A 1153433-nucleotide genomic window follows, 5' to 3' on the forward strand; every position below is an offset into this window, starting at 1 on the left:
GGGTGCAGGGAAGAGAGAGTTTTGATAATTTGACACGCAACACAACCTGGGGTTGGGTAAACTGAAATGGTGCTGCATGAAGAGGGTGGCAGAGAATGCCTCTTCTGGATTATCCCTGGGTACGATCACCCAAATACCAGAAGATCCATGCATTCCAAGGCCATGGTGCATGAATGTTTTGTTAAGAGGTGAAAGGCTGAAGAATATTTCAATTAGATCAGACAGCGATAGAATGTTACAATGCAATTTTTCTTTTCAGTTTCTAGACATTCAATTATAGGTATTATAAGTACATAGAGGGCGATTCTCCCAAGAAAATTCTGTGTCGAATTTGCATAAAAACTGGAGTAAATTCCGTTGTCTTTTTTTCAATGGGAGTTCCAAAAATAAGCTGGGGACAGGGCCTATTTGTGCTAGAGAGGCTGGCAGCAGAGCGCTGAATGGCCACTGCACATATGTCGACCTGTTAATGCCGAGATCAGTGCACGCGCAGTGGCTCCGCACTGCTGGCCTCCCAATTGCTGGCCAGCTCAATTGCTGGCCAGATCCATGAGCCTCGAATCGCTGGCCTCCCACATCCCAATTGTTGGCCCCCAAATATGCCTGGGCCAGCCTCAATACCCCCTGCCCCCAGCCCACCTCGATGTTCCCCTCTTCCCCTGCAGCTCTAAACTCCAGACCCCTCCACCCTGCAGTCTTAATTAATGGCCTCCCACCCTCTGTCATCAGCCCAAATGCAGGGTGGTAGAAGGATTCCTCATCTCCAACCCCACTGATTGCACCCCCCCCCCCCACCCCCGAAGAAGCTTGTCCCATTAGACCCCGCTCCCTGGGAATGCCCAATGCCTGGTGGACATTGCCAAGGTGCTTCTTGTTTTAAGTTTAAGTTTTAAGTTTTATTTATTAGTTCACAAGTCAGCTTAGATTAACACTGCAATGAAGTTACTGTGAAAATCCCCAGTCGCCACACTCCACGCCTGTTCGGGTACACTGAGAAGGAATTTAGCATGGCTAACGCACCTAACCAGCACATCTTTCAGACTGTGGGAGGAAACCAGAGCGCCCGGAGGAAATCCATGCAGATACAGGGAGAATGTGCAAACTCTGCACAGATACTGACCCAAACCAGCAATTGAACTTGGGCCCTGGCACGGTGAGGTAGCAGTGCTAACCACTATGTCACTTAGCCCTTTGGCAATACCAGGGGGCCCAGGCTGACACTGCCAAGCTGGCAACACCCAGGGGGCACTCTCTCACCCCGACTCTCTGGGTGGCCTCAATTACCTCCCTTCATTCCAGCGGGATCGGGCCATCAGCTCTGTGCAAATGGGGAGGTATACAAAATCCTGCTGGTGTGAACGACCCCATACGGAGGGGGGGGTGGTGGTGGCAGGAGGGGCTATCAGGCTCGGAAAATGCATCTCCGTGCCACTTTCTGGCGTGGGAATTGACGGTGCTGGAATTCCAGCGCTGGGAGAATCATGGAGGCCGTGGCACCCAGAGGGGAGCCCACAAAACGGCTTCTGCGATTCTCCCAGCCCACTGCACTACAAAAACAGTGCAGCAGGATGGGAGAATCACCCCCATACTTTTGAGGTTTCAAAATACTCATGAACGAGTTAAGATTGTTTGATAATGTGTCAGAAATTTTGATTTCACTTTCATTCTGGGCCAGGGTGATAACCCTTGTCGAGTAGAAAAGCACAGTCACCATCTGCAAAGTGCCTTCTATAGGTGTTTAATTGGTGTAAAGGGCTCCACGCCACTTGCACGATTAGTTATCATGCACCCAATCCTTCCTGAACTCAGAGGCGGAACCGAGGTGGCCAGTAATGGGATATTGCAGGTCTGCCCACCTCTGGCGCTGTCTCCTCAGGCAAATGAAAATGCCACCTGGGAAATCTCCAGGTTCAATGTGTTACTGAAAGCATAGCGCTTTTCTACTTGGACAGAAATTTTCCTCCCAGACGCTTATGTTTTACAATAGCATTGGCTCCAGTCCATTTGTAAACTTAGATATCATTGTTACGCATCTGTAATTCTTCAGTCGATACCTTAGTGATGCATCTTGAAGTAAAACTGGTTCTTATAACACATGTGTAATGGGGTCAATTTAACATCGGTAATATTGAAGGATACTGCTATTTTTGACATATTTCAGCAGAAGAGAAGTAAGTGGTGGCTATGTCAACATCTTGTTGATGCTTTTTTTAATGCATCAATGATTAGTTTAAGTAATTTTAACAGTGAATTTTTCAAGCAGTTTTAAGCTCAGAAGCTTATTTAACACTCAATATATTTATCATTGTTCCACTTACGTCAGCTTATTTCTAACATTTATTTATTGAAAAATTCCTAACGTATACGTACTGGGGAATTCAGTACAAGTCCAGAAGAATTGCCAGACATGTTGATGGGATCCAGTGAATAAAATTGAAGGCCTCAGAATTAAGTAATGGAGGCAGCAATGCAGCAGAGAAGGTTTCCCAACCAGCTGTTGAAGAGGACATGGACTCTATGCCAAATCCAGAGGTCAGGGTCATTTTCATCTATGGTGTGGGCAGATTGTATCTATACACATGTAACAAAGTTGGCCACCACATGTCCACAGTTAAAACTCATTGTGGTATCCTGTCTCTCCAGCAGGATGAACCAGAGGACCTTATCAAGCTGAAGGGCTCAACAAAGATTATTCAAGTTTCCCTAAAGAGAATTTGATTTGATTTGAGTTATTATTGTCACATGTATTAGTTTACAGTGAAAAGTATTGTTTCTTACACGCTATACAGACAAAGCATACCGTATATAGAGATGGAAAGGAGAGGGTGCAGAATGAAGTGTGACACTCATAGGTAGGGTATAGATAAAGTTCAACTTAATGTGAGTTAGTTCCATTCAAATGTCTCATTGCAGCAGGGAAGAATCTGTTCTTGTCTTAGAAGGTACATGACCTCAGACTTCTGAATCTTTTTCCCAATGGAAGAAAGTGGAAGAGACAATGTCTGAGGAAATGATGTCCCAAAGCATGGTATGTTGGGGAGACCATGCAGACGCTACGACAACGGATGAATGAACATCACTTGACAATCACCTGGCAAGACTGTTCCCTTCCTGTTGGCGAACACTTCAATGGTCATGGGCATTCGGCCTCTGATCTTTGGATAAGCGTTCTCCAAGGCGACCTTCACGACACGTGATGGCACAAAGTCACTGAGCAGACACTGATAGCCAAGTTCCGCACACATGAGGATGGCCTCAACCAGGATTTTGTGTTCATGTTGTACTATCTGTAACCCCCATGACTTGCCTGAACTTGCAACATTTCACTTACTGTCCTGACTGGAGACAATACACATCTCTTAACCTATGCTTAATGCTATCTCCACTCACATTGTCTGCATCTTTAAGACTTGAATAGCAGGTTAGCTGTAAAGACTTGCATTCTACAGGTGATCTATATACAGCCTTGAATGCAAAATTCAGGAATTTACAATTACTCGTCGGAATTTATACTGCCCCACCCACCACAAGGACCGGAGCAGGTAAAGGGTGGACAATGGGAAGGTCTTGATCTTGGATGGGATTTTCAGTTTTGGCTCGAGTGAGGTCATAAAATCCCCCCATTAATTTTGATGATCAAGGGGTAGATTTTCCTCTTTACTACATAAACATTAAGCATCACTTGAGGGGAGTTCATAAAGGAAGATTTGGTGGGGAAATTTGCATGCCTTTGAGAATCCAGCCAATTTTCCTTCCATTCACTTTGAGCTAAGAAAAATCCAACTGATTCTGTTCGAGTTGTGTGAAATAGAGTTCCCTTGCTCCATTTCACTCAGGCAATTCTTAATAGCCCAGTGGTAAGGACAAAATTCTGCCCCAAGTTCCTAAATCTGGAAGCTCCCCAGAGAAAATAAAGATATATTTCTCTTTTACATTTATGGTGTTCAGTGTGGCATATATTGTCCATCCCTAGTTGCATTTTAAGGCAGCTCTGTAATTTTTTTTTCAAGAGGAGTATATTTCAGGCAACAAAGAAGTGGGTTGGACATTACATTTTTATGTAACAAATGTGGTTTAGAAAGTGATGGGTTATTTTCCTACTCAGACACATTTATTTGCCTTGTCACAAATCTCTCAGTGTTGCAACGTATGCATCCTTCCCTTGCTTCTCATTGAATGTTCCTCATTCAAAAAACAGTCCAATTTTAGTAACATTTGACATTCTTAAACATGCTTTGTTGCATACCAAGTTTGTTCCTATCATGAGGAAATAGACAAAAAACAAGTACCAGAAAAGAGCTTTTTATATCAAGTAATAATGATCCCGTCCTTTCTGAAATACTCTTGCGTCTGCGATTTTCTCTCATTCTCTGTCATGTGCATCTGCTTTTACTTTTAGCTCTGACTTTGTTTCTGTCTCTTCCACATGAATGCTTTTCCTCTGGTATCTTGCATACCGCTTTTCTTTTGAAACAGCTCTGTCAGATATTATAGCCTTCTTTCCCCACATTTTTCAAACCTCTGTGTCAGCTTGCCTCAGGCATTTCTCTCTCACTGATTTGCCATCCTCAAGGCGATTCTTTTGTGGGTCTCATAAATTCTACAGCTTCTTTTCTTCTTCATGTCTGCAAACACTGCAGTAGCTCAACCATTACTGAACTCAAGGCATAAAATAAGCATGCGGGGAGAACACAAAGATTCACATCAGAATCAACATGCAAATGCCCAAAAGTTATACTTCGTTATTGTGCTTTTCCTACTCATAAGTTTAACTCACAACTTCAGTTTCAATAATCTATTCAGTCTAGGGTGGCCATTTCCAAATTTCCAAAAAGGAGGGTGTTGCATACGTGATCATAGGATCACAACATTGCCCAACAAAGATGGCAGCCACGCGTGCACACTGCTGCATATCACATCCAATTAAGATGGCAGCCGTTAATGCAGAGCGGAACATTGAAGCTGTGGCCTGGCTTGGTACAAGCATGGCATCAGGAAACTCCTTTTCGGGGTTCAGGCTTGTACAACATGCTTATAAAGCCTTCCTTATCGCCCTCCAGATTCATCACTCCCTGATCTCCGCCATTTTTCCCTTACCATTTATTAATACGAGAGATAAACCCTGACCTGCCTCTCCATGACTCACATGGTTAAATGCATGCTTAAATCAACACGCAACTCCGCCTTCCCTCATTCAGTCCGATTGACCGTCCCACTCCTCTTCCTATTGGCCCAGTGCTGCTGTCAATCAGTACCCGGGCATGGTGACCCAAAAAAGGAGGACAAATTAATGTCCAGCTCGAGGTGGCACCGGACAGAGGACAGATTGCTCAAAAGCCGGAGCGACCGGCCTAAAGCTGGATGTATGGCCTCCCTAATTCAGTCCAAGTTGGCTGGATCACTAAAAGGAAATCTAGTTGGAAGAAATCGCACACATGTGCTGTGATTTCTGCTTCATCATTGAGTGATAAGAATCATAGAATAATACAAAACATGAGGCACCCAGTCAGTGCACGGTACTCTTAAGATCTATCCAATTAACCTCACATCTCTATTCTTTCCCCATAGACTTGTAAATTTTCCCCATCAATTGCAGCACGGTTGCACAGTGGTTAACACTGCTGCCTCACAACACCAGGTTCGATTCCCAGCTTGGCTCACTGTCTGTGCAAAGTCTGCATGTTCTCCCGTGTTTGTGTGCATTTCCTCTGGATGCTGTGGTTTCCTCCCACAGTTAGAAAGATGTGCTGGTTAGGTGCATTGGCCATGCTAAATTCTCCGTCAGTGTACCCGAACAGGTGCCAGAGTGTGGCAACTCGGGGACTTTCACAGTAACTTCATTGCAGTGTTAATGTAAGCCTACTTGTGACACTATTAAATAAATATTCAATTCTCTTTTAAAAGTTATCATTGAAGGGTTTTTAACCACCTTTACAGGCAATTTATTTCACATCACGAAAATGAGCGACATAAAAAATTTCTGTTCATCTTACCTCTGATTCTTCCGTCTGTGTCCTCTGCTTACCAAATCTTCTGTCATTGGAAGCAGTTTCCCATTGTTTACTCTAACAAAACCCATCATGATGTTAAACACCTTTCCCATAATGTGTGCTTACCAATCTGGACGGCAGACATATGCCATGGAATGTGCATTTACACTGCTCTACAATTATTTGAGGGGCCAGATTTTGCTCTTTGTGTGAAGCATTCTGATGGGATGGGACCTCTGCATATTGTTCCAACACTGCCCTGGATCCAGAATCTTTTTGTTTACACTGCAGGCCAGGTAGGGCAAATGAGGACATTCCTGGCAATGCTGCATCAAAAGACATAGCCCCAGTGAGAAGATGACAAACTGATTTATTTGGGCTTTGACTGAGACTCTGGTACTTACATGCAGTGGACAAGGGAAAACCAGCCAGTGATGATCTGGATGGCTATAAGGAGGATTAAGGTTCCAAGAATGAGGCCTCAGTTATCCATTTTCTCTCATTTCACCTGTAATCCCATCCAATTTCAGCTAGGATCAGTAAGGAAAATGGAAAGAATTGAATGTGACCAGGTTTTCTGCTGTATTTCCACTTTGAAGGTAGGCTTTCCTGAGGTAATGCCTATGCAAGAGTTGCAAAGAACGAACTGTAAAGTTGTGTGGGGCCTTGGCATAGTGTGGCATACATGTGAAACTACCAATACTTTGTCTCAGTTCAACTTTGGGTTGCCTGCTCACTGACTATGCCGATTTCATTTAATTACGCAGTCTTTTTCTCCATCTGTTCCCAGATCCAAAAGGATAGACTTTTAAGTCAGATTAATAAAAATAGTGCACTGCTATTCTCCAGCAAAGATGTTCTGAAGTACAAACTTGAGCAGCCTTTCTCATGCTGCATGTACAACAGGGTATGGTCTATTTTGTGGCTCTCCATTATGTTCTTTTCTTAATGTTTGCTATTTCAACTCACACTACTAACCTTGGCTAAGGCTGACAAATATCTAAAATTAATTTTGAAGCATGATAGTAAGGTGGAAGTAAATTTCCCATATGCCATGACTGACCTCTAAGTATGCAGGCATCTGCTGGACAGAGTTTCCGATCATTTCTTTGGGTCTGTGCCTTACTCAAAGCTTAAGTTGTCTTGCTAGCCATGTACAATGTTAAATACAGTACTAAGAAGGGTGTTCAAAAGCTTGGTCAAAAAGTTGAACGTAAGGAGGGTCTAATGAAGGAATGGATGGTGAAGGGATGGACTTCCAACACATAGGGCTGAGATAGCTGAAGGATACTAATGGTAGGATGAAGTCAGAGGTGGGTGCACAAGATGAGTAAAAGTCTGGAAGTTTATTTCCAAATTTGCACTAGTTCGTACTTATTTTGTATTCTGAGTGTAGTACCCACCTGTACAAACAATTTCTGCAAGACATCCCTTTAATTTCATGACATAAGAACTTAAGAACTAGGAGCAGGATGGGCCATCTGGCCCCTTGAGCCTACCCTGCCATTCAATAAAGTCACAGCTGATCTTTTTGTGGACTCAGCTCCACTTATCCACCCCAGTCGTCATCGCTGTTAATTCCTTTACTGTTCAAAAATATTTCTATCCTTGCCTTAAAAACATTCAATGAAGTAGCCTCAACTGTTTCTCTAGGCAGAGAATTCCACAGATTCACAACCCTTGGGGCAAAGAAGTTCCTCCTCAACTCAGTCCTTAATCTGCTCCCCTTATTTTGAGGCCATGCCCCTAGTTCTAGTTTCACCTGCCAGTGATTCACATGTAATCCGCAGAAGTTGGTCACTGTTGAGTCCTAATTGGAAATTCATATTGAATAGCAGCTTTCTTCTTTGTCTAAGTTGGTTTTTTTTGTATACAAGAAAATGCATAATAAACAAAAAATAAGAACCAGCCCAGTTAAAATAGAAACAGCCACTGACTTTGATAACAACCTGCTTAAAAATCTGTCAGATGTCCCTGAAGCACTTACTAATCTAGATATGATGTGCTCATAACAAGCATCATCTTGAAGCAAAAAAGATTCAGAGTAAAGATGAAGGTAGTTCCACAGATTTTCAATTTAACAGGACTGGCTTTTAGCAAAAAAGAGAGATTATGAAGACATGAATCTGCACTGTTGAAATGGCTTAGCTGATTATGTGAAGGAGTGAAGAAAATGGGGATTTTGTAACCATAAAACGGATGGTATTGCCTCATGATATTAACCAAAAAATGGATAGATGCCATCATTTAACAGCAGACTATCTAGACATCAAATTCGAATGATTGTCTAAATTAGGGTCAAATAACATTGTGCCAACTGACTGACAAAGGCATAACAATAACTCTGAGCAGAAAAAGAAAATGCTAGAAAATCTCAACAGGTCTGACAGCATTAGTGGAAAGAGAAGCAGAGTTAATGTTTTGAATCTGTATGACTCTTCATCAGAATAATTTGCAGGAGTTTTTTTTTAAGTTAAAATTGAATCTCTTCCTCAAAATGTGCACTTTGCTGACAGTGAGTCAGAGAAACCATCAGACTGACTGTTCCATATTTCTAGGAGTCAGTCTTTCGGGTCAGTTTTACTGAGTTACTGCACTTTTGCTTTTGACTATCGGATGAGGTTTGTAACCAGACTCCAACAATGGGCGTTATCATTTTATCTGGATCTTCCTGTGATTGTTTTGTGAACCGACTCATGAATCTTGAAGGAGGAAAAAATATCATGCATTACTAAGGGGGAGGGTTCAGCTGGGGGCGGTGAGTGGGTTGGGAAACAAGGTGTTTGGAAAGAGGAGAAGCACCTTGACCTATAACATCTCTCCCTGGCTCTGCCCTCACCATTCCTCTTCCTGGCAACTGTGTGAGCCTGAACCAGGCTGGTCATAAACTTGATGTTACATGTAACCCCAAGATGAGCTTCCTCAAACATATCTGCATCTTTACTAAGAGTGAGAATTTCTACCTCCATATCATCACCTGATTTCAACCTTGCCTCAGCACATCACCTGCTGTAATCTTCAGCCATGCCTTTGATATCTTTCCACTTAAGTATTCCAATGCACTGCTGGTCAGTCTCCCATAATTTTGCAATTAGTTTCATTCACACAATTCTGATGAAGAGTCATTGACCTGAAACATTTAGGCTATTTTGTGCCTGTGTCAGTGAGAGTGGTGCGGCAGGCAACAAATCCTGCGAGAATTGGGAATTGCAATTCTTGATGGTGAAATTATGGGCCTGATTTTACCATTTTGATTCTAAATGCTGAATCTGGGCTCAATTCAGTTCCAACTTGGAAAACTGCTCTCAGGTGCTCCCATATGCACTTAGCCAGAAAAAAAAAACGAGTCTGACTTGCGCTGTGGGCGGGGCTTATCGCGCCCAAAACGCTGCAGCTTTGAACTGTGCAGGCGCAGTGAAACAAAAAATTTGAAAAATGCACTCTTGTCACATCGGTCCCGAGCTACAAAAAGTGGGAGACTCTCTGCTCCCACCTCCACCCACCCCACTCTCCCCCTCAACCCAGAGAACAATCGGGCCTCCCTCCTCTCTCCCCTCCACCATTAGAGAATGATCAGGCCACCCTCCTTCCTGCCCCTCATCAAAGAATGATCGGGTCTCCCTCCTCCCCTCGTCCCTCACCAGAGAATGATCTGGCCTGCCTCCCCCTCCCCCACCACCCCCACCTATCTAAGTCAGAGAGCCATCGGAAGCTCTGAACTTACTCCTTCCGAAGCTGAAGCGCCTAAAACAGATCTTTGCCGAGCGTGTCTGTTTCCCGCCAAATGTGGAAGCACGCATGTGGTGGTAAAGGGGAAAATGCTGGTAAAGTTGGGCGGGCAGCCCATTAATTCAATTTAAATGCACGCGAATGCATTTAAATCACCATTGCACCTGTTTCGGGCTCGGTTCGGTTCGCAGCCATTTTCGGGCCTTAGTAAAGTGGGCATCTGCGCGGATGTGGGCGTGAATCACACTAATCACCTCACGCCCGGCTTTACCAACTTTTAATGCCTGTTTTCAGGTGCAACACAATGGTAAAATCGAGCCCCGTGTTTCCCGATTTTCCACGCCCCTCACCGATGACAGATTAAGGTTTCCATGCACAAGGGGTGAAAACTTCATTATATTTGAATACATTTTAATATAATTAATTACCCCCACCACACAATCCCCTTCACTTAATATTCATACTTCTCTAACATGATATCACATTGGCAAAGTTTACAACTGGTATATAAAGCCACGAATCAGTCAAGGGGATTCCCCCGGGGACACAAAGGTAAGTATAGACCCCAGGGAGAGAATGACATGCCCGGGCAGTGCCCTGACACTGCCCCCTGGCACAGATAGGCACTGCCCCAGATTGGCAGTATAGTTTGTGTTAGCCTGTGACATGGAGCTGTGCTAGGGCAGGCACTCTGGCACTTTAATAATGGGCGGCACAGTAGCACGGTAGTTGGCACTGCTGCTTCACAGCTCCAGGGACCTGGGTTCAATTCCTGGTTCGGGTCACTGTCTGTGTGGAGTTTGCACATTCTACTCGTGTCTGCGTGGGTTTCCTCCAGGTGGTCCGGTTTCCTCCCACAGTCCAAAGATGTGCAGGTTAGGTTGTCCTGAGATGTGCAGATTAGAGGGATTAGCGGGTAAAGTATGTAGGGATATGGGGGTAGGGCCTGGGTGGGATTGTGGTCGGTGCAGACTCGATGGGCCGAAGTGCCTCTTTCAGCACTGTAGGGTTTCTATGATTCTATGATTCTAATTGTGGTGCGGGGTAGAGTGCCAAGGCTTTTGAAGGGCAGTTGGCATTGAGGGGGAGCGTGATGAAGGGGAGAGGGTGAGTTGACAGTGAAGGGGGCATCTGACATTGAAGGGAGAAGTGCCTGTGATGCTGCCACAGTGGTTTTGCTCACGGGGCCCCCGATGATTGTGCCTTGGGGGTGGGAAGAAGTATCCCTGATGACTGCGTGTGGGTGGCGGGGAATGGATTGCTCCTAGGTAGAAGAAGGATTGGAATGAGGCACTCACTGAATGTTAAAATGGGCGGCGTGGGCTTGTAGGGCCAAAGGGCCTGTTTGCTGTGCTGTGTTGTTCTTTGTTCTTTGTTCTAATGATTGTACCATTTTGGGGAGGAGTCCTCAATGATGGTGTGCTGGTGGGGGAGCGTGGAGAGCCCCTTATATCCCTGATGATTGTCCCACTGTGGGCAGTTGGAAAGTCCTTGATGACTGCGCTGTTGGGGTGAGATTCCCCAATGATTGTGCTGTGGTAGTGAGGAAGGGTGCAGGGTGGAGACCCGCTGATGATTGTGCGGTGGTGGTGTTGGCTGTTGTTGGAGATCCCCTGATAATTGTGCCATTTTGGGGATGGAGAGACAATCCCTGATATTTTTGTGGTGTGGTGGGTACAAGGGGAAGTTTTAAATTTCCACTGATCGGAGCACCACAATTTCTGTGGAGCCAGACTTGCTGGCTCTTTCGGGCCCCACGCCACCAGAGCGATGGCATAAACCATACCCCCAGATTTTTTTTATCAGTGTGCCAGAAAATCTCATCTGAAACTCAGCTGTGTATCGGGAGAGACACATGCCGTTTTTCAGTCAGAGCCTGACAAAGTTTCAGAAAATTCCACCCAATAACTCTATTTCTTTCTCCGCAGTTTCTGCCAGACTTGCTGAATGTGTCCAGCGTGAACTGTTTACATTTCAGATTATCAGCCTTGTCGTACATTGTTTTGGTATTAAAATTCCATTTAGGGTTGACACCAACTGAGTGAGACCCACCAGTGGGAGACCAGTCGCTATAGCCTGCTGCTAAACCCAATATAAAAGAGGATTAAAATTTAATAAAGCTTAAGTTTTACTTCAGGAAAGGCTTCAGTCTCTATTTACTATCCGTGATGAATCCTAACAACTCAGCCAGATATAAGCAGTGATTGATTTAACAGCAGTTATGACGTGCCAAGATTTGGAGTCATTATTCACCATTTATATTGAAAACTTTGAATTAAGGTGTGAATGATTTTTATTGACTAAATTAACAGTGACATGGAAATTAAAATTTGCATGCAATAGAACTGGAGACATGTACAAACCTGTCAATTGCTACTTTCATTAGTATTGGAGGGAATCCAACTGATCGGATTGTTTTTGGGGCAACACTAATGCCTTCAGTGCATCATGAACTGTCTTATAGGCAATCTCACTCCATGTGATTGGTGTTAAACTTCTGTCAACAGCAAATATATGCCATTGGTGTTGATGGATGCTGCTGCTTGGTTCTGCTCTGTGTTGACTATACTATTGATCTATTTGTACAAACTGGCATTGATTATGCAGTCGTGTCACGCTCAGTACAAATGTGAGAGTAATGAGTATTTTGGACTGATTTCGTATGGGTGGCGGGATTGCATGTGGGTGCCTTACAAAAGGTTGCTGCGGAAGGTTAGGGTGCACGGAGTTGGGGGTCAGGTGTTAGCATGGATTGAGGATTGGTTGTCTAACAGGAAGCAGAGTGTTGGAATCAATGGGTGCTTTTCTGGTTGGCAGTTGGTGACTAGTGGAGTGCCGCAGGGATCGATGCTGGACCTCAACTGTTTACCATTTACATAGACGATCTGGAGGAGGGGGCTGAGTGTAAGATGATGAAATTTGCTGATGACGCGAAGATGAGTGGAAAAGCGAATTGCGTGGAGGGTATGGAAAGTCTGCAGAGAGATCTGGATAGGCTGAGTGAGTGGGCGAGGACCTGGCAGTTGGAGTATAACGTTAGCAAATGTGAGGTTATCCACTTTGGTAGAAATAATAATAGGAGGGATTATTATTTAAAGGGTGAAAAACTGCAGCATGCTACGGTGCAGAGGGACCTGGGGGTCCTTGTGCACGAATTGCAAAAACTCAGTCTGCAGGTGCAGCAGGTGATCAAGAAGATGAATGGAATGTTGACCTTTATAGCGAGGGGGATAGAATATAAAAGCAAGGAGGGCTTACTGCAACTGTACAGGGCACTAGTGAGGCCGCAATTGGAGTACTGTGTGCAGTTTTGGTCCCTGTATTTGCGAAAGGATATATTGGCCTTGGGGGAGTACAGAGAAGGTTCACCAGGCTGATACCGGAGATGAAGGGGTTAGCTTATGAACAGAGATTGAATAGACAGGGTCTGTACTCATTAGAGTTTAGAAGGCTGAGGGGGGACCTTATAGAGACTTACAAGATAATGAAGGAGCTAGATAGAGTAGAGGTAGAGAGATTCTTCCTGCTTAGAAAGGATAGCAGAACTAGAGGGCACAGCCTCAAAATAAGGCGGGGGGGCAGTTAAGAACAGAGTTGAGGAGGAACTTCTTCACTCAAAGGGTGGTGAATCTCTGGAATTCTCTGCCCATTGAAGTGGTGGAGGCTACATCGTTGAATATATTTAAGTTACGGGTAGATAGATTTCAGATAGACAAGGGGATTAAGGGTTATGGGGAGAAAGCGGGAAAGTGGAACGCTCGAAGGGCTAGATGGCCTACTCCTGCTCCTATTTCTTATGTTCTTAGGGACTGTAAGCTTATACTTTGTGAAAGTGGCCACAAATACTGTTAATAAAAGCAAAATACTGTGGGTGCTGGAGATCTGAAATAAAAATAGAAAGTGCTAAAAAAAACCCAGCAGTTCCGTCAGCGTCTGTGGAGAGAAATAGTTAACGTTTGGAGTCCAAGATGACTTGTGTTTGGAAGTCATGTTAGACTTGGGATGTTAAACCTGCTTCTCTGCAAACTCTGTGAAGATGGCTGCAACTTAACAAGTGATTACGAACATTTGAACTATGGACAGGATTTGATTCTGTGGCCAATATTTAGATATAAATGGACATGAATAAGATGACTTTGCAGCCACCCATGATGCTTAAACATGTCATTGTGTGAGGATGAACCAGCATTTGAGGAATTTGGGATCTGGAGATTTCTGGGCTCGGGATGTCATATTGAATAAAGGAGATTATTGTGTGTTTGTGCATGTGTGCATGTGCTCACGTGTGTGCGCGTGCCTGCGTGTGTGTGTGTGCATGTGTGTGTGTGCATATATGTGTGTGTGATTTGATTTGATTTATTATTTTCACATGTATTAATATACCTGAAGAGTATTGTTTCTTGCACGCTATGCAGACCAAACATACTGTTCATAGAGAAGCAGACAAGAGAGAGTGGAGAATGTAGTGTTACAGTCGTAGCTAGGGTGTAGAGAAAGATCAAATTAATGCAAGGTAAGTCCATTCAAAAGTCTGACAGCAGCCGGAAGGAAGCTGTACGTGAGTTAGTTGGCACGTGACCTCAGACATCTGTATCTTTTTCCCAATGGAAGAAGGTGGAAGAGAAAATGTCTAGGTGTGTGGGGTCCTTAATTATGTTGGCTGCTTTACCGAGGCAGCGGGAAGTGTAGACAGAGCCAATGGATGGGAGGCTGGTTTGCGTGATGGATTTGGCTACATTCATGATCTTTTGTAGTTCCTTGCAGTCTTGGGCAAAGCAGGAGCCATATCAAGCAGTGATATAACCAGAAAGAATGCTTTCTATCATGCATCTGTAAAAGTTTTGTGTGTGTATACACAGCTGAACCATCATAGCTGGAATTTTTCCAATGCTGCCAAACTCCAGTTCCAGCTTCCAAGTCTGCCTGAGAAACAAGCTCCTGGCAATTCAGCTACAAGAGCCTTTGCAGCTTCATAAGAATCCCTTTGTACCTAAAAAAACCCTTCACTCCAACTAAAGTATCAATTCAATCAAGAAGACATCAAGCCAACATCATCATAGAGTCTGAGTTTTAAATTACACTTCTTTAATTATGGCTTTAACATTATCTGTATCTAATTTCTACGCATGTGATGACATTGTGAGTACTTATGTAAGACAAGTGATTGAGACATTCAAACATACAGGGCAAGTGTATGATTATAAATAACCTTCTCTTATTTTTAAAAATCACCAGAAAGCCTGATACCAGATTCAATTTTAAATTAAAAATATCACTCTCGAGTTTAGGAAATAACGAACCGTTGTACACACAAACATCCTGATTACAGACTGGAAGGTACCACACAAATTCTGTCTGTCACAAGTGAAAAAATGGCGTCGGCCATTCATTAGAGGCCTGATTCTCCCACTGCGACCTGCAACTTTCTGGCAGGTGTGGTTGGGAGAATCACGTGTGGCCATTTTGCAGGATTTGTGCTTGTGCTGGGAATGCATGCTCGTTTCCCAGAACTGGAGAACAGTCGCAGTCGAGACTGAGCTGGAAACTGGAGGGAAGAGAGTTAAGTCATTTGAATCTTTTTTAAATGTATCTTAAATATGTTTTGCGTGTGATTATTGGGCCCAGCAGGGAACTTGCCGGGCTCGATAGCATCCCCACCCAACCAGGAGTGCTTAATTCTGGCGGGGTTTAGAGTAACTCCCCACATTTGGGAAACTAGCGGGAGACCCTGCTGGAATGAAGGGGACAATCTCCAGGAGGTCAGACGGTGGGTGGGTTGTGCCCCCTGAGCATGGGCATCCTGGTAGTGCCAGCCTGTGTCCCCTGGCACTGCCCAAGGGGCAAAGTACCCGTGTTCAGTAGGGAGGAGCAGATTTGCTGGGGTAAGGGGGATGAGTGGATTGCCACTGCTAGTGGGGGGAGGTGGGATGTGCTGTACATCGGGGCACTCTGGGGTGGGGTGTCAGGGCTGGCCCGGGAATTGTTGCGGGTGCTGCAATTGGGCAGTGGGGGTGGCTTGGAGGGGCAGCACTGTGGGGGTTCTGGGTTGGCCAGTGATTGAGCTGACCAGAAAAGGGGGATACTGACAGATTGGAGCCACTGCACATACTCAAGAGTCCTGGAGCTGTCAGTCTCTTGTGAATAGGCCCAGCCCCCTAGGGTTTTTAATAATATTCATGATGGTGACCTCTCATTACACAAAGTGCAGAGATTCGAGTATGGAGCTGTACTGAAAGAACAGTCACGATCTAGAACAATTTTCTCACCAATTCAGCACTTTTGGGAGAAACACCTCCTAAATTTCTACTTTCCTGTAGACTTTCCTGGTTCCTCATCTTCCCCTAGATTTCCTCATTCAATGCTACTTGTCTTCCTCATCTGAACACAGTCTTCTCTGCAATGCGATGTTGTAAGTTATGTAGAAACAGAGAGGCCATTCCTATCTCTCTCTCCATAAAGCTCACGGCTGTTTCTTGGCCTTAATTGTGTCTATATCATTTGGATATAATGGGGTTGCACAAGGATGTCACCAGCTAGTTCTGTGTCAAGTATCTTTTGTTGTTGGACAGCCATTCTGCCATGTTCTTTACAGGAGTTTTCTACACCCCATTCAGTGGTCTCTCTCCTCCTCCCTCCTCCTGCTCCACCACGAGGCTGCACCCATAGGGGATGCCATACCTGCTCCTGAGAAGATCTGTGTTGTTATAATTCTGGTCAGAAACTACGAAGTGTTTTATGAAGTCTGCCTGGATCATAAGTTTTGCAATTTGAATTTGAGGTAACTCAATGATTTATCCCAACACCTAATAATTTAATTTGAGGAATGTTAAAATTTAGAGTCATCTGGATTTGGTTCATTACTCTGAGTTATAACCACTAACATCCTTCTTCTGCTTTCTTCCCCTGTCAAAATACTTTTAAAGCATGACACTAGTATTCTTGTCAAATAATTCACCTCGCTCAATTTCCTTTCAATTTGATAAGGTCCACTAAACTTTGCTCTTACACCTATCACTAGTAGCTATACTAAGACTTCATCCCCACAATCAAAACTATAAATTTTTGATTTCTTATCCACTTCCTGTTTCATCACATGCAGTACCACTTATAAAAGTTGTCTAGCCAATTTGCGTGCTCTATTCAACCTTCCCCTAAAATTTGGCAAATAGTCCAATAATGTAGTCTCCGAATGCTGACTCACCAATTTCTCCTGAATCAATTTAAGCGGTTCCCTTGCATCGTGACTAAGAATCAAATCAAATGGACTGAATGGTTGACTCATGAGGTGCATTCCTAATTGCAAAAAAGTTCATGAAGTACTTTATCCCAATCCTCTGGGTAATCTTGGCAATAAGCCCTCAACATTTTCTTGAAAGCCACTGTTCTGTTGCCCCCTGCGATTCTGGATGGTACACAACTATAAAAAAGGATAGCAAGAGTTTTTATAAATATATAAAAAGGAAGAGGCTGGCTAGGGTGAACGTTGGACCCTTAGAGGATGAGAGGGGGGACTTAGTGGTAGGGGATGGGGAAATGGCTGAGGTCTTGAATAACTTTTTTGTTTCGGTCTTCACGGAGGAGGACATGAATAATTTGCCGGGTGTTAGAGATGGAAAGGTGGTAGGACTGGAGGGTCTCAATGACATTATTGTTACTAGAGAGGCAGTGCTCGACAGACTGGAGGGACTGATTGTGGATGAGTCCCCAGGACCGGATGGAATGCATCCGAGGGTTCTGAAAGAAATGGCGGAGGTGATAGTGGATGCCTTGGTGGTTATTTTTCAAACGTCACTGGATTCCGGGGAAGTGCCGAAAGATTGGAAAGCGGCTAATGTTACGCCGTTGTGTAACAAGGGTGCCAGGCAAAAGGCAGGGAATTATAGGCCGGTTAGTTTAACATCTGTTGTAGGTAAAATGTTAGAATCCGTCATCAAGGGGGAAATAGCGAGGCATCTTGAGGGGAATTGCTTGATAGAGAAGACGCAGCACGGTTTCGTTAAGGGGAAGTCGTGTCTGACGAATTTATTGGAGTTCTATGAGGATGTGTCTAGGGCGGTAGATAGAGGAGAGCTAGTGGATGTGGTCTTTCTTGATTTTCAGAAGGTGTTTGATAAGGTACCTCACAAGAGGTTATTGCAGAAGGTAAGGGGGCATGGAGTTGGGGGTAGGGTGTTAGCGTGGATAGAGGATTGGTTGTCAGATAGGAGGCAGAGAGTGGGGGTTAATGGGTGCTATTCGGATTGGCGGTTGGTGACTAGTGGAGTGCCCCAGGGGTCAGTGCTGGGGCCTCAGCTATTTACCATTTATATAGATGATCTGGAGGAGGGAACCGAGTGTATGGTGTCGAAATTTGCTGATCACACCAAGATTGGTGGAACAGCAAATTGCGCGGAGGGTGTGGAGAGTCTACAGAAGGATCTAGATAGGCTGGGTGAATGGGCCAGGAAATGGCAAATGGAATTTAATGTTGGCAAGTGCGAGGTGGTCCACTTTGGTAGGAATAATGGTAGGAAGGACTATTACTTATGTGGCGAAAAACTGCAGCATGCGACGGTGCAGAGGGACCTCGGGGTCCTTGTGCATGAGTCGCAAAAACCCAGCTTGCAGGTGCAGCAGGTGGTCAGGAAGGTGAATGGGATGCTGGCCTTCATAGTGAGGGGGATTGAATATAAAAGTAGGCAGGTCTTGCTGCGGCTGTATAGGGCATTGGTGAGGCCGCAGCTGGAGTACTGTGTGCAGTTCTGGTCACCGCACTTACGCAAGGATATTTTGGCCTTGGAGGGAGTGCAGAGGAGGTTTACTAGGCTGATACCGGAGTTGAGGGGGTTGAGCTATGAGGAGAGGCTGAATAAACTAGGCTTGTACTCGTTACAGTTTAGAAGAATGAGGGGAGATCTCACTGAGACGTATAAGATGATGAATGGGATGGATAGGATAGAGGTGGAGAGACTCTTCCCGCTCAGAAAGGACAGTAGGACTAGGGGGCACAGCCTCAAGATAAAGGGGGGGCGGTTGAGAACGGAGTTGAGGAGGAACTTCTTCACTCAAAGGGTGGTGAATCTCTGCCCGTTGAGGTGGTGGAGGCTGCCTCGCTAAATATTTTTAAGACGCGGGTTGATGGGTTTTTGATAAGAGAGGGGATTAAGGGTTATGGGGACAGGGCGGGAATGTGGAACTGAGCCTGAGACAGATCAGCCATGATCTTATTGAATGGCGGGGCAGGCTCGAAGGGCTAGATAGCCTACTCCTGCTCCTATTTCTTATGTTCTTATGTTCTTAAATTGTTTTACTCCAAAACTATCCATAACCTCCTTGAATAACTTTGATGTAAAATTTGATTCTTGATCTGATTTTATTTCTGTGGGTAGTCTATACCCAGTAAAATTGAAGGAACTCCTCTACAATTCTTTTAGCTGTAATATTGCATAATGGAATGGCTTCTGAAAATCTAGTAGACACATCCATTTTAATCAATAGATATTGATTCTCACTTTTCACTTTTAGGAGGGCTACTACATAATGAAGTAAGACCCATGTAAAAGGTTCTTTAAATACTGAGATGGATATGAAGGGCACTGTTTTTATCACCATTTGAGGTTTCCCTATTACCTACATGTGTGACATCACCAGCAAAATTTAATCATAGGTTTATGCAGTACAGGCCAATAAACATGTTTTTGTACTTTAGATTGAGTTTTCCTTACACTCAAATGACCTAGTACTGGTACCTCATGTGCTACCCGCAATACCTCCTTTCTATACCCCACCAGCAATATCACTTGATGAACTTCTGCCTACTTTTCATCTACCTGAATATGTAGAGATCTCCATTTCCTCATTAAGACATCATGTTTAAGATAATAACATTCCAGTGTACACTCAGATTCCCCTTCCATGTATGCTTTCTGATACTTTTGTATTTCTATTTACTTCAGTTGTAACTCTCTAACTTCCCTAAACAAAAAATATCCACCTCATCCTCCACCTGTTCTCCTACCATCTGATCAAAAATCATTTCTTTTGCTTGCTTTTCCTCCCTTTCTCTGGCTTTTTCTGCTCTCTCTCTTAACTTTGTTTCCACTACTCTCTCTCTTCCTTTTATTTTAAATTCAATTTTAGTTTTTTCATGTTTAAGCTGTTCCATTTGTAATTGAGTTCTAGCCACTTCCAATGATTCTGACAGTGTTTCTGACAATTTTAAATGCTGAGCTATCACCACAATTATCTCCCCCTTCCTTACACGGTCAGGTAATGTCAACTGCAATGTTTTTGCCAATTCCTAAAGCTTTGTTTCAGTCACCTTTTGTCAACCGTCCTCCATGACTGTCTTCATAACCTCTCTTCATTTAATTGTAATCGATAATATCTTACTTTTTAATTGGAAGGCACAGTAAGAAGTCTCACTACACCAGGTTAAAGTCCAACAGGTTTATTTGGTAGCAAGAGCTTTCAGGCTGCTGCCCCTTCATCAGGTGAGGTACATTGGAAGATGCACAATGGTGACTTTAGCAGACTATGCTGAAATGTGCACATTTTAACTGAAGACGAAAGTTATTTCTTACCAATCTTGCATCATTGAGTGTCCTGGGAGGTTACATGAAGGACAGTGAGTAATATATGCATGTAATGACATTACCTTTGAGTGGGACACTTTGGAAGTAAGGAATTGGGTTTGGAAGAATCCATTTTTTGGGAACGAGGGGCCTGAATTTCTGCTTTTGAGAGCAGAATTAGGAAAGTTCTCGACTCCACAAAGCCAACTCAGAAGAAAGTTCCTCGGATGGTCCGATTTCTGTTCCAGGCAGGAGAGTGGGGGTTAACTGGAGTCGAACCTACCATCCCCAGTAACATTGCAGAATGTTAGGGGCGGTCAAGTGCAGAGATGGGTTGCCTGAAAGGCCTGGCATGGCACACCAGAACTTTATGGCAGCTGTAAGAAGAACAAGAAAACAAATAAGCCCTCACACCTCATTCACCACACACTTTCCATGCTCCATTCATGCCAGCCCATGCCACCTCATGTTGCCCGCCAAGCCCAATGATCCACATACAATCTATGCCAACTTAAGCTCCTTACCTACACTCATTGTATCTCATACCCACGTGCCACCTCATACCCCCATGCCAACCCATGCTTTTGTACCTATCCCCATGACTCTTTATAGGCCCTATGTCAACTTACTACTAAGTCATGACAGCCGATGCTCCCATCACTCTTTGTCATTACACTTTCCATGCCACCTCATACAGTGTATGTCATGGGCAGACCACAGGACAATACTGAGATTGAGTAAAACAAAATTGTAAATTATCTATTGATGACTTCACCAATATACACTGTTGAACAAAGGAGAATATTTGAGCTCAGGTTGGGACAAATATAAGAATGAATGACTTTTATAAACTGCTAGTGTATTGTGGTGGTCTGGTTGCCAGGATTTATAACCCTGCAATCATATGACTGAAACTAACTTACAGGGACTGCATTTTGAAATATTCTGAACAAACAAAACCAGAAGAGAAACACTTGAATCACCAAGAAACATCTGAACCAGATGAACCGTCATATATGAAAGCCTTCTAATAAAATCAAAGTATTGCAATTGTTCCAGATTACAGGTCAATCTGAGAACCAATCTCCAAACTATTCATCTGCCAGATGCATTGCAGCTTCATTAGAATCCTTTGAATCGAAAAGACCTTCACTCCAACTAAAGCATCAACTCAACTGAGAATATATAAAACATGGACATGGAGATTGAGGTATAAATTCCATTTTTATAATTGTGGGAGTGATTCTCGCAAAAGTGCTGCATTGGTGGGAAAACTGATCTAGATCATGACTATTTATTCAGCGCAACTTCCAACCTGAATCTCCCCAAGCTGTGCAATGCAGAGAAACCAAATGTGAATATCATTACAAACCCAGGGGGGCGGTGCCTATTCCTGCCGGAGTCTGACAGTTCTGGAACTCTGCGCATGCAGAATGGCCTCATCTGCCCGTCTCCCCATTTGCTGGACAGCACAAAGCTGGCCAGCCTGCGACCAATGCAGAGTTGCCCCTCCTGCAACCCCCAACCCCCATGGCCTAATCGGGGCCCCCACAGCAATTCCCAGGTCAGTCTTAACCTCCCCGTGTTCCAGGGTGCCCCAATGTTCAGCCCCCTCCCCCCCAGCAGCAACGATCCTCCCATTCACCCTCATCCCAGCAGACCCCTCCCGCTGACCCCCCCCCCCCGGGGTCAAACCCCACCCCTCCCCTGGCAAACCACCACCCCCCACAAGCCACCCCAATCACTGGCCTCTCTCCAGCCTAGACCGATCACAACACAGAGTGGCAGCGGGACCACCCCCACCCCCACCCCCACCAAGTGCCCCTAGACCCCACGCACAATAGGCCCTGCTCCCTTGGCACTGCCCCATGCCCGGTTCCAAGGTGCCCCCTCAACATGGACACTTTGCCCCTTGGGCAGTGCCAGGGGCACAGGCTGGCACTGCCAGGGTGTCCATTCCCAGGGATACCCCCCCCGTTGCCCAACCCCCTGGGGGGTCCCGATTGTCCCCCTTCATTCCGGCGGGTCTCCTGCTAGTACCCTGAACGGAGCTACACTAAACCCTGTTGGAATCAAATACTCCTGGCGGGGTGGGAGATGCTATTGGGCCCGGCAATTCCATGCTGGGCCCAATAATCACATTTAAACTACATTTAAATTATATTAAAAACAGATGCAAATCATAAATAGATGCATAATAAATAGATATGAAGTTTTCCTGAGTGGATCAACTTATGGTTCTGTTATCTGCCTATTTGAATGACATTATTGTTACTAGAAAGGCAGTGCTAGACAGACTGGAGGGACTGATTGTGGACAAGTCCCCAGGACTGGATGGAATGCATCCAAGGGTTCTGAAAGAAATGGCGGAGATGATAGTGGATGCCTTGATGATTATTTTCCAAACCTCGCTGGATTCCGGGGAAGTGCCGGAAGATTGGAAAACGGCTAATGTTACGTTGTTGTTTAAGAAGGGTGGCAGGCAAAAGGCAGGGAATTATAGGCCGGTTAGTTTAACGTCTGTTGTAGGTAAAATGTTAGAATCCGTGATCAAGGAGAAAATAGCGAGGCATCTTGAGGAGAATTGTTTGATAGAACAGACGCAGCACGGTTTCGTTAAGGGGAAGTCGTGTCTGACGAATTTATTGGAGTTCAGTGAGGATGTGTCTAGGGCGGTGGATAGAGAGCTGGTGGATGTGGTCTTTCTTGATTTTCAGAAGGCGTTTGATAAGGTACCTCACAAGAGGTTATTGCAGAAGGTTAGGGTGCATGGAGTTGGGGGTAGGGTGTTAGCGTGGATAGGGGATTGGCTGTCAAATAGGAGGCAGAGAGTGGGGGTCAATGGGTGCTATTCGGATTGGTGGTTGGTGACTAGTGGAGTGCCCCAGGGGTCGGTGCTGGGGCCTCAGCTATTTACCATGTATATAGATGATCTAGAGGAGGGAACCGAGTGTATGGTGTCGAAATTTGCTGATGATACCAAGATTGGTGGAACGGCAAATTGTGCGGAGGGTGTGGAGAGTCTGCAGAAGGATCTAGATAGGCTGGGCGAATGGGCCAGGAAATGGCAAATGGAATTTAATGTTGGCAAGTGTGAAGTTGTCCACTTTGGTAGGAATAATGGTAGGAAGGACTATTACTTACATGGCGAAAAACTGCAGCAGGCGACGGTGCAGAGGGACCTCGGGGTCCTTGTGCATGAGTCACAAAAACCCAGCCTGCAGGTGCAGCAAGTGGTCAGGAAGGCGAATGGGATGCTGGCCTTCATAGCGAGGGGGATTGAACATAAAAGTAGGGAGGTCTTGCTGCAACTGTACAGGGCACTGGTGAGGCCACAGCTGGAGTACTGTGTGCAGTTTTGGTCGCCGCACTTACGCAAGGATATTTTGGCCTTGGAGGGAGTGCAGAGGAGGTTTACTAGGCTGATTCTGGAGTTGAGGGGGTTGAACTATGAGGAGAGGCTGAATAAACTAGGCTTGTACTCGTTAGAGTTTAGAAGAATGAGGGGAGATCTCATTGAGACATATAAGATGATGAATGGGATGGATAGGATAGAGGTGGAGAGATTCTTCCCGCTCAGAAAGGACAGTAGGACTAGAGGGCACAGCCTCAAGATACAGGGGGGGCGGTTTAGAACGGAGTTGAGGAGGAACTTCTTCACTCAAAGGGTGGTGAATCTCTGGAATTCTCTGCCCGTTGAAGTGGTGGAGGCTGCCTTGCTAAATATATTTAAGTCGCGGGTTGATAAGTTTTTGATAGGCAAGGGGATTAAGGGTTATGGGGAGAGGGCGGGAAGGTGGAACTGAGACACGACAGATCAGCCATGATCTTATTGAATGGTGGGGCAGGCTCAAGGGGCTAGATGGCCTACTCCTGCTCCTATTTCTTATGTTCTTATGTTCTACCTCTAGGTGTTGAAAATCCTAATTTTGCTGCTTATAGGTTCTTGTATTCTTGTCGCACAATGGGAAGCATTCCTATCTCTGAACTGGGACTTCCAGGCTCAAGTCCCACCCAAGGACTTGGCCATGGAAGTTCATAATGCAGTCAAACAGGTAGAGAGTGTCAGCCTGCAAATCCTTCCAACATGCCAATGGCTGCTGGTAAGAATGGAGAGACTCCTGGCCAGCCACGCTTGATGTAGAGTGGCTCCTGAGAAGTTACAAGTCACTGGCGAAAGATTAGTGACCTGTTCCGGGACCTACTGCCTATGGAAACAGATGAAAGTCTGCCTTAGTGCACCACTAGGTGCGGGAAGAGAATTGGAATTGGACAGACTTCACATGTCACTAACTCTGGCAAAATATTTGTGATCATTTATGTGTCATCTATCTGTTCCAACTCTCGTGCTTCCATGCCCCTCCTAGTGGCTGGGCCCTTATGTTGGCCACTGATCTGTGACAAAGGTTGCTTTCACCTATTCCACCTGGCAGTAATGGAGTGGGCTCAGGCCTAATTGTGTACCTCACTGAAATGAATAGAACATAATATGGGGCAGTCAGATCTGAACCTGCACCAAACCTGCTGGGCAGAGTAGGTTCAAATTACCTACAGGGTATCAGAATCCCCCATTCACATGAGGTGAACTTGCTCTGCATTGTAGTTGAATAAACATGTTGCCATCTCGGCTGTAATGATGGAGGAAGGACTTCCACACAAACACATATAAAATGTAAATCGAAATCACAAATAAAGCTCAAAGTCTGTTTCCAGGTTTATGAAAGCTGTTTATTTTCCTGTCATGGAGTATGGACCTCAACATCTTGATATAATTAGTGGAATCATCTCTTATAGATGCTCCAATGGTGCTCACCATCTGTGTTTCTGAGGAGTCCCCTGCTGTTGCTATTGATGCTGCGTGCTGCTGAATGGGAGAAGAACCCACAAGTAAAGTGATTACAGATAGCACCATCTATAAGGATCCAAGTGCTGATGCATCTAGTCATGTTTGTCAAATATCGTCCATTTCACAAATGAAAACTTATGATGCTGGAAACATGGGCAGGTCAGGCAACATCTGTGAAGAGAGACAATGCATTAACATTTAAGCTCCTTCAGCGTTCATGAGAACTGAAAGACGTGAAAAATGAACAACTTTGAAACAAATGCAGTGTGCATCCATTCAACAGCAGTAACTCACTCTTCAGCCTCTGGCACGCTGACACTTCCTTTCTTTGTAAAATTCGCTGAAACCCTTGGGTGTGTATATCCACATTGGAGTCTGCCAATAATCAAGAAAATCCTAAGTGCTGAGCTGAGATTTGCTAATGAAAGAAGCCAGCTTGCTGTTGGAAAGAGAAAAAGAACATGGTCAATACATGCGCAAAGTTATTGCTGTAGCAGTAAAGTTAAAGCTCATTTATTAGTGTTAATGACTTACATTAACACTGCAATGAAGTAACTGTGAAAATCCCCAAGTCGCCACACTCCACTATTGTTTGGGTTCACTGAGGAAGAATTTAGCATGGCCAATGGACCTAACTAGTGTTTCTTTTAGACTGTGGGAGGAAACCAGAGCACCCTGAGGAAACCCACACAGACATGGGCAAAATGTGCAGACTCTGCACAGTCAGTGACCCAAGCTGGGAACCGAACCCAGGTCCCTGGTGCTCTGAGGCAGCAGTGCTAGCCACTGTGGCACCATACCAACCACTGCGCCACTGTGCTGCTAGATGGGCGCAGGTGTAGATCGGGCACATGCTTCCAACAGTAAGACATGTAATTGAGGCGATTCAAACCTCTATTGACCTGAATTTCATTTTGCCCATGCAACTTTGGACTCATTGCATGGGCAACATGGGCAGGCAGGCCAATCAAATTTAATTTTTTTTACATTCAGTTGTGGGATCAAATGTCCCTGCTGCATATTTTGGCTGATGAGTTAGCTGTTTGTATGGCTGAAGTGAGTTGGTTCTGGAGTGTTGATGTAATGGGCACATCAGAGGTTGGAGATCAAATGACATTTCTGTTATCTGGCACTGGAGGTTTGGGTCCATTTGTGCATGGATGAGTCACATTAGCCAATGTTTTCTAAAGTTGTACCAAAACCTCCCTGCTCCTATATTCTATGCCCCAGTTATTGAAGGCAAGCATTGTATGCCTTCTTCATTACCCTATCAGCCACTTTCACGATCTATTGACTTGTACAACAAGGTCCCTTTCTTCCTCATTACTCCCTGGGAACCTGACATTCATTGTGTATATCCTACCTTTATTATCCCTCTCAAAACGTACCACATCACACTTTATATTACTTTTCTTATTCTTCATTTCACACTTTTCTACATTAAATTTCATTTGCCACTTATTTTCACAGTCCACCAGCCTGCCTATGCACTCTTGAAATTGCTCACTATCCTGTTCACAATTTGCAATATTTCCAAGTTTTGTGTCACCTACAAGCTTTGAAATTGTGTCCTGCACACCAAAGCCTATGATATTAATATACAGCAAAAGAAGCAGTGGTCCTGTACCAAGCCCATGGGAATCCCAATGAGTTATGCCTTCCATTTTCATTTAGAATCATAGAATCATACAGTGCAGAAGGGGGCCATTCAGCATTTTGAGTCTGCACCAACCACAATCCCACCCAGGCCCCATCCCCACAACCTCATGCTTTTACCCTCGCTAGTCCCCCTGATACTAAGGGGAAATCCACCTAACCTGGATGTCTTTGGACAATGGGAGGAAACTGCAGCACCTGGAGGAAACCCACACAGACACAGGGAGAATGTGCAGACTCTGCACAAACAGTGACCCAAGCCAGGAATCGAACCCAGCTCCCGAACACTGTGAGGCAGTAGTGCTAACCACTGTGCCACCATGCCGCCCATTTGATGCATCACACATTTGATTTTGCCAATTTTGGTGAAAAGCAGCCTTCTTTACAAGGAGAAAAATGAGCGTATATTAAATTCTATACACAGCAAGACAGTCTATCCCTTTGTGGAGCAGAAGCTGTGACGGGTTTTAATAAAGGGAACAAATATTCAAAAAGGAAAATTTACACGATGGTGAAGAAAGGCAAAGTGAATGGGAACTTAGTGGCACAGTTGTAATGGAGAGAACTGGCTCCTGCTGCGAGATTTATCATTCTAGCATTCACTGAGGTAAACCTCCATCTCTATATTTATTCACCATTAACATTTTTCTTCCCTTTTTCATTTCAGCCCAGACAGCTTTTTGTGGTTAGAGACATGTTTGTGAATCTGTGTCTAACCACAAAGACTACACCTGTGTTTGGCGTGTGACCTTGAATTCACATCTGCTGTCTCATCTGCTTTTAGAAAGTGCATAGTCCCCCCACTTAGAGGTACATTTGGCATATCCTCACACCTCTGCCATTAGCAACAGATCCTTATCTTGCACTCTCCCATCACTTTCATTAGTCATTGCACAGAAACTACTGGATCCATTCAGCATGCACTAGTTTTGCCAATTAAATGGCTAGTTAACGTAGTTCAACAGCATAGTTTCAGGTGCTTTATGCTTGACCATTCAGTTGTGCATTCCTTTTAGCACATTGCAACAAACTCAATTATGCAGATATGTGAGACAGGAACTTCAGTAAACAGGCATTTGGCATGCTGAAACAATATGGCATACCATACAATAAGGTTTGGACGAATTTGACAGAATGATAGTGAGTTGGAGTGGAACTCCTTGCATGTAAGAAGAGACTCATTAAATCCACACATTTTGGAGCAGAGATCAAAGTGATTGAACCAAATCCTGATGCACAGCTGGATCTGGCAGAGGGTTTGGAAAAAGCAAGAGGAAAAAAATATCATTTAACCATCCAGCCAGAAAAATTACCAAGGGAGGGCCACAGCATCTACAAACTCTCGCACAGACAGAAAAATCTGTGAACCATCTGTTTGGCTTGCATATTCTAGAAAGGTGAAAAAAGCTACCAGTGAGCCTGGTTTGTGTCTTTCTTTGTCTGTGAAGTGAACTTTAGGGGGTGCATTTCCAACTGTGTGTCATTCATGCCTACATGTGTGGCAATGAATGAGCCTACCATCAATCTAGGATAATCCAATAATTTCTTGGATATACAATACTTTGACTAATGGCTAAGTTATCTCCAACCCCACTCCAATCAAGTGACTGGAATAAGACAGTGTGAAAATATTCCAACAATATTGTGCCACCGACAGAGAGAATTTCAGTAACAAAAGTTAGCCAGCAATAACTTGACCTCTGCTGGTGGGGACAGAGTGTTCAGCAGGGGATGCCCCGCAGTGAGCAGGGTCTAGCATTCAACCCCACTCCCAAGTCGAAGTTGCGATGCCAAGGTTCTGCCACTTCTTCCACCACACTACCTCATAGCATTTTGGATTTACCCGCATCACATTGACTGTTACTTAGGGATAGCGCATTAATAGAACATAGAACATAGAACATTACAGCGCAGAACAGGCCCTTCAGCCCACGATGTTGCGCCGACCAATTAAAAAAGCAATGACCCTCTAACCTAAACCAACCCCTTTCCATCCATAAACCTATCCACGGATCTCTTAAACGCCCCCAATCTAGGCGCATCTACAACTGCAGCAGGCAGGGCATTCCAATCCCTCACCACCCTCTGGGTAAAGAACCTACCTCTGACATCCGTCCTATATCTACCACCCCTTAATTTAAAGCTGTGCCCCCTCATGCTAGCTTTCTCCATCTGAGGAAAAAGGCTATCACTGTCCACCCTATCTAAACCTCTAATCATCTTATATGTTTCAATAAAGTCCCCTCTTAGCTGCCTTCTTTCTAACGAAAACAACCCCAAATCCCTCAGTCTCTCCTCATAGGATCTTCCCTCCATACCAGGCAACATCCTGGTAAACCTCCTCTGCACCCTCTCCAATGCCTCCACATCCTTCCTATAATGTGGGGACCAGAACTGCACACAATACACCAAGTGCGGACGCACCAGAGTTTTGTACAGTTGCAACATGACATTGCGGCTCCTAAATTCAATCCCCCTACCAAAAAACGCCAAGACACCATATGCCTTCCTAACTATCTTATCTACTTGATTCCCAACTTTCAGGGATCTATGTACACATACACCTAGATCTCTCTGTTCATCAACACTATTCAGAGTCCTACCGTTAGCCCTATACTCTACACATCTGTTATTCCTGCCAAAGTGAATTACCTCACACTTTTCTGCATTAAACTCCATCTGCCACCTCTCGGCCCAGCTCTGCAACTTGTCCAAGTCTCTCTGTAAACTATGACACCCCTCTTCACTATCTACCACTCCTCCGACTTTGGTGTCATCAGCAAATTTACTGATCCACCCAACTATACCCTCATCCAGATCATTTATAAAAATTACAAACAGCAGTGGCCCCAAAACAGATCCATGAGGCACACCACCTTCTCAAGGGCAATTAGGGATGAACACAGTGGATAGCACCCCTACCTCCAAGCCAGAATCTCCAGGGTTGGGTCCCACCCCGGGAATTGATGGCCCAGAAATATGTGTTTATAATATGCTCAAACAGGTTGAATATGTCAACACTCAGCTGGGTTGCGGGATGTTGAAGATGGGTCACCGGGTAAATTCTCACTGCCTTGTTAACTGATCCTGTTCAAAAAAACATGGGATTTTCTGAGATTCTGTTTTAAAAACGGGATTTTCTGCGATCCTATTTAAAAGCGGGGTTCTCTTTGACCCTGTTCAAAAGAAAGATGGGATGTTCTGTTTATAGCGGTCATTTTGTAAGAGGAAGGTATGACAATGTGAGCTTCTCAGATGATGACATAGCCAGCATGAGAACGTTTGATGTGGAGAAACAGCTTAGTATTGCCTGATACAATTCCAAGTTACGCGCCCGTGCAAGGAAAAGGTAAGAATTAAGAGAGAGGTGCATTTTTAGATTTACAATAAATCATGTTTAGATCGCCACTGCAGCAGCAGTACTGTTTGCTTCGACAGTGGACTTTGCCTGGGTCTCGAATTTCTCGCAGGGAAGGCAGGCTATAACTTCAGAGTTTGACAAGTATCGTCATTATCTCACAATCCAACTCATTATTTTTCCCGTGTTCATAAAAATATTTTGTTGTTGAATCAATTTCAAAATGAGATAACAGCTGAAAAACAGGAAAACCATTGAGGTGTTTGATTTATGTTTAAAAGTACGGCTGTATATGAGAAAGGATAATCAACACATTAACCACGGACTTCAAGGGGTGCAGCAAAATGTGATGTATCCCTCCCACCAGGGAGGTTTATTGATGGGATAGTAATGGGTCGAAATAATTGGCGACTGTCCTATTAAGTTTCCACCTAAAAGCAGAACGTTGATCTGGTGAGCTCTGCATTCTAAATGTGCGTCTTAAATGAGAAATCTGTCACAAATAAACAGCAGTCAATTTTCTGTGGGTGGCTGATGTACAGAAAATGAATATATTGTCTGATTTTGGACATTTATTTTGAATGCATATGTTGATGAGAGGAGCTTGCAAAATACCAACACCAATTTCCTTTGTGCCAGACTATTGGCCGAATAAATTGGAAACTGATTCTGAAACTGACCCCTCGACATTTAATATATTGCATAATGTCATTACAAAGTGGAAAGATCGTATTTTATCACACGTTCCACATGATGTGGGTCATGAGGGATGGTCATTTGGTAAAAGTGGGTGGCCTCAAAAAAGTTTGAATGGCACTGAGAGTAACGCACATATTTTATTTAACGCACAAAGATTACACTTTTGCGTTGTCTCCATTTATGAAAGTATTAGTTGTTATTTGTAGTGAAGGAATAATAATTATGCCTATAAAACATGCCTGTAATTACACCTTTTGTGCCAATATAAATGCGCCTTTAAAACAATTGAATCAAAATATTTGATAAAAACTATTAACCATTTGCCATTTATTCATGTACAATTTATACACGTGTAGTAGATTTGTAGCCTATCTTTGTAACTTTTTGCCATATAATATGGTAGAGATTAATAATCCTTTCTAGGTTTAAAATGTGGTGCCTATCAATAGCATTGACCATAATAATTCAAGTAGGGGAAGTTTAACTTGAGTTGCAAGGAAATTGAGATTCTGTGCATGATATGCCAACTCATAGTTCAGGATGAGTAACATTTACTTGTTATAATGTGAACCCAGTGCAACAGAATAATCATAGTGCACCTGCCAGAATAAAATAGATTTTACTCTCAAGTCAAACTTCTGTCATATATATGGCCTAAAATGGAATAAGCCAATCGTATGTTAATATTTTGTAATTATTCAAGTTAAAGCGATGAGGACTATATATTCAGAGCTGCTTTGCAAATATTTCTATGATCTGCTCTTCAGGCAGACAGCAAAATATTTTACATCTTACAAAAGGAAAGCTTGTAAATATCCATAAATAAACTTTTAAAAAAATGTCTAATAACTACATTATTTGTTATACTTAGTCTAGTTCTGTTGTTGTGTTGATGAGCATAGGCCATTCATTGCCAATCAATTTCAGCATCTCTTTTCTGCTGCACTATAAGTTATTGTGATTCTTTCAGATTTGGCATTCTTGTTTTTCTCCTGGTTAGTGCAGGACAAAAAGTCCTGCAAAACATTTTTTTCAGCAATATTCAAGGTCTGCACTCCTAAGCAACTATAAGCACTACTGACTAAACATTGGAGATTGTCAAAATTAATATAAACTCAGTTCATCTTTTTACTTTCAAATTCTACCCAAGAGTTTCATTATACATTATGAGATTCACTTCTCCTTTTGGAATTCAAGCAGTCCCCACCTTGGAAATCACTTTAATTTCCCCTTTGTGCTAGCTGTTCTCTGAGGTATGAAATGGGAGCTGTTACACAGGCTTTTGGTGAAAAAATCCTCCAACTTTTCTTCAAATCTCATGACTGTGGACTTTTCAACTCATGCTTACGCTTCACATTGTTTGTGCTTAATGGAATACCTCTATGTTCCTGCACGGTTCTTAGTCCTACAGTTGCTTATTCAGTTTTTGTCAGATTTCTCTCTCTTTTGCCTTCTCCAAGCTAACTGCTTGTTTTCTGTAAGGGTTACTGTAGATTTATTCCTCTAACTCCAAGCAAGGCAAATCTTCCAGGCTTGTTTCCCCTTACATCAAATTGAGTTCAAGCTCCCACCTGCATTTCATGTATGATAAAAGTAATATCTTTTTTGCTTCACCTAGCTAACATTTATCTCTGTTGCTCCTTAGACTCAGAGAGCTGCAAAATGTCATATGTTCCCAAACCTAACTGCTGACTTTTTGATTCTATGAGCACACATACAGATAACTTAACAATGGAACCTTCCTAACACGCACAGCCTATCTTCATGGTAATGTGGGATAATTGGGGTGTTCCAAGCAGAAATGTAAACAAATATTTTATCTTTAAAACAATCCTCTGATTCTGTGACCCACATAGCTAATCTACATCTGTAATAGAATTACTGGCCCTCTTCTGCGAATGGGATGCTGGCCTTCATAGCGAGGGGGATTGAATATAAAAGTAGGGAGGTCTTGCTGCGGCTGTATAGGGCATTGGTGAGGCTGCAGCTGGAGTACTCTGTGCAGTTTTGGGCGCCGTACTTACGCAAGGATATTTTGGCCTTGGAGGGAGGGCAGAGGAGGTTTACTAGGCTGATGCCGGAGTTGAGGGGGTTGAGCTATGAGGAGAGGCTGAATAAATTAGGCTTGTACTCGTTAGAGTTTAGAAGAATGAGGGGAGATCTCATTGAGACGTATAAGATGATGAATGGGATGGATAGGATAGAGGTGGAGAGACTCTTCCCGCTCAGCAAGGATAGTAGGACTAGGGGGCACAGCCTCAAGATAAAGGGGGGGCGGTTTAGAACGGAGTTGAGGAGGAACTTCTTCACTCAAAGGGTGGTGAATCTCTGGAATTCTCTGCCCGTTGAAGTGGTGGAGGCTACCTCACTAAATATTTTTAAGACGTGGGTTGATGGGTTTTTGATAAGAGAGGGGATTAAGGGTTATAGGGAGAGGGCGGGAATGTGGAACTGAGCCACGACAGATCAGCTATGATCTTATTGAATGGCGGGGCAGGCTCGAAGGGCTGGATGGCCTACTCCTGCTCCTATTTCTTATGTTCTTATGTTCTAAATACTCACTGGTTCCACCAAGGAAATGTATTGTTCCCAAAGGTGCTTTTAGCTTCTTTGATCTAGAAATTACATAACTAATTTAAAATCCTTACTGAAATAACTGTAGACATCCTGTTCTTACCAAAATCTCAAAAATGGGTCCTCTATTGTTTAAGTTTTCTTCTTCCTAACTCAAAACCTATTAAATAAGTACAGATTACCTTTTGAAAATGCAATTACCTCAGGTCTATTTGAATTACATTTATTTCAGGATTATTTATCAGTTTCTGAATTGAGTCTTTCAATTTATCTTAAGTTTAACATTCCCATTCCTAAAACTCAAAGTTATACCTTTAAAACATGTGAATTGTGGAATCAGATATTCACAATACATGGGTAAAGACTGGACAGCTTGCACAGATGGAAGCAGTGTTAGGTCTGCATCTCTTGAAGAAGAACAATTTAATTCATGGAAATGAACTTGTTATGACAGCAAGGTTTTAGAAATTGGCTATGCTTTAAACTGTCTCTTTTAATTGAAAACAAAATGGAGTGATGGGGTGATGGAGAGGGCCATATGAGCTCATACTGGCAATCGGTTTGTGTGTCATAGAAACAGGAGGTCCAGAGCAAGTCCTATTAAGGTTCAAGTGCCAGATTCCATACCTAGACACAAAGAAAGAAGCAGTTGGCTTTGTTGTTTGCAGACTTGCCTCAGAGACCCTATGAAGAGAAAAAAAAGTCCAGGAGAGAGAGTGAAGCATTGTTGCTAGGAAAAGCTGTTCTGTTTGCCACCAGGCAGGATGCTTGTAGGAACTCCACAATTTCCAATTTTACTTCCCTCATTGTCATTAGATATATCCCATGCAGTTTATTGGCTTATTGAGTTTGAGTACAGATAGACTTTCTATTATCGGCTTTATTAATTTTTTGGCCATTTAGATTCGCAACCAACTTTTCTTCCACTGTGACTTTGGCACCATCTTCTTCCTTAGTAAAGATATGAAGTTTCTATTCAATATCTCAGCCATGCTTTCTGGTTCCACACGTAGAGCTCCATTTCCGATTCCAATTGAGTTAACCCTTCCTCTTATTAGTGTTTTACTATTTATATGCCTATAGAAGACTTTTGCATTGACTTTTATGTTAGCTGCCAGAATTTTCTCATACTCCTCATTACAATTTTTTACTCCCCCGCTGAACTTTCTGTGTTCAGCTCAGTTCTACCTTGTATTAACAAACTGACAACTGACAACTGTCACCTTAATAGAACATAGAACATAGAACATAGAACATTACAGCGCAGAACAGGCCCTTCGGCCCACGATGTTGCGCCGACCAGTTACAAAAACAATGACCCACTAGCCTATACCAATCCCTTTTCGTCCATAAACCTATCCAGAGATCTCTTAAACGCCCCCAAACTAGACGCATTTACAACTGCAGCAGGCAGGGCATTCCAATCCCTCACCACCCGCTGGGTAAAGAACCTACCCCTGACATCCGTCCTGTAGCTACCCCCCCTTAATTTAAAGCCATGCCCCCTCGTGCTAGCTTTCTCCATCCGAGGAAAAAGGCTATCACTATCCACCCTATCTAAACCTCTAATCATCTTATATGTTTCAATAAGATCCCCTCTTAGCCGCCTTCTTTCCAACGAAAACAACGCTAGATCCCTCAGTCTCTCCTCATAGGACCTCCCCACCATACCAGGCAACATCCTAGTAAACCTCCTCTGCACCCTCTCCAACGCCTCCACATCCTTCTTGTAATGCGGGGACCAGAACTGCACACAGTACTCCAAGTGCGGCCGCACTAGAGTAGTGTACAGTTGCAACATTACACTGCGACTCCTAAATTCAATCCCCCTACCAATAAACGCCAAGACACCGTACGCCTTCTTGACAACCTTATCTACTTGATTCCCAACTTTCAGGGATCTATGTACACACACACCTAGATCCCTCTGTTCATCCACACTATTCAAAGTCCTCCCGTTAGCCCTATACTCGACACATCTGTTGCTCCTACCAAAGTGAATTACCTCACACTTCTCCGCATTAAATTCCATCCGCCACCTCTCGGCCCAGCTCTGCAACCTATCTAAGTCTCCCTGCAGACTATGACACCCTTCCTCACAATCTACCACACCTCCAACTTTGGTGTCATCAGCAAATTTACTAATCCACCCAACTATACCCTCATCCAGATCATTAATAAAAATTACAAACAACAGTGGCCCCAAAACAGATCCCTGAGGCACACCACTCGTAACTGCACTCCATGATGAATATTTACCATCCACCACCACCCTCTGTCTCCTATCTGATAGCCAATTCCTGATCCAACTTCCTAGATTACCCACAATCCCATACATCTGCATTTTCTGCAGAAGCCTACCATGGTGAACCTTATCGAACGCCTTACTAAAATCCATGTATACCACGTCAACTGCCTTACCCCCATCCACCTCTTTGGTCACTTTCTCAAAAAACTCAATAAGGTTAGTAAGGCACGACCTACCTAATGGAGGAAAGAAAGCTAAAGAGGTGGACCAGTTTAGGGTGAACAGGACTTGGCGTGAGTTAGAACATAGAACATAGCACATAGAACAGTACAGCTCAGTACAGGCCCTTCGGCTCCTCGATATTATGCCGAGCTTTGTCCAAAATCAAGATCAAGCTATCCCACTCCCTATCATTCTGGTGTTCTCCATGTACCTATCCAATAACTGCTTGAAAGTTCCTAAAGTGTCCGACTCCACTATCACAGCAGGCAGGCCATTCCACACGCCAACCATTCTCTAAGTAAAGAACCTACCTTGGACATCTCTCCTATATCTCCCACCGTGAACCTTATAGTTATGCCCCCTAGAACGGCTACATCCACCCGAGGAAATATACTTACTGGAATTTAGAAGAGTGAGAGGGGATCTCATAGAAATGTATAAAATTCTAACAGGGTAAATTCAGAAAGAATGTTCCCAATGGTGGGGGAGTCCGGAACTAGAGGTCATAGTTTGAGGATAAGGGGTAAACTTTTTAGAACTGAGGTGAGAAGAGATTTAAGACCATAAGACATAGGAGCAGAATTAGGCCGCTTGGCCCATCGAGTCTGCTCCACCATTCAATCATGGCAATCATCTACGAACATCCCATTCTCCTGCCTTTTCCCATAACCTGTGATCCCCTTATTAATCAAAACTATCAATCTCTGTCTTAAAGACACTCAATGACCTGGCCTTTACAGCCTTCTGCAGCAAAGAGTTCCACAGATTCACCACTCGCTGGCAGAAGAAATTCCTCCTCATTTCTGTTTTAAAGAATCTTCCCTTTAGCCTGAGGTTGTGCCCCCGGTTCTAGTTTTTCCTACTAGTGGAAATATCCTCTCCATGTCCGCTCTATGCAGGCCACACAGTATCTTGTAAATTTCAATAAGATCCTCCCATCCTTCTAAATTCCAATGAGTACAGATCCAAAGTCTTCAACCATTCCTCATACAACAAGCTCTTCATTCCAGGGATCATTTTTGTGAACTTCCTCTGGGCCCTTTCCAAGGCCAGTACATCCTTCCTTAGATACGGGGCTCAAAATTGCTCACAATACTCCAAATGGGGTCTGGCCAGAGGCATTTACAGCCTCAGAAATACATCCCTGCTGTTGTATTCTAGCTCTCTTGACATGAATGCTAACAGTGAGTTTGCTCTCCAACTGCCAACTGAACTTGCATGTTAACCTTAAGAGAATCTTGAATGAGGACTCCCAAGTCCTTTTGTGTTTCTGATTTTCTAAGCATTTCCCCATTTAGAAAATAGTTTATACCTCCATTCCTCCTTCTAAAGTGCATAACCTCACACTTTTCCACATTGTTTTCCATCTGCCATTTCTTTATCCACTCTCTTAACCTGTCTTAGGCCTTCTGTAGCCCCCTGTCTTCCTCAATACTCCTTGTCCCTCTCCATATCTTTGTACCATCTGCAAACTTAGCAATAGTGCCTTCAGTTCCTTCTTCCAAATCGTTAATGTATATTGTGAAAAGTTGTTGTCCCAGCACTGACCCCCTGAGGTACACCGGCTGCCATCCTGAAAAGACCCCTTTATCCCCATTCTCTGCCTTCTGTCACTCAGCCAATCTTCTATCCATGCCAGGATCTTACCATTAACACCACAGACTCTTATTTAAGAGTCTCCTATGTGGCACCTTGTAAAGGCCTTTTGGAAATTAAATAAATCACATCCATTGGTTCTCCTTTATCTAACTTCCTGTTACCGCCTCAAAGAACAGATTTGTCAGACATGACCTCTCCTTGATGAAGTCATGCTGACTCAGTTCTATTTTATCATGCACTTCCTAGTACTCTGCAATCTCATCTTTAATAAAGGACTCTAAAATCTTGCCAGTGTCCAAAGTCAGGCTAACTGGCCTATAATTTTCTGTCTGCTGCCTCCCTCTCTTCTTAAACAGTGGAGTTACATTAGCTACTATCCAGTCCTCTGGAACTGTCCCTGCCTCCAGTGATTCCTGAAAGATCACCACCAATGCCTCCACAATTTCATCAGCTATCTCTTTTAGAACCCTGGGGTGTAGTCCATCCGGTCCAGGTGACTTATCCACCTTCAAACCTATCAGTTTCCCCAGAACCTTCTCCTTAGTGATGGCCACTATACTCATCTGTGCCCCCTGATTCTTCTGGAGCTTTGACATCCCACTGGTGTGTCCTACTGTGAAGACTGATGCAATGTAACTATTCAGATCCTCTGCCATTTCTTTGTTTCCTATTATTATTTCTCCAACCTCATTTTCCAGTGGTCCAATGTCTATTTTGCCCCTCTCTTATCTTTTATATATTGAAAAAGACTCTTCCTATTTTCTTTTATATTACTAGCCAGCTTACACTCATATTTCATCTTCTTACCCCTTCTTGCTTTTTTAGTTGTCCTCTGCTTGCTTTCAAAGGCTCCCCAGTCCTTTGGCTTCCTACTAATCCTCTCCGCTTTGTGTGCTTTCTCTTTTGCTTTTATGCTGTCCTTGACTTCTCTTGTCAGCCATGGATGCCTCATCCTCCCCTTAGTATGTTTCCTCCTCCTTGGGATGAATTTCTGTTGAGCCTCTCAAATAACCACCAAGAACTGCTGCCATTGTTGTTCCACAGTCTTCCCTGCTAGACTCCTTTTCCAATCAATTCTGGCCAGCTCCTCCCTCATATCTTTGTAGCTACCTTTATGTAATTGTAATACCATTACATCTGATTCCAGCTTCTCCCTCTCAAACTGCAGGGTAAATTTAATCATATTTCTTCACCCAGAGAGTGGTGAATGTGTGGAATTCACTATCACAGAAAGTACCTGAAGCCAAAACATTGCCTGATATCAAGAATAAATTAATTATAGCTTTTGGGGCTAAAGGAAACACAGGATATGAGGGGAAGGGGGGATCAGGATATTGAATTCAATGATCTGCCATGATCAAAATGAATAGCGGAGCAGTGCAAAGGGCCAAATGGCCTACTCCTGCTTCTAGTTTCTAGTTTTCTATGTTTTTAACTTGGGTATGTGTAATAAATGCTGGTCTAGCCAGTGATATCCACATTCTGTAAATGAATTTTAAAAGTATATGAATGTTATGCACTGATACGGGCTGCTTGATTCAAATAAGGAATGCTATGTTGTAATTTCAATGAATCACTGTATAAAACCATAATTACATTTATATATTGTTACAAAAGTATAGATAGAAAAAGCCAAAATGATTTTGTCACATAGGAAATTGACCTACAAAGTTGCAAAATGCAAGTGAATCTGAGATCGATCAAAAATTGGCTGATCTACAGAAACAAAAGATGGTGTATATCAAGCTGAATCAGTACGGCAGAAGGGAACTAATGGGGTGCCTTAATGATCAGTGCTCGGTTGTTGTCATTGTAGAAATTACATGGCGGTGGAAACAGAAACAAAGCCCTCCCAACTAAAGGGAAAATGCCATCCTGATTGAGATTTCACTTGACTGGAAACATTCTGATCAGAAACAGAACATGCCAGATAGGTTGGGAGTTGTGACAAATATACATTACGATCAAGTGCAAAGTCATGTACTGGGTGCTGTTAATAAACTGGCAATGTGCGCTATTATTTTACAGGATATAATACAAAAACAGTCATTTTAGGTACTTCTGAAAAGATTGTTGAAGCCATTGCACAGTGCATATACAGAGCATTCAGAACATTTGGCAGTATGTCTGAAAGAATAGAACCCAAATATAGGAAGTAATAAGTGAAGGTTCAATCTGATCATGGAGTCATTGAGTGTCTTTAAGACAGAGACAGATAGATTCTTGATTATTAAGGGGATCAGGAGTTATGGGGAAAAGGCAGGAGAATGGGGATGAGAAAAATATCAGCCATGGCTGAATGGTGGAGCAGACCCAATGGGCCGAGTGGCCTAATTCTGCTCCTATGTCTTATGGTCTTATGGTCTTCTGAAGAAGACTTCCAAGGACAGGAGGAAGTGCAGCAAGAGATAACTAAACTTATAGCTGAGATTGAGCACTTAAATTGTGAGACAACTCCAGACTTTGTGGTGGCTTGCAATTGAGATGAGAAAGCACAAGAGTAGTCATAGTGTCCCTACAGTTCAGAAAGAGGCCATTCAGTCCATCGTGCCTGCACTGACAATAATCCAACCCTATCCCCATAAACCCACATATTTAGCCTGCTAATCCCCTGAAATTAGGGCCAATTTAGCACGGCCAATCAACTTAACCTGCACATTTTTGGAGTGTGAGGGGAAACCAGAGCATCCAGAGGAAACCCTTGCAGGCAACGTGCAATCTCCACACAGACAGTGTGGAGTTCCCCAGCCTGGAATCGAACCTGGGTCCCTGGTGCTATGAGGCAGCAGTGCTAACCACTCTGCCACCGTGCTGCCCCTTACTAAAATTTTCAAAGCTTTAAAAGATGTAGATACATTAAACAGAAAATTGGTGGGCTCCACTCTGGGTATGCAATCCTTGCCAATGTTCCTCCTGGAATTATTTACGTTTATGCACGAAAGGGGAAAACTTGTTCCAATTTATTCACCAAAGTCACAGATTGTCACAGGAAATCACTGTGTGATTTCAAACCTAAAGCAGGGAGGGTAAAATATGGATTATTTATATCTACTGCACACAGAGTGTTAGTATGTAATGGACTTCTTTGCAAGACAAGTTTCCCAAGATCTCATTCAAATTATGTCTTCTTTAATTCTTCTTGAGTAATGTCACCAGCTTCTTCATTCTTGACTTTTATTTTACTTTCTAACACTTTATGTCTTCCATGCAATTTATAAATCATATCATTCCGTGGCGATAGTACCTTAAAGGCAGTGCAACATAGAAGTATCACCTGGCTTGAGGGGCCAATTGGGACTGAGTCTGGGTAATCACCCTAGGGGGTAGAGTCCTATCTTAGACAGAAGACATCTAGAAGGCATGTAGAAGATATGGAGGGAATGAAGGCAGCCAGTGGGTTGCTCTAGGGCAGCTGAGGGACTGCTAGCCTCTGTATAGTTTTTCCTGATGAATAAATACTCTTTGTGTTCCTGACAAAGCCTGAAGCATACATCATTACACATTCCAATTCCTTTGGGGTTTAATGTAGTTTTTTTTGTGAACTGTCCTCTTGCCTGGATTCCTGCTGCTGTATCCTATGTCGCAACAGTGGCAACCGCACCTGGTTTGGTATCAGATTTCATTAACTCTTTACTGTCACTTCCAGGTCTCAGGTTTACTCATTGGAAATGTTATCTTGAAATTCTGTAGAACAAGTTTGACAACTTCACATGCACATTTCTTTTATTTTGAATATTTCCTCCATGGTTGCTAATTACTTCTTTGACTTGTTCAATTTATTCAATAGATTCTCAATCTTTATTTCTAAGGTTTCCTTCTCTTGCTTTTCATCAGCAATAAACTTCTCAAGTTTGGCCATAATTATTTTGGGGAGATGGCAAGTTCAGCATGATAAAGCTACACTTACATCACAATCATCATCATGTTAAATCATTACCAGATACAAAATCTATTTCTTCCATAGGTTAACTAGAAATATTTCCCACAGTAACAATCTCATCCACTATGTCACTTCATAAATTAACATTGTACAAGAGAATATCTTAAAGTCCCATGATTAACATCTATTAATACCTCCTCTTTCATAAAACCATCTGAAGCACAAATTGTATCATCAGACACCATGAACTCAAAATATTGGTTTATTTACTCATTTTGTTGATTATTTAATGGAACACCAATGGAACCGTTTGACATAAAGCCTCAATAACCTCCAATAACCTGACTCAGTAATACTTAATCAGTATTCAAGAAAAAAAAAACCCCTTTAGAGTCTGCTAGGTTCTAGTAGACTCTAAAGATGTCAAGGGGTGTGGGGAGACTGTGGGAGTATGGTATTGAGATGGACAGAGGATCAGTTAGGATCATAATGACTGGTGGAGCAGACTCGTAGGAACAATGGTCTACTCCTTCTCCTATTTTCTAAGTTTCTAAGAGAATTACAGAATTAAGAGAATTAAGAGAGTCACAGGAAGGATGTAAATAAGGTTGAAAGAGTGCAGAGAAGGTTCACAAGGGTGTTGCTGGGACTTGAGAAGCTGAGTTACAGAGAGAGATTGAATAGGTTAGGGCTTTATTCCCTGGAGTAGAAGAATGAGGGGAGATTTGATAGAGGTGTATAAGATTTTGATGGGTATAGATAGAGTGAATGATTTTTCCACTGAGGCAAGAGGAGAAAAAAACCAGAGGGCATGGGTTAAGGGTGAAAGGAGAAAAGTTTAAAGGGAATATTAGGGGGGCATTCTTCATGCAGAGTGGTGGGAGTGTGGAATGAACTGCTGGATAAAGTGGTAAATGCAGGCTCACTTTTAACATTTAAGAAAAACTTGGATGGGTTCATGGATGAGAGGGGTGTGGAGGGATATGGTTCAAGTGCAGGTCAGTGGGACTAGGCAAAAAATGGTTCGGCACAGACAAGAAGGGCCAAAAGGCCTGTTTCTGAGCTGTAATTTTCTATGGTTCTATGGTTCTAATTACAATTGTTCTATTGCTACGCTTTTACTGTTTTATGTGTTTTCTTTGTAGATAGTCTTTTCCAAAGACTTATTAAAAATACTTTCTACTGAATTTTCAGTGGTTTTTACATACCCCATCTTACAGCAATGAAAATATTTGTGTTTCTTTATACTAACTTTATCCTCTGCGCCATCATTATTATTGACTGAAATTTCTTCTCTTGAAATCTAGGCTCTGTTCTATTTTTCCAACTTCCCCATGGGTTTACAACTCTACTGTCCCCTAGCTGCCGACATGACATATCAGACCTGTCTGCCAGAACTGCCATTTACCTCATTTTAGAAAAGGTGTTTTCTTCCTGGCAAGGTGGGGCCAGAAAATCCTGACATCTGTCTTCCTCATGAGTGATTCAACTGCTCTCTTTCAAAGAGATCACCTGATCCCCAGCTCTCAGTAGCTCTACGCTACCCAAGTTCCATTTGTCCAATCTTAACCCTAAAGACAAACTATTCCAGATTTCTCTCAAACTTGTTCAAGGGTCCAGCCTTCTTTATCTTCTTGCCCAGCTGAGTTAACATACTATTGAGATTGCATCCACCCTCCCTGCCCAGCTGTGCTCCAGTATCTAAACATAAGCAAGGTCCCAGCTTCTCAGCAATGCTGCTGCCAACAACAGCTTCTGGGGTCCTCTGAACCTCACTCTCAGAAACAATGGATCCCAAGGCTTCTCTGAGCCCTTGCCTCCTCGGCATCATGAAGCTGACTTTCTTCTCCATCTGTGCCCTTGGGGCACTTATTCACTCTGCCCCTTGGACTCATCTGTGTCACCTGTTAATAACTCCCAACAGGTTTCTACTCCTGCTGCCAGGCAGAATCTATACCTTAAGTGTTAGAATCTCCAGTCAACTAAAAGTTGCTTCCCAAAGCTGTGAAATTACTGTGGCTCTAAAAGTCACAGAGACAAAAATTCTAAAAAAAAAGCTTTCATTGTAATATTCCTTTCATAATAAACTGATACTAATGTTGGTTTCATGCTTCTGGGGAGTTTTATCTTATTCTATAGCCAATTAGCTCATGACTTTTCCAAATATAAGTTGGATCTCAGGAGCTTGAGCTTCACACATGATGCTTTGAAAGAATGCTGTTGTACGCTGCAGTTAGATCTTTATATATCAAAAGCTTAGTCTGATGAGAGATGTATATTTTTATATTTTTGTGATTATTTTTTCTGTGTAGTTAAAGGAAACTGTGCCTCTGAGGTCTAAGAGGTGAAAGGTTAAAGGTGTTGGGTTTATTCATTGTAATAAGAGGTCATGATAAGTTTATAAGTAAGTAAGTTGGATCTGAAATTTGCATTGCAAGATAAGCAGGGATGTTGGTTTTTTGCTGTTAAATTCCAAAAAGGAGTTCAGAAGTGATAAGGAATATTTGCATCTTATAGGGGTTCCATGAGTAAATAGGGGAAGTTGTATTAAATTTTATTGACACAAATCTAGAGACAAAATAGAGAACATGAAAGATGTTTATTTTGAGAATTTGAGCTCAAAGCATGTTTCAGGACAATGGAAACTGAGATAAAAGGAAAACCAATATTTAAGAAAAGAGATGCTTAACTGAGTAGAATTGCTGTCAGGGAAAGCCCTGAAGATTAGTTCCTTTGTGTGGGATGCTGAGAAGCTGTGAAAGTGTTGAGCCCGAAGAGTCTTTGTTTTAGGAAGCACTTTGTTTCTGAACCATCTTTTGGAATTTCACATCAGAGTGAAAGTGTCTGAGAAGTCATGGGCTGTGGCTTTATTAAAGTGATAATTCCTTGACTTAGGTAATATTTATTGGATTTTTTTTCATTAAGAATCTATAAAGGGATTGTTACCGAAAAGGTAGCTTTACTGTGCACTTTTGAATAAGCATGTTTTTGGAGGATCGTTCTGTAAGACTGTTTTAACAGGGTTACTTTTATCTTGCATACTCAAGTTGTTTTTCTTTTTCATTTTTTTAATATTTAACATTCGAAAGGTGTTACTGGGGTTCTATGCTTTTGGGGTCAGTAGCTCTTCCTTCTCATTGTTCAGAATTTAAAAACGGGTGAATGATCAGCAAGATAGACTTTGTTTGGGGATCTGGCTTGTTTAGCTGTGATTGTAACAATAGCAAGCTGTCACAGTGGTGAAGCACATCGCCACAGCTCTGAACATTTGTGCTGCTGGCTCATTCCTGGGAGCTACTGAAGATTTCAGCCAATGAGCCAATTCACTTTCCATATGAGGATAATGCCCATTTTGATTTAACATCTGCAGTTATATAGTTCACCAATAGTCCCAGGAAAGTGGATGAGAGGATGATCAACTACAGTCAGGGAATTCTCCAAGGGTTCAAGGGGCAAGCCTGATCTGCCATGTACTTATCTGGCAATGCACATCCCAAATCAAAATCCAAAATAACATAATTTCCTGAGCATAGTGTTAATGTGTGATCATTTGTTCAGATTCCAGTGTATTACTGTGAATTATGTTTGGAGCTATCATGATACTTTGTATACTCAAGAAGTACAGTGTCCATGCTGTTTTTCAACAGTAAGTCCTGAGACATGTTGCCCCAACCTTGCTCCCCACAATATCAGGAGGATAAGTTCAACAGGTAAGCTACTGGAGAAGGTTTACTCCAACTCAAGCGTATTCTTATTCAATAACCTACTCAACCCACTAACCGTACACCTTCCTCATGCTGCCCCACATGGTTAAATCTATTGCACTGAGGGGTAAGAACTAATAATCAATGGCAGGAGGATTGGCAGGAGAAAATATCCAGCAGAAATCACACCATCATTGTAGGCCTAACTGTTTTAAAATTTGGGACCAGACTTATAGGGCAGCAATGAGGAGATTTCTTTTCTCTCTCTGTGACTTTTTAACTCTCTGTCTCAAGAGGCAGGATCACTGAATATGTTTAAGGCAGAGGCAACTAGATTCTTGTTAGGCAAGGAAATCAAAGATTATTAGGAAGAGATGGGAATGTGGAACTCAACACAGACAGATCAGCCATGATCTTATTGACTGGCAGAGCAGACTCAACGAACTGAGTGGCCTATTTCTCCTCCTAAACCATATGTTTGTATATTTGTAACTCTCATCCACCTGGCATTCCTCTACCATTGTGATAGTGGGCCCCGTTTGCCAAGGCCTCTGTGCTTTACTCAACATCAGTGAAGTTACCACGCCCATCCAGGCTGCAGCTTTTTTAAAGTTTAACGTTTATTTATTAGCGTCACAAATAGGCCTATATTAACACCGCAATGAAGTTGCTGTGAAAATTCCCTAGTCGCCACACTCAGGCGCCTGTTCAGGTATACTGAGGGAGAAGTTAGCATGGCCAAAGCATCTAACCAGACATCTCTTGGAATGTGGAAGAAAACCGAAGCACCCAGAAGAAACCCACACGGACACAGGGAGAAAATATATACTCTGCACAAACAGTGATCCAAGCCAGCAATCAAGCCCAGGTCCCTGGCACTATGACTGCAGTCCAAGCAATGGCTTATGTTGCTGGGAAGTTTCCACTGACTAAACTTAAGAGTAGGCTTAAAGGACTTCATCCAGCTACTGACAAGGCTATTACATAGCTCTGTGACTATGCATATGCTAAATTAATAACTAGTGCAAAAGGTTGGGTAAATGATGAACTGGGTAAATCATTGCTAAATGGCAGAGATTAAGGGGTTTGGTGTTCGTAGATTCATTGTAGTATTTTGCTTCCTGGCTTATAGTTTTGGGAACTTGTGGAAAGAAAGCACCATTACAGAGATTGCAATTGGTCTGCAGACATAGCAAGCCTTCCTCATCAGCAGTTTTGATATTTTCTGTATAACATGTGCTAGCTGTCAGTGGGTTGCAGAAACAGAAACATATTAGTTCAGATATGCAGATTAACTGTGGTCTTACTGCCTCCCACTTCTACATCCTGATCTGAAAGGGCAAAGTTTATGCCAATAATGCCACAGACTCTTCCTTATGAAGCTTGTATGTCTGGAGTCCTCCCCATTGTAGCCTTTGACTCCCTGGGATTCTATGCAGGAAAAATCATTGTGCAGATTGACTGCAAGAGTCTCAGATCTTGTTCTACCATTCAGCTCGCATTCAAAGAATGATTGCTTCCAGATTGCCTTTGGAGAAATTGCAGCTCTTGAATTTTGATCCTTTAACAAGTTTCATATCTCCCTCCTTTCAATGCAGTTAAATCCTTTGAAAGGAAAAAATTGCCTTGCTTTGCCCCAGTGGGTTTTCCAGCTGCTCCCCCCCCACCTCTCCTCTCCCACCCCTTCCTACAACCCCACCAATTCCACCAACCCTTGTTGCCAGTAGGACATATGCTCTTGTCCTGCTTAGCATTAGGCATGATAACTAGCCACAGGATTTCAGATGGGTTCAGGATTTATGTTTGTTGACATGTGGAGATTCCTGTCTGCCACCCTGCCAACCAGGAACTCTGGGATTTTTCGTCCATTTGCTCTAAATTTTCAGGGTGAAAATACAGCTCAAAGATCTCTGTGCTACTTTTGTACATTGTTCAGGTTCCAATAGATGAAATGTAGTCAAATATACCACATTCTGAAACCATGTGACAGATGCCACCCAAAACAACTTCTATGGATTTCTCATCAAAACCGCCCAGATGCTTGTTACACAGTGAGGCAATTTATTTCACTGTAACTCTGGCTTCCACATGAAGGTTTCCAATCTTCACTTAAAAAAACAGAATTTGAAATCTTCTCCCAAACAATGCTTTGTCTTAGATGCCTTCACCAAGGATCTCCTTTCAGTATTCATCTGCCCTGGATCATCACACGCATTCAAGCTTCCACATAATCTCTTACATACCCCACCACATCATTGCTTCACAGGGGTATTAAGGTGTCGCCAACCTTAGGATCACCACAGTGGCTTCTAACATGTCAACTTCTGGATCTGGATCTTACAGCCCGGTCTTTAACTGGGGGCCTTTCTCTTTGCTCCTGAGTTCACTGAACAGAACTCTTTTTCCAGATTTTGTTCTTTGTTCCTTTAAATTCCTGGAACTCTCATTCTCTGGTTTCTTGGACTCTCTGTTCTTTAGCATCTGAGAGGGAATGATCACAAGTTGGGGTTGTGGCAGCGAGTGATGAGGCCAGCGTTGTTTGTGTGGGGTGGTTGTGCGGGTCAGCAATGAGGCCAGTGATGTGTGTTGGGGGGCTGTTGTGGGGGCCCGCGATGTCTGTGGGTGGGTTGTGGGAGCCAGCAATGAGGCCAGCGATATCTGCAGGGGTTGGATGGTAGTGATCTGGATGCTGGGAGGTCTTTTCAGCGATGTCCCAAAGATGTACGCATGTGCGGGTTCCCACACATCCCGCTGATTTGCAGCTGTTTGGTGTGAAAAGGCCCTGCCTTCTGAGTTTTTAATGATATTCATGACTGGGACCTCTGCATTGCAGAGTGGGGAGATTCGAGTCTGAAGTTGCACTGAGAAAACAATTGTGATCTAAACCAGTTTGCCCACCAATTCAACACTTTTAGAGAATTGCCCCCCCCACCTTATTTCTAAAGTAAACAAACAAAAAAAGTACTTTAACTGTTTCTATTTCCTAATTCCTTAATAATCATGACTTCAAACGAGCATTTTACTCACCAATTCTAATCTCTCATTTCCTGATCTTGAAGTCTTGGGATGTTCATATTTTAGAGGTAGTGAATGCAAGTTTTTGCTACTTCACAGTTGGGTGTCCCACCAATTGAAATACTTGATGATTAGGACAGTCTTTTTTACCCGAGAAATGTTTGGAAAATATAATCATAGACTAGCTACACAAAAGTGTCAGAAGTCAAGGAAATCCTAGTAAAAGTCATGAAAAGCTGGATACAAACATGCAGGAACCAATTTATTCTACTTTGCTGTTTTTTCCTTGAAAATGTCAATCCCTTTCTTCCTGAATACAGTTTGATGAGGTGGAAACTAGCCACATTCTGAAACCTTAAGCAAGTGCAGTGGTGTAACATTTGCCTGAGAGGTTTTGCAGGCAAGCCTATTGTTGTCTTCACCCAATGTTCATACATTATCATTTCAAGTCAATGAATAGTAATCAGAAGCACAAATCTGTGCCAATATTTATTCTCTATTTACACTTTTTAGTGCCTCAATTATCAGTCTGCCTGAGTTCGGCATAGATGAGATTGACGCTGGGGTCTCTTTAGGTTAATCACGCACTCAATCAACAGTTGATCCTCAAAGGAAGCCCTATTTTGCTCAAATTTTGGCCACATCGAATTGTTCTTCCTTGTATTGTTGTCCTGCGGACAGGCTTGTGGCTATTCAGCAAAGTCTATTTTTAGCATTGCTGACATGTATGAAAGCAGTATCCTAGTTTATGCCTTTCAGAGAAATACACTCATTTGATGGTACTATATTGGGCTGAACAGAAGTACTTGGGGAAGAGGCTAAGTTGCTGTAGGGTGTTAAGAGGGAGGAAGGCTTCAGGAATTGGTGTTGACATAAGAACATAAGAAATAGGAGCAGGAGTAGGCCATCTAGCCCTTCGAGCCTGTTCCGCCATTCAATAAGATCATGGCTGATCTGAAGTGGATCAGTTCCACCTTCCCGCTTTCTCCCCATAACCCTTAATTCCCTTGTCTGTCAAAAACCTATCTATCCGTGACTTAAATATATTCAGCGAGGTAGCCTCCACCACTTCAACGGGCACAGAATTCCAGAGATTCACCACCCTTTGAGTGAAGAAGTTTCTTCTCAACTCCAATCTAAACTGACCTCCCCTTATCTTGAGGCTGTGCCCTCTAGTACTGCTGTCCTTTCTGAGCAGGAAAAATCTCTCTACCTCTACCCTATCCATCTCTTTCATTATCTTATACGTCTCTATAAGATCCCCCCTCATCCTTCTAAACTCCAACAAGTACAGACCCAGTCTATTTAGTCTCTCTTCATAGTCCAATCCCCTCATCTCCTGTATCAGCCTAGTGAACCTCCTCTGCACTCCTTCCAAGGCCAAAATATCCTTGCGCAAGTGCGGCAACTAAAACTGCACACAGTACTCCAGCTGTGGCCTCACCAGTACCCTGTACAGTTGCAGCAAGACCTCCCTGCTTTTATATTCTATCCCCCTCACTATAAAGGCCAGCATTCCATTCGCCCTCTTGATCACCTGCTGCACCTGCAGACTGGGTTTTTGTGACTCATGCACAAGGACCCCCAGGTCCCTCTGCGCCGTAGCATGCTGCAGCTTTTCACCCTTTAAATAGTAATCCCTCCTACTATTATTTTTGCCAAAGTGGATAACCTCGCACTTGCTAACATTATACTCCGTCTGCCAGGTCCTCGCCCACTCGCTCAGCCTATCCAGATCCCTCTGCAGACTTTCCACATCCTCCACGCAATTTGCTTTACCACTCATCTTCTTGTCATCAGCAAATTTCGTCACCCTACACTCAACCTCCTCCTCCAGATCATCTATATAAATGGTAAATAGCTGGGGCCCCAGCACCAATCCCTGTGGCACTCCACTAGTCACCAACTGCCAATCAGAATAGCACCCATTGATACTAACTCTCTGCCTCCTGTTAGACAACCAATCCTCTATCCACACTAACACCTTACCCCCAACTCCATGCACCCTAACCTTCTGTAGCATCGTTCTATGAGGCACCTTATCAAATGCCTTTTGAAAATCGAGAAACACCACATCCACCGGTTCCCCTCTGTCTACCGCACTAGTCACATCCTCATAGAAATCCGATAAATTTGTCAAACACGACTTCCCCTTGGAACACGACATGTTCCAACATTAGATGGCAACCTGAATCATTGCCTCTGTGGTTCTATTCTAGCCTGCTGATCAGCTATTTTTCAATCTTAAATTTGCCAGTTGCATTTTATATGTTGAACTTTTTCATCTTGGGTCAGCCTTGTCCTAGTGGTAACAGTCTTCTCTCAGTGGAAGGCAATGTGCACAGTGGGCTCCAATGCAATCACCCCATTGATTAGCTGAGTGTTATTAACGAGCTGATGCTTTCCAGTCTGATAATGAACAATGATATTCTGCTGCTGGTTCAACATTTACAATCTTCAGGATGTGGCCATGTAATTGCTCAAGGGCCTGCTTTTTCACATATGCATACAGTCTCTTTATGTATTAAGAATGGAAAAAATTAAAAAGTAATCTGTAGTCCCTGAATTTAAAGTACACTTCGTTGAAAATCTATGGGAGGGATTTTCCAGCCGCACTCACCCAGAAACGGAAAATCCTGCCAGAGGTCAGCAGACCTTTCCATGGTCTACCCTTTGCCCACCACGATTCCCACAGTGGGCGGAGTGGGAAAATTCACCCCTATGCCACTAAACCTAGAACGTTCACATGGTAATGGTGGTAAGTTTAAGCCAAATCCTGGAGAAAGAATACAAATGGAAGAGATCACCATTGGACAATTCCGCTTCTTTTCGCAGCTACTACAGGCAGCACGATGGCACAGTGGTTAATACTGCTGCCTCACAGTACCAGGGACCTGGGTTCAATTCCAGCCTTAGGTGACTGTGTGAAGTTTGCACCTTCTCCCCATGTCTGTGTGGATTTCAGCTGGGTGCTCCAGTTTCCTCCCACAGTCCAACGATGAGTAGGCTGGATAGATTGGCTCCGGTAATTGTTCTTTAGTGTCCAAAGATGTGTAGATTAGTGGGATTAATTATCGTATATGTATTGGGTTACAGGAATTGGGTAGGGGAGAGGCCCTATCAGAGGGTCGGTGCAAACCTGATGGGCCAAATGGTCTCCTTTGCATTTCAGGATTCAAATACTGCATTTTAGCAATATTTTTGCTGATAAATTCAAAATGTAGATTGGGGACAGATGTTTGAGGGCACATCAACATCTAGCATGTGGGATGCTTTCAAATGTAAGTTGATAGGAATCCTGTAAGGATGAAGGATAAGTATAGCAAGTTTCAGGAACTTTGGATAACAAGAAATATTCTGAGCCTAGCCAAAAAGAAAAAGGAAGCATTTGTCAAGGCTAGGAGGCTTGGAAAATATGAAGCAAATGTGGAATACAAGGAAAGTAGAAAGAAACATAAGCACAGAGTCAGGAGAGACAAAAGGGGTCACAGAAAGTCATTGGCCAGTAGGATTAAGGAAAATCCCAAGGCTTTTTATACATATTATAAAGAGCAAGAGGGTATCCAGAGAGAGGGTTGGCCCACTGATGGACGGAGGAGAGAATCTATGTGTGGAGGCAGAGGAAATGGGCGAGTATTAAATGAATACTTTGCATCAGTATTCATCAAAGAGAATGACTTGGTGGATGATGCGTCCGGGGAAGGATGCGGAGATAGTTTGGGTAATGTTGTGATCGAAAAGGAGATTTGGAGGTCTTGCAAAATGTTAAGGTAGACAAGTCCCCAGAGCCTGATGGGATATACCCCAGAATGCTGAGAGAGGCAAGGGAGGAAATTACTGGGGCCTCGAGAGAAATCTTTGTATCCACACTGGCTATAGTGGAGGTCATGATGTGGAGATGCCGGTGTTGGACTGGGATAAGCACAGTAAGAGGTCTCACAATACCAGGTTAAAGTCCAACAGGTTTATTTGGTAACAAAAGCCACTAGCTTTCAGAGCACTGCTCCTTCATCGGGTAAGCGGGAGTTCTTTTCACAAACATTTGTGAACAGAACTCCCACTTACCTGATGAAGGAGCAGCACTCAGAAAGCTATTGGCTTTTGCTGTCAAATAAACCTGTTTGATTTTAATCTGGTGTTGTGAGACTTCTTACAAAGGAGGTCCCAGAGGATTGGACAATAGCCAATGTTGTTCCTTTGTTTAAAAAGGGAAGCAAGGATAATCCAGGCCAGTGAGCCTTATGTCAGAGGAAGGGAAATTATTGGAGAGAATTCTTCGAGAGAAGGTTTTACTCCCACTTGGAAATAAGAGAACGTATTAGTGAGAGGCAACATGGTTTTGTAAAGGGGAAGTCGTGTCTCACTAATTTGATCGAGATTTTTGCCAAAGTGATGAAGATTGTTAATGAGGGTAGGGCAGTTTCTACATGGACTTTAGTAAGGCCTTTGACAAGGTTCCTTGTGGCAGACTGGAACAGAAAGTGAAGTCGCACGGGATCAGCGTTGAACTGGCAAGATGGATACGGAACTGGCTTAGTCATAGAAGACAAAGGGTAGCAGTGGAAAGGTGCATTTCTGAATGGAGGGCTGTGACTAGTGGCATTCCTCAGGGATCAGTGCTGGGACCTTTGCTGTCTGTATTATATATACATGATTTGGAGGAAAAGGTAACTCTAATTAGTAAGTTTGTGGATGACACAAAAGCTGTTGGAATTGCGGATAGTGATGCCTGTCAGAGGATACAGCAGAATATAGATCAGTTGGAGACTTGGGCGGATAGATGGAAGATAGAGTTTAATCCAGACAAATGTGAAGTAATGCATTATGGAAGGTCTAGTACTAATGGGAAATATACAGTAAATGGTAGAATCTTTAAGAGTATTGATAGACAGAGGGATCTGGTTGTACAGGTACACAGGTCACTGAAAGTGACAACGCTGGTGGAGAAGGGAGTCAAGAAGGCATAAAGCATGCTTGCCTTCATTGGCTGAGACACTGAAGTTTAAAAATTGGCAAGTCATGTGGCAGCTTTATAGAACCTTAGTTAGGCCACACTTGGAATATAGTATTCAATTCTGGTCACCACACTACCCAAAGGACGTAGAGGCTTTGGAGAGGGTACAGAAAAGATTTACCAGGATGTTGCCTGGCTTTGGAGAGCGTTAGTTATGAGGAGAGATTGGAGAAAATTGGTTTGTTCTCACTGGAATGATGGAGGTTGAAAGTCGATCTGATAGACGTCTACAAGATGATGAGAGGCAAGGACAGAGTGGATAGTCAGAAGCTTTTTCCCAGGGTAGAAGAGTCAATTACTAGGAGGCATAGGTTTAAGGTGCAAGGTTTACAGGAAACATACGAGGCAAGTTTTTTTACACAAAGGGTGGTGGATATCTGGAACTTGCTGCCAAGGGAAGTGGTGGAAGCAGATATGATAGTGACTTTTAAGGGGCATCTGAACAAATACATGAATAGGATGGGAATAGAGGAATATGGACCCTGGAAGGGTAGGGGCTTTTAGATCAGAGGGGCAACATGGTCAGTGCAGACTTGGAGGGCTGAAGGACTTGTTCCTGTGATGTAATTTTCTTTTCTCTTTGTTCTTTTTTTCTTATAATATTATGGTGTACATTAATGTTTTCTATTCTAGAAATGTCAGTGTAAGTAGATATTAAGAGACCAAGGAATTGTGAGAATGATTAGCCACTCAGTTATTGGCTGTTGCTAGGAGCACCAGCATCCCTTAATATTTCCAGCCTAGGCTGAGCAATCGCTTAAATGTAGTTTCAAATTATACATCACAGCTGTTATTTGTTGCATGTGCAGTGGAATTGCAGACATTCATAATTTTCATGCAGAATTGTCAATATGAATGTCTGTAACATCCTGTGGCCCCAGGGGTTCCCAATGAACTAATGAGAGCACTCTTTCACAACAAGTCTATACTTGCCAAGCAAATGTACCTCTGTCTGGTAGTACTGTCTACTGAGGTTAACAGAAAACACAAATATAGTTCCTTAAACAACTAGAATTTCCTATACTGAAAGGGAAGGATGTGTCAATATACCCTTAAAAGCTATCATTTCTAAAAGCAGTTTTATTTTCTTTATATGTAATCCATTTTAACACAATCAACTCTGTACAAGAATTCAATTTATTGGAACAGTCACTGTGTAAGGTATTGAATATACTGTATGTACATGACTAATAACCATAACTACAATGTGGGCAACTGTTAGTTTCAATATTTTATTTTAAGATCGTAGGAAGATAGGATTTCTGCAGGGGTCCCGGCATTAACTTTGACAGAAAATCGATGCAAGTCCCAGAGAAATAACCTGCACAGCTTCTGTCCCCAATGTTAATAGATGGGGAACGGTGGAAAGTATGGTATGTGTGAGCCCAAAATGGATGGCTAACCTGGGGACCACATTTCATATATTGATGTTAACTTCTTCCTCTGAACAGGCCGGAGAGACACCAGACAGCAAGGAATCAGAGTTTTGTTCATGATGCCGATCAGGGACCATTGATGTAATGTTAGTTGGCGGTCTGAGAAGTAGAGTAATGGCTTCACTGCCTGGCCATTCCTACTGGTAGGTGGACCTTTGGCCTGCAGAGGCCAGATACTTTTAACTTTTGATTTTCTTGTGGACTAGGCATACCGATGATACAAGCTACAATGGGGGACTGTACAGCTCTTCTCCAGGCATAGTTGAAGCGGGGGGAGAATAAAGCAGTTGACCAGCCTTCTGCCTTTCTACCCAGCCCTAAACTGTCCCCCATATTACAAGGTGCAGGTAGATATCAAGCAGTCTGTCTACATTTAGGCCAATAGAGTCTCTTATGTTACCAATTAAAAGCCACTAACGAACCTCATTCCATCTCTGTCACAACGGTATGTTGAGTGGGAGAAGGCAAAAGAATGGTGGCCAGCCCAGAACCTTTAACAACACAGGTTGAAAGATGGGAAGGAAGGAGGGGTACCTCCTTTGGATGATGGTCTCCTGCACCCACCTGGGGCAGCCCCGTCCAAGATGGTGTCCCACCATAGTGGCCCCCATCTGCCCTCAGTCTCTAAAACATGAACCCCCCCTCCACATCTGACTCTCCTCGCCCACTCTTACTAGTGTCCTCAAACCTTCTCTGACCTCGGATTTAGCTTGAAATCTGGCAAGCATCTTCCTTCTTGGGATTCCTAGTAGATCTAGAATTGTGGTGATGCTGTGACTATTCTCAGCTACTAGCTAATCAAATTGGCTGCCAGTTGTTGGGGCCAGGACCTCCTGTGTCTGAGGAGCGGATGTTTTCACTCCAATAATGTTCAGGCTGCCCCCAGCATCATATTGCAGCTGGGAAGCCTGTTATAAAGTTGGCGAGGTGCCAACTGATTTCTGAACCAGGGTGGGTCCCCTTCTTCCCCGTATGGTGGCCGATTTGGAAAAACATCACAGGCACATTTGTTCAATTACTAACTTCAGATTCCACTCATCAGGGTGGCAAGGAATTTTAAACTACTCCACATTATAAGTACAGTGATTAACTCTCTCAAAACTTTCAGTACATCAGTCAAGCATGCTCTCTTCCCCCCTACCAAGCTGTTAATTAAAGAGGGCTCCAACCATGCAAAGGTCTTGCTCCCTTTTGAAATGACTTAGGAATTGCTGTGAAGCCAAGCCACTGTTTTTGAGTTGTGAGCAGCCACAAATGAACCATGCCTTCCAACAGCAAACTCTTAACCAAGTCCAGCAGATGGTACGCTACAGTGACTTACATTTTTAAAGCACCTCTAATATAGACAGCAGTCCCAAGCTGCTTCGCAGGAGTGATTATCAATAGCTCGGTCAGGTTCCAAGGAGGAGAGAGGTGGAGATGTTTAGGGAGAGAATAGAACTGAGGACCTTTGGCAGCCTTAGCACAGTTGCCAAAGAGGAAATGCAGAAAATTAAGGATTCCAAAAAAAAACAGAGTTCGAGGAGTGCAGAGATCTAGAAGGGTTTTAGGGCTGGAGAGTACATATAGGAATGAGTGAGGCCACAAAAGGATTTGAAAACAAGACCGTTCTAGTTAATTTACCCATAGAGCTTCCCATTTTTTTTATTCATCTGTACATATTAGAACTTTCGGAGTTGGATGCTGGGAATGGACTGATAGGTTCCCCTTGAAAAATACTACAGCTGGTATTGATTTAATCCCTTACATGTTGATTCTAGCCGTGTAGCAGCACAAAAAATCCACTTTGCAGTACACCTCCATCCAGTTCATTTTCATCCTGCTATTCTACAGTGCATAAACTTACATTTATTCAAACCCCATCTGCCATTCCTTGGCCCAAACACTTAATTAGATTTCTTTGTATGTTATCAATCTGCCTCCGATTCATTACCTGGCAAAATAGCTTGTTGTCGTGATGAAACCTTGCAATATTACAAAGCTGAATAGTGTGAACAGAAGGGGTCCCCACACAGGTCCCCGTGGAATTCAACTGCTCACTACCCCTCCCGGCTCTAAGCTTTTTTTTGCCCCATTCATCATCACCTTCTGCTTCTGCTGCTAAGCCAGTTTTGAATCCAGTAAGCTAATGTGCCAACTGTTATTGTCAGTTCATTTCAGCCAACTATCACTTTTTGCAGTTACTATGTCCATGAGTAATTCCCGTCATTTTCTCTACACGTCTGCCTCGTAATTTGGCAAGAGGTATACTGTTTTGAAACCATTTTGTTCGCTGTTAATTCATGAAATTTCAATTGTACTCAATAGTAAGCTGAAAAACTTGCTTTGTGAGCCTTCTGTTTTACATATGTCATCTAGACGATACCAACAACAGATTGAACACAATGCAACTGAACTGAGTGGATCTCAGTTTACATTTTCCTCCGTAACATATCCTTATGCAAGAATGCATATCTTTGTTAAACCAGCTCTCCTGCAGCGTAACCAGTCAAATGCATCTTAACTAGTTTAACAACTCTTGTAATTTAAACACAGAAATTAAAACATGCACAAAGTGAATGCCATAGCCATATTCATACAGGTCTTTCAATGATTTTGCTGTGGTGACTAACATTAAATGTTCTACAGGGCATAATTAAACTGCTTTTCATGTCACAACGCAGATATAACAAATTATCTTGAAGATAAAGTCACTTTTTCTTAGAATAAAATGTATTGTTTTCGGACCCCTACTGTTCCTAATGTAATTTATTAACCGCATTAGTTTGGAAACTCAATGAAAGTTGATCAAATTTGCAAATGATCCCAAGCTTGGGATTGGGTGCAGAGGTGTGGAGAGGAGGTAGTACTGGTGTGGGGGCAGGGGAGAAATCTTGAAGAGACAGCAGGAATCTTCCAAATGACTTAGATAAAATACTTGCAACAGGAACAGCAGCGGGTATAGTTTAATATGGATGAATATGAAGTATTGACAGAATGAACTGAAATACTTCATGAGTGGTGTAGGAATTATTAAGAAACTCCACCTAGCATATCCAATCAACTGAGAAATTACTGTACTTGTCAGCATATAAATCAACCTTTGAAACCCACAAAAATCCTTTGGTGGCCAACTTTTACGCTCAGAATAAAAATGAACTGCAGGGTGTTTGCAATTTTGAACTGTCATCTGGTTCCGACGCAAACAATGAGCATGTCTTAAACTTGTGTGCACCTTCACAGCACAGCCCATATCATCTGCCTGATCCCTCACAACCAGTTATAAGGTACCAGTAAATGAAACATGCATTTATGAGGAGAAAAATTGAGGCTGAATACTAACGTGAGTATAGCATGTCATGACTGAAAAGGGGGTCGGTCGACTTATATGCCGAGTATATACAAAAACATGTTTGGAGGTGGGGTGGGCAGAAAAGTGGGGTTGTTTTCTATGCCGGGTTTATTTATGATGTGAAGTTGCTGGCTTTGGACTGGAGTAGGGACAATAAGTAGTCTCACAACAGCAGATTAAAATCCAACAGGTTTATTTGGTAGGACGAGCTTTCGGAGCACTGCCCCTTCACCAGGTGAGTGGGTTCATTTATATGCTGTAATTTACAGTAGTATGTTGAACCATAAAACCAAAGTAATGGATTACCAGTCTGAGTACATTATTTTTGAGATGTGCTGGTCAGACCACGTCTTCGGTGTTATGCTCAGTTTTGGCGAGCAAGACAGAGAAAAGACAACTAAGTTTCAGAAGATGCAGATTAAATGGACTGAGTTATCGATCAAAAACGTCCAGCCTCATTCATGATTGGGATCCACCGCTGCCACTGACAGTGAATGGAGTTTAGAGTGGAATAACAAATTCTCTATTCTTACTTGCAGCAAGCTGGGCATGGACAAGATCAGAGAATCCTGCCCACCAAAATTGATTAACGAAATGTGGCCTGCCAAATTTGGTTTTTGGAAGTTTTTTGGTTCTATGGTTATGGTTCGACTCTATGCGAAGCAAATGCACTCTTCTGGTACAAAATACGTAGCTATTTAGATATGGATATTAATGCATGTGCAGGGATTATCTGCCAAAAGTATGTAGAGTCAAAGGATCATGACATATAATGCTGATTTAACAGCAATTATGTCATTTTAAAACTCAGCACTCCAACAAATGCCATCTCTTAAACATATATTTAGCAGCAAGACCACCGGAGCTCTTTACTGGGGTCATCAACTCCTGGGAAATCACCACTCAGAGTCAGACTTAAAGGTTCAAGATTTATTGAACAAAGGTTTGGGAGAAACGTTTGGCACTCTGCAGTGCTCGCAGTCACCTTCTCAATTTTAAAATGGCAGCTGAGCTTCTTCTATTCATTTCAAAGAATCAACAAGTACAGACATTAGCAGTTATTACATCATCAGTGTTGGTAGCCAATGATGCCCTCCTAGCAACAATTGACCTCCAATCACATTCCTTCAAAAACAACCGTTAACAAAACTTATTGTTACCGTCCCGCTTTTTCTTAAGCTAAGCTGACCACTTATTGTTTTGGTTTGGGTTTTTTATACAATAACAGGATGCAGCTTAAGGTTAGTAGTTTGTTGTGCAATGTTTATGCCTAAGTCAGCATACTTTAATGTCTTTCCACAGAGTCCATTTTGTACCAGGCAACCATTCTTGTATCTTGTAATTTCGGGATTCCATCTGGTGGCGTCTCACTCTTACTCCAACACAGGTTAGGCACAAAGTGATTTTCACTGGCAAATGCAATGATTGTAAAACTGCTTGATGATATGTGGAGTTCATTAAAACTGCTGAAGTCTACAGGAGTGATCGATCACATTATGCATTACTCAAATTTTCTGCATAATCCACTTGCTCCTATTGTTATGTGAGGTGGTTCATGTTCCCTCGGACTGTAGCATGATAGGGTGAATGAGCAGGAGCAACACAGAAAAAAAAGAACAAAGAAAAGTACAGCACATGAATAGGCTCTTCGATTTTCCAAGCATGTGCTGATCATTATACCCTAACTAAACTAAAAAAAACTTACTCGGTCAATATCCCTCAATTCCCTCCCTATTCATGTACCCATCCAGGTGCCTCTTAAATGTTGCTAATGTGCCTACTTCCACCACCACTTCTGGCAGTGTGTTCCAGGCTGTCTGTGTGAAAAACTTACCCCACACACCTCCCTTAAACTTTCCCCCTTCCATGTTGAACCTGTGCCCCTTATAATTAACACTTACACCCTTAGAAAAAGCCTCTGATTATCCACCCTGACTATGCCACTCATAATTTGTATACCTCTATCAGGTCACCCCTCAGCCTCTGTCTTTCCAGTGAGAACAACCCTAGTTTATTGAACCTCTCATCACAGCCAACACCCTCGAGACCAGACAACATTCTGGTGAACCTTCTTTGCACACATTGCTCGAAGAGAGAGGAGCAGGAAGGAAAGGAGAAATGTCCAAAACAGGAAACTACACACACCCAAGGCAAAATTCAGGGAGATTCAGGGAAATTCAGGTTCAGGGAGAAAATCACTTACTTGGATCTCAGTGAGAAGCATGTATGAGACATCTGTGTTTCAGTACAAAAGTCTGCAGTCACGTACCAACCAACTCAAAAACAGATCTCCCCTGCTGCCATCAGACTTTTGAATGGATCTACCTTGCATTAAATTGATCTTTCTCTACATGCTGTAATATTACATTCTGCACTCTCTCCTTTCCTTCTCTATGAGCAGTATGCTTTGTCTGTGTAGCACACAAGAAACAATACTTTTCACTGCATACCAATACATGTGACAATAAATAAAATCAAATCAAATCAAACTCCACCACCTGGAACATAGGTTAAACTAGCAAAAGGCAAATTCAGGGATAATACTGAAAATGCTTCATATAAAAATTAATCAACAAATGAAATTTACTTCTGAGTGACTAGTGGAAACAAAGATCTTGGAACTATTTAAGCTCCAGTTTGTGTTGTTGTTGAGGATTAGATGTTTATTCTCAATGAATGAGCTAAAATGGATTAAATACCCTCCCATTTTCTTGTGATTTTGTCAGATCTGAGAAGTTCTCTCCACAAAATTACGAATGGCCTTTAACTATTTATATAATCACTGAAGTAGTTAATTATTTACATGTGTCATGCTTTCTCATTTAAATGTGTGAGCATTCCATTCAGAATTGAGAAGTGAATGCTTAGAAATTCACGTTACTTGGAAAATTGAGATATATTTAGCAATATGTAAGGGTTTTGAAAAGCTATGATTGAAAAGAATAGAACTAGCCCGACTAGGGGAGGGGCTATACTGGATTTAGTTTTGGGTAATGAGCCAGGGCAGGTGGTTGAGGTAGAGGTAGGTGAACATGTGGCTAACAGTGACCACAAGTCCGTCTACTTTAGGATAAAAATGGAAAGGGATGAGTGCTGGCCGAACGGGAGTGTGCTGAACTGGGGAAAAGCGAGCTATAGCCGGATTAGGAGGGAGCTGCAGGACACTGATTGGGAGGGACTGTTAGCTGGCAAGTCCACGGTTGGCAAGTGGGAGGCTTTTAAGGGCAAAATGAAATGGTTGCAGGGGAGGTATGTTCCGGTTAAGCGGAAGGATGGGAAAGGTAGGATTAGAGAGCCGTGGATTACAGGGGGTATTGAAGACTTGGTCAGGAAGAAGAGGGAGGCGTATGTTAGGTCGAAGCGACTGGGTACGGAGAGTGTGCTGGAGGAATATAGAGAGAGTAGGAGGGAGCTAAAAGGGGGAATTAGAAGGGCGAAGAGAGGGCATGAAATGGCTTTGGCTGGTAGGATTAAGGAAAATCCAAAGGCATTTTATTCCTATATTAGGAGCAAGAGAGTAGTTAGAGGGAAAATTGGTCCTCTTAGGGACAAGAGTGGAGAGTTATGTATTGAGTCGGAGGGAATGGGGGAGCTCCTGAATGAATACTTTGCGTCGGTATTCACGAAAGGGAGGGGTTCGGAATCGTGCGGTCTCTTGGAGGGAGCTGAGGATCAGTTGCAGGAAATATCTATTACGAGGGAGGAAGTGCTTTTAGGTAGCGTAAGGACGGATAAAGCTCTGGGGCCTGATGGTATTTATCCCAGGCTGCTTAGGGAGGTGAAAGATGAAATTGCTGGGCCTCTGGTGCAAATCTTTGTCTCTTCTTTGGACACAGGTGAGGTCCCAGAAGACTGGAGGGTAGCAAATGTGGTACCGCTGTTTAAAAAAGGTAGTAGGGATAACCCTGGAAATTATAGACCGGTGAGTTTGACATCGGTGTTAGGGAAATTAATGGAAAAAATACTTAGGGGTAGGATGTATGAGCATTTGGAGCGTTGCGATCTGATTAGGGATACGCAACATGGCTTTGTTAGAGGGAGGTCTTGCCTTACGAATCTGGTGGAATTCTTTGAGGAGGTGACAAAAACGGTTGACGATGGGAGAGCCGTTGATGTCATCTATATGGATTTCAGTAAGGCGTTTGACAAAGTCCCTCATGGTAGGCTGGTAGAAAAGGTTAAGGCGCATGGGATACGAGGTCAGGTAGCTAGGTGGATTGAGAACTGGCTGGGCAATAGGAGACAGAGGGTAGTTGTGGAGGGGACCTTTTCGGGCTGGAGGCCAGTCACCAGTGGTGTGCCGCAGGGCTCAGTACTGGGACCTCTCCTCTTTGTAGTATACATAAATGACTTGGAAGAGAGCGTAGGTGGTGTGATCAGCAAGTTTGCAGATGACACCAAGATGGCAGGGTTGGCGGGTACTGAAGTGGAATGTCAGGTGATACAACAGGATATAGATAGGTTGGTGCATTGGGCAGATAGGTGGCAGATGGAACTTAATCCTGACAAATGCGAGGTGATGCATTTTGGAAGGAATAATGCAGAGAGGAGCTATGTGATAAAAGGTAGACCGATTAGGAGTATAGAAATACAGAGGGACCTGGGAGTGCAGGTTCACAAATCCATGAAGGTTGCGACACAAGTGGAGAAGGTTGTTAGGAAGGCTTATGGAATGCTAGCCTTTATAGGAAGGGGTATAGAGTATAAAAGCTGCCGTCTAATGCTTCAGTTGTATAGAACGTTGGTTAGACCGCATTTGGAGTACTGCGTCCAGTTCTGGTCACCTTACTACCGGAAGGACGTGGAGGCTCTGGAGAGGGTTCAGAGGAGGTTTACCAGGATGTTGCCTGGCATGGAGGGGCTGGGTTATGAGGAAAGGTTGGAGAAACTGGGACTTTTCTCCTTGGAAAGACGGAGGTTGAGGGGGGACATGATAGAGGTATATAAGATACTGAAGGGAATAGATAGAGTCAATAGTGAGAGACTGCTCCCCAGACTGGGTACAAATACGAGGGGTCATGATTTAAGGGTGAGGGGGGAGAGGTATAATTTGGATGTGAGAGGAAGGTTCTTTACGCAGAGAGTTGTGGGGGTATGGAACGCGCTACCGAGTAGGGTGGTGGAGGCAGGAACGTTGGACTCGTTTAAGGTTCAGTTAGACAGACACATGAGTGAAACGAGATTGGAGGGTTATAGTAGGGGCTATTAAATAAGGTCAGAACCTCGGGAGACACCGGAAATGCAGACTTGTAAGTTAACGTTTTTTGTCTTTTTATTCCACAGGTGGAGGTCCACCTCATTGTCAAATGAGGGGCATGCACACGGTGGGTTGTGCGTGGGCTGCTCTTGGAGGTTCTGGGAGTGGCCTAGTACTTCGTGTCGGTGTGTGTGCTTGATCCTGGACCGGTAGACGGGCGCCGCAATAGCTCGGTGACTAGCACTGCTGGCTGTGCAGATACATGGATTTGGGCCTGTGTCTGTGGGAGTTTGTGCATTCTCCCTGTGGTTGCGTGGGTTTCCTCCCCCACACCCCAAAGATGTGCTCTTAGGCTGATTGGTTTACCAAATTGACACTATTCTCCCCTGAATCTGGCTAAGTTAGGGGTTCCATTCATAGACACGCAGGGTAGAATAGGTGTAGGGTGATGCGGCAGTGCGGGCTCGTTGGGCCGAAGGGCCTGTTTCCCGTGCTGGGTTGTTCTTTGTTCTTTGTTCATACCAAATTATAAACAAGAAGGCCACAGCTCAGGCATGCACATTATAATATCACAAGGCATTTAATACTGCGTCATCATCAGCACCCTGGTTATCATAATTGACCACAAACTAAACTGGACCAGTTAGAAAGAACCCCTGGTTGTCCTCGGACTGACATGGACAAGATGACCTGAATGGCCTTCTGTGCTGTAACTTTTCTATGGCTCCATAGTCCCATATAAACACTGTGGCAAAGCAGTCAGCTTGGTTAGCTGCCCATTTGCCACTTTCAACATTCATTCCCTACATTAACAATGAGTGACAGCAGTGTGTATCATTGACAAAATGCACTGCAGCAACTCACCAAGGCTCCTTTGACTGCACCTTCCAAACATTCAATGTCAACCACCCAGGACAAGGACAGCAGATTCAAGGGAACACCTCCACCATCTTCAAGTTCCCCTCCAAGTCACACATCATTCTGAATTGGAACTGTACCACTGTTCTTTCATTGCCCATGGGTCAAGACCCTGGAACTCCCTCCCTAATAGCATGCCTATACCACAAGGGCTGCAGAAAGAGGCAACGCCATCTTCTCAAGGGAATTTATGGATGGGCAATAAATGCTGGCCTACCCAGTGATGCCCATATTCTGTGAACGAATAAAGGGAAGTGTATAATTATACATATGCTAATGTTTCCATGCCATTTGTGGTGAAACCGGCAAGATGACAATATTTGCTAACCTAGCTGATCTCAACTGTTTGTTTACTACAGCATTTAATTAATCAGTTCTTTCTCATGATACAATTCAACATATGGGCTAAAATAATAACAAATGTAGTGCCTAATGTACTTCAGGTCGAACTTAAATTAGTGTAGAATGAGTTGTGAATCACAGCAGCCCAGGTTGGAACAAATCTGGGCCAGGTACAAAGCTAAAGTTTGCTCGCTGGACTTTCTATCATTTCACCTTTTTTGTTAGTTGAGAAACTTATAAGTTGTCTGAACAATCGCAAATGAAGTGTTACTGTAGGTGTGACAATGTTGGCTGATTTCTAATAAGATCAGTGAGTACTTACTATTTGTATCAGTCGTGGCTCAGAAAGTCCACAAACACAAGTATTTAATGTTTACTAAAAAAATTAAGGCATACTAACATCATTTTATATATATATAATTGTACTACCCCCATGGTTTTATTCTGGAGCAGTAGATCCTCTTTCTTCCTATTGCACTGGTCTCTCAGCTTCATCATTCCATCATATCACCTCAATTTTTATCTTCCATGGCTTCATTTTCAAGTCACCATCTTGAACAACTTCACACAGGAATGTGAAACATAGGGGTGCAATCATACTGCTTTTTCATGCCACACTCCTATTGCAGCAAGGTCAGAGAATTTGGTGGCCAGCCAAATCTCCATTCACTGTAGCGGGATGGGAAAATCACGCCGGCATGAACAGCAGTAAGATTCTGACCATGACGTTACTCGTAGAACCCCATGTCGATCTGACATTAACTTAATGTTCTCCTTCTGCAGTTATTGCTCCAATAGTCACAAACCATTTTTTTGAAGTGTGTGGGTAAATGGCAAATGAAATTCAGTATAATGAAATGTGGCTCATGAATATATTTAAAATGGAGAAGAAGAAACGAAAAGACATGCATGGCATGGAAAAAATCTTGAAGTCTTTTTTATTTGATTTAATTTGATTTATTATTGTCACATGTATTAGCATACAGTGAAAAGTATTGTTTCTTGCACACTATACAGACAGAGCATACCATTCATAGAGAAGGGAAGGACAGAGTGCAGAATGTAGCGTTACAGTCATTGCTGGATTGTAGAGAAAAATCAACTTAATGCAAGGTGGGTCCATTCAAGAGTCTGATGGCAGCAGGGGCGAAGCTGTTCTTGAGTCTGCTGGTATGTGACCTCAGACTTTTGTCTCTTTTTCCTGACAGAAGAAGGTGGATGAGAATATGTCCGGATACGTGGGATCCTTAATTCTGCTGGCTGCTTTGCTGAGGCTGTGGGAAGTGTAGACAGAGTCAATGGATAAGAGGCTGGTTTGCGTGATGGACTGGGCTACGTTCACAACCTTTTGTAGTTTCTTGTAGTGTTGGGCGGAGCAGGAGCCATACCAAGCTGTGATACAACCAGAAAGGATGTTTTGTGTAAAAGCTGGTAAGAGTCATAGCTGACATGCCAAATTTCCTTAGTTTTCTGAGAAGGTAGAGGCATTGGTGGGCTTTCTTAACTATAGTGTTGGCACGGGGGCACCAGGACAGGTAGTTGGTGATCTGGACACCTAAAAATTTGAAGTTCTCAATCCTTCCTACTACCTCCCTGTTGATGTAGATGGGGGCATGTTTTCCTCTATGCTTTCTGAAGTCAAAGACAATCTCCTTTGTTTTGTTAACATTGAGGAAAAGATTATTGTTGCCGCACCAGTTCACTAGATTCTCTATGTCATTCCTGTACTCTGTCTCGTCATTGTTTGAGTTCCGGCCCACTACAGTTGTGTCGTCAGCAAACTTGAAAATCAAGTTGGAGGGGAATTTGGCCACACAGTCATAGGTGTATAAGGAGTATAGTAAGGGGCTGAGAACACAGCCTTGTGAGGCCCCGGTGTTGAGGATAATCATGGAGGAGGTGTTGTTGCCTATCTTTGCTGATTGTAGTCGGTGAGTTAGAAAGCTCAGGATCCAGACACAGAGGGATGTGCCGAGGTCCAGGCCACGGAATTTGGGGATGAATTTTGTAGGAATAATGGTGTTAAAGGCTGAGCTGTAATCAAGATGACACCATAAAGTAGGAAAAGGGGCCGTTCTCCTTATGTAGAATGATGAGATAATGATAGAGATATTTAAAATCATGGAAATTAGATAGAGCAAAAAAAAGAACCTGTTCCCAATTAATGAAGAATTGCTATCCAGAGAAAATAGATTGAAGGTGACTGACAAAAGAATGAGAAGCACATGAGGTTTTTTTTAGTGCAACGAGTGGAGTGCATTGTCAGAAAGGATAGTGGGTATAGATACAACAATAGCCTTCAAAAGGAAACTGGATGAATACTGAAAGGGTTCAAAACTGCAGAGATATAGGGAAAGAGCAGGTGAGTGGGACAAGCATGATTTCTCTTTGGGAAAGTCAGCACAAACCCGATGGATTGTGTAGTAGTTAGCACCTTTGACAGGCATGCATCGAAGGGTCTTGTGACCTAATTGCCCAATGGGGAATAAGCGTGGGGATCTTGGGGCAAAGTGTGTGTTTTTGCAGCCGATTGATTCTAGAACTAAGAATGAACACATCAGTTGGAGCATTGTATTATATCGTTGTAAATAGTACACAACCTATTGTTAGCTAACCGGTGGTTGCCAATTATTGCATTTACTACAGACTGCATGACCTCTTTCTGTGTTGTAGCATTCTACAGTTTTACAGTTGTTTACATGGTTTCCCTTGAAGTTCCTTCAGTCTCCCGCTGGATTTATTTTGGAAGACCAAAGATATCATGAACTTGACTATTTGAATGGTTTTCTGACTGACATCCTATAAACTTGAGCTAATCATAAACTCTGCTGACTGTAAAGTTTATTTATTAGTGTCACGAGGAGGCTTACATTAACGGTGCAATGAAGTTACTTTAACCCAACTCACACCAAGTTCTATTCTTGAATTAAAGCACGTCCTTGTCCTCATTCCCTCCCTATTGCTGTAACCTCCTTCAGACCTACAACCCTCCAAGAGATCTGCATTCCTCCAGCTGTGGCCTCTTGTGCATCCCCCATTTCCTTTGCTGAAAAATTGACACTGTTATTCAGGGAAAGCAAAGGCATAATGGTATTATTGCTAATCAGCTAATGTTCTGGGGACCTGAGTGCGAATCCAGCCACTGCAGATGGTAGAATTTGAATTGGTCTACTGTTGACCATGAAACTATTGTCGATTGTTGGAAAAACACATCTGATTCACTAATGTCCTTTAGCAAAGGAAATCTGCCATCCTTACCTGGTCTGACCTACATGTGACTCCAGAACCACAGCAATGTGGTTGACTCACAACTACCTTCTAAAATAGCCTAGCAAGGCACTCAGTTCAAGGGCGAGTATGGATGAGCAATAAATGCTGGCCAGATAGCAATGCCCATGAGAAACAGTTGTCTGCAATCTAAGCTGTGAAATTCCTTCACTAAATGTCTATGCCTCTTTACCTCTCTCTCCTTTTTTAAAATGCACTTGAAAACCTACCATTTCAATCATTTTTTGGGTTACCTGCTTCAATATTTTTTTTGGCTTGGTGTCAGTTCTTTGTCTGATTACCTTCCTGTAAAGCAACATTGGGATATTTTATTACACTAAATACACTGTATTTTCACAGTAACTTAATTGTAGTGTTAATGTAAGCCTACTTATGACATGAATAAATAAAAAAATACAAGTGGTTGACTTGATTAGGGTGTTTAAAACTATGAAGAAATGCAACTGAGCAAGTATAAACAGACCATTTCCAATAATTGAGAGAATACATAAGATTACATTTATGAAATTTCAAACAGAAAGCAAGAGAAATGTTTTTGCTTTTTCACACAAATTAGTGTGAAGCTGTTAAATGAAACCAGGTTGAAGCAGAGACCATTTAAGAATAGGTACAAAATATAGGTTGTCTAATATCTGTTGTGGGGTAGTTACTGCAATCTATAATTATGGACAAAGTGATTTAGAAAGAAATTTGAACTGATTAGGGAGAATCGGCATAGATTTCTAAAGGTTACATCATTTCTAATGGCCTAACTGAATTTCTTGATGAAATAACTAAAGTAGAATGCAAGGAAATGCCCATAGATGTTGTTCTTGTGTACTTCCAAAAGGCATTTGATAAAGTTCAACACAAGTGATTATTAGCTAAAATTAAAGCTCATGAGAAAGACAGCAAATTATTGACCTGGTTAGGCAATTGCTTAGTAAGTAAGGATATTGTGTATGTACTCAAACTGGAAGCAAATGACAAGTGGTGTCCCACCAGGATCTGTGCCTGGGCCTCAGCTATTCATTATATTTATTAATGTAATGAATATAACATAATAGAGCGGCTTGATGGCAAGTAAGATTATTTTTTATTCATTGCCCTGAGGGCAGTTGAGAGTCAACCACACATTGCTGTGGCTCTGGAATCACATGTAGGTCAGACCAATTAGGGACAACAGATTTCCTTCCCTAAAGGACATAAGTAAATGAGATGGGTTTTTCCGACAATCATTTCATGGTCATCAATAGATTCTTAATTCCAGATTTTCCTTATTGAATTCAAATTCCACCATCTGCTGAGTGTGGGATTCAAACCCAGGTCTCCAGAACTTTAGCTGAGTTTTTGAATTAATAGTCTAGCAATAATACCATTAGGCCATCACCTCCCCATAATGGGAGCGTAAAATCCATTATGAGAACCATTGAGTCCATTAAACTGTGGGAGGTTTTAATGCAGGTAAGTGTGAGCTTATCTATTTTGGATCAACAAATGATAAATTCAATTTATTTTATGATTTAGTTTTTTTTTAAATTAAGCCAGGAATAATCAAAGTCCAAAAAGATTTAGAGTCCATGTACAAAGATTATTAAAATGTAGTAATAAGGTACAAAAATATTAATATTCTAATGGAAGTTTTGCTTTATATCGAGAGGGCTTGAATATAAAGGAAAGAAAGTTTTGCTACAGCTATAAAATCCCTGGTGAAAGAATATCTGAAGAATTGTGTACAGTTCTGGGCACTTAACCTCAGAAAAAAAATTGGAAAGAATTAATCAGAAATTCACTAGAAACTCGCAGGACTCCAGGAGAGTTTGTATAATCTAGATTTGCATACCTTGGAATATAGAAGGTTAAGAAGTGATTTTGTTGCAGATATTATGATTTCAGAAACAATTGATGGAACAATAGAAGCATTTGCTATAGGTGAGAGTATCTAGGATTGGAGAAATAACATTAAAATCAGAGGCATTCAAGAGAGAAGTTAGGAATCATTTCTTCATGCAAATTGTGATGGAAGTCTGGATCTTCTAAAAAACTCGCGCAATTTATAGCTCTTTTACAGACGATTATTTACTTTGATACTATGGAGGGAAATCTGCTCCAATCTGATCATAGAGTCATAGAGTTATAAAGGTTTACAGCATGGAAACAGGCCCTTCAGCCCAACTTGTCCATGCCTCCCTTTTTTTTAAACACCTAAGCTAATCCCAATTGCCCGCATTTGGCCCATATTCCTCTATACCCATCTTACCCATGTTACTATCTAAATGCTTTTTATAAGTCAAAATTGTACCCACCTCTACTACTATCTCTGGCAGCTTGTTCCAGACACTCACCACCCTCTGTGTGAAAAAATTGCCCCTCTGGACACTTTTGCATCTCTCCCCTCTCAGCTTAAACCTACACCTTCTAGTTTTAGACACCCCTATCTTTGGGAAAAATATATTGATTATCTAGCTGATCTGTGCCCCTCATTATTTCATAGATGTCTATAAGATTACCCCTCAGCCCCCTATGCCCCAGAGAAAAAAGTCCCAGTCAATCCAGCCTCTCCCTATAACTCAAACCATCAAGTCCCAGTAGCATCCTAGTAAATCTCTTCTGCATTCTTTCTAGTTTAATGATATACTTTTTATAATAAGGTGACCAGAACTGCACAAGTATTCCAGGTATGGCCTTACCAATGTCTTGTACAACTTCAAAAAGACGTCCCAACTCCTGTATTCAATGTTCTGACCAATGGAACCAAGCATGCCGAATTCCTTCTTCACCACTCTGTCCACCTTTGACTCTACTTTTAAGGAGCTACGAACATGTACCCCTAGATCTCTTTGTTCTGTAACTCTCCCCAACGCCCTACCATTGACTGAATAAGTCCCGCCCTGGTTCAATCTACCAAAATGCATCAACTTGCATTTGTCTAAATTAAACTTCATCTGCCATTCATCAGCCCACTGGTCCAATTGATCAAGATCCCGTTGCAATTGGAAATAACTTCCTTCACTGTCCACTATACCACCAATCTTGGTGTCATCTGCAAACTTACTAACCATGCCTGTTATATTCTCATCCAAATCATTAATATAAATGACAAATAACAGTGGACCCAGCACTAATCCCTGAGGCATACTGCTGGTCATGGGCCTCCAGTTTGAAAAACAACCCTCTACAACCACACTCTGGCTTCTGTTAAGAAGCCAATTTTGTATCCATTTAGATTACTCACCCTGAATCCCGTGAGATTTAACCTTATGCAACAACCTACTCTGTGGTACCTTGTCAAAGGCCTTGCTAGAGTTCATGTAGATAACATCAACTACACTGCCCTCATCTACCTTCTTGCTTACTCCTTCAAAAAACTCAATCAAATTTGTGAGACATGATTTTCCACTCACAAAGCATTGCTGACGAACCCTAATCAGACCTTGCATCTCTAAATGCCTGTAGATCCTGTCTCTCAAAATACCTTCCAACAACTTATCCACCACAGCTGTGAGACTCACTGGCCTGTAGTTCCCAGGCTTTTCCCTGCAATCCTTTTTAAACAAAGCCACAACATTTGCCACTCTTCAATCTTCAGGCACTTTACCCATGTCTATCGATGATTCAAATATCTTGGTTAGGGGACCTGCAATTTCCTCCCTAGCCTCCCACAGTGTCCTGGGATACACTTCATCAGGTCCTGGGGATTTATCTACCTTGATGTGCTTTAAGACTTCCAGCACCTCCTTCGCTGTAATATGGACACTCCTCAAGACAACACTATTTATTTCCCCAAGTTCCCTAACATCCATTCTTTTCTCAACATACTGATGAGAAATATTCATTTAGGATCTCACCCATCTCTTGTGGATCCACACATAGATTATCTTGTTGATCCTTAATAGACCCTACTCTCTCTCTTGTTACTGTTTTGCGCTTTATGTATTTGTAGAAGCTCTTTGGATTCTCCTTTACCTTATCTGCCAAAACAATCTCCTGTCCCCTTTTTGTCTTCCTGAGTTCTCTCTTAACTTTACTCCTACATCCTCTATATCCTTCAAAGGATTCGCTTGATCCCAGCTGCTTATGAATGTCATGTGCCTCTTTCTTCCTCTTGACCAGGGCTTCAATATCCTGAGTCATCCAGGGTTCCCTACTTCTGCCAGCCTTGCCCTTCACTCTAAGAGCAATGTGTTTACCCTGAACCCTGGTTAACACACTTTTGAAAGCCTGTCACTTTCCAGATGTCCCTTTGCCTTTCCACAGACTCCCCCAATTAACTTTTGAAAATTTCTGCCTGATACCTGGCCCCAGTTTAGAATTTTAACTTTTGGGCCAGACCTACCATTCTCTATAGCTATCTTTAAACCAGTAGAATTATGGTCACTAGTCCCAAAGTGATCCGTCACTAACACTTCTGTTATCTGGCCTTCCTTTTTCCCAAGAGGAGGTCAAGTTTGGCCCCCTCCCTAGTTGGGTCTTCCACATACTGAATAAGAAATTCCTCCTGAATACACTCAACAAATTTCTCTCCATCCATACTATGGCTGTCCCAGTCAATGTTGGGAAAGTTAAAATCTCTGACTATTACTACCCTATTTTTCTTGGAGCTATCTGTAATCTCCTTATATATTTGCTCCTCAATTTCCCGCCGACTGTTTGGGGCCTATAGTACAACCTTGTCAAAGTGATTCCCTCTTCTTATTTCTCAGTTCTACCTATATAGACTCAGTGACTGAACCTTGGCTATGGCTGTGATGTTTTCCCTAATCAAAAGTGCAACTCCCCCTCCTCTCTTACCTCCTGTTCTATCTTTCCTGTGGCATCTGTACCCTGGAACATTAAGCCGCTTGTCCTGACCCTGCCTTAGCCATGTTTCAGTAATTGCTGCAATATCCCAGTCCCATGTACCCATCCATGCCCTGAGTTCATCCATGTGCCTGTCAGGCTTCTTGCAATGAAATAAATGCAGTTTAATCCAGACTTCCCTGGTTCTCTATCTTGCTTTTGTCTGATCTGTCTGGTACTATGATTACTGACACTGCCCTTACTACTTAATGTGCTCTCTTTAACTTCCGTGCTGTCCTCAAACTTCTCTTCTGTCTCCCTACTGCTTTGGATCCCACTCCCCACCAAATTAGTTTAAACATTCCAAGTGGCTCTAGCTAATCTCTCTACCAGGATGTTAGTCCCCTTCCAGTTCAGATGTAACCCGTCCCTCTTGAACAGGCCAGCCCTTCCCCAGAAAAGATCCCAATGATCCAAAAATCTAAATCCCTGGTCCCTGCACCAATTCTCAAGCCACACATTCATCTGCCTAATCTTCCTATTCCTACTCTCAGTAGCATGTAGCACTAGTAGTAGTCCTGAAATTACTACCTTTGAGGTCCTAAACTTTAGCCTTCTGCAAACTCTGTATTTTCAGGACCTCATCCCTTTTCCCATCTATGTCATTGGTACCAATATGAGCAACGACCTCTGGCTGTTCAACCTCCCCCTTAAGAATGCCCTGTAATCGCTCAGAGACGTCCTTGAATCTGGCACCAGGGAGGCAACACACCATCCTGGAGTCTCGATTACGGCCACAGAAATGCCTGTCTGTGCCTCTAACTAGTGGGTCCCCTATTACTACTGCTCGCTTGCTCCTTGCCCAACCCTTTCCCACAGCAAAACCAGCTGTGGTGCCACAGGCCTGGCTGCTGCTGGTATCTCCCCCTGACAGGCTATCCCTCTCAACAGTATCCAAAATAGTATACCTGTTTGAAAGGCGTCAACCTTCTTTCTATATTTTGATCAATTCTGTTGGGGTTGTCTTTTTTCCATTCTGAGAGGAGGCCGAAGCCAAATTTTAACCTTTCTTTTATCAGATTCAGTCAGGCTGTGCAGTATATGCAGTACCACCATTTTCTGTTTTATTGCAGAGTTGGTTATTATTTTCTCAGTGGGGGTCAGTTGCTGCTAATCATTGGCCCATCAAACTGTGAATAGCAGAGACCTCTGAAATGGCCCTGCTCCATCCTTCCCTGGCTCCTGTCTACACACTCAGAATATCTTGTTGGTGCATTTTCCCCCTCTTTTTAGAAGGTAGTTGCATACCTATCATACTAGTTACTCAAGTGATCTCTCTGAGACGTTCCTGATTCTGCCAATCACCCATAAGTACAGACGCCTATACTCACAGTGACTGCGCCTATGCTAGTGATCCATTGCATTGTGGACTAGCTGGCATTTTGATCTGAGCTGGTGATCACATAGTCTTGTAACTGCGAGAGTGACTTTGATGCAGTCATTTGCTTCAATTGGAAGGTCAAAGGTTCCTTGTTGAAGATGCACAATGACAGATCTCTCTGATGCACCAAAACACTGTCAGAAAATTGGCACAATTCGCATTCAGTAATTCAGCAGTTAGTAATGTTCACGTGTGTTGTCCAACCCTCAATGCAGATTACCGTCCACTGCTCCAATGCACATGACCTTCATAACAGAACACTAACTAGATATGCCCAGATTGTTGCATCGTGTTCTGTGGAAAAAATTGTCCCATCAACTTATCTCTCTCATCGTGTCTTGCGATTGAAGATTGGTTAGGATGCTGTTGTCTTTTTGTGTACAGAGTCATAGAGGTATATAACACGGAAACAGACCCTTCGGCCCAACTTGTCCATGCCATCCTTTTTTTTAAACACCTAAGCTAATCCCAATTGCCTGCATTTGGCCAATATCCCTCTATACCCATCGAACCCATGTAACTGTCTAAATGCATTTTAAAAGACAAAATTGTACCCGCCTCTACTACTACCTTTGGCAGCTTGTTCCAGACACTCACCACCCTCTGTGTGAAAAAATTGTCCCCCTGGACACTTTTGTATCTCTCTCCTCTCACCTTAAACCTACGCCTCCTACTTTTGGGAAAAGATATTGACTATGTAGCAGATCTGTGCCCCTCATTATTTCATTGAACATAAGAACATAAGAAATAGGAGCAGGAGTAGGCCATCTAGCCCTTCGAGCCTGCCCCGCCATTCAATAAGATCATGGCTGATCTGACCTCTGTAAGATCACCACTCAGCCTGGTACGCTCCAGAGAAAAAAGTTCCATTCTATCCAGCCTCTCCTTATAATCCAAACCATCAAGTCCCAGTAGCATCCTGGCAAATCTTTTCTGCACTCTTTCTAATTTAATAATATCCTTTCAGTATTAGGGTGTCCAGAATTGCGCACAGTATTCCAAGTGTGGCCTTACCAATGTTTTGTACAACTTCAACAAAATGTCCCAACTCCTGCATTCAACGTTCTGACTGATGAAACCAAGCATGCCAAATGACTTCTTTACCACTCTGTCCATCTATGACTCTACTTTCAAAGAGCTATGAACACGTACCCATAGATCTCTTTGTTCTGTAACTCTCCCCAGTGCCCCACCATTAACTGAGTAAGTCCTGCCCTGGTTCAATCTACTAAAATGCATCACCTTGCATCTGTCTAAACTAAAATCCATCTGCCAAAATCCACTTGATCAAGATCCCATTGCAATTGGAGATAACTTTCCTCACTGTCCACTATGCCACCAATCTTCGTGTCATCTGCAAACTTACTAACCATGCTTCCTACATTCTCATCCAAATCATTAATATTAATTACAAATAACAGTGGACCCAACACTGATCCCTGAGGTGCACCAGTCTGAAAAACATTTTTCTACAACCACCTTGACAAATTGGCTTCTGTCAAGAGGCCAATTTTGTATCCATTTAGATATCTCACCTGATCATAAACACTTTCCCTGAGCTAATGCAGGATTTGACATGGGCTGAATCACTTTTATCCAGTTGGTGATGCCCTCCCAGACTTGTTCTCTAGCATGTGAAATAAGGCAGAAATTGTGCACTTGAGGCCAATATTGTGGCCAATTGCTCTTTCACATTGATGGGTATTTCAGGGTTGGCTTAACGTCTTCTGGATTTTCTGCGTTGTGGATCTATTTTCTTTCAGCAAACCTAAACTGCTGAGCAGCTTCTTATGGGAGTCAAAATGTTTGCTTCCTGCTGCTTAGGACACTGAACTAACAATGACTGTTCCACGCAGATCGGTTAGCTTGCTGAACTTCTTGAAGCGAGGCTGCTCTGAGCAAACTGCAGCAATCTCAAATTTGTCTTGTACAATGATTTCCCCTTTATTGATCTTCCAGCCAATGCCTGAAATTTCAAGCATTTGTTTTTGTCTTCGCTCGTCAAACAAAATACATTTTCTTAGATTCTTTCAGAGCCCAATGGGACAGATCTGATTTCACTGCCATCAAAGACTATCATAAAATATGCTAATTAACACATCTGGCTGAGTGTTGTGGTAATTCGACTTGTTTTATGTCTGAATTGTGCATTTCTTCTACATATCTTATACATATGGCAAAGTTTATGGTCCTAATCATGTAGAGAAATGTTAGTCTTCTGATCTGAGCAAATCTTTATTGTCTGACATTTTTATGTTAATATTGCATTTTATATGCTTACAGGCTGTTGTGCATGGTTGAGATTGCTTTCACTGTATGTGGCAAAATGAGAGAAATTTTACCGATTTTACAGAGATTTTAAGATGAAGGACAAAAGTGCAATGCAATGTATCCAATCAACTCCTTTTCAAAGCCTGGTTCTTCAATCCCCCTTCCACCCTGCCTATCGTCCCTCATCCCCTTTCCCTCCACCCTCTCAGGGCTCTGTTTTAAAACAGCAGTGGAAGGCAGGCTGAAGGAACTCTAAGTGTATTTGTACCAATTTTCTTAAGCAATGCTGTTGTACCAGTTGGTTAAACGTGAATAAATCAAAATAACCCAAAAGTACAATGCATGATAAGTAACAGGCATGACGGCACAGTGGTTAGCACTGCTGCCTCACAGCTCCAGGGACCTGGGTTTGATTCCAGGCTTGGGGTTACTGTGTGGAGATTGCACATTCTCCTATTGTCTGCATGGGTTTCCACCAGGTGCTCTGGTTTCCTCCCAGTGTCCAATGATGTGTAGGTTAGGTTGATTGGCCGTACTAAATAGTCCCTTAGTGTCCAGGATGCATAGGTTAGAGGGATTAGCAGGGTAAATATGTGGGGTTTAGAGGATAGGGCTTGGGTGGGATTGTTGTCGGTGAATAACTCGATGGGCCAAATGGCCTTCTTCTGCACGATAAGGATTCAATGATTCTATGAACTGCACATTCTCCCCCACTCAGTTGTAGTTGTAACCACTAAACAATCTCTCAAATAATTTCTTCACATTGTCATTGAGCACTAGTTTCCTTCTTCACGTAGGTTAATGCATACAGCTACAAGTAACATCATAGTATACGATTCTGTAAAATGTTGACCATTCAACATTAGAAAAATATGAAAGAAGTTCACTGACAGTGGAATGTTCTCTTGCCCAGAATTTCACTGGGGCCTGAGTGTTGCAGGATTTTCCGTTGCTGTGGTCAAATTCTGTGCAAATTGAACTCCAGCATACGCTGTGCTTGACTTACCTTACCATGGGCTTCAACGAAAAGGGAAATAAAAGTCTTGCTGCAACTGTACAAGATATTAGTGAGACCACATCCGGAGTACCGTGAGCATTTTTGGTCCTCTTATGTAAGAGTATTATTTCCCTGGAGGTAGTTCAAAGAGGGTTCACGAAGATGATCCCCTATATGGAGGGATTGTCTTATGAGGAAAGGTTAAACAGGTTACAACTCTATTCATTGGAATTTAGAAGAATGAGAGGTGATCTCATTGAAACATATAGGATTTTTCAGGGGCCTGATAGGGTAAATGCTGAATGTCTCCCATCATGGGAGAGTCTAGGACCAGAGGGTATAGTCTCAGAATAACAAGGTGCCAATTTAAGACTGAGATGAGGAGGAATTTCTTCTCTGAGAGAGTTGAGAGTCTTTGGAACTCCTTGCCACAGAGAGCTGTGGGGCAAAGGTACTCTGTATATTTAAGGCTGACATAGATAGATCTTTGGTCAGTAAATGAATCAAGGGTTCTGTGAAAAGTTCAAGAAAGTGGATGTGAGGATTGTTGGATCAGCCATGATCCTGTTGAATGGTGTAACAGGCTTGAGGGGCTGAATGGCCTCCTCCTGTTCCTATTTCTTATGATCCTGTGCTCAATGCAAAACAAGTGTTTTTTGATTCGTCTGATGGAACAGTATTAGTCACAAGACACTTTTGTTGGTAATAAGTCTATTGGACCTGAATTCATTTAATTGTTCTGTGTTAACTATTGGTTGTACCTCAGCAGTGTGTAGAACAGATTGGTTAAAATGTTCTTTAGATTCATTCAGCATAAGGATTGAAATAAGGTCAGGGAATATGAAGGTTTTACTTATTTCAGCTTTGGGAATGACAACCCATTGAGGTAATTAAGAAGTGATTCTATGCAAAATTGCTGAAGTAAGCCACTTCACTCGTAGTGATGTAGTCTCTAGTGGGATACCCTTGCTGCTGAGCAAATCTTCTATTAAAATGCTCAAATGAAACTGGACATGGAACATGATGAAGCAATTATTTTTGGAAAGTCAACAGACATGCAATTTTCTGCATCCCCTTAACAGGTGTGGTTGATGATAAGGATATAAGACTCACTGAGGAGATTAGTGCAAAATTTGATATATGTTTAAAGTGTCAGGGGACACTATCATGTCCCATTGTAAATTGTCCAGTCTTTCATTGGCAGCAGACTTGAATGAAGTAGTGGCCACAGCTTTGAAGGTGTGGGACAAAGACAACCATTTTAATTTTACACTTTGCCCGTGGCAACAAGATTCAATCTTACTACATTAATACATGGTATGGACAAAAGGGTGATTTTCGACGAAATCATGAAGTAATGTATAGGGACTGGAGTTGGTGCATTGGCAAAAAGACTGACTGGGGTGGGGGTGAGGAGAGGGTTATTTGCCAATGACAGGTTTAGCGATGTGTGAAAATATCAACATTGTGGTCATGAACACCAAAATGGAGGTCCTCACAGCAGCAGCCGATCAATTAAGCTGCAAGTTAAATGGCATTGTCAGTTCCTGTGAAGAATTTGCTTCCGATGTGGGGGCAGGCATTATCAATTGGTCTGTGAGAGGCATTTCAAATTACCTTCAGTGCCATGTCATGTGCTTCTGCCCTAGAAGGGATTACAATTAGGTCTTTTTTTTTGCACACTTGAATGTAGGGGGCAGGGCATTCATCAAGTTTGAATTCCCAGAGAAAATTCAGAGAGCTCTAAAACATTGTGGAAAACAGTCAGAGATAAATGTTAATCCTGGGATTTAGTATACTCTAAACGGTCATTAAAAAGTGGAAAGATCTGGGTAAGATGTTAAAGTGTGAAGATGAGACAGTTGTTCTTCAACATGGTTGTTAAACTGCTAAGGTCAATTAATGATGGTTTATTGAGATTGATTGAAAACGTTCAGGATTTGAAGAGTTGAGGCACCCTCTACCTCACATACTGAAGTGCTTGGCAGTTATGGGGAACAGAATATGATAGATCACAGGCCTGGTGATGATAGGCAGAATGATACTGATGTACAGAACAGAGCTGTTATGGACAAAGGGCAATTGCCTAATGTTGATACTAGGATGATATACATACCAGAATGGACCAATGCAACTATTGTAGAGAGGGTAGGGAAAGCTACCATCAAGTTCAAATATTGATTACATGTCCAAGATGGAGAATGGAATGGTAGAATGATGTGGAAGAGTGGCAAGCAAGGACATCGATGGGAAGCTAAGGAAATGAAAAGGATACTTAAAAGCATCCTTGGCTCTTGTCATAACAACAGATTAGCCAAAACGTACCAGTGATTGAACATGATCATGGGAGGGAAAGATCCTGAAGCAGTAGTCCAGAAAAAAATGCACCTAGAGGCCATAGCATGACTAAATTATATGTTACATTAGACTAGATCAAGAATTACAGTGAAATCTAGGAACACTACTAGAAATAGAAGCCTTTACGATCATTAAGTTTTCATTGCTACCAACAATTAATGTAGCTAGGAAATTTCCCTCAGCAGGTGAATTTAGAACCAGACGGCACAGTCTCAGGGGCATTTCGACCTGAAATGAGGAGCAATTTATTCATTCAAAGAATGGCGAATCATTAGAATTCTCTATTCCAGAAGGCTGTGGAAACTCAATCGTTGAGCATGTTGAAGACAGACATCGATGGGAAGCTAAGAACATGAAAAGAATACTTAAAAGTATCCTTGGCACTTGTCAAAACAATAGACGTACTAATGACATCAAGGGGTATGAGGATTGTGTAGGGAAGTGGCATTAAGGAAGGTGATGATCAGCCATGATCTAATTGAATGGTGGAGCAGTCACAAAGAGACAAATGGCTTATTCCTGCTCCTATGTTCCTAACAAATTACCAGATTAAGAGAGGCCAAAGAAAAAGAGTTGGAAGGAATTTGGTGTTTACTCTGAAGAACTAGGTACAGGACAGCTAGCCTTATGGAAAAAGTCATCCCAGCTACAGCAAGACTAGTGGTTCAGGGTTTTGAAGAACAACTTGGAGATCAAGCTGTTGTAACAGACTCTCCACATTGTGGGAAAAAGAAGACTGATCTTTTTTTTCAGCATTTTTGGCTCAACTTTTATGGGAATGTAAGTTGATCAACATTAGAGTCAATTTTCAGAGAAGTGCTTTTGAAATCGCCTAAAAAGGCAAATGATGTAGAAGGGAAATTGTGGAAGATAAATGCATTTATAAATCGAATGATGGATGCAGCAAGTGTTTGGTATTCCTCAGTTGAAAGTAAGCTGTACTTAACTGAAAGCAGATCCAGCAATGTTCTACTGGTACCATGAACACAAACTCTCAGGCATTTTTGATACTTGTCAATGATTTTCAATGGGGAGGTTCTGGGGAATTTGAGGAATTAAGTATAGATAAGATTAAGGAGGAATTTAAGATTGCAAGTCAGACTTAGAGGGCCTTTAAATATATAGGCCTAGACATTAAATAGTTCTGGAGTAACATTTAATCTTAGCCAGAAAGCGTTACTCATATACTGATAAACCATACTAGGTTGTCACATAAAGTTTGTATTACATTTAAAGAAGACACAGAGCAATTAAGAAACTTGATTGCACAGTTGAATCAGCTATGCACTCAGACAAGACTAGATGTTATCTTTAATATCTTTGAACCAAGTAATATGATGAAACATGCTATAAGTAAGAACAAATAAAACATTAAACAATTAAACATGGAGAAATGCATACCCGGGGTTTTTAGCCGAAATGGTTGAAATTAGTCATTTTTAGCAACAATTCTCGTGCCAATCTATTGGGTAGGTATTTGAGTTCAGTTGGTTTTATAATGTTCTTGATGGGTGAAAATGGAAAATGTTGCTCCTTGGCCTGGGAAGTTAAGAAAATGAAAAGGACACTTAAAAGTATTTCAGCTGCAGAAACACTGGCTCTTGCCGAAACAATAGACATTGGCTTTTACTTGTCAAATATTTTAGAGGAAATTCCATACGGGGATGTTCAGGGAATAATTTGCCCATTGAATGTTAAGTAGATCATTGTTCCCTGTGGGATAGCGTACATTTGAGAAAGTGTGGCTGATTTGAGAATTGACTCACTACTGTAAAATAAATTTCCATGATCAAGTGGGTTGATACAATTCATCAATTGCTGGATTCTTTTACAAAATGGGATGCTTGCACAAAGAGGGTATTGGGAATGCTTAGAAGGACATCCAGTGTAATGATGAGGCATACAGATCATAGAAAACAATTTTTCCTTTAGTTTGTATTCAAATATAGTTTGTGTCATAATGCTTTGAATTGGAGAGGAGAATCTATTAATTGAACATTAATTGCATTCAGGGTGAGATTACTTATCCTGGAGGGCATTGATTGATTAAGTACCTTAAGCAGGTATAAAGGTAAGCTTTTGTTTTTCTTACAAAGAGAACGAAGAGAGGTTTCTGGGACACTGGGAGTTAGTTAGGGAGGAGGTAAACATTTTTAATGCTGCAATATATAAATTGAGGAAAATATTATCATCTGGTTTCCTACATCATCAACCAGTTTCAAAATGAATTAGTAAAAGATCCTTGGTATCATTTGCCAAAGGACAGGTGGGGATTGGGGCGGGGGGAGGAGGAGGTTCTTCCGTGTCCTGGTAAACATCTATCCCTCGGTATTTGTTTCTGGGATTTTGTTGTGTGCAAATTGGATGCTTAATTTCCTGTATTACAATTGATCACACTTTGTAAGTAGTTTTCTTGGTTTTGAAGTTGGGATGTCTTGCGATCATATAAGACACTGTTTAACCTAATTCTTTATTTTTCATATTGAGTCAGTAAATGTGTTGTATTATAGCAACGCAGGGTTAATCATCATTGTATAAATATCAGACATTATACTGGTGCTTCCTATTCTACCGCTATGATCAAACTAAAAAATAATTTTTCTTTTTTTTTGCAACCAATGGTTATGCATATCATATTTATAGCTTATCCAAAACAAATTGATCAATTTTCCATGGAAAAAGGTGACAGAATTTAATTGCATGAATATTTTTATAATTGGCTTAATATATTGCCTTACCACAATTCTTGAAGTTAAATGTCCTACAATTTGATTGCTATCAATACTTTTAGACATTAGGCGTGATGAAGTAACCCTTCATAAAAAGCAACAGAATGTATCAAATTTTGCAAATACACTTTTACTGGTTCACAACATTCACTCTGATGACTGCATTAACTTTGTATTTTGATACTTCCGCACTTTGTAGAAGTGGGGGAGTTGTTTTCAGGTGCATTGCAAGGTTGTAATGAATGAGTTTTAATTGAAATAAATTATAAGGATCAAACTTAAGAGATCACTGATGTTGCACTATATTTGATTAAGTAACTATGGGTGAAGTGGTTAAACAGAATAATCCACTTCCTCTCCAGCTGCATATATAAGGTTGCAGTGCTTCCAGAAATAAATACAGGCAGACTGAAGTGCACAATCACTGGAGGGCTTGGCTCATATGGTGGAAAATTATGTGGAGAGTGTGCTAGGGTTCCCAACAGGTGTAGTTTCCTATTGGGATTGTTTTTTTTAATTGATGGAGTCAATCTGCTGTGAATGTTTCTCTTTATTCTGCTGTATTAAATTGTCAATTTGATACTTCAGTTCAATTGCTCATAGCATTCATCAGTCCTACAGCAAGATTTCTTTTGTATTAATTTGATGTCACTTTTTTCACAGATTGCAACTGATTGTAATCCCAAATTTATAGGCTGTTACAGTTCTTAATTGATACACACACAGTTTTCAGGATTTAACTAACCTTACTTTACAGCAAATAAATATCTTGTGATTTTTATTTTTAGAAACATTCTGCAGAAGATTTGGTTTCAACTGAGACCACAAATTAATAAATGTTGTAACAAATGTCACATTACATCAGGAATAGTAATAAAACATTAAAATCTTAAATATTTATGTCATATTACAAGATCCTTTGCTTTGAAGGTAGACGTGAATAATTCTAAGGCAGTGATGAAGTGTGGCACCCCTGTTAGGAAAACAATATATAAACCATTCTTGACCTAGGAGCTAAATCGGCTTTTGACAATCTATCTTTCAAACCTAATAATTAAGATTAAGATTTATAAAATGAGACATTACACCTGTGGAACCAAAGGCCTGAGAATTGTTGTTAGTTAAAGTTATTTAAAACAAAATGCTATATTAATATGATGGCTTGGATCTAAGTAAATGGTATACTAGAAGTTTACTTAGTAGGTTGCATCATGGTAAATCCCATCAGCCAGAATATTAAATTTAATAAGTATTGAAAATGCATATATTAGGTTAATATAAAGATGCAATATCAAAGCAGTTAAAAATGTCACATCAGACTATTTTTAATGTTAATAGTTTGAGCTAAATGAAATCCTTTTATGGTCAAACATTTTAAAATAAATAAACCCAATATCACAGTTCCTACAATTTGAAATGTGTTTAAAAGAAAATACTTAGATGATACAATAGTTGAATATTAATTTCCAATCCCTTTTGAAATGTGTTTTTTTTAAATTATGACCAGTTAATTAATAACCAGTTTTAAACATGGCTATTGACAATTTGATTATTTAAATGCTACCCTGAGTTTTTTTTTTACAAGTCATACAAACTTTACTGTCAAATTATTCACCAAATGTGCACCCCTCAAAATACACATTCCCTGTGTTACAATATAGAGTAATTTGCAGTTCAGTAATTAGCAACAGACAAGCTTAAATCTACACGATTTAAATGTGTAAAGGCATCTCTGGTGCCCAGCTACTTAAAAGATGAAGGATAAAGAAGCTTGTGGAAGTATGATTTAATGACCAACTTCCAAAAATAGGATCCAAGAACTGAACGGTAAACTAAAAATTTGGTTCCCAAAATCTAGTCACATGTCTGGAATTATCTGCCACTCCCTTAGGAAATAAATAAGGATTAGAGTGCCCATTCTGTATGGGATATGCATAAATATATCCACAGATTTAGGGAGTTAATAATGGTCTACTACTTTTAGAAAAGCATCACAAAACAGCTGGTGTGTGACCTTGACAAATGCATACATTTATCTTCATGAAACCGAAATGGTTGTTGAAATGAATTGCACTTCAGTAATGTGTTTATATCATAGATTTGAGATTCTGAGGCTATTCCAGTAGATGTTGTGCCAGAACAAGAGGCTTTGAAATAATAAAACCACTTATCATTTTGATTTTGTTTTACATTTCACCCTATTAATATTTTCTAAAAATGTATAAATCTGAAAACCTGATCAGAATAATATAGATAAAAGTGACATTTGAATGTATTTTGGATGCTGTCAAGTCAGAATTAAATTGTGTCATGATTGTGGAGTACAGGTGTTTAACTTCAAAAGATATATTCAATTGTAAAATATTTACAACCAAAAATTCCAATTCTATATATTGTACAGTAAAACGGAATCAGAGAAACAACAGATGTCAACATTTTTCAAAATATGAAAAATTAGGAGGCAAGGCTGCCAACACAGAGCACATTTGAGATCCTACCACATTTGACTGCCTACATTTAAATTCAGGCTTGTGTCTAATTTTTTTTTCAAATAAATACCTGTCATATTTAAAATTCTATATTTTAAATTTGGTGGATACATTGATTCATATTTATATATTTGAAATGTATTTATTGTTGAACCGTATTCTTAAGTACCCAAAAGGGCTAACCATTTAAGTTGGTATTGCATAAATCCAGAAATACAAATACACTTTAGTGTACAATAGTTATTGGAGTGTGTGGACCTTCAAATTATGCTTTTTTAATTGTTTGGAAGGACTACTGAAGGATTATCTGACACCACATTCTAATGGGAAATTTTGTGCTTTGTTTACTTTTAGATTTGGGAAATCTTGCGTGACATTAAGGCAAAGTGTTAAACTATTTTATGAAAAACAATGTGACATTATAACCATAAAGGTTTCTGTTCATCTGTTCTGATTTCAAACAGCAGATAAGCATGTGAAAACATAGCTAAAACAATAACTACCAAGTAAACAAACCAAACAACAGTCTCCTGCAGAAGACAGAATTTAGTGCCAAGGTGTACAATGTGCTGCGAGTGTGTTCCTATTTTTTAAAGCACACAAACTTCTGTAAAGGCAGACTCAATTTAATTTTTGTACAAAAAGTTGGAAGTTTTATTTCAATGAAATTAAAAATATGGAATATATAAACTTTTCTATTGCTCTATAAATATAAAGGATTCTGTAATGGTGAACAAGAATAAATGAATACCAAGTTCAGACAATTTTTGCTCATCGGGGACTTGAAGCCAATAATGAATTTGAATCATGAGTACAGGCTTGTATGGTGTTATGGCTACAGACTCCTATTAATTATTTGATAACAATCATGCAAATTATCTTAAAATACAGTACAATAAAAATGCCTGTATGTGCAGTTACGGTGCTTTTAAAATGCTTGTACTAAAATGCTTGTAATATAGCACAATGAAAAAGAAAAAAGCATTTGCCATTTTCACACAAAAATGTCCCACACTTCAATCAATGGATTAAATGTGCTGGGGTATGGTACTACAGATTATTTCTACAGGTAATCTGTTTTCTGGACCACTCACTTGGAATAGAATGGGAATGGGTTCTTTTTAAACGCTAATAAAATATCGGTCGAGTCTCATTATGGTCTACCCCATAACTAACTCTGGGTCCTAACGTTACTCTCAGCTCAACCTTGATCCCGTTCACATGATTCTGAAGTTCACCTCTCCCTCTGTTCTCTAAAAAAGAAAAAAAGGCTACCAAAAGAGCATTAATTTTGCTGTTCAATATAAACATCACCACCTGGTTTTTAGACTTTTAAACATTCCTTTATGGATGCTACAGAAAAGCAGTATTTTCTGCCTGTCCCATGAAAACGTTAAAGCAAAGTCGTCAAAAACAATCTATAACAAAAACGCACTGGGAGTGATCTTTCAGTAGGGCTGAATTAACATAACAAATGGAGTGTTTTTATTTTCCCCTGGTGCACCAGCCAATGAAATTAGTACTGACAATTGAGGAACTAATCAAAATAAATAGCAAAACTAAGTGCTCCTATGCCCTGTATAATTTCAGATTTCAAGACTTATTTTGATTCAGCAATTTTGTATAAATCTATATGGGGTAGATTATTTTGCAAGGCTAAAATAAATCAATTAACTTTATTACTTGGGAAGCAGGGCACCCATTAAATATGGATTATACTGGATTGTAACCTGGGTGTCCAGAGGTAAAAGTAATGCATAAAATGATTATTTAGTTTATTTTTTTTAAAAAACAACCTCGCCTCTGATTCAATCGTTCTAAAATTGTATAACGAATAGCGATGCGATGTTAAGCTGGTTGGCGTTAGGACCCAAGGGGAAGCCTTTAATTCCGGGATAAGACTAAATGTCCCATTGCCTCCGGGTCCAATTTATGTGTCGGAAGGTCTCGACATTCAGACATGCGAGTTGGCAGGCACCAGGATTAACTTTCCACAGTCTACGATTCATTGTGCAGTCCACTTCCTCCGCGGTGTTTTGACTACCAAAAGTTGAGTTGCAGCAATCAATCCTCGGTTTGCGAGCACTGAAACAACGAGTGCCTTTTCCTCCTCAAACCAAAAAAAGATTAAAAAAAGAAAAAAAATCCTCCACACATTGGGGAAACGAGATACACCTCTGGAGGTGATATTTTAAATACAAATATATAATTACAAAAAAATCTTTACAAGATGCTATTTACAAGGTACATTACAGTACTTGAAATATAGTCTGTCACACCTCAGAAAGTAGGACTCTCAAGTCAGAACGTGGGAATCTCATTTCAGAAAGTGGGACCTTCACACCTCAAAGTAGGATTCACACACCTCAGAAAGTGGGAATCACACACCTCAGAAAGTGGGACCCTTACAAGTCAGAAAGTGGGAATCACACATTTCAGAAAGTGGGTGCCACATACCTCAGAAAGTGGGACCCTCAGACTTCAGAAAGCGGGACTTTTGAGTCTGTGTTGTTGTGTGTTTTGTGTGTGGTGTGTTCTCTCTCCCTTCCTCTCGGAATGGTGGTTTTAAATTTTTTTTGTGTTGTTTTTATATAAAAAAAATGAAAAAGAAAAAAGAGGAGACGACAGGAGTTCCCCGCTCACACCGTGGTCTCGCCGTGTTTGCTGTTAGTCAGTCTGGTGTAGAACTTGCGCCACGAGTGCAGAGTCTTGCCCGACCAGATCCAGAAGCCGGAGGTGATGCCCACGATCAGGGTCATGAGGTACTTGATCATGTAGACGGTGAAGTCGGGCCGCATGGGCGGGCGCGGGGAGCGGGGGCAGGGGATGGCGTACGCCTTGCACGCCTGGCCGACCCAGCTGCGCTGCCACTGCGGCCGGAAGGCCTGCTCGTAGAAGTAGCAGGCGATGACGATGGTGGCGGGCACGGTGTAGAGCACGCTGAAGACGCCGATGCGCACCATCAGCTTCTCCAGCTTCTCGGTCTTGGTGCCGTCGTGCTTCATGATGGTGCGGATGCGGAAGAGGGAGACGAAGCCGGCCAGCAGGAAGGAGGTGCCGATGAAGAGGTAGACGAAGAGCGGCGCCAGCACGAAGCCCCGCAGCGCGTCCACGTTGTGCAGGCCCACGAAGCAGACCCCGCTCAGCACGTCGCCGTCCACCTGGCCCACGGCCAGGATGGTGATGGTCTTGATGGCCGGCACGGCCCAGGCCGCCAGGTGGAAGTACTGCGAGTTGGCCTCGATGGCCTCGTGGCCCCACTTCATGCCGGCCGCCAGGAACCAGGTGAGGGAGAGGATGACCCACCAGATGGAGCTGGCCATGCCGAAGAAGTAGAGCATCATGAAGAGGATGGTGCAGCCCTCCTTCTTGGTGCCCTGCGCCACGGTGCGGTAGCCGTCGTCGGCGAAGCGCTCGTTGCACACCGCCCGCTCCTCCAGCAGGAAGCCGGCGATGTAGGCCACCGCCACCATGGTGTAGCAGCCCGACAGGAAGATGATGGGCCGCTCGGGGTAGCTGAAGCGCGGCATGTCCACCAGGTAGGTCAGCACGGTGAAGAGGGTGGAGGCGCAGCACAGCACCGACCAGATGCCGATCCAGACGCGGGCGAAGCGCAGCTCCTCCGGCCCGAAGTACATGAGGCCGTGCCCGCGGCCCGGCTCGCAGGGGGCGCCGCAGTCCTTCTCGCCCAGGAAGCGGTAGTTGAGGTAGCCGGGCACCTTCAGCACCCGCGGGCACACGAAGTGCGGCGAGGGCGGCGCCGGCGGCGGGAGGCCGTCGCGGCCGGGCGGGCCCCGCGGGTAGACGGTGCCCACCCCGTCGCTGGGCTCGGGCAGCGACTGGGTGGGGTCCAGGGTCGGGCTGCCCCGCTCCGTGTTGTTCTGGCCCACGCACAGGTCGTGGGAGCCGTGCACCGGGAAGTTCTCGCAGCGCAGGCTCTCGGGCCACTGGAAGCCGAACTTGTTCATCAGCGCCTCGCAGCCCTGGCGGGCCCGCTCGCACAGCGAGCGGCAGGGTGGGATGGCCTGCTCCAGCACCGTGCACACCGGCGCGTACATGGAGCACAGGAAGAACTTGAGCTCGGGCGAGCACTGCACCTTGACCAGCGGGTAGAACTGGTGCACCTCCAGGCCCGCGTCCTCCTGGTTGGTGTGCCCCAGCAGGTTGGGCATGATGGTCTGGTTGTACGCGATGTCCGTGCACAGCGGGATGGAGATGGGCTGGCAGAAGCCGTGGTCGGGGATGGAGATACCCCTCTCGCTGTTGTACTGTCCCTGTGGCCGGACGGCTGCCGGAGCCTGCAGCAGCAGCAGCAGATGAAGCGCCAGCAGCCAGCGAGCAGCGCTCACAACTTTGCCCAGATCCAGATGGAAACAATTACTCACAGCCATACTTTTTTCTTCCCTCGCTCTTTCCTTCTCTCCAAACAACTTCGCGGCAGCAATTGATTCCACGGCATTAAAAAAAGTTTGGTTTGTTTTGGTTTTTTGTTTGTTGTCGCTTTAAAATTTCGGACGCTGGAGTTTGGGGATGTGATTTGCCGTACGAAGAAAACAAGGCTGGAAGTAATTCAAACGCCAAAAGAGAAAGGAGAGTCCCAACCCGAACAGCAGCAAGCCAGCTCCGGCTCCACTGTCCATTTGTGTCACTCCATCAGCTCCCCGCCGCCTGTTTCCAGGCGCCCCCCTCCGCTCATCTCCTCTCCGCCCGGCTGCTTAATACGGCATCAGCAAGGGGGTGCCTCGAAACCGGCTCGGTGCATTCTTCTATCCGCCAACTCGAGCCAATCGCGAGCCGATCCCGGCCCAGCCCGAGTTAAAGGCAGCGCCCTGATTGGTTGGCGGCCGTGCGGAAATTTGAATAATTGGCACTATTGGCTGGATGTTTAGCGGGGGGAGTGGGTGCTGCGAGCCCGGGGAGCGGTCACTCAGCCTGGGTTTCACTCCTCACTCTGATCCCCGGTTAGTGGGAAGTTACTGGACTAACAGCCTGGGGTTTCATTTCTCACTCTGTCCCCGGTCCCCGGGCTAACCAGGGCGGTGGGAAGTTACTGGTCTAACGGCCGGGGGTTTCATTCAAACTCTCCCTACCACAGTCAGTGGGCTGGCCAGAGCGGTGGGAAGTTACACAGGACGAACAATCTGGGGTTTCACTCACTCTTTCTGTCCCCGGTCAGTGGTTAGCCAGAGCGGTGGGAAGTTCCAGGTCTGTTACCCTGGGCTTGCACCGCTGCAACCTCAGGGAAACTGAGTCTTAAGGGCAGAGTGAAGGAGGAGGGAGGCGCCAGGGTGCTGAGCACACCGATGGTAAACTGAGTGAAGGGATGTAGAAAGGAATGTAAATGAAACACGTCCGAGGATACGAGAGGGAGCTGATGTTTTTGAGTTTTCTAGGAAGGCGCGCGGGCGCGAGCGAGAGAGAGCTGAGAGGCTGAAAACTTAAGGGACGTGGGGGTCAAGAAAGGGGAATTGGGGCTCTGGGCAGTGCAAATCGTAAACTTGGCGAGAGTTTACAAGGGCATGGTTCAGGCACTGGAAGTGTTCCGACTCCGAGATAGATGTTGTCGGCGCTGCGAGATTCCCAGATGTTTAGAGGTTTAGGTCTGAGGTGGAGGACCGCTGTGGTGGGAATTTATTCAGGAGGACGAAACAAGGATGAAAAGCCCTTCCCCCAGCATACACAACCAAATGTCACTCCCCAGGAGTTTTGTTTCTCTCCGCCCAGTGAGTAACGCGAGCATTCGATCTAACTTTTCGACGTTCAGATTTTATTTGCAACCACGAAAATTACTGCGTGAATCTGGCATTAGGGCTGAGTTATTTTGCAGTTTTTCGTTTATAAGCCTAGCAAGTTACGACAGCTTTTTACAGTTGAACTAAATCACGAAATAGCAAAAAAATTTAAAATCCAGCGTGAATTTTGAAAGTAAGTGCACTGGCATTTTTATTACAAACAAAATAGAATTTGAGAGGATTCTGAACCATAACAAGAACATACTTCAATCATGACTGTCTCCAAGCTGATGCAACACAATGTACAAAAAAATCCCTTATTGGGTTGAGTTACAGCGATTCTTTTTTAAACACGGCATGTCGCAGCACGTTCACGGTTAAGTACGTCCCTACTGCCCCATATTATTTAATCTGTCAACGATCAGTCGTCGATATGATCGTCGATGTTAGGAGTGTTTTGGCAACCTGTTGTCGAATTTCATTCATTGTGATACAGTGCTATCGAAATAAGGCAATAATTGTTTCTTGTCTAAATCAATTAGGTATGTTATCACCTCCTGCTTTGAAAGCACTTTACAAGCGAGACTTTGAGGAGAAGTGACAATAATTTGACGCCACAGTGCCAAGGCCAGAAAAGGTTGACAGTCATTCGGGCATCACGGACATTAGTAGATAAATAGATTGATAAATTAAAGGAATCACAGGGCGCGCTGGCTGTTAAACAGAGCAGTTATTACAATTTTAATACAAATGCCGTTTATTGTGATAACAGCAATGACTTGCATTTATATAGTGCTTTTCAAGACCACTGCACACCTTTAATCGCATTCCAGCAAATGGAGAAAAGCAAATTACTGCCGATGCTGGAATCTGAAACTAAAAGAGAGAATGCTGGAAAACCTCAGCAGGTCTGGCAGCATCTGTAATGAGAGAAAAGAGCTGACGTTTCCAGTCCAGATACCCTTTGTCAAATGGAGTACTTTTGCATTGGCTGTTGAAGTGTGGGAAAAGCAGCAGCCAATTTCCACATAAGAAGCTCCCACAACTAACAATGTGATAATCACCAGCTAATCAGTTTTGGGAAGTTGACAAATACTGACCAGTACCCAAGGGTTAACTCCCCTATTCTTCAAATAGTTTCATGAAGCAGGCAAGGTTACCATAGATAGATAATGACTAGAACTTTCCTCTCCCACCTGCCACAGGAATGGTAGCGGGTGGGAGAAGGACTATGCAAAGGTCCGTTGATCTCGGGTGGGATTTTCTGGTCTTGAGGTGAGCATGGCTGGAAAATCCAACCCTTATTGAAAAATCAATGTGGCAAGTGCTGAGGTGTGATGATGATACAAATAAAATAAGCCATCATAGCTCGTGACATTCTTTTCTTATACAGTCCCTCAGAGTCAAGGATGACTTGCTTTCACACTGAAGGTTAGTTCTGAGGAGTCCAGCGCATAACCTACAGTCTCTGACTCAGAAGGTGCAGACTGGATTTGGTGGAGCGGGTGGGTGGGGTGCTAGGATTGCAAAGCTGTCCTTTTGCTGTTGACACTTGGCTTCAGTTTGCTCTTGGAGAGGAATTTAAGGGGTTCATCTCTTTTCCAGAATTCTTCCCTCTATTTAGCACAGTCTTGGGCCAGGGATCCCTAGGTGTCAGTGGAGATGTTGCACTTTTTCAAGGTGATTTTGATAACATAAGAACATAAAAAATAGGAGCAGGAGTAGGCCATCTAGCCCTTCAAGCCTGCCCCACCATTCCTCTGCCCTTCTGGGGGCTCATTTGCTGTGTTGAAGTTTAGAGTAGAGCGCTTGTTTCAGGTGTCTCATGTCAGGCACATGGTTGATGTTGCCCACCCACTGGAATTGATTGAGCATGGTCGATACTCCCATGCTGGGGATGTTGACCTGAGCAAGGACATTGATGTTGGTACATCAAATTGCCAATGGATTTGCAGGACCTTGCAGAGGCAGCGCTGGTGATACTTCCCCAGTGTTTTGAGTTTTCTGATGTATATAGTTCACATCTCTGAAGATCTTGGTCTTACAATGTTTAGTATAAGGCCCATTCCCTTGCTCACCTCAGCAAAGGTGTTAATGATGGTTTGGATCTCGGCCTCCAACTGTGTATAGACACAAGTGTTGTCTGTATACTGCAGTTCAATGAGAGCAGAAAGGATTATCTTGGATCTGGCCTGCAGGCGCCAGAAGTTGAATAAATTCTCATTTGTTCTGCAGTTCAGTTCCACTCCAGCAGAGAGTTTGCTGAGAATAGGATGCAGCATTGCTATAAGTAAGATTGAGAGGAGTGTTTGTGCGATGACACATCTTTGCTTGATTCTAGTCCAAACGTGAATTCATTCTGTGGTAGTTTCGTTGGTCAGGATTATAGATTGCATGTCATAATTGTTAGGGATCAGATCAGAAACTCCAAGATATATCATGAAGTTAACCTAGACTCTAAGTTCTCCTTTTGATTTTGGCATTAGAGTGAGCATAAGTATTTCCCTCCAGGTATGATTCAAATGACCCACTAGGAAGCTTTTATCAAAACAAATTTTATTTAAGAACACAGTTAGGATATAATGAAAAGAATGAGCTAACTTTTACCAATTTAGTTATAATTTACTTAATCATGACAAAATATAATTCTTAATAGTTATCTATATCCATTATTCCAATTTAGCAGTATCCCTATTGACATAAATCGCTTTTTCAGAACCAGTTAGTACCAAAAACTAAATATGCTCACATGGATATTAGATTTCCAGCCTTTTAACACTCTTGAACAGAGATCCAGATGGACACCAATCTTCTGATTTTTTTTACAGCAGAATCTCAGAGAAACAGTCTTATTTCCAAGCACATTCCAGTCACCAACTTCAGAGAGGGGAAAATAGAGGCATTGCTCGCTAACAACTCCAAGCACTATCTGACTTGAATAGTTTGTGTAAGCCTAGCTTCACCCAGTCACATGATGTGTTCCTTGTCAATCATTCTAATGAAGCCCTACTCTGCAAAATCCCAAGGGCACACTAAAAACATCTGTATAGCATTAGTCCAGATTAAAACAAGTGTTCTAGCAATTAAACGGTTGCAGGAACAATAGAGAATGGTGGTTATAGAGCCAGCAGCACCGATAATAAAAAGAATGGATAAAATACATCCTGCACAAGAAATGTTGCAAATAAATTTCTTAAAGACGCAGTATCATCACATCGTGGAACAAGTGGAGGATGGTGACAAACCTTTGGGGGCTGCTGAAGTGGAGACAGAGCCTCCATAATCCCTCATGTTCGACAGCATCAAGGGCCTTTGTGAGATGAAAGGAGGCTATGAAAAAGGGGTGCAATACTCTGCATTTCTCTTCTCGTTGCCACATCGTGAAGATCATATCCATGCGTCTTTTCATATTGAGAATTATTAAATAAAATTCAAAATAGTAAAAGGTTTTGTGCAATTATCATTTCAACGTGTTTCAAAATACAGATCTCCTCAATTGACAAAATAGAAATGAAGTATTTACTACACTGCATTCTGTATCAAAGTCCATAGATTATATGTTGTTAGGTTGTGTTCATTACATTTTCAAATTATTTACAAACCATTGTGGGTTTTATAATGTAGGGATTTGCTTGTTTTGTAGGCTGTTAATTCTACGTCTTATTTGCGAAATCATGTTTTTTCTCCTTTATTCATCCTACATTTACTTTTATGTGTTCGTGGCAAGAGATCTTGGCAATGTGAGGTTGGATTCAAGAGTTTTCTCATGAAACCAAGACAGCTTTTCCCACCTGAGTCAATGGACCTTTTCATGATATGCCCCTCGCCCACTCCAATTCCTGTGGTAGGTGGGGTGGTAAAATTCCGGTCACAATGTTATTATGTCAGAATAGCTCTGGTATGCATTGCCTTGGATCTTTCAAACTGCAACATTTCTCAATGCAGTTTCAGTCTGGACTCCTGGAGTCGGAGTGGATACTGAAACAGGTGAGTGTGTTACCAAATGAACCATGAGTGACTCATTGGGCGAGATTTTACAGCTTTGTTCGTTCTAAAACCATAAAATTCCACCCAGGGTCCTTTTCATAGTTTACCCCTTGCCTGCTCTGAGTCTTGTGGCAGGCGGGGTGGTAAAATTCCAGCCGCTATGCCACTGCTTTTTTGATTTGAATTATTATTATTTGATTTATTATTGTCACATGTATTAACATATAGTGAAAAGCATTGTTTCTTGTGTGCGATACAGACAAAGCATATTGTTCATCGAAAAGGAAATGAGAGAGTGCAGAATGCAGTATTTCAGTCATAGCTAGCGTGCAGAGAAAGATCAACTTAATGCATGGTAAGTCCATTCAAAAGTCCGAAAGCAGCAGAGAAGAAGCTGTTCTTGATTCGGTTGGTACATTGCCTCAGAGTTTTGCATCTTTTACCCGAAAGAAGCAGGTGAAAGAGAGAATGTCCAGATGCATGGTGTCCTTAATTCTGCTGGCTGCTTTGCCAAGGCAGCGGGAAGTGTTGACAGAGTCAGTGGATGGGAGGCTGGTTTGCATGATGGAATGGGTTACAGTCACAACCTTTGTGGTATTTGGCAGAGCAGGAGCCATAGCAAGCTGTGATACAACCAGAAAAAATGTTTTCTGTGGTGCATCTGTAAAGGTTGGTGAGAGTCATAGCTGATATGCCAGATTTCCTTAGTCTTCTGAAAAAGTAGTCATTGATGGGCTTTCTTAACTATAGCAGCAGCCTGGGGAAACAGGTTGTTGGTGATCTGGACACCTAAAAACTTGAAGCTCTCAATGTTTTCTAGTTAGTCCCTGTTGATGTAGACAGGGGCACGTTCTCCTTTATGCCTCCTTCATTTTGTTGATATTGAGGAAGAGATTATTGTTGTCATACCAGTTCACGAGATTCTCTATCTCATTCCTGTACTGTCTCATCATTTTTTGAGACCTGACTCACTATGGTGGTGTCATCAGCAAACTTGAAAATTGAATTGGAGGGGAATTTGACCACATAGTCATAGGTGTATAAGGAGTATAGTAGGGGGCTGAGAACACAGCCTAGTGGGGCACCAGTGTTGAGAATGATTGTGGAGGAGGTGTTGTTGCTTGTCCTTACTGATTGTGGTCAGCGAGTTCAGAAGCTCAGGATCCAGTCACAGAGGCCCAGGCCATGGAGTTTGGAGAGGCGTTTCATGGGAATAATAGTGTTGAAGGCTGAGCTGTAGTCAATAAATAGGTGTCTGACATAGATGTATTTGTTATCCAGGTGTTCCAGGGTTGAGTGCAGGGCCAGAGAGATGATATCTACTGTGGACCTGTTGTAGTGGTAGGCAAATGGTAGTGGATCCAGTTAGTCCGGGAGGCTGAAATTGATTCGTGCCATGACTAGCCTTTCAAACCACTTCATAATGATGGATGACAGAGCCACTGGCCGCTGCTACTTCATTTTTCTTAGGTACCAGGATAACAGTTGTGGTCTTGAAACAGAGAGGGACCTCAGATTGTTGTAAAGCTTCCTAAGCTATTTTCTGATGTGAATACATTTTAAAAACTGAAAATCAACATGACCCCGAATGCCACCAAAAACAAAACAATACATCAGCATAGTAACTCTCAGTATATAAGTATTAAAGTTTGCAATTATAATTCAATATATAATATACATCCTATGAACATTATGTTTTAACATATTTTATAAAGATAATTCATGTGCTCTCCATTTCCCTGGTGAAAGAAGCCTCAGCGAAGCCCCTCTCCAACCCATGCATGTGTTGCAATAAGCTCCTCTTCCCTTCTACACGGACACGCAATGTCCCTCTTTCCAATCTCCTCTTTCCCCCACTCAATCAGTCTTCAGTTTCTTTCCCAATCTGCCACCCCCATTTCCTCTTCCCAATGACCCAACTTCCACTCAGTCATTACCTCAGTGACTCTTCTTAACCAAGCCCCAGCCCCGCTTATCCAGTAGAACCTCTGTCCAACCTCTCCCCTCAACCGAGCCAGCAGACCCCTGGGAGTCCTCAATATTGACTCCCCATGAAGTGTCATGGCATCTGATCAAATATAAGCAAGGAAATTTCCTGCTGATTACTACCTACTGCGGCTCCTCAGCTGATGAATCAGTACTTGGAGGAAGCATAAGGATGGCATGGACAGAAAATGTACTCTGGGTGGAGAATTTCAATGTCCATCACCACAAATGGCTGGGTGGCACCACTACTGACCAAGGTCTCTGATCTGTAAAAGACATAACTGCTAGATTGGGTCTGTGGCATGTTGTGAAGGAGCTGACGATGGGAAAACCTACATGACTTTGTCCTGATGAATTTACCTGTAGCAAATGCATCTGACCATCACAGTATGGTAGGAACGATCACCATACAATCCACAAAGTCCCACTTTCACATTGAGGATAGCCTCCATTGTGATGTGTAACATTACCACCATGCTAAGTTGGATAGATTTTGAACAGATCTTGCAATTCAAAACTGGATAGCAATGAGGTGCTGTGGGCCCTCAGCAGCAGCAGAATTCAACCACAATCTGTAATCTTATGGCCTACCATTACCATGAAATCAAGGATCCATTATGGTTCAATGAAGAATGCCTAAAAATGAATCTGGTCGACTTATATGTCAAACAGCAGAAACAGCATGTCACTGATAGAGCTAAGTGATTCACACCCAGCTGATCAGATCCAAACTCAATGCATTCCAGTCATGAACGGTGGTGGATAATTAAACAACTAGCAGGAGGGGGGTATCTCCACAAATATCTTCACCTTCAATGATGGTTGGCGGGGTGGGGTGGGGGGGTGGAATACCTTGCACATCAGTACAAAAGATAAGGCTGAAGCATTTTCAAATGTCTTCAGCCAGAAGTGCAAAGTATGAAGTGGATGATTCATCTCAGCCTCCTCCTGAGCTCCCCAGCATCATAGATGTCATTCTTCAGCCAATTCAATTTACTTCATGTGATGTCAGGAAACAACTGAAGGTTCTGGATACTACAAAGACTATAGGCCCTGACAACATTCCAGCAATTGTATTGATGACTTGTACTCCAACCAAGCTGGTCCAGTATAGCTATCACACTGATATCTACCCAGCAATGTGGAAAATTGCTGGAATATGTCCTGTCCCCTAAAAGCAGGACAGATCCAAACTGGCCGATTACTGTTCCATCAGTCTAGTCTCGATCAGCAAAGTGATGGAAGGTGTCATTAACAGTGCTATCAAGCAGTACATACTCAGTATTGACCTGACTCTCAATTTGGGCTCCAGCTGGGCTATTCAATTCCTGACCTCTTGTAGGCTTGGTCCAAACATGGACAAAAGAGCTGAACTCAAAATGTGAGGTGAAACTGTCTGCCTTTGACATCAGGGCAGCATTTGAAGGACTCTGGCAGCGGGGAGCCCAAGCAAAACTAGGAAATCAATGGGAATCAGAGAAAACTCTTCATTGGCTGGGGTCATACCTAGCACAAAGGAAGATGTGGTTGTTGTTGTTGGAGATCAATCATCTCAGTTCAGGACATCACTGCTGGAATGCCTCAGGCTCACCATCTTTGGGGGGCATGGTGGTACAGTGGGTTAGCATTGCTGTCTCAGAGCACCAAGGATCTGGATTCGATTCCCAGCTTGAGTCACTATGCAGAGTTTGCACATTCTCCCTGTGTTTGCATGGGTTTCCTCCCACAGTCCAAAGATGTGTATGTTAGGTGCATTGGCCATGCTAAATTCCCCCCCTGTGTACCTGGCACTGGAGTGTAATGACTAGGGGATTTTCACAGTAACTTCATTACAGTATGAATGTAAGCCTACTTGTGACCAATAAATAAACTTTGCTTTTCAACTGCTTCATCAATAACTTTCTCTTCATCATAAGGTCAGAAGTAGGAATGTTCACTAATAATTGTACAAAGTTCAACACCATTCACATATTCAGATACTGAAGCAGTCCATATCCATCTGCAGCACGAGCTGGATGATATACAGGCTTGGACTGATAAATGGGAAGTAACATTCAAGCAACACAAGTGCTAGGCAATACCAACTGCAACAAGAGAAAAACTAACCATCTGTCCATGAATTCACTGACATTACCATCACTGAATCTCCACTATCAACATCCTGGGGGTTGCCATTAATGCAATATGGAACTGAAACAGTGGTACAAATACTGTGGCTAAAGGAACAGGTCAGAGGCTGGAATTCTGCAACAAGTAATTTACTTCTTGACTCCATAAAGCTTGTCTTTCATCTGCAAGTTTCAAGTCAGGAGTGTGATGGAATACTCTCCACTTGCCTGGATGAGTGCAGCCTCAACAATACTCAAGAATCTCAACAACATCCGGGACAAAGTAGCCTGCTTGTTGGGCACCTCAACCACCACTTAAACATTCACTCCCTCCACCAGTGAAGCACAGTGGCATCAGTGTGTACCATTGGTGAGATGCACTGCAGCACCTTGCTCCTTCCTTCTCCATGCCATTATTATGACATTACACCTGTCTATTTGCAACATTGGTGTCACATTTGACTCTGGGATGAACTTCTGTCTTTACATTCATTCACTAGACAGCTTTGTTCCACTCTGTAACTTCACCTGCCTTAGCATGTGTGCCACTGAAACCTTTATTCATACCTTTATTACCTCTAAATCTGATTATTCCAATGGTCTCAAAGAACAACACAGCACAGGAAACAGGCCCTTCGGCCCAACGAGCCCGCACCGCCATTTAAACATTGTGTGAGTCCCCTCTCCACCCATGACCCTTGTTTATGCTTATGGCATTCCACATTGGAAACTAGATTGAGGGGAGACTAATTTAGGGACAATTTGTTACACCAATCAACCTAAGAACACATCTTTGTGCCTATTCAGTGCTAGATGATGGAAAAGCAGTCTGCTAATTTAGGACTAATTAGAGTAAAGGTACTCTTAAATAGTAGCAACCACAATATGATTGAATTTTACATCCAGTTTGAAAGGGAGAAGAGTGGGTCTGAGACTAGTATTATAAATTTAAATAAGGGCAACTGTGCAGACATGAAAGATGAGATAGCTGAAATTAACTGGGAGACTAGGCAACAGCATAAATCAATAGAGGAACAGTGGCAGACATTTATGGGGATATTTCAGAATATTCAGAGTAACTATTTCTATTATTAAAAAATCCAAGGGGAGGACCCACCATCCTTCGTTAAGTAAGAAGTTAAGGAAAGCATCAAACTTAAGAAAAAAGCATATAATTTCACAAAGATGAATGACAGGTCATATGACAGCTTAGAATGACTAAAAGGTTAATCAGGAGAAAGAAATTAGAGTATGAGAAGAAGAAGGCTGGAAATGTTAAAATCAATAGCAAGAGTTTGTACAGATTTTACAAAAGGAAAAGAGTAAGGAAAGTGAGTGTTGATCATCTAGACAGTGAGAATGGGAGTTAATAGTAGATAATAAGAAAATGGCAGATGAAATGAACAAATATTTTGTTTCTGTTTTCACAATAGAGGATACAAAAAACATTTCAGTAATAGTAACTCAAGAATTGGAGGGAGAGGGGAACTTGATGAAATTGCAATCATTAGGGCAGCAGTACTGAGCAAACTGGTGGAGCTATGGCTGACAAATCTCTGGGTCCTGATGGACTTCACCCTAAGGTCTTAAAAGCAGTGGCTAATTAGGTAGTAGATGCATCGGTATTAATTTTACAAAATTCAGTGGATTTTGAAAAGGTTCCATCAGATTGGGAAGTAGCAAATATATGCCCTCAATTCAAGAAGGGAGGAAGGCAGAAAACAGGAAACAATCGGCCAATTAACTTAACATCAGGCATGAGGAAGGTGCTAGAATCAATCATTAAGGTGGTTATAGCTGGGCACTTACAAAAACTCAAGGCAATTGAAAAGAGTCAACATGTTTTTGTGAACGGGAAATCGTGGTCAACCAATTTATTGGAGTCCTTTGAAGGAGTAACGTGCTGTGGAAAGAGGGAAACATTTGAAGTACTGTACTTGGATTTCCAGAAAGCATTTGATAAGGTGTCACATTAAAATTTATTGACAAAAATAAAAGCTCATGTTATTGGGAGCAACATATTAGCATGCATAGTAGAAAATAGAGTGTGCATAAATGGGTGATTTTCTGATGGTAGGATGTAACGAGTGGACTTCAACTTATTAAAATTTACATGAATGACTTAGATGAGGGGAGCAAAGGCATGGCAACTAAATTTGCAGATTACACAAAAATAGGTAGGAAAACATGTTGTGAAGAGGATATAAGACATTTGGGGATGGATATAAACAGGTTGAGTGAATGGGCAAAAAATTTGGCAGATGGAACATAATGTGAGGAAATGCAAAGTTGCTCACTTTAGCAGAAAGAGAAGAATATTATTTCAGTGGAGAATGATGGCAGAATTCTGAGGTGCAGAGTGATCTAAGTGTTCTAGCACGAGTAACAAAAAAAGTATGCAGGTACAAATATTTAAGAAAGCCAATTGAATGGTAACCTTTATTACAAGAAGAATTGAACATAAAAGTAAGGATGCTATGCTTCAGTTCTCCAGAACATTGGTGAGACACATCTCGAATACTATGTACAATTTTGATTATCTTACTTAAGGAAGAATAGATGTAGCTTAGAGATAGGTTAGAAGAGTTTACAGGATTGATACCTGGAATGAGTGGGTTGTCTTATGAGGATAGTTGGAACAGCTGGGCTTGTTTCCTGGAGTTCAGAAGAGGGATGACTCGATTGAAATAAATAAGATTCTGAATGATCCTGACAAGCCAGGACGAATGAGCCTTCTTGTAGGTGAGTCCAGAACTAGGGGCCATTGGTTTAAAATTAGGTGGCAGCCTTTTAGGACAGAGATAAGAAAAAACTATTCCATTACAGAGTTGTAAGACTTTGGAACTCTTCCACCTCAATAGGCGATGAGGGCAGAGTCATTGAAGATCTTTAAAGTGGAGGCAGATAGATTCTTTCAGGAAAAAGAATAAAAGTTTATCTGGAATAGATGGGAATGTGGAATTACAAACACAATCAGATCAGCTGCGATCTTATGAAGTGGCAGAGCAAACTTGAGGGGTTGAGTCGCCTACTTGTGCCCCTATTTCATTTGTATGGATTAGGCATGACAGTACTGGTATCTTCCAATGCCTCTCCCTCTCGCTATCTCATGTTGCTGCTTTAAGACGCTCCTTAAAACACACCAGTTTGACCAAGCTTTTGCTCAACTAATCTTTTATGTGTTTAAGTGTTATATGGTTATGATATTCTTATGAAGGACCTTGGGAAGTTTTATGACATTAAATGCTTTATATTTATATAAGTTGTTGTTGTAGATAACCATCTTCTGCCAGCAGTGCTGAGTGGATGTTTTATGGTAACCTTCACCTGAGGTCTCCGCCGTTGTTCCCTCCAAGGTGTGTAGGTGTATGGCAATGCAGCAATTGGGAATGTGCTGCCCAGCAGAGTAAATGAACTGGCACAGGCAGCAGCCCTTTTATCATGTATGCACGCACAGTTATATTAAGGGGACACCACAGTGCAATAATGGGTCGTTCACAGTTAAGGGATATTTGAAGGAATACGGTATCCATCGTTACAAAAGCCAGTCTTTGGTCAATTCAGTTCACTCCACATGACAAAGAAATAGCTGAGCAGTGTGGATATAATAAAGGTGATGCATCCTGACAACATCCTGGCTGTAGAACTACAGTCTTGTGCCCCAGAGCAGCTGTGACTCTTATCACAGAGTCACAGCTCTATGATTCCATGATCTCTTCCAGTAGAGTGATATCACTGGGATCTACCTGCCAAGGTTGGAAAATTCCGCAGGTATGCCCTGTCTACAAAAAGCAGAACAGATTCAGTCGGGACAATTACCACCCATCAACTTATTTTCAATCATAAGCGAAGAGATGGAAGGTGCTGACAGTGCCAATAAGTGGCACCTATTCACTAATAACCTGCTCATTGATGTTCAGTTTGGATTCCACCAACACCATTCTGATCCAGACCTCATTTCAGTTTTGATCTAAAAATGGAAAACACAACAGCTGGATTCCAGAGGTGTGAATGACAGGAAGTAACTAACCTGATTTTGCCTATATTACTACATCTTTGGAAGGTAGCTAACAAGGGATTGTATTATGTATTATCGTCCTTCCGTCTATGAGAGATGATGGAAATGCAGGTGAGAGGGGGTTTCATTTAGTGCAGCTTTGCTGATGGCTATGAAAATCAATTCTTGAGAGGCAGTTTCTACCACATGCGCTGCACATGAAACTGTCAGGTGACATTTTGGTTGTGGTTTCCAGAGTTAGCATCTGTTGCCCAGCTGCAGTAGTCACTGGTTGTCATGGTAGCACATGCCAGCCCGCAGGAGATACCACCATTTCCCTCTTCCGAGGCTAGTGGCTCCCAAATATGATAGTCAACGTTTAAGGGTCTCAAGGGTCCTCGAAGCAGAGCTTGTCTTATATAGCTACTGATAAATATATATCGTTCATGTTTTCTATGACTTTCCTAAAATTTCAAAGTAAATGAAGACAACTGGTCCCCTGATGAACAACTTTTCATGAAAGCCCCATTAACCTTTAGCCTTTTTGCTTAAATGAAATCTGGATACAATTTGAGCTGGAACCAACCTCTAAATTTTATGATTACAAAGCAATTGGAAAAACCATCTGAGTTTTTCTAGTAAAATTATCTTTTATTTATAATACAATTACACTGATTTTTTTTTCTGAAGACACGAGCATCAAACGGGGACTTACATTACTGTTACTTCAACACTAGTGACAATCCAGTTAAAATAATACTCACTGGTAAATCTAAGATCTAAAGTTCTGGGTCTCAGGCTGAGTCTGTTTTATGCACCATTTAAAATATTCTGACAATGCTGGAGATTCATACCATGCATACCAGTGATTTGTAATCAATTCCATGACTGAGTTATAGGAAAATCTTTGATGCAATTTCCTCAGATCAGACAGAGCAAACCTGCTGTTTGGCAATTTATCGAATTGGCCATGAGAAGGTGCTCTGAATCTCAACAGTGCAGAAACATAGCATCTTATCCATCGGTGAGATTCCGTTTATATGATGCTGGTTTTAATTTTAGATCTGGCAGACTGAGAATTAATTACAATGATGTAGAATGAGTTCTGAGATTGTAAACTCTCAGCTGCTGATGTTTGCAATGGTGAAATATTACACAATAGCTTCCTGAACAGGAAACATCGGGCACTTAAAAATCCAAAGGGCTTCCGAATGTAGTTTGTGTTAAAATGTGATTCACAATCTCCTAATTTTCCCATTACTTTAGATCTCCTACAATAAATGTCATTCCTTGGTCAACAAGGTGAGCAATTGATTTGGATTTGAGGCTCTAACTGGCCATAAGGTATGTTAGAATAGAAGGGTGAAGGATAATAGGAAGTAAATAGCCATCTGATTTTGCCTAACTGTGAGGAAGTGCCAATGTGTTTCTCAGTGTCTCCTAGGAACAACTTGTCCAGTTTCAGAACTTTGTGTGGAGAAACTGGCAAAATGGGTTTCACTATTCTGAAATATTACTAATATAACTGCATTAGGAACTAAGCTTTAAAACTACAAGAAAATGGTGATATTCTAAATCAGGGGGAGGCAATGGCACAGTAGACTAGAAATCCAGAGACCAGTGCATCCCTGGACTAGTAATCCAGAGACGCAGGGTAATGTTCTGGGGATCAGTGTTCAAATCCCACTACAGCAGATGGTGAAATTTGAATTCAGTAAAAATCTGGAATTAAAATCTAATGATGACCATAATGATTGTTGTAAAAACCCTTTTAGGTCACTAATGTTATTTAGGGAAAGAAATCTGCCATTCTTACCCGGTCTGGTTTACATGCAACGCCCCAACCACAGCAATGCGGTTGTCTCTTACACACACTCAGAATTGGGCCACTCACCCCATGAACAAACATGTATTAAAAAATTACATGAAATTTACACGCAATGAAGCTCGCCAGGCTGCCAGATTTCTGAGGTTTGCAGCTAACTCAGACTTCCCTGGAGTACAGGGTGCAACCAATTACACACTTGTGGTTTTGTGAGCTCCATGGCAGCAGTCCCTGATGTCCATTCACCTGAACTCTTGGCCCCAGACCAGGAACTACAACAGTCCTTGTTTACTGATGATAACACAGTCTCACTCACCACCCATCCCAAGAGTCTCTATGCAACTGTCCAATTGTGCAAGATGTTTCTCACCCCCAAGAGCCTCTATGCAACCCATCCTTTGATTCTTCTTGGGCCACATTTCCCGATATACACATATGTATTCCAGAGTCCTTGTGCACCCCTACCCATTCATACAGTTCAATTTCTCTTCCACGTCTGTTACAGTCTTCCATAAGAACATAAGAAATAAGAGCAGGAGTAGGCCATCTAGCCCTTCGAGCCTGCCCCGCCATTCAATAAGATCATGGCTGATCTGTCGTGGCTCAGTTCCACATTCCCGCCCTCTCCCCATAACCCTTAATCCCCTCTCTTATCAAAAACCCATCAACCCACGTCTTAAAAATATTTAGCGAGGCAGCCTCCACCACTTCAACGGGCAGAGAATTCCAGAGATTCACCACCCTTTGAGTGAAGAAGTTCCTCCTCAACTCCGTTCTAAACCGCCCCCCCTTTATCTTGAGGCTGTGTCCCCTAGTCCTATTATCCTTTCTGAGCGGGAAGAGTCTCTCCACCTCTTTCCTATCCATGTCAGGCTCCAACTTCCCCACACTCAGTCTCTCCTCTGCCTGCCATTGACCCCCCCGCCACCCTCCCCAACCCCACCATAGTCCATTGTCCCCCACATCTTCCATCCCCACATCTCTGTCATTTTCCCCCATTCCAATCACCATGCAGATCTCTGATTCGGTATGCAGCCCTATCTGAGACTTGCAGAATATACCCAGACTATGGAAGAACCCAGAGCCCCTCCAACCCTCTTGCCTCTGCACAATGTTGCACTTACCAAAGTCATGAATGAACATAGAACATAGAAAAACTACAGCACAAACAGGCCCTTCATCCCACAAGTTGCGCCGAACATAACTCTACCTACTAGGTTTACCTAAAACCCTCTATCTTACTAAGTCCCTTGTACTCATCTAGAAGACTCTTAAAAGACCCTATCGAATTTGCCTCCACCATCACCACCGGCACCCGATTCCACTCACCCACCACCCTCTGAGTGAAAAACTTACCCCTGACATCTCCTCTATACCTACTCCCCAGCACCCTAAACCTGTGTCCTGTTGTGGCAGCCATTTCAGTCCTGGGAAAAAGCCTCTGAGAATCCACCCGATCAATACCTCTCAACATCTTATACTCATCTATCAGGTCACCTCTCATCCTTCATCTCCCCAGGGAGAAAAGGCTGAGCTCTCTCAACCTATCATAAGGCATACCACCCAGTCCAGGCAACATCCTTGTAAATCTCCTCTGCACCCTTTCAATGGCTTTCACATCCTTTCTGTAATGAGGTGACCAGAACTGAGCACAGTACTCCAAGTGGGGTCTGACCAGGGTCTTATACAGTTGCAGCATTATCTCCTGACTCCTAAACTCAATTCCTCGATTGATGAAGGCCAGCACACCATATGCCTTCTTAACCGCATCCTCTACCTGCGAAGCCGATTTGAGAGTCATGTGAACCCGGACCTCATGATCCTTCTGACCTTCCACACTGCTAAGAGTCTTACCCTTAATAGTATATTCTTTCATCCCATTTGACCTGCCAAAATGAACCACCACACTTGTCCGGGTTGAAGTCCATCTGCCACTTCTCTGCCCAGTCTTGCATCCTATCTATGTCTCGTTGCAACTTCTGACATCCCTCTAAGCTATCCACAACACCTCCAAGCTTTGTGTTATTGGCAAACTTAGCAACTCATCCCTCCACTTCCTCGTCCAGGTCATTTATAAAAATCACAAACAGCAAGGGTCCCAGAACAGATCCCTGGGGCACTCCACTGGTGACCAACCTCCATGCAGAAAAAGACCAATCTACAACCACTCTTTGTCTTCTGTGGGCAAGCCAGTTCTGGATCCACAAAGCAATGTCCCCTTGGATCCCATGCCTCCTCACTTTCTCAATAAGCCTTGCATAGGGGATATTATCGAACACCTTGCTGAAGTCCATATAAACCAGATCTACTGCTCTTCCTTCATCAATGTGTTTAGTCACATCTTCAAAAAACTCAGCCAGGATCACAAGACATGATCTGTCTTTGACGAAGCCATGCTGACTATTTTTGATCATACTATACTTCTCCAAATGTTCATAAATCCTGTCTCTCAGGATCATCTCCATCAACTTACCAACCACTGAGATTAGACACACCGGTCAATAATTTCCTGGGCTATCTCTACTCCCTTTCTTGAAAAGGGGAACCACATCCGCAATCCTCCAGAACCTCTCCCATCTCCATCGATGATGCAAAGATCATCACCAGAGGCTCTGCGATCTCTTCCCTCACCTCCCACAGTAATCTGGGGTACATCCCATCCAGTCCCGGCAACTTATCTAGCTTGATGCTTTTTAAAAGCTTCAACATACCGTCTTTCTTAATGTCCACATACTCAAGCTTTTCAGTCCACCGCAAGTCTGCACTACAATCACCAAGATCCTTTTCCACTGTGAAAACTGAAGTATTCATTGAGCACCTCTACTATTTCTACCGGTTCTATATAAACTTTCCTGCCATCACATTTAATAGGTCTTATTCCTTCACATCTCATCCTTTTGCTCTTCGCATACTTGTTAAGGTCTTCCTTAATCTTACCTGCCAAGGCCTTCTCATGACCCCTTCTGGCTCTCCTAATTTCCTTCTTAAGTTCCTTCCTACAAGTCAAAGAACAAAAACAAAGAACAAAATCAGCCTGGGAAACAGGCCCTTGGGCCCAACGAGCCCACGCTGCCATCTCAACACCACCTCTCTACCCATGACCCCTATCTAATGTTTTATGGCCATCCAGATTGAGGGAAAACTGATTTAGGGACAATTTATTCCTGCCAATCAGCCTAACAGCACATCTTTGGGGTGTGGGAGGAACCGGAGCACCCGGAGAAAACCCACGCAAGCATGGGGAGAATGCGCAAACTCCCACAGACACCGGCCCAAATCCATGTGTCTGCACAGCAATCAGCGATAGTCACTGAGCTGTTGTCTTGCCCAGTATCTTGTCCAGTTTAGGCACACACTAATGACATGTAGCACTAGGCCAATCTCGAACAACCAAGAGCAGCCCCAGTATGACCCATCGCGTGTATGCCCCTCGTTGGACACGAGGTGGACCGACTTAAAACCTGTGAATGAAAAGAGAAAAACATTATTATCATACTATACCCATTTACATTTCTAGGGACACCCCAATGCTAATGACCCTTATTTAAAGGTTCTCCTATATCCACCCATCTCCAACTCAGTCATATACTCCTCTAGATCCCTAACATTACCTAGCTCCCTGAACCTTTTGTATGCTTTTCTTTTCTTTTTGACTAGATTCATTACAATTTTTGTGCATCATGGTTCCAGTAACCTACCAAAACTTCCCTGTCTCATCGGAACGTTGTCGTGCAGAACTCTAAACATTCCTTGAAAATCTGCCACAGTACTTCTGTACATTTCCCCGAGAAAACCTCCTTCCAATTTATGCCTCTAATTTCCTGCCTGATGGCTTCTTAATTCCCCTTACTCCAGATGAACACTTTCCTAGCTTGCCTGATCCTATCTCTCTCCAATGCTAGTGTAAAGGAGATAGAGTTATGATCACTATCCCCAAAATACTCTCCCACTGAGAGATCTGACACCTGTCCAGGTTCATTACCCAATACCAAATCAAGTATCTCCTCTTGTAGGCTTATCCACGTATTGTGTCAGGAAACCCTCCTTAACACACCTAGCAAACTCCTCCCCATCTAAACCCCTTACCTTAGGGAGAGTCCAATGGTTATTTGGGAAATTAAAGTCTCCCATCACAACAACTCTGTTATTATTACATCTTTCCAGGATCTGTTTCCCTATCTGCTCCTCAACATCCCTGTTACTATTGGGCGGCCTATAGAAAACACCCAGTAAAGTTATTGACCCCTTCCTGTTCCGAACTTCCACCCACAGAGACTCCGTATACAATCCCTCCACGGCATCCACCTTCTCTACAGCCATGACACTATTTCTGATCAGCAGCGCCACTCCCCCACCTCTTTTGCCTCCCTCCCTGTCCGTCCTGAAACATCTGAAACCCAGCACTTGAAGTATCCACTCCTGTCCCTGAGTCATCCAAGTCTCTGTAATGACCACCACATCATATTTCCAAGCAGCGAACCACGCTCTAAGCTGAAAGTGAGGGCAGACTGCTACATTTCACTTCTATCCAAAAGTGGTTTAGAACATTCTAATTTTCCACTGGCTTGGCATATGATTAAGAGGAATGTTTTTCCGGCAGGTAGCGTTCATGACAATTCATGACATGCGTGCAAACTGCATTCCCAACATAGATCAGTGGGAAATATGACCTGCCATCCGCCTGCCCTGAAGGTTGGTTGGGGGGTGGGAATTCTGATTTTTGCCCTCTGGATGTTCTACTACTTTTCGCTGGCAGGATCAGAAGTCCGCACCAATTAATTCTGTCTCTCCCCACAGATGCTGCCTGACTTGCTGAGAATTTCCAGCACTTTTTTTATTTCAATGTCGATACCCTTGATGGAATCCAAGCAGCACAATCTCAGCTGATTACATGGTTAGTTATACACTTGTTGAATTATTTAATTGTGTGCATTGCTTCCTGTTGCTCTTCTCAATGTTTCTCCTCGGCATTATTTTGTATAAAAATATTCTTCCCATCTCTGCATTCTGGACAGGACAATTTGATGCAGATGACTTCTAGACATGGTGATTTGAAATGTCAGTAATATTTAAGTTTTTAAAGTATATCCTTGAAGGCCTGTTGAACAGCACATCAAGTATCAAATACACACTTCCATGATAATGCCAACTATCTTATCAATAACAGACACCTTGCATATTGCGAGGCCACAGTAAATGCCCACATTTATGATCTAACCTCCTAGGCATAGTAAGTTTGCAAGAATAAGCTGCCAGCAGTGCTCAGGGATTACAAGTGGATTCTCCGATATGCTTTACTTTGTTCTGGTAATTGGAACCAGAATGGTAAAAACATACAAATCTTTTAAGACAGACATAACATACATTAGGTGAGCAAGACATTTTAGCAGAGGGACACAAAGTCTGACCTAAACCATGGTGAGAACAAATATATTTTGAATGTCAACCTTAATTACAGAGCTGATCTATGAAATGTAAGAGTGTTAGCTGTTTTCCACAGAATGGGCTTATACCCACTGAAGTTTTGAAGAATGAAATGATCCGAGTGAAACTAAGATCTTGAGGGGACTTAGAAGGTAGATAACGGAAGGATGTTTCTGCTTGTGGGGGAGACTAGAGCCAGGGGACACAATTGAAGAATATCCTTTTAAAACTGAGATCAGGAGAAATTCTCTTCAGAGGGTCATTCCCCAGTGGAAACTGGGTCTTTGAGTTTATTTGAGGCAGAGTTAGATGTTTGATATACACGGAAGTCAAGGATTACGGGAGCAGAAAAAGGAGTTGAGACACAATGAGACCAACCATGATCATATTGAACGGAGGAGCAGACCCGAAGGGCAGTATATCCTACTCCTAAAATCCTATGTTCCTATCTGGGGCTCCTATCTAGAAATTATAAGCAACCTTGGCCTAGAATGTTGCACGTCCATCATAGGACTGATGTAAGTCTACCAACGTCTTTAAAAATGTTCAAATAAAGCTCATTAGCATTTGCCCACATCACAGCAATCCAATTATGTCTCTGAAGCTCCAGAATGCAAGAAATTGTGGAAGGAGAAATATTTGTGTATGAAGATACTATTATTTATCTAATATAACTTCTTTTGTTTCACAGCCACTGACTGTTAACCCTGCGCCGCCCTCCCTCACACCGCCCCTTTCAGTTTTAATTTTCTTTTCCTGAAACACTGACATACAATTCCATGGCTATGTCTGTCCAACTTGTGTGAGATGAGACAATCAGTTAAGTTTATTTGTTAATGCCACAAGTAGGCTTACGTTAACACTGCAATGAAATTATGAAAATCCCCTTTTCCCCTTATTCTGGACACAGGTGACTGCGGTGACTAAAAACAAAAATGCTGGAAAAATCCCAGCAGATCTGACAGCATCTGTGGGGAGATTAAAGCCAGTGTTGAGTCCAGAAGTTCCTTCATCAGAGCTCTGATGAAGGGTCATCCAAACTCAAAACGTTTGCTCTATTCTCTCCCTACAGATGATGTCAGACCTGCTGAGATTTTCCAGCATCTGCAGTATTTTCCTTTGATCTTAGTGACTGCAGTGAGATCAGCTGAGTCAACAAACTCTCAGGGTCATCCTGGTCACTGTTGCTTAGTACCACAATAGGTCACAATGCAGTAGTTTTCTACATTTCACTCTCCCAGAAATACATCAGATTCCTCAGAGTCATAGAGGGTTACAGCCTTACTTTCAGCCCAACGTGCATGCCGCCTTTTTTCTTAAAACCCCTATGCTAATCCCAATTGCTTGCATTTGGCTCATATACCTCTATACCCTTCTTATCCATTTAACTGTCTAAATGTTTTTTAAAAGACAAAATTGTATCTGCCTCTACTACTACCTCTGGCAGCTTGTTCCAGACACTCTCCACCCTCTGTGAAAAAATGCCCCTCTAGATCTTTTTGTATCTCTCCCCTCTCACCTTAAACCTATGCACTCTAGTTTTAGACTCCCCTACCAGCTGATCTGTGCCCGTCATGATTTTATAGACCTCTAAGATCATCCCTCAGCCTTCTAAGCTTCAGAGAAAAAAAGTCCCAGTCTATCCAGCCTCTCTTTATAACTCAAACCATCATCAAGTCCTGGTAGCATCCTCTTTGAAAAAAAATCCTTAATGCAGTGTTTTCTCAAGTATTTTGTCATTTAATTTTACTTCATTATATTGAAACGAAAGAACAATGTGTAACTGTGATTATCGCATTAAGTCATGAACTATTAAATGGTAACACCACTTGTAATTTGGTCCTGGTACTACCTATTAGCATGTCTAAAATATGAGTTTAAAAATAAATTATACCAGCATATTCTCAAAATAAGTAGGCAGTAATTAATTCTCACTCATTCAACAGATGTATTATATTTTATTTTCATGTAACAAGAAACCAACAGTTACAGAAGGACATACGATTAATACATCTGTAATAATTCATTACATATAATTTGTAACAAACAATGCAACATTTATACTGTTACTACATTCTAGGCTTTTAATGTTTGTAATGCATGTATATTATTGTTTCTGTACCAAACAACAGCATGTCAAGGAGATGGATTTGAAGAGATGTATTGTACAAAAAAAATTGAAGCATAGTTGTACAGTTTCTTTGAACACATTATGAATGCATATTTGGAATTCTTGCCTTCACCTTGGTGCTCAAGGAATTTACAAGGCAGTACAGCATGAGCATACAATAATCTTCATGTAAATGTCTGTGGGGAGACATTCAAAACACAGTATGCAAAGTACCTCAGTTATTGCAATCACTGAACCATCATTTGATTTGAGAGGGGAACAGCTTATTTATTTTAACTCCTCTTTTGTAAAGATGTAGCAGGGAAGATACATTATATATTTCCTTTAAAAAAGGTTACAAAAAATAAATATTCACAGGACATTTTAGAAGGATAATCTATGAGACTGCACATTCCAAGATGCGGACACATGAAGTGAACAGATTAACTCTGATTATCAAACTGCACAGTGATTGTTTATGTTTTTCTGCATTCTTGCTATGTACCAAAGTTTAATCAGCCAAGAATTATTTATCAGTTTAAAAATATTCAAATAAAGCTCATTAGCATCTGCTGATTTGTCACACAAAAACTCAAAGAAAAATAAAATATTGTATGCTCAACATAGTATCACCGTGAAAGCACGTGAAAGATGAATATTTACAAAGAGAGATAATAAAGGTGTTCACTTCATAGTATATTTCCAAAGTTTCTAACTCCTAGAGTTTGCTTTCTTGTGCAAGTACTGACATAATTGAAGTACTCAGTGCACCATTAAATTCCTTTAAAATTCTAAACTGTATATTTCAGTGATTGTAAAGTCAGCATAACACAGTGCAACCTATTTTATAGAAAAATCAGACTGATAAATAAAAAGAGCACATTATAATCAAATATAACAACCACACTTATGAAGTAACTATGCTATTGTACAAGTCAAATTGCATTTTCTGTTAATTTTAATATTTTAATTTCATGACTCAATTTGCTATTGACATGATATCTCATACACATTGTAGGAAGGGGATCATATTACACACAAATACTGTAAACGGGCACTTCACCATTGTTAGAAGAAACATATCCATATTAACAAGCTTGATAAAAAAATTAAAACTCCTAAAAGATATTTTTCTTAAACTATCCTTCTTAATTTCCTTTTCAACATTTGTTTTAAAAGCCATTTGTGTGCTAATTTTTCAAGACCCTTATATGTGATTAATGGTATGGTTGCATCGATAAGATGTGCTTCTGAGATTTGCTTCTTCAAACAAGTGTTTTTTAAAAATTGATGCACCCAAAATAAAGCTGGAATCAAAGGAACAGTCAGAGTGAAAGTTATATACATATAGAACTTCTGAAATCAATTAATGGTTGGGAGGTGAAGCATAATTGTACGAATTGATGTCATGATCTTACACAGCGTAAAAAAACTGCAAATTTTTATTTTAACTTCCATGCCAATTTTTTATGCCAAATTTTAATAACCTAAATCTAAATTTTTGTGATTTTATGTCTTTAATTTCTCCCAGATATATAAAACAAATTGCATTAACAGTTGTTCTTTAATGTTAATAAGTCCTCAGTGACATTTACAATTTTGAAAGTTATCATTCATAATATTGAACATTAATGTATATTCTATTATGTCCGAGAGTATTCTAACAACCATGGGACTGTACAAATTAGAGAGAGTATGAATATTTTGCTGAGTAGCTCATGGAATATATCATGAAAGAAACAGAAATTACAAATAAGACTTCTTTGGTGTGGAACTAGACATTAATTGGAAAAAATGGGAATGTTCTGTAATATTGTTTGTTAAATTTTTAAAATGAAAATGACTTTAAGTCACTGTTTCTTAATTTTCAATCTTTCTCTCGTTTCCTATCGGACACTTTCTCAGTGGGATGATCAAAAATATTTTTAGTAGAATAATTTGCAACAGTTGACAACTTCTATATTTTTCCCCTTCCTTCTGATAAACAATGAACCACAATAGATGTGTATATGTTTAATGTACAATTTATATAATGCCTATACCGATTGCTTCCATTTTGTTGTAATGAGCGAGTCTTCAGGATATCAAGAGGTGTTCTTTTTTGGGTTTGGACACAATAGAAAAAAAGTAGGATTTTGTCAGAAGGTTTATATTGAAAAAATGTAACTGATATTGTATTGCAAAATTAGTTATATTTAACCCTTTCTGAAATAATTCCACAAAATAATTTGAAAGAAAATATGATTTTACAGAAAGAAAGTCATGACCGATAGTCTATGAATGATGAAAGAAAAACTGTCTACAGGAGCAGGCAATGGCAAGAGACATTATGAATAAAAATTAGGACAGCATTAAAAATGCTTGTTAAATACATGATTGTTTAGTATAACTGAAAATAACTTGTTTTAGGTAAAGCACTTTGCATGTGCAAAGATCATGCTTACAATTTCACTGTAAACAGAAAGGAGCAGAAATTTTACTGCAGCATTTAGGCTGGAGGTAAAAACCAAGCACTTTTTTTTAAAACGCATTTGTCTTTATGTTAGAATTAGGTCAGTGCTCTTGCTGGTACTGGACAAAATGAATGGTTCCAGGCCACAAGGTTAAAAGGACAGCAACAGTATTTGAAGAATCCAGTGGCTCCCGCTCAGTGTAGTGTGCAACCCCACAGGCTTTAACTCAATTTTTTGAATGAGTACCTTCCATTAGGTTGTCTTTAGCATGAACAGACATGCAGCAATAATGCTTTTTCAGGGTCTGAACTGACAAAGAATGGGGCATAAATCTAACCCCAGACTTCACAGGAACTAAAAAGATTCCATTATATACATGGTTTTTGTATTCTTCCAAAAAATCTAAGCAGGCGATCCTCATGGTAGTACAAACCATTTTAAACACTGCAGCTCACCCCATCAGCTGTGGATTTATCTATGTTCCTTGCAAGATCCCAGCTGGAGCACTGTCAGAAATGTTCACAGTGGTTCACTAGCTATTTTAGTTCAATTGTATACAAAGGTATGCTGATTTTTGTAAAACATATGCAATGTCTTTCATGCCACTGTTGATTGCTTTGTAATCCTGGCATCAGAGGATTTCCTGGCATGCCCGTGATAGTTTCAAAAATATCTTCAGAATTTCAATGTTGCCGGTGAAATCTGAATGAGCTTTACAAAAATGCTACCCAACTACAGAAAATCAAAAGACTGACAGACAAGAGCCTGTAAAGCAGCACAGATCACTTATCAGCAAAGTGGATCTCTAAACAAACTATTTAAAAAAAACAAGGTGGTTCTTGCATGCCATGGTTTAGCATTCAATATGTCAAATTCAGAGCACAAGCACAAATAAACCCACACAATGCTAAATGGCAAGAATTGTAGTAAAGACAGCAGTCATTTACTAACACGACTGTAACAAGAGAATAGGTTCTTGAATTCCTTTGCTTCTCTGTTTCTTTAGCTGCTCTTTGGAACTGGCGATGGAGTTAACCTTCAACAAAAAGAAGAAACAATCACATCACTGTTATTAAAATGAATCTCAGCTTTGCTTTTTACCAATTTCAAATCAACATGGTGTTGTGCATCTTGATGTTCTCTGACATGTAAGAAACTGACTAACAAGACTTCTAAAATAATATGCTTATGCACTGGACCACAAATTAATAAACATTCACAATGGGCACAAAATTGAAAGTGAAATTAATTCTGCCTATGTAACAAACTCCTAAAATAGGGGGCAGGATAATATTTTCTTCACATCTCCTAAAACGTTGCCATGGTCCAGCTCGGTAAAGAACTGTTGTACACGTCATACAATTACACCTGAAGTTAGAACGATATTGTACCAATGTATCTCAATGCATCTGCTGACTAGGAGTAGGGATATTTTACAAAACAAAGTCAAATAAGACCAACATACTACTTGAAAGTAAGGTTACTTTACATTTCATCCTGTATGGAAACATTTGGGGAAACATTTTGATCTCAATTAGCTGTGCTGATTTTCTAGCAGATTCAATTTGAAATATTTTCAGACAAGCATTTTATATGGATTCTTTAACAAACATACAACAATCATATCACTGTACATATAACAGACAGAGCACACTGGTACATTCAATACAACAGACACAACACACTGGTACATTCAATTTATACCAACGGAATTAATACTATTGCTTGGCTAATCTAGTTTACATTTCACAATTAGATATCATTTACTAATGTCCTAGATTTTCTTCACTCTTTCCATTTGAGACTATGAATATTTGCAAATGTAGTATTTCAAAGTTAATATTTACTAAACCCAAATAATTAATTTCCACAAAAGGAAATCTATAAATTACTGATTATTTCAATAATCGTTAATAATAGTGATTATGAGAATTATTAGGACATTGTAGCAAATCCACTCAAATAAAAGCTAAATTACACAAATCACAGAATGATTCGGTCTCAAATTAGCTGCTGTAAATGTTGGCGTACAAGTCATCTCCAATTTTTACAATGCTTTTTGGGGGCCGCAAAGGTTGACTCAAAGTCATATATTTGGAAACAAGCAGAATCACATGAAGGCCCACATGGGAGAACGTACCTGAAGCAGATGATCAGATGGTAATGAACATCCTAAAATCTCAGCAATGCAAAGACATACATCAAAGTTTGAACCCCAGATGGGTCAATACAGTCTGTTGTCTTAAGTGGCTATTATTGGATAACTCTGTAAACAGTTCGTACGTACCTTTTTGGTCTAATTCTTGGTGGTGGGTGCATGTCTGTTTTATATTATATTACCTTCACTCAGCTTTTTTCCTAAGTTAATGTTAAGATTTAAATAAAGATGACAACACAATGGATATTATACCCAAGGTAGGTCCTCGGACCACTAACGCACAGAATGGCTTCCCAGTTACTGGTATCTGTTTGGGTGACATTCCATGTTTGGTTGACATTTAGGTTTAGAATTAGGCATCTTAACCCCCTTCTCTAATAACATCAAAGTTCCTTTCCCTTGGTTGTGGTCAACCCTGGAGTAAATCCCAATGTGGATAAGCCATGCAAATACTCAGACTGGGTGACCCATGCCTGTGCATAATATATTGGCTGAGTATAAAATGTCAACCATCTAAATGAGTGATTGCCATTGTGAAATGTGGAAAAAACATATCAGAAATTCATACTAAATTAATGTGGCAGAGTTTATTGCATAAATTAATTGTACAAAGATATATGTAATCACAATAAAAGCATTTTAAAACCCATCAAATTTTTCTGCATCAGTTGCAAGGAGTTGATCAAATTGAATGCAACAGCCAAAGAATCACACTCTGGATTAGATGATTTCAGAATCATATTCCTCGCCATCCATTGAATTGGATATTCTACAAATTTTGAATGATCTGATAACAGTTTGTGCGCTAATGACATGCTGTGCTTTGAGGACAAAACTTCACAAAACATGAAGCTGCACAGCATGATGTTTCTACTCTTTCTGAAGGTTTTGCTCTCTGTCAACCATTCACCTATTTCATTCAGCATGAACATGCCCACGTCCAAAGGTTGAACAATGGACGTTAGACCCCTTGAAGTATAACTACAGTTTGGGTATTGTTTCTTTCCAGGTGCCTCTTGATCTCATTGGTTAAAATGGAACATGTCCCACACTAATACGCTGCACTTTTTACACAAGCTGCATTTGACACATTCTTGATCCATAACTATATTCCATCCTCAACCATCGTCATGAACATGCACAAAGGTTCCTGCATGGAACTTGATTTTTGGCACCGCTTTACATTTGAAAATTACCATTGGCTTTAATTTCCTTCCATTGACCAAGCAGACTACTACCATCGTGAATCTTGGTTTCTCATGTCCTATAGTTTTCACTAGACTGTTTTTGAATGATTCTACACCACAGAGCATATCAAAGTTCATGGACATCTCATCCATATTGCCGAAGTGGTATAAGAGGTACTCATGTTTTTTCCACTGACTATGATGAATTGTTGCCAAATAGATCAGTTTTCTGTGAGATATTTTAGTAGTCTCTGAATGATTCTGATTTTCTGCCACAATATGAGGCATGTTTCTTCCACCTGTTGCTTTTAAATTTTTACCAGATTCCAGGTTTGATTTGGCCCACTTAACTGCCTATATATACACATTTAATTTCTGGTGATCATTTTCAATGTTTCTCAAGATTAGACCAGTGGCTGGTCCCTGTTCTCAAAGCACGTTTGGGCTTGGGTGTCTTACTAAGGGTTGGATTGCTTGTTCTTCCATTTTCACACCAGTTCTTCACTAACACTGAATTCCTTCATGGCAACACAATTATTTGAAAAGTTAGCAAACGTTACAATTTTCAGCTCGAGAACAGCTTCACACCAAATTAATTTTTTTTGAAAGATTCATTTTGTTGTTTGCTTCAAGGGGTCTGCTCTGTGTGGGCACATCCAAAGCTCCCGCACATCTTCGCAACATAGCCATTCTCACCTACTCAAAACCTTGTGCCCAGTTTTAAGGCACTTCAGTGCTGAAAAATTGAGGCTGACTACGGATACCAGTATGGCATGCCGTGACTGAAAAAGGGTGCTGACTTGTACGCTGTATGTACAAAGTCATGATTTTGTGGGACTTAAAAAAAAAATCAGGTTGTCTTATACACCAGATCGACTTGTATGCCACTATTTATATGTCATCATAAAACCAGCCTGAAAGTACAGGCCATAGTCACATATCTATTTAGCCTGGAACTACGGTCCACTAATCACAAACCTATTCTGCCTGAAACTGCTGCTGTTGTTACCTATACTTTATAACATTTGTATTCAGCTGTTATCCTATTGCAGCTCGACAAGCACCAAGTGCTAAATAATTAATTGGCCTATCAGTACCCATAATGCATTCCCAACCTGACCTACATGCACTTTGAACTAAATATTTTTTGTCTCCTTTTTTCTTAGAACCAGCTGACAGCACCACATGATGGAAAAGATGAAAAATTAAAACGAGCGCTCCTGTAGGGTAGGTGAGTGACCTGTGGGAGAAAACTCAGCCGGAGAAGATTTTCGCACCTAGCATCAGACAGCTACAAATTGATTAGTTAGTCTGAGGAACTGCCACCAACCAGGCTCGAGAGACTAATTAAAGAGAGTACTGCCTGCACAGGCACCCCATTGACACTAAATTTGCTCAGCTGGGGCCATAAGGGAGGCTGCATTATCTCTACAGCTGTGGTTTCACTTGCCTGACTTACATTATAGATAGGAGATGAGTGCTGCTGTCTTCCTTCCCCCTAAAAAAATGTATTAAATTATAAATATCCTTGTCGATGCTTTTGCACAAGTGATCCAGGTTAGCTAAATATGTAAAAAGTTAATCGGCTGACAGGTGTCAAAGTCAAATGATAATCTATCATTCAAACAGATTATCAGATTGAACAAAATTATATGGTGCAAATTTTAAACTCAATTCCAATGTGACATGCCTAAACGCGAACAAAACAGGTAGCCATTCACAATTATGGAGGGAGGCTCTGGAAACACATACGATTATGGATGTTGTAGGGTTGAACAAATAAACAGACAAGCATACGCCATATAAATCATATCTTCTAATCTTTGTGGAATATTTGGCAACACGTATTTACGTATTATTGTGCACTGTACCTTTGACAACAGAATAAAATAAAGATGTGCATTTTTGGCCTAAAGCTTTCAGAGTCAATTGCTGTACATATTCTTATTACATCAATCTGCTCCCTTTCTACAGGAAAGGAAGTGCAATGATCTACAAGGAGAAAAAAAGTAAACAAATTGCATCAACAATTACTACTGATGTTGAAATTAGACACCCTCACATGTGTACATATTTAGGAAGATCTTACTGAGGTTGAGGAGGGGGGCAAGACACTGAGCAGTAGTGAGGAAGTAGGTTAATGAATGATCAGCAAGTAATCAATACCATTTAAAATTGCTCTTATTGACCTATACTCAAATGCTTACCTTAGTGAGCAAAGTGAGAAAATATGGCCTACACTGATTATAACTTGTCTTCATGCACAATAATAAAATGTATACCAAGATGGATAAACTGCAATTTCTCATTAAGCACGTGGAGACACCAATGGCAAACTCAGTTGCATACGTCATAATTTCTCAGAAGTGTTCCTGTTGTTGCTCTCAAGGCTTTGAAATCCTATCAAGCATGGCCAGTATCAATCCAGAAAGAATATTCATCCCATGGATATACAATGTTCTGTGCTTGTACACAATGTTTTAAAAATTTGTTTATGGGATGTGGGCTGGCTAATTGGGCCAGTATTTATTGTCCTTCCCTAAGGGAAACCCTAAGAATCAGCCACATTGCTGTGGATCTGGAGTCACATGTAAGCCAGATCAGGTAAGGATGACAGATTTCCTTCCCTGAAAGACATTTGTGAACCAAATGTGTTTTTAACATCAATTGACAATGATTTCACAGTCATTGGTAGGCTTTTAATTCCAGATTTTAATTGATTTCAAATTTCACCATCTGCCATGGTGGTATTTGGAACCCAGTCCCCAGAGCATTACCCTGGGTCTCTGGATTACGAGTCCATGATAATATCACTATGCCATTGGCTCCAACATCTGTAGATGCTGGAAGAAATTCTGCAATGACAGTATAACGGACTAGTTGGTTGCCCTTTATATCCTTGACAGGATATAGATAACAGTGGATGCATGAATTGAAAATGAAGGATCCACAGCAAGACCAGTAAAGGGGGCATGTGACATTGATACAGGTTAACTGGTATATTCTCTACAACTGGTTAAGTAGTCATGCATTTGCCAAATTACTGCTCCTTCAACTCGAGGATAAAGATGGAGAAGGCCACAGCGCGAAAGGCTAAATGCATTGACAATACAGTGAACACAGCAGCAAGCTGAGAAATTGAACCTGATAAACCTGGCAAGTTGTGGGTTAGTGCAAAAAAATAGAAACAAGCATGAATGTTGCCAAATTGGCATAAAAATTCAACTGATTCACTAATGTCCTCAGGGAAGAAAACCTGTTTCTCTTTCAAGTAACTCTAGTCCAGCACAAAGTAATTGGCTCTTACTGTCCTGGCAGCAACAAGACCAATAAATACTATCAATGCTCCCACATCTCAAGAACAAATTAACCAATACATAAACTAAAATGTTTTCATTCAGTGTATCTTGGAAACTGTTAATACTTTCATTCTACAGGGCAGCAGCATACATTTACAAACAGAGGTAGCAGTGGGGGAGGAAAGGAGACAGGAATACTAATGCAATACCAAACCTTGGACAGAGATTAAGAGGGATGACTGAAAGCTTGATCAAAAGTTGGTTCTTTGTGCTGCTTCTTGAATAGTCGAGACAGCAAGGACCAGTGGAAATATTTAGTGATGGAATTTCCAGCATCAAGTCTGAGGAATTGCAGAATTGTTATGGTGCAGGAGGATGCCATTTGGCCCATCGTTTCTACACTGGCTCTCTAAATGAGCATCATGTGCCATTCTCCTGGCTTTTCCCTGTATCCCTGCACAAATCATCTAATGCCCTCTTGAAAGTCTCAATTGAAGCTGCGTCCACCACATCTCCAGACAGTGCATCCCAAACCACTCAGTGCATGAAAATGTTTCTTTTCACAACACAATTGCCCCTCTCACAAGTCACTTTAAATCTGAACTCCCTCATTCTTGATACTTCTGCGAGCAGGAACAGTTTCTCCCTATCTACTCTGTCCAGCCTCCTCATGATTTTGACAATCTCTTTCAAATCTCCTCCTAGCCTTTGCCTTTCGAAGGAGAACAGTTCCACCTTCTCCAATCTATCCTCATAACTGAAGCTTCTCATCCCTTAGGTCCATTCTTGTAAACCTCTTCTGCACTGTCTCTAACGTGTTCACATCCTTCCTATAGTGTGGTGCTCAGAACTGTTCACAATACTCCAGCCTAGTTCTAAGTAGTGTCTGGTATAAGTTCACCATAACCTCCTTGCTTTTGTACTCAATGCCCATATTAATAAAGCCTAGAATGTTACATGATTTATTAACTGATGTCTCCAGCCTGTCCTACCATCTTCAATGAAAAATGCACATACACCCAAATTCCTCTGCTCCTTTACCCCTTTAAGAATTTTAGCCCTGATTTTATGTTGTCTTATTTTGCATTGAGGCTCTAGATTTTGCCACCAATGGTATGACAAAGGAAGGAGCTGCTCAAAAGGCCAAAAAGGACCAAAGGGTGCAAGAAATTTACAAATTGTAACAATTTACACTTACTGAATGACACTGAATTCCACGAATCACGTATTTGCCCATTTTCATGATCAGCCTTTAGCAATGTCCTTAAAGAACTGAGCAAAATCTTTTTTTCTTACCTTTCGTTAATTTTCATAAAACTAATTTTAGACCACAGCAATTGTCAGAGCAATGCAAACCACTTAATAGTCTTTAAGTATTTTCTATCACACAAGCAGCACTGTTTAAGTAGCTCTACATTTTTAAAATCAATATTTCTGAATAGTGAGACATGTTTAAACAGTATGAATTTTTTTTTATTCCAATTCAGAATTCTCAATCCACAAGGTTAGACTTCTCTCTGAGTGGTCATTCATAATGAAAGGCTGATACGCTGTCCAATGCAGGCTTAAGGAATCTCGTGCTTCCCCAGGCTCTGATAAGTATCTCAGTCATCTTCCTTTATTCTTAAAGATGAGTATTGCCAATGACAGCAAATTACAGAAACAAGTAAAGACAGTATCCTAGCTTAAGTGAACATGTGTAACCCATCAGAAATACAGCACGTACCTTAAATTGATTAATAATAGGAAGTATATTATTGCCTTTGAGTGTATAGAGGTGAACAAAGATGGTCCCGCTTTGGGTGAAAGAATATGAAAATTGAGGCTATTTTCTTTGGGCAGAAGTAATCTAAATTGAGGCTTTCAAAATTAAGAAAATTGGGAATATGTCATCTCAATGACTTGTTCTAGCTTAAGAGTTATATGAGACAGAATTTCAAAAAACAATTATATTTTCAAGTTTAAAAAGAAGTGAGGTGGAACATTTTCAAAGAGATGGAAAAGCAATTGAAGCACACAATCCAAGTTGGTTTGAGTCAACTGGGTGCTGCATTTCTGGAGAGAGAAGGTATTGATTGAGTTGTACAGTGAGGAGGTTGTGTGCGGTAGATCTCTGAAAACAAGAGCGTAGGAATTAGGAGTAGAAGTAGACAAAGTCAGCCCTTTGAACCTGCTTTGCCATTCAATCAGATCATGGCTGAGCTCTCCCTGATCTCAAATCCACCTCCCCACCTGATCCCCATATACCCTTATCCTTTTTTTTAAAATTAGAAATATAGCTATCTCTTTCTTATCAACAATTCAGACTCCACCATGCTATGGGACAGTGAGCTCCACAAATTCAACACCCCCTGCAAGAAGTAATTTCTCCTCATCTGTTTTAAATCTACCACTCTCAACCTATATCTGAGATCTCTTGTTCTAGATTGCCCAACAAGAGGAAAATGGAAAGTCTAATGACCTTTTCCTGTTTATGACACATACGTTTATAGATTCTGACAGTTAGGGAGGGAAAGATTTTGTGCACATTATCTATCATTAGTATTATCAGAATTAACACACTGAGTGTGAATATCTCCCATAACAATTAAAACCAGTCCCTACAGAACTGAATATGTAGCATGCGTTGCTGCTTACAATAGCTAAATTTGGGTTCAATGATTAATGTTCATGCCTAAAATTAGCGTGAGCAGAAATAAGGCAGATGGGATGAATCTTAACCTACAATCACAGAATCGTGCTCTGGACACTAACTTCAAGTCCTGGACAACTTGAAGTCTCATAGAGGCTGCAAGATTTTCCTTTAAATAGTACACTTTCTGAAACAGTTTTTGTATTAATTTTGATTTTGGTATCTACAAGACGTTCTGTTGAAATCATTATCATTACTCACAATTATTATTTATTAACAATGATCAAACTTCAAAAGTACAGCAGAAAACTCTGTTTCAGGCTCCAAAATGATCCTTCATGCTGCAGCCTCAGCTGAAAACTGTTCTTTAATGTTCTAAATCTTAGAATTTTGAATTGGAAGTAAATGATTGCAGATGTATTCAATACCAAATTCAAATCCCTAAGTAACTGAGCGAGTTACAATAATATTTCTTCTGCACTGTGCTCTTCCACATTTAGCAAAATATTCCCCACCCTCCAGACATTTGAAAGACCATAGAATCCCTACGCAGAATCCCTATAGTGCAAAAGGAGGCCATTGGACCCATCAATTTTGCACCAACTCTCTAACAGAACATCTCAACCAGCCCCTATCCAGTAACCCCACGTATTTACCTTGCTAATCCCCCTAACCTACACATCCTGGGACACTAAGAGGCCAATTTAGCATGAGCAATCCATCTAACCTGCACATCTTTGTATTATAGAGCACCCAGAGGAAACCCGTGCAGACATGGGAAGAAAGTGCAAACTCCATACAGTCAACCAAAGCTAGAATCAAACCTGGGTCCTTGGTGCTGCGAGGCAGCAATGTTTTAACTATGATGCCACCGTGCCACTCCATTTATAAATACCTACACATTTCAATAACAATGTATTTCATGCAGCAACCACTTCAATACAATATTATTTTCCCAATTTAAATGAGATCTGATTTAATGTCTATGCCACACAATGCTTAGAATAGTTGCTGGACATAGTGAATGATATCAATGGTTCACGCTGCTCGTTGCTTCCAACTCACAGTCAGCAGTAATTGGAATTTATGGAATGAGTGCTCTTTTAATACAAAAGTAAATTAAGTTCAAAGCAAATTCTACACACATATAAATCTGTGAATTGTACCTTGTGTAATTCACATTATGATATGGTTCCAAAATAGAGCCCAAGATAGAAACTGAAGTCAGATTCCATTTTACATGATTTCACTAGCACAAGTTTAGCAAACCAATAAAGCTAATATAACAATAATGATTTAACACAATTTAACTTTTTTTTGAGTTTTCAACCATTTAAGACTAGTCAAGTTGTGAACAGCAAAACAAGAAAAGATCAGGAAAACAAACTAATAAACCATCTTGACCTCGGAGCTCCAGGGAGATGGAAGCCCAAGTGTACCATTCTTTTGAAGACACTCAGTAGAGTTTTGTTCCCAAGAGAAATAATTGACATCTGCTTTTCACACCTATAGGATGCTTTCAGCAGTAAAATGATACAACACAGCGAATTCTAAACATATTAACAGCATGCATCAAGATGGCGCTTGATACAAGCAAAACATAGAAAAATCAAACTCACTTTTTAAAATAGCACACAGCAGAATGTATATTCCTTATAATTTATAATTGCAAACCAAAAAGACTTCAGACAGCCTCCAGCAAGATGTAAAGGGGGAGGGGGTGAAATACAGTAGTTCGCATTGAGGAAATCAACAATGGAATTTGTTGTTTCGGGGGCTAACTTAGTAGGAACAGATGTAGATTCTGTGCTGCAATGTGATCAAAGAGAAGCATGACTTAAATCCAGATGGAATCAGTGGGAGGGTTTGTGGGAGGATTTGGGATGTGGCATACCCAATTCAGCCAGCTGGTGTCCACACCACCAAACAAGCAAGAGGTGCCTCTGGCACTTAAACAGGACATAGTTCCAATAGAAACTGGGGAAGGTTCAGTGCCATGGCCAGAGAAGAAGTCTGTGACATTGCAAAATAAACCTCACGTTTCAAATTAATTCCAGATCAGTTAGCTATTGTTGGTTAAATTAGCTGCTTCTGAAGTTAGCTGCATAGCCATACATCTGGATTTGGTTAAGTACATTTCATGGCCATTCCTGCTGCAATTACTAAAATCCTACATCACATTTCACATAACCAATCATATTTGCACAATGGTAGTTCTTATCTAGGTCCATATACTGTTAAATTGAATTAACAAGAGTGCACTTTCTTTAACCCTTTCAAGTTCGAAATCCTACTTCTACACCAAAAAAAGTGCAACGTGCTGTTTTGTCTATTCTGACAATATTATTCGGATCATTGATCCGACAGTGCCTACCTGATGGGCCACTAAGTAGCAGGATGTAGGTTTATGGCTAAAGTAGGCCATTAAGTGGATCTACTGCCATGCAAGTAAGTAAATATTATCATAGATGGGCCACCCATGGATGTCCTTACATCGCTCATTTGCCTTTGCTCGGCAGTGTCCTTTGATGGTTTAACTTAGTTTGTGCAGAGAATCACAATGGCTAACCCACCCCTTCAGTCTGCAGTGTGAAAGAATCATCTTCTGCACACTGTGCCTTACCCACTAAAGGAGGACCCGATTGCAAAACTATAAATATACATTTTCATGAAATATCTCAGGCAACATTATGCCTCATGGGGTCAGGTTTCAGTTACGCTTGGCAGCACAATTTGTTTTTTATTTTGTAACGATCACTGTGTTAATTATTTTCGAGTTACTAAAAAGATCAAGATAATCAAAATAAAACCCTAACCAGTTGGAAAAAAGATATGCAGAAAATGCTAGAAATGCACAACAAGTACAACATCAAGTGAAAGGAGGAGGAAATGTTTATGGGGCTTGGAAATAATCAAAATGGACACACCAAATATTATCTTTTTCCTCCTGATGCTGATTAGGCTTCCCTATGTCTGCAGCATTTAAAAAAACTCCACCATGATAGTTATGACCTACTAAAAACATTTCAATTATTATAATATAATTGACAGTTCTGCAAATTTTCAATCTCTACTATCTAAAAAGATGGCTAAGTAAAAATTGTGAAATCACAAAAACATTAAGAGAAGTAAAATGAAACGCTATATATATATATATATATGCTCTTTCAGAATTCTTTTATCTTAATCCACAGGATTCATTAAAACAGTCTGCTTTGCCCTTCACTGCTGTAGAATTGAGATTAGAACACATCACTGTCAGTTCCAGATAAACACATTTTTTGTACAACAGTGACTGACACGTTCCAATCTACCAAAGCACTCCCACTCACTTGCATTGTGTAGAATTTTTGACACAAGAATTACAGTTAAACAACAATAATTCACAGTCAGTACCTTGTCCAATTATCTAGTTGTAACTATCTTCCCGTGAAGGGTAACTCTTATACTTTTCACTCGTCCACAAGAATTGAGCTGTCTAATTGAATAATGAAGCTTTTCATCCACTTTATTTTCTCATTTCTTTTCATCTAGGTTGCTCAGTTAGGAGCAGAGGTAATAACTTACCTCAAGGTTACTGCCAATTCTGTTCTTCAACCCCTTCTATCATTCTTTTAATAGTCATTCGTGGGACATGGGCATCACTGGCTGGCCAGTATTTATTGTCCATCCCTAGTTGCCCTTGAACTGAGAGGCTTGCTAAGCCATTTCAGAGAATCAACCAGATTGCTGTCTGGAGTCGTACGTAGGCCAGACCAAGAAAGAATGACAGATTTCCCTTCCCTAAAAGAACATTTGTGAGCCAAATGTGTCTTTCCGAAAATCGACAATGATTTCATTGTCATCAGTATATTCTTAATACCAGAATATTCTTAATATTTTTTATTGAATTCAAATTGCACCCGTGGTAGGAATCGAACCCAGGGCCCCAGAACGTTGGTTGAGTTTCTGGATTAATAGCCTCGTGATAATACCACTAGGTCATCACCTCCCCTTAGCATCATGAGAGCATGTTCGTCAGCCTTCCTCCCCAGCTGTTACAGCCCATCCTCTAACTGAGGACTTCCCACTATAAAGAGAATTATAGGCATGAACCTACGTTGTACCTGTGACTTAATATCCTGGTACATTAACATCACGACTGTGTGGTGCATAGCATTAATGGATTGTCATCTTGACCATTGCCATGTAAACGCACTATTGATATTCAGTTCTTGGGAGCCAGTGTTTTCTTCAAAGTTATATTAAAACACAGCTTTTATAGCTGCTGGCTAATAGTCACACCACAATGGTTACAGATAGGAGGTCCTCACTTTATGTGGTCATTGCTTTCCAAAAAGTCGGCACTTTAAGTGAAACACCTTCTAAGTAAAGCAGTTTCCCATAGGAATCAATATTAAAGCAAGAGTTGGATTCTTGGGGCCAACTTTTGACCAGAAAAGTCAACATAAAAATTGGAACAATGCTAGACAGTTGGATAGACTAAAATGTACAGCAGAGTAAGTGATGTTAAAATTGCTGCCTTACCTGCAAAGCCCCATTCTAGTAGAACCCCCCGAAAATACTAAGTTAACAACAGTATAAAGCAGAATAGTACAGAATAGAACTGCTGTTTGGAAAGAATTCTTAAACACAGAAGTCCACAGCTTTGTGCTATGCCAGTAGAGGAGGGGAGGTGGGGAGCAACACTGGGGGTGAGAGACTCCATGTTCGGGGGAGACTCCAAACTCGGGAGGAGTGGAGGCAGGGTGAGAGAAACGCTGTGGGGGTGGAGAGAGCAGGTGGGGGGGCGGGGGGTAGGGAAAGAGACACTGTGGTGGAGGGGGCAGGCGGGGGGGGTAGGGAAAGAGACACAGTGGGAATGGAGGGGGCAGGCGGGGGGGGGTAGGGAAAGAGACACTGGGGTGGAGGGGGCAGGCGGGGGGGGTAGGGAAAGAGACACTGTGGGAATGGAGGGGGCAGGCGGGGGGGGGTAGGGAAAGAGACACTGTGGGAATGGAGGGGGCAGGCGGGGGGTAGGGAAAAAGGCATTGTGGGGTGGAGGGGGCAGGCGGGTGCATGGGGAAACAGACACTGTGGGGGTGGAGGGGGCAGGCGGGGGCGTAGGGAAAGAGACACCGTGGTCGGGGAGTGGGTGGGGGAGACACTGTGGTCGGGGGGGGGGGGTGGTAGGTGGGAGGAACATCGCGGTCGGGGGGGATGGGTGGGTAGTTGGGGGGAGACACTGTGGACCAGGGTGGGGGGGGGTGGGGACACCGTGGTCAGTGGGGGTGGGGGAGACACCGTGGTCCAGGGAGTGGGAGGGGTTGGGGGAGACATCGTGGTCCAGGCGACACCATGGTCGGGAGTGGGGGTGGGGGGGGGGGGGGGGGGCCGTGGTAGGAGACAACATGGTTGGGGGTGGGGGGGAGTGGGGGGAGACATCGTGGTCAGAGAGGGGGGTGGTGAGGGGAGACGTCATGATTGGGGAGGGGGTTTGGGGGAAACACCTTGGTCAGGGAGGGGGGAATGGGGGGAGGCACTGTGGTCAGACAGGGGGGTTTGGGAGGAGACACTGTGGTCGTGGAGGGGGGTGAAGGAGACACCTTGGTTGGGTGGGGGTGTGGAGAAGAGAAGGCACCCTACTGTGATAATGGCTGGTTATGAAGTCTCTCATGTAGCATTAATTCAGTAATGGTAACACTTAAAGTGAAATAGCAAGCAATTACTTTTTTAAAACACTCTTCATTCGAAAACAAATGTCGGAAGAGCAAGTTTTTCAAAATCTTAGAAGATTAACAGTTGCTTCTGGCAGTTCATTATGACACTTTTCAGTTACTTCTGACAGTTCAAATGAGATTGACAGTTAATGAGTTTATGTCCTTCTCAGGCACATTCATGCCTAATTTTAACAATCTCAAGGAGCACATGACCTCCCTAAGTTGTCCCAATACCACATTCCAAGGGTGTACTCCAAGGGCTCCAAAAATTTCAAAACCCACTCTGATCAGGTCTTTTCACACACTTGGGTCATCAAAATCAGATTTGAGTGGAGGAAGTTACTGATTTATATGGGCAGTTACCTCCATGAAGTGTGCATGTGCAAATTGTGACCAGGGCCCATTCCTGCTCCATTTGAAGTGATAGGTGCCGTGCAAGACTTCTGATTTTTGGCTGTTCTGCCGCCTTCCCAGCAAAGGAGAGGCTCACCATTGTCACAAAAATCCAACTTATAATATCTCATGGTTGCAGAAAACCATAGTACATATTTAACCACCAGACTATTCTAAAATCCCATTGGATCCAAGAATGTCCTCCATGGGAGGAAATCTGCCACCGTTACTCCCATCTGGCTTACGTGTGACTTCACATGGATGGCAATATGGTTGACTCTTAATGACCAAACAAGCCATCAAGTTGAGGGCAAGTAGAGATGTGCAATAAATGTTGACCTTGCCAGTAATGCCTGTGTGCGTGAGTGGAAAAAAAACTTGAAAAAGTTTAGAACAGCTGGCAGATCAGAACCAGGGAATAGGTACGAAATTGACTGATGGGTAGGGAACAGCAGATATTTTTCAGACGTGAAAGGCAGTGCCAAGCAGAGTTTTCCCCAGACAATGGAATTGGGAACTCTTGGGTTCCTAATTTATAGTATGGACTAGATTCAGAAGCACAATGGAAGCAAGTTAATTGTGGAGGCAATAGGAAATGAAAAGGGTCAATTGGATCACAGAAAGCAAAATTTCAACTACAAAATAAACTGGAAAAATATTTTCAGTGACACAACAGTGGCAGATAAAATTCATTATGGGCAAATGTATAGTACAATATAAAGGAAGAAAAAAATGGAAGAAAAGAAATAGGTCAGTACGAAGTGCAGTTCAGTCAAAGGGCTTTAAGGGAAGAGAGAACTTGCACTGACAGAATCATCAAATTGTTATAGCACAGAAGGGGACCATTCAGCCCATTGTGTCTGTACCAGCTCTCTGCAGAAGCAATTCACCAAGTGGCATTCTCCCTTTAGCCTCGCACATTCTTTCTTCTCAGATAACAACCCATTTACTTCTTGTATGCCTGTATTGAATCTGCCTCCACCACAGTCTCAGACAGTACATTCCAGACTCGCAGTGTGAAAATATTTCTAATCACATCACCATTGTTTCTTTTGCTAATGAGCAAAAGTCTTTGTTCTCTCTATCATTCCACCAATGGCAACAGCTGTTTCCCATTTACTCTGTCCGGATCCCACGTGATTTTGAATAGATAGATAGATCATAGATACCCTACAGTGCAGAAAGAGGCCATTTGGCCCATTGAGTCTGCACTGACCACAATCCCACCCAGGCCCTACCCTCATATCCCTACACATTTACCCACTAATCCCTCTAACCTCCACATCTCAGGACACGAAGGGGCAATTTTAGCATGGCCAATCAACCTAATCTGCACATCTTTGGTCTGTGGGAGAAAACCGGAGCACCTGGAGGAAACCCCTGCAGACATGAGGGGAACGTGCAAACTCTGCATAGACAGTGACCCAAGCTGGGAATTGAACGCAGGTCCCTGGAGCTGTGAAGCAGCAGTGCTAACCACTGTGCTACCATGCCGTCCAAATACCTCGATCAAATTTCCTAACTTCTCCTCCAAGAAGATTAATCCCAATTTCTCCAATCTACATCCGTGACTAAAGTTTCTCATTCAGGATCATTCCCAGGAATCTATTGTGCACCATGCTAATGCCTTCATATATTTCTTAAAGTGTGGCACTGAACTGAATGCAATACTCCAGCTGAGACTGAGCCAATGTTCTATACAGATTTAATATAACTAATTTGCTTTTGTACTCTTATGGTCCTACTAATAAAGCTCAGGAAGTTGTATGCTTTATTAATCACATTCTCAATCTGATCTGTCATCCTCAATGATTTCAGTATATGTATATATAATATATATATTTATATATACACCCTCCATATGTGCACCCCATAATTTTATATTGTCTCTGTGATTGTCCTACCAAATTTTGTCACAGTGGTATCATTTGACCAATAATCCAGAGACCGGAGTAATACTCTGGGGACCCAGTTAGGAATCCCACTATAGCAGATGGAGGAATTTAAAAACTCAGGAAAATATCTGGAATTAAAAGTCTAATGATGACCACGAAACCATTATCGATTGTCATTCTAGTTCACTAATGTCCTTTAGGGAAGGAAACCTGCCGTCCTTACCTGGTCTGGCCTACGTGTGACTTCAGGCCCACAGCAATTTGGTTGAATGCTCTCTTAAATGCCCTCTGAAATGACCTAGCAAGCCATTTAGTTGTATTCAACCATGGAATAAAAAGGAATTAAATCAGAAGGACAACCCGGCATCAACCTAAACACTGGAAATGATAATGACAAACCCAGTCAAGTTGGCCCTGTAAAATCCTTCTTACTAACATCTGGAGGCTTGTGCCAAAATTGGGAGAACTGTCTCACAGACTAGTCAAGTTACAGTCTGATACAGTCATACTCATTGAATCATACCTTATAAATAGGAACACAAGAATTAGAAGCAAAAGTAGACAAATTCAGCCTTTTCAGCCTGCTCCACCATTCAATCAGATCATGGCTGATCTTCTCCTGGTTTCAAATGCACCTTCCCACCTGTTCTCCATATCCCTCTTTCTCTTTTTTCTTATAAATTAAAAATATATCTATCTTCCTCTTGAAACCATTCAATGATTCAGACTCCACCATGCCATGGGGCAGTGAGTTCCATAAATAAACCATCCTCTGTGAGAAATAGTTCCTCCTCATCTCAGTTTTAGATCTACCGCCTCGCAACCTATACCCTTGACCTCTTACTTGAGATTGCCCCATAAGAGGAAACATTTGGTCTACATTTACTTTATCAATCCCTTTTAAAAATTTTATATACCTTGACCAGATCCCCGCTCATCCTCCTAAACTCATAAGAACATAAGAAATAGGAGCAGGAGTAGGCCATTTAGCTCTTCGAGCCTGCCCCGCCATTCAATAAGATCATGGCTGATCTGAAGTGGATCAGTTCCACTTTCTCGCTTTCTCCCCATAGCCCTTAATTCCCTTGTCTATCAAGAACCTATCTGCCTGTGACTTGAATATATTTAGCAAGGTAGCCTCCACCACTTCAACGGGCAGAGAATTCCAGAGATTCACCACCCTTTGAGTGAAGAAGTTCCTCCTCAACTGTATCTAATCTGCCCCCCCCTTATCTTGAGGCTGTGCCCTCTAGTCCTGCTATCCTTTCTAAGCAGGAAGAATCTCTCTACCTCTACCCTACCCATCCCCTTCATTATCTTATACTAGATAATTATCTTATACTAGATAACTCCAGTAAGTACAAGCCCAAACTGTTTAATCTCTCCTCATACATTCCCAGAATCAATCTGGTGAACTTCCTTTGAACTGCCTCCAATACCACCACATCCTTCCTCAAATAAAGAGACCAAAACTGGACATAATACTCCAGACGTGGTCTCACCAACACACTATACAATTGCAACAACACTTCTCTACTTTTATACTCCAGGCCCTTTTCAATAAATACCAACATCCCATTTGCCTTTTTATTACATGCTGTACCTGCATACCGAATTTCTGCGATTCACGGGCATAGACACCCAGTAAATACAGGGGGTTGCGGGAATAGAACTTGGGTGGAATTGTGATTAGTACAAACTCAATGGGTCAAATGGCTTCCTTTTGCACTGTAGGGATTCTATGATTGCATACCACACTAGACTAAGCTTGTTGCAGAAACATGCTCTAAGGCACCCTGCAGATGTCTTAAAAAGAAAAAAGGAAGCTGAACCAAAGAACAGATTATGAAGGTTGATCAAAAGTTTGGTCAAGGAGGGGTGGTGGGGGGGGGGGGGGGGGGTGGGGTGGTGGTGTTGGTTAAAACTGGTTTTAAAGGATTAACAAAACATTGAAAGGTAGATGTGTTTACAGACAGAATTCCAGAGCACAGGGTTTAGGTGCTGAAGACATCACCAATGAAGGAGAGGAGGGAGGAAGGAAGGAAGGAGAGATGCATAAAAGACCAGAGCTTCGAGGGTGGAGGGGGTTATAAGGATGTTGCAGAGACGTAGAAAGGTGCAGTCACGAGGATTGAATTTAATCATGAGGATAAGAATTTAAAACGTAAGGGGTTGAAACACCAGGAATCTAGGACAAGCAAGGACAGGGGTTGAACAAATGGCTTTTGATATGCAAAATACAAGCAGAAGATTTTGAATGAACAATGTATGCGAACAGAAGAAATCTGAGGGGAGAGGGGTGGTCAAGGACATTGTTGAGGTTTTCTGCAGCCAATAAACTGAGCTGATAATTTTACAGGGGAGAAAGTACTTGTGACGGAGGGGGTATAAAATGAGAAACAGAGCTGGCATTGAATATAATGCCAAGGCTGTGAATGCTCTGGTTCAGACTGAGGCAGTGGCTCCGGAGCTGGGTGAAATCAATGGCAAATATGTTAGGAGCTGCAAAGGACTCCAGCTTTGATTTTCCCATAGTTTATATGGAAAAAAACTGCTGCTAGACATTGTATGAGCAGTCTTTTAACACTGAGGCAGTAAAAGGGCTGAAACAATTGTTTTATATTCACTTAGGGGATGAAGCCAGAGTTATTCCCCATCTCGAGCTACCCTTCAGAAGATGATGATGAGCTGCTTCTTGAACAGCAGAAGTCCCTGATGTAGGAGAGCTCAAAATGCCATTAGGGAGGGAGTTCCAGGATTTTGACCCAGCAACAGTGAAGGAATGATGATATTTCGAAATCAGGATGATGAGTGTCTTTGGAGTGGAACCTTCAGGTGGTGGTGTTCCCAGATATGAGTTTGCTCTTGAGCTACTAGATGGTAGTGATTACGGGTTTGGAAGGTGCTGCCTAAGGAACCTTGGTGAATCCCTGCAGTGCATCTTATAGATTGTTACTTACAGCTGTCACTATTTGTTGGTGGTGGAATGACTGAATATTTGTGGAAGAGGTGGCAATGAAGCTGGCTGCTCCAGTGTTGCTGGAGTTGCACTTACCCAAGCAAGTGTAGAGTGTTCCATACACTCCTGACTTGTGCCTTGCAGATGTTGAAGAGGCTCTGGGGGGGTCAGGAGGTGAGTTACTTGCTGCAGGATTCCAAGCCTTTGACCTGCTCTTGTAGCCACAGCATTTATATTAAAGTTAAGGTTTACTTATTAGTCACAAGTAGGCTTACAGTAACACTGCAATGAAGTTACTTCGAAAATCTCCGAGTCGTCACATTCCAGCACTTGTTCAGGTACACTGAGGGAGAATTTACTATGGCCAATCCACCTAACCCGTACTTCTTTTGGACTGTGGGAGGAAACTGGAGCACCTGGAGGAAAACCATGCAGATACGGGGAGAATGTGCAAACTCCACACAATGACCCAAGCCGGGAATTGAATTTGGGTCCCTGGCACTGTGAGGCAGCAGTGCTAACGACTGTGCCACCCTGTCTAGTTTTATATGTCTAGTCCAGTTCAATTTCTGATCAATGGTAACCCTAGGATGTTGATGGTGGGGATTCATCAATGGTATTGCCATTGAACGTGAAGGTGCAATGGTTAGATCCTCTCTTGTTGGAAATGATCATACTTGGCACTTACATGGCACAAATGTTACTTGCCACTTGTCAGCCCAAGCCTGGATTTTATCCAGGTCTTTCTGCATTTGGACATGAACTGCTTCAATATTTGAGGAGTCACGAATGGTGTAGTCATCAGTGAATATCCCCAGTTCTGACCTCATGATGGAAGGGAGGTCATTGATGAAGCAGCTGAAGGTGGTTGGACCTAGGACCCAACCCTGAGGCACTTAGAACCATAGAACATTACAGCACAGAAACAGGCCTTTTGGCCCTTTTTGGCTGCGCCGAACCATTTTCCTGCCTAGTCCTACTGATCTGCACCTGGACCATATTACTCCACATCCCTTTCATCCATGTACCTGTCCAAGTTTTTCTTAAATGTTGAAAGTGAGCCTGCATTCACCACTTCATCTGGCAGCTCATTCCACACTCCCACCACTCTCTGTGTGAAGAACCGCACCACTCCCCCCACCCCCCCCCACCCCCCCCCCCCCCCACCAAATATTCCCTTTAAACTTTTCCCCCTTCACCCTTAACCCATGTCCTCTAGTTCTTTTTCTCCCCTAGCCTCAGTGGAAAAAGCCTGCTTGCATTCACTGTATCTATACCCATCATAATTTTATACACTTCTATCAAATCTCCCCTCATCCTTCTACACTCCAGGGAATAAAGACCTATTCAACCTTTCTCCATAACTCAGTTTCTCAAGTCCCAGCAACATCCTTGTAAACCTTCTCTGCACTCTTTCAACCTTATTAATATCCTTCCTATAATTAGGTGACCAAAACTGCACACAATACTCTCAATTTGGCCTCACCAATGTCTTATACAATCTCACCATAACATTCCAACTCTTATACTTTGCTTTATAAAGGCCAATGTACCAAAAGCACTCTTTACAATCCCATCTACCTGTGACACCACTTTTAGGGAATTATGTATCTGTATTCCCAGATCCCTCTGTTCTACTGCACTCTTCAGTTCCTACCGTTTACCATGTATGTTCTACATTGGTTTGTCCTTCCGAAGTGCAATAGCTCACACTTGTCTGCATTAAACTCACCTGCCATTTTTCTAGCTGGTCCAAATCCCTCTACAAGGGAAAACCTTCCTCACTGTCCACTACACCTCCAATCTTTGTATCATCAGCAAATTTGTTGATCCAATTTACCACACTATCATCCAGATCATTGATATAGATGACAAACAACAATGGACCCAGCACTGATCCCTGTGGCACACCACTAATCACAGGCCTCCACTCAGAGAAGCAATCTTCCACTACCACTCTCTGGCTTCTTCCATTGAGCTTCTGCAGTGATGTCCTGTAACTGAGTTGAATGACCTCCAACCACCACAACCATCTTCCTTTGTACCAGTTATGGCTCCAAGCAGGGGAAAGTTTTCCCCAATTCTCATCGATTCCAGCTTTGCAGCGGCTTCTTGAATTCATACTTGGTCTCACCTTACCTCTGGCAGTCAGTGCATGTTTGAACCAAGGCAGTAGTGAAACCAGGAGCTAAGCGATCCTGGTGGAACCCAAACTAACATCCATGAGCAGCTTACTGCTGAATAAGTGTTGCCTGATAGCACTGTTGATGACCCCTTTCATCACTTTACTGATTATCAAGAGTAGACTGATGGAGCGGTAATTGGCCAGGTTGGATTTGTTCTGTTTTCTGTGTAAAAGACATACCTGGACAATTTCCATAAGCTGGGTATATGCCAGTATTGTAGCTGTGCTCAAACAGTTTTGAGACTGATGCAACAAGTTCTGGAGCACGTCTTCAGGTGTATTGCTGGAATATTATCAGAACCCTTAGCCTTCACAGTATCCAGAGACTTCTTGATATCATATGGAGTGAATTAAATTGGCTGAAGACTGACCTCAATGATGCCAGGGGCCTCCAGAGGAAGCTGAAATAGGTCATCCATTTGGCACTTCTGGCTGCAGATTGTTGCAAATACTTCAGCCTTATCTTTTGCACTGATGTGCTGGGCTTCCCCATCATCGAGGAAGGGGATATTTGCGGAGGTTTCTCCTCCTACGAGTTGTTTAATTATCCACAGTCAGATACTGCAGGTCTGCAGAGTTTAGATCTGATCCATTGGATGTGCAATAGTTTAACCCCATCTGTGGGGTGCAAATTATCTTGTGTTGTTGCTTCACCAGGTGGACAACTCATTTTTAGGTATTCTTTTGGCATGTCCTCCTGCACTCTTTGTGGAATAGTGTTGATCCTCTGACGTGGTGGTAATGGTAGAGTGGGTGATATGCCAAGCCATGAGGTTACAGATCGTGATTGAGTACAATTCTGCTGCCGTTGGCCCACAGCGCTGCTCGGATGCCCAGTCTTGAGTAGCTAGATCTGTTCAAAATCTAAGTCATTTAGCACAGATGAAATCTTGGGGTTCGCAAAAAGTAGAACCGAGTTCATAACATGTTTGTAAAAGCTATAGTTTAGAGTTAGTGGTGCTTGCTTTGTTTCATTTATCTTTTCATACCATTTCATTTTTATTTTAAAATGTGAAATTTTATAGCATAATTCTGCTGGTTAATTTCTGAGTGATTGAATTTCCTCTTTAAAATATTATCAGTCCCCAATAGGAGTATAACAACAGGCAAATAGAGTACAGAGTACTAGCATCTGCAGCTAGTATCGTACCCTAAACCAGGGAGCTAACAGACCCCACAGCAACACTTCATGAATCTGTGTGCTATCATTGTTCAAGTGTCTTGCTAATTTATATCATTCCCCTTTTAGTATATGCGCTATCAGAGTGACTAACACTGCAGTGGCACAAACTTGAAAGGCTGAATATTTCACTCACGTAGCTCTTGCACTGTGAAAATGAAGCACTGGCTTGAAACGTGAGCATTACAATTCAAAGCAAGGATATGCGGGAAATCGTAGAAACTGTGTATGTGAAACATGAACCAACAACAAAAACATGAGTTAGCCTTGGACTCAAAATATAAAAGCATACATGAACAATTGCAAAACATTAATAATCTTAACAGCAATAGTATAATCTCTGTACTTCCATCATTTAAAATCTTGCTACTAAACGTGGGAGACTGTGGTCAACACAACTATTAATCTTCTCTCTCACTGACTTTGAAAAACAGATTTAAGCCAAATCAAATAAAACTGATGTGGTCAGAAAGAAACATTCATTTATGCTCCCCCAATCCCCCCAACCTCTCTTAGCCCCTTCAATTGAACTTTGCTGTTAATTCATAGCCTGTTGCCTGGTCGTCTTGTATGTTACTGGATGGGAATAACTGGGAGAGCAACTTCAGGACCTGATTATATATAACTAGGTAAATAGCTAAACCAAAATTACAAGGCTGATCTAATTAGAATCAGTTTTGAAATATACCAAAATGTCCTGGATTTAATCACGGGTACTCCTCTATATGGCCTGCTGCAAAGCTAAAAAAGATATAATATTGACCATATATTAAAGTAAAGCCCTCTAGCAATTCTTGTGGATAACTTCACACATGTTTGCAACATGAAATGCCTAGAGTCAATGAATGCTTGTAGACTACCAATAAGAACACTGGCATTACCCTCACGCACACACACAACTGCATAAAAATCACCACATGGATATGGAAATGTGTTATTTATTTCCTGCTGACCGAGCAGACTTTCGCTGCAACAGAATAATTTCCTGTTTGCCAGGATTTCTTTTATTCCGAGATCAAATATCTCCAACTATTGGGCATGATTAGAAGTGGAAATATTTTCTCGCAGACAGATTCAAGAAACATTTGATTCCTGCGCTTCTTCTTGCAGCGCCCCGCCTACAATGTTATTTTTCACACAGCAAATTTGTGTCAAAGAAAACTTCATTTATTTTCCCTCTGCAGATTCTTAAGAATAGGTTTTTTTCAAAAAAAAAGCTGAATTCAAGCCTATGGCACATCACATATTTACATAGAACTATCAAATATTTATATTTCCTTTTAAAGGATATGGCCATAATTGGAGACCAAAATATGGGACTGACTGTAAATAAGTGATTATGAACACAGCTGTGCATCCATGTTAAAGACTGGCTGCATTTGAGTCTCGTGAGACTAGTTCTGCTATTACTAGTTTTTTAACCAACCTTGGTGCACCCTCGACACCTCACGGCACCCTTGCACAATGTTTAAAGTTGGGCTGGTATGATGGCTGTTTGTATGATTTTAAATCTAGAAAAGTTTTTTTGCAGAATCTTCTATTGAGTTTCTGCAGCTGGTGACAGCCGATTGCTCAGCTTTCGATCTCTTTGAGAACAGGCACACAAGAAAACACACAAAAAAAAAAATGACATGGTGAAGGGAGAAGCATAGATGAAGCAGCAAAGCTTAGTGCATCTGGCACAATTAGTCATCATCCCAATTAAAATAATATGCTTCTTTACCTGGAATTAAATGAAGCAGAGCAGTTGGCATTTAATTGATTTTATTATTCAGTAAAACTAACTTACATTCCAACAGTGCAGTGAGATCGGATTCCACCCGGATCTTTGATTCACGATTTCAATTTTGTACTTGGGGAAAATTATTCCCGGTCTTCAATTACTGCTGTTTCTGGAGCAACTTTAAAGCATGGAATATTCTAGCACAAGGCTATTTGACTCATTGCAATGGATTTAACCACACCCACATCCAACCCCAACCTACGCAATGGGCAGCTGGCTGGTGGAATGCGTTAATAGGGTGGTCACTTGGTCCTCCTAGTACATTTTGAAAGAAATAGGGAAGTGGGACTCAGAGTTTCAAACAGTAGGGCTATGGGAACTGAAGACTCTGAAACAATGGTGAAGTGGTGGGCAAGAGGGGCCAAATGCACAAAAAGCCATTGTCAGAAAAAACAAAAGGGCCTGGGACAGCAAGGCTGGAAGGGCTTGCAGAGAAAAAGACAGTGCATGGAGGCATTTGAAGATGTTGAAGATCTTGAAGGGTTTCGGGACTCAATATATATCAGTGAAGCAGTGAAGTGTTGAGAGCAACACATTGATTTAGTGTAATAAAACCCTTGTATTGCTGTTCCATGAAGTAGATCAGATTTAATCACAGTACAGAACAGAATTTGCACGACACAATTGGGACAGCTGATGTTTACAGACAGGGGAGAATAATATGCCAGAAAAAAGAATATTAAACTAATGGAATATAGAGGCTTAAAAAAAAGTGTGAATGAATTCCCATGCTTACAGAAGCTGAGGTGACAGTGTAAGGACTAAGAGTCTGAAGTTCAGGTTAAGGTTAAACAGGATGCCAAGGCTTTGCATTGGTTGGTTCTAGACCAAGGTAGTCACCAGGGAGGAATGAAGACAATAGCAAAGGAGTGAAAAAAACAAAGATGACATCTTCTGAATGAGACATTAAACTGATAGTCCATCTTGGTGAATATAAAAGATCCTATGGTACGATCTGGCAAAAAAAAGCGTCATCCTAGGAATTGGCCAATATTTTACAATAAACAATCACAAAAATAGATTTATTATCCATTACCACATTGCTATTTATGGGAACTTGCTGTGTATAGATTGACTGCCATGTTTCCTACATTACAAGAATGACTTTACATCACATTACTTAATTGGCACTTTGAGACCATCTGGTCATGGAAGACAAGAGAAATGCGTATTTTTTTTTCTTTTGGTCTTCTAAATGTTGAGTTGAAAGACGTTTTGACTTATTTATGCCTTGCCTTTCTACAGATGTATGCTTCACTAAAGTTTTATTTCAATCTGGAAAGATCTAACTATAGGGCTGATATTGCAAGCGAGCATTTCTAACAAGGATGGATGGAAAGTTCAAAGACGCAAGCCTGCAATTTTCCATTAACATTCCCTGCAAGTACCACTTCTCACTGGGAGTTCTTAATTGAAGAATCAGGCTTTATGAGACATAAATTCAATGGAATTCCAGGTAGATTTTCTAACAGACTTGCTGGTCTGTTCTCCTGCCAAAGAGAAATTATACCTTTATATACATCTCTTCCTTGCTAATCTGGTCTTTTGTTGAGTTTGTAGCAAAGGGTGTGTAAGGAATTGTTGCTCTTTAAGGAATGGTAGCAACGGATGAAACATTTAAAATTTCCATAAAAAGGGCTCAGTGGAATGCATGTGCTATGTGCTGTTGCACTTAACCACATGGATCAGTAAGATTCAAGTTTGATTCCTGTTCTGTGATGAATTATTTTAGAGCAGCCAATGAAACAGTTGAGGTACTGTAACATTCCTAGGTCGAAGGAATTAAGGTCAAAGATCACTGTTTATCAAGACGTGCATGGAAAATGTTTTGTTTTGTGTGCCGCACACATGGAGGTACAATGGGGGAGGACAAAAATTCAGTTCAGGTCTTGTTAGTTCTCCATATTTGAATAGTCTGATGTGGTTACTGTCTAAGATCATCCATCAAAAATGACTATACGGGTGAAGTACTGCAGAGCTTCCCCCATAGAACTCGATCCTGTCGTGTGAGCAGAAATCCTTTCCTTTGAGAAGGGGAAGAAGGAACTTCTAGTTTAAAGCTTATCAATGAAATGCTTTGTTTTCTTCTATAAGCATTAGAACACCACATATTTTATTGCGTTTATTGCCATGATCTCTTGCCACAACCACACAAAAGTAAAGGTGCAACATAATTGAGAAAAAAATACCTTTCCACAAATATGATACTGAAGGGATTATGAGATAGTTCAATCCCTGCTTTATAAATCTCAAACAATATGCAAATGATTGAGAATTTAAGGAACTCAATTTGATAATGTATGATCTATGGTCTTTAATACAAAATGACCTTTCATTTCTATTCTGTAACTTATGAAAATCTACATTTCACAACCTATTGTGATTATTTGCATGCTGAAACTATTATAATTGTGCAATTCTATTATTATTTGATACCTTTTTAAAATCATCTTTAACGGTCACAAATAATGATTACTTGTTTTATTTGCATCAGCGTCACAATTTAGCATCTGCCCACCACAATGATTTTTCAATAAATGAGTATCTATCCAGTGCACCAAGTATTTTATTGTGCATACCCAGAGTCTTCTTGTGTAGCTTGCTCCACTGAAGAGTTCATTTCAGTCCCCTGTGATCGTGCCTTTGGGCAAGCTAATCCCTGTGTTACCCTTATCCCCGGCTCTTGCCGCAGGCCATTGGTGCCTGGTATCTCACCATGTGTAAACCCCTTCCCTATGCTTTCCTCTAAATTGTATGCAGTGTTAAGGATCTAAGCTGGTGACTGTGGCTGTGAAACCGAGTGATAATCATTGCTGTCTTTTTGCTCATGTCCCATAAACAAGAACTTTAAGAAAATGTATTTATCTGTAGAGAGAAAAATACAAGAGTAGTATTGTGGGGAGGGAAGCATGAGCAAGCAAAGGCTTATACCATCTGCAACTTGTAAATCAGAAATGATTTGGAATAGAGTGTGGAGGCGGGATGAGGGAAGATGGATGCGTGAAAGAGAATTAACTATGAAATACCACCATCTTCAACGGCTTCAGCCCCACCACTGAGCACACTCAGTGATGTCAATACCCTCCATTGAGCCAAAAATAGGCACCACATCTGTCCCCCCACCCCTTAGTTTATCCTGTCTCCAGTTAGAATCTCAACAGTGCAGGAGGCCATTTGGCCCATCGAGCCTGTACCAGCAACAATCCCTTGACACTAAGGGACAACTTACCATTGCCAATCAACCTAACCCACACATCTTTGGACTGTGGGAGGAAACCAAAGCACCCGTAGGAAGCCCACACAGACACGGGGTGAACGTGCAGACTCTGCACAGACAGTGACCCAAGGCTGGAACTGAACCTGGGTCCCTGTTGCTGTGAGGCAATAGTGTTAACCACTGTTATTTCCCACCTCGTCCTGTAAGAGAGACAGAGAAACCTGTCAATAAGTGTTTATAAGGGAGTTGTCACTGTTGAATAGCTGGCAGCAAGATGTGGGTTGTGAAACTTGCAGCAGTGGTGTGTGTGGATGAAGAGAGGCAATGAATGTCAGGTTTGAGTTGCGATTGAAAGAGATTTTAATAGGTGACTGATGGCAGTCCAGTGTACTTGGTGGGATATAGTATTTGAAAGTACGTTCACCGGCCTTGACCATTCCTACGAGATTACATAGAACATTTTACACCAAAGTCCTCAGGGTTTAATTCCTCACATTGGTCTCCATGGATATCTGGTCCTACTGCCTTCATAAAGTAGGTTTTGGGTTGTGGGGGCGGGGTCTCCTGGCTCCCTGTGGATAAAAGACATCACCTCTTCTCCAACTCCTGCACCCATGACTTCCAGTGTATTGTTGGAGAATTCTGGAGCTTGCCCTCTGCCATTAATGTACTCTCCAGGTCAAAATCACTTTTTGGATGACTTTCAACGTTTGATCCAGTCAGAGTGCACTTCCCTTCGAAAGGATACAGGCTGGCTTTAACTTGTGCTAACCTCTCAAGAGTTTGCACCCCCTGCAACCACTGAACAGTATAATTAGCAGTAGTTGTCTGTAATAAGCTTAAAGTTAGCCGACATTACAGAGTTGGCATGCATTGGAAGAAACGGGATTCTGGATGAGGAATCAAGTGCCCATTTTCAGGTCCTGTCCAATATTGTCCTTGCAGATTTACTTGAATATTTTTCTCTGAATTTTGCAAAGGGATCCATAATTGTGAGGTAATGAATGTTCCCTTTTCAGCACTTCAGTTGGCAAGAGCATTCAGTACTGATCTTGGTAAAGTCATTTATGCAGAAATATTTATATGTATGTGTATATATTTACGTTAAGGTGACAGCGTGAGAACGGAAAACATCATTGTCAATACTATTAATTTGAGATATGTCAGGATCACTATGCTCCTCACCTTGTGCATGCACCTCAGAAATGCAAGAGATTTTAAATGTGATATTCCCTCTGGTCCAATCTCTAGGATAATCAATCCAAGAATCACTACCAATTGGGAACTAAAATTCATGATCGAATGAGCTTTTAATGAGAATCACACATTGACTATATAGCTCCATTTATTCTTAATTATCTTTCCATCAAAATCCACAAAACCCAACTTGGAGATTACAATCAAAACTTTTGTATTTTGCTTAAAACAGTCGATTACTTCTTTATCAGCAGTTGAATTTCTAACAAAATATTGCAAAATAGGATTAACTAAAATCTAAATGAACCGGTTAATTCTAGCCAAGTGCTTTCCTGCATTCACAGTCGCACAGCCCATCTCGTCTGTTTATCTCTGATCTTTGTTTTCTGTCTGTAAGGTTTCCTTCACACATGGCAGGCAGCTGTCAGCATCAGTGAAGGGAGAGGCAAGGGTCAAAGGCCAATCCAGCTGTCTTGTGCAATCATCAGGCTTCACCGACAAGTCATGAATTCCAGCAGAGAGACAGCTAGCTGGTAGTTTTGGATTATAGCACACACAAGACCACCCCCTTTCTCAAGTGTGCGAGGCAATCACCATCAAGGCCAGTTCCACTGTCCAAGGCAACACAGCTTTGAAATCATTGTGCATACAGTTGGAGTGGGGAGCTGACCTCACCGGCTTGAATGGGTCAGCGCCTTAAAATAAATTATACGTGTTCCCTACCCAACTTCTCAGAGAATACTATAGCTGCATGTAAGCCATTAATCTAGAGAGCAACAGTTCATTTCTAAGCTTGCCCCCAGGTTTTAAGTGCTGCCTGACTGCCAATGGAAATGTGGGAACTAACCAAGCAGCTGATGTCAGAATTATCTCATTCATTGAATCCCTACAGTGCTGAAGGCGGCCATTTGGCCCATAAAGCCTGCACTGACTCTCTGACAGCGTGTTTTACGCAGACCCTATACCCGTAATCCTCACTAGCCTGCATATCTTAGGACACCTCAAGGGACAATTTAGCATGGCCAATCCACCTAACCTGCACATCCTTGGAGTGTGGGAGGAATGATGTGGAGATGCCGGCATTGGACTGGGGTAAACACAGTAAGAAGTCTGACAACACCAGGTTTAAGTCCAACCGATTTATTTGATAGTAAACTCACAAGCTTTCGAGGTTTCCCTCTTCGTCAGGTGAATGGAGAGTTCTGGCCTCAGACAGAGCATATAGGAGCACAGACAGTTTACAGATTACTGATTAGAATGCGAATCTTTACACCTAACCTGCTATTCAAGTCTTAAAGTGGCCAACAATGTGAGTGGAAGGAGCATTGAACACAGGTTAAAGAGATGTGTATTGTCTCCAGGCAGTACAGTAAGTGAGGTTTTGCAAACCCAGGCAAGTCATGGGGGTTACAGATAGTGCGACATGAACCCAAGATCTGTCTGAGGCCAGTACTTTCCATTCACCTGGCGAAGAGGCAAACCTCGAAAGCTTGTGAGTTTACTATCAAATAAATCAGTTGGACTTAAACCTGGTGTTGTCAGACTTCTTACTGTGTGGGAGGAAACCAGAGCACCCAGAGGAAACCCTTGCAGACATGGGGAGAATTTGTGAACTTCACAAACATCGCCCAAGGCCAGAATTGAACCCAGGTCCCTGGTGCTGTGAGGCAGCAGTGTTAACCACTGCGTCACCCATTTCATAAGTGGTCACTGCATCCTTTGGCATACGAAGTGCAATGGGTTAAGAGCATCGATATTTGGGGCAGGGAGATTCTGTCCATGATCGACTATGCACATGTGACAGCAGCAGGCACAGTGTGTGAATGTCATTTCCTATTTCGCTATGTCAAGACAGCAGGCGAAAAAATTATTCTTTGGGCTCAATAAGAGTGTCAAGGTTAAGAGGCCCACTGATTTCCAACTTGTATTTAATCCATGCCCATGATACGGGTGGCACAATCTGGGTACCTCCAACATGATGCAGTATCATTGGACAGATATACTTCCTCCCACCTTGTACACTCAAAGTGCTAGGTTTGTAATGCTTCTTCATCTTATACTTTGTAACAGTCTAGCAGAAAGACTTGTAGGGTGCAGCTGAATGCCTGTATTAAGCACCATGAGCACTGCTGAGTAAGCAGCTGCTTGTCAACACATAAAATGTATCTGCAGGAGTCTTCATTGCCAAAAGGCAACAATAAACAGCAGCAGAAAGTAATAGTGTCAAAATGATGCACAGGTTGCAGCGTGCAAATACTAAAGAAATTCACTGTGAAACTACCAATCACATCTTTCAGCATCAAAGTTCCCAAATCCAAAGCAAGAAAGCTATATGGAGTAACAGAATACTTTTAGCAAAGAGCGCACCCAAACAGTGTGGAATTTATCATGAATTCATTTAAATAATGGATTAAATTGGGTAAATAACGAGACCTTTACATGTTCGTAGTATGGCCTTCAAAACCTTCTGGAAATTGATGATTTCAATATTCAGCAAATTATCTGTTTGAGTCCACTTAGGAAAGCTATACTTCCATCTGATGTCCCTCTAAATTAAAGCGGAATGGAGAGTATTCTGGAAGATGGCTTCCTGATTATGACACCACCAGTTTCCAAGAAATGCCCATGTGACCTGAAGTTGCCATAGGGATGAACAGCTAAGAATAAGGGGTGAATAGAAGGCTAATTGCACTGGAGTTGGGTCATCCTGTGTTCTTTGTTTGAGAGCTCAGTACATGCCAAGAATTCATGCGAAACAAGTAGGTTTCTCCCCGAATGGAATAGTTTTCAAACAGAGGTTTATGTTGAAGCAGGTGTCAGAGAATACACCTGGCCTTCATAGCAAGAGCATTTCAGTGTATGGAGTCCAGCAAAGATTCACCAGACTGATTGCTGGAATGGCAGGACTGACATATGAAGAGAGACCGGATCGACTGGGCTTATACTCACTGGAATTTAGAAGAATGAGAGGGAATCTCATAGGAACATAAAATCCTGATGGGACTGGACAGGCTAGATGCTGGAAGAATGTTCCCAATGTTGGGGAAGTGCCAAATGAGCGGTCAGAATCTAAGAATAAGGGTTAAGCCGTTCAGGACTGAGATGAGGAAGAACTTCTTCACTCCGAGTTGTGAACCTGTGGAATTCTCTACCACAGGAAGCTGTAGGGGCCAATTCATTTGATAAATTCAAGAGGGAGCTGGACGTAGTCCTTGTGGCTAAAGGGATCAAGGGATATGGGAAGAAAGTGGGAGAGGGATACCAAAACTGCAGGATCCATGATCATATTGATTGGTGGTGTAGGCTCGAAAGGTCGAATGGCCTACTCCTGCATTTTTTTAATGTTTCTAAATGCCTCCTTTTCCATCAGGACTTCACCAGCACTTCTGACCTCCTCTCAAAGTGACATAACCCCTTTGGCATCCATGTACACAATCTCAGGCAATGAGATTCTAATCCTGAAGCTTGGAAAGATGAGCGGTCCTCACAAGAAGTCATGTCATGAAAAGTATGACGCAGGAGGTCTCTGGGCTTGAAGCTCATTTCTAAACCCCATCCATATAAACCTTGGCACATGCAGAAAACCTGGTGCACAATTGTAAAATTAAAAACTCTGCTGTGTGCATGTGTGGTAATCAGAACAGACTGTGGAACATAATGACTCATAAATATACAAGGGGGTTATGACAGCAATATGCATCACTACTCCTGACATAATATCCTGGCTTCAACACCTTGCTGTAAAGTTATAATTATTGCTCTATACCCAGCCATACAAGAGGAGCAGCTCAGGCTGTCCAAATGGTCCATCGTCAAGGGTAGGAGGGTGCAACTATGAGTTAGGCAAGTATGGAATTCAAGGAGGGTCCCTGCACATGGATCATAAAAGGTTACAATGTAGGTAGAGCAAGTGATTGGGAAGGCAAACGGAATGGTGGTGCTTCTGCAAGGGGAAAGGAATTAAAAAGTAAGAATGTTTTTCTAGAGCTGTACAAGGCAATGGTGAGATCACATCTGGAGTATCATAGAATCATAGTGCTACAGTGCCGAAGGAGGCCATTTGGCCCTTTGAGTCTGCACCGGCAACAATCCCACGCAGGCTCTATTCCCCCCACCTCTCATATTTACCCTGCTAAGGCCTCTAACCTATGCATCCCGGGACAATTTAGCACAGCCAATCAACCTAACCTGCACATCATTGCTTATGTGTGTGTATGAACAGTATTCAATGCAGAGAAAGTCCACTTGACAGATTCCTGGGATGATGGGTTTATCTTATGAGAAAAGATTGGACACGCTGGGCCAATATTCACTGAGTTTAGAAAAATGAGAGGTGATCTTATTGAAACATCTAAGATCCTGAAGGAATTTGACAGGGCGGATGCTGGATGTTCCCCCTTCTGGAAGGAACAAGAACCAGGGGACACAGTTTTAAAATAACTGGTCTTTTGTTTAAGACAGAGACAAGGACAAAGTTTATCCTGCAGAGGGTTGTTAGTCTATGGACTTCTCTTCCCAGTGAGCAGTGAGTTCAGGATCATAGAATATTTTTAAGGCTGGAGTTGAATATATTCTTGACTGACAATGGACTCAAAGGGCATAGGGGGAGACAAGAAAATAGAGGCCACAATCAGATCAACAATAACCTTACCAAATGGTGGAGCAGATTTGAGGGGCCAAAAAAAAATCTACTCCTAATTTCTGTATTTGTATTTATTCTTTTTGGCATTCCACTTTCCTACGCTCACTGCAAAATGCACAAATTTCACTGACTGTTCGGCTAAGTGCAGGCTGGAATCTTTCTTGAGGGTTGAGGATTCCTAGGGTGAATTAAAAACTGCAAATTGAGATTTACAGACAACTTTCTGTTTACTAACACAGTGGCCTGACAGCAGCCATGGAAATCAGGCAAGGAAAGGCAAGGGAAGTGGCAGCTGTTTTAGTACACATTTCAAACTTACTATCGACTTGCATGCAGCCTTGGCTCAATTTGTACTATTCTTGTCTCACAATCAGCAGGTTGTGTGATGGAGCCTCGCTTGATGTGTTGCAAACATCATTTGAATTGACACTTCAGAGCAGCAGCGAGTTGTACATTATTGTGGCTTCAATGCCGCAGGTGCTACTTTCCCATGAAATGTTATACCAAAGTCCCATTAAGGTGGATATTAAAAATCCCACAGTACTATTCATAGAAGTGCAGCTTATCTAAGCAACCTACAATTAAGATGAACATTCATTCACCTCTTTACGCTTTGTATAAGTTGCTTTGCCAACATGATGACATCCATCCAATTCAAAATTAGTCCCCGTACATTCAGTGCTTTGGGATGTTTGCAGGACGCAAAATAATGTGCAACATCAATTCCTGAGTTATTATTTAAGGTACATATTTAATATTAAGAGCAGGTAAGGTTTTACATTATTAGCTCAAATGCATAAACTATTTTCAGTTCCAGCTTGGATACACTCATGCAACTGGAAAGAAAAAGTGAAGAATTTGGCCTCGTGATCACTGGGCTTTATTTTGCACCATTTACAAATATTACTGACAAAGTTGACAAGGACAAAGCAGCCTGCTTGATTTGGCACCTCATCCACACCCTCCACCACTGACACTCAGTAGCAGTAGTACGTACTATCTACAAGGTGCACCGCAGCAAAGGTCCGTAGACAGCACCTTTCAAGCCCACAACCACTTCCATCCAGAAGGACAAGGGTAGAAAATACATATGGACACTACCACCTGCAAGTTCCCCTCCAAACCAGTCACCATTCTGACTTGGAAATCTATCGCTGGTTCTTCACAGTTGCTGGGTCAAAATCCTGGAATTCCCTCCCTTAATGGCATTGTGGATCAACCCGCAGCTTGCGGACTGCATAGTTTCAAGAAGGTAGCTCACTATCACCTTCTCAACAACAAGGAGAGCTGGGTAATAAATGCTGGCCAGCCAGAGATGCCTATGCCCCAGAATGAATCAAAAGATACAGATTTTCCTTCTGTGACTGAATCAAGGAAAATCCTCTGCATTGGGACATAAATTCAATTCTTAAGGCATGTGGGCATAAATGTGCTGTATTATGACCATTCCAGGAAGTAACTATATACATAGATGGCTATTGCTCTGGGAAACGTGACCACCATACACTCATAAAGGTTACAAATGCTGAATATAGAATTAAATGGAATAATTACAACCAGCAGTAGACACAATCTAGAACACAACTTTATTATTTGCAAGATTCCAAGGTAAGAGAACAGTGTGGAGTACATATCTCCTGCATGGGACAAATAGAGGGAGGGCATTAGCAACCAGAATGGGTAAGAGTAGGAAGAGAGAATTCAATCACTCTTTTCTAAAGCGAATTAGTCAGATTGATGGCAATATTTTTGTCAATTTGTTCCTTTGTTGTTTTCAGTGGTATGAAACACTAATTGAATTCCAAGAGGCAATTGTTAGGTTTTCACCCTGTGATCGCTTAACCTATATTTTGTGTAAATGAAGCAAAAATATGTATATGTAAAACTCTCTATGTTTCTTAGATGTATAATTGAAGAAAATGCTAAATATAGAACAGGAAGATGTATAAAATGATGGAACATTCAATTTAATTGCAAAGTTGGAATACTGGAGGCTTTTCTAACATTGCTGGTTACCCCCCTCTCCACAGCCCACCTGGTGACCTTTGGATAGTTATTGAGTGAAAATCAACTCCTGTCTTTGCAGTTCATGCTCTGAATCTCCATAAACTATTAATAACCTCTCCTTAATTCTATGCAATGTCAAACTAGGAATAGGTTTATTTTTGTTTCAAAAATTAGATGGCTTCTGCCTGCCATTATAATGACTGAGGCAACTAAAAGTGAACACAACGGGCTGAATTTTAAGTAAGGTGATAGACTCATTCATATCCAAAGCCCCCCACCTACCATACAAAGGTTGGGGCAACACAACCAACAGGTCAAGTGCTCGGTTTGGGTTCAGCTCCTGTCCTCGTTGCAGCTTTTGTCCAAATGTGGGATGGCACAGTAGCACAGTGGTGAGCACTGCTGCTTCACAGCTCCAGGGACCTGAGTTCAATTTCTGGCTTGGGTCACTGTCTGTGTGGAGTTTGCACATTCTCCTCGTGTCTGTGAGGGTTTGCTCCGGTTTCCTCCCACAGTCCAAAGATGTGCACATTAGCTTGATTGGCCATGCTAAAAATTGCCCTTAGTGTCCTGAGATGTGTAGGTTAGAGGGATTAGTGGGTAAATGTGTAGGGATATGGGGTTAGGGCCTGGGTGGGATTGTGGTCAGTGCAGACTTGATGGGCCGAATGGCCTCTTTTTGTACTGTAGGGTTTCTATGTCTGCATGGATTTCCTCTGGGTACTCTGGTTTCATCCCATAGTCCAAAGACGTGTGGGTTAGGTTGATTGGCCATGCTAAATTGCTCCTCAATGTCAGGGGACTAGCAGGGTAAATGCATGGAGTTGTGGGGATAGGGCCTGGATGGGATTGTGGTCAGTGCAGATTTGATGGGCTGAGTGGCCTCCTTCTGCACTGCAGGATTCTATGATTCAATGGACAAAAATCTGAATTCCAGAAGTGAAAAAAAGAGTGACCGCCCTGAACAAAAAGGCAACATTTCATGGAGTGTGGCATCAAGGAGTCCTAGCAAAATTGGAGTCAATGGGAATCGGGGAAAACACTCTGCTGTTGGAGTCATACCTAGCACGAGAAGAAATGATTGTGGTTGTTGGAAGTCAATCTTCTCAGTCTCAGGAAATCACTGCAGGAATTCCTCAGGGTAGTGTCCTAAGCCCAAACACCTTCAGCTACTTCATCAATGACCTTCCCTCCATCATAAGGTCAGAGGTGGGGATGGTCATTGATGATTACACAGTATTCAGCACCATTCTCCTCAGATATTGAAGCAATCTATGTCTATATTCAGCAATACCTGGACGACATACAGGCTTCAGCTGATAGGCGGCATGTCACGTGTGTGCCACATTCAGCAGTGTAGGTGCGCTCACACCACATTGACTGCAACAACTGAAGGCAGCAGCTCATCACCACCTTCTCAAGAGCAATTCGGGATAGGGAATACATGCTGACCTAGCCAGCGATGGCCACATCCCATAAATGTAAAAAAAAAACACTAATGTCAGGCAGTGGCCATCTCCAAAGAGAGAGAATCCAACCATCTCCTCATGACATTCAATAGCACTCCCATTGCTGAATCTCCAACTATCAACATCTTGGGGGCTACCATTGACTAGAACTGAATTGAACCAGCCGCACAAATACTGTGGCAACAACAGCATACAAACATTTGAACATGGAGCAGGAGCAGACCATCTGGCTCCACCACTTAATATGAGGACTGATCTTATAGTAAGCTTAAACCTGCATCCCGCCTACTGCCGATAACCTATCATCCCTTGTTCAACAAGGATCTTCCCACCTCTTCATTAAAAATATTCCGCCACCCTTTTCAGAAAGGAAGGGCCAAAAACTCTCAACCCTCAAAGAAAATCACCTTACCTCTGTTTTAAATGCACGACCCCTTATTCTTAAACAGTGACCCCTAGTTCTAGATTCTCCCACAAACGGGAACAATCTCTTCACATCCACCCTGTCAAGACCGCTTAAGAACTTATGTTTTAATCAAGGAACCTCTTGTACTTCTAAACCCCAACATATACAAGTTTAACCAATGCAGCCTCTCTTCAGAAGAGCGATGAGAAATGATTAGAGAGGCTGTATCATTTTCTTGAACAGAGGATGCTGAGGGGAGATTTATTGGACGTGTTTAAAATTATGACAGGCTTAGACAGAGTGGAGACAAAGGAGCTATTTCCACTTGCAGAGAAGTCACTAACGAAGGGGTATAGATTTTAAGTTTGGTAGAAGGATTTGAGGGGGCAGAGAAGTAATCTTTTCACCCAGATGGAACTTACTGTCTGAAAGCACTGTAGAAAGAGAAAAACTCACTGCATTAAAATCTATCTTGAGATATATTTGGGATTCCAGAACACAAGTACACCCTTGTGCTGTAATGTGGGATTGTTACTGGAGAGGTCTTTTAGCTGGCACAGCGACAGGGATGAATGACACCCTTCTGTGTTGTAAAACTTTCTAGGTTTTATGGAACTAACCTAAGAGGCAGGGGATGAATAAAATTAAATGTTTTTGAATATTTTAAAGTATTCAAGATTTAGTTTTACTCCACGTTCCATTGTTTTATCGCGTACTAGTAGACTTGCATAGATCAGTGTGTTGAGGGACACATTGTTGTGAAAAATGTTTTGTGAATTATTTAAGTTATACCCTGCAATTGATGACACTAAACTAATGGTTTACAGTGGCTAATTCAAATTTCATTTCATTAAATAGACTTCATAATTATCACTGGTAGATTGGGGATTGAATTCCATGATATTGTACATTATTCTGGAAAAATAGTAAATGAGGGGCTTTTGCTACCCATATATAGATGTCTTTAAGTAAATAGTTAATATTTATCCATGACCAATTTTAGGGGTGAGAACACACTTCAAGCTAAGATATCAAATATGTCAGTTAAAGACTGGGTTTTTACCAGTCCAGGGTCAGGGAATGTGTTTTGGTTGAATCCGGTGCATTTCTGGGTTCTGACAGCACCAGGTGTGATCCTAGGCTTTCGCTAAACTATGGGATAGGATTTTCCAGCCCCTCCTACTGGTGGAATCTTCCAGGCCTGCCAAAAGTGACCCCGATGGCAGTGGGGTTTGGTTAGCCAGACAAAAGCCCACAGACTTCAACTGGACCAGAAGATCTCATAGGCAGCCGATAGTTTGCCACATCGACAGCGGGAAAACCCATCCCGGCTCCTGGAGTTTGAATGGGAAATTCAGAATAGGCAATGGGGAAAAGAGGCTGGAATACATTAGTCTGACATCCCTGAGGGAATAACATGGTGTTTTGTGGAACTGTGAAGGGGAGTTATATAGATACACTATAGATACTTATCTCTCATTTTTAAATTGTGTGAATATAGATTTCCTTGAATTATTTTCTTTAAATCCTTAATATTTTGGACTTTAGAAAGTTCAGTCACCGAGAAAAAAATTGTTTTTTTTAAATCCATTTCCATTCAATTAATCAGTAAAATCAGTTTACATGATGAAATTACCACACAAAATATCTACATATATGATGAAACTTTCTATGTTCCTTACAAAAATAAAAGATATTACCAAAAACTTTACTCACTGTCACATTTGAGGACTGGAAGTGCAAAGATATCAAGTTTACAATAATAGAGGTTACTTTGATTAATTTTGTGTGCAAAATGGAACGTAGGGGATCACGGGTTACAAAGAACAAAGAACAACACAGCACGGGAAACAGGCCCTTCGGCCCAATGAGCCCGTGCCGCCGCATCTCCCAACACCTATTCTACCCTGCGTGTCTATGAATGGAACCCCTAACTTAGCCAGATTCAGGGGAGAATAGTGTCAATTTGGTAAACCAATCAGCCTAAGAGCACATCTTTGGGGTGTGGGAGGAAACCGGAGCGCCCGGAGGAAACCCACGCAACCACAGGGAGAATGCACAAACTCCCACAGACACAGGCCCAAATCCATGTGTCTGCACAGCCAGCAGTGCTAGTCACCGAGCTGTTGCGGCGCCCGTCTACCGGTCCAGGATCAAGCACACACACCGAGACGAAGTACTAGGCCACTCCCGGAACCTCCAAGAGCAGCCCACGCACGACCCACCATGTGCATGCCCCTCGTTTGACAACGAGGTGGACCTCCACCTGCGGAATAAAAAGACAAGAACGTTATCATACAAGTCTGCATTTCCGGTGTCTCCCGAGGTTCTGACCTTATTTAATAGCCCCTACTATAACCCTCCATCCTTGTTTCACTCATGTGTCTGTCTAATTGAACCTTAAACGAGTCCAATGTTCCTGCCTCCACCACCCTACTCGGTAGCGCGTTCCATACCCCCACAACTCTCTGCGTAAAGAACCTTCCTCTCACATCCAAATTATACCTCTCCCCCCTCACCCTTAAATCATGACCTCTCGTGTTTGTACCCAGTCTAGGGAGCAGTCTCTCACTATTGACTCTATCTATTCCCTTCAGTATCTTATATACCTCTATCATGTCCCCCCTCAATCTCCGTCTTTCCAAGGAGAATAGTCCCAGTTTCTCCAACCTTTCCTCGTAACCCAGCCCCTCCATGCCAGGCAACATCCTGGTAAACCTCCTCTGAACCCTCTCCAGAGCCTCCACGTCCTTCTGGTAGTAAGGTGACCAGAACTGGATGCAGTACTCCAAATGCGGTCTAACCAACATTCTATACAACTGAAGCATTAGACGGCAGCTTTTATACTCTATACCCCTTCCTATAAAGGCTAGCATTCCATAAGCCTTCCTAACAACCTTCTCCACTTGTGTCGCAACCTTCATGGATTTGTGAACCTGCACTCCCAGGTCCCTCTGTATTTCTATACTTCTAATCGGTCTACCTTTTATCACATAGCTCCTCTCCGCATTATTCCTTCCAAAATGCATCACCTCGCATTTGTCAGGATTAAATTCCATCTGCCATGGGGTTATGGGGAAAAGGCAAGACAGTGGGGATGGGAAAAATATCAGCCATAATTGAATGGTAGAGCAGTCTTAATGGGCCGAGTGGCCTAATTCTGTTCCTGTCTTATGGTCTTATAGGTTTCATGTAACAAAATATCTGAGAGCATACGGCATAATTTGAGAGAATCCAGGCTGCAGTATTCAGTTGTGCAGTATATAATATGGCCTTTGCTGGAACTTATCAGCCCCTCATGCCGGCAGTCCTACTGACATGAGCTGGGATTCCAATGGGTTGCTGGCCCCACCATGGTGGAAGGCGATGGGGTGCTGCAAAATTGCAGTCCTTGAATTTATGCAGTTTTGGTCAGAAATCTTAGCCTAAGAGCTGGAAAAGATTGGGGAGTTTTACGTGCAAACGATATCGCATTTTCATGAATTTTTAAACTTGTGTTAAAAAGCGTCACACTGAAATCCATGCTCCACCTACAAATTAGACTACAGTAGTTTCTCTTAGGTCAAAATTACAAGCATGGGGAGTTGATTGCACCTGTTGCTGACCCTTCAAACAGACTCTTAAATTTAGCTTTATTTTTACTGCAAAGATACTAGTATGCACAGTTTATAAAAAAGTATTGTATTAAACTTAATAATCTTAATAAAAGACTGATAAAGTTTAAAGTGTATTTATTAGTCACAAGTAGGCTTCCATTAACAGTGCAATGTTACTGTGAAAATCCCCTAGTCGCCACACTCCAGTGCCTTCGAGTACACTGAGGGAGCATTTAGCATGACCAGTATACACCAATTAAACTAGCCATTAAATGTCATTTTCAGTGATTTTAATACAGGTTAATCACAGATGGCGGACCAGACACCAGTTGGAAAAATGCTTATGTTTTACGACAAACACATTTTCAGCTGCATCATAAAATTGTTCCAGGTTACTGCTCTTAAACGGATGGATGAATGCAAGGCAAAAAGTAAACAATGACGTTCAAACACAACGTCCGACTGTGCTGGTGTGGGAAAGGTTTCATGCTTGTGAATACGCAAATGGGTTTGAGAGGAAATCTGAATAGCTTCACTTCAGAAAAACAAATGGCAATGTAATCCAGATTGCACTCAAAATTGTAGCTCTACCTTAGCGCCCATGTTACTAATCTTGTCCCTTCTATTGGATCATTAGATTACCAAAGACGACGTTCCCCAATGTCTGCATGGGTTTCCTCCGGTTTTCTCTCAGTCCAAAAGATGTCTGGTTAGGTGCACTGGCCATGCTAAATTCTCCTTCAGTATACCTGAACAGGTGTTGCCTGGAGTGTGGTGACTAGAGGATTTTCACAGTAATTTCATTGCAGTGTTAATGCAAGCCTATTAGTGTGACACTACTAAATAAATTTTAAAACTTCGAACAACAGATAGAATGGGGGATCATTAACATCTGCAATGAATATTATTTAATGCATTCTGCAGTAGTTTCAGACTGGGTGTCTGCTAGTGTAATTATGACACAGTAGAATAAATTATTTCACCACAGCTCTGAATAGCTACTAAAACTAGAGATGAATCATCTTTGTGATGATGCTTAAATTTGAGTCACGCCCAGAAGAAGCAGTAGAGGCTGCTGCAAAAAGATTTTTTTCTTTTACAATGGCATTGTGATTTCTTTTGAAATAGACTCCCAAATCAGAACAAAGTAAATCATTGATTGTGGTTTATTGAAAATTTAGCACACAGGAGAGAAGTTATGGGATAAGCCTCAAACACACCATATAATCATTCACAGTTTTGATAGAGAAAGTAACAGATGGTCAGGCTGAATTACATTTCTGTTTGTGACTGATTTGGTTCTGTCTCTTGTGCATATGTACACGCCAAATCATGAGAGATGTGTTAAGTTCACCATTGGCCATTATTTTGTAAAACGTAACAAAAAGCTTTTTTGTCTCAGTAAAAACTGATCAATATCCAACCACACAGTGAGAGAAATACACAAGGAAGATCACTGTTATTAAAATCAGAATGTGTTAGCAGTGTTGCAATATTACAATTGGATGAGATAACGAGAGAAATCTGCATCTATGAGAAAATATACAATCTGACTACAATGACAGAAATAAACTTCAATTTCTTAACATCTTGTTGCAGACAAGCATCAAGACGTCAGTTTGTTAGGATTGGTCGCGGTAGTATTATCACACCTCTGACAGATACCGCTGAGTAAATGTCCTGGATTACACAAAACAATATCTGGTCCTGCTCTCATCAGCTAAAACTTCTCATTAATTCATCCTGTACTGCAAAAATGCCTTGACTTCTGCAGTGACATGTCTGCCTCCATCATCACGGGTTTTTGTGCAGCCGCCTCTTTCAATTAACGGTTTAATTCTCGATCACTACTGATGGCAGGATGTAGCAGTACAGTGGTGCTTTGATTTGAATGATTGCTTGCAGGATTGCTTTGCTCATTCCACATGCAGTTTCTGGTGTTCAGTCTGCATATGATCCTGTGCTGTTGCTTCACCAGATTGGGACCCAATCTGTAAACATGCCTGGTGCAGTTCCTGACATACTCTCCTACATTCCTTACAGAACCTGGGTTGACCACTTTGCTTGATGGTATTTGATAAAGTGAGGAATATGCTGGGCCATGAGGTTACAGATTATGATTGAATACAATTCTGCTGCTGGTGGCCTACTAAAACAGGTGGATTTGCCAAGGGTAAATTGATGAGGATACAATCATGCAGTCTTTTCCCCCCTCTTTTGGTTCTCTCAATTCAAGTTTATGAGGGTTACTCTGAGAATAGTGTGATCACATTTCACCACACCATTCTCAAACAGAGTAGTCCGCTTATAAACTTGAATAGCAGAGAAAACTGAAGGAAGACTTCAGAAGAGGAATGCAGTGGTAATGTTAGGAGTGGACTAGTATGCCAGAGGCTTGGACTTAGGCTTTGGAGATGAGTTCAAAGCCCATCCCAGTAATGAAGAGAAACAACAAAAATATACAGCATCTAGGAGAGAAACAGCGTCTTACACATAATAATACAAAAATAATACAAAAAAGCGAGAAGAAACTCATAAGTGTTAGTCTATGTTTGCTGGACTAATAATCTACAGACTACTGCAACAGCTGGAATGAATAGGCCAGCACTGTATCAGTAACTGTGGCCTTGAAGCTACAGGAGTTTTGTAAAAAAACCCATCCAATTCAGTTGCACCCTCTAGGGAAGACAATCTACTGCCCTTAATGCTTATATGACTCCAAACCCATAGCAATGTGAATGATTCTTAATTGTCCTCTCAAATGGCCCAGCAAGTCACTCAGTTGTCAAGAAGGTGGTTCACCATCATTTTCTCAAGGGCAATTTACGATGGACAATAAATGCCAGTCTTGTCACAATGCCTGTATCCTGTGAATGAATAAAAAATGCTCGTGACTGAACAATACTCCTCAGAAAATTCCACTTGACTACATAAATAATGCCCGCTCATAAACCATTTTTCCTTATGAGTCAGGTTTAAACAGGAGATGTGACAGTACATCTGGTAAACAAGTAACACAATGCTTACATCTGAAGTAGCCTTTAATGATTTAAGAATGGAGTAATTTCAACTTTGAGAGAGTGCAAAATGAGCGAGTGAAAATTTGAGGAGATAAAGACATAAAATATCCCTGACCGGCATCCCTGTCACTTCCCTCATCATGCATCTTCAAAATCCTGTTCCTCATTTACAAATCCTTCTGTAGTCTCACCTAAGGGTATGGTGGTACAGTGATTATATTACTGGATGAATAATTCAGGGGTCTGCACTAATAATCCAGAGAATGAGAGATCCAATTCCACTCTATAGCTGTCTGAGAATTTGAATCCAGTTTTTTAAAATCTGGAAATAAAAAAATATAATTTCACTAAACATGACCCATGACGGTGCCAGGTCGTCATAAAATCTCAACTGGTTCAATGGACCAAATGGCCTCCTCCTGTGCCAAATTGACTCTATGGTTCATTAACATTCTTCAGGGAAGGAAACCTGCCATCTTGATCAGGCCTATATGAGACTCCAGTCTCATCAATATTGTGAACTATTTGCTATTTAAGAAGGGTTGTAGAGATAAACTAGGGAACTACAGACCAACAAGCCTCACATCAGTGGTAGGGAAACTATTGGAGAAAAGTCTGAAGGAAAGAATCTGTCTCCACTTGATGAAGCAAAGTTTGATTAGGAATAGTCAGCATGGCTTTATCAGAGGGCGGCACAGTGGTTAGCACTGCTGACTCAGTGCCAGGGACCAGCGTTCGATTCCTGGCTTGGGTCACTGCTGGTGTGGAGTCTGTACGTTCTCCCCATGTCTGTATGCGTTTCCTCCGACAGGTCAAAGATGTGCTGTTTAGGTACATTGGCCATGCTAAATTCTCCCTCAGTGTACCCAAACAGGTGCTGGTGTATGGTAGCTAGGAGATTTTCACAGTAACTTCATTGCGATGTTAATGTAAGCCTTACTTGTGATAAATAAACAAACTTTAAACTTCATGCCTATTTGATTGAACTTTTTGAGGTGGTGACCAGGTATGCAAATGAGGGCAGCGTAGCTAACGTAGTCTATATGGATTTCAGCAAAGCCTTTGCCAAGGTCCCAATGGGAGACTTACATGAAGGCAAATGCACATGAGATACAACATCATTTGATAAGGTGAATGCAAAATTGGCTTAGTTGTGGGAGACAGAGGATGACAACAGAAAGCTGCTTCAGTGACTGGAAACCAGTGTCCAGTGGTATACCACAGGGGTCTGTGCTGGGTCCCCTATTATTCACCATTTATATAGATGACATTGATGACTATGTGGAGCATAAGATTAGCAAGTTTGTGGATGACACAAAGATTGGCCGGATGGTTAACAGTGAGGTTGAGTGTCTTGGGCTACAGGTACATATAGTTGGGATGATTTTATGGTCAGCTGGAATTTAATTGAAAAGAAAGAGGTGACACACTTTGGAAGAATTAATTTGACAAGGAAATATTCAATGACACCAGAAGGTTCTGAGGAACAAAGGGACCATGGTGTGTTTGTCTTTAGACTTTTGAAGGCAGAAGGGCATGTTACTGGGGTGATGAAAAAGGCATATGGGCCTTTTTCACCACAGATTACAAAATCAGGGAGGACATGTTGGGGATGTGTAGAATTTTGGTGAGGCCACAGCTAGAGGACTGTGTGCAGTTCTAGTTACCGCATTATAGGAAGAATGTGATTGCATTGGAAGGGGCGCAAAGGAGATTCACCAGGATACTGCGTGGGATGGAACACTGAAGTTATGAGGAGAGGTTGGATAGACTTGGGTTAGTTTCCATTGGAGCAGGGGAGACTGAGGGGCAACCTCATTGAGGTGTACAAGATTAAGAGGGACTGAGTGGATAAGGAGCAGCTGTTTCCCTTTGTTGAAGGGTTAGTCACAAAGGGATATAGGTTCAAGGTGAGAGGCAGGAGGTTTGAGGGGATGGGAGGGGGATGCGAGGAGAAATGTTTTTACCCAAAGGGTGGTGGTGTTCTGGAATGCACTGCCTAGGAGGGTACTGGAGGCGGATTGCCTCACATCTTTTTAAAAGTACCTGGATGAGCACTTAGCATGTCATAACATTCAAGGCTATGGGCCAAGTCTGAGTAAATAGGATTGGGTATGTAGGTCTGGTGTTTCTCATGTGTCAGTACAGACTCAATGGGCCAAAGGACCTCCTCTGAACTCTTAACTGCCCTGTGTAAAGGCCTCACAACTCACTCAATTGTATCAACCAGGACGTGTATAGATGACAATAAATGCAATCCTTCCGGTGACCTTCCCATCCTGAAAATGTATACTTTTTAAAAAATCCCCTTATTTCTGCAGCTTTTCCCAATCATTTATCTTTGCTCATAATATCCACGCAACAATCCTTCTTTTCCCCTCTCCAACATGCTTGGCTAAGTTTTTGGCCATTGTGCCACATTCTGGAATCCTCTCATTCAATCTCTGTCGCAGTAATTCTGCAGAAACCAGATTCAGTCACCTAACTACCCACTTTCTAAAGCTAGCTTAAAGTTTACCAGTGTCAGCTTCCTGGTTATATGAAAAGGAAGAATGTGTAGTGTTATGAGAGAAGGCAGTACAATGGGCTGAATGGCCTCATTTTACACACTAACAATTCTGTGAATTGTTTCAATGACCCCAAATCATAAACCACCCTTGCACTTTTTTATATATTAAAAGAAAATGCCAGCAGTTCTGGTATCATGTGAGGAGAAAGAAATAAAGTTAAACTGTTGTGACAGACGCTAATGCTAGTGTTCCTGTCCTCAGTACCGATATCCTTTGCACATAAAGAAACATGCTTTCAAGCAGTCCATTAACTAATTATTTAGATATATCGGAGTTGTAACACTGCATACACACGCATTGGATGACTTAATTTCCAATTAAAAATGAGTCATCTCACACTCCAAAGAGAGTCCTGCCCTGGTAAATCTTTATTATCTCACTGAGGAGTTATTTTCGTGTGTTACTAGCTCTCACTTTCAGCTATTAAGCACTGACAGTATCACTAAGGAAATTCAGGACGAACAAAGATGATGCAGTCCATCTGTCCATTTCCAAAAATGAATACACCCTCAAAGACACAATCATCCAGAGCTGATGCAACAATAATAATCTCTCCCTCAATGTCAACCAAACAAAGACTCTGGTCATCCACGAGAGGAAGCATAGCAGAGGAGATGCCACTGTCTACATCAACGGGGACAAGTGGTTGAGAGCTTCAGGTTTCAAGGTCTCCAGATCACCAACAACCTGTCCTGGTCCCCCCAGCCCGATGCTATAATTAAGAAAGCCCACAAATGCCTCTACTTTCTCAGGAGAATAAGGATGTTTGGCATGTCTCCCGCCAACTTTTATAGATGCACCACAGAAGGCCTTCTTTCTAGTTATATCACAGTTTGGTGTGGCTCTTGCTCTGTCCAAGATTGCAAAAAACTACAAAGGGTCGTGAAAGAAGCCCAATCGTTTACGCAAACCAACCTCCCATCCATTGATCCTGTTCACACTTCCCACTGTCTCAGAAAAGCAGGCAGAATAATCAAGGAGCCCACACAACCTGGGCATGCTCTTTTCTACCTTCTTCCATCGGGAAAAAGATACAAATGTCTGAGGACACATTTCAAGACCAACTTCTTCCCTGCTGCCATCAACTCCTGAACAGACCTATCTTGTATTAAGTTGATCTCTCTACATCCTAGCTATGACTGTAACATGACATTCTGCACTCTCTCCTTCACTATGAATGGAATACTTTGTCTGTATAGCATGTAAGAAACAATATTTTTCACTGTATACTAATACATGCGACAATAATAAATCAAATCAAAATCCTATAACACCCATGTCTTATTTCTTCAGGGTATGAGTCCATATTCTATCATCGTAGAGTTTATGAAATTCTCAAAAAGTGTTATCTGGGTTCAACTTATCTGGTCCCTTAAAGTTTTCAAGAATTTTATGTCTCCTATCAAAGTAAATATCTCCAGGACCTTTAGCTTTGACAAAGGGTCATCTGGACCCGAAACATCAGCTCTTTTCTCCCTTACAGATGCCACCAGACCTGTTGAAATTTTCCAGTGTTTTCTCTTTTGGTTTCAGACTCCAGCATCTGCCGTAATTTGCTTTTATTAAGTATCTCCAGGCTTGTTTTTAAACTTGGTCTAATGGCTCAGATGCCTTACAAATATAGTAATCATACAATTGCTTGTTTCTGCACTGCTCCCAATATCTGGATCTTTTTGCTTTAGTTGAGTAAACTGAACAGTGTACAGAACTCTAGATGTGGTTACTTTCTCCAAACCCTCATCTGGGAATTTGAGGTTCATTCTCTGGCTTGCTCCAGTTACTGCAGCAACACACAATTAACTATTTACCAATATTTCCAAATCCCTGTTTTTGATTTGAAAGTTGCTGCCTAGAATCATTGATTGAGTATCCAGGATTAGAGTTATAAAATTCAGGAGAAGACCAAGTAGCATTTATTGATATTAAGTACGTTCTACCATGCCATTAATTTACCTCTTCAGTTACTGACCAGGATTCTCTGGTTCTATTGCGGTAAACAAGGTAGTCTGGCCAAAAGTTCATTGGCTTTCGGCGGGATCGAATGACATGGTGCTGGGTGGGGCCCAAACATCCATGTCATTGCTCTTAACTACTGATGCCAATCAGTCTTGTTTTACATCACTCTGAATTGGTTAATCTTGGCAGCGCACTGACGGTTTTTATGGAAAAAGTGCCAATCATTCCGAGATGTCATCATACACGCATTTCCTCTTGTCCTTCCACATTATAGCAGAAGCCACATCAAAGTATACCCAAGGACATAATTAACTGCAGGTATATTGATCTGCTTTTTTAACCAATGCCATTAACAAACACAGCTGCTTTAGCACCAATTGGTTTCACAATCCTTTTTCCATTTATCGTGCACTACCTTTCAAAAAGGTACAGAAAATAAGGACATGTACTTAAGGAGATATCATTGGTGAATCATAGAATCAAACAGAGTAGGAGGCGGCCATTTGGCCCATTGAGTCTGCATTGACCATAATTCCACCCAGATTCGGTCCCCACAATCCCATGTATTTACCCTAGCCAGTCCCCCTGACACTAAGGGGCAATTTAGCACAGCCAATCCACTTAACCCGCACATCTCTGAAGAGTGAGAGGAAATCAGAGCACCCAGAGGAAACACATGCAGAAACAGGGAGAACGTGCAAACTCCACACAGACAGTGACCCAAAACCAGAATTGAACCCGGGTCCCTGGCACTGTGAGGCAGCAATGCTAACCACTGTGCACTGAGCTACCAAGTCAACTTAAAAGCATGATTCATATTTTACTAGCATTAAGATTTATCAAAGGTAATAAAACTGATGTTGAGCAAAGAAATGAATGGGTTAAATAAAGTCTCTGTCTGTTTGGAAATCTATGTGTCATTACTGGACTAGTTCCACATACCTTCCGTTCTTAGAGCCACCCTAAATTGCAACACAGCCAGGCAACAGTTGCATAAACGGCTCCCACATACTTAACTATTTTTTACGTCAAAGGCTTCCTGAAAGATACACTATAAATGGAATTTTTTGCAAATGGAGACTGTTCATAAAAAAACGTTATCCAACACGTTCGACAAGTAGGTTTGCAAACGACAGGAGCAGACAAAATAGAATAAAAATCTTAAAACCTGGACATTTTAAAAAGATTCAATGTAGCTGAAGTCAAATTTTGTAAGTTGACTGCATTCTTGAAGTTGCATAGATGTGTGTCACTTGATAGGACCTTCTCCTCCTCTGTTGCAAACCTTCAGGTAATGCATTAAATCAGGTTGAACATTTTTAAACATCCCATTTTATTGATTTAAGGGTTATTCTGCTTACCCATTAAAAAATACCCTAACCACAACATGATATATTTTAATTCATAAATTGACAGAGTGTTGAAAGTATTTCTTTTGCTAAATATTTTTGTCTGTGGGTTTTCTCGGGGTGCTCCGGTTTCCTCCCACAATCCAAAAATGTGTGGGTTACATTGATTGGCCATGCTAAATTACCCCTGTCAGGAGATTAGCAGGGTAACTATGTGGGGTTATGGGAATAGGGCCTGGGTGGGATTGTGGTTGGTGCAAACGTGATGGGCTGAATGGCCTCCTTCTGCACTGTTGGGATTCTATGATTCTATTCTACGATTTTGATTATAGATTCTTTAAAAGCTTAAATTGATACTTCTAAAACATTTAAAAAGTGATACCATCTTTAGGTCTCTCAAACATCTCAACACAGTTCGCAAAGAAAAAAATCTTATGGACACTGATTGTCATTACACAACCCAAATATATGAAGGAAGGTCCCAGAAACAGCAATCAGATGAATGATCTATTTTCAATGTTTTTGGTTCATAGAGAGAGCGTCCAAAACCCTACAAGAAATCCAGCTTATTTTTAATGAGAGCCTTTAGATTTCTAATGTCTACCTGAAAAATGTGCCACTCAGACAGGAGCTTTACTTAACATACTATCTGAACTTTGGGATCTTTAAAGGTGCAGCCCTTCTTTGATACTTCACTGCACTGTTAGCTCAGATTACATGCTCACCCAGAGTGGGTCTCGAGTAAACATCCTCCTAATTGAGAGGCAGAGCCGACACCCGCTGTGCTAAGCTGCTTGACATTGTTTTTAAATATTCATCGTCACGTCAGGCCAATTGGATATCAAATTAAAATAAAGCAATGTGTTTGATGTAACTGAAAGGCAATAACAACTTACATTTACGGGTGCCTTTAATGTAATGATATATCCCACAAGACCATAAGGTATAGGAGCAGAATTAGGCCATTAAGCCCATCTGCTCTGCCATTCAATCATCGCTGATAAGTTTCTCAATTCCATTCTCCCATCTATTCCTCATAACCTTTGAACCTCTTACCAATCTGTCCGGCCTTAAATCCCGAGGCAATTGACGGCAGCATCACAAAACAATGTATGACGCTGAGCCACAGAGATATTTGGCCAAGAGATGATCAAAAGCTTGGATTAAAAGGTTGGTTTATAAGAAAAGTCTTAAAAGAGGAAAGAGGGAGGAATTCCACAGATTGGGGCCTTGGCAACTAAAGCCATGGTCAGCATAGAATTATAGAACCATACAGCACAGAAAAGGCCCATCAAATCTGCACCTAAACTCCCATCTAATCCCAGTTGGCCCATAGCTCTGTATATTATGATGTGCCAAGTGTTCATCCAAATACTTTTTAAAGAATGTGAGGCAACCTGCCTCTATCACCCTCCCAGGCAGCACACTCCACCAGTGGTGAAACAATTATAATTGAGAATGCACAAGAAGCCAGAAGTACAGGAGTGCAGATACCTTGAGAATTGACAGCTGAATTGGAGAGTGGGAGGGGCAAGGCCATGGCAGCATTTGAAAACAATCATGACTACTTTAATATCAAGCTGTTGCTTGATCAGGAGACAACATAAGTTAGTGGGCACAAAAGTGATGGAAAGTGGGGCATATGAGTTAAGCTACAGATTTTGGAATGACCTCAAGTTTACAGAGTGTAAGATGTCACACACCAGTCAGAAGTGTGTGGAATTGTCCAGTCCAGAGATCACAAAAGGTATGAGCATTTCACCTGCAGTTGAGCTGAGACAGGGGTGAGGCTGAGTGATGTTATGGAGGTGAAAACACATGATGGCACTAGGGGAGATCAGCATGTCCTTTCAGAGTGAAATGTACTTTCACAAATTGCACAGGGCTTTAAACAGACCGTTGCCAGGGAAAGGGATGGAGTTGGTATCAAGGGAATGCAGTCTGAAGGGGTGTCCAAAAAATAATTGCTTTAAGAATTTAACTGGAGGAGATCTCTGCTTATCCAGCACTGGATGTCAGATAAGCAGTCTGATAAATTTGCAATAGCGGAGAAGTCAAGGGAAGTGGTCGTGATGAGGTGGCACATACTTGATTAGTGCTGTGGCAATACTGCCCAAGAGAAAATAGACCATTTTAATTAGAATATTTTGAATACTATGCTAATGGCTATGATTTTGTTGATAATTATCACACAATTAATTTGAGAAAGCAAAATGTTGGAAGAGGTCGACAGTGCTATAAAGCAACAATTGGATGACAGAAACCTGCTCACTGATGATTAGACTGGCTTCTGCCTGGGATATTCAACTCCAGATCTCGGTATTGCCTTGGTCCACACATAGACAAATGAACCAAGTTAAAGAGGCAAGACAAGAATTACTGCACTTGATGTTAAAGCAACATTTGGCTGAATATGGCATTGAGGAGCCCTAGCAAAACTGATCAATGGAAATGAATTGGGAAAAAGCTCCCCATTGATTGGATTCATGCCTAATGCAAAGGAAGATGGTTGTGACCGTCGGAGACCAAACATTCAGCTCTGAGACATCACTGCAGGAGTCCCTCAGGGTAGTGACCTAGGCCCAACTATCTTCAGTGGCTTCATCAATGATCTTCCCTCCATCATAAGGTCAGAAGTTCACTGATGATTATGCATTCACACCATTCAGAACTCCTCAGGCATCTATGTCTACATGCAGCAAAACCTGGAAGACAGTCTGACGAAAAGTCACGACCTTAAATGTTAACTCTGTCTTTCTGCCCATTAATGCTGCCAAACCTGTTGTTTATTTCCAGCATTTTCTGTATTTATTTCAAATTTCCAATGTCTGCAGTACTTTGCTTTATGTAAGGTTAGGTGGGGAGAAGGGGAAGGGTGCAGACTGGAAACTTAAGTTAAAGCGACAATTAGATCAGCCATGATCTTACTGAACGACAGGGCAGGCTCAAGGGGCCTTACCCCAATCCAATTTATATTTTTATTAAAAGTTTGGGCTGATAACTGATAAGTAACATTCATGCCACACAAATGCCAGGCAACGACCATCTCCATGCAGAGAGAATCATCTCCCCTTGACATTCACTGAACCGTCCTGTGACAGAGCCGAAAATCTGATGCCAATGTCAGTCTGGCCAGGGTTGCAGTTGCGGAGGGACAGAGCTATTGCTGGATTTCAACTTCTTCTCATTCAGGACCAGGTAATACTGCAAACTGTGTTGCAGCGGGTAATGCGTCTCTCACGTGAAAATCTTTGAAAAATTGCAAGAGATATATGCCCTCTTTGCATCATTGAACCATAAATGTTGAGAATACCTGACTTTGTTTTTTGGGTTTACGCATGTTGGGTGTGACAGCGAGAATGTACGCTTTGTATCTACCTTTGTGAATTCCTCAGCATTATTTGACCTTTGTTAAGTATTCATTTTCACTTAAGACCTGTGTGATTTGGGGGTAGCGGGGAAAACAATTTATATAAAACATTTCACATCCTTAGGGATTTCCAAAGTATTTCAAAGCCAAATAATTGTATTTGAAATGTGGCTACTGCTATTTTGTAAGCAAATGCAAAAGTCAATTAGCACACCAAGATTTAAAAACACCAAATGAGATAAATAGTCACTTAATCTATTTTAGCAGTTTTGGTTGAGGGATGAAGATTATTTATTTGAAAAAGTGCCAAGATATTATTTACGTCAACAGAAACGAGCAGACATGCTCTGTTTAACGCCTAGCCTGTAGGACAGCATTCCCCCAGTATTGTGCAGAAGTGTTGTTAAGGTGCGATTTTGTGTTTGAACGTACAATCCTTTGACTCAGAAGAAACACTTCCACCACGGAACCAAATAGGACACTCAATGAAAAAAAGTGCAGGAAGTATGTTGGATAATGCCATGAAGACTGGCATTCAGAGAATGTACAAGAGCAATTAGCTGATCTTGTTTGCAAAATGGCATGGTTTCATTTATAAATTTGGTTTTGAAAGTTTGTTTATTTTGTGGTGCCTTTTGTTTTTGCATTGTGGCCAAGTGAATGCCAAGTGATAGTCAGTAACCAGAAGAAATTGAGATGCAGGACATACAAATACACGAATTAGCAGCAGGAGTAGACCACTTGGCCCTTGTGAGCCAGCTCACCATTCAATAAGACCATGGCTGATTGGATTGTAACCTCAACCCTACATTCCTGCCTGCTCCCCCGATAGCCTTTCACCCCCTTGGTAATCAAGAATCTATCTATCTACCTTCCAAAGTCGCATGGCTCTCAGAAAAAAATTCTCATCTCATTAATTAAGTGACCCTTATTTTTAAACAGTCACCCCGAGTTCCAGATCCACAAGAAGAAATATCCTCTCCACATCCACCCTATCAAGACCCTTTGGGATCCTAAAGGTTTCAATCAAGTCACCTCTTACTCATCTAAGCTGCAGTGAATAGAAGCCCAACCTGTGCAACTATTCCTAGCAGTAGTCAAGTAAACTTTCTTTAACCTGCTTCTAATGCATTTACATCCTTTCTTAAATAAGGTCAGTACTGTACACTACTCCAGATGTTGCCTCAACAATGCCCTGTACAACTGAAGCATAACTTCCCTACTATTGTAATCAATCTCACTCACAATAAACAATTACATTCTATTAGCGTTCCGAATTACTTGCTGTATCTGTATTCAAGCCTTCAGTAATTCATACACTTGGACACCCAGATTCCTCTGCATCTGTGTTCTGCAATCACTCACCATTTAGATAATACTTTTCTTTCATTATTTCTGCCAAAATGAAAAATTTCACATTTGTCCACATTGTACTCCATTTACTCAATCTTTGCCGACTCACTTAGTCAATATCCCTTTATAGCCTCCTTATGTCCTCTTCACAATTTACTTTCCTAGCTTATCCCTGTGTCCTCTGCAAATTTCACAACCATAACTTAAGTCGATGGGCTGAATGGCATTTTTCTGCACTGTAGAGGACTTAAAATTACTTCATCCGAGTCATTTATATAAATCGGAACAAGTTGAGGCCCCAGCACTGATTCCCATGGCACACCTGTCAATACATCTTGCCAACCAGAAAAATACACATTTATGCCAGCATTTTCCTGTTAGCTAACTAATCTTCTATCCATGTTATGTTACCCCCTATTTTCTGCAGCAATGTTTGCTGTGGCTCCTTATATACTGCCTTAGAAAATCTAAGAACAATACATCTGCCCGTTGAAGTGGTGGAGGCTACCTCGCTAAATATATTTAAGATGCGGGTAGATAGGTTTTTGGTAGGCAAGGAGATTAAGGGTTATGGGGAGAAAGCAGGAAAGTGGAACTGAGCCACTTCAGACCAGCCATGATCTTGTTGAGTGGCGGGGCAGGCTCGAGGGGCTAGATGGCCTACTCCTGCTCCTATTTCTTCTGTTCTCTGACAGCAACTTCCAGATTTTTACATTTAACTGCACATTGCTGGCAGTTAAGAGGAATTCAATTTTGAAACAAAAAATATGCTTGCCATTATTTATTATCTCGATATTTCATAAAAGCATCTACACTTAACCAGCATTTCCTCAATGGAATTTTCCTAATGCAGTGAAACATTTATTTATGTTCAGCTCAGAGGCAATGCCAGATGACCTGCTCTTGGACCATTCCCAGTAGTAATTCTGAGCCAGCCATTCTGGTCATATAACTTCTAAATGATATCAGGCAATATCAGGATAATATAATCTCTGACATTACCCTTCTTTTAAAATCTACACCTTGTAGAAATAACTATTAGCTGTCTAAGAATTTACAAATTTGATTTATTGTCACATGCACTAATATACAATGAAAAGTATTATTCCTTGCACACTATACAGACAAAGCATACTGTACATAGGGAAGGAAAGGAGAGAGTGCAGAATATTACATTCATAGCTAGGGTGTGGAGAAAGATCAACTTAATGCGAGGTAGGTCCATTCAAACGTCTGATGGCAGTAGGAAGGAGGCTGTTTTTGAGTCGGTTGGTGCATGATCTCGGACTTCTGTATCTTTTTCCTAATGGAAAGTGGTGGAAGAGAGTATATTCGGGGTGCTGGGGTCTTTGATTATGTTGGCTGTTTTTCCAGGGCAACGAGAAGTGGATGGGAGGCTGGTTTGAGTGATGGACTGGGCTACATTCACGACCTTTTGTGGTTTCTTGCGGTCATGGACAGAGCAGGAGCCGCACCAAATTAAAGATTACACAGGTGCATTTATAAATGAAGCACATGATACTGGTAGCTTTTAAAACCTGAGCAATGTGGAAAGCTTCTGAAAGACAAGGTCAATTCTAAAACCTTGAAATTATTCACTGGACAACTGGAGATAAATGCAATGCTTAATATATTCATCTGAAATTCCCCTCTCTGCCCTTCAAGTATAAGTGCTAACCAGTTTGATTTAAGTGATAGAATAGCACCATCGAAACAGCAGAAAGAGGTGTTTCAAATGAGTCTATGTTAAGTCTTTCTCTCAGTGTAATTTCATGGCCTAATTTCAAGTAGGTCAATTTTTATTAGAGGTGCGTCTTCATGCAAAAAAATTAAAGGAAGTTGATAAATGTTATTTATGGCTGATTACTAAGACTGCTGACAAACCACTTTAAAAGATTGGATTGTAACGCTTTTAATATAAATTGTTCTTCCATCACTTTACTGAGTGTGGAAAATCTCCTACTATCCATTTTTAAAAACATGCAACTAAAGCAGTTGTCTTAAATAATTTGAAAACTAATCATTATGAGCAAAATAACTTTTAACATAACAAAATGAAATGCAAATCCAGAAATTGTCTTTCCCAGCTGTGATAGTGGTTTAAGCTGAGCTACAGTAGAAACTCAGGCCATTTAGAACAACAGTGTTTGTGTCACTGCAATTATGTTTCAGCTAGTGCACCCTGAATTGGTAAGGATACTCACTACCGTAATAGAGCAATGGCATTCTACCACCAAATTAATATTCACTAACATTCTGCTATAAAGAGCATGAACAGTCATTTTCTTTTCTGGCTTTGAAAAGCATTGAAAATGTGAAGTCCTGGAAGGTTCTTGACTTGCTTATCATTTTCCCTTTGGCACTCTGGGTTATGAATCCTTGCTTTGATGCATCAGATAATAACTTAATCATTTAAGTAACATCCACTGTGAAATGTTAGATTCAGAGTTTGCAACTAGTGGCAAAAGAAACACTTACTGTGTGAAATTACAACCCCTGACTTTACTCGCTCTATAGCCAGCCCCAGACCAAAGAAAGTTTTCAGAGGCCTTTGTTTTGCTCATTGAAGTTCAGCTGTGGAATTATCACAGGGCTGGGACTCATTTACCATGAAATTCTTTACAGATTTGCTGTGATGTCAGGAATTTCTGTTTGGAGAGTTACTCAGGAAAGAATGGTCCCCTTTTGTACATCTCTCAAAATCAAGCACTAAAACCTCAACACTGAATGAGCACCTGCTGCGGCAGAAGAATTAAACATATTCCTACCACGCTTATCAGAATATGCAAAGAGGATTTTCTGCAGAAGGTTAATGTTTTCACAAGGTAGGTAGCCACAGTGTTGCTAACAGGCAGCTTCACCAGGGGCTTTGCTGCTGCAATGCATAACAACAGAGTACAAGGCTTTGAAGTTGAAGTCTTTAGACTTTGAACTATGCAAGGCTGTCCACTGCATATAGATTAACTGTGTTGCCAACAATTTCAGCCCAGCGCTGCATATAAGTGAAAGTATAATGGCCCAGAACTTCCATTCCCCAGAAGATGCACTGGGGGACCCAACCCGATCCCTCTCCCCCCAATCCCCACTTAATTACTGCATGGCAATTGCCTGGGAAGTTTCAACTTTCAATGAGCAATTACCCAAACCGTCTGAAATTTAAACAAGCGACTTGAGGTTGTTTTGACTCCCTTAGCAGAATAGCTACTCAGAAAAAGTTGGAAGCATCTACAGCTCCCGGGTTACTATACACAATGACTCTGACCACCCCCCTCCCCGACTACACCCCCGACCACCCAATAGTATTTTCACTGGACTAGTAATCTAGAGACCCAGCCTAACGCTCTGGGGATCTGAGTTTGAATGCCACCACAGCAGATGGTGACATTTGAACTCAATAAAAATCTGTAATTAAGAGTCTACTGATGACCATGAAATCATTGTTGATGGCTGTAAAAACCTATTTGATTCACTATTGCCCTTTAGGGAAGGAAATCTGCCGGCCTTGCCCAGTTTGGCCTACATGTGGCTCCAAATCTACAGCAATGCCCTTTGAAACCACTCAGTTCAAGGGCAATTAGGGATGGGCAATAAATACTGGCCTAGCCAGTGAGGCCTACATCCCCTGAATGAATTGTTAAAAATTATGCCTGAAATCACTAATTTTTCTCTTTCGGTGGCCAATGAAGGGACTCAGCATCGGGAGGGATGTTGGGGCACTGAAAACCACTCCTCGCCCTGCCTCCCAAGACCCCCTTCCTTCCTGCACTCACCTATGGTCAGGGATCCAGTGACGGTAATCCTTGGCGAACGTCCTGTCGTGCTACGGACAGCAGCCACCACTACTGGTGGCAATGCCATCAATGGACAGCTGCCAGCCTTTAATTGGCTGGCAGTATCTTGGGAGTGGATTGCCACGGGAAGGACCTGCTGTTGACCAGTTAAGTGCCTGACAGGCACGACCTTCCCCACAGAAGTGCCCAAAACATTACATTTCATCTAATATTTGAGTGAGCCACTGTCCATACAAGTGAGAAAGAAGATATAAAAGATCAGAACTTTTTTTTTGTGAATCTGTATGTTTAGACTCATCCAAGAGGAAAGACCAGATGTTTGAACAATCAAAGGCCTGAGATCTGGTTGTACCTATGGAACCACAACCCAGCTTGAGGTAGTGACTGCCACAAGGGAGGAGAAAAACATATGAGAGGATCTTAGCAAGTACCAAATTAAAGATACATCAAATGATTTTAAACCTTTAAATAATTCTGTCTGTGAGCAATTACATGCTCTTCCCCTTCATTATAATAATTATTTTTAAAATCTTCAATGTTGTCAAATAAGTCAATTTAAAACAAAACTTCTATAAGTGTAATTATGTCCTTCAAATCACAAAGCAAATTCTGAAAATTCTAAATCTATGCTAAATGGACATTCCATTATGTTATGTTCCACTGTTAAATATTACTGTGGTCAGTTCACTTGCACTGCAAGATGAAAGGAAGAAAAAGTTGCCTCACGATGGGTTACTTAACCAGTTAGTCAAACTTTATTAGATAGGGGTTGCTTGCCTACAGTCCAGGGAAAGATCCACAAATGTCTCATGATGTCGCTACACACTATGTGACTAATCAAACAGAGATAAATTGGTTTATAACACATAACACCAACATACATCTTTCTCAGCTATTCAACTGTTATCAAAATACTGTTCAAAGTGAATCAAAGTGCCAGGACTTTTTTTTTAAATTGGGCTTTGTAATCATGTTATAACATTATTTTCAATGAGGTTCCCCGCTTCCTTCTCCATCTGCACCACCACTAATTGCACTAAGTTATCTCTGGAATCCCAAAGGATTTCTCTTTGGCCTCCCTTCCATTCACAGTCAGTGCACAAACATGCACAGCTCCTGGGGGCTGACACTCAACTTTACTTCTTCACCATCTTTCTCGATTCCCTCCCTTAGCTCCGAAGGAAGTGAAGGAAATTCTGGGAGATCAAGTCAACGCCTTCGCAAAGCCCTCTCCTTAACCATCAAGAACATACCTTCTGGACCACAGTCTGTGGCTGAATAAGGCTGTTTGCAACCTCTGTTAACCCTGTGCTCAACTTCCAAATCTGCAACCTCTCTATCACTAAGACCACTTACTTCTACTTCAGATTCACCTGGCTCTAATCTGTCTCAGTCCATCAGCTGCTCAACCTCCTCCACGCTTTTATCATCTCCAGACTTGGTGGTTTCTTAACATCTTACAATTGAGCTCATCCAATACTCTCGGCTGCCTGTAGCCTAACTTGCACGCAGGCCTATTAATCCAACACCCCTGCGCTTGCTGTCCTGCACTGTGTACTATTATTAAAATTCAATGTATTGACTGCAAAATAACCTAGTTCACTCGCAGACCAGCAACGCTTGATTTTAAAATTCTCCTACGTGCTTTCAGGTGGCTTTATTGTTTTGCTCTGCCCTATCTCCCGTGATTGCCTCCTGATCTACAAGCAACTGAGATCTCCACACTCTTCCAATCCTGGTCTTTGAACATCTGGAATTTCCTTCTCTCTGCCATAGGTGGCTATGCCTTTGGTTATTACGGCCCCAAATGCTGGAATTTTATACCTACACTTCTTTCTCCTCTTTTCAGTCACTCTTAAAACCTCACCCCTCTGATCAAATTTTTGGTCAGCTATCTTTACATGGCTGAGGGATCATTTTGTTTGCACCTTGAGATATTGTACTGTGTTATGAATGCTAAAGAAATAAATGCAAGCTGTTGCAGTTCTAAGCAAAACAGGGAACATAAAAATAATTTCTTACGACGAACTAACTTCTTCAAAGTATTTCATTTATTCCAAACCCACTTTTTGTGGGCAGTGGGTCAATACTAAGATCTTGCTGACAAAAGCAGCTGAGTGGGCCTTCAAACTCAACAGTGATGTCAACAAGTACAGGAACAATATAAACCAAAAAGTGTAATTATCATGAGGCAAAAGATTGAAATTAGGCTCACAGAAATGGAAGGGTATGGCAAAGCTATTGGATCATTGGCAAGTATCAAGACAAAGTAGGAAATGACTAAAATACTCCCAACAGATGACTGCCAAGGCAACCCAATATAAACAAGAGACACTGCAGATCAATGCAAGCATCAGGGAAATGATTGCTCAACTATGGGACAAATTAGGCAATGGAATCGTTTCAGCTGATCTTCTCCTTTACAACGAGCTGTTGCAAAACACTGCAGCCTAAATTTTCACTTCCTGTTCGGGAGTGCAGAGTTGGGAAAGTCCTGTGAACCCAACTCCTGATAAACATCCCACGGAGTTTGCTTCCAGGGAGGGTTTTAACAGGAATCTTGCTCGCTGCCTCCAGAAAAGGTTCTGAGGCAGCACAGAGTTGCCGGAGGCAATCAGACATATGGGTGGCCTCAGTGATCTAGCACTTTGTCACAGCTGCAAAGAAAACAGAAGTGACAAAAGCAGTCCACACACTCCACGTGACCTGTCCATGTCAACCAACACCCATGACTGGCTTCCCTGGCCTGTCATACTCTCCGTGCCAACCAATATCGACAACCGACTTCCTCTTGGCCCCTCATACTCTCCAATGCCCCCATTCACCTCCCATAGTTCCTTACACTGGATTTAACATGGTAGCATTTTGGCCTGTAATGTTGAATCCTTACAAGTGGCCTGTGAAAAATTAACTGAAGGTTCTGCCGTTAGTAAGGTACCAGCATTCTAATGGACATAGGTATGATAACTTTGGCCTTGTGTACACATATAGGCTACAAGTGTATTGAACAAGTTGGATTATGTTACTCAATTTTTGTTTTATTTTACTAACCTCTCATAGGTTGTGGGCATAGCTGGAAAGGCCAGTGATTGTTGTTCAATCCCAATTGCCCTCAATAAGATGGTGCTGAGTCACCTTCTTTAATCACTGCATTCCATCTGGTGTGCCCACAGTAAATTGCTGTTAAGGAATTCCAGGATTTTGACTCAGTGACAGTAAAAGAAAGGCAATGTAGGTCCAAGACCAGATAATGCGTGGCTTGGAGGGGAACTTGTTCCCATGAGTTTGCTGCCCTTGTCCTTCTAGGTGGTCAAGATAGCAGATTTAGAAGGTGCTGATGAAGGAGCCTTGGCAAGTTGCCACAGTGCATCCTGTATATAGCGCACATCACATCAATGTTTGCTGTTGATACTGGGCCACTATAACCTAATATAACCCATTAAAGTTCATGGTTTTCTCTTAAACATTCCCTCATGTGCAATGATGTTAAATACCCTGTACACAATCTGAGTATGTTGTATTTTGAGGTGTACTTGTCCTACCCAAGAGTAATTCCCTGGTGATCCAGTTATTTTTCGAATGGGATATTCATAGCTTTTTCCCCGTACACCTTACCAACCTTTTCAAAGTCAGACAAGAGAACATAGTTGTAGAGATAAGGGATGGTATGAACTGTTAAGCTGATTTCATAGCACATGAACATACAGTGATAATTGTGACCAGACTAACTTTTTTTTTTAAAAACCATAACCATTCATCTTTATATAACCAAAAAATATTTTCTGGCCAACAATAATGGAATGTCTTGCTCGACTTAAAACAACTTTAATTTCCAATCACCATGCTGCATCCGAATTGTCTGAGCTCAGTAAAAGCTTGTCCTTGTAACTGCTATTTAAAAATCAAACTGATTGTGCCCCTGCATTCCTAAACAGAGGGGAGGATCCCAGTCAGCCAACTCCTTGCAAGTGTCAAGACCAGGCAGTTTCCCATGAAGAACTTAAGGAATACAGAGGTAGGTTAAGAAATTGCTTACTATTTTGTCTTTGGGAATATAACTTCAATGGCTAATTAATCATATTAACCAGCTTCCTCCCTAATGCCTGTTCTTTAAACTTGTATGGTTACACATTGGTTTAAAAAGCACTTTTTTTTCAAAACTCATTCAGGGAAAACGGTAACAAACTCCTGAAATGAGACATACCTCTAGGTTATAATCACAAACCTGATCACTGAAATTGCCTCTTGTAACAAGTTTTAAGTTAAATAATATTGTTTCAAACCAGATTGTCATTGCCTTTGTGTACAATCCTTATACTCTGCCTCTGGTTACTAACACAGGCTTTTTGTTAAGATCAGGACTTTCAGGGACAGCATCATAATGTTAACAATGTAACAGCACTGATTTTTGAATCAAATCATACCAAGACCAATGAATATTTGTATGTAAATATGAGAGAGCTGTCTGCTTCGGTCATCCTTCTGCAATGCAGCGTGCAACATGAAAGCAGACTTATACAGAGAGCTCAATTTTAACTGTGTATGTGGGCAGATTTTAAATTACTTAAAATCCCATCCACAGGGTGGAATTCTCCCCAGCTGCAGCCAGTGGGTGAGGGTGAACAACATGACATACAGATATTGGGACTCATTGGAACAATGCCTGGATCTGCCACCAGAGTTCAGGGTGGAGGCAGCCCCCAACATAACAGCAATAGGTAGGAGTCATTTGAAAGTGGAGGCTTCTGCAGAGATTCAGTGTACTAAAGGAGGTCCAACTTCCAGCTTCAGGATGTCCCTAGAGATCCATCTTTATTTACAGGAGGTCCATCATCTTTTCTTCAATGGTAGGTCAGCGATTTTGGGTGCCTTTTCAACATGGCAACCAGACATGACAGTGGACTACATGTAATCATGCTTGTTCTGTCACGGAATATGGCATAAAATATCAGGGTGCACAATTAATGAGGTGGGGCCAGAAGATTAGGCATGTTTTTCTCCCAGCCTCCATAGCAGAAAACACTCCACTTTTCCATCCCAGCTGTGGCATTCAGTCTCAAAATGGAAGAATTCTGCCCACAGTGTCTTTATGGACTTCTAAACACAAATTTTACGCTATTAATTCTGATGTTCTTTCGGAAACATCAAAAAAGTTAAAATAGAATTATGAAACATACCACTTACATTTAACAAATTTTAAAAACATAATTTACGTAATTTTTGGGTGGCACAATGGCACAGCAGTTAACACTGCTGTCTCACTGCACCAGGGACCCAGGTTTGATTCCTGGCTTGGACAGTCCGTGTGGAGTTTGCACATTCTCCCCCCGTCAGTGTGGGTTTCCTCCGGGTGCTCTGGTTTCCTCCCACAGTCCAAAAATGTGTGGGTTTGTTTGATTGGCCATGCTAAATTGACCCTAGTGTCAGGTGATTAGCAGGGTGAATGTGTGGGGTTATAGGAATAGGGCCTGGGTGGGATTATGGTTGCTGCAGATTCAATGGGCTGAATGGCCTCCTTCTGCATTGTAGGGTTCTATGATTCTAGTCTACACAGCAGTCAGAATGAGTAGAGGAATAAAAATTTCTACTGTTTTCTCTGTCAAGACAATTCAGTGATATAAAACATATGCAAAAGATTCCAGAAATTGAATTATATTTATGATTTAATTCTGGTAACAATTGTTTAAATTTGTCCACGTAAGAAAGAATCAATAAATTTGATTGATTGTTAACTTTTCCATGTCCTATCACTGGTTGGCTACTTTAACCCTTTAATTGTGCTTTCAGTTTCTCCCCTATAGCAGCCTTTAGTTGGGTATGTAAAACAGAATGACAGAGTGACATCTCTGTGTCCAATTTAGTGATAAATGATAGGAAAGGACTTAGATCTCTAAGGTCAGTTTGATTTTCTTTCAAAATGACTCTAGTCCGAATTAAATTAGATATTTGTCAGCAAGTCAGTTAAGAGCTCATTCCTAACTAGTGTGAGTTTGTGTTACCTGTCCGAAGCAGAGCTTGGTGTCTGTCACCACAGGGTACTTGAACCAAAGTTCAAGTACACCCATCATTTTAACCCTATACTGCTAAATGATGCGTTGTGCATGGAACAGCAATTTTACATAAACTCGGTCTTTGTGATTCAGTTCTGCCTATATAATGAAGAAAATTACACCAACAATTCTCTCCAAGGCAGTCCCTTGGAACAAAGGATGACTTACTTACATTTTGCTTTGACAAGTTCCAAAATAACTGATAAGTCCAATGTGTAATCTGTGCACTCTGCCATCTGAGGGGCAGGTAGAACTTGAAGGGTCAGGTAAACGAGATGATTAGACATCTGTGCGCTCTTTCTGGCACCTTGACTTTGCCCCATATTTTCCCTAGAAAGTCTCTTAATGTGTTTGGTGCCCTACCAAATGAGCCTTCTCCATTTGGCCCAGGATTTCCATGAGTTGACAGAGATCTTGAATTACTTCAGCGATGCTTTGACTGCATCCCTAAATTGGTTCCTGGGAATCTCTGCTGTGATGGAGTTCCAAGTAGAGCAGTTGCTTTGGCAATCTGGTGTCAGATATACAATCAGATTGTTTGATATCATGAGCTTTCGGAGCACTGCTCCCTCATCAGGTGAGGATCACTCACGTGATGAAAGAGCAGCACTCCAAAAGCTGCTGATACCAAATAAACCTGTTTGGACTTGAACCTAGTGTTGTGAGACTCCTTACTGTGTCCACCCCAGCCCAATGCTAGCATCGCCACATCATTCATTGCCAGAGGTACCACTGATGTTAGTTGTTCAGTATTTTGGAGGTGCCTGCCGTAGGCTGTCCAAATCCCCAAAGCAAGTAGGAACTTGGGGATCATTGCTGCCTGGTAAACCATGACCTTAGACTTGGGTTTGAGATCCTCGTCCTCAGATGCTCTTTTCTTCGGTAGGCCAAAGGCTAAACTGCTATCTTGATGAACATACAAGTTGAGCTGACAGACAGAGATCTAAAACAATAGTGTATTCATACATATGTGGAATCAAAGTGATTGTTCCAGAAGTTGGAACTGATGAAAAATTCACTAACTGTAATTTAGGTCATTGTGGCAAATGCTGTAAATGGGTCCCCAAAATCAATGAGGCCTGTTTTGCAATCAATATTCACTTACAGCCAGAGGATTTGATATAAAGTAAACCATGTGAAAGTTTTAAATGTATAGGCTATTTCTAGGTGGTGAATTACTGCCCAGTTTATTGGAATGACATTTACCACATTGCAGCTTCTTGTAGACCCTTACTGCACCCCATTTGAAGCTTCTTAACCAAAGGTGATATCTCTGCACTGTTCACTTCCATCTTCAACTCTTTTCTATCTCTTACCCTCACCAACCAATACAGCAGTCAAGAGATTTCAGAGGATACATAACTGTCAACACACGGAATGGGGGTTTGAGTTTTTTGGAGCCTTAGTTGTTCCATTCATGGAGTCAATCTTCAAGCAGCATTTTCAGCTCTGGCCCAGCTCTCCCCAGAGATTTGCCACTTTAGTACTGGAATAAACCGAGCCATTACGGAGGGGAGAGGAGGAAGAGAAATTAGGGGCAAGCAAAAGGGTAAACAAGGGATGTGCAAACTGTGCAAACCTGAGTCACTTTCTATCACTGGTCTTTAAGATTTGGTTGAATACTTTTGCAAAATGCACATGGTAACACATGCGGGTAAGTAATGCTGGCCTTTGCACAATTTTTCAAACGTTCAAACAATTCTGACTGGCTCATTCCAGTAACGCCACTTACACATGTTAAATAATTCCATTAATTACGATCACAGTGCAACCCTCAACATCCCGTCAGATTGTAATCAATTACAAAACCGAAAGCAAAAATGCAGGTTGCATCATTTTTTAATTTTAAAAGATCCCTTTAGCTTTGAATAAAATGTTGTTCCCTGTTCTCTATTAAAAAGATTTGTCAATATTACTCCCCATCAGTCTCTCTCAGTCTCATTGACATTTCAAAGCAGAAAGTACACCTTGCCTGACCTTTGTAGGATTTATGTTAAAGCTATCAAAATTAAAATCTTCATGCTATCCTTTTGAACACCATGGCTTAGCTGGAAAACAGAGCTCTCAAATACCTCTGAGAAAATTGCAGTTTTAATGAAAAATCATGGAGGAGAAAAAACTCAGAACAATCAGGGTACATACATGCAATCAGATTTAGATGGCTTCTTTCACTTTTTCATTAGGCATCAGTTGGACAATGACCCTTTCCAATTAGTTCACCAAACAGCTGAAGAAACAGATTATATGCACAGTGGCTGCATATATAAATCTATTGCAATATTGCATATACAGCCTTATAAGGTGCAAAGAATATGAAACTCCACAATAATGTTGACAGGATTCTCCAAATTACTTCACTGAAACTGGCAACTTCAGGAGTCCACAAAGGCACAAAATAATTTGAAATCCTGTTAGAGAAATGCTGTTAGTGACTCTACGTTACTGATGGTGCACCAACAAGGTTTCCCTTCCACCCAGTGCGCAATTCCAGATTAATCAGCAAATTGACAAAACAAAACTTCCCCTTCATGCTGTTAGGTTTGGTATGCCTCACTCGAAAAAGCATAACATTCTCAAGTTGAAAAAGTTCTACCTTGTTGAAAGAGGAATATCTGGGGTTTTTTCCTACTAAGTACCTAAGTATGGCTAGATGCCCTCACTGGCCCTGACAAGCTATTTGCAGGGTACCAAATTTCTTTATTTTGATTTTTAAAAATTTAAAAGTTTTAATTTCATGATGTTTTAACATTGATTTAATCCAATTATGATCATTCATTGTGGTATCTGGAGAACCAAATTAAAATGAAGGATAAGCAGAGCTTTTATCTCAGATTTGCAGTCTGTGAGAATACTTCAATATAATTGGTTATTTACACGGATTGCTGACATTGCCACTGCTGAACACCTAGACATCCCTTTGACCTGGAGCCAGATTTAAACAGTCTCTATCAGAGGGGATATTGCCACACTGCAGAGATTATTAGATCTTTGTGGGTAGTTTTCTTTGCGATCAACAGCAAACATTATTGCTTTGTTGTTGACTAAAAATTCTGATATACAGAATTTCCAAGGAAAAGATGGTGTAATTTCACAATAAAATGGTTTATTAGTGGTTTAATGCAATACAGGTATACTTCCTGGGATTATATTGCATTAAACACACACATTAATGGAATCAGATAGTAGTTTTAGTCACAAAACCCTTTAATGATCTCAATGTCCCTCTGCACTTTCCAGCCAATAAAGTACTTTTGTAGCTTAAATGTGACAACAAACTTGTATATAGCAAGGTTCCAGAAATGGCAATTAAATGAATGACCAGATTATCTGTTTATCACCCAACTGTTTGTTGGGTGATAAATACTGATTAGTACACCAAAAGATCTCTCCTGCTCCTCTTTTAGTAGTGGCATGGAATATACTACGTCCACCCAAGGAAGCAAAAAGATCTTGATTTAACACATGACCCAAAAGATCTGAGTGCAGCTCTCACACTGTGCTGCCCAAAGTGCCAACCTGGATTGTATGCTCAATGAATTTTTGGAGTAGGGTTTGAAATCAGGACCTCAGACTCAGTGACGTCAACGCTGCCATTGAATTAAGACCAGCACCATTTATGTTTATTAGTGTACGGATATATCAAGCATGTGCTGGATCGGCTTTTATAATGTTTATGCCGTTAAAGACTCTGCTGTCTATCTCTGCTGAATTGATTTTTCCTCCAACCTCAAATTAATTGTTTCCTCTTCTTGTGCTCGTCTTCACCACAGACTGATTTCCTGTTGACTGGGCAGCATGAGGGTAGTGGTTAACACTGCTACCTCAACACCAGGGGCTCAGGTTCAATTCCCGGATTGGTCTTTGAGGAGTTTGCATGGGTTCCCTCCGGGTGCTCTGGTTTCCTTCCACAATCTGAAAAATGTGCTGGTTAGATGGATTGGCCATCTAAATTCTTCCTCAGTATACCTGAATAGGCACTGGAATGTGGCGACTCGGTGATTTTCACAGTAACTTAATTGCAAAGTTAATGTAAACCTATTTATGACTAATAACTAAACTGTAAAAACTTTTAATTTTAGTTCTCAGAATAAATGCTACTCTATACCCGCTAATGAACATGTTTGGTTTGCAACAAAAAAAAAGTCACCATAGTTTATTCTAAAGTAAAATTCGAACTTATCCAGAACTCTCTAGTCTGTATCTTATTCTCAAAAAGTCTGCAACAACCATCACTGCATCAACTTGAAGTTCTGGTGTACGGTCATCAACTTTAAAATCTTTATTTTGCCTTCAAACTCCTCTATGCATTCAGTTGGCCAAACCTCTGCAATCTCATTAACTGTTTCCCTCAGAATGTATATCCACGTTAATTGCCAAAATCCTTCTCACTGACCTGTGGGACAAGGGCCAAAATTGGGAAGCCCATCCCAGACACCAGTTAAACACTCGTTTGATAATAACACACAAAATGTTATCTTTGAGCTCAAGTCCCAAACTCAATCACCATTCCATCGTGGGTGGCATTACAGTGACATGGCAGTTAAGAGGTCACAGCTCTGGAAGTCTTCAGCATTGACACTGGGTTCCATGACCCTCATATCATCGCATTGGATACGGGCAAGGATAGCTCCTGTTGATTACCCCTTCCACCCTTCCTCAGCTGACACATCAGTACTCCTCCATGTCAAAAACTGTGTTGCAGAAGCATTATGCTGTCATCAGAACTAAGGCTGGTTACACCATGGCAACTAGTTCAGCCAGACTCCTTAAAGTCACTTGACAGTCTACAAAGTGCAAGTCAGAACGCTGACGGAATACTCTCCACTCTCAAAACAGGTCAGCTCCAACAACACTCAAGAAGCTCAATACCATCCAGGAGAAAGCAGCACTCTTGATTGGTAACCCATGCTATACCAAAATATTTAATTAGTGCACCAGCAGTGCTCTATGGAAGTTACGTGCCAAAGAATACACTGCAGCTACTCACCCATGCTCTTTTTGACAACACCTCCACAAGCTGCGACCTCTACTCCCGAGAAGGCTAAGGAGCGAAAGAACATGGAAATACTACCTACAAGTTCCCCTCCAGATTATGTACCATCTTGGCCTGAAAATACACTCCTGTTCTTGACCCACTGAGGGGTGAAAAGAGTGGCGCTCCCGATGTAACCGTACTCTGGGACTAAATTCACATTACAGACTGCAGCAGTTCAAGAAGATGGTTCACCAGATCCAAGCGGCATCTCCAATATAACATCTTAGCTCCCGAGCATACTAAAATTAGAGGGATACAGAGCTATGCACTTGGAATCTCCACACAGTACTGTCTGAATGCTAGCTATATTTAAATATTAACCAAAAACAAATGAGACAATTTTACCTTGCCCAGAAACATAGAAACTAGAAGCAGGAGTAGGCCATTCAGCCCTTCACACTGCTCTGCCATTCATTATGATCATGGCTGATCAAATTCCAAGTCCAGGTCCCTCTTCCCCCTCCATATTCCAGGTATATAATGGCACAGAATTATTTCCTTTAGTCACCTCATATTGCCTGTCTCAATTTATGTCAGGCAACTTTCACAGCCAAGTTAAATCACAAAGTTTGTCTCTGCAGGAAAGCAAAACTACTTCACACTGGTAAATCCACGTGGTAAACCTAGTCTATCAATGCTATTCAAGATTGTTCACGTCCAATAGGATTACCTCTCTATTGGGCTTATCCATATTTGAACATTACTGCATAAAATAACACTTTGATTGTAAAAAAAAAGTCTGCCTTTGAAATAGCTCCAGCTCATTTTGAAATGTTTATCAGTATATTCCGAGCTGCAGCATGCAAACGCATATTAAGGGTTAACGACCGTCGCTAGCTGCTCGATTTCCTGGGCTGGAGCGAATGTTTTAATTTATCAGCTTTATGAATTGGTAAAGGCAAGCCAACATCTTGTGCACAGCATCTTCAACCCAGATCCATTCCTCACCTGCTGGGCAGAGACAATCCCCCTCACACTCAGAACCCAGCATCCCCTTAAGCTGCATGCTCTGTAACCTTGGCAGCCCAGTCTCGCACAATTCTGTGCATCTTGCAATCAGGCATCACTACATAAAGGCTGCAGCATCTTGTTAGCCAACAGCTGAGCATGAAATCACTACACTGCCATCCTCATGCTATGAGTCAATCCAGCCTTTTTGTATTTGAAAGATGTACCTGGGGGGAGGGGGAAGTCATAGGTTTTCTGTTTGTTTGTACTCCATTAACTACCTACAAGATGGGTTTTCTCACAAGGACTCGCAGCAGGAGCGAGATAACAACATATTAAAATTTTTGAGAAGAATAGAATAGAATTCCAATTATATACACTAGATTAATTATAACACCACCATTCATTGAGAACACAAAACAGCTGTTATTAATAATAAACATCTTACATTTTTTTAAGCTTTTAAAAAATCAGAGAAAATGACCAATATCCAGTCATTCTGGATTAATGTTTATCTGGTTTAATAATATCAGCTTGCAATAAACTATCCAACGTTTTGCCTTCAGAATTAAAGTGGAGTTTTCACAAAATTACTGATTCGTTATTGATCAAAAATTATAACTCTCATGAATATTTCAAAATGCTGCAACTACCGGCAAATATGCTCTCGCTAAATCCATCCAAAGAGTTGTCACCAATGCACTCACAGATTCTGACAGCTCTGCCTCTGAGCAATTATTTCCTCTTGCTCTCCCGCACACTGTATGAACAAAAACTTTGTGCCAGCTTTGATTGCTGAAGCATAGCCAGAGTGAATAAATTGTATACTACAGAAAACAAGCACATTCATTCCAATCACGGTGGTGAGGTGCAGCTTTAATTAAAGCTTATCAAAAGCCACATAATGAATAAACTCAAGCTCCATTCCAACAAAGAATATTTTCATCTATTTAGTTTCAGCTTGTAATTTCCAGGCAATAATTAGCCACTGTTGGTGGGTTAAAGAGTTCAATTTTATTAGGGTTGATGAAGATGTCATTACTCCTATTATTTAGTGGCTGTTTGTGATATGCATGAAAGACCTGGCTATTTTGATATGTGTGCGCGTCTGTGTGAAAACCAAGGACTCTTACTGTGTTTTGTGACACATGCGCAACTGTTGTTTCAATTTGTTGTAGCAGCTTGGACAGACAGTAAGGATCGTGACACAAAATAGGCTGGACCTCGAGCAGTCTGACCTTCCTGGTGGGAGAGAGAACCTAGCGCTGTGCTCAACAAGATTCACAACAAAGAAACATATTTAGTCCCCCAAAATCAGACACACTTCTCACAGGAAAAAAGAATCTCAGAAAGGGTTTACCCCTCTTCCTGCAGGCAATGGATTAGGGTGATCATTGGAACTCAGCAGTGCTTCCAGTTAAAACAAAAGAGTATGGATGATATATACGTTGTTATTGAGAAATATACCAGCATAAATTCTTTTTGCACAAATATATTTCTATGCAAAATTAAGTTGAACTTTTACGTGTCAGATTTCCAAATTAAAGCTGCTTTTTCTTTGACTTCTTGCTTCTACATCGAAGCATGCGTGCATAGAATCATAGAATCCTCTCAGTGCAGAACAGGCCATTCAGCCCATTGAGTCACTGACTTTCTGGCCCAATATCTTACCCAGTCCCTCTCCATACCCTATCCCTCCAAGTCCACACATTTATCATGGCTAATCCATCTAACCTGCATATTTTGGGACACTAAAGGGCAATTTGGCAATGCAAACTACTCATACAATTATCGTGCATTGCTTGGAGAAACTTGCATCTCTAAATTATAACCAAACTGCAGCAACTACTAGTAATTCTTACCAAAGCTTTTTGGTAGGTTAGGTTATACTGCCTCACAGTATAGTTAACAAGTTTTCAGTGGCAACGTGACAATGGTCTTGAATGTAGTTTTTGGTTCCAATTCTTTATATAAAGACAACGACAAAATAATGAGATACAGATTTCAAGAACAGCTAAAAGTTTTGGAAAAATCCATATTAAAATGATGCATGCATTCACATTTGACTCGCACACTTTTATTTTGAATAGTGACACTTTGTCATATATTGTGCAATCCACAGAGTTTAACTTCTCTGCCATCCCCTGCGTTTGTTTTTCATTCTTTCCTGAAGATGGTTTACTCATGCTGGCATTTGATTCCCCAGGAGATGATGATGAGAACAAGGAACACTTGTTCAACTCTCGTTCATGGACATCAAGTTTGAGCATAACATTGCCCTCCAGCCCATAAATCCTTGTGGAGATTAACTAGCTCAGCAAAGGACAAGCTTTGCGTACCATATCATGCTGCAGATATAGAGGCCAGAAACAGCTTCAAAGTTTGATTCTAATCGTATGATAATCAGTTTACAAATGTCTAAGTCTCTTTCTCTAAAGAAAGCCAAACCCTGTTGTATCTTGCTAAAAGTAGGAATCTATATTGCTCAAGTTAAGAACTTACTGCTTTGTCAATTTGTTTTGGTATCATTAAAAAAAAAATCTTGATTTTCAACAATTTCTTTCTGGTGCAAAATCTCTATTCAAGAATGGCTATAAAGTCGTGAAAATACATCAATTGAAGTATTTGAAATAGAAAATAAGCAAACTGAAGTGTCATTCTAAACTTAAAACCATGCATGATGACCCCATAATCTGACATTATTTTGAAACTAGTATGAACGTGGCTGGTGAACTTTCCCTCCTTTCAACCACAGCAAAGGTGGAACATTTTCTTCCGATGCTCAAATTCATTTATATTTATCAGCATCCAATTTTGCCAACAACAAATAACACAGAAAGGAAAATGACAGCCTTAATTACATCCCAAGTACAACTTCCTTACTCCAGTAGACTGGCAATGGGCAGCATTAAGACATGTCTCCACCTGAGATGAATTCATCCACAACACTATCACTGTTGACACTGACTGAGAGCCAGTAGCAATGGTAGAGGCAGTGCAATCACGAATTGCTTCATTATTGTAATACAAAATAGGGGTCGATCACTTTTCAATACTTGTAATTTCAAACCAACTGCATGAAACAATTCCACAATGGGCTACCACGAACTTGGACAAAGGATTGTAGGATTTAGGATCAATCTTTTGCCATTTCATTATATACCAAAATCTGTGCAAGAAACAGCTGAATCAGTCTCCAGCTTGGTTTCCCTACATCCAATGAAGCCTGCCATACTTGGTTGGCTCCAGAACAGCAGCTCAAGCAACCTTAGCACCCTGAACCCACTGCTCATATCATGACGCTATGTCATGCACACGATACCAGCACAGCACATGCTGACATGAGTGCATTCCCACTCTTTTGGCAGTAAATTATGTGCGAGGCCGAGTGAAGCATACTAGGTGTAGTTTACTTTGAACTTCAGGCCACTGCTGTCTCATGCACATTCCCACTGATAGAAATGCCCTAAATTCTGGATAAGCAGACTACCAGTCAATATGATTGTCAGGAAGTTGGCAATGTTCCATGTGTCTTTACTGACGCAAGGACCAAGGTTAATAAATCCCATATAGTAACAGTGAGATTATTTGTTATACTCACTCACTTTTCAGGTGCTGCTGTCCAAAAATTGTGTCACGATTTGATCAGCCAAATGTGGGAAATCTAACAGGTTGGAAAAACAACTGAAAAGGTTTCCCCAAATATTATCCATCCCAATGTAATGTTCATTCAGTGGAAATCAACACACAGAACTGCATATATCTTTACTGAACAGGGCCACTTACAAGTGTCGAGGGTAGAATTTAATAGACGCATAACTTGTTTGGGATACCTAAAAAAAAAACCACATGGCACATTATGCACTACTACTTTAGGCCAAGGGTACCTTTATTCACTTTAAATCCTCCTTCTGACAGGGCTGTCAACATCGAAGAATATAGCCCAGTGCCACCCAGGTTTAGTTGGCATTTATTATTAAAATATGGTCTAGGGCTGGAATGTGTGAACTCCAAGCCTCCGATTCCTGCTGCACACTTGCAGTATGTCACCTATTTTTGATGCAAAAATGTGAAAAGAATTTCCAACTGACAGTCTATATATACACATTAGGCCCAATGGCAGTATCCAGTTATTTTGGAGCTTTTGGAATTCATAAATTTATGAAGTGAGTTCTCCCTTCAAAGAACAGATGCACATTGTTATTTCACTGCATAACTAAGAAACACTGATACATGAGTACGAGATTAGATTCAAACACTCCAACTTAGCTTGCCAACATCACTCGTGAAAGTCAGATATATACAGTGGGTGAGATTCCCTGGTCTCCCAGCTGCGTATTTTCGACCGGCAGGAGGTGGTGCCTTATTTGCTAGTGACAGGATTTGCTGGTCCCACCACTGAGAATGGGAATTCCCACTGATACCATCCCACACTGGTGGGAAACCCACAGGCAGGGGTGCACTACCGGCGGGATCAGAGAATCCTGCCAGTGTGAACAGCCGGAGAATTCTGGCCTTAATTTTTTTTAAAATATGTTTATGGGAGGTGGGCATTGCTGGCAAGATCAGCATTTATTGCCCATCCATAGTTGCCCTTGAGAAAGTGGTGGTGAGCTGCCTTCTTGAAATGCTGCAGTCCCTGAGATGTAGGCACACCCACAATGCTATTAGGGAGGGAGTTCCAGGATCTTACAAAGAACAAAGAACAACCCAGCACGGGAAACAGGCCCTTCGGCCCAACGAGCCCACGCCGCCGCATCCTCCTACACCTACCCTGCCCTGCGTGTCTGCGAGTGGAACCCCTAACTTAGCCAGATTCAGGGGAGAATAGTGTCAATTTGGTATACCAATCAGCCTAAGAGCACATCTTTGGGGTGTGGGAGGAAACCCATGCAACCACAGTGAGAATGCGCAAACTCCCACAGACACAGGCCCAAATCCATGTATCTGCACAGCTAGCAGTGCTAGTCACTGAGCTGTGGCGGCGCCCGTCTACCGGTCCAGGTTTTGATGGAACTCAGGGCTTTGTCCTGAATGGTGTCAAGCTGTTTGAGTGTTGTTCGAGCTGTAGTCATCCAGGCAAGCATAGAGTATTCCATTACCCTCCTGATTTGTGCCTTAAAGATAGTGGACAGGTGAGTCAGAAGGCGAGTTACTCGCCACAGGGTTCCTAGCCTTTGACCGATTCTGGTAGCCACAGCATTTATATGGCTAGTCCAGTTCAGTTTCTGGTCAATGGTAACCATTCAGGATGTTGATAGTGGGAGATTCCCCAGTGGTAACGCCATTGAATGTCAAGGGGCAATGGTTGGATAGTCTCTTGTTGGTGATGGTCGTTGCCTGGTACTTGTGTGATCTGACTGTTACTTGCCATCTGTCAAGCCATGCGAGGATATTGTCCAGTTCTTGATCCATTTGGACATGAACTGCTTCAGTATCTGAAGAGTCATGAATGATACCGTGCAGGCGTCAGAGAATGTCTCCACTTCTGACCTTATGATGGAAGGAAGGTGATTGATGAAGCAGCTGAAGATTGTTGGGCCTAGGATATCACCCTGGGGAACTCCCGCAGTGATGACCTGAAACTAGAATTGAAACTGAACCTGAAACTCCAATCATCAGAACCATCTTGCTTTGTGCCAGGCATGATTATAAACAGGGGAGAGTTTTTCCATGATTGCCATTGACTCCAGTTTTGCTTGAGCTCCATGATGCCATATTCAGTCAAATGCTGTCACTGGGTCAAAATCCAGTCACTTCCACCTCACCTCTGGCATTCAGCTCTTTTGTCCATATTTGAATCAAGGCTCTAATGAGGTCAAGAACTGAGTGACCCTGGTGGAACCCGAACTGAGCACTTGAGAGCTGGTTATTGCTGAGTAAGTGCGCTTGATAATGCTGTCGATGACCCCTTCCATCACTTCACTCATGATCGAGAGTAGACTGATGGGGTAATGACTGGCCAGCTAGGTTTTGTCCCATTTTTTACGTACACGACATACTTGGGCAATTTTTCACACTGCCTGGTAGCTGCCTGGAAAAGCTTGGTTAGGGAAGCAGCAAGTTCTGCAGCATAGGTCATCAATACTATTCCTGGAATATTGTCAGGGCTCATAGCGTTTGCAGTATCCAGTGAATTCAGCTGTTTCTTGCTATCACATGGAGTGAATTGAATTGGCTGAAGACTGACATCTGTGATGCTGGGGAATTCCGGGGGAGTCCTAGATGGATCATCCACTCAGCACTTCTGGCTGAAGGTTGTTGTGAATGCATCAGCCTTATCTTTTGCTGAATGTGCTGGGCTCCTCCATCAATGAGAATGGGGATATTTGTGGAGCCTCCCCTTCCAGTGAGTTTAATTGTCCATCACCATTCATGGCTAAATATGGCAGAACTGCCAAGCTTAGATCTGCCCCGTTAGTTTTGGGATTATTTTGCTCTATTACTTGTCGCTTATTCTATTTAGCATGCAAGTAGATCGGTTTTGTATCTTCACAGGTTGACACGTTGTGTTGTCCCTGGCATGCCTTCCTGCACTCTTGGTTGAACCAGGATTGATTTCCTGGCTTGGTGGTAATGGTAGAGTGGAAGGCATATGCTGGGCCAGGAGGTTAAGGTTAAGGTGAGTACAACTCTGCTGCTGCTGATGGCCCACAGCGCCTCATGGATGCGCAGTTTTGAGCTACTCAATCTGCTTGAAGTCTATCCCATTTGCCTCGGTGATAATGCATTACTTCCCTTCCTCCCCAAAGCTATACTGCAGAGAAAAGGGAAGAATCCCAAACAGTGGCATTAAACTATGGGGAACCGGAGATCAGCTCATTGGGAAAGCCCAGTACAATTTTCCTGAGATTTGCTGTGCTTCAAAAGACCTCAAGGTGAAAACTTACCCATCAGTTCTTGCAGTTGTCATCTCTGGCTGCTTTCTTCAACTGTACTCTCAGTTAAAAATACAAGCTGCTGAATTAACATTGAAAAACAAGCTGTACACCCATGTTTGTTGGTGTGATTGCACCTATGGCAACAAATTTCATCCATCAGCTATGCTGCATAAACTTATTTTGTATTTCTTTGAGTTTAGAAAGTCAAGGAGTGATCCTACTGAGATGTCTGTAACGATAAAAGCGTTTAATAGAGCAGATAGAGATATTACTTCATTTAGTAGAAGAATCACAAACAAAAGTTACATAAACAAAAAAATAGAGCTAGGTTATTTTGGAGTGAAATCAGGGAACTTTTTTTCATACACAGGATGGTAGAAATCTGGAACTTACTTCCCCAGTTTGCTGTGAATAGTGAGTCAGTTGAAATGATTGTTCCAACAAACTTTTTTTTAAGTGGGTATTAAGGGATATGGATGAACGTTGGGTAAACAGAGTTAAGGTACATAACAGTTATAATTGAACTGAGCAAACAGTAATACGGCAATGCGAGACAGATTAATATTCTTGTAAACTCTCATCAAAACTGTAACAACTTGAACTCTTGCATGCCATTGCTAAGTTAGGCTGGCGGATTCCACTCTTGGGCAATAGACAGGCAACTGGACAACAATCTGATGCTGAAGTCAGGCTGACATGACAGGAGATTCTGGAAAGAGGAATGTTTATTTGGGCTTAAAGCCAGGGTGCAGAAGTATTCCTCTGCTTAAAACAACTAAGATGACTCACGGATCTGGCATGCCATTATTTTTATCAGGTTATTATTTTATATCATCATGAAGGTAGGTTGGAGAAGTTGTTTTCCTTGGAGAAGAGAAGGCTGACAGGAGACGAATAGAGATATTCAAAATCATGAGGGGTCTGGGAAATGTAGATTGGGAGAAACCGTTCCCGCTTGTGAAAGGATTGAGAACAAGAGGGCACAGATTTTAAGTAACTGGCAAAAGAAGCAGCAGAAGCAATTCCAGGAAATAATTTTTACTCTGCGAGTGGTTAAGGTCTGGAACGTACTGCCTGACAGAGTGGTGGAGACAGGTTCTTTTGAAGGAGCCTAAAGGGATTTGGATAGTTACCTGAAAATGAAGAACATGCAGGGTTATTGGAAAGGGGGCAAAGCGAATTGCTCATTCAGACAGCAGTTCAGACATGATGGGCCGATTGGCCTCCTCCTGTGCAGTAGCAATTCTGTGGTGATTGTGCAAACGCAAGCTGCTGCCACAGAAAAGCAGCCAGCATAATTAAGGATCCCACGCATCCCGGACATTCTCTCTTCCACTTTGTTCCATCGGGGGAAGATACAAAATTCTGAGGTCATGTACCAGCCTACGCAAGAACAGCTTCTTCCCTGCTGCTGTCAGACTTTTGAATGGACTTACCTCGCATTAAGTTGATCTTTCTCTACACCCCAGCTATGATTGTAACACTACATTCTGCACCCTCTTTCTTCCTTCTCTATGTAGGGTATGCTCTGTCTGTATAGCTTGCAAGAAACAATACTTTTCACTGCATACTATATATGTGACAATAATAAATCAAATCAAAAATTCAGTCTACGGGGAAATGGCAGAAACTATAAATTGTGGGCAATTTCAGAGAACTGTTCATTTTGTATAATTGCCCTACATATTCACATTTCTCGAAGAACTTTACATACTTCCATTTATCTCTCTCCTTTCCTTCTCTATGTAGGGTATGCTTTGTCCGTACAGCTTGCAAGGAACAATACTTTTCACTGCATACTATACACGTGACAATAATAAATCAAATCATTGTTCAAAATAAGAGAAACAGGTTATAATTGTCACACTGTGTGATTATGCATAATAAAACCATTTAATAGCTCTTATCAAGCTGCCAGATGTTTGTTTGGCGAGTTTGAAGGACCGCACCTGCAAGGACATCCAGTCATGAAAGCGCAGCAATGTCATTATTGGGTCCGATTATCTTATTGTTAAAGTGGTGCTTGGGCAGTGTGAGTTAAGTGCCGCACACGTGAGACGCAGAGACTGCTTTTGAAAGTGATTGACATCACTGAACCCGTGCACATAGCTACAGCAGGATTGAAGGGCACTTAAACTCTGCTTTCAGGAAAAGGGTGGGAGGGGGGACTGGGACGCAACAAACCTTGATGTTGCATCTTCTTTGTATTACTCAACTAACAATTGCCTGCATAAAGAGATTTCATCCTCCCCAGTCATGTTGTCCTATACTACCAGTATATCGTATGGTATACTTGGGCTTATGGGATGGATGTGGAGTGTTGGTGGCAGAAGGGGAGGAATGAAGAAAAAGATTATATTAATTTTCTGCTTCTCATCTCAATTTGGTAAAGAAATGGTGACCTGAAAAGAAGTAGTTTAAGCTTATGCCAGTCAATTAAATACAGTTGACTCTGAGTAAATGCATACCTGAAGGATGGAATTCAGGCACAGACAAGGTAGTAAACCATTTCCAGTTACTCCCATTGTACAGATTTTATAATCTGAGTAGACATTTAAATGCAAATAAATATTCTTAAATGTTCCCAAGTTATCTGTTTTTAACAACATTCAGGACAAACTATGATAATTTCATTGCGAAATTGCAACTAGACACAGCAGTGCACATTAGAAGTCTAATCACGTTTGTATAACATGTACATTTCTGGACAGCATTTCCTGTGTTCTGATTCATTTGCTGAATCAACAATTAAATGGACTGCCGAACTGTGATTTGCAAATTGGTTATTTTAATCCCATGTTTATAGAGATCCTAACTCAAGCATTAAAATCCTGTAATCGAGTTATATGTTTATCAGAATTCAGCTGTACTTGACTTATTCCTCCCATCTCTCTGCGCCTGCCTACCTTCCCCCACCCTCAATTGCTTTGATCTTTGCAGTTCTTTCTCTACTGCCCCTTCCTTCTGACAGTTCAACAATCTGCATTTTCTATTCTCACTGACACCTCTGACCTCTTGCTGCTTTTTCTTTCGCTTTTTTGAGCAGCTTTGGTGCTCGTCAGGTCTTTGCTCCCTTTAGAAAGCTCCAGTCCTTGCTGCTATAATTTTGTCCACATACCACCCTGATGTTTACTGCAAATTTATCCCCCACCCCGGCAACTCCGATTCCTCCCTCTGCTTTCCCTCCTTCGATCTATGATGCTTTCTACTCAGGGTTTAAACAGAGGATACTATAGTGTCAGAATAAAGCATGGATAAAATATATAAATTGTAAAACAGAGGGGGAGCTTAAATCATTCATACTGAATAATCTCCCCTATCCTGCTCCTTCCCCCGATTGTACATGAAGGTGTAATAGATTTGATCAAAAATGCATGTTTATATATTAACTCTATAACACTGGCCATCTCTGCCCCATCCCTGCTCACAGGCACTGGTGCACAAAAGGAGGCTGTTTAGCTTGCTGAGAAATGATGACCCTGTCGAGCGATCCAGTCAATCGCATTCCCATGCTCTATCAGTGCAGCTCCGCGAGTTTACTTCTCTCATGTGTCCATCCAAATTCCTTTTGAGATCATTGATTCTCTCTGCTTCCAGCACCCTTGTAGGCAGGTTATTATGATGCACTGCATAGAAATGTTCTTCCTCGCATTCCCCCTGTTTCTCTGGCCTAAAACTTCAAATCTTAAATTAACTGTACATTAACTTGAGTTTTTAAAGTTGATTTATTAGTCACAAGTAAGGCTTACATTAACACTGCAATGTAGTTACTGTGAAATTCCCCTAGTCTGGAACCTGTCCGGGTCATTGCGCCTAACCATTGCTGTCAATGACATGTAAGTGGAGGATACTAACTAAGGTTTCACTTCAGCACCTGTAAAAGGACATTTATTGAAGCAGTGGGTGTGGTAAACCCTGGAGGTACATGCTTGTAATCTTCCACTTTGTAAATACATTTAAGACTTAAGTAATGATCGACTTTAGTACAATCCTTCACCAACTGGCTTTCAGGTATAGAATGCTCTTTTAGTCCTTGTACCATCTGGGCTAATGCGAACATCATTTCTAAGTTGACCTTACTGTGTACACCTCTATCAGATCTCCCTTCAACCTTCTTTGCTCGAAGCAAACGGATTCCAACCTTTTCAGCCTAATCATATAGCTAAATGCCCTCAATCTTAGAACCATTCCAGTAAACCTCCTCTGCACCCTCTCAAGGACCCTCACATCCTTCCTAAAGTGTGGAGACCAGAACTGGACCCAATAATCTTAAATTGTGGCCTAACCAGAGCTTTAAACAGGCTGAGCACAGCTTCCCTGCTCTTGTACTCAATACCTCATGTATAAATATTCTAATTTGCTTTGCTAACTCTTCTTGCAATGCGTTCTGCCAACTTCAAAGAACAATGCATTGCAGCCCCATGTCCCTCTGTCCTTGCACGCTGTTTAGGACAATGCCATTAAGTCTATCTTACCTTTCCCTGTCCATTCTGACAAACTGTATCACTTCACATTTCTTTGTACTAAATTCCATTTGCCACTTATCTGCCCTTTCTGCTTGCCAATCAACGGTCTGTTGCAGTCAATTAGTATCATAGAATCTATAGTCTCTCTATAGTGCAGATGGAAGCCATTCAGTCCATCGAGTCTGCATCAACCCTTTCAAACAGCACTCTCCCTAGTGTTCCATCCTATCCCTGTAACCCCGCATATTGATCAAAGTCAATCTAACTAACCTGCGGTGGAGGAGGGGCAAGAGGCTTGAGTGGGGGAGGGGGGGAACAAGCGGCGAAGTGGAGTGGGGGGGGAGAGCGAGTGGTGAGAGTGGAAAATGCACGTGGCGAGAGCGGGAGCGAGTCCGCGACCCAAATTAAACTCAGAACCTCCGGATTGCTGGACACCAGCCTGAGACAACTATCCTGATTGAAGTGTCAATGAAGTAGGATAGTGATCCATGTGTTGCCAGATCCACAGTTAAGAGTTGCATGTAAACATTCGCAGACATTTCAACAAAAACAGAATACGCTGGAAAACCTCGCAGGTCTGACAGCATCTGTAGAGAGATAATAGAGCCTGCTGAGATTTTCCAGCATTTTCTGTTCGTTTCAGATTCCAGTATCTGCAGTACAAACAACAAAGAAAATTACAGCACAGGAACAGGCCCTTCAGCCCTCCAAGCCTGCACCAACCATGCTGCCCGATTTAACTAAAACCCCCTACCCTTCCAGGGACCATATCCCTCTATTCCCATCCTATTCATGTACTTGTCAAGACACCCCTTAAAAGTCACTATTCAGGGAGGTCTTGCTGCAGCTGTATAGGGCATTGGTGAGGCCGCAACTGGAGTACTGTGTGCAGTTTTGGGCGCCGCACCTGCGCAAGGATATTTTGGCCCTGGAGGGAGTGCAGAGGAGGTTTACTAGGCTGATACCAGAGTTGAGGGGATTGAGCTATGAGGAGAGGCTGAATAAACTAGGCTTGTACTCGTTAGAGTTTAGAAGAATGAGGGGAGATCTCATTGAGACGTATAAGATGATGAATGGGATGGATAGGATAGAGGTGGAGAGACTCTTCCCGCTCAAAAAAGACAGTAGGACTAGGGGGCACAGCCTCAAGATAAAGGGGGGGCGGTTTAGAACGGAGTTGAGGAGGAACTTCTTCACTCAAAGGGTGGTGAATCTCTGGAATTCTCTGCCCGTTGAAGTGGTGGAGGCTACCTCGCTAAATATTTTTAAGAAGCGGGTTGATGGGTTCTTGATAAGAGAGGGGATTAAGGGTTATGGGGAGAGGGCGGGAAAGTGGAACTGAGCCACGACAGATCAGCCATGATCTTATTGAATGGCGGGGCAGGCTCGAAGGGCTAGATGGCCTACTCCCGCTCCTATTTCTTATGTTCTTATGTTCTTACTACTCTGTGTAAAAAATCTGCCTCGTACATCTCCTTTAAACTTTGCCTCTCGCACCTTAAACCTCTGCCCCCTAGTAATTGATTCTTCCACCCTGGGAAAAAGCTTCTAACTATCCACTCTGTTCATGCCTCTCATAACCTTGTAGACTTCTATCATGTCTGCCCTCAACCTCTATCGCTCCAGTGAGAACAAACCAAGTTTCTCCCACCTCTCCTCATAGCTAATGCTCTCCATACCAGGCAACATCCTAGTAAATCTTTTCTGTACCCTCTCCAAAGCCTCCACATCCTTCTGGTAATGTGGCGACCAGAATTGAACACTATATCCAAAGTGCCAAGTATTTTGCTTTTATTCACAGACATTGCCTTTGTTTGTGAAAATTCCAACTAGGGGTTGACCTAGTTGAATGGCAGACAAGCTACAGTGGATGTGCAAGGATGCTGCAAGACAAACAAGTGTGACATATCGTGACTGCAGATCTCCTGATAAGAGTAGCCACAAGTATTTAAATAAAAGATCAATGACATGAAGTATTTACTGTTTCTCCCTCCACAGAAGCTGCTCGATCTAAGAACATAAGAAATAGGAGCAGGAGTAGGCCATGTAGCCCTTTGAGCCTGCCCTGCCATTCAATAAGATCATGGCTGATCTGTCGTGGCTCAGTTCCACATTCCCGCCCTCTCCCCATAACCCTTAATCCCCTCGCTTATCAAAAACCCATCAACCTGCGCCTTAAAAATATTTAGCAAGGCAGCCTCCACCACTTCAACGGGCAGAGAATTCCAGAGATTCACCACCCTTTGAGTGAAGAAGTTCCTCCTCAACTCCGTTCTAAACCGTCCCCCCCTTTATCTTGAGGCTGTGCCCCCTAGTCCTATTGTCCTTTCTGAGCAGGAAGAGTCTCTCCACCTCTATCCTATCCATCCCATTCATCATCTTATACGCCTCAATGAGATCTCCCCTCATTCTTCTAAACTCTAACGAGTACAAGCCCAGTTTATTCAGCCTCTCCTCATAGCTCAACCCCCTCAACTCTGGTATCAGCCTAGTAAACCTCCTCTGCACTCCCTCCAAGGCCAAAATATCTTTGCGCAGGTGCGGCGCCCAAAACTGCACACAGTACTCCAGCTGCGGCCTCACCAATGCCCTATACAGCTGCAGCAAGACCTCCCTACTTTTATATTCAATCCCCCTCGCTATGAAGGCCAGCATCCCATTCGCCTTCCTGACCACCTGCTGCACCTGCAAGCTGGGTTTTTGCAACTCATGCACATGCTGAATAGTTCCAGCATTTATTGCTTTTATTTGGAGTTAGAGCACTGTTATCTAATCAACTGTCAACATTTGTTCACATTATTGTAATTTATTTGGCAAATCATAGAATCCCTACAATGCAAAAGAGTCCATTCGCCCTATCAAGTCTGTACTGGCCCTTTCACAGATTATCTTACCCAAGCCCTCTCCCTTGCCCTATCCCCGTGACCCCACACACTTACCATGGCTAATCCATCTAGGCACACCAAGGGGCAATTTAGCATGGCTCCTAATCCACCTAGCCTGCACGTTTGGACTGTAGGAGGAAATCGGAGTACCTGGAGGAAACCCACTCAAGCATGGGGAGAATGTGCAAACTCCACACAGACAGTGACTCAAGGCTGGAATCGAACTCGAGTCCCTGAAGCTGTGAGGCAGCAGTGCTAACCATCATGCCACTCCTTATATTTAAAGTATGTGATAATCGACACGGCAATAAAAGTTTACTGCATTTTGAAAAAATATCAGTGCAAAGGCAGAAGTAAAGAGCACAGATTTACTGATCACCTAAAATAGCATCTTTACATGGCACTTATTTTTATGGGAACCCATTTTGATATCAAAAAATGAACCTTTCAGATACAGTATTGTAATTGAAATCACGAGAATTCCAGGTGGAACATAAAATCTTCAAATTCAAGGGACTCTGTTTATTATGAATAGATTAACCAACACTTCCACTGGCGAACTCATCTAGTTAGTTTTCAGAAATTCAGTTCCCAGCAATGCAGCTAAAAACAGGACATGAGAAGCCTGCTGATATCTGCTGAGTTATTCAAAATTAAAACTTTGGTTGGGGGGGGGGGGGGAGCTTAAGACAACATGATAATAATGCCCTAGAACTTTAAACACAAATGATATCCTTGTGATGACTCAACCAACAGTTGAGAATTCACGTTGTTTTGAACACATTATTGCGCTTTAAAAAGTTACAAACTTGCAAAAGACCATTGTGAAAAATAGCTTCGAATGGCAGTAAATAAGAGGTGTCCAATAAATTTGCTTTCTTATTTCTGTTCTAGGATTCATTAATTGAGAAGATAAAATAACCTTTATGAAGGTTCGCCGTGCTGGATCACAGTGGTGTGCATGCCATTTGTTATATAAACACAGTAAATGAAATAACATTTCATAAATCATCTAATCTAAAGCAAAACAACTGTCCAAAATTCGTTTGAAATCATCTTACTGCAATAAATCAACTGAAATGCAGGCGAGATAAACACTGCCTCGTCTTCGCCAAATCAAAAATGTCGCTGCTTCAAAGATCGATTTGAAAAATGTAATCAGGATGTCTGCTGCATTCAACATTTTAAACACATTTTGGGAAACAAAATGGGTGTGTAAAATAAAACGCAAAGCAGTCTGGCAGTGAGAGAGCAGGATAAGGCCAGAGAACCCCCAGAGCAATATCCAAGTGCTCTGAAAAGAGACGACATGAAGATAAGGTATCAACGATTTTAAGCATATCCTGAGACTAGGGCAACCTCCAGGCGAAGACTGAGGGCTCCAGACAGGCCCCTTCATCACATTTTTTTCCCCCCTCACTCTTCATCCTTTAACAAAGCTTTAGCTAACAATATGGAAATCTCTTTCCCTCTTTGGATTAAATCCCTTTAGAGAAGTATGCAAATGCTTTGCTCTGTTCCCTCAACTGAGGCTGCTCTGAGAATAGCTATCTTTTCACTGTCTTGTTTTACATCTCAAGCGGCCCATCCCACTGGCTGACAAGGAGACCAGCCTTCCAATTCAATATCCTTCATAGCATTGACAGTTGAAACCCTAGGCCTGGCACTGACTCTAAAAGAACTCATTTAGTCATAATTAACTATTCCCTGCATATTCCCCTAGGTATGGTAATTGTTCAAAAAAAAAGCCAACAACCGAAGCATTCATTCTGCGTTTCTTTTAAACTTTTCACAGCAGCCTTATTTTTTTTTCTCTTCGTGCTTCCTCCCTAGTAACATTTCAGGCACTGTGGTGGAATGTGGGTGGAGACGAGGCGGCACCAAAACCCTAGCTGTAAATACTTCACATGGCAGATGGACCAAAAAAAAATCTCCGCCATAAGAAATGCAAAGTTGAATCAATCAGGCATGAATTTATAGCACAGCGTGAAGTCAGCTAAAAAGTCATCACATTTTATCTGATCTTAATATGAACATATGTTACTCAATATACTGGTCCTCCCCTTCATCTAGATAGCCTACGGCAACAGATTTTCTGTTTTAAATTTCTTAATACAACTTTTTGTGCACATTTATAAGCCGCATTGTCATTTTTGCAATTAAATAGGGACCGTCTTGCAAAACTGCAGCATGAAAAGGAAAGAGAGGCCACAATAGGGTTGTTCTTTTCAGGTCCGCACAGTGCCAGACAACACAAATATACAGCCATTAAACGTTGGTACTTCTCAGCACTTTGAGGCGTTGTAAATCATAGGCCCAGAGAGAGAAGGCACAGGGATAATGCAAGTGGAAGAGTCCAACTATCCGCAATTTACTTCCACAAAACATGCAACCATTGCAGATTCTGCCAACAGTAACAGGTCAATTAATATCCAATAGGCAGGTAGCAAAAAAAATTATAACTTACCCTGAGCAAAAATGTCATTTTTTGTTGTGTGTAAGAAGCTGCCCATTTCAATTTGGAAAGATCCATCTCCTTATTGCCGCCTCTGATGAAACTTATAACAATATAGTTATTCCACTCTTATCTAAACCCGAGCCAACATATCATTCGCAAATGCTTCTCTTCCTTCTCCTACTCCGTCTCCTGGTGTTCTCCAAGGATCTATCTTTGCCTCTTTCCTATTTCTCATCAACATGCCGTGACTTGGTGACATTATCTGAAAGCATAGCATTCATTTTCACACGTATGCTGATGTCATCCTGTTCTGCCGCACTGTCACCACTCCTCCATCGCTGCTAAATTATCAGACTGCTCACCTGACATCCAACACTTGGAGGAGCAGGAATTTCCGCTTGATAAAATAATTAGCGCAAACAGAAAGTGTTTAAAGAACTCATGAGGCCTGGAAGCATGGTTGGAGACAGGAATGGAATTAGTGTTTCAGATAGTGACCTTTCATCAGCACTGGGAAAATCAAGTTAGAAATGCCATAGTGATAGAGTGGAAGACAGGAGAAATTAAATGGCAAAAAACAGTGGCGAGACAGAGCCAAAGAAATGACTAACAGGACAAAATAAAAAACAAAAGATGGGCGCAGAGGTGATGAGAATGGCAGTTAATGATCAGCTGTTAATCTGAAGGCAAAATGAGAAACATGACAGTGACAGACACATGCAAAGAAAAGGAGAAACAAAAATGGTGGGGCATTTGTTCCAGTTTAAAATGGCTCGATTCAAGGTTGAGTCCAAAAGGTTGCAAACTACCTGATTAAAAGATGAGACTCCATTTCTCCAACTCGCATTGAGCCAATGGTGGACTTACACATTGTGGGCCCTGTGATCACTTTCATTTCCGCTCTCTGCCCCCACCCCACAATGTCATCACACCCCACTCCCCCTGACCCTGCCCACCCTCACTCCACAGAATGCAAGCCACAAAAATACACAAATTGATCACTGCTAACGTGCTTTTTAAACTTGTAACAGCATGTTTGTAATTGCCGAATTGAAATCCAAACTTACCTCTTGTCAGAATGATGGTGAAGATGGTCAACATTGAGATGTTAAGTTTTGAGGCGAGCAAACATGGGACTTGCCAATGAGGAACCAAAATAAAAAAAATCAGCCAATGGCATGATTGCAGCACAGGCTGGTGCAGGACAGAATGAGCCATTCCAGTGTAAGAGCAGATACTCCTCCAATCAACAAGATACATACACGCCATTCGGTACGTTTCAGAGTCTCATTCAGTTTCAATTAAATTTGCTCCCTTACTCAAAATCAAATATGTTATTACCATAAATTCACATGAGTGGAGTGTCCAGTGAGTCCCATTCCAATATCAGTGGGCAGGATTGCATTCTTTGTCCCAGAAGAGACCATCTGAATGCCAGTCTTGAGAGCAATGGTGGTTAGGACTATCAGCATGTGACCAGCAGCCATTATATCAGACCAGCAGTGGTCCATTTTGAAAAACAGAATGTAAACAAAAGGATATGGAACAGGGATAGATTTTTCAACTTTTCTTGCTTCATGGCATGTTGGCATGGCAATTTAGATAGCTTTTCTTCTACACTTTCCCTTCACAACCTTGTTGCTGGCTCAGGCTGCCTAACTATGGAATGGCCTTGCCCTGGCCGGTGAGGGGGGTGTGTGTAAAATCTTCCTCTGCTGCTCTCCCTTCGATGACCTTGGCTCTCCTCACTGTTGGCTCAGGCTGCCTACCTGGTTATTTGACCTTACCTCACCCTCTTTGGTCCAGCCTTCCTCAGGCCTGGCCTGGGGATTGAGTCACCCTGCCAATCCCCTCGATGACTGTCAGCACCCCCTCTTCAGCTCTCACAATCCTTGAGCTTGACAACCACACTGTGTTGGCTCAGGCTGTCTGCTGGCCTATTTGGCCTTCTCAATCCTGGGTCAGAAACCTGGCTGCTGCTTTCTTAAAAGCACCCTTGAGAACCTTGTTCCTGTTTTCTCTCTCCCTCCAAGTCATCTTCATCTCTCAATGGCTTTGGACGGTGTTTTCTCGCTATAAAAGGGGACTTGATCAATCTGAGCTCGGTGTTGCTCTGCATGACCTGCTTATAAGCTCATTTCAGGCTCTGATTGGTGCCTCCCTATCCACCAGCCAGCATACCCCGACCCCACTGGTAGGACTCTGTGCTATGCACGGTATGTTTCATTGCAAGTCCACCTCTGCATTGAGCTTCACTGAACACTGTAGTAGAAAGGTAATGGCATAGTGGCACTGATACCAGATTAGTAATCCAAAGTCATGTTCTGAGGACTCAGATTCAAATCCCACCATGGCAGATGTTGAAGTTTGAAATAAAAAAATCTGGAATCAAGTCAATTGATGATCATGAAACTATTGTTGATTGTTGTAAAAACCCATCTGTTTCACTATTGCCCTTGAGGGAACACGCCACCTGAAATGGGCTCGCAAAGCACTCTGTTCATGGGCAACAAATGCTGACCTTGCCAGTGATGCCAACTTCCCATGAACGAATCAAAAAAAAAAATCAGCATGAGAGCAAGGTGGAGAATCAAGTTAATAAGTAAGCAAAAGCCGGGGGTCAGGATTGCAGACTGAATTAAAGCGTTCTACAAAGCTATGGGATGTTGCATGGAATCAGAGGTGAGCTGACAAGGTGGATACTGAACCGGCTCAGTCACGGAAGACAGAGGGTAGCAGTGGAAGGGTGCATTTCTGAATGGAGAGTTGTGACAAGTGGTGTTCCTCAGGGATCAGTGCTGGGAGCTTTGCTGTTTGTAATATATATATAAATGATTTGGAGGAAAATGTAAATGGGTTCCACGTCTTATTGGTGGGGGGGTTGCGGTCCACATGTTTGGGAGGGAATGGGATTTGAATAAGGATCCCCAGATCTTGCCTGTAATCTCTGGATTACTAATCCAGTGACAATACAACTGTGCCTCGACCTCCCCATATGGAGATAAAGCAGTTGAGGAAGGGTAAGGAAAAATCAGAGATGGACCATGTAAAGTGAGGGAAGGGTGAAAATTGGAAGCAAAGTTGATGACCTTTTCCAATTCAGGGCAAGAGCAGGAAATGGCACTGATGTAGTCATCAATGTACCTGCAAAACAGTTGAGGGAGGAAGCCCAAATAGGACTGGAATAAGAAATGTTCTACATACCCCACAAAAATACAGGCATGTATGGTGCTACCCAAAGCAAATCCATTAATTTGGAGGTTAAATGAGATGCCCAAAAATTATTCAATGAGAATAAAGTTTAACCAGGCAGAGGAGGGTGGGGGTAGATACTGGAACTGGTTTGACCTCCAGTCAAAGAAAAGGTAGATAGCTCTAACTGTTCTGGTGGGAAATGAAGGTCTAGAGAGATTACACATCCATGGTGAAGAGAAGATAATTAGGGCCAGGAAATTGAAACTATTAGTGTGATGGAGGACATCAGAAGAGTCATAATGAGCATGGGGGAGTGACTGGATAAGGGTGTTGTAGTGGAGAATTTCTTGTTTTCCGAGCTGTGATAGTAAAATGTAACAAAGTTTGCTTTGCAAAAACAACTAGTTTTTATTATCACAAAACTGCATGCAGTATACGGCAGAGTCTTGGCGACAGAGAGCAGTCCCTACAAACTGCTGATTCTATACCAAGACCGCGCCAGCTACAAGTATCAGTTCCATAGTTATACCTTTTTCTTATCAGTGTACATATTCAATTAGTAATACAAGCAGTAATACATCATCAATTGTATTAGGATCCAGTGACCGGTCTGAATTTTTTTTGTTTTGGGTTTCGCAAGTGAGGGCTGGTTGAATACAGCCTATTATGAACAATCGTGGAAACATACTTATTGATTCAGTCAATCACTGGAACGCCGAACAGCAGCATTGACCAGACCTGGTAAAACTAGTATAACTTTTCCCACTCTTTTAATGGGAACTGTAAATGCACATTCTGATACAAATAAATAGATCTTAATCTAAATGCGGAAAACTCTAAGCCACGTTTATAGATTATACCACATTCTCAGCAGAAACATAGTCTTGTGCTCAAAGTCCTGAGTTCCTCCCATCTTTAACAAGATCTCATCTCCATGTCCTTTTATACAAAGTCTCCTTCAGTCAATCTTCTGAGCATATTTGACTAAACCTTCCAGTAGCAAGGAACCTTCCAGCATCTTCTTGATCTTGAACTCTCCACAAACCATTGTTCCTTCAAACAGAGGATCTGTCCTCACCAGCAGTCTGCATGGTGATTGCGCACCTCTGGCAGGGTCATTCTGTAGGTTCTTCTTCCCCAAATGTCTCTGCCTGACTGATCAAAATTCATAAGTTTATACACAACGATAGCAGCTGCCTCCTTCTTTGCATCCCAGTGTTAAAACCTGCACATTACTTCTAATAAGATTCAGTTCGACTTTGTGTCTCCGTAACAAGCAGGCCACATGGGTTTGTCTCCAGGCAGATTTTGTAAAAGGTCACATCCCCTATTCCAAACTATTCCATTTTAAACGCGAGCTGTCCTTTAATTCAAAGCATCATCTTACAAAGTTCAACATTCATAACAGATGGAAGTTACTTTAAGTAGTTGTCGATAATGTTGCTGAAGCAGTCTGAAAATGGGCCGAACAGGTGACCTAACCCTGAAATGTTAAACCTTTTTTCATTTGCTTTTCACTTAGATTCACCAAGGAGCATGAAAGATGTACATGCTTTCATCCAGTTTGGTACACATTGCTGGTTACAAACAATATTAGAGAATGTGGAAAACACACTAGAGCAGTCACCAACTATGGAGAACAGACAACTGCTTAAATTCACAAATCTCCTTATTGAAATCCAAGTGGTTCCACAAAATCAAACAGCAACAGGAAAATTGGAAATGTCCAATACAGTTGAGGAGAGGCATTCACATGCACATTCCACAGGAAAAGAGGCATTGAAGGACCACATCTGAAACAGATACCGGGAATATAACATGAGAAAATAAGCAGCTTCAAGCCTGTTAAAGGCTCCCTTGGCAAAACTGGTCTGTCCTGTACACAAGAAATAGAAGGAGGAGGAGTAGACCACCAGGCCCTTCAATTCTGCCCTGCCACTTAATACCATAAGATCATAAGATATAGGAGCAGAATTAGGCCATTCAGCCCATCGAGACTGTCTGTCATTCAATCGTGGCTAACATTTTTCTCATCCCCATTCTCCTGCCTTTTCCCCATAACCCATGAGCCCCTTATTAATCAAGAACTATCTATCTCTATCTTAAAGACACTCAATGACCTGGCCTCCACAATCTTCTGCAGCAAAGAGTTCCACAGATTCACCACTCTCTGGCTGAAGAAATTCCTCCTCGTCTCTGTTTTAAAGGATCCTCCTTTTAGCCTGAGGTTGTGCCCTCTGGTTCTAGTTTTTCCTAATAGAGGAAACATCCTCTCCACATCCACTCTGTCCAGACCTCGCAGCATCCTATAAGTTTCAATCAGATTCCCCCCTCGTTCTTCTAAACTCCCAACGAGTACAGACCCAGAGTCCTCAATTGTACATCATATGACAAGCTCTTCTTCCAGGGATCATTCTTGTGAACCTCCTCTGGACCCTTTCCAAGGCCAGCACATCCATCCTTAGATATGGTACTCAAAACTGCTCACAATACTCCAAATGGGGTCTATCCAGAGCCTTGTACAGCCTCACAAGTACATCCCTGCTCTTGTATTCTAGCCCTCTCGACATGAATGCTAACATTGCATTTGCCTTTCTAACTACCTACTGAACCTGCATGTTAACCTTAAGAGAATCTTGAACAAGGACTCCCAAGTCCCTTTGTGCTTCTGATTTCCCAAGCATTTTCCCATTTAGAAAATAATCTATGCCACCATTCCTCCTTCCAAACTGCATAACCTCACACTTTTCTACATTGTATTCCATCTGCCACTTCTTTGCCCACTCTCCTAACTTGTCCAAGTCCTTCTGTACCCCCCTGTTTCCTCAATACTACCTGTCCCTCTATATACCTTTGTATCATCTGCAAACTTAGTAACAGTACCTTCAGTTCCTTTCTCCAAATCGTTAATGTGTATTGTGAAATACGATCATGGCTGATCTATGCTGGCCTCAATTCCTTTTCTATGCCAATTCCCCATAGCCCTCTATTCCTTGATCTGGCAAATATTTAATATTTAACAAGAATATTTCATACACGCACATTTCATCCACATCCAAACCACTTCTAAACTTCCTACAATAAAGAAAATTGCAGTTTCCCTCACAAAAATAGATACTTCGGTAGCTAATAGTAAAATTGCCTACGTTCACGTGATTTCTTGTTGCAGTTGAATAGTTTTTCGTCTCCATTGGAAAAAATGTCAAAAATAATGATGCCAGACATCAATTAGTTATTGACAACACCTATTCCAGCTGTTTTACTCAGAGCATCAACAGCTCTGAATGTACATGAGAAATCTTTCTTTTACAGACATTCTGTAAATAATGCAGCATTATCTGTTCATGTTGATACGACTTCATGTTCTTTTGAGCAAAACCTGATTTTTGAGGCAATGTGAATCAGTCCCACTTACAGCCAAGAAGCCCTCTCCTCATTTCATATTTGGGAAGGGCCGTGCTTGGCCCCTCTACTGACAAACAAATTATACATGAAATCAATTGCACCTCACAGTAATTTTCCCCTTTGGGTATTATCTTCCTCTCCTTTTCTCTTTAGTTAAACTTGCATCCTGTAACTTGCAAATGAGCCAAGGGACTCCCATTCCAGGGAGCACCACCTGCCTCAAAGTCATGACACTTCCCATTTTGAATGCTGCTGGCATTTTTCCGCAGCTCCTGTTAACTAGCCTTCTTGACCTACAGATAAGAGAAACTCATCTGATCGAATCCTCCGGCCTGTCAATCATCCTGGCATAGATCTTCTACAGTTGTTCCCAAGATTGGCGCTGAGGGCGGAGGGCGAAAGAGGGAGTGTAAAAAATTGATTATACAGCACATTTAATTCTGAATTAAATCTACAGTTAATTCAACCCTGGTGCAACAAAATAAGCCACTGTCCATTATAAAACGTACTGGAGGCACTAAGTCTGCAGCTTCATTTAAGAACTCGTGATGCAATTTGCTTGAAATAGATTAAATAAATAGGCAGTTAAAAAAAACTTCTTTATTACACTCCACATTTTTACATTTTCGTTTTTTGTCTCTAGGTACATTTAGGAAAAGAAATCCACTCAAGATCATAGCCCATTTTAGTACATGTTTCCTATGCAACATTCAAGTAGTCCAATAAAAGTAACACCACGATACTAGTGAAAAGAAAATACCAGAGCGAATGCCAGATAATTTTGAGAGAAAAGATCAAACAGGTGGGCAAGAACTGAATCTCAGTCTAAAAAGGAGACATGCAGGGAGGAGAAAAATAAGCCAGATGCTAACATCGTAGCAAACTGGAAAGCAGCCAAAATGTTTTAAATAAATCATTGCACAGCAAACATTAAGAGATTTATAAAAGGACAAATAAGCTATAAAGGAAAATAATCCCAGAAATATTAGCAACTGTAAATCCTCAATCTAAATTACCAACAGCAAACTTTCAAAATAAAACAGAAATCCTTTATTAAGATTCTAATGCTTAACATTATTAACATCTTATCAGCTTAATTATCGGTTGATGTGGAGCAAGTTCTGTTACGGCATATGCAGTCCCTTGTAGTTATTCCAACCGTCTGTTCAATATATACAAATTATTCACAAAATTGATAATAGAATCCTTATTTACCGAAGGTACCAACATAATATCAGAATCTAACATTTTGTTCCATTCAAAAGAGATTCAATGCTCAAAAATATTGCAGGTACTTATATATAAAATAAGTTAAAGGCATTATCATTATTAATATATCATTTCAGTTGTGCAGTTTGCACCTTGTGCTCTATGAGATGCTATGGTTGAAGTGCGGCAACATTTACCTGGGCAGAGCAGATTGAGTAAATAGGCAGCAAAGGTTAGGAACCACTTTACTGGTTAGTAGGTAAGTCACTGCAGCAACAATTCATTTAAAGCTTATAACTTCTACGAAAACAATTCGGATATTATACATCAGAAAGTTTCCACACCTGCAACACTAGAGGAAGCAGTACAGTAGAGGCTGATATGAGGGTGGCATGGTGGCACAGTGGTTAGCATTGCTGCACTCACAGCACCAGGGACTTGGGTTTGATTCCAGCCTTGGGTGACTGTCTGTATGGAGTTTCTACCTTCTCCCAGTGTCTGCGTAGGTTTCCAAAGATATGTAGGTTAGGTGGATTTGCCATGGCAAATGTGCAGGTTTACAGGGATAGGGTGGAGGTGAGGGCCTGGGTGAAATGCTCTTTCGGAGACTTGATATCGACTGGATAGGTGGATGCCTCTTCTGCACTGTATGGATTGTATGGTTCCACTGTTCTACAAGGAATAATATCTTGCTCTCTTATAACAGATTGAAAGCGCCATGTATGGACCTCAAAAGTCCCAGTTTGATGTTAAGTTAGATAACATCTGCTGAGGTACCAGTAAAGGACAGTAAAATTGGCTTCTGTGCTTTGGGCAAGGATATAAAATATAATCAACCAGGTTCCCCATCCTGATCACCATCCAGTAATTGTTGTTGATAAGGAACATGCATTTGACCTGGCAAGTATAGGCACCACAGCCACTTACGCAAACTCTTCAAAAGGTGACCAGTCCACATGAGCATGGATCCAGAATGAAGTAGAATTTTCAGAAGGAAAGAAAGGAAGGAAAGGAAAGAAAATTGGAGAAAATAATATACCACTCTCCAATTTTCTGGGAAATAGTAATTTGCAACTTAGGATCTTTGGGAACATTTCTGTTTTGGACCTAAATCCAGGACTGAGTTACATTTTTCCTTCTGTAAATTGAAAAACAGAATGACTCACCAGCTTACAGACATCATCAGTTATATGTTGCTCTCCAATTTGGCAAAATCCAAGACTCTTATTTATTGCGACACCAAGTCCTTTGAGCTGTTCCATATCTTATTAATTTGTGTCTGGTCTTTAGAGAAGTATTTTTTTGACTTAAGCTATTTTGTTTGAAACTCAATGTTTTAACAAGTAGAATAACTTTGCTGAGGGAGTGCAGTATTGTGAAACATTTGAACAGAACATGGCAAAACAATTCCCAAGTTGCTGCCTCAGGTGAGACATACTGGTTATGGTAGCATTATGGCCATGTTACTGGCTTAGTAATTCAGAGGCCAAAAGTAATTAATCAAGAAAGGAAGACAAGGGGAACCATACTTGACCTTGTCCTCACTAATCTACCAGTTGCAATCTATTTATTTAGTATTGGTCAGAATGGCCAATGCCCAGGCTTGACAGGACAAAGTCCCATCTTCACACATCCTCCATCATGTTGTCTGGCCCTATCTGAGCTACATGAGGTAAACACAGAACAAATCTAGAAGATCAAATACTGGGCATCTGTGAGGTGCAGTGGGCTATCAGAATCAGCAGAATTGTATTCCACCACATTCTGCACTCTCAAACTGAGCATATCCCTCTCTATACCATTGGCACCAAACCAGGGGACCAACCCTGATTCAGTAAGAAATGCAGATGAGCTTGCCAGGATCAACATCAGGCATAGCTGAAAAAGAGGTGCCAAATTCAGCAGAAGAGACATGTTACAGACAGTGCCAAGTGATCCTACAATCAATGACTTAACTCAAGCTCTGACACATCCAATTGTGGTTGGTGGTGGACAATCTAACAACTAAAAGCAGGAGGAGGGGGAGGTTCCATGAGTATCTCCATTCTCAATGATGGAATGTCAGGGGAGACGATGGCCTAGTGATATTATCACTAGGCTATTAATCCAGAAACTTAGCTAATGTTCTGGGGGCCTGGGTTTGAATCCCAAATTGGTGGAATTTGAATTCAATAAAACAAAATCTGGATGACCAGGAAACCATTGTCGATTGTCAGAAAAACCCATCTGGTTCACTAATGTCCTTTAGGGGAAGAAATCTGCCATCCTTCCTGGTCTGGCCTACGTGCAACTCCAGAGCCAGAACATCGTGGTTGGCTCTCAACAGCTCTCTGAAATGGCCGAGTGTCACACTTAGTTCAAGGGAACCTCAGGCTGGCCAGTCAGCGAAGCCCCATGTCCCATGGATGAATTGAAAAAAAACACCCCCAGCACATCTGTGCAAAAATCAAAGCTAAAATCATCTTTTGTTAGAAGTGCTGAATGGAAGATCCACCTTGTATCTTGAGCCAAACTGGCATCTATCTGACAATGTGGAAAATTGTCCAGTCATATCCTGTCTACAATAAGTAAGTCAAATCCAATCTGGCCAATTATAGCCCCTACTCTCAATCATCAGCAAGGTGATGGAAGATGTCTTCATCAGTGCTATCAAACAGCACTTACTTGCTGATTTTCACTTTAGGCTCTCCAGCATCACTCAGCTTTAGATCTCTACCATAGAACATCGCTACAGGAATCCGTCAGCATAGATTCTAAGCCTGACCATCTTCAGCATTGATCTTTCATTTGATTCCTCAGATATTGAAGTCTGTATCCAAATTGACCTAGACCTGGACAACATTCACACTTAGGTTGATAAGTGGCAAGGAACATTCACATCACAGAAGTGTAGACAATGTCCATCACCCATAAGAGAAGGGCGACAAAAGCAGGTTAGAGCTCAGAATTCAGCAGAAATAACTCAGCTGAGTCCATCATTTACAAGGCTCAAGTCATGAGTGTAATGGATGAAGCTTCACTCCCCCGGATGAGTGCAGCTAAAATGACACAAGTTTGATGTCATCCAGGACGAAGTAGCCCACTTGATTGCCACCCCATTCATCACCTTAAACATTCAGTCCCTCCACCACTGATGCACAGTAGCAGCAGTCTGTATCATCTATAAGATGCACTTCAGCAACTCAACAAGGCTCCTTCAACAGAACCTTCTAAACCTGCAATCTCTATCGACAGTAGATGATTGAGAACACCACCATTTTTTGCTTGTCAAATCACACCATCCTGACTTGACACTATATTCCTGTTTCTTCACAGTCACCAAGTCTAAATCCTTGAATTCCCTTCTTAACAGCACGAACTGTACCAACATCAGGGCCTGCATTGGTTCAAATAGCACCTCAAGGGTAATAATGGAAAAGTAATAAATGCTGGCCAAGTCAGCAATGCCAACACCCATGACAAAATAAACCAAAAAAAACTAACCATCTCCCCCTGACATTCAGTGGTATTACCATTGCTGGATCCCTAACCATCAACATCCTCGGGGATATCATTGACCAGAAACCGAATTGGACCAGCTATACAAATCCAGCATCCAAAAGAGCGGATCAGAAACTGGGAACTCGAGGGTAAGCAACTCACTTCCTCAGCCTACAAGCTACAAGTCAGGAGTGTGATAGAATACTCTCCACTTGAGTGAATAAGTGTAGTTCCTAATGCAAACATCAATATCAAGCAAGTCTGCTTGAATTGGCACCCCTTCCAACATCTTAACCATTCATTCCCTCCACCATCAGCATAACATGGCGACAGTGTGTACTAGTTATAATCATTGTAGCAAAGCATAAGATTTCTTTAACTGCCAAACCTGCAACCTCTATCACTTAGAAGGACATGGGCAGCAGGCACATGGAAACACTATCACTTTCCCTCCAACTCGCACACTATTCTAACTTAGTTGTGTAAATGCTCTTCCTTCATTGTCGCTGGGTCCAAATCCTGGAACTCTTTCAGAACAGCACTGTGGCAGTGCCTTTTCCACACTGAGCAATGGTTCAAGGTGGCCAGCTCACCACCACCTTCTTGATAGTAATTAAGGAAGGGAAATAAATACTGGCCTTGTCAGCAATGACCACATCCTGTGAATGAATTTGAAAACATATCATATTCCAGACTCGGCAATTAGATCTCAGCAGGTGGCCTGAATGGAACTGCCACATTTTCTAATGCAAGGCAGTTCCACAGGCGGGAAAGAAATACCTTGCATATCCAGATGCAAACATGCTGTGTGTGTACTCAACCCACCTGTGTATCCATAGGTAATTTGTTACTTTCCATTCCAATGCTGGCAAGACAAAGTTGATGACAAGAGAGAAGTGGGGAGGGTGAACGCAATGCACGCTTGGAAAATTTAAGGATAAAAACCGATGACTGGACTGAGGGAACAAAACGTTATACCAGTGTAAAATAGCTTACCACAGGCTCTACATCTGAACTGACAGGAATGCAAGGCTTGGAGGTATTTCAGTTTACAACGGACATGTCACATTATAATTCTGATTGTTCATTATACTTGGAATTAAACATTTGGATAATCATCCTCTATGTCTCACTTTAAACTACGGATTAATCAATAGGTCAAGAGGTTGAATTAAAGTGACCACTTTCTATTATTGTGAAACAGCACTACAAATGAGAGTTAGCAAGCTGCCTTTGCAGCTGTCAGATGAGAGTTCCTTGAGGCCACTGAGGCAACTAAAATGAAGAAATTGGCAGGGGAGAACATATTTGAACAGAATTACTATGTGTAATTACTGGCATGTTTCCATGCCAAGATAAGTGTGCATATAACACTTAATTACTGCCAATAAGAGGGATGGACATATGGGTACCTCAAAATAAGATTTGGCATTCAATCCCAGTTACATTTTCCCTAGCTAGTTTTCAAATTTTAATGTTACCTTCATCTGCGAAAGATGCTCTAAGTCTGAACAGAAGACAGTAGCTCATCAGACAGCCCGTCTCCATGGGTACGGGTCCTGTTTCAGCACAACAGCATGTGCTTTGTTCATGGCCTTAGATCAGTTTCTCCCCTTCAGTGATTTCACTTTTAAGAATAGGGTAGCAGGGATCATATGACAGATGCTCCCAAAATGAAGTGACCAGTCTTCAGACAAGAGGACTGATGGGTTTTCTCAGTAGAAATAGCTCATTGCGGTCATTATCATCGTGATATAGTCCTTAGTGCATTCATGTGCCGTCGCAGGCTGTCAGCCACTTCAGCTGAAGCAGCCTTTTATGCTGAGGCACTTCTCACACAACAGCACACAAAAGGCTGATGCTCGGTGCCTACAGGGACTTTGCAGTGAACCTTACTTGGCTGATGTCTTCGTATAAATAATACAATAAAACACTCTGGGTCCTGGTAGAATTACACATCTGATTTTCCCACTCTCATTGCATAGCCAAGTATGCACATATAGACTGGAATAAACTGAGAAAGAAAAGATGGATACGAAGAAATCTTCGCAGTTTCATAAACCACACTGCAACCAATGAATTACTTCTGAAACAAGGTGATTTTTTTTTTAAATGTAGGCAGTCCATTTTAAACAGCAATATCAGAGGCAGAAAAGAGGATAAATGAAGAGCTAATCTGCTTTTTCTGGCATTAGTTAATGGAGGAACTTTGGCCAGGGGACTGAAACTGAAAATAAAAACAATCCTCTTGCCACAGGATCATTCACATTACCTGTACAGGAAGATAACCTCGATTTGATATGAAAAGCACAAGTCTGTCCATTCCAGAGAAGTAAATCAGCATCTAATTAACTTTTTTAATATTCCAAGTTAATCAAATGCATGCTACGCACAATTAAATATATAACACTATCATATAAATGTCTAACTTTGCATTGCTCAACAAAATTAATGTTATTTAATTTTATTATAGAAAATACTGGAAACACTCCGCAAGTCAGGCAGCCCCAATGGACAGTATCTAGTCTCACAACACCAGGTTAAAGTCCAACAGGTTTATTTGGTATCTAGAGCTTTTGGAGCATTGCCCCTTTATCAGATAAGTCATGAGCTTTTGGAGCAATGCTTCAAAAGCTCGTGCTAACAAATAAGCCTGTTAGACTTTAACCTGGTTTGGTCAGACTACTTACTGCGCCTACCCCAGTCCAACGCCGGCAACTCCACATCATAGCCCCAGTGGAGACACACACAGTTAATGATCTAAATTATAGCCATGATGTGGAGATGTTGGCGTTGAACTGCGGTGAGCACAGTAAGAAGTCTCACAACCCCAGGTTGAAGTCCAACAGGTTTATCTGGAATCATGAACTTTTGAAGCATGATCCTTCATCAGGTGAGTCAGAGTTGAAGGAGCGATAATCCAACAGCTCGCGATTCCAAATAAACTTGTTGGACTTTAACCTGGTGTTGTGAGACTCCTTTCTGTGCTAAATTATAGAGCAAGGACTGGCTCCCACACACCAATATAAATTTCACTAGTGAGCCCACCTCCACTTGGCCAGCCCACCCTGCTTTCGTTTCTTGGCTGACAGGGTTTTAATCACTATGATCCGATCCAGTTCTCTTCCCCTCCCTGCCCCCAGGGAGAATTGCCAGCTTAGGCCGTCCGCTCTGCAGTCATGGCAGCGCTGCCACCTGGACCAACAGGAACTATCCAATTATAATCTTGCAATTATTTTCCCTTGAAGTATTTATCCAATTCTCTCTTCTGAATGGTACATGGAATCTGCTGCTCAGACAGAGCGTTCCACCTCATAACGGCTTATGGTGCAAAAAAAAAATTCCTCATGCCTCCCCTGGTTTTTTTGGACCTGACTGAGGTCTTTAAAACCATGAAAGCGTTTTTACAAGGTAAACAAAAGATGTTTCAACTTGCGAGGAGTCCAGAACTAGGAACCAAAAATCTAAAATGAAGACAAGAATCGAAGATATAAGAGCAGGAGAAGATGGAATGACAAGTGAGGCCTGCTCTTTCATTCAAGATGATCAACTCCAGGTTACTGCCCCATTTCCATATCCACTCATTTCCTTAACATCAAACAATCTATTGATCTCCATGTTGAATATACTCAACACTGAGTATATTCTTGGTCCTCTGGATAATTCCAGGGACACATAACCCTTTGCCTAATGAAATTTCTCCTTTTCTCAGTCTGAAGTAGGCATTCCCTTATTCTGAGTCTCTGCACCCAGTTCGCGATTCTTCAGCCAGTATTTGCAGCCTCTTAGCATCTAAGATGTCAAGCCCTCTCCAAATTTTTTACGCTTCAACAGGATCACCGCTAATTCATTTCTACTCGAGACTACATTCTCATTCTACTTCCATACTGTAAAAGTAGGCCATTCAGTCCATCAAGCCTGCGACAACTCACCAAAGAGCATCTTATCCAGACTCTATTCCCATAACTCCAATAATCTCCCTAACTTGCATAACTTCAGACACAAAGGGACGATTTGTCATGGCCAATCCAGCTAACCTGCACATCTTTGGACAGTGGGAGGAAACCAGAACATCCAGAGGAAACCCGTCCAGGTATGGAGAGAACATGCAAACTCCACACCGACAGTCACCTGAAGCTGGAATCAAACCTGGCCCTGCAAGGTAGCAGGAATCAAACCTGGCACTGCAAGGTAGCAATGCTAGATCACAATATTAAATGCAGGCACAGACAGCAATTAGAAAGGTAAATGGTAGTCATTATTGTGGGGGGTTGGAATATAACAATAAGGAAGCCATGCTGAAATAAGGTGGCCTTCAATGAGACCTCACTGGAATGCTGGTCTCAGACCATTTTGGTCTCTTTCACTGAGAAAGGACTTGCCTTAAACTAGAGGGAATGCAACAAAGGTTTATTAGATTGAGTACTAGAATGAGAGGACTGTCCTATATGGACAGGCATGGTGGCACAGTGATTCACACACTTTTTTGGCACCACAGGTTTTCTGCATAAGAGGACCAGGCTGCTACCTGGTCGCAGGATAAACCTCGAGTCTGCTGGATCTAGTTCTGTAAGAAGTGTCATATTAATGTTCCCAATTAATACAGACTGTTGTGCTTAACCACACAAGATACTTAAGTACAGCTATTTGGAATGATTTGTCTAACATTAATTAAATTACCTTGACAAAATAGAAGGCAAGGGAAAAGCACAAGAAACTGCTGCACAAAGGCATATTTTCATAATGAAAGGATGTATTAATTAGTAACTGGCAACAGAAAGAAAACAGAAGAATCAGTACATACATTCATAGATTCAATTGAAAGATACAAGTTTGGAAATTAATGTTGATAACAAAGAGCAAACACTTCATGCATTTGCATCATATATTTGCCATTCTGATTAAAAAGTGTTCATTTATTTTAAATTACTTGTTAATACCTTTGCTAAAATATTGGGCAGAAGAGCACTACATAAATGCAATAATGAGCATTCACTGGCAATTCTTGCCAAGAATAATTTCTATTCTAGAGTGGAGATGTGAAGTGAAATATTGTGTGGCTATACTCCAGGTACGGCACCTTGGTTCAAAAGGATCAAAGAGTCAGTGCGAAGGTCAAACCAACTAATTCCTCTTTTGGATTTTCCAGTGATTAAAATAAATTCACAAAGTTCTACACTGGGAGCACAGCACAGCCTTACGGAATCGATCCTATAGTCTAAAAACAGATAATAGTTATCTATCTCTATGCTGGACTGCAGAATGAGTTCAAACACACTGACAGTTAGTGCAGCCTCTGCCAGTGGCAGAAATTGATAGTTCCCCTCGACTTTCATTGAGATTTAAGTCTCAAGTTCTATCATCACTTGGCATTTTATTCAAGAGTTACTTTATCATTGCTAAAACCTGAGGAAATGCAACACTCAATGTCAGGACTGGCTACTCCATAATTCCCTGTGTGACTGGCTGCTTACATGTGGAATGACATCCATTTCAAAGAATAAAATTGCTTTCTATAATAATCAGAAAGGCCCTTTATTCTCTGAACATTTAGGTATTGTGATACGGCAACATACCGCATTGTATGTTGGCAGATTTCCCAGTCTCCTGTTGCGATTCTTTTATTCAGTCTCAATATGCAGTTTGTACTCGAGGCCTGAAACAGATCTAAACCTACTGGAGAGTGCCTGGGGTGGTGGGGGGTGGTACAGAAGAGGTGGTTACTGATTTGTTTCAATCCTGGCTATCAATCTATCAATTAGCTATCAATCAGAATCTGTCTTGAAGGAGAAAGTTACAGTGCATTTTTATTGCCTTACTGAACGTAATGCAGACTAAATTTACAAGTTTTGACCAATGCAAGGCAGTGTCAAGATCTGCCATATGTTTGCAGAAAGTTTTGCCCTTAATTCTGAAATGTTCATTCAGCCAGGAAGTAAAAAAAAGTGGCAAAATTGATCTTCAGCAACAGCACAAGACATCAAAGTTTTCAAAAACAAATTTGAATCAGTATAAAGCAGATTATTGATAAATGTTTAGGAAGTATGTACTCACGTTGAAGACCAAATTCAGCCCAATTAACTTCCCAAAAACACCTCAAGTGATTTGTAGCAAGAATTGTTTTTGAAATTCTGCCTAATAATACGTGGGCAAATGTGATTGCTACTGACATGTCCAAAACAGAAAGGCTGGAAGCGGAGTGGTCAATAGAGTGAGGCTGGATGTAGAGCAGACTAAACAGCGAGGGTGGCTGTGGGAGCTACAAGCCAGATTGTAATTTAAATCAACCTGTTAAAATAAGCTGCAGCAATTAGTGTAATGTGAAGGTTACCAATGATAAAATATATAAACTTTACATGTATTATTTTATGCATTGTATATTTTATAATCTACCACAAATACCATTCGTACTTCAGCATTTAAATTTAGTGGGATAAAGTCAAAATTCAATAACAATAGATAGTAAAGCTAAAGGGGTCTTAATTTTTCATTAATTAACATCCAAGACACACAGATAATAAAAGTAAAGTAAAACATTTAAGTTAACTGAGAATAGTAAAGTCACATCAGTGCAAGCAAAGTAGCTGACTGATGAGTGTTGATTATTGAATTACCTAGGGTACATGTGCACACATCGTGCAAAGTGACAGAGCAGGTTTGTAAAGTGATTGATAAGAACATAGGAACATTAAAAATAGGAGCAAGAGTAGACCCTTGCACCTCACGCATGCTCTGTCATTCATAATGGTCTGAGCCCCAAATTTATATTCCTGCCTGTCCCATTGCAATGATTCACAGACTAAATATCTATACAAGACATAATAAATAAAGGTACAGAACGTTAAAGCAAAAAAGTTATTATTACTGAGGGCTTAATTACTAAGGGAGGAAGGGTGGAAATTGTGGAGGTCCTAACCATGAGGTTAACAGAGGGGTCAGTGGGGAGGATAAAAGAGTGCAGCAAGAGTAAGGTGAGACCAATGGAGAGTATTTTTTCTTTTCTCACTTGAAACTCTCAAGGTGTGAAATTAAAATTTTCAATTGTGTGACTGTAATAGGAAGGGTAAAAATAAGAACAGGTCCAAAGGCATTAATTTACTAGGGCAGTGGGTTTATCTGGAGCAGGGGAAATACAAGTATTGGCAAGATACAAGTCCAGGCAAAGATTATCTGGAACATGGGTTCAAATATTGCATTTGCGACAATTTCTTAGAGCACTATGATCTAGAGCTAACCAGGCAGCAGGCTACTCTGGATCTGGTAATGAGAAATGAGACGGAATTAATCAATAACCTCATAGTAAAGGAGCCTCTAGGGAATAGTGATCATAACGTGCTAGTATTTCGGGTTCAGTTTGAAAGGGAAGTGTGTGCTCTAGACTAGTGTTTTAAACCTGAATATAGGAATTATAAGGCTGTGAAATCCATTCCAGCTGAATTTAATTGGGAAGTTAGGTTAAAAGGCAGGACAATGGAGATGCAGTGGCAGGCCTTTAAGGATATATAAAATTTATCCCTCTGAGAAAGAAAAACTCAGAAGGATACATCATCTGTGGCAGAAAAAAAGTTAAGGATAGTGTCAAATTGAAAGAAGCACTGTACAAATCTGCAAAAATTAGTGCTAGGGCAGGAGACAGGTCAAATTTTAAGAGCCAGAAAAGAATATAATAGAGAAGGAGAAATCAGAGCATGGGAGACCAAATAGGTCTTTTGTCTGTCTTCACTGCAAAGGGTGCAAAAACTTTTCAAAGATACTTGCAAATCAAAAGATGAAAGGGGGGAAACTGTAAACAATCACTGTAGCCAGGATCAAATGCCTGCATCGCAGTTCTTAAAAGAAATGGCTAGGGAGATAGTAGATGCATTGGTTACAGCTCTTCTAAAATTCCTTAGATTCTAGAAGGGTTCCCACAAGATTGGAACATAGCAAATTGAAAACCTTTAATCAAGAAAGGAGGGAGACAGGAAGTCAAGTGAATCTTCTCTGAACTGTTTCTAATGCAATTATGTCCTTCCTTAAATAAGGAGACCAAAACTGTACATCATACTCTAGATATGGTCTCACCAATGCTTTGTGCATTTACTTCCCTTATCACTTGCAGTGCCCACATACTGACTTTTCGTGATTCCTATAGGCCAGTTAGCTTAGACTGTAGATCAGTTAGCCTAATATCTATCATAAGGAAGTTGCTGGAATACAACATTAAGGAAGTTTTAGTTGGATATTTACAAAATCATGAAGTGCTCAGGCAGAGCCAGTGAATTGTTGAAAGGGAAATCATATTTAATTAATTTATCAAAGTTTTTGAGGAAGTCACAAGTAAGGTGGATAAAGTGGAACCAGTTGCTGTGTTGTATTTTGATGTAGCACCTTTTGGAAATCCAAGGTTACTACAGAAAATAAGAGCACGTGGTATGAGGGTAATATATTAGCATGGATAGAGGATTGGTTCACTAACTGAAAACAGAAAGTAGGCTCAAGTAGATCATTTTTGGGTTGGCAAGATGTTGCATTGGAAATATTGGCAAGTGGAGTATGCAAGGAATCATTGCTTGGGCCCCAAATATTTACTCCTTTTTTAAGGAAGGACGTAATTGCATTAGAAGCAGTTCAGAGAAGGTTTACTTGACTGACTCCTGGGATGAAGGGGTTACCTAATGAGGAAAGATTGAACTGGTTAAGCCAATATCCTTTGGAGTTGAAAACAATGAGTGGTGATGTCATTGAAATATAGAAAGATCCTGAGGGAATTTGACAGGGTGCTTGCTGAAAGGATGTTTTCACTTGTGGCAGAGACAAGAATGAGGGGAAACTATTTTGGAAGGTGCTACCAATGCATCCATTCCATCTGCAGCCACTTCCTTTGACATCCCACTCATACATCATACTCTAGATATGGCCTCACCAATGCTTTGTATATTGGCTTCCCTTATCACTTGCAGTGCTCACGTACTAACTGTTCGTGATTCCTATAGACCAATTAGCTTAGACTATAGATCAGTTAACCTAATATCAGTCATAAGGAAATTGCGGGAATACAATATTAAGGAAGTTTTAGTTAGATATTTACAAAGGGCAGCCATCAGGTCCAGGAGATTTCAGTCCTCTGCTCTATTTCTATTGATTGGTTTAAGTTCCTCCCCTACTTTTGCTTCTTCATTTTCCACTACACTTGGGGACTTTTTTTGTGTTCAAAGTTTTTGCATTAATAATCTTCCTTCACCCTTGAAAGGACCAATTCTCATTTTAGCTATCCTTTTCCTTTGTTATATATTTGTAGCAACTGTCTGCTAACTGTTAACTGTCTTTATATTTCATGCTCATTTTCCTAAAATTTGTCTCAGTTATTTTGGGTTTTTTTCATTCATTCATGGCTTGTGGGCGTTGCTAGCCAGTCAGCATTTATTGCCCATCCTTGGTTGCCCTTGGAGGGCAGTTGAAAGTCAACCACATTGCTGGAGTCACATGTAGGCCAGACTGGGTAAAGACAGCAGAGTGAACCAGATGGGTGTTTCTGCCAATCGACAAAGGTTTCACGGTCATCAGAAGAATTTTAATTCCAGATATTTTTAATTGAATTTAAATTCTATCACTTGCTATGGCAGGATTTAAACTCAGGTCCCCAGAACGTTAGCTGAGTTTCTCGATTAATAGTCTAGTGATAATATCACTAGGCTATTGCCACCCTTTTTGCTGGTTTCTCAAATGTTCCCAATCATCTGGCCTACTACTAATTTTTAAGCATTGAAAGCCTTTTCTTTCAATATGATACCACCGTTCATTCCCTTAGTCAGTCATGGATGGTGAATCACTCTGATAGAGTCTTTCTTCCTCAATTGAATATACTTTTGTTGACAGCTATGAGATATCTCCTTAAATGTTAGCCACTGCTTCTCTACCATATTAGTTATTAATCTAGTTTCTCATTTATATGAACATTCGAATTAGGAATCAGGAGTAGGATACATAACCCCTCGACTTTGGCTGAACTGACCATGGCCTCTTATTTCCTGTATGTGCCCTTTACCTTTTGAGCCCCTTGTTAATCAAAAATCTCTCTGTACAAACGTATAGTTATTTGTATTTGTGCTGTCAATTCAGCCATCTTACCACGAAGGCTGCAGGCATTTAGATAAAGAGGCTTCAATTCTGTCTTTTTACCGCCTTTGCCTACTCTGAATTTCTTTGCTGATGCATAATGTTTGCAAGTTCTGTCTCTTCCTTTATCACACTGGTTATCATTACATCACACTATTGCCGCGTCCTTTCTCTTTAACTTTCCAAATCTCCCGTCATGTGAAGGAGGGAGAGAGGGGGGTCATACCCAGGCACACCCATCTCCTGGCACTGCCAGCGCCAGGGGTTTCTGTGGGGGAAGTGGCATAGATGCTGTGTTGGAGGAGGAGGTTTCAGTTTATTTTTATATCCAAGTTATTTCACCAAGGTTAAGCTAAGAGGTGCAGGGCGAGATTGAGGGGCTGGGGTGAAAGGGCCTGCTTCCAGTTTCTATGTTTAAACCAAACTCATCTCAAGTCCTGGGATCTGGTATAGATTGTAATATTGTTTTTAAAACAGTAGGGTACCACCACACATCACCCCTGCGCTCTTGAGCATTCCAAAGAGATTGTGCCCTCCCCAATACCTTGGTCCACACCTCAGTCACCCCCATAACAACCCCCTCCCTTTTGTATGGCATCTTTCGCCCCTGGCCTGGTTAGGGACCAATAATATTTTGTTTGAAGTAAATAAAAGTGGAGATTCAAGACACACACTTTTAAAATTAAATAAAGATACCATGAGTTTTGAACAAAAATTTTTTTACTATATGTGTAGGAAGATGAAATAGTTTACAATGAGTGGGATTTTATGGCCTCGCTTGGATAAGCACAGAAATTCCCGCCCGAGGTCAGAGATTTCCAGCGTCAGACCTTCGCCCGTACCGATTCCACAGCAGATGAGATGGTAGAATTCCTACCAATATCCATTTACACTCTAACATTCAGGGAATGAGTTACATGTAAATTAACAGATGGTTGAACACACATTACATAATAAATGACAGGTGTGACCAAGACAGAGTCCATGGATTTCTCAAGAACCCATCCAAAGTAAACACAAAATCAAACAAACAATCTCGATAACATTCTGACTTACAAGGGATTCCCAGTTTGATGATTTCTTCTTGAAATTCTCCCCAAAAGTCACTCCCCACTTGGATGGTTTTAAGAATAGCCCATCTCACAGGGTTTCAACCTCGCCTTCTGGGACTCCTTCTACTTGGATTCCCAAGTACACTCCAACGCTGACTTAGAAGCACACTTTCAGATCTACAGTCCTGTCAAGCAGAGCATCATTTCTTCAGAGATATCTTTGTCCGAGCTCCCCTCTTTACTTAAAGTATTCTCACTGGAGCTTTTTTTTTAAAAAAATAACTGGGGTCTGTCCTAACCCTGCATTTGGGACAGCTCTGGCTGGCAAGCTGCCTCAAATGGATAGTCTCAAGAAGAATTGTTCACTGAACCTTGAACTACTCTGGCAATCTAACAAAACAGAGCAAGGGTTCCAACATTGTTACGAGGCAGCAACCGATGTAACAAATATTGGAACTTCCTGTATCTTAAATATTACCATCTCCACAGACTTCTAATTTAGCATCCATGAACACATAGATCAATGGATTTTATTACAACAAATCTGAAGAAGTTTTCACTGTTTACTTCACCTTCTACACTACCAGCTGATAAAAATAACCATGTCCCCGACAGGTTATGAACTTCCACAATAGGTAGGCCAACCCTGTTCTGAACTCGCATCATTCAGTGTTTTAATGAACTCTATTATAAATCTCTCTGGCTGCAACCAGCTCTAATACCTTGACTCAAATACATTCACAATGGGGTATGCTTGTGATCCAGCTTCACTTTTTAAGATTTGGCGGGAACTTTACATTAATCTACCAAAGCCTCTAAAACCTTTGAAATCCCTTCATATTTTCCAAGCAATTTAAAATTTAATCCCAACTCAAATGCTGTAATTTTAACTTCATTTACCAGCATTATTATTGTATATCATGTGGTTTCTAAAGCCAAAAATGATATCCGCTGCAGAGTGACTTACATTCTTTTGTGATTTTTATCTGTTTTTCCAAATACATTATACGCAAATGCATTCATCTCCACGATGTTGTTATTCAATCTGCTAAAGGTGCACACTTGTAAGTCTCTGTCACCCATCATCCTTGTGCTTGATCATTTGCACTGGGGCTCCATTGCCATAAACTCATTTTTAAAGTTCTCATTCATTTGTTGTAATGATTTTGATCCTCTCAATTGCTATAACTTCCTCCAGTCCTCCAACGTTTCTAAGACTCTTGCAAAATTATGACGTCAGATCCATTGCCCAATTGCTTCAGTTCACCACTGGCAGTGCAACCTTTCTGACCTGATGCTCCGGAATTCCCTCCCTAAGCAATTCCCTATCTCTTCATCTTGATCTCCTTCCTTCAAGACGGACTTCAAAACCTTCATCTTCGACCAAGATTTTGATCACCTATCCTCATGTTTCCTTTATTGACAGTGTGTCAATTTGTGTCTGATTATGCTCCTGTGAAGCTACATTAAAGGTGCTATATATACGTAAATTGTTGTTGTACCAAATACGACATAATAGAGAAGTATCTTTTGTGGTCTGCTGGGCTAAAATGCTATGTCCAGATGAAGGCAGTATGGGTGAAATAATTCCAAGGACCAGAGGTGGAACTGATCCAGTACACTCCCATCTCCATCCCCAGTTTGGTGAGACGTGTGGTTTTCTTAGGGATAGGAGTCTTAATGACCCTGGAGATGGGGCTGCCAAACAATTTGTGGGCAAAGGAAGGAATAGCAAAGTGACTTGGACAAGGTTCTGGCCCAAATTAGCTGTGGTTGTCATCCGTGCAAGGTCCTGAATAAAGAAAGACAAGATCTTCATCTTTAAGACTGGCCATGGCAAGTGATAGGGTAGGGAAAGGCTGGCTATTAGAATTTCACTGTTACTCAATAGATTTATTGCCAATTTTTCCATCAAATGAAACTGTAGCAGTGCTGTCACACCTTTTCCCACCGTGCTGCAGCTAGTCATCTTCAGAGCGTTCTTAACAATCTCATGAAAATCTTGGCCAGTTAGAAGGTGACTTCTTAATGAACTCCCTAATGACCTCAAAATGCCCAATTAATGGAGTGGACAACCTTTCTCACTCTTCCCCCACAACCTCAGGGATTTAATTAGAATCAGGAATGGAAGTGGCAGACTGACAAGTAGGCCACTGGCACATTTTATTTTTGCAATCCTACTTCTATTCCATTCTAATTTGGACAGGAAAGCCTGGCCATAAATTACTGTAATCTTGTTCACATCCATGTATTTAATGGATTAACAAGAGAAACTGCAGGAGAACGCAGCCCTTATATGCTTGAACTGAAGATGACATTTCCATTGATTTTAGGCACTAGATTCTATAACCACTTTACAATGAGAGTGTGCCAATGACTGATACATAGAAGGTGATTTCACATCTATATAAGGTCATGCAGTCCTGAGCCAAGGTGGATGACAAACACCAGGACCAGGCTCACCACAGTGTGAAGGCAGGGAGGTTTCAATTTCTGAGCCTTGCATGCAATGGCCCCCTCTGCCCAAAACCGACACAAAGTTATTGTTGTCTGGTCCACAAAGCAAGTTTGGATATTGGGTGACAAGACGAAAGTGCCAAACACTCAAACAAACAGTCCTTGGCACTTCAGTAAATGGTTCTGAAAAGGGCCTGCTGAGACCAAGAATTAAACCCCAAGGTATTTTTGTGGGGCTGCTCTTCCTAATCAATTAAGGAAACAAGTAAAAAGTTTATAAAATTAACTTTCTGGGTCACATCTGCATTTGGCTCTTTGACAACTAGTTGGCCTGACAGGACAACTATAGCAACTGCCCCTGGTAGTCGGCGTAGAGAGGAATAGAGATAATGTTTCAGCCCGATGACTTATCCTCTGAGTATTCTGGTAAAAGATCTGAAACACAGTCTCTATCTAAATGTGCCCTGATCACAGCGTTCTCAGCATTTTCTGTTTTCGTGCACAAAGTGGAGGGTTGTATTAAAATGAACAAATTCCAATCGGCCTCTAATTTGGAAATATTGAGAATGTACAAAAGTAAGTAGAGGATGAGCAGTAAACAAAATTTCTGACAGTTACTCTTCCACAACCGTCAGTTTGATGTAAAGATGATATGATAGTGTGGGCCCCTTTAATGGGCAATCCTTCACAGGCCACATGATCAGGCCAGAACCATTGGAAAACGAGCACTTGAAACTGGACCAATCAAAAGTGCGGGAACACATTCCTCGAGCCTGGAAGTCTCCAGTTGTGTATCATTGTGCTGCCAAATCCTTAGTTCTACATAGTTCTCCTCAGTCAATAAATCTTTTAGTTTGATACTTGCCACCGATTTGCTTTGACATACTACAGGTGACAATAATGATTTGAAGATCCACATTTTTTGAAGCATATTTGGCAATTACAGATAGAGCCCTCATGCAAAATAATGAGTAAAGCTCCAAACTATTATACAGTAATACATTAAAATGCAACTATTCAATAGGACAAAGCAGTCTATTAACACATTCAACAATACAAGAAATCACATCCTTAACACGCAAAAGGATGATAAATATTTGATCAAAAACAGGAAGGAATGGCGGGGCCTTTTACACTTTAACCTTGTAAATCTCATCCTTCCCATTTGCAATTCACAGCCCACTTCATTCCTGTCACAAGAAAAACATCAAATGACAAATAATTGCAGTGGTTCAGTGCAGCAAGCTGAAACAATGGCCTACCCCAATGAGAACATTCAATCATAACCCTAGAAGCTGGAACAGGAATGTTACTGTCAGCAATAGCAAACCTGGAATAAAGCCAGATGTTTCACCATCAAAACTTATGACAGATAATTAATTTAAAAAAATTAAATTTAACCTCAGTTTTGTGGTCAGAGTCAGGTGATTACTGACAGAGGCATCTTTAGATCCAATGAGATCAGAGTGCAGATCAATGTGAGGAACAATCGAGTTTAACAGAGGAGAATTGGCAAGTGATTGTGCTGTAAGTGACATGGGCCACATTTGTCTGGTTGTGCTGCATCTGACGTAGAACATGTTAGAATGGGCCGGAGAATTCTGGGTGAGTGGTTTAGCATGTTCTGCCTCAGTACAAAACCTTGACAGTATCTCCCACCACCCCTGGACGTAATCTGATTCCCACCCACAGCAAGAACTGGGAGGAATCCCTATTGGTCTCCAAAAGTGGCCATGCCGAGGGGAGAGCAGCAATGGGCAGAGGGGGATGGGGGAGAATGGTAGAAGGAAGCGATAGAGAGAGAAGGGCAATGACAGGACAAAAACGGTAGGATACAGGAGTGGAGTGGAGGGGAAATGGGAGTGAGGGCAGGATGGGGGAAAATGAGAGAAAGTATTATCTGTCCCATTAAAGGTTACAAGGTCTAATTTACCGTAAACAGGCAGGTTCTGAGGCAATGCACCCATTAATTGCTATTGATTAGGAAATGCTTGCTAATTTTCCACTCCAGTTTTCATCATAAAATGACTCTTTTTCTTTCTTTTCTACTTTTGATATTTAGAGAGTGATATCTGTGGCTTATACAACCAAATAGTCAGCTTATCTGTCTTTATTGAACAGTTATTGTGGCAAAACCTTTGGTTTTATTCTCATGATAATATCAGGTTGACTCTTACTGGAGAATATAAATTACTTGCATACAAAATGCAATTCCTGAAACTAAACACAGCCGATTGAAATCATTTGTTGATAGGGTAAACATGTGTTTTTTTTTAAAACACATCATCCTTAAAGTATTATTTTCATTACCTTTGTACTGATAGCAGGAACAAGAATTCCTCAGTGCCTGTGGTTCAAAAAGCTTTTGCCATGGCTGTTACTTCTCCCAAAGACCTTTGAACTGTCACCTATTTCAGCCTGCAGCTTCACAGTGGGCACGGTGAAAACAGAAGACACTGGTGGTGGAAGAGAAATACACAAGTCAAAATAGCAACATCACTGGGTACAGAGATGATTTATTTATCCTAATTCATTGCAGAATTGGCCTCTTATCAATACAATTTTTCCAATGATTTCATCAATATTTCAAGATGGCAAAGGAACCTTTTATAAAAAATACAAAATGCTGGAAATACGCCACAGACCCGACAGCAACTGAAGAGAAAGAGACAGAATTAAACGTTACAGGTCTGTGACTTTTCATCAGAACTGGGGAAAGCCAGAGATGGAATAGGCTGTGAGCAACGGATGGGTGGGACAAGGACATAAAAGCAAAGGTCTGTAATAGAGAATGAATGACAGAAGAGTTGGTCATACAGGACCAAAGGTAATGAAGATGGGACAAGAAATGAAACAAAGAAACAAAAGATATTCTTGACTGAGCTGCTCACTGCAAGCAAAGATGGGAAGAAAAATGCAAAGATAGGAAACAAAATGGGTTAGCGTTCATAGTCTGAAATTGTTGAACTTGATGTCGAGCCCAGAAGGCTGTCAAGTGCCAAACTGAAAGAGGAGGTGCTGTTCCTCAAGCTTACGCTGAACTTTACTGGAACAGGGCAACAGGCTGAGATCAGAGGTGTCTGCATGAGAATAACATGGAGAATTAAACTGGTAAGCCATCAGAAACTCAGGGTCATGCTTGCAGACCACAGCATGTTTAGCAATGCCATCACCCAATCGATGTTTGGTCTCCACTTTGTAGAGAAGACCATACTGTGAGCAGCGAATACAGCAGACTGGATTGAGAGGAGGAGCAGGGGTAGAAGGACAGGTTTTACATATCCTGCATCAGAATGGAAAGGTGTCGTTGGAAGCGGACAGGATGTTGGGCATGGATCATAGAAGGAACAGTCCTTTCGGAATACTGAAACGGGAGGGGAAGGGAAAGGAAGGGGAGATGTTTTGGGTGGTGGCATCACACCGGAGGTGGCAGAAATGACACAAAATGATCACTGAATATGGAGGCTAGCCGGCTGAGGAGATGGGGAAATCCTATTCTGGTTCTGGGAATGAGATAGAAATGTGGCAAACACATTGAGGGCCCTATCAGCCAAGATGGAGGAATCCTTAGTACTGTCACCTCAGAAACATTGTAGTGGAAGGTTGCATCATCAGGACAGATGCGATGGAGACGGAGGAAGTGGGAGAGTGTGAAGTGTCATCAAGATAACTCTGGCAGATTGTGGGCATAAAGTGAATATTATTTGAGGGTCTATCTCCAAGAATAGAGATAGAAATATTAAGGAAGGGAAGAGCGGAAGATGGTCTAGGTGAAATAGAGAGAAATGCAGAAATTGGAAGCAAAGTTGATGAAGATTTCAATTATGAATGACAGCAGGGCATGGTATCGATCTGGTGATCAATGTACTGGGAAAAAGACAGGTTGGGGGGGGGGGGTGGGGTCCCAAATAGGGCTGGAATAAGAAATGTTTGACATTTACTGCAACAGGGTAGACATTAGACAGGACCCTGAAATTACCCACAGCAACACTTTTTATTTGAGGAAGTGAGATGAGTTGGAAGAGTAATTGTTCAATGAGAAAACATACATAGCCAGGTGAGGCAGGATGGTTGTTGATGAGCTTTGGTTAGGCTTCTGTTCCAGGAAGAAGCAGACAGCCCCAGATCATCCTGGCGAGCGACCATGGTAAAAATAAGAGTGTGTTTAGGTCAGGAAATTGGAAGCTTTTAAAGTGACAAAGGGCATCAGAAGAATAATGGACATGGGTGAGGAGAGGCTGGTCAAGGGGAGAAAAAAAAAAAGTCCACACTGGAAGAAATGAGTTGAGTGGGACAGGAATGGGCTGAAATGATAGCTCCTCCAGAGCAGACATGGATATGGATCTTGAGGAGGAGGTAGAAGTGAACCGTACTGGTTTTGGGAACTATGAAATGCAAAGCCGTCAAGGGAAGATCAGCAGAGAGGTCAGTAACTGTTCTGGGAAACAATGGCTTGACGTTCAGTGTGGGTTATGATCCAGAGTGAGGTTGAGGGACAGCATCTTGGCTTTCAATTCATCACTTTACAAAACATTGGGTTCAACAATTTCAGACCAGAATCTTGGTCTCATTTGTTTCCTTTTCTTTGCATCTTTTATTTTTCCTCTCAGTTTTGCTTGCAGCAAGCCACACACCTGCTCTAAGCATATCTTTGATTTAACTGGCTTTTGTTTTCTGTCCCTGCACCATTCCCTTTTTATCCTGTGGGACTAACTCTTCTGTCATTCAATCTCTTCTGTTTTCAACCTCATCACAGACCTTTTATCCTTGTCCCACACACACCTTGCTTAAAACCTATTCTATCTGTTAACTTTACCCAGTTCTGATGAAAGGTCACAGATCTGACACATTAACTCTGTTTCTCTCTCCACAAACGCTGTCTTTGATTTTGATTTATTATTGTCACATGTATTAACATAGTGAAAAGTTTTGTTTTGCACGCTATATAGGCAAAATATATTGTTCATAGAGAAGGAAATGACAGAGTACAGAATGTAGTGTTATAGTCTAGCTAGGGTGTAGAGAAAGATCAACTTAATGCAAGATAGGTCCATGCAAAAGTCTGACAGCAGCAGGAAAGAAGCTGTTCTTAAGTCAGTTGGTACATGGCCTCAGACTTTTGTATCTTCTTCCCGAAGGAAGAAGGTGGAAGACAGAATGTCTGGGGTGCAGGGAGGTCCTTGATTATGTTGGCTGCATTGCTGAAGCAGCAGGAAGTGTGGACAGAGTCAATGGATTGGAGACTGGTTTGCGTGATGGACTGATCTATGTTCATGACCTTTTGTAGTTTCTTGCAGTGTTGGGCAGAGCAGGTTCCATAGCAAGCTGTGATACAACCAAAAAGAATGCTTTCTATGGTGCATCTGTAAAGGTTGGCAAGAGTCATGGCAGACATGCCAAATTTCCTTGGTCTTCTGAGATAGTAGAGGCATTGGTCCGGCTCAGTTCAAAACATTTTCCGTCATTGTTTCAGATTCCCAGGGTTCGCTGTATTCTACTTTTCCTTTATATGTATATTCAAGTATACAGAGAATAATTTGGTGTCTCAATTAGACTAATTTTGCACTGGGAATGCAATTTACATCACCTTGTCACTTATCTGCAATGTCATAATGACTCTACGGTGTTCCTGCAGAATAGAAATACTTTCTCCAAAGCTGAGACCAAAATCCTGAGAGGTATTTATCTCAATGATATTGAAAGCCACATTTCAACACTGACTTTTTCTGTGTTGTATAAAATTTAGAAGCACCATACTCATACAAGATTTATCCTCCAATTGTTTTCTACATCATATAGGCTTGAAAGGCATTTATTTTTATTTCAAAAGCATTCTAGCTTATTTTTGCATTTAACAACATTCAACTCTCACATCACACTGGTCACACCTTCACCATAGCTGGTGCTTGTGAAAGTTCATGGAGAGCTGCTGATTTTAGCCAGGCTGCTTGGAGGAGGATTCAATCATGGGCAAAGGATTGCGGGAGGGGCAAACAATGGTTACCATCCACCGTTCTTCTCCATCTCCGAGCAGGCTAATAACAAAAGTCAGCAACTATCAGGCTTCTTAGTTGGAGAATGACAAGTGGTGTCAAGTAGAAAGTGGGGTGGCAAAGAGGAGAACGTTTGATTCCAGATTAAAGCAAATTGCTTCTTCTTTTTGAAGACATAAACTGGTTCCTGAAGATACGATTTATATAAGCATGTTATGGTTAACTGTCTGTGTACTCTGATCAATAAGAGAAGCATAACGCATACAAATAATTTTTTAAAATTCTAGGGTGTTTTGCCAATTATCTGTCAAAAAAATGGGAAAAATCCATCACCACCACCAGGACAACACTAAATAATTGAGATGGTAAAAATAATGTTCTCTGTGCAGGGAGAGTGAAATAGATAAGATCATAACTGAGCAGAGAGATACATTGGCATCTGGATAGTTAAATGTGGTCAAATTTCGTCTTCATGCTGTAATTATCTACAGGAAGCAGAATGTTACTTCACTACATCTAAACATTTCTCTAAGCATGTAGCATTGCTTTTATTTAAAAATATGTAGATTTTCATCTTTGGTCTGGCCTTCAAAAGGATTTGCATCAGTCACTGTTTAGAGCTCCACACAGACCCATTCTGGAAATGAATATCACCTTACGGTTATGCTTGTGCAAATAACCTGCTGCGCACTGATAAAAGGATTAATACAGCAAAATTCTAAGTATGGAAAATAACAAATTAAATTCTTATATTAAAATTACCACCCTTGAGGTATTTTCTTTCCCAATTTTAATTCCCCTCTGGTGCTCTGCAGAGATTGTGTCTGTTAATGATTGGAACAAGCATTTCTCTGCTGGCAGCCTGTTACAGTGTGATAATACAGGAGCATTTTTGAAAAAAAATATAATTATACACTGACAGATCCGGGTTTGTCCGCATTACGATAACGAACTGGCAACTGTGTAATGTGTCCAAATTAGCCGAGATGTCCCATTACAGTAATCAAAATGCGTGGGGCCCCATACATTTAGCAAAATTCTGGCAATCCCTTACTGTCCTCCCATGAGATGAGGATTGAGATGTCACAACACAGCATGGATCTGGTTCATGCCTTTTACCCAGTGAGAGGTGACAGTCTAATGCCTCTCGCTATCATTTCTATTTGTGTTTGAAACACTTCAGCTCAAATGCCAATTATCAATATAGCTGTTTATCTGGGCTGTACAACTCAATCCCCATTGATGCCATGTGTTAAGCCAGCCAAAATAACAAAGTACAAAAGCCTGTCACACCACACTAATGAAATCTTAATTATGTTAATCATACTGGTTAGGATTCTACCCCTGTATAATATCCCAATATTTTAAACAATCTACAATGTATCTAACTACACAAGTATCCTTGTGTGTTTACATAAATATATAAACATAATGTGTCAATAGCATGTAATAGAATTCCTATTAAATCGAAAATAGACTAATACTGCAAATGGTCATAATTGTATATAAAACAAAACGATAAATAATGCATTCTAAAACATTAACATAAATGATGAAGCATAGAAACCTTACAGTGCAGAAGGAGGCCATTTGGCCCATTGAGTCTGCACTGACCACAATCCCACACTAACCCTATCCCTGCAGCTTGATCTATTTACCCTGCTAGTCCTCCTGATATCAAGCGTCAATTTACCATGGCCAATCCAACTAATTTGCGCATCTTTGGACTGTGTGAGTACCCAGAGGAAATCCGAGCAGATACAAGGAGAATGAGCAAACACCACACAGGCAGTGACCCAAGCCAGAAATTGAGGCTAACCACTGTGTCACCACGCTGACACAAAAATAGAAAATACTAAAACATCTCAGCAGGTCTGACAGCAACTATGGAGAGAGATCAGAGCCAACGTTTCGAGTCTGGATGACCCTTTGTCAGTATTTTGCCCTTAACCCTTAAGTGAACTGCCCTTTTGCCCTTAAGTGAATGAGCTGGTGGCACAGATCAGCACAAATGGATATGATCTGGTGGCCATTACGGAAATGTGGTTGCAGGGTGACAGCTGAATGTCCAGGGGTATCAAGTGTTTAGGAAGGACAGAAGGGAGGAAAAAGGAAAAGGGGGGGGTGGGGGCTAGCTCTGCTGATTAAGGATAATATCAGGGCGGTAGTAAGGGAAGATAAAGGCTCCAAAGAGCAGAACGTGGAATCGTTGTGGGTGGAGATAAGGAACAGTAAGGGGAGGAAGACGCTGTTGGGTGTGGTCTACAGGCCCCCAAATAATAACTTAGAGGTGGGGCGGGCTATAAACAAGCAAATAAATGATACATGCAGAAATGGAATGGCAATAATTATGGGGGATTTCAATCTACGTATTGATTGGTTGACCCATGTCGGACGCGGTGGGCTTGAGGAAGAGTTCTTGGAATGCCGTAGGGATAGTTTCCTTGAACAGTGTGTGATGGAACCGACGAGGGAGCGAGCTATCTTAGATCTGGTGTTGTGTAACGAGGCAGGAAGAATTAGGGATCTTGTTGTGAGGGATCCTCTTGGGACGAGCGATCATTGTATGGTTGAGTTTTTGATGCAGATGGAGAAGGAGAAAGTGGGTTCCCGGACCTGTGTCCTCTGTTTGAACAGAGGGGAGTACGATAGGATGAGAGAGGAATTGGCAAATGTAGACTGGGGGCGCAGATTGGTTGGTAGGACGACTGAGGAACAGTGGAGGATCTTTAAGGAGACCTTCTTCGGTGCTCAGCAGAAATATATTCCGATGGCAAAGAAGGAATGTAGGAGAAGGGATAATCAGCCATGGTTATCGAAGGAAATAAAGGAGAGTATTAAATTAAAAGCTGATGCATTTAGAGTGGCTAAAAGTAGTGGCGAGTAGAAGATTGGGAGAGGTTCAAAAATCTACAAAGAATGACTAAGAAGTTGATAAAGAAAGGAAGGATAGACTATGAAGCTAAACTAGCACTAAATATAAAAAGGACAGTAAGAGTTTTTACAAATATATGAAGAGAAGGAGGCTGGCTGGAGTGAATGTTGGACCCTTAGTGGGTGAGAGGGGGGATTTAGTGGTGGGAGATGAGGAAATGGCTGAGGCCTTAAATAAGTTTTTTGCCTCGGTCTTCACAGAGGAGGACGCGAATAGTTTGCCGGATATTAAAGATAGAAGGATGGTAGTTGAGGGCCCGAATGCAATTAGTCACTAGAGAGGTAGTGCTTGATGCGGGACTGATGGTGGACAAGTCCCCAGGACCGGATGGAATGCATCCCAGGGTTCTGAAGGAAATGGCAGAGGTGATAGTAGATACCTTAGTAATTATTTACCAAACTTCGCTGGATTCCAGGGAAGTGCCAGAAGATTGGAAAATGGCTAATGTTACGCTGCTGTTTTAAAAAGGTCGCAGGCAAAAGGTAAGGAATTATAGGCTGGTTAGTTTAACGTCTGTTGTTGGAAAAATGCTTGAATCCGTCATCAAAGAAGAAATAGCGAGGCACCTGGAAAGGAATGGTTTGATAGAGCAGACACAGCACGGATTCGTTAAGGGGAAGTCGTGTTTGACGAATTTATTGGATTTCTATGAGGATGTGACTAGTGCGGTAGACAGAGGGGAACCGGTAGATGTGGTGTTTCTCGATTTTCAGAAGGCATTTGATAAGGTGCCGCACAAAAGGTTACTTCAGAAGTTAGGAGGCATGGAGTTGGGGGTAAGGTGTTAGCATGGATAGAGGATTGGTTGTCTAATAGGAGGCAGAGAGTTGGTATCATTGGGTGCTATTCTGATTGGCGGTTGGTGACTAGCGGACTGCCACAGGGATCGGTGCTGGGGCCTCAGCTATTTACCATTTATATAGATGATCTGGAGGAGGGGGTTGAGTGTAGGGTGACGAAATTTGCTGATGACACGAAGATGTGTGGAAAAGCAAATCGTGCGGAGGGTGTGGAAAGTCTGCAGAGGGATCTGGATAGGCTGAGCGAGTGGGCGAGGACCTGGCAGATAGAGTACAATGTTAGCAAGTGTGAGGTTATCCACTTTGGCAGGGATAATAGTAGGAGGGACTACTACTTAAAGGGCGAAAAGCTGCAGCATGCTACGGTGCAGAGGGACTTGGGGGTCCTTGTGCATGAGTCACAAAAACCCAGTCTGCAGGTGATCAAGAAGGCAAATGGGACGTTGGCCTTTATAGTGAGGGAGATAGAACATAAAAGCAGGGAGATAGAACATAAAAGCAGGGAGGTCTTGCTGCGACTGTACAGGGCACTGGTGAGGCCGCAGCTGGAGTACTGTGTGCAATTTTGGTCACCACATTTGCGCAAGGATATTTTCGCCTTGGAGGGAGTGCAGAGGAGGTTCACTCGGCTGATACCGGAGATGAGGGGGTTGGGCTATGAAGAGAGACTAAATAGACTGGGTCTGTACTCGTTGGAGTTTAGAAGGATGAGGGGGGATCTTATTGAGGTGTACAAGATAAGGAAAGGGATGGATAGGGTAGAGATAAAGAGATTCTTCCCGCTCAGAAAGGACAGCAGGACTAGAGGGCACAGCCTCAAGATAAGGAGGGGCAGTTTAGAACAGAGTTGAAGAGGAACTTCTTCACTCAAAGGGTGGTGAATCTCTGGAATTCTCTGCCCGTTGAAGTGGTGGAGGCTACCTCGCTAAATATATTTAAGTCACAGGTAGATAGGTTTTTGGTAGGCAAGGGAATTGAGGGTTATGGGGAGAAAGCAGGGAAGTGGAACTGATCCACTTCAGATCAGCCATGATCTTATTGAATGGCAGGGCAGGCTCGAAGGACTAGATGGCCTACTCCTGCTCCTATTTCTTATGTTATCTTCTTATCATAAAATATTAAATGGAACCAGCAATTAAATATTAGGCTGATGATTAACATGAATATACTCATTATTCTGGCAGACAGAACCCAAATGGGCCCCCTCTTCATGTAAATATCTAGCCCTGAACTTTGTCACTGACTGTGCCCATATTTGTGAGGTCAGAGGGAAGGTATGACTTTGAATGGGGGGGGGGGGGGGGTGTTGTGGGGGTGTGCAAACGTTGATTTGGGAGTCTGCACCTCCCCACCCCCCCAGCCCTACCAAAAAGCCCATAAGACCTGGCAAAGAGTCACAGACAACAGAAGGGTCTTTTCTCCTCCACTTGGAAGAAAGTAAAATATTTTTATTAAACAAAATGGAGGTCATGAGGGTTGGGGTAGTGGTTGTTAATCTCTAAAAACCAATACTGACAAAATGGCTGCTATGGAACTCCAATTGAGCTCCATAACTGCCAACTGGCTTATTCTCACCATACATGCAAACAGCAGGACATGCAATTATCGTGCTTCCAGCTCCCTTAGTGCCAAGATCTAAGGGCATAAGAACATAAGAAATAGGAGCAGGAGTAGGCCATCCAGCCCTTCGAGCCTGCCCCGCCATTCAATAAGATCATGGCTGATCTGTCGCTGCTCAGTTCCACTTTCCCGCTTTCTCCCCATAACCCTTAATCCCCTCTCTTATCAAAAACCCATCAACCCGCGTCTTAAAAATATTTAGCGAGGCAGCCTCCACCACTTCAACGGGCAGAGAATTCCAGAGATTCACCACCCTTTGAGTGAAGAAGTTCCTCCTCAACTCCGTTCTAAACCGCCCCCCTTTTATCTTGAGGCTGTGCCCCCTAGTCCTACTGTCTTTTTTGTCTGTATTCCCTCTTTAAATCTCTCTCTCCTCATAAACGGCAATCTTTAAATTTGCTTCTCATTAAGCCTTGTTTGACAATGTTACTGTGAAATGCCATGAGATGGTTCATCACTTGGCCAAGTTAGTGATGTGGTTGCAGTGGACAAGTGTAAACTCTCATCTGACATACAGTTCAGATTTTGCCAGCTATTGTTCATACTTTACTGATGAACTCAAACATAAATGAGTAGAATGCAATTGCGCCCTTAGAACTTTTTCTGCTTCTGAAATGTAAGACATTACAGGACCAATTTTTCGCAGAATCCCTACAGTGCAGGAGGCGGCCAATTGGCCCATTGAGTCTGCAGCGACCACAATCCCACCCAGGTCCTATTCCTGTAACCTCACACATTCACCCAGCCAATCCGCCTGACACTAAGGGGCAATTTAGCATGACCAACCAGCCTAACCTACACACCTTTGCACTGTGGGAGGAAACCGGAGCATCCCGATTAAGCCTATGCAGACACAGGAAGAACATGCAAACTCCATACAAACAGTAACCCGAGGCCAGAATTGAACCTGGGTCCCTGGCACTGTGAGACAGCAGTGCTAATTACTTTGCCACTGGGCCCATATTGCATGGATGTTAATGAGGAAACATGCACCTCTGATGTCCCCTGACAGGCCAATTAATATCGGAGAGTGTTACAGGATTGCAGCAGCAGGTGAGAGCAGGGCCTTCTGGTGGAGATTGGCAACTGAGCACTCCAATTTAATATCAAGGTCCTGGGGGAGGAGCAGGGATAGAACTTAAAGACGAGGTCCACTTGCAATTCTTCAGCTTCTCAAGACCCCTGCAAACCTACTTAGCAAGAAGTCTCACAACACCAGGTTAAAGTCCAACCAGATTATTTGATGGTAATTTCACAAGCTTTCGGAACTGGTGTTCCTTCGTCAGGTGTGTGGAAGATTCTGATCAGAGAACCTTAGCATCAGGGATTTGGGGACAGTAACACAAGCACAATCTTTCAGCACCCGTCTGCTGGGAAAGATCACTGACCACAGAGGAAAATAAGGTGGAAACCAGGAATGACCCCCTCTCATGTGTTCATTCACCCACCTAGCCTGGCAACTTGCCTTTCCCTGCTCCCACCCCGCTCCTCATTTTTAATGAGGGCATTAGCACACGAACAGGGGGCATCCATCGTATGCATGCAGAGTAAGCAGATCATGAGGACAGTCAGCACATTACATCAGCAGTGTCATTTTGGGGCTCAATATTCCAGCTAATGCTCTCACACAGCCTCGGAACTGAACACGCATTTCGCAGCAGGAAAAGCAGCACGGCAGCAAGCATTATTGTCTCAGTGTCAGGGACCCGGGTTCGATTCCCAGCTTGGGTCACTGTGTGTGGAGTTTGCACGTTCTCCTTGTGTCTGAGGGGATTTCATCCAGGTGCTCTGGTTGCCTCCCACAGTCCAAAAGATGTGCAGGTTAGGTGCATTGGCTATGCTAAATTACCCTTTAGTGTCCTGGGATGTGTTGGTTAGCGAGGTAAATGTGTGGGGTTACGGGGATAGGGCTTCAGTAGGATTGTTGTTGGTGTAGACATGATGGGCCAAATGGCCTCTTTCTGCACTGTAGGGATTCTGTGTTAAGGTCACCCAATAGCACTTATTATGTTATAAATCAAACCAGATCATGTTGCATACAAATGTCAACTAGTTACACTGCACATTCTCTTTGTGCCTTTGCATGTCTATTGCTTCTACACATTGCTACACAGTAGCTAAAACATGGCTGGTGAAAGGCTGCTGACTTTCACTGTGGAGACTGCAGGTGGTCCTGCAAGACTATTTTGAGCAGCTCTAGCCCTGGAAGACTTGATTCCGAACTGCACCACCTCTCAATGGATGCCAGCAGTCTAAGTTGGCTGGCTGGCTGAAGGCAGCAGTAAGAGCAATAGTGAAAGGAAAGTGGGTTTGCACTGCACTGATCCATTGCTCCTCCCTCCACATCCCACTCTGGCAATCCTCACGATGTGTTGGGAGGCTAGGATGCCTCGACGAGAGCCTCTGAGTGCTGATATCTGCAGCTTAAGATGGCAACAGGACGCGCCTGCAACAAACTAAGGCATGACTTCCGTCTGAGATTCCACTGCAACAGAAAAGCCTGGGATGACTTCTGTGTGCACTGCAATGGAGGGTGAGACATCAGCAGTTACACACTGCAACCTGGTTGGGTCCAAAAGTATGCTGATTCAGGTGGTCACCACCACATCCACATCAGAACGGATGGGTTCCATGCTCTTTGAAAAGCTCAGTGCCAAGGTTATGGCCAACATTTCTTTCACATTGTCACGTTTTACTTCCTCTCCCAGTCCATGTCTAACGTCTCCCAGTCTTTCTCTGTCTGCATCCCTCTCCCAGTATGCGTCTCTCTTCCTCCCCCCGTCCCTCCCAGTATGCGTCTCTGAATCTGCATCCCCCATTGTCACCCCCTGTTGACTCCTGGCTCTCTCTCTCTCGCTCCCTACCAGCCGACGCCTCTCCCCCCTTTCCCTCCCAGCCGACGCCTCTTCCCCTCTCCCTCACACTTGACGTCTCTCCCTCCCTCTCTCACTCTCCCAATCTGCGTTCCTTTTCTCTCAGCTTGCGTTTTTCTCTCTCTCTCGTTCCTTCTTCCAATTAGTGGTGGACAGTCATTAGCTCAATACTGTCTCCCTCACAACCTGCAATGAAACTGTTTGTTTAGCAATGGGAGAGGGGGCATCAGGCTTTAGAGAGTCATGTTTGGCTTCAAGCCATGATGCCAGGAGAATGCCTGCACATAAAAGGGTCTGTCTGATTGAAGGGAGATTTGGTAGCTTAAAATATTTTACGAGGAGCTTAGAACGAATAATTGCTTTTTCTTACTTATAAGAGCCCGTCCAATGCTCATTTATAATGCATTAAGTTAATCTAAAATTAAAATTCACAAGGGATGGGATGCGGGTGCAAGGTGTTTAAGTGTTTTTCAGAATGTTTTAAAACTAGATTTTAGAGGATGATACACCAACTGGAACTGCAGTGAAGGCAACATGCCTTACTTCAGGCAAAACAAGTAATAGTAATGTTTTCAGTCTAGTTTTCATATTACTATTACACAGACTGAGTGTTTCTGTGCCGAGTGACAGCCCGTCACTAGAGGTTATTGCTTGAGGGGTGCCTCTCCGCATCAAGCGTGCCTGACCAGGAGATTCCTCCAGTCTTACTGACTGCCCTAGGCATTCTGGAAAGATCTACAACTTGGTAGGTGAACCTGTTTGGCCATGTTGTGAACACACTTTCCATGACTATCCAGGTCTTGCAGTGGGACTCGAACCCACAGCTTCTGGCTCAGGGGCAGTGAATGTATCCACCACACCACAAGACCTCCGTTCATATCACCATGACTTAAATGTCAAAATGGACAATACTTTCCTGTTCCCAGCACAAAAAAAAATCAGTACACATTTAATTTATTATGTGCTCTTTTATCACTGATGGAACGCTGCTGTCTCCGGAGTGCCACATAGGGCCCACTGGTAAAATCTGTTTGCAGGAGCTGTCACTCAATTTACAGAATGAACCTTAGGAACTGACAACTGAAGCTTCCAGCATATTCACACAGAATCGCTGCAGTGTTGATTGATGATTTGGATATGCAATTCCTATGCCCAATTTTAAATGAAATGTGTCAATTTTTCCAAAGTTTGATTTGCCAGTAGCCACATCCGGTATAAATAAAACATATCCTGCTGTTGTCAGACTAATGATGTATATAACATAAAGCACTCCTCTCCAAAAGAAATAAAATATACATCACAAAAAAAACGCAAATAACTTCTTCAGATAAGACCGTAATTTTTTAAGAAAAAGCATATTTGTTGCCATCTGTAACCCCATGCTCCTTTGAACGCTAAGTGCTGAACTGCAAGAGATTTCTGTATAGGCTAATGGACTGTCAACTTTGAGTCGACGCAGCTGGACTGTGTAGGTTGCTCTCTATCTTCCAGTGCTCCAGGCAAACAATTAGAGTGACAGGCAAGAGGTACGTGGCTGATGCAATGCTGTACTTCAAATGTCAGGAGCGCAATGCTGATTTGTATACCTGGCCTACACCATGCAAAACAAGGAAAAAGATTTTGTAAACAGTACAAATGCAATGGATTACCAACAAAGGATTCAAAATCTCACACCTTGAACGCAATGATACAATGTTTTGTTTATGGCTCAATCATTAAATTTGCGGCAACATTATTTTTCTGTGGTTCGCACAGACACCATTGCACAAGGGTCCATTGTATTTAAAAAAAAATCAGAGAACCAGATCCAGCAGGATTGCTTTGATGAGCTCAGGTGGTATAGCATCACCACCTGGAGCTCTGCCAGTGGCAAGTGAGTCAATAGTTTTGCTAAGTTGCTTCACTGTAGGTTCAATATCCATGTCAGGCCATCCCTCTATGGCGTATGTGGAACATTTCTGGTGGTGCCATTTCCCACAGAGCTTTTGCCATCTCTGTTGGAAGGAGGAGGCAATGCAAGGATTGTGACATTGTACAACAACAAGGGCGACCACAGCAATTGCAGCTCCCTGTGATATTGTGGGAGAAGTATTCGCCCATATTGTCCGGAGGCAATTTTAGCTCAATGCATCTATCGTAAATCCCCTTTTAGAACTGGAAGATCCACATTCTACACAATCTTTTCTCCTGCATTGTCAGACAGAGATGCTGTAAACAAACAGACCACCACATATTGCCTTCATTGATCTTGGCATGGCATTCCACCACGTAAACAAAAGCAAAAAATTTGAGCTGCTAAAGTACATTGGCTGTCCATAGAGTCAAATAGGTTTACAGCATGGAAACAGGCCCTTTGGCCCAACTTGTCCATGCCATCCCTTTTTTGTTTAACCACTGTGTTCAGTTCTGGTTACCCTATTTTAGAAAGGATATTATTAAACTGGAAAGAGTGCAGAAAAGATTTACTTGGATGCTACCGGGACTTGGTGGATTGAGTTATAAGGAGAGGCTAGATAGACTGGGATTTCTTTCCTTGGAATGTGGGAGGCTTAGGGGTAAATCTTATAGAGGTCTACAAAATAATGAGGGACACAGATCTTTGATAGTCAATATCTTTTCTCAAAGGTAGGGGAGTTTAAAACTGGAGGGCATAGGTTTAAAGAGAGAGGGGAGAGATAAAAAGGGTCCAGAGTGGCAAATCTTTTCACAGAGGGTGATGAGTGTCTGGAATGAGGTGCCAGAGGTAGTGGTAGAGGTGGATACAATGTTATTTTTTAAAAAGCATTTACATAGTCACATGGGTACAATGAGTATAGAGGAATATGGGCCAAACGCGGGCAATTGGGACGAACTTAGTCGTTTTAAAAAAAGGGCGGCCCGGACAATTTGTTTCCATGCTGTAAACCTCTATGACTAAGCCAGTCCCAACTACCTGCATTTCCAAGTGTGGCTTAATCAATGTCTTATACAGTTTCAACAAGACATCTCAACTCCTGTACTCAATGTTCTAACCAATTAAACCTAGCATGCTGAACGCCTTCTTCAACACTCTGTCCAACTGTGACTACTTTCAGGGAGCTATGAACGTGTACCCCTGACACACAGATGACTTCCAGCATTTCAATTTTTATTTTGGACTTCCAACATCTGCAGCATTGTATCTTGGTTAGGTGCATTGACCAGAACAGGTGCCGGAGTGCATGCGACTAGGGGAATTTCACAGCACCTTCATTGCAGTGTTAATGTAAGCCTTACTTGTGACCAAAAAAAACATTAAAAACTTTTACTTTATTTTGTACACCAAACTATGAGGCTGTGTCTCGGTGCACTCCTCTACAGCACTAAGATCTGGACAACATGTACTAAGCAGGAGAAAATGTTGAATAAGTTCCACCTTCAGTGTCTCAGACATTTCCCGTCAGCACAAATTCACCAACTCAAATGCTCTCAAGCATGCTAATTTCATCAACATACACTCATTAGTTACTAAGGCAATGACATCTAGGCTGGCTCAGTCACATTCATTGGATGAATGATGGCCATATATCCAAAGACTTTCTACACAGTCAACTGGCCATTCAGTCATGATCTGCTGGATGTCTACACCTCAGCTACAAAGAAATCTGCAAGCAAGATGCAAAGATGATAGACATTAAAACAGGCAACTGGGTGACAGTTGCTGACATTCATGACTTCTGGAGGCTGACTGGTCAGGGAGGCATTGGAAAAGGAGGAGGAAGCGTAAAGCTCAGCTGCTCAACAAATTGGCCTAGTGAATGCTGCACCTTCTCAGCTCACTGTCTTCATCTGCAGCAAGTGTGACTGAGTGGGGTTCCTGTGTCACACCAGGCAACGATTAACAGAGTTGACCGCCAAGACCACTATTATCTCATGAAATAGACAGCTACCAGAATGGAAAGGGATCAGATCGAGTGTCACCAAAAAACACTTCATGCACACTTTACATAGCTTATTTTATTATAGGCCAGTTAGTTTAATGTCTGTAGTTGGAAAAATGCTAGAGTCCGTCATCAAAGAAGAAATAGGTAGGCACCTAGAAAAGAATGGTTTGATCAAGCAGGCGCAGCACAGATTCGTGAAGGGGAAGTCGTGTTTAACGAATTTATTGGATTTCTATGAGGATGTGACTAGTGCGGTAGACAGAGGGGAACCCGTGGATGTGGTGTTTTTAGATTTCCAGAAGGCATTTGATAAGGTGCCTCACAAAAGGTTGCTGCAAAAGGTTAGGGTGCACAGAGTTGGGGGTAAGGTGTTAGCGTGGATAGAGGATTGGTTGTCTAATAGGAAGCAGAGAGTTGGAATCAATGGGTGCTATTCTGGTTGGCAGTTGGTGACGAGTGGAGTGCCGCAGGGATCGGTGCTGGGGCCTCAACTGTTTACCATTTAAATAGACGATCTGGAGGAGGGGGCTGAGCGTAGGGTAACAAAATTTGCTGATGACACAAAGATGAGTGGAAAAGCAAATTGCCTGGAAGGCACGGAAAGTCTGCAGAGAGATCTGGATAGGCTGAGTGAGTGGGCGAGGACCTGGCAGATGGAGTACAATGTTAGCAAATGTGAGGTTATCCACTTTGGTGGAAATAATAGTAGGAGGGATTATTATTTAAAGGGCGAAAAGCTGCAGCATGCTACAGTGCAGAGGGACCTGGGGGTCCTTGTGTACAAGTCGCAAAAACCCAGTCTGCAGGTGCAGCAGGTGATCAAGAAGGCGAATGGAATGTTGACCTTTATAGTGAGGGGGATAGAATATAAAAGCAGGGAGCTCTTGCTGCAACTGTACAGGGCACTGGTGAGGCCGCAGCTGGAGTACTGTGTGCAGTTTTAGTCGCCGCACTTGCGAAAGGTTATATTGGCCTTGGAGGGAGTGCAGAGAAGGTTCACTAGGCTGATACCGGAGATGAGGGGGCTAGCCTCTGAGGAGAGATTGAATAGAGTGGGTCTGTACTCATTGGAGTTTAGAAGGCTGAGGGGGGATCTTATAGACATATAAGATAATGAAAGGGCTAGATAGTGTAGAGGTAGAGAGATTCTTCCCGCTTAGAAAGGATAGCAGGACTAGAGGGCACAGCCTCAAAATAAGGGAGGGCGGGGGCAGTTTAGATCAGAGTTGAGGAGGAACTTCTTCACTCAAAGGGTGGTGAGTCTCTGGAATTCTCTGCCCGTTGAAGTGGTGGAGGCTGCCTCGCTAAATATATTTAAATCATGGGTAGATAGGTTTCTGATAGACAAGGGAATTAAGGGTTAGGGGGAGAAAGCGGGAAAGTGGAACTGATCCACTTCAGATCAGCCATGATCTTGTTGGATGGCGGGGCAGGCTCGAAGGGCTACTCCTGCTCCTATTTCTTATGTTCTTAAGTTATGTTCTTATTTTCTTTTTGTTCATTAGCTCAGCATGGGTTAAACACATGCTGGGTAATTTGCTAACTTCACACTCTTGATGGGAGCCTTGTCACAATATAATTTACATATTTGAAATTTGGGCATAAATACTTGCTTTTTTCAAAGCAGTAAATGAGATGATCACACACGACTGAAACCTGCCCAAGCCCTTAATTTATGGTGAGGGGGATGTAAGTTCAATTCGTAGAATTGCAGAATGGTTCCAGCATAGATAATCATGTTTGGGCATGGTGTTTATTCCTACAGAGATACATTCTGGCATCATTTCATACAACTCAGTGAGACAATGATGACACTTGCGTCAGTCAACAATCAGCCAAGACTATAGCTTTGACATTGCCTTATATCAGTGATTGATGACAAACCATATAAATTATTTACTGTCTCCCAGATGATCCAATTAGTCCTACCAGCAAAGGGTTCTGCAACCATTCATTTATATTTTGCAACGAGTAACACTGGAATCAATTGACATCAGCAAGCCTCATTGGGCTACGACTAAAGGAACAGAGCTTCCATTTGCAAGAGGGAAAAGGAAGGTGTTGATTCATTTCCCACTGGAAGGGAACTGAGCACAAGACAGCTTTTACTAAGGTGACAGTAAGAGAGCTTGTATGGTTTGGCTCCTTGTGCCACCATCTGATCCAGTACAATTCACTGTGGAAAATGAGCCCTTATTCTATTGGTGCAGCAGCTACCTCTTGCACTGACATGCTAAGGGGTTATTCGCGGGGTTATTGCAAGGCAGTAACATGGAACACATAGAAGCTAGAAGCAGGAGTAGGCCATTCAGCCTTTTGAACCAATTCCGCCATTCATTTTGATCATGGCAGATCATCAAATTAAATAACTTGATACCCACTTCCCCGCTTTGCCCCAAGAGTTATATCTAATTTCTTCTTGAAATCAGAATGTTTTGGCCTCAACTACATTCTGTGGTAGTGAATTCCACATGCACGCTTACCCTTGTCAATAACTCACTGAAACAAGTTCTCTGATGCACAGTGTTTCATGGCAAGCTAGAAAGAATCTTGTTGCTAATTCCATACTATCTTGCTACATCACTATGTTGTTTCTTCTTATGCAGACCCTCTGCGACAACAATGACTTGCTTTCTCACTAAAAACAAGTTCTGAGGTGACTGAGGATTCCAATACAATCTCTGAGAGAGGCGGGGCACTTGGTGGTTGGAGAAGTGCGTGAGTGGGGTACTCGGATTGCCACACACTCTTTTTGGGGTAATGCTTATTTTCAGCTTGCTCTCAGCAATCAAACCTGAAGTATTCCCTTCTTCCCGAATGTTTTCCCTCCACTTCAGACTGTCTTGTGCCAAGGATTCCCGAGTGCTTGTGAGGGTGTTGCAATTTTTCCCAGGAGGCTTTAGGGTGTCCTTGAAGCATTTCCTCTACCTTCCTGGCATTTGCTTGCCATGTCAAAGCTCCAAGCAGAGCTCTTGTTTCAGAAGTCTCATGTCTGGCATGGGGACAATGTGGCCCATCCAGTGCAACTGATCAAGCGTGGTCAATACTGCAATGCTGGGGATGTTGGCCTGAGTGAGAACATCGGTGTGCCTACACTGCCAATCGATTTTTAGGACCTTGCAGAGACAGTGCTAGTGGTACTTCACCAGGGTTTTGAGACATCTGCCATACATAATCTACATCTCTGTGCCACATATGGCATGCAGCATGCTTACCTTCTTCAGCCGAGGCATTGAGTACAGGAATCAGCAAATCATATTGCAGCCATGTAATGCTGGTTAGGTAGCATTGAGTATTGCGTGCAGTTCTCGTCACCACATTATCAGAAGGCTGTGGAAGCTTTGGAGAGAATGAAGAGAAGGTTCACCGGAATGTTGTCTGGTCTCAAGGGAGTTGGCTATGAGGAGAGGTTGAATCAACTAGGATTGTTCTCACTGGAAAGATGAAGGCTGAGGGGAGATGTGATAGAGGTCTACAAAATTATGAGAGGCATAGACAGGGTGGATAGTCAGAGGCTTTTTCCCTAGGCAGAAGTGTCAATTACTAGGGGGCACAGGTTCAAGGTGAGGAGGGGGGGGAAAGCTTAAGGGAGATGTGCAAGGGAAATTTTTCACGCAGAGTGTGGTGTGTTCCTAGAACATGCTGCTGAGTTGGTGGTGGAAGCAGGCACATTAGCAACATTTAAGAGGCATCTGATTCCTATTCATGGTACATGAATAGGAAGAAAATAGAGGGATACAGACTGAATAAAGGCAGGAAGTTTTTTTTTTAATGTTAGATCATAACATAAGAACATAAGAACATAAGAAATAGGAGCAGGAGTAGGCCATCCGGCCCTTCGAGCCTGCCCCGCCATTCAATAAGATCATGGCTGATCTGTCGTGGCTCAGTTCCACTTTCATGATCGGCACAGGCTTAAAGGGCCTGTTCCTGTGCTGTACCTTTCTTTGTTCTATATAGGAGAGTGGGTATCACACTTGCTGTGTAGATCTGAGGTCCTGGTCTTCAAACACACGTCTTCAGGTGACTACAAACAGCACTGGTACTCAGAAGGCAGCGTTAAATTTTGTTATCAATGTCTCTCCTGTTGACGGTAGGCCACAAGTACAGAAAGTTATCCACATTAACCAAGGCCTCATTGTGGATTTTGATAACTACATTTCTATGTATTCCAGCAGGATGTGGAGGATGAGATGGAGCATTGCACCAAGGAAGATAGAGAATGCATCAGTGCAATGATACGACAATGCTTGATCCCAGTCTGAATGTGAATTTTATCTGTGTTGGATCCATTTGACAGGATCACAGTCCTCTTGGAGCAGGTGGAGGAGGATGGTGACAAAATGTTGGGGGCAGCCGAAGTGGAGGAAGGTACTCCATAATCCCATGCTGCTGACAGTGTTGAAGGCCTTTGAGGCCAAAGAACGCCAAGTACGAGTGTTGATGCTGTTCCTTTGTATTTCTCTTCTAGTTGCCTTGTGGTGAAGGTCAAGTCCATTGTGCTTAGTGGATAGAATCCGCATTGTGACTCTGGGAGGAGCTCTTCCGCCACAGGGAGAAGGTTCTAAGAAAGACTCTTGCAATGACCTTCCTTGTGGACAACATCAGGGAAATTCCTCTGTGTATCCCACTATGTACATGTGTAATGTCATTTCCATGGAAACAGCAAAAAGCATGGACTAGATTACAAACACAAAAAGTTGAAGGAAGCACCCTAATGTTCAGGAAACTAATTTCTCAAAGCCGCACTCTCTCCCAATTTTTCTGCACGGTTTGCTATTATTTGAGCAAACTTTCTTCAAAGAATAAGGAGGACCAAGTAACACTTCGCCCAAACGTTCGCATGAGCATTCTGATTTTGACTTCAAACTTAGTATTGTGGAGTGTCAAATTATGTCTTAGAACATAGAATCCCTACAGTACAGAAAGCCATTCAGCCCATCGAGTCTGTACTGACCATAATCCCACCCAGGCCCTATCCCTGTAACCCCACATATTTACCCTGGTAATCCCCCTGGCACTAGGGTCAATTTATCATGCCAATAAACCTAACTTATACATCTTAGTCTTGTTTTGTACTTTTACACACTGTGCTCAAATTGTCCACAATTATTTGACTTGGAATTCTAGTAGCTAGCACAACAGAATCCAGGGACAACAGAATCCAGATCCAATCAGTGAAAGAATAATCATATGCCCCAGTATTTTCTCGATGCAGAGCTGAAAATTCAAACCCACTTTACACAATAAGTTTTTAATAAATTTGGTATATATTTAGCTCCTATGGTCTGGAACTCAAACTGGTATTTTGAACAATTGATATACACTTAGATTCTTGAATCAGAAAGGGACCAACATTTAGCTTCCTTAGCTATTTTACTAAATTAATTTTTCAAATCACTCACATTGTAGCCGAGGCATCTGTGATTTCTTCTACAATGCTTACACCAGTGCCATTCAACTTATGCAGCGTGTTGCACATCAAAAAGGTGAAGGCAGGGGTTGGGGGGGGTGGTGGTGGAGGTAGGGGTGAAATTGGTCTTTGGCTTTGGAAATGAAAGCAAGGCAAAAGATAAAACCCCTCATTTTACTTAATTGCAAATGTCCAATTTTCACCTCCTTTGTCCTAAAGTGAAAGATAGCTCAAGTAATCAAAATCACAAAACATTTGTTGATTTGGAAAGTGCAGCTTGATTTGTACTTAGTTAAAGTGATAGCTGTTTGGCACCAGAGGCTACTTGCATGCATCAAGAAAATCATTGTTTCAATGGCTAAATAGCTTGAGTCAACTTTTCAATTAGTTATCTCAATCATATCTGAGCTAATTCAAGTGAAATGAGTCACATATTGACTGTATGTTTGACAGCCGTAATGAGGACTATTGCTTTAACATTGCAGTCCACCCTCAGTGAGTGAACAGAGCTCTTAAGGAGTGATATCTGTAAACAAGATGACCAACAGTCCATTCAACCTTAAATGTAGGTGAATCAGCATTAACATTGAAGCTCTGATGTGTGTTCAACTGTTGCTGATGCTCCGAAAGAAATAAACTAGTCAGTTTTAAATTTATTTATTAGATTGACAAATTGGCTTACATTAACACTGCGATTCTGTGAAAATCCCCTAGTGGCCACACTCCGGTGCCTGTTCGGGTACGCTGAGGGAGAATTTAGCATGACCAATGTCCCTAACCAGCACGTCTTTCAGATTGTGGGAGGAAACCGGAAGAAACCTATGCAAAAGTAGGGAGAACATGCACAGTCCATACAGACAGTGACCCGAGGCTGGAATTGAATCCAGATCCTTGGTGCTGAGAGGCAGCAGTGCTAACCACTGTTCCACCGTGGGGCCAGCCCTCTGGAACTGTGATGCAGCGAACAGCTGCAGGCAGCTGGACATACAGCTGGACACACTGCTGTGGCTGTCGGGGATGGTGGGGGGAGAAGTTGAGGTGGGGGAGCAGCCCCGTCATGCTTTGAATGACCAGATGACTAGAAAGGTTATAATTTTGGCAATCGCAACCACAACAGCTGGAGTCACTAAGGACCCATCTGAATCAGATGCCACTCGAGCCTAGACCTACACATTGCATTTCTCCTCAGAGGCAGTCAGGTAATTGATCCAGGGCCAGTACAGCTGTTTCCAGCCTTGGCTTTTCTCCTCCTCTGTGGTTGCATCATCCATTCCTCCTGATCTTCATCTGACAGCACAGTTGTCGCTGTAACTGATGTGATATGCATTTGTTTAAAATCATTAAACAAAGAGAGTGATAGCAGAACCAGTCTGCTTGGACTGAAGGGATAATTATCACTAAGGCTTTACGGTGGCCAAAAAAGTTTTCTTTTAACTAAGCTGGACTGAGTCTGTTCCCTATTTTTTGGCACGACTTTTGTTTCTAAGGATTTTAAAGTCCATAGTGGAAAATTCCACCTTCAAACTAACAAAGCTAATGTTAACTTGAAGATTGCTATTTTTCCACTGGCAAAAAAGCTAGTACCAAAACTACGGAATCGAAACAAAAAGGCAAAAAACACTACTTGCTAAATAAAAGTTAAAAATCTGGATTTGCAATAATAGGCAAAGAGAATTATTCAATAAGACTCCCTTCAAATAAAAGGAAACCCATCTTTGTGAATCACACGGGTTTAGATGTTGTGGAATCTGATTAAAGCTGGTAATATACTCACTGTCTGAGAGCTCCCACAGTCGAGGAGGAAGATCACTGAAGTACTCGTGGTTCAGTGCAGCGGGAGCTGACAGCCTGTTCTTTGGAAAGCACTGTAGAAGCTTAGAGGCAAGATCTTCAGCATGGGCCACATAATCTAGTCTGAAATGCAAGGGTGCAAAAGGACATTACATCTATTTGAAAGGTGTATAACTGCATCACCTAAAACAAGATCAATACTCCACTGAAAATGAAAACGGCAGCTGGGGCTACAAAGCGCACAAATAATTAGTTACAACATGAAAGCATGGCTTTCTAGTGAAATGCTGCAGAAATTTTATGCATGCATGAGCAAAAGATCTTTTTACCAACCAAAGATATTTTAATCAATATAAATTCACTAAAACTCCTCACAGGCACCAATCCTTTTTCTTTCCTGTTTCAAGATTATCAAAAAAAAAAAATATGCAGGAATGAAAACAACCACTTTTTAATAGTACTGTATAGGAAAGCTAATAGAACATTACCGTTTACAGCAAGGGAGATTGAATATTAAGGTAGAGTTATGCACAGCATTGGTGAGATCGCACCCAGAGTATTGTGCATAATAACTGATCTCCTAAGGAGGGATGTCAACGTGTTGGAAGCAGTTCAGATAAGGTTTCCTAGACTAATACTCAGAATGGACAAACTGCCTGATGGGGAAAGGCTGGACAGATTAAGCTTGTACCCACTAGAACAGGCTTTTTCAAAGTGTGGGTCATGACCCGTAGCAGGTGTAAAAAGGTGTTTCCCCAAAGATTGCTTGACATTAGTTGCTTCTTGCTGGACCCATCAGCAAACACAGGCACCGAGCCCGAGAACCACTACACCCTGAAGGTAACATAAATATCCCAATTATCGAATAGGATGTTATACATGATTTTTAAAATTGCATCCAAAGAGATGCCTTACATTAGATGAACTCTAACATCACCAGGCCATACATTAACCTGAGTACAAGGTATATGGAGCGCAGCCAGGCCCAGCTGACCCTCTGCCATGGATTTCCAGCATAGACAGTGGGTTTAGCCTGGAACTGTGAGCCCAAGCAGAGAAAGCCGTGTATTTACCAAGAGGAGAGATCTGAAGAATCAAGGCCACAATCTTGTTCTTCACTTTTTGTCCTTTTGCCCAGACCAGCACACAAATCAAAAACAAAGACATTAATTGATATTCATATGTCTTATTAGGATACCAGAGTTCTGCCACGTGCGTATTTTAATGTAATTCACTGCAGCAAGCGAGGAAGCGAGATCTGAAAGTCACCTTGCACCAAGTGGAGATGGAGAGAATTCACTATATCCTCAGATGTTACTTGAGGTGACAGTTACAAAAGGCATAGGATTCATGCTTTAGATTCCTCAAGGTCAAACCTTTTTACACAGAGCAGAAACACTATGGGAGGGAACAAACACCCGAGAATTAGCTCAGAGTCCAGTACAGCCCCTTTATGCTTTGTGCAGTCACTTGGCATGTGCTGAGCCAGTGATTGTATGTTACGAGGTACGTTTTCATTCGTTCACGGGAAGTTCCGAATTAAATCTTCATTGTGGTTTTTAGTAAGATGAAAAGTTGAAATTAATCTAATTACCAGTGCAGTCTCTGACCATAAAAGGCAACAGTGAACAGGTCAGCGCAGTCTTCACCTATACTGGGCACCAAGCACCCTGTACATATGCACTTTTGACGTGAGTTCACTTGGAGGTGAGCCTGTTTTATGTGCATGCAAGGTAAGAGGACTGTGGACATAAATTGTTTAGTTCTAAGAAAGAAACAGCCAATAAGCAGCCTACCCGCTAACCAGAATCTTTCATCAGAATCTGCTAGAGGAAGCTGGAAAGTCCACCACAAGATAGAGCAGTGCTATTAGAAAACTGAGAACAGACTGACAAGTCATACTCAGCCACATCAGGCTGTGCTAATGAGAACTGAAAATCCCATTTCACAAATGTGGATCATTGTGAACAATGCTGATAAACAATTTTTGTCACTACATTCCTGAGGAGAAGTTTCAGATTTTGAGAAAGTGGGTGAAAAAGCTTGAGAGCTCAGAGTCAGTTGTTAGCTTATAGCTGACTCCAAATGAGGACAGTAAGTCTCACAATACCAGGTTAAAGTCCAACTTTATTTGGAATTATGAGCTTTCGGAGCACTGCTCCTTCATTAGATGATGTGAGATTTCTTACTGTGCCCACCTCAGTCCAATGCCAGCATCTCCACATCATGGCTACCATCGACTCCAAATGTGGAGACTTAGCTACTGTACTTGACCTGTGAGAGCTTGTTGAAAACACAAGTCCAAGAGGTTGTCATAATTCTGGACTAACATCTCCCGGGATTGCTGAGTAAAACAAGCACCTTGTTGCTATTGCCCTTCACAATGATCCACATGCACAAGGCGGGATTTTCTGTTCCCACAAAGGTGAAGACAACAGAGTAATTGGCTGAACCCCGCACCTGCTATGTGCATTGCCCCCTCATCCTGATTGGCATGAGCTTGTCAGGGACAAGCAGATTCACCTGGCACATTAAAGGTAAATAAATGTGGCATGGGTGCCGAACATCAGCCAGTTGGCAAACGTGGGACCTGGGAAAAAGATTTGAAAAATGCAGAGCTAAAAAGTTGAGAAAAGTAGGAGATGGCATGATTGAAATATAACATCTGCGTAGTGGTTAGCACGGCTGCCTCAAAGCACCAGGAGCCAAAGTTCGATTCCTGGCTTGGTTCACCGTCTGTACAAATTTTTTTTTAAGGAAGTACCAAGGAAGATTAGTGGATTTTAGTAAGGCATTTGACAAGGTCTCACATGGCATATTAATTAGAAAAATGAAATTCCATGGGCCCCAGATGAAAATGGTGAGTTGGATCTAAAATTGGCTCAGTGACAAGAAACAAAAAGGTAATGGTTGATGAACATTTTAGCAAATGGGAAGTAATTTCCAGTTATATGCCACAGGGTGTTGAAACCCTTGCTCATTTTTGTACCAATAAATGATTTAGACTTAAATGGGGCAGATATGATTGGGAAATTTGCTGATGACACAACAGTTGGCCACGTAGTTGACTGTGAAGAGGACAGCTGTCAACTCCAGAATGATATCAATGGTTTGGTTGAGTGGGCGGAAGGATGGCAAATTGAATTCAATCAAGAAAAGTATGAGGTAATGCATTTGGGGAGGGCAAACAATGCAAGGGAATAATCAGTGAACAAGAGGGCACTGAGAGGGATAGAATTGAGACACCTTATAGTGCATGTCCCCACAAGTGGCAGGACAGGGGGATAAGGTGGGAAAGAAAGCATACAAAACATTTTTTTGTAATTGGATGAAGTATTGAATACAAAAGCAGGAACATAATGCCAAAACTGTATAAAACATTCACGAGACCACAAATGCAATTGTGTACAATTATGGTCACCAATTACAAGGAGGACATAATTGCTCAGGACATGAGATTTACAAGAATGTTGCCAGAGTCAGAAAATTTGAGCCATGAAAAAAGGTTGTTTTCCTTGGAACGGAGAAGGCTGAGGGGTAACCTACTTGAGGTGTACAAAATTGAGGTAAGATACATAGGAAATACCTGCTTTCCCTAGGTAAGGAGTCAGTTACCAGGGGCATTGATACATGATTGGTAGGAGGATTAGAAGGGACAAGGGGAAAAAGATCTTTCACCCAGAGAGTGGTGGGTATCTGGAATTCACTGCTCGAATTGGTTCAGGCAGAAATGCTCAACTTGAAACGTGATAAAAATTAAGAGCTAGTTTCTTTCTCTTTTTTTGGCCTGGCTCAGACATGATGGGTTGAATGGCCTCTCGGTTCAGTAAATTTTCTATGATTCTATAACAGGGTGGATGTGGAAAGGATGTGTAGGAGTATACAGATCTAGGGGTCACCGTTTGAAAATAAAGCATCGTCCATTTAACACAGAGTTGAGGAATTTTTTTAAAAATCTGTCTGAGGGATGAGTGTCTTTGGAACTCTCTTCCTCAAAAGGCAGTGGAAGCAACGTCTTTGAATATTTTTAATGCAGAGGTAGATAGATTCTTGATAAGCATGAAGGTTTTCAGGAATAGAGAGGAATGTAGAGTTGAGATTAAAAATCAGATAAACTATGATCTTATTGAATGGTGGAACAGGCACAAGGGATTTAGTGGCCTACTCCTGCTCCTAACTCAGATGTTTGTATGTGAATTGGTCTTGAAGGATCTCTTGGAATGCCAAACATAAAATGCTTACAAGCATGAAAACAGTTTAAAATCAATTCTAATAATCTTCATATATTTTGCACTTGTTTTTCAACTAGGAATATTGGAAAAACGTGAGTTATGCACTTTGCCAGGGAGGATAGAAAAGCAGAACATTGTGATCTAACATTGGAAGTTGCGCCAAAGAAATTATTCAGTGGAGGAATGTGAGCCATTATTTGAGAGAAACTGTACAATGTGGTGGTACACAAGGATCCAGGTATTCTCATACATGAATCGCTGGAAGTTAACATGGAGGTACAGCAAGTAATTGGAGAGGTAACTGGGAAGTTGACTTTTGTTACATGGGTTTTGGCATATAGAAGTAGTAACGTTTTGCTACTGTTGTACAGGCATTGGTGGGACCACAGCTAGGGTTGTCCTGATTTTGCCCCTGCCTCCCAGCCCAGTGCTGTGCTGGGGAAATATTAAATTTCCTCCCATACATGGAGCTTCTGTCATGCTTTCAGAGAAGTAAAACCAATAGTGGTGTCAACGCCCAGGAATTTCCCACCCAATATTGTGAAGATAATGATCAGGGCAGAGATTACAAGTATTGTAATATTGTGCACGGTTATAAAAGAAAGCAACTATGCCCATCATCATCACGCCTGCTGCATTTCAGCAGCAAATTCTAATGAGAGTTGCTGTTGTCTGCATCTCAAGTTATTTTTTCAAGTTGTGAGATATTTCACTGCTGGCACTTGACTCTTCAATTTATCACTTTCAAAAGTTGGCAATTTTTTTTTTAAATTGTTTATTCTTTTCGCGCATTCTGCTGTTATGTGCACTCTCAAACAAATTCAAATAGTTTTGCAATGCTGGGCCATCCTTTTCATAATCTCTGCCATGGCGAGCTTAACTGAATGGTTGTTCTTCACAGACTTGTGTTGCAAGGGTGAAAAGTTCAATTTCAGCGATTTGGAAGTTTACTTAAGCCTACCATTTCCCTTTAATCAAACCTGAGTTGCATCACACCATTTACAAAAAACAAGTTGTGTGTTCTGACTACATCAGTAGACCTAGAAATCAGATCAGATGCTACAGGAGTGCAAGGCAAGAACCCCAAGCAATTGTTCAGTGGCCAGAAACTGGATGGAAATTGTCTAGTGCTGCGGGGGGTGCTGGCTGGAGCAACTGAGCATCCTGGAAGAGCAGAGGCAGTCAGGAGGGATTGAGCAGTGGCTGTTAGTGGTCTGTTGTTTTACTCTGGGATCAGAAGCAACAATTCTACTCCTTCAGGTTTCAATTTAGTTAAGCAAAATGAAACAAGTCCTCACCTTTTTGCTGCAGTCCACTTCAGGGTCTGCCTACTCTGCACCTGTGAAAACTGACTGCAGCATTCAGAACAGTCCTAATATCTATTTCAGGTGGGGCACTAGGTTCTAGCAGGGCACTGACCAATATCGCTGTGTATGTACTTGGCAAGTGCCGAATAACTGGTTTCTTCTGCATCCATTTTTCACCTAAATAACGGGCTGCGTGCAATCAAATTTCTCAACCACAATTTCAAAACTGCCCTGGTCCCCCAATATCAAAGTGATCATAACAAAATACTTGCCCCAAAATACTTGTTCCAAAATATTTGTTCATGGGGTGTGGGCATCGTTGGCAAGATCAACTTTTATTGCCCAACTCAAACTGCTCTTCAGAAATGGCATATATTCTCAACCTGCAGTAAAATTACTGAAAACCCCTTTTCTGTTTTGCAAAAAATTCATGCAACTTGCAAAAATTAGAATTATCCAGTGTTGTTGAGAAAGAAAAACTGTTTAAAAATGCTTCAAACAGAATGCAAAATTCATGAAAAGGAAGGTGTATGCTTCAAAGCAGACAGAAGATTTTGATATCAAAATAAGGCATAAGAGAGTATAACTTCCTGGTTTAGGAAGTTTGAGCCACTTAAGTGTGCATATCCCAGTAATCAAAAGTTAAGAGATTACATGTGGAAATGATAGTAAAGGTTAAGTATCATTTTAAATCTGGTGCACGGACCATTGTGTTTGAACTTATGCCAGATGTTTCAAAGCTCTGAATATTTACTGCATGAAACCAGCTGACAAACTCGACAGTAATAAATTTAAGGATTTTTAATTTTAGTGTACATTTATACTGCCGCGCTCCCCCTTACAACAGCAAAGTAACAATGCAAGTCCAGAGGCAGATCCTGAACCCACACTGGGTGGGAGTGGAGTAAGAGTTTTGGGGAGAAGCAGTTTCACGCAGCGTGGTTTAATCGCCATATGGAGTCCAACTTGTGGTGCCAAAGTGAGATTAGCAAGTACTCGGGTGGCCTGGTTAAATTTGCCAACAGCCCATTTAAAATGTATTGACAGCAGACACTCTGCTCATGGTCTCAAAATCTTTCACTTGAAACCATGTTGGCTTGTTCTAATCACACTATAATTTTTTAAGTGCATTGTTGAGGCTTCCTTAATAAGAGATCACAACTCAGAACTGTTACAGCGCTAATGGCCAGGACCACATGCATGTTAATACACGTGTTCAGCATTCTGCTCTGAATCACAGCCAGACCACACAAACAAAACACGACCACCTGTGAATTGATAGTATTGATAGGGAATGGTGGTTGATACTCATGTTCCTAAATCATCCATTAAAGCAAATTAGAGAGCGCAGCTCAGGGTGCCTTTTCCTGAATCTTAAAGCGGTAATCCAATTATCCACAGATATTTTAAAGAGACAGATGGATTGTAGGCACACAAGTACTAACACGCGTCACAGAAGTTGAGCGCTTGCTTTAAATATCGACGTTCAGCAATCCTGCAAAAGGCACAAGGTGACCCCTTATCTCATATTCATTTCCTCCGCCCAATATCTAGTTGCACAGTTACGTAAATTAACAGGTGGGTGTAACAATGAACCCTTTGTTGTATGAACAGGTTACTGCATCTTTCATAGATTTCCACATAAATGTTCCTCCAATTTTGTGTAGGCGGGCAGACTGATTGCACTTTAGTGAGACATGCCTCTACACAAGTACACAAACTAGTTCGTTCTACAATTACTAATTGAAGAGAAACACTTGAGGTAAATCTCACTGAAGACGGGCTACAAAATCCATCTGTCTTGTTCTCAAGGGAAAGAAATGCATCATATTGAATACTTAGTTTTCTCTGGGGGAAGTTCTTACCCTGAAATTTCATCAGTTGGCTATGTCTACGTGGGCTTTCTTTTTAAGGAAGGTTTGTCTACCTCATTCAGCAGTCAGTGATGGAAATGATGAGGGGAGGCACAATCTCCAACCCCTTCTCTGTCCAGGGTTTGGTCAATAGGCCTTCCTAGTTAAATTATCTATTCCCCCTCAGCCCTGCTCTACAGGTGGAGACCTGGCCAGATCATCAGGTGCTGTGCAGCCTCAGGTATGAAAATGCTTCTCAGAAATAGAAGGTAACCTACGGGCTAATAAGAGGGAGAAATTAAGACAATTAACATCAGCAGAGGAAAATAAAAATATTGGAGAAACTTCAGGAACTAAAATTCAACAAATCCTTGGGACCTGATATCCTACATCCTGGGTTCCAAAAGGGGTAGCTGCAGAGATAGTGGACATACTAGCCATGATTGTACAAAATTCCTTAGGTTTAAGAAGATGGAAGAAATTGCTTTTCACGAAAATAGGGAGAGGAAGAAAAAGGGATCTGCAGGCCAGTTAGTCTAACATCACTCACTGGGAATGGTTGGAAATCTATTATTGAGTGAGTCTTAGCAATGTCAATATATACAGTCAACATGGTTTTGAGGGAAACCTTTTTTGATAGATTTATGAGAGTTCTTAGAGATTGTAACTGGAAGGTTGGATAAAAGGGCACATATCAATAATTAGATACAATATACCTGGATTTCCAAAAGCCATACAGTAAGGTCCCAGATAAAAGGTTATTAGGTAAGATAAAGGCTCATGGAGTTGGGAGTAATGTATTGGATAGAAGATTGTTTAATGCACAGAATGCAAAGAGTGACATAAACAGAGCTTTTTCAAATTGGCAGGTTGTGAGCATTGGTGTGTGTAAATAGGATTGGAGCTCAGACTTCAACTATTCACAATCCATGTTGATGATTTAGAAGAAGAGGCAGAGGGAAATTTATCTAAGTTTGCTGATGCTACATAGCTTAGTGGAAAGATAAATGGTGGAGAACGCAGAGACTGAAAAAGATAAAATAGGTTAGTGAGTGGGAGAATGTAGGGAAGTGTGATCACACTTCCCTACATTCTATTTCTATTCTATTTCTAAGAATAGAAAAGCACGATTTTTTGAAAGGGGTGGAACTTGCAACAGGAAATTATCTTTGCATTATAGCTACCTATAACTTTACCAACTAGCCAGAAACATTCTGAACTATTTAAAGAGTAGCTCTTTTTTTTAAATACAAGAAAAGACACTGGCCAAAAGATGGTTGTGACATGTCACCTGATGTCTGGAATTGAAAATGAACCATTTCTGAATAGTTACTATCTAGACTGCATGATAGGCATGCCCTGACATGATGTTCATGGAATTTCACGTCTGTGTGTGTCAAGATCCACTTTGAAGAGGATTATTGAAAGGATGGTATTAAAAGAAAATGCCAGATTTTAATCAACTATAATCCTGTCAAGTCAATGGGGAACTGCTGGCCAGCCAGGTTATACAACCAACAGACATTTAAACTCACTGTGGAGAATGAGACACCCCCATCACCTGTCATATTCTACTATCAAAAAAGGTGTCAAAGTTTTCTGACTTGAATCATCGAAATGTAATTACTTGTTCAGCAACAATGACCACAGCAGACATGGTAAGCAAATTCCTCTAGAATATACGGCGAGCCGGACTTTAAGGACAAGGTTTGCTAAACAGCAGCAGAGGAATCTGGAGAAGCTGTTAATGAAGCAGTAAGGAATATCTCATTCTCCCTCTCTAAGTAAAGCCCAATATCTCTACAGTCTAAAAATCCAGCAGAAAGATAATGCGAGTCAGAAAGACACACCACCAAAGAAATTTTGGGGAAAAAATGATTAAAAAAAAAGCTCTGACAAAGGGGCATCTAGACTCAATGTTGGCACTATTCTCTCCCCACAGATGCTGTCAGGCCTGCTGAGATTTTCTGGATAATTATATATGGCATGGTAGCTATGCCAGTTTTGGAATCCTGGCTCCCTTTTAAATAACAACGCACAGCAGCAGAAGTATCTAGCTAAACAACTGAGAAGCATGTTGAACAAAGTATGAAGAAATAATCACTCTCTCTCTCTGAAGCCATGGAAAAGGTAGTGGGTAGGATGGGGTAGGGTCAGGAGAGAAGGGGATAGGACAAGTCTGGGTGTATGATGGGTCAGGTATTAAGTAGGGGTGAGCAGGGTGGCACAGTGGTTAGCTCTTCTGCCTCAACACCAGGGACCCAGGTACAATTCCAGCTTGGGTCACCATCTGTGTGGAGTTTGCATGTTCTCCCCATGTCTGTGTGGGTTTCCTCCGGAGGGCTCCGGTTTCCTCCCACAGTCTGAAAAATGCACTGGTTAGGTGCATTGGCCATGCTAAATTCTCCCTCAGCGTCCCTTAACATGCGCCGCTGCAGTGTGGGAACTAGGGGACTTTCACAATAACTTCATTGCAGTGTTAATTTAAGCCTTACTCGTGACACTAATCAATAAACTTAAACTAGTTGGAGGAGTGCAGGAGACAGTCAGGGGATGTTGTCATGGATTCGGCTGGGTGGTTGGTGGGGGTGGGAATAAAGGGCCAGGGTTAGTCAGGAGGACAACTGGGAGATCAGAGGGCATCATTAGTATGGTTACCCAGGAGTTAGAAGTCATTTTAATTCTCCTAAATTTTCTGGATAACCCTTCAGCTGAGAGAGTCAGAACCGTCTAAATTATTTGATTTGAATGGGATTATCAGTTACTCTCAGTGCAGGGTAATTGTGCGGAGCGCACTGTGTCAGGTTCACCTTTGCCAGCGGGGCAGGAAGCTTGGGTACCAGGACCACAGGGTGCCAACGGGGGTTTAAAAGTTACCAGGGAACTCCATGAAGAGGGCAATAGGAATTCGCAAGCCTCAGGGAGTTGCATTAACAATGTGGATTTCAGTTTCAGAAAGGCATTCTGTTATTACTGTTTGCATTCTGCCATCTGGACCTGTAGCCAATGTTAGGCGGAATGGGAATGTCAGCCTGCCCCCTGCTTTATCTCTGGGTTGTTCTGGAAGCAGTGAGTGCCCAATATGAAATGCTGCTCCCGCGTAAAATGTCGCCTCACCAAACCGAGGAGACCTGGATGGAGCTGGCGGCCCAGATAAGTGATCACGATATTACTAGTTGAATATGGATCTAGTGCAAGAAAAGGCTCATTGAACTTCTTTGCTTTGGCAAGTTGAGTACCGAGTCCATGTGGAACTGTGGAGAGATTTCTATATGAGGGGCAGGACTTGTTGGTGCTCAAAGTGAGAAATTCTGAGCGTAAAATGGCATCAATTCTTGGAAGATTAAGTAATTAGACCAGATGACTGGCATGCACGTAGAAGGTGAGGTGGGTCAATTTGATGGGCACCTGAACCTGTGTTTCAGGGGGTGGTTGTGGGAGGTTGCTATTTTCTGACAATGTAGAAGGATGACTCATGAAATTACTTTTGCCCTTAAGAGGATTAATAATGCATTGGAACAAAGACGAACGGGTGGAGGAGTGCCAAACTTCCTTATTTTAAAACAGCCAGAGGAGGGAGCACCTACACAGTTGGAGGCGATCTGGGAACAGTCATGCTGCATATGGAGGTAAAGCCTCCCTGGAATTCTGCCGCACTTCCTGGGGAACTTCGAAGTGTCACTGAAGCATTTTATTTGTCCTCTCCCGGATTGCTGGCCATGTGAGGGGTGAGAAAACAGGACCTGGCAGGAAATGCTTTTCAGCCGAAATAGACAGAATAGTCTATGCCTCTAATGGATGAGTGTGCCTCCAATAGTACAAGAATCTTGGCACAACCCAGGAACAAAGCAGCCTGTTTGATAGTCACCTCATCTGCTATCTTAAGCAGTGCGTCACTGATGCACTGCAGCAGCTCAACACAACCCCACTGACATCACTTCCCAAACCCATGACTTCTACACCTAGAAGGACAAGGGTAGGAGGTGCTTGGGGACCTCGCCACCTCCAAGTTCCAATGCAAGTCACACGTCATCCATTGGTGAGACATTGCTCTCGCTTCCCTGTCATTTGAACAAAATCATGAAAATTGGTTTCTAAAAGCACCATAGATGTAGCTACATTGCATGGAGTACAGCAGTTCAAGACGACAGCTCCCACCTGCTTTCTCAAGGGAAATTAGAAACAAACACCAAATGCTGGCATTGCCAGCAATGCTCATACCAGGAAAGAGTAAGCAACAATCCTGTGCACCATTGATACAAATGTTGCCTGATTAGTGGAAGTAGAATTTTTTCCTTGGAATACATGGGAAATGTTGCCCCAATATAATTCGGAATATTCCCATTGCTCAATATCATGTGAGCATTAGCCGAGTTTTTGCATTAATAGTCTAAGGATAATACCATAGGCCATCACCTCCCCTTCCTTCCCTTTCATGATAATTCACTAGTTTCATGATCACTATTAGTCACACCAACTTTTTGTTCCAGATTTATTTGAAGTATTCAAATTTCCCGCTGTTAAGAGTTTGAATTCAGCTGATGAATTATTAGTCCAAGTTTCTGAATTATAAATTTATTTACATACCCATAAGGCTACCATATCGTCAATGTGATCTTCCTTGGTTTGACCCCCATGTCAGTGGATTAGCAAAGTAAATATGTGCGGTTACAGGAATGGGATTGTGGTCAGTGCAGACATGGGCCAAATGGCCTCCTTCTGCACTGTAGAGTGATTACGATTCTACGTTAGGATGATAATTTAACTCCCAAATCATTATTTTTGTTACTAGTTGCTAAGATTCACTTTGTAGAGAAGTTCTATTTGTAGAGAAAGCCCATCATTGCCTGACGACGTTACCATCCTACAATGTGCAGATATTTTGTGCAGTGTTTATCAATATAGACACGTCTCATTCAAATTCAAAATTAAACATCTTTCTCCCACGTTATGTTTTACTATCAAATGCCTCAAGGGAGATCATCCGCACAGAACAGTGGTGAAAGAATTCAGACTTGGATTTTCAAATAAAAAAAATCAGTCTACCATTCTTTGCCATATTACCATAGCAATACAAACAACATATTCATGAATGAGATAAATAATAAAGTATAAAAACAGCAAAGATTTTACGGCCAGTGGCAAAGCAGCAGCACTTGCCACTAACCTCAATGAAAGCTGTCTACAAAGATCCAGCAAGCTTAGTGGTGTATAGTTCAACTTTTTCAACAGTAGTTTGAACTGGCAACAGTGATGTTATACAGCAGGGTAAGCAACCAATCACATTGGAATATTCTCACCAACAGCAAACCAGGAAGTAAAATGCACTAATTAATCTTCACTTTCATTTAAATTTTTTTTTTTACAGAGAACAAAGTAAATATTTGGGACATCCACATTTGAAGCTGAAATATTAAACAAACTTTTAGAAAGGTTCACATGTTTGGGATTATTAGAATGGACAAAAGTAACATTATAGGTATAAAATTAGTTTGCTGAGGCCAAAGTGATTTTCCAGAATCAGTATGCTATTAAGCATCATTCAAGCCACATTCAACAAGATGCAACAGTTTGAGGACTTCTAACAAAACAGTGATATTGCTGTTTAAAAGGGGACGTTTGTGTCAATTCAGTGATTTCTAATTGAGAGTACTTCGACAGCACACTCTATAGAGAAGCACAAAATAACTGAAGGCAACTTCTAGATTTCTCACTTTACATGCACATGAGCAAACTACAGCAAAAACTGGAGTTATGTAATGGCATCAAGATGTCTTCCATTGCTATGGGTCTGGGCAAGGACGGCAGATTTCCTTTTTTTTTAAATTCATTCATGGGACATCAGCATCGTTGGCTGCCCAGCGTTTACTATCTGGCCAGCATTTACTATCCATCCCTAGTTGCTTGAGGGCTCACATTACTGTGGTTCTGGAGTCACATGTAGGCCAGACCGGATAGCAGATTTCCTTCCCTAGAGGACATTAACGAACAAGATGTTTTTTTTCTGACAATCGCCAATGGTTTCCTGCTCATCAGTAGATTCTTAATTCCAGATATTTTTAAGAATTAAATTCAAATTCCAGCATCTGCCATGGCAGGATTTGAATGCAGATCCCCAGAACATTAGCCGAGTTTCTGCATTAATAGTCTAAGGATAATACCATAGGCCATCACCTCCCCTTCCTTCCCTTTCATGATAATTCACTAGTTTCATGATCACTATTAGTCACACCAACTTTTTGTTCCGGATTTATTTGAAGTATTCAAATTTCCCGCTGTTAAGAGTTTGAATTCAGCTGATGAATTATTAGTCCAAGTTTCTGAATTATAAATTTATTTACATACCCATAAGACTACCATATCGTCAATGTGATCTTCCTTGGTTTGACTTCTATTTAGCCTGGTAATTCTTCTATGAAGTATCTCAAGTTGCAAGCTATTGTTGTTACAGCTTGGGGATCTCTGCAAAACAACTGATCTATGCCATTCTATGTACAAGTGCCTGATATTAATAATCGATCATACAATTGCAGCAACATTTGTACAACTGGTCAGCACAGGCAGTATTTCAGCAGCACCATGGGTAGGCATTGTGTATATACGATCTGCCTCATTGCCATGGAGGCGGCGGTGGGAAACAAAGATCATCAGGTGGACACTCAGTTGCAGACTTGAAGAGCTGCTCTCCCTTTCTAACTAACTGACAAGAGTGCAGAGTTTCAGGTAAAAATGAAAAGACGGCACTTCTTGGAGTCACAGTCACTATCTTGTTACCTACCTGCCTGTTGAGGAACTATATTTTGTCAACAATGTGCTAAAATTCCAGGCATAGCACCTGAGGCAAATATGCAGCATAAACAACAATTAATTATTAGCCACACTCATCTCTCATGTTTAAAAGCATACTTACAGAGAACATGATTATTTTTAATAGCTATATATAAAACAAGGCCGATTAACCGATAGTCTGATTATACACATCAGGCCAAGACTGAAAGACAGAATCATTGAAGGAACCTTCAAATGGTGGTATTCAGCTTTCTGCTTTGTCCATCTGCCAAAGACTCACTAAATACCTTGGATGGCTACGTGACCATTACCCCCACAGAGATATTACCTTATTTTCTAAATCCTATTCCTTATCAGCCCAAAAACTTCATAAAAACTGCCTCAATGAAATAGTATTTGAAAGCAAGACTATTCTTTGGTTACACACATTAGTTCGATCTCAATGGCTAATACACCAACTCTTGTACAACCTGGCATGCGATTAAAGGAAAATTCATCACTGTAGTTAACATTCCACAGCATTCTTTCTTCACATATTTATTTCCTCATGGATTGGGCCCAAGCCAGAACTTACAAGGAAGGCAGAAAGAACAGAAGTAGCTAAAATAAGCGGTTGGCACGCTACGCGGTCAGTTTTTTTTTTGTCAGCGGGCTGCAATGGTTGATCTCTAAAAGAATTTGAACAACCCTAAAAGGATGATTTTTTTTTTAGGATGGTCATTGAGAACAGCTGCTGTCTGTAGTAGGCATGATTTGTTCCATTAGATCACTGTAAAAGGCAGCTGTCTGCAGAGCAATATCTCATCAGGGCTTTGAAAGCAGTCGGCCCTATAAAAATTTCAGTAATGTTGTATCAATCTTATTCCTCTGGCAGACATCTTTAAGTCAAGTGTCTGAAAAAGAAAGTCACCCTCTCTTTAAAATGTAAATATGAGCTGGTGAATTGCTGGTCTGTTTGTTCAGCTCTTCGTCAGGAATTTGCTGGAACTCTACAAAACGCAATGCCAAATACTTTGCACAGATGACCTCTCGGAGCCAGGAAAGTCAAAGATCATTTATCACAGTTAACCTAGAAATCAATGCTGCAGGGGCCTCACATCTGTCAGCTGCCTTGTAGAAACTCCTCATCTCAAAGGGATTCTGCTTCCCCGCTATTGATTTATCTTTGCACCAAGCAAATACAAAAGGCACGAGCAAGAGAAAGACAATAATTAGGCTTACAATCTGAAAGGGGCCCACAAAACCAGACTTTTGCAAAAGCCCTATATGCTTGGATACTTTTATGCATATTACTGCATTACATTTCTGGTCATTTTCCCATGATTACAATATGTTATTCCTTAAGGGCGGCATGGTGGCATAATGATTAACACTGCTGCCTTCCAGGGACCGGGGTTCAATTTCAACCTCAAGTCAGTGTATGTATGGAGTTTGCACATTCTCCCCATATCTGCGTGGGTTTCTTCAGAAGGCTCCGGTTTCCTCCCACAGTCCAAAGATGTGTGGGCTAGGATGATCGGCCATGTTAAGTTGCACTTTTATGTTGCTATTGCCAAAAATTTGATATGGTTGCCTCAGAAGTGGGATGCACTGTTATTCTGGCACTGAGCAACTCCATGGCCACTTGCTGTTTAAAATCGGAGTTGAGTGTAGTTGTGCCACAATGAGAAAAGATGCAGTACAATGACTGATGGAGCACAATGAGAGGACAGCCCTGGGACTTATATGTTTGGCGGAAGAAGTGATTCATTTAAAAACAATTGTACCAAACAATCTACACTGGTACAGTTCTAAATTCTGAACCTATGCAGCTCTCTGGAAGTTTGAGATATGTTTGAAGTCACTTTTCATAATGTACTTTTTATAATCTTTTACTGAATAATCTTTTCCAATAGTTATAAGGGCACTAGCAAGGTATATACGTGGGTTTATGGGGGTGGGGCCTGAGTGGGATTGTTGTTGATGCAGGCTTAATGGGCCGAATGGCCTCCTTCTGCACTGTAGGGATTCGATGATTCTAATAGGTAGTCAAAATAATTTTCAGTGCATCTCAGAAGTGTGGTCTGCGACAGTACTCCAGGTGGTTTGTGGGCTGCTTGAAAACACAAGTCACTGACGTGCAGTGCCACAGCCAAGACCACACAAGAGAACAGGCCAGGAACTCTCATCCCCATTACTCGTATGACATCCCACAACCAGAATGGCTCCCACACGCAAAAGCAACAACAGTGAAGTTTTATAAGCAAGATGAATTTTACTGTTGGGTTTGTTTGATTCAAATGGGTATTAGCTTCTTTGGAGATTATGATTTTATCATATTTAAGAATAACATTTCAAATAAACGTGTTCTCTTGCAGTATTAATGCTTTTAATGTGAAAATGTCTATTTTTGTTTCAGACATGCATCAGTTTAATAAAAAAATGCATAATATAATGCAAGAGACATGCAATATTTATAGTTCCAATTCTGACGAGACCTTTTGTGGTGGCAAGCAAAAGTGGATGGAATAAGACTAGTAGGTTCCTGCAGATCTTTTTTGCCCCACTGATGTGGTTTGCAGATGAAACAGTTTGAAAATCACTGTTCTGTTAAGGACTACAGAATAGCAACTTCACCCTGGTTTATAATTAATGATTTGGAAATATCTGTGCTTGCTTGGGATCAAATAGGCACAGTATTGATAATTGGGATTGTACTCTGACAAGGTGCTGACATGCTGTTTCCTTTTACGGGATGAATTGTTGTTGCTTCTGCGACAGATTGATTACTGAACTTCCTGATGAGTAATCCTCTACCTACTGAAGAATATTTTTGCGTATATCAATAAGTTAAAATTTATTTATTAGTATCACAAGTATGCTAACATTAAAACTACAATGAAGTTACTGTAAAAATCCCCTAGTCGCCACACTCAGATGCCTGTTTGGTACACTGAGGGAGAATTTAGCATGACTAATACATCTAACCAGCACGTCTTTCAGACTGTGGAAGGAAACCGGAGCACCTGGAGGAAACCCACATAGACATGGGGAGAATGTGCAGGCTGTGCACAGACAGTGACCCAAGCTGGGAATCAAACCCAGGTCCCTGGTGCTTTGAGGCAGCCGTACTGCCCCACCTTTCTTTCCAAATCAATTTCTGCAAATTTTCACCCTTCTCACCAAAGTCCAGTTCCAAAAGTGTCTATTGCCCTCTGGGAGCTTCATTAACTGGCAGTTCTTCATTATGTGAATGTTGGCAGTTTATCTGACAATGAGCTAATGAACTTCACTGGCTGACATTTTCCTCCCTAACTCAGAGAGCAATGAGGCCAACTACATCATCTTGCGTACTCCCCAGCTAATCGCTTCTCAGCATTTTGGCTAAGATCAAACATCAGATCAAGCCCAAGATCAGGTGAATGCTTTTTCTTGTCAGATAGATCTTGTATGTCTCCCTTGTGGTAACAATAAATTGGATTCAATTTGAATTTCAATTGGTTTTTTGAGCAAGCAAGGGGACGGATTAAGGACTTGCCCTGTCCACTCCACACATTGGCTTTGTAACTTTAAGAACAGAGTAGTTTTGTTTTAAAAAATCTAACCCAGCGCAGGCTGGGAAAGGATCTTCCCAATGGCACAATGGTTAGCACTTCTGCCTCAATGCCAGGTACCTGGGTTTGATTCCAGCCTTGGATTACTGTCTGTGAGGAGTTTCCTCCCATAGTCCAAAGATGTGCAGGTTAGGTTGATTGGCCATGCTAAATTGCCCCTTAGTGTCCCAGGCTAGGGGGATTAGCGAGATAAATACAGGGGTTACAGAGTTAAACTCTGGATGGGATGCTCTGTTGGAGAGTCAGTGCAGACTCGATGGGCTGAATGATCTGCTTTTGCGCTGTGGGGATTCTATGATTCCTGGCTGACAAGCTACTCTGCATCTCACCTGATGAGCTATCATGGTTCAGTATGATTTTGATATTAAAACATAACTGCAAAAATAAATTCATCAGCCTTCATGAAAGTAACAGTAAGGAAAAATTATAAAGTGACATTTCCCCGGGATTTGCAGACTCAAAGGAACAGCATTAACTTCTTGTAACCAGCAGCATAGCTCAGCTGAGTGCCAGTATGAAAGTAATTACAGTGCCTAATTAGAATAAGCAACCATGTAGCTGTCTTTCAAATTAAGTCAGTGAGAATATTTCTCTGCTCCCTAGAGCTGGTGAAAGGATTGATTGATGAAAAAAACAAAAATATTAACTAGTGGACAGAACCTGCAACTGGAAAATACTCATCTTTTGATTTTCACGTCCTTTACAGGGATAAAAAAGCCAATTACCCATGACTAGAATTGAGTGTTAACTATTGGTACTGATACCATCTGTACTGTGTCTCAGTCCAACCTCCTTGCAGTCCTTCTGCTGCCACAGATTTAGTGCCAGAAACACTCCTTACTACTCATTTCTTTGAAGATTCTTTGACATTCAAATTGAGCTTCAGCCTTCATGATCCTGTATTCCAAGCTGAATAAATGACAACAGTGCAAAATCATTTGTTTGTTTTCTCAACTGGCCTTGTTGGACACGTCCCTTAAATCACAATGCAAAAAAACTCCATGCCTCTTTGGAAAACATCAGAACTCAGGCATCTGTATTTTGCGGGCCTTTACTTGCTGATATATCCAACTGCTTTTTTCTTGTGACCAATATTCAAGTTAATCATAGAATACCTACAGTGCAGAAGAGGCCATCCAGCCCATTGCGTCTGTGTTGACTTACTTTTTTTTAAAATCTTACCCAGTTCCTACTCCTGTAACCTCATGCATTTACCCTGCTAACCACACACCCCCCCTCCCCCGCCAAACCTAAATATTTTGTGATACTAAGGGGCAATTTACCATGGCCAATCAACCTAACGTGCACATCTTTAGATTGTGGAAGGAAACTCTCCATCACGGGGAGAACGTGCAGGCTTCACACAGACAGTGACCCAAGGCCAGAAATGAACCTGGGTCCCTGGTGCTATGAGGCAGTAGTGCTAGCTTTTGCGCATTTAACTTATTTAAATTATATATTTGAAATGTGTTACTCAAGAGTATTTTCTTTTTTTAAAATCCCAAATTATCATGAAAAATTTACTTAGAATTTTTTTTTTCAAAAAACCCAAATAAAATACGTTCAGGCTTGTAATTCCACGACAAGTGGAGGAGAGAGGAAATCTTCTCCCAGCAGATACAACTGTCACTCTTCCCATTGCTGTGGTTTACCATGTACTATGATGTGCTGTTGGACCAGACACAAATGATGGTCGGATTAACTTAATGCCATACCAGCTTGAAGATGGATTGACAACAGCATTCTCAACAGACCTCAACAAATTAGCAACTCACAAGCTTTTCCTTTCCCACTGCTTCAGCATTTAGGGATAGTTGCCGTTGTGATCAAGGACAGTGGTTCGTAAGGTACCATCAAAAATAACAAAAGGTTTAAAAAAAAAATGAGTTGACTATTCCTATGAGATACAATGAGTAACTTTCAATATTATTGGGCACTTGAGTGATATGAGTGGTTTAGTGTATGGGTCATTCAAATAAAAACTGCATATGTATCAGCCTTGAAGGATCAAATGAAAGCTTCTGTTGGCTCAAAAGACCCAACATCCAATTCATTTACACAGTCTCAATTTCACTCTGACTAGACTGGCAAAGGTAAGGTGAATTGGAGACTGTGTAGGACTAGTGGTCGGGGTAGGGGTTAAGTGACGTGGAAAAATATCTCCATCCCTTCACTGTGGCTGGGTCAAAAATCCTGGAACTCCCTCCCAAACAACAATGTGGGTGTACCTACACCACATGGACTGCAACGGTTCAAGGTGGCAATTCGCCAACATTTTCTCAAGGACAACTGTTGATGGACAATAAATGCTGGCTAGCCAGCGACAACCCCCATGAAAAGTGATGGGATATCACATTTTTGTATCTGGGAGAAAACTTTGTGGGAAAAATTCAACTTTTTTTGTTTCAGTTTCAGGAAACAAAGTTTCCATGTTCACAAAAGTAAATACATTTATTGCCGTCACATACCACAACGCATCTGGGGAAGGCAAATAGGCAAAATATTGCATTTTAAATGGTAGGATTCGGAGTAGTACGGAGGATTAAAGGAACCTTAAACTGCATGCACAGAGATTCTTAAAGGGAGAAGAACAAGTAGTTGAGGTGGTTAAGGTGGCATGGGATCATTTTGTTAGTCAAGATATAGAATAGAAACATTTGTTAGGCCACAACTAGAATGCTGCAATGTTCTTGTCACTGCATTACAGGATGTGATTGCATTAGAGTGGGTACAGTGGGATGAACATTTTAGTCATAAGACAAGACTGGAAAATTGGGAGTTGTTTTCTTTGGGACAAAGGCTGAGGCGCGACTTAATTGAGGTGCATCGAATTCTGAGAGGCCTGGACTGAATTGATAGGAAGTACCTGGTTATCCTAAACAGAGAGGTTAATAATTATGGGGCATACATTTAAAGTAACTGGCTGAAGGATTAGAGGGGAATTGAGGATGGTTTCTGCCGCTAGGTTGTGGGAGGCAGAAACACACTCAAAGGGTGCTAATGCTAAAAATCCTTTTTGCATTTTAATACAACTTGGATATGCACTTAAAGCAGCCAACCCCTGAGATGTAACATAAAACAAACAAAATCATCAGTTGCAGTCTTCATTTTGTACATCAGTATGGTATATAGTTTGGGATCAAAGTAGCAATGTCTACAATTACTGATCAGGGTTCAATAAAAATGCAAAAGCTAGGGCTGAGACACATATCTTTCAAACAGCAATCAAACCTGTTAAATGAACATAGAAACATGGACAATTTACAACACAAAGTGGTTATTTGGCCCATTGTTTAAAAATTTATATATTATTGCCACAAGTAGGTTTAAATTAACACTACAATGAAGTTACTGTGAAAATCCCCTAGTCTGGTGCACGTTCAGGTACACTGAGGGAGAATTTAGCATGGCCAATGCACCGAACCAGCAATCTAGGGGCAGCACAGTGGTTATCTCTGCTGTCTCACCACACCAGGGATCTGGGTTTTACTTCTGGCTTGGGTCACTGTCTGTGGAGTTTGCACATTCTCCCTGTGTCTCCTCTGGGCACTCTGGTGTCCTCCCACAATCTAAAGATGTGTGGGTTAGGTGAATTGGCCATGCTAAATTCTCCCTCAGCGTACCCGAACAGCGCCGGAGTGTGGCGACTAGGGGATTTTCACAGTAACTTCATTACAGTGTGAATGTAAGCCTACTTGTGACTAATAAGTAAACTTTTTATCTTTCGGACAGTGGGAAGAAGCTGGAACACCCAGAGGAAACCAACACGGACACCGGGAAAACATGCAGACTCCATACAGTAACCCAAGCCAGAATCGAACCCGGATCCCGGCGCTGTGAGGCAGTGTTAACCATTGTGCCATCATGAAAAAAAGTCCAATCCCACTTTACAGCTCTAGGTTCACAACCCTTTAGGTTAAATGCTTCAAGTACACAATGGTCACATGCTAGAAGTAGGTCTTTCAATTGCACAGATCACTAATTTCTAAGTTCTTTATGGTCACAAGGATTGCTGGTACAGAAAACAAATGTCCTACTGCTACAGTGGAAGTGCTCCACTGAACAAACTTCTCTTTAATTTTGGTTTGCATTTATTATTCTGCACCAGGTGTTAAAGCAGAAAGCTGTTCTATCTTCTGGCACTATACTCATCACTTCTTGAAGTACAAAAATTGCTAACAAATTTAAACTTGTTTTCCTCACCTTATTCTAGTTTTCAGTGCCACACTGAGTCAAGAGCAAAGCAGATCTTTAACACTGATCTGTTTCGTGAACTTGATGTGTGTGAAGAATCTTCAAAAGATAATTGCAATACAGAAGTTCAAGGATCATTGAGTCCCCATCAGAGGGCACCCGATGTAACTTCATTACGGCAGCACTAATGACGTGATAATTATGCTGACTGATTCATCATGTGGTTTTGTTTACAAACACAGAAGCATTCTGATGACAAAGGCATGCTTCTTCTAAACTCAAAAAACAAATTATTATGTTGGCATAATTCAAAAGAAACAGAAAGACTTTGAAGGAGCATCTTAAACTAGCATTTGGAGACTGTGGGCGGAATCTGCCTGAGGTACATACGATCCCACCCAGGGTCAATGGAAAATGTCGTTTTCCAAGCCTTGCCTGCCCTGCGCACCACGCCCCCCCCCCCCACCCCCCCACACTCCCAAGTCACTACTCCCTCACATGCGTGTATTCTTGCCTAGCTGATGCTGTAACTCCATGGAACAAACATATCAACTGACTTCTGATATTTCTGCACCCCAGTGGCAGAATGAACCAGCCAGGCAGCAGTCAGGCGAGAAGCCAGGTGAGCTAGGGCACACTAGTCTCAAGATTCACAGATGCAGACTCCCAGGTGCTCATGGACAAGGCCAGTTGAACAGCTGGGCATAAGCTACTGCTTCATAAGCAAAATGCTCATGACCTAAGTATAGCGGCTTCATGGTGGCACAGTGGTTAGCACTGCCGCCTCAGAGCACCAGGGACACAGGCTTGATTCCAGGCTTGGCTCACTGTGTGGAATTTTCACTTTCTCCCCGGGTCTGCATGGGTTTCCTCTGGGTGCTCTTGTTTCCTCCCACAGCCAAAGATGTGCAGGTTAGGTGGGTTAGCATGGTAAATTGCCCCTTAGGTTAGGGGGATTAGTGGAAGTAAGTATATGGGTCTATGGGAATATAGCCTGAGTTGCTCTGCTGTAGAGTTGGTGCAGGCTTAATGGGCTGAATGGCTTCTTTCTGCACTGTAGGGATTGTATGATTCCATTCAACGTTCATGAGTTACAATGTCAATCAGGAAGATCATATGGAAAGTAGTTCAAGGTAAATAAGCTAAACGTGTGTCCAAAGAGATCCAAACAGAGCAACTATGCCTTAGGAGTAAGGTTAAAATTGCATGCCAGCTGGTTCCTACAATTTTCTGCTTTTTCTTTAGGAGATCAATTGCATGTTTGATGCTGTTGGTTGGATTTTTACTACCGAGGCAGGTTGTTCGAGTTGGAAAATTTCTTGACTCAGCAGACCCAACTTGGTTTAAAATTGACCTATTAGACCCAATTTTCATTCAAGGATGGGGGGGGTGGGATTGAGTTGGGCACACTGATCCTGAAAGCAAGCCCTAAGGTGAGTGCCAGGTTACTTTGGTTCCCTGAGACTTCAACCTATTTTAAGAATTTGTTGGGCCCTCTAGCCTTTTTCTTTTACAGATCAGCCCCATGTCCCTTCCTAATCCCCATGCAAGCTTCAAAATCATTTACCAAGTATGCACCAAGAGTAGATCTCAAGAGCCATGTAGAGATGAAAAAAAATTTATGGCAATCTAAAACAATTCTCACTCATATGCACTTGATAGAGACAACAATCCCATTCATGAAACCCATCCAAATCTTTTAAAGTTCAAGTAGCTAAGGAAATTTCACAGTAACTTTATTGCAGTGTTAATGTAAGCTTTACTTTTGACTACTAAATAAACTTCAAAACTTTTAATTCCTGATTTTAAAAAAACTTCTATTTGACTCCATAAACATAGCTAATCATTTATTAGCCTCTTTAACCAGTCAACCAAATTGTGAACTCTGAATGCCTTGCTCAGAAAATTGCAGATTTCTGAACTCAGCCAAGAATGTAAAATGACATAATAACCCTTGAGAAAATGTCAACACAAGAACTCAGTTGAAACTGCATGGTCAAACAGTAATTTTTCTAACCAACACCAGATGGCCTGTCAATCAAAGCAAGTCAGCAATTTTTTTAAAAACAGTTCTGACTGACAACTGCAACCTTTTTTCCATACTTAATGAGCAGGATTTAAATAAAACATCAGATCATGATATTAACAGACCTTGTCTGCCATTCAAGAGCATTTAGGCTGATGGCATAAATCTGAGACTCCCACACTGAAGGTACTGTACAATGATCTCAGTGCATATTATTTTTGAACACTTGGCCACCAATGAGAAATTTGTTTATATTTGCATACATCTCTGGCTGCAAAATATGGGATTTGACAATCATAAATGAAAGATCCCATTAAAAAATAAAGCTGTTTAACTCCCTAGCAATTTAGTGCAGAAACAGTAAGAGAGTTCCATTATTTCAGTCACATAATCTCACTACAGATCATCAATTTATTCCTGGCATGTCAATGTTCAACAGTGAACAACGTAGTCACGATTGCCAGGCTTATCGCAGTTGCTCTCAAATAATAAGAGGTCAGATACTGCAGCTGAATTTCAGGCAAGAGCTCAATAGTAGCCAGTTTGCCACTTATGGACTAGTATTAATTACTTCCTTTGAAATTCTGACACAATGGAGCACTAATGCAGTCCTTTTGAAATGTGTAATTTTTTTTTGTCAAAAGCTTTGTTCCAACAAAAGAATGTTCCAGACATGAGCTAAAGTTATACTTAATTTATCTTTATCTTTTAAACACATTTTCAAACAGAGCTATGCGATTGTTGCATACAAAACACAATGGTTACATACAAAACTTAAATTCAATATAGAACTATTTTAATTGTACGTAGCATAAAATTACCGGAGAGATAAGTTGCCCACCATCTTCCCGAAGGAAAAATAAATTGAAAATAAGCTGAAAAAAGGAATACCAAAAAAAAGAATCACCTTGCAATCTGTTGGGTTTTTCAGTATGGTTATACAGGGAGCATTATATTCTTCTGCATGTGGTGTCATGCTATTGAAAGTTAAGGTACTTTTCAAGCCTTCAAGGGATGGTGGTAGCTGAAAGGAACCATAACTTGATGCTTGGATATAACTTTTCCTGTGGCTACATTGACTGTAGTCTTCTCAATCTTTGGTCTGTACCCTAGTGGCTTTGGATAACTTCTTGCCTGTGTTCTGGTTGCATCAGTCAAACATATTATTATGTTTTGCTCTGGTGCTGTTAGCAGAGGGCTCAGTATAACTAGGAGCATAGATTTAAAATAACTGGTAGAAGGGCGAGAAGGACGTTTAAATTCTTTCTTTACTCTGGTTCTGCCCCACTTGCCAAAATTGATCTTTTCTCAAGTGAACAGCCATCCAGTTTTGCCATGATTGTCTCAGATTTTCATTAGAGCAGAAATCCTTTAAATTATGCCAAGAAGGACAGGGCAGCAGCAAAATACTACTGCAGCCAGAACATAAACCAAGATGATACACAGGCTCACCTTCCAGAGATCTTGCGAGATCTATCCGGGCCACTCTCCCAGATGCGGTATTGATATTGTATCTCAGCAACCATGACCTTACTAACCATGGGTGGTGCAGTTTCAGCATTCAATTTGGGGTAGGTGGTAGGGAGAAACAACTCAATATTACACCAGACAGGAAACAATCTCTCAGAATCTAATATTACGAGAGCTGGTCAATGTGGTCTGGCTTTAATTCTTGAAATTTTGGTCACCCTACCGTTGAGGAAGCCAGTTTTGTCCGACAGCATTCCAGGAAGAACCAGAGTTGAACACTCATTGCTCACTCAGGCATTGAGCCTATTATGCTGTTTGCTGATTTATTTCAATAAGACACTAAATCCTCAAGTTTAACCTAGGCACAGAAATTTCCCTCCACACTACCACTGCATTGGTCCACCTGTATGTCCCACCCTTCATCCTCCCTCCTGCGTCTCCTGCTCTTCCCTCTCCCTTCTGCCTTTCCTAAAAATTCATAACACCTGGGGGAGCGTGCCTTTGTTAACTGGCTCCTCCCTCTTATTCAAAAACACTATCAAAGAAACACAGAACTTATACTCACAGAGGAGGCCATTCAGCCCAGCTGGCCAGCCCATAAAGTTATCCAGCTTAATTCCACCTTCCAACTCTTAGCCAGTAACACTAAGATCGAGCATTTCAATGTACTTTCAAAGAACTATGGGAAAATGCATGGCATAGAAGGGAACCAATTGGCCCATATCGGTGTCCGTAAATATCAGCTACAAATAAGAGCCTAAACCCACCTTCCACCTCTTGGTCCATTGCCCTGCAACTACATTTTCATGTTTTTTTTTAATAAATTATGGTGAGTGTTTCTGTGTCTTTCAGGTACTGAGCTCCAGACCTCGAGCACCCTCTGACTGGAAACAAATTTCAACTCCCTTCCAGTCATAGCACCAACTGCTTTAAACTTCTTCTCCCCGTAATATTGATGCCTTTGCTATTGGATATTTGCATTCACTAGCCCCCCATTATTTTATCTAATATACAAAGAGGAGTTATGACGCAGAGTCCCTGCCTCTGAACTAAAAGCTCCAGGTCTGAGTCACACCCCAGGACTTGACAGCTGAGGAAGGTCTGTGCATAACGCATCAAACAGGTTAAGTGTCAGCCTACAGATTCTTCCAAGTACTCCAGCAGCTGGTGCTAAGAGAAGGAGACTCTCCTGGACAGCCATGCTTGATGTGAATCATAGAATCCCTACAGTGTAGAAGGAGGATATTTGGCCCATCGAGTCTGCGCCAACTCACCAACAGACCTTGTCACTCAGGCCCCACACCCCACCCTATCCCCATAACTCCACCATTTGCCCTAACCTACAAAACTTTGGACACCAAGGGACAATTTAGCATGGCCAATCCACCTCACCTGCATATCTTTGGACTGCCACTTTGAGATAGCACCCTCCAGTTACAAGCCCCTAGCAAAAGACCTGTTCCAGGAACTACTAGCTATGGAAACAGACAGCCTTAGTGTGCCATTAGGTGTGGGAAGAGAATTGGAGTATATATATCCTACAAGCTTTTCGGACCCTCAATTAAGTCTTCTTCAAACTTTTCTGTTCCAAATCTCACCTATTCAGTCTTCCCACTTAACTAAAATTCTTCATTTCTTGCAATATAACCATAAATTTCCATTGTATCCTCTGTAGTGACTATGAGCATTTCCTTGCTGTAGACAATATTCCAGATGCTGTCCAATTTATGTTTTCCACATTTCAATTAATACTACCTGCTCTTATATTCTATCCTTTGGTCAATAAAGCAGAGTATGATTTATGATTTTTTAACCACTTTACCTGCTTTCTTCATGGATCTGTGAGCATCCATTCCAAGGCTACTCGATTCTACACCTCTCAGAATCCTATCATTTCTCGGGTAAACCCTTGTTTTGTTCGTCCTCCCCACATGAAATTATCTCACTTATCAAAACTGAACTCATTGGGCCACTTACCTGCCTACCTGACTAGTCCATTGATACCTCATGATCTGCAGCTACATCTTCACCATCAATCAGACAGCAATTTTCTTAATCATGGGCCCACATTTAAATCTAAAACATTGGTATATACCATATACTAAGGCCCAGATATCTTCTGAAACCCCTCTGGAAACAGTCTTTCCAGTCTCAAAAACAGCCAGTGACCATTAGAACCATAGAAAATTACAGCTCAGAAATAGGCCTTTTAGCCCTTCTTGTCTGTGCCAAACCATTTTTTGCCTAGTCCCACTGACCTACACTTGGACCATATCCCTCCACACCCCTCTCATCCATGAACCCATCCAAGTTTTTCTTAAATGTAAAAAGTGACCGCACATTTACCACTATATCCAGCAGTTCATTCCACACTCCCACCGCTCTCTGCGTGAAGAAGCCCCCCTAATATTTCCTTTAAACTTTTCTCCTTTCACTCTTAACCCATGCCCTCTGGTTTTTTTCTCCACTAGCCTCAGTAGAAAAAGCCTGCTTGCATTCAGTCTATCAATACCCATCAAAATCTTATACACCTCTATCAAATCTCCCCTCATTCTTCTTCACTCCAGGGAATAAAGTCCTAACCTATTCAATCTCTCTCTGTAACTCAGCTTCTCAAGTTCCGGCAACATCCTCGTGAACCTTCTTCGCACTCTTTCAATCTTATTTACATCCTTCCTGTAACTAGGTGACCAAAACTGTACACAATACGCTAAATCTGGCCTCACCCGTGCCTTTTATAACCTTACCATAACACTCCAACTTTTATACTCGATACTCCGATTTATAAAGGCTCTTCTCTTCATATCGTTCAGTAACTGGTGACCATTATCCTTCACTTAATATCACTGAGCCAATTTTGGATTCAACGTGCTACCTTGCTAAATTTGATGTGGGTTACGTTAAAAAAAATTCTGCCCTCATTGACCTTCCTTGTTATCTCTTCAAAAGAAATCCAATCAAGTTAGGCAGACACAATCTTAAATCCATGCAGACTGCCCTCAGGCAGGAACTAAATTTGAGGACATTGAATGAAAACAAATTACTGCAGATGCTGGAATCTGAAAGCAAAAGAGAAAATGTTGGAAAATCTCAGCCAGTCTGTAAGGAGAGAACAGAGCTGACGTTGAGTCCAGATGACCTTTTGTCAAAGCCCTGACAAAGCTGTCAGACCTGCTGAGAATTTCCAGCATTTTCTCTTTTGGAGAACATTGAATAGTTTACATGGTACTGAATGAGTCAAGGATTTTTTTTTCCATTTACTTACATTGTTAAAATCCATCAACTGCTTTCAGATAAATTCAGATGCACATACAAAATGGAAAGAAATGAGAAAGACTAAAATATTGCAATGCCCAAAGCTCAATTTTTAGATCCTGTTACTTCAGAAATCAACACCCTTCAGTCTCCTTTTCTAACAACAGAAATGGGCTGTCACAGTACAGTACTAAAGCTTAATTGAAGTAGACAGGTGTAGCAACTGAGGTGTGTATGACTGGTCTTCATCAAACACATGGATGGTTCATAATGGATAGAGCTTTGAAATCTTAAGAGACTTTGAACAGTCAGAATCTCAAATCTCATTTCAAGAAAATAGAAAGGAAGAAACTCTACTAAATTATCAGAAAAATCCAGTAATTGAAAATATTGACTTTTTGTTGCTCATAATAAAAAAAAAATCAATGGATTGTTGCACTACTCTCCAAAACCAGCCTCTTCATGAAGCACAGAAGATACTTTTGACAAGGCTTCCTTCTGGAATCTCAAATCTTGATAGATTTCTCAGGCTTATTTTATTGCTAGCCACAGACTTAATCCTGTAAACATCAGCATTAAGTACTGGAAAAACTCAGCAGGTCTGGCAGCATTTGTGGAACCGAAGAAAAGTCATACAACTCGAAATGTTAAGTCTTGCTCCACAGAACCTGCCAGGTCTGATTAGTTTTTTCCTCAAGTATTTTCTGCTTTTATTGCACATTTCCAGTATCCGCAGAATTTCGCTTTTATTCTGCATTTCTGAAGTTATCCAACAGACATTCAGTACAAAAGTTCTGCAAAAGCTTTTGTTTTAAATTCAGTTGAAGAATGTGGACATCATTGGTTCGGCTAGAATTCACTGCCACAGAGAAAGTGGTGGCGAGCAGTCTTCTTGAACCACTGCAGTCCATGTGATGTAGGCACATCCACAGTGCTACGAGAGAGTTCCAGGATTTTGACGCAAGGAACAGCGCTGTATTTTCAAGTCAGGTCAGTGAGTGAGTTAGAAGGGAATTTTTTGGTGGTGGCATTCCTATGTTCTGCTGCCATTGTCCTTCTAGATTGGAAGGTGTCGTCTAAGGAGTCTTGATGAGTTTCTACAATGCATTTTGTAGATGGTAACACAGCTGCCACAGTGTGTTGGTGATAGAGGGAATGAATGTATGTAAAAGGAAGGGGTGCCAGTCAAACAGATAGTTTTGGCCTAGTCAAGCTTCTTAAGGCTGCACTAATCCAGTCATGTAGAGCATATTCCATCACCCATCTGACTTGTGAGTAGGAGATGGTGAACAGGCTTTGGGGAGTTAGGGTGCAAGTTATTTGCTGCAGGATTCCTAACTGTCAGCCTGCTCTTGTTGCCTAAGCATTTATATAGCTAGTCCAGTTCCACTTCTGGTCAATGATAACCCCCAAGATGTTGATAGTGGGGAAAATAGCAATGGTTAGATTCTCTCCTGTTGGATTGTCTGACGTGTAGCACAGATGTTACTTGACAGCTGAAGCCTCGATATGTAGGTCTTGCTACATTTGCACAGGGACTGTTTTTGCGAGGCTTCCTTGACACCACATTCGGTTAAATACGGCCTTGATGTCCTGGGCAGTTATTTTCATCTCACCTCTGAAGTTCAATTCTTTCATCCATGTTTGAAGCAAGGTTGTAATCAGGTCAGAAGCTGAGTGACACTTGTAGAGCCCAAACTGAGCATGAGGGGCAGGATATTATTCAAGCAAGTGCCACGTGGTAACACTGTTGATGATCCCTTCCATCACTTTACTGATGATCAGGAGTATACTGATAGGGTGGTAATTGACCAGGTCGGATTTATCTTGCTTTTTGTGTGCAGCACATGCATTGAAAATGTTTCACATTGCCAGACAAATGCCACTGTTGTAACTGTACAGGAACAGCTTAGCTAGGGTTGCGACAATTTCTGGACCACAAGTCTTTAGTACTATTGCCGGAGTATTGTCAGGACCCAGGGCATAGTTTCCAGTGACTTCAGTCATTTCTTGATATCACGGGATGACTTGAATGAAGCAAGTTGCCAGCTATATAACCACTAATGAATTTCTCTCATGTTTTTGTGGAAACTTATGGTTAGTGAAGCAAAATTCAACCATGAACCTTTCTGCAATTTATTTCTTTAATCAAAATGGAAAAGATAGGTAAATGAGCACTGTACTCTAGTTTCACTGTTACACCTCTCCCTAAATTAAGAACGTAAGAACATAAGAAATAGGAGCAGGAGTAGGCCATCTAGCCCTTCGAGCCTGCCCCGCCATTCAATAAGATCATGGCTGATCTGTTGTGGCTCAGTTCCACTTTCCCGCCCTCTCCCCATAACCCTTAATCCCCTCTCTTATCAAAAACCCATCAACCCGCTTCTTAAAAATATTTAGCGAGGCAGCCTCCACCACTACAACGGGCAGAGAATTCCAGAGATTCACCACCCTTTGAGTGAAGAAGTTCCTCCTCAACTCCGTTCTAAACCGCCTCCCCTTTATCTTGATGCTGTGCCCCCTAGTCCTACTGTCTTTTTTGAGCGGGAAGAGTCTCTCCACCTCTATCCTATCCATCCCATTCATCATCTTATACGTCTCAATGAGATCTCCCCTCATTCTTCTAAACTCTAACGAGTACAAGCCTAGTTTATTCAGCCTCTCCTCATAGCTCAATCCCCTCAACTCCGGTATCAGCCTAGTAAACCTCCTCTGCACTCCCTCCAGGGCCAAAATATCCTTGCGCAGGTGCGGCGCCCAAAACTGCACACAGTACTCCAGCTGCAGCCTCACCAATGCCCTATACAGCTGCAGCAAGACCTCCCTACTTTACTTTAAATTATTTACTTTAAATTATTCACTTTAGTGAAAACGTTTCTGTATTCTTGACCATGTACTAAAGTTACAGTGGAAATGGAAAACTCCAAAGTGAAAGCCACACCATTATAAGTATATCTAAAGTTTCACACAGCAGCAGATGCTATATTGAAGGCTTGTATTGTTAACTATGAATATTAAAGCTGTTCTCTTCAAATTTGAAGTCATTAACTGTTCAACTAAGGAAATTGGCCTCAGGTAAGCTAAAGTCACCATAGTCCCAGATGACCGTAGGCTGACCGGAGGGAGCTGACTATGGTGATTTTCATGGAATCCTACAGTGCAGTAGGAGGCCATTTGGCCCATTGAGTCTGCACTGACCACAATCCCACTCAGGCCCTATCCCCATGACCCCATGTATTTACCCTAGCTAATCCCCCTGACACTAAGGGACAATTTGGCATGGCTAATCCACCTAACCCACACATCTTTTGGACTATGGGAGGAAACTGGAGCACCCAGAGGAAACCCACGCAGACACAGTGAGAAGGTGCAAACTCCACACAGAGTGACGCAAGCTGGTAATCGAACCAGGGCCCCTGGTGCTGTGAGACAGCAGTACTAACCATTGTGCCACACCTAACCTGAAAATCACCATATCTCAGGCAAGGAGAAAGGTTGAGAAGGCAGGGCCTTAATGAATAACCTCAGTAGGGACAGGAATTGAACTTGCCTGGAATGCAGTAGCAGTGGAGGTGATGGAAGCTGACATGTTTTGCAACTTTCAACGTGCATCTTAATAGACACATGAATGGGAGGCGAAGGGAGAGATAGAAACCACGTGTTGGCACAGGCTTGGTGGGCCAAAGGGTCTTTTCCTGTGCTGTGTTGTTATTTGCTAACATCACTGCGCATCACAAACCAGCAATCCAGTCCACTAACCTAATCAATAAAGATACATTCAACATTCATCTCACCATTGTGTCTATAAAAACAAATGTAAAAAAGCAAATAAATGTGCTATGAGATGAACTAATTGACAGATATAATCATATTATCCATTTTCCAAAGAAAAACAGCAACATAAATGCACATGAATGATGAAACCTGATGACTATGGGCTGTAAAGAATCAATCTATAAAAGACTTACCTATTCCATGCGTGTCTAAGTTTTTTTGAACTGTACTGTGGAAAACGATCTGGAAGGAAAAGAGATAGATTAAGTGGTTTTCCACAACAGATTATGTAACTTAATCACTGCAGCACAGTCTTGAAAAATTAATGCAGAATTTAGGATTAGATCAGAAAATATACCTGTGAAGCTCATATCAGCAGTGCTGTTCATTTGCAAAAATATTTAAAAGCTATATAATTAAAGCATTCATACAAACAACCACCATACAGGATGAGAGGACACTGGACATGAAACATCAGATCCTCTGCATCTGCTTCATTCAGCACTTTTAATTATGTGAGGTACTTACCATCATCTCTCATTTCTATGTAAATCTGATTAATTTATCCTGCAGAATTTGCCTGAACAGATGTAGTAGGATCATTAAGTCAGGCTGTGCATTAATGTTCCCACAACTTTTGCATTTGTTTATTTTTCTCTCAACTTGTACAGACCAAAATCTGGCATTTTACAGAATGTAACTTGTATTCACTGTAAAATTGGTTGATGGCTAATTATGCTCATGATCTTGTAAAGGCTCTACTGGATGAAGACAACCCAAGCCTCTGGCATTACTCAGTTCTAATCTGCAGTGTACTTAAAATAGAAAAAAAACACTGAATTGCATTAGTGGAGGGCTAAAGTATGAATTGCAAGGAGTTTTAATTTTTTTTTCTAGGCTTTGGCCAGATCCCAATTGGACTAATGAGTCACCCAATCATGAAAAGGCAAGGCTAAGTTTGACAAAGACCATTCCAATGTTAGATTGATAACTTTGGAAAAGTGATAGCATTTGAAATTTTGAAAAATACAAATGACAGTGTGCAAAAGATTTGATGAAAATAAATTTTTACCCTTCAATGCAACTAATCAACAGAGAACATCACTGAAATCAAATATACATCGATTCAAATATACAACTAGGCAGTGTCTGGACAGTACAGATACTGAGGGGTAAAATGAGATAGTACGTACTTCAGGCTAAATCAACGGGAAGTTACTTTTTAGACCATTATTTGAATTCTACTCAGGGTATTAGAATTGGCCAGGCCTTATCCATTGTTGCCCTCAGATGCTGTTGCTGGGCTTTTTCCTGTACATGCCGCCATCCTTGTGGTGATGGAGGTCTCTTGATTGGTTAAGTCTGGAGTTCCAGGATATTGAGCAGCCATGATAAAGGCACAGCGATAAATCTCCAATTAGGGTGGTGGGTAAAGTAGAAACTGCTGGGGCTCTAACAGAAACTAGGTGCGGGAGTCGGTCATTCGGCCTTTCAAGCCTGCTCTGCCATTCATTTTGATCATGGCTGGTCATCAAATTCAATATCCTGATCTCCCCTTCCTCCTTATATCCCTCAACTCCTTTAGCCTCAAAGGCTATATCTAATTTCATCTTGAAATCAGACATTTTGGCCTCAACTACTTTGTGGTAGTGAAAGTGTTAAATTAAAAGCGGAGGAATTTAGAGTAGCTAAGAGCAGTGGGCGAGAAGAGGATTGGGAAAGGTTTAAATGTCAACAAAGATTGACAAAAAAGTTGATAAAGGAGGGTAGAAGAAGCTATGAAGCTGGGCTAGCACTTAATATAAAAAAGGATAGCAAGAGTTTTTATAAATATATAAAAAGGAAGAGGCTGGCTAGGGTGAATGTTGGTCCTTTAGAGGATGAGAAAGGGGACCTAGTGGTAGGGGATGGGGATATGGCTAAGGTCTTAAATAACTTTTTTGTTTCTGTCTTCACGGAGGAGGACGTGAATAATTTGCCGGGTGTTAGCGATGGAAAGGTGGTAGGACTGGAGGGTCTTAATGACATTACTGTTACTAGAGAGGTGGTGCGCGACAGACTGGAGGGGCTGATTGTGGACAAGTCCCCAGGACCGGATGGAATGCATCCGAGGGTTCTGAAAGAAATGGCGGAGGTGATAGTGGATGCCTTGGTGGTTATTTTCCAGACGTCGCTGGATTCCGGGGAAGTGCCGGAGGATTGGAAAACGGCTAATGTTACGCCGTTGTTTAAGAAGGGTGCCAGGCAAAAGGCGGGGAATTACAGGCCGGTTAGTTTAACGTCTGTGGTAGGTAAAATGTTAGAATCCGTCATTAAGGAGGAAATTGCGAGGCATCTTGAAGGGAATTGCTTGATAGGGCAGACGCAACACGGTTTCATTAAAGGGAAGTCGTGTCTGACCAATTTACTGGAGTTCTATGAGGATGTGTCTAGGGCGGTGGATAGAGGAGAGCCGGTGGATGTGGTCTTTCTGGATTTTCAGAAGGCGTTTGATAAGGTACCTCACAAGAGGTTACTGCAGAAGGTCAGAGGACATGGAGTTGGGGGTAGGGTGTTAGCGTGGATAGAGGATTGGTTGTCAAATAGGAGGCAGAGAGTGGGGGTCAATGGGTGCTATTCGGATTGGCGGTTGGTGACTAGTGGGGTGCCCCAGGGGTCGGTGCTGGGGCCTCAGCTATTTACCATTTATATAGATGATCTGGAGGAGGGAACCGAGTGTAGGGTGTCGAAATTTGCTGATGACACCAAGATTGGGGGAAAGGCAAATTGTGCGGAGGGTGTGGAGAGTCTGCAGAAGGATCTAGATAGGCTGGGCGAATGGGCCAGGAAATGGCAAATGGAATTTAATGTTGGCAAGTGTGAGGTGGTCCACTTTGGTAGGAAGAATGGTAGGAAGGACTATTACTTACGTGGCGAAAAACTGCAGCAGGCGACGGTGCAGAGGGACCTCGGGGTCCTTGTGCATGAGTCGCAAAAACCCAGCCTGCAGGTGCAGCAGGTGGTCAGGAAGGCGAATGGGATGCTGGCCTTCATAGCGAGGGGGATTGAATATAAAAGTAGGGAGGTCTTGCTGCAGCTGTATAGGGCATTGGTGAGGCCGCAGCTGGAGTACTGTGTGCAGTTTTGGGCGCCGCACCTGCGCAAGGATATTTTGGCCTTGGAGGGAGTGCAGAGGAGGTTTACTAGGCTGATACCGGAGTTGAGGGGGTTGAGCTATGAGGAGAGGCTGAATAAACTAGGCTTGTACTCGTTAGAGTTTAGAAGAATGAGGGGAGATCTCATTGAGACGTATAAGATGATGAATGGGATGGATAGGATAGAGGTGGAAAGACTCTTCCCGCTCAAAAAAGACAGTAGGACTAGGGGGCACAGCCTCAAGATAAAGGGGGGGCAGTTCAGAACGGAGTTGAGGAGGAACTTCTTCACTCAAAGGGTGGTGAATCTCTGGAATTCTCTGCCCGTTGAAGTGGTGGAGGCTGCCTCGCTAAATATTTTTAAGAAGCGGGTTGATGGGTTTTTGATAAGAGAGGGGATTAAGGGTTATGGGGAGAGGGCGGGAAAGTGGAACTGAGCCACGACAGATCAGCCATGATCTTATTGAATGGCGGGGCAGGCTCGAAGGGCCAGATGGCCTACTCCTGCTCCTATTTCTTATGTTCTTATGTTCTTATGAATTCACCACCCTCTGGGTGAAGAAATTTCTCCTTACCTCAATTCTAAAACATTCACTCTTTATCCTCAAACTTTGACCCCTAGTTCTAGATTCCCCCCCCATTGGGAATATTATGAATCTGCCCTGTCTTACCTTGTTAGAATTTTATAAATTTCTATGAGATCTCCACTCACTCTTCCAAACTCCAGTGAATAAAATCCTAACTAATTTAGTCTCCCCTCAAATGACAGACCTACCATCCCAGGAAGAGGCCTGATAAACTTTCACTCCACTCCCTCTATAGCAAGGGCATCCTCCCTCAGATAAGAACACCAAAACTACACACAATACTCCAGGTGTGGTCTCACCTACACCATATATAATTGCAGCAAAACATCCCTATCCCTATACTCAAATCCTCTTGCTATGAAGGCCAACATACCATTTGCCTCCGTTACTGCTTGCTGTACTTGCATGCTTACATTCGGCAACTGATGCACGAGGACTCAAAGATCTCGTTGAGTATCTACCTCTCAATTTACACCCATTCAAGTAATAACCTTCACCTACTATTACTACCAAAGTGGATAATCTCACACTTATCCACATTATACTGCATCTTCCATGCATATGCCCACACACTCAGCCTGTCCAAATTATGCTGAAGCATCTCTGCATCCTGCTCACAGCTTACTCTCCACTCAACTTTGTATCATCGGAAAATTTGGAACTAATACATTCAGTACCCTCTTCAAAATCATTAACATATGCTATGAATAGTTGAGTTCCTAGAACTGGGGAACCCCACTGGTTACTGATTACCAATCAGAAAAAGACCCATTTATGCCAACGCTTTGCTTCCTATCTGCTAACCAGCTTTCTATCCATCTCAAGACATTATCTGCAATCCCATGTGCTTTGACTTTACATATGGTTAAGTGAGACCTTGTTGAAAGCCTTCTGAAAGTCTAAATAATCCATATCCACTGGTTCTCCTCAGTCAATTCTACTAGTTACATCCACAAAAAATTCTAGTAGATTCATCAAGCATGATTTCCTTTTTGTAAGTCCATGCTGGCTTTGTCCAATTATGCCACTGCCTTCCAAATGCCAAGTTCATTAATGTTATTCTTGTTCTTCAGAGTAACAGACATCATAGAGCTGGAAGATGCTGTCAAAAGCAACTTTGGCAAATTGCTGCAGTGCATCTAGTAACGTATTCTTCAGCTACTGTGCCATCTTGCCATTAGGCCAGAAGGCCATTATGAAACTCCACAACAGACACCATTCACAGGAGGTGACTCCGCTGCACAACATGACCACAACTGCATCATTGTGTATATGCATATGGTTGGGGGTGGGCTACCTTTCCTACCTGACAACCTTAATCCTTTTAGTGCTCATCTTCCCTGGTTTCAGGCCAGTAACTGAGAATTGAGGCCTCCTCATGTTACCTCATATAGTTCAGCAGTGCCCATCTCAGGGAGCGGGCCCGTTGATATTTCATTGCCTAGAGGTCTCCTGATGGCTCTCCACACTCAGGAGCAGGTCCATCATTCCTGATTGTACACTTATTTGGCCAACTCCTCCAAAATCTCCCTCAAGGTCCCTCTGCCGAGCTTTCTGCTTTCATCACTTAACCAATTCACAAAAATTCTGCCTGCTGTCTGCTTATCTCTGCACAAATGCTAGCTGAGATGCAGAGTATATACAGTATTTTGTGCTTTTATTTCAAGTTTCCAGTATTCTGGTTTTGCATTAATACAGCCAAACATCTACTTAGCATGGTGGCTCCAACTGCCCTGGATTATTTCCTCAAGCGATGCTACTGGTACAAAGTACATCACTAATAAATGTTTTACAAATTAAAACTTACTTGCTTATGCATATTTTAGATTAGCTATTAATAATTTAGGAAATATTTGATGTTTGTGGGAGGAATTTGTCTCTATTTAAAATAGATTTACGCCACAGATCATAACGTTACACCACAGAAACTGGACATTCAGTTCAATCCATTAACTGTAAGCTGATATTTCACTCCATCCTATTCAATTCCACTGACTAGTTGGCTCCCCAAACTCTTTAATATACAAACAATTCAATTTTCTTTTAAAAGTTTTCATGGACTCTGCTTGAACAAGTTCATGGCAAAGAATTTCACACACTGACCACCCGGTGTAAAGAATGTTTTTCTAAGTTCTGCTTTAATTCCTTTATTGATTAACTTACATTTGTGTCTCATTATTGTCTTGCCAACAAGTGAAAACAAGCTAGCGTTCTTACTCATCTTAACTCTCTTCGTACCCTTGCTGGTCTTAACAAGTTTATCTTTTAATTCTTCATACAACTTCTCTTTTCATTACGATAACATAAGAACATAAGAACTAGGAGCAGGAGTAGGCCAACTAGCCCTTCGAGCCTGCCCCGCCATTCAATAAGATCATGGCTGATCTGTCGCTGCTCAGTTCCACTTTCCCGCCCTCTCCCCATAACCCTTAATCCCCTCTCTCATCAAAAACCCATCAACCCGCGTCTTAAAAATATTTAGCGAGGCAGCCTCCACCGCTTCAATGGGCAGAGAATTCCAGAGATTCACCACCCTTTGAGTGAAGAAGTTCCTCCTCAACTCCGTTCTAAACCACCCCCCCTTTACCTTGAGGCTGTGCCCCCTAGTCCTACTATCCTTTCTGAGCGGGAAGAGTCTCTCCACCTCTATCCTATCCATCCCATTCATCATCTTATACGTCTCAATGAGATCTCCCCTCATTCTTCTAAACTCTAACGAGTACAAGCCTAATCTATTCAGCCTCTCCTCATAGCTCAACCCCCTCAACTCTGGCATCAGCCTAGTAAACCTCCTCTGCACTCCCTCCAAGGCTAAAATATCCTTGCGTAAGTACGGCGCCCAAAACTGCACACAGTACTCCAGCTGCGGCCTCACCAATGCCCTATACAGCCGCAGCAAGACCTCCCTACTTTTATATTCAATCCCCCTCGCGATGAAGGCCAGCATCCCATTCGCCTTCCTGATCACCTGCTGCACCTGCAAGCTGGGTTTTTGCGACTCATGCACAAGGACCCCGAGGTCCCTCAGCACCGTCGCCTGCTGCAGTTTTTCTCCACGTAAGTAATAATCCTTCCTACCATTATTCAAACCACATAACCCTGCTAACACCCTTTGGAATCCATACATTGCTTTCTTTGCTTTTATTCCCATTGCAATAATGATTTGTCCATGACTCTCATAATAGTCCAAATATAACCTATGATCTTGTACATAGTCAATCCTAACATTATCGTGGGTGTGCCTATGTGACAAGGATTGCAGGTTCAAGAAGATAGCTCACCACCACCTTATAAAGTGTAATCAGGGATGGATAACAGTGATGCCCACTTCCTAGGAATGAATAAACATAATTATTTTGCTTTGCATTCAGTGCCTTTAGATGCAAGAACTAACCTTTTCATGGCTAAACTTATTTATGTCATCATGCGCAGGACTATTTACAGAAAATAAACGGCACAAAAACAGGCCATGTTTCTAAACAAGCCTTTCAAACTCAACCAACCCTTGCCACTCAAGTCTCCTCCCATGGTGCTACAACTTTTTATAACAAATTATTAAATAAATGTTGTAATATTTTTGCATTCTCTTTCCTTTATTGCTTTCAAACATGTCGATGGAATCCATTTGGACCAGGGGTTTTACTCTGAGTTTGATGATCTTTTTCAATGCATTACCTATTGTATTTAAATGCACTTTGCTCAATACTCATCTCTTTATTCAATGCCACACCTACCTGTTACGTCACCCTGGTAACCACTGAAACAAATTATTCATTTTTCTGCCACCACTCTGCACTTTTATTCTTCCTATCCCTTAATAGTCCTACATCCATCCAAGCTTTCCTTCATTTTGATATGCCTCCAAAATACTTTATGATTTTGATTCATGTTTCTTGAGAATTAAAGTGTGCCTTCCTTTTTTCTAAGCTTATCTCCTAATCTCTTTGTATTCTCTCTTACCATCTACTCTTCTACTGTCTATGTTTTTAAGGTGTGCATTTTCCTAACTCAATTATTCCCTTGTCTTCATTTCTTCACGTCTTATTGTTGCTTAGTTTGTTATTTCTTTTTTGTGGAACATACTTTTCTTCGCTCTGTGGAATATTTTAAATGCTTCCCATTGTTGTTCTACATTGTTGGTTCCATATTGTTGCCTATTTTGTTTTCCCAACTTTTATACTCAGCCACTCAAAATCAGCTTCCCCCAACCAGTTAACCTAGTTTTCATCATACTTAAGTCCTTCGCTTTATCATCTTAAAGGGCAATATATTACAGCCACGGTTGCCCAAACATTCCCCTACTTTTACTTCTCTTATCTGCTCTGATCCATTCCTCATTATTAGAGCCAATTGCAAATTAATGAATCTTTCTTTGTTGGGTTTTTACATACAGGAAGTCCCCAGGTCTATGACACAGTTGCTCATAGAACATAGAACATTACAGCGCAGAACAGGCCCTTCGGCCCACGATGTTGCGCCGACCAGCTTTTAAAAAAAAAAACACTAACCCACTAATCTAAACCAATCCCATTTCATCCATAAACCTATCCACAGATCTCTTAAACGCCCCCAAACTAGGCGCATTTACAACTGCAGCTGGCAGGGCATTCCAGTCCCTCACCACCCTCTGGGTAAAGAACCTACCCCTGACATCAGTCCTATAACTACCCCCCCTTAATTTAAAGTCGTGCCCCCTCGTGCTAGCTTTCTCCATCCTAGGAAAAAGGCTATCACTATCTACCCTGTCTAAACCTCTAATCATCTTATATGTTTCAATAAGGTCCCCTCTTAGCCGCCTTCTTTCCAGCGAAAACCACCCCAAATCTCTCAGTCTCTCCTCATAGGATCTCCCCACCATACCAGGCAACATCCTGGTAAACCTCCTCTGCACCCTCTCCAAAGCCTCTACATCCTTCCTGTAATGTGGGGACCAGAACTGCACACAATACTCCAAGTGCGGCCGCACCAGAGTTGTGTACAGTTGCATCATGACGCTGCGACTCCTAAATTCAATCCCCCTACCAATAAACGCCAAGACACCGTATGCCTTCTTAACAACCTTATCTACTTGATTCCCAACTTTCAGGGATCTATGTACACATACACCTAGATCCCTCTGCTCCTCCACACTATTCAAAGTCCTCCCGTTAGCCCTATACTCAACACATCTGTTATTCCTACTGAAATGAATTACCTCACACTTCTCCACATTAAACTCCATCCGCCACCTCGCGGCCCAGCTCTGCAACCTTTCTAAGTCACTCTGCAAACTATGACACCCTTCCTCACAATCTACCACACCTCCGACTTTGGTGTCATCAGCAAACTTACTAATCCACCCAACTATACCCTCATCCAGATCATTAATAAAAATTACAAACAGCAGTGGCCCCAAAACAGATCCCTGAGGCACACCACTCGTAACCGAACTCCATGACGAATATTTACCATCAACCACCACCCTCTGTCTCCTATCTGCTAGCCAATTCCTGATCCAATTACCTAGATCACCCCCAATCCCATACATCTGCATTTTCTGCAGAAGCCTACCATGGTGAACCTTATCAAACGCCTTACTAAAATCCATATACACCACGTCAACTGCCTTACCCCTATCCACCTCTTTGGTCACTTGCTCAAAGAACTCGATAAGGTTAGTAAGGCACGACCTACCCGCTACAAAACCATGCTGACTGTCTCTAATTAATTCATTACTCTCCAAATAACTATAAATCCTGTCTCTAATAATCCTTTCCAAAACCTTACCCACCACAGAAGTAAGACTCACCGGTCTATAATTCCCAGGGAAGTCTCTTCTCCCTTTCTTAAACAATGGGACAACATTTGCTGTCCTCCAATCTTCCGGTACTATACCAGAGACCAACGACGACCTGAAGATCAGAGCCAGAGGCTCCGCAATCACCTCTCTTGCCTCCCAGAGAATCCTAGGGTAAATCCCATCCGGACCAGGGGACTTATCTAATTTCAAACCCTCTAAAATATCCAGCACATCCCCCGTATCAACTGCAATACTATCTATTTTACACCCCTGCACCCCAGTGTCCTCCTCAGCTACATTCATGTCCCCTTGCGTGAACACCAAAGAGAAATATTGGTTCAACGCCTCTCCAATCTCCTCCGGTTCCACACACAACTTCCCTCTACTGTCTGTAACTGGCCCTAATCTTGCCCTAACCAACCTTCTGTTCTTGACATACCTGTAAAACGCCTTAGGGTTCTCCTTAATCCTATCAGCCAAAGTCATCTCATGTCCTCTTTTAGCCCTTCTTAACTCCCTCCTAGCCAATCTAAAACTTTCTAATGCACTACCTGAGCCCTCAAGCCTCATCCGAACATAAGCCTCCTTTTTCTTCCTAACCAACGAATCAACTTTTTTAGTGCACCATCAACTTTTTTAGTTCCCTGAAAACCATGTTGCAAGTCAAAATGTCACAAGTCGAATGGGTTTTTTTCATTAGAACAATTATATAAATGGGGGGAATCAGTTCCTGAACCCAAGTGTGATACCCTATTTCCATTGAATAGTGAAGAGCTTGAGAATTGTTCCAGTATAATTGCCTTACAGCCATGCATTTCTCATGATAATCTCAAAGTCACTTCTATACTGTACCAAAGAAACAATTTGCCCGAATTCCCGAAGGAACGTAACAGTTGGTAAAGACCAACTGTTTGCTCTGTTGGAGCTAAAAAGATATTCAGACACAGCGTTTACGAGCGATGGATCCTTTATTGCTTTCTTATTGATAAGGAGAGAATTGAAGAATTACTAAGGCTTCTTCAGCCTGCTCTGCCCAATTGTGTACAATCAGCTTTTTTTCAAAAAATGACATAACTTCAAATAAAGATAATTGTTTCTAGTCACGCACATCAGTAAGTTATTTACATATGATACAAAGAGGTAGGCCCGAGACAATAGCTGATTAATGGTAGATGTATGGAATATCTGTTCAATGGTCACTTAATCACATCTTGTATTACAGTTGTGGTGCTGTTAGCAAGGACATTCAGCTGTGTCCATTTGTTAGATATAGTGAAACATCCACTTTGTCTGTGCTGACTGTTTCATGTATAAGCAGAGACAGCCAGTTTAGGGTGAGGGTGCTGAGCTCAGGACTGCTTAGAACACCTAAAAGAAAATGGCAGGTCAGAAGGCTGGCTGTGATTAGAGTCAGAATAGAAGAAATTAAGCCACAATATAACACAAATAGTTTATTTAGCTGGAGACATAGGGCGGGATTTTATGGGCTCACTTGGATGAGACCAGAAATTCCCGCCTGAGGTCAATGGAAATTTCCGTTGTTGAACCCTCGCCCACGCTGATTCCGTGGCAGGTGAGGTGGTAGAGTTCCGGCCATGATGTCTACATTGCTTGTAAAGAAGTATGGTCTAGAAAGGTGCTTTTGTTTTGGAATAAGGGCTACATTAATTAAAAAGCATTCAGTGAACCCTGAAAGGTACTCTATCATGGGAATAAATGGAACTTAAAGAAGGTTCTCTGGCTTCAAGTTATCTGTGTGTTTGCTGGGAGAGTTGTGTTACAGTTTGGACCTCATGTAGCTAGCAGCACACAGAGAAGCACTGGGAGCTGGTAACAGGCTCCAAGTAGTTAGAGCTCAGAATTATTGGGGACCTGAGGTGGTGGTGGAAGGTCACTGATTCTGTGCCAGGCGGTTAGGGTTCAGGGGACCCTAGGAGCCATTTATAGCTCAAGCGCAGCTGAGAAACTCGAGTTAGGAGAAATCCGGGGTAGTGCCGGTTTAGTGAAGCTAATGGTCTGCAAAAGAGCTGGACATAAGCCCATAATTCAGAGGCAGAGCACAGCTTCAGGAAAGCAGAGGAATATGGTCAGAGGAGGAGGGAAGTCTGAGCCATTGGGAGGTGAACAGTCATTGAGGCAGTCTTAGGCACACCGACTCTTGAGGGAATTCAAATTAATATGCAATGTGGTCCAATCAACCATAGTTTGCATGTTAATTCATATTTATCTCATGTTAATTGTGAATGTTAGAATACAAGATAAATATTGCAGATTCTTTCATATTTCTAACTTTGTAGTGTTTAGCTTTTGTTCAAGACTGTATCCTCTCATTAGGCAATGGGGATTTTAAACTTTGGCCACTTTAAACAAAGATTACTGGGCCCTAACCAAATCATACATTTTAACTCATGATTGCCTTTCATTTTATGTTTAACCTTGGCTATAGAAGATGCTATCTATCCCCATAATTATAGAATCTCCTATTACTATCACATTTTTATTCTGCCCTTCCCTCCCCAAACAGCCTTCTAAGCCATCATGCCTTAGTCTGCATCATGGCCATTCTCCCTACAACGTCCTCACAGGTAGCAAGTTTACTCTGTCTGCAGGGCAGAACTAGCGTCTAAAGAGCATCAATCTCTGCTAGCCAGTTCCTCAAGAGTCACATTTTCCTTTCTCTCAGTCTATGTTTTCTTGGAGGCGTGACCGTATTAGAGATAAAACTGTCCAGAAAATCCTCGCCCTTCTTTTACAACCAGCTCTCTTCAAGTCACACTCCAGCTCGATAAGTCTGAGCCACAGAGATTCGAGACAGTGACCTCTCCCGTTGACTTGCTGGCTTGAGATAGCATAGCCACCCTCAAATATCCAGATTCTGCATTCCACGTGCACCTTCAATGATCTGCCAACCATTACACCAACTAAAATCTGATCAAATGTGTATGTTCTTTCCTCTGGTCTTTTTTCATGTCTTCCTAAGACAGTGGCACAGTGGTTAGCACTGCTACCTCACATCGCCAGGGATCCGTGTTCAATTCCCGGCTTGGGTCACTGTCTGTGCTGAGCCTGCACTGGTTTCCTCCCACAGTCTAAACGACATGCTGGTTAGGTGCATTGGCCGTGCTAAATTCTACCTCAGTGTATCCGAACAGGCACTGGAGTGTGGCGATGAGGGGATTTTCACAGTAACTTGATTGCAGTGTTAATGTAAGCCTACTTGTGATGCTAACAAATAAGTAATAGGCTGTAACAGGAAGGACACAAAGTATAACTTTAAAGCAAAGTTACCTGCAGCAAATGTACATCAACATTCAAAAGTCACATCAATTTGTCTGGTTTGCTTGGGTGCAAGTACATGAACTGAATGGAAGGGTTGAAACTTACACTTGTCAGGTTTGCCATGGTTCGTGTGTGCGCTGCTGAATGCACTAAACAGAGACAAGTTTGAGAGGAAAAGAAAGTCAAAATCAGAGGGCAAGCCAATTTGCTCCTCATAATACCGGTTACAAAGTATTAGCAAAGGCCTGTGAGCAGATCGTCTGCCAACCCTCTTGCTTAGAGATCCTCATTTGGAGGGAAGGATCGAGGCAGAAGGGGAAACAATCATTTTACTAGAGTCAAAGGAGAAGGAAACTGTGAAGTTGGACCATTCTGACGGTCCTATTAAGCAAAATGAAATACTGTGAAAATTATTATTGCAACCTCGGCAGCAGCTATGGTGCGCTTTACCCCGAGCTATTTGTCTGCCAATAGATTGCAGTGTAATGTGAAAGACTCTGTAGGGGTGTTGCACATGGTCATTGACTTTCAACTGGTGAAAAAGATCCCCAGAAACAAACCTGTTTTATTGATGTAAATATCCTTTGATGAAGTTCAGATTTTGCTATGTGCTGCTGTGTTAGGTTACCACAGTAAATAATCTCCAGGAACGTCAACGGGTTTCAAGCCACTAATCCTCAGATGAAAGCACTTCATTACTACAAATATGTGAGAGTGACCTTAATTTTTCCATAAGATTTTCATTGCTTTCAATTTAAGTTAATGAAATGTAACAAAATAGTACTTCTTAAAAAAAAACTTTGCAGTGACTGTGCAGTACTTGTTACTTGCACTAGTTAGCCAGCGGAGAGACATTCTGATGATTTTGGGGCTGAAATTCTTCCTGTTGATTATTCCAGCGAAAATGCCAGCACAAGTACAAAGCAGGACTTTCAATTTCATCCGAGATTCCAGTAAATAATCACAAACACTCAGACACTGTGCACACCGTGGACGGCATGGTGGCAGTTCGATTCCCGGGTTGGGTCACTGTCTGTGTGGAGTTTGCACATTCTCCCCCACATCTGCATGGGTTTCCACCGGGTGCTCCGGTTTCCTCCCATAGTCTGAAAGACATGCAAGTTAGGTTCTTTTAGCCGAACAGGCACCGTAGTGTGGCGACTAGGGGAATTTCACGGTAACTTCATTGCAGTATTAATGTAAGCCTTACTAGTGACTAATAAATAAGTTATACTATAATACAATTTGCTGGTTTCATTACTACATTAAAACCCTGCAGGAGTAAACTTCTGAAAGTTTTGAATTATTCTCCCATTTATAAATTTAAATTTAAAAAATTGCAGATATAATGATCTTTGCAAAGTATCAAAAAAATTAGCTTATACAGTTTATACACAGTCACATGAACAATCAAGTTACTAAATAACTTTGAGTATCTTTTAACTACATGCTCATTTACATCCCAGCCGCATGTTTTCTACCAGGAGGTGGCATGTTGTTTGCTAGTGGCAAGATTCCCTGGTCCCATCACCGTCAGTGGGAATTTCCAACGATGTCACCCCCTGCCAACACGAAATCTGCAGGTGGGAGTGCCCTGGTGGCATGACCGGAGAATCCCGCCGGCATATTCCAGCCCTCATGTTAGTTTGTGAATTAACGTCATACAATAACAAACTGTTTAACCTACTAGTCAATTAATAAATCTTTACCACAGTTGCCAACTAAATAAAATTAGACTCCATATTACTACGCTGAAAAATACAAGTCAAAGGATCTTGCTGTTGCTCAGTTTTTCCAAACCACCCTCATCTGCCTCCAACCTACCCATATTATATTATGCTTATGATGGCAATAATGTTGCCTCCCAAATACAATTCACTTTGTTAAACGTTATAAAGGATGGGATGAGTTGTGTGTATACAACAATTTTAATGGCTGTTGCTTTGGTTAGTTCTGCCAGTAGATCATATATCACAACTCACAAAAGGCCATCATTAAACCGCCATGCCATCTTAAAAATTGAATTAAGTGGCAATAACTCGCCATTTAAAAGTTTAACTGAAATTTGTTCTAATGGAGGGGAAAATTACAGGGGCGGGATGTATAAACAGCTGGCTGATCTGCTCTGTTCTACCCATTCTGTTCCCCATCAAAACCGAATTTCTGCCTTCCCTTTCACCCAATACATTGAGTCAAACCACTAAGGTTTCCTTGACTAAACAGTTTGTGTACATTAGTTTCTTACATTTGACAGCAACGCAAAGCCAATGAATCTCACACATTGGGCAGAATGGAAATAGAACCTTGCACTGCTGCCTCATAGCTGCAGGGACCCGGGTTCAATTCTGGCCTTGGGCAACTGTCTGTGTGGAGTTTGCACATTCTCCCAGTGTCTGTTTTCCCTCCTCCAGTTTCTTCCCACAGTCCAAAGCTGTGCAGATTAGGTGCATTAGTCATGCTGAATTGCCCCTTGGTGTCAGGAGAATTAGCAGGGTGATAGGGAGGGGTTACGAGGACAGGACCTGGGTGGAATGCTTGTTGGTGCAGATTTGATGAGCCATGTAGCCTCTTTCAGCACCGTAGGGATTTTATGATAATAAAAGCAGCTCCAAGTCTAAATGATTTCAGTTGTAAATGTAAACAAATTCTCTGTGAATCAATGGCAGGTTCAAACTAGAGACCTTCAATACTAAGCTGCCAAATAAAATTCCACACCAACAAAAAAAAAGCCATGTATTAAATTTCATTTTAAGTGATGAAAAGGCGTCTTTTTATTTCATGAACCATAAGCACACAACTATTTTCCTCTGCAGTTTTAATTTACTCGGCTTGGAGGCATGCAATAATACACTGTGGGAAACAGACTCAGTGCTGAATGTGCTCTGAATTTTAATTTGCAATGATTAACAAGTTGTATTATTGATTAAAGATCAGCAACTGTCAAAGTTTGGATGTAGTTTAACAATCTACCACACTCATTTATGAGCTGCATCAATAATAAACTTTTTCACAGAAACTCTAACGATCTGCAATTTCGGTAAGCTTGTTAATGACATCAGCTAAAATACAAGTGACGATAACTGTTCTGCTTGACTTCTTGCTGCAATAACTAGGAATGTACAATTTTGTCAGTGTGAATCTGATGTTGACTCAACTGCCATTCTCATTATTGGGTAGAATCCCTGGGGTTGTTGCTCTGCTTTAAAGTTTATTTATTAGTATCACAAATAGGCTTACATTAACATTGCAATGAAGTTACTGTGAAAATCCCCTGGTTGCCACATTCCGGTGCCTGTTCGGGTATACAGAGGGAGAGTTTAGCATGGCCAAAGCACTTAACCAGCACTTCTTTCTGACTGTGTGGGAAAACCAGAGACCCAGAGGAAACCCACGCAGACACAGGAAGAATGCGCAGGCTCTGCACAGACAGTGGCCTGAGGCTGGAATTAAACCCAGGTCCCTGGCAGAGAGGCAGCACTAACCACTGTGGTGCCTCTAACCACTGTGCCTCCAAGAGCTCCAAAATGGTCTGGTAACTGCTTACTCAGATCTCTCCCAGATTGTTTTAGTCATCATGTACACACTTACATCCAAAGTATGGCCAAAGGCGGAACTCCTGAACCAAGAGATAACAGTCAAACAATCACAATCTTGTCTCTTAGACATCTGACACTCAGAACCACAACACAGACCCTTTAAATTAGACCAATCTGAATATGGACAGCACCAAAATAATATTGTGAAGTACTGGAGGACTGAACGATTCAATTAAAAGTAAATTAAAATCTCAGGAAAGGCTGGTTGAACATGACCATTCTGCCAAGAATTTACCTTACATTCAAACAACTGTGTAAAGTTTGACATCAAATTGGAGACAATTAACTTTGCTTGTTTCACATAATTCCAAAAACCAAGTTATAGCTACAAATAGTTACTCCACATTCTGGGCAAGCTATCCCAGATGAAGATGATTATGTCATCCTGAGTCCCTAGCTACCAATTTCATTTACCTCCCTGGCAACAGTGACACATAACCTTGGTGTTACATTTGATCCAGATGTGAGCTTGTGACCTCATATTTTGTGCTATCGTTAAGACACCGAGTTTCTACCTTTGTAACATTACCTGATTGGCACTCACTCAGCTTAGCCACTGCTGAAACCCTCATTCATGCCCTTGTCATCGTTAGACTTGCCTACCCTGGTTGATTGCCCACATTTTATCCTCCATAAACTTAAGGGCATCCACAACTCTGTTGTTTTTGTCTTAATTTGCAGCAAGTCCCATTCCCCCACCAGCCATGATGCTTGCTTACCTACATTGACTCTCAGTTATGCAACCACCTGAATTTAAACTTCTCATCTTTGTTTGCAAATCCCTCCATGTCTTGTGCTTCCCTATCTCTGCAATCCCTCCCCCCCCCAAGCCCGACAGCCCTCAGGAATACCTATGTTCCATTAACCCTGGCCTCGTGTACATCCCCCATTTTAATTGTTCCACAATTGGCGTCTGTGCCTTCAAATGGCTAGGCCCCAAGCTTTGGAATTCTATCTCCCAGCTTCTCTACTTCATTTGGCTCTTTTAAGAGACTCCTTAAAACCTACCTCTTTGCTCAAAACTTTTGGTCATTTCACCCAATATATCCCTGTGTGACACTGTCATAATCAATGTTATAAGCCCCTGTGTAATGCCTTCAGCCACTTCAAGATTTTTAGATTAATTTATGGGGTGTGAACATTGCTGGCTAGGCTTGCAGTTATTGTCCATCCCTAATTGCCCTAGAGGTGGTTTTGGTGAGCTGCCTTCTTGAATGACTTTAGTCCATGGAATATAGATACACCATAGTCCCATTAGGAATGGAGTCCTAGGATTTTGACCCACCAACATGAAGGAATGGCAAAATATTCCCAAGTCTGGATGGGGAGTGACTTGGTTAGGAACTTTCAGATGGTGGTGTTCCCATGTACTTGCTGACCTTGTCTTACTGGTAGTCGTTGAGGGTTTGGAAACTGCTATCTAAGGAGCCATGGTGAGTTCCTGCAGTGCATCTTGTAGATGGTACACACCGCTGCATACTGCATCAGCGGTAGACAGAGTGAATGTTTGTGGAAGGGCTGCCGATTAAGTATGTCACTTGTCCTGGATGATGTTGAGCTGCTCTCATCTAGGCAAGTGGAGAGTATTCCATCAAACTCCTGACTTGTGTCAGGTAGATGGTGGTCAAGCTTTGGATAGTCAGGAGATGAGTTACTTACTGCAGGATTCCTAAACTCTGACCTGCTCTTGCAGCCACAGTACTTTTATGGCTAGTCCAGTTCAGTTTCTGGTCAATGGTAACCCCTGGGATAATGATAAGACCATAAAACCCCAAGACATAGGAGCAGAATTAGGCCATTTGACCCATCGAGTCTGCTCCACCATTCAATCATGGCTAATACTTTTTCTCATCCCCATTCTCCTGCCTTTTCCCCATAACCTCAATCCCCTTATTAATCAAGAACCTATCTATCTCTGTCTTAAAGACACTCAATGACCTGGCCTCCACAGCTTTCTGTGGCAAAGAGTTCCATAGATTCAACACTCTCTTGCTGAAGAAATTCCTCCTCATCTCTGTTTTAAAAGATCGTCCCTTTAGCTTTAGGTTGTGCCCTCAGGGGAAAATCAGTGTCGGTAATGTCATTGAATGTCAAGGGATGATTAGATTCCCTCTTGTTGCAAGGTGTCATCGTCTGGCACTTGTGTGGTCCGAATGTTAAAGGTGCTATATAAGTATAGGTTGTTGGATCAAGGAACTGCTCATATTAGCAAACATTTATATTCTAAACATAATTTATTCTTTCACAGGACATCAGCATCGCAAGGCCATGCATTTGTTGTCCATTCTTAACTGCCCTTGAACTAGTTGGTTTGCTGAACTATTGCAAAAGGGCAGGTAAGCTGCTATGGATCTGGTGACACAGGTAAGGGCAGCAAATTCCATTCACTAAAGGTCATTAGTGAACCAGACGGGCTTTCACAACAATCAATAATAGCTTCATAGTCACCATCATTGAGACGGGCTTTATATTCCAGATTTATTGATTTATTTCAAATTTCAGCAACTGCCATGGTGGGGTTTGTACCCATATTCCAGAGAATTAGCCTGGTCTTCTGGATTAACATTGCAGTGACATTACTACTACACCATCATATCACCATAACTGCAGGATGCTTCAAAATTCAAGCCTGTATGCTAAATCATTGCAAAATTTATTCATCTTGTTTTCACTCAACAACATTGGCTCTCAGTCCAATAATGTCTCAATTTTAAAGTTTTCATTCATGTATTTAAACCTCTCCTTAGCCTCACTTTTCCCCATTGCAATAAAGCCCTTCAGCCCTAGGAAGCCCTAAGATACTTTAACATGTTTGATTTCCAGCATTTCCTCCACTGGTGGCTATGCCCATTTGGTGCATAGGTCCCACACTCTTGAACACCTGCCTTGACCTTTACTTTCCACCTTTAAGATGCCTCCCTTTCTTCCTGTTCTAACATCTTTTTGCATGACTCAGTATCAAATATTACTTGAATTTTTTTTTCATATTTTGTGATGTTTCATAAGATTAAAAGGTGCCAAGAAAATACACATTAGTGCTGTCATTCTATCACGCTTACAATCTATGGGGAAAGCATGAAGGCAGCGTGAAGGGATCTGAACTGAACTTGCCCCTACATTCAATAAGTTTGCACAGATCCAGGACAGGTTTTCACAACACAATACATATTACTGCAACGGGGAGGAATGAGGCCAAGGAGAGATTTAAACGCATGGATGAAAATGTTAAAGTTGAGGTTTTATTGGATTGAGAACCAATGTTAATGAGCAAGAACAAGATAAACAAATTTTGCTGTGATTTAGCATACAGGCAGCAGAGTTTTGAAACATCCTGTGGTTATGGCGATATGTGTGGGGGCATGGTGGTCATTGTTAGCTACTAAACATCGGGTTTAATTTTCATTCCAAAATACAGGCTGTGAAATTGAAGGCAGAGATAAAATGAACATTTTCAAAATGTTTCCAATATAAATGTCAATTATTTGTTCATGCTACTTCTGCTTGAAGTTCAGACATTTTGGGTGGGATTTTACGGCCTCGCTCGAGCAAGATCGCAAAGTCCTGCCCGAGGCCAACAGAGATTTCCGTTCTGGGAACCTCACCAGCCCCGATTGCAGGGTGGGCAAGGTGGTAGAGTTTCAGCGTTCATCTCTCTCCCACTCATGTATTTTCTTTGGTGTCCCAAAATTGATTATTCATCTTAATAGGCCATCCACATATTGTACTTGGACCATTTGGCCAGCAGCTCCAGCTTTCAATTCAAATTGAAGTCTTACAACGCGTTGCTGAAGTGCAGCATGTCCATCTGTTATGTGTGGATGGGGGCATGCATGCAGCAGAGGTGAGTACGAAACACAACTAGTACACAACTGACATCCTTCAACCAAGCATGACAGGAACACTCGAAGTGGGAAATTCATTAGTCGTCACTTGGGGTGGCACAGAGACAGCACTACAGCGTCACAGCACCAGAGACCTGGGTTCAATTCCCACCTCAGGTCCTGACTGTGCAAGTCTGCATGTTCTCCTGCATCTACGCAGGTTTCCTCCGGGTACTCCAGTTTCATCCCACAGTCTGAAAGACATGCTGGTTAGGTGCATCGGCCAGGCTAAATTCTCCCTCAGTGTACCCAAACAGGTGCCGGAGTGTGGCAACTAGGCAATTCTCACAGTAATTTTGTTGCAGCATTGATGTAAGCCTACTTGTGACACTAATGAATAAACTCTAATTAAACTGAAACAAAAGAAAAGCAGCACAGAAATTCCCCCAAAGGATTTTTCAAAAGAGGCAGCAGGGAAGAAAAATCAAGAAACCAGTAGTGCCTTTAAATCAACTTCCTTGGACCTTCGTTAATCCTGCATAACCATTACACAAGTACAGTTATTATCAACTAACCTTTACACACTTTCAAACTTAATTGAATACATGTAATTTCCATGTCTTATTTCAAAAGTCTATTGTAACATCCTAACAATGTCCAGCATATGGATTTTTGAATACTTGGGTTCAAAGTAACTGCAGATTTAGTGAAGTGATGTCCTCTGCTCTGCACAGAGCACAAAACTGGAAGTAAAAAAGCATTCCGCAATACCAAAATGACATCACCATTAAATCATCTGATCAGCTCTTAAAGCAATAATGCAACCCTTTTAAATATCCCTCTCACTTTATTCCTGTGGTCATAACACCAAATTACTATGATGTTATACATAGGATTAATGTACTTTACACACAGTACTATGCTTCAGTAATCATTACACGTAGTCAATAAAAATGTTCATCAGTCTATTCCTCTTTGGTTGTATATGACATTTTGGACTTTGGCTGTCCTTGACCCTAGAAGTAGGATTTGCAACTTCAGCAGACACTTGCTCTCTTGGAATTAGTTTTGCCTTATTTTTGTGTGGTACAGTAGCAAACACCCAACTACCAGACACCTCAGATTCAATTAAATCTTCTGTTGTAGTATTCACAACACTAGGAATGAAAGAAGTTGGTCCTTCTGGAGATGATTCAGTGGAATCATTTTGTGATGACAATAACTGGTCACTGTGGCATTGCCAAACTAGTTCATCAGTTTGAACCGAGTAAGCAATTGGACCCGTCTTCCCAAAACTATGGCTGGTACTCAACAGGCTTTTGCAATGTGATGCATTTTGTTGCAAATCTTGCATCGACTATCCCCGCTCCAGCATTTACTCAATGAACGGCCTATTTTGACACATCTGTGACATGCTTGTTGCTATTTTGACTTATGATCAGTTCCCAACTTGTGAATCTTCATTCCTGCACTGGATTGTGAAGACTCTTTAGCAGCCAGTTCCATCGATAACTGTGATTTTTACTGATGCTTTTAAAGTCAAATCAGTAAGAAATCTTCTTTGGATTGCCTCATTTCGAAGACTACAAACTAAATGATCTCAAAGAGAATCTAATGACTCACCAAACTCACAATGTGAGCCTTTTTAAAGTTACCACAAACCGAGCAATGCTTTCGCCTTCCACTTGATTCCTTCAGTGGAAACTTAACCATTCCCCAATGATCAATCACTTTGGAAAGTAATGCTCTTCAAGAATCCTTGTCAAGCTTTGGTTCTGGTTTTGCTGGAGGAACCAAATTCTGCAGAAAGTTTAGGTTTTACTTCCTAGTGTACAAAGAGAAACTGGTACAAGCAACTTGTTTTCAAATTTATTCGCTTTTACAAAGTATTTGAAATCACTATATAGGAAATCCATGATTCATTTCTTCATTGGAAGGTCCTATAGATCCAAACTGATCTGTAATTTCTCGTGCAGGTACTAGAAACTCAAGACTGCTTTATATATATTTCTTACTGTCTTCCCTGTACTCTCTTTTTTTGCTCTGGAGACATTGATTTGATCTATTTTTTTTTTCCAAATTATCCCAGCCATACAGCAAAGCACACACTCTTTATAAACACGCCAGATTCTGCCTGGAATCTCACTTCTCTGATCAGAAGAAAACCCCTCCTTTAAAAAAGGACACAGTGCTTCTTTCTTAGTTGACCTTCCTGTACCTGCACTTCAAACTTTAATCCTACTGTTGCTTTTCCTAAACCTTCTAATATTCAAAGTGTGGAGACACACAACTTTTTGTTCCTTACAACTTTTTCCTCACTGTTACCAATGAAACAAAATCACGACTCGACACCAGTTTTCTTTAGGTAATGCCGTAACTATGTTAGGTTTTTGGACAAAAAGAAAATATGGTTTGCATACATAGATTCAAAGTAACAACAACAAATTTATTGAAGAGCTGTTCTCTGCTCTGCACAAAACTGAAAGTAAAACAACGGCTTACAATGCCTGAATGACGTTACCATCAAATCACGTGATCAGCCCTTAAAGCAACTGGCAACCTTTTTAAATATACATCAGTGAAGATCCTTTCTATGTTAGGGACCTAGCTTCAGAACTCCGTCTCAACTGCAAATTGGCAACAATTTGGCAAAGTGAGTCCTGACTCAACTAGCACTGTAAGGCAACAAGATGCCATCGCCAATTTTCTGACATTGATTTAATAATAATGTGCTTACTTAAAGGCTTGATCACAAAAAAGCAAGCTACCGTCTAAATCAGCCGAACTCTGATCTCATCTACATAATGATTAATTTCCTTTGCATAACTAAATTAGACATTCCTTCCATGTAGGAAATGCAGGATTGAAGCTAAAACTTTGACACTGCAATCCCCTCGGGCGAGCCGAATTCAAAAACAACTCTGGACGAGAGAAGAGGATGACTGTCAAACAAGCTGTAGTCAGTCCACCAACAACGTGCGTAATTCATAAACTATTTCGTAAATAATTCTCGAGTGAAGGAAAGTGCATTTCAGACAAAATCATGTTCAAAAGCCGTGACATGATGACATGTTCACATGGTTCATTCATAGATTTCTGATAGACAAAGGAATTAAGGGTTATGGGGAGAAAGCGGGAGAGTGGAACTGATCCACTGCAGATCATCCATTATCTTATTGAATGGCGGGGCAGGCTTGAAGGGCTAGATAGCCTACTCCTGCTCCTATTTCTTATGTTCTTATGTTCACTAATGTCCTTTAGGGAAGGAAATCTGTTGCGCTTACGTGATTTAACCCAAAGCGACCCCAGAGCAACAGCAATATGGTTGACTCTCAATTGCCCTCTGAACAAGGGCAATTAGAACATAGAACATTACAGCGCAGAACAGGCCCTTCGGCCCACGATGTTGCGCCGACCAGTTACAAAAACAATGACCCACTAGCCTATACCAATCCCTTTTCGTCCATAAACCTATCCAGAGATCTCTTAAACGCCCCCAAACTAGACGCATTTACAACTGCAGCAGGCAGGGCATTCCAATCCCTCACCACCCGCTGGGTAAAGAACCTACCCCTGACATCCGTCCTGTAGCTACCCCCCCTTAATGGGATGGACAATAAATGCTGGCCAGCCAGCGCTGCCCTTGTCCCATGAATGAATTGGAAAAAAATTCTGGTCAGACCCAAATTGAAGTTTCATGAGGAAACTAGTTAAGGAACAAAAAAAAAAGAAATCCTTCCAGGTGTCTTTCGTAGTCCAACTCCAGAGGACATTTCTTCACCACCATTTCTCCAATTGAGTAGGTGAGAGCAGACATTGCAGTTAACACAGACCCACAGAAAACAGAATCCTTATGCTACAGTACGACAAAAATATAAAATTGTTGGCAAATTATCCCAATTCAGGCCATCTACCTATACTGAATATCAGGCAATCCAAATATCAGGTCTACTTTGGTCTTTCAGGAAATGCATCAGAAGAATGACCATTTCAATGTCCAAATCTTGTGACAAAAGTAAAGATTTAGAAATCCTGTATATCTCTGTGCATAGAAATCGAAAGAGACTTGTATTTATACAGCACCATTCATAGACACAGGATGAGCAGTTTATAGCCAATGAAATATTTCTGAAGCGTAGACATCATTGTTATGTGGGAAACACAGCCGTCAATTTGCACACAGCAAACTCCCCATAAACAGCAAGGTAACCAACTCCAGCTAATCTGCTTTTGTGATGTTTATTGCAGGATAAATATTGGCCAGGACATTGAATTTCCTTTGCACAACCAAATTAGACATTTCTTCTTTCAGCTCTTCTTTGCAACAGTGCAATGGCAACTTTTACATCCATTTCAGAGCAGATGTCATCTTGGTTTAACACTTCATCCAAGAGGCAGTAGTTCCAACAGAGTAGCACTCCCACAGTACTGCACTGATGAGCCCACCCTGATCTTGACGCTTATTTTCAATGGTGGAATTTGAACCACAACCTTGTGACTCATAGGCAAGGATGCTACCAATCTATCCTCAGCTGTAACTATTTAGTTCTGCACAGCTTCTTCTGTCAAAAATGGAACTGATCGCAGTGATCCGGAGAATCCATCCCAAGTGTGTCTGCCTCTTATGCTGATAGCTAGCTTCTTGTTAAAACAAAACTCAAACTTTCCCAAATGCAATATCACAATATCCATCATCAGCCATATTTTACATCAACTAGGACAAAGTGGAAATGGGTCAAGAGCTTCAAGTTTTAAGGTGTCCAGGTCACAAACAACCTGTCCTGGCCACCCCATGCCGACACTATAGTTAAGAAAGCCCACCGACTACTTTCTCAGGAAACTAAGGAAATTTGGCATGTCCACTACAACTCTCACCAACTTTCACAGATACACAATAGAGAGCATTCTTTCTGGTTGTATCACAGCTTGGTTTGGCTTCTGCTCTGTCTAAGACTGCAAAAAACGACAAAGGGTTCTGAATGAAGCCCAGTCCATCATGCAAACCAATGCCCCATCCAGTGACTCTGTCTACACTTCCCACTGCCTTGGAAATGCAGCCAGCATAACCAAGGGTGTCAGGCACTCGGACATACTCTCTTCTACCTTCTTCAGAATCACAGAATACAGTGCAGAAGAGGCCCTTCAGCTCATCGAGACTGCACCGATGCATGAAAGGCCTTGACCTGCCCACCTAATCGCACTTGCCAGCACTTGGCCCACAGCCTTGAATGTTATGGCATGCCAAGCACTCATCCCACCTCCACCACTGTGCCAGGCAGTGCTTTAAGTAAAACCGTTTTTCCTCAAATCCCCCTAATGCTCCCACTCCTCACTTTTAACTTGTGTCCCCTCATAACTGACCCTTTAACTAAGGGGAACAGCTGCTCCCTATCCATGCCCCTCAATCTTGAGCACCTCAATCGGGTCGCCTCTCAGTCTTCCCTGCTCCAGAAAAAACAACTCAAGTCTATCCAACCTCTCTTCATAAATGTACCGTCCCAGACAACACCCTGGTGAATCTCCTTTGCACCCCTTCCTGTGTGTTCACGTCCTTCCTACATGTGACAACCAGGACTGCACACAATACTCCAGGCGTGGCCTCACTAAAGTTCTATACAGCTCCATCATAACCTTTCTGCTTTTGTAATCTATACCCCGCTTGATAAAGGCAACTGTGCCATCTGCTTTTTTCACCACCCTATTAACCTGCCTTTCTGCCTTCAAGATCTATGGACAAATTTGCCAAGGTTCCTTTGTTCTTCCACATTTCCCAGTTGGCAAACCACTAGGAACACTAGGCATAACACTGTCTGAAGAGGAGCGGGGCATCTTCCCTACTGCCAAAAATGTAGCTTTAAAAGCAATGTCACTAAAGCAGAGTATCTGGTCATTTATCCTGTTCGCGACACTGTAACGTATACAAATTGGCCACTGCATTTCTTTCCAATCGTGTCAACACTTTAGAAGTACTTCCTCAGCTGTTAAACACTTCCAAGGATCCTGTGGTCAATGCAGACTCTCGTGTAATTAAGCTTGTGACATCATTGCTTTCCTAGTGACTCGCCAAGAACTAAGAATTCGTACAACTGCAGAAAAGTACAAATAGTCAAAAAGAAATGTGTCATAAACACACACACAGCATTGAGCATGGAGGATAGTGGGTGAACAAGGAAGATTCATTGCAAGATAGTTACCTGCGGTTTTCAATTTTTAACTGCATATATAGAACAAACAGATTCAAAGTGACTTTCATCTTCATATCACTTAATGATAAAACTGGGAAAATTTGCAGCTGCATTCTGAACTATGCAATGTTATGGTATCTATTGCCCCCTGCTGTTAAATTTAGGTTATACCATTCAATACCCACATTTTATACATGGCCACCAACAAAAGAAATACATCTTAAAAGAATGATAGCAAAGATACCATCAAACTTAAAGAACAGACATTTTGACAGTATAATATTAAGGTTTATATAGGCACTACTCCTTCAATAACATTAATTAATAATTTCCCTATTTTCCTCAGTTGTTCTAATTTCCCACTGGCATGACTCACCATCAAATGCTTTAAAATCACACTGGCACCATTTAACACTAATATTCAATACATTATGTTCAAAGTAATTCAAAAGGGATCTAATAACATTCAGTAACAAGGTGAGCGATAATGAGATCTGCCATAGGTTTATATCTGATCACCTGGAGAGAGGAATTGATTTTGCCAGCATGAGAGGGATAGTTCACTTCCCTGGTCTGTCTTAGTCAGTATTTTAATTTACATTGTGCTGCTTGATAAACCAGCTGCAGTTAGTTTTAATTGCGTAGCGCCTGCTTATATTTTGCCCACCTGTACAATTTTTAATCTTTGGATACATTGAATGATTTCACATTGGGAGACCAGTGTGGTATGGCCAATCACAACCACATGGCCTAGTTGGCTTTGAACATCATAACAATGATGTGCATGTGCTGGAATTTGTGCTTGTGTTTGAATTTCACTCTTGTGGCTTGATGGATGCCAAGGTGCCAGTCTATCTTGCCCATGACCCACTGAGTTGCTTCATCAATGACCTTCCCTCCTCCAAAAGATCAGAATTGGAGATGTTCCCTAATCACTGCTCATTATTCAGCTCCATTTGCAACTTCTCAGAAATTGAGTCTGTGCCTGCGAGCAATAACTCGAGGATGGGCTGAACATTGGCAAAGTCATGTTCACGCTGTACCAGTGCCAGGCAATGGCCATCTCTAACAAGACAGAATCAACCATCTTCCCTTGATATTCAACTGCATTGCCATTGTTGAATCCCCCCAACAACCACCTCCTGGGGTTACCGTTGATCAGAAATGAACTGGGGCAGTAATAAATATACAAGAGGCAGTTGTACAATGGCACACTGGTTAGCACTGCTAGCTCCCAGGGCCAGGGATCGGGGTTCGATTCCCGGCTTGGGTCACCTTTCGTGCGGAGTCTGCACACTCACCACATCTGCATGGGTTTCCTCCCACAGCCCGAAAGACGTGCTAGTTAGATGCATTGGCCATGCTAAATTCTTCCTCAGCGTACCCGAACAGGAGCCAGAGTGTAGTGACTAGAGGATTTTCACAGTAACTTCATTGCAGTGTTAAACCTACTTGTGACACTATTAAATAAGCTTTAATAAACTTAATCTTGTCCAAGACCTACTCAGCTGCTTCTTTAATGACTATCCCTCCTTTCATAAGATCAGAAGTGGAGATGTTCCCTGATAACTGCACATTATTCAGTTCCATTCATGGCACCTCAGATACTGAAGCAGTCTGGGCCCTTATGCAGCAATTCAGGTAAAGGCTGAGAGATGGCAAGTCATGGTCACGCCACACATGTACCAGGCAATGACCATCTCTAACAAGAGAGAATTGACCCTTGATATTCAACAGTATTGCCATTGCTGAATCCTCCCAACAACCATCTCCTGGGGGTTACCACTGATCAGAAATGAAGTGGACAAACCATATAAATACTGTGGCTGCAACAGCAGGTCAGAGGCTGGGAGTTCAACATCAAGTAACTCACTCCCTGACTCCCCAAAGCCTGCCCACCATCTACAAGTCAGGGACGTAGTGGAATACTTCCCTTTTGCCTGGATGAGTGCGGCGCCAACAACACTCAAAGTTCAACATCATCCAGGACAAAGCAGCCCACCTTAACCCGTACCTCATCCTCCACCTTAAAAATGTTCTCCCTCCGTCACCAATGCACAGTGGCAGCAGTGTGCACCATCTACAAGATGCAGTGTAGCAACTCACCAAGGCTCCTGTGATAAAACCATATAGATCTTTGATCTCTACCACCTAGAAGGACAAGGGCTGTAGATGCATGGGGCACCACCACTGCAAGACACCCTCCATAACATGCAACATCCTGACATGCAACTATATTGCCATTTAGTTATCATTGCTGGGTCAAAATCTTGGAACTGCCTTCCCAACAATGTGGGCATACCTACATCAGATGTCTGTGGCAGGACAACATTTTCAAAGGCACTTAGGAATGGGCAATAAATGCTGGCTTGTCAATAACTTTCACATCCCATGAAAAATAAGAAACAATACACGTTACCTCCGTGACTCACCACTTCAGCTTCTGTTCCCATTCTCACTCTCACTTGAACCTCTTACCATGTTCCCACCACTCCCAAAATAAGCCTCAAGAACAGTCTCCCATTTTGTTGTCAATGCACTTGACTGCGTGCAAGTCCAACACTCAGCCCTATAGCTTTTAGAGCAGGAAGAGATGGTGACGTTGAGGTGGATTGGTTCATATCACAGGAGAATGACAGTTCTGTTCATGTCTCAAAAGAACAGGAGCTAAGTAGGCACATTTGGACAATTGATCAGGACACAATCTTGGCAAAGTCTGTGCAAGAAGTGTTTTCTCTTCTTGGGATTGATAGACCTCATTGTCAGCATGGACTGTCTAGGGCAGTGGATAGAGGAGAGCCGGTGGATGTGGTCTTTCTGGATTTTCAGAAGGCGTTTGACAAGGTACCTCACAAGAGGTTATTGCAGAAGGTCAGGGGACATGGAGTTGGGGGTAGGGTGTTAGCGTGGATAGAGGATTGGTTGTCAAATAGGAGACAGAGAGTGGGGGTCAATGGGTGCTATTCGGATTGGCGGTTGGCGACTAGTGGGGTGCCCCAGGGGTCGGTGCTGGGGCCTCAGCTATTTACCATTTATATAGATGATCTGGAGGAGGGAACCGAGTGCAGGGTGTCGAAATTTGCTGATGACACCAAGATTGGGGGAAAGGCAAATTGTGCGGAGGGTGTGGAGAGTCTGCAGAAGGATCTAGATAGGCTGGGCGAATGGGCCAGGAAATGGCAAATGGAATTTAATGTTGGCAAGTGTGAGGTGGTCCACTTTGGTAGGAAGAATGGTAGGAAGGACTATTACTTACGGGGCGAAAAACTGCAGCAGGCGACGGTGCAGAGGGACCTCGGGGTCCTTGTGCATGAGTCGCAAAAACCCAGCTTGCAGGTGCAGCAGGTGGTCAGGAAGGCGAATGGGATGCTGGCCTTCATAGCGAGGGGGATTGAATATAAAAGTAGGGAGGTCTTGCTGCAGCTGTATAGGGCATTGGTGAGGCCGCAGCTGGAGTACTGTGTGCAGTTTTGGGCGCCGCACCTGCGCAAGGATATTTTGGCCCTGGAGGGAGCGCAAAGGAGGTTTACTAGGCTGATACCGGAGTTGAGGGGATTGAGCTATGAGGAGAGGCTGAATAAACTAGGCTTGTACTCGTTAGAGTTTAGAAGAATGAGGGGAGATCTCATTGAGACGTATAAGATGATGAATGGGATGGATAGGATAGAGGTGGAGAGACTCTTCCCGCTCAAAAAAGACAGTAGGACTAGGGGGCACAGCCTCAAGATAAGGGGGAGGCGGTTTAGAACGGAGTTGAGGAGGAACTTCTTCACTCAAAGGGTGGTGAATCTCTGGAATTCTCTGCCCGTTGAAGTGGTGGAGGCTGCCTCGCTAAATATTTTTAAGAAGCGGGTTGATGGGTTCTTGATAAGAGAGGGGATTAAGGGTTATGGAGAGAGGGCGGGAAAGTGGAACTGAGCCACGACAGATCAGCCATGATCTTATTGAATGGCGGGGCAGGCTCGAAGGGCTAGATGGCCTACTCCTGCTCCTATTTCTTTTGTTCTTATGTTTCTTATAACAGATCTATTACTTTTTTCAGGGTTTTCCCCCTTTCCTGTTCTTGACTGCCCACAGGTATCTATTCTTGGTCCCATGAGCTTCCTCATTTACATGCATTCCCTTGGCAATCAATCAAAAACATGGGTCAGGTACCACAAGTCTTGATAGCACACACACCTCTACCCTCCATCACCTCTCTCAACCTCTATGTTGCCAGATATTTTGGCTGACATTCAAACATGGATTTACTGCAAGTTCCTCCAGTTAAACACCAGAAATACAAAGTCTCCAGTGCCCACCATAAATTCCACAACCTTAATACTAGTTCCATTCCTCTGTCCCAGCACTAGCTCAGTTCACAATGCCAATGTCTGATTTAACCATAAGATGAACTTCTGACCCAACACACTCTCCATCAGAAAGGCTGCCTACTTCAACTTCTTCGATATCAACAGCCTCTGTCCCTCTCTCAGCCCATCGATTGGTGCAGCCCTCATCATGCCAGTCACCTGCTAACCTGACCACGCAATGCCCTTCTGCTAGCCTCCCATATTCTAACCTCCATAAGCTTCACTGCTTCCAAATCTTTGCTATCAACATCCAATCCCCGACCAAGTCTTACTCCATTATCACCCGCTGCCCATTGCCTCCACTTTATAACGCTCATCTTTGTTTGCGTACCTCCCGAAAGCTTCACCCCTTGCACTCTTTTCACCCTGCAACGTTCCTCCAATTCCAATCACTTGGACTGCCTACTTCTTTTGCCTCACTGTTAACAGAAGACACGTCTTCAGCTGTCTCAGTCTTGCCCTCCTAAATTCCCTCCTTAAAACTTCCCAAATCTTCACTAAGACCGTTCAGAAATCCCTGCTCGGGCCAAGCTTTTAGCCATCTCTCCTCATATCGCTCTCTTGCTCGGCAAATGTTTTTGCTGAATTATGCCTTCATGAAGTACCTTGACAGCCTATTTATTTGTTAAAGGTACTCAATAATAAAGTTTTTATCATTTTACTCCTGGACATCAATCAGGCTTTATGAAGTAGGTTATAGCCCATTAAACCCCTGTCACAGTTTATTCTCTCCGCTCTCTGCATTTCAGTTTTGTAGAAGGCAATACAATGGAAATAGCTTCCCTTTACAGGTACTTGCTGGTGTGCTGTGAACTTCCACCGTTTTAACCTAGTAATTAAGCTTGTACAATGCATGCCATTAAACATTTAATAGGCTTGGAAAAAAAATGGCCAGCTATTCACAGTGTGGATTTAAAAATAAAACCTTTACTACATTTTAGATTGTGCTGTAAATTCCAATGAGATTACCTGTTTTCAAATGTGGTAAAGAGTGAACTCCAGGCCAGGTTTCTTCTGTTGGAGTGCCCAAAACCTGCAATTAAATGAGAGCGTTTAATTCATCTATCATTACATTGTTTGCACTTCATAACATTGGTCAATGGCATGTACTGTACTTGCGTGCAAAGGTATTTAATTTCTAGCAAAGCTGTAATTAGTTTTTCCATAGACTAATTACCACACTGAGCAAGAACACCAATGTTCATGGAACTGAGAGACAAGCTGGGTAACATTAAAGAGAACAGTCAGAATGGAGGGCGGAAGGGCAAGGGATGGAAGGGGCAAAACGGAACCGGGGTGAAGGAAGAAGGGCGGGGGGGGAAAACGGGGCTTGGATCAGAATGGAGGGTGGGGGCATGGGGCCAGGCTCAGATGGGAGGGGGAGAACACAGGGCCTGGGGGGTAGGGGGGGGAGGTTTGGCGAATGCAGGGCCAGGGTCACAGGGGATGGGGGAATGCAGGAGCCAGGAGCGGAGGTGGGGGGGCGGGGGGGCGGGGAGACACGGGGCCATGAGAAGGGAGAGGGGGACATGGGGCCAACACGGTGCCACGGTCAGAGGAGGGTGGGAATGCGGGGACAGTGTCGGGGAGGGGAAAACTCAGGACCAGGGTGGGGGAGAACGTGGGGACCAGGTCGGGGGGGCATGGGGGAACACGGGGCCTTGTTTTAGTTTTAGCCTGATTCACCAAGTGAAAACTCCAATCGCCAACTTCATTTTTTTTTTAAGTTAGTCAATTATCTCCAGGAAAGGTTTGCTCAGTAGAAAATTAAGGGTTAAATCAGAGTGAGGACCTCTCTGGGTGGCTCTTGTGCAGAAATTGGTCCAAAAAGAGAGACAGGAAAATCAAATTGTTCACATTGACATTCCTGAAACATTCACTCGTTTCTTTCTCCATAGAACTTTTCACTATTCATTGATTTTTTGCTTCAAAGCACTAGATAAAGAAAAGCTGTGGTTCACTTGCCCCTTGAGTAACAAAGGTTCTGGGTTCAAGTCCCACTCCAGGGCTTCAGCACAAACATCAAGGCTGACACTCCAGCGCAGTGTTGAGAGAGTACTGCAGTGTTGGAGGTGCAGTCTTCCAGATGAGGTGTTAAAACCAGAGGCCCTATCTACCTGCTCAGGTGGATGTGAAAGATCCCATGATACTACTTCAAAGAAGAGCTAGATTTTTGATTAACAAGGGGGCAAAAGGTCATCAGGGGCAGTCAAGAACGTGAGGTTGAGCTCATAGTCAGATCGGCCATTGTCTTATTGAATGGTGGAGCAGGCTTGTGGGGCCGAGCGGCCTACACCTGCTCCTACGTATATTTGTATTTAAGAGCATGTCCCTGTCACCCCTGGCCTAGATCTATCCCTCAACCTGTTAATTATCTGGTCATTATCACATTGTGTTTTGTGGAAGTTCGCTTATGTTGACAACACTTCAAAAGTACTTCATTAGCTGTATATCAATTTGAGGTGTCCAGTGGTCATTATTTTTTTCCAAAAAGAAATAAGGGTGGAACAAAATATGAAGTGGTGTTGGCAATAAATTAAGATGGCCAACCAAAACCAAAGCAAGATGACGACAGATTACACACAGGTAGAAGCTTTAGTAAACGTTAAACATGATCATACAGGAGGGGCATTACGCGTATCAACCTGCGTAGGACCAATACAAAATTGAGCGTTGCTCTTTTCACCTGGTTACTCGATATTTGCTTTTTAAATTGTGAATAGCCTCTATCGCAAGGAAAAGACTGGCCGAACGTGATTTCACGTGCTGAGTGGTTTATTCATCCATAGAGGGAGCCACTGTATTGAAGTCCCAAACATAACATTCTGTCACTTACCATTCCTACATTGCCAACCACCTTCATACAGGAAAAGATATAGCTATTCTGCAAGGTGAACCTTCAGGTACACTAGAATATCAATATCACCCAGGAGCAGAAATAAGGAATGTGCAAAATATAAACCTGTCCAATTTGCAGCCTTCTACCTCTCACAATGGGAGCTTTATTATGTCTGTTTCCTTCAGAATTTATTGTCCTGCTCAAATCTGTTTTTCATTTTTCCTGCCCAAGCAGTTTTTCTTTTTTTTTTAATTCCCATTTCGTATGTATTTCATCTTTGCGCAAGACGAAATGTCAGAGAGAAAATGAAGGCACAGTAAAGATGGAGCATGTACCCAGCAAGATTGCATTATTTGAAAAATGAAGACAAGTTGATCTCATTCGGCAGTGCGTTGGGGTTGTTGAGATTTAATGCATTCTTCATGTCTCAAGGCTGGAAAACAATTGGAGTAGGGATGAGGTGAGACTTGGAAAGGAGGAGGCAGAATAAGACAAGAGCAATCTGAGGCAGAGCAAAAGCAGGCAGGGAAATAGAGACGGCAAGGAGTGGGTGAAAACGAGAGAGGGGGAAATGCTGAAAGAAAGCTTGAATGGAATTCCCATGAATAAAAATGGAATGGAATAAAATAAATTAAGTTTAAGCTTATAGTTTATTTACTAGTGTCACAATTAGGCTTACATTAACACTGCAGTGAATTTACTAGTCACCACCCTCCGGCAGCTGTTCACGTACACTGAGGGAGAATTTAGCATGACCGAAACACACAGACACGAGGAGTACGTGCAGAATTTGTACAGATTCCCTAAGCCGGGAATCGAACTTAGGTCCCTAGCGCTATGAGACAGCAGTGCTAACCAATGTGCCACGGTGCCACCCAATTAAATGAGGAGGAGAAATGCTTCATTAAGTCAAAGCAGTTTCACAATGGATGGACAGAAACAGCACCAAATAAATCTCTGAGAAAGATGGCAATGATCAGGATAAACGAGGTAAAATATCCGGGGAAGCTAAATAAGTAAGTGTGTGGGATTAAGAATCTAAACACAGCATCAACATTAATGTAAAATAAAACAATAAAACTGAAGTATCAGCTTAAACAGAAGAGCATTTGGAGTGAGATTAGGCAGAGGTAGCAGCAACAACCAGCTTTTCCCTCTGCTGCTATCAGAGCAGCAGTTGGCGACGTACTGAGAGGTCAGAGAGGCAGGAAGGCAAACAACTGAGTTGGCAGCTAAATAGATAGCCAACGGCAGATAAAACGGTAGAGAGGTCGAAGCGATTAAGTAACGATAACACAGCAGCTGAATTATTGCCCTTAAACAGACAGAACAAGCATGGAACAAGTGGCAAGAGCCAAATTTCCACTAGTTGAGGAAACCAGGATGGGGGCGAACAATGGAACCAGGAGTTTCTGTGGCAATGAGGTGAGGCCTGCCTTATAAGAAGGGAAATTGTTCCCTGGGAAATGTACAGGTGCAGTGCCACCCTCTGGCAGATGTTTAGTGCTACAACCAGGAATGACAAAGGTGTCGAGGGTTCACGTTGGATGATCCATGACAATAAAGGATTATAATGTTGCATTCATAGCAGCACCGATAGGCATAATCCCAAGACACTCGAGACCACATACCCTAACAGTAAAGCATAGCTTCATTGATTCTGAGGAAACCACTTGCTTCTCATACACTTAATTAAAAATAAAAATGGATAGATGGTGCCAATTCATTTCCTGAAACTATATTACACATTCTATATACTGAAACTGACAGGGCTGGCAAAAAAACTCCAATTTTAACCTCAATGTTGCTGCCAGCGTTTGAAGGCAATGAAAACAATCATTATTCGTTACCAGCCATGTGGGAAGCATGATGGCACAGTGGTTAGCACTGCAGTTTCTCACACGCCAGGGACCTGGGTTCGATTCCCAGCTTGGGTCACTGTCTGTATGAAGTTTGCACATTCTCCCCATGTCTGCGAGGAGTTCCTCTGGTTTCCTCCCACAGTCCGAAAGATGTGCTGGTTAGGTGCATTGACCCAAACAGGCGCTGGCCAGAGTGTGGCGACAAGGGGAATTTCACAGTAACTTCATTGCAGTATTGGTGTGAGCCTACTTGCGACTGATAGATAAACTTTTTACTTTAGCCTGTGCAATTTCTGTCCGGTAGGTTTTATTCTGGTATACCGAATGGTTGTTATAACATATCTAACAAGAGCAGTGAAAGTGTGTGTTAGACTGCTGTCTTTTTGACCCTCAAAAGCTGGAAGTAAGCCACACTGCATGCACACAGGTCATAAAGAATTTCGCTCCTGCCTCTCCAGCCAGCTTCCTGCTGTTCCAGCCAATATATCGCGATCTTTCAAACTGCTGAAACATGCCTGTGGATGAAGGCTCTGTAATCAAATCCAGCACCAACCCACCCAGTCTGGCACTCTCCTTTCTCACGCTCAACATTAAAATAGTTACCGCATGACAGGAAATTAAAAAGGTGCAATCTAATAAATTAAATGTTCAGGGTACCCAGTGAGAACAGTAGTTTTAAGTTTATTTATTTCACAAGTAGACTTACATTAACGCTGCAATGAAGTTACTATGAAAATCCCCCAGTAGCAACACTCCAGTGCCTGTCTGGGTACACCAAGAGAATTTTGCACGGTCAATGCACCTAACCAGCACGTCTTTCAGACTGTGGGAGGAAGAATAAAGGAAAGTACAGCACAGGAACAGGCTCTTCACACTTCCAGGCCTGTGTCGATCATGATGTCCTAACTAAACAAAAAACCTTCTGCCCTTACTCGGTGCATAATCCCCTATACCCTCCCTATTCATGTACCCATCCAGATGCCTCTTAAATATTTCTAATGTGCCTGCTTCCACAATCTCTTCTGGCAGTGTGTTCTAGGCACTCAACACTTGCTGCGTGAAAAACCTCTCCCGCACATCTTTACATTCCCTCCCCACCTTGAACCTGTGTCCCCTAGTAATTGACACTTCCACCATGGGATTGTCTTTTTTCTCATCCACAAGGTGCAACTGTTACTTGTCTTATTTGATACTGGAGCCAATAACCTGGGAGTATGTGTTCCCAATGAGAGTTTTGGATCAGTCCATTAGAAAGCTCTGCTTTTATTGTTGTCAGACCTTCCAGGATTCCTTCCAGAAGTTCCCCCGATTTAAAATAAAATTCTCCAGACACTTAGGCCGTGAGGGCAATGAGGTCACTTAATGCAAACAGACACCTCGACTCTGGGTAGGGGTGTATCTTTAGCTGGCCAATCATCCTCTTTTCAGAAGGGGTTTGATAGAAAAGACAGTGTTAGCAGTTAATAAACATACAATTCCAAAAGGCACTGTACTCAAAAGGGGCCACCTGCCCTCTGTTTCATTTCAGTGACGTGAGGTAGAGGGAAAACATTTGGTTTGGCTGTTCCCTCCAACTTTTTTCTGCGAGTTCTCACCACCACCTTGGATTCTAGGTGGAACCAACTTGAACTCTTTCAATGCTTGGGAAATCTTTCATCCAGTGTACCAGCTGTTATGTATCCATCAGGCTGGGGGTGGGGGGACAAGGAAGGTACTAGACTCCCCCCTTCCCCTCCGTCAGGTCGCCCCATTTGGAATGGGTGGAAGCTGAGGGGGCCTCTGGAAACGGAAGGGGAAGACCTTCAACTTGCAGGTGTGTGTTGGTAAGTTTATGCAAATTCAGTGTGTCAGAGTTGAAATTACTGGGTTCAAGCCCCACACTGGCACTGAACTGATCATTGCTTAGTTATTTTTTAAACATTGCCACAAAGATCCCTGCCCTGACAGTAGAGATTAGCTTTGTGGCTCTTCCCTGCACTGTTTCCATTGTACTTCAGTGACCAGAATTGATTGCATCATTCAGAACCCAGTCTGATTAAGAGCACAATATAAATTCAATATGACAGCCCCAGAACTTGTACTCTATTGACTTCACAATGTAGCCCAGTGTTTGATTTGCTTCAGCGACCCTGGCTGTCAGTTAGTAACATGGTTAATGTTGAGTAAAATATCACTCCCAGATCCTTTTGAGCCTGGCCCTAGGCCAATCTACACCATTCATTAAGTAGGCCTTACATTTTTCCTTACAATCCTGCACTAATCAGATATGAATTTTGTCCAAAATAATTCCACCCATTCCAGGCTAACTAGACAGAACTTCTCAGAAGTTTTGAAAGCGTCCTCACCAGAGCAGGAAATGAAATGGAACAAACATCTTCCTGTTAGTGATATTCTACAATGAATGATCACTATTTACCTGTTAGCAGAGTCAGAAATGTTACTCGCTGTGATGAACAAGGACAATATCATTATTGCCGTATATTTGCCCTGTAAGTTGTGCGTCAGGCAAGAAATATTTTCAACTGAACTTGCAAACCAACTGACACATTTACTATATTTAAAGCTTAGCTGTAAAATCAAGGTCAAATTAAAAGCATACTTGTAACATGGGCCAAGATTGGCTTTGGTTAAACTTGGCTGGAGAGCCATGGGTGCTAAATGGGCTCTCTCTGCAGCTTGCTGGTTGGAGGGAGCAGCAAATTGACCACTTCCTATGCTGCGTCAGTTGATACAGGGCTGCAGTGTTGGACGTGCCAGTAGTGGGCTGGAATTTCCCTGTGGGCCAAGGAGAAGCAGCAGGCCCAGAAAAAAAAATAGCTTTAAACATTTCCAAAAATACCTTTTTGTCAGTGGGTTCTGGCGTACTCCTTTTAAGGGCTGATGGCTGGCAGCTCAACGCTTACCATTTCTAGGCTCAGTCTGAACAAACCAAACTTTGTGTACCTGATGTTCACATTGCAGATCAGTCAAACGCCACAACACGCTCATTTGCACATCTAAGCGGCCCAAAGGATCTGGGAATGATATTTTACTCAACATTAACCATGTTATTAACTGACAGCCAGGGTTGCTGAAGCAAATCAAACACTGGGCTACATTGTGAAGTCAATAGAGTACAAGTTCTGGGGCTGTCATATTGAATTTATATTGTGCTCTTAATCAGACTGGGTTCTGAATGATGCAATCAATTCTGGTCGCTTAGTCAGGCCAGCACACAGGATAACCCATAGCTAAGGCCTCCACTGCAGTTCAGTTGGGTCAGATTGCCATCTGACATGGAGAACTAATACCCAATTTATGCTGGGGTAAATGAGCGACGCCCTGCTCAAAATCACTGCAAGAACGTACAAGTTGTAAATTTAAAATAATGCAGAATTCAACCAAGTCCTAATGTATGTGGGTTAGGTTGCTTGGCCATGATAATTTTCTTTTCATATTTGGGATGTGGGTGTGGGCCAGCATTTATTGGCCATCCCTGAGGGCATTTAAGAGTCAGTCTGCTGTGTATCTGGACTCACATGGAGACCAGACTAGATAAGGACAGAAGATTTCCTTACCTAAAGGACATTAATGAACCAGATGGGTTGTTACATCAATCGAAAATGACTTCATGGTTATCATTAGACTTTTAGTTCCAGATTTTTAATGAATTCAAATTTCACCATCTGCCATGGTGCGATTTAAACCTGGGTCCCCAGAGCATTACCCTGGGTCTCTGGATTCCAGTGACAATACCATGACACCTCTGCCTCCCCAGGTTGCCTCAATGTCAGGGAGATTAGGAGTAAATATGTGGGTTTATGGGGATAGGACAGAACTTGGGTGGCGTTGTTGTCAGTGCAGCCTTGATGGGCCAAATGACCTCCTTTAGCATTGCAGATTCTAAGAAGCATTTAGATTTTAAGGTGCTTCAAGATGGCGCTGATGTGTGGTGATGTCTGGAGAGCTATCCCCAGCATACCCTCTATTTCTATCTTTTATTCTCGCTCTACACTTTTAAAACAATACTCTAACTCTTACAAACTCTGTAACAATGCTCTATACTAATCTCTTACAGATTAGGCAATATTAAGTTGACCTTTCTCTGCACCCTAGCTGTGACTGTACCACTGCGTTCTGCACCCTCTCCTTTCCTTCTCCCCTATGTACTCTATGAATGGTATGCTTTTCTGTATAGTGTGTATGAAACAATACTTTTTACTGTATCCCAATATGTAGCAATAATAAATCAAATCAAAATCAAAGCTTTTCCAATTCTATATATTTGAAATCACTGTGCATAGGCAATATGAACATTTCACAATTGCAGAGGAGAAAATAGTTAGAATTTTGACATTCTAAACCTGGAGGCCAAAGCAATGCTCACCAAAATTCCACAGCAAGAAATGCAGTCAAACAGGATAGAAGAGTGAAGGTTACCTCAATCAATGAGACTGGGTACACCCTATAAATTCACTAAAAATTTCTAACAAAGCATAAAGTTGCTCCTTCCATTAAGCTCCATTAATTATAGGAAGTGGCTGTGAGTGAACAAATTAGTTCTTGAGGGAAGCTAAGACTGCCAAGATGAAAGATGGTCAATCACTTTTGGCTACATTATGATGTGTTGCAATATATTACATTTTTGTGAGATAACTTTCATTGATCACATTGAATTAAACAAGAACCAGATGTAGACTTTCAATTTGTTATGGCCGAAACAGACATTCTTAAAGTCTGAGGGTGGTACTGCAAAAAAAAAGTGAGTTTTTCAAATTAGAACCGACTGAACTCCAAATCAGACTGCTCGGTAGCAGGCGATGAGCACACTGTCTTGTAAGACATGCACCCAATGCAGAAATGCTACAATAAAGCAAGGATGCCATTCCCATAATGAGATAAGTAGCTAGAACTGCACAGTTGAGTTGTATGGGTCAGAGTGCTCCCTAGGTTCAAACTTTTCTGTGGACAATTAATTTGTATCAGTCATATAATAATTTGAACTCAGTGGCCTTTGAAAGAGAAATTAAAGAGTTAAAGTTTAAAGTTTATTTATTAATGTCGCAATAGGCTTACATTAACACTGCAATGAAGTTACTGTGAAAATCCCCTAGTTGCTGCACTCTGGCACCTGTTTGGGTACGCTGGGGAGAATTTAGCATGGTCAATGCACCTAACCAGCACATCTTTCAGAGTTAGCTCAGGTTTCCAATCCAATGACCATCCAGCAACTTTTAGTGGACATGTACCTCTATGGATATGATGCGCAGAAAAATGTGAGATAGAAATAGGTGGAAAAACTTGACAAACAGAAAGGGATAGGCAATGTGGATTATCAAAAAAGATGGGAGAAATGCTCAAGTGAGTCAAGCTGACACAAAACACAAAATGCTGGAACGTCTCAGCAGGTATGATGATGTCAGTAGCGTGGAGGGGGAATAGAGCTCACATTGAGAGTCTGAATCATCCTTCCTCAGGGCTGAAGACAATAGAATATAGGATGATATTTATAGTGTTAGGGTGGGGGAGGGGATTGACAAAGATATCATAGACAAAAAGACAAAGGGAATATAGATGATGGTAATCATGGCTTAGAATGGTGCTGATAGCAGCCTTCAAGAAATCAGAATTTGTACATGACAGAACAAAGATGAGCAGAGTATCAAAGGACAACCTGAGACATGTAACAAATGTCCCTAGTGGATTGGGGGTGGGGGAGAGAGAATGGAAGGCGAGATTTTAAAAAAGGTGGCAAAATGAAACAATGGGGGGGACATGAAAATAAACATACATACATACATACAAGACAAAATGAAATAGAAGGAAATGGGATGAAGGTGGAGGAGAGAATTCACGCTCTGAAGTTGTTGAACTCAATGTTCAGTCCAGAAGTGCCCAAACAGAAGATGAGGTGCTGTTCCTCCAGTTTGCATTGGGTTCACTAGAACATTGCAAAAGGCCAAGGACGGACATGTGAGCAGGAGAGCAGGGTGGTGTGTTGAAATGGCAAGCAACAGGAAGACCTGGATCCTGCTTGCGGACAAACTGAAGGTGTTCAGCAAAATGGTCATCTGGTCTACATTTGATCTCTTCAATGTAGAGTGGACAGCATTGGGAGCAGCAACTGCAATAGACCAGATTGAAGGAGGTGTAAGTGGAAACACTGCTCCACCTAAAGAGATGTTTAGAACCTGGAATGGTGAGCAGGGAAGTGGTAAAGGGGCAAGTGTTCCACCTTCTTCGATTGCATGGGCAGGTGCTGAGGCATTGGGTGTGATGGAGTGGCGGCCCAGGATGTCCTGGAGAGAATGGCCCCTGCAGAATTATGACAGGAAGAGCGAGGGAAAGATTTGATTGGTGGTGGCATCATGCTGGAGTTGGTGGAAATGGTGGAAAATGATGCTTTGAATGAGAACACTGGTGGGAAGAAGAGTGAGGACAAGGGAGACCCTCCCCTGGTTCTGGGAGGGAAGGGGTGAAGTATGAGCAATGACGTGGGAAATGGGTCAGACACGTTTGAGAGCCCCGTCAACCACAGTGGATGGAAAACCACGATTAAGACAGACATAACAGCAGAACAATTTTGGAAAGTGGTGTCTTTGGAGCAGAATTCCAAAAATCAAGTTGACACGTCAGCAGTAATTCCGTTTATTCTTGTTTTATTCGAATAATTACAGAATTACTCCTTTGCCAGCCCCTGCTGCCATTTATGAATTTCTCCAATTCTACTCATGCTGTTGCACTGAAATTAAACCACAGTGAATGTAATTTCAGCTATCTAAAATCAAGTGGTTTTGAATCCCTCAGAGAGCATATTTTCAGTTTTAAAACTCCAATATTTCAACCTCCCAAAAGTATCCAATTGTGGTGATTTTATAACATCGACAGCAAGTTTCTAACAAAACTAGTTTAATTTAGTTTTGCTTCATTAGTTCAAAGTTATAGTCTGAAATATGAGTGTAAACTAGCTAGTAATATGGAAGACGACAAAGATTTTTTTTCAAATGGAAGTTAAGAGAGGCAAAACTAGACATTGGGAAATGAGGCTGGAGAAGTAATAATAGGAAACAAAGCAATGGCAGAGAAACTAAATAGTTACTTTGCATCAGTCTTCACGGTGGAAGACACCAGTGGGATACAGAGCTCCAAGAGAATCAGGAGGCACAGGTGAGTGTAGTGGCCATCACTAAGGAGAAGGTTCTGGGGAAACTGAAAGGTCTGAAGGTGGATAAATCACCTGGACTGGATGGACTACACCTCAGGGTTCTAAAATAGATAGCTGAGGGAATTGTGGAGGCATTGGTGGTGATCTTTCAGCAATCACTGGAGGCAGGGAGTGTCCCAGAGGACTGTAAAGTAGCTAATATAACATCGCTGTTTAAGGGCGGGAGACAGCAGACAGGAAATTATAGGCCGGTTAGCCTGACTTCAGTTATTAGCAAGATTTGAAAGTCCATTATTAAAGATGAGATTGCGGAGTACTTGGAAGTGCATGATGAAACAAAACTGAGTCAGCACGACTTTGTCAAGGGGAAGTCATGTCTGACAAATCTGTTAGAATCCTTTCAGGAGGTAACAAAGAAGTTAGATAAATGAGAACCAGTGGACATGATTTATTTAGATTTCCAAAAGGCCTTTGAAAAGGTGCCACATAGTTAAGATCCCACAGTGTTAATAAGAAGATCCTGGCATGGATAGAGGATTGGCTGAGTGGCAGAAAGCAGAGGGTGGGGATAAAGGGGTCTTTTTCAGGATGACAGCTGGTGACTAGTGGTGTGCCTCAGGGATCAGTGCTGGGATCACAACTTTTCACAATATACATTAACGATTTGGAGAAAGGAACTGAAGGCACCGTTGTTAAGTTTGCAGATGATACAAAGATATGTAGAGGGACAGGTAGTATTGAGGAGGCAGGAGGGGTTGCAGAAAGACTTGGACAGGTAGGACAGTGGGCAAAGAAGTGGCAGGTGGAGTACAATGTGGAAAAGTGTGAGGTTATGCACTTTGGAAGCAGGAATGGAGGCATAGACTATTTTCCAAATGGGAAAATGCCTAGGAAATCAGAAACACAAAGGGACTTGGGAGTCCTTGTTCAAGATTCTCTTAAGATTAACATGCAGGTTCAGTCAGCAGTTAGGAAGGCAAGTGCAATGTTAGCATTCATGTCAAAAGGACTAGAATACAAGAGCAGGGATGTACTCCTGAGGCCGTACAAGGCTTTGGTCAGACCCCATTTGGAGTATTGTGCCCCATATCTAAGGATGGATGTGCTGGCCTTGGAAAGGGTCCAGAGGAGGTTCACAGGAATGATTCCTGGAATGAAGAGCTTGTCGTATGAGGAACAGTTGAGGACTCTGGGTCTGTACTCTGAGTTTACGAGGATGAGGGAGATCTTATTAAAACTTACAGGATACTGCGAGGCCTGAACAGACTGGATGTGGAGGGGATGTTTCCACTATTAGGAAAAACTAGAACCGGATGGGAAACCCTATTCCTGCGACGGGAAGAGTCAGGACTCACATTGTTCATTCTATGTTTGCAGGAAGTATTTTCCTTCACAAAGGTTGAAAACAAACCTGTTATTTCAGACCTCATTTTGTTGGTAGAAAATTGCATTTGAACCTAATGTGCTATCACACCATTCACCCTATTAATAGCGCAGAAAAAAAAAATCAACAATGCAATAGCATAGAGCATGCTGCAATACACTTGTAGGACATGGACCCATGCTTCGACATAGCAACAAATTCTCAATTTCAGGCAGGTCAAACTGCACGTCATAAAGAGCAAAGATCAGGACAATAGACATACTTCTGCAATTTGTGTGCTTTTTATTCATTGTTCCATGAAACTGAAAATAAGTGGCCTTTATTTTCTATATATTTCTTCAACTATGAGGTGCAATTGGTGGCTGTGTTTTTTGTTGGATAATAAAGGTTTTCTTAGCAGGATAAGGATGATTTAAGGTATTTAGCTATCTAGCGGAAGACAAAAAACACCAACATGTATGAATGTTAAACTGGGATGAGCAAATGAGAAATTCTTAGTTTTGATAAAGGGTCACCAGGACTTGAAACATCAGCTCTTTTCTCTCCTTACAGATGCTGCCAGACCTGCTGAGATTTTCCAGCATTTTCTCCATTGGTGAGAAATGATTAGCTTTGAAGTTGAGATTGGTGCTGTTCTAGGGCAATATCAAGAATATCTTTCATATTTTAATTTATATGTCCATTCATATTTTATTTAATTTCAGTGTAATACATGCAGGGCTACATAGAGCAAGTCCAGACAGCCAGGCCTCACCAGAGGAAAGGAGAGAGTTAATGCAGACAGCTAGAGGCTTGCTCTGCTGACAGATAACGATTAACGCATGCTATCAACTTCTGATGTGCAGGAGATCTTTCCGAATTATCACGACCATGGGAAAACTGGCATTAAGATACCTGGGCTCCATATAGTTTAGGGAGGGTATAATCTTCTGTAAAACATGATAATCAAGCCAGGGGGGTGGAGTGGGTAACGATTAATACATCATTGCAAACTGAATGGACAAATGCAACACTTTAACATTATAACTGGGTAAACGGGAATGTCCAGGATCTGATTAACAAAGTTGTACTAAACAATGCAGTCTGCCTAACGAGATAAGTTCAACTATCTTGTATCCCAACTTGAGGAATTAATATGCTAATGCAAACCTGTGTGACTCGAAAAAGTACAATACCCTGTACCCAATCTAACAGATTCAGAGAGGGCTCGCAGGCAACCTAAGATTTCAGGCCAGAGTCCAGCTTTCCCTCGTGCATGCGGAATAAAACCTTTTCTTGAAGTTCAACATGGTCTCCAAGACTCGACCCATTTTATTTCCCTCCTACAGTGCCATCATTGGAGTCATTGATTTTGCTGTGCAAATTATTTTGGTAGAGGAGAAAAGGTGGGGGGAAATGGACGTGGATTTATTCAGTGGGCACAGGTGGCTTTTTCTAATTTGTCCCTAGGATGTGGGCATTTATTGTCCATCCCAAATTGCCCTCGAGAAGGTGGTGGTGAGCAGTCTTCTTGAACCGCTGCGGTTCCAATGCGGTAGGTACACCCGCAGTGCTATTAGGGAGGGAATTCCAGGAGTTTGACCCAGCGCCAGCAAAGGAACAGTGATATATTTCCAAATCAGGATGGTGAGCGACTTGGAGGGAAGTTGAAGATGTTGGTGAAAGAGCTTTGGTGAGTTACCGCAGTGCATTGTGTAGATGGTGTACGCTGCTACCATTGGGCATTGGTGATGAAGGGGGTGAATGTTTATTGTGGTGATGGGGTCCTAATCAAGTGGACTGCTTTCTCCTGGATGTGTCAAGCTTCAAGTCTTTTTGGAGTTGTACTCATGCAGGCAAGTGGAGAGTACTTCATTACACTCTGACTTGTGCCTTGTAGATGGAGGACAGGCTTCAGGGTATCAATTGTGAGCTATTCGCCACAGAATTCCCAGTTTATGACCTGCTACTGTAGCCATTGGACAGAAGTCCCGCCTTTGTAAGCTGTCGGCTAATTTGAACCCCAGCCCTACCCAAGATTGAGGGTGAAGACTTTTTCTGTTTGGCATGCCGATCCAGCACCCACTAGCCTAAAATTTAAGGCTGCACAGGCTTCCCATTTGGGGCTTGCACACCCAGCAGTAAAACTACATCTGCGTCAAGGTAGACGGGATTGTGGAGGTAATCCCACCCATGCAATTTTACATTCTCCTGTACCTCTGGCCAGGGGGGAATGAATTCTGGCCTATGTGACACATTGCCATTAAAGTTTAATGGAGAAATACACATTGGAGTGCCACCCAACAACACCAGGAAATTGTTACAGGTATAACACCACCTCAACCGTCCTTTCTTATTACCATCCGGACACCTTCGTTTCTCTTCCCAAAGCCCCTTTGTTGTTCTCTTCCTATCTGCTCTTTAAGTATTTGTCTTCATGAGTGAAGGTGACCTTATTTAAATTAAGCCTGATATGGGTGCTGCATGGGCCTGCACATTCAGACACAGAAATCCCTTCAATTTCCAGGCCATCTTCTCTTCAACCAATCTCATCCTGGTCCCATGCAATTGAATTGGACCTCATACTTTTTCAGAGGTATTATTTCTCATTTTACTTGCATTGAATCAAACTCGAACTTTACCAAAAACAATTGCGTTACAGGAACCAAGGAAAACTCTTCCACTAATAAACATTTCAAAAATATTAGGCTGAAGACAATAAAAGTCAACCGTTCAAAAAGGAAATCACAATCTCATCAATATATCTGGCACTAATAACTTCCCCCAACCTTAAGCAGCATGATGCACCTCACAAGGCTTCTGAAGATTGATATCTCCCACTGAATACCTCATAATTCAATTCAGACAGTCAACAATTAAAGAAAAATGCTTCCAGAATCAACAAAACAAGATTTGCAAGAATCGATCTCCAAATGTACACACAAGACCCATTACATGGCCAGTGCTCCAAAACAAGAGTAGAGACATGTGTGTGTGCCTGAGATTGACCAACCCTGTGAATTCCTTCCGAATCCCTTTGGCCATTTCCCAATCCCTACCTCTTGTGCTGCATCCCTTAGACATTTACAGACACATTTTCAGCCACATGGTTTGCCCAAGTAGATCCACGAACTATACAAGAACGTGGCTGAGGGGGTGGGGGAGGGGGCGTTTTTACAATACACAGCAGTAAAGGCATGATTAAGAACAAGACAGTGGACAAGAGGGAAGTTGGAGGGCAGAGGGAGCGGGAAAAAAGATAAAAGTGCAGAATGAGACAATTCTTGGAGAAAAAAGCCAAACTTTATAGCGAGTGGACATGTGGTACCTTGAGCTTGCCTGCGAAAAAGGTAAATGAAAAGAAAACAGCTGACAAAAATGAAAGAGCGCAAGGAAAAAAGGAACAAATGTAAAGAAAGACAGAAAGAAATGACAAACACACGCAGATAATCAAAAGGGAGAGACAGGCAAATAGCAAAAGAGTAAAATGCAAACAAAGAGTGGAAAGCGAAGAGGAAAGACCAAGAGTCCTCTTACAGGAAGATAATTGTTTCTTTTTTAAAATGGTGGAATGCACAAATAGCTGGGGTACCAATTAGTATATTGTTACAAATAAGTGCCATAGAGGTTGACAGAATCGTTCCATCTTAGAGTCCTGATGGTATTCATAAACCTTTTAAGTGATGTGCTTCATGCTGTGAAGCCATCAGAACTGCCTGATTAAATTGCTGCCTTGAAGCACTGCTAGTCATCTTTCATAAAAATCTTTAGAAAAGAGATTTATAGGTGACTTAATTAAAGTTTTCCAGACCAAAAAAAATGACAAAGATGGTCGGAATAAAATTATGACTATGGCAAAGTGTTAACACCAGGGGATACAACTTAAAGATTTGAGCAAAACAGGAGAGTCAATAAAATCTCTCCTTTAGATCAGGTAATTGACTTATGGGACAAGTTACCAGGAAATGCCACTGAAATAAATATAACTGAACAAACGAACATGGCTTCAAGGGCCATAATGAAAAGACAGGTAAGTACTTGACATCAAAAATGATCAAATTATTGAGTTTCATAGATTTTCCAGTCTCTAACAGTCGACGGATAGATCTTTCACCTATGCCCACTTCCTGTCAACATTTCCCTTTATAAATTTCTATGTTCACTTCTGTGTGCACATGTTCTGCATTAATTCCAACATGTTTCCAGTGACTATGGTACAGTGTGATTGCAATACAACAACACACTGGACACAGGTACTCTCAAGTCACAGCGACACTGGACACAGGTACTCTCAAGTCACAGCGACACTGGACACAGGTACTCTCAAGTCACAGCGACACTGGACACAGGTACTCTCAAGTCACAGCGACACTGGACACAGGTACTCTCAAGTCACAGCGACACTGGACACAGGTACTCTCAAGTCACAGCGACACTGGACACAGGTACTCTCAAGTCACAGCGACACTGGACACAGGTACTCTCAAGTCACAGCGACACTGGACACAGGTACTCTCAAGTCACAGCGACACTGGACACAGGTACTCTCAAGTCACAGCGACACTGGACACAGGTACTCTCAAGTCACAGCGACACTGGACACAGGTACTCTCAAGTCACAGCGACACTGGACACAGGTACTCTCAAGTCACAGCGACACTGGACACAGGTACTCTCAAGTCACAGCGACACTGGACACAGTTACAAAAATCAACATGGGATTTTATAATAGAAGTTGACGGGAAGTACATACAGACTAAAATTGTAATACAGCACTGGATCTCCCATGGTGTTACTCACTTCAACTCAGGATTTTACTGTCTTGTACCAATAGGGTGTTTATGCCATGTAGACAATAACATTAGGGCCATTACTTTACATTAACAAGTCAGGTACATTACGGGTCTGTTTAATTCCTTCTGTATACACTGTAAATGAGTCGTCTTTTTGCTCCTTTATGCACACTTTTTTTTAAAACGGGAATGCAGAGCAAGATGCACACTCTGGAGTCAGATGTCCGGTTTTTAGCAGTACTGGGAAGAGCGAATGGAGAATAGCTATATTTAACCTACGTCTGCAGTTTAATATCACTTGGCATAGTTTTGAGACTTGGTACACAGATTGGACTCTTGCAGTTTGACAGTTTGAAGATGTGGATTTATCTGAACGACTTGAGAGGAAATCCAAAGTTTACAAGAGTGATGAAAGATGGGCTTAAGTGTTCCCTGTAAATAATTAATTTCTTCTTTTGGGATTAATATAACTGTGATTATCAGTCTATGTGGCTTTCACTCTCAGCTGTAATATAAATATTCCAATTCCTACGAAACAGGTATTAGAGCTTTCAAAACCTTTGATTCATTGTGACATTCCCCAACACATCAAAATGACTTTCCCACCCCGACTGAGCAACTTTCCAATGTAATCTCCTTGACTACATTCTTTCTTTTTTTTGGTCATTTATGCCTAAACTCCTCCTCTCATCTAACATCTTCCTCCTACCCTTCTCTCTTTTCCATCCCTCCCATTTTTTTGCCTCCTCACACAATACCTTTCATTCTCCTATTCCTTTTCCATTGGTGTCCTCAACCCTCCTCTTGCCCAGTTAGCCCCGTCAACTAAAACAGATTAGGCTTGTACCGTCACAAGAGATTAAGTCATTACAAGCACCCACACCCCCCAATCCACTACCCTAAATTCAACCAAAATATATTGCCATCATTTATGCTCAATTATATATCTGCCTTTCTTGTCTAGACAGCAGTTTATGTTATTTTCCAGAATGTTAGAGTCAGTCATCTGTACAATTTTATTTTCAGGCTGTGCTATTAGCCTAAGAGTCTTGAATGGGTAAATGCAGCAACAAGGATTTACATTGTCACTGGAATGTACATTCACAATTGCCAGTTTCAAATTACATAACCAACTGCAGACCAACCACAAAACAACAATGAAGTGTCTAATTATCAAAAGCAATCTGTACAGAAACTCAAACATTGATTTTCTCCTTTTGTTGCTCCTGATTCATGCGTGAGGTTTCACTTAATCATTGACCTGCCTTTGTTTATTCATTTTCATGTCAAACACTTGACAAGTTCAAAATGATGCCAGTATTTCCTGTGACCCTTTTAGTAGCGAAAGGCACTTTGAGCTTTCAAAGGACTCCTATTCTTAAATGCAAGGCAAATCCCAGAGGGGAAACTGCATTTAAAAGGAGTGCAATACAGGCGCCCTGATTTCCCAACCAATGCTACCAACTTGTGCAGCACCCCAGTGGGATAGCAGGATCATGAAATGAGCCTGATAAAACTCATCTATAAAAATATTCTCACAATTACTACTGAGATTATACATATTAGCAACTATAAAATTCTTCATCTGCAATATTCTTGGAATAAAATATCCATTTAAATTGTGTCCTATTTGTGTTTTGTCACAGTCCATATAGGATTAAGTCAACGTTTGATAACTAGATTTGAGGCAGCTGCTTTCCCTTTTCAAATTATGCAGGAAGTAGAAAGAAAATCCTGTAATCTGTCTTGAGAATTCATGCAACTTAATTAAAAAAAAATCCTTGGCATCTGTACGAGGTTGAAAATATTCTGCGTCACTTGATTACACGAATTGAGAACATAACATAAGAAACAGGAGTAGACCACTCAGCCCCTCGAGACTGCCCCATCATTCAATAGAATCAGGACTGATCATGGGCTTTAACTCCATTTTCCCACCTGCTCCCATATTCAACAAAGGAGCATCCACAACTCTCTGGGTAGAGACATACCAAGGTTAACAACCATTTCTCATCACAGTTCTAAATGATCAGCCCGTATCCTGAGACCGTGGCCCTGTGCTTTCGATGCCCCGACCAATGAAATCAATCTCTCAGCATTTATCCACTCTATTGAAAAGAAAATTGGCAGGGTGTGTTGCAGCTGTACAGAATCTTAGTCCTTAGTTAGGTTGGAATATTACAGGGCACAATTCTAGTTGCCACACTACCAGAAGGATGTGAATGCTTTGGAGAGGGTACAGAAGCTGTTTACCAGCATGTTGCCTGGTCTGGAGCGTATTAGCTGTGAGGAGGTTGAGAGGCGACCTGATAGAGGTTTACAAGATTATAAAGTGACCTGGACAGACTGGTTAGTCAGATGCCCATCCCTAGTGTAGAAAAGTCAATTACTAGGGAACATAGGTTAAGGTGCATGGGGAAAAGTTTAGAAGAGATGTATGAGGCAAGTTTTTTTTTAAAAAAAAAAAGAGGGCAGTGAAAATCTGATGATTCTGGCATCAGGGCTGCAAAGAGTCACTCACTAGCTTAGCATCCTGCTACAGTAAACAACACCACTGAGCCTATATGGGTAGAACTGAGGTAAGGCGGAAATCATTTTGATAGAATTGCACCATAGGCCCCCAAATAGTTAGCGGGAAATTGAGGAGCAAATACATAAGGAATTTACAGATAGCTCCAAGCAGCGTAGGGTGGTAATAGTAGGGGATTTTACCTTTCTCAACACTGACTGGGCATAGTACTAGAGGCTTGGATGGAGAGAAATTTGTTGAGTGTATTCAGGAGGACTCTCCCATTCAGTATGTGGTTGGCCCAATGAGTGAGGGAGCAAAATTTGACCTCCTTTTGGGAAATAAGGAAGGGCAGGTGACAGAAGAGTTAGTGAGGGATCACTTTGGGACCAGTAACCACAATTCCATTAGTTTTAAGATAGCGATGGAGAATGATAGGTCTGGCCCAAAAATTAAAATTCTAAATTGAGGGAAGGTCAATTTTGATGGTATAAGAACATAAGAACATAAGAAATAGGAGCAGGAGTAGGCCATCTGGCCCTTCGAGCCTGCCCCGCCATTCAATAAGATCATGGCTGATCTGTCGTGGCTCAGTTCCACTTTCCCGCCCTCTCCCCATAACCCTTAATCCCTTCTCTTATCAAAAACCCATCAACCCGCTTCTTAAAAATATTTAGCGAGGCAGCCTCCACCACTTCAACGGGCAGAGAATTCCAGAGATTCACCACCCTTTGAGTGAAGAAGTTCCTCCTCAACTCCGTTCTGAACCGCCCCCCCTTTATCTTGAGGACAGGAACTTTCAAAAGTTAATTGGGGGAGTCTACTGGCAGACAAAGGGACGTCTGGTAAGTGGCAGGCTTTCAAAAGCGTATTAACCAGGGTTCAAAGTAAGCAAGTTCCACTAAGAGTGAAGGGCAAGGCTGGTTGAAGTAGCAAATTGTGAATGACTCAAGATAGAGGCCCTGGTCAAGAAGGAGGAGGCACATGACATGCATAGGAAGTTGGGATCAAGTGAATCCCCAACAGAGTATAGGAGGTATAGGAGTAGAATTAAGAGAGAAATCAGTGGGCAAAAAGGGGACTCGAAATTGCATTGGCAGATAAGGCAAAAGGAGCATCCAAAGAGATTCTACAAATACATAAAGGCCAAAAGAGTTACTAGGGAGAGGTTAGGGCCTCTTAGATGATCTTGTTGATCCACAAGAGATGGGCGAGATCCTAAATGAATATTTCTCATCAGTATTTACTGTTGAGAAAGGCATGGCTATGAGAGAACTTGGGGAAATAAATAGTGATGTCGTGAGGAGTGTACTTATAACAGAGAAGGAGGTGCTGGGAATTTTAAAGTGCATCAAGATAGATAAATCCCTGGGACCCGATGAAGTATATCCCTGGACATTGTGGGAAGCTAGGGAAGCCACGCAGACACGAGGAGAATGTGCAAACTCCACACAGTGACCCATGCCACGATTCAAACCCAGGTCCATGGAGCTGTGAAGCAGCAGTACTAACCACTGTGCTATCGTGCCGCCCACAGTATTCAATGGCGTTACCAATGCCAACCTCCAGCTTAGTTTCTGAATCTAACGTACTTTGGTAAATTATAGCTAGGACATCCACTTTTCTGCAGCTATTCATTTTAGAATCCTAGGGTCCCACACAGTTGTTGGATTTTAGTTCCTTAAGTTTCGCCAACACTTTAATTGCTACTGAAATTATTTTCCCTAATATCTTCGCTCTTTTTAGTCCCTAGGTTTCTTCTATTTCAGGTACGGAATGTGCATCTTCGACTGTGAAGACCAACATAGTATTTGTTTTGTGTCTCTGCCACTTTCTACTTTCCCATGATAATTTCTCCTCTCTCTGCTTCTGAGACCAATTCTTACTTTAGCTTCTCTCTTTCTTTTTATATACTTACGAAAGCTCTTACAATCCATTTATATATTTCTGACAAGCTTACTCTCATATTGTATTCTTTTTCTCTTAAACAACATTTTGGTGGCCCTGTTCTTAGTTTTGAAATTACTACCAATCCTCAGACATAGAACTTTGCAAAAAAGTAAAAGAGAGTGAACCATGGATAGACCCTTCTTGCTGATCCGTTGTTTTCAATGGAATGCATTTTTCTCGAACATTTAGAATTTTAAAATGTTTTCCACTATTCATTTACCTCCAATTGACCCAATTAATTAACCAGAGCCAGTTCTCCCTTTGTACCTACGTAATTGACTAAGTTTAAAAGTTTTATTTTGGTTGAACATGTCACTTTCAGATGCAACATAAAGATTAATGGTATTATGATCACTATTTTCCAGGGAATCTTTGTCTATGACATTACTAACTAATTCTGCTTCATTCCACATTACTAAATCTAAGACAGCTTTATCCTTAATCGGTTCCACTATGTTCTGCTTCAAGAAATTGTTTGAAAAATATTCTATAAACCCATCTTCCAGACCAATGTCTTCAACGGGTATGCTGTGAGAAACATGCAAGCGTCCGTGGCTATGAGGTAGAGCCCTGGCCGAGGAAATTCAACTGCAGCAAATCCTGAGTGTACCTCCTGATCTTAGTTTAATGCACTGTCCTAGTTTGAGAGAGAAAACAAAAACCTATGCACCAAGAACCTCCTGCCCAGTATGGTTTCCTTTTTTTTGGAAATACATCTCTCACGTCCAGGCTGTTCCCTTGCTTTTTGTTTTCTACCACTGCTTCTGCTGCCTTTTCTTTAACATGCAGTTTTCAAGCCAGCCAGACTAAGGTGGATTGCTTGGAGCCAGGACCAAATCAGGGAGAGGGAACAAAATCAGAAGAGAAGGTGATCACAGGACAGAATGCTCAGGATTTTGGGTTTAGACCAGGGGACCAGACTCTCAGGCCAAAATTTACTCAGAGATCCTGGAAAATCCGCTCCCACTGTCACACAAACAATGCACGACTTGGCTGTGATGGTCACCACCACCTTTTAAAGGTGCCAGGTTTCCTGCAACTGCAGAAAACTACCCATGCAGCATTTAATTTCCTGAACTTAAGACACGCCATCCCTTTCAATGGGGGCAGTTTCCCAACATGTTTGATTTATTATTGTCACATGTATTAGCGTACAGTGAAAAGTATTGTTTCTTGCACCCTATGTAAAGCATACACACACACACACACACACACATACACACACACACACACACACAGACAGAGTCACCCACGGTCCCTGGTGCTGTACAAAGTAGAGCCAAAATACATTTCCACCAACTCAAAATTTACAGGCCAAACTGTTTAATTACGTTCAAACACAGGTAATAGCAGCTGCGAATAGGGTGCTGGCAAAATAAGTAGTACAAATATAACTGTATTCTTTACTACAGTTTTAGATCAGGGCAATTAGAAATCAGCTGAAATTTCTAGGATGGACAAGGAGCCCTTATAGAAGGCAAAGACATTTCACTGACAGGGTGCAAAGATTCACTTTTCTCAGGAATAGAACACACAAATCGAACAAGACAACGTTTTAGCCCCATGTTAAATTTGCAATTTGTGCAAGAGCCTTCCAAAGGTTTGAGGACTATTCTTAATCCAACAAGGCATTTGAAGAGTCATATTTTGTTTCTTCCTGCTTTCTTGAGAAGTCTCACAAAAGCAGGTTTCTCCTGATGGGAGTTGCTCAAATGATCAAAGGCTCAGCCTCAGATTCTCTTTGGGGGAAACGGCAATGCGAGAGACAGAAAACTCTAAACTTTCAGCCGAAGAGGGGTTGGGTGGCTTTCCAAAAGAGAAAAAAGATGGTTATGCTTTTATTAGGCAAGTGCTAACTCATTCCCTTTTTCTTGCAGTCTGCATCTTCCTCACAACAGCCTAAAGTGGGGTTTTTTGATAACCCTTTGTTTGATGATCTTGCACTGAATTGAAACAGTTCCTACAAAGTTGCAGAATCACAGCTTCTGCACTACATATCAGACAGATCATGCAAGAAATCCCAGGTTATGTCTGAAAATTTGAAATGAGGGATTTCGTATTCTGCTAAACTTGTTCTAAGTAGTTTGAAACAAAAGACCAAAACAGGGTTTGAAACAAGGAGGCCAGGCCCTCCAAGGCTTTCTCCCTGGATCATAATCTTTTTAACCTGTTACTGTTATTTGACACCTCACTGAGGTGCTCAGACGGTGTCGAACGAGGAATGCTTTTCATTTCGGCATCATTGATTTTCCCCATTTAAAGTCCATTTGATAATGGAGGGGGCAGAGAAAAATGGAATTTAAGGTAATCCTACTTGCTCAGTAATGATTAGCTTGTCACACCTTTTCTCGCCCCTAGCCCCAACAAGATGAGAACTCATTGACACTAATAATCACAATGATTCACAGAATACTGGCAAAGCCATTATCTGTTTTACTGTCAATATGTGTCTTGATGTACACCATGAACACCATGATTGATGATTGCACTAAAAGCAATTAAAGAAATTATTCTACCACTTGCTGAAATCTAAGCACAACTTTCCTCACAGCGCCAGGGACCTTGGGTGACTGTGTGTGTGGAGTTTGTACGTTCTCCCCTTGTCTGTGTGGATTTTCTCCTGGTGCTCAGACTTCCTCCCACAGTCCAAAGATATGCAAGGTAGGTGGATTGGCAATGGTAGATTGCCCCTTAGTGTCCAAAGTGTAGGTTAAGTGGATTAGTCATGGTAAATGTATAGGGTTACAGGGATAGGGCAGGGTTTGGGCCTGGGCAAGAAGCTCTTTGAGAGTCAGTGCAGACTCAATGGGCTAAATGGCCTCCTACGTCACAGTAGGGATTTTGTGATTCGGTTCCGGGATTTTAGGCAAGGCACTGAGTTCTTTCATTAAGTGTAGATCCTTCTTGTCTAAAATTTCATTTCCAAAAATGCATTTGAACTCCACGGCCTTCACATCAATATTACAATCTGACAACTCATTAATGCCATCAGACAGGAGCCAGATTCACTGGCATTTTCTTTCTACTGGTTATGAAACCCAGCCCACTTACACATTGTAAAGTTGCTTCAGAGATTATTTCTGCTGACTGATCCCGTCCTTGTCTTCCCTCTTCTCCCAGCACTGGCTTGCCATCCATCTCTCTCTCGCAGACTGAATACAGATCTTCCAGTTCCTAACAGGGTTATGGATCTGTCCCTTTCTTTCCTAGGATTGAACCTGTGACCCATTATTGTCAATTGGATCTATGATTAACTGGATCTAAAACGTCACAGCATGAAGGGTAAGCCAGACTTTCTGTCCAAATCTCCAATTCCAGTAGACTTATGTAACCAACACCTGTTAATGTCCAGACTGTTGCCTGAGGTATCTGGTGATGCCCCCTTTTCAATTCCTCCTTGGATCAAAGGGCTGTGTGCACACCGGCAGCCCCAGGTTTCCCACTAACCCAGTAAGTTGCTATTTACTCAACTTTGCATTTTGCTCTGATCCATTGAATTTCAATTGTATATTGCAAACTTCTGTAATAAAACCATAACTAAAGTAAATGTAACATTCACGAGCATCGACTTAGCTGAAAAAAGTGGGCATGCCATGGAATTCTTTGTCTCATTGAAGTGCATTGTGTTACTGAAAAGGTTGGGAATCACGGTAATCTAGAACATTTTTGACAATTTGATTGCACCAGTCTGTGTGAAGATTGAAGTCCCAAACAATGAATACATTTCTTTCCTCAAGGCTCCAATTTCCTGGTTAGTACTCTTTCCAATGGTATAACTACTGTTGGACGCCAATAAACTACTCCGTGTTTTCTGACTCTCATAGCAATTGTCTTTCTATTTTCCACCCATTTCTATTTCATGATGTTCAGAGGCCAGATTCTCTTTCTAATGATGTCATGTTTTACTCTAAGGACAACCCCACTTCCTTTGTGATTCTATGCATCTTTATAAAATAATGTACCGTAGAATATTTATTTCCCAACTATGCTCACCTTATAGCCATGTTTCTGGAATAGCATTAGAACTACATCATTTACCTCTATTTGTGTCACTGATTCATCCATTTTATTGCAGATGCTTTGTGCATTCAGATAAAGAACTTTTCATCTTCTATTCCTTGCAATAACCTTATTCACTGTTGTACATTTTTTTGTCAAACTCTCTTCCACTCTGCTTGTCTTTACTCACACTATACCTTGACTTTTCTCTTTGGATTTCTAAGTCTCCTTGCTTTTAGTTCCTTCCCCCTGACCCCCCTACTCGCACATCAATTGTTCAAGGCTGAAGGTTGTGATTTCAGAATGGCAGTCCCTTGAACATAAACAAAACATTTATTTGAAAAAGGTCAGGTTACTATGAACAGGTGGCCCATTATTTAAAGAGCTTGCTTACATTTTAAAGAGAATAATGGATACGTCAGAGTCAGATGCAAGGGTGCAGTCTGATTGAGGGTTTCAAACAATGGCATACAAAAGAATAATTGAGAGCAATCTTCTGTCATCATTTGAAACCTGTAGTTAGAATACACACTTGAACTTGCTCAGTTATATTTTCAGGCAAGTCAAATGACAGGCTGTTTTATAACTATTTTATATACTGTCGGAAATAATATCAGGACCACTTACTTAGTGACTAGATTAGTCCAATTTCATTCCATGAAATTATATTATTGAGTTTTATATGTATTATTGCTAAACTTATCTCCAAACTCCATGGCCTAGGCCTCAGCTCCTCCCTCTGTGACTGAATCCTGAACTTGCTAACCCACAGATCATAATCAATAAGGATAAACACCTCCACATTAATCCTCAACACCTACAAGGCTATATTCTTAGCCCCTTATACATCTGTGACTCTCTGGCCAAATCCCCCTCAAACTCGATTTTCAAGTTTGCTGACGACATCACCGTAATGGGTCAGGTCTCAAAGAGTGTACAGGAATGAGATATAGACTCTGGTGAACTGGTACAACAATAATAATCTCTCCCCCAACGTCAACAGAACAAAGGAGATTGTCATCAACTTCAGGAAGTGTAGTTGTGAACACGCCCGTCTACATCAACGGGGATGAAGTAGAAATGGTCGAAAGCTTCATATTTATATGTGTCCAAATCACCAACCTGTCCCCCCATGCCGACACTATAATTAAGAAATCCCACCAATGTCCAAGACCGCAAGAAGCTACAAAAGGTTGTGAATGTAGCCCAATCCATCATGCAAACCAGCCTCCCATCCATTGACTCTGTCTATACTTCCCACTGCCTCAGCAAAGCAGCCAGCATAATTAAGGACCCCGCACACCCCAAGCATTTTCTCTTCCACTTTCTTTTGTTGGGAAAAAGATACAAAAGTCTGGGGTCACGTACCAACTGACATAAGAACAGCTTCTTCCATGCTGCTATCACTCTTTTGAATGGATCTACCTCCCAGTAAGTTGATCTTTCTCTACCCCCTAGCTATGACTGTAACATAACATTCTGTACATTCTCATTTCTTTCTCTATGAATGGTATGCTTTATCTGTATAACACATAAGAAACAATACTTTTCATTGTATACTAATAGGTGACAATTATAAACTAGAATCTGAACTTCATTTTTCAGTCAAAATCATAAATGAGTGCCTTTCATTTCACATCACAGTTTATTGATACAGATACATGTTTAAAGCTAAGGAAAGTCAGCAAAAGATATCTATATCTTTGGTAGTGAAATCTTGAATATTGCTGGAAAAAAGAGGCATGCTGGCAAAGCTTTTCATCTTGCATTCATTGGGACAGATTCACAAGAGCACCAAATCTAAAGGTAGCAACAAATATATGCTGCATAAAAAGAGGGTTCTGATTGGTAGAGCCACTGCTATGGAGAATGCAGCAGGCAACAGTTAACTGCCAGCTTTTGTTTACGTTCAAACCACATAGGCCCATTCTGATTTGTGAAGGCATTGCCATGGGGAACCAACAAGGGAATGGCTATCCTCCAAAGGCCCATTGCCTGGGTATGTTCTTTGTTTTCATAGAGAAGGATTCTATGCATGAATAGATGTGGCTTCTAGCATGTGTAAGTGAGCCACACTGGCAATACTACATTGTGCTAAGAATTACACTGAAGACCAATCAGGATTATTTAACAAGTGTTGTTCAATCACAGAATCACTGAATGATGGGACATTATGGTTTGGGCTTTGCAAGCACAAGCTAGTTGAATACAATCAATCTTTTCCATGTTGGGAATATCCTAAGGAATGTGCTGTTTGATATGATTCACCATTTCCTGGCACAAATTGCCTACATCGTGGGCATCACACTGGCATCAAAATTCTGTGACAGGCAGAACATCTTTTTGGCCGCATCCTGTTATGGAGAATACCACTCGCGTTGATACCTTCACCTGTTAGTCACACTGACGTAACTACACAAGTGGAGACCGTCTTTTGTACTGCATCAAGTATTTAGATACTTCCCATTGCCTATTCACAGCCTCACCTATTAATAATTCATTCCAGACTACATTATGTATTATGTTATTAATTTGTGTATTATTCTTTCAATATCTATCTTAATTTTAAAACTTGTTTCTTCTACTCTCCCAATCCTAATGTCAAATTCAATCATTTTGTGGTTATTTTCAAGATATTCCATTGAAGAGTTAACAAGCTCTGGTTTGTTATTCATTACTAAATCTAGTACATTGGTTTCCTTTACAGTTCCAAAGGATTTTCTTCTAAAAGTTATGAATACATTCTGGAAATTAATTGCATTTACCATTTGCATGCTTAATCTGTGAGAAAATTAAAATCTCTCAATCTAATCATGTTGTTTTTGCTAGATCCTTTTGATTCCCTCCTACCCTCATTACTGCTCACTACATTACTGCCATTGGGAAGCTTGTAAACAATTCCTTCCAGAGTCTTAGATTCTTTGCCATTTCTTTACTTGCATTGCTTCTGCTGATGTTACTGAAAATTACTGTAATTGTATCTTTAATCACTATTATGACTTCCTCTCTTTTCCCAATTGCCCTGTCCTTTGCCAACATTCTAGAGCCGCAATTATTTCACTCCCCAACATCTTCCGATTGTAGCTAAATTCCTTGAAGTTGAATTTTTGTTTTTAAACTCTCTTTTCAAAATTTTATATGTACAGATATTCACGTACAGAACCCTGGATACCTATCCCCACTCCCACACGTTTTTCCTTCCTCACACATTTTGACTTGGACTGCGTTTCCCCTCCTTCCTGGGCTTGATTCCTGGGTTTGTATTAGACCATAAGATATAGGAGCAGAATTAGGCGACTCAACTCATCGAGCCTGCTCTGCCATTCAATCATGACTGATATTTTCCTCATCCCCATAACTTCTGATCCCCTTATTAATCAAGAACCTATTGTATCATAAAGAGAGATTAGATCGAATGGGCCTGTATTCACCAGAACATAGAAGGGTGATAGGGGATCTAATTGAAACATCTAAAATTCTCAGAGTGCTGGACAGAATGGATGCAGGGATGTTGTTTCCTCTGGCTGGAGGGTCTAGAGCAAGGGGTCACAATCTCAGGATATGGGTTGGCCATTTAGAACTAAGACGAGGAGAAATCTCTTCACTCAGGAGGGTGGTGAACCAATGGAATTGTCAACCACAGAAGTCTGTGGAGATAAAATCACTGAATATACTTGAGGAAACAGATAGATTTCTAGACTTTAAAGTCAATAAGGGGTATTGACAGAACATGGGAATATGGCATTCAGATTGAAGATCAGCCATGATCATGTTGAATTTCAAAGCAGGTTTGAAAGGCTGAAAAGCCAACTCCTGCTATGTTATAGAGTCAGATCTTTTCAGCATGGAAACAGGCCCTTCGGCCCAATTTGCCCATGCCACTTTTTAAAACCATTAGGCTAGTCCCAATTGCCTGCATTTGGCCCATATCTCTCTATGCTCCATCTCACCCATGTAACTGTGTAAATGCTTTTTAAAAGATTGTACCTGCTTCTCCTACTACCTCTGGCAGCTCATTTCAGACACTCGCCACCCTCTGTGTTTCTGTATGTTCTATTATATCATTTTGAAAAGGGAGAAAAAAGATTTTATTCCAGACTAAGGGAGAAGTTAAGGGTAACAAACAAGAAAAGCACTTGGGTGGTTTCAGCACTATTTTGAAGCAGTGGTATAATGTATATGCATTTTTGTTTAAACTAAGTAGTGCCTAAAGTGGATGTCTTAAGAATTGAAGTAGAAGAGGGACAAACTTTTGTTTTTATGTCACCCTCATGCCCAAGGGTAGTAATTGTGGGTGTGGGAGAAAGTTTAATTTGTGATAAAATGCTCGTCTTCATTTTTTTTTAATCTCTCAAGGTGTCCCAAGGTTTTCTGGTAACTTTCTTAAAGTATTTCCTTCTAAGAATGAAAATGGTAAAATCAGGCTCTAAGTGCTGAATCTGGGTGCAATTCAACCCGGCTTGGAAATCTGCTTTCGGGCGCCCCCGTTAGCATTCAGACTGAAAAAAAAAATCATGGGTCCCATGGGTCGCTATGGATGGGGCTTAGCGCTGCCGGAACGATCGGAGTTCTGAACTGTGCATGCACAGTCAGAAAAGAAATTGAAATAGCACGCCCATGTCAGATCGCACCCGGGCTGCAGAAAGCAGTCCTGGAGCAAAAAGCGGGAGCGATGGCTCCCACAGACACTACTGTCCCCCTTATCCACCCCCCCCCCCCCCCCCCCCTCGCGTTACCAAGACTGATCCCGACCCCCTGCCCCCTTCCCACACACTGATCGCCCGCAGAGTGGCAGCAGACCGCCCCCCCCCCCCCCCCTCAACCAGTGAGCTCCCCCCCCCCTCCTCAACCAGTGAGCCCCCCCACCCCCACAAGAGATACATCTTACCTGCTCTCCACTTCCACTCTCTTCCCACCCTGCCAGAGGAACAACTGACCTGCCTCCTCCTTCCTCCTCACCCCGTCACCAGAGAATGATCTGGCCCACTTCTCGCAGAATCCCCACCCCCCCCACCTCCCAAACCAGACAACAAATCAGCCCTTCCCCCTCCCCTCCACCAGACAACGAACGGCCCTCCTCTCATCAGCCCCTCCCCACCCCACCCCCCTAAACCAGATAACGATCCGGCCTCACTCCCCTCTTCTCCTCCTCCCTACCCCCCCCCCCCCCCCACCACTGAAAATGATCTGATCCACCTCCTTCACTCCCTCACTCCCACCACCGATCTGAGTCACAGAGCCGTTGGAAGCTCCGAACTCGCCTCTTCAGCAGCTGGAGCGCCCGAAACAGACTTTTATTCAGCATGTTCATTTTGGCGCGGTTCCAGGTCGGCAAATGTGGTGTTAAAAGGGTGAAATGCTGATAAAGTTGGGCAGGCAGTTCATTAATTTAAATGCACGCAAATGTATTTAAATCGCCCGTTTCGGGTGCGAATTAGATCATGGCCATTTCTGGGTCTCAGTAAAGTGGCCATCTGCATGGACGCAGGCGTGGGTCACATTAATGGCCTCACACCCGACTTTACCATGTTTTCACGCCTGAAAATGGGTACAACGCAATGGTAAAAGAGAGCCCTTAGTTTTCCCTCTCCCCTCCCTCTGGGCACACCCTCTGCAACCTAACTAGAACACTAATCATGTGTATTCAACATTGGCAGGGGCTGCCCACTTCCTAAAGGCATCACAGCCCAGCCCAGTCCATCATTATCTATTGTCCACACACCAGTGCTTACAACACAAATTACTGGACAAAAATAATGGACAAGGAGTGGGAATCTTGTTTGAATTTCCCCTTCCTAAAGCAACAATTGTCAATATCACCTGCAAGCTGAGGTCAACTAACTTGGCGCAAATCAGGGATCACACGGCCTTCCTGATCTCTCTGACTCAGTTGCTCGATTAATTAAACTTGCTAATCTGCCAGGGGACTTTAGAAAAATGATTTGGGAAAAATAGCTCATGAGTAGAAAAAAAAAGACAAACGAGAGAAAATAATAAAATTGAAGAAAGGCATTTTGAGGGTGATCCACAACAAAATAGCTCATTGAATGAAGGTGCTGGATTCCTCCCAAAAGGGTCTTTTTACTTATATACTTCAGCGATATCTAACATTCCTGATACTTTTGTTCATTTGAGTGATTCTGAGCAATTCCTGTTTAGCTCAGCAGATGGAGCACTCCACAGCAAATAATAACACCAAGGATCATTGCCCCTCAATTTTTGATATTTGGAGAAAACTAACAATCACAATGGGATTAGAGAATGCATCTTTGCCATTTGAAGGGCAAGGCTTCAATGTCTGCTTCACCGTCATTAACCGACCTTCCTTCTCAGCTTGTAGCAAGAGAGATACGTATTTTTTTAAAAAGTGAAATAAATATACGTTGACATGCTTTGCACTTCACTTGGGTCAAGCTGTACGCACTCTGAAAGGTGTCAATCTCCAGATTGCATAAGGGAAGGGAATGCAATCATTACTTTTTTCAAATACATCCTGAGTTTTGACTGAATTGCTGACAAGGTGCTATGTATTTCTGCCATTTAAGTAAGGATAAGGGTGAACTGGATCCCACGACATTGGTAAATCGGTATTGAAAGCACCATTGTCTGCTCTGTAAGTACATATCAATGCCTGGTTATTTTGCCCTATGAGACCTGTCCAAATCCACATTCCTTTCCTTCTCGATTATCAGGCCCACTGCTGAAACTCGAAGACACGACTGCCGCTCTGAATGTTTCAGCATTAAAACACAGATTTACGGTTCTTGCTCAGCTGGCACACTCGCAGAGAATCATGATTTGCTGTGAACCTTATTATTAGGGCAGGAATTAATGACACAATCTGGTACAGTCCACAAGGAAATCTAATTAACTATCGCAGAAACGCTCACCTTTCACACTAGTCTGTTTCCCCCTGCATTTTATTCTATTTTACCTTGTTAGTGAAAGCAATCGCAGCTGAGATTTATTCTGTGGTTGGCTCGGCAATGGTTTGTGGGACTGAAAGGCATCTTAATCATTATTGTCACCAGTTTAATACAAAAAAAAGGCTCTTTGTCAGCAGTTCTCTCGCCAGTACAAAACTCTACAAGCAAGGCAAGTTTAAAAGCTGGAAGGTATAGAAGAAATATATCTATGTACATCATTTTGCTTATAAAGTAATCAATAAAATCAAGTTCATTAAAAATACTCTATTCATCAAGGTTTTCAACACCGGGGTAACGTGATGCAAGATTTTTATCTGTACAACTATATCATTGCAAAAAGTTGAAGAGGTGGGTGAGAAAAATAAACAACTCCTTGACAGAATTTAGATCCTCTGATGCGAATTGTGTGCAACAATGCTCTAATTCTTCCTGTTTAGCTTATGAGCCCAAACGTGAACACCAATATTTATATATAGAAGTAGTTAACTAAGGAATCTAGCTCTGAAGAAACAAGTGAATTAAAATCTACATTGATGTTTGTAGGTCTTTTAATTTGTGAAAAAAATCTCTGAACAAAGAGGGTCCTGTATAAGCACCCATTAGCCTTCAAAACAAAATTTTTGATTCTTTCATAAGTTGAGGGTGCCACTGAATATGCCAGTATCCCTAACTGCCATCGTGAAGATGGTGGGGAGTCATCTACTTTACTGTTGCAGTCTGTCCGGTACAGGTACACCCACAGTGTTGCCTGGGAAGGAGTTCCAGGACTTTGACAGCACCAGTAAAGGAATGGATGAACCATTATGGTCACTCAGAGGATGCAATTTGTTCCTTGTGATGAGGGCCATTTGGGAAACCTGATCAGAGAAACTAAATTATTGAGTTGAAGAAAAGATGGACGTAGATTTGGGAAGGAGCAATATGTCAAAAGGAAGTTATAGAATGGATGATTGTCCAAAGTCATAGTTCAAGGTCAGCACTTTTGATGAAGGGGTGAAGCCAGTGATTGTGAAAGGGAAGACAGCTATTCATTTCATGGGCACTTGTATCAGCATTAGAACAGGAGGGATCTGTACTATTGGAACGGTCTTCACCTGAACTGATCTGGGATCAGTGTTCTAGTGGAAAGGACAAATAGGGTGGACGCAAGGACTTTAAACCAGCAAGTGGGGCGGGTGAGGGTGTTTGGAAGTGTAAAACTACAGGAAGTATGATGGTTAACGGGAAACAAAGCAGCAGGTTAACATGTGGGAAGCAGGTTTCAACTACATGGAAAATTATGAAAAATGTTAAAGGGAAGAACTCAGGAGATATTATTAATGGAGGTGTTAGGATTCAAGAAGATTTAAAAACTAGCATAAGGACACTTTACCTAAATGCTCATAGCATTCGCAACAAGGTAAATGAGTCAACAGTGCAAATCATCGCAAATGAGTATGATTTAGTGGCCATTACAGAGACATGGTTGCAGGGTGGTCACAATGGGAGTTAAATATCCAAGGGTATCAGACTGTTCAGAAGGACAGACAGGGAGGTAAGGGAGGTGGTGTAACACTGATATTTAAGGATAACATTAGGGCAGTAGTGAGGATCTTTAGAGAAAAAAGGTTGAATCTGTTTGGGTGGAAATTAGAAATAGTGTGAAAAAGCCACTGATACGTGTAGTCTATGGGCAGCCAAAGAACTGCATCATGACGATGTGAGCAATAAACAAAGTAGTAACTGATGCATGTAAAAATGCATCAGCAATTATCATGGGGTTTTTAATTTACATATCAATCAAACCAGGTCAGTCAAGGCAGACTTGAGGAGGAGTTCATAGAATGTATCTGTGATAGGTTCCATTACATACTGTTCAAGGAAACTATGAGGGAGCAAGCTATCCTAGATCTGGTTCTGTATAATGAGACAGGAATAATTAATGATCACACAGTTAGGGAATGATCACAGTATGGTTGAATACAGATGGAGCGTGAGAAACTAAAATCCAATATCAGTGTCTTGTGCTTAAATAAAGGAGACCACAGTGGGATGAGGGAGGAATTGGCTAAGGTAGACTGGGAGCAAACACTATGGTAGGACAACTGAGGAATAGTGGAGGACTTTCAAAGTGATCTTTCACAGTGCTCAGCAAAAGTATAAACCACTGATAAGGAAGGCCATAGAAAAAGGAATAATCAGCCATGGATATCTAAGGAAATAAAGGAGGATATCAAATTGACAGAAAAAACATGCAAAATGGCAAAGCTTAGTGGGAAACTAAAAGATTGGGAAATCTTTAAAAGGTCAATAGAAAGTCATAAATAAAGCTATAAAGAAAAGATGAAAGTAAACTAGCTCAAAGTATAAAAGACAAATAGCAAATATTTCCACAAAAAGAGTGGCAAAGGTAAACAATGGTCCTTTACAGGATGAAAAGGGGGACTTAATAACAGGAAATGAGGAAATGGCCAAGGCACTGGACAGGTAGTGTGTGTTGGTCTTCACAGTGGAAGACCCAAATAACATGCCAAAAATTGATGTCAAGGCGGCTATGGCAGACGAGGACCTAGAAACTATTACATGAAAAAGGTAGTGTTGGGCAAATTAATGGGGCTAAAGGTAAGCAAGTCTCCTGGCCTGATAGAATGCATCCCAGGGTACTAAAAAAATGCTGGGGGAAATAACAAATGCACTTGTGGTAATTTACCAAAATTCACTGGACACTGGTGCAATTCTGGCTGGTTGGAAAACAGCAAATGTGATGCCATTGTTTCAAAAAGGAGGTAGACAAAAGGCAGGTAACTAACTATAGGCCCGTTAGCTTAACAGCTGTAGTGGGGAAGTGCTAGAATCTATCAAGGAAGAAATAGCGAGACATCTGGATAGAAATTGTCCTATTGGAAAGGCACAGCATGGGTTCATGAAGGGCATGTTTAACCAATTTACTGGAATTCTTTGAGGACATTACGAGTGTGGTGGACAACAGTTAACGGTTAACCAACGGTGGATGTGGTGCACCTAGATTTTCAGAAGGTATTCAACAAGGTGCCATGTAAAAGGCTGCTGCATAAGATAAAGGTGCACGGTGTAATGTATTAGCATGGATAAAGATTGGTTAACTAACAGAAAACAAAGAAGGGGGTAAACGGGTGTCTTTCTCGTTGGTGAGCAGTGACGTGTAGTGTGCCTCAGGAATAATTTTGGGACCGCAATGGTTTACAATTCACATAGGTAATTTGGAGTTGGGGACCAGGCGTAGTGTGTCAAAGTTTGCAGATGACACTAAGATGAATGGCAGAGCAAAGTCTGCAGAGGACAGTGAAAGTCTGCAAAGGGATATAGATGGTTTGAGTGAGTGGGCAAGGTCTGGCAGATGAAGCACAATGTTGGCAAATGTGAGGTCATCCATTTTGGTAGAAACAACTGCAAAATGGACAATTACTGGTAAAAAATTGCAATAATCCTACCGAATAATTCTTATTAATTCACTGCGATACATAATTGAAGAAAAATTTATTTTTCAAAGTCACAGCTGTCTAAACAGAGTGAATGTTTAAGCTCTGACAAAGAATCATCCTGACTTGAAACATTAGCTCTATTCTTTCTCCACAGATGCTGTCAAACCTGCTGAGATTTTCCAGCATTTTCTGTTTTTGTCATAGCTAATTCTGCTTCGACTCTCAAAATACACACCAAGGAGAGAAGCTACATGTTACCATGTGTGTGAAGTGTTTCATAGATGTTGTGAATGCGTGGGACATGCAATGCAAGACAATAATTGGTACCAACAGTGCACAAAAGTTGATGCAAAGCCATTACTGATGCATATGCTATTCAACTTTCCCAGTATTACATGATACTCCTGCAAAGCTCTCTGTCCTTTCATAAGAACATAAGAACATAAGAAATAGGAGCAGGAGTAGGCCATCTGGCCCTTCGAGCCTGCCCCGCCATTCAATAAGATCATGGCTGATCTGTCGTGGCTCAGTTCCACTTTCCCGCCCTCTCCCCATAACCCTTAATCCCTTCTCTTATCAAAAACCCATCAACCCGCTTCTTAAAAATATTTAGCGAGGCAGCCTCCACCACTTCAACGGGCAGAGAATTCCAGAGATTCACCACCCTTTGAGTGAAGAAGTTCCTCCTCAACTCCGTTCTGAACCGCCCCCCCTTTATCTTGAGGCTGTGCCCCCTAGTCCTACTGTCTTTTTTGAGCGGGAAGAGTCTTTCCACCTCTATCCTATCCATCCCATTCATCATCTTATACGTCTCAATGAGATCTCCCCTCATTCTTCTAAACTCTAACGAGTACAAGCCTAGTTTATTCAGCCTCTCCTCATAGCTCAACCCCCTCAACTCCGGTATCAGCCTAGTAAACCTCCTCTGCACTCCCTCCAAGGCCAAAATATCCTTGCGCAGGTGCGGCGCCCAAAACTGCACACAGTACTCCAGCTGCGGCCTCACCAATGCCCTATACAGCTGCAGCAAGACCTCCCTACTTTTATATTCAATCCCCCTCGCTATGAAGGCCAGCATCCCATTCGCCTTCCTGACCACCTGCTGCACCTGCAGGCTGGGTTTTTGCGACTCATGCACAAGGACCCCGAGGTCCCTCTGCACCGTCGCCTGCTGCAGTTTTTCGCCACGTAAGTAATAGTCCTTCCTACCATTCTTCCTACCAAAGTGGACCACCTCACACTTACCAACATTAAATTCCATTTGCCATTTCCTGGCCCATTCGCCCAGCCTATCTAGATCCTTCTGCAGACTCTCCACACCCTCCGCACAATTTGCCTTTCCCCCAATCTTGGTGTCATCAGCAAATTTCGACACCCTACACTCGGTTCCCTCCTCCAGATCATCTATATAAATGGTAAATAGCTGAGGCCCCAGCACCGACCCCTGGGGCACCCCACTAGTCACCAACCGCCAATCCGAATAGCACCCATTGACCCCCACTCTCTGCCTCCTATTTGACAACCAATCCTCTATCCACGCTAACACCCTACCCCCAACTCCATGTCCTCTGACCTTCTGCAGTAACCTCTTTCAAACATAACAAACTAATGTACAGAATTAGAAATACTATTAGCTGTTAACAGGCATAGAAAAGAGTACATGATATATAAACTGGATGAACTGGAAACCTTACATATGGTTCAGCAACTGTTTAGAAATAGTTTCTCTGCCACTGCCATGTAAGTTCTTAGGTACATAATCCAAGTCACTGATCCTGAATCAAAGGTTGAAAATTCTACAGATGTGTGACTGAGCTCCTTGGGGGAAAGAGATGTAGGGTTCCTCCACAGTGCTTTTTCTTACATCATGCCAGTTACTGTGATTGTCTTGGGTGATGAGTCAGTTTTTACTGTTCAGTTTAAAAATTCTCTCTCTGCAGACTTAACAGAAAGAAAGTCTTAAGCTCACATGGCAACAGACCATGAAGGCACTGGGCCGTGGGTTTGAAAATCAGGTGCCTTCCAAATACTGAAAAGGCTGCGATACAGAAATCAGTTCTTAAATGTATGATTATCAGAAGGATCACAAGGCAAAGAGACTGATAGACTAACAAAGTAAAATACCAAATTACACCGCTTAACCAATTCAAGGAACAAAATAGAAATAACTAGAAATGAAGATCAGTACTTGGGCCTCAGCTATTCACAATCTATATGAATGATTTTGAGGGGGGACTGAACGAAACGTCTGTTTGTTCACAGTACAAAGTTAAGTGGGAAAGTACTGGGTAAAAATTCTTTTTAAATTCATTTTTGGAACATGGGTGTCATTAGCTGACCAGCATTTATTGTAAGACTCACAACACCAGGTTAAAGTCCAACAGGTTTATTTGGTAGCAAACGCCACTAGCTTTCAGAGCACTGCTGCTTCATCAGATGAGTAGGGAGACTCGGGGAGTCAGGGGAGTGGGGAGTTCAGAGCAGTGCTGCAAAAGCTAGTGGCATTTGCTACCAGATAAACCTATTGGACTTTAACCTGGTGTTGAGAGACTTCTTACTGCGTTTACCCCAGTCCAATGCCGGCATCTCCACGTTAGCATTTATTGCCCATCCCCAGTTGCCCCTGAGAAGACAGTGGTGAGCTATGTTCTTGAATTGCTGCAATCTACGTTCTGTGGGATGACCCACAGTGCTGTTAGGGAGACAATTCCAGGATTTTGACCCAGCAACTATGAAGGAACGGTGATATGTTTCCAAGGCAAGTTGGTGAGTGGCTTGGAGGGGAACTTGCAAGTGGTGGTGTTCCCATGTATCTGCTGCCCTTGTCCTTCTAAATGGAAATGGTCATGGGTTTGGAAGGTGCTGTCTTAGGATCTTTGGTGAATTGCTGCAGTACAAGTTGTAGATGGTACACATTGCTGCTACTGAGCGTCGGTGGTGGAGGGATTAGATGTTTGTAGCTGTGGTGCCACATCTACAAAGTGGACACAAAGAGACTGCAATGAGGCTTAGACAGGTTGGGCGAGTGGTCACAAACATGGCAGATGGAATACTGTGTGAAGTGTTAACTTATCCAGTTTGGTAGGAAAATAAGAAAGCAGAGTATTTTGTTTTGAATGGTGAGGGACTGGGAAATGTTCGCAATTTAGTGGCATCTGGGTGTCCTCGTACATGTGCCACAGAAAGTTAACATTTAGTTACAGCAAGCAATTAGGAAAGCAAAGGGATTGAAGTATCAAAGTGAAGAAGTTTTAGTGCAATTTTACAGGCTCGCAGTGAGACCACACCTGGAATATTATGTGTTGTTTGATCTCCTCACCGATGGAAAGATACCCTAACCTTGAAGGAAGTGCAAAGGTTCACTAGACTGATTCCTGGAATAAGGGGACTGTCCTACGAGGAGACACTGAGCAGACTACCTATATTCCCTAAAACATAAGAGATTGGGAGATAATATTGAAAGATATAGAATTGTTCAGAGGCTTGACAGACTCGATACTGGAAGGACATTTCCTCCAGCTAAAGTCTAGGACAAGGGGTCACAATCTTAGGACAAAGGATTGGCCTTTCAGAACTAAGATAAGGAAATGTTTCTTCTCTCAAAGGACTGAGAATCTAGAGACCTGCAAATGCTCAGTCAGTAAGTATGTTCCGAGACTCCGCTTCAGGTGTTTAGGAAATAAGGGATATGGGGATAAATGTAGGAAGGTGAATTTGAGGTAAAAGATCTTGCTGAAGTGCGGAGAAGACACATAGGGTCAAAAGGATTACTCCATCGCTTGCTTCTTACGTGCTTTTATATTTAGCTCCACCAGTGTTAACAGTGCCATGTAGAGGTGAAAACAACAAAAGATGCAAACAGGCTCAAATTTAAGATGAGCACTACAATAGCAAACATTCTGCATGACTATTTCTCGCAAGTTTCCGTAAGAAATTACATAGGCAACAAGCTTTCCCCAGGAAAGGATATTCCAATTATGGGTGACACAAAGGTTAGCACTGCTACCCCACAGATTCAGGGGCCCGGTTCAACTGTGGCCTCGGGTCACTGTCTGTGCGGAGTTTGCATGTTCTCCCCGTGTCTGTGTGGGTTTCCTCCAGGTGCACTGGTTTTCTCCCACAGTCCAAAAGATGTGCTGGTTAGGTGCATTGGCCATGTTAAATTCTCTCTCAACGTACCCTAACAGGCACTGGAGTGTGGCGACTAGGGGATTTTCATAGTAACTTCATTACTGTTAATGTAAGCCTGCCGGTGCTTAATAAATAAACTTTTAACCTTTAACACTGCAGCCTCGATTACATGCTCAAGTCTCTGGAATGGTGTTTGAACCCTTAGCCCCGACTCAGAGGTAAAGATGCTACCACTGGCATCAAATCTCTTCTCCCTCACCCAAGGATAATACCCGTTGCTTCTGTTGATCAGAAATTCAAGGATGATATAACAACACTCCAAATCACAATCCAGGCTTCAGCCTATAAGTAGCTAGTTAAAACCTACATTATTTGAACAAATGTTCAAGTCTTGCTTACTACCCTGTACAATGCCTTGCTAATAAAAGTACTAACCAAAAATATTCGTTCCAGTTGATCCTGAACATCTTTCATTCCTGGAAAAGCAGCAACTCCTTGAATCATTTCGACAAAAATGCACCCCACACCCCTAGAAGAGAGAACAGAAAGTACTTCATGAAGAACTCATGTTAAATTTCTAAACTGCTGAAGTACAAGTACTTGGCAGAAAAGAGAGACAAAATGTGACATTTTTAACAGCACAACAGTTTTTATTTAAAAGCGCAGAAGCAGAACCCAGTACAATGCACCCCCCTTATTGCCCTATAGTATAATAAAATATAAAAAAAACATATCAAATTCTCAGCATTTTTAATTGAACGTCAAGAAGAAAAATCATTATCGTAATTTGTACTTAACAACGTGTGCAGGGTAAACCATTAAGAACCCCCTTGAGTAGTTATAAAGCACAAAAGGGATTATTGGCATTAAAACAAATCCAGTTCTTAAACAAAGGAGGAACTATTGACCAAATTGCAACACATTATTTACAGTTATTAGAACAATGTTAGGGGAAGGTTGAAGAAAATAAATCACAGTGTTCAAAACCTGAACTCTCAATTCCCCTATTATAGACATTAGGAGCTGAACTTGGAATCATTCTTTCAGTTTATTTGCCACAGCAAGATATCTACAACACCACATGTTCTAAAGCTGAGCCCATGTACTCACCCACCCAAAAGCCAGGAAGAATACAAAAGCAACTGAAAATGTTTTTATTGCGCATGATCCTGTTTTTATTCATGGTGGCTCATAGCACATTACACCATAGAACAGTGGTTCCCAACCTTTTATATACCATGATACACCTCTATACAATAAATATTTTTTGAGGCACTCCTATTTTCTCTATCTTCTTCTCTTAACCTCTCCATCTCTCTCACTTCTCCCACGGTTGGCACAACTAGGTGTCAACATTTTCATTCTTGATGTGGCTGGGGGTGAACTGTGAAGCTCTGCTAAAAATGCTCTCTGTCCCGAAAAGGGACCACGGCTTTGGAACCCAATCAAACAAATGCCATCCTGGCAGCTTGGTTCAGTCTTCCATTAGATGGAACAGTACAGCTCCCGTGCCACAGGGGAAGTGTCACATGTCAGCATCAGCTCTCTAGCTGGGTCATATTGTACCACCAAGAATTAAGACTGAAGCAGTTTCTTCACTGCTGCAAAGGCCTTTCCTCGCCGTGAACCCCATGATCAGTGATGGTTCTTCCTCAGCAACAGGTGGAGTAGTGTAAGCATGGTGGACAGATTAGGTAAGAAGTAGCTGTAGTAATTTATCATCCCTTGGAATGACAATGCATGTTTAATGGCTTGAACCTTGTCTTCAACAAGAAGCAACCCTATAGTGTCCACATTGTGGTCCAGGTAGTTTGCCTCAGGTGCCTGGAATATACATTTCTCTCCCTTCAAGCACACATCTGCTTTCATCTTTTCAACACTTCCTCGAGGTCTGTTAAATGTTCAGCTTCAGATAGTTCAGTGACAAAGAAGTGTTGGTTTCCAAAGGAATGTGGTTAGAGAACCAAGGGACACAGCCTCAGATTAAGAGGTAGGCCACACTGAACAGAGATGAGGAGGAATTGCTTCTTCCTAATCTTTTAATAACCCCAGAGGGCTGTGAAGTCTCAGTCATTGAATATGTTCAAGGCAGAAATGGATAGATTTCTAGTTTCTAAAGATACCCGGGGATTATAGGGACAGTGCAGAATAATGTGCTGAGGTAGATCAAACATAGTCTCATTGAATGGTGGGACAAATTCTAGGGACTGAATGGCTAACTCCTGCTCCTATATTCCTAGATGTTCTTAGTTACACAGTTCATCCTCCTTTCCCTGCTTGAATGGCATTACATTAAAAACTTTTCCGTTTTCCAAGGCAGCATGCATATCTGGGAAGAACTGAATACTTATCACTAGAATACCCAGCTCAAGGCTCTCTTCAGTCTTGTTAATGCAAGTTTTATTATATACCTCCTTTCCAAATCCCCATTTTGTTATAATCTACTTACTACAAATCTCAAACCTTTGATACACTACCTTGTGTCTCATATGAACATATAGTGAAACTTATAATACCCAAGAGGCTTGTATCTGATGTCCTTATTTTCCAAATGTTCACTCTACAGTAAAACAGATGAATCCAATGTCCCAGGATTGGCACCTCTCCATCTCTCTCGTTTCTCCCATGGTTGGCAGTGCTCTTTTTTCAAACCCACGGCTGGAATTGTGCCGGCTTCCTGATACCTGCTGGCAGGATGCAATTTCAGTTCATTTTCTGAGTATTTGGTTTCCCGGCCCATTAACTCCTGGATCTTTTTCAATGGAGAGAGAGAGAGGGGTCTGGATCCTGGGATCATGTTTCATTGGCAACCTGTACAGGGCAAGGTGGCTGCTGCAGGGCTGGAGTGCCTGGGACATTCCAGCTAAATTGCAGGGCAATACTGTCAATCTGTGCCTGGGACCCCCTCCTGCAACAATGAATATTTGATGTACTGGGGAATGAGTGGGGGCAGTTGGTACCTCATCGGTAATTTGATAAATGGTTGGAGGAGATTCCCAACTCTGTTGGGGGCATTCTTGAAAGTTGGATTGCATGATACTTATGAATGTTGTGAAATAAATCTTATAAAGATTGGGTTCCTGCAGTTGTGAATCTTTATTTTTTGTTTTGCATTGCTAATAATACCTCCAAGTTCCTCAATTCCACCTTTCATTGCCTAGGATTTTCAAAATATTTCCTCTAGCTTCTACGAAAAAGGCAGATATGAAGTATTTGTTCAATGCCTTTGCCATTTGCTTATTCCCTGGTCTCAATCTGGAAGCATCCGTGATTTATTTTAACCAATCTTTTCCTTACTACATGCCTTTTTTTTTGTTCCTCACTAGTTTACTCATATTATACTTTTTATGCTTTGCAGGAGGCAAAGGAAATTAGTGCACTGACCCAAGAGGAAATGAGTTAATAACAGCCCAGGACATGGTGAAGCAGTTAGCAGTCAGCACGGGAATTTTTAAAACCACAAAACATCTGTAAACATTTTGGATTTGTGCACAGATGTAAGCCAAGCAATGGATCTTGTGTGCGCATCACCAACTTGTATAATTGTAGAAACAACAAAAGCCAAAAGGGAGATTCTGAGTCTGCTGGCAAGGAAATGATGATATTGTACACAATGAATTTGATGCAAAGAAAAAAAATATACCACCACAGCACCCAGTGAAAAAGGCAAGTGAAGAACCTTCAAGCCATGTGTTCAACACTTAAACATTAATCTTATCCTGCATTACACCAGCTAGAAAAATCCCAATACGGTGCAGACACACAAATCTGGGCATTTGAACCTGGCATTTCACCTGTATCCATGCTTCTACCCACTTGGGAAAGAAGACAGCAGATGCAATCGAGCACTTAACAGCACTCAATTTCTGTAGCATTTATCACAACGGAGGAAGGAAAGAAATAATAGACTGCAAAAGAAGGAGAAACCGATGATATATCTGCACTTCTAACTCTTTATCCACTTTTGCTTCAAAATTGCTTTTTCTCCAAATGTACCATTCTAATGGATTGGTGTGTGCCATTATTAGCTGGGGAACATTAGTCATTAGTTACCTTCTCAATTCTCTGAAGGAACCAATGAAGTATAAAAATATCCTCTAACTATATTCCATTGGGTGCCCAACATTTCCCAGCAGTCACTAATTGCAGATTTAACAGATGGTGCAAGGTACTAATGCCCGAAGCCTAGAATACTCTTTCACATCATCCATCATATATTCAGGAAGTCACTTCCGGTCTCCTCCCGGACTTGTGCTATACAGGCTAGAAGGACATCTTTCACACTCCTTCATATATTTTTGCTGAAAGAACTATTTCAGTCATAACTGTACATAATAATAGATACTATTTAAAAAGATAAATGCCTGAATAATGGAAACAAGCAGCTACAAGCTTAAATGATAAATCTTTTGGTGTGTGTTATGACATAAATCTGAGCACATTTTAAATATTTCTTGGTATTTGACCAGACGAACCTTGGAGCAATTTAACAATAATTACGACTAATAAAATGGAATAATAGAATGTTCTTCCTTCCCCTGGTCCATCTGTAATGTGGTTGTAATAAATGCTCAGATGAATATAGCAATGACTCCATAATTCACTTTATGTGGCACCCAATCTCTGGATTTAAATCCAATTTTAATACTAATTTGCCAGGACAAAATGCAAAGAAGAGTTAAACAAATTACATACGTGCAGGCAAATGTACCTACCACATGTCGAGGCAGGTGGAGTACTCTGTGGAGCCCAAGAGGACATCTGGTGGCCTGTACCACAGGGTAACCACCTCATTGGAATACGTATGGCTAGGTACTGACTTGGCTCGGGCAAGTCCTGAAAACAGAATAAAGATCAGATGATAAATTAGTGAGTTCTACCCTCAAATAAAAAGCTCCAATCTTTCTCAACCCCTATGATTACAATTACGCAGTGCTTTTAAAATGAATCTACCTCTATTGTTTACTCAACATTTAGAGAGTTGAACATAGTTCAATCATTATAAAAATATTAAATGAATGTTTGCAAGTCATTTTTTTTTCATTAATTAAGAGCTTGGTCCTTATTCCTGGACAATTTAACAAAACATTTTTTTGTAGTGGACCGTTACGTCCAAATGAAAATAATTTGCTTGCTGACATTAAACAGGTACGTTAAAAACTTGACAAAGTTATATATTTTAATTGAATGAGTATGCATAAACCCAGACCATGTAATTATTAATTGTGTCTAAATAATAACAACATGCTCCCTGTGTTTTACATTATTTTTGTGAGCAAAATTCATACCACTGGTTAACAACATGCAAAAAATGAGATAGAGAATCAAAAAATTGGTTTATAAAATTTACGAACTATTTTAGTGCAGTTAAAGACATTGTAAAATTCAGCTTAGAGCACTGTTGATGCTGACAAATATTTTAGGTTAAAAATGGACGAACAGTGCACAAAATAGGACTGGTCTTTATAAACCAGAATATAAATCTCAGTAATCAACGTACCAAAGTATTTATTTAAACATTTGCTGTAAGATTTGTTCCTTCAATCTTGCAGTTCTTAGACACAAGGGGCATTAATGAGAAATGGCAACTATACACGAGGAATATATTCAATGCTATAGTGCTACTAAGGCAGCCTGCCAAAATATAAGTGGAAAAATGAACAGCTGACATTCACAAACCCACTATTTCTGTTACATTACAACTTATATTGCCTTATATCCTTATATAAAGATATTAGTGAAGAATGTTCAAGGTATTATCAAGTTACCAATACCATTCTCGAGAAATATAGTTCATTAATGTACTTATTGCTTACTCATTCATTATTGTACTGTAATGAGCCCAGTTGATTTTACTACTGGACAAGTAAAATTGTAGTTTGGAACTTAGCTGGACGGATCCTAACCTTTTGTTTTGTTTAGAATACGTGGATGAACAGTCACACATTTGCCACTGAACATTTAACAAAAGAATAAGACATTCATTAAACAAGAATAACTATAATACATGACTCAACACCCCCCTCCCCACCCACCCCCAACACACCAGCAAACTCCACTGCTTCACAGGCTGCATTATGGAGTCACCAGCTTTAGGATCACATTCGGTGTCTGACTTCTCACGAGCCAATTTCAAGACTGCTTTGTGCAGTTGTCTCTTTAACTTAGAGATTAAAATCTTACTTTGCTCTTTTCCTTAATTGTCCTGAAAAACTGTCTTCCTGGGAGATTCTTTTATGCCCATTCCTGGTGTCTGGGACTCTCTTTTAGGAAATCGGCGCCCTACAGTTCTAAGTCTCATATCCAGCTACTCCAGGCTCTAGCTTACAATTCAAAAGTTCCTTCTGTCCTAAGATGGTCCCTAGTTGCTAAACAACAGTCTAGTTTTTCTTTAAACCCTGTTTGTTCTTCCAATGTAGACCTCACTACCATGTAGGCATTTGAACCAAACTGTTATTAATCCAATGAAATTCAGAAGTACAAAATCAAACTGACGTGAAGTTAAACGCAAAATTAAACTCACCTAATTTAAAATCTGCACTAATACAAACTATTTAAAACCACCTCTGCTCTCTGACAGTATGGACTTTGAAAGAAAATCATGCCAACAAGGTGAACAATGTTGAGCACTTTTATCGAAGGATTTTTATCAGAACAGTGTAAATGAGTGTCTTATCAGGCCACCTTTGAGGGAAGTTCAAAGTTTATCAGCTTGCTATACACATAGTCCACTTTGGATAAAAACAGCAGATTTTCTTCCTTAAAAGATAAGCAGTATCTTAAAAGCCCAACTGGTTCATTCAGATAGCTTCTTGTACACCATTACTGACATCTGGTTTCTTCTCATATCCAGATCTTAACTTGATCGCATTTTTCTGGATTATGAGTCCATGATTCATCATTATTCTAGTTTATTCTAATAGCACAATCATATTTTAATACCTTTGTTGGGTTTCTACACAAGAAAATAAATCCAACACTGCATGCTTAAAACTTTATCCGTGCTGCTATTTTTAAAACCAGATGGCTGCTAAAAGTCACCTGACCTTGGGGTTGGCCCTTTATCCAGGCGCTCCCCCACCCCAACTCCCCCAGGAGTTAAAAGAACAAAGCCATTATTTTTACAGCTGTGGAATCTCACAGCTCGTTGTGCAGATGCCTTGGAATCATGAAACCAGAAGGCTCGCACATTGAAACTCGTTACGCCTACAATGCTGTAACAGACTCATGTGTCGGCAGCACGGTGGCACAGTGGTTAGCACTGCCTCACAGAGCCAGGGACCCAGGTTCAATTCCAGCCCCAGGGTGTCTGTCTATGTGGAGTTTGCACGTTCTCCCGTGTTGTGTGCGCATTTCCTCCGGGTTCTCCATTTTCCCCCAACACTCCAAAGATGCGTGGGTTAGATTGACTGCCTCTTAGTAACAGGGGAATTAGCAGGGTAAATATGTGGGTTACAGGGATAGGGCCTGGGTGCGGCTGTTGTCAGTGTAAATGTGTCAGTGGGCATATTGTGCACTGTGGTAATTTTATGTAACACCTGAGACTAACCAGATCTATTTCAAAAAGGAACCAAAGAGACATCAATTGAATCTGAAGAGGTAAACTAGACAGGATAAATACCCATTTTGAAGTCGTTGTGGAGAAGGAAGGTCAGATGACTCAAATGACCATTTTGAAATTTCTCTATGCCTTTAAGAACTGAGAAATTGCCAATCTGTTGATTCAGTAAAACAGCAGACTGTTTTAATTGTTTTCCGTGATAGCAAATTCCACAGACCTTCCACTTTCAAGGCGAAGAAATTTCTCATCTCAGTCCTAAAGATTTTACCCCATATCCTTACTCTGTGACCCCTGGTTCTGGGCACTGCCACCACTGGGAACCGCCTTCCTGCATCTTTCCTCTCTAGTCCTGTTAGAATTATGTAAGTTTTTGAGATTCCCCATGAGTCTTCTAAACTCCAATGAATATAATTCCAATCGACTTGGTCTCTCCTCATATGCCAGCCCACCATTCCAGGAATCAGTCTGGTAAATCTTTGCTGCATTTCCTCTAATAGCAAAAACATCTTTCCTCAGATGAGACGACCAAAACTGCATGCAATATTCCAGGTGTGGCCTCACCAAGGCCTTGCAAATTGAAGCAAGGCATCCCTGCTCCTGTATGTTTACCTTCAGTGACTAGTTTACGAGGCTACCCAAGTCTCATTGTACAATCTCATCTCTTGATTGATAGCTATTTAGATAATAATCTGTCCTCCTGTTTCTGCTACCAAAAAGTGGATATCTTCACATTTATCCATATTATATTGCATCTGCCCACTCAGACAGCTTATCCAAATCACACTGAAGGATCTCTGTATCCTCCTCACAGCTCATCCTCCCACCCAGCTGTGTGTCATCTGCAAATTTGGAGATATTACATTTAGTTCCCTTGTTTAAATCATTAACACATCTCGTGAAAAGCTAGGATCCTTGTGGTACTTCACTAGTCGCTGCCTGCCATTTGGAAAAATACCCATTTATTCCTTCTGTTCCCTGTCTGCCTGTCAGTTTTCTATCCATCTCAATATACTACCCTCATTCCATACACTTTAATTATACTCGCTAATGTCTTATGCGAGACTTTGCTGAAAGCCTTCCAAAAGGCCAAGTTAACTACATCCACTGACTCATCCTCATCTAATAGTTATATCCTCAAAGAACTCCACTAGATTTGTCAAGCATGATTTCCCTTTCATAAATCCACACTGACTCTGTCTGACTTTACCACTGTCTATCAAGTACAGTGCTGCATATACTCTTGGAATTAAATATTTGACACTGAGGTAACAGAGCACACCTTCACAGAATCACAGAGACATTACAAGGCAGAAGGAAGCCTTTCAGCCCATTGTGTCTGCACCAATTCTCTGAATGAGCAACTCATCAGCTGTCATTCCCCCACCTTCTTCCCTCAGCTTTTCAATTTAACTCACTTCTACAACCTTTGGACAATGAAGCTGAATACTACAGCAGTGAACTAATCAATAATTACAGAACATGAATTCTGCTTTGGGACCTGACATATAACATCAAAACATGCCTGAAGGTCAGAGAATGATTCAGAAACAGCATTCACCCCTTTGAGGTTTTCCAACCTTTAAAGGTGCTTTTTTGAATACAGGCAGAATGAAAGATCTAACACATTTCAATTGCACTAATATTGAAAGACACAGACGTTGAATTTATCACACATCACATTGTTCATACCTTTGTATGAACATACAAGAATAGAGCGCAGGATATTCTTGAAAACAAAACACCTGGCTACAGGTAGCAATAGGATAAGATCAATCTGCACAGCATGTGCACTGACTTTACTCCCTGTTTCCTGAACTGTTACCATGACTACACTGCAGGGAGACATGCTTTATCTTCTGAAAGGATAGACGAGCCCTTCAGTTGACATTAGAACTGGTTATTTTAAGGGTTCACATGAATTGAAAAGTACAAGAATAATATCTGAAGACTCCTGGCTGTGCTATCAGTCTGTGCCACAAGAAAGATTTCCTCTGCTCCACTACACTGGTAAGTCTATCCATTGATCATCACAGACATATCCACTCTTGGTGCTCTGCAGAAAAATATATCCTATTTATCTTTGCTTTGACAGGCTCTCACTATGCACCCTGATTCTGCACACATATCAAATCACGTTTAGACAGCAAAAGAAGCAAGACCTTTATTTGCACTATTGGCAGCAGGCTGAATATTTGCAGCTTCATTTAAGTTCATTTCCAATAAACCTTCATCATGCCACTATGCCTTGTTGCAGCCACAGATACTATAGCTTTTCTCCTGCTTGCTGATCTTTTCAGAAAGGTATTTACTTTCTGCTCATTTTCTCCAAATAACTTTGCTGTGATCTAGTTGTAATGTACCTGCTCCAAATCTCTATTAACATTGAATATCTCTGCCTGGCAATGGAACACAAAAAATGATCAGTCGGACTTGCATTCCACTGGCTATTTACTTTAGAGAAATGTGGATTGGAAAGGACCACAGTAAAGGTTTCTAAAATGCTGAAGTGATTGTAATCAATGGAAAGATTATTTGAGGTGGATAAGGACTGTAGGGCAAACATGTGGCATTCCTCAGTTAAATTCCAGAGAACTACATGAGTCCAAAAACAGATTAGCAAAACATGAAATGGGAATGGAATTGTTACCATCTCCATAAGGAAATTTCAGTTTAAGGGAAGAGGACAGTTCCAATCATTGACAGTAAATAGCTTGCACATCAAGGTTAAAAAGAGTATGGGCTGCTTTGCTTGGGATGTTGGATAGAAATTTTCGGAGTTTTTACTGAACTGGCCATTGCATTATTTTTTGCCATGCAGTTAGAAGGTGGATTGATGGTCAAAATTGCGATGTCTCGAGAGTACTTTTTTGCTGATTTTCTGTTTTTGCTGATTTGCAGTGTGAGAATACTTAAAATGTTCACATTCAAGGCATATACCTTCCTGATTTAGCCAGTTGTAAGGAAGTATTCCCTAGAGCCGTCCATGGAGATTGGAGAAACTGAAGGGAACAAACAATACTCTGCAAAGGTCCAGATGGCTGACAGAGTCCCAAAGAATCCATGGTGGCACAGTGGTTAGCACTTCTGTCTCACAGCACCAGGGACCTGGGTTCAGTTCCGACCTTGCACGACTGCCTGTGTGGAGTTTGCAAGTTCTCCCCGTGTCTGTATGGGTTTCCTCCAGATGCTCCAGCTTCCTCCCACTGTTCAAAGATGTGCAGGTTAGGTTGATTGACCATGCTAAATCGCCCCTTAGTGTCAGGGGTATTAGCAGGATAGGGCCTGGGTGGGATTGTGGTCGGTGCAGGCTTGATGGACCAAATGGTCTCCTTCTGCACTGTGGTGATTCTATTCTATTCTACATGGCAGGCTTGCTGGGAGTGAATATCATATCCCCTCTCTTCTCTAGTTGGTCCATATTTAACTTTGTTTCAGGGGAGAAATGCCAGGCTCTGCTCTCTTCTTTCCCAAATAAAAAGTACCAAAGGTCAAAACTCCATGAACATAAATATGTATTCCACAATAACATACAACTTTATGATGTGTAAGCTGTGCTCTTCAATTTACATTAATAAGTTGCAACTTAATGCATAACTTGCTTTTGGGTTTCCATTTCAGAAAAAAAAAATCAATGTTACATCTCAATGTTTTAAAATACTGTTTTTAAAATGCTGTTAAGTTATAAAGTAAGAACATAAGAAATAGGAGCAGGAGTAGGCCATCTGGCCCTTCGAGCCTGCCCCGCCATTCAATAAGATCATGGCTGATCTGTCGTGGCTCAGTTCCACTTTCCGGCCCTCTCCCCATAACCCTTAATCCCCTCTCTTATCAAAAACCCATCAACCCGCTTCTTGAAAATATTTAGCGAGGCAGCCTCCACCACTTCAATGGGTAGAGAATTCCAGAGATTCACCACCCTTTGAGTGAAGAAGTTCCTCCTCAACTCCGTTCTAAAACGCCCCCCCTTTATCTTGAGGCTGTGCCCCCTAGTCCTACTGTCTTTTTTCAGTGGGAAGAGTCTCTCCACCTCCTATCCATCCCACTAAGCATCTTATACGTCTCAATGAGATCTCCCCTCATTCTTCTAAACTCCAACGAGTACAAGCCTAGTTTATTCAGCCTCTCCTCATAGTTCAACCCCCTCAACTCCGGTATCAGCCTAGTAAACCTCCTCTGCACTCCCTCCAAGGCCAAAATATCTTTGCGCAGGTGCGGCACCCAAAACTGCACACAGTACTCCAGCTGCGGCCTCACCAATGCCCTATACAGCTGCAGCAAGACCTCCCTACTTTTATATTCAATCCCCTCCGTATCTGTATTCATTAAACTAATAATATTATGTCTTTTTTTATGGCTTATCTACCTCAATTGACACTTTGTGAATTATGTATTTGAACCTCAAGTACCCAGTTTCTCTGCCTCTTCGCTATCTTTCAATTGCTTCCTTTCCTCATTCCAGTCTTACAATCATACTTCTCTACAATACAGTATATCATACTGGAAACTTCCACCACAGGTCCGCCAGCCCCTGCCTGTTACGATTCCTGTGGTGGGTGGTATAGAAAACTACCCCCCCTCCCCCCTCCAACCAAGTCAAAATCATCTTCAGAGATACTCAAAGTTAAGTTTGTGCTGCCTCTGATCATTGCAACAAAAGAATTCTAACAACACACAAAATACCACCGTTAGCACAGATCTGTGGTCTTATTACTTGCCCTAAGTTGCTTCCCAAGACCACGTGGGGAATATTTTTGAAACACCATTTCTCCTTTAGATGACTCCTATATAATAGAGAAATACTATAGGTTTGATTCAAGAAGCTTCCACTTGATTCTTGATTATCTGGCAGTCCTGAAGTGCAGGAACAAATGAGACAACATAATAGACGTCTCTGGATTAAGAGTGAGCATCAAAACAAAGACTATCGCTGACAAAACAATATGTTTCAGCTGAACTATTGTGCAGCCTATAGTTGACAGAGAATAAACCATTTACAATATTACACATGAACAAAAGATTAAAACAGTCCTTAAAATTGCTAAAAGGCTTTATCAAGCAATCCACAGATTAATTTTCTTTCCAGTGAGGAATTTTCTCTTGACATTAAAGGGAACCATCATCTCAAAAGTCCAAAGGGGATCACAAGGGCAAAAGTTTAATGGATACTAATTAAATTCATTCTAATGATTTTCCCCCCAAAGATATTACCAGGCTTTCTTCTGGTCAGATTCAAAATGTAGCTCTGAATGATTAAGTAACCATGAATGTGTAGGTATTTAGTCCAGAATATCCAAGCATTTGGATTATTTACTGTTATTTTTCATTTTTGAGAAACGGAGCAGCACGGTGGCACAGTGCTGCCTCTCAGTGTCAGAGACCCAGGTTCAATTCCGGTGTCTGTGAGGTGTTTGCACGCTCCGCACCCCCCTTTGTCTGCGTAGGCTTCCTCTGGGTGCTCCTCGCATAGTCCAAAGATGTGCACATTAGGTTGATTGACCGTGCTAAATTGACCCTAGTTTCAGGGGGATTAGCAAGATAACGGGGATAGGGTAGGATTGCTGTCGGTGCGTGCTTGAGGGGTCGAACGGCCTCCTCCTGTACCGTAGGGATTCTATTCTTTTCCAATTAGTACAACAGCAACAAGTTAAAAGTTGTTGTTGATAATGGCTGTGAAAACACTTTGAAATGTCTCAGTCACAAAAACACAACATAAATGTAGTTCCTTTCTTTCTCTGGAGTTATTAAAACCCTTTACTATGTAGAGATATATAATCTGCAGCTTCACTCCATGTCTTTTATGCATAGTTCCTGATGTTAAAATGCAACTTTACTCTTCATTTTCAACTAGCACCATATCAACTCCACTTCCCAAGGCATCCAGAAGTCCATTCATTCCTTTTAAAAACAAAGTAATTTTATTATCTAATTAATTGATTTATTGTAGAATAGAATTCCTAATTCTTCCACTGTTGGTCACCAGTTATTCTCACTTGTTGACAGTAATTGATTCATGGTATCAGAATTTCACCACTGCCATAGAGAATAAGAAGATACTGCAGCACCAATACCAATGGTAGGCAAGTCCAGTGGCTTACTGGTTAACTATTTACTGTAAGACAGAGCAGGAAAATCATCTAATACGCATCTAATAATAATATGGATCATGGTTTATTTTTGCTGGCAATAACACCGCAAACCCAAACCAATAATTTGCCCTGCCATGCTTTGCAACCCCACCAAATCTATCATTACTCATTCACATCAACTGTTGCCACCCTGATCTCTGCCAGCTGAATGATTCACCCATCAGTTGAATTTGCAAGAGGAAGAAGAATCCAGCTAAGCTCCAGCATCTCAAATATTATGAAGGAATCTTCTCTACTTAAAAAACCACAAGGTTCATGCTGCCAATTCAGACAATCTACTAAAGACACTCTGCATCTTTGAGCATTCTGCCACAATCATTACCAAGAGAAGGCAGTAGAAGAGTTCATGCAGCAAAACAAAAGGATCAAGCAATAGGAACATTTCAAATTGTGTGGGGTGTCAGCTATGACTCAGTTGTAGCTCACTTGCTCACAATCACAATGGGTCAACTCCCATTCCAGGGCTTGAGCACAAAAATCAAGCTGCCACTCCACTACTGAGAGGGTACTGCACTGTCAGAGGTGCCATCTTATGGGTCAGGCTTTAAATTAAGGCCCACCTCCTTCTTGGATAAACGTCACCATCACAAACAAGTTCAGGGGAATTCACCCAAATGGCTTGGCCAATATTGATCCTTCAAACAATGTCACAAAAAACAGATTATCTAGTATCATGACAATGTGCTTTATGTCAAATAATGATTTTTAATCCATTAGCTAGAAATCGGAATTACATTTTTCAAAACTGACTTTCCACAAGTACAGGGACTAAAGAGTGACTTGGAACTTACAGCTCAACATGGAACGCAAAAATTTACATCACTAAACGTTCCACATTCCAACCCATTGGAATACACAACCAGTCTGCCTGCAAACACCAAAGACAATGGCTGGATTATCATCACCGGTCACGCCAGAAGGGTTTTCCCATCCTGTTGCGATGAACGTAGTTTTAGCTGGCCACCGAATTCCCCGACTTCACTCAGAGGGTGGTGAGTGAGTGGAATCGACTGCCATCGGTGGTGGTAGAGGCAAACTCGCTGGGGTCTTCTAAGAGACTCCTGGATGAGTACACGGGATTTAATGTGATTGAGAGTTATAGATAGGTTTGATAGGTATGGTTATGATCGGTGTGACTTGTGAGCCAAAGGGCCTGTTTGTGCTGTAGTGTTCTATGTTCACTGCAGTGGGAGCCTGGCATAAATGGCAGGTAAGATTGTACCCAATGAGTTCAGGGGAGTGACTTGTTGTAATATCCTATTTTAGGGGTTGTGGTTTTAACAAACAATGGGTTTGTTGAAAGAGATGTTCTTTGCTCTGCACCAAATACAAAACGTATAACAGCAGCACGTGGCAACACCCCATCACCCCAAGAAATCATGTGATTAGCTCTTAAAGCAACTTACAATTCTTAAATATAAAACCTGTCTCATAAGGGAGGCATCTATAGTAATTTTTTTAATTCACTTTTAGGGGAAGCAGGCATCACTAGCTGGGCCAGCTTTATTGCCAATCTCTAACTACTTTCTGTTTCAGATGGCAGTTGAGCGTCAACCACATTGCTGTGGATCTGGAGTCACGTGTAGGCCAGGTCAGATAAGGATGGCAGATTTTCTTCTGTAAAAGGACATTTGTGAACCAGGTGAGTTTTTACAACAATGGTTTTAAGGACTTTTAATTCCAGATCCTTATTAAATTCAAATTTTACCATCTGCCATTGTGGGATTTGAACCTGGATCCTTAGAGTGCCAGATCCAGTGATAATACCATTGCACCACTGTCATCAGTAGCAGCTTTTAACATTATTCAACTGTTGGAGAAGGACTATTCAGACTACCACTTGGATAATGGGACCCTGGCTAAATTAGTTTCCAGATATGAGCTGATCAAATTAAGTTCAAAATACATGGACAATTTTTCTTCCTGAAACCCCTTTGGCAGTTGAAGAAGCAAGATCACATGATATGAGCTATCAATTATATCCTTTTCAAACAGAACAGTTTGCAGGCAAATGAGAAAAGGACAAAGTGTGCAGCTATTCAATCCCTCCTCATCTGGCATAACACTGGTTATCATCACATTTGTTGTTTGTGGAGGTTTGCCAAGCACATATTGGTTGTTGCATTTCTTACGTTAGTGATGATACTTCAAAAAGTACTTCATTGATTGAGAGTCAATTAGAGACATCCAGTGCTTGTAAAACGTGTGATATAAGTAAAAAAGTCTTTCTTTCTTTCTTTCGACTCAGACTGGTATTGTAAGATTCCACACAACCAGTGAAACAGTTGATTAGCCAGCTGAACATCACAAATGTTAAACCCGTCGCTTTGTCCCACAGGTAAAAACCTAAAAGATTACTTCCCACACTGGTCCAAGTCTCACATACATGGAATAAAAACCGAGTCACATTAGAATGAATAAAGCCTCCAACTCTGATTAACTAATTGCTTCCTTGCAACCAGAAAAGGCCGACTTTGTGACTCAATACAGCACTGGAGTCTTAACCGTGAAGGTAGATAACGAGAAATACCTGAAAGTGAGAAAAATAGATCTTTGAGACTTGAAACAATGGAGGGAAATATTCTTTAACTTTCAGCTTGCGCCACACATTTTAATAATTACACAATCAATTATTTCCGTACAAACACTTGACTGTAGTTTAAAAATGGTTCAATTACTTATTTAAAGAGTCTTTATTATTTGAATACCAATGATATTATTGATCCATTCTGATTCAAAGTTATTGAACAATGAACCATTTAAAATACGCAACCAGATTCAGCACGAAAGAACTACATTGTTCTTTCCTGAATAAGGATGTCAATAGTGCAAAAGAAATACACATCAAGACAGGAATTTTGTTGAATAAAGACATGTTTTTCAAAGTTCTTTCATATAACACCTTTAAAAGTCTTTAAAATATTCATGTATTATTTAATGGCTTTAAACATTAGAAAAAAGTTACCTAACTCTATTTTAGATGAAATAATTGCTCTAATTATTAGCTTTTGTGTAAAAGTAGTGAACTAGCGTTGGATGAGTGCAGTGAATAAATAAAGCAGTAAATGGAAAGGGAGAAAAAAAGATGAAACACTGCATAACACTGGAGAGAAAGTGAGAATTTAGAAAGACCATTACAAGATGACAAGTATGTTCCATCTTATTCACTTATAGACAATGAATGTGTTATGAAACTGATGGATTGAGCTTTTTGATGTGCAGACTTTTACAAGCTTGCACGGTCTAACAATCAGCAGTGCAGTGGCAAGTCCTGCTACTCCTCAGCACCAGGGACTCGGGTTCAATTCCAGCCTTGGGAGATTGCCTCTGTGGAGTTTGTACATTCTTCTCTTGTCTGCATGGGTTTCCTCCAGGTGCTTCCCACACTCCAAAACGTGCAGTTTGGGTAGATTGGCCATGCCAAATTGTCCCTTAATGTCCCAAGATGTGCAGGTTAGATGGATGAGCCATGGTAAATGAGTGAGGTCAATGGGGATAGGGTGGAGCAAGGACGGGTAAGATGCTCTTTCAGAGAGTCAGTGCAGACTCGATGGCCCGAATGCATTGGGTAGGAATTCTATGCTGGCATTGCAAATTCTAGACCAATGACACTTGGAATAGGAAAACAGCGAGACCATTAGAACGGACCATTATAACGGAGAAAATCTGAAAGCAATTTCTGGAGCATCTGTATGTGCATTTAAGCACTGAAATGTAGAGGTTGTTCTCAGAGACACCCTGCTTCTCCACAGGGTGTACTGTTACAGTCCTCATCAACAGACTCTGCATTGAACTGACTGCAACAGCACAGATTTGTTGTATTGAGCCACAGCTTCCACACCAAAAATGACTGAATAATGTCAAGCTGGTGCTTTCAGGACTAGGTTTCTAAATGGTAAAATAAGTGCTAATTACACAACCTCTGGTTACACAAAATTAACTTCACAAATGTGGAGTCGCATTTCCTCAGATTAATGATTTGGACATTGCCAATGATACCTAATTTCGAAGAATGGCAAAGAATGAGAATGATACCAATTGACTGCAACTAGATGTAGATAGGCTAGCAGAATGGGTAGGCAATTGGCAGATGGATTAATAGAGTGAAGTGCAAGGTGATTCCCTATTGCTTCTGCCAAAATGTAAGGCAATATAGACTTAATGACAGTTCTAAAGAATGTGCAGGACAAAGGTACCTGGAGGTGCATGTGGATAGACCTTTGAAGGTGGCAGGACATATTAAGAGAGTGGTTAGCAAAACATGTAGGATCCTGGGCTGAATAAATAATAACAAGCACAAAACCAGGGAAGTTATACTGAACATTTAATAAAGGTCCAGTTAGGCCACAATTAGAATACTACATCCAGTTCTGGTCACCATACTTTAAGGATGTAATAGTCCTTAAGGGGGCACAGGACAAATTTGCCAGAATGGTTCCAGGGATAAGGGCTTTTAACACCACGTTTAGTTTGGAGAAACTGGTGTTGCCGTCTTTGGAGCAAAGGAGATTGAGGGGAGTTTGATAGCGTTTATAATAAAATTATTGCAGTTTTAGATAAGGTAGACAAGGAAGAACTGTTCCCATTAGCTGATGGCATAAGGACCAGAGCTCGCACATTTAGGGATTTGGGGCAAGAGATGGGAGGAGAAATGAAAGAACAAACCTTTACATATGGAGCAAGAGGGTGGAAACAGTCATGATCAATTATTTCAGAAGAAAATTGCACTTGAGAAAAATAATCTTGCAGGGCTATGGGAACAGTGCAGATGACTGGATCGCTCAGTATTTATTGCCCACACCTAATTGCCCTTGAACTGAGTGGCTTGCTAGGCCATTTCAAAGCCAACCACATTGCTGTGGGTCTGGAGTCACGTGTAGGCCACACCAGGCAAGGACAGCAGGTTTCCTTCCCTAAAAGGACATTAGTGCATCAGATGGATTTTTACTACAAAATCAACTTATAATTTCAGATTTTTTATTGAATTCAGTTTCACCATCTGTCATGGTGGGATTCAAAGCCCAGACTCCTGGTTTCTGGACTAGATTTTCTGGATCTCTAGTGACAATGCCACTAAGCTACTGCCTCCCCTTCCATGCCACAAATGACTGTGTGTGGGGTTCAACACAGAATTCCAGAAGCTGCTGTCAAGAGTCACTTGTTCTTCCACTGGTTACATTGTTGAAGATGCACAGGCATCAATTTTTCACACTGTAATAATACCACTTACACAAGCAAAAAAAAATCCCTGTTAATGAAACTAAGATACTCTAAGACGTTTGATGCTAAGCAGATAGGAAAGGTGTTTCCAGTCTACGATTTGAATTTGCAGCAAGGGGAGCTGGTTTGCACACATCCAATACCGAAGGTCTGCACTAGGTGTCTCTGCAGGGTGTTATGGGGCAGGCTGAAAACCTGCCCCATAAGTGAACTTTGGTAGATAGCCACCTCTGCAAGACAATCTGAAATGTGTCACAACTGAGCTGCTATTGCAGACCTCCAAGAGCTGCAAAACAGACCCAATTTTCTTGTGGATTATTGGGTACTCATTTGATTACTGACCGACACAGTATACCCTAGGTCCACTGTAGCTATCAGGCACCCAGAAGGGAAAATCGACCCTATAACCTGTCAAAATGGAAATGAAAATTGTATCAAAACATTAGTTTGATTTAGTCACACAGAACTTAAAAGTGGCTTATACAAATATAAACTGAATCTGAAGCCACTGTGGACATAACATTTTGGTCGGTTATTGAAATAAGTCATGGCATCAGAAATGAAATGTCTCAGTCCTTTAACTATTCCTGAATCTGTGTGTAAAATACTTTAACTGATGCAAATGGATAGCTGCACTGTAAAGTGCCATCTATAAATTACTTCAGTGACAATGATATCGGGTAAATTGCTTAAAATCTCTGTGACAAAAAAGTGGTGAAAATTCCATATTGCAATAGTTAAAATCATATTCCTCTCCCTTCAGAAACTAGTTAAACAGCTGCACTATCCATTGCTCATCAGCACAGTGAATTCAACTTCACAAACACAGTCAGTTTGGATAATTGTGTCAAATTCGATGAACTGCGCCAATCCAGTCCAAATGTATTTACATGCAAATACATTCCATCGATTGTTCCAGAAAGGATTGTCAGTTTTTCATGCTGTGTTTCGTTTTGTGCACGCAAACAAATCTCTCCGGGCTTCTCATCCCACTTTTCCTGGTTTCCCGAGGTGACCTCGTTCTCCACGTTGCCATAATTAGATCCAGTTCTTCCGATAAAACTCTCAAGCTGTTCACGGCTCAACCTCACACGTCATTCTTTTTAATTAAATAGCGATTTCTGTCAATGCTGTTATATTATGTCTGTAATCGGTTATGCTTGATTCACCGAGTTACAAAGGACACTCAGGCCGGCATCAATAAATGCAGCATTGGTCACTCACACTGCAGATCAAAACAATAATCTTTGTGATAGAACATGGACTGTATTTTTCATCAACTAAGTGAAAAAGAAGATGCGAGTGCAGGTGTTGTTAGGTATCTGATCTGGCAGGAAATTATAGTTCATTATATTAAACAGATCAGAGGATTACACAGTTGGTGCTAAAAACTCTTACTAAAAACAGTGACAAGTAGATAAAATGTTATAACTAGTTGTTGAGCTTCATACTATAATTATATAATCATGATGACTAATTTTCAGTCATTAAGTTCCTGTGCTGCTTTTGATATTTACTCAAAGCCCTTTTTGCACCAATCACCTCTCATGCACCAAAGTATATCTGTTCTCCATATCCATATTATTCTCATTTAACCTTAAAAGATAAGCAGATGCAAATACAAATTAAATAGTAAATACGTTCTTGCAGTAAACCTTGCAAAAATGAGAATATTTCAGTTAATATAACTCAAGAGGGTGGACTGCACAACTCGCTCAGCATTATTACTTCATTCCTCAACTTAGAACACATCAGATTCTATTATCAAGCCCCAAAGCAACATATTTCTAACATTCAGATTTTGCATAATATTTTTCTTCAGCCAAGTTGACGCATTTCCATTAATTTCTCCAATTTTTAGGCTCTTCCAACATCAACTTGTAGCAAGGACAGCAGTATTATAGGAGCTCTTTGTGTGTTTCCTACTTTTAGTCTAACCTGCTCCCTAACAACTTTACATTCCAACATTAATAGCTTAAACTGCAGTACAGAAACCTATAAATGCTGTTTCCACCACACTCAAATGTCAGACGTGCATTTTAAACAATGATACATTTTACTAAATAAGACTTGATTCATTGCCAGATTATAACCCTATTTAAATTATTCATTATAAAGCAGGTGTTCCCATTCTCAAGCTATTGAGCAATTTTTCACATGGTTCAATATTTCCACAAGTTAGTTGTATATATAAATTTGTTTCTCAAAATAGAATTTACATAACTTCAAGGAGCACAATTTTCCCATCTGTACAGTTGGTTACCTCGTTCATCTTTCTTCAGCCCATCTACAAAATAGCAATCAAGCAAAGAGCAAAATATGACTGGTGCTTGAAATCGGAAAACTTGGAGACAGTTGGAAATACTAAACAAGTCAAGCAGGAACTGTGCAGAAACAACTGTCATTCAATGGTCAAGGTCTCAGATCTGAAACAATCAACTCTCAAGTACCTGCCTTAAAAAGGTCAATTTGGAGATCTGTTAAATTAACAACATTTCCGAAAATTCTGTGGAATGCATTAACTATCATACTGGCTGATTTCAGGCATTCACATTTTTTATTTGTTAGCTTAACTGTAGATTGAGTTGTCATGTGATAACGCAGTTATTTAAGAGGTGACTTGTCAGAAGCAGGAGTTCTGCTTGGAGTGCAGGCAAAGTACAAGCATTTACTGCTGCTCAGCTAGTAAATAAACCATTACTTGTTATAAATCCTTTGTCGCCAGTCTTTGAGAAGTCAGTATGTCTGCATGATGTCAGGGGTTGGCAGTGTGGCACAAGAACTTCACCGCATCAATCCACTCGTATTTGATGAAAATATTGCAGACAACTGGGCCAAGTTTGAAAGAGAATGGCATATATACTGTGGTGGTGGATTATCAGATATATCAAAACTCTGCAAGCTAACGTCTTACTAAATCTAGTTGGCCCCATGACCTATATGAAGTTTGAGTAGTTTGTATTAAAAGGAGAAACGATAGTCTAGCAATAATCCCACTAGGCTATTAATCCAGAAACTCAGCCAATGCTCTGGGGACCCAGGTTTGAATCCCATCATGGCAGATGGTGGAATTTGAATTCAATTAAAAAATGGAATTAAGAATCTACTGATGACCATGAAACCACTGTCAGTTATTGGAAAAACCCACCTAGTGTCCTTTAGGGAAAGAAATCTGCCATCCTTACCTGATCTGGCCTACATGTGATTTCAGAGCTATAATGTGGTTGACTCTGAATTGCCCTCTGAAATAACCCAGCGATCTATTGTTTCATAAATGATCTGGATGATAATGTGGTAAATTGGATCAGCAAGTTTGCTGATGATACAAAGATTGGAGGTGTAGTGGACAGTGAGGAAGGTTTTCAAAGCTTGCAGAGGGATTTGGACCAACTAGAAAAACAGGCTGAAAAGTGGCAAATGGAATTTAACGCAGACAAATGTGAGATACTGCATTTCGGAAGGACAAACCAAAGTAGAACGTACAGGGTAAATGGTAGGACTCTGAAGAGTGCAGTTGAACAGAGGGATCTGGGAATACAGGTACAGAATTCCCTAAAAAGTGGCGTCACAGGTGGATAGGGTCGTAAACAGTGCTTTTGGTACACTGGCCTTTATAAATCGGAGTATCAAGTATAAAAGTTGGAGTATTATGGTAAGGTTATATATGGCATTGGTGAGGCCGAATTTAGAGTATTGTGTACAGTTTTGGTCACCTAGTTACAGGAAGGATGTAAATAAGGTTGATAAAGAGTGCAGAGAAGGTTCATGAGGATGTTGGTGGGGATTTTGAGAAGCTGAGTTAGAGAGAGATTGAATAGGTTAGGGCTTTATTCCCTGGAGAGTAGAAGAATGAGGGGAAATTTGATAGAGGTGTATAAGATTTTGAAGGGTATAGATAGAGTGAATGCAAGCAGGCTTTTTCCACTGAGGCTAGGTGAGAAAAAACCAGGGGGCATGGGTTAAGGGTGAAAGGAGAAAAGTTTAAAGGGAGTATTAGGGGGGCTTCTTCACGCAGAGTGGTGCGAGTGTGGAATGAGCTGCTGGATAAAGTGGGAAATGCACAGTCACTTCTAACATTTAAGAAAAACTTGGATGGGTGTGGAGGGATATGGTCCAAGTGCAGGTCAGTGGGACAGGCAAAAAAATGGTTCGGCACACACAAGGGCCAAAAGGCCTGTTTCTGAGCTGTAATTTTCTATAGTTCTATGGTTCATGGGCAACTGGAGATGGGCAATAAATGCTGGCCAACCAGCAATGCTCATGTCCCACAAATGAATAAAGAAAAGTTCAGAGTACTCACTAACCTCATCATTCACATGTTCAATGTTAAACTGGCTTTCAAATGTAAACTCAATTGTCCTGGGGAATAGTCACAGACAGGAATTCATTCTATCTTGCCATGAAAGAATTACTACGAAAACATTTGTCTTTCTTTTACTCAGATTAGTAAAAGTACCTAATTTAAAACATCTTCAGCAGAAGCAACTCAATGGGCAATAATGAATCCATTGCTGATTTAGACCAGGTGGTGCTGGAACACAGCCTGCCAATTTGTTAAAATTCACTGTGTGCTACCAAAGTATTTTCCTCCTGATGTTTCCAAAACTCAGCAATGCAACCAGTTTTAATTTGATTTTGTTCATTGTAGTGTTTAGTACAAAGACAATAAGCTCACTGTAAATGATAACCTAAATCACAATATTTTGACTTACCCTTGTTTTATTTAAATTTGACAGCACAAAAATTAGGAAAACCGCCTGTAGACAAAACTGCAACAGAAAAATACCACACACAGTAAGCTGCCTTAATGTCAATAAAATGAAGCAGACAGTCATCGACTTCAGGAAGCACAGGGGAGGACATGCCCCGTCTACATCAATGGGGACAAAGTGGAAATTGTCGAGAGCTTCCAGTTTTTAGGTGTCCAGATCACCAACAGCCTGTCCTGGTTCCTCCATGCTGATGCTATAGTTAAGCCCACCAATGCTTCTACTTTTTCAGGAGGCTAAGGGAATTTGGTATGTCTGCTATGACTCTCACCAACTTTTACCGATGCACCATAGAAAGTATTCTTTCTGGTTGTATCACAGCTTAGTATAGCGTTTGCTCTGTCCAAGACTGCAAAAAACAATAAAGGGTCATGAATGAAGCCCTGTCCATCACCAAACTAGCCTCCCATCCATCGATTTTGTCTATGCTTCCCACTGCCTCGGAAAAGCAGCCCATGCACCCAATTAAGGATCCCATGCACCCTGGACATTCTCTCTTCCGCCTTCTTCCATTGGGGAAAAAGATGCAGATGTATGATGACACATACCAACCGACTCGAGAACAGCTTTTTCCCTGCTGCCAGACTTTTGAATGAACGTACCTCATATTAAGTTGATCTTTCTCTATACACTAGCTATGACTGTAACCCTACATTCTGCACCATCTTTCCTTCTTTATGGATGGTACGCTTGGTCTGTATAATGCACATGAAACAATACTTTACACTCACTGCTTACTAATATATGTAACAATAATAAGTCAAATCAAAAATTCAGTCTATAGGGAAATGGCAGAAACTATAAATTGTGGGCAATTTCAGTGCTCTGCTTATTTTGTGTAATTGCACTACATCACGTTCACTTTTCTCTAAGGACTTTATGTACTTCCATTTATCACCACCTGGTAAATGGACAGAGAGTTTAGTCATTTGCATTGTTAGCAAAATAAAAGAAAATTCAATTCTAAGCATACAATACTGGTTAGTTTTAAAAGACATAAATATGAGCAAATATCCTCTGCTTAAAATTAGTATTCTTTTAAAAACAGAACTGGAATTTTAGATCAGTTTGAAATGCATGGGAAAATTACTTTCTTGCGACTATTTATGGAAAAAATTGCTGAAACCATCCTAAGACATTTGCTTTAAAATATACAAAAGTTCAGAAAAGTAAACCAGATTATGAGCAGGACTTGGAGCGGCACGGTAGCACAGTGGTTAACACTGCTACCTCAGAGCGCCAGGGATCCCGGTCCAATTCCGGGTTTGGGTCACTGTCTGGGTGGAGTTTGCACATTCTCCCCGTGTTTGCATGTGTTTTCTCTGGGTGCTCCGGTTTCCTCCCACAACCCAAAGATGTGTGGGTTAGGTGGATTGACCATGCTAAATTGCCCCTCAACGTCAGGGGAAGATGAGCTAGGGTAAATGCATGGGGTCATGGAGATAGGTCCTGGGTGAGGTTGTGATGGTGCAGACTCGATAGACCAAATGGCCTCCTTCTGCATTGAAGGGATTCTATGGATTTTCCACCCTTTCTCGACAGCAGGACTGGTGAGCCATGTAAATTGCAGTTAACTTTGGTGGGACTGGGAGATTCTGCAACGGCCAATGGTGAGCTGTTGCTCACAGAGGGCATGGTTGGAAAACTCTGGCCCGTATCTCAGTAATGAAACAATGATATCAGTAGTCGCCTGTGAAATCCCTTTCCCTTCACAAAAAAACACAACGGAAAAAAATGAAGCTCACAAACCTCCACAGCCAACAAGCTGCAACGGCAATAAACAATTTACTAAGCTTTTCAGAAGGGAAACGTAAAACCAGCAGCCCATGGTATTGTCTGTGAACAAAATGCTATTTGGAGTAATACAGATGGACACCAAGTTCTCCAGTCACAAAATAAATATTACCATAAATGTTGTGGCCTGCATAAATTTTCCCACAGTTCTGAAGTGTAAATCTCACCTTTAAAAGGCACAGTAACTTAACATATATTTACAAACAGAAAATATTGTCAAATAATCATGAGGACTTGCTCTTACAATCCACAGAATCATTAGCTAACAACATTGCGTCTCCTTATTTTAACTTAACGTAAGCTTCAAAAACCCTCTTTGCCACAGTACTACATAATGTTCCACAGGTTCTACTGCATCCATCCGTCTGATATTAGCTTTGCATATGCAGGATTGTACACTGAGCCCTTGACTTTAAAATACTTGCTATGAAACAAGGGCTATTTTACCAAATACATAACAGCAGTGACCATGGGTATTAGTGCTAGAGAACTGATAACTTCTCATTTTGTCTGCCATCAGGAAAATAAGATTTCATTTTTTCATTCCAAGACAGATCGGAATGCTTTTCTCAGAAGCGAAAGGTCAGCGTTTATTCCACTGCATCACTTGGTCCCTCACACATCATTTTCATTACACGCTATATATATAATTTGCACACATGATGCTTTGAATTTCCTGAATATTGTTGATGCATTGATTTATAAATTGCTATTATACTACAGTTAAGTCATCTTTACAGGCTCAGAATCACAATGTTCTGGTAAATGAAATGAGGTTAAAACAGTTTTTGTTTTTTTAAAGTAGAATAATAAGTCCCTCAATGTGCACTCAAAATTTATTTTGGTCACCAAGTTCCATTTCCTCCAAATACATGTATTCAGCTTTCTAAAAAAAATTATACTGATATTTCTAATTTACAATATACATTATAGAATGTTTCATCTGCAAACAGATTTACAATTTTAGTTGTACCCTTTAATCAGTCCATCTGACTGAAAAATGAAGGACATTCCAGACCAAAACTTTCAAACTATACATCACTAAAATAAAATAATGAAAGATTGTCTGTGTAAAACTTTAAACAAATCAAGCTTTTTTTGCTTCTTGTTACATTCAATCTGATGTTTTGCATCTTCCCTGACAAGCTAAAAGAAACGTGCTGTAGTGTGATTCCCAAAGTTTTACCAGAGTCATTGTTTTGAAGAAATACGATTATTTTGGGACATTGCAACCCGCCATTAGACGGCAACAGCATATTCTGGTCCAGCCTGATTTCCAATTGTATCAAACACATGACATCTGCCAAACGCAAATATAGTGATGTACTTTGGCAGTACCGAACCTTCTCCTCTTTACAGGCAGCCCATTGTTCAGTTACAGCTTTGCCTACCAATCTTTGATTCCAATTTGCCTGGGACAGTTCTTTCCTCACCCCACTGAAGCTTACCCTCTCCCAATTAATTTTTCTGACTCCAGGTTGCTCTTTGTCATTTTCCAAACCTAGTCTAAACTCTGATTAAATGATCACTGTCCCCTAAATATTTCCCTAATGACACATGATTTACTTGACCCTCCATGTTTCCAGAACTGGATCCAGCAATGCTTCCTGCCTTGTTAAACTGGAAACATATTGATGTAGAAAATTCTCCTGAACACATACTGGAAACTTATTGTCTCTCTCTGCCCCTTACATTACTATCCTGGTCTGCTTCACAACGCACCCAGAGTATATGATCTCAAAACTAGTATCATTTTACAACCCAATGTTGAACCAGTGATTCAATTATGATGAGTCAAGATGCTCATGCTGCAGAGATTAGTACTAACAATAGCTGCATTGAAGTGTTTTCTTGCTAAACTACTCTTGTCCAGCTAGTCCCTTAAGGAAAGAATTGAGATTCCAATAAAGAAAGAACTCTGAACAAAGATGAACTCAACAAAAGGGTGTTTAAAAGTGAAACAGAACCTGAATGTTGCTATCAAAGAACCAGATTGAAGCTTTACCATAGAGTCTGCATATTCTTACATTTTTCCACTGCAGCCCTGAAATTATGCAGAGTGATATTAATATATGAACAATTAGCATATTGTCCTAAAATTTCTCTTTCATTTTTTTAGCTGATGCATTAATTAATTTAAAATAAGCTGGCTAAAACTTCCATTAAATACTTCAAACATTCAATACTTCAAATAAGAATACCAAGTGCTTGTAAGCTGCAATATTTCAATCAATTAAATGTCTAAGGAAAAGACGCGGGTTGATGGGTTTTTGATAAGAGAGGGGATTAAGGGTTATGGGGAGAGGGCGGGAATGTGGAACTGAGCCACGACAGATCAGCCATGATCTTATTGAATGGCGGGGCAGGCTCGAAGGGCTAGATGGCCTACTCCTGCTCCTATTTCTTATGTTCTTATGTAAAATCTACACACTAGAATACTACCAGTGAAGGTCTTCTCATGTTAACGACAAAAGTCAATAAATATTGCGGCACAGTGGTGAACACTGCTGCCTTACAGCATCAGGGACCCAGGTTCAATTCCCAGCTTGGGTCACTGTGCAGTGTCTGTATGGGTTTCCTCCCACAGCCTGAAAGACATGCTGGTTAGGTGCATTGGCCGTGCTAAATTCTCCCTCAGTGTACCCAAACAGGCACGCGAGTGTGGCGACTAGGGGATTTTCACAATAACTTCATTGCAGTGTTAATGCAAGCCTACTTGTGATGCTAATAAATAAACTTTACAATGTAGGCAAGGAGATGGAGAGAGGGGGGAGAGAGAGAGAGAGATAAAGTCAGAGATGCAACTGGCAGTGGCCGATTCCACAAGAATAATATACATTCTGCTACTAACACATATGATCTCAATGAATCATCTATAGCAGGAAGAATTTCCAAAACGTTTTGCAGATCAGTTATATGTTTCATTGCATATCCCTATCACACTACTTTTCCTCACAATGACTTACACTTTTCCAATAGACTACAGCACCTTTAAAAAGTAAAGCAAATGTGACACTCTCCAAAGACAAAAATCATTTCAATCATTGTTCAGTCAACTGTAGTGAAAGTACTGTGTAGTCATCAAATGCCTATGCCGCTCTTCTGCAATTTAGCAATTAGTGTCACGCAGATTGTAGCTCTCCAAAGCCTTATTTGATCCCTTCACACTGAGTAAACACAGCTGTTAATCATGGTGACTTTAATCAAAAGGAAAACTAAACAATGCATTAATACTGAAATTGCCAATTACCTTGCAAGATTTCCTCATTAAATGCTTCGACTTTGTGAGATATCTGGTGTCTACTGGGCAAAACAACAACTGCACCTTGTACTTGTATGGCAGCTTTAACATAATAACATGCCTCAAAGCACTACACAGGGCTGTTACAAAACAAATACTTGTCACCAAGACGCATGAGCAGGTATTAGTTCAGCTGACCAAAAATTTGGCCAAGGAAATTGATTTTGAAGAACAGAAGAAAAGTGATTTAGAGAGGAAATCCCAGAGCAGGAGATTGTAACAGCTGATGACATGACCACCAGTGGTACAGCAAGGTGACCAGAATTGGAGGAGGTATGAGAGTTGTCAGGCTGGAGCAGAATACAGAGATAGGATGGGGAGAATTCCATCTCTGGAATTCTCTGCCCGTTGAAGTGGTGGAGGCTACCTCGCTAAATATATTTAAGTGACGGGTAGATAGCTTTTTGACAGACAAGGGAATTAAGGGTTATGAGGAGAAAGCGGGAAAGTGGAACTGATCCACTTCAGATCAGCCATGATCTTATTGAATGGCGGGGCAGGCTCGAAGGGCTAGATGGCCTACACATGCTCCTATTTCTTATGTTCTTATGAGGGGCTCTGGAGGGTTCAAAAACAAGGATGAGAATATCAAGACAGGACTTTGCCCTTTGGGACCCCAACTTCAGGGTCCTACAGGTGTTACAACCCAGCATTGAGCAGGAAGCTGTCACCTGGCGGTATTTTTCCCCAATGGAAATTAATGGGATTTGGGATAGCAAGCAGGCTATCAAGGCTGGAGGAGCAGTGGGCGGCCCTCAGGCATCGAAGAATTAGATGCTCGTAGCTTGGGAGAGAGAGGGAGAGAGAGAGAGAGAGAGAGAGAGAGAGAGAGAGAGAGAGAGAGAGAGAGTTTTGAGAATGCCTGCACGCTCCCAACTGCCACTGAGGGACCACCTTCAGGCAGCCAGCCTTTTTCCTGACAGCTCCAGGGCCTGGAGGTCAATCGGAAAATTCTAGTAGCCCTTAAACTCCACTGAGTTTCAGCTCCATTAACTACACTCATCCTCTCCGTTTCACCTCTGGGAAAATGGTCCAGCAAACACTTGCCCACCTTTGCACTCTCCCCCATTGGAACCCATAGCATCATGAGCACTGGGGTGATGGGTTAGCAGAGTTATTTTTCTACTCCAGGTCTGCAGTGGGCAAAAAGGATGGTGTTACGGCACAGACACGCTTTGAGAATATTCTTCTCTTTGTCATAAGCCATCAGGTCATTCAGGAAGTGGCTACATATAAACCAGAACCGATGAAAGCTGTTCATTCTTGCCCGAGATCCAAGATGAAGCTTGCCAAATCCCCAGCAGAACTGTTCCAATGCTGCATTAGAATTCTATACCAAGAAGCACCTTCAGCGACAAATGGATAGACTCTCACATCTGTAAAGAGGTTGATTTGACAATCAGGGAGACGAATGCCATGGTCCAACATGTACTTATGTCAACACTAACAGTGACTTCAATGGTTGTCAATTGCTGATGATCAACAGCAATTTGTCACTTGATGTTGAGGTCAATGAACAACTGCAGTTGTTGCAGATCAGCCATGACCTTATTGAATGGCGGGGCAGGCTCGAAGGCCTACTCCTGCTCTTATTTCTTACGTTATGTTCAATCTGTGATACCCAAGTGAGGAAGAATGTGTGGAACAGCAACCTGGTTAAAAGGCACCAAATGGTGATTCTACCAGGCCTGCACCCTCAGCACGCTCCTCCACATTAGCACGATTTGGACTACATATGCGAGACAAAGAGCTGAAACGTTTCCAAGTTCACTGTCTCAGACATGTCCTCAGAATCTCTTGGCAGGTCCAGATCATAAACGGTGGTCTGGAACATACCAATTCCATCAGTGTACACTCACAGCTCAGCCAATGATGTCTGTGCTGTTTTGGCTACTTTTATTGGATGGATGAAGAACACTTACTTTCTGTACACTGAGTAGGCCACTGTGTCATAACCTGCTGGGTATCCATTTCTCTGCTAGAAGGACAACTACAAGCTAGATTTGAAGATGGCGGACACCGGTACTGAAATTGGGAGACGGGCAGCACCGATCGTAACCTCGTGAGGTTGACTGTTTGGAAGGGCATTGTGGGAAGATGCAGAAAGTTCAGTGGGGTGGTAGGAATGCTCAGAGAAAACAGGCCAGTGAATCATAAACCTTCTCAGTCCACTGTCTTCCTGTACAGCAAATGTAGCAGAGATTGTCATTACAGAGTGGAGCTCCTAAGCCATACAAGGCGATGTTTCCTCAAAGTACTTAACTTCAATACGTCAAAACTCAAGGTTGAGTCTTAATGCCCACCCAGTTCTACTGATCATCTTTCTGCAATAACCCAGCCTGATTAATTTTGATGGTGAATTAATTATAAATTGGATTGATTATTTCAAAATCTATTCAATATAGAATCATAGAATAACAGAAACCTGACACTACAGAGAGAGGCCATTTGATCCATTGAGTCTGCACCGATCACAATTACACTCAGGTCCTACCCCATATCCCTACATATTTACTGCCTAATCCCTCTAACCCAAGCATCTCAGGACACTAAGGGGCAATTTTAGCATGGCCAATCAACCTAACCCGCACATCTTTGGGCCGTGGGAGGAAACCGGAGCACCCGGAGGAAATGCATGCAGACACGAGGAGAATGTGCAAATTCCACACAGACAGTGACCCTTGCCGGGAATCGAACCCAGTTCCCTGGAGCTGTGAAGCAGCAGTACTAACTAGTGTTGTACTGTGCTGCTCATGAATAAACTAATATATTTTAAATCCTCATTTTGCCAGATTCCCAATTTTAAACTCTGCTCTAATGCTAGTTCTCATAAGTCCACAGAACCCTCCCCATAAGGATGTTCCCAACATTGGGCATCCAGAACCAGGGATCACAATCTGAGGATTCAAGGTAGAACATTTAGGATGGGGATGAGGAGACATTTCTTCATCCAAAGAGTGGTGAGCCTGTGGAATTCATTACCACAGGAGATAGTTGATGCCAAAACATTGAATGTATTCAAGGGGCAGCTGGATATAGCACTTGGGGCAAATGGGATCAAAGGTTATGGGGAGAAGGCAGGATTAGGCAATTGAGTTTAATGGTCAGCCATGATCATGATGAATGGCAGAGGAGACTCAAAGGGCCGAATGGCCTCCTCTTGTTCCTACCTTCTACGTTTCTAAATCATCAACTCATCATAAAAGTGCTAGAAAGTTTCCCTTTACAACACCAGTAAAATGTCAGATCTGTTTTAGTTAAAAAACAATCTACTTTCAGCAAAACAGATCTCAAAAAAAAAACCATGGAAGGCCAGAAATACATTAGTCCACTTTCCTTCTGTGTCTGCTGCCTCTCTGAGCAGCTTCAAAAACACTTCCTTCTGAAAAGTATTGTCCTGCAGAAATATGATTTTTCTGTCAATTGATCTACACTCCCTTAAACGTGTGGCCAAAAGAAAGAAAGAGATTTTCAAGATTCCTTTTCCAGCTGTTGGAAAGTCCACTCAATCACTCTTCAAAACTCCTGCAAGTCTCTTCTCCTAGGGGTTTTTACAGGCAAATCCACCTACATGACAAACCTGGTTGTGCCATCTCTGCATGAAGGAAACTAAATTGCTTTGTTTCTGGCCTTCTGCAGTGTCTTCCTTTGGCAAGCTCTGTTGGAGAATTAACTCCAACCTCTCGTTTTGCCTCTCTAATTATTTTATCAGATATATTGGCAGCCATCAAACCTTTACAAAAATGAGTTCTGCTTATGCTTCTGTTGAGATTGTTTGGTGAGCTTTATTTCACCATGCAACCTATTCATGCTAGGCTTTCCACTTGTACTTTTCTGTGCATCGAAAACTACTGTTACAGGGTTGACATCTTGCTTCATTAGAGGGTCTTTGTCCAATGTGCAATCATTTTGTGTTGCAAGAGTCGCATCTGAATCCACTATCAGTCCTTGCAATGCATTCACTTACTCTCCACTCTTAAATTTTCTGCCAGGATACAGAGTTTGCTTGTTGGCCATCATCTTGACCATTAAACCAATATTTAAACTTGCCAGTCATGTTTCCTGCACATTTCTCAATAGTTGCATCCTTCCGTTCACTAGGTGTCTCTGAAGAGTCCATGTTAACTCAGTACCCACTCTGAGTAACAGGCCTTTGGACTTGTTGGAACCACAGAATTGCTCTGTCCATTGTGTCATAATCACTGACAGTACCACTGTGCAGCTTTTAATCCATCATAATCTGTTCCTCAGGATCTTCAACATAAGATACATAAGCACTTAAGGTACACCTTGCCCTGTTTATTTTTAATCAGCCATCCAGAGGCCAAGATTTCATAGTTATTTCCAATTCATTGAGACCCCTGAACCTTTGCAGTTTAACAACAATTGTCGTACCATCACAACAGGCCTTTTCCATTCCGTGTGACCCTCTCTTAATATACATCAAATTTCCTAAATTAAGTCCCGTCTTTGTTGGTCCTGCACAGTACCTCAGAGCTCTCTGATTTTTCTCCAAAACTTCCGCCTCTTGCTGAAAGTCCTACATATAAAACAGACAAATGTGCAGAGAAAATGGAACTGATAGCACTTTCCAGAGGAGGATTATTGCACAAAGAAGGTATGTGCTTCTAACCCATTACACATTGTTTTCATCTGTGTTTATTTATATAAATGCAAATGAAACCCCAGTTAATGCCCTCCAGCTGCATACAACTAAACACAATATACAAATTAACAATCAGGGGTTGGTGCGCTTTAAGATGCATTTTGGATGATTTCAAGTTTAGAGGGCAGTAGGGGGCCAGCCAGGAGTGTACTGGAATAGTCAAGTTCAGAAGTAACAAACACATGGATGAGCGTTTCAACAGATAAGCTAAGACAAAGATGGAAACAAGCAGTCTTAGTGATATCAGGGTATGTGATGGGAAGTTTATGTCGAGACCAAAATGTGACAAAGTTTGTGAACAGCCTGGTTCAGCTCCTGACAGTCCCGAGGGAGAGGGGTGAGGTTGTTGGCTCAGAGCTGAGGGAGAAAGGTCAAACTGACTGAGATGAATGCAGATTTCTGGCTGATAGCATTTTTGCTACGTCTCCTCAATGCTTAGAAAGTCTGTATCATAAAAGTAAAAAATATTTGCTTGGGGTGACATGGTGGCACAGTGGTCAGCACTGCTGCCGCATGACACCAGGGACCCAGGTTTGATTCCAACCTCAGGTGACTCTGTAGAGTTGCACATTCTCCCAGCGTCTGCATGGGTTTCCTCCAGATGCTCCAGTTTCTTCCCACAATCCAAAGATGTGCAGGTTACATGGATTGGCCATGCTGAATTGCTCTTTAGCGTGCCACGATGTGTGTAGCTTAGGGGGATTAGTGGGGTAAATGCATGGGATTATAGGGATAGGGGAGAGGGGTAGGCCTTGATAAGACACTCTGTCAGAGTCGGGGCAGACTCAATGGGCGAAAGAGCCTTCTTCTACTCTGTAGGGATTCTATGATTTTATAGAGATAAAACAGCATGAACAAAGCGCATGACCGTATATGGATGCTGTGAAGAAAATGCAACCATAAAATTAATTATGTTCATACCAGGAACAAAGGCCTTAGCTGTGGCCTCAGAGTAAAAGGAATTTGAAAAGATATATTGGGGGAAAAACAGAGAGCTGACAGGGAGGAAAAAAAAGTAATCATAAACCAATTTTCTTTTTCAATAAGGAATGGAATTTGACAAAGTAAACCTTATATTTTGTACATAATTTAAAACAGAAAATGCAATGCACAATATACACATTGCGATGATAGGTTAATTCTACAAGCGTGAATCATAGAGTTTGCAGGGGTAGATAAAGCTATTACACCCAATCGTTTTTCCAAATATCAACCCTACCTAATCACTTCACACCGTGTTCCACAATTCCTTCTCTCTCTAAAGAGATTGCTAATTGTCTTTTGAACCCATTTAAGTTGTCGGCTTCAATGATTCTCCCCGATGGAATACTCAGAACTTTTATTACACTCTCAATCAAAACCTTCAGTTGCTTTTCTTTCCCTGTTTTAACATCTCAATCTTTAAAACTTCTGCTCTCATATTGGAAACGTACAGTGAAAAGATCATCGTAATCAATTTGATCTTGAAATTTCAATTACATCACTTTTGAAATCATCCACTTTCCAAAGAAAACAAGCCTGACATTTTAAGCGACCTTTTGCAATTTAAATCCCTCATTTCCGGACGAACCTTTGTTGGTTGCTTCTTGACGCTTTGAAGAATAATGATAGCCACTGATTAGATTATCTGAATGGCACAATTCCAACTACAATCTGATTAACAAATTCTACAATTGATTTCAATTTCCCTCTGCAAGTGTAACCATACTATTTGCCTCTGTTTAGAATCATTGATGTTTCTTACCAAAATCTGCCAGCTTCAGTTCCCCGGTATCACTGATGAGTAAGTTCTGAGGCTTCAAGTCTCTGTGCAAGATGTATCGCTGGTGAATATAGGAGAGGCCCCGCAGCAATTGAAACAAAAAAAGCTAAAATGGCAAAAAAGGAAACACCGCAATAAGTTGACAGCCTGAATTATCAGAACAGTTCCAGAAATCTACCTTTTTCAACTGACATTTGTAAAAGAATTATACATACTGAAATGTGATTACTTTCACCATAGATCAAGCCCTGTCAAGTTTCTAAACTCTAATCCTTTTAAATAATGAATGCATCGATTTTATATTAATCCAAAATGCAGGAGAATATGCCAGGGGCAACACCACACATACTTAGAGGTCTCGATCTGCTGAAGTTACAACACAGGACTGTTTGCATGTTAAAAAGCAGAAACGATTGACGGAGCTAAGTGATTCCACAGTCACAGGCCAGGGATTTTTCAGCCGCACTCACCCCAAAACTGGAAAATTACATCCGAGGCCAACGGATCTTCACATTTTCCAATCCGCGCCACCCCCGCCCCCGCCTCCCCACTACTGCTGCTGGACAGGATTCCCGTGGTGGGCGGGATGGAGAAGTTTCCCCCCAGCTCTAAGTTCTGCCGTCTTACCACATCCAGTCATGTTTGGTGATGGACAATTAAGCTAACTGGAGGAGGAGGGTCCACATATATCCTCAGGTGATGGGTGAGGCCAGCACGTGTAAATAAGAAGGCATTTGCAACCATCGTCAGTCAGAAGTGTCCAGTGGATGTTCAGTGTCAGCCTCCTCCTAAGGGCCCCAGCACACAAAAACTAGTCTTCAGCCAATTTAATTCACTCCAAGTGATAGCAAAAAACAGCTCAACACACTGGATACTGCAAAAGCTATGGGCCCTGACAACATTCCAGCAATAGTTCTGAAGATTTGTGCCCAGGATTATTCACAGCCCTAGCCAAGCTGTTCCACCATGGCTACAACACTGGTATCTACCCTGCAATGTGGAAAATTGGCTACAAAAAGCAGGATAAATCCAATGCAGCCAGTTATAACCCCCTTCAGTCTATTCATGATCAGCAATGATATTAAGCAGATATTCGCTTGTACCTCGATAAAAGCAAATTACTACAAACGGTGGAATCTGAAACAAAAATGGAAAATACTGAAAAATCTCAGTAAGTCTGACAGCATCTGCGGAGACTTAACTGAGCCAACATCTCGAGTCTGGATGGCCCTTCAATGGGTTCTCCATCATGATCTTTATTAGCTCAAGCACTCTCACTGAACAAAAGACATTGGCACCCTTCACTTTGGGACAATTTCCCCTTTTTTAAAAAGCAAATTCTCCCCTTTCAGAGTCACAGAACTGCTACAGTGAAGGAGGAGACCATGCAGCGCACCATGTCAGTGCTGGTCTCCAAATGAGCACTTCACTTAGTCTAGTCCTCTACCTACTCCCTATAGCCACCTTCCTTTTCAGGTAACAGTCCAGTTCCCTTTTGTTGGTCTTGATTGATCCTACCTCCATCACACACTCAGGCCGCACATTCCAGTCCCAGCCATGTGCTGGGTGAAAAATTTTCCCTCATGTAGCTTTTGTCTCTTTTGCCAATTATTTTAAATCTGTGTCCTCCTGTTCTCAATCCTTTCATGAATGGGAACAGTTTCTCCCTATGTACACTGTCCAGAACCTTTGGGACTTTGAACACCTCTCTCATATCTCCTCTCACTCATCTTCTCTCCAAGGAAAACAGTCCCAATTCTCCAACCTTTCCTCAGAACCGAAGTTTCTCATCCCCAAAACATGTGAATCTTTACTGTATTTTCTCCAGTGCATTCACAACTTTCCTAAGGTGTGCCCCATAAGTGAACTGGAGTGAACTCCACTTGAGGCTGAACTGGTGTCTTATACAAGTACAACATAACCTCCTTGCTCTTGTACTCTATCCATTCTATTAATAAAGGCCCAAGATGTTTTATTAATTGCTTTCTCAACCTATCCAGACACAGTTCAATGATGTATATATCCAGGTCCATCTGCTCCTGCATCCCCTTTATTTGTACTGTCCCTCCATGTTCTTCCTACCAATATAAACACTTCAAATTCAACACCAAGACATCTGAACTGCCACTTGTCCTTCTACCTTACACTATCCTCCTCATAATTCAAAATTTGCAAGCGTTGTGAGCTATCTTCAACTTTTGAAAATGGCTCTGTGCACCATTTGCCTTCGATCCATTGATTCATTCATTAATATACATCAGGAAAAGCAAGGGTCCCAAAACTTACCTCTGGGCATCTCCAGTACAAACCTTGCTCCAGCCTGAAAAATGTCCCATTAACCACTACCCTGTTTCCTTTCACTCAGCTAATCTTAGATCATATTGCTCCTTTCCCATTCAACTGATGAGCTACAACTTTGCTCACAAGTGTGGCACTATATCAAGTCTTTTGGAAACCTACATACACCAAAACAGGATTGATCTCATCAACCCTCACAGTTACCTCTTCTAAAAACTCCAGCAAGTTAGTTGAACCTTACTTCTCCTTAAACTCTATGCCGACTTTCCTTAATTAACTCAGATTTGTCCATTAACTCTGTCCTAAATTATTACTTCTAGAGATTTACCCACTACTGAAGTTGAATTAACTGGAATGTATTTGCTAGGTTTAGGAATGTAGGAACATAAAAATTAGGAGCGAGAGTAGGCAATTCAGCCCTTTGAGTCACTCCGCCATTCGATATGATCATGGCTGATCTCCATCTCCTCCTAACTCCACTTCCCTGTTTTTTTCCCATAGCCCTTTATCCTGCTTTTGGTCAAATATTTATCGACATCTTTCTCGAATCCATAGATTGATTTTGCAAATATTGCACTCTGGGACAGTGAGTTCCATAGATTCACAACTCTGAAAATTAGCTTTGCCTTATTCCTGTCTTGAACGTCCCTCCTCTTACTCTACAATTATAAATCTTTTGTCCTACACTGTTCTAGGAGGAGAAACATTTGATTGACATTTTCTTTGCCAATCCTATTGCGTATTTTATATACATCAATCAAATCCCCCCTCATTCTTCTGTACTCCAGCAAGTACAAGCCCAAGCAACTCAACCACTCCTCATATGACAGCCCCTTCAAACCTGGAATCAATCTAGTGAACTCTTCTGAACCACCTCCAGAGCCACCACGTCCTTCCTTAAAAGGTGATTAAAACTGACCACAATATTCCAGGCACGGTCTCACCAATGCCTTATACAATTGTAACACCACTTTTCTATTGTTATACTCCAGACCCTTTGCAATAAATGCCAAGATTCCATTTGCCTTCCTTTTAACATTCTGCACCTGCATACCCAATTTGAGACTCATGCACAAGGATACCCAGATCCCTCTGCACAGATGCCCTTTGAATCTGTTTCCCATTAAAATAGTAATTTGCCTCTTTATTTTTCCGGCCAAAGTGGATAACCTCGCATTTATCCATTTTAAACTCCAGCTGCCAGATTCTTGCCCATTCCCCAAGTCTGAAATATCCATCTGTAAACTTTTTATATCATCACAGCCTGCTTTCCCACCCATTTTCGTGTCATCAGCAAATTTTGCTACATTACATTCTGTCCCTGCTTATAGATCATTGATATACATTGTAAATACTTGTGGTCCGAGAACTAAACCCTGCAGTACCCCACTGGTTATAGATTGTCAACTGGAGAAGGATCCACTTATCTCAATCCCCGGCTTTCTATCAGTCAGCCAATCCTCAATCCAAACCTCTACTCTACCTCCAACCCTTTGGGATCTAACATTCTGGATCTGCCTCTTGTGTGGCTTCTTATCAAATGCATTCTGGAAATCCAGATAGATCAAAACCCCAGGATCCCCGTTATCTACTTTGCTGGTTACATCCTCAAAGAACTCTAGAAGGTTTCTCAAATAAGACTTGCCCTTCACAAAACCATGCTGATTCTGGTAAATTGAGCTTTGCTTTTCCAGATGCTCAGTCACCTCCACCTAATGATTGACTCTAGCAACTTTTCCACCACAGAGATCAAGCTGGCTGACCTACAGTTTCCCACTTTTTGCCTCTCTCCTTTCCTTGAATAAGGGTATCACATTAGCACATTTCCAGTCCACTGGTACCTTTCTGGAATCCAGGGAATTTTGGAACATCGTAACTAATGCATCTTTTGGTGTCAGTGTTTATGTTTTCAGCTAACTTCCTTTCATAATCCATTTTAGCATTTTTGATATTGTATTTAATCACCTTTTGTTGGCATTTGACGTTCTCCCAATCCTCAATGCTGCCACTAACTTCCATACTATTATAGAGTCATAGAGGTTTATAGCATGGAAACAGGCCCTGCGGCCCAACTTCTCCATGCCACCTATTTTTGTTTTTACCCCTGAAGCTAATCCCAATTGCCCACATTTGGCCCATATCCCTCTATACCCATCTTACCCATGTAACTGTCTAAATGCTTTTTATATATGCCCTCATTTTTACCCTTATGTTATTCTTGATTTCCTTAAGCCATGGATGATTTTTCATCCTTTTGCAATACCTCTTCCTCTCAAGAATGTACCTTAGTCGAGATGCCTTTTATTCCTTCCTAAACAACTGCCGCTGTTTTTCTACTGTCCTCCCCTTTAATACTCTTGCCCAGTCCACTTGGGCCAACTCTTTCCTTAGGACTGCAAAATTACTCTTGCTCAATGTTAAAACTCGAGTATATGATTCTGTCCACATTTTCAATCTGAATTTGAAATTCTATCACGCTGTGATCACTTGTTTAATAAGAGCATAAGAACATAAGAAATAGGAGCAGGAGTAGGCCACCTAGCCCCTCGAGCCTGCCCTGCCATTCAATAAGATCATGGCTGATCTGTCGTGTCTCAGTTCCACATTCCCGCCCTCTCCCCATATTCCTTAATCCCCTTGCCTATCAAAAACCTATCAACCCGCGTCTTAAATATATTTAGCGAGGCAGCCTCCACCATTTCAACGGGTAGAGAATTCCAGAGATTCACCACCCTTTGAATGAAGAAGTTCCTCCTCAACTCCGTTCTAAACTGCCCCCCCTTTATCTTGAGGCTGTGCCCTCTAGTCCTACTGTCCTTTCTGAGCGGGAAGAGCCTCTCCACCTCGATCCTATCCATCCCATTCATCATCTTATATGTCTCAATGAGATCTCCCCTCATTCTTCTATACTCTAACGAGTACAAGCCTATTTTATTCAGCCTCTCCTCATAGTTCAACCCCCTCAACTCTGGTATCAGCCTAGTAAACTTCCTCTGCACTCCCTCCAAGGCCAAAATATCCTTGCGTGTCCTTAACTACAAGGCCATTAATCAATCCTTCCTCATTAGATAACACCAGATCTAAAGTAGTCAGTTCTCTGGTTGGCTCCATAACATGCTGCTCTCAGAAACAGTCCTTCATACAATCTATAAACCCTTTCAAGGCTACCCTTGCCAAGTTGGTTTATCTGGTTAATATGCATGTTTAAGTCATCCATAATTAGGCCAACCTTTACAACATGTCATTCTCAGACCACCTCCAAGTTTAAGGAAGATGGGAAAATTATGGCCAGTGCCTCTGCGATTTCCACTCTCACTCTTCTTTGTATCCATGAATGTATCTCATCCTGTCTTTGCACTTTATCAACTTTGAGTACAGAAAGCCAATTTAATAACTCCTTCTCACCAGTTTTAAATCCTGTAGCGTATTAGTAACTTTCTCTTTTACCACGGTCTGGGTCACATCTTCTCCCTTGGTAAAGATGGACGCAAAATATTCATTTAACATCTCAGCTGTTCCCAATGTTTCCATGTATAAATCCCCTATTTGGTCTTTAAATCAGTCCTACTCCTCCCAACCTTTTCCTATTTATATACCAATGTTAGCTGCCCATCTCTTCTCTCATTTCCTTTTTGCGCCCCTCATTTGCTTTTTCATCTCAACTATGAACCTTCTATACTCAGCCTGGTTCTCCAACATAGTATTCACCCGATATCTGTCACAAGCATACTATTTCTTCTTCTCCACCTCTTTTGTCATCCAGGGCGCTCTGGATTCCTTTCGAGGGAATAGACCTTGACTGTACCCAACTTATTTATTCTTTGAAGGTAACCCGTTATTCAGCCACCATTTTTCCTGTCAACCCTTGGATACCAATTTATTCTGACCTGATCCATTCTTATTCAAATGAAAATCAAATCAGCCATTCATGTCTTCTATCATGTAGTCTGATGCCAATGGATGGCATAAAGAACTATCTAATTTATTCCATTCTGCCTGCGTGGTATTCCACTTTAAAAACAAAATTGATAGTAGAACATAGAACACTACAGCACAAACAGGCCCTTCGGCCCACGAGTTGTGCCGATCACATCAACACCTACCAACCTACAGACCTATCTATAACCCTCAATCTCATTAAACCCCATATACTCATCCAGAAGTCTTTTAAAAGACCCCAGCGAGTTCACCTCCACCACCACTGACGGCAGCCGATTCCATTCACTCACCACCCTCTGAGTGAAAAACTTACCCCTAACATCACTACTGTACTTTCCTCCCCGCACCTTAAATCTGTGTCCTCTCGTAGCAACCATTTCAACCTGGGGAAATAGCCTCAGAGTCCACCCTATCTATTCCTCTCAACATTTTGTAAACTTCTATCAGGTCGCCTCTCAACCTTCATCTCTCCAGGGAAAAGAGTCCCAGCTCCCTCAACCTAACTTCATAAGGCATGCCTCCCAGTCCAGGCAACATCCTTGTAAATCTCCTCTGTACCCTCTCAATAGCTTCTACATCTTTCCTATAGTGAGGCGACCAGAACTGCGCACAATACTCTAAATGAGGCCTGACAAGGGTCTTATAAAGTTGCAGCATTACCTCCCGACTCCTAAACTCAATCCCTCGATTAATGAAGGCCAGTACACCAGACGCCTTCTTGACCACCTCCTCCACCTGCGAGGCCGATTTAAGAGTCCTGTGGACCCGGACCCCAAGATCCTTCTGCTCTTCAACACTACTCAGACTTCTGCCCTTGATAGTGTACTCGTTCATCCCGTTGGTTCTGCCAAAATGGACGACTACACATTTATCTGCGTTGAAGTCCATCTGCCACTTCTCCGCCCAGTCCTGCATCCTATCTATGTCCTGCTGCAACTTTTGCCAACCTTCCAGACCATCCACAACACGACCAACCTTCGTGTCATCAGCGAACTTACTTACCCATCCCTCCACTTCCTCATCCAGGTCATTTATGAAAATGACAAACAACAAGGGTCCCAGAACAGATCCTTGAGGCGCTCCACTGGTGACTGACCTCCATTCAGAAAAAGCCCCATCCACAACCACTCTCTGCCTTCTGCAGGCAAGCCAGTTCTGGATCCACAAGGCCAAAGGCCCTTGGATCCCATGGCCTCTCACCTTCTCAAGAAGTCTTGCATGGGGGACCTTATCAAACGCCTTGCTGAAGTCCATGTACACTACGTCCACGGCACTTCCTGCGTCAATGTGTTCAGTCACATTATCGAAGAACTCAACTAGGCTTGTAAGGCACGACCTGCCCTTGACAAATCCATGCTGACTATTCCTGATCATGTCAAACCTCTCCAAATGTTCGTAACCATGAAACGTCCAGGAAAAAAAACAGGTTTCAATATGTAAATTGTTCCATGGTGGCCTCCTAAATAGTATCTAAAGTGAAGATGACAAGTACTTTGAAAATCCTAAGCAATGTTTCCACCCAGTCTTTGAATTCTCATTTTGTAAGGCATTTTGAACTTTCACGTGTGGAGCTGGTTAGGGTTCCTGCGCTCTGCTGATGCTGTATAATTATGGCTGCAACCCTCTGGTAATCAGGATTCCAGAACTCTCCATTCACCTGACGAAGAGGCAGTCCCCTCGAAAGCTTGTGAGTATATCATCAAATAAATAGGTTGGACTAAAACCTGGTGTTGTCAGACTTTTTACTGTGTTTACGCCAGTCCAACGCCGGCATACCCACACCATCAGGATTCCACGCAGACTCGTTGCAGGCCCACGGTGCGATGTGAACCCATTTGAATAAACTTTGAAAATTCCTCCCAACCCACACGAAAGCAAATAAGAACATAAGAAATAGGAGCAGGAGTAGGCCATCTAGCCCTTCGAGCCTGCCCCGCCATTCAATAAGATCATGGCTGATCTGTCGTGGCTCAGTTCCACATTCCCGCCCTCTCCCCATAACCCTTAATCCCCTCTCTTATCAAAAACCCATCAACCCGCGTCTTAAAAATATTTAGCGAGGCAGCCTCCACCACTTCAACGGACAGAGAATTCCAGAGATTCACCACCCTTTGAGTGAAGAAGTTCCTCCTCAACTCCGTTCTAAACCGCCCCCCTTTTATCTTGAGACTGTGCCCCCTAGTCCTACTGTCTTTTTTGAGCGGGAAGAGTCTCTCCACCTCTATCCTATCCATCCCATTCATCATCTTATACATCTCAATGAGATCTCCCCTCATTCTTCTAAACTCCAACGAGTACAAGCCCAGTTTATTCAGCCTCTCCTCATAGCTCAACCCCCTCAACTCCGGTATCAGCCTAGTAAACCTCCTCTGCACTCCCTCCAAGGCCAAAATATCTTTGCGCAGGTGCGGCGCCCAAAACTGCACACAGTACTCCAGCTGCGGCCTCACCAATGCCCTATACAGCTGCAGCAAGACCTCCCTACTTTTATATTCAATCCCCCTCGCTATGAAGGCCAGCATCCCATTCGCCTTCCTGACCACCTGCTGCACCTGCAAGCTGGGTTTTTGCGACTCATGCACAAGGACCCCGAGGTCCCTCTGCACCGTCACCTGCTGCAGTTTTTCGCCATGTAAGTAGTAGTCCTTCCTACCATTCTTCCTACCAAAGTGGACCACCTTTCACTTGCTTATTTTATTCACTTAATTTATTCTCAAACTCTCCGATCAAAGTGGTGCAAATGCAAAATACTTTTCTACATTTCAGTTGACCACAGGGGGAAAAGAAATTCTTGTAACTACTAACTAACAACAGATCCACTACAATATAATAGAAGATTAGACTTGAAGCCAAGTTTTATACTAAGTGAGCTTGACACATTGTGGACAGTGTGCCACATTGAATTACCTTTTTGTGTACAAATCATAATTGCGAAGCTAGAAAAGCAGGAAAAGCTGGCTTCAAAGTGGCCATAAAAAAGATGAAACTTCAAGAACTTCGTTGCCATGTGAAAAGTGGCAAGTCACAGTTTGCAAATTAAGTAGTGGGTTTACACAACATTTTTTCAGAAGTATGGGGTGGGGGGAGAGGTGGAACAAATAAGTGAGAGCATGAAGGGAAAATCAAAATGTTGAAGGCACAAAATTGGTAATAGACCCCTCCCCACCCCCAACACCCTCAGGATACCGTGAACAATTAAAAATGATGCATTCTGCTTCATTGATGTTTCATAATTAACGGATCACTGTGCACAATAGGCAGGAACATTCATACACGATATACGTATTCTCAAACTCAATTGAAGTGGCAGAGGGAAAAAAAGCCTATTATATTCTGCTGTTCTCTGTCAACACACAGTCAGGCCAGGCAGCTAAAACACCAAGATTATAAAACTGTGGACAGTTGGTACAAACATTTTGCTCCATGAATTAAACATGATGCTCCAACCAGCCATTGAAATTGTACACTGAGTACAAAGTCAGCTTTCTCCTTTATTCCACAAAAAAAATCAGCAATGCTGGGAGCATAAAATGACAGCCAAGAACGTTTTTTTAATCGCCACTTTGAAAATGGAAGTCAGATATGCGAGAATTCCAGAAAGACTTAGAGCTACGGATTTAACTGAACGGTCATATAACTAATGGTTAGATAACTTTGAGATTTACATTTGATAGTCAGGCGATTCTGAATGCATACCAGGCTCACATTAACTTGATATCGCAGACACCGGTGAAAAGGACTATCAATGCACATTGCGCTACAAATTTCAGTCCACAGCAGCTGTTGACATCAGTCAGACAGCAATGTTTTGCTATTTCTTTGAGGATTGCCGATTTACCCAGGGGAATGTTAAGGACCAGAATCAGAAGATTTTGCTCCCCAGTGTCTGCCCGATATGCATCTCTTCATCAATATTTAAAAACGATCTGGTCATCACCACATTTCTGATTATGGGACCCTTAGTGGGCAGACTGATTGCTTGCTTTTCGACATTATAACAGTGATTATTACATTTCAAAAGAACTTCACTGGCTGCAATGTGTTTTGGGATAACCTGAGGTTGCAAAAGGTGCTGTACAAATGGTAATCTTTTTTCCCTTCTATGCTTTCTCTGCACTGGTCCCTCTACCAGTGTACTGAAATCCATAAGTTTTATTCCATCCATTAATTGCACACAATGCACAAGTCATTAATAAAAGGAATGTGCCAAGGTTATGAGATCATAGAACTCTTACAGGGCAGAATGAGGTCATTCGGCCCATCAAGCGTGCACCAAAACAATCCCACCCAGGCCCTATCCCCATAACAACACTTTGGCCTCCCACTAAGGGACAATTTAGCACAGCCAATTAAGCTAACTTGCACATCTTGGAGATGCTAAGATGATTACCAATGCAAATGCTAGTTACCCTAACAACACACATTACCCATTTAACCTTGCCAATTTTGAAGTAACTGGGCATGCCTTGAGACTGGCAAACAACTTTCAGTAATGCAAGCAATATCAATATCAGTGTTGTATCGTTAAGGACATTGCAGGTGGCAGAGACAATGATCGGAAGGCCCTGTTACCAAATCATGCAAGCTGTACACAATAGTCTAACAAGATTTATTTTACAACTGAGGCAAGAGTATGCAACTGCTAATTTAGTAAGATTGATTCATATACTTTACACTGATTACCATCCAGCCTGGGGAAGATTTGCAGTTATTTTGTTGCCTGCTTCATCCTGTTAAAGAGCCATGACAGATGATCTGTGGAGGCGGACAAGCAAGAGGATGCAGCTGCCAAAGGCGTTAATGATACCATCATCTACAATAACAGATTTACAGAGCACCACATCACCCTCACTCATAATGCACTGTAAATATATCTGTATGTATTCATTTACCCATACCTTCGTATTCTTGGAGGGAAAATAGAGCCAACGCTTCAAGTCAGGATGTCAGCTAGCGAAGAGTCATCCTGACTTGAAACATTGGCTCTATTCTCTCTCCACAGACGCTGTCAGACCTGCTGAGACTTTTCAGCATTTTCTGTTTTTGTTTCAGGTTCCAGCATCTGTAGTACTTTGCATTTATCTTATTCTTTTCAGTTTATTCCACAACTTTGCCATTTTTACAAATTGGTAAGATAATGTAACATGGCATAATCATATTCAAGACCACAGGAAATGATCAATCTTCTAATTGATCATTTGATTTTCTTTTTGCAAGTTTGCACATTTTCTAAAGATCCTCTTGGGTGGGTGTTGTTTATGGAATGGTATACAGTCAGGGAGTTCTTCATAGGCTCCTGTAGGTATGGATTGGAGTTGTAGGTTAATCTCTCACGGTTGGGTGTCCATTCTAGCCAACATATTATTGCACCCCACTTGATAAGTATCTGGATTAGAACAGAACTCGTACCTTGTGTTTCCTAGGCTACTTGCTAGTCTATTGATGAGTTAAAGTTACTATAATCTACCATAGCTGCTATAGTTTGATTTAATAATTAACTCTCAACTCTCCACATTGTCCAGCACTGTCTTCCAATGCTTTTTCATGTAATTGTGATTGAATCATGTGGTGAGGCGGACTGAGTATACAGTATGAGTACAAGTAAAACTTGGTTCATCGCCAATATCTTCCTTAACCAGCAGCAAAATCACAAAACAAGGCAGCGAAGAGATTGGCCTTGCCACTCTCCCCTGGGATGGGGGTCTTAGTGGCTGGACTTTCCCTTCTAGCCCTGGCAGATGTGAAAATCACCCTTGGCATGGTGATTTCAGATAGCTCTGCGATCAACATTTGCATTCCTGCCTATCAGGTGTGAAAATTCTCAAGTGGCCAGGTCACTTGAATCTCCATGCCCCTGGTCACCTGGTAGGTTTTTAAATCATGGCAGTATTCCATTCTGAGGCACAGATTTCTCCTTCTCCGTCAGAAGCTGCAGGTTTGAGCTGATCCCTTGGTCCTCTGACAGATATCAATTTCAGCTGGGGGTGGATTCCATTCTCCACATCCTTAATGTATTCACACAGTTTTGATTTGAAGTCTCTGAGATTTGCTAGCAAGCTAAAACCTTCACTATTACCTTGGAAACATTTGATTTCTATCAATTTCAAAATTCAGTGCTTTGAAAGAGGCTTCTATTGACAGCTTAACGTATTCCTCTTCAGGCTTTAATCAGCTGTGGTTATTTATATTTCCCTTCACGCTTGAATGCATCTCAAGTACCTCTATTGTTCTAGACTAATGTTCACAGAGATGCTAAGCCTGATTGACAGTTGTGGCTTCATCAAAAAGAATAAGTGTTCTGCAGAAGAGGACGTTAAACCACTGGTGGGCTGATGGGGAATTGTGTCTAAGGGGGAAAGCAAACTGAATGCAGGGTCTGGGAGGGGTGATATTATTTGTAAGTGGGGGGATGGAGAGAGAAGAGGAGGATGTCTCTCTTTGGTAAGGGCTTGGTGGTGCTCTCTCTCTTTTTGCCCCCCCAACCCCCAACTAAGGGAAACAATTTCACTTTTGCGGGGGAGGGGTTACTGCAAAGATCAGGTATCTTTTAGAATGATGTCCCAATCTCCCAGCAGCTGCACTGGCCAGCAAGATCCGTGAGATAACCTCAGTGGCATCTTTCAGGTGGTTAATCCCACCTGAGAGATTGCCATCTTTCCTATGCTAGGACACCCAGCTATCTCCCAGACATAGAATCATAAAATCCTACATTGCAGCACGAGGCCATTCAGCCCATTGAGTCTGCACCAACCACAATCCTATCCCAATAGCACCATGCTATGCTCCCTGATGTTAAGGAGCAATTTATCATGGCCAACCAGCTAACCCACGCATCTTTGGAGTGTGGGAGGAAACCCACACAGATATAGAGAGAACGTGCAAACTCCTCACAAACAATGACTCAAACCAGGAATTGAACCTGGGTCCCTGGCACTGAGGCAGCAATGTTAACCATTGTGCCACCGTGCCGCCCCATAAAATGTGGTGCAAAGTTAGGAACATTTCCTTCCACCTCTGTTAAATGGCTGCATTGGGTTGTCAAGTACAGATGTTGGAGACACCCTCTTCTCAACAAACATGTCACAGCATTAGGTGTAGAGACAGCATCCCTGTGTCCACCTCTATTTCCTATCCTTTACTCACAGGAAACTGAGATTTTCCTGAGACCAAGGATTAGGACTGTCAGCCCTGAGACCTTAAACAGGCAAAAATACAAGCTGGTGAAGAGAAAGAAAAAGTTCACGTATGCTTGGCATGTTCGACAGAAGTGCCTTTTCCCCTGTCGAAAGGAACGCGCCAGAAGCCTCGAGAGGTCTGATATTTTAAAAAGTAATTAAATTTTTGAAGTCTGTTTGTATAACTCTGACTAATAAACTCAATCTAATTCCGACAGGAAGCTTACTTATACGGGGCAGAGGAGGGATTAAATCAGACAGACCCATGAAGGCAGGCAGGAGTGAGATGTTCATTAATGGAGAGGGACATTGCCAGAGACCTAGGATCAAGTCATACCCAATCTCTCTTTAGACAACAGCGAGATGAATTGAAAATCTGGAGTGTAAGCAAACAGTAATGATGTAAAAGTTGAAATTTTATCTGCATCATAAACCTAAATATTTTGTTAATTTTAGAAAAAGATTAATTTATGTTAGTTACAGAAACTTTGTACCGTAGTCGGACTTGATAACATCTCCACCTAATAAAATAATAGGTAAAATATATGTAATGATCACCATTTAAACTCCAAAACATCTCCTTCACAGATAACTGTCTTTATAGACTGGACTTTCTCAATGTCACCAAGATTACTTCTACAATCATTGGTGAAAGTGAGCTTGCTGAAACTGGACCTCTGACCACTTGCGCAAACATACAAGTTTTTTTAAACCTTGCTTTTTTAAAAAATGTAACTGGAACTTGGGCTCTACATCGAGTAAGTCAGTTATGAATATTTTGATGCATAATCTCATAAAAGGGAGAGTATTCAGGTGGTGTGTTCTACACGCTAGAACTAAAAAAAAATCTCGATCGAAGCTCATGGAGAAGGATTGTTTCAGGAGGCTATGAACAAGAGACCTGTTCCATTGAAATTCGTGGGAGGTACAGGTTAAGATCATCTTAACTTGTCCATTTCCTAATAGAAAACCAGCTAAAGAACTTCGCCTTAAATCAGTTTACTAGTTGCTTATTTGTGATTTGGAGATTTAAGTACTGCTTTAACAGCACCTTCAACATCAACACTCACTTGACTGATCGAGCCATGAATTTTGAGTTTCCTTCACCTTATTAGTCTCGCCTGGTCTTTATGCCCAGGAATGTTCATGGGAAGAGTAGAAATGGCTAAATGCATGTCTGTATTCAATTTCAAAGGGAAATGCCACATCAATTATTGTAGTCCTGAGATCATGGGTACAATTTGCACAATGCTCAAAGTTTAAAGCTTATTTATTAGTATCACAAGTAGGCTTACATTAACACTCAATGATATTACTGTGAAAATCCCCTAGTCATCACACTCCGGCACCTATTTGGATACACAGAGAATTTAGCATGGTCAGTGCATCTAATGACCAATGCACCTAACAAGCATGTCTGTGGGAGGAAACCAGAGCGCCTGGAGGAAACCACAAAGGCATGGTGAGAATGTGCAAACTCCACACAGATAGTGACCAAGGGTACCAGGAATGAAACCCAGTTCTCTGAAGCAGCAGTGCTAACCACTGTGCCACCAAATGCAAACGCCTGAGGAAGATGGGTGAAATTAAGGAAAGCGCTCAAAAAAGACAAACCACGAATATAACGCCAAAAAAAAACAATAATTACACAGATGTAGGCAGATGAAAAAGAACTTTTCACTACTGCAATGTAGGAAAGATGAGTCGTGTTGCTGAATGGCAAGGACACACAAACAGCAGTGAAATAAATGATCAAATCACCTGCTTCATTTCCATGTTTGTTGTTACTTAGCCAAGACCAGAATTAGGGAAAGATGTTCATTTCCTATTCATGGAAGTTGTATGCAGTGTTGTGATTGCAATTAGTGACTGACAGGAGAAAATAAATGAAGATGGTAATATAATGACACTAATGCAGGGTAGAAGTGGAAAATTAGATGGCTCCTGCTGGAAAGGTCTGACAGATCCCCAGTGGATTTGTCAAGTTGGATTATTTGCCTTGCCCATTGAATTAAAAATTCAATGAATGAGGAAGAGTGCCATCTTGATGGCCTGTAGGGACAACCAGGAGATATTACAACAATTCAGTTTAAAATCTGAGGCACTTCGATATCAGCAATAATTCGAATTACAAAAAAAAACTCACCTTGAAGAATATTTACAGATGCAATTCGTTTAAGGCATGCAAGTCAGGGGAGCTGCAGCATTCGCTAAGCAGCAGCTCGGTGCAAGTGTTCATGAATACCCTCAATGTGAATTATAATCTGCTTTAACTAATTTGACAATCTATAGTCACTTCTACTATTCAGAAATCATATCAACCTCAATATTAAGATTAGAGCCAAATATTTAGCGACTACAAACTATAAATTTGAAGAAGTGTCATGTTGAGACATTACACAAACCTTTTCAGAGCTGGGATATCTACTTTTAATTATATTAAAAGTTGCTTGACACCCTGGATCAAAATTGTTTGATTATTCAAGAGTGAAAATAGGCTGGCAAATCATATCTACAGCCTTAAAATGATTGACAACAAATAGAAATAAAATTACTGAGTATCTTTACCTGAAGCCAAAATTCAATAAGTTGTAATTAAGCGACTAAATATACACAGGGACAGGGAAGGCGGTAGGCAAATGTCATGGTTTAAGGGAGAGTGGAAACGAAATGTCATTTAATTCTAACAGCATCTGTACCACCCAAAAAGATGCTCATTTCCCAATCTACTCTCTCCACCATCTGTAAAAGGAGAGGGTAGGGGGGCTTAATTTGGCATAACATTAATTTATCAGTGATACACCTGCTTGCGCTCTGGCCTGTGAATGAAAAATAGAAATTTGTTTAACTGCAATGAAGCTCATCGCCATCTAATTAGCATATCCACTGCATCAGAGAGAAGGCTGTTCCATCCCAGCACCCACACTGCCATTTCATTGTATGCCCCATCTGCCAAATGTTCCAGTCATAACGTGGGCATATATACATGGCTTTAACTAATAGCACAATGGGAGTCTTGGGGCTTCAGGCAATAAATGGAGTATTAATAACAGAGATGCCTAAGCCGCTAAGAGTGCATTCATAAGGATCAAAGAAATGCTCATTTTGAATAGTATTGTAAGATACTCTATATTTTACAACCTCAAAAAAGGTGAAAAACACAAGGTTACATACAGAGAAGTGGGCAATAAAACAACGGTGTGCGTAACCTAGAAAATTCCAGGTGCAGATTTAAAACCAGCACGGCATAAAATAGTTGAGATCTGCTGTTGTAACTGCACACTTAAACCTCACTGGTGGATTGCTCCAGAGTCTAACAATGTACATCAAATTCTATCGCTCCCAGTCATACTCATAGCAAAGTGCATTCCACTTTTAAGACATGAACAACTCCTCTTCAACCACCAGGATGCAGCCACAATCCACTTGTTCACTGGCTGAAGGACTGAGGAGTGATTTTTTCAGTAGCTAAAAAAGGGAAGGGTGGATGGTGCAGAGATAAGAGTGTGTAAATAAAAAATTGTGGCGACAAGGAAATATATATATGAAACAAAGACATTGATGTTAATTCTCCTCAATGGGCGGCAGGGGCTGGGTTAGTAGTAGGGCAGGGGATTGTGAAAATATTGGGATCCAATAATCCACTTGTCAGGAAGAGTTACGGACACAAATTAGGTCATTGTTCACATTTCTGTTTAACATTCAAAAGACCAGCAAGTTTATTCAATCCAATCAGGGAAGCCTTTGGCTTCCTCCCCACTCCTCAAATCTGGTCGCTTGTCTCACCCACCTACCAGCCCTTATAATTTGACAAATCCCCCTCTCCAAATGTGGTTCAGAGCAATCAGCTTCCACTGACAGGGCAAAACGGTGGCACAGCAGTAAGCATTGCTGTCTCACAATGCAAGGGAGCCTGGTTCAAGTCCCAACTTGTGTCACTGTGCAAAGTCCACACAGACATTCTCCCCATACCTGCGTGGGTTTCTTTCGGGTGCTCCGGTTTCCTCCCACAGTCTAAAGATGTGCAGGTTAGGTGGATTGGCCATGCTAAATTGCCCCTACGCATCATGGAGATAGCTAGGGCAAATGCATGGTATTATGGGGATAGGGCCAAGACGGAACTGTAATCGATGGGCCGAACGGTCTCCTTCTGCACTGTAGGATTCTATGAGTTGACTACTGTCGACTTTCTCCATGGGCCCCTGGCTGCAATTCCCTGTCACAATATTTGTGCTCACATCTGCCAGCCAGGCTACCACTATGATGAACTGGTGGGTGGGAGCCTGAAGATTATTTATATGAGGGCCTTGCCAATAAGATCAACAAGGGCTCCCTGTCCACAAGCCTGCCATTTTGCATACCAATCAACCATCGCTAATCAACTTTGAAATGTCTTGGTTTTCGATCTAGAATTCCCACTGCAAGAACAGAGGCAGATCAATAGTCGTGCAGCAAATGATCGATGTTTGCTATTGGATGCACAATAATATCTTGAAGTGACACACAGCTGAGCTTCCTGTCAGACTAAATAAATAGTTTTTTTTCTATTCATTCGTGGGACATGGGTTTCGCTGGCTGGTCAGCCTGTATTGCCCATCCCTTGTTGCCCGAGGGCAGTTGAGAGTCAACCACATTGCTATGGCTCTGGAGCAACAGGCCAGACCAGGTAAGAACGCCATATTTTCTTTCCTAAAGGACATTAGTGAACCAGATGGGTTTTTCCAACAATCAACAAAAGGTTTCATGGTCATCAATGGATTCTTAATTACACATTTTTTAACTGAATTCAAATTTCACCATCTGCCATGGTGGGATTCGAACTCTGATCTCCAAAACATTAGTTGAGTTTCTGCATTAATAGTTTAGTGATAATACCACTAGGCTATTGCCTCCCCGAGTATATTCAAACGTTCAAGGGAACAACCTCTTTTTGCTTTGCGGTTCATCAAAGTTTAATTTTTAAGTTCATGAAAAAGAGCTTTCTTTATCAAGCTAAACATCCAACCTTGAATAAATATTAATTAGAGCTTCGGTTCTTCCATCAAATTGGTGAGTTGTAGTAGAACTTTACATACCTTAATACATTGTTAGATTTTTATATTAGTCAACAAATTACTCAATGCTGGATTTAAATTATTCCTTCTGATCTTATTTAATAAGATGGCATTGCTAAATGAGTGTAACTACTGTGGCAAAAATGGATTTGAGTCATTGGAAGAAAATGTACATTGTGTACCAGGTCTCATCACCTCTGTACTGATTGAAGAAAGATGAGATACCAATGGATTTAGAAGCCAGCCTCATTTAGCCCATCAAACATTTGCTTCAGGCAGACAAATATCAGGTCAAGGGGGCCACTCAAAAAAAAATTTCTCTTTCAGGATATCCCCAAAAACCTGTCTGACACAACAACCCTGCCACATCAGCCATCACACTCTCTGAAATTTGACACCTGCCTGGTAATGGTAACAGCTTTGGGAAGTGGGTGAGCAGGCAGTTACTTGTCCAGGAGATAAGAGACATTACTGAAGAGGAATTCTTTTTGGTCTATAAAATAACAACTCTTGGTTACCCTGGGAAGTCTACTCTGGAAGAAAAATGCTTCAATAAAGGAACCAGAGACACTAGCCAGGTTGTCATGTTTGGTTGCATAAAACTCGCAGAGTTCAGCTCCATTCCTTTGGGGAAAGTGGACAATTCACTCGTGCAAGATGAACAATAATGCTGCTGTGAAAAGCCATTTTATTTGGAATAACCTCAAGTTGTGAAGTGTTCTATCCACAGATCTCAACTGCTGGGTGACAGCCTGCATAGTATTGACTTGGAAAACATGTTCAGCGTGCAAAGGCAATTTTAATTCAGGAACTAACAACAAAGTGAAATCATCTTGCAGTCTTATCGTGTTGAAAAATATTAGGGCACCTCTGCTATAAATGTAACTTCTCAGGACTTGTGTGGTTCCAATTCTCCTGTAATGTGAATTTAATCTAATTTTTAAACTCATCTGATTTTATAATAAACTGAAAATGAAGTAGCTAAACAGCTTAATGTGTGTAAACAGGAAGCACTCAGCCAGGAATCCCGTTCTCTGAGTGCAAACAAACACAAGCAAAATGGAAACAGACTTTAGAGCAACAACTCGTGACAATACCAAATTATCAAGATCCCACCACTGCCATTATAAGAACATAAGAAATAGGAGCAGGAGTAGGCCATCCAGTCCTTCGAGCCTGCCCCGCCATTCAATAAGATCATGGCTGATCTGTCGCTGCTCAGTTCCACTTTCCCGCTTTCTCCCCATAACCCTTAATCCCCTCTCTTATCAAAAACCCATCAACCCGCTTCTTAAAAATATTTAGCGAGGCAGCCTCCACCACTTCAATGGGCAGAGAATTCCAGAGATTCACCACCCTTTCAGTGAAGAAGTTCCTCCTCAACTCCGTTCTAAACCGCCCCCCTTTTATCTTGAGGCTGTGCCCCCTAGTCCTACTGTCTTTTTTGAGTGGGAAGAGTCTTTCCACCTCTATCCTATCCATCCCATTCATCATCTTATACGTCTCAATGAGATCTCCCCTCATTCTTCTAAACTTTAACGAGTACAAGCCCAGTTTATTCAGCCTCTCCTCGTAGCTCAACCCCCTCAACTCCGGTATCAGCCTAGTAAACCTCCTTATTATTATTATTATTTTACAGGCTTCAGTAGCAGCTGAGACAAAAATAGCATTAATTGATGATTTTTGTGATCACAGTTATTTTATTGTGCAATTGTAATAATGATTAATTCAGAAAATAGAAGGACAAAAAAGTACCAGGAAATTATGGCCTGGCTTAAATAATTGCACAAGTCATTTAAACCACAATCTCCAGGGACTTGGGTGCCATAAAATGACAAACACGTCTCCCAAAAAATCTGAGTCAGCATCTGCAAAAATGTATCGACTAACAAATGAATCTTGATTACATCAAGTTTACATTCAGGATTGAAACCACAGCTTTCTAAATCAGAGGCAAGAATCATACAGCCAAGCAGAGCTGACATTAGCACAGTACTGTGTGCAGTAAGCGAGAAACACCAAATCAGATGATCACAGTTTGATACAATAATGATGCGGGATTCAGGGTGCCACTTTTATGATGAGAACACTGCTAAAAAGAAAGCACTGCTAAAACAGAAGAACTAAATGCTGGTGGGACTCCATGGATGAATAAATACATAAGGGAACAGCTGAGGGTTGGGAAAGAGGCAGACATTAAGTACATAGCAGAGGGTGCGTAAGAGAGAACCTGATGCAATTAAGAGAGCAATCAAAAAATAATTAGTAAAGTCAAAGAGGAAATATGAAACCACATTTTCCACAAAAAAAATTGTAAAATATAAAGTCGTCTGTGATGGGAATAGGGCAGTTAAGGGACAGATAGGATAATACAACAGCTAACAACAAGAGATGTCAGAAATATTAATTATTATCCTTCAGTATTTACTGAGGAGATAGGTCAGGTAGACAATGAATGAGGAGATGATTAATGAGGTAAGTGTATTTAAAACGAAAAAGGGGACACTTTGAGTAAACCAACTATCTCAAATGAGGATACACTCTCTGATGTAGATGGATTTCATCCACAGACTTTAAAAGGATCTTGGGAAGAGATAGCAGAAGCATTACTACTTACTTTTAACAATTTGTTAGAAAACAGGGTAATGCCAGAGGACTGACAGATCGTTACAGTGATTCCAATATGATGATTCAAGAGCAGGTTTTTCCCTCTGCCAGACTTTTGAATGGACCTACCTTGCATTAAGTTGATCTTTCTCATCATCCTGGTTATGACTATAACATTACATTCCGCACTCTCTCCTTTCTTTCTCTGTACAGTATGCTTTGTCTGTGCAAGAAACAATACTTTTCACTGTATACTAATGTGCCAATAATAAATCAAACCAAAAAGGCAGGAGCAGAATGTGTCCAGGGAATGACAAATCAGTCATCTTAAAATTGGTGATAGAATAAATAGTTACCCAGAGTGGCAGAATGCAGCAAACCACACTCCACAAGAATCAGTGATGGGACAACTGCTGTTCCCAAATGACAGTGTCTTAGACTTTGGGATCATAAACACAAGTATAAATTTGCAGATGATACCAAATGGAGGGGGGCGGGGGGCAGTGGTAAAGGTGAAATAGTTAATACTGCAATATTGTGAAGGACTACAACTGCTTACAAGACATTAATAAACTTTCAAAAAAATGAAGATTTCTGAAAAAGAAACATGCTTTCTAAGCTTTATGTCTTGCACTCATCAGAACAGATAGCAAGATTGCCAACAGGGAAGGGAACAACAATGCATCCTGCATGAGAAGAGTGCTGATCAGTTGGCGAGTGGATTTTGATTGGCAGGGGTGTTGCCATGGCGAATACAGCAGGGAACAGTTAACTGACAAACTATTGTTCAAATTCAAACCTGTCAGGTCAATTGTGATTGAATCAGGGAATGCTGTTCTCAGAGCTTTTAATCAATTGAAAAAGGTGCAAAGCGTGGACATACTCCTTCTGTCTGCAAAAGCAGGGCTGTATGAGAGAATATAAGTGGCTTCTAGCACATGTAAGTGAGCCACACTGTGAAAGCCAATTTAAGATTATCAGTTGGTTCAGTGTAATTCTCAACACTATCAGGATTGTTTAACAAGTGTTGTGCAAATGCAGAATCACATCTAATATTGGGCACTGTGGGTGTTATTTTACCTTCTTGATTCTAAGTGCTGGGCGGACTTGAAACTGGGAGTGTTTCAGATCTGACCATTCTAAAAGGTGCCCCTATACACACTCTGCCTGCAAAAATATCAGAGTCCGATTCACTCTGCACAAGCCTGTGGGCAGGGCTTAACATGCCCAAAATCCTGCAGCTCCAATCAGCACCTCAAATTGTGCATGCACAAAAGAGAAATGATAGGCTGCTACTACCCTGCCTAACCAGCCTGATAATGCCTCCCCCTGGCTCCAGACATTGCCTCACCATCCCTGCGCACCCCCCCCCCCCCCAAACATTACAGACCCCCTTTTCCCTCACCCTTCCACCATCCAGACTGATCATGGGATCCTCCCCCCTTTCCCTCATTGATCTTAGGCAGTGACAGTGGACCCCTCCCCACTGATCTCAGGCAGAGTGACAGCAGAACCCCTCCTCCCCAACTGATCTCAGGCAGAGTGACAGCAGAACCCCTCCTCCCCAACTGATCTCAGGCAGCGTGACAGCAGACACCGCCCCCCCCCCCCCCCCCATTGATCTCAGGCAGAGTGACAGCAGACAGCGCCCCCCCCCCTCCCCACCTGATCTCAGGCAGAGTGACAGCAGACCCCCCCCCCCGCTGATCTCAGGCAGAGTGACAGCAGACCCCCCCCTATCCTCCCCCTCACCAATCTCAAGCAAAGCCATTGGATGCTTTGCACTTACCTCCTCACTAACTGGAGCACCCGAATCTGACTTTTGTGGAGCATGTCTGTTTTGCCCTGATTCTGGATGGGCAAACACAGTGGTAAAGGGGGAAGTGCCAGTAAGATTGGGCATGTAGCCCATTAAGTCAATTTAAATGCATGCAGAAGTATTTATATAGCCATTGCGCCCATTTTGGGCATGGTCCCAATAGCGACCATTTTCAGGCTTTGGCATACGGGGAACCGACATGGAGGCAAGTGCGGATTGCATTGCTCATCATACGCCAGAATTTACCAAATTTTCGTGCCTGAAAACAGGCGCAACTTGATAGTAAAATCAGGCCCATGGCTGGGATTTTACATTCCTGTTCACATTAGGTGGGTCCAGTGACGGGAGCAGCAAGTATTGCGAGAACTGTAAAGTTGCGTTTCACATCCACGTAAACATGTGACAACATGAGCCCCTTCCCCATCAGTGGTAGGGCACATTTCCTGAAGTCTAAAGTGGGAATCTCATTAGACTAAATTACCATATCATTCTCAGGCCCCAATACCAGATTAATCACCCCCTCCCTCCCAGAAAATCCATCCACAGTGGTGTGACGCCAGAACAGTGTGAATGGCGCCTGGTCTCCAAAGGCATGCATCTGGCAAGGAGACCTCCCAGGGGAGCCTAGACAAGTGCAGCACTAAGGGGCAAGGGGGTCATGCCCAGGCACTGCCTGGGTTCCTGGTTGAATTGGTTTGCTCACCCTGCGTTGGAGTGGCCTTTAATAATGGCGGCCCAATCCACAGCAGCTGGTGGGACATGCAATTCAGAGGCCATCCCACCAGTGATGTGTCATGGAGCCCAAGTTTTTTTTCCCCCCTCAAGTGCTGCATGGTACAGCGGAGAAAGCTGCCAATGCCATTAGCAGATTCAATGCCACTTTTCCTGTCTGTTATCAGCCTTTATTGATATTGGGGAAAATATCCTTTGTTCTGAGTTTTGCAAGCATTGGCTGGTTGGGTAAGGTCAGTATCTTGCCTGCTATGAACTTCCAGAAGTATGTGTTGTTTGATACACTTCACCAGTCACTGGGGTGTACAGCCTACGTACCTGGCATTACACTGGCAGCAAAATTCATGTACCATGTTAGTCATTTGTGATAGGCAGACCATCTGCTGTTAATGGAGAATAACACTAATGTTGCAACTGCAGAATAACAAAGTGAAACACCTAGCTTTAACCGTCACTCTGGTTTTTAAAATGTCTCCCTTCCGGGGTAATTTGAGGTAAACTGGGCACTTCTCAGGACAACAGTGGCAGCCTTAGGCCCATTCATGAGCTTGCGTGACAAACAGTGAGCAATTATCGGACTGAGATAGCTATTATTTTACAGGATGGCTTTGATGCTCAGCATCAAGCTTGCATGCTGAGCAAATGGCTTGGGCCCAATTTACGACATTGCTGGGAAGGCCAATCTTATCGGGTGGGGGGGGCGGTGGTGGTGAAACTGCAGCAATGCCCAACACATACTGATCAGTGAGGGTAAGCTTTTGGTAGCCAGTAGCAGAGAACCACTTCATGTCATTACAACGTAGGTGCTATACAAATTATACATTTTCCACTAACGGGACGCTGCCATCAAGCTAAAAGAACTTCTGCCTTTCACACAAATGAGTAATATGGTGCAAGAATTTCATTGCCATCTGATGCCAGGTATGTAGGCCATATGTTCTAACTTCTGTCACATTGTGTCAAGTAGCACATCCCTTCAGCTGCTCACAAAAGGCAGCTATAGACCATAGCCAACCATCCAGTGCTTTTAAAACTTAGAACACACTGTCCACCGTTAGATGTGATTCTGCAATTGGAGAAGACTTGTAAAAACGATCCTAACTGTGCCAAGAATTAATCTGAAAACCGATTTAAGATCATCAGTCAGGCTCACTTACATATGCTGGAAACCACATTTTCACACACAGCAGGCCCCTGTCCTTTACAAGCAGAAGGAGCATGTCCACACATCATGCCTTTTTCAACTAACCAAAACCTCGGGGACAGCCATTCCCTGGTTCATTCCCCATGGCAATGCCTTGACCAGAGCCAACCGCCCAACTTTGAACTTGAACAGTCATTTAGCATTTGACTGTTCCCTGCTGCATTCACCATGGCAATATCTCTACTAATCAGAGTACACTTGCCAACTAATCAGCACTCCCTTTTCATGTAATTAAATTGTGGTTCCTGTACTGTTGGTAATATTGCAATCTGTCCTGTTGTGTGCAAGATGAAAAATATAGACAGCATGTCTCTTTTTTCAGCAAAACTCAAAAATGTAGAAACATAGAAAATAGAAAGAGGCCATTCTGTTCTTTGAGCCTGCTCCGTCATTCAGTATGATCATGGGTGATCATCCAACACAATAGCCTGATCCACCTTTCCTCCATATCTTTTGATGCTTTCACCTCAAGAGATATTTCTAATTCCTTCTTCAAATCATACAATATTTTGGCCTCAACTCGTTTCTGTGGTAGGGAATTCCACTGACTTACCACTCACTGGATGAGTGAAGCTCTCCTCATTTTCATCCTAAAATGTTTACTGCCTTATCTTTAGACTATTATATCTTCCCTGCCATCAGGAACATCCTTCCTGCGTCTACCATGTCTTCTCCTATTAGAATTTTATAGGTTTCAATAAGATCCCCCATCTTTCTTCAGAATTCCAGTAAATATAATCTTAACAGACTTGATCTCTCCTTGTATGTCAGTTCCACCATCCCAGGAAATCAGTCTGGTAAACCTTCACTGCACTCCCTTTGAAGCAAGAACACTCTTCCGCAGGTAAGGAGAGCAAAACTACACACAATATTCCAGGTTGGGATGGGTGATGCCACTCCATCCTAACTACATCACTTACATGTGGCCACCACTTCAGTGGAATCCCAATACCTCCACTAAGGCAAATCTTCATAATATCTTCTCCCAAACTATGAATTTTGAGGTATATTGTTTTGTGCTTTTTAGTTTTATATTTTTTCCTCTCCCTTCTCATCAATATATACTTTCAAAATAAGTTGAAATATTGACAATCCATAACATGGCTTGCCTTTGCAAACTGTATTTATATACTATTAAACCAGCTTTCAGATTAGGAGGCAGAAAAGGTCCATTATTCTGGGGAACAGTACAAGGACAGGAAACTATCTAATTGGGCTGGAAACTCGTAACAATTTTTTCTATCTTATCATTCCTTGGAACAATTAACAACTTGTTCCCACTGACTGCCTTTCCATGTTGGGATATGCTGAGGAAGTTTCCTTTTATTTTACCTTTAATATTAGTGTTGAATTGTGTGAAAAGCGACTTAAATGAATTCATATAAACATATGAAAAGGATGATCATTCAATCCATCATGGCCACTCCAATCAAACATGGTGCAGTCACACACAATTCAACTAACCTCTTAAATCAAGAGGCAAAAGAAAAATGTCTCAGTTCAGTTGCCAATTTAGAAACAAAACACCCCAAACATGTTTTTCTCACTCCCTAAGGCAATGATATAGAAAGCATCGCAGCACAACATCTATATTTAGCAACTGCTCATATGGATGATAATGAACCCTCTGAATTAGCATCTCACCTTTTGAATGGACCTACCTCACACTAAGTTGATCTTTCCCTTCACCCTATGACTGTAACACTACATTCTGTACTCTCGTTTCCTTCTCTATGAATGGTATGCTTTGTCTGTATAGCGCAAGAAATAATATTTTTCTCTGTATCCTAATCATGTGACAATAATAAATCAAACCAAATCAAATCACCTCTATCTGTAGCTTACACATTAACCCAATCCCTGTGAGGGTGTAACTGGTCATTAATCTGCACTTCCACATCATGACCAAGAATTTCACCAAATCCATTTACCAATCTATTTGTGAAAGCCACCACCATTGCACATTGAAAAAAAACACTAAATGAAGAGCAGCTTAGAGTGATATTTTTGTAAATTTTTAAAATTGCAAGGATAATGGGCAGCCAGTGTTTAGCACTGCTACCTCACGGCGCCATGGACCCGGGTTCAATTCCCAGCTTGGATCATTGTGCAAACTCCACACATTCTCCCGATGTCTGCATGGGTTTCCTCTGGGTGCTCCAGTTTCCTCCCACAGTCCAAAGATGTGAGGTTAGGCAGATTGGCCATTCTAACTTCCCCTTAATGTCAGAGGGATGACTAGCTGGAGTAAATGCATAGGGTTAGGGGATAGGGCCTGGATGGAATTGTGGTCAGTGCAGACTCGAAGGGGCAAATGGCCTCCTTCCACACTATGATTCTATAATCATATTTTCAACTCTCATAACACCAGTTAAAGTCCAACAGGTTTATTAGGAATCAAGAGCTTTTGGAGTGCTGCTCATTCATCAGGTGAGTGGCAGCTCCACATTGTATTTTTTTAAAAAATGATCTTAATTTTTGGGCGTATATAAAACTGAGGAATGGACAGTGAGATACACAAATAACCAAAAAAGCAGCAAATAAAGCTTCAGGTAATTACTGCCTGCTAACATTCTAAGAAACTGACACAGAACGATGAAAGCAGATTCAAGTCAAAAATGAATGGATATAATGTGAGATGGAGAAGAAAATACAGAACTGTAACAGGACAACAGGAAAATGAAAATTGCATGTGCAATTCCTGAAAAAGCAACCTAAATGGCCCAACTTATCCACTTTCTTGTATTCTTTCTCCATGCAATTTTCTGGCTGTCCAATCAATAGGTTTTGGGTCCGCTCACAGATAAATATGTCACAATAGCTGCAGCTGCTCCCAAGATGAATGGCAATCTTAATTTTCTTTCGATCTTTGTAGCATGGGAAAACGGCCGATAATTGACAAAATCAACAGCAATGTTTCATTCGTCACAGTTAGAATCATGAAATCCTATAGTGCAGATGGAGGCCATTCAGCCCATTGAGTCTGCACCAACCACAATCCCACTCAGACCCTATCCCAACAACCCCATGTAGTTACCCTAGCTTGTCCCTCTGACACGAAAAGGCAATTTGGCATGGCTAATCCACCTAACTAGCACATCTTTGGATAGTGGGAGGAAACCGGAGCACCCAGATGAAGCCCATGCAGACATGGGGAGAATGTATAAACTCCACACAGACAGTGACCCAAGCCAGGAATCGAACCCAGATCCCTGACACTGTCAGGCAGCAGTGCTAACCACTGTGCCGAACATGTACTACTTCATTGAATGAGCAATCCAATTCATCTTACTACCCAACTCTTTCCCCATAGCCCTGTATTTTTCCTTTTAAATACATTTTCAACTCCTTTTAAAATTTGCTTCCATTGCCCTTTCAGGCAATAAATCTAGATCTTGACAATTTGCTGGGCAAATACACATTATCCCTTCAATTGTTTACCTTTTTCCATCCATTAGACATTTACTGCCGCGTCAAAACATTTACCATTCCCATAATCAGGGACTTGATAAATAAAAACCACCAATAATGAATATTTTTCACCTTTTTTTCTATTCTTGCAAGCCATCTTCCTATTTAACTACCTAACACTGCTTACTTTTGTTTTCAGGTTGTACCGGAGATCAGTCCAATTGGGCTGCCTTCATGTGAGAAAATTATTGGTAGTAGTACTGAACCATATCAAGATTTTTAGTTGTCTTTGCAATAAATATGATGCAATTTCCAACACATATGCAAAATGGCAATCACTGGTGCATTGTAGACATCATTTAAATGTCTTGAAATCCTATTTTGACTTTACATAAATGAAAGAGGAGGTAACATTCAGCTAATGTCAACAGAGCAGAAAGAGTTTCCGTTTCTCCCCAGCTGCTGCATTGTCGGGTGACATTTGTCCATATGACAGTCACAGGCGACTAGATTCTAATCAGTGAGGAATCTTTGGCAGTTCTCCTATTAGCAGTACTGACTCTCTGCTTCCCTCAGGGGCACGCACTGTCCTTAACAGACAAATATAGAACAAGCCCATTCATGATTGGCCTCAGAGTCTCCCTTGGAAACCAAACAATTACAAAAGACTTTTGTTTGTGGGTTATTGGTACATATTAGAGATAAAAAATTTTACACTGTGCAGTTTCATCTTTTGAAAAAGCAAACAAATCCAATATTAGCCAAAATGTCACACTGGAATATTTTTCTTTCATATTTGTCTCCCATCCTAGGGATGGAATTTTCTGACTCCTGCCTCCCCCAAACCCCCATTGGGATTGTCTGGTCTCAGCAGCGACACACTCCTTGCTGTAGGTTTCCCGGCAGCATGGGGTGACTTCAATCCGAATTCCCATTCTCAGCAGTGGGACCGGAGAATCACAGCAATGAATGACGCGCCCACCTCCCGCCGCCAAGAAAAACGCTGAGGGAAGACCAGAGAATCTCACCCTAGATCTCCGAGATGCTACAAAATACTTACTATCCATAACCAAGAATCAATTATAGCTGCAACCTCATTTAACTTCCCCTGTCACCATGTAATTTTAGAGGCATAACAGCAGAATAATTAGCATCCTTCTGTCCAACAGTTAACCATCCTGACCATAGCAACTTTACTAATTAGGATGAACTGTAAAGCACCCATCATAATAATGTTTCCTATAAATGTGCTGGAAAATCTGTCTTTATACAGCTTCATAATCCTTAACAAATAAAGGTCGCTATGAGTTTTGCTGCTCTTCTATTAACTTAGCTCCTGTTACTCATTCCTCACTGAACTGCAATAACAGAGGCAAAAAAATAAAAAGTACACAACTGTGTATGATTTAGCTATTGTTAATTATTTAGCAGAAATTGTAAACACGTTCATCTCTCAACAGGAGTTGCAAGCTTTCTTATTGAGCATTCAAGGCTCTTCAATGCCCTTGGTTGTTTATCAAGTGAATAATTGACCAAAGGTCCAGTATGTGTTACAGCAGATCTGGGTAAAGTACACCCACGGGCCACCACATCCTGCCCCAGGGAGCCTTAATTCCAGCATGCGGCAAGTGCCAAATGCACACACGCAACTGCTGTTGGAGCCTGCCCAATTGGCATCAGAGGCTGCGAAAACAAAATGTTGATCGGAGAATTTCAGGGAAAGAATTTCAAGACCAAGGTAGGCTGGAGTTAGCCAATGATCTGAAAGGCTGAATGCTGGTTTCTTGGGAAATATGGCAGCCACATTGAAGGCTGAAAACGTGCGAGTGCGCACTGGAAACAGCACAATTTATCTATACATAGAAGACTAATTAGCGGGTTGATGGGTTTTTGATAAGCGAGGGGATTAAGGGTTATGGGGAGAGGGCGGGAATGTGGAACTGAACCACGACAGATCAGCCATGATCTTATTGAATGGCAGGGCAGGCTCGAAGGGCTAGATGGCCTACTCCTGCTCCTATTTCTTAATGTTTTTGGTTTTACAAGTATTTCAACTGTGATTGCAAAACTTCAATTTTTTTACACTTTGGTTTTAATATTCTATGAAAAGTCATGTCACCGCTTACATAATTCTACTTCCCCATTTTTCTCATTCTCTCACTGAAGGTGCTGTTTCTTACTGACACAGTGGTCCCATGAGTGCTAGCAGTCCAGGATTTGAACTGGCCAACTTCAGGTCTACGTTGGCATAGCACTACATGGATACATGAACACCTTGGCTTATCTGGGAAAAGTCCACCCAGGATTACCACAACCGGTGCAATCACAAAATGATGTTTCAGCTTCCTTCAAAACCAAGCCCATATTAGAAGCAGACAACAAACACAAGCAGATGAAATCCTAAGCCAGCAACTCATCCAAAGCTCTACCTGCAGCATCCTGTCCTATTTGGAGCAGAACCTTCCACGCACAAATTGGCCTTAGCAGTCCCTTCTTTATCCATCAGAACCCTACAAATTAGGGCAGATGAGGAACATGATCATCTCTACCTCAAAGGATAAACAAGATAAATCATGTCAACTTCTTAAATTATAAATTCTTATAGCTACATTTATAATGGTGGCAGGGATGTGGAAGTTCAATTAATTGGGGAAATCAGAAATCTGGCATGGTTCTTATTACAAGAAGTCTCACAAGACCAGGCTAAAGTCCAACAGCTTTTGGAGTGTTGCTCTTTCCTCAGGTGAGTGAAGACTTGTGTTCCTAAATAGGGCATATATAGACACAGACTCAATTTACAACATAATGGTTGGAACGCGAGTCTTTACAGGTAATCAAGCCTTAAAGGTACAGACAATGTGAATGGAGAGAGGGTTAAGCACAGGTTAAAGAAGTGTATATTCTCCCCAGCCAGTTAGTGGGATTTTGCAAGCTCAGGCAAGTCACGGTGGTTACCGATAGTGTGACATGAACCCAAGATCCCGGTTGAGGCTGTCTTCATGTGTGCGCAACTTGGCTATCAGTTTCTGCTCAGTGATTCTGTGTTGTCGTGTGTCATGAAGGATGTCTTGGAGAAATCTCACCCGAAGATTAGAGACCGAATGCCCCTGACTGCTGAAGTGTATCCCCCACAGGAAGAGAACACTCCTGCCTGGTGATTGTCGAGCTGCGTTTATTCATCCATTGTCGTAGCATCTGTATGGTCTCCCCAATGTACCATGCCTTGGGGCGTCCTTTTGTGCAGTGTATCGGGTAGACAATATTGGCTGACTCAAGAGTACGTACCATGTACCTAGTGGATGGTGTTCTCACATGAGAAAATGGCATCTGTGTCGATGATCTGACACGTCTTAGAGGTTGTTGTGGCAGAGTTGTGTGGTGTCGTGGTCGCTGTTCTCTTGAAGGCTGGGTAGTTTGCTGCGGACAATGGCCTGTTTGAGGTTGTGCAGTTATTTGAAGGCAAGGAGTGGGAGTGTGGGGATGGCCTTCGCGAGATGTTCATCTTCATCAATGATATGTTGAAGGCTCTGGAGAAGATAGCGTAGCTTCTCTGCTCTAGAGAAGTACTGGACAACGAAGGGTGCTCTGTCCACCACGCGCCGTGTTTGTCCTGTGAGGAGGGTCGCTGCTGTTTCTCGCTGTGGCACATTGGAACTGTCAATCAACGAGTTGAGCACCATATCCTGTTCTTATGCGAGTGTCTTTCAGCATCCGTAAGCATCAATTGCAATCCTCCTCATCTGAGCAGATCCTGGGGCTTGTCTGTAGGGGATGGCTTCTTTAACGTGCTTAGGGTGGAAGCTGCAGAAGTGAGCCTCGTGAGGTTGTGGTACAGCGAAGTGCTGAGGTGACCATCCTTGATGGAGATGCATGTCTAAAAATGCAACCAATTGCAGAGAGTAGTCCATGGTGAGTCTGATGGTGGGATGGAACTTGCTGATGTCATCATATAGTTGTTTCAATGATTGTTCGCCACGAGTCCAAAAGAAGAAAACGTCATCAATGTATTTAGTGTATAGCATCGGTGGAAGGTCTTGTTCAAACTTGTGCATGAAAACGTTGGCATATTGAGGTGCAAATTTGGTCCACATTGTTGTTGAAGGTGAAGGCGTTGTGGTCCAGAATGAAGCGGATGAGTTGTAGAATTGCATCTCCACATCATGGTTCTTATTAGCACAGAGAAAATTAATGGTCATTTTAGTAAAGGTGTCCAAATTCATAAAAGGTATTGATTACCTAATCAGGAGTGAGGGTGGCAGAAGGATCAATAACCAGAGGACACAGACCCGAGGTACGTGCAAAAGCACCAAATTTCTTGCTGTACAATTCTGCTGGAAAATGAGGAACTGAAATATTGAAGTGCAAATGTTGCTATCTGCAATGAATCAAGAAATGTTTGACAGAAGGTCTCCACAAATAATCTCAGTTTAACATTTTGAGATGAGCATCTCAGGGATTTAGTTTATGCACTTCTGAAAGAAAGACTTGTAACAGCATCTTCTCTTTCTTTCCAGAGGTGCAGCTAAGGTTTAGATTGTTAGAAGACCTTAAGATATAGGAGCAGAACTAGGCCATTCTGCTTCACTGTTCATTGAGATCACGACTGATCTTATGTGATAATTCACAATGACACTTTTCCCACCTTACCCCCATAAACCGCCGATTCCTTTACTTATGAAAAAACTCTCTCAACCTTGAACATAGTTAATGACCCAGCCTCTACAGTCCTGCACTAAGTAATACTACAAATTCACTAACCACAGAGAAGAAATTCCTCCCCATCTGTCTTAAATTGGTGATCCTTTACCACCAGGTTATGCTCTTCGGTTCTGGACTCTCCCACAAGGGGAAACAACCTCTTAGCTTCCACCCTCTCAAGCCCCCTGAAAATCCCAACTGTCTCAGTAAGGTGAACCTTCTCTGGACTGCTTCCAATGCCAATATATCTTTCCTTAGATAAGGGGACCAAAATTGTTCAGTATTCCAAATGTGGTAGAATTAGTGCCTTGTATAGTTTTAACAAGGCTTCCCTATTTTGTACTCCATTCCCTTTGAAACGAAAGGCAATATTCCATTCTCTATTATCTGCTGAACTTGCATGCTGGCTTTTTTGTGGTTTATGCACAAGGACCCCAAATCTGCAGTGTTCTGCAATCTTTCTCCATTTAGAAAGGATGATAAGTGCAATAGATAGCAAAGTTTGTGATTTTTGATTAATATTCTATGTTTCCAGAAAATTGATAATTAGGAAGATGTTCTCTAATAGATGTGGAACAGATTTCTGATGGACTTGGGAACTTTTAAAATGTGGGGTTATCAAATTCCAGCTTTAGGAATGAGCGGTAAAGAAAAACACAGATCACTGCACTCCCCACAAGATGGAGTAACTTCTTCTAAGATACCTTTGGTTTTGCCACATTTTCTGTTTTCCTCACTTTTTCCCCTTTCCGGTAAGGGAATAGGGCACCATACTGCAGATCGCAATAAAGCAACATTTACATTGGCAAAATTAAAGGAAAGTGCTGCAGATGTGGAAAACCTGAAATAAAACAGTAACTGCTGGAAAAATGCAGCAGGTCAGACAGCATCAGTGGAGAGAGACAACAACTGACACCAGATTTTGATGCAATTTTGAAGATGTAAAAAAAAATCAAATTCATTGATTTGTAGATGTGCGGGATAGGTGCACTGACCATTCTAAATTGACCCTAGTGTCAGGTGATTAGTAGGGTGAATGTGTTATTATGGGAATAGGGCCTGGATGGGATTGTGGTCGGTGCAGACTCAACGGGCCAAGTGGTCTCCTTCTGCGCTGTGGGGATTCTATGGTTCTTCACATTAAGCCAAGAGGGCATGAATAAGAGGATGACCAGGATTCGCCCACTAGGTAGGAAAGATTGAGATTTTTAGGCACACTTAGTTCAATGAACCTCCAGCAGTCTGTGCTCCACAGAGCCCGAGAGGCCGGCAGCGTAGTGCTGAGTGAGCCACTACGCATGCACCAATCTCTACACTGTCCCCCACCCACCTCAATCGTCAGCCTCTGCAATGTTATCCCCAAATCCCGCTACCCCAATCGCTGGCCTAACCAACACCCCTCCTCTGGATCGCTGACCTAATATTATAGCACCCCCCCCACCCCCCCCACCAAACTGGGGCCAGCCCCAATCGTTAACCCCCACCCCATAATCAGCCTTGATCACCCACTCCCTCTTTTCCCCACCGATTCCATTGCAGAATTGCAGCAGGTCCCCCCCCCCACCACCACTGATCACCCCCTCCTTCCCCACCAGTAGGTCCCATTTCCTTGGCACTGCCCAGTGGGCAGTGCCAGGTTGCTCCCTGACCTACTGGGGGGTGGAGGAGGGCCTCAATGACCTCTGTTCCCAGGGTGAGCATGCCTATGCTCCACTGGTGGGGAGCAGTGGTAAACCCCGGCACAGAGAGGGTGCAAGCCAAGAAAATACCATCCTGGGCCCACTAATCATTTGGAAATTCATATTTCCATATGGTTATCAGCCCAGAGCTGATTTCTAGCTTGAGGCTGATTATGTGGGGCAAAGGGCTGGGCGCCAGTCGTGAGTCTGGCTAGAGGCCCCCCACCTGATGTCTCCCAACCCGCTGCACTACTTGAGCAGCGTAGCCGTCTGGGAGAATCCAGGCTGATGTGTTTGGAGTTATTATTGTATCATTACAATGGAATATTAGTCTTAATGAAGGATTCATGTTTATTGATACCAAAATGTATCTTTATTACATTGTGTTCAAGAGTTTATTGCTGCTCCCCCCCTCCATGCAATTTTCTTACCCAGATGTGGCCCTCCAGTCAAAACCTTGCCCACTCATGCATTACAAAAACCAATTTCAGTTTGTGTTGGATACACAACAGACTCAGCACCCCACAGGCTGTGGGGAAAGGGAAAATAACCGATATTCTCAATCTCAATCGCTGATGAAAGTGAACATGCATGTTGAGAACAGACAGATTGGGCTGTAGACCCCGTGTCAAATAGTCTGCCAATGCTCACTGCCAAAATATATACGTGACTCACAGCCAGCTGGGTAGGTTCCTGGGGGATAATTAGTACCTATGGAGTCACACCTCAATAACAAGGGAAAATTGGGGGAAAAATTGAACAAGGAGTAAATAATTATGTTATCAGTCCTATAATTAAGTTGCAACTCTCACCTTAACATTATCTGGAAGTAGTCCCCCTGGGTGTTTATCCATGTACTGACATAAATCTGTATGCTGGAACAAGGAGAAAAAGGAAAGACATTAGTTTTAGATTTATTAGCTATTCGGTCATTTCACTGTTTCAACACATTTGAAATACAGTTTATGTCTGGCTTTCCTTAGCATTCAACTGACTGTAATTCTTTGACTAAATGAGACATATGCATTTATCAACATTTACATGATCTTCAACTTGTATGCACTGTTTAAAAGGATCTGGCGGCTATCAAATAATCTGAAGTCGTACAGAACAAAATTTTACTGTCCCGCCCATCACAGGAATTGTAGCGGTTACATGGATCATGCAAAGGTCCACTGATCTCAGGCTGGATTTTCTGGCCTTGGGGGACAAGCATGGCAGGAAAATCCTGCCCACAGACTCAAAACATTAACTCGCTTTCTCTCTCCACAGATGCTGTCAGACCTCGAGTTTTTCCAGCATTTCCTGTTTTTTTTATTTGATTTCCAACCTCTGCAGTTAATCAAGTAATCTTATCTCTACTCCATATCACTGAATCAGTTTATGAAATGGTTTAAAAGCAAAGAAGAATGTTCAAATACATGGTTTTAAATTGCACACTTTGCATAATAATGAAACCTTAAAAGTTTGCTAGAATGTCTTTTAACGAAAATGAGAATTGAAACAAAAAACTGTTCACCCAAGAATGAATTGGGAGCAAGAGCACTGAATACTGGATATGTGCGACAGAAGCCAGAAATGGAACGTCTCAGTGAGCAACAGAACAATTTTATACGCGGCACTCCCTTTGAACCATTCTGGTTACACGCAGAAAAGGTGCGTAATAATGAGAGAAAGAAATCTATTGGAAGATATTTTGTAATATTTGAATATATATTTCTCATGTTTTAGTTTCTTACAGGAAATATATTGTGGAATCAACAAAAACTACAAATAGGCCTCATTCCCAATTGAAACAGTTGCTTAAGGATGTAAATATGCAGTTACTAACGAGACAACATTAACAAAGACAACTGTAATGCAAAAGTTCACAACCTTACAATTTAAGAACAGATTCTCAAAAAGGTAATTCTGGAAGGGGTTTTGTGACAGTTCGTCTCTTTTTTGCTAATAAAATCCAACCAAAATAAATTGAATGTCAGAAAGCTGACCATATTCCAGAGAAATGCAAAATCCTTTTTCCTCATTTGTCAAGAAGTGTTTTGTCAGTTCTATTTCAGGTAATTTTGGAATTTCCATGCTGGTAAGTACATCTCAATTTCAAAAAGGCCCATTGCATTGTTCTAGCCATTTAGCGGGCATCCCACTGAGTGCCACAACCTCTGCACATCTCCAGGGATAGGGTTTCTAGCACGTTAACATGTTATAATAACGATTTAAATATTAGTAGGCCCAGGACTGAAGTCTCCTGGCCTGCTAGGCTTCTCCCCCTCCCCCCACCAGGAGTGGTCCACTTCAGTGGGGTTTGCAACAGTTCCCCGTTAGTGGGAAGCTGTTGCCAACGCTGCTGGAGTGAGCTACTTCTGGCAGGGGGGAGGGGAAAAGACCAGCAGGCCAGGAGACTTCAGTCCTGGGCCTAATATGTAAATGGTTATTATAGTACATTAATATGCCAGAAATCCTATCCCTGGAGAATGGCAATGCCAGCCTGGACCCCTGGCACTGCTCAAGAAGCAAAGCCCAAGGGGCAAAGTGGCACTGCCCACCAGGCATCAGGCAGTGCCAAGAGGGAGAGCCCATGGGGGAGGGGACCCACTGCCTCTTTGCAGTCGGGATCAGTAGCTGGGGGAAGAGCTGATTGGAGCTAGCCAGTGGGGTTGGTGGAGGGAAGGGGGTCGGAGGGTTAGCAATGCGGGAACACGGGGCTGGCTGCATCAGACTGGCCAGTGATTGAGAGGCCAGCAGTGCGGGTTTACTGTGCATGATTTCCGCTCTGACAGATCGGCACATATGCAGGGCCCCGCTCAGTCCTATGCTGCTGGCCTCTCCAGCAGGAATAGGCCCCACCCCTCAGTGTGGGAGATTCATTTTGAAAATCCCCCTGAGAAAACCAACAGGAGTTTCTCCAATTTTTATGCAAATTCTGCACTTAGGTTTTCTGGGAAAATCTCAACATTGATCGACAAAGCTTGGCATTGAGAACAACCTCAGGCTTTTTAGGAATCTCTAGGATTTAAAATATAGAATTGGTATACTAGAACCACATGGATTATATCCGTACAAAAATGAAGTACAATTTAATTGCACAAAACAAACTTAAAAGAAGCTATTCCTTGGAACCAAAGTCACCCAAACACTAACCAAACATTTCGGATTTTCCAAGTGCACCATTTAGTTTCATCTATGCAGTTAACACACAATAAATAACATTCATTTTAATTGCTGCAACAGTCACTAGTCGAGGGAGGCAGGTGTCCCCTTTGCTTTTTGGAAATGGGTTTCTGATTTTGCTATTAAAAATCTTTTTAAAACAACCTTTAAAAATATATGGTTTAGCTCAGATGAATTGGATCAGAACAAAGGGAACTTTGTTATCTCAGATTCTTGAATGTTTAAGGTAATGGCAATTGTGACATGATATTTGACATTGGAAATCCATCTTCATAGAGTAATAGGCATGCTACCTCACAGCAATCATTTCACATGCATGAGATTGTGAAGTAACAGACGATAAAATTATTTCTTAAAAAATTATAAATACACCAATTAGTGAGGGCTATTATTTCCATAATTACATGTCAGAAGCTAATGTAGAAAGAGTCCATTATACATGATTTGTTCTCTTAGCCACTGCACTAATGAGAAGGCAAACCATTTCTATTACATTTTTAAAAAACAAAAATAAAATCAGGGCTTTGGTAAGTGGAAAAGGAATACTTCATACATTATCTTAACAACGTAATTATTTAAATTTAATTAAGTGAGATAATGTGTATGTCTTCTAAAGGTTATCAATGAATTTCACTTCTCTGCCATTCCATAAAATATTGCTAATTTGTCCTAAATTAGCTTGGGTCATTACCTTTCATGAAATGCTGCACCAGTATAATTCATCTTTACCAGTAGCATTAAGGAAACACAAAGGAACTGGTCATACATTGCAAACTGCAATACAGCTACTTTTGCTGGAGCCTTGTGGAAAGACGGACAAAACGCAAGTTTTTCAGTCATGAAAGGTGGTGTTTAAGAGATCGTCTCAACAGATGTATAACACTGCAAATTGCATATAAAAGGTACATCTGCAGATGACTTCAAATTAACTGTGACAATGGACAATGTGGCACAGCCTCCAACTAGTAAACATCAAATTTAGGACAGATATCAAAGATTTTCCTTTCACAGTGGTTACATGGAAGAGACTTTTAGAGTGGACGTGTAAAAAGGAATAATTTTCCAAGTGAATAAATCTTCCAAGCAAATAAATTCACCCATAGAGAGATTCTCTCTGTGCGGGTGAATTAAAATAGCATGAATTTTCACTTTCATGTGTAATCATCTTCTGAACTTGTGCAGAATTGTAAAGAGAGCAATATAATTAAAGGACATCAGTTGCTATTCACGCTCACTCATTTTTGTGATGCATTTAGCCTTTTTCAATCTGCATGCATTCGAGTTTAAGCTAACTCCCTAGCTGAAACAATTACAATGGCATGCAGCCTTCTACCTGTTTCTATGACTTCTCCAAATTACACACAAGGTTAGGGGTCTTCTTTGCTTAGGTCAATGGGGTGCATTACTTAAGTCACTTACATGGTGCTACATGATGGCAGCACTGCTGCTAAACTTGCCCACATCTGTTAGCACTGGCAGTTAACTCCAAACCACGTTTACTAGCTGCAAAATGTAGAATGGCGATCAGTAGTGACCTCCCTGAATCTCTCCCTCATGGTCGTTTTTAATATATCCCCCAATTAGGTTGAAGCAGGCTCCAACAGAGAGACTCAACCCATCAGCAACAGATGGTACTGTCATGTGTATGAAGGCCAGTGACAGCTCAAAACAGTCCATGTGTTCTCATAAGCTCTATTAAAACACAGACCCATCACACACACTGTATTAGAGGTAATTCACAAGGGACAGGCAGAATGTAATTTTTCTTTCTTACACCTGCTTCCCTTCAACCCTGCAACTCTCCTAGACTTGACCAGCAAGGCCTGCCTGTGCTTCACCATATGCTCCCTCTTCCAAATAACGATACACTTGCCACAAAATGTCTGCACGTGAAATGGTGCTTACTTAAAATATGTATGGTGATGGTTGCTGCTACATTAACCATCCTCCCTGGACATATGCTGCAGGGCACTTGGGTTTTCCCTCACAATGTGAGCACTACAGTTGAGATATTGTGAATACACTGTACACTTGGCAGTTATTATATTGTTATTATATGAACTATTAAGCACCTGTGCACAGTGGGTAAAGAGCACACAGGATAAATATATGCTTAATTTGGGGCATACCAGATGTCCAAACTCATCAACCCTCTCTCCCTATTCTCTACATCAATTTTACAGTTCCCTATCCTGCTGAAGTTAATAGCATATCCTCAGATGTTCAACCACATGTTCTGCTGGCTGCTCTCCAATTACGTGCTTTCAATTTTCCCATTTTACACTGGTTGGAATTATAATTTGCGATTTGGCACAGAAATAAATTCACTTCAAGCTAGTAAAATATGTTTGCATCTCTCATTGCTGACATTCAAACTTCCATATCAGTCTGTGTTTCTTCTTAAAATCACTAAACATGTTCATTGTTGTTACTTTCCAATGATATTCTTACCCTCTGGTTTAGAGATTCAAAATTCAATCCAGATTTGTATAATGGTCAAACTAAAGAGTTTTGGTTTCTCCACATCATGACACAAGAAGGTTTCTACACCCGGTCAATGACGTAGATTTTCAATTTTGATAAGAAAGCAGCATGGTTTTTTAAAACTCATTCAAAAAAAATTGTTCAGCAGCTTGAGGAATTTGAAAAATGCTTACAGGTTTACTTAAGAACATAAGAACATAAGAAATAGGAGCAGGAGTAGGCCATCTAGCCCTTCGAGCCTGCCCCGCCATTCAATAAGATCATGGCTGATCTGTTGTGGCTCAGTTCCACTTTCCCGCCCTCTCCCCATAACCCTTAATCCCCTCTCTTATCAAGAACCCATCAACCCGCTTCTTAAAAATATTTAGCGAGGCAGCCTCCACCACTTCAACGGGCAGAGAATTCCAGAGATTCACCACCCTTTGAGTGAAGAAGTTCTTCCTCAACTCCGTTCTAAACCGCCTCCCCTTTATCTTGAGGCTGTGCCCCCTAGTCCTACTGTCTTTTTTGAGCGGGAAGAGCCTCTCCACCTCTATCCTATCCATCCCATTCATCATCTTATACGTCTCAATGAGATCTCCCCTCATTCTTCTAAACTCTAACGAGTACAAGCCTAGTTTATTCAGCCTCTCCTCATAGCTCAATCCCCTCAACTCCGGTATCAGCCTAGTAAACCTCCTCTGCACTCCCTCCAGGGCCAAAATATCCTTGCGCAGGTGCGGCGCCCAAAACTGCACACAGTACTCCAGCTGCGGCCTCACCAATGCCCTATACTTTCTGTTGCAGAAGTGCACAACATGAAAATAATCACGTCAATATTGCTCTTTTAAACTATTCAATAAGGAGAAAATGTTTCCTTTTCTTCACCCAGAGAAGTGGGGAATATTCCATTACGCTCATAATTTGCGCTTCGATGATGGCCCAGAGGTGAGTTACTCGCCGCCAGATTCCTAGCCTTCAACCTGCTCTGGTAGTCGCAGACTTTCTATGGCTAGTCCAGTTTGACTGATGGGGAGCCTCTGGGATGTTGAAAGTAGAGGGTAATACCATTGTACATCAAGGGGCAATGGTTCGATCTTCTCTTGTTGGAGATGGTCATTGCCTGGCTGTGAACGTTAGTTGCCATTTGTCAGCCCAAGCCTGGATATTTTCCAGGTCTTGCTTCTTTTGTTCATGTGCTGCTGCCGTATCTGGGGAGTCACAAATGATGCTGAACATGGTGGGAACATCCCTACTTCTGACTTTATGATAAAAGGGAGGTCGTTGATGAAGCAGCTGAGGATGGAATTCCTGCAGTGATGTCATGGAGCTAAGATGATCAACCTCCAACCACCACAACCATCTTTCTTTCTGCTAGGTATGACTCCAAGCAAAGATTCTTACTGACTTCTGTTTTGCTAGGGCTCCTTGATGCTATAGTTGGTCAAGTCCTGCCTTGATGTCAAGAGTAGTCAATCTCATCTCATCTGGAATGTAGTTCTTCTGTCCATGCTGAACCAAGGCTCTAAAGAGGTCAGGAGCTGAATGAACCTGGCAGAACGTAGAGTTATGAACAAGTTATTGCTGAGTTAATGCCGTTTGATAGAAATTTCAGGTAGTGATGCTCCCGGCTGGTGGTACAGGTCAAGTGTTTGGAAGGTGCTGGTGAAGAAGTCTTAGTGAGTTGCTACAGTGCATTTGGAGATAGTAGGTACACACTGCTGCCACCATATGCTAATTCTGGATTCGGATGACAAACTCAGGAGGGAGAGATCAAAATGACCAGCTAGGACCACAGCACCCAGCTGATTTCTGACTAACTCTGTCCCAGAGGGAAAGCACTCAGAATAATCCTGTCAAATATCCAGGCTAATCCACAAGTTAAAGGACAGAAAACCAAGTACATGAATAAACAAGTCATTTTCAGATTGGCAGGCTGTAACTACTGGGGTACCACAAGGATCAGTGCTTTGGCCCCAGCTATTTACAACTTATATCAATGATTTGGATGCAAAGATAAATTATAACATTTCCAACTTTACTGTTGACAAAAGCTAGGTTTGAACATGAGTCGCGAGGAGGATGCAAAGAGACCGCATGGGGATTTAAACAGGCTGACTGAATGGGCAAGAATATGACAGAGGGAAGATAGGGAAAGTAAAAATACAGAGTATTTCTTAAACGGTGAGTGATTGGAAATTGACCATGTCAAAAGTGATCTGTGTTTCCTTGTCTATGAGCAGTTGGAAGTTAACATTCTGGTGCAGCAAGCAATTAACACCACTTTCCTGCACTATATCTATATCCCTTGATGATATGTTGGCTTTTATTACAAAAGGATTTAAGTACAGGGACTTTGCTGCAATTGTACATAGCCTTGGTGAGACCACAACTTGGAGCACTGTATACAGTTTTGATCCCCTTACTTAAGAATATTACTTGACAGAGAGGGAGTGTAGCAAAGGTTCGCCAGACTGATTTCTGGGATGGCAGGATTGTTCTTTCAGGAGAGATTGAGGCAGTGGGCTTGTAGTCTCGAGTTTAGAAGAATGAGAGGTGGTCTTGTTGAAACATACAAAATTCTTTCAGGGCTGAACAGGATAGCATGGATGTTTCCCCTTGCTGGAAAGGTCAAGAATCAAGGGGAATAATCTGGAAATAAGGGACAGACCACTGAGATGAGGGGGAATTTCTTCCTTCAGAGGGTGGAATTCTCTACCTCACAGGGATGTAAAGGCTCAGTCACTGACTGTTCAAGACAGAGGCCAACAGATTTTTAATATAAAAAGTGGCATCAAGGGATGTAGATACAGTGCAGGAAAGTGTTGCGGTAGGTCTGCCATGGCCTTTTTGAATTGTACATTACCCAAATGGGCTATTCTTGCTGCTATTTCCCATGCTCCTATGTGGATGAAAGGCTCGGTGTAGATCAAATACCAGCTAGATATTTAATACCTCTGATGTGCTTCTCTCCCAAAACAAGACAATAAAATTAGATTCCAACATCAAAATGTGTCCCAAATCCAAAAGCCTGCAGACTTCATGGATTCCCTGTATCAAACCTCTGAGAGCCTAAGAGAAGAAACAGACAACAGACCAGCCCCGGCCCCCCCCTCAAAATGGTGGGTCACATTCAGAAATATGCATCTGTTGTTGTATAGGCAGCCACCCAAGATGATGCAGAACTATTAGGTTGGTCAATTTGGGTCAGCAATGAATTAAAGGCAGACAGATATGACCCAGATTTGTAGTCCATGCTAAAGAGGGAAAATGGTCACCAGCTTTTCCAAGTGTCATGGATTCTAAGTAAATGTGATCTGACAAGCCCTCCGTACACACAGGATTTGCTCAGATGAGGAGGATCGTGACAGACACCTCCAGACCCTGAAAGATGCCCTCATAGGAACAGGATATAGTGCTCGACTCATAAATCGACAGTTCCGATGCGCCACAGCGAAAAACCGCACCGATCTCCTCAGTAGGCAAACACGGGACACAGTGGACAGAGTACCCTTCGTCGTCCAGTACTTCCCCGGAGCGGAGAAGCTACGACATCTTCTCCGGAGTCTTCAACATATCACTGATGAAGACGAACATCTCACCAGGGCTATCCCTACACCCCCACTTCTTGCCTTCAGACAACCACACAACCTCAAACAGACCATTGTTCGCAGCAAACTACCCAGTCTCCAGGAGAACAGTGACCACAACACCACACAACCCTGCCACAGCAACCTCTGCAAGACATGCCGGATCATCGACATGGATACCATCATCACACGTGAGAATACCATCCACCAGGTACATGGTAAATACTCTTGCAACTCGGCCAACATTGTCTACCTGATACATTGCAAGAAAGGATGTCCCAAAGCATGGTACATTGGGGAGACCATGCAGACGCTACGACAACGGATGAATGAACATTGCTCGACAATCACCAGGCAAGACTGTTCCCTTCCTGTTGGCGAACACTTCAGTGGTGCCAGGCAAAAGGCAGGGAATTAAGAGGGATGGTCTACACCTATAAGAGGGATGGTCTACACCTGAACCAGAGGGGAATCAATATCCTGGGGGGTAAATTTGCAAAAGCGATGCAGGAAGGTTTAAACTGATTCGGAGGGGGTGAAAGTGAGGGGGGCATAGTTGGGGAATGCAAGGCACGGCATAGTGGGGGTGGGGCGGAGCAGGGTTTGAAATGCGTGTACTTTAATGCGAGGAGTATTCGCAATAAAGTGGATGAACTTGCAGCGTGGATCAGTACCTGGGACTTTGATGTTGTGGCCATTTCTGAGACATGGATAGAGCAGGGTCAGGAATGGATGTTGCAGGTTCCGGGGTACAAATGCTTTAGTCGGAGTAGAGAAGAAGGTAGAAGGGGGGGTGGGGTAGCATTGCTAGTCAAGGACTGTATCACAGTGTCGGAGAGAAAGTTTGATGAGGACTTGTCAGTAGAGGTAGTATGGGCGGAGATTAGAAATAGGAGAGGAGAGGTCACCCTGTTGGGAGTCTTTTATAGACCTCCTAAAAGTTCTAGAGAGGTTGAGGAAAGGATTGCGGAGACAATCCTGGTTAGGAGTGAAAGTAATAGGGTAATTGTTATGGGGGACTTTAACTTTACGAATATTGATTGGAGTTGCTATAGTTCTAGCTCGCTAGAGGGGTCAGTGTTTGTACAAAGCGTGCAGGAGGGTTTTTTGTCTCAGTATGTAGACAGGCCAACTAGAGGTGAGGCTATATTGGATTTGGTGCTGGGAAATGAGCCAGACCAGGTGCTAGACTTGGAAGTTGGTGTGCATTTTGGTGATAGTGACCACAATTCGGTTACGTTCACCTTAGTGATGGGAAGAGATAGGCATGAACCTCGGGTCAGCAATTTTAGCTGGGGTAAGGGCGATTACGAGGCTATCAGGAGTGAATTAGGAAGCATGGATTGGATTAGGGGATTACAGGGACTGGGAACGTCTGAAATGTGGAGTTTTTTCAAGGAGCAGCTACTGCGAGTCCTTGATAGGTATGTCCCTGTCAGGCATGGTGGATTTGGTAGATCTAGGGAACCGTGGTGCACTAAAAGAGTTGAGTCGATGGTTAAAAAGAAAAAGGAGGCTTATGTTCGGATGAGATTGGAGGGCTCAGATAGTGCACTAGAAAGCTTTAGATTGGCTAGGAGGGAGTTGAAGAGTGAGTTGAGAAGGGCTAAAAGAGGACATGAGAAGACTTTGGCTGATAGGATTAAGGAGAATCCTAAGGCGTTCTATAGGTATGTCAAGAACAGAAGGTTGGTCAGGGCAAGATTAGGGCCAGTTACAGACAGCAGGGGGAAGTTGTGTGTGGAACCGGAGGAGATTGGAGAAGTATTGAACCAATATTTCTCTTCGGTGTTCACGCAGGGGGACATGAATATAGCTGAGGAGGACATTGGGTTGCAGGGGTGTAAAATAGACAGTATTACGGTTGATAAAGGGGATGTGCTGGAAATTCTTGAGGGGCTGAAAATAGATAAGTCCCCTGGTCCGGATGGGATCTACCCTAGGATTCTCTGGGAGGCTAGAGAGGTGATTGCAGAGCCTCTGGCTCAGATCTTCAGGTCGTCATTGGTCTCTGGTGTAGTCCCGGAGGATTGGAGGATAGCGAATGTTGTCCCATTGTTTAAGAAGGGGAACAGAGACTTTGCCGGGAATTATAGACCGGTGAGTCTTACTTCTGTTGTGGGCAAGGTTTTAGAAAAAATTATTAGGGATAGGATTTATAGTTATTTGGAGTGTAATGAATTGATTAGAAATAGTCAGCATGGTTTTGTAGCGGGTAGGTCGTGCCTTACTAACCTTATTGAGTTTTTTGAGAAGGTGACCAAAGAGGTGGATGGGGGCAAGGCAGTTGACGTGGTATACATGGATTTTAGTAAGGCGTTCGATAAGGTTCACCATGGTAGGCTTCTGCAGAAAATGCAGATGTATGGGATTGTGGGTGATCTAGGAAGTTGGATCAGGAATTGGCTATCAGATAGGAGACAGAGGGTGGTGGTGGATGGTAAATATTCATCATGGAGTACAGTTACGAGTGGTGTGCCTCAGGGATCTGTTTTGGGGCCACTGTTGTTTGTAATTTTTATTAATGATCTGGATGAGGGTATAGTTGGGTGGATTAGTAAATTTGCTGATGACACCAAAATTGGAGGTGTGGTAGATTGTGAGGAAGGGTGTCATAGTCTGCAGGGAGACTTAGATAGGTTGCAGAGCTGGGCCGAGAGGTGGCGGATGGAATTTAATGCGGAGAAGTGTGAGGTAATTCACTTTGGTAGGAGCAACAGATGTGTCGAGTATAGGGCTAACGGGAGGACTTTGAATAGTGTGGATGAACAGAGGGATCTAGGTGTGTGTGTACATAGATCCCTGAAAGTTGGGAATCAAGTAGATAAGGTTGTTAAGAAGGCGTACGGTGTCTTGGCGTTTATTGGTAGGGGGATTGAATTTAGGAGTCGCAGTGTAATGTTGCAACTGTACACTACTCTAGTGCGGCCGCACTTGGAGTACTGTGTGCAGTTCTGGTCCCCGCATTACAAGAAGGATGTGGAGGCGTTGGAGAGGGTGCAGAGGAGGTTTACTAGGATGTTGCCTGGTATGGTGGGGAGGTCCTATGAGGAGAGACTGAGGGATTTAGGGTTGTTTTCGTTGGAAAGAAGGCGGCTAAGAGGGGATCTTATTGAAACATATAAGATGATTAGAGGTTTAGATAGGGTGGATAGTGATAGCCTTTTTCCTCGGATGGAGAAAGCTAGCACGAGGGGGCATGGCTTTAAATTAAGGGGGGGTAGCTACAGGACGGATGTCAGGGGTAGGTTCTTTACCCAGCGGGTGGTGAGGGATTGGAATGCCCTGCCTGCTGCAGTTGTAAATGCGTCTAGTTTGGGGGCGTTTAAGAGATCTCTGGATAGGTTTATGGACGAAAAGGGATTGGTATAGGCTAGTGGGTCATTGTTTTTGTAACTGGTCGGCGCAACATCGTGGGCTGAAGGGCCTGTTCTGCGCTGTAATGTTCTATGTTCTATGTTCTTAATTATAGGCCGGTTAGTTTAACGTCTGTTGTAGGTAAAATGTTAGAATCCGTCATTAAGGAGGAAATAGCGAGGCATCTTGAGGGGAATTGCTTGAAAGAGCAGACGCAGCACGGTTTCGTTAAAGGGAAGTCATGTCTGACAAATTTACTGGAGTTACATGAGGATGTGTCTAGGGCAGTGGATAGAGGAGAGCCGGTGGATGTGGTCTTTCTGGATTTTCAGAAGGCGTTTGACAAGGGACCTCACAAGAGGTTGTTGCAGAAGGTCAGGGGACATGGAGTTGGGGGTAGGGTGTTAGCGTGGATAGAGGATTGGTTGTCAAATAGGAGGCAGAGAGTGGGGGTCAACGGGTGCTATTCGGATTGGCGGATGGTGACTAGTGGAGTGCCCCAGGGATCGGTGCTGGGGCCTCAGCTATTTACCATTTATATAGATGATCTGGAGGAGGGAACCGAGTGTAGGGTGTTGGAATTTGCTGATGACACCAAGCTTGGTGGAAAGGCAAATTGTGCGGAGGGTGGTGAGAGTCTACAGAAGGATCTAGATAGGCTGGGCGAATGGGCCAGGAAATGGCAAATGGAATTTAATGTTGGCAAAATGTGAGGTGGTCCACTTTGGTAGGAATAATGGTAGGAAGGACTATTACTTGCGTGGAGAAAAACTGCAGCAGGCGACGGTGCAGAGGGACCTCGGGGTCCTTGTGCATGAGTCGCAAAAACCCAGCTTGCAGGTGCAGCAGGTGGTCAGGAAGGCAAATGGGATGCTGGCCTTCATCGCGAGGGGGATTGAATATAAAAGTAGGGAGGTCTTGCTGCGGCTGTATAGGGCATTGGTGAGGCCGCAGCTGGAGTAGTGTGTGCAGTTTTGGGCGCCGTACTTACGCAAGGATATTTTGGCCTTGGAGGGAGTGCAGAGGAGGTTTACTAGGATGATGCCGGAGTTGAGGGGGTTGAGCTATGAGGAGAGGCTGAATAAATTAGGCTTGTACTCGTTAGAGTTTAGAAGAATGAGGGGAGATCTCATTGAGACGTATATGATGATGAATGGGATGGATAGGATAGAGGTGGAGAGACTCTTCCCACTCAGAAAGGATAGTAGGACTAGGGGGCACAGCCTCAAGATAAAGGGGGGGGGGCGGTTTAGAACGGAGTTGAGGAGGAACTTCTTCACTCAAAGGGTGGTGAATCTCTGGAATTCTCTGCCCGTTGAAGTGGTGGAGGCTACCTCGCTAAATATTTTTAAGACGCGGGTTGATGGGTTTTTGATAAGAGAGGGGATTAAGGGTTATGGAGAGAGGGCGGGAAAGTGGAACTGAGCCACGACAGATCAGCCATGATCTTATTGAATGGCAGGGCAGGCTCGAAGGGCTAGTTGGCCTACTCCTGCTCCTATTTCTTATGTTCTTATGTTCTTATGGTCATGGGCATTCCGCCTCTGACCTTTGGGTAAGCATTCTCCAAGGCAGCCTTCACGACAGCGCAGAGTCGCTGAACAGGGACTGATAGCCAAGTTCCGCACACGTGAGGACGGTCTCAACAGGGATCTTGGATTCATGTCGCACTATCTGTAACCCCCGTGACTTGCCTGGGTTTGCAAAACCTCACTTACTGTACTGTCTGGAGACAATACACATCTCTTTAACCTGTGATCAGTGCTCCTTCCACTCACATTGTCGGCCACTTCAGGTCTTGAACAGCAGGTTAGGTGTAAGGATTCGCATTCTAATCAGTAATCTCTAAACTGTCTGTGCTTTATATGCTCTGTCTGAGGCCAGAACTCTCCATTCACCTGACGAAGGGGCTAACCCCGAAAGCTTGTGAGTCTATTATCAAATAAATCGGTTGGACTAAAACCTGGTGTTGTCAGACTTTTTACTGTTTCTAAGTAAATGGCAGGGCAATTATCACACTGTACTTGGAAAGATATATTGTACGATCACAGTGCAGGATATTCCAGAACACCCTGTTGTACTCCATGGTTAACTCATTGGTGTGCCTTTATTCAGGGATGACTAATACAAAGCACCTGAAACTCACTGAAGCTTTGAGCTACCTAACATTCCTGGTCTGATCAGACAGCTGCTTTCACAAAGCTCTTCCTGATCATCTTTAGGGTCAAAGGTGGCCATCTAAAAAGGCACAGGCTCTGCTGTAATGCATCTTACCTCATCCCCACCCAAACATCCGTTGGAATGAGGATTAACAGAGTCCTTTCCGAGTCCAATCCAGCCAAAATACTTGTATAAAAAAATTAATTTGTGGGACTTGGCAGTCATTGACTAGTCTATCCTTAGTTGCCCTTGAACTGAGTGGCTTGCTAGGCCATTTCAGAGCATTTGAAAGTCAACCAAATTGCTATGGGCCAGATAAGGGTCAGCATATTTCCTTCCCTAAAAGGACATTCGTGAACCAGATAGGTTTTACCCACAATGATTTCATGGTCATCAGTAGATTCTTGATTCCAAATATTTTTTATTAAATTCAAATTCCACCAAAGGGGAGGCAATGGCTTCGTGGTATTATCATTAGATTACTGATCCAGAAACTCAGCTAATATTCTGGAGACCTGGGTTTGAATTCCGCCATGGCAGGTGGTGGAATTTAAATTCAATAAAAAGATCTGAATTAAGAAACCACTGATGACCATGAAACCGATGTCAATTGTCAGAACAACCCATGTGGTTCACTAATGTCCTTTAGGGAAGAATATCTGTCGTCCTTACTTGGTCTGGCCTACATGCGACCCCAGAGCCACAGCAATGTGGCTGACTCTCAACTGCCCTTAGGCAACCACGGATGGGCAATAAATGCTAGCCAGCCAGCTTTTTAAGAATTAAAAATTATCTGCCATGGTGGGATTTGAACACAGATCAGGTGAGTTTCTGGGTTAATAGTCTAGCAATAATACCACTAGGCCATCACCTCCCCTTGGCTGAAACCATTCACGTAAATGATTAGATTCAGGAGATCCTTGGAGGGCTGGCAAGATTGGGATATGGCCCACGAGAAGTCAATTTCCCTGGCACCCCGAATGAAAGATCCAGACCTTGATCATCTGTTTCATTATACTTTAATTCTGACCAGAATTCTCAAGAATTGGAACCACTACTTGCAGGATCTTTTTTAAACTATTTATTCTTGTGTCGTGGGTGGGCATCACTGGCAAGTCAAACATTTATCCCCCATCCTGAGTTTCCCTCAAGACATTGGTGATGAGGCATCTTTTAAAATGCTGTTTATGTGGGGACAACACTCCCACATAGCTATTAAGTAGTGTTCCAGGATTTGGATTGAGCAATGAGAAACAAATAGCTATAAAAATATACGTTATGTTGAAGAGGACATGATGGTGCTAGCATAGTTGGAATTACAGGAAGAATCCGTATTCTCCGACAGTTGTTGACCTCTGAAATTGATGTTTGAACTTGCAGTGAGGCTGAATGAGGTCAGTATATCTTAGTTGCTGGTGGCACTTGAGCTGTCTGCTATTTTCACCTATAAGTGCTGAATCAAATTCAATAGTCAAAGTTCACCTTCCACTGAAGAAGAGCAGGCTGATTTTAAATGACATCACCGCATTTCAGGAGTTTTTCAAAATACTTTTATAATAACAAAAATATGCTCACATAAACATTAAATTGAACAGTTCAAAAAAATTAAATGGGACACAGAATTAATAGTTTGCAAATAGAAGGTTTTTTACAACAAAGAGAAACCTGCTGTTGTATTATAAAAAAGGAAATGAACAAAATTTAAAAATAATCCCAACAGAATTGTTAGCTAATATCACATTAGGATACTTTGGGTTAGAATATGTTCCAACTGTTCTTTTGGTCTTGGCAAAAGGCCTCCAGGTTATTTCACTGTCCCAATTCTAAAACACTTTTTTTGTAAAGTAACAATTAATGCCTTTACCTGTAGCATTATAGCATCAGAGTCATTATTCCATGAAGAAATTATGGGTCAGATCTAAACCTGTGGCCACCCAATTTCCTGCACAAATCTACTTCAAACCGAGATGCCCCCATCATTCTGTTTAACTGGCTTCTGCTGCCATTTAGAAGTCCCAAATGGATTAACAGCCTGGAGCCTACGAATGGGCTACAGAACCTTCCAACTTTATTCCCATCACAGAAACCAATAATGTGGAAGCACTTCCAATGAAACCAAAAAAGTGCTATTTGGCTCCTGGCAATTACATCACATGGCTGTTAGCGTGCGACGTCACAATGAAAATAGAGACTGTTGCAGCTTTTTCTCTGTATTAGCTTTTCATTCATCCGTTAGAATGCACGTATCATTCAAGCCCCATCAGTTCTACTCACTGTTGTACTTTTCTTTCCTTCCTTACTAACAAAAAAAGTTGCATCGAGAAGCTATACTTTATAAAGCTCACGACCAGAAAATGTGACTGCATCCCAAGTTAGGGCACCCCCCTCACCTCTCACCTCCCACCTCCCTCCACCCCCCCCACAAGCTTATGAATATCCCAAAATATCCCATACAATTTAAATAGCTGGCCACTGGACAGAGAACTTCTGTGGAAGCTGGTCAAAATAATAATTTCAATTCACATCCTTTTCTTTGCATTCTTCCTCTCAAAATTTCCCTGAAAGGGGACTGAGTCATTCTTGCCTAAAATGTCATAGGCACTGGTTAAATCAGTACCTCATTAATATGCTCATTCTTCATTGTTGAGACTAGACGAACAGTTGCTATTCAATCATATGACAGGTCTATTTATTTTTCACAAAAACTTCCATTTTTAAAAGGAAGTCAATATTTTAAAAAATGAAGTGAAAGAATTTCAACATAAATCAACATACCTCAATGTAAATTACCCAGTACATGCATAATAGTGATAGAAAATAATTTAGAAGCATCTCAAACTCAATGATGGGCCCACACACGCAAGCAAACACACATCAACATCCTCCCAAACACAGACACGCACATTACCCACCTTCCGTCTCCCCTGGCGACACACAGACACACAGACACACAGACACACAGACACACAGACACACAGACACACAGACACACAGACACACAGACACACCAAAGCTCTACTTCTTTTCACCAGTACATTGTCACAGACACAAAAAAAAACTTGTCTGGCTGAAATTCAAATCACAAAATAAAAGCTAGAATGGAAGCATTCAATGGAGCATGAAGCTCTGCAGGGCACAATTTATGTTATCCAGTCTGTCCACATACCAGGCACTGACATGGAAAATAGAAGCCAAATCTAGTTTCTAATAAGGGACAAGACACAGAATGGTAGCATATTATTTCACACCCATTATTTTCCAACGCTGGCTGCAGGAAAATAAATTAAAATAAAAATACACAGAAATGAAGAAGGGGTTAATTTATGGAGTACCTTAAATCACAATGCAATTCATCATCACTAATAAAATATATAATAAGTGCCCAATAACAAGTCTCCTATAGACCCTCTTGGTCAAGAATAGCACTTAGTGCAAATAAACTATAAAAACAGAAGACAAGGAATAAACTTCATAAATTCAAGTTAATGCAAAAATATTCCACTTTGAGTTCAATTTTTATTTAGATTTCAATTTCAGCTTCCTTTGAAATGAATATCTTTTTGCATATCGCATCTCCTTGGCATTGGAATGAAGCCATGTTCCCTGGAGATTAGTGTATAATAATCAAACTCCCAGTAGCCAATCTAAATTCCCAATATTCAATTTATAAACAAATAAGGCGGCATACACAGTAAAAACAGTAGCAATATTACCCGAGCGAGGCAAAAGGTTGCATTAAACAATTATTCCCACCAATATATTGACGTTGACAGTTGCAAGGGTCCCAAGCACAAACACTTTTGACAGCCACATTAACCCATTTGGGGGTGTCAATCAACAGAATTAAACTGTCGAGAATTCAGGACTAACTAGGACTAAAAATTTGCAATCTCTGCAAACAACACTGCTCCGCTTCAATGCGGCAACTTCCACAATGCTTATTGCTGTGGCAAGAAAGAGAGTGGATGGATTTGCATTTGAAGTTACTGTGCCTTCTTTCAAAACCCACGCAAGGACAGCAAGTGTGGAAAAAGGAAATAGAAAGTACACTGGTTGCAGAGATTGGAGTACATATCATTATCGTGTAGAATAAAGGGTTTTCGTTCTGTGTTTGGATCAGTGTCAGAGTAGCTTTCCCTCTTCTGCACAGATGCGAATGAGATGGGTGGAATGAGGTCCTGCATTGAAATGGACAGTGAGCTGATGCTGGAGGATAACAATAGAAACCCATTCCATTTCCTGTGCTTGGTCACCCCTTTAAGAGTGATTTCAACAATCAAGTATTCAAAAAGACAAATAAAATCAAAGGCTAACTGTCGCCATCCAGAAAGTGATCAACTCTTCAGTTACTGGTCTGGATTTTACCTGTCACCACAGCATATAAATCACAGCAACTTCTGTGCCCACATGTGGTGAAATGCAGAGATCTACAAGTTACTGCCCATGATACCCTGAAGTTCTAATAGACTGCGCTGTTGCAGTTTTTCCTAATGGGATCTGCACAGAGATCACAGTGATGGTGTGAATTTAGGATAACTAATTGCTATTCTCATACTATAGCAAGATGCAAAAGTTAGGCCTTATTTATCTTGGAGTTTTTTTGATGAGGTAACAAAGAAGGTTGATGAGGGCAATGCTGTTGACGTAGTGCATACGGGTTTCTAAAAGGCATTTGATAGACTGCCACACAACAGATCCATGGGCAAAGTCATAGCTCATGCAATAAAAGGGACAATGACAATATATTCACAAAATTGACCGAGTGATAAAAGACCAAGATGGTCGATGGATATTTTCCAGCTCGGGAGAAGGTTTCCAGGAATTAGTTTTGGGACCCTTGCTCTTCCTGATATACATCAGTGACCCCTAGACCTTGATTTACTGGGCACAATTTCAAAGTCTGCAGATGATACAAAACAAAGCACGATAATCCATGAACAGTCTCTTTCATTCTGAAAAAAAGATAATTTCACAAATGTTGAGTCCCTCAGTGCAGTATAAGGGTCTGGCACAGAAAGGATTGACATGGGACTGAGTACAGTGCCACCCAGTGATCCCCACACAGTCGTCAGTGGAGTGTTGGACATAACCATGTGTAGAAGCAAGCATGGAGACAGCTCCCAGCTTGGGCATTTACTGTGCCTGAGTACATACTTTCTAGTGGTTAATACATACTGTAGAACTAGCTAAGACAATGAATACCTTAATCAAACCTTCTGCACAATAGCTTACAACTCTCATGAAAACTGTAGATTTTTAAAAGTTTTCATTTTGTGTTTTCTTCTTTTATGCCGCTCCTTTAATTAATTCCATGGGCATTCTTCAATTCTTGTTTCCCTTTCTATCCAAGTTAAATGAAATTCAATATATATGCCAGTATTCTTTAATCTGAGCATTCTTCAGTCTGACTGGCTGAAGAATCGTCCATCTACGTTACTTGTTTGCAGACCAGAGATCCCATGTAAAGGGAACCATGTTGAATTAGATGCCTGAAAACCAGAAATTTCCACTGACCAGCACATGAAAATTCTTTGGGCAACCATATGAAAGGTGAAAGGTAAAAGTCATTCCTTCTCCAATCACAATTTAGGCCAATAAAATGAACAATCACAATCATTGAATTCTTACAGTGCAGAAGGGGGCTTTCAGTCCATCACATCTGCATCAACCACAATCCTACCCAGACCCTAACCCCATAACCCCACTAGTCTTGCTAGTCCCCCTGACATTAAAAGGGCAATTTAGTACGGTCAATCAACCTAACCCAAAAATCTTTGGAGTGTGGGAGGAAACTGGAACACCCACAGGAAACCCATACAGACATGGGGAGAATATACAAACTCCACACAGACAGTGACCTGAGGCCAGAATTGAAGTCAAGTCTCTGGCGCTGTGAGGCAGCAGTGCTAACCACTATGCCATGGTGCTGTCCTAAGGTACTAAGCATGTGAACTTAAATAATTCAATCAAAATAGCAAATGATCCAGTGAAGAGACAGGAGAACACATTCTCAACCCATCAAAAACATTCCATTATGTTTAACACAATTTTGACATCTTTCAGCGATGTTTAAAGATCTGAGCCAGTTGTTAGATAAGCACATCAAATTATGCTGGCTCAATCAATGCTTCCTCTTCAATTTTTAAACAGTGCTGGAACAAGTAGCATACAAGTTACAACACTACATCTACCCAGCAATGTGGAAAATTCCCACGTGTGTCCTGTCCAGAAAAAGCAGGAAAAGTCCAATTTAGCCAATTACCTCATCAGTCTACTCATCAAAGTGACAAAGGGGTCATCAACAGTGCCATCAAGCAGCACTTGCAAAACAATAACCTGCTTACCAGTGCACAGGTTCCACAGCAGCAATCAGTTCCTGGCCTCACTACAGCCTTGATCCAAACATGAACAAAAGAGCTGAGGTGAGAGGAGAGCGACTGCCCTTAATACTAAGGCAGCATTTGATGGAGTGTGGCAGAAGGAGCCCTAGCAAACTGGAGTGAATAGGAATAAGGGGGAAAACTTTCCACTGGTTGGAGTCATATCTAGCACAAAGGAAGATTGTTGGAAGTAATGATGTACAAAGTCAGAAGCAGGGATGCACGCCAATGATAGTATAATGTTCAGCACCAAACATGACTCCTCAGATACTGGAACAGTTCATGTCCAAATACAGCAAGATCTGAACAATATTGAGACTTGGGCTGATAAGTGGGCAAGTAGCAATTTTGCCACACAAGTGCCAGCCAATATCCATCTCCATTAAGAGAAAGATTGAACCATCTCCCCTTAACATTCAGTGACAAAAAAATTCAAATCCATTTTCCTTGAATGAATCTCAACTTGCTGATACCAACAGATCCAGGTCTTCTAACTTAAGACTCCCCCAATGTCAATCACATTAAACACAAGTTTTTCCAAAAATGTAAAGATAGACAAACCACCAAGCAGCACAGGTATGACATAGGACATTGCCATCATTTCATAACAAAAACAGAAAATGCTATAGAAACTCAGTGGGTCTGATAGCATCTGTGGAGCGAGAATAGAACCAACGCTTCAAGTCTGAATGAACTTTCCTCAGAACTTCATAGTACAAGATCATTTGCATTGTTATTCACAATACTTGATTAACTAGATGCACAAAATCTGTATATTGTCAGAGCTAACAAGCAAAAACATACCATTTAGGAGCAGGTCCAGTACTTACTGGGCTGACAAACCATTGCCTTCAGTCTTTGCCATAAGTTGTTTCCTAGCTAGTCTCCTTCGCTCTTTCTGAGCGACTGTTGGAGGCTAAAACAGACTATTCATACCTTGATGTTCTATATAATCTCACGTTGATCTTCCAATCACACTGTAGATTAAGTATGTTATATTCTCTATGCATGGTATGGAGTGTTGTTTTAGCTCAGTTGGCTGGACAACTGTTTTGTGACACCCACAGCATGGGATCAATTCCCCTACCGACAGCTTATTCATAAAGGCCATGCCTTCTCAACTTTGCCTCTTGCCTGAGGTGTGGTGACCCTCCGTTAAATCACCACCAGTCAGCTCTCCCCTTAAAGGGGAGAGTTACCTACGGTCATCTGTGACTATGATGAATTTAACCTGTAGTATAAAGGGTTAATGTTACATACGTAAATACATAGGCAATATCAGTGACGCAAGTTTAGATAAGAGCATGGAGAGATAGCTTTACGTAGAGTCCCATGTTCATTCTGCATTGTGCATAGTTAGCATCACATTAAACAAAAAGTAAAGTTTAGCAAAAGCCTCGCCTCCAACAATATCTGTAAATGTAAACTCTGAACAGCCACATCTAAGACCCACAGTGATGATACCATATGGCATCAGCAGAAAACAATGAAAGAAGCAACCGGCGAAAAGCATAGTACAACTGCAAAATGCAGTGAAAGAAATGATTGTAGGACGTCAGGAGAACAAAGCTAGTTTTAAGGAATTTTTATTTGTAGTGGTAAATATTAGAAATAATGTTTGGATTTCTCCAGCCATTGACAGAAGTGGGATCTTCCAGTCTCACTGACAGCACCCCTGCCAAGTGTTCCCATGGGGTGGAATCAATGAAAAATTGCATTGACAGTGACAGGACTAGAATGCCAAGACAGACATGGCTGGGAGGCCAGAGAATTAGAACCAAGGTATATTTTTAAATGGCTCTAATTTAGTGTTCCCGTTCAAGGAAGGGCAAACTGGCATGGTGGCACAGTGGTTAGCACTGCTGTCTCACAGCACCAGGGGCCTGGGTTCAATTTCGGCCTCGGATGACCGTGTGGAGTTTGCACATTCTCCCTGTGTGTGCGTAGGTTCCTTCCAGGAGCTCCAATTTCCTCCCACAGTCCACAGGTTAGATTGATTGGCCATGCTAAATTGCCTCTTAGTGTCAGGGGCATTAAGAGGGTAAATCTGTGGGATTGTAGGGGAGGCTCTGGGTGGGATGTTGTCATTGCAGACTTGATGAGCTGAACGGCCCCCTTCTGCACTGTAGAGATACTATAGTTACTTTAGTGCTGGACAAAGGTGTGTGGGGGTGGTTTGGTTTCAATTCAAACTGTGCTTCTATTGTACTTAGGGTAAAAGGTAAAGAAAAGCTTGGCAGAAGCACAAGGTCATTGCTTCACATCTGGGGGGTCCTTTAAAATGGAAAAGGCTGCGTTTTGGCTGAATTTTTTTGGTAGTATGTTTCGAACGCTGGAGAGGGGATTTGTCTCCCAACTTTGCTAGATCAAAACCATACCATGGAGTAACGGTTATGAAAACAAGGGCAAAGAACTAAAGTTAAGGAAAGTAAAGAAGTGAAGATCCATTTCCAAGAAGTAACAATAAAGATACTAGAAAAGGGAACCGTTCAGTAAAGACAGGCAGAGCTGAGATGCCAGAAAGATATCTGAAATGAATTTCAGGTTTGGGGGGGGTGGGGGGCGGCGGCGGAGAGAGAGAGCGAGGGCAGGGAGTAGGTTTACTACAACTGGGGAGACATTATTTGAAATAATTGTCAATATTATGGGCTGCATCTCCGTTTGTATAAAAGCTTTTCAGACAAAAGAAATCCTAACGAGGAAGGTGTAAAACTTGAACGCAAATGTAAGCAGTCGAGAGAATGCATCGTTTAAACAAAGATTTGGCACTGTGATTTTGAAAGCAGAATTTGAAATCATTTGTGCGCAAGCCGGAGTGCAGTGAAATAGACTGGTTCATACTACAAGAATCATCTGGGGAGATTTCAAGGAAAATTTCACACATTCATTTGTGTTCGGAGTAGAGCAACTTACCACAGCCAGCCTGTGCGCTTAAAAGAATTGTGTGTCACCGAGAGCATTATAGCCCAAGATACACTCTGTAACCCATGTTGACCTTTAGCTTCACAAATCTACACAAAGTTAAAGAGGGAGTGAAGTGGTATTGTATCATAATCAAACTGTCATGTTGAATAAATGTTTTTCTTTGTTGTTGAGACTAATTAGCAGTATGTGACTCTGTTGCTCCACATTTTCTAAAATAAAGTTATGGTCTTTTGAGCCAAGGTTCCATTCTGGGTTATTTCCATCCAGTTGTATCATCAACTGGGATCTCAACAAGGACAAGGATTGTGTGGGAAAATATTCAGTGGAATTCCAGAAAAGGTTGCACTAAAGGGAAACCATGGAGAAAATCCTACGTTTGCCAGAATCTTTTGACCCCATAGAAGGCCTGGGTCAAGCAGAGAGGTGACTGCACTGACAATCAGGTACAGAATAGCTTTGGGACTAGGAGAAGTCTAGCAGGAAACAAGTCAGAACCTTACTCTATGCTATAGGAGGTTTTGCAGATGGCAAACAGTCGGGTAGAGCATAAACAAAGACAGCAGTGACTTACAGAAAAAAAAACAGCCTTGGATACTTATCTTAGTCGTTGAAAACTGCCAAGGCAAAAGGACAAACAACATATCCTGAATTCCTGTTGCAAAGCCCAAAAAGGACATAAATTTCATTGAGGATGTAGAGTTACATACCTCAATCACTACAACATTTTTATTAGCAACAACTCAAGAGGATAAATGAAATTTGACAAGTACAAAAAGATGAAGAATATCTTAAAATTAGAGAAAACCAAAGGTGGGTAACCTGAATATATTCCAAAAAAATTAATCCCAAACTGAAACAATAGCTTGAGCAACACTAACATCTCAACCATAGTGGACAACTTACTAATTTATCACGAGAGGTTGGTCATTCCAAGAGTGCTCTGACTTGAGATCCTTCAGAGAATATACCAATGGTGCCGAGGAATTAAAGATTCATGCTAGAAAGCAAAATTCAGTTTGGTGGCCTAGGTTCTCAAAAATCACTAGTTGAAATAATTTTAGCCGCATTACCTGAGAAATCCATCACCAAGGGCGAAAAGGAACCATTGATAATATCTTCATTCCCACCCAGACCATGGGATGGACCTTTCTTGGCTCAAAGGCAAGACATTTCTCATAGTTCACCATTCTTCCAGGCAACTCAAGGTTAAATGTCTTCATCATCTGACCTCAGTAGCACTCCAACTGAAATGTTTTCCACACATGGCATTCCAGATCTTGTCATTTCAGACAATGGCCCACAGTTTGCAAATAAATGATTCAAGAAATTTACAGATGGATTCGTCCACATAACTAGTTCACTTGATACCCACAAGCAAATGGAAAGATCAAGAGGGGCGCAGGAACAGGTAAAAGCTTTGTTGCAAAATATCTACTTAGCACTGCTGAGCTACTGTCCCACACCACTTCAGAACGTGTCGGCTCTGTCAGAATTTTTGATGGAAATAAGACTCTCACACTCAATTTCCTGTTGTTCCACATACGTTCATGCCATGTATAAAAGCAATGGATCTTGAGGGAGAAGGATGATGAGTATTATGGAAATCAGATTAGAAACTACAAACAAAGACACAGAGTGCCTGATTTACCAGAAATCCATCCAGGTGAATCAGTCTGTTTCACAGACCAGAACTGAGAAAGCCAATTGCTTCCGTTAACCTCTCCACCTCTACTTTCTTTTCTCCAAATCCACCCCACCTTCTCATCATCTGCGTTTGTGGCTCAGAGTCAAATGTTGTTTGATAATGCCACTGTGAAGTATCTCAGGGTGGCTTACCATGTTAAAGGCACTGAAGTTTTTATTCGTCACAACAATGTCAGCTTCACACATCAGCATCCATTTATAATCAGGTTTAAATAAACTACATCAGATTTCACTCTGGGCTCCAAAATAAATGCAACCATACTGAACCAGCATTACTGAAATGAACAGAAAAGGTAACAATGTAATAAATCATGTTTCATATCAAATGAAAGAGGTCAGCCACTTTTTCATGTTAATTATGCATCAGTTGTTATTTGCTACATGACAGGGTATTGCCTGAAGGAAAAGCCACATTTTATTCTGAAAATAATTATACAGTGGCTACATTAATCCAAAGAGTCAACATGAGACATCAGTTGGAACGCTTTACGTACATGTCATCTCATTGTTATTTTGAAACAAACTCGGACAGTGCCGTCACCTGAAGTTGAAACAATGCAGAGATGTTGAAATCTCTGATTAAAGAAAACATTAAGGAGAGCAGCTCTACAATAAACTGCTTCTTGCTCAACAGCTGCATTCTTCTTCTGGAATTTACCCACTGAGGCAATGTTGGGGAAATGGAAAGTCCAGGTCTTTCCCATTGTAACCAAATTAAAATACTGTCAAAACTTCTGTGCCGACAGAAACAACCAGGGTCATAGTTGAGAGAGACCTGTTTATTGGGATAGTTGTCTCCTGCTACACTATCCAATACACAAAGGAAAAAGGAAAGCTTTAGAAACAGTTTTCAATAGTGTGCATAATAGAAATCTGTAAATGATAACAACACACTGGAAAAACTCAGCAGGTCTGGCAGCATTTGTGGAGAGACTAACTCTTCTGAAGTGGAGTCATATTTGGCCCAAAACGTTAACCCTGTTTCTCTCTCCAAAGATACTGCCAAACCCGCTCAGTTTTCCCAACACATTTTTATTGCTCTTTGCAATCACTTTCCTGCCATTTATCTTTTGTCAAATGAAGGCAGAAAATGTTTGCATTATAGTTTGCACAATTATGTTCCCAGGGAAGCAACTTTCTTTACTGAGGCAGAGCCAAGACCATTGGCCTTATTTGCAGTTGTAAATTTGGGAGTAGTGAAAACACTTTGGGAGAACACCCATAACTTCATCGTTATAGGCTTTTTGGAGCTTTTTAGACAGGGGTTACATGTCAAGAATTCAGGAAAAACATTCATAACTTTCCATCCATTCAATGTGTGAGAGATTTTACTAAGTTAAAGTTGTTATGAAAATGGAAGTTGCTGCCGTTAAGTAAATGCTCAGAAAATCATGCGATATTTAGCCTCATTTTTGTACCAGCTCTCAACAGATGAAATGCTGCAATGGAGCTACAGATTAAAACTTATCTACGGGCATCACAATGGGTGACAAATTGCTATCATTGCTAACTTAACCCCTTGTAATTTATCCTATTCCCGTGCTGGTTCCTTGTTTAATTTTGTCCGAGCAAAATAAAAAAGTAATATCTGCCAATAATGTGTCACACCCACCACAACCAGGTGAAGAGTTAATTTACAATAACATCTGGATAGTAAGGGGGAACGACTGTGCCCAGAGGGTCGTCACTAATTACAGAAAGGCCTGTGTTAGTAAATGTACCTTTCCACAATATTTGACCTACATTTCCACTGATAGTTTCAAAGAGAAACAACAAAAGGATATTCCACGCTTAACAGTTGAAGAGCAGTAAGAAATGTTTCGGGTTTCTAATGATTTCTGTGCAACTCGTATTACACAAAACACAAACTGCTCAATATTTTACTCAACTTTTTGAGCATCTCGAGGGCAATAAAATGATGAACTTGCTAGCGACATTCCATGAATTAATGTTAAAAAGCTGTCTAACCATGGCGCTGGATTTAACAATACAGCTTGACTTCTCATATACCATGTGCTTAACCCATATAATTGGGTTGTGTGTATAGCTGTTCTGAATTAAGTCTGCACTCTGTATACATGTCTCAGAATTACCACTGCAGAGGCGCATTTGTTTTAAATGCAAGGGTAATTTCTGATTATTTAAGCATACAACTGAAAGAAAAACCATTTATGGGTCTAATTCAGTAGAAGAGCAGTTTGTGCTTACTGACCCATCAGTCTACCAGCAGCAGATAATATTTTTTTTTAAATTGCACAGCTGTCAGCCCTATGGGAGGCCCTGCCAACCAGACTTATGCAGTCTACACTTATAATGTGAGTAGATGCAAGGAAAACATCCTTAGATCGTGACGGAGACTGATTACCTTGTGGATAAAAACCAATCAGAAATGCAATTACATTGTAATTTTAATCCAAACCATTACATCAGTAGCCAGCTGCTCTTAAATGGAGGTGGAAAGCACTTACCACATATTCAAACACGAGAGTCAGGGTTTCCTTAGTATGAATGATGTCATGGAGCAGAACAATGTTAGCATGTTTCAGCCCTTTCAACAAGGAAGCTGCAAAGAAATGAAAAGGAAATTTTTAACAAGCAATACAGTTAGACTTGGCAGAGCGAACTGGTCACTAGCCAAAAGCCTTAGATGCCAGCAATTCACTTAGAAATAATACGACCAATATTTCCACTAGGCTGTACGGGTACATGGCCATGCAAAAACATGAAAAATACCGTGCCCAGAAGGACAAACCAGTGGGAAACGACTGGTACTCATCTGGTCATTTTAAAATGGAAATCCAGTTCCCATCAGTATTAGCCATTTCCAAGTTTTACTTTTTTTTAAAAAAATTGAGAGGCTTTATTCTATGTAAATAAAGCATGTCCTCATCGTGCCAGCTTGGGTCTCGTTTGATCAGGCCCAAGATGGGGTGCAGTGCCTCATCTTGTTAGCTTGACCTTGTTTGCCCTCTCATGGGGACAATGAATTGGATTCAACTTGAATTCGTTTTGGATAGAATATTTCTCTTCAATATGCCACACAAGAACCTTTCAAGAGACCACACATTCAAAAATAATGGGCAGCAAACAACAATTCCTGTGGAGGTTGAGTCTTTGAACATTTTCAAGGCAGAGTTTTAATCAGTTGGGGAATTAAGGGTTACAGAGATAAGGCAGGATAGTGCACTGAGTGAGTGTTAGATCAGCATGATCTCATTAAATGGCAGAGCAGGCTCGAAGGGCTGAATGGCTCTACTCCTGTTCCTGTATCTTATGGTCTTAATATAATTGTAAAGGGAGCATTGAGCATTCCCACTGAACTGCAAACTAACACATGGCATAGAATATACAGTGCAATCTCTGCAATTCTTGGGACAAGTCATTTCTGGATTTTGGAGCTTTCGTTATTACACAATGATATTACATTGTCAAGCCAAAGTGAGAGAACTAGAAAACAACAGTATTAAATATATATTTACTCAATACATAAAATGATAAAACATTGTAAATCAATAATAAAAATTGTTTAACTTTTAGAAACAATATCTTCCATGTTTCCTCTCCACAATGTACTATACTATGATGCCAATGATGTTGAGGGAATACTTAGGCCTGATGAAAATATTTCCAAACAACTGGCGTTTGAGCAACAGATTTCAGACTGGAGAAATTACAGGACATTTATTAAAAAAAGCATCAACATTGGATAATCAGGTAAAACAATGAGTTGGATTTTTTTTAAATCTTTAGATTTAAAACAAAACCCAGACCCTGTTGAAGGATTTTTACTTTGGGGATATAGTAAAAGCTAGACTCACTAATGGTGGCCATGGCACTATTGTCAATAAAATCTTATCTGCTTCACTAATGTCCTTCAGGGAAGGAAATTTGCCATCCTTACCTGGTCTGGCCTACACGTAACTCCAGACCCACAGCCAGGTGGTTCACTCTTAAATGCCAAGCTGGGTATTTGGCTGTATCAAACTGCTACACAAAGTCAACAAGGAATAAAACCAGACAGACAACATGGCATCAAACTAGGCAGCAGAAACGACAATGGCACAGCCAGCCTGACGACCCTGCAAATTTCTCCTTACTAATATCTGGGCACGTGCAAAATATGAAAGAACCGTCCCACAGATCAGTTAAGAAACAGCCTGACACTGTATTACACTCAATAATAAAGACAATGTCCCTGTCACAACCATCACCATCCATGCCTTGTCCAACCAGAAAGACAGAGCACCAGACATGGCGGCACAGTGGTACACAGCCAGGAGGGAGTTGCCCTAAAAGGTGACAACATTGATTCTGAACCTAATGAATACCAACCTGGTGAATCTACAACACTGGACTACTTCAACTTGCATGCCAAACAGCAGACAACAGCATGTAATAGATAGACCTCAGCAACCCCAGAACAAATGAATCAGATCTAGGCTCTGAAGTCCTGCAAAATCCCCTTCCAAATCACAGAATTGTTAAACCACAGGAGGCCATTCAGCCCATCACATCTGCATTAGCTCTTCAAAGGAAGATCACTTAGTGCCATTACTTGCCTTATCTATATCCCCTTGCACATGGTTCCTTGAATAGAAACAATCTAATGCCCTTTTGAATGTCTCAATTGAACTTGTCTCCACCACACTTTCAGGAGAGGCTTTCCAGACTCATCGTGGAAGATGGAACTAAATGCATTATCTCCAGATTTTCAGCTGATTCAAAGTTGGATGGGAGGGTGACCCATGGGAGGGGATGCAGAAATACTTCAGTGTGACTTGGATAGACAGAGCGAGTGGGCATAGGCATGGTCGATGCAGTATAATGTGGATAAATGTGAGGTTATCCACTTCAGTAGCCGAAGAAGTGAATGGGTGCAAATTGAGAGAGGTGGATACTCAGTGACACCTTGGTGTTTTTGTGCATCAGTCACTGAAAGTAAGCATGCAGGTTGAAGGCATTGGATACTGCAGAGGCTATGGACTCAAACATTTCAGCAATCATTTCAGTCCCAGGATATCTCTACAGAAGTTCCTAAGGATGGTGTCCTATACCAAACTCAACCATCAATTATTTTCCCTCTATAATAAGGTCAGAAGTGGAGATGTTTGCTGATGATTGCACAATGTCCAGCACCACTTGTGACTCCTCAGATACTGAAGCAGTCCATGTCCATATGCAGCAAAACTAGATAATTTCCACATTTGGGCTGACAAGTGGCAAGTAAATTTGTGCCACAAATTGCCAGGCAATGACCATTTCCAACAAGAGAGAATTTAACCATCTCCCCTTGACATTTTGTGGCATTACTTTCGCTGAATACCCCCACTATCAACATCCTGAGGAGTTACCATCAACTCGAAAATGAACTGGACTAGCCATATAAATACTACGGCTACAACAATAGGTCAGAGGCTGAGAATTCTCATCATAGAATCCTTATAACGGAAAAGGCGGCCGTTTGGCACATTGAGCCTGCACCGATCTCTGACAGAGCATCCCACCAGATGGGATGTATTTACCCCACTAAATTTACATATCTTAAGAGGCAATTTAACATGGCCAATCTACCTAACCCGCACATCTTTGGACTACGGGAGGAAATCGGGGCACCTGGAAGAAACCCATGCCGACATGGAGAGAAGGTGCATACTCCACACCATTACCCAAGGCCGGAATTGAACCCGGGTCCCTGGTGCTGTGAAGCAGCTGTGATAGCCACTGTGCCACCTTGGTGACTACCAATTCTATCCTGAAAAATTGTTTCTCGAAGCTTGCCCATCTACGGCTAAACAGACTGACCAGAAATTGTTGGGGCTACCCTTAGCCTTTTCTGTACAAAGTTGAAACATTTGCAGATTTCCAGGCTTCTGGCACCTTCCCAGAGTCTAGAGGGGACTGAAAAATTATGGTCAGCATCCTTGCAATTTCCATTCTCACATCCTTCAATATCTTTGGATACATTTCATCTGCTGTCTTGTCAAACTCAGCAACTTTGAAAACTTCTAAGGACAGAGTTCCTATGACATTCATCATGTCCTGGATAGCACCCAGATCTTTGATATAGATGGATGCAAAGTATCCTTTTAACTCCTCAGCCATGTCCCCACCATCCATTTGTAAATTCCCTTTTTGGCCCCTAGTCAGTCCTGTTCTTTTATCACCATTTTATTATTTATATAAAAATTGTATGTGAAAGTGCACTATTTAGTGTTTAAAGTTTATTTAATATCAAATACTGTTAGAATTTACAGCAGAAAAAAGTGAAACAGTAACTCACTGTTGTCAGCCATGGCTTAATTAGCAGTGCTCTTGCCCGTGACACAAGATTGAGAGTTTGGGCGGCACGGTAGCACAGTGGTTAGCACTGCTGCTTCACAGCTTCAGGGATTTAGGTTCGATTCCCAGCTTGGGTCACTGTCTGTGTGGAGTTTGCACATTCTCCTCGTGTCTGCATGGGTTTCCTCCAGGCGCTCCAGTTTCCTCCCACAGTCCAAAGATGTGTGGGTTAGGTTGATTGGCCACGCTAAAAATTGCCCTTAGTGTCCTGAGATATGCACAGTATAGAGGGATTAGTAGGTAAATATGGGGGGACATGGGGGTAGTGCCTGGGTGAGATTGTGGTCGGTGCAGACGCGATGGGCCGAATGGCCTCTTTCTGTACTGTAGCGATTCTAGGTTTCTAGTTCAAGTACCACTTCAGGGCTCGAGCACAAATAGAAAGGTTGATACTCCCATGTGGTACTGAGGGTCTACTGTGTTGCAAAGTCAGAGGCAGAGGAGCTGTCTTTCAGCAGACTTATGTTCCAGACGCTCCCTCAGGTAGATATAAAGGATTACAGAGCACTATTTTGAAGCGCTACCTCTGGTGTCCTAGAAATGAGATTATCTGGTTGTTTTCATAAAGCTGTTTGTCCAAGTTTGTTGTATGCATGTTGGATGGTGCATTTCCTACATTGCTTTAGTAACTGCATTTTAAAGTACTTCATCGGTTGTGAATGGTTTGATAGCTCTGGTGGTCGTGAAAGATGCTTCGTGAGTGCAAACCTTTCTTTTGAAATTGGTCTGTGCTAGGTTTGCTGCTCTACATGTACATCTCCCACACTACTTCATCTAATCTTAACATATCTACTTATTCTATACACCTCACCTACTCCATATGGTACTAAATTCCACTTTCTAAGCACAAGGTAAAGATGTTTCGCCTTATTCGTCATTGAACTTATTAGTGACCAATTAGGCTCAAGGCCCCACTATTTGTCTGCCCAGTAGCAATTAAACTTCACTGAGTTGGTCAAAGTGAAGCAGAATGCCAAGGACAGGGTGTCCCACAAGGTGTCCAAGCAGTCACCCAAGCAGCACAGGAAAACCTGCAAGCAGAGCTAATACATCTACATGTACCATGAGCTGACCCAGGTCCAACCTCCCACCCAAGATCTTGTCCAAGGCCATGAGTGTCACAAACTTCTTCGTGGTCCACATTTTCAAGCACATCAGCTCAGAGGCCTCACACCTCATTCACTACAACAAGCGGCACACATCTTGGCCTTGGAGGTCCAGAGCATCATCTGACTCATGCTGCCAAGAGACCGGTCAAACACACCATCTCCAAGGGTATGAAAGGTCACCAAATAAACCAACTCTGGTTAGGTCAACCATACTAAAAATGTACAGCTGAAGTGTAGTAATCCTCCATGTTGATGAGTCAATATCCATCTCCAAGATTGGCTTGGTAGTATCACATCTGATCAAACTGGCAAAGCCCTGAAGGTGGCAGCTGCCAGATTTGCATTGCTGCAGCTGCTAAGAGAGGCAAAGGCGGAATTTTCCCATCTGCCAGGCAAATTGCAGCATCAAAAGCAAAACCTGCACAAAATTACCAGTGCCTGTTCAGATTTAAATCAAACCACCTGATTCAGGATAGTATTGATTTTCCTGTCCCGCCCACCACGGGAATTGCAGCAAATCAGGACAGGGACCATGCAAAGGTCCATTGACCGTGGACAGGATTTTCCAGCCTTGGGGAAAACAAAGCTGGAAAATCCTGCCCAAACAGTGGGGGAAAAAATTCTACTGGATCTCAACTTTATCAATCTGTCACAGATGCATCTGTCCACAACAATGTTGGCTACACAATTCTTAAGGCAAATTCCAGTCTTCATGCCAAGGATACCCACCATTATCTTGTCTGGCACTACCATAATGGGATCAATTCTGAACAAATCTAGCAACTGTCCTCAGTGCTTCTTTCACGAGGTAATCAACACAGAGGAATACCGATTCCCAGAGGATATCAAGGAGAGCTTTGCAAAGTCAACTGCATTGTATGCACCTTTTTGAACGCAAATCTGGTGTCAAAGTTGATGCAAGATGGTCCATCCAAATTTTAATCTTATACTGCGTCATACTGCTTTGGTTAAAAAAAGTGGAAGGCTTGTTACTTCAGCATGCTGTTAATTGTCTGGAGAGGTTAGACTGGGCAAGGGCAGCAGATTTCCTTCCCTAAAGGATGTCAGGGAACTAAATGGGGCTTTAATACAACTTGGCGGATAAAGAGTCATCATAGATCAACCACAGCTAATTTGAACAGAAAAACAGATTACCTGGTTATTATCACATTACTATTCGTGGGAGCTTGCTATGCACAAATTGTCTGTTGTATTACCCAAATTGAAGTTGGTGCTTTGAGCCGTCTGATGCTTTTTCTTTTTAATTCCACTTTTATTTAAAATTTTTAATACTGAATTTAAAATTCCCCAACTCCATTGGACAATTTCAACTCGTCTCTCCAACATTCCAGTCCAGGTCTCTCCCTTGACAGTTCAGTAAAATAATCACTCTGCTACCACATCCCATACATTATAAAAAAGCGTACACATTCACCTGTAATATGTCTTAAGCCAGCTGGTGGCACCACGACAGGGATTTGTAAAGTGAAGCATTTTTAATGTTAATACAGTAATACCAGAACACCTTACCTCAAGAACAAAACCTGTACAAAATCCATGCCTGTTAAAAATGAGATCAAACCATCTGATGTAGGAAAATATTGATTTTTATAACTATACCTTATAGCCAATAGTTTAAGAAAAAATGACTAAATAAAAATCAGGGCTTTATATAGTTTAAAATATTTGAATATATTGAATGCTGGAATAAAGCCAAGTGCATTGAAAGATCAGAGACATACCCTCCGTGAATCTCATTGCTAACATTCTCTCACTCCAATTTCTCCAATCCATCCACCTCTTTCCATCTACCGATTGCTCCATGTCCTGACCGTATCCAATTAACTCCCAAACCTCATCTGTCCTCCCACCCTACTTGTTGCCAACAATGCAACTGATCTCAATTTCACATCAGGAGTCAGACAAATGACCTGCATCCAAGGTTCCAACAAATACCAGTGGAAGGTCATGAAAACAACCCAGTGGCAACTCCTCCTCCTCATTTTTAGCAAAAAGTATTGGATTTCTCTTTAGCACCTTTCCAAAACAACTCAAAGATTGGATATTAAACCTGACACAATAAATACAGGCAACAAATTTGTTGTTGTCATTATACAGGGCCTTGGCGAGGCCACATCTAGAGTACTGTGTGCAGGCTCAGTCTCTTCTTCTGAGGAAGGATGTTCTTGTTCTTGAGGGAGTGCAGTGAAGGTTACCAGGCTGATTCCGGGGATGGCAGGATTCATGTATGAGGAGAGACTGACTGGGTCAGGATTGTTTTTGCTGGAGTTCAGACAAATGAGAGAGAATCTGAGACACTTATAAAATTCTAACAGGACTAGACAGGGTAGATGCAGGTCAGATGGGGAGTCCAAAAACAAGGATCACAGTCTGAGGTTTCGGGGTAGATCACTTAGGACAGAGGTGAGACATTGCTTCACCAAAAGAGGGTGAGCCTGTAGAATTCATTACCACAGGAAGTAGCTGATGTCAAAATATTGAATTATTCAATATTTTGGATGTGGTCTTTCTGGATTTTCAGAAGGCGTTTGATAAGGTACCTCACAAGAGGTTACTGCAGAAGGTCAGAGGACATGGAGTTGGGGGTAGGGTGTTAGCGTGGATAGAGGATTGGTTGTCAAATAGGAGGCAGAGAGTGGGGGTCAATGGGTGCTATTCGGATTGGCGGTTGGTGACTAGTGGGGTGCCCCAGGGGTCGGTGCTGGGGCCTCAGCTATTTACCATTTATATAGATGATCTGGAGGAGGGAACCGAGTGCAGGGTGTCGAAATTTGCTGATGACACCAAGATTGGGGGAAAGGCAAATTGTGCGGAGGGTGTGGAGAGTCTGCAGAAGGATCTAGATAGGCTGGGCGAATGGGCCAGGAAATGGCAAATGGAATTTAATGTTGGCAAGTGCGAGGTGGTCCACTTTGGTAGGAAGAATGGTAGGAAGGACTATTACTTACGTGGCGAAAAACTGCAGCAGGCGACGGTGCAGAGGGACCTCGGGGTCCTTGTGCATGAGTCGCAAAAACCCAGCTTGCAGGTGCAGCAGGTGGTCAGGAAGGCGAATGGGATGCTGGCCTTCATAGCGAGGGGGATTGAATATAAAAGTAGGGAGGTCTTGCTGCAGCTGTATAGGGCATTGGTGAGGCCGCAGCTGGAGTACTGTGTGCAGTTTTGGACGCCGCACCTGCGCAAGGATATTTTGGCCTTGGAGGGAGTGCAGAGGAGGTTTACTAGGCTGATACCGGAGTTGAGGGGGTTGAGCTATGAGGAGAGGCTGAATAAACTAGGCTTGTACTCATTAGAGTTTAGAAGAATGAGGGGAGATCTCATTGAGACGTATAAGATGATGAATGGGATGGATAGGATAGAGGTGGAGAGGCTCTTCCCGCTTAGAAAGGACAGTTGGACAAGAGAGCACAGCCTCAAGATAAAGGGGGGGCAGTTTAGAATGGAGTTGAGGAGGAACTTCTTCACTCAAAGGGTGGTGAATCTCTGGAATTCTCTGCCCGTTGAAGTGGTGGAGGCTACCTCGCTAAATATATTTAAGACGTGGGTTGATAGGTTTTTGATAAGCGAGGGGATAAAGGGTTATGGGGAGAGGGCGGGAATGTGGAACTGAGCCACAACAGATCAGCCACGATCTTATTGAATGGCGGGGCAGGCTCGAAGGGATAGATGGCCTACTCCTGCTCCTATTTCTTATGTTCTTAAGTGGGACAATCAGCCATGGCTGTGATGAATGGCGGAGCAGGCTCAAAGGGCCAAATGTCCTCCTCCCATTCTTATCTTATGTTTCCATGAAACACACAAAAACAGAAAATGCTGGAAAAACTCAGCATCTGTGGAAAGAGGAGCAGAGTTAACTGACTCTGAACAAGAACTGATTTTTTTTTAAAAGAGGTTTATTCTTTAAGTCATTTTGGGATCAGTGATCACAATTCCAGAAGTCTCAAGACACTTGTAGAAGAGGATAGCAGTAGTCCCAAAGTGAAAGTACTAAGCTGGGGGAAAGCTAACGACAACAATATTAGGCAGGAGCTAGGGAATGTAGACTGGGGCCGACTGTTAGTGAGTAAATCCACATGCGACATATGGGAATCTTTTAAAAGTTAGTTGCTAACCACGCAACAAATTATATCCCTGTGAAAATGAAGGATAAAGATGGCAAGATATGGGAACAGTGGATTACAAGAGAGATTGTGAGCTTCGTGAAAAAGGAGGAGGCATACACAAACTTCAGAAAATTGAAAACGGGTAAGGCTCCTGAGGAATATAAAGATGGCAGGAACAAGCTTAAACAGGAGGGCAAAAAGGGGCCATAAAATGTCCTTGGCAGGTAGCATTAAGGAGAATCCCAAGGCTTTTTGTGAGTATATAAAGAGGAAGAGGATGGCTAAGGAAAGGATAGGTCCATTTGAGAACAGGAGGGAATGTGTGTGTGGAGCCAGATGAGATGGGTGAGGTTCTTAATGAGCACTTTGCATCAGTATACAAAGGAGAAGGATATGGTGGATGGTCAGTGTAGAAAGGAGGGTGTTGACATTCTAGGACACGCTGAGATAAAAACAGAGGAGATATTTTGAAAAACATTAAGATGGACAAATCCAGAGTCAGATAGGGTCTATCCCAGAATACTGAGGGAGGCAAGCGAAGAAATTATTCAGGTCTTAGCCAAAATCTTTGTATCCTTTTTAACCATGGCCAAGATGCCAGAGGATTGGAGAGTAGCTAACGTTGTTCCTCTGTTTAAAGAGGGCAGAAGGGGCAATCCAGGAAATTACAGGCCTGTGAGCCTTACATCAGTGGTGGGGAAATCATTGGAGAAGATTGTTAGGGACAGAATGTACACAATCTGGAAGAGAATAGGCTTATTAGCAATAGGCAGCATGGTTTCATTAAGGAGGCCATGTCTCAAAAACATGGTTGAATTCTTTCAGGAAGCAACAAAAAGAAGTGACCAGAGCAGGACAGTGGATGTTGTGTACATGGATTTTAGTAAAGCCTTTGACAAGGGTCCTCATGGTAGGCTGATACAGAAGGTGAAGTCATATGGAATCAAGGTGAACTGGTAAAATGCATACAAAACTGGCTTGGGCTTAGGAAGCAGAAAGCAGCAGTGGAAGGGTACTTTTCTAACTGGAGGCCTGTCACAAGCATAAGAACATAATAGGAGCAGGAGGTTAAATTCCAGTTTTGGGTCTGTGTGGAATTTGCACTTTCTCCCAGTGTCTGTATGGGTTTCTCCCAGGTACTCTGGTTTCCTCTAACAGTCCAAAGATGTGCTGGTTAGGTTGATTGGCCATGCAAAATTGACTCGTGTCAGGGGGATTAGCAGGGGTAAATGCGTAGGGTTACAGGAATAGGACCTGGGTGGGATTAAGGTCGGTATAGACTCAATAGTCTGAATGACCTCCTTCTGTGCTGTAGGGATTTGATGATTCTATGAAGTCACAGACTGAACCATCATTCAAACAATTTTTAATGGTGGGCAGGTGTGCTGGTATTCTACTAGCTTTCATAGCTCAGACAAGCCTCATTATGTATGCTTCAACTCAAAATAATATTTATTTTGCACTCTTATCCATCTCATGTTTTGTCATTGACTTGTTAACCTAGTTATTATATTTTATGATACTTAAATTTGGGATGAATGGTGTTCCCTTTTGTGTCACAAAATGTTTTGATCATTGTCACATGTACTGGGTACACGTTATACTTTTCCAGTCTAATATCCTCACTTTTGGTTGTATGATATGTATGTTTGCATGACCTTTAGAAGAGCAATCATTTGGTCATTTCTTATCAATGCTGCAGACGTTTATCATTAAGCCTGGATGGCTGCATGGTTTTGAATTCTGTCCAGATGGATTTCCCTGAAAATTGCCAAACAAGGCTACAATATTTCATCCACTTCAATTCCTAAAGTTAAAAATACCAGCTTTGATGAATGAATTAGTGATCGTAGTTTCAGAATTTCGAGATTCATAGAATCATACAGCACAGAAAGATGCCATTGTCTGTGCATCTCTGATAGAGCTACCCAATTAGTCCCATTCTCTTGCTGCTTTAGCACAGCCCTACCTATTTATCCAATTCACTTATCAACATTACTATTAAATCCACTTCCACAACCTTGTGACATGGTTAATTTTAAATATTATAACTCAGTGCATTAAAAAGAAATTCTTCATTCCTCCCTTGGATTTTTTTTGCCCTTTTGTTTACCAAACCATGGCAGAAACAGATTCTATAGAATCCATAAGGCACAGAGGAGGCCATTCAGCCCATCCAGTCTGCACCAATTCTCCGATTCACAAGGTTGAGTGAGGACTCCAGTTGATGTTATCCAATATATATTAAAAACTTAATACATAGTCTTCAGATTATAATCCCTAATGCTCAGCAAATTGTGAAATTAATAGGTAGATGTAAAATTCTACCACAAATTCTTGCAACAGCATTAAAATTGGAGTAACAATTTTGAGCAATGATCTAGTTCACTTAAAGTTCATTCATTTGTCTCAAATTTTATTTCAGTAACTCACGTCATTGTGAACAAAAAAAGCATTCATTCCTTCCCTGACCTCAGAACATGCCAATAGGCAATGCTTTTGAAATACAGCTACTGCTGTGACTTGGGAAAACGTTGAATCAAGATGCTCACCGAAATATTCAACAAACAGCAATGAGATAAATATCCAGACGATTCATTTTGTTGGAGGGATAAATGTTTTAAGGGGACACCAGAGAGCACTCCCATCCAAAGAGCAGTTCAATATTTCATTCAACTGACAGCACTTTCCAATGTAGTACTCTCTCAGTCATATACTGAAGTGCCAGCCTAGGTCATGTCCTCAAAACAGTCAGGCAAAACAGAAAATATCATTGGGATTTACACAGAGTTCAAGGAGGACATTGGATCACAAGAAAGGAAGTGGCTAGCAAAGTTATTCTCCAACATCCACTGTACAGACACCATCCCAAACATCTGGGGCTAATCCATGTTAGTTGCCATTGCCAAGTCACAGAAGTCACTCAACAATTTGTCGCCCTTCTCTCAAAAACATGCAAGGTCCTGTCATGCCTTCTGCTAAACAGACTGAGCTCCCACAGCCCGGAAGCAGCAATGTCCCACCCACCTCAAACTTGCAGGATTTCCCACAGACTGCAATTGCTCCAAGTAGCCGCTGACACTGAACTCCCACATTGAGGCCAATTTTCAGAAAGACCTGAAGACAGGAAGTGCCCCTGCTGACTTATCCTGTGTCTATGGCATTGTATAGTGTTTAGGCATGCTGCTGAAACTCTCCAAAATCATACACTGTACGAAAATGCTATACCTAAAATTCAGGATCAGCAACTGATAACTCCACGAGCACCTTGAAGATCAAATCAGCCATCTCCACATAACCAAAGAGTTCCCTCAGGGGTCAGTCTTCCTATGGGTATAAACACACACACCAGTAGCCTCCCTCCTGAAATATCATGGCTCTTCACACATGCTAAGAATTTGGCTCTGGCTTTTCAGACTAAACAACTTCAGGAACACTCACTGAAGACCTATGTTCTCTAGAAGCCTACTTCAGAAAATGGGACTTCAATCAAACAGTCTTTTCAGCCTCCCATCAGAACAATTCAAAGCAAGGGAAAAAAATTACATCTAATTCTGTGGCAAACTGCTCCCTCACAGCCCATGTCAAAATATCTTGGCATTGCTCTTGACGATACATTCACCTATCAGCAGCAGCTCCAGAATATCAGAGCCAAGTTATACACAGCAATAATGGGCCACTTCTGGAACACTGTGTACAATACTTTTCACCTTACTTGAGGTAAATGTGTTGGAAACAGTTGAGCTTACGAGACTAATATCTGGAATGGGAGGGTTGTCTCGAGGTTGGGCAGGCTAACCACGTATCTGCTGGAGTTTAGAAGAGCAAGAGGTGACTTGTTTGAAACATACAAGATCCTGAAGGATCTTGTCAAAGTGGGCGGGGAAAGCAAGTTTCCTTGTGGGAGAATCTCGAACTGGGATCAAGGGGTTACCCATTTATAATGGGGATGAGGCAAAAATATTTTCTCTCAAGGGGTTAAAATGTCTTTAGAATTTTCTTCCTGTCAATCTTGAATACTTCTAAGGCAGAGACATATGAACAAGGAATTGGCTTGAGGGGCTAAGCGGCCTACTTCTGCTCCTTGTTCATAATGTAAGCAGTCGCCCTAAATCCATAATCTCTATCAGAGCACACTCCCACACCCTACAAACCGACAACAGCCCCATCTCTCGATGACGCAGATCCTCGTTGACTACAAACATTACCAAACACATCCTGGTAACAGACAAGTGGTGAAGTCCCTGGTTTTAACCTTCCACAAGAAGACTGAACAACCCTGAACCACTTGATGGTGAAACAGGGAGGATGTGGCCACTTGCTCCACAAGTGGGTAACAGTTCAAACCGTGACTGTAGCCATTCAAGTTAGAACATCGCCCATAGACTGAACTTTTGCCCTGAGAAATATATCCCTGGTGGCATCAAAACCATTAAAACTGTGTCAGCCAAATCCATTGAGTGGACTGTTAACCTCAACATTGAACCGTAACCCCAGCCATACAAACAAAATAAAGTGCTCATATCTCCAGAGTGAGATTTGAACTCAATGCCTTCTGACTCAGAGGTGCGAGTGCTTTCACTAAACCAATGCAGACATTTTACAGGAATTATCGGGTGACATTCAACAATTTGTGGCGCGGCTGGAATTATGACAAATACTTTAATTCAAACTTCCCATATCAATACTTAGAAGAATTGTTGGTGGTTTGATGTTAATTTACTCTTCACTGCCTGCAATGTTAAAATATAGATAATTTTTCTTCCTTTTAAGCGCTCACACAAAGGACAAACTGGTTATGAAGCTCACACTTACAGTTCACGTGCTCGAATACAATTCCAATTCATACATACAAACATAGAAATGAGGAGTAGGCCATTCAGCTCCTCTAGCCTGCACGACCACTTAATAAGATTATGGTTGTGGCTTCAACTCCATTTTACTGCCTATCCCATACCCTTTGACTCTCGTTATTCACAAACACCACAATTTAAATGGCCTCGTTACTCACCTAATTGGCACGCAAACTCAAAAACAATACACAATAGCATTGGTTCCATGGACAGCCCAAAAACCGTCCATACTCCCAGACAACCTTGAGCAGGTCGAGGGAAGCCTGAAAAAAGATTAGAAAATCTCTGTGGTTTTCTGTAGCATTGCTGTACCTCTGGTGCTGTGGAATTGCAACAGCAGCAACTCTTTAAAGAGTCGCAGCACGCAACAAAAGAGGGTACAAACCTTCAAACAAGCTACCCACCAAACCCCTCAAACATCACCCTGCCCCGCACGTGGCAAAATCTGCCGATCAGGCACTGGACTTCACAGATGCCCCAGAACCTACCAAACTGGAGTGGGAGCAAGTCATCTTTGATCCTGAGGGACTGCCCAAAAAGACAATTGTTTTGCTGGCTGATGATTAATGCGCTAGAGAATGAATCTCTTCAGCAACAAAACAATAAGATTTTACTGGGATTGGTCATCCTGAGGGAAAGTGGCAATTTTTGAGCCATCCAACCTTACCCCAACAATTGGGGAAAGCTTCAGTAGCACCTTTCCTATCTCCAGATTCCACCATTCCTCGATAAACCTCAGCTCAAGAACTCTGCATTCTGTATTGCATCCCACACTGAGACCCACTCACCCTGTCCTCACTCACATACATTGGTTCCTGCAATATCTGTAATTTAAAAGCATCTTCACATTTACATTTAAAGTTGTCTCAGACTCATTCCTTTCCTGTCTGTAAGTGCAGCTCCCCCCAACCTCTGCATCCCTCCAACTTTGTCCGCTTGCTTATTACTTCCTCCTTTCACACCATCATTGGCATGCACAAATTTGGGCGTGCAGACAACAAACAAAGTGACCTTCACAGATAAAAGCACCAATCATTATTTCCCATGTTAGGGGATGGCAGACTGCCCAATTTTGCTGAGAAATGCAACCACCATGAAAGAGAATTCAAAAGGCATTAAGAGCAACTGCACAGCATAAAAATGGGTAAAGGGTCTAATTTAAAGAGAGCTGCTGAAATGAGGATTGCTAATTATCAAGCACTACTTAAATAAACATACCTACCAGTTGCCTTGTATTACTATGCATCAAATGATGTGAAATATCTTTTATTTGTATAATTACCATTCTGGAGATGGCTATAGATATCAGCTATGTTTTCCAGATAGGCATAAACTCCAATGGGATCAATCAAGTTAACATTTGGAATTAATTTATACAATAATGTATTATGCAATAAAATGTATCATTTGGTCGAAAGTACTACTCCCCCAACCCCACACTAGAACACAATATCCAAAAACATCGAGTGGCCATTGCTGTACATACATGGGGGAAAGTGAACAGGAACTCCCATATATAAAAGATCCACAGGTCAACATATTTTCACACAAAACATAGTGGAAATATAGAATTTTCTCATCCAAAAAGTTATCAAGACTAGATCAAATAAAACTTTCTCTTCAAAACTGCACCATGCATCTCAACCCTAATCTCAGCAATGAGATTGACTCTCAACTGCCCTTGGGTAACTAGGGATGGGTAATAAATGCTGGCCAGCCAGTGATGCTCATGTTCCACAAACAAATAAGATGAAAAGCAGGACCACTGCTACTGCACCTTGTGATTTTCTTCACCGTTTCCAATGCTAATACCCTTGTGGCCTCAGAGATATTGCCAACATATTGCTGAACTATTAGCTTTGCGCTGTAAAGATCAGACTTAATACAATTGGACTGAAATTAGTCAAACATATTTTAAGGATGGGCACTAAACAGAGAGGGAAGACTTCCATCCCATCAATTTAAGCTTGATTCACAATATAGGTCACAGGATTAAATGACATTTTTTACCCAGGCAGCCAGCCTCTAATGCAGATATAGATAATGACAATAAATGTATATATGATCCATCAGGGTAAAATGGCACCATAATATCAGAATGTATTAAACATTCATTGGTTTATTCACGTTTTAGGATGAACACCAGATCAAATTTTTTAAACCAAATAAATTCCAAGAAAACAAGCATTTTGGGGTGAATTTTACCATTTCGCCCACCACAGGAATCATAGGGGCGAGGAGTGGACTTATGGAAAGGTCCGTTGATCTCGGGCAGGATCTTTCGTTTCCAGAACGCAGCTGGAAAATCCCACCTCATGTGTCTGCGGATCAGATAAATGTTGAATTCCAGCAATGAAGATTGTAAGTGATTATTTTGCCATATAAACTCGACTACACACTTCAGCATATAAACGTTCCACTTAATCAGAAATGCCAACTACCAATTGATTATATGATGATAGCCATCAGTAACATCATCCTAAAAGAGACATTTAACAAAAAACTGAACTACTTCACTTATTCTTAATTAGAAATGTCAAAGGATCTATTCTATTTAATGTGAGTAACAGCATGCAAATAACTACACCTGTAAGTGCTCAACTATATCACTGACCACTTTGTATATACAGGAAAAAATTGCAACTGAACTGGAAAATTAGAAGAATGTGATCTTCCAATACGTCTGGTGTTGAAGTAGTGTTGAAGAGCAGAAGGATCTAGGGGTCCAGGTCCACAGGACTCTTAAATCGGCCTCGCAGGTGGAGGAGGTGGTCAAGAAGGCGTATGGTGTACTGGCCTTCATTAATCGAGGGTTTGAGTTTAGGAATCGGGAGGTAATGCTGCAACTTTATAAGACCCTTGTCAGGCCTCATTTAGAGTATTGTGCGCAGTTCTGGTCGCCTCACTATAGGAAAGATGTAGAAGCTATTGAGAGGGTACAGAGGAGATTTACAAGGATGTTGCCTGGACTGGGAGGCATGCCTTATGAAGTTAGGTTGAGGGAGCTGGGACTCTTTTCCCTGGAGAGACGAAGGTTGAGGCGTGACCTGATAGAAGTTTACAAAATGTTGAGAGGAATAGATAGGGTGGACTCTCAGAGGCTATTTCCCCGGGTTGAAATGGTTGCTACGAGAGGACACAGATTTAAGGTGCAAGGAGGGAAGTTCAGAAGTGATGTTAGGGGTAAGTTTTTCACTCAGAGGGTGGTGAGTGAATGGAATCGGCTGCCGTCAGTGGTGGTGGAGGCGAACTCGCTGGGGTCTTTTAAAAGACTTCTGGATGAGTATATGGGGTTTAATGAGATTGAGGGTTATAGATAGGTCTGTAGGTTGGTAGGTGTTGATGTGATCGGCGCAACTCGTGGGCTGAAGGGCCTGTTTGTGCTGTAGTGTTCTATGTTCTATGTCTGCAATAGGGGTTTTCTTTTCACTGAAATGGCATCCTTTTCATCTAAAGTACTTGAGAATCTTTAAACAATTTTAAAACAAAATTTAATTCAATAGTTTTGTACATGAAATAAAAAACAAATTGTTCAGTGTCTCTTCTACCCAGTAACCTATTGAAAGCAAAGGATCCAGTGAGTAGTCAAACTCAGAAGTTAACAGTACTTTAGAACATTTTGTAAACAGTATTAAATTAGCTCCACTTAATGTTTAGACACACAAGAAATAAATGTATTATATTGACAGAAAGATACTTAATGATAACTGTCACAAGATGGGTTTTGCAGACCCTAATGAATTTTAAAATAGTCCCTTTATCCACATTTTTGTCTCTACCCGAAATAAACCTACAAATCCTTGTGGATTTGCAGCTAAAATAACATGCCATTAGAATTTATACATTTCTTCCTCTGAGAAAGACAGCAATGACCACTCGAGATATTTTTAGGTATTGTTTTCTGGTGTGAGGTTTGAGGGAAACAGTACTTTCAAATGATACATTTCACCTTTACTGTATGAATTAATTCCGAATGTTAACTTGATTGACCACTTTGGTCCTATTTGGGAAAATATAGCTGATAGCTACAGCCATCTCAGAATGGTTATTCTACTAGTAAGGAAAATAGTTGGATAAACCAGGAGTCATCCACATATATAAAGAGGCTCATTTTATATCTTCATGTAGAAGAGGGACAAAGGAGCAGTAGGGCATTCAGTCCATCAAGCCTGTTCCACATTCAATATCATCCACTTAATGCATCCCTCCCCACTTTATGTCATTGTTATTTAGAAATCTATCAATCACTGCTTTAAACATACTCAATAACTAAGCTTCCACAGACCTCAGGAGGTAGAGAATTCTAAAGATTTACCCTCAGAGCAAAAAAACTCTCAAGAAAATGACCAGGACAACAATAGATATTTGGAGAACTTCAAAAGGTGCCTGCATGGGATGGAAAGAGATGGCATTGCTGAACATGTATTTGGTGCATGAGGGCAAGGATCAACTACACAAGAGCATGGTCACGATACGATCAAGACAAGAGGAAAAAGGTTGTCGCAAAATAATTTAGTAAGGCCATTTACTCATCATCTAAAGTAACCCTAGTCCCTCCAGTTAGTGAATTGGCCCTGTGACAATACTGTGCCTTCAAGAAATGTATTTGTGTCAAGTTTCTTGTGCAGGATTTTGTTTAGGATTCAATTATATTTACAGTACGCTTTGTCTATAACCAGCAGTCCACATGTTGATGCTGCAGAAGCGTAATTTATCTTAATTGCTGGAATGTTTGTTTGAATACAATTTTTGTGACAGAAAAATCATGTGACTGGTGTAGCTAGGCTCACACTGAGAAACAAGCTCAGTTGCTGCTTGGGATTTTGAGAGAATAGCTCTCTATCTCTCTGGAGATGAGACTGGGATCTGCCAGAAAATAGGTCTCCTTCTCTGAAGTTTTACAGTTTGAAGATAGATCTTCCTCTGGAGGCTGCTGCATAGGTATCAGAAGCCAGGGATATTTTTGTATCTCTGTCCAGGGGGAGGGGGTAAAGCACTAGAAGCATAGCACCCACAAGCTTTTTTTGTGCTAATTGATTCTGAAGGATGTCTGTCTGTGGGGATATTGTTTGAATTGAAACTATAAAGACAGCTAGCTGTTAAGTTTTATGCCTGGTCATGTTTAAGTATTTCAATTGGTGAAAGTTATGCTAATTATTTTTGTTGCATTTTAACTTTGTTGTTAAATAAAGTTTGTTTTAATAAGAAGGTTAATAGAATCACACCTTGAGTGAAACACCTTATGCTCGCACTAATGCCAAAATTAAATAAAGTCAGGGTCCAGGCTAACTTTATAACATATCTTGGAGTTTCTGAACTGGTCCCGAACTGCGCATAAACAATACTAAATTCCTTATCCCCACTATTCCCTTCAGAAGCAAACATCCAAATATTAGTGGTTTAATTGGATTGGTCTTTCATAAAGACAGCACAGACATGGACCAGTAACCCTGTCTGCTGTCAAATTCTATGATAATACCAATGCATGTAAAGATCAGATAAAATGAAAGCTCTTTTAGATATTGTAATTGGTTTAATGAATTGTAACTTCAACCTAAAGCTGAGAGAGATTGGAGTACATTCTGGAAATTTGGACAGAGATCAATACACCAACCACACGCATTGCTTTCCATCTGCTGGTTAGGTGCATTGACCATGTTAAGTTCTCCATCGGTGTACCTGAAGAGGCACCGTAACGTGGCAACTAGGGGATTTTCACAGTAAATTCATTGCAGTGTTACTGTAAGCCTATTTGCAATACTAATAAATAAACTTTAATAAAAAACTATCAATAAATGGAAAGCTCTGTACTGAAGGCCCTTAGTTCGTAAAATTTAGACCATTGCGTTCTGAATGCTGCAGCAAGGTACAAGGAAAATACAATACAATTAATGATTTTCAGCTATGTTGTATCTCCTAGTGTATCAGTATTGTAATATCCACAATTAAACAATATGAAATTACAATTAGCTGATGATGAATTTAGATGTTTTGTGCCTGGTCATTTTGTCCCTACACTATTTTTAAAAACATAAGGAAGAGGCAAACAGTTTGATTCTGTCATTGCTATAGGTATATTATGTACCTATAATATAAAGATATATATCATCCAGTATCGGGCTCAGTCTTTCTGCACGCTGATTATTATTTTTTGATTGTAGTGTGTGATATACTATCATTGTAGTTTTCACAGCAACTGACACACAACTCAAAGTTTTACAACTGCAACATCAATGGCAACCAGTAGCTTAACACTGAGTGTTAAGAGCAGAAAACTATGGTAACAAATCAGACTAACCATATTATAGAACAATGTTTTTTATCTGAAAAACTGCCAGGAAAACAGTCCCAAGTATATCCTTCTGAAAATCAACTGCATTTAAGCATCTCACGGTTTCCTTAGAATATAGAACATAAGAACATAAGAAATAGGAGCAGGAGTAGGCCATCTAGCCCTTCGAGCCTGCCCCGCCATTCAATAAGATCATGGCTGATCTGTCGCGGCTCAGTTCCACCTTCCCGCCCTCTCCCCATAACCCTTAATCCCCTCGCTTATCAAAAACCCATCAACCCGCGTCTTAAAAATATCTAGCGAGGCAGCCTCCACCACTTCAACGGGCAGAGAATTCCAGAGATTCACCACCCTCTGAGTGAAGAAGTTCTTCCTCAACTCCGTTCTAAACCACCCCCCCCTTTATCTTGAGGCTGTGTCCCCTAGTCCTACTGTCTTTTTTGAGCGGGAAGAGTCTCTCCACCTCTATCCTATCCATCCCATTCATCATCTTATACGTCTCAATGAGATCTCCCCTCATTCTTCTAAACTCTAATGAGTACAAGCCTAGTTTATTCAGCCTCTCCTCATAGCTCAACCCCCTCAACTCCGGTATCAGCCTAGTAAGCCTCCTCTGCACTCCCTCCAAGGCCAAAATATCTTTGCGCAGGTGCGGCGCCCAAAACTGCACACAGTACTCCAGCTGCGGCCTCACCAATGCCCTGTACAGCTGCAGCAAGACCTCCCTACTTGTAAGTAAAGCAATTCTGGCTGTGCAACTGAGATAGCGTCTGACAGACACACATGGGACTTTATTGGGCCAAATGCAAGCAATTGGGACTAGCTTTGGGGCTTAAAAAACAGGGCTGCATGGACAAGTTGGGCCAAATATTTACTCAGAGGGTAGTAAGGGCATGGAATGCCCTGCCTGTAGCAGTTGTGGGCTCGCCAACATTAAGGGCGTTCAAATGGTCAGTGGATAGGCACATGGACAACATTGGAATAGTTTAGGTTAGAGGGTCATTAGATTCGTTCCACTGATCGGCGCAACATCAAGGGCCGAAGGGCCTGTACTGCGCTGTAATGTTCTATGTTTTATGTTCAAAGGGCCTGTTTCCATGCTGTAAACCTCTGACTCTATGGGAAAGGTAGGCAACATTAATTTATCCTACTTTCTTTGTCTTCAGCTCTGACAGAGGGTCATTCCAGGCTCAAAACATTGGCTCTATTCTCTCTCCACAGATGCTGCGTGATGCCAAGATTGTCTTTGAACAATAGCAGAACATTCCAAGATGCTTCATGCACACAATTAAAATATTATGGCATTGTCTGTGGTTTGGTTTCAAAAAGAGACACTACGAAAGCCAAACAAAAACTTCAGAGGTGGCTTTTAAGAACATCTTAAAAAGAACGAGGTAGGAACACAGTGGTTTAGGCAGGGAATGTCAGAGCTCAGAGCCAAGCCAACTAACAGTAGCTGTGACTAATGGAACGATTAAAATCAGGGATGTGTAAAAGGCTGGAATCTCAACAGCTAGTAGGGTTAGAAGAGGCTACAGTTATACGTTAGGGCAAGGGCTTTGGATAAGGGCACTGCATGCTAAGTACATAATATCAACTCTGGCATTTTCATGTACTTTTTTTTCTCTAGGAAACGCAATGTGAGCTACAGCAAAATGATACCTTCTCTGATTGCTGTGAATGGAGTTCCTTCCTCCTCTTGGAGCCTGATTACCTTTAAAGCCACCAGCTTTCCATGAACCCTAATTCAAGAGAAAAAAAATTACAATCAGTTAGTCAAACAAAATGCAAATACCTTTAATAAGAGGATGACTCTTGTTAAATAAACAACTGCTGAACTTTCAAATGTCCACGCTTCCTTGAAGCTTTCAATTACCTTTATTCCCTCTTCTTAAACATTAGCTTTTAATTATAGTGCTAAAGTATGAATAACCTGTGCTGCTATTTATACAAAGATCAAATGCAAGTGTTGGCAGAAAATAATTTCAATCGTGGTAGGGGATCTCAATACGACACTAACCAATAGGTAAGCCCTTCCATTGGTAATGCAATTTGTTCTTGTAGATTCACTGAGCAGAATCCATTTAGGTTTAAGAATGTACAGCAAACAGAATTTCCACAATACCATCAGTCTTCAGGTTATCAACTGATCATCTCTCCACATTTTAAATCAACAAACCATTTACACTTAAAGGTATAGAATAAAATATCTAAACCAATGTATAACAACTTCTACCTCTTGTGCTTTTTTTAAAAAACATTTATAAGATCATAAGATATAAGACCAGAATTAGGCCATTCGACCCAATGAGTCTGCACTGCCATTCAATCATGGCTGACATAATTCTCATTCCCATTCTCTTGCCTTCTCCCATAACCCTTGATCCCCTTACTGATCAAGAATCTACCTCTGCCTAAAAAAGGCTCGATGAACTGGCCTTCGCGGCCCTCTGTGGCAATGAGCTCCACAGATTCATCACCCTCTTGCTGAAGAAATTCCTCCATGTCTCACTTTTAAAGAAGCGTCCCTTCACTCTAACACACAGATATTTTCTCACAAACTCTCCCTCTGCTCTTCTTTGCAAAGATTTCAGCTTTGGGAGACCTCCCATAACCTGAAAAAATAAACTAAATACAGAACGGGGATTGTTCAACTCAACTCCTGCTTTGAAATATAAATCTTGGCCTGGCACGTCCTCCTTTCATTTGGGGGAGGACTGGGACAGGACTTCTGCTTATTGTCCCCAACCCCAACCCAGTTTTGTAATTGGGTCTCATTGTCCATTTTGGACAAGCTCTCCACAGGATCAACAACAGCACCAAGAGTGAGCTTGCTGCTGCCAAAGAGGGAAACCATTCAACAAAGCATCAAAAATAGAATGGAATTGCAATTAAAGAAGCAGGAGGACCCTGAAGACTAAATTAATTTTCCTCTCGGACTGGATTGAGGCTTTCCACGCACTATCCTTTCTAGTCGGGAGGATGTGGTAACCTGGATCACAAAAGGGTTTTTATTCAAATGGTTGTTAATCAGCAATTATTTCACAATCACACAGGGAGGTACAAATGATGCACGGCTTGAGAACAAAAGTCCATCTCCCGACTCATTCCTTTGCCTGTCATCATCATTGTTCGGTTAATGCAAGCTGAAACGCTGCTTGTAATGTACACCGCTCATTTTTAAAAGCTACTTTTGATGGAACTGTGAACCAGCTGACTGCAGGCTTTATCCTGGGGATGTTTGTGAAGATGTAAAATAGCTACTGCAGCTCCAACCTCACAGGCATCACACTGAGTCAGATACTTGAGCCCATTAAAATGTTTATCAGCAGGAAGAATTTTAGACTGCTCCGGTTATTGTGGTTCGCAGCTTCTCCCACTGAGAAGTTCAGATTCTAAATTATAGGCTAACGAATGGTATTAGGATAGCATAGAAATAACAAACGCATCACTGACACTCATTGCCATGCTTTTCTGTTTAAATACGCAACAACCTGCAATCTTCCAGCCTACGAACAGAATGAAGAGATCAGACTTTTTAACAAAAATGAGGGGGTAGATAGCAATTTATTCTTGCATTGCTGTTGCTGAGTAACGATTATTGAACTCCAGCAGATCAGTATTCTTCAGATAGACAAAATTCTGTCTTAAAAGAATCTCTTTCCCTTTTGGTCAAAGCCCAGCATCTTGTGATTGCAGTTCAAACAAATCAGTTGTTTCCACACACTGCCAGGTTTTTAGTGATCACAGCACAGTGGCTAGCACTGCTGCCTCATGGTGGTCATGATGTGGGTATGCCGGCGTTGGACTGGCGTAAACACAGTAAAAAGTCTGACAACACCAGGTTTTAGTCCAACCTATTTATTTGATAATATTCTCACAAGCTTTCGAGGGGACAGCCTCTTCGTCAGGTGAATGGGCATTCAGCCTCTGACCTTCGGGTAAGCATTCTCCAAGGCGGCCTTCACAACACACGACAGCGCAGAGTCGCTGAGCAGAGACTGATAGCCAAGTTCCGCACACATGAGGACGGTCTCAACAGGGATCTTTGGTTCATGTCGCACTATCTGTAACCCCCGTGACTTGCCTGGGTTTGCAAAACCTCACTTACTGTACTGTCTGGAGACAATACACATCTCTTTAAACTGTGATCAGTGCTCCTACCACTCACATTGTCAGCCACTTCAGGTCTTGAACAGCAGGTTAGGTGTAAGGATTCGCATTTTAAATCAGTAATCTCTAAACTGTCTGTGCTTTATATGCTCTGTCTGAGGCCAGAACTCTCCATTCACCTGACGAAGAGGCTGTCCCCTCGAAAGCTTGTGAGAATATTATCAAATAAATAGGTTGGACTAAAACCTGGTGTTGTCAGACTTTTTACGGCCTCATGGTGGTACAGTGGTTAGCACTGCAGCCTCACACACCAGAGACCCAAGTTCAATTCGCAGCCTTGGGTTGGGGTCTGCATGGAGTCTACATGTTCTCCCGATAGGTTTCCTCCCAGTGCTCCTGCTTCCTCCCCAGTCCAAAAGACGTACCGGTTAGGTGCGTTGGCCATGCTAAATTTTCCCTCCGTATACCCAAACAAGCACTGGAATGTGGTGACCAGGGGATTTTCATAGTAACTTCATTGCAGTGTTAATGCAAGCCTACTTGTGACACTAATAAATAATCTTTAGCAAACAAGGCTATCAGCCATCATTCAAACACTGTGCAAATAAAAATGTAACCCTTCCATTGAACAGCCTGGTGATTAACCCAGTATAAGACAGAACCACAAGGCTTGCAGGTTCAATAACTCCAGAATTGTCTAACTTAGCCATTAGAGGCATTAAAATTTGTTTCAACAAATCTGATGCAAAATAATGTGGGTGCTGGAAATTGGAGAACAAAGCAGAAAATAGCAAAAAAAGCTCAGCATCTATGGAGCGAGAAAGAGGATTAATGCTTCTCACCTTTCATCAGAACTGGGTACATTCAAAGTATAATGGACTTTACGTAAGCATAGAGATAGGAAAAGATGGGCAGAGGGGATGAACGAATGAAAAGGTCTGTGATAAGAGTGGAAGGCAGGAAAGATTAAATGGCAAATGGGATAAGCAAAGCAAAAGCAGGCTGGGGTGGGACAAAAACAGGAAACGGAACGGACAGGATAATCCCCAGCAGCAGTATTACTACATGTGGTGTGAAAAATTAAATCACAGGATCAGGGGTGAACTAGCTAGATGGATTCAGAATTGGTTTGGCCATAGGCAGGGGGTAGCAGTGGAAGGGTGTTTTTCTGAATCGAGGTCTGCAACTAATGGTGTTCCATAAGGACCACTGCTGGGCCCTCTGCTGTTTGTAATACACACACACACGTATAAAACTTGGAAAAAGACATAGCTGGTCTGATTAACGAGTTTGCGGGTGATACTAAGACTGGTGCAATTGTGGATAGTGACAAAGATTGTTAGAGAATACGGCAGGGTATTGATAGGCTGGAAAATTGGCAGAGAAATGGCAGATAGAATTTAATCCAGACAAATGCAAGGTGATGCATTTTAGTAGATCCAATTCAGATGGGAGCTATGAAATAAATGGCAGAACCACCAAGAGTATATAGACACAGATCTGGGGGTACAGGTCCACAGATCCTTAAAAGCGGCAGCACAGGTGGAAAAGCTGAAGAAGAAAGCACATGACATGCTTCATCGGATGGGGGCATCAGGTTTAAAAGTTGGCAAATTATGTTACAGTTACATAAAATGTTGGTTAAGCTACATTTGGAATACTCTGTCTGATTCTGGTCACTACACTACAAGGACATGGAGGCTTTGGAGAGAGTACAGAAATGTTGCCTGGTATGGAGGGTATGAGCTATGAGGAAAGATTGAATAAATTGGGACTGCTCTCCCCAGAAGGACGAAGGCTGAGGAGGGACCTGATAGAAGTTTATAAAATTACGAGTGGTGTATATAGGGTGAACAGTTGGAAGCTTCCCCCCCCAGGGCAAAAATGACAATTACAAGGGGACACAAGTTCAAGGTAAAGGGGGAAGGTTCATTGGAGATGTACAGGGAAGTTTTTTTTTTACAGAGGGTGATGGGGGTCTGGAATGCACTGCCAACTGAGGTGGTTGAGACATGTTAACGACATCTAAGACTTATCTGGATAAACATATGAACAGACGGGGAATAGAGGGATACAAGCGGTTGGTCTAGATAGGACAACGTGATCGGCACAGGGCCAAAGGGCCTGTTCCTGTACTGTTCTTTGTGTGCGACGATAATAAAATCAAGTCAGGACAGAGGGAGTAATTATATGTCGAAAATGTCAAATCTAGACATAACAAAGGTACAGCTAAGAAGCTCAGCAGTGAATGAGCTGAGTCTTGGACAAAGTTGACGTCAAGAGGAAAACAAGCACTCTTAGTGATGATGCGGGTATGCGGATGAAAGTTCATCTCAGAAGCAAACAAGGTTGCAAACTGTTTTGTTCTGCCTTCGATGGTTACCAGGAAAAAGAAAAAAAAATTGTTGGTGAGGAAACATTTGTAATGAAAAATAATGGCTTTAGTCTTCTCAATATTTACTTAGAGGAAATTTCTGCTCACCAGAAATAGATGTCAGACAAGTCACTGTCTCTCAACTAACTTTTCATCCAGGCCACATTGTCCATGCAAGCATCCATAATAAGCTGCTGAATGGTGTTAAGACCCCAGGAAGGGTCGAACGGCTTCCCTCTTTGCCCCGTCCTCATTTCACCGCAACAGCTTTTTTCTTTAAAAAGGATACACTTGCCAATTCGCTGAGAACTTCGTGATCATAAAATAACCAATAGGGCAGGTTTTGAGTTTAGCAAAGAAGGAGGTTAACTTTATTACACTTAATCTGGTCACAGTAAATTACAATCTTTACAGTGCAGGATGCCATTCCGCCTATTGAGTTTGCACTGGCTTTAAGAGCATTCTACCTGGACCCACTCTCCTGCCTTATCCTCATAACCTTGCACATTCTTTTCAGATAGCAATCCAGTTCCCTTCTGTATATCTCGACTGAATCTGTCTCCATCACCCTTTCAGGAAGTTCATTCCAGTCTCCAACTATCCTTTGGGCGAAAATGTTTTTTCCCTGCATCACTTTTACTCCTTTAATTATTTTGAATCTCGAGTTCTCAATACTCTCCCGAGTGGGAACAATTTTTCACAATTTACCCCTCAGCATCCTGAAGATCTCTATCAAGTTTCCTCTCAGCCATTTTTTCCTCCAAGGAAAGCAGCTGCAACGTATCCTCATAGCTACAGTTCTTTATCCCAGGAATTTTTCTTATAAATCTCCTCTACTTTCTAATGCCTTCACACCCTCCCTCAAATATGAGGAACTGGGTGCAGTATTCCAGAAGAAGCCTAACAATTTTAACATGACCCATACTCTTACACACAATACCACTATTAATGAAGCCTTTAGATATTATATGCTATAAAATAAACAATGACTTTCACACGCACATACACACAAAGTTCTCTCACACGTGTACAAATTAGAGTTGGGAAGGCTAAGTTGGCCAAATCAAAGTCCATGGAAAAGAGGTATGCAACCTAAGGTTGGTTGCTCTTTGGAGATGGTAGTTCTGGATCGGATTCTTTTAAGAAATCTCTGTCTGCAGCAGAGCATCCCTGGATAATCAGAGTCAGCAAATTGGGCTCAAAGCCTACCCAATGGGTTTGAGAGAAAAGGAAGCGGGAGGAACCTCTCCCCAAGCTGATTGTCCTCAATTCTGCCGGGAAAATGTGCGTCAAACATACAAAGGGCTGGCATGTCATGTGGCCTTCCTTTTTCAACTGCTAGGAGAATTTAAAAAAGACATTGGCCAGACTTTTACTGCCCTGTCCGCCATGGGAATCAGAGGGGTGAACAATGGGAAGGTCCATTGACCTCGGGTGGGATTTTACAGTTTCGAGATGAGTGGGGCCATAAAATCCTGCCCATTGCTGGTGGATTCCAAAAGTGACTTGATTAACCTCATGTCTCGAAGCTATATCAAGACTAATGGCTTGAGCAATGGCTAACGGCCTTCTACAACAGTTGAGTACCTCAGGTGACTGTCATAGATGGTTTGCTCTTTAGATGGGAGGCAAGTCCTTCATAATATTCTGAGGTCATTGTCTTTGATGGGCTTTGCAGGCAGGCTGGCTCCACTCCATTTAATTGTGAAACATATGGTAATGTAAACTGGGGTTAGCGTTTTGTGCTGCGAATTTCAAATCACTTTACCTCTGTTTTTAAAACCATTTTTCAGGTTTCCGACCAATGGATAAAGATTATCTGGCATAAAACACATCATTATCAAAACGGAAAAGGCCTTGTTCACAAATTAATAGATATTATGGAGACACAGATGTGGAGAAGCATGGTGATAACTTCTTGGTCAGCAGAGTTTATAAGATCAGTCTTTGTAAACGTGAGTTAGACAGGGATGGATTGTCAAATTTAGCCCCAGGATTTGTACTGGGCATGAAGGTCAACAAGAACAGGGAGCAGTTAGGCTTGTTGCTTGTGTGGAAGTGGTATGAGTTCCTAGATGGGTCAGTCACAGAAGATATTATTTAAAACTTTGTTTGGACCAGTTTCAGTGCTGCATTAGAGATAAAAACATTGTGTTTGGACATTTATAGTTTTTATTCTCATAGGCAGAGTCAAAGAGGTTTACACCATGGAAACAGCCCTTCGGCCCAACTTGACCATGCCACTGTTTTTTTTAAACCCCGAAGCTAATCCCAATTGCCCGCATTTGGCCTATATCCCTCTATATCCATGTAACTATCTAAATGCTTTTTAAAAGATAGAATTGTACCCACCTCTAGTACTACCTCTGGCAGCTTGTTCCAGACACTCACCACCCTCTATGTTTGACGCACGTTTTCTGGTCAACAGTAGGTCTTTGTATTTCAGTTATCTTTTTATAAATGTAGACTATATCAACTTTAACTGGCTTTTACAATAAAACTGTCAGGGGTAATTCTTTTAATTTAACATGATCAAATGGTTGCTCATGTTTATTCTGAAAATACTTCTCCAAGTCTATTAATTAGTTTTGTCCTTATTAGCAATTTCTTTTCTTGCTGTATGGAACTACAAGATGTGTATGTGGCTTACCTTTACTGTCAAAACCAGATTTTATTTGTATGTTCAGAACTTCAGAGGAAAAAGAGTTCATTTTCGTAACTTTCTACACCTACACTTGTAACAAAGTTGCTTTTCGATTTCATTATTTTCATAAATGACATGCTGTAAATTTTCATGTTTCTCTAGATCCAAAATCATCAATGCATCTCTCATTAATCGAGGCAATTGTAACACTTATTTGCCCCTCAGTTGCAGCTTCTATTTCACTGGTTCAGTCAGTTAACGCAGGGAAGTACATTTTTATTCATAATACCACAGTAACTTCCAGCATCAAGGCTGTTGCTTTTATTTAAGAGTACTTCACTTTCAAGGTCTTAGCTGTAACCTTGCATAAAGGGAGAAACACCACAGCAATGATGCAGCATAATAAACATTTATATTTATTGCACGTGTAAATGTGGTCAAATGGGCCACCTAAAATGGTGATTTACAGAGCACGCTGGGATAATTTGATAAGCACTGAAACAGCAGACTGCAGCTTAAAAAGACAGGGATAAACAGGCTGCAACTCAGACTACTGAATACATAGGAAATGCACCATCCCAAAGAAAATGGACACCTTCTGGTCAAACATACTTGTTTACCTTAACCCCTTATTTGGGAGGGGGGTATGTGACCCTATGTGCCTTCAGCACCTACAGGCATGGCTGTTGGGTACACATCCAGAGATCGGTGTTGCAGCACCTGATTGGACTCTTATTGATCAAGGTGATCAAGCCCTGATCAACTGATTGACAAGAACCAGGAGACCATCCAAAAAGGACAAAACCAAGAAGGGATAAAAAGCTGCTGCACAGAGGTTCTCTCTTGGACCCCATGAACGAGCTACAACACTGGCGACCATCACCAGCGACGACCAGCATGAGGAGAGCCATCATACCCGAGAAGGAAGGAAGACCAGAGCCAGAGTGCCATACCAGACCAAAGGACCAGGCTACACAGAAGACGACCAAGACCAGCGCACAGATAAAGGCCAATATCTGCTTGGGTGCTTGCCAATCATGCAAAGTTAAGTCAAAGTCTTGCATTGGACATGAACTCTCGTATTTCTGTAAAGATAACTTATTGTTGGTTGGGTGGGTGATTATTGATTGTGTCTTAAATAAATATTGGTTGTACTAACAAGACGTCTAACTCAGTTATTTGTCCACCATATAAGGATTCAAACAAACTGTGCGGCAGGCACAACATAAAGTTACTGCAAAAACCATTGGTTATCTTAGAATGAAACGAACAGCGAATTGCTTCAGTTAGAATCAGAAACTTCCAGCATAAGAGTCGGGAATTTAGCCTGTACTGGCTCTGAGTAGTTATGCTCAGTCCCACATCCCTGCCTGTGTCCATTATCCTGCAAGTTCATTACCATCAAGCACCTGACTAACTCCTTTCTTAAAAGAAATTATGGAATCTGCTTCCATGAACTTTTCGGTTTTACTGTTCCAGATCTAGGCTTTTCAATGAGAAGAATTCTCATCTGCCCTCTAGAACTTTCTTCCCCAAGCAATGTGATCTTTACTGAGAAGAAAAATGCACTACAAATGGGGGAAATAAAAATATTGGTCCAAATAGAGTTTTTCCAATTAGGATGTTACTGACCCACTTCCAAAAAAGAATTCCACCACCAATCTCTCTTGTAGCTGAAGCCCATCATTCCTGGTAACATCCTAGTAAATCATTCTTTTCTTTCTATAGTTCCTTCTTGGAATGTGAAGGCCAGTATTTATTGCCTGCCCTCCAATTGTCCCATGTGATTTAAGGTTCTATCATGTCCAGAACGCCAGCTGAGGCTTAACCAGTCATTTATAAAGTTAGAATCATGGGATCATTGAAGATTTACAACACAGGAGGAGGCCACTTAGCCCACTGTGTTCGTGATGGTCCCAGCCTAATCCATCTTTCAGCATTTGGTCACAGGCTCTTCAAATCAACATTCAAGTGTTTTCTTTTTAACTAGTGAGAGCTTCTGCCTCTAACACCCTTTCAGGCATGACTTCCAGACTGCTGCCACCCTCCGGGTGAAAAATGTTTCCTGATCTCCGCTTTAAGCTTTCCACCAATTATTTTAATTCTATATCCCTTTGTCATTAACCCCTCTGCCAAGGTAAGTGGTTTGTCTCTATTTACTCTATCTAGACCAGTCAGTTTCATATACCTCAATTAAGTCACCCCTCGGCCTATTCTGTTCTAAAGAAAAGTCTTTCCAAGTAGCTAAAAGTTTCCACTCCTGGAAACATCCTTATAAATTGGGGGGAAATTCTCTGGTGGTTAGAGTCATAGTTAGCACAAAGGAAGATGGTTGTGGATGTTGGAAGCTATTGGTGTCATTATTAGAGATAAAATGAGTTTTCAATTGGACATGCTATTGTTAATCAAGGAAAGTCAGCATGGATTGATTGAAGCTATACTGTCTCTGGTCAACTTGATTGGAATTTTGAGGCAATTGAAAAGGGTGATTGCAGTAGTGTAGTAGATGAGCTACATACTGACATTCAGAGGAAGGCATTCAACAACAGGCAGGAGCCCATGAAGTTGAGGGAAAAGTAGCAGTATGGATACAATATTGGTGTAGTAAGTGGAAGCAAATGGTGATAGTGGATGGATATTTTTCAGACTGGTCAGTGGTTTGTGCCCAAAGGTGATTTTGAGTCCATAATACACTCCAATTTTTAAAAACGACAGACATGGATGCAGGGTGCAGCATTCTAACGTTAACAGAAAAATGAAATATACCAAAGTTATGGATTTCAGTTTGATATAGAGAGGATAGTGTAACCATCACAACATCTGCTTCCTATGGGAAAACAATTGCAAGATGCTTGCTTCATACTTTGGGTATATCCTTTGCCTCTACATGAAGATTTCCCCATGGATCCCAAATAGGCCCAACCTTTACCCCTGCAAGTAACTTGCACTGTGTGTTTATTTAGGAAAAGTTACAAGATTCAATTTAATATTGCCTGCTCATCTTCTCTTATCACCTTTATTTGCTTGCCATATCAATGTTTCCAATTCCTTCCTCAACACGCATAATCATCCTGGTTATTAATTGGATCTTGCCTCTGACATTGACAAAGCTTTATTTTCAGGTGCATCTCCTTTGCCTGCTATGGAACATTAGTAATAGAGCATCCAATTTTTCCCTTCAAAAGGACTGTCTATTTTACAATAGCAGTTCCCGGAATGCCTTCCATTGCTTTGTTACAGCTCGGTCCTGGAATTCAATTCCTTATCCATTTGCCTTAGATAGAACATAGAACATAAAACATAGAACATAGATCTCCGCTTAAAATCACTGAAATTAACGCAAATCAGTTGAGAGTTTTACTTTTGATATCTTCTGGTTGTTCACGTTAAACCAGATTATGTTTTGATCACGGTTGGAATTAGAGATCATCTAGGTCACGTGCTTCACTTCATTTACAAAAACCAAATCCAGAATCATTTTATTCCTTGTTGGACCAGAGTTTTAAAGTTTATTTATTAGTATCACAAATAGGCTTGCATTAACACTGCAACAAAGTTGCTGTGAAAGTCCCTTAGTCGCCACACTCTGGTGCCTGTTCAGGTACACTGAGGGAGAATTCAGCATGGCCAATGCCCCTGTCCAGCATGCTTTTCGGACTGTGGGAGGAACCGAAGCACCTGGAGGAAATCCATGCAGACACGGGGAGGACGTACAGACTCTGCAGAGAAAATGACCCAAGTCGGGAATCAAACCTGGATCCCTGGTGCTGTGAGGCAGCAGTGCTAACCACTGTGCCGCCCCCAGAAGTGCTGACCAAGAAAGTACATTACACAGCAGCACAGTGGCACAGCGGCTAGCACTGCTGCCGCATAGCGCCAGCAACCTAGGTTCAATTTCAGCCTTCGGTAACTATCCGTGTAGAGATTACACATTCTGTGTTTGGGTGGGTTTTCTCCGGGTGCTCCAGTTTTCTCCCATAATCCGAAGATGTGCCGGTTAGGTGGACTGGCGATGTTAAAATTGCTCTTTAGTGGCCAAAGTTGTGTGAGTCAGGTGGATTAGCCATGGCAAATTTGTGAGGTAAACACAAAGTCATCTCACGGCACCAGGTTAAAGTCCAACCAGTTTATTTGATAGTAAACCCACAAGCTTTCGGGGTTTGCCCCTTCGTCAAGTGAGTAGCGTGAGAACGGGGGAAGAAGGAGAGTGAGCAAGAGAGAGAGAGAGAGAAAGAAAAAGGTGGAGAGAGGGAGAGAGAGAGAGAGGGAGGGTGAGATAAAGAGAGAAAAATGCATTTATATTGATTATATTTAAGAAGCAACTTCATAATTCAGAACATCCCAAGCCATTGCACAATGAGAAGCCTTTGAAATGTAATCATTACCATACTGCAGGCAATTTGCAGCAAGGTTCAAACAACAATTGACCAGGACTAGTGATGTTGCTGGAGGGATTAATATTGGCCAGAATGTCAGTGATAACTTTTCAGCTTTTCTTCAAAATAGAAATGCTTCATTGAAAAGACAGGAACTCTGAACAGTGCAGCTCCTTCAATACTGCCTGGAATTGTCAGCCTCGTATTGGAATGGCACCTGAACCCATAACATCTTGATTCAAAGGCAGAAGTGCTACCTACTGAGGCAGAGCTGACATTTCGAATACAGAACAAGTACTGATAGCATGGCAGGACACTCACTTGCTTTTTCCTTTGTACACTGTGGCATAGGATCCTTCGCCTAATTTTTCTAATTTCTCATAGGAGTCAGCTTTTCCAAATTTAGGGCTTGTTGGCTAAAAAAAAGAGAAGAGAGAAACAAACATGAAGCAATTGTTTGAAGTTCCAGATAATTAACACTTTTACACACCATGAATTAATACTAAACCTTCCAGCATGTCACGTCACAAAATCCCTACAGTACAGGAGGAGACCATTTTGCCCATCGGGTCTGTACCAACCACAATCCCACCCAGGCTCTAATCCTGTTACCCCACATTTACCCTGTTAATCCCCCCCCAAAACACTCAGGGCAATTTAGCATGGCCAACAACCTAATCCACACATCACTGGACTGTGGAAGGAAACCAGAGCACCCGGAATATTAATCTAGAAGTACGAGTATGAATCACTAAATATTTGAGAACAAAAATCACTGTCACATGCCTGTGTCAATAAATGAGTTTAATTAATTAATTATTTAAGCAAGACCAGATAGATTTTGAATGCCAGAAATTTCAAGTGAAGACAGAAAATACTAGTCAGCATTAGAAAAAGATGGTTCAACAAGCAATCCCATCATTAGAAATCTAGGCCTGGTCCATGGAATTATCCTGCTCATCTCACCTGCCTCGGGAAAAAGGCGCCCCGAGCAATGGGATCCTTGCTCCGAGGGTAGGTTCAGCATGGAGTCAGGCCCACCATTCCCAGGCACAGATCTGAGATGGTCAGAAGGAATGCCAAGTACTGAGGTGAATGTTAAAATGCCCATTTTGTTCTCTCGGACTTGCTTAAATCTTAGGCCCCCTAGCGCGCACATGCCCTACCCAGTCCCCAAGGGCATACGTGCAATCCTACACTCCTTTTCCAACTTAATGTCAATTTATCATCCCTGGCTCATCCCCATGGCCCCTTAGCCAACTCAGTACCAACACCTGCCAACTCTCTCCCACCCACCACCCCTGCATCCAACATGCCAACTCACCCAGTATCCATCATGGGCAGACCACAGAAGCCACGGAGTTCTGAATAACTTTCACAGACTTCACACCTCATTAAAACACTAATTCCAGAAACCAATACTTCATCCCTTGTAAAAACAAACATCTGTATTCATAACCTTACATTAGATTTTTCTTTTACAGGATGTGGATGTTATTGGCGAGGCCAGCATTTTTATTGTCTAGTCCCAATTGACCTTGAAGTGGTGGGTGAGCTGCCTCGTTAGACCACGACAGTCCATGTGCAGTACATCCACAGTGAGGCTAGGGAGGGAGTGCCAGGAATTGTATCCACAAAAAATCCAAATGGGCCAATTACCACATCACCAGTCTATTCTCCGAAGTGCACTAATAGAATGCATTGTCGACAGTACTATCAAGACAACAGGTGGGGGGACAGTGATGTCAGTTAGCCGGACAGCTGGTTTGTGATGTGGAGTGACACCAGCAGCATGGGTTCAATTCCCGTACCAACTGACGTTATCCATCAAACCCCCGCCGTTTCAATCTTGCCCCTTGCCTGAGACATGGTGACCCTCAGGTTAAATCACCGCCAGTTGGTTGTCTCTCAAGAAAGGTGGAGAGCAGCCTATGGTCCTCTGGGTCTTTGATAGCTTTCATTAAGACAACCTATTTAAAGCTGTATTAAGCAACAGTTACATAGAAACAACTTGCTCACTGATGCTCAGATTGGATTTCACCAGGGTCCTTCAGCTCCTGAACTTATTACTGCCATGATTCAAAAATTCCAGTGGGGGGAGGTACCCAGATTGGCTGCCCTGCATTTTAAAGTGGAATTTGACCCAGTGTGGTATCAAGGCACCTTTGCAAAACAGAAGTGAAGGGGAAGTGGTTTCCGCTGGTTGGAGTCATGCATAGCACAGGGTGACGCATTCACTGGATGTCAATCATCTCAGACCCAGGATATCGCTGCAGGAGCTCCACAGCATAGTGTCCTCGGCCCAATCATCACAGCCACTTCAATACCTTCCTTTTAACACAAGATCAGAAGTGGGATGTTTGTGAACATTTTGCAATCATCAGCAATCATTTGTCACACCTCAGATATAGAATAGGTCCACTTCCATATACCTCAAGACCTGGACAAGATTTAGAAATGGGCTAATAAGCGGCAAGCAACATTCTTGCCACACAACTATCAGGCAATGACCACCTCCAGCAAGAAAATGTAACCATCTCTCCACGAGATCCAATATCATTATCACTGATGAATCCCCCACAATCAGCATCCTGGGGATTACCATTGACCAAAAACGGAACTGGACCAGCCATAATAAATACTGTGACTACAAAAGCAGGTCAGTGGCTGGGAATTCTGTGGCGTGTAACTAGCCTAACTCACCAAAGTCTGCCTACCATCAAAAAAAAACTCAAATGTGATGAAACACTATCCACTTGCCTGGATAATTACAGCTGCAACAAAGTTCAAGATGTCTAACATCTAGGCAAAGCACCCCACTTGATTAGCAACCCATCTACTCCCTTCACCACTGATGCACAGTAGCAATGGAGTATAGCATTTACAAGATGTGAGGCAGCAACTCAACAAGGCTCTGTCAACAATACCACCAAGCTCCTGACCTTTACCACCTAGAAGAACAAGGGCTGCAGGTGCATAAGAACATCACCACCAGTTTCCCCTCCAAGTCACACACTATTCTGACTTCTAGATACATCACCATTCCTTCACTATCACTGGGTCAAAATCTTGAAATTCCTTTCCTAACAGCACCATGGATGTACCTACACCACATGGGGTGCAGAATTTCAAGAAGTCAGCTCACTCAGCACAGCGTTCTCAAGGGCAATCAGGATTGAACAACAAATGCTGATATCCTATGTAAGGATAAGAAAGAAATTTGGACTTTGATGACATAATTGACATGGATAGCTTAGAACAACTTATCCTGATAATAGTGTAAATTAGTCAATCAGGTCAAACCATTTACTAACTTGTATATTGAAAATGAAAGTAAGTGTGTCCATTTTTTGGACATTAAAGACGGCAAGTGCATCAATAAATAATGCAGCAAATGATTTATTAAAGGACACATCAGTCAAGAATATTGAAAAATGGCAAATAAAATTTATATAAACTGGTAAAACAGATCTTGGTTGTTACATTTGCTGCACAATTATAGACAATGGGATTGAATTGTTAAAAAGAAACTTAGATGAGCTTTCAACAATCACCAGCAAGATCACTTACAGTGCCTGATATTATGCAGGAAGAATTAGAAAACAGCAACGAGAATCCAGAAGTCTTCAGCTGAAAAAGCAGAGTACCGGATGATACAAATAATGCTGAGACACTACAATTCACTTATTGGAACCACAGGGTTGAGAGCATCATATTTAATTCTGCTCACCAAGGGTCAAACTATTTGATTTTTTTCTTCATTTATGGGATGTGAGTACTGCTGGCTAGGCAAGCATTCACTGCCCATCCCTAATCACTCTCAACATAGGTGGGTGGTGAGCTGCCTTCTTGAACTGCTGCACTCCCCTATAGTGTAGGTACACCCACCATGCTGTTAGGGAGGGAGTTCCAGTACTTTGACCCAGCAAGGTGAAGGAATGGTGATACATTTCCAATTCTGGATGGTGAGCCACTTGGAAGGGAACTTCCAGGTGGCAATGTTCTCAGGTATCCATTGCTTGTCCTTCTGGATAGCAGTGGTCATGGGTTTGAAAGGTGCTGCCTAAAGAGCTGTGATGAGTTCCTGCAGTGCACCATATAGGTGGCACACATGGTTGCCACTGTTGGTTGGAGCTCGGAGGGAGTGAGTACTGCAAACAGAGCCCGAACGCCAAGGTTTGAGCTAGAAAAATTTACAAACCTCAAACTTAGCAGTTCAGAAAGGAGGAAGGGAATAAAGCACATGGAGGTATATAAAATATTAAATGTTAGCAATAAGGAAAACTCAAGTAACTACCAGAAATCAAAAAGCGAAACCAAGACCTCTTTTGCTGAAGAGCAAGCCATTCTTAGAATAAATCAGGCTGAATATAACAAATTAGGGTTATTCCAAATGCAACAAGAAGCTATAATGATTCGAGTGGCTTCTCCTGCGCTCAGTTGTTCTAATTTTTTTTCAGAAATGCAGGATCATCTACAGTAGAATTATTTTCCAATACTGAATGCCAAATACCCAAGATTTCACACTGTTTTCATTACTTCAGCAACAACCAAACTTCTAGCTTGGTACTATTGTTACATGCTCTGTCTGAGGCCAGAACTCTCCATTCACCTGACGAAGAGGGTGTCCCTCGAAAGCTTGTGAGTATATTATCAAATAAATAGGTTGGACTAAAACCTGGTGTTGTCAGACTTTTTACTATTGTTACACTCAGGGGTTCTAATACATTGGCATACAGTCTGGCGACTATCACAATGCGGAGGAAAACAACACATTGGTCACACAGAGGCATGTGTGTATCTGTTTGCTGTGAGATGTGAAATAGAGGACAGCAGGTCTCACATGCTCCTCTTAGTAAAGTTTATCAGTCAAAAGCAAAGAAGTTACTGTGAAATTCCCCTAGTCGCCACAGTCCGGCATCTGTTCAAGTCAATGCACCTAACCAGCACATCTTCCAGAATGTGGGAGAAAACTGGAGCACCCGGAAGAAACCCACAGGGAGAGCGTGCAAACTCCACATAGACAGTGACCCAAGCCAAGAATTGAACCTGGTCCCTGGCACTGTGAAGCAGCAATGCTAACCATATTACTCTTAGCAGGGTAAAGCCATGTACAATTAAAACACGAACTGGATTCAATATAAAAAAAAGTGTGAATGGTAGCACAAAGACTAAAGGATCCATGACCAGAAACAAACAAACAAATTGTAGCAGGCTGAAAAAGGGGGTGCAACAAAAACTAGAACTGCTTATTGGAGTTACAGAAATGCAACTGAAACCCTAATCACTCAATATGTGGGCTAATGATAAAAACTGTGATGACTTCAGCCAAGCTAATGAGATTGGCTTGCTAGAATATGAACTACCTGATGAGTCTCCCGCTGGGCACCACAGGGGCTGAGGTGTATTATCGACCCCCAATAATCACCTTTTGATTTAATGTTTTAAGTTTACTTTGTGATTTGATTTTTGGTTCAGACTCTTCCCCCTCATTTTGGGGAGTTGTCTCTTTTCAGCTTGTCCTCAAGTTAATTTGAGTTAGTTAATTAAGTTGGTACCCAAAACGAAGTACCTGATGAGTCTTAATTGCTGGTTAAATCAGGGAGCCTCATGCTCCCTATTTAAGGAAGCCTGCATTTCAGAAGGGTGCAACTGGACAGCTGGCTGTGTACAGTGTAAATAAAGTAATTTGGTGAAGGGACTTTCACCTCTGTGGAGTTATTACAGAAACAAAATTAAATAGAGTAGAAAATGTAGTTAGAAAGCAAAAAATGACCAATTTAGCTAAGGTAGGTTGAAAGGAAGATATAACAGTAGGCAGCAGATAAAATATCAGGACAATTAAAGCCAAAGGAGGAAATCTCCTAGTGGAGGAGAAAGAAACAGCTTTTATTAAAACAACTAACCGTGATGGACTGAAATGGTTCACAAGGTACTGAAGCAATGAGAAAGGATAGAAAGTAAATTGCTCTGGAGGAGTTGGTGGAACTTGTGGCATGCCTTTTTGAAGGGGGCGGGGGTGGGAGGAGAGAAAAATAGTAGCAAAGGTTCCAAACACAATCTTTTAAACTTTGTTAGAAAATGCATCCTCTAGGCTTTTGGCACAAAGTCTTCTTTTAGAACACAAGGTGAAGGGATAAACCAGGTAATTGGCTAGACAAATCTGCCAAGCATTACTGTGGTCTGGTTTCTAGAGTCCAATGCAAAACACTCAACACTCTTATTCCATCACGTTTTAAATTGCATTGCATCCACAGACTGACTTTTTACAAGAAAAAAAGGCAACAAATAGCAGAAGTGTATTCGCCATAGTTTTATGAGGTTTTCCACTTTTAATACAGAGCTAGTGTTGTCAGCACCTGGAACTGTTAATGCCAACATTGAAGGTTTCTTTTTAAACATGCTGTCAGACAGATAGATATTACAGACAGATACAATTATCCTTCTGATAACATTTTCAGATCAAAGTAGCTTATACATTTGAACACCCATCCATTTCATTCTAATTTGTATGAATCACAGCTTGATTCAGTACAAGTGAATCTTAATGGAAAATTACAACTTGCGATGACCTGATTGTTCCTTTGAAAACACTATGGTTCAGGATCTCATGCATTTTTCATTATCATGAGTCAGTATTCCACCATCACATGATTAAATAGTTTTGCACTTATCTCTTTACAAGTCTTCAGTGCTTAAAGTTAATACAAATCTTCTAGACTGATATCAAATCACAAAGCAACAGATCTCAAAAGCAAGTGCCAAACTTAAATATCATTTATTCAAACAGAAGGCTAGCAAATAAAGTTTAATCTAATTTAAAAGTAATTCGGCTTTTCACATTGCGTTGAGCTTAACGTTATTCTGTCAGGGTTGTGCATCTCAAATGATGCAATTTTCAACTGCTCATGATATTCTTACTAAAAATACAACTAGATTATTGCTGAGCAACTTCACCTGACACCATTTAACTTGTTCCTGTAATTTATTACTGAAATTCTCATGTATAACCAACTCCTGTTGACCTCAATACCATACTATACAGCATCAATTGTTCAGGTCTCCCCTCGCACGGATGAGCAATGCACGCTTACTTAACTGTTATTTAAAACTCACCAATTACAATTCAACTGAATGCAAGAATTCAAATTTTCCCAATTTTTTTTCTCATTAAGACATTAGGTTTCAGACTTTACACAGCAGGCCATCTGCCAATGCATTTTCCACTCACTCGGCAGTTGCATTCTGATGCAAGGACATAACTGATAGGTGACCAAGAATGTCAGCGAGCTATTCAACTACAGCACATACACTAAAGGAATCAGTTCTGTTCTCAACTCATCACAGAAACAGACTTACAGCAAAAGTCAATGGATAGAAACATGGTGCTGAATCAGAGGCCAATTTCCCTCCACCTTAAGACAGAGATCTTGTGTAGCACCAGTGTGACTGACTGAGCTGTCATGTTCCAGTATATTATGAACTTCCAGACAATATATTGTTTCTGTTCAAAACTGTCAGTATTAAAATGGTTACTACCAATCATGTGACTTTGGGCCAGATAGTCTTAAGACACAAACAAATACCTAATTATATATCAACATTCACAGCCACCCAAGATGTTCATACATCCCTTGAAGAATGCTAATTCCAGTCAGCTCATCTTTCAGGGTTGGCATGGACATAAGAACATAAGAACATAAGAAATAGGAGCAGGAGTAGGCCATCTAGCCCTTCGAGCCTGCCCCGCCATTCAATAAGATCATGGCTGATCTGTTGTGGCTCAGTTCCACTTTCCCGCCCTCTCCCCATAACCCTTAATCCCCTCTCTTATCAAGAACCCATCAACCCGCTTCTTAAAAATATTTAGCGAGGCAGCCTCCACCACTTCAACGGGCAGAGAATTCCAGAGATTCACCACCCTTTGAGTGAAGAAGTTCCTCCTCAACTCCGTTCTAAACCGCCTCCCCTTTATCTTGAGGCTGTGCCCCCTAGTCCTACTGTCTTTTTTGAGCGGGAAGAGTCTCTCCACCTCTATCCTATCCATCCCATTCATCATCTTATACGTCTCAATGAGATCTCCCCTCATTCTTCTAAACTCTAACGAGTACAAGCCTAGTTTATTCAGCCTCTCCTCATAGCTCAATCCCCTCAACTCCGGTATCAGCCTAGTAAACCTCCTCTGCACTCCCTCCAGGGCCAAAATATCCTTGCGCAGGTGCGGCGCCCAAAACTGCACACAGTACTCCAGCTGCGGCCTCACCAATGCCCTATACAGCTGCAGCAAGACCTCCCTACTTTTATATTCAATCCCCCTCGCTATGAAGGCCAGCATCCCATTTGCCTTCCTGACCACCTGCTGCACCTGCAAGCTGGGTTTTTGCGACTCATGCACAAGGACCCCGAGGTCCCTTTGCACCGTCGCCTGCTGCAGTTTTTCGCCACGTAAGTAATAGTCCTTCCTACCATTCTTCCTACCAAAGTGGACCACCTCACACTTGCCAACATTAAATTCCATTTGCCAGTTCCTGGCCCATTCGCCCAGCCTATCTAGATCCTTCTGCAGACTCTCCACACCCTCCGCACAATTTGCCTTTCCCCCAATCTTGGTGTCATCAGCAAATTTCGACACCCTGCACTCGGTTCCCTCCTCCAGATCATCTATATAAATGGTAAATAGCTGAGGCCCCAGCACCGACCCCTGGGGCACCCCACTAGTCACCAACCGCCAATCTGAATAGCACCCATTGACCCCCACTCTCTGCCTCCTATTTGACAACCAATCCTCTATCCACGCTAACACCCTACCCCCAACTCCATGTCCCCTGACCTTCTGCAATAACCTCTTGTGAGGTACCTTGTCAAACGCCTTCTGAAAATCCAGAAAGACCACATCCACCGGCTCTCCTCTATCCACTGCCCTAGACACATCCTCATAGAACTCCAGTAAATTTGTCAGACACGACTTCCCTTTCATGAAACCGTGTTGCGTCCGCCCTATCAAGCAATTCCCTTCAAGATGCCTCGCAATTTCCTCCTTAATGACGGATTCTAACATTTTACCTACCACAGACGTTAAACTAACCGGCCTATAATTCCCCGCCTTTTGCCTGGCACCCTTCTTAAACAACGGCGTAACATTAGCCGTTTTCCAATCTTCCGGCACTTCCCCGGAATCCAGCGACGTCTGGAAAATAACCACCAAGGCATCCACTATCACCTCCGCCATTTCTTTCAGAACCCTCGGATGCATTCCATCCGGTCCTGGGGACTTGTCCACAATCAGGACACAAGACCTCAGTGAAAACCTCAGTGTATTAGATGAATATTAAGGGGTCTCCATCCATCTTCCATTATGTTATAGCAATCACTATTGAACACAGACTGCATATACTTTAAAGGTGTTTATTGACAAAAACGGGATGTTTATAAATCCACACCCACATCTGATAAAGAACCTGGGACTTGTAACAGGTCAGAGCCATTTTTGTTGCCTCCTTTTAAAACAGCAGTGAATAAGTTCTGCAGGGACACAACCGTCAGGAAGCCATCAAACCAGATGCAGTCAAATCAGTGGATAAGGCAATAAATAAAAACATCTTGAAAACAGGAGAGGTCCTCTCTGCAAGCTGTTCCAACCTCAAGTTCACATAAGATCTAACCTCGTGGAAATTCAACAGAAAACCTTAATGCCCAATGAGAAAACTTCTCTTCACCGCAACTAAAAGCGCCAACTTATCTAAGAAACTGGAGGCCTGGCACAAAGGAAGATCGAGGCAAACATACTTGGTAATTCACCTATATTTCAGTTTTGCGCGCATGATAGTCTGGGCAAGTGCTTCTTAAAATGTCTGGGGACAAGTGTGTAAATAGCCTTCTTTATTTATTTTAATTCATTTTTAAAACTCAAAAATAGCTTGCTGCTTGAATTATTTAAATTGGGATAACCACTTCGAGCGAAATGAAATACACATTTTATTTCAGAAAGCAAGAAAAAATTCTGACCATGACAAAGAACTTCATACCATAACATTCTAAACTCTAAATTCTTAGATGTGTCAGTACTCCTTAGCATGAGTAGTTGGGTAAAAATTAAAAATTTAAGAAAATCTATCATGCCTAAATTTCCAATAAAAATAGTAAACAGCTGTTCAGATACAAGACTCCATCTGCAAATGTATCTTCCCCGTTTGAACTCAACTCATCGAGACCAGTGATGGGCAAGCTAGGCTAGGCTAGCGAGTGGGCCGCATGAATGGCTCTCCTTCACCTCAGAGGGCATCGAGGTTGAAATCAGGCTTGTTCATTAACATGACCCTTGAATAAGATTGAAATATTTGACATGTAATAAATATATTTAGAGTTACAGAAAATGCTTAATCATTTATATATTAATAGAACTATCGACTTCAAATGGTAAAAAGTAAAAGAAATATTTACACATTGGAGGCAGAGGGAGCGCACAGCTCTCAGTCAACATTGTGTGCAGTCAGGACGCACCTCACTTCCTGTGTCCTTACTTTACGCGCCTATCACTTCAGCCATGCAGACGGAAATCAGCAGATTGTGGCAACCCCTACTCATGGGCAACAGTGAATACAATGTCTCGTAAGCCACAATTAGAAATCAGTAGACCCCTGGGCCACAGGTTGCCCACCGTTGACCTAAACAAGAAGGTCCTAAATTTAATCTGTAATCCACACTGAATTAGTGGATCCCAACCAGGGCAACAGTGCAGCACAGTAACAGTGCTCTGGCAAGGCACAGGTTAAAAAGTGAAAGCTAGTGTTTCCGCGGATAATGGATATCTAATAACAAAGTTCACATGCAAGAAGATGAGAATGGAATCGAGTTTAACTGTGATATCTACACCACCATCCCCTTGCTTTACCGGCCAATTATTAATACAATCTGTTTACGTTCACCTACAAATTACTGTTATTGTGGTGTATTACCAGAGGATTAGGGGCCCTCATTGAGTGATGTCCCTAAACAAGGCAATGCCTTTAGGGAAAAAAAAAACATATGAATGAAGAAGAGCAGGAAACACAATTTAAAAACCTGTCTTGAATCTTGCACAAAAAATGCTAAGATCTGTTTCAGCAATTTTTACTTAATTCTCCACATGGGCTCTTCATTTCATTCTGGAAAGTTATTCTATTTCAGATTGTTAACAATATTTACAGTACCTAACACACTTGCAAGAGAACAAAATGTACGGCAATTATTGCTCAGTGCCCTGCTTTAGATGCTTAATTTTGCTACTGATATTAAGCCACCATCTGCAGGTCATACTTTCTTTTACAGGGTGCGAAGGGGCTTAATTAGATGCTGGAAGACTAATAAGAGTTCAAACTTGCTTGTTCCACATCTGGATCCTGGGGTTTCAACTCCACTCCTTCAAGGGGATGGAATATCCTCTCTACCAGCTGTTACGGATCTCAAATAAAATGGCTTTGTACTGTCTCAATTACATATTGTGATAGACATAACATCCACAGGTCCGACAGCCAAAGACCTGCCAATTATTCAGCAATTGCAGATGTCAAAAGCATATAACATAGGAAATGAAAATTCCACACTCCATTAGGGAAAGATCAGCACACACTAAATGCAAAACTTAAAATACTCTCCATTGTATTTTTGTATTGTATTGTACAACATATCTGATCACCTATTGAATATTGTGTACAATGGGAGCATGGTGCATCTGTCCAGAATGCGAAACTCCAATAAAATTAAATAGAAAATTTAAAATCCAGTTGTGGTGACTTTTGGTGTTCAGTCAACACACCTGTCTTAACCACCCTCCTCTATCTTGGCAGAGATGTGAACTTATTTATCTCAAATAAGTGGTCATTTTCATTAAAATGTTGAAATGTTGAAGAGGAAATGTGTACAAACACACGTTAGGGCTCGTACACCACCGGCTGAGGGTAATTTCAGGGCTAGCATTATTAGGAATTTGAAATCCATTCCATTTCCATGAACATTACTTGTAAATCAACAGATTTTTAAATGTTTGTCTTTTTTGCATCTTGATATCATGATACTTTGAATACAAATAACTCCGTCCTTCATTTTTTTTCATTATATATCCGGAGTAAAAAAAATCTGTAGATTTTGCACCTCCCAACTTCAGAGCTCTAATTGTTGCTGAAAGCTCCATCACATGTAGTCAGCTCGTTCTGACACATGCAAGCCATCTGTCACAAACAGAACAGAGATGGTGGGGGCAGGGGGAAGGAAAGGTGTTGCCAATGTACCACTAAATAACACTTCCTTGCTTTTCAGCTGGCAAGTGTAGCTTTGGCTATATTATGCAGGCGCTGTAGTCCCATGTCGAGACACGGTGAGTGCTTCAGAGCATGGATGGAGGCAGGATTAACTCTAATTTCACTCAGCTCAAGATTGATTATGGGCTTGCTGGTAACCTGGCACAACAGATCTCTTGTCCATTTTAAAATCTACCTGATTTTTATTCCACCAACTTCAAAGGGATGCAAGGTTCTGCACCAGACAGCTGATCTTCCATGCCAGATTACCACTCTACCCATGAAATTAAAATCTACCTACAATGCAAGTCATGAAGACTATGACATTTCCCAGGAGGGAAGTTAAGAGGGTTAGTGATGCCTTGGGCATGGACCTGCTGCTGCCTTTGTGAGGCCAGGCATGAGGCCATTAAATAGTTTAAAGATATGCACCAGTCACTTCCAATACCTTATGGATCTGGCCACTAACTGAATGATATTACAGGACAAAAAAAAAAGGAATGCTATGAAAAATGCCCCAATCAAAAATAAAAATATACCAAACAGCATCTGCTGCAATGAAGGATATATATCTCATAAGTTCTTTCTCACGGACATGATCTGTTGCCTGGTCAGCTAGACAGAAGCTCTGGTGAAAATTTAACATGAATTCTGCTCACTTCACACAACACTTCCACCCATCAGTAGCATGAAGGCTGTTCAGTACGACACTGAGTGATCTCTCAGCTCGTCTCACGCAGACAGCCATCATATGCTCAGAGTAGGCTACTGGCTTCATGCAGCACAGAGCACAGAAAAGGCACTATTTACATGATGTCTTAACTTGTGCTTTGGAAATTAGGAACATAGAAAATCAGTACAGAAGTAGGTCATTCAGCCCTTCGAGCCTGCACCACCATTCAATATGATCAAGGCTGACCATGCACTCTCAGTGTACCACTCTTGCTTTCTCTCCATACCCTCTGAACCCTTCAGCCACAAGGGTCATTTCTAGCTCCCTCAAACATAAACTGGCTCCAACAGGTTTCTATGGCAGAGATTTCCAAAGGTTCAGAAGTCTGAGTGAAGAAATTCTTCCACATCTCAGCCTTAAATGACTTATCCCTTATTTTTAGGCTGTGACCCCTCGTTCAGCACTTCCCAATCATCAGGAACATTGTTCCCACACCTAGTCCTCTCTGGATTTTATATGTTTCTATGAGATCCCCTCTCATTCTTCTAAACTCCAATGAGTGATTCAGTCTTTCATATGTCAGTCCTGCCACTCCAGGAATCAGTCTGGCAAACCTTTGCTGGACTCCTTCAGTAGCAAGAATGTCCTCCCTCAGATTAGGAAACCAAAATTGCACATAATACTGAAGACCCTGTATAACCGCAGCAAGAAATTAAATCACACTCTACAAAGGGTCCTGCATTTAATGCACCAAGATGCATTAGCTCCAATTTTCCTAGAGAAGCAAACAGACCCTATGACAAGAGAATTCATAGTCCTCTTCATCTTGAAGCACATTTGTGTGTCCATTTAAATTGCTTTCATTTACCCCTATACCATTGTAGGCTTTTCTCAAGTTGTGCACTTTGTTAAGAATTAAGCAATTTGGAAATGTTAAGAAACGTTTATGTAGTTTTGAAGCTCCTTACAATGAGATTTGCCATTTTTATGGAGGGCAGTAAAATAAACATTACTTTGCATTCTCAAAATTTCACACAAGACCATTGATTGAATGCATCAAAAGACAGGAGGGAAAGAATTTAAAACAATCACCACCACTCAGGAAAGGCATAGGGTGAGCTATTTGACCTCAAGGCTAACAAGACACCAGGACCTGACAGCTTGCATCCTCAGGCCTCCACAGAGAAATTAAGAGGCATAGATTATAATCTTCCAAAATTCCTTCGATTCTGGAAGGGTGCCAGCAGATTGGGAAACAGTAAACATAACACTTTATTCAGGAAAGAGGGAGACAGAAAGCAGGAAACTATAGGCCAATTAGAGAAATTGCAAGACTCCATAATTAAGGAGGTTACAGCAGGAAGCTGAGAAAACCATGATAGGATTAGGGAGAATCAACATGGTTTTGCGAAAGTGAACTCATGTTTAAATAATCTATTAGCGTTCTTTGAAGAAATAACAAGTGGAACCTGTAGTTGTGGTACCCTTGAATTTCCATAAGGTGTACCAAAGGTTACACAAAATAGCAGCTCATGGTGTAGGGAATAACATGTCAGCATGGATTTTAAAAAGTCAGCCAACAAGAAACAGGAGGAATAAACGGGTCTTTTTTTTTTAGGTTGTCAGGTTGTAACCAGTGGTGCGCCAAAGGAATCTTTGCTACAGCCTCAGGTGATTAACAATCCATATCTATGGCTAATATGAAGGGATCAAGTGTATGGTAGCTAAATGTGTCAATAACACCAAGACAGGTAAGAAACTGGATTGTCAAGAGAAAATGAAAAGTCTTTAAAGGGATATGAATAGTTAAGTGAGTGGGAAAAGCTTTGGCAGATGGTGTATAATGTGGGAAAATGTGAACACGCTCACTTGGCAGCAAGAACAGAAAAGCAATACATTATTTTTAAGTGGAGAGAGATTGCAGAGCTTGGTAGTTCAGTGGTTTGTGGATGTTCTGGTACATGAATCACGGAGTTAGTATGCAGATTCAGCAAGTGATTAGGGAGGCAAATGGAGTGTTGGTGTTTATTGCAAGAAGGATACACTATAAAAGAACAGATATTTTACTGTAGCTGTACAAGGTGTTGGTGAAACAATAATAACCTGTGCAGTTTTGGTCCCCTTATTTGAAAAAGGACAAAGTTTCAGTTCAGAGAAGGTTCGTGTGACTCATTCCTGGGATGGAGGACTTATCAAATGAAGAAAGTTTTAACAAATTGGGCTATAAACATTAGAGTTTAGAAGTATAAGCAGTGATCTTATGGAAACAAAATCCTAAGGAGACATGATAGGGCGAATGTTTTCCTTTTGTGAGGGAAAGTACTGTTAAGGAACAGCTAATGGTAAATACTGAGCTGTTCAAATCCCAGAAGGGAAACCTGAAACAACTTTCCTCAGATTTGTGTTTGCAATTTGTATAGTATGAGGCAATGTTTTGAAATCCAAAAGTGATATGCCCAACTGCTTGATTTTATAGTAAGTGCTTATTAAGTAGGAATAAAATAAAATTGCATTTAAATAAAATAATGATTCCACATGGCATCAATACTTTAAAACAGGTCCAAACAATGTTAATTTAACAATCTTCAGAGTTAACCTTTCCCAACTGTTCAGCAACAGCTTGTAGATTTTAAGATCAAGAAAAGGAGAGCAACATTTACCACATGGTACCCTTAATTCTGCTTTGGGTTGTCCTCGGAGGTTAACAGCAGTTGGTTTTTCAGATCTGGCTTCGTTCACACTGCTGCTGTGAGTTGAGACCTAAAACACCTCCCTTCAAAGGTTTCAGTATCTCCTTAAATATGTTATTTCCCTTTTATCTCTCCACTGTCTCTTAAGAACTGATCTCTCCCAGAATTGATCAACTTCTTCTCCTTACTTCAGCTTTTAGAATTTAAAAAAACTCTTTACCCATACTTTCCCTATGATATCTTTCTTGTACACCTTGTACACGTCTTCCTTCGAATCACAACAACCCATTCAAATTTATTCCTGTCCTGTGATCATCTTTACAAAATTATGTTATGCAAATATCTGTTTGAAGTATTGATAGGCTCATTATCTTCTCATATCCACAGTTTAGATTCACAGTCACTCTGTGCCTTGTTTTAATTACCACACACATATCTCAACCATTTTAAAATGACAATAATAAAATGAACAGAAAAATATTACAATTTCTTGTATTTTCCTGACAGGTTTCCTTGAAACTAGGACTAGGGAATACATTTTAAATACAACAGGTTTTCCTTTTATGACAGATCTCAGATTTGTTCTTCTCTCCAAGGGTAATTAACCCTAGGGCAGCATAGTGGCACAGTGGTTAACACTGCTGCCTCACAGTGCCTGCGAGCCAGGTTGGATTTCCAGCTTGGGTCACTGTCTGTGCCAAGTCTGCATGTTCTCCCGATGTGGGTTTCCTCCAGATGCTCCGATTTCCTCCCACAATCCAAAAGACATGCTGGTTAGGTGCATTGGCCATGCTAAATTCTCCCTTAGTGTACCCAAACAGGAGCGGGAGAGTGGCGACTGGGGGATTTTCACAGTAACTTCACTGCAGTGTTAATGTAAGCCTACTTGAGACACTAACAAGCAAGCTAAACTAATGACTCTGTGGAATTCAGTTTCCCTGAAAGCAGTGGAGGCTGAGTCATTGAATTTATTCAAAGCTGAGTTAGATACATTTTGGACTGACGGGGTATAAGGAGTTGACAGGAAACTAGAGGCCAAAATCCGATCCACCATAAATCTTACCAAATAGTAGCAGAGCTCAAAGGCCAAATGGCCTCCTTCTTCTGCTACTATGTTCCTAAAAAAAAGTGGTATGTACATGCACACATCAATCTTAATAAGAGGAACTACTTCTACTAGTGCAGTTCAAGTCCAGCAATCAATAGCTAGCAGCAGTAGAGGCAGTAATAACAAAACAGGAGGCAAACTGTAGATAGGAATGAGTCACGTTCTTGGCGGAATGTTATACATCTAAAATTTTCCAAATAAGAATATTGACAGCTCAGGGCACAGCTCATGCTGGGAACATAAAAGTGGCTTCAAACTCACATCTCTGTGCTCCACAAAGCCACTCATCAGTGCTTCTGTGAGGAACACCACTGTAATTATTCTATTCTGTTTACTGTTGATCCCATTGAGCTACACAATTCAGCAGCCAGCCAAATAGCTACTTGCATTTTTATTAAAGTTATAAAATATTTCAACAAGCTTCGCATGAGCGCGGATGTCAAGCAATAATAGGAGCATTAGGAAGGAGGACAGAGAGCAAAGCTACAAACGAGGTTGAGGATAAAAGGTCAGAAAGGCAGCAGGGTGCAGGGGTTTAGTGCAAAAATACCAGGAAGCACAGCGGAGGCAGCTGAAGGCTCTGCCCCAGACGATACAGCAGCAAGGAGGGGAAGATAGAAGTTGGATTCAGAAATTCTAATACCATAAGCTGATCCATATGGCAGAACACCAGGGCATGCCAGTGCCACAGTTATGGTACTGGTTAATCCAGACAAAGTTCCCGCCAAGGCAAAATAAATTCTTCTAAACTAAATCCTTTTACTTGTAAATTCATGGAATCAGAGAAGGGTCATAGCAATGAAGGAGGCCATTCAGCCCATTGAGGCTGGGCCAGCTCTTTGGAGGAGCAATTTAGGTATGTCTCACTCCTGGGCCCTTTCCCTGTACAACTGCAAATTCTCTCTTCAGGCACGTGCAAATCATGATTAAATCTGCTCCCAACACCCCCTCGGTGCAGTCGATTTGTAATCACTTGTTTCATATTGCCTTCAGTTCTTTTGACAATCTCTTTAAATGTGCCATCAGGTTCTCAAGACTTCAGCAACGGGAGCAGTTTTTCCCCATCTACTCTGTTTAGAATCTTAGTGATTAGGAAAAGCAAATCTTCTCTCAATCTCTGAAGAAAGCAGCTCCAGCTCCTCCACTTCATTCACAGTGAAATCCTTCATCCCAGGACTATTTTCATAAATCTTTTCCACTACATCTCCAAAACCTTCATATCCTTCTGAAAAATGAGAATTGGACACAATGCTACAGTTGAGATCTAACTAGTGTTTTATAAAGGTTTGTCATTACTTCTTTGCTTTTGCATTCAATGGCAGAATTCTCCCAAAGTGTCACAATGGCGAGGAAATGGGATTTGACTTATTGTCACCTATATTGGTACACAGTGAAAAGTAAAGTATTATCAGTCTTACTGGCACACACTACACCACAATCCTCCCATATTTAGTGCACTTAAAGAGCCTCTATATGAAACATGCCATTATGGATGTGACTCACCTGAAGTGGCCACAACTGTGCACTGTTAACAAGATGGAAATGCAGTTAAACACTCCCACTGCACTCTCAGCCTGTCATGCTGGGAGGGTGGCACCACACAGTCCAGCCTCGTGCTTTACGGAGGGAGAGTTAGGATGGCTGCTGGGCGCCATGAGGAGAGGCGGACTATCCTGTACCCAGAGAAGACAGGCAACACAGCAGCAGGGACTCCAAAGCTACTGGAATGCAGTGACCAGGCAGTCAGTGCCCGTAGCCAGACAAAGACTGGCGTACCATGTCAGAACAAAATGAATGACGTAATTTGGTCCACAAGGGTAAGTATCCATCTGTTTCATCCGTCACCCCTGGAGTATCCACACCAATCTACTCCCTGACACAATGTGGCCGCCCAGCACCTGACCCTCCAGCATGGTTCTCAAATCTCTCCCAACCTCTGCCTGCCGAGGCGTGGTGCCGACATACACCACCTTCACTGAGGACTCGCACATCACAGTGCGGTCAATATTGGCCTCCAAGAGAGTGCCTGCATGAGCTGATACAGAGGCTGCTGGAGCTCACTCCAGCTGCCTTTCCATCCCATGGGCCTTCAATAACCCAAGGGAGGGGGAGACACTGGAGCCCATGCTGTGCCTTCCATCCAGGAGACCCTGGCTGTTCCCAGCCTTTGGAATTCCCCCTCCTGACACCAGTGCACCTCATAGGCAGCGGGTTGAACAGTTGAGGCAACATTTTGACTCTGAATAACCTTCTAACTCGAAACATTGGCTCTATTCTCCCTCCACAGATGCGGTCAAGCCTGCTGAGATTTTCCAGCATTTTTTTTTTGTTTGATTCCAGCATCCGCAGTATTTTGTTTTTATCTGGAAACTGTCTCAAAAGGATTGGATCGAAGTGTGGCAGGTGACGAGGGGGCATCAGCAATTCAAGTTAAAAATCCGACCATCAGAATGAGGCTGCTGGCTTGCAGAGAGTGGGTGCCTGTTTGAGTGTTGTTTAAATTATAGTGACAACACCCTTGACCACAGTGAGATAACAGCATTGCCTGCAACCTCCTGCCCACCTCCAGTGCACAACTAGCCAGGTCTCAGGTTGGCATAGCCAATTCACTGGCCACTGCTCGATTGCATATGGCCAGCTGTCCTGCTTCTGACTGGAAGTTCCATTTGCATCACCTGGAGATACACCACTCCAACAAGATTTCATGCATTAACTTTGCCTTCCTCTCTCCACAAATGCTGACACTCTGTTGAGTGCGTATAAACATACGAAATAGTAGCAGGAGTAGGCCATTTGGCCCCTCAGGCCTGCTCCACCATTCCATAATAATCATGGCTATCTGACTGTAACCCAAATTCCTGCCTAGCACACTACCCCCGTCCCCTCCAGATAACCTTTGAGCCCCAAGCTTATCAAAGAATTTATCCAACTCTGCCTTAAAAATATTCAAGGACTCTTCCTCAGAGTGGGGTGGAAGAAAAGACCCAACTTTTTTTTAGAAGAAATAATTTCTCCTCATCTGTCTCAACTGGACAACCTTCATTTTTAGGCAATGACCTTTAGTTCCAGATTCGCCCACAGGAGGAAGCATCCTCTCCACATCAAAACCCCTCAGGATCATGCATGTTGCAATCAAGCCGTCTTTACTCTTATAAACTCCAGTGGATACAAGCCTCATCTGCCCAACCTTTTCTCATAAGACAACCCTCCATTTCCATGCATTAGCCTGGCAAACTTTCTCTGAATTGCTTCTAATGCATTTAGCCCCTTCCTTAAATGAGGAGACCAATATTGTGCACAGTATTGTAGATGTTGTCTCAGATTCCCATCAAATGTCCATTTTTATTATATAAAAACACTCTCTATTTATGCATGTGTCTCAAGAACTCAAAAATACAAGTTTAAATGCTTGTTAACAGTGAGTGGCAATGTTAAAGTATCAATAACTTACTGAACTAGGACTAGAGTGTCGCCTCAATTTTGGAGATTCTTTACCACTAGATGAGCTCTTGAAGTTAATGCACGCGTTGTTCTCAGAATGGACCCTCTTCACTTGGCTTGTTGGTTTATCAAATGGATCAAAACTGCTTTGTGTCCTTTGCACTCTAACTTTTCTGTCCTCTGGAATGGTATCCAGCGGTTTGATAACTGAATCCACAGCCTGGGAATTTCGTGTGGACATCTTTGCGACGCATATCTGTAGGAAAAAAAAGTAGTTCATTTAATAGATAGGAACTGCTGTTCTACAGTACCTTTTATATGTCAAATGTTTTTTGCTCACTTACTGGCCATTCCATTCTGGAGCAACACAGGCTCAGGTTCTAGCAACACTGCTTGCAAGAAGCTATGCGCCTATTAAAATCTTAACGGTCCTCATGAGCCTCTTTCAGCATAAAATATTTATAATTGATATAATAGGCTGCTGTGGTGCAACTGGGTTCAATTACTCTTCCAGAGCACTGATCCAAACAATGTTAATGAGCAAGGGCCTAGTCTACCAGTGTGTTAGTGTGCCTGCAAATCACAAAGCAACAACCAGGCTGCAGGCCTGGGATCCTAAACGAGCAAATAAGGACTTAAGTTTCAATTGTTAATATTTAAGAATGATGTTAAATCATGCATGATTTAACAAGTTAGGGAGCTCAATCCAGCAAGTGGTGTAACATTCTGCAATTCAATACGCACTTTTGACAATCACCAAGCATCAGATCATGTAAATCTTACAGGATAGGATTATCTTGTTAAATTACCTAATGCAACTCCCCAAGATTTGTTTGCTGGTATAGTATCTTTCAGACTACTATTAAAACGGTCATTCGATCCATGTCAGACTGACCCTGCACCCATAGAACTGTTGTTGTAGATTCCCCACAAAGTGGCTTTTCATTGATCAGAGCAAGAGAAAAGTAGACAAAACAACAGAAAAATGGACACGCGTGAGCAAGAGAATGGAGAACAAGTGAACGAAGAAGGAAAAAAAAGGCAGAAAGGAGCGAGAAGAGGGGGGAAATAAATGACATGAAACACAAGGAAAAGGAAAACAAAGCAGGGAGCAAAGAGAAAGAAAGAGCAACAGAAAGAATCTGAGGGGGGCACCAAAAGTACCAGCACATCCCAGTTAAAGTCACAACCAACTTCTGGAAACAGATGCAGGTGAACTTGACTGGGACTCTTCACCTGGGTTCACCAACACTCATTTTTCCTTTCTCAGTACAAATGTGCTGACAGCATGCGCTCAAATCTGAAACCAGACTCTCATTAATCCTGAAATGTTATGTTTCACTCTGCAGCCATTTCAAATCATGGAACATAACAGCGCAGTGCAGACCCTTTGGCCCTCAGTGTAGCACTGACCTGAGATACCAATCTAAAGCCATCTAACCTACACTATTCTATTCCAACATCATTGATATGTTTATCCAATGACCATTTAAATGCCTTTAATGTTGGCAAGTCCATTACTGTTGCAGGCAGGGCACTCCACCCCCTTACTACTCTGAGTAAAGAACCTACCTCTGACAATTGTCTTATATCTATCACCCCTCAATTTAAAGCTATGTCCCCTCATACTAGCCATCACCATCTGAGGTGAAAGGTCCTCACTGTCCACCCTATCTAATCCTCTGATCATCTTGTATGCCTCCATTAAGTAACCTCTTAACCTTCTCTCTAACGAAAACAGTCTCAAGTCCCTCCCTGTTACTCCTTCCAAAGTGAATCACTTCACACTTTCCTTCATTAAACTCCATTTGCCACCTCTCAGCCCAGCTCTGCAGCTTATCTACATCTCTCTGTAACCTGCAACATCCTTCTGCACTGTCCACAACTCCACTAACCCATCCTTCTACGCCCTCATCCAGGTCATTTATAAAAATGACAAACAGCAGTGGCCCCAAAACAGATCCTTGCAGTACACCACTCATAACTGAACTCCAGCATGAACATTTCCCATCAACCCTCCGTCTTCTTATTCACGAGTAAACTGCACCCATACCAAAAAGTACATCCAAATGCCTCATTGCTCAGGGTCACTGGAAGAGCACCTATTAAGACAAGATTCTTTAGGACTATGGAGATCTTGAAATATGAAAATAGCATCATTAGCCCTTTAAAATGGGAGATGAATGGATGAATATACAAAGAAACTGAAAGGGAAAAAGCAGCAGACATTAATTAAAGTAAATGTAACAGAAAATCAATGAGCACAAACCTGCTGCTTCCATTTTCTCCCTTGTTAAAAATGTAAACAATGAAAAAAATGGCTGCCAGTTCAATCATATGAACCTCCACAGATTTTTTAATTGGGTTTGTTGGATTTGCACCTCATCAAGTGAGCCGGATTAGAAACATCTATGCGAGTAAGTGCTTTTTACGCCCATCTAAGGATCTCAAGTGCACCGATGTTTTACATTCAAACACTACCTACAAGCTGGATAGACTTAAAGATCAGTTGATGGCGATACTTAATATGAGTACAGATGGTCGTTGGAAAGTTCTTAAGCATCCTCAGCTGTATATCAAATGAAAAACAGCACTGTACGTTCTCCAGAAGTGATTACTGGAAAAGTTCCTGGATCTCTCGTCACCAAACTGTGAAATGGATATTTTGGTGGCCCTCCCTGTCAAACGTTACTGCAGTTAGGTTTCAGTGCAGGCTGAATTCCAGCTGTCTAACTACATGTCTTTTAGCACTCACCAGTTGTTTTGTTTAGGAAAAAGATATCCATCTGGCCTGCCTGTTTACTCCTAAAGGGCCAGATGTTCCCCTCTCAATTTTCCATGACAGTACCTCTCTCTCCAGTATACAATATTGATTGCAGTTAATTTTAAGTTCAGCAGCAGATCTCCTATCCCAAAAGTTTATCTTACATGATTACAACATAAGTAGATCAGGACCATCCAAATATGAGTCGAGTCCCTATAGCATGTTGCTATTTTCACTCATCTCTTCCGTTGAGATCCCACCCCTGCACCCCCTTGCTTCTTTCTGTGCTTTGTGATTTCTGGTTTTCATCTTTCTTTCACAAGAATAGTTTGATGGGCAGTGCATGGGAAAAAGTTTGTTTATTAGTGTCACAAGTAGGTTTACATTAACACTGCAATGTTAGTGAAAATCCCCTAGTCACCATGCTCTGGCACCTATTTGGGTACACTGAGGGAGAATTTAGCATGGCCAATGCACCTACCCAGCACATCTTTCAGACCAAAAAGGAAGAAACTGCAGCATCCAGAGGAAACACATGCAGACACGGGGAGAATGTGCAGACTCTGCACAGACAGTGACCCAAACTAGGAAACAAACCAGGGTCCCTGGCCCTGTGAGCAGCAGTGCTAACCACTGTGCTGCCCAGACATTGCAGAATTTCACATTAGATTTTCAGCTGGAGATGTGGGGAAAACGTGGTCAGGCACATGATCAGGAGTGGAATGGGAGCAAAACAGAGTCGTGGCAAAAGTAGGGTGGAGTTAATTGGGTGAAAGCTAGGAACACTGCTGGCAACATTATGAGTGCACAAGCACAGAAACACCAACTGTGTCCTGATTTCTGCTTACCCCACTGACGGGAAAGATTCAGGGCAGCATGCAACAGAGCCAGCGACCATTTTAATGAAATAGAGCCTGGTATTAAAAGAAGCACGCCGAGTGGGATAGGAAGAATGCACATTCTCCCCACGTCTGTGGGGATTTTCTCTGGGTGCTCCAGTTTCCTCCCACAGTCAGAAAGACGTGCTGGTTAGGTGTATTGACCCAAAAAAAGGGCCGGAATGTGGCGACTAGGGGAATTTCACAGTAACTGCATTGCAGTGTTAATGTAAGCCTTACTCGTGACTAATAAATAAACTTTTCTTAAGTAGGGCAACAAGTTTTACATTTTATTCCCAATGGATCAGCCAAGACTGAGGATTTCTTTCCCCATGGAATATTTTAGGAAAGGAGAGCATGATGTCAGCTAAGTTTCGGGTGCAGGTTGATTGATGTTATTTAAATAAGACAGAGTGCGTAAAATTAGCTGCTGCCGAACTAAGTTGTCAATGCCATCAGTACCGGTAATAAAAACAAAGTGGAGTTGGGTGTTGGAAGATGGTGATACAAGGACAGGCAGTGGAAATTCACAGGAGGCTTATGAAGACACATGTAAGAGGAGGAAACAAATTTAAATTGGTAGCGAGAATTTAAAGAAAATCTAAAATGTCTTCAGGAGCTGGACTGTCATTCGCAGCTACACTCAATACTTAAATCACATTTGGCCAAAATAAGAGAAGTGACTTGCCACGTGTCAAAACAGCCTTTAAATTGTATTGCAAACTATCTGACAGTTACCAGCATTGTGCTTAATGCAGCTGCTGAATTATGATTGGGCTGTGAGACCCCGTACTGATCTCTTTCAGCACTGCACAGATTTGCAGCATACTGCATGGTCCCCCAAATAATTTGACTCAGCTTTAAGCACTGTGAATTGCTAAACAAGCTGTGTGGCAAAGTTTGAACTTTCAGCAGCCAGTTTCTAAATCTGGGATCATCGACAGGAACTCAGATTTAGAGTTTATCATTCTATTGCCTGTGGGGTCCAGATACCACAGTATTTTGTCAACAGATAGCTAAAGTATTCAAACATCCCATTGGATCTAACGCACCCAACTTAAATGAAACTCTTGTGTGCCTCAGCTCAGTTAAGTTTTCCCTCCCAGAAGCAATTGGCTGGATCACACAGGACCTTTATGTTGATTGAAATTGTTGGTCCTTGTATGCACACAAAAGGCAAAAAGGATAGGGAGTAAGTTATACATAGGCACAAAAATATTACACAGCAGGGCTCAAAGGAACATAAATTGCACGAATGAAAAGCAATTTAGCAGTATTCAAATTCCAAAATTACATTCCTGTCTTGAAGCATACTTGTGGTTGAAGTTAGTATATTTTATTTGTTAATGTACGTGATAGAGCAGAGGGAATTCAGATGGAGTGTTTCTTGTATCATTCTGTCTGCATGAACTGTATCTTTTTTTGCAATCATACCCTCTGGAGGCCTTGTGATACTAATCCCTCAACCCAACCGTGAAGGAAGTTACAGTTGATTCCAGAAAATTTCAAGTCCAGTTGCCACATAATTAAACATTTTACATCCTGTGCATGTTCAAATCAGCACAAAATATTCAAACTGTTTCAAGCTTCTCCTTCAGTAAATCAGCTAAACACATTGCAAAATAAAACAGTCCTTTCAGTGATTAAGTTGGTTCCTTACAATTAAATCCCACTATAGATCCTAAAATTTACAACTGTAATAAAAATGACAAACTTGAAGAAGAACTATACCCACAACAGCAACCGAAACCTCCAGGAGATTTATCTTGCCCAGACCTCTCCTCATTCATGCACTTAAGAGTTCGCCTTCCCCTTCTTTCCCAGGATTATGATCCCTCTCAAACACAAATGAACCAGGCCCTGTTTTTCCAATTCCCCTCCTGCTGCTGAATAGCTATCTCAGAGGTGTATTCCCAGATCAAACCACTCCTGCTCCACTTCCACAGCTATACCACTTCACTAGGTGGAGCATTTTTCTGCTATCTTTCAGGCTCATGCTACTTCTTTCTCGACATTAGCATGTTTTCCCAAGGAAAAGATCGATAGTATCTTGTAAGCCCTAGGAGGGAAAGATAAAATCAATGCTATGAAATAACAAAATATGGGAAAATAGCCTTGGAATAAGAACATTAGGAGCATAAGAACTAGGAGCAGGAGTAGGCCATCTGGCCCCTCGAGCCTGCTCCACCATTCAATAAGATCATGGCTGGTCTTTTTGTGGACTCAGCTCCATTTAGCCACCCACTCACCATATTCCTTAATTTCTTTACTGTTCAAAAATTTATCCATCCTTGCGTTAAAAGCATTCAATAAGGTCGCCTCACTGCTTCGCTGGGCAGGGAATTCCACAGATTCACAATCTGTGTGAAGAGGTTCCTCCTCAACACAGTCCTAAATCTGCTTCCCCTTATTTTGAGGCTATGCCCCCTAGTTCTAGTTTCGCCAGCCAGTGGAAACAACTTCTCTGCTTCTACATTATCTATTCCCTTCATAAATGAAGTATGTTTCCATAAGATCTCCCCTCATTCTTCTGAATTCCAATGAGTATAGCCCCAATCTACTCAGTCCGTCCTCATAAGCCAACTCTCTCAATGTCAGAATAAACCTCTTTGCTTATGATTGATCAGAGTTATGGTGATTTAACTCAACAGGAAACAACTTTCAGCAGATTAAGTAAAGATTCCTTACTGATGGTGACATTCCTCTTATGGTAAGAAGAGAAAGTTACACCATAACCCCCCGCTTCCCAAACCCACAATTAGAAACTCAAACATAATTGTTTCGAAGCTGTATGTTTGTAGTTAAGTTCCAAGGATGCAATTTTATTAACGGGCCATTAACAATCAGTCTTTGTTTCCAGCGTATTTCCATTAAGTACTTTGAGATGATTTCAAATTCCACGTTTCAAGTGGAAGCATTATGCTCATCAGGTATATTAATATTTTAATACTGTAATCAAAGGAAATGGGGAGAAAGCAGAATTAGGCTATCGAGTTCGATGATCAGCCATGGTTGGAATGAATGAAGAAGACTCGAAGGGCCGAATGGCCTCCTCCTGCTCCTATCTTCCATGTTTTTGTGTCACCCTGAGCTCTACTAGTCATATTTCCAGACACCAAAAAAATCAGCCCCTTCCCGATCATTGGAGGTGTTCAGGTCATTTTAATATTTGTAGAGGGAGGGGAGGAAGAGGAGTTCTTTGAATATATTCAATTACTACTAAATGCTGTCATTCAATACAGTTTGTTGCACTATGTTGGTTAAATATATTGTTCAATAGATTTTAATTCTAATTTTTTGGAAGAATTTACTTTGGTCAAGACACTACAAATTGTAAAATGACAAGCCCTAAAATGTTCTTTGGTGCTAACCTTTGTATCCTTTTGAGCAACAAGAAACATTTTAAAGTTGTTCTTGTTAATTTCCAGGTTCTAAATTGGTGTACGAGATATCCACATCATCAGATAAAATCTGCTTTAGTTCAATGATAACACTCACATCTTGCCGTCAGAAAGTCATGGATTCAAACTCCACTCCAGAGACACATAATATAATCTGACAACACTAAAGAAAGGTTGCATTGCTGGGATGAAACTGAGGCCTCATCTACCTAGTAAACTGAATGTGGAATATCCTGAGGCATTATTTAAAATAAGCTGTAGATTTCTTCAAGAGAAGGTGGTCAACACCACAGTCATGGCCATTTATCATTTTGTCATTTGAGGGACACCTTGCTATGAGTGGCAGTGCTTTTCTACCAACAATGCAGCTTAAAAGTAATTCATCAGTTGGAAACATGTTAGGACATCTTTTATTTTGTACACAATGAGAACTGCAATGAACAGGATTTGGGATTTTAACAGCAAATTGCTGTATAATTTGGGCTGAGTTCATTCCAAGGGAACCTGATATTCTTACAGCAATAAGGCTACTATTACGATACCAAACGTTCCTCCATATAAATGGTTTAATTCACTGCCATGCTGCAGTACTAATTGTTATCTTTAAATTTGAGTGGCAAGTTCTCACTGGAGAGAATGCAGTTCAATATATTACCAATTAACTGCTGTAGCTACTAAATTATTAGTTCTTAACTTGGTTCTTAAAGGGACTGGATAAGACAATTATTAGAGCTAATAAACAGGTAAAAATCTCAGTTCAAGAGAAGATATTTTAATCAAAGGTATGTTTCAATTGCTATGCAAATTGCATCCATAATTTGGATGAAATTCTTAGTTTGTATTCAAAATGTTAGAGACTCGTATGTAAAACTGCATTCTGAAGAGAAGGCTCCAAGGGAGCAGAGATAAAATACAGAGTGCAGAGCTTGAACGATCATTGCCAAAAGTGGCTTGATAGCACCAATGCAGGTAAATGCCTGAAGGACAGTCTGGGTCTGCATCAAGTAGGTGAACACAGGAACCTATGTGGTCTTAAGTTACTGTATTAGGTATTCCTTAGAATGAGAAATGAATTTGCTGAAGCGACAACACAATAACCTGCAGAAAGAGGCTCAATGAACAATGTCCTCATACGTGGTGGCACATGAGCAAGAGATACCAGGCTGAAACACCTGTCTTTAATCTTCAGTTAAATATACTGAGTTGACCATCTACTTTGCTATCATCCCAGTATGACAAATTGTATATATTCCAGACTTTAACCAGCTCACCACAGATGCCATTAAGGAGTGGTTGTGTGCATTGGACTCAGCAAACACTATGGGTCCTGACAACATGCCAGGTGTAGGACTGAAATTATCCATTTCCCACTCAAGCTTCTCTACACCTGCTATCACATTGCCAATTCTGTGAAATGTTGGCCAGGCATGGTAGTCCATAAATAGGCAACATCCAAGCTGCAATTACCACCCATCAGCCTCCTCTCGATCATCAGTGAAGTGAAGGAAGGCGTTATCAGAAGCACCATCAAAAACCTGTACACCAAAACGTCAGCTGAGTTACAACAAAAATCTCTGACCCAGGCACAATAGCCGAAAAACAGACAAATCAAAGTATTTGCTCTTGATGCCAAAGGAGCACTTAATGATCTAAAAGCCTAAGCAAAACAGAGATCTCTGGATGTCAAAGAGAAAGAAACTAGAGATTGGAGGCACAAAGGAGGATGGTTATAGCTGTTAAATAGTGTCTCATCATAGCCCCAGGGCATTACAGCAGCAGTTCCTCAGGGAAGTGAGTTGAGCCAAATCAGTTTTTACATGTTTCGGTGGCACAGTGGTTAGCACTGCTGTCTCAGCACCAGGGACCCATGTTCAATTGTGATCTCAGTCGCTGTCTGTGTGGGGTTTGTACCCAGTTTTCTCCAGGTGCTCCAGTTTCCTCCCACACTCCAAAAATGTGGTTAGGTTGATTGGTCATGCTAAATTGCTCCTTAACATCAGGGAGACAAGCAGGTTAAGTACCTGAGACTATGGGGGATAGGGCCTGGGTGGGTTTGTTGTTGGTGCGGGCACAGTGGGCTGAATGGCCTCCTTCTGCACTAGAAGGATTCTGTGATTTCTATGCATAATCCTCCCTTAAAGAAATAAAGCACTGATGGTACCATAATTCAGCTTCATTCACAATTTCTCAGGTATTAAAGCTGTACACTTCAATCTTGACAACATCCAGACCTGAGCCAATGGATTTTGAACATCAGGATGAGGGAAATACACTTCAGTGACCCAAGAGGTGGGTAACACACTAACTTCTTTTGAGCCACCACTAATCAGATGCTTAACTAGACCTGCCATATTAGCCCTGAGGTTACAAGGGTGGAGCAATGAGTAGCCTACATCCAAATCCTCAAAGCATCTCCGTCACCTACAAGCTAACAGTATGAAAGTTATGGTTATATTCATCACATAGCCAGATGAATACAGCTGCAAGACTCCAGCTCTGCAGAGTTAGATCTGTTTAGTAGATCCCCATCACTGGGCTCAATGTTACACTTCCTCCATGATATGCCCCACATATAGTGGTGACACACTTCTTTGCGGCTTCCACCCCAACAAGCAAAGGTGTGGGGAACCATCATCTCAAAGTTCTGCCTTTATCTTTCAATTAATTATACCATCCCGACTTTAGATATACCATCCATTCATGGTTGCTTCAAGATCTTGGGAGGCCCTATCTAACACCATTGTTGAAGCCATCACAAGCCTGCAGCAGTTCAAAAAGGAACAATAATTTCCCAAGGCAAGTAGGGGTGAGCAACAGTTGCTGCCTTGCCAGCATCACCCAGAGAACTATTTATATATACAAAAAGTGTGAAATGACAAGCCAGTCATGAATACAGGCAGCTTTTACATGTAAGCAAACAGATTTAATGGTCTCTTCCCTACAAATTTAAAACGAATGAAAGCTCTGCACAAGTATGCCTAGATTCCCAAAGACAATCAAGCAAACATCATCTTGAAAATAATACAATTATTTAATCTGTACTCATAATGAGGAAGGAATAGTGATGCATCTCCATTGGTCGCCCTGAGCCGGCAGCCTTTATAGACTGTGCTCACAGCTATTCACAGCAGCAGTGCTATCTGAAGTACACGCTCACTTCATTTTATCTCTATCGTCTTAAGTCACATTCCCTGGCAGATATTCACACCCTTCTTTTGAAATAAATTGCCACAGGTTGTTGGATGTCATTTCACAATTCCAGCTGTCAGCCTCTTTATTTCAGGAATGTTAATGCATTCTGTCAACACTGTATTTTCTTGCCTGCTCCCTATCAAAATGTTCCCTCCCAGTGACATCATTTGATAAGGAGGTGGACACACAAAAACATGGCAAACTCAAGAAATTCTCTTGCTCTTCTTCTTCCAGTTGCCATTCTTTAATTTCCATATTTTGTCTTAGAATGGCGTATGTGCTGCTTGGGAATGGTTGAAACTTCAGCCCATTTATTCCTACTACCGCTAATCCATTTTTATTCAATGAGCTGTCATATGCCAAATACAGGAAACATTTTGACCTCGACTACAGATCTTTCAAATTAGCGCAAAAGGTAAGTTTTAAGGCCATAAGATATAGGAACAGAACTAGACCATTTGGCCCAATGAGTCTGCTCTACCATTCAGTCATGGCTAATTGTTTTAATGGGATTGAGAAACCCAAGAATATCACAGGAACAGGCCCTTCGGCCTCCAAGCTTGTCCCATCCCATTTACCTAACTAGGCCAACCACTTGCATCCTTCTATTGCCCATTTGTTCATATGTTTATCAAGATAAGTCATAAATGTGACTAACGTAACTACCTCACTTAGCAGTGCATTCCACGCCCCCACCACCTTGTGTGCAAAACTTCTCCGGCACATCTTCACTGAACCTTCACAGCCACCCACCCACCTTAAATACACTCGATGACCTGACCTCCACAGCCTTCTGTGGCAATGAATTCCTTAAATTCACTACTTTTTTGCTGAAGTAATTCCTTCTCCTCCTCCGTTCTAAAGGGTCATCTCATTATTCTGAAGCTGTGCCCTTGGATCCTAGTCTCGCATATAAAAACTGTAACTTTGAGTTGATACAACAGGTTTTATGGAATCATTGTTCTATTGTTTGTTACTCTAACATATGGAAAACAAATTATTGAATTCAGAGACCACAGTACTATATTTTGGGAGGTACAATCTTTCATTTACAGAGGTATATTGACTGGCCACCTGCTAGCAGGTAGTTGTAAAAGATCACAAAGAAAATCCGGGTTGTTCCTTAGATGGTCATTCATTGCTCAACATTCATGGGAAAATATGTTAGTTTCTCATTGCCACTTATAAGACCTGCTTTATACAAACTAGCAGTTGCATTACAGCAATAACTGTAATTCAGAAAAACTTGGTTCCTTCAGTGGGTAGAGGTCACTGAATTCATAAACCACAAACCTTGGAGAATGCTCTGGGGTTCCAGTTTAAATCTGCATTCAAATTTGAATTCTAAAAATGAACCTAGGCTCATGAAAGATGCTATATAGATACAGGTGGTAGACATGTTTAATGTCAGCCACATTTTATATTCAAGGACTACAGCTGAACACAGGTATATACAGTTCACACGCTTACTAGGATAATCACTGAGCGATCTGTCAGCATATTGGAAAAATGATTCAAGTGTCTGGATAAATCTGGGAACATCTTATAAAAAACGCTGCACATTGTCCCACTCAAAGACATTACTGTTACCTTGGAAAAAGCCACAAGAGATGGCCATCTAGAAGAGAAGCTATTAACACTAAAACAAACTACTGATTCCAAAAATCTGAAGCAAAAACAGAAAATGTTGGAAAAATTCAGTAAGTCAGGCAGGAAAGAGAGGCCGGAATCCTTCAACCTTGCTTGCAGTTGGAATTCTCTGGCCCCGCTGCTGCGTAAGAAGTCTCACAACACCAGGTTAAAGTCCAACAGGTTTATTTGATAGTAAACGTCACAAGCTTTCGGAACGCTGTTCCTTTGTCAGGTGAGGTTTGGTTGAGCACTGAATTCTCTTTTCTTGCTGTCAACGGTAGTGGAGTGTACGAGACTAGGGATTTCTAGCCAGAGTTAACGTTTCAGGTCAATGATGCACTGTCTGCTAAAATGGAGGCAGCCAATATGGTCTAAAATTTCTGAACTCCATGACAAGTCCAGAAGGTCAATGTTAAGATAGGCACTGCTGATGCTTCAGTCATTTGCAGCTCCCCAGACCCCTCCATAGATTCTTTACACATCTCATTACCACACTCCATTTTCTTTTATTCTTTCATTGGATGTGGACATCGCTAGCAAGGCAGCATTTGTGCCCATCCCTAGTTGCCCCCGAACCAATTGCACTCTCGATTTCAGAGGGCATTTAAGAGTCAACCACATTGCTGTGGGTCTGGAGTCAATCGTAGGCCAGACCAGGTAAGGACGGCAGATTTCCTTCCCTAAAGGGCATTAGTGAACTAGATGGGTTTTTCAACAATCGACAATGGTTTCCTGTTCATCAAGAGACTTAATTCCAAATTTTTTATTGAATTTGAATTTCACCATCCATTGTGATGGGATTCAAACAGAGTCCCCAGAACATTACCCTGGGTCTCTGAATTGCTCATCCATTGACAATATCACTATGCCACCATCTTAGCAGGCAGCAAGGGCAGTAGAGACACCTGGTCAGCCATTCCTGATGTGGAGTGGCACCCTTCAAGCTGGAACGTCCAGCTTCAGGCTAGTAACTAGTTTCAGGGAAAACAAACCACAAAAAACAGATGAAGTGCTTCGAAAAGGTTAATTCATGGCATGAATCAATTCCAGCCTCCAGGATTACCTGAATCCACCACAGTTTGCCTTTTGCCGCAACAGGTCCACAGCAGATGTCATTTCCCTGGCCCTACAATCAACCCTGGAACACCTCAATAACAAGGACACTTATGTCAGACTCCTGTTTATTGGCTAATAGTCAGCTTTCAACACTATTATTCCCACGAAACTCATCTCCAAACTCCGTGGCCTCGGCCACAGCACATCCCTCTGCAATTGGATCCTGAACTTCCTAACTCACAGACCACAATCAGTAAGGATAGGCAACACCACCTCCTCCACAATCATCCTCATTGCCCCACAAGGCTATGTTCTACTTATACATCTATGACTGTGTGGCCAAATTCCCCTCCAATTCAATTTTCAAGTTTGCTGATGACACCACCAAAGTGGGTCAGATCTCAAACAATGATGTGACAGAATACAGGAACGAGATAGAGAATCTGTTGAATCGGTGTGGCAACAATAATCTCTCCCTCAATGTCAACAAAATGAAAGAGATTGTCATCAACTTCAGGAAGTGTAAAGGAGAACATGTCCTGTCTATATCAACAGGGATGAAGTAGAAAAGGTTAAAGCTTCAAGTTTTTAAGATGTCCAGGTCATCAACAACTTGTTCTGGTACCCCCATGCCAACACTATAGTTAAGAAAACCCATCAACACCTCTACTTCCTCAGAAGGCCAAGGAAATTTGGCATGTCAGCTTTGACAATCATCAACTTTTACAGATGCACCATAGAAAGCATTCTTCCCGATTTTATCACAGCTTGGTATGACTCCTGCTCTGCCCAAGACTGCAAGGAACTACAAAAGGTTGCGAATGTGGCCCAATCCATGACACAAACCAGCCTCCTAGCCATTGATTCTGTCTACATTTCCCGCTGCCTCAGCAAAGCGGCCAGCAAAAGAGGACCCCACGCACTCTTCCGTCGGGAAAAAGATACTGAAGTCACGTACCAACCGACTTAAAAACAGCTTCTTCCTGGCGGCTTTTAGACTTTTGAATGGACTTACCTTGCATTAAGTTGATGTTTCTCTACACCCTGGCTATAACTGACACTACATTCTGCACTCCCTCATTTCCTTCTCTACGAACAGCATGTTTTGTCTGTATAGCGCGCAAGAAACAATACTTTTCAATGTATATTAATACATTTGACAATAATAAATCAAATTAAATGTATGCATGTGCTTGTCTGTCTTGAGCATTTAGAGACATGGGAAGTCACCAAATTCTAAATAAGCCGAAGAACAGAGTTCAGGGAGCAGCGAAAGAACTGAAGTAGCTACAGAATGAGTGACAAGTAAGAAATAAGCTGAACAGTAATAAGGTCAGATAAGGACTCTTTCCCAAAAAAGTTTCATATACCAGTACAAAGTACAAGAGATAAATCAAGTCAGATACTCGAATACAGCTTGGGGGATATGACACACTAGTCATTATGACATATCACTACAAATTATCCTCAGAACACAAGCAACGAGTCAAGCACATAAGGCATTTGACTCTTCGTATCTGCTCATTCAAATGGGTATTGGGTTGACCTAAACCTCATCTTCCAGCACTAACCTGACATCCCTTAATGCCCAGAAATTTGTCAAACTCCTTTCTGAATACATTCAATGGCTGAACAGCCTTGGCTCTCTAGTGTAGAGAAACCCAAAGATTCAGAGCCATTTGAATGAAGAAATTTCTCATCAGTTCTAAATAGTGATGTCTATTTTGAGGCTTTAATCCCATGTTCTAGGTTCCCTAGTTTGGGAAAACATTTTCTCAGACTCAACCTTGTCAAGTCCTTTAGAACATAAGAACATAAGAAATAGGAGCAGGAGTAGGCCACCTAGCCCCTCAAGCCTGCCCCGCCATTCAATAAGATCATGGCTGATCTGTCGTGGCTCAGTTCCACATTCCCGCCCTCTCCCCATAACCCTTAATCCCCTTGCCTATCAAAAACCTATCAACCCGCGTCTTAAATATATTTAGCGAGGCAGCCTCCACCACTTCAACGGGCAGAGAATTCCAGAGATTCACCACCCCTTGAGTGAAGAAGTTCCTCCTCAACTCCGTTCTAAACCGCCCCCCCCCTTTATCTTGAGGCTGTGCCCTCTAGTCCTACTGTCCTTTGAGCGGGAAGAGCCTCTCCACCTCGATCCTATCCATCCCATTCATCATCTTACATGTCTCAATGAGATCTCCGCTCATTCTTCTAAGCTTTAAGTGTTGTTGCAATTGTATAGGATGTTGGTGAGACCACATCTGGAATATTGTGTCCAGTTTTGATCCCCTTATTTGAGAAAGGATGCGGTGGCATTGGAAGCAGTTCAGAGGAGGATCATCAGATTGATTTCAGGGACGAAAGGGTTAGTGTACGAGGAGAGATTAAACACTTTGGGCTTGTTCTTATTGGAGTTTAGAAGGATGAGAGGACATCAGATTGAAGTGTATAAATTTTTTTAAAGGGATTGATAAAATAAACGTGGACCAAATAATTTCTCTTAAGTAACCCAGAATAAGAGGTCACAGGTATAAGTTGCAAGGTAGTAGATTTAAAACGGAGATAAGGAGGAACTAGTTCTCAAGAGGGTGGTGAATTTGTGGAACTTGCTGCCCCATAGTGCGGTGGAGTCTGAATCATCGAGGGAGAGATAGATGTATTTCTAATTAAAAGAGGATAGGGGGAAATGGGGAACAGGTGAGGAGGTGGATTTGAGACCAGGGAGTAATGATCTGATCGAGTGCAAAGCAGGCTCGAAGGGCTGAATTTGCCTACTTCTGCTCCTAATTCCTACACTCAAAGAACAAAACAGATCAGTGTACTGCAATTCGGAAAGGACGTTAATACATTAAACAAGGGGACAGAAAAGATTTATGAGAATGATTCCAGATAGTTATGAGGAATTTTATTTACACACTACGCAATAGGTCGAACTGGCTTCCTTTGGTGCTGTAAAAGTTGTGTTGAGCCCACTAATCAAATTATGATTTTCCACGTGCCTTGATACATCGCTAACAATGCATTCTAGCTTTTGCTAAGGAATTAAATATTCTAGGATAGGAAAATTGGATGCAACTATCACTTATTAAATCATTAACATGAGGCATGAGACACTATGGGGAAGGGAAACCAGAAACATTGTTGCTATTGGCATCTTTCTATCTATGAGAGAGGATGGACACAAACAATTCATTTAGACAGGAGATCTTCAACTTGTGCTAACAAAAAATAGACTGGGATAGCAAAAGGAAGTGAGAACGATGGCAAGAACTATAAATAACAAATATAAAAATAAATTTGATTGAAAGATTAAACAAGTTCTGACAAGTTTATTTTATAAAAAGGGGTCCTCAAGGATAATATAAGCCTTTGAGAAACATGTGACTATTACAAAAGAAAATAAGAAATTTAGATTTGAATAATTACTTTTTGTCAGCCTTAACAGTAAAGCATGATACTGAACCAGTTCTTCTGGTCTCTGAATGGTCAGAGAACTGAAGTACCCCAGAAGATGCACTAATGTTCCTCTCAAAAATCGCAATGCACTTCTAAAGGGAAATTCCCTTCACCCAGACCACTCTAAAAGGTCTGCAACTCTATTAGAGTTGGAGACTGTTGATGGTTCCAACTTATTTACCTGAAGAGTTACTCAGGAAATGTTAGACGGGGGAAAAAGGGGGGAACTCCTGGATAACTATACGATAACGCCCCCAATTACCTCTCTGACAACTACTGCACCACCCCCCCCCCACCCCTATTCTTTCCCTCTGACTCTCATCACATCATTTGAATTACCCCACCACCTGAATGTTACTCCCCCTCACCCTCCCCAATACTAACCTGGCTAGCCCCTGATCCAACTCACCCTGTCGTGACTAGCTCCTGACCAGACTCTGGCCCCCTACACTAACCCAACTGGAGCCAGCCTCGCTACTCGACTTCCCCCTACCCAGTTGGCCCACAACCTGACCTGACTAACCTCCCCAATTTGATCTGGCTACTCACTGACCCAATTAGCCCAAACGCACCTAACCATCTGCTTGCTACCTTACCAATATCCACTTGCACAAATTATGACCATTTATACTAACATTTGGTACGGAGAAATTAATACAATACATGGGGATGGAGCGATGACTGGCTAAATAAAGAAATTGGAGCCGATTTCAAATTCTTGTTGGCTTTCTTTCTGAAGTATCAGCCTTGTTTAACTTTTTAATTTGATTTATTATTGTCACATGTATTAACAGTGAAAAGTATTGTTTTTTGCATGCTATACAGATAAAACATACTACTCAGAGAAGGAAACAGGAGAGTGCAGAATGTAGTGTTACAGTCATAACTAGGGTGTAGAAAAAGATCAACTTACTGCAAGGTAAGTCCATTCAAAAGTCTGAAAGCAGGGAAGAACCTGTTCTTGAGTCAGTTGGATTCCTGACCTCAGACTTCTGTATGTTTTTCCCGACAGAAGGTGGAAGAGACAATGTCCGGGGTGCATGGGGTCCTTAATTATACTGACTACTTTGCTGATGCAGCGGGAAGTGTAGACAAAGTCAATGGGTGGGAGGCTGGTTTGCGTGATGGATTGGGCTACATTCATGACCTTTTGTAGTTCCTTGTGGTCCTAACAAACCTAATTGAAGACTTTTTAGAAAATAATTTAAGATAGCAGAATATGTTTGTAATTTATATGGAGTCATGAATGTACTAGGAGGTTAAAAACCACCAGCATTTCAAAAGGTATTTCAGGGGATGCAAGTCTCAGTAACTAAGTTGGCAGTGTAGACAGATAGGAACACTTTGGGTAGACCATTTAGGTTTTCATCTTCCAGGGAAGACAGACATTGTCTTGTTAATCATTTAGAACTACAGAAGCTGAGGGGATGGACAGTCGACATGCAAAGAACCAAAGGGAAACAGTAGTATAATTGGCAAGCATTTTGTGGAAAGTGAGAGGCAGATTCCTTCTAGCAGCCTGAAGGGCAGGTTTCCATATAGCAGCCTGCAAGTCAGTTTCAGCTAGCAGATCAGAAGCAAGACTGCAGAAATCTTTGTGGAGACAAAGATGACCGAACCAAGAGGTGCTGTTCCCCTGTGCAGAGTCTGCACATTCTCTATGTCTGCGTGGGTTTCCTTCCACAGTCCAAAAGGCACGGTTAGGTGCATTGGCCACATACCTCAGTGTATCCGAATAGGCATCGGAGTGTGGCAACTCAGGGATTTTTCACAGTAACCTCATTGCAGTGTTAATGTCAGCCTACTTTTGACACTAAAATAAACTTTAATTTTCTTGTAAATGTTCTTATCAAAAGAGTAATCCCCACTTAAACTGAGGGTGTATTTATAGTTCATGTGTGTCTTAGATAATTTAGTCCTGTTTATTACAAGAAAGAAAAGAAATGTACACAAACACAGTCTTTAAAAATAATGTTATACTATGACTGGGCTGGGCTGGGCACTGTGCTCATTGGGTCTTGCACATGGCTTCTCACACCATTCCTGTGAACAAAACTATTTGTCCACAAACCAGTGTTCCAGGTCAGGACACCCTCACAGTTAACAGCCAGGTTCTTAATAGTGGCCTTCTAGAAAATATTCTTTTACCAAAGAGATTTTAGCTAAAATTAATGTCAATGGATTTATCTGGTTAGGCAATAGAAGACAGAGTTAGGATAATGGATACATACCCAAATTGGAAAGAAGTGACTGATGGTGTCCCACAAGGATCTGTGTCAAAACCTCAAATTGTCACAATATTAGTTGACAACTCAAAATATATCTAAGTGAACCATATCAAGTTTGCCACTGACTCAGATTGGTGGCATACAGAGTAGCATGGACAGGAACATAAATCAGCAAAGCTGTGATGGATTTCAATCCAGGTAAGTGTCAGGTCATCCATTTTGGACTTGTGTATTATTTCAACAGTGAAAAGATAGGAACTGTGAAGATCCAAAGACATAGTTTTCTCCTTACACGCAGATCAATAAAATGCAGTCAGGTAGAAGATAAATCAAAGACTAATTGAATGTTAGCCTTTATAACGAAAACATGAAAGGGTGGACATGTTACTGATGCTACACAGTGTGGTTAGATTACATCTTTAGTCCTCAGTACAGTTCTGGAGATTGCTCCTTAGAAAGGATACACAAAGGATACAATGGAAGGAGTGTCACACAGATTCAACACAATGTTACAGGGCATGTAAAAGTTAGGTTATGAACAGAGAATAGGTTAACTGGGCTGGAATACGAAAGGTTTAAGGGTCTACCTGATACGGTTTTTCAGAATAGTGTGATCAAATTTGAAACCTTCGCCATTAACCAGGAGATCCAGACAAAACGATATAACCTTAAAATCATTAACAATCCTTCAGGACATAAGTTTGAAAAGACCTCTGTATAAAAGGGTGGAGGAAATATGGAGCCTTCTTCCACAAAAAGCAATTTGCATTAAAAGCAATTTGAAGTCAGAAATTGATCAATTTTGCTAGCCAATAACATTAAGGGTGGATTGAGTTGGAATATAGAACAGCTTTGACCTCACTGAATGGTGGAACAGGCTCAATGGACTGTTTCCAAGAATAGCTTTTCTGACTACAGACGCACAAGATTTATCTGTTCAGGAAGAAAGCAATTTGGGAATAGTGGTTGCAGGACATTGACCTTTCAGGTTACAAGACTGTAAAAACAGCTGATAAAATTCTACGTTTTATCTCAAGATAGATAATATAAAAGCAAAGTAATAGTGAACCCAAACAAACAAATAAAGTACTTATTTAGAGTACTGCATGTACCGGCCTCCAATATTATGCCTGGAATGAGGAATCTTACAGATTATGGGCTGATGTGTTTGGAAAGTGGGTCAGGGTGGATAAAAGTTCATGGAATCCCATAGAGCAGAAGGCCCATCAAATCAATCCCATCTAGGCCTCATTCCCATAACCCCAATATTTACCCTGCTCATCTCCCTGACACTAGGGGCAATTTAGTATGGCCAATCAACCTAACCCACACATCATTACACTGAGAGGAAACCAGAGCACCTGGGACAAACCGACATAGACATCTGGACCCGGGACCCTGGCACCAAGAAGCAGCAGTGCTAACTACAATGCCACCGAGCCACCTGTTGGGCATCGAGGTGATGGGGAATTTACTTCCAAGATTAATCGCAGATACGGAAGTTATATCACATTCAAGATTGATTGGGTAGTTGGATGAAGTAAAGGACAGGCTGCAAAATAATTAGAATAATTATTTTACCTTTGGTGTAAAACATGATTTAGTTGGACTGAATGACCCAGTTCTGCAACTTGGATGCATTTCTGTATGTTATATCGCAGATGAGGACACATTCACATTAAATATGGAAGGAGAGGTAAGATAGGCACTTTTCCAATGAAGCGACAGAGCCAAAAAGTTAGTTGTTCAGAACCGATTAAGGTTGTACACGCATGTAATAGTTAACAGACTCTCTTGATAAAGAGGTTTCTCCTGAACTCCTCATTGGGTTTTCTACGTACGTCCCATAGCTCCCACTCTCAGAAACGTCTTCTCTACATCTACCTTATCAAATAAAAAAACATGTAGCAACAAGGTCAAACACTATACAAAAAAATTGACAATCGTTCTTAATTTGAAATTTCTGGCTGTGTGAATTGGCGTGCTTGGGAGATTGGAGCAAATTCCGTTTCTTCAATACCGCAAAAAAAAATCACAAATCTGCAAAATGTTCCAAAATATAAAATTTGCACACGCTAAGTTTGCTGTCCAATTCCAAGGATAGGTAAAGCCAAGTTTGGAATATGTACTGAATTTGCCCAGAGCCCACAAGAGAAATAGCATTTGGCATATGGCAAGGGTGATCATGCATCTTTTCACAACAATATAATTAGGGCCCATCATGAGAATAATCAATGTCAAGGCTGAAAGCATTAATACAAAATTTTAAATACTAGAAAATCAAAGTTTACAAACTTTCAATATTTCATCCCCATAAATCAATAACCACACCAATTCACCAAAATTAAACTTTGGTCTTATATAAATAATTGATATTTATCATCTGAACAACTATATTTTATTTCAGTTTCAAATAGTCTTTAACAACGCCAAATCATTTATCAGTTCAACCAATGATAGCAAGCCCATCTGTAGGTCGGAATCTTCTGCTCTTGTTAATGGTGGGGAGGTGGGGAAGGGGGAGGTGTAAATAGGTGGCGTGGTGACATAGCAGAACACTGGCACCCTTCTGCCCCCATCAGCATCAAGTTCTGCGTGGGAAGGTGTACGATCCACCTTCCCTCTCCACCACTTATCAAAGCCACTAAACAGCCAATTAATTAAGGGCTTCACCCCATCACTGATGGTATTAACTCAGTTACTGGGGTCCTTCAAAGGCTCATTCAATACCTGATCAAGGGACTTGACATTGGGAAGGGAAAGCACACATTACTCACCTGGGACCTGGATTATTCCATGATCCTAGGGCACCGATGCCTGTCCTCATGGTGACAACCATAGTCACCCCTATGCCTCAAGGGCTACCGTTTTGATTGCTGGTAGCTCCCGGTAGGCGAGACTTCCGCTCCTGAGGTTTTCATTCTAGGAGAAGGCCTGCAGGAAATCTCACCACTGCCTGACTCACTTGTGGGTCAGTGGGCTTTCCCAAAAAGTGGCAGTGTGGACCTCATCGACTCTCCAGCTGGCAGGCAAGACCCCAACACCACAGCTAGATTCTGCTTTTGTTTAAACTAGCACCTTTGAATCAAATACCTTCTTCGAGTCTGGCATCAAAAATTTGATTTACACCAGGTGAATTCATGATTTAGCTGTAATTTCCACAGTTAACGTTTGAACAGCTTCAAACATGGGTTAAAGTTAGTTCAAAATAGTTTGACACCAAAACAGAAATTGCACTTGCCATGTCTATTTGATATACCACAAATATTTACAGGCAAGGCTAATAATATACAATTTCCTAACAATCCCCCTCTTAACAGATTTACATTACACAATCGTAGGTGGCAATGTATAGCTCCTGCTCTCACCAAAAAACGCTAAGCAAATAAAAACAGCACTCATCATTTTACACTTGGGAGGGGGGGAAGAATCAATCATGTAATTCAAATTAAGTAAATTCAAATGAGGGGTAGATTATATAACTGGTTTAACAATATGACTCGCAGCACTATTTCTCATCAATTCTTTAGTGTATAAACACAATCTGATTTAACCATTAAGTATCATTGTGCAGGATTCTGGTCAATTTGGGATTTTGGCATGGTGATTCAGTTATCCTATTTGTTAATATTGGAGTTTGCTTCTTTTAATCCAGCAAGCTCCTGAACCAACCAGAAGCAAGCAGTAAGGTGATTTTGGCAAATAAAGGGATGGCACAGATCTATCACAACACCTTAGAGAGGGAAGCTAACCTCATGAGAGCCAAAATCCATCAAATGACGACTGACATTAAGAAGCCAGTGATGAACTAACATTTGCTGGAATTTTACTGCCTCGCCAGCCCAAGGCCTCGGGTGGGATCTTGCAAGCCAACGGAGAATTCCATTCTGAGCCTCGCCCGTCCCAATTCTGGGATGGACGAGGTGATAAAATTCTGGCCATTATCTGGTAAAACTAAGATGCCCACGAGCTGGTTGATGAGAGTTGGGGTAGAGTTTTATTTACCTCCACCCCCCCCAACCAAGGCAGGGGATGGAGTATGAAATCAAATGGTCAGGATTCTGCCCACCCAAATCCAGACACAATTCATGCTTAGAGGGGCAGGGTCTCATGAGGCAACTCACCCAATCATCTATTAAGGCGCTTTTACTCACACAGCCTCAACTTTTAGGCTGGCAGGAACAGGTGTTGGTAGAGTGGGAAAGTGACATTTATACTTATCGTCATCTCAGTCAGGAAGGGGAGGGGGAGTTGCCTCACTCTGAAGGCCCTCAGTTGAGGCATCTGCACCGTCCCTCCCACCCCCTCACCGGGACATTGGAGGTCTTGGACTCGTGCCCTCCTGACCTCCTCTCCCAGCCCCAGGGCTTAACTTTTCAAACTATCCCGAGACTTAGTCCCAGGCATAGTGCTGCAGTACCACCTCCAACCACTACAGCTTTGTGCCTGGCCAGAGGTTCTCATGGGTGGACCTGTCTTCCAAGGGTGGATGGTAGTTCCTCCCACTGTCAAACAATTCACGTGAGCGTTAAATGGCTGTGGGAGCTCGAGAGTTGGCGGTAGTGCATTAGGAACTTTCATGAATGTGCCAGCAGGTTCAAAGCTGCCAGCATTTCAACAGGTATTTCATAGGGTGTGAATCCCAATGAGATTAGCAATTGTAGACAGACCAAAAGAAATTCAACACTCTGCTGAGAAAAAGTGCTTTGGGTAGATGATTGCACCATCCAGGGAAGACAGAGTTAACTTTTTAGAACTAACAGAAGCTGAGGGGACAGAGAGCCAAATATACACAGAATCTTCAAAGGGAAATAATGATATAATTGGCAATCTTCTCGTGGAAGCAGGGGCAGATTCCATCTCACAGCCTTTAAGCCGCTTCTGGCTAGCGGACAAGAAGAAAGAGTGCAGAAAACCTTCATTGAGGCACTTAAAACCCATATCTTCAGGGAGAGACATTCTCAGGATAACTACTCAATTGTGTACAGCATGGTAACTATAAACTGGCCTTTACATATAGATCTATTGGACTGGATATTGTTCGATAAGGAGGAAGTCCTGAAGGAGTTCAGATCCTGTAAATGTACTTTGAATCAAAAGGGTAATTCCTACTTAAACTGTGAGTGTCTAGTCTCTTGTACGTAACTGTCTTAGATCATAATAGCCCTGCTAATTATATATGTGTCTTCTCTTTATTGTAATAAATAATCTTTACTAAGTGTTACACTATGGCTGGGCTCGTTACTATTCTCATTCAGTATCACACCATTCCTGTAGACAAAACTATACACCCTCGCAAACCCATGCTTCCAAGTTGGGATCCTCTCGCAGACATCAGCCAGATTCATGACCGGAACTTTCACCAGTGGAGAGAAATTTCATAAGCATATATAAAGGATCCCATAGCACATTAAGGCAGTGCAACTCCCTTGATATTCTGACTGAAATTTCCTTTGCATCCATTAGAAGTGCATTATCTGGTCATTATCACATTGCTTTATAGGGTCACTGTGTATAAACTATCTGCCACACTTCTCTATATTACAACAATGACTCAACTTTAAAAGTACTTACATTAACAATGAAGTGCTTTGAAGATGTCCTGACAGTGTAAAAAATGCTATATAAATCCATGTTTTTAATTGGTTAATCTCCAGTATCATATCTCAGAGCCCCAAGATTTGATTGTCAAATGTGTTTATTTTTCTAGATAGCAAGAATCACACATCATGTTAATGGAAATTCTAACTACTTGGATTCCTCAGAAGTTTGGTTTTGAAACTTACCTCTATCATCCAACATGTATTGAAAGCCAGGGAGAACAAGATAAAATGAATACTGGCTTGCTTGGGAACTGTGTTATCTATTCAACTCAATCATTTCTTTCATGAACTTAGGAACATTCTAAACATTTGTATGAGAAAAATGAGAACACGAGAAAAAACACACTCTTCAATTCCCAGGTCAAATGGTTTCATAGAATCCTTACAGTGCAGGAGGCAGCCATTCAGCCCATCTGGACAAACTCACCAAAAGAGCATTCCACCCAAGACCCCCCCAGCCCATAACCCTATGCATTTAGCTTGGCTAATCCACTTAACCTGCACGTCTTTGGGCTGTAGGAATAAACCAGATCACCCAGAGGGAAACCACATAAGCATGGGGAGAACAATGCAAAAGCCCCACACTCACCCAAGGCTGGAATTGGACTTGGGACCCTGGCACTGTGAGGTAGCAATGCTAACCACTGTACCATCCTTTTGTGCTATCCCCTATACTGTGCAATATATGTAAACATCACACTCTACACTTCAATAAAGTGAAAACTTGTAATATAAACCAAACAGAATTCCTTAATTTTAATACACAACATACCATTTTAGGAAAGGATTGTTTTTCAATGATCACTTAAATCACCTAACCCACATTTTTTAAAAATGATAATTACTGTCCCTGATATGCTTCATTAAGCAGTGGATACACAGCTCATAACATTGATTAAAAATCATAGGTTACTTGAGTTCAACAGTAAAATAGCAAACCACACTTCCATGTTTTAGCACTTCTTGGTAGCTAATAAATAACTGTTGTAATTCAATGTGTATATATATATATATATATATATATATCTTAATAAGCTTGAGGGGGAAAACACTTGAAAAAGACAAAAATAGAATTTGTTCAAACTATAGATGCTTTGCAACTTCATGCAAAAGCAAATCTTCTGGTCAAAAATAGTTAACTCCTCAGGAAATAACAGACATTAAGAGACCCAACCCTATAAATATCTTGGCATTTACTATCCAAATACATTTTCATTTAATCTAATTTTTGTAATTCAATACATTAATCGTTTCCTTTGTACTCTACTGAACATGATGCCAGATAAGTCATTTATTCCCAGCAACCATGCCTGCAGCCCTACTGCTACTTCCTGACCCACCAAAAGTGCACTACAATGTGTCTCACTTCCACTGTAGAATATCTACCTCACCCCCTCTCTCTCTGGCATCTTTCAGCAGGATGATCTGCTCAGTAGAGGCACATCTGATACACACTGGCAGAAAATGCCCAATGCTACAACCTGCAATATTAAACCACACATTTATATCTTTTTAAATTGTACATAAATGCTGCAATGTTACTTCAACTTGCTGAGCAATCACACTGGAGTCAGCCATAATACTGGACAACAGCTGCTGCTTCTGTTTAATTCTGCTTCAACAGTAGCCACACTGTCTACTGACAGCTTCTGCCATTTCAGATTCCTTGATTCAAATCGTATACAAACCAAACGTTAAAAAGAAAAAGTGTGCACCACACAATGAACTTTTGTACCGATCAAGAACAGATATGCAGTATGTTCCACTTAATACACAAGAATCTACTCAACTCTCCCAGTAGCATTCAGCCATGTTCAAGGCTTGTACAGCATATCTTGCATGGGAAAGCGGTCTGCCAGTTATTTGCCTACCTTAACCCAGGCTAGGTTAAGTCAACCATGCTCCGATAATGCAGTCTCCAACAGTACAGCACACACAGATTTTGAGAGGGGAAATAAACAGACGAGTTAAAACCATCTTGCAAAATAAGCACAGTGTTTCAATGTCAGCCAGCTAAAACAGCATATCGATGTCATCTGCAGTCCCATGCTAAAAAGCATGAATTTAGAATCTTAAATCAAAGATATCAACAATCATTTCTCAGGCCAGGAACACCAACTGCATCAACATCGCAGTATTCCTAGGTGTTGCACTTATGATCTGCCTTAGGAATGCTGATTCAAGCCGATCCATTACAGTAATGCTTCACCCTGCAAACAGCCATCAGTCTTACCTTTAAGTCCTCGATACTTTGCAGGATTCTGTCACTTCTACTTCAATCTCTGGAAAGCCTGCTGTAACCTGGACAGGCCAATCAGGTCCAATAAATGAACTCAAAATATCTTCCTGCACTAGCAACCTGAAATGATGCGATTGTACTACTTTTGGAAGGGGGAAATAATGGAGGGGACTAAATTATCCCTTTCAAGTCAGGAAAGTCACAGCATTGTTTCATTCATAAACCAGCAAGCACTGTGAACAAAAAATACATTCGGTAGAAAACACATTCCTTTCAAAAACATATAATCCAGTACAAGCAACATTCTGAATAAACAGACCCTCTGGTGGGATGAGCTGGTCTGTATAGTTACAAGGAAGCCGAGATAGTCTGGCTCTGCAGCATGACTGCAGTCAGGAGTAACCATGCGGATTTTATCTTGACAGTTAGTGCACAGTACTCGGTTTACAAAAATTCAATTAGAAATCAATTGGAAGCACAGTGTCAAACAGCTAATAACAATGAGGCAAGAATGTAAGAAATATCTGCAACAGAACATAGAATAAGAGACCCCTCAGTGAAAAATACAAGCGCCCCTGGAAAACTACAAAGCGGGCATCCGAATGGCTTGGGGTCAGAAACACTGCTTAAATTCTTAGTTAAAGAAAAGGTTTCCAGCATTGACTGCTGCAGAGAACATCAGTCTGTATATTTTGTCAGATACATCTGCAGAAAACTAATTCACTGGATCCCGCAATACACGCACTGGAGCCATCAACATGTGGAAGTCTGTTTCATTCGCAGCAAAAAGATTGTTGAAAGTCAAAGCCATAGCCTACCGGGAGAAGTTCAGCTCAGAGAAAGCAAGACTTGCATTTATCTAACACATTTCATAACCAGACACTTCAAAGCACTTTTCAGTCAAGAAACTACTCTTGAAGTGTAGTCATTGCTGTAGCGTCGGAAACTTGGCAGTCAATTATGCACGCAGTAAATTCCCACAAAGAGCAATATGACCAGATAATTACTTTTTATTTTGATTGAGACAAGTACTGATGAAAATACTTGTAATAACTTCCCTGCTCTTCTTTAAATAGCACCAAGGGGCCTTTTACACACACCCAAGCAGTCAGGTGGGGCCTCGATTTATCATCCCCTGATCATACAGCCCTCCAACAGAATTACATTGGATTGTGTGATGCTACTTGCCTTTAAATTATTTTAAATCATGTTCTCTGCAGTTTATAAGCAGCTGTGTTTATTTTCATTGTTGCCAACCTATCTGTTTAGATGCCTTTTTAATGGGGTTTTGTTTACTTTTAATCTGGGCCTAATGCGATTCTTGGAGCTTCATGAGTTTACAACCCAATTATTAGGGGGAAGAATGATTAACAGGCCAGGTGACAACAGTTCTTTTACTTTCCATTTGGGCTGCAGTTAAGTTAGGTGTTTGGACGTCAGGCTGAAAAGCAGTATTTCTGTGCTTCTCTCCTTGGTATGAGAAATTCTGCTATTATGGAAGCAGTTTTTCTTGCCTTCTGGAGAGAAAAAGTCTGATGTTGGCGCTTTGCTAGCTAAAGTGGCATTACCTCTACCTCGAGGTGCTGGGAGTTTCCAAAATGGGGAAGTCAGAGTTTCGATTCTCTAACCAAAGGGCTTCCAGCATCACATGATCATTCTCATTTTCTGTGCTAAACCTGTGGCAGGCGTAGGTTTACAAAGTAGTTTTGTTATATTGGGATAGTGCATTTAGTTGTCAAGGTTTATATGATATAGTTGTTTTCTTTTCTTGTTTGTAACTGGTAAAATCTATTGCTATTTTTGTGTGTGTTAACTGTTGTATTCTTAAATAAACTGTGATAAAAGCGCCCCAGTGGGTCATTTGAATCATACATGTAGTGAAACATCATACGTTTACCCTAGCCAAATTCAAACCGCAAAATATTTATGGCCCAGCCTGACTTTGTAACATATCTTGGAGCTTCTGACCTGGATTATAACTGATTATTATGCTCTAGCCTTGACTCAGAAGCAACAGCTATTACCCAACCCTGAAAACACCTCTGGAAATTTAACAGTCTTCAAACTATTGCCAAGATCTGTACAAAACTGGTGTGTTTCTACCCAACTCCCTCGGTCAGCCGGTGACTGAAGAACAGCAAGGACTGATCATTAAAAACGTGTTATTTAAAAGCTGTCTTTTGACAGGTAGCATAAACAGTACACAATTCATTAAAGTGAAAACTACCATCACCAAGACCTGCTCAAAGTTGCTTCGAGAAGTGTTTATTTTTCTTTTAGCTGCCATTAGCTAACTAAACCACACTTCAACAATTCACAGTAAACATCTCAACAAAGGAGCATCAACTGCATAGCTGACATTCCAGTGGTTGTTTAGTGTGCGAGACTGAAGCAATTCCAGAGACCAATCTACACAGTAAGCTTGTCCACAATTGTGAACACGCAAATTATGTATTTAACGCTGCAAGTGTTTGATCCCCTCCCTTTGTGGAGTTCAATTTTTTTCCATTTCAACTACTTATTGTAACTTTTGCTCAAATGTAATTTTAAAATTAGATCTGAAACCCTTGAAAAACTGCTCAAAAGCAGCAACAGAGAAGCTCCTTAAAATGGCACAAGAAAATCTAGTGGCACATGCAGGCCGGAGAAACAAACTGGACAGAACGTTTTATAAGTTTCATTCAGAAAAATCTTGATCACGTTTTGATCTGCAAAATGGTGGAACTATTTGGCAAGTTCTAGGCATTTTGAAAATATGTAAAATGGACTCTATGCAAAGCACATCAGAGGGACAGGGCTTTGGGGAATGTGGGCATCGCAAGAAGATTGATACTTTTGTTGAAATACTTAGCCGTGACCATGATGTGGAGAAGCCAATGTTGGACGGGGTCGAAAAGATGAAGGGTCACACGACACCAGTTTATAGTCTAACAGATTTATCTGAAATCTCAAGCTTTCAGAGCATAGCTCCTTCATCAGATCACTTCACCTGATGGAGGAGCATCGCTCTGAAAGCTTGTGATTTCAGATAAACCTGCCGGACTCCAACCTGGAGTTGTGTGACCTCTCATCTTATTCGGCAGCGATTTGCAGGTTTTATTCAAATAGTCCAAAGTTCCACCAGTTCATAACATTGTTAAACCAGAAAACATATCTGTCCTCCACCCACTTTGGTGGAAATTCAGCCCTGTGTTTCTATCTACAGATACTGTCCAACCTGCTGAGTTTATCCAGCACTTTGTTTTTATTCCAGATTTCCTGCATTCACAGTATTTTCCATTTATTAGGAAGTTACCTTATTGGCTTGCATGTGATCGCTAAATTAAACTGAAGCAGAACTAGGGGCATGTGTTCAAACCTGTAATAAAATGCATTTTTGAGAGGAATATAAAGGAAATTTTGATCAGCATGTGGAATACATCATCAAAAAGGTACTGTCGGCAAAAACCCAAATCCATTTACAGAACAACTGGGTGCTTGAATAGAATCGGTGGGGACTCTGCGGAAGTGGGCTGAATGCTTTTCCTCAAATCGTTATGTAATAATGTAATCCCACTGGCCTCCCTAAATCACTTTCCATGCTTGCAAACTATCTTTCAATGGTTTATAATCGACACATAATAAAGCTAGTCTCCAAGCAGCAATGAAGTCAAAACTAGGTGAGTAACTTGGCATCTTTAGATTAGATAACAGCTGAGAGAATAATAATCAACTAACCTGCACGGCAAGCCTAACTGTCGAACCTTCATCTGGATGCTGAAAGTGACTCAGATTCACCTGGGGCCTTTTCGACATGTTCACCTAGTTAATTAAGAACTCAATTTTGTGGTTTCGGTACAAATATACTTCACTCCAGTAGAAATAGCTCCAGGAAAAAGTAGGTTAAACAGTACTTTTTTCCCCCCCTTTCAGAGGCTAATTAATGTACAGAAATCTCTTCCCCAGGGAGCAGTAGAGACTGGGTCACTGAGGAGAGTCGAGGCCGAGTTAGATGGCTTTTTTGATCAATAAGGGAGTCAAGGATTTGGGGGCAATGCTGACAGAAAAAATAGAGTTGAGACCATAATCCGATCAGCCATGATCTTATTAAACTGGGCAGCAAGTTTAGGGGGTCAAATGACCTAGTCTTGCGTACAATTTAGGTTGAAATCTGGTATAGCAACAGTTGAATTTTATGGAACAGGAAATGCCTAATAGGTCAGTCACACATTGATAGAATCCTACACCCAATAATTACAATCATTTACATTTTGGTTGGTGCACTGATTTTCAATAGCAGCTTGTTCAACAAGATCTTGTGTAGAGGAGTTCACCTGATTTCCAATCTTAATCCCCAAACATTCACATTGTTAAGCTTGTCAACTGGCATGTGAACCTGTTTCCTGTTTATAGAACACTATTCTTCCATCAAGCTTCGGCTGACCTTTCCACAACTTTGAAGAATTCAATTAACAGCTAGCTTCTCCTAACTGTGTGTAGATCCCATGTAGTGATCAAAATAACTCAAGCCTTCTTTAAAATACAAGTGAATTTTCAGATGCCAGTTTGTTCCCTCAATGGACATGGGTGTTTTCCCTCTCCAAGTCAATTGTGAAACAAAATTGCAGTGTTGATTAAGCACCATTGTAATTAATTAACGTTGATCAAGGATGTGCCAGTTTGCCAAGATTTAGCATGTGTTAGAAGGCTCAAATAAGCCGCATTAGTGGGCTGATTATATTTTATAAAGAAACCATTTTAATTAAAGATCACAATAACTTGCACTTACCACAAATTATGAATGCACATTTTCCACAACAGTGACTACACTGCAAAAGTGCTTCATTAGCTATGAAGCACATCGAGATGTCCTGAGGTTGTGAAAGACACTACATAATTTTTCTTTAATGAAGTATGAGTTAAATTACTGTTTCCTTTCAAATACAATACAAAATTAGCCAAACTCCTCAGTTACTTGTTTAGAAATTATTATGGAGCGTGAACTGGTTGGGCCAGTATCTACTGCCCTCCTCAATTGCCTTCAACAAGATGGCAGCGAGTCACCTTCCTGAACCATTGCAGGTCACCTGCTGAAGGTATACCCAAAGCTGTTAGGACACAGAGACTGTGATATAGCTCCAAGTCAGGATGATGTGTGACTTGGAGGGAATCTTGCAATTGATGGTATTATCATGTGTCTATTGTCTTTTTTCTTCTAGGTAATAGAGGCTGTAGGTTTTGAAAGTGCTGTCATGAAGCCTTGTTGAGTTGTTGCATCTTGTAGATAATGCGCACTGCTGCCACTGTTTTTTCAGCAATAGAGGGAGTGAATATTTGTGGTGCAGTGCCAAACAAGTAGGCTGTTTTGTTTGCATGGTGTTGAGCAATTTTGAAAGCTCAATTCATTCAGGTAAGTGATGAATTATCCATCATGCTCCTGCCTTGTAAATAGTGAATCGACTTTAAAGGAGTTACTCCTCACACCCTCTGACATGCATTTGTAGCCACATGGCTGAATTTTCCTCTCCTGCCCACCACAGGAATCAAAGGGCAGGGGCATGGACCATGCAAATGTCATTTGACCTCGGGCAGGATTTTCTGGTTTAGGGATGAGCGTGGCCCAAACATCCATCCCCAGTATTTATTTTGTATTTAGCCATAGGCTGGTCCATGGCAACCCCAAGAATGTTGAAGCTGTACAATTCAGTGATGTTAATGTTATTAAATGGCAAGGAGGGATGGCTAGTTTCTCTTTACATAAGAACATAAGAAATAGGAGGAGTAGGCCAACTAGCCCCTCAAGCCTGCCCCGCCGTTCAATAAGATCATGGCTGATCTGTCGTGGCTCAGTTCCACATTCCCGCCCTCTCCCCATAACCCTTAATCCCCTCTCTTATCAAAAACCCATCAACCCACGTCTTAAAAATATTTAGCGAGATAGCCTCCACCACTTCAACGGGCAGAGAATTCCAGAGATTCACTGCCCTTTGAGTGAAGAAGTTCCTCCTCAACTCCGTTCTAAACCGCCCCCCCTTTATCTTGAGGCTGTGCCCCCTAGTCCTACTATCCTTTCTGAGCGGGAAGAGTCTCTCCACCTCTATCCTATCCATCCCATTCATCATCTTATACGTCTCAATGAGATCTCCCCTCATTCCTCTAAACTCTAACGAGTACAAGCCTAATTTATTCAGCCTCTCCTCATAGCTTTAGTTGGATGTGATTAGAACTCATATAGCATGAATATAATTTGCCACTTGAAAATACTACTGAGCATCCATATTTCTGAACTTAGTTTGGAGAGAAGGTCATTGATGGAGCAGCTGAAGATGGTGGGTCGCAGATGCCACCCTGAATAACATTTTTTTTCTCTTTATTCTTTCATAGATGTGGGTGTCACTGGCAATGCCACATTGTTAACCACATTGCATGGGCCTGGAGCCACAAAAACACCAGACTAGGTAAGGATGGCCGATTTTTCTCCCTTAAGGGCATTAGTGAACCAGGTGAATTTTTACAATATTCAGTGAAAAGTTCATGACCACCATCACTGAGACAAGCTTTATATTCTAGATTTACTCAAATTCCACTAGCTATCCTAGTGGAATCTGAACCCATGTCCCCAGAGATGGTTACTCAGCCTCAGGATTACAAGTCCATTAATATTACTAATTTGCCACCATCTACCCAGTAATATCTCAGGGTGGAGATGATTGGCATCTAATAATCACAACCATCTTCCTTTATGCCAGGTTTGACTCCAACAACTGAGATGTTCCCTCAATTCCCATCAGCTTCTTGATGCCATACACTGTCAGTGCCATTTTGATGCCAAGGGTAGTCACTTCCATCTCTTCTCTGGTGCTCACATGTTTTGCACCAAGGCTGTAATGAGGTCAGAAATCAAGTTGCCCAAACTGAGCAGTAAGCAGGTTATTGCTGACTAAGTACTGCAATGACAGCAGAGTCATTGCTGATAGAGAGCAGATATATCAGCCAAAAAGGATTGTCCTTTTTTGACACAACAGGCATACCGGGACAATTTTCAATATTGCCAGGTTGATGCCAGTGATATAGCTGTACTGGAACAACTTGGTTAAGGGCATTGATCATGCTGGAATGAAAGTCTTCATTACTATATTCAGGACCCAAATCTTTTGCTGCACCTTCAGCAGTTTCTAGATATCACATGGCACGAGTCAAATTGTCTGTAGACTGCTATGTGGTGGTAGGGACCCGAAGAGGAGGCCGAGATGAACCACTCACTCAGCACTTCTGGCTGATGATGGGTGCAAGTGCTTCAGCTTTGAATTTTGCATTGATCTGCTGGGCTCCTCTATCATGGAGGATGGGGATATTCTTGGAGCTCTCTTCCCCCTAGCTCTTTGTCCACTGCCATTCAAGACTGAATATGACAGGACTGCAGAGCTTTGATCTGGTCTGTTGATTGTGAGGTTACTTGGCTGTGTCATGGAAAATTAGAAAAATCACAAAGCTAGAAATTACTCAGTGGCATTAATAGATTTGAATATGAAATTTCTTCAGTGGTTTTTATTAATGAAGGTGGTAACTATTTAAAATAAATTGATCTAATGACAGCTAATAACAAGGAAGATCATATATGCATACAAATTAACAGTTAGATTAAGGTAGAGATTAAGTAGGCAAACTGTGGCCTATGGGAGTTCAATGTAGGAAAATGTGACAATACTCACTTTGGACAAGAGGAAGGTTGATAAGCATTTATTTGCTATTTGGTGTGGGTCTAGGAACTGTGGGGAACATGGAAATTCAGGTGTTCGAGTACAGAAATTATTAAAACCTAGTGAACAAGAATAAAACAAAGAAGCCAGCCAATGGAATCTTTGCATATATCGAGGGAGCCTGAATACAAAAGTGGAATTTTGTTTACAGTGATAAAAAATACTGATTAGGCATAATTTAGACTACTGCATTCAATGATGGGCACCACATCAAGGAGTGTACAGTGACCTCAAGAGGAGATGCAGTGCAGATTTAACAGAATGATAGAGCTGAAGACTGTTCAATTATGAAGTTGCATAGACCAAGTTCATAATCCCTTGACGCATGGTTAGGAGGTGATGTAATCAAGGTGTTTCAGTTGATTAAAGGATCTGAGTGAGGCTATTCAGAGGTGATGCCAGGAACCAGAATTAGTTGAAATCTGGAACACTCCTTCAAAAAAAAAATCACTGGAATTTGGTCTTTTGGAAATGTCTTAAACCTATAATATCCTTGTTCAACATAAAAGGATTTCTTTTATTTATTAGTGTCACAAGTAGGCTTATGTTAACCATGCAATGAAGTTACTGTGAAAAATCTCCTAGTCACCACACTCCGGTGTCTGTTCGGGTACACTGAGGGAGAATTTAGCACGGCCAATGCTCATAACCAGCATGTCTTTTGGATAGTGGGACTGTCGGAGCACCTGGAAGAAACCCACACAGACACAGGGAGAACATACAGACACCGCACAGATAGTGACTAAGCCGGGTCCCTGGCACTGAGGCAGCAGTGATAGCACTGTGCTACCCTCAAAGCATCTGGATTATGAAACCTAGTAGATGGAGTTTAATTATAGATCAGTGATGATCTAATATAATAAGTGGACCAGGTTCGAAAGGCTCAATGGCCTCCTTGCTGTTCAATACAACAGTATTTTCTCAGCTTTAGAGTGTCTTATTGAAGTAAAACCAAAGGTTACAAAGTTGCTGGCGAAAAGTTTTAATCAGAAATTAACAAACCTTGGCTAGCAGAAAGCTTCATCTTTATATATGCATGCCTTTAGTAACAAGAATATAATGCAAATTCAGATACCTGGCCTGGCTATTAAAGGGGAGCTTAAAGTGCATCATCAACAAAATAAAATAGTTTGGCCCTGCACGGCCTATAATTTAATTTCACCAACTATGAAGGTCTTAAGACAGGAATGTTGAGTTAATAATCTTAAGGCAATTTTACTTAACATAAACAAGCTGAAGTATAAGTCAATGACTGAGCAGACAAATCGAACCTTCCATAAAAATATAGAAGTCATTTACTTGTTAGATAATGGCAGGTTCAGTTTAGCTCTAAAAATGCCAAAATCTAATTTTGTGAAATATTTCCATAACAAATTTAACTTACAATCATTGTTGTTTAGACTATGATGAAATTCTCAAAGGAGAGTGAGGAACTGAGAATAAAGAAAAATTTAAGGAACTAAAAGTCGACAAATCCCCAGAGTCAGAAAAGAGATCACTGACTTCAGAGCTAGCGAATGCATCAGTTGTAATCTTTCAAAATTCCCTAGGGTCACAGTCCCAGTGGGTTAAAAGATAGAAAATAGAAAAACACTATTCGAGAGCAGGAAGAGGAGGAAACTACAGACCAGCTAATTAGCTTGACATCAGGCATCAGTAAAATGCTGGAATTCATTAAAGGAGTGGTAATCATGCACTTAGAAAACAAGTTTTGGCAGAGTCAACATGGTTTTAGGAAACCAAAATCATTTCTGACAAGTTTAATGAAGCTTTTGAGGATGTGCTAGGACAGCATGGTGGTTAGCACTGCTGCCTCACAACACCGTGGACCTGGATTCAATTCCTGGCTTGGGTCACTGTCACTGCAGAGTCTGTGTGTTCTCCCAGTATCTGCATGGCTTTCCTCCAGGTGCTCAGGTTTCCTCGCACACAGTCTGAAAGGTGTGCTGGTTAGGTGCATTGACTATGCTAAATTCTCCCTCAGTGTACCCAAACCGGAGTGTGGCGACTGGGGAATTTTCACAGTAACTTCATTGCAGTGCTCAAGTAAGTCTACTTGTGACATAAATAAACAAACTAAAACTTAAAGACAAATAAAGAGAAACTAGCAATTGTAGTATATTTAGATTTCCAAAACACAATTGATAAGGTTATAAAAAGGTCATCAAGAAAAGTTACCTGACAGTTGGTTGTGTTACACTAACAAACCCTTTGTTCATGCTAAAATACAGAAAGCAGAATAGGAGTGAACAGATCATTTCACATTGGCAGATTGTTAAAGGGGAGGTGGGGAGCGTCATAAGGATCGGTAGAGTCTCAGCCACAGTTTATTAATAATGTGGGTGAAAGGATTGAGTGTAATTAATTCAAGCTTTCACTTTCTGACAATACAAAGGTAAGCAAGCAGTTGGCAAAGTGATAAAGACAGACTTGAGTGGGAAAGAAAATTTCATACAAGTATAATGTGGGGAAACAAGAAGTTATTCACTTTGGTACAAAGGGTGGAAATAATGTTTTAAAATAAAACTGTGAACTATTTGTTAATTTATTATAATTAAATATAAGGCTGGTGTCAGTAAAGGTAACCGTGGAACTAACAACAATTGTGATAAAAACCCATCTGGTTCACTAACGTCCTTTAGGGAACAAAATCTGCCATCCTTAACTGGTCTGGCTTACATTTGACAGTAAGAAGTCTCACAGCACCAGGTTAGAGTCCAACCAGTTTATTTGATAGTAATCTCACAAGCTTTCGGAAACTGTGTTCCTTTGTCAGGTCTGCGGAAGATTCTGACTACCATCAACATGGCAAACTGCCGGATCCGAGTGGAGAGGATCTCCAAGAAGACATCGGCATCTCTACATCAAGACTTACATTTGACTCCTGACCCACAGCGATGTCCTCTAAAATGGTCTAACAAGCTACTTGGTTTAAGGGAAGTTAGGGACGGGCAACAAATTCTGGTCTTGCCAGTGGCACCCACATCTCAAAAGAATAAAAAAAGGAAAAAAACCCAACCAACTCAGGCAGTGCAAGAAGGGCTAATTTATTCTCACCTGGAAAAATATATCTCTCGACAGAAACTTAGCCATAATTTCAGATGAAAATCCAGAAACTTACAACCTTCATTTACCTTCTGAGAACCAGGGGGAAAAAAAAACTAGGCCTGCAATGCCTCCCATCTTAAAAGAGCAAGTTTTTAAAAATTTTTCTTATGACTTTGGTACTCATCTTTTCTGATTGTGTGCCTGTGTGTTCAAGGGGGTTACTGTTTCTCATACATTTTGCATTATACAAATAAATGCTCGTCTTCTTTCATAGAAGCCTACTGTGCAGGAGGCCATTTGGCCCATCAAGTCTGCACTGACCACAATCCCATCCAGGTCCTATTCCCATAGCCCCATATATTTACCCTGCTAATCCTCCTGACACTAAAGGGGCAATATAGCATGGCCAATCCATCCAATCCTCCCCCGTGGGAGGAAATCAGAGCACCTGGAGGAAACCCACAGACACGAGGAGAACATGCAGACTTCACACAGAATCACCCAAGTCGTGAATCGAACCTGGGTCCCTAGCATTAACCGCAGTGCCACCCCACTTTGATTTAACATTTGTTTCCTGTCTGTTTCACATCTATTCATTAGAGTCACAACTTGCACTTCCTCTAAAACATACATCTAGTTGTGAACACTCAAGATGTGAGGGATGAGAGGAAATGTTCTCATCATCTCTCTCCATCTATAACATTAATGCTTGCTGCTCTTAAGCAACAAAGATCATCATAAATCCCACAGCCAGGCAAGTTGCAAGAGAGGCAAGAATAATGAATGGATGAGTGAATAAATGCAAAGACAAGCTAACAGACCTCCTGCAAAGTTGCTTATGGTGTGCTGGAAATTATCCTATATATGACAGTATTGCCTCCCATGGAAAAGATTTGGAAATAATTTTTTTTAAGGAGAGCCTTTTTGGGTTTTCCTCATTGCAGTTATTTTATATTTAAAATGGAGTGTGGCACAAGTAACACAAATAAATCTGTACGTGTTTCAACAGCAGGAAACAGCTCAAAGTCTAACTATCCAACTGTTTAGAATGCAGGTTGTCAGACCCAATAAATCGTTAAAAGATTTAATTAATCTCTTGCCTTGCCACTATCGCCACAACAATATTTACTATTAAAGTTTCCACTTAAACATCAGGATCTGTCTGCAAACCTGAATAAATCAGTACAAAAGTAATTGCTGAGATATTTTTGGCAACTGTTTGCAATCAAAAATGCTATCACAAACATTTAGGATATATAATTACTGCAGAGATGTGGTGTAAAATTTAGTGAATTAAACATATACTTCAGTTATTAAATTAAATAATCCACTGATGTTGGAATTCTTGAATTTTATTTATGACAAGGGGAATTACTTTAAAACACAATCTGGGAATGGCCAGTCTTGCTGTAGATACATACTGGCAGTTGTAGCTTGCTGTCTTATTGAAACATAACTCAGCCTCCTCTTTTGTTCATATTTGACTTTTTGCTGTCACATATCTTTACTAATTCCATGTAACCTCTTTCCAAATGTTTACTTCCTAAGCGTTTTTGTTATAACTAGTGCCATTTAGTTAAAGGACAGGTGCAACCTTTTTATGGATGTCAGTAACTCAAAATGTAACTTGATGCATAGATGCACAGTTTAATACTAGAGAGGCTCCTATGTTCAATAGGAAATGCACAGTTAAAGAGACAGTTATACAGAGCCTTTTTTGATGCTTCAAGCCCTTGACAGTCAATGAAGTACTTCAGAAAAAAGTGCCAATGTAGGAATTAGAGCATCCAATCTGCACAGAGCAACATTCCACACACAGATATGATAATGACCAGATATTTTTTTCTCAGGTAAGGGAAAAACATGAGGAGGACAGGAGATTCTGGCCAAACAGTGTCTTGGGATTCTTCGTATCAATCTGCAAGGGCAGATGGGGCCACAGTTTCTCCTCTAATCCAAAAGACAGCAACTCCACCATCTCGTGCTGCACCAGAGTGGCAGCTTAGACATTACATGCAAATCTTTTTTTTTGTCATAAACAGGGAATGCTACCCACTGAGCCACGGCTTATGTAACAGAAGCATTGGTCCAAATTTTCCAGTTAGCAGCAAAGCAGAAGTGCTTGCTACCAATGTTGGAGAGCTTCTAGCAATCTGTGGTGAAAACTTCAGCTCTCTGAACTGGCAATGAATTGAAACTTAGCCTGGAGTTGCAACGATCACAAAGCATTGTCACAGACTGCCAACCAGGAAATGAAAAGTATTGATCATCAAATCACTTCCTACGTATTTTACAGAGCAAGGTTAGGCTAGAAATTGAAATATATTGACCATTTAAAATTTGGGAAATTAATCATAATGGAGACATTTGGCCACATTTCATAGAATCATAGAATCCTTGCAGTGTAGGAGGCGGCCATTCAGCTCATTGAGCCTGCAACAATTTCACCTAGGCCCTACCCTATAACTCTACATATTTACCCTGCTAATCCCCCCGACACAAAAAAATTCTTTAGGGCCAGATTGACTAGAAACTACTGAAGAGCCAATTTTTTTTGTTAAAGATTACACAATACTTTTTACAGAATTCCAAACAGTGATATAAAACTGCATATATATTTTTCAGCTCACCTATGCTTGCCACAGAACTATCGACCATGGTGGATTCAAGCCAAGGATCCCAAAGTATTGATCTAGGTTTGCGGTTTACCAGTTCAGTGACCTACAGTTCTCAGCTACAGGGAGGAAGCCAGGGAAGGTTCGTGCCAAATCAATTTCACTAATTACCAATGGGGGAAGAATGTGACGGATGAGAGCAAAGGTTAGCCAAATGCAGCCTGTGGTGGAACAGTGAGTAACAGACTGCAACTTCAGAATTCCTGCATTCATCTGCATCGGTGCCAAAGCCTGAAGTTACGGCCAGATTCAGAGGGGTAAATGACAGCATGCACAGATAGCTTGTAGTTAAAATCCCAACAACTTCTGAGATATTATGCTATATGACATATAATGCATCATTTGACTGCTAAAGTGTGAATCTTGTAGCCCTTGAGAGATTCAGTTCCTTTATATTCTTGAGATCAATGTAATCTTGCAAGACAGAGTGAGGCAACATGGTTTATTTTGCGTATGCTAGCTCTCCTCTTTCTCCAGAGCCTTGCATGTTTTTCCTTTTCAAGTACATGTTCAATTCTCTTTCGAAAGCTCCTAATGGACCTGTTTCACCCTTTCAGACGTTGTAAAACTTACTGCTTTAAAAATAAATTCTCCATTTCATCCATTCAGGTAACACTTGTGGCCTCGTTATTATCCCACAAACCAGGCGAAGCAGCTTTTCCCCGTACATCATAGTCAAACCCTCATTTTTCAGCATCTCCGCCAAAAATCCCTTAACCTGCTCTACTTTGATCACAATTCTAGATTCTTTAATCTTTCCACTTAACATTCATCATAGTACTACCAGGACTCAAAGGGTTACATTATGAAGGGAAATTGGATTGAAGGAATGAAAAGGTGGTTAGAGAGAAGCCTTTTCTGCTCCTGGAGTAGTATAGCACAAATGGGAAATAACTTTAAAATATCGGTTGGACTAAAACCTGGTGTTGTCAGACTTTTTACTGTGTTTACGCCAGTCCAACGCTGGCATACCCACATCATGACTACTATCGACACCACAAACTGCCGGATCCAAGTGGAGAGGATCTCCAAGAAGATTGCGCATATTGACACAGACATCAAGTTTTTACAGAGATGCAAGAAAGCAGACAAGATACCAAAAGGACTACAGATCATGAACCCACTCAGGGCAACCTATAACACAGACTTTGCTGAGAGACTTTGCCATCGCACCTCTCTCACAAAAATCGGTTGGACTAAAACCTGGTGTTGTCAGACTTTTTACTGTGTTTAAAAACAAAGCCAGGCCATTCTGGAGAAAAGTCAGGAAGCACTTCTTCACAAAAGAAAAAATGGGTGGGACAAGTGTGGAGCTTGGCCCAAAGGAAAGGAATAGATGTTGGCTCAATTAATCATTTGAAATCAGAGATAGACAAGGTTTTTGTTCATGGTAAATGGTTATCAGGTATGAATCAGTCATGGCTTCAAAAGAATAGAAGATGATGACATGAGGGGCTGTAGGTTCCGATAGATCTTTATTCATGATAAAAATCTGGTAAATTTCCTCTGTATCCTCAGCCTATTTTGAAAAGCTCTTTTCAGAATTTTTTTTTGTTAAATAGTCCATCCTGTTGCTCACAGATCAATGCCTCACTTCCATTTAGCTTAACATCCAGTTATCAACCATGCTGGATCATAAATAGGATTAACAGTTTCACTTATCTAGTGACAAAGAATGCTGACCCGTCAGAATCTTGGCAGCATGCCTCCTTATAACAAATGTTAAGCTGTTATTCTCAACTATGTGACAGAACAATGCTGACATCAGTATTAAGACTTCATGAAACTGCTTGTCTAACAAAAATTCCCAATGCTTCACCTGGTAGTAGGTCCTTGAAGTATTGTTAGTGGAGCAGGAGTTGATTGTTCACTAGAAATGTGTCTGTTCTATCAGCATAGACTTGACAAAATGCTCACATTAGCATAGGATAAAACCTCTAGAAGCTGAATCATACAAACATGTTTAATGACATTCCAAATGTCTTCCAGCCTTCACTGATGTATATTGATGGAAAGTTTCTTTTAAAAAATGTGGCAAATGTAAAATAGCAATGTCAATCTTTAAATAATATTAACATAGATTTGTGTCAACACACAACCTATATTTGTGTGCGGGGTGGGGGGGGCAGAATTAAGGGTACTATTTAAAATATAAAATATAATTGTGTGAGCAATTAAGGCTGTTCACACAGAGACAATGAACAGTCCTGCTAACCGGAACAGGCCAGGAATCAACTGCTGTCACTAGGAAAAGCTAGCTGACAAAATGTAACCTTTAACCCTGCAAGAATGCCCATCTGAATTCACTCTTATAAAAGCAGGGGTAGAACTGCTCTTTGGTGCCACCAGCACTGATAACAAGGGAGACAAAATTTCCACAGACATTGCTGGATTACTTGGTCTCTCTTTAGCTGAGATGCTGTAAACAGCCATTTACACAACCTCTCCGGGGTTTCTATCAATCCACTGCAAAACCTACAGCAGGAAAACCCCTGCAGTAGCTGCGTTAATTAGAAAACACATTTTGTGCTGATGTAAACTGTGTTGGAACTTGGTGTGAAACAAAATAAAAAGCGTGAGGTAAAATAAGATGTTTCAACATACTAATAAACACCTTTTTATGTTGGAGCGCATGCATTATTTCTGAACAAGGTAACATGCCTTGAGTCAGAGTAATAAAAGGTATAAGAGCACCACGGAAAATAGTTTGATATGGGATCAATACAATCAGGAACCTTTCACATCATAAAACCCAGGCAGCCTCTTGCAGAAAACAATCATTTCCATAGAATCCTAATCATTTCAATTTCATACAATAATTTACGAAACCAAAAGCACAAATTTCAAAACATGCGCCTCATTTTAGGTCCCTCTAGCCTGTATCCATTCTCTGACTGATGGAAGAAACATGTTGCCTCAGCCAGATGCTGGCTTAGGCATAACTATCAGTCCATCAACGTTTTCCTTCCTCCTTGTAGAACTTGTCCAGTCCCACCCGTCTCCTTTGTCACAATGGTTTGGCTGGAATCGAAAATTCATGATGCAAGGAATCGACACCACAAACTGCATCAATCAACTGTACAGCGCTGTGCAAAGAACCTTTGTATGACATGTTTTAGAATCTGCCCCAGGAACATCATTTATTCCAGTAACAATAAAGGTACGGCTCAACAACTTTCTGATGCAATGTGAAATGACTTCAGCACAGATGGTGTGCAACAAAGAAACCTCACAGGTAAGCTTCTCTGCAGATCTAAATACAAGACCATTTTAATTACAGCAACTTTATGTGGATTGTGAAACATATTGCAACCCTTTATATTGTGCCACTGAACTGTGAGTTTATGACTGCAAATCACCACAGAGTTCCTGATCTCAAATCATACCTTCTGGGCAAAAGTGCTGAGCTGAAACAAGATCCATCTACAAAGAGAGGAAGACAAAATCTGAACGAGTGTTAAAGGAAGTCAATATCATGTAACAACAATGTCATGAGAATATCATCACCTCCGAGTCTCCTTCCAAATCATACATCTAGACTTTAGATATACTGCTGTTACTTTGTCACTATTGTCACTAATCCCTACATAACACCATGATGGACATATCACACCACAGGGACTACAATGGTTCACAAAGATAGTTCGGCAACAACGTCTCATGACAAGGTGGGTATAACAACTGCACTGTTAACAGCATCATCCATACCAGAATATAATAAGCAATGTTACCAAAGGTTTAGGAGCTGGTTACTAACTAACTGAACAAATTGAGATTTACAGACTGAGAGGGGAGCATAATTGTATATAAGCAAAAGCCAAAAAAAGGTCACTACCATTTTAAATTAAGTTTGTTAGAGCTAATAAGATATTTGGACACAGCATTCACGAGTGATGGACTCTTTATTGCCTTCTTGTTGATAAGAGGAAATTTGAAGGACTCCTAAGGTCTCTTCAGTCTGCTCTGTCCAATTGTGTACAGTCAGCTTCTTAAAAAAAATGACAACTTCTAGTTGTTCTAGATAATTGTTTCTAGTCTTGCAAATTTACATAGGATACAAAGAGGTAGGCCCAAGACAATAGCTGTTTAATTGTGTCCCATCCACAATGTCATAATCTTGAATGGTAGATGGATGCAATGTCTGTTCAGGCAATGGTCACATAATCATGTCATTATTACAGTTTCAGTGCTGTGAGAAAAGACATTCAGCTGTGTCTTGTTGGTAGATTATAGTGAAGCATCCACATTTTGTTTGCGCTGTCTATTTCATGCATATGCAGAGACAGTCACTCTACAATGAGGTTGCTGCTAATTTTCCTGGCCCCCTAGCTGACCCCCCAAGTTTAGTGAATAAACAAAATTGCAATCAAGTATACACCTTGTTTCATTCAAAGAAGAATACAAAAAAAAAGTAGAGTAGCCCTGCTTCAAATTAAATTTGGTCAGGAGGAGTTGAACGAAGTCAATACTATCCAAGAACATTAACGTTCAAGAAAGTAAGTTTTATTACACAAACTCTTATGTAAAATAATCCTACACTACATGAGCCAATTACTTTCCATACAAGTAGTGCGACATTTAACTTTGTTTCTAAAATGGACTGGAAAATTAATGAAAATGAGGGGGTATAATGGCATATTATCAACTAGCTTTCTCAGTCATGATCACAGCTATTGATCAGAGCGCCAACCAAAATTCATGCTGTTTATTACCCAGCAAAGAAACTGACATATTGATTTTATTTCAAACAGCTTGGATACATAAAAAGTACTGCAATTTTCCTGAACGCAAAGTCCTTAGGAAAACCTCATGCTGTGATTTTTTTATACAATTGGTATCACAGGTTAAAATGACCCCTCAGTCATTCTGATACATTCATTAACTCTGAATTACTTCTTCCTGCCCTGAAACGTAAAACAGCTTTGTATCTCTGTCACCATGATAGCAAACCCATGGAATAGATGCTGATTAATTCTGGTGTTCTTTGTAAATTTAAAAGGACAGATGCTTCAAAAAATGTAGTTAGATCCGAGAGAAACCTACAACCTCCCATGCGCTAATGAGATTTAAGTTTGTTTTTAAATTAGCCCTTTGCAGAAATAAAAATTAATAGTGCATCCCTGGGCAAATTCAATCTGATGCACATGTCTGGATGGAAGTTATTACTGTGAGCTGTAATATCTCAATGTTCCCTTTTTATAAGCAGGGTTAAATCTTGGATGACATAGACAGAGGGGAGTATGGCTGGGAGTATAAACAATGAATAAAACAGCATCTATAATCTCAAAGTCAGAGTGATACCGTACAGAAGAGCTCCTCGGCCCATCATGTCTGCATCAACAAAACTACACTAAGTTTACATTAATCCCACTTTCCTGTCTTTTGGCCATAGCCTTAGAATCATGGAAACCTACAGTGCAGAAGGAGGCCATTCAAGTCTGCACCAACCACAATACCACCTATAACCCCATGCATTTATCCTTACTAGTTCTGACATTAAGGGGCAATTTAGCCTGGCCAATCCACCTAACCCGCACATTTTTGGTGTGGGAGGAAACCGGAGCACTCGGAGGAAACCCACACAGACAGTGACCCAAGCTGGGAATCGAACTGGGTCCCTGGAGCTCTGAGGCAGCAGTGCCAACCACTGTGCCACTGTAGCCTTGAAGGTTATGACATTTCAAGCACTCAACGTACTTTTTAAAGGTTGCGAGGTTTCCAACCTCCACTACCTTCCCAGGCAGTGCACTTCAGAACCCCCCCCCCCCCCATCCTGTGCATTAAATCCCCTCTAAATCTACCTTAAAATTACATCCCCCTCACAATATTGAGTCCCTTCACTTAGAGAAACACGACTTCCCCTTAACGAATCCATGCTGCATCTACTCTATCAAACAATTCTTCTCTGGGTGCCTCGCTATTTCTTCTTTGAAAGGGGATACTGTGGGGGGGGGGGGGGGGGGGGGGGGCTTCTTCACACAGAGTGGTGGGAGTGTGGAATGAGCTGCCAGATGAAGTGGTAAATGCGAACTCACTTTTAACATTAAGAAAAATTTGGACAGGTACATGGATGAGAGGGGTGCAGAGAGATATGGTCCAGGTGCAGGTCAGTGGGGCCAGGCAGAAAAATGGTTCGGCACAGCCAAGAAACACCAAAAGGCCTGTTTCTGTGCTGTAATGTTCTATGGTTCTATAGATGCCCTTGAAAAGGCTGTAATGGTGTGAAGAGTTACATGATAAGTAGGGAAATTTATTTTCAATTACAACACAAATAAAAAGGCTACTAATTAAAGAATAGGTTACAAAAAACTATTTATGGGGAACACTTCCAATGTGGAAATCTGTGAACCAAATTGTTTGGAAAATTTGATATTGTGTTATGAAGAGGAGGACTATTAAAATGATACTTAATACAAAGTGAAGAGAGAGGTGGATTAGAAGAGATGGTTCCTGTGCATAACAAAAAAAGTAGTTTTGATGGGTCTGTTGTTTCGGTGCTATCTTTATTGAACAATATTATAATTGAATTGAGTTTAGATAGGGCACAACATTAGGCAACAGCACCTCAGTGGGAAGCTCAGGCTGAATGCTCCCATGACTCAGAGTTACTGATCTCAACGACATTGCCCTTCTGACCAGACAAAACATAATTAAATAATTGAGAGATTTCTCCCAATGCTGCACTAACAGAGGCCAGAAAACAGACCATTCAGCTCACTGATTACAATTAGTCTATAGTCCAGGAAACCAGGAGCATTTAATGTAATTCAGATGTTTATATTAAGCATATTGCTCGTCAAAGTATCAAAGAGGACTTAATAAGCTGACACAATGACCTCAAAACTAGATTTCAATGGAAAGAACAGCCATTGATCAAAATGGACTAACTTTCAGATTGAAGTTTGAAAATAATATCTGATGAAATGAAGGAGATTAGTACGTCATAAAAAGTTCAAATTGAATTAATGTCATTTCACCAGGCAGCACAGTGCTACTTCACAGCACCAGGGACCCTGGTTGAATCACTGTCTGTGTGGAGTTTGCATGTCCTCCCCGTGTCTCCATGGGTTTCCTCCGGGTGCTCCAGTTCCCCCTCACTCAAAGATGTGCTAGCTCAGTGCATTGACCTGAACATGTGCTGGACTGTGGCGACTAGGGGAATTTCACAGTAACTTAATTGAAGTGCTAATATAAGCCTTACTTGTGACTAACAAATAAACTTTAAAACTTTAAAATGTACCGAACTTCATCAGGGGAGGTGGTGACAGTGGTATTGTCACTGCATTAGTAATCCAGAGACACAGGGCAGGATCTGGGGACCTGGATTCAAATCCCACCACAGCAGATGGTGGGATGTGAATTGAATAAAACTCTGGAATTAAAAATCTGATAACCATGAAAGCATTGCCAATTGTCAGTAAAAACCCATCTGGTTCACTCATGCCCTTTACGAAAGAAGTCTGCCACCCTTACCTGGTCTGGCTAACATGCGACTCCAGATCCACATCAATGTGGTTGACTCTTAAATGCTCTGAAATGAAAGGCAGCTAAGGCCTAAATGCTGGCCCAGCCAGTGATGATTTCATCCCAGGTATAAATAAAAAAGAATTTACACAATGATCAGGCATTGCTCCATTATTTATGGATAAATGACACAGCAAAGTCAAGCATGAGGGTAAATGTGTGGTTAAATTTGCTCTCCAACTTGCAGTGTCTAAATATAGGACAAATAGGCCATTTAGCCCCTCGAGCTTGTTCAGCAATTCAATAAGATCATTGATGATTTGCAACCTAATTCTATATCCTTTGTCCCATAGTTAATCTAGCAATTTCAGTTTGCATATTTAAAATTCATCTAGCATCAATTGCTATTCCCATTAGAATTTCAAAGTTCTCCCAAGCTTTGTACAAGCATTATGTCAGTTCATTCAAAAACCTGCTTCAAATTTTTTTATGCCCTCGTCTGAGACTCCCCAACCAGTGGAAAGAGAAATAAATGATCACTCCCCTTAACATCATGAAACTCTTCAAACCTTCTAAATTCAATTGAGTATAACTCTTTTGGTGCAATTTATCCTCAATTTAATTCTTGTAGTCCAAGTATTATTTTGGAAAATCAACACTGCACTCTCTCCAAGGCCAACGCCTCCTTTCTGAACACGTGAAGTCCAGAATTCCTCATAGGGCTCCACATGTTATCACAGACCTCCACCATCAACATTTTAGGGGGTTATAACTGACCAGAAATTTAAATACCAAGGCTACCAGAACAGATCAGAGGCCAGGAATCCAGCAATGGATAACTCACCTCTTGACTCCCCCAAAGACTGTGTACCATCTACAGGAGTGTGATGGAATACTCTCCACTTGCCAGGTCTTAGTGCAGCTCCAACACTGAAGAAGCTTGGCACTGTATAGGACGAAGCAGTCCATTTGATTGTCACATCATTTGCCACCTTCAACATTCACACTCTCCACCACTATGCCATGACAACAGTGTGTGCTACAAGATGCGCTGCTAGAACTTGCCAAGCCTCCTGTGACAGGGCAATTAGGGATGGGCAATAAATACTGGCCTAGCCTAAACCCTATTGAAGGGATACATTTTTAAAATGCAGTCAAAGCATGGTGTTGTCTAACTGCAGCACAACTTTCACCCCCAGATCAGCTTGCCACTATTACAATCTTGGTTGAGACCAGGGACACGATCAAAAATCTAAAAATCCAGAAATCTACTGGAAGAACAAGGTTCCCTGTTCATAAAACAATTTTCTGACACAAACATCAGCGAACATAAATACCAACAACCACCTTAACCAGCCAGTTATGTTAATCATACTGCAAGCACAGTTACTTAAACTCTATGGCACAACTAATTTTAATCTAAATTGAATGGTAGAGGCGGTTTGACGGCCTTCTCCTGGTCTTATTTCTTGGGTTCATGAAAATAATCCAATGAAATTACTTTTCAAATCTTGTTTTCTTTTACTTATTTTGACAATGATAGTACAATCATCTTCGTACACTCAAAATTTAGTGCCAAGCTATGTCAACGAAGACAGTTCAAACCCAAAACCTAGATGAGACTTATTAAAATTGTGCATGGTTACAAATCGGATATTTTTCTGTCCACATTGCACAGGGCAGTCAAAAGTATATCTCCATTTTACACAAGCATCCTATAGACAACATCTAAAATAAAACAATATAAAAAGATTTAATCTTCCACAAGACTCTGCTGACTTAGCTTAATAATCAGTCTGTGTTCCATCAATATGCCTCCCAGTGGAAGAGTCTGGATAAAGTGTATCTCATAATTCACTGTGTTGTGATCAACAGAGCTGTAAAGATTAATCTCTATGTGCGTGGAACGATAAAAAACAGCAGCTAAGCAGCCTCCTGGTTTGAGAATGGGACTCTCAATCAGTGCTGTGAGGCAGGCTGAAACAGGAGTCGGAAAGGGCAATCTTGGAAAGTATCCTGACTGCTGGGCATGGACATGGGCTGGACACAAGTCCTGTCTGTTTCCCAGCATGCTTTTAAATTAAATGTTGGAGCAATCAATCCAGCCCTCTCACATTCCTCTAACACTTTCATGCCAGACTTTCTCCCAGTTCCCAGTCCTCTATGCAACTTAGTTAACCTCTACCCACCCCATGGCCCCTTACTTCTGCCAACATAGTGCTCCTCTACCCACATCCCATGGCTTCTCAAATACCTTTGCCAACTTAATGTTTCTGTACCCATCCCCATTTCCCTCTTACTCCATTACTAACATAGTCCAAACTCATGGCAACCCAAGCCCCCAAAACCCTTTGCCCCTTAACCTCTCCATGCCAGCTCATCTAGTATCAATGGACTGTTCCTGGACACCACTTTTCCATTTTGACAGTTCCAATGAGTTTGTACATAAAAATACATAACCACGTTCACTTTTAACATGGTGACTAGTGGAGTGCCCCAGGGGTCGGTGCTGGGGCCTCAGCTATTTACCATTTATATAGATGATCTGGAGGAGGGAACCGAGTGTATGGTGTCGAAATTTGCTGATGACACCAAGATTGGTGGAACGGCAAATTGTGCGGAGGGTGCGGAGAGTCTACAGAACGATCTAGATAGGCTGGGCGAATGGGCCAGGAAATGGCAAATGGAATTTAATGTTGGCAAGTGCGAGGTGGTCCACTTTGGTAGGAATAATGGTAGGAAGGATTATTACTTACGTGGAGAAAAACTGCAGCAGGCGACGGTGCAGAGGGACCTCGGGGTCCTTGTGCATGAGTCGCAAAAACCCAGCTTGCAGGTGCAGCAGGTGGTCAGGAAGGCAAATGGGATGCTGGCCTTCATAGCGAGGGGGATTGAATATAAAAGTAGGGAGGTCTTGCTGCAGCTATATAGGGCATTGGTGAGGCCGCAGCTGGAGTACTGTGTGCAGTTTTGGGCGCCGTACTTACGCAAGGATATTTTAGCCTTGGAGGGAGTGCAGAGGAGGTTTACTAGGCTGATGCTGGGATTGAGCTATGAGGAGAGGCTGAATAAACTAGGCTTGTACTCGTTAGAGTTTAGAAGAATGAGGGGGGGATCTCATTGAGACGTATAAGATGATGAATGGGATGGATAGGATAGAGGTGGAGAGACTCTTCCCGCTCAGAAAGGATAGTAGGACTAGGGGGCACAGCCTCAAGATAAAAGGGGGGGGGGGGGGCGGTTTAGAATGGAGTTGAGGAGGAACTTCTTCACTCAAAGGGTGGTGAATCTCTGGAATTCTCTGCCTGTTGAGGTGGTGGAGGCTGCCTCGCTAAATACTTTTAAGACGCGGGTTGATGGGTTTTTGATGAGAGAGGGGATTAAGGGTTATGGGGAGAGGGCGGGAATGTGGAACTGAGCCACGACAGATCAGCCATGATCTTATTGAATGGCGGGGCAGGCTCGAAGGGCTAGATGGCCTACTCCTGCTCCTATTTCTTATGTTCTTATGTAACATACATGAAGGCCACCTCAACTCTCCCAAAGGATGCCTTACTTCTCTAGAGGGGTCCAGAAACCCAATCCACAGGAGTACCTCTCCCTGATTATCCTCCAGAATTCGCCATGTTGAGACGTCCTCTTACCTTTTCTAACATGCGCCTTTTGATTCCACACTCCTGTTCTTCCAAAATCCCACTTCAGTGGAGGCAGATGGTGATTTAAATGGCCAGCTACTTCCACAAATCACATGTGTGAACCCAGCCCACTCCAATCCCACCCATGCAAAGATGGGAAATGCTGGGTTCAGCGGAAGGCTTGGGATTTTCAGCCATTTTGGGGATCTTCGCCATGACAGCTTCTGGGCCAAGGTGTTTCTTCTATGTCATTATGTTAGGGCAATGTACTATATGGTGCAGATGTAGAACAACAGCAACAATTTAAGTGTTTCAAAAGTATGATAATTAAAAATTATAGACATGAACATACTGATCTGAGGTTCCTATCTGCTTCAAGGCAGCAACCATAATCCCTGTACCAAAGAAAAGCTAGGCAGCGAGCCTTAATGACCATCGCCCAATGGCTCTGACATCCATCATTATGAAGTGCTTTGAAGGGTTATTCATGGCACAAACCAATTCCGACCTCCCAGATTGCCTGGATTCATTACAATTTGCCTAATGCCGCAACAGGTCCACAGCAGACACTGGACTAATAATAAATAAAATCAAAATCCTTTCCAGTAAGGAAATGTTGCTGAATTCCTTTACATTTCACAATCAATTAAAATGCAGTCTTGGAGTTTAATCACTGCATTTGATACACCTCAGCCAGAAAGGAAATGGGAGCAGGAATGGGCCATTAATCCTTCAAGCCTGTTCCACCAGTTACACCGTGGCACATCTACTTCATTTTCCTACATCATTGATGCCAATTACAAAAATAGTCTGGCCTTTCCCCTAACTATGAGATATTCTACAGCAACTGCACTTCTATTCTCCTGTGCAGTTCCTTGTCCAACACTGGTATGGTCTGGGCTGCATTTCTTCAAGCTAGCTTCATTCCAAGTGGTCTCCAGTGTTGACTACCTGTTTGACAGTGCATTCATTGTCAACTCTTGCGCTTCTGCTTAGAATAGGAAGAGGCAGATGGCCAGTCTTGACCTCTTGCCATCTAAAAATCCATCACTCTCTCATTCACGTTTTCATTATGAACCATCTTTTTGCTTCGCCTGGATTTCTGTTTATAAATGGAGAAATTCTTTCATTCTCCCTGATGTGAAACAGGACTACTCTTGATGTTCAACCACAAATGCTCATTCTTCTGTTAAACAGAGACTGACTTAACATTTAACAGTTAAGTTCTCTTACATATCTAAAATAGGAACACAATCATTCTTAGCATTTCATAAGATCTTAAATCTCCAGAGGGAAAAAAAACTTTGGCTGTTAACAGACTGATAAATTTTAATCTCCTTAGGTGCCACAAATGACAAAAGGCAGATTCATGCCTGCAATTCCATAGATGGAGAGTCTCACTTTCAAAATAAACTGAGGGGGCATGAATACAAACATATCTCTAGCCAAAGGATAAGATGGAAAAAAGGGATAGCATGTTATCAGGTGTTTGAAATTTTTGCCAGTCTTAATAGAGAACACTTTTATTAACAGAGTAGCACAAAATCCTGTTTTGTCGGGTACTACTTCCATAGAGTAGAATCTGCTGAATGAGGAAGGAGCGTTGCAGGCTGAGAAGGGGGGCCACAAGGCTATTTTATTAAAACAAGGAGTAATCTGAAAGAGAGAGCAGGAAATGGCAAATTCTAAGAGCTAAGATGTAAAATAAATGGTTTAAAAACATTACTAACTGGATGAAAAGAAATGGAGATTTGTTCTTAGAACATCGATTGGAAGCCAAGACCTATTGCTTTCAATTCCTATGCTATGTGCAAACTTCAGGACCTGTCCTGGGTGCCCATGTCTACGTACAGACTGTCTTAGCTGCTTTAATGAGAGTTGGAGTCACTACAGAAGTATCAGGGAGGATGGGAGTTCTCAACTGCATGTTTCAGGAGGCAAAGCAGAGCACGTTCAGGACAGTAGATGACTGACCATCTCCCTCTTCCTATCCTAACTGCAAGGGTCAACGATGAATGCAGGAGTCAACACTGGAGACTACTTGGAATGAAGCCAGCTTTAAGAAATGCAGCCCAAACCATGGCAGTATAGGGCAAGGAACTGCACAGGAGAGTAGAAGTGCAGTTGTTATAGAATATTTCGTAGTTCGGGGAATGAAGATTCCAGTTTGTGTGGTGTTGGTACATCCATAGTGCAGTTAGATCAGGAGTACTGTGCTTTTAATCCAGCAATCCTGTTCCAAGTCAGAATAGTATCTGCTTTGGAGGGGAACCTGTTGTGGTGGTGGTGTCCCACGCATCTGCTGCCTTTGAAACAGAAAAGAAATAAAAGAAGCGTGCATTCACCATGTCAGGTAAATTCTTCTTCTGAGAACCAGGCCAAAAAGGGAGGGGTAGCAAAGTGGCAGCACTGCTGCCTCACAGCACCAGAGATCCAGGTTCAAGCCTTGGGTGACTGAAGTTTGCACGTTCTCCCAACATATAAATGGGTTTCCTCCGGATTCTCCGGTTTCCTCACATACTCCGAGGATGCACAAGTTAGATTGATCAGTCATGCTAAATTACTCCTTAGTTTTGGAGGATTAGCAGGGGAAATACATGGGGTTATGGGGCTAGGGCCTACATGGGCTGTTGTTGGTGCAGGCTCAATGGGCCAAATAGCCTCCTTTGGCACCTAAGCATTCTATGATTCTACGAAATACAGTAGATGGAGAGGTGAAACGATGGAGGAAAATAGGACTGGCAAAGTGAGAATATAAGAATAGAATGGCAGACAACACAAGAGGAAACACAAAAATCTTCATGTAAGTAGTAAGTAGGAAGCGAGGGGGTGGGGCATATTGGGGGCAAAGGTGGGGATATACCTTTCGAACACGGGGAAAGACTAGATGAGGATTTTGCATTGGTGTTTCTTGAGGAAGAGATTGCTGACAAAATACAAGCAAAGATGGAGATAATGAATGGGATTAAAATGGATAGACAGGGGATATTCTTGGGAGTGGATAAATCACCTGATCTAGATGGCTCACATCCCAGGTTCCTAAAAAGGAGGCAAAGATGGAGACAGTGGAACAGTTTGCCATAGTCAAATATACACTTTAAAACTTAAATTAAAATAGACAATTTTAGGTAAAGCCCCTTTCCCTAAAATTTCCGAGGTGTTAACACTTGCCATCCCTGCTCCTCTAGATGTGCCAGACAACTGGAAAGTAGGAAACATGACACCCTTGTTCAAGAAATGGTGTAACTTTGTATCCACAAGCTAGTTAGTTTATCCGTAGTAGGTAAGGCTTTCAAAACAATAAGTCGGGAGGAAAAAAAAATCAAAAGGCACTCTTTGAGCTAATAAAAGGCTGCCAGCACAAATCAGTAGAAGGCAGATCAACTTTGACTGATCCAATTACTTTTTTTCAAATGAAGTAACAGAACACTTATGAAGCAGATTAAGGAAATACAGTGCATGTTGCCGAAATAGATTTGAAGATAGCTTTGGACAAAGTACCATGTACCAGCTGGTTAATAACATTGACCTTCCTATTGCATGAGCATCAATGTCAGTTTGGATTTTTTTTAAAATAACTCAAGGACATAAAACAGGCGGTTGCAGTAAATGGATATTTTTATGGAAGGCAGACAGTGGTGTGTCAAAAGACTTGGGCAAATCTGAAAGGAATGCCTGTTTGGGTGGGATTGAACCTGCAACAAGTCAACTGAAGGGGACGGGAAGGCCCAAAGACACTGCTGAGTATATTCAATTCATTCTTTTGACAAACCAGATTTAGTAATATTTTTTGAATCCCCACAGACTAGCAAGAGAAGGCGACTCATCCAATTGGCCTCTTGGCCAAAGCTGAGGCAAAGGTGTATGCCAGTAGCTGCTTCGATATTGTTGGTTGCAGTGAGAACATGCTCTCACCTGCAGCATGGATCGAGGCCAGCACAGAGGTAGTGGCATGGTGCAATCAACCACCCCGCCCCCTGACACCATGAACTGGAATCATATCCTTTTAGCTGTCATTGTGCTGAAGGCAGACCCAAGTGTTTTTAATGATGGTGAATCTTTGTACCGTCTTTCTTTTCATTTCAGGTCCCCCTGGTTCTGCTCTTCCCATCTCAGCATCCATATTCTTGACAGTTCAACACCTCAGCCCCACCCTACCCCCCCACTGAGGAGTCAGGGGTTGTCAGAGGATGAACCAGGGGTGTGGAAGTGTCTGGATTTAAAGGGCTGTGTGCCTGAGTGAGCTTGACCCCTTAAGGATGAGAGGTGACTTAATAGATGTTTATAAATAGATAGAGTGGACATGCAAAGACTATTTCCTCGGATGGATGTAGCTGTTACTAGGGGGGCATAACTATAAAGGTTCATGGTGGGAGATATAGGAGGCATGTCCGAGGTAGATTCTTCACTCAGTGGTTGGGGCGTGGAATGCACTGCCTGCTGTAATAGTGGAGTCGGACACTTTAGGAATTTGCAAGCAGTTATTGGATAGACACATGGAGCACACCAGAATGATTGGGAGTAGGATAGTTTGATCTCAGTTTCGGACAAAGCTTGGCACAACAGAGAGCCGAAGGGCCTGTACTGTGCTGCACTGTTCTATGTTAATCCCCAGTCACTAAGGGCAATTTAGCATGGTCAATCAACCTAACCCACATCTTTGGTGTGAGGGGAAACCAGAGCACCCAAAGGAAATCCACGCAGACACGAGGAGAATGTTCAAACTCCACACAGACAGTCACCTGAGGTGGAATTGAACCTGGGTCCCTGGCGCTGTGAAGCAGCAGTGCCAACCACTGTGCTGCCATGCTACCCCAAAACACATTTGGTACAAGCAAAGATTTGAACCATTGTCTTTGGGAGCATGGCTCCACTGACCATTTTTGCACATGCTGTAGCCATTTGACCATGAAATCTTCCATCTGCCCCAACATTCAATAAAATTATGGTGAATCTGGTCGCTGTCTCCCCCTAATAACCCAGGGCTCCCTTGCCTATCAAAAATCTGTTCAACTCGGCCTTGGGAGAATTCAAATACCCAGCTCCCACTACGTACTGGAATAGTGAGTGCCACACACCAGTGACTTTTTAGGAGAAAATGTTAAGATGCACAGAGGACGTGCTTCATGTTCTCAACAATTTATAATTGTAATTCCCACTGAGCAACAATGAGCGAGCTTTGGGAACTTAAACTGGTGAAATGATGGGAACTGTAAAGCACAATAGCTGTAACAATTTCACAGCCGTAAATTCTAAGAGTTAGTTTTGAATGAACAAAAATGTAAAGAAGCATACCCATAAAAAAAATTAGGAATTCTGTCCATAAGAATGGACATAACATATTATATTGTTGATTCAGTCAAGACAGCTAATGAATCACAGATGCTATGGATCAAACCTTTTTCACAAAGAGAGAGGCAATCTTTTTGAAGACAATCGTTTTTTTTACTGCTGAGCACTAAGTACAGCACTGTCTAGGCAAAACATAATTTAGGTACCAAACTGACTTCTAAATTAAAACTGCGTAGGTGGCACATAAAACTCACCTCTGGCTCTCCAACGCTGTTCATATGGTCTATAATTCTGAACTCAGTTCCATTTTCCTTTATGTCTGCAGTTCAACAGAACATTGCTAGCCTTCCAGTTTAACTTGTGGCTTTTCCAAATCAGTCAGTTCAGTAACGCGTGTTAATGATTTTAAAACCTACTCTGACTCAGAGCTTCCTCCAGTAACATGAATATAGTGAAGAACAACTTTATTAGAACACTTTCAGAAATCCAAACGTATCGTGTTACATCTAAACATTCTGACCACAATGAAGGCTGAATTCTAAATATATGCACTCCAGTTAGAAGTTTCTCATCACATCTACATTCTTTACAATGTCACAGCAATGACCGTAACAGGAATGCTGTCATTTTTTTTTTGTGGAGTCACCCAGAGGTTAAATTTCTGGAACAGGAAAACCAGTTTGTGCCAAGGCTCTGTCAAGATAACTTATTTTCCCTTGGATGTTGTACATGCAGCAATATAAGTTAAACATGCTAAAAGATCATCTGTCTAGTCACAATGTTCAAACAGACTACAAAGCATGGTCTTCCCTGCCTTCTCCATCTCAACATCAATTTAACCCTCTGATTTTTTTTAAATGCAAAAATCTTAGATTAATGTAGTTAAACAAAGGTTGAAGAAAAATAAAAATTGGTCATGTGGGCCCAAAATATTTTAAATCAGATAAATGTAGTATAATTCTAACAGATATTCTAGTGAGACATGTACATAATCACAGAAAGTGATACACTGGGTAGAATTTTACCAGCTCCTCCTGCCCCTTGATGGGAAGAGCCAGCCACTAAAATCACACCCAAGCTGAGAAATAAGGATCATGCACAGTTTCTTGGCTCTCGCGATTTTATGAGACCTGGATTTCTGACGCGGTCAGCCTCTTGCCAGAAATGGGAGGGAGGCTGATTAATTAGCTTAAATTTATGGAAATGATGTTTTGCATCTGTTTAGTGAGCCACGCTCAATTGTCCAGGCTCACTTGATTTATTGCCTCAGCGGGAGGGGTTCTCCCTGGCGACAAAAACACCTGCTCCCCATGAATGGGGAATAGTTACGTTAGCCTTGCCAATAGAACTGGAGGCCACTAAGGCCCACTGGGAAAGCAGAGGTCAAGGTGGGGGTGCCCTGTGGACAATGCCAGAATGGCAGTGCCACTGGCAACTTGGCAATGCCCACTGGGCAGTACCAGGGACAGTGCCAATGGGTGGGCCTGCTCTGCATGCTATCGGTGGGGTAGGGAACGGAGTTGTGGCCCTCCACAATTACCAAGGTCGGGGGGCGTGCTGTTTGAGGCTGCCTGCAGTAGCGAGGGCCTGTCAGCTCTCTATCAGAGCCCTGCTATTGTTAATGCACCTGTGCAGCACAGGCCTGCACATGTGCAATACCTCCCTTTACAGACTGGCTGGCGAGCTAAGCCCTACCCCATGGCACCTCTGGCTAGAAATTCACTAGCCCAAAATTTCAGAGGCAGAATGCACAAGATTGGGTGAGTTTTCATGCCCAAAAACAAATCTGGGATTCCCCTATTTTCAAACCAGCTGGACATTTGGAAAAAAATCTCAAAATTCCACCCAACATCTCATTATCTTGCTTTCTCACGTAGACCTCATGGAAACATACTGACAAAGATATGTTCCAAGAAAGTCAATGTTATCCTTACCTCAGGCAACTTTAAATATTGGACAGTAGCACAACAAAATCAAAAAATATTACATGCTGGCAGCAAGCGAAAGAACAATTATAGAAAAGTCTTTGCCATTAGTGGAAAGCATTGAGCACATTGCAGGTCTCAACCAAGTAGAGTTATGGCTAAACCGGCACCAAACATTTGCCAGAGGTTGCACGGCACAGGCCTTGTGGCAAGATCAGTATGTATGCTGTTATACCTGATGTGTAGTGTGCAGATGATATCCTAATCAGCCAAGGGATCAAGGAAGAAAAAGCTACATACAATGAAGTAATAAAAGCATTTGACATTTACTTCAATCTGAAAAAGAATGCCATTGTCAAGCAGGTTAAATTTAAGAGGCACACCCAATGACAAGGGAAAATTATTGATAATCTGTACAGATTTTCAGAGAACAGTGAATATAGCAACACAAAAGCTGAACTAACCAGGAACAAAATAATTGTCAGCATCTTGAATGAAGCATTATCTGACCACTTGCTGTCAAGAAAGGAGGATGGGATAATTCAGGAAACAACAGGTCAGTCGGTCTAAGAGTGGTGGGGCAAATATTGGAAGCAATTCAGAGAAATGGACAAATCTACATTTGGAGAGGCAGGGTTATTCAAGAACGGTCAGTATGACATTGTTAAGGGGACATCATGTCGAATCAACTTGATGGAACTTTTCAAAGAGCTAACCAGCTGTATAGATCAACACGATGCATTTGATGCAGCCAACCTGGACTTCAAGGCTTTTCACAGTAAAAAGTCTGACAACACCAGGTTTAAGTCCAACCGATTTATTTGATAGTACACTCACTAGTCATATAAATATAGTCAAATAAATCGGTTGGACTGAAACCTGGTGTTGTCAGACTTTTTACTGTATTTACCCCAGTCCAACGCCAGCATCTCCACATCACTTCAAGGCTTTTGACAGAGTCCCACATGGAAGACTGAAAGCAAATGAACAAGCCCACGGGATCCAAGGAAATTTGGCAAACTGGATTCAGGATTGGCCGAGTGGCAGGGAGCAGGTGATCGAGGGGTATTTTTCTGACTGGCCGACTGCATCCAGTGGGGTCTCGCAGATGTCAGGGTTGGTGCCCTTGCTGCTAGCAGTGTATACAAATCATTTAGACACGAATGTAGGAGGGTTGATCAGTAAACTCGTGAATGATACAAAAATTGGTGGGATAGCAAGTAGCGAGGAGGATGGCCTTAGATTATAGCGGAAATGGATAGGCTGGTCATAAGAACATAAGAAATAGGAGCAGGAGTTGGCCACCTAGCCCTTCGAGCCTGCCCCATCATTCAATAAGATCATGGCTGATCTGAAGTGGATCAGTTCCACTTTCCCGCTTTCTCCCCATAACCCTTAATTCCCTTGTCTGTCAGAAATCTATCTACCCGTGACTTAAATATATTTAGCGAGGTAGCCTCCACCACTTCAATGGGCGGAGAATTCCAGAGATTCACCACCCTTTGAGTGAAGAAGTTCCTCCTCAACTCCGATCTAAACTGCACCCCCCCCCCCCCCACCCTTATCTTGAAGCTGTGCCCTCTACTCCTGCTATCCTTTGAGCGGGAAGAATCTCTCTACCTCTACCCTATCCATCCCTTTCATTATCTTATACGTCTCTATAAGATCCCCCCTCATCCTTCTAAACTCCAACAAGTACAGACCCAGTCTATTTAGCCTCTCTTCATAGTCCAACCCCCTCATCTCCAGGTATCAGCCTAGTGAACCTCCTCTGCATTCCCTCCAAGGCCAAAATATCCTTGTGCAAGTGCGGCAACTAAAACTGCACACAGTACTCCAGCTGCGGCCTCACCAGTACCCTGTACAGTTGCAGCAAGACCTTCCTGCTTTTATATTCTATCCCCCTCGCTATAAAGGCCAGCATCCCATTTGCCTTCTTGATCACCTGCAGACTGGGTTTTTGCGACTCAGATGGGCTGTCAGTGGCAAATGGAATTCAATCCAGATAAGTGCAAGCTGATGCACTTGTGCAGGACTAGAAAGACAAGGGAGTACACATGAATGGCAGAACCCTTGGAAGCATTGAGGATTAGAGGAATCTTGGTTTGCGTGCACACTGGTCCTTTAACGTAGAAGAGTACGTGGATAAAGTGGTTAAGACGACATATGATATACTTGTCTTTAATAGCCAAGACAGAGTTGGAGAGCAGGAAGGTTATGCTGCAACTATATAAAATGTTGTTGAGGCCACAGCTAGAGTACTGTGCAGCTCTGGAAACAGAATTATAGGAGGGATGTGATAGCACTGGAAAGGAGATTTTTCCTATCCAGTGCTATCACACTAGTCAACTTGGAGATTTCTTTCTCAGGATGTTGACTGGGCTGGAGTTTGATGATGGAGAGATTGGAAAGACTGGACTGGTTTTCTTTGGAATAGAAGAAACTGATTGTTCCAAGATTAGGGGATATGACAGAAATATAAAATTGAGGAGCATAGGTAGATATGAAGAAACATTTCCCCTTTCGTGAAGAGATCAATGCATAGGGGGCATTGATTTAAAGGGGCAGAATGTTTAGTGGGATTGAGGGGAAAAGTTTTTTCATCCAAAAGGTGGGAGTCTGGAATTCACTGTCTGAAGGGGTGGTGGAGGCAGAGACCTTCATAACATTTTAGTTGTGGTTAGATGTGCATTTGCGATGCCAAGGCATACAAGGCTATTTCCAGTACTTGGCCCAATGGAATTATAGTAATTATATTGTGTTTGTGCTAGTAAAAGACAATGGGTTGAAGGGCCTTTTTCTGCGCTGTAGATTTCTATGACTATGATTTAACAAAAGCAATTCAACTGAGTCGACAAGCAAGAGGTCAGAAAGCAAAATTGGTTGGTGATTTGGGATGATGGGGAACCATATCCCAAAAAATGGTTAACTAAGTGACATATATTAAATTTAAGAGCAGAGATGTGGCTGTACAAGTCAACAGTCCAGCTAACTAATTGGTTACAGAAAAAAAATTGGCACAAAAATTTCTTGCCAGAGGCAGAATGCCAATGAAGGGCAGGGGTGGGGGGGGGGGGGGGGGGGGGGGTGGGGTCACTTTCAAATTGTACCGCAGTATGAAGCCTGCACAGAACTAGAAAAAAAAAGGAGAAGCCCAATGCCTTTATCAGGACAGATTCTGGAACCAAGCAGGAGCTATGGGAGTTTTAAGAGCTTTTGTTCAGCTCTACTCTAAAACATGAACCCCTAAATGGGAAAATGACAGAAGTCAACTCACTGCTCTCCCACACACACGCTGATGACTTGGACAAAGTGAAGGATAAAGACATATAACATTTCAGCCAGATGTAGAACCATGACAAATGTCACCAAGCACACAACCTACCAGACCTCCAACCAGGAAAACCAGTCTGGATCCAAGATCAAGCTCGATATGGACAAGTGGTTGAACAGACACCACATCCAAATCCACAGGCCTCTCATCCAAACAGATAATGGCACAGTGAGACAGAACAGATGTGCTCTGGTTACTGCACAGAAGCAGCTCTTTATGTAGCCAAAGCAATCAAGTGCAAAATTAAAACAGACCAGAAGTACTGTATTATCTACCAATTCAGATGACTACCAGGCTGGTAAATCTGATTCAACTGTCATTCTCCTTCTGCTCAGCAGTGTTTAAGAGATCACTTGTAAAAATCAAATCCCCAATTTCCTTCAAAAAGGAGCCAAGACACATTTTGGTACACCAGTAAAACTGCCAGAGCAGTTGCCCCTAAAAAAAAAGTCAGTCAACTTAAGGGATGTAGTATAACAGAGAGAATCAGAGACCTGGAGAGGAGAGAAGGTGTTAACTGTGAAATGCTATCATGGGAAATATTGTGGGAAATAGTAGCGTGGGGATGCACCATGCAATTGTCCATTGACTTCAGGCAGGTATTTCCAGCCTTGGGGCAAGCGTGGCCAGAAAATCCCATCCTCAATGTCAGGGGTTAACAGTATGAAATGCATCATCATGGGAAATACGTCAAGAAGTGATGCAATGTCTTACGATCTTGTTCTTCACTGAACAGAAGGATGTGGACACAGCACGTGGTGTTACAATCAAGTTATTTTCCTTACCTCAACAAACTCTAAATATTCAATATTGGCACAAACAGACCACAAATATTACAATAAATGGCTTTTGAGACTGATGTACAAACATCAAGTCTAAGAGGAAAGAACAGCATTCACCACATGAACTTACTCTGCCTGAGATGTGCCAAAGCATTTACAAGGAAGGGGAGGAAAATAAAGGCAAACATTTTAAAAAATGTATTTTATGTATAGTATCTAACATCTACTCAATAATCTTCGCAACTAAATATTTTGAGGTGTAGTCACTATTGATTTACCACAGAGAGGCATCACAAACTGGAAACGAGATGAATCACCAGGTAATTTGCATGGTGATGGTTACGCAAGCAAATGTTAGCCAAAACGTCAGGCATTCACTGTTTCATAAGCAGGTTTAATATCTACTGAACTGATAAGTCAGAACCATTGGTTTAACGTATTAAACAAAATTGTATCGCCTCCAACAATAGAGCATTGTGATGACGGCAACCTAGATTATATACTCAAATTCCTTTTTGGGTACTATAACCAGACTCTGAAGCAAGTATGCTAACCGAGCCAAGCTGACATAAACTGTACACGATGATTCAATCCTTGCAGTTATTTAATTAGTTCTGGAATGTACTGTTACAGGTCAAAATTTCCAGGAGGACATCATAGGACCATTATTTCTACTATAGGCACATAATAAATCTTCAGCTGATCCATCCACCACCTTGACCGACAAGCAAGTACATTCTGCACAATTACTCTAGGTTAAATAATAGACTGACAGTAACTAAAATAGATACCAAGGGATATAAATTCAGTTAGTTATATCACAGAGAAATGGTATACAGACTCACCAGGGTTATCAAATATACAGGACTTTAAATTTATTGTAAACATCTAGCTTATAGTGTTGGCAAAACCCACCATCACACCTGTCTTTAGTTTTAATGAAAACCAACAGCCTAAATATTGAAAAACTTGAGGTTGTTTAAAAAGGGTTTCCAGAGGACTAAAAAAAAACACTAACAGATTTTCTGGCATATTTCTTCCTTATGACAACTGTACAGCTATAAAGCAAAAGTTCACAGTTGCCTGTATAACATTACAGGAATCCTTATTTTACTTACTACATTGTAGGGCAGAAACTTATGGGATGTCTTGGCATCCAAAACGATGTTGCTACAACATAGTCAAGTATTGTGTTTCAGTCATGACACTAACTGGTGCGCCAAAATGTGTTTTAAACTATATTCATATACTAATTCGAGAACTGTATAAAAACTAACATGATGCATTCAGGAATATAGATGCAACTCTTATGTACAACACTAATGATCTATAAATAAAGCAGAACTAAAAATCCTACCTCAGTAAAAATGCTTAACTTTGGCAACAGGAAATTAATTTTTCCATATACAAATTGTCTTCAGTTTATATTCCATACTAAACAAACTCTAGCCATAGATCTGCTGAAAAGGGAAGTAGGCCAAAAATTAAATATTGACAAATGAACGTAATCCTTTCCAAAAAGGTTTCAACTGATAAAACTGCCAAAAAGGCTATCCAGGTAACTTTGTTTTGCATTCTCAGTGCAGGGAAGTACTGCTTGGTGCACAAGTTAAAACATTCAGCACAGTGGATCTTATTCTTTGTGCTGTCTATCCCATCCAACAGGCAAGGTGGAACCGGGGCTACAAATTACACCAACTGCATAATGAATAGTTTATCTTAATATTCTAGCGTGCACACCAAGTGCATGGGGTAAAATTATCTAAGCGTGTGGATGCACAAGAACTACATTTGCATTATTAGAGGTTAGTGCTGTTGAATTTTTAATATATTCAAGCCCATTCGAAATATCTCAGTTTTCAAGTCAATGCATTCAGACATTTCAGAAACGCCAAAGTTGGCATTTGATAACCTTCAGTACAATCTAATTGCTGGCTCATTCAGTTCCCCAAGGATTACCTCCTGTGTATAAGAGCCAATTAAAAGTAGTATGGTTCATGAATTGCTGAATCTGACAGGTTCTTGTCCAGAAGAGAGATTTGCTGCCTCAAAATTGAGGGGAAATGCAAGCCTGTTCCAATACAACAGCTTCAAAAAGGTAGAAGTCAAACTGAGGCCACCCGAAAACATTGATTTGATAAGCTGCAGTCATCACATTTCTGACACGATTATGGTGCATTTCACAACTGATCACATACCATGGTCAATTATCTGCTGGCTATTTGCAGGAACTTTCATAGAATCTCTATAGTACAGAGAAAAGCTGGTTAGCCCATCAAGCCTACACTGACAGCAATCCCACCAGGGCCTATCCCTTTAACCCCACTTATTTACGCTGCTGGCCCTGACATTAAAGGGACAATTTAGCATGGCCAATCAACCTAACCCGCACGTCTTTGGACTGTGGGAGGAAACCGGAGCACCTGGAGGAAACCCATGCAGACGCAAGGAGAACATGCAAACTCTACACAGACGGTGACCTGAGGTCAGAATTGAACCCGGATCCCTGATGCTGTGAGGCAGCAGTGCTAATCACTGTGCCACCCAGAGGCACAGTGGCTCATATGATGGATAGTTAAAACATTAAAGCTTTCTGTTTAACAAGTGCAAAGTTTGACTGCTGATTAATGTCATTAGAATTTTAGACCATCCTTTACTTGAGAAGGCTGCCATTTTCAACTGTAAAATGTGTTTAGGGAGTGCAATTCTGAAGTCTGGAGATGATTAAAAACATGGTAAGTGAACAATAGTAAACTTCAAGAGGACAGTGACTGGTGAAAGAGACCGACACATTGCAGATGGAATGGAGGCGAGTGGAACCTTGTGAAAACTACTTTGCATCATCTAAATGGTACAATTTTGTGGCGAGTACAAGAGTAGGTAGCCTCTGGGTGCACATTCAGAAATATGAGATAGTGGTGAGATGAGTATGGTGAAGGAAGCATATGGAATATCTGGCTTTGCAAAAAAGGCATTGGATACAAAGACAAAATAAAGTTATGCTAAACATTTGCATATCACTGGTTAGACTTTAGCTGGACAATTTCACACAGTTTAGGGCACCACACTTTGGGACAGATATCAAAGCCAGTGATAGCAGAGGAACTTTACCAGAATCATCAGTTTTGTGGAGAGATTTAAAGGAAGTGAAGCAGAGTTACAATGGAAGTATGCAAAATCAGAGTAGGTTTTGGCAGCGAAGTAGAGACAAATAGCCTTGCTCTCATCGTAGGTCAGTAACCAGAGATCATAGCTGCAAAACAATTGGCAAATTAACTGAGGAGAAAAAGCTAATGAGCGTCTTATCCAGAGACTGGAGGAGACAGATTGTGGAAGAACTTCAAAAAGTAAATCAATATTATAGAAGGGCTAATTTGCAGGGTTACAGGGGAAAAATTGGGATGTGGGAATAAATTGGACAGCTCTTTCAAAGAGTGGCATGATGAGCCAGATGGCTTCCTGTAGTGTAAGATTCTACTTATCCACCCTTGGGTTGATTAGAAGTTTTACGAGCACAACTTTTAATAGCCCTGAGCATAACCATTTGAGTTTCCAGTTTACAAATTGGAAATTTCCAGTTAAATTGTTCTCTAACAAGTGGAGAAAAAAAAGTTCCAAAAACGAATACTATACAGCTATATAATAACAGCTGTGGAAATAAGTATTACATTTATCCCACAAGTCAGTCACAACACTTTATAAACAACATTGTCCCATTCTCCTAACACCAACTTAAAATTCCTATCCAGATGTTGAAATCAATCCCTATTTCACTTCCTCCATTCATGTAAGCTGTTCCACTATGTCAATCCTGTCTCCCTGACCTCTTGTGCATCATCGCCCTGGCCCCAATATTAGCCATCATCATTCTGATATTTAGACATTTAGGTGTTATTTCCTACACTGCAACACTTCAGAAGTATAATTAACTGTAAAGTATTTTAAATGTTGCATTGTCTTCATGAAAGGCACTATCTAAATGCAAGCCATTCCTTAACATTCCCTTCCAAAGCTCTTCTGTCTCCCCACCTTCTATTAAAATCCACCTTAAAAACTCTCTTTGGCCAAGCTTTAAGAGACTCAATATTTCCTCCTGTGGATCAATGGAAATGAAAGGCCACACATACAAAGTACCTGGGCTGTTTTACTACGTCAAAGCTGCTACACGATTGCAAATTAGTCAGTCGAAACGTTGTTTTTCTTTCCAAGAGAAATATATGTAGTACACACTTCTACCATTTCAAAGTGTACATGGTATATTTTCCAAGATACCCCATCAATACCCCACATAGGGATGGACAGCTGGTAGGCATAGTAATTATCAATGCTCAAATTAAAGTCAAAGGAAACAGAGTCCCAGTGCCTTCAATCTTCACTTCCAGTGAACACTGCAAAAGCATACCTGGTGGCACAGTGGTTAGCACTGCTGTCTCAATGCCAGTGACATGGATTTGATTCCAGCTTTGGGTGACTGTGTAGTTTGCGCACACACTCCCACGTCTGTGCGGGTTCCCTCCAGGTGCTCCAATTTCCTCCCACACTCCAAAGATGCACGGGTTAGGTTCATTGGCCATGTAAATTGCTCCTTGTCGTCATGGGAATTAGCTAGGTAAATATGTGGGGTAGATACAGGGATATGGCCTGGGTGGGATTGATGTCAGTGTGGACTCAATGGGCCGAATGGTCTCTGTGTTGCAGGGATTTTATATATAAAGCAAAATAATGTGAATGATTCTAAGGAGTAGGCTGTAGATTTACTTGCATCACGATTCATAGTTCCTACTGCAATCTTCCCATGTAAGAGGTCTTCAGTATAAGAGATATTAATGAGTGTTTTGATAAAATATTGCTTGAAACAGTAATTTACTGAGTTTTGCTTGAGACCCAGATTTTGCAGTAACACCGATAGCAAAAAATTGCCACAGCTTGTCATTCCTACTCTTCTGAAACTGATCACAACTACTGGAGGCTGCATATGCACAGTTTAGTGCAAAAATCCAGAAACTGCTGTTAGTGATTCTGCATTTTCCCCATCGGGTGTGATATCTCCCTAGGCTGCAATCAAGCAGAAACCACTAAACTGACAAAACGGTGAATTTTTATGCTATTAGTTTCGCCATAACAATCCTTGTGAAAAAAAAGTTACACCTTGCACGAAGTGTGACTGGGATTTTAAGCCACATGCTATATTCATAATTACTGAGCTGCTTCACTGTCCCAGAAGAGAAATTTCACATTTGCGCAATTTATGTATGCTGAAAAAAAATTCTCAAAATAAGTTTTTTTAAAAAAGGTTGGCATCTCAGTTTCCAACTCAATCACGTGCATGAACCAAAAGTTAAATATACTTTAGTCACAAGCAGGTAATGAAGTTACTGCGAAAATCCCCTAGTCGCCACATTCTGGCGCCTGTATGGGTACAGTGAGGGAGAATTTAGCACAGCTAATGCACTGAACCAGCATGTCTTTTAGGCTCTGGTGGAAACTGGAGGAAACCCACGCAGACAAGGAGAGACTGTGCAGGCTCAGCATAGACAACGACCCAACCTGGGAATTGAACCCGAGTCCCTGACACTGAAGCCGCAATGTTAATCAGCGTGCCACCGTGCTGCTACATGTGCCAATCACATCATTTCCAGAAAATTCTGAAGAGTAAAAGTGGCTCAGTGCAACTTGAATACCATGTTACTTGCTGGTTGTGTGAGAGAATATTTCTGGGGCAGCAAATTTAAGTGCACTCTCCCCATCTACGAGAATGGTTATGCATCTCGAAATCTAAAGAGTGCTATCTGCGCCAGCAAGCTTCTGCCAAAAAGCCCTTTTAATACATTAGCATGTTATTAGTGAGCACTCTCTCCAAGACTTCTCCTTGCTGGATGTTCAGCAGACACTGGCAGCCATTTACAATAGATTCACCAAACATACACCTGTCATGGGGGTCTTCCCAGGGCCATAAAAGGTCAGTATAGCCCCCGGGAAAGAGGAACATGGCCATGCAGTCTGACCGTGTCCTGGCATCACCCCCTTGGCACCATGCCAACCTGAAGGTGGGTGTCAGCTTGGACTGTCCATTAAAAAAATCTGAACTACAGGGTTTTGATTTCCTTCATGTTTTATTGACAAATGTTATAATCCAGGTTTGATACAACATTTCAGATTATAAATTTACCAAGTATTTACAACTCCAGGACTACTTCCTCATGTACATATAATGTTTTACACAATTGTTCCCTCTTATTCATATTTCTTTCTGCATTCATAACAGATGTACAACAGAAAATAGATTTTGTATACATTTATACACTGCAGTAATAAGAAATAACTCATTTCCTTAGACCATTCGAGGAAGAGGGGTGGGAGGAGTTCATGTAGAGCATGCACTTATTAGGGTGAATGGACTATTTGACTTGTAAATAATTTAGAACTTACCATTTGAAACAATTTTACATCAAACGCAGGAACATTAAGCAGCCTCTTAGAATCTAACCACATCAGAGTCAGTTATATACTTCAGGTAAAATCCTTCACCTAGAAGTATTTCACAGTTGTTTTTTGTCGCACAAAAGAATTTGATGCAAGTCATTTTGGTTCAAAATGAAAGGCTGCATATTATTTGGATAAGCCACATGATGCTCCTTGCATCTGTGGTAGACCTCATTATCACTCCATCTGTGAGAAAGATTTATTGATTTATTTCAAGTAAAAAGGTACTTCAGTCGTGGTGCAAAATGAAAGACAGGGTGAACACCACTCTATTAGTTCACTTGATGACAAACGATTGTAAATAGCTAATGAAACTAGTAAATGTGCTTTTGTGTATAATTGAAGTGAAGTGAATAGTCTCTACTTTCAGGAGGCATCAATTTAAAACCTTTGCTCCAAATCGTTCAGGGACAACAACATTTTACAAGGTAAAGTCAACGTGGAGGTACTGTGTTCTTGTACTTTATGAAGTAAAGCAATGCCATTGGACAATATAACAATCAGGGAATATCTGCTTCAATGATGAATTTGCTTAACATGACAGTAGGATCCTCAAAAACACTGCACCCATAATTCCCTCCCAAAAAAATGTGTAGCAACACTAACTGTGACACTGATGGGCCAAACGTTTGTAAAGGTGGGTTTGGATTCAGGCCAAACGAGTCCCCTTGGCAGCAGACCATGGAACGAGTGATATCTTCTTTCATTCCCTTCTTGCCCCATCAGCAGTCACCTCAGGTTACCCTGGATATGCAAGGCATCAAAAATTTGAGCAACAGGTAAAGCTAACCGTTTCACTGTGCACAAGAAACACAAGCGGCATTTTCTATAAATGGATGCTGCCATCAAGCCAAAATGACTACCTTCCACACAAATGGCTAACATGTATATGCATTTCTGTGCTGGTGTGATGCTAGTTATGTAGGCCATGTGTCCCAACAACTGGCAGATCATAAAAAGCAGCATGTCCCTTCCACTGTTCACAATAGGTGGAGTACTGGAGGTACTCTGCCAATCTGTGCAAAATTCAGTTCATTAGATATGATTCCACAACTGGAAAGCACATGCTACACAATCCCAAGCATGTTAATAATTTCACCAGCAATCAATTAAGATCAATCAGGCTCAATATATCTCACTTATGCTTGTTAAGAGCTGCAAGTATTCATATGCAGAGACCTGTCCCTGACAAACAAAAGGAACATGCCCAGGCATTGCACCTTTTGTTTTAAGTGCAACAAAAGCATTCCTGGAATCTTCGTAGCAGCACTTTAACCAGAATTTACTTGCCAAGCTATCACCCTTTTCTAATGTAGTATAAATGTTGCCCCTCTTTGAAATGCAGCATTTTTGCAACTGTCCTGACAACTGCAAAGCAAAAAAGCACAGCACTTCTTTCAGCAATACCATGGTTTTGTACTACCTGGTGACAATTTAATAGTTACAATAATTCTTAAAGCTTAAGGGTGCTCTTTGGTATAATGGGGCCTATTGAGTAATTAGTTTTATTTCCAACACTGCTGGCTTCAGTGCTAGGATTGTAAAGGTGCGTAAAATGCTACTTCCAGTGCTGCCAAGATAGTATCAATAGTGACAATCAAAAGATATAGACCAATATAGTTTCTGTTCATTTACTGAATAAATTCTCTTATTTAGAGCACAGCAGAGGCTGGCCTGAACATAGCGTTTCTGCTCATAAGGTAAAATTCAGAATGCATACCTAGAAAGGAAGTGGATAAGACATTACCACATATTACAAGTCCTTTGGCATAGAATGACAGAATGCTAAAATATTCCTTTGCCTTCTTCAGATTAAATTACCTACAGTGAAATACCAACGCATATTTACCAAATACCAAGATTTGGTGCTAGCAGAACAGGATTCATGCTGCATGGTCTTATCCTATGCAAGATGTAATTTGTTGGGAAGCCCCTTGTCTGCTGTTGTACAAAGACACAATGTATCATGCCTATGGGAGTTCAAGTTTGCAATGAAGAACAGTATTAGATATTAGACTCATCCTCATTTAGATGAGACAGAATTGATTATGGAATGCCACTCATCATGCATTGTTATAAGGGAATGCAGACCAAGAGAATTATGACTATTAAAACAGGGGTGACATTTTCCCCCTATGTTTTTGTGTATCCTTAAATATGTTCTTTCCCTTTGATATGTCCATTACCTTGCCCAGTCTCTTTTGAAGTGCTCTCTCCCAGAAACTAACTTTATTTCTTTACTTCAACATTTAGAATTTTAATGAAAAGTAAACTCATTCTATCCATACATCACCAATGACACCTTTTACACTCTGCATATCTTCCCTTTTGAACTACGACAACCCATTCAAATCTACTCCAGTTGTTTAAATATCCTTACTAAATTAACTTATGTAAACATCTGTTTCAAGTTGTTCTAGGCAATCATCACAAAGCTCACAGATTCGCAGTCACCCTGTCTCTGCATCACCGCTCTTACATCCCTAATGGTTTTTTAAACAAATGACATGAGTATTACCAACGAAAGAATATTACAATTTCTTGGGTTTCCCTGACACATGGGGAGATAGTCATTTGGACCACTTGTTAATGCAAGGCTCCATTTTCCAGCTCAGATGCACGTTAAAAGAATCTTAAGACAAAATAAGAAACAAAGATTTTCTGGTAGTCTGGATAACATTCCCCTCAGAATCACTGCTAAAAACAGATTCCCTGACACTTAACTCACTGCAGGCTGAGATATTGCACAACTCTTCTGTATCTCAGTGAAATCTGGACTGAAGTTGGAAGATGTGCTGACATCCTAATACACAGGAACACCAAAATCAGGAACTTTAAACCTTCAAGAGGCTGATTACTCCCACCCTGAGCTCTCAGAGCTCTGTGTTGTAGACTTGGGCTAAATATATTGGCTTTACCTGAGTACATACCCAGGATGTGCTGCGCTAGTTAATACCTGTTCCATATTAACCAGTGTAACTCAACTAAGCACCACAACCATCACCTCCCACCCAAACCCCCTCCCCACTACACCAACCCTCAAAAGATTTGAAACAATTGAAAAGTTACTGTCTTAGAAAGTTGTCTTAAAAAGAGAATATGTTCTCTCTTCATTTGTCTTCTTCTGGGCTTGCTGGCTTACCAGAGGGCTGGCTGAGCTGACCCATCGCTACTGCAGCCAGGATCAGAAATCTATGCTGAAAGTGTGCAAAAAGGTCAGGGTACAGAAATCTTCACAGGCGCAAGCAACAGTCACTGCATTAACACTGAACAGAAGATCAGGGTCTTTTGTACAAAGCAAAATGCTCGACATATCTGTTGCCTTCGTTAAACATGCAATACTTCAAACTGAACTTTTTGAAAAAACTTTTGAGTTGCAAAAATTGAAGGATTTAGCTCCTCTGGGTCAAAGAGAAGATAGAGTTAGGGTTTACATTTAAAAAAAACACTATCCAGTTCGCGAGCAGGAGCTCAATTGGGAAGACACCTGCTACCAAATAGTTTGCCAGGACTCTCATACACTTGTATACAAATATCATTCCTTGGACGAGATACCAGAGGTCAACTGGTGTATGTTTAAGCATAGCCCAGTCAGCACTTTCAATAAAGGATCAGAGAGACTAATTGTCAAGTGGTTGTTATCGTCCCATAGTTTTCAGACCAAGTATCATCAGGGAGGTGGTGGTGTAGTGGTATTGTCGCTAGACTAGTAATGCAGAGATCCAGGTCAATGGTGACCATGAAACCATTATTGATTGTTGTTAAAAACCCATCTGGTCCTTTAGGGAAGGAAATCTATTGTCCTTACCTAGTCAAGCCTACACGTGACTCCAGACTCTCAGCAGTATGGTTGACTCTTACATGGAATGGATAAATGCTGGCAAGCTAGCAACACCCACATCCCACAAACAAAGTGCAAGTAGGGAATTCCAGAGCTTGGAGCCTAGATGACTGAACATAACTGCTCCACCACTGGTGGCTGTATTATTGGGAATTCACAAGAGGTCAGATATCTCACATGGCTGTGGGTTAGAGATGATATAGACATCGAGAGGGGGGGGGGGCAAAGCCATGGAGGAATTTGAAAACAAGGATGAACCCCAAAGGTAACAGTACTTTCATGTTACACTTCCTTGTGCAAGCAAGCATAAGCTAGAGTTCATACAAGATTTTTAAAAAAAAATAGTTAATGATGAATTTTTAAAATATCCATACCTATGAAACAAGAAAATTGTAACAGGGTTCAGGGTGTATGAATATAGTGGGTTTTAATAAAGATTGACAGCATGTAGCTTTAAGAACCTACCTCACTATGAAGGTATGTAACCGGGGGTCAAAATATTAGTCTCTCCCCCCCGCTTCCCCAAAATGAGGGCACCTTTTAATTTTGGGGGTAATCTTTGGTCCCTGAGAGCTCCTAAATTCCTCATTAGATGATGCTGGCAAACGGTAACATCACATTCTGCATTGTGTTAACATACAGGGTATCTGGACTAAGAAGAAAAATTCAACAATGTCCTCAGAAATCATTACTCCTCCGTTAAACTTGAGCCACAACACACAAGCGTCAATTTCCCAGATGCGACATATTTAAATTGTTACAAGTAAACAATAGGAATACGTTAACACAAGTTGACACACTTTCGGCAAAGAGCCAATACCCTAAACATGCATCATTGTATATACAAAGTTGCAAGTTTTAACTAGGTATATACACCACCTTTTTTTTATTGCATTTCAGACCTCAATCTCAGATTCCAATTAACAACTGTTTGGTATTAACATAACTCTTGCAGAAGAGACTTCTTCATTCATCCCGTGTATAGAAGCGTTCCCAAATTTCACCAAATTATCTGGTTCTGATTTTAAATTGGGATGGCACGGTGGCAGTGGTTAGCACTGCTGCCTCACAGCACAAGGGACCTGGATTTGATTTCAGCCTCAAGTAAATGTCTGGAGTTTGCACCTTCCAAGTGCCTGCATGGGAACTCTTTGGCGGGGGGTGGGGGGCTCCAATTTGCTCCCACAGTTCATAGATCTGTAGGTTAGGTAGGTTGGGCCAGGCTAAATGCATGGTGCCACAGAATAGAGTGGGGTGGGCCTCGGTAAGATGCTCTTTCGGACAGTCAAGGCAGACTTGATGGGCCAAAATGGGCTCTCCTGCACTGTAGGGATTCTACGAAATTCTGCATTATGGGAGTCGAGAACCAAAAATTAAACATTTACCTCATTCCATTTTCTTCAATGAAACAATAACACTACGTTGAAGGTATTTCATGAACTATGAAGCATGTCTAAAGGTTTTGGCTAAACTAAATTGCCCCTTAACATCCCAAAATGTGTAGGTTAGGGGGATTAGCAGAGAAAATGAAGGATTAAAGGCTAGTGCCTGGGTAAGAAAAAAAATCTTGGGTCAGTGCAAACTTGATGGGCTGAATGCCCCCCTTCTGCAATGTAGGGATTCTATGATAGTTTCGCTACAGACTTGTATTCAATTACAAAAAATTCATCTCAGGTAACTGGCTCCAAGTTAGCCAAGTATTCCTCTGTTGACTGGTTTAAAACTGTTCTTTTCTCCGTTGCCACTCTCCTGTTCTTTGCCCCACCACCACAGTACATCTACTCACACATCCTCTCCCAATCTCCATTATTATTGGTCAGGCTGATTGATGCACCACCTTCCTACTGCTCTCTGCTCCTCCAATCACAGGCCAATCACAGTACTCATTCCCTCACCGGCCACTTTTTTTGGACATTTTCCCCCTCATTGGTCACCCATGACTGAATTTTCCAGCACCTTTGGTCAATTTTCAAGGGTGAATTCGCATGTGGTCCCTATGCATTTTGGGCCCTGTATGCAACTATACTTGAAAGTGATGGTCATCTACATGGCATGCAAATACTTTAACATACAGAATACAGTTTCATGAAATATTTCAGCTTTTCATTTCTTATGAGGTGGGTGAATTCCAGTTTGTCATTTCTGATTACCTTCAGGAGCTATAAAAATTCTAACGGTGTTGTTTGGGCTCTTAATATTTCAAACAGCAACACTATAACATCACACAGGCTTTGTGCATTTCATTTATGTATCTGATAAGAACATATTGCCCTTTTCCCTCCCTGGGCAAGAGTGCCTGCATTGAGATAGCACATCATTCTGTTAAATAGAAACTGAAGTCTAATTTATGGAGAAAAACATTGGGGTGAGATTCTCATTAGAACGTTGTGTGCTTCCTTTCACTACTAGTTATAGTCAAATAGAGAGAGAAAATGAATCAGATTACACAGGGAAATCAATCTAAGCCACTAGCTGGATTTTGCAGTTAGCAGCAAAGGGATGGCGTTTGCTGACCTCGGAGAAAAGGGTGCCCAAAGATTTAGCGGGCTCCAAATTCTGGGTTCTCTCAGTCTTGATTTGAGATGGAACTGCAGCCTTCTGGAGCATCCAACAATGGTGCAGCCAGCCTGAACAATTCTCAAAACAGCAAAACAGGAAATAAAAAGCATGGCTTATACTTTGGCTTTTAAATTGCTGCACCAATTTTATATCACTTTTTGTTCATGCAAGTAGGATTAAGGGAGAAGGTGGGAGCATTTTTAAAAGCTAGAAATATTTAAATAGCATGCAATTCTCAAATATTTGAGGGAAATAATATATCATCCCTATAAATTTCCATTTTTAGTCCAGAGATTGTCAGTAATTATGATTTAGTATGCCATCAGAAACTCAGTTACTCCTGATTCAATAAAGTTTAATTTTTTATTTGTTTTTACAGCAGGAGCATTTGAAATGATGATTTGTACATGTTGACTAATTATTATATCAGCTTGAAAAGTGCAGCAAGTTTTGTTTTACTGGGAAACTGCTCATGGTTTCACTTTTCCGGAAATAAAAGATTGTGGAATGATCATTTTTAAGTGACAACAGATGTACCCAAGAAAGGGGCCGTGGTCAAATGGGGCCTTTGCAATTGTGAAACACCAACTGGATAGACACTTCAAAAGGAAACTTCAAAGCTGTATCAAGATTTTTAGTTAGACTTGCCCAATTAAGATGCTTGCTGAACTGTGAAAGTTAATGTGTATGTTCTTGAATAAAGGTTCCTTTAGCAAATTGCTCTGTTTAAAAGCCTAACAAGGAATTAGTACAGTTAGGCTGGATAAGCATGATAAATAGCTCTGAGCATGAACAACAAACAACAGACAAATACAAGCAAAGAAACACCTGAAAGTTGGACAGCCAAAGATGGGTTGCTCCACATAAGTTGTGAAGCTGGTCATGGGGAGAGCACATAGGATGTGATAAGGGGAGATATGATGGCATGTTGATGGTCCATGCAAACAAAAAAGACAGAAGCTCTTTGAAGGTGGGTGAAAACACGGATGGACTTTTACTCTGGTTTAAAGAAATAATTCATTGCACCATTGGATTGATTACAGAACAATGACACTGTCTCACGAGAACACCCAGATCCGTCCATGAAAAGCAGTATAACAGACAAGTTTGTGAAGGAAGTCACACTGCGGTAGGTGATAGGAGAAGAACTCCCTTAAATTCACACTAATACTCTTGGGTAATTTGAGACGTCATGAAGATATGAGGCACTCCAAAGAGGGGGGGAAAAAAAGGTTTGTTCATGAATACCAGCCATTCTGCCTGAAGCAGGCTGATACTTGCTACTTTTTAAAAGTGAGCTGATATTCCGTCTCATACCATGATAAAAATCATCATCACATTGGTTGCAGTTGATGGCGTTTTAGATTAAAACTACTGCAAGTGTGTGAAAAAGCTGAAGTTCACATCACTGATTCTGTATACATCTCATTTGTGGTGAAGACTGCAACAGTGGAGTAACAAATGTGGAAATCCAGAAGTTGTTAACTGTGTGCAGATGCAGGAAATTGCTGCTGATTATGCAGAGTAAAGACAGTGAAAGCCGAAAGACTTGTGCCATCATTACAACTGCAAATTCCACGCCAATGTATTTTACGTTGGCAGAAACTAAGCATTTAACCAGTAAATGTGTTGTTTTATGGAACCTGTTTGTGATCTACTGCTTTGTCCGGAACATCTGGTATGTGTTCTCACTGGGAAGTTAAATGTTGTAAAATAGTGGAAAGAACAAACTTCTGGCAGATAATTCACGTAGACTGAATGTAAAGCTGGAAATGTTCAGTAGGTCAACCAAAAACAAAACATTCCTGGTGCAACCCTTTTTTTAAGCTTTGAAAGGCAAGAAAAATAGCAACGATAAGGACAAGGAAAGAACACCCAAAGTCCAATTCCAAATAAGAGTCGTATTTGACTCAAAATATTAAGTCTGTTTCTCGCTCCACAGATACTGCCAGACTGGATCAGTATTTCCAGCACGTTGTTTTTAAGTCAAATTCCCAGACCCGCAACATTTGTTTTTACTAAGTGCAAGGAAAACAAGACACAAAATCGGTGTACAGAGGAAATGAACTAAAATGTGACTTAAAACAAAAGGAAATGGTAGAAAGCATAATAAAATAAAACTAAAGATGGAGTCGTAGAAATGCACAAATAGCTTTTCTGCATTTGAGAGAGATAACTCAAGGTGGAAACAAACTGTAGAACCTGACAGGAGGGCAGGATCAGAGATCTGATGAGAAAACAGTAAGCCAACATGAAGGGCATCGATTTCTCCACCAGTACTGTCAAGGAAAAGACATCCTCCAAAATTCTTTTACCACAATGATCCACGTGGAATTCCATTCCCTCCACAGTAACAAAGTTCTCCACTGATTACTTCTCAATAACTGCACCAGTACCAGTGTTCCCTATTCATGCTGTGCCTCAAGCTCCTCCCTTTCCATCATTTCCCACTTTGATGTGAATTTCTCCCTCCCAGATAGCTACCGTCACCAAGACTGACGCTATCAGCAAGAAACAGAAGGTTCATACAGCAAAAAGAGTACTGCAACAAGTGAGAAGCACAAAGGTGAGAATCAAGAGTGAATCCCAACAGCATTGGAAAGGAGTCAGTTGGACTTGGGGAACCCCTTTGGACTAAAACTAACTTGCATTCATGAATTACATATAGTGATCCAAAAATACCTGAGGCTGAAAAGTGGAGAACAAGGCAGAGGGGGAGAGATCAGGAATAATGGCCAAAGGTTTGATCAAAGAAATGAATGTTTTAAAAGAGTAGAGAAATGCAGAATTTGATATTAAAGGGTGGGACTTAGATAAAGACACTGAGCCAACAACAGAACAGGAGATGCACAAGGGACTGGAATCAGAGGAACAAGACAGGGAAAGTGGGACGAAGCAAGAAGATAAAAGTTGGGTTGTTCAAGTGGGTGATCAGGGTTGACAGCAGATTCACAGATGACAACCAAGCTGGAGAAGAGCGAAAATTGGATAAGTTTGAAAAAGCTATTAGTTATGTGACTTACAATTCAGTTAAAATCCTAGTTTTATATTAAAAATCAAAACATCTAAATGTTTTGTTCAGAGCTTATGAAAAAGTAAAAACACAGCAGATCTGAGAAAGCTCAAAATTTACGCACAGCCACCTGTAATTGTGCAGTGTTTTCAATTATAGATATAGCACCCGCATTCATAATGGGACAAATAAGAACATGATAACAAGAGGTCAAGTAGCAGACTGAAAGTGCAGATTAGCGATGGGGGGGGGGGGGGGGGGGGGGGGGGGGGAGAGAAAGAGAGAGAGAGAGAGAGAGAGGGAGAGGGAGAGGGAGAAGAGCCGAGAGCAGGAGGCAATTTGCAAGAATGGGAGAGAGACCTATGATCGGCTACATTTTTCTTTAAAAATCACCTACGCTGGCACTAGCTTTTTTTGGAGCAGTGATCAGAAGTAATATCAACTATTGGACCAAAATATAGTGCTAGGATTGCAAGGGGCTCAGAGCTGTTAGTGCCAAGGCTGTGCTCCACAGCAGTCCCTACTGCCTCAGTTCATGACCCCCAAATCTTGTTTGGGTCATGACCCAGTTTGGGGGAGACCTTGCTCTATTACAGTCATTCACATATCCTTGGCTAACTTATTAAATGCATGGATGTCATCGATGCACAACAACTGTGTGCCTGTTACCAAGCAAGCATGCAAGTTTACAGCACCCAAGACTATCCGTGTGTGATGAAACCAGGCACACTGCCCCATGAACAGATTTCTGGATCAGTAACAGACTACGCAGAAATTAGCCAAATAAACCAGCAATCATTAGCTGACTTGTGCAGATCTGGAAGCATCAGAAATAAGTGTTTGATGACTGCCAATTGATACCAAATTCAAAACAATAGTGATCAAATAAAATTATCACTACCAGCTGTACGAACCTTCCTGCTCTTCCATGTTGCAATTTAAACAAAAGTTTTAGGAAAGCTTACTGGCACAAGTCACAGACATTGGGTGGATTTTATGGACTCGCTTGACCCATATCCGTACGATCCCACCTGAGGTCAATGGACCTTTCCTTGGTCCGCCCCTCACCCACTCCAATTCCCGTAAGAGGCACAATGGTAAAATTCCAGCCTCAAATGTTTAAAGTTGTAATAAAATATACATTAGCAGAATACATGCTGTTGTACCATTTGTTTTTTAAAAATGTGAATATTTCTTCTTTAACAACTTTAAATTGCCATGTTCCAGTATATTACTAACTTTGTCAATACTTTCAAATGTTGGAGCACAAACAGAATGGCCTCTGCAAATCAAGGGATCTTTAACATTTTGAGCACAAGACAGTCTTGAGTCTCAAACAAGAATCTAATTAAATATGCCCATTCACAGCCACCTAGGGAATTCACACATCCCTTTGTTAAAGGATGGGTTACCCACAAGAGAACTATAGCATTCCAACCAGTTCATCTTTGTTCTGTAGACAAAATGAACATTGAAATTCATGTTAGATAAACATGAAGCAAAGCTATTTGACCTTCCAATGTATTATATCCCTTTATCCAAACTAGACTGGGTGATTTTACTATCAAATAAATCGGTTGGACTTAAACCTGGTGTTGTCAGACTTCTTACTGTGTTTACCCCAGTCCAATGCCAGCATCTCCACATCATGAACTTTAATGGGCAGAATTTTCCTATCCCAACTGCCGTGGGAATTGTAGCAGTGGGACATGGATTTTGCAAAGTCGGTGGACCTCTGGCAGGGATTTCCACCCAATGACAACGCAGGATGTGTATTCAACACACCACCCCTTTTGGAGAAAGGGCTTTGAACCTGTAGAAGTCACTTGGTGAGGAAACCATTTTGTCATCTGTTTTTAGATAATGGCTAGATACAGTTTTAGAGTTCCAGCAGAAAGTGATCGAACCAGCTGCAAGTCACCTAGACAATACCTCGAAAGTAGGAAAAAGACCTGTCCCCAACCTGTTCCAAGTTAAGAGTTCACCCAAGAATCATTAAAACCTAATAGCAGAGGAGGAAGGCCAAGTAGGAGGACAAATCCAACAAAATCAGGGATGTAGAGGTCCTGTCAATCTCAAAAAGTACGACATTTGAATAGATCGCTGGAGAGTCTTATCCAATATCCAGTCAGCTGACCAGTGGGAAGCGGACATTTGATGGTTGAGGCTGCACTCTAGGATCAGTGGAAATGTCTTCTTGTCCTACTTTCTTTAAGTTTGAAGTAACATTCTGTCAATTTGTAACAATAAACTTCATAAAATATCTAGAGTTTTAGATTTACCTTAGATATTATTCGGAGCACAGCAACACTAATCATTTCAATAAATAGTTTTGAGCATTATTTGTTCAGGAGTTGGCATCTGGCATACACAATTGCAAAATATACAATAGTACTGTTAGGACTCCTTTGTGATCAGAATTGGTCAATATGTCCTTTGCACGTGCTCTTGTATATAGAGTTGAACTGCTTTATTTTACAGAAGCAGGGTAAGTCACTGCAGACCACCTTGGTTCAACTAACTACAGAAGCCTTGTAGGCAAGAAAAGCAGACCATGCAACTTTTTCCACTTTATTTCAAGAGCTTATCTAATTTTCCCATGGTCAGCCTTTCTGCCAAATTTCAAGCTAGTGACAGGTGAGTTTCCCCTCTCTCTCTCCCTACCAACCACGCCACCCCCCCCCCCCTCAACCTAGCCCTAGGCCTAGCTGAATGGCTATGCATCTCCTCCCTCTTTGTATTCAGAGTCATATCACAGGCCATGATTTTAATATTACTCCAACTGACCTACTGATATGACTGATTACCTCTCTCTCTCGAGGCGGCTAGATATAGCAGTTGGGGCGAACAGGATCAAAGGTTTGGGGAGAAAGCAGGATTAGACTATTGAGTTGGGTGATCAGCCATGATTGCGATAATTGGCAGAGCAGACTTGAAGGGCCAAATGACCTCCTCTGCTCCTATCATCTATGTTTCTACGTTTCAATGTTTCACTCCACGGGGTATGGGAATAATGAAAACGATATGCAAGAGTGTTCTGACTCAATGGGCCTGTCTCAAAGCATAACAAGCATAAAGCACCATTAACTAAAAACAGATAACAAAATGGCTTCCTCACCAAATGACTTCTACACGTTCAAAGTCCTTTTTCCAAAAGGGGTGGCGTGTTGAATACACATCCTCATTGAGCGGAAATTCCTACCAGAAGTCCACAGACCTTTGCATAGTCCATGTCCCACCAACTACAATTCCCTTGGCAGGTGGGATGGGAAAATTCTGCCCATTAAAATTCACCCAGTCTACTTTGGATAAGGGGATATAGTAAATTGGAAGGTCAATGGCATCCCTTCATATTTGTCTAACAAATTTCAATACTCATTTTGTCTACGGAACAGAAAGATGAACTAGCTGGAATATTAATCTTTGATCCATAAGACTTGGGAAAATCCATCAGAAACAACCAATTTCCTAATGTTGGGTATGAAGTTGAAGGGAATGTGGTATCAGATTCTGAGACTGGACTGGTTAAAAACGACTCCAGTATAGGCTCGAATGCACTTATGACTAACTGTCGAATGAAAATTATTGCTCAAGAACTGACATTCTGTTAAGCAATCTTTAAAATTGTTTTTTTTTAATTTTTCCGATCCCATCAAGATGTAGCTACAATTTATAATTCCTGCTGCCATTAACTTTTCAATACACAGCTTGAGACAAAACGTCAACTATTGTGCAAAGTGCTGTGGTCAGTGTTGCACAGAAACAAAAGCAGTATTTAGCAAAGACTTCCGTTACTCTCACATCAATCAACAATTGAAAATAGCAGGAAATACACAAGCAAAATACAGATTTTCTGTTTTGTTTTACCATTCTACAAAAGGAATGCATTATTTAGGAACACAGTAACTAGGAGCAGGAGGCGGCCATTTGGCCATATTAGCCTACTCCGCCATTCAATATCCTGATCTCCCCCCCCCCCCCTCAACATCCTTGATTCCTTTAGTCCCTAGAGCTATATGTAATTTCTTCTTGAAGTCAGACAACGTTTTGGCCTCAATTACATTCTGTGGTAGTGAATTCCACACATTCACCACCCTCTGGATGAAGAAATTTCTCCTTACCTCAGTTCTAAAAGGTTGACTCCTTACCCTCAAACGATGACCACTAGTATTCAGAGGGTGAAGTGTGTCTGGAACAAGCTGCCAGAGGTCATAGTAGAGGTGGGTACAATCTTGTCTTTTACAAAGCACTTAGACAGTTACATGAGGAAGATGGCCATCAAGGATGTGGACCAAGTGCAGGCAATTGGGATTAGTTTAGTCATTTTTTTTTAAGAAAAGGGATGGCATGGACAAGTTGGGTTGAAGGGCTGTAAACCTCTAAGACTTTAGTTCTAGACTCCACCACTGTTGGGAACATTCTTTCTGAATCTACCATGTCAGAATTTAAGCTTTTAATGAGAACCCGCTCACTCTAAACTCCAGTGAATATAATCCTAATCAATTTAGTCTCTCCTCATGACAGATCTGCCATCCCAGGAATCAACGTGGCAAACCTTTGCTGTACTCCCTCTATAGCAAGGACATCCTTCCTCAGGTAAGAACACCAAAACTGCACACAATATTCTAGATTTGTCCTCACCAACACCCTATACGATTGCAACCAAACATCCCTGTCCCTATACTCAAATCTTGTTTTGAAGGCCAACATACCATTTGCCTTCTTTACTGCCTGCTGTATCTGCTTACTTACTTTCAGCAACTCATGCATGAGAACGTCAAGGTATCGTTGAGCATCCACATCTCTCAATTTGTGCCCGTTCAACTAATAATCTGTCTTCCTATTATTGCTTCAAAAGTGGATAACCTCACATTTATTCACATTATACTGCATCTGCCACGCATTCATTTCAGATAATTATTTTTACAGTTCAATAAAATCATTCCACAAAATGATTCAAAATTTCTCTGCAGGACAAAGCCAAAGCAAACAAAATGTAATTTAATTTGTACATTTTAAACTTCAAGAATACTTAAAAATGTATTTCACTCAATAGTTTTGTTAAGGGTGTATTTTGATTTTTTTTATATTCTGTTCAATAAATAACATCACCTCATTTTTAGCTGTTCAACAGACGTTACATAGAAGTATAATCTTAGTTTCCAAGGATTCCTAACCTAAGGTACAAAGTAATTTATGGAACAGGAGACTGAAAGCCTGCGCCTCATTATTCTGTTAAGACAAACAGGACTTAATTATTGGCCATGGTCACAACTATTGGGCACTTATTTTCATTGGCTAATTATGACTTGCTTAGATATCTATCCAACTCCAGCTACTAAACAACACAGCAATTCCCCATCCTTACATTTTTTCACTGAATCAGCACTCTTCCCAAATGGTAGTACATCTCTCATGATGTGTCACCCAAAAATTAGAGACACTGCTAAGATATTAGCATGTTTGCATAAGATAATTTTGTTCCTATATTTTTATCTTAATTATGAACCTATACTTAAGTCGTCCTCAAGCACACTAGCTTGGAAAATTTGTACATTTTGCTTTTTTTTTAAAATACCATGTATTGTTGAAGTGATAAAGTCTAATATTGTGTTGACATACAGTTCCTGGATTGGCAAAACATACTTCATGTTTGGTGGAGCATCTCAGGCCACATACAATAAAATGCCACAGGACATTCATAATTAATTAACCTTTGTTTATGAATAGATTTGATAGAAAAGCAAATTGTTATTTTTAAAGAAGTGAGTCACCATCTGCATATTGTGTGCAACTGGAAAATTAATAGGTTTCCACGATGGATAGTTTGTACTACTGTCTAGTCATAATCATTTTTAAAGTTCATGTATTTGTGTCACTAGAAGGCTTATATTAACATGGCAATGAAGTTACTGTGAAAATTCCCTAGTTGCCACACTCTAATGCCTGTTCAGATAACTGAGAGAATACAGCATGACTAATGCACCTAACCAGCAGAGTCATAGAGGTCGATAGCATGGAAACAGGTCCTTGTCCATGCTGCCAGCTTTTACGATTAAGCGCCTCCCAATTTTCCACGTTTGGCCCATATCTCTGTCAATCTTACCCATGTAACTATCCAAATGCTTTTTAAAAGACAAAATTGTACCCACCTCTGGCGGCTCATTCCAGAAACTCATCACCCTCCACTTGGAAAAAAAATTGCCCTGCTAGACTTTTTTCTATCTTTCCCCTTAAGCCAACGTCCTCTAGTTTTAGACTCCACTACCTTTGAGAAAAGGTATCAACAATCCACCTTACTTACGCCACTCACTATTTTATAGACCTCTACAAGATTACTCCCAAGCCTCCTATGCTCCAGGGAAAAAAGTCCCAGTTTATCCAGCCTTATAACTCAATCCATCAAATTACGGTACCATCCCAGTAAATCTTTTCTGGGCTCTTTCTAGTTTATTAATATCCCTTCTATAATAGGTGACAAGAACTGTACACAATATTCCGAGTGTGGCCTTAACAATATCTTGTACAACTTCAACAAGGCGTCCCAACTCCTGTATTCAATGTATGACCAATGAAACCAAGCATGCCGAATGTCTTCTTCACCACCCTGTCCACCTGTGACTCCTCTTTCAAGGAGCTATGAACCTGTACCCCTAGATTTCTTTGTTCTGTAACTCTCCCCCATGCCCTACCATTAACTAACTCCTGCCTTGGTTCCTACCGAAATGCATCACTTCGCATTTACCCAAATTAAACTCCATCTGCCATTCATCAGCCACTGGCCCAATTGAACAAGATCCTGTTGCAATCTGAGATAACCTTCTTCACTGTCCATTATGCCACCAATCTTAGTGTCACCTGCAAACTTAACCAAGCCTCCCATATTCTCATCCAAATCATTTATATAAATGACATAACAGCGGACCCAGCATCGATCCCTCAGGCACACCGCTGGTCACAGACCTCCAGTTTGGAAAAACAACCCTCTAACAAGCCAATTTGTATCTAATTACTACCTTGAGATTTAAGCTTATGCAGCAACTTACCATGCCTTATCGTCTTTTGGACTGTGGGAAGAAACAGGGGCACAGGTGGGGAGAACGTGCAGACTCCACAGGCAATGACCTAAGCCGGGAATCGAACACAGGCCCCTGGTGCTGCGAGACAGCAGAGCTAGTCACTGTGCCTCCCATAATTGAGCCACCATTATTGTTAGTTCATAGAAGTCATCATTGAGTTAAGCTTTTTCTATTGTGGTGAAATTGCAGGGATCTCTTATATTTATGACCGCTGTATATTAAAGGAACAGAGAAATATATCAGAAACTGGACAATATGATCTGGACTGACCAATACAGAATGTTCATAACAGAACAAGTAGCACAAAAAGTACCAGTTAGATGATCCAAATCTGCAGCTCTACTACAAAAAGAGTCATCTCACTGGCAGCAATTAATCATTTCCCTTAGCAACTGGAAGAAGCCAAAATAAGCAATTTAGTTGGATAAGAGCTGTCGATTCTGTTACCATTTTATGTTGCGTGCACCAGTTGAAGTGGTCAGGTTTTATCACTCATCTTCAAAGACAACAGAGCCAATTTTTTGCCTCCCAGTGTCACCAAGAGTGACCAAATCAGTGAGCATACAGCTTAGAAAAATAAATTAATATTTACAGCAGTTATCTTGCTAGCTTTAGTTGGCAGGCTGTCAGCATTCAGATTTGGTTAGTATAGTATACTGTGAAGGTCATGATATTCCCACACTAATAGCCAATGTTTGACAGGTTTAATCAGAGACACAGGGGGCTACATAAGAAATAGGAGCAGGAGTAGGCCATCTAGCCCCTCAAGCCTGCCCCGCCATTCAATAAGATCATGGCTGATCTGTCGTGGCTCAGTTCCACATTCCCGCCCTCTCCCCATAACCCTTAATCCCCTTGCCTATCAAAAACCTATCAACCCGCGTCTTAAAAATATTGAGCGAGGCAGCCTCGACCACTTCAACGGGCAGAGAATTCCAGAGATTCACCACCCTTTGAGTGAAGAAGTTCCTCCTCAACTCCGTTCTAAACCGCCCCCCCTTTATCTTGAGGCTGTGCCCTCTAGTCCTACTGTCCTTTGAGCGGGAAGAGCCTCTCCACCTCTATCCTATCCATCCCATTCATCATCTTATACGTCTCAATGAGATCTCCCCTCATTCTTCTAAACTCTAACGAGTACAAGCCTAGTTTATTCAGCCTCTCCTCATAGTTCAACCCCCTCAACTCTGGTATCAGCCTAGTAAACCTCCTTTGTACTCCCTCCAAGGCCAAAATATCCTTGCATAAAGTGCGGCGACCAAAACTGCACACAGTACTCCAGCTGCGGCCTCACCAGTGCCCTATACAGCTGCAACAAGACCTCCCTACAGAAAACGTAAAGATTGATCAAGTTAATGCAATAATTGTACTTATAAAAGGTTGAACCATCTTTTCAGTGATCTTCTTTCAAATAGGAAAAGAGCATTAAGAACTTTGTCACGCAATCTTACGAAGATGATAAGAGTCTCGGCTGTCAGCTAGAGAGCCAACATGAGCTCCATTTTGCTTTCTCCACCCCCCCCCACCCCACCCCTCCGCAAAGAGGTCCTGCCGCATTTAAGCTACTCAGGCACATAAGAGGCCTGCCCCTGGGATCAAGGACACCAGGGACAGTGGCCCCCAAAGCTAAATATGATTGAAGAAAGAACTTTCCCACACAATGAGTGGTTTGGGTCCAGAATGTGCTGTCAGGAAGTGTGGCTGGAAGCAGGTTCAATCAAGACATTCAAGAGGACAAGATGATTATTTGAATATACACAATGTGCAGGAGTACAGGAAAAAAAAGGCAGGGGAATGTCATTAGGTTATGATGCTCACCTGGAGAGCCTAGTGGGCCTCCATTTGTGCGTTAACAGTTCTGAGATTCCATGATGAGCTACAAACCAGAGACTAGCAGATCCCTTATACTCAGTTGTGCCTCCAGGAAGACAGAGGCTGTTGCTGGTACTGCATCCACCGGAAGTGGCACCCTGGCAGGAAGGAATTTTGCAACAGCAAAAAAAGACAAGGGTGGTTCTCAGTAGGCTGACCCCCTCTTAATGCAGGATTGCTGATCCAGGTACAGGAGACAAAAACATGTCAAGATTTGCCATGCTCCATGCATGGCTAGCCCCTCACCCTACACTCAGTTAATACTACTGGCTACAATGTGGCCAATTAATGCCTCCAAAAATGGAGTGGGGGGAGCAGAATGAGCAACAGCTCAGCAATGACTAAGAGAATGGTTACTTGATCTGACATTCAGCCACCAGCTTAGATTAGTGGCACTACAAAAACCTTGGAATGGTTGATTTGGAAAAGCACATGGCAAGTCCTCAGGGCATGAAGTCAGGTGGAGCCAGCTTAGGGGTAAAGGTTGGTTTCTTTGCCAGCTCACCCGGTGAAGTCCGACATGTTCTGCTGAACAGGACACAGATGGGGATTTTTTTAGGATAGTGTAAAAGGAGAACACTGATGGGCATGTACACTGATGTTAGGCATATTGGATGGCATGCCAAGTAGACAGCTGTGACTGTTAAGGACCATGGGAGGAGTCCAATGCCAATGTGGTAGAGGGGTTACCCAGAGTTTTTTCTCTGCCACCTCTGCTGTGTTTCCTCATCATATTGAGCACTGAGGCATTGCCACTACTGCTCAAACCTACTGTGAACTGTGGGGAGGAAAGGTAATCTATTCCTTTGCCCCAACCCCAAGAATCCAGCACCATTTTCTTGGCAAATCCATTCATTCACCAGAACACCATCAAAAACACCCTTGCAGACATTTTGCAACAGAAAGAAAAATCAAGAATTTTTTTTTATCTTGCCTCGAATTAAGATTCCTTGCCCTTTAAACACTAGTGCAGGATCCATCCCGCAGCAGAACGTTTGCTGCGTGCAGAGGCATCTATGAATTCAGTACCAGGTTAGTACTGCCCAAAATTGTAACAATAGAATCCCTACAGTGCAGAAGATGGCCAGAGTCTGCACCAACAGTCCGACATAGCATCTTATCAAGGGCCAGCCCTGCCCAATCCCTGTGATCCCATTAATCCCCCTTTTCCTACACATCTTCAAACACTAAGAGCCAATTTAGCATGGCCTACCTACCTAACCTGCACATCTTTGGACTAGGGGAGGAAACTGGAGTACCCAGTTTCACATCTGGCTGTGCTACAAGGCTTTCAGAAAAGCTTGGATTCAAGGCCTTCCAGTACACACTTAAATGCCCTGGCATTCTCCTCAGAACCTCCCACAGGAGGCATCCGGCAACGGAAAGCACCCCACAAAAGCATTCTGTCTCCATAGTGCCACCTGAACCTACACAAGGGAATTTTGTGCCTAAACATCGGAAGTTCCACACTGTATAAAACACACAATGACAATTGTTGGTAAACATCATTTTTAGCTTGTAAAAAGCTTGAAGACTTTTTGCAGCCACCTCAAGAATGGCCACTATTTTTCAGTTTTGTTTTAGAATTGTGAACTCTATGTAGATTCATTGAAAAGGGTAAACAGTAAGCATGAACAATTGCATGTGAATTATTTTTCATCATTTCCCCATGGTTGCCAACAAACTCGTTTAACTTATGCTACTGGGGCTGTCACAGATGTCTACTGAGCCCTTAGTCTTCGAGAGGAAAATTCCAGACAACATTCCATCAACGTACCCCCTCCCACACCCACTGACACAAATATCCAAATGTTTGGTGGAATTACACATACTGTCTGGCTTTATAAACGACCTGCCGTTAAGTCAAACTCTTCTACTGAGATGAAGTATTGCTGTCTGCAATCTAATTTAACATTTCAAAAAAAAAGGCAGGTGTTGGAATATTTTCTACTTTGCAGCCATTAGTCTGACTGGCAATTGCATTACACCTCTTTGGCACAATGGTATGGCAAGATTAATGCAGAACTACTAGAAATATAACAAATAAACTGCAAAATGATGTATGTTATTGTCGTGATTACGCTACTGGACTAGTAATCCAGTGGGCTGGAATAATAGCCTGGAGAATACAAATTCAGCGATCACTTTTTTGAGAATTCATTTTTTTTTAAAAAACCTCAAAATATAACGGGGTGGATGTGCACCTGCATCGGAAGCCATCTTCTGACCAGGGACACCCTCCCCTTTAAGGCTCTGGACCCACCCTCTGGGCCTATACCCCAAATCACCACCCTCACAAACCCCCAGACCACCTCTGCCCTCCCTACCATGGTACCTGACAATTAACTGGACCTCCAGTTCTCAGGATTTGGGTCCTGGCAGTTCCAGCCACTGCAACATTGCTGCTAGATAGTTTGGAGAGCTCTCAAAAGAATAGTATAGTACAGCACCAGAACAGGATCTTTGGCCTACCAAGTTAAAGTTAATTTATTAGTCATAAGTAGGCTTACATTCACACTGCAAATGAAATTATCGTGAAAATCCCTTATCGCCACACTCTGGTGCCTGTTCAAGTACACTGGGCAAGAATTTACCATGGCCAATGCATCAAACTTGTACATCTTTGGACTGTGGGAGGAAACTGGGGTACCTGAAGGAAACCCACGCAGACCCTGGGAGAATGTGCAAATTTCACACACTTGACAAGTCGGGATTCAAGCCTGAGTCAACACATGATATCTTTCTAAGCTAAAGACCTTCGGCCTCCACGTCGTCCATATCCCTCTATTCCCTCCCTCTTCATCTATCTGTCAAGATGCCTCTTAAAAAGCTCCCCCCTCCGCCCCGAGATGTGGAAGTCAGCCTTACACCAAGCAACACAATAGAACATAATGACAGCAAGGCTCCGAGTTGCTGGGATGTGTTTCCCACCTACTCTTTGGATACCACCGCCATCCTAAAAGTTCAAGCTCTCAATTTTAGTTGGTCTGTCCCATTTGCAGCTCCAATCCTATCTTAACTCTGTTGACTGTTATTTGGCCCAGTGTGCAACTCAGTTGCATTTAAGGATGAGAACTAAATTCTGGCCTTGTCAACAAAAGGCAATAATTCCTCTTTTTAATGAGGATTTCACAAATCGAATTACCTGCACCACTCTAGCCATGATTTGTTTCATCAGCAAGGTTATATTAAGTGAGGAACATTGCACTGGATCACTACATGGTCCTGAATGTGTTGCAACATACATAATGATGCCTGCTCAGGCATCCAGCTATGCAGAAGACCTCAAACTATATTAGGAATGTTCCATTCTTCACATCCTTTGTGGCCTTTTTATCTGGCGTTGCGATTGATAACTTAGTGATCCAGACTGCAAATGCCTCATCCATTTTGAGATGCTAATCCATTTTGCTAAGATACAACCCAACTTCCTCCAGTGTTTAGATATTGCCTCAAAAATCTTGAGGGGGGTGCAAACTGCAACACTCAATGATGCACAACACGCATAAAAGCAGAGGGGGGGGGGGGGGCACAAATGCTACGGTTTACACCGGATCTTGGAAAGCTGATTAAACATTTAGGAGAACTGATTAAACGTTTAGAAAAAAGCGTCTGTAGCATTAATTACCTCACTAATTCATTTCAGATCATTTTTTAAAACTTAACTTCAAATATGTCCAATCACTTTCATATATGCTAAATGTTTCATTATATAAAGCTGATATAAATTTAGGTTCTCACCCCAGAATTTTAGAAGTAATTTTCTTTAAAATGTACCTCATTGAAATGGATACCAACCTATTTATACTGGAGTTTAAAGCCATTAAATCTGTCATCTATTAAACATGGACTGGATTTAAGGGCTGGTGAAAAATGTGCACAGCATATTTGAAGACTTTAGAATCAGAAGAGAATCCACATTGAAATTCACTTACACTAGTTTTTTGGCCATTGTGAATACAGAAAAATTGGGGCTCAACCCATGACTTCTCGATGAGCACCGATGCTTTATTTGTCATTTCGTTATTCAGAAACGAAAATTCTCATACTACAGTCAAAGTCTTGGTTGTCAAAGATGTGCCCTTGAGGTATTCAAGAGGGAAAAAAAATAGAAATGACAAGAACAGTCAAAGTCTGAAGTGGAAATAGAATTGGTTTTAAAAGTTTTGGGACAGCGAGTTCACCTTTATATTATTAGTTGGCCTTCGTTGACTCACTACACTTTATATATTCATTTATGGGATGTGGGTATTGCTGACTAGACCAGCATTTATTGCCATCCCTGGTTGCCCTTGAGGTGGTGGTGGCGAGTCATCTTCTTTACCACTGCAATCCCACATTTTAGCATATTCTGACTGCCCATGGCCTCTCAGTCTTTAAGAGACTAGGGGTAATTAATAGCAACTTGCATTTCTAGCATATGAAGCAAAAAGGTGCCTCAGCAGTTTAAAATATGAATACTACTGGACATCATGCATGGAAAGAGCACGCAAAAGGTTTTCAGCACCATAGAAAGCCAACACGTCACAGTAGATCTGAATATTCAACCCACATAGTGGAGGAGTTCAGCATGTCTTGGGCAAAGATCCAGGTGCTGATGCTACACCATCTGAAGTCATCAAGCATGGTGAACCAGCACTGCTGCAGTATTTGAATGTAGTTCTCTGTCTCTGCTTGGAGGGGGAAATACCCCTGGGTTTGCATAATAAGATTGTGACTTTGTATTAAAAAAAAGGGCAACTGCAATGATTCTAGCAACTATCAAGGCATCTCCCTGCTGAGAATCATGAGAAAAGTATTTGATTTTGTCAGTCTGCACTTTCTGGCTAAATCCCAGTGCAGTTTCAGAGCTGGATGATGTACTATTGTTTTGATGTTGTCAGTCCTGCAACTGGAAGAGAAATACCATGAACAAAAAGACAACCACTATACTTTGCTTTCACTGATCTTGTGACTCTTAACTATGTGAAGATAGATGGTTTATTTAAATTGCTGAAGAAAATTGGCTACCTGCCAAAGCTGCTCAACATGATCTCCTCTTTGCATGACTACACATAGGTATGGTCATCCATGACTGGACAACATCATTCCTTTGATATCTGCAATGGGGTCAAAGTTTATTCTGGCACCGTCAATCTTTGGCATATTCTTCAAGTCATTCACAGACCAGCGTGTTTACACACCAGACCTGTGGAAAGCTGGTGTGGTGCCAGCCTTGTTCATCTGAGATCCAAACTGAGGTTCATTAAGTCCTCATCAGGAAGTTGCTCTGCACTAATATTTCCATAACAAGGAACATCTTCAGTAGCAAATGGACAGACATATTCACATCTGCAAAGAGTTTAGTTTGACCATCAGGGAAACAAATGTCATGGTCCAGGAAGCTGTCATACTGCCATCTATCAGCATTGACAGAGGCTGGAGTTATTGATGGCTTCACATATCTCGACTACACAATCACTGGCAATCTGGCACTTGGTGCTGAAGTCAGTTTTGCAAAGGCTGTCCAAGCTGATTAAGCGAGCATAAAACAACAGCAACCCGAGACTGAACACCAAACTGCCAAGTCTGCTCCCTCAGCTCGCCATACAGAGACCTGAAAAACATATACTAAGCATGAGAAAAGGCCACATATGCTCAGCATCTCGTCAGGAGACGGTCACCAACTCAATTTGTCCTGCAGCATGCCAATTCCATCAGCATAGGCTCACTGCTAATCACAATGTAAATGCTGGTTTGGCCACATTCATTGAATTCATGAGGGTCATGTATCCAAAGTGAACTGGCCAATGGATCACAACCTCCTGGGCATTCTAATGCTCCACTTTGAAGTTCACCTGAAAGGGTAGGCAGGCCTTAGTTTAACATCTCAGTGGAAAAACAGTTTCTGTAATGGTTTTTGAATGTCAGGTTGAGGCTATGCAGAAGATGTGTACTGGATTACAATGCTGGAAGAAGATTACTAATGGAGCACAGGCTGAGGAGAAGGAATTTTTAAACTCAAATGCCAGGATATTGGGAGCTAGTAGAGCTTGAAGAGGTACAGCCTGATAGTGGTACAGAACTGAGGGGCAGTTCTATTCAGGAATAACCAATAGAGAATGAAAACAATCTGCACCATGCCATTTTATAATAGAAATAAATATTTTCCAATTCAATCTGTGAAATTAAACCCAATTGCCTTCTATAATTTCATTTCAAAAGGCAGATAAATTACTTTACTTTTACCAAATGCAGGAATGTTCAGAGTTTACAGAAATTTAGATTCCACACATTGAAACTTTGGGTGGGAAGTACTTGGATTTACTTAGCAACTTCCACAATCCTAGGATGCTCCAAAGCACTTTACAGCCAATGACATACTTTGAAATGTAGCCAGTATTGTCGGAAATAAGGATGCCACAAAAGAGTACGAGAACCAGGGTATTGGTTTTTGTGATCTTGCCCGAGGGCAAATTTTGACCAAGACACCGGGCATAACTTCCTGCTCCTGTTTGCAAAGAGCTGTGGCACTCACCTGAGGGGGAAGCCATGTCTCATGAAAAACAAAACAGCAACTCCCTTGGTACAGCATTGTCTCACCACTGTAATGGAGTGTCGGCCTAAATTATGTGCTCAAAGACGTCTCAAGAGGGACTTGAGCCCACAACCTTTTGATTCAGAAGTGACAGTACTGCCAACAATTGGCAGCTTCAAATCTACCTTCCAGTCCCAGTGCCATAAAAGCAGCACAACTGCAGATCATCCTGTACCACACCTGGTTGATCAGTGTTTAGGTACAAATTGTACCTGCCAGTGTGAACTTGCTGCAAGTCAGAGCAGGGGGAGCGGTTTAATTTTTAACTAGGAAAAGGAGAAACAGGTGTAGGAAGACAACCCGCTGCATTCGCTGGCTTATGCCAATAGAAATCCTACACAAGCTGCAAAGTGTTCCAAGATTTGTCTGCTCTGAAAACATGCCAACTGCCTCACAGTGAGGTGGCTGTCATGGTAAATGCAGAGGGTCTAGAAGAGGATAAAAAGATTCATTCCAGAGGAGGCTAGCCATGTAAAGTAGATGAGATGTGAAATGTGCATGGTATCCTGGGGATGCAGTGGAAAACGCAAAAATATTCTTTCAGAAGTGTGTGTAAGCTCATGGTTAAGCAGCCACTTCAAACTTAAGAGCTATCAAACGACCAGTTACATGTTGTTTTCCATTAATATTGCACATTTAATATGGCCCACACCTGCTTCTATTTCTTGTGTAAAGAACAAACGAAAAAGATCAAAATGCATTTTATATCTTCAGATCATTCCAACAGTGCTCCATAATCATTGCATTATATGTATATCAGCAGTCTATAAGCACACAGCAAGACTCCACAAAAGATTGAATGAGATAAATGACCAGTTATCAGGGAGGAGGATTCGGCAGGACATCAGGAAAAATTCCATTGCTCTTCGATCTTGCTTCCAACAGCACAGTCTTTTACTTTCCTCTTTAGCCAAGACACACTCTAACACTTCGGAATCCCAACAAGCTTTTATAGCTAACGAAGTAGTAAACAACAGCCTCGGTTGTAATATAGGGGAACACAGCAGCCAATTTTCCACCTACAGCAAATAAATGAATGACCTGGGTTAACTACTGGTCAAGACACCAGAGAATTCTCCTACTCCTCTTTGAATGCCATCAAGGGATATTCTGCACCTACATGAGGGTCCTCAGTTTCACATCTCATCCAAATACAGTACTTTGCACCACTGTCTCAGCTGAATGTCAGTTTAGACTGTGCTCCAGTCTCTGGCGCAGGGTTACTAACCTTCAGTTAACAATAACTTGCATTTATCTACAGCACCTTTAACATAGATAAACATCAAGGCACTTCACACCAATAAGCTAAAGTAGGGAATAGGTTTTGGAGGCCCATGTGTTAACACCAAGCCAAGACTGCAAAAAGACGCAATTTTACACCAAAGCTTTGATGTAGGCCACCACTTAAATTCTCGCTCATCTAAAAAAAACGGTTTTTCCAAGTTCTCCAGTCATTCTTGTTTCTGTAAATAGCCCCAAAGAGGAACCCAGACAATTGGTTTAGATGATGCCAGCTTTGCTGCATTTTGTGCACAGGTAGATCCAAATTTACACAAATCAAGATGGATGCTGAGAGAGAGCATTATACATGCGCCAAGAATCAAGGCATCCATAATAAAATGGCAATACAGTGAATGCTGTTCCAATTGGAAAATCAAGTCTGTCCATGGATCCTTGTTTACTTCTCCCAAGAACGTTCAATACACCAAACTAAAGGTACAGGCAGATCAACCATTTTCTAAAACACACGATTGTAACTGAGGGGAACTGTACACCAGCAATGTACAGCCTGTTTCTCCTCAACAAAAAAAGTATCAAAGAGGTTAACGAAGAAGTTAGAAAACAAAGGACATCAGAGCAAGTTCTATCTGAAAACGCAAGTACATACTGAACACAGGGCAGGAATTGAAAACTGAAAAGAAATTAAAGAGGAACCAGAGATAACCACAAAGCCAGCATTTATGGGAAGAAGAGAATTCAATTACGCACACTATTGTTGAAAGAGCACCACAGGGCCATTTACTGTAAACAAACAACAACCACAATAGAAAACTACAGCCAGTAATCAATACAAGTGCATGGCCATCAGAACCACTAATGGAAATCCCCCACCACCACCAACAGTAGTATACTATAGGAAGAGTGATAAGCAGCTAGTGCCTTTCATCCAGCAGTGCTGTAGACCTGGAGCCCCAAACTGGAGTCCATGGACCCTAGGGATCTGTGAAGTGTTTCGGGGGGTCCGCAAAGTTGGTGGCCACCATGTGACCAATAAACTTTAAAAATAATTAGAGAAATCAAATGAGTCAGAGCAAGACCATCTGGAGCACATGATGCTGATAGACCAATGAGTCAGCTCCGATATGTCTTGTTCTAATTGGCCATGTGATTTATTCCACCTTGCTGCTTCTGGACAGAAGGCCCTCAGCCAACAGCAAGGCCGAGGTGAGGCAAGGGGTGAATTGGCCAGAAGTTGGGTGACGGTGTTAACAGGAGCTGCACATGGCTTACAGGTGGTAGCTGAGGGATCTTGGGAAAGCAGTTGGTACAGTTGAGGGGGGGGAACACAGATGCGAGGGCCTGCGTGGAAGAGAGTGTGTGAATGTCAAGAGACATGAGTGTGTGTCTGTATGTTGAGAGAGAAACTTGAACGTGTATGTGTGAATGCGGGAGAGAGGAATAGATGTGAACATGTATGAATGTGAGACAGACGTGCTTACGTCCAATGTCAGAATCGTATTTCCAGCATCATTCCTCCTATTAAAATTGATAAAAGATTTATATATTTTTAAGCAGCGAACCCTTTTAATTACCAGATTAGTATATGCATAGATATAGCTAGAAAAGCCTCAGTTACACTTGATTTCCGAGTTCACATCCATTTCATGGCCAATGCCAGATTCTTAATTTTGGCGCTACTGATCTTTGTGGGAAGCTCATGTCAGGAAACACCAGAACTTCAATCCAACATGAAATATTGGCCCCAAAATTTATTTCTATGAAGGTTTAATATAAAATTTTACATCAGCAGATACTCAAAACAAATGCATGGAAATGCAAAAAATGTAATAAAATGGTAGCAAAATATTCAAACTTCCCATACATTTCGGAAATGTTGTATGAGTGGCATGCAATTACAAACTCTGTAATCAGCTGCAGAAACAAAAATTTCAAAAAAGGTCAAGTACACAAACACACTAAAAATGCAAGATCACCAAATCAGGGGAATGACCAACTCCCAGAGTGGGAAAAACACAGGAATTCCCTGGATGCCATGACAGAATCAGGTCTCAATTTTGGGGAGGTGAAATCAAAAAAAAAAATCTGAAATTAAGACCATAGCCATGAAACCATTGTCAAAAATTGGTTCACTGATATCCTTTAAGGAAAGAAATCTGCCATCCTTACCTGGCCTACATGTGACTCTAAAGCCACAGCAATGTGGTTGACTCTCAACTGCCTTCTGAACAAGGGCAACGAGGCATGGGCAATAAATGCTATCCAGTCAGCGACACCCATGTCCCACGAATGACTAAAACAACTTCTGAGCTGCATTAATATGAAGGTGGCCAACACCCTGCATGGGCAGATAGGAAGACAATAACAAACAGCATGTGGCCTGTAGTAGGTCAATCAGCCTCAGCCACCTACCAGCACTCGGGTACATGTGGAAGCAGAGGTTCCAGCAGTGAGCAGTCCATTGTGGGGACATCTAGACTGAGAACCCGACAGAGGAGACCTCAATGTGGAAGCAGAGGTTCCAGCAGTGAGCAGTCCATTGTGGGGACATCTAGACTGAGAACCCGACAGAGGAGACCTCAATCACCTCTCTTGCCTGGGAGGCAAGAGAGGTGATTGCGGAGCCTCTGGCTCTGATCTTCAGGTCGTCGTTGGTCTCTGGTATAGTACCGGAAGATTGGAGGATAGCGAATGTTGTCCCATTGTTTAAGGGAGAAGAGACTTCCCTGGGAATTATAGACCGGTGAGTCTTACTTCTGTGGTGGGTAAGGTTTTGGAAAGGATTACTACAGACAGGATTTATAGTTATTTGGAGAGTAATGAATTGATTAGAGACAGTCAGCATGGTTTTGTAGCGGGTAGGTCGTGCCTTACTAACCTTATCGAGTTCTTTGAGAAAGTGACCAAAGAGGTGGATAGGGGTAAGGCAGTTGACGTGGTGTATATGGATTTTAGTAAGGCGTTCGATAAGGTTCACCACGGTAGGCTTCTGCAGAAAATGCAGATGTATGGGATTGGGGGTGATCTAGGTAATTGGATCAGGAATTGGCTAGCAGATAGGAGACAGAGGGTGGTGGTTGATGGTAAATATTCGTCATGGAGTTCGGTTACGAGTGGTGTGCCTCAGGGATCTGTTTTGGGGCCACTGCTGTTTGTAATTTTTATTAATGATCTGGATGAGGGTATAGTTGGGTGGATTAGTAAGTTTGCTGATGACACCAAAGTCGGAGGTGTGGTAGATTGTGAGAAAGGGTGTCATAGTTTGCAGGGTGACTTAGAAAGGTTGCAGAGCTGGGCCGCGAGGTGGCAGATGAGTTTAATGTGGAGAAGTGTGAGGTAATTCATTTCGGTAGGAATAACAGATGTGTTGAGTATAGGGCTAACGGGAGGACTTTGAATAGTGTGGAGGAGCAGAGGGATCTAGGTGTATGTGTACATAGATCCCTGAAAGTTGGGAATCAAGTAGATAAGGTTGTTAAGAAGGCATACGGTGTCTTGGCGTTTATTGGTAGGGGGATTGAATTTAGGAGTCGCAGCGTCATGATGCAACTGTACACAACTCTGGTGCGGCCGCACTTGGAGTACTGTGTGCAGTTCTGGTCCCCACATTACAGGAAGGATGTAGAGGCTTTGGAGAGGGTGCAGAGGAGGTTTACCAGGATGTTGCCTGGTATGGAGGAGAGATCCTATGAGGAGAGACTGAGAGATTTGGGGTTGTTTTCGCTGGAAAGAAGGTGGCTAAGACAGGACCTTATTGAAACATAAGATGATTAGAGGTTTAGACAGGGTAGATAGTGATAGCCTTTTTCCTAGGATGGAGAAAGCTAGCACGAGGGGGCACGACTTTAAATTAAGGGGGGGTAGTTATAGGACTGATGTCAGGGGTAGGTTCTTTACCCAGAGGGTGGTGAGGGACTGGAATGCCCTGCCAGCTGCAGTTGTAAATGCGCCTAGTTTGGGGGCGTTTAAGAGATCTGTGGATAGGTTTATGGATGAAATGGGATTGGTTTAGATTAGTGGGTTAGTGTTGTTTTTTTTTTAAAAAGCTGGTCGGCGCAACATCGTGGGCCGAAGGGCCTGTTCTGCGCTGTAATGTTCTATGTTCAACTTTCCTCGTGGGTCTTCAATGAACATTCCTACCTCTGGCTTCAGAAATTTTGTGTTAATAAAAATCTTGCTTTGAATGGCTTCCAATCTGCTTCGAACAGGCCTTCATCTGGCCAGTAGAGATCAAATCCATCTGCAAGTTTTAATCATCTGCAACAAAATTCAGCATGGTCTAAAATTGTACTCCATCTCAGCACAAAAAGAATCAACTTTGTGGGAAAAGGTTCTCCTGACAGAAGCTGATACAGGAACAGGAGATTTCGCTGGAATGGATCTGGAAATCTTACCCCTTTGTTTAAATGGTTCTGCATATCAGGAGCACACCAATGAGAAACATCGCTGTTTCCTCAATGTTGACGCATCTATACCTTCATGCAACCAGTTTAGATTGGTTCTACGCACAAAAAAAAAATCAAATCTTCCCCTTTTATAAATCTGATCCTTTAAAAAGGTGTGTGTTTCAAAGTTTGCCATCTTATTATTTAGATTTATTCCCTCATGCTACAAATGACGTCTCTTACTCTGAACATTATATGATCAGTGGTAGGAGCCCGGGGGTGATAAATACCAAACTTTAGCCACTTGGGCATCAAGATGCAGCCCAATTCAGAGGATGTCAAAATGCAGTTAGCAAATTAACTACTCACGGTTACTTATTCTGAGACCTTCTCTTAAAATCATATTTGTTCCCAAAACGGTATAAAGGACTGCTACCACTTTACCCATCTTAACCTGGTGAAACTGTCTGTATTGTCAACCCAGAGGTTGATGTAACAATGACAGGAAAGTATTATTAGATTTCACACCTACTTAATATTCCACATGTGAAGGCATATTAAGCAGCTGATTCAAGATGAAATCAAAATTTAAAAAAAGGAAAAAATGAAGTCAAAACATGGGTTTAAGTTTAATAGTCAGTCCCACAGTAAAAGCTTTTTAATAAAAAAGGTCTGCTAATGCCTCGAATACTAATGGTTTTCCCTTTAAGCTCACACAAGTACTATGATAAATTGATGGAAATAACAAGAAATTTTAAAAATTCAGTTTCATAATGATCTTTTTCAATCATGGGAGAATGTGCAGAACATTTGCCCAAGCTCTCAATTCACATTTACTTGGTCACCAAAGGTCAGGGAGTGAAATCATAGCACCCAGTGTTTCCAAGCTCTCAGGTCTATCTGTGCAACAGAATGTGTAGAAGACCAGAGGACAAAGGCTGAATGGTTGACAATTGTACCTGTTTTGTGATCAGCAAGTCTGAAGACTCTGCTGATTGCTGTCTACCTTGCAAAACAACTTGATCATGATACTTCAATACCTCATAAAAAGCACTAAGATAGAGCAGGTGATAGGTCTGTACACAAAAAGACAATATTGAAGTCAAAGGAAAAAGACACTTGAGAATCATGTGCCATGCAAAACAGGTTACAGATTCACTACAAGCCCATTACACAGCTGTCCTGGCAATCTCACCTCAAGGCCTTAAGCTTTTAGCAAAAAAAATCCTATCCATGAGTTCACCCTCTGTTTGCAAGATGATTATCAAGAAAGGCTATCTAGCCCAGTAATCTTATCCATACAGAATGACATACAAACATGTACGTAGGAACAGAATGTTCAGCCCATCAAGCCTTAATTGGAGTAAGTGATTCGAATCAATGTGAAAAAAGGTGCTGTATGAAGAGGGGTCTGGTCTTTCTTTTAATTACACCTGTCTGCAGTAGGCAGAGTAGGGAGGCCCAGTGCTGATCTTCAAAGCAGCATTAACTTAGAGTACAGTAATCAACTGTGTATTTGGAAAGTGGCTACAAAGAAATGACTAAATTTACAAAACAACGCAACCCTGCAACTTTCAAACCGCTCCCAACTCCCACGGGGTCAGTTGCAGGGGTTTTCCAGGATTTAGACTAATATTTTGCTGTTTAATATTTCCTGGGTAACTATTCAGGCAAGTCTGAACTGTCTGAAGCCTCTGATACTAACGCAGATGGAGACTTTTTCAGAGGGTGCCAGGGAATTTACCTCCCCACCCAACCTCAATATCCAATTCCAACCAGATGACCTGACTAAATCCGACCAAACCTGCCACCCAATTCTCCCAACCGAACTCAACTCACCACCCCAGTTACCCCCACCTGCCTGGTTCCCCTCCCAATACCCCAGCTCCTTTCACCCCATCTCCTTCCCCCTCCTCACGCCAACTGGTGAGGACTTGCCCACACCATCTGACTCTTTCACAACCACTCCCGTCAAATTGGGGATGTTGGCCTCCAATTGTCCCCTGACCTGACCATCCTACCCAACTGCAACCTTATTCCATCACTCACTTCCGGGGCAATTGCCATAAGTCACTGTACTGAGACATCTGGAGGAGTCCCTTGGTGCATTTTGAGCAGTACATCCTTGTACAAGGGGTGGGTACGCACGGGACTGAGCATGGTATTTCCCATACATTGGCGTTTGAAGATTACCCAGCCCGAGGGTTAGTATTGTGTTGAGCAACGAGATACAAAGACTTAGACATGAGGATGGCTCCTTGTCTGTGCCCTTTATATGTTTTTACATATTAACAAGCAGGTAAAGACTTGTACATACAGAAGACTTCCTTAACAGACATGTGTGTCCAAAATCCATCACAACATGGCCGCTCTCCGACTATCCAGCGAACAAATCTGAGCCAATGTTTTGTGCTCTTGGTATGGAATTGCCAGGCTGCTTGAAGAAAAGTGCACAACGCTGCAGAACACAGTACACTCAGATTAGCATTAAACCAAAGATGTGCAGGTTAGGTTGATTAGCCATATTAAATTACCATTTAGTATGAGGGAGATTAGCAGGATAAATACATGGGGGCTACAGGGATAGGGCCTGGTGGGATTGTCATCAGTGCAGGCTCAATGGGCCAAATGTCCTCCTTCTGCACTGCAGGCATTTTATATGATTATTTATGCAATCAGGCGTGAATAAATGTAATGGATTTTCAATGAACATAGAAAATATTCAAGCCAGCTCACTAAATATATAGGCAATTTCATTAGACAAACAGAAAAGATTGGTTTCCAGAACAATCACAACCTTAATTGCTGTGATAGGTTAGGTTTGATTCAAATTTTGTCTCAAAAATTTGTAGCATTTCAGCACTACTTCAGGATGTTCAGAACAATGGATTATTTTTGAAGTGTTGCCATTGCTGTTACTTAGGCAAAGCAATGAGAGAGACGAAGTAAAATTTTACAGAAGGTGCCCACTCAGTCCATTGTGTTTGAGAGACTCTTTGGCAGAGTTATCCGATGACCCTATCTTTTTCATCATAACCCTGTGATTTGCTTTTATTTCAAGTATTTACCTCATTTCCTTTTGAAGGTTCCTATTGAAATTGTTTCCAGCACCCCCTCAGGCAGTGCATTTCAGTACAACTTGCTGTGGAAAAACATTTCCTCATGTCACCTCTGGCTCTGTAGCATCAGTCCTTGAATCAGCAGCAGCTTGTGAACCATTTAGAGGCAACTTAGCTCCTAAATCTTTAGAAACTTCCTGAAATGTGAAGTTTATTTTTCTTAGCATCAATCTTTCATGCAGTTTAATATTGATGGATGGTATCAGTTTCTCCTAATGCAGTAATCCAAATTGTACTTGCTTGGTTCCAAATAGTTCCTCACAACAGATAAATTATGCCAGCATTATTAACAGGCTTTCAGAGTAATTCAAAGTATATATGGACAAGACCTACACTTGCTCAAGTTTGTTGCAATGGAAAGCTTACATAGTTCACAACTGTGCATTAAAAAATTAAAATTGAACTGGGGTGCCATTTCACCAATATGAAGGATTTATTACTTCACTAGGCAAAATTGCACACATACTTTGAAGAACATTTTCTCTTTTACACAAAATATATAGCAAAGACACTGCGACCTTGGCATTCTTCTGCACTACGCTGAACAATTTGGTTTCAGAAGGACCAACTCCATGCGTGTTCTGACTTGAACCAATTCATAACTTCATGTGTGTAATTGGATCTCCCGGGTAAATATAAACACTGGCTACAGTAATCTGTCTCCACTGCAGCAGTGAAGGATGCCACTATGGACAAAGTACAAACTAGAATGCTTGACTTTCTTGACCTAGAATCTTTATTCATGCTAATACCAAAAAAAAAATCTGTTAAAAAGCTCCAGTTGACAGTCGTTTCTTGCTGAGATCCAAGCAATTACCTTCTGTCACGTGGCGATTGTTTGAGAATTGTTTTCAACAATGTGACTGCTTCAGAACGGTATCAAAATGCGAATCTGTGAATTGGCACAGATATCAAATGCCTTAAGCATAAAGTTTAGTTAAAGCTTAATGTCTGCACTTTTTGAAATGAACAACTTCCTTTTTGCAATTATCAACAGATGCAGCCAGTCAGTAAACGCACAAATCAAATACAAGACGATAAAACAGGAAATAAAAAAAGGCTATTCTTGTCTGGCCCAAACCTCCATTCAGGCCTTTCAAAGGCTACTTTATTAGTTAACCTAACCCACAACAGGGAAAGTCAAAATAGTCTAACAATAAAAAGCAGTAAGAGAGACTATGCACCATTAGAAGCTCTTCAAAACATGTGCACAAATTTTGCCTAGTGAGGCAATAATGTATATCCTTCATACCAGTGGAATAGCACCCCAGATCAATTTGATTTTTTGAATACACAGTTGTGAATCATAAGCTTTCCATTGCAATAGACAAATTTTGTCTGGGCCATCGTGTCATGAGAAATATTAGATTCTCTCATGCTATACCAGTCTGTAACCCTAATGCTGTTCCCAATATGTTTAGCTAAGAAGTTAATTCAAAAGAGAATCAAATTGCTTCACATAATGCCTCCAGAAATTTCTCAAAACAGAAGGCTTTTACCCCATAGAGCGTTTAGGTAAATACATAAACAATGCAAAGTTTAATTAAATAGCTGACTGTGCAATGATAGACTATGCCTTAAGTATGAAAGCACAGAGCAATGAAATCCAAAATGGATTTGTCTTTATATTAGTGTTCTGTTTTCAGATTCATTGCTGTGGACCAGCAAGAGGCAGGATATTTCTAAGGGTGGGGTAAAGAATAAGAAAAACATTTTCCCTGAAAAGTTCAATTTAAAGGCAGTGCAGTTGTAATTGTAAATTTGAAAGGCAACTGTGCTGAACAAATTATACATGATTTTTCATACATATCAGTACATGCTCCTTATATTTGATAGTTTCATGATGCATACGACATAGTAGAAAGGATTAATAGCGATTGTGCTAGGGTGCATAGTGATATCAAACCATATGCAATTCAAACCCATGGGAACAAGGTTCTAGTGGAGTCTAGCTAAAGTCCATCTTTGTAAATAAATCAATAAATGATCAGTTTGCAACAGAATGATTTCCAACTTTATCATAGCACCCAGAGCCCAGTTGTGATTATAATACATGACGACAGTGGTCCACCCTGTTAAAGGCAGGAAATTGAAGGCCATCAGCCTGGCAGAGCACATACAAGAAACACCCGCAACAATTAGAGGAACTCGGTGGTGCTAAAATCTCATAACAACTGACTAGAAGTGCAGAGAGTCAAGGAAAAAGTGTTGTCCAAGCCACTGGACCTAATGCAGGTCTTGACCAAACTTCGCACTAGAGAAACTGGCATCACTGATCAGTCAACATCGGCAGACTCACTCACAGAACAAATAAGAGTCAGATCAGCATTATTCTTTTTGCAATCAGCAGCAGTGACAATGGCATTTTTCGAAGATGGCAATTAAGAAACTGTTAAATACCAATAGATAATCATGGCCTTCCATTCCTACTTTAGCCTGCAGCACAATACGGCGCAAGATTCAACTATTGCAGCCTGGAACCTGATGAGAATATGGATTCCTTTATAAATGACCTCTTTTGCTGTGAGTATGGTATATTGAGAGAGAAGCTCAGGCAATGTGGGGAGCTACGATCGACAAAGCATCATCAGACCCTGTACGTTAATATATCTAGTTTCTGGTACATGCAAATGTGCCACATTAACAAGCTTAAATTGGTTGTCACCATATATTTTAGCACAGAGGATTATTTAGAAAATGTTGTCCAATTGCAGAAATCATTTACATCCTATCTCATCAATGACCAGTTCTCCACAGCATAAAGTGGCCAATGGTTGGGCAAAATGTTGCAACAGTTTAAGAAATTTTCCAGATACAGGGTGAAGAGTTTCTTCAAACTTGAAGGACAAACCAGACTTGCATATCAATGCTGTGTCTGTATGGCCATTTGATACTGCTAGTTTATGCACCGATGTTCCATTTAAGGAAATCATAGATAGGTTTTCACTGCAGCAACACATCATGGCAATCTAGACCTACCACCATTGCATAAATCAGTATTCAGAGGTTATGAATTCAGCAATTCGCACAATTGTGGTTAGCTTCAATGATAACATGCATACCCAAATATATGGTGTTGCCATGGGATCTTCTCCAGGCTCAGCTCACACAAACCCCACTGGTTTCCAGTGGAATGACATCTAACCACCAATCCCTTGCATATTTCTGATACATGAATGATATGTTTGCGATATTTAAATCTGTAATACATAGTAATTTTCTTGCATGTCTTAATGGCTCCATCCTGCAATCAACGTTACGTTTGAAATAGAAATGTCAAATTAACTCCTTTTTTTTGACATACTAGTTGAGAAATGTCCTAAGGGGTTTAACTACAATCTACCATTAGCTTACCTTCACTGTTCAATACATGCATTAGGATTCTTAGAGTTAAACCATTATAGGATTGTCCTTATCACTAACATTGTAAATAAGGCCCAAGCCATTTGTTCACCATGTAAGGGCAGCATGGTGGCACAATGGCTAGCATTGCTATTTCATGGCACCAGAGACCTGGGTTCAATTGCAGTCTTGGGTGAAGTTTGCACATTCTCTCTGTATGCACATGGGTTTCCTCCCACAATCCAAATATGCTCAGATTAAGTGGATTAGAAATGGTAAATGCTTGGGGTTGTGGAGATATGCAAGCTTGTTACTGAAAGACAGTGCAAAGACATTCTGCAGAATAATGGCTGCTGTTATCAAATCATTTTGCACTATATATAGCGCCAACACATGAACAGGCTCAAGGTTACCACTTTCAGCCCTGGAAGTGTACAGTCTACTTCAGATTACCCTGGAAGGGCAAAGTATGTCAAAACCTTTGACCAACAAGTGAAGATAGCTGTTCCACACTGCTACTATGCAGTAGCAACACAAGTGATATTGTCACCCCTAACAGGATGTTGCTGTCAAGCCAGAAGTGTGTTCGGTTTGTCATACAAATTAGTAATGTTGTACGTGAATTTCAGTGCCAGTGTGATGTTAGGTATTTAGGCTGTACGTCTCAAAGACTGAGGAAACATGTCATTTTTGCTGTTTGTGTGGGTAAGATGCAGACCGTACCCAATCAGTCCATGCTTGTAAAACTCAAAACAGTGCCCAAAATTAGTTGCGACACTGCCACTGGACAACATTTGCTAAATAATCCTTAGTGTACCAAAAGTGACACCGACCACCAATTTACAATTGTCAGTTGTGCTTGCAGTGTGGCTTATTTACATGTAATGAAAGTTACATTTAAGGGTTTATTCTTTGCAGACAGCAAGGACACGTACGTACATTGTGCCTATTTCAGCTAAAAAGCGGCAGCCATTCACTGGCTCATTCCTCGGGACAATGCTTTGACCAGTCAAACTACCTGGTTTAAAATTTCAAATAATGCTCGACAGTTAATCGTTAGTCACCATTACAACATTTTTCCTGAACCAACACAAAAAGGTGTTGGTTCACACTCATGTCCATTGCCATGCAGACTTTAAATGGCCTTTGTGAAAATTGAAGTCTCCCATTATGACTAATTCATGGTAGCGACAGGTTTCTTTGATCCCTTATTTATTAGTTCTATAGTTGAAATTCTGGTGTTGAAATTGCAGAGGCCCTGGCAGATATATTTAAAAATGTCAATATCCATGGGTGAGGTGCTGGATGAGCGGAGGATAGCTCATGATGTTCCTTTGTTTAAAAAAGGCTCAAAAAGTAATCGGAGAAATTACAGGCCAGTAAATTTGATGTCAGTAGTAGGTAAATTATTGGAAGGAGTACTAAGAGATAGGATCTACAAATATTTGGATAGACGTGGACTTATTAGGGAGAGTCAACATGGCTTTGTTCCTGGTAGGCCATGTTTAACCAATCTGTTAGAATTTTGAGGAGGTCACCAGGAAAGTGGATGAAGGGAAGACAGCGGATGTTGTCTACATGGACTTCAGTAAGGCCTCTGACAAGGTCCTGGTTAGTTAGGAAGGTTCAGTCACCAGGTACGCTTGGAGAGGTAGTAAGTTGGATTAGACATTGGCTCAAATGGAAGCCAGAGATGGTACTGGAGGATTGCTTCTGAGTGGAGGCCTGTGACTAGTGGTGTGCCATAGGGATCAGTGCTGGGTCCATTGTTGTTTGTCATCTATATCAATGATCTGCATGATAACGTGGTAAATTGGATCAGCAAATTTGCTGATGATACAAAGGATTGGAGGTGTAGTGGACAGCGAGGAAGGTTTTCAAAGCTCGCAGAGGGATTTGGACCAACTAGAAAAATGGGCTGAAAAATGGCAGATGGAGTTTAATGCTGATAAGTGTGAGGTATTGCACTTTGGAAGGACAAACCAAGGTAGGACATACAAAGGTAAAATGGTAGGACACTGAAGAATGTAGTAGAACAGAGGAATCTGGGAATATAGATACATAAATTCCCTAAAAGTGGCGTCACAGGTAGATGGAGTCGTAAAGAGGGCTTTTGGAACACTGGCCTTTATAAATCCAAGTATTGAGTATAAGAGTTGGAATGTTATGGTGAGGTTGTATAAGACATTGATGAGACCAAATTTAGAGTACTGTGTGCAATTTTGGTCACATAATTACAGGAAAGAATGCAGAGAAGGTTTTCAAGGATGTTGCTGGGACTTGAGAAACTGAGCTACAGAGAAGAGAAAGGTTGAATGGGTTAGGACTTTATTCCCTGGAGCGTAGAAGAATGAGGGGAGATTTGGTAGAGGTGTATAAAATTATGATAGGTATAGATACGGTGAATGCAAGCAGGCTTTCTCCATTGAGGTTAGGGGAGAAGAAAAATCTAGAGTTCATGAGTTAAGGGTGAAGGGGGAAAGTTTAAAGGGAATATTAAGTGGGGGGGGGGGGGTGTTCTTCACACAGTGGTAGGAATGTGGAATGAATTGCTAAATGAAGTGGTGAAAGGGGGTTCACTTTTAACATTTAAATTTGGATAGGTAAATGGACGAGAGGGGTGTGGAGGGATGTGGCCTAGGTGCAGGTCAGTGGGACTAGGCAGAAAAATGGTTCAGCACAGCCAAGGGCCAAAAGGTCTGTTTGTGTTGTAATGTTCTATAGTTCTATAATTTCTTCATTGTTGTTTCTCTTTTTCATGTACCATCCCCAGTTGTCAAAGGGTTGCTAATTATGGTTCCATTATATTACAGTGGGATAAGTAGAAACTGCAGGCCCAAGAACTACTTCAGTTGGTACTGGGAGAACCCGCTCTACCACTAGTATTATTAAACACATACAAATTAACTAGACTTCAACCAGGTGAACCATAATCTTCCAAATTCTTTCATCTTGCTTATTATTCAATGTTACACATTTGTGTTTCTACTGCCTGTGCACACTTGCTGATATTCCTTCTTTCTGCAGTAGTGTGCCTTATTGATATTGCTGCTACTCCTTTCCTATTTTTCCATCATGTCTAAAATATTTCAGACTACAAGGCCTTTATCTTCCAATCATGTCCAACTTGCAGCCAAGGTTTCAATGATGGCCATCACTTTAACAACCTTTTAGCTGCATTTGCACTTCAATTCACCTCATGCTACAAGCATTGGTGTCTACAATACTCAAAGCACTCTACTGTCTTTTGGCCTGGGTGCAATTTGTAGTGCTTTCACTTGGGTCATTCCATCAGCTCTACTTAAACACAATATACTGACATGAGCTTCATTACTTGAACATGCATTGACTGTTGGTTTTGAAGTTCAGTTTTCCTTTTTAAACATTTTCAATGCAGAACTTTCCCTCATTATTTTCCTCACAACAGCCTCACTGATGGATGCTATTGCATTGCACTAAGCAAACTGCTCAACACCAAAGGTTTCTTCAGATATTCCTATAGAGCCCCTCAAATCCCATGCCCTGGATTTGGAGGGTTGCAAAAGAACAGCTTCTACAGAAGAAAAAAAATAGGAGCAAACATATGTTAGGAATTTGGTAGCCAGCCACTCAGAGATTGTCACGTCAGACCCAAGAACATCTACCAAGTATGTCAATAGGAACCTGCCTTCATTATCTATGGCTCATAAGACAGTCACCAAGTTATACCACAACTTGAATCCAACCTCCAGATAATTTTACCACCAGGACGATATTACCTAATGAATATGAAGATGACTAGAGTAATAAGCTTCTAAACTACACAACTTTTTGACAAATAAAATTTCTATATGTGAACACGTTAAACAAGCAGAAGACTTGATCCTTGGAAAGGCAACGGCAAGGAATGTATATTTTTAGCCAGGCAGCAGGTCTCCCAGCAAGACGAAGTATCATTGATGCAAGTTGTTTCAGTTGCTGCCACAGATGGAAAGGTTAAATGCAATATTCCAAGAATTTGAGTGCCAAGCACTGCAGTCAACATGGGCATGGCAATGCATATCTTGAAGTTTGTGTTAGTACATTCCATGATGCTTCAATTAATACTGCAAGTATTAACAAAATGCAAGTTTTTTAAAAAAAATCTCAATAACAGCAATTGAAAAATGAGAAAAGAAAGGAGACAAACTGAAGACTCCAAAGCACTCACTGTTTGCTTCCTAACCACTGCAGACAAATATCTTGTGGTCGCTGCCAGTGAAACAAGCAGCCTAATACTGACCCAGACTTGAGTGGGGCATTTCCCAGTCTTCTTCTCTTCCTTTAACTCCAATATTTTTGTGCCTCAGGTTGCTGAAAGGGAGAGACACAGTGAGGGATGCCAGGCATTGGAAAATGACTAAGGAGATGAGTCAATGAGATTTAAGGATTAAAAGAGACAAACTACGGAGAATGTGTTAAATTAGGTTCGGATCAGGGAAAATTGAATTAAAAACTGGTTCAAAACAGAAGAGATAGAAAGGAAAAATATATAAAAAACTGATACAAAAAAGTTGTCTAAACAAATATCTCAATTGGAGTTGAGGGGATTGAGCTATGAGGAGAGGCTGAATAAACTAGGCTTGTACTCGTTAGAGTTTAGAAGAATGAGGGGAGATCTCATTGAGACGTATAAGATGATGAATGGGATGGATAGGATAGAGGTGGAGAGACTCTTCCCGCTCAAAAAAGACAGTAGGACTAGGGGGCACAGCCTCAAGATAAAGGGGAGGCGGTTTAGAACGGAGTTGAGGAGGAACTTCTTCACTCAAAGGGTGGTGAATCTCTGGAATTCTCTGCCCGTTGAAGTGGTGGAGGCTGCCTCGCTAAATATTTTTAAGAAGCGGGTTGATGGGTTTTTGATAAGAGAAGGGATTGAGGGTTATGGGGAGAGGGCGGGAAAGTGGAACTGAGCCACGACAGATCAGCCATGATCTTATTGAATGGCGGGGCAGGCTCGAAGGGCTAGATGGCCTACTCCTGCTCCTATTTCTTATGTTCTTATGTTCTTATGTTCTTACTCCCATAGAAATCATGCCCTTTCTGGGCTAGAGAGGTTGAATGGCATTGCAGGAACAGAAATCTCAATCAAGCAGAGGGTACTGATGCTATCAAATAGCAGCCCCAACCTTTGGGGCAAGTTAAATGGGAAATAATATAGAGGCAACAGTTTCATACAACTCACCCCCCCACTGTGCCCAGGAGAAACTACACAATTTGCAAAGTCACTCTCTTGCCTTGAGCTGCACATACACATTAATAGCCAGTTTAATGGTGCTCACTAGTTAATTTGGTAGAAAAATCAGGGTCAAATCATCTATGGAGACGTGACGGTCTCTGGCAGCTTGTCCAATTGTAGAACTGAGGTTGAAGGCCCAGTTACTGGTCAGCATTGGTCCTCCTGGCTGGGGCACGCGCGTGTCTCTGCAGCACCAGCCAAATTTTTATCCCTCAAGGTTATTTTCTAGTGCATTTTACAGGAAACAACACACCCTGCATTCAAGATCAGATGATAACAGAAGCCAGGGGAGTCAAGCTGAATACCGTCATCTAACTAACGAGGACAAAGGGTATTTTTCAGAAAGTCAGCATGAACAGTGAAGCAGTTTGAACAAAAAGGCCATTTCAAAAGGATGACAAAAACTAGTGACTAGATCACAATTCAAACTATAAAACTATTGTGCGTGGTTCACTAATGCTCTGAAATAGAATACAAGGGCAAGTTCTACGTAGATTTTCAGATACTTATCACCATGTTCTTTGGGGAAAACTATATCTTCATTGTCAATCACTAATGTGTTCCATAACAAGTGTCAGAATCATATCAGATCACATCAGCAGGAAGTTACTGATCTTGAAGGTTTATCTGTAATTAGTGAGGTCATGAACAGAAAAGTACTTTTTCCGATTCAAAATGTGATTACAAAATAAAACTAAAATATATAAACATATGAGCAGAAACATAGAAACTGGAAGAGGCGGCCATTTGGCCCTTTGAGGCTGCTCCACCATTCATCATTATTCATGGCTGGTCAAATTCAATATCCTGATCCCCCCTGGTCAAATGTTATTTTCAAACTTACCCCAAATGATTTGTGCTTGAGATTAGGGAGTTAGAAGTTTGAAGTCTGTAGAGGATAATAGTAGATATCAGGAATCTTATATTGGGGAAACAAGCAGACAATGTGGATAAGTGTCAGGGATATGATAGTTAAGTTAATTTATTAGTCACAAATAGGCTGACATTCACACTGCAGTGAAGTTACTGTGAAAGTCCTCATGTCGCCACTCCAGCACCAATTCGGATACTCTGAGGAAAAATTTAGCATGGCCAATTCACCCAATTTGCACATCTTCGGAAGCATGGGAAGAAACTAGAGCATCAGAAGAAACTCATGCAGACACAGGGAGAATGTGCAAATTCCACACAGCCAGTGGCCCCAAGCCAGGAATCAAACCCTGGCCCCTGGCACATTGGGACAGTGGCGCTAACCACTGTGCCGCCCTAAGCATAGTGGTTACAGTGAACTAGTAATCCAGAAGTGAGAGCGTTGCAGATGTCCTACTCTAAAGTTCTCTTATTTCAGGAATGGATTATCTAGATTGAAAATGGTTCATGTCATCCTCTGTTTAAATGGAGAGTGACAGGCAGAGCAGCAAGTTATAGATTAGTTAATCTCACACCTGCTGACAGGAAATTGCTACAGTCCAAAATTAATGATAGGGTGACTGAACACCTTAAATTTTCTGCTGATCAGAGTGAGCCAGCATGGATGTGTAAAGGCTAGGTCATGCCTGATTAGTTTGATTGAAATTTTTAAGAGATGACTTAAGTAATTGACAGAGAAACCTGTGTGAATGTTATTCATCTGACCTTCCAGAAGGCATTTGATAAAAGTACCTCAAAAGAGATTGTTAGCTGAAGTTGAAGCTTGGCTAGAAAATGAGGAATAATGGGCACAGGCAAGTCATGTAATGTACTTGGCAGAGTGTGACCTGAAAATTGTGCCCTCCAAGTATCTAGGTTAAGGCCTCAGCTATTCATTAGTAACTCAGATAATAGTGACATATCAGAATTTGCTGAATAACAAAAGATAGACAGCATTTTAAATAAAATAACCAAAAAAAGAGAAAATGCTGGAAAATCTCAGCAGGTCTGGCAGCATCTGTAAGGAGAGAAAAGAGCTGATGTTGCGAGTCCAGATGACCCTTTGTCTTTGACAAAGTCATCTGGACTCGAAACGTCAGCTCTTTTCTTTCCTTACAGATGTTGCCAGACTTGCTGAGATTTTCCAGTATTTTATCTTTGTTTCAGATTCTGGCACCCGCAGTAAATTTGCCTTTATCGTAAACAACATAGATGGAAGAACTACGAGAGATTGATAGATTAGAGATAGAGATATTGAATGGATAAAACCATGGAAGATTATAGGCAAATTTGAGGCCATCTTAAACAGCTAGCCAAGAGTACTTTCTAAATGGGGAAATGCTAGAAATAAGTGGTCCTGGTACACCAATATTTAAAATGTCATGAAAACATATAGAAAGTAACTCAAAAGGCTCACGGAATGCTAGCTTCTATATCTGGAGGACTGTGATGCAAAAAGGAGAAGTCATACTTCAGTTACAAAAGCACTGGTTAGACCCCACCTGGAATTCGGAGGAGAGCAGTTCTGAGCACCACAATTTAGGATAGATGTATATTAGTCTTGGGGGGAAAGAAGCATAGATTTACCAGAACAATACCTGGACTTCACGGGTTACATCAGAAGGACAAATGCATTCACTGGCATTTAAAAGAATAAGATCTGATCCTAATTTGAGGTATCAAGGGGAACTGATAGGGGATCTAGAACCTATTTCTGCTGACTGACTCTGGGATTAGGAGATTAACTAAAACAATTTGAGTCATTCCTTCAGCAGCAAAAATTAGGAAACACTTCACACGAAAGGGTCGTAAAAGTTTGGAATTCTATTCCACAAATGGCAACAGATGCTAGATCAATCGTTAATTTTCAGAGATTTTTGTTAACCAAAAATGTATCAAGGGATATGGATGTAATAAGTCTGCGGAGGCAGAAGTCCCTTCACAAAAATTCCTTTACTTACAACTCGAACAGCAGTACACAGAGTGCTTATAGTTAGCAGTCTACCTCTGGGGGTGTCAGAGTAACTGACACTCCCAATTAAGTACAAGGCAAAGACTCCCTATTTGGCCCACCAATTGAATCCTTAATCAAGGAGTTCATACTCCAACAGCCCAACCTCCATGACCTAACTGAAGTCATTATAATGGGCAAAGAATGTAGAATTAGGTCATAGATGCTCCCATCAAATGATGGAAAAGTGAGGGATTGAATGGTTACTTCTTTTCCTACATTATCCGGACTAACGATCCAAAGACACCATTCAAATCCTAACATGGTTGCAGAATAATTTAAATTTAATAATATTTGAAATGAAAAAAGTAGCATCCTTAGGAGGAAGGAAATCTGTCACCTTACCTGGACTGGTCCATATGTGACTCCAGTTCCACAGCAGTATGGTTAACTCTGAGCTACCCTTCAAAACTATTCAGAGGAGACAACAGCCTTAACATTTTGAATCAAGCTTCCATAGTCCAATGCTCATACTCCCAACAAGGTTAAGCAGCACCTTACAGTGTGAACATCCCTGTGCTTTTGGGTGGTTACTTCTGCAAATACAGTTCATGACAGTCATTCATACAATCTCACTGCAGTTTGGAGTTCAGAGAGCCCTAGACCAATGTTGTAGTTAAATCAACTGGAGTATCAAAAAAGCTGCACCACAGAGTGGGTTTACAAACCAACACATGCCGAGCTGTAGATCCTAGTTGTGCCACGGCATGGGAGTTTCTATAAAAGGATGGAATTAGGAAGAATAGTAATGTACAGACTGATACTGTGCACTTCTCGCAACATGACTGGAGAATGGGGGTCGACAGAAGCTTGCAAGTAATGGTGCATGATTATAAGAAGGAGAAATTTAGCCAAAAATGTAGTCTCAGTCTCTCAGACTAAGTTAAAGCTGCAAATACACAACCATAGAAAGATTATCTTTCATCTGAGGCTCAAATTCCCTACATTTTTGCTACAACAATCACAAGGGAGTGCTGAACATTCCATAAGCGCTTCCTCTCCCTAAAACTATGCCAGCTTTAGTTGCTGGAGGGACATTTTTACAATCAACAGTTAAGAACATTTGACAGATCAGTACTCTGACCGTTATCCAGTGTTTTTACTGGAATATTGAGGTATCTCAATTTGAAACTTGAACAAATGCCAAAAAAAGTTTAAATTGCTATTCTGCCATTCATGAATACTCATCTCAATCCTGGAGGTATTCTTGATCAGCAACCTCCACGAAGATATTCCAGTCAAAATTTTATCTTGAAAATGTTTGAATAACTATGTACTAAAATTGCACTTTATTTTCTAAAATCAGCAAAACCCAATAATATTTAACATACTGTGCTACAGTAAGCAACTTTCCCCAGTCAATTTAATTTCTTTTATTAAATGCAAGCTATTCTGCTTCAGGCTTTAGCATGAAACTTTAAAATTAATTTAAATTCATCTTTGTCACTAGCAGAGAGAATCAATAATGACTCAAAACAGGCAATGATGCCCCCCAGTATTTTGTTACTATTTGCAGGCCAGTAATTCACTACTTTTACTTCATAAATTAGTAGTGATAAAAGGAAGATTGTGCTCTGGAATAACTGAAATGTTGGTTTAAAACTAAAAATACAAATTTCTCAATTAGATGCCCAATAGTGCATTAGTTAAACGAATGCTCCCTGATTTTATGGAGTTATCTTCAGCTACACAGCACAAGCAAGCTCACAACGTGTTGGACTTGAGTTCAACTCAGCAGGGGCAGTGTTGAGGCCGGAAAAACACCCCTTACAAAAGGCTTTAAAGCTTATAAATTATATTACATGTGATTTAAAGTTTTGCACATTATTCATAGAATCATAGAAACCCTACAGTGCAGAAGGAGACCGTTTGGCCCATCAAGTCTGCACCAACCACAATCCCACCCAGGCCCTACCCCAATATCCTTACATACTTACCTGCTAATCCCTCTAACCTACACATCTCAGAACACTAAGGGGCAATTTTAGCATGGCCAATCAATCTAACCCACACATCTTTAGACTGTGGGAGGAAACCACGCAGACACAAGGAGAATGTGCAAACTTCACACAGACAGTGACCCAAGCTGAGAATCAAACTCAGGGCCCTGGAGCCATGAAGCAGCAGTGCTAACCACTGTGTTATCATGCCACCTAAGTATTCTGAATATTTAATATTCTGAACATATCTGTTCCCAAAGACAAGTCATCTTCCAGAACATAGCAAAGCCAGTTTAAAGAAGGTCAAACAAGGGGTGGCACAGTGATGCTTCTGATTCTGGGGAATAAAGTGGAATGAAGTTCAATGTGGCAGCGGGGGGAGCATTTTAGCGATAGCGACCACAACACGGTACGATTCAAATTTGTTATGTACAAGGAGAAAGATGGCCTGCAAAGGACAGCTTTGGATTGGGTAAAGACAAATTGTATATTTACAATAAAGGAGGATCTGGCCAAAGTCGACCTGTAGGCAAGTCTATAGTGGATCAATAGGGGGACAGTGGGGCTTTCAAAAAGGAGCTAGGGAGTGTACACGTCCAATATGGACCCTTTCGGGACAACTGCATGGGCAAAAAGTTCCAGGAACCCTGGATGTCTGGGACAATTCAGGAATGGATGAGGAAGAGGAGGAAAGCTCTTACCAAGTCCAAAGGGAGCAATTCAGTTGTATCCCTAGAGGAATGTCGGAAGTACATGAGGAAACTTTAAAAAAGCAATTAGAAGAGCATAAAGGGGGCATTAAAAAGGATTTGCAAACAGGATTAGAGGGAAATCCTAAGATATTTTATAAATATATTAAAGGGAAGAGGTTAAGCAGGGAAATAGTGGAGCAAGGGGGCAACGTGTGTATGAAGCTGCAGGTATTAGAAGAGAAATATTCATTTCGCACACTTCCATCTTCAGACTGAAAACAGGAGAACTTGCGTATGGAATTCAGGGAAAGGAACTTGCACTGTTTGCCATAGGAAATGGGGAAGTATTGGAGGCTCTGATGGGCTTACAAATGGACAATTTCTTGTCCCAGGTGGATTGCATCCCAGGCTGTTGAAGGAGGCAAGGCAAGAAATTGCAGGGATTCACACATTTTTAGTTGTTCTCTCGCCAGGAGTGGAAGTGCCAGAGGACTGAAGGATGGCTGATGTGCTTCCACTTTTCAAGAAAAGGAGATAGAGATGAACCAGGAAATTTTAGACTGGTGAATCTCACATCAGCGATAAGGAAATTATTGGAAAAAAATTAATATCCATAAGGAAAGGCATGTTAATTAGGGATAGTCTGTATTGCTTTATCAGAGAGAAGTCATGCCAAACAAATCTCAGAATTTTTCAAAAACGTGACGATGAGAAAAGTTCAGTTGATGTCATTTATACGGTTTTCAGCAAAGCTTTCGACAAGGTCCCACATGGGAGACAGACGGTGAAAGCATGTGGAATTCAGGGAAAATTGGGTTGGGCAGAGCAGTGGCAGATGATATTTAACCCTGATAAGTGCGAGGTGATGCACCTTGGAAGAAGAAACAAGATGAGGGAGTATTTAAAGAATGGCCCAACACTGGTAGCCCAGAGGAATCTTTGGGTAGTTATTGAAAGAGACTTCTGAAGGCAGCATAGCACGTGAATAGAATAGTTAAGGCGGCAGATTGGACACTTGCTTTCATTAGTCCTTGGTTAGGCCACAGCTGGAGTACTGGTGTGCAGTTCTAGTCACCTCACTATAGGAAGAATGTGGCAACACTGGCAGGGATTGGGGGGTGGTACAGAGGAGATTCACAGGATGTTGCCTGGGACGGAGCATTTGAGCTACTAGGTGACTAGATAGACTTGGATTGTTTAGGGCAGGCTAAGGTTTATAAGCCCGAGGGGTATGGACAGGGCAAGTCGAGAGCAGCTCTTCCCTTAGTACAGGGTCAATCACGAGGGACACCGTTTTAGGTTAAGGAGCAGGAGATTCAGAAAGGATTGAGAAAAAAAGTCACTGAGGGTAGTGGGAAAATGGAATGCACTGCCTGGGAAGGTAGTGGAGGCTGGAAACATTACAACCTTTAAAAAAAAAATTTGGATGTGCGCTTGAAATATCAACATTTGAGGATATGGGACAATGCAGGAAAATGGAATTAGTGCACCTCTAATGACAATCAGCGCAGGGTCAATGGGTCATAGAGCCTTTACTACGCTATACTACTCTAAAGCACAGTTCAGACTTTTTCTAGATTATTTGACACAGGAAACTATAGACCCGAAAAGCAACTTCAAAATTAAGGTGTGTGGGGTGACGGCAGAGTATGGGTCACATCAGGGAGCAGGGTGAGGGATCATTCTGGTAAGCATGGGCTTTCGTACTCAGTCATCTCTAGAGCTAATTTCAGCAACAAGGCTGCAAGTCTTTGTATGGTTTTACCTTGTAAATAAAAGGAGTTGTGTTTTCCAGAAACTGGAGAATGAGCATCTTTACAGTTTGCAAGTCACATTGGTCTCTTTTCCACCAAGTAAACAATAGAAGCACAATTTTTGGTAGAATTGGAAACAATGCAAAAAACAGACAAGATTTCCAACATTTAAAACTCAGCAATTTAGGTTTCTGCTAGAGAAATGATTTGTATCGCTTCAAATAAAAATATTTCATTATGAATGAGAAAGAGGGTGACCTGTCAACAAATTCAGAAATGAATGTTAAGTTTGCACTTTTCTTGAATCCTACTGTACATAAGAACATGAAAAATAGAAGTAGGAATAGGCCATTCAGCCCAAGCCTTCAATGCCTTTCTTTAAAATCATGGCTAACCTGATTGTGGCCTTGACTCCACTTTCCTGCCTGCCCCATAGGGCAGTGGACTAGTAATCCAGAGACCCAGTGTAATATGTGGGGAAATTGGATTTGAATCCCAACATGGCAGATAGCGGGATCTGAATTCAACTTTTTTTTAAATCTGGACTTAAAAAATCTAATGAGGACTATGAAACCATTGCCAATTGCTGTAAAAACCCACATGGTTCACTAATGTTTCTTACTTGGTCTGGCTTACATATGACTCTAGATCCACAGCTATGTGCTCTCTTAAATTCCCTCTGAAATAGGAGGCAATTAAGAATGGGCAACAAATGCTGGCTCAGACAGCAATGCCCATATCTCGTGAATGAATAGAAGTGATTCTGCTAATCAAATATCTGACCAACTCAGCCTTGAACATATTCAGTGGCCTCGTCTCCACTGCTTGTTCAGAAGGGAATTGGATTGACAAAAGGCCCTCAGAAAAAACTTCTTCATCTCTACCTTAAAATGGGTGCCCTTTATTTTGAATGTGTCCAAGGTTCTAGGTTTTCACCATAAAGGAAACATACTCAGCATCAAACTCCCTCAGAATCTTACGTTTCAATAAAATTACCTCTCATTCTTCTGAACTCCTTTGGACACAAGGCCCAACTGCTTAAATCTTCCTAATTAAACTAAACCCTCAAGCTCAGGAATCAGCCGAGTGGGCCTTTTCAGATACAATAGGTCAATCCTCAAAGTGACCAAAACTGTACACTAACAGTTGGAGCAAGATTTCCCTATTTTTATACACCAAGCTCTTTCCTCTCTTGCAATGAAGATCTCCCTAAAGACTTGCTATATCTGCATGCTGATTTTTGTGCAATTCATACAAAAAAACCTCCCTAATCCCTCTGTACTGCAGTATTCTGCTGTCTCTTTCCATTTAAATCATACTCAGCTATTCTATTCTCCCCGTCAAAGTGTGCAACATCATTTTCCCAGATTATGCTCCATCTCCATCCATTTGTAATCCAGTTATGTCTATAATCACTTTGCAGGCCTTATGCGCCTTCCTCACAACATGCTTTTCTACTCAGCTTTGTATCAGCAGCAAAGTTGGCTACAATGCAGTGAGTCCCTTCATTCAAATCATGAATAGAAAATCACAAACAGTTGAGACCCCAGCATTAATCTCTGTGGCACTCCAAGTTATAGTTTGCCATTGTAAAAATGATGTGGAAATGCCAGTGTTGGACTGAGGTGGGCACAGTAAGAAGTCTCAATTCACCAGGTTAAAGTCCAACAGGTTTCTTTGTTATCACAAGCTTTCGGAGTGCTGTTCCTTCATCAGGTGAGCTGATGAAGGAGCAGCACTCCAAAAGGTTGTAATACCAAATTAACTTGGTGTTGCGATTTCTTGTGAAAATGACCCATTTATATAGACTATCCAGTTAGTTTGCCAGTCTGCTATCTATGCTAATATATTACCCCCAACATCACAAGCTCTTATCTTGTCTAGTAACCTTTAATGTGATGTCTTAGCAAATGTATTTTGGAAATTCAAATACACTATGGACAGAATCTTCAGGCCATTCACCCCGGCAGGATTGTCTGGCTCTGGTGCAGTGAACACAGGTTTGGCTGCTTTTTTCTTTACTGGAAGATGTTGGCCCTCTGTTCTCCCTATTTCTTTCTTGAACACTTCCCACTATTCTGTCACAGTTGGTTCCCAATCCACTCTGGCCAAACAATATATGATCTTATTTAAAAATATATCATCCTTCCCCCAGTTTAGAACCTGGATTTCAGGCCTTCTTGTCCTTTTCCATAACAATCTTGAATTTAACGGAATTATGATTACTGACTGCAAAATGCTTCTCCCACTGATACTTTACTTAAATTAAGTCCAGGACCGCTCCCTCTTGTTGGATTATGTGCGAGCTTAAAAAAATTCTCCTGGGTATATTTTAAGAATTCTGCTCCCTCTAAACTTTTCACACTGTTGGGGATGTTGAAATCCCCCACTATCACTTCCCTATGGCTTTTACATGTCTCTGAAATTTGCCTACATCTCTTCTATTCCTCTCGGATTATTAGGGGGCCTACAGAACACTCCCAATCATGATTGTTCCTTTTTGGTTTTTAGGTCCCTGAAATCTAAAACCCTCCTTCCTGCACCATCTTTCCAGGCCCACATTCGTCTGGACTAACTTCCTATTTCTATACTCATTCTTAACCCCTTATTTCTATATCAGGCTTAAGGTTGAGACAGCTGCAAACAGGCCAATGGTGATGCAATTAAAACTGGGGTGACTCAAAAGGCCAGAATAGGGGGAGTAAATATATTTAGGGGTTGTAGGACTTACAAATTCCTACTAAATCGCCTGCTAAGAATGTACAAGGATTTCAATACAAAGGTGAGAACTTTAAAATTGAGAAGTTCCAGGACTAATTTAGGTCAGTAAGCCCAGGACTGATGATGAATGAGACTGGGTGAGAGTTATAATGTTATCAAAGCTTAAGAGCGTGGAAAATGGGACACCAGCCAGGAGAGCAGTGTAATAGTCAAATCCAGAGGTCAACAATAAAAAGGTACAAACAAGGGTTTCAGCAGTAATTAAGCTGTGACAGGGTGAAGTACTTGAAGATCATGGATTCACCTATCACTTAAATGTTTCCCTTCCATTTTGCGCATTTTTGGCTTTTAATTCCACCCTAGTTTCATTTTATATTCTTCTGTTTTAATTTCTGACACTTGCCCATTCTGTGCAGTGCAGCATTCTGGTAGAGAGTCTATCTTAAGGGATGAAGCCCAGGCTATTGAAGGAGCGCTGAAATTCTGAGAAGGTTAATTGCAGATTTGTCACATGTATTGGTATAGTGAAAAGAATGTCTCTTACGCTATACATACCATTTATTGAGTACATGGGAAGGAAGAAAGGAAAGGGTGCAGATTACAGTGTTATAGTCATAGCTAGGATATAGAGAAAGATCAACTTACTAGAAAGGTAGATCCATTCAAAAGTCTGATGGCAAGAAGCCGTTATATAAGCAATTGACTGTAGTACATTTCTTTGAGCACAATTGGAGCCCTACTCACGAAATGGCTATGAAATCTATGATTTAGTTGCAGAGGAGATTTACAAGAATTGAGAGATTATGGGTAATGTTTACCTAAAAGCAGAGAGTTGAGGAAACATTTAATAGTTTCAAATTTTACATGACAGCGTAAGTCAGGAAAAGCTGTTTAACAGTCACCAGAATATATAGTTAGCAAAAGAATCAGAGATATATGTATTTTTTTAAAAAAGCTCGAATGCTGGAGAATGAAGAGGAAATCAGTAGTAACTTTCAAAAGGAAATTGATTCAAACTTGGAGAAAAATAGGTGCATCCAATGTCAGGATTGTTTATGGACTGAGTGAGCTGTATTTTGCTATTTGTACAGAGGAGAAAAATTGTTTTTGATGTAAGTTTATGATTTATTTTCATTTGTTCTGCAACACTTTGAATTTACCAAGTGGGATAATGGGCAAATGAAAACAAAACTAAATGTGGCAACGTAATGAATTTATTTTTTCAGAAATGTTAACCAGAGGAAGTTATCAATCGCTTTCTCTAAAATATACAAGTATTGCATTTCAATGTACTCCATGTACCTTAATAACCCTTAATTGACAGATTAAACTGGATAAAATATTCCATCTAAATCATCCCTTCAATAAAACCCATTTTTTGACATACTCTGGAACACATCTGAAGTTTTAATTAGGTCAGTCATCCTTTCCTACATGTCAAGTTTGATGCCAACTATATCCACCTCCTGATTCATGGAAGTTTACTGTTGCTTATGGCTCTTGTGTAAAATGAATAGTGGACACTAAAACGTTAAAGTAATACTATTAGGTGCACAAACTCACCAACATGTATTAAATATGGAAGCAGCAGACCTGAGGTATAGCACAATTTAAACTCTGCACTGTACTTTAAGTCAATGGCACAATTCCAGTTGAATTTTAGTATCACATATTTAGCTTACCACAAAGTAAAATGTTAATATGCCATAAAAACTACATAAAACAGATTTTTTTCCAAAGTGCTTATTTTGGCAGTTTCAATAGGAAGTTGCTATAGTCACCATAGTCAAGACCTTGTGGTGGTACACATTTCATGCTGTTCAAATCTGCATAATTTTCACATTTACACTAAGAGCAGATTTGTTTTGAAGTAAAATATAGTTTTTTCCTTGAATGCATCATGCACAGATCTGCTATGTGGACTAAGCTAATAAAGAGCTAAAGCAGTGTAATACTGTACTGCTCCCTTTCTTGGATTTACCCACTGAGAAAGGAACCACGAGTTATGCTTTGTTAGAACAAAGAGGTAATCAACAGCAACTTATCTCCAAATACGACAATGTTTGAAACAAATCCCTTCCTTCACACTGAATCAGCGATAAACTAATCAGAGTTCAGGAAAAATGGACAATTTTGGGCACTGAGTACTGCTTAAACAAGTTTGCGAAGAAAACTGTTTAAGAAGATATAGTAGGTCACAGAATAAGTGTGCCCAATAAAACGTGGAGATGCTGGCATTGGACTTGGGTGGTCACAGTAAGTAGTCTCACAACACCAGGTTAAAGTCCAACAGGTTTATTTGGCATCACAAACTTCCACAGCACTGCTCCTTCATTCACCTTAACCTGGTGTTGACAGACTTCTTACTGTATCCAATAAAACAGTACAAGTAAATGGATATCACTCTCAGGGTGGCAGGTTATGGTTCAGTGGGATACTGCCACAATCAGCTATTCACAATCTACATCAATGATTTGGAGATGGGGAACCAAAGGCCAAAAGTTTTTCCAAGTTTGCTAATGACACAAAACTTGGTGGGAATGGGAGCTTTGGGGAGGGTGCAAAGATGCATCAAGGAGATTTAGACAGGCCAAATGAGTGTGCAAGAACAAGGCAGATGGAATATAGTGCAGAAAAATACAGGCTATCAACTTTTTGTGGGAAAATAAACAAACAGTATTTTTTCAAAATGGAGAGAGATTGGGAACCATTGCTGTTCAAAGACACTTGTACACCCTTGTCTTAAGTCACTAAAAGCTAACATTCAGGTTTTGAATATAGGAGTAAGGAAGTTTTGCTGTAATTGTATAGAACCTTCGTGAGACCACAGTGTGCACTTTTGATCACCTTACCCAAGGAAGGATATCCTGACCAAAGAGGAAATGCAATGCTCGTTCATGGAATGGGAGGATTGTTCTATGAGAAGAGATTGAGGGGTCTGGGCCTGTATTCTCCAGAGTTTAGATGAATGACAGGCAACCTCATTGAGGTATACAAAATTCATACAGGGCAGATGCAAGAAGGAGGATTCTCCTGACTGGAGATCAGGAGATGCTCAGAATAAGGTGGCATTTAGGACTGAGATGAGGAAATTTCAGTCAGAGTGGTTTTGGAATATACTACCCCAAGGGCTGTGAAGGCTCAGTTATGGAGTATGTTCAAAGCACAGGTTTCTAGCTACCATTTTCAAGGGACAGAGCAAGAAGATGGTGTTGAGGCAGAAGCTCAGTCGCGATCTTGTTGAATGGCACAGCAGCAGCCAAATTTCTTTTTTTTTATAAAAAGAAGTGGTTTCACAGATAACAGTTGAGCGTATAGGAACAGTTTTTGCAACATTCCATTCTCAAATAATGCAAGATTTAGACGCCAGGAAAACGGCACTTGCAAAGTAGGTTTCAGAGCATAACTGGCCCTCCTGAACAAAGAACACTAAAGGACTGCATTTTGTACAACATATAAACATCTTTAAATTCACAACAATGTAATTTAACAAATCTAAAGTTCAGAGAGTGTCCTCTGTAGCTTCATAATAGTAACAAATGAAATTCAAATCTGAATTTCATTTACATGTGACAAATTAGGTGTGAAATTTAAACGAGTTTGATCATTAATAATACAAAACACCTGCAACATTACAGCTATTAATAGAGCAGCAACACAAATTCACTGCTCAAGTTAATCATTTCACAAGATGAATATTGGGCAGATTGTGTGTCTGAAACAAATTTGAGTTTTACAGCAAATGCAAGGAGAGGACTTATTTTGTGTATTGTTGGGTCAATTCTTCCCAACTCACCGCTTCAATATCACAGATAAGGCAAACCAAAAAGCTTTGCCTTTTGATTACACATTAATGGCAAGTAAACCAAACCACTGAGAAATTCACTGCATTTCTATTTTCCCCAAGCACTAATGATCATGACCACCCATTAGGTCATCAAGTTTCAGGGTTAACTGCAGCCAAAAGCAAAAGAATCGTGCCATGAAACATGTCTACCCCTCCAGGTTCCATGAACAGACCAAGCTGACTGATCAATCATCATTACCGTGGAGTGCTACAGGCCTGTCTGGATCCAGTATCAGGTTATTAAACTCTGCACATCGAGATTCTATTGCCAACCATATCACCCTAAAATCATCATCCCCCCCCCCCAAACAGATATTGTCAGAATTTTACTGGCCCACCCTCCACAGGCATTAGAATGGGCAAGGGGCAAAGCATGGGAAGGTCTTTTGACCTCGTGTATTTGCCCTCCTTGACCCCAGCCAAGAAAGTAGACAACTGACAGACACACCAGACTAGGTCGACAAATAAATGCAAGGACGGTTGCCATCATAAGGTGTGAATGTATTATTGTTATCCTTCTGACTGCAGCAAAAGTGCTCATTGTAATCTATCAAACATGCAAGCATAGCATGGTAGTGAGATAAAAACACATTTTAATGAAGCAGTCTTGTGCAGCATATGTACAGATTAATATCTTCATTTGATACTGCTCCGAATGTCAGGTTAAGTTATTTCTTTCAGTTTGCAGAGATGTATTGAAGAATGTATTTCATTCCATTTGGAGGAGGATGAATATTATCAGCAGCTATATTTTGCACTTACTGGAGATTGTTGAGTAAAATTCTTGATTAAAACGATATTTACTCAAAATTGTTGTACAAACTTAAATTACACAAATGTATAAATCTAATTTTTTTTTAAAAAATCGATTCACCTCAATTCAAACTTCACAGACACTCAACTTTAAATAACTTTACATTTTATACTGTAAAAATGTTTCAGTTGCTGATGATTGTTATTTTTCCATCAAGATGGAAAAGTTAAAACATGTTAAGAACTGGGATTGGTGGCACACAAGTTTTACAAATTGAGCTTTTACTTTAGGGGTATATATTCAAATTTAGCCTATTCACCCTTTCCTCGGAACAGGGACATTTGTACCTATTAGAAATACCCATTTCACCAAAAGCCTTCTACGCTAGCATCTCACATCAATAAATTCATATGCAATCCAGGTTTGATCCCATTCTCACGCCCACAGTCAATTCTGTAGACAGATCACAGCTCTCAGAATTCGGAGCACCAATATTGTCATTTGCAATCAGAGCATTTCAGGAAATGTGAAACTTCCTCATTCCTAGATTTATGGCACCATAAACTGAAAGAAATTGACGTGTTTCGAGGCATTCAAAATTGACTAACGTTCTAATATCCAACATCCCCAGCTGATCCAAAAACCTGGCGAGATGCCGAATGAAAAGATTCCTTTAAAAGGATCCATCCAACATGGATTCATACTGCCCAAAATCATTCCAGTTTTGAACCTTGGTCACAAAAAGGTAAGGCGCCTTCCCCAATTTCCCAAAGATCAGTGATCAGTACAGCAACTTCAAATCAGTATTATCCCCACAGTGTACCTGAACACATTAGACATCGCGTGCATCTTACCTCGTCGAAGTTGTCATCCTTCTTCAAGGCTTAAAAGGAAAAGGAGAAACAGAAAGATAAGTATAGGTTGTCAGTCATCCTAGTACCTCCACTCATTTTGTGCACAGTACTCGGATGGGGGAAATGCTGTTAAACAGTTCAAACTCTGATTTTCCTATAGAACAATACGGATTTAATAATGCAAAACGTGTTATCAACGATACTGCAGAATCTGAGCATATAAAAAACGTTCTGAATGTTTTAAATACAGTTTTCCCTTGGATTATATCAGCAGCTTGCCTTACGAGCTGGTGCTGCATAATAGCAAACACTGTGATTACTGCGCCAGCTAGCTTTACCTCAGTGAAAGTGTTCCTTTTTGTTAAGGGACTAAAAAGAGCCAACAGGCAATGGTCATTTTTCACCTAATAATGAACACACTTTGGAGGAAATGAAAGAAATTGCTAAATATCACCATCATGTTAAAAAATATATATAAACTTCCATAATTGATACACTCACCCAAACGACTGAAACTCTCGGATAAAGTTCTTCTCAACTTCTTCATTCTACCGATTTTCTCAGTCGACTGCTCTGAAATCATATCACACATCGCTCCGGGAGAGTGGTCCAACCTCTCGGTCTGGGAATCCTTGGCCGATACTCAGCAGCAACTCTCTCTCAATGCGGACAGAGAAATGTTGGGTTTCCCTGCTGACAGTAAATGAAAAGACCAAACGGTGGACTTAAGTTTGAAGGCTTCCCCCCATCCTTCTGTCAAACACAGGAAGTGTGTGCACAGCCCCCCTCCGCGTTTCTTTTTTCTCTCTGTTACAAGTTAAATCCTAGAGAGAGTTTCACCCCCCTCTCTCTCGAATTCCAAGCAGGCCACTGGAAACAAAGATAAGCGAGTCTGCAAATCAATTGTCCTGAAATTCGAGAAAGGAAGGGGGGGGGGGAGGAATGAAGGGGGGGGTTTGGTTTGTAGTGATAACTAGTCTCAGCCCCTGAACTCGACAGTGAAAAGTGGCTCAGCCTCTACACTGCGCTGCTTGTCATTCCCCGCACAAGTCAGAACCACTTCAGCTCCCTCCCTCTACCCATTCTCTCTTACCCGATTGATTCACTGCCACTACTCACCGCCTTCTCTATGGACCAGCGCCGTGTCAATCACTCTACAGCCCACACCCTCGGAGGACGCGGGGCTCCAGGAGTTGGTCGCCTCCCAGAGACTTGTCTCGTTGTATATTTTTTGTGTGTTAGACTGTTTCAGGCACAGCGGCGAGAAACAATGTTCAACTGTAAACGATACACCTAATTCAATGAGGGATAGTCTCATACTTTTGCTTAGGATAGATTCTCTATTAAACGTGTTAAGAAAGCACCCCGGCTTCTGTTGCGGATCATCTCCGTTTGTTATCATTTTTCAAAGATTTAATGAATGGCCCAACCTTATTAGCTTGATGATATCAAAGTAATCGACATCCAGGCTTGAGCAAAAGATACAGATATAAGAAAATGGCCTGTCGCCAGTTTGATAACAAGGAGAGCCTCCAACCAGGATACATTTAAACTGGGTAACAAGCTAACGAGGTTAATGCTGCATGGACGCATGAACCACGGTTTATACCAATCCTTTTGGCGTCTCTTTCAACAGCAGCCAAATAAACTAACTCAAATTAACAAGAGGATGAATTAAAGGGGGCAGCTTCCAAAAAGGAGGGGAACCACCCAAAGCAAAACACAAAGCGGAAAGGAAACTTAAAACATCAAATTAAAATATGATTAAAGGAGTCAATAATGCACCCCAATCCCTGCGGTGCCCAGCGGGCATGGAAGGCATTGGTTTATGACACTTATTCCAGTTTTTTTTATTTTGGTAGATTTCAGTTTAACTTTTTTGTAATTTGTATAGTAGAAGTGAAATTCCCCTTCATTTTTTATTGGCTGTGATTTGAACAAGCACCACAATTCAATAAGTGATTAAAAATAGCAAGAAATCACTTTCTGGACTCTTCCTTCTTGCTACCTCCACTCTGACTCAGCAAATTACAACCTTCTTGTCACCCCACACCCACTCATGGGTACATCATTACAACTGAAACTATGCCAAAATTATGTTTTTGCTCAAGTTAACCTCAAAGTTGCATTGTCATATTTCCAATGCTGCTTTTTTTGAAAATTTAGTGATGGGGAAAACCACATCTGCGCAAGTCAGCTACAACATTTTGTTTCATTTGCAATAACTTTTGATTCGCCCCTGATTCATTTGTTTTGGAAAAGTGATACACTGTGACAATGTTTGGTGCTGCCAGATTTCAAACTGCCTCTTGCATCTGAGCATATGCCAAATATGTGATGTATTCTCCCCTTCTCGGCCCCCACCTCCAAATTGAGCCCCGACATCCATCACAGACTTGATTGAAGGGTAGGCAAGGGGAAAGTTCACAAGGCCAACATTTCCTCCAGGCTGCAAATTACCTCATCATCAGTATCGTAATTCAATCATAAAGTGGTTAAGTGGGCCACAGAGCAAAGCCTTTTATTTGACAGGGGCAAGCTTCTGGCTCTGTAAGTTTCTATGAGGCCAATATTCTACACACTTTCCCCGGTTTGGAGAATCCAGTGATCTTCATTATATGATTGGTCTCACTTAATAAATTGCCAAGAAGTATTTCTTTAATCAATACAAGCAAAGAAAGATTAAGCTAAACAGGAAATGGCCTGTAACATCAGTTGTGTATGCTCTTTATTCTAAACTGATATTGTGGTAATTGTTCAAAAAGCACAATTTCTTAAAAAATGTCTCCTGAAAAAAAGAAATTTAAATCACAAATCTGCAGTGTATAGGGTGCACTGATAGTTAGGTATTAAGGGTATTAATAAAATCATATCAACTTTTTCAACAAAGATTTCATATAGAGGCAACTTCACTGAATTTTTTTAGCTGTTATCAAAATGCACTTCCAGCCAAGTCGATGGCACAGTGGTTAGCACTGTTGCCTTACAGAGCCAGGAACCCAAAGTCTGCATGTTCTCCCTGTGTCTGCATTGGTTTCCTCCAGGTGCTCCAGTTTCTTCCCATAGTCTAAAAGTGTGAGGGTTAGGCATATTGGCCGTGCTAATTTGCCCCTCAGTGTCAGGGGACGAGCTAGTGTAAATGCACGGGTTATGGGATAGAGCCTGGGTGGGATTGTGGTCGGTACAGACTCAATGGGCTGAATGGCCTTCTTCTGCACTATAGGATTCTATGATTCTTCTACCCAAACAGACATCAGAGTGTGGCGACTAGGGGATTTTCATGGTAACTTCAATGCAGTGTTAATGTCAGCCTACTTGTGGCACTAACAAATAAACTTAAAAAATTATGTATGTGAAACAAATTCAAGTTCAAGTTTTCCCAACAATTATACAATTATAAAACATATTGACCTCACACTCAGTTTTCTCTTGCATTTCTCTGAATTTACTTCTGAAAGAATATCTTCAATATTCATGTGTATTTCCTTTTTACATGTTTATTTCATACTCCAAAGAAACATTCAATCAAAATAGACAATTTTTTGCTTTACCCTTGAATATATCGGTCCTCTCCTAATATATCCCTGAAGGAAATTTTCTGACTTAATAGATACAAGATTTAAGAATTGTTGATCACTGTAATATCTGAAAACTAGGAGGTGGGTTCCTATCTCTTTCCAGCTCCACAAGCCAATTTTAAATACTGGTTTGTTCAGGACTAGTGTGATTTAAAATATATTTCAGTAATGCTCTTCAGTTTTGCAGAATTATAAATTCAAAAGTGTTGCATCTTGATTTTCAGGCACAAAATGGATGCTTAAACAACCAATATGGTGGACAGAGCACATGCAATTATTATGCACTTTATGTGGGCTTCCTGCAACATTGGTAAAGGCAGTAGAAGAGATATCCAATCCTGCATGACCTAGCCATTAGGATAAGGGTGTTAATTCTCCACAATTGCCCTAGCATCTCCACGATTTGAAAATTAATCTTACAGACACTCTGGTAGTGAACCAATAGAAAATTCATAGGGAATTTAAGTGATATGTTTATTTTCTTTTGATTCTTTTGTTTATTAGTTATAAAAATACAGGAGATGGGGATAAACGTTGCAAAAGGTCATGTGCTGAAATCTCCAATAACATGTTCAAATGGTGTTGGCAATCCTACACTAGACCCATTGCCGGGGAAGTTATGGGGTTCAATGTCTATTCGAGGTTCCATGTGCAAATTTAGGCCACCCTGAATACCGAATTATGTTTCTGGATTATAGGTTCTGGTGCAAGAATTGCACCCTGTGCCCACTCTGACAGCTAAAAACAATTGATAGCTCACTGTGTTTGAGAAATTATTAAAGGGCATTTCTGTTACCAACATGGACAATGCTCTGAGAGAGATAATATGCAGTTGGTCAGTGCTGCCAGATCTTTATCATATAAATAAGAGCTTTTGCTTTTACTTGAACCACAATTTAGCTTGCTCCCCTAGGATGCTCAAACACTATGGGCAGGATTCTCCCAACCCGTCCACGGCAGACTTGGTGGTAGGCAGGCACGGAGAATCTGGTGAGAGCCAAAAAGTTGGAAAACCACCATTATGAAATCAATTACAATTCTCCCATCGGTGGGTTAATGGCGGATTGGTCATCCAACTGGCTGGTAGTGCGAATGTCATTTGCATTCATTTGCATCTCATGAATGCTCATTAAAGCAGCTGTTTGCCAGTGTCCTATCAATCTTTCCAACCTTGTGCCATGCCGGTGAAAAATTATATCAGCGTCAAACACGGTTGCTAGATGTTTAGTGATAGTCACCCACAAACTGTAATCTGTATCTTTATTCTCTTTTATACTTGGGTTAGCGTCATTCAAGCCCAAGAATTAAACTGACCATGGTTACTTGGAGAATCCTTCAGAATATGCCAGACGCCAACAATATCACTTCCCAGTTCATCGAAAATTTCTTACTGTCCCATCCAGAAGTCAGGAAAGAATGTATATACATCATAGAATCATAGAAACTCTACATTGCAGAAAGAGGCCATCTGGCCTATCAAGCCTGTACTATCCCACCCAGGCCCCACTCCCATACCCCTACACATTTACTCACTAATTCCTCTAACCTACACATCTCAGGACACTAAGGGGCAATTTAGCATGACCGATCAACCTAACCCGCACATCTTTGGACTGTGGGAGGAAACCGGAGCATCCTGAAGAAGCCCACACCGACGAGGAGAATGTGCAAACGCCACACAGAGCAATCCTGACCCTTTGATGATTGCTCCTAGCAGCTGCTGGTTAAAAAAGGTCTTTAAACTGAGACACTGGCTTTGTGAGTCTTGTATTGTCTGAAGTTTCGGCAATACTAGCCACCTCAGAAATGCCACCAACAATGCCTTATCTCCCCCGCAACCCAAAAATATCAATAGTCTCTCTCAGCTTGGCTATTTCCCCTTGTAGTGCCTCAACTCTGCACCTTTACATCCTAGAGATGCAGACTTAAAAACATAAGTCAGACTCTGGTTCAGCCATTCATCATCAGGACGATGGGTTGTTAAAGATGGTTCCCAGCTCCTTTTCAGCTTCAAAACATCTTAGAACCTTCTCCCCTGCCTCCTCTAACTCACTTCCAATAATTATTGATAGGCATTCATGGACTTTGTTGTCACTAACATCAATGCCATCTACTTCTCCCAGTTCTGTCCCTTTCTTCCACTGGGACAACTTCCTTGAAAGCTCTCCAATTTCTCTGTCCAATATTGAACTTTGCTGATTTCTGGGGTAATTTCACCCTACATCTTTACTCCCATCTCCCCTCATGCTCTCTCCAAGCTCATCTTGACCCTTTTCCCACTAAACTGCTGACCAACGAACTTCCCTGCCTAGTCTTCATATTTGCTGATATTGTTCTCTTCAGGAACTGTACCTTGCTCCATTAAATCCATCTTCATCACCTCTCTCTTCAAAAAGCCAACTTTTGATCCCACCATGCTTGCTAATGACCTCCCCATTGCCACCTCACTTACATTCTCTCCACAAACTCCTTGAACATGCTGTTGCATTTGAAATCTACCTCATTTTTCCTGTTACACCAGGGTGAATTTTATCATTCCACCCATCACGGAAATTGGAGCGGGCGAGGGCCAGACCATGGAAAGGTCTGTAGATCTTGGGAGGGATTTTCCAGTTTTTGGGGCAAGCACAGCTGGAAAATCCCATCCACTTTGTTTGAAAGCTTCCAAACAAGTTTCACCCCTGCCATGGTACTGAAATGATTCCTACCAAAGTCACTGACATCCTTTGTGATTGTGACAAAAGTATACTCTTCTTACTCATCCTTCTCAAACTATCTGCAACCTTGACCAAGGTTGACTACAACATCCTCCTCCAATGTTTCTCCACTCTCATCCAGCTGGTTTGTTTGTCTCCATCTCTTATCTAACTAATTGGAGCCAGAAAATCACTTGAACAATTTCCCCTCACACTTCTACACCGTTACCTCTGCTGTCTCCCAAGGATCTATCCTTGAGAGCATCTTATTTCTCATCTATATCATCCAAAAGCACAGGTATTCTGATGACACTTCAGATTCACCCCACCACCACCTCTCTCAAATCCTCCATTAATGCTAGATTTTCAGATTGATTATTCAATACCCAGTGCTGGATGAGCAGAAATTGCTATTGCTTTTGGTCCCTACTCCAAACTCTGTTCCCTACAGACTGAATCCATTCCTCTACCTTACAACTGATTAAGATGAGATTACATTATTTTCAACCTTGATGTCATCAAGCTTGAGATGAGCTTCTGTCCACATATCTGTGCCATCAAAAAGCCGACATATTTTTTCATTTTGTAACATCAACCAATTTTACCCCTGCCTTAGTTCACCAACTGAATGACATCACAATTGTGTTGGTCGATAGACGCTGGTCTTTTCCTGTTTGGATGTTCATATTGCAAGATCACTTCAGATGCTCCTTAAAGCCCACCTCTTTATCCAATCTTTTGGCCATCTGTCCTACCGTTGCTATGTGTGTGTGCCTTGGTGTCTAATTTTGCTTTATGATGCTCTTGTGAAGTGCCTTGGCACATTTTATTATATTAAATGTGTTGTTGTTTTTGTACTCTGGGTGAATGTGAATTAGTCTACAATATGTTAATTCATCTTTTCAGAAATATGCCACTTTGCAGTTTTTAAAAATGGGGTGGTTTCCTTGGATGAAAAAGTAATAAACCAACAAACTGATACCATACCAGGAACTAATAATACAATAACAGACAATCCCTCTATAACAATAGTCCATTATAAATAGCAATGAGATGACATTTTTAGAACAGGAATTGAACATGTTCTTAGAGCCTACCTTGGCTTGAGGTAAAATCACAGAGTTAGCCCTGGAATATTTGTCCATTAGCCTTTATTGATGAAAAGTCGTGATTTTTTTGAAGCTATCCAGAAAACTTTTCACAGAAGATGGATTTATCACATTTATCAGCTTTTGTAGTGTCAATTCTCCCATTTTGTAAATTAACATACAAATAAGAATAGACCATCTCATTCATTCAGTTTACCCACACAATTGTGATGTCTTGTATATTATCTGCAAGATACCTAAAACCATGTCATCTTCTGGGAAAATCAGCATTCACCGCACAATCTGGAAGCCTGTTGAGAGGTCCACTCTTCCTCGGAAAAGAGTCACCTCTGACATCTGCTTTAGATCTGTCTTTATACAACTTAAAATTGTGACTATTGGACCACAACAGAAACTCTGACTGTAAAAATACATTGATTAGCATTCGAATGTGTTGACCCAGCCATCTAAGAAGCTGTATCTTTGTTGAATTCTGAACAATAAACATTTTATCTTTTTTTGAACAAGATCTTCTGCCTTCAGCTTTGACTCCAGCCTTCATCTTAGACTATCAGTAACTATGAGGCTGAAATTCCTCTGGGATGCATTAGTGTCATGAGTGCATTTGTATTACTACGTTCTGTATTTCCAGTGCACAGGTAAGTATTCTGTCAAGCTTTCAGAGCTCCTTCATTTATGTACTGCTGTTGTGATCCCAATGCAACTAGACAGACACATATAGAAGCCAGGGTGTGAGATTTCCTGGGTAGGTACTTAATGTGCAGGTGCAGATCTTGGCTTTCTTGAGCACAATACGTAGCAGAGGAAGCAGAAGTGGCTTATAATGCAGCCATTAGGAAATATATTTATACTTCCTGTTGGCTACAAACTGACCAATTCTGCTTCCTCTGCTGCAAATCGTGCTCAAGTAGGCTAGGTTTCTGCCAAGGCGAAGGGTAGATCCTTTTACTGAGAGAGCCTGAGAGCTTAGGAGGATACAATGATAAGGAATCGTGCTGTTATAGGACACAAGCAGCATTCTCGTCAATAAGTTGCTGGTAGTGCTGGTCAAGTCGGTGAATATATTTCTGCGGTAAAGGGGTAATCCTCCCAGCATCCAGTGTCAAGCTGCCTTGAGGATTTTATCACTTTCAATAAGATCACCTCTCATTCTTCTAAACTCTGTAACTTTTCTGTGGTTCTTGAGAAGCTAATTTCTTTTGTTCTCTTTATCAGCCAGCACAGACAAATGGGTTGAATGGCCTCTTCCTGTACCATAACATTTCAATGGTTCTACGGATAAAGGCCCAATCTTTCCTCCTAGGACAACCCCCTCATCTCAGGAATTGATCGAGTGAATCTTCTCTGGGACTGCTTCTAATGCAATTATATCCTTTCTCAAGTAAAGAGGCCAACACTGTACATAGTACTGTAGATGTGATCCCAACTTTTGTGATACAAGTGTCACAAAACATCTTTACTTTTATATTCCGTTGCCCTCGTAATGAATGCTAACATTCCATTTGCCTTCCTAATCACTAGCTACACCTGCATATTAACATTTTGGGATTGATGTACTAGGAGAACCAGACACCTCTATAGAATCATAGAACCCTACAGTGCAGAAAGAGGCCCTTCAGCCCATCAAGTCTGCACTGAACACAATCCCACCCAGGCCTTAGCCCCATATCCCTACATATTTTACCCATTAATCCCTCTAACCTATGCATCCCTGGACACTAAGGGGCATGGCCAATCAACCTAACCCGCACATCTTTGGACTGTGGGAGGAAACCCGAGTACCCGGAGGAAACCCACGCAGACACGAGGAGAATGTGCAAACTCCACACAGACAGTGACTGGAGCCGGGAATCGAACCCAGGACCCTGGAGCTGTGAAGCAGCAGTGCTAACCACTGTGCTACCATGCTGCCCAAACCTCATAGTTTTTTTTGTCATATCTTATTCATAAGATATTTAAAAGAATCTTACAAAGCATTTCAAGATGGCCAGCACAGTAAGCGCAATTATATTCAAATTTTCGACCAAGTTGCAGTCCAAGATATTTTAGTACAACGAAAAGAATATGACCAAAATTACAGAAAGGGCAATGGTATGCAAATTTTCTTCATAAATCATGCTGCAGTTGGGTTTTTAATACAATAGCGATGTGTAATATTTACTGTGCACATTCAATGTAAGTCATACAGCCTGAGGGGTTTGCAATATTTCCCCTCAGTGTACTTTGGCTGCAAGGTCTCAGATAGTGATCTTTCTCCTTTGCACATCTGCGTCAGCTGGCCCCAGCTTTAATGTGTCCCTCAGCACATTGTCCTGGACCTTGGAATTTGCCAGACTGCTACACTTGATCAAGGAAAACACTTTGCACTGGAAAAACGCATATATTACAGGCAGATCAAAGAATGTCTCTCACCAAGTTGATCATCTTCCAGCGTTAGTGTTTTTGTGCCCCGAGGAACAACCCGTATAACACAGGATCATGTGTCACAGAACTGCTCGGGATGAGCCATGAGAAAAACCACACTGCACCTCGCTCCAGACCACTTCTTGCAAAAGTGCATTCCAGAAGGAGGTGGACAACATTCTTTCCAACCACAGCTTGAGGGCTTGAGGGCAATTGGCAGCTGAGGGGGGGGGGCGGGGGGGAGGCGGAAGTAGTGGTGGTAAGGATCTGAATGAGTGGGCATTTCTCACTGCCAACCAAACTATGTCTTGGTGCTTGTTTGAAAACTGGCAATAAGGCATTCTACTAAATGACTTTGAGAGTCTGCTTGGGGAACCATCTGACAGGATTCATCATCTCTGTTTCCTGCAGGACCTGTAGTATGTTACGCACAGACCTACTTGTTCGACTTGTGGTCAAAGGTGAATCTCTGTAACCTTACAGTTCTGCAATCTCTCTCCATTTGAATGACACATTGTTTTTGTTATTCTTCCCGCCAAAGTGAACAAATTTACATTATGGGTCAACCTTGGCAGAATTGCAGTGTGTTGGTTCTGGTGAGAAAAATGGCATATCTCTCTAGAGAAACAGGTTGGCTTCCTCTCCAGATCTTACCAGACTCAGACAAAATAAAACAGCAGGGCAAGTTTCACGACATCATCTGGGGGGGCGGGGCCTAAACACACTGGCAAAACTCAGCTGCACTGAGATTGGGGTGCCATGTTTAAATGATGCCCTTATCAGAATACGAATGACTCCCCCCCCCTCCTCCACCCAGTCTAGACCACCATGGCAGTGTAGGGCCTCCCCATCCCCCAACCCTGATTGGAGATAACATTTCTCTCCCTCCCCTTCCCCACCAGTGTTTGGAGTTGGAACTTCCCCCTTCCCACCCTCCCGATTGGATTTCAGCACTTCTCTTCCCCCACCAACAGTCAGCGCCGACACACCACCACTCTTTCCCTCCAAATACTAGGCCCCATCCCACTGACCTCTCACCCACACAGTCATCACTGGCACACCTTCCCCCAACTGTCGGACCCCTTCCTCCCCACCAACACAATCACTGCTGGCACCCAATGCTGTCAGATCGGCTGAGCTTTTCCAGTGTCCTCAGTTCACATTCTTTATTCCTTTTGTGTAGAAAATTCACAGAACTCTCTCCTGTCAGCGCTATCTCCACAAATTATGAGATATTTCAAGGACATAATGCCATGAAATTGGGAATGATTAACAAATCAACCATTCTCTTGCTCATCTTTCCAGGCACGTTGGCTTTCTTTTCCCCTTTTCCTTTGCATCACTCCAGTAACTCAGTTTGATGTCATATTCTTGAAGATTACCATTTGCTAGTACACAAAATGAAGCAATCGCAGAAGCTCCTTAGCTACACATTGTCATGGAACACAATAAATTTCTTACACAACAGATAAGAGAGTGATTAATTCTTCTTTTGGCCATGTTCATTATTTTGTAAGCCTGAGCATGATCTTCACACACTTGGCTTCTTGGCAAAATTCAAGAAAGTTGGCAGTTGCTATGACAACTTGCCACAATCACTTCAGTAAGCACTTTTTGAAGCAGGTATTCTTAAACATTCTGGCTCACGTGCTTATGGTCCAAATGGATCAGCCACTTCTCAGTGGTAACGCATTCATCCACTCTTGAAAAGGGCATGGTTCAACCCCCAATTCACAGGCTTGAGGGAGGAATCAAGGTTGACATTTCACATTTCAAATGGAACAAAAAATTCCACGACACTATTCAAAGAAGAGCAGCGGAGCTCTTCCAATGCCCTTGCACTTCGTGATTCTTCAACCAACATGAATCAAATATAAAAGTCACAAATCTCACTGAGATTTCTGAGACTGTGCTGTGTATAAATTCATCACCTTATTTGCTTTCATAACAACATTCACCTGATGAAGGGGCAGTGCTCTGAAAGCTTGTGTTACAAAATAAACCCATTGGACTTTAACTTGGCGTTGTGAGACTTCTTACTTGTTAAAAGTGCTTAATTAGTTGTAATGCATTTTGGTATGTCCAAGAGGTTTTTTTTTATTCGTTTATTCTGTGCATCATTGACTGGGACAGCATTTATTACCCATCTCCCAGGCATTTAAGAGTCAGCAACATTGCTATGGATCTGAAGTCACATGTGGGCCAGATCAGGTAAGGATAATGGACTTTCTCCCCTAAAGGACATTAGCGAACCAGATAGGGTTTTGCCTCACAGTGCCAGGGACCCAGGTTCAATTCCTGGCTTGGATCACTGTCTGTGCGGAGTCTGTATGTTCTCCCATGTATGTGTGAGTTTCCTTCAGGTGCTCCAGTTTCCTCCCACAGCGCGATAGACATGCTGGTTAGGTGCATCGGCCATGCTAAATTCTCCCTCAGTGTACCTGAACAGGCGCCGGAGTGTGGCAGCTAGGGGATTTTCACAGTAACTTCATTGCAGTGTTAATATAAGTCTTCTTGTGACACTATTAAATATACTTTAAACTGTTATTTTTTATTAAATTCAAATGTCACCGTCCGCCACTGTGGGATTCAAACCCAGGTCTCTGGATTACTAGTCCAGGGACAATACCTCTACGCCACCACCTCTTCTATTATTGTCAAAGTTAGAGTTGTCAAAGAACATAAGAACATAAGAAATAGGAGCAGGAGTAGGCCATCTAGCCCCTTGAGCCTGCCCCGCCATTCAATAAGATCATGGCTGATCTGAAGTGGCTCAGTTCCACTTTCCCGCTTTCTCCCCATAACCCTTAATCCCCTTGCCTACCAAAAACCTATCTACCCGCGTCTTAAATATATTTAGCAAGGTAGCTTCCACCACTTCAACGGGCAGAGAATTCCAGAGATTCACCACCCTTTGAGTGAAGAAGTTCCTCCTCAACTCTGTTCTAAACTGCCCCCTCCCTTATCTTGAGGCTGTGCCTTCTAGTCCTGCTGTCCTTTCTGAGCGGCAAGAACCTCTCCACCTCTACCCTATCCATCCCCTTCATCATCTTGCACGTCTCAATAAGATCCCCCCTCATCCTTCTAAACTCTAACGAGTACAAGCCCAGTCTATTCAGCCTCTCTTCATAGTTCAACCCCCTCAACTCCGGTATCAGCCGAGTGAACCAGGGTGTTAGATAAATACGAATCCTTGGGATATAAACAGAATTTTGAGATGATCATTTAAGCAACAAATAATAGCTGGGTGAAGATTACCCAAACAGCCCATGAATGATCAGTCTGGTCAGCTTATAAGAAAGTTTAATAGTTTGTAATTATCGTGAGGAAAGGAAAAGAAGTGGACTCAGGTGTCTTCATAACCTCATCCAAGGTTTCAGCTACACAACTGAATGGATCAGTTCCAAATCATTTTTGCTGTCTGTTTTCAGATCTGCCTTAAAGATATACCTGTTGGGCAGCTATATCTGTTGATAAATCAGCAGCCGTTTTATAAATTTAGTCATGTTGCATTCAGGCCGTTGGATCAGCCAAATCTATCTTATTGATGTTGTAGTATTAATCAATCTTAATGTGCCTACTCTTTCTGAATCATTCTGCATGAAGCGGGTGTAAAAAGGAAGGCAATCAATTATAAATATTGTCTGTAAGATGTTATCAATCTAAGCTTGGAATATGGGCAGCTCCATTATTATCTCTGTCGATCAAAATTGATTGTGCAAAAAAATCAGACAATGCAGAAACTACGCAACATTTGCATCTGAAAGGAAAATAAAGGTGAACATTTTAGGTTTAGGCCCTTCACTCAGGAATGGAGGCAACCAATGTAATTCACAAACAGAAAAATCCTTTTAGCGATGGTTTACTATCTGCAGTGCTGCATCAATTCATTTGTCCCTATTTATGTGATATCATGACAATATTTGATCATCCTCTCAGGAGTACCGTTCTCTTGATCAATCATCTTCAAGTATCAATCAGCTTGAAAATTATTTGTAAACAAACTATTACAGCTTTCTCACTATTTTCACAGCTACTGACAAGGTAAAGTGGGCATTCCGTAGAATGTATCTGCCTGTCATGTTAAACTACACTATTACCATTTGAATCTTGCTGAGAAGAGAGATGTGTTAACAAAAATTTGCATCTTGCGTTCATCAGGACATGTGCAAGAATGCTAAATTTCAAAAGATCATGAAAGTTTATACCACAGGAGAAAAGGATACTGATTCATTGGCAAGCCAACTCTGATTGCCTGAAGCATTGCCATGCAGAAAGCATCAGGGAACTATAGGCTGCCATGTCTCTGAGTAACGCACTTAATTACAAGGCTTGGGCATATTCCTTTTGTTTGCAGAGAACAGGCACTTGCAAATGAATGAAAGTTGCTTCTAGCAAGCACAAATGAATCACATTATGAGTTGGTTATGCTTTCTGCTCTGTCTAAAATGAGAAGCCAAAGGGATATGTTGTTCAAATCCATCAGTCAATCCTTGGGTCTTTTGGCCTAAGTACCTGGCATTTCGCCAGCATTGAAGATCATACATGACTTGTTCAAATGTGGTAAGTGGAATGTCTTTGGACTGTTGCGAACATCCAGTTAGTAGAAAATATCACTCCTCAGCTATTTACCATTTATATAGATGATCTGGAGGAGGGAACCGAGTGCAGGGTGTCGAAATTTGCTGATGACACCAAGATTGGGGGAAAGGCAAATTGTGCGGAGGGTGTGGAGAGTCTGCAGAAGGATCTAGATAGGCTGGGCGAATGGGCCAGGAAATGGCAAATGGAATTTAATGTTGGCAAGTGTGAGGTGGTCCACTTTGGTAGGAAGAATGGTAGGAAGGACTATTACTTACGTGGCGAAAAACTGCAGCAGGCGACGGTGCAGAGGGACCTCGGGGTCCTTGTGCATGAGTCGCAAAAACCCAGCTTGCAGGTGCAGCAGGTGGTCAGGAAGGCGAATGGGATGCTGGCCTTCATAGCGAGGGGGATTGAATATAAAAGTAGGGAGGTCTTGCTGCAGCTGTATAGGGCATTGGTGAGGCCGCAGCTGGAGTACTGTGTGCAGTTTTGGGCGCCGCACCTGTGCAAGGATATTTTGGCCCTGGAGGGAGTGCAGAGGAGGTTTACTAGGCTGATACCGGAGTTGAGGGGGTTGAGCTATGAGGAGAGGCTGAATAAACTAGGCTTGTACTCGCTAGAGTTTAGAAGAATGAGGGGAGATCTCATTGAGACGTATAAGATGATGAATGGGATGGATAGGATAGAGGTGGAGAGACTCTTCCCGCTCAAAAAAGACAGTAGGACTAGGGGGCACAGCCTCAAGATAAAGGGGAGGCGGTTTAGAACGGAGTTGAGGAGGAACTTCTTCACTCAAAGGGTGGTGAATCTCTGGAATTCTCTGCCCGTTGAAGTGGTGGAGGCTGCCTCGCTAAATATTTTTAAGAAGCGGGTTGATGGGTTTTTGATAAGAGAGGGGATTAAGGGTTATGGGGAGAGGGCGGGAAAGTGGAACTGAGCCACAACAGATCAGCCATGATCTTATTGAATGGCGGGGCAGGCTCGAAGGGCTAGATGGCCTACTCCTGCTCCTATTTCTTATGTTCTTATGTTCTTAATTACAGAATAGCAGCATGGAATAGCCTGCTTAACCAGGTGTTCAAATTTTTGAGATATATTGCCTTCCCAGGAAATTTGATGTAGGTCAGCCACATTTCAGAACCAAAAGTGGCAGCTTTTGGCCCATTTGAGAGATTGCAAGACATATAGCAGTCAATGATCTGATCGGGAATAGACATTGTCCCCTAGGTTAGCTTTGATGTTCTCTATTTCTGAACTTGTAGCTGTGTGTAAGAATTTCCTTATAAACCTAATATGCTCCATACAGACTCAAATTCACTCTTGAGATTAAGTAATCAAACGTGCTCCCTTTCCTTAACACGAGAGTCGAGATAAATGGAAATTTTTGGTTTGGAAAACTAGCTCGTGGGATGCCAAAGGTTCAATGTAGGATTTCACCTACTTACAATCTGTTTTAATGACTCAGATGAAAAGATTAACTATATTGTAGTCAGCTTTGCGGATGATACAAATATAGGTAGGAAAGCAAGTTGTGTGGACATATGCTGACTTACTTGGTATTTTCTATTTTAGATATCTGTAGAGACTTTAGCTAGCTTTCCCTCATACTCCAACTTTTCCCTCATTAATCTTTTTGCCAGTTGTTGCTGTTCCATGTATTCTGTCTAATCTTCTAAACTGCAACTAATCTTTACAGAATTAAACACCTTTTCTTTAAATTTGACATCATCTTTAATATCTGAAGTCAGCAACAGGTAACAGCATATCATCGGTAACTAATACCAACATTTCGGACAGTGGCTATTGTTTAAGTAAGAGTTTCTCTTATAAAAATCATTTCTGCAAGGTACATTCAATCAGACATCACAGACAGGATCGATTCTCCCATCCTGTTGGGCTAATAAATTAGCACAGCAGGTTGGGAGATCTCAGTGCAGCCGGAATAGCACAATCTGTGCTGGGCGTCCAACCCTGAGCGCCTCTCCACATGTCAGATCCGTGGCGCCGTTAGCTCCGCACCAGACATAAGCGCAGAGCTGCATTATGCATTCAGGGGATTATTTAAATATTCTTTAAATGTGATTAGCAGGCCCAGGACTGAAGTCTCCTGACACACTAGCTTCTCCCACCCCACTAGGAGTATTTCACTCCAGCGAGGTTTACAGTAGCTCCCCATTTCCAGGGAGCTGGCAGCCTGACCCTGCTGGAGTGAAGGAGGGGCAATTAGGGCCTCCTGGGCAGTGGCACCTTGGCAGTGCCAGCCTGGCACTGCCCAAGGGGCATCATGCCAATGCAACATTTACACTTGTAATCTTCTGGTTGACATATACCTCAAATATATAAAGCACAGAAAGAGGGCCATTCAGTCCATCATATTTGTGCTAAGCAAAAAGAAAGCTATCCAGTCTAATTCAACCTTCCAACTCTTGTCTAGCTCTGTAGCTTACAGCAGTACACATCCTAGCAAGTGTTTAAAAATGCGATCAGGATTTCTGCCTCCACATTGGACAGCAGAGCTCAACATCATTTGGGTGCCAACATTTCTCCTCAATTCCACTCTTCATCTGTTGACTAATTACTTTACTGCTGAAACAAAGAAGTTCTTCATTGTGTTGCGTATGAAGAGGTGGCTCATTTGTACTAACAAATGGAAAAATCAAACCAGTTGGTCCATCTAGCCAGTGGGAATACCTCAGAGACTGGACACCAATATGCATCATGTAATCTCATGGGAGAAATGAAAAATCAGTGAGGCGGGGTGGGGAGGCTGGTGGGTAAACCTTGACAATTCCTCTTCGATGATCAGAATTTTCACTCCCCCACACTCTCCGACCCACACCCCCGCCCCCTCCAAACTCTTCTGGGAGACTGGGGGCTAACAGGAGAATCACAAGAACCTTGTAGGTGGCCCCCTAATGGAGTCTCATTGCCAGTGCGCTTTACCAGCAGCAAGACTCGATATGAAATAGCATCCTGCTTCAAGGACATGGGAGCAGCCTCCCTGCTGGTGCGGTTGGGATAGGCTGGGAGCGGTGATTGTTAGGGGGCATCAGAGACAAAGGCTTGATAGCTCAAAGTGGGGGCTGCAGTGCCATCAATCTCCCTGGAGGAGCATTTCCTCTGAGCCTCAATCTCTTGAATTTTTTAATACATACCTGGAACAGCTCACAAGATTGCCTGCATACCTGAGTAATGACCGCTCCCACTCGGTGGTGCTATTAAGGCTTCACAGCTGCCAGCCCTCTGATTGGGCCAGCAACATTAGAAGCCTGCTGTTATCCTTAGTTAGGAAGCCATCTGTGGTAAATTTGTTGAGGTGATCCCATTGGAAGCAAGTGTTGGCTCGTGACCCACTTTTGTTCCCAACACTGGTCTCAGCACCTGCAATAAAACTCATACCAGCAGAGAGTGGGGGTCAATGGGTGCTATTCGGATTGGCGGTTGGTGACTAGTGGGGTGCCCCAGGGGTCGGTGCTGGGGCCTCAGCTATTTACCATTTATATAGATGATCTGGAGGAGGGAACTGAGTGTAGGGTGTCGAAATTTGCTGATGACACCAAGATTGGGGGAAAGGCAAATTGTGCGGAGGGTGTGGAGAGTCTGCAGAAGGATCTAGATAGGCTGGGCGAATGGGCCAGGAAATGGCAAATGGAATTTAATGTTGGCAAGTGTGAGGTGGTCCACTTTGGTAGGAAGAATGGTAGGAAGGACTATTACTTACGTGGCGAAAAACTGCAGCAGGCGACGGTGCAGAGGGACCTCGGGGTCCTTGTGCATGAGTCGCAAAAACCCAGCCTGCAGGTGCAGCAGGTGGTCAGGAAGGCGAATGGGATGCTGGCCTTCATAGCGAGGGGGATTGAATATAAAAGTAGGGAGGTCTTGCTGCAGCTGTATAGGGCATTGGTGAGGCCGCAGCTGGAGTACTGTGTGCAGTTTTGGGCGCCGCACCTGCGCAAGGATATTTTGGCCTTGGAGGGAGTGCAGAGGAGGTTTACTAGGCTGATACCGGAGTTGAGGGGGTTGAGCTATGAGGAGAGGCTGAATAAACTAGGCTTGTACTCGTTAGAGTTTAGAAGAATGAGGGGAGATCTCATTGAGACGTATAAGATGATGAATGGGATGGATAGGATAGAGGTGGAAAGACTCTTCCCGCTCAAAAAAGACAGTAGGACTAGGGGGCACAGCCTCAAGATAAAGGGGGGGAGGTTCAGAACGGAGTTGAGGAGGAACTTCTTCACTCAAAGGGTGGTGAATCTCTGGAATTCTCTGCCCGTTGAAGTGGTGGAGGCTGCCTCGCTAAATATTTTTAAGAAGCGGGTTGATGGGTTTTTGATAAGAGAGGGGATTAAGGGTTATGGGGAGAGGGCGGGAAAGTGGAACTGAGCCACAACAGATCAGCCATGATCTTATTGAATGGCGGGGCAGGCTCGAAGGGCCAGATGGCCTACTCCTGCTCCTATTTCTTATGTTCTTATGTTCTTATACCGTATTCTCTGGGGAAAGAAGAACCATCCAACACTTACTCCCTTGAACACGTGACCCTGAACCTGCCCAACCTGTCTACTTAAAATAATTAGTGTGTACACATCGAGTTGCTTCATTTATGGATCTCAATGACATGTTCCATAGTTTACTCTGCTCAAAAATATACGTAGATCCAGTTCTTTAACCTTATCTGGATAGTTCTCTTCTTGAGTCCCTCGGGCTCGAGAATGGCTTATTTGCCCTAGGGTTTGATGCATTCTGAAATGGCTGAGATGGTGCGATCTGCAGACTCTGCCACACGTGGGACAGGTGCTGCTTGAAGGGTTGGGTAGTTAAAAGTGTTTAAGACTGGCTATCATCCTTGTGGTCTTCCTCTGAACTGTTTTCAAAGCCTCACTAGTACCCACTACATAAGAGGAACAAAACTGGCCACAGTGTTCTAACTGAGGCCGCACCAAGTTTTTGTACAAGGACAAAATAGTGTATGTTTGTTTTGTAACTATAGTTCTGTGAATGCAACCCACAATCCTATTTGCTTTGGTTACGGCTTCATGACAAATGGCTGTGATAAAATTCCATTGTGTATTCAGCATACAGGCAAACACTAATATCTAAAATCTATCAAATTGCTTTGCCGCTATTTTAATTGAAGAAATAACGCATTTTCTTAAATGGTTTTGTTAAAATTGCAGATAAATGAACAGCAATCTACACTCTGAAACAATACTTCTTTTATGAATGAGTTGAAATTATGTAGTGTGATATTTGCATGTAATTACTAATGCATCTACATCATACAACATCATTTCACCTCATATATAAAAGAAGCATTGTTTCAGAGTGTGGATTGCCGTTCATTTTGGTTGAAAGAAGTGGAGAGGCAATATAAACTAAAGTGTACAATATTAAAGGGAATGCAGGATCAGAAAGTCCTGGGGATATATGTTCACAAGTCTTTGAAGATGTCAAAACAAGTTGAGAATTCTATTAACAAGGCATAATGGATCCAAAGCTTTATAATTGAAGGCATAGGACACAAACAAAAATAAATATTTACATTTATATGGTTTCCTGCACAGGATGATCCAAGTGCTTTATAGCTAATGAAGCATTTTTGTAGTCACTACTGTAATGGGGGAAAAGAAGATATGTAGGAAACGTTGAACAAGCAAAGAAGTTATGCTAAACCTTTATGAAACATTGGTTAGGCCCCAGCTGGATGTTTATGGCAAATTCTGGTCACTACAGGGATGTAAGGGTCTTCGTGAGGGTGCAGGAGAGACTTGTCAAAATTGCATCAATGATAAAGATCTTTAGTTAGGTGAAAGATGAGAGAAACTGGGGTTGTGCTCCGTGGAGCATGAAGGTTTAAAGGGGACGTAACAGAGATGTTGAAAATCATAAACAGTTCTGATAGAGTAGATAAGGAAAAACTATTTCAAGTGGCAGAAGGGTTGATAGCTAGAGGGCCTGGATTTAAGTTAATTAGCAAAAGAACCAGAGGTGATATGAGGAAACAAAAATTACACAATGAGTTGTTATGATTAACGCATCACCAGAAATGGTGGTGGGAACAGATTCAAAAATAACTTTCAAAAGGGAAGAAGAGGGGAAAAGTTTGCTGGGCTATGGGAAAAAATTAAGGGACTGGGATTAATTGAATAACACCTGCAAAGAGTGAGCATTGGCACAATGGGCCAAATGGCATCCTTCTGTACTATGATTCAAGCTATACTTAAGTTGCAAACAATTAATTACCTGCATTTCTCAAGATTAAAAAGAACATTGACATCTACCATAAATGATCTTATGCCATGACTGCAAATGTCAAAAGGCTCGAAACTCCCTACGAATGATGTAATTTTCCTTGCCAGGTAAGAATGCTTCAAACATTAGTTTCACTCGTAACACAGCATAAATACGACCGACCATTCTAACCTTCCACTCACATGAATGTAAATGAATGTTTTATGTAAAGGTTAAAAACGCAAATAAATTATTACTCCAAGAATGCTTCCATTAAAGGAGCAATCACTCCCCTTGCAACAACAATGTGTAGCCCCTTTATAATGGAAAATGTTCCATGATAATTTACAGAATATGGAGAAAAAAATTAATGGGGATAAATAAAGTGGAGAGTTGCATGCTATGAAAAAAGAGATTATGGAGAGTGACTGAAAGCTTGGTCAAGAAGATGGATTTTCAGAAATAAAAACAGAAAATACTCAGCAGGTCTAACAGTATCAATGGAGAGAGAGACAGACTTAATCTTTTCAGGTCAATGATATTTCATCAGAACGGGACATCTACCTGAAACGTTAACTCTGTCTCTCTCTCTCTCTCCCCAGAGGTGCTGCCCAACCTGCTGGATATTCCCAGCAATTTTTGTTTTTATTTCAGCTTTCCAACATCCAAAGTATTCTGATTTTGGACTTTCAGGAGGTTTTTAAATATGTAAAGAGAAAAGAAGAAGCAGAAAGGTTTGGGAAAGGAATTCCAGAGAACAGACCCAAGGCAGATGAAAGCTCTCAGCAAAGCTGGAGGAAAAAAATAATGGTGATGGACAGAGGCAACGATCAAAGTACTAAAAGGTACTGCATGGTATGTAAAACCAGAGGAAGCTTCAGGCATAGGGTGGGGTGAGAGTTTTTAAGGTAAGGAAAAGCAATGAGAGGCTGGAGGTCAATGTGGGTGAGTAAGGAACATGGTAACAGCAATCTTGTGTTAGAATAGCTGAAATTTACACCGAATGAAGGCCAGGAGCCAGCAGTGAAGATATTGAACAATGAGGCTTAGAGATGTGAAAAGCATGGGCAATGGGTTCAGAAAAGGAGAGGTTAAGTTAGGAATATAGATGGGCAATGTTGTTGAGATGGAATTGAGGCATGTTGTTAATGGTAGGATTTACTGTCACCAACAGAAGAAAGATAATGACATTTATGTCTTTCTTTTAAAAAGACAAAAAGAAAACCGGAGTCCAATTATGACTTTCATCATGAAACCATGTACCACAGCCCATGGTACATTTTCCTTCTGATATCAGTAATAAGAACATAAGAACATAAGAAATAGGAGCAGGAGTAGGCCATCTAGCCCTTCGAGCCTGCCCCGCCATTCAATAAGATCATGGCTGATCTGTTGTGGCTCAGTTCCACTTTCCCGCCCTCTCCCCATAACCCTTAATCCCCTCTCTTATCAAAAACCCATCAACCCGCTTCTTAAAAATATTTAGCGAGGCAGCCTCCACCACTTCAACGGGCAGAGAATTCCAGAGATTCACCACCCTTTGAGTGAAGAAGTTCCTCCTCAACTCCGTTCTAAACCGCCTCCCCTTTATCTTGAGGCTGTGCCCCCTAGTCCTACTGTCTTTTTTGAGCGGGAAGAGTCTCTCCACCTCTATCCTATCCATCCCATTCATCATCTTATACGTCTCAATGAGATCTCCCCTCATTCTTCTAAACTCTAACGAGTACAAGCCTAGTTTATTCAGCCTCTCCTCATAGCTCAATCCCCTCAACTCCGGTATCAGCCTAGTAAACCTCCTCTGCACTCCCTCCAGGGCCAAAATATCCTTGCGCAGGTGCGGCGCCCAAAACTGCACACAGTACTCCAGCTGCAGCCTCACCAATGCCCTATACAGCTGCAGCAAGACCTCCCTACTTTTATATTCAATCCCCTTCGCTATGAAGGCCAGCATCCCATTCGCCTTCCTGACCACCTGCTGCACCTGCAAGCTGGGTTTTTGCGACTCATGCACAAGGACCCCGAGGTCCCTCTGCACCGTCGCCTGCTGCAGTTTTTCGCCACGTAAGTAATAGTCCTTCCTACCATTCTTCCTACCAAAGTGGACCACCTCACACTTGCCAACATTAAATTCCATTTGCCATTTCCTGGCCCATTCGCCCAGCCTATCTAGATCCTTCTGCAGACTCTCCACACCCTCCGCACAATTTGCCGTTCCCCCAATCTTGGTGTCATCAGCAAATTTCGACACCCTGCACTCGGTTCCCTCCTCCAGATCATCTATATAAATGGTAAATAGCTGAGGCCCCAGCACTGACCCCTGGGGCACCCCACTAGTCACCATCCGCCAATCCGAATAGCACCCATGTTGGATGGAAAGTAGTTCTCAATCATCTCAACATCATAGCAGTTCCTTTCTGTTCAATGACAACAACTTGCATCTATCTATACATCATGTATTTTGTCACATCAGGATTACACACATGTGACTGCAACAGCAAACGACTTCCTGCTTTCACAACATGAATCTCGTGCAAACAAATTCCTCTGCTCAAGGCATTAATTTATGACAACCAGAATCTCGTCCCTTTTGAGTTTTTTTTTACAGGGCTTGATATGCAAAATCCCTTCTGCTTTTGTGGTAAAACCACTTCCTTGAACGTGCTTTATCCTTTGATGTAACACCCCATCTGTTTCACACTGTTGGCAACACCACACCCCCACCCCGCAAATCAGCTGGATCCTGTTAAATGAAATCCTGCATTAGGGAATCTAGTGATTGGTGAGCAAAAATTAATGAACCTTGCATTTAGATATTTTCAACAGCATTTTCCCGACAACTGGAGAAAATATAAATGTTGAAATTAATGTTTTGACTGGGCAATTTAGTTGTTTCTGACAATTTAGCTGATTTCTAATTTAGGCTAATTATGACTGCACCTGAACTTAAGCATTTGTAATGTTGCTCCAGAATAAACAGATTAGCTTGCATGAGCCAAAACCACAGGAATGCACCTTCACAGAATCAGATGCTATTTCCATTTTACACACCTCATCCTGAGAGTACCAGAACTCATTTCATTTCTGACCTTTGAAACTCTCTGGAGAGTGGTGATCTTTTCAGCGTTCTCACAAAAGGATGAATTTTAATCCATTTTTATAAAGCTCAAGGCATTTTAAATAAATGAAAGGAGGGGAGCAGTGAGACTGCTGAAAATACCTGAACTAGTCTATAAACTACTTGTAGTAGTTAGTAGATTACGTGCACCATTGGGAATGTTTTGCAAGAGACTGGAGGATATAAAAAGAAATGGAGTACATTTGATTCAGGGTACTTTTGAAATGTCATTTATTCAAACGTTACCTGCAACAGGAATGTTCTTCTGAGCCGACATTTTCCAAAATATTTGTGGCAAAATCAATGCTTGCTTTTGGATCACTGGACAAGAAACACGATTAGAACAAGTGAGCTGTGATTCAACAAACTAAAATCTTTGGTGGGCATCATGGTACTGGCAGTAAAAAATTGTTGTCTCCTCAGGCCATCCTAAAACGTATCTTGATAATCAAATTAAGGGGACTAATATTAACCATTGGAAACTCACCTCTTACTCAGAATATGGGCTAGATTTCACAGCCCTTTAATCATAGATTCATTGAACCTGTACAGTGTAGAAGGAGGCCATTTGGCCCATCGAGTCTGCACCGACAACAATCCTTGTAAATCCTGCTAGTCCCGCTGACACCAAGGTGAAATTTAGCATGGTCCAGCCACCTAACCTGCACATCTTTGGGTTGTGGGAGGAAACCCACACAGGCACAGGGAGAATGTGCAAACTCCACACAGCCAATCAGCCAAATTGAACCTGGGTACTTGGTGCTATGAGGCAGCAGTGCAAACACTGTTCCGCCAGGCGATTTATTTTCAGAACATGGGGAATGTGTAAAATAAATGACAGGTGGGTAATCCATCCGAGAGAACATATTCTCAAGGGTAATTAGAGATGGCCAATAAATACAGGCCCAGCCAGCAACACCCACATCCCACAAATAAAAAAAGAAAAAAAAACTTGCCCATGCACTTGCAAAGAAAGAAGAACTTATATTTTTATAGCATCCTTTGTGTCCTCAGGAAGCTCTGAAGCATTTCACAGTTTAACACTTGCTTTTAAAGTGTGGTTACTAATGTCCTGTATGCAAATATTTTAAGGGCTTTTAAGAACGCATCTTGAAAAGTCTGAAGTTTAGGCTTAAGTTGTTTGACAGGGAAGTGAAAAATGGGGAGTGGGGGAAAGGACAAATTTGCTCTTCTTGTAGATGCTACAGTGAAATTCCCTGTCCAGGAGAAGCCCTCTGTCAAAGTCACATGCGTTTATCAGTCAGGATCAATGCTAAAGTTGCCTGAATGGAGGTAACCAAGTAAATGAATGTAGTCTCTCATATCCATTGGTCATTGGAGCAGATGGAAAATAAATTTTCCTTTGAAATGGACTCAGGAATTTTAGCATGGTGAAAGTATGATAAATTTCCAGATTTTACTTGATTGCCTTAAGTTGAATGAACAAGATTCAAGTCTCCCCTTGGCACAACTTCACTAAGATAGCGCACATAGCACACAGGCATCCATTCAACTTTTGGCACATGCAGGTCCATGTTGCTGCAGGGCACATATTATTTTATCTTTGGCACAGAACACACTTCTAATGTCGCACATAAATCTTCCAAGTCAGGACTACAAAGTTTGTTGCCAACATAATGTACTTGTATCATGATGGTTTGTAGCCTGAATTCTTAGATGATACAAGTAATTTCCATTGCGGCTGCAGGTCCTACCCTGAAATATCAGTAGGAGATTGGAAAAATCACTAATTGCATAATTTCTCTGGGGTTGTCATCTAATTGAGGATAATTGTTAAGAATCTCCAGTGGAATTTCTATTCCAGTGAACTTGATTTTAAAAATTCCAACATGTCTTGCTTTGCATATGCTTCTGGGTGAATTGGGTAGAGAATTGCAGGGTTTTTACTCAGTGACAATAAAGGATTGGTGATGTAATCCCAAATAAGGAGAAACATGGGAAGATGCTGCTTTATCCTGGATGGTAATGAGTTTTGTGAATGTAGTGGGTACATCTATTACAGACAAGAAGAGAATATTTTTATCATAGTTCTGACAGGAGCATTGAAGATGGTGAACATAATTTGATGGGGTAGGAAGAAAAACACCTTTCACAGACTACTTTGCTTATACCCTGCTTTTGTAGCTATGTTGGTGATATGTCTGGATAAATTTAACTTCAGATCGAAGATGAACTCCCAAGAGGTTGCTGATGTGTGGCATCGGCAATAATGCCACTACAGGTAAAGGGCATGGGTGGAATCTCTCTTCAGGATTATCATTACCTGGTACTTACATGATCCAAATGCTACTGGCCATTCAGCAGGCCAAGTCTCAATGTTGTTTAGGTCCTGCTTAGTAACACCCAATTTGGGTTCTGTCAGGAACTTCATTATTCAAGAATGTGAATGTACATTTTCTGCATCCGCAGTATGTTATTTTTGTATCAGTGAGCAGGTTATTTGTAAATTTCCTTTCATTTATATTATGAACCACAGGATATGTTATGCAATTGATGCGTTGTCTCATTTACAACCTTCCTGAATGACTCTTGAGTAAGCTCAGTATCTCGGAATGTCCTGCACAACCAAAATTGGTTAAGTACATTGTTGGCCCATGCAGACAAGATGAGAGATGAACACATCCACAAGTCGGTCACAATAGCGGACGTGACTTACGTGTGAACAATGCATTGTGGTCATATTTCACATCCTTGGCATGAAGAGGTCAGAGGCACCCCAGTTTACCTGTTCTAAAAGAGAGGCTAAATGCCTCCCGCAACACTGCCTTACTGTGTTTATTTACAAAGCTGTTTCCCCTATTGTTATGGGCACTTAGATTGAATAGTTATCAGATTCTTGGCCTTTTGGCTAAGATCAAATGTAGTTTTGAAGTCATGAGGTTACACTGAAGCTGCATTTTGAAGCAATTTTTTAAAGTGGTATCAAGGCCTTTTGACTCAGATGCAAATGAGATCAAGCCTTGGAGAAGGTGCAATGCCTGCTCCAATCAGCTTGAATCTGAAGCCCAAGACAGAAAGTGGGATGCCTGTCTTGTCAGCTTGGATCTGGAATGTCTCACTTGCTGAGACTTTGAATTGGACTTTGAGTGTACTTCACATTGCCAGTTAGATACCGCTGTTGTAGCTGTACGCAGACAGCTTACTAAGGTGTGATAAGTTCTGGAGCACAAGTGTTCAGTACTATTGCTGGCATATTGTCAGGGCCCGCAGCCTTTGCAGTATCTAGAGCCTTCAGCCACTTCATGATGTCATGTGGAGTGAATTGAATTGAATAAAAACTGGCATCTCTGATGCTGGGGAACCCCAGAGGAGACTGAGATGGATCATCCATTCGGCACTTCTGGGTGAAGATTGTTGCAGATGCTTCAACCTTATCATCTGCACTGATGTTTTGGGCTTCTCCATCATTGGAGACAGAGATATTTGTGAAGACTCTTCCCCCAAAGCCTGGCAGATCAGTGAAGGTATAACATGATGTCGGGTTTAACAGAACTTAAAACACTTCAACAATTGGGCATTTTCTTGCAGGCATTCTTATAAGAGAGCAAATGAATGAAAATAATGGGAATTTTAAAAATGTTTTTGTAAATGACAGGTTGTTGTAAGCATGTCTCAGGAAAAACTTGAAAGGAGCAGAAATTCAATGCACACCATCAAGGAAATTAATATCAAAATCTAGACACAGTTGACTGAAAAATAAATTAATAGCAATTGCATCGTAAAATATCAATTTTTTGATTCATGGGATGCAGGTCCTGTTGGCTAGGCCAGCATTTGTTTCCCATCTCTAATTGACTTTGAGAAGGTGGTGATGGACTGCCTTCTTAAATTGCTATATCCATGTGGCAAAGGTACACCCACAATGGTGTTCAGAGGGGAATTTTAGGATATTGACCATGTGATAGTGAAGAAACAATGACAAATTTCTAAGTCACAATGGCTTGTTGCTTGGAGGGGAACTCGCAAGTGGTGATGTTCCCATGCAGCTGCTGCCCTTGTTCTTCTAGGTGGTAGAGATCACGTGTTTTGAAGGTGCTGTCGAAGCGAGTTGCTGAAGTGCAACTTGTGGATGGTATATATTGCTGCTACTGTGCGTCGTGTGGAAGGCATGTATGTTTAAGGTGGTGAGGGGGATGCCAATCAAGAGGGTTTCTTTGTACCCTGAAATGGTGACAAGCTGCTTGAGTATTGTGGAAGCTGCACTCATCCAGGCTCGTGGAGAGTATGCCATCACACTCCTCCTTGTCAATCATGGACAAGTTTTGGGGAGTCAGGTAATGAGTTACTTGTCACAGAATTTCCAGCCTCTGACCTGTTCTTGTAGCCACAGTATTTATATGGCTGGTCCAGTTCAATTTCTGGTCAATGGTAACTCCAGAATGTTGATAATGGGGGATTAATGATGGTAATGCCATTTAATGTCAAGGGAAGGTGGTTAGATTCTCCTTTGTTGGAGGTGGTCATAATCTAGCACTTTTGTGATGCCAATGTTACTTGCTACTTATCAGCCCATATCTGAAGTAGTCCAGGTCTTGCTGCAGATGGACATAGGCTGCTTCAGTATCTCAAAATTGTAAATGGTGTTGAATGTTGTGTAATCATCTGTGAACAACTCCATTTATGACCCTTCATTAAACAGAAGGTCATTGATGAAGTAGTGATAAATACCTCAGCTGAGAACACTACCCCAAGGAACACCTGCAGTGATGTTCAGGGCCTGAAATGATTGACCTCCAACAACTGCAACTACCTTCCTTTGTGCTAGGCATAACTCCAACAACTGGAGAATTTTCTCCCTGATACCCATTGACTGCAATTCTGCACAGGCTCCCTGCTGCCTCGATGTCCAGGCTAGTCACTCTCACCTCACATCTTGAGTTCAGCCCTTTAACCCATGTTTGGACCAAGGCTGTAATGAAGTCAGGAGCAGAGTGGTCCTGTGTCATTGAGCAGGTTATTGCTGTGTAAGTACTGTTTGATAGCACTGTCGATGACACCTTCCATCATGTTGCTAATGATCTAGAATGATGGGGTAGTAATTGGCTGGGTTGTATTTGACCTACTTTTTGTGGACAGGACATACCTGATTGCATCCAACACTCAATCCAATTTGGTAACTAAAGGATTGGGGACTAGTCATCATCTTCCATGTTAAGGTCTGTGCAAGCCCAAGCCACTCATGCATTCAATATTCATTACCAAGATAAATAACGGCTGAGGAGATTGTGTTCTACAGCTTAATTGAACATTTATTTCCACCAACTTCAGCATTTTGACTTCAAGGCAAAGTCTTGTATGATTGTCACCTGTTTGGAAGATCATTTTGTTCCATGAATGAATTGCAGCAGTTTTATCAGCCACCTCATTTAAACTTTCTAGAATATTTTTTAAAGCCCGCCACTGAAGTTGGGAGAAGATTATGCTTTCATCCCTGTTTGACTTTCTGTTTGTCAGTAAACGATATATCGTTTCACTCCAGCAGCAATCTATATTACCTCAAAGGTAACAGGAGTTTCGAACTGCTTCTTCGTTTGTCCATTTGTCAGCAAGATCTCTAAAAAAGAACAAATGGACTGATTTGGACAAACCTTTTTACGTAGATAGGCTATGAGCCAACAAACATTTATTAGCTTTTGAAAAAGATCTGGATAATATATAATCCTTGAAATTTTGAAGGATCTCTTGACATTACTGAGAGGGCAAAGTTATAATTTTAATGCTTATTGTGAACAAAGCTTATATAGTTTTTTTAAAAGTTTATTTATTAGTGTCACAAGTAGACTAACATTAACATGCAATGAAGTTGCTGTGAAAATCCCCCAGTGGCCACACTCGACACCTGTTTAGGTACACTGAGGTAGACTTCGGCATGGCCAATGCGCCAAGCCAGTATGTCTTTCAGACTGTGGGAAGTAACCAGAGCACCCACTTGGGGAGAACATGCAGACTTCACACAGACAGTGACCCAAGCTGGATAACTGTCATTACACAACATTTGTAAAATATCTGTAACAGTGAGAAACATGCAGCTGTAAAATCTATAGGCATATTTCACAGAAAAAAGATCAGTTAGGAATGCATGAATGTTGGAATATGGTTTAACATTGAGTTAACACAGCATAGCGATGGTTATGTGCTCTACTAATTTGGCTTACATCAAGGAAGGTACCTACTGCTTCCACGTACTACAAGGATACATATAACATTTGCCTGTAACAAAGAAAGTTATTGAGCTTTCACCTTGAAGAAATTAAGAGAAACCCCTTTTTTGTCAAATGGGAGAGTTTACTTACGATTTTGTTTAACTAGCTGTTTAACTGCCTCTGAACCAGGAGACATAGAAATCCCAGGATACTTTGTGGTACCACAATGTGATAGGAATGCAACCCCTTTCGTGCTCAGAGGGAACTCTTTTGTATGTGCACAATAGTAGATTGATGACATAGTAAACAGCATTTTGCAGAACAGTTTGAAATTCTTCTGCTGCCCAGAAGATAATTTACACGGGTGTCCAAAGGTTGTAGCTCTGAAAATGAGTTGCTAAAATATCTTTAGATAGACATGTACCAGATGAATTAGAAAGCCCAGCTTCTGGACAAATGCTGAACAGTAGTCCTTATTAGTTGTTGAAACAGAGCTTTAATGACCTTAATGGAGATACATTTGAAAGGCTGCAGTCTTAAGGAGGCTGCAATCACAGAAAGGCATTTTACTCTCAATTTCACTGCCAGAGTGTTTGTGGAGACAGCATTTTGGCAAGTAGCTTCTTCTTTCTAAATGAATCCTCAAGGATTTTCTTTTCTGTGGGCAAATGCCCTGTGCAAGTACATTTATTCAAAGTATGTGGAAAGAGGCCAGTTTCCTAGGAAACTCTGAATGTTTCATCATAGTGCGATCATTGTGAAATGCTTGAGCTTACTTACAAGTTTCGTAAACCGTTTCAGATCCAGGAGACACTGAAATTCCAGGGTTCTTTGTTGTATCACATATAATGGGACTAAAACTCCTTTCTTCCTTGTTCAGAGAACCCCTGTTTGTTTGAGCACACAAAAGTGCATTCATTACTTGGCACAGGGAATCTTCTAGAGCTAAGATGATGCAAACGATAATTTCCCCAACTCATAACTTGAAAGGTAGCACCAATGGTTGAGTTCATACTTGTGAATTATGCAACATGACTTCATTACTCTGATAATTACGCTGAAACCTTTGCCTTGAACTGTGCATAAACCAGAGTGGGAATAATGGCACCTATTAGGGGAAGGCCATTGGCAGCCTGGATGGTGCTAAGAATATTAACCATGGCAGGAAGAGACAGGGGATCAAGAAATTCTTTTCAGCCAACTCCTTTTGCAAATGACCCAGCCTTTTTTCAGTCCTTGGAAAGCAGAAAATGTAACTGAAACTTGTGAAAACCTTGTCAAGTCTTTTCAGCTTTCCATGCTGCGAACAGAGACAAAATGTGTGGAGCAAAAGTGAATTTGAATCTCCAGCTGTCATTATTCAAGTTTCAGGTTAGAAAAAGCAAAAGGAATGAAGCACCCAAGTGACTCCAGCAACTTATTAGAAAAGCAGCATGTACATTCAAAAAACTTAATGATGATACCAAATGGTGAAGAACATTTTTTGAGAAGCACCAGGTGCAGCAGAACTCATGGAAATCATTACTTATCTTGGAAAGTGACTTATTTTCCTCATGACAAAAAAGACATTTTAGAAAGCGACTTTGCTCATGCAATTCTTTCCTTTTGGCAATTTTGGCTTATTCCTTAGGCTTGCTTGAAGAACAAAGAACAGTACAGCACAGCAACAGTCCCTTCAGCCCACCAAGTCTGTCTGTCCCAACACAGATGCTTCTCTAACCTATTATTTTCTTGCCTCTATATGATGCATATCCCTCTATTCCCTGCCTATGTATGTGTCCAGATGCCTCTTCAGTCTAATATTTTCTTGTCTCTATGTGGCCCATATCCCTCTACCCCTGCCTATTCTTGTATCTATCTACTCTTAATATATATTTTGGTTAAAATTTCCCATGACTTATTTGTTCTAAGAAGCAACGGTACTTCATTACTCTGATAATTACGCTGAAACCTTTGTCTTGAACTGTGCATAAACCAGAGTGGGAATAATGGCACCTATTAGGAGAAGGCCATTGGCAGCCTGGATGGTGCTAAGAATATTAACCATGGCAGGAAGAGACAGGGGATCAAGAAATTCTTTTTAGCCAACTCCTTTTGCAAATGACTCAGCCTTTTTTCAGTCCTTGGAAAGCTGAAACCTTTGCCTTGAACTGTGCATAAACCAGAGTAGGAATAATGGCACCTATTAGGAGAAGGCCATTGGCAGCCTGGATGGTGCTAAGAATATTAACCATGCCAGGAACAGACAGGGGATCAAGAAATTCTTTTTAGCCAACTACTTTCTAGATGCCTCTTGAACGTTGTTATATAATCTGCTTCTGCCACCACCTCCAGCAGCACATTCCAGGCATTCATCACTCTCGGTGTGATAAACTTCCCCTTACATCTCTTTTAAAATTTCCTCCTCTCACTTTCAATCTAAGTCCTCACATAACTGACCCTTTGACTCTGGGAAAAAGACTCTGACTATCCACTCTATCCAAGCCTAATATGTCGTAAAGCCCTATCAAGTCCCCTATCATCCTCCCACAAGCTTTTTCCCAGGGTGGAAGAGTCAATTACAAGGGGGCACAGGTTTAAAGTGTGAGGTGCAAGGTTTAAAGGAGATGTACGAGGCAGATTTTTTTTACACAGAGTAGCGGGTGCCTGGAACTTGTTGCCGGGGGAGGTAGTGGAAGCAGATACGGTAGTGACTTTTAAGGGACGTCTTGACAAGTACATGAATAGGATGGGAATAGAGGAGTATGGTGCCAGGAAGAGTAGGGTGTTTTAGTTAATTCGGGCAGCATGGTCAGTGCAGGCTTGGAGGGCCGAAAGGCCTGTTCCTGTGCTGTAATTTTCTTTGTTCTTTGTTCTAATCCAATGAAAACAATCCCAGTTTGTTCAATCTTTCTTCATAGTCCATATCCTGCAAACCTGGCAACATTCTGGTAAATCTCTGCTGCAGCCTTTCAAATACATCAACATCCTTCTGGTAGTGCAGCAACCAAAACTGGACACAATACTCCAAATGCAGCCTAACCAAAATCTTATGTAGCTGCAACATGATTTTCCAACTTCTATACTCAACGCCTCAACCGATGAAGGCCAGCAAGGCATACACCTTTAACTAGTTTGTCCAGATGCTGATTCTTGAGGATCTGTCTTTAATGATGATGGTTGGGAATCATACTGGTTTCACAGAAACAGGTTTCCAAATCTGTCAGAACAGGAACTTGGAGTACTGTTGCTTCTTAGAACAAATAAGTCATGGGAAATTTTAACCAAAATAAGATGACTCAACAGCATTTTGCTCGTGATGTCAGTTAGAAATGAGTTATATATTGTTATACTGTTTCAGCAAGCACTCTATTATCCCTGTACTATGCGATTACCAGGATGGCAAAAGGTGATACAGGTGGATCTTTGGCTTGTCATCTAGCAATTGCTATGTTCCTACAGGGTAAATGATCAAATGCTTAAGCAGTATGGGTCTGGCCGGTTTGAAACCATAAGTAAAGCAGCTGCGGAATGCAATCAGTCAGGATTAAATGATGAGAAACCACCATTGAATTTTCACTCAACTGCCCTCGGGGAGGGGTCAATGAGACAATTCAGTCTTTGAAGGGGTTACCTCTGGTCATTCCCTTCCATTTTACCCTGTAATAAAATACAATCTATGCAACTACAAATTAAACAAGTTAATTGAAAAAAACAGATGGCTTCATGGACAAAAAGAATCATTTTTCACAAACCAACCACCACATTTTCAATGTTTATTTAAGAAAGATAAACTTTCTTATTCAGGTTGAGACCGCCTGTTAGATAAAGTCACTCAGTTCAGGAACTCAAACCCTGAAATTAAAACAAATGGCCTCCAATATTTTTGAAAAATGTTACAGCAAGCTAATGGAACATAAAATTCAAACTGCATGTATCCCTTATACTTTTCCCAACCGTAAACAGATGGGGAACTTTGTTGCGATTGTCTTGGAGTTCATTTTATTTCTATTACACATTTCATCATTGCAATTCAATCTTATTAACCAATGGATGACTGCTGAAATTTTAAAAAATGGTTTGAGCTATATATTAAGAGTAAAAGGGTAACTAGGGAAAGAGTAGGATCCATTAAGGGCAGCAGTGGTATGTGTGGAGGCAGAAGATGTAGGTAGAGTTCTAAATGAACATTTTGTGTCAGTATTAAGGACCATGATACAAAGAAATTAGCATAGACAGAGAGGGGGTTCTGAGCAGTCTGGCAGACAAAGTAGACAAATCTCCAGGGCCAGATGAAATGTATCCCAGACTGTTGAGTGAGGCAAGGGAGGAAATGACAGGGGTGCTGGCAATAATTTTCAATTCCTCTCTGGTCACAGAAGTGCTGGAGGACAGCCACTATGGAACCATTATTCAAAAAGGAAGGGATAAATCAGTAAACTACAGGCCAGTCAGTCTAACCTCAGTGATGGAGAAATGATTGGAAGCAATTAACAGGATTAATCTGCATTTGGAGAGGCAGGGTTAGTTTGAAGATTATTCAAGAACAGTCAGCATGGTTTTGTTAAGGGGAGGTCATGTCTGACCAACTTGATTGAATTTTTCCAAATAGGTGACCAGGTGTGCAGATGAATGCATTTGACATAATCTACTTGGCTTTCAGCAAGGCTTTTGATGGTCCCTTTTGGGAGTCCGAAAGCAAAAGTAACAGCCCATGAGATCAAAGGAAATTTGGCAAATTGGATCCAGAAGTGGCTCAGTGGTGGGAAACAGAAGGTAATGGTTCAGCGGTGTTTTTCAGACTGGTAGACTGTATGCAGAGGGGTCTTTCAAGGATCATTGCTCTCGTATTTTCAGGATTTTTAATAAGTGATTTAGACTTGAATGTAGGAGAGTTGATCAGCAAGTTCAGGGGGGATATGAAAATGGTAATGTGCTACATAGTGGGGATAGCTTTAGATTACAACATATAGATGGGGTGATCAGTGGCAAATAGAATTCAATAGAATTGAAGAGCAGGAAAATTACACTGGAACTGTATAAAATGTTGGTTAGGCCACAGCTAGAGTAGTGTGCAGTTCTGGAATCCATATCATAAGAGGGATATGATAGCACTGGAAAGGACGTATGGGAGATTTACCAGGATGTTTCTTGGGCTGCAGAGTTTTAGTTATGAAGAGAAATTAGATACACTGGAGTTGTTTCCCTTGGACAGAGATGACAGGGGGTGGGGGACATGACTGATATGTAAAAATATGAGCAGCATAGGTAGATAAGACAAGGAGAAACTTTTTTCCTTCATGGAGGGATCAATGACCATGGGGCATAGATTGAAAGAGACACAAATTTAAGTTAAGGGGCAGGAACTTGAGAGGGGATATAACGAAAACCTTTTTCACCCAGACAGTGGTGGGAGTCTGGAACTCACTACCTGAAAAAATGGTGAAGGCAAAGATCCTCATAACAGTTAAGTAGTATTTAGATGTACACTTGCGACACCATGGCATACAAGGCTATGGACCAAGTGCAGGAAAATGGGATTAGAATAGTTAGGTGCTTTGTTTTTGACTGGCATGGACTCGATAGGCCGAAGAGCCTGTTGCTGTCCTGTTGACCTCTATGACTGTGCCTCTTTATGTACTATTTAAGATGAAAAATATTGATGGCTTTAGGTATGTGCATTGTCTTCACTTGTATAGGAGGTTTGTTAATTGCAGAATTGGTTTTTAAGCTGACTTTCAAGCACAATTTGAAAATGCTAATCATCCATCAGACAAAGTTTAGAAAAATGGGGCAATGACTCATTATTCTATTATGCCATTTACATTGCTCCAAGATTTTACAGCTTCCAAGGGGCTATAACTGAGTTTAAGCTTGCAATAGGCAAACACAGGAGTTCAGATTAATCAAGCACAAAAGGATGTTCGGGAACTCACAAGCAATTCCTTCTTATTGCAGGCTGGTGCACCCAGGCACAATGTTGGCCTGACAGGCGGGCACTAGACATTAAACTGGGTGTCCCTTAGAGTCCAATGGCTCAAGCAGTAAACTAATGACGAGTTCTCACCTTTTTAAATGCTCACCAGATCTTGGGATCTTTTTTGCTCAGTCTCCAGTATTACCCAGAAGGCCCCACGGCCATTGATCAAGTGATCATCCAGATTCCACATTCTTCCCCCATTTGCTGAAACAACAGCATTTCAGGAAGTGATGAGGTCAGGATATCAAATTCAACCACAGCTCACTATGGACAAACTCTGTATTTTCATAATACTGTTCCTGTCAGGTGTAAGGAGGCCAAGAACTTCAGATCTTTCAATAAGTAATGTACAGAAAAGTAATGACTCTTTTGTATAGAAACGTTTAATTTTATTACACTGAGTGGGAAACAGTACATATAGAAATCTATCATGATTCATCAAAAATACAAAGAAAATACAGAATGTATGATGCAGAACAGATTAAATTTCTCACTCCTGGTGATATTTATTTGTAGCTATCTCTATTGATAAGCAAATAACTTGATTTGTCAGAAAAACAACAAAATTACAACAATTTTGCATTCTTATAATTGAATATCACAGTGATTTAAAAATATTTCAAAAGTTGAACTGATATACAAAGATGTTGTTCATCATAAATTTCAAAACAATTTGGATTTGCCATTTTAAGGTTTGCATTTTAAAGCAGAAGGTAATTATCCCAGTTTGCAAATGGTGTCACATGATTCACTAAACTTGTTTTTTAACCACTAAATGTGACAAATTATTGTGGTAAGAGTCTAACTTACTATCCAAATGCAGTTATTATTAGAACAAACTATTTAGAAATGCATTTATATCAGTTCTAATTGAACCTCAGCTTTATACTAGTGATTCCTTTGAAAACAAGTTAAGGCTAAGAGCATAATGCAATACAAATAATGTGGATTAAGTTTTGATGAAAGATCATTAATCTGAAACATTAATTTTATTTCTCTCTCCATTGGTGTTCCCTGGCTTGCTGAACAGCATTTCCTGTTTTTATTTTACGTAGTATGAAATGGCCTGTACATTAATATCACAGAACACAATGTGATTTTGACACCAACGTATGTATCTGGATGTTTAGCTTTAACCAAAAAAAAACTCAATGTCATATGCCAAACTAGAAACTACCATTTTAAACAAATACAGCATTTTTAGAGTGTGGTTGGATTGGTTTTGGTATAACATGAAATTGCAAAATGTGAAAAAAAACCAAGACTATAATATGTTAATTTTAATTCTTATCTTTAGCAACACTGTGCAAGTAAGGCAATCTAGATAAGGCAAGTGGTTAGGAGGACCTCTCAATACAATCATCACTCAACTGAAAATATATGATAACCTTGTCAGTTTCTGTACAAAAGTGCAATTTGCCACATGACAGTTGCAAATCAGAAAAGATACATCATTTTTCACGACAATTTGACATATTTCTTTCACTGCTAGTCCATTAGAATTTCAGGGCTTTCGACGTTACAAATACATAAATCATACTGAAGAACCATGATATGAAAATGACCCATCATCTGGTACAATTTTTAATGTGAAATAAATGTTAGTGCGAAGATAGGCAGCTACGTTTTAACTTGCAATGACAGATTTATTGAATAGCAGGTTGCAACAACAGACAGCCACTAAAACCCATTTAACCATTCTTGAAAGTCCAGTTAAAGGTCAAATCCCTTTATTCATTTTCAAACCTGCTGTATGGGTGATCAGAATCCTGAATAAGACCTGAAATTTAAAACAAAAATGTTTTTATGTCCAGAATAAATAACACAAAAATTCAAATGCATAATTCAACATAATACTGAACCACTTTAAGAACATTGCAAGCTAGAATTATTTGTTGAGTATGAAACTTTAAACAGACACCTAAATCTCAGATCTGTCCACTACTTAAATTTCCACTCATTTTTAGTTTGAGATTTTGGGGAAAAGAAAAAGAGGATTTTAGACACACAGCTGCTGTACATATTGGTTAACCCTCTTACTTAAATTGGGAAGCAGAAGGCCAGTCAGTTGAATTTAATGACTTGACATTTCTGTGTCAACCTTTGATTGGGATTCATTTCTGACACAGCAGAGCTTCTGCCTGTTGCTCAGATGCCCTGAGACCCTGGCTGCATTTGTTACCTAATGACTAATTATATACAAGGAGGTCTGCTTTTTGAACCTGTACTGGCAACCACCCTCATGAAGGCTGAGAACTATTGTGACCTACCACAATAGGGAAAGAGATAGTTGGTGAGCTGCGTTTTAATTTCTTTTTAAATTATAAATGTTCACAGACATGATCAAAGCACTTGCACAGATCCTCCTCAATGTCTAGACTGTAGCCCAATCTATCGAGTTCCAAACATTTGATTTTGGCGGATAACAGGCCTCCCCCATATTCCAACAGTGTAAACGGCAGGAAGCATTACAGAGGTCACAATAAAAAAAAAATGGAAAATGTTAGAATTAGTCAGCAGGTCATACAGAATCTATGAAAACAGAGATTAAGTTAACATTTTAGGCTGGTGCTATTTCATCAGAATTGGAAATAGAGGTCTTACAGGATTCGAGATGCATTTTAAAGCAAGAGGGAAAAGTAGATAAGTACGGAGATTCAGGTGAATTCCAGAGCCTCAGGCCTGGACAGCTGAAGGCAAAGCTGCTATTAGTGCAGTGATGAAAACTGGGGAGATGCAAGAAGCTATATAGGCAGAGTGCAGAGATCCCACAGAATTGTAGAGCTGAAAGAGGTTATGAAGGTATGGAGGGATGAAGACATGGACTAATTTCAAAAAAAGGATGAGAATTGTAACATCAAGGCATTGACTAACCAGGAACCAATGCATGTCAGTAAGAATGTAGGTGATAGGTGAATGGGACTTGGTGTGAGCTGGCATGAGAAGCAGACTTTAGTTGACTTTAAGTTTGAGGGGGGCAGGGAACGCGAGAGATTAGCCAGGAAAGCATATGAAAAGGGATGACAAAGCCATGGAAAAGTCTTTCAGCAGATCAACTAAAGCAGAGGTGGAGATGTGCAAGTTTATAGAAGTACAAATTGGCAACTTTGCTGATGGCAAGAATTTGGGCTTAGAAGTTCAGCATTAAACAGGATGACAAGGATGCGCATGATTCAGTCTTAGATCTTAACTAGGGAGAACATCGGTGATTAGGGTTTGCAGCTAGCAGTGGAACTGAAGATAGCTGCTCCTGTTTTCCTGATAGTTATTTGAAGGAAGCTTCTGCTTAACCAATACTAGATGTCTGATGGGTAGCATGACATTAATGATTTGGAGGAAGGAACTGAAGGTACTGTTGCTAAGTTTGCAGATGATTCAATGATATATAGAGGGACAGTTAGTATTGAGAAAGCAGGGAAGCTGCAGAAGGAACTGAACAGCTCAGGAGAGTGGGCAAAGAAATGGCAGATGGAATACAATGTGGAAAAGTGTGAGGTTATGCACTTTGGAAGGAGAAATTAAGGCAAAAGCAGGGATGTACTTCTGAGGTTGAATAAGGCTCTGGTCAGACATTTGGATACTGAGAGTAGGTTTGGGCCCCAAATCTAAGGAAGGATGTGCTGGCCTTCGTAAAGGTCCAGTGGAGGCTCACAAGAATGATCCCTGGAATGAAGAGTTTGTTGTTTGAGGAACAATTGAGGACTCTGGGTCTGTACTCATTGGGAGTTTAGAAGGTTGAGATGGGACTTTATTGAAACTTACAGGATACTGCGAGACCTGGATAGAGTGGACGTGGAGAGAATGTTTCCAATAGTAGGAAAAGCTAGAACCAGAGGGCACAACCTCAGACTAAAGGGATGATCCTTTTAAACAGAGATGAGGAGGAATTTCTTCAGCCAGAGAGTGGCGAATCCATAGAGCTCTTTGCCGCTGAAAGCTATGGGGACAAGGTCATTGAGTGTCTTGAAGATGGAGACAGATTCGTTCTTTGTTGGTAAGGGGATCAAGGGTTATGGGGATAAGGCAGGAGAATGGGGATGAGAAAAGAAATCAGCCATGATTGAATGGCGGAGCAGACTCAATGGGCTGATTGGCCTAATTCTGCTCCTATGTCTTATGGAAGTAACGAGGATTGAAAGAGATCAGATTGAATGCATATGGATCCTGATGTATATATTTGGACAATGTCACCAAAGGACAACCTGTAGATAAGAAATAGGAGGAGACACAGTTTAGATCCTTGGGGGACAACTTGTATGAGTAGTAAAAGGAGCCATTACAGACAAGAATTAAACCAGGTTGAGAAACCAATCTGTCCAATCACGTGAACATAAAAGATCCAACAACACAATTAAAAGAACGGGGGAGGCAATGGTGTAGTGTTATTGTCACTGGATTCATAATCCAGAGACTCAGGGTAAAGCTTTGGGGACCAGGGTTCAAATCCCATCACAGCAGATGGTGAAATTTGACTTCAATAAAAAGCTGGAATCAAAAATGTCTAATTATGACCATGAAACTATTGTCGATGTTGTAAAAACCCATGTTTCAATAATGTCCTTTAGAACATAAGAACATAAGAAATAGGAGGAGTAGGCCATCTAGCCCTTCGAGTCTGCCCCGCCATTCAATAAGATCATGGCTGATCTGTCGTGGCTCAGTTCCACATTCCCGCCCTCTCCCCATAACCCTTAATCCCCTCGCTTATCAAAAACCCATCAACCCGCGTCTTAAAAATACTTAGCGAGGCAGCCTCCACCACTTCAATGGGCAGAGAATTCCAGAGATTCACCACCCTTTGAGTGAAGAAGTTCCTCCTCAACTCTGTTCTAAACCAAACCCCCCCCCACCTTTATCTTGAGGCTGTGCCCTCTAGTCCTACTGTCCTTTCTGAGCAGGAAGAGTCTCTCCACCTCTATCCTATCCATCCCATTCATCATCTTATATGTCTCAATGAAATCTCCTCTCATTCTTCTAAACTCTAACGAGTACAAGCCTAGTTTATTCAGCCTCTCCTCATAGCTCAACCCCCTCAACTCCGGTATCAGCCTAGTAAACCTCCTCTGCACTCCCTCCAAGGCCAAAATATCCTTAAATATTCCTTAAGAAGGAAATCTGCTGTCCTTACCCGGTTTGGCCTACATGTGACTCCAGACCCACAGCAATGTGATTGACTCTTAAATGCCCCCTGAAATGATCCAGTGAGCCACTCAGTTCAAGGAGCAATTAGGGATGGGCAACAAATGCTGGCTCAGCCAGCGACACGTCGCCTGAATGATTAAAAAACAAATGAGTTCTCCAAGTAGCCTAGCCAAAATTTATCCCAAATCAAACCAACACCAAAAAACAAAGATTTCACTATTTCCTAGAATCATAGAGTCCTGACAGTACAGGAGGAGGCCATTTGGCCCATCCAGTCTGTACCGACCACAATCCCACCCAGGATCTATTCCTGTAACCCCACACATTTATCCTGCTAATCTGCCGACACTAGGGTCAATTTAGCATGGCCAATTAACCTAACTTGCAAATCTTTGGACGATGCATTTATCTCATTGTTATGGAATCTTGCATTTTGTACAATAAAGCAGTGCCTAAATTTCAGTGCACTTCATTGGCAGCAAAGTGCTTTAGGATGTGAAGTCACGCAATGTGCTATAGAAATGCAAATTATTTCTTTCTGCATTTATTAAAATACATCAGCAATTAGTGGATTGTAATGATATACTTTAAGCTAAGTGCTGGAAAATAAATGCAGACTATACCAATGACAGCATGTAGCCATTGTATGATATAATATAAAACGTGGCATAAGACCTATGCCACTATCTCCTGCATAGATTTGTAACTCATCTCGCAACTGAATGCAGCTCAATAAGTAATGCATTTAACAGATCTATATGTCATTTATAATTCAAAACAAATCTAACCTGTTAACTGGAATACGCTGCATTGAACCAAAGTGATTTATATCATTTGAAATTTTCAGTCCAAATGGCAGAAGTTCAAAAACACTTTATACTTGCCAACCAGAAAAGCTAGTCAAAGTTGACCAACAGATTGAAAATAACTGACAGCACCCCAAAACTGACAATTCAAGATGAGCCCTGAGAATAGGCTGATGACAGATGAAAGGCAGTGAAACAAAGCCTTTGTAACTTAAAAGGAAAACATAATGAAGAGATTTTGGGCCCAATTTTACCATCAAGTTTGGGGGAGTCTGTGGGAAGGAAAAGGTGTCGATAGTAGTCATGATGTGGGTATGCCGGCGTTGGACTGGCGTAAACACAGTAAAAAGTCTGACAACACCAGGTTTTAGTCCAACCTACTTATTTGATAATATACTCACAAGCTTTCGAGGGACACCCTCTTCGTCAGGTGAATGGAGAGTTCTGGCCTCAGACAGAGCATATAAAGCACAGACAGTTCATGTCGCACTATCTGTAACCCCCGTGACTTGCCTGGGTTTGCAAAACCTCACTTACTGTACTGTCTGGAGACAATACACATCTCTTTAAACTGTGATCAGCGCTCCTTCCACTCACATTATCAGCCACTTCAGGTCTTGAACAGCAGGTTAGGTGTAAAGATTCGCATCCTAATCAGTAATCTCTAAACTGTCTGTGCTTTATATGCTCTGTCTGAGGCCAGAACTCTCCATTCACCTGACGAAGAGGGTGTCCCTCGAAAGCTTGTGAGTATATTATCAAATAAGTAGGTTGGACTAAAACCTGGTGTTGTCAGACTTTTTACGGAAGGAAAAGGGACAGACAGGCTTTCAAAAGTGTGTTAACCAGTGTTCAGGGTAAACATGTTCCTCTTAGAGTGAAGGGCAAAGCTGGCAGAAGTCGGGAACTGTGGATGACTCGGGATATTGAGGCCCTGATCAAGAAGGAGAAAGAGGCACGTGACGTGCATAGGCAGCTGGGATCAAGTGAATCTCTTGAAGACTATACGGTGTGTAGGAGTAGAGTTAAGAAAGAAATCAGGAGGACAAAAAAGGGACACAAAATTGTTTTGGCAGATAAGGTAAGGGAGAATCCAAAGAGCTTTTACAAATACACAAAGGGCAAAATAGTAACAAGGGAGAGAGTAGGGCCTCTTAAGGATCAACAAGGTAATCTATGTGTGGATCCACAAGAGATGGGTGAGATCTTAAATGAATATTTCTCATTTCGTCATCAATATTTACTATTGAGAAAAGCATGGACGTTAAGGAACTTGGGGAATTAAATATCAGTGTCTTGAGGAGTGTCCATATTACAGACGAGGTGGTGCTGGAAGTCACAAAAAGGGCATCAAGGTAGATAAATCTGCGGGACCTGATGAGGTATATCCCAGGATGTTGTGGGATGCCAGGGAGGAAATTGCAGGTCCCCTAGCCGAGATATTTGAATTATCGATAGTCACAGGTGAAGTGCCTAAAGAGAGTGGCAAATGTTGTGCCTTTGTTTAAAAACGGCTGCAGAGAAAAGGCTGGGAACTACAGGCCAGTTAGCCTCACATCTATGGTGGGTAAATTGTTGGAAGGTATTTTGAGAATCAGGATCTACAGGTATTTAAAGGTGCATGGACTGATTAGGGACAGTCAGCATGGCTTTGTGAGTGGAAAATCATGTCTCACAAATTTGATTGAGTTTTTTTGAAGAGAACATAAGAAATAAGAAATAGGAGCAGGAGTAGGCCATCTAGCCCTTCGAGCCTGCCCCACCATTCAATAAGATCATGGCTGATCTGTCGTGGCTCAGTTCCACTTTCCCGCCCTCTCCCCATAACCCTTAATCCCCTCTCTTATCAAGAACCCATCAACCAGCTTCTTAAAAATATTTAGCGAGGCAGCCTCCACCACTTCAACGGGCAGAGAATTCCGGAGATTCACCACCCTTTGAGTGAAGAAGTTCCTCCTCAACTCCGTTCTAAACTGCCTCCCCTTTATCTTGAGGCTGTGCCCCCTAGTCCTACTGTCTTTTTTGAGCGGGAAGAGTTTCTCCACCTCTATCCTATCCATCCCATTCATCATCTTATACGTCTCAATGAGATCTCCCCTCATTCTTCTAAACTCTAACCAAGAAGGTAAATGAGGGCAGTGCAGTTGATGTTGTCTACATGGACTTCAGCAAGTCTTTGACAAGGTACCGCACGGTAGGCTGTTGCATAAAATTAAATCTCATGGGATCCAGGGTGAGGTGTCTAAATGGATACAAAATTGGCTTCTTGACAGAAGCCAGAGGGTGATTGTAGGGAGTTGTTTTTCAAGCTGGAGGCCTGTGACCAGCAGTATGCCTCAGGGATCAGTGCTGGGCCCACAGTTACTTGTCATTTATATTAATGATTTGGATGAGAATATAGGGGGCATGGTTAGTAAGTTTGCAGATGACACCAAGATTGGTGGCATGGTGGACAGTGAGAAAGGTTATCTCCAATTGCAGCAGGGCCTTGATCAATTGGACCAGTGGGCTGAAGAATGGCAGATGGAGTTTAATGCAAAGTAATGCATTTTGGTAGATTGAACCAGAGCAGGACTTACTAAGTTAATGGGAGTGCACTGGGAGAGTTACAGAACAAAGAGATCTAGGGGTACATATTCATAGCTCCTTGAAAGTTGAGTCACAGGTGGATAGGGTGGTGAAGAAGGCATTTAGCATGCTTGGTTTCATCGGTCAGAACACTGAATACAGGAGTTGGGACGTCTTGTTGAAGTTGTACAAGACATTGGTAAGGCCACACTTGGAATACTGTGTGCAATTCTGGTCACCCTATTATAGAAAGGATATTATCAAACTAGAAAAAGTGCAGAAAAGATTTACTAGGATGCTGCCCAGACTTGATGGATTGAGTTGCAAGGAGAGGCTGAATAGACTAGGACTTTTTTCTCTGGAACTAGGAGGCTGAGGGGTGACCTTCTAGAGCTCTATAAAATAATGAGGGGCATAGGCAAGGTAGATAGTCAATATCTTTTCCCAAAGATAGGGGAGTCTACAACTAGAGCACATAGGTTTAAGGGGAGAGGGGGGAGATACAGAAGTATCTAGCGGGGCTTTTTTTTCCACATAGAGGGTGGTGTCTGGAACAAGCTGCCAGAGGCAGTAGTAGAGGTGGGTAGCAAGTTTATCTTTTAACAAGCATTTAGATAGTTCCATGGGTACAACTGGTAGAGAGGGATATGGGCCAAATGCGGGCAATTGGGATTAACGTAGGGATTTAATAAAAAGGGCGGCATGGACAAGTTAGGTCGAAAGGCCTGTTTCCATGCTGTAAACCTCTATGACTCTAAGTTGCACCCATTGTCAGGCACCAAAATTTGGTAAAGTCAGACATGAGGCGTGTAGCATGATCCGTGCCTGCCTCCACGCCAGCTCCCCCTTTACCAACTGCCAAAAATGGCTGCTGTCTGGACATTCGCATGCATTTAAATAGACTTAATGGGCTGCACGCCAAAACTTACTATCACTTCTCCCTCTACCACAGTGTTCGCCCATTCAGATTCTGCGTGAAACATACATGGTCTGTAAAGGTCCGATCTGGGCACTCCAGCTTCTCTGAGGAGAAAGGTTCAGAGCTTCTGGTCGCTCTCTGACTCAGATTGGTGGTGGAGAGATGGGAGGGAAATGGGTCAGATGGCCCTCTGACAGAGGGTGAGCGAGAAGAGAGGAAGGAAGGTAGGTCAGGTGACTCTTGGCATTGGGGAGAGGAGGGTGGGGGAGAAGGAGGGACTCAGATGACTTTCTGGTGCCGGGGCAGCAGGGGGGTCCACTGCTACTCTGCATGCATGCTGGGGTGGGGGGGGGTGGAATAAGGGGTCAGTTATGTTATTGAGGTGGGGCAGTGTCTGTGGGGTCCGGGGGAGGGTTTAGCTGGTTCGGGAGTGATGTGGCAGGGGAGCATTCTTCTATTTTGTTTTTACTGTGCATGTGCAGTTGAAGGCTCCAATTGGAGCTGCAGTGTTTCAGGCACGATAAGCCCAGCTCACATGCTAATGCAGCGCGATTCGGAATTATTGATTTTTTTTCAAGCAGAGTGCACGTGGGAGGAGTCTAAAAATCGATCTGAAACACTCCCAGATTCAGCACCTCGAATCAAAATGGTAAAAATTGGGCCCTTCGTTTCGCATAATGAAAGCTTGAAGTTGTTGTTCAATAACAGTCATGTAGTTCTGCGAATCACCAGGTTAGAAAGGATACACTGATTATTTTCTCTTCCCCCTCATTCAAGTTAGCACTCAATTCAACTCCATCCAGTTCAGACTTGCATTCTTTCCATCCCAATTCATGCTAGCATTCTTTCTCCTCACTCTCCTGGTACTCAGGTTAATAGTCTTTTTTCTCTCCTTCTCAAGTTTCCATCCACATCCTAACTTAAGCAATGCTTCATTCTCTTTCAGCTTCATTGTTATCTATTCCCTCTTGCCTGCCTTTCATTGATAAAGGCCCCACCCTCACACCACTCCTCTCCATGTTCAGTTACAAAGTGTTCTAAGCACTGCACACAGTAGCCAGGAATTCCTGATCTCATGAAACTTCTCATCAATGCTACCGAGCATTAGTTACTTCACAGATAACAGCCTTCTTGTCAAAATTAGCAGCCCAGTCTCTCCACTGGTTTTTGTCAGCAAACACAGATGCGTGCTGGACTGATGATGTGCTGACAGTTGGCATATACAAGAGTAGCATAGTTTATATCAGAGATGACATGTTTTGATTATTTAATATGTGCAGGAGTATTGTAACCAAGCAATAGATTTGCAATAATTTTCACAAACTTCTCAACTCTAATACCATTACTTTTAGGAGATAGCTCTTTCAGGTGTCAGCCTTGGCTCAGTTGGTTATACTTTCACCTTTGAACCAAATAGGGTAGGTTCTGGGATTCAAACACAAAGACCAAAGCTGACACTCCAGTGCAATACAGAGGAAGCACTAACCGATTTTGTAGATAAAACATTAAACCAGAGTGCTGTCTGTCCACTCAAGTGGACTTCAAACTATGACATTCTGAAGAAGAGCAGATGAGTTATCCCTGGTATTTGGCCAGTATGTGATCCTCTATCAATATCAAAACAAACTGATTATCTGGGCCATTACTTAATTGCTGATTGTGGGATCTTGCTGTGCGCTGCCCACGTTACAAGAATACATTAAGTATTTCATTGGCTGTAATGCATTTTGAGACAACTGATGGCTGTGGCATAGATATTATGCACATTTTTTCTGGTTGCATTTTTTAAAACCTCAAAGGTCATCAAATGCTTTCAGGAGAGGGATAAAGCACCCATTTAAAAGCAGAGATCACCTTTGGGGACCCCAGCCCAGATTATCCTAGAGCTGCTGCATGCGTCACCTTCATTCCTAGCAGCACTGCACTTATATCCATGCTGGCGCAGCAAATGCTGGCAGTTGTTTTGCCATTTGCTGCACATTTTGGGAAACTGCTTGAAAGAATATTGTCCGTAAAATAATCAAAGAAAACTCAAAAGGTATCTTATAAATACAGAAAGGGCAAGAAGCTAGAGTAGGGTCTATTAGACACCAAAAAGGTAACCAATTTGTGGAGGAAGAAAACATATCCTGGCTCTTAACAAATACTTAACATTTATCTTGACAAAGGAGGGTGTGATGCAGACATTATGGTTAAGGATAATTCTGAAATATTGGATGAGATAAACATAGGGAGATAGTAAATATTAAGAATTGTCATCTTTGAAAGTTGATCAATCACCAAGCCCAGTTGAAAGGTGTTCCAGGCTGTTAAAAGAAGCAAGGAAAGGAATAGTATTATTTTCCACATTGGTCTTGTTACAGATGTGGTGCCAGAGAACAGTTAATGTTCCAATGTTGTTTAATAATGGAGGAAAGAATAGATTAAATAATAGAAGCTCTATTAGCTAAACTTGTGGTTGGAAATTATTTGGAAAAAGTTTGAGAGTCAGTAACAATCATTATTTACAAAGGCATGGTATAATCAAGAACAGTGAACATGGATTTATTAAGGAAATTTGTGTTTGATTTATTGAATTTTTTGAGGAGCTAACAAAGAACATTGGTGAGGGTAATGCATTTGATCAGTCCACTTGAATTCCAGCAAGGATTTTGGCAAGGTCCCACATTGGCAGACTGATCAGCAAGAAAGAGCACATGAGGTCCAAGGGCAAGCGACAAGTTTGACTCTAAGTTTGTTTAGTGGCAGGAAGCAAAAGGTAAAGGCCAAAGGGATGTCTATGACTGGAAGTTTATTTATAGTGGGGACCTGCAGGGCTCTGTACCAGCTCCCTTGCTTTCTGTGGTATATAGCAGTGATTTAAACTTAAGATATAGGAGGTATGCATAAATTATTTGCAAATGATACAAAAACTGGCTGCATGGCTGATAAAGGAAGAAAGCTCAAGACATATCAACAGAGTGCTCAGATGGGCAGAAAAATAGCAATTGGAACTCAATCCAGAAAAGACAATGAAAGACAAATAAGCCAAGGGAATACATGGTGAGACAGTGGTTAGCACTGTAACCTCACAGCTCCAGGGACCTGGGTTCGATTCCCAGCTTAGGTCACTGCCTGTGTGGAGTCTGCATGTTCTCCCCGTGTCTGCCCATGGGTTTCCTCTGGGTACTCTGGTTTCCTCCCACAGTCCAAAAGACGTGCTGGTTGGGTGCACTGGCTTTGCTAAATTCTCTCTGTCTACCTAAACAGGTGCCGGACTGCGGCGACTAGGGGGATTTTCACCGTAATTTCACTGCAGTGTAAGCCTACTTGTGATGCTGATAAAAAATGTTTTAAAAAGTGGAAGGATTTGATTTATTGCCATATGCATCAGTATATAGTGAAAAGTATCGATTTTTTTGCATGCTATACAGACAAAGTACATAGGGAAGGAAAGGAGAGAGTGCAGAATGTAGTGTCACAGTCATAGGTAAAGTGCAGAGAAAGATCAACTTAATATGAGGAAGGTCCATTCAAAAGTCTGATGGCAGCAGGGAAAAAGCTATTTTTAAGTTGGTCGATATGCAATCTCAGGTTTTTGTATCTTTTTCCTGGCAGACGGTGGAAGAGAGTATTCCCAGCGTGCATGGGGTCCTTGATAATGCTGGCAGCTTTTCCGAGGTGGCAGGAAGCACAGAGAGTGTCAATGGACGGGAGGCTGGTTTGAACAATGCATTCATTCACAATCCTTTGTAGTTTTTTGCAGTTGCAGACAGAGCAGAAGGCATATCAAGCCGTCGTACAAGCAGAAATAATGCTTTCTATGGTGCATCTGTAGAAGTTGGAGAGAGCTGTAGCAGACATACCAAATTTCCTTAGTCTCCTGAGAAAGATACTAAGATGTGGAGGAACTCTGGAGTGGATATGCACAAATCTCCGAAGGCAGCAGTAAAGGAGATAAGATGGTTAAGGCAGCATACAGGATTATTTCCTTTATTAGATATGGCATAGAATTTAAAAGCAGGAAGGTTATGCTGGAACTGCATTAAACACCTGACAGGCCAAGGTTAGGGTGCATTGCACAGTTCTGGTCACCACATTATAGATACAGAGGAGATTTACAAAGATGCAGCCAAAACTGGAAAATTTTAGCTATGACGAAAGATTGGATAGACAAGGGTTCTTTCCTTTGAAACAGAGGAGGCTGAAGTGGAAGTTAACAGAAATGTATAAAATGATGAGCAGCCTAAACAGTGGGGACCGATAGCCCTTGAGCAGAGGGGTCAATAGCCACCGGAACAAACTTAAATAATTGACTGGTAGAAGACTTAGAGAGGAGTAAAGAATTTTCCCATCTAGAGGATGCTGGCATTTGCAACCTCACTGCTTGAAAGCCTGGTAGAGGTGGAAACACACTGTGCATTTAAAAAGTACTTGGAAATGCACTTGAAGAGCCATAATCCATAAGAATAAAGATCAAGAGCTGAAATATGGAAATAAACTGGATAGCTTTTTTGGCTGGTCAAGACATACTAGGCCAAATGACCTCCTCTCTTGTCATCAATTTCTGTTATTCTATCAACTCAAGTGCCCATACATGTGGAATGTTCTGTCAATGTTATTCTTTACAAGTCGGACCAATAAGATGTGCATTTTTAGGCTAACATCTAACAACTAACGTCTGCCTCATATTCCACCCCAGTTTCTCTTGGTAGAAAGATGAGCAGAAATCCTACCACATTTATGCCCGAGAGGAAACTTTATGTCATGGTGTTCTAACTGTTGTTTGGGATCACATACAACCCAAGACTAAACAGTCAGTTCATTCCTATTTGTGTTTCCACTTATTGGATTACTAGCTTTCCTTCACTGAATTCCAACAATCTTAAGATTTGGAATGGGCATCTCTTAAAAGAGATATCTGGTTGACAAGTTCTACCATCAGGACATCAAGTTCTATTGATTTCAGCAACTTCAGTCATATACAACTTAATGGACTTAAGATTTTATATATGGCCACCAGGGTCTAGCCTATAAAGAGAAAAGGCTTCAACATTCCTGTCCCATAATTCTTTACAACAAGGCACTTATCCCATAGCTGCTGTTTATGGTCTTTCTTACACTAGACTCCAAACTCCAAAATAATAAACATATTTAATAGAAAACCTTATTGCAGACAGAATCCTCATGGGACTTTTATATGCCGTAACATAAAAACTATTCAGCACTGTACACATGAGGAGTTTAGTAGATCATAACCTGCTCAGCTTTACACGCTGTGTTCTTTACTTAAAAGTGAATTGCACACATACAGGTCACTAACATGTATTTAAAGAGCATCTTTAATGTAATAAAATGTCTTAAGGTACTTCACTGGAGCATTATAAAACAGAATTTGACACCAAGCCAAACAAGGCAATAGTAGGGCAGAAGACCAAATATACAAATTTTAAGGAATATCTTAAAGGAGGAATGGTCGAGAGGCCAGAATTAGATCAGCACAGATATCTTGGAAGGCTCTGGCACTGGAGGAGATTATAGGGATGAGGAGGGGTGAGGCCATTAAGGAACTTCAAAACCAGGATGAGAATTATCAAACTCTTAACTGGAAGCTAGTGCATATTAGGCATGAAGCATGATCAGGACTTGGTGGGAGTATGGACGTATTGGTTTTTGCTGAGCTCAAGTTCATGGAGGGCAGAATATGGGTGGCCAGCCAGGTCTAACAGAATGAAGGTATGGATGAATATCATAGAATCCCTACAGTGCAGGAAACCATCATTTGGCCCATCGAGTCTGCACAATGGTCTGACAGAACACCTTACCCAGGTCCTATCCCTGTAACCCCATGTATTTACTCCACTATTCCTACACATCTTGGGACATTAAGGAGCAGTTTAGTGTGGCCAATCTACCTAACCTTCACATCTTTGGACTGTGGGAGGAAACCAGAGCACCCAGAAGAAACCCAGGCAGACACAGAGAGAATATGCAAACTCCACACAGTCACCCAAGGCTGGAATCGAACTTGGGCCTCAGGTGTTGTGAGGCAGCAGTATTAACCAAAGTGTCACTGTGCTGCAGATGAGTTTAGGGAAGGATGGAATTATGCAATGTTATGGAGGTGGAAATAAAGGGATGGTATGGCCAAAAGCTCATTTCAGGGTCCAATGGATCAACAGGTTGGTTTTGTCTTAGACAGCTGCCAGGGAGGGACAGGGAGTTGGGAACACAATTGGCTAACATCTAACAACTAACATCTGCCTCATATTCCATCCCAGTTTCTCTTGGTAGAAAGATGAGCAGAAATCCTGCCACATTTATGCCCGAGAGGAAAGTTTAGGGAAACACAATTTTAAAATATTGCATTTCCATGTAGAGACCACAAATGTTTAGAGAAATTCAAACCTCCAGCTGATAACTGAAACGGATAACATGGCAAGTTTAAGATACTTACCCTAACAAAAGACAAAAAAAACTAACCTAAGTGCTAACTTGTATATTAAACAACAGAAAGAAACATTCCTTATATTTATCACACATCACACCGTCACCAGAATTATAGTGGGGCAGCACAATAGCACAGTGGTTAGCACTGCTGCTTCACAGCACCAGGGACCCGAGTTCAATTCCCGGCTTGGTCACTGTCGGAGTTCGCAGTTGTTTGAAGTGCCTTGTGGAGTTTGTACGTTCTCCCTGTGCCTGCATGGGTTTCCTCCAGGTACTCTGATTTCCTCCCACATTCCAAAAGATGTGCTGGTTAGGTGCATTGACTCAAACAGGTGCTGGAGTGTGGCAACTAGGGGAATTTCACAGTATCTTCATTGCAGTGTTAATGTAAGCCTTACTTGTGACTAATTAACAAACTTTACTTACAGCATACATACCATTATCACATTCAACTTTGAGGTGATTTTTCTCTATCCCCAGCTATGACTGTAACACTACATTCTGCACCTTCTCCTTTCCTTATGTACAGTATGCTTTGTTTGTATAACATCCAGGAAACAATACTTTACATTATATACGAATACATGTGACAATAAATCAAATTGGTTCACGTTTTCCCATTTTGCTGAGTAGCAACTTTGAATGATCATCACCAAGTGCTTTCCTTGGAGCATCCCCAAATATACTAACAGCAGAAAAACCCACTTCAACAATTCTTTGTTCTCCCTGGCCATGTCACAATGAATCTCCTTGACTTCTTCGATCAGTGCAGGATACATCTCTTCAACTGGCTACCATTTCCCTCTGACATTCATTTCGGTAGCTCAAACAATCTGCAGCCTCTCCTCTCTTGACCACACCAACTGCCGTCTGTGATATTCACTGGTTTGTAAGGAACCTGATCACAAAAGTGGCTTCTTCTATACTTTTTTTAAAAATGGTGAAGAGGAACACATTAGCCTTCTATTTAATTAGAAATGATAATTAGCTATCCTTGACTCCTTGAAGTAAAAGGACAATTTACAGCACAATTGTTTACAATCCAATACCTTTCTAGGAATCTACCCACTGTGAACTCAAGAGACTACTGTCATTCACCTTTTGCCTTCCCTTCTCATTCAAGCAATCTAAGTCTTCCTTTGATCTTTAACAATCAAACCACCCAGGTGGAATTTAAAACAGGTCACAAGACATTCTTCATTTACCCTAAACTGAAAGAGTTCCAAAATACAAGTCCAAGTTCTTCCTGTGAGCATCAGGGATGCTATGCCTGACACTGACAAGGAAGAAAGCTGTCCACTTATGTGCTCAAGGTTAAGATCAAACTTCCAATTCAAGTTTTCAATGCATGGTTTAGAAAGGAGCTGAATTATCATTATCTGTCTTAAAACTCTAAATTATGAAACAAATGAGCCAGAGTTAGAAGATTGCACAGTGAACCTCGATCTGGGAAGGATATGCATCTCAGAGTATTGTCTCTTTATTATCAGCAGGCATACGTATTCCAACATGCCCAAGCTTCCAGTCAAACAGTGCAGGCTGTGGAAAGCAAGGACCGTCTTCTCAGACTCGCAGCTCTTGGGGCTGGAGAAATGCTTTTGAAATTCAGTGCTACTCGTTAGTACAGTGCCTCTCAGGACATAGATACAATAGGAAAATCAATTGTAAGGAGGGAAGGAGATGGGGACAGGAATAAAAGGAGACAGAGCTGCCCTCCATAACAAAAACTGAATTCCAATTTCCCAGATACAAACAAACCTTTATAGACTAATTTCAAAAATAATCAACACACACACACAGTTAATGTGTATTGAGAACTATATCAGTCTGAGAGAGGGTGAAAGCCAAGTCAGAACAGAGCATTACACAGTAGAGATTCCACTGCCATTGAGAAGGTATTTCCAACATCATGTCCGATTGTGGGGTGAGTTATGTTGTTAATCATTAAGCTGGTGGAACAAGTGGACATGACAGGTGAAATTTTATGCAGAGAAATGGGAAATTATACATTTCAGAAGAAAAAAACAAGGAAAGGAAATATAAAATTAAAGAATGTAATTTTAAAGAGTTGCAAGAACAGAGAAGTCTGGGCAGTGAGCACGCAAATTACTGAAGGTAGCAGGGGTTGACAAAAAGTTAAAAGGGCATACAAGATTTATAAATAGAGGCATAAAATATAAAAGCAAAGCAATTATAATGAATCTTTATAAAACACCAATTAGACTGCAGCTGAAGCAGTGTGCCCAGTTCAGGGCATCGTGCTTCAGAAAGGCTGCAGAAAAAAAATGAGTACGATTCTAGGATGAGCGACTTTGGTTATATAAACAGATTGGGGAAGCCACGTTTGTATGCCTTAGAGGAAATAGTGTGATAGTCAGGTTATGCCTGTAAAGATAATTGGGCAGTGGAAACTGCGCTTTAAAAATGTAGAATAATGGACACACTACCCTCAGAAAATGCATTCCAGAAATTTTTGTGACTTTGTGTGGTTTATGCAGAGTCAATGTGCATGGAAAGTTACTTAAAATGCAAATGGATTTCCATGGTGCAAATTGACCATCTCATCACTTCAATGGAAAAAATTTGAAAGACAATGGCTACTAGATCTGTCAGATTGGACATTAAATCAAGTCTCTCCAATTTAAAGATACCTGGAATGTTGATAGGAAATCAATCATCCCTGCAGAACATTTTCATCACGACTGAAACTAACTAGAGAGATTGATACCTAATTAATCCAAAAGAGACGTCAGCAAGTCTGACACTAACAGCACAGAAAGATTGGACAAAGCCAGAAGAAAAGAAGCCTGCCTAAAATAAACAGTTAACTCAGGCAATGGAAAGGGGCTAATCTACTTCAACTGCAAGATTACACTTCTCCTGAACATGATGCCAGTCACAATTTCATCTGAAACTTCTAAAAGAACAATCTTTCAAGTATGCAACACTTTTAAAGGTCCATCTAAAAGGACTGGTTAAAAATAAATGGCCTGCTTCTTGTTACTGTTCATAATCTATGTGCACGCCACATTTCTAGAATTCATCTTTTCTTGTACGTGTCTGCATGTTTGGGGATTGAATATTTGGTTGTGTACAGAGAGTGTTGTGACAAATGTTGACTTTTAAATTTACAGAAAAGCCTGTTAAAGTGTGTTCTGTAATGTAACCGTACTCAAAAGACTTAAAACAGTCTTTAAAAATATGCCTCTTGTTGAGGTCAGTTGAGAAGTAGGGAAAAAGGGGCAAGTTATCTTATACAATATCTGTAACAAGTTGTGAGCAGATTTGATAGAGGTGCTCAAAATCATAAGGATTTCAGACAATGGAAATGGAGATAGATTGTTCCCATTGGCAGAAGGGTTGAAAACAGAGGGGACAGATTTAAAGTGACTGACAAAAAAAAAACAAAAGCAAAACCTTTTTTTAAACAAAATGTGTGGTTATAACCTGGAATGCACTATTTGTAAGGGCAGTGAAAGCAGATTCAGTAATGTGATTCAAAACAGAATTGGTATGCACTTGAGGGGAAAAAAAAAATGCAGGTTTGTAGGGATCGAGAAAGTGAGGAGACTAACTAAGTTGCTCTTATAAAGAGCTGATATGGGGTCAATGGGCTGAATGTCTGCCTTCTCTTGTACCTGTGCATCAACTCAGCATGCACTGTAGTTTAGAACTTTGGTTTATGTCTATTATCTTGGTTTCTACGAAATGTGTTTTTTGGTCTATTTTATCTTTTTAGCTCTGTTCTTGACTTATTTTTGATGAAAAGAAAGTATTCCTGTCTTATATCACAGGGTTGAACACTTGGAAACATTGTATGAAGGCACTAAATGCACCTCTTTGAAGCAATTGAGTCTGGTGCTTGGTGGGCAGCTATGCTCAGTCTTTTTGAAGTTGCAATGCCTCCGTGTTTGTTTCAGCAATTAATACCTGAGTCAGAGTTCCACAGTAATCCAAGAATCATCTGCTCTGCCTTATTTCTGGAACCTGAAGGAATAGATTTGTCACTGGAAGCTGGAATTCTCCTCTGATAACCTTATATCCTATCCAGGTGTTTCCTGGTTTCTTCCCACTTGGTTCCAGTTATTTCTACATTCTGACAGGTAAAGTGCCCCCTCTTGGTCGAGCAGTGGGAAATTTACCAGTCCTGTGTTAGCAAGCTGTATGATTTAGGCAGTTCAATACTAGCAATGACTGTGCATGCTCCACAGCTGCTAAACCTTACCTCATGGAAAATGCCCCTAACCTGTCTGCACTTGAATAAGTGAAATATGTCTGGTGGTGGAATGGATGGACATGTGATGGATGAAAGTTAATACAAAAGTGATACATTTTGGTAGAATGAGGATAGGAAAAATGAGACAAATGGAGATGGCAGTCAGTACAAAGCATATGAGAGTCCTTGAGAGGATGCATAGAGATTTATCAGAATAGTTCAAGGGGATTTTAGTACAAAGTTAGGTTGAAGAATCTGTGGTCTATCTTCTTGGAACAAAGGAGATAGTGAGAAAACCTGACGTAGGTGCACAAATTTATGAAGGGAGAAAAAACAAGAATTTGCATTCATATACCATTTTTCACATCCTCGGAACAACCTTGCTTCACATAAAATGTGGGGACATTGTGGTATAGTGGTAATGTCATTGAACTAATAACCCAGAGGCCCAGGTTGATGCTCTGTGGACATGGGTTAAAATCTCAGCAAAGCAGCTGGTGGAATTTAAATTCAATTAAAAAATCTAGAATTATAAAACTAGACTCAGTAATGGTTGTGAAAACCTAACGGGTTCACTAATATCTTTTAGGAAAGAGAATCTTAATTGGTCTGACCTACATGTAACTCCACGCCCATGGCAATGTGGTTGACTCTTAACTGCCCTCTGAAATGACCACAGTTCAAGGGCAATCAAATATAAGGTCCCACACATAATAACCGATGTGTAACAAATGAATAAGTTTTAGTGATGTTGACTGATGATGAATATTAACTATGGTTATTATGAATTCCTTATTTTACTTTGATGAAAGTATCATGGTATCTTTTGCAACCATCTAATCAGGAATGATCTTGGTTTAATATTTCAACCGAAAGATTACATCAATATTGCATCAGTCTCTCAGCAGTGTTGGCGTGTTAGTCTAGATTATGTGCTCTCAGACAAGAACAATAGCATTAAGTCAAACAGCTGCATAATATGCAATTTCATAACATGCAAAATAGTTAAAATTTTGGTCAAAAATGTTGTCTGGTCAGAAATAGTACCTCCAAAGTACACCCAACAAGAAAAAATGTGCTCAATATCTGAGCTGATTCTTTTCCAACACTAATCCAAATATTGCAATAGGGGAAATTTAACATTGATCAGTGACATGACGAATGAGATTAACTCCTAATGCCTACCTTGGGATAGAAATTCAGACTGATGTTGTTAATGGTTAGTTAGAGCATAGCTTGTTTTATACAATTTAATGTTCTAAATAAGGGAGCAAAATAAAAAGGGGCAGCAGTTATACTCGCTATTGAATCTAAGGATCTTCCCCAACTTAACTAAAAGCAGTGGCAATTAGTGAAGAATCACAGAATCCTGCAGTGTGGAAGAAGGCCATTCGGCTAATCGAGTCTGCACTGACCACAATCCCACCCAGGGCCTAATCTATAACCCCATGTATTTACTGTAGCTAGACCGTCTAACGCTAAGGGAAAATTTATCATGGCCATTCCACCTAACATGCACATCTTTGGACTGTGAGGGGGAACGGGAGCACCTGGAGGAAACCCCTGCAGACGTGGAGAATGTATAAACTCCACAAAGACAATGACCTAAGCTGGGAATCGAACTCGGGTTCCTGGCGCTGTGAGGCAGCAGCGTTAACTGCTGTGCCACCGTGCCGCCCCCAAGAAATTAAACTCCATAAACTCAGAATAGAATCATAGAATTAAATCATCTGGCTTGTGGCCAAAAGAGTTCTAAATATAGAAAATAAATTCTTTAATAATAATGTGGAAGTGGCATGAGAAATGAAAGAAAATAAATCAAGATTGAGAGGAAGAAATTCAAACTGGATATCAGGATAGAGAAAGGAAGTAAGTGCAGAAAGCTTGCTGGGAGGAAATTTAAACTGAAGTTAACAATGGGCTTTTGTGTTAATAGAGAGCCAGTAAGGAGTAAAACAATTTCAGGCAGCAGGAAATGGTATGGGGGATATAAATAAAATCAAACTGCCAATCAAAAATTGAAAACAGATCTGCTGGACTTTCTATCTTTTCCAACCCCATTCAGACGTCATAATTCCTTACACTAGCTTTCACTTATTGATCATTTCATTCTGGTCATGTAACTATAGCTTAGGGGATGCATAATGCAAATACAGCACTCATCTGGCCCTTGGAATTATCTAAGGTCTAAGTTATGAGGCAACAAAACAACTGTTCCATTTATTTCCCGAGGTAATATTTCGTGCAACAGAATATTTTGTAATTTGGCTATTTTTTCTCATTAATCGGAAGACTCTCCAGTTACACCACAACTATTGCAAATGCCCTAAGGGCAAGACAGCAGTAACCAACATCTGTACTGCATAATAAATATGTAATTACCATTTAAATGGAGTGAAGAAAGCAATGGAATGATTTTTTTTTAAATATAAGCTGAGAGTTGACATTTCAAGCATGTTCACATCAACCTACAGTGGCAGATTAGCTGGGCCAGCATCATCCTGCCATTCATTTATTATCTTTTTGTTTCTGCTCTCAATTTAACCCTGGGCATTTTCTTTTAACCTTGACATGTTCATCTGAAGTCCTCAATAGTGAAGTAATCCATCCATTTTGTACTTCTGGAATTGTCACTTTTATCAGTATTTCAAATACCTTATCACTGCAATGAAGTGCACAAATTCAGCTCTGTAAATTGCAATGCAACATACAATTTTGAAACTTGAGGCCCAGATCAAAATTAACTATTCACAATTAATTTTTCTAATGTACTTCAAGTAATTTACGTTCCATAGAATCCCTACAGTGCAAAGAAGCCACCATGCCCATCAAGTCTACACTGACACTCCCACTCAGGTCCTCCCTTCTTCCCCAGTCCCAAAACCCTGTGCATTTATCATAGCTAGTCCCTCTAACATACACATTTTTGAACACTAAAGGGCAATTTAACATGGCCAAAGTAACCTGCACATCTTTGGACTGTGGGAAGAAATCCATGCAGACACAGGGAGAACGTGTAAACTCCACAGACAGTGAAGATTAGAATCAAACCTGGGTCCCTGGTATAGTGAGGCAGCAGTGCTAACCATTGTGCCAATTCATACTGAAAAGAGTTGAAGGATAAAGACTTGACCTGTGGGCTTGTAGGTAAAGATTAACCATAATCAACTGGTGAAACAGGCTTAAGGAACAGAATGGCCTGTTCTCCTGTACCAATGTTCAGTAGTAGTGTGGTTTCACTCTGACGGCAACTTAGGGTGAATGTTAATGCCCATGGTAAATGATTGGACAGGAACAGAGTGTTATCTACATTTGTAAAAAGGTAACAGATAAATGCACAATTTGATTGTGACAGTGGTCCCCAACTTTCTTAAGCACAAGATCACTTTTAGCATCAAAATGCAGCATGTGATCCCCCCCCTACCCCCACAAAAAATGTGTTTATGCATAACATGCACCTATTCTTGGTGTGACGCCTATGCTTGTATGCGATCTGGGAACTGAGTGAAGTCTGGGTCATCGTTTGCGATGACTAATCTCAAACAGACAATCAGATGGACTTTGCAGAGTCCATCTGATGTGGAGTTTGCACATTCTCCCTGTACGTGGGGGTTTTCTCCGGTTTCCTCCCATAGTCCAAGAATGTGCGGATTAAGTGGATTGGCCAAGCTAAGTTGCCCCTTAGTGTCCTGGGATGTGTACAATAGATGGATTAGTAGGGTAAATATATGGGATTAGGAGGAATAGACTCTGGGTAGGATTGTTGTTGGTGAAGACTTGATGGGCCAAATGGTCTCCTTCTGTACTGTATGGATTCTATGATTAACCACCTCAGACTTGCATGAAGGATTAGCTCATGGAATTAGGATTTGAACAAATGATGTTACAGAGCTCTGGCACAAATTGAGTTGAAGATCTTGACAACAACTGTTATTACATGAATAAAGTCAATAACCTTGTTCATTGAGCTTGCTGGTGGATAACAGTGGTAATTGACGTAGGAGAGGAATTCAGGATCATTTCTGCAACTGTAACAAAGCCTGCGCTGACACCCAACATTGTTGGTGTCCATTTGGTTGTGACTGAAACCAATTTCTCGATAGAAATGTTTCTTCACAGTCACAAACCTTTTAAACTCACTGGTAGACATTCTTGCCTCTTGTCCTCTCTGGGTGGAAAAAAGTGAGAAAGTCCTTCTTTGTTGCAACATCTTTGAATGCATCCAACCAAAAACAGCCAGCTGAGTCACATAGAAGAATCATAGAATCCATACAGGGCCAGAGGCCATGCAGCCCATCGAGCCTGCACCAACAATTTCACCTAGACCCTATACTTGTAACCCCACCCTAAATCCCCCTGACACAGTCAATTTAGCATAGTCAATTAATCTAACCTGCACATCTCTGAACTGTGGGAGGAAACCCAAGCACCCAGAGGAAACTGATGCAGACATGGAAAGAACATGCAAACCGCACAGAGAGTGATCCGAGGCCTGAATTAAACCCAGGTCTGTATCTGTCTAGTGACTCAGTAAACTGCAGTGAGAAAATTTACAGCCTGATGTGTCTTGATGTATTTGCTGAGACACATCCTCAGACAACAATTCCACCCCTTCTGGCTACTGTCAAGACACCAAGTAGCATGGTCTTGGTGGATGCCATAGTTCTATATTGTTTGTAAAGTTTTTGAACAAAGTGTTGGCAGCAAACCATCATAGCCTCCTTGATAACTTTACCTTCAGTGAATCATTTCTTATGTTTTGCCAGCAGACAGCAAATGTGAAAAGCTGTCTCCTTGCTCACCTTGCCTTTAATCAAAGGTTTCGAAAAGAATGACTGTTGAGCATGCAACATTCCCTTTAACTCCCTAACTTTTTTTTGTCTGGATGGCGCTGTTTAAACAGAAATAGTCTTGAAATTTTGTATGCATTGTCTTGTGATACTGTTCCAAATTACTTTTACTCAAGGCACACTCTGTTGACAAACGTCTTGCCTTAGACATTTCTAAAAATAAATTCACTTTCCCATTCCTGGTGGAAATGGTCGGTCTTTGTCCTCTTGGAGGTCCCTTCTCTCATCATTTTGTCTTCACCTAGCTTAGTCCACCTTTTCGCACCTGTGATTTAGCAGTCAATGAGCAGACTGACTCATCACCATAAGAAGTCTGAGTCCCGCGCACTTTGGCAGCTTTTGACAACTGACTTTGAGACTCCTGGATCAACTGTAAATCCTGATTGACTTTGTGGAGACTACAGAATATGAAATGAAATGTAGAGTAAGGCTACAGATCAGCCATGATTGTACTGAATGGTAGAAGAGGTTTTAAGGGCTGAGTGGCCTACTCCTGTTCCAAGTACTTAAATAATACCAATTGTGGTAACTTTCAGAACTATATAGTACACAACGTATCAATTAATAAGTGACTGATTTCAATTCAATTACACTTCAGTTCACTCAATAGCTTTTTGTTTGCATTAAAAACTATATTCAATAATTATACGTCATGAGCCTTGCTAAAGAAAAAAAGAGACAAAAAATCTTGTTCTCATCAGGAAAATAGTGCAATAATCCTAAATTTCAAAAGAAACATCAATTTATACAGCATGAGGAAAGAACGCTAACAGGTTACACAAGGTGCTGCTATGGAAGTACACCAGATAACAGTCATCCTCCATGTTTTTATTAATTGAAAAAGGTGCAATGTCTGGATACATTCTTTCTACTTGCAGAGCACAGAGCCCTGCACATAAATATATGCACCTTCTAGCAAGCATAAGTGAGCCACATTGCAAGCCTGACTGATGATCTTAAATTGATTGTTAGCATAATTCTTAGTACATTTGGGAGCGTTCAGTAAGTGCTAGCCAATCGCAGAATTATATCTAATGTTGCACAACATATTCTGAGCTTTGCAAAGCACAGGCAGGTTCACTATAATAGTGATCTGCTGCAAGAGCCAAAGGTATGCACCATTTGATACGATCCACCAGTCGTTGGGATATACAGTCTAAATACTGTCACACCGGCACTGGAATTCAGATACTATGTTACTCATTTGTATGGTACGCAGAACATCTTTTTGATTTCATGGCAGCATCCTATTAGTGGAAAATACTATTGTGCTGCTACTGCACAGTATAAATATGAAATCTATTGCTCAAATGTTTGAGACACCTTCTCCTTCCTGAATAATTTGAGATGGACTGGGCACTTTTATAGTAAGAATATATAACATACATCAAGAATATTAAATGAATAGTACAAAAGTAATTTTATCAAAGAATCCAAATAGTTGTATGAGGTATGAAAATAGACAGTTCTGATATGGCTCTGTGACTTGTTTTTGCTATTTTATTTTGACATTTTCCAGAAAGAAATTGGATAAAAGGAGCTCATTTTAAACGCTAGGTTTTTAAAGCAACATTAAAGGCACTGAGACCCAGAGGTGGTTACAATGTAATGAACGAAGTTTTGATGTCATCTCCCCACAGACTGAAGATGATCAGCAATCCATTAGCTTGTCTCAACAATCAATAAACACTTCATACCCAATTGTATCAGGAACATTTTTGGTCCCAGGCACTTAGAAGGGATGGATTGGAAGGGCTTTCTTTCTGGTTGTAATACAAAAGCAGAAACAAAGACACAAGCAGTCAGCTTTCCATCAGGTTGAGATGGGGAAGGCAGGAGCGTAATTACGATTTATTTTATTTAAGTCAAGTAAGAGGAGTTATTGTCGTGCAGGAGAACACGATTATTATTTTGTATCATGCAAAAATAAACAAGCACTGGTTGAATAAGCAAGACTCTTCATAAATGTTCCAGATGTTCAATTGTTGCAAAACAGAGCTGAACAATTCCTATTTGACCAGATTACCAGATGTTTTTGTGGTTTGCCTTCAAGAAGATCGAAGACACAAATTGGGGCACATGTGAATATCTGATTTAGATCACTGCCCCATAAGGGATAACCATCCACAATGTCACTCCTGCCTTTCTTATTTATCTTCTCTTTAGTCAGTCCCTTGGGATGAAAGATATCTTGCTTCCAGTCTGGTTTAGTGGGTTCTGAGATGGCAGGTAAGTCCATTGCACAATCTACTGATTCTGTCACATGCAGAGCAGGTGGTACTTGAAGGGTTAAACAGATGGAGTATTTGGACTTTGTGCTCCCTTTGGCCCCTCAACTTTGCTCTGCACATTCCTGAAGTCGTCTTTTATTTGGTGCCTTCGCAAATGAGATTTCTCCATTTTAAGCTAGAGTGTGAGTCAGTGACTATATTTGATCTCTAAAGCAGTTCCATTGTTCTCTGGGGAATGTGCTACTGCAGGGTATGTTACTGATTCAATTGATGCTGGGCAAGTTGGCCTGGAAAAGGATGCTGTTGGACCATTTTTCTTGCCACTGGATTTGGAGGATTTTGCAAAGGGGTCATTTTGGAGGAGGAGTTGACAATGACCTGAAACTCAGTTTGAGTGAGTGCACACACAAATGTCATCAACATACTGAAGACCTATGACGAGATTGGAATGGTTTTGGATTGAAGACGGAGTAGGTTGAATGGATTCTCTTCTGTTCTATGGATTATCTCCATGCCTGTAGGTAAATTGCTGGAGGTGAGGTGCAATAATACAGTGCAGAAAATAGGAGAGAGAATTGCTGCAATGAAACAGGCTTGTTTGACCCCAGTTTTCATTCAGTTAGAGTTTGTGATGGTTTCACTGGTGAGGATCACAGCTTGCATCGCGGTGGAATAGGCAGAGGATGGTGACAAACTTTCAAGAGCAGCCAAATATAATGAAGATACTTCATCAACCTTTATGGTTGACAGAGGTAAAGGCTTTCATTAGGTCGAAAAGGCCATATACAGATCCTTATTTATAGACACTGACAGACCTGCTCTAAGTGTCACAATTTCCATTTTTTGTCTTACATTGCAAGGTAATTCTGGTCTGGAGATGTCTTATTGTGAAATATGGGATTCAATTTAATGAACCCGAATACTTTTGCTGTTCTGGTGTCATGGAATTAGTGACTACTTTAAAATGTTTTTTTGCATTGTATCCTGAACATTCCATTCCAAAATAAATGTCCTTTCAATTGTATTAAGAAAATGTCATTGCTGTAGCCGTCAGGCAAATCTAATTGGAATACTCAAGTATAATCCTGAGAAATAACACAGAACATTGAGCATTCAACTGCAATGAATTAGATTGGAAATACTATGTTAAGTACAAATCTAAATGATTCAATCCCCAATTTATTTTTTGTGTATAAAACTACATTGGAATACTGTAGGAACCACTAATCCTTCAGATCCTTCAACCACCATGAATCATCCGTAACCTATATGGCAGTTCATAAATACATACCGTCATTTTTCAGGATTTAAAGCACATATTTCTATTTCAAAAGTAATGGTATTGGTATACCCAATAGAACAAATATGCAATTTTACATTTCCAGCAGTAATCCACAGCTCCATTCTAGAATCATGGAATTCTAGATCAAAATCAATGCATCCACTCTCCTTCTACCTCCTAGGGTTTAGGCCATCAGTTCTAGGCTATATGTTGGATTTCAGTTTCACTAATTTTTCTTGTCCTATTTCATTATTCATACCAACAGTCCTAAAGTTCCTTATTTTCATTAGGCCCCTGGTTCCTTAAAGAATGTATCTGACTTCATGGCTGAAGGCAAAAACAAATGTATTCTTTTAATGTCTCTGCAATTTTATTATTTCCTATTGTAATTTTTCCAATGTCTACATCTAAGTGGATCACACTTACTGTCACTAATCACTTCCTTTTTACATAATCCAGCCAACAACCTTGCTCAGAGAACAATGTGATTGTTCTAGATAATGATTAAGGAATGGCCTGGAGAATTTTGGTATAATGAAAAATGTAATGATGTGTTTACTTCAAACTGGCTGACATCATACTGTGTAGATATTTTAGACGATCCACCCACTTGTAACTAATATGTATATTATTGACTTAGACTTGGCTGTGCAGGACAATTTCAAAATTTACAGATGACACAAAACATGTGGATTGGATGTAACATTGCCAAGTAAGAAGAAAGAAAACGGGGAATAAAAGATCAATCAGCCTGACTTATGTTGTAGGGAAACTACAAGAATCTATTGTTTGGGACATGATAACATGGAACTCAGAAGATCATAATACATTCAAGGAGAGTCACAAATTTGTAAAAAAAATGCCTCTGATAAGTTGGTTGAGATTTTTATCAAGATAAATAACGGGAAACCAGAAGATGTTGCATATTTGGATTTTCAAAGAACATTTGTTAAAATGCCACACAAGAAGTTATTGCAACAATTAAGGCAGGGTTTGAGGATTGATTGTTGAATAAGAGAAAAAGTAAGAGATGAGTGATTTTCATGGTTGGCAGGTTGTAACTAGCTGGTCTGCAACAATCAAAGTGCTTGGACTCAGCTAATTTCATCTAAATCCTTGATATAGACTGTGAGGACTGAGTTTAATGTATACAGATTTGCTAATGATGCAGAGTTAAGTGGGGAAAGTAGATTGTGAGGATAATGCAAAAGGGTTTAGACAGGTTAAAATAGGCACAAACATTGAATAGTTACAACACAGTAGACAATTTAGTCCATTATCTTTGTGCATCGTCTTGTAAAGAGTAACTCAGCCCCTCGTTCCCCATAGCCATTCAATTTTTTTTCCACTTCAGACAATTTTCCATTTGTCTTTTCAAAACCACGATTGAATTTCCTCCATCATACCCTTAGGCAGTGCATTCCAGATCCTAACCACTTACCAAGCTCACATCACTTTTCATTGTTTTTTGTCAATGGCTTCTGGTTCTTGACAGTTCCAACAATGGGAACAGTTTCTATCTATCTATTCTGTCCAGAACCTCATGATTTCGAATACCTTTATCAAATCTCCTCAACCTTCTTTTCTCTAAAGAAAACAGATCACCAAGTCCAATCTATTCATGTAACTGATGTTCCTCATCTCTAGAATTATTCTTGTAAATATTTTCTTTGCTCCTCTTTAATGCCTTCACATAGAACATAGAACACTACAGCACAAACAGGCTCTTCGGCCCACAAGTTGCACCGATCACATCTATACCTACCAAACCACAGAACTATCTGTAACTCCCAAACCCATTAAATCCCATATACTCATCCAGAAGTCTTTTAAAAGAACCCAGCAAGTTCACCTCTACCACCACCAACGGCAGCCGATTCCACTCACTCACCACCCTCTGAGTGAAAAACTTACCCCTAATATCTCCTCTGTACGTGCTTCCCAGCACCTTTAACCTGTGTCCTCTCGTAGTGACCATTTCAGCCCTGGGAAATAGCCTCCGAGAATCCACCCTATCTATTCCTCTCAACATTTTATGAACCTCTATCAGGTCGCCTCTCAACCTTCGTCTCTCCAGGGAGAAGAAACCTAGCTCCCTCAACCTATTTTCAAAAGGCATGCCTCCCAATCCAGGCAACATCCTTGTAAATCTCCTGTGCACCCTCTCAATAGCTTCCACATCCTTCCTGTACTGAGGCGGCCAGAACTGCGCACAGTACTCCAAGTAACATCTGACCTAATCTCAGACCTGCTGAGATTTTCCAGCATTTTCTGTTTTTGATCCTTCATTTTACATTTCTTTCTACCGAAATTTACTACTTTGCATTTGTTTGCATTAAATTTCACCTGTCACGTATCCATCCATTTCAACAGTTTGTCTACGTCCTCTTAATGTCTATCACTACACTCCTCAAAGTCCATAGAACTTCCATGTTTTGTGTCACCTGTAAATTTTGAAATTGTCCTGCACAGCCAAGTCTAAGTCAATAACATACATCAAGAAAAGTTGTGGTCTTGGTACTGATCTTCACAGAGATCTCATTATAGCCAAACACGAATCACAAATTTAAGTAGACAAGGCAAGGGGACAAGGTTGCAAGAAGGGCAATAAAAACCAAAGAATGGAAGGAAAGGATTGAGTGTATAAATCTACGAATGCACCAGCAATTAAAGCTAGAGGTTACAAAAACAGAACTAAATGCTCCGTATCTTAAAACGAAATGAATTGAGGTAGGAAAGATTGTGGGGCGGGGGAGAGGAGAGGGTAGCTCTGTTCATAAAGGGTGAGATTGGTATAACAGAGAGGGAGATGACATTAGTTCCGGAGACCAGAATGTCGAATCATACATGCAGAGATGACAAAAAAAAAGAAAGAAATCACATGTGGGAGTGGCATACCGTCCCCCTAGTTGTAACCACACTGTAGGGCTAGGTATACAAAATAAATGGCGGCAGCTTGCAAGGAAGGTACAGTGATAATCATGAATGAAAATATTAATGAGGGTGAAATTAGAATATGACAGAAAACTAGCTTGAAGTAAAGGAACAGATGATGAGAGTTTCTACAGGTACTAAGATGCAGGAAAGTAGTGAGTGGTTTTCTGCCGAGTGAGACTGGGAAATTAATAAGGAAATGGTGAATGAACTGAACAAATATTTTGCATCTGGCTATACCAGAGGATACAATTAACATACCAGAAATAAATGTGAATTTTTAGAGCTTTACAATTGAAAAGGAAGGGACCTAAAGCGAGTACAATCACTAGGGAAAGGATAGTGAGAAAATTATGAGAACCAAAGACAAACAAGTCCCCAGCTCCCAATGGACTTCATCTAAGGTCTCAAAAATGTCAGCTGAGGTAGTAGATGCATTGGTTTAAATTTGTATTGGAAGACAGATGTATTGGAATTCTGTGCGTCAGTCACAAGCAATATGGATAAAGGGAAGTCTGTGAATGTGTACTTAGATTTCCAGAAGGCATTTAACAAAGTGCCAAATCAAAGGTTACTAGGTAAACAAGAGTTCATGGTGTAGCGTGTAACATATTGGCACGGATGAAAGGTTAGCTAAGTAACAGGAAACAGAGAATAGGTATAAATGGTTCATTTTATGATTGGGAGGATGTGACGAGTGGTTTGCCACAGGGATCAGTGCTGGGGTTTCAATTATTTACAGTTCATATCAACAACATGGACAAAGGGACAAAATGAATGATTGCTAAATTTGCCAATGACACAAAGATAGGTTGGCAAGTTGTGAAGCGGACACAAGGGTTTTACATAGGAATATAGATAGGTGAAGTGAGTGGGTGTTAATTTGGCAGATGGAGTACAACGTGGAGAAACGTGAAATTGTCCACTTTGGTAGGAAGAGTTGAAAAGCAGCATCTAATTTATATGGAGAGAGACTGCAGAACACAGAGACAGTGCGATCTATATCTCCTGGAGTTCAGAAGAATGAAGTGTGACATAATTCATGCATAAAATACTAAGGAGTGTGACAGGATATCTATTGTGACTGTTTCCCCTGACTGGGGAATATGGGTCACCCTCCCAAAATGAGTAGACCATTTAGGACTGAGCTGAAGAGCAATTTCTTCACTCCGAGGGTTGTGAACCTTTGGAATTTTTGGATACTAAACGAATTCAGAGATGGCAATAGTACGGTGTGGTTGAAATAGAAGGTCAACCACAATCTGTTGAATGTTAGCACACGATTGAGGAGCCAAATGCCATTCTCAAAGCTCATAGTCATAACTGAGCAACTAACACAATATTTAAAATGAATAAAATGCAATTCCTAAACATATGAAAATGTACAAATATAAATCTGCATTTTCTGTAAAACTAGAGAATGGCAATGGGAAAGCTGAATATTTCTGCTGGACAGAACTTGTGAATTCGATGAGAAACAATTCTCACAATACATAAGGCAGTGTAATTAAGGGCTTATGTATATTCTTTTAAACATTTTATCTTTATGGTGAGCCACATCCTACTGCTTAGCACACTTATGCATCATACTGTCATGTTGCCAGATTTTCTACTGTTTTGCATAATGCAAACATATACTTTCAGCTTGATTGATCTGCAGCTGCAGATGCTATTTTAGATTGTTTTAGGTTTTCTTTGTGAAGTCAGATTTAAAAAAAAATCTTCAAAAAAGATCCAAGAAGCTGCCAAGCTGAGAAGTATAAGCATGCCAGATTACTACAAAGATGATTTAGTTGATTACTCATTGTGTTGGACACAAGATTATTGACATAATAGCAACACAAAGTTTTTAGACGTGCAACAGTGAATCAGTAAAAAATAGAGAAGTAACATCTATACAAGCCAGAGTTACTAACAAGCAACTGGCATATATTATTGATATCCAAAATAAAGTAACAATGTTTATACATAAAAAGACAGATTGAAATATTTGAACATCCTGAGGAAGTACTGGTTTGATAAAGGAGAGAACAAGAAAGTGAAATGTGTTCATGGTAAATTTCCACAGCTGTTACATACATTGTGGATCTTTTTATAAAATGTATTTAGAGGCCAGAGGGATACTGTTTAAAAGAAAGTCAAAGGTTTTCTCATTTTCTAAGTAACACACTGCTTCTACGATTACCTCATTCACCATCTGCCAGGTGACCACAAATAATCATCTTTCCACTGCCATAAATCCATATAGAGCAAAGCCATCATGTTGTCTTAATTGTTTAAAATACTTCATCACACCTCCAGGGAATTCAGCCACACTCATATTTCAGCTCACATGCCATAATAATGAAATAAATTCTAATTTATCCTCTAAGTTTGATTTGCTTATTCAACGAATCCTCATTTTCGTTTAAATTCACTCATCTCAATGCACTTCTGGCTGTTCGTTGTGTGATCTACCTGTTCTCTCTCTCTGTAAATATTGACACAAAATAATTATTTAATATTTCTGCCATCTATTAATCTGTGGCATTATACAGATTCTCCCTTAATGACTCTATTCTCATCAGAGCCTTTTTTTTGTTCATGTGCCTGTAAAATGTTTTTAAATTCTGTTTTATGTTCCTTGATAATTTAGTTTCACAGTTGCTTTTTGTGTTTTCAATTGTTTCCTTTAAACTTCTTACCTAATTTCTCTATATTCTCTAATTATGCATTCTCCTGATGTCTATAAAATTGAAATATGCCTCCTTCCTATTGCTCAATTGTTCCTTTATATCTTTATTTATCCATGGACTCTCACTAGTGTTTCACTTGTTCTTTTCTTTTAGTGGAATGCATTTTTCCTGCAACTAGCTGAACATCATTTTAATTATTTTCCATTCTTGTTCTACATTGCTCTTTGCCCATATTGTCTCCTATTTTATTTTCCAAATTCTATTTTTGACCTCTTGAAAAGCAGCTTTTCCCTAATCTATTAAACTGTATTTTGCCATATTATTTATTTTATCTTCTTAAAGCATACTGTATTACGGTCACTATTGCCAAGGCATTCACCTGTTTTCACTTCTCTTATCTGCTTTTGTTCATTCCCCATTACAAATTTCAATAGTGAATCTTTCCTGGTCTTACATATTGGGTTAGAAAGGAGTTCCATGCAAGTTGTGGGAACTCCATTACCTACAAAGCATTGTCTAATTAATATCAGAGTAACTGAAATCTCCCATGATTATTATTCTATGTTTTCTATTCAAATTTCATATTTCCCTTAATTTTTCTTCCTCCACCTCCCTTCCACAATTAGGTGGTCTGTTTTTAAAGGGGAAGAAAATCAAGGATTACAATGATTAATTTTAGATGAGGAAAGATGGGAAGAGGCTCGAAAGTAGCAGAAATGTGAACTGGTTGGACTGAACGGCCCAGATCTGTGCTATATAGGCTAATAATGTGATACCAATTTGATCAGTAATGGTACTCAGATATCACAAAAATCTGCTCTGGCCATCTTCCCTTACTCTTAACTACTCTTTCATCTATCCTCAAGTTGATCCAAATTCCAATACAGACAATTGGAAGCTGTTGTTGCCCAAATCCAAAGTTTGAGCATCTCAGCTGTTTGGGCCTGAAATTCACTGTTTGAATGCATCATATTTTTGTTGTTATAAAATTATAAATTTTTTTGAAAGCTGTTCTATTCAGGTTCTGTAGTACACAATAACAATCTTATCTCGGAGTTCAAAGGTTGTGGGTTCAAAACACGTTCCAGGACTTCAGCACAAAAATCAAGGCTGATATACCAGTGCAGCACACATTAGAAGTGCTGTCTTTTAGATGAGATGCTAAACAGAGGGCTCATCGGTCCTCACAGGTGTATGTAAAAGATTCGATAACACTATTTCAAAGAGCATTAGAGGAGATGGGCCTCATTTTCAACCCTCAATCAACATCACAAGATCTGTTCTTTGGCTACTGTATTCCTTCCACCAATAACACTTCATTATACTTCAAAGTACTTCACTGTAGCTTTTCAGTAAATTAAAATTTACTGAATTTAGATAAAAATTAAATAAAACTATTCAAGATAATGTCTATAAAGTGCATTAGCACAAGGGAATCAGCTGGTGAGAAGCAGCTGAGTGTTTATTAATTTAAATTTTAAGTTTATTTCTGTAAAGTCAGTTAATAGTTTAAAGAAAAGGCATTCCAAAATATCTTGGATATCGTGGAGTTTGCAAACTGAACCACGTGGGAATTCCATTCCAGACTGCTTCGCATGTCCTGGACAATGCAAGTGCAGAAGAGGCCGCAGCTGAAATGGCTCGAGGATTTCAGAGCTTGAGCACCAAATGGTGTTACTGCAGTGCATCTGCTAGGCTGAATGTTTCGTGGATAATCACACTTACTGATGTGGTCACCCCATAGCTTAAGGATGTGCAGGCAGAGGGGGAATAAATGACCACCAGACAGTTGAGGATGACCAGGCAGGTCGTGGAGTCTTGAGTGCACCTAGTTCTCTAACCAGTATTCAGCTCTCAATATTGGTAGGAGTGATGGCTTCCCTGGGGAGTGCAGCTGGAGCCAGGTCCACAGCACCACAGTCGACTCAGTTGTACGGGGAGGGTGGGGATTGGAGAAAGATCAGGTGAACAATAGAAATAGGGGATTTTATGGTTAAGGAAATAGACAGGCATTTCTGTGGCTGCAGATATCAATCCAACATGGTTGTGCTGCCTAATGAACTATGAAGAGTCAAAGACCCAAAATGTTAACTGTTTGTTTCCACAGATGCAGCTTGATCCGTTGAGTATTTCTAGCCTTTTCTGTTTTTATTTTGGATTTCCAGCGTCTGCAGTATTTTGCATGGTATGCTGCTTCCTGGTGCCAGAGTCAGGGATGTTAGTGAGTGACTGCAGAATACACGGAAGGAAAATGAATAGCCAGCTGCCATGGTCCATATTGGTATCAACAACAAAGGCAGAAAGAGGAATAGGGACCTTCAGACAAGGATACAAGGAAAGAAATTAGCAAGCAGGACCTCAATGAAGGGTGACCCTGTTGCTTCACAGCATCAGGGACCGTGATTCAATTCCAGCCTCGGGTCAGTGTGTGGAGGTTGCACATTCTCCATGGGTTTCCTCCCACATTCCAAAGATGTGCCGGTTAGGTTGATAGGCTATGCTCAATTGCTCCTTAGTGTCAAGGAGATTAGCAGGGTAAATATGTGAGGTTATAGGGCTAGAGCTAGGTGGGGTTGTTGTCGATGCAGGCTCGATGGGCTGAATGCCCTCTATCAGCATGTAGGGATTGCATGATTGATTGCATTGCACTGCACTTGTAGTCATCTCTAGTTTACTCTTGGTGCCATGCCCAATGAGCACTGGAGGATACAGCAGATGAACGTGTTGCTGGAGATACGGTGTTGAATGGACAGTTTAGATTCTTGGGACATTGGGATTAGTTTGGTGCAAAATGGGACTTATACATGCTGGCTGGTTTGCACCTGAACACAGCAAGGAACAATGTCCTTGCTGGGAGGCTTGCTAGTGCTATGGGGGAGGATTACAACCAACTTGGCGGGGGGATTAGAGAGCTAGTATTAGAGCAACTAATGATAAGGTAGTGTCAGAACAAGTAGAAATGTGATAAGCCCTAATTACTGTGCATCTATATCTGCAGCTTGAGTAACTTTGGCTCGGAGTTGATGAAATAGAGGATGAGCTTCTGACACTGTGATGCACCAGGGAGGTGGGAAGTTACCTCATCACTTTGTTTCAGGAATCTGTCACACCTCTCAGATTAAGAATTTCAGACTTTGCCTGTGGTCAGGGACATGAGGATGTGACAAACAAACAAACAAAGCTGCTCTGCGGATCCAACAATTAGCAGCAGAGGAACCTCAGCCCTTGCATTTGTTCTCATTTAACAATAATGGAAAATAAGGAAATGGCAGATGAATTGAATAGGTATTTTGCATCAGTATGTACTATATGGGATATAAATAACATCTAAGCAATGGCTGGAAATCAGGAATTGAAAGGGTGAGAAGAATAAGAAAATTGCAGGCACCAGGGAAGTGGTACTGAACAATTTATTTCTTCCAGCTACTCTATGAACCCTCCCAATGACTTTCTCTGCACTCCAGCTTTTCTAGTCTTTCCACATAACAGAAGTCTCACTTCAAATGCCACTCTGGTAATTCCTCTCTACACCCTCTTCAAGGCCTTGACATCCTTCCTGAAATGTGGTGCTCAAAACTGGACACAATGTTCTAACTGAGAACCATACCCATAGATTTATAAAGCTTTAGTATAATGTTTTGTTTATTGTACTTTTTGACTCTTTTTAAAGCCAAGGTACACTAATGCTTTTCAAATAAAACATACGAACTGCCTCTTACATAAACTGGACTATTATTTAAATAATAATAAATTGGAGCATGCTGCTATCTGGAGGGACCTGGGTGCCCTTGGGCATGAATCAGAAAAAGTTGGTTTGCAGATGCAGCTGGTAATTAAGAGGCAAATGAAATTTCGTCCTTCATTGTTTGGGGGATGGAGTTTGAAAACAGGAAGGTTATGTTGCAGCTGCATATGAGGCCACACCTGAGTACTGTTTTCAGTTTTGGTCTCTTTACATGAGAAAAGATATACTGGCACTGGAGGGGTGCAGTGGAGATTCACTAGGTCGATTTTGGAGTTGAGAAGGTTGGCTTATGAGGAGAGACAGAGTAGGCTGGAACCATACTCATTGGAATTCAGAAAAATAAGGGGGGGAATCTTATGGAAACATAAAATTATGAAGGGAATATAAAAGATAGAAGCAGGGAGGTTGTTTCCACTGGCAGGTAAACTAGAACTAGGGGGCATGGCCTCAAAATAAGGAGGAGCAGATGTAGGACTGAGTTGAGGAGGAACTTCTTCACCCAAAGGGTTGTGAATCTGTAGAATTCCCTGCCCAAACAGTTGAGGCTACCTCATTAAATGTTTTTAAGACAAAGCTTATGTTCATCAACTTGCCCTGACACCTTCAAAACTTTAAGATGCTAAGAGTTATGAAAGGATTTGGCATCAAGGGCAGATGAATAGACTTAATACATGAATCAGCCATTGCCTAATTAACTGGTAGAAATACTCAACGGCACTCAATGACCTACTCCGTGCCTTGTGGTATTGAGAACTTCTCCCTCTCAAACATCACGACAAACCAATCAACTATTCAACCATCCTGTTTAGGGTGGACAGTGAGAGCCTTTTTCCTTGGATGGTGATGGCTAACACGAGGGGACATAGCTTTAAATTGAGGGGTGATAATTATAGGACGGATGTCAGAGGTAGGTTCTTTACTCAGAGGGTAGTAAGGGCGTGGAACGCCCTGCCTGCAACAGTTGTGGACTCGCCAACTTTAAGAGCGTTCAAATGGTCAGTGGATAGGCATATGGATAACATAGGAATAGTTTAGGTTAGAGGGTCATTAGATTCGTTCCACAGGTTGGCGCAACATCGAGGGCCGAAGGGCCTGTACTGTGCTGTAATGTTCTATGTTCGTAGATACTTGCTTACACAGGCTTTTGGTTTTGCCAATACAAATGAATGTGATTCATGCTAGCTGACACTGTAAAAAAAAGTTCCTGTCCTCTAGTGTTTGACAGATGTGATAAAGTTCTACATGCATATAAGGCTCATTTTTTAAATTTTGGTATTTTTGAGTCTAATATGAGAAAGTAGATTATCTCTGAAGGTCAAAATACCAAATTTTCCTCTATGACAATAAAAGTACAAATATATGGTGCAAATTACTTATACAGTGCAAACATAAAAAATCATGTGACCATGCTGAGATATTGGCGGTCACTTTGGAATCTACATTATTTTTATACACATAATTCAACTCAACCACTAAGCAGTCAAACAGTTAGGTATATTGTTCAAGTAATTGTTAATTTGAATGAGCTTTAGGAATTTATCACAAATCCATTGACATGAAAGATAGAAATTTCCTTCAGGCAGAACCAATTTAACTTCATAGTGGCTATGATGTTGTGGGGTTAGATTTCCAAGTTCATTTAATGAAAAGAAACAAGAGATATACTTCTACATTTTGCCTCAACCAAAGAAGACATTAGCTAAATATTGGAAGTCCTCTACAATGAGTAAATACACATTTATAGAATTGGATGCTCAAGTTAAGGTTAAGACAGCATTGTAGCCAATGGGATTTGGCTAGAATCTAGTGATTGATCACAGAACCAACAGATGAATTTCCTGCATCTTGCATCGCAGATCCCATCAGTAAGACTTCAACTATTCTATTCGGTTCCAACTTCATGTTCGAACCATGGCTACTACATTCTATTTGCTATCTATAATTTCTAAGTGACTCTAGTGATGAGGAATTGATAATATGCATGTCTGTTATGTCAAAAGGAAGACAAAAAGCAATTTGGTCTGTAAGCTGCTATCACTTCATGGCTGGAGTATTATTTCAAACTACATCCAACCACTACGTTTAGTGTGAAAGCTTAACTAAAGAAATTTACCTGAAATAGCTACATTTTTCAGGTTTGAAGTAATTAGGACAAACTAGTCACTAATATCTAATCTAACTAATGTTATTTTTGAGGCATAATATATATGTACACCAATTTTTGAAAGTAGCAGGACAGGTTGAAAGAGCAGTTAATAAAGCATTTGGGCATTTTGGGTTTTGTCTGTACAAGTACAAGCAAGGAAGTTACACTAAAACTGCATACTTGGTTTGGTCTCAGCTGGATCACTGTGTCTTGTTCCGGGCATCACAATTTAAAAGGTAACGTCGCCATAGTCCCAGATGACCTTGGGATGTTTTCCCCTTTGATGGGGAAAACTGACTGGCAGTGATTTAACCTGAGGATCACCACACCTCAGGCAAGGAGCAAAGTTGAGAAGGTGGACTTTCATAAATACCCTGAGCTGGTACAGGAATAGAACCTGCATCGTAGGCATCACTCTGCATCACTAACCAACTGTCCCGCAAACTGAGCCAAACTGATGTGAAGGCAACAGAGAGGGCAAAAAACAGATTCATGAAAATGATTCCAGAGATGAAGGATTACATAGAAAGTTTGGAGAGTTTGAGTTTGGGGGAAGGGATGGTTAAGAGAACATTTGATAAGAGATATTAAAAATCACGAGGTGTCTCTGGATAGAATAAGTAGGGAGAAATTGTTCCCACTGGTAGAAAGATCATGAACTGAAGGACACAGATTTATATTAATTAGCAAAAGAAGCAACAGCAAATGTTTTGCTCCTGGAATTCACAATTCAAGCGAGTGGAGGAAGCAGCATGAAATAAGACTTTCAAAAGAAAACTGCATTATTATGTGGAAAGGAAACATTTGCAGGACTTTGGGGAAAAGGTATGGGAATTGCACTAGGTGAACTGCTCCTTCAGAAGGCCAGCAAAAACAAGTCAGGTTTCCTTTTGTGCTGTAACCATTTGACAAACAGATTTTACATAAAATGTTATGGATCACCAAATAGCAATGCAACTTAATATTGACATACCATATTTCTTGCGAATTTCATCATATTGTGCTCTTTTTTCAGCCTTTCTGCAAAACAAAAATAAAAATAAGATTAAATTTTCAAACCAATGAAACCACAATGAAAATTCTACACTCCAGCTATTAGCTTGCAAACATCTATGAAGTGGAACAAAGTCTTGTGACTGAACTGTCTCTCCTTTGTAAAACTGAATGAAGGTATTGTAAATTGTATGAAGATATTGCAACTTAAAACAACTGTAGAAAGTATATTTGCAGTAGAAATTTAAGCTTGGCTATTTGCAGATCAAGCAGCAGGGAAGCTCTTCAATCAGGGTGAAGTGTTTGCAGACCACAAGCAGAAAGTTAAAAGACAGGAAGTATAAATTGTACTTAAATCATTACACAAAGAGAAATAAAACATTGGGACATACATAGGGTATTAAAGGAAAAGGCATAAAAGACAAAAACAAAGCTTTAAAAAGTATATTTTTTTAAAACTGAAACAAGTGGCAGGTAGTGTATTATGTTGGAAAATGTGAGATTGTACGTTTTGGCCCCAAAAATAGAAAAGCCAAATATTTCTCAGAAGGCATTAAACTTGTAAATGCCAATGTTCAGAGAAAGAAGTCTCACAACACCAGGTTAAAGTCCAACAGGTTTATTTGGAATCACAAGCTTTCAGGCTGCTGCTCCTTCATCAGGTCAGCGATGTTCAGAGACTTGGGTGTGCTTGTGCAAGGAACTCAAAGTTAGTATGTAGGCACAACAAGTGTTTAGGAAGGCAAAAGGCACATTGGCCTTCATTATAAGAGATTTCAGATTTTCAGAAAGATGCCTTGCTACGAACGTGCACAGCTTTTGAGCAACCAAACATGGAGTAATGTGCAGTTTTGGTCGCCATATTTAAGGAAGGAAATACTTACAATGTAACCAATACCGCGAAGGCTCTCTAGATTGGTCCCTGGGTTGACAAGATTATTCTATGATGCAAGGCTGAGCAAATTGGGCCTGCTCTCTGGAGTTCAAAACAATGAATGATGATGTCATTGAAACACTGACTGAGCAGACACAAGTCATTTTTGTTCTCTGTAGGATCTAGAATGGGGAGGATGGTGTAGAGCACTGATCAGGATAATCATTCAGAACTGAGATAAGGAAAAGTTTCTTCTTTGAATCTTTGGAATTCTCGGTGTCAGGAAGTTGAGAATGGTCTCCTGTTTGCTATATTTAAGGCTGGGGTAGACAGACTTTTTGGCCGCTCAGCGAGTCAAGGGGTGTGAGGAGCCAGCAGAAAGTGGAGTTGGATCTGATTATACAGAATGATGATGAAGGCTCAGTGGGTTGCACATCCATTTCTACTCTTATCGCTCGAGTTTATCTGCAATAAATATTTTCTTCTGAGGAAATCAACTGAGGGCCTCAACTGTTTACCATTTACATAGACGATCTGGAGGAAGGGGCTGAGTGTAGAGTAACGAAATTTGCGGATGACACGAAGATGAGTGGAAAAGCAAATCGCGTGGAAGGTGCGGAAAGTCTGCAGAGAGATTTGGATAGGCTGAGTGAGTGGGCAAGGACCTGGCAGATGAAGTATAATGTTAGCAAGTGTGAGGTTATCCACTTTGGTAGGAATAATAGGAGGGATTACTGTTTAAAGGGTGAAAAGCTGCAGCGTGCTACGGTGCAGAGGGATCTGGGGGTCCTTGTGCATGAGTCACAAAAATCCAGTCTGCAGGTGCAGCTTGTGATCAAGAAGGCAAATGGAATGTTGGCCTTTATAGCGAGGGGGATACAATATAAAAGCAGGGAGGTCTTGCTGCAACAGTACAGGGTACTGGTGAGGCTGCAACTGGAGTACTGTGTGCAGGTTTGGTTGCCACATTTGCGGAAGGATATATTGGCCTTGGAGGGAGTGCAGAGGAGGTTCACTAGACTGATACCGGAGATGAGGGGGTTAGCCTATGAAGAGAGACTAAATAGACTGGGTCTGTACTCACTGGAGTTTAGAAGGCTGAGGGGAGATCTTATTGAGACATATAAGATAATGAAGGGGATAGATAGGGTAGAGGTAGAGAGATTCTTTCCGCTCAGAAAGAATAGCAGAATCAGAGGGCACAGCCCCAAAATTGGGGGGGGAATGTAGATCGGAATTGAGGAGGAACTTCTTCACTCAAAGGGTGGAGAGTCTCTGGAATTCTCTGCCCATTGAAGTGGTGGAGGCTACCATCTGATGGGCAACATGACAGCTCAGTGACTATCACTGTTTGCTGTGCAGACACATGGATTTGGGCCAGTGTCTGTGGGAGTTTGCACATTCTCCCCGTGATTGCGTGGGTTTTCTCCAGGTGCTCCGGTTTCCTCCCACACCCCAAAAACGTGCTTTTAGGCTGATTGGTGTAACAAATTGTCCCTAAATTAGTCTTCCCTCAATCTTCCCCAGTAGGCGTAGACAAAGGTCACAGGTAGAGGAGGGCGCACATAATGTTAAAATGGCGGTGTGGGCTCATTGGGCTGAAGGGCCTGTTTTCCATGCTGTGTTGTTCTTTGTACCTCGCTGAATATACTTAAGTCACGGGTAGATAGGTTTCTGATAGACAAGGGAATTAAGGGTTATGGGGAGAAAGCGGGAAAGTGGAACTGATCCACTTCAGATCAGCCATGATCTTATTGAATGGCAGGGCAGGCTCGAAGGGCTAGATGGCCTACTCATAAGAACATAAGAAATAGGAGCAGGAGTAGGCCATCTAGCCCCTCGAGCCTGCCCCACCATTCAATGAGATCATGGCTGATCTGAAGTGGATCAGTTCCACTTTCCCGCTTTCTCCCCATGACCCTTAATTCCCTTGCCTACCAAAAACCTATCTACCCGCGTCTTAAATATATTTAGCGAGGTAGCCGCCACCACTTCAACGGGCAGGGAATTCCAGAGATTCACCACCCTTTGAGTGAAGTAGTTCTTCCTCAACTCTGTTCTAAACTGCACCCTCCCGCCCCTCCCCCCCACCTTTACTTGAGGCTGTGCCCTCTAGTCCTGCTGTCCTTTCTGAGCAGGAAGAACCAGATCTCATTGAGACGTATAAGATGATGAATGGGATGGATAGGATAGAGGTGGAGAGACTCTTCCCGCTCAAAAAAGACAGTAGGACTAGGGGGCACAGCCTCAAGATAAAAGGGGGGCGGTTTAGAACGGAGTTGAGGAGGAACTTCTTCACTCAAAGGGTGGTGAATCTCTGGAATTCTCTGCCCGTTGAAGTGGTGGAGGCTGCCTCGCTAAATATTTTTAAGACGCGGGTTGATGGGTTTTTGATAAGAGAGGGGATTAAGGGTTATGGGGAGAGGGCGGGAAAGTGGAACTGAGCAGCGACAGATCAGCCATGATCTTATTGAATGGCGGGGCAGGCTCGAAGGGCTAGATGGCCTACTCCTGCTCCTATTTCTTATGTTCTTATGTTCTCTCCACCTCTACCCTATCCATCCCCTTCATCATCTCATACGTCTCAACAAGATCCCCCCTCATCCTTCTAAACTCCAACGAGTACAATCCCAGTCTATTCAGCCTCTCTTCATAGCTCAACCCCCTCAACTTCGGTATCAGCCTAGCGAACCTCCTCTGCACTCCCTCCAAGGCCAAAATATCCTTGCGCAAGCGCAGAGACCAAAACTGCACACAGTACTCCAGCTGCAGCCTCACCAGTGCCTTGTACAGTTGCAGCAAGACCTCCCTACTTTTGTATTCAATCCCCCTTGCTATGAAGGCCAGCATCCCATTTGCCTTCCTGATCACCTGCTGCACCTGTAGGCTGGGTTTTTGCGACTCATGCACAAGGACCCCCAGGTCCCTCTGCAACGTAGCATGCTGCAGCTTTTAGCCCTTTAAGTAGTAGTCCCTCCTACTATTATTCCTGCCAAAGTGGATAACCTCACACTTGTCAACATTGTATTCCAACTGCCAGGTCCTCGCCCACTCGCTCAGCCTATCTAGATCCCTCTGCAGACTTTCTATGCCCTCCGCACAATTTACTTTTCCACTTATCTTTGTGTCATCAGCAAATTTCAACACCCTACACTCAACTCCCTCCTCCAGATCATCTATATAAATGGTAAATAGCTGAGGCCCCAGCACCGATCCCTGGGGCACTCCACTAGTCACCAACCGCCAATCCGAATAGCACCCATTGACACCTACTCTCTGCCTCCTGTTTGACAGCCAATCCTCTATCCACACTAACACCTTACCCCCAACTCCATGCCCCCTAACCTTCTGTAACAACCTTTTGTGCGGCACCTTATCAAACGCCTTCTGAAAATCGAGAAACACCACATCCACCGGTTCCCCTCCGTCCACTGCACTGGACACATTGTCATAGAATTCCAATAAATTTGTCAGACATGACTTCCCCTTAACGAATCCGTGCTGCGTCTGCTCTATCAAACAATTCTTTTCAAGATGCCTCGCTATTTCTTCTTTGATGACGGATTCAAGCATTTTTCCTACAACAGATGTTAAACTAACCGGCCTATAATTCCCTGCCTTTTGCCTGCTACCCTTTTTAAACAGTGGCGTAACATTAGCCGTTTTCCAATCTTCCGGCACTTCCCCGGAATCCAGCGAGGTTTGGAAAATAATCACTAAGGCATCCACTATCACCTCCGCCATTTCCTTCAGAACCCTGGGATGCATTCCATCCGGTCCGGGGGACTTGTCCACCATCAGTCCCACAAGGCTGTCGAGCACTACCTCCCTAGTGACAGTGATCTCATTTAGGCCCTCAACTCCTACCATTCTTCTATCGTTAATACCCAGCATACTATTCACGTCCTCCTCTGTGGAGACTGAGGCAAAAAACTTATTTAAGGCCTCAGCCATTTCCTCATCCCCCACCACTAAATCCCCCCTCTCATCCTCTAAGGGTTCAACATTCACCCTAGCCAGCCTCCTCCTCTTTATATATTTATAAAAAGTCTTACTATCCTTTTTTATATTTAGCGCTAGTTTAGCTTCATAGTCTATCCTTCCTTTATCAACTTCTTCGTCATTCTTTGTTGATTTTTAAACCTCTCCCAATCCTCTACTCGCCACTACTTTTACCCACTCCAAATGCATCAGTTTTTAATTTAATTCTCTCCTTCGTTAACCACGGCTGATTATCCCTTCTCCTACGATCCTTCTTTACCATCGGAATAAATTTCTGCTGAGCACCAAGAAAGATCTCCTTAAAGATCTCCACTGTTGCTCAGCAGTCCTACCAACCAATCTGCGACCCCAATCTACATTCGCCAATTCCTCTCTCATCCTATCGTACTCCCCTCTGTTCAAACAGAGGACACAGGTCCGGGATCCTACTTTCTCATCCTCCATCTGCATCAAAAACTCCACCATACAATGATCACTCTTCCCAAGAGGATCCCTCACAACAAGGTCCCTAATTCTACCTGCCTCATTATATAACACCAGATCTAAGATAGCTCGCTCCCTCGTCGGCTCCAGCACACACTGTTCAAGGAAACTGTCCCGGCAGCATCCCAAGAACTCTTCCTCAAGCCCACCGCGTCCAACATGGGTCGACCAACCAATATGTAGATTGAAATCCCCCATAATTATTGCCGTTCCATTCCTGCACGCATCATTTATTTGTGGGTTTATAGCCCACCCCACCTCCAGGTCATTATTTGGGGGCCTATAGATCACACCCACCAGCGTCTTCCTCCTCTTGCTGTTCCTTATCTCCACCCACAATGATTCCACGTTCTGCTCTTTGGCGCCTATATCTTCCCTTACTACCACCCTGATACTATCCTTAATCAGCAGAGCTACCCCTCTCCCCTTTTCTTCCCATCTATCCTTCCTAAACACTTGATACCCCTGGACATTCAGCTCCCAGTCCCTGTCACCTTGCAACCATGTTTCCGTAATGGTCACCAGATCATATCCATTTGTGCTGATCTGCGCCACCAGCTATTCCTGCTCCTATTTCTTCTGTTCTTATGAAATGACACACTATTTATTTTTTCAGGGTCACAGAGCTTGTTGAGCAGTAATCATCATTTATTGAACCATATAAAAACTTATCTACTCCTAATTGCATAATCCTAATTTTTTTCATTTATAGATAAGACTAGTGGGTACATACTATAAGTTCACACCATCATTGTGATAAATGTGCAGATTCCATCACTTAAGACAACAACAGCAAAGCCCGTGAAGTAGGAAGGTTTCATTGACAACAAATACCACGTTTAAGTGAGCATGTACAGATACCAGAAGTTGCTGTCAGTTTTACCTTGTAGCAATAGTCAGTGCTGACAGCGTTGCCATTATTAGTATAGCAAAATCCAGGCCATTTCTTCCTGTTGCCTGAAGACATTTTGAAATTGCATCATCCATTTTAACACACAACAATGAGCTCTGTCTTCTTATTTTTGCCACATGCATTATACATCTTAGTTGCTCAGTGTGCATTTAGTCTTATTCTTATACAAAGCACTGTTGTAAATAAGTATCTTCATAATATTGCAAATTACACACAATATTCTCACAGGCTTGACAGTTTATAGGTTCAGAGGCTATTTTGCCTGGCTGCAGTTTAGAGTTCAGGGTCATAGTCTCATTTCAGATGGCTATTTCAGACTGAGATAAGGAGAAATTTTTTCACTTAATGGGCCAATGAATCTTTGGAATTCTCTACCCAAGAGGGCTCTGGATGCTCAGTCACTAAGTACATCCAAGGCCACGAGTGATAAGATTTTTGGGCACTAAGAGATGTTGGGAACAGGGCAGAAAAGTGGAGTTGAGGCCAAAGATCAACCAAGACTTGGTGCAGCAGGCTTGAGGGTCCTTTCTTTTTACTGTCACATCTGTCTCCTGTGCATGAAGCAGATCCAAAGAGCACAGGTTACAAAAATAGCTAGTTTCTCGTCCCCACACCCACCTAAAATTTGCTAAACTAAAATATTATAGGATTATAAAAGCAACTTCTGAACTCCAAAGCAATTAACACTTCAAGCTCATCACTTGAGACCTTTTGCACTGTTTTGCAGTCTTCAACCACCCCGAAATAATTATTCGTCCAACTGAAGCAAATAGAAAATTATTTTTGGGCAGAAGATAGAAGTAAGTAACTCTTTAGAGGACTGAATTATATATTTATATATACTTAATAGAAAGAAACAAACCCATTAAGTTTTCTAAGGAATTTTTTGCACCAGTTTAATTATTTTACTGGCAATTTGTGACCTAGTCATGTTTAGTATCTCTTTACCCCCTTCAGAAACTAATTTACAGCACAATGAAAAATTAAAGATGACATTTAAAAATAATCCCAATTGCTGCCAGCAATTATGGAAATAACTCAGGATTGAAATTATCTCCTTGCTAAAAAATTATAGTGCCAAAATGACACTCAATTTAAAGTTAACTAGTCTGCTATATGTATGCATGAAATAATTATCATTTGATTTATTACATTATTATGGAACAAGTGATCTAAGAATGAAGTATGAATAATAAACATTCTATGCTTCAAGGTGAAAATATTTCATTTTAAAAAAGTGAAAGATAAAACAATGAAGCTAGTGCAACTTCAATTTTTCTTAATTTTTTTTAAGTCTTGAAAAATTTGAGTTGTTGGAGTAGAGGCGTATAATGCTTCAGCAACCTTTTGCTGGTCCTTCTTCCAGTCACTGTTTTAGTAACATTGCAAATGCAAACCCTTGCTTCATTTTATTCCTTCTTATGCTGCTCACAAGAACATAAGAAATAGGAGCAGGAGTAGGCCATCTAGCCCCTCGAGCCTGCCCCGCCATTCAATAAGATCATGGCTGATCTGATAATGGTTTAGTTCCACTTACCCGCCTGTTCCCCATAACCCTTAATTCCCTTATTGATCAGAAATCTACCTACCTGTGACTTAAACACATTTAACGAGATAGCCTCCACTGCTTCAATGGGCAGGGAATTCCAAAGATTCACCACCCGCTGAGATAAGTTCCTCCTCAACTCTATTCTAAACTGACTCCCCCTTATTTTGAGGCTCTAGTTCTTGTTTCCTTTCTAAGTGGAAAGAATCTCTCAGCCTCTACCCTGTCTAGCCTCTTCATTATCTTATATGTCTCTATAAGATCTCCCCTCAGCCTTCTAAACTCCAATGAGTACAGGCCCAATCTACTCAATCTCTCCTCATAAGCTAACCCCTCATCTCTGGTATCAACCTGGTGAACCTTCTCTGTACTCCCTCCAGGGCCAAGTATCCTTTCGCAAATAAGACGACGAAGATTACACACAGTACTCTAGTTGCGGCCTCACCAGTACCTTGTACAATTGCAGCAAGACCTCCCTGCTTTTATACTCCATCCCCGTCACGATAAAGGCCAACATTCCATTTGCCTTCTTGATCACCTGCAAACTGAATTTTTGCGATTCATGCACAAAGACCCCCAGGTCCCTCTGCATAGTAGCATGTTGTAATTTTTCACCATTTAAATAATAGTCCATTTTACTATTATTTGTTCCAAAGTGGATAACCTCACAGTTGCCAATGTTATACTCCATCTACCAGATCCTCGCCCACTCACTCAGCCTATCCAAATCTCTCTGCAGACTTTCCACGTCCTCCACGCACTTTGCTTTCCCACTCATCTTTGTGTCATCAGCAAACTTTGTTACCCTACACTCGGTCCCCTCCTCTGGATCGTCTATGTATATGGTAAACAGTTGAGGTTCCAGCACCGATCACTGTGGCACGCCACTAGTCACCAACTGCCAACCAGTAAAGCACCCATTTATTCCAACTCTCTGCTTCTTGTTAGATAGCCAATCCTCAATCCATGTTAACATTCTGTATACCTTTACCTTCTGCAGTAACCTTTTGTGAGGCACCTTAGCAAACGCCTTCTGGAAATCTAAAAACACATCCACCGGTTCCCCTCTATCAACCGCACTTGTTACATCTTCATAAAAATCCAGTAAGTTCTTCAAACACTACTTTCCCTTCATGAATTCATGCTGCATATTCTTGATGGAACCATTCTTTTCCAGGTGTCCTGTTATTTCTTCTTTAATGATGGATTCTAGCATTTTCCCAACTATGGACGTAAAGCTATCCAGCCTGTAGTTACCCACCTTTAGTCTACCTGCTTTTTTAAACAATATTTTTATTTGTGTACAGTTGTTTTTGTAAGGTGAGCTAAAAGCATTAATATTCTGTATAATAGTGCATCCATTTAATCCAGGATATAGGGAAAAATCAATCTACTTTCTTGGGAGTGTTTTTGATAAATCCATTGTAGATTTTCAATTAGTACATGTGCATAACCACACAAACTCATTAAGATAAGGGATTTTCAAATGAGGGAAGGGGTGGGAACTTAAATTGGAAGGGATTAATATAAAAAGGATAATTGATTTTTACTGTCTCTAAACAGACACAAAGAAAAAGAATACCTCTAAGGCAACACTGGCTCGTGGTGTGTTGAAAGTAATCATAAATAGTAAATTGAACAGTAATTCAATTGTAGCTATTTGCAATGGAATTACATTAAAAGCACTACACAAAATTACTTTAGCTATGGTGTGCTAGATGAACATAATGGATCATCAGCAAAAAGTATGACTGATACTTCATACAAAAGCACTTAAATGTGCAGAGAAACATCTGATGCTAGCTAGCTTTCTTTTCATTGTTAACATAATATACAACATCTACAGGTCCTATATCTTGAATAGGTAGGTTGATGCATCTTTGTGCATACACCATATTGGATATTCCATACAATGTTGTCCGAAGAAATAAAAATCCACTAATTAGTACATAGAAAATGTCTGACTGTCTAATGCCAATATACTGATCAGCTTTAATTAAATAAAGTTAAGTGGAACTGATTAAACTATTTGAATGCTCTGGGTTGAAGACTTACTCCCAAGATTTGATGGTCAAGGAACATGAATTAATACAGGTAAATCCTTCCAACACATGCCAAAAACAAAGAGCAGGAGAGATTCCTGGTTAGTCATGTGATGGAAAGGGAGGTGTAATTTGCACACTACTTTTGCCTTCTTTTCTCTACTTCATTTTTTCTTAAATTGGGCTTTTAGAAACCTCTTATTATATGAACATATGAATGAGTATTAGGAGGCGGCTATTTGGCCCTGAACATTGTTCCGCCATTCAATAAGATCATGGCTGATCTAATTCTAACCTCAATTCCACATTCCCATCTACCCCTTTGACTCATTTGCAGATAAAGAATCTGTCTACCTCTGTCCTGAATATATTCAATCACAGCGTTACAGCTGAGGGAGAGATCTCCAAAGATTAACTCTGAAAATAAATTCCTCCTCATCTCTGTTTTAAATGAGAGATCCCTTATTTTGTAACTGTGCCCATGAGTTCTCGATTTCTTCATAAGAGGAAACATCCTCTCAGTATCTATCCTATCAAGTCCCTTCAGAATCTTAGGTTTCAATAAGGTCACCTTTCTTTCTTCTAAACTGAATGGCCAAAACATTCTAGTCTACATTTTAACTGCCTTTCTTTTTAACCAAAATCATTTAATTTATATCCCTTTGCAGACCATTTGTGGCCTCCTCACAACTTGTTTTCCTAATTATTTTTGAATGATCAGCAAATTTGACTCCAATACAGAATCCATCATTAAAGAATAAGTTATCTTTTTAGACAAATAATGCCTGGCTCGTAGTTGAAAACTTAAAAGTCAGAATTTGTTGTGAGGTTACCGTTGATGTTGGCTCAAGTCGAACTCTACACCACCCAAAAATGGGGGTTGACTTGTACGGCAAGTATAAAATGTGAACTATTAGTGTGGGGGGGGATTCGCCATTTTGAAATGTGGAATAAAAAGACTGCACTGGCAACTCATGCTAAATTAATGTGTCATAGTTTATGGAATAAATTGTTAACAATGCTCATAACCTATTACGTTCGTCTTCAGTGTTCAATGCAAAAAATTTGTCAAATTCATTCTCAGTCACTTTGGCTGTTGCATCATAAGGATCCCACTCTGGATCAGATGTGAAGCTTTCAGTTTCAGAGTTATACCTCCGCAATAAACCATCCTCCTCTCCATTCATTGAATTGGATATTTGTGCACGAACAGCATCTGTCAATTTGATGAAATTGCACAAAACATCGACTGGGACAGCATCGTATTTCCACTTTGCGATGGTTTTTTCTATATCAAACATCCACCTATTCCATTTGGCTCAAACATGATCTTTGAGTGGCCAGTTGAGGTCACAATCAAAGGATAAATTACAGGTATTAGACATCCTAGCATGACTGTTACTTCTTTAGTTGCCTCTTGATCTCAGCGGTTTTATGGGATGTGGATATGCACCATGCGAATAAGGTGCATCTTTACACATGCCACCAGAATGCCTATTCTGAACATTACTGATCCTTAACTGCATTCTATCCTTGTTAATCCAAATGTGGTCATAGTCGCACAAAACCCCTGGAGGAAACTTGACTTTCTTCATGGTTCTACTCTTAACATAAAACTTAAATTCTTTCCATTGGCCATGCAGGATGACCATCTTCTGATCTTCTCATGACTTGTGGTTATTAGGATAAGGGTTTTAAATCTTAATACTCCACAGTTCAGTTGCTAGGCATATCAGATTGACAACATGCTTGAATGTCCTTCAATGTGACTTGATGGGTACTCATGTTTTTGCTACTGTTTGAAGAATAGCTAGAAACTGGCCATTTTGGCAGAGATATTTTGGTAGTCTCTTGAGCAATCTTGGTCTTCTGCACGACATTTCCATTCCATAAAGTGTCTATACTAACTAGCTGTTAGTCTGAAATCTTTGCTGAACCTCCTTGACGGATGCAGCAGAGGAAAGCAGAGGAAACCTTACTGAAAGCAGCACAACACAGATATGGTGGGTGAAAACAGAACCCAGAAGCAGTAATCACTACCCAGAAAGAAGTGAGAGGGATGGCAACAGGGCTATTCATGGTGAGAAAGGAGAAGCCATGCCATTCTCTGAGAGGGACCAGTTCCACTCTCACGAGCTCATAAAGCCACCCCTGTACTTTATGAATCTCAGAGAGAAGTCCTATGAGAAAGAGAACAGAAGATAGTAGTATGAGTGTGCTTGTATGCCCTAGGCCCATACAGTGGAGACTGATCTCCAGTCATCTTGGATCCTCTTGCCACTAGACCAAGGCCTTGTTCTGTCAAGCCAGTGTGATAGCTGGTGTACAATGGCCACCCCACATTCAAAGAACTTGGGACATAGACATATTCCACCACTTAAAATGAAATTCAAATGAAGTTTAAAATAGGCGGCACAGTGGTTAACACTGCTGCCTCACAACTCCGGATCCAAATTCGATTCCTGGCTTGGGTCATTGTCTGTGTGGAGTCCGCATGGGTTTCCTCCCACAGTCCAAACGTGCAGATTAGGTAGATTGGCCATACTAAATTGCCCCTTAGTGTCAGGAGGATGAGCTAGGGTAAATGCATGGGGTTATGGGGATAGGGCCTGGGTGGGGTTGTGGTCGGCGCAGACTCAATGGGCCAAATGGCCTCTTTCTGCACTGCAGAATTCTATGTGATCTATGTGAATCTCTCCCTCAACGCCAACAAAACAAAGGAGATTGTCATTGACTACAGGAAGCATAAAGAAGAACATGCCCCTGTCTACATCAATGGAGACAAAGCAGAAAGGGTGGAGAGCTTGACATTCTCTCTTCCACCTTTTTCCGTCGGGAAAAAGATACACGTAGAGTCATGTGCCAACCAACTCAAGAACAGCTTCTTCTCTGCTGCTGTCAAGACTTTTGAATGGACCTACCTTGCATTTACTATACCCTAGCTATGACTGTAACACTACATTTTCACTCTTTCATTTCCTTCTCCATGAACAGTATGCTTTGTCTGTATAGCACGCAAGAACCAATGCTTTTCACTGTATGCAAATACATGTGACAATAATAAATCAAGTTAAGTTCAGGACCTAGAACATCAGGCCTTCATGGACAAGCCCAACGGTGACAGGCAGGAATGGCGCATGCTATTGTTGCCTGGGAACTCAGGCGTTTCGGTACTGACATCATCAACCTTAAGGAAGGCCTGCCGATAAGGCAAGGCCAGCTCAAGAAACAAGGTGCAGTTAAATTTTCTTCTGGAAAAGCAAATCTGAAGACAACTGCCGTCTCCAGGGGTTGACTTGACCATTGGAAAAAAAAGTGTCTGTCTCAGAAGCTCCCCTTGAGGAGTAAACAAATGCCTCATGATCCTTGGGTCGCCCTAGACCAGAACCAGTGGGGAACAGGCCTCAATATGTATGCCCCAACACTGAAAGCTATAGACGAGTCCAAAGAGGAATTTTACATCAGCCTCAAACAATCATAAACAGAGCAGCTATAAACAAGCTTCCAGAATGGCAGAAATGTGAAAACCTGTACAGCAAACACTTCTGTTGTGGAGGGTAACAAAACCATCAGCTCCAGGCTGAGATTGGATCCCAGGCAGCCATTAGACTAACACAAATATATCAGAGAATATGGGATCAACAAACCATTTGATTGGAATTCAAAGGTGTCATGATTGTTTACATGCACAAAGGGAGAAGACAAAAAATATTTGTGCTCCAACAAAAGTTGATAATTCATCTTTGCCCCTAGTGTGGAAAGCCATGTAGGTCTGCATTCAGACGCCGCCTCTCTGGAGCCTTCATCATGTCACTGATGGAGACGAACATCTTGCCAAGGCCACCCCCACACTCCCACCTCTTCTCTTCAAACAACTGCATAACCTCAAAAAGACCACTGTCCACAGCAAACTACCCAGCCTTCAGGAGAACAGTGACCACAATACCACACAACCCTGCCACAGCAATCTCCACAAGACATGCTGGATCATCAACACAGATGCCATCATCTCATGTGAAAACACCATCCACCAGGTTCACAATACATACTCTTGCAACTCGGCCAACGCTGTCTACCTGATGCAAGAAAGGATGTCCCGAGGCATAGTACACTGCGGAGACCATGCAGACGCTACGACAATGGATGAATGAACACCGCTTGACAATCACCAGGCGAGACTGCCCTCTTCCTGTTGGGGAAGACTTCAGCTGTCATGGGCATTCGGCCTCTGATCTTCAGGGAAGCGTTCTCCAAGGCAGCCTTCACGACACACAATAGCGCAGAGTTGCTGAGCAGAGACTGATAGCCAAGTTCCGCACACGGGATCTTGGGTTCATGTCACACTATCTGTAACCCCCATAACGACTTGCCTGGGCTTGCAAAATCTCACTAACTGTCCTGTCTGGAGACAATACAAATCTCTTTAACCTGTGCTTAACGCTCTCTCCACTCACATTGTCTGTACCTTTAAGATTTGATTAGCTATAAAGACTCGCATTCTAGTCATTATTTTGTAAATAGAGTTTGTGTCTTTATATGCCCTATTTGTGAATAAAACTCACACTCATCTGACAAAGGGGTGGCAAGCGCTCCGAAAGCTAGTGGCTTTTGCTACCAAATAAGCCTGTTGGACTTTAACCTGGTGTTATGAGACTTCTTATTGTGTTCAGGCTCCACAGCCATGTTAGAATGCACAACTGATGACTTTACATTCGAAGAAATATTTAGATACAAAGAAATATTTATCTTCGATGAAGGGAAACCAACAATGAACTTTACGATGATATTTAACAGCTAAAGAAGAAAAGTAACAAAGGTTGCAAATTAGCAAGATGATTCATTTGGATTCTTCAATGGGGAGAGGTATCCATCTATCCATGAAACTTTTTAATTATGCTGATTGCTCATTCACCTTATGAAGAATCAGCATACAGATTACTTTGATGAGTTCAATTTAACAGTTCTTGGTCATATGGATAATAATTTCTGAAGACAAAAATTTCTAATCATTCTAATGAAGTACTAATTAGGAAGCTCCAAGGTCCATGAAAATTCTTTATGAAATCCGTCTGCTGTATTATGAGAGAAACACATCAAGATGCATCTCTCAACCCAATTAATTAATTGCTTGTCCAGAGTTTTGTCACAAAACACAATTACCATTTACCTATAATTGCAAGTGCAAAAGAACACAAGAACATAAGAAATAGGAGCAGGAGTAGGCCATCTAGCCCTTCGAGCCTGCCCCGCCATTCAATAAGATCATGACTGATCTGAAGTGGCTCAGTTCCACATTCCCGCCCTCTCCCCATAACCCTTAATCCCCTCTCTTATCAAAAACCCATCAACCCGCGTCTTAAAAATATTTAGCGAGGTAGCCTCCACCACTTCAACGGGCAGAGAATTCCGGAGATTCACCACCCTTTGAGTGAAGAAGTCCCTCCTCAACTCCGTTCTAAACCGCCCCCCCTTTATCTTGAGGCTGTGCCCCCTAGTCCTACTGTCCTTTCTGAGCGGGAAGAGTCTCTCCACCTCTATCCTATCCATCCCGTTCATCATTTTATACGGCTCAATGAGATCTCCCCTCACTCTTCTAAACTCTAATGAGTACAAGCCTAATTTATTCAGCCTCTCCTCATTGCTCAACCCCCTCAACTCCGGCATCAGCCTAGTAAACCTCCTCTGCACTCCCTCCAAGGCCAAAATATCCTTGCGTAAGTACGGTGCCCAAAACTGCACACAGTACTCCAGCTGCGGCCTCACCAATGCCCTATCGAGCCGCAGCAAGACCTCCCTACTTTTATATTCAATCCCCCTCGCTATGAAGGCCAGCATCCCATTTGCCTTCCTGACCACCTGCTGCACCTGCAAGCTGGGTTTTTGCGACTCATGCACAAGGACCCCGAGGTCCCTCTGCACCGTCGCCTGCTGCAGTTTTTCGCCACGTAAGTAATACTCCTTCCTACCATTACTCCTACCAAAGTGGACCACCTCGCACTTGCCAACATTAAATTCCATTTGCCAGTTCCTGGCCCATTTGCCCAGCCTGTCTAGATCCATCTGCAGACTCTCCACACCCTCCGCGCAATTTGCCATTCCACCAATCTTGGTGTCATCAGCAAATTTCGACACCATACACTCGGTTCCCTCCTCCAGATCATCTATATAAATGGTAAATAGTTGAGGCCCCAGCACCGACCCCTGGGGCACTCCACTAGTCACCAACTGCCAATCCGAATGGCACCCATTAACCCCCACTCTCTGCCTCCTATTTGACAACCAATCCTCTATCCACGCTAACACCCTCCCCCCAACTCCATGTCCCCTGACCTTCTGCAATAACCTCTTGTGAGGTACCTTGTCAAACGCCTTCTGAAAATCAAGACCGACCACATCCACCGGCAGAATGCTGTAATTGAAAACCAATCAGCCTGAAAAACTCTATTGAGTTGTTTAATGTCACTAATTGGCTCCACTAAATTTTTTTCTCCCCACAAGTGCTATCTCACCTGCTGAGTGTTTTCTAGCATTCTGTTTTTATTTCTACTATTGTGTGTTTTGTGCTAATTAGAACACTAACACTTTTAAAATCAATGGGACGAGAGGAGGAGAGAGACATGCAACTTCAGCACTATTCATTTTTTAGAGAAACTGAACTTGCATATTAACTACTGTGGGTTTCCTCCAGGTGCTCCGGTTTCCTCCCACAGTCCAAAGATGTGCAGGTTAGGTTGATTGGCCATGCTAAAATTGCCCCTTAGTGTCCTGAGATGCATAGGTTAGAGGGATTAGTGGGTAAATGTGTAGAGATACGGCCTAGGTGGAATTGTGGTCGGTGCAGACTGAACGGGACGGATAGCCTCTTTCTGCACTGTAGGGTTTCTATGAACTGTAACAATATATATTGCATTATGGTCTTACAATTGGCCTGTCCAAATGCCAAAACTAAATTTCAAATGGTTTAGAAAGAATAACTATTAATCAAGTTTAAGCCAGCACCTCCGTTCTACATTAGTTTTCATTCATTTCACAAACTGACTGATTAATAGTCCTAGGTTCAAAACGGTCCGACAGAAGTTTATGCAAAATTTTAAAACATGCAAAGTGCGAACCAGTTTACATTTCTGGAGAAAACCCTATAAATCTGGGTCTCCTTGAATTCAGTGACACCACCCTTTTTGCTCAGTGATCTAAATGTTTCATTTTAATGTGAATCGGCAAACAGGACAATGCATTGTGCAACTCTGAGGTGTAATAATACCTTCTGTGACTTGGGCAGAATTTCCAACTTCTTGCATGTGTAATTCTTCAAACTATCTGAAGAGGGACTGTACAAAGACTTGGTGAGTTGAAAACAGATGCAAACTACTCATCTGTTTTATTTCACCATGGGCTATTTTGATCAGATCCACTTATTCTATCTATGCAATTCATCTTCACGTACTCATACAATAAAAATCACTAACTTTCCCACAGCAGTGGATTGCTGTACTTTAAACAAGATGGCTACTAAAGCTCCTCTAGAATTTATAATGTTTCTGCCTCAGTGGAAGCCCTCACTTCTATCCCTTCCACAAACCTTACAGCTCTCTGCTTCAGAAAGAAGCTCTCTACCAATCTTCACCTTGTAGTTGTGTTTTGGCAACAATTGAGGAGTGAAGCATGTTTCTCAACTGTTGAGTCAAGCTAAAATCAATACTTTCTGGAGGCAAAGCCAAAATGTTGGTGCCATCATTACCCATGTCTTAAGCATGTAAAAACTACATTTTAAAAATACAATGAAAAGTAATTCCTTTTCCTCAGACTATTTGTGGAAATAAAAAGGATTAAAAATTCCCAAATCGGGCTATTTGCTTCTTGCACATCAAGTAGCATGGTTCTCTCTTGATTGCCAATTCTATTGTTAGAGATGTTATTTTAAGACACACCACAAGAACAATTTTCCAAAGGCAACTTACTAGTTGGAAGCCTCAACAGCCCACATTCCAAAAGTGCTATCCACAAATTTCCTTTGTTAATTTTAATAGATTTAAAAATTTTGAGCAGATTGTCAGCTCTTTTCTGAAATAAGCAGCTCAGGAGAGGCAAGTCAGAGACAGAGATTGTTGGAAAACATGAGGGGGCAGCTGGGCAGTTCAGAGAAGGGAGAAATTGGAAGGACATGTGGAATTACACATGCAAGAAGTTGGAAATTCTGCCCAAGTCACAGAAGGTATTATTACACTTCAAAGTCACACAATGCATTGTGTCCTGTTTGCCGATTCACATTAAAATGAAACATGTAGATCACTGAGCAAAAAGGGTGGTGTCACTGAATTCAACGAGACCCAGATTTACAGAGTTTTCTACAGAAATGTAAACTGGTTCGCACTTTGACAGGAAGGGGGAGGTGATGCCAGAGATCATGGTTGGGGGGGGATACAATTTTCACTTGTGTATCTCAGTGGGGGTTCAGCATTCTGCTTAGTTAAAGAGACATGCTATTGTTTGTCCTGCTCACACATCAGATCCATGTAGCTGATGCAAGCTGAAAGGGAGCTTCATGTATTGCAAGTTGTGCAAATGCCCACAAAATGCTTGTGGGCAGCTGAAACCGTAGTGAATGATAAGTCCTCAAAATTTCTGCCATTGCTTTTTCAGTACTTGGAAGCTTTCTCAAAATTCTGCCCCAGTTCAACAGATTGAAGCAATACTCAATTGTCACATAGTATTCTGAAGAGAAAAACTGACCATGTCTAAATCCAAGTTTTAAAAAATTATTTCTTGAGATGTGGGCGCCACTGGGTTGGCCAACATTCAAGCCCAGTCAACTATGCAAACCAGTCTTCCACCCAGTATACTTCCCACAGCCTCGGAAAAGTGGCCAGCGTAGTAACATTCTGCATCCTCATTCCTTTTCTGTGAACAGTATGTTTTGCCTGTAGAGCAAGCAAGAAATAATACTTTTCAATATATACTAATACATGTGGCAATAAATCAAACCAAGTCTTTATTTCCCATCTCCAATTATCCTTGAGAAGGTGGTATACTGAACCACCTTCCTCTACTGCTAAATCCACATTGTTGTTAAGGAGGGAATTCCAGGACTTTGACATAGCAATCTGGAAGGAACAAGTTATAGAATTTCAAGTCAATCCAGCTGAGCCGCCGACTTCTGGCAGAAATTGGCGCAGTCACCTTGACTGTACAGTGGATTGCAGAAGAACCCTTCCAAAGATAAACAGGAGGAAGAGTATCCAGCAGAGGAGCATTCTGGGAGAAAGTAGGTCATTCGGCCCTTCGAGCCTGCACCACTATTCAATATGATCAGGGCTGACCACGCACTCTCAGGGTACCACTCTTGCTTTCTCTCCATACTTCTTGATCCCTTTAGCCTCAAGAGCCACGACCACTCTGTGTGAAGTTCATTCTCATTCCTGCATGGCTTAGCCCTTATCCTTAGACTGTGATCCCTGGTTCTGGTCTTCCCAAACATCAGGAACATTCTTCCTCAATCTAGCCTGTCCAGTCTGATCAGGATTTTATATGTTTCTATTAGATCCTCTCTCGTTCTTCTAAATTCCAGTGAGTACATGAGGATCCAGTCTCTCTTCATATGTCAGTCCTGCTATTCTGGGAATCCGTCTGATAAATCTTCACATGACTCCCTCAATAGCAAGATGATCTTATTGAATGGCGGGGCAGGCTCAAAGGGCTAGATGGCCTACTCCTGCTCCTATTTCTTATGTCCTTCCTCAGACTTGGAAACCAAGTCTGCACATAATACTTAAGGTCTGGTCTCACCAAGGCCCTCTAAAACTGAGCTAGACATCCATAGTCCTATACTCAAATCTTCTTGCAATTAAAGCCAACATACCATTAACTTTCCTCATTGTCTGCTGTATCAGCATACCAACCTTTCGCGACTGTTTCACCGTGACATCCGTGTAACGTTGCACTTCTCCTTTTTCTGAACTGCCACCATTCAGATAATAATCTTCCTTCTTGTTTTTGCCAAAGTGGGTAACTTCACATTTATCCACATTATATTGTATCTGCTAAGTATTTGCTCTCTCCATCAGCCTGTCCAAGTCACCCGCAGCCTCTTAGCATCCTCCTCACAGCACACACTGCACCCAGCTTAGTGCCATTGGGAAATTTGGAAATATTGCATTCAATTCCTTTGTCCAAATCATTTATGCTGTGATCAGCTGGGGTCCTAGCACAGAACCATGCAGTATCCCACTAGTCACTGCCTGCCACTCTGAAAAGGACCCATTTATTCACCTTCTGCTTCCCCTCTGCCAACTAGTTCTCTATCCATGTCAATACATTACTCCGAATACCATGAGCTTTAATATTTCTCAATAATCTCTTGGGTGGAACCTTGTCACAAGCCTTTTCGAAGTCAGATATACAACATCCACTGGTGCACCCTTGCCCACTCCACAGGTCACATCCTCAAAAAAATTCCAGACAATTTGTCGAGCACGATTTCCCTTTGCTGAATCCATGGTAACTTGATTTGATCCTTGTCACCGCTTTCCAAATGCACAATTATTACATCCTTAATAACTGATTCCAACATTTTACCTACCACCGACATCAGGCTAACACGTCTATAATTACCCATTTTCTCGCTCCCTCCTTTTTAAAAAAGTGGGATTACGTTAGCTACCCTCCAATTCGCTGGAAATCTCTTAGAGGCTATAGAATACTGGAAAATGATCACCAATGTGTCCACTACTTCTAGGACCACTTCCTTGAGTACTCTGGGATGCAGAGCATCAAGCCCTGGGGACTGATCAGGTTTTAATCCCAGCAATTTCTCCAGATCAATTTTGTGATTAAGGGTTTCTTTCAGTTCCTCCTTCATGTTAGGCCCTTTGTTCTTTTTTCCTGAATTTCTGGAAGGCTATTTGTGTCCTCCTTAGTGGAGACAGATCCATGGTTGAGCCATCTTCCCTGTTTTACTCTTAGGCCAGACAGGGACGTACAGCTGTTGAAATTCATCCATGCGTTCTTTAAATATCTGCCATTACCTATCCACTGTGGGTGACCACCAGGCAGAGCAAGAGAGGTAGGCAGGCAGTGTAGGAATCTCCTGTGGCTTTCCCCGTAAAACAGATACACCATTTTGGATACTGTTGCAGGGAATGGCCTTTCAGGGGAAAACGGCAACAGCCAAATCTATTATACCACACTTGGTTCAGCTGCCGCAGGGAGGAATAAAATGTGACAGAATGCAACAGTTATATAATTATGGAGGATTCTATTGTAAGAGGAATAGAAAAGCATTTGTGGCCGCAAGCGAGAATCCAGGATGGTGAGTGGAATCGGCTGCCGTCGGTGGTGGTGGAGGCAAATTCGATAGGGTCTTTCAACAGACTTCTGGATGAGTACATGGAACTTAATAAAATTGAGGGTTATAGGTAAGCCCAGTAGGTATGGATATCATCAGTGCAACTTGTGGGCCGAAGGGCCTGTTTGCGCTGTAGTTTTTCTATGTTCTACGTATGTTGCCTCCCTGGTGCTAGAGTCTCAGAGCAGCTGCAGGACATTCTGACGGGGGAGGTTGAGTAGCCAGTGGTCATAGAACATGTTGAGGAATATTAGGCACCAAGCTAAAAAGTTGGACTTCAAAGGTAGCAGTCAAAGAAATTACTACCTGTGCTACATGCCAGTCACAGTAGAAACTGCAGGATACACAGGATGAATACGTGGCTAAAAAGATGGTGTTAGAGGGAGGGTTTCAGATTTCTAGGGCATTGGGACTGGTTCTAGGGTGGTGGGACCGGTACAAACTGGACGGTTTACACCTGGGCGAGATCAGGACTGGTGAGGGATACTTGCTAGAGTGGGTGGAGAAGGTTTAAACTAATATGGCAGGGGATGGGAACTTTGCATGGATTCAGAGTAGGGGAAATGAAGAACAAGAGGAAAAGACAGTAAGGAGAATGAGAAAAGGACAGTAAGGAAAGTGATAAGCAGAGAAATAAAGGCCGAGAGTCAGTTAAGCACAGAGTAAAAATTAGGAAAAAGAAAAGTGCTGACTTTAATGCTTTGTACCAAAATGCTCAGAGCATTCAAAACAAAATGGATGAATTAGTTTCACAGATAAATACAAAGAGGTACAACATAGTTGACATTACAGAGATGTAGCTCCTAAGTGACCAAGGGTGGAAACTAAACATTGAGGACTATTCAGTGTTTAGGAAGGACAGATAAAAGGGAAAAGGTGGTGAAGTTGCATTGTTCATTAAAGATGGTATCGATAGGATATTGAGGAAAGATATCAGCATTGATGATGTGGAATCTGCATGGGTCGAGTTCAGAAACAACAATTGGCATAAACAATTGATGGGGCTGGTATACAGACCACCAAACTGTAGTGGTAATGTGGGGAAAGGCATTAGACAGAATCAGAGATGTACGTGTTAAAGGAACATCTGTGACTATGGGTGACTTTAATCTGCATAAAGATTGGCAGAGTCGAATTAGTCACAGTACAACAGAGGAGAAATTTTTGGAGTGTATACGGGATGGTTTTCTGAAGCAATACGTTGAGGAACTAGCAAGGGAACAGGCCATCTGGGAATGGGTGTTGTGCAAGAGAAAGGATAGCTAACAATCTAGTTGTGAGAGAACTCTTGGGGACAAGTGACCATAATACGGTTGAATTCTTTGTCAAGGTGGATAGTTGCTTCTGCGACCAGAGTCCTCAATTTCAATAAAGGAATTATGATGGCATGAGGCATGAATTGGCCATGATGGACTGGGAAACATTACAGCTGGCACCTCCCCAGAGTCCAGCGAATTTTGATAAATTACAACTAACGCATTTGCTATTACTTCTGCCATTTCTTTTAGTACCCTGGGATGCATTCCATCCAGACCAGGGGACTTGTCTACCTTTAGTCCCATTATCCTATCCAGCACTACTCTTTAGTAATAGTGATCTTTTTAAGGTTCTCATCCTCTACAGTCCCATGGCCGTCAATTATTGGTATGCTATTTGTGTCCTCCACTGTGAAGACCGGCACAAAAAACTTGTTTAAGGCCACGGCCATTTCCTTGTTACCCATTATTAAATCCCCCTTCTCATCTTCTAAGGGACCAACATTTACTTTAGACACTCTTTTCCGTTTCATATATTTGTAAAAAGTTTTACTATCAGTTTTTATATTTTGTGCTAGTTTACTTTCATAATCTATCTTTCTTTTCTTTACTGCTTTCTTATTAGTTCTTTGTTTTTTTTTTAAAAGCTTTCCCAATCTTCTAGTTCCCCATTAATTTTGGCCACCCTGTATGCATTGGATTTTAATTTGATACTTTCCTTTATTTCCTTAGTTATCCATGGCTGGTTATCCCTTTTGTTTCATTCCTTCTTTTTCCACTGGAATATATTTTTGCTGAGTACCGAGAAAAATCTCCTTAAAAATCCTCCACTGTTCCTCAACTGTCCCACCAAGGTCTGTGTTCCCAGTCTACATTAGTCAACTCCATCCTCAACCTATTGTAATCCCCCTTGTTCAAGCAGAGGACACTGGTTTGGGACCCTATTTTCTCACCCTCCATCTGTATTAGAAATTCAACCATACTGTGATCGCTCATTCCAAGAGGATCCCTCACAAGGAGATCTTTAATTTTACCTGTATAATTACACAGGACCAGATCCAAGATAGCGTGCTCCCTCGTAGGTTCTGTAACATGGTGTTCGAGGAAACTACCTTGACAGCATTCTAAGAACTCTTCTTCAAGTCCACCGTGTCCGACTTGAGTTGACCAATCAATATGGAGGTTAAAATCCCCCATGATTATTGCTGTTCCATTTTTATATGCATCTGTTATTTATAGCCTGCCCCACCTTTAAGTTATTATTTGGGGGCCTATAGACTATGCCCACCAGTGACTTTTTCCCCTTACTAGTCTCTATCTCCACCCACATTGATTCCACATTTTGCTCCTTAGAGCCTATATCATCTCTCACTACCGCCCTGATGTTATCCTTAATTAACAGAGATACTCCACCTCCTTTTCCTTCCTGTCTATCCTCCCGAATTGTCTGATACCCTTGGATATTTAGTTCCCAGTCCTGGTCACCCTGCAACCACGTTTCTGTAATGGCTACTAGATCATACCCATTTGTACTGATTTGTGCCGTCAACTCATTCACTTTGTTTTGAATGCTACGTGCATTCAGGTAAAGTGTCTTTATGTTAGTCTTTCTGACCTGGACCCGATTTGTTAGTGCATTCCTTTGCTTGCATGCTCTGTCCCTTCCTGTCACAAACTGGTTATTCTTCCTCAGACCATTTCCCTGCACTGCATTGACCACCTCCTTTCTCATGCTTGTCACCTTTTTCACTCTGCCTGAGGTTAGATTCCTGCTACCTTCTATATTCTCTGTTCTATAACGTGGTCTGGAAAATTTACTGACCTCCCCTGAGCCCTCGGCTCCTTTAACTAGTTGAAAGTCCTCATCATTAACCTGCACTCCTACCCTCTCCTTCACCTTCGATGTTGTAATGGAAAATTTTCCATACAACTGAACCCCCCCCTCTCCTTTTTAGTTTAGAGCCCTACCTACAGCCCTAGCCTAGTTATATGATTTGCCAGGACTCTGGTCCCAGCACGATTCAGATGAAGATCATCCCATTGGAAAAGGTTCCCTCCTCCCCAATACTGGTGCCAATGTCCCATGAATTCAAACCCATTCCTCCCACACCAAGTTTTGACCCATGCATTTACCTCCTTAATTTTATTGACCCTGTGTCAATTCGCTCGTGGCTCAGGTAGTAATCCAGAGATTACCACCTTTTTGGTTCTGCTTTCTAATTTAGCTCCTAGCTTTTCATATTCCCTTTGCAGAACCTCTGTTCCTGTTCTACCTATGTCATTAGTACCTACGTGGACCACGACAACTGGATTTTTACCCTCCCACTCCAAGTTCCTCTGCAGCCCAGATGAGATATCCTGAACCCGAGCACTAGGCAGGCAACACAACCTTTGGGATTCTCAATCCCGGTCACAGACAACAGTGTCAATGCCCCTAACTATACTATCCCCAATTATGACTACATTTCATTTTTCTCCCCCCACTTGAACGGCTCTCTGTACCATGGTGCTGTGGTCAGTTTGTTCATCCTCCCTGCAGTCCCCATTCCCGTCCACACGGAGCAAGAATCTCGAACCTGTTGGTCAGATTCAGGGACTGAGGCTCCTGGAACTCTACCTGCTTCACTCGCAGCTACACCCTCTTGTCCCTGACCACTGGCTGAATTCAAGTTAGTTAGTCTAAGGGGCCTGACTGTCTCCTGAAACACAGCATTCAGCTAACTCTCCCCCTCCCTGATGTGTCGCAGCGTCCAAAGCTCAGAATCCAGCTCATCAACCCTGAGCCGGAGTTCCTCAAGCAACCAAAACTTACTGCAGACACACTCACTGGGAACCACAATGGGGTCTACCAGCTCCCACATCATGCAGGAACTTCACATCACCTGACCTTCTATCCTTATTTTATTTACTTAGTTTTTACAGTTTTTACAAATTAAGAACTAAACCTACCCTGCCTCGCTTGTTTCCACCTAAGCCTGTTGAGCCAAAGCCCTTCAGCTCTCACTCTGCTACCTGCTCACTCCGTTACCGGCTGGATAGTGCGGCATGCTTTTTAAACCTCGCGCGCTAACAAACCCTTCCCAGGTCACCCTGCAGCCTACTTCCGCTTTACTGTTAAAAAAAACTTAGAAAAAAAAGAGAAACCCTGCGAAAAACTAAGAAAAAAGTCAATCGTTTACCCTTAACACTCCTGCCACAAATCGTTTCTCTCTGCTTGCTCCGGTTGAACAATGAGAACTATTTCCCCAGGTAAGTAGCTTTTATATATGAAAGAAAAGAAGCCCTTCCCAGGTCACCCCGCAGCCTACTTCCGCTTTACCGTTAAAAAACTTGGAAAAAAGAGAAACCCTGCGAAAAACTAAGTAAAAAAGTCAATCGCTTCCCCTTGACACTCCCGCCACAAATTGCTCCTCTCTACTTGCTTCGGTCGAACAATGAGCAACAGGGAACTATAGATCAGTGAGCCTGACGTTGGTATTGGGGAAGTTGCTAGAGTCCATAATGAAGGATTTCATAACAGCATTTGGAAGGCACTGGTAAAATCGGACAAAGCCAGCACAGATTTAGAAAGGGGAAATCATTCTTGCCAAATCTTAAGATGGATAGAGAGTTAGTTAGCAGATAGGAAGCAGAAGTTGGCATAAATTGGTGTTTTTATGATTGGCAGTCAGTGACTTCTGCAGGGATCTGTGCTAAGACCTCAACAGATTATTACTTGAATGGCTGCAAATTGAGAGGTGAATACTCAGTGGGACCTTGGTGATCTTGTGCATCAATTGCTGAAAATAAGCATGCAGGTATAGCATGCAGTAAAGAAGGCAAATGGTATGTTGGCCTTTATAACAAGAGGAATTGAGTGTAAGGATAGGGATGTATGCTGTAATTGTGTAGGCTTTATGAGGCCACATCTGGAGTAGTGTGTGCAGTTTTGGTGACCTTATCTGATGAAGGCTGTCCTTGATATAAAGGGAGTACAGCAAAAGTTTGCCAGGCTGAATCCTGGGGTGGCAGGTCTGTCATATGAGGGGCAAGCAAGTCAATTAGGATTATATTCACTGGAGTTTGGAAGAATGGGGGGTGGGGGGGATCTCATAGCAAATTATAAAATTCTAACAGGGTTAGACAGGCTGCATTCAGAATTGAACACTATATTCCAAGTGCACCCTAACTAAAGTCCTATAAAGCTGCAACATGACTTGCCAATTTTTAAACTCAATGCCCCAGTCGATGAAGGCAAGCATGCCGTATGCCTTCTTGATTCCCTTCTCCATCAGCGTTGCCACTTTGCTTCGTTTTGCATATTGACATGGAGTGCTTCACTGTGAGTCGCTGCGAATTGCGCAATCAGCGAACACCCCCATTTTTGACTTTATAATGGAGAGAAGATCATTGATGAAGCAACTGAAGATAGAGAGCCAAGGACACTACCCTGAGGAACTCCTTCAATGATGCTCTGGGGCTGAGATGATTGACCTTGAATAACCCCATCTTCTGTTGTGCTATGATTCCAACCAGTAGAGAGTTTTCTCTTGATTCCCACTGACTTCAGCTTTGCTAGGGCTCTTTGTGCCACACACCATCAAATGCTGCCTTGATGGCAATGGCAGTTACTCTCACCTAAACACTGGAGTTCAGCTTTTTTGTCCACATTTGGACTAAGACGCCAATGAGGTCAAGAGCCAAATGGGTCTTGCAGAACCCAAACTGAGTTTCACTGTCGATGATTCCTTTGTTGATGATCATGAGTAGACTGATGGAATGTTAATTGGCCAAGTTATCCTCAATTAAATTTTAAAACATTGAATGCAGCAAATAAAAAGGCTGTTTTGAAAATAACAACTGACCTTTTACAAATTTCTTTATTCTTGATCATCAGTAAGCATAAAAGTAACTAAGTTGCTAATAGGAAAATTCCCCAGAAGGCACCTTTCATTAAGACATCATATTTTCTCTGGTAGTACTGTAAACGGTACTTTTCTTGGGTCACCCGTTCTCTCCCTCCCCAACTCCAAGAAAGCTGTATGAATAAGTACTGAAAGAACATTGAGAAGAAGTCTTTTTTTTAAACAAAACATGCGCACACACAAAGAAAAAAGATGAGACTAAGAAACCTAGTGAGTTTTCTGCATGAAAACTAATTTGAAGAAAACGTGAGAGACTATGTAGGGTAGTAGTTTAATTTAGTATCTCCATACACTGAAATTGATGACTCAGTATTCACAAATAGCCCTTAAGTGAATAACTGATACTCAAAGTAAGCCTTAAATGAAACATTAACTAAATTTAACTGTTGTCTTTTCTTCAATACAGGCCAATTATTATTTTGGAGAAAAACAAATCAAATGGTGTTTATTCAACCTCCAGCTTAATGGATAACAGGCAGTATTCTATAAAACATTAAATTTGGTACACGAGCAATGAGATTCATTGAAAGTTCCAATGTTAACTCCGGTAATACCAATGACATCCATTATGCCTGTATGCAATGCTCTGATTGGCGTTTCCATTGATAAAACACATCACTGCTGTGACGCACAATAATTGCCACTTTACAGTACTTTTCAACTGCAAATGTTTAGATATTTCAGTAAGTGAAAATTCAAAGGTTCAAGTTTAAACAAGAAAATTCAAAGATGGAACAGATTCTTTCATTAAATTTGATTATAAATAAACCTTTGCTGCAGCAGCACCCATTTTCAAGATGTTGACAGACCTAAAAAGCACTCCAATATCTGAATAACGTGCGCAGGAATAATGTGCGCATGCCCATCTGAACTGTGCCGTGTCTCAGTTGAGTCGGCATTCTGTACCCAGGCCTGAAACAGGTGTCAGGTTCTTAGCAATTATAATTAAGAGTCCGAATGCCTGTTTGAACCTCTCACTTCAAGACTCAGAGTTGGCAGCCAGTGTCATGACCAGCTGCACTTGGTAAAGTCAGTCTTTGGGAGCAACCCAGTGTTCACATTGGGTGCAGGAGGATAAAGGTTTTGCACATGTGTATGTGCGAACATTCACAATTTATTCAATATCATATTGGGTTAAGACAAACAAGTTTAATTCTGAAGCAAACAAGCCCTTTTAAAGGATAATAGCTCAGAAAGGAATAAAAGGAAGCTTTCACCTCTCACTGCCTGACTTGGTAGGGAAATAAGTGGCACTGGGGATGAAGGATTAAGGGCGAGCAATAGCAGAGCAAGAGTGGATATGGATACAGAAGAGGCGGTGGTAGGAAGGGGAAGAGTCGGTAGGAAGGGTTGGGGGTTGTGGGAAAATGAAATTGTAGGAGACGTAATAGTAATAAACTGACAGGCCTTATGAATAGGGGGGACGGTGGTGCAGGAGGAGATAAGAAAATGAAAGGAACGATTAGGAGCTGTTAAGATCTTTCTTCACAATTGCCACCCTAAATTTAGTCTGCAGATGTTTTTAGTTCCTTTCCAGACTGCAACATGTTAGCGCAGTACTGCAGAAATTCAATGATTCTAGAGACAGGGGACAGTGCAAGAGCAGCTGAGAAAAGATCAAAGGAAAAGAAAGGATTCTCAGAATTATCATTTACAAAAATTCAGGAAATCAACCCACAAACAGTTAAATGAAATTACACATCCAAAGCTGAACTGTACCCTCTCTCTTACCTTTCCTCCCTTCGCTGCTTTCTTTCCTCTTGCTGCTTCGCCAGCCTCACTTCCTCTTCATCAAGACTGTGACAAAGAAATTAGTAAATAATTTACATTTCTAATCGTGCTTTTGATCATCTATTAAAGACTACATTCATTTTGATATTACTCACTTAAGCATAATGCACCTATTTTTGCTGCTTAAGTTTAAACAGCTGGAGACAAGATGGACAAGGTTAGAATGTTTAAATTAAGAACTAATTTCTGCATTCTTGGTTTTTGTTATTTCCAGATATTAAGATTAAGCATTTGAGGAAATATGAAAAAAAGCTGAAGTGCATCAAGAGGTCTGATGAAGCTGCTCTATATGACATCACCAAGTACATGAAGAGGCCATTTGCCCCATTGTACCTGCATCAGCTTTTGAAAGAGTTATCCAATTAGTCCCAATTCCCTGCTCTTTTCCCATGGAAATTTTCTCCTTTCCAGTATACATTCAATTCTAATTTGAAAGTTGCTATTGAATGTACTGCCACCAACTGGTGAAGCGACAGTACAGTATTATGTGCATGCTAAACAGCAGAAGGTGTGTACTATAGACAGTGCTAAGCCATCCCACAGTCAACAGATAAAAACAAAGTCCAGCTAAATCATGTCCTGAATGGTAGTGGACAGTGAAACAACTAGCAGGAAGAGGAGACTCCATGGACAGCCCCATTTTCAATGATAGCAAAGCCCAGCACGTGCGTGTGCAGAAACGAGGCTGATGTGTTTGCAACCATTTTCAGCCAAAAGTGCCCAGTTGATGACCCATCCCCATCATCAAAGAAGCCAATCTTCAGCCAAACTGAGTCAATCCAGGGGTGTAATGGGGCAAAGGCTATAGCCTCTGAAAGTATCCTTGTGCTTCAGTGCTAGCTATCCTGTAAGCACACTGTTCCAGCAAGACACTCGCATCTACCCAGCAATGTGGAAAATTGTCACAGTTTCCAAAAAAAGGAGGGTAAATGGGTCCAATTTTGGACCCTCCAATGGGGTATTCTGCAGTAACTCACTTCCCAACTCCCCAAAGCTTTCAAGCAGTTACTAGGCACAGGTGAAGTATGTGATGAAATACTTTCTATTTGCTTGAATGAGTATACAATGCCAACAACACTCAAGAAGCTCTATACCATCTAGGACAGAGCAGACTGTTTGGCATCCCAGCTATCATTCTGATACATTCCCTTCCTCCACCATTGGAACACTATTGCTGCGATATTCATCATCCACAATATCTGCCAAAAGGACAAGGTCAAGGTTAATTAGGAATGGGCAATAAATGCTGGTCTTTCCAGCGATGCTCACATTCCTTGAATGGATAAGCTGATCCTTTCAAGCAATGTATTCCAGATCACCATAATTCAATGCATAAAAAAGCCCTCTTTTTTGCTAATTATCTTAAACATGTGTCCGTTTCCCAATCTTTGACTAGGGGAAAAGCCATGGAGGTTAGGTTGACTGGCCATGCTAAACCGACCCTAGCGTCAGGGGGATTAGCAGGATAAATATATGGGGTTATGGGAATAAGACCTGGGTCGGACTGAAGTCAGTGCTGACTCAATGGGCCGAATGGCCTCCTTCCGCATTGCAAGGATTCTGTGAAAACACTTCACTCATTTACTCTGTCAAAAACCCTTAACCTTAACTATTTCTCAACAAGTTGCTTCTCTCGAAAATTTTAAACATCCCAGTCATTTCATAAAGGTAGTAAGAAAAGAAAGACAGTGAGCAGTGGTTAGAATTGCTGATAAAAGCAAGATCCAAGAGACTGATTTATGAGGGGACTATTGGAGCTAGGGAGAGAGGTGGCATTACATAAAGGTTGGTGGAAAATTGGGAGAATGTTAGGCTAAGATAATTGAAGGATTTGTCTCAAGGTGGAGTGCAAAGAAGGCTAGAGCTATAAGGATTCAGAATGCATGTTGGAACACGGTTGGAGCAGGTTACAGAAGTAGGGAGGGGAAATCACAGAGGAATTTGTAAATGACAATGAATATTCGAATGGGAGCAGGAGTTGGAGGACAAGATATATCTGAGGACTGATAGGATAAGATAGAGTTTTGGATGATTTTTAACTTGGAAAGTGAAAGACAGATCTCAGGAGACTGGCAAAAAATCCATTAGAGTAAATTGAGTCAAGAGGTGACAAAAAGTGAAACTATGAACAGGATTTCTTTCAACAGCACAGGGAGTGGAGACAGACAATATTTCATAGTCCACCTTAAGAAAGTTACTGCCTGTAGTAGAGCCTGCTTGGTTTCTTTGAATTAAAATGAAGAGCTATTAAAGTGAATCAGAGGAAAGGATAACAAGCTCTTTGCCAAAAGGTTGAAGAGAGATTGCACTTAAGAAATGCAACGCTCTTTCCATTTGAGCCAGCTGGAGAAATTGGAGAGCTGAAAAAAAGGAGCAATTTACAGCATTGACAATTGACAAAGGATAAGAAAATACAAAACCATTTAACAACCACAACCAGTCGCTGGACCACAGCTCTGGTGGGGATAATTTGACTCAAGTCTGTCCCTTACTCTTCCTGGTTTTACATTCCCCATTTGAATTACTATCCCTGATTGAAGAATGGGAAGAGTTGGCTTTGGAACTGGCCCCAGGTGATTCATCCACCAATTTTTATTTTCAACTTGCTCGTAAAGCAACTCAAAACAACATTTAGAACATCGAACATAGAACACTACAGCACAAACAGGCCCTTCGGCCCACGAGTTGCGCCGATCATTTAGCTGCTCAATAATTAACAGCTCATTTTAGGTTGAACTGAGCTAGGTAATTTGTACATACAAAATCTAAGTAATGTGCAGTGGACCAGCATCATGTTGCTCTATGGAGTTTCATGGTACATATTAGTCCTATTCTAGTGATCCACTCACTGAACAGGCAGTTAAGCCAGAACATAGTGAAAATACTTATTTGGTCACTTACGAATATTATCTTTCTTTTTAAGTGCATACACAAGTTTGTGCTTTTGCAACAAATCAAATATCAAACATTTAGAACCATATATTTTCGGCAGATCTGATTAAAATCAAACTTTTCAGCAAGATCCTTAACAAAAGATGACTATTTAGCAGGTTTATAAAGGCTTTGTCATAAGAGGCCTGTACTTTGTGGATGCTTTTATATGATGTGGATATAATTCGATTGGTGACCGTTTTTTTCACAAGAGTTTTACTTAGCGTAGTCTATCAACATTAAATTAACAAGTTTGGTCCACAATACTGACATCATTATGCATCTTGCAAAGCTGTTCAGCCTGAACAATAAATTCAGATGCTGCCCACTAGTTTAATTACGCTGGCATTTTGCTCCAGCATTCTGTTCTTAAATGAGACCTGAGGTTTGTATGAGCTGTCAATGACTCAGACTAGACCAAAGAACATGCACAGAATATTTTGAAAATGACAATTACCCGTGGGATTTCTTTTTGCAACAGCAACATACTTTCTTCCTGCAACAGCAGTAACAGCAGCAACACAACAAAGGCAGCAGAATGAGTCCACCAACCACAGACATTGCAATGATCAAGGATTCAAAGTTCACTGCAGAAAAATAAGATTAACAAAATTTAAGACAAGTGTAACTCAACAGCTTAGTCATCATCAATCATTTTTGATCAAATTTCATAGGCTCCAATATTTTGTTTTCAGTACTTGATCATGTTTTCCATTACAATATCCACCATTGGCTTCTACTCCTTTATTGACTTCCACAGCATCAAGTTTTGGTTGTGTTTGCCACAAAATCCAGCAGGATTCTCATGACATCTTACTTGGCTTATATTCAGAAAAGAAACCAGGATATTGTGGAAGTGAGGAAGAGAGAGAGGTAGAGTGAAAACAAGCCAACATATTGCCATGGTGATGACGGGCCAGGAGAAATATATAATTGCATGTTTTACATCTGCTGTCTGCCTCCTGAATTTAAATATGGTCATAAGATTAATTTAGCAGTGTAATTATTAAACCAACAAGTGACTAATGGGAATGATCAGAGAGTAGCAATTGGACATCCAATACAAGAGTTTTGGAGTTCCATATTTAGCCTTTTCAGAATGGACCAATGGATTTTATGCTCATTGGTCAATTTTAAGTCAGAACTAAACCAAGAACATTTTTCTATAATGATCTGGTTCCTGTTCCTAACTACAAACAAATATAAGAGACTAACTTACGATCAGTGTTTAAAGTTTACTGCATCTGCAGTAACTGAGAAGACAAAACCTCTTGATTCTGCTTTGTTGCAATTATAAAATACTGATCATGAAAGTGAATCTTAAACTGCATCTTAAATACGTAAACCAAATTGAAATTTATTTATTTTTATAATATTCCCACAGGTATTTCTGTCCCATCCGCAGTGCGTGGCAGAATCAATAAATGAAAGTGGTTCCAAAAGCACAAAATGCAATATTATCAGATCACATACATTTGGAGCGTAAGCATCAAAATGTTTCCTTTATGTCTTTGAAGTAGCAACATGCAAATTCCTCCAAGCTGCCACTATAGTTAAGAAAGCTCACCAATATCTCTTCTTTCTCAGGAGACTAAGGAAATTTGGCATGTTTGCTATGACTCTGACCAATTTTTACAGATGGATCATCTAAAACATTCTTTCTGGTTGTATCACAGCTTGGTATGTCTCCTACTCTGCCCAAGACTGCAAGAAACTACAAAGGGTCATGAACGAACCCCAGCCCATCACTCAAACAAACCTCCCATCCACTGACACCATCTACACTTCCCACAGCTTCAGGAAAATTGGAGCACACTCAGGCACCCCAGGCATACTCTTCTCCACCTTCTTCCATCAGGAAAAAGATACAAAAGTCTGAGGTCATGTACCAACCAACTCAAGAACAGCTTCTTCTCTGTTGCCATCAGACTTTTGAATGGATCTACGTCGCATTAAGTTGACCTTTCTCTACACCCTAGCCATAATTATAACATTACATTCTGCATCCTCTCCTTGTCTATATACAGTATGCTTTGTTTGTATAGCGTGCAAGAAACAATACTTTTCACTGTTTACTAATACGTGACAATAATAAATCAAATCAACAACAAAAAAACAGAAACCAGTGCTTTTGAGGAGATTGGAAACACTTAAAAATTCTTCCAATAACACACAATTTTCACTTCTGGGACCATATCTTATTGAAACATATAAGATGATTAGAGGTTTAGATAGGGTGGATAGTGATAGCCTTTTTCCTCTGATGGAAAAATCTAGCACGAGGGGGCATGGCTTTAAACTAAGGGGGGGGTAGTTATAGGACAGATGTCAGGGGTAGGTTCTTTACCCAGAGGGTGGTGAGGGATTGGAATGCCCTGCCTGCTGCAGTTGTAAATGCGCCTAGTTTGGGGGCGTTTAAGAGGTCTGTGGACAGGTTTATGGACGAAAAGGGATTGGTTTAGGTTAGTGGGTCATTGTTGTTTTTTTTTAACTGGTCGGCGCAACATCGTGGGCCGAAGGGCCTGTTCTGCGCTGTAATGTTCTATGTTCTATGTTCATGTTCAGTCTCAACAGACTTCAGGATCAATTGCTAAAGGAGGCATAAAGGATGATTGTCTTTTCAAATTCTCCCTCACACCATAATTTGAAATACCCGGGTTGTGCTCACCCATCCACAAAGTGAATGGGCTGAGGTGGCATGGAGGGGGGAGGTATCTGACTGCTTTGTGGTGCCCCAAATCTGGAGGTTATACACTCCACCCATGTATTACAAAGAAAAACCAAACAGAGGCCATCTGAAATAAAAATCAAAGCATGAAAAGGTCATTACGAAATACGAATTTCTGTGTACTAATATTTTCTACATCCTTTTTCTCATATTACATAATGCATTTTAAAATCTGTTGCACTCTTCTGACCCTCTCTGATAGCTCACTATATGGTTATGAATTTAATCACACTTGTTCCTTTATTTGTTTGTAAAATACCATGGGAAACCAGTTTTGTGCTAAAATTTGCTAATTTAGTTACTTTATAAAATTCTTTCATGGGATGCGTGTGTTGCTGACAAGGCAACATTTGTTGCCCATCCCTAATTGCTCTTCAACTGCTATTTCAGAGGGCAGTTGGGAGTCAACCAAATTGCTGTGGGTCTGGAGTCAGACTGAGTAAGGACATCAAGTTTCTTTCCTAAATGGCATTAGTGAATCAGATGGGTTTTTGCAATTGGTAATAGTTTCATGGTCACTGACATACCATTACAATTCCAGATTTTATTAATCTAATTTAAAGTGCACCAGCTGGCAGGATGAGATTTGAACCAATGACCCAGAAGCCTTCGCTCCTGGGTTACTACTCCAGTGACATCAGCACAATTTCAAAATTATTATTTCCTGTGCCTTTTTTTTAAAGTTAGGTCTACACCAAAAAGAAAGCTTCTTCAATCAACCTCACATTTTTCCAGTTTTCCCACATTTAAAAACATGTCCATCAAGTGAAAAGTATTGACATTTTTGGTTGCACTCTATTCTGACCCAAAGGAATCAAACTGAGCCAATTTAGGAAGACACCAGATCATTAAAAGCCTCAGAAACCCATTTTATAGAGGTTAAGAGTTGTGAAAAGACATTATAATAGAAAATACTTTGCCCAAGATTGCAGGTTTGATTTTTTTATAAGTGCAGTGCTGCCACCTAGTGTAATCCTATATTTATTAAAAACGTTCTGCAAAAATTATTTCACTGACATGCACTGTTGTGTTGTTTACTTATTATTGGACTATCTCCTTAATTGAGTAATATATAAAAGGTACAAGAACACAACATCAGTTTTTTTTAAATTGCCTGTCTTATGCATAATTTCTTCTCTATTCAAGAGGGCTGCCAGTGCCATTTGAGAGACTGGACTATGCCATTATCTGTACATAAGAAGGTTTACCAAACGAGGGTGGAGTAAACCCACCATCTTGCTTTAGGTGGTCTCGTGACAAAATACATATAAGTATGTTTGCTGTTGTATATTTATGAAGAGACAGAATGAGTAAGGACTCCCAGAAGGGGCGGCATGGTAGCACAGTGGTTAGCACTGCTGCTTCACAGCTCCAGAACCCGAGTTCGATTCCCGTCTTGAATCACTGTGTGGAGTTTGCACATTCTTCTTGTGTCTGCGTGGTTTCCTCCGGGTGCTCCGGTTTCCTCCACAGTCCAAAGATGTGCAGGTTAGGTTGACAGGCCTTGCTAAAAATTACCCTTAGTGTTCTGAGATGCATAGGTTAGAAGGATTGGTGGGTAAAATATGTAGGGATATGGGGGTAGAGCCTGGGTGGGATTGTGATTGGTGCAAACTCGATGGGCCAAATGGCCTCTTTCTGTACTGTAGAGTTTCTATGATTTCAAATTCAAAATACTTCAAGAATAGCAACAGGGCCAATTTACAAGATTAGGACGTAGAAGGGTTTCTGGACATTGTTCAGTGCATCTAAAGAATTCTCATCAGCAAGTGCCATTACTCTAAATGCCATATGCTTTTTACATGAATGCATGCATATTTTACATTTTTGATTGCACTTACATTAACTCAGAAAAGTGCTGACTAGCAAAATGCCTCATCAAACTACAAATATCTTCTTTTTAAACCATAGAAATTCATAGATCCCTACAGCGAAGAAAAAGGCCATTCAGCCCATTTGTACCAATTCTCTGAAAGTGCACCCCCCCACCCCGACCTGGGCTCTATCCTTCGTCCTATCCCCGTAACCTCATGCATTTACCATGGCTAATTCACCTAAAGTTCACACCTTTGGACAAGAAGGGACATTCAGCATTCACCTAACCTTCACATATTTTGACTGTGGAAGGAAACCAGAGCACCCGGAGGAAACCCATGGAGACATGGGGAGGATGTGGAAACTCTACACAGTCACCCAACGCTGGAATCAAATCCAAGTGCTTGGTGCTGTGTGGCAGCAGTAGTAACCACTGTGCCGCCCAAACAACATGTTACTGACAAGGTGGAGGAGGTATCTTTTCCTGTCAAAAAATAGCCTCAATATGGCTATGATGCTTCTGCAGATGCATCTGCTACTCAGAGGGCGTTCCTTTGAGCAGCAATGCATCCAAAAGCTAACCACTCACATGCAAAATTCATGAGGCAAAATTTAAAACTTCAAATAACATTGAAAGCAAAAGATTGAATTTTACTGAGCACTTTTGAAAAAAGTGTTGAAGTTTTTTGATTTCTCCTACAGTAGTTGGTAGACATTTAATTGGACGTGCAGCCACACACCTAAGATCTGGGAGCCTAGTTAACATTGCCTGCAAATTGAAAAATGACTTCTGAAACCTCAAACTTCACCTCTATTTCAATGTGCTACAAAATGATCTCCCTTGGCTAGTCCCATATTGGACTGCTCACAAAATGTATAATGCAGTGTGGGCCAATAACAGACTAGGTTACCCATCTTATTCCGTTAAATACAGGATTTCATGTCAATCCGTTTCTTGAGGAGATAGTGCAAGTGTAAAATTCCAAGGATACCACAGAAAATTGCGGAATGAGCCAGATTCAAGTTTTAACTGTCAATATTTGACTATGGTTAATTAGTGAAGAAAGCCTAATCTCTAGTATATAAACTAATGATCTGCAGCTATCAGTCTCCTAACAAAGATAGAGACTGAGATACAAACTTTGAAGAGGTGAAGAGAATACTGAATGCTCCCCCATCTAAGATGATTGTCTTAGCCTGGGGCCTATTGCGAGAATGTGGTATCTGGCAGTCTGCTTGTCTTTTGCAGCTGGTAAAATGAGCCATTCCAAATTTCTTGTGCTTAAGCAGTCACTCCCATCAGTCACTATAGCTCCCTAGAGCTTGAAAAATGTTAACTGATTAAACTGACTGAAAAGGAGAAGCAGTACAGCAGCTGCAAGTTCTTTCAATGAGCCCATCTATCCAGGACTTCATATACATGGGAAGAATAGAGAGAAATGAGAGGGAAAGAGAGACAGAGAATGAGGGGAGGTCTCTTATTGGTCCACACTCTACACTGCAGAAATGGGTGAATGTCAAGTCAGTAAAAAGTCTGACAACACCAGGTTTCAGTCCAACCGATTTATTTGATCGTAAATTCACTAGCTTTCAGGTTAGCCCCTTCGTCAGGTGAATGGAGTGTTCTGGCCTCAGACAGAGCATATAAAGCACAGACAGATTACTGATTAGAATGCGAATCTTTACACCTAACCTGCTGCTCAAGTCTTAAAGTGGCTAACAATGTGTGTGGAAGGAGCACTGATCACAGGTTAAAGAGATGTGTATTGTCTCCAGACAGTACAGTGAGTGAGGTTTTGCAAACCCATGCAAGTCACGGGGATTACAGATAGTATCTGAGTGAGGTTTTGCAAACCCAGGCAAGTCACGGGGGTTACAGATAGTATCTGTAACCCCCGTGACTTGCCTGGGTTTGCAAAACCTCACTCACCGTACTGTCTGGAGACAATACACTGGACGAAGGGGCTAACCCGAAAGCTAGTGAATTTACTATCAAATAAAATCGGTTGGACTGAAACCTGGTGTTGTCAGACTTTTTACTGTGTTTACCCCAGTCCAACGCCAGCATACCCACATCATGAATGTCAAGTAGCAGCAGGAAGGCAAGAGAGGGGTGGGTAGGCAAGGAAATAAGCAGAAGAAAGCCAATCACTAAATTTAATAGATGTATGATACTGCAAACTTTTCCTGATATGGATTGGCTATTTGCAACTCTTAACACCATTTGGATTTGATGCTTTCTCTTGAAATTGGAATTTCTGTCCATTTATCCACCAGCCTGCACAGAATGCCACCTGCGCACCCATGTTAAAATTCCCCTCCTATGATTCTAGATCTGATTGATCTAGCTTAATCATATTGACAAAACATTACTAATAAATTACTAATATTCTGAGACATTTTCAGTACCACTCCAGTTAGAGAACCACAGTATTTGACTCCAATCCAACTCAAGGTTAATTCTCTCTTAACAGTTTCAGAGGAGGCCTTACAAGCCAATTGTACTCGCTAAAAAGGACAGAATTACTACTTTGAAAACATCCTCAACGCATACGCTTTCATGATTCAAGGCAGCAATCCACCACGACTTCACATAGCAACTAGAATGAGCATATGCCAGCCTTGGTAATGACAGCCACATTCAGGCAACAAGCATCAGTTAAAAACTCTAATTGAACTAAAAACCCTTATTTAAAGACATAGCAACATAGTTCCTGCTAACCACTAAAAGCCAATTACTATCCTATCAGTATACTCTTGATCATTAGCAATGTAACAGAAGGGGTCATCAACAGTGCTATCAAATGACAATTAGCAAAAATTTGCTGGTATAACTGACTGAGTCCTAGCAAAACTGAAATCAAGTGCAATAGGGGGGTGGGTATGGGGGAATCTCTCTACTGGTTGGAGTCATAGAAACGTAGTTGATTGTTGGAATGCAATAATCTCAGTGCCAGGTCATCATTGCAGGAGTTCCTTAGGGTAGTTTCCGAGGCTCCACCATTTTCAACTGTTTCATCAGTGACCCTTCCTTCATCATAAGATCAGAAATGGGAATGTTCACTGATGATAGCTCAATGTTCAGTACCATATGCAAATGCTCAGATACTGGGGCAGTCCACGTCTATGTGCAACAAACCTGAGACAATATTTAGGTTTGGGCTGCTAAGTGCTCATTATTGTACAAGTTCTCCATGTCATTCAACCATCTTCCCTTGACATTCAATGGCATTCTTATTGTTGAATTCCATGTTATCAACATCCTGGGAAGTACTACTGACCAGAAACTGAACTGGACTAGCCATATAAACAACTTGGTTACAAGAGCAGGTCAGAAGCTGGAAACTGTGTGGCAACTGACTCCCCAAAGCCTGTCCATTATCTACAAGGCACATGTCAGGAGGGTGGTGGATTACTCTCCACTTGCCTGGAGGAGTACAGTTCCAACAACACTTGTGAAGCTTAACACCATCCAGCACAGTGCAGCCTACTTAACTGGCATCTGATCCTATTCACCACCTTCAACATTCACTCCCTCCCCCACTGATGCACACATGCAACAGCATGTCCCATCTACAAACTGCAGCAATTCATAACATCCCTGCACCTCACTTTCCAAACCAACAATCTCTGTGGGAACATTACTATATGCTAGTTCCCCACACCACGCCGACTTGGAACTATAAATCACCGTTCCTTCACTGTCGCTGGGTCAAAATGCTGGAATTTCTTCCCTAGGTTCAAGGCATCGGGTCACCAGCAATTTCTCAAGGGCAATTCAGGATAAGCAACAATGCTAGCCTAGCCAACAGCGCCTATGTAAATGAATAATAATAGAAAATGCAAACGGCAATCCCTTCAAGTTTCATTATACTTCAGTTGGTGTCGTACAGAAAGTAGAACAATCATTACATCTAACCTAGGGCCCTCATCATGTCTGCAGCATAAATTTACACTTTTAAAAAGGAATTGCATTAATACTAAAGTCTTTCCAAATACTTAGATATTGATTTCTCTTACCCCAGCAAACTCCCCAACGGGCTTGACGTAAAGGACATAATGAACTAGGAGGAATTATTCTTTCAACAGGGTATTTCATGCAGCGTTGGTCAACAAAGCACCAGAAACACTGGAAGACAAGAGTCCAAAATGTGTTAAAACTATTCAAAATTTTCACAATAATGACCCAGCAAATGTAGAATTTTTTTTTAACAAGAATCTCCCCTCTGCAGCATTAACCTACTTAGATCTGTGCCTCAAATTCAAAACACTGTTTCAAAATTACTTAAAATCTATCATTGATTTTAATTTAAATATGTTAAGTATTTAAAATCGTAAGTTTTTAAATAAAAAGCTTCTTACACGAGATCAAAAATTAGTTTCAGAACTTGTGCAATACTTGATTTTTAGTTTAATTTCATTTTTTTAACAACAGTATACAGCTTTAATTTGAAACTATAACTAAATATATTATGTCTACAATGCACTCAAATATAATATAAAATATTCAAATGTTATCCGTATTTCACTTTCTTGAACTGCAGAGTGAAGATTTCATAAAATAGTTTATTCTGTGAAGAATGAATGAAGAATTCTAACCAGTTGTCCTATGATAAACAATATATAAATATATATAAGTGCTCTGAAATGGCTAGAATGTGGTCCCAAACCCTGACTACATAACTCTGAAAGCCCAGGGTACATTATTTTATTTGCACTTCGATTTATTTATTTTCTGCTTTGGGCAGCACAGTGACACTGTGGTTAGTGCTGCTGTCTCACAGCACCAGGGACCCAGATTTAATTCGGGCCTCGGATCACTGTGCAGAATTTGCACATTCTCCCTGTGTTTGCATGAGTTTCCTCTGGGTGCTCTGGTTTCTCCCCATAGTTCAAAGATGTGCAGCTTAGATTGATGGGCTGTGCTAAATTGACCTTAGTGTCAGAGGGATTAGCAGCGTAAATATATGGGGTTATGCCAATAGGCTCTGGGTGGGATTATGGTTGTCTAGATGCAATGGGCTGAATGGCCTCCTTCTGCATTGTAGGATTCTATGTTTGAGCTTGGTGGGGGTTTTAGGTTAATAAAGAACTGATTTAAGTACCAGAAACTTGCGAGATATGTAACTCAATAGAAACATGAACTTAAAACTTTTACATGTAGTTCCTGATATTCCATGATATGCTCTGGGTGGCTTGTAAAAACAACTTGCAATTATATAGTACCTTTTACACAGTAAAACATCCTACAGAACAATGAAACAAAATCTGACACCAAGCCACATAAGGAGATGAGACAGGTGATCAAAAGCTTGGTTAAAGATATAGATTTAAAGGTGTGTCTTAACAGGAGAGAAACTGAAGAGAGGAAATTTCAGAACTGAGGGCTAGGCAGCTGGTCAATGGTGGAGTAATGAAAATTAGGCATACGTGAGATGTCAGAATTTGTGGTGTGCACGTACCTCAAAGACTATCTGCTGGGCATGGACAAAGTGATAGGGAGAGGCAAGGGGGTGTTTAAAACAAAGAAACAAGGCTTGAACACTATGTTCTAGTTCATCAGAAGACTACAACAATAGGTGTGTTCTTTAATATGATGCAACAGAATTCATCCTAGTTTCTTTCAAATCTGAACATGACTAAAAATAAAGAGATATCTCAAGATATTTAAAGACCCTAACTTGGGTATTACTAAAAAGATTTCTAGAAAATGCAAATCCGGAGCCCAAAACAGTTCCAAATGTGTTTTGTACTACTAATAATTTTGTAAGCTTTCATTTGTCAAACAGGTTTGAGGTGCCAACAGCTTGTGTGGATGAAAGTAAGGTCTGCAAGATGGATGAGCAGGCTGCCCATGGTACAGGAGGCCATCCAAATGAGGGGAGCAAAAAGAAGTGTAGTGGTTGTAGAGGACAGTATAATGAGGAGGTCTGACACCATTCTCTGTAGCAAAGAGTGCAAGTCTAGATGGCTGTGTTGTCTGCCCTTGTTTGGGCTGGAAAGGAAATTGAGGGGGAGGATTCAGTTATCATGGTCCATGTAGGTAACAGCAATGGACTGAACAAGGAAAGAGATTCTGCATAGTCAATATGAAGAATAAGTAGAAAAGGTAATCTCTGGGTTATTGCCTGAACTGTGTGCACATTGGTGCAGGGCACTTAAGATTTGGGAACTAAACGCATAGCTCAAAGGCTGGTGTGGGAGAAATGGGTTCGGTTTTGTGGGCACTGGCATCAGTACTGGGAAAAATGAGGATTGTAGCATTGGGACAGCCTACATCTGAACCATGCTGAGACCAGTGTTCTAACATAACCAGGGAAGTAGGGAGGATTTAAGCTAAACAGGGAAGTTGAAGAATCAAGCTTGGGTAGATGAGGCAAATCAAGAGGTAGTCAAGGCACAAGTGCAAACTAGTAACATGGAAAATGAGGGTTAGAGAATGACAGAAAGGAACAGACTAGATGCTACAAGATGACAAAACTTAAAGCTTTGTACCTGAATCATGTATCACTCATAACAAAATCAATTAATTAATAGCGCACTTGAAGTGAATAAATATGATCTGATAGCCATTACAGAGACATGGCTGCAGGATGACAAGAATTGGGTCCTGAATATTGAGTGTCATAGACATTCAAGAACAATAGGAAGCTAGATAAAGGTGGAGAGGTAGCAATGTTAATCAAGAGTGGCATTGGTGCAATAATTAGAGATGAATTAGTCAGAAGATCAGGATGTAGAATCAGTTTGGGTAGAGATAAGGAACAGTCGGGGAAAGAAGCTACTAGTGGGAGTGGAATACAGAGGCCACTTAACAGTAAACACAACGTAGGACAAAGCATTCAAGTAGTAGTGTTGCAGGTATGTTATAAAAGGACGGCAATAATCATGGGTGATTTTAATCTATGTATAAACTGGAAAAATCAGTTTGGCAGTAATAGCCTGTATGAGATGCTCATAGAGTGCTTTAGACAGTTTTTTTAGAACAGCATGTTCTTGGACTTGGTATTGTGTAATGTAACATGATTAATTCATGACTACAGAGTAAAGGCATCTCTAATTGACAGCAATCATAATATGATTGAATTTTATACCCAGTTTGAAAGGGATAAGTGCAGTATTTTTAATTTAAAGGGCAACCATGTGAGAATGAAAGCTCAGCTAGCTGAAATGAACTGAGATAAGAGACCAGAGGATAGATGAATAGAGAAACTCAGAATAAGTAGATTCCTACAATTAAAAAAAATTCTAAGGTGTGGACCCACTATCCTTAAGTAACTAAAAAAGTTAAGAGAAGTGTCAAAAGGAAAAAGTACATAAAGATGAGTGGCAGGTTAGAACATAAAAACAGGTGAAGAACTACTAAAAAATTAATCAGGAGAAAGAAATTAGAGTACAACATGAAGCTAGCTAGAAATGTAAAAACAAATAGCAAGAGTTCCTACATGTATTTAAAAAGAAAATAATTAGCAAGAATTTTCATTCTCTAGAGTGTGACAATAGGGAGTTATTCATGAATAATAAAGAAATGGCACATGAAATGAACAAATCTTTTGCTTCTGTTTCACTATAGGATACAAAAGCGTTCCAGTAATAGCTGCACATCAAGAGGTGGAAGGAAATGGGAAGCTTGGGGAAGTTCCAATTACGAGGGGAGCAGCATTGAGACAACTGATGGAACTGCATTCTTTGAGGAGGTGACAAAAACGGTTGACGATGGGAGAGCCGTTGATGTCATCTATATGGATTTCAGTAAGGCGTTTGACAAAGTCCCTCATGGTAGGCTGGTAGAAAAGGTTAAGGTGCATGGGATACAAGGCCAGGTAGCTAGGTGGATTGAGAACTGGCTGGGTAATAGGAGACAGAGGGTAGTTGTGGAGGGGACCTTGTCGGGCTGGAGGCCAGTGACCAGTGGTGTGCCGCAGGGCTCAGTACTGGGACCTCTCCTCTTTGCAGTATACATAAATGACTTGGAAGAGAGTGTAGGTGGTGTGATCAGCAAGTTTGCTGATGACACCAAGATGGCAGGGTTGGCGGGTACTGAACTGGATTATCAGGTGATACAACAGGATATAGATAGGTTGGTGCATTGGGCAGATAGGTGGCAGATGGAATTTAATCCTGACAAATGCGAGGTGATGCATTTTGGAAGGAATAATGCAGAGAGGAGCTATGTGATAAAAGGTAGACAGATTAGGAGTATAGACATACAGAGGGACCTGGGAGTGCAGGTTCACAAATCCATGAAGGTTGCGTCACAAGTGGAGAAGGTTGTTAGGAAGGCGTATGGAATGTTAGCCTTTATAGGAAGGGGTATAGAGTATAAAAGCTGCCGTCTAATGCTTCAGTTGTATAGAACGTTGGTTAGACCGCATTTGGAGTACTGCGTCCAGTTTTGGTCACCTTACTAGCGGAAGGACGTGGAGTCTCTGGAAAGGGTGCAGAGGAGGTTTACCAGGATGTTGCCTGGCATGGAGGGGCTGGATTATGAGGAAAGGTTGGAGAAACTGGGACTTTTCTCCTTGGAAAGACGGAGATTGAGGGGGGACATGATAGAGGTATATAAGATACTGAAGGGAATAGATAGAGTTAATAGTGAGAGACTGCTCCCTAGACTGGGTACAAACACGAGAGGTCATGATTTAAGGGTGAGGGGGGAGAGGTATAATTTGGAAGTGAGAGGAAGGTTCTTTATGCAGAGAGTTGTGGGGGTATGGAATGCGCTACCGAGTAGGGTGGTGGAGGCAGGAACGTTGGACTCGTTTAAGGTTCAGTTAGATAGACACGAGTGAAACGAGGATGGAGGGTTATGGTAGGGGCTATTAAATAAGGTTAGAACCTCGGGAGACACCGGAAAAGCAGACTTGTAAGATTAACGTTTTTGTCTTTTTATTCTGCAGGTGGAGGTCCACCTCGTGTCAAACGAGGGGCATGCACACGGTGGGTCGTGCGTGGGCTGCTCTTGGAAGTTCCGGGAGTGGCCTAGTACTTCGTGTCGGTGTGTGTGCTTGATCCTGGACCGGTAGACAGGCGCCGCAACAGCTCGGTGACTAGCACTGCTAGCTGTGCAGATACATGGATTTGGGCCTGTGTCTGTGGGAGTTTGCGCATTCTCCCTGTGGTTGCGTGGGTTTCCTCCGGGCGCTCCTGTTTCCTCCCACACCCCAAAGATGTGCTCTTAGGCTGATTGGTTTTACCAAATTGACACTATTCTCCCCTGAATCTGGCTAAGTTAGGGGTTCCATTCGTAGACATGCAGGGTAGAATAGGTGTAGGGTGATGCGGCGGCACGGGCTCGTTGGGCCGAAGGGCCTGTTTCCCGTGCTGGGTTGTTCTTTGTTCTTTGTAACTGCAGTTTGGCAGGTCTCTAGGTCCTGATGGACTTCATCAGAGGGTCTCAAAAGAGGAGGCTAATGAGGTAGTAGATTCGTTGGTGATAATTTTCCAAAATTCTCTAGGTTCTAGGAGGGTTACATTAGACGGAAAAGCAGTAAATATAACCCTCTACCAAAAAGGAAAGGAGGCAGAAAACAAGGAACTGCAGACCAGTTAGCTTCACATATAGATTAAGACTGGGGATGCTAGATTTGATCATTAAGCACCTTGTGGCTGGGCAATTAGAAAAGCTGAAGATAGGAAGAGTCAGCATGGTTTTATGAAAGGGGTATCATGGTTAACCAATTTACTGGAGTTCTCCGATGGGGTGACATGTGCTGTGGATAAAGAGGAGCTTGTGGACATGAGGCACTTGGATTTCCAGGAGGCATTTGATAAGGTGCCGCATCAAAGGTTATTGTGGAAAATAAAAGTTCATGGTGTAGGGTGAACTTATTAACTTTGATAGAAGATTGGCTGACTGGCATAAAACAGAATGTAGGCATAAATGGGTACTTTTCTAATGGGCAGGATGTGACAAGTGGAGTCCCACAGGAGTCTGTTTTGGGGCCTCAACTTTTTACAATTTATATCAATGATTTAGATGAGGAGAGCAAAGGCATGATCGTTAAATTTGCAGATGACACAAAGTTAGGTTGGAAAGTGTGTTGTGAAAAGAACATAAGATTACAGATAGATGCAGACAGGTTGACTGAGTGGGCAAAAACCTGGCAAATGGAGTATAACATGGCAAAAAGTGATGTTGTTCACTTTGGCAGGAAGAATAAAAAGATAGGATGTTACTTAAATGGAGAAATACTGCAGAATTTTGTGGTGCAGAGGGATCTAGGTGTTCCAGCGCACGAGTCACAACAAGTTAGTATGCAGGCACAAGTAATCAAGGCAGCTAATGAAATGTTATCCTTTATCACATTGGTAATTGAACATAAAAGGATGGTCTGCTTTAGTTATACAGGACAAGCGTAGTTTTGGGCTCCCTATTTAGGGAAGGATGCGAATGCATTGGAGGCAGTTCAGAGGAGGTCAACAGGATTCACATCTTGACTGAGTGGATTGTCTTGTGAGGAAAGCTGGACAGAGGTGATTGCCCCTGCTAGAGTTTAGAAGTAAGGATGACTCGATTGAAATATATTAGACCCAAATGGTCTTGAAAAAAGGAACATGGAAAGCATTATTTCTCTGCTGGGCGAGTCCAGAACCGTAAGGCATTGTTTTAAGATTTGGGATCGTCCTTTTAGGACTGAGATGAAGAGAATCTTTTTCTATGAGGGTTGTATGACTTTGGAATCCTCTGCCTCAGAAGGCAGTAGAGGCAAGGTCATTGAATATTTTAAGGTGGAGGTTCTTGTTAGGCAAGAGAATCAAATGTTATCGGGGGGGGGGGGGGGGGGGGGGGTAGATGTGAATGTGGAATTTGAAACACAACAGATCAGCCACGATCTTACTGAATGGTGGTACAGACTCGAGGGGCCAAATGGCCTACTTCTGCTGCTATTTCCTATGTTTGTGACTATACTTTAGGCACAAACAGAATTGACATATGGTTAATATAAGATGCGTCTTGTTTGGCAGCGAAACTTACATTAGGTAACAATAGTATTCTCTGCATTCACAAAATTAATTTCTATAGTGGTCAAATCACTTCTTATAACTGAAGAAAATGCACTTTGTAAACACGAGGACGACTAAATAAAAACAAGAGCACTGCTGAAATTTGGTCTTTTCAACTGATGCAAATATCTTGAAAGCTGATAGAATCCATCAAACCTGCCCCTAAATTCTGACATCATAGTGATTGATAGGAGTCATCTGTTTACATTCTGTGGTGTGCATCAAAATAGATGCCAGCTGTCAAAAAGTGAATGAATGGCTATTTGACAGATCCGTGAAATTAATGCCATTGCTTTTAATGAGCATTTCATTTTTTCAAAACATTCTTATTGTGGATAAACAAGTATTAGTTTGAGATGAAGAACACTTGCAGAAGGAATCAACTTTTACAGATAACAAACCAAATTATAACTTCAAACAGTTATGGAGTAGAATATAAGCATAACACATCAAAAGTACTATTACAAGATAGTCACTCTTGAAATTATAGGTTTGACATCTTATAAGATATCAATATTTGCCATTTCAAAGCCAATTAATGTTCTGCAAGTTGGAATGGTTAATTACAGTCTATGAATCTGATTTTCAGTATTGAAACCAACTGATTAAACAAGCAGTGTTGTTCAGGATGTAGAGTAAGAAGTCTCACAACCCCAGGTTTAAGTCCAACAGCTTTATTTGGTAGCAAATGCCACTAGCTTTTGAAGCGTTGCTCCTTCATCAGATGAGTGGGAACAGAGCTTTGAAAACTAGTGACTTTTGCTACCAAATAAACCTATTGGACTTTAACCTGGTGACGTGAGACTTCTGACTGTGTTTACCCCAGTCCAATTCCGGCATCTCCTCATCACGTTCAGTACATAAACAGAGGAACAATTATGGGCTATGAGAAAGTGAAGTTGGCGTTCCCTACACTCAGAGGTCAACTTTTTGAAACAAGCTAAGGAATATTATAAGTCCTGACATTCTGCCCCTAAATACCTAATCCTGTTTGGAACTTTTTCTGGAAGTTGTGCTGTTATTCTGGTGCTAATTATGGATTTTTCTACCACTAACAAGGCAAATTATATTTCCGCACGAGTGAGTAAAGACTCAAACTATAAATTCCAGGATATTCTTCCATTGTGATACTTACACTGACATTTTCCAAGCACTGTTCACAAGATGTATTCGTAAAATCTGAACAATCTATATAAAAGTAAAGAAAAATTAGCAATAGGTGGTACAATTTTCTCTCTCTAGTTATTTAAACACCACAACAGAAGAGATACTGCTAAAAGAACATAAATGAGAAAGCATCTGAAGAAATAATAATCATGGAGATCCACAGGCTTGGGCTGTATTAAAGAAAAACACTTGTGGTTTCTTGTTAAGATACTATTTTCCTTGATGTTAAATATCCTTAGTCTCCATTCATCATAAAAATTAAACCACCATAGGTTCAATCATCCCCAAATCAATTATTTCAACAAATAATTCAACTAAACAATCCTAGGCTGGGAAATGTCACATTTGAAAGCTCTTTTCTATTTTACAATTAATACTAAGCAGTTTACGTTCAATGTTAGACCTGTAATTTGAAAACAATATCTTGTTTTGATATCTCTTTCTTCTGCAAGTTACTAGCATTTATTTTCTCATAACTGAAACTTCAAGCAGTTATCCTTAAAATTTGCACTCTCACTTGAGCCTGACAGCCTTCTTTTATTCTTAATGTGCACAATATATTGCAAATGATTATGCTCCAAGAAAATGCTAACATTGCAGTTACATTTTTCCTCAGTTTCATCTCCAATTCAAGACTGCTTCTTCAGAAACAATATAGCCTCATGAAAAACAAAGTTCATTTACTGAGCCAAAAATAATATCACATGTAAAGAGCAAATGACATGTCAAGCACATGAATAACATTCAACGTGAGGAAATACACTTTAACACAGCGTGTTTAGGATCTGGAATGCACTGCCTGAGATTATGATGAAAGCAAGTTCAATACAGTCATAGTCATAGAGTCAGAGGTTTACAGCATGGAAACAGGCCCTTCAGCCCAATTTGTTCATGCCACCTAATTTTTGCCATTAAGTTAGTCCCAGTTGCCCCATTTGACCCATATTTCTCTATACCAATCTTACCCATGTAACTGTCTAAATGCTTTTAAAAAGACAAAACTGTACCCTCCAGTACCTCTGGCAGTGCATTCCAGATGTCTTTAATAGAAAATTGAGTAATATTTGAAGAGGAAAGATTATGGGAGAAAGGCGGGGAATGGAGCTAAGTGAGTTGCACTTGCAGAGGCACAGATACGATAGGATCAGAGTGGGTATTGCATTAAAGGCCACTTGGCCTATGTCGATTGCAGTTTCATGTTACTTCACTCAGCTACTTCCACTTTGCCATGGCCCTGCAAAGATTTCCTCTTCAGATAATTATTCAGTTTCATTTCAAAAGCACAAATGCTCTCAGACAGCGTATTCCAGATCTTATCCATCTGCTGCCTAAACAAGATTTTCCTCACATCATCTCTGGTTCTTTTGCCAATCACCTTAAATCGATGCCCCTAGTTCTTAACCCTTTGCCAACAGAAAACAGTTTCTCCCGATCTGCTCAGTTCAGACCTTTCACTTTTGAACACTTCTATTAAATCTCCTCTCAACCAACTCTCATACAGTCAGAGCAATACAGCATGGAAACAGGTCCTTCAGCCCAACTATGCTTATCATGGTACCCTTCCAGCGAGTCCCAATTGCCCAATAAAGGACAGCCCCAGCTTTGTCAATCATCATAATTTGTATCTCTCATCCCTGAAATCACTCTCAAATCTTTTCAGCACCCTCTCTCAAACCTTCATATTCATCCTAAATAATTGGACAGAATATTCTAGATGAGGCTGTACTACAGTTACATAACGTTTTCCATAACTTTCACGTTTCTGTACTCTACGCCTCAACTTGTACAGCTCATGTTCCAAATATCCCAACAGCTTTTTCATCTTGCCTTGCCATATTCAACAACTGATGCACATATACCTCCACATCTCTCTCCATCCTCTTTAGAATTGTTCCCTTTATTTCATATTGCTTCTCCTCATTCATCTGACCAACATCTATCACTTCACACTTCAAATATATATTCTAAAACTTAAATGGCTAACTGTTTCATATAACACTATATGCAGAGCACTGTGAATTGTTAATAAACATATCTGTGGAAAGATAAACTTCAGAAAATAACTAAAAAGCTTAAAAGTGGCTATGTTGATACTGATGTGCAGTTTCCCCACAAAGATACTAATGTGTCTTGACCCAACAGCAATGCAGACACACTGTGGATCTTCCTTCTGCCGCTGGAATAAACAACCCTGCAGTTCAGCAGCTAAACATATAAAGTAATTTTAGTGATGATTTGTATTTATATAGCGCTTTTAACATAGCAAAAGATCCCAAGAGCTTCACAGCAATACCACAAAGAAATGTGACACCCAGTCATGCAAAGGAATAACAGGGCAGATACCAAAAGGTTTAATAAAGAGTTTCATTTTAAGGGAAGCCTTAAAGGAGAGAAGTAGTAGAGAGGCAAATAGTTATAGAGAGAAATTCAAACTTAGAAGGAATGGAAGCAAAAATAAGGTTACCAAAGATGAAGTGATTAAAATTGAGAGTGCTCAAGAAGACAGAATCAGAAGGGTGGTGATACCTGAGGGCCGAAGGAAATAAAAAATGACAGCAAATGTCTGGGGTGATTTGAAAGCAAAGATTTTGAAACTGAGGTGGCACTTAAATGGGATCAAAGTATAGTACCAAAGAGGGGGTAGAGAGGAAACAGGGAACTATAGATCAGTGAGCCTAACGTCGGTACCGGGGAAGTTGCTGGAGTCCCTTGTCAAGGATTTCAGAACTCAGCATTTGGAAGGCAGTACTATAATCAGATAAATTCAACATGGATTTACAAAAGAGAAATCATGCTTGACAAATCTATTAGAATTCTTTGAAGATGCAGGGCAGAGGATGGAACTAGTAGAGTTAACCAAGGAGAACCAGTGGATGTGGTTTATTTAGACTTTCAGAAAGCTTTTGACAAGGTCTCACATACGACTATTGCGTAAAGTGAAAGCATATGGAATTGCAGGCAATGTTTTAAGATGGATAGAAAGCTGGTTAGTAGATAGAAAGCAAGGAGTTGGCACAAATGAAATTTTTTCTGATTGGCAGTCAGTGACTAGTGGGGTTCCACAGGGATCTGTGCCAGGACCCCAACTGTTCACATTATATAATGATTTGGAAGAGGAAACTGAATATATTATCTCCAAATTTGCAAATGATACAAAGTTGGGTGGGGGTAAGCTGTGAGAAAGATGCAGAGATGCTTCAGCTTGATTTGGACAGGCTGAGTGTGTGGGCATATGCATGGCAGATGCGGAATAATATGGATAAATAAGTTATCCACTTTGAGAACAATAATAGGAAGACAGATTATTACTTGAATGCGAGCAAATTGCGAGAGTTGGATACTTAGCCAGACCTTGTGTCCTCATGCATCAGTCACTGAAAGTAAGTGCACAGGTACGGCAGGCAGTAAAGAAGGCAAATGGCGTGTTGGGAATCAGGGTATTGAATTTGATGATCAGCCATGATCACAATGAATGGCACAGCAGGCTTGAAGGACTGAATGGCTTACTCCTGTTTCTATGTAAAAGTGATGGGTGGAAGGGGCGAGGTGGGAGTTAGAGCAAAGGCGGTAGAGTTAAAGATGACATTGGTGAGGCTGAATTTTTGGTCACCTAATTACAGGAAGGATATTAATAAGTTGAAAGAGTGCAGAGAAAGTTTACAAGGATGTTGCCTGAAACTGAGTTACAGAGACAGGTTGAATAGGTTAGGACTTTATTCCCTGGAGCGTAGAAGAATGGGGGGAAATTTGGTAGAGGTGTATAAAATTATGATGAGTACAGATAGCGTGAACGCAAGCAGGCTTTTTCCACTGAGGCTAGGGGAGAAAAAAAACTAGAGAACATGGGTTAAGGGTGAAGGAGGAAAAGTTTAAAGGGAATATTTGCGGGGGGGGGGGTGCGGTTCTTCACACAGAGTGGTGGGACTGTGGAATGAGCTGCCAGATGAAGTGGTAAATGTAGTCTCACTTTTAACATTTAAGAAAAACTTGGACAGGTACATGGATGTGAGGGATGTGGAGGGATATGGTCCAGGTGCAGGTCAGTGGGACTAGGCAGAAAAATGGTTCAGCACAGCCAAATAGGGCCAAAAGGCCTGTGCTGTAGTGCTCTATGGTTCTATGATTTCAAGTTTATAGAGGCTGGAGGCCAGAGGCCAGTCAGGAATGAAAGATTCATCAGCAGATGAGTTGAGGCAGGAGTGAAGTTGGGCAACGTTAAATGGTGGAAATAAACAGTCTGACTGGTGTTGTGGATACGATTTAACCCTAAGGTCTGATTCCATCACAGACAGTTACCACGAAGAGGGATGGAGTTGGCCACGAGAGAACAAATTGTAGTGAGAAATTAAGACAATAAAAGAAACAATCACTTTCATTTATATGGAGCATTAAATGACCACCAGACAAATCAAAATGCTTCAACAGAGTACCTTGGAAATGCAGCAGCCAATGTGGCACAGAGCAAAATAGGTTTTTTTTATTATTTAACATGCCAGTATTTAACATGCACCCCTAACCCTTCTACCGCGGCCACGTTCGCGGCCGGGTGTCCCTGGAGAGGGAGCATGCGGTGTCCGCGGGCACAGTCAATGCCTTCCGCACTCATTGGGCACACAGGGGCTGAGGTGCGTTATAGGCCCTGACAATCACATTTTGATTTGACGTGTCTTAAGTTTCCTTTGTACTTTTTGTTTCTGTTCGGGCCGTTCCCCCTCCTTTTGGGGAACTGCCCCTTTTTCTTTGTCCTAATGTAATTTCAGTTTGTTTACTTGGTTTGATCCAAAAGAAACCCTTCCCTGCCCCCCAACTGCCTAATATAGGAGGGTATATTTGACAGTCATAAGAACATAGGAATTAGGAGAAGCAGGCAAAATTCCTTCGAGCTTGCTCTGCCGTTCAATCAGATCATGGCCGATCTCTTCCTAGTCGCCTCCCAACCTGTTCCCCATATCCCTCTTTCCTTATATTTAATTAGAAATGTATTATTTCCTTCTTGAGGCCATTCAATGATTCAGACTCCACCATGCTACAGGGCAGCAAGTTGCATAAATTCATCACGCTGTGAGAAGTGGCTACTCCTCATCTCAGTTTTAAATCTACCGCATCTCAACCTAAAGCTGTGACCTCTTATTTAAGATTGCCCCATAAGAGGAAACATTTGGTCTACACTTACTTTATCAATTCCTTTTAAAATTTTATACACCTCAATCAGATGTCCTGTCATCCTTATCAACTCCAGTGAGCCCAAACTATTTGATCTCTCTCATACATCAACCCTTTCATCCCTGGAATCAATCTGGTAAACCTCCTCTCAACTGACTCCAATGTCACCACGTCCTTCCTCAAATAAGGAAACCAAAACTGGACATAATACTACAGATGTGGTCTCACCAACACCCTACACAATTGCAACAAAACTTCTCTACTTTTATGCTCTGCAGTAAGTGCCAACATCCCATTTGACTCTATTGTATGCTGAGGCAACCATAATGCTGTGGATCTGGAGTCACATGTCGGCCAGACCAAGTAAGAATTGCATATTTCCTTTCCTAAAGGACACACATGAACCAGATGGTTTTTTACAACAATCAACAAAGGTTGCATAGTCATCACTGGACTTTTAGTTCCAGATTTAAATTGAATTCAAATTTCACCATCTGCCTTGGCAGGATTTGAACACAGGTCCACTGTGGGGGAAAAGAGAGCAGATGAGGCAATGAGCTCTAGAGTAAGTAATGGAGGAGAGTGATCCCACAAGCTTTTTCCTCTCAACCCTCACACTCAGGAAATTTTTCTCTACCCTCCTCAACATCCTTCCCCCAAGTACCTTTCCTCTCCCTCTCAAGCCACCCAAAGTGCCCTCCCTCTCCCCCCAACCCACCCAAAGCACCATCCCTCTCCCCCCAACCCACCCAAAGCACCATCCCTCTCCACCCCCCACCCATCCAAAGCACCCTCCATTTCCCCTCCCTCATCCACCCAAAGTGCTCTCCCTCTCCCCCCCAATCAAAAGCACCCTCCTTCTCCCCCCAGATCCACCCCAAGTGCCCTCCCACCCACCCACCCCCTCTCTCCGCTCTCCCTCCCACCCACCCCCTCTCTCTGCTCTCCCTATCCACCCCAAGAGCTCTCACTCTCTCTTCTACCCACCTCCAATGCCCACCCTCTGCCCCCCCACTCACCACCAGCACCCACCCTCTCCCCCACCCACCTGCAGTGCCCTCCAAGTGCCTTCTCTCCTCCACACCCAGCCCCAGCACCCCTCTCCCGCCCACCCATCGCACCCTTCCTCTCCCCATCTTCCACCTCCTGCGTCCTCCCTTACCCCCACCCCAACCCAGCACCGTCCCTCTCTCTCCACCCACCACCAATCCCCAGCACTTTTCCTCTCTCATCCCCCTTCTTCTCCCCCTACCCAACACCAGACCCCTCCTTCACCCCTCCCAAGCACTCTCCTTCACCTCTCCCAAGCACCCTCCTTCACCCACGCCACCGCCCTCATGCCCTCACCACCATCCTCCTCCTCACACCCGCCACCACGCTCTCTCCCATACCCCCACCACCATGTCCTCCCACAATCCACTTGTCCCTGTCCCCTTCCCCTTGCCCCCAAGCCACCACCCCCCTCTCCCCTCCCCACCCCTGGACCCACCGCCACCGCACTCTCCACCCTGAAATCCTCCACCACCACACCCTCCCCCTTTCCCCCACCACCACACCCTCCCTCTTAGCCCCCACACCCTCCCACTGCCATCACACCCTCCCCCCCGCCACTGCACCCTCCCCCTGTCCCCATACCCCCCTGACCCCCACCACCATGCCCCATACCCACCCACCCCCGCCCCCGCCCCCATACCCACCCGCCCCCGCCCCCGCCCCCTGCCCCCATACCCCCCCGCCCCCTGCCCCCATACCCACCCGCCCCCGCCCCCATACCCACCCGCCCCCATACCCACCCACCCCCGCCCCCTGCCCCCATACCCACCCACCCCCGCCCCCTGCCCCCATACCCACCCACCCCCGCCCCCTGCCCCCATACCCACCCACCCCCGCCCCCTGCCCCCATACCCACCCACCCCCGCCCCCTACCCCCATACCCACCCACCCCCGCCCTCATACCCACCCACCCCCACCCCCCGCCCCCATACCCACCCACCCCCACCCCCATACCCACCCACCCCTACCCCCTGCCCCCATACCCACCCACCCCTACCCCCACCCCCATGCCCCCCATCCCCCTGCCCCCGCCCCCATACCCCCACCTCCATGCTCCCCACCTCCCACCCCCATACCCCCCGCCTCTCTGCCCCCATACCCCCCACCTCCCACCCCCATACCCCCGCCTCCCTGCCCCCCACCTCCCTGCCCCCCATACCCCCCGCCTCCCTGCCCCCCACCTCCCTGCCCCCATACCCCCCACCTCCCACCACCATAACCCCCGCCCCCCCATCCCCCGCCACTGCACCCTCCCCCTGCCCCCCCGCCACTGCACCCTCCCCCTGCCCCCCCCGCCACTGCACCCAACTCCCTCCTTCCCATCATCACCCCCCCAGCTCCCCTTCTTCCTTCCCGCCCACCGTCTCTTCCTCCTTTCCTCCCCACCATCCCTCGTACCCTCCTTCCTTACCCCGTGCCCTCCTTTCTTTACCCCCCCCCCCCATAGCCCCCTTCCCCCGCCCCGTCCCCTCTATTCCCTCCTTCCCCTCCACACTCCGACATTTTCACAGAAAGGCCCAGGCCGTGGCGATTCTCCGGGGAACGGCGCTCTTACCTCCGGTGACCGTTCGGATGGTGTACTGGCTGAGCCCGGGCTGGGTGAGCAGGAGGATAAAACTACTCAACACCAACACCGCCATCTTCTCTCTGCCCCCGGGAAGCGCCCACCACTGGCGGCGCATTGCGCAGGCGCGGGCCCGGCAGCCGGCAGCAGCACCTCCCCCAAATCCAGGATCAGAGCCGCTATACTGTACTATCTGTAACCCCTGTGACTCGCCTGGGTTTGCAAAACCTCACTTACTGTACTGTCTGGAGACAATACACATCTCTTTAACCTGTGATCAGTGCTCCTTCCACTCACATTGTCGGCCACTTTAAGACTTGAACAGCAGGTTAGGTGTAAAGATTCTCATTCTAATCAGTAATCTGTAAACTGCCTGTGCTTTACATGCTCTGTCTGAGGCCAGAATTCTCCATTCACCTGACGAAGGGGCTAACCTGAAAGCTAGTGAGTTTACTATCAAATAAATCGGTTGGACTGAAACCTGGCGTTGTCAGACTTTTTACTGTGTTTACCCCAGTCCAACGCCAGCATATCCACATCATTCATACTCTTAATCACACTGTGTGTGGCAGTATCTGTCTTCATACTCGTATTTATACTGTATGTGGCAATATCTGTCTTCATACCCTTATTCTCACTGTGTATGGCAGTATTTGTCCTCACACCTTTATTCACAGTATGCGTGGCAATATCTGTCTTCATATACTTATTCACACTGTGTATGGCAGTATTTGTCCTCATACCTTTATTCACACTGTGTGTGGCAATATCTGTCTTCATACCCTTATTCACATTGTGTGTGGCAGTATCTGTCTTCATACCCTTATTCACACTGTGTATGGCAGTATTTGTCCTCATACCTTTATTCACACTGTGTGGCAGATTCTGTCTTCATACTCGTATTTTATACTGTGTGTGGCAATATCTGTCTTCATACCCTTATTCACATTGTGTGTTGCAGTATTTGTCCTCATACCCTTATTCACACTGTGTGTGGCAGTATTTGTCCCCATACCCTTATTCACACAGTGTATGGCAGTATCTGTCTTCATACCCTTATTCATACTGTGTGTTGTAGTATCTGTCTTCATACCCTTAGTCACACTGTGTATGGCAGTACTTGTCCTCATACCTTCATTCACTCTGTGTATGGCAGTATTTATTCACACTGTGTGTGGCAGTATTTGTCCTCATACCCTTATTCACACTGTGTGTGGCAGTATCTGTCTTCATACTCGTATTTATACTGTGTGTGGCAATATCTGTCTTCATACCCTTATTCACTCTGTATGTTGCAGTATCTATCTTCATACCCTTATTCATACTGTGTATGAGTATCTGTCCTCATAGTTCCTTATTCACACTGAGTGGTAGTATCTAACCTCACACCCTTATTCACACTTTGCATGGCACTACCTGCCTTCACAGCTCCATTACCTTTTCTCAGAACTCAGATCTAAAGTAAATAGCAGCATTAACTGTTTCAACAAATGCTGCCTGGCTACTCAGTATTTCTAGCATTGTTTGGTTCTATGTTTAAACATAGTTTTTAAAATAGATGTATAAGCTGGGTACATTCTTCAAAACTGGGGCAGGTGGGGACTGGTAGAGAATCAGATGCAGATTATGTTTACATATTAGGCCTGAGTTCAGAGGAAAGGTTGTGGATCCGAAACGTTAACTTTGATTGTCTGTTTCTATAAATATTGCCTGATATGCTGAATGCCTGTAGCATGTTAATGCAGAGGTCCTGCTTTCCTATTGACACCATCATTTGAATTGGTTGTAACATTAACTGGTATTGTACCAGCCCTATCACTACTGGATGACTCAGATTCTGAGTACCAGGTGATACAATAGTTCAGAATGATGGACTGGGACAGGCAGCACAGAATTCTTTACAGTCCTTATGAAAATACAGGCACTCCAAATCAAACCTCCCAAATCCTAATAATCTGTTGCCCATGCACTTACCCGTTTACATTTGGAGATTTGAAAGATCAAGGATGAAACAAAAGAATTGGCTTTTGATGAAAAAAATTCAATTAGTCAGAACTAGTCTGCAATTCCTCAATGGGAATGAAAGTACATGTGATATCCAAAGATTTTAAATTTTAATTGAATTATGGCAACCATTTCAAGTTAACAACTAGATAGGGGAATGTGGAACGAACAGCAGGACAGTTTGAGAAAGTTGGTTGGCCAGAGGGTGGCACTAGACTCTGCATGCGTACTGGAAGAAATGATGTGGCGATACCGGTGTTGGACTGGGGTAAATACAGTAAGAAGTCTCACAACACCAGATTAAAATCCAACAGGTTTATTTGGTAGCAAAATCCACTAGCTTTTGGAGGACTGCTCTCGCCCAATGAAGGGGCAGCGCTCCGAAAGCTAGTGGATTTTGCTACCAAATAAACCTGTTGGACTTTAACCTGGAGTTGTGAGACTTCTTACTGGAAGAAAAACAGAAAATGTCTATTAAGTCCGTACATGGCTAGCTTTAAGTAGCACTGAAGGGTCCACACAAGCCTGAAAAGAAATGTAACAATTTCTTCTACATTGATTCACACATAGCAATTGACATGATTTGGAGCTATTGTGGTAAAACCGATGCCAAGTTTATCATGTAGTCACAGCAATACAACAATCAAAATGTCGAATATCCAGGACAACTTGTTTCTGTTTTTGGATTTCAGACTCATGACCCTAGTAATTTGAGGCACAATTTTTTTAACAAAAAGAGTGAAATACAAATTAAAGTGAGCTTTCCACAAATTGGGACTGTATTCTATTTCATTCTTCTTAATTACACCTGCCATCTTCTTCAGTTAGAAATGTTCAGACCTTACTAGTGTTCTCTTGGGCTTAATTAAAGAAACAAGGTTACCTACAATTTTGTTTCTATTAGAAATGACATTTGTTTCTTATTGAAACGAAGAAAGACATTTGAGAGATTTAATGCATCTTTTTGAATCAAAAAACTGATTGGGAGTTTTTAGTTTTGGTTTCCTCAATGTATTTTATAGTCCTGGGTCACATGAGAAAATAAGTCTGTCTTATGGATGAGATGTCAAACTGAGACATTATCTGCTTTCTCAGGTGTAAGTAAAAGCTTTTGCTGTACCATTTGTAGAATAGCAGAGAGATTGTTCGTGTGTCCCAAACCAGTTATTTCAAACCACATTTATAAAGCAGATTATTAAGATTAATTCTTAGGATGTGAGTGTCGCTGGCTAACCCAACATTTATTGCCCACCCCTAATTACACTTGAGAAGATGGTGGTGAGATACTTTCCTGAACTGCTGCAGTCTACCTGGTGTATTTTCACCCACAGTGCTGCTGGGGAGAGCGATCTAGGATTTTGGCCCAGCAACAGTCATTAATTTCAATGTTTTTGTGGAAGATACTAACATGGATTCCTACACCCCCCAAAAAAAATTCAATATGAGATTCTCAGAGTTTCAGCTTATTATTTGAATAGTCATGTGTAATCAAAGTTCAGTATACAATGGTTAGAGTTACCCAGAATAAAAATACACTTTCTTGAATTAACAAAGGTATGATATATGAAATAATAAACTTCTGGATATCTCTTGAATGAATAGAATAAGTGTTTTTTGAGTGACTATTGGTCATGTTGGTTCAACGTGCTAAATATCAATGAAGAGTGAAGAAGTGGAAGTAGAAACTTTTATATATACCTGAGAAAGCAGACAAGAAGGTCTCAGTTTAATATCTCATCCATGAGACAGAAAGACTTGTTTTCTCATGTGGTCCAGGACTACAAAATACATTGAGACAGCCGATACTAAAAATTCCCAATCAAGATTTTTGGAGGGATTTGTAGTCCATGCTTCACTCCATTGATTAAAATGATAGTGCAAATGGGATGCTGGCCTTTATAGCGAGGGGGATAGAATATAAAAGCAAGGAGGTCTTGCTGCAACTGTACAGGGCACTGGTGAGGCCGCAGCTGGAGTACTGTGTGCAGTTTTGGTCGCCGCACTTGCGCAAGGATATTTTGGCCTTGGAGGGAGTGCAGAGGAGGTTCACTAGGCTGATACTGGAGATGAGGGGGTTGGGCTATGAAGAGAGACTAAATAGACTGGGTCTATACTCGTTGGAGTTTAGAAGGATGGGGGGGATCTTATAGAGATGTATAAGATAATGAAAGGGATGGATAGGATAGAGGTACAGAGATTCTTCCCACTCAGAAAGGACAGCAGGACTAGAGGGCACAGCCTCAAGATAAGGGGGGGGGGGGGTGCAGTTTGGAACGGAGATGAGGAGGAACTTCTTCACTCAAAGGGTGGTGAATCTCTGGAATTCTCTGCCTGTTGGAGTGGTGGAGGCTACCTCGCTAAATATATTTAAGACATGGGTAGATAGGTTTTTGACAGACAAGGGAATTAAGGGTTATGGGGAGAAAGCGGGAAAGTGGAACTGATCCACTTCAGATCAGCCATGATCTTATTGAATGGCAGGGCAGGCTCGAAGGGCTAGATGGCCTACTCCTGCTTCTATTTCTTATGTTCTTATAATCTCAGATATTCATAATTAAACAGTGATACTGTACCAGTTTTAGATAACGATTCCAACATACAAAAGTAATTTCCAAATGGCACAGTGGTTAGCACTGCTGCCTCACAGTGCCAGGGTTCAATTCCCAGCTTGGGTCACTGTGTAGAGTTTGCACATTCTCCATGTGTCTGCGTGGGTTTCTGCCAGGTGCTCTGGTTTCTTCCCACAGTCCAAAGATGTGCGGGTTAGGTGGATTGACCATACTTAGTTGTCCCTTAGTGTCAGGGATAAATGTATGGGGTTTTGAGGATAGGGTCTGGATGGGATAAGTGTCGGTGCAGGTTCGATAGGCCAAATGACCTCCTTTCTGCACTGTCGGGATTCTATGATGCTGAGGTGGAAAGGCATGATGTGGAGATGCCGGCGCTGCATTGGGGTCAGCACAGTAAGAAGTCTCACAACCCCAGGTCGGAAATGTGACATTGGAGCGGACCGATACTCGCGCTCCGGAGTTGCAGTGGGAACATTCCAGCGCTGCACCCGGAGTGAGTGCAACACGTGTGGGTCCCGGGCTGGAAGGTTTATGCAGGTTGGCCGTTTTATCCCTTCAACGTCTGGGCCGGGGGTAGAATGTAATAATATTTAGACAGCCGCTGGTTTATTTTTCTTCTTCTTCTCTTCACCGCTTCTTCCGACGTGTGGGTGTTTGACTTGTTTCAGTTTGGTTTGAAGATTAAATCTGAGGGAGGAGGCGAAGCTGATCCAAAGGGTGAGGATCGGAACATCTCTGAGGATTTAAATTCCGCTCTCCGCCGTAAAATGTCGTGTTTGCTTTCAGGATGTTGGTGGATTATTTAAAACGCTGTGATAATTAAAACCCGCACTTCCACAAGACGCGGATAGAATGGGTTGTTTATTTTATTTGTTCGGAATCCTGCATCAGGGATAAAGTTCACATTTTAGAAAGTTCCGGTTAGTTGGCCCTACAGTGTGTTTGGCACCTTTCCATCTGATAACACCAGGTTTAAGTCCAACCGATTTATTTGATAGTAACAAATATATAGGTTGGACTTAAACCTGATGTTGTCAGACTTCTTACTGTGTTTACCCCAGTCCAACGCCGGCATCTCCACATCACGACCTTTCCATCTACCAGGGACGTGTGACGAGCAGCGAACAACCCATTTGGTTGATGTGTCTTCATACGCTGCATCTTTGCTGAAGGCCAATCCTTGAGAGGTAAGTTCTGCCACAAGTGCCTCACATGAAGCTGCCAAGTGACATTACTTTTGGCGTTGGTGCCTGCTGGCAAGCTGCTGTAGGCACAGTAAGAAGTCTGACAACACCAGGTTTAAGTCCAACCAAAATAGATTGGTTGGACTTAAACCTGGTGTTGTCAGATTTCTTACTGTGTTTACCCCAGTCCAACACTGGCGTCTCCACATTACAACTGCTGTAGGGCCAGTGCTAAATCTGATTTAAATGGTGACATGATATGAAAGGGTGCTGCTGCTTCACAGCGCCACGGATCCAGATTCGATTCCCTGGCTTGAGTCACTGACTGTGTGAAGTTTGCACGTTCTCCCTGTGTCCGTGTGGGTTTCCTCCCACATTCCAAAGATGTGCAGATTAGGTGGATTGACCAAGTTAAATTGCCCCTCAATGTTAGGGGAGCGAGCTAGACCAGGAATTATAGGGAGAGGGCCTGGGTGGGACTGTGGCTAGTGTAAACTCAATGGCTGAATGGCCTCCGCCTACACTGTAGGATTCTATGATTATGTGACTCAGTGATTGTTGTTAATACTGCATTTTGTTCCATAGCATTCACAAGCCTAAAATCTTAACCCAGTTAATTATGGCGGAAAGAGGAGAATCCAATAACTCTACAAATTATGGCATGACTGACCCAGGAGTAGCAGCCATCAAGCCTCAGTAAGTCTGGGATTTTGGTTTTAGAGATTTAAAGTTTCTTGTAATCATTTCACTTTCTGACCTTACATTGAATTAATGTTAACTTGCACTTCTTAATTCAGACTGTGCAGGATATTTTGTTCCTGGGCACCAGGCTTGAGATTGGGATAAAAGCCAGGGAAGGAACTTGAAAATGCCAGTGGCAGCACCATGAGGGAAATTATTGAGAGATGGCTAATTAGGAAGTCTCACCTGGGAGCATCATCCAATTAAGGAAGGGGCAGCCCTGTGAGCTAGTTGGGATGCCCGAAGCTCGGTGTGACCAGCAGACTCATCTGGGGAGGTGGGTGAGGCTGATGTAAATGTGAGATGACATCTTGAGATGGGGGATGGCAACCTGAGATAGAGGTGGCGTCTGAAGATTTTAGGACATTTAAAAATAAAATATGACCCATGCTGTCAGATCAGCATTTGGTGGTAGTGGGAGAAGTGGGGAGATTAAATGAGATATTACTAGCACTCTTCCCTTCTGTTAGAAAGCTGCCTTTGTCCATCCCACAATCTTCAGCCTGAATGCACCACCCATATGTCATCTGGAAAATTGCAAATGGTGTGTGAAAAGTTCCTTCAGAAGGCACTTTAATTGGTTCATTACCTCCCACCCATCCCCAGCAGCCTTCTTGAAAATCGACAGGAATGTGCCAGCACAAGTGGCACACTGATAGCATGAAATTGCCAACATGCCCATACCTGAACCTGATGTTTTTGTTGAACGACAATTTAGGCCTACCTATCTGTGAATATTCTTCAGGCTGGTCGAAGAGGCACTAACTTCTGCTCGTACAGGTATCAGATTCCCTGTAGGGTGCCAAATGGTATCAAATTACTAATGACTGTAAGTCACAAGACTTTTTTTATTTGCTCATAAAATGTGAGCATTGCTGACTAGGCCAATATTAATTGCCCATCCCTAAATTGTCCTTGAGAAGGTCGTGGTGAGCTGGTGCCTTGAACTGCTGCAGTCCATGTGGTGTAAGAACACCCATAATACTGTTAGGAATGGAGATTCAGGATTTTGACCCAGGGACTGAAGAAACAGCATTATAGTTCCAAATTGAGATGGTGTGTGACTTGGAAAGGAGTTTGCAGGTGGTGGTGTTCCATTGTGCCTGCTGCCCTTTGTTCTTCTTGATTGTAGAGGCTGTGGGTTTGGAAGTCATAGTATTACAAATACCATTGACGCTGATAACTGGAAGTTCAAATTTCTTTCTAAAAGTTAATAGCTCAACAGGTGACGCAATAAGATTTTACATTATGATATTTTCTGTAACAGATTAAAAGTACGATTGACTAAATATAATTTTGTAAACTTACTTATACATTAAAATACAGAACAGAACTTCAAACAATTGAAAGAAATACTTTTAGGCTTATGTTACGCTGTCCTTTAAGTAAACATTCAATTGTCTCAAAATCAAGCTGAAGGGATTTTTAACTTAGAGACATGGAGTATGAAAGCAAGAAAGTTATGGTGAATCTTTATAACAGTAAGAAGTCTCACAACACCAGATTAAAGTCCAGCAGGTTTATTTGGTAACACAAGCCACAAGCTTTCAGAGCTGCCCCTTCATCAGATGAGGGGGAGCTGTGTTCACAAAAAAAAGCCCGCAGGGGCTGGGGTGCGTTATGGACTCTGACAATCACATTTTGATTTGATGTGTCTTAAGTTTCCTTTATACTTTTGTTTTTGTTCGGGCTGTACCCCTGCCTTTTGGGGGCTGCCCCTTTTACTTTGTCCTAATTTAATTTGAGTTTGTCTATTTGGTTTGACCTAAAAGACCAACAAGGCATATACAGACACAAACTCAATTTACAAGATAATGGTTGGAATGCGAGTCTTTACAGGTAATCAAGTCTTAAAAGTACGGACAATATGAGTGGAGAGAGGGTGGAGACAATACACATTTCTTTAACCTGTGCTTAACTCTCTCTTCACTCATATTATTTGTATCTTTAAAACTTGATTATCTCTAAAGACTCGCATTTGTGTTTGTGTCTACATGTGCCCTGTTGGTGAACACAACTCCCCCTCACCTAATGAAGGGGCAGTACTCCAAAAGCTTGTGGCTTGTGCTACCAAATAAACCTGTTGGACTTTAACCTGGCATTGTGAGAATTCTTACTGTGCTTACCCGAGTCCAATGCTGACATCTCCACATCATGAATCTTTATAAATCACAGGTTAGACCTCAGAAGGAGTGCTGTGTTCACTTCTACTCCTGCTCCTATTTCTTATGTTCTTATGTTCTCGACATCACATTTAAAGGAAGGTGCTAGAAAGATTTACAAGAATTATTCCAGGATGAAGGATTTGAGTTTTAAGTTTAAAGTTTATTTGTGAGTGTCTCAAGTAGGCTTACATTAACGCTGCAATGAGTTATTGTAAAAATCCCCTAGTCGCCACACTCTGACACCTGTTCGGATACACTGATGGAAAATTTAGCATGGCCAGTGCACCTAAACAGCACGTCTTTTCGGACTGTGGGAGGAAACTGGAGCACCCAGAGGTAACCTGTGCAGACACGGGGAGAGCGTGCAGACTCCGCAGAGATGGTAACCCAAGCCGGGAATCAAACCCAGGTCTCTGGTGCTGTGAGGCTGCAGTGCCAACCACTTTGCCACCATGCTGCCCCATGTGTCATGTGGATGTACAAGAATTAGGAGCAAAAGTAGACCATTTGGCCCCTTGAGACTGATCAGCCATTCAATATAACACCAACTGATCTAATTAGGACCTCAACTCCACTTTCCTGTCAGCCACCCCTCTCTTGCCCATGCTTCTTGACACCTTGTCAATCAAAAATCTAACGAGCGCAGCCATGAACATATTCAGTGACCTAGCTTCTGCTGCTGTCTGGGGAAGAGAATTCCACAAACTAGTAATCTTCTTTAAGAAAAAATATATTTTTATTCATTTATGGGATGTGGACATTGCTGACTAGGCCAGCATATTTTGCCGATCTCTAATTGCCTTTGCCTTCAGTCCATGTGCTGTTGGAACACCCACAGTGCTTCAGGATTTGGCTTGGCGAAGGAAGAATAGTGCGTGGCTTGGAGGTGAATTTGCACTTGGTGGTGTTTCCCTGCATCTTCTGCCTTTGTCCTTCAAGCTGATGGAAGGTGTTGGTTTGGAAGGTGCTGTTGAATAAACCATGTTAAGTCCCTTTAGGATCTTGTATGTTTCAAGAACATCACCCCTCGTTGTTCTAAACTCCAATCGATATAGACCCAACCTGCTCAGCCATTCCTCATAAGATAGATTGTAGAAGTTGGGGTCGTTCTAAGAGAAGATGAGGTTGAAAGGAGATTTGATAGAAGTACCCATTATCATGAGGGGTTTGATCAAGAGAGAAATTGTTCCCAATGGTAGAATGATTGAGAACCAGAGGGAACAAATTCAAAGTGCTTTGCAAAAGAATCAAACGTGACAAGAGATACCTTTTTACATAATGTGTGGTTATGATCTGGAATGCATTCTCTGTAAAGATAGTGGAGGCAGATTTAGCCATGGATTTCCAAATGGAATTAGTGAGCAGCTGAAGGGGAAAAAATGCAGTGCTATGGCAAAAGGGCAGATTTGTGGAGTGAGCTAAATTGCTCTCGCAGAGAGCTGATAAGGGGTCAATGTCTATTTTCTATCTCGCAACTATATAATTCAGCCATGCACTTTGGTCTTAAATTTTCATTACCTTGCTTTCTGTCAAAAATGCTTCTTGGTCTATTTCATTTCTTTTGTTCCATGACTAATTTTGGATTAATATAAATTGTGTTCCACGTCACAGAATTATACATTCATGTAAAACTTTGTTAAGGTACTATAAATGCTTGCGTAAAGGAATGGGCAGAGTACATGGAGAGGGGCTATGCTAGGTCTTTTTGAGGTTGTGATCTCTACCTGAGCCAGAAAGGTCTAAAGTAATACATCAATCATCTGTTTTGCCTTATTTCTGGAACCTGAAGGAATAGATTTGTCATTGGAATTCTCCTCTTGCTTCCTGATAATGCTATATCCTAACCAGGTGTTTCCTGTTTTTTTCCAGATTCCATTTATTTCTACATCGTAACAAGTAGGGTGCTCCCACTTGGATGAGCAGTGCGAAGTTTACTAGTCCTGTGTTAGCAAGCTGTATGATTTGGGCAGTTAAGTTCTAGCAATCACTGTGCATGCTCCACAGCTGCTAAATCTTAGCTTATGGAAAATGTCCCTAAAGTGTCTGCGCTTGAATAAGTGAAATGTGCCCAAATAGGAGGGAGCACACATTGCATATTGAGCAAACTTATTCAACTGGCACAGGTTAATTTGGAGACTCTCTTTCTCATGGCTTTTCACACACTTTAAGCATTTGCTCAAGGAAAGTACTTTTCAAACTTTGGGATTCATTTACAAAGAATATATACAACATAGAACAGGCCAAGCAGCACATTCAGTCTGTGCCAGTGTTTATACTGCACTTGAGCTTCATCTGATTCTTCTTCATCTAACTATCAGACTAACCTTTTATTCTTTTCTCCTTCATACATATTTGACTTCACATTAAGTGCATTTATATGATTTGTCTCAACTGCTCCCTGTGGTAGTATGTTCTGCATTTTTACCACTGTGTGTGTAAAAGATGGTTCTTCTGGATTCCCTGTTTTGGTTTCTTGGTGACTGTCATGTATTGGCTTCTAGTTTTGCTGTTTCCCACAAGCAGAAACACTCCGCTGTCTATTTTATCAAAACATTTCAGAATTTTAAGGAACAAAGTTTCATAATCTGAGGATTTTTTTCTTCTAGATATCGTACTACCAAAGATCATTTTCATGAATACCTTAAAAGTGGAAGGAATGAAGACCTAAAAGCTGCTGACAAAGATCATCTGAAAGATGGAGAAGCTATAGAAGGTGCTGCAGACTGTGACTTACCAGAGCATAAAGCAAAAAGAATTAAACTGGATGAAAATGATGAAAATGTTAAAAATGAATGTGAAAAGGATAATAATGAATTATGTCTGAAAGAAGAGGGACACAAACAAAATAGTAAGAAGGCAAGGGGCCAGAACAAAAACAGGCCTCATATGAAGCCCAAGCACTACGAACATGATCGAAAGTTGTGTACCTCAGTATGTCAGGTAAGCATTTGAATTTGAGCTATTTAAGAACATAAATCAGACGGCTCCTTGAACCTGCTTCAACATTCAAGATGATCACAGCTGATGTTCTGCCACAACTTCTCCGGGTAGTGTCCTAGGCCCAACGTTCTTCAGCTGTCTCATCAATGATCTTTCCTCCGCCATAAGGTCAGAAGTGGGGATATTTGCTGATCATTGTATGATGTTCCACAGCACCTGTGATATCTCGGACACTGAAGCTGTCCATATCCATATGTAACAAGACCTGAACTACATTCAGATTTGGGTTGATGTGTGATGCAAATATTACTTACCACTTTAGTGCAAGGCAATGGCCATCACCAGGAGAAAATCTAACTGTTCCCCATCACCTTCAGTGGCATTATCTTTGCTGAATCCTATACTGTCAACGCCCTGGGGGTTACCATTGACCAGAGACAACTGGACCAGCCAGTATAAATGCAGTGGCTACGAGAGCAGGCCAAAGTCTGGGAATTCTGTGACAATTATCTCACCTCGTGACTCTCCAAAATCTGTCCAGCATCTATAAGGCACAAGTCAGGAGTATAATGGAATGCCCTCCATTTGCCTGGATGAGTGCAGCTCCCACAATGTCCATGGAGCTTGACACTATCAAGGACAAAGTGACCAGCTTGATCACCCCATCCACCATCTTAAATTTTCACACTCTCCACCACTGATTCACAGTGGTATCGAAGTGCACCATATAAAAGTATACACTGCAATAACTCACCAAGGCTCCTTTGACATCTTCCAAACTCTAGACCTCTGCCACCTAGAAGGACAAGGCTAGCAAGCGCATGAGAACATCACCACCTAAAAGTTCCTTATCAGGAACACACCATCCTGTCTTGGAACTATATTGCCATTCCTTCAACTGCATTAGGTCATAATATTGGAACTCCCTTGAACAGCACTGGGAGGTGGGAGAGAAGGTATTCATGCATGTGGACTGCAGTGGTTCAAGAAGACTGCTCATATTGATTTTCTCAAGGGCCAATATGAATTAAAAGCAGGAGTAGGCCACTTAAGCTAGCTCCACCATTCAATAAGATCATGACTGATCTGGTTTTAATCTCAACTCTGCATTTTCACCAGGCCCCATTCACTTTTCAGTCCCTTTGAGCATGTATCTACTTTTGGATTAAAGGTATCCAAGGACTCTACTTCAACCACTTTTTGAGGAAGCATGTCCCAAAGGCTCAGGACGCACTGACTGAATTTTTTTTTCTTCGCCTCTGTCTTAAATGGATGATTCTTATTTTTAAACATTTTTGACCTTTAATTCTAGGGTGAAGAAAATGCTGTTCCTGACAATGATACTTGTAGCCCCCATGAACAAATTTTTTAAAAAGCTAACTTTTCCTGCCTGTTCCCCATATGCATTGATTCATCAACTGACCAAAATCTCAGCTTAAGTCTATTCTACAATTGAGTATTCACAAAATTCTGGGGATAGTGAATTCCAAAGAGTCACAATTTCTTGAGTGAAGAGATTTCTCCTCATCACAGTACTAAATGACTGATCCCTTTTCCTGAGACTGTTTTAGATCTCTTGCCAGGGAAACAATCTCTGTATCTCGTCTGTCTAGATCCTTTGGATTTCTGATGCTTCATTGCTTTGAAGATGTGTGTGTATAGATGTGGAGTGCAATGTCTCAAGTTACACTTTATTCCTTGCCCCCACTTCTCACATTCAAGTTGAGCTTTTGGCTATATTGCTAAGGAAAGATGTTTGCCTCCTGCATTGTACACCCCTCATGGGTTGGGGGGGGGTGTGGGGTGCGGTGGAGGTATGGCAGTGGGAGAAAATCCAGATTAGAATAATCATTTAGTGGTTTAACTGCCTGTTAAATCTTAAAAATCTGGAAGTGCAAAGGTTTGGTCAAAAATTGAACCTTGTGCTTTTTATGAAGATGAATTAGCTGCATCATACAGATAAAAAAAAGACTCTGGCAGGAAGAGAGCATATAAACATGGAGCCTTTTATTGCAAGTCCCATTGTTAGGTCTTCATTTTCTGTCACTAGCTTGTAGGTGCATCCTGTTAAATTGTGCCAAAAACTTATTATTTATTGAGTTCTAATTACTACAACAAGTTTGTATTTATGTACCATTTTCAATTTAATGAAATCTACAGTGCACTTCACAGGAGTCTTACAAAACAAAGCATGATACTGAGCCATATAAGAAAATGTTAGGTCTGATGATTGGTCAGTGAGGTAGGTTTTTTTTAGGAGCGTTAAAGAAGCAGAACAAGCTGGAGAGTTGTACAGAGGAAATTCTTCATGGAGCCTAGACAACCAAAGATAATGGTGGAAAAATTATGATTGGGAATGCATAAGAATCACAATGAGAGGAACACAGTTGTCTTGGAGGGTAGTGAAGTTGGAGGAATTAGAGGGAAGGACAAGGTCTTGGAGTGATTTGAAAATGAGGGTGAAAAAATTTAAAATTAAGACATTGCTTAATTGGAAGCCACTGTCGGTCCCTGAACACAACAGTGGGGAAATCGATTTGCTGAGAGTTAAGGTGCGAGCAGTAAAGTTTTAAGTATACAGTTTCCTTCTACCGTCTGACAATTACTGTCTAAACTTTCAAGCTAAAATTAAGGCTGACCTTTTGTTTAATGTCCAGATGAGGTACTTTGTTCACAACCTAGCTGATTTTTAACATTTAAAGATGTCAACTGGGATTAAAAAAAATTTTGAAAAGAAGGAATTGTGTGCAAAATGAAGTGGATGAATGTGACTTGAGTAGGATACATCGTGAGAACCACTTAATCATTTGAAAATTTGCCTTAATTTTATTGTAGAGTCTGAGATATTGACACTGAGGGTGGTGCTTTACCTTAATGATGAAAACAATGTAACAGTAAACAAACAGATGTCCAAGTGCAAGAATCAGCCTACACATGAATCAGTTGACCCAATAATATAGAAAGGCATTACATAGTTTGTTGATGAAGAATGTCATGGGTCTATGTACAATAAAATCCTCTGAACTAAACACAGAAATAAATATCTGTCCAATCACAGTTTATAGGCATGTTGCGCTATTACCAATACATCCCTCGTCAAAATAGATTGTTTAAATAATTATGGCTGTCTTCCACTGTTATGTCATGGTGACTTGTTGTTAGGAGGTACAAGTTTACTTTTTTATTGTGCTTCACAACTTGAAATTGCTAGACTGTGCTGTTGGTTTTTGCCCTTTCTTCTTATTACGCTGTTATAACTATTTGTACTATTTGTAAACATGCTTACAAAATATGCTGGAGCAAGCACTTAATTTTTGTCTTTCTTTCCCCCATCCATCAAGGAACCACCGAGGAAATGTTACTTTGGTGACAAGTGCAGATTTTTGCATGATGTGTCAAAGTACTTGGAATCCAAGCCTTCTGATCTTGGTGACCATTGTTACTTGTATGACACCTATGGGAAATGTCAATACGGCATTACCTGCCGCTATGCAAAATCTCACACTGGACCAGATAACAAGAGCTTGGTTAATGAGGATCTCATGAGGACATGGGAGAAAACCGTGATTGTGAAAAACAGTCTCAGCAAAGAACTGCAGCAGGTCTTACGCAAAAAGAAATTCTGCTTTGACAAATCCGAGCAATGCTTGAAACATTTGAGCAAAAATAATAAATCTGAAAATGTAGGTGATGCGGAAAAGAAAACTACACAATCCAAATGTGTTGAAGAGCAGGCTATTGCAGGTACTGCAGTAGAAATGAAGTTGCCTATGAGTGGCTCAAGTACCACAATGGAAGAAAATTCTTCATCTGTAGGATCACAGGATAATATAATGGCAGAACCACAGAGTGTATCCTGTACAGAAAGCACATTGGATGATGGCCATGTATCTGAAGAAAAGAAGAGGATTGTTGAAATAAACGAGGCGACTGTTAATTCTGGAACAGATACAACCATAGGCAAAGCTGTTAAAAATGACAAACAAACAACTGTAAAAACACTGGGAGTTGTGACTGATGAAGATATTATAAAAATTCGATCCTGTGAGAAGAAACAAGTAAGTCCCCTTTATTAATTTTAATGCGTATTTAGGAAAATAACTAGAATTAGTTTCCTTCGAACTTTATAAAATATTGCATGATGATGTATAATCAATTGTTTTACTGGCACAATATGAAATCTGTAACCTGTGACAGTCGATCAGGGTTTCCAAAACTTTGAGCTGCGAAATCCCTAGTGACCACCCAAAAGCATTGGGGAACCCCAAACATTCTCATAATGTGGATGCCCCCCTTTTCCACAAAATAGATGTGAACACAAGCGTAAATAAATCTTTTCTAGTTATATCTGCATGTATATTACCAATAAAACATGGACTGACCTTCCATTTGTCACTGTGTGCTTCCTGTCAGAAGAGGCAAAGGATCACAAATATATTCACCAGCTACATGGCCCTTAACATTAACTCCTGACTAAGCTACCTTCCCATCACCACTTAATATTCATCCCGGGTCAAGGGGCCCTTTTATGGCAACTCACCATCCTGGAAGTAGTACCCACTTTAGGAGACATTTTCTTTTGTCAGCAGGTAGGAAAAAACATGAAAGAGTACAAAGCTCTTCTTGGATGGTGCCCTGCTCCTCCCTCTCCTAGGATGCCCCAGCTGTTCCTCTCACTCCTAATTGTTATTCGTTGCTTTTATTCCCAACAACAGAGAAACTGAAAAAAACAAATGGGCCAATCACAGCCTGGCCCCTCTGAGAATTGGCTGCTGATTAGCTGACTAGACAATTCTCGGAGAGTCAGGAGTCTAATTAGTCAATTTAATTTTTTGCTTTCCTTTGAATTTTAAATGATGAAATCAATGGTTTTAGGTATGCACTTTGTACACTTTGTGACAGTTGGTGACGTGTTTGTTTGACAAAGTCCTTCATGGTAGGTTGGTTGAAAAGGTTGAGGCTCATGGAATACAAGGACAGGTATCTAGATGGATTGATAACTGGCTTGGTAATAGGAGATAGAGAGTAGTAGTGGAAGGGTCTTTTTCTAGCTGGAGGTCTGTCACTAGTGGTGTGCCTCAGGGCTCAGTACTGGGATCTCTTCTATTTGTAATATACATAAATGACTTGGAAGAGGGAGTATAAGGTGCGATCAGCAAGTTTGCAGATGACAGTAAGATGGCTGGACTGGCAGACACTGAGGAGCAGTGTCAGGCAACACAACAGGACATAGATAGGCTGGTATATTGGGTAGATAAATGGTAGATGGAATTTAATCCTGATAAATATGAGGTGATGCATTTTGGGAGAAATAATGTAGGGGGGAGTTATATGATAAAGGGTAGACCTATTACGAGTATAGAAACGCAGAGGGACCTAGGGGTGCAAGTGCACAAGTCTTTGAAGGTGTGGCAGTACAGGTGGAGAAGGTTGTGAAGAAAGCTTATGGAATGTTAGCCTTTATATGAAGGGGTATAGAGTACAAGAGCTGGAGTCTAATGTTGCAGTTGTATAGAACGTTGGTTAGGCCGCATTTGGAGTACTGCGTCCAGTTCTGATCGCCTTATTACCGGAAAGACGTGGAGACCCTGGCGAGAGTGCAGAGGAGGTTTACCAGGATGCTGCCTGGTATGGAAGGACTGGGTTATGAGGAACAATTGGGCAAATTGGGGCTGTTTTCCCTAGAAAGACTGAGACTGAGGGGAGATCTAATAGAGATATATAAGATTATGAAGGGTATAGATAGGGTAAACAGTGGTAAGCTTTTCCCTAGATTGGAAACACACATTACGAGAGGCCGCGAGCTTAGGGTGAGGGGGGCGAGGTATAATTCAGATGTTAGAGGGAGATTTTTCACACAGAGGGCTGTGGGGGTATGGAATGCTCTGCCAAGCAAGGTGGTGGAGGCAGGCACGCTGGAGTTGTTTAAGAGATACTTAGGCACATGAGCAGGATGGAGATGGAGGGATATAGGAGACTGTTTTAAATAAGGATCAAGAGCTTTGGGACGTCCCTGGGAATCAACTGATTCCTATGGACCTTCCAACATATTTTCTGGCTGACTTGTTTTACTTTTGAGCTTCTGGGGATTCCCTTGAATGTTTGCATAAGGATGTGCATGTTATTGATGTTTTTCTCTTTTAATCTACAGGTACTTCGGTCCGCCTTGTTGTCCAACAAGGAGCATACACGTGGTGGGTCGTACGAGTGCTGCTCTTGGATGTTTCGAGAGTAGCCTAGTGCTTCACGTCGTTAGTGTATGCTTAAACTGGACCAGATGCTGGGCAACATGATAGCTCAGTGACTATCACTGTTTACTGTGCAAATACATGGATTTGGGCCAGTGTCTGTGGGAGTTTGCGCATTCTCCCCATGCTTGCGTGTGTTTTCTCCAGGTGCTCCGGTTTCCTCCCACACCCCAAAGATGTGCTCTTAGGCTAATTGATGTAACAAATGGTCCCTAAATTAGTCCCCCTTCAATCTGGTTTCCAATGTTGAGTGCCATATGCATAGACAAGGGTCATGGGTGGACAGGGGACTCACAACGTTGAAGTGGCAGCGCAGGCTCGTTGGGCCGAAGGGCCTGTTTCCTGTGCTGTGTTGTTCTTTGTTCTTGTGTACTTCATGGCTCCTGTGGAATCCCAGTGGCCTCTCATGGTTCCCCACAGTTCAATGGACTCCAGTTCGGAAACTCCTGCAGTTAGCCATTCTCCTCATCATCTCTCTTGTATAAATCCTGTGATGTTGTTCTCTGCATTTTATTTCTGTGAGCCAGTGCAGTCCATGCACCTTTTTTTTGTTGTCTTTTTGTCAACCATATGGTACCCCTTCGTGACATTTGCGAGCATAACTATGGTTTCCATATCTATGTCAGTGATGTTCAAGTGTTCCTTTCCACTAGCATGCTTAATGTGACATCTGACGATGTGCTGTCTGACATCCCGTACTGGATAAGCCAGAAATTTCTGGAGATAGGCATTCATCATATTGTAATGTTAGGCTGCGCATTGGTGAAACCAGGTGATCACTTAAGTCACACCATTAAAATTGATGCACCGAATACAGTGATTGTGGTTCATAGTGCATGCTGCAAAATTCAATTTCAGCATCAGCTGTTCACAGAATCACACAGTGCAGATGAGGCCCTTTGGACCATAGAGTCTGCATCACTAATCTACCTGTCTAATCCCATTTACCAGCAATCGGCTCATAGCCTTGAATGTTATGATGTGTCAAGTGCTAATCCAGGTACTTTTTAAAGGATGTGAGGCAACCTGCCTCCATCACCGTCCCAGGCAATACGTTCCAGACTGTCACCACCAAAACATTTTTCTCATATTTCCTGTCACCCCCCGCCCAACCTCTTGCCCCTCACCTTGAGCTTCTGTCCCCTTGTGACTGATTCTTCAACTAAGGGGAATAGTTGTTACCTATTCTCCTGTTCATGCTCCTCATAATCTTGTACATCTGGATTAGCTTGTCCCTCAATCTTCTCTGCACCAACAAAAACAACCCAAGTCTATCCAACCTCTATTCAATACTTAAATGTTCCATTCCACGCAACATCCTGGTGAATCTCCTCTGTGCTTCCTTCAGTGCAATCACATCCTTCCTGTAATGTGGTGACCAGAACTGCACACAGTGCTCTAACTGTGGCCTGAAAGTTCTGTACAATTCCAACATGACCTTCCTGCTTTTGTCTTTGGGCGTGTGAGTGGGAAAAAGGAAGTTGACCTAAAAGGGGATTTGCACAATAAGGGTAAAAATTGCAGAAGCAGTGATCATAACCTACCAATTCTCTTTTAATACAGGAGTGCTTCCAGAAGATTGGAGAATTGCAAATGTTCCACACTTGTGTGGCGGGGGGGGGGGGGGGGGGAGGGAGGGAAATGGAAGGATAAGCAAAGCAAGTATAGGTCAGTCAATTAAACCCTTGGTATGGGACACATTTTAGAAACAGTAATCTGAGACAGTTGCTTGGACAAATGTGGATTAATTAAGGAAAGCCAGCATGGATTTAAGGCAAATCATGTTTTAACTAATTAACTGGAATTTCTGAGGTAACAGAAGTGTGGTGAAGATGTGTTAATGTGGTAAACTTGACCTTCCAAAAGGCGTTTGGTTACATGCCATTATAACAGACTTGTCACCAAAGTTAAATCCAGGGAATAAAATGAGAAGTTGGTTGAGTGACAGGAAACTGAGAATAATGGTGAAAGGTGTTTTTTGGGCTGGGGGATAGTATCTTGAGGAGCCTCAGGAGTCGATATTAGTTCCTCTGCTTTTCTTGATCTATATTGGTGACTTTGATATGGATGTGCAGAGCGCAGTTTCAAAACCTGCAGATGACGCAGACTTGGAAGTGTTGTGAAGAGGTAAGCAATGGACTTAGATAACATAAGCAGGCTGGAGGAATGGGCAAACGTGTGGCAGATGAAATTTAATGCAAAGAATTGTGAAATGATACATTTTGACAGGAAGAATAAGGGGGCACCCGACCAAAATAAAAAAAAATACAATTCTGAGCAGCGTACAGGAACTTGGGGGCATGTGTGCACAAATGATTGAGAAAGTGGTTAATAAAGCGCACAGGCTGCTGGGATTCATAAATATTGGTGTAGGATCTGGAATGCACTGCCCAAAAGTGTGACAGAGGCACATTCAATTGAGGCTTTCAAATGACAATTGAATAATTAGCTGAAGAAAAAAATTGCAGGACTACAGGGAAAATGGAGTGGGACTAGCTGCATTGCTGTTGCAGAGAGCTGGTGTTGTCACTGGATCGAATAGCCTTCTTCTGTGGTAATATTGTGATGGTGGAAAGCAGAGCTGTTTTTAAAGAAGGGATGCTATCACTTGAGGGCTGAATAAATTTGTAGTTGTTTAACACATGGCTCCTCAAATACTAAAAATTAAGAAGTATAATTTATTTTCAATTTGTATAATATATTTGGCTTATACTCTGTTTCTAAGCTGACCAGGTCTTCCATATTCATTCTTACTGCATCCTTGAAGCACCAGCATTTTGATCCTCATTTGGATATACCTCCAAGGCTGGAAGCTAAAATTTCATGTTTCTTCAAATTCCAGTTCATTTAAGAAAACATATTATGTAGAAAGAAGAGTGATGAACTCTGTAACACAAAATCTTCAATAAGAAATGTTTCAGCAAACTGGCCTGATTACCTTTTTGGAAAATGCTCCTTTGATTATCTTAGAACATAATGATCATAAAACATTATCAAAGAACATCAACTGTGCTATTGTAAGATTTCTATTTGGCAAAATATCACCACATTGAACTCTGTCAGAGACATAGCTGTGATTGTGCATTTAACTTTAAAGTTCTAATACTTCCTAAACTCTACTTGCACACGCTCAAAATTCATAAACAACACTACAGTTGTATTCGTATTTTCTTTGAGAAAACACACACAATGGATTATATTGTGCTGCTTGGCATGTCAGAGCCCTAATGAGCCATTCCTGCATTCTGTTTAAATTTTCTATCTGTCAACATTCTCTGCAGATGATGGGTTGTCCCTACACTTTGCAGTTACGTTTGTGGTCTGAGTTGTGTTCTTTAATTTAATACAAAAAGGTTGATCAAAAATGTTTCAGTTTTTATCTTAACATGAAAGGACTTTGAGACATCACAATATAAGTGAATTCGGTTGGAACATTGGAAGTTTATTAGTCAGTACTGAGTACATAAGTATCAGGCAATGGTTGGAGTGAGGGAGGATCAAAATGTGCAAGAAAATTCCACTATTAGAATATCCCTGAGATGTATAGTTGTGGAAACTGGTGAAGGTGTTGGGGGCCAGGCTAAGTAAAGTTATAGGGTGGTGTAGGAAGATTGAGGAAATGTCAGCATAAAATGAAATATGAAAGTTATGTAGAAATAATTTTGTTCTATGTAGAAACTAAAACAAACGTAAGGACCTGTTTCATTGCTAACCTATCATTCCTTGTTCTGTTCTCACCTGTGCATGCATATGAAAGTATTATATTTATACACACAGTACACTTTAATCCATAAAATATCACACCTGAATGGCTTTAACTTCAAATAAAATATGAAAATAAATTTACTTTTTGTATGGTGTCTGTCCTGAGAGTGGGTGGGCAGGGAGGTTTAATAAATCCTTGTCTCCACTAAGAAAATAACTATTTCTGCAAAGTGAACAGTTTTGCCGTTGCTAGTTTTAATTTGTGATGTAAGACTTCTTTCATTTTTTTTCTTCTTGTATATCTTCAAGTATTTTTGCTGTAAATTTTTTTTTTTATTTTTCAGCTGGACTTCAGGGATAAGCTGTACCTGGCCCCACTAGCAACAGTAAGTACGATGCTGTGATTGCTGCTGATGCCAGATAAACCAAAAGAACATCAAATTCTAAACAGCATCACAGTTATTACCATCAGCTCAGCTTTCATACCAAGGCGTGACTTAAGTTTGCCAGACCTTGACCATCCCTGAACGGAGCATAGTGGTAATTTTATAGGCCTAATAATCCAGAGGCACAGTCGAATGATCTGATCCATGTTTCAAATCCCACCGTAGCTACAGGGCCTTTTGTAGCTCCTAGTGTCTAAGTTAATGGTGGGTGATTGTTCAGTCTTATTCTCTTCGACTTTTCCACTGATGCAACTATGTGGCTTGCTAGGCCAGTTCACAGGACAGTTAAGAATCAGCCACATTGCTGAGGGTCTGATGTGACATGTAGGTCCGACTAGGTAAGGACAATAAACTTCTTGCTCTAAAGGAAGCCAGAGCCAGGTGGGATTCTATAACAGTTTCATAATCGTTACTGAGATGGGGCAACAAATGTTGGCCTTGCTAACAATGTCCACATCCTATGAAAAATGTTTAAATTGTTTCAATGAGCTGTTATAAAGGAATACTTTGAATTAAGAATCAGTTTGGTAGGGTTATTTAATTTTTGGATTAGTAAAAGTGTGTTTTTGGCTCTTCATATTATTCCTTGTAATGCATTTGTGGCATTACAGCACTGATTCAACTTACAAGAAGTACTTCATTAGCTTTCAGACACTTCAGGGAGTCTCCAGGTTATGAAACGCAAATGTAAATGCAAGTCATTTGTTTTGTTACAGTGTGGAAATCTCCCTTTCCGTCGAATCTGTAAAAGGTTTGGCGCCGATATCACTTGTGGAGAGATGGCAATGTGCATAAAACTTTTGCAAGGTCAGTCTTCAGAATGGGCATTGTTGAAACGTCATTATACAGAAGACTTCTTCGGAGTGCAGGTCTGTTCTCATAAGTTACTTTATCTTGACACATATTTAATATTATTGTTTAAGACTAGGATTCATGATCTGACATTGTGATTTACATTTGAGGTAAGGACTGTTGGATGAGAGCTGAGCTTTGTATGCTTTGGTACAGCAAAATAACTAAAACTGCTTTAGCATGTGCACCTTTGTTGTTCTATTTGTTCAATTGGTGTAAGACCACTTTGCATCTTTAGTTCTCCAAGTATGTGAAGTACATCTTCACCTGCTCCTTTTACTGGAAACTATCAAGTGGAGAATAAGCAATTTAATTTTGCTTCAGACTTTTGAGGTGGCTCAACTAACTTCCCCAGATCTTAATAACAATATTCATTTTTTGGAATAGTTTTCTCAATTGATGAAGCTTTATTTAAAGTCATCTTGTGTTTATTGCAGATTTGTTTTTTAGTTAAGGTCTGTTGGAATGCACTTTTGTTGGAATAAATATCTTCACTTGCAGTTAAAGTGTATTACTCTTTTACAGCTAGAGGGAGCTTTTCCTGATACCATGACAAAATGTGCTGAGCTTCTGAACCAGAGCATTGATGTAGACTTTGTTGACATTAATGTGGGCTGCCCAATAGATCTAGTATATCACAAGGTGAGTTATTTTACTCCTCCCTGAGCTATTTTTATGAGGGATATTTTATATAAATGTACATTTGTTCATTTTTGATTCTATAAAATATGTCACTAATTGTAGTCTGGCAAAGCAAAATGTCTGCCCAAAAAATGCATTCAATTTTCACGCATTTATTTTGGAAGTGAATCTGTATATTTATCTCTTTCAGTTTGCAAAGTTATCCTGCAACTTTTTTTTAAAAGGAACTTGACCTTGTTCAACATATTATACTTTAAATCTTAAGTGATCATCTGTGTGAGTAGAATTCAGCTTTAGATGAATATTTTCAGTTTAGTAACCTAGCCTGTAAATGTGCACCGTGCTTTAGAAAAAATGAATAGATTTTGCTTGGGAACTTGAATGTATGCAGACCTTCCTCTCTTCACAGGGCGGTGGTTGTGGTCTAATGAACCGTTTGAACAAGTTAGAACAGATTGTGAAAGGAATGGACTCTGTAAGTAGTTTCTATAGACCTACAATTTATTGGTACCAATATGCATTTTACTTTGTTACATGAAACTGAAGTTCATTATTCCTTGACTTGGTGTAGGTATTGGATGTTCCATTGACTGCAAAAATCAGGACTGGTGTACATGAAAATGTCAACATTGCCCACAAAATAATACCTAACCTTAGGGATTGTGGCCTTTCCCTCATTACGGTAAGTTGTATCAAGCATTCTGTTTTTCTGCTGGTTGTTTATATCTTCTGTTTACCAGTTAGCAGCATGACCTTTAAAATTGAAGATGAATACACAACGTAACAGCCAGATCTTTTGAGCAGCAGCAATTGGGTGATGGCCACTGGATGAGGGAACATGGCTGTGGCCAACAGTGGATGCAAAATCATTTAAGGTGACAGTATTCTCATTCCATGTTCCTTTTCACCAACCTCCACTGCATCCCACACACTTCTAATTTCTAAAAATGCACCTCTTTGTTTATCCCCTTCTGCACCCTAGCCTACATCATAATGTTATCTTGATGTTTTTGAAAACCTGTAGTTATTATCACGGAGTATAGGGTGTTCAGCATCAACTTGGCACGGAGCATTACACAGAATTTAGAGTCCAGTCTTTTCAGCATGGAAATGAGGGCCAAATCCATTTGATCCCAGCATCATGGCTGTGGTAATACTTTCCATTGTAGTACCCACGTGGTGTGTCTGGATGCTGTTAAAGCTATGGTTTATGTGGGCAAGTGACTTATTGGATATTGCAACAATCCAGCAATCTTTCTTCGAACAGATCATTAGGGATGATTAAACAGTCACACAGGGAAGTGGCAGTGGTTCTCTGGAACATGAGCCTGTTACTTCCACCCCCCCCCCCCAATCCCTTCAAGAAGGCAGCGTTTGACTGTTGCCACTCCACCAGTACCCTTGCTATTGCTGTCGACAGCAAGCACCAATTGTTCCCGTCTCTGCTGCGAAGATGCAGTCCATAGCTGGGCCTTCTAGATTAGAGCAGCTCCTGATGGTCCTCCATTGCTATCTGCTGTCTCCCTCACTGAACATTACAGCCTTCCATTAGCCAATTAGCACCAACTGGGGTAGGACCATACAGTAACAGTAGTAGAGGAAAAGGCACTTGGGGCAGGCACTAAGTTAATACACAGGGATGATTGGTTGAAGCTTATGCAATATGACGTGGTTTGATTAGTACATTTAATTTGGAACATTCATTTTTATGGTGGTTTCCTTTTTTTTGTGCATTGTGGTCAGCTTGGTGAATGGGGAATTGAGATTCCACTTTTTGATATTGTAATTGCATGAATTGTTCAGGAATGAAAGGAGTTTTCTATGTGCTCTTTGCCCTGATCTGAGTTTGGAAGTCTGGCTGCAGCAGGTGACGTTTCCATGAGGCATCCTTACTTGTATATAACATTTATTCACTAAAATGTGGGCAGTGCTGGCCAGCCAACATTATTGCACTTGTCCTTGAGAAGGTGTTGGTGAGCTGTTGCTTGAACTGCTGCAATCCATGTAGTGTAGGTACACCCACAATGCTGTTAGTGGGATACTCCCAGATTTTTGACCCAGCATCAAGAAGGAATAGAGATATACTTCCAAGTCAGGATGGTAATGGTTTGTTGGGGAACTTGCAGGGTTGTGGTGTTCCCATGTGTCTGCTGCCCTTATCCTTTGGGCTGGTAGCAGTCATGTGTTTTTGAAAGTGCTGCCTAAGGAGCCTTGGTGAGTTCCTGCAGTGCATCTTGTGTTGGTTATAGAGGAAGTAAATGTTTGTGGAATGGGTATCAATCAAGTGGATTATTTTGTCCTGGATGACGTTGAGCTTCTTGTGCGGAAGCTACACTCAGACAGACAAGTGGAGAATATTCCATCACACTCCTGACTTGTGTCTTGCTGGTGGTCAAATCTTGGGGAGCCAGGAGGTGAGTTACTCGCCACAAGGTTTCTGGCCTCTGACCTGTTCTTGATCTCCTGTGGAAAGCAACCTGTCCTGTTTTACATGATTCTGTTCATCCTCCAAGTTGTGCTGTTTTCCAAGGGAAGTGACTGCTGGTGTACCCATATCTGAAAGCAACTGGGTTATGTAGAAACCTTTAAGTCAGCGTCAGCATCTGCCATTCCTCTCTGTAGAATTTTATGAATTGAAGCAACCCGAGAAAGTACTTGTGAAATTGTGGCAACAGCCAACAGAAATCAACCAGCAACTAATAACCTGCATGTATTTGCTGATTCCTTTAAATAGCATTATGGGGAAGTAGGTCAATCTTGCATGTTCTGCTATGTGAGGTTGGGAGGGTGTTAGTTGGAGTGTTGAACTGCAACTACTGATAGTACTGACATTAAGTCAACATTGCACACTGATTGACATGACATAACTGCTCTGCATTCTCCTGGTGGATGTTCGTTGTGAGAGTGCGTGTGTGTGCAGATACCTGCACCAATATGGTATCTGAAACAATTTGCCTCAGCGTATATTTTTCAAAGCTTTACCTGCATTTGTAATGCCCAAAGGTATTTTTGCAGTGATTAAAGTCGTTGCTTACTGTGGTGTACGATGAATATGATAGTGGCATTCCATATTGTTAACATTTCCTGTTCATGTTGCCTTAGCTCCATGGCAGATCAAGAGAGCAGCGTTACACTAAATTAGCAGACTGGGAGTACATTGATTACTGTGCTCAATTGGCTAATCCAATGCCATTGTTTGGTAAGTTTAGGTATTTTTTATTGTCTGTTTTAAACTATCTACAGCCAGTCTGAAGTTGTTTCTGAAGTGACAAATATAAGAGCAGTCCACAGTGATACTTCCTCTTCCTTATGAAGTCACTTAACTAAATGATTAAGATGAGGAAAATCTCATAGGTGACCAAAATCAAGGTAGGCATCTGACCCTGGATGGGAGTCATGTAATCTGATATGCAGAAGCCCAGTAATGTCCTCTGTTGATTGTCATTTCTATGTCTAAGAATTTCTTCATTAAGTGTATAATGGGCACCTGGTTTCAAAATGTTGGAAGGAGCTACATAGCACAGCTAGCATTGTTTTTGATGTCCCAATCAGCTTTCCTCATCACCAACTGTTTAATTCACATCCAAGTTTGACAAACAGGCGTTTTCCTACTGACTGTCTGGGTGGGGTACTTTGTGACAAAGACTGGAGCCCCTGTATTTCCCTGATGCTGCTACCCCTTTATTGCCATATCTTATACACAGGCTTGAGGATGCCCTAGCATGGCATGTGTTGGGGTTATAAGGTATGAAGGACAATTATCTGGGCATGTCTTATATACCATAAAGTAACTTGCTCTACTGGTACTAAATACATATCATGTAATTCTTTGCCCCTCTTTAGTGTGGTGCCAAGGGACTGTGTTCGGGCTTAATTTATGACACCTGGTCTGACTTTGAATTAATAATTGCATCAAACCCTTTTGTGTCTTCTAATCAAAAACTTGGATGCCATTTCTTCAGATCTACAAAGCTGTAATGCTTTGGAGCATCTGCCAATTTCCACACTTCAGTTGTTTGTTTAAGTTCAATACTTTTGATTGTTTAAGTGCAATAGATCTTCTGATTTTGCCAAAAGCACAACATCATTTGTGTAAAGAGGCGCTGAGTACTTTTGGAGATGCTTCAAAACAATCCAAACCTGACCCTTGTGATCTTCAAATACAATTAATGAACCTTAGCTATGGTGACTGGCACTGTACAACATGCTTTATTTCTTTTTCATTTAATTCATTCAGTTTAGTTTCCCGAATAACCTTGTGCAGATCAATGTGTCCAGCTCTCCATACTTAAAACTGTACAGTTTAATATCAGTGTGTCTGCGTGCTTCTGTTTAAGATGAAGAAATGGTGTCACAAGTATATCCATGTGGGAGTGTTATCCACATGCTGGGAGAAAAAGAACTGCAGAATTGAATTCTTTACAGGGAGTGGTAATGGTTCTAATAGGCTTGCAATCTGCTGTAGAAGTTACTATACTATAGTGTTTTGCCAGTGCAAACTAATTAAAAAGTTTGTGTTACTTATTTATAGCTCCGTTGTGCCCAGTGTATAATCAAAATCTTAATCTTTCACAGGCAATGGAGATATACTGTCTTTTGAAGATGCCAACAGAGCCAAGGCAGAAACTAGTGTTTCTGGAGTTATGATTGCAAGGTGTGTAAGCTATGCAGAAGCACAATGTATCACTCTTCTGAATTAGTTCAGAAGCATGTTATTTTCCTCGCTCTTCAAAATTCATCAAATTTGTTAAGTGTATGTGAGCGCATTACAGAAGCTATGCTTATCTATTTTGCACTTGGAATTCGTAAGTTTCTGTAAGTAGAACATTCAGTGCCATGTCACATAATTTGGTCGATTTACAAGTTCAGAGTAAAGTTAAAAGATTTCAAATATCCACTCCTGACGTGGAAATTAATTGAAGTTATCAGAAACATATCAAATAAATTGTGTAGGAGGGTATCCAAGATGCTTAGCCCTACTAGGAGCTGCAAGGAAGAGTTTTAAAATAATTAAAAAATTATTTTAAGGTTGTAATGCAACTTTGAAATTGGGAAAAATGTCTTTTCACTTCAGATCATCCCCAAATACAGTGCTCTGTCTTCCTCCACACTGGCAGCTCTGGGCAACCGAGATCTGACGCCAGAGCCTGGGCATTAGCTGAAATTTCTTAGTTGATCGGCCTAGACTATTGTTTTAATCTGGTTACATGGGTTAGAGGAAATATGCAAGTACTAGCTACTTTGAAGTTACTGAATGTTCTGCTTGAAGCTGCTATTTTGTAATATTGATGCATGTGGCCTCCTATACCTGAACTCCCAGGCCTTACAGATGAGTAAAAAGTCTGACAACACCAGGTTTTAGTCCACCCAATTTATTTGATAGTAAACTCACAAGCTTTCGAGGGGACTCCCTCTTCGTCAGGTGAATGGAGAGTTCTGGCCTCGGACAGAGCATATAAAGCACAGACAGTTTAGAGATTACTGATTAGAATGCGAATCTTTACACCTAACCTGCTGTTCAAGTCCTAAAGTGGCCGACAATGTGTGTGGAAGGAGCACTGATCCCAGGTTAAAGAGATGTGTATTGTCTCCAGACAGCACAGTGAGTGAGGTTTTGCAAACCCAGGCAAGTCACGTGGGACTTACAGATGAGAGCATGATCCATACTAATGTTCGGTTTGATCCAATTATCATGTTAGCAGGTCAATTTTTTTTAAACTTCATTTTAGTTATGCAATTATTATTCCTGTTTTGTATAGTTTTTTGATGGCTACATTGACCTGTTGGAACCCATTACTGAACAGTTTTCCTCTGAGTCTCAGATGGAATTGTTTTCTGTTCTTCCAGGTGTACAATGCATGCCTTTTTATTTCTAAATACAAATATTTTTTTTTAAGGTGAGAAAGAGGCAAGAAGAAGTGGTATTTTAAAAACAAAAGAGCTGAGCAGGCTATTTTGCCCCTCAAGGCTGCTCCGCCCTACAGTAAAAATAAAAACAAAATGCTGAAAATATTCAGCAGATCAGGCAGCATTGTCCAGAGAAACAGTTAACATTTCAAGTTGATGGTCTTTCATTGAAGCGTTAATCCTGTTTCTGTCCACAAATGTTGCCTGGCTTGCGGAATAGTTGCAGTGTTTTCTATTTTCATTTTCAGATTTTCTATTTTCGGATTTCCACCATCTATAGTATTTTGCTTCTTGAATTTAAAGAAGTGTCTTGGGCCTTTCATCTTTATGGCCATCCCACTTATCCCTTGATTAATGTAGTGTTCAAATATGTATCTGTCGTAGCCTTGATATTACTGAATGACTGAACATCCTTAGCTGTCTGGGTTGAAGAATTCTAAGGATTCACAACCCTTTTAGTAAGAAACTTATCATTATCTCAGTTAGATAATCCCTTATCCTGAGACTGTGACCCCTAGTTTTAGATTCCGCAGCCAGGGAAACTCAGCATGTTCTTGTTTTCCTAGTCAGAAGGTTATGGCATCTCTGAAGACTCTGGAGACTTGAATGCAAAACTCTAAGCTGAAAATCCAGCAAAGTCATTGAGGGAGTGCTACACTGTCCAAGGTATCATCTTTGAGGATGTGTTTAAACTAAAGATTCTGTCCCCTCAGATCATTGTAAGAGGTCACATGACACTTTCAAATAAGAGCGAGGAAGTTCTTCCTCATGCCCAGGCAAATATTTATCACTCAGTCGACACGATTAAAAACAGATGAAATGGTCTCAATCACAATTGCTGCTTGTGGAAGCTTTGTGTGTGCAAAATGGCTGGTGCATTACAACAGTGATTACATTTCAAAAATACTTTCATTGTTTGGAAGGCATTTTTACAATGTGTTGAAGTCATGAAAGGTGCAATATAAGGGTAAATCTATGCCCACACAGAGTGCATTTCCCCGCATTTTATTCTATCTGTCACCTTCTAGCTAACACACTTAACCTGTACATATCCCTTTGCAGATTTTAAAAAAATTGTTCATGGGATACAGACATCCCTGGTTAGGCCACCATTTATTGCCCATACCTAATTTCCTTTGAGGAAGTGATAATGAGCTGTTGCCTTGACCTGCTGCAGCCTACGTGTTATAAGAGCACTCAGTGCTGTTAATAAGATGGGAGATAGAATAAAATGTGGCGAAATGCACTCTGTGTGGAGATCGACTTGCTGTTATATATAGGAGCACCCACAGTGCTGTTAAAAAGGCCGTTCCATAATTTTGACCCAGTGAAAGTGAAAGAACATAAATATATTTCCAAGTCAGAACAGTGAGGAGGAGCTTCCAGGTGGTGGCATTCCTATATTTCTTGTGGCCCTTGTCCTTCTAGTGATAGAGGTCACAAGTTTGGAAGGATCTGTTGAAGGAAACTAGTGCATCTTGTCAGTGGCACAAATTCCTGCCATTGCGTTTTGGTGGTGGAGGGAATGAATGTTTGTGGATAGAGTGTCAATCATGCGGGGCTGCCTTGTCAAGCTTCATTTGTGTTATTGGAGCTGCACTTCTTTAGGCAAGTAGAGAGTATTCCATCCCACTCCTGACATGTGGCTTGTAGATGGTGGACAGGCTTTGGGGATTGTGGAGGTGAGTTAATCTCTGTAGAATACCAGCCTCTGACCTGCTCTTGTAGCCACTGGTCCGGTTCAGTTTCTGATCAGTAGTTGCCCCAGTATGTTGTTGGTGTGGAATTTGGCAATGGTTATGTCATTGAGCATAAAGGGGAGACGGTTAGATTTACTCTTTTTGGAGCTGACTATTGCCCAGCGCTTGTGTGGCCTGAATGTTACCACTTATCAGCCCAAGCCTCAGTATTGTTTAGGTTTTGCTGCACACGGCCAAGGACTACCTAAGTATACGAGGAGTCTTACGTGATACTGAACATTGTGCAATCATCTGTGAACATCCCAACTTCTGACCTTATGATAGAGGAAGGGTCATTGAGGAAACAGCTGAAAATGGTTGGGCCGAGAACACTGCCTACAGCAATGTTCCAGGACTCAGAGGATTGATCTCCAACAACTATAACTATCGTCTTTTTTGTGCTGTGACTCCGATCAGTGGAGAGTTTTCCCCTGATTCTCATTGACCTCTGTTTCACTGGGGATAGTTGCAAATCTGGGGATTTTTGGAAGAACATAACGAACGTATTAACTTTCTTTGCAGCTATTAATGAATAGAATGGAGCGTTTTAAATGAAAAATCCATTGATGACGATTTTCTCTTCAATTTATTGATTTCAATTCCAAGCACAGAATACATTCCAGTAAAATGTCACATAATTGTAGACAATTGCAGATACTGTGAAACTGGATTTGTATCTAGTTCACTATTCCCTAGCACTAAAAAATTATTATTGGAGGCCCTTGATGTGCAGTACAATTGACTGAAATTTTTTAAATTCACTTTTCAAAGGTTTACAACTTTGGTATCTAACACTTCCAACCTTTTGTCAAAATTCAACCCCAAATCAGGTATTTTGAGCTGAATTTTAATTTGGCGAATGAAAAACAAATGTCAAACTTTGAACAATATGCCACTTTTACACACAGGACAGTTTGGCACTATCTAATATAGATTATAAAAAGTTGATTTTAGGCTGAACATCAGTTTCGACAAATTACAATAAACCATAGGTAGCCTGCACAAAAGATAGAATGAAGGTTTAAAAAAAAAATTACTGATTGCATTTTCTTTCCTTCTGCATTTGTGACTTTCTATGAGATACCAATGTAGCAAGTGCTATAAAATTTCACATGTTTGAATTTTCTGAATTGCAGAGGGGCACTGATTAAACCGTGGATATTCACCGAGATCAAAGAGCAACGACACTGGGATATTTCCTCTAGAGAGAGATTTGAAATTCTGCAGGATTTCAGGAATTATGGGCTAGAGCATTGGGGGTCTGATACACAGGGAGTGGAAAAGAGTAGAAAGTTTCTTCTTGAGTGGTTGTCATTCTTATGCAGGTAAAATAAATGTCTGTAGACCAATGTTGAAACATTCCCTTCAGTTGTATTTTGGGCATTAACAAAGATACCCACAAGTTTCTTCTTGATTTACTGTTTGTTTCAGGTATATTCCAATAGGTCTTCTAGAACATATACCTCAGAGAATCAATGAAAGGCCTCCTTATTATTTAGGCAGAGATTATCTGGAAACTCTAATGGCTAGCCAAAATGTGTCTGATTGGATCAAAATAAGGTAAGTTCACATACTCCTTAAATGTTAAAAGTTTAATCAGTTACCCCTTTTTATGACTTTCTGATGTGCAAAGTCCTTGTCTGGATCATTTTAGGTTGCGATCTAAATATAAATGCAAACTACAGAAGTGAAGTATATTAATATATTGCGTAGCTCCCAGTAATCTATTTTTTTAAACTCATTCTCTCAATAGTAGCCTGCTATCCAAAAATGTGGTAATGCAATTTTTCTCATTTGGCTCTTGCAGGATTATCATTTTATACAAAATGGTTGAATTTTTTATCTTGAATGTGCTCACTTGTTCTAACACTTGTATGTTTTTTCCCTGATTTTAGTGAAATGCTGTTGGGTCCAGTACCTTCTAATTTCACTTTCCTGCCTAAACATAAAGCAAATTCCTACAAGTGAAAATGATGCTTGAGCAGAAGCTGAAAGAAACTTGACTTCTTTTTCCTAACAACTTCTATATTGAATTTATACTGTCATTATTTATAAAATCATGTGAAAATAAAATGCAACAGATTTAGACTGGAGGGATTGGACAAGTCCTGACAAGGTATGGGGTCTATTACTCTTTGGCCTTTGCTAAAATCTATGTATCCATGACATTTTTCTTGGAAACTTTTAGTAAATATTGATTTTACAGAACTTCTCCATATTTTTATGCTGTCTTGAATTCTGCTGTTGTTTATGGCTATTTTATGATCTTTTTGTACTGCACAATCCATTGAATTTTATATTTTGCTTCTTTGAGTGGGCGTGGAATGAAGATCTCCTGCTTCCAGTATGGCGTCAGGGGTGGTTCAAAATTCACACACTTGTAGTCATTTATGAGGAACGGAGATGGAGTTGACTTCTGGATTTTTGTTTGAACAATGCTGGTACACTTGTATGGTGTGGAAATTGTTAAAATTGGAGGAGCTGGTACGCAGTTGCTGCTTTTTCCTTTGATCATTTCACTTCCTGGAGAACTTCGTTCAGGGGACCTAGGAACTTCCTTGCTTGTGAGAACATCCCAGAAAGAGGGATAGAGTGGTACTGGTAATTCATAGTGGAACCATTCTAAGTGTCCATAAGTTCTTATACCAGGGAGCATCTGCGTTGGATGACTTTCAACATGAGCTGAGCATATTAGTGATGAATTTGCAGATACTCTTTCTTCATGAAGATTGCTGGTGTTAATGTTGTCATCTGGAAACTTTGGAGATTTACATTCTTCATCAGACGTAGAGGGATCTCTGTGTATCACCAGTGTTGATAAACCAAATGCACTACTTGTTTCCTTCAGTAAAATTGGTAAGAAACCCACCTTAACTTGCTTGTGAAGATATCTCCTGGTTTGTGAATAGGAGTGATTCAAGAGCATTCTTCTTGTGTCCATATTTTTTTCCCCACAGATGTTTTAGGACTTCATGGAAGGATGGTGAAAGTTGATGATGTTTAACTTGTTTTTTTCCCAGGCATTCATTTCTTAGATTTTCTCTGGATATTTATTTCTGCTTCTGCAAAATCAGTTGTGGAATTTAGAATGGTTACTGCAGAATTTTATTCATGTTCTTTATAACTATTATGTCATAGTTGTGATTCTGTATTGAATCGATCTATAGCCATGCTTTAAGTCTAGGTTAAGCGGGTGCTGATAAAGTTGACCAGGCTTTGGGTTTCCTCCATTATTTGGTAATTACAATCGACTACACTAGTAGAATTATTGAGAGGAGAGTGTATGTATAAAAGTCATTTTATTTCATTGGAAAAAACTGAGTTCTAAGCTGGCTCCACTCTCTGCCATCTACCGACAGAAATCAGAACCTAATAGCTTAAATAGTGGAAGTCTGAAATGTAAATGGTCAAAATAATGACTTTATTACAGAGCTGTTAATGCATTCTTTAGAACAAGAATAAAAAGTGGACAAGGGAAATAGAGCATGGTAAGTACATTTAGAGCACCTCTGTTCAACCAGAAAATTTCACTGCAGGTTATGAACATAATGGACCATATCTTGGGGTATTAGGGGCAGAAAGTTGCTCATACTCATCAGAGATCATCAGAAGCCCTGACGTGTGCGCATATGCTACGTTTGCCTGGGAAGTTTAAACTTCTAAGAGGGATTTCCACTGCCCTGGTCCTCCCGTGAATGTCTCTTACGTTCATCTCAATGTTGAAAACTTGGGCTAAATATACACTACTTCGATACCCTAGAATTGTAACATTGTTCAGATGGCTTCTGAAGGTCAAATGACTTGCATTCTTGACTACCCCCAAGTCTCTGGAAAGTTCCTAATTTAATGATTATGGGTGGAATGCCTTTCCTTTGACTGGACACATCAAGAAAAAAAACTTTGTGGAATTCACAGCATGTATTACCTGTGAACTTATCCAAAACTCTAGTCTAAACTTTGGGGCTGGAATTTTACTGCCCCGTTCACCATGGGAATCAGGGCAGGCGATGGAAAGGTCTGTTGACCTCAGGTGGGATTCTATGGTTTTGGGACACTAACTCACCTGAGATGTAGCCCACTGTTTCCAAATTTGAAACTTAACAATAGAGAGCTGCAGGAATCAAGTTAATCATAAGGTGGTGTGAATGGCTACCATCCAGCTTCCATTGTGTAGCAATGTCTTCAAGTTTCAAGCATTCTTGACGGACAATGATATTGATCATGTGATCAAACTTGTCTTCAATAACAAATCTTATTACCCAAGAATCGGGGAAACCAATCAAACAACAACTGCAGCGACAGCAGTGGATAAGATATTAACACATTTGCCTTTTTAAACTTTGGGAGACTGCAACAACATAAAAGTCTCAGCCTGTTCCTTTTCAAGTCCACTGATTAGAAACTTGATCTCCTGGTAAGAAGCAAGTAATTAAACTTTGACTTGCTGAATAGTCTATCTCTTTAAAGGAATCCTGCAGTTATCCTGATATACGACTCTGGCTTTTTGAATCCATCCAGTCTGCCTTTGAGGAGGGAAAATACCTTCATCAGGTCTGCAATATGTGCTGCTTTTCTGATACAAATTAAATACATGAATTAGGAATTGTTGCTTTGTAATTGGTAAAATTTCACTCTCCTCTGCAGTCGTATTTTTCTGCGTGTGCATGTGTCAGCTGCAGCATTAGGGTGAATGCACATATAAATAATCCTCTATTTCAATTGGCTGTTCCATTTCCCTTCATGCTCTGGGGTTGAGAAACCACACATCTTCATTTCAAGAACAACACACTGATAATGGATAGCAAGGTAAGGTGATTGGGGTTTCATTTCTCTTCACTCCCCGATCCTAACAACACTGTTACAGCCCCTTCCAAAAAACAGTTGTCAACTTAGCTAGTCTCTTCCTGCTCCTCTGCAAGCAATCTAAGTTTTTATGCACCTAAATATTTCCACCTAGTTCTATTCCACAAAAATAAATTAACAAGTAGCAAAAGACCAGCTAGTCCATTAGATTTACCCTCAATTCATGATAGCATCCTTTACTGCTAGCCTATCATTGAAAAAGCAAAATCTAGAAATGTTCATGAGGGAAAAAGTATTCTGTAAAATTCCTCTGAACTCCTCAAGTGATTTGAATCTAGTCCAGGAGGTGAAATGTTTATCTGTAAAGTCACTTTCCCAGTTAAGCTGGCAGTTGATGGGCATATTACCCAGCCTGTTATTCTATTCATCATCTAAAATGAACTGAGGCAATTTCCTTTTTAGGATCTGGTGGATTTGTCTGTATCTTTGATATTCCCAGTCTCTGAATCAGAATCATACAGTTCAGAAGAGGCCCATGGAGTCTGCATTGACACATTAGAAATAGCTGAACTGTCACCTCATCCCATATGCTAGCACTTGGCCCACAGCTGTGACAATTGTTCATCTAGGTATTTTTTAAAGGATGTGAGACAACCCACTTCTACCATCCTCCTAGCCAGCGCATTCCAGATTGTCTGTCACCAACTTCTGAGTAAAAAATATTTTCCTCACACCGCACTCCCCCAAACCTTCTGCCCCTCACCTTGAACATATGTCCCATCATGACTGACCCTTCAACTAAAAGGAAACAGCTGCTCCTTATCCGCTCTGTCCATATCCCCATATCCTTGTACATCTCAATCAAGTTGCCCATCAGTTTTCTCTGCTCCAATGAAAGCAACCCAAGCTTACCCACCTCTCTTAACTTAAGTGCTCCATCCCAGGCAGCATCCAGGTGAATCTGCTCTGCGAGCTTTTCAGTGCCATCACATCTTTCCTATAATGTGACGACTAGAACTGCACACAGTAGCTGTAGCCTCACCAAAAGTTCGATACAACTCTACGTGACTTCCTGCTTTTGTAATCAGTGTCTCGATTGATAAAGGCAAGTATCCCATATGCCTTTTTCACCACCCGACTAACAAGCCCTTCTGCCTTCAGAAATCTGTGGACAAACATGCCAGGTCTCTTTATTCCACAGACTTCTTAGTGTCCTACCAGTCATTGAATACTTCCTTGTCAAATTAATTCTTCCAAAGTGCATTATCTCAGATTTTTCAAGGTTAAGTTGCATCTGCCACTTATCTGCCCATTTGACCATTCCATCTTCATATTCTTGTAGCTCAAGATGCTCTGCTGCACTGTTAACTACTTGGCCAATCTTTGTGACATTTGCAAACTTACTAATCCTAACCCCCTACATTGTCATCAATGTCATTTATATCAATGACAAATAATGGAGGGCCCAACACAGATCCCTTTGGTACACCATTGGACATTGGTTTCCAGTCATGACCCTCTGTCTCCTACAACGGATCCAATTTTGACCGCTTTATCAAATTGCCCAGCATCCCATGTGCAGTTATGTTCTTTACAAGTCTCCTATGTGGGACGATGTCAAAGGCTTTGCTGAAATCCATATAAACTGTATCGACTGCACTACCCTTGTCTACACACCTGGTCACCTCAAAAAATTCAATCAGATTTGTTAGGCAAACCTCCCTCTGACAAAGCTATGCTGACTATTCAGGGTCAAACTTCGCCTCTCCAAGTGGAGAAATTTTTGAGAAATTTTTCCAATAGCTTCCCTACCACTGACATGAGACTTACATGCCTTTAGTTCCCTAGTTTATCTCTACGACCCTTCTTAAATAGTGGAACCACATTGGTTGTTATCCAGTCGTTTGGCACCTCCCCCATGATGTGGCGATGCCGGCGTTGGACTGGGGCAAACACAACAAGAAGTCTCGCAACACCTGGTTAAAGTCCAACAGGTTTATTTGGTAGCAAAAGCTACTAGCTTTCTGAGCACTTCTCCTTTGTCAGGTAAGTGGAAGTTCTGTTCACAAACAGAGCATATAAAGACGCAAGCTCAATTTACAAAATAATGGTTGGAATGTGAGTCTTTACAGGTAATCAAGTCTTAAAAGGCACAGACCATGTGAATAGAGAGACCATTAAGCACAGGTTAAAGAGATGTGTATTATCTCCAGACAGGACAGTTATTGAGATTTTGCAAGCCCAGGCAAGTCGTGGGTGGGGGGAGGTGCAGAAAATGTGACTTAAACCCAAGATCCCAGTTGGGGCCGTCTTCGTGCGGAACTTGGCTATCAGTCGCTGCTCAGTGACTCTGTTGTGTGTTGTGGAGGCTGCCTTGGAGAATGCCTACCTGCAGATCAGAGGCCGAATGCCCGTGACTGCTGAAGTGTTTCCCAATAGGAAGACAACACTCTTGCCTAATGAGTGGTGTTCATTCAGTTGTTGTAGCTTCTGTGTGGTCTCTCCAATTACCATCCTTTCCTGCAGCGTATCAGGTAGACAACGTTGGCCGAGTTGCAAGAGTATGTACCGTGTGCCTGGTGGATGGTGTTTGCACGTGAGATGATGGCAGCCACATTGATGATCTGGCACATCTTGCAGAGGTTGCTGTGACAGGTTTGTGTGGTGTCATGGTCATTGTCCTCCTGAAGGTTGGGTAGTTTGCTGCGGACAGTGGTCTGTTTGAGGTTGTGCAGTTGCTTGAAGGCAAGAAGTGGGGATGGCCTTGGTGAGATGTTCGTCTTCATCGACGACATGTTGAAAGCTCCGGAGAAGATATCGTAGCTTCTCCACTCTGGGGAAGTACTGGATGACGAAGGGTACTCTGTCTGCCATGTCCCATGTTTGTCGTCTGACGAGGTCAGTGCGGTCATCTGCTCAGATGAGGAGGATCACAACAGACGCCTTCAGATGCTGAACGATGCCCGCTAGAACACCATATGGCGCTTGACTCATCGATAGTTCTGACCTCCTCAGAAGACATATACGGGACACTGCGGACAGCGTACCTTTCATCATCCAGCATTCCCCCGGACATCTACGACATCTTCTCTGGACCCTTCAACATGTCATTGATAAAGATGAACATCTTGCCAAGGCCATCCCCACACCCTCACTTCTTGCCTTCAAACAACTGCACAACCTCAAACAGACCATTGTTTGCAGCAAACTATCCAGCCTTCAGGAGAGCAGTGACGGCAACATCACGCAACCCTGCCACAGCAACCTCTGCAAGATGTGCTGGATCATCGACACAAATGCCATCATCTCACGTGAGAACACCATCCAGCAGGTACACGGTACATACTGTTGCAACTCGGCCAGTGTTGTCTATCTGATATGCTGCAGGAAAGGATGTCCCAAGACATGGTACATTGGGGAGACCATGCAGATGCTATGACAACTGACGAATGAACACATGAATTCGACAATCACCAGGCAAGAGTGTTCTCTTACTGTTAGGGAATACTTCAGCAGTCATGGGCATTCGGCCTCTGATCTTTGGGTAAACATTCTCCAAGGCGGCCTTCATGACACACGATAATGCAGAGTTGCTGAGCAGAAACTGATAGCCAAGTTCCGCACACATGAAGATGGCCTCAACCGTGATCTTGTGTTCATGTCACACTACCTGTAACCCCCACAACTTGCCTGGGCTTGCAAAATCTCACTAACGGTGAGACAATATGCATCTCTAATCTGTGCTTAATACTTTCTCCACTCACATTGTCTGTATCTTTTAAGACTTGATTACCAACAAAGACTCACGTTCCAACCATTATTTTGTAAATTGAATTTGTCTTTATATGCCCTGTTTGTGAACAGAACTCCCACTTACCTGATGAAGGAGCAGTGCTCTGAAAGCTAGTAGCTTTTGCTACCAAGTAAACCTGTTGGACTTTAACCTGGTGTTGTGAGACTTCTTATTGTGACCTCCCCCAGAGAGGAATTGAAAATTTGGGTCAGAGTCTCTGCAATCTCCTCCCTTGCCTCCCAAAGCAGCCTAGGGCACAGTTCATCTGGACCTGGGTAATTATCCACTTTCAAAGCTGACATCACCTCCAATGTCTGTTCTTCCCTGTGTCAATTTGCTCAAGAACCTCCGGTTCCTTTCCTTGAATTTTTTACTATCGTCCTCATTCTCTTGGGTGAAGACAGATGTGTGGTATTCATTCACTACTCTACCAATGTCCTCAGCCTCCACCCACAGATTGCCCCCTTTTTCCCTACTGCTTTCCTGATTATCCTCTTCCCATTAATATACATAGAATATCTTGGGATTTTTCCGACTTTTACCAGCCGGAGTTTTCTCATCCCCCCCTCTTTGCTTTCATAAAATCATAGAATCTGTACAGTGCAGAAGGAGGCCATTTGGCCTGTCGAGTCTGCACTAATCACAATCCCACTCAGTCCCTATTCCTGTGACCCTACATATTTACCCTGCTAATCCCCTTGACACTAAATGTCAATTTAGCATGGCCAATCCACTTAACCCACACATCTTTGGACTATGGGAGGAAACTGGAGCACCTGAAGGAAACCCAAGCAAACATGGGCAGAATCTGCAAACTGCACACAGACAGTGACCCGAGCCCAGAATTGAACCTGGGTTCCTGGCATGGTGAGGCAGCAGTGCTAACCACTGTGCCACTAAGCTCCACCTGCACTTTCTATACCTCATTGATGTCTCAACTGATTTGTGCCCTTTGTACTTATCAAAAGCCTTTCTTTTCCTCACTGTATCCTGAATATCTCTGGTCATGTATGGTTCTCTGGGTAAGTTACTCCTTCCTATCACCTTAGAGGGAACATGCTGGGCTTGCACTCTCCCCAATATCCTTTTTGAATGCTCCCCACTGCTCTTCTATAGGTTTTCCCATTAGTAGCTGTTGCCCAGTTGTTGAGGAGAAAATTGTAGTGGGTTAGAAAAATTTTAAATAATTGGGGATTTAATGCACTAATTAAACCACTAAGTGAATGACTTCAGATCAGATTTCAGAACAGGGAAACTGCCTGCATAAAGGCATATAAGAATGTGATTTGAACAAGTATTTCTGATTTAAACATGTATTTTGGTATGTTAAATGTATTAACTGTGTTTTATACAAGTAATTGCACTTTAGCCAAGAGCAAACTACTGTGAGGGATGATGGAATTAGGAGACAGAACCACATTCTTTGGAAACAACAAAACCTCAGAATGTGCAAGTTCTTATCAGTGAAAGTTGCTAGCAATAATATTTTAAGGGCTACTTATGAATAGAGTTTTTCACAATATCCAGATAAGACAGGCCCCTTCTCAGTTATGAGAATGTACATCTGTCTTGTTTGGCCAGTGACATAGCAGAAGTTGTTGGTAACCCTAACTTTGACCTTTGTAGCTAAGTGTCAGGGGTTCCTAGGCAACAGAGGAAGAAGCATCTGTAATAGAGGGAGGAGGCATCTGGATTCTAGGGACCAATTAAATCACATGATGACAGAGAGTAGCATGCAATTGGCTAAAGTATGTGACAAGTGTTATTGATTGATTTGTATTGAAGATAATTCAATCACAACTAATGAAAGGTGGGAAGATGTGATGTGAAAAATGTATACTTGATCAAATCGTGCATTGTAACCTCAGTTATCTTGGAAAGCTCAGAGCCTTCTCTGTAGAGAGGCATTGGACTGACCAATTTTGTGTCTTCCTTCAATTATTGGTTAATAAACACACATCTTTAGACTGGGACTCTGGCTTTTGTGAGTTTTTGTATTGGCAATGCCCAGCCTCCAGAGAACCTTGCAACACTAGTCTACCTTGGCCAGATCCTGTCTTATTTTACTAAAATCCATTCTTCCTAAGCCAAAACTTTTTTTTTGCAACTTGTCTATTTCTTTGGCCATAACAAGCTTAAATTTACCATGTTGTGATCGCTATCAGTAAAATGCTCCCCATCACCACCTCAACCACCTGTCCAGCTTCATTCCCCTGAATCAGGTCCAACACAGCTTCCTCTTTTGTTGGACCCTCTACATATTGATCTAAAAAGTTCCTCTATAAACACATTTCAAGAAATCTACTCCATCCAAGGACTTACCACTATGTATATCCCAGTTAATGTTGGGAAAATTGAAATCACCTAATATAATAACCCTAGTGTCATTCGCTTTACACATCTCCACAAATTGCACCCACACTTGCTCCTCAATATCACTCTATCAGAGTGTCTATAATGAACACCTAACAATATGGCTGCCCCCCTTTTTTTCATTCCTAAGCTCTATCCACTAAACTTCATTTGATGTCCCGCTCCAAGATATCATTTCTCCTCACTGCAGTAACTGACTCCTTAATTAATGAAGCAAGACCTCCTCCCCTGTCTCATTTGAATATTCTATATCCCAGAATGTTGAGTTGCCAATTGTGTCCTTCCTTCAACCGTTTCTCTGTGATGGCTGCTATATCACTCTTTCACATATCAATCATTGCTCTCAACTCATCCATTTTACCTGCAATACTCCTGGCAAAACAGTAGGAGGCATCCAGCCTGGTCTTACTCCCTTGAAATACAGCTGCACTCCCTCTGACTTGTTTGTTTTGCTATATGATTCTGTGCCCTTAATCTGTGAACAATCTATGTCCCCTCCCCCTGCTAAATTAGTTTAAACTTCTCCCAACAGCACTGAAAAGGTCATTCTTGAATCAAAACTTTGGCTCAGATCTTATGTTCCCCAGAACATCCACTGCAAGTCCCCAGACAGAGATTGCACAGGAATTATCTGGGAAGTTGGAAAATTACCTAGTGTTTGGAACCCTCCAAAACTCTAAAGTTGGAAACTTTGAATGATTTTGACTTGCTTAGCAGAATAGTTACCTAGGAACGTTTGGGAGGATTGAAACCAGTTCTAACTCCTGGGTGACTGTGCTACTGACAGCCCCCAACTGCCTGATATCCTACCCACTTATAGTTATCTTTTCCTGTCAAAGTGACTGGGCCATTTAAACTTATTGGTTTGGCAGCTAGTGCCATAAAGAGAGATGTAGTTTCACTATCCCTGACGCTGCTAAAGTGCACTAAAGGCCACCAGGAGCAGAAATGCTGCACAGTTCTTGGCAAGCCAAGGTTGGAAGTTTATGCGAGAACTATGCAGGTCCAGACTAAGGTACGGATGAAGCAGAGTGGCAACCCAATAGTGATTGCATGTGCTAACTTTCTCTCCGCAGATGTTGCCTGATCTTTATTTTTATTCCTGTCTCTTTCCCCATCAGTTTGCCAATTGTGAGGAACCTGGAAGTGTTTACATTATTTGTTGGAAACAGTCAAAGTTAGAGATGCCTGATACAGAGCATGACCACAAAATCAAAAATAGAGACTGCATTTACCTAGCTTGTGGTAGACTTGTGGGATTTTGTTCTGAGGTGAAAATGCTATTGTAACTGGAAAACTCAACTCATAGAAATAAAACTAAAATGTAATCATCATTCAGACAAATTTTATTCATTCTTGTGATGTGTCACAGGCAAGGCTGGCATTTATTTCCCAACTTAAGGTGATTATGGGTCATGTTTTTGAACCGCTGCATCAATGTTGTATAGGTAGCATTTCATTATTCAACTGGGTAGTTTGCTAGGTCATTTCAGAGGACAGATGAGAGTTGACTATATTGCTCTGGGTCTAGAGTCAAGTGTAGGCCATTTCAGGTACTGATGCCAGATTTCTTCCCCTGAAGAATGAGTGAACACGATGGGTTTTTATTTAAAAAAAAGAGTAGTTGCATGAACATTACTAATGAGACTAACATTTTAATCCAGACTTTATTAATTAATTGAATTTAAATTCCCTCTGGTGGGACTTGAACTCTTGCCTTTCAAGCATTAACCAAGGTCCAAATATTATTAATGGTGTAACATTACCATGTTACAATGAAAAAAACTGATAGCTTTGATATGCAGCTCAGCCAAGCAACAAGTCAGTAAATTAATGAGACACCACCACTCAGTAGTAAAATTGATGGTGAGGGAGCTGCAGTTCGGTGAAATAAATCAATACAGCAACAGATACAAATGAGTTAATGGTGCAGTGTATACAATGCAAATAAATTAATTGGTATGCATGACAAAAAAAAAAATCAGTAACTGGCACTACTGAATCAAATTAATGTAGTAAACACCTTGGAATTAATACACAATTGATACTTCCCTTGGCCAAAATATGTTTAAATGGAAAGGCTATGTTTTGGTACAAATTCAAGTTAGAAGACAAAAGCCAAATTTTGCAGAAGCTAGAAATGGTCAGCAGGTCCAACAACGTCTATAGATAGAGAAATTGGATTGAATTTTTCCCTCCTCATGCTGATCAAATCCAGTTTGGGAGGACCAAACAGATGTGTGGGGCTACAGTTTATACTTGTTAGGCCATTCTTGCCATCTCATATTTTCCCTTGATCAGGGAATGTGGCAGGTTGTGACCCAGCGCTCAGGTAAAGTAATATTGGGTTTGCTATTTAAACACCTACTTCAAATTTTCAGAGGTTGCAATTTTCATGATGGCGAATGGATTCCTGAAAATTGTGGGAATCATACCATGTAAGTTAGTTTGAGCCCTGGGGGAAGCTTTTTGTGGAGTCAAGAATCTCTTGCCAGGTAAGCTCAAATGTCATAATCAAATGCTGGTTAATAATGTAGTAATTGATCATAGGGTTCTGTCATCAAAAGTTAAGTGAATATTAAATTGACCAGCACTCTGAGGCCCCAAATGCTTCAGAGTATTAGAGACATCTGAGCTATTGAAGCATTCTTCCAGTCTCCACTAGGTACAAAACCAATGGATATCATTAGCCAGAGTTTGAAATATTCATGACATAAAAAAAAGCCTTTCAAAATCCTCTTTCAAAAAAATTGCATCTTTTATAAGCTCATAAAATTGTCAATTAAATAATGTCCCCTTTGCAGCTGTGTAAACAACTCCTTACGGGACTGAATTGATTGAGTCTTGGAATGCTACTAGGCATTTGTAATGAGACCATCTGGCAAAACAAGTGTCTGGTCATTTGTTCAGCTGGCTTTGTTAATTCAATGAAACCATCTGGCAATTGTATGTTTCATGATTTTCTTTTTATTTCACTAGCATTTCAAAGACTTGTTGGTGTTATATATGTGTTCTGTACCTAGTGTATTCTTGGTAAGTGGACATGGTAAATGTATAGACATGGGAGATATACAAAGATATGGAGAAGATGTGCAGCATTGGTGGTGGTTTGGGATGGCACAATGCGAATAGATGGGGGTGTGGGAGAGGTGAAGGTTGAGTGCCATGAGGCTTAACAAGTATGAATATTGGAATCAGGTCTGAGCCAATGCAAAGCAAATTAGAAAAACAGACCAACAATAAAAAAAATTGAACTCAATGTTGAGTACAGAAAACAGTAAAGTACACAGTCAAAAGGAAGTGTTTTCACAAAGCTTGAGTTGAGCTTCACTTGGAACAGTGTAGCAGGCCAAGGGCAGAAAGGTCAGACAATTAAAACAGAAGCTTGGGGTCAAACTTGATTGATGTTCTGCAATGCAGCCACTGAGTAGGTACTTGGTCTCCCAAAGGTAGAGTGGGTGAATCCAATTGTGGTCCAGGGACGAGGGAGAAGGGATGAGAACAGAAGTACATTAAATTGAACGGACATGGTCAAGGTCACTGTCAACTGCATTTGGAGGGGCTGGGGCAGTAGGTGGACGGAAGAATCCTTGAGTGAAAAAAAAGGAAGACAAATCGAAGAAGTGCTAGAATGGAAGATTGTGTCATCCAAACATATTGAGAAACTGGGAGAATGGAAATACAGTCCTTCAGGAAGTGGGCTGTGAGAAAGTGTAGTGAAAATATCTATGGGTATATTGGTTGATTGTTTCCATTTCTAGGGTGGAATGCAGAGTTAAGGGAGGAAAGAGCAGAGTTGGAGATGAACTATGTGAAGATGATAGTAGGATGGAAATCACTAGTTAAAATCTTTGATTTCAAAGCAAGAGCAAGTAACAGTACTGTAATGTCATTAATATACTGGAAAAAGGAAATTGACTGAGTAAGACTATAACAAGAAATGTCAACATATCCCACACAAAAAAAAACATACATAATTAGCACTCATGCAAGTAGTCACAGCAGCATGGAGGAAGTGAGTGGAGTTAAAGGAGAAGTTGTTCAATGTGAGAATAAATTCAGCCAGGTGGAAGAAGGTGGTGATGGACGGGGTCCATGTTATATATTACATAAAGCCATTATTATCTAAGCTGAAAGAGGATAATAAAACAAAAATTCATTGTCTGCCTAGCACAATGCTTTCACAGTTCCAGGGGGATTCCAGAACAATGGTGATAAAAAGGGCCAGTGTTTGGGTATACTAGGTTTGGAGGGGGGTCTTGTGAGCAGCAGAGCCTCTGTTCAACCCAAGCAAACCAAAGGCCTTGGGTCAAAATGTAACCACTAGGGTTTTAAGGTTGGGATGACGAGCTACAAAAATTGCCATGAGCATGAAATGGCAAGGTATAAAAATGGCGTACGAGTCTTAATATAAGCACAAGAGATAGCACTTCAGCAGAGAAACACAAAGGCACAGTATGAAGAGCAGACCAGGAAGTCTGGTCACAGAATTCCCTCTGTCTTGTTATCACTCACTCACTTGCAAAATACTGGATCAGTCTGAGTCAAGACTGAGTCTTGCAGTCTGGTAGGAAAATTGTAGTTATACATCACATTATATTCTCAGGATGTAATTAAGCAGGTCACAACCTAATTCTTTGCTTTTGAGGTGTACTCACTGTAGTTCTGGAGCAAATATCGCAGTTAATACCTACACAGTGAAGTGAATTTGCTTCTGGTGTTGCTTGTTTGAGGGAGCATGTAAGCCTGGGCAAAAAATAAACAGCCTTGTTCTATCGCAAGACCATCTTTACATCCAGCTGAACTAACAGATGAGAAACTGCATAGTTACACGTCCATTTTACTAGCATTAGATAGACATTAGAAAGATTCAATATGTGGACAGCATTCATGTGTTAATTCCATCCAGCAATGTGATTAAACAGCAGATTGATTAGACATGAGGGGGCTGACCAGTTTCAGGTCCTCTCTAAAAGTTGTGCACTTTCCACACTGCATTTAGTTTCTTCAGATGCCTTGTCGCCAAACCCTAACCCTAAAGGGAACACCGGAAGCTGCTGCCTGAAAGGTAGGTTTGAGAGCTTTTATTTACCTTCTCCCACTGGCTTCCCATTGGTTTCACAAGCTGTGGACAGCCATTGCACCCCCTCCCTGAACTCATCCGAGGCTGCTGACTGACTGACTGCAACTGGAGTTCTCACACACACACACATGAGCCATTTTCTGTGATTCTGCCTCCAACCTCATCAGGCTTGTGCAGCATGAGCTGTAGCAGGAGCATGACCAGATTTGGACACAATTCTAATTTTTAGGTCAATGATTCCATTTAAATCTCACCTGAAAGATAATATCTGACAATGTAGACATCCCTTGATAATATAATTTTAGACTGACACTTCAAATGTATTGTGGTTCTGGAGTGGGGTTCAAACTGACCAAGCACTCACAGGAAGAGTTTGTGCAGGGTGACAAATACCCTATTCCAACAAAGAGATTAGGAAAATTATTGACCTGAATGTCATCTCACTTAACAGAATTTCTCATTTCCTTCTATTATTTGACAAATTTTCTCACCATCTGACCTCCTACTTCAATTAATATGAACAAAACATATGCAACAATAGGCTTTGTGCAACTTATGTATTTGAATTCAATACCTTCATTATGGAAGCTACATTGTTTTTGTTGTCCATATAAGCTTTCAAAATGTTCACTATCAAACTAAGCATTAATTGGCAGAATTCAGTACAAAAATTAATGTCCATCATTATTAAAAAGTTAACTGATTTCACAGCAGTTACCTAGTGCAGCATTACATAATCAGCCAAAACTCATACATTCCGTATCATGCACTTTTCTTTACATATATACTGTGTAACATTGCATAACGTTGCAGTTGGCTATTAGAGAGTGGGCACTCTTTTGGAAATTATAGTCTTCTTTTCAATCTTGCTTCAGTTAAATAGTCATTGTGCACATGATGAACTGAAAAAGAAATTATAAAATATTTATTAAGTGTTAACGACTCCCATTTGCAAATCAAATCAAATTAAACTGCAATAATTTTACTTTAATGTTTATCCCTCACCCAGTGATGTTGCCTCCTATTTTTGCTGCCCTCCCCTTCAGTAACTCACTCAAGTGACTGTTATAAACCATAATAATGGATGGTGAGTGTATTCAATCATGGGAGAATCACACTAAAGTTTGGCTCTGGCTACATGTTCTGCAGGGGTTGCTGGGTATCAAGCAGGAGCAGAAATCATAGTTGATTGCAATGTCTCAACCACCATTCTGGGCTGAGATCAGTTAGTTCAGTAGAATGGGGATTCAACTTTGGACTTGCATGTGTTACTCCTACTCTTCACTGAGCTGAAATTTTAAACGAGTAATTGTGAAAAACTTCTCTCACCTGAAATCTGATTTAGAGAATTTGCAAGGTAATGAAGTAGTGATTCTGCTGAAGGTTGGAATTTTCCCCATACCATTTAGGGTACTGGTACACCAATTTTTCACTCTCCCATTTGGCATACAATACTGAACTTGGGGTAAAATGTAATTTCTGTACTTTGGTTATAATCATAAATGTCCCCAGACTTTCTCAAGTGGGATAAAAACATTTCATTGTTGGTCATTAAATAATAGTTTCTAAGTTTTTTTTTACATAAACAGTTTTGATCTAAGGAAAGGTATACTGGCATTGAAGGCAATCCAGAGGAGGTTCATTAGGCTGATTCTGGGTAAAGAGGGATTTTCTTATGAGAGGTTAAATATGTCGGGCCAGTGTTCACTGGGGTTTAGAAGAATGAGAGGCAACCGTATTGAGGTATATAGGATTCTCAGGGTTTTGACAGTGTGGATGCTGAGAGGCTGTTTCCCCCTTGAGTGTGTGTCTAGGATCACAGGCATAACCTCAGAATAAGAGTTCACCCATTTAAGACAGAAATTAAGTGGAGTTTCTTCTGAGGGTAGTGGATCTGTGGAATTCTTACTTGAGACCTGTAGAGGTTGGATTGTTAAGCCTGTTCAAGGCTGAGATAGACAGATTTTTAATCAGCAAGGGAATCAAGGATCATGGGGATAAGGCGAGAAATTAAGAGTGGAGGACAGTCGTGATCTCATTTAATGGCAGAGCAGACTCAGTAGGCTGAATGGCCTACTTCTGCTCCTACATCTTATGGTCTTATTTGTGCATTTAAGAATACAGCAAGATCCCTCACCCTGCCATTTGCAACTTGTGGGAGACACAGTTAGGCCCAGTTTTTGCTTATTGTTGTAATAATCACTGACTTGTTAGGGCATTTCAGGAGAAATTATTTGCAATATATATGTAATTGAGTCACACCGAATGCCATTCAAGATGAGGGGTACCAGCTTTCCTTCCCCAAATGCCAGTAGTGAAATTATGTTTTTAATGACAATTATAGGGTGGATAGATAAATAATACTCAGTGGAGGAGGGTCAGATATAGAGAAGGAAGCAAGTAGCAGCTGATGGCTGAGACTTCTTTGTTTTCCATTTGACATCCCAGGCACAATGGAGAAGGTGCCTGATGATGGGTGGGGTTAGTTGCCACAGAGTTGAAAATGTGCTGGAAGACACTTTCAGCTTGCCTCTCTCTTTTCACAGAATCTCTACAGTGCAAAAGGAGGTCATTTGGCCCATCAAGCCTGCACCGACCACAATCCCACCCAGGCCCTATCCCTGTAGCCCCACATATTTACCCTGCTAATCCCCTTGACACTAAGGGGCAATTTAGCATGGTCGATCAGCCTAACCTGCACATCTTTGAACTGTGGGAGGAAACTGGAGCATCTGGAGAAACGCGCACAGACATGGGGAGAATGTCTGTGTGGAGTCTGCACAGTCACCCGAAGCCTGAATGGATCCTGGCACTGAGAGGCAGCTATGCTAATTACTGTGCCACCTTTTGGCAGGTAGCTAAGCAGATTTAATTAATGATTTTAATAGCAACTAACAGGGAGCTCATTGCACCACCTTTTTGTAATAGAGACAGAATCAGAAAACTGGGACACGATTGTACACTGAACCACTGGGAAAGCTTGAAACAAAGAAGAATTATTTCACATTAGACTTCAATTAGTAGTGAGTTGTATTGTCAGGTGTGAAGAAGGTAAATGTTCTATAAAGCAGCATTGCAGAATCCGAGGTTTGAAAATCACATTCGAGTACTGGAGTTGAACACAAGTCAAATGAATGGTTCTTCCCCTTGGTTAGATTAGTACATCAATTCATCTATTAAAATGAACCTGCAAGTGTACATAAGAATGCATCTATACTCACATCATCATATGCAAAATTAACAACTCCTTGTTGGGAAGCATCTCTTCTTCTGAAGGCCTCTGATGGGAAACAAAGCAAAACATTTAAATAATAACAGATTAGACAAATGATGTAATGAAGCTATGTGAATGCCAAGCCTAAAGGTTTCCAAATTTAAAATATAAACTGAGCTCTCCACTTAACGATTCATGTCTTTTGTGCGACTCAATTCTTTCTTGCATAAAATAAGATGATTTTATTTTCTCACCAAACAATGTATCATAAATAGAAAGCAACATAAACAGCATGGTACCACGACTTAACTACTGAAAGGCATTTCCATGGCTGTACCTATTAGTGATGTTGACAGAGTACTGCCAAATCGACAAATAGAAGAGGATTCAAGCTGAGAAATAACTCCCACAAAAAAAACTGATCTCATTACTTCACCCATTATAATATACAACCTCATTTTTGATTGAAAATGGTTTTGAAAGTGAAGTTTTGTTTCAAAATCAAGGAAACTTGAAAACAGTTCAAACATAAAAGTCAGAATTTAATAATCTAAAGAGCAAAACTATTTTTAATTTAATAACACATTTAATTGAAGAAAGTATATCTGAAAGAATTGTTAGTTAATTTTCAAACAAATCAGTGAAAATCCACAATGGGGACAGGGATTGGCAATTGTCCTGAACGGAAGTGGTGGTCTGACAGTAAGAAATTCCAATAAATGGTAATTTCTTAAACATATTCAACTGTGTATCAGTGCTATTTTCAGGTAGGTCACAAGGTATGAGGCAAAGAAAAAGTTAAGTGAACGTAATCATTTTTAACTTTAACTTTTTTTAGTTGGTCTTTTATTTAAAGAAAGTTAAAGTTACAAACTTATTTTGCACTTTACAATTTTTTATTTAATGAAACAAAGTTCTTGCTGGTGTTCAAACATAGGAGGATAAAGAAATGAAGGGTGTGTTGCAACATAATCTAATCTCTATTTTACTTTGAGTGTCATGACTGCAATATGAACCTGAACAGAATGAAATACTATTCTCTCTTGCTCTACACAAATTTACTGTGCAAACATTATGGGCTGGGTAAATAATTCACTGTAAAATGGATTCTGCTCCTGCCCTCACGATAGACTTGGTCCAAATGTGTACCAATTGGCTGAACTTGAGGGGTGAGGAGAAAATGACTTCTCTTAACATCAAGGAGCTGTAACAAAACTGAAATCAATGACAATGAAGGCAGAAAACTCTCCACTTTTTGGAGTCATTACCAACAGAAAGGATGTTAGTTGGGTTGTTGCCAACCCATGATCCCAGCCTCAGAGGTGTGACTACAGGAGTACCTTGGGTCATGTTCTAAATGCAACCCTTTTCAGCTGCTTCATCAATGTCCTTTCTTCAAATGTAAAATCAGAAGTGGGGATCTTTACTGATGATGGCCCAATGTTCAGCAACATTTGCAAACCCTCAGATACTGAAGCTATCCTTCCCATAGGCTACAAGACCTGGCTTAGGCTGATAAACATGGCAAGTAACATTCTTGCCACATAATTGACAACAGAGATTCTAACTCTCTCCTTTTATTGTTCAGCATTACCATTGCTGAATCCCTCACTAACAGCCTGGAAGCTACCATTGACCACAAACTGAACTGGACCAGCCACATAAATACTATAGTACAAGAGCAGATCATGGAAACTTAGAAAATAGGAGCAGTAGGCCATTTGGCTCCTCAAGCCTGCTCCGCCATTCATTTTGATCATGGCTGGTCATCCAACTCAAAAGCCAATATCGACTTCCCCCATATCCTTTGATCTCCATTGCTCCAAGAACCATACCCAACTTCTTGATAACATGTTTTGGCCTCAACTGCTTTTTTGGTAATGAATTCCATAAACTTGCTACTTCCTAAACCTTGTCCACCATTTAGAAGGTACAAGTCATGCCTGCGATAGAATACGCTCCATTTTCCTAGATGAGTGCAGCTTCAATAACATTCAAGAAGGTTGACACTGCCCAGAGCAATGTGGTCTACTTGGTGAAAACCCCACCCACCATCTTCAATATTCACTCTCTCCACGACTGATAGACAGTGGCAGCAGTATGTATTGTAAAGGAGATGCACTGTAGAAATTCACCAAGATTCCTTAGACAGCACCTTCCAAACTCTCAGCCTACACCACCCAGAAGAACAAGGCCAACAGGCAAATAGGAACACCACCACCTGCAAGATCACCTCTAAGTCACACGGCTTTGTGACTTGGAACTCCCTCACTGTCACTTGATTAAAATTCTTGGACTACCTCCATAGTTGTACCCACAGCACTTGGATTCACCGGTTCAAAAAAGCAACTCTCTATACCATTTCGAAGGCAGCAAGGATTGATAATAAATACTGACCTTGCCAGTGAAGTTCACATCTCAAGAACAAATATAAGAAAATATTTAACCGCAAAATTGCTCATGCAAATATGATAAAATATGATAAAATAAAAATCACCACTGACCCTATTAAAACTATTCCACACAGTACAATCTGTACTATTCTGTATCTTTATGGAGTTGGTATTGCAGCGAAGAATGCATTGCCAGGGGAAGCCTTCAAAGCAGAGACCACTGCATCTTTTAAAGGCAAATTAGATAAGTATTCCCAGGATAACTAAGCTTTGCTAATGGCACCCATATCTTAAGAATAGAGTTTAAAAGTTAAATGAACATTAAAAAGGTACTAGGTTGAAAGGACTGAATGTCACATTAGCATGGAAGACTGGAAAAACTTGGAAACTTAGTCACACTTCAGTTCCATTGTATAATACCAAAAACAAGTCAGCTCAAAAACAATCTCTGTACAAATAATCAGTGGCCGTAGCTTTTATTGATTTTGCAAATACAAGATCGCAGCACTTCTGATGCTGGAAACCTTAAATAATAATAGAAATGCTGGAAATATTCAGCTGCTCTTGTGGTATCTGCATAGTGAGATAAAGAATCATCATCCTCTTATGTTAACTCTATTTCTCTCTCCACACATATTACCAGAGCAACTAGTGCATTTCCATTCCTTCCTGTTTTAATATTTCCAATGTAGCTTATTCAGAATGAAGTACAACGTACCATGTTCACAGAGGAGACATACCTGTTAGAGCCCGGAGTCTCACACAACAAGCTACATAATCATCAAATGAGATCTTCCCATGGGTGCTATATCGTTTTACTATTCCATTCAAACCTTGAGGAGACAATCTGTACCCTAGTCAATGAAATGGATAGAAAAATGTTCAGAATATTACACAGTTCTTATACATTCTGAAAATATGAAACAACATTTTGTGCATGAACATTCAAGTTACAAAATAACTGGATAATTTAACTAGATTTTTTGCATCTTGCGCTGATAGAAAATTTAAAGACAGAACTTATATGATCATGATAAAGGACAGACTGTTTATAAATCTCAGGACTGTACATTAGTGTTCTTGGATATTTTAAACCAGTTGAATTTTTAGAATTGTGATCCTTAGGTTTTCTTCTGTTAAATATAGAAACAAAATATTATCAGGGAGATCTCCCAGGATATTTCCTGTTTTCTTTATACAAGGTAAAATGAAGCAGAAAGCTCGGTTGGAAACTTGGATGGACAAATGGTAAATGGAGTTTAATTCGGACAAATGCGAGATAATGCATTTTGGAAGGTCTAATACAGATAGGAAATATACAGTAAATGGCAGAACCCTTAAGAGTACTGATAGGCAGAGGGATCTGGGTGTACAGGTACACAAGCCACTGAAAGTGGCAGTGCAGGTGGAGAAGATAGTCAAGAAGGCATACAGCATGTTGCCTTCATTGGCTGGGGCATTAGAACCTTAGTTAGGCCACACTTGGAATATAGTGTTCATTTCTGGTCGCCACACTACCAGAAGGACGTGGAGGCTTTGGAGAGGGTGCAGAAAAGATTTACTAGGATGTTGCCTGGCATTGAAGGCATTAGCTGTGAGGAGAGGTTAGAGAAAATTGGTTTGTTTTCTCTGGAACAATGGAGATTGAGGGGTGACCTGAAAGAAGTCTACAAGATTATGAGGGACGAGGACAGAGTGGATAGTCAGAAGCTTTTTCCCAAGGCGGAAGAGTCAATTACTCGGGGACATAGGTTTAAGTGCGAGAGGCAAAGTTTGAAGGAGATGAAGGAGGCAATTTTTTTTTTTTTTTACACAGAGGATGGTGGGTGCTTGCAACTCACTGCCAGGGGAAGTAGTGGCAGCAGGTACAATAGTGACTTTTATGGGGCGTCTTGACAAATACATGAACAGAATTGGAATAGAGGGATATAGTTCCCAGATGGGTAGGGGGCTTTAGTTCAAACGGGCAGCATGGTCACTGCAGGCTTGGAGGGCCGAAGGATGTGTTCCTGTGCTGTTAGTTACATTGTATCACACTAGTGCTCTACTAAAATGCAAATGGGATAGCCTAGCTATTTGCAATCCTGACTGCAAAATGGGTGATCTATCTAGCATTTTCACAGACAAAATTATATCAGGATTTCCTTCATGAAGCAACAGAAAGTGGTTCAAGCAGGGACTGGACAAGTAATGGTGAATTGAGTTAGTAATAGAACAGAGTCAACCAAATGATTTAGGGTTTGAATCCGACAATTTAAAATATCACTGAAACAAAAGTTTAAAATTTATTTATTTGTGCCACAAGTAGGCTTATATTAACACTAATTAAGTTACTGTGAAAATCCCCTAGTCGCCACACACAGGCGGCTGTTCGGGTACACTGGGGGAGAATTTAGCATGGCCAATGCACCTAACCGGTTTGTCTTCTGGACTGTGGGAGGAAACCCACGCAGACACAGGAGAACGTGCAGATTTCACATAGACAGTGACCCATTGGAAGTGAGAGTGCTCCCAACTGAGCTAGAACAGACATCCAAGACAATTGTTGCATTCCTGTAATAACTGGGGAGGTTACAACAGGAATCAGTAATCAAATGTAATGCATTAAAACCTCTCACTTACCCATAGCACCAATAGCTTGTTGTAGCTCCTGGGGCTCTACAGTTCCACTTCGGTCTCGGTCAAAGGTAGAAAAATTCTGCCGCCAGTTACTCAAAACAGTCCACAGCTCTTTGAATTCTGGAAAGCCCATTGTGCCAGACATATCTCGCTGGAAATTACCATTAAGGGACAAAACATCTTTGAAAGAAAGTGATCATTTACTGCTATGCAAATATTGAAGTCAACAGTTAACTGTAATATGGTAATAATCAATGAATCCAAAGCTTAAAGAAGTAAATTGAAAAGGAGCCTGCAAAATAAAATTCAATTTTATACCTAAAAGAAATTCAAGCACTAATTGTCTCGCGTGTGAACTATCTTCAGCCAGCTTTTCTCTGCACTAAGTACATGAATAAGAAAGGAATAGAAATACATGTTGATTGGGTTAGATCACGTAGGGTAGGTAGATTTGTGTGGAGCATAAATACCAGTGTAGACCAGTTGGACCAAATTACCAATTTCTGTGCTGTACATTCTTTGCAGTGCCAATATAGACACTCAGACTCTGATTTTTCTAAAATAAAATTTTAATTTTGTTTTCTGCCAAAATGGTGGAAGGATTGAATGCACACAGTCACATGGATGAAAAGGTTATTTTGACCAACTCGATACTGTTGTGTGACTGCAAGCACAAATGGCATTAACTTTTTCCCCCCAGGATGTTACTAATACCATAAACTCAACTGCTTTGTGAATCGTGGGACTAAATGGGAAGTTCCTAAATTCTAAGGTTCCCGTCTGATGGAAGTGAGGCAGTCAAATTGGGATTTCTGAGGTTACCAGCACGAGAACCAGAACTACAACAGGTCGTGAATGTAGCCCAATCCATCATGCAAACCAGCCTCCCATCTATTGACTCTGTCTACACTTGCTGCTGTGTTGGAAAGCAGCCAGCATAATTAAGGACCCCACACATTCTCTCTTCCACCTTCTTCTGTCGGGAAAAAGATACAAAAGTCTGAGATCACTTACCAACCAACTCAAGAACATCTTCTTCCCTGCTGCTGTCAGACTTTTGAATGGACTTACCTTGCATTAAGTGAATCTTTCTCTACATCCTACCTATAACTGTAACAATACATTCTGCACTCTCTCATTTCCTTCTCTGTGAATGGCATGCTTTGTCTATATAGTGCGCAAGAAATAATACTTTTCACTGTATGTTAATACATGTGACAATAATAAATCAAATCAAGAGTCATTGTGAAAGAACAAGGGTTTACTTGATACCATAAAATAACGATGCACTGTACAGAATATAATTTTAACATTATTAATTGTCAAAACTTGCATCAGATTACAAGTCAGGCAAAAACCACATGCTTAAATTTGACCTCTACATCATGGTACCTTTAATCACTAAACCACTGGGCAGTTATTTTACTGGTGGCATCAATATACTGTTTTCAGCTTCATTCTGAGTTATTTATCAGAAGTACCAGTTACTTCCTCAAAGTTATTTTGAAAAATTGGGCAGAATCATATAGCAGTGAATGTCCCAGCAGTGGGACCAGGAATGAGCGGGACTTTCATTTGCAGGCGGAATAACTAGCTACGTGTAATCATGTGGCAGCCAGCCAATTAGCTTTGCAAAGTAACATGGCCAGTTGTGTGGTGGGGCAGGATGGAAGTTGCCAATCCTGCCATTGCCTTGCTGTGGTCAAAGATTTGGCCATATATGTAAACAGTACATAGATAAGATCTACCTTCTGCAAGCCAGCTACACCGTGCCAAAAACAGAAGGTCAAAACGTAGAAGAAAGGAGCAGGAGGAGGCCATGTGGCCCTTTCAGCCTGCTCCACCGTTCATCATAATCATGGCTGATCATCCAATTAAATAGCCTAATCCTGTTTTCTCCCCATAACTTCTGATTCCATTTGTCCCAAATGCTATAGCTGGCCGCCTCTAGAATACATTCAATGTTCTGGCATCAACTACTTCTTGTACAATAACGTCCAAAAAGTGTTATGAAGGTGGTGAGAAGGTTTGACTCCTGATCCAGCAGTAATTGCCAGAATCTGCCACTTGCTTTGAGCAGAGTGAAGATTATGTGCTTCACAAGTTGGTGCGTGGTTCACTTGGAAAGGTTAAACAATTTACTGAAAGGGTTAGATGATTTTAGTTGCAAAGTATCATTCAGCAAAAATCAAACACTAAACAGGAAAAGCAAGCTTAATTGAACTGGTAGATGTGCTAAGTCGTTAGCTGAGGAATTTTAAAACAATAATTAGCTGAAAAATGTTTCTTCACACCGAGTGATGAAAGGCAGAACTCATGGCGGGCAGGTGTGCTTCAGTCGAGTTTAGGAGTGAGACAAAGGAGTTCAGAATATTGCAGCACAAGTCAACGCATGCACGATAGTGGGAAGTGTTCCATTTGCGTGAACAATGCCGAATGCACTTGCTCAGGAGAAACAGTGGCTAGTCAGCTCTGACAAAGGGTCATCCAGACCCAAAACATTGGCTCTATTCTTTCTCCACAGATGCTGTCCGACTTGCTGAAATTTTCCAGCACTTTGTTTCAGAAAAGGTGGTGACTTTAATGTAAATTTTGAGAGTTGGTCTTAGATTGTCCATGATGGTCCTGCCCTTCATACATCGGAATAAGTTTTGAAACCTGATCCTGTTTTTCTCCTGATGGTGATTGAATTGTCCCACAGCAGTGTCGTGTCATTGGATGGATTTCCCATTCTATTGCTTTGTTCAATTGTGTTGGGTCAACTCAAATTTGGACTGGTCCATTTGATTTTGGAACCAGCTGGCTGGGTTTATAACTGACAAAATAGTCCCTTGTTGAAGCATCATCTCTGTCTCACTTCTTACCCATTCTATCAGTGTGTGGAGGACCTTCCTGGGTGCAAACAAATAAATAAATGAGTTTTGCATCTGCTCTTAGCGTGATGTGTTTCACTATTTTCAATCTTCCCAAGCTTTTGAAGAGTTTTGGAAATTCTCTTCTAGATTCTTTGTTGTATTCTTTGTCATTGACTTCTTCAGCTTTCAGGAGTAGTGATAAATTAGTTACAAGGGCTGGTTACCATTGCTGCTCAATGCCAATGACCCAGGTTTGATTCCCAGCTTGGGTCACTGTCTGTGTGGAGTTTGCACATTCTCCCTGTGTCTGCATAGGTTTCCTCCAGGTGCTCCAGTTTTCTCCCAGTCTGAAAATTGTGCTGGTTAGATGCATTGATCTGAACAGACACCGAAATGTGGCAACTAGGGGAATTTCACAGTAACTTCATTTCAGTGTTATTGTAAGCCATACTTTTGACTAATAAACAAACTTAAAAAAAGCTTTAAATAGCACCTCTGTACTTCAATATTGCATCAAGGTGACCTTTAACTTTTAGCTTGATTCCTCCTGGAACTTGGTGTGATTGGTGAAGGTCAGAGATTAAACTTTTTGCAGTTAATTAACTTCATCAGACAGAATTGAGACTGCTGCACTTCAACCTAACTTAAATTCTGCATGATGTCCTTTGACTTCAATGTTGGCACTGCAGTAGTGGTTTTGAATTATTTTTGATTTCACCAAAAAAAGTGGTTTCCTGCCTGTCTTGTTCCTATACTTCTTGTAAAGAGCATCCTTTTTGCTTTGCAAACAGAGGTATTTTGACTTTGTCACAACCACAACATTTTGCAGTTCTGTTGGGACACACACAAAAAAGGAAAAGAGAGACTGAAGTTAACATAGGCCCCTTAGAAAATGAGATTAGGGAATTAGGAAATGGCAGAGGAGTTGAACAAATCATTTGCATCAACCTTCATGTTGGAAGACACTAATAACATTCCAAAAATTCTAAATACTGAAAGAGTGGGGGTGGAGGAAATAAATACAATAACAATCACTAGGGAAGAAGTTCTAGAGAAGCTCATTGGGTTAAAGGCCGATAAGTGCCTGGATCTAATGAGTGGCATCCCAGAGCTCTGACAAAGGGTCATCCTGACTCAAAACGTTGGCTCTATTCTTCCTCTACAGATGCTGTCAGACCATCTGAGATTTTCCAGCAATGTGTTTTTGTTTCAGATTCCAGCATCCGCAGTATTTTGCCTTTATGTTTGTTTTTATCATAGACCACGTTCGTAGAGTATGGCATAAGATTATTCGGCCCATCGAGCCCACAGCAGTTCTCTGCAGAGCAATCAGTCTCATTCTCTCACTCTGATCCCTGTAGCCCTTCAATTTTACTCCCTTCAAATGCTCACCCAATTTCCTTTTGAAATCTCCCATATCTCTGCTTCCACTGCTCTTGTACATAGCAAGTTTCACGTCAGTACCACTTACTGCACATAAAATTACTTCCTCACATTCCCCCCTTTCTCCTGCCTGAAACTTTAAATCTGTGTCCCCTTGCTCTTGTAGCTTCAACCAAAACAGCCTTCCTTTGTTTCTCATTGGAATATTCAGCTGGTCGACTTAATGGCAAACATGACTGCTCATGTTTAAAATCTGTACAATTCTGCAGTAAATGAATACTTTTGTCATTAAAGGATACATCTAACATGGAAATCATTAGCCTGCAGGTCTCCATGCTGAATGCTGTAGAAAAACAACTAGGTTAGAATACCACACAAAATTCACAGAACAATCACCTTTCAAAATGTACATTCTATAGTCAAAACTATTTAACTGTCTACACCAGAGCTGTTGGACACACACACTTATTATCTTGCTCCCCCATATAGAATGGGCATTACAGCCTTCCTTGACTTTGGGGCCATCTAAGTTTTGACCATGAAGAAAAACCTAGCAGCTTTAAGTCAGCCCAAAGTGCTTGAAACATAGAATAATACAGTGCAGAAGAGAGGCCCTTTGGCTAATCAAGTCTGCACCAACTCCTGAGAAACACCTGACCTCCCACCTATTCCCATTTACCAGCACTTGGCCCACAGCCAATGAAGTACTTGTTGCTATTATAATGTCGGAAATGTGGCAACTGATTTACATACAACCAGCTCCCAATGATCAGATTATTTTGAGATAATCTGTCGTCATGATGTCAGTGGGGACAAAAATACTGGCAAGTGCACTGAGGTTTACAGCATCCAAAATCAGTCATTGGGTGCATAGGGGTTTAAAAAAATACAATTAGAGCACTCAACACGAGGGAGAGAAACCGCAATGGAAGGTGTTTTCGGAGAACCGCAGCCCACAGTTAAAACTGAATGTAATACAACAACTTTACAAGCCACAAAGCTACAAATGTTCGAGAGATTTATTCTGAATCAGCATGGCATGATTAAATGCTGGCAAAACATTTGAGCGCCGCACCTGCGCAAGGATATTTTGGCCCTGGAGGGAGTGCAGAGGAGGTTTACTAGGCTGATACCGGAGTTGAGGGGATTGAGCTATGAGGAGAGGCTGAATAAACTAGGCTTGTACTCGTTAGAGTTTAGAAGAATGAGGGGAGATCTCATTGAGACGTATAAGATGATTAATGGGATGGATAGGATAGAGGTGGAGAGACTCTTCCCGCTCAAAAAAGACAGTAGGACTAGGGGGCACAGCCTCAAGATAAAGGGGAGGCGGTTTAGAACGGAGTTGAGGAGGAACTTCTTCACTCAAAGGGTGGTGAATCTCTGGAATTCTCTGCCCGTTGAAGTGGTGGAGGCTGCCTCGCTAAATATTTTTAAGAAGCGGGTTGATGGGTTCTTGATAAGAGAGGGGATTAAGGGTTATGGGGAGAGGGCGGGAAAGTGGAACTGAGCCATGACAGATCAGCCATGATCTTATTGAATGGCGGGGCAGGCTCGAAGGGCTAGATGGCCTACTCCTGCTCCTATTTCTTATGTTCTTATGATATGCAAACTTTGCACCAAAGCAACATCTGCTTTTTAGTATCAATATTAACATCATGGAACCATGTTACCACTATTCAGCCAAGGTTTTCTAGCTATTCGTTATAATAAAGTGCTTCTTCCCTACAACTGCCAACAAGCAATGATCAGAACATATTTCAAAAATTACAAATCTTATGCTCGTCCCATTCAACAGTTATGACTTTAATAAATTTTGAAGCAGCCTCGACAATTTAATTTCAAAAGTAATTAGCTGATACAAAGAATCATCAAGGATGAATCAGCAGATGGTTTAAAATTGGACATTTACAAGTTAATGAGTGAACGATGTGGGACTTTTAAATTGTACAATGTGGTTTAGATACAGACAGACTTTCATTTAAATCATGCCTTATTAAGTCACAAACATCTCAAAAAATATTTCAGTTACAACACTTGAAAATGATCGGATGCATGTAATGAAATTGTGGAAGAAAGTTTGCTTTCAGCAAGATCTCCTGAACAGCAATGCAGATAGTGGTCTAAACTAATCTACTCTTTGGTAGCATTGGTTAAGGAATGAATATTTATCCTTTAGCAACAAGACACTGCCTCAGTATTGATTGGAAAGTGACCCATGGTTACATGCTCAGGTTCTGAAATGAGGCATAAACTGCCTCATAAATTGTTCATTTCGGCAGGAGAAATAAAAGAGAAGCATATTATTTAAATGGTGAGGGATTGCAGACCTTTGGTGTATAGAGGGATCTGGGTATCTTAGTGCATGAATCACAAAAGGTTTGTATGCAGGTACAGCAAGTGATTCGGAAAGCTAATGGAACATTATAATTTATTACAAGAGGAACTGAATACAAAAGTATTCAGGGATGTTATGCTTGAGTTATGAGGGCACTAGCACTAATCCACATCTGGATTATTGACTACAGTATTGGTCACCTTATTTAAGGAAGGATGTAAATTGGAAGCAGTTTGGAGATGTCTGGAATGGACAGATTGTCCTACGAGCAAAGGTTAGACAGGTAAGGCTTGTACCTGCTGGAGTTTAGAAGAGGAAGAAGCGACTTGATTGAAACATACAATATTCTGAGGAGACTTGACAGGGTGGATGTGGAGAGGACGTTTCCTCGGTGGCAGAATCTTGAACCAGAGATCTCTGTTTAAAAATAAGGGATCGCCCATTTAAAACAAATACATTTTCTGAGGGTTGAGAGTTTTTGAAACACTCTTCCTGAAAGGTGGTGGAAGAACAGTCTCGAATATTTTTAAGACAGGGGTGGATAAATTCTTGGTAAAGCAAAGGGGTGATATGTTGTCAGGAGTAGACCAGATGCAGATTTGAGATTACTGTCAGATCAGCACTCATTTTATTAATTGGCGCCACATGACTGCTGCCTCAATGCCGGTGACCCTGGTTCCATTATGGCCTTAGGTAACTGTGCAAACTCATAGAACATAGAACACAACAGCGCAGAACAGGCCCTTCGGCCCACGATGTTGCGCCAACCAGTTACAAAACAATGACCCACTAACCTAAACCAATCCCTTTTCGTCCATAAACCTATCCACGGATCTCTTAAACGCCCCCAAACTAGGCGCATTTACAACAGCAGCAGGCAGGGCATTCCAATCCCTCACCACCCTCAACAATCCCTCAACAAAGGGGAGCAGGCACGAGTAAGTCACTTCACAGTACTTGTATTAACTGGCTCATATCCTGTGGGGGCCTTCATTAGTGACAGTGTAACCCCCATGGCAACATGGGTCACTGACATTGGGACCCTCTCAGTGAATCCCCCATCATGGCTCCCTGCACGGCACACTCCTCTTTGCTCATCCTCCCCCTCCAGCTGATCACCCCCTTTGCTCCCCCCTGTAAAGCTCTCCCCTGTCATAATCCCAACCCTACTCTGGCTTCATCTCCATGGCACTGTCCTTACCACAGTAATGGTGCCCACTGGGTCATGCCAAGGTGCCAAGTGGGCACTGCCCAACCATGTCCCCAACCACCTGGGGGCTTCAATGACCTCCAATTCCACCAGCATAGCCATCATGTCTGGTCTCCATTGGATGGGGACCATGAGTCATTCTTGTTGAGATCTCTCACCTGGAAACTTCTGGGAGGCTGGAAACTTCTAGCTGGCCTGCAAAAATACCAGCTCTGTGTGGGTTTCTTCTGGGTGCTCCAAATTGCACCTTAGTGCCCAAAGATGTTTAGGTTAGGTAGATTAGGCATAGTAAATGTGTGGGTTGATGAGGATTGTGAAGAGGGAAGGCCTGGGTGGGATGTTCTATCAGACAGTCAATGCAGACTTGATGGGCTGGGTGGCTTCTTTCTGCACTGTAGCGGTTTTATGGTTCCTGCTCCTTACTCATACGCTTTCTGATTCAGAGGCGGGCTTGCTACCAAAGTTGTCAAAGTAGATTTGGACTATAGAGCAAGTTTGCTTGACAAATATGGAGCGAATGCATAGAAGAGAAATTTAAAAAGCCAATTATCTCATTTGTAAACTGCAATGATAATGCTTGGAAGCTGATCATTTTATAATGTGCATATTTTCCTTTGTATGTTAAACTGGATACAAAAAGGCAGGTACGAAAGGCAGGTACTTACAACAAGTACAAATGTTACGCAAACTTGTCACTTTTGGTTACCAAGAGCACTGAAAGATGATATCTGCTGGAAGGGCCACAAGCAAATGGAAACTTTGCAAAGGCCACACCTTCTTCAGCTCCAGATTTTGTGAACGATTCATAGGGTGGGATTTTCCAGTCTAGCTCACCCTGCGACCAGAATTTTCTGCCCAAAGTTAACAGGCCTTTGCTTAGCGGTCAAATTCTCCGCCCAGCTCATGACGATTCCCATGGTAGGTGGGACTGGAAGATTCAGACCAGTCTTGTGGACAAGGAACATGGACTCAACCAATACTGTGTCCAACAATTAGCTTCACAACTACAAATGGCTGACTATGCTACCAATTTATTTTTCCATCCAGACTTTCGGAATCAGTGAGAATATTCCACAGAATACTGAAATCATAATCTTAGTCAATATATTTCATACACATTTACAACTTACGTTTGTATGTGCCACTGATGCCGGATTGAGTAAGACATCTCTGAAGTTCCTCAGCATCTATCTGACCATCCTACAAAAAAGCCAAATATCCATGTGAAAGATGACAGCGTTAGGTTCAGATTAACGAAAAATATTCATAAGGGGTTTGACACATTGGTAATGGCAGAGTTTGAATTTAAGTCTCTGAGTAGGATTTAAAATTTTGTTCTAAAAACAGTGGAAAAACAGAGACAATTTTAAAATTAGAATATGGCGGGAGGGGTTCAATCACGGCTCCATCCATGATGTCAGTATCGGCTGATGTTAAATCAGTAATTATCTTTAAAAATATAAACATGTCATGCAGTAACACAATTAGATAGAAAGAATATAAACACCAAAGCAAATCACTATGGACGCTGGAATCTGAAACAAAAGCAGAAAATGCTGGAATCTCAGCAGGTCTGACAATACCTGGAGAGACATAATAGAGCTAATGTTGAGTCCAGATGACCCTTCATCAGACAAGAGACAAAAGGCCATCCAAACTTGACACATTAGCTCTATTCTCTCTCCATAAATGCTACCAGACCTGCTGAGATTTTCCAGCATTTTCTGTTTTGTTGCAGACAAAAATGACGTTTGTTAGCAAACATCAAGCCTCCCCGGAAGTCAATTTTACAATGAACAACCATATAAGAAATTACTCCTTAAGGTCATTGTCCACCATGTAAACAAGGTTAGCATTAAAATGGTCATAAGTGCAAATCACAATAAACACTGACGGGGAGAAGTTGTGCCCAAAACAGGGAATAAAGTGGAGCAGTCAGCCTAAGCCGGTCTGTACTGATGCCAGGGTGGTGCCAGTTATGGAACCATGCCAATTCTGTATTTCTACAGGCACCAGTAAGGTATCCGGAAGCTGCCAGTTAAACACCCAGTATTAGCTGAGCAGAAATCTCCTCTAATTAAAATACCGAGGAAGCTAAAGTGATTGAGTTTGTCTTTTGAGCCCGTCGCATTCTTCTTGGCAATTGTGGCTTCCTATCTAATCCTGAGCTCAGATTCCAATGCCATCTAGTCTCTATCCTTATGACTACTAACGCACTGCTAACTCACTTCTGTGATATCTCCCAATTCTGCCCCTGCTTCATCAGGAAACTCTCATCTGTGCCGTTGTTAGACTCAACCATTCTAATGCTTTTCTGGCTGTTTTTCCACCTTGAACCCCCTGTAAACTCTGTTGCTTGTATCCTACCACACAATAAGTTCCATTTAACCATCAACTATGCTTGCTGTTCTACACTGGCTCCTGGTCCAGCAACACAATTTTTAAAAATTCTAATTCTTGTTTTTAAATTTCTCCAAGTCCTTACCTCTCCCCATCTCAGTGATCTCCTGCAGCCCTACAACCTTTCGCATCTGTGGCCCTCTACTCTTCAGTTCATTTGCTCCCTGAATTTTACTGCTCTACCATTAATGGCCATACCTCTTGCTGCCCTCAACCACAGTTTCTGAAATTCCAGCACTTTTTCAAACTTCTACATCTCTTTTTGCTCTTTCAAGAGGCCCCTTAAAATCTCTTTGTCTAGGATTTTAGTTCACTGTTCCTAGTATCACATGTGGCTTGATGTCAATTTTTGATTTAACAATGCTTCTGCCAAACATCTTGAAACTTTTTGAAGGCACTACATAAATGCAAGTCGCTGTTGTTGTTTCTAGTAGCTGCTGCCTTCAGTTAAGGGGCAGCGCACAGTAGTTTTTGTGAAGTCAAGAGGAACACTGCTGACTCCCAAAAATTTGTAACATTTCAGGAGCCTTTTGTCAATGGTTTCCAGTGGTCCATTTAACTCTGCTTGGCTGCTATTCAGTTATTGAACTCATGAAAAAAAAATTAAATCCCACGTTTTTCAAAGTAGAGTACTGAATATAGAAGAAATGCTAAATTTCTGCTGTAGTTATTATATGATGTTCAGTTTCAAGTGCCCTGTTATAGGAAGGATGTCAAGCTGTTCAGTGGATATAAAAGGGACACACGCTAACAGGAAAGGAAGAATTCAGTCCTATTCCAGTGATCCAGTAGTCAGTAACTGGAGGGCATGAATGCAAGATCAGCATATGAACAGACAGCTTTGGAGTGTGTTTTTTGTGGATGCTTAGAAGAGCATGATACATTCTGCTGGAAACAGTGCTGGCAGCAGAATACATAACACATTTCAGGAATTCATTGTACATTTAATAAAGCCCACAATTGAATATTTGTGTGTGGATAATTTAACATTTTATTGGGAAAGGACAAGGGAATGAAACTCCTTCAAGACAGCCAACACAACTGTGATGAGCCAAATGTCTTCTCTGATGCAAAATTCTCTGATCATATGAAGGCAAATACTATAGTCGCTAAGGTGAAGCATGATAGAAGTATCAGTTTACCAACTGAGCAATCTGACACAGCTGCATGCAAATTCTGGTTCTAACAGGTTTACTCACGTGGATGCAGAGTGAAGCTTCCAATGAATAGCACTGTTTATAGGAATTCCAGAAAACAAATGGGAGGAAGCCATTCTACCCTTTCAGCCTGCTTCTGGGTCCTCCGTTAGCTATGGTTCATTTATACATCAACTCTAACTTATCTACCTTTTCTTCATATTCCTTAATATCCTTGCCTAATAAGGGTCTGTAAGTCATTTAAATCTCTACTGTTTCAGTATCCTTATGCTTTTTGTGAAAGAAAACATAGAATCTGTACAGTGCAGGAGGAGGCTATTAGGCCCAACAAGTTTGCACCGATCGCAATCCCATCCAGCCCCTATTCCCCACAGCCCTACATATTTATCCTGCCAGTCCCCCTGACACTATGTGGCAATTTAGCTTGGCCAATTGACCTAATGCCTCTTGACTTCATATCCTAACAGGTCTTGTTCTAATTTAAAGATTAAGTTCTCTTATTCTGGATTCCTCCAGAGATAGTTGGCTGGAATTTTAGTGGCACCTGCCCCAGAATCAAGGCACGCAAGGCTCATGGAATGGAATTCTCTGTTGGCCTCAGGCGGGATTTTATGAGCCTTGCCTGAGCGAGGTCGTAAAATACTGGCCACTTTCTCTGAATCTATCAGATCAAGTCGCTGTCATTTTAAATACTTTGATCCAAATTGTCAAATTTCTAAACAAAAGGAAATGCGACTTAATTTTATGCAACTTTTACTCATAATTTAACCACTCATGTACCAAAGATTTCTGATGAAACTGCATCACAAACTCAAAGGTGAATGGATAGTTCCTGAGGTGGGATGTCAAAAAGTAAATTCACTCTAAATTGACATGACAATGACCTGAAGCCTCAATTCCTCAAATTTTGCATTCTGGCTTGCTTGAAATAAAAGATAACATTCCATATGCTGTTTTGATAATCTGCATGTGCCCTAGCTTTTAGTGATCTGTGCGCATAGGACAAACAGATCCATTTGTCTTTCTACAGTTCCTAGTCTCTCACTATTATGTCAATACTTCTGTTTGGCTTAAATCTAAAAATGATTACCTCTATGGTGGTCACGTTATGCCCGTAAAGATGACTGGGGAGTGGAAACTGTACTCTTAAGGAGAAAGCAACATGGAATAATGAATGCTGTACCCTCACAAAATGGATTCTGGAAAGTCAGAGGATTTCTGCTTGCAGATTCTGAACAGAGACATGCAATATCCTTGGGAAGCCACTTAAAAATGTAATTGACATTCTAGGTGCAATTTGACTATCTCACACCATTTCAATGGTGTGAACATTAAAAAGATGGTGGCTACTAGACTTGTCAGCCCCTTAAAAGTAGGATTTCAAATAAAGCCATTCAGAAAAGAAGCAGGCTCTTTACATTCCTCCTCACAAATTTCTTTCATATCTATCCCCTTATCATCAGCAAATTTAACTACAGTTCAGATGGTTAATGGCCTCCCATAATCAGCACAATCTCCCACCCCAATACCACCTTTCTTAAATAACTGAACGGCATTTGCAGTGTTTCAATCTATAGGCAGAATTCCTGAATCTAATGTGCACTTTGTATAATTCTGATGAAAGCATTTGCAATTTTTCCACCATCTAAGTGGAACCGTCAGGTACTTGGGATACGTTCATCTTAATTCATAAGAAACATAAGAAATAGGAGCAGGAGTAGGCCATCTGGCCCTTCGAGCCTGCCCCGCCATTCAATAAGATCATGGCTGATCTGTCGTGGCTCAGTTCCACTTTCCCGCCCTCTCCCCATAACCCTTAATCCCCTCTCTTATCAAAAACCCATCAACCCGCTTCTTAAAAATATTTAGCGAGGCAGCCTCCACCACTTCAACGGGCAGAGAATTCCAGATATTCACCACCCTTTGAGTGAAGAAGTTCCTCCTCAACTCTGTTCTAAACCGCCCCCCCTTTATCTTGAGGCTGTGCCCCCTAGTCCTACTGTCTTTTTTGAGCGGGAAGAGTCTCTCCACCTCTATCCTATCCATCCCATTCATCATCTTATACGTCTCAATGAGATCTCCCCTCATTCTTCTAAATTCCACAATTGGGCAGCACTTACCAAACAAACCCGAGTGTGTTTATAGCTACACTAACATCTAATTTAAGTCAAACTCTTGCACTTTCCAGAAGTGATATACATTTATATGCAGGGACCCATTCTCTGCAAACAAATGGGAGCCTACATTCCCCCATTGTTTTCTCCATGGCAACACTTTGGCTAATCAGAATTGACTTGCCAATCAATCTACTAATTTTCTCCTGTAGTATAAACTGTTATGATTGTTTGAAATTTGGCATTCTTGTGGTTGTCTTAAGTGCAAAACAAAATGCTTCAGCGATGTCTTTCTTTTCAATAAAATTCAAGTTCTGTTCTACCAAGTGACTGTTTGATTTATTTTTATTTTTACATACAGCTCTGGTACTTAACCCTCTTTTACCAATTTGAAAACAAAGCCTGATGCTGCGTGCTCACCCAGCAAATCTGCTATTTTCTTACTCTTCCATTATTATCTCCATCTGTCTTTAACAGGTCCTCTTTAGTACTCTTAATATTTTTTAAAAATTTCCATAGAATAACAGAATGCATGCAGTGCAGAAGGAGACCATTCAGCCTATCAAGCCTGCACTAACAACAATTCTAATATAAGCCCCATCCCAATAACCTCAAGTATTTACTCTGCCAGTCCCCTGATGTTAAGAGGCAATTTAGCATTTGCAGTTAGCTTCAGTGTCACTTTTGTTCACCCTTTTTCATTTCTTATGATTCTTTATACCTCTGATGCTTTTTATAGCTTGCCCAGTCTGCTGGACAGACATTTTTCTTTGAATGTGAAAAGCCTTCTCTTTTAAGCTTGATTTACCTTTTCCTTGTTTGTTAGCCACGATTACTGGGAAGGCTTTTTCACCCGGGGGGGCATCTGGAATTCACCTGAAAGTATTCTAGAAATTCACTGCCTTTAACACCCAAACTTTTCTGCTTGATCCAGTTTCTCTGGAAACTAAATTATCTCCTTTATCTTATAATTATAGTGATTCGTCAAACAATTCATGAGGGGGATTGGGATCTGTTGGCAATTACCGATAAAGTATTACTTTGCGCTGTAAAGATCAGCATTTAAAAAAGAGCCAATGGTTCCAGTAGGTTTATACTGTGTCTGGGCCTGCACAAGCATACAAAGCCTATTGAATGCAACTTACCTGACCAGCCACTGCAGCAAAGTATCCGTAGAGTGGGTCCTGCTGTTGGCCTTGGAACCCTCCATAGCCTCCTCCTCCAGGAGCCCCTGGATAGCCTGGACCACCAGCTCCCGGATATCCTCCACCACCTGGAGCTCCTGGTGCTCCACCATATTGAGGAAACTGCGAAAGAGAACAAAATAAATAAAACTATATCTGCCATGAAAGAATTCAACCTCAGTATTAAACATGATTCACAAAGCATTTTTAAATTAGGATTTTACATGCCGATGTTTCCCCTGTAATAGTGAAATTAGTTGCAACGAAGTCCAATGTATTCTTTCCAATTTTAGGAAAGAATGACATTCAAAACCAACTCTCCTGTTCTCATCAACTCAGATTCAAGATCTCAAATCCAGTCCCCACAGAAGCCAGAGAACATTATCAATTATCCACTCCTTAATCAGGCCATCGGATGGGAAAACAAACCACATTAACTGTTAAAGGGATTTTATTATATCGCAAAAACATGGAGCATAAAAAAACCTAGAATTTCCTGATTGAAGGAACAGGAGTGCTATACGTTAGTACTGACTAGGGCACAATCAAGAGTGGGTGGCACAGTGATTAGCGCTGCTGCCTCCCAGCACCAGGGACCTGGATTCGATTTCCAGCTTGGGTCGCTGTCTGTGTGGAGTCTGCATGTTCTCCCTGTGTCTTTGTGGGTTTCCTCTGTGTGCTCCGGTTTTCTCCCACAATCCGAAAGTCATGCTGGTTTAGGTGCGTTGGCCACGCTACCCGAACAGGTGCCTGAGTGTGGCAATGAGGGGATTTTCACAGTAACTTCATTGCAGTGGTAAGCCTACTTGTGTAACACCAGCAAATAGAGTTAAACTGATTTAATAAGGTCACATATAACAATGTTAATCAAATTTGGCACAAACCACGTGCCACTATTTTTCTAACTAGGCACAAACCAATGGTTATAATTTACTGTCGCTTTGCATCAATTCAACTTCATTATGAAATTGGAATTTATAAATTAAAATCTAAGAAGGCGTTTGTAAAGTCTAGCAGGAAATACATTTTATTTTTGTCTTTTTCTCGAAAGTCGACTCATGGTCCCTGCTATCCCTGGCAACAGGTCCAGCATTACACTTGCTCTCTAGACTCCCAGAGATGGGTTAAGTGGTTAAGCACCTCTCTTAATCTTGTGATCTGTTCGCCATATGTTGTACAACACAACAGCTTACAACTCCCACCCTTTTGGTAAATAGTTACACACACTTGTGGAATTCACATACTGGAGTTTGTGATTAATCCTTCCTGTAGCAAAAGCCTGTGAAACCTGACTATCAATTCTTCATTTTGTGATTGATAGTCATTCACATTTTCAAGGAGAATTTGTGCTGAGCAACATTGGCAGTTAAGTAGGTGACTCCCCGATCAGTGGGCATTGCTCAATTTTCTTTTTCTGACTTGTTCAACCTCAGAGGTCTGATTTCATGTATTTATTTTCAGCATGCTTGAACCAGAAACTCCTTAGTTTTTGTGTTGTTGTCCCTTTAAGTTAGACTTTCCTAATCCTATTGGATTCTACTGGTCCACTTTAATAAATAGATCCCATTCTTTGAGTGGAGCCACAGACAGCTTTAGTTGGGAAATCACAAAAAAACGTTTATCTGATGAAAGTTCAATGCAATAATGGAATACCCACTGACAGTAGAGTCATAGAGCAATACAGCACAGAAACAGTCCCTTCGGCTCAACCAGTCCATGCCGACCATGGTGCCCTCCAAGCTAGTCCTAATTGCTCACATTTGACAGCATGGCGGCACAGTGGTTAGCACATTGCCACACAGCACCAGGGACCAGAGTTCAAATCCAGCCTCAGGTCACTGTTTTGAGGAGTTTGCACATTCCCCTCGTGTCTGCATGGGTTTCCCCCGGGTGCTCTGGTTTCTTCCCACAGTCCAAAGATGTATGGGTTAGGTTGCTTGACCATGCTAAATTGACCCAAGTGTCGGGGGATTAGTAGGGTAAATACGTGGGATTATGGGAATAGGGTCCGGCTGGGATTGTGGTCGGTGCACTTGATAGGTTGAATGGCCTCCTTCTACACTGTAGGGATTCTATGATTCTACCTCTCTAATCCTTTCTCAATGTATTTATCCAAATGCTTTTTAAATATTGTTATTGTACCTGCATCAACCACTTTCTCTAGCAGCTCATTCCATATACGCATCACTTACCCCCACTCTTTGCTTTCTATTAGTTAACCATGCTAATACATTATCTTATGTATCAGTCTTTGGTGCATCACCTTGTCAAATGCCTTTTGGAAATCCAGACACAGCCCATCCACAGGTTCCCCATTGTCCACTGCGCATGTGATGTTCTCAAAGAATTCCACCAAATTAGTCAAACATTACCTGCCCTTCATGAGCCCATGCTGCGTCTTACCAATGGGACAATTTATATCCAGATGTCTCGCTTTTCTTCCTTGATGATAGATTCAAGCATTTTCTCTACTACAGAAGTTAAGCTAATTGGCCTATAGTCACCCATCTTCTGTCTACCTCGTTTTTTAAACGGTGGCGTCACATTTGCTGTTTTCCAATCTGCGGGAATCACCCCAGAGTCCAGCACATTTTAATAAATTCCCACTAGTGCATTTGCTATTCCCCCCCACCATCTCTTTTAGTACACTGAAATATCTTCTAAAAAATTGCTGGTTTCTGGTTATGAGACTTGGAGCTAAAAGGAGTTAATCAAGTTAGAAAAGTAGCACATTTTTCTGGTTTTTTTGGTGATAACCAATTAGATAGAAGAAGACCCAGATATACTAAATCTAGCTAAATTTATTAACTACATGTGCTATAGAAGCTGCTGTTCCATTATTTATCACCTTGAAAGTTCTGGCCTAATCCATACTTGCCATTTTTTTAAGCACATTTGTCTTCTTACTGGTCATCTTGCCATGTATTCGATTCTGTCCAACACTTCAGCACATCACCAGTAATTGTCTTGCATGTACCCAAACCGTTTGATTAATTGCGCACTTCTGAGCAAGTTATTCTATAGTTCTACACCAAGGCCATGTTTATTTCAATGCAAATATTGAATAAACTTGATTCTTTTAGCAGTAACCAAAGATTTAGTCTACAGTCATGGTCACATCCCACTCATCATCTAACTGTTTCTTATGTTGATTCTTCATTATATCAACATGGAAAAAGAGAGAAAAAAAAAATTACATTCAGTGCTCTCAGCTTCTGTTCCTCTGGCAGTGCAACAGTCAATGTCTACATCTTAATCTCCAATGTGGCCCACTGATGAATGTGAAAGATCTTCAGAGACAGTGTCATTACATAGCTCAAGTCTAACCAACAACTATTACGGCTTGCTTTCGATGGTACTCTTAATCCCCAATCAAATCTTTTGCCTTACTTCTTCTGAGCTCACATAAGAACGTAAGAAATAGGAGCAGGAGTAGGCCATCTAGCCCTTTGAGCCTGCTCCACCATTCAATAAGATCATGGCTGATCTGAAGTGGATCAGTTCCACTTTCCCGCTTTCTCTCCATAACCCTTAATTCCCTTGTCTATCAGAAACCTATCTACCCGTGACTTAAATATATTCAGCGAGGTAGCGTCCACCACTTCAACGGGCAGAGAATTCCAGAGATTCACCACCCTTTGAGTGAAGAAGTTCCTCCTCAACTCCGATCTAAACTGCCCCCCCCCACCTTATTTTGAGGCTGTGCCCTCTAGTCCTGCTATCCTTTCTAAGCAGGAAGAATCTCTCTACCTCTACCCTATCTTATATGTCTCTCTAAGATCCCCCCCTCAGCCTTCTAAACTCCAAAGAGTACAGAGCCTGTCTATTCAATCTCTCCTCATTGGCTAACCCCCTCATCTCCAGTATCAGCCTGCTGAACCTTCTCTGCACTCCTTCCAAGGCCAATATGTCCTTCCGCAAGCGCGGTGACCAAAACTGCACACAGTACTCCAGCTGTGGCCTCACTAGTACCCTGTACAGTTGCAGCAAGACCTCCCTGCTTTTATATTCTATCCCCCTCCCTATATAGATCAACATTCCTTCTTGATCATCTGCTGCACCTGCAGACTGAGTTTTTGCGATTCGTGCACAAGGACCCCCAGGTTCTTCTGCATCGTGGCAAGCTGCAGCTTTTCGCATTTTAAATAATAATCCCTCCTACTATTATTTCTACCAAAGTGGATAACCTCACATTTGCTAACATTATACTCCATCTGCCAGGTCTTCGCCCACTCACTCAGCCTATCGAGATCTCTCTGCAGACTTTCCGCACCTTCCACGCAATTTGCTTTTCCACTCATCTTCGTGTCATCAGCAAATTTCGTTAACCTATACTCAGCCCCCTCCTCCAGATCATCTATGTAAATGGTAAACAGTTGAGGCCCCAGTAAACAGTTGAGGCCACACGGCATTCCTCTTTTCCCCTATGACTTACAGGTTCTTTAAAAAGAAAGAAATTTAGCCACACCCAAACATTACGTCCTAAGTTATCATGTCCTTTTAATAATTTTCACCTTGGTGCTGATCTGCACTGTGGCTCATTGGCTCCTCAAGAACAACAAAGAAAAACACAAGATGCTTCATCCTTCACCTTCTGATCGCATCTTATCCCTGCAGAGATGATTTTAATGTGAGTGCCCTTCATCTTCCGTGTCCTATACTTAATGTTACGTAAGGGATTTTGTTTTCAGGCAGAGAATTCTGGTCTAGCATGCACTGCTTAAAAGGAAGGTTGTAGCAATATTCAAAAGGAAATTGTATAAATATTTGAAAGGAAACTTTGCTGCAGTATTGGGAGCAGGACTAACTGGATGGCACTGGCACAATGGGCCTAATGGCCTCCACTGTGCTGCAAAATCCAATGCATTGGTATTTTTGTTGGACAGAATCCCATACCAGTAGAACTCATTCATTGCTCAAGTGGCTACTCTGCATGTCTAAATCTAGATGACAGTAGTATCAGATTATTTGATTGATGCTGATATCATCATTACCAGATGGATGGCATTAAAAAGCTGCAGCCAACTGTAGACTCTGGAACATCCAGAACTAAGGCTTACTAACGCAAACTTCATAGGACATCTTTTGAATTGTACAGAACTCTCATAGAACCAACCAGCACAGCATCTCATTTTCTCTCTCTGAAAAAAGATACATAAGCAATTCCAAAGGGTCAGGGACCAAGACAAAGTACAGATAAAAGGTCACAGAGACGGCACTTCTTGCATTGATTCTACAAACATTCCTAAACTGATAGCAGAAAGCCTGCTGGCACCCTGCATATCACAGTGACCTCAAGCCAAGGTGACAAACAGTGGAGGAGATGACCACCCTGACATCTTGGATACCTTTCATGCACCCATTGGTCAGAAGGGTTTGAACAGGTAATTTGACACCAGGTAGGCTATCAGAGATAAAGTATATGAATGAGTGCATGCCAAGGTGGTGTGGAACAGGCAGCCACCTTTCTCCAGATTGAAGATGCACCAGGAAAGATGGAGAAAGGCTGAGTAAAGAGTCCCCTAACACCTTGACTGGAGGGCAGGGTGCTTTTATCACAAGCTACTGAGATCGATACACAAGAAACAACACAAGGTCGTGAATGTAGCCCAATCCAGCACACAAACCAGCATTCCATCCATTGACTCTAACTTCCCAATGCCTTGGAAAAGCAGCCATAATCAAGGACCCCCATGCCTCTGGACATACTTTCTTTCACCTTCTTCTGTTGGAAAAAGTTACAAATGTCTGAGGACACATACCAATTGACCCAAAAACAGCTTCTTCCCTGCTGCCATCAGACTTTTGAATGGACCTACCTTGCATTAAGTTGTTCTTACTCAATACCCTAGATATGACTGTAACACTACATTCTGCACTCAGGCCTATTCTACCATTCAGTAAGATAATGGCTGATCTCCCACCACATCATCCTTATATGCCTTAATTCTGAGACCCAAGTCCTGGTAATCCGGGATTACAAGAAGTCTTACTTCATTGGTATAAAAAATGCTTTCCTCCCCTTTACAGCATGAATTATATAAACTCCACATCTGCTTAAAATCAATGTGTTTGTGCTTTAGAAATTTCTCGAGCACGTTTAAAATAGAGATTCTACCCATACGCACTTCTCCAAAAAATTAAAATTCAAGGTAAACATGTGCTTACAGCAACACAAGAAGAAATTAATTTACCTTGAGGGTTAACTAATCACGCATGCTACAGCAATACGCAAGTCTATAGATTAGCCTGCAAGATGTGGAAATATTTAGCTACTAGAAGTTATTATTGTGAGTTTTTGTAGACTAAGGATATGGTTATCAAGACAAAAAGTGATAAGACCTGCAACACATCAATATGCATTTGTACATAAAAATGGTGAAGCGGTTTTCAGTTAAACAAGCCGCCACATGGAGGATTTGGCTCTTGGCCCAGGTTTAGATAAATGGTCTGCCATTTCCCTACAAGGAGGGAAACTTAATCATGTGTGCCAGCTGAATAGCCAGCCACCCCATACAGATGTAGCATTAGAGCAAGTGCCGATGCAGCTGGGATAATGCATTTTTGCAAGTAACCTTAAGGAAAAATATTTTCCTCTCAGCTGATAAGGTCTGAAATCTATATTTAGAGACACAAAACACTGAAGGGGAAGAATGTTCAAATCTGCCAGTTTACAAGATTAATCCTGAGTCTCAACAGTATTGTCTGTGCAATCATCAGTTGTGATGCCTATGAATCTTCTAAACTGCCTGGATTTATATTTGCACTGAGGTGCAATTTGTATGTTTGTAGGACTTATTTCTCCAATGTAAGTGTTCAAAACATTAACATTCTAGTCTGCTAGCAGTAGAAGTTTGTGAAACACTAAAAGTAAACTAACAAATTTGTACAGGTTTTGTTTTGTTTGGGAATTTTCTTTTCATTATTATACACATCTAGGTACTGGGGAGTGGAGCAGTTGAGCACTTAGCATCAAGCTTTCAGAGCACAGCACAGCTAGATGCAGAGTAAAGCTCATCTTGCAATGAGCTTTGAGCAATGAGCCCCCCCACCTCAAAATCATCTCCTTCTGCATCAGTTACGTTTCTCACATCAGCTACGCTGTGGTCTCTCGTGATAACAAGGTCAACCCATTCCAAACTTATGCCAACCTACTGCTTGCCAATAAGAAAATGATTCAAACTGTTTAAACTCTCTCACACAAGACCCCTACATCCCACCCGTCTAGACTAGATTTTAACCAAAGCCTTTAAGATGAAAGGCCAGTTTTAAAAACCCACTGCATCAACCAACATTCCTGACTAGCAAGTTTAGCTACTTGAAAAAAAATTCCAATCTTCCTTGGTAAATATGCTGCTTAGGGTGGTTCTAAGTCATAAAAGAAAAAGATCCCTGCTTTAACTGCACTGCTGGTCAATGATGTGGAGATGCTGGCGTTGGACTGGGGTAAACACAGTAAGAAGTCTGACAACACTAGATTTAAGTCCAACCGATTTATTAATTTATTAACTATCAAATAAATCTGTTGGACTTAAACCTGGTGTTGTCAGACTTCTACTGCTGGTCAATGGCAGCACTAATTAATTGTTCTCATTGAGGACAGCGAAATATCCAGATAGCAATTAGGTGCCCAGTATTACAATGTCTTTGCCTATTGCCACATGGGCACAATACTGTGCTGTATTGTGCCAGCTCCATTGCCAAATAATCAAAACTACCTGTCCAGGCTCACACAAGGAGAATGGTCATTCACGCATGGTATTAAAACACCGCACCTTTTCCTTATGAGGTCTGGCCTGCATGTGACTCCAGAACAGCACTACGATTGACTCTTGAGTGCCCTCTGCAATGGCCTATTAAGACATTCATTCAACAGCACTTAGGGTTGGGCACAAACACTGGTTGTACAAGCATAAGAACATAAGAAATAGGAGCAGGAGTAGGCCATCTAGCCCTTCGAGCCTGCCCCACCATTCAATAAGATCATGGCTGATCTGAAGTGGATTAGTTTCACTTTCCCGCTTTCTCCCCATAACCCTTAATTCCCTTGTCTGTCAAAAACCTATCTACCCGTGACTTAAATATATTCAGCGAGCTAGCCTCCACCACTTCAACGGGCAGAGAATTCCAGAGATTCACCACCCTTTGAGTGAAGAAGTTCCTCCTCAACTCTGTTCTAAACTGTCCCCCCCTTATCTTGAGGCTGTGCCCTCTAGTCCTGTTGTCCTTTCTGAGCGGGAAGAATCTCTCTACCTCTACCCTATCCATCCCTTTCATTATCTTATATGTCTCTATAAGATCCCCCTCATCCTTCTAAACTCTGAGTACAAACCCAGTCTATTTAGTCTCTCTTCATAGTCTAACCCCCTCATCTCCGGTATCAGCCTAGTGAACCTCCTCTGCACTCCCTCCAAGGCCAAAATATCCTTGCGCAAGTGCGGTGACCAAAACTGCACACAGTACTCCAGCTGCAGCCTCATCAGTGCCCTGTACAGTTGCAGCAAGACCTCCGTGCTTTTATATTCTATCCCCCTCGATATATAGGCCAGCATCCCATTCACCTTCTTGATCACCTGCTGCACCTGCAGACTGGGTTTTTGCAACTCATGCACAAGGACCCCCAGGTCCCTCTGCATCGTAGCATGCTGCAGCTTTTCACCCTTTAAATAGTAATCCCTCCTACCATTATTTCTGCCAAAGTGGATAACCTCACACTTGCTAACATTGTACTCTATCTGCCAGGTCCTCGCCCACTCGCTCAGCCTATCCAGATCCCTCTGCAGACTTTCCACACCCTCCGCACAATTTGCTTTTCCACTCATCTTCGTGTCATCAGCAAATTTCGTAACCCTACACTCAGCCCCCTCCTCCAGATCATCTATATAAATGGTAAATAGCTGAGGCCCCAGCACCGATCCCTGCGGCACTCCACTAGTCACCAACCGCCAATCAGAATAGCACCCATTGATACCAACTCTCTGCCTCCTATTAGACAACCAATCCTCTATCCACGCTAACACCTCACCCCCAATTCCATGCACCCTAACCTTCTGAAGCAACCTTTTGTGCGGCACCTTATCAAATGCCTTTTGAAAATCGAGAAACACCACATCCACCAGTTCCCCTCTGTCTACCGCACTAGTCACCTCCTCACAGAAATCTAATAAATTCGTCAAACACGACTTCCCCTTAACGAATCCGTGCTGCGTCTGCTCTATCAATCCATTCTTTTCCAGGTGCCTCGCTATTTCTTCTTTGATGACGGATTCAAGCATTTTTCCAACTACAGACGTTAAACTAACCAGCCTATAATTCCCTGCCTTTTGCCTGCTACCTTTTTTAAAACAGCAGCGTAACATTAGTCGTTTTCCAATCTTCCGGCACTTCCCCGGAATCCAGCGAAGTTTGGTAAATAATCACCAAGGCATCTACTTTCACCTCTGCCACCTCTTTCAGAACCCTGGGATGCATTCCATCCAGTCCTGGGGACTTGTCCACCATCAGTCCTGTTAGTCTATCAAGCACTACCTCTCTAGTGACAGTAATCGCATTCAGGCCCTCAACTCCTACCATCCTTCTATCTTTAATATCCGGCAAACTATTCGTGTCCTCCTCCGTGAAGGCCAAGGCAAAAAACTTATTTAAGGCCTCCGCCATTTCCACATCTCCCACCACTAAATCCCCCCCTCTCATCCTCTAAGGGTCCAACATTCACTCTAGCCAGCCTCCTCTTCTTTATATATTTGTAAAAACTCTCATTGTCCTTTTTTATATTTAGTGCTAGTTTAGCTTCATAGTCTATCCTTCCTTTCTTTATCAACTTCTTAGACATCGCTTAGTCAAGCGATGCCCAAGTCCCAGGAAAGAATAATAAAACGGGAGTTATCTCAAGCACGTAGACAAAAATTGGAGCATGATGATTTGGAACATTAATTCTAAATGATATTGCGATCAAACTAACCTCCATCTGTCCTTCATCTAATTGGAACTATTATTCCAGTGCAGCTGCGAAATCCAACAATGTGGAAAATTGCCCAGGAATGTTCTATCCACAAAAAGCAGAACAATTCCAATCCAGTCAGTTATCACCCACTCATTCGGCAAACTGATGGAAAATCATTGACACTGTCAAGTGGAACTTAGTCAGCTACAACTTCCGCACTAAGTCTCAGATTGGGTCCCATCAAGGCCAGTCAGCTTCAAGCCTCATTACAGCCTTGGTCCAAACTTGCACAAAACAACTAACTACCAGAGGGGAGGTGAGAGCAACTGTTCGACTAAGTGTGGCATTAAGGAACCTCAGTAAAATTGAAGTCAAAGGGAATTAGGGGGAAAACCCTCATTGTTTGGAATTACACCAAGCACAAAGGGTGATGGCTATGGTTGTTGGGGACCAAATGTCTCATCACAAGATATCATTGCAGGAGTTCCTCAGGAGTCCTGGGCCCAAACATTTTCAGCTGCTTCAATTACCTTTGCTCCTTTAGAAGGTCATAATTGGGATACTTACCGGTGATTGCAGAGTGTTCAGTAACATGTGTGATCCCTCAGATATCGAATTTGTACGTGCCTGCACGCAGCAAGATCTGGACAACATTCAGGCTTGGACTGAAGGGGTAACTAGACAAATACATTAATGGGCTGGGAATGGAAGGATACGGACTCTAAGTGCATGCAGTTTTAGTTTAGGCAGGCATCATGATTGGCATAGGCTTGGAGGGTCAAAGGGCCTATTCCCATGCTGTACTCGTCTTTTGTTCTTTGATAAATGGCTAGAAGCATTCATGGCATACAATGTCAGGCGATGATCATCTCCAACAAGAGAATCTAACCACTTCCCCTAATACGCGATGGCGTAGCCATCACTAAATTCCCACAATCAACATTTTGGGAGTTATCACTGACCAGAAACTGACTGAATCAGCCACATAAATTCTGTACCTAGTATTTCAGAAGCTGGGAATTCTACAGGCAAGTAACCACGCCCTGGCTTCTAAAAGCCTTTTCACATCTAAAGCACAAATCAGGACTGTGATGGAATACTCTCCACTAGCCTGGATAACTGCAGTTTATACAACTATCCAGAAGTTTAATATCACCCAGGACAAAGCAGCCCACTTGGTTTATTTTGTTCATTTAGGAATGGTGGCATCAGTCGCTAGGCCAGCATGTATTGCTCATCCCGAACTGCCCTCCAGAAAATAGTAGCGAGCTGCCTTCTTGAGTCACTGCAATCTGTGGTGTAGGTACACCCACAGTGCTGTTAGGGGAGGGAGTTTGCACATTTTGATCTAGGTACAGTGAAGAAACAGCAATCCATTTCCAAGTCAGAACAGTGAATGACTAGGAGGTGAACTTCCAGGTAGTGATGTTCCCATGTTTCTGCTGCCCTGGTCCTTCTAGTAAGCAGCTGTGAGTTTGGAAGCTGCTACCTAAGGAGGTTTGATGAGCTCCTGCAGTACATCTTGTGGATGGTGCACACTGCTGCCACTGTGCATCAATGGTGGAGAGAGTGAATGTTTGTGCATGGGTGTTAATCGAGTGGGCCGTTTTGTCCTGGTGGTGTTGAACTTCTTGAATGTTTTTGGAGCTGCACTCATCCAGGCAAGTTGAGAGCATTCCATCAGATTCCTGACTTGTGCCTTGTCTGATAGACAGACCCTGGGGAATCGGGGAGCAAGTTACTTATTGCAGGATTCCTAGCCTCTGACCTATTCTTGCTGCCACAGCATTTATATGGCTAGTCCAGTCAGTTTCTGGTCAATGGTAACCCCAAGAACATTGATATTGGGGGATTCAGCAATGATAACATTGAATATCAAGGGGCAACGGTTGGGTCCTCTCTAATTGGAGATGGTCATTGCCTGGTACCTTTGGGGCACTAATGTTAATTGCCACTTGTCATCCTAAGTCTGGATATTGTTCAGGTCTTGCTGCATTTGGACACAGACTGTTTTAATATCTGAGTCGTGAAGCCCAACCTACATGCAATCATTAGTGAAATCCCCACTTCTGACTGAAGAAAGGTCATTGATAAAGCAGCTGAAGATAGTTGGGCTTAGGACACTTCCTTGAGGAACACCTGCAGAGACGTCCTGAAATTGAGATGATTGTTTGAATGGCACCCCATTTACCAGCCTAAAAATTCACACCATCTGTCACCAATGCACTATGACAGCAGTGGGTACTGTAGGCAAGGTACGTTGTAGCACTTTGCTAGCCTCTATTGACAACATCTTCCAAACCTTTGACCTTTACCATCTGGAAGAAGGGCAACACGTGCATGGAAACACTGATACCATAGCACAGTGGTTAGCACTGCTGTTCACAGCTCCAAGGTCCTGGGTTAGATTCCTGGCTCAGGTCACTGTCTGTGTGGAGCTTCTCGTGCCTGCATGGGTTTCCTCTGGGTGCTCCGGTTTCCTCCCACAATCCAAAGATGTGTGGGTTAGGTTGATTGGCCATGCGAAAATTGCCCCTGAGATGTATAGGTTAGAGGGATTGGCAGGTTAAATATGTAGGGATATGGGGGCAGGGCCTGGGTGGGATTGTGGTTGGAGCAGACGCAATGGGCCGAATGGCCTCTTTTCTGCACTGTAGGGTTCTATGATTCTATAAGTTCCTCTCCAACCAATGACTTGGAACTAAATCACCGTTTCTTCACTGTCACTGGGTCAAAATCCCGAAACCCCCTCCCTAACAGCACTGCAGTTGTACCTACACCAGCTGAATTGCAGGAGATAACTCACCACCACCTCCTAATGGGAAAATAAGGACAACAACAAATCTGCCAGATTACTCACATTCCATGAAAATATCAAAAAAGATATATGTCAGTTTTAAAATTTTTGTTCATATGCCAACCTGCAGCACAAGTCAATTCAGCCTGTCAGAGGGCATTTTTCAGAAGATTGGCACAGGTTATTGCTTCTTGTCTAGACTTTCCAAATCTACACATTTAACCAGTTTGCGGGGGGGGGGGGGGGGGGGGGGGGGGGGTTCCCCCCACCTCCTTACCTTCCGCCATATCTGACTACTTGTGAGCAGGAAAGCCATGTAAATCAGAACATGGTCTCTGACTTGCTTCCTGTCATTTGCACTCCTTGGTTGCAATTGTCAGGGGCCTCAGGCTGGGTCCATGCCAAATAAAGTGGAGCCCATGCAAACAACCTTCCCCTTATTTCTCTTGATCTTCCACATCAAATCTCTTCCCCCAAGCTAACTACACTCTAAGTGCAGAGGGGGAATTGCTAGAGATTATCCAATAAATGCCCCATTTGGAGTGAAGCAGAAAGCAGTAGTTAACATAAGAACATAAGGAATAGGAGCAGGAGTAGGCCATCTAGCCCTTCGAGCCTGCCCCGCCATTCAATAAGATCATGGCTGATCTGTCGTGGCTCAGTTCCACTTTCCTGCCCTCTCCCCATAACCCTTAATCCCCTTGCCTATCAAAAACCTATCTACCCGCATCTTAAATATATTTAGCGAGGCAGCCTCCACCACTTCAACAGGCAGAGAATTCCAGAGATTCACCACCCTTTGAGTGAAGAAGTTTCTCCTCAACTCCATTCTAAACTGGCCCCCCCCCTTATCTTGAGGCTGTGCCCTCTAGTCCTACTGTCCTTTCTGAGCGGGAAGAGCCTCTCCACCTCGATCCTATCCATCCCATTCATCATCTTATATGTCTCAATGAGATCTCCCCTCATTCTTCTAAACTCTAACGAGTACAAGCCTAGTTTATTCAGCCCCTCCTCATAGTTCAACCCCCTCAACTCCGATATCAGCCTAGTAAACCTCCTCCGCACTCCCTCCAAGGCCAAAATATCCTTGCGTAAGTGCGGCGACCAAAACTGCACACAGTACTCCAGCTGCGGCCTCACCAATGCCCTGTACAGTTGCAGCAAGACCTCCCTACTTTTATATTCAATCCCCCTCGCTATGAAGGCCAGCATCCCATTCGCCTTCCTGACCACCTGCTGCACCTGCAGGCTGGGTTTTTGCGACTCATGCACAAGGACCCCGAGGTCCCTCTGCACCGTCGCATGCTGCAGTTTTTCACCACGTAAGTAATGGTCCTTCCTACCATTATTCCTACCAAAGTGGACAACTTCACACTTGCCAACATTAAATTCCATTTGCCATTTCCTGGCCCATTCACCCAGCCTATCTAGATCCTTCTGCAGACTTTCCACACCCTCCTCACAATTTGCCGTTCCACCAATCTTGGTGTCATCAGCAAATTTTGACACCATACACTCAGTTCCCTCCTCCAGATCATCTATATAAATGATAAATAGCTGAGGCCCCAGCACCGATCCCTGGGGCACTCCACTAGTCACCAACCGCCAATCCGAATAGCACCCATTGACCCCCACTCTCTGCCTCCTATTTGACAGCCGATCCCCTATCCACGCTAACACCCTCCCCCCAACTCCATGCCCCCTAACCTTCTGTAATAACCTCTTGTGCGGCACCTTATCAAACGCCTTCTGAAAATCAAGAAACACCACATCTACTGGCTCTCCTCTATCCACTGCCCTAGACACATCCTCACAGAACTCCAATACATTTGTCAGACACGACTTCCCCTTAACGAAACCATGCTGCGTCTGCCCTATCAAACAATTCTCCTCAAGCTGCCTCGCTATTTTCTCTTTGATCACGGATTCTAGCATTTTACCTACAACAGACGTTAAACTAAATGGCCTATAATTCCCTGCCTTTTGTCTGCCACCCTTCTTAAACAACGGCATAACATTAGCCGTTTTCCAATCTTCTGGCACTTGCCCGGAATCCAGTGAGGTTTGGAAAATAATCAAGGCATCCACTATCACCTTCGCCATTTCTTTCAGAACCCTTGGATGCATTCCATCCAGTCCTGGGGACTTGTCCACAATCAGTCCCTCCATTCTGTCGAGCACTGCCTCTCTAGTAACAATAATGTCATTGAGACCCTCCTGTCCTACCATCTTTCCATGGCTAACACCCGGCAAACTATTCACGTCCTCCTCCGTGAAGACCGAAACAAAAAAGTTATTCAAGGCCTCAGCCATTTCCCCATCCCCCACCACTAAGTCCCCCCTCTCATCCTCTAAGGGTCCAACGTTCACCCTAGTCAGCCTCTTCCTTTTTATACATTTATAAAAATTCTTACTATCCTTTTTTATATTTAGCGCTAGCCCAGCTTCATAGTTTATCCTACCCTTCTTTATCAACTTCTTCGTCATTCTTTGTTGATATTTAAACCTCTCCCAATCCTCTTCTCGCCCACTACTCTTAGCTACTCTAAACGCATCCGCTTTAAATTTAATATTCTCCTTTACCTCCTTTGTTATCCATGGCTGATTATCTCTCCTCCTACGATCCTTTCTAACCATCGGAATAAATTTCTGCTGAGCACCAAGAAAGATCTCCTTAAAGATCCTCCACTGCTCCTCAGCAGACCTACCTTCCAATGCGCTCCCCCAATCAACATTCACCAATTCCTCTCTCATCCTATCGTACTCCCCTCTGTTCAAACAAAGGACGCGTGTCCGGGAACCCACTTTCTCCTCCTCCATCTGCATCAGAAATTCCACCATACAATAATCACTCTTCCCAAGAGGATCCTTCACCACAAGGTCCCTAATTCTACCTGCCTCATTACATAACACCAGATCCAAGATAGCTCGCTCCCTCATTGGCTCCAACACACTGTTCATGGAAACTATCCCGGCAGTATTCCAAGAACTCTTCCTCAAGCCCACCGCGTCCAGCATGGGTCGACCAATCAATATGTAGATTGAAATCCCCCATAATTATCACCATTCCATTCCTGCACGCCGCATTTACTTGCGCGTTAATAGCCCGCCCCACCTCCAGATCATTATTTGGGGGCCTATAGACGACACCCACCAGTGTCTTCCTCCCTTTGTTGTTCCTAATCTCCACCCACAACGATTCCACTTTCTGCTCTTTGGTTCCTATATCATCCCTTACTACCACCCTGATGCTATCCTTAATCATCAGAGCTACGCCACCCCCCCTTTTTCCTCCCGCCTATCCTTCCTAAACACTTGATACCCCTGTACATTATGAATGTTGCATAAAACAAAAAGTGGTTTTGACAAATTTACATAAATATGTCAGCTTACTGTATGGAGTTTGATATTTCATTGGACACATTTTGGGTAATATTAAGTGAACTTGCCTGTTAGAAAACTGATGGGATCGAATGCAGCGTTAATTTTACATTCTTGAAACACAGTGAGAGTAATATTGGACAGGCTGCAAAAGTCACCATTCCACCAGATCCTGTAAATTTCTCACCTGGCAAGTTAGATCAAAATTACCACCATTGAACCGACAGCTAAACTATGATCTGAAAGCTTTTCCACTAGAGACAGAATGGCACTGGGCTGTAGGGATCCTACTGTAAATAATGGGAAACTTTTATGACAAATTAAAATATAACACTATTATTTTTAAATGAAATACGATACTTTGGAAACTATGCAGAATTATATAACAACTCTTCTGGATCAGATGCAACTTCACACAAAAAATAAAAGTTCAGATATACAGAAGGGTGTAACTGCTTGCTGAAGTCACTGAATAGCATTTTCTGTTTGAAAACCATAGTTCTGCAACTTTTATGTTTTCACTTTGTAATTAAGCTTTCATTATTACATGTTAAATGTAAATATAGAAGGCTCACAGTATTTTAAAACATAATTATGCATTTGAGATTTGAAACAGATGCAGACTCTTCCAAAAAGAATATTCTACACAGTTCCAGCTTCAAGGACTGTCTGAACATACCACGCACACAGCACAGACCTTAACTTTTTTATGTTGTGTGTGGACATCAACACTAGGAAAGTGCAATTGCTCATCCTGGGCACCAGGCTGCCAAACAGCCAGGAATGTCTTTCAGCAATTAAAGATACAGAGGTCAGCAACTCAGGAGAAAGATTGAAAGGATTAAGATGTGTACCCACCCTCATGTTTCAAGAACATTTATTCAAAGGAGAAGAGGTTATTTGAGTGTTCAGGGGCAATTGGCATAACAAGTCATGTGCTGAAACCTGGGCACATGGTCAATTAAAGTTGGCCTTTTCCCCACACCAAGCATCCCAATCAATGATTTTTTTTAATGCATTCATGGAATATGGGCATCACTGGCTGGGCCAGTATTTATTGCCTATCCCAGTATTTATTGCCTATCCCTTGTTACCCTTGAAGGGCAGTTGAAAGACAGCCACATTGCTGTGGCTCTGGAGTCACATGTAGGTCAGACCAGGTAAAGACAACAGATTTCCTTCTCGGAAGGACATTAGTGAACCAGATAGGTTTTTCTGATGATTGACAATGGTTTCATAGTCATCAATAGATTCTTAATTCCAGACTTTTTTTTATTGAATTCAAATTCGATTCAAACCCAGATCCCTAGATCACTATTTGAATTTCTGGATTTACAGTCTAGCAATAATACCACTTGGTCATTGCATCCCAGATGAGATGTTGTGCTCTCTTCTACCCCAATAGCAGAATACAAAATACTGTTTTGCCTTGTTTTCTGACAGCAGCCATTCAATGGTTTTCACAAGTCAGTTAAAAACTTCAGACACCTTTCGCTCAAAAATTAGTTTCCATTGAGCAGAAGTTATTTTTGCCAGAACACTAAGAATTGACAGAGAAGACATACATCAGCACTGCACAGAAAGCTAACATCGTGAGATTAAAAACAGCTCCCAGTCCATTTTAACACCTAATGTGAACCAAAGCCAGACCAGTTAAGGATGGCAGATTTCCTTCCTTAAAAAGGCCAGAGGAACCAGATGGGATTTTACATTATTTGAAGGTAGTTTCATAGTCATTGTTATTGAAAGTAGCTTTCAATTCCTGATTTTATTAATTGAATTTACATTCCATGAGCCGTCACATTAACTGACTCACTGAAAATCAAATAAAAATGCCATCACACTTGTTAAACTACTATCAGTATCTATCAGAGCTTCCTGTCGATGGTAGCCTGAGTTTTTTTTATCTACAATTATAAAATTATCAGCATAAAAAATGTTACTAGGTGGAACTCATATTCAGAAAATGAAGCCATTTTATTCTGTACCTCTTCAAAGGTGACTGTCCATGCAGTTTTCATCCACATGTCCCAATGGTACAAATCCTTCAGATTTTATAATGTTCATCTGTAAATGACTATATTTATATTTATGGGGAGAGGGCGGGAAAGTGGAACTGAGCAGCGACAGATCAGCCATGATCTTATTGAATGGCGGGGCAGGCTCGAAGGGCTGGATGGCCTACTCCTGCTCCTATTTCTTATGTTCTTATAGTGATTAATCTATAAAACAGACTGACAGAATGGTCTGATAGATGGAAATTAATAACCAACAAGTTTGCCTAATGAATAGCTCAGCAATCTTGGTCCTGCTCCTAGTTCCCTATCCAAGCTAAAATGTCAGTAATCCACAAGTGCCTTCAGCATTTCTAGATTGCTGAGAGTGAGTAGCAGCAGCCAGGGTTTTTGTTCTTGATCACCGTTCAAAATCCCCTGCTAAATATGCACACTTAGTCATCAGCCAGGGGACAGCCCAGAGTTCAGCTGTATAGGCATGTCAAATTATGAACTTTCAGTCCATACTTTTAAAAATTGAACACATGAAGCTATAAGATAGCTACTGCAAATTATGTGACTTCTAGGATTGGACTCTAGACAGCATTAAGTATCTGGTAAATACCTCATGAAATATGGACATGGAGAAGGAACCTCACGCACCCCATTGTTTAGGGATGGGCCTACACCTAAAGACGATGGAGGTGCCAAATTGCGAGATTCATAAATGGACAAAAGAGAAAATCGAAACTTGATGACGACTATTAACTTACCAGTATATCACCGTGGCCTCCCCATGCAAACTAGATTGGGTAGACCTCATGGGTGTTAAGCAGCCATGTGATCACAACTAGTTTCAACGGCTGTACCTCTCTCATCCCAGAACCCGATCCATGAGAACCATCAATCACCAGCCAGCCTGAGAACTAGATTCTGAAACCAGCTGCAATTGCAGCCAAAGTATTTAACTTGTTCCTGGTTCAAAGCTCATCCGAGAACCAGCTCCTAGATAGTTAACAAAAAACCTCAACCTGCTGTGAACCCTTCACTTTAAATTTAAATCATCAAATCCCAAAGCCTGCAATGTGGGAGACCAGAAACTGAAGTAATTGTAAACTGTAAGAGTGCACTGTCTGTTTCCAATCTTTGTGTATGTGTGTCTCTGAGTTGGTGATGTTTTGTTAATTCAGGGAAAACTGAAATTAAGTAACCTTATTTTAAACTCGCAAAAGTTTGCTGCTGAATTGTTTAACAGGAATACACACTCCAACGATAAATAAAGTACAAAAACTGAAAACGCTGGAAAGATTCAGCAGGTCTGACAGCATCTGCGGAGAGAGAATTGAGCCAACGCTGCCTGGATGATTCTTCATCAGTTCTGGACCTGTGAACAAGTTTAGGGAGAATCCAAGATATTCTATAAATACAGAGGTTAGCCAGGGAAAGAGTACAGCCCGTTCGAGACCAAGGGGGCAATCTGTGTGTGAAGCTGGGGGACACTTGAAGGTGTTAAATAAATACTTCTCTTCAGTCTTCACAGAGTAAAAGGAGAATGTAGGTACAGAATTCAGGAAAACGGACAGTGAGGAATTTGCACAGTTTGACACAGGAATTGGGGAGGTATTGGAGGCACTGATGGCCTTAAAAATGGTCAAATCCTCAGGCCTGGATGGTTGCATCCCAGGCTGCTGTGGGAGGGGAGGCAAGAAATTGGAGGAGCTCTGACACAATTTTTTAAATTCCTGTCTGACCACGGGGAAAATGTCAGAGGACTGCAGGATGGCTAATGTGCTTCCACTTTTCAGGAAGGATGGTAGAAACGAACCAGGAAAATATAGAGCAGTGAGTCTCACATCAGTGGTAGGGAAATTATTGGAGAAAATTCTGAAGTCTCCACATGGAAATGCATGGGTTAATTAGGGATAGTCAGCATGGGTCTGCCTAACAAATTTGATTGAATTTTTTTGTGATCGAATGCCTGGATGAGGGAAGTGCAGTTTATATTGTTTATGTGAATTTTAGAAAAGCCTTTAACAAAGTTGAAGTTTATTAGTCAAAAATAAGTCTTACATTAACACTGCAATGAAGTTACTGTGAAATTCCCCAAGTCATCACACTTTGGCACCTGTTCGGGTCAATGCATCTGACCAACACGTCTTTCAGAATGTGGGAGGAAACCAGAGGAAACTCATGCAGACACAGGGAGAACATGCAAACTCCACACAGATAGTAACCCCAGCTGGGAATCGAACCAGGGTTCCTGGCGTCGTGAGGCAGCAGTGCTAACCACAGTGCCATCGTGCTGCCCCAAGGTCCTATGCGAAAGACTGATTGAGGAGATTAAAATACATGGAATTCAGGGAAACGTAGCAAGGTAGTTCCAAAACTGGCTTAGTAATAGAACATAAAGAATGGTGGGAGAAGATTGAGTGACCGGAGGCCAGTGTTGAGGGGCATACTGCAAGTTTCAGTGCTGGGACCCTTACTGTTTGTTATATACAAAATGATACAGGTGATAATGCGAGGGTAAGTAAGTTTGCAGATGACACTAAGATTGATAGGGTGGTTAATAGTCAAGAAGGTCACAGGTTACAAGAAGATATAGGTAGGTTGGTAAGATGGATAGAGTAGTAGCAATTGGTATTTAACTTATAAGTGCGAGGTTATGCACTTCGGAAGAAGTAACAAGATAAGAGAGTTTTAATGAATGGCAGGACACTAGGAAGCTCAGAAGAACAGATGGATCCTGGGTACTAATTCACAGATCTCTGAAGCAGCAGAGCAGGTGAACGGGCTAGTTAAGGTGGCAAATAGGACACTCGCTTTTATCAATTGTGGCAGAGAGGGAGGTAATGTTGGAGCTGTACAGAGCTTTGATTAGGCCACAGCTGGAGTACTATGTGCAATTCTAGTTGTTTTTCTACAAGGAGGATGTGATTGCACTAGATGGGGTACGGAGGAAATTCACCAGGATGTTGTCTGGGATGAAGCACTTGAACTACAAGGAGAGACTGGATAGGCTTGGATTGTTTTCTATAGAGTAAGAAGTCTGACAACACCAGATTAAAGTCCAACCAATTTATTTGATAGTAAACTCACAAGCTTTTGGGGTTTGCCCCTTCGTCAGGTGAATGGAGATTTCTGGCCTCAGACAGAGCATATAACAGCATACACAGTTTACAGATTACTGATTAGAATGTGAGTCTTTCCAACTAACCTGCTATTCAAGTCTTAAAGATGCAGACAATGTGAGTGGAAAGAGCATTAGGCATAGGTTAAAGAGATGCGTATTGTCTCCAGACAATACAGTAAGTGAGGTTTTGCAAACCCAGGCAGGTCATGGGGGTTACAGACTGTGCGACACGAACCCAAGATCCCGGTTGAGACCGTCTGCATGCGTGCGGAACTTGGCTATCAGTCTCTGCTCAGAGACTCTGCGCCGTGTGTCATTTTCTATAGAGCAGAGAAGGCTGAGGGAGGAATATGATTGAGGTGCATAAGATTATGAGCACTCAAAATATCATGGCGTTCAAGGATATGGGACAAGTGCTGGGAAATGGGATTAGCGTGACTTTAGTCGTTAGTAGTAGTAGCCCACTTGATATGGCTCCTGCTCTGCCCAAGACCGCAAGGAACTATAAAAGGTTATGAATGTAGTCCAATCCATCACGTGAACGAGCCTCCTGTCCACTGACTTTGTCTACACTTCCCACAGCCTCAGCAAAGCAGGCAACATATTAAGGACCCTAAGCACTCTCTTTCTTTCACGTTCTTCCTTCAGGATAAAGATATAAAAAAGTCTGAGGTTGCGTACCAACCAACTCAAGAACAGCTTCTTCGCTGCTGCTGTCAGATTTTTGAATGGACTAGCTTGCATTAAGTTGATCTTTTTCTACACCCTAGCTATGACTGTAACTCTACATTCTGCACTCTCGTTTCCTTCTCTACGAAAAGTATGTTTTGTCTGCATAGCGTGCAAAAGAAACAATACTTTTCAATTTATGTTAATGCATGTGACAATAATAAATCAAATTCAACTTACTGACAATGTAGACTCGATGGATTGTAGGGTCTTTTCTGCACTGTACAATTCCATGACTCTATATTGTGCATGAATGCCCAGGTTCTCAAAGTATACAGACTATAGGGTACATAGTACTTAGCATCATCTTATCAACATGCTAGCATCTGTACTTGGATCATCATCTAATCAATCATTGAGGTCAGTTTAACTTGATGCTACTTCTAATCTGTAATTCAAGATTATTTTAGATTATAGTGTAGAGCTGAAATGACTGCAGCTTTTCATAGAATTAGCCTGACTGCAATATAATGGTACGGCCAGCACATTTTGCTAAGCTCACTACTTATTTATCAGATTTCAAGATTACAAGCATGAACCTGTCCATCTCCAGTTACTGAGAAAAAGAAATTCCTTGAACTTTTTTTTTAAGTTCATGGTCTTAAGCAGCTAAATGAGAAATGGAAAATGAACAAAAACACTACAAATCAGAGATCAACATTTCAGAGGGCAACAGAAACAAAGAAAAACTTTCAGAATCACATTACAATCATGACTTACAGGCGAAAGGGCAATGCAGAAATCAAAAAGCTGCAGACGCTACTGACAACAGCTTTTTGTCCCAGCAGAACAGTAGGAAGGCAGTCAGAATATCCTAACAGATGATAATGTGCTGAAACCAAGCGTGAACAATCCTCCATCTATTCACTAGGGAAAACACAAACAGGCCTTCCGCATTCAAAGGAGAATTGGCAATTTTGACATCAATGAGATGGAGTGTCTCAACATGGTAAAGGAGCTCAAGAAATTGCCCAGGATGATATTTATCCTAAAGGAGGAGAGAAGGATTAGGTTTGTACCGATGGTCACCGTAAACATTGGGGAGATCACTCTAATTTAACAAGTTAACTTGGCAACCAATTTACAATGGATGACAAAAAGTATCCTAGAATCTGCAAATCTATTAGTTCCACATGGCCACAAGGTACAATAATGGAAGCAATAAACGTCAACATTTTTTGTATGATAACTTAGTAAATAGCATTATTTTGTGAAGGGACCCTGCTGATTGTTAGAACGTAACCAATGATAACATTGGATCTGTTGTAGTGTGACCAATGGTAACAAACTGTAAGGGCCAGCTGACCCATAAACTATGTAACCAATGACAAAATGATGTGGTGGTCAGCTGACCAGCTGACTCAGCATAAATGAAAATTTGTGGGAATTGTGGGGAACTTGGAATGGTCCAGGGGTGTGGCCTCAAGTGCTGGAATAATGAAATGTCTTTCTTAAACCCTTTTCTTCCATTTAAAAGTTGGAGTATGCTATATTTTACTGCACAGTAAGTAGTCTCACAAACCAGGTTAAAGTCATAGAATCATAGAACCCTACAATGCAGAAAGAGGCCTCGAGTCTGCACCGACTACAATCCCACCCAGGCCCTACCCCCATATCCCGACATATTTTACCCGCTAATCCCTCTAACCTAAACATCTTAGTACACTAAGGGGCAATTTTTTTAACATAGCCAATCAACCTAACTCACATGTCTTTGGACTGTGGGAGGAACCGGAGCAAACCAGTAAAACAGATTTACTTGGTAGCACCATTATACGGTATCATGCTACCAAATAAACTTGTTGGACTTTAACCTGGTGTTGTGAGACTACTTACTGTGCCCACCCCAGTCCAACACTGGCAACTCCACATCATTATTTTATTGCCTACAACTGAAGAGTTCCTTCTGGAGAATCAACACTGATTCCTTTACTTTTCTAATGAATAACACCTTAAGTGGACCATGGGAAATACTGTTACCTGCAAGCTTACGCTCTCAAAAAGGCTTTGACAAAATTCCACCGCAAAGGCGTGGTAGGCTGCAGTTTGATTGTACAGCTACACTGCAAGTCATAGATCAACAAACAAAGTAGCAAGTGCTATTGGAGAGTCAAATACAATGTACTACTCAAAACCCCACCACCTGACAGTGAGTGAAAGAAACCCAACTTCAAAACCACGAGTGAAATTTGAGACGGATATTCTGAGTTTTTCTTTTGAACGAACACGTACAGAACTGGCCTCCAGTTTGGATAAGTCCCTGGATTTATTTGAATAACTGTATAATGCAATGGGGGAGCAGACATTTGCTAGACAGAAAGGCCAAATCTCCCCACTAAACCTGACCACCCTCAATCTCTTTAACCATTTACCCATTCACTCATCCACACCCCACAAGGGAAATTTCACTACGTTCATTAGTGTGAATGTAAGCCTACATTAATAAACTATAATAAATAAACTATAACATCTGTTAAAAGACTTGATCTTTAAAAATTCACCCAAATACTCTCCTTCCCCTGATCCACCAACGCCCACTAGACTTACCCTGTAATGCCTGCACTGGACAAGGAAATTGGCTAATGATTCCAGGGCTAGCAGACATAGGTTGAACGTTCTGGGCTATAGATATCAGGAGAACATAACAAATAACTTATTTTATGCAGCGAGTTGAAACTTGTTGCCTTACGTGGGTGGTGAAAGTGGAGATGAATGCTTTCAAAAGGAAATTGGATGAATGTTTGAGAGAAATAAATTTTAAATGCTACAGGGATAAAGCAGGCGAATAGGACTGATCAGATTGTGTCCATACTGGCTCTCTGGAGATCAGTGGGCTGAATGACCTCTTCTATGCAGTTATGACTCCAGATCTTGGTATTAAGAGTCAAGTCTAGGAGGCACAACACAATAGAATGCAAATTGTCACCAAAATTCCACAGGTGACCCTCAATAGGAGTAAGAAAGGCCAAGCTGGAAAGAATAGCGGAAATTGCCATATTGTTCTACGCACCTAAACCATAGAATTCCTACAGTGCAGAAGGAGGCCATTCAGCACATCAAGCCTGCACTGACAACAATTTCACTCAGGCCCTATCCCTGTAATCTCACACATTTACCCTAGCTAGTCCCCTTGACATTAAGGGGCAAACTAGCACAGCAATTGACCTAGCCGTAACATTGACCTAACATCTTTGGAGTGTGGGAGAAGATCAGAGCACCCGAATGAAACCCATGTAGGCACATGGAGAACATGCAAATTCCACACAGTCACCCAAGGCCAGAATTGAATCCTGGTCCCTGTGCTGAGAGGCAGCAGTGCTAACCACCGAGCCACCCACTATACTGCTCATGTCTTGCATGCACAGACACGCAGTATTCACTCACTTGCCACAAACACCCAAATCCCAGTCTCTCTCTCTCTCTCTCTCAGACATACACACGTACAACTCAAAGCATTCAAATTTCCGGAAGCATTTGAAGGATGCTCTGCCCCGTGGCCAGTCGCGCATTGGTGATCTCCCCAGACAGTCGTCAATGCGGTTAACTTGTGCACAGAATCGTTTAAACATGAAGTTATATAGTGAGTAAAACAGAAAATGAAAATAACGTTGCCACACGAACAGAAAAGAATCCAACTTCTGGTTTGGAAGTCCAACTGCCTACGGTCTCCTTTTACACAATTTACCCCCTTCAGTTGTAACAAAGCCCCTCCGGGTGCACCGAACGAGGATGTGCTTTCTGATAGCTAATACATACCCCCCCATATCCAGGATAAGCCATTGTCCCAGTGTATCAGTCTGTAGCTCAGTATCAGCCTCCGGGTGCAGTTTCAGCTCCGCTTCCTCTTCCACAACTCGCAACGTACAAGGCGCTCACTCTCACCGGGGGAGGACACCGCCCCCAACAAAACAACGTACACGCTCAGAGGATAATTCTACCCTCTTATTTTGTATCAACAGATTTCAATTACTTGAAAATAGAATTTGGGGATACAATTACTTGATCTCGATCTGTTGTATTTTCTTTGTCCGTTGAGTTTCCTTCTTCAGTCACTCCCTACACTCTCTGTCACGATGGTATCTCCCACAGTGTATCCACTTCGGGTGCGGTTTCCCATTGAAAAGCTGTTGTCTGATTGAGTGTAGGGACTGGGGGCAGCTTTCAGGCATGAAGCTTGGTTTGAGTTGTTGGCTGTTTATTATGTTAGGCAACTGGTTAATTATAAACAGCCCTGATTTCCCTTCTCACCAATCGTCTGTAAACAGAAAGTTTTTGTGATTTTTTTTGATCCCTCCCCTTTTATAACTAAGTCCCCACAACTCTCCAGTTTTGGAGTGATCCAGTTCTATATTGATGACCACCCTCTGCCCCCTTCATATTTTGAGAAAGGATAAAATCAGAGGGTTAGTTTATTTTACATACTCAAAACGCAGGAGGAGTGTTCACATATAAGAGGGATAAGGGAGAGAAAGAGGTACGGAGCAAAGACTACATAGAAAAAAAGAATTACTGTTTCACCTGAGTCCAGAGTCCAAAATCAAAAGTCTAATGGTGTACCCCTTTAGAGAGGTCAGCAGGCTGAAGCTGACATCAGGTAACCCATTTTTCCAGTAGCGCTGACTTCTATGATGGGAGCAGCAAGCAGAGATGAATTAGTCTTCGTACCGAAGCTCTCACAGAAACAGCATAGATGAGGGCCAAGCAATTAACACATGGACAGAGCTCTGGCTCTGCTGTCACTTCGTTGCTGGAAAATGGCAGACTGCCTTCTTTCATTTAAACATAGAAAATAGAAGCAGGAGTAAGCCATTTGGCCCTTCATTGGTTCCCCCATTCATTATGATCATGGCTAATCATCCCATTTAATAGTCTGATCCCATCTTCCTCTCCTATATTCTTTGATCCCTTCACCAGCTATGTCAAATTGCTTCTTAAAAACATTCATTTAGTTTAGCTTCACAACGCAATGTTTGATTTGATTTGAGTTATTATTGTTGCACGTATTAGCGTACAGTGAAAAGTAAAGTTCCTTGCATGCTATACAAACAAAGCATACCATATATAGAGAAGGAAATGAGAGAGTGCAGAATGTTGTGTTATAGTCATAGCTAGGGTGTAGAGATAGATCAACTTAATGCGAGGTCGGTCCATTCAAAAGTCTGACAGCAGCAGGGAAGAAGCTGTTCTTGAGTCAGCTGATACGTATCCTCAGAATTTTGTATCTTTTTCCCGGTGGAAGAAGATGGAAGAGACAATGTCCAGTATGCGTGGCATCCTTAATTGTGCTGGTTGATTTTCCGAGGCAGGATCTGCTTGCTCGTCTGGGTACCCCATCTGGGACAGTCACTTTCCCTGGGTTGACCCTTTGAGAAGGCTGTTGTGACATCTGCAATGGTGTCCTCATTTTGTCCGAGGCTTCCGGGGTGGAGCACGTGCTCTCACTTGCTCAAAATGGGCATAGAATGCATTAAGCTCATTGGAGAGGGTGCATTTGTTCTGGCGATTTTACATGCCTTCATCTTGTAGCCTGTTATGTTTTATAGATCTTGCCATAGTCAGAGGGGAGCCCATTAGTCTAGCCTGGGAATCTAGCTTGGGCCCGTACTGTCTTTTGTCATCTTTGATGAATCCCCGTAGATCATCCCAGGTCAGGATATGTATAGGTCAGGGTCATCTGACTTGAACGCCTGAGACCTGGACTTCAGCAAGCAGTGAATATCCCTTTCATCCATGGTTGCTGCTTGGGAAACACACGGATTTGCTTCTATGGCACACAGTCTTCTACACACTTCTACATACAATGTTACAGATTCTAGTAGCTGGGGATGGGGGTGGGGGCAGGGTGGTGAGAGGTGGAGTGGTGGGGAGGATCATGTTACATAACTCCCACTTCTTCCTCTTGGTTTGGACAATGGATGTGTATTCCTGGTGTGGATTCTTGAGATGGTTTATGTTAGTTAATACGTTTGATGTGTAAAACCTGGTGTTGTCAGACTTTTCACCAGTTAATACGTTTAACAGAGGTATCAGGGTCTTTTGTCTTTGCAGATGGATCATCTCCTTTGGCCAGGACTTTGCTTCAGAAATGTAAAGGACCTTTGTGCATTTCCTTGGAAGTTGATTTCTGCAAAGAAAAACGATGACACAGTGGTTAGTACTACAGGTTTGATTCCCGGCTTGAGTCACAGTCTGTGCGGAATCTGCATGTTCTCCCTGTGCCTCTGGGTGCTCTGGTTTCCTCCCACAGTCTGAAAGATATGCTGGTTAGGTGCATTAGCCATGTTAAATTTTCCCTCAGTGTACCCGAACAGATGCCGGAGTGAGGTGACCAGGGGATTTTCACAGTAGCTTCATTGCAGTGTTAATGTAAGCCTACTTATAACAGTACTTAAATAAACTTAATAAGCAGTCAGAGATGTCATTATTGCCTCTGTGGAGATAACAAGGTTGCTGTGATTTTCTGAAGGTTAGAAAATACTTTCACATAAGTCTAGTCAGTGACAGTAGTCATGTGACAATAATAAATCAAATCAAATCAAATCATGGTTTTGGTCAGTGTAAAGTCATTATATTTTTAAAAGTAGCCTGGCTGATATCAGTATATATATTTTGTTTCATGTCTTCTTGGCATGACAGCAGTAACATATGAGGCTTTAATTAAAAATAGGGAACCTTGAAAACAGCAGGTCAGTCAATTTTGTAGAAAGAGAAAAGGCAAATATATGAATGTTGCAGCCCTTTCTCAGAATTCCATCTACATCTGTTCTGAGGAAGGGCTAAATGCCTGAAGCATTAACTTGTCTGTTGACTGATCTGCTGAGTATTTCCATCTGTTTTTCTCTTTTTTGGATTTTCACCATTTTCAGTTTTTGGCTTTTATGTGGGTTTTAATTAAACTAAATCTGTTTCCCAGTGCATGCAAAGACTCAAGCCTTTCGATCTAAAATTTCATCGTTGGCACAACAGAACAGTTAGGCCACTCAGCCCACCAGCCTATTCTGTATTTAGTTGGATCATGGTTGAATATAAAAGTAGGGAGGTCTTGCTGCAGCTGTATAGGGCATTGGTGAGGCCGCAGCTGGAGTACTGTGTGCAGTTTTGGGCGCCGCACCTGCGCAAAGATATTTTGGCCTTGGAGGGAGTGCAGAGGAGGTTTACTAGGCTGATACCAGAGTTGAGGGGGTTGAGCTATGAGGAGAGGCTGAATAAACTGGGCTTGTACTCGTTGGAGTTTAGAAGAATGAGGGGAGATCTCATTGAGACTTATAAGATGATGAATGGGATGGATAGGATAGAGGTGGAGAGACTCTTCCCGCTCAAAAAAGACAGTAGGACGAGGGGGCACAGCCTCAAGATAAAGGGGGGACGGTTTAGAACGGAGTTGAGGAGGAACTTCTTCACTCAAAGGGTGGTGAATCTCTGGAATTCTCTGCCCGTTGAAGTGGTGGAGGCTGCCTCGCTAAATATTTTTAAGACGCGGGTTGATGGGTTTTTGATAAGAGAGGGGATTAAGGGTTATGGGGAGAGGGCGGGAATGTGGAACTGAGCAGCGACAAATCAGCCATGATCTTATTGAATGGCGGGGCAGGCTCGAAGGGCTAGGTGGCCTACTCCTGCTCCTATTTCTTATGTTCTTATGTTCTTATTATGGCCAAGCTGTACCTCAGTTTTATTTATATACTTTGTATTCTTGGTTCAAGAGATAATGATGTGGAATTGGTTTGGGTGAAGAAGAAGAAGAATAGGGAAAATAAGTCTTTAATAGGTGTGGTCTAGAGGCCCCCTAACAGTAACTACAACGTAGGACAAAATATACATCAATAGATATTGAGTGCTTGTGATAAAGGGACAGCAATTATCATGGGTGACTTTAAACTACATAAAATCATACAGCACAGAACTAGGTCCTTCGGCCCACTATCAATATCAAATACCAATCTCTACTAATCCCATTTACTAGAACTTGGTTCATAGCCTACTATGCCTTGGCGATTTAAGTACTCGCCCAGATGCTTCTTAAATGTTGCAAGAGTACCTGCCTCCATCACCCCCTCAGGTAGCACATTCCATGTTTCCATTGTCCTTTGGATCATAGAATCCCTACAGTGCAAAAGGAAACCATTCGGCCCAACAAGTCTGCACCGAACATAATCCTACCCAGGCCCTATTCCCGCACCTCCACATGTTTACCCTACTAATTCCTGATACTAGGGGCGATTTAGCATGGTCAGTCAATCTAACCTGCACATCCTTGTGGGAGGAAACCGGAGCACACAGACAATGGGAGAATGTGCAAATTCTACAGACAGTGACCTGAGGCTGGAATAGGATTCAGGTCACTGGCACTATGAGGCAGCACTGCTAACCACTGTGCCGCCGTGTCAATTTTTTTTAATCGGATCCCCTCTGAACCACTTATTCCACACCTTAAACCTATGTCCTCTCGTCTTCAACACCTCTAGTGGATTTTGCTACCAAATAAACCTGTTAGACTTCAACCTGGTGTTGTGAGATTTCAGCTGTGTTTACCCCAGTCCAACACCGGCATCTCCACATCACTTCAACACCTCTGCCATGGGGAAAAGATTCTTACAATCCAGTCTATCTATGCCTCTCATAATTTTGTATAACTCTATAAGATCCTCTCTCAGCCTCTTCTGCTCCAGGGAAAACAAATTCCACCTATCCAGTTTCTCCTCATAGCTGAAACTTTCCATCCCAGACAACATCCTGGTAAATCTCCTCTGCACCTTCCCCAGAGCAATCATGTCCTTTTGATAGTGTGGTGACCAGAATTGCATTCAATATTCCATCCGTGGCCGAACCAATATTTTATAAAGTTGTGCCAAGACGTCCCTGCTTCTGTATTCTATGCCCTAGCTAATGAAGGCAAGTATTCCATGTGCCTTCTTCACCAGCCTATTTACTTGTACTGCCACCTTGAGGGATCTAGGGACAAGTACATTGAGGTTTCTTTTTCCCTTAATACTCTGTTCATTGTGTATATCCTTCCCTTACTAGGTCTCCCCAAATGCACCATCTTGCACTTATCAGGATTAAATTCCATCTGCCATTGTTCTGCCCATTTTACCAGCTGATTAATATCAGTCTGTAGCGTAAGACTATCTGCTCACTATGAGCAACACCACTAATTTTCATGTCATCTGCAAACTTACTAATTATACTTTCTACATTTACATCCAAGTCATTAATGTATAAGACAAATGGCAAGGGTCCCAGCACCAATCCTTGTGTTACACCGCTGGCCATAGGCTTCGAACCACAAATGCAACCCTGCACCATCAACTTGTGCCTCCTATTAACAAGCCAATTTTGGATCCAATTTGCCAATTTGCCTTGTATCCCATGGGCTCTAATCATTTGGACCAACCTTCCATGTGGGACCTTGACAAAGGCCTACTGAAGTCCATGTAAACCACATCACCTGTACTACCCTCACCAATGTATTTACTTACCTTCTCAAGAAACTCAATTAAAATTAGATTTGATTAATTATTGTCACACAGGCAAAAGGCAGGGAATTATAGGCCGGTTAGTTTAACGTCTGTTGTAGGTAAAATGTTAGAATCCGTCATCAAGGAGGAAATAGCGAGGCATCTTGAGGGGAATTGCTTGATAGAGCAGACGCAGCACGGTTTCGTTAAGGGGAAGTCGTATCTGACAAATTTATTGGAGTTCTATGAGGATGTGTCTAGGGCGGTGGATAGAGGAGAGCCGGTGGATGTGGTCTTTCTTGATTTTCAGAAGGCGTTTGACAAGGTACCTCACAAGAGGTTATTGCAGAAGGTAAGGGGGCATGGAGTTGGGGGTAGGGTGTTAGCGTGGATAGAGGATTGGTTGTCAAATAGGAGGCAGAGAGTGAGGGTTAATGGGTGCTATTCGGATTGGCGGTTGGTGACTAGTGGAGTGCCCCAGGGGTCGATGCTGGGGCCTCAACTATTTACCATTTATATAGATGATCTGGAGGAGGGAACCGAGTGTATGGTATCGCAATTTGCTGATGACACCAAGATTGGGGGAACGGCAAATTGCGCGGAGGGTGTGGAGAGTCTGCAGAAGGATCTAGATAGGCTGGGTGAATGGGCCAGGAACTGGCAAATGGAATTTAATGTTGGCAAGTGCGAGGTGGTCCACTTTGGTAGGAATAATGGTAGGAAGGACTATTTCTTATGTGGCGAAAAACTGCAGCAGGCGACGGTGCAGAGGGACCTCGGGGTCCTTGTGCATGAGTCGCAAAAACCTAGCCTGCAGGTGTAGCAGGTGGTCAGGAAGGCGAATGGGATGCTGGCCTTCATAGCGAGGGGGATTGAATATAAAAGTAGGGAGGTCTTGCTGCGGCTGTATAGGGCATTGGTGAGGCCGCAGCTGGAGTACTGTGTGCAGTTTTGGGCGCCGTACTTACGCAAGGATATTTTGGCCTTGGAGGGAGTGCAGAGGAGGTTTACTAGGCTGATACCGGAGTTGAGGGGGTTGAGCTATGAGGAGAGGCTGAATAGATTAGGCTTGTACTCGTTAGAGTTTAGAAGAATGAGGGGAGATCTCATTGAGCCGTATAAGATGATGAATGGGATGGATAGGATAGAGGTGGAGAGACTCTTCCCGCTCAGAAAGGACAGTAGGACTAGGGGGCACAGCCTCAAGATAAAGGGGGGGGCGGTTTAGAACAGAGTTGAGGAGGAACTTCTTCACTCAAAGGGTGGTGAATCTCTGGAATTCTCTGCCCGTTGAGGTGTTGGAGGATGCCTCGCTAAATATTTTTAAGACGCGGGTTGATGGGTTTTTGATAAGCGAGGGGATTAAGGGTTATGGGGAGAGGGCGGGAATGTGGAACTGAGCCACGACAGATCAGCCATGATCTTATTGAATGGCGGGGCAGGCTCGAAGGGCTAGATGGCCTACTCCTGCTCCTATTTCTTATTTTCTTATTATTTCATGCATGCTATACAGACAAAGCATACTGTTCATAGAGAAGGAAAGGAGTAGGTGCAGAACATAATGTTACTATCATAGCTAGGGTGTAGAGAAAGATCAACTTAATATAAGGAAGGCCCATTCAAAAGTCTGATGGAAGCAGGGAAGAGGCTGTTCTTGAGTCAGTTGGTAGATGACCTCAGATTTTTGTATCTTTTTTCTTGATGGAAGAAGGTGGAAGGGAGTACGTCCTGGGAGCATGGGTGCTTAATTATGCTGGCTGCTTTTCCAAAGCAGCAGGAAGTGTAGACAGTCAATGGATGGGAGGTTGGTTTACATGATGGATTGAGCTTTATTCATGACCCTTTGTAGTTTCTTGTGTTTGACAGGATCTTGCACCAACAAATCCAAGTTGACTATCCCTGATCAATCCCTGACTTTCCAAATGTTGATTAATCCTGTCCTTCAGAATTTTTTCCAATAATTTCCCTACCACTGACATTAGACTAACTGGCCTGTAATTACTTGACTTATCCCTGCTGCCTTTCACCATATTAGCTATCCTCCAGTCATCTGGCACTTCACCTGAATGAATGTTGGGGAACACTTCAGTGGTCACGGGCATTCGGCCTCTGATCTTCGGGTAAGCTTTCTCCAAGTCAGCCTTCATGACACACAACAGCGCAGAGTTGCTGAGTAGAGACTGATAGCCAAGTTCCACACACGAGGATGGCCTCAACCGGGATCTTGGGTTCATGTCACACTATCTGTGACCTCCATAATGACTTGCCTGGACTTGCAAAATCTCACCAACTGTCCTGTCTGGAGACAACACACATCTCTTTAAACTGTGCTTAACACTCTCTCCACTCACATTGTCTGTACCTTTAAGACTTGATTACCTGTAAATACTCACATTCCAATCATTATTTTGTAGATTGAGTTTGTGTCTTTATATGCCCTGTTTGTGAATACGACTCCCACTCACTTGACAAAGGGGCAGCGCTCCGAAAGCTAGTGGAGTTTGCTACCAAATAAACCTATTGGACTTTAACCTGGTGTTGTGAGATGTCTTAATGACTTCACCTGTGGCCAGCAAAGATTTAAATATCTCCGTCAGGACCCTTGCAATCTCTTTCCTTGCCCCCCAGAGGAGCTTAAATACATCCACCAGGCTCTGGGGATTTATGCACTTTTATGCCTGCTAAAATATCTAATACCTTCTCTTTAGTAAGTAAAAATGAAAAATACTCATTTAAGACTTTACCCACATTTTCTGGTTCCACGCACAGACTGCCCCTTTGGTCTGTTGTGGGCCCCATTCTTTCCTTTGTTAATCCTATAAACTATCTTGGGATTTTCCTTAATCTTATCTGCCAATGATATTTTGTGGCCCCACTTTGTTGCCCTCCTAATTTCTTTTCAAAGCACACTCCAACACTGTACACTCCTGAGGGGCCTCCCCTATGTTTAGTGCTTTATACCTAACAAATGCTTTCTTTTTTTTCCCTTTATCAAACCCTCAATACCCCTTGATATTCAAGGTTCCCTGGGCTTAGTGCCCCTGCTCTTCACTCTTAGAGGAACGTGTTGGCCTTGAACGCTCACTATTTCACTTTTAAACGACCCCTACTTTCCAAATGTAGATTTATCTGCAAGTAGCTGTTCCCAGTCTACGTTTGCCAGATCTTATCTCGTGATATTGAAATCAGACTTCTTCCAATTCAGATACTTGGGCTGCGATTCTCCCATTGCGACTTTCCTGGCGGGTCCAGCTGGGAGATGTGCGTCTGCGGTCTTGAACAGAGGTCACGTGCTGGGAGTGCATGCGCATCTCCAAAGCCGGTGAGCAGTCACCAGCCTGACCTCGCTGGAAACCGGAGGGAAGACAGGTTAATAATTAAAATCTGTTTTTAATCTTAAGTAAACTTTAATTATGTATTTTCGTTAATTATCATGATTGAAACTCCCACCCCGCCAGGAATACTTCATTCCAGAGGGGTTCAGATTAGCTCCCACGTTTGGGGAGCTAGCAGGAGACCCCCCCCCCCCCCAGAATAAAGGGGGGGCGATCAGCGTCCCCCAGAAGTCAGGTGGCAGGGGTGGTGCCCCATAGGCAGGGGCACCCTGACAGTGCCAGACAGTGACCATGCCCACTGGGACAGTAGGCGGGGCCTAGCTGAGATTGGTGGGGGTGGGTTGTCCAGCTGCCACTCTGCATTGGGATGGAGGGAGGGCAGCGATTGGGGTGGGTTGGGGGGAATGGTCTGCCGGGGTGGGGGGAGGGGGGGGGGCACTGTCTCCAGGGGGAGTCGGCATGGGGTGGGGGTCTGTCGGGGTGAAGGGATCACCGCTTCTGGAGGATGGGGCCTGGGCACCCGGGCGCTCAGGGACGGGGGGGGGGGGGGGGGGGCAAGCCTGGCCCGGGAATTGCTGTGGGGGCTGCAATCGGACTGTGGGTGGGGTTGGGGGGGAACTGCAGGAGCAGTACTGTGGGGTTCCCGGGCTGGTCAGTGAGCGGGCTGGCCAGCAAACGGAGGTTGACAGTTTGGAGCTGCTGCACATGCGCGAGCTCCAGAACTGTCAAACTCCGTGCGAATAGGCTGTGCACAACCAACACCACCCCCCCGGTCCAGTTTTTAATGAAATTCCTGACTGGGACCTCTTCAGAGTGCGGAGATTCAGATGAGAAGCTGAAGTGTCAGAACAGATGGTATTTAGAACAGTTTTCCCAACAATCCAGCACTTTTGGGAGAATCGGCCCCTTGATTTCTGGACTGTCCTCATCCCTTTCCTTGATAATTTTGAAACTTTCAGTGTTATGGTCACTATCCCCAAAATGTTCGCCCATTGACACTTTGATCACTTATCCGGCTTCATTCCCTGGGATTATGTCAAGCACTGCCCCTTCCCTAGTTGGAGTATCTATGTACTGGCACAAAAAGCTTTCCCGGAAGCACTTTAAAAATTCCACCTCATATAATCTTTTAATATTAAGGCCATTTCAGTTAAGAACATAAGAACATAAGAAATAGGAGCAGGAGTAGGCCATCTAGCCCTCGAGCCTGCCCTGCCATTCAATAAGATCATGGCTGATCTGTCGTGTCTCAGTTCCACATTCCCGCCCTCTCCCCATAACCCTTAATCCCCTCTCTTATCAAAAACCCATCAACCCACGTCTTAAAAATATTTAGCGAGGTAGCCTCCACCACTTCAACGGGCAGAGAATTTCAGAGATTGACCACCCTTTGAGTGAAGAAGTTCCTCCTCAACTCTGTTCTAAACCGCCCCCCCCTTTATCTTGAGGCTGTGCCCCCTAGTCCTGCTATCCTTTCTGAGCGGGAAGAGTCTCTCCACCTCTATCCTATCCATCCCATTCATCATCTTATACGGCTCAATGAGATCTCCCCTCATTCTTCTAAACTCTAACGAGTACAAGCCTAGTTTATTCAGCCTCTCCTCATAGCTCAACCCCCTCAACTCCGGTATCAGCCTAGTAAACCTCCTCTGCACTCCCTCCAAGGCCAAAACATCCTTGCGTAAGTACGGCGCCCAAAACTGCACACAGTACTCCAGCTGCGGCCTCACCAATGCCCTATACAGCTGCAGCAAGACCTCCCTACTTTTATATTCAATCCCCCTCGCTATGAAGGCCAGTATCCCATTTGCCTTCCTGACCACCTGCTGCACCTGCAAGCTGGGTTTTTGCGACTCATGCACAAGGACCCCGAGGTCCCTCTGCACCGTCGCCTGCTGCAGTTTTTCGCCACGTAAGTAATAATCCTTCCTACCATTATTCCTACCAAAGTGGACCACCTCGCACTTGCCAACATTAAATTCCATTTGCCAGTTCCTGGCCCATTCGCCCAGCCTATCTAGATCCTTCTGTAGACTCTCCACCCCCTCCGCACAACTTGCCGTTCCACCAATCTTGGTGTCATCAGCAAATTTCGACACCCTACACTCGGTTCCCTCCTCCAGATCATCTATATAAATGGTAAATAGCTGAGGCCCCAGCACCGACTCCTAGGGCACTCCACTAGTCACCATCCGCCAATCCGAATAGCACCCATTGACCCCCACTCTCTGCCTCCTATTTGACAACCAATCCTCTATCCACGCTAACACCCTACCCCCAACTCCATGCCCCCTGACCTTCTGCAATAACCTCTTGTGAGGTACCTTGTCAAACGCCTTCTGAAAATCAAGAAAGACCACATCCACCGGCTCTCCTCTATCCACCGCCCTAGACACATCCTAATAGAACTCCAGTAAATTTGTCAGACACGACTTCCCTTTAATGAAACCGTGCTGCGTCTGCTCTATCAAGCAATTCCCCTCAAGATGCCTCGCTATTTCCTCCTTGATGACGGATTCTAACATTTTACCTAGAACAGATGTTAAACTAACCGGCCTATAATTTAATATTGGCAAAGTTGAAATCCCTTACCAATATGCCCTACACCTCTCACACCTCTGTACCCTTTGTCTACATATAATCCCAGCAAAGTGATTGCCCTGTTTTTATTTCTAAGCTCTACCCCATGGCCTAATTTGAAGAGCTTTCTAAGATAACATCCCTAATTACTGCAGTGATGTTCTCTTTTATCAAAAATGCAGTCACCCTCCTTTCTTACAAACCCTCCTATTATGCCTGAAACTTTTATAACATGGAATGTTGAATTGCCAGTCCTAACCTTTTTTCAGCCATGTCTCAATGATTGCAACAAGATCATACTTCTACATGCTGGTTAACTCCCTTGTCTCCCATAGTAGCCGGAATACATCTAATCAAGTTCATCTGCCTTACCAGACAGGCTCCTTGCATTAAAATAGCTGCAATCTAGCATTCCAATCCTCAAATGTGCCTTATCATGCCCATATCTTTCTGCCTGCTGGACTGACCTAGTTTTCCTTCTATATTTGACTGAATTTGACTATATTTGACTCACTCCCAACTGTGCATCTACTTCAAGTCCTATCCCATATTATCTGAAAAGTCAGATGTGTGGTAATAAGATGGACAAGAAATTCTTAGAATTTTTTTTAGGTAGTTTCTTAAAACAGAATGTCCTAGAACCAACCGAAGAACAGGTTATGTTAGATTTAGCGTTGTGTAATACAACAGGATTAATCAATGATCGCAGAGTAAATGCACTCCTAGGTAGCAGCAACCACAACATGATTGAATTTTACATCCAGTTTGAAAGGGCAAAGAGTGGGCCTAAGACTAGCATTTTAGACTTAAATAAGGGCAACCATAAGGGCATAAAAATTGAGCTGGCTGAAGTGAACTGGGATATTAGGCTAGGAGATATATCAATAAAGAAGCAGTGGCAAACATTTAAGGAAATATTTTGTAATATCCAGAATAAGTATATTCCAGCTATAAAGAAAAATTATTAAGGGAGGAGCTACCATCCCTGGTTAACCAAAAAAGTTAAGGAAAGCATCAAACTTAAGGAAAAATCGTTTAACTATGCAAAGATGAGTGGCAGGTCAGAAGACTGGTCAGAATATAAAGAACAGCAGAGAATAACTGAAAGGTTAATCAGGAAAAAGAAATTAGAGTACAAGAAGAAGATGGCTAGGAATGTAAAGCAGATAGCAAGAGTTTCTGCAGGTACTTAAATAGGAAAAGAGTAAGATTTGTTCCTTGGGAGAGTGAGAATGGGAGTTAACAGGAGATAGTAGAGAAAAGGTAGAAGGAATTAACAAATCCTTTGCTTCTGTCATCACTATAGATGATATAAAAACAGTCCAGTAATACCTGTAAATAAGAGGTAGAAGGGAGGGAGAAATTTGGTGAAGTTAAAATCAAAAGGGAAGCTGTACTGAGCAAACTGATGGAGTTGCAGGCTGACAAGTCTCTAGATCCTGATGGACATCGTCATGCGTTAATTTTCCAAAGTTCGGTAGATTGTGAAAAGATTCCATCAGACTGTAAAGTGGCAAATATATAACCCCTCTACTCAAGAAGGGAGGGAGGCAAAAAACAGGAAATTATCAGTCAGGACACTTGATATCTCTTGTGGGAAAGGTGCTAGAATCGATCATTAAAGATGTTATAGCTGGGCACTTCCATAAGTTCCAGGTAATTGGAAAGAATCCGGATGGTCTTATGAAAGGAAGGTCAAGTTTAACCACAGAGTTGCTATGGATAGTGGGGAAGCTGTACTTTAATTTCCAGAAAGTATTTGATAAGGTGTCAGTCGCATCAAAGATTATTGAAAAAAAAAGAACCAAAGTGCAGGAAGGTAAGTAATGGCTGGCAGCAGACACGCATGTGCAAGACCACGAGGCAAAGGAAAGGTTTGGTGGCAGGCCACAAGAAGGGAACCCAAAGTTTGCATCGGCAGCAGAGCGGATCCCGCAGTGCTCCACCTCCCCAGAGCAGCAATTGGCACGCAAGGCCATGAGGACACAGTGTGGTTGTGGTGAAGCTGAGCTTTGTGTCAGCAGCAGAGTGGACACCATGCCAAGCCAACAACAGGTCAGCGACACCCTGAGGCCATGAGAACGACACAATGTGGTGTGGAGAAGAAATGCCAAGGTTTGCGCTGGCAGCAGAGTGGACACCCTCCCAAGCCAGCAACAGGCACATGACACCTCAAAGCCATGAGGATGATACAGTCTGGTGTGGAGAAGAAATGCCAAGGTTTGCACTGGCAGCAAAGTGACCCCTGGATGTGGATGTGGTCTTTCTGGATTTTCAGAAGGCGTTTGATAAGGTACCTCACAAGAGGTTACTGCAGAAGGTCAGAGGACATGGAGTTGGGGGTAGGGTGTTAGCGTGGATAGAGGATTGGTTGTCAAATAGGAGGCAGAGAGTGGGGGTCAATGGGTGCTATTCGGATTGGCGGTTGGTGACTAGTGGGGTGCCCCAGGGGTCGGTGCTGGGGCCTCAGCTATTTACCATTTATATAGATGATCTGGAGGAGGGAACCGAGTGTAGGGTGTCGAAATTTGCTGATGACACCAAGATTGGGGGAAAGGCAAATTGTGCGGAGGGTGTGGAGAGTCTGCAGAAGGATCTAGATAGGCTGGGCGAATGGGCCAGGAAATGGCAAATGGAATTTAATGTTGGCAAGTGTGAGGTGGTCCACTTTGGTAGGAAGAATGGTAGGAAGGACTGTTACTTACGTGGCGAAAAACTGCAGCAGGCGACGGTGCAGAGGGACCTCGGGGTCCTTGTGCATGAGTCGCAAAAACCCAGCCTGCAGGTGCAGCAGGTGGTCAGGAAGGCGAATGGGATGCTGGCCTTCATAGCGAGGGGGATTGAATATAAAAGTAGGGAGGTCTTGCTGCAGCTGTATAGGGCATTGGTGAGGCCGCAGCTGGAGTACTGTGTGCAGTTTTGGGCGCCGCACCTGCGCAAGGATATTTTGGCCTTGGAGGGAGTGCAGAGGAGGTTTACTAGGCTGATACCGGAGTTGAGGGGGTTGAGCTATGAGGAGAGGCTGAATAAACTAGGCTTGTACTCGTTAGAGTTTAGAAGAATGAGGGGAGATCTCATTGAGACGTATAAGGTGATGAATGGGATGGATAGGATAGAGGTGGAAAGACTCTTCCCGCTCAAAAAAGACAGTAGGACTAGGGGGCACAGCCTCAAGATAAAGGGGGGGCGGTTCAGAACGGAGTTGAGGAGGAACTTCTTCACTCAAAGGGTGGTGAATCTCTGGAATTCTCTGCCCGTTGAAGTGGTGGAGGCTGCCTCGCTAAATATTTTTAAGAAGCGGGTTGATGGGTTTTTGATAAGAGAGGGGATTAAGGGTTATGGGGAGAGGGCGGGAAAGTGGAACTGAGCCACGACAGATCAGCCATGATCTTATTGAATGGCGGGGCAGGCTCGAAGGGCCAGATGGCCTACTCCTGCTCCTATTTCTTATGTTCTTATGTTCTCCAGGCCACTTTATGGGATGCTCCAAGGCAAGGGAGAGGTGTGGCAGCCACAATAAAGACACAGTATGGGTAAGGCATGTGGAGACACAGGGCCATCGGGTGTGGAAGCATGTTGACCACTAGTGTAAGAGGGGAGAGGCAGCTCTGGGAGACAAGCAAGTGGGTCCTATATCAGTTTCATCTGTAACAGATTCTGAACTGGAGGTTTTGATGCCCAGGGTTGGACCAAGGGAGCCTCTGGTTTTGGTGGTCAAGGCAGAAGAAGGGACCAGAAACAGCTGACCATCAGAGGTGGCTAATCCATCCAGTCCTTCTCTGGATCCCCTCTCTTGGACTGTTGAGAAGCTCCTGGCAGATTTCTGCCAGGATCCAGATGTCTCACACACTGCCATTAGAGCTAATTACTGCAGTGGTCATAAATTGCCATTTAAGTCACAGTCTGAGAAATTGCTTGTTGAACTGGCGCCTGTACATGTGGTAGTTAAGCTAATCTGCACAAAAAAATGATAATTAAATATTAATCACAACTGAGAATGCAGCACTTAGCAAAAGCCAGAATTTGGTACTTTCAAGACCTGAGCACATTGTGCTAAGACGGAGAAAATTCGAACCAGTTGATCCAAACAGCTATTGTTAAAAAAATGTAAATGCTGTGATAATGAACGCAATTACTGCGGGACTCTATAAAAACCAGCAAGCGTGGAACCCTTTGATAAGAAACGTATAGGAGCACAATTTTAGATTTTCAGAAACCTCTTAAAGCTGGACCTGAAATTTAAATTAACCACGGATTAGAAGATCATTTTGGACTTATCCACGGCTCAGAACAATCACAAGATTGGGGACCCCGGAGAAAGGGATTCATTCCTTAGCTGCACGGAATACATTTAAAAAAAGCTCAACACAATTTCAGAAGTAACAATATCCTCGAAAGGGCTAAATGTAATGAACATGTCCAGAAGCCAGGAGAGCTTGTCGACTCTTTTATTCACAAGTTGTACAGAATGGCTGAAGGCCGTGATTACCTGAGTGTAGGAGTGGCGGGTGACGCATTCTCAAACATGCTTCAGGCGAGGGCGGGAAATCCATCCAGGTTATCAGGCTATCTGAAATCTGATTGGTGCACAGATCCAGATTAAGGGGAGAAGTCACACTGCGGTACAAAGTGTACCCCACTTTCCAGTTAGGAAACAACACAGAAACATGGACAATCTAGGCCAGGAAAAATAATTTAACCAACTATTAGAATGACCTTGCAAGCATGATAAAAATGCCCCCACAGGTGAGATCAATGTCTGGCAATTTCAACCCAGTTCTTTCAAGATATCCAAATTGGATACTTTGGGATGCTGTGTAAAGCCAAATCACCAAAATGTGCAAAGGATCCCAAGAGAATTCACCAGGTTCGGACCATAGGCAGAGAAGTGCATCCACGACTGGGATTTTCCATTCCCCCTGTAGCAGTGGAGGCAACTTGCCATTGGCCAGCAGTGGGACCTTCCAACCCTGCCACTTTGAACAGATTTTCCACTGCCAGGGACCCAGCAGGCAGAGGGGTAACCATCGAAGCGGCCAACAGGAATGTCCAGAACCTTTTGGCCCACAAGTCCTTAGTGGATGAAAGCCTGACTAAACTTCTAAGAGCCTGGTGTTTTCAAAGTGCGACGCCAACAGCAGCTTTTGGCAACTTCATTGAGACAAAGAGTTGAGGTTGCTGACCACATTCATTACCCATGTTGGCAGATTCTGCTTCAATTGCCTGACAGGATGAAAGAGGATGTCGGTCTGATCGAGGAGCTTGAAGCATGTTCCGAATTGATAACGGGATACCTTCCAGTGACCGCAAGTAAACTCCATCAGATTCACCAGGAACAAATGCACGATGAGGAGTGTGCTTGCATCTGCTGACACTGCCAACAAGGGTGGTTACAACAGAGACCAAATGATGGTACCATAAAAGCTTGGTTCGACCAACGAAAAACTTTATACTGTCATTGACAATCTCCCGGTCAACAATCAGTGGCTGGTCATCCTAGTTTTAAGAACATAAGAAATAGGAGCAGGGGTAGGCCATCTAGCCCCTCGAGCCTGCCCCGCCATTCAATAAGATCATGGCTGATCTGTCGTGGCTCAGTTCCACCTTCCCGCCCTCTCCCCATGACCCTTAATTCCCTTGCCAACCAAAAACCTATCTATCCGTGTCTTAAATATGTTTAGCGAGGTAGCCTCTACCACTTCAATGGGCAGAGAATTCCAGAGATTCATCACCCTTTGAGTGAAGAAGTTCCTTCTCAACTCCGTTCTAAACTGCCCCCCCCCCTCATCTTGAGGCTGTACCCTCTAGTCCTGCTGTCCTTTCAACCAGAGATCCTCCAAGCAATACACTAGGGTCACCTGGATATCACTTAGTGTAGCTACTGGCTGATGGCCAGCATTTTGGGGCAATTGAAGACATGACAGTGAACTGTCAGGTACGTGCACTGCATAAGGACCAAAGGAAGTCCCTTCTTCCTTTAAGTTCTTTCCCAGTCCATGGGAGAGGCTGGGCATCGATGTATTTGTCAACAGCAACTCATTCCTGATAGTGGTGGATTACATTTTGTTTGATATGTTTATTGAAAATTTTAAAATATTTTTCATAGCAAACAAACAGATATAGAACTACACAGTGCTCGCGTGTACATTCCAATGTGACTGGACACAGGGCTCCCCACGGCCAGAGGACAAGCCCCTAGTACCCCTGGCACCCATCCCACCCAAATCCCGTATATTTGCAGAGATAATGATGGTAATAATATAAAACCAAAAAGGCACGGGAACGCCACTGGAGAACCAACTGAGCACCCAAACACCCCAGGCTATACACTAGCGAGCAGAGAAAGAGAGACAGTGAAAGAGAGAAAAGAAAGAGAGTGAAAGGGAAAAGAGGAAAGTTCTCGTGTTGGTCCCCACATCTCGGCAGGGAGGGCACATGTACTCGGGTAAAGGGTCAGGGCGCATCCATCAATCAGGGGAGGGGGTTTCTGTGGGAGCACCCGGGGCCATTGAATATCTACTCACCCAGCTCCAACTGCAGCATCCCAACATGTGCTGTAAATGGTTGCCAGGTCTTATAGAACCTAGCAGTGGACCCATGTAGTGTGCACCTCATCTTCTCCAGCTTAATGGCATTTACCACCTCTTTCACCCACTGTGAGTGCATCAGAAGTGCACCTGATTTCCACTTAAACAGGATTAGCTGGACTTTCGAAGTTCTCTCTTTGCAACTGCATTCCAGGTATGCTTATAGCTTGCTTGATGTACATTAACCTGTCTTCAGACCTCAACAAACAGTCAGATTTCAAGAAGGATCTTGCCACCGGTGGGTCATACTTCCTCTCACAACAGCGCCATCTTTGATTTCCTCAGTGGGTTTTTTTTTTAAGATGGATGAAGATGAAGCAATTATACACAGCAGACATAGAGGCATTAAATAAGATATTGAAAGAGATGTTCATGAGACATGGCATCCCAGATGAGATTGTGTCCAGTAATAGCCCATAATTTTCCAATGAGTATTTTGCCCAATTTGTCATCACATCCAACTTTCACCACCATACCAGATCTCCAAAACTCCCCACCGCCAAATGGAGAGGCCAAAAGAGGGGTCCAGACTATAAAAGACTTGTAACAAAGAAACAAAGACTTCCAAACTGCTATGTTAAGATACAGGTCCAACCTGTTACAATGCAGCCTAGCCCCATCCAAACTCCTGATGGACAGAAAACTTCATACACAGCTCCCAATCCTGTCGAAGAAATTAATACCATTTTTTAAAAAGAAGAATCCCTATAGTACAGAAAGAGGTAATTTGGCCCATCGAGTCTACACCAACTCTCTGAAAGTGCATCTTACCTCGTCCTGTAATCCCCCACATTTACCCCACTAATCCCCCTAACCTACACATCCTGGGATACTAAGGGACAATTTCGCATAGCCATTCCACCTACCTGGGCCATTTCCACTTCATCCCTATTGATGTTGTGAGACCTGCTGAGATTCCCCAGTTTTTTCTCTTTTAGTTTCGGATTCTCTTGAGAGAGAGAGAGCACACAATTATCCTGAAAGATGATGACCAATGCCAGTTGGTCAGGGAAAACAGGTGGAGCTTCCTCTTTACCCCTCGAAGGGCTGTCCTCACTCTATATTCCACTATCTGCTTCAAGAAGACAACCATCATCCTTGTACTAAAGGCCAGGCAGTGTGCCTTAATGACTATCAGTCGGTGGGCTTTGATATCCATCATTATGAAGTGCATTGAAAGGTTAGTCATCGTACGAGTCAATGCCAACCTCCCGCACTACCTGGATCAACGACAGTTTGCCTATCACTGCAACAGGTCCTCAGCAGATGCCATCTCCCTGACCCTGCACTCAACCCTGGAACACCTGGATAACAAAAATACCGATGTCAGACTGATTTATTGACCACAGCTCAGCCTTCACCACCATTATTCCTACAAAACTCATCGCCAAACTCCATGGCCTAGGGCTAGGCTCCTCCCTCTGTGACTGGATCCTGAACTTCCTAATCCACAGACTGCAATCAGTAAGGATAGGCAACAACACCTCCTCCACAATCATCCTCAACACCGGTGCCCCACAAGGCTGCATTCTCAGCCCCCTACTATACTCCTTGTACACCTATGACTGTGCGGCCTAATTCCCCTCCAATTCGGGTTGGATCTCAAACAATGATGAGACAGAGTACAGGAAGGAGGTATAGAATCTGGTGAACTGGTGCGGCAACAATAATCCTTCCCTCAATGTCAGCAAAATGAAGGAGATGGTCTTCGATTTCAGGAAACATATTGAAGGAAATGCCTCTGTCTAGGGATGAAGTGGAAGTGGTCCAGAGCTTCAAGTTTCTAGGTGTCCAGATCACCAACAACCTGGATAAAAGCAAATTACTGCAGATGCTGGAATCTGAAACCAAAAGAGAGAAAACTAGAAAATCTCAATAGGTCTGGCATTATTTGTAAGGAGAAAAAAGAGCTGACGTTTTGAGTCCAGATGACCCTTTGTCAAAGCTAAAAGGCGTAGAAAGTGGAAGATATTTATATTGCAGGGTGAGGGAATGAAAGATGAGTGATAGCCATAGAAACCAGGGGAAAAGACTATTAATGGTTGTCCACAGAGAGAATAAAGGGTGTGAATGGCAGAGAAGCTAAAATCAGAGGGTAAGCTGTGACAGATGAGGATGTGGGGGGAGGTGTGGGGAGGGGGGAATGGATGGGAGAGAGGTAAAATTTAGAAAAGGGGAAAAGGGGAAGCAAAGAGGGAGAAAATGTAAGGAAAGGGGGAAAAGTCGGGGGGGGGAAGAAAAATGAAGAAAGACAATAAAGAAATAAAAGGGAGAGAACAGTAAAATATTAAATAAAATGAAAACAAAGGGGTCAAGGTGGGGTAGAGCTAATCATCTGAAGTTGTTGAATTTGATATTGAGACCAGAAGGCTGTAAGGTGCCTAGCCGGAAGATGAGTTGCTGTTCCTTCAGTTTGCGTTGAGCAGCAAGCCAAGGACAGACATGTGGGCATGGGAATAGGTTTGTGTGTTAAAATGACAAGCAGCCAGAAGATCAGGATCCTGATTGCGCACAGACTGAAGGTGCTCAGCAAAGCAATCACCCAGTCCATGACACTTGGTCTCTCTGATAGAGAGGAGACCACATTAGGAGCAGTGTATGCAATAGACCAAATTGAAAGAGGTGCAAGTGAAACACTGCTTGGCCTGGAATGAGTGTTTTGGACCTTGGATGGTAAGCAAGGAAGAGGACAAGTGTTATACTTTCTGCGATTGCATGGGAAGATGCCATTAGTGACAGGAGAGGTGTTGGGTATAATGGAGGAGTGGGTTATCCCAGAGGGAATGGTCTCTGCGAAATGCTGACAAAGGGAGTGAAGAGAAGCTGGGTTTAGTGGTGACATCATGTGGAGGATTATGTTTTGCATGTGGAGGCTGGTGGGGGTGAAATGTGAGAGCAAAGGGAACTCTATCCTTGTTCTGGGAGGGAGGGAGGGAAGGGGATGAGTATTGTGGTGTGGCAACCAGCTGCAGAAGGTAGGTCACCACCACTATCTTTTAGAGGGGAATTAGGGAAATGCTGGTTTTGCCAACAACACCCACATCCTATGAATGAATAGCAAAAAAAAAGTCAGGGACAATTAGGAACTAAAAATGAAATTGCTTTGTGGAGGCAGAGAACCTGGCTAAGTTACTAAATGAATACTTTGCATCTGCCTTCACTAAAAATGATGACGTTGCTGGTGTCGTCAAGAAACAGGAAAGAGCAAAATTAAACAGGATCAAAATAAATAAATAGCAGGTGCTTTAAAGATTGGCAATACTCAAAGTTGTGGTCTCGATGGATGCAATTCTGAAGCAAGTAAGGGTGGAAATAGCAGAGACTTTGGCCACTATCTTTAAGTCCTAAGTAACAATGGGATTGGTGCAAGAAGACTGTAAGATTGTGAATGTTGCAGCCCCTGTTCGAGAAGTTTGGAATACTGTGTGCAGTTTTGGCCACCCTATTATAGAAAGGATATTATTAAATTAGAAAGAGTGCAAAAAAACTTACTAGGGTGCTACTGTGACTTGATGGTTTGAGTTATAAGGAGAGGCTTGTTAGACTGGGACTTATTTTCTTGGAACGTAGGATATACCAGTTCCTATATACAAGTCATGGCAACATACACATGAATACACATTCTACAGTTTCATATATAGGCTGAGAACAAGTTGGCCCTTTTCAGATACTGCGTGTGCTAACACACTTATTAGATTTTTAAGTTACCTTTTGTATTTGTCCACTACATTTTAGTGATTTTTGTTCATGGACCCCTCACTATCTGGGCTTCTTCTCAGTTTCTAGCTCCTTAACATTTATCATTCTTATGTTCATAGTGGATAACTGCCCACTTTTCCACATGGAACTATATCTTTACAGGTTTTCCCTCTTGGGGTAGGGTTTATTATCTACATAAGATGGGGTTCCTGTTGTCATAAAGGTTTACAGCATGGAAACAGGCCCTTCGACCCAACTTGTTCATGCCGCACAGTTTTTAACCACTAAGAAGGTGAGCCTGTCAGTCTAAAGGCAAAATTCAACAAAAGTTCACCAGACTTGTTCTGGGATGGTGGGACTGTCATTTGAAGAGAGATTGGGCAAAGTGGGCCTGCATTCTCTGAAGTTTTGAGGAATGAGAGGCAATCTCATTGAAACCTACAAAATACTTAAAGGACTACTTAAAGGGTAGTGAAGATAAAATGTTTCCCTTGGTTGGGGAGTCTATAACCAGAATGCGCTATTTTAAAATTAGGGGGAAGCCATTTAGGACTGAGATGAGGAGAAAATTTTTCAAGACAGAGGATCGTGAATCTTTGGAATTCTCTACACTAGAGGGCTTTGGAATCTCAGTTACTGAGTATGTTGAAAGTAGATAGGTTTCTGATTATTAATAATAATGTAGAGAGTTGTGTGGATAGTGGATGTGAAAGGTATGAAAGTGTCTGACCAACTATGAATCTATTGTAAGGCAGAGTAAGCTTGACAGCCTGAATGATCTACTTGTGTTCCTATGTTCCTATAATATTAGTGCTACTGTGGGGAAATTAAACTTACCCATTATATTGGTTCTGTTATTCCTACTTTTTCTTTAATTTGTCAATTTATCTCTTCCTCTAACTCTTCTCCATTCTTTGGCTGTCTATAGCATACACCCTACAGGATAATAGATCCAACCTTTTTATTAGATTTAAGCAAATAGATTCACCTAATGCAGTGTGTCCTCTAACATCCCTATATTCTGTGTTGTAATGAAATGTCACATTGTTGCTTATAGTCTCTGTCCATAACCTGACTATAGAATTGATCATTACTTCTGAATTTCTGCAACCCATTTTTCCATCTTTGACAACTATTTGCTTCACAATGCCATGCTTTTGCTCCTGGTCATATTCCTTCTTAATTATCATTGTCACAGATGATCCATACAAACACCCATGTGTCAATTCAAGACATTCAAGGTATCACTTCACTGCATCCTGTTTCCTTTTCCTAACCCAATCAATCAAACCCACTGTAGAGTAACTATTTGCTGGAATCTGATGGCGTGCCACCAACTGGGTGTCTTTCAAGTTTGTGCACAAGCCTCGATGTCCTGCACATGTGGTCATTAGGAAGACACATAGAATGCGATTTTCCGGCCTCGCTCGTCCCAAAACCGAGAAATCCCACCCACGGTTAATGGACCTTTTTGCCCTCCGCCCACTAGGGGCAGAATGGGAAAATTCCCCCATAGAATCCAGCACTGTTCATATTGTGCAGGTGCCACACATCACCAACTTTAGCCACCCCACATGCTACACTAAGTGGTTTTCAATAACATTTGACTTTCACTATCAAATAAAAAAGGAAGATGTACAGAAATATGATGGCCAATTTGGGCACAGCAATGTTTCCCAAAGGTCAGTTAGCTGAATGGTGAGATGATCTGTTGTAGTCATATTGGTGAAGGGATAAATGTTGGCTGGGAGAGTTGCTCTACTCTTTTTTATTGATAGTAACTTAATGGGGCCAATTAGGCTTTCATTTGGCATCTCATTGAAAAGACCCCAGCTCAGACAGTGTAGCACTCTCTCAGTCTAGCTTATAGGCCCATGTCTCTCGACTTGGCCTTTAATGCTCAACTTTCTGATTCAGGAGAGCAGAGATTGTCATGTACAATTTTACACCAATTATAGCTCAAAGCTGTCACCACATTCTGCTTTCCTGCCCTTTCATACTTCAATCATCTCACTGTTCAAGACAAATCTCTGCTTCATAAATTTAAACTTATTCAACTGATAGTCTTGTTACCACAGGCTAAGAATATCAAACTTACATGATCAATTCAATAATATTGTTTGAAACCACAGCACAAATAAAGGCCAAATAAACAAGCTTAAACAGTAATATGAAAGCAAAATACTGCAGATGCTGAAAGCTTGAAGTAAGAACAAAAAATGTTGGAAAATCTCAACAGGTTTGAGAGCATTTGTATAGAGAGAAACACTGTTAACTTTTAAATTAAAATCAAATAAAAATAAGTGAGGATTTCTGTTCTCATGCCCCAGTCATTGCTGTCAAGGCTAAAATGCACATTCTCTTGGCCTTTTCTGTTCCACTGTTTTCTCAGTGCTTAAAATTGTAAAACATTTTGTGTGTAGTGGAAGTATAAGTAATGAATCAGTAGTGAGGGGTGCGTAGTTAGGATTAGTATTGAAAGCATAAAGGATCAGGCTTGAATTGTTTGCAGGCAAAGAATTATGAGAAAACTGACCATATTAATGCAGCCTGCTTCCATCACAACATTTAACAAGGAACTAGAGAAAAGCTTCAAAGAGAAGTATAAAATGCATGCGGGAAAATAATTACACGTGAGTTGATTGCTTGAGAGTTGGATGTGATACAAACGCAATAAGCTGCAATGGCCTTCTTTTGTGCTTGAATTACTATGAGTAGGCCCTTTGATAAATATAACCCCACTAGAGCAGAAATGCAGGTCCTAAACATCTACAGGAACAATTAGTCTCAAGGTTGGGTTACGGTGGCAGTAACAAAAAGAGCTCAGAATATTTTCTTTAGGAGTATGCATGGACAGCTAAATTTCTAACGATGATAGCATAACCCAAAGTGTAATAATAATATGCCCTTGTGATCAGTACTGGATTTTATTCTCTTTCATCTATGTATTTCCGCAACATGTCCAAAAACTAATAGTGCAAGCATTGTATAAAGCACTGAGTAGACCTCAACTGAAATATTGTCGTTAACCCTATACACCATACTTTAGGAAGCATGTCAGTTGTGTTCATTAGGTATTTCTTGATGGGATCTTGAGATGTGTATGTTTAAACATGAACCATTTATTCGTAATTATCCCCTAATTATTAACTATGTATGGATCCCATTTACTTCTGTATATGGTGGAATTCAGCTCTTTTGTCCGTGTTTGAACCAGGGCTGTAACAAGGTCAGGAGCTGAGTGACCCTGGCATAACCCAAACTGGGCATCACTGAGAAGGTTATTGCTGAGCAGGTGCTTTACTTTATTGATGACTGAAAGTAAACTGATGGGGAAGGAATTGGCTGGGTTGGATTTGTCCTATTCCTTGCACACGGGACATACTGGGCAATTTTTCACATTGCCAGGTCGATGTCAGTGCTGTAATTCTACTCTTCAGTACTATTGCCAGAATGTTATCAAGGCCCATTGTCTTCTCAGTATCCAGCGTCTCAGCCATTTCTTGACATCACGAAGAGTGAATCAGATCGGCTGAAGACTGACATCTGTGATGCTGGGGAGCTCAGGAGGAGGCCAAGTTGGATCATCCACTCAACACTTCTGGCTGAAGAATTCTTCAGCCTTACCTTTTACATTGATGTGCTAACCTTCTCCATCACTGAGGATGGAGATGCTTGTGGATCTTCTCCCTCTAGTGAGTTGTTTAATTGTCCAGCGCCGTTCACATTGGAATGGCAGAACTGCAGAGTTTAGATTTGATGCAGTTGTTGTGGGATTGCTTAGCTCTGTCTATCACTTGCTGCTTGCGCTGTTTAGCATGTAAGTAGTCCTGTGTTGTAGCTTCGCCAGGTTGACACCTCATTTTTAGGTATCCCTGGTGCTAATCCTGGCATGCCCTCCTGCACTTTGCATTGAACCAAGATTGATACCCTGGCTTGGTTGTAAAGATAGAGTGGGGGATTATGCCAGGCCATGCGGTTACAGATTGATTGAGTGCAATTCTAAGGGACTACGAGAGGAACCGGAGCACCCAGAGGAAACCCACGTACACACAGGAAGTATGTGCAAGCTCAAACAGTCCCAGAAGCCAGAATTGAACCTGTGTCCCTGGCGCTGTGAGGCAACAATATTAACCACTGTGCTACCATGTTGCCCTTTTCTCTTTCCCCATATCCTTATAAATTTCTATTTTTCGCAGAGTCATGTAATACAGAAGAGGCCCTTTGGCCCATTAAGTCTGCACCGACAAAACTGCACTAAATCTACACTAATCCCACTTTCGATCATTATAGCCTTGAAAGTTATGATATTTCATGTGCTCATCTATGTTCTTTTTAAAGGTTGCAAAGACTCCCGACTTTACAACCTTCCCAGGCAGTGCATTCCAGACTCCCTTTGGGTGAAAAGAATTTTCCTCAATTCCCCTCTAAACCTCCTGCCCTCACCTTAAAATTATGTCCCCTGGTTATTGACCCTTTAACTAAGGGAAACAGCTGCTTCCTATTCTCCCTGTCCATACCCCTCAATCTAATACACCTCGATCAGTTTATCCGATAGCTGTCCGATTCACAGTTGGTAATGCCTATTGTATCTATTTTCACCAACCTTTCCAACAGTGCATTCCAGATTGTAATGTCCTGTGGCATAAAAAATAAATCTCATATCATCCTGGACTCTTTTTTGCAAATTATCATAAATCTAGCTACTGACCCTCATGCAAGTGGAAACATTTTCTCCCTGCCTGTCAAATTCAAACATGATGAAAAGACAAAGTATGTCTCAACTCTCGACCCATTCCTCCTGAAAGCTGTGGAGCCGTACAAAATGAGGTTTTTATTTTCAATAATCACTTATTGATAAATGTTTTGGACTTCTGTGCAAACCAGAGACCAACATCATGATGATGAGGCTGTTGTTAATGAGGAACATGAAGTTATGTTTGCATGATAATTACTCAGCTGCACTCTGATAGATTATCTGACATCAGGACAGAGACACTCATTATAGTAACTACTGCAATGGTCTCAAGCTATGAGGGGAACGATGGATAATGTAGTAATACCCAGTTACTGATAACATAGCCAATGCCAACGGAATGGTTACGGCCGGCCAATTGATCCCTTTCTAAAGAGACAGAAAGAAATATGCTGCTGAGATTTTGATTGGGGGGGGCCAAGTAGACCCAATATTCTGAGTTTACGCCCATGTTCAGATTGCTGGGTGTTAGAGAAGCTGAGATTCCAGGTACAGGATTCCTTTCACCTCCACCAACATCAGATTTGATTTTTGATTTGATTTGATTTATTATTGTTACATGTATTGGGATATTGAAAAATATTGTTTATTGCACTGTCCAGACAAAACATACCATTCATAGAGTACATAGGAGAGAAGGAAAGGAGAGGCTGGAGAATATAGTGTTGCAGTTACTGATAGGGTGTACAGAAAGTTCAACTTCACACATGATCGGTCTATTCCATATTTGGGATGAATGGAGATTATGCTCCAATAAATCCAACTGGAATTTTTTGTCTTGGGGGAACCTGGTACATCCGATTCGCACCTGAATTCCTTGTGTAATTTGGGCCTCGATCACCAATTTGGACGCCATTGTCATGATTAGACAAGGGAGATCATTCTGATATTGGGGCTCAGATTCATTTCTAAAACATCAAAAAAAGCTGGCATCTGATCTGATATCACCCATTCTCATGGCTGTTAAAATTGCTTCAGAAATCGCAAGAGACTTCAGCATTCAGTTGGTTAAAGATAGGTGGATTGATTTATTTAGCTATGACTTGCATTGAAGGACCACGAGATGGCAGTAGAAGGACATTTTGGAAGTAAACAGCCGGTGGCTTTACAGTCATTTCCCAATGGATACAACGTCAGTAGTGAGCACTTTTAATCTGGAGGAGCGCATGGAGTGTGGGCGTGGGGAGGGATTAAAACAGAAAAAATATGGGTGTGTTGCAAAGCCAACTCCAACCTGCCAACTTTGGTGTTTAACCCAAGTGTGTTCAGTTAGAATCATAGGATCTGTACAGTGCAAGAGGAGACCATTTGACCCATCACCGACAGCAATCCCACCCAGCCCTCATCCCCACAACCCCACGTATCTATCCTGATAGTACCCTAAGCAGTGATTTAGAATGGCCGATCCACCTAACCTGAACATCTTTGGACTGTGGGAGGACACCAGAGCACTCGGAGGAAACCCATGCAGACACGGTGAGAACATGCAAACTCCACACAAACAGTGACCCGAGGCCAGAATTGAACCTGGATCCCTGGCGCTGTGAGGCAGCAGTGCTAACCACTGTGCTACCGTGCCACTCCACATTGGATGGAATTGCTCAATTAGTGCGATGATTTGGCACAGGTTTAAAATTAACATCGCAGCGACAAGTTCCCTGAGCTTCCTGAATAGTCCCATTGAAAGCCTGGTAAGAACACAACAGATATTGAGGGGCTTGTTCAAAAGGTGTTAAAATGAAACAATAAACTCTCAGTACTCTCAACTACCTGTCATCATGAGAAATGTTTTGTTGACAGCACGTTTTCTGAGTGTTTACATTTTATCCTGTGGTGTTGATTCTGAATCGCGTAAGAATGGATAGTGCCTTGGCTGCCTTAAGTCAGATCTTAGACAAGGAACAAATATGACCAGTGCCAGTATCAGGCTGCTGTGTAGAGGCCTGCAGTTGGACAGCAGGGATGGAGGGATACAATTCACAGGGGGGGAAGGGGAGGGGGTACCAGCTGTGACACACAGGGGCTGAGTTGTCGAAGCACAGCGATTTGGGAGGGCTGTATCTGTGGAGACAGAAAAAAAAATTCAAACTTCAGTTCAGTAGTAGCGAGCCCCTTTTAGGGTACGGTTTGGGGGGAGTCATGCGAGCTGATCGGCCAATTGGACCAAAGTGCGTGAATCATGGGGCTGAGTGGGGACTTTCCCAGTCAGTCTGAGACTGGAGCTGAAGTAGTCAGTGAGCACGGTTCATTTGTTACAGTAAATGGTGCATTTAGTTACCAAACTTGGTGGTCACCAATCCTTTGAGATAAAACAAGGTTCATGACATTTCAGAACATTAAGAGGCTCATCAGATTGTCACATAAATTCAGACTGCAGTTTCCTAGAAGACGATCTATTCTTTCTGGACCTGGTGACCACTACCATCAAATCTTACCCAGCCACTGCCAGAGACATACCCAGGATTTCCAGTTGGCTGCAAGCAAGTGCACAAGTGATTTGTGTATGTGGACGTTAAAGTTGCTTTGCTCATCTACATGTTTCAAAATCACACCTTTCCTCAATAGTCCTTGCAAAATGCATCACCTCACACTACTCTCCATTGAATTATATCCGTAATGCCTATGCCCTTTTTGCCATCCAATCTAAGTAATCCTGAAGCCTATAAACATTCCCAACTTACTCAGTGATGAATGAAAAGACATTGATGGGAACCAATAGGAGCATATGCAAGGAATGATTGATTGTTCACAGACTGCTTTCTCTCAGTGGCATGGCTGGGTGGAGCGGGAAAGGGTAACTATTGAATCAGTCCACTTGTGCAATGAGTGAACACCGATCAGCAATTATGTCAACTTTGGGTGTGATTGTGACAGTTCAAGTGCACACTGCGGATGCCTGGACAGATCTGTGGGTACCTTTTAGCATGCACCACTCTGCACAACGGTACACAGCAGCCAGATTTCAACCTGTAGGAGGGTGGATGTTTACATTGCATATGAGGGACTTACAAGAGCAGAAGGACATAAAGCCAATGCAACACCAGTTGCTCACATTGATGTCCAGAATGCCCCTATCAATGTGATATTCACTTATTGCACAAGTGGACTTATTCAATGATCATTCTTTGTGTAATGTCCATACACACAAATTGATATGATGCTGTAAAAAACACATATGGGTTGCTTGGTTTTCTAAATAGAGATGGAGAATATGGAAGCAAAGAGATTATACAAAAACTTATAAATCACTGGTTAGGCTTCCATAGAATCATAGCATTCCTACAGTGCAGAAAGAGGCCATTCAGCCCATCAAGTCTGTCACAACCACAATCCCACTCAGGCCCTATTCTTATAACCCCTCATATCTACCTTGCTAATCCCTCAACACTCGGGACAATTTAGCATGGCCAATCAACCTAACCCGCACATCTTTGGACTGTGGGAGGAAACCGGAGCACCCAGAGGAAACCCATATAGACATGGGGAGAATATGCAAACTCCACACAAACAATGACCCGAGGCCAGAATTGAACCTGGGTTCCTGGCACTGTGAGGCAGCAGTGCCAGCCACTGTGCCACCATGCTGCTCCCGGATAGAATATTCTGGACAGTTCTGGGAATCACATTTCAGGAGAGATGTAAAGGACTTACGAGGGAGGTTTACAAGGGATAAAGAACTTCAGTTATAATGTTGGAAAAATCAGCACTGCTCTCTTTGGAATAAAGAAAAAGAGACAGAAAAAATTTTAGATCAATTAATAGCGGTGTAGAAGAGAAAGAAAATAAATTATGCTGAATCTTCATAAAAACACAACTTAGGGGCAGAATTTTACAGCCTTGCTCGTTCCAAGACCGTAAAATCCTTCCTGAGGTCAACGGGCCTTCCCATTGTCTGCCCCTGCCCGCTCCGATTGCCGTGGTGGATGGGACAGTAGAATTCTGCGTAGGGCTCAGTTCAACCGTCATGTCTAATTTTGGGAACCACATTTTAGGAAATGCATGAAGGCATTAGAGAGGGTGCAGAACGGAATACCAGGATGGCAGCAACAATGTGGAGAGACTGGAGAAGCCGGGGTTGTCTCTTTCGAGCAGAGAAGTTGAACGTGTGATAGGGATGTGAAAATCATGAATGATTCTGATGGGGTAAATAAGGAGAAACTTTCCACTGGAAGAAAGGTCAGTACTCAAAGGGCCAGAAACAACATGGGGAATGGTTTTGTTATACGATGCATAATCTGCAAAGCACTGCCTGGAGGGGTAATGGAAGCAGATTCTATTGTATCTTCTGGGTTGGAAAATTACTTGAAGGTTAAAAAATTACCAGCCTTTGCAGGAAAGAACAGGGAAGTGGAACTAACTGAATAGCTCTTTCAGGACACCAGCATAGGCATACAAATATCTTCTGTGCTGAATTGTAAAATGATACTATGACCTTCATTAGGCTGTCAAACAACACCGTATTTCCAGCACAAAATGCTAACATCATCTCAATGACCTTTTGTTGACCTGAGATATTAATTCTGTTTCTTTCACTCCACAGGTGCTGCCTGACCTGTTGAGTATTTCCAGCACTTCCTGTTTCTGTGTCAGAATTTCAACACCGACATACAAGTCAGGGGCCCTTGGGGGGGGTGGTGTCCTGCTGCCATTTGGCAGTCAGGATCGGTCAGGAAAGGAGGGAGACCAGCAATCAGGGCAGGCTAGAGGAGGGAGGGTGAAGGAGAGTGTCAGCCAGTCTGGGTGGGTCAGCCTGCTTGGGGAGGGAGGGCGGGGGAGAATGGGGACGGCACTGTGGGGGGTGAGTTGGATCTGAGGGGGGTGGTGGGGGTTACTGTTGGAGGGGGATGCGGGTGATTGCGGTGGGCTGGGAGAGGGGGGCTCAGGGTTAGGCCCGGGAATGGTCGGGGGACAGCAATCAGGCCATGGAGGGGCTGGCGAGCTGGTGTTGTGGGGTTGCGGGGCTGCTTAGCGATTGAGCTGGCCCAGCGATCGGTGAGACTGTCAGTGCGGGACTACTGTGCATACGCCGATCTCAGCACTGACAGATCGATGCGTGCAGTGGCCCACTCAGCGCGCTGATTTCAGAATCTCTGGTGAGAATAGGTTCTCCCCTGAAATTTAATGATATTTACGCTGGTGACCTCTGCAGTGCACAGAGTGTGGGAAATTCTTGTTTGAGTTCCCACTGGAAAAGAAAGTGTGAATTATTTTCACGCAAATTCGACACATAATCTTTTTGGGAGAACCCTGCCCCTGTTTTTTTGTCTTGACATTAATTTTGTTTTTCCTGCTATCCCAAGCAACTGGGGATATTTTTTCCTGAGCTTTGTGTATGCAATACTGGCAAAGGTATAAAACTAAGAAGTGATCTGATTGAGTTGTTCAAAGCAACAGAATGAATAGACCAAGCACTTAGGGAATTATACTTTCCTGTAAATAGGCACATCTAAAAGAAGGGGATAAAAAACATCTGAGCCAGTTACAAGGAACCCAGGGGAGAAAACTCTGAACAAAACCAAACTGAAGAGATTGAGTGATCTTGACTTACAGAATATTGGGGAGGCTCAGTGGCCTGAAGTTTTAACGTGTCTTAATAACCCTCACTGCAGAAAATTGATGAGAAAAGGTCGGGTGGATATATTAAAAAAGAAACAGTATTTGCTTGGATTTTCCTCTTTTAGCACATTTCCTGTGAATTGCAATCTGAAAAATTGTATTTCTTCTCCCATTAGCATGATGAAAGATTTAACTTATAAGAACAGCAGGAAATTGTAATTGTATTCCAAGAATTATCCACACTGACGTTCACAAACATTGGACACAGTGCTCCTCATTGAATTGTGACAGGAAACAGTTGCAACACGTTCACATGAACCTCAGAAGACCTTCACATATTTGACAATTTCCAAAGCCAAACCAACATTGCTCTTTGTTTAGAGGTTAAATCCAAAGGTTGAATAAACAGTCCAATTTGTTTCAAATCCCCCTGTAAAATTCTGAATTGTACTTACTGAAATCAATGTCACAAATCTTTGGAGAACATAGAGTTATGTCAATATTGCTGATGCGAGAATCTGAAACAAAAGCAAAAAAAGCTGGAAAATCTCAGCAGGTCAGACAGCATCTGTGGAGAGAAAATTGAGCCAATGTTTCGAGTCTGGATGACCCTTCATCAGAGCTGAGTTATGTCAACCAGTGATCAGTTCATATTTCTGTTTACTAAATAGAAAAGATAATCTGTAAAGATTTTCCATTTTCTGTCTGCATTATTACTTCTTGTATGATAAACTACGAACTCCCCTTAAAAACTGATGTTCAAGCTGCAAGCATTTATTATTTTTCTTTATCTGCACTTAGAATATGGATAACATTTCATTTATGGCCCATCTCTGGAGCCATTATGAGCCAAGCACATAAGCAATCTTAAGCAATTGCCATAGTATAGGTATGTTGGCACAGTGTATAGGCACAGTTATGGGGGCACAATTGATGGGCATTAATGAGCCATTACAATTGAGCAGCTTAGTTTTTTAAATCATTCTGGAGCTAGGTCGCAAATTATGAGATTTATTAAATTCAGTTTCGCCACTTGCCAAGGTGAGATTTGAAAGCATCTGGGATATATTTTTGCACGATAATTTTCCATTTGCTACTCCTGACTTTGGTGGGAAAGTACAGAAATCCTGGGGACCACAATAGCAGCGATTATAAGAACGTAAGAAATAGGAGCAGGAGTAGGCCATCTAGTCCTTCGAGCCTGCCCCGCCATTCAATAAGATCATGGCTGATCTGAAGTGGCTCAGTTCCACTTTCCCGCTTTCTTCCCATAACCCTTAATTCCCTTGTCTGTCAAAAACCTATCTACCCGTGACTTAAATATATTTAGTGAGGTAGCCTCCACCACTTCAATGGGCAGAGAATTCCTGATATTCACCACCCCTTGAGTGAATAAGTTCCTCCTCAACTCTGTTCTAAGCTGCCCTCCCTTTATCTTGAGGCTGTGCCCTCTAGTCCTGCTGTCCTTTCTAAGCGGGAAGAACCTCTCCACCTCTACCCTATCCATCCCTTTCATCATCTTATACGTCACAATGAGATTCCCCCTCATCCTTCTAAACTCTAACGAGTACAAGCCCAGTCTATCCAGCCTCTCCTCATAGCTCAACCCCCTCAACTCCGGTTGAAAGATGCATTTCTCCCTCTTCAGGTGAATTTCTACTCTGGAAAATCACTGCAAGGATTCTTCTAGGTTGGCCAGGTGTTCTGGCTCTGAACCCCAAATGACCACAATGTCATCTAAGTATACTGTTACTTTGGGTGGCCTTTGAAGGATGTTCTCTATAACTCTTTAGAGATGGCACATGCTGACGAGATTCTGAAGGGCAAATGGAAATACTTGTAGAGTCCCTTATGTGTTTGTCACATATTTCGGGAGGACCCATCCAATTCAAGCTGGCGATAGGCATGGCTCATGTCCAACTTGGAGAGCTTCTTGTTGCCTGATAGCTTAGCATATAAGTCTTCAATTTGGGACATAAGGTACCTATTGAGTTTGGAGACCTGATTTATTGTCAGTTTATAGTCCTGACAACGATGAACTGATTTGTCAGACTTAAGAATAGGGACTACAGGCACAGCCCATTCTGCAAATTGCATAGGTCTTATAATACCTAAATTTTCATGGTGCCTTTGTTCAGTTTCCTTCTTCTTCAGAATGGAGTAAGGGACTGGTCTAGCTCTGAAATACCAAGGTGGAGCATTGAGGTTAAAATAGATGATGGCCTTTTTCCTTCTATTTCCCTTATGCCCTCCTGAAAAACAAGGGTATTTACTGATAACTTCATACAGCCTGTCCACATGTAACTTGAAAATCTCTAACCAGATAGGCCAAAGCCAATTTCCCCCTGTAAGCCTTAATCCATGCCCCCTGTACACTAATGAATGACAGATGAGCTGATTGCTCTGGGGCAATCACTGGGGCCATTGTGGTGCTTTTATTTGTAAAATGCCCCATGTAAGTGGCCAGCCTGGTCTTCGTATCTTCCAACCTCAAGTTGGATGCTTGATTTGAGATTTGGTCTCTGATAATGGGGACTGTGGTTCTCATGTACACCTCCATTGTCAAATGATGACCATTTACGAGCAATTTCACCATCATTGAGTCAATCTTTGTTGGTACAATACAACTCAGTTGTAGTGTCCCTGTCTCCAGAAGAAGGGATACCTGCATGGTACGCTCAGGTGGTAACCTTGGCTTTCTTCCCAGACAGCACAAATTTTGCCTGTTCCTGAAACATCACCGTGGCTGTGTCCTTTGACAGTGCTTGCGGTAATCCGTCACCTTCCTGGAGTATGTTCTTTGATACCCTTGGAGCCAGCATTCCATTCCTTGACTATCTGGTGGTGACATTAAGGTTCCTACATCAAATGGGGTCCTTTAACACTTGATTGACATAAGCACTCTCCACTGAAGACTGGTTGCATGAAGTTCCTCCCAAGGTTGGAATACATTTCAGCCTGATGCCCCTTGTAACTTCTGAGCCCTTTTCCTGCATTCTCAAGTGACCAGGCTATCTCAATGGCTTTTTAAAAGTCCAGATTGGGTCCTGCCAACAGCGTCTTTTGGATGGTTCAGTCATTTATGCCACATACCAATCTACCCCACAACATTTCATTCAGAGATGGTTCAAATTCGCAATGTTCAGCAAGAATTCAGTGATAGATTCTCTAGCAATTCTACATAAGAACGTAAGAAATAGGAGCAGGAGTAGGCCATCTAGCCCTTCGAGCCTGCCCCGCCATTCAATAAGATCATGGCTGATCTGAAGTGGATCAGTTCCACTTTCCCGCTCTCTCCCCATAACCCTTAATTCCTTTGTTTATCAAAAACCTGTCTACCCGTGACTTAAATATATTCAGTGAGGTAGCCTCCACCACTTCAACGGGCAGAGAATTCCAGAGATTCACCACCCTTTGAGTGAAGAAGTTCCTCCTCAACTCTGATCTAAACTGCCCCCCCCCCCTTATCTTGAGGCTGTGTCCTCTAGTCCTGCTATCCTTTCTAAGTGGGAAGAATCTCTCTACCTCTACCCTATCCATCCCCTTCATTATCTTATATGTCTGAATAAGATCCTCCCTCAGCCTTCTAAACTCCAATGAGTACAGACCCAGTCTATTCATTCTCTCTTCATAGGCTAATCCCCTCATCTCCGGTATCAGCCTAGTGAACCTCCTCTGCACTGATTCTCCTGATCATGTTGAAGGAATATCTCGGAACGATTACTGGGGTCTTCGGGTCATAGCAGTTTTTAATCACTAGGTCGACTAGTTCATTAAAAGTTTTTGAGTCAGGGCCATCCAGGTAGGTCCGACTTCTTATCACACTGAAAATTGAAGCTCTGCATACATTTAACAATATGACTTTTTGCTTTTCATATGCTTCAATGTTGTTCTCGTGGATGAAGGAACGTGTGTACTCAATGTATTGGGCCCAGTCTTCCCCACAAGTACTATTAGGTTCAAGTTTGCTGGAAAGAGGCATTATGGATTTTTCTTACTGGAGAAGATTCTAGACATTCGGTTAGGTGTCTAAGAGAAAGGTGGAGGAAAAAAAGAATTCCTTTCCTTGTCGCCAATGTAGTATCTTGGGGACGTGATGTCCAAGTGGTATTATCGCTGGACATTAATCCAGAAACTCAACTAATGTTTTGGAGACCTGAGTTCAAATTTCACCACGGCAGTTGATGGAATTTGAATTCAATAAAAAATATCTGGAATTAAGAATCTACTGATGCCATGAAACCCATTGTCAATTGTTGTCCTTTCAGGACGGAAATCCGCCATCCTTACCCGGTCTGGCTTACATGTGACTCCAGAGCCACAGCAATGTGGTTGACTCTCAACTGCCCTCCAAAGGCAACTAGGGATGGGCAATAAATGCTGTCCAGCAAATGAATTAAAAGAAAACACCAGTTTCCCTTCTACAAAATCCTTTATTGTGCACCAGAGGAAAAAGCCATTTCTGCTTACAGTCAGATAATCTTTGCCTTGGGGTCTACAACTCTGCTTGCTCAAAAAGGCAGCTCATACTCTACCAAGTCCATGGGGAGATCTGTTGATGATTCTCTGTGCTCTTTGTGGTAATCATAATAGTAACATTACATTTTCACAAGGTCAATGTAAGGGAAATTGATTGGGCAATAGATGCTTTTCTTGCCCACAACCAGAATAAATAGGAGCAAATATATGTTTAGCAAAGACTCAGGACTCTGGTATTGTCAGTTTGTCATTGACTTGATAGCTGGATACAAGAACAGCCAACTCAATCTCAAGGGAGACCAGTGGCCACAGATGACCCAGCTGATATGAGAAACATCTGTGGGAGAATGAACTTTGGCCACAAACAACAGTTCTCTACTAAACACTGGATACATTTCCTTTACTTAAGAAATTAACCCTTGTGGCTTGTATCTTAGGGTATTTTGATTTAGTGGTTGACCTGAACAAATAATCTAAAGTTTGTGAGTTTAAAGCTTCCATAACAAATTGTGATAATAACTTCAATAAATTAGGCAGTAAAACAATGATGATAAAAAGTTGTTAGTTGTTTTAAAGGCAAGCTGGTTTATCTTCCTGTCTTTAGCCCTCCTTTCACCATGGAACCCTCTGCAGATATATATAGTTATCCATACACTCACCTCCATGTGTGATGTCCTTATCCCCAAACACACCCTTGTTCTCTCATGACCATATGTACAGCTGGACAGCGCGGTAACACAGTGGCTGCCTCACCACACCAGGGACCTGGATTTAATTCCAGCCTCGGTTCACTGTCTGTGCAGAGTCTGCACACTATCCCTGTGTCCGCATGAGTTTCCTCCAGGTGCTCCGGTTTCCTCCCACAGTGCAGGTTAGGCTGATTCGTCATGTTAAATTGAGCCTAGTGTCATGGGAATTAGTGGGGTAAATATGTAGGGTTACAGGAATATGGCCTGGGTGGGATTGTGATCAGTGAAGACTCGGTGAGCTCAATGGCCTCCTTCTGCACTGTAGAAATTCTATGAACTTTTCATTCTCCTCCGTATGACGCCTTCCTGTAAGTTGCAAGGGTGCAGAAATTGTATTATTAAGTATTTGCACAATTCCAGGTTACCAACAATAAGGGTTTGTATGAAATTGGAACATTCTATCAGTTTTACTATCTATCAATGTTAATCTCAATACATTTGTCACCAGATCCAGCTGAATCACATTAAGCACTATTCTCCTCTGCCAAAACTGCCAATTACTACATCAGTAAGAAGTCTCACAATACCAGGTTAAAGTCCAGCCAATTTATTTGACAGTAAACTCACAAGCTTTCTGGGTTTGTCCTTTCATCAGGCGAATGGAGAGTTCTGGCCTCAGACAGAGCATATAATAGAACACACGGTTTACAGATTACTGATTAGAATGCGAGTCTTTACAACTAACCTGCTATTCAAGTCTTAAAGATGCAGACAATGTGAGTGGAAAGAGCATTAGACATAGGTTAAAGAGATGTGTATTGTCTTCAGACAGTACAGTAAGTGAGCTTTTGCAAACCCAGGCAAGTCATGGGGGTTACAGATAGTGCGACATGAACCCAAGATCCCGGTTGAGACTGTCCTCATGTGTGCAGAACTTGGCTATCAGTCTACATCATGTAGGAAAGCTGAGATAACTCCCAGTTTCACTTCTCCATTGCCAACCCTTGCATCCTGCTCCCTCAATTTCCACAAGTGCAAAAATTTCATGAACTTCTTTGTCAGTTGAATTGTGACCCTATGTTCAGCTGCCTCTGCTGTCCTCCTCAATTCCCCATCTACGAAGCCATGCCTTGGCTAAGGTGTCAGCCTCATTTAGACCTGTATATGCAATGTTCTTTAGTTTCTTTCAGTTTTTCTCTAATATTCGCTTTGTACTCATCTTGTCTGTAATACTCACCTACTGTTTTCTCCATCCCATTCTCACTAAACTGTTGTCTACTCAACTCCCCCTCTTGATTTCCTTGCTGGCTGATATTGATTCTTCAGGTACTGTCCCCACCCCCCTTTCATTATTGCCTTCATCACTTGCCTCCTCAAGAAATCCACTTTTTACTCCGAGTGTAGCACCTCCAACTTGCCTTTCCTCTTCAAAGTCCTTGTATGTATTGCCAAGCCCCCTCCATATTAATGCCCACCTTTCCTGCAGCTCAATGCCTGAGTCTTGGCATTGCTTTCTGTCCCTACCTCAGCACTGAACCAGTCTGAATCAGTCGCAAATGTTACTTCTGTGGCTGTGACCATCGTGCTCTCTCCCTCCTTGTCTATTGTGAGCTCCCTGCAGCCTTCCATTTCTCTTCCACATATTGCCACATGCAGTAACATCAACCAAAGTCAACATCCAGCTCTACCTCATCACCACCTTGCATTACCCTGACTCCATTTGTAGTTAGATTGCTGATCTGACATCCAGTCTGCAAGGTGTTAACATTTACTCCAATTAACCATTGCAATGATTGAAGCCTCTTTCTTTCCTCTTCAGCACAAACATTACTCCTAGCCACCAATCCCCTCTCTGGCCATTTCCTCAGGCTGAACCTGACAGTTTCCCATTCGACCTTGAGCCGGGATTTCTTTCCATTGCCAAGTTTGCTGACTTCTGTCTGCCTCAGTGTCAGTTTATTGGTTGCTGAAATCCTTATCCAGGACTTTGTTACCTCCAGACTTCCAAAGCTCTCAGCTGGAATTTTCCACTCCCGCTGAGGTGGACACCATCATCAATTTGACTTTTGACCACTCTGCAAATTTTCCTATCCTGCCAGTGTTGATGCTTGCTGCTGGTGGGATTGGAAAACCCCAGCTCTCATAATTGGCTGTCCAATTTTCACCCTCCATAAACTTGAGCTCAGACAAGTCTTCCGTCCATATCCTGAAGCACACCAAGTCCCAGCTATACATCATTCTTGTACTTGCCAACTTACATTGGCAACTAATCCAGCCCAGCATCAATTTTAAAATTCCCACCCTTGTGTTCAAAACCACTATGTCTTTTCCCCTCTCTATCTATGGAATTTTCTCCAGTTGTGCGACCCTCTAAGAACTCTGTATTACTTCATTTCTGGGCCTTCTGCATTCCCATTCCCTTCACCTCACTGTTAATAGTTTTCTTCTGGCTATCCAGGTCTAATGTCTTGCAATTCTCTGCCTCTCCACCCCTCCTCTTTTTAAGATGCTTCACAAAGCTGCCCGATAGAGGAATCATTTAGTCGCCTGTCCTAATATCTCCCTCTATAGCTTGGTTTCAGCTTTTGTTCAACAATGATCCTGTGCACTTAGGGTGCTGTATTGAAGTATGTTCTTTTGAGATTGTTTTCAGGCTAAGACCCTTGCTCCCCAACCTTGTTTTGCATCTAAGATTCCAGTTTTAGAATATGTGTTTGAATGGACGATCTCCTTTCCATATATAATCCCTACAATGCAGAAACAGACCATCAGACTCATCAAGTCTGCACCCACTCTCCGAAAGAGCATCCCTACCCAAGCGCTCCTCTCTGCCCTATCCCTGTCACCCTTTGCATCTACCATGGCTAATCCGTCTAACCTACACATCCTGGGACAGTAAAGGGCAATTTAGAATGGTCTGTCCATCTAACCCACACATCTTTGGACTGTGGGACGAAACCGGAGCACCCAAAAGAAACCCTCTCAGTCATGGGGAGAACATGTAAACTCCACACAGTCACCCAAGTTCAGAGTCGAACCCGGGTCCCTGGTACTGTGAGTTGGCTGTGTTAACTATTGTGCCACTGTGCTGCCCAGTGTTCCCCGTATTCTGAGAACAAATAAGTTAACTTATTATTTCTTCACAGTTTTGCAAGTTACTACGTAAAGCCAAGTATTTTTACGAGAAGGTAACTGCAGGGCACTCATGCTTAAAGCTTTGCAAAACCTGGAAATGTGGGAAATCAACATTTGATACAGGCTAGAAAATAGATTAGTGTCAACTGATCTGGTGAACAGAGGAATATGTGTCCTATATCACCTGAGACTGATGAACTCTATCCATTACTTTTTTGAAAGGACCATTGTTTCACTATCCCAGCAGACACTCTCAATGAAAGTCCATATGGTGTTGAGTGTCAGCATTAAGCTCAGTGCCAGCAGACTAATCAGCCGTTTGGTGATCATCACAGGCTAGTCAACCCTGTCTTTGCCCTACTTGTACCCAGCCATGCTTTCAGCAAGGATCACTAGATAGTAATTAAGATGTGAAGTGTTGGTGGATTTTTCTCCTTCCTAGCCAAAGGTTAATGAAACAAATCACTGTCTTCCCAATGCTGTATCTCATTTAATGTAATGCATTTGGAGCTCCTCAAGCTGTCCCAACATTCCTTTGTCAGAGTTTTATTTTTAATTGTAACGTTGCGTCTTCACAAGGTCAGCAAAACTGGCCTTGTGTGTGAAGTCCAAAAGGTGTAGTGTTGCATACAAATACATCCAATTAAGTGAGTCGTGTGTCATATTTGCAGAAAATAGCCATGCACTACCAATAAAATGGCTGTGCACATCTCGATCAGGCCAACAGCAAGGTCCTGGTGTTGACATCGTAATATTCCATGTTTTTCAACATCAAACAAAAACTCTGTGTTTTGTGGTATAACATACAGCCTGAAATTCTGATTTCTTTGGGTTGAGGGGGCAATTTAAGTACAGCTCCGATATAGGAAACTGGTGTAAGTCAGACACCCTACAGTTATACCCATTCTAAAATATTTGCTAAAATTTGGTAGAATTGAGTCTGAGAGAAGATGCAAATGCGACAAAGTGCAAGCAAGTGATTGACCCAAAGAAATCTAAGTGCTGAATTTGTAAAAAAGTTGAAGTAACTCCCGCTGGTTTTCTTCGGGGTATTTTTAAAATGAATCTCTCACGCTTTGAGCATTGCAGAGTGTCCTAGTGAGATTCACATTGAAAATCTGTGGGCAGGGGCTATTCTTGCAGGAGAAAACGGCAGCATAGCCCTGAGCGGACCATTGCGCATGCACCGATCTGTCAGCACCAAGATCGGCACATGCAGAGTGATCCCACTCTGCCGATCTCCCGATCGCTAGAGAGCTTGATTGCTGGCCAGCCCTGCAATCCACCATCGCTGCTCCCTGGCCCCCCAACTCACCATCGCTGCCCTCCTGAACCTCTTCGGACCAGCACTGATGTCCCCCACCTGGCCCCTGGCCTGAGCTCACTTGGTAGTACAGAACTTGAATATTGCTGAACAAAGAAACTTGCTGTTGAAGCATTATGTCTTGCACTCATCAGATCAGTCACAATGCCAGATTTCAATGGGAGCAACAATTTATACTTTATATGTAAAGAGAGTTGATCAGTTGGCAAGTTGACTCTGATTAGTCAAGGTGTTTCCATGGGGAAATCACAGAGAATCATTATCTTCCCAGCCTTTTTCATTAATCATTCATCGGCTACTGCAGCATTTATTGCCCATACCTAATTGCCCTTGAGAAGATGGTGGTAAGCTACCCTTTCAAACCACTTCAGTCCTTCAGTATACAAAACCCAGAGTGCTGTTATGGAGGGAGTCCCAGGATTTTGACCCAGTGGCTGTGAAGAAATGGTGATATATTTCCAAGATGTGGAGATGCTGGCGTTGGACTGGGGTAAACACAGTAAGAAGTTTCACAACACCAGGTGAAAGTCCAACAGGTTTATTTGGTAGCAAACGCCACTAGCTTTTGGAGCGCTGCTCCTTCATCACCTGACGAAGGAAAAAGCTCTCCGAAAGCTCGTGGCGTTTGCTACCAAATAAACGTGTTGGACTTTAACCTGGAGTTGTGAGACTTCTTACTCGATATATTTCCAAGTCAGGGTGGTGAGTGGCTTGGAGAAGAACTCTAGCTGGTAGTGTTCCCATGACTCTGCTGCCCTTGTCCTTCAAGAAAGTCATGGGCGTGAGTTTGGAAGATTCTATCTAAGGAGGCTTGGTGAGATTTTGCAGTGCATCTTGTAATGATGTACATTGCTGACACTGTTCGACAGTGGTGGAGGGAATGAATGTTTGTGGGTGAGATACTAATCAAGTGGATTTCTTTGTCTTGGATTGTGTCAAGTTTCTTGAGTGTTATGGAGGTGCACTCAAACAGACAAGAGGAGAGCATTTCATTACTTGCATCTTGCAGATGGTGAATAGGCTTTGGGGAGTCAGGAAGTGAGTTATTCATCGTAGGAATTATAGTGTCTGACCTGCAACTGTAGCTACAATATTTATATGGCTATTTTAGTTCAGTTTCTGATCAATGATAACCCCCAGGATGTCTATAGTGATGGTAATGTCATTGAATGTCAAGGATTGATGGTTAGATTCTCTCTTGTTTGAGTATCACTGAATAAAGAAACATGTTTTCCTGGTTTGCCTCACCTCACTTCTGGAATTCAATTCTTTTGTCCATGTTTGAAACAAGACCATGGTTGGGACAGGAGCTGAGTGACCCTGGCAGAACCCAAACTGAGCATTAAAGAGCAGGCTATTGCTAAGAAAATTACACTTGATAGCACTGGTGATAACCCATTCTATCACTCTACTAATGATCAAGAGTGGACTGATGGGATGCTAATTGGCTGCATTGTGTATATCCTGCTTTTTCTGTTGAAGATATATCTGGGCAATTTCCCACATTGCTGGGTTTTAGCCAGTGTTGTATATGTACTGGGACAGTGTGGCTAGTGGTGTGGCAAATTCTGGAGCACAATTCATCAGTATTGTTGTCAGAACATTGTCAGGTCTTTGCACTATTCAACACTTTCAACCATTCCTTGATGTCAAGTGGAGTGAATTGAATTGTCTGGACATTAGCATCTGTGACGTTGGGAACCTCTGGTACATGGTAGGTACAGAGCATGGATGGATCATTATTTGTAAGGTGTGATTCTGTGAGTATGTCAGGCTATTGCTTGACTAGTCTGTGAGAGAGCTCTCCCAATTTTGGCACAAGCCCTTGGATTGGTGATTCTGGTGCCTAGATCAATGCCGGATGGTCCTCCGGTTTTATTCCTTTTAGCAGTTTAACACAGCTGAATGACTGTCCAGATCATTTCAGAGGGATTTAGAGTCAACCACTGGGGAATTAGGCCAGATCAGGCCAGACCAGGGTTCCTTCCCTGATTTTTTTTACAACAAAGGTTTCATGGTCATTGTTAAACTTTTAATTCAACATTTTTATTTAGTTCAAACTTCACTGTTTGCCATGGTGGGGTCTGGATCTGATTCTCCAGAGTATTATCCTGCTTCTCTGGCTTGCTAGTACAGTGACAATACCATTACACAGTTGGTTCCATGAAACTTCTTGCCATGTTACATTGTTAGATGAGAAGGATAGTCAGATCTTTGATACCCAAAATTAAGACATTCCACATGGTACAGTGGTGCTAATAGAAGTTTTTTGCCAGCATCCCAACTTCTGTCCACAGATGTGAGGACAGTACAAATTGTATACAAAACTGGATACTGCTACAGACACGTGCATCCTTCCACTTTGCAAACTGAAATGTCTGCACCCACAGAAGTAGCAAATGGTAGTTCAGCCAACCACTGCCATATTCACTGCATACGACATCATGGACATTCCTTCTCTGAGATCCATTATGTGCAAATGTTGCTACAACAACTCAACCTGGTCACCCCCAGATACTTTATATTTTGGGCACCTTGGGTCCAGTAAACCATGGGCCAACTACCATGCAGCGATCTGTCCTGAGTCATCATCTAGGTTATTGTGAAGGTAATAATGAGGATCATACACCAAAAGAATTGCCTTTGGAAGCCCTGTGTTACACTGGGAGAAGACCAGAAGCGGTACATGTTCATAGCTCCTTGAAAGTGGAGTCACAGGTGGACAGAGTGGTGAAGAAGGCATTCGGCATGCTTGGTTTCATTGGTCAGAATATTGAATACAGGAGCTGGGACGTCTTGTTCAAGTTGGACAAGGCATCGGTAAGGCCACACTTGGAATACTGTGTGCAGTTCTGGTCACCCTATTATAGAAAGGATAATATTAAACTAGAAAGAGTGCAGAAAAGATTTACTAGGATGCTACCAGGACTTGATGAATTGAGCTATAAGGAAAGGCTGAATAGACTGGGACTTTTTTCTCTGGAGTGTAGGAGGCTGAGGTCTATAAAATAATGAGGGACATAGGCAAGGTAGATAGTCAATATCTTTTCCCAAAGGTAGGGGAGTCTAAAACTAGACGGCATAGGTTTAAGGTGAGAGGGGGAGATACAAAAGTGTCTAGAAGGGCAATATTTTCACACAGAGGGCGGTGAGTGTCTGGAACAAGCTGCCAGAGGTAGTAGTAGAGGTGGATACTATTTTATCCTTTAAAAAGCATTTAGATAGTTACATGGGTACAATGGGTATAGAGGGATATGGGCCAAATGTGGGCAATTGAGATTAACTTCGGGGTTTTAAAAAAAAGGGCGGCATGGACAAGTTGGGCCGAAGGGCATGTTTCCATGCTGTAAACCTCTACGACTCTATGATTCTATGACTCTATGACCGCCTAACTTCTCAATGAAGATCATCAGCTGACAGCAAAGTTGGGATTGGATATATGCATCCATTCTGAACTTACAAATTTAATCATAGTGTGGAATTACAGTTTGACAGATAAGTGAAGACAAACTTCCACAGTCATCAGTCATTGATTCTCCCAGTAGTGCAGAATACATTTAATTGAAAAGTCGAGGAAGATGAAATGCCAATGTTAATGATGGGTGGCCCAACCTGATGGCAGAATTTTACCGTCCTGCCTGCCACGTGAATCATAATGGGCAGAATACTGATCATGCAAAGGTCCGTTGACTTGGGTGGGATTTTCCAGCCTTGGGGGTGAGCATGGCCAGAAAATCCTGCCTAAAATATCAGACAAACTTTGCTCCCCCACCCCCCCACACACACACACACACCACCCACTGTGTGTTCCTCACAACAGGAAGAGGCATGCTATTTGCTGGTGATGGCATCCTCTGGTCCTGCCATTGTCAATAGGATTTCCTATTGAATCCACCCTATGGGGTAGGGGTGTGCTGTTGGTGTTACCAGAAAATCCCACCAGCATGAACGGATGGAAAGTTCTGGCCAAAATGTCTGAGCACAATACCCACCTGACAGTACATGCAAACCTCCAGAAATCCTTGGTATATTCCTAGAACCAAGATTGTCTCAAGTGCAAACATAAATGGCATAACAGCGTGATGAAGCAGATGCCAAATCAGAACAGTCGAATTGCAATCAGCATCCTTTTCTCAGGCAATATAACTTATTGCTCCCTTTGAAATTTGGCATTCTTGCATCTGTCCTGATGAGTATAAGACAGAAAGGTTAATAGCACATCTAATTTTATGCAATACTCAGAGAAATGATTGTGTGTGAGGCAACACAAAAAGAGAAGGCCTATTTGAGTCTTCCATCTGGGTACAGGAAAATTGAAGTACTTGAGAAGTTAGGAAGTATTTGACTGTCCTAGAGGGCCTCATCTCAGGGTTTTTGAGTACGGAGAGTGCTCTTCAGCTACTGCAGCCTGATCCTGTATCCTTTACAATAAAGCATAGTGTGACACAAAGTTCATCATTTTGGAGTTAATCAGTCAGCAAATTTAAATTGAATGCTATTATCACTAGTTTCAACCAGTTCAGCCCCTCACATGCTTAGGCATTGCACTGTTTAGTCTAACAGCTAGCAAGTAACTTTTATGTCACAAAAATGCCAGGCAATGATCATTTCCAATAAGACTGTGATTAGCACATTGATCACCCATGGTTAACATCTATGGTGTTACAACTGATCAAAAGCCGAGTTGGTCAAGTCACGTAAATACTATGACTACAAGAGCATGACTGATAACAGGAATCTTGCACCAACAACTCACCTCCCGACTCCCCAAAACCTGTCCATCATCTACAAGGCACAAGTGTGATGGAATACTCTCCATACCTGAATGAGTGCAGCTCCAACAACACTTCATAAGCTCAACACCATCCAGGACAAAGCTTCCCGCTTGACTGACATCTCACTCATCTTCTTAAACATTAATTCCCTGCACAACCGGTGTACGATAGCTACAGTGTGTACCATCCACAAGATGCAACACTTCTTTGACAGGAACTCCCAAACCCTCCAACTCTAGTACCTAGAAGGAAATGGGCATTTGCTGCTTGGAAACACTCCAAAACTCCAAGTGCCCCTCCAAGATGCATGCTATCGTGAATTCAGAAATTCCTTATTGATGGCAGGACAAAATTGTAGAACTCCCTACCTCATAGCACTTTGGGAGTAGCTTCACTACAAAGACTTCAGCTTATCAAAAAGATGGCTCATTACTACTTTTGTAAGGGTAATTAGTGATGGGCAATAAATGCTGGCCTTGCCAGTGATGCTAGATCCCATGAATGAATAAAAATAATTACATATTTCACAAAAGATTCTGATGTTCTTATGAGCTACTCCCAAATCTTTGGCAGTGACAATTTGTGACTGTGTTCATGGCTGTATAGAACAGCAGCCAACTCACCCTCTAGAGAGCCAATTGCTATTGATGACCTAGCTGAGATAAGAAACATACGTGGGAGAATGAATTTTGGCCTCAAACTCATATTCACAAATCTTTATCTTTATTTGTATGCATTTCCTTTATGTCAGAGTAATTAATCAATATGGCTTAATTTAGTTGTCTAATAGGTTTGTGGTTGACTTGGACTCTTCACCTGGTGGTTGAGAGTTCAAATCCACTCCCACCCCATGGCAATTTCTGATAATTGAATTTGAGTAATCTGACAGTAGAAACAATGACAAAAAGATGTTAGATTATTTTCAAAGCCAAGATTGTTCATTTCCTTGTCCAATCTTTAGCTATCTCTCCACATAAACTCTCCTAACCATTTTATGGTAATTCCTTCAATCTTGCCATCACACATGGCTCCTCCATTCCTATCATCTCAATCACAGACAAGGTCAGCTCTTCATGCATCCAAGTTTCGGCAACCACTCAAGCCCCATTCCATTCTCTTCCAAACACACTTCCTCCTGCAGTTCTGACGAAGGATCATCTAGACTCGAAACATTGCCTCCATTCTCTCCCCACAGATGCTGTCAAACCTGCTGAGATTTTCCAGCATTTTTTGTTTTTGTTTCAAATTCCAGCATCAGTAGTATTTTGCTTTTACACTTCCTCCTGCATCTGCCCCAAAAATATATTTTGCCCATGTCATTTACAATGATGCTTTCAAACTGTCAGTTGTCCAAACATTAGTCCTCCTTTTACCACAACAGCCTCTGCAGCTATATATACTAATTCATAGACATTTGATAGCCTTGTCTCCAGTAAAACTCTTGCTCTCTTCAATTCTAGTCATTTTTCTGATATGACTCCAATCTTCATTCCTTTAAGTTGAAGCAGTTTGGGAATTTTATTGTTAATCATTTGCAGAATTACACTTTTGAACAAAAGAAGTTAATATGAATTCGGAACATAATAAAAATTAATTTCTTTGTTATCTATCAATCTTAATCTCAATACATTCAGATCAAGCTGAATCCATCAAGTACTCATGGACCTACTCACTTCAATTTAAATTATTAATTACTGTATCTTCTTGGAAAACAAACATTTCTTTTCTCCAGTTTATCTTCCCCACTATCAACTCTAGAATCCTGCTCCCTCAATCTTCAAGTCCAACAAGAGAAAGTGTTTTGTGAAATTCTTTGCCCTTAAAATTGAGGCCATTTGTTCAGCTGCCTCTGTTGCCATGCTTGATTTCCCCTGCTTACCATAGCAAACCATATTTTCCTCTGAAGTCTAGCCACAAATTCTCATCTTTCTCTACTTCTACTCCATCTATCCCTGATATCCTCTCTGTACTCATCTGGTTTGTGAGATCCATCTCCGGCTTCCTCAATTGTTTTCTCACTAAGTGACTGACCCGCCAGCTTCCCTTCCTGCCCCGCTCTGCTAGCAGACATTGGCTTCTCAGGTCGAGGCCTCCTCTGTTTCACAACTGCCTTCATCGCTCATCACCCCTGTTTAATAATCACCACAAACTCTGCTCCTAGTCAGTTTGACTCCCTCTCTGGTCATTGTCTCAGGCAGAACAGACAGTTAGTATCCATGGCATTTGTTTTGATTAAGTGTGGCACAAGAGAAGAAGGTTGCCTTTGTTGGTAGCCAATCACTTCAGCCTGAGGAAATGACTTAGTGATTCCTCACGCTTCTGTCCTAAAGGCAACCATCTTCAACTGCTCCTTTGGCGTCTTTCCCTTCAACATAGGGACAGAAGTGTGGAAGTTTGCTGAATATTACAGTCTTTCTAACTACTTGCAACTCATCAGATGTTGTGTCAGTCTATGCCTGCCTGGAACAAGACCTGAACAACATTCAGGCTGGAACTGATAAATGACAATATGCATGCCGCACAAGTGTCAGACAATTACCAATTGTACCAGCAAGTAGTGTTGCTGTTGCATGTGGGTTGAAGTGGCTGATTAGCCAGTGTCAGGCCAAAGTACTGCTCCCAATCAAACTGAGGAAATAGAGGAAAGTGAGGCACAAATTCCAGAGGAGGGTCCCAGTGAAGCAAGTTCACCCAAACCTACCTCCACAGTCAAACCCTCAACCAACTGAGCTACATTTCTCCAAGAGAAAAAGAAAGTCCCTGACAGACTGAGTTTCTGATAAGCTGTGTTAAAATTGTTCATTATCGCTAGTGTTTTGGAAATTGTATACGTTATTTATGTACTGCATAATAAGGGAGTTAAATGGGGAGGGATATAATCGCTGGCCCCTTTAAGGGGTATACATTGAGAGAGTCGTGTGACCCGATTGCCCAATTGAGAATGAACATGGGGATCTGGGACAGGGTGTGGCCTTTTGCAGCCATAGTGGATGCAGAGCTGGAAGTGTGAACACCGTGACAGTACTCTGTGTTGGGGCTGTTTGTAAATAAACCATTAGTTTGTTATACTAATTGGTGGTCGTCAATCCTTGCAATCACTACAATGACAAATGCATGTTTCCTATGGGACCACCTTCAGGGAAATGTCCCTAGCATCACTTCTTGGTCTTGCTTCTGTGACTTGAACTCTGTCGTCATGTTTCATTCTTAATACGCCCAGGGCAATAAGGTATAGGCAATAAGCACTGCCTTTCCACTGTTAACCGCGTCTGGAAAACAAATAACTTCATTGGTGAGCAGCTAAGCCAAGTATTTTTTCAAGAAGGTGACTGCAGGACACAGGTACTGAAAGGTTTGGATATGTTGCAGAAGGGAGGAGGCGTAATCAACATTCAATACAATCCAGACAATATATTACTGTCAGCTATGCTGGTAAACAGAAGAACACATATTATTTCAGGTGAGTCTGGTTAGCACTGTCCATTACTTGACATGAGAAGAGAATTACATCACAATCACGGTGGTGTGTGTAAACATAAAAGCTGCCAAGAAACAATGACATTTCTGTTTATCATCCAAGTTTCTCATAAATAACTCTACCATTTACAGGAAAGACTACCCAGCCCAGGATATAATTTTCATTATTTTACCCATGCTGGTTCATAAAGATAAGAAAGTACTGAACAAAAGGTTCAGTATTTTCTGAATACGAAATACTGAACCTTTTGTTCACCATTTTCTGCTTCAAATGCTTTGTGTTTTATTTTAATTTGAGTTGTAATTTATGTTCTTCAAATATTTATGCATTTTCAACTTTCTGGAAGACAAGAAAGCTTCAAAATGTTTACTCTTGTCATATTTTTTGAGAAGGACTCTTTAGGAATGAAGTCAAAACAGAAGGGATAGCAGGAGACAATTCTCTACAGAAGTACATTTCCAATCCAACAAAAGGGGAGGGCATCACAAGATCTGGGTTTTCAGGTCAAATAGCTGTAAGACAACATTGACTAGGGATGGGCAATAAATGCTAGCCAGCCAGCGACACCCATGTCCCACTAAGAAAAATATCAGGACACTGTGATCATTGTCTGTCTACTGGAAAAGGACAAAGAACGATCTAGGTTAAGGTTAATTAACTGGGGCAAAGCCTACTTTAGCGGGCACAGTAAGAAGTTTCACAACACCAAGTTAAAGTCCAACTTTAACTCATCTGATGAAGGGGTGTTCTGAAAGCTTGTGATTCCAAATGAACCTACTGGATTTTAACCTGATGTTGTGAGACTTTTTACTGTGCCCACCGCAATCCAATGCTGGCATTTCTACATCACACTTTAAAGGGGGAAGAATGGATCTGGGCTGAATATTGGCATCAACAGTTGATAGGAAAATGATAGCTGAACAATGAGCTACCTTTAAAGAAGTGGTAATGCAGGCACAGTCAAAGTGTATTCCCAAAAAGAGGAAAGGTAGGTCAAACAAATCCAGAGCTCTTGGGTGACAAAAGAGAGAGAGATTAGGATGAAGAAGAAAAAGCTTGTTTATGACAAATGTCAGGTAAGTAATATGATGGAAAACCAGGTTGAATGTAAAAGGTTCAAAGGGGAAGTGAAAAGGCAAATGAGAGAAGCAAAGAGGGAGTATGAAAAGAAAGCCATCATAAAAGAGGATCCTAAAGTTTTCTATAGGCATATAATAGTAAAATGGTGGTTAAAAAGAGGAGCAGGGAAGATTAGGGATCTAAAAGGAAATTTATGCATGAAGACATGGGGAATCTCTGAGGTATTAAATGAATACATTGCATTTGTTTTTACCAAGGCAGAAGATGCTCCCTGAGCCGTGGAATTAATACACTAGAAGGATTTAAAACTGATAAGGATGAGACATTGGATGGCCTGTCGATACTTAACATTGATAAAACACCAGAACTGGGTGAGTGGCACCTAAGGATAGTGAGGAAATTGAGTGTGGAAATTTGGAGGCATTAGTCACAATTTTCCAGTCCTCCTTGGACTTAGATGTGATGCCAGAGGACTGAAGCATTATAAACATTAAACCCTCATCCAAAACATGACAGGCCAGTCTGTTTATCTTTGGTGCTTGGGAAATGTCTAGAAACAATGATCTGGGACAAAATTAATAGTTTCATGGAAAAATGTGGGTTAATTAAAGAAAGCCAGCATGGACTTATTGAGGGAAAGCTGTGTTTAACTAACTTGCTGGAATTTTTTGAAGCGGTAACAGTGAGGGCTGATGAGGGCAATGCTGTTATTCTAGTGTACATCTAGTGTACATGAGCTCACAAAAGACATTTAATACTGAGTCACTGAACAGACTTCCGAACAACGTTATAGTTCACAGAATAAGAGGGCCAGGAGCAACGTGGATGTGAAGTTGGCTAAGTGACAGGAACAAAAGGGCCACGGTTAATGGATGTTTTTCGGGTGAGAGGAAATTTGTTGTAGAGTTCCTCATGGATCAGTATTGAGACCCTTGATCTTTCTGAAGTATATTAATGGCCTAAATCTTGCTGTATGTGGAGCAATTTCAAAATAGTCTGATAATACAAAACTTGGAAACACTGTGAACTATGAGGATGGGATAGAACCTCAAAAGGACAAAGACATGTTAGAGGAAAGGGTGGATAAGTGGCAAATAAAGTTCAATGCAAAGAAATACGAAGTGATTAATTTTGCTAGGAAAAGCATGGAGAGCCAACATAACACAAAGGCGTGTAGTAACAGACGGACCTAGATGTGTAGTTGCATATGTCACTGAAGCAGGAATGTCTTATTCCCGGCTCCTGTACTCAAATCTTCTCACCATGAAGATCAAAATCCCATTTGCCTTATGCCCTACTACACCTTCATGCTTACCATCAGTTTTCATTGCACACTCCCCTCTCTTAATTAATAGCCATTCAGAAAATAAGGTGCCTTCCAATTTTGGCTACCAAAGTAGATAACCTCACAATTATCCACATTATACTGCATCTGCCATGCATTTTTCCACTCATTCAGCTTATCCAAATCACACTAAAGCATCTCTACATCCTCCTCACTGCTCACCATCCCAACCAGTCTGCAAATTTAGAATAGTATTTTTTCCCTCATTTAAATCATTAATATTAAGATAAGAGAGGAGAGATAAAAAAGGGTTCAATGAGAAATAGTTTATGCGGGATATCAACAGGACAGGGTCTCTGACCTGTTCTAACTTTTGAAACATGACCTGCAAACAAGCAGTAAAATTAACAGATGGTCTCAGAGATAATAAGGTGACTCCACACTAAACTTCTGCTCTATTAGATCACTATTGCCACCAATAGAATGGATGATATAAGTGATTAGAAAGTAAGCATCAAAGCTTCAATGGAAAAGGCATTATTGATAGGGTTACCATATTTTGGACAAAAAGGAATTTTTTAAAATTCATTCATGGGACCTGGGCATCATTGGCTGGGCCAACATTTATGGCTCATCCATAATTACCCTTCAACTGAGTGGCTTGCTTGGCCATTTCTGAGGACATTTTTGAGTCAACCACATTGGTGTGGATCTGGATTCACATATAAACCAGACCAGGTAAGTGGCAGTTTTATTCCCTAAAGAACATTGGTGAACCAAATGAGTTTTTCATGAAAATCGACAATAGTCATCATTAAACTTCTAATTTCAAATTTTTATTGAATTCTAATTTCACCATCAATCCTGATGGGATTTGAATCTTGCCCCTAGAGCATTGCCTTGAGTCTATTGATTATTAGTCCAGTTGTAATACCACTATGTCACCGCTTCAAGCAATAAAGAAATTGAGTATTGCTGAAAAAAGGGGTACCTTTGTCAAAGATTTCCATCTTACTCTAATCAGGTTATTGTGCAAGAATAGAAATCCAAGGGAGACAACAAATTTACACTGTATGAGAAGAGAAAGCTGATTGGTTGGCAAGTGCACTCTGATTATTAGAGGTATTACTTGAAGAATCTGTAATTGTGTAAGTCTTTCTGAAAAAAAGGGCCCCATGTATTAATATGTATGCGGCTTCCAAGACACATAAATGTGTTGTTTGATTTGATCCTCCACCTTTAGGACATACGGCCTACGTACCTAGCATGACAATGGCAATAAAATTCATGTAGGAAACTGGGCACTTTTGGGCCTTAGGCCTGTTCATGGGTTTGTGGGGTATATAGCATGAAACAATCTGATCAAAATAGCCATTCTCCTTCAGGATGCCTTTAATTGCCCTGTTTCAGCAGTAGCATTAAAGGCATACTCTGGGATAATGGCTACACTGATCAGATCATTTTTGTACTGCAAACCAGGCAAATTCACGAACCAGCTCCAGGGTAATCACGTTTGGCCCTGTAAAGTATCCAGTGACTGCAGTATCTGACTTTCAGTACCAGTGTGGTGCACTGGAGGACACAAAGAGTAGAGGAGGCACAATGCTAAATGTTCCTGATTAACCCAAAAGTGGTTGTGGATGTCTGTTTGGATTTATCACACATTCAGTTACCCATCTCAATGAAGCTACTCGGAAAAACACTGCAGAGCCTGGATGGTACCCAAGAAGAAGATAAAGCCAGTGGAAGGGTGCCCGTCTTAAACCTGCTGACATAGACTTGCACTCCTAGTCACACAAGATGCAGAAGATCAAGAAATAATCTGCTCTTAAAAAACACTTCTCATATGTTTCCATCAGGAGCTTTCTGAAGGATCAAAATTTAGCTGTTATTTCATATTGGCTTTGCACCAGGCTTTCTGTGTAGTGTCTGGAGTTTTTAGTACATTTTGGTCCCGAAAAGAATGTTCATCCCAATCACCATACCAGATCATGTTAATCTCTGTCCAAACATTAACTAATCTTACATAGTGTTATACACAGAGAATTGACATTGGGGAATAGTTGGCCACGGCTCACTTATGTATTTCTGCCCATAATTTAAAGGCAAGAATTTTGTCCTTACTTTCATGTGATATCATTAATAGTTTAACAGAGAGAAAAAAACAATTTGGGAAGTATGGACCAAGTATCCTCATACTATAGGCTTAGGAGTTGGAAGATTCCATGTACTTGGAACATACAACCAGTTGATCCAAATAGTATAGATACGTTTAAGGAAAGTTAGGTAAACCAATGAGTGAGAAAGCAATGGGAGAATGTACTGGTAGGATTAAATGAAATAGGTGGAAGGAAACTTGTGTCAAATATAAAAACTGGCGTTGATCTGTTGAGCAAAATGGCTTATACCTATGTTCCATTTTCTTAAGCGTTAGTTGTGGCTCAGTTGGTAGAGCTGTAAACTTTGTGGCAGAAGACTTGAAGCCTACTTCAAAATCTAAGGCTAAAATCCAGTGAGGAAGTGCTACATTGTCGGAGATACTGTTTTGTTTTGATGAGATGTGTGATGAGGCCCTGCCTGCTCTCTCATACCGACTTAAAATACCCCACAGCATTATTTTGAAGTAGATGCGTGGAGTTAGCTCCAGTGGCTTGGCCAATATCTATCCCGCAATCGGCATCAGAAAGACACAGCTATTTGGTCATTATCACATTGCTGTTATCTGGTCATTATCTCATTTGTGGCATTTCTTATGTCCAGATTGGTGAATTCATTTCCTACATCACGAGAGTGCTTACTTCATTTCCAAGATGATGCTGGAGCGTGGCGACTTCTTGCAAGCTCTAATTGTACCCTCTGATTGTATCTTTTACTCTCATTCTATGCTTTTAAATCTTTAACTCTTTTAAACTCTGTAACTTCCACCTTCTTCTGTCAGTAAGAAGATACAAAAGTTTGAAGTCACGTACCAATCGACTCAAGAACAGCTTCCCTGCTGTCACTAGAGCTTTGAATAGACTTATCTCATACTAAGTTGATCCTTCTCTACACCCTAGCCATGACTGTAACACTACATTCTGCACTCTCTCGTTTCCTTCTCCACGTATGGTATGTTTTGTCCGTATAGTGCACAAGAAACATTACTTTTCACTGTATGCTAATACACATGACAATAATAAATCGAATCAAATCACTGAAAAACACTTCAGGATTCCCTGTGTTTATCAAAGATGCTAGATAAATGCAGGTCTTTCTTTTTGAAGTGATACACAAAATTGAGATACAGGGTAGGATTTTACGGTTCTGCTAGTTCAGAAACCAGAAAGTCCTTCCTGAGGTCAATGGATCTTTCCATGATCCGCTCTTTGCCCGCTCCGATTCCCGTGGCAGGTGGGATGGTAAAGTTCTGACCATAATTTCACTATTAATAGGAAGATGCTATCACAAAGGGGAAGATTACATAAGATTTTCTGTTATAAATGTACAGGCAGGAAATTTTGACAGGGACGTTATGCAGACTGCTGTCACAAAATTCAGTTCTGGAACACCTGTAGTTTTGACACCTTGAACATTGCTTTAGTACGGAAAAAGTGAGGGCGCTACTTCCATTCACTTCCAGCATGCTCTAAGCCAAATCCCATCTTGATGAGGCTGTTGAAGGTTTACAGAGTGGACAGATCATGGTATCAGTCGGCAGTTAAAACTGATTTGAGTCATGTGCTGTGATTCTGGGCCGTACTACTCATTTTAATGGCCTCTCTCAAACGTGCATTCAGTAGATCAAAGAACGCTCCATTTAGCACCATTTAAAGGGACCTTCAGGATCTTGCAGGTTAGTTGCTGTTTACATTCCATTAATTCTGTTCAAGTTTGTGAAGGTGTCAGATGTTTAGAAGAGTGGATCACAAAGGTGAAGTCAGAAGGGATGCTGCATGTGGGAAGACATTGGTTGTTACCCATGGGCTCTGTGCCCACTATTTTCCATCAATCATGCCATTGTAGATGTCCGCCTTGGGTGGCAGCACAAGAGGACGTTGGTGCAAAATTGTTCATTAAGAATGTGACTTGTAGAGGAAGGATTAGGCCTTTCAGCCTTGGCCACCTAGGATCTTCCAAGAGCATTTCTCCTGCCTGCCTGCATCTAAGTCAGGAACAGTGCGTACATCATCAGGGATTCGCAAAGGAGGTCCTCACTACCAGAATTACAGCCTCAGAGCTGTGGAGAATGATGCCATCTCAGGCTGTGAGAAACAATGTGTGTTTTGTATTTGTATTAATTTACATTAGCTCACTGAAGACCTGTCATGTTATTGTATTTATATATTCACCGGAAGAGACATCACAAGTCCCGAGCAAGAGAAATAGGCAAAGAAGAATCAGCTATGTAAGAGAGCACACAGTCGTAAACGGAGCTCTGATGTTTTAAACCCTCGGTGCTCCCGAGCAACATTCTCCAAAATACAACATAAAAACTGGCGATGAGGATAGTGAATGCCATCCAGGATGAAGAACTTTGCTGAGAAAAGCCCGGAAAGAGAAAAGTAAAAAAAAATGAAACTTTTTGCATGTGCTTCGGACCGAATGGGCTTGATGAGCATGAGTAACAATAATCTGCAGCGGAGCACTTATAGAGCTGGGTGTGTTAAATAAGAGGCTGAATTTTGTGTTGTTGTTTTGAGTGAAAGAAAAATCAAGGTCACAAATGGAAAAACATTGCAAAGTGCACATTTGGGAAACATTCATTAGTAGAGAAAATAGTTGGCGATTTTGGCATCATGGGATCCTTTGATGAAAATGTGAAGTGATGCAATTCCTATACTGAGCGTTTTGACTATTTTGCGCAAGTGTGAGGCAACGTTCCTGAATGAGATGGAGAGGGGGTTGGGTATGTTAATCTCCTCCATTGTTTCAGTGAAACCTATGACACCAAGCACCAAGATGTATGAACAGATTGGAAATATTTTGCAAGCGCGTTTTTCCCTGAAGCCTCTCGTGATTGCAGAGCACTTTAGATTCCACAAAAGAGATCAAGAGGAGGGGAAGTCAATGGTGCAATTTGTGGCTCTGCTTAAAAGGCTTGCATAATATTGTGAGTTTGGAGATGTGCCGAATGACACTATCTGGCCAGGTCGGTCTGTGGTGGCACTACTGAACGAATCTCAGTGATGGACATTGAGGTTCCCCGCCCAGTGTCATTGCCACCCTCAGTGGCTCCATCAAGTGCTTTCAACATGGATTCATTAGCGGAGGGAGGGAGGTGGTACATGGTAATCAACAGAAGGTCTCCTTGTCTATGTCTATCTGATGCCATGAAACTTCATGGGGTACAGAGTTGATATTGACGATTCCTAAGGCAACTTCCTCCAGCCTGTATACCACTGTGTCGCCACTTCTGCTGCTGGGTCTGTCCTGTCACTGGGACAGGACATATCCAGGAATAGTGATGGTGGTGTCAGGGACATTATCTATAAGATATAATTCCCTGAGCGTGAGTATATCAGGTTGATGCTTGACTAGTCTGTGAGACTGCTCTCCCAATTATACCCTGAGATGCTAGTAAGGAGGACTTTGTGGAATTTACAGGGTTGGGTTTGCTGTTGTTGTTTCTGGTACCTACATAAATGCCTGGTGGTCCATCCAATTTCATTCCTTTTTGTTCCATTTGAACATAAGAACATAAGAAATAGGAGCAGGAGTAGGCCATCTAGCCCTTCGAGCCTGCCCCGCCATTCAATAAGATCATGGCTGATCTGTCGTGGCTCAGTTCCACCTTCCCGCATTCTCCCCATAACCCTTAATCCCCTCGCTTATCAAAAACCCATCAACCCGCGTCTTAAAAATATTTAGCGAGTCAGCCTCCACCACTTCAACGGGCAGAGAATTCCAGAGATTCACCACCCTCTGAGTGAAGAAGTTCCTCCTCAACTCCATTCTAAACCGCCCCCCCTTTATCTTGAGGCTGTGCCCCCTAGTCCTACTGTCCTTTCTGAGCGGCAAGAGTCTCTCCACCTCTATCTTATCCATCCCATTCATCATCTTATACGTCTCAATGAGATCTCCCCTCATTCTTATAAACTCTAACGAGTACAAGCCTAGTTTATTCAGCCTCTCCTCATAGCTCAACCCCCTCAACTCCGTTATCAGCCTAGTAAACCTCCTCTGCACTCCCTCCAAGGCCAAAATATCCTTGCGTAAGTGCAGCGACCAAAACTGCACACAGTACTCCAGCTGCGGCCTCACCAGTGCCCTATACAGCTGCAGCAAGACCTCCCTACTTTTATATTCAATTCCCCTCGCTATGAAGGCCAGCATCCCATTAGCCTTCCTGGCCACCTGCTGCACCTACAGGCTGGGTTTTTGTGCCTCATGCACAAGGACCCCGAAGTCCCTCTGCACCGTCGCATGCTGCAGTTTTTCGCCACGTAAGTAATAGTCCTTCCTACCATTATTCCTACCAAAGTGGACCACCTCGCACTTGCCAACATTAAATTCCATTTGCCAGTTCCTGGCCCATTCGCCCAGCCTATCTAGATCCTTCTGTAGACTCTTCACACCCTCTGCGCAATTTGCCGTTCCACCAATCTTGGTGTCATCCGCAAATTTCGACACCATACACTCGGTTCCCTCCTCCAGATCATCTATATAAATGGTAAATAGCTGTGCTAGTTGGATTCAACAGAGTGGCTTGCTGGGCCACTTCAGAGGGCCTCTAAGGGTCAACCACATTGCTGTGGGTCTAAAGTCACATGTAGGCTAGACCAGGTAAGGATAGCAGGTCCCTGGACAAATGGATCTGTGACAGGTAGATCAGTGATGATGGGGTGAGTTAGATTTGCAGTTATACCCCATTTGATGGAAAACCATGGATGCAGTACCCTGGAAGGAGTATCACACCATTTGGCTTCAGTGTGTATGGTCATTTTCCCCAGATTGTTAACTTCTAACAACATTTTCACAACTAAATTGCTTTGTAGTAACACAAAAATGACAGCAAATTTGCAGCTGTATGATTGAGAAAAGTTAAACAGGAATGAATGGGGACAGCATACTCAGACTGCAATTTTCTGTAGCGTTTAAAATGAAATGTTTCAGCCGCTCTATGGAAGCAAAATCCCAAGCATGATATAATGCACAACCGTTGCAAATGATAATGCTTCAAATTCTGGTGTGCCAAGGCAATAAATTGGCTTTTAATAACTTAAATTCTTCAGCATAATAGCAGTAAATTCATTTCCCTATTTATTTATGTTGGCTGTCATTGCGGCTCATTGAAGGTTGCTTCGACCCAGAAATGTTTATCAGATATAACCTCTTTCAAAGTGCTAATCTGGCAAACTCTTGTAAACAGGATAGATGTTAAAATGAAATATTTTGGCTTGATGTAGGGGCATTAGAATGCCCTTTACAAACGAAGGATTTTTGTTATTTAGTGCATGTCAAGACAATATTGAATGCCACATTGTTCTGTGGAAGTCTGAGTTATTATTTGTTAGACAGCAGTAAGATTATCGGGAGTGGTCCACAACTCTGTCATAGTGTGTAAAACTGGCAATACAACCAGTGGCCAAGTTTGTTCTTCATTCAGCTGAAGTCAATCATTGCTGCTTTAACTAGCTCCCCCCACACCACCCCCACCCCCGCCCACCAACTCTACCCCCACCCCCAAGCTTTTATGTTTCCAATTCTATCTTTTCTCAGCGAAAGATCTGCAGAAGAGATAACACAAGGGTGAGAGGCTACAGAAACTGGGGCCCAGCAATCTTCTTTGGAGGGCAGAAATTCTTATTTGAGTGCAACTGCAATTTGGGGAGTCTGTCCAATATGTTAGTTACACCCTTTTAAAACATCTTGGACTGCGTGTTCCATGAAGAATAACTACCGGTGCTCATTATTATGAAGAAGAAACTGGATGGCAATTTTGGTGTTTACATATGTGTATCTAAAGACAGAAATCAGATAGTTGTTGTCAGTGATACCTCACTCCTCCACAGGAGGATCTGTAACAATCCTTACTAGTAAACTTGATATTGAAGGATGTGCAACAGTGTGAGATTAGTGTACTTGGCCATTGGAATTGCTCTGAAGATGCCATAAAAGGTTGGGGCTAGTGAATTCAGGTGCAAGCTAATTTTTAACTGACTTCTCCACCACTAACTCACCCATATGACCAGTTAAGAAACCAGATTGATTGTACTGCTTGATGAATGATTATGCTTACTTAATGAGATTACTCCGCACGAGTAACCAAATATGGCTTGTCCTGTGACGATATTTGATAACCTTAAGCTGGAATAGTAAATATTCACTGTGCTAGGCAGACCAAATGGATTTATTTGATTTAACTTACAGAAGACAATTCACATTTACTGTGGGAAGTAGACAGTATAAATGGACATTGAGTCCCCCAGGGACTCCATGATAGTCCAGCAATATTCCATCCTGTCATGAGTTAGGTGTTAGCGCCTTTAGGCTAAAACAGCCATCCATGATTTTGTGCTTAAAGTTAATAAAGTTGTTTAGCCTTGCTAAACTTGAAAACATAGACATAATTAATTTAGGGCTAAACAGAATAATTAAATCTAATGGACAGATGTCCACAGGTGACATAAGGGGACATTTTACTCATGCCTAGGTTGGAAGGTTAGATATTATTTTTACACTGATATCTTTAACAATTTTTTACTGGAAATGAAGCCAATAAGAAAGAGCCAGAAAGTTGAGAAGATTAGTGCAAGTGCATGTGGGGATGAGAATAATAGCGGAACTAGGTATGGGGGCATATAATTTTTGCACGGGCATGAACGCACTAGAACAAAAGTATAAACAAGGACATATGATGTATGTAGTAATTCTGCCAAATGCCAGTTTCCCAAACACCTGTTATTATGAACTCAAGCCTGCGGCTTACAGCTAGACAGTGCACGCCTCAGGACCAACAATACCAAACCGGGTTGCACAGCAGGTTTAAAAAACCACTCACTCTTTCTCATTGGGCGCACCTCCACCTGCTCAATAAGAAAGCTCACACTCCACAAAGCCCACAGTGCGATCTATTGATGATCCTCCATGCCCTTCATGGCCATCATAGCAATGCATTTTGTAATCATGAGAAATGCTGTAATATCTACAAAAATACTCCTGATGTATGGGATTGTACTGGAGAGATGCCCACTGGAGCTTTCCTGTATATGTATATTCATCACTAAACTTGCTTGGTTCAACCCACAGCCACCTGATGTCGAGTGTGAGATACTCAACAACAGCATATTGCCTGATAATCACTGCCAATTCAAGGTCATTGAAAATTTTACTTCACACACCCTTACATCAGGCACTGTATTAGACCAGTTCTCTGATCAAAAGCCCTTTTCTGGACTGCTGTCAACAAGGTGAATAGCAGATGTTGCTTTTTTTTAACCACTGATTGCAACATGTGGGTCACAGCAGACTCCGGTGAAATTGGGTGCCACCTGGATAAATGGGTAAAACCCACTGTCACAGAAATGTCAATACTTATTTTACATTAGTCCCCAATTTTAGTTAAGCCTGTGAAGGAGGAATAAGTTACTTTGTTGACTAGTCAATCCAGGAAGTGGCTGTGCTCATAGGCTTTGAGTGTCCTCGGCCTTTGTCCAACTTCTGCACGATTACAAAAGTGCTTCCTGAGCTACTCAGAGATTAGCTTGGAGCAGTTTCTGAGAAGTAATTGTTTGCTTCCCACCATTGCCTCCCTGAAGCACTTATCATAGGATTCACTGTTGCTATTCCTGGATCAAGAGGAATTGGAAATGAGGCTTTTCCTGCCACTGGGAATATTGACATTGAAGTGCAAAGCATAAAATTCCCTAAGCTGGGAGTTCCTGCTTGTGTTCCTCAGTTGGGAGCTGACGTTTACGTGACAGTGAAACACTGACTGAATGTACTAACATGGGTGGGCCATGTTCACTCTTCTGTGTCTGCACTTCACAATCAGCACAAATGAGCTGAAGATCTTTTGCACCAGCTGTCACAAGGGGATATGTGAGCTAAATAAGTAGCCTGAATCACCAAAGAGAGGGTAGTTGAGATCAGTTATATAGTGGATGGGGCTGGACAAACTCTCCATCCCAACATTGAAGGTGGGTTAAAGTTCTCATGGGCTTGGCACATGTGGATGTTAAAGTTTTGCATGCCAGGCCCTTGCTGATGTTCTACTGGTGGCATGGGCTGGAGGATATCTTTGTCTGCAATTCTAGCTGTTATTCTAGAAACTGGGCTTAGAAATTGTGGGAACAACTGTGAAGTTTGCTGGTCACATTAAACTGGGGACAGAATGTATCAAATTGTGACAAAGATTGGGAAAGACTGCAGATGGACAAAGATAGGCTAATAAGATGGGCGGAGGATACTATTCAATATTAATGTGAATTGAGACAGCCTGAAGGTGACATTATGGAAGGGAAAATAACATGAGCACAAGGACCTAATGTTCAAGTATGCAGGCTTAAGTAGATAACACTTTTAGTAATGCAAATGGAATTTCTGGCTTTGCAACTGGAGGTACAAAACACACAAGCAATGTGGTGACATTGAACGTTTTGTTGGTCTGTGGTTGGATTACTCTGTCCAGTTTTAGGCAGCCTGTACTAGGATATTTCGAGATGGGATACACTTATGAAGACTTGAGAAGGTAATGTTTTTTTCTGCAGAACTAATAAGGTATGTGGCTCAAATGGATGATGATAAAGTAAATTGTTTCAACTGGTTGGCACAATGGTAGCAAATTTGAGCTAGTTTTGAAAAGAACGAAAGCAGGTAATTAGCAGAATTAGATGGAGGTTGGTCAGAATGTGAAATTCTCTGTCACAATGTGTTGGTGAAGCGTGGTCCATAAATTATTTTAACAGGTATGAAATTATTGCTTTAGCAGAGCTAAAAAGAGTAGGAAAAATGTGTGAGAAAATTGGATTAGATCTGGTGACTAAATGATGCCACAGACTTGATCAGTAGGTCAGAGGCTACAGATCCTGTGGCGACTAACTCATCACTCCTGACTGCCCAAATCCTATCCACGACCAAGGCACAAGTCAGGACTGTGATGGAATATTTTTAATTTGCCTGGATCAGTGCAGCTCTATCAACCCTCAAGAAACTTGAAGCAATCTAAGACAAAGCAACCCACTTGATTGATGGCACTTTCACAAGAACATAAGATCTAGGAGCAGGAGTAGGCCATCTGGCCCCTCGTGCCTGTTCCGCCATTCAATAAGATCATGGCTGATCTTTTCGTGGACTCAGCTCCGCTTACCCGCCTGCACATCATAATCCTTAATTCCTTTACTGATCAAAAATCTATCTATCTTTGCCCTAAAAATATGGAACAAGATGGCCTCAATTGCTTCACTGGGCTGGGAATTCCACAGATTCACAACCCTTTGGGCGAGGAAGTTCCTCCTCAACAAAGTCCTAAATTTGCTCCCCCTTATTTTGAGGCTATGCCCCCTAGTTCTAGTTTCACCCGCCAGTAGAAATAACCTCCCTGTTTCTACCTTATAAAAACATAAGAACTAGGAGCAGGAGTAGGCCATCTGGCCCCTTGAGCTGCTCCACCATTCAATAAGATCATGGCTGATCTTTTTGTGGATTCAGGTCCACTTACCTGCCCACTCACCATAACCCTTAATTCCTTTACTGTTCAAAAATTTATCTATCCTTGCCTTAAAAATCTATCCTTGCCTCATCCATTCCATCCATATCCATCTCCTTCACAATCAATGAACAGTCACAACAGTTTACACCATCTACAAGATGCACTGCAGAAACTCAGAAAGCTCTTTAGATTGCACCTTTCAAATTATCACCACTACCATCTAGAAAGATAGGGGTAGCAGACACATGGGAACATGATCCACTCCAAGTCAGTCACCATTTTGACTTGGACCCTGACTTGGGACAGTTCCCTCACTGTTGCTGAGTCAAAATCCTGGAACGCCCTTCCTAACAGCACTCTCATTAAGCTTGTATCACAGAGACTGCAGTGGTTCAAGAACGCAGCTCATCACTACCTTTTCAAGAGCAATTAGGGATGGACAATAAATGCTGGCATAGTGATACCCACATGCCAAAATATATTTTAAAAATGGGTTGAGTTTTCTTCCCTGTCTTTATGTATTTCACATCTTTGATTTGATTTGATTTATTATTGGCACATGTATTAGTATACAATGAAAAGCATAGCATACATAGAGAAGGAAAGGAGCAAGTGGAGAATGTAGTATGACAATTATAGCTAGGGTGTAGAGAAAGACCTAGAGGTCTACACTCAGCTTCAGCAGCAAAAAGATAAAAAGATGAATTTTTTTTACTGTTGATAGACAGTAGTGCAGCGGTTAGCACTGCTGCCTCATAGTGCCAGGACCCAGGTTCCATTCCAGCCATGGGCGACTGTGTGAAGGTTGCACATTCTCCCTCTGTCCAAAGGTGTTCCGGTTAGGTTGATTGGTCATGCAAAAATTGTTAGGGGGATTAACATTGTAAATACATGGTGTTACCTTCTGCACTATAGGATTCTATGATTCTGTGAAGTTAAAGACCACAGTGAAATTATGTTGCTGCAGTCTGAGTTTAAGCCCTATCAGGGAGTACATCTCTGCCATAAAATATTCCAAATTATACATTTTTTTGTTCACTCAAGGGATGTGGGCTTCCCTGGCAAGGCCAGTATTCATTGTACATCTCAAATTGCTCTTGAGAAGGTGGTGCTGAACTGCTTTCTTGAACAACTGCAGTCCATGTGGTATAGGTACACCCTGTTAGGGAGAAAGTTCCAGGGTTTTGGCCCTGTGACTATGAAGGAATGTCAATGTATTTTCAAAGTCAAGATGGTGTGTCATTTGGAAGGGGATATCCAGGTGGTGATGGTGTTCTGTGTATCTGCTGCCCTTGTTCTTCTGTAGTTGTGAGTTTGGAAGATGCTATCTCAGGAGCTTTGCTGCAGTGCATTTTGTAGATGGTGCACACTGCTGCTACTATTTATTGGTGGCGGAGGGAGTGGATGTTTGTTGAAGGAATGCCAATCAAGCAGACTGATTTGTCCTGGATGGTATCAATCTTCTTCAGTGTTGGAGTTGCACTCATCCAGGCAAGTGGAGAGTATTCCATCACATTCCTGATATGTGCCTTGTAGATTGTGGACAGGCTTTAGGGATTCAGGAGATGGGTTATTCACTGCAGGAATCCTCCCCTCTTATCTGCTCCTGTAGCAACAGTAAATGATAACCTCCAGGATGTTGATAGTAAGGGAATGAGTGATGGCAATGCATTTGAATGTCAAAGGTTGATGGTTAGATTCTCTCTTGTTGGCATTGGTCATTGGTTTGAGTCTCACAGTTGCTCTGAGTAAAGGAGACACAAATCCTTCATAAAATACCTTTATTTCTTTGGTCCAACCTCACACACAATTCTCCACCAACAAAATAGTGCCACCTGTGACCACTTTATACCTCAGTGACTTCTATTGAATAATTGACATCAAATTAAGACTTAATTGGAAGGTCTATTAACCCATTCCTAACACCTAGCACTTGTATGGCTCAAATGTTATTTGCCACCTGTCAACTGAAGTATTTCAAAAAGATATGCATTACTTCCTTTCCCTCAAATTCTAATCATTCTGAATATACACTGTATTCTGGCAAGGACAGGTGATTGATTGACCTGTGCCTGCGCATCCCTCAGTGTGATTGTGACTAGCTGTGAGAAGGCAAACTCCATTACTTTTCCCTCCTTCTCTGGGTAAATGTGTGGCCTCTATTTGGTGCTCAAGCTTGATGGCTTATTTACAATGAAAAGTCAGCAGATGGAAAGCCATAAGCGTGAAACATGTGACACTTTTTCAATTCATCTTCAGTTAGTACAAACCTGGACTCACACATTGTTATTTGCCAGAAAATTTTGCAACAGAGCTGGGTGTTTTGCTTGCTGAATCTGTCCAGTGCCAATCATAGAATCCCTGTATGAAGAATGAGGCCATTTGGCCTATCGAGCCTGCACGTTCAACTATCGCACTCAGGCCCTACCCCTGTAACTCCATGTATTTTCCCTGCTAATCTCCCTGACACTAAGGGGCAATTTAGCCAGGCCAAACAACCAAACTGCGCAACTTTGGAGTTTGGGAGGAAACCAGAGCACCTATAGGAAATCCATACTGACATGGACAGAGTATGCAAACTCCACACAGATAGTTACCTGAGCCTGGAATTGAACCCGGGTCCTTTGTGCTGTGAAGCCAATGACAATGTTAATCATGAACACAAGCATTTCAAATGCTGAAATACAATTGCTGCTGCTGCTTTGAAGAGTGAACAGAAAGTACTGTTTAGGTGTATTTCAACAACAGTCTCACCTAAACATGATGTAGTTTATCAGGAACTGCAAAGCCCCAGATAGGGATGTGTCTTCAACCTCCTGCCCTATCCTCCATCTGAAGACTCAAATTAACAATATGAATTTTAGTTGGATGGCTCCCATAACAGGAAACATTTCAATTCAAATCGCACAAAAGCGTTTTATTTTTATATTGTATATACTTGACAGGGCCAGCAGGTTGTAATCATCAACATGGCAGGAAAGAAAAAAATAACAGTTGAGGTTATAGGATCTTACCAGAGACAGGATGTGGTTTCAGTCTGACCTTATTTTGCAACAATGTGGAGTACTGTAACCATTTTTAAGGAACTGATTGTGCAAAAACGTTAGTTAGCAGCTAATAAATTATTTACCACCAATTACTTGCACGAGTGTGTGTACAAAAAGATGCTCTGCCATCCCATAGAAAGATGGAAAACGGGAGCATGAGTAGGCTATTCAGCCTTCAAGTTTTCTCTGCTATTCAGTATGATCATGACTGATCTTTTTTCTCAACTCCCATGCTCTCTCCATACCTCTTGACACATTTAGAGCCTAGAAATCTATTTCTTTCTTAAATCTATTCGACGCCTTGGCCTCCACAGTCTTCTCTGTAGAGCATTGTACAGTTTTGCCACCCTCTGAATGAAGAAATTTCTCCTCATCTCAGTCATACGTGACCTACCATGTATCCTGAGACTGTGACCCTTTGTTCTGTCCCCATAACCAGAGGATACAAAATCTCTGCATCCAGTCTGTCCAGCCATGTCAGAATTTTATATGTTTCAATTAGATCCCCTCTTATTCCTCTGAATTCCAGTGAATGCAGGCCTACTCAACCAAATCTTGCTTCATATGACAATACTGTCATCGAGGGAATCAATCAGAGGAACCTTCGCTGCATTCCTTCAATGATAGGTATATCCTTTCTTAGATCACTGCACTCACTATTCCAGGTGTGGTCCCACCAATGTCTTCTACAGCTGCAGTAAGTCATCCTTACTCCTGCATTCAAGTCGTCTTGCAATGAAGACCAACATACCACTTGTTTTCCTAACTGCTTGCTGTGTCTGCATGCCTGCTTTCAATGACTGATGTACTCCCATCTTGTTGCTCATTTTCTTGACCTTGCTTTTATGTGGAAGCACTGGGCTAGATGAACCAACTTAATCAGTTCCTTATTTTTGTATATGCATGGTAAAATGATAGTGCTCTTCTGTCACAGTTTTAAGGATGTTTTGTTTATAAAAACGGAAAAACTCAAAACAAAACACAAAAAAATTGTTTCAACCAAGCTTTCAGGCAACTTCTTATTTCTCCTTTAATACATGGGCGCATTCACCTATTTATTTCCATTGTGAAGTATAGTGTTCTTTACCTTCAAGATAAATTTTGTTTTTAAATGGGGTGCCAATCAAGTGGGCTGATTTGTCCTGGATGGTGTCAAGCTTCTTGAGTGTTGTTGGAATTGCACTCATCCAGGCAAGCGGAGAGTATTCCATCACACTCCTGACTTGTGCCTTGTAGATGGTGGACAGGCTTTGGGGATGAGATACTCACTACCTGGATATCATTCTAGATCTTGCTGTACTTGGATTATAGACTGCTTTAATATACTTAACATGTTTAAACTGTGAGGAATTATAGATTCCCCATTTACTCCAATGTGGCAAAATGTTAAGCAGTTGACTTCTCAGGAAAATGAATTGTTTACTCAAATATATTGCTAACTTCAAAATAGGCAAACAACATATCCCTCAGTACAAAAATCTGGAAAGAAACTCAAACAAGGGGTAGAAACCTGATCAAGTAAACACATAGGATACCAAAATAATGAGGGGAAATTCAACCTGGAGAGTTTGGGAGCAGGTGGCTGGGTTCAAACTGACAGAAACGATAGGAGTTTGGGAAGCCAACGCTGAGCTGTTTACTTCCAGGTCTAACTTATTTTTGTTTAAGGGATCTGGGTGTTATTTGCCGGCATTAAGAGGGCTGTGCCACCAACTTGGACTCTCCACTGTTTCCCTGCCACCACCACCTGCTCTTGCTCATTTGGTGGCATGTTTGTCACCTGGTGAAAACCCAACTATCTGTCTACAAAATTTCACCAAAGCACATAGTAGGCACGAGCCCTATGGCAACACATCCTCAAATGAATTCAGCCATACTGAGGAGCCTTTGTCCTTCACATCTACTGATGAGTGAAGGCTCTGTGTGATACCCAGTAAGGAGTTAATTTCATTATTAGAGGCTTATGATTACATTCTTGGAAGACATTGGGACACTGGAAATAAACTGGAAGATATGGTATTTCCTGGAGTATTGTACTGTAATAACAGAATTTGTTATATTGGGAGCCAGGGATGCCCTCACCATGAGGTGGACCCATCATGTCCTATTGTGTAGAATAGAACAAGAGGTAAGGGATGCTAACAATGGGCCATCCAACAGGATGGATCCAGGAAATAAATTGATTAAGAGGACAATACAACTATGAGTCAAATTTCAGTTGCTGGGAAGAAGCGAAGATAAAAGAAGGCTTACGACTGTTCAAGATAGGAGAAATCAGAGACCGGGGCCAACTCTTCAGAAGACAGCCCAAAGTTGAGACTTTGCAAAAGAGTAACCTTGAACCAGGCATGATCAACTGTGATATCATGCACGCACTCGTACAAGAATAGTTTTAGTTTATGCAATTATGGCATTTCGTTAGTAAGTTGCTTTTAGTGCAATAAAGCATTGTGATTGTTTAGACTGAAATTTGTGCCTCAAGGTTGTTACTCAAGACCAGTGGCAAGCATGTAGGACATATTTCTGGACACAGATAGGTACCTGTCAAATATAAAAGAATTAATATTGTAAGGTAAAATGTTGCAACCTATCCTTCAGAAGATGATATCCCCTCACTGTCAAAATCAAGACAATGTGACAAAGTGTGTATGATAAATGGGTGACTCAGGGTTTACTTTTGACAAAGAGATGAAATGTGTTTGTGCTAAGTGCTCATTATAGAGACCAATGTAATGATCTTACATATTATTGTTGGTTATTGTGCAACTTTGACTCAACTTCAGCCTGTCTACCACTGAAATCTACAGCTTCATTTTAGTTTGATTTCTCTCAAATGCTAACCTCCATGAATTTTAAAAAGTAGAACCACCACCAAGCAAATATTTGGTGTACAGAAACAATAGACAGAATTCTAATGGCACAGAGGAGACAGGCTTGGCGACAGAATAGGGGTCTGTAAAATCATAGAGGGCCGGTTGGGACAACTCCCCTGTGCAGTCTCACATTTGAGGCATTTTGCAACTGGCAGAACCAGAAGAAAAGTAACTTCCAAGCTCAAGGAGGCAGTATGATTAAAAGCTCAATTAAGGGTGAATTTACAGCAGCCTTTTGTCAATGGTGGGATGACCTACCACCAAGTAGGGAAGTCACCAGCTTAATAGAGGCAGTTTTCCTGTGGCAACCCAGGGGACCACCGGAGCTGGAGAATCCATGGCTCAAAGTGCAAGGAATGGGCAAGGAAGGCTGCCTTCCACAGACCCATTGATCTGCTTGGAGTTCCCCTCCAAATTTTGGTTTCTCTTTTCTTAAGTTTGCCTGCCTCAGCTCCGGAAGTCTCCTGCATGATTCAGCCGAGTTCAGCTCTCCCTGAAGCCTCTCTGTTGAGGCTTCAGGCTGTCTGCCCTCTAAATACGCCAACACCATCAATAGACTGCATGTCTTCCTTAATTGGAGGGTGAACCTGCAGGCAACCAGCTGCAGTAAAACTGCTTAGGTGTTCCTACATCTGGTAAGTACAGCCTGAGGACATGATTTTCACCCCAACATTGTGGCCCCAATGCCTGTGATGAAATTCAGGCCAATAGTTCTCTGCATAGACCAGACCTCACCAGACATCACAATATGTCTTGAGAGAGTTAGCTTGCATAATGTGTGGCTCTTCTTACAAGAATGATTTGTGTGAGAAGCTTTAATTGCCCTTCATCCACTTTAACAGGTTAAGCCTTCGAAATTGTTGACAAATATTATAATCTGTATCTTGCATTACATGTTGGCACAAATTCTTGCAGCCATGAGGAACCTTGAAAGTCTCTTCTTCCACTTTAACAAGCGAAACCTGTTTAATTTCAGAAGACATCACTGATATGGCCTTCACCAATCAAGGGATTGAGTTTAGGAGATAATGCTGCAACTTTATAAGACCCTGGTCAGACCCCACTTGGAGTACCGTGCGCAGTTCTGGTTGCCTCATTACAAGAAACATGTGGAAGCAATTGAAAGGGTGCAGATGAGATTTACAAGGTTGTTGCCTGGATTGGGTGGCATGCCTTATGAGGATAGGTTGAGGGAGCTCGGTCTTTTCTCCTTGGAGAGAGGAAGGATGAGAGGGGACCTAATAGAGGTGTATAAGGTGTTGAGAGGTATTGATCGGGTGGATTCTCAGAGGCTTTTTCCCAGGACTGAAATGGTCGCTACGAGAGCACACAGGTTTAAGATTATGGGGAGTAGGTACAGAGGAGATGGCAGGGGTAAGTTTTTCACTCAGAGGGTGGTGAGTGAGTGGAATCGGCTGTCGTCGGTTGTGGTGGAGGCAAATTAGATAGGGTCTTTTAAGAGACTTCTGGATGAGTACATGGGACTTAATAGGATCGAGGGTTATAGGTAAGCCTAGTAGGTAGCGATATGATCAGCGCAACTTGTGGGCCGAAGGGCCTGTTTGTGCTGTAGTTTTTCTATGTTTCTATGATATGCTGGCATTCTGTTAATGCACTCAATCTTGTTTGAGGAAAATCTTTCCCAGTGTTCGTAAAAGGCAAGAGCTCAAAGAAGGTGTTTGACAGCTGACACTCTATGAGACAGCATGGTGGCACAGTGGTTATCATTGTTGCCTCACAGCACCAGGAACTCGGTTCAATTCAGGCCTTGAGTCATTGTGTGGAGTTTGCACGTTTTTCCAGTGTCTGCATGTGTTTTCTCTGGGTGCTCCAGTTTCCTTCCACAGTTCAAAGATGTGCAGGCTAGGTGGATTGGCCATCCTAAATTGCCCCTTATTGTCAGGGGACTAGCATGGTAAATATGTAGAGTTACAAGGAAAGGGTCTGGGTGGGATTGATGACAGTGCAGCTCAATGGGTCTAATGGCCTCCTTCTGCACTGTAGGGATTCATGGATTTGGCCCATTGCGTCTGCACCAACTCTTTGACAAAGCATCCCACCCAAGTCCTCTATCCTACCCTATTTCCATAACTCCACAAATTTCCCATTGCCAATCCACCTAACCTGCACATTTTTGGGAGGAAACTGGAGTACCTGGAGGAAACCCATGCTGACACTCGGAGAACATGCAAACTCCACACAGTGACCAAAGGCTGGGATTGAACTTTGTTCCCTGGCTTTGTGAGGCAGTAGTGCTAACCATTGTGCCACCATGCTGCCTTATGATGACTCTATGATAGCCATACCCTGTTGAGGGGGCACTCTCATATGTACACATGAATTAGGAACAGGGGTAGGCCATTCAGCCCCTCCAGCCTGCTCTTCCACTTGTTGAGAACATGGCTGATCTGATTGTGGTCTCTACTTTTCTGTCAATTCTGTACACACTTTATCTCTCTAATCAGTCAAGAAGTGTAGTTGATGTTGTCTACATGGACTTTAGCAAGGCCTTTGACAAGGTACCACATAATAGGTTGTTGCATAAAGTTAAATCTCATGGGATCCCCGTGAGGCTATCCACTTTGGTAGAAATAATAGTAGGAAGGATTATCATTTAAAGGTGAAAAGCAGCAACATGCTACAGTGCAGAGGGACCTGGGGGTCGTTGTGCACGAATCGCAAAAACCCAGTCTGCAGGTACAGCAGGTGATCAAAGGCAAATGGAATGTTGGCCTTTATAGCGACGGGGATAGAATATATTAGATAGTGAGGAAGGGTGTCGTAGTTTGCAGGAAGACTTAGACAGGTTGCAGAGCTGGGCCGAGAGGTGGCGGATGGAGTTTAATGCGGAGAAGTGTGAGGTAATTCACTTTGGTAGGAATAACAGATGTGTTGAGTATAGGGCTAACGGGAGGACTTTGAATAGTGTGGACGAGCAGAGGGATCTAGGTGTATGTGTACATAGATCCCTGAAAGTTGGGAATCAAGTAGATAAGGTTGTTAAGAAGGCATACGGTGTCTTGGCGTTTATTGGTAGGGGATTGAATTTAGGAGTCGCAGCGTTATGTTGCAATTGTACACAACTCTGGTGCGGCCGCACTTGGAGTACTGTGTGCAGTTCTGGTCCCCACATTACAGGAAGGATGTGGAGGCTTTGGAGAGGGTGCAGAGGAGGTTTACCAGGATGTTGCCTGGTATGGAGGGGAGGTCCTATGAGGAGAGGCTGAGGGATTTGGGGTTGTTTTCGCTGGAAAGAAGGCGGCTAAGAGGGGATCTTATTGAAACATATAAGATGATTAGAGGCTTAGATAGGGTGGATAGTGATAGCCTTTTTCCTCTGATGGAGAAATCTAGCACGAGGGGGCATGGCTTTAAATTAAGGGGGGGTAGTTATAGGACGGATGTCAGGGGTAGGTTCTTTACCCAGAGGGTGGTGAGGGATTGGAATGCCCTGCCTGCTGCAGTTGTAAATGCACCTAGTTTGGGGGCGTTTAAGAGATCCGTGGATAGGTTTATGGACGAAAAGGGATTGGTTTAGGTTAGTGGGTCATTGTTTTGTAACTGGTCGGCGCAACATCGTGGGCCGAAGGGCCTGTTCTGCGCTGTAATGTTCTATGTTCTATGTTCTATAAAAGCAGGGAGGTCTTGCTGCAACTGTACAGGGCACTAGTGAGGCCACAACTGGAGTACTGCGTGCAGTTTTGGTCCCTGTATTTGCGAAAGGATATATTGGCCTTGAGGGGAGTACAGAGAAGGTTCACTAGGCTGATACCGGAGATGAGGGGGTTAGCTTATGAAGAGAGATTGAATAGACTGGGTCTGTACTCATTAGAGTTTAGAAGGCTGATGGGGGGGATCTTATAAAGACTTACAAGATAATGAAGGGGCTAGACAGGGTAGAGGTAGAGAGATTCTTCCCGCTTAGAAAGGATAGCAAAACTAGAGGGCACAGCCTCAAAATAAGGGGGGGCAGTTTAGATCGGAGCTGAAGAGGAACTTCTTCACTCAAAGGGTGGTGAATCTCTGGAATTCTCCGCCCATTGAAGTGGTGGAGGCTACCTCGTTGAATATATTTAAGTCACGGGTAGATAGATTTCTGATAGACAAGGAAATTAAGGGTTATGGGGAGAAAGCGGGGAAGTGGAACTGATCCACTTCAGATCAGCTATGATCTTATTGAATGGTGGGGCAGGCTTGAAGGGCTAGATGGCCTACTCCTGCTCCTATTTCTTATGTTCTTATGTTCTAAAAGTCTAATGGCAGACAGGGAAGAAGCTGTTTTTGAGTAGGTTGGCATGTGACATCAGACTTTTTTATCTTTTTCTCAATGGAAGAAGATGGAAGAGAGAATGTCTGGGGTGCGTAGAGTTGTTAATTATGGTGGCTGCTTTTCCGAGGGAAGTGTAGACAGAGTCAATGGATGGGAGGCTGGTTTGCATGATGGATTGGGCTACCTTCATGACCTTTTGTAGTTTCTTGCGGTCTTGGACAGAGCAGGAGCCATACCAAGCTGTGATACAACCAGAAAGAGTGCTTTCTATGGTGCATCTGTAGCAGTTGGTGAGAGTTGTAGCAGGCATATTGAATTTCCTTAGTCTTCTGAAAATGTAGATGTGTTGGTGGGAAGATAAGAGTGAGGGTGGAAATAACGATGAAGTTGGGAGTAACGGTGAAGGTGGAAAAAATGATGAAGATGGGAGTAACAGTGAAGGTGGGAGTAATGGTGAAGATGAGAGTAAGGATGAAGGTGGGAATAACAGTGAAAGTGGCAATAACAGTGAAGGTGGGAGTAATGGTGAAGGTACGAGTAACGGTGAAGGTGAGAGTAATGGTGAAGGTGGGAGTAATGGTGAAGGTGGGAGTAATGGTGAAGGTGGGAGTAACAGTGAAGGTGAGAGTAATGGTGAAAGCGGGAGTAATGGTGAAGGTGGGAGTAACGGTGAAGGCGAGAGTAACGGTGAAGGCGAGAGTAACGGTGAAGATGGGAATAATGGTGAAGGTGGGAGTAATGGTGAAGGCGGGAGTAATGGTGAAGGTGGGAGTAATGGTGAAGGTGGGAGTAATGGTGAAGGCGAGAGCAACAGTGAAGGTGGGAGTAATGGTGAAGGTGGGAGTAACGGTGAAGGTGGGAGTAACGCTGAAGGTGGGAGTAACGGTGAAGGTGGGAGTAACAGTAAAGGTGGGAGTAATGTTAAGTGTGGGAATAACAGTGAAGGTGGGAATAATGGTGCCATTGTCATAAAGACAAAGCGAGACACAGCAGATGTGAGCATTTCATTGTTTAAAACAGAAAATGTTGGAAATTCTGTGCAGCTTTTGTGGAGCGAGAAATGCAGTTCAATGACCTTTCATCAGTTCTGACAAACTGAAAGTTGAACTCAGTTTGTTTCTCCACAGATGCTGCCAGGTCTATGGTGTATTTCCAGCATGTTCTGTTTTTTGTTTCAGATTTCCAGCATCTGCAGTATTTGATTTCTATCGATAATTTAAGTTGAATCCTGATGCTTCTTGCAGTTGTTCAACCCGATTCTTTACTCCATATTCCTCTGATTCCAAAGGGGCCTCTTCTTCAGGAACCTTAGTGTTCAAACATTTTTGGATTGCAAAACTGTGCATGGCTGCTCTTTTGCAGGATATATAGCTGGCAGCACATTGCAGAATCTCTTCAGGTCTATCAAGGCCTGGGGAAGTGGTGACCAAATCCATGAGAACATTCTTGGACCAACATTAATGCAATATCTGATGGTGATGTTTCTATTGCAGCACAAGCAAGAAGTCACCTATCAACTGAGTGCTCAGGCTAAAGTCACGCATGCTCAGCTTGCTGCCATCATGGCCATGTTTGTGAGTGCCCAAATGGACCTACAGGGTCTTGTAGCAGTCCAGCAATATGTGCTCTGGGAGGTTAGTTTGTTTGCTGAGGCACCTCTCCCAGGGGACTGGCTGTGGCTCTGCAAAGTACAAACCTGCTGTCCACGCTCAATAGCATGTGTCCTCCCACTCCTCTCACTCCCCCATTGCCCTTACCGTTGCCTGTCAATTAACCAGCGCCAACTGCTACTGCTTATGCCTGGATGGGTGCAAAGTGCAGTTGGACTTTCTGCGGTTAGAGCTGTTTGAGATTATGATGCAAGATCACCTGCAGACCCCTCACTGTAAGTCAATAACCTTCCACCAGGCACGCTGCAGCCATTTTGTAGCACCATCTAGGAACAGTGGGACAGGCAGAGGCACATGGAAGACAGGCTCTAATGGTGATTAGTTGATTTCTGTATGGATATTGGATGATATGTTTCATAAAGTTGTTCCGAAGCATGTGATTTGTGCTGCCTTTTATTTCAGCAAGAGCATGCTGCGATGGTCAATAACAGAATAAGGTGGGTGTAACAGGAACTGTTCTCTGATGCTGCATTAAGATGAGTTGACTGCCAACTCAGTGGGAAAGTGAATGTACAGGTTACGTTGTGTCTTTCGTCTCTTCTTCCTCATCTGCCTGCCATATGGCTGATGGTGAGGGTTGTGTACTAATAATGGTGCAGGATGCAGCTAACCACAGCCTGATGAATTGTGACGCATGTTTTGATTATTACTGCAGGGTTCCTCCACAGCCGTCCCGGCAGTAGATGAATTACATGAGCCTCCTAATTGCTCGCTCAATTATATTTTATGTGGCGATATGGCTACAGATACATGTTTGCTAGTCATATGTGCAACGGAGTCATGAGACATCCTTTGGATTGATGTGGTTGTTCAATGTTGGTGGTCCCAGGTCCTGCTGCTGCCTGACACGGGACAGAGGCATCATGACTGCTGCCAAGTTACCAGACATTCACAAGCACAATGTGTTGGCATAGTCTCATACCAATTGTACATTCAAATAGAGCAACCCTTTGTGGTTGGGATGCATCTTTGCATTGAGATGTCCCATCCACAAAGTCAAATGTGCAGTATGCTATCCTGGCACATTGCACCTACATTTTCCCAGTCAGAGACAATGTGATAGTAATAGTGAGGAGGTCCTCCCTACTGCTGAATACATAATCAGTTGTAAACGTTCATGAGAAGTCATTAACTAGAGTGTTGAGGTCAAAAATGGCACTGCTAGGGTCTAAACAGCATTATACCCTCACCAAAACCAGGGCCCTTTGTCTTCCTGACTCACCCTGATGAGACCAGGGAGAGGGGAATGCTGTTGATTTTCCTATCTCGAGGCCAGTTGAGATCCTCGTGGCCTCTACGACCACCGACCTTGGCTGTTACAGTCTCCGTCAACTATTTGGGCACATCTAAGATGTGCTCACCAACTTGTGACCATGAATCTACTCACAAATGTCCAATCACCAAGGTGAGATTATTCATGTTCCAAATGCTGTGACAATGAAGTGCATATTCTAGAAGTGATTCAGGGAAGCTGATACTACCTGGGGAAAGCTTAGGGCACTTTTATAGGAACTGGTTTCCATCTGCGCATGGAAGAGAAAAGCAGTCTGTATTTATGTTATATTGGTTTTATGAATAAACCTATGTTGACAAAGGACTGACTCCAGCTTATTCCTTTCTCAGATGCCTGCATAGCACCTCAATAGAAGGTATTTGCACTAGTGAAGGGTAAGGGAAATGATGTGATGCTGTAGCCTCTGAGGATCTCTCCTCCTCCTCCCCCTCCTCCTCCCCAGAGGTGGCTGGCTAGACTTTGGTCTATATACCTCTTTGTACCTGGGGGTCACTCTGACCGTATTCAGAGAATATACATGTGTAAGGTTTAAAGGCTTCCCATTTTTTCATTCCGACCATGTCTACTGTGGGTCTCCATGTCTCCAATGTTGGTCATATGTGCACCATGTCCCGTGTGAGCCAGATGCACCCTTGAGCACCCTCACTCATTCTCTCACCCTCTTGATTTGGCACTCCAATCTTGCAATCAGTGATTGTAGGGCTGCCGGGTGCCCTGCCATCTCCAAGGCTTCCTACTCCTCCATGAGGGTGAGAGTGTAGAGAACCCGTCACCAGTCTTGGCCTTCTTCTTGTTGTTGTATACTGTCTTCCCCTGCCAGCATAAAAAGGAAGAGTAGGTTTGCCCATTGAGACAAGCACGATGCCTATGCTGGTGGCAGCTAAGCAGTCAGCAATCAGGACACGTGAATACTATTTGCGTACCACCATGCTTGGGGAACCCCATGGGGGTCAGCAATGATAGACTGGTGCCCCTTCTCCCACAGTTGGTGTTGCCTTATGGTCAGCTCCTTGGTTGGTTGGAGGCAGCAATCAAGGAGCAGCAGCAGCAGTGGGATGGTTGAGTCTTCAAAGGGAGGATTTCTCTGTGCACACAGCAGTGGATACAGAGCAAGCAGCCCTTTAAAATATGGTGACACCACCTACAGGACCATCAACAGGTGCCAACGTGAATGCTTGCCATTCTGACCTGGGCCCTGAATTTGGTGGCCCCATGCCTTGTTAATTAGCTGGCCATCATATGATTCAATGCGTCCTGCCGCTAAACCATCGAGTGGAAATGGCACTTGCTTCAGGTGCCACTGTCAGAACCTTACCGCAAAATTCAGGCCTTGGTTCTCCTAGAGAGACCATAACATTAATGGCATCTAATGTTATTAAGTATTATAAATGCTTTGCCTGAAGTCTGGAAATGCATGATTTGTAACTGAAATAGAAAAATAGGTTTTAGATGTAACCCTGACATTGTCAGAGTCAAGGCAGTACTTTTAAAGGGCAATAGTCATAGTGCAGTGCCCTGCAGTGCCCTTTTGAACTTGGTTAAGGCACAGGTTACTCAGGGATGATATACGTGTCAACTTAACATTGACAAATTAACTTACTGTCCTGTATAAGTTGCTTCATCATAAAGTTCCTATCATTCAGGGAAAAGCTTGCATCATGTTTAGTGCAGCTGCTCCCAGCTGGGGTGAACCAGTCATTATAATAGCACAGCGACCAAATTGGAGCAAAATAACAAAGTAAAACCATTGTGTCGTAACATCACTTACATCCTGTACAAATTGTACAGTGCTGGCTGTACAATTAGACCGTGCAAATAATTTCCCGTCAGGGAGCTCCTGTCATCCAAACACAAATGGAATACGACTAAAGACAATCAAAAAAAAGCAGGAACGAGTTTCTGTATAACAACAGTGACAATAAAGGCCCCCATGTTTTGGCACCGATCCAGTGTGCTTCTAATCACCAATATTCTGATTTGCTTTCTCTTAAAGTACAACCGGCAGGATGCTAAATTATTGAAATAGAAAACTTACTGCTTTTATTCAGCTTCTGTTGATGAACAAGTTTGTCCATACTTACAGTGGTAAAAGGCAGAAAATGCCAGTCAAAACAACAGAGCAGTGAAGTGCGTATTTTGATGTCAATAAATTATGTGTATCACTGAGGTATATTTTTGACTGTGTCATCTGTGAATTAATCCGGAAGAACAGATTAATAGAAACTGCCTGATTTTTATTTTGTTGTAAGTAAGAACAATGTTGCTCTGTGTTCGTAAAAAGGTGAAGAAAGACTATTCAGATTCCGTGAAAGGGTGATTCCATCATTAGGCTCTTTTGATGGGTAGCAGCATCACAGGGAGTGTTTCTCAGGAAATCCTGGGCATTGCCAAGATGTGCTCATAGTGGGAGATCTTCCCCATTGTTTACCCTAGATTGTGAAGGTGATGTAGAGGAAAGCTCATTTGCACAGCAATTAAAAATATCCTAAGTTAAGAAATGGGAATGACTCTTTTGTGCACAATGTTTGAAGAGTTATTGAGAAATTTCCTCTATGTGCTATGTGGAGAAAATTGCATGCACATTATTTATAAATATATTTTTGATTGTGCTACGCCTATTGCAATTGAAAGGTCCTCCCGATCATTACTTCTAAGAAGTTAGCAGGAAACAATTTCTTCTGTTCACAGGCATGTTGTGTAAAAAGGACTCTCAATTTTACAAAAGCCACCTGCATCACATTGCAAAAATTAAATTCTTCAGGCTGCTCTCTCTGTTGTCTAAATGACAATCTTCTTCTGGTTTCTCTCATGCACTAAATATAACTTTAAATTGATAATGCAAATATTATGGTTTTGTTCTCTGAGGAAAGTTCTATTAAAAGAATTTACCTTGGAATGAACTAGATATTTATCTTGGCAACAAACGTGCTCTTGGTTTGATCCACATTTTTCATGACATTGACCAACTGGGTGGGATGATTTCTCATTGTGACCAGTGTCTTGCCTGAATGGGTTGGGAAAGGGCATGCATAGAATCTGTTTTGATGCCTGCAGGGATTTCCTGAGTTTCTCAACAACAAATATGATTGCAAGAATAGTAAAAATGCAAATTAACCCATTTCTGGTTAAGGAATGGTCATGAGTCAATTAAAATGAATACCCACTGTTGTACGAAAAGCTCTAAACAGCAACCTGGCCGGGAAAATAAAAAGTAAACATTGGTAACACACAAAAGGCTAGTCACAGTACATAGAGGGAAGTTTGTATTTCACTTCTGTATGGCTATTCTTCTCTCATAATTTTAACAAAACTCACCACAGCTCTTGACTGACCTATGAAGTGTTTATAAAAACTCCTGTTTTTTGCATCCAATTTCCAGCATTTAACTTATCATCTGCGTCCGTGTATATGACATGGGATTGAAGCATTTGGACTGCAAGAAGGTCAGGAAACAGGGATTTTCTTTTAACTGGCATCAGATCTTTATAAATATTAATGGAAGAGCTTAACTCAGAGGAACAAACTTCTGACATGGACATTCATTCCAGGCACCATCCCAGCCTGTCGAAAGCTTCACCTCTTGTGTCGAGAGGGGTCTTCAGGCCCAGTTGATTCCCCAGCCCTGTGTTCTCCTGGACTAATGATCTCTGCTGACAGGGACTTAGTGCCTGGTGGGTAATACCCTGCAGTGGGCAGGGCCTAGCATTTGGCCCCATTCTGAAGTTGGAATTTGGCATGCTGAAGTCCCAGTTACCTCAACCACTAAGATTCCTAACAACACAAGCTGTTCCTGGTCATGCTGAGAACTAAACAAAGGAGTGGCGAGTTAATCATTCGTTTCTGGTCAAAGGCCAGAATATTGGCTCAAGAATGTCTCATTAAAATTGGTCAGAGAGAAAAATCAAGCTTCAGGTTTCTTAGGAAACCAACACACTGTTGAAATCTTATTCTTGATTTGGTGTGTGTGAAAGAAGAGAAGCACACAGAAATACAAGAGTTTTACAAGTGACTGAGAACTAAAGGCATTTGTTAAACATATGATTACTTCCTGGTTCCTTTTGCTTTAACCATCCCTTCTCTTTTGTGATTTTCTTTAGACGCCCAAATTCCTTGATCACTCCTTAACTGCGATTGAAACTATTTGCACAATGTTTGCAATCACAGTGCCCCATCAGGAGAGCAGAATGGTATCTACTGTTTGGTTTCTGGATTTTAAGAGAATCTTTGCCCATTTGGCACATTTTCAATGTCAGATATTAGCTATTTCTAATTTTCAAGTGCTGAGTTTATCATATGCAAACTGTTGTAGTAATTAATGGTGTAATTTCTCCTCCTTTATTAATCAGTACAGCAGAATACATCACACTATATATATTTTGGCAGAACTATTGCATTTCATGGAATCCTACCAATCCTTCCATTCAGCTCTGCCAAGTATGTGTTATCCACAGCTACATTTTCTGATTTAAGATTACTCTAATTTTTCTTGAAACTTAAATGACAATGCAATAAGTATAAACGAAATGGGATTCTGTGATTGACATCCTTTGGTACCTGGGGCATTCATAAGTTTGATGAGGAAGCCTGACAGATTTTAGCAATTGGCCCTCATTTGACCATTGCTGGTCAATGGCTCTCCTATTCGAGGCAGAAAGGAGCAGTTAGCCTGTGGGAAGGCATGATGAGTGGGCGAACTGAAGGCGGCCTGCCAGCATTTAAAGTTTATTTATTAGTTACAAGTAAGCTAACATTAACAGTACAATTAAGTTACTGTGAAAATCACACTCTAGCATGGCCAGTGCAACTAACCAGCATGTCTTTGGACTGTGGGAGGGAACCGGAGCACCCTGAGGAAACCCACACAGACATGAGGAGAATGTACAAACTCTACACAGACAATGATCCAAGCTGCATTGACAAATGGCTTAAGTGACAGGAAGGAAACAGGGTGCAGGAGCAGCAGGGTTGTGGAAAGGCTTGTGATGCTGAGCTTCACATGATCCTTACAGGGCCAGCAGGAATGCTCCTGCTGGTTCTGATCCTGCTAAAAAAGCTTTTGCTTTTAACTCTAATCGCCTTATTGACTTTTACCTGGAGGATGGCCAGCACAGCAAGCTCCTCAATCAGAAGGTTGAGTTTAAAGTTTATTTATTAGAGTCACAAGTAGGCTTACATTAACATTGCAATGAGGGACAATTAATCTGGTTAGGTGCATTGACCCAATCATGAGTTCATGAGTGTGGGGACTAGGGGAATTTCACAGTAACTTCATTGCAATGTTAATGTATGCTTCACTTGTGACTAACAAAATAAACTTTAACACCTTTCAGACTGTGGGAGGAAACCAGAGCACCCAGAGGAAACCCATGCAGACTATGAGCTAAGCCAAGAATCGAGCCTGGATCCCTGGCACTATGAGGCAGCAGTGTTAACCATTGTGTCACCATGCCACCCATTGGCATTGGAGTGGTTCTGTAAATCACAGGACATTGATTTATTAAGGAGGTTCTCGTTAGAGTCCAGCCTTGGTCTGTCACCAAGGCAGCAGTGTTAAAATGAGTAACCAACACAGGAGTGATAAATGGAGTGGCTCCATTTTGACTGCTCCCCTGCTCCATTCACACTGATTTGGGAGAGTTAAAATTTCCCTGTTGAAGTAGTATTCAGTCAGCCTATTTTGTGGTGCTTTCTCCAAATATTCATGGAAATTTCATTGGATAACTTGACACTGGTGAGGGTGGTGTACCATTGGAAACAAACTTAGAATTGGGCTCACTTCTTTCTAATGCTGGCTTTTGTGTCCATGTATTTCTGTGAGAAATTTAATACTAACATGGTGCTTCCTGTTACCTTTAAGTAGCTTTTACTTCATATTTGATAGACTTGAATCTAAAGGTTGTGGGATGGGTGGGATTTTATGGTTTCGCTCGACCCGAGGTTGTAAAATCCCGCCCGAGGTCAACGGACCATCCCATTGTCTCCCCCACGCCCGGTCCAATTCCTGTAGCAGGCGGGGCAATAGAATTCTGGAAAACAAGTCACTTCTGAGTGTTCATTTGTTCAGCAGAACATCCCAATCATTCCGGGAACCACCTCAAGTGATTAAAGTGCAAGCTGGCTTAGAAATAACAAGAAATCAGTCTTGACACAATTAGAGCTGTATATATTGGTTATTGAATAAGGAGAAAAGAAAACAAATGTAATAAGCCAGCCACTCATCTTATTGATCGCACGAATGGCTTGTGATACACTTCAGCCGGCCACATGGTCTGCAAAAATGCTAAAGATTGGTAAAAGAGTAGTGTGTCTTCATTTATTGTAAAATCTTGCAAGCCCTTAATTAGTAATTTCTCTTGCTTTTCCTTATATTTTATGTTTCAAGTAAATTAGTTAAACCTTTGGAGTGTGATTTTCTGGTTGCCAGAAATTCCTGCCTGATGTTAATGGATCTTTAAATGGTCTGTCCAACTTTTGTCCTGCCCTTGAGGAACCCCATGGTGGGAGGGACAGCAAAATATACCTCTTGGGCCGAACCAGGCCATGACCCTAATTTCCAACCATTTAAATACATTTTGACCGAATTAGCATCTGACCACATACCCTTCTCCATCTCCCCCCTCCCCTCAGCTGTAAATCCGGCCTCACCACCCCACTCTCCCCACCGAAAGCATAGCATCACGCTAGCACGAATCACTACTGGTTTTCAAAAGCGAAAACCAGTTATGGTGACCATGCCAGGTGTGCGGAGGTGTCTGGAGGCTCCAGGGGTTGAGGGACAAGGCTGGGCATTGCCCTTTGGCAGTGTCATGTGGGTAGTAGCAGGGGCATATGAGGTGGCATTACCATGTGGGCTCTGACAGGGAGGGTAACTCTCCTCCATGGGGAAGAGAGGAGAGTGCCAATGCCTTTGGAGGTGGTGGAGGGGGGAGAATGGTTGTGAATGGGGGAGAGTGTCTTGATACTTCTGTGATGGTGGGGTGGGTGTCCTGATGATTGTGGGGGTGATCTTCCATATCTTTGGGGAGGGTGGGGGGTTTGGGTAACTACATCTTAAATGCAGATCTCTAAAGATGGCACCCTGATTTCTGTGGTGCCGGCCTTATTCTATCTGCCCCTACCCTAGCACGGTGATGTCATAAACCCTGCCCCTAGACTTTCTGCCAAAAAGTGTGGCTTTAAAACTTGACTGTGTTTCTGGAGACCAACGTACTGGTTTTTAGTCAGGACTTGACACTCAGACAAATGTTGGGAAAATGCTTTGATTTGATTTGATTTATTATTGTCACATATTGGCATATTGTTTCTTGCGTGCTATACAGACAAAGCATACTGTTCATAGAGAAGGAAACAAGAGAGTCCAGAATGTAGCATTACAGCCTAGCTAGGGTGTAGAGAAAGATCAACTTAATGTATGGCAAATCCATTGAAAAGTCTGATGGCAGCAGAGAAGAAGCTGTTCTTGAGTTGGTTGGTATGTGATCCCAGACTTTTGTATCTTTTTTCTGATGGAGGAAGGTGGAAGAGAAAATGCGTGGGGTTTGTGGGGTCTTTAATTATGCTGGCTGCTTTGTCGAGGTAGTGGGAAGTGTAGCAGAGCCAATGGATGGGAGGTTGGTTTTCGTGATGGATCGGGCTACATTCATGACCTTTTGTAGTTCGTTGCGGTCTTGGGTAGAGCAGGAGCCATACCAAGTTGTCACCAGTCAGCATTACTCCTCAAGGGGTAAAGCTACCTATGGTAATCTGGGATTATGGGTAGGTTTATCTTTAGAGAGCACAGGCATACCAATGAGACCAAATATACCAGTTGATCTAACAGTGGATGTGGGGATCACCTGAGGCCAGTCTGGGATCATGCTCTGAACCTTTGAAATTTTACTCCAATTTTCTTTTCAAGTGATTATTAAGTTTGCAGAGATTGATTATACCTTAATTCTGTGATGGTACTGTGACTTTAAGAAATGTATTTTTTAAAATCGTGTTCTCTGCAGTTTATAAGCAGCTTTGTTTTTTTTTCATTGTTGCTGAGCTGTCTGCTTAGAAGTCCTTTTATTGCTGCTTAAATGCTTTAAATGGGGTTTTGTTTATTTTTAACCTGGGCCTAATGTGATGTCCTGGCGTTTTACGAGCTTATGATCCTTTTGAACTGTCCGGGGGAAAGAATGATTGACAAGTCAGGTGGGACAGTTTCTTTTTAAGTTTTACTTTCAGTTTTAGTGAGAAGCTGTGGGGAACCCAGACTGACAACAATGTTTGTGTTTGATTCCCCGGTATTATAAATTTAGCTGGATAGTTGAAACAGGGTATCCTGCCTTCCTGTAGTGAAAATTCTGCTGTTGGTGGTTTGCTAGCTAGTAACCAGAATCAAGGATTGCCCTTGTCCCTTGCAGTGATTTGCTGGCTAAAAGCTAAAGGCCAGCAGTGGCATTATTTCTCTCTCTTGAGTCTGCTGGAAGTTATAAGCTGGGAAGTCAGAGTTTCAATTCTCCAATCAAAGGACCAAGTTGCAAAATCACGTAAGCATTGTTATTTCCTGTAGTATTCCAAAAAATGTTGTTTGTTTATAGGACTTGTTTGGTTGGAATGGTATTTAGCTATTAAGGTTTATATAATATCATGGTTGTTTCTTTCTCCTTGTTTGTAATTGGTAAAAGTTATTGCTAACTTTCTTTCTAGTGTTAATCATATTCTTAAATAAACTTTGTTTGAAAACAGCTCCCTGTTTGAGTCATACCTGAAGTGAAAGATCTCATGCTTATCCTAGCCAAATTCAAGTCAAACTTATTATCTAGGCTGACTTCATAAAATACTTTGGAGTTTCTGACCTGGATTATAACAATTCGATGGAGGCAAGAGTTGGAGGCAACATGGAGGCACTCCTTTGGCTTGGGTACTCATAAAGAACTGTCCAACTTGGCTTATTCTTAATAAACAATGACTAAGTCCAATTCAGATTTGGTGCTAGCTCTTTGCCCAATTCAGCAATAGCACAACAACACTGGAGTCTGTCTTCTGGAGGTTGCCATTATTCCTTGTGAATGCTGCCGAAGAAGCCATAGGAAGTTCCTGCAGTGTATCCTGCAGATTGTGCATCTTGCAACTACGCTGTGCAGGGAATGGTGCTTAGGCGAATGATTACAGTGCAATTTCTCATCCAATTCAGTGGTTACCCTAATAGGGACTCAGCATAAGGTTGGAAGCCAGTAAACTGAGAGAGAAGAACTAACTGTGCCAGCATCTTGAAGGGTGGAGTAATTGATTCATCTGATTAGTCAACTATTACACTCACAACTTATCATAATGATATGAATAGAATAGATGGACTTAGTCTTTTGTCTTGTAAATATATCAGATATTGTACTTGTACATAATGAAGAAAAAACATGAATTCAATTAAGAATTACAGCAAGTTGATTATTATTTTAGCCTCTTATTGCTCAAGGAGAAAAGGGACAATGGTCCAGGCTGGGATATCACAGAGGCCCCTAAAGATTTTTAATTAGATTTTTTTCTCGTAATTATCTAACTGTAACTGGGTGGAATTTTGTGTGTTTATTAGGTTGTGAGATGGAGGAGCAGAGGGGGCAGTGCTAGACATTCTTAGACTTAATGGTGAAATAAGGTTTCTTAATAGATGAGCGGCACAATGGCACAATGGTTAGCATTGCTGCCTCTCAATGCCAGGGACCGGGTTCTATTCTACCCTTGGATAACAGTCTATGTGGAGTTTACGCATTCTTCCCGTGTCTGCATGGGTTTCCTCTGGGTACTCCAGTTTCCTCCCACAGTCCAAAGATGTGTGGGTTAGGTTGATTGGCCATGTTCCAATGTCCCTTAGTGTCAGAAAGATTAACAGGGTAAATACATGGGCTTATGGGAATAGGGCCTGAGTGGGATTGTTGTTGGTGCAGGCTCAATGGGCCAAAAGGCCTCTTTCCACACTACAGGGAATCTGTGATTCTATGATACATTGATCTGTACAATTTTCGACCCTCTGCAAATTTGGTGCCCTCCCAGGACCCAGATACTCTGGTGGTGTGAGGAGGTTCATCACCTGACAGAACCAGTTAGTGTTATTCCGGTATAAGTGCAGGTGTCATTAAACTCCAGTTGACTCATTAATGGAAGGATTTTGAAAGTATTCACAACATGGGAATTGGAAGGGAGCAGTATACCTATGAGGTCTGCTGTGCACCCAGCCTGAATGAAATGAATGTACAAAAACTCAATATTGTCATGTGTGGGTTTCCTCAGATTATGCCTAGGTCTGTAGTAGAATAATTGATAGAGATTGGTTGGTATGTTTAATCAATGACTCCATGAGCAATGTGTCATGAGACTACCAAAATGGTCATCTAGATTAGCTATATGATTTCATTCTAAATTCCAGTGGTGAATTATGAGTAAGAAACTTTATTGTAAATATATTAGATATTGAAAATGCATATAATTAAAACATACATGAATTCAATTAAGTTTTGCAATAATTTGCATAATACCTCAATCCATCAATGTTCCCTGTATTGCATTGTTCAAATTCCCAGGTTAAGCTCATTGTAGATCTGCAGCTACTTTCTGCTATTGGATTATATAGAACTACGATATTGCGTTTGAGCAGCAACAATGAAAGGATCATTGAAAAATCATTGGTGTAGCAGAACCAGGAAAGAATCTGAATAATTATCATATCATTTCTGTATAATTATGTTCCAACTAAATATGGCTTATAACTTTTGATGCACAATGTATATTGTATTTGACTGATTTGACTATATTTTTGAAGATTACATTGCACTGAATTTGAAGAATTAGTGACCTGTCTCACTGACAAAGTCATATTATTTAAGGTGTCAATTATGTTAAAATGAGACAGGTCCATTTAAAACAGAAATGAGGAAGAACTTCTTCTCTCAGAAGATAGTGAATCGGTGAAATTCTTTACTGCAGAGGGCTGAAGAGGTTGGGTCAATTAAGCATGTTCAAGACTGAGATAGACAAATTTTTAATCAATAAGGGAATCAAGACTTATGGGGATAAGGCGAGAAAGTGAAATTAATGGTATTGCAGACTCAATGGGTTGAATAGTCTACTTTTGTTCCTATGTCTCATGCTGTTAAGGTCACTGCAATAGTATACGAATGGTCAACTGTTGCAATATCTAATGTTAAAAATTGATTTTCAAGTGACCCATTTATCAGATGGATAGTGGGTAGGAAGGATGGCAGATTGATCCCACCACTCATCTGATGATGTTTCATGGAAGTCCAAGTTATTTTCATGGTTGAGATTCATTTGAACACTATCAGTGAGCTGTCTGTGCATTTGCAGCACTAACAGGTAGCTTCCTGATTGTGGTGGGAAGCATGGTGGGTTTGTAGAGAGTAGGAAATCCAACAGTTCCACGCTAGATCCATCTTTCACATTAAGCATCAGATTCCAGGCAAAATGAAGAGTTTTGGTTGGAGAAGGGGGTGGGGACTAAACTCTACTGTATAAGGTCCAGCAGTGAGTGTAGTGTTTCTTGAGGGATCAGGAGGACCCTTAAAACTACTTGAGGAATTTTGAAGTTACATCCATTTTTAGGGTCTGCAAGTTTGACCAGTTAATATGCAGGCTTAATAGAGCACATGCACTGCAGATACCAAATATACTAGCATCAAAATGGCATGAAGGACCAATGTATGATTAAGAGAGCAAATAATTTTCTATAGTAAACACTTGAGGGATCTTTTTCCACTTGTGCAAAACAGACAGTGGCAGATTGGTTTCCAATTTAAGACCCTCTCCAATCCCTCTTTACATTGATTTCACTGCCTGGCCCATTATTGTCACTTTAACACTGTCATCAAGTGTTAAAGAATAACCTCATTGTATAAGGATCTATATTAATACAAGTATTATTCATTGTATTGTTTATAATGTCAATTATGTTAAAGTGAGACAGTAGATGACTGTTAACTCAACAGGTACGTATTATTGAGAGTGGGGCAAGTTTAACTCTTAGAGGATGTGGAAAGGGCAGGGAGGGATGGATAAGACTATCAAATATAGGAAAATAGACTTTACTTCACCAGGAATGATTCTACTTTCAGTTGGCCTGGGATAAGGTTAATGTTTCGGATAGCAACCTACTTTCCAGATGTGGGTCAGGAATTATAATATTTATATATCTTAAATGTCATTATTCCAAGAGGTTTAGAATATCAAATTCCAGTGTTGAACATTTCTGCAGTATTTCTATTCGGAATGGACTAATTGTATGTTTTCAAAACATATTATTCAGATGGACTGCCTTTGGTCAAATGTTTATCTTGCCTAAATCTCGTCCTTTCCTTTCCCAACCCTGTCGGATTCTTGTGACCGTTCTGTCTACACATGGAGTTAAGAGAATCAGCTTTAGAACTAACACAATGCAGGGAATCACCATAGCCAGCATGTACCCTGGCGGAAGCCCCCATTTATACACTGTAGGCTTTAGAAATTTGTTCCATCCAAGAACTGCGGTATGAGCTGTGCACAGAAGCAGTGTGACGTGACCCAGCTTCGACTGGAAGAAAAGGAGAAATATGTTAGGTGGGATTCATTATTCAAATCTCTGTCATGCTATCACATAAAAGTAAGGAAGTGTTGCTGCAACTAAGCAAGGCATTGGTGAGACCACACATGGAGTACTGTGTACAGACTTAGTCTCCTTATTTGAGGAAAGATGTAGTGGCATTAGAAGCAGTTCAGAGGAGGTTCACTAGACTGATTTCAGAGATGAAGTGTTTATCTCATGAAGAGAGATTGAGCAGTTTAGGCCCATACTCAAGAGTTTAGAATAATAAGAGGAAATCTAATTCTGGGATATAATATGATAAGAATGACTAAGTAGATGTACAGCAGATGCTTCTTCTAGTGGGGCAATTTTGAACAAGATTTGGGATAAGGGATAGCAGATTTTCATTAGTCTGTAGAATTCACTACCCCAATGTGAGGATGCCAGGACATTGAGTAAATATAAGGAGGAGATGGACAGATTTTTAATTAGCAATGAGCTGAGGTGTAATGAAGAGTGGACAGGAAAGTGGAGTTGAGGCAGAGACAAGATCAGCCATAATTGTATTGAATGGAAAAGCAGGCTGGAGGGGTTGAATTGCCAACTCCTGCTCCTGGTTCTCATGTTATTGCATGATGACTCCTGGACATAGGAATATTGGAACAAGAGTATATAACTTCTACACCTTGTTCTATCACTAAATTCGAGCCAGGCTGAAATTTATCTCAGCACTTCTTAACCCACCTTGGTCATATCTCTTGATACAATATGAATTAAACATATGAATTAAGAACAAGAGTAAGCCATTTGGCCCTTTGAACTTACTCTGCCATTTGATAAGATCATGGCTGATCAGATTGTGGCTTCAACTCTATTTCTCTGGCTCCCACTCCATAAACTTTGACTCCTTTATTGATCAAAAATCTACCTTGGCCTTAAAAATATTCAATAAACCTCACTCCATGGCTGTCAGGGGCGGAGAATCCCACAGGCTAACAACTCTGAGAGCAAACAGAAAACATTGCCTTTTTATGTGGGAGTCCTCTCATTTTTAAACTGTATCTCAGGTTCTAGAGTCCATCATGGGAGAAATATTTTTTCAGCATTCACTCGGTCAAGTTCTTCAGGATCTTTATAAGATCAACTCTCATTCTTCTAAACACCAATTCTTCTAAACACTAATGGATACAGACCCAATATATCCAACCTTTCCTCATAAGATACCCTCTTCTCTGAACTGTTCTGAATGCAATCATAGTCTTTCTTAACTAAAGAGATCAAAACTGCATGTAATGTTCCAGATGTCATCTCACCAATGCCCTATAAAACTGCAATAATACTTCCCTACTTTATATATTCCATTCCTCTTGCAATAAACACTTTCCTAATCACTTGCTGTACCTGCATACAAGAGGTAGATAGATTCTTATTAGTCAAGAAAATCAAAAGTGGCTGGGGATAAATGGGAATGTGGAATTGGGAACAAAAACACATCAGCCATATTTTATTGAATGGTGGAGCAGGCTCAAGGGATCTCCTTCTGTTCCTATTTTGTATGTTTGTATTCAAAATCTGAATTCTCAGTCTTGAAGACATCACTTGACCTAATACCCGTAGCCTTTTGTGAGAGAGAATTCTTGAACTTTCAATTTAAAGGATGTTTGAAGAATGAAAATTCCTTTCATTGGCCAAGGAATGTTATTCTTGGACACCTGGCACAGTGGTTAGCACTGCTGTCTCACAGTGCCAGAGGCCTAGTTCAATTCCTGGCTTGGATCACTGTCTATGTGGAGTCTGCATGTTCTCCTTATGTCTGCATGGGTTTCCCTCGGGTGCTCCGTTTCCCTCCCACAGTCTGAATGACATGCTGGTTAGGTACTTTTCCCATGCTAAATTCTCCCTCAGAGTACCCAAACAGGTGCCGCAGTATGGCAACTAGAGGATTTTCACAGTAACTTCCTTGGGGTGTTAATGTAAGCCTACTTGTTACAAATAAATAAATTTTATATTGATAGTTATACACTGCTTCTTAGTTATGTTCCTGTTTACTTGACTCCTTATTACACAACATAGGTATATTATAATGAATGAACCTCTCTGAGTGACAAATGAATTACCTGAACAAATCGGAACTCTCTCCAATTCATTGCATTGCTGACAGATGGAAGGGATGTTACTCCAAGCAAACAGAAGACAAAAAAGCCCAAAATTCCAGATGCATAAAATAAATCACTGCGCCAGACCCATTTCATCTCCATCTCTGAAGTTGTGTTGCTTCCTACCTGTGTTGAAAACAAGAAATAAACTGCATGAAGATACAAAAATATGTGTTACCTATCTATATAAAAGCTTGACAGTTTGACATAGCACTCGTAGAGAGAAACAATTCTATTTTGACCAGGTTGGGCTTTTAACCATCTTCTTGGATCATAATGCTTGGATTTTTTGGAATGATAAAAATAGCTGTTCAGCTAGTACCAATGCTATACAAATAGAACTTTGAACAAAAGCTATTCATTTTTTCAACTTATTCACTCAGTCATGCCCAGTTACAGGACCAAATTTGACTATTTCATGTACCTATATCCACAATTTGTACTGCTCTTTGCTAAATCAGAATTAATTGATCCAATTCTCTTATATATGCTACAAACAGGCTAGCAACTATTGAATAAAATATTTACTGGTATAAACGGAGATGCTAAGTCCAAAAGTAGGGAAGTCCTGGTGAATATTTATAAAGCTTTGGTTAAGTCACAACTTGAATATTGCGCCCAGTTCTGCTCACCAGAAGGATGTGAGGTGTTTCAGCTACAAGGTTAGGTTGGAGAAGCGGGAGTTGTTCTTCTTGGTGCAAAGGAGCTTGTGAGGTGATTTCAAGATTATGGCAGGATTAGCGAGAGTAAGCAAAGAGAAACTGTTCCCATTAATTGATGGCCTAAGGAGAGCCAGGGTTAATGTTTCAAATAAGAGATACAGTGGGGATGTGAGGTAGAACTATTTTAATGCAGCAAGTGCTGATGACCTGGAATTGCTGCCATAGAGGGTGATTGAAGTGGAGACCATCACTGATCTCAAAAGAAAATTGGATGAGCACTTCAGGGAAATAAATATACAATATGATGGAACCACTGGGGAAATGGATTGACTGGATTTTTCTACAGAGAGTCAGTATAGAAGTGATGGGCAGGATTTAACCAGGCCCTTCCACCATGACAATCAACAGAATATCTGAGGGACCAGCAAAATGTCAGTTGACTTTGGGTCGGAATTCTCAGTCCTGGTGTGGTGGCTATCAAGCCAGGTAGCTCGAGCTGGGCTGGCCTTGATTACAAGTGCCATGAATTGTATAATTTTTGCTACAGGGCTGGAGGGCAGGTGTGGGATGGAGGGAGAATTGCTGACCCCAGAAGCTAAGCATATATGCCCATGGGGATCAGTGAGAGCAGAGGTGGGTGAGTTAGGCGGCCTGTCCTGGTTTTCTGGGATTTTGCCCCCATTGTTTCAGAAACTGTGGCCCTCTATCCTTCAAACCTTGCGCCTCCTCCCACCCTTTTCCATGGCTCCCCATAACCTCTATGCAACTCAATGCCAACCAATGTCCCCCACCCACCTCTATGGTCTGTCATAGCTTCTATGCCACTACCAAAGCCACTCACCCAGTACCCATAATGGGCAGAACTCAGGAGACTTCAACAAACTTCCTCCAATCTTACACACTTGATAGAGAAGCAAAGCTCCCATTCATAAAATCTATGCAAAGCTTTTAAACCTCCACTAAGAATACACTTCTATTCACACCCCATATCAAAGACATCCAATCCTTGAATAGCCTATTTCAACTGTCAATCAAATTGTAAACTCAGGACTGCAAGCATTTATGATGACAAAATAACATCCCTGGGGGAGATGTCAACAAATAACTGTTGAATCTGCATGATCAGATGGTACATTCTTTTTTAACCTGTACCAGATGGTTTGTCAGTCACAGCAATCCAGCAGTGATTTTCTTTTTCAACTCTCAGTGACAGTTCAGCTTGTCTTTTATTAAAGTTTAAAGGGCAGGCGATATAAAAATACTTCAGTTCATGACAGTTATATGGACCTTAACAGACCTTGAAGACTGCTTATGTCTGCTCCATCAATTCCTAACTCCCATACTGTGCATTAAAGCACTTACAACAGCCAAAATAAAGTCTACTTGAACTCAATAGACGTTCTGCCCACCATCTTTAAAAGTCCATTGAGTCTTTCTAACACTGTGAAAATCTGGCCCCATGGCTCAAAAAGCCACTAGTTGAATTCTCTTAATCTCAATGTATAGTACAATGAAGTGTGGGATCCTCAAAATGTGGGACAGATCTTAATGTTATGCAATAGTGCAGAATGGATGGGGCAGCACGGTAGCACAGTCGTTAGCACTGCTGCTTCACAGCTCCAGAGACCTGGGTTCGATTCCCAGCTTGGGTCACTGTCTGTGTGGAGTTTGCACATTTTCCTTGTGTCTGTGTGGGTTTCCTCATGGTGCTCCGGTTTCCTCCCACAGTCCAAAGCTGTGCAGTTAGGTTGATTGGCCATGCTAAAATTGTCTCTTAGTATCCTGAGATGTGTAGGTTAGCAGGTGGATATGGGGGTAGGGCCTGGGTGGGATTGTGGTCAGTACAGACTTGATTGGCCAAATGGCCTCTTTCTGCACTGTAGGGTTTCTATTAAAATGCTGGCAGCCCTTTTATATCACTTCTGCTTTTTATTTCTGTTGATCTTCCATTGCATCACATTTCTTCAGGGGGTTCTCCTGATTGTAGATGTGACAGATAAAGAGAGCCTTTGCCAATATTTTCCTTAAGTTACAGTGATCGGTTAGGAGAAAGCCTTGAGGAAATTCCCAGCACATATTACCTGTAGTGTATTGCAACTCAAAGAACTGAAAGTGGCATTAATGGAACAGGGTAAAATGATCTGTAACGTTGAAGACTTTGCTGGTTCTTGTGATATCAGGAAAAATGTTCTACTGTGTTGTTGGCACCTGGGATTAACAGTTGAAGCTATACTGAGAATTTTGGATTGTCTGGAGCACAAAGGGGAATTAAAAGCACAGACAAAAAGGACAATGCACTATGAACAAAGGGTTCAAAAAATAAAAGCAATATGCAAAGTGTTGACATTCTGTTGGTAGCCAACATGAGCAAAAATGGGAAGTGAAATCAGTGAACGGCAGCAGAAAGTGGGAAACAAAACTGACCTGTGTATCACATGCTGCCAAGTCATTAATAGTCACTTTGTATCACCAACCAAGATCAATTTCACCCCCATGAAGTTTGGGAAGTGAATTACAACATGAGAGACAAAATTCAAAGCTGAAGTCTCTCGAAGTGAATATTTTCTGTATCTGGTGCTGCCACTGGATAAAGAGCACAGGCTAATCAGCATGCTTTGGAATTCATCCAAGGCGATGTTGAGGGGTGTATTTCAGGCCAGTGACATATCCAAAGTGTTCAAGGCAAAACTCATACAATTCATAAGACCATGAAGCAGCTACGGATGAGGACAGTTATCCTTGTTCATTCCTCCAGAGAAAAAAAACTACAGTCTGCTCATTACAGCATTCATTATTTTATGTTTCTGGGCTACATAATAATTGAAGAGAATGTCACACAAATGTATTAAACTCTATATGCTAATATCATAAACAACTTTTCCAATGAGTTACTCATTGCCTGAGATAACAGTTACATTTGAAACGGGTGCAGGCTCCTAATATCGTCACTCTTGAAATTTATTGAACTGATATTACATCACATGCCTGGTAAGGTGAGACATTCTTCCCACTGCTGGGTGAACAGCAGGCCAAGACCTGGCCATGTGACAACTATGCAAGTTTCTGGAGGTTTAAGTTAGGAGGGGAGTGTAAAATGGTGCCCATTGGTATACTGCCAAAGGAAGAAAAGCCCCAGCAGATGAAAGGGACGTGTATTCTTCTGTACATAGAACACAACCATGGCTGAAGGAATTGGCATGGTTTAGGTGGTGGTTCTGGAGTATGTGGGAGAAAGTGACTTCAGCTGTAGAAAAGGCTTCTAGGTTCTCTAATTGATTTAAACAATTCTCAGCAATGAGACACCCAAAACTGGCCAGCTACTCCTGATGGGACTCCCATGATCAACTTATTCTCTCCTGTCTTTCTAGATGACTGACTCCGCCCCCACAATGGGACACTGGTGAATGGTCAGCACTCATCAGCCCTACCCATCATGATGTATGACCTCCTCTACTATCCCAAATGAACTTATCACTGCTCCACGCCCTGGCTGCCTTTCTGCCTGATGGACAGCCAGACTGTCAACTTGCCAAGCTTATTGTGAGGAAACTTCCTGTATAAAAATAAATCTGGTCCTGCCTGGGCTGATCATTCCTTGTGGTGGGATGACTGCCCAAAGGATCTGTAATGATGGGGATGGGGTCCTACCAGGGGATGGGTTGCCGCCAAGATGTTAGAGTGCAGATGCAGGAGGAGATTAGACATCATGCACGTGGAAAGTTTAAAGGTCCAAATTACAGGACAAACAACATCCCAAACTCAGCTTGAGACACAGGGCAGTGGAAAGAAATAAGGGACAATTGATAACTATTACCATTATGTTTGGTGAACCCATGTGTAACCCATGCCCATCATCACTTTCCAACTGAGAGTTAATTTGGGGGCCTATGCCTTTGTCATCAGATTTGTGTATATATGCCCCCAGCTTTTTTGGTTCCTGGGCTTCTTCAAAATTGTTGACGCCATCTAATCCGTCCTTTTCCTTCCTAACCAAATGGATCACTTCACACTTCTCCAAGTAAAATTTCATTGGGCATGTGGGGGTTCCTCCACCATATGGACTGCAGCGCTTCAAGAAGGTAGCTCACTACCACCTTTTTAAGGGCAGTTAGGGAACAGCATTAAATGTTGGCCTAACCAGCGACACCCATGTTCCACAAATGGATAACACTTTTCTGCCCATTTCACTAATTCTCCTGAAGTCAGATATTATCCTCATCACTTTTTTATGTTTCTGAGCTTTGTGGAGTCATGCATTGTATACCAAAGTCCAGGATATTCAGATATATCACAAAGAAGAATAGGCCAACACAAAACAGTGCCACTGTCTATTACCCTCCAGCCTGGAAAACAATGTCACTCTCCGCTGTATTCTTTCCCTTAGCCAATTTCTTACTTCACCCTTTAATCCCATGAGTTGCAATTTTGTTAAAATATCTATTGTGTAGATTATTATAGAGCTGGGTAATGATACTCAGAATGTAGCAGAAAGGGATGGAGCATACAAATTTAACAGGTCAAAGATTACAAAATGATAAATGAACAGAATTGAACACTCTATATCTGAATGTTTACAGCATCTGTACCAAAATGAATGAATTGTTAGCAGAAATAAATATATAGGACCTGATGACCATACAGCTACTGGTGAAGTTGTTTAATGCAAAAAAAATCTGCTGTACGCTTCTGTCTCAAGTTATGAATAACTTTGTGCTTGATAATGTTCGTGATGTAAATGCTATTGGTCGCTCCTCCCAAGTTGCCATAATGTAAGATACAACAGCAACCACCCTATCGGGTGATGTATCTTATATTAGTTTCAACGCGGGGTTAAAATGGAACAATATCTCGGATTGCTTAAGAATGTCCTCCTTAGTACATACTTTCACAGTCTTTCGTCCAAATCCATTGTTGGCTCGAACACAATAAAGTATGAAGTGACTTTGGAAGCATTGCAAGGTTTGAGATGAACTTCCCTTAATAATTGATTAGTCCTGGAATGATTGCAACTGTGACACGTTCTGCATTCTTGGCAAATCTCGGATCACTGTCATTTTGTTTCATTCTCTGTGGAGGCCATCCTTGTCTATTGCATGACCTAAATAACTGATGGTTGATTTGAAAAATTCAGGCTGCATTTCTCTTGACATTCCAGTGCTTCCTCTAAAGTTTATTCCTGTTCACTTTTGTCTGTAATTAGAATGTCACCCAAATAATATTGGACATCGTTGAGGCCACTTAAGATTTGGCCCACTGACTTCTGGAATATGGCCGTTGCTGATGTCATTTTGAATGGTAGGCAGTTATATTGGAACAATCCCTTGTTTCATTAGCAGTGGTGCCACTCAGTTGTCGCTGTCATGTGGAGGTATGGTTGGGACAAGTCTATCTTGCTGAACTGAAGGCGCATTGGACTTATAGAATATCTGATGAGGATGAAAATTTCAGAAATGAAACCGGAGTAGGAATGTTAGACGGACAAGCAGTAAAGATAGAAGTAGATATAGAAATTGCTGTATCACTTCTCCCAGAAGACATAAACAATCTGAAGTTGAAACCCTTACCATTAAAACCTTCAGGTGTAATCCTGTGAATTTATACCGAAGAAATAGTTCCACTAAAGGGATATATCATGGTTCAAATAGAAGCTAATGGTCAGTCAACTGAATTGCCTCTGCAGGTAGTAAAGTGTAATTTTCCTGCACTTCTTGGAAGAGTGTGCCAACGCAAAATCGAGCTAAACCGGGGAGCAGCTAACCAATTGGTTAATGGTAGGTGCTTATATTGGAACAATCCCTTATGGATAACAATCATTAGGAGTGGTGCGACTCAAATGACTGAATCCGCCCACCAGCCAGTCCAGTGAATAGGTCCTCAAATAGTGACAAGGGGTACTGGATTTATCATATCAAATTCAACAACTTCAGATAATTTGCTCTACCCCACCTCGGTCCCCTTTGTTTTCATTCAGCTTTATTTAGTTTTTTATTGTTCTCTACCTTTTATTTCTTTATTGATTTTCGTCATTTTTCTTCCCCCCATTCTTCCCTCACTTCATCCCGCTTCCCTTACCTTTTCTCCCCCACCGCTTCCCCTTTTCTACATTCTACCTCTATCCTATCTACCCCCCCTTTCCAACATCTTCATCTGCCATGGCTCATAGCTTTTTTTGCCATTTGGCCATTCACACCCATTATTTTGTCTGTGGACAGCTATTACCAGTATTTTCCCTTGGTTTCCATGGCTATGACTCATCTTTCATTCCCTCCCCTGCAGTATAAATATCTTCCACTTTCTTGGCCTTTTAGCTTTGACAAAGGGTCATCTGGACTCGAAATGTCAGCTTTTTTCTCTCCTTACAAATGCTGACAGACCTGCTGAGATTTTCCAGCGTTTTCTCTTTTGGTACTGGATTTATTGTCGTCTTAAAGTCCCTGCAGGTACGTTCAGAATGATCAGATATAAAAACTTGGACTACTGGGGTTGCCCAATCGCTCATCGTTACAGATTCAATCACTTCACCCTTGACTAATTTTTCTAGTTCCACTTCTACCTTCAGAGTAATTGCATAAGGCACAGTTCTTGCCTTGAAGGATCTAGGGTTGCTGTCAGGTTTGATTTTGAGCTTTGCCTGTACCCCGTCATGGATCCCAGGATATTCTCGAACACATCCCTATATTTCTCCAGACATTTTTGTAGCATTTTTTTGCTGTCAACCAATTGGTTAATTGCTCCCCAGTTTTGTTTGATTTTGTGTTACTGCACTCTTCCATAGAGTGCGGGAAAATTTCCCTTTACTACCTGCAGAGGCATTCAACTGATTGACAATTAGCTTCTATTTGAGCCATGATATATTTCTTTAGTGGAAATACTTCCTCAGTATAAATTCACAGGATTATGTTTGAAGGTTTTAGTGGTCAACGTTTCAACTTCAGATAGTTTATATTTTCTGGGAGAAATGATACAGCAACTTTTGCATCTATTTCCATCTTTACTTCTTGTCCATCTAACTTTCCTAGTCCAGTTCATTTTTGAGATTTTCGTCCTGATCAGATATTCATTAGATCTCTTTTTTAGATTTTGATATGTTCTCACATTTGCACATCTTCAGGGTTTGATAAATCTGCAACGTCCAACATGCTTTAGGTGTCTGGCCTTTCTTACTACAGATCTACAATTTTTTCTCTACTCCAACGATCATGTAGAGTGTGCACCATTTGAGCACACTGATGACGTGCTTGCATTTTAAGAGATTCCTTCCCGTCCATTGTGTATTTTGGCTCCAGCTCCAATTTGGGAAGTCTCTTTCATGGCCAATTCCAGGGACACCACAATCACAACAGCCAGCTTTAATGTAAAAGAACTTTCAGTGAGCAATCTTCAAATTGCTTCATTTCGAAGTCCACAAACAAGCCTGTCTCGCAGGGTAGCTTTGAGGATAAAGCCAAATTCAAAGTCCTTTACTAACTTCCTCAGCATTGCAAAAAAAGTGAAATATTTACATCCCCATATGGAAAGAGTTACTGTCTCCTGCAGCTGAAATGCATAGTAATGACTAAAAAAATGGGGTTTGCAATGAGAAAGAAATTCCAAAGATCTGCGCAACAAACAGTAGATTCGCTCATATCGTAATCTACCGCATGTTTTTAACCTTTAAATTTAAATATGGAAGGCTCCTTGGGCAGCGCCCCCAAACCCATATCTGTTACCCTCTAGAAGGGTAATGGTAGCAGATATATGGGAACAGCACCCCTCCAAGCCAATCATTACCATGATTTGGAAATATATTGCTGTTCCTTCACTGCATTTGATCAAAATCCTGGAATCCCCTCACGAATAGCACTGTAGGTGTACCTACAACACATGGGGCCTGATTTTACCATTGCGTTGCACCCGGTTTTGGGTGCAAAAATGTGGTAAAGTCGGGCATGAGGCGAATAGCGTGATTCGCACCTGCCTTTCCCCCTTTACTAAGGCCCGAAAATGAACGCAATCGGAACCGCACCTGAAACGGGTGCGATGTCAATTTAAATACATTTGCATGCATTTAAATTGACTTAATTGGCTGGATGCCCAAACTTACCGGCACTTCCCACTTTACCTTCACATTCGCCCGTCCAGATTCAGTGTAAAACAGACATGCTTCAGCTTCTGAAGAGGCAAGTTCAGAGCTTCCAATGGCTCTCAGACTCAGATTGGTGGTGAAGTGGGGAGGTAGGCCAGATCATTCCTTGGTTGTGGGGGTGGGACAATGTCTGTGGCGGCCATCACTCCTGGGCCAGCTTGATCTGCTTTTTGTGGCCCAGGAGTGACGTAGCAGGGGAGCGCTTTTCAAATTTTTTTTTAACTGCACATGCATAGTTGAAGGCGCTCATCGGGTGCGATAAGCCCTGCTCACAGCACCATTCAGGCTTGTGACTTTCTTTCAGGCTAAGTGTGTATAGGGGTGCCAGAGAACAGGGTTTACAAGTCAGATCTGAATCACGTCCAGATTCAGCACTTAGAATCAAATTGGTAAAAGCGCCCCCATGGACTGTGTGGTTCAAGAAGGGAGCTCGCCATCACCTTCTCAAGGGTAACTATGGATGGGTAATAAGTACTGACCTAGCCAGCAATACCCACATCCCATGAATGAATGAACAAAAAGTTTAATATTCTCCATTACACTTTGGCTTAAGAAATGGATGGGGATCATTTGGGTTGGAGAAACAGGATGAAGGAAATGTGGTTTGAAGAAGTTTGCTTGTCAGGCCTGCTGCTTGAGACTTGCATATGCCACCAATGAAGGAATGATCATAAATTAAGAAAAGCAAAGTAATAAAATTATAACATTTTATAAGTTTTGATATTAAGTATATATCCAAAATACTGCCCGTGGTTATTTCCTCTTTTGTAGTCTTTCCAAATCACAGAATTCTTGAGCTGAGCAGAGGATTTATGTCTTATTTTCCTTTTGTTTTTCTCTGTGTCCCCATATGGAATTGTAGACCTTCACGTGATCCCCCTTCTGCCCTTCCCAGAATGATTAGGTGAGACAGGACCCACATCACGGTGTTTTACATTCCAAATTCAATCAACTATCCTACTTCTGATAGAACAATATTAAAATAAAAGTACAGTATTAGCACAAGTCTTACCATGGATGCAATATACCGAGCCCTCCTCCAGTAAAATGAATATTGAAGCGGATTGACCAGTGAATAAAAAACATGAAGGAAGCCATAGGCAAATGATACAAGCCCAAGCTGCTTTCGACACAGCATCCACTTGTCGAGCCAGTTTGGGAATCTCTTGTATTTTGTCCCTCTGTGGAGTTGGAGGAATGCAGCAATCACACCCGGAAGGTAAACCAAGCCAAGCAGAATGAGAGAGACACTTGGAAAAACATGATTTGGTATGGAAATCATTATCTGATAGGTCTGATCAACATTCTTATTTATGTAAGAATAGATAATTCTAAGCAAAACATGGTACAAAAAGAAGAATACTGTGAGGCCGGCCGTTATAATAAATGGCAGTCTCCACATCGGAAAGAGCTGAAGAGGGTAGCTCTCCAGTTCTTCGGCTGCTAAGAGTGATCCCTGGTCCAAAGGAGTGAGGCCTATATTCCTGGCAATATCCATCACCAATTGCTTAGCCTTATTGTCATCCCCACAGACAAAGACCTGAAACATAGAATAATAATTTTTATAACTGGTGAAAATATTGTTGCAACAATTCAATATATTCAGCACACTCTAATATTCTTTTTGAAATACAGTTAACTGGTCAGTGTAGACAATAATTTTAGTTGATCCTTGCTAACTTCATTTCCTTCACATAACACTTAGATCTTACCTGACTGCTGGCATCCAGGCTGCCTGACTGCAAGGCCCAGGCTGAAACTGTGTTGAATCCCTTCACCACATTGGCTTTGGGAATCAGCTGAGACAAATACTGTGCATTGGACTCAGGGTATTGGTTCATTCTGAGATTGTTGCTTATATCCACCAGGACTTTTCCATCCAGCAAATCAGACAGCAGCAGGAGAAAATCATAGTTCTCCCTATGGACTGCCAAGAAAATGAGCTTGGATGTTTTCAGGGCTTCCGTGTGGCTAAACACTTGCGCTCCACTTGGCAGCAGGACGGAGTTCTTTGGATCTCGGCTCCCAAATACCACTGAGTAACCTGACTTGAGCAGTCTTATGCCCAAGGATCTGCCAAAATCCCCTGTACCAAGAATGCAGATTGTGTCCCGCTTATGGTCCAACCTTTTTCTGCTGCTGGTCTGATGAAGAGGGATCTGGCCTGTTGCATTGTTGTCCATCTCTGAAAAATAGAGTCAGTAGGAATTTTACAATACTCTCATCAAAGAGCTCCTAAAAATTAGAACCTACCAAGCATTAGTCAAACTGATATCTATGTTTCTCTATTTTGTATGTTTTTTCTTAGTTTTAATCTTAACATTATAAAATGTTCTTACGCAAGCTTTTTGGCATAATTTTTTATGTCCTTTTGTTCCAGCATGGATATGAGCACTGGAGTCCTCTGCACCAACACCTCAAGCACTGGTACTATTTTTGGTTTCTGACCATGTACAGCTCAGCATTGTGATAGCTGTTGAGATCTTCTGGGAGCTGGCAGATAAGCAGGCTGACATCACACTTACTGTTTGATTAAAGGTGGTGGGCAGAACATCGATGTGAATTGGTTAATTGGAAGGCATGCAGGAATGTCCAGTCAGAGACCCAATTCATAGAATCATAGGAACCTTACAGTGCAGAAGGAGGTTATTTGGCCCATTGTGTCAGCACCGACCGCAATCCCATGCAGGCCCTACCCCGATATCCCTACATATTTACCCACTAATCCCTCTAACCTACACATATCAGGATACTAAGGGGCAATTTTAGCATGGCCAATCAATCTAACCCACACATCTTTGGATTGTGGGAGGAAACCGGAGCACCTGGAAGAAAGGTGAGCATTGCTGAAGATGAGGGAGACCTTGGAGGCATCTTAAAATGTTGACAAAAAGCTCCAAAACCTGTTTAATAAAATATGGCCAAGAACATTTAGGGGCCTCAGATTGGAGTGGAAACCCTTGCACAAGAATACCTGAGGCTATGAATAGACTGCATTGAGCCCTCGTACAGGCATTTCATTCAAGCTCGAAGGGCCCTATGACCTCCCATTGACAGATTGTCATTGAAGAATACTTTCCCAACATAGCAGGTGCGTGGGGAGCAGAGTGCGTGTGATGCTGAGATAATTCCATTAATTTCAGAAAATGGCCGTTTAGTCAAGGGAGGCCTTAATTATCACCTGCCTGCCTCCTCCAGACTAATTGCCCTTGTGAAACTAAACTGATGGCATTCAAATGTGGGTGATCCATTCTGGTGTGGTTTTCGTAGGTTTCCTGGATGCCCCCACCTCCTGAGGTCTGGAAGATTCTGCCAGTGTGTGACGCTAGTTGTGGCACCATTAGGAACACTGTACAACTCAGCTTTTCTCATCATATATGATGATATCCTTCAATGAAACATAGAAACATAGAAGATTGGAGCAGGAGGAGGCCATTTGGCCCTTTCAGCCTGCTCTATCATCCATTACGATCATGGCTGATTATCCGACTCAATAGCCTAATCCAACTTTCTCCCCATAACCTTAGATCCCATTCGCCCCAAGTACTATGTCTAGTCACCTCTTGAATACATTCCATGTTTTGCCATCAATTATTTCCTGTGGCAATGAATTCCATAGGCTCACTGCTTTTTAGGTGAAGGAATGTCTCGTCACCTCTGTCCTTAATGGTCTACCCTGAATCCTCAGACTATGACCCCTGGTTCCGGACTCCCCCATCGAGAATATTCTCCCTGCATCTACCCTGTCCAGTCCTGTTGGAATTTTATAAGTCTCAATTTTCATTTGTCTGACCCCCAGTGAAAAAAATCCTAACTTTGTCCATCTCTCCTTATATATCAGTCCTGCCATCCCTGGAATCAGCCTGGTAAACCTTCACTGCACTCCCTCGAGACCAAGAACATCCTTCCTCAGAAAATAAGACCAAAACTGCACATCATATTCTACGTGTAGCCTCACCAAGGCCCTATATAATTGCAACAACACATCCCTGCTCCTGTGCTCAAAACCTCTTGCAATAAAGGCCAACATGCCATTTGCCTTCTTTACAGCCTGCCGCACCTGCATGCTTGCCTTCAATGATTGGTGCACAAGGACACTCAGGTCCCACTGCACACTCCCCTCTCCCAATGTACAGCCATTCAAGGAGTAATCTGCCTTCTTGCTTTTGTTTCCAAAGTGAATAACCTCACACTTAAGCAAATTATACTGCAGCTGCCATTGATTTGTCCACTCGCCCAACCTGTTCTCATCATTCTGAAGGATCTCTGCATTCTCATCAGTGTGCACCCTCCCACCCAACTTGGTATCATCTGCAAACTTTGAGATGTTACATTTCTATTCCCTCATCCAAATCATTAATATATAGTGAATAGCTGGGTTGCCAGCACCGATCCCTGTGGCCCCCCACTAGTTACTGGCTGCCAATTTGAAAAGCAGCCATTAATTCCTACTCTTTGTTTCCTCTCTGCCAACCAGTTTTCTGTCCATCTCAATACAGTTCTCCCAATCCCATGCACTTTAATCTTGCACTATAATCTCTTATACTGGACTTTGTCAAATGCTTCCTGAAAGTCCCAAAACTCAATACTCAATTTGCATGTTGGTTCTACTGGTTCCCCCCTTGTCAACTCTACTGGTTATATCGTCAAAGAATTTCAGATTTGTCAAGCATGATTTCCCCTTCATAAATCCATGCTGACCTTGTCTGACCTGCCACTACTTTCTAAATGCTCTGCTACAAAGTCCTTGATAATGGATTCAAGAATTTTCCCCACAATTGATGTTAAGCTTATCGGTCTATAATTCTCTATTATCTCTCCAACTCCATTTTTGAGTACTGGAGTGACATTAGCTACTCTCCAATCTGCAGGGACTACATTATCTACAGCCACTTCCTTAAGTACTCTGGGATGTAGATTATCAGGCCCTGAGGATTTATCCACCTTCAATCCCATCAATTTTCCAAGCACCAATTCTCTACTAACATTAATCCCCCTCCGTTCTCCTCACTCACTAAATCTTGCTTTCTGCAACATTGCTGGTATCTGATTTGTGTCCTCTTTTGTGAAGATAGAACCAAAGTATGTATTCAGTTGCTTGGCCGTTTCCTTGTCCCCCATTATACTTTCCCCCGTTTCTGTCTGCAGGGGACTCACATTTGTCTTCACAATCTCTTTCTCTTCATGTATCTAGACAAACTCTTAGCGTCAGTCTTTATGTTCTCTGCAAGCTTACTGTTGTACTGTATTTTCCCCTTTTTAATGCATTCCTTGATCCTTCTTTACTGAATTCTAAACTGCTCCCAATCCTCAGACCTATTATTTTTCTTGGCCAATCTGGTATGCTTCTTCCTTAGATTGGATAGTCTCTCTAATTTCCTTTGTAAGCCTTAGATTGGCCCTCTTACCCATTTTGCTTTTGTGCCAGACAGGAGTAAACAGTTGCTACAGTTCCCCTGTGTGTTCCTTGGATGTTTGTCATTGCCTATTGCCTGTCATCACTTTAAGTAACTCTCCCCAATCTATTAAGTCCAACTCATGCCTCATATCCTCATAATTTCCTTTATTAAGATTCAGCATCCTAGTTTCCAAATCAATAATTCACTCTCCATCTTGATAAAAAATTCTATCATGTTATGGTCACTCTTCCCCAAAGGTCTCATACGGCGAGATTGACAATGATTCATTTCTTATCACACAATACCCAGTCTAAGATGGCCTGCTCTCTAGTTTGATTCCTCCACATATTTGTCAAGAAAACCATCCCTAAAACAATCCAGGAATTCCTCCTCTACAGCACTGTGGCGAATTTGATTTGCCCGATCTATGCGCAGATTAAAATCATGATGTGGAGATGCTGGCGTTGGACTGGGGTAAACACAGTAAGAAGTCTGACAACACCAGGTTTAAGTCCAACCGATTTATTTGATAGTAAACTCACAAGCTTTCGAGGTTAAACTCTTTGTCAGGTGAATGGAGAGATACAGATACAGATGTGTAACCCCCGTGACTTGCCTGGGTTTGCAAAACCTCACTCACTGTACTGTCTGGAGACAATACACATCTCCTTAACCTGTGATCAGTGCTCCTTCCACTCACATTGTCGGCCACTTTAAGACTTGAATAGCAGGTTAGGTGTAAAGATTCGCATTCTAATCAGTAAACTGTAAACTGACTGTGCTTTATATGCTCTGTCTGAGGCCAGAACTCTCCATTCACCTGACGAAGAGTTTGACCTCGAAAGCTTGTGAGTTTACTCTCGAATAAATCGGTTGGACTTAAACCTGGTGTTGTCAGACTTCTTACACAGATTAAAATCACCCATGATCACTGTTGCTGATGGGTTCATGATGAGCTCTTAAACATTCAGAAGCCCCAAACCTTCATAGGATAACTACAGTGCAGAAGGAGGCCATTTGGCCCATCCAGTTTGCACCAACTCTCCGAAAGAGTATCTTACCCAGGCCCACCACCACATCCTATCCCCTTAACCCCACACATTTACCATGGCTAATCTATCTAACCTACACATCTCAGGAAACCAAGGGTCTATTTACTATGGCCAACTTGCACATCTTGAACTGTGGAAGGAAAATGGAGCACCCAGAGGAAATCCACACAGACACGGGAGAATGTGCAAACTCCGCATAGACAGTCATCCAAGGCTGAGAATTGAACCCAGGTTCCTGGTGGTGAGAGGCAGCAGTGCTAACCACTATGCCACTGTGCTGCCCTTATATCTTATATCCTATCTGAGTATGTGGCTTAACTGATGAAGAATCCTTTTGAATGAGGATTACAAAGGAAATTGCAATGATAAAACCCTGCCGGTCTGTTTTTGTGACATCAGGAGATGAAATACTGATCAATCCCAAACCTTTGAAAAACATTTCAGAGACTTATCAACAGGTTGCTAACTTGATATTACTGGATCTGAACCATATCTATCTTCACAGCTTCCATCTCTTTTAGCCAAAAGTATTGGACAATAGCAGGATATCTAGCACAATGAAGCAGTGTAAATGGAGTTCATACAAGTAATCAAAGCTGTGATGAAAGTAATATTTTTGCTGCTCTATTGCCCTCAAACAATCTGGAAAGTAAATATGTGACTGAGTGAAATCTACCCTCTGAACAAAGAAACTCATTTTATTAACTATCTTAAGTCGTTCTTACAACTTTGCCTGTAAGTGGCCAGCAAGTGCTCCACATTGTTTTCTATCCAAAAGAGGGCATCAAGAACAAACTCTGACTACTGGCAATTGCCTGTATTTCTTTTGGAAATAGTCTGCTCCAGAAACCCTGGAGAGACCAGGCTTGTCTCTCAAATGTAGGTGCAGCTCTCTCTGTGCCATGGTTATGCTGGAGGGGAAAGCCGGTGAACTGTTAACGCTGCATAATATTCCACCAAATACAGGCAATCATTTCTTTCATTTATGAAAAGAGCTGTATGCATGACTGGTTCAATTAATAGTTCCAAAGAAAATTGCTGTCATGCGAAAGAATCCAAAGCAAACAGTCAAAAGTAACCTGAGGTCAAAGATCAGGCTGCAGGACAAATTCACCAATTTTTGGCTCATTTAGTGTTGTTCCTCCCTGGTACCTTGCGAATGATGAATTTATATGCGTATTATACTCAAGAATTATAAAGCTCATATAAAGCTTTCATTAATTATGAAACAGAAGCAGAAAGTTTCTAGAAGTGGAGAGGAGGTCAGAAGAGGCAGAATGAGTCAAGGTATCACAGAAGTAACAAATGTGTTATCTAATTGTGTAATGAAGTATATACTTTGTACTGAATTAGAAGTTGAATCCACTCCAGTGATGCTTCAAGTGAAAGCAAGAAGAGAACATGAAGAAAAATACTGGAAAATAGATGGTCTTGTTTTTGTAGATGTATTGAAATTATTTGTGAATCAAACACTTGCTTGTTAATAACAATTGGTAAAACCAATAAGTTCATAAAAGTTTTTAAACAAAATAATTTATTGAAATGTACAACAAATTGTATCTTAGGCTCTGAAAATACATGATATATTAAATGTTCTTACCTTCCTTATTTTGGTTGGCTGGGCTGAAATTGAGGACAGTTGAAGAATAAACAGAGCTTTCACTTGAAATGATGTGAAGATAAAGCCTTTGGCTGTTTATCTTTCAAAGCAAGCCTCATATTTAAAGACTGTGATCCAGCTTCTGAGGTTAGTGTGCCTTTTGCTCCACCTCTTTGCATTTCTGCCAAAACTGGAACACTGCAGCAAACACTTGACAGCGTGTGATTTCTAAAGAGCAGGCATGACCACTGGAAAGTATCAAATTTTCAGGCTAAATATCCTTTTCACATGTTGTTCAACAATGAACTTTAAAAATTTGACCAGCCAGCTCCTCCGTGACATCATGATTGTTCTGAGATTTAGCTTCTGCCATGGAACGATTACAAGCAGTTAACAATTAGGTTTGCTCAGTGATAATACTTCTTCCAATATTCACATCTTCATATTTTAATCTGGGTATAAAGGGACATGTACAAATAAAATATTTCATTTTACCAGTTTTCCTGAATCTGTGTCTTTAAAATGATTTCTAATCAGCTTTAGTTAATTTTGTCACAAGTTTAGTAGACAACTTGTAATGCCTCTGAAATCTCTCAGTGTTTCTGAATGTATCAGTGTACTTCTCTTACCTGCACTTTGGAGATATGCCATCAGTTGTGCTTCCCTTGCCTCCTATTCATTAAGCCATCAAAAGACAAACTAGCTGAGGTATTATTTCAATACTTACATTTTTGTTTACTTCACCTTGTTGCCTGCACATGATGAATGGTTGCCAGGTTCTCCTTCCCCATTCCAGAAGTTTATTATGCAAGTGGATTTTGCATGTTCTTTCTCCTTTACTCCTGCCTTTGCTCATTTTGTCTTTCCCCAAATCTCTCCATTTCTTACATTCCACAACTTCCTCAACTCTCAGCTACATCTGCTGTCCAGGCAGCCGCAGATTAACTCCTGGCTTGTGCTCAGTTCTTGCTCTTAGCCAGAGTTCAGCATCCCCAAGATAGAGCAGTACAAACATTCCACGCAATCTGTCCCATAAAAATAAATTAATTGCTAATACAGTTCTTTCCTGTGGGATCACTGTTGTTTGCAAAATGACCATCTTGTTTCTACACAATAATGGTTTGACTAAGAACTAGTTCAATACAGTATATGTGAATCGCTTTCTTTCTCTTTTTTTCTGAGCCCTTCTATTACTAATGATTCATTCCTTCGGAGCAAGTAATTGCTGTTTGTTTTCTTTTGCTGAGCTGAAAGGATCCTTTTGTATTTGTGGAACTGGTTTAGTTATTGGACTAATTTTGTGTATTACCAGTTTTAAGCAAGACTCAATGAGGCAATATTTTCCATGTCACTTTACTTGGACATAAGAACATAAGAACATAAGAAATAGGAGCAGGAGTAGGCCAACTAGCCCTTCGAGCCTGCCCCGCCATTCAATAAGATCATGGCTGATCTGTCGTGGCTCAGTTCCACATTCCTGCCCTCTCCCCATAACCCTTAATCCCCTCTCTTATCAAAAACCCATCAACCCGCGTCTTAAAAATATTTAGCAAGGTAGCCTCCACCACTTCAACGGGCAGAGAATTCCAGAGATTCACCACCCTTTGAGTGAAGAAGTTCCTCCTCAACTCTGTTCTAAACCGCCCCCCCTTTATCTTGAGGCTGTGCCCCCTAGTCCTACTATCCTTTCTGAGCGGGAAGAGTCTCTCCACCTCTATCCTATCCATCCCATTCATCATCTTATATGGCTCAATGAGATCTCCCCTCATTCTTCTAAACTCTAACGAGTACAAGCCTAATTTATTCAGCCTCTCCTCATAGCTCAACCCCCTCAACTCCGGCATCAGCCTAGTAAACCTCCTCTGCACTCCCTCCAAGGCCAAAATATCCTTGCGTAAGTACAGCGCCCAAAACTACACACAGTACTCCAGCTGCGGCCTCACCAATGCCCTATACAGCTGCAGCAAGACCTCTCTACTTTTATATTCAATCCCCCTCGCGATGAAGGCCAGCATCCCATTCGCCTTCCTGACCACCTGCTGCACCTGCAAGCTGGGTTTTTGCGCCTCATGCACAAGGACCCCGAGGTCCCTCTGCACCGTCGCCTGCTACAGTTTTTCTCCACGTAAGTAATAATCCTTCCTACCATTATTCCTACCAAAGTGGACCACCTCGCACTTGCCAACATTAAATTCCATTTGCCATTTCCTGGCCCATTCGCCCAGCCTATCTAGATCCTTCTGTAGACTCTCCCCACCCTCCGCACAATTTGCCTTTCCACCAATTTTGGTGTCATCAGCAAATTTCGACGCCCTACACTCGGTTCCCTCCTCCAGATCATCTATATAAATGGTAAATAGCTGAGGCCCCAGCACCGACCCCTGGGGCACTCCACTAGTCACCATCCGCCAATCCGAATAGCACCCATTGACCCCCACTCTCTGCCTCCTATTTGACAACCAGTCCTCTATCCACGCTAACACCCTACCCCCAACTCCATGCCCCCTGACCTTCTACAATAACCTCTTGCTATGGAGACATGGAGAGTTCATAGAGTTCCTAGAGTTCATAGAGTTCAAGAGTTCCTCTTGACATGGAGAGTTCATAGCTAAGAAAGCAGATACATAACAAATGTTTGCACTGCTTGGGTGCCAGATAAATTTTCCCACAGGCAAATATTGTACAATGTTCAGCAGGGTTTTCAAAGTGTGAGTTTGTAAACTGCAAAAATATTGCCGACATCCTATAAGATCTTGAACTATCTTTGGATGTAAATTAGGTATACAATAAAGGCTATGCCATTCACTGGGGTTAGCTTCTTGGAATACTTTGCAAATGGTGAAAGTATTATATAATAGGAGTCAATTAGATGGGTATCAATCATCCAAAAATTTGCTATATATAGAGAATAAAAGACAACAAAGGCAACGTTTTTAAATAATATAAAGATGTGCTGCTGCTTGACACAATAGGAAATGTATATTCATATTAAAAGGCTCCCTAGCAACACTGTTCCAACACTGTATTCTTTGGCATCTGTGCAGTTTCCCAGCCCATGTAATATTGTCACTTTTACAGCAGGTATCATTATTTTTCTATAACATCTACGGCTTGGCTCAGATTCACTCATTTTGCAATCATGGTGACTTAAAGATAGCCCAGGTACTGTACTGTAGACACAAATGGCATCATAATAACTGTGAACACTCACATGTGAGCACTCCAGTAAGCAATATGGCAACATGGTGCAAATATTGAGCACCTTCTGTTCCAGTAATTACATCATGGACAGCTTACCTTTCATATTTTTAAAATATTTGTTTAGAAACTTTTTTTATTTTATGACATTTTCTCCAACTTTTCTTCTAGCTTTTTTTCTCTGAAAATCATGGATAAATGGACATTGGACCTGTAATCAGTGAAATGATGTACACAATGTTTTGTGCAGATAAACAAAGTTGCGAATTAACGAGAAAGGTTACAAATCCATGTTATGTTAAACAATTCATGTCCGCGATTCCATTAATTAGGAGTCAGTTTTGCAAAATTTACTGGCAGTAGCAGAGAGTTCAGAGTCAAAATGACTAGAGGAGTCAGAGAAAGTTATTTTGTACTTGGCATAGTTCGGACCATTTAGTAGATATTTATAGCTGTTTGGCAAATATGGCCGGTGGCAAAGGAATGGTAAAAGCAAAATACTGCGGATGTTGGAATCTGAAACAAAAACAGAAAATGTTGGAAAATCTCAGCAAGTCTGACAGCATCTGTGGAGACAGAATAGAGCCAATGTTTTGAGTCTGGATGACCCTCTGTCAGAGCTCTGACTCTATTCTCTATTTATTTTGGATGGTTCCTCTCCTTTTGGGAGCTGCTCCTTTTAATTTATCCCTTCGTTAATTTGAGTTAGTTTATTTTGTTTGCCAAAAAAGATTGGTGCCGTTGGAGCCAAAACTGTGCAAATTGGAATAACTGAAAATGCTGGGTGACACCACTTTGGGCTATTTCCGACATAGTTTGCATGGTGTGCCATACATTTAGTGCTTTTTTTTCCGGTATTTTAATTCTAATCAAAAAAGCCAATTTAAATTAAGTCCAATCATGGTCCTCACATGAGGGGCAAACCAGATCCAAGCTGACAAGGTAAGATATTGCATCCTATCTTGGGTTTGATGATACAAGGTCCAGGCTGACAAGACCTTAAGATGAAGCATTGCACCCTGTCATGGGCTCTATCTAATGTTTCATCTTAGCCAAAAGGCCAAGATGATTTTGAAAATTTGCATTATGTAAAGCCTCGGTTTAACCTCTTTGGCTACCCTGATCCTTTATTCTAGCCTAGCTTAGGTAAACCACGATCGCAGGGATCAGCACATCCTAAGTGTAATCGGCTAACCTCATTCCCTGACTGATCATAAACTCTCCCCTGCCAGAAAACATGCAGATTGGGTGATTAATGGTGTTAAATAGTATGTGAAGCACATTCAGCCGTTCTGCACAGCACAGGTCCAGTCAATGCTGTCTCATAATCAATGATAGCTGCACATGCACTGAATACATGAAGGACCACACCCCCCTCCCAACCCCCCCTATCCGCTGGAGCTATTTAAAGGACCAGCCATCCAACTTGTAGCTAAGGTGATTTGACTCATTTTTGTTCTTGAAATGGTACTGGAAGAACTGTGGTGCTCTTTTGGAGGAGCTTTTGAGTGACTTATTGTAATTTGAAAGGGTTGTTGATACAACTGACAGGGAAACCATGGGTTTTTAATGCCTTGTCAACAGAAAGATTTATGGGAACTATAGTTGAAGTTTATCTTGGGTCGTGATATAATTGGGGCCTGGGAGCACAAGTGGTAGACAGAGGAAGCTGTGTGCAGAGGATAGAGTTTCTCCATAATACCTGCTATCCACCAATGGTATTCAGGAGTATTTCCCATACACCCACCTCAGCCAGGAGCCTTGGGAAAGGGCTTCCACTTCAGCAAGGAAGTGGCCATTGAATTGTGTCACCTCCTTCAATAGGGCCTTCTTTCAGACAGGAGCAGGCAGCGTGGTTAACATTTCCCAGTTTGCCCTCCAACACTATAATCAGGGAGCTGTCACAGGGTCACTACTCCAGGAGAGGGGGCTTGTCTTTTTTTAATCAAAGAGAAGCAGAGAGAATGGGCAGATGGGTTTTTTAAAGCTGCAGTATTCCCAACATTGCAGGGAGCCAATGACTGCACATGCATGGATTGGCGGGCCCCAGATATATAAATGTGAGTGTACACCAGCAGAGCAAAAGATGTGTGACAGTGCACAGAACATCATGTTGGTAAATGTAAGCTATCTTGCTAGCAGTGGTGGGAAGATGAATGCTATCATCCTGAAGAGAGGACAGTAGATTTGTGCTCCATGGAACCACTCTCCAGGGGGGGTGGGGGGCTAGTAGTAAAATGTATTCATCCCATGAATGAATACATTTAAAATGTATTCATTCGTGGGATGGAGGCATTGCTGGCTGAGTCAGCATTTATTGCACGTCCCTAATTGGCCATGAAAAAGTGGTGGTCAGCCACCTTCTTCAACTACTACGGTTCATTTGTTGTAGGTAAAGAGTTCTGCTGTAGCAGAACTTTCATTGCCACCAGTGAGCTGGCATACAAACTGTCCTAAATGTTGATTATCTTGAATGATATTAGGACTAGACTTATCCAGATGAGTGGTGACACCACCTGACTTACGCCTTGTTGATAGTGGACAGAATTTGGGGAGATAAGAGGTGCATTAATCATGCAGAATTCTCAGCTTCTGATCTGCTCCTGTGGCTATAGTATTTATATGTCTGGTCCAATTGGCTTCTGGTCAATGGTTATTCTCTGGATACTGATTGTAGGGGATTCATGGTAGAACTATTGAAGGAGGAGTTGGGTTAGATTCTCCCTTGTTGGAGATGGTCATTGTTCATCACTTGTATAGCAAGATGTTATGGCCACTTATCAGCCCAAGCCTGATGTCGTCCAGTTATTTTTGAATATAGACATGAACTGCTTTTGATCAGCATCTGTGAAGTCGCAAATGGTGCAGTCATCAGCAAACATTCCCCCTTCTGACCTGATGATGGAGGGACAGTTATTGCTAAAATAACTGAAGATGATTGGGCCTAGGGCACTATCCTGAAGAAGCTCTGCAGCAATGTACTGTTTGACAACTTCCCAGATAAGTCTTCCTAATTGACACATCTTAGCCTATTCTCTAATTAAGGATTCAAGGCAGGCTTCCAATTAGAGCTTTGAAACTTCAGCAGTACCACAGAGAGAGGCAGTTGCTGCTGAAGCAAATAGAAGGCCTCAAGCCTTGGAAGTGTAAGTGAAATAAAAAAAATAAAGATATCCGTGGCTGAAGACCATATGAACCGGATGGAAAAAGCCTGCAGGGGGAATCACTGGAGAATGCAGATTAACTTTCCTGCATGACCCTCCTGTGAGGCACCTAGTGCTAATGGTCCCCTCAAGCCCCTGGTAGGGTGGCTGCTCCATGAAACTGCAATCTCCCCACACAACGGCGACAGAACCTACAGTCAGCAAAATGCCAGTGGCCTGAGTTAATGGCCCCGAATTATGAAAATTGTCTGCTCACTTTCTGAAATGGGTAGGTGATCTGCGTCCACTGTTTCCCTTCATGGGATAAAGTGCTGCAGGACACCTTTTGGTGAGTGCAGTACACTGAATGATTGCTGTTGTTTCATTTCATCTACATGTAAATAAATTTGGTTGCGTGTAAACACTGACAAACATTTCATTTGAATGTTTTATTGAGACTTTTAAATGCATGACAATAGTAATGTTACAAACTTGTGGCCATACATTATTCTGCAGCACATATTTATATCCAATGAGGCATTTCATTTGCAAAAGACATAACATAATATTTTGCTGCTGACAGAATGGAAAATCTAGAAAATGTAAAGATTCATTTAAACTAACTGTCAGTAAACATCCTAAATGTTATGCTTTTATCATTCTACATAATCATCAAATCAGTAATCATGGAGCATAATAGGATGCCATTCACTCTATTGTCTCCTGTGTTGGCTCCAGGAAAGAGATATCCAATTACTCCTACTTCCCACTCTTTCTTTGGGCTGAAACTTTTTCCTTTCCATATTTATCTCCAATTCCATTTTTGAATCTTATGACTGAATCAGCACCCACTACTCTTCTGGCCTGTCCAGATCACAGCAACATGTGGGGTTAAAAATGAAATTCTCATTACTCCACTCTCCCCTTTATTTTACTGGTTATCTTAAATCTGTGTTCTTTACTTACGATCTTGCCAGCAAAGAGTTTTGCCCCACCTACTCATAGGGCGAGATCTTACCAGTCATTCATACCATGCTCCTATTGCAGCGAAGTCAGAATTTGGTGTCCATCGGGATGGAAAAATCCCTCTGAAGTGAATGGCCGTAACATTCCAGCCATAATTTTGAACCAGTCTATTAAACTTCCCCTTGACCTTCTCTGCTCTAAGAAAATCTTGTCTTCTTCTCTACATAGCTGAAGTCTCTTGCCCCTTCTCATTCTAAAAGACCTCTGCATCTTCTTCAAGCCTTGATATCCTTCCTTAAGTGTGGTGTTTAGATGGGACATTTTTTCAGTTAAGTTAATTATAAAGGTTTACCTTAACTTTGTTTTTGCACCCTGTCCCTCTATTTGCAAAGCCCAGGATCCTGCATCTTTTAAAAACATCTTTATTAACGTATCCTGCTACTGCCAAAGATTTATGAATGTTCCTTGTGCCTTTCTGTTCCTATAATGCGTGTACAGATACAAAAGCTTTGTTTATAGTTGCATAGTATTACATATGTACAGATTACTGAAGAAGACAATGCTATTTAAATATTTGCTGTCAGGACGTCACATTGTAAATTCTTTCACTCAGGCCCTTAAAAAGACAGCATTGTTTTCATTATCATTGCCATTCTATTAGCATATATGTAAAAATTGAAAAAGGCTTAAGTACAATATGCTACCATGTGAAATGCATGTTGGAAATTTTTGTGTTCACCTCAATTGAAATTACCTGCTAGAAAACTGAGGGTATCTGCTTGAATTGCTCCTAAATACATGCAGTGTGAAAATCTCTGGGCAGGAGTTTTCCCTTTGTTTTTGCAGAGTGTCACAGCATTGGGGAAATGGGCATTAAAGCTGCTGGTCCCAAAGGTGGCTTTCTCTGTCATAACATTGAAAAAAATGACAAGGATCAGATTGCACAACATCACGCTGACGAGTTGGGCTTCGCCAGCAACTTGTTTTTTTAAAGATTGGGGCTGCGATTCTCCCTAAAAAATTATAAGTGCCGAATTCGCAGGAAAACTGGTGTAAAGCACGCTTTCTTTTTCAGTGCAACTTCAGACAAGAATCTCCCACATTCTGTGCACTGCAGAGGTCAATCGGGAATGTCATAAAAAGCTCAGGAGGCGGGGTCTATTCATGCCAGAGTTTGACAGTTCCGGCTCTCTGTGCATGCGTAGTGGCCCCAGACTATCAGCTTGCTGTTTGCTGGACAGCCTGGGACTCCCGCAGCGCTGCCAGCCCCAACCCCACCATGGGCTAATTGCAGCCTCCTGTCCATTCCAGGGCCAGCCCCAAAGCCCTCCCAAATTCCCATCTATCCATTCTGGACCTTCCGATCTCCAAGCTGCCCCCATCACTGCCTCCCTCCAGGCCTGACCGATCCCCATGCAGAATGGCAGAGGGGCCCCGTGTGAGGAACTGTTGGACAGGCCAAGCTTGTATCCATCGGAGTGAGAGACAATCTTATCGTAAGATCTTGAGGATTTTAAATAGATAGATGCTGAGATAATGTTTCTCCTTATAAGAGAGATTAGAATGAGAGGATGCAGTTTAAAAGTAGAGGGAAGGATTTTATGGCCTCGCTCGGGCATGACCTGAAGTTCTCGCCCAAGGTCATTGGAGATTTCCGTTCTTGGACCCTCGTCTGCGCCAATTCTGTGGTGAGCAAGGTGATTGAGTTTCGTCCATGTAATCTTCTATTTAAGAGAGATGAGAGTTTTTTTCTATCTGGGTCGTTAGTGTGTAGAATTCTCTTCTGCAGAGAGCAGGTTCATTGAGCACTTTTAGAATTGAGTTAGATGGGTTCTTGATTGACAAGAGAGTCAAAGGGCGTAGTGGAGAAATAGGAAAATAGAATTAAAGCCATAATCAGATCAGCCATAATCTTATCAATTGACTGAGCAGGTTCATTGGGGAGAATCTATACCTCCTCCAAATGTGTTTGTTTTATATATATGTTCATGTGTTCATATCAGTTTGTAGTATATTTGATCCCAGATCCCAGAATCATAGACTACTTGAAAAGAAGCACTGTGCAGGAAAAAACACTGTTAAAAATAAAAACAAAAGGGACAAATTCCGCACATCTCTGGGAAGACCTTCGGATGAGTGTAAAGACAGGTAAATATACTTAACATGCTCTTTTACTCCAGCCCACCATTTAAATGTTGCTTGAATGCATTGACTTGGTCCCAGTGCACCTCAAGGAAAAACATAGAAAGCCATGAGCAAGGAATCAGAAACGTGGCATCTTGGATTGCTGCCCATTGTTCCCTTCTCTGTGTTCACAAAATCAATGTTTCCTCAGCTCAAAGGAATGGAAAACTGCCCCCAAATACTCTTCATATACAGAATGATTTATTACCACAGACTTTATCTTCCAATTTTCTCTCCCAGCCCAGCCGGATTTTGGTGATCATCTTGTCTACACATGGTATTATGAGAATCAGCTTTAGAACCAGCACAATGCAGGGAATGATCATGCCCCACATGTATGTTGGTGGAAGCCCCCATTTGTATCGCTTTGATTGCAGAAATCTGTCCCAACCAAACACTGCAGCATGTGCAGTGCACAACAGGAGTGTTACATAGCCCAGCTTGGACTGTAAGACAATGGAGAAATCATTTAGTCAGTTCTTGTATACAATTGTAAAATACACTCTTTTACAACATTTTACTTGATTTCTTTTATTCATTCATGAGCCCATCCCTAATTGCTCCTAACCTGAGTGCCCTTCAGAGGTTATTTAAGAGTCAACCACATTGCTGTGGGTCTGGAGTCAGATAAAGCTCAAGGTAGTAGATTACCCTCTCTGAATGGTATTCACAAACTGGATGGGTTTTTATGACATTATTTCATAGTCATCATTAGACTTAATTCCAGATTTTTACTGAATTCAAATTTCAACATCTACTTTGGTGGGATTTGTACCTGGATCCCCAGGTCACTACCCTGGGTCTCTGGGTTACTTGTCCAAGTGACAATACTACTATGCTACCAGTTGCTAACAATATTTTCCACCTGAGACAATTTCTGTCACAGATATAACTTCAGTTATCTCAACAAGATTAATGAATATGTCTCCAGAAAATAAATAAAATTGTGCATTTTGATACAAAATTCAATTATGTAATTCTTTATATAAGTGGTATTTTTCTTTATGAAGTGAAAAGGTTAACATAACTTTTAAGCTGTACCCATTCCAAATGAATCTGCCGTACATTCTCACTGGTTCTCCAACTGATGGGCATGGTCATTGTCAGCTTAACATGATCCTGGCCATTGAGTTAGATAAGGCACCTTACATTTCTTTCCTCAAATGCAGCCCCACTTGCCACATCATCATGAAGCCAAAGTTCTCTTTTTGACTCCAGATTTCGCAAAAGAGGAACACTCTATGTTAATATTCATTCCAATTCTATTATGGAATTTGCTGGAGATGTTAATTTGTATGTCTTCAGAGGAGGGGTAGGCATACTGTGCCCAAAAATATTGTATAGTGTGACACTTGTAATAATAATGCAAATGTTTAAAAATCAAATTTGGCAATTTGAGCAGTTAGAACATAGAACATTGCAGCGCAGTACAGGCCCTTCGGCCCTCAATGTTGCGCCGACCAGTGGAACCAATCTAATGACCCTCTAACCTAAACTATTCCAATGTTATCCATATGCCTATCCACTGACGATTTGAACGCCCTTAAAGTTGGCAAGTCCACAACTGCTGCAGGCAGGGCATTCCACACCCTTACTACCCTCTGAGTAAAGCACCTACCTCTGACATCCGTCCTATAATTACCGCCCCTTAATTTAAAGCTATGTCCCCTTGTGTTAGCCATCACCATCTGAGGAAAAAGGCTCTCACTATCCACCCTATCTAACCCTCTGATCATCTTGTATGCCTCAATTAGGTCACCTCTCAACCTTGTTCTTTCTAACAAAAACAGCCTCAAGTCCGTCAGCCTTTCCTCATAAGACCTTCCCACCATACCAAGCAACATCCTGGTAAACCTCCCCTGCACCCTTTCCAATGCCCCCACATCCTTCTTATAATGCGGCGACCAGAACTGTACGCAATACTCCAAGTGTGGCCGGACTAGAGTTTTGTACAGTTGCAACATGACCTCACGGCTCCGAAATTCAATCCCTCTACCAATAAAAGCTAACACACCGTACACCTTCTTAACAACCTTATCAACCTGGGTGCCAACTTTCAGGGATCTATGCACATGTACACCAAGATCTCTCTGCTCGTCAACACTACCAAGAGTCCTTCCATTAGCCCTATATTCTGTACTCCTGTTACTCTTACCAAAGTGAATCATCTCACACTTTTCCGTATTAAACTCCATTTGCCACCTCTCAGCCCAGCTCTGCATCTTACCTATGTCCCTCTGCAAACTGTAACATCCATCCTCACTGTCTACAACTCCTCCGACTTTGGTGTCGTCAGCAAATTTACGAAGTTGATTGCGCACACAAACATTCACATACCTGCACAAATCGGAACTCTCTCCAGTTTACAGCATTGCTGACTGATGGAAGAGAAGTGATCCCCAGCAAAACATAAAGGGCAAACGCCAGCATTCCTAATGCAAAATACAGGTCAACACGCCAGGACAGCACTTGGCTTATCTGCATAGTTTTATTCTCCTTTGACTGCAAGAAAGAAGAGAAATGTCAAAACGATGTGTATATAATGTTGGGTGCAATATAACCATTGGATTAAGAACATGAATTAGCCCTTCAGACCCTTGAGCCTACATTCTAGTGGATCATGACTGAGCTGCAACTCAACATCATTTACCCTCCTAAGCTCCAGACCTCTTTAAGCAATAAAATGTTTTTGATCTCATTCTTGGATGTTCCACTTGTCCCAGTACCTTTTAGCTTTAAACAGGAATAAAATTAACATGTAGAATGATCGGACATCATCTTGAGATGTTTTTAACACATTGCTTATTTTAAGTGGCAATGACCTCACTGCAAAGTACAAAAAATACATCGGGCTGGATTTAATGCAGGCAGTTGCGGTGGGAAACATAATGGATGGGACCACTTAATCGTGGGAGAGGCCCTGTGTTTATCTCTTAGTGGTGAGAAACATCCCCCCCCAACACCACCTTTAACCTTCTTAATTACTCGTGCTTGCATACTAACTTCTTGTGGCTCATGCACTAACGTCTAGATCCCTTTGCAACTTGGAATTCTACAGTCATTTTCTGATTAAGTAATGCACTGCATTTTTATTCTTCCTCCCAATGTGAACAACATTCCCATTGTAAGCTTCACAAATGAAAACAAAGTAAGGGACAGACCATGGACCTGTGCTGCAGTTTCTGCTTGTCACCTGCTTTCCCCCATCAGCCATTTATGGAATTCCATGAGGAAGGTAAGAACAACAAGAGGGAAGAGGAATCATTGATAAGTTGGGAAAAAAAAATCTTTGATAAATTTAGAAAATTCTTCTCCAATTCTCCAATCCCTGAAGGGAATCAAATCAGTTTGAGGACAATGTTGTGATTGGGAAACACATTGCTGGCGCCTACTATCTGCAGCAATGTCAACCACATTCAGGGAAGTTTCTGTCCTGGTTTTGAATGTTTGAGGTGAGTCCACACACCCTGCATGAGCCAACAATTTGTTCCCTAATTTGTCCATGAAAAGAAGTATCTCTTGACAGCTAAACTAGCTTTACACTTACAGAAGTTATATTTATATTGTCGTGCCACGCTAACCTAGCTACTCAAATACCTTGCCCACAAGTACTGAATCTAACCTTTTCATTAATTTAAAGAGACATCAAATCTTCAATAGATTTATATTCTTCCAGAGCATGAAGGCCCCAGGTTCATAAACCACTGTGAGGGCTAGTAAAGTAGGCACGGTCCAGTGACTTTGCTCTAATCCTTTCCAGGGCCTCTGTATCACCAACCACGTAAGCAGATCAAAATGGGACACTATTCTAGATGAATTCTGACCAAGACATTATACAAAAATGGTAACTTTTTTGGTGTGTATTTGATCATGCTAACAATTGACCCTAATACTCTAATTGTTTATGTTAAAAAACCTATAATAACAATACACGTGTGGAAAATGGTATATTACCTCTTGAATCAACGAGTTTATCCAGCGCCATCTAACTGAGTACCTTGTGGGTAGGATGTATGTGTAGAGAACATGAAGGAAGGCATAGCCAAGTGCCACAAGCCCAAGCTGCTTTCGGCACAACATCCACCTGTCGAGCCAGTTGGGGAATCTCTTGTATTTTGTCCCTCTGTGGAGCTGGATGAATGCAGCAATCACACCCGGCAGATAAACCAAACTAAGTAAGATTAGGGAGACGTTTGGGAATATGCGATTTGGAACAGAAATTGCAAGCCAATAGGAGACATCCTTATTGTCTTTTACATAGGGATAGATTACATCAGTCACCACAGAGTAAATGAAGAACAACACCGTTAGACCAGCCGCAATCGCAAATGGCAGTCTCCACATTGGAAATAGCTGGAGTGGGTAGTTCTCCAGTTCTTCTGCTGCTAGAAGGGATCCCTGGTCTAATGGAGTGAGGCCTATACTCCTGGCAACATCCATCACCAATTGTTTAGATTTATTGTCATCCCCACAGACAAAGACCTGAAACACAGAATGATCATTTTTATTACTGGCATGAATATTATTGCTGCAATGTAGTATATTCAGCACAAGCTAAAAATCAGTTAATCAGTGTGGGCAATAGCTTTAGTTGATCATTACTAACATCACTCTCTTCACAGCTAATTGCATATATAAATTCTCCAAGGTGCATTAAATAAGGTGTGAAACTGCAGGTTGTTACACAAAATAAGTGCTTGAGGCGGGGAGTAATTTGTTAACATGGTTAAAAGATTTGTTGAAGGACAGAAAACAGAATAGCGATAAATGGGTAATTTTTTGATTGGCCGGCTGTTACTCATGAGGTGCTGTGGGGATCAACACTGGAGCCTCAACTAGTACAATCTGTATTAATGACTCAGGTGAAGTAACTGAGTTTAACATGGACAAATTTGTTGATAAAAACTTAGAATAAGAATAAAGAACAAAGAAAATTACAGCACAGGATCAGGCCCTTCGTTCTCCAAGCCTACCCCGACCATGTGCCCGACTTAACTAAAACCCCCTACCCTTCTGGGAACCCTATCCCTCTATTCCAATCCTATTCATGTACTTGTCAAGACATCCTTTAAAACTCACTACGGTATCCACTTCCACTACCTCTTCCAGCAATGAGTTCCAAGCACCCACTACTCTCTGTTGTAAAAAATCTGCCTCATGCATCTCCTTTAAACATTGGTCCTCGCACCTTAAGCCTATGCCCCCAAGTAATTGACTCTTCCACCCTGGGAAAAAGCTTCTGACTATCCAATCTGTCCACGCCCCTCATAAACTTGTAGACTTCTATCAGGTCTCCCTTCAACCTCCGTTTGTCCAGTGAGAACAAACCAAGTTTCTCCAACCTCTCCTCATTGCTAATGCCCTCCATACCAGGCAACGTCCTAGTAAATCTTTTCTGCACCCTCTCCAAAGCCTCCACATCCTTCTGGTAATGTGGTGACCAGAATTGAACACTATATTCCAAGTGCGGCCTAACTAAGGTTCTATAACGCTGCAACATGACTTGCTAATTTTTAAACTCAATACCCTGGCTGATGAAGGCAAGCATGCCATATACCTCATTGACTACCTTCTCCACCTGCATTGCCACTTTCAGTGACTTGTGTACCTATACATCCAGATCCCTTTGCATATCAATAGTCTTAAGGGTTCTGCCATTTACTTTATATTTCCTATCTGTATTAGACCTTCCAAAATGCATTACCTCACATTTATCCAGATTAAACTTCATCTGCCATCTCTCCGCCCAAGTCTCCAATTGATCTATATTCTGTTGTATCCTCTGATGGTCCTCATCGCTATCCGCAAATCCACCAACTTTTGTGTTGTCCGCAAGCTTATAATCAATCCAATTATATTTTCCTCTAAAGAGATCAAATGGAGAGATCAAATCTTCTGCCTCCACTTTCTGGTCTGCACACACTAACTGTTAAAAGCTCTCAGGGTTTCTTTTAACTCAACAATTTCCACAACATTGGACTAACAAGCAGTTGCCGGGTCCACACCTATGTCCCAGTTGCACAACCAACCCACAACGCACTTGCTGCTTGGAATATCTTCATTAAGTGATCTGTTTCTCTGCTCCTTACTTAGTTGCCTTACAAATGGTTGCCTCAATTGATCGCTGTGATGATGTTGTTAATCTGTGAAGAGAGATTGAATAGAATGGGACTATACTCTTTCGAGTTTAGAGAGATTAACCTCAACCTGAACCTGTACCTCTGAGCACTGAAGCTCTTCTTGTGATCTCATAGAAACACTCGACATATTGAGAGGGCTTGACAGGATAGATGCTGAGACACTGTCTTCCCAGCTTGAGATCCAGATCTAGAAAGTATATTCAGAATAGTGGATTGGCCATGTACAACTGCAATGAGAAGTAATTTCTTCACTTGGAGAGCAGCGAACCTTTGGAAAGCCCTACCACGGAAAACTGTGAGTGTTCAGTTGTTGAATGTATTCAAAATTAAATATATTTTTGGACTCAAGGGTTATTGGAGCTGAGGTCAAAAATGAACCATGATCTTATTCGAGGATGGGGCAGGTTCAAGGAGCCACAAGATATATTCCTGCCCCCTCATTCAAAAATTCTAATCTTACCTGACTGCTGGCATCCAGACTGCCTGACTGCAGGGCCCAGGCTGAAACTGTGTTGAATCCCTTCACCACATTGGCTTTGGGAGCCAGCTGAGACAAATACTGTGCGTTGGACTCAGGATATTGGTTCATTCTGAGGTTATTGCTTACATCCACCAGCACTTTTCCATCAAGCAAATCTGACAGAGCTGGAATAAAATCATAGTTCTCTCTATGGACTGCCAGGAAAATGATCTCGGATGTTTTCAGGGCTTCCGCGTGGCTAAACACTTGCGCTCCACTTGGCAGCAGGACTGAGTTCTTTGGATCTCGGCTCCCAAATACCACTGGGTAACCTGACTTGAGCAGTCTCATGCCCAAGGATCTTCCAAAGTCCCCTGTACCAAAAATGCAAATTGTGTCCCGCTTATGGGCATTTTCACCAATTGCAGCCATTTTATCTGTAAAAAGAAACAAATGAAAGTGTTTATTGAATAATCTAAAAATATATTAAATTCTTGCTTTAAAGTTTTCACCATGCAGGCAGGCAGAGAGTTGAAATCATGAGGATTTTCCACAGTTCTCAACCTTAACCTGTACCGCTGAGCACTGATGCTCTTCTCGTTCTCACAAGGAAAATTTAGGCCTCCCCACGCCACTCTTGAATTCTTATGCTTGTAACTATAGAAACCCTACAGTGCAGAAGACCATTCGGCCCATAAGGTCTGCATCAACTCTGAGAAAGAACATCTTACAAAGGGCCACTCATAGAATCATAGAATCCCTATAGTGCAGAAGGAGGCCATTCAGCCCATCAAGTCTGCATGACCACAATTCCATTCATGCCTTATTCCCATAGCTGCACATATTAATCCTGCTAATCCCCTGACACTAGGGTCAAATTGCCATAGCCAATCAACCTCACCCGCACATCTTTGGATGGTGGGAGGAAACTAGAACTCCTGGAGGAAACCCATGCAGATATGGGGAGAGTGTGCAAACTCCACAGAGACAGTGACCAGAGCAGGAATTGAATATAGGTCCCTGGCACTGTGACGTAGCTAAGTTCACCACTTTGCCACCTTGCTGCCCTATCCCTGCAACCCCCCCCCCCCCAGCAATTAAAAATCCACTCAACCTATGCATTTTGGGACACTAAGAGGAAATTTAGCATGGCCAATCCATCTAGCCTGCACATCTTTGGATTGCAAGGCAGCTGGAACACTTGGAGTAAGACTCATCTGAATCCCTTCCTAGTGAATCACCATTTTCTCAATTTCCTACATCTACTCCCACCTTGTGACTGGCTCAGAATGATCAAAAAATTATGGAACAGTTTGGCATGGGGGGCCCTATCTACAGGCAAAAGATTCTGGTTAACCTATGGAGTGGGAAGTTGGAAAGCCAGTATCCCAGCAACATATAAACCAGATTGGGCACATTTGCCTCAATTATGGGATGATCCCACAAAATCTGGGATAGCTGGTCACTCTGCTGTCCCCAGACACCAATTCACTCACATTTGCTTCCTGCTGATTTTGGACTTTGGATTTAGGGCCGGGCCTACACCGGCGAGGCCTGGATTTTAAAATTCAAACAGGTGCCAGTGATGATGTAGGGCATTTTGCCAGTTACCTGGGCCCTGAGAGAAAGGGAAGGGGTAGGGTAGCGGAAGTGAAAAGGGGGAATGACTGACATCATCACCCAGGGGACCTGCGGTCTACAAGGCCTCCAGGTTTCAGAAGCTTTGGTGGGAGATCTCACAATCTGATTACTTGAAAGGCTCAGCCACAGATTAGAGTGCAACCTCAAACTGTTTCAATTCATATAGCACCTTTCACAACCTCAGGGTACCTCAGAGTACCTGACCCCAATGAAACATTTTGAACCACAATTTAGCACTATTGCAACATAGAGATATGAACAGTCAATGTGCACAGTAAGATCCAGTGTGATTAAATAACCAGATAATTGATTTTTGCTTGTGTGATTGAGGGAAGAATATTGGCCCAGGACTTCAAAAGAACGGAGGTCTTTGTTGAGCAACTGGAAGTTGACAAGTCGTCTGCAAATTCTCTTCACCTTGGTGTTCCAGTTGCTTCCCGCAGTCCAAAGATGCGCAGGCTAGGTGGATTGGCCATGCTAAATTGCCCCTTAGTGTCCTAGATGTGTAGGTTAGGTGGATTGTTAAATGCAGGGCGTTGCAGGATAGGATTGGGGGAGTGGTGAATGAGGCGGCATGGTGGCAGGATTGGGGGAGTGAGGAGCAGAGGGTTGTGGGAGTGCCCTATGAGGCTTTGGAAAGATGTATCAAGACAATATCAGTGTCAGATAATCAACCCAGGATTCAAATCTGCAAGTACAGCAAGAATGTAAGATGATTTATTGCTTTCTTTATTTCTCTGCATTACACTGAAGCACTGTGCCTCTTCCTTCCTATCCCCAGCATTTAATAGCTCATTCCATGTCATTCAATCATAGTGCAACACTGCAACAAATTCTCTCCTCATTCCAATCAGACACTTACTGCCTCATGACTGACATATGCAGCCACCTGCTTTTACCTGGTAGCAACTGCAAAACATTTTATTCCTTTGATTACTGTTTTCTCATTTCACGTGTGAACCATGTCCTTGGACAGGACCAACTCTCCATCCTGCTCAGAAGTTAGTGCTGCTCCTTCTCACGTTGTGCACTGTATGAAGTTTCTTCACAGTTCGGCACAATGTTTCATAAAAGTCGCATGTGAGGGAGCGGAGCAGGAAATTTGCAGTGGACAGCCTTCATCCGTGCCCTTACCCAGAGGGCCAGAAAACCATTGGCCAAAGCAGAGCAGGCAATTCCAGAAACTTTGGCAATGAATGTTAAACTCAAGAGGGTATTTGTCTGGTTAATTGCAGCTTTTGTCCTTTCTGAAGAAATAGTGCATTCAGCCGGTGTGACAATTTTCCTGTGCCGTGCTGGCCCTTGTTCCCCTTCCCTTTCACCATGTCATTCTGATGACTAAAACCCTGTAGATGGGTGGACAAACACTCACTCTAACTTTCCCAAGCATCAGCACAGAAGCTGACACCCTGAGTGGTGTGGATAATTTGAAAGATGTCAGTCTCGGCTCAGAGGCAACTTCCTTGCCTTTGAATTGGCAGGTCATAGGAACAAGCTCCTCACTAGCAAACTGACCAAATGATCTGGGTACGGAGGGAATGTAGAGGTGTTGACTTTGGATGAGGCATTAAACCAACTCCTGATGGATGTAAATGATCCCATGACACCATGGTGTCACAGTGGTTAGCACTGCTGTCTCTCAGTGCCAAGGACCTGGGTTCAATTCCTGCCTCGGGGCACTGTCTGTTTGGAGTTGTACATTCTCCCCATGTCTGCATGGGTTTCCTCCCACACTCAAAAGATATACAGGTTAGGTGGATTGGCCATGATAAATTGACTCTTAGTGCCGGGGGATTAGCAGGGTAAATACATGGGATTACAGGGATAGGCCTGGGTAGATTTTGGCCTCCTTCTGCACTGTAGGGATTCTATGATTAGAAAAAGCCACTCAGTCAACGCCCAAAATAGTTTCCTGGTCATTCATTTAATAGCTGTAATCAGGACCTTGTTGGGCACAAGGCAGTTGTAATATTTCCTACATCCAATACACTGCAAAACATTGGTTGTAAATTGCTTTGGGATATCCTCAGGATGTAACTGCAAGTTCTTTCTTGGGGATGATGAATTCAGATAAGAAGTGAGCATGAGCAGGGGAAAGGAACAGTGGAGATGTTAGAGTTTGCAATAAGGTGACTTCCACATTGAGCACTCCCCCACAGAGCTTTGTGAATGCACTGAAGATGACTAAGCCAAAATGGAGTGACTTCTAAAGCAGAAACGTCTGAATAAATATAGTTAGGTGAACTGTAAACAAACTACAATGTTCAGAATGCTTGCAGATAATACCTCTAAAAATAACAACTTTAAGACACTGACTGTGCCTGTTGCAGATCGTGCCAATCCTGAGAATAGCATTAGGGCCTAAATATCAGTTTCTCGCCTAGTGTCAAACACTTTGAGATTCTCCTGGTCCCTTTTCCAATGGTGCAAACCAATTTGTGCCCAGGAAGGGCGCAAGGCCAATTTGCAGAAGATTAACTGGATAGCTGCCTGCCTGCATTCACATGGGTGTGAATCACTACTGGTTCCTGGAAGGTGTGCTTCAGGCACAAGAGTTGTGAGGGAGGGTGAGCGATGAGGTGAGTACCATTCAGCACCAACTTCCAGGATGCAAGAGGGCGGGCAGGTCAGCCCCTACCATAGTGTAGAGTGAAGTGGGGGCCCCCATAGGCACAGGGACTCAGGGTCTTGCTCTGGGCCCCCTCATTTGAGAGCCCGGCACTGGGCTGGAGCTCTTTTGGCGAGCATTCTCCCTGCCTGCTGAAAGACCCTGAGGATTTTCAGATGAGGTTGAGCTCACCCTCCGTCCTTCCACCAGGCTGTGTTGTTTATCATGGACCTGTTCCATCCCAGGCTTCATTATTAGTGGTGTTCACGTCCTTTACCATCAGGGGCCTACCATTTCCTGCACCAGGCTTTCCACCATGGTTGCCATCATTGCAGTATTGGCTTGGGTGCCATGCAATGCTGGCACCATCTCCTGCACTTGAAGGCTGTGGGACTTCTCCAAACAGCCTCACAGTTGCTGGAATGTCACAGACACTCCCTTCTGCCTCCCCTGTCTCTGCTTCTGCATCTTCAGCAGCTCTGTGAGAACTTTTTCAGTGGATTGCCATCTGGCTGGGGGCAAGCTTTTCTCTTGGATTTGGCAGGCCGCCGTCTGCCCAATCACTCTGATGCTCCTGCCTCACCTGACGTGCATCAGCAGCTGTGTGGTGCTCACCAGCAAGTGACTCTGAAGCCTGTCTGCTAATTCCACTAACCAAGATGTGCGTCTCTGCGCTGGTGGGTGGTGCGGATGATGCCTGTGATAACTTGGTCACCGCTTTTCTCGGAGCTTTGCTCCAAGGCGCTGGTGAGTTCCCAGGGGAGGTGCCAACTCCTGAAGGCCTGGCCTCATTGGGGGTTGCTCCTGCAAGAGAAGACACATGGTTCAGTGCAAGGAAGGGACAAGCATCTGGGCAGCTTGGAACTTAATTGAGAAAGGTTTAGAACGGAGTTGAGGAGGAACTTCTTCACTCAAAGGGTGGTGAATCTCTGGAATTCTCTGCCCGTTGAGGTGGTGGAGGCTGCCTCGCTAAATATTTTTAAGACGCGGGTTGATGGGTTTTTGATAAGAGAGGGGATTAAGGGTTATGGGGAGAGGGCAGGAATGTGGAACTGAGCCACGACAGATCAGCCATGATCTTATTGAATGGCGGGGCAGGCTCGAAGGGCTAGATGGCCTATTCCTGCTCCTATTTCTTATGTTCTTATGTTATCATGTGGATGAAAGTTTTGTGGATCCCTACTTCTCTGGCACCCGCTGACCTCAGTGGCAATCTGGTTTAGGTTTCTCCACTGAGGACTTCATAGTTCATTCCTTGAAGGGGTCAGGAGTTGCAACTCGGGAATTCCACTGCCTGTCTCCTCCTGCTTCCTTCTGTCATAGGCCCCCTTCTCCTGCGGAGACAAACGGGGATGATTGAAAGCCTGATGGCTGATGGACTTGGGGCAGGGGGGAGCAAGTGGCATATGTTGGCATTATGTCTTGGCAGGCAGGGGCTGTGGCGGGGAGTGCCAGGAAGTGCATCGAGGTGCCCATTCCGGGTGTGACGGATAGGACTGATGCCAGGACGAAATGGATGGTCATTCATCTTCTTCCAGCATTGAGCCCCGGCCCTCAGTGCCAGCTCATGGGCACTGACTGCTAGGGCCAGCACGTCCCAGGCCGCATTGGAGTCCCTGCCCCTGGGTTGTCTGCTCTCTTGGGGGTACAGCATGGCCCACCTCTCCATGGTGTCTAGCAGCATCCTAAGTCTCCCCCGGTGAAACATGGGATTGGTCTTCGCGCTGCCATCCTCCTGGCATGACTGTCTGCGGGTGCAGTGGGAGTGTTTAAATGCAGTTCCCCCTGCTGAAGGTGCATAGCTGTGACCACTTTGGGTTTCACATGGAGGCTATTTCAGTGCACTGAGTGTTGGAGCCAGCCAAAAAGACCGATGCAGATCGCTCCTGCTTTCTTAGCGTTGTGACACACCCACCAGGATATTACTGCCATTCGCACCGGCGGGATTTTCCCATCCTGCTGTGGTAAACAGAGATTTGGCTGGGTGCCAAATTCTCCAACCTTGCTGCAGCGGGAGCGTGGTGTGAGTGGCCGGTAAGATCACGCCCGTTGAAACTTCTTGGAAGAATTATGCCCGCTATTTCAAACGGTATCACCTGGTGGTAAAGAGCGTGACCACCACTGTATTCTATTTCACCACTTTCCAGTAAAAGTATCCTTTAGATTCTATCAAAATCTTAGTTCTGCTTAAGTAGAAAGTAATAAGGCCTGCTTCAGGGAACATTCTCAGAGAGATTGCCATCACAAAGCTGATGGATAAGTAAGCAGCGAGATCGTAAGCTTGGTCATTTCTGCAGCATTACTGTTCTGCTCGGGTGGAGGCATTTAACATTGAAACCACTGTCTGTTCACATGTGAAGAATATCTGCTTGAACAGAATATCCAAAGGCTGCTAAAAATCTTTAGAATTATAACTTTGTATAAGTAATCAGCATAGGGAATCAAAAGGAATAGAAATGAAAAGCAATGAAACATTGACAATTTACATTTCATTCATTTGATGATCTTGTGACATTAAATCTGGTTATTTCCAACTATTTTACACAAAATTGTTGAAATAAGTACATTTATGAAAGACCTTTTCTAACCGGAATGATCCAACTCACCACAAGATGAAGTCTGTTTGTTGCCACACAAATGGCTAGGAGCTCACATTTGCTAACTTGTTTGGTCTTCTGTGCAAGCTTATCTGTTTGATTTTCAACTCTTTTTGTCCTTAAGTACTTGGCAGTATGATTCTGGATTTCCTAATGTTTTCCTTTCTCCCCCCATCTGTCAGCATGAATCATTGCTAATCACACTCAAATTCCTCAAAGATTATGGGGAAATTCCCAACGGCTGTTAATCTGATGTTAACTGTTCTTTCCCAGAAATGTACACCACAGAATTGTGCAATTGCATTTAAAGCAATCTGACCTACTTGCAGAAAACACAGTAAGAACTGCAATGTACTGCCAATGCACATTGGATGTGTAACAGAATTCAGCAGTCTGTCCAATACCACCAGATGAAGAACAGCATGAACCATGCTAACATCAATACATGTAATTTATTCCAACATCATCTTTTTTTAACTGTTACATATGAAATGATGTGTTATCATCTCATATAAAAAGTAAATAAACCAGTTGCACACTTTCTCAAATCTTGATTTCTGTTTTTAAGCTTCTGAGTTTTAATTTCAAATTTATTGTTTTACCAGCTGGCAAACTATTAGAACCATAGAATTCCTATTGTGCAGAAGGAGGCTATTTGGTCCATTGAGTCTGCACCATCCCTCTTATCCAGGCCCATCCCACAAGCTATCTCCACAACATAGAAACGTGGAAACCATAAGCAGGACTTGGCCGTTTGGCCTTTCGAACCTGCTCCACCATTCATTTTGATCTTGATGATCACTGAATTCAAGACCCTGATCCTCCCTTCCCCCCGCCATACACATTTTGCATGGCTAATCCACCACATCTTTGGACTGTGGGAGGAAACTAGAACACCTGGAGGAAACCCATGCAGGCACAGGTGAACATGCAAACTCCACACAGACGGATTCAAACCTGAACCCTGGCACTGTGAGGTAACAGTGCTAACCACGATGCCACTATGCAGTCCTAAATATTGTATGGGCAAAGAGCTAAAAATTTGTTCGCCCTCATTTTTGGGTGCGAGGGTTGCAATTTGTGACTTGCTAGTTCTATTCGAAGTAGGGCAGAACACAAACTTGGCATTCCCTACCTATCTGCCTGATTTCAATATGGGTTCGAGCAGGTTCTCCACAGCTGGATCCTCCTTCTGCTGCCAGTTGCCTCTGCACTCAGCAGAGAACTGATTAGCATTGTGTTGATAGCATGGGCTGCAGTAGATTTTGTAATGTACTGTTTAGAAGATGGCAGCATTGCATCACCAGAGGGGAAGTGACTCGTGTGACCAAGCCTCTGTTTCACTTTGGCCTGTGAGCAGAAAAAAAACACCCACAGCTCTGCTGCTGTGATCTTCAAGCTTTCTACTTTTGTATAGCTTTTCTCACAAGCCTAATCCAAACAAATGAACACAATCCCTTACGAGTGCTTGGTGCTTTTATATCAACCAGCACTTTCTTCTTAGCCTGTTCGTCTCAAACTAAAACTGCACTGAATGATGCTGCTTGTATTTAAAAAAAATCACAGAACCACAGAATTGTTACAGTGCAAAAGGAGGCCATTTGGCCCATTTTACCTGCAAGCAAATGTCCCTAATTTCTCTGGAACCATCAATGTATACTAATCATGAGGTGGGTCAGTAAATTTAGCTCTCTGGTTAAGTTAGTCTCAACAATGGCCAGATTAATAGAGTGAAATTAATGCAATGTGAAATATTTACATGAAGTGAAATTTAAATTTGAAAATACACCGCTGCCACCTTAGTGCTCTCAATCCAAAATTCCCTCCCTAACGGCATTGTGAGTCAACCCACAGAATGTGGACTGTTACAATTCAATAGTGTGGCTCACCACCACCTTCTCAAGGGCAACTAGGATGGGCAATAAATGCTGGACAGCCAATGATTCCCATGTCCCACGAATGAATAAAAAAAGTCACCTATTAATGGCAATGGAATTGGACAGGAAAGTTTTGGCTCTGATACAGACCCTCTCTGGCTCTTTTCTAGTCTACTCGTAGCTGCAGCATTGTCAGCAGATGGTGGGTCTCTATGTTGACAAGCTGCCTTCACTGTGTGTTCATTTGTGTCTCGCAGGCACACCACCAGTGCTTCAAATTTTATTGTGATCATGTAGACAATGGGAGATAGCAAGATAGCAGAAGTGAGGCACATTTCCAGTTTCACCGTCAGGAACAGCACACAGTTGATAATTCTCCTTTCTATAAATAACGGGGCTTTTATTTAAAGCTCAAAATGCATTAGATGGAATTTAATGAGAAAATTTCTAAGTTTCCAGCTGGCATGAATTTTTGGGCAGACTTTTACACCCAATTTTGTGCACATCATGCATGAAAGAATGAACTAGGCCATTTCTCACTACTTCAGGCAGTGGGCATGGCTTAATTTGCCAGCCAGCAGCAGAGGGAACTATTGAGTATGTGCAGACCTCTGTGTCTGCACATGCGCAATAGCAACAGCAGAGGCCTGACAGAGAGAACTGTCAGGCCCTTGCTGCTGCTGCCAGCCTCAACCAACACCCCAACCTCTACAAATTATGGAGGCCTGTGGCAGATTGCAAGCCCCACACCACTCAAACATGTAGCCCGCGCCACACCCCTGCTGTCCAGACTGATTGTGTTTCCCCACCCCACCAGTTGGAGCTGCAGATTGGCAGTGGGACCCACCGCTCCCAGATTGCGCAGGCCCGACCTAGCTCCACCCCCTAAATGTCCTGCTCCCATAGGCCACACCCCTATAGGCTTTGCACTCTCCACACCCCTGCCCCAAAGCCTCCACTCTCTGGCACTGCCCAGGCAGGCTTGCAATGCATTGTTGGAGCCCTTGCCTTCATCTGCAAATTCAACCACTTTGTTCCCCTCATCTAAGTTATTGGTATAAATTGTAAATGTTGAGGCTCTAGCACAGATCCCTGTGGGACTCCACTCATCCTCTATCCATGCTAATATGTTATCTCCTACATCATGAGCCGTTATTTTCTGCAATAACCCTTGGTGTGGCACCTTATTGAATGCCTTTTGAAAATCTGAGTACAATATTTCTACAGGCTTCCCTTTATCCACAGTGCATGTTACTCCATCAAGGAGCTCCATTTCTCAAAACCTCTTCCCCATTACTTTGAGTTTTTCCGAGGGCACAGCGATAACCACCTTAATAACCTCTTCAAGTGCCCAGCTATAAACTTCCCCATGACAGATGTCAGACTAACAGGCCTATGTTTTCCTGTTTTCTGCCTCACTCCCTTCCTGAATAGAGGGATTATACTTGCTCCTTTCTAGTCTATTGGAACCTTTCCAGAATCTACTGAATTTTGGAAAATGAACACCAATGTAAATGCTACCTCAGTTTAGTTTTAGTTTATTTTCATTAGTGTCACAAGTAGGCTGACATTAACACTGCAACATAGTTGCTGTGAAAATCCCCTGGTCACCGCACTCTGGCGCCTGTTTGATTAAACTGAAGGAGGATTTAACATGGCCAACGCACCTAACCAGCCCATCTTTCAGACTGTTGGAGGAAACTGAAGTACCCGGAGGAAACCCGTGCAGACATGGGGGGAATGCGCAGAATACATACAGACAGTGGCCCAAGCTGGGAATTGAACCAGGGTCCCTGGTGCTGTGAAACAGCTGTGCTAACCACTGTGTCACTGTACCACGCCTTTCAAGAGTTTAGGACGAAGTTCACCGGGAACCACAGACTTGTCAGCCTGCAGCTCTATCAGGTTGTTCAGTAAGGCTTCCCTAGTGATTATAATTTCACCAAGTTCCCTTCTTCCTTTCACCTCTTGATTTACAGCTAATACTGGAATGTATTTTATATCCTCTGTGGTGAAGACAGGAGCAAAATATTTGTTCAATTCATCCACCATTTTCTTCATATCTATTATTACCTCCCCATTGTCGCTCTCTTATAATGTCATAAAACATTCCGAGGCATTACAAGTGATCAAACAAAATTCATTATCAAAATCATTAGCTCTACAAGGAGAAGATGAAAATTTCGCCTTTAAAAATCAACAAGGAAACTCATAAATTTTGGAGACCCAACACACTATGGTTTCTCCCATTTCCAATGGTTTCCCATCAGGATTTCAGTGCCAGACTCTCAAAACTTTCAAGCCCTGATTGTTAACAAGAATAGCTAGGTGGAATGGAGTTCAGCTGTGCCACGGTGAGCTCAGCATTAAGTGATAGAGGAATTTTGTTATTGAGATTTGGAGCTGGATTTAGTGAACGCAATGATGGCGGAATATCTTGCCCATTAGCTGCAGAGCCGGTGAGAGCCCAGCATCACCTCTTTTCAAGAAGGCATGCTGAGATAGTGATTTAGAAAGGTTAATTGCGTGGGCAAAAAATGAGGGAAAATGAGGGAAAAGGAGAGAATAAAATGAGGGAAAACGTAAAGTTGTCTACTTTAGCAAGGAGAATAGAAAAACAGATTATTAAGTGGAGAGAAATTGCAGAATTGAAGGATATAATTTCTTGGTCCATGAATCGCAAAATGATTAGGAAGACAAATGGGAAGTTGTTCTTTATTGAAAGGGGAATTGAATGTAAAAGTAAGGAAGTTTTGCTTCAATTGTGCAGGGAATTGATGAGACCATAACTGGGATTTTCTATTCCCATTCTTCTCAGATGGGTTTGGTGATGGGAATGGAACATCTGAAAGGTCCAAATCGCAATTACATTGGTGCGAAGTCTTGTTGCAATTGTCCCCGCCCCTGCCAGTGATATAACAGGAATCCCAATGTTCAACGTAGGGAACTCTATTATCATAAATTTTCTATTCATTATCAGGCCTCTACACCTGGTCATCCTCCCATGAGATAATCATTCATGCTGGTGTGATTTACAACTGATCTCCCATGGCATTCAGTTAGCAAGCGGACCTACCAGAGAAGCTTAGGTGAGTACATCACTCTGGAGGGACAGGGTCATGATCAGGCAGTGCCAATGGTCAGTGGCAAGGCGCAGTGCCTAGGAGACAGTGCTTGGCAGGATGAGGTTTGTGTGGAGGAGGGGGTGCAGGAAAGTGGAGCTGGGGGTCAGCCATGATCTTATTAAGTGGCAGAACAGGCTTGAGAGGCCAAATTGCCCACTCCTCCTATTAATTTATATGTTCATCTGCATGCATCAAACTGCTCTGGGTGCAGCCTTCGCTATCACTTGCAAAAAGCTTTGCACATTGGCAGAACTGGGGCGGAGGTGCTGGAGTTTAGTACACCCTTATAAAGGCGCTGTGGTTGGGCAATCTCCTCCTCTGTTGTCCTGTGTACTTTTTTATCTCGCCAATAACACAGAACATAGAACATAGAACACTACAGCACAAACAGGCCCTTCGGCCCACGAGTTGCGCCGATTACATCAACACCTACCAATCTATAGACCTATCTATAACCCCCAATCCCATTAAATTCCATATACTCATCCAGAAGTCTTTTAAAAGACCCCAGCGAGTTCGCCTCCACCACCACTGACGGCAGCCGATTCCATTCACTCACCACCCTCTGAGTGAAAAACTTACCCCTAACATCATCCGTTGTCGTCCATTTTGGCAGAACCAACGGGATGAACGAGTACACTATCAAGGGCAGAAGTCTGAGTAGTGTTGAGGAGCAGAAGGATCTTGGGGTCCGGGTCCACAGGACTCTTAAATCGGCCTCGCAGGTGGAGGAGGTGGTCAAGAAGGCGTATGGTGTACTGGCCTTCATTAATCGAGGGATTGAGTTTAGGAGTCGGGAGGTAATGCTGGAACTTTATAAGACCCTTGTCAGGCCTCATTTGGAGTATTGTGCGCAGTTCTGGTCGCCTCACTATAGGAAAGATGTAGAAGCTATTGAAAGGGTGCAGAGGAGATTTACAAGGATGTTGCCTGGACTGGGAGGCATGCCTTATGAAGTTAGGTTGAGGGAGCTGGGACTCTTTTCCCTGGAGAGACGAAGGTTGAGAGGCGACCTGATAGAAGTTTACAAAATGTTGAGAGGGATAGATAGGGTGGACTCTCAGAGGCTATTTCCCCGGTTTGAAATGGTCGCTACGAGAGGACACAGATTTAAGGTGCGGGGAGGGAGGTTCAGAAGTGATGTTAGGGGTAAGTTTTTCACTCAGAGGGTGGTGAGTGAATGGAATCGGCTGCCGTCAGTGGTGGTGGAGGCGAACTCGCTGGGGTCTTTTAAAAGACTTCTGGATGAGTATATGGGGTTTAATGAGATTGAGGGTTATAGATAGGTCTGTAGGTTGGTAGGTGATGTGGTCGGCGCAACTTGTGGGCCGAAGGGCCTGTTTGTGCTGTAGTGTTCTATGTTCTATCACCTCTGTACTTGCCTCGCCGCACCTTCAATCTGTGTCCTCTCGTAGTGACCATTTCAACCTGGGGAAATAGCCTCTGAGAATCCACCCTATCCATTCCTCTCAACATTTTATAAACTTCTATCAGGTCGCCTCTCAACCTTCGTCTCTCCAGGGAAAAGAGTCCCAGCTCCCTCAACCTAACTTCATAAGGCATGCCTCCCAGTCCAGGCAACATCCTTGTAAATCTCCTCTGTACCCTTTCAATAGCTTCTACGTCCTTCCTATAGTGAGGCGACCAGAACTGCGCACAGTACTCCAAATGAGGCCTGACAAGGGTCTTAGAATTAGGGACCTTGTGGTGAAGGATCCTCTTGGGGAGAGTGATCATTGTATGGTGGAGTTTCTGGTGCAGATGGAGGAGGAGAAAGTAGGTTCCCGGACACGCGTCCTTTGTTTGAATAGAGGGAAATACGGTAGGATGAGAGAAGAATTGGCGAATGTGGACTGGGAGAGCGCGTTGGAGGGAGGGTCTGTTGAGGAGCAGTGGAGGATCTTTAAGGAGATCTTTCTTGGTGCTCAATGGAAATTTATTCCGATGGTCAAAAAGGATAGTAGGAGGAGAGGTAATAAGCCGTGGATAACAAAGGAGGTGAAGGAAAGTGTTAAACTAAAAGCGGAGGAATTTAGAGTAGCTAAGAGTAGTGGGCGAGAAGAGGATTGGGAGAGGTTTAAATGTCAACAAAGATTGACAAAGAAGTTGATAAGGAAGGGTAGGAGAAACTATGAAGCTGGGCTAGCGCTTAATATAAAAAAGGATAGCAAGAGTTTTTATAAATATATAAAAAGGAAGAGGCTGGCTAGGGTGAATGTTGGTCCTTTAGAGGATGAGAAAGGGGACCTAGTGGTAGGGGATGGGGATATGGCTAAGGTATTGAATAACTTTTTTGTTTCTGTCTTCACGGAGGAGGACGTGAATAATTTGCCGGGTGTTAGCGATGGAAAGGTGGTAGGACTGGAGGGTCTTAATGACATTACTGTTACTAGAAAGGCGGTGCTCGACAGACTGGAGGGGCTGATTGTGGACAAGTCCCCAGGACCGGATGGAATGCATCCGAGGGTTCTGAAAGAAATGGCGGAGGTGATAGTGGATGCCTTGGTGGTTATTTTCCAAACGTCGCTGGATTCCGGGGAAGTGCCGGATGATTGGAAAACGGCTAATGTTACGCCGTTGTTTAAGAAGGGTGCCAGGCAAAAGGCGGGGAATTATAGGCCGGTTAGTTTAACGTCTGTGGTAGGTAAAATGTTAGAATCTGTCATTAAGGAGGAAATTGCAAAGCATCTTGAAGGGAATTGCTTGATAGAGCAGACGCAGCACGGTTTCATTAAAGGGAAGTCGTGTCTGACAAATTTACTGGAGTTCTATGAGGATGTGTCTAGGGCGGTGGATAGAGGAGAGCCGGTGGATGTGGTCTTTCTAGATTTTCAGAAGGCGTTTGACAAAGTGCCTCACAAGAGGTTATTGCAGAAGGTCGAGGGACATGGAGTTGGGGGTAGGGTGTTAGCGTGGATAAAGGATTGGTTGTCAAATAGGAGGCAGAGAGTGGGGGTCAACGGGTGCTATTCGGATTGGCGGATGGTGACTAGTGGAGTGCCCCAGGGGTCGGTGCTGGGGCCTCAGCTTTTTACCATTTATATAGATGATCTGGAAGAGGGAACCGAGTGTAGAGTGTCGAAATTTGCTGATGACACCAAGATTGGGGGAATGGCAAATTGTGCGGAGGGTGTTGAGAGTCTGCAGAGGGATCTAGATAGGCTGGGCGAATGGGCCGGGAAATGGCAAATGGAATTTAATGTTGGCAAGTGTGAGGTGGTCCACTTTGGTAGGAAAAATGGTAGGAAGGACTATTACTTACGAGGCGAAAAACTGCAGCAGGCGACGGTGCAGAGGGACCTCGGGGTCCTTGTGCATGAGTCGCAAAAACCCAGCTTGCAGGTGCAGCAGGTGGTCAGGAAGGCGAATGGGATGCTGGCCTTCATAGCGAGGGGGATTGAATATAAAAGTAGGGAGGTCTTGCTGCAGCTGTATAGGGCATTGGTGAGGCCGCAACTGGAATACTGTGTGCATTTTTGGGCGCCGCACCTGCGCAAAGATATTTTGGCCTTGGAGGGAGTGCAGAGGAGGTTTACTAAGCTGATACCGGAGTTGAGGGGGTTGAGCTATGAGGAGAGGCTGAATAAACTGGGCTTGTACTCGTTAGAGTTTAGAAGAATGAGAGGAGATCTCATTGAGACGTATAAGATGATGAATGGGATGGATAGGATAGAGGTGGAAAGACTCTTCCCGCTCAAAAAAGACAATAGGACTAGGGGGCACAGCCTCAAGATAAAAGGGGGGCGGTTTAGAACGGAGTTGAGGAGGAACTTCTTCACTCAAAGGGTGGTGAATCTCTGGAATTCTCTGCCCGTTGAAGTGGTGGAGGCTGCCTCGCTAAATATTTTTAAGACGCGGGTTGATGGGTTTTTGATAGGAGAGGGGATTAAGGGTTATGGGGAGAGGGCGGGAAAGTGGAACTGAGCAGCGACAGATCAGCCATGATCTTATTGAATGGCGGGGCAGGCTCGAAGGGCTGGATGGCCTACTCCTGCTCCTATTTCTTATGTTCTTATGTTCTTATTCTTATAACCTGCTCTTGTACAGAAACTTCAGGCTTCTTCCATTATTCCTAAATCTGCTTTACCATTGCCAGTCTTTCCGCACAACCAGCTTACAATTAACACCTCTGTCCTGATGGAAATGTTAGTGGCTCTCTCATTATTTTTGGTGGAAATGACCTAAACTAGCAAAAAATTATTAAGTATGTAAATATGCTGGCTACTTATTGAAATTGTCAAACTAAAAAAAATTAAAAAGTTGCCATTGAATGGATTAACTTAGATGCAAAAAGTATTAACTGAATAAAAGCAGTACCCATTTGATGATAGTTGTGGCCGACAATTGAATTGAAGAGGTTTATGCAAATTCGCAGTAAGAAGTCTCACAACACCAGGTTAAAGTCCAACAAGTTTATTTGGTATCACGAGCTTTCAGAGCACTGCTCCTTCATCAGGTGAGTGGAAAGATGGGTTCACGAACATGGCATATGTAGACTGAAACATAATTGCAAGATAATGGTTGAAATGCGAGTCTTTACAGGTAATCAAGTCTTTACAGGCACATTCAATGCAAATGGAGAGAGGGTTAAGTACAGGTTAAGGGGGTGTGAATTGTCTCAAGCCAGTAGTTAGTAGGATTTTGCAAGCCCAGGTCAAATGGTGGGGTTTTATATATAGTGTGACATGAACCCTATCTCCACATCATATGCAAATTCATACATTGAATAAAAGGAGCAGGCATCATTTGAATATATTAGCTGGTACACAAGAAGTACATTAAACAAGAGAAAAAAAGGAGTAAAATATTATGCATGCAGCCTGACCTGACTAACCAGCTGTTAAGTAAACGTTTGGGTAAACAAAAAAGAGATCTTGTAATAAGCATTACTGAATAAAGGTAGATTTAGCCTAAAGTGTATTATTTTAACGTAAGCAGTAAATTAGAACATAGAACACTACAGCACAAACAGGCCCTTTGGCTCACAAGTTGCACCGATCTGCCTGCAGGTGCAGCAGGTGGTCAGGAAGGCGAATGGGATGCTGGCCTTCATAGCGAGGGGGATTGAATATAAAAGTAGGGAGGTCTTGCTGCAGCTGTATAGGGCATTGGTGAGGCCGCAGCTGGAGTACTGTGTGCAGTTTTGGGTGCCGCACCTGCGCAAGGATATTTTGGCCTTGGAGGGAGTGCAGAGGAGGTTTACTAGGCTGATACCGGAGTTGAGGGGCTTGAGCTATGAGGAGAGGCTGAATAAACTAGGCTTGTACTCGTTAGAGTTTAGAAGAATGAGGGGAGATCTCATTGAGACGTATAAGATGATGAATGGGATGGATAGGATAGAGGTGGAGAGACTCTTCCCGCTCAAAAAAGACAGTAGGACTAGGGGGCACAGCCTCAAGATAAAGGGGGGGCGGTTTAGAACGGAGTTGAGGAGGAACTTCTTCACTCAAAGGGTGGTGAATCTCTGGAATTCTCTGCCCGTTGAAGTGGTGGAGGCTGCCTCGCTAAATATTTTTAAGAAGCGGGTTGATGGGTTTTTGATAAGAGAGGGGATTAAGGGTTATGGGGAGAGGGCGGGAAAGTGGAACTGAGCCACGACAGATCAGCCATGATCTTATTGAATGGCGGGGCAGGCTCGAAGGGCCAGATGGCCTACTCCTGCTCCTATTTCTTATGTTCTTATGTTCTTATATCCATACCTACCAGGCCATAGAGCTATCTGTAACTCCCAATCCCATTAAATCCCATGTACTCATCCAGAAGTCTTTTAAAAGACCCCAACGACAGCTGATTCCACTCACCCACCACCCTCTGAGTGAAAAACTTACCCCTAACATCTCCTCTGTACCTGCTCCCCAGCACCTTAAACTTGTGTCCTCTCGTAGCGACCATTTCAGCCCTGGGAAATAGCCTCTAAGTTGAAAAGATCAGAAGAAAATGAAAAGAATTTGTGTGAACAGTGATGTTCATTTAATGAGGAGTCAGCTATAAATAAGTTATGAACCATGTGTAATGATTAAAATAGAAATAAATTGATTTGAAAAAAAGCTTGAAATGAAAAACAAGATTGATGATGAATTTGGCAGATCTGAGGAACTTGGACTACATTGCCACATAGTGCTGAAACTTCAAATTTCATTCTGGCAGACAATTAATCACATTGGAACATTCCCACTATGAAAGGCTAGTTTGAATTGTTTCAGTATTACCAAAAATGGTGACAGTGTAATACAATACAAATTCCTGGACAAAAAGTACATGTCGTATTATAATTGTAATACTTATATAATTTTTCTAAAGAAGCACAATGTACTGAATACCTCCTCCCACTGCTCCCCCTCCCTGAATAAAATGTACCAACATGAGTATGGAGAGTTAAATTTCTGTGGGTTCTATCTGCTTGCTGCTTTTCTTTCTCCCTCTGTTGCGTTTTGTAATGGACTATAATCAAGTGCATATGTAAAAGCAATAGGGTGGATTGCCAAAACACTTGAAGTGTTTAATCTTAATAGGGCAGCATGGTGGCACAGTGGTTAGCACTTTTGCCTCACAGCGCCAGGGACCTGGGTTCAATTCTGGCCTCGGGTGACTATTAGAGTTTGCCCATTCTCCCTGTGCTTGTGTGGGTTTCCTCCCACAGTTCAAAAATGTGCAGGTTAGGTGGATTGGCCATACCAAATTGCCCCTTAGTGTTCCAAGATGCGTAAGTTAGGTGGAGTAGCCTTGAATTAGTCATCCGAAGAGTTAGAACATAAGAACATAAGAAATAGGAGCAGGAGTAGGCCATCTAGCCCTTCGAGCCTGCCCCGCCATTCAATAAGATCATGGCTGATCTGTTGTGGCTCAGTTCCACTTTCCCGCCCTCTCCCCATAACCCTTAATCCCCTCTCTTATCAAGAACCCATCAACCCGCTTCTTAAAAATATTTAGCGAGGCAGCCTCCACCACTTCAATGGGCAGAGAATTCCAGAGATTCACCACCCTTTGAGTGAAGAAGTTCCTCCTCAACTCCGTTCTAAACCGCCTCCCCTTTATCTTGAGGCTGTGCCCCCTAGTCCTACTGTCTTTTTTGAGCGGGAAGAGTCTCTCCACCTCTATCCTATCCATCCCATTCATCATCTTATACGTCTCAATGAGATCTCCCCTCATTCTTCTAAACTCTAACGAGTACAAGCCTAGTTTATTCAGCCTTTCCTCATAGCTCAATCCCCTCAACTCCGGTATCAGCCTAGTAAACCTCCTCTGCACTCCCTCCAGGGCCAAAATATCCTTGCGCAGGTGCGGCGCCCAAAACTGCACACAGTACTCCAGCTGCGGCCTCACCAATGCCCTATACAGCTGCAGCAAGACCTCCCTACTTTTATATTCAATCCCCCTCGCTATGAAGGCCAGCATCCCATTCGCCTTCCTGACCACCTGCTGCACCTGCAAGCTGGGTTTTTGCGACTCATGCACAAGGACCCCGAGGTCCCTCTGCACCGTCGCCTGCTGCAGTTTTTCGCGTAGACTTTAGTGTAGACTCAATGGGCCAAACGGCTTGCTTCTGCACTGTATGATTTATGTTCAGGCATCGATCCTTTCTGGAGACTGTTATACATAACAACTATCTTGTCAGAATTTCCTGACTCCAATCTCAAACTTTGTTCAAAGGTTTGTGAATTGCATTCCTGTTTCCCTTGATTCCATTGCCCAAGTTCAATAATGTGTTTACTTCAATGTTATTATTGTCTCCCCGTAGTGCTTAGTCCATAGAACACAGACTTGACCTTTCTTCACACCTTAGACCCTTGGAGTCATCCTGATTATACACTTTCCTGTTTGTTTGTATCCAAAATTGCATGCTATATCTCCAAACCAGTCTAACCATTGATCTATAAATTGTACTCAAATTAATAGGATGTGAATAATTGTGTTCCCTAGTGATCTATACTGGTGTCTCAGCTTTTTATTATGTTTATCGATTACATAGATAAAGGAGTAGAGAGCTGTATATCCAAGTTTGCTAACAAAACTAGATTAGGTACAGTGTTGATGGGAACAGCAAATTGCCAAAGGGACGTTGTTAGATTAAATGAATGGGCAACTCTGTGGCAGACAAAGGTTAGTATGTGTAAGTGTGAACACATGTACTTCGGACCTAAGAAAGATAGATGAATATTTTCTAAGTGTTGAGTGATTTAGGATACAAAGAAAGTGAAAAGACTAATGGAATCTCAACTTTTATCTCAAGGGGGTTGGAATACAAAGGTGTGGGAGTTGTGTAACAGTTGCATGTAGCTTCAATTAGACTGCAGCCAGACTACTGCATTCAGTTCTGAGCAAAAAACTTCAGGAAGGAAATACTGACCCTGGGAAGGGTGGCAGTGGGATAAAGAACTTCAATTATGAGAATACTATACATAAACTCAACTCGTATTCCTTTGAAAATGGAAGACTTACGGATGAACCAAGATGTTTAGATGATTTAAGAATTTGCTATTCACATTTTAGAGAATAAAGCTGGGCTTGTGGAAGGTGTATCATGGCGCGTACTTTGATGGAAGTAATTGTAATTCAGTTAGATTTAGGGTAGCTTTGGTGATGTACAATGATGGACAAGAAGTAAAGGTTCTCAACTCGAAAAAACAGATTTTATTAAGCTGGGATGCAGGAGGGGAATCTTACCAGAATTTGTCAAAGTGTCAGTTCTAGTGAGAAAACCAGTATGGATCTCTCCAGCTCCACTGGCTGTGTTCTCCTAGAATATTCACACTTTGAGAGTTTAAAGAAGAGGTGACGGGGCTTGAGCTCTGGTGGGGCAGGGACTCTTAGAAATGGGATCTCCACTGGAATGGAAGGTTAACTTACCTGCCCCCACCTCAAGCTCAGGGCTATCAGGGACACTTCGTTGCACTCCCTCAAATCAAAGAAAACCAAAGATATTTTTCATTAATGCATAAAAAAAAGAGGATAACTAAAGAAAGAGTAGGGCCTATTAGAGACCATAGGGTAACTTGTGCATGGAGGCAGAGGGTGTTGGTATGGTTCTAAATGAATAATAATTCATGCCTGCTTTCACAATAAGTAGATGATACAGACATTACAATCATGGGGAAGGGCTGTGAAATATTAAATAAAATTAACATAGCTGGACAGAGTTCAATATCTTTGAAAGTGGATAAATTATCAGGCCCAGATGAAATATATCCAAGACTGTTCAAGGAAGAAGAGGAGAAATATCTGAGGCCCAGGTCATCATTTTCCAATTCTCTTTGGTTGCAAGCTTGGTGCCAAAGGACGCTAACATTGTCCAACTGTTTAAAAAGAGACAAAGGCATAGTCTGAACAATTACAAACTAGTCAGTCTAACCCTCGCGTGGGAAAAGGATTAGAAAAATTTCTATCACAGGATAAATTTTAGTTGAGAAAGACATGGATTAATCAACATAGATTTGTTAAGAGAAGCTCATGCCTGACAAACATGATAAGTTTTTTAAGGAGTTAACAAGGAGAGTTGATGAGGGTGGCCCATTTGATGTAGTCTATGGATTTGAACAAGACTTTTGATAAGGCCCCATGTGGCAGATTGGTCTTAAAATAAAAGCCCATGGAATCCAAGGCAAAGGGGCAAGTTGGATCCAAAATTGTTTCAGAGACAGGAAGCAAAGGATATTGATCAATGGGTATTTTGTGACTGCAAAACTGTTTCCAGTAGGGTTTCTAATGACTCGGTAGTAAGTCCCTTTCCTTTTGAGATATACATTTGGATTTAAATATAGGGGGCATGATTAGGATGGTACGAAAACTAGCTGTGTGGTTGATAATGAAGAAGAAAGTGAGACTGCAGAAAGATATCAATGAGTTAGTCAGGTGGGCATAACAGTCTAATCGAGAGAAATGTGAAGTAATGCATTTGGGAAATGTTAACATCAAGGGAGTATACAGTATCTGGTAGAATGCTGCAAAGTGTATAGCGATCATGGAAAGCATAGTCTCAGATCCCTGAAGGTGGCTGACAGGTAGGTAAGATGAACAAGAGGATGTATGGTATATTTGCATTTATATGCTAAGGCATACAGTAGAAATCTAGGAATCTAGGATGTTATGCTGGAACTGTATAAGACACTGGTTAGGCCACAGCTGGAGCATTTTTTGCGGTTCAAGTTGCTGCATTACAGGAAAGATGTAATTGTAAGAACATAAGAACATAAGAACATAAGAAATAGGAGCAGGAGTAGGCCATCTGGCCCTTCGAGCCTGCCCCGCCATTCAATAAGATCATGGCTGATCTGTCGTGGCTCAGTTCCACTTTCCCGCCCTCTCCCCATAACCCTTAATCCCCTCTCTTATCAAAAACCCATCAACCCGCTTCTTAATAATATTTAGCGAGGCAGCCTCCACCACTTCAACGGGCAGAGAATTCCAGAGATTCACCACCCTTTGAGTGAAGAAGTTCCTCCTCAACTCCGTTCTAAACCGCCCCCCCTTTATCTTGAGGCTGTGCCCCCTAGTCCTACTGTCTTTTTTGAGCGGGAAGAGTCTCTCCACCTCTATCCCATCCATCCCATTCATCATCTTATACGTCTCAATGAGATCTCCCCTCATTCTTCTAAACTCTAACGAGTACAAGCCTAGTTTATTCAGCCTCTCCTCATAGCTCAAGCCCCTCAACTCCGGTATCAGCCTAGTAAACCTCCTCTGCACTCCCTCCAAGGCCAAAATATCCTTGCGCAGGTGCGGCGCCCAAAACTGCACACAGTACTCCAGCTGCAGCCTCACCAATGCCCTATACAGCTGCAGCAAGACCTCCCTACTTTTATATTCAATCCCCCTCGCTATGAAGGCCAGCATCCCATTCGCCTTCCTGACCACCTGCTGCACCTGCAGGCTGGGTTTTTGCGACTCATGCACAAGGACTCCGAGGTCCCTCTGCACCGTCGCCTGCTGCAGTTTTTCGCCACGTAAGTAATAGTCCTTCCTACCATTCTTCCTACCAAAGTGGACCACCTCACACTTGCCAACATTAAATTCCATTTGCCATTTCCTGGCCCATTCGCCCAGCCTATCTAGATCCTTCTGCAGACTCTCCACACCCTCCGCACAATTTGCCTTTCCCCCAATCTTGGTGTCATCAGCAAATTTCGACACCCTGCACTCGGTTCCCTCCTCCAGATCATCTATATAAATGGTAAATAGCTGAGGCCCCAGCACCGACCCCTGGGGCACCCCACTAGTCACCAACCGCCAATCCGAATAGCACCCATTGACCCCCACTCTCAGCCTCCTATTTGACAACCTAATTGTGCAAGAGAAGATTACAGTAAATTTATATGGTTGATGACTAGCCTGGAGAATTTTAGTTATGAGGAAAGATTGCATAGATTAGAGTTTTGGAGCAGATGATGCTGAAGGGAGGATGAAGTGAAGTGGATAAAATTATGAGGAGTCTACTTTGAGTGATCAGATGGCCCTATTCTCCTTGACTGAGTGATCTACAAACAGGGGGGACAGATTTAGGATAATACATAGGAGGTAGGGGATCTTGAGGGGAAATCTCTTCACCCAGAGGCAGGTGAAAATTTGGAATTCACTACCTAAAAGGGTTTTAATTTGATTTGATTTGATTTATTATTATCTCATGTATTGGTATACAGTGAAAAATATTACTTCTTGCGTGCGATAAAGCATTCCATTCATAAATTACATAAAACTACATTCGGGAGAAGGAAAGGAGAGAAAGCAGAATATATTTTTATAGTCATAGCTAGGGTGTAGAGAAAGATCAACTTAATATAAAGTAGGTCCATTCAAAAGTCTGATGGCAGCAAGGAAACAGGTCCTTGAGTTGGTTGGTATGTGACCTCAGACTTTTCCCGATGGAAGAAGGTTAAAGAGACTATGTCCGGGGTGCGTGAGGTCCTTGATTTTCTGGCTGCTTTTCTGAGGCAATGGGAGGTGTAGACTGAGTCAATGAATAGGAGGCTAGTTGCATGATGGACTGGGCTATGTTCATAATATTTCAAAGTTTCCTGCGGTCTTGGTCAGAGCAAGAGCCGTACCAAGCTATGATGCATCTGGGAAGGATGCTTTCTATGGTGCATCTGTAAAAATTGGTGAGAGTTGTAGCAGACATGCCAGATTTCCTTACCCTCCTGAGAAAGCAGAGGCGTTGGTGGGCTTTCTTAACTTTAGTGTCAGCATGGAGACGCCAGAACAGGTTGTTGATGGTCTGGACATCCAGGAACGTGAAGCTCTCCACTATTTCCACTTCATTCCCTTTGATGTAGACAGGGGTATGTCCTCCACTGCTTCCTGAATTTGATGACTATCTCTTTCATTTTGTTAACATTGAGGGAGAGATTAACATCGTCGCTCCATTTCACCAAATTCTCTATCTCTTTCTTGTACTTGCTCTCATCATTGTTTGGGATCTGACAAACTATGGTGACTTCATCAACAAACTTGAAAATCAAGTTGGAGTGGAATTTGGCCACATTGTCATATATTTTTAAGGAGTACAGTTAGGACTAAGGACGCAGCCTTGTAGGGTACTGGTGTTGAGGATAATCATGGAGGAGGAGTCATTGCTTATACTTACTGATTGCGGTCTGTAGATTAGGAGGTTTAAGATCCAGCAGTAAAAGGAACCAAACCTTAGGATACAGAGTTTGGGGATGAGTTTTGTAGGAATAATGGTGTTGAAGGCTGAGCTGTCATCAATAAACAGGAGTCTGACATGAGTATCATTGTTATTCAGTTGCACCAGAGTTGAGTGTAGGGTCAAGGAAATGGCTTCTGCTATGGACTTGTTGAGGTGGCAGATGAACTGTGGTGGATCCAGACAATTTGTTGGAGTGGTTGGGCCGGGTGGGGTGGGGGGGTGGGGGGGGTGCGGGGTGTGATGGGGAACTTAAGTTGATCCGTGGTGTTACATTTAAAGAGTACTTGGATATGAAGTTGAAGTGTCATAACCTACAAAGCTACAGACTTTGATCTGGAAAGCAGGATTGGACTGGATGGCTACTTTTTGGTGGACATGAGCACGGTGGATTGAATATGTAGGTAATTATATTTAATAATATAAATTATATAATTATATTATGCATTTAATTTTAAATTATCTATTTAATATTATATAATAATAATATATTATTAAATACATCCATGTTGTTGATATTTATGATTTGATAGTTCTGTCAGAAAATCAAAGAATATGGGGGAACAAGCAGGAAATAGGATTTGAGGTAGAGGATCAGATAAGATTGTAATGAATAGTGAAGCAGGTTTGAGGAGCTGAATGCTCCTACTTCTTACATTCTTAGGGGTTATAAAGATGATAGTCACTGGTAGAGAATTCAAGAAAAGTTGTTTTATGCAATGAGTGGAAGAAAGTGTAGAGCTCATTACCACAGGACGTATTTGAGTTGGCTTGTTTTTCAGGGGAAGATAAATAAACGCATCAAAGAGAATGGAAAAGAAGGATATATTGATGGGGTTAGATTGAGTCAATTAGAAGGAGGCTTATGCAAAGCATAAACAACAAATGGATATGCTTCCATGCCATAAATACTATGGGCTAAAATTACATTGTGCAGGTTAACAATGTAGACGACGTTGATTCCCCTAGGGGCAGACAGTATTGTGAACTGCTATCTGTACAGCCTGCATGGATTTCCTCTTGATATCATTGACAAAACCTGGGCAGACCACACAGGAACGGCTGGTGACAGTTGCTACCTCCAGGGAATCAACGCTGCATCAAAGCTGTGCTACACAAATGAAATGTTAGCCATAAATAGCTATTATATAACTAAGTATTGAGATAAATACAATTATCATTTACCTCAGCAAATTTCTTCAAAGTTTTGATTTTTTCCTCATTTCAGAGGATAAGTATTACAAAAAGTGCTCAATGCCCTATCAATAGCTTTCTAAGGCAAGTATACAGCACTGTCATACTGCTTCATCATTATGCCCTTCAAGACGACTTCCAGAGCTCTCTTGAAAAGGGAGCTGTAAATGTGTAGGGTCTGGGTTCATCTACCAAAACCACTCAAATCTAACCATTTTACACACAGGACAATCTACCATCACTTGGATATATGCCTAGAGGGAGTGCTAGCTAGTGAGGTGTCAACATCCGTCATCACACCCTCCTTGATAACTTCACTGATTTCTTATGTTTGGCCAGCAGATGGCTAATGCAAAAAGATGCCTCTTTGCGAGCCTTCTCTTGAGCCACAGGTTTTGAAAAGAGAGACTGTTGACATTGCAACATTCCCTTTAATTCCCCAATTTCCTCTGTCCAAATGGTGCTGTTTAAAGGGAAATATTCTTGAAATTTTGCATGCATTGTCTCGTGATGCCGTCCCAAATTAGCTCTTTTACTCATGGCAACACTATTAACAAATGGTCTTGCCTTTGACATTTGTAAAAATAGATCCACTTTTCCATTCCTGGTGGAATTGGCTGGTTTTTGCCCTGTTGGATATCCCTGGCTCTTCACTCATCGTTTTACCTTCACACAGCTTAGTGAATGTTTTGGTGTCTGTGATTCGGCAGTCGATGAGGAAATTCACTCCTCATCAGAAGAATCCTGAGCTCTGCACATCTTTGACAATGGTTTGGCAGCCAATGACAACCAACTTTTCAAGACTCCAGGATCAACTTGTCGATTGTGATTGACTATTTGGAGACCACTAGACCACTGAATAAAAAAAAAGAAAAAAAATGTTAAAGAGAAAGCAAGTTTTCATTATGGATAGATAGAATTGATATTTAGTTTAGTTTAAGTTTAATTTATTAGTGTCACAAGTAGGCTAATACTGCAATGAAGTTACTGTGAAAACCCCCTAGTTGTCACGCTCCGGCACCTATTCAGATACACTGAGGAGAACTTAGCATGGCCAATACACCTAATCAGTACGTCATTTGGACTGTGAGAGGAAACCCACACAGACACAGGGAGAGTGTGCAGACTCCACACAGACAATGACATAAGCTGGGAATTGAACCCGGGTCTCTGGCGCTGTGAGGTAACAGTGCTAAATACTGTGCCACCGTGCTGACCATTTCTGAATGGTTTAAAATGCACCAGTAAAGAAAGGAAATAACAAATGCTGTTAAAATTAATTTAGCTGTAGCTTTGATAAATAAATGTTGTATAAACTATGCTGATTATTTTAAATACATGAGCTGGGAAATGGCAATGTATGTTGAGGCATCGCCATCTACTGTTAAAAAAGGTGCAACTTATCTAATTGAGTGTGGACTCAGATTAATGAAAGGTTATCTGCAGCATCCTCCAGTGCTTTCAATATTCTATAAAGTGGAAAGCTCCCCACAAGCCTGCACCCTAACTTTCCATGGTTTTTATTTAGGGTGCTGGGGACGAGGTACAGAGGAGATGTCAGAGGTAAGTTTTTCACTCAGAGGGTGGTGGGTGCATGGAATCAGCTGCCATCGGTGGTGGTGGAGGTGGATTCGATAGGGTCTTTTAAGAGACTTCTGAACAAGTACATGAGATTTGGTAGGATTGAGGGTTACAGGTAAGCCTAGTAGGTAGATATATGTTCAGTGCAACTTATGGGCTGAAGGGCCTGTTTGTGCTATAGTTTTTCTATGTTCTATGTTCTGTGTGTATGGACTTATAAAAAAGACATTTAATAAAACACCATATAACAGGTTCGTCAGCAAAATTAAGATCCTTGGAATAAAAGGCAGAGTAGAAGCAAATTTAGCAGGGTGACAGTAAACAGAAAGTTGTTGCTCTTTGAACTGCTGTTTTTTTGGACAGTGTAAAGTGCGGCTCTCCAGGGTTGCAATCAGAGTAAAGCTTTTCTTGTTCTATATTATTGCCCTATGTTTAGGTGTGCAGTGCACAATGAAAAATTTGCAGACGACATGAAACTTGGATATATGGTGAACAATGAGGAAAATAGTGAGAAATTCAACTAGACTGGTATGTGAAATTTAATACAGTGAAGACTGAAGTGATACATTTTGGTGGGAAGAAAGAGTAGAGGCAATATAAAACAGAAGATAACATTCTAAAGTGGGTGCTGGAGTAGAGAGACCTGGGGTATTTGTGACAACTCACTGAAAGTGGCACTGTAAGTTGAGCAAGTGTTTAATAAAGCACACTTTACCTGGGCTTTATAAATACAGACATACCATACAAAAGCAAGGGAGTTGTAGTGGACCATTGTGAAACACTGGTTCAGCCAGAACTGGAAATTCTGGGCACCACAATTAAGGAAGGATGTGAAGGTATTAGATAGAGGTTGTGCAGGAGTCATTAACAAAAATGTTTCCAAAGATGAAGAACTTCAGTTATATGGCTAGTCTGAAGAAGGTCATACTTGTCTCCTTAGAGGAGAGAAAGTTGAGAGGAAATGTGATGGATATGTTCAATATCATGAGGGGTTTTGACATGGTAGAAAAGGGGGAAACTATTTCCTTTTCTGGAAGGATCAAGAGCCAGATGCCATCAATTTAAGATGAATGCGAAAGGAATCAAAGGTAACATGAGGAATAATGTTTTTATACAATGGAAGGTTAGGATCTGGACTGCACTATCTGAGAATGTAGTGGAGGCTGATTAAATCATCTGGAGAGAAAAGGAAACTGCAAGGCTATGGGGAAAAGGTGAGGGAATGAAAGTAGCTGAATTGCTCTCGCAGAGAGGTGACATAGAGATGAAGGGCTGAATGGCTTTCTTTTGTGTTATAATCATTCTATGATTCTGATTTCTCTGATAATAATTCAGTAACTCAGCTCACTACACCACTGTCAGCCAATTTTTGTTTTATTCATTTATGGGACATAGGTGTCGCTGGCTGGACAGCATTTCTTGCCTATCCCTAATTGCCCTTGAAAAGGTGGTGGTGAGCTGCCTTCTTGGATCGTTGCAGTCCATGTTCTGTGGATTGACCCACAATGTTGTTAGGGAGGAAATTCCAGGATTTTGACCCAACAACTGTGAAGGAATGGCAATATATTTCCAAGTCAGGATGATGAGTGACTTGGAGGGCAACTTGCAGGTAGTGGTGTCCCCAAGTATCTACTGCCCTTGTCCTTCTAGATGGAAGAAGGCGTGGGTTTGGAAGGTGCTGTCTAAAGATTAACCCCACCTCCTGTTTACCCTCAGACTAAAATCAGTATCCTTGCTTCCATTACTCTGCCTAGAATCTATAGGCTTTTATCCAAAATGAATAGCCAGATAATGAGGACTGAATGAACTCAGTTTTGTAACTATTTGCAATTAATATAGACTCATACTGGCATTGCCAATGATTTTTTGAGCAGAATTATGCTGCTGATGGTTGAAGCTCCCTCAGGAATTAAAGATTCATTAAATTAACTTTAAAAGGCATTACCATTAAATAGCTTTTAAAATAAATTAGTGAACTGAGCTCAGGAACAGCCTTTTCACTGACTAGCAGATACTTTATTTACCGCAAATTTCAAATTGTTGAAAGGTTTACACGAAGTAACTCATGAAGAATAGAATTGAAAGCACGTAAAAGCTGTATAGGTATTTTTTAGTTTCTTTATGAGATTTTTCTCCCCGATCAAGATTATTATGATTGAGAAAGGCCATTTGGACATCTTAAATCACCCATCTAGAAAAAAAAACCGTAAGAGCCAATTTGCACCGAGCCAGGCCATTTCCAGAGACCTTTAGAAATTGTGGCTGGAACTGATGTGAAATTCCTGCCCCCCATTTCCAGCATTTTTGCCAGCAGGATGAATTACATGGGTAAACACAATTGAACCACTTAAAATTAGTGCTAAGTTCACAAATTTATTGAAGTAGACATAAACCACATGACCTGTAGCTCACTGTCTCTTTCTCAAGGGCAATTAGGATGGGCAAAAATTTGATGTGTTATATAGTGGGAGAAGGGCTGGAAATGGTGGAGCAGAATAGGAGGTCAGGGATAGGTCAGGTCAAAGGAGAGATTTGATTTGATTTATTATTGTCACCTGTTATTATTGTCACCATGAATTAGTATGCAGTGAAAAGTATTATTTCTTACACGCCGTACAGGCAAAGCATACCATACATAGAGAAGGAAAGGAGAAAGTGCAGAATGTAATGTTACAGTCATAGCTAGGGTGTAGAGAAAGGTCAACTCAATGTGAGGTAGGTCCATTCAAAAGTTTGATAGCAGCAAGGAAGAAGCTGTTCTTGAGTTGGTTGGTACGTGACCTCAGATTTTTGTATTTTTCTGGAAGAAGGTAGAAGAGAGTATGTCTGGGGTGTGTGGAGTCCTTGATTATGCTGGCTGCTTTTCTGAGGCAGCAGTTAATGCGACGGTTTTAATGGATCGGAGGCTGGTTTGTGTGATGGACTGGGCTACGTTCACAACCCTTTGTAGTTTCTCGCAGTCAGAACAGGAGTCGTACCAAGTTGTGATACAACCAGAAAGAATTGCTTTCTACAGTGCATCTGTAAAAAATGGTGAGCATCATAGTGGACATGCCAAATTTCCTTGGTGTCCTGAGAAAATAGAGGCATTGGTGAGCTTTCTTAACTATAGCATTAGCGTGGAAGGATCAGGACAGTTTGTTGGTGGCACAGTGGTTAGCACTGCTGCCTCACTGTGCCATGGACCCAGGTTTGATTCCTGGCTTGGGTCACTGTCTGTGTGGAGTTTGCACATTCTCCCCATGTCTGTGTTGGTTTCCTCCGGGCGCTCTGGTTTCACCTCACAGTCTGAAAGATGTACTGGCTAGGTGCATTGGCCAGACTAAATTCTCCCTCATTGTACCCGAACAGGTGCCGGAGTATGACAACTAGGGAATTTTCACTTCATTGCAGTGTTAATGTAAACCAATTTGTGACACTAATAAATAAACTTTAAACTGATGAGCTGAACAGATAGAAACTTGAATCTCTCGGCCATTTGCACTTCACTACATATAGACAGGGGCACAAACATTCAGCAGCCCTTGCCCCAGTTTACTGGGGGGGAGGAAGGCAGAGAGGATCAGAAGCCCGACTCGAACACTCACCTTCTGACTGGTGGAACGTGGCTGACTGGTCGGCTGTATTAAGCGCCTCCACTGGTTGGCGGGCTGCCACCCTGGTACTGCTGCAGTGGTACAGGTATGCTGCTCTCCCCACGAGGTGCTGCTGGAGCGGGACAGATGTGCGAGGTGTTGCTGCAGCGGGACAGATGTGCGAGGTGTTGCTGCAGCGGGACAGATGTGCGAGGTGTTGCTGCAGCGGGACAGATGTGCGAGGTGTTGCTGCAGCGGGACAGATGTGCGAGGTGTTGCTGCAGCGGGACAGGTGTGCGAGGTGTTGCTGCAGCGGGACAGATGTACGAGGTGTTGCTGCAGTGGGACAGGTGTGCTGCTCTCCCCGCAAGGCCTTGCTGCAGCAGGACAGGTGTGCTGCCCTCTAAGCGAGGTGTTGCTGCAGCAGGACAGGTGTGCTGCCCTCTAAGTGAGGTGTTGCTGCAGTGGGACAGGTGTGCTGCCCTCTAAGCGAGGCGTTGCTGCAGTGGGACAGGTGTGCTGCCCTCTAAGCGAGGCCCTGCTGCAGTGGGACATGTGTGCTGCCCTCCCCTCAAGCACTGTTGCAGTGGGATAGGTGTGCTGCCCTCCCCGTGAGGCCCTGCTGCAGTAGGACATGTGTGCTGCCCTCCCCACGAAGCACTGTTGCAGTGACACAGGTGTGCTGCCCTCCCCACGGGGCCCTGCTGCAGTGGGACAGGTGTGCTGCCCTCCCCACGGGGCCCTGCTGCAGTGGGACAGGTGTGCTGCCCTCCCCACGGGGCCCTGCTGCAGTGGGACAGATGTGCCGCCCTCCCCACTAATGAGGCTGGTCACAAAATACAGTACTCCCCTCTCCCACACCTCAGGGTAGGATTGCATGTTTGTCGAAACCATGGGATCTAGGTGCTTTACTTTTAAAGCAACAAAAGCCAATAAAACTATGATTGTATTAAACGATGAAGTGGCTAAAAACTTATAGTATCTGGAACTTGATGTTTATATCAAACTGCACTGCCTTTCTGAAGGAGCATACATTGCAATATTTATCTTTACATGCAAAATCTTTCACATTGCTGTCAATACTTGTGCAGTTCTCTGTGCTCCAATTGTGGCAGTTTATGAATCAGCAAAAATATATTTTTCTCTTCCATCTCTTCCATATGCTGGTGGTGGAGGTGTTAGAAAGACTCCAGCCAAGGCGTGCTGCAAGCTATCCATGCAGCTTAGGGATATTGGCTTCTAGGGTGTTTTCCTCTAAGTGAGGAGGCTAAATTAAGAGTACATTTAACTTCCCACATGAAAAATTAAAAGAAACTCTGTTATCAGTGATTACGTAAAACATCCTAATTGGCCAATTGTCCTGTGATCATTAGATTGCCAACTCTGGTTGGAGACATTAATTGATCACATGACATTTTGACCCACTTTGTAATTACAAGTGTTATTCCAATTAATCCCCTCGCTGCGTTCTTGATTTTGCACCATCAGTTTTGTTGGGGCGTATTCGTGGGGCTTGATACCTAGATATTATAACCTGTGATGTCTGATCATGTGACATCTATCAGAGTTATCTTCTTGTTGAAGCTATAGACCAAATTATTTTCCAGATCAAAAGGGACTCAGTTGGTTCTTCCAGTAAGAATCCTTTGTTTTTGTTTCTTCATTGGCCCAGCGGTCAAAACAAGGGGGGGGGGCGATTCTCCCAAAAGTGCTGAATTGGTGGGAAAACTGTTCTAAATCCCGACTGTTTTCTCAGTTCGGCTTCTCACCCGAATCTCTGCACTCTGTGCTCTGCAGAGGTCACAATCGTAAATCTCATTGAAAACCGGGGGTGGGGGCGGGGGGTGGGGGGGGGGGAGGTGGGGTTCGGTCTATTCACGCTGGAGTCTGACAGCTCCAGAACTCTGCGCATGTGCAGTGGCCCCAATCTATCAGACTCCCTGTTTGCTGGCCATTCCGATTGCTGGCCAGCCTGGGAATCCAACAGTGCTGCCCTTCCAGCCCCTCCCACAGTCCGATCGCAGTTCCTACAATCATTCCCGGGCCAGCCCACCCCCCCATCAGTAGCAATACACCCCCCCGCCCGCTGACACCCAGGTCAGACTCTCCCCAGAGACAGGCCTCCCCCCGACAGATCACCACTCCCCCTTCACCCCAATCACTGTCCTCCCTTCAAGCCAGAACAATCCTGTCTGCAGAATGGCAGAGGAACCCCCCACCCCCACCAATCACTCCTAGGCCCAGCCCACAATAAGCCCCACCCCTTGGCACTGCCTGTTGGGCAGTGCCAAGATGCCCCCTGGGTATGGGCACTTTGTCCCTTGGGCAATGCCAGGAGGCACAGGTTGGCACTGCCAGGGTGCCCATGCCTGGGGGCACAGCCCCTTCCGTCCGAGCTCCTGGGGGTCTCTGATTGCCCCCTTCATTTGTGGGGTCTCCCACAAGTTCACCGAACGTGGGGAACTAATCTAAACCCCACTGGAATGAAGTACTCCTGGCGGGGTGGGAGAATCAATTGGGACATGAAAGTTCCTGATAATGAACTAATAAACATATTTAAAACATATTAAAAAAAGATTTCTTTGATTTACTTGCCTTCCTGCCGGTTTCCAGGGTGGTCTGACCAGCAATTGTTCGCTGGCTCTGGGAGACGCACATGTGTTCCCGACGCATACGCAAACCCCTGTTCAAGGCTGGCGATGCCCGCTATAGAAGTTGCAGGTCACAACGGGAGAATCGCGGCCTATATTTCACTACCCACAGTAAAGGCACTTACTGACGGCCTCTCTCTTAATAAAGCATTCGTCATGTTGCCACTGCTCTTAGTTCAGTGGGAAATTCTGGTAACCATGCACAGCACAGGTGAACTTTCTGAGTCCTCCATCCCCTGAACCTCAGTCCCTCTCCCCGCCGCCAGCCCAGGAACCCCACAGTGCTGCCCTTCACTATTGCCTGCATATCTGATCTCAATTCTCTCTCACCATCCTCATTTCTGAGACCCTACCAGACTTGATGATTGTTCTCAGCTCACTAGTTGGGTATGTGGCCCCCTGCAAGTGTACAATAACAAGGGTATCACTGAGCTGGAAATTTTCCTGTGGTGAAACCTGGTGAGGTTACACAATATGGAGATGCTGCAAGGTAGAAATCTTAAAGCACCCAGGTGCATGTTCCACTACAGGTCAATTGAGTGGGTTGGCAGACAAACATACTTATCCATTTCTGAAACTCATGAGTGTGTGCACACATCCATTACACAAAATGTTTTTTCTGTTGTTACAATTTTTGTTAAGGCAATATTTAACATTGAAACTGCAAATATAAAATGTTATAATGGGATTTCTGTTCACAAAAAATTGCCTGGAATGGTTTCTTGACTAAGCAATGAATCATTTAAAATATTTTATGAAAAGAAGCCTGTCATTGTTTCTTAACAACTGATCTTACTTTGGTGATTGCACTTGAGTTACATATGAGGACAGAAACAGGTAATTTGGTTCAACTGATCTATACCAGAATTTATGATCCACATGAGCATCAATCCAGTTCTTTGTCTCACCCAACAACATATCCTTCTATTCCTTTTTCCACTTCACCAGCTTCTCCCCTTAATGTATCAATGTTATTTACCACAACTATTTGTTGTGGTGGTGTGTTCTATATTCTTATCACACTTGAGTAAAGAGGTTTCTCTTGAGTTCCCCATTGTATTTATTAGTGGTTATTGTACATTTCGGAATTCTAGTTTTGAACTTCTATACAACTGAAAACATATTCTCTATGGCCTGAATTTTCAGACAGCGGGATCTCACTTCCCGCAATCCAAAGAGTATCCCACTAGCTCTGGGCGGCCTACAGCCATTTCATGCTTGATTGAGGGTTAAGTGGCTACAGGCAGTATTTCTGCTTCTTGCTTGGGAGGTAGTCATGCCTTAGAGAGCAGCTGGTCAATCTAATTAGCTGGCAATTCTCTCGTTCCTGCAGAGACGGTGCTGGTCTTGGGGGTAGGGGGGGAGTTGGGGGGGGTGGTGGGGTGATGGTGTGGGTTGCAGGGTGAAGGGTGTGATTGGGGTCCTGGGGGGGGGAAGTCCAGACATCAGAGAGGGCCTTCTGAGAGAGATGCCTAACACACCCCGCCCGACTGCCTGAAGGGAATCTTTTGATTTTCAGCTTTCCCCCATGCTTGTTCAAACATCCCTCCAGCCTAAAAATTGAAATTGGGTGGGAAATGGCCCTTAAGTGGCCAGTAATTGCCCATCCCTTCAATTCCATTCCCATCCCGGCACCCCTCACTTAAAAACCTGCTGACGGAGGAATGTAAAATTCTGGTACATGCCTATCTTATCAAACTTTTTCATAATATTAAAGCCGTTTGCAAGGTCACCCTTTAGCCTTCTCTCTTCTAAAGAAAAGACTGCTCATGTTTTCTTGATAAATATATCCTCTCTGTTCTGGTATCAAACTTGTGAATCTTTTTTCGCCTCTTTTCCAGCATATCATTTTTATAATGTGGACATTAACGTTTTACGTAGTTTAACAAAGTCTTTAACAGGTTTAGATTCATTTCTCAGCTTTTTAATTTTATCCATCTAGATATGAACCAAGTACTTGGTTTGCCTTTTTTAGGGCGTTATTAAACTATGACACTACTTTCAGAGATTTGTGTATCTGTCCTTCTAGATCCCTTTGCCCCTTACACTATTTGGACTAATATTACCTCAATTCTGACACAGTGAGCTTAGAAAATACTGCCCAGTATAATATTCACGTGGGCATCTGTGAAGTGTGGTGCAGTCTTCCCTATCTCTCTTCCATTTTGTTGCACCGTCGGCCCACTTATGTGCCTGTATCTTCAGAAAAATTTCACAGCAGGCACTGAGTAGGCTGCCATCCATATCTTCAAATGTGCCTACTAATGCTGCCATCCTAATTGGGCAGCAATCCCAGAGGCGGTCTCTTAATTACGTGCCACCTGCAAGACAGAGCTAGAAAATTATGCCCATCAGAATTCTGATTTGTAGGTTTGGGGAATCAGGAGGTGAGTTTCTCACTGCAGTATTCCCAGGTTTGCTCTTGTAGCTGCAGTATTTATATGGCTAGTCCAGTTCTGCTTTTGGTCAATGATAAACTCCAGGATGTTGATAGTGGGGCATTCAGCAATGACGATGCTGTTGAATGTCAGGGAAAAATGGTTAGATTTTCTTTTGTTGGAGGTGGTCATTGTCTAGCATTTCTCTAGTGTAGAAGTTACTAACCACTTATCAGCTCAAGCCTGAATGTTAACCAGGTCTTGCTGCATATTGACACTTCTGTATCTGAGGATTTGCAAATGATACTGAGTGCTATGTGACCATCAGTAAACATCCCAAGTTCCGATATTATGATGGAGGGAAGATCATTGATGATGTAGCTGACTGATTGGGTTTCAGACTGAGTAACCCCTGGCTAGGGAGTGAGATGATTAGCCTCCAAAAACCACAGCCCGCCCTTGGTGCTGGGTGTGACTCTAACCAGTGTAGCATTTTCACCCTGATTCCTATTGATTTCAATTTACTAGGGCCTCTCAATACCATACATGGTCAGGTAGTGACTTGCTGTCAAGGTGCTGTTATTCTCATCTTCCCTCTTGAGGTCTTTTCTCCACATTTGGATAAGGCTGTAATGAGGTCAGGAGCCTGGTGGCTCTGGTGGAGCCTAAACTGAGCATTGGTGAGCAGGTTATTGCTCTTTAAGTGTCGCTTGATAGAACTGTTGCAGCCATCTTCCATCACTTGACTAATGATTGAGACTGGCTGTTGGGATGGTTGTTAGCCAGATTGGATTTGTCAGCTTTTTGTGGACAGACACACCTGGGCAATTTTCCACATTCTTAGGTAGATGCCAGTGGAGCAGCTTGGCTAAGAGTGCAGTTAGTTCTGGAGTACAAGTTTTTAGTACTATTCTTAGTATGCAGTCAGAGCCCAAAGCCTTTGCTTTATCTGGAATGAAGCGAAAGGTGACAAAATATGGATGAGGGAAGGATAGTGGGTGGAAGAATAATGCACTACAGAAGGCATTACAGCTCATGCTTTGACACCCACTTAATAGGGTTTACTGACCTACCATCCTCTACCTGGGCACATTTTGTCATGATTCACAGATGGTATTCTCAAAGCTGTGCTTTTTCCTGGAGGCTGTTGGGAAATTATTAGCTGCTGGCCAAGACTTACAGCTCAAAACAACAAGAAGCAGAGCTGCATGAGTGTATTAAAAGTGTCCACGCCCGTGAATCTGTCTCATGTTAGCAGGTCCAGGATGCTATTAATTGTCCTTGTGTAACATGGAAGACATCACCATGAGAAACTGCTCAATTTTACAAACCAGAAGGAGTTTCATTCAATTAATGTGCAGCTAGTGGCAAACACATGATTTTACATGTCAGTGCCAACATCTGCTACATAGAAAGCAGCTGTAACTCATTTAATGTTGTCAGTCAATCACCATTGCAATGTTGAGCCAAAAACATTGCAATGTCTAGGGTGACTGGAGCCCAGGATATCCTGTGCATTCCTGGTTGATGGCACCTCCAAGGAAATATACTCAGCAGTGTACAAAGGCATGACAAGAGCCTTGGAGCACCTCCAATTGTTATTGATTGGATTGTTGGAATGCTGAAGTCTTGTTTTAGATGACTGATAGATCTAGTGGAGCTGTGTTTTCATACAAGTCATCAGAAGTATTAGGAGTAATTATTTGTATTTAAGCTTATATAATTATGCACACATAAAAGTCCTTTCATATGCATAAGAGGAGAAGGAACAGATCCAAAAACCACGAAAATGTAGTTGCCCACAAGGGGAATAAGGTGGTTCAGCAAAACCGCTACCTGCACCTTGTGAAGTAAGGTAAGAGAGGAACATAAAGAATTAACCACCAATTTGCACAACATCTGTTGTCAGGGAATTGTTAACAGTCTGTAATTAAGGATAGTACGACTGAACTTGAAAATTATCGAGCAATCCGAGAGAGTCAGTATGAAAATATAAAAGTGAGATCGTGCCTAATCAATCTGATTGAATTTTTTTGAAGGAGTGACTGAAGTTCTGGACATGGGATTATCTTTGGATAAAAATGTAGGTCGACATATAGGACTGATTTAGATAAGGCAAACCTGGAAAAGCTGCACCCAATAGTTGAAAACGGAAGGATCAGGAGACACAGATTTAAGGTTTTTCTGCACAAGAGATGTAGAAGGGGATGTGAGGAAGGACTTGTTAATGCAATGAGTGGTAACAACCTGAAACTTGCTGCGTGAAGGGAGGAGGAGGCAGAACTGTTGAATGAGTTCACAGGTAAACTGGATTGAAGGAAATAAACTTTGCAAGGCTATGGGGGTAAACAGGAAAGTGGGATTGACTGGAATGCTCTATACAGGATCAGAATGGATTTAAGGGGTTGAATAGTTCCCTTCAGTGTCATTATGTAGGATATTGAGAGATCAATTGTAATAAACTTGCAGATTTCATACAAGTAATATGACTTATCAGATCAGTTTGCTAGAAGCTATTCAACTGCTTGCAGCTGATTTTGTCCAAAGGCCAAGTTGCACTATCTTCACTAAGATGCTCCCATTCTTATAGAGATCCATCTGCCTTACCCAACTGTGTTATCTTCTGATGGGTAGCTAGGATAAGCGTGTTGGAAAATCATTAATCATAATAAAGAAAACAAACGTGTTAAATAATTTATTTGTGTTGTCATTTACAGTCCAGGAAGTGGTCAGCATGCTGGAGTCTAGGTATTGAGTCAGGTGCAGGGACATGTCTGAATTAAAATAATAAAAATAACATAAAATAATCTGATGGTTTCCAGCCCAGAGATTTAAAGGACGTGAGAACTTTGCAAATGCCCTTACTACAATTGACTTCAATTGCAGTGCAGGATTTGCATCGTGGAAGGGTACTTGAAGAGAGTTAGGAGCAGCACCTGGTTCACACATGTTTAGATTGTATTGGTGCAAAGCCTCACTTATATTGTGCTGCTCAATAAGTCTTTCATTAATAGTTGCTGCTTCTCACTTTAATTCTTGCTGCCTTCTCAATGGGCTGGAGGCAATGGAGTGAAGGGTGCCTGGCTACTTCCTCAGCCTTGCCAATGTGCACTCTGCACCTGGACAACGGGTGATGGCATATGAAATGAAGGAGCTGACGGCAGAGCTGCTTAACTGTAAGGCTTTGTTGGAATGTTTCTAAAAGATCAAAAGGGCTACTGGAAACTGTTGTGTATTAGGGCGTCTGTTTTGCATGAATCTCATTGCACCTTGCTTATGGTCCGTGGGCCCCTTATCCTACCTCACCTTGTTATCTGGGTCCTCCACATCCTCATCATTGGACGAGACAATTATTCCATGCCCAATGCTCCCCCACCCCCCACAGTAAGTGAGACCCTTGGAGCTGAAAGGCCCATTAGATTGGTCAACGCACTGGGATCACATCTTCAGAAGACCAGCTGGCCTATTCAATGGTTGCTTGGGTTGACCAAAGGCAGGTGTTGTACCTCTCCTTTGCTGCTTTGTAGCCATGAGCAGCCATGCCTTTAGGAGCTAGTGTCTATCCATGAAGGCATGAGAAAGCTGTGGCACGCAGGACTGCTGAAGTATATTGGCATTGTGCCTGCTTGCCATGCACTCACCTGAAGAATCTGCATTTGGTGGTTGTAGGCCAGATAAACATTGATAGAATGAAAATCCTTCTGGCTGATGAAGGCCACTGGTTGATCCATGGGATTCTTGATCACAGAATCATACAGTGCAGAAGGAGGCAATTCAGCCCATCGAGTCTGCACCAACCACAATCCCAACCAGGCCCTTTCTGGATAACCCCATGCAACCCCATAACCCCTAGCTAGTCCCCCTGACACTAAGGGCCAATTTTGCATGGCCAATCCACCTAACCCGTGGGACTGTGGGAGAGAACCAGAGCTCCCAGAGAAAACCCATGCAGATATGGGGAGAATGTGCAAAAAGCAGACACTGCACAGACAGTGACCCAAGCAGGGAATCGAATCCGGGTCCCTGGTGCTGTGAGGCAGCAGTCCTAACCACTGTGCCACTGTGCCGTCCCACTTACATGGAATAAATCATATCCTGCACCTTAGAGAGTCCAGTGATAGCCCAGACTACAATGATTCTCTCTGCCTGACTGTCTGGATCAGTCTAGAAGTGGACATTGTCATTGGCCCTCTCAAACACAGCATTAGTAACCTCCTCGATGCATCAATGGACTAAAGTCTGGGCGATCTCGCACATATTTCCCATGGATCCCTAGAAAGACCCAGAAACATAGAAACAGAGCCGCAGTGATGAAAAGCACCACTGTCAATGGGTATCCACTGACCCCATGAATCTCAGCTCATCCTGCATCATGGTGTGGAGATCAGTGTGGCCTCCCCAGAGTGAAGCAGTCTTTGCTCTCACTGCTTTTTTGGCACCTACAGATAGTTCAGTCCTGTGTGATACATTCCCTCCTGGGGACATCCACTTCAGTGAACCATTTAGGTGCAACTCAAAGACATAGGACTTCTGACCAAACACCTTCTGTTCCCATTTTAAAATCCTCTCACCCCCACTTCCAAACTCATTCTAAGTGGTCCAAGGGCTTATTTGTCCAACATGAGCAAGTTTGATACAGTTTGACACGGTTTGACAAAGGTTATGGCTCTTTATCTCAGAAAATAATTGATAATATGCATTCATCAATTTGAGTCTCTTTTTTCAGGCTGATGATATGTCACATAGTTGTTATTGGTGGCCCATGATGATGTGGATGTCTAGTGCGTCAATTGTGTTCAAATGAATCCAGCCCCAGCCAAGCAAAATGCTTTACTTGGTAACTAGTATTGGAATAATGCTCCATGGGAGATATACAGATTGTTAAACTGGTTCATTACTGATGGTGAACGTTCGGTATATTTGTCTCAGTCATCAGATATATTTACCCAATCAAAGCCTTCCCAACCTGAAAAGTGATGCAGTTACCACAACTAAGCTTATGTGAGAACAGATTTTTAACAGATGGAGCTTTGCAAAAAGGATAGAGAGTGATAATGGATCACTTTTTAGGCAGAAGTGATGCAAAATCTCTGTCATCCTGTTGGTGTGTAACAACCCCCACCACCTGGAGTTCAATGAGATAGTAGAATGCTTTCATTAAACTTCAAAGGTAGGCCTGAAAAAAGCTGTTATGCAGAATTTGGTTAAGACCTGATTGGGTTACTGCTTCTCCTGGTGCTTTCATGATCACCTTATGGGTCACAGTCCAGATGACTTATCAACTTTAGAGCCAACCTTTCCAACACCCCTCCTTTATAAATGTTCAGTCTGTGCAATATCTCAGTTACCCCTGCCTTCACTATGACTTTGGCAGCATCTCCTTTGTGAAGACAAATGCAAAGTACGTATTTGGTATCTCGGTCATGCCCTCTCCCTCCATGCATAGGCCCCTTTACTGTCCCTATTATTCTTATGCCTGTAGAAGATTTTGATTGCAAGTACAAATATAGCTTCCTTAGTAAATAGACTAACGACATTGAACAAAGGTGCGCTAGATCAGCTATATGTACTTTCAAGGACTCAGTGTCTACCTTACTTTTTCTTATTGTAATGCTATTTGTTTTTCCTAGCACTTTGCGCATCTTGTTTATCTTTTCTAAAGTAACATCCTGGTTTCCAAGCCCATGTAAGTTAGTCTAAACCCTCACCAACAACATCAGTAAAGTGCCCCTTGAGGACACTAAACTTGCCCCTTTTGAACTACAACCTGCTAGTCTCTACAGTTACCAATGTCCCAGGAATATAAAGCCCTTCCTTTTGGACTATCTCTCCAGTCATGCAGAATGAAGATAATCTGCATTATCTTCCTATTTTTGTAGTGAGAAGTATGTTGCATCAGGAGTAACCCACAGATTTCAGATCCTGCTTACCAATCTTCTTTATAGCCCTCTGATATTTGTGTGCAGGACCTCGTCCTTCTTTTAACCTATGTTGTTGGAATGATATAGCTGAAGGCTATTGGTTGTTCACAATCTGTTCTCTGCAGTTGCTCAATGATATGCTTGATTTGGTATTAGGGAGCCAACATACAACTCTGGATGCACGGCTGCAGCTCCTGAAACACCCATTTCTTCCCTGAACTAAAGACTCCCCCATCACTCTTGCTGTCTCAGTCGTCTTCCTGACCCCTATGCAGCTGTACCACCATGGTGTCATGGACTTGACTCTATCTGTACTCTCCAGATGAACCATCACACTAACATTAAGGGCATTTAAATGGTCATTGGATAAACATATGGTTGATATTGGAATAGTGTAGGTTAGATGGGCTTTAGATTAGTTTCACAGGTCAACACAACATTAAGGGCCGAATGTTCTATGTTCTATCGCTCTCACTCTCATCATTATTCAGAACTGAATATGGGTTGGAGAGCAAGATGTGTTCAGGGGCTCGTGTGTCACCTGCCTGATCCTCCCTGACTTTCTGGTGGTCAGCATTCCCTCTCTGCCTGAACATTCTTAAACTTTTGGTTGACCATCTCCAGCTGCATGATACCAATGAAACTCAGCTTCACAGATGCACTGCAGTGATGTCAGCAGTTGTTCAAGCTTGGAAACCTGGAGCTTGGGTTGTTCCAGCTGATGACACTTTCTGTGGATGTGGTGGTCCTGTGCACGAGAAGCAAAGTTTGAGCTTATTTTCATTTGTGTAATAAGATGATAGCTCTTATAATTTCACCTTAGTTTCCTCTAATGTAACTCTCTTTTATGTATTAATGTGTTATTACTTTCAGTCAAGTGACTTAAAAGCTTTAAATAAATGTGTAAGCTTTATTTAAAAGCTGAAGCCTTTGACCCAGGCATACTTGCAGAGCACTGAGATGGTTTCTTTCTCCTTGACTCTGTTGTTATAAATGATGGGCACTTAGATTTTCCTCATGCAATATCTTGTCTAATTTAGCACTTGACATATTTTGATTGCTATCTTCTTGTGCGTGTTTGTGGCCATTCAAATCATAGCTGTGACTTTGTTCTTGTTTCCAGCGAAACCTTACTTGCATGTGAAGTACTATTTACAAAGCAACTCTGGCCAGTTGTGGAAACTTCAATCAGTTTTTAATTGTGTGTTGATGCTATGTAAGTAGCAGACACATAGATCTAATTGCGGTAAATCTACTATTCAATTATTGATTGAGTAAATATTGTTTACAGCTGGACTATTTCTACTTCTGTACAAATTATTTATTGTTATCCTATTATACATTTCGTTAAGGTTAAAAAAATGAAATTAATTCGCATGTCCTCAAAAGATTAAGGAATATGTAGATTTTTGAATGTTAAAAGACTACTTTGTGTTTATATTTTATCTGATGTGTCTTTCTTGCTTCCATTATTGAACGCCATGCCATTCTGTAACTCCCAAATTATTAATTACCCTGTCCCCATATTTGGGAGTATAAAACTACTTTCATTGTATTTTTGTATTGGTTCAGCCAGCTTCTTAAAGTTGAGGTCACTTATCAATTGGAATTTTTATTCAGCAAAATAATCGCTTATCTTAGAAATAACATATTATGATGTACTAGTATGCAGCATGGGCACTATTATTCATGGAGTACCATTGCATCTTTGTTTAGGATGGGTTAATTCAATGCATAGGGACTGATGCTCTGGTGCTTCCTGGGTGGGAGTTGGAGGAATGTTCTGATATCTGAATCAGAAATGTAGGTTGGTGGTACAGAGCAAAATGTCAGTTTCAAGTGGATGTCTAGACTTGTTGGTGCTGTGACAAAAAGTTCACCTGATTTTTGAATGCTGGGGTACCAATGCAACTTAAAAATAAAATGGAAAAGCAGCAAGAAAAATCGTTCTTTGAGGCCAATACTTAGCTAATTAGGCAGCCTATTTGCCTGCAAATCTGCTTAAAATCCTCAACCCTGCTCTGCGGTAGTGCTTTGAAGTTATCTGACTTAGATGTAGGCAACATAAACATGTGGGGACCAGAGCCTGAACTATACTCTCACCTGTGAACTAAGCCTTCAGTGTGCTAACTGAGCCTTTGGTTGACTGAGGTCAACCTCAAGTCTAATCATACAGCAATGATTCCCATGCTCCTATATGCTTCAGAGACTTGAATAATCTACCTCAAAAACACTGGAGAAGCATCACCAGAGGTGTGCTCACAAGATTATCCAAATTTGGTGCCAAGAAAGGTAATCCAACAACAGCAAGATCTCCCAAGCCACTTGACAAGCGTCAAGACACTAATCCACTTAAGCCATCTCTGTTGGACAGACCATGTCTGACACACACAGAATGCTGCAGCAATTGCGCTGCTCAGAACTTAGTCATGGTAGAAGGAGTAGAACTGAAATATTTTAGGAACGTCCTTAAAGCATCCCTGAGGAGGTCACACCATCCTAATGACTTATTGGAACCTGTGGCTTGTGACTGACCAAAATGAACCAAAAAGGTTCATTTGGGAAGGCACCAACTGCATTAAGCAAAAATTAAGCAAAGTAATGGGGTTGGAGAGAGTGCACAAACCTCCCAACAGCTCACCTACCCAAAACTTCAAGCACCACCTGCCCTGCATGTGGCAGAGTCCGCAGTTTCACATTGGACTTAGCAGCCATCTCAGTACTCAGAGTGGAAGCAAATCTTTTTCTATCCCAGGGGACAACCTAAGAAAAGAATCCAGGAGGCATTAGGACTTAACCCAAACTTTCTACTCAGCTATTTCTTACAAAAACATTCTTTCTTCCCCTTTGGCAGATGTTATGATCAGTGGGACAATAACAAAGCAACTATTATGTTGCAATACTAAGATAAGTATTATCCTAAGATAAGTCATATCTTCACCCATGGCCATATACCATGTCCTCCAGTCTGAGGTGTCCCCCATTAAGTCCCAGAGAAAAATGAGAACCACACCCAACCTAATGCTGAATACTGAGATTAAGATGTAACATGGATGTGAATAGATGAACACCGTCTTTCATTTAATCCTTGTAATAGCAACCGAATTGATCCCCAGCTATGATGCTAATTTAGTCCTGGCTGGTTAGCAAAGTGATGATCCTATTTCTTACTTTATGTCAACTAAACTTGATTTTCTTTGCATATGAAGGAGGAAATTACAAGATCACCTGGCTTTAGAAAATTCTTAATTCATTATGGGCCCAAATTTCTGCTCGGTGACGATGATTCCTCCGAATATACATCTTTGTTTCACAAAGAAAATGGCCAGAATTTTACCGTCCTCCCCACCACAGGAATCGGAGCAGGTGAAGAGTGAACCATGGAAAAGTCCATTGACCTCGGGTGGGATTTTATGGTTTTGGGACAAGCGAGGACATAAAGTCCTGCCCACTGTGTATCATTTATTCAACTCACCTTGCCCTATCTTGTAATGTGAGTCAGAGTTACATCACTTAAAATGTATTAATATAATCATATGTTTTAACACCAAGTAAGGTTTTGACATGTTTGTCCTGTTCACAGATGTTCACTGCATGTATACACATTGTACGAGAATGCAGAATTAGTGTTGCAACCTTAGCTATTGCTGTCTGCCCTACATTAGAACTAGAATTCACAAACTGCTCCTTTCCCCCAATTCAAACCTAAATAAATTCTCAAATTCCCTCACAAATGGCACCAAACAAATAATTTTTAGTATAGTGCAGAACTTAAGTGGTTATATTGCAGATGCTTTGGGAAACTTGATAGTGTGATACTGTGTTGTTTTCACGGGAAAGGTTATCTGTATTTCTGAAAACATCTTGACATGTTTGCCTTTAGGAATCTTACTTTTCGTGTAGCAACTGTTTAGAAGTCTGAAGATTTGCCATTCCTGGAGGAGGGGAGGGAAAGAACATTCTCTGTTCTGTTTCACAGAAAAACATTGGATGCAATTTTCCACAGAATCATGGACACAAACTTGGTAACAACCTTAAAAAAATTTCTACAGGGTAGTAGGAAGGACAATTACTTACATGGCGAAAAACTGCAGCAGGCGACGGTGCAGAGGGACCTCGGGGTCCTTGTGCGTGAGTCGCAAAAACCCAGCCTGCAGGTGCAGCAGGTGGTCAGGAAGGCGAATGGGATGCTGGCCTTCATAGCGAGGGGGATTGAATATAAAAGTAGGGAGGTCTTGCTGCGCCTGTATAGGGCACTGGTGAGGCCGCAGCTGGAGTACTGTGTGCAGTTTTGGTCGCTGCACTTACGCAAGGATATTTTGGCCTTGGAGGGAGTGCAGAGGAGGTTTACTAGGCTGATACCGGAGTTGAGGGGGTTGAGCTATGAGGAGAGGCTGAATAAACTAGGCTTGTACTCGTTAGAGTTTAGAAGAATGAGGGGAGATCTCATTGAGCCGTATAAGATGATGAATGGGATGGATAGGATAGAGGTGGAGAGACTCTTCCCGCTCAGAAAGGACAGTAGGACTAGGGGGCACAGCCTCAAGATAAATGGGGGGCGGTTTAGAATGGAGTTGAGGAGGAACTTCTTCACTCAAAGGGTGGTGAATCTCTGGAATTCTCTGCCCGTTGAAGTGGTGGAGGCTGCCTCGCTAAATATTTTTAAGACGCGGGTTGATGGGTTTTTGATAAGAGAGGGGATTAAGGGTTATGGGGAGAGGGCGGGAAAGTGGAACTGAGCCACGACAGATCAGCCATGATCTTATTGAATGGCGGGGCAGGCTCGAAGGGCTAGATGGCCTACTCCTGCTCCTATTTCTTATGTTCTTATGTGTTTACTTTCTCATGATTCCAGGAATGTGATGTGGCTTTGTTTTGGGCTGAAGCTGATATTATTACTGTTGTACACTAGAGGTCACTTGGATCCTAAGTGATTGTCTGCTGGCCAGCTAGAAAACTGCAGCCTCTCAAATTTCATCATCATTCATTTGTTTAGGACATATTTACATGTATGCAAGGATTATAAGTTTGTTAGTTGGTTTCTCCTGGCCTTGAACACAGTGAATTCAAACTTGAAGGGAAAATGAAGAGGAAGAAGAGATCATAGAATCCCTACAGTGTGAAAAGAGGCTATTCAGCCCATCAAGTCTCCACCAACATTTTAACCAGGCCCATCTGCTCCCTATCCCCATGCATTTTACTCTGCAAATTCCCTATTCTACTCACTAAGGGGCAATTTATTATGGCCAATCCATCTAGCCTGGGCTGTGGGAAGAAACTGGAGCACCCGGAGACATGGGGAGAATGTGCAAACTTCACACAGGCAGTTACCTAAGGCCAAAATCGAACCCAGGTCCCTGACGTTGTGAGGCATCAGTGCTAACCACTGTGCCATCATGCTGGGGAAGAAAAACAAAAGAGAAGGGGAAATGAGAGGTGGGGATGTGGAAGTGGAGAAGTGAGACTGTGTGGGAGGGGGGAAATTGGAGGGAGACTTGAGAAGAGGTGTGGGAAGGGGAGAGAGGAATCTGGAGACAGGGAGATGGTAGGCAATGGAGAAAGAGAGTGAGATAGCATGGAAAAAGCAGGAAGAAAAAATATAGAAGACTGGGAAGGGAGAGTAGAACGTAGAATTAGGAGAAGAGGGTAAGAAACAGCCAAGAAGGAATATTTTTGCTGACATCAGCTCTGATGAAAGATCTTAAGATAATTTCAAGATAATTTAGGAATATCATTACAATTTGTAATGAACTTCTGTCACAAAATATCACAAGCTTATTTGTGACCATCTGTTTCATTAGCTGTAAATAATTCTGGGATTTTTTGTTTGTTTTGTTAGGCCTTATTAGTAATAGTCATTTATAGTGTCAGTGAATGTTTTCGCTAACAAAGTAAATGGGGATATTGCTAGAGACCTGATATATTTCTTAATCCCTATATCTGAATTTTGCACCAATTATTTCCTGACAAGGAACATAAGTGAAATGAAAAATAAAATTCTGTCTATTCGGCCTAAACTCCTTTATATTGAACTGTGAGGTTTCCGTTTCCTGTGCTAGCTGTTTCTTTGGCTACGAAGTTATAAATTGAATTGTGGTCTCTGGCTACTAGGAATAAAGAACTAGGTTGGATTTCTGAATTTATTTCATGTAAGATCCTGACAATCAAATTAGAATCAACTGTCATCCAAACTCTTTAGGTTTTGGATCAAATTCATTACGGCATCATTACCTGTTGGCTTGTATTTCTTATGTTCCAGTGTCCTTGTGGATATGTAAACTAAACAAATAAACTCTAGGTTCAGACTCACTCTTGGAAAGTTACGTAATATTGTCGATTGGACTTTCTCGCTATATTTTCACCTTTAATTCTGTGATACAAATTTTTAAATCGGTATCACATAATTAAAGGTGAAAATATGGTGAGAAAGTTCAGTCTAGGGTATTAAACAGCAATCCAGAAGTGCATATATATATATCGTAAAAATAAACTTTGAATTATAAATGCTTGTTCTGTCTTGCTTCTTTTCTCACATTGTCTCCTACAATGCCTGTATCGTATTTAAAAATGATCAAATATAAAGCACAAAAATGAATAAGAAAGCAAGGTAAAATTTATCTATTATAATATGGAAACTACTCTGGGATATCTGAAATATACAAAACAAATTACTTTTCTGAAATCTTGTCATTGATAATGAATAAATGTTTAGTGTGGACTAGCTAATCTCCTGAAGCATGTTCATGCGTAATTTTTCTGATCAACAAACTGCATTTCTCATTTCCTGCACTGCCTTTCTGCTTTCTCAAGCATAGATTTTCTGATTGGTTATGTCCAATAATCAGATATGAAGCGGGCATAACCAATTGGAAAATATATACAAATATATTAATCAGTCTGGTACACAACTTGTATAATCATGCAGTTAGATCTGGCTTGAGCATTTTTAAACATAACTGTGTCTTACTCTCCTCAGCTAAAAATGCTTGGATCATTCTAGAAAGCCAGAGCACTGTAAAGCACCTTTATCCTATGAATATTTTCCCTTTTGCTTGCAAAATACCCATTCAGTCCCCCTCTTAGCATTGCTGGTGCAATCAGCCTTGATCAGCATCCTGTGTGGTCCATTTGAAACATTAATCCACTCTGTGTAATAGACACAAAAACTTTTATCTTTAAATCAAATCATGCCTTTATGAGGAAAATGTAAAAAAAAACTTTAAACACTTATGACAGCTCCAAGACAGACTCTTAAAATGTGAATGCTTTTATTCCCCTATATATGGTATGCTTCTGCAGAAAATGCAGATGTATGGGATTGGTGGTAATTTAGGTACTTGGATCAGGAATTGGTTAGCAGATAGGAGGCAGAGGGTGGTGGTTGATGGTAATTATTCATCATGGAGTTCGGTTACAAGTGGTGTGCCTCAGGGATCTGTTTTGGGGCCACTGCTGTTTGTAATCTTTATTAATGATCTGGATGAGGGTATAGTTGGGTGGATTAGTAAGTTTGCTGATGACACCAAAGTCGGAGGTGTGGTAGATTGTGAGGAAGGGTGTCGAAGTTTGCAGGGTGACTTGGACAGGTTGCAGAGCTGGGCCGCGAGGTGGCGGATGGAGTTTAATGCGGAGAAGTGTGAAGTAATCCATTTCGGTAGGAATAACAGATGTGTTGAGTATAGGGCTAACGGGAGGACTTTGAATAGAGTGGAGGAGCAGAGGGATCTAGGTGTATGTGTACATAGATCCCTGAAAGTTGGGAATCAAGTAGATAAGGTTGTTAAGAAGGCGTACGGTGTCTTGGCGTTTATTGGTAGGGGGATTGAATTTAGGAGTCGCAGCGTCATGTTGCAACTGTACACAACTCTGGTGCGGCCGCACTTGGAGTACTGTGTGCAGTTCTGGTCCCCACATTACAGGAAGGATGTGGAGGCTTTGGAGAGGGTGCAGAGGAGGTTTACCAGGATGTTGCCTGGTATGCAGGGGAGGTCCTATGAGGAGAGACTGAGGGATTTGGGGTTGTTTTCACTGGAAAGAAGGCGGCTAAGAGGGGATCTTATAGAAACATATAAGATGATTAGAGGTTTAGATAGGGTGGATGGTGATAGCCTGTTTCCTCGGATGGAGAAAGCTAGCACGAGGGGGCATGGCTTTAAATTAAGGGGGGGTAGTTATAGGACGGATGTCAGGGGCAGGTTCTTTACCCAGAGGGTGGTGAGGGACTGGAATGCCCTGCCTGCTGCAGTTGTAAATGCGCCTAGTTTGGGGGCGTTTAAGAGATTGGTGGATAGGTTTATGGACGAAAAGGGATTGGTTTAGATTAGTGGGTCAATGTTTTTTTTTTAAAAATAAGACTGGTCGGCGCAACATTGTGGGCCGAAGGGCCTGTTCCGCGCTGTAATGTTCTATGTTCTAATGTTCTATGTTCTAAATCTACCATAATAAGTTTGCAAACATAGATTTTAACTACTTATCTAACGGACCTGTAGGGGTGTTTCTATCCACTCGTGCTGGTCAGGCATGGAGAGGAATCAGATTTCATCAAGCCTACAGTTTAATGTTCCTTTCTTCTTCTGTTCTTCTCTTCTCTTTTGACTCTGTTCTTCAAAACTCTAATATTTATTCCTTTGAGACTGGCTGGAACACATGCAGTTTGACATTATTATCAAGAATGTGTTGTTATAGCTTCTCCCTTGAAAACAACCATTGTCCAGTATCCTGCTGACTTTATTACCCATCATAAAACCAAAGCCGTTTGTTACCAGTAAACAGAGCAGTCCACATACTTAGCCTGGAGTTAAAACCTTCTGTCTTGAAGTTAGCCATATTTCCCATCAGACCATAATATTATCCTTTCATTGCTTGGCGATTTTTGTATTAGACACTAGTTCACCAGCTACAATATGATCAGTCAACTCGCCTTCTGAGCTTCTTCTCATGCCTCCTCATTGTTGTTATTGGGCCATATAAATAGTTTTGTGGGCTCTATTTGCTTAATATGCCCAAGGATCTTAAAAGCTCAATTAAGTTTCTTTCTCCACAGTCCATTTTCTGAAGTAAATATACTCAATGTCTTGGTCTTTTATTGTTGCTCAGAGATCTGATGCCAGGCATCAGATGGGCAAGTCTTTGCTGCCTCTTTTCAAATACTGTGATGTTTTTACTGTGATATTTTGGCTGGACCTACCAGATGGAAGTTAACTAATGACCTGTAAAGGCTCAATACCATATTTGGTGCTGATACAATGGGCTGAATGGCTTCCTTCTGTGCCTGAACACTTCTGTGATTTCATGTTATTTGTGTTCCCTTCCATGGCTTATGCAACCCAAAATCCAATTTGCTTTATTTACCAGTGTTTCACATTATCTACCATTACCAAACAATTTTCTGTATCTGGTAGATTAACAGTGTTTAACTTACAGTTCAAATGTGGATGCTGTTAGGATCCCAGATGATAAAATAGTAGATAGGTCAGATCTCGTAGAGAAACTGGCTTGACAGATTTTAACATATCTTTAGACCTTGGAGGTAAGTCTCTGAACAAATTCAAAGGAGTCTGCTGATGAACTTTTAATACAAAGATTAAATATTTATTAAAACAAGAAAAATGAATTATATTAACATCAGGGAAAATGTTGCAAAGGTCTCAATAAAAACATCAGAAGATGATTCAAATTCCCACTATCCCTTTACTCCAGCAATACCTTCACAGACGCAAACTTGTGAGGAGTTATCACTAGCTTGACATAAAAGCTTCTCACTAGGGACTGGCATAGTTGCAATGGTTTACTTGTGGTGAATTCCTAAGCATACACTTGATGCTTCTCACCAAACTCTTATCTCTACGTGAGACATCCAAAAACTGCACTCTAAACTACTGTTTCTTTCAAACTCAATTGCTATTATCCTGCCTTGAACTGTAATTGTAAATCTGAAAAATGGTACTGTGGGTGAATCACTCAATTAATGATATCTCCCACAGTATTGCCAAAATAATCAGGACTTTTGGCTGAACGGTAAAGTTGGGTGGGTGAACAGGATAAGATTTATTTGCAATAGAAATCTTGGTAAATAGATGAAACAATTATTTTTGCTGTGTAAACAATTCAATCATCTTTAAGTTCTTCTTAGCCAGGATAGTAACAATGAAACAAAAACTACTGGATAAACTCAGCAGGTCTGGCAGCATTTATAGAGTAAAAAGTCTGACAACACCAGGTTTTAGTCCAACCGATTTATTTGATAATAGACTCACAAGCTTTCGGGGTTAGTCCCTTCGTCAGGTGAATGGAGAGTTCTGGCCTCAGACAGAGCATATAAAGCACAGACAGTTTAGAGATTACTGATTAGAATGCGAATCCTTACACCTAACCTGCTGTTCAAGACCTGAAGTGGCTGACAATGTGAGTGGAAGGAGCACTGATCTCAGGTTAAAGAGATGTGTATTGTCTCCAGACAGTACAGTAAGTGAGGTTTTGCAAACCCAGGCAAGTCACGGGGGTTACAGATAGTGCGACATGAACCCAAGATCCCTGTTGAGACCGTCCTCACGTGTGCGGAACTTGGCTATCAGTCTCTGTTCAGCGACTCTGCGCTGTCGTGTGTCATGAAGGCCGCCTTGGAGAATGCTTACCCGAAGGTCAGAGGCTGAATACCCGTGACCACTGAAGTGTTCGCCAACAGGAAGGGAACAGTCTTGCCTGGTGATTGTCGAGCGATGTTCATTCATCCGCTGTCGTAGCGTCTGCATGGTCTCCCCAATGTACCATGCTTCGGGACATCCTTTCTTGCAACGTATCAGGTAGACAATGTTGGCCGAGTTGCAAGAGTATTTACCATGTACCTGGTGGATGGTATTCTCACGTGTGATGATGGTATCCATGAGAGAGAGACAGAGTTAATGATTCAAGTTTATATGATTCTTCTTCAGAGCTGAAGTCGGGCAGAAATTTGATGGAATATATAGTGAGAGAAGTGCTGGAAATGGTGGAGCAGAATAGAAGGTCAGGGAAAGGTCAGGTTGGAGGAGAGATTTGACTTGATTTATTATTGTCACAAGTATTAGTATATAGTGAAAAGTATTGTTTCTTGCACTATACAGACAAAGCATACCATACATAGGGAAGGAAAGGAGAGAGTGCAGAATGTATGTTACAGTCATATCTAGGGTGTAGAGAAAGATCAACTTAATATGAGGTAGGCCCATTCAAAAGTCTGAAGGCAGCAGGGAAGAAGTTGTTTTAGAATCGGTTGGTACGTGACCTCAGACTTTTGTATCTTTTTGGCAAAAATGTCATGAACACAAGACAAAGGGAATGTTAATGGTAGCATTAAGGACTGAAGGACATGGATGGTATGGTGACACAGTAGTTAGCACTGCTACCTCACAGCGCCAGGGACCTGGGTTCAATTCCAGCCTCAGGTCACTGTCTATATGGAGTTTGCACATTTCTCCCCATGTCTGCATGGGTTTCCTCCGGGTGCTCCAACTTCCTCCCAAAGTCCAAAGATGTGCAGGTTGGGTTGATTGGCTATGCTAAATTGACCGTAGTTTCGGGGGATTAGCAGGGTAAATATGTGGGATTATAGGAATAGGGCCTGTGGGACTGTGGACGGGCTGATGTTGGGTGGGGAAAAAAAGATGTTGGGGCCAACGATGGCAATGGCAGCTTTTTTAAAATCATGGAATCCCTACAGTGCAGAAGGAGCATCTTACCCAGGCACATCTCCCAGCCTATCCCCGTAACCCCACATGTTTACCTCACTAATTCCCACTCACTTCCACATCTTGGGACACTAAGGGGAACTTACCATGGCCAATCCACATCTATGGACTGTGGGAGGAATGATGTGGGAGATGCTGGCATTGGACTCGGGTAAACACAGTAAGAAGTCTGGAGGAACCAGAACACTTAGAGGAAAGCCACGCAGACAAAGAGAGAACATGCGAGCTCCACACAGACAGTGACGCAAGATCTTTTCCACCATATAGCGCAGGAGGCTGTAGAAAAAGAATGTAGGTGGGGAATACACATTGTATTGTTGCTGGGCACCCTGTGACTCACAGCCCCACCATCAACTCAGTGATTCAGTGATATGGGTGCCATTTTTAAAGACTGTCCCAGCGCACAGCGAGCACACCTGGAAACATTCTTCACCCAGGATGCACCATCCTGGCACCGCCTGGTTAAAATAGTAGCTGGGCCCTGAAGATGTGATCAGAAAACTGTCTGCATATTTAAAGCCAGACCCTGTCGGTTTCCAGTTGATGTTCTTCCTGCCAATTCAGAACAGCATGTTAAAAACTGCAACTTGTGGTGAGAAAGCAAGGCAAAATGCCATGAGGGATTTTAACAATCGTCCCAACCAGCTTCTGCCAAACTGACAGAATTAAAATAATCTTTTCTATTTTATATTGAGCACTGTTTTGGCTGTGGTTGAATTTTTAGAAAATTTTAGGGGGGGTTGAAGGATCTTTTGATTTTTTAGGAGCAATGTTCCTTCTCAACCACTAGATGGCCAACAAGATGCATCAAACCCTGTCTAGGTCACTGAAGATGGCTCCAGATACCCAGAAGTTACTGAGTTCTAAGTACTGGAATTTTCTTCCAAAATCTGCCTGTCTCTTCATTTCTCTAAGATGCTCCTTAAAACTTCCATCATTCTCCAAGTTTTAGATCACCTGTTCTAACAGCAATCTTCGGCTCTGTTCCAGATTTTGTTTGACGATGCTCATGTGAAGCACCTTGAGATGCTTTTACTATGTAGAAGTATTTAAATAAATGTGAGTTATTAGTAGAAGCTAATATGTTACATCAGTTGCCCGATGCCACTTTGGAGACATCGCTCCAATGCTGTCTTTTACCTAAAGCATATGATCTTGTGAAGGAAAAAAGCCCGTGTAATTGCCCATGAGAAGCAAGGCACTGTTGCGGCACCCACAACATCACAGAATAAGGAGCATGCCACTGGGAAGGTACTCTGTTCATGGAGTGGGAGACGCAGCAGTACAGGTTACAAGTTGCAGACATTGCCGTTCCTATGGCATCAATGTTAAGCTGTAGACATCCAGAATCTTCCTTCTGTGTTTCTATAATTCCAGAGTAGTCTGCTGATCCATTTTTAACTCATGCTCCTTTCTTGATGATCCATTGCAGTAATGAGGAGGAGCAGAGGATGATGAGAGGAGGAGGAAGAGTAAGAACAACAGGACAGAGAAATGTCTTCCTTGTCAGCATTGATCAGGGCTAATCAGAACTCCAGGGCCAAGATTCTGCCCATATTCTATTGATTGAAATCTATCATTGACACTCACCCCACCCCATCCAACTTCGACTGCATCAGTTAATTTATCAGCTCAAATGTCGTGCATTGGAAAATTAGATGGGGTTAATAAGAATGTAACACTGGGTGCTTTACAGAATTTGATGGAACTTGGTAAATGGGTGAAAAATGCCACCTTCCCAATGGGTCTTTGAAATCTTTATACAAAGGTTTACAGTTTTTCTGCTTTTTTTCTACCCACTTTTATCGCCACCCCACCACCCACCCTGCATCCCACCCCTGATCAGTAAATGTAGTAACAAATGCTTGAGTATAGTCCCCGAGGTGGTGGTAGCAGCGCAGTGATAGTATTGTATATTTGTAATATGAAATAATATCACATGAAATTTGATTTGTAAATAATGTTAAAATTTTATCATTTAGAAAATTTTAAGACTTTTTTTCTTTTCTATACACTCAAGCTGGGCAATACTTTTTAAGGTTTTGCTCACTAATTGCCATTCCCAATTATTTAGTCCATGCTTCTGCCAAATTAAAATCTGCAACATGCTACAGCATTTAAACTAACAGCATTATTGGCCCAGAAATTGCTGGAGTGGATCATCTTGCACCGCGAGATGGAGTTTTTTCTTTTCTCTTTTGAGTCCAATTATTTTTGCTTTGCAAGTTGTTGGAGATGCAAGTTGATAACAGAGAAGTCAAGAGGACATCTGGGACCTTGCACGATTGGGCCAATCATCCTATTACCAAAATCAATGAGAATTAATGATGAAGAAATGGATCTAACAACTGAAAAAGGAACAATATAGGGAAATTAGATTAAGTTGGATAGAAAAAAACAGAAAGAAAATGTATGATTATTGTTTAGAAAATGGAAAATGTTTTAAGAACCTCTTGTGGAACAATTTGCTACTTAACTGGAGTGAGTCCAGCAGTTCCACTTTTTCTCTTTCTGGGTCTTCAGTGTTGAACAACATGTCTGGAGCAGAGTTCATTTCATTAAAAGGATCGTTATGCCATGAAATACCAATCTTAACTTTGTGCATTACATTTAATTTGTATTTACAGTGCAAATCCTGCAATTTCTTAATACTCATGGGCATGTTGATGGTGAAATCCCATTTTTGTAAGGCTGATTGCAAATCTTCCAGAAACCACCAGCTCACTGTGCATCTTTTCCTCACCATATTGCTGAATTATTTTTGTGCACTAAAGATATGCAGTGAACATGTTATTTTTACAGGAAAATCTGGGCAATATTTCAATCACAGCAAATATGTATTTACATTTATATTCATTGCAACAGCTATATGTTTTAAGGAGAGGAACAGAGTTCATTTTATTAGGCACTCCTTTCTACCTTGTGATCTAAATTTATCTGGCTTAGATTGATAGGATAAAAGTCTCCCATGTTAGTGGGAGGAGTCCTTCATGAAAAGGCCATTTCTCAAATGAATTCTCAATAGCACTGACTCACAGCACAAAACTCCCTAATTTACCATTAAACTGACAATCTCATTGAGAGGGGCTACAGAATATCTGTTTAAGGCAATTGAAAAATATTACATTGGTGTAAGGGTACTCTAGGATGTTGGGGACAAAATTAGAAGAGTCTTTAGATACTCGTTAGAGTTTAGAAGAATGAGGGGAGATCTCATTGAGACGTATAAGATGATGAATGGGATGGATAGGATAGAGGTGGAAAGACTCTTCCCGCTCAAAAAAGACAGTAGGACTAGGGGGCACAGCCTCAAGATAAAGGGGGGGCGGTTCAGAACGGAGTTGAGGAGGAACTTCTTCACTCAAAGGGTGGTGAATCTCTGGAATTCTCTGCCCGTTGAAGTGGTGGAGGCTGCCTCGCTAAATATTTTTAAGAAGCGGGTTGATGGGTTTTTGATAAGAGAGGGGATTAAGGGTTATGGGGAGAGGGCGGGAAAGTGGAACTGAGCCACGACAGATCAGCCATGATCTTATTGAATGGCGGGGCAGGCTCGAAGGGCCAGATGGCCTACTCCTGCTCCTATTTCTTATGTTCTTATGTTCTTATAAAAGCAAAATACTCCGGATGCTGAAATCTAAAACAAAAACAGAAAATGCTGGAAAATCTCAACCGGTCTGACGGCATCTGCGGGGAGAGAATGGAGCCAACATTTCGAGTCTAGATGACCTTCATCAGAGCTCTGATGAAGGGTCATCTACATTCAAAATGTTGTCTTTATTCTCTCCCCACAGATGCTGTCAGACCTGCTGAGATTTACCAGCATTTTCCATTAGAAGAGCCTTTATTCTGTATGCACCTGTGCTATGTATATGACCTGGGAGCGTACGATGCTGGGTACTTGAAATGGAACTTTGTTTTCCAAGTATGATCGTGTCTTTGCTATTAGTGCAAAATTCACAAACACAAAATGCTGTTGAAGGGTTTTCAGTTCTTGTTTTTTCCTCTCAATGTGCCATAGCAGAATTAGAACTTGACACCACAGATCCAGAAATAACCAACCAGCTTTCACAACACTCACAGGAACTCTTAGACAGCTGTACTGCGTGTTTATTGGGACCTTGCATCTTAAATTTATTCTTTGATACCGCTGCGCATGCTAAATGTGTTTAATGATCTGAATCACAAAATAGTTTTAGGAATTCGTCTTTTAGTCACAGCAAATGAATCCTGAAAGCAATCCATGTGTATCGATACAATGTAAAATTGCACTCTGGCTTATTGAGTAGCTAAGTGCCTGAAAGAACTGAGGCAGGATTCTCAGGATTGTACTCTGGATGGGATTTGGGGAAGATGAGCAATGAAAAATGCCTGGATATTTGAACATAGCATTTGAAAATACTGCTCCTGAATGGCGTATCTGTACCCTGATGTCTCTGAGATGTACTGGGGTGGAGAATGGAAGGAGAGCTGGGAATCTTCCCATCTCCATTTAACTGCCCATTAAGCTCTGGAGAGGGCTAGAGGTGGCTTTCAAATTCTAGATTGCCAAATCCAAATAGTCTGGGGCATGTGTAGTGTGGATGCAATGTGGAGAGCCATCAAGAAATGTTTTCCCACCCCTTCCCCACTCAAGAAAATGTAATACTAGTAAGGATTATTGTCTGAGATCAAGTGTATTTTCATTTCCTTGGCTGATTAGCCACTTCTCTGTCCTGTGAAGCCATAAAGTCATAGAGGTTTACAGTATGGAAACAGGCCCTTCAGCCCAACTTGTCCATGCAGCCCTTTTTTTTAAATACCTAAGCTAGCCCCAATTACCCGCATGTGGCCCATATCCCTCTATACCCACCTTACCCATTAACTGTCTGGGCGCTTTCTAAAACACAAAATTCTACCTGGCTCTACTACTTCCTCTGCAGCTTGTTCCAGAAATTCACTGCCCTCTGTGTGAAAATGTTGCCTCTCTGAACACGTTTGTATCTCTCCCCTCTCACCTTAAACCTATGCCCTCTAGTCTGAACCTACCTTTGAGAAAAGATATTGACCGTCTAACTGATCTATGCCCCTCATAATTTAATAGGCCTCTATAAGATCATTCCTCAGCCTTCTATGCTCCAGAGAAAAATGTCCCAGTCCATCCAGCCTCTCCTTATAACTCAAACCATCAAGTCCCGGTAGCATTCTCTTTTACACTCTTTCTAGTTTAATAATATCCTTTCTGTAATTGTGTGACCAGAACTGTACAAGTATTTCAAGTGTGGCCTGACCAATGCTTTGTACAACTTCAACAAGACGCTCCAACTTCCTATATTCAATGTTATGACCAATGAAACCAAGCATACTGAATGCCTTCTTCATCACTCTGTCTACCTGTGACTCCACTTTTCAAGGAGCTATGAACCTGTACCCCTAGATCTCTTTGTTCTATAACTCTCCCCAATGCCCTACCATTAAATGAGTAAGCCCTGTCCTGGTTCGATTGACCAAATTGCATCACCTCACATTTATCTAAATTAAACTCCATCTGCCAATCCTCAGTCCACTAGCCCAATTGATCAAGATCCCATTGCAATTGGAGATAACTTTCTTCACTGTCCACTATGCCACCAATCTTGATGTCATCTTCAAACTTACTATACATGCCTCCAGAGCCTCCAGAACTCTGATCTTCTTTCGGCAAGTCAGATCATGGCTGTCATCTACCTTTGCGGATTATATCCGGCTGTTAGCTCCCACCTTCTCCAGTGCCACTAATTAGGTGATGTGCTTGCCTCAAGCTTTATTTGAGTATCTGCACTTAAAGATAACATTGCATGAACAACTCAGATATGGCACAGGGTTGATTTTCTGACCCTGGATTGAAAATTCCAGCCATGTTAGCACACAGGTCAGATGGAAATAGCATGTAATTTCTATTCAAGCAAAGGCAGTAAATTGTGCTGGTTATGTATGAAATGCAAAATTGTAAGATACAAATTGACCAGGAGAATATCCTATCAAATTGATAGCAGTATCCTTTGTTGTAGAGCAGATCTGTAAATGTAACAGTTCAATGGTACTTTTAAATACGACTGTTTTTATTCTTGGGATGTGAACATGCTTGTAAGGCCAGCATCTATCATCTATCCTTAATTGCTCTGGAGATTACAGTGATGATTTGACTTCTTAAACCTTTGCAGTCCAATTAGAGTATGTTTACTCATGGTGCTTTTAAGGGGTGGTGGGGGGTTTGCTCGGATTTTACATCACAACAGTGAAGGAGCAGTGATAAAGTTCAAAGTCAGAATGATCAGTGACTTGGGAGAGGAACTTGTAGATGATGATGTTCCCATGTTCCCCGTCTCCCTGTACAGATGCAGATATTGCTGATAATTATTGGCTGAATGGAGAAATGAAATAAAATGTTTTAGTCCTCATTAGCGTGGAAATAATTGTGCAGAGCATATATTGAACACAGAGGAGAATGGTATAAGAGCAAAATACTAACCATCAATTATTTTTCTATAAATGTTACAGTTTATTGAAGACTTAAAAGGGCAGATTTCTACTGGATTACATCTCCTACTTCCTGGGACTATTGATTCTCCTGATGCTGGCTGTATATCCCACTCCCCTACACCAAAACCTCTGCTACGTTGTAAAATCGATTGCTAGCTCTAGATATTAAAATTCCTGGTTTTGGAAGTCGAAGAATATCTCCACACTTGCATAACTCCATTGATAAGCCCTCTGCATGAGAAGAAAATGGGGTGCCTTTCTGTCAGTTTCAGGCAATGCAACTAGAAGATTTTTTTCTGACAGTTGTAGCCTTTATGAATGCTTGGCTGGATTTCAAAAAATAATTGATTCAGCTTAACAAGTGATTCAAAAACAATGGAAATTTTGGGAGGCTATAATGACATAATATGTCTTTGTTGTGGTTTCATGTTTGTTTATAGGCCGCATAAAGGATTTCATTTTTTTGCACTCTTGTAGTTTATTCGGCAGTTTCAATTGTGTGTTGGCTTTCAGGGTTTTATTAGATTTTTAGAGATTTGATTTTTTTCCCAGTGATTTTAAAATATTTTAACATGCTATTACATGATTCCTGAGGACCTAGTGTATACTAGGTATATGTGGGGCAGTTGAGGTGCATGGAGATGCCATAGAATGGCATGTATGATCTGGGTGGGATTCATGGAGTGCCTTAGTGGTTGATTCAGGGGGTGAGGGGGGAATAAGATGGCATAGAAATAACATGGCAATCTGAGGTGATATGATTAGGATGGGCACGATCAGAGGGATGATGGAGGGGGAGGGGTGGGTGGCTTATGAGAAGGTGAGAAGTGAAGTTTACAGGGCCTTTAACTGGGCTGCCATGTTGGAAAACTGAGGCAAACCTTCAAACTGGCTCTTCTCTGCACACATACACTCCACATGATCTCTACTGTAGCTGGTAAAATGCACCCTGAACTTGACCCCTGTGTGAGGAGGTGCAAGTTCTGGGAGAAGTCATACATGGGTCAGGTGTGCCCAGGTTGGGTTTTCCCAAGCCGACAGGAAAATCTGGCCCTACATCTCTTGTGTTGCTGCCTGGATTGAGTAACCCTGCATTCTTTCTGCCACATGTTCAGGATTTTTTAAAGGGTGTTACAAGAGCGTGCATATGCTACTATCTTAATAGATAGCAGCATTATGCGAGTAGATTTTTAACCATGACATTGGAACTGGGAGCTGACTATAGGTAAACAATTCTAATGGTACCAATCAAATTAAAAATTTCCTGAAGGATGGGCATCTGTTATTTTGGAAGCTTGAACTGATGACATTAATCTACCTGGCACGCCAGGTTGTAGCAGTCTCTGTATCACTGTAACACTTGTGTTCACTGTCCATTTCCTACTGCTCTGGCTCTCTGTTATTTGGTGTTACTTATTTGGAACAACTGTTTGGGTTGAAGTAGTGGCAGCAGTTCTGAAAACAATTCTGACTATAATGGTCCAAATCTTTCAGTTATGATGGTCATAACTCTAGATGTACCCTGGATACATCTGGGGGGCCCTTTGGAGGTTCTCATACACTGATTGTTTGGGAAGTTTCAGCTTCCAGGTGGCACTGTGGCACAGCAGTTACCACTGCTGTCTCACAGTGCCAGGAATCCAGATCCAATTCCAGCCTTGGGTGACTGTGTGGAGTTTGCAGACCAGAGAATCTCACTGCTCACAAACAATGCGCCACCTCCTGCCGAACAGAAACATGAAGCTGGGGGACCAGAGAATCTTTTCCACTATGTCTGGAACCCTCCGAAAATGAGTTAAAGTCAGAGACTTCAGATGGCTCTGACTCACTTGTTGGAATAGTTACCCAGGAAAGGTTAGAAGGATTAAAACTAATTCCAGCTCTTGAGTAAGTATACTCTGAATTCTTCCATTGGCTCTCCACCAGACACCCTGATTACTCCCCAACTCAACCATGTGACTCCCACCCTCCCACAAAATCCCTGACCAACCGAGTTCTACTCCACCAGCCTGCACCTTCCCACTCCCAACTGCACCCCCATACAATGCACCCTACCTCCTCATTCACTTACCTTGCACACTTTTCTCTGTTGCTTGTCAAAGTGGCTTTGGGACATTCCAAAGTACTAGAAAATGGTAACCGGTGCTGTAAAAAAGGAAGCGTGGTTTGGCTTCCCTTTGTGTTCCTGCACTAAGAGGGAAGGACTCCAAGGGTGGTGTGCACCAGATCACCCAGGAGTCCTGGTCCAGAAATCTAAGAAATCTGCAGCTCCAGTACAAGGTAAATAATAAGGAGCAAAGTGGCATTCTGACGGTGATTGCTGTTCAGCAGATGATTTGGACCTATATTGTTAAACCTGATCAATTCAATTTAGGCACCAGCGCCTGATTATGAGATAGAGACGTGTAGCCAGTTGAACACCAGGATGAGCAATATGACTCACTGTTAGATGAATGAATGTACTGTCATCTTGTATTCAGCACACAAATGATGCTACAATTCCAGCTATTACAAGGGATGGGCTCTTGTCTCTCTGAAACCTATCCTCTGAAGGCACTGGACCCAAGTTGTAGGGAAGCATATTTTTTATATTTAGCCATTCATGCTACTGTTCCAAGCCTTTGAGTTCCTCATTAGGTAAAGGTAGAAGATATGCATCTGTCTTCAATGTAGGACGGGCTTAATGGATCTTTGCGGTTGCCTTAAAGTTTTGAAAATCTAAGTTCTACACCAGGCTTACTTCTCAGAAGCTGCTCAGTGTAAGTTCCCTCCACATGCCCACCTCCATTTCAGACAGTCCAATTTTTAATGACCAACTAGTGATTACTTTTTGTGATGTAGGGTAAGCAGAGTCTCTTGGTGGAAGTGTCTGCAAGACAACATACTTATTGAGGGAAGGTTCAAATCAAGTCAGGCTTCTGCTCTGTTGAAAGCTTTGCAATTCATTATCTGAGCCAGGCATGTCCTCAGCATTTCTGTTTTTTGATGTTTGATCTGCTCACTCTGCCTAATTAACAGGATGTGGAAAGGTAGACCTGTCACTGAGATTGGGATTATTTTTGTTCAACGTCACAAAGCTTTGCAAGCCTGTACCCTTAAACTGGTGATGTGCCCTAGTTGACAAGATTCAGGAATCTTATGCTTCATGCAAGTAAACAGGATCATTTTAGTTGGTTAAACTCCACTGCAGGAGGACCTAAGTGCTTGGAATCTTACTAATTTGTGCTTACCTTCCCGCCACCCAGGATAATTTTTGTGTGTTTTTCAATTGAACAAATGCAAATTCTAGATATCTCAGCTGGATTCAGAAGCTCCAAAGCATGCATGCTTGACCTCCAGCTAATGGATAAATCAAAACTTACTGCATCACATAGGGGGCTGTTCCAGCATCAGAGAAATGTATTTCTAGTCTTTGCAGGCAAAATGTCTATTTGAGTAAAGTTTATATTTTTCTTCTTGAATTGTTCTTATGTTGGAAATCCATTGTTTTCATTTCTGTTTGGTCGATCTTGCTTTGTATTTTTCTGAGGAATGGGTTTATGCCATTTTTTTCCCAGGCTTTTTGTGGCTCTTCCACCCAAGTTACAGTGAACAATTAAGCAGAGGAGCCCCTGCAGAAATTTACCTTTAAATTGTAAGAAATCAGGATAACACTTATAGTTATTCTGTGTGACAAACATATTTTTAAAAACTTCCTGTAGCTTCCCTTGGGCTCTTTCTCAATGCAGTTAAAATTTGAGATTACTTCTATTTCTGAAGGAGAGGCTTTTAAAAACACTTTCAATCAGATTAAAATATACATGTATCACAAAAAATGTCTTCCTGTGGAGGAAGATAATTCTTTTTAATCTCAGTAATATTTCCTCAGGCAGACCTTTGCCAGGATGTCAGTCCTGCTCCCAATATTGTTGAAGGATGGGACCTTTCAGCAAAAAACACTTCTATATGCCGTTAAACTAATTTCTTGTATTTTTTTTTCAAACCTGCTCTTTTACATGCTAATTTTCTCCCAGTTAAAACTGTTCAGCTTTGCCCTCCAGGATCTCCAGCTCTCTTTCACAAAAGGAAAATTTTGTAAGGTTTATTTCCAGCCCCAGTTCACAAATAATCATCTTCCCAGCACATTTTAACAAAGTCAATGCTTTGTATGAAAAAGATTCCATCATTTTATGAGAAACACAGATTCTCTAAGTCACTTTGCATCACTGCAGCAGTATCAAAGAAGAAAATGATCAGCAGGGAACACAGCATTCATTCTTCTCATCCACACAGACTGTGAAAGATTCGAGGAAGGGTATAATACCATCTTTAACCTATATGGGGTGCCGCCAAGCAAGACTCATTCAGATAAGACCACAGCAGTAAAACTATAATAGGTTCTTGTGTAACAAGCTACCTTCTGACTGTTAATGCAGACTTGACGAAAATTACTTTACACATTTGTAGAAGTTCCTCAATTGAATAATTAGAAACCAAAGGGTACCGACATAATTGTACAACATAAAGTCAACCCCATGAAATGTGGGATGTGAATACACATATGTAAGACAAGATATTCTGTCTCTGCTAGCCTATTGTAGAGGTGGGGTGGGAACAATAGGGTAGTTCTGCCCCTTTGGAATTGCACTCACTAGTGGCTGGGACCAGTGATGTTGAAAATATTTCCTTGCTGCAAGATGTAATTCAATTCAATATTAATTTGGGGCATTTATATCCGGCCTGCTGCCATTTCGAAGGATAATAAATTTGAATTAAGCCATGTTAAAGTGGGATCCAAACTTGTTGATCAGTGATTAGAATCCCAGAGGTCATGGAAAGGACAGAGTAATATTCAGGTATGTTTATTCCAGCTGTTAACTTTTTTCTCTTGTCACTTAGATCTTCACACATCTATGTGTGAATTGTTTAAAAAAATGCCTCAGAAATTAATGGAATCCTGTTATCTGTCTTGTTTGGGAGAATGTTTTATTGTCCAAGGTACCATCTTTTTAGGTGAGATATTAAACTGAGTCATTGTCCATTTGTAATAAATGTAACTGTATTAACTGGAGGTGATTTGATGTGGCTGTAACAATGAAAGATTTAATAAATAATAATGTATATAGTTAAGGGTCTGATAGAAAACTCTCACACAGGTCGACTCTCTGTTCCTCCCTGACTCCAACGGAAGGTCCACCTCCTCTCAGGATGCGTTCCCATGCTTCTGATTGGCCTGGTTTCCTGCACAGCCTCATTCTATGATCTGGCCAAATCACATGGCCCTCAGTGGACCTCCCCTTAAACGTACACGTTATCATAGGAACAGTTCTTGTTGAAGAAGGGAGGGGAGTTCTTTGCACTGCCTTGGCCATCACACTGACATGATGTGGAGATGCCTGCGTTAGACTGGGGTAAATACAATAAGAAGTCTCACAACTCCAGCTTAAAGTCCAACAGGTTTATTTGGTAGTGAAAGCCACTAGCTTTCGGGCTCTGACCCTTCGTTAGGTGAGTGGGGAGTTCTGGTCACAAACAGGGGATGTAAAGACACACACTCAGTTTACAGAATACTGATTAGAATGTGAGTTTTTACAGCTAATCAAGTCTTAAAGGTGCAGACAATGTGAGTGGAGATAGCATTAAGCATAGGTTAAAGAGATGTGTATTACCTCCAGACAGGACAGTAAGTGAGATTTTGCAAGCCCAGGCAAGTCATGGAGGTTACAAATAGTGTGACATGAAACCAAGATCCCGGTTGAGGCCGTCCTCTTGTGTGCGAAACTTGGCTATCAGTTTCTGCTCAGCGACTCTGCACTGTCATATGTCACGAAGGCTGCCTTGGAGAATGCTTACCCGAAGATCAGAGGCCAAATGCCCATGACCGCTGAAGTGATCCCTAACAGGAAGAGAACAGTCTTTCCTGGTGATTGTCAAGTGGTGTTCATTCATCCGTTGTCGTAGCGTTTGCATGGTCTCCCCAGTGTACCATGCCTCGGGACATCCTTTCCTGCAGCGTATCAAGTAGACAACGTTGGCCGAGTTGTGAGAGTATGTACCGTGTACCTGGTGGATGGTGTTCTCATGGGAGATGATGGCATCCAAGTTGATAATCCGGCATATCTTGCAGAGGTTGCTGTGGCAGGCTGTGTGGAGTTGTGGTCACTGTTCTCCTGAAGGCTGGGTAGTTTGCTGTGGACAATGAACTGTTTGAGATGGTGCGGTTGTTTGAAGGCAAGGAGTGGTGGTGTGGGAATGGCCTTGGCAAGATGTTCGTCTTCATCAATGACATGTTGAAGACTCCGGAGAAGATGTTGTAGCATCACACTGACAAACAGAATATTTGGTCATTCATTTCAATGCTGTTTGTGTCACTCTGAGACATGGAGGTGGTTACTATGCTTAACTATGCGACAATAACTGAACTTTAAAAGTAATTCTCACTGGGTGTGAAAAATGTTGCAACATCCTGAGGATGGTTAAAATATTATAGAAGTGTGAGTTCTTTCTTCTTTAATAATAATGTTAAAAACTGCTTTGACATTTACAAGATAATTAACATGCTGCTTACATATTTTAAAACAAACTCCACCTTCTTTCCCTGTCACACAAATGCTTTAAAAACTGTCTCATCTACCTCCACTACCATGTAATCATTTCCACTGTGAACAGACCTGAACTTGGCAGCAGGAAGAAAATCAAACAGGGATAGCATGACATAGTCTCAGGGCTGTGGGACTTGGGTGTTACAGTTGTCATTTGACATTATCTAAATCCCGAGATTGTGTTAAAGGTTTGTATTAATTCAAAGCTATGGCAGTATTTTTTGTTTTATTTCTGCAATACTGCTTTCCCAGTTACACGTTTTGGAGAATTCAAGAAAAATAACATTTTTCCATGGTTCCAGTTTGGAAAACATCATTTTTAAACCTCTGACAAAATTTCAGTTTCAGGCATCAGTAAGTACACTGCAGTCAAATATAATCATGCTCGGCAAATTCCAGGATGGGAACTTGGGCACCGTTTCTGGATCTGGGACTCAACCCAGGGAAAAACAGTTAACAGGCCTGATTTTCCCTGAGGGCATCTCCTTAACTCCTTCGGGGTAGCATGGCGGCACAGTGGTTAGCACTGCTGCTTCATAGTGCCAGTTCAATTCCGGCCTTGGTTACTGTATGGAGTTTGCATGTTCTTCCCGTGTCTGTGTAGTTTCCTGCATGTGTTCCAGTTTCCTCCCACAGTCTAAAGATGTGTAGATTAGGTTGTTTGGCTTTGTTAAATTATCCCTTAGAGTCCCAAGATGGATAGGTTAGAGGAATTAGTGGGGTAAATATGTAGGGTTAAGGGGATAGGGCCTGGGTAAGATGCTCTGTCGGAGAGTCGTTGCAGATTTGATGGGCCAAATGGCCTCTGTCTGCACTGTGAGGATTCTATGATTTTTAACTGGCATTGCGATATGTTAGTGGTCATAGGGCGAGATCAGTTGGCAGCCAAGAAGGTACACGGCAAGTGCAGGCCCAATTTAAGACATTATTGTGGCTGCTGCATAATGCTTTACCTTCAGTTTGGAAGACACCTCAGGAAAGGCAGAATACTGGAGAACCTGGGGAAGGCAGCTGCTCAATTCGAAGTTGTGACCCTGATGGTCTTCTTCTAGGCCATGAGGGAGAAGAGATAGGGCTGCAAGGGGAAACCATCCACCCAGATCAAATGGGTTTGATTGGAGATAGTTCTCAAAAATTGATGGAGTGTAAGAAGATGTTGGATGACCGGATATGCTCTGGAAAAGTGATTGAGACAGATGTCTGGGTATTCACCCTTCAGCAGACAAATCAGTTGAGAAGCCTGAGGGTGCATGCTGCTCCCGAACATGGAACTTATGTGTGCCCACAGCACTTACTGACTCCTCAGAGTAAGTCAGAACATAGTGCTGTTGATTACAACTGAAATATGCACCTTCTAATGAATAGTAGCTGCAGCCTACTATCTGGCGATAGATGGCAACTGTGTCTTATCTCACTCCCTTTCCTTCATGCAGAAGAAATGAGCACTTAAGGCCCAGACAAGATGAAGGGTTCCATTCCTGAATGTGATCACCCTCATAGAGGAGGGAATTATGGACATTGCCAGGGTTACATACCACAAGAAGGTTGGACTGGGTGAAATGAACATTCATGGTGGAGATGGTGATGTGTTTGTGAAGGGGTGTTTTTCACCCTGTCTGACAGCAGACTGCAGACTGCATTGCAAAGCCTCAACACTCCACATGTTTATGCTATTCTGCTGTCCAAGATGTATTTTCCCTTTAGATGCAGATATCCAGGCTATTAATCAGCTCACTCACCAATAAGAGGCTTCAAGGTGATTTAGATGCAGTATAACATGGATAAGCATGAAGTTATTCACATTAGAGGGAAACAGAATGGCTGATGGATTGGAAAATGTTGATGTACAAAGAGACCTGGATGTCTCATACACCAGTCACTGAAAACAATCATAAATGCAGAACAAGCAGTTAGGAAGGCAAATGATAAATTAGTCTTCATTGCAAGATAAGCTGAGTAGTTAGACCAGCAACAACAAATGTGCATCCAGTTGTCAGAGGCACAGACAGCTCAGAGTGAGTTCCAAGCCATACCAATTCTCCTGGGTCAGAGGGGCTTAGTCAAAATGAACCAGTATCAGATGTATCCTCAAGACCCTAGTGACCTCCCTGTATGGCTGAAGTTCTTCCTTCTCTGCCTCTTCTTCTTCAAGGTCGTGCTCCTTCTCTTCCAAAACAATGAGTAAGATATTTGAAAGATGGTTTTGTCAGGTATCATTTGACCAGCCCCTGTACCAGCTAAATGATCTGCTCAATGGTTTGCCCTAATGAACAGATGGCTTTGGTCCGGCACCCATAGGGCGACGAGGAGACATCTTTTCCCTTGTCCCTGAGAATCCATGCATAGAATTTGAGGAGTGGAGTGAAGAGTTGTGGCAGTCCAGGTTGGCACAGGATGAAGGAGTCATAGCAGTTGCCAGGAAAGCAAGTGTACATATGGAGGATGTTGTTCTCCATTGCCCAAGATCTAAAATTGTACCTCCATTCCCAGCTGCAGCCTTCCTTGTGCTCAGGCAGACTCAGAATGATGTTTGGCAGCTTTGCCCCCTTCTCATGTGGATCTGTGATGCTAGGAGGATGACAACCACTCTCCCAACCCCAACTCGCACTGCTGGAGCACTTACTGCAACTGCAATCTGTGCCGAGTCACTGCCACACAGAGAGGCCGACAGCTGAGACCTCCTCTGACCTGGCCACCCTTTCATGAGGCCTATTTCCCTGAGATGGCTCTCACCTCCATTCGGCTAGCCTGCCCTAGACAGTACGTGCAGCCTGTGAGTCCCTGCTAATTCAAAACATGCCCCTTAATGAATCCTTGGGAAGCTCCTTAATAATTTAATTTCTGTTCTTTATGGATCTTTATGATCTGGCAGTGGTGGAGGATGCACCCTTTTCCTGTCCTGGTGAATTCAGGTCATTTTTCTATGCACCTTCTTTTTGTTGTAGCCACAATTTAAAGCTTATTTATTAGTCTCAAGTAGGCTTACATTAACACTGCAATGAAGTTACTGTGAAACCCCCGCTGGTTGCCACATTCTGGTGCCTGTTCGGGTCCACTGAGGGAGAATTTAGCATGACCAATGCACCTTACTAGCGTGCGTTTTGGACTGTGGGAGGAGATCGGAGCACCCGGAGGAAACCCACACAGTCAGTGACCCAAGCCAGGAGTCAAAACCAGGTCCCTGGCATTGTGAGGCAGCAATGCTAATTACTGTGCCACTGTGCCTCCTGATTGATGGGAGTGACAGCAAAGCTCAAACTTTGGTCTCCTCAACTCATCTTTCAGCCAAGCCATGGCCTCTTAAACAGTACTATCAATAGTTAATACCAAAAGTTAATTCCTGCAGAATATCTTCATGGCTGCTTGTCATAATTTAATTGTTATTCAGAAAGAAAGTTAATTAAACAGCAGGGGAAAACTATAAAGCTTTTGATAACCTTATTGCACTAAACAGCTAGTACCCATTTAAACATGTCTCTAAAATCCGCATCCCATGCTTTCCATATCGTCTTTTAATTAATATACCATACTAATCACTTCTCTTTATGACAGTTTATTGGTATAATTAATATTGTGCACAATGAAGTGGCTTTTTGTCGTATTCAAGCTTTATTGTTTTGCATGAAGGAGAATGCTCATTCAGAACATTGCTTGGTAGATTGTGCATCTGCATCTCTTCCAGTCCTCGGTTGCCCCCATAGTAGAGATGATCCCATACTTTCTGCATGGAGTGTCTGTATTTAGGTTTCTGAAATGTTATCGAATTGTGAAACTAAATATAGTTCTCAGAAACCTGATAGTCAGTGTACAGTTACATTAGGCGTACTTTGAGGTTTGCAGAGACCTCATGGACACCATGGCAGCATATTCCATGCAAATGGGATGTCACTGGGGTGTGGTTTGCCTCATTTTAGCCAAAAAGTGTAAGCAGGTGCTAATTGATGCCTGGTTGAAAGTCTGGGTTAGGGCATGATTTTTGGGTATCAAGAATTAAACTTGCCAGCAGGTATTGAAATAGCACTCAAGTGCTGATTAGACAGAATTTTTCTCTAGCTATATATGGGGTTCCCCTCACCTACTTCTACTGAAGACGTGGAGTGTGCTGACAGGGAGTGATGCCAATGATAAAGGTTATCTCGAGTATCTAGACTAGAGACAAAGTTCAGGTTCTCTGATATGGCATTGAAGGTCTAGGAGGAAGTATAGAAGAGTATACACACCTTGGATGTGGATCCAATGCCGCATGCAAAGTGAATAAGTGAAGAGAGCACTCAGTACAGTGCATACCATTGGCATACTGTGTTAACTCAGCATTATTCCAATTATGTAGCTCTTCCTTGAGATTTTTTTCTTGCCTGGTTGATGCTCTGTAACTACAAAGCTGCAAAAACAAATCTTTTTCTTAAGAATTTCATCTCACTGAGGAAGCTTCAGGCCAATCCACATTCAAAAACCTGCCCTGAAAACTCTGCTCAAGTTTTGACATCTGTGACAAATTGTACGATAGCAGCTGAGACAATCAACAAGATTTTAAATCAAGCAACCCACATGATTCTTAATAGGAGGTCAATTTGCCCAAAGTCTTAGTGTTAACAGATTGTTTGAAACATTCCAGGATTAGGATCCGAATTTTTGCCAAGATAGTATCAGTTCTTCTGCAGATCATATCTATCTATATACCAAGTTTCATTGAAATCTCTCCATTGATTTTTGAGATATATTGGTTACAGAAAAATAGATGAACAGACAAAAACATTACCTCCCCCCACATTCAGCATTACAACGTCAACACACTTCATGCACTATCTAATTGTACACTGACATATCACAAACAGCACAATATTAAGTTCTTCACTGGCACTCCTCAGCCCTCAGACACATCTTGCAATAGTTCAGCCATGTGGCCATTCAACAGCTCTTCAACTCACTCTTTGGCACCTTGGCACCATGTAGGGGCTGTATCGCCTGAGTTATGTGACCACTCAAGCCAGGCTAGAAGACGGATCCCTGTAATGGGATGCATTGGACAGCAACACAGGATGAAAGGGAGACCACAGGTGCCACATACACCAGGGCAAGGTCACATACTGATGCTAATATAGAGGAGTCTTATGAGGATTTCATGGGCCAAGCTTCAGGTAGGTGATAAACCAAATGTTTGATGCAATGGAGATCTTGCCTGACAGCTAAATTATCCTCATCTCCGTTTTAAACCTGCTACTCCTTATCCTAAAACTATGATCTCTCATTCTAAATTATCCCACAAGAGGAAACATCTTCTCTAAGTTTACACTGTCAATCCCACTAAACATCTTATCTATCTCAATTAGATCTCCTCCAATTCTTTTAAACTCTAGAAAGTATGGGCCTAATCTGCTTAACCACTCTTCATAGGACAAAGAAAGACATGAATGATGTACAGAAGTTCTGAGAGAAACAAGTTTTAGTGAGGAGCTAAAGGAAATCAGTATTAGTAGATAAATTAATCCTTTTGGCTATCACAAATGTTTTACCCCTGTGACAAAAGGCCTAATGATCACTTGTCTACCCACATGCTATGGCCCTAAACTAGTAATAAATAATGGAATTAGTCAAGGCTCACAAAGCAGATCGACATCAGAAACTATACCTTATCATCACAGTTCACAACCTAACAGCAATATTCAGAATGTTTTGACAAAATTGGCAGTTTCAAGGGAGCTGCAACATGACCCTTGCAGGAGAATGCAAATCCATCAATTGATCCACCACATAATTGCAGCAGATAATTACAAAGCAAATTGAAGGTAGAACTAAATAAAATGGAGAAAGACGGAGTCATTAGAAGAATACAAGGGTGCACAGACTGGTGCAGTTCAATTACATATTTCTTAAAGAAAGACAAATCATTGACCATGTGCCTTACTCCATGATGCTTAAGCACAGCTTTGAAATGTTGTCCTTACAAAATACCCACATGAGAAGAGTTAAAACTGAGATTTTTAAGGTGCCAATTTTTTTCTCAAAACTTGACACCAAGCATAACTATTGGTCAATCCATCTTGCAAAGAACTCCCTAGAGTTTACTACATTTCATACTCCATTTAGACAACACTGTTTTCAATGTCTTTCTTTATGGGCTATCTGATAGCCTGGATCTCTTTCCAAGCTCATATGGACCGCGTAATCTGCACTCTGCCAGGATGCATTAATTTCACCAATGACCTTGCTGTTATAGGAAGAACAAAGCAAGAATATGTCCTTGATCCACACATACTGATACAAGTGATATATGATGAGGGATTTGTGTTCGACAGTCTGAAATGTGCCATTGGCATGCAAATCAATTTCTTTAGTTCTATTTATGCTGGGATATGTCCTGATCCAAGTAAAATAAAACCATAGCAAACTCCTCAAAATAAAGATGCTCAAAGATGTTATGCCACTTTAATTTTTTAGTCTTCATACATTCCCAATTTCAGCAAAAATCTTAATCGCTAAGGGAATTGTTGAAAAAGGATGTATTTTCCTGTGGCAAGAAGACAACCAATACTTCTTTGAAGCACAGAACCAGTCATTATCGGAAGCATTAGCATTGCAATGTTACATTTCTAGGGAGAAATCTACCTTGGAGATGAATGCATCACAGTCTGGGAGCATGCATACTATAAATGGCAAACCTATTGCAGTTACATCAAAATCTTTGTTGGTATCGCAATCCTATCACTCCAATATTGAACAGGAAGCATTTACTTCATTGTCTGACATCACGCATTTTTATGCTTGTCTATTTGGCAGAAGATTTGTGGTAGTGATGGACCATAAGCCACCAGCGATGATTTGCCAGAAACCAGTGATCAATGCACCACTAAGATTGCAATGTCTCATGATAAAGACTACAGGTTACTACTGTGAGCTTAGCTACAAGCCAGATAATTTGATGGTCACATTAGATATACTTATCAGATTGCAAGTCCCAGCAAAAACAGAAGATGTATCCTTGTATCTACAAGTTGATTTCATTGACATCAATCTCGGCTATGTTCTCCAAATTGATTTGGTATATTGTTGGCAACTTGAATGCCTGCAGCTACAAGAACTTCTGAACTAGGCCACATAGCTCCGTCATTAAATAATATCGTGGCTAACCTTATCCTAACCTCAATTCCACATTTGTGCCTACCCTGATAACCTTTCACCCCTTTGTTAATCAAGAATCTATTTATCTCTGCCTTTGAAAGACTATTGCCTTTTGAGGAAGAGAGTTCCAAAGACTCACAAGCCTCTGATTGGAAAATAAATCCTCATCTCTACTTAAATGGGGGACTCTTTGCTTTTAAAGGATGATCCTTAGTTCTGAAGAAATAGTGAAATACTCCAAGCTACAGAAACTATGGAAAACCAAAGCAGAAGAACGACCTGATTCAATTCACAATGTCCACAAACACATGAGACTAATTTGGCCTTTTTGAGATGAGCTAGGTATCTCCTGGGAAGGCGCTTTTAAAGGCAAGCAAGTCGTAACAGTGGAATCTTTATGACCTGATATTCTTTAACAACTTCATCACTCATACCGGGCGATAAATCAGACAAGAAGAGTGTGTGTGTGTTTGCGTTGTATGTGTGTGTGTGTATCTGTACATGTACATGTGTGTGTATCTGTACATGTACATGTACATGTGTGTGTATGTGTGTGTGTGGATATGTGTGTGTGTGTATATATATGTGTATTTTTTGAGATGCAATTTTAGCTTGAGAGAGATCTTTAATGCTCTCTTCTGGTAGTGTTTTCAGATGATGGTGATATTTCTTCCTACGCCTCCTCTTCGATTTTGATTGGCAGAACTAATTTTTAAAATGCCTGTCTGTATATTTCCGGAAAGGAATTTGATTAGCATATCTTGCAGTCATTATTACAGACCAAGTCATCTCATTTTTTGATCTTTCTAGCTCCAAAACTTTTGACACATTTCAAAATTGAGATCAACAAAATTTGGGGTTATTTCATCATCCACAGGGGGATTTGAATGTTTGCTGAGTAATTGGCTGGTTAGCAGTTTCCCATTGCTTTGATAGAACTACAGCTGATCAAAGTCTAGCACTTTGCATTTTTAATGCCTTCCTTTCAAGAGAAGCCCTGTTTGAAATGAACCATCATACCCCCAGGCATAACATTCCATGCAACAGGTCTGCTGTTCAAATCATTTAGAAACTTTCCAGAGAAGTGGTCAATTTACAGTTTCAGATATCATTGAATCATAGAATCTCTACAGTGCAGAAGGAGGCCATTTGGCCAAATGAGCCTCACCGACAACAATCCCACCTGGGCCCTATCCCCATAATCCTGCATATTTACCCTGCTAAGCCTACTAACACTAAGGAGCAATTTAGGCCTCGGGAGGAAAATGGAGCACCCAGAGGAAAGCCACACAGACACTAGGAGAATATGCTAAAAGCACACAATCATCCAAGGCCAGAATTGAAACTGGGTCCCTGGTGCTCTGAAGCAGCAGTGCTAACCACTGTGCCATTGTACCATCCAAATATCAGTGACTTGTGGCAGCCATATTTTGGTCAGTGACTTTTTTTAAACAGATCCTCTTTAAATAGTTTATTATGTCTGTGATTAGCTGGTAGATCTTACTTACTCATAGTTTCACATCATTGTGACTGTATGTGTATGTATTTATATATGTGTGTATGTATGTGTATGTGCATGTTGTACATTTGCGCTTGTATATATATATTTGTGTGTGAATGTGTGTGTATATGTACGTGTGTGTGTGCATGCATATGTATATGTGTACGTGTCTGTACATGTATGAGTATGTATGTGTGTGTATATGTATGTGAATATGTAGATGTCTTATGTATATGTGTGTAAATGTATGTGAATATGCATGCATGTATATATATGTGAATATGCATGTGTGTGTGTGTATATATATATGTGTATGTGTATGTGTGTGTATATGTATGTGAATATGTGTGTATATATGTATGTGTGTTGTATATATGTATGTGAGTGTGTATGTGTATGTATGTATGTGAATACGTATGTGTGTGTATATGATGACGATGGTGTCGAGACTAGCGTTTGATTTGAATTAAAGTGAGGGAGAATTGCGCAGTGTCAGCCTCACTCTCTCTTCTCAATTACCATCTGGATCCAGTGGCAAGACAAGAATCGAGATGGCTGGAGGTGGGACTCGGCGCGGTGGATGATCAGGATGTCTTGTGTGTCTTGTGCTGCTCTTTGCGTTCCACAACGCTTGCAGAGACTGCCTTCTTGAACGTTGGACCTTCCATTGGCCTCATCCGCTCAATCCACTGGAGTCTGTCTTCACATGCTGGGATAGACATCTCCCTATCTCATTGAGGGTTGAGACCCGTTGACCACCCTCACCTGGTTTAGCCGGCTTGTTGAAGTCGTTGCCCGGGGTGTGGCCGCTGTCGTACGCAAACAGCTACGGGGAGCCACAGATGAGAGCTGAGTGCCAGGTGGAGACTAAAGATGGACAAGTGGTGAATGGGAGCTTCCCATCCACAGAATGGATGGGAAGCTCTTCACCCTGAGGAGATTTCGAGCTATTACCAAAGTGAAGGAGACTGTTCTGCGAGATTTTCTCTTTGCCGATGACTGCGCCCTGTATACTGGCTCAGAGCGAGAGATGCAAATCAATATGGACATATTTTCCATGGCTTGTGACAACTTTGGACTCACCGTCAACATTAAAAAATCCAAAGTCATGCACCAGCCTGCTCCTCATGCATCGTACACAGAACCCATAATCACAATCAAAGGACAGAAACTACAGGCAGTGGAACAGTTCACTTATCTTGACAGTACTCTGTCCCGAGCAGTGACTATTGATACAGAAGTTAACTGCAGAATAGCAAAGGCAAATTCTACTTTCGATAGACTGCGCTCCACTGTATGGGAATGTCGAAGAATCAGCCCAGCAACAAAACTGAAGGTCTACAGCGCCATGGTACTCACTACCCTGCTGTTTGCCTGTGAAACGTAGACTGTGCATTGAAGGCATGCAAGACAGCTCAATCATTTCCACATGACTTGTCTTTGCAGAATATTACGCATCAGATGGCAAGACAAAGTACCAGACACTGAAGTTCTCTCTAGAGCAAGTCTACCATCAGTCCACACACTACTGACGAGAGCACAGACCTGGTGGGCAGGTCATGTCATCCGTATGCGAGACGAGCGCATACCCAAGCAGCTCCTTTTTGGGGAACTCACTGCTGGAAGACACTTGCATGGAGGGTAGAAGAAACATTACAAAGACACACTCAAGGCCTCCCTGAAGTTGCCTGACATTGACACAACCACCTGGGAAACGCTGGCACAAAACCTCCCTACCTGACGCTGCCTCATCCACAAGGGCTGTCAAGCTTACGAAGCAATGTGCAATGCTGAAGCACAACTTAAGCGCGAGCTGTGCAACTCCAGAGCCAACAACGCAACAACTACAGTGCCTACACAAATGTGCCCAATATGTGCCAGGACATTCCTGCCTGAATTGGCCTGATCAGTCACCTTCGGACAAACTGCATCCAGCCTCAAAATGACTAATGGTGTCGAGGTCCTCACCGACGACGCTGGACAAACAACAACATGTGTGTATATATGTATGTGATGTGTATGTGTAGATATCTATATGTATATGATTATGTATGTGTGTGTATATGTGAGTATGCATGAATGTTATATGTGTGTGAGTATGCATGCATATATATGTATGTGTGTGTATATATGTGTGTATGTATATGTGTATGTGTGTGTGAATGCATGTAAGTGTGTGTGCACACATGTATGTATATGTATCTGTATATATACACCTATGTGTATGCCTGTTTGGATTTGTGTGCATCTATATAAGTGGGCATATATGTACATGTGTGCATAGGTACATTTATGTGTATGTGTGTGTGTATATGTTTGTATGCATCCATATGTGCGTGTGTATAAATTGAGGGTATGCATTCACATATATGAATATTTGTTCATATATATTTATGTTCCCATATTGGCTGAGGCTTTTCATGAAGGCCCCACATTCTCAGCCTTGCCCCTTGCCTGGGGTGTCGTGATCCTCAGGTTTAATCATCACTGGTCAGTGGTTAGTGACACAGTGGTTAGCACTGCTGCCTCACAGTGCCAGGGACCCAAGTTCATTTCCAGTGTTGGATGACTGTCTATCTGCAGTTTGTTCATTCTCTCCGTGTCTGCATGGGTTTGCACCTGGTGCTCCGGTTTCCCCAAAGATGAGAACAGCCTATGGTCATCTAGCACTATGTCGACTTTACCTTGCCTATCATATATAAAATATATATGTGTGTGTGTGTGTATGCATGCACATATGTGTGTGCATCTATATATATGAGTATGTATATTTGTACATAGAACATAGAACATAGAACATTACAGCGCAGAACAGGCCCTTCGGCCCACGATGTTGCGTCGACCAGTTACAAAACAATGACCCACTAACCTAAACCAATCCCTTCTCGTCCATAAACCTATCCACGGATCTCTTAAACGCCCCCAAACTAGGCGCATTTACAACTGCAGCAGGCAGGGCATTCCAATCCCTCACCACCCTCTGGGTAAAGAACCTACCCCTGACATCCGTCCTATAACTACCACCCCTTAATTTAAAGCCATGCCCCCTCGTGCTAGATTTCTCCATCAGAGGAAAAAGGCTATTACTATCCACCCTATCTAAACCTCTAATCATCTTATATGTTTCAATAAGATCCCCTCTTAGCCGCCTTCTTTCCAGCGAAAACAACCCCAAATCCCTCAGCCTCTCCTCATAGGACCTCCCCTCCATACCAGGCAACATCCTGGTAAACCTCCTCTGCACCCTCTCCAAAGCCTCCACATCCTTCCTATAATGTGGGGACCAGAACTGCACACAGTACTCCAAGTGCGGCCGCACCAGAGTTGTGTACAGTTGCAACATGACGCTGCGACTCCTAAATTCAATCCCCCTACCAATAAACGCCAAGACACCGTATGCCATACATGTGTATATGTATGTGTGTGTTATTGTATATTCTGATGTGTGGTGTCTGAGTATATGTATCTAAGTGTCTGGATACATATATGTGTATACATGTCAATTTACGTCAGTGTGTATGTATGGCAACTTACGCATGTGTGTGTATATATTTATAAATGTGTGTGTGTGCTTGTATGTATGTGGGTATACGTGTGTATATTTGTATGTACACGTTTGTGTGTATTAGGTTTGCCTATGCATATACATAATTGATTTTTCCCTTACATATATGCTCGCATCTGTTTGTGGGTTTGCATATTTGTACTTGTGTGTGTCTTTATATATACTGATGTGCATGTGCTTATGTATGTGTATGCCTGTGCATACATGTGTGCATATGTGTATATGCATATATGCACATGGATGTCTGTGTATATGTGTTGAGATGTGTGAATACATATGTGTATGTGTGTCAGTGTATGCATGTCAGTGTATATGTGTGTATGCATGTCAGCATATATGCGTGTGTTTGTGCGTCAGTGTATATATGTGTTTATAAGTATGTTTGTGTGATGTTGCAAGTGGCTGGGCAACATATAGCGTATATAGACACCAAGTAAACAACCAAACAACTAAAATCAGATAAAGAAACAATTTATTAACAAATGTCAAGACACGTAGCCAAGTTCATGGAAAAAAGGTTCAAGTTACTTAGAGCCCTACAGTGCAGAAAGAGGCCCTTCAGCCCATCGAGTCTGCACCGAACACAATCCCACCCAGGCCCTACTCCCATATCCCTACTAATCCCTCTCACCTATGCATCCCTGGACAGTAAGGGGCAATTTCTTAGCATGGCCAATCAACCTAACCTGCACATCTTTGGACTGTGGGAGGAAACCCATGCAGACACGAGGAGAATGTGCAAACTGCACACAGACAGTGACCCGAGCCAGGAATTGAACGCAGGACCCTGGAGCTGTGAAGCAGCGGTGCTAACCACTGTGCTACCATGCTGCCCTTAGGCAGGTGCTCATAAAATCCGTAGTCAGGTTCCAAAATGGGCTCGTTGTCCGGTCCTGGTCATAATCTTCAAAGTGAGTCAAGCAGAAAGCCATAGGCATCAGTGGGACTGCAGATCCTACAAGTAGCCAATGGTGAGCCATCCCCAATCACCAGAAAACACACTGTTGGGATGGGGTGGAGGGTAGGGGGGCATAAAATCAATATTCTAGGTATATATAATATACATGTATATTCATATGTTTATGGGGATAAGGTTGGAAAGTGGTGTTGAGCATTATGGTCCACTTCTGCTCTTACTTCTTTTGGTCTTATCATGTGTGTGCATATATGTATATCTAATGTGTGCATGTATGTATAAATTATGTGCGTGCAGCCCGCTGGCTGGTTTTTCTCACCATATTTTCTAACAGTTTGAAAAAATTGCTGCTTGCAGGAACATCGGCCTGGTCAGGGCAACCTTTGTCAAGGGTGCCCCAATCTAACAGAATGAAAAGTACAATCAAAGATCCCGCCACCTGATAGTTTGCACCCCCCCCCTCAACATTCCACCACCACCACCAACCTCCCCCCCCCCCCCCCCCCCCCCCCACCACCACCACCACCACCACCACCGGCCATTGGACACTGAAACTGGAATTTTACCAGCAAGCCCGACACAGGAATCAGAGTGGGCGAGGAGCGGACCATGGAGAGGTCCGTTGACCTCAGGCAAGATTTTTATGGTTTCAGGACTAGCAAGGCTGTAAAACCCTGTCCTGAATTTGTTTATATAGGCTTAAGTCAATTTAAAGATATGGAAAATAGGTGAGCAGTTATGCAACATCCTTTGTTGTGCTGAGTTCTTATTTCTCAATTACAAACTGTAGGCCCATAAGTAATATACCAAAAAAAAAGTATTGCAAAATTTTTAGATTCTACATATGTTAACTAACCAACAGAGATAGCAATCAGCTTGCAGAGAACAGCCCACGTAATGGGAACCAAGGTTGTGGCTACAGTATCCTATAATTGGTAAAGCAATTTAAAATGATCCCTGTTGAGCAAATTTAAATGATTCCACATTACTCAACTGCCTTCAAAAATAGAATGCAGCCACAATATACACATACCTCACTCTGTAGTTTTTTTTTAAAAAAATGTTCCCTATGAATTCTGCTGTGGTGACATGGAATAACATTTGAGTTTGGTCGAAGCATTTTAACTTTTATTTTCTGTATTTTGTCCCCATTTTCTCTACCACTCAACTCAATGGTAGCACTTTGGCCTCTGAGACTGGAGAACAAGGCTTTGAGTTCCATTCCAGAGACCTGGGCATCTAATTTTGGCAGCACTTCAGTGCAGCACTGCCACTTTGTTAGAAAAACTTGCCCCAGTTTTTGGGAAGTGGGAATGGTGGAAGGAACGGAAAACCGAGCGGGAATCCTAAAATGACTTTTACGCTGGTGACATTTTCTCGCACTTGTGTCTGATAGGCCTCCCAACGCGATACATTGTCTGACATGAACCACGACAAGTCCCCCATGATGTGCACCTGGTGAACTGAACCCTTCTGACACAGGTAGAACAGGGGCAGCACAGTGGCACGTTGGGTGACAACTGCTGTCTCACAGCGCCAGGGACGTGGGTTCGATTCTTGGCTTGGGTCACTGTCTGTGTGGAGTCTGAATATTCTCCCCCTGTCTGCATGGGTTTCTTCTGGTGCTCCGGTTTCCTCCCTGAAAGGCGTATTGGTTAGGTGCAATGACCTGATCAGGCGCTGGAGTTGGCAACTAGGGGAATTTCACAGTAACTTCATTGCAGTGTTAAAGTAAGCCTTACTTGTGACTAATAAATAAACTTTAACTTTACTTTAGGGCCCCCAGTAAGGCCCCTGGTGTTCCATGGAGTTAAAGGGTTGGGGAGTTTTTCACAAAAACCCTCTGTTTTTGCTGCTTGAGTGAGCACTTTGAAGAACAATCAGAAAATTCTAGCCCATGTCTTTCAGATGAGGTGTTAAACTGAGGCATATCTGCCTCAGGTGGATAAAAACAATCCTGTTGCACTATTCCAAGAGGAAGAGAGCAAGCCTCAGAGTCTCCCATCGATATTTATCTTGCAACCAACTTCACAAAAAACTGATTGTTTATTCATTTTCTCATTGCTGTTATAGGACATTGCTGTGTGCATAATGGCTTCTGTTTTCCCCGATATTAAAAATGTGAGTACACTTCATTGGTTTCATCATATTTAATAGGCCGTAAAATAATTTAGGATGCCTGGAGGGTTTGAAGGATTCGATGTAAAATACAATTTTGGCAATTTTCTTCTTTCCTCACCTGTAAGGTATGACTTCAAGGACACTAATATCTTGCAAAAATGTTTAATCTTCACTCACGACCACAGCTATTATCATAGAAATTATCATAGTGAACCTGCAGTGATCCAGAACCCAAATGCACATTTTTTCAGCAGCAGCCTTTGATTTACAATGCAATGTAGGTTTGCAGTGTCGGCTGATCTTTCTTTCATCTTTCACTCACAGTCTGGTAGTGAGGCTAATGCAATCACCATCTGGCTGAGATAAACTAATTCTGCACAGAGGGAGTGACAGAGTGGTATTGTCACCGGAATAGTAATTCAGAAATTTAGGGTAATAATTCTCTGGGGACCTGGGCTCAAACCCCACCACGGCAGCTGGTGAAATCTGAATTCAATAAAAATCTGGCATTAGAAGTGTAATGATAACCATTGTTGTAAGAAAACCCATCTGGTTCACAAACGTCTTTTAGGGAAGGAAACCTGGTCTGGCCTACATGTGACACTAAACACCCAAAGCACACATGTGACAATAATAAACCAAATCAATGTGGTTGGCTCTTAAATACTCTCTGAAATGACCTAGAAACCACTCAAGGACAAATAAGCAAATAAAGAAAAGCTAAAATTGATCCTGTGACCTTTGTGGTCTGCATTGCTGTGTTCCACGCCAAGAACAGCATTCACCAAGTGAACCACAGTATTTTCTATTTATAGTTTCCAAGAGCATATGCCCTTATCCTCTGCCTGTGGATACACAGGAAGACTATCATTGTCTTTAAGGAGTTGAAAATGAAGTTGACCAATCATTCTCAAGATCTATTAACTGGGTTCCTAATCTCTTCTTCAATTTCTGTTCAGAAACTTGCCTAAAACCACTAGCTGGTTTTCTGGAAATCACTGTGTTAAATTGTTAAACTGTGCTTTGAAACAGGGTTTTATTCTGCTAGCTAGCAGAGACCCAAAAAATGGTTGCCATCAAATTGACATGCTTAATCAATTCCTTAATCTCATCCATCTCTCAAATGTCACCCACCCTTCCAAGTCAACTAACCCCCCCACAGTCTATTCCATCCCTCTCATGCCATCTCCTCCTTCCCATTCCAGCATGACCTTATGCTACCACATGCATGCCACTCTCCCTCCCACTCCAGTTCTATGCCATCTCATTCCATGCTGTTCCATCCTTATCATGCCATCCCTGTATTCCTCTAATTGCTGATTTTAACAGAGGTGTTCTTTACTTGCTGCATGCACTGCCATTGGGTGAGGATTCCCAAGGGAATGCAAAAAAAACTAACCTTTCATTTTTAAGATTGATATTGTGTGAGCTGTGAAAAACATAGGATCAAAAATATTAATGCAATACATGATTTGACTGCAGAGCTTCACAGATTTTTAACAGCAAAATAAAATGTGTCCACAGTTGGTCATTGTGAGTAAAAATGGCATTTGGTATTCTGTTTGTGATGTTCCTCCCTTTTCTGATTAACGTCCTTTATTTTCTTCTCTCTTTTCTTTTATGATAATTCCCTTTCCTTCATTCTTGCATTTTAAAGGAACACAAAGAAATCCTTGTATTCACATAGTACCTTCTTACTTTTCAGAAATGTCTTCAGACATTTTGCATATTTATGTTTTCTGGATCAATGGACCAGATTTTCCAATCTCTGGATAGTTGGAAAGTAGACATCCTTCAGAAGATGCATTACAGGATCCCTCAGATGTTCCAATGCACTGACTCTGTGGGAATTGCTCAGGAAATTTTAATTTCTAATGGGTCGTTTCCCTGCCTGTTGGGTTCCCCTTAAAAACTCACCAGCTCTGAGTTTATTTATTTATCACAGAAGGCTTTCGTTAACACTGCAATACAGTTACTGTGAAAATCCCCTGGTTGCCACACTCCGGTGCCTGTTCAGTGCATTGAGGGAGAATTTAGTATGCGCTTAATGTACCTAACCAGCATATCTTTTGGACTGTGGGAGGAAACTGGAGCACCCAGAGGAAACCCACACAGACATGGGGAGAATGTGCAGACACCATGCAGACAGTGACCCAAGCCAGGGATCAAACCCAGATCGCTGGCACTGTGGGGCAGCAGTGCTAACCATTGTGCCACCTTGCGCCCTTTAAGAGACCAGAGTACTTGAGTCATTTTCACCCCAGCAAAGCAGACAGCATGTCTACCAGTGAAGTGGTTAAAATCATTGAATGCAGAGTTCCCCTGTGAGTTGAGTATGGCAGAATCACCCGAAGAAATTTGCTGTGAAGTCTCTGTGAAGTTCCCACTCTTCCAGATGAACTGCACAAACAAGCTGAACAAGGGACAAGAGACTTTGATAAAGCACAAGAATAGCTATAACAGCCAAGATCTGCAGGTGTGAGTGTTTGGATGGTGTAACCATGTAGGCATGCTTTATTAGTAATTGAATTTTATAATTAGACAAGTGCTCAGACACTGTAATTGGTTAACTATATTCACCTGACATAAATGATGTAATTAGAATAATTTGCTGTCTTTGGGTACGAATGTCCTCAGAACAAATGTATACTTGTGATTGTTATGTAAGAATTACTTATGTAAGATAAGCAAAGGTATGATTATTATTGCAATGTATCACTCAGGGAATCTGTGTGACACCTTGTGGAGGTAGACTTCCCTGCTATAGTGTGAATAAGGACCGACTTAATACTCCATATGTTTTGTCTGGTCTCTTGAGGGGAACGAAATATGAGTTAGTTGGATAGTGGTAAAGTTCTCGAATAGTTTTTGACTCTTTCTATTCTTTAGCACTATTTTGATCCAGTGCTGTCTTCCCATTTTTAACATCATGTTTTAAACGTTGTTTCCAGTCGTGTCTTGACACTTTCTTTCACCTTTGCAGGTATATTTGATGTATTATAATTAAAATGTTGTGTTTAGGAGACATGAGTACTTGAGTCATTATCAGCCCAGCTCAGCAGACAGCACATCCTCAGTGCTTTTTGTCTGTTCACACTTTTCCAGAGGCTGTCGGTGATAGTCAAAGTAATGTGGAAAGGTTAGATCTAAAAATCTACAACATCCAAACTTCACTATTTCCATTTTCGTATAGAATCATAGAATGCTACAGTGCAGAAAGAGGCCCTTCGGCCCATCGAATCCCACCCAGGCCCTACCCCCATATCCCTACATTATTATACCCACTAATCCCTCTAACCTCTGCTACCCTGGACACTAAGGGGCAATTTCTTAGCAAGGCCAATCAACCTAACCTGCACATTTTTGGACTGTGGGAGGAAACCGGAATAGCTGGAGGAAACCCACACAGACATGAGGAGAATGTGCAAACTCCACACAGTCAGTGACCCGAGCCCAGAATCAAACCTAGGACCCTGGAGCTGTGGAGCAGCAGTGCTAACCACTGTGCTACTGTGCCGCCCAACTGGAATATTTATTTTAAAGATTAAACTTGGAGAATCTTGTGAATTAAAAGTGGAGAAATTCTGCACGTCAGCAAATTGAACGCCTGCTGGTAGTTGAAAATTGGGCGGGGCTGTGATACCTCAAGGCTCCCATTGATGGCCCAGATGCTCCATGAAATATTGAGGCAAATTTATAAATGGGCATACAGCCCACCAGCCAGGAACAGGTATAAGTCTTCCCAGTTATGCATTCAGGATCCTACGTCTGTTGTTAGATACCAGTTGCAAAACATAGGTGTAACTGGATAGAAGAATGCAGCCTTCAAGTAGGATCAAAAGATTTAATTTATGTCATGTTGCTTTCATTTATTTAATAAATGACAGGAAGCCCTGATTGTGACCTTAGCTGCTGTTTAGACCTGAGACTTGGGAATCCAATAATCCATGCACTTTTAATTTTCTCTAGCTTGCAACATGTGTTCGGAATTTTCACGTCCAAGTTTTAGTGTCTTATTACTTAAACCCACAGTCCTTCCACTTTTCCAAAATAAACTTGAAATCTTAACGCACTGGAGATTTATCACTGAAATGTTGAAGCAGTATATGCAACAATCCTTGATATGTTCCTGCTTCCACATTCACTTAAATTGGCAGAATCTGATAAATGCAAGTTATTGTTGATGTAAGATGACAGGTTCGTCTCTGTGTGAAATTACATGGCTAAAGGTCTCTGAGATTTATGAACCCAAGCCCCTACTACATGTCACAAGTTGCTCAGTGCTTGCACTGGGATGCTCGTGCTAGAAATCTTGGAAACGTCAAAAATGGATCTCAAATGATGCTCACATTATTAAAAAAAAAGAGGTTTATCATTCAGAGATAAAACTCTTTATTTTAAGTTATTTTAGCATGGACTTCCCAGGATAAAATTTGTGAGAGTGTGGAAAACTCAGGTTTGATAAGTACATTGCAATACAAACTATTCTGGTTGCTGGAAATCTGAAATAAAAATCTGACAGAAAAGCAGAAAAGGTTTGAAAAACTCAGCAACTCCAGCAACATCTTTCGATTTAGATTCAGATTTAATTAAACTCTCCACTTTGCTCTCATGCTCACTTCTCTGCCCATGGCCTCCTGCAGTGTTCCAATGAAGCTCAAGAAACAACACCTGATCCTTCGATTAAGCACTTTATGGCCTTTTGAACTCAACGCTGAAAACAATTTCTGAGTGTAATTTCTGCCCACATTTTGTTCCCCTTAGACTTTGCACAATAGTCAGTGTCAGGCATTGCCCAACCAAGTCCCTCTCCTCCTGGGAGCTGTACTTCCCTGTGCATCATGGTGTGGTGTCCTCACCTGGCTCACGTTGCTTCAAACATATTGTGAACCTCACCCATGTGACATCTCAATGTGGGATGATGATAAAATGGGAAAACCTACTCATGAGGTGATAATGTATTTAAATGATGTTCCTAATTTTCCTGGGCACAAAGCTCATTACAACAATGGTGGGGAGCGAGGATGATTGTGCCATGACATCTCATTGGCAAGAATCTCATTTTTGGTAGCTTATGGAATTTTGAGCTGATGTTGCCATTTGCGTCCAAGAGAAGTACAAGTGCAAAGTCCCAGCCATTAACTCTGTTTCTCTCTCCACAGATGCTGCCTGATCTGCCAGGTATTTCCATTATTTTTTGTTGGTGATTACATTTGTGCCTGGAAAAGTCAACTTGTAAAAATTATAAAAAACGTACAACTCTAATGCTGGAGGTATACACCTGGTATGTCAGTATCTGAAGAGAAAACGTAGGCTCATGTTACGGGTAGAATCCCTTTTTATACCTATGTTATGAAACGTTCAAAACAAAATATTTTTCTTCCATCTCTAAATCTCTAAAATAAATAGGTATGAACAAATTACAGCACAGGAACAGACCCTTTGACCCTTCAAGCCTGCACTAACTGTGCTGCCCGACTGAACTAAATCTCCTTACCTTTCCGGGGAACATATTCCTTTATTCCCATCCTATTTATGTGTTTGTCAGAGTGTCTATCAGAAACTCACCAAGGCTCCTCAGATAGCACCTTCAAAACACACAACAGTTACCATTTAGAAGGAGAAGGGCATGGGAATGCTATCACCTGGAAGTTTCCCTCCAAGTTCCATGCCATCCTGACTTGGAAATATATCGTATTGTCCCATATAGACTACAGCTGTTTAGGAAGTCAGCTCACTGCCACCACTCAAGGACAATGTGGTTGACTCTTAAATGCCCTCTGAAATGACCTAACAAATTCAAAGGCAATGAGAGATGAGCAACAAACGCTGGCCCAATCAATGATACCCAAGTCCCAAGAATGAATAAAAAAAAAACTAGTGATGGCCAATAAATGCTGGCCTAGCCAGTTTTGCCCATATCCCATAAATGAACAAAGAATAAAATAGGGAATTTGGAAGAAACGTGTTTGGTTAAAAAGTGGTAAGGAATACTTACCACTTTTAGTGGTAAAAGTGATAAGGGAGTAGTTGAAGACCACAATCATTGATCCTACTGGGCATATTTAAACTGGCACTTTTAATCAGTTAAGTCAACTTACTTTTAACCTCTCCAGTGCTTCCATCACGTTTTTATAATATGGCAACCAGAATATATGCAGTACCCTAACTAATTTAACCTCAGTTTGAAACAGGTTCAGCATAACTTTCCTGCTTTCAATTCTATCACTCTCATCACCGGGTAGTACAGAACTTGTGTATTGCTGAAAAACATGTCAAAATTTTTTATCTTGCGCTCATCAGGACATATGCAAGAATACGAAATTTCAAAGGGAGTGACAAATTTATACTACATGAGAAGAGGGTGCAGATTGGTTGGAAGTTGATTGTGGTTGAGACATTATCATGGAGAACGCTTCAGGGAACTATTTTTCCCCCTACTTTAACCTAATTCAAAAAAAGCACAATGTCTGGACTTTGTTTTTTGCCTGCAGAGGACATATCCCTGTATATGTATGTTAAATTATATCTACTGCATTACTCCATTGTCTACTCTCTTGGTTACCACCTTATAAATTTCAATAATGTTGGTCAAAAAAGGTTTTCCTTTCAAACTGTGCAAAGTAAGATTCTACAAATAATAATGTGATGAATAACAGATAATTTATTGATGTTGGTTAAGATATAACTACTAGACTGGGTCTGCAGCAGGTAGTAAAGAAAGCAACAAGAGGAAATAATATTCTTGACCTCATCTTTACCAATCCGCTGGCTGCAGATGCATCTATCCATGATAGCATCAGTAAGAGTGACCTCTGCACAGTCCTTGTGGAGACAAAGTCCCACCTTCACATTGCAAACAACCTCCATCATGTTGTGTGGCACTATCACCGTACTAAATGGAACAAATTTTGAACCAATCTAGCAACTCAAGACTGGGCACCCATGAGGCAATGTGGGCCATCAATAGCAGTGGAACTGTACTCCAGCACAATCTGCAACTTCATGGCCTGGCATATCCCCCACTCAACCATCAGGCCAGGGGATCAACCCTGGTTCAATGAAGAGTGCAGGAGTGCAAGGCAGGAGCAATACAAGGCATACCTAAAATGAGGTGTCAACCTGGTGAAGCTACAAATGGCAAAAATAGCAAGTGATAGTCAGAGCTAAGTGACCCCAAAACCAACAGATCAGACCTAAGTTCTGCAGCCCTTCCACATCTAGTTGTGAACGGTAGTGGACAAGTAAACAACTCACTGGAGGAGGAGGCTCAATAAATATCCCCATCCTCAAAGATGGAGGAGCCCAGTACATCAGTGCAGAAGATAAGGCTGAAGTATTCAAACAATCTTCAGCCAGAAATGCCAAATGGAATATACATCTCAATGTCCTTCTGCGGACCCCAGCCTCTCATTGGAATTTAGAAGAATGAGGGGAGATCTTATAGAAAGATGTAAGATTGTGAAGGAAAACGATAAGATAGAAGCAGGGAAATTGTTTCTACTGGCAGGTGAAACTAGAACCAGGGGGCATAGCCTCAAAATAAGAGGAAGCAGATTTAGGACTGAGCTGACGAGGAACTTCTTCACACAAAGGGTTGTGAATCTGTGGAATTCCCTGCCCAGTGAAGCAGTTGAAGCTATCTCATTGAGTGTTTTTAAGGCAAGGATAGGTAAATTTTTGAACAGTAAAGGAATTAAGGGCTATGGTGAGTGGATGGGTAAGTGGAGCTGACTCCACAAAAGGATCAGCCATGGTCTTATTGAATGGCGGAGCAGGCTCAAGGGGCCAGATGGCCTACTTCTGCTCCTAGTTCTTATGTTCTTATCTCAGATGCCAGTCTCCAGCCAATTCAATTCAATCCATGTGAAATCAAGAAATGGTTGGAGGCAATGGATACTGCAAAGACAATGGGCCCTGATAACATTCTGGCAATAGTACTGAAGATTTGTGCTCCAAAACTTGCCGCTCCCCTGGCCAAGCTCTTCCAACATTGGCATCTACCCAACAGTGTGGAAACTTGCCCAGATATGTCCTGTACACAAAAAACAGAACAAATCCAACCCGGCCAATTGCCGTCCAGTCTACTCTCGATCATCAGTAAAGTGATGGAAGGATTCATCAATAGTGCTATCAAGCAGTACCTCCTCAGCAATGACCAGAAATTCAACTGGACTTAACCACATAAACACAATGGCTACAAGAGCAGGTCAGAGGCTAGGAATTCTGCAGCGGGTAACTCACCTCCTGACTCCCCGGAGCCTATCCACCATCTACAAGGCACAAGTCAGGAGTGTGATGGAATACTCCTCACTTGCCTGGATGGGTGCAGTTCCAAAAACACTCAAGAAGCTTGACACCACCCAAAATAAAACAGTCCACTTGATTCGCACTACATCCACACATTTTCACTCCCGCAACCACCAATGCTCAGCAACAGCAGTGTGTGGTATCTACGAGTTGCACTGCAGCAATTCACCAAACATCCTTAGATAGCACCTTCCAAACCCACAACCACTTCCATCTAGAAGGACAGGAGCAGCAGATAAATGGGAACACCACCACCTGCAAATTCCCCTCCAAGCCACTCACCGTCCTGACTTGGAAATATATTGCCATTCCTTTGCAGTCGCTGGGTCAAAATCCTGCAATTCCCTCCCTAATGGCATTGTGGGTCAACCCACAGAACATGAACTGCAACTCACCACCACCTCCTCCAGGGCAACTAGGGATGGGCAATAAATCGTGGTCAGCCAGCGACGCCCATGTCCCACGAATGAATAAAAAAGAATGAATGTTAGTTAAGAACCAGCTGTTAGGAAAAGATCCTGTCTTTTTTATTTTAAAGTAGTACCATGGGATCTTTTACATTGGCTAGAAAGGGCAGACTGAACTGAATGGGGTTTGAATCAAAATGTTCTGTCCCAGAGGCAAGAGTACTGTCACTGAAATATGGCTGGCAGCTTTCCTTCTCTTGGTTGCCTTGGGCCTCACTGCACAATAATCTGCTCTCTGATCTTTACTTGTGCCGCTCAGTAATCAGGCCTTTGGAAATGTACAGCAGTATGGGCTGATTTCCTTTGTTGATTCAATTTTGGCGTCCAACTTTTTGTCCCCTGATCTGTTTCTGCATGCTCTGTTAGGCTTCCCTCACTTGCCTGTTCAATTTTTCATTGTTAATTAAGTATGCACTGCTTTTCTCATCATTTTAAACCTGAAAGTTAGCTCCTCTGCTAACACTAATTAGCGAGTGGGACGACTTAAAAATAAGTTGACTTTAATGACCAGAAGTGCTAGTTTAAATGTGCCCAGTAGGATCAATGAAGGAAAGAGCATTGTGGTCTTCAACTACTGCCTGTGGTAATGATGCCACATTCTGAAAACTTTTTGAGAAAACAAGTTTCTTCCAAATTCCCTATTAGATGTAAATGGTGGTATTTCCATTTATAGGATGTGGGTATCACTGACTAGGCCAACATTTTTTATCCACCACTAATTGCCCTTGAACAGTGGCAGTGAGCGGACTTCCTGAACCGCTGTGGTCCATATGGTGTAAGTATGATATATTTCCAAGTCAGAATGGTGTGTAACTTGGAGAGAAACTTCTAGATGGTAGCATTCCCATACCCTTGTTCTTCTAAATGGTAACTGCTGTGGGTTTTGGAGGTGCCTTCTGAGGAGCTTTGGTGAGTTGCTGCAGTAATTCCCTGCAGATTCCACTTTAGCAGTAAATGAAGGGTCAAAGTCCTCAGCACTGTAAGGACAGGGGCTATGTAATATTATTTGGGACTAGGTGAGACAAATGAACAATGAGAAGAAGACTAGGTAAAAAGCTCGGCAATGGCCTGGTGGAAGTTGCACTTCTTTTCATAGAAGATTTTTTGTTACATTTGTATTTAGAAGTTGTACAATTGTCTTGAAAGTGAGATGGATATAATTCAAAATAACTTTCTGATGATGACAGTTCCAGATAGTGGATTGATTGTACTTTCGTTCTTCTTACATATTCTTCCATTTGGAAGTGCAAAACCAATTCAGTGCAAGATTCAATAACACTTCTGATTACCATTCATGATGAAATTCATTTTGGGGTAACAGAATGCAAAGAAGCCTTGTAATGCAATGCAATTCAATGTCAGCACCACAGTTGGTCACATATTTTTCCTTTGTCGCAGTTCCTCTGTGAAAATAAAGGACAGCAAAACTTGCCGGAATAGACTGCAACATGTTAAATAATGTTATAAATCATCTGAGGCATTGCAATGTCTAATCATGCCATAAATAAACATTTAACATCTGATGCAACTCTACTCAGTAGGAGTGTTTGCCCACCTGGAAATATTGGGAAGTATGTGCTCTGACTCAAACTTTATTTACAAAGAAGATTGAAGTATATACATAATCAAAACATTTTATGCTCACAGTGCTACGATCACTTCACTCTCTAGTTGTATAGGATTGAAATAAGCCTAACATTTAAAACTCAAGGTTGAAGGGGAGCAGGTCAGAGAGTTTAAAAATATAGGACTGATTTTAATCTGAATTTGAAATTGGATGCTGAAGTGGGTGCGAAAAATGTTGTTGAATGGAAGGAAAGAAAATCCCATAGATCGGCAATATTTCTGAGCTACATATTTACCAAACCAGAAACAGCCAAAGCTCTCTACTGTTCTCACACTAGGCATTTCCAGAGGGATTGGAATTAAAATTAATGAGGCTATCATCAGTTTCTTAAGGAGAATCTATTATAGACTTTCTGAACAAGTGACAAGGCTTGAGGGAAAATGTAGCAAGCATGGGTACAAACGCAACATTAAGAGATCTATGGATGTTAGCTACAGTAAATGTTATATTGTATTATGAATATGGTCAGAAGTCAGGGTTACATTTGCGCTTTTATTCCATCTTTTGTTGTGATGTGGCAATACTGTCATTATTGTCTCTATTTAGATGCTCAAAGAAAATGGTGGTCATGGGCCTGCTCCTTCCTGTGGTATTGATTTTTCCATCATTATTTTAGATAGGAAATTCTGGGATATTGGCTCAGCTTTGATAAGGGAACAGGGGGTAGCATGGGTAGCACAGTGGTTAGCACTGCTGCCTCACAGCCCCAGGGACCAGGTTCAATTCCAGTCTTGGGTGATTGTCTGTGAGGAGTTTTCACATTCTCCTTGTGCCTACGTAGGTTTCCTATGGATGTTCCGGTTTTCTCCCACACTCCAAAGACGTGCAGGTTAGGTGGATTGACCATGCTAAATTGTCTCTTAATGTCCCAAGATGTATTGGTTAAATGGATTGGCCATGGTAAATGTATGGAGTTACATGGATAGAATGAGGAAAACAGCCTGGGTAAGATAGTCTGTCAGAGTGTGGGTGCAGGTGTGATAGGCCAAATGCTTTCCTCTGTGCAGTAAGGATTCTAGTCTAAACCAGAATGATATGTGACAGAGGGCCACTCAAAAGTGCCCGTGTTCAAATTACATTGTTGCTGATGTTCTTTTCAGCAATTAAGGTATCTAGAGAGAGAAGCTATATAAAAGTATTTTTGTTTAATTGCTACAGTACAGCCTGTTAATGATACATTCTGGAACACTGATATCAGTGTTGGAGGAGGCGGACAGTGGGTCTGCTGACAGGGTTGCAAAACAAACAAAACAACTGTGTCTTGGATGGCACTGAGCTTACATGTTATTGTAGTTGCCCCAGTTGATTAGTGATCTCAATTTAAAGTTGTAACAGTTAGACTTTAAATAGAAACATGAATTTGGTCAGCATTGGGATCCTTGCTGTTCCTGAAATGTATTAATGACCCACACCTGGTGTACAGGGCACAATTTCGACAATTGTGGATGATATGAAACTTGGAAGCATTGTAGACTATGAGGTGGATGGTATGGAACTTCAGAGGAATGTAGACAAGTTTGGGGGAATCGATGGGCAGCCGACAAATAAAGTTCAATGTGGTGAAATTTGAGGTGATTCATTTTGGTAGGAAGAACATAAAATAAAGGGTACAACTCCATGGTGATTGTTGGAATAGAGGGGCCATGCTGTATACGTGCATAGATCATTGAAGATGACCGGATAGGTGAGAGAGCTGTTAATAAAACATATGGTATCTTAGACTTTATAAATAGGAGCATAGAATATAAGAGCAAGGATGTTGAATTTATACAAGACAATAGTTTGGCCTCTTTTAGGTGAATTTACACAAAGACGATAGTTTGGCAATAGCTCCAGTTCTGGGTGCTAGAAGTTTAGGAAGGATGTGGAGACATTGGTGAGAGTACAGAAAAGATGCATGAGAATGGTTCCCAGGATGAGGAATGTCAGTTATAATGGTAGACAGGAGAAGTTAGGACCACTTTTCTTGGAGAAGAGCACGATAAGAAGAGATTTAAAGTTAAAGTTTATTTATTAGTCACAAGTAGTCTTATATTTACACTGCAATGAAGTTACTGTGAAAAATCCTCGTCGTCATACTCCACTGCCACCTGTTCGGGTACACTGAGGGAAGACTTAGCATGGCCAATGCACCTAACCTGCACATCTTTGGACTGTGGGGGGAAACCAGAGCTCCTGAAGGAGACCCACGCAGACACAAGGAGAATGTGCAGACTCCGCACAGAAATCTGCAAAAAAAATCAATCCCTGGTCCCTACGCTGTGAAGCAGCAGTGCTAACCACTGTGCCACCATGCTGTCCTGTTCTCCACATCGAACTTTAGTTGATATAAGTATTCAAAATCATGAAGGATCTGGACAGAGTAGATAGGAAGAAATTGTTCCCATTCGTGAAAGGAACAATATTTGGCAAAAGCAGCAAAAACTTCTTCGCATAGCAGGGAGGTAAGGTCTGAAATGTGCTGCCTGAGTGTGTGGAGAAGGCAGATTCAATTGTAGCATTGAAAGAATAATGTACAGGGTTATGAGGAGAAGGCAGGAGAATGGCATTAGATGAATTGCTCATTTTGGGAGCCAGTGTTGACATAATGGGTGGAATTTTATGATCTCATCATGCCTGCTTTATGGTGGGAAAATGTCGTACAATCAGGCGTGATGTGACTAGCAGGAATGGTGCCCGCTTTTGCACCCATTCCCCTTATACCAAGAAAAACAATTGGCCTGATTGGGAGCTCGCCCAAGAGGGGCAAAACATCAATTTCCTTTTTTTTTGTATTTATCACAATGTCATGATCAAGGTTCACCCCCAGTCCCCAGCTCACCTGCCTTAACGTTCACTGCAGCCAGATTGGTCAGGAAAACAACTCAAGTATTAAAGTCAGATTCAGGTGTTTAAGCAGTGGTGGTGAGCGAGGAGGTAAGTCTCTGCCTCAGTGCTGCTCAGAGGGGATGTTTTATGGTGGCCATGTTGTGCTTTGGGTTGGGGGAGCCTGCGTATGTGTGTGTGTGGGAGGGGTGGGGTTGTTATTGCTCTCGGGGTCCAATCTTGGACTCTCAGCTCAGAGAGCTCCCGCTGGTTGTGAAGGTGACGGCTGCTTTAAACCTTTACACCACCGGGTTGTTTCAGACTGCCAGTGGAGAACTTTGTGGCATTTCTCAACTTTCGATCCACAAGTGTGTCAAGGAGGTTATGGATGCCCTGTATGCTCAAGCTGGCAGGTATAGTAAATTTTACCTGGACTGGGCCCAGGCTGTAGGATTCGTGGCCATCGTGGGGATGCCAAATGCACAGGGGGCTATAGACTGCAAACTCATCACCCTCAAGGCCTGGTGAGAATCCATGAACAGAAAGCGCTTCCACTCAATAAATGTGCAATTGGTGTGTGACCATCATGTGCATCTGTGCCAATAGAGTGTGTGACAGCTTCATTTTGAGGAATTTTGATGTTCCACAGGTCTTTGAAGAGGATGCAGGGATAGCTTGTGGGTGACATGGGGTACCCGCTTCAAACTTGGCTGATGATGCCTGTGCAGAGGCCTGAAACTGATACTGTGACCAAATGTAATGAGGCACACGTTGCTACTCGTTCAATAGTGGAGTGCTGCTTAAGGCTCCTCAAAATGCAGTTCAGGCCTGGACCACTTTGGCGGGGCCCTCGAATATAACCCCCTGATATCGTTCTGCATTGTGGCGGTGTTCTGTGTCCTACATAACCTGGTGCAGCAGAGAGGTGACCTTTCTGAGGAGAAGGACATGGAGGTCGACCAGCCAGGCATTGCTTGGAAGGAGGTCGCCCAGCAGGAGGAGGGGGAAGAGGAGGAGGACGATGATGACAATGAGCAACGCCACCCAGGTACTGGAGGGCTGGCGGCAGCAAGAGTCAAGCATTTGAGGGAGGCCCTGATCACCACATGGGCCAGGGGTCTGTGTTGCTACATGTGGTTTCCATCCCTCTCATCCCGCCCCATTTCCTCCACCCCCACCTCCCCTGCCTTGGAGTCCTCCAATCTCCTGCAACATTGTAACACCAGAGTGATGGACTTGGGTATGTTGTGTTAGTGAGTTTCTGTGGCAGGCAGGAGTGTAATGAGACTCACTATGCACCATTGTGATGATGCCTTGGTGCAAACTAGTTTGACTCCTACCTGAGCTCTGCATGCATGCTGACTCCTGGGCCCACATCTGGGTGGTGGGTAAAGGAGCATTAAACCCCCATGCAGAGTTCTAAGGTGAATGGGCTGGCTGGGAAAGGAATCTCTCATGCGTTCTGGGAGCGCCATCACAGATGCTGGAAGTCGTGATGATGCATGCCAGCTGCTGTAGCCATGAATTATGTGAGTGCCTTGATTTTCACAGTAGCAGTGTGTTGAGGGGCCTCCCCCACTGACATCAACATGCAGGGACCCTCTGGCAGTAGTCAGATTAAGGACATTCCTTTAGAGGCTAATTAGAGGCAAGTTTATCAAAGGTGTGGGGTGAACTAACATTTATTATTGCCAATAGTACTACTTTCAAAATAAGTGTTAACATAAAACTATGTGAATGTGAGACTTTAAAATGCCTAAATATTCTATCTAACTCATATTGCTCTTTACCTGAGCCATTTTAGAGCCGCTGCAACTTCTTAACCTTGCATGACCTACCACTATATCTTGGTGTCTCTCCAGTAAATACATTGGAGGTGGAGATGGCCAGCTGCCTACCATGCCCCGTGGTTTGTACTGCCTTTGGACCTTGAGGGCCCTGGCCGGTTTCCATGTGTCAGGGATGTATCCATGATACTCTCTTTATCCTGCTGCCCCTGAGATGCCCCAGTGTCAGAAAGGGAGGAGTCAGGAGGTGTAGCCAAGCCACAGTCTACTGTGTGTAAATCCCTGGCAAGGGCTCCAGCTCTTCCTCCTCCCTTGGGGTCCCTGTGAGCTCCTGAAGCTCAAGCATCACCTGGTCCTCCTAGTCCTGGACCACCTGTGCTCTTGCCATGGTGGCCAAGCTCTCTTTGATGGCCCTCTGAATCAGGGGCCACTTGTCAATGGCAGCAGCAAGTGGCTCTGAGCCTCTGTGACTGGGCCATGTTCTCAAAGGCTGCTGCCATAGCCTGCAGTGTTTCAGCGCTGTCCCACTAGGTCTCCTGTAAGCTCTGCAGCCTCTCAGCCATGACCTCTGTGAGTGAACCATGTTCTCAAGGGTTGCTGTGATAGCCCGCTGTGTCTTGGCGCTGTCCTGCTGGGTCTCCTGCACGCTCTCGAGCCTCTCAGCCATGGGCCACAGAATTTTGAAAAGCCTGCTGAGGCTCTCAGCTGAGGACTAGATGAGGTAAAGTACTCACCCTCACTATCTGGATAAGGTCATTCAGTTTCCTATGGCACTGGTTCCTGGTTCTCCTGGCCAGTGCCCTGGCACTAATGTATATTGCCACTGCCTCCCAGACTTTGTTTCCATCTCTTCATCTGGGTTGGCGTCCTGCTGGGGGGAAGAGGATATCTTGTGTTGCCTCCACTGCCTCCAGGAATGTGGCATCAATCAGAACGTAGGTTAAGTGCAAGGGAGGGAGAGGAATCTGGGCTGCATGCAATTTTGCATTGAGATTTCTCCAACAAGTGGAGGATTGGCAGGTGCTCACTTTATGCTCCAGCCCAACCATGCTGCCACTAATAGTCTGCATACCCTCCTCTCCCACAAGCTCCAGTGCCCGCCCCTCAAAAAGAGTGAGGACCTGGATCTCAGGCACATCACCCCCTGACTTTGTCATCTCTTGGCAATTTGGAAAATCGGTGGGCGGGGGGGGGGGTGCTGTCTTCCTTGAGGCCATTTCTTCCTGCACTGCCTGCCTATCTGATGATCCTTGTTGTTTTTATAGCTTACTCCCTTGTTAAGGCAGATAGCTGCGGGCAATTTGGGCAAGTCATGCACTTGTTAGAGCATTCCAGTGAGTTTAATGCAGTTTGCCTTATTACCATGGAGGGGAAGTCAAGTCAGCACTTGCGGGAGTGTTGATGGAAGGGGGGGAGGTGTGCAGATTTGTGCCTCTGTGCTGTGTGGGGGCAGGGGAGAGAGATGCTGGCTGCTTGGTGAATTAGGACCCGCCCACTGCCTTTAGCGGCTAGAAATAGTCTTGCCCATATTTTCAGAGTGTATAAAATTGGGCATGGAAATTCACCCAAATAAACAGATCAGCAACTCTCCCGTTTTCATGCTAGCTGGACCTCAGAAAAAAAATCTTGTAAAATTCTGCCGGATGGGTTCAATGCCCACCTTCAACATGGTGACGATTCTGTAGATACATTTTAACAATCTTATTATTGTAATTATGGGACAAAAAAGCACAATTGCCACAGATGGCGTAAACAATATCAGCATGAAATATAGTGACAATCAGTATCTTGGCACTGATGATAGATGTATGCTTGAATTGTATAGCCAGCTAAAAGCTTGCTGAGCTGACTGTCATTTTTCAGAATCACCTAATTTGACTAATGAGCATAAGTTTCTCTGCAGCTTTGACATTATACTTAGAGACAGTCTAATGGGTGTGAGCAATACTGTGGCAAATTTATATAATTCTGGCCACTTGAAGATGAGTCCATGGGGATTGGGGGAGAGATGGTGGGGAGAAAAGTTTGCCAGCTGACAATCTGTTTCCCACGTGTAAAATTGATGACTGGTAATTCAAAATCCGATGCAAATATTATTAATCCATTTTTATTACTTTATATTTTTATTTTTGACTTCTAATATCTCCTTTCCATTTCATCTCAACCCCTCCTCTCCCACCTCATTAGGGCACTCTGCACCTTGGTTCTGCCAATTACATCTTCCGATTTCTTAATAGATGCTCTTAGCACCATTCCTAGCCTTTATCATCACCATTTACATCCCCCCTATCCTTTTGACCATGCCATTCTTATCAATTACAACCCCCCTGATCCTCTGCATCCCTCAACCTCATAGTGTAACTCTCGTCCTATTTTCTTTGTCTTTATCTCTGCTGGAGAGTCATCCAGACTCGAAATGTTGGCTCTGTTCTCTCTGCACAGATGCTGTCAGACCTGCTGATATTTTCCAGCATTTTTATTTCCTTTATTCCCAGCCTCTGTTACCGGTTAGTTAACTAATCCCTTATCTATGCTTTCACCCCCCAACACCAGGACTCACATTTCTTATCTAATTTATTAAGTGGCACTTATTGAATCCCATTTGGGAATCCAAACACACTTCATTTACAAGCACTTCTTTATCCATCCTGCTTGTTACATCCTCAAGGAACCTTAATAAGTTTGTCAAACATGATTATTCCTTTCAGAAAACCGTGCCGGCTCTGCCTGATTGCACTGTGAATTTCTAAATGCCTCTTTGATAATGGATTATAATGGACAGCTGTTAGACTAATTGACCTATAGTTTGCAGCTTCCTGTCTCGGGAGAATGGCCTCGAGAAACCTATCAGCCATGATTGAATGGCAGAGCAGACTCGATGGGCTGAATGGTCTAATTATGCTCCAATATCGTATGATCTTCTGGTCTTTCCAATAGCTGGGACCTTTCCAGAATTTAGGGTATTTTGGAAGATTACAACAAATGTCCTTGTGTCTGCAGAAGGTACTCCCAATGCTTTGCCAGTTGTTGTTTTAGAAGGACAGCAGGTATCTGCTGCTTCTGTTGAGCATACTTGGCTGACATCCCAATCATGTTGTTCAGCCCTCACCAGTTAGCATTGAGGTCACCACTTAGTACCTTGAAAGCATAGCTGTGTGCCTCATCCAGCGTGTTCTGCAATTTGTGGTAGAAGTAAGCTTTCTCCCCAACTGTAGCTGCCTCTGTTGGTGTATAAATTTGCATGGCAGTGATTTTGCTGTGTCTTGTGTAGAATTTGTTAGTGATGCTGTAACAACACTTGGCTTCCATCCAACTAATGCTTGAACTGAACACCTGTCCTGCACCAGGCCAACTCTGTGTATGCAGTGTTCTTCTTACTTGAAATACAGGATTGTCACTCTCTTAATCATCCTTTTCTTGTCTGTATATATTATTGATGCCTAAGGTGTTGAGTCGATAGGTTTTCATCTGTTGCAGAACCTGAGATATCTTCCCACATTGGAAGAGTATTTGGAAATTCCAAATGCTAATTTCAGTGATATTTTGGTGTTGAAGGTTGGGCTTTTCAAGGATCAGACTCCCTTTTGACTTTCATTCGGTCCATCATAAGTACATCCTTGGGTATACTGTCCTTAGATGGGGTTCGATGATATGGTTACTTCTTCCTGTTTCTGCAGTGGTGATAGATTATTTTCAGGGTGAGGGTACTAAGATGGATAAAGTTGCTATAGTCGCAGGTGACCATAGGCTGATCTCCCCTTTAAGGGGGAGAGCTGACTGGTGGTGATTTAACCTGACGATCACTGCACCTCAGGTGAAGGGCAAGGTTGAGAAGGTCATCCTTCATGAATAGTCTCATCTGGTACGGAAATTGAACCCGTGCTGCTGGTGTAGCTCTGCATCACTAACCAGCTTTCCAGCCCACTGACCCCAGAGAATACTAGCCCCACATGCAATACTTCTCCTCCTTTTTCAATCAGGATTGGGACTGGCTTCAGTGGAGTTTCCACAAAAAGACAGGGAGGTCTCCAAATGGTAACACCCTAAAGAAGATTGACAACATATGTGTCAGCAGCAGGTAGGATCCGATTTTGTGTTAGGCAACATCCACCTGAAGCTGAAAGCAACAATGATTTGCAATGGAGAAATGGAAGGACAAGGACATGCTGAATAGTTTCTGGCTCCAACAGATTTGAAGTTTGACTGAGGTTGGGTAACATTGAGGAACTGAGGGAAATCTTCAAAAAAAGGAGTCAAGAGGAGCACAGAAGTTGGAATTGGACAGAAAAACGGAATTGACAAAGGCATTTTTTCACTGGCTCAATGTGCTAATTGATTGATGAAAAAAGGCTGGTGAAGACCATGAAAAGAACATTGAGCGAAGAAGAGAAGATGATGAAAAGTACAGAATATTGGATAAAGCCATGAGGAAGAATGCAGAGAGAGAAACATGGGGGTGGGTCGAGTTTTAAAAAAAAAGCAGGGAGGCACAAGAAGCTGCAAATTAGAATGACTTCAAGACGCTCTATAGGATTTATGAGACTGACTTGTGCAAGAAGCAATACCACTGTAACAATCAAAGGGAAGATGGCAGGGTGTTATTGATAGACAAGGAGCAGGAGTAGAAGTGGATTGAATACATTCGGGAGATCCTCAACCAATCCAATCCTGGCTCACATTCAAGATTGATGGCAACACTTGCTTCAATCTTCACAAAGGGAGTTATTAATAATGTAACAGAAGTGCTGAGAGGAACATGTTTTAGTGAGGAGCTGAAGGAAATCAGCATTAGGAAAGAAATCGTTTTGGGGAAATTGATGGAATTGAAGGTGGATAAATCTTCATCACAGAGTACTTAAGGAAGTGGCCCTGGAAATAATAGATTCATTGCTGGTTATTTTCAAAAATTCTTTGGACTTTGGACTAGTTCCTACAGATTGAAGGGTAGCTAATGTAAGCCCACTATTCAAAAAGAGAAGTCGAGAGAAAGTGGGGAACTATAGACCAGTGAGCCTATGTGGGGAAATTGCTTGAGTTCATTATCAAGGATTTCATAACTCAGCGTTTGAAAGGCAGTGGGACAATCAGACAAAGTCAGCATTGAGTTATAAAAGAGAAATCATGCTTAATGAATCTATTCAAATTCTTTGAGAATGTAACTAATAGCATTGACTGAGGAGAACCAGTGGACATGGTTTTCTTCGAATTTCAAAAGGCTTTCAATAACGTCTCACATAACCACTACTACAAGGTTAAAGCACTTGGATTGCAGGTAATGTCTTGATATGGATTGAAAGCTGGTTAGCAGATAGGAAGCAAAGAATTGGCATAAATGGGTCTTTATCTGAACTGTGAGGAGGAGGCAGAGATGCTTCAGTCTTAGTCTCAGTCTGTGGGCATGCGCATGGCAGATGCAGTACAATGTGGATAAATGTGAGGTTATCCATTTTGGTAGCAATAATAGGAAGATAGATTATCACTTGGATGGGAGTAAACTGAGAGAGGTGGATACTCAGTGAGACCTTGGTGTCCTTGTGCATCAGTTGCTGCAATTAAGCGTGCAGGTACAACTGGCAGTAAAGAAGACAAATGCTATATTGTCCTTCATAGTGAGAGGATTTGAGTGTAGGGATAGGGATGTTTTGCTGCAATTGTACAGGATATTGGTGAGGCCACACCTGAAGTATTGTGTGCAGTTTTGGTGTCTTTATCTGAGGAAGGATGTCCTTGCTACAGAGGGAGTATAGCAAAGGTTTGTCAGGCTGATTCCAGGGATGGCAGGTCTGTCATATGAGGAGAGAATAAATCAGTTAGGATTATATTCACTGGAGTTTAGAAGAGTGAGAGGGGATCTCAGAGAAACTTGTAAAATTCTAACAGGGTTAGACAGGGTAGATTCAGAAAAAACGTAACAATGGTGGGGGAGTCCAGAACTAGGGGTCATAGTTTGAGGATAAGGGGTAAACCTTTTAGAACCAAGGTGAGGAGAAATTTATTCACAACAAGGGTGGTGAATGTGTGGAATTCACTTGCACAGAATGTAGTTGATGCCAAAACGTTGTCCAATTTCCAAGAAGAAATTAGATGTAGCTCTTGGGGCTAATGGAATCAAAAGATATGGGGGAACGGGGGGAAATCAGGATATTGAATTTAATGATCAGCCATGATCAAAATGAATGGTGGAGCAGGCTCAAAGGACTGCATGGCCTATCCTGCTTTTAGTTTCTATGTTTCTATGTTTAAAACTTAGCAAAGCAGTATTGGTCTTCCAATGGTTGGACACAGTCTGGACATACAACATGATCAACACATGGTGCTGTGATCCTACATATTTATAGTACTATCAACTGCAATCTATGCCAGCAAGACATGGAAGGAAGCAGTTAAGGGGTCACATATGTTGGATACTCTTTCCCAGTGCTGCCTACATAGGATCCTTGGCATCATTGGGAGAGACAGTATCATGAATGATGCAATATTACAATGCACTGTTCAGAGGCACATGCAGGACATCATAATAGAGAGACAACTGAGGTGGGCAGGTCACATATTTGGCCTCCCAGACATAGGCCAGAATAACAGTAGAGTGGGTGAAACCAGATGGAAAAAGAACTAGCCAAAGAAGACCCGGTGAAATATATTTAAGGAGAACCTTAGGGCAGGACATCACCTGGGTTGGTTCAAAAGAGATTATGATGGCCTAGGTTGGTGTGGAGTCTTGCTGCTCATTGCGCCCTTGGGACTGGAGAGATTAAATCTAAGTTAGTACCATATCACAGAAGCACAGAATCTCTATAGTGTAGAAGAAGACCATTTGGCCCATCAAGTCTGCACCAATACTCTGAAAGAGCATTTTTCCCAGGCACATGCCTCCCTCCACCCCCCACCCTGTCCTAGCTAACCACTATGCCACAATGCCAACCTGCAAGCTTGACACCCAATTCATCCACTACCTCTCCAGCTACTTCTTTTAAGGGTCATGGATACAGGCCATAAATTAATTACAGGGAATCAGTCAGCCTTTAATCCCAGTAGTTTTCCTCATACTTTTTCTCTGCTGATAATAAATTTCCTCTCTCCCTTTTGCTTCTTGATTTTCTTCTAATCCTTAGAGATTTCTAGTATCTTCTACCGTGAAGCTAGATACAAAATACTTGTTCCTAGCCTCTTCCATTTCCTCATTTCTCATCTTAATTCCCCAGTTCCACCCCTTTCGTGGTTAACACTCACTTTAGCTATTTATTTCCTTTGTTAAATACTTGCAGAAGCTTTTACTGTCTGTTTTCTATTTCTTGCTATTTATCCCTCAATCTACATCACTAAATGTAACAGATCACCTGGCCTTTATTATTCTGCCATTTGTGGGATCATTCTGTGTACAAATTTGCGACATATTTCTAAGTTTATAAAAGTAATGACAATTTAAAAAGTAGGCTGTGAAGTGTTTTGAGATATCCTGAGACTGTGAAAAGCATGGTATAGTTTTAATTTGAATAGCTTGGGACTGGTGAAACTAAATCTAAGTTAGTACCATGCCACAGAACCATAGAATCCCTGTAGAAACCATTTGGCCCATCAAGTCTGCACCAATTCTCCAAAAGAGCATTCCATTCAGGCACATGTGCACCCCCCTGCCCCACCCCCGGCTAACTACTGTGTCACCTGCAAACATGACGACCAATTCATCCGTTATCTCTCCAGCTACCTTCAGAGATCTTTTTGCCTGGCTGCCGTGAGTGTAGTTTAAAAGTCAAGATCCGTGTGGGGCTAGGGTGTATAATGTTTATAATGTGCCATGCCAAACATTACAGGCACTGCAGCTGTTTGCATGTTAGTTCAGTGAATGGCTGATATAACAACTCAAACATCCTCAATCTCTGTGGAGGTTCAGTGCTCTGGATTCGGAAGATGATTGATCCTTCAAAGATGTTACCAGCTTTCCTCTATCTGCATGTTTGGCAGTTCTCAAAAAACATTTTCGCTGTTCAATGTTATTAAGGTAGATTTATTTTAAAATGCAGGTTGGGTTGGAAAGTGTGCTAATGTGAACTGTTAAAAATAAGAATGAAAATGAAAAATAAGGCTTCTTGCTTGATGTTTCTTGCATGTTGCTCTAGAAATCCAGCTATATGATGGGCACTAAGTCATTTTGTAAGCATCACTTAAGTCAGGTGAAGAGGTTATGTTAGTTAATGAGCTAGAAGTATGCTGCTGATCATGTTGGTAAGGGCTAAAGAAATCAGTGTACCATTCCTATGCCTGAAACAGGTGTTAGACTTTTGCATCTTTAAAAATCAAGGGACGTGGGCATCAAAAAACAAAGAAAATTACAGTTCAGGAACAGGCCCTCCAAGCCTACACTGAGCATGCTGCCTGACTGAACTAAAGCCCCCCACCTATCCGGAGACCATATCCCTCTATTCCCATCCTATTCATGTGTTTGTAAAGATGCTCCTTAAATTCACTAACATATCTGCTTCCACTACATCCCCCGGGTGCAAGTTACAGACACCCACCACTCTCTGTGTAAAAAACTTATCCTGTATATCTCCTTTAAACTTTGCCCTTCACGCCTTAAACCTATGTCGCCCAGTAATTGACTCTTCCGCCCTGGGAAAAAGCTTCTGACTATCCATTCTGTCTATGCCTCTCATAACGTTGTAGATTTCTAAGCTCACCCCGAACCTCTGTCATGGAAACAAACCAAGTTTCTCCAATCTCTCCTCATAACTAATGCCCTCCAGACCAGGCAACATCCTGATAAATCTTTTCTGTACCTTCTCCTTCTGGTAGTGTGGCAACCAGAATTGAACACTATATTCCAAGAGCGGCCTAACTAAGTTTCTATAAATCTGCAACATGACTTTCCAATTTTTAAACTCAATGCCCGGCCGATGAGAGCAACTATGTTGTATGCCTTCTTGACTACCTTCTCCACCTGTGTTGCCATTTTCAGTGGCCTGTGTACCTGTACACCCAGATCCCTCTGCTTATCAATACTCTTAAGGGTTCTGCCATTTACTGTATATTTCCTATCTGTATTAGACCTTCCAAAATGCATTACCTCACATTTGTCCGGATTAAACTCTATCTGCCATTTCTTTGTCCAAGTCTCCAGCAGATCTATATCCTGCTGTGTCCTCTGATGGTCCTCATCGCTATCCACAAATCCACCAACCTTTGTGTAGTCCGCAAACTTACGAATTGAACCAGTTACATTTTCCTCCAAATCATTTATATATATTACAAACAGCAAAGATACCAGCACTGATACCTGAGAAAAGTCACTTGTCACAGCCCTCCATTCAGAAATGTACCCTTCCTCTGCTACCCTCTGTCTTCTATAACCTGTGATCAGTGCTCCTTCCACTCGCATTGTCAGCCACTTCAGGTCTTGAACAGTAGGTTAGGTGTAAGGATTCGCATTCTAATCAGTAATCTGTAAACTCTCTGTGCTTTATATGCTCTGTCTGAGACCAGAACTCTCCATTCACTTGACGAAGGGGCTAACCCCGAAAGCTTGTGAGTCTATCATCAAATAAATCTGTTGGACTAAAACCTGGTGTTGTCAGACTTTTTATGGTTCTATGACCGAGCCAGTTCTGTATCCACCTTGCCAGATCCCATGCAACTTCACCTTCTGCACCAGTCTGAAATGAGGGATCTTGTCAAAGGCCTTACTGAAGTCCACGTAGAAAACATCCACTGCCCTAACCTCATCAACCATCTTCATCACTTCCTCGAAAAACTCGATCAAGTTAGTGAGACACAATATCCCTTCACAAAATCACATTGCCCCTCGCTAATACATCAAGTTATTTCCAAGTAGAGTAAATACTGTCTCAGAGAATCCTCTCCAATAATTTCTCTACCACTGACATAAGGCTCAGTGGCCTTTAATTACCTGGATTATTCTTGCTACCCTTCTTAAACAAAGGAACAACATTGGCTATTCTCTGGTCCTCTGGGACCTCCTCTGCAGCCAGTGAGGATACAAAGATTTCTCTCAAGGCCCCAGGAATTTCCATCCTTACCTCTCTCAGTATTCTGGAGACTTGTCTACTTTAATGTTTCTCAAGAATCCCAATACCTCCTCCTTTTTGATCTCAACATGACTCAAATTATCTACAGAGCCTTTCCCTGATTCATCATCCACCAAGTCCTTCTCTTTGATGAATACTGACGCAAAATACTCATTTAATACCTCGCCCATTTCCTCTGGTTCCATGGATAGATTCCTTCCTCTGTCCTTGAGTGGGGCAACCCTTTTGCTCTTTAGATATGTATAAAAAGCCTTGGGATTTTCCTTAATCCTGCTGACCAACAATTTTTTGTGACCCCTTTTAGCCCTCCTTACATCTTGTTTAAGTTCTTTCTATTTTTCTTGTATTCCACACTTGCTTCGTGTGTTCCTAGCCTCCTAGTCTTGGCAAGTGCTTCCTTTTTCTCTTTCACTGGGCTCACAATATCTCTGATTAACCAAGGTTCCCAAAACTTGCCATAATTATCTTTCATCCTTATAGGAATGCACCGATCCTGAATCCATAAGACCATGAGAAATAGAAGCAGAATTAGGCCACTTGGCCCATTGAATCTTCTCTGCCATTCAATCATGGCTGATATTTTTCTCATCCCCATTCTCTTGCCTCCACAACCCCCAATCCCCTTATTAATCGAGAACCTATCTATCTCTGTCTTAAAAACACTCAATAATCTGGCCTCCACAACCTTCTGCGGCAAAGAATTCCATAAATTCACCACTCTCTGGCTGAAGAAATTCCTCCTCATCTCTGTTTTAAAGGATCATCCCTTTAGCCTGAGGTTGTGCCCTCTGGTTCTAGTTTTTCCTACTACTGGAAGCATCCTCTCCATGTTCACTCTATCCAGGCGTCGCAGTATCCTGTAAGTTTCAATAAGATCCCCCCTCATTCTTCTAAACTCCAAAGAGTACAGACCCAGAGTCCTCAACCTCCCTCATACGACAAACTCTTCATTCCAGGGATCATTTTTGTGAACCTCCTCTGGACCCATTCCAAGGCCAACACATCATTCCTTAGGTATGGGGCCCAAAACTGCTCACTATACTCCAAATGGGGTCTGACTAGAGTCTTATATAGCCTCAGAAGTACATCCCTGCTCTTATATTCTAGCCCTCCCGACATGAATGCTAACATTGCATTTGCCTTCCTAACTGCTGACTGAACCTGCACATTGACCTTAAGAGAATCTTGAACAATGACTCCCAAGTCTCTTTGTGTTTCTGATTTCCTAAGCAATTTTCCATTTAGAAAATAGTCTATGCCTCCATTCCCTCCTTCCAAAGTGCATAACCTCACAATTTTCCACACTGTATTCTATCTGCCCTACTCGAAAGCCTCCCACGTCCCACCAGTGGCTGAACTAGCATTTGGTGTTCATTCCTAATTGCCCTTGAGAAGGTGATAGTGAGCCAGTTTCTTGAATTGCTGCAGTCCATCCATTGTAGGCACTGACGGGAAGGGTGTTCCAGCATTTTGATCGAGTGACAATAAAGGAATAGCAGTATAGTTCCATGTCAGGATGGTGTGTGGCTTGGAGGAGAACTTACTGCACATGATGGTGTTCTCATGCACCTGCTGCCCTTGTCCTTCTAGCTGATTGAAGCTCTGGGTTTGGAAAATGCTGTCAAAGGAGTCATGGTGTGTTGCTGCAATGCCATTGCAAACAAGAGATCCAATGCCTGTTTGAAGCTACAACTGCAACAGTGATTTGCCTAGAGGTAGTTTGCACCAGAGCCACTAGCCACTAGCCAGTCTGAAACAACAGGCCACGGGCAAATAGGTAGGTTTTTAAAATATACTTACCCAAATGTGGAGCTGAAAGTTGTCCCCAACCACTGTTTCCTCCTGAACTATCTCGGCCTTTTGGTTAAGATCGTCCAATCAAGCCCAAGATCTGTGCAATGCCTTATCTTGTCATCTTGGATATTTATTGTCTCTCTAATGGGGACCATGAATTAGGTTGAATTTACATGTGGTTTTTTTTGAGCAAGCAAGGATTTGGGTTTGCCCAATCCACACTGAGCATTGGCTTTGTAACTTTACGAATGGAATAAAAATAAAAAAAATCTTCCCAACCACCTGTTCAATTACCCAAAATTTGCTGTGATGCCAGAAGCAATCTAATCGTCAGACAAGCTTTGTTGACTTGTAATGTTGCTCAAGGGAAATGAGGCTTGAGCGTGGCCAGACTTGTATCTTTTAGGAAGTGGACAATATACACGAGCTGAAGAAATGTTGCAGAGCAAAATGTAGACAATAAACCTGAAGTGTTATGTGATAAATAATGATATTTTCAATACATTGCAAAGCAGTAATCCAGTTGAAGGGTTGATGATTTTGCATAATTCAGGAGCGAAGCTGAAATAGTCTGTTACTTATCAGAAGTCTGAGATGGAATATTGAATTGACTTTGTATTATTGTTCAGATTTTCAAGTTGGTGAGCTCCTCATCACAATTTCTTTTCATTACCATTGTGGTACAAGTTTTCAATTCCCTTTGCAATGCACTTCATGACATAGCATCTAAATAAATATTGCTTTTATAATATTGGACCCAGAAGGAACATTGGATTTCTGATTTAGGACTTAGTGTTACCAGGTCACTTGTAACACTGAATTACAAGGAAACTCATTAGCTTGCATATATTAGAGAATTGATTTTATGACTGCATTGTCACTGCATCATGCAGATATCATTGCCATAAAGTGCATTCTCCAACCCACATGTTTTCAAAGGTTTTTCTAGACCATATGCCTTCACTTCACCTCTATCCAGTTTTTCATTTCCAAGAACCACTTTCTTCAGCAGCACCCTGAGCAGTGCAAACCCCTGCTGAACTCTTCTTCGGCCAAAAGCTGAATGCTTAATACTTCCTTCTAATACCAATAGAGACTCAAGTGCTTGAATGCTGATTTTAAACATCAGCTCACCTGATAGAAATGGGATGATAGGTAGGGCTCTGATGAAATTTCAGGTGCCTAACTGGACAAGAGTGCATAGAACATAGAACATAGAAAAACTACAGCACAAACAGGCCCTTCAGCCCACAAGTTGAGCTGATCATATCCCTACCTACTAGCTTACCTGTAACCCTCAATCCTATTAAGTCCCATGTACTCACCCAGAAGTCACTTAAAAGAGATCTCTGAACCTTTTGTATGCCTTTCTTTTCTTTTTGACTAGGTTCATTACAACTTTTGTGTACCACGATTCCTGTAACATACCAAAACCTCCCTGTCTCATCGTAATGTTGTCGTGCAGAGCTCCAGACAAACATTCCTTGAAAATCTGCCATTTTACTTTGGTACTTTTCCCTGAGAATACCTCTTTCCAATTTACTCATCTAATTTCCTGCCTGTTGGCTTCATATTTCCACTTACTCCAGATAAACACTTTCCTAGCTTGCCTGATACCATCTCTTTCCAATGCTAGCGTAAAGGAGATAGAGTTATGATCACTATCCCCAAGATGCTCTCCCACTGATAGATTCGACACCTGTCCAGGTTCATTAGCCAGTACCAGATTGAGTAGAGCCTCTCGTAGGCTCATCCACATACTGTGTCAGGAAACCCTCCTTAACACGCCTAACAAACTCCTCCCCATCCAAACCCCTTACCCTATGGATATTCCAATCAATGTTTGGGAAATTGAAGTCTCCCATCACGACAACTTTGTTATTACTACATCTCTCCAGGATCTGTTTCTCTATCTGCACCTCAACATCCGTGTTACTATTGGGTGGCCAGTAGAAAACACCCAGCAAAGTTATCGACTCCTTCCTGTTCCGAACTTCCACCCACAGAGACTCCGTAGACAATCTCTCCACAGCGTCCACCTTCTCTACAGCCATGACATTATCCCTGATCAACACTGCCACTCCCCTCCCACCACTCTTTTGCCTCCCTTCCTGTCCTCTCTGAAACATCTGAAACGTGGCACCTGAAGTACCCAGTCCTGTCCCTGAGACATCCAAGTCTCTGTAATGGCCACCACACCACATTCCCAAGCAGCAATCCACGCTGTAAGCTCATCCACTTTATTCACTACTCTCCTGGCGTTAAAATGGACACATCTCAGACCTTTGGTCTGAGCGCTCCCCTTCTCCAACACCCATCTATCCTCCCTGTGATACTGTCTACAATCCTTCTCTATTTGCGAGCTAACCTCCTCGCTCCCAGTCACCTCATCTCGATTCCCTCCCCCCAACCTTTCCAGTTTAAAGCCTCCCCAGTAGCCTTAGCAAACATTCCCACCAGGATATTGGTCCCCCTGGGATTCAAGTGCCACCTGTCTTTTTTGTACAAGTCACACCTGCCCCTAAAGAGGTCCCAATGATCCAGGAACCTGAATCCCTGCCCCCTGCTCCAATCCCTCAGCCACACATTCATACTCCACCTCATTCCATTCCTGCTCTCATTTTCCCGCAGCACAGGCAACAATCCTGAGATTACTACCTTTGCATTCCTCCTTCTCATGTCGACCTAACTCCCTATATTCTCTTTTCATGACCCCTTCCCTCTTCTTACCTATGTCAGCGGTACCAATATATACCATGACCTCCGGCTCCTCTCCCTCCCACTTCAGGATTTCTGGGACGCGACCAGAGACATCCCGGATCCCGGCACCAGGGAGGCAAACCAGCATCCGAGACTCCCATCTGCGTCCGCAAAATTGCCTATCCGACTCCCTCACTGTAGAATCCCCGATTAACACTGCCTTCCTCCTCCTTTCCTTACCTTTTTGAGCTACTGGGCCGGACTCTGCACCAGGGACACGGCCACTGCTTCCCCTAGGTGGGCTGCCCCCCCATCAGTACTCAGACAGGAGTACTTATTGTGAAGGGGCACATCCACCGGGGTGCTCTTTAGCACTTGAGCTTTCCCCTTCCTGACCGTTACTCACTTGCCTGCCTCCCGTGGCCCTGGTGTGGCCGCCTGCCGGTAGTTCCTGTCAATCACCTCCTCATTTTCCCTCACCAGACGAAGGTCCTTGAGCTGCAGCTCCATTTCCCTAAAACAGTCCCTTAGGAACTACAGCTCAACACACCCAGCGCAGATATGGATGTCTGGGGGGCCAGGAGCCTCCAGGACCTCCCACATCCTACATTGGGAACAGCAGACTGGCCTCACAGTCATAATTGAACTTTTTTTAAAGAACACAGGAAAAAGTAATTAAGAATGAAACTCACCTTGCCTCGCCCATTTCTGCCGAAGCCCGTTGAGCCAAAGCCCTTACAGCTCACAATCTGCTCCCTGCTCACTCTGCTGCCTGCTTTAATGTGCGGCCTTCCTCTTATGCTTCGTGTGCTTAAAAAAACCCTTCCCAGCACAACCTGCGGCCTAGTTCCGTTTAAATTTTAAAGTAAGTTCTAAAAAACAGAAACCCTACGAAAAACTTAAAAAAGTCACTCACCTTCTCTCTCTCGATCCTCCTCTCAGCTTGTTCCATGAACAATGAGAAAGCTTTGCCAGGTGAATGCCTTTATATATTAAAAAAAAAGCCTTCTCAGCACACCCTGCGGCCCACTTCCATTTAAATTTTAAAGTAAGTTTTGATAAACAGAAACCCCGCAAAAAACTTTAAAAAGTCATTCGCTCACCTTCTCTCTCTCGATCCTCCTCTCAGTTTGTTCCACGAATAATGAGCATTTTCATTTTCAAATTTAGTGTATTTCCTACCAGCTAAGTAGATCACAGCATCATCTTCCAGGTTTCTTTCCTGGAAGTTAGGTTTATACTCACAGTGCTGTTGCTCTGCCCTCTGACTGCTCCCTGGTGACTTTCTTTTGCTTGTGGTCCTCGCCTTGTTATTTGGTTAGAGGAGGAGGTAGGGAGGGAAACGCTGAAGTAGTGTTTTGGATGAGGTACCTCCGAGGATATTGAAGGAAATGAGAATGGAAATTGCAGAGGTGTGAGCCATGAACTTCCAGTCATCTCTAGGCTCAGTGGAACTGTGAGAGGACTGGAGAATTGTAAATGTGACATCCTTGTTCAAAAAAGATTGTAAAGATAGCCCCAGCAATTACAGACCTGTCAGTTTAACACCAGTGGTGGGCAAGCTTCTAGAAATAATTATTCTGGATAGAATTAGTAGTGACATGGAAAAATATACACTGATTAGGAACAGCTAGGCTGGATTTCTAAAGGGGAAATTGTGTTGTGCTGCCTGGAAGTGTGGTGGAAGCAGGTTCGATGGAAGCATTTGAGAGGCATTAGGTAATTACTTGAATGGAAACAATGTGCAGGGATATGGGGAAAAGGTAGAGGAATGGCACTAAATCATAATGGTCATTTGGAGAGCAGTGCAGACATGATGGGCCAAGTGTTCTTCTTCTGTGCCCTAACAATTCTGTGATAGCAAACAATAGCTGAGGGTGTTGGAGATAGCAAGGGACACTGACCACAATAACATCTCACCTGTACTGCCCCTAGCTAACCTGCTCTCATATGGCTCCAACACTGGCATCTGCCTTGGCAAATGGAAAACTGCCCAGATATATCCTATCCACAATAAAAGGCAAAACCAATTCAATTAATTACTCACCATAGCTTACTCAGAAAGTTCAACAAAGCAATGGAATATGTCATCAACAGCACTACCAAGTGCTCAGCTCACTAATGCTCAGTTTGGGTTCCACCAGATTCACTCAGCTCCAGATATGCAACCTCTGTCCAAACATGGACAAAAGAGCTGAGTTCCAGTGGTGAAGTGAGAGTGAGTGCCATTGCTGCCATAGTTCGTCATTGTTGACTAACTATGGCACTAAGCAGCCTGAGTAAAATTGAAGTCATTGAAAATAGGGGTGGGAGGAACTTTCCACTGGCTGGATTCATGCCTAGCACAAATCCCTCCCACCATCAGTATCGCAGGGGTCACATTAGACCAGAAGCTTAGCCAGATCAATCACATGAATATTGTGGCTACAAGAGGCAATCAGAGGCTAGGTATTTTGCGGCCAGTGACTCACAGCTGTTTCCTCAAAGCCTTTTCCATGCATTTAAAATGACTTAATGGGCTGCATGCCCAACCTTCCCGGCACTTCCCCCTTCACCACCGTGTTCGCCCATGCAGAATTGGCTCCATAAAAGTCCGTTCGGACACTGCACTTAGTGACGAGATAATTGCCAAGTGTTTGACGGATCTCTGGCTTGTGATTGGTGGCGGGAAGGGGAAGGGAGGATCTGCTGCCACTCTGCCTGAGATCAGTGAGGGAGAAGGGAGGGTCCACTGCCATTCTGCCTGAGATCAGTGGAAGGGAAAGGTGGGGTAGAGGGGTCCGCTGCCAATCTGCCTGAGGTCAGTGAAGGGGAATGGGGAGGGGCCTGTGTGGTCTGTGTGGTGGAGGAGGCCGGGGGATAAGGGAATTAGTAATATTGTGGGAGTGGGGCAATGTCTATGGGGGCCAGTGGGAGGCATCATCTGGCCTCCCTATTCATATAGGATGCTACCGGGACTTGATGGTTTGAGTTATAAGGAGAGGCTGGATAGACTGGGACATTTTTCCCTGGAACATAAAAGGCTGAGGGGTGATCTTATAGAGGTCTATAAAATAATAAGGGACACAGATCAGCTGGATAGTCAATATCTTTTCCCAAAGATAGGGGAGCCTAAAACTAGAGGGTGTAGGTTTAAGATGAGAGGTCCAGAGGGTCAATTTTTTCACACAGAGAGTGGTGAGTGTCTGGAACAAGCTGCCAGAGGTAGTAATAGAGGCAGGTACAATTTTATCTTTTAAAAAGCATTTGGACTGTTACATGGGTAAGATGGGTATAGGGGGATATGGGCCAAATGCAGGCTATTGGGATTAGCTTAGGAGTTCAAAAAAGGCGGCGGCGTGGTCAAGTTGGGAGGGATGTGGCAGGGAAGCCACATTCTATCATTTTTTTTCTGCACATGTGCAGTTGGAGGTTCCGATCGGAGTTGCAGGGTTTTGGGCATGCTAAGCCCCGCCCATAGGCTTATGCAGCGTGATTCAGAATCGCTGATATTCTTTCAGGCAGAGTGTGTGTGGGGGCACCTGAGAACAGGCCTAAAAGTCAGATCTGAAACACCCATCTTCAGCACTTAGAGTCAAAATAGTAAAATAGGGCCCGATGTGTGGAGCACCCTCAGCCATTTTTCTCCCTGTATCTGTGTGGGTTTCCTCCAGGTGCTCTGGTTTCCTCCCGCAGTCCAAAGATATGCAGGTTAGGTAGATTGGCAATGCTAACTTGCTCCTTCACATCAGGGGGACTAGCAGGAGAAGATCATTGTCAGTGCAGGCTGGATAGGCCAAATCTTTCTGCACTGTAGGGTTTCTATGATTCATGTAGAAAGGTTAGGGCAGCAGGTGCATTGAGACCACACTACCTCCATATTCTCCTCCAAGTCGCACATTATTCTGACTTGGAAACATACTGTCATTCCTTCATCAATCCAGGATTAAATCCTGCAACTGCCACTCCGTCCCCATCTTGCAACACTGTGGAAGTGCTGATGCTAAAGGACTGCATCATTTCTCAAGGGCAATTCGGGATGGACAATAAATGCTGGCCTGGCATTGTTCCACTGATGGAAATGCGCAGGTGGGATTCTCCCCAAAAAATTCTAAATGTCGACTTTAAGAACATAAGAACATAAGAAGTAGGAGCAGGAGTAGGCCTTCTAGCCCTTCGAGCCTGCCCCGCCATTCAATAAGATCATGGCTGATCTGAAGTGGCTCAGTTCCACTTTCCCGCTTTCTCCCCATAACCTTTGATTCCCCTGGCTATCAAAAACCTACCTATCCGTGACTTAGATATATTTAGCGAGGTAGCCTCCACCACTTCAACGGGCAGAGAATTCCAGAGATTCACCACCCCTTGAGTGAAGAAGTTCCTCCTCAACTCCGTTCTAAACTGCGCACCCCCCCCCCCCATCTTGAGGCTGTGCCCTCTAGTCCTACTGTCCTTTCTGAGCGGGAAGAATCTCTCTACCTCCACCCTCTCCATCCCCTTCATTATCTTATACATCTCTATAAGATCCCCCTCATCCTTCTAAACTCTAATGAGTACTGACCCAGTCTATTTAGTCTGTCTTCATTGTTCAACCCCCTCATCTCCGGTATCAGCCTAGTGAACCCCCTCTGCACTCCCTCCAAGGCCAAAATATCCTTGTGCAAGTACGGCGACTAAAACTGCACACAGTACTCCAGCTGCGGCCTCACCAGTGCCCTGTACAGTTGCAGCAAGACCTCCCTGCTTTTATATTCTATCCCCCTTGCTAAAAAGGCCAGCATCCCATTTGCCTTCTTGACTTTGCGTAGAAACTGGTGTAAATCCAGCTGGTTTTTTCAGCAGGACTTTCGAAATGAATCTCCCACACTCTAGCATCAATCTCGCAAAATATCTTCCCATTGGGAGGCTGCTAGCATAGCTTTGAGAGGGCCAATGTGCATGTGCCAATCTGTTGATACATGCTCAGTAGCTCACACTGCCAGCCTCCCGATCTCTGTCCAGCTCAATCGCTGTCCAGCAAGCAACCCCCCCCAATCGCTGGCACACAGACCTCCCCACACCCTCATTGCTGGCCTCCTGAACATAAATGAATAGGTGAAATCAATAAAATAATTGTGATTGCTTGTCCATTGCTTTTAATAAAGCTGTTCAGTAGTTTATAGACTCAGCCATAGTATTAGAGTGATTTTCTTTTGATTCTGAAGTCATGATGGATCTTTTGCTGTAGCTATGAAGCTCTATAAAATAATGTGGATTTTAGTTTGAAACTTGAGCAGTTCTACTGTATTAGATATTATGCATTTGATAACGCATATCAGTTCAAAGGGAATGAGAATGTGCCTATAGGAAAAATATTTGCCACTAAGCATGAAAGAAATATGGGTTTAAAGCCTAAAAATGTAACAGCTGGAATTCCATACAATTTGTAATGTGAAGGTTAACAGGATCCAATACCAGTTCCTCAAAGAAACATAATTAAATTTAGCTCCATTTTGAAGTTGTAATTTAAATCATTGAACATTTATAAGCGAAGGCACTCGCAATTTATTTACACTACAAAGCTATCTCTTTTGTGTTAGAGTCAGTGAAGCAACAAAATCATCACGAGTTGACAATAGGGCTGCTCTGCACGGGATACTTAATGAAGTGTGTTGCCATTTCTTCTTTACTTTATGTGACATTTCTAAAACCGCCAGTAACAGATGGTTGACTGAAGCCCACAGAATTTCCCATCTGTGTCCAGAAATAAAATATGAGAGACAGTAACCCCAAAACATCTTGCATTTGAATGTCAGGTGGAGTTACATTAGACTGGTGTTCCACAAAAGCGAACATTTCCAACAGATGATGCCAGAATATTTTTTTGTTTTGAAATTTGTCCCAGAAACTACTATCTAAACAAAGTGTTTCAAATCTTTGTAGGTCTTTTGAAGTGATGGGGAATCACAATCAGTCCAAAATTAACATTTCCTAAATGTGAATTATGTTTTCTAAGCTGTTAAAGTGAACAGAGTTTGTAAAAAATCAGTTTTGACCTCTTCTCTTCTACTGTCTGCTGAGGTGCAGCTCCAACATTGATGCAACCTTCACCCAGGTAGTCATCCATCATGTGTGAGCCTGAACAGTGAGTGCCAGCTGGCTTTGTGAGTGTGGAGGGCACAGCATCCTGTCTTCCCTTGGCATTGACATAGATGCACTTGCCAGCAGGGAACACTTGGTAGCGTTAAGGGTTGTGAAAACTGGTTAATTGTCCTCCTTAGCCAAAAAGCCTCAGAGTTCAATATTAATGTTTCAGCCACACTTCAACTGAGGTCGGTTATTTCAGCAGGCTATGATTGAAACTATAATGAAGAACACCCTTAGAAAGTTGTTGGTTCAAGGTCCATTCTAGCACATGAGCAAAAGGCTGACAGTTCTGTACAGCATTGAGACAATGTTCCACTGACAGAAATGCACAGGTGGGATTCGCCCCAAAAAATTCTAAATGTCGACTTTGCGTAGAAACTGGTGTAAATCCAGCTGTTTTTTTCAGCAGGACTTTCAGAATGAATCTTCCACACTCTCGCATCAATCTCGCAAAATATCTTCCCATTGAGAGGCTGCCAGCATAGCATTTAGAGGGCCAATGTGCATGTGTCAATCTGTTGATACAAGCGCAGTAGCTCACACTGCCAGCCTCCCGCTCTCTGTCCGGCTCAATCGCTGTCCAGCAAGCAACCCCCTCATCGCTGGCACATAGACCTCCGCACACCCTCATTGCTGGCCTCCTGAACGTAATCGGGTCAGCTTTGACCTCCACCCACCTCGATGTCCAGCCCTGATCGCTGGCCTCCCTCTCTCTGTCACCAAGCCAAGGGTGTAGAGTGCCAGCAGGACCCCCCCCACCCCTACCCCCACCAATTGCCCCCCAGAGGTCCCGCCCCTCCCATTAAGCCCCACCAGATTAGATCCTGTCCTCTTGGCACTGTCCAGTGTGCAGTGCTTGGGTATCACCATTTTGCCCCTTGGGCAGTGCCAGGGGCCCAGGCTGGCACTGCCAAGCTGGCAATGCCAAGGGGGCACTGCCCTTTACCCTGATCTCCTGCGGCCCTCTATGACACCCCACATTCACTCCAATGGGGTTGGGCTGCCAGCTCTCTGCAAGTGGGGAGCTAATGTAAGACCTGCTGGAATGAAACAGTTCTGGCGGGGGAGGAAACTGTGATGGGCCTGGAGAATTCAGTCCCAGGCCCGCTGATGATATGCAAATTCTATTTTAAATAAATTATACAGCTCAGTGCTGATTTCTGGTGTGGAGCTAACAGTGCTGGTAATCCGGTAGTTGGAGACTCACTGAGCCCACAATGCCCCCATGGCCTTTCATATAATTTGTTAAACTGAGGCCCCGTCTTCCCTCTCAGGTGGATATAGAAGACCCCAGTACACTATTTTGAAGAGCAGAGGAACTGTCCCCAATATTTTGTCAATATTTATCCCTTAGTCGACATCACTAAAAATGGATTGGCAGCACCTGCAAGGAGAGAAAAGAGCTGACGCTTCGAGTCCAGATGATCCTTTGACAAAACTTTGACAGAAGGTCATCTGGACTCAAAACATCAATCCTTTTCTCTCCTTACAGATGCTGTCAGACCTGCTGAGATTTTCCAGCATATCCTCTTTTGGTTTCAGATTCCAGCATCTGTAGTAATTTGCTTTTATTCACGAAAACGGATTACCTTGTCAGTGGTAAAATGGATTACCTTTCTGTTTTGGGGGGCTTACTGTGTATAAATTGGCTCTCACGTTTCCTACATTACAGTAATGACTATACTTCAGAGGTATTTTATTGTTTGTGAAACACTTTGAGATGTTCTGTGGTCTTGAAAAGTGTTACGTGAATACAAATTTCTTTCTTCCATAAAACAAAGGATAATTTTTTGACCTGAAGGTTCATTTTCTGTGAAGGTTCGTTGCACCCACTTATTATCTGCAATTTTCCATATGCAATTGTAACACATGGGTGTTTTGGTGTTCAAGAACTCAGAACTGTGATTGGTGCTTTTGCCAGTGTTATCTATGTGTTCGAAAATGTCTGATTGATCAAACAAAAATGCAATAGATTCTTAAGTTTGGCAAACCTTTCCTCACTCATGTTTATTGGTTCCTTATCCCTCAGAGCAACAATTGCTTTTTCTTGCCGCCTCATTAAAGTTTAAGATTTTTATTGTTGTCACAAGTTGGCTTACACTGCAATGAAATTACTGTGAAAATCTCCAAGTTGCTATACTCCAGGGCCTGTTTGGGTACACTGAGGGAGAATTTAGCACGGCCAGTGCACCTAACCAGGGCATCATTCAGATTGTGGGAGGAAACTGGAGCACATGGAGGAAACCCATGCAGACATGGGGGAGAAAGTGCAGTCTCCACACAGACAGAAACCTAAGCCGGGAATTGAATTCAGATCCCAGGCACTGTGAGTCAGCAGTGCTAACCGCTGTGCCACCCAACTGCTCCAGTATTCCCCCATTCATGAACATCCTTTAATCATTTAACTCTGATTGCTGTGGGATCTTCCCTCCTTATGCTGTACCATACATGGCAAAGCTTTGAGCTGTTTCACTCCTATTTTAGGACTCTACTCAAGCTGCACTGCCATGCTTGATTTCCTTGCATATAAAGGCCTCCTTAAAATCTATTTCTTTGATCACACTTTTTGATTACTTCCCCTAATTCTGTTCCTCCTGCTTGGCTGTTTTCCTGACCTGCTGTTTCAAAGGTGGCTCTTCAATAAGTTGCTGTTGCTCACATTTTATAAAGACTTTTTGATGAGTTTGATAAATTGTTAGATATCCTTTTACAATCGGAAGAGTTGGACACAAGATTGTGCTAATATGGATTTTCTTGTTAGAATGTAGCTTGAATTATTAATGAAAAACATCGTCAGAGGAGTTGTGTATGTTTTAACAAACAATTTGGACATCTAATGGCAAATCTGATAAACTTTCCATCTGAATTGTTCAGTTTCATTATGAGGTTAATTTTGAAAACTATCCTTATTTAGGTGAGGAGATGGTTGTATATTTTTTATGAAGTTGCTGCCCCCATGCAAAAGATTTGAGAGCACGAGATTCCTGAACCTCTACCTCTCTGTGTTGGAGTGTAAGTTTTTACCCAAACCTTTAGGCGCAGCACAGCCTAAAGCCTCTATTTATTGTGTTAACCAGCAAACTCAAACATTTCTCTGTACTGAAACATGCATTATATTTTCCACATTTTAAATGTTGCTTACGGTATCAGAATCTCTTACTTTAAAATTGGAAAAGCCTCCACACTGCACTTTATTCAAAATGCTGTGCTCAAATTGAATAAGTCCAAAGATGTGTGGGTTAGGTTGATTGGCCATGCTAAATTGCCCCTTAGTATCAGGAAGATTAGCAGGGTGAATATGAATGGTTGCTGAATAGGGCTTGGGTGGGATTGTGGTCAGTGCAAACTCGATGGGCCGAATGGCCTCCTTCTGCACTGTAGGAATTCTATGATTTTATGATTCTATGAAATGGTGATTTCAGGGCTTCTAGTTCTAATTATTGTAGAAATCAAAACAAATTATGTATAATTCTCAGTTAAGTTGGCTGACAGAAATTCTTTCTCTTGAAAATGAAAATATTTGCTTTGGTAAAAAAAAATGTAGAAAATTTATGGCAGAGAAGAAAAACATTGAAGCTGTCATGTGTATTCTGGCTGTAAAAGAGCTATTCAGTTATATCCCACTTCCAGCTCTTGGCCTGTAGTTATGTAGGTTTTGTGCAAATCCGAGTGCATATCCAAGTATTTTTAGATGTGATGCCTTATCACATTTTCAAACGTAAGTTGCAGATCCCCACCACCCTCTGGGTGGAAAGAATTCTTCTCAATATTATTTTAATCCTTCTGCCAATTACTTTATTTCTCTGTCCGTTAGTGACTGGCCTCTCTGCTAAAAGAAAGAGGCGCTTCCTCTCCAGCCTACCTTCCTCGTCCCCAGCTAGCATCCTGGATAACTGGCAGGTTGCTGAAATACAGCTTACGCACGATTTTACACTAGGCAGGGCAAGGAGGCAGATTGAAACAAGGACTGGACCTCACACAGTTGGCATTATTCTGAATCACACGCTGGCTTTCTTGCCAACTGAACTAGGCAGCTAGGAAAACATGTCTCAGAGATCATGGCATTGGCAAGATGAACAAAAATGGTGACTAGCCACTGGAACTTTGTACGCACAGTGGGATTTGTGTTACTAACACCTTCTTCCAGGGTACGCATTGGCAATGTCATGATGCCATCTGAGATCTGACCACTGGTACCAACTTGACCTGATAATCAATAAAAGATGTGCTCTTTCCAGGGCTCCTCACACCCAAACTTATCATAGTACAAATTGTGATATCAACCACTGGTTTGTCAGGAGTGAGGAGAAGGCGCATCCACAGAAAATACAGAAGCTCAAACACAATGGCATGCATCAACATTCCATGCACGAGGGATGATGAAAAATGTCACAAGTTATCAGGAGCTCTTGATGAATAGCTCAGCACACACACTGAAATGATAACCACTTACTTTGGCCAACAAACAAAGTAGACATGAAATAAAAACTTAACTCACAGGACCAAAGTACATATACATATCATCAGTACATTACTGAAAGATATTGAAGCTTGGACAACTTACACCTACCACGAAAAAACACTTAATAAATTCCATCTCTGGTGTCTATGATGCATCCTTGACCTCAGATTGAAAAGCAATATCATCAATATACAGCCATTTCTAGAGAATATATGTCAAGTATGCGAACACTGATTGAGCAAGAAGACTTTGCTGGCTTCGGCATGTATACAGGGTGGTGTTGTTTCTTAAAATTCATTTATGGGATATGAGCATCATTGGCTAGGATAGCATTTATTGCCCATCCCTAGTTGCCCTTCAGAATGTGGTGGTGAAATGCCTTCTTGAATGGCTGCATTCCCTGAGGTGCAGGTACACCCACGGTGCTGTTAGAGAGAGAATTCGACTGAGTGAAGGAACAGGAGTATATTTCTAAGTCAGGATGGTGAGTGACTTGGAAGAGAACCTTTAGGTATCTCCTGCTCTTGTCCTTCTAAATGGTAATGGTTGTGGGTTTGGAAGGTGCTGGCTAAGGAACCTTGGTGAGTAACTGCAGTGCATTGTAGATGGTACGCATGGCTGCTGCTGTTCATCAGTGGAGGGGTTGAATGTTTATGGAAGGGGTAGCAATAAAGCAGAGGGCTGCTTTGTCCTGAATGTTGATGAGCTTCCTGTGTGTTGTTGGTGCGGCACCCGTCTAGGCAAGTGCAGGCTATTCCATTTCACTCCTGAATTGTGCCATGTAGATGGTGAACAAACTTTGGGTAGTCAAGAAGTGAGTTATTAGAGGTGAGTTACTTGCTGCAGAATTCCCAGCCTCTAAATTGCTATTGTAGCCGCAATATTTATATTGCTGGTCCAGTTGAATTTCTGGTCAATTGTAACCCATGGGATGTTGATAGTGGTAGATTCAATGATGTTAATGTCATTGAATGCCAAGGGGAGATAGTTAGATTCTCTAATGTCGGAGATTATCTTTACCTGGCAGTAAGGTGGCCTTAATGATACTTGCCATGTACCAGCCCAAGTCTGAATATTGTCCAAGTTTTGCTGCATATGGTGTTAAGGGCATAGTTGATGGTAAATGCCAAATTGTTTCAATCCCAGAAGAGAAACTTGAAACAACAATCCTCAACTCTATTTGCAATTTATGTAAAATAAGGAGAGGGCTGAAATCCAGAGAATTATGTCCCCAAGTCTTTGTGATGATTTTAAGCAAGTAAATGTTTATTAAAAAATTGAAGAAAGGAAAGAAAAATATAAATCTAATTAAAGAAGCTTTACACAGTGTCACAATTTTTAAAACCATTCCAAACAATCTTAACGATCTTTAGAGCTCACTCTGGGTAATCTGTTCCACAATACTTTATAGGTTTTAAGATCTATAAAAATCCAATAACTGTTAACATACAGGATTTTTACATTCCTTGAGGTTGGTTCTGAGCTAAACCGGCAGCTTGCTTTTCAAATCAGGCTTCCTTCATACACACATGAACTGCTTGCTGGCAGATAATCAGCTAAACCTGCTGCTGACTGAGATCAAAAGAAACATCTCCCTGCATTGTTTCAGTATCTTCATAAATAGTTTTTTTCTTTTTATTTCCCCATCCGACCTAATTTCTTTACACCTGCTTTCTCCTAGGCTTAATTACCTTCATATCTTAATTTTAGCTTTTAAACACCTTTCCTTCACACCTTGCATGTCTTCCTTTGAATCCTTAACATCCTATTAATCCTCTGTATACATTGTTACTAAATTGCTTTGGATAAACATCTATTTACATGTTTGCTAGGCTCATCAACATATCAAATACTCTAGTTCCATTCGCACAGTCACTCTGTCCTGCCTTAATTAGCTTACACACACATATCACAGTTTAAAATGAATAGGAAGCAGCTGGGTGGCACGGTGGCACTGTGGTTAGCACCGCTGCCTCACAACGTCAGGGATCTGGGTTTGAATCCTGGCTTGGGTCACTGCCTGTATGGAATATGCACATTCTCCCTGTGTCTGCTTGGGTTTCTTCTGGGTGCTCCAGTTTCCTCCCACACTCCAGAGATGTGTAGGTTAGGTTGTTTGGCTGTGCTAAATTGCCCCTTAGTGACAGCGTTGAGAATTTATTTAAGCGTGCCAACCCAACAACACAATATCATATGGTGGCCGCAGTGCAAAATGATTGTACTAGAAAAAATCTATACCTCAACCAAAGCATTATGAGACAATCAGAGGCCTAAATTAGGCTCAGGCAAGGCCAAGTGATGTAGGAGCGATACATAATTTCACACTGCATCAGGTCTCTCAGTGAACCCAGCCTGTGAGCAGTTCAATACATTGTTGGACACAATGGGTGACATCCCTTGGGATCAGTGAGGGTAAAACCACATATGCCAAGATTATTGATGCATTTGAGACATTTTTCCAACTCCACAAGAACATCATAGAATCATACAGTGCAGAAGAGGCCCTTTATATAAAAAGGAAGAGGCTGGCTAGGGTGAACGTTGGACCCTTAGAGGATGAGAGGGGGGACTTAGTGGTAGGGGATGGGGAAATGGCTGAGGTCTTGAATAACTTTTTTGTTTCGGTCTTCACGGAGGAGGACGTGAATAATTTGCCGGGTGTTAGAGATGGAAAGGTGGTAGGACTGGAGAGTCTCAATGACATTACTGCTACTAGAGAGGTGGTGCTCGCCAGACTGGAGGGGCTGATTGTGGACAAGTCCCCAGGAACGGATGGAATGCATCCGAGGGTTCTGAAAGAAATGGCGGAGGTGATAGTGGATGCCTTGGTGGTTATTTTCCAGACGTCGCTGGATTCCAGGGAAGTGCTGGAAGATTGGAAACGGCTAATGTTACGCCGTTGTTTAAGTAGGGTGCCAGGCAAAAGGCGGGAAATTATAGGCCGGTTAGTTTAACGTCTGTTGTAGGTAAAATGTTAGAATCCGTCATCAAGGAGGAAATAGCGAGGCATCTTGAGGGGAATTGCTTGATAGAGCAGACGCAGCACGGTTTCGTTAAGGGGAAGTCATGTCTGACAAATTTACTGGAGTTCTATGAGGATGTGTCTAGGGCGGTGGATAGAGGAGAGCCGGTGGATGTGGTCTTTCTTGATTTTCAGATGGCGTTTGACAAGGTACCTCACAAGAGGTTATTGCAGAAGGTCAGGGGACATGGAGTTGGGGGTAGGGTGTTAGCGTGGATAGAGGACTGGTTGTCAAATAGGAGGCAGAGAGTGGGGGTCAATGGGTGCTATTCGGATTGGCGGTTGGTGACTAGTGGAGTGCCCCACGGGTCGGTGCTGGGGCCTCAGCTATTTACCATTTATATAGATGATCTGGAGGAGGGAACCGAGTGTATGTTGAAATTTGCTGATGACACCAAGATTGGTGGAACGGCAAATTGCGCGGAGGGTGTGGAGAGTCTGCAGAACGATCTAGATAGGCTGGGCGAATGGGCCAGGAACTGGCAAATGGAATTTAATGTTGGCAAGTACGAGGTGGTCCACTTTGGTAGGAATAATGGTAGGAAGGACTATTACTTACGTGGCGAAAAACTGCAGCAGGCGACGGTGCAGAGGGACCTCGGGGTCCTTGTGCATGAGTCGCAAAAACCCAGCTTACACGTGCAGCAGGTGGTCAGGAAGGCAAATGGGATGCTGGCCTTCATAGCGAGGGGGATTGAATATAAAAGTAGGGAGGTCTTGCTGCGGCTGTATAGGGCATTGGTGAGACCGCAGCTGGAGTACTGTGTGCAGTTTTGGGCGCCGTACTTATGCAAGGATATTTTGGCCTTGGAGGGAGTGCAGAGGAGGTTTACTAGGCTGATGCCGGAGTTGAGGGGGTTGAGCTATGAGGAGAGGCTGAATAAACTAGGCTTGTACTCGTTAGAGTTTAGAAGAATGAGGGGAGATCTCATTGAGACGTATAAGATGATGAATGGGATGGATAGGATAGAGGTGGAGAGGCTCTTCCCGCTCAGAAAGGACAGTAGGACTAGGGGGCACAGCCTCAAGATAAAGGGGGGGGCGGTTTAGAACGGAGTTGAGGAAGAACTTCTTCACTCAAAGGGTGGTGAATCTCTGGAATTCTCTGCCCGTTGAAGTGGTGGAGGCTACCTCACTGAATATTTTTAAGACGCGGGTTGATGGGTTTTTGATAAGCGAGGGGATTAAGGGTTATGGGGAGAGGGCGGGAATGTGGAACTGAGCCACGACAGATCAGCCATGATCTTATTGAATGGCGGGGCAGGCTCGAAGGGCCAGATGGCCTACTCCTGCTCCTATTTCTTATGTTCTTATGTTCTTATGTTTAGCCCATTGAGTCTGCACTGACATAGAGAAACACCTGAACTCCCCCTAATCCCATCTATCAGCACTTGGCCCACAGCCCTGAACATTATGGCATACCAAGTGTTCATCCAGGTACTTTAAGGATGTGAGGCAACCCACTACTATCACCCTCCCAGGGAGCGCATTCCAGACTGTCATCACCCTTTGGGTCAAAAGGTTTTTCCTCACATTATTCCTACTTTCTGGCCCTTCATATTGAACCTAAGCCCCTTCGTGACTGACCCTTCAACTAAGGGGAACAGCTACACCTTATCCATTCTGTCCATGTCCCTCATGATCTTGTACACCTTGATCAAGTCGCCCCTCAGACTTCTCTGCTCCAACGAAAATTACCAAGCCTACCCAACCTCTGTTCACAACTTAAATGTTCCATCCCAGGCAGTATCCTGGTGAATCTCCTCTGCATCCTCTCCAGTGCAATCACATCCTTCTGGTAATGTGGCAGCCAGAAATGCAAATAGTACTCCAGCTGTGGCCTCATCATCACGGAACACGCAAAGTTCAGTAAACCAAACTAGAGACATTGGGAAAGCGTAACACAGTTATTAAGGATATATGCAGTGATGTGAAAGAGGAGCTCATTTGTGAAAGAATGGTTGTTGGAGTAGTGGATTATGCATTATCAAATAATTTGCAATCCCAAAATGACCGAACGCTGCCGAAGGCAAGTCAATTAAGTAGACAAAGCAAGACCAGGAGACAAGCCAATCGGTAGTCAAGGGAGAGAGAGTGAGAGCTCAAACCCCAGAGTAACAGATATGGTTGAATTTATCAGACATAAAAATAGAGAGGAGACATGTTCTGCAAGAAAAACAATTAATGGCAGCAGTCCAGGCTAGTTGCAGAGAATAATGTGGAGATGCCAGCGTTGGACTGAGGTAAACACAGTAAGAAGTTTGCTGTTGTGAGACTTCTTACTGCAGGGAATGACATGGACATGTGAACTGTGCTGCCAAAAATGCTCAGTGCCATGAATTTAAAATCATTTTTTTTCCCTTATTATTCTTTTGCAGGATTTGGGCATCATTGTTGTGGATGTTGCCCTAGCGAAGGTGGTGGTGGACTGCCTTGTTGAACTGCTACAGTTTCTGAAGTGTAAGTACACCCAAAATGCTTTTTGAGAAACCGTTCCAGGATTTTGATCCCACAACACTGAAGGAACAGCAATATATCTCCAAGTCAGGATAGTAGGTGACTTGGAAGGGAACCTCCAAGTGATGGTGTTCCCACGTATCTCCAGTTCTTTTCCTTTTAGATTGTAATGGTTGTGGGTTTGGAAGGTGATGTCTAAGGAGCTTTGGTAAGTTCCCTCAGTGCACCTTGTAGATGATACACACAGCTGCCATGGCTCGTCGGTAATGGAGGAAGAGAATATTTGTGGGAGGGGTGCCAATCATATCCTGGATGGTGCCAAGCTTCTTCAGCATTATAGAAATTACACTCACTCAGGCAAGTGCAGAGTATTCCATCACATCTTTGACTTGTACCTCGTAGATGGTGAACAGGCTTTGGGGGATAGGGGGTGAGTCACTCGCTGTAGGATTCCAAGCCTCTGACCTACTCTTGTAGCCACAGTATTTCTACGGCTAGTTTAGGTCAGATTCTAGTTAATGATAATTCTGAAGATGTTGATATTGGGAGATTAAGTGATGGTAATTCCCTTGAATGTCAAGGGATGATGGTTAGATTCTCTCTTGTTGGAGATGGCCATTGGATTACTTGTCATTTTTGAGCCCAAGCTTGTATATTGTCCCGATCAGATTTTGCTGCGTTCATCATGGGCTGTAACTGAGGATTCATGAATGGTGTTGAATATTTGGCAGTCATCAGTGAACATTCGCACTTCTGACTTAATGATGGAAGAAAGGTCATTGATGAAGCAGCTGAAGATGGTTTGGCCTAGGACTGTATCCTAAGGAACTCCCGCAGTGATATCCTGGGACTGTTTGACCTCCAGCTGCCATAACCTTTTGCCAAAGTGGGGCATTTTCAGACTGTGGGTGGCATTCTCCCAAAAAAATTCAAAGTGTCCAAATTCGCATAAAAAAGGGTGTAAATCCCACTGTTTTTTTTCCAGTGGGATTTTCAAAACGAACCTCCCACACTATTGTGCATCACAATGTACCCTAGCATGTATCACATTGAAAAGTGCTGAAGAGACAGGCAGCATAACGCTGAGCAGGCCACTGCGCATGTGCAGATCTGTCAGTATTGAGACTGGTGCATGCACAGTAGCCCCTCACTGCTGGACTTCCGATCACTGGCCAGCCTCGCGACCCCACATTACTGGCCGTATGAGTCCCCCAGTTGTTGATCGCTGGCCTCCTGAGCCTAATACCCGCTGCCCCCAAGCATGGCACAATAGAAAAACAGACTGCATGTTCAAAAGCTGAAAGTTTCAAATGAAAACAGTCCATCAACTAAACAATTCACAATACACTGTGATACCATTCTTAGGAGATGTTAAAGAATTAAGCAAAAATTATGGTAATGAAGATTCTTGTAGAAGGCCACAGGATCCTTCTTAAACTAAATACGGGAGAAGCAGGTTCAGTTCATTCAAATGCTGAACCAGGGTTAAAAAAGAGTCTTTCAACATCCTGCAAAAGGTTACACGGATCAGGAAGAACAGAGCTGTAAGTTCTGGGAGACCTAACAGCTACTTAAAGCACAGAATGGAAGTAATTACTGAAGTACTGTATGGAATTCAAGATCATAAGAACATAAGAACTAGGAGCAGGAATAGGCCATCTGATCCCTTGAGCCTGCTCCACATTCAATAAGGTCGTGGCTGATCTTTTTATGCACTCAGCTCCACTTATCCCCTCGTTCACCATAACCCTTAATTCCTTCACTGTTCAAAAAATTATCTATCCTTGCTTTAAAAACATCCAACGAGATAGCCTCAATTGCTTCACTAGGCAAGGAATTCCACAAATTCACAACCCTTTGGGTGAAGAACTTCCTTCTCAACTCAGTCCTAAATCTGCCCCCCCACTCCCATTTATTTGTGGCCATGCTCCCTCGTTCTAGTTAGACCTGCCAGTGGAAACAACTTCCGTGCTTCTATCTTACCTATTCCCTTCATAATCCTTTCTGTTTCTATAAGTTCTCCCCTCATTCTTCTGAATTCCAATGAGTACAGCCCTAGTCTACTCAGTCTTTCCCCGTAAGCCAACCCTCTCAACTCTGGAATCAACCTAGTTAATCTACTCTGTACCCCATCCGGTGCCAGTATATCCTTTCTCAAGTAAGCAGACCAAAAGTGTACACAATACTCCAGGTGTGGCCTCACCAGCACTTTATAAAGTTGCAACATAATCTCACTGTTTTTAAACTCCATCTTTCTAGCAATGAAGGACAAAACTCCATTTGCCTTCTTAATTACCTGCTGCACCTGCAAGCCAATTTTTTGTTACTCATGTATAAGGACTCCTAGGTCCCTCTGCACAGCAGCATGCTACATTTTTTTTAATATTTAAATAATAGTCCATTTTGATGTTATTCAATCAAAATAACCTCACATTTACTCAGGGATTAACAAAAAGGCATGGAATTGAATCTAATTCACAGGATAGAAGAAATAAATGTTACGACAGGTAGGGGTTTAATGTAGACAGAGTCCAGAATCAAAAATCCAATGGTGTATTCCTTCACAGGGTCCAGCAGACTAAAACCAACGCTGGATAATTTACTGTTCCAGTAGACATGATTTCCATGATAAGATGCATGTAGAAGCAAATTGCTCTCATAGGTGATGGCCGAGAAGTTACAGAGAAAAAATGTACAGATGGGGCTATACATTCAACCTTGGACAGAACCCATTTCCTGAGCCGCTGCTTGGCTGGTGTAACATGACAGACTGATTAGCAGTACAGAAAGATAGAGTAACTGGATCTCTCAGCTCAGGGCAGTCATGTGACATGATTTCTTCTTCTCCTTGAACAGAGGTTGCGTATTCTTTCATCAGGATTCTTGAGATTTGTTAATGTTTCAATCAAGATTGCAAAAAGGTTTCAGAGTTCTTTGTCCTATCAGACTGGTAATCTCCATTGGCTAAACTTCAGAAATGTATATGATGTTTGTATAATTCCCTTGGAATTTGTCTTCTGGCATCTCTTCAGTGAAAATGAGATAAGAGCTTCTCCAAATGCCAGAAAGTTCCTTTTCTCTGAGTCATAGCCAGCCACGACTTCAGTCTTTTTAAAGACTTTGTCCAGTTTTTAAAATGCATAGATTAGCCCTGATGATATGTATTTATTTTATAAAAACACAAAGTAAGGTCTTAGCACCCCTGACATAAGAACATAAGAACATAAGAAATAGGAGCAGGAGTAGGCCATCTAGCCCTTCGAGCCTGCCCCGCCATTCAATAAGATCATGGCTGATTAAGAATCAAGAATGGTGAAGACCAATCAGGAGACTTCAGAGCAGAATTTCTGAAGTTGTTTACTGGATTGTGAAAGCTGAGAACATTATATTATATAACACTAAGGCCCAGAAGCTGAATTGATATAACTATGTACAATCAGAAAGTTTTCGCACCCATTACGTTCAAAGGCAAAAATAGAAATTGACTCATTGCTAAGGCAAAGGCTGGAATTTTCCAGCCTTTCATGCCAGCAGGATCTTCTGGTCCCTCTGACGGTGCACTCCTGCCATGTGTTTCCCAGCGGCAAGCGGTGCATTCAATGGGAAACACCATTGACATGGGTGGGACCAGAAAATCCTACCACCAACCAGTCATGGGCGAAGTATACCCAAAGGAATTATTTCACCCATAAAACATCAATGATTGATGCTCAACGACTATACTGGTTCTGAAGCCAACAGTTTTATACGAATATATGTTGATTTCACACAACTCAATAAAGTTGTGGATAGAAAAGTCAATCTAATTGGATCAGTTTAATCAGGGAAGAGCTTCATTTTCTCTAAATGAGACACTGAAAGTGAATTCTGCAAATACCACTGGAAGAGGAGGCCAAGCTTTCCATTACATTCATAAAACTTGTTACAAGATTCGGTTTTAACAGATTACACTTTGGAATAACATCAGTACCAGAGACCTTTCAAAGAACAGTATTCGTTCGTTTAGAAGGCTTGCATTGAATTATTTGCCACATGGATAACATGTTGATACATGGGTCCACTCAAGCTGAACATGACATGAAAGTGAGAGCGGTGCTAAGACTACAAGACACAGGATTGACAAAGAACAGCAAGTGCAATTTTTTCACAGCCAACAAGCAAGTTTCTTCATCTCATAGTGAGTGCATCAGAAATAACAATTAATCCACTAAAAATCAGAGTCATAAAAGAATTTCCAACTGTTAGCATGTCAGCTATGACTACGACCAACCTTTTCAGATGCACCATAGATAGCATTCTTTCTGATCGTATCACAGCTTAGTATGGCGCCTGCTCTGCCCAAGACCCCAAGGACCTTCAAAATGTCATGAATGTAGCCCAATCCATCACGCAAACCAGTCTCCCATCCATTGATTTTGTCTGCCTCTGCAAAGCAGCCAGCAGAATTAAGGACTTCATATACCCTGGACGTTCTCTCTTCCACTTCCGTCGGGAAAAAAATACAAAAATCTGAGGTCACGTACTAACCGATTCAAGAACAGCTTCTTCCCCACTGCTGTCAGACTTCTGAATGGACCCACCTTGCATTAAGTGGATTTTTCTCTACACCCTAGCTATGATGGTGACACTAAATTCTGCACTCTCTCGTATCCTTCTCTATGAACAGTATGCTTTGTCTGTGTGTAGCACACAATAAACAATACTTTTCACTGTATGTAAATACATGTGGCAATAATAAATCAAATCAAACTTTACAGAGTTACAAAGATTCATGGGGATGGCGAATCAAGTAGCAAATTTTCAAAACAACATCAGATCTCAACACGCTGCAGCACCAATCGCTAACGCAATGGTGTTGTGGAAATCACATTAGAAATCATTCAAAAAAAATCAAGGAAAGTTTGATGTCATAAGAGATACTAGTGCATTATGATCTGGAGATAGTTACAATTATTGCAGCAGAGGCATCATCTGCAAGATTAGGTACTTTTTCAGGTGGAAAGAGATGAAAAATACAGTCCAGTCTATTGTACATCACAGACATTTTGAAAAGAAAGCATGAGCAGTTATGCAGAAATGTGGGAAATCTTTTGACAATGTCATTATGGTAGAAGCAAACCACAAACCTTTAGTCCCACCATTAAATTCAAAACAGCTTGCAACAATACCTTCAGCAGTTCAAATGCTTAAATTAAGATTGATGAGATTTAATATTCCTGTGGTACATGTTCAAGGAAAGCAACAATGCACAGCATACGCTTCATCATGCATTGAAACAGAGTATCCAGAAAAATGCAATATTGAATTTGTGGAAGTAGTTGAAGATGGAGCCTTTTCAGCTCCCAGTGGTGTATTTCCTGGTGCCAAAGACAGCTGCCAGTGACTGGCAATGGGATCTTCTCATTGATGAAAATAGGGTTTTGCATGTGCCATATCCTCCGCCACTGGACAACGTATTACAGAGGTCGCCATTAGTAGGATGAGAAAATCCTGTTGTCAAGAGGAGTCACAAAACTTTTTTTCTACAATGCCACGAGAATACCTGGAAATATTAAAGTGCTAAATTGGGGGAAGGCTAATTACAACAATATTAGATGTAGATTGGGGGCAGATGAATGAGGGCAAATCAACATCTGGCACGTGGGAGGCTTTCAAGTGTAAGCTGATGGGGATTCAGTGGTAGGGAAATTATTGGAGAAGATTCTTCGAGACAAGGTTTACACCCAGTTGGAAATAAGTGGACGTATTCATGAGAGGCAAGACGGTTTTGTAAAAGGGAGGTCATGTCTCATTAACTTGATCGAGTTTTTCGAGGAAGTGACGAAGATAATTGATGAGGGTAGGGCAGTGCATGTTGTCTACATGGACTTCATTAAGGCCTTTGACAAGGTCCCTCATGGCAGACTGGTGCAGAAGATGAGATCACATGAGATCAGTGGTGAGCTGGCAAGGTGGGTACAGAACTGGCTCGAACATGGAAGACAGAGTCTTGTGGAAGGGTGCGTTTCCGAATGGAGGGCTGTGACAAGTGGTATTCTCTCCACGTAACTAAATGTCTCATCTGATTTAATTTTCATAGATTTTGTCTGCAACCCTCCTAAAGCTTTGTTATACTTAATAAGAGCAGTACAATACACAATCAGTACTGTAACTTTGAAACAGAAGAAACAGAAGAATTGTGTCAGTGGCACATCATTCCTAACAGTAGCACTGGAAGTATGCATCATGCCCTCTCTCTTGCCTTTTCCTCTGTTTCCCATATGATTACAATTAAAATGTAAAATGCCAGCAGTGTGCAGGGGAATTGTGTGATTCCATGATGGTGAATGCTTTTCTGTGGTCTAGCAGGGAGGCGCTACTTCATGGCCACAATTTTCCTGCTCAACTCCATTGCCATTAACGTAAAACTTATTAAGAGCACAAAGGTGACAAGGATCAAATTTAAATTCCACTTGTAAATATTTCACATTACATTGTTTCACTTTATTCCAGTGTATCATCGTTATTTGTTGAGAACAACTTAGTCAGAGAGCTACATATAGTGGCACACCTCATGCATTAATCCTTACAGGGAGTTAGGGACAGTTCCGTTATTACAAAAGGAACAATATTGTGGGGTTTTTTTTGCTCACTCTTTGTTTAACGTTCATGTTAATGTCCAAAATTGTATTCTGTGGGACATGGCAAAAATTGCAGGCTCAGCGGGCTGTCCCTACGATGCATTTTACAGTAGAGAGGGATGACTGAAATGCTGCAACTGACCTCAAGCCTCTGTAAACTGTCAGCCCACACCATGAGGTAGGCATACATGTGGACAACACTAACACTGTCCTTTTGGCCTCTCATTTTCTTAACATGACTGCCTGTCCCTACCCTCCCTTCCCACCACCACACCCAGGTCGCCAGGCCCTTTCCACTTTACCCTCCATGACCCCAACTCAACTCAACAGCTTCCTCTCACCAATCCAATGACTCATCCTTTCCTGAGCTTCCACGCATTTGCCTGCTCCCCTATCTCATGCTGTAGGCCCTCTCGACAATTCCCGGGCCAGACTTGATACCTCCCCCCTCACCGTCCGGGAGTGCCCCGGTGTCCAGTCCAGCCCACCTCTTCCAGTAGTGGGGATCGCCCAATACCCGCCACAGCAGAACCCTTCTCGCTGACCCCTCCCTGGTAGACCACCCCCTGTCCGAAGGCAGACCCCCCCTGGCAGATCAACTCCTGCCCGCCCCGATGGCTGGCCTCCCTCCAGCCCAGACTGCTCCCCATGTACAGTAGCAGAGGAACCCCGACCCCAACCAAACATCCCTAAGCCCCACCCACAATAGGCCCCACCCCCTTGACACTGCCCAATGGGCAGTGCCAAGGTGCCCCCTTGGCATGGGCACTTTGCCCCTTGGGCAGTGCAGGGCGCATAGGCTGGCACTGCCAGGGTACCCATGCCCAGGGTACCACCACCCCCTTGCAGCCTGACCACCTGGGGGGGGTCCTGATTGCTCCCCTCTAAACCCTGCTGGAGTGAAGTATTCCTGGCTGGGTGGGAGATGCTATTGGGCCTGGCAAGTTCTGTGTCGGGCCTGATAATGACATTTAAACTAGACTTAAAATATATTTAAAACAGATTAAAATCATTTACCTCTCTTCCTGCTGGTTTCCAGCGTGATCCCAATTGCGCCTGTTGCCTGGCTCTGGGAGACACACATGCATTGGGAATTGCAAATGCCACAAAATGGCCAACATGTGATTCTCTGGACTGGACCTGCCAGAAAATTTATGGCTCACGATGGGAGAATCATTCCCCCATGTCTCTACTCTTGCCATCTCCATAAATTCCGAGCCCATGAATCTTTTCCCCATTAATTATTCCATTGCTCTTAGTGCTTCCCCTGTGCATATTGAAATTAGGCTTTGAACAGAAGAGCCTAAAGTCTGCAGAGAAAACAAACAATTTCCCCATTTATATATTTTTGTGCACATTCTGGGGCCTTGATGAAGCATTGCTAGAAATTTTGCACTGCATTTTAACACAAAAAAAGCATCCATTCAGAAAATCCCAGGCAGAAGGCACAGGTGCCTGTTGACCCAAATGTCAGATCTCCCACATACTTTATGAGATGGTACAACTTGTAGAGCTAAGCACAAAATCTGCAATTAATTCTTATTCCAATTTTCATCTCTTCTATTACAATTTTAAAGACACTTTCCAAGAATAGAGTTTTGGATCACTTTTCTTTGAGTTTAGGAAATGGTTGCTCATGTGCTTCACATTATAGGTCTGAGTGAACCCTTCTTTGTTTCAAATTACCCTATTCAGTTTATTGAAAAAAGATTGGAAATAATTAATTAAAACCAGCAAGCCCTGCTTAATGGACACGGAAGGCTATTTAATCATCTTTGCAGTTGATGGCTGTAAATGTGTCTGCTTGTTTAATCTGTTTTGTATCTCTCTGTAGCAACAATAATAGAGTCATAGAGTTTTACAGCGTGGCAACAGGCCCTTTGGCCCAACTTGCCCATGCCATCCTTTTAGTTTAAATAAAGTGACATTAAATAAGTGACTTTAAAATATTCATGTAGCTGTTTAGCAATGTTCCTGATGTGGCGCTGCTATAGAAAGGAAGGAGATTGTGGGAAATGATTGCAAGTAGAAAGTGGAATCTAATTTTCAACGCAGGGAGTTAATTTATTTATTGCATGATAGGCTTGCCTTGGAAGTCTTAGCGTATAAAGGGTAGCATTCCTGCCTTTGAGACAGAAGCTTAGGGTTTGAGTCCTGCTACAGAACTTGATGGCCAAGGAAGGTGCATTTACAACATTGGAAGATTATCGATCTGCAAATCCTTCCAACATGTATCATTGACAGGCAATAAGGTCAGGCGTATCCTCTGGTAAGTCACATGAAGGAAAAAATTGGAGCCTTTCCATTCATTACCCGTAGCTCCAGACTACAAGGTGCATGTAAGAGTGAATGTTATTTGACCCTAAACTGAGCTTCTGATCACAGATCTTCCCCACCACAAAAACTGTCAGTTCACACCTTCATAACTTTCACTTCTATCATAGCCAGGCTTCAGTTGAAACTCTTCACCCTACCTTTAGATTATTCCAGTGCTCTAACAAACAGAAAATACTGCAGATGCTAGAAATCTGAAAATGTTGGAAACACTTAACAGATCAGGTAGCGGATACTTTGACCGTCAGGATTGCTTTGCTCTAAAACTTCAGAATTTATTTCCTACCAACTTTTAGGTGCTTGATTATTTGTTTCTTTACGCTGGTTTAAGAGCTCAGAATGGTCGCAGCAGAATTTGGCCACTTCTTCAAATGATAGTAAGTGCTAAAGTGATTTTCACGATTGATAGCAAAGGAAATAAAATCTGACCCATTACATGTCTTTGAACTGACAGATTGTCCATTTGGACAAATAAATATTGCAATTCTTGGCTATTGACTGTAATGGTGCTTTCCTGCTAACTTACCTCCGTTTGAGCTTTTATGTTCTGCAATCGTTTCACAGAATTTTTCATTGTCCAGTTCAAATTGCCGCAGCAGGAGAAGGATAAAAGATGAAGTGACTTGAACTTTTTCCAACAATATCAATCATTTACTTTTTAAATTTAGATTAAAAACTCTTGAAAATGCGTTCCTTTGTGCACTCAAAAGTATAAAATAAAGGAATCAATTATTTATCCTCGACTAAGATTTCCCTATTGAAAAATAAATTGGGCAAGATACAGTTCAAGTAAGTATTAAAATAGATTTCTGATTGCTGATTTGATAGGTTATTGCACAATTATGTTTTGATTTGATTATTGAAATGCCAGTATGTGAACTACGCAAATGTAAAAGGCCTGTGTGCTTACTTTCAAGGATAAACTTGTAAATGATTCCATTGTATAAAATGATCAGCTACATCTTTCACACTTTATGCATTGCTATCTACTTGTTCATTACTTAACTGAAAGGAATCAGATCAGTTTCTGTGGGTTATTCATCTTCTATTTTATTTCACTGGGAGAATTAATCCTGTCCCAATTATCCTAAAGCATGGCATAATGGGTGTGGGGCGGATGGAAATTGAGATCTATTATATTATTTCTATTTTTAAATTGTTTACTATTTTTGACTAGAATCATTGTAATAATCCTTATACAAGAAAATTACTCCCTCAAAATGTCAAAGCTGAAGCAGAAATATAGAAGGAAGCTTTGGAATTGAATGTTCTGGAACAAAGGTTTATTTTTGTAATTTGACTATCTAATTTACTTATTTGGTATATTGTTTATCTGTTTGAAAATTTTGATCATCAGCACCCTCCAAGTAATTTTGATATGCTGAAATTGTATTATTCATCTATGTTTAAAAAAATCTTTTCTGTTGATCACCTTCCTGTCATTTGTAATGTCCAGGGGTAATCACAAGAAATTCATTGTTCCAGTTGTCATGTGCTTTCTTCATGTCAAATGAAAGAAAACACTTTCAGCTGTTTTCCTTCACCATAGTGACAATAATTTCCTGTTAGAAGGTAATTCTTCACATTTTGGAGCTTTTCAAGTGACTTTCTTGTGCCTGACAGTTGGTTGAAATAGGGAGGTCATTGAAAATGTGCCTATGATTTGTTTCACAGCAATAATATTGCTTGCTTCTTGCTGGCCAGCGCTTTAAATCACAGCTGGTGGATTGCTCGAGCATTTTAATTGCTGTTGAATATCACTGAACTAGTTCAGTGTCACAACACATCAATGTACTGATTCAGTGTGATAAAGTATAATGTTTTCTTCTGTGACTATCGGCATCCCAATTTTCACTGAGCAGAAAGATAGGAATGGAGGAGGCAATATAAACTAGATAGTGACTGAGGGGGCAATTCTCCCAAAAGTGCTGAATTGGTAGATAAACTGTTCTAAATCCCAGCTGTTTTCACAGTTCAGCTTCTCACTTGAATCTCCGCACACTGTGCACTGCCGAGGTCCCAGTTATGAATCTCATTAAAAACCCAGGGGCACAGGGCCTATTTGCACCGGAGTTTGACAGTTCTGAACTCTGCGTATGTGCAGTGGCCCCAATCCATCAATCTCCCCATTTGCTGGCCAGCTTGATCACTGACCAGCCCAGGACCACTGTACTGCTGCCTCTCCAGCGCCCCTCACGACCTGTTCTCGGCCCCACAGCAATTCCCAGGCCAGCTATGATTGCTCTCCTACCCCCCCACCACCCCCCCCCCCACTTCCACTGTCCCGGAGCACCCGATACTCAGGCCACTTCTCTAGCAGTGGCGATCCCCCCCCCCCCCGCCCCCCCCCCCCCCATCCCTGGCAGAATGCCCTTGCCGCTGACCCCTCTGGGTCACACACCTCCGGAGGCAGGACCTCCCTCCTCCCACAAACACGGCCCTCACTCCTTCCCAAACTGATCCCAATGCAGAATGGTAGTGGGACTCCCCCGCCCCCACTGATCACCCCCTAGGTACCACCCACAATAGAGCCAAGGTGCCCCCTGAGCATGGGCACTTTAACCTTTGGGTAGTGCCAGGGGCACAGGGTGAAACTGCCAAGGTGCTTATGCCCAGAGGGCACCATCCCCCTACTCCCCGACCCCTTGGCGGCCTCCGATTGCCCTCCCTTCAATCCAGTGGGGTCTCCCGCTAGTACCCCAAACTCTAAACCCAGCTGCAATGAAGTTCTCCTGGTGGGTGGGAGATTCAATCGGGATCTGAAAGATCATGATAATGAACCAATAAACATATTATAACATCAAAAAAAAATTCAAATTATTTACCTGCCTTCCCACCAGTTTCCAGTGGTCTGATCAGCAACTGTTCACCAGCTCTGGGAGATGCTCATGTGTTCCCAGCTCACGCACAAATCCCTGTCCAAGGCCGGTGACATGCATCTCCCACCCTGACCTGACAGAAAATTTGCGAGTCACGATGGGAGAATCACGGCCTAAGTTTCTAAAGGGTGCAGCAACAGAGAGACTGGAAATGCACAGTCATCAATGTACCAGAAATAAAAAGGTGAGAGAGGGGAGCTGAGTAGGGTTGGAGCAAAGAATATTCCACATACCCTACAAAAAAGACAGACATAGCTGAGACCTAAATGGGTTCCCATGGCAACATCTTTTATATATGAAGGAGTCAAAGGAGAAGTTGTTCAGTGTAAGAACAAGTTTCAACCAGACGGTTATGATGGATGTGAACAGGTTGCACCTCCATTTAAGGCAAAATGACAGGCCTTTAGGCTATCATGGTGGAAAACAGAGGTGTAGATGGATAGGACATCTGTTGTGAAAAGGAATTGGCTTGCCTAGGAAACGGAATATTGTTAAAGTAGTGAAGGACAAATCAGAAGAGTAACAGATGTAGGTGAAAGGTGACTGGAAAAGGAAAGGCAAAATAGAGTTGAGGTCAGAAGAAATCCCTACCTTAGGGTGAGAGCAGGCTAAAATTATGGTTTTGTCAGGGCAGTCCCATCTGTCGATGTTGGAAGGTTGATCGAATGGGCTGTGTGAGGTTTAGGTTAATGAGGTTGGAAGTCATAGAGGAAAGATCTCCAGTGGAGATGAAGTCATGTAATGGTCCACGGAATGATAGATTGATATTTAGTGGTGGGATCATGGCAGGGGGAGGTAGCAGGAGGTGCTTGGGTATGGATGATCAACTCTTACAAGGCCAAACAACAACAGCATTGCCTTTGCTGCAGGTTTAGTGACAATATTAGTTTCAAAGAGAATGGAAGGGTAGCAAGTTCTCCATACTATTTCTCCCAAAGTGCTTCATTTTGTTTTTCAGAGTGACAGTTATTTTTGCCTATGACAATGGTTTCCAATAGTTATCCTACAGCTTGAAGGGAAAGTAAATGGGACTATAGGGAAAGGGCAAGGGGAGTTGAGATAAATGTTTTGAATTTGTTGATGGGATATGGACTAGGCCTGCATTTATTCCTGATCCCCAATTTTCCTTGTGAAAGTAATGGTGAACTGCTTCTTAAACCACTGCAGTCCATGTGCTGTTGATGCACCTACAGTGCTGTTAGGGAGGGAGTTCCAGGATATTGGGCCCAGCAACAGTGAAGGAATGACGATATATTTCCAAGTCTGAATGGTGAGTGGCTTGGAGAAGAATTTTCAGGTGTCCTTATACTTAGAAACATAAATAAAAAATAGAAGCAGGAGTAGGCCATTTGACCCTTCAAAGCTGCTCTGCCATTCATGACTGATCATCAAATTTAATAGCCTGGTCCCACTTTCCCCTCATATCCCTTAAGCCCAAATAACTATATCTAATTTCTTCTCAAAATTACACATTGTTTTGGCCTCAACTACTTCCTGTGGTAGTGAATTCCACAGATTCACCACTCTCTGGGTGAAGATAGTTCTCCTCACCTCAGTCCTAAAAGGAATACCCCTTATTCTCAAACTATGACTGCTAGTTCTGGACTCCCCCACCATCTGGAACATTCTCTCTGAATCTATCTGCCTATATAGATAGTCCTTATGGATGGTTTAGAGAGTGCTGTCTGGGGACTCTTAGTAAATTCCTGCAGCGCATCTTGTAGATGGTACACATTGTTGCCACTGTAAGATACTGGTGGAGAAAGTGAATCTTGTGGGAGGGGTGCCAATCAATAAGGCTACTTTCTCCTGGATGCTGTCAAGCTTGTTGGAGTGTTGTTGGAGCGTTGTTGGAGCTGCATTCATCCAAGCAAGTGGACAGTATTCCAATCACACTCTACACTTGTGCTTTATAGGGGACAGGTTATTGGGATTTAGGAGGTGAGTCCCTTGCCACAGAATTCTCAGCCTTTGACCTGGTATTACAGCCATGGTATTTATATGGCTAATCTATTTAAATTTTTGGTAAATGCTAACCCCAAGATATCGTTAATGCGGGATTTAGCAATGGTAATGCCATTGAATGTCAAGGGATGGTGGTTAGATTCTCTCATTGCCTGGCACTTGTGCAGTGCAAATGTTACTTAATTGCGACTTGTCAGCCCAAGCCTGGATATTATCCAAATATTGTTGCATTTGGACATGGACTGCATTAGTATCTGAGGAATTGTGAGTGGTGCTGAACATTGTGCAGTCATCAGCGAACATCCCTACTTCTGACCTTATGATGGAATGATGGAAGGAAGGTCATTGATGAAGCAACTGTAGATGGCTGGTCCTGGGACAAACCATCCTAGTTCCATGAGGAACTCCTGCAGTGATATCCTGGAGTTGAGATGACTCATCTCCAACAACCGCAACTATCTTCCTTTGTGCTAGGTATAACTACAACCAGCAAAGAGGTTTCCCCCTCATTCCCATAGACTTCAGTTTTGCTAGGGCTCTTGATGCCATACACAGTTGATGTCAAGGGCTGCCGCTCTCACCTCCTCTCTGGAGTTCAGCTCTTCTGTCCATGTTTAAACCAAGACTGTAATCATGTCAGGAGTTGAGAACTCAGTTGGCAGAACTCAAACTGAGCATCAATGAATAGGTTATTTTAACATAAATGCTACTTGTTAGCTCTATTGATGATCCCTTCCATCACTTTATGGATAATCAAGGATAGATTGATGATGTGGTAATTGGCCAAATTGGATATGTCTTATTTTTTGTGTTCAGGACATTCCTGGGCAATTTCCTTCATTGAAATATCTGACTATTTAGCAACAATAGTGCCATCACAATGATGATGGGCTGACTGATCTTCTTCTGTACTATATCATTCTATGATTCTACACGATGGCAAGGCAATCTAGGAGAAGAGATTAATTCAAGTTGCTGTCACATATCCTCAGGTCAATTATGGAGGGGAGTTGGTGAAAGCCAGGATTGTGGGTTTGAGTTGAATACCTCGGCTTTCGTAGCACTTGAGTTTAATATGATGTGTTCTATTTGTTCTCAAACCAAAATATGAAATTCAGTGGCTTTTCATAGTGGAATGATTTAATTTGTAGTGGTCTTGGAAATAGTGTTAACTTAAAATTGTTTGCAATACTATAAACTCTGTTCTTTATAATGGAAGTGCAAACCTATTTTAAAATTAATAAGTTATGTCTCTTTTCAAATAGTGGGCAGGGGAACACCAGCAATGTATTGAGTGCATGATTGGCAATTTTGAACGTTGCAGTTTCTTGGTCACTAGCACAGATTACAAATGTTACTGCTTTGATTAGAAGATTGTAGTTTCTGTCTTCTAACTAAAGGAAATCATATCATAGAATTATATGGTATAAAAGGAGGCAATTTGGCCCATTCAATCTGTGCTGTCTCTTTCGTAAAGCTAGCATACTATTTCCTCCCCTACCTCCACCCTCACCCTTCTTAATTCTTAACCAATTCTTAACCAGTAACGTACAGCACAAACCAACAGAATGTCCCAGACCACAGTTTCAGCAGGCAGCAATGTCAGCATCCTGTAGCCAAACAAGGGCAACCATCAGCCTGGATGTCCACTGAGAACTGCTAAGTAAGCTGCACAATTCAGCATCTCATGAACACTCTGGACCCAGACTCACTCCTAAAGAATGGGTACTTAGGCAAGTATTATGAAATCACTGCTACTTTTGGGCTTATATTGAAGAAGCACGAAGGAAATAAGTGATTAAAATCATATTGCATCTTTTTCAATAAAAATGTTTATTTATTCCTTTGGGGCTGTCAGACCAGACTCATCAAATCACACACCCAGTTCTAAATGTCACTGCCCTCAGGTCCTCAACCATGTCCCACCATCAGGAAATTTTCCCAATGGTAGGATCAGATTCTGATAATTTGATTTGATTTATTATTGTCACATTTATTAATATACAGTGAAAAGCATTGATTCTTGCACACTATACAGACAAAGCATTCCATTCATAGAAAAGGAAAGGAGAGAGTGCAGAATCTAGTCTTAGTCATATTCAATGTGTAGAAAGGATCAACTTTGTGCGAGGTGGGTCCATTCAAACCTGTGACGGCAGCAGGGAGGCAGCTGAGTCAGTTGGTACGTGACCTCAGATTGCCCTAAGGATGCAGCCAATTTACATATGTAAAGTCTCTTTTATGGGCCATTTTATCATGATATCCACATTTTTCCGATTGCACAGCAATCGCTCCTCCCATGAGAAGGAAGCCAGCTAAATGGAAGCTGGAAAAACTCTGGTGTACATTGCTTTAAAAACAATGAGGGAGCTGTGGGCCTGGAAGGCAGCCATTGTGACCCGAGCAATTTGCATGGAAATGTATCCCCTCCAGCACTTAGACGTTCAGTTTTTTTAAAGGTATTTTCCCTACCCGCGGAAAGTTTGCAAGACTTTGCATAACTCAGCAGTGACTACTGTTCCTGATAGGGCTGCTAAGGCTGCTGAACCGCTAGTCCTTTGACTGTCAGGAGCCACTTAATCACCATATAAGATAATGAAGGGGCTACCTGTAAGATTCAGGGGGAAGTCCCTTTGACAGCCTGTGCGCCAGTGACAGGCATTTCCTCCTGTTGTCAGGCTGTCCATCTGACAGGTAAAATCCTGCCCCTGCATTCTGATAGGAGGTTGGGCCAAAGTGACTCCATACCTCCTGTGCTTCCATCAATGCACCGCTGTGAGCAGATAGTGGGAGACAGTGCTACAGAACGCTGTTATGTTTACCCCTCTTCCCTTTTGCAACTGGGAATCTGGTACAGTGGAAGCTAGAAAGTCTCAGAATGGTGCACACAGTACCTCCATCAGCTTCTGGCACAGCTCGCTAAGCTGTCCACGCCAGTTAGGATGTTAGAATGGGTATGCAGCGAGATTGCCGGAAATGTCCCGGCTGGTCAACTTTTGACATCAAACACCCATTTTTGAAACTTGGATGGCCACAGTCACAAGTGCTGTTCCTCATGTTGCACTTGTGTAACAAGAAGCCACATCTTCCCTGGCCCGTCCTCATAGTTGAGGGTTGTCCACATTTTCTGTGGCAAGTTGCACCACATGTGTCTGTTACCAGGCTGCGGTTGGTGATGTTTGCAGCCAATCAGGAGGTGCACCATTGAGATGTGGGGCTCTCGTCAGTTTGTACTGTGTTGAGTGTGCTCTAGTGGGGATTAAGAAATTTCAGATGAGGGAAAATGAAGGAAAAAAAAACTTATCTTTAAATCAGATCAGGATCTTGAAGTTCTCGAACTACACAGTTCCCAGTGGACCTCAGCAATCTCTGCGTATGCAACAGCCGTAGAATGGCCACACATTTGCTGTTCATGTTTTCTTTTCCATTTTCAGATTTTCTGAGCATGCACTGGCCAGAGAATGGCCTCAGTTGTGCACTAGGTTAATTTTCTCATTTCCAAGCTGGAAATAGGCACAATTCAGTTTTGAATTTATCATAGAAAAAAAACTGCATGTCTGCATAGAGGGATAAAAGGCCAAACATGAAACAGCACCAAAAGGAACTCAGATAGGTCTCATTTGAATATTGTATCTAGTTCTGAACCCCATATTCTTGGAAGGATATGAAAGCATTGAAGAGAATACAGAAGAGATGCACAAGAATGATTCCAGGGATAAAGAACCCCTTAAGATTCTCAGCTATTAATATATTCAGTGATGGAGTATCCACAATCTCTGTGATAGAGAATTCCTCAGATTCACAACGCTTTGAGTGAAGAAATTTCTGTTCACATTACAGACTTAAATGATCAACCTCTTACTGCAAATTCTCCAGTCAGCAGAATCAGCCTCTGTTTACCACATCAACCGCATCAGAACTCTGTTTCAATGAGATTACCTCTCACTCTTCTAAACCGCAGAGAATATAAACTCAGTTTACGTAGCCTCTAGTGATATAACAATCCTCTCATCCTAGGACCAATTTAATGAACCTTCAGAGTACTGCCCCCAGTGCAAGACTCATTCTTAAAATATGGAGACTAAAACTACAAACAATGTTCCATATGTGTTCTCGACTAAGCCCTGAGCAATTGCAACAAGAAGCCTTTATTTTTCTATTCCAAACATTTTTTTCATTATTTCATGGCTATGAGGATAGATTGGAAAGGTTGGGACTGCTTCCTTGGAGAAAAGGCTACTCCAAGTATTAGTTCAGTAAACCTTCTCTGAACTGCTTCTAAAGCATTTACATGCTTCCTTAATTAAGACCAATGTTGTACACAATACTCCAGATAACTCTCAAAGGCCTGTACAACTGAAGCATACTTTTGTAATCAATTCCCCTTACAATGAACAATAACATTCTATTAGCATTCTTAATTACTTGCTGTGCCTATATAGTAGCCTTTTGTGATTCATGCACGAGGACATCCAGATCCCTCCGTACCTCAGAGTTCCTCAATCCCTCATCATTTAGATAAGAAGCTTAGTTTTGTTCTTCCTACTAAAATGCACAATTTCATACTTGCCCACATTATACTCCACTCAGCAGATTTTGCCCATTCAAATAACTGATCTATAGTCCCTTTGTATCCTCCTTATGTCCTTTTCATAATTCATTGTCTTACCTATCTTTGTGCCATCAGCAAATTTAGCAACCATGTCTTCAGTCCCTTCATCCAAGTCACTTATAGAAATTGTAAAAAGTTGAGGCCTCATCGTTGATCCCTGTGGCACATAACTCATCATATTCTGCCAGCAGATGGCCCATTTATGCCAATTCTCTGTTTTTTGTTAGCTAGACAATCTTCAATCCATGCCGATATATTACTTCTATTCCATAAGCTTTTATTTTCTGCAATGTGTGGCACCTTATCAAATGCCTTCTGGAAATCTAAGTACAGTACATCCATCAAATCCCCTTTGTGATCCTTCAAAGAACTCCAATAAATAAGTTAGACATGATTTCCTTTTCACAAAACGATGTTTTCCCAGCCAGATTGCCTTGAATTTTTCCATGTACCCTTCTCTTACATCTTTAAAGATGGCTTCTAACTTTTTCCCAGGGCAGATGTTAGACTACCTGATTTGTAGTTTCCTGCTTTCTGTCTCCCTCCCTTCTTGAATAATGGAATTACACTACTATCTTCTGATCTATTGGAACCTTCCCCAGATCTAGGGATTTTTGGACAATTAAAACCAATGCATCAACTATCTCATTAGTCACTTACTTCAAGACCTGAGGGGGGAACTCCATCCAGACTTGGGGGTTTGTTAGTTCACAGAGCCAGCAATTGCTCAATGCCACCTTCGCTTGTGGTTGTAATTTTCGTGGGTTCCTTCTTCCCTTCCTCTTCCTGATTTACAGCAATTTCTAGGATGTTACTTGTGTCTTTGAAAGTGAGGACTGATGCAACATACCTATTTGATTCATCACTGTAATCCTACTTTCCATTATCAATTCCCCAGATGTACCTTTTATGGTACCAATGCTCACTTTGTTAACTCTTTTCTTATTTAAATATCTATGAAAGCTCTTATCATCCATCTTTATCTTCCTAGCTATTTTAGCTCATACTCTAAATTTTCCCTACTTATCAATGTTTATGTCATCCTTTGCTCTTCTCAACTTCCTGCCTTTCCTGCATGTCACATACCTTTCAATAGCCAGGTTGTAATCTATGTCATCCTGTGGCCATGCCACTGTAATAGGGATTAGGTCATACTAATTAATTTCTACTTGTGCTCAATCAGTTCATCTCTTTTGTTTCAAATGCTACTTGCATTTAGGTACAGACCCTTCAATTGTGTCCTTCTATTATTTTTAGAGCATCCAGCCTTATCTGCTGATTTACTCTTAGATTTGTACTCTCTAATCCTTCCTGTCATGGTCTGCTAATCATTCCCCATATTAGTTCCTTTCTCACTTGCCTTGTCTCTATTCTTTGATATACCACCCCTTCCTAAATTGAATAATTTTAATACATTTAAGGGATATGGGCAGTGTAGTCTAGACCAGTATTCTTTAACTATCCTTTGAGAAGTTGATGGTGAGCAGCCTTCTTGAATCACGGCAATCCATGCGGTCCACCAACAGTGATGTTAGGGAAGGAGTTCCAGAATTTTGACACTGTGCTGGCGAAGAAACAGCAATATATATTCAAGTCAGGATGATGAGTGGCTTGGAGGGAAACTAGTGTTGGTGATGTTCCTATGTATCTGTCTAGGTGGCAACATTTGTATGTTTGGAAGGTGCGGTCTAAGGAATCATTGAGAGTTCTTGCAGTGCATCTTGAAGATGGTGCACACTGCTGCTATTGTACATTAGTGGAGAGGGAATGAATGTTTATGGATGGTGTGCCAATCAAGCGGGATGCTTTGTCCTGGATGGTGTCCAGCTTCTTGAGTGTTATTGGAGCTGCGTTCATCCAAGCAAGTTTTGATTAAAGAGAGCATTGCAGTGCAAGAGAATTCAATTACAGAATTTATTTGGCTTGAGCTGTGGAACAAAAAGGCTGCATTACATTATTCAGCGTGGTCTAGAGGCCACCAACTAGTGGGAAGGATGTGGAAGAACAAATTTGCAAGGAAATGACAGATGTGAAAAATGTTTAGAGTTGTTTTAATGGAGGATTTTAATTATCCCAGTGTAGGTTGGAATTGTAGTAGTGTAAAAGTCAAAGAGTGGCAAGAGTTCCAAGAGTGTGTTCAGGAAAATCCTCTACAGGAGAATGTTTCCAGTCCAGTGAGAAAAGTGGCATTGCTAGACAAAAGGTTCTTTGGAATGAGGTGAGCCAAATGGTTCAAGTCGAAGTAGGAGAACACTTCCAACATATCCATCATGATATCCAAAAGGTTTGGGTTTGCTATGCAAAAGAACAATGCACAACCCAGGTAAAAATAATTAAATGGGGAAAGTCAACTTCAATGGAGTACAAACTGACTTAGGCTGAATAAACTGCTGTCAAAGGTTCGCAAGGAAATTGGTAGCTGGACAGTGGGTTACTTCCCCTCAAAAGGGAAAGGCAGTCACTTCCTGGATGACGAAAGAAATTAAGTTGACAAAGAAACAGTATAGTTATGACAGATGTCAGTTACAAACTATAATTGGAAAGCAAGCAGAATATAGAAGGTTCAGAATGGATGTATAAAATCAAATAAGACATGGGCATCTTGGCCAAGTGTCCTTTTTATATGCTTTTTTACTAAAACAAATAATCAACAAAATAAGCTAATAGAAGGTGGTGACAGCCTCGACTGGGGCATGGTAACAAGGACAAAACTATAAAGGAAATTTACAAAATTAAATGAAGATGGTGTTCCTAAAACTGATGATGCACTCTCAGTTCCTGCAGTGCCAATTAATTGTGAAAGGCTTCAGGCCGACCAATGGATACTGCATGCTCCCTTTCCAGGGCCAGCCAGCCATGAACATACCTGTGACAGAGAGGTAGACAGTCAGGCTGGATGACACTCTTGACCTGTTTATGGACAGCTTGGTCAGATCTCCTAATAATGTTCTTTTGAGTACTGGTGAAAATAAAGAAACTAATTAATAAACAAAAGCCAATTAAACCAATTGAAAGCCATTTAAAGGGCACGGTGATTAAAATAATATTTAAAGGAACATTACATATTTTGGTGAGAATGTCATTTCAGGGACTGACAATGCACTCCAGCATCCTCAGTGCCCCCAGATTACAGAAGGCGTATGCCAACGGATACCATGTTCTACATCTCTAAAGGCACCCAGCCACGATCATAGCCACAAAAGAGGGACAGGCAGACAGTCAAGCCAGAGGAACTCCCCAGTTGTCCGTTGCCTAGATCTGTTAATGATCAGCTTGGTCAGGTCCCCTATTTATATTTGAGTTTAACAAATAAACAAAAATGTCAAATTGATAACTTAACAAAGACATTTAAAATAATAACATGTAGGACACTGTGACTAAGGAAAAATTCAAAAGAATTTTAGCAAATCAAATTAGAATGTTATTTTGGGGCCAATGAAGCATGCCAGTCCCCATGTTGTCCTCCAGCATTGAAAGTCCTCAAACGTGTCAATGGACATTTTCTGCTCCCTTTCCAAGGGCACCAGCCTGTGAATATACTATGGAAGAGGGCCAGACAATCAGACCGTGTGACCTCTTGACCACCTTTTATTGGTCCTTTTAATGGTCAACTTGGTGATGTCCCTTATTTATAGTTCTTTTCCTTTTCTCGTTCTTCATCATTTTCCACTAGACAGAATGCAGCATGTGGAGCGGTCTGTTTCCTACCTACTGTCAGTATCTCCCTTTATATTCTTTTGAGCACACCAATAAAATTTTAAAAAGTAACAATTAACATATGACCCAATTAAACCAGCCAATTAGCCAAATAGCCCTTTAAAGGGTTCTGGAGAAAAAGACATAATTTTAAATGAAGTAATAAAATGTGATTTTGGGCGTAGAGGAAACACTCCAGCTCCCGAGTTGCCCACTGCTGGTGGAAAGCCTCAGTGAACACCATGTGCTCCCACTCCAAGTACAGCTGGCCGTGAATGTAGCTGTGGAAGTGGATCAAGCAATCAGGCTGCACAACCCCTCAACCGCTGGCAGCCTGGACCTGCTAATGGTCAGCTCAGCCTGGTACGCTACTTATTTCTGGTGGAAGTACTGAATTAAACAATGCCCTTAACTTCTGTATCTTCAACAATATAATCAATACAATTGACATACAGTTAAAATTTTGCACTGATATGCTAGGTTCTCCCATTATTGAGAATGGGAGCCTCCTTCTCCTGTTAGTTGTTTAATTGTCCACTGTCTTTCATAATTCAATGTGGCAGGACTGCAGAGCTTAGATCTGATCCTTTGGTTTTGGGATTGCTTAGCTCTGTCTATCATATGCTACTTCCACTGTTTAGCACGTATATAGTCTTGTGTTATAGATTCATCAAGATGAGATCTCATTTTGAGGTATGCCTGATGTTGCTCCTATCATACCCCCCTGCATTCTTTACTGAATCTGAGTTAACCTTTTATCTTGATAGCTATGAAGTTAAAAATCATGGTTGAATGCAGCTGTGCTGCTGCCGATGGCTCACATGATCACTCAGCTTTGAGTCATTCTATTTGTTTGAAAGCTATCCCATTTAACATGGTGGTAGCATAACAGAACATGTTGGAGAGTATCCTCAGTGTGAAGGTGGAACTTTGTCTCCAAAGGAACTGTCCGGTGGTCACTGCTATCACTGCTGCCATGGACAAATGCATCTGCGACAGATAGATTGATGAGAATGAGGTCAAGTAAATGTTTCCCGCTTGTTGGTTCCAATGCTGCCTATCAAAGACCCAGTTGAGCACATAGTTCCTTTAGGACCCGAGCAGCTTGGTCAGTAGTGGTATGCTTAGTGATGGAAATTGAAGTCATGCATTCAGAGCATATTCTTGCTCTGATCTTGCCACCCTCAGGGATTCCTCCAAGGGGTGTTCTATATAGAGTAGTACAGTTTCCTCAGCTGAGCGGGAGGGGAGGGGACAATAGGTGGTAACCAGCAAGTTTGTTTCTTTGCCCTTGTTTGGCCTTTTGCCACGAGATTTCATGGGGCCCAGGGTTAATGTTGAGGATTCTTAGAGCAATATCCTCCCAACTGTATACCACTGGGTCCACTTCTGCTGGGTCTGTCTTTTTAGTATGACAGGCCATACCAAGGGATGGTGATGTTGGTGTCTTGGATATTGTAAGTCATGATTCTCTAAATGTGAGTTTGTCTGGCTGTTGCTTGGCTGATCTGTGAGATAGTCTCCCAATTTTGGCACATTCCCCTAAATGTTAGTAAAGAGTACTTTTATGTCAGAGGCCTTTGTAGGGGGAGGTAGTGGCATAGCGGTATTATCACTGGACTGATAGTCCAGAGGTCCAGGAAAACACTCTGGGGACCTGGGTTCGAATCCCACAATAGCAAATGGTGTAATTTTGAGTTAAATAAAAATCTGGAATTAAAAGCCTACTAATGACTATGAAACCATTGTCAATTGTTGTAAGAATCTAATGCTTCACTAATGTCCTTTAGGAAAAGAAATCTGCTGGTCTGGCTGACATGTGACTTCAGATCTATAGTGATGTGGTTGACTCTTAAATGTCCTCAGGGATGGGCAAAAAATGCTGGCCCACTTCTTATGATTTTGCAACCAGACCTTGGACATTTACCTCACTGGCCACTTGGTCCTGTTCCCTTCAGAGAGTGGTCCCTAAGGGCCTCTGGAACTCTGTCCAAATGTTTGCTCTCTCCTCCTGTTAATTTCCACCACTAAGACATTAGATGCTGCAGCTGTGAACTAAGGGCCCTCTCTCTTCCCTGGCTGTACAGTAATGCAGCTCCTACTTGCAGCCTATCTCATTACTGGAAGTCAGCAGTACCTTTCTACCAATGAGTTCAGTTTCCTTTAAGAGGAGCAGGCATGTTTCATCTGCTATCACCACATGCTATTAGGTGCCAGCCAAAGCTCTCCTCAGCATCATACTCAACACAAAGATAAAGCCATTTAAATGTGCCTGCACTACCTGCCACAATGGGAATGTACATATGCATGTTATGAATTGCAACGCCTATGTGTGAAAATGGACCTTAGTGAACTTTCAGCACTTAGTCCTTGCTCTGTAGTCTGAGGAAGGTCTAATTGGAATGGCCAATTTGGCATAAGAAGGAAGGTTTACTACACGTGTCAGCCAAAGCTAATATTCAAATATGAGTCTTCTGGTGCATGAAGTATTGCAGGAATCAGCTGTAGCACCTGTCTGCACATCTTTGAAGATGAAAAATTGTTTCTCATTAAAAACGTATCATGAGAGAGCAAGAGAAAATGAAACCGGTACAATATATATTTTAGTTAATTGAACATTCTATTATTTGATGTGTTTGCAGAAAGGTAAAACCGTGATTTAATTGCCACTGGAATTAGCTAAGCATTGATTTGTGATGGCATCACATGGACTGTTTGGTGTCTTGATCTTAACCCCGACCATTCAACAGGAATAATGTATGCTGGGGTTTAAAATTACTCCTAGGTGCTTATGCCTCGTTCTGAAGCCTTTCTGCCCACCGTTATTTTAATTGCCAATTTTCTTTTCATTCAAGGCAAATGATGATCCAGCTTCATGGGGTTCTAATTAAAATTCTAACTAAAACTGTCTGAAAATTTCATCTGAAACCTGACACCAATTTATCTTTTGGAATCTTGATGTGTTGTTTGGGAAGCAATTACCACTTCTTTCCTGGTGCTCATTCCTGAACCCTCTTTGAACTTGAATTTAATGTTCAGGAGTGGGTGTGGATTTGGGAGAGGGCGGGTGAGTTAAATTGGCAAAATTGACAGTATGTTGAGAAGCTGGTTGAAACCTGTTGATCTCCATATCTCATTGCAGTGTGTTAAGCTGTGTGCAAAAAACTCATTCAGAAGAGTTGGGTTGCAATTTAACATAAATGAATTGTTCGGTTAGAGCAATACTGACTTGGGTCTTACCGTTAACTCTGGCTTCACATGTTTCCATGGACAGTCTGAGATTCATCAATGAAAGCAAAATGAGAATATAGCGGCAACTGAAGGGCTAAAGACATGCCAGGAGAAATGCTAGTAACTACTGACAACCACTTTCTTTCCTACTTGTGGGAATCAATTTGTTCATAGTCCATATGTCAAGAGGTTACTTTACACACTTTGAAATTTTTCACTGCTTTGGAATTGTTACGTGCACTTTGAATGTTTGGAGGCCTCACCTGCACTTTGAAACTTTGCTCTATCTAATCAGCATCAGATGAATCCTTATGCTGCCTTCATTTCTAGTCAGATGAGGATCAAGATGAATAGCAACTGTGGCAGCAATAGCCTGCTAGTTACATACCTGTAGCTGTTCAGACAAGAGGGAATTAGTGGAGAGATGCAGCTCACTCACAGTCTCTATTGGCAGAGGAAAGTATCCCGATCATATTTGAACAGCAGGGTCTTAGGAGATTGTAGCATGTGGTGGTGGCAGATGTTTTCAGCCCGATGAAACAAGACCTATTGCCAAGTGGTCCTCATAGAATCCCTACAATGCAGAAGGAGGCCATCGATTCTGCACTGACTCTCCAACACAGCATCTTGCCCATCTTACCCTATCCCCATAACCCCATGCATTTCCCAACTAATCCCCCTGAGCTACACATCTTGAAAGACTAAAGGACAATTTAGCATGGCCACCTAACATCTTGAGTTGGTTGGTTTGTGTTTTCAGATGTGTTTCAACTTTGGAATGTGGGAGGAAGCTGGAGCACCCAGAGAAAACCCATGCAGACATGGAGAGAACGGACCTGGTGTGTCCTGGTGGCCACACTTTACCAGTGGCTGTCAAAAGTCACCACCACCCTCAAGTTCTTCACCTCTGGCTTCTTTCAGGGCTCTGCTGGGGATATTTATAGAATTTAGCAGTTGACAGCCCCAAATGAATAAGACAGGTGACTGATGGATTGTTTGCCAGAACTGCAAACAATGTCAACTGTGGCATGCCAGTCAGAATGAGTGGGTCTCAGGTCTGTGGCTCTGGCTGGTTTCTCATAGGTGGAGTTGTAAGAAGGAATGAATGAGTTGAGTTTTCCAAGACTGTGTAGAACTTCAACAAAAATTGCTTTATTCAACATGCTTGAGGGAGAGCAGATATCGTGGCTGTAACTTCAGCTTGCTTTCGAGCTACTCTACTGAATATTGGCTCTTGCACATTATACTTTTTCTCATTACAAAGTGCTAAATTTCGATTAAGTCACCAGATTGTTACTTTAAATTGGTTACAGTTCTGCTTTTGATTGCATTAAATGGATCCTGTGTGCTTTAGCTTTAATACTTGATTCATTTTCCAGACAATGGCTCTCCGAGACTTTTTGGAGCCTTGATAAGTGATATCAGCTCTTATTGTTGCTGTAACCTCGGAACGATCTCACCTGGGATATGACTGTTTTAGTGCCATCTGAGATGTAGTTATTTGTAATTCGTCATGTGTCTGCCTGCAGTGAGTGTGGATACTCCAGTCAGACTGTCTGTTTAACCCTTTTCCATTCATTCCTCTCCTGCTGCAGTCCACACTCCCTGGGTTTGCCCTATTACAGGAGTCATCAACTGTGCATGTGACAATGAAGACATTCATAGGTATTTGTCAGTCGCATGGGCTTCCACTCCATTAATATGTAGCTGGTTTACAACCACTAAAAGATCTTTATTCTGGTGTGTACAGAATTTCCAGGTAGTTTTCATAATACCTTTGTACCATGGCTGTCCACCCTGCTGCGCAATTTTGAACTTGGAAACAATTTGTCTCGAGAACAAGGGATATGCATTTAAAAAGTAACCAGTAACCACTGTCAAAAGCCCAAGGAATCAGAAACAGTAACTATCAGATATTGCCATTGAACAACATTTGAATTGAATTAAATTTGATTGATTTATTATTGTCACATGTATTGGGATAGAGTGAAAGGTATTTTTTCTTGTGGGCTGTTACAGACAAAACATACCATTCATAGTTATTGGGGAGAAGGAAAGGATAGGGTGCAGCATATAAGGCAGAATTCGACCACACCGATCGTCATGGAATCAGAGCGGGTGAGGGACGGTCAATGGGAGTGTCTGTTGACCTTGGGTAGGATTTTCTAGTCTCACAGTTGTAGTTACTGATAGGGTGAAGAGAAAGATCAGCTTAATAGAGTCATAGAGGTTTACAGCATGAAAACAGGCCCTTCGGCCCGACTTGTCCATGCCACCCTTTTGTTTGAAACCCTAAACTAGTCCCAAACACTCACATTTGGCCCATATCCCTCTATACCCGTCTCATCCATGTAACTGTCTAAATGCTTTTTAAAAGGCAAAATTGTGGCCACCTCTACTACTACATCTGACAGCTTGTTCCAGACACTCATCACCCTCTGTGTGAAAAAATTGCCTCTCTGGACATTTCTGTATCTTTCCACTTAATGTGTGATAAGGCCATTCAAAATTCTGATGGCAGCGGGGAAGAAGCAGTTTTTGAGTTGGATGGTGCATGTTTTCAGATATGTTTCAGCTGCCTGGACAGTTCTGGAACTATCCTTTCATATACATCATCCAGAGTCTCCACAATGGTCATAGTGCTCTGTACTCTGCACAACGTTGCACAACTGCAAGCCTTAGGCCTGCAACGGGACAAAGTCACAGTGCACAGAGTCTCTACAGAGGATTCTAAGCAGGAAGGGGAAGACAAAGAAGTGGGAGATGATACAGGAAATGCATCACCAATGGTGCACATTGCTGCCGAGATGCCTTGATTATTGCAAGGTTCACTTAGATTCTATCAGTGTGCCCGCTTTGCAGTCTCACGCAATATCTAACATTTCCATGTGCATACCCTTGCACAACCCCAAATCTTTACTCTTCATTTCCCTGGCACTTTTATGTGCTACAATCTCTGTGGCCTCAGCAGGAGTCAAATCAGGCTGTTTAAATCCCTGCTTTGACTATAGAGATGTCCTCTCAATTAGGAGCCTGTGAAAACCTTGCCAAAGACTGCTCAACTAGCACCAATGCATAGGCAGATTCAGCCACCAGGATAATAATCAGCATATTGTCTGAGTAGAGTATGGTCAATAGTAGAAGTGGAAATGCCTATTTCCATGTTGTCTCATTCTCATGACACAGCTGCACTGCAGTGGAGAACATTCTGCTGCAGATGAAAGACCAAGCATGGGTATTGTTCATCCTTTATAAGTGACATTCAGAGTATGTTGAAGTCCTGTATTTGCTCAGTTGTTGCTACATTTAATTCTTCTTGCAATTGGTCCCCCCATCCATGGAAGAAGACATTGTAACAATGATCTGCAACAGCACACAGTCAAGTTTGAGCTGACTCCTTCAATCTTTCTTCAAACCTACACAGTGTGGTTGAAATGCCAGTAATCATATCACAGTTTGCTGCTCGACAAATATTCAGTTAATTTGTCCAACTGAATAGAGCTTTGAGAATCCTATGCCTTCTGAAGTGCACTCTTCTCTGTTTTCCCTGCCTCCATTACCCTTTTTTAAAATTCATTAAAGGGATGTGGGCTTTGCTGGCTACGCCAGCAATTATTGCCCATTCACATTGCCCTTGAGAAGATCAAGGTGAGCAGTCAACTTGAATCGCTACAGTCCATGTGGTGTAGATACACCTACAGTGCTGATACAGAGGGGGTACCAAGATTTTGTCCCAAAGACAGTGAAACAATAGCGATATATTTCCAAGTCAGGATGGTAAATGACTTGGAGGAGAACTTCTCTGTGGTGGTGTTTTCATGGGTCTGTTACCCTTGTCCTTCCAGGTGGTAGATGGTTGTGGATTTGGAAGATGCTGTCTAAGGATCCTTGGTGAATCCCTGCAGTGCATCTTGTAGGTGATACTCTCTGCTGCTAATGTGTGTTGGCGGTGGGTTGAGTGAATGTTTATGGATCAAGTGCCATTTAAGCAAGTTGACTTATTATGGATAGTGTCGAGCTTCTTGAGTGTTGGAGTTGCACTCATCCAGGCATGGGGAGAGTATTCCATACACTCATAGCTTGTGCCTTGTAGATTGTGGATGGGCTCTGGGGAGCCAGGAAGCGAGTTACTCATCATAGGTTACCTAGTATTTGATCTGCTCTTGTAGCCGCAGTATTTATATAGCTAGTCCAGTTCAGTTTCTGGTAAACGGTAACCCCTCAGGTTGATGAAAGTGGGGGCTTCAGTGATGGGAGTGTCATTGAATGTCAAAGGGCGATGGTTAGATTCTCACTTGCTGGAGATGAATACTGCTTGGCATTTGTGTGACATGAATGTTACTCATCACTTGTCAACCCTAGCCTGGAAATTGTTCAGGTCTTTCTGCAAATGGACTTAGACTGCTTCAGTTTCTGAGTTGCGAATGGTGCTGAACATTGTGCAATCATCAACGGACATCCCCTCTTCTGACCTTATGGTGGAAGGAAGGTCATTGATGAAGTGGCTGAAGATGGTTGGGCCAGGGACAGTACCCTGACAAACTCCTGCAATTATGTCCTTGAGCTGAGATGACTTATTTCCAACAACCACACCATCTATCTTTGTGCTAGGCATAACTCAAACCTGAACCCATAACTTTTGTAGTATGCAATGCAGTGCCTTCAGCCATTAGGATTAGGGTTACAGTGGAGTGAATCAAATTGGTTAAAGATTGGCAATGGTGATGCTGGGGACCTCTGGAGCGGATTGATATGGATCATTTATTCAGTACTTCTGGCTGACGATTGTAGCTGTTCTGCTAGGTTGCTCCCATTATTGAAGAGGGGGATATTTATGGAGCCTTCACCATTCACAGCTGAATGTGGCAGGACTGCAGAGCTTGGATCTGATCCGTTAGTTGTGAAATTGTTTAGCTCTATCTATCATTTGCTGCTTTTGCTATTTGGCATGCAAGTTGTGTAGTGGTTTCACTAGTTTGTCATCTGGTCCTGCAGCTGGTAAACCTTCCTGCACTCTTCATTGAACCAGGGTTAATCTCTTGGCTTGGAGCTAATGGCAGAATGGGGATATGCCAAGCTTGTGGTTACAGATTGTGGCTGAGTACAATTCTGCTGCTGATAATGGCCCACACGTGTTAGTAAGGAGGACATTTCAGTCAATGGATCTGAGTTGTTGCTATCATTTCCAGTGCTGAGGGCGATTCCATCTAGTTTCATTCCTTTTAGGAATTTGATACAACTGAGTGGCTTGCTGGGCCGTTTAACCATGTTGCTATGTGTCTGGAGTCACATGTAGGCCAGACTGGGTAAGGACAGTAGATTTTGTTCCTTCCACAAAATTTTTTTTAACAACAATTGAAATAATGGCCATTACTAAATTTTTAGTTTCAGATTTTCTATCGAATACAAATTCCACTCTGTGGTGCAATTTGAATTCCATTTTCCCAAAATATTACCCTGTATCTCTGGATTACGAATACAGCAACGATACCACTACATTACTCTCCCTAATGAAGTGTGTGTCACTATGCAAAAGGCTAGTGATTGCTTTGTCATCAAATTGTGAGTAACTGAGTTGGTGCAGTGTCAGCACAAGTCCTCTGATGATGCATCCCGAGACAGATTGAGGTTCTCTGACATGTGAGTGTCATCATTATCTTAGTGTTTCTGGCTACCTCCTGATGAATGTGTGAAAATCCTGTGGTAAATAAAGCTATTCCCATCAGGTAGCTGACAGGACCCAATTCTGCATCTTCAAAAGCCAGTAATTTCTAGTGCCTCCTTCTGATGTGGGTGGCATTGTGCCTCAGTGGCAGGGACCTGGGTTCAAATCTGGCCTTGGGTGACTGACTGAATGGAATTTGCACATTCCCCCACAAGTCTGCCTGGGTTTCCTCTGGATGTTCTGGCTTTCTCCCACACAAAGATGTGTGGGTTAGATTGGTTGGCCGTGCTAAATTGGTCCTTAGTTCCTGGGGGATTAATAGGGTAAATACATGGGCTCACAGGAAGAGGGTCTAGATGGGATTGTTGTTGGTGCAATGTTGATGGGCCGAATAGCCTTCTTCTGCACTGTAGGGATTCTATGATGAGTGAGTTGCTCTGAACAGTGTGAAAAGTTTTTGATGTGCTGGGTACTATGTGACAGGTAATGATGCATTCATTGATTTTAATCACTCACATAAAATCATTGGACATCTTGTGGCACTGCTGTAAGATCCAGATTCTAGGAGTTGACCTTTCTAGTCTGCTTCCATTCTATTTTCCTTTTCTCTGGTGGTTCTTGAGGGCCTTCTTGCATATGTTCCTCTATGGAACCATGGCATCTCTCCTCCTTTCCTTCACCAATAATGTTTCCAGTGCTGAATAAGTCATGCATGGGACCCTCAGTCTGCCCAGGTATTAATTTTGCCAGCATTTAAATTGCAGCAATATTCTTCAGGTCAGCTTTCTTTAAAACAGAGCAACCAGATTTCAAGAATAGTTTTCTGAACAATGCTATAGGATTATATGTTTTCTGAACAATGCTACAGGACTACCCTGCTGAACGCATAGGCAGGCAGTACTATTAAGCAGAGGACACCAGTGCAGGATTTGCTACATTAGATGCTGCAATTATGCAGATGAAGTATGTCACCAAATTTGTGTACTTCTCACCTTGATCGAAACTTACAGACAGATTACAAATCCCTGTGGTTGAAAATCAGCGTAGCCCAATTTCTAGCCCCAGTCTTTAGTTCAGATGGTTGTGCATTGATTTCCTGTTCTCTTAATGGCATGTTTACAGATCATGACCCCTCAAGTGCTTGGGACACAATCACTGTTCCCTCAAACATCCATGCCCACAAAGCTATGAAACAACTATGTGCAGGCTGCACTCAAGTCAGCTTCTTTTAACTTGTGAGTGTGCATCTGCCCAGAAGAAAATCAAAGGGGACATGCACTTAAACAAATCATTCTAAAAATTAATTAGACATGACGTTGGTCACAATTTCTGGCGATTATTCCAGGCTCGTGCCTACTGCTGCTCTTTAAAGCTAATCCCACTGGAGTTTGTGGGGTGAGTGGAAGAACAAGTCATTTGTTTGGGCCAGGTAGGTGCCAGCCAAGTTTCCATTTCTGCTGTGCTGCTTCTTTGGAAATGCTTTTCCTTTCCGTTATTTGCCACTCTTGCTTCATATCCCTTCCCACTCATTTTGATCTATTTTATTGCTTCCCCATTATATTTCTGTATTTTTTTTGCATAATTAATCTAAGGTTTGGCAAGTGCCTCTTTTTAACATCTCATTTTCATTTGAACTCCTCCACTCGACCAAGAAACTGTAGCTTTGAAACACTATCCCTTGTTCTGGAAAAATGTTGGGACGACTTTCTTTTTTTTTCACTTTTATTCACCTGATTTTCTTACAAGTTTAATTGGGTTAATTCCTTTCTCATAAAAATTGGCTTACTTCCAGTTAAGTTTCTTTATCTTTATCTCTATGAAATCCTCTTCTCTACCTGAAATAAGTAATTTAATTTCTGTTGCCATACAACAGTTGGCACCCAAGACCTAATTGCATCCTATGATCTGAAAGGGCCTTGAGCACAATAGGTCCCTATTTTTTGATAAGCTTGAGCATATTTAAGAGTCCAACTTTGACATTCGGAAATGGTTGTTTTAAAGGTGCTGCCATTTCCCCCCTACTCTTTTTCATAGGATCTCCATTCCTGCTCCGACTGTAGATGTTACACTGCCCATGGAGATTCTCAGGAATTCCTTCAGGTATTGCAAAGATCCCAGAGAACCTAATCACTTCCTTGGTCCTTATTCCTCTTCATTTTGCCAGGACCTTAGTGTTCCTGGTGCACAAATTAGCGAATAGTGTTCTGTGACATCCTGACTGCACTAGTGTATGCTTGTGGCACAGGTTTTGCCTATGAAGCGTACCAGAACTATTTGAGAAGGGTATCTAAGAAGCTACTTCATAACTTCCTGGGTTCCCATTTTTTTTCTCTTTCTATTCTTTGCATGCCCAGCATAGTTGGCCTTGACTTTTCATCATGGCTTCTTCAAAAAATAATCTAATTGTTTTGTACATGCTTGTATATTAAATATGTTTTCACAAACATAACTTGATCTAATGAAATGCAACAGCTGTCTCAGTAGAGTTTCTTGGGTGATCTGAAATGATTGTTTTGATATGGAAATCAACTTATATTGAATATTGTTACTGAATTTTAATGTAACTTTGAATGCAAGATTTGAGTCAATGTCTGTGATATGTTCTGAATTGAATAGTAAATTATTTCATCAAAAATTTAATTCCTTTGTGTGCAGGATATTTTGTATAAATTTTAATTCTGTTGCTATCGGCTTATCTACTTTGTGTATTTCCAAATGAATTGACTAACTCAACCTTGACCTACTTCTTTGCAAATTTTTTTTGTCCTAATGCAAAATAAGGAATTGGCCACTTTTTGAACGTCCATAATTGACTAAACATGGGTATATATTTAATCTGAATTTTTATTCAAAATACCAGTATTTAATTTTCCCAGGTTTGTTAAAAATAATATGAAGTACAAAGTATTTCCCTGTTAACATGGGCAAGTCCATAGACTAGGGACAGAAATAAGGGACTAATTTTCCACAGCCTAGTTTTGAAGCGTTACGCTAAGGAAAACGAGACATTTCCACTATTGTTGCAGGCAGGGACAGGAACGTAGCATTTATGCTGTGCAAAGGCTTTTGAAACCATGTAATTATATTGGAGCACTATTCTGAGGCTGTTCCAATATCAAAATTGGGTCAAAGCTGAGTGAATGCTAAATATATCTGAACATCTAGTGTTATCGAGTGATGAGTAGTAGAAGCAGCAAGGGTCACAGAAATGTATTTTTTTCTAGTTTTCAAGCCATTTATGCTTCAATTTATTTTTTTCTGTTCATCAGACAGAAGTTCTCATGAGTCTTCGGGAAAAGGATTATTTAATTTACTTACTTTTTCTGATTGCAGTATCTCATTATTTCATAGTGGGAAGCCCTTGTGAAGAAAAGGGCAAGTTTTTTGAAAGGGTGGCAGGCAGATTATGATATGCAAGAATTGCTCTCTCTGGGTCCTTGAACACTATGATATGGAAATATCGGCAGTGAACTGGGGTAAGCACAGTAAGAAGTCTCACATCGCCAGGTTAAAGTCCAACAGGTCTATTTGGTAGCACAAGCCACAAACTTTCAGATCGCTGCTCCTTCATCAGGTAAGTGGAAGTTCTGGTCACAAACAAGGCTTATAAAGACACAAAATCAATTTACAAAATAATGATTAGAATGCGAGTCTTTACAGGTAATTAAGTCTTAAATGTACAGACAATGTGAATGGAGAGAGGGTTAAGCACGGGTTAAAGGGATGTGTACTGTCTCCAGCCAGGACAGTTGGTGAGATTTTGCGAGCCTAGGCAAGTCATGGGGGTTACAGATAGTGTGACCTGAACCCAAGAACCCAGTTGAGGCCATCCTCATATGTATGGAACTTGGCTATCGGTTTCTGCTCAGTGATTCTGCGTTGTCGTGTGTCGAGAAGGCTGCCTTGGAGAATACTTACCCGAAGATCAGAGGCTGAATGCCCATGACTGCTGAAGTGTTTCCCAATAGGAAGAGAACACTCCTACCTGCTGATTATCAAGTGGTGTTCATTCACCTATTGTCATAGCGTCTGCATGGTCTCCCCAATGTACCATGCCTCAGGACATCCTTTCCTGCAGCATATCAGGTAGACGACATTGGCTGAGTTGCAAGATTCTGTACTGTGTACCTGCTGGATGGTGTTCTCACGTGAGATGATGGCATCCGTGTCAATGATCCAGCACGTCTTGCAGAGGTTGCTGTGGCAGGGTTGTGTGGTGTTGTGTTCTCCTGAGGGTTGGGTAGTTTGATGCGGACAATGGTCTGTTTGCGGTTGTGCAGTTGTTTGAAGGCAAGAAGTGGGGATGTGGGGATGGCCCTGGAGAGATGTTTGTCTTCATCAATGACATGTTGAAGGCTCCAGAGAAGATGTCACAGCTTCTCTGCTCTGGGGCAGTACTGGATGACGAAGGGCGCTCTGTCTACAGTGCCCTGAGTTTGTCTTCTGAGGAGGTCGGTGCGGTTTCTCACTGTGGTGCCAGTGAAAAACTGCACCAACCTCCTCAGAAGACAAACATGGGACACGGCGGACAGAGTACCCTTTGTCGTCCAGTACTTCCCCAGTGTGGAGAAGCTACAACATTTCCTCTGGAGTCTTCAACATGTCATCAGTGAAGACAAACATCTCGCCAGGGCCATCCCCACACCCTCACTTCTTGTCTTCAAACAACCGCACAACCTCAAACAGACCACTGCCCGCAGCAAATTACCCAGTCTTCAGGAGGACAGTGACCACAACACCTCGCAACCCTGCCACAGCAACCTCTGCAAGATGTGCCAGATCATTGGCACGAATGACATCATCTCACGTGAGAACACCATCCACCAGGTACACAGTACAGACTCTTGCAACTCGGCCAATGTTGCTTACCTGATGCGCCGCAGGATAGGATGTCCAGAGGCATGGTACATTGGAGGGATCATGCAGATGCTACAACTATGGATGAATGAACACCACTCAACAATGACTAGGCAGGAGTGTTCTCTTCTTGTTCAGCAGTCATAGGCATTCAGCCTCTGATCTTCGGGTAAACGTTCTCCAAGGTGGCCTTCACGACACATGACAATACAGATTCACTGAGAAGAAACTGATAGCCAAGTTCTGCAGAAAGTTTCCCCCAGTCAGCGGGCAGGATTTTACAGCCTCACTCAGGAGAGACTGCAAATTCCTGCCTGACGTCAACGGAGATTTCTATTGTCACACCCTCACCTGCTCCGATTCTGTGGTAGGCAAAGTGGTAAATTTCTGGCCATCTATGATTCTTTAACTCATGGCTGAATGGTGCATTTAATTTCTCACCATACCTTATGTTACTTTCTGGGAGTCCTGTTCTAATCTTTTGTTGAAGATGATGGCAGTTCAAATTATTTGTTGTTTCTTCTCGAGCTACTTCCTGACATGTGACTTGGGTTATGTGCATTGTTGAGCACTGCTGCATCACTAAAACAGTACAGCTTCAACAATAAGAGCCAACTCTTCAACTATCATCCAGTCTTTATCAATAAGTTGGGAGTTTTCCACTACAAGGAGTCAGCCAGTAGGAAGCTCTTTTCCCATTTTATACCGATGCTGATTTTCTGTGTTAGCATTGTCATAAAAGGAAATATTTCTGCATCAGAAGAGTGGCAGGCAGAAATTTTGTCTTTGTTAGTGAATGAACAGTAACTTGTTATGCTATCTTGTTGGTCCATCATATTTTGTGACTGTTATGGAAGATACTAACATTAATTTGCATTTAACAC

At 41.9% G+C, this 1153433-nt stretch overlaps 7 protein-coding genes across 19 annotated transcripts; 1 reads left to right on the forward strand and 6 right to left on the reverse strand.

Annotated features, from left to right (window-relative positions):
* Positions 1-82918: 82918 nt before the first annotated feature.
* Positions 82919-93768, reverse strand: LOC145357114 (frizzled-1-like). The gene has a single exon (XM_080210263.1). It carries the CDS (start codon positions 89031-89033, stop codon positions 87282-87284), a length of 1752 nt encoding a protein of 583 aa, XP_080066389.1. The 5' UTR covers positions 89034-93768; the 3' UTR covers positions 82919-87281.
* A 17857-nt stretch (positions 93769-111625) lies between these two features.
* cdk14 (cyclin dependent kinase 14) lies at positions 111626-636317 on the reverse strand. Of its 5 annotated transcripts, XM_080210276.1 has the most exons (15): positions 635788-636317; positions 635287-635315; positions 508712-508957; positions 488836-488930; positions 476670-476749; positions 454759-454853; positions 427353-427415; positions 391907-392030; positions 361421-361541; positions 357141-357234; positions 316719-316782; positions 285211-285259; positions 252507-252646; positions 229507-229652; positions 111626-115300 (listed from the first exon to the last, which is right to left on the reverse strand). In XM_080210276.1, exons 1-14 carry the CDS (start codon positions 635876-635878, stop codon positions 229537-229539), a joined length of 1407 nt encoding a protein of 468 aa, XP_080066402.1. In that variant the 5' UTR covers positions 635879-636317; the 3' UTR covers positions 111626-115300; positions 229507-229536. The 5 variants fall into 5 exon arrangements, with proteins under 5 accessions (XP_080066402.1, XP_080066411.1, XP_080066429.1 ...); XM_080210285.1 differs by lacking the exons at positions 635287-635315; positions 635788-636317 and adding an exon at positions 565255-565491; XM_080210303.1 differs by lacking the exons at positions 635287-635315; positions 635788-636317 and adding an exon at positions 562719-562739.
* A 35175-nt stretch (positions 636318-671492) lies between these two features.
* Positions 671493-768762, reverse strand: LOC145361377 (pituitary tumor-transforming gene 1 protein-interacting protein). The gene is made up of 7 exons (XM_080217074.1): positions 768633-768762; positions 760830-760882; positions 752708-752816; positions 744602-744731; positions 741154-741219; positions 712042-712088; positions 671493-672905 (listed from the first exon to the last, which is right to left on the reverse strand). The coding sequence occupies exons 1-7, from the start codon at positions 768757-768759 to the stop codon at positions 672856-672858; spliced, it is 582 nt and encodes a 193-aa protein (XP_080073200.1). The 5' UTR covers positions 768760-768762; the 3' UTR covers positions 671493-672855.
* Positions 768763-773655: 4893 nt separating this feature from the next.
* Positions 773656-806552, forward strand: dus3l (dihydrouridine synthase 3-like (S. cerevisiae)). 4 transcript variants are annotated; one of them, XR_013889270.1, is made up of 15 exons: positions 773712-773932; positions 774985-775095; positions 779912-780245; positions 783587-784303; positions 790543-790584; positions 791361-791513; positions 792022-792138; positions 792548-792613; positions 792710-792820; positions 795241-795337; positions 796714-796792; positions 800921-801109; positions 801216-801344; positions 801680-801900; positions 802099-806552. XR_013889270.1 is itself a non-coding variant. In XM_080210316.1 (14 exons), the coding sequence occupies exons 2-14, from the start codon at positions 775019-775021 to the stop codon at positions 801750-801752; spliced, it is 2184 nt and encodes a 727-aa protein (XP_080066442.1). In that variant the 5' UTR covers positions 773656-773752; positions 774985-775018; the 3' UTR covers positions 801753-806552. The 4 variants fall into 4 exon arrangements, 3 of the variants coding, with proteins under 3 accessions (XP_080066442.1, XP_080066440.1, XP_080066443.1); XM_080210316.1 differs by having other exon boundaries at positions 773656-773752; positions 801680-806552; XM_080210314.1 differs by having other exon boundaries at positions 801680-806552.
* A 9827-nt stretch (positions 806553-816379) lies between these two features.
* Positions 816380-864631, reverse strand: sri (sorcin). Its single transcript, XM_080210318.1, has 8 exons — positions 864437-864631; positions 838665-838826; positions 832979-833048; positions 828600-828643; positions 824066-824213; positions 822184-822297; positions 819058-819116; positions 816380-816738 (listed from the first exon to the last, which is right to left on the reverse strand). Exons 1-8 carry the CDS (start codon positions 864458-864460, stop codon positions 816712-816714), a joined length of 648 nt encoding a protein of 215 aa, XP_080066444.1. The 5' UTR covers positions 864461-864631; the 3' UTR covers positions 816380-816711.
* An 88923-nt stretch (positions 864632-953554) lies between these two features.
* Positions 953555-974040, reverse strand: LOC145357205 (metalloreductase STEAP4-like). 3 transcript variants are annotated; one of them, XM_080210330.1, is made up of 6 exons: positions 973936-974040; positions 973209-973660; positions 966870-967342; positions 966170-966697; positions 956332-956496; positions 953555-954223 (listed from the first exon to the last, which is right to left on the reverse strand). In XM_080210330.1, exons 3-6 carry the CDS (start codon positions 967338-967340, stop codon positions 953975-953977), a joined length of 1413 nt encoding a protein of 470 aa, XP_080066456.1. In that variant the 5' UTR covers positions 967341-967342; positions 973209-973660; positions 973936-974040; the 3' UTR covers positions 953555-953974. The 3 variants fall into 3 exon arrangements, with proteins under 3 accessions (XP_080066456.1, XP_080066466.1, XP_080066476.1); XM_080210340.1 differs by having other exon boundaries at positions 973209-973574; positions 973936-973951; XM_080210350.1 differs by lacking the exon at positions 973209-973660 and having other exon boundaries at positions 973936-973956.
* A 5943-nt stretch (positions 974041-979983) lies between these two features.
* steap4 (STEAP family member 4) lies at positions 979984-996277 on the reverse strand. Of its 4 annotated transcripts, none has more exons than XM_080210364.1 (5): positions 996155-996277; positions 989300-989736; positions 986654-987181; positions 985037-985201; positions 979984-983145 (listed from the first exon to the last, which is right to left on the reverse strand). In XM_080210364.1, exons 2-5 carry the CDS (start codon positions 989729-989731, stop codon positions 982885-982887), a joined length of 1386 nt encoding a protein of 461 aa, XP_080066490.1. In that variant the 5' UTR covers positions 989732-989736; positions 996155-996277; the 3' UTR covers positions 979984-982884. The 4 variants fall into 4 exon arrangements, with proteins under 4 accessions (XP_080066490.1, XP_080066505.1, XP_080066514.1 ...); XM_080210379.1 differs by lacking the exon at positions 996155-996277 and adding an exon at positions 994751-994912; XM_080210388.1 differs by lacking the exon at positions 996155-996277 and adding an exon at positions 994732-994912.
* Between the last annotated feature and the right edge of the window lie 157156 nt (positions 996278-1153433).

This window comes from Carcharhinus amblyrhynchos, chromosome 2, assembly GCF_965287045.1.
Source record: "Carcharhinus amblyrhynchos chromosome 2, sCarAmb.v2.hapA, whole genome shotgun sequence".
In the NCBI taxonomy this organism is placed as follows: Eukaryota; Metazoa; Chordata; class Chondrichthyes; order Carcharhiniformes; family Carcharhinidae; genus Carcharhinus; species Carcharhinus amblyrhynchos.

What these genes read in the sequence shown, in the direction of transcription:
- sri (XM_080210318.1), bottom strand. Translation starts at nt 864,460, where the DNA reads ATGGCTTATCCTGGATATGGGGGG. An exon ending in TAATGATTTCCATGTTAGAT is followed by an intron (nt 824,214 to 828,599) that starts GTATCCTTTAAT and finishes GGTAATTTCCAG; the next exon opens with CGAGATATGTCTGGCACAAT. An exon ending in TTAATTTTGCATATGATGAT is followed by an intron (nt 816,739 to 819,057) that starts GTGAGTATAGAT and finishes TTTCTTTTTCAG; the next exon opens with TTCATCATGTGCACAATGAC.
- steap4 (XM_080210364.1), bottom strand. Translation starts at nt 989,731, where the DNA reads ATGGCTGCAATTGGTGAAAATGCCCATAAGCGGGACACAATTTGCATT. An exon ending in TAAACTCGTTGATTCAAGAG is followed by an intron (nt 985,202 to 986,653) that starts GTAATATACCAT and finishes TCTTTCTTGCAG; the next exon opens with TCAAAGGAGAATAAAACTAT. An exon ending in GAGAGTTCCGATTTGTGCAG is followed by an intron (nt 983,146 to 985,036) that starts GTATGTGAATGT and finishes ATTGTCTTACAG; the next exon opens with TCCAAGCTGGGCTATGTAAC.
- cdk14 (XM_080210276.1), bottom strand. Translation starts at nt 635,878, where the DNA reads ATGTGTGATATGATTTCAGAGCAGTCGACTGAGAAAATCGGTAGAATG. An exon ending in CGAGAGTTTCAGTCGTTTGG is followed by an intron (nt 635,316 to 635,787) that starts GTGAGTGTATCA and finishes TTTCCTTTTAAG; the next exon opens with CCTTGAAGAAGGATGACAAC. An exon ending in ATTCACAGCAATCAGAGAAG is followed by an intron (nt 454,854 to 476,669) that starts GTATCATTTTGC and finishes ATTTCTTTGCAG; the next exon opens with CTTCCTTGTTGAAAGGGCTG.
- LOC145357114 (XM_080210263.1), bottom strand. Translation starts at nt 89,033, where the DNA reads ATGGCTGTGAGTAATTGTTTCCATCTGGATCTGGGCAAAGTTGTGAGC.
- dus3l (XM_080210316.1), top strand. Translation starts at nt 775,019, where the DNA reads ATGGCGGAAAGAGGAGAATCCAATAACTCTACAAATTATGGCATGACT. An exon ending in ACCTGGCCCCACTAGCAACA is followed by an intron (nt 790,585 to 791,360) that starts GTAAGTACGATG and finishes GTTTTGTTACAG; the next exon opens with TGTGGAAATCTCCCTTTCCG. An exon ending in TCTGGAGTTATGATTGCAAG is followed by an intron (nt 796,793 to 800,920) that starts GTGTGTAAGCTA and finishes TCTGAATTGCAG; the next exon opens with AGGGGCACTGATTAAACCGT.
- LOC145357205 (XM_080210330.1), bottom strand. Translation starts at nt 967,340, where the DNA reads ATGGACAACAATGCAACAGGCCAGATCCCTCTTCATCAGACCAGCAGC. An exon ending in GCCTGGATGCCAGCAGTCAG is followed by an intron (nt 966,698 to 966,869) that starts GTAAGATCTAAG and finishes TCTATGTTTCAG; the next exon opens with GTCTTTGTCTGTGGGGATGA. An exon ending in CTCGGTATATTGCATCCATG is followed by an intron (nt 956,497 to 966,169) that starts GTAAGACTTGTG and finishes TTTTCAACACAG; the next exon opens with GTAGGAAGCAACACAACTTC.
- LOC145361377 (XM_080217074.1), bottom strand. Translation starts at nt 768,759, where the DNA reads ATGCGCCGCCAGTGGTGGGCGCTTCCCGGGGGCAGAGAGAAGATGGCG. An exon ending in AGTGCTTGGAAAATGTCAGT is followed by an intron (nt 752,817 to 760,829) that starts GTAAGTATCACA and finishes CTTGTCTTCCAG; the next exon opens with TGTTTCTGGTGCTTTGTTGA. An exon ending in TGAAATTCGCAAGAAATATG is followed by an intron (nt 672,906 to 712,041) that starts GTATGTCAATAT and finishes TTTAAATTTCAG; the next exon opens with GTCTTATTCAGGATTCTGAT.